Below are 879,354 nucleotides of genomic sequence, written 5' to 3' on the forward strand. Positions count from 1 at the left end.
CCCTAACCCTAACCCTAACCCTAACCCTAACCCTAACCCTAACCCTAACCCTAACCCTAACCCTAACCCTAACCCTAACCCTAACCCTAACCCCGCCTAATTCACCTAACTTCATCTCTCCTAAATAAACATCCATCTCCTCTCCTAAACTTCCATCCCCCTTTCACCTCTCCTACCGTCTTCTATACCTAAAACCCTTACTTCTCACTACTACTAACTATTACCTATATTACTACTAAAACCCTGACCTCTCTTAATTACCTTACTACTAAAACCCTCCCCCTCTTATCATGCTATAACCCTCACCCTTCTAATCATGCTAAAACCCTTACCCCTCTCATCATGCTAAAACCCTTACCCCTCTCATCATGCTAAAACCCTCACCCCTCTTATCATGCTATAACCCTAACCCTTCTAATCATGCTAAACCCCTTACCCCTCTCACTATTAAATCCCTCACCCTTCTCACTATTAAATCCCTTCCCCTCTCACTACTAAACCCCTCACCCTTCTCACTATTAAATCCCTCACCCTTCTCACTATTAAATCCCTTCCCCTCTCACTACTAAACCCCTCACCCTCTCGCTACTAAACCCCTCACCCTCTCGCTGCGATAACCCTTGCCCTCTCGCTAATAAAACCCTTACCCTCTCACTATTAAATCCCTTCCCCTCTCACTATTAAATCCCTTCCCCTCTCACTACTAAACCCTTCCCCTCTCACTACTAAACCCTTCACCCTCTCGCTACGAAACCCCTCACCCTCTCGCTAATAAAACCCTTACCCTCTCGCTAATAAAACCCTTACCCTCTCGCTAATAAAACCCTCACCCCTTTACTATAACTATATCCTGTACCCATATCCCTTAACTATTCCTTCCCTCTTTTACCTACTTCACTACTACCTTTATATCCTTTTCCTCTTATTATTCCTATCCCATTTTACTTCTGTCCTTATGTCTAATAATATCCCTTCCTCTATAAATCCTTATAACTTTAATTCTTCCTATAATCCTTACTACCATCCTCTTACATTATAATTAATACCCTCCTTCCTATACTAATCCCCTTTCCTACTATTTTACTATTATATCCCGTACCTCCTACTTATTTTCTCTATCCGACTTATCTATCTAACCTCCTTACCTACTATCCTTCTAATTTCACTACTCCACTATCTTAAACTCTACCGACCTATTTATCCTACTCTGAACCTTCTTCCCCATTTGAAATTCTTATATATCGTCCTATCCCTATTACCCTTGTATATATATCTCCATCCATATACCTTCGAATTTAATCCTCCTCCTAATATATATCCCTTTCTCTCCGATCTCTGTTCACTTATATATCTTCCCCTACTGCCCTTTCCAAATATTTATTTTATTATCCTACTCTACCCTACGCCGATATCTTACTACATCTTAATATAACCCTACCCTCTTACCCCGTTATAATCCTAACCCCTTATACTACAATATCCCTACCCCCTCTCTCCCTCTCTATTAAAACCCTTACCCCTCGATTTAACTAATAACCTCCTCCTGTTCGCTACTACTATTCTACCTCCTATCCTATTTATATTTATCGAATATCTATTTACTTCCTACCTTATTATACTCCTCCGTTTATATATCTATATATATATCCTTATTCTTAATACTAATAACATACCCCGGAAACATGGAACCCTACCCCCTTACGCCGCTATAACCCTGACCCCTTAAATTTATCACTACCCTCTCGCCTAAACTCCATATTATCGGAAACTCTAATATCGATAACCCTAACCACGATATGTAAATTCTATCTCTTTGGTCTCCTCGGGAAATCTCGTACTGAAATATACATCTCCAATCCTAACCGATCTACCTATATATATACCTGCCATATCTTTGCAATCTCACGAAAACCCATACTCTTGATACATCCGACGCAACCAAACATACTCATGCGCTAACCGGGAATGCCTGGTGTCCACGGACTGCGCTAAATATGCTCGTACGGCGTCTAAATCCGTCACGCGGATATTGGCACTCTTCATCCGCTGGCGCCACCATTCGTACCCTCCCTGTCGCCCATCGGCCCATTGCCAATGGATTAACATCGCCATCATCGGATACAAAAACTGCCGGTATTCACATTGCTGCCCGGCCTCCCAACCGGGACAAATCGACTGCGGCATACCACACGAATAACAACAATAAAATCCTCCTGCTATATACTGTATCGAATCCCGAATCGCCCGCACCCATCGTCGACACTCTGCACTCTCGCCCGCGGGGCAACTCCACAAATCATGCTGGACATCATCCCGCTGCGCCTGCACGCATAACCAACATCGGTGGTTCCACTGCCGTGCCTCCTGCGCTAAAAACTCCTCGTCCGATAACTGCTGCGCTTGCAACGTCCGCACTCGCTCCGAAATCGCCGTCTGCACCATCTCCTGCTGATGGTACCGATGCTGCGCCTCAATGGGGACCCCGGCGTCCGACGCGCTGCTCGGGATGCTCGTATGGGGATCATCCATCTCGGTATCACTGTCCCTATCATCGGTCTCGGCCGCCTCCCAATCGGGGTCACATTGATCACACCGTTGCTCGACGAACCCGAACTGCCGGTCGTGGTCGCCGCACTGCTCGCGGGTATCTCCATCGATCTCCCCATCCAAATAACCATCCAACACCGCTCGACGACACTGATGATCACTGGCCATGTACTGCCGGACTAACTCGAACCCGCTTTGCTCGCGGGGCGTGTTCTGGTCAAACCATGCCGGGACCTCGTCAAACCCTTCCGGCTGGATGATAATGGCTTCACTGGGGAATTGATCCCGTCCGGCACGGCCACTTTCTTGTGCGTAATCCAACAACGACCGGGGAAACCCGATGTGAATGATGCATCGAATATCGGGAATATCCACGCCCATCCCTAATGCACTCGTGGCTGCAATCACCCCATTCGCCGTACGTCGGAACTGTTCCAATATCCCTAACTTACTGTCCTGGTCGCTGTAATATGCGGCACATCCTAATATCTGGGCCGCCTGCGTCACAATATTCCGGGTGCTGCCGTACACAATCACTCGTCCGGGCCGCGCGCGCCGTACGCGGTCACGAATGAACTGTTGGATACTGGGCTGCTCGATCCATTGCGTCTGGGATCGAAATGCCGATGCAATCACGGGCCGGTACACCCGGTATGCCACATGGTGACGGCTGGTTCGCTCGCGGTGGATACTGATGTCCTCCCGCTCCACTTGCATTCGCTTGAACAACCGGGTCTCCTCGCATGGGGGCAATGTCGCGGTCAAAAACACCATCTGCACGCCACACTGATGCAATCGACCTAATTGCTGTAACCGTGGGCGAAACGTCGTGGACTCGCTCAACATCATATGGCATTCATCGATAACAATCCGGTCCAACCGCATCAACTCGCGCTGGCGGTTCAAAAACGACTGGAACCCGTCCGTGAACACGGACTCGGGCGTGACGAACACAATGGCCGCATGATCGGGATGTCGATGGCTGGCCCACTCGACACATGGAATGCCGGCGGCCTGGCATCGCTGTTGCAAATCCGCCCGTAATGCCGTCAATGGCACTACTACAACGGTCAATCCGCCGCGCTGGGCCACCCACGCGGGCAACATAAACAACATACTTTTCCCACCGCCCGTGGGCATTACCACGACCACCCGGGAATGGCCCGCTTGAATCGACCGGATGGCGGCCCCCTGCACCCCGCGGAACTGTATCGTGGGCTGTCCGGTCATCCGCTGCAACGCCTCGGTCATATTGGTCTGCTCCACCAAATGCTGACGCTCGTCCCGCATTATAACCCCCTCGTCCTTCCACCGGGGCTGTGGCCGCTTACCCAATACGTGGCTCGGGATATCCTTGATGTTAAACCCTAAAAAATCATGCCAATGCACGCTGCTCGTCCGAAACCCGGCCTGCCGACCCGCTGTGGTCCCCTGCTGCTGGCTCATCATGCGTCCATACACCATCTCCGCTACGTGGGTCGTGTGCGCGGCTTGTAAATCGGCAATATGTCGGATCCATTGCTCGTCGTCCATGGCATCCTCGTTCTCCTCGTCGTCGGCTATAACCTCGGTTCCATCCTCGCGGACGTTGTGTGGGAACGGTTTGGCATTGCTGAAATACCGCCGGCTAATGGCAATGGCAATGTCCCGGTATGCGGCCAACGTCAATCCATGGTGTAACCGTATCTTACTTTCCCGGACCATCACATCCGTTACCCGCGCCGGCGTCCACTCCCGTCCACTACCGGCATCCACCCCCCACATCTTGGTGGCATGCGTGTCGGGAACGGCGTCTAAATGGCATGCCTCTTCATGGTATGCCTGCAACATCTCGACAAATGGCAACACTAACCATAAATACCACACCACCAACTCGCCCACTTCGCGGGGCACGTACCGATGAATCACCTTGGCATCCCCGCTGGCGTAAAACCCCTTGTGGTACCGGGTGATAAATGCCACCAATCCATCTTCAATAAACACATTGCGGTGTCCACCGGCGGCACTGTTGCGGTGACGGATACTCAATAACTCGGGGCCACGCGGGGGCTGCCCACTGGTGATATGCGAAACAATGGCTAACTTCTCCTTGAACTCATTGACGAACCCGAAAAACCGTTGAATCGCATCAATACTGAACCGATTGGTCCTGGCTTCCATAAACCACTGCTGCAATGGATGCTCCTCCCGTACCCGGTCCACCATCCACCGGGATCCATCGACGGGCCACGGCGTACGCTCGTCCTGCAAAAACTCCACCCGGCCTTGGGTTGGTTGAAATCGTCGGCTATACGATCCCATGGGATGACGGGAATCTGGTCGGGTGGGCACCGCAAAATCTGGTTGACCATCAATTGTCGTGCGCTGGCCGTCAACCCATGAATGAACCCGCGGAATGCCCCCATGGTGAACCGCATCGTTTTGTACGACAATTCGTCCCCGTTGCCCCAACCGATATGCCCGACGGACGGGGTATTGTAATGGACCTTTAACCCATATCGGCGTAAATCCATCATCCATTCCATCGGACCGGCGGTACCGTGCACCATAAACCCGGTGACCATGATACGAATCCATTCGCGCCATGTCTTGGTGCCTTCTCGTGCCTGCTGGGTGAATGCAACGGGTGGTGGGGAACTGTTGGGCAAACTACCAAATGCGGGCGAACTGGATACTTCGGGCGTTGTGGCTCGGGTCTGGGGCGGACTGCGGCTATCCCGTTGATGTGAAAATATATAATCGACTGGACTGGGGTCATCCCACTCCCCCACTAACTTATTCTCCCCAACCTGTAATAACTCACGCGCATCCGGGTCTAACAAAAACGACTGATGCACAACGACGAACCGGGACACCTTGATTACGCTGGACAAAATCTGGGGGTAACTGTGGGGATCCTTCCATGGTCGACCGGTGTCATGGTCACTCACACCTAACACGGCCAATGCACACACCAACGCTAACTCGTACTCGGTCGATCGAATGCGCTGGTTTAACAATTCAATCATAAATTCCATACAATCGGCTTCCACGGGTTGTAATACGTCCGGGTTCGGGTCGGTACCGTCGGTGGGGATCGGCTCGGCCCGGTCCTTATAACACTCGGCGGAATGCCATAATGCGTCCCACGCCTTGCGTTGCCGTTTACTGAACCGGTACACCGGACTGTTCCAATCATGCTGAACTTGGGTGCGGGCGAAAAACATCAAAATGCGGCGCCATGGGTCGACATGGCGCTCCAACTCATCGTCCGTATTCATATATACCTGCAATGGCTTCGATGGGATCTTCTCTATGTCGGTACGGGCGGCTTCGATCCGTAACAAATGTCCTGTCCGTTTGGTGATACTCTGGCTTTTGCTGGCAACACGTAATATGGTATCCCAAATCACCCGTGTGGTACCCTCGTCACCCTCCGCATCTTCCGTCGGGCTTTCAATGCATATCCGTAATTCCCTGGGGTTACGCCCGCGTAAATATACCGCCCATCCCGTTCGGTCCAACCATGGATTGGCTTCGTCGATGGCGCCGGGCTGGATCTCGCTTTCTAACTGCATTTTCCGTGTAAACACCTCGCGTAACCGCTCCACGGCTTCGGCGACTTGCGTGGCCTGGGGTGGCGGTGCTTCGGGCTCGTACTGGGGACCGGGATGGCGTATGTGGATATAATGCGACCCTAACCCACGGGGAAAAAACCGCTGGCACACGACTCGCTTGGCTCGCTCCTCTTGGTTCTGCTTGCCTGCGGCGACCTCGGATGGTCGTGGCTTGCCCCCATGGCCGTACGCGGAAAACCGATGCTCCCTCGACCAATGCACTCGCAAACTGTCGCGACTGCGGTAAATCTGCTGGCAAAATTGGCACTGTAACCCATCTTGGTAAATGGGCAATACCGGAACGGGACGGTTTACGCTCGTGGGGAACCAACTGGTCTCTTCCTTGACGCTATCCCATTCATCGGCATGTCGGATAATATCCACTACCTGTTCTGCAACACCTTTGCGGACGCGGTGCTTGCCCTTGGGGTTGGTCAAATGACGGACTATCTCCTTGGGCTTCACTCCATGCTCGCACTGGCGACAAATGGCAACTCCCCACTGCTTATTGCAAATAAAATACCGGTCGGCAATGGTGGGTTCTGCCGGTTCACTCATACTAACCATGGATATATATCTCACAATGCGGATTGTCCACTGAATGTATGCTGGTGAAACCCTAACGCTGGGAACTGCTCGGATGTTGATAAAATTGAAACTGGGAACTGATCGGAACCCCTGAAATCCTCGACTGGGTTTTCAAACGAATCGAACCAATAATGCGTGTGTGATGAATCGCGCGGTGATGGGTGTTGGGGTTTCATGATATTGGTGATGGCGCGGCCGACCGTACCCCATCAAAATAATTCCCCAACTTTGAATCCCTGTAACAACCTCTCCAAAACGTTGCTTTGCCTGGTAACTCGGGATAATAAACAATTGACTGTTCAATTGGAATTGGTAAAAATTTGAACGGAAAAAAACCACGGGAACGTAACTGTAATGGCACCCTGAAACTAACTGTAATCTGCCCCCTCGGGAAACCCTAACCCTATATAAAAAAATGCTGACTAAACTGTAACGAGCCTCATTACAGTTCACCCCATGGGATAGCCTTCGTTTTCACTAATAATGCTAATTTTAAAACGAAAACCTCGAACCCTACCCCTTTATCTATTACACCTTACCTATGATATCTCTATATTATAATAACTATCTAATGCTATCCTGATACTTTGGTATATCTTATATAACCCCTATTACCTTATTTTAAACCTAGTAAATCGCTCCCTACCCCTCTATCCGTACGGGGGCATATATACCTTATACGGGCCGAAAACAACCTTTACGGGCTAAATCCTATTACTAATGCTAATAACCCTACGTTATACACGATATAATAATACTAAATATATATATCTAATAAAAATGTCAATAATTCAAATTTTCCTAATGCCTATTTCAAAATATATATCGTAACTTCGTCTAATGTCTTAATGACATATTTTCTCACTAAGCCCTTATAATCTATATTTTACCTTACAAAAATCCTAAAAAAATGAAATGTCTGACTCGCTAGTTAAATTACCTATATATTGGTCTATACCCCCCTTACGCTTATGCTTTATGCCTATACTACCCCCCTTACCCTTATGCTTCATACCTAAACCACCCCCCTTATAATGCTATACCCCCTAACTTACCTATAATAACCTATCTATTTCACCTTACCTCTCTTCGGCTATACTACCCCCCCTCACCCCTACGCTTTATGCCTATACCACCCCCCTCACCCTTACGCCCCCCGAACTTACCTATAATAACCTATCTATTACACCTCACCTCTCTCACTATACTTCACCTACCTATCTATTAAACTTCACCCTCTTATTATTAAAACCCTACCCCTAATATCATTTAAAACCCTTACCCCTTTCACTAATACTAACCCTCACCCTTTTATTAATACTAACCCTTACCGCTCTCACTAATATAACCCTCACCCTTTTATTAATACTAACCCTTACCGCTCTCACTAATATAACCCTTACCCCTTTCACTAATACTAACCCTCACCCTTTTATTACTATAATACTAGCTAATATATCTTATCTCTCTACCTATACTTTCTAACCTACGTCCGAATAAATGGCCCTTTCCTATATATAATAACCCTAACCCTAGCTTTCTAACGGACCTCGGAATTCATGGCTTCTCTACCTACTCCTATTATACCTATCGTACCCTACCCTATTTCTACGGCCCTCACAATTTATTGCTATTTCTACCTACTCTAATTACACCTATCATAAAATAACCTAATATTAACCTTCTACGGGCCGAATCCTACTCGCTATTATAATAAATATACGATATATACGATATAATAATGCTAAATATATATATCTACTAAAAATGTCAATAATTCAAATTTTTCTAATGCCTATTTCAAAATATATATCGTAACTTCGTGTAATGTCTTAATGATATATTTTCTAACTAAGCCCTTATAATCTAAATTTTACCTTCTAAAAAATCCTAAAAAAAATGAAATATCTGGCTAGCCAGTTGGATTACCTAAACATTGGTCTATACCCCCCTCACCCTTATGCTTCATGCCTAAACCACCCCCCTCACCCTTATGCTTCATGCCTATACCACCCCCCTTACAATGCTACCCCCATACCTCACCTATACTAACCTGTCTATTACACCTCACCTCTCTATACTACCCCCGCACCCTTATGCTTCATGCCTAAACCACCCCCCTTACAATGCTACCCCCTATACCTTACCTATAACAACCTACCTATTTCACCTCACCTCTCTTCGGCTATACCGCCCCCCTCACCCTTATGATTCATGCCTAAACCACCCCCTCACCCTTATGCTTCATGCCTATACCACCCCCCTTACAATGCTACCCCCTATACCTCACCTATACTAACCTGTCTATTACACCTCACCTCTCTTTAACTATACCCCCCTCACCCTTACGCTTCATGCCTAAACCCACCCCCCGCCTTACAATGCTATACCCCCCACCTCACCTATAATAACCTATCTATTACACCTCACCTACCTATTACACCTCACCTCTCAATTACACCTCACCTCTCTATTTCACCTCCTATCTCTTCGGCTATACCGCCCCCCTCACCCTTATGCTTTATGCCTATACCACCCCCCCTTACAATGCTACCCCTATACCTCACCTATAATAACCTATCTATTACACCTCACCTATAATATCCTATCTATTTGACCTCACCTCTCTTTAGCTATACTACCCCCCTCACCCGTATGCTTCATGCCTAAACCGCCCCCCTTCACCCTTATGCTTCATGCCTAAACCACCCCCCTTACAATGCTACCCCCTATACCTTACCTATAACAACCTACCTATTACACCTCACCTCTCTTCGGCTATACTACCCCCCTCACCCTTATGATTCATGCCTATACCCCCCCCCCCTACAATGCTGCACCCCCCCCTACCTCACCTAAAATAACCTATCTATTGCACCGCACCTCTCTTTGGCTATACTACCCCCCTCACCCTTATACTTCATGCCTATACCCACCCCCCTCTACCATATTATACCCCCCCACCTCACCTCTCTTCGGCTATACCACCCCCCTACCCTTATGCTTTATGCCTATACCACCCTCCCTTATAATACGACACCCCCCGCCGACCTTACCTATAATAACCTATCTATTACACCTCACCTCGCTATTACACCTCACCTACCTATTACACCTCACCTCGCTATTACACCTCACCTACCTATTACACCTTATCTCTCTATTACACCTCACCTATCTATTGTACCTCACCTATCTATTACACGTCAAATGACCTATTCCTAGCACCTAATCAATTAATGACGCTATTCAATACTCTCACTATATTACATCCTCTCACCATGCTCTATCCACATCCTTCGGACCCATATATACTCATGTACCAATTTCACCGTCTCACCATCATGCCGTGACCCTAAATATCGCACTAGCTCGCTCTCATTGCCGATTGATACCCCGAGCCCGTCTAATCTCCGAGCCCACGCCTCCTTTATCACCTCACTTCCCTCGCCGTATACCATAACTGCTAGCCCCGATAATAACAACCCTCGATACGTACAATACCCCTGGCTACCGGCATTCACGAATCGACTGCAAATGGACTGCGGCATTCCACACCCGTAACAACCACCGAATGGGTCATATTTGATCTGCCGGCGTACCCGTAGCCACCAGCCTTTCGGTGATTCATTGCCGTGCTGGGTCTGGGCCCCGCACTGGTATAAATCATGCTGGTCATCCAATCCACGCTGTGTACAAAACCAGCATCGTCCCATCCATAATTGGGCCTGTTGTTGTAAAAATTCGACCCCGGTGGCAATTTCTTGATGTCCTGCCTGAGCTACCTCTCGGACGACCTCTCTCTCACGGTCTAACCGCTGGAACTGGCTAATTGCATGCGTGGGGATCGATGGACGGGCCACGCGCGTTGGTAATGAATGGGTCAGCTGCCGTGCCGTCGAATTGGCCATTGGGGCTGGCATTGAATTGGCCATTGGGGCTGGCATTGAATTGGCCATTGGGGCTGGCATTGAATTGGCCATTGGGGCTGGCATTGAATTGGCCATTGGGGCTGGCATTGAATTGGCCATTGGGGCTGGCATTGAATTGGCCATTGGGGCTGGCATTGAATTGGCCATTGGTGCTGGCATTGAATTGGCCATTGGGGCTGGCATTGAATTGGCCATTGATCCTGGCAATGAATGGGCCATTGGTGCTGGCATTGAATTGGCAATTGGTGCTGGTATTGAATGGGCCATTGGTGCTGGCAATGAATTGGCCATTGGTGCTGGCAATGAATTAGCAATTGATCCTAGCAATGAATTGGTCAGTTGCCTTGGCATTGAAATTGAAATTGAAATTAAGCCATGGGGTGGTCTATTACCTGGTGGCTCAATACTATGACGATAAATCGGACTAATCGATCCGACCTGGGATCGAAATCCGACCGATTCACTCTCACTTCGCTGGGAAATCACTTCCGGTGGCCCCTGGCTATATTGAATACCCTCCATGGCTGAATCGACCGGGCTGTCGGCTGGCTGGTTCAAAACATGGGTTAAAACCATGGTATCGGACATCTGAAATGATGTATTGGAAACTCGGCCATTTCTCTCACTTCCTATCTCACTTCCTACCTCACTTCCTACCTCTTCATTTGCCTGCCAATGCTCGTCACACCTATCGCAGCGCTGCTCTGTCTCATCGGATTCTCCACAATATTGCCGTGGATAGCCATCTAAATACTCGTCTAGTATGACGCGTCGGCAGCTATCTCGAGACATATATCGGTCAAGCCTTGCTTGCTCAGCCTGTGCTTTCACGGGGTCTTCATGAATCGGGTCCCATTTTGGCCGTAAAAACCTAGCGGGTTGTATAATAATGGCCTCACTACGATGCCCGTCTCGGCCAGCACGGCCGCTCTCTTGCGCATAATCCAATAAGCTGCGTGGCAAGCTAATGTGAATTATACTGCGAATATTGGGTATATCAACACCCATGCCTAGCGCGCTAGTAGCTGCCACTACCCCGGTTATATCGGCCTGAAAACGGGCTAGTACGCCATTGCGATCGATGGTACGGCTGTGATATGCCTCACATTCGACTAACTCGGCTAGTTTCTCGACAGTCTTGGTGGTGGGCCCGTAAATGACCACCCGGCCGGTCTGAGCACGCGCGCGCGTAATACGATCTCTAATAAATCGTACGATCTCGGGGTTCTCTACCCAATCGTAGCTATTAGCGTATCGGCTTGGGTTCGGCACCGTAGGCTGCCATAGCCGGTAAGCGACATTCATGCGATGGGTGCGAGCTCGAAATAAATGGACCTTCTCTCGCGACGTACGTAGCCGTTGAAATAGCTGGTTTTCGGCCGTCGGTGGCAGCGTGGCAGTCAAATATATCATCTGAGCCTGAGCCACGAGCAATCGACCTAATTGAGCCATGGCGGGCCTAAAATGGGTCTGATCATTTAATACCACGTGGCATTCATCGATCACAATGCGATCTAGCCGATGACATAGCCGCTGGCGGTTCAAAAATGTCATGAAATCCTCCGTAATAGCTGATTCCGGCGTCACGAGTACAATCGATGCCTGGTCTGCCGGCCGACGGCTCTCCCACTCCACGCATGAAATGCCGAGCCGCCGGCATCGATATACCATGTCTCCCCGTAATGCAATTAATGGCACGACCACCACCGTCACCCCACGGGGGCTGATCCACGCGGGTAGCATGAAAAGTAAGCTTTTTCCACCCCCGGTGGGCATGACGGCCACCACCGGGCTCTGGCCTTGTTGAATCGCTGCTAACGCCGGTGCCTGCACCCCTCGGAGTTGAAGCTCGCTATTTCCTAGCATTCGCTGTATCTCGGGCTCTATAGCTGCCTGCGTCAATTGCCAGCGACGCTCCGTACGGCCGATCTCGGCTTCCTTCTGCCATGGTGAAAACTGGGCCATTCCTAACGCACTCTCGGCCCCGCCGTCATCCGTGGACATAAAGCCTAAAAATCGATGCCAGTCGGTGCTACTAAGCCGAAACATCTCACGCCGGTGGGCCGTCGTACCGGGCTGCTCGGTGATGCCACGGCCGTAGATCATGCCGGCCACGTGGGATGAATGGGCCGCCTGGAGGTCAGCAATATGCCCCATCCATTGCTCAGCATTCATGCCGTCTTCGTCATCCTCTTGTGAAGCATCGGCCCTTGCATCCTGCTGCGTATTATTGGGAAATACGCTAGATGGCCGCATAAAGCGACGGCTAATGCCGATAGCAATATCTCGGTAAGCATTCAAATTGATCGCTTGCCCATTAAGCCCAATGGTGGTCTCCCGTTTTAAGACCTCACGGAGTCTCTCAGATGACCAAGCTCGGCTAGTGCCAGGATCCGGACCCCAGAGGTAAGCCTGACGCTGCCTACTTGCCAAAATTAGTAAAAATCATGAAGAAATTGAAGAAATTGGAAATTGAGAAATTGGAAATTAAGAAATTGGAAATTAAGAAATTGAGAAATTGAGAAATTGAGAAATTGAAAAAACTCACCTCTTGATCTCTTCCACGCCGTCCGATCTCCGCACCTTCGCTACGTACGCTTCCAATCGTCGTATAAATGGCAATACTAGCCATAAATAATGGACCACAAGCTCGCCTACTTCCCGGGGTAAATAGCGATGAATCACCTTCGTATCATTAGATGCGTAAAACCCCTTGTGGTATTGTGAGACGAAGGTTACGAGCCCGTCCTCAATAAATATATTGCGACGGCCCCCGCTATCGGTATTGCAATGCCGAATGCTTAATAGCTCTGGCGCTCGAGCCGGCTGGCCACCACTCACGTGAATAGCAATAGCAAGCTTCTCACGGAAATGCGCTACCCGTTGAAGGTATACGTCAATTGCTGCCATCCGTAGCCGACCGGCACTACTCTCGATAAATCGCTGCCGTACGGGGCCGTGCTGCCGGACCCGAGAGATCAGCCATTGCTCACCGACCACGGGCCATGGCGTACGGGTGTCATTTAAAAAATTCCACCCGTGAGCTGTCTCCGTGGGATCGTCGTAAATTGCCTGCCATGGAATAGCTGGAACGGACCCATTTTCGACGAATAATAGCTCATTGTGAAGGATTTGGCGTGCCGAGGTTGTAAGCCCGTGGATGAACCCACGGAAGTCACCTATTGAGAAATTGAATTGCTGGTAAAGTAGCTGGTCCTGATTCATCCAGCCGACGTGGCCCGTAGTGGTGCTATTGTAATGGATCTTTAAGCCGTACGTCCGTAGATCTAATAGCCATTGAATTGGACTATTAGTTCCACGGACCATGAATTGGCTTACCATCTCAGCCACCCACTCTCGAAATGATCGCTGGGTCTGCCGAGCCTGGGTAAATTGAATAAATTGCGATGACTGCGTCGGTGGCAGAACTGGGCCATTTTCAAAATTGAAAAATGGATCATCTGATGTCTGAAATTCAGGCGTATCGAGTGGACTCTCGGTATCCCAATCCCCTGCCATTTGATGCTCCGCTAGCTGATATAGCATTGCCTCAGCCGTGGAATCCAATTTTAATGCCTTGTGGACTACCATGAATCGTGCAATTTTAATAAGCTTCGATAAAATCGGAGGATAGCTCTCTGCCGTACGCCAGCCTGTCTCACCGCGACCGAGCACTGCCGTGGCACAAATCAGCGCGCTCTCATAGTCCTCGACCTTAATTCGATGATTCAGAAGCTCAATACAAAAATTGAGACACGCTAGATCAATAGCAGCAAGCTGGAACGGAGAATCGGTGCTATTTTGCTGATTCGCTAGCGATTCGCTAGCAATTCGCTGCGTGGGATGATCCTCGGTGTCACTCTCTGAATGCTCGCTATTATCGCCTGAACTAGCCGTGGCTGAACTAGCCGTGGTTGAACTAGCCGTGGCCAGGCTAGCTGACCTAGCAATGCCTACGCTAGGTGATGCGCCCGGCTGAGCCAGTTTCCAAAGCGAGTTCCACGCGGCTCGCTGGCGCCTAGTGAATTTGTAATTTGGACTGGCCCATTCGTGCGAGGCCTGCGTACGAGTGAAAAACATCAAAATTTGCTGCCACGGTATGGTATGTCTCTCGATATTATCGGCATCCATGTAAGCTTGTAATGGCTGGTGCGGCAGTCGGTCACGCTCCGTCCGTACGGCCTCGGTGCGAATTGTATGGCTAGTTTTCGTACAAATCAACTGGCTAATTCTCGCGACGGCGGCCATTGCATCCCATATAGCGCTTGCCGCCATTTCCGTCGGATCGGATGAATCGACCTCGGGTGGTTGGACGCAGTCAATAAGGTGCTGTGGGTCGATTCCACGGAGGTAGACGGCCCACCGCGTACGACGGAGCCATGGATTCGCGTCATCGCGCTCGCCAGCTTCAATTAGCTGGGGTAGCTCACTTTCCTCTTTGAAAGCTAGTTCGATTTCATCAATAAGCCGGTCGCCGACCTCGGTCGCGGGCATTGAATCGGTCTCGGCAATGGCCTCCGCCCCGAGCGTACGCACCCGAATATAATGAGATCCTGGCCCCTGGATAAATGCGCGCTGGCATCTTACGACGCGGGTAAATTGCTGAATTTGCTGCTCGGCCGCCGATAAACCTTGCTGCCGCCGACGGCCGCTATAGTGAGCCGGTGCGACCCAACCATGCTGCTCACGCCAATGCTTACGTATAGTGCTAGCTTTCCTAGCGATAAATTGACAAAACTGACCCTTTTCGCATAAAATGCCATCCGAAAAAACTGGCAAATTAGCAATTGGGTCATTTACCGCGGTCGGAGCTTGCCATTCATCGCATTCTTGCGCGCGCTCGGAGGTCTGAACAGCTTTAGCAATTTGGCGTGCTTTCGGCATTGGAAAGCGATGGTTCGGAGATTGAAAGTGTCGAAAGACCTCTCTCGGTCTAACGACGTGCTCGCATGTCTTACACACGAAGACTGGGTCTGTCGAAGGTTGGTGAAAAAATTGGGTTTGCATAATAAAGGTGTAGATATATATCGTACAATAGTGAATTGCATGAAATTTGACGAATGTCTAATGCTAACTTTGGGGTGAAATAGTGTAAAAGAAAAGTGAGACAATAGCTAGGAAGCTTTCAAACCCCCTAAATTAATGGCTACCCCTCCTAATCATTATTGACTAGCATTATCGAGGTTGTTCTATTCGTCTAGAGTGCTGTGGTAGCGTCTTAGGTGCTAATCGTACACCGTAATGGTACACCCCAACAAAACATCTCTAATTTTTAATCGACATTTTCTCGATAACTAGTAGGCTGTGCATGCTCCGAAGCAAATGGGAGATATTTCACATAGTCTATTATAACTTATAAAAATTTGAGAACGATCGGAGTTCATTTGACCTCTGAACCCTGGCGAGGAAATTAACCTGAACTCAGGCGGGGCCCACTTTTTATGTCCCATAGTTAAGACAAAGCCCTAACCTGAACTCTGGCAGAGTTCACCCACCCCCGTGGGATAGGGGCCACCGGTACTGTTTTCGCTCCGCGGTAACTGCCACCCGCATTTTCGGTTCAAGCTCAAGGATGTTTGCCGCTAAGCGATCGCGTCGGTTGGCGATTGATTCTTCATCGGATGTGATCTCGTCTTCGGTGTCACACGCGGCCAACAGAACTTGTCGTCTGTGCCTCTTGCGGGGCCGGAGCATCCGTCCAGAATGTCGCAAGACCTCATATTCATCCAGGGCTTGGATCATTCGCATGCATAAGTCTTGCGCCACGGTGCCTTTAGCCTTGCGCTGGGCTTTCAACAACGACTCATCTCCAATTCTGATACCAAAGCGAAAGACAGTCTGCGGGGCTTTTCTCTTCCACGCTGGGGCATCGGGATTCTGGGAAAACTGATCGGCGATCTGTAACAATTTCTCATAGAATTCCCCTTCAGGCAGCCTAACCAGATCCATCTCCGGTTCCATGGCGTTCTCCATGTACTGAGATTCGCCAGACGAGCGGCCCCAGCCAGTCGTTGGATGGTGTTTGATATATTCGGCAGGGAAAGGGTCACCCCCTCGCGACACACCATACCATTGCCTGTAGTGTTCGTACAATCCGGCATTGAAGTTAGACCACCATACCTCCTGTCCTGTATCCTTAGACCTGCGCATAAATCCATTGCTATGTGGGTATGGAAGTAACCAGTGGCTTTGGAGGAATGAAGTCCTTAAGACTTTCTTCCACTCCCGCGCTCTATTCTTGCCCAGAATTTGGTGGAGAGCCTCGAAGCTTTGCTGGTATACCATACGATATGGCTTGTCCTTCCACCCCTTCCGATCAAAACGGCCATCTTTCCACTCCCATAGCCAAGCGAAGATAGTGTCCACGCTCTTTACCGCGATCCGACGCTGATCTAGAAGCTGTAACGGTTGGGCGCCCTCGATAAATACGCCGCTGATGCTGTCATAGCTAAGGGGAACCTCTCCTGCTAGAGCCCGAGAAGCATGGTCCGGGTGTAACAGTCGTTTGACCTGTAGAAACACGTCCTTACGAAACACACAAAGAGACAGTTGTCGTAGGAAGTCCGCGAGAAGATCGAGGCAAGGAGGAATGGAGCTAAATTCTTCCATCCAGCGGTGGGCCTGGTGCACCCGTAGGAAGTCTAGACGAACGTCTCGGATCTGCGCGTACCGTGCGTGGAACGCCGCCTGCATCGAAGGGCTGTTAAACATCATATATTGCGCGGACGGTTGTCGGAAGGTCATCGTATCCCAGTTGAGCTTATCCAGAAACCAGGCATATCCATATTTCTCCATGCTGCTTTGGAATCCGAGACCTTCACACCGGCGAAGGCCGTCCGTCCGCCGAGCATCAGGCTGGAACCAGACATCCCGCCAGCAGCCGGACACCCGCTGTAGAAGGCCACCCGCATAGGAAAATTGCAGGCAGCGCAGAAACATCATCATCACCCGAGTATGTTCCCACGTAACAAAATGGCGGTCATTGATGCTATAGACAGTCTCAAACCCCACGCAGAACTTGTTGATATTCCAGTGGAACCAGAAGAGGAGAGTGGAGGTAGGGAGGGAGTAAAAAGGCTCAACTTCAGACGAAATCCCTGGAAGTTGTGCCTGGTGAAGGTTGCGCTCTCGGAATTCCTGATCGATCATATAGAACAGACGGAGGGAGATGCGGTGCTCTTCGCGAAGACCAAATACTTTCATATAAGATCCTTGCAAGGCAGCGTGGCACCGCTGTTTCATGTTCAGATATGCCCGGATCAACGCGATTGGGTCATGGCTGAGACCGCCCCCGACATACTGCCAGGTCTTACGAAGCTGAGGATCTAGTGCCAAGGTTTCTAGGGCCGGATTAGAAAAGGGATAAGCATCCCCTGCCGCAAAGACCTCCTTAACACTGGAATAAAACTGCGTGTAGAGGAGACCGGCCTGCCGCTGCGGTGAGGATGGACGCGTTTCTAATGTGAGGCTGCCAGTATCGTGGAGCAGACTAATGGGATAAAACTGCTGCTTTGGACGTGAGGATCCAGGAGGATGCTGCTGCCCGATCCACTCGGTATACGACTCTAGGCAACATCGCCGCCAGAGGATGGTCTGTGGCACCACTGGGCTTGCACGGAGCTCCCCGTCCGAATGGAGCCTAGATGCGTGAAGTCCAACACCACCAACCCGTGAGGGCCCAGTAGGACAGGTCTCTTTCCCAATGTCGATGTAGAATTGATCGGAGAGATAAGACTCGTCGATCGTGTTACCCCAATGCTGGGCAAACTCCTGCATCATACCGTTCCACGTATTTGCTTTGGTCAATGTCTTTAGGTTTTTACCCTGGACCAGGATAGTCACGTCTAGGAAGTGCTGGAACCCAGCACGCTGAACAGTCTCTAAGATATTCGCCCATACAAGCGGGAGTGCATCTGGTGGTAGGAAATAAAATAGACGCTGCTCTCGAGCTACCGGATCCACTCGCCGGGAGCGCATCTCGACTCCCCGGGCCGTGGCATTGAACCGGCTGTGATCAAAGCTAGAAGGATAGTGCTGGACTAGAGATCCCTCGCAGTGCTGGTAGATCGCAGGCAGGAGGACTTGATCCATCCAGACCCGAAAGTCATCATCCCGGAGCCGGCTGGACTGCTGCTCCTCCCGGTATAGTCGCGGAAACAGAAAGTAGAGAGAAATATCTTCAAATCCAATCAACCGCCCGAAGGTATAATGCGGGATGTTATGTACTGGTTGTTGGACGTGGTGGGTGCGGCCATTGCTTCCAGTATGGTGTACACGAAGGGGATCAAGGTGGAGACTCGAGTGAAGATCAGAGACGGGCATCTGAGTTGGGTTCCACCGCACGCCAAGTTTCGCTACCGCGAGGCTCTCCGCAAACCCCACGATACTATCAATGTCAAAGGTGACCCCGGTCGGGCGTTCTCTTTGATGATCCACAGCGAGGCAAATATGGGCGGGAGGAGCGTCAGGCGTGACTGAACTAATCCCGGTATAAATCTCACGCTTTCGTTCTGCACTAGTCTGTCCTGCTAGGTTGTCCTCGCGTCTGGCAATGGTCGTATCGCTGAGAACATCCGGAAAGCCCCCGTCGACCTGAACCTGGTCTATATATTCTCCTAAGCTGATATGCTCGGCGTGCTTGAGTTCGTGCTCACTCTCCTGCTGCGTATGGCACTGGTAGCAGCAACCATGGTGTTGCTGGAGCTGATCAGCAAGTAGTCGGGCGAAGTCGCACATGACATTGGCCACGTTAGGTTCTAGTGTTTCCGGTTGTGCAGATGCCAAACGTTGTAGAGGCGGATCCACCTGCAACGAAGTCTCTGTGGTTTCTAACCTGGGGCTACGCTGATCAGGCCATGTTGGTTGGGTTTCCGGAGATATCGCCCGAAATGGCTCATCAGTTAGGTCAGTGGGCGGAGCTAACGGCCACTCATCGCTTGTAGGCGGGTTGTTATCTGTAGATAAGTCTAGTGGTCTAAGTCCTAGGCTGAGGGGCGGTAGGAGCTGCTCAATGTCCGTAGGAATCGTTAGTTCGCCGGGGGGAAAGTAGGTTGGCAAAGCTTCATCGACATAAACGGATGCTGGTATTGTAGTGGGATAATACCGGTCGAATTCTATCGCACGCTCCACAGCACGACCAGATTGTCGCTGGTTTCGCTGTGCTATGATCTTAGCCTCTTGTCTTTGCTCGGCGGATGCATACTTCCGAGGCCGCCCTCGTTTGCGCGTAGGGGCTCGAGGGGAGTCGGGCGCCATAATACTAAAGAAGAACTAGAGTAAGAGCGATGGTAAGCAGATATCGAGCTTACTAGAGTCGAGCCCCAAAATAAGGGGTCAATGACATAAGCATGGAGGGCGGTTCTGATCTATCGAGGCGGTTTATGATCCCTCATATAAATATTGCTTATGGTCCCAAATAGGCTTAGTTTTGAGGAAATAAATCAAAAAGGGTTTAGTTTTGAGGACAAAAACATGAAGCACGATTATGTAACCGTTTTCCCTTCAAAGCTCCAAAAATGGCCAACTTCGATGGGTTGTAACTCCGTGACCGTATAAGTTAAAAGAATTCTGATTGAAGAAATAAAGTGGACTAAGCCCACTGCTCCGTATTGGGGCTTTATTGAGTTAAAAAAGGGCTATGTGGTTGTTGGTCGACTTCCGTTTTCTGCTACTGGTAGCTACCCCCGTGGGATAGGGGATATGTCAAATGGTCTATTATAACTGACCAAAATTTGAGAGCTGTTAGAGGTCATTTGAACCCTGAACCCTAGCGAGGAAATTTACCTGAACCCTTGCGGGACCCACTTTTTATGTACCATTATCTCCCATAGTGAAGGGACCGCCAAGACCTGAACTCTAGTAGAGTTCACCACCCCCCGTGGGATAGAGTTCACCCACCCCCGTGGGATAGAAGGGTTTCATAAGCAGCTTACAAAGTCGTCTTAAAAATTACCTCACTCAATATCAAATTTTTCTCTGAATCAGACCGGTCCCGAAGTAAGCGCCTTATTTCAGCAAAAGTCAACAGACTGATTAGCGAGTTGTGATTTGTCAGCGCGATCTAAGAAAGTGCAAAGGGCATTGGGATGTAGCGTTGGTTCGGCTGTAGGCTGCGCCAAAACCAGTATATGGGTTCCAAGGTTATGACCCTAAAGCCAAACTGACACCCGACTGGCAAAGGGAAAATTACCCAAATAGGACAATGACCTGCCCCACTTGATTGACGTGACCTTTCGATGCAGTTGCGGAAAGTATTTAAGACGGTGGACAGTCCTGGTCCTCGATCTGGGCTGTACCATAATACAAGCCATTCTATCACGCTCACAGCTACCTCCTGGCAAGTAATTAAGTCTTGTCTAATCATGATTGTCCTTACAGGTATGAAAATCTATGGAATGCTCTCTTTCGAACAATGAGTAGCCAGGGTCTCCAGGTTCTACTGGCGGTCTAGGCCGCGTCGCACTCCAGACCCTCCTCTCAGAGAAGCTGGTCCAGATCGCGGGGCTGCGAATTTCGTCCTACAATACGGCTGCTATCCCGGCCGCCGTCCGTGAAACCGGGATTGAGATCCGCAGGGGCAACCTGTATGAACCGTCGACACTGGTGGAGTCGTACTCCGGCGCGGAGGTGTTGTTCTTGGTGTCGTTCCTTTCCATGGGCGAGGAACGCTACAAGTTGCACCGAAACGCCATCGATGCCGCGAAAGCCGCAGGCGTTCGGCATATCATCTACACCTCGCTCTCATTTTGCGGTGGAGCCGAGGGCAACACCAGCGTTGCGCAGGTCGTGCAGGCCCACCTCCTAACGGAACGCTATCTAAAGGATAGCGGGCTTACCTACACGATCCTCCGTATGGCGTGTTACTTCCACCTATGGAATAACTACGCCGATTTTCTGAATCTGGATGCCGCTCCCAACGTCGCCCAGGAAGCTGTGATGCCCAACGACGGCCCCGATCATTTGGCGGACAGGGCTGAGCTGGGAGAGGCCACCGCAAAGGTCATCGCGAACTGGGTATGTGTGATTTTGCACGCACGGAAGAACTGGCTGTGGGCTGACCCTATTGTAGCAAAACTACATCAACAAGACCCTAAATTTCGCTGGACCCGGGCTCTTGACTGGCGTCGACATCATCAAGAAGTACATAAAGCATACCGGCAGGAAGGTCAACGTTCGCGTCTTGCCTGTTGAAGAAGCCATCGCGTGGCACGTCAAGAATGGCAGTGTGCCACCGGAGCAAGCCAGCTTCCTTGATAACTGGGCGAGCTGGCACACTGCCAATTCTCTTGGCGAAAAGGCCTTCCTTGACCCTACCTTCGAACAGCTGCTAGGCCGAAAGCCTAAGACGATTGATGACCTGACTGATGATCTTTTCTCCCCATCAAACGCCCTCGACACTAAGGACCTGGTGGGAATTTAACTAGTAGACATGAAGCAACCGTAGGTGAGAGCTAGCACTCATCCTCGGTAGAACTCCACAGCCCACGTTCAACGACGTGCCTATTAGCAAAATACGAATCACACCAAACAGGCGACTCACCCGTATGCAATTTAGAGATGTAACAAAACTAATTGCCAAATTCATATGTAATGCGACTGATAAGATCTACAAGTAAGCGTAGCCTCGGCCAGAGGAAACTATCGTCGAAGCTTCGTATCAATATTCGTAGCCGGGCGTCTTGTGCAGCAGAAATCAGTAACCGGGATCCTGGAAATAGATTTGGCGTTTCCAGAAACTAGACCCAGTTCCCAGAAGTTGAGTGCAATTTCCTAGTGCCTACGCAGGTCTTAGGAACCTGCAATATACCCACCCTCTGGAGTGGGACCCAAGATCGGGTTAGCGAATCGCTATGAGGCGGATACTGATAGAGTGATAAGGGTACATTGCTGCTTCAAAGAAATTTCCTGCCACCTAGAGGGTTCGAACGTGCGACCATCCATTAACGGCAAACCGGTCGTCCCCAAAAAATAATTAGATTTGTTCTGTTTAGAGTGTCCCATAGTAGAGGTACCAACTCGTGACCGTTAGTCTTAGACCCGTCCTTACTCTATGACCCAAGAAAGGATTTTCTTGGGCTTGTGCAATCAAAGTCACGGAAAAAGTGGAATACATCGACCATGGAGATATATGCGGTTGTTGTCCGGGGTTGATCTTGTTATTGAATATGCATGCAAGCCGTATGATTTTAGAAATATATTTTGGGATCAGTGTTAGAAGGCCGCACGGTAACTGCACGATTGAGTATACTGTATCGTGGCATGTCGCAGATGAAATTGACCGACATCATATACAAGACAGGACAAATATAAGTCAACTAGAAAGTCAGGTAATGGGTCAAGCTCGAAATCTCAAAAAGGTGATTGATATCTCTTGGCTGAACGTCCATTTTGAAAGAATCTGCCACGAGAAATCCAGCCGGAGGAAGATCGTGAAAAGGTGCTTAGATTGGATGATGGATTGAGGGGAATCTGGTCGAAGCGAAAAGGCTTAGGGTTTCTGCCAACACAAATAATAGCCAACTCAGAGAAGAGAAATGTCACCCGCCGTAGCTGAAAGATTATTGAAAGTTCGGCAACCCCCTCTAGGATCGATCTATACTGTGTCGTTGAAACATCACTTCATCTGGACCGCTTAGTATATTTGTATACATTGATGCTTTTTCTCTTGACATGTTCAAATTAGTCAACAGCCAAGCGATTTGTGTCTTCGCCGTTCTGCCTTCCCTTCCCAGGCGGTAAACTACAGGATTAACAAACTGTCAGAAAGCTTGAATAGTACTGCGTGATTTACATTTACGGGCCTATTTGACCAGGGGGAACCAATTGAATAGAATCAATATTGATTGATCCAAGAAATGATCAAAGAGGGTAGAAACCGTGGATACGTTAATCATTTGTATTTCCAATTCCTGACAGAGAAGAGGTGGGAACTGCTGCGATACTCAGAGTAAACTGGTCCAAGTTGTTGCAGTTGCCCAACATTACATACAAACCCCATAAAATATAAAACACCAGAATAATCAATAAGAGGAGCCTGCAAGTAACTCTCCGCCTTCACGGACATTAGTAAATACAATATTTTGTGGGAGTCCTCGGCAGTAGAACAAGACTGATTCCTCAACAAAGGCCGAAACAATTATGGTAAATTGTCCGTGCTACCATCAACACCATCTGAATACTTTAGCTCACTGCAAAGCGACTTCGAGCGCGAAGCATCGAACCCCAATTCCAGAGACAGACGAGAAGGACGCAGCAGATGAGGACAAGGAATCCCAGTAAACTTTACCCCCAGTGGATACCAAGGTTGATGAACATGGGTCTAGAGAACATGATAGCCCCGGCTGCGAGACTCGACCGCGCAAAATCATTTGCGGCAAACAAGGGCGCTGCATACTTTGGATAGGTGAATGCCAAGTATAGGAACATGCAGACTATAATTGCAAAAGTCCCAACAATACTGAAAGTTAGCCCTACTATAGTTGCAATCCAATGTACGCTGGGACGAGCTGTCCAACCTATGCAACAGTTAGCACGGTCTTCAGAAGGAGCGGGCATATAATACCGAAGATGAATAGACCAATTGGCAACCAAAAACAAGCGAATAAAGCAGGTACTAGGCGCTTTTCAGGTTCCCGAAGCGCGGAAACGCCAAGGCGCATGACCGGCTTCACCACAAAAAAATGCCAGTGAAAGATCACAAGACCTCCTGCTGCGGCCAATCCAGGAAGCACTCCAATAAATGGCAAGCTAGATACACTGAAACTGAATCTATAAATTCCTTGGTATACCAGTGGGAATGATTCGAAGAACGAGTAAGAGATACCATAGACGAGACTCGTATAGATCGTGGAGTAGAGCACAGCCGGGTCCAGAATGTTGATCTCGGTCGGCTTAATCAAAGCATCATAGACGACCTGACGAGTAGTGAGCTGGGCTTGGTCAATTTCAGCTTGGGATTTGAATGTAGTATTTCCAGTCAGCTTTCGCAGCCGTCTTGCACGATAATAGAGGATCGTCGATGATGATGTCTCAGGCAAGGAAAAAAATAGAATGCCACAGATTGGCCCGCTGAGCCACAGCATTTCCCATGAAACCCAACGCCAGTTCTCAGCAGTGGCGCTGAAGTTCCCAATTATGGGGCCTAAAGCAGGGGCAAGAACAGCTGTAATTTGGGTTTAATTAACCAATGGACCCATAGGATATAGAGGTATCATGAAAATAAGGCTTACTAGCACCTGCCCAGATGACAAGAAGATATTGGCACTTGAATGAGTGGAAACTGTATGAACACACCTGAGTCTCGATTTCGTGGCCAGAATTTGTGTAGTAGATTGACTTACTATATCTCCAAATTTTGCCCCTCCAGTAGCAAGGCATGGAGATCCTATAAAAGGGGGATTAGTATATGATATTTTCCTTTCGGAATGTATACAAACCGAAGAAACCAGTCAGGAATCGGAGGACTAGAAGGCCGCCGAAGTTCTCCACCAGTGCAGTTGGTATCCATAGTACCGCAAATATGATGACCGTGATCACATAGGGCGGATTTCGACCCACGGCTGGAATCCTAACAATGATATCAGCCAAATCATATGAGAGGTTTAGAAGGATTGGCAGACGTACTCGCTGATAGGAGAGAAGACCATCGCGCCAGCTCCATCTGCCATTCAATTAGATGTAATCAACTAAATAGATGGATTTCAGAAATGATCTATCTATACTTACACGCAAAAACATACAATGCCAGGCCTAGAGAGGATGCCTCAATACTGACACCGAATTTCTCAATGATCTGAGGGACTCCGCCGATATAAATGGAAGAGCCAAGGTAGACAGCAAACGAATAAATGTTTTAGTCGTAGGATGTAAGTACCACGCACGACTGATGAGCATTCTCGCAGGGGCAGAGACAACATACCAAATTAAAAATGCCACAAACGCTTTCTTAGCCCTGCCCCAGTTCTGAGGGTTGTCTGGATCGTCTGCAACAGACAGTATTTAGATCAGGGCTATGGGATATCTCGCTCTTCAGAGATTCTCACCTGTTGTGTACCAGTCTACTAATATTATACCTTGTGCAGTTTTAGTAGGCTCGATGACTAGAGTACGCTCTTTTCCGAGCGTGTGCAGACTTTGCTGGGTAACTAGTCGCTCGATTGGGTTCGTCTCCAATGCATCCTCCAAGTCCTCACTCTCAGTACCGATCTCAGTTGGGTGCAGATGGCCGAAATTCGAATCTGCTCAGTTATTTGCGGTAGTGCTGGTCGAAAGGTGTTGAGATGTGCCGCCACGGCAATCCAAGTCTGATGAAGAAATAGGTAGATTCCTTGTGTCTGGCTTGTCCGTCTCCTGTAAATAATGGGGATGTTGAAACCCTTTCTGCTCTTCACTATACTGTAGATATTTATTTTTTGTTACATATCGGACAATCTGCCCGAAGATGGAATCCCGTATGAGGTCGAACATTGCGGGTCTTCGGATGGCGAATGAGCGGTCCAATAGCGGGCTCTACTAGAGAGAAAAGTTTTCGAACAGGAACCTCAATAACATATATTCCGTACCTCGGAGCTCCCATTCAGTTTTCCTGAGCTACCTAGCTAGACTTAAGGGGGCTTTATAGTTTCACATTCTTGCCACCAAAGAATAGTAGTATGCTGATGACGTCTCCATGTCGAGATGAAATTGTCAGCCCATAAATTCTTTTTGGCAGCAACTCCAATAAACTAATTTACTAGGCAAGTTGGATTGGTTAGGGGGTCATCGAGTAAATTAATCAAAAAAATGGAGACTTTGTGAGATGATGAATGTCCTTAAACAGGTAAAGACGAAATTTAAGTTAAAGCCACAATTCCAAAATGGACCTGGCTAACAATCAGAGATCGGCATTGGTCTGCGTCTGAGTAGGACGTGGCTTCCCAGCAAAATCTTGGGATCATCGACGCATAGATATCAAGGTCAAGACCCAAAAGCCAAACCGACACCCGACCGACCGGTATAGTGAAAATTGCCCAAATAGGGCAATGATCAGCCCCACTTCGTCGTGGTGGAGCCTGATAAGAGAACCTGAATTATTGCAGAGGAAAGAAAATTTCTAGAAATTTGATAGACTTATCTTAAGGAGACAGCTTCACTTCGTCGATTCATTTCCGTAATCTTTCATTGGGGGCAGGGTCACCAGGTTTCGTTGAGCCTTGATTTTGAACTGCAATACTTTCAACAGTGAGTAAGTATACGCCAGCGTCGGTACAGGCACGCCTAGAGCCTGTGCTTCCCTAACAACCTCCCCAACAATGACTTCCATTTCTATAAAATTACCCTTAAAAGCGTCAGAATGAGATCAATCGAGGTTGCTAAGTGAGACTTGCCTTTTCAATATCCTGCTGCATACTTGGTCTGAAATACGCATCGAGCGCATCGCCGTTCAACGAGTCATCTTCCTGACTCGGAGACAGTTTATGACCCGCAGACCGAGCAACGCTTTTGACTTCAAGCATGATGGGGAGCAGAAGCTCCGATATAGCGGAACCGGAGAAGCGGATTTTGGAAGTATCCATTCCAGTAATGGCGCAAAGAGAATTGTACGATGCGTTGTAAACCAATTTGCGCCATCTCATGAATTCTACTTCCTCGGTATATTGTGCCGTTGCCTTCCCGCTCGCGCTATAGAGATTGGCAAACTCTTTCGCAGCCGCGAGCTCGCAATCGCGCTGTACATTTGGGTTTCTGAATGCGCCAATAATCAAGGTATCATGGTCCTGGTGGAAGATTTCGCCGGGCTTAAGCTCGGACGAGTTCATGCGCGAGATACCCGATATAACCACATTGGAAGGGAAACGGGCGATGATAGGCTTCTCAATATTGATACCATTCTGAACCAGGACGATATTCGTGTGGCCGGCGGTGATTGCAGGCGCTATGATTTCAGCCACCGTTGGAGGAATGTCGGGAATATTCTTCGTACAGACAACGACAAAGTCAAATGGAGTAACTGAGCCATCCTGTACATTTAGCACGCTTTTGGAGACTATTCGGGGTTTGTCAGCCTCAAATGCAGCTGTTAGAGTAGTAGGCATCGCTCGTTGCTTACTGGATGTTGGCCTCCAATTGGAGATTTCTCCATGGTCGCATGACCATATCTTGAAGCCTTGTTCGCTGACCAAGTCATAATTTGACCTTAGCACTCCTGTCACTGCTGCGAGACCCCCTATCTCCAAATTGTATGCTGTGATGGTGCCGATTCCCCCAAATCCAACCACCAGGATGTTGGACTTGTTCACTGATCTCATTGTAAGTTATATGTAGCAACTATGATTTTCCTTGAGGAAGACAAGCACAGGATATGGGTGCAATATAAGCCCTATTGTTTCATCTAAACTAATTTTAAACTCGATCGCTCGCGTTCCAGACACACGGAAACTATTTCGGTAACCCATATCCCTGATAATGACCGAGGGGGCTTTCTCCAGTCCGCAATCGACCTTATCAAGTTTAATGCTACAAAATCGAGATCCAAATTGAATTCAATTCGTTGGAATTCGCGAGCTTCGAACAGTTCGAAAATTTTTGCGGAGCTGTAACCAGTGAACACGCTGGATGAACTCATAGTTGGCTTGGCGATCAGCACAACCCCTCTTTCCCCCAATCTTAAGAAGCCGGTCTATCTCCGGTTTGTGACCGGAATGAAATTTCCTATCTGGATCAGATTGGAAGTAACCCACTCTCATCCCCCAGCTCAGATTCCCACTGAACTAGACGAAAGTTGGTACTAATGGTGACTTACCCATAGAGTACAGTATGTAGAGCCAGATGCAGGTGTGCCTGCGAGTAATTGCATATTTCAACATCGGGTGCAGATAAGACAACGGCACACGTTGGTGCCTCCCAGAGAGGGCCGGATCCATCGCCCTAGGCTTCAGGTCCCAGGCATAGTAATCTAGATAAGATGCTGTCTATCAAAGCACAAACCGCTATCTTTCACTGATGTCGGTTGAGTTGATAGAGCAGCCACATAAAAGTTGATTACTTGGCGTGTGCCGCCAGACATAGCAACATATAGACGGCTTATGACCGTCCCCTCAGTGATATAAATATAAATACTCGATCTCTGCGAATTATTGTTTGTCAATTCATATCCCTGATACTCCTTTTCGCCGTCGCTCACCATGGCGAACTCAGCGGTAAATGACGACAGCAAAGCCTCTCCATCCCTCGAACTCGCCAACGTCACCAGCCATACTGACGATAGAGGTCAGACTGATGGGCTTGACGATGCGTATTTACACGCTTCAACATCTACAAAGATTTACAGGGGTGTCCTGTTCCAGATGATCCTGTTCGGCGCGTAAGTCCATATCATACTATCTTCAGAATCATGCTCATGGAATAACTTTGCACATAGCCTCTCGTTCGTTGGCCCAGCCATGTCCGACGCAATATCCAACCTCGGAGGTGGCGGTCTCTCCACCCCATATCTGGGTAACTTGGCGAACTCGCTCGACTACGCGGCTTCGTGTTTAATAGCTCTCTTCGGAGGCCCATTGATAAACAAGTTTGGTATCAAGTGGTCCTGCATGATTGCTGCTGTGACGATGCCTCTTGCAGGGTCTTCTTACTATGTCAGTGCAAAGTACAGTGTAGATTGGTACCTGCTGTTCTCAAAGGTGAGGATAACTCATGCTGCTCTCCAAGGCCCTTCTAGGCCTAATAATTTTATAGCTGCTCGGGGGATTCACTTCGGCCTTCCTCTACGTCGCTGAGACGACGGCAATGCTGTCATACCCGAAGCAAGATGACAGGGGTTTCTACTTGGGTAAATAACCCCCGATCCTTACGGACGAGACATGGATGCTCACGATTTGGCTTAGGTATGTGGTCTGCCATGCGAAGCTCGGGCAGCGTCATGGGCGGTGCAATTAACTTTTCCACGAACTACTCCAAATCTTCCGAAGGAGGCATTGCGTGGTCTACGTACCTTATTTTTGTGGGCTTCGGTGAGTTCTCTGTGCATACATGTCAATGATGTAGCTGCTGAACATGCGAATACGCAGAATGTACCGGTGTGATCTGGGCTTTCCTTCTGTCACCAACCCAGCGTGTTCGACGTCGCGATGGTTCCAAAATTGCCATGTCCAGTAGCATCAGCTGGAAGCAGGAATTTGCTGCCCTATTCAAGCATCTACAGCGCAGAAAAGTTAGTATACTTGTATGAAGAATTGCTCCAGTCAATGACTAATGCGGAACCTCAGACATGGCTTCTTTTCTTGCCAGCTTTCTACTCGTTCTTCTACGGCGGAACCATGGGCACCTACCTCTCGCTACACTTCTCAGTGCGAGCGCGCGCCTTGTCGTCTCTGATTATCCGTTAGTACCTTTGGTTGCACAATCGGTAAAAGTTTCTAATCCGTATTTTAGCATCGGTCACCATCCCGATAGTCATCGCCTATGGGAAGCTGTTGGACTTCTCGCGCTGGTCCCAACCTAAGCGAGCATGGGTTGCTTTCGCCCTCTGGGCCGTTCCTCAGGCCGCCTGCTTCATCTGGATCGGCATAGAATACAGCGGGTTTGGGGCCGCGACACTGGGATTAGATTATGAACAGTAAGTTTTTCATTCGCATGCTCCGTGGTTGAGATACTAACGTATTTGGCTTCAAAGAGATAGTGGAAGATGGGCTGTGGCTTACGTTCCCTATCTGATCATCTTCGTAACCGGCTATTGGACCCAACTCTGTTTGTACTGGATCCTTGGCACTTTCTCTACTGACATCGGATCTTCCTCCCGAACGGGTGGCTTGTTCCGTGCATTCGAGACGGCCGGCCAGGCTGTCTCGTACGCCATTAACTCGACCTCTAGAGCCGACCCTATAATACCCTTCTATGTCAACTTTGCCATCTTGATTATTACTGTTCCCTGCATGGTACTCCTGATCCGAATGGTGCCAGAGACCCCATATAGCACGGACATCGACGCAGGTAATGCCGTGGTGGTTAAGGGTATACCAGCCAAGGACCAGAAGTAAGCCATCTGAGATGACTGAGGATTGTATGGTCGAGCATGTTTATAAAGGCAGCTTCAGCACTCCATGATTTCCATTGTGAATATACAGTCAATTCGCTTATAGCACAGCCTACCATCCAGCAGAATCTATGTGCTATAACGTCTATAATCGTACAAAGCCCACTAACCACCTGAGGGTAGGCCCCAATAGAAATTCCCAGATCAGAGCAAATTCTTACCGACATATTAAATTGGTATAAACCCAATCGTAACAACCCCCTTATAGCTATATAGAAACCATTATTTACGTCTCGAGGTATCAAAGTAGCTTCCTGCGCAACCTGGTCTAATTCCCTCGCCAATTACGCCTGTAGCCGTACGAGCTTCTCGGAATTCCTTTCCTTACGCGACACTATCTTGCGATTAGTATCTGCGGAACGAAACACTATCGGATCCGCTTCAAGAATAGTTCTGCAGTTTATTGGGGCTTTTGCAATAGCTCTACGATCGAGAGACTTCTTAACGTCTCCCTCGCAGATTTCAAGTTGCTGGGCCAAGAGCGTATTGGCATCCGTAGATCGCTAAATATGGCATCCTACACAGTGATATAGATAGTCTACTTCTTGAAGGTCCTGAACTAGCTTCTCATTTAGTCGTGGCACGCGCTCAGTTGTATTCGTTGGTGAAATCGTTCGCTGAACTTGGGAACTCAGGCGCTGGTGACGGCGTATTAATTGACCAAGCTTTCTTTGTATTCATTAGATGAATTTCACGAGTATCTAGACATGAAAACAAATACTCGAAGTGGCAACTTAAGTGACGGAAATAGGACCTCGTTGCTTTTTGAGCCTGTTAATCCTTTCTACGGTCACCAATCATATCTCATAACCATGCTTTGAAATGGTTCTTTCGAAAAGTCCCAAGTAAGAAATACAAATCGGTACCAGTTATATTACGGCACGATGGGCATAGATTCTACGTTGACTGGCACTAGCGACCGGCTTTGGGGACCGGCTTTGGCGACCGGCTTTGGCGACCGGCTTTGGCGACCGGCTTTAGCGGCCTGTTCTGCAACCGGTCCAGATAACATGAAGGAATAGGCACTTGGTAGCCGGACTACTTTTGATCAGCGGACTAACACCGTTTGAACCCGATTATCAGTCTGGTCGCAAAGTCAGTGCGGCAACATTCTAACTCTCTTCCGTTAACTTATCGCCATAATGGTTCTCCCAATCAGTAACCCGACGAAGTCCTTCTGGATCGAGGAGGCCAGCTCTGCTCTCCGAGATTTTCGATCGACCAAAGATTTACCAAAGGAGACAGATGTCATAATCATAGGGAGTGGATATGCCGGTGCAACAACGGCATACTGGCTTAACAAGGCAAGGGAGCTACATGCCCTAGACTCTTGAGGAATGTTCTAAACAAAACTCCTAGTACACGGAAAACGATGCCCAAAAGCCCCGAATTCTCATGCTAGAGGCTCGAGATATTTGCGGGTCCGCGACAGGTCGCAATGGTAGGGGTTTCCTACGGTCCTTGATTGCAGCTTGGGCGTTGTCGGAACTAACAAAGGGTTAACTCAGGAGGGCAGCTGAGGCCGCATGCCTATTCGCGCTATCCGGCATGGTCTGCTAGATTCGGGCCCGATGGAGCGATGGGGCTCATCAATCACGAAATGGCGCACCTTTTAGCTTTTCAGGATCTTCTGGCCGAAGAGGACATAGCTGAGGAAGTGTGCTTTCGTCTTGGTGAGACATTTGATGCAGCCATGTCGGATGAAGCCTGGGTACGACTGAAAGGCGCGTACGAAGCAATGAAGAATGACCATGGGGAGGACAACGAGGTGGTCAGGGTTTGCAGGCTAATTGAAGACACCAAGGCAGCTGAGGAATTCACCCAGATGAAGGCGTGCCTGGGGGCAGTGGTGCATCCCGCCGGTCAAGTGTGAGTTCTCTGGCTAGATCCTCTTGCCTATATCCTTTCATTTGAAGGTGACTGACTTTTCACAGATGGCCATACAAGTTTGTTCATGCCCTGCTCCGCATAGTACTCAAAGCAGGTAGTTTGAACCTCCAAGCACATACGCCAGCTGAGAGTGTCTCACAGCGAGACGACCACGGTTGGATCACTGTCAAGACTGCGAGAAGTGATGTACGAACGAAAACCGTGGTGCATGCGACAAATCGATGGGCTTCTCACCTCTTACCGGAGTTCGGGAATCTCATCTTTGGAAGTAGAGCGACTTTGGCATCCATCAAAGCACCAGAAGGTTTCATCAAACACACAGGTGCCCAACATTGGGACAGTATCGTGAATGTCTGTGGACTCCCAAAGCCGTGGCAGACAATAAGTTGAGAAACTAACGGTTCTAGAATTATCATCTTCAACTTCCACCACCTTACAACAGCATCATTGTTGGCGGAGCAAGATCTCTTCTTGTACACTCTCCTCAAGATTGTTCCCCGAACGACGAAGAGGATAAACAATTCGAGGGTGCTTCGGAATTCTTCCAATCGTGGCCTGAGTTGGACGTGGTGGGATGGCCTGGTAACCATCCAGCAGAGTTAGCAAAGAACGTTGACGAGGGTGGCTGTTGGTCGGGTGGTAGGCCTCCCTGTAATTCTCCAGGAGTTGGAAGCATGTACTGACAAATCTGACAGTTGAATCGATGAGTATCGACGCATTTCCTTTCGTCGGTGATATTCCAAATCGGGATGGACACTTTGTTACGGCTGGCTTTTCAGGTCACGGTACGTGTTGCCTGTGTGAGGTCGACTGTTTTGTCAAACTGACATATAGTGCTCAAGGCATGCCCCGTATTCTACTCTCTGCCGCCCACATCACACCACTGATTTTGGATGCCTTGAACATCAAGTACACTCCTCCCTCCCTCGTTGCAGCATACCCGCCTCTACCCAAACCATTCCAGGCAACGGCCGAACGAATCAGTTTTCTCCAAAAGGTAAATTCTGCCGCCATTTTCGAAAAGAACTCCAAAGACTGTCTAGAAAGTGCAAAGAAACCCTTTTGTAACAAAATCCCCGGTCGCCCGAGGTCTTAGGACAGATGGCGGATCATGGATGGGTAACAGGCTTGTCGTTAGAGAGCTGAAATTCCCTCTTTAGATCTAGACTCAAAACCCGAGGGCACGAAATGTACTTCAACACGAGAATTGTACTGTTCAAGCCAACTCAGTAGTAAATCGTAGACGGGAATAACAAGAGCCCTGTCCGAATGTGAATTTGTGGAAAAGGCAGGAGTCACACAAGTCTTTGAAATACGTTTCAAGAAGCCTTGAATTCAACAGCAATACTCTGTTCCACTAAATGCTTTTAGGGTAAAAGACTATCTCGTCCGTTGTGTCACGCATGACATTAAGACAACTTAGGGGAATTTGCTAGATAGTAAAATGGGGATGGCACGATGGCTGTCTGGCATAGCAGACGGGTCCATATCAATGGAGAGAGAAGACAAATAACCACTCCCACGATTGGTTCGAGCGTAGAGAGCGATCTCTATAGGTGGCGATGCGTACTGGATTTGGTACTATATCATGAATGAAGAATCTGGTGAAGAACTGTACTCATATTGGGATGATGATGGATGATGTTAATATCTCTCCCGAGAGAAGACTGCATCTCCCCTGAGGCATTTGTGACACCTCAGGCCACTAATATGGTACTGACACTGGTTCCACCACTACAGTAGGTAAATACCGAGCATCTATAAACCTAGGATATGGGATGAAGCCCTGAGAAGTCATTTGCAAAAAGGACATGCAGGCCATCCCACCACATTGCCTTAAAATCCATACGCTTTGTTGAAAGGCACCACGGCTTTCTTTCAAGCCTCCCGCTCGCTCACAGCCTCCCACCATATATGCACACTGGGTCTCTAGAAGATGAGATCCTGAAAGCCTAGGCCTACGAGCAAGTGCAGGAGAGGCATATAGAATACATCGGCCAGGGAGAACTGATCCCCAGCCATGTAACGCTGTCTCGACAAAATGACATCCAGTATGTCAAGTTTGGGTTCCAGACTCGCCAAACCACGAAAGGTCTCGTTTTCAGGAACAGGTGTTTGAGTAAATCTACACTTTCGCAATTAGAGGAATCCTCTGGACCGGTTCTCGCGACTCAAACCCAGATAGTCACTTACTTAGCGATGACATGCTTGAGGATTAACGGCTCAACAAGATGATCGAACTGAGTTAGCTCTGCCGATACAGCTTGCGCAAACAGCCCAATAGCGCCAGGATTTGTCGCTTCTGGAATCAGCGACTCCCCGGAGGTCTTCCATTTCGCGGCCAAATACACAGCGATGGCACGGGATTCTAGATAAAAAGGGCATCAGAAAACTGATCAAAATGCCATATCTGGGACAAAGTGTAAAGATTGCATTTACCGGACAAAGTCAAATCCCCATCGATCAACACCGGGAGCTTGCCATAGGGATTCTTGGCCAAATATTCCGGTTTCTAGGAAGGCAAATGTCAGACAATTCATTCTCAAGAACGCAGGAAGTTAGGGTGACCAACTTTCTGATCCCCATTCGCGACGTTTATATCGATCAACTCGACATCATGAATCCCTTTCTCGAAGAGGACGTGACGTACGCGCAAAGTATTCCAAGATGTAGCAGCGCCGATAAGTTGAAGAACCATATTTGTGGAAATAACGACCAAATTCAAATGGACAACAATAATTAAACGGGCTGCTTGATTTTGATCTTGACAATGGCAATTTCAGAGGCGGGGCACTAGTGCAGCCTTTATAGGCATTTCGCATCCACATACTACTGCAGCGTATTTCTAATAGGCATGGACAAAGTCACGATGTCCAAACGGACAAGCTTACTCTATTTTACTACTGACGTCAACGATTCTAGATGTCAGACCTGTGGATTAACAATTGTGATGCTTGAATTGTGATGTTTGCCACGACAAGGAAAGTTACCCGAAGGGGAAGTAATTCAAGCCACGACCCACGCACGACCCACCAATCGCAAATGGCGAATCAGAAGCGAAAATGTTTAAGAGCCAATAAAGTTAATCCACTTCCCGATGAAACAATACATTTGCCTCAAATGATCTTGGCTGCAAACAATATGTCAATTTCAAAGCACGCAACATTATGAATCCATCAGAATGTGTCATAGGAAACGGCTTTAATGCACCAAGCTGATTTCAAAGCACGCCAGTATGCAAACATTAAGTTGATCTCAAAGGTCCGGTAAAGAATAGAGAGATTTAGAAGCTATAAATTGACCTCTAAACCGGCTAGTCAATGGATAGACAAGATCCCACCAGATCAGTGAAAGTCTTATATCCTCATTTGAAGTCACTTCTTTAAGTTACCTTTTCTTCATCCTCTCTTACGGACTTCCAACAAGATGGTGGCCAGCGATCGCCTCGTCCTCACCGGTGCTACCGGCTTCCTTGGGTTCAAAACGCTCAATGTTGCTCTCAAGGCCGGCTACAATGTGTGCATTGTAGTGCAATCCGCCAGTAAGGGTGACAAGGTTCTTGCCGCTCCTTCAGTCAAAGAGCTGAATCCCGGACGAAAGGGAAGTATAGACTTTTGTTACTCGACGGCCACGAAAGTTATTTAACCGCGGAGTTTGATCAAATTTGCGAAAAGAACGATATTATCGCAATTTATATGCCTCCGCACTCGTCTCACCTTTTACAGCCTCTCGATATTAGCTGTTTTGCGGTATTAAAGCGCGCGTATAGTTAGCTTATCGAGTCAAAAATACGGTCTAGAATCAACTATATCGATAAACTAGACTTCCTCGAAGTCTACCCGTCCGCGCGAATCGAGGCATTTAAATCGGAGACTATTAAGAATAGCTTCGCCGCCGCTAGTTTAATGCCTTATAACCCCGGTCGAGGGATCTCGAAGCTCGATATTCGCCTTCGAACCCCGACACCCCCCTCGAGCCGAGGAAGCGAGTGGGAGCCAAAAACGCCGTCGAACTACGTCTAATTACAAAAATAAGCTTCCTCAATTAAAGCTTTGCTAAAACAGCGCTCAAAAGGCCCTCCGAGTCCACTTAATTACGCGATAAATTAGGTCTTAAAAGCCTATCAAATCATAATACAATCGGCAGCTATTCTCGAGAAAGAAGTAAGCGATTTACGCGCTGCAAACGAGACGAAGAAGCGAAGAAGGACTCGATCTACACAGCAAATAGCTTTCGAGGAAGGTCTATCAGTTTTAGAGGCCTCTACCTTAGTCGCACAGCCACAGCAAGCCGTTTTAGCACAAATACCCCGTGAGGCAGAATCGGCTCCCGCACCTTTACAGCCACGTACGAGGGCCTTACCGAAATGCAGTATATGTGGAATTCAGGGTCATAAATTAACTACATGTCTTAATAGAACTCGTTTTCAGCTTATTAAATTTAATGGCGTTTTGGTTGAGATAAATGCATTTAAAATTGATAGGTTGGGTAGGGTGCGCAGCTCACTAGTGAATTACATTAACTTAAGAAACCGAAGTGCCAGGAGTACTTTCACGTCACACACTTCCCAATTCGCTGCCAGTCGACGAAAATTGTCATCATTGCACCAAATCTCATAATTAAGAAAAAGGAAATTGTTGGAATTTAGTATGTCTTCCTCTTCTTGCACGCAAGGTAATTTTCAATGTGGGTTCCTGGCTTTAGGCCAAGACGATTTCGTCATACGTCCACTCCCCCTTTTGGCTAACTCCGATGTGGCTTTTGCATATACCAACGGAGCTCCTGCGTGAGATTATAATATATGTCTTATCCGATGGTGATTTCGAGAGCTTGGCATTGGCATGCAAAACGTGCCATGCACTTTGCCTTCCGTTCATTCGGCACTATAACAAACTCAGCAAACTCCGCAAGCATTATGAGAAGTTCGAGTACTACAAGCTGGGTCCTCGACAAAGGTTTCCGAAAGATAGGCTATGTTGGCTTCTATGGTACCCAGACAACATCAGCTCGGCGTTCAACTTGATTGCGCGCATTGCTGCGGAGCCTGCTATAGCCCGTTATATTGAACAGGCCTAATTTGACCAAGACTGCCAATGTACAAAAGGCGCACGCCGGGAAATGATAACTAGAAGCGCCCCAGCCAACGAAACCCCCGGTGAAGGTCGTGAGGAAGCTGTGATCAGTCTTCTTGCAAATTCTTCCGATCTCAAGCGAGCCGGCCTTGACTGGAAGGAATACTATGCCGCAATCGAGGAGGACTTGAACACGGGGCAGTACTCGCAACACTGTACCACGTTTGTCTTGACTCTTCTTCCAAATCTCCGGCGGCTCCGGCTACCTGAACAGTGGAATTACGGAGCATTTGCGGCATCCGATCAACTTCTCGACACCGTGGTTCAAAAGTCTAGACTACCAGGCAGCAAGTCTAGTCTTTCTCAAGTCACTCTCCTGGAAGCAAATGAACGTGAAATGTCTACTGAATTCGATATAGACATGGCAGCTCCTTTCCTAACCTTGCCATACCTCCAATCTTTTGAAGCTCAGAGGTGCAAAAGTGCGAACAACTATAGAAACACTGCTGGTAAATATGCAGCCCTTGAAAATGTTATTTTTCGTGACACTCATCTTGATGAAATGGCTGTTGGGAACTTCGTTCAACACACTCCAAATCTCAAGAGCTTCGTGTACAGTTATTCAGGAAATCCGGGGGTCTGGGATATATGCAAGATGCTCAAGGATATTGAGCGGGGGTTGGGAGTAACCTGGAGGAGCTTTACATGCTCTACGAGTCAAAGAGCACTATGGTTGAAGACACGGGAGAGGAAATGAACGACTCTTTTGCTCCTGGAGAAGCATCTTTGCATGGCTTTAAGAGGTTACGAAGGCTCCAATTACCCCTTAAAATTGCAGTGTGCAATCACAATGCCGCTACGGCAGACCGTCTCGCTTCATTGATCGATCTTGTACCCGCTTCTGTCTCGCATCTTTCTTTCGTCTCATATGGAACGGACGACGAGGCAAAGGCCCTTCAAATTTTGTTTCGTGAATTTTCGAGCAGCCAGGTGCCATATTTCCAAGAGCTTCATCTGTTCATACCTGGGAATGCGACTGAGTTGTATAAACAGAGTTGGGCCAAAGTGTCCGAGGATAAAAAGGCGGGCATTTTGTTAGTGCATGAAGAGTATGATGGTCTAGCCGTTTGGCTGGACCGAAATGATTCGGTTTATTCGGATGATGTTTGACCGTTCTCTGTTTCTATGTGAGACTATTTACCTTCATTGGGTTGGAAAAATGACTATTAAATCTTTTAGACCAGAAAGGCTAAGGTGTGTACGCCGTTACCAGCGCATGCGTAGCTCGATTTCAATCTCCATACTATCACTCAGTCTCGGATTTAACTAGTTATCGTTCATAAAAGATGCATGTCTTGGGCTTCCACCTGCATGCCTATAGCTGGATAAGTAATTAGTTATCCTCAAGGTCTCTGGTTCTTATCTTCAGCTCAATCCAACCTCGGGGAACGCACACAGAAAAATTCTAGTCCCAGCCTAACTATTAAAACAATATCAAGTAAAAGGTCGTTCATAGCCATAAGGACCTTTATAGTGCGGCCACAATGCCTGTTCCTATACTATAGTCTGTCAATGTGTCGCTATTGGCTGGACCCATGAGTTTAGTCACATCCACCTTTGTAATACGCCAATCGGTAGACTTCACACTGTGTTATAAGCATATGCGATATGTCTATTGATTCACGAAGGGGGTTCATGTAAGGGGGGATCCAATACCGGCCAAGGGGCCAGGGCTTAGAGAGCAGCCCTGTCAGGAACGGTCCCGATTGTAAGTCTACGGCTATATACGGCATATCTATATCTACTGATGTATGGTAGGTAGGATCAACCTATTCACTTAAGCCTTAAAATAGTAATCCGAGCATTAAGTAAGTTGGGTTGTGCTAAAATGGACTACATAAAAACCAACAATTTTCCAGTGGTTTCACTTCCTCAGAAGAGTAATCAAAACCCTCGAGATTGACGGGCGCGAATGTTCCTTGGGCCATTCTTGAAGGCCCATAAGACGCGATACAGCTATCCGTGCTACGTGAATACCATAGCTTGTGTCCACACAAGTGCGCCGTGGAGTCTCGACAAAAGGGCCGACTAGGGCGAGATTGACGACTGATTTTGGGGTAATGCAAGGGCGATCTTCGAAGGACCTGGTCAATAATGTTGAGCTCATCCTCGGCATCGCGCGTGGAATGGTAATAGAACGCTGTAGAACTTCTGTGGCCACTTCACCAGGGAGATCCAGATGATGTAGGATCTCGGACATGATTTCTGCACCGGAGCAAAACAACATACTCTTTCTGATATGTTCGCCTTCATTTTCGGGAAAGAGCGCAAACCCCCAGAGGACACGGACGTCTCGCGACTGCTGAGCAAACACGGGCTGGACAGGGAGACAAAGCCTCATGCCCCAGCCACTTTTCTTCATAAGAATAATTGCACCAGCCTGAGATTGGCATTGCGATAGAGATTGAAGATATTCGACAAATCCGATGTGCTCTGTTGTGATAGTGAAGGATTCTAATATAGATTCGGATTTGCGTGTGCAGAAAGTGTAAGGATTGCCATAATCGGGGTATTTGTTGCCAGCTTCTAACCATAGTGCCCAGTTCGCGTCGAGGTGATCTCTCGCTTCAATTGAAAGCCAAGCTGGCGGGAGATCATTCGTTCCAATTGCAGATCCCGAGACCGTTGAGCCCGGTGTAGCAATGACGATGTCGCTGTATCCTAGAAATTTTTTGAACTCAAGTCCGTGCTGAGAAACGGCTAGGCGACTGATTGTATGACGGTTTTGGTCAACCGTAGTCTCGATATTCCGAATTTTGATGCCGAACTGAAAGTCCACGCCTTGACTCTGGAGAAAGAAATAAATGGGAAGATATATTGCCTCGTACTGATAATGACCTGTGAGATCTAGGCAGCTCAAAATGCTTAAGCTGTAGAAGTCAGATAAATATTGCCTAACAGCACGCCTAAATTCTGTGGCACTGTGCCAGGGCTGAAAACCGAATCTTATAGATTCACATTTCTAAAGTTAACCAGGGTATTAATGCGTTAGGCAGTGCAGTTACTTACTGAGTTGACCAGATTGTCCAAAATGTACTTTCAAAGAAGCTTTCCCGAAAGAAACTACGGATATCCTTTTTTTGCAGGCTTTTCTCCCCTTTCAGAAGAAGCCGCATCATATGTATTCTGTGGCTCCAGCCTATGTTCAGCGACTTCGTGGGTAGGTGTTTGAAGGCTCCGCCATTTTGAGCGATAAAACAGGTACCACCTTTTCTGTTCATCGCGAGATTTTCCTCCTCTTCTTGGATGTCATCAAGATAGGAGCGGCCTTCCGCCACTGCGGATGGAATCATATCGAGAACCTCTCTCAACTCTGATCCAACGGGAACAGGAAGGCATTCCGCAAATTGGTCGTATCCTGCATGCGCACTACCTTGTTGATGTACTGCTTGCTGTAAGGACAAGTGTTCATCTAGGATATGCACAGCAGAAGGACGTAAATGAGCAAGCTTTATCAGATAAACTGCGGATGCTAGAGACGCAGTTCCACTTCCGAGGATCCAGGCCTCAGTTGCTCCTGGTAAGCGTCGGTCGTATCGTGCTGAACTATCCATAAAGTGGCTGTAGGCGAAGTAGATTCGAGTGTCGTGGAAGACTAGTGCAATGTACACATATCGGACATTATAAAGAACATCGCGCATGAGTCAGTCCCACCGCAATCGACGAAGTCACAAGATGGTGGCGATACGTGACGTTCGGGTCCGTCAGTCATAGAAGTCTAAACATTGTCTTGACTGTAGCCACTGGGCAGTTAGGAAGAAAACCATGGTTCGCTTCCACATGCAAGGGTCATCTTGGGTAAAAGGAATCAGGGCATAGTAGACAAGCGACAAATGCTGAAAATATTGAAAGTTGCGTAATTTCAGAAAATTCATGTTAAGGCGAACTTAACGTTATCTCAATTGATACCAACAGCTTAGTGCGAAGCGGTTCCGTGACGTCATCATCAACATTTGTCACAGTCTCCAGTCACATGTATACAACAACATCACTACTAAACTAAGAAAGTCCCGTTTTCGAGGAATGACAACCTCGCTGTTTGTGTGATTCAAGACATACTAAGATGTACTTTGATCGATGTTATCCTCGCCAGCAACCCAACCAAAAAACTCTGAGACGTTCGACGCCTAACAGATGTACCGGGCCACCGCCTCAGTACCCCTATTCTCTTCAGAAAGACATTTGAAGATATAGTGTAACAAATATCCTTTTTACGAGTGGTGAGTGACAGTCAGTCAAAAATTAAGAACTTTTAAAGGGCACGGTTCTTAACTTCGTCTATTACGCTGCTGGTTCAATTCGGCAGAGGTTGTTTTTGTTCGGATGTTAGGAAATACCAGAGATTCAGAGGTAGCATAGCGGTTTTATTAGTATTCTATGTTCCACTAGTTTAGCTCGCAGTAAGTCACTCTTTCGATTTTGAATTGCCTATCATACATGCTCTCTCGCTGTCCAATGGGATCCTTCGCCGTAAAAGCCATCATCAGTAGTTTGTGTAACTTCAAATGTCTGCCGGATACCAACTTCCATTTTTCCTGGCAATGTTTGTTGTTGTACAGTCAACCTTTCCACGCTATCACTCGGGCTGGATGAGTGTGGCCAAGAACCATCCAAATCTCTTTGGGTCTCGATATTTGTCACCATGACAGCCAGTTTATCGGGTCTTAACTCGCTTCGCTCATTCGCTCCCATCGAGCCTAATGGTATCGGTCGCTGCCTACTCGCGGCAGTTGGACGCCCAAAAGATTCTTTTGGGAAACCAGCGGAATATGATGGATCTGCGTGTGTACCGAGCCAGTGGCGCAGAAGCGGACGGAGGGTTGCGAGACTGCCAGCAGTAATACCGAGGCCCACTTCCAAGTTTGACCAGTAGGCAATCTGAACGGTAGCATCTTTGGTGAGTTAGCATTCGTTAAAGCAAGAGATCTCAAGGACAAGTGTAGAAAGAGAGCGTACACAAAAAGTCGTCCAAATCATCAAACGTTTTCACAAACGGTATACGAACAATCACGGCGGAGGATGCACTGTGTCAGAGTTTAGTTGCTGTCCAATCCCAAGATCCCAAGATTTGAATAGGAGTGGTTACACACATGCAAGCCATGCTCAAAATTCCGACTACAGCCAGTTTCGTCTGGCGTTTCATATGTAATTTGTGCACAACGAAGATTGGTAGAATACCAACAGTAAAGTCGCACATTGCGGCAAACGCACTGTAAACATATGTCATGGCAACAATGATTTCCATGTTGATACAGGAGCCTTCGCCTTGGATGTTGACGACTGGGTGATGGGCCATCCGAGTCCAGAAGAAGGAAAGTGGCTTGCATTGCAAGAGCATCAGGAACATGAACACCAGGCCAGCAAGGACCGTCATGGTCATGACAGAATAGAGAAGCCATAGATGGACTCGCTTGATGCAGATTCGCATTAGGAAAATGCAAATTGAGATCTTGCAAAAGATAGATGCGAAGCAGAAAGCAATTTCGCAGAACCACCAGTACTATTCACAAACGAGTCAGGGAAGTGTCTTACGAATCATACTCCATGAGTTGAGCTTACCTCCATGGCGGTCACTCGCTCCTCCGGCTCGAGGCTATACCAGTGCCGCCCATTGCCATGCAACCCTGCGCCAATCATAGACCCAGAGAAGAATATATACCAGAACTAACTGGAGGTTAGTAGGCTGCATTTCAAGCTTTCCAAAGGGAACAAGTTACCATGGCCATCACCATAGCACCGTCATCCCATCCAAATGCCTTCACTACCCAGCCGCGGACATAGCATCGTAGTATCACAGCCACACATGCTATCGACATAAATAGGGCTGCGACAACCTTGATCGCCAAGTTCCTTTGGTCCTCATCGCTGCTCATTCTGAGACTCTCATACGCGGCGAGGTTTTGTTTTCCCCTGAATTCAAATCCCAGCCAGGAAAACTTGGAAGCTGGGTAGTGCGGAGTTCCAGAAACCTCTGGGTGCCATTAAAAGATGACACCAAGAGATCGACAGTGCCAAAATGGGTATAGAGTACATATGCACGAGTTTCCCGTAATCATGCTCTCGAAATGCCGGTGTGTGGAGATTTCGCTCTGTCGGAACCTACAGAACCCACTAGCAGCCCAGAAGTATTTTCATACTAGGGAAGGATTTTCTCGCGTGCCGTGCCGAAACTGCAAAATTTCAAGGAGCATTAGGCTAGCGCCCACACCGTTGTGGCTAGTGTGGTTTGGCGTGCGCTACAACCCCACTACACGCGGGACGGCCATTCTCACTGGATGGTAACTGCTCGCTTGCTGGAAATCAGGGGGTTTCCGTGACTACCGAGGCTCAATTCTCATGAGGATACAATTTTTCCAAGAGTCTAGATGTGTTCTGCTGGTTTACCATGCAGAACCGAGTGAGACATGATCGGCTACTCATTTTACCACTCGAAGAGTTGGGCCGAGTTTGGCGACTGACAGTCCGCCTTCAATCATAGTTCCATGTCTCTGAGCTTCGTCAATCGAACTGCTCGCAAAGTAAGCTTAGTGATGTGGTGTTGGCAGGATCTTGTTTCCCCTGGGATATCCCTCTCTCTTATGCAATTATTATACCAGATGTGGTATATATACCACCACTGCGTAACATCCGGCGGATGAATGTTTTTTTGGTATCAGCATTTGCTTTTTTATATCTTGTCACGCGATATATTCATACTGTTGTTCAGCATTGCCTAAGGCTTTATCATCTCCGGAGTGCGAAACCCATTGTGTTACATAGATATCCACCACGTGGTCTCATATGAGGGCCTAAGAAGGGTTTCTAGAACTCGCGAAGGCGACAGCGTCCACGATATCTTCGAATAGTAAATCTAGGCTGTCAAGTTGCTTTTCATTACACCTGCTGTTGTATGACTTTTTTTAGCGCTGACAAGAACTCAAGGCAATTCAACATCTGTGGGACTCAACCGCATGAGCCAACCCTTAATCGGTTGGCGATACTCAAGGAACTACAAATGAGCTATCATGTTAGACAGATTTTTGATATCTATCTCTTGACCAACCATGCTGTAAAGGATCCCTAACTGGAGTTGACTAGCCACCTCGCCAGGAGACTTTTTTACCCGTGCCGAGGCACTAGGTCTTCCTGTCTCCATTGAGCGCACTGTATTTCGGGAGAAAGGTTATATTCTCTTTCCACGAGCTTACTAGAGCCTCAGTGAAGGATATGGCTGATTTTATGCTCTTCCAGAGCCTCTCTATTACGCTGCCCTGAAAACAATGTCTAACCCTGAATATCAATCATTTGTGTCCGGAACTGAATATCTTCTCGGTGCTGCGCTTTGTTCGGTGAAAGTTAACGTGAATTATTCTGTATTTCTGGACCCTATTATTTATTATACACCCATGATTCGGTCTAGATGCGGATTGCGTGGTTTACTTCCTTGGAACTGCTACGCTGGACTAAATACAGTTATTCACAATTGAGGATTTGTGGAACTAGCTGTTGTTGTGCGCGTATTGAGCCGATGACAAATGCACCTTCCATCGAGTACCAACTTATACTAAGTGCAACGGTCTCTACGGTGGTACTTGAGCGTATCTGTCTAGCTACCTAAGTACGTACTTCAATTGGGTGTAACTACCTACGATCTACGCTTCACATAGCTTTAGCGTGTCTTCAGGGTCCGCTGTAGGTGTCAGTCCGTCTCATCGTACTGTTCATCAGGTCCGACGGTCAACATCGCTTCGATATGCGGAGTATATTTTGACTAGTTTAGAAAATTTGTCACTGATAGCAGATTGTTTTCCCTTTACTCCTCTAATCCAAACTATAACATCCTACGTGGAATTTACTTTGCACCCTATATTGTTGCCCCGCTGTGGCGGATCTTGGAATACGGGAAACAAATCAACGCTCAGATAAGAACATTTATGGGTAGAACAGTATAAAATAGCCCATGTTAGAATAGTTGCTCAGCAAGGAAACTCTTATCTAGCAAGTTTTTGTCCACTCAGTCTTTGCCTACTCAGTCTTTGTCTCCTGAGCCTCTCATCTTCACCAACATAACTTGGTTAGATAGACGCGGATTGACACCAGCCCCGGTCACTCACTTCGCTCTAGAAGACGCGACCGACTATAGTGCTGCCCAAAGACTTAATTCATGGCTTAGTAGTATTGATAGAGTCAAAGGTGACGAATTGCGACGATCTGCACTCTCCTTACGGATTTAATGCCAATAACTTCTATCAGAACAAGGCGCGAGCATCACAGAACGCAATTCTAGCGCCTATGATTGAGCATTTATGAGCTTCACGAGTCACCCGAGTTCCGTACCTGACAATACAAATGATCTATTATGCAGCCAAACCCTCCAATGTGACCCGCGTGGCTTACACATTCCACTGTAATGAGTGTCAGATATATAGACAGATATTTTATTATTCACCGTGATATCTAAAAAGAGGATATGACACTCGCAGATAGTAATGAGGCCGAATGGGTCTTTTGGTGTCAAAATCAGAGACTGGCTCAGGCTAGACGAACTATATCTTTTTTCCTTTTTAAAAATAAAAAGAAGAAAAAGGGCGAGAAAAACACCAGTAAACCCATTCAAAAGCATGAACACTTCACTTCACGTTGTCGCATCGAACCCGAATGTTTACCTAACCCCTTGATTTGGAGTAAAGAAGGGATACAGGATCCAATGATATAATGTGTTGGTCGGGGCGGAGAGATGAGATCACCGCCCGCAAAAAACCACTCTGCATTCTCGTTATGTTTCCATCGCAAATATGTTGTCCGGAGCCAGTTATAAGTCTCTGATAACGGGATTGTTAGCATTCTATGGCTTCCTTATTTTATTTTGGATAAATAAAAGAGAGGGCCCGGAGCCAAGAGAGTTTGATCGCCACACAGGGATTACATCAGAACCTCCCCTGGTAACCCCTGATCAGGCAGTCAAAAACAGGACCTTAGGGGTATGTACTGGAACTGATTCTTTTTGGAATTTTGATATTGACCATAGGCAATAGTTCGAGCATATATTTGTAATTGGGCTCAGTGATCGGACGGATAAGCGCGATACAATCACCTTGGTGTCTTCGTTTCTAGGGGTAGACGTGGAGTGGATTGAAGGTGTCAAACAAGATGACATCAACCCCAAAGCCTACCCATCCGTATGTTTCAAGACCCGATAAAATTGTCAAAATCACTCATTCGTTGCACAGAAACCTGGACATCATCTCCTCGACCGACCAAATACTCTCGGCTCGTGGCGTGCTCATATGAACGCATTACAAACGTATGCAAATTCCACCCATCAATGCTCTATTTTACCCGCTAATTTTTTTCAATGCATGACATAGGATGATCGCCCGAGGTTATAGCAGTGCTCTTATTCTCGAGGATGATTCTGATTGGGATGTGACATTCAAAGATCAAATGGTGGAATTTGCTCGCGGAACACGTGCTATTTCAACAAAGCAAGATAACCCACTCTCGCCTTATGGTGATTCTTGGGATCTTCTATGGTTAGGACATTGTTCCTCGCGTGCTAAGAAGGGGCCTTATTGGAAGATACCCAATGATCCTACTGTCGCACCTTTACAGTATAGGACTGGATTCAAACATCCGAGTATGATTGAGGATTCCGATGCGGCCTTTTCACGCTACATATATTCGGCTGAGGACTTACTGTGCAGTTACGGCATTGCATGGACATTCAACGCAGCGCGTAATGCCCTTGCCCGTATGTCCATGCTTGAACTTGATGTGACCGCTGCCGATGTGGGATTTCATATTGCCTGTAACGGTGGACTTAGATGTCTGACATCGGAACCAGCTTTGATTGGAAGCTATCGGCGAGCAGGACCTCCACAGGCAGACTCGGACATAGAGGTATTTGATTCGACGGAATGGCACGAGGCTGGATCTGGACACATCGTCTGGAGCTCTGCTCTTAACGCTTTGCGGTTAGCGGCAGGGTTACCAGTGAAGGCACAGTGGCCAGAGGTTACTCCGCCGGAAATTGATCCAATCAAGCTCAAAATACCCAAGGGCCACTTGGAACATCTCTCCTGATGTGCGCATATTGTCATTTGTTCTCAAATTGAACGCTAGTAATTTCATTTCTCCTTGTTCTGATTTGGAAACTAGATGCCTTCTTTTTCTCGTGGGGGACAGGCGTATTATCACATGACCTCGCAGGTACATAAGGTGTGCGACAATACTGAGCGTTAAAGTGCTGGAGGATCTTGCTTGGGTTTACTAGATTCTCAATGTATCAATAGAAATAAATGTCGAGGCGGAATCATCTTTTTATCTAGCTAAAGTGAAAGACAGAAAGAAAGAGATAACGAACGAAAGAGTAAGATATTGGAGGGCAAAGCGTATCCTACCAACACGAGCGTGGGGGAGGAACCCAACATGGCGCCAACGTTGTTTCTTTCCGCTCAAATAAGGTTATTTCGCAACAAGAACAGCGACAGACCAGGCGGGCATTGTGAACGAGAGCTTGCCTTCCTTCATCTCCAGCATGGTAGATTTCTTTTAGAAATGTGTTAATGAAAACCAGTCACTTGACTCTTGAATACAAATTTCGGATAGTTCTTCTTTACCTCGAACGGGAAGCCGTAGAGATGCGGACTGGAGGGATTCCCTTCAGTAGAAACTTGAAGTTAAATCCAGTGTGAATTCCCTAAGAATAGGACCAAAATGGATGCAATACCCAGGGAGGATAGTGCGTGTGCAGCCAGCATACTTTACTTGAATGAAAACAAAGTAAACTTTCAGAAGATGGTTCAATGTTCATGAGGATTTCGCATTATTACACTTCTTGGCAAGTCGAATTCAACCGAGCGTAACCCAACCTGATATGAACACCCATGAGAGACGTGGCTGTAGTCAAAACAAGAAATACCTCCAACCATATGAGTTCGGACTCGGACTACAACATGGCTTCATTAGTAACTGTTCTTCTCATACTTCCAAGAAGGTGAGCAATTAATCGCGCAGCGGTTCAGTCCCTGGTCGGGAAGATATCAGAATGGAGGAACGCTAGTATCCCCGGTCGGATATAAGGCAAAGAAAAGGCAAATGTTTTTCGTCTTGTTATAGGCCTCCTCGCATTACTTGACTGTAACTTAGGGCTCTGTACACCTGCAGTATCACGGAATGATACCGGTTCTCCCCGCTCATTCCGACTCTCGGAAATAATTCCGAGCTTCCGATCAACAACCTTCTATAAATATTGAACTCTCCCAAACAAGGAGTTTGATATCCAAAGCAATTATGTCTCACCCCCTCTCTATCCTCTCAGCAGCGGAGACCAACTTGGCCCGTGATGTGGTCAAGGCCGCACACCCGAATGTTGTCATCGACTTCCGAGAGATCTTCCTAGAGGAACCACCAAAAGCGCTACTCTTGGAGTTCCTGGCAGTCGAACATGCTGGTCGACTCAGCCCAACGACCCCGAGGCCTCCACGTCTCGCTTTATGTCAGTATGATGTGATTGGGTCAGACCGCATCCCTCAGTTTCACGAATCAGTGGTCGATGTCGTCTCGCAGTCGCGCGTCAAGCACACGGTGGTGGGGAAGCAGCATCATGCCAGTTTGACACTGTGAGAAACACCATAGCAATGGGACAAGAATCCAGACTAATCATCCAAAAGTAACGAGTTCGATGTTCTTGTTGAGCAGTGCATGAAGTCTCCCTTGTTCCAGGAGGCCCTCTCAGATTTCACCTTGCCCGAAGGCTTCGAGGTCGTGATCGAGCCGTGGCCCTATGGTGGATTGGATCATACAGATGAAAACCGCCGCTACTTCCAGGCCCTATGCTTTGCCCAAGACAAGCGAACTGGAAACGAGGACTCCAATTTCTACTCGTTCCCTTTGCCTGTTATACCGGTGATGGACGCTTTGACGCAACAGATTATCCGCGTTGATCGACCTGCCACCGGTGGAAAAGGGGAGGGGCTTCTCGAGCAAACTTTCCAGCAGGACATCATTGGCCACTGCAAGCCTTCGGAATATGTTCCAGAGCTGATGCCCGACGGTACCCGCAAGGATCTTAAGCCCCTCAATGTTGTTCAGCCCGAGGGTCCCTCTTTCCGGGTTACAAACGAATCTCTCGTTGAATGGCAGAAGTGGCGGTTCCGTGTCGCTTTCAATCCTCGAGAGGGAGCGACCATTCACGATGTGTCTTATGACGGTCGCAGTGTGATGCACCGACTGGCAGTAAGCGAAATGGTACGAATATTTATCTTTGCCAGTGAGCTCAGCGCTAACTTTTCCCTTCAGACGGTACCCTACGCCGATCCCCGACCCCCCTTCCATCGGAAGCAGGCCTTTGACTTTGGCGATGGAGGTGGTGGTAACATGGCAAATAACCTATCCCTCGGTTGCGACTGTCTTGGAGTTATTAAATACTTTGATGCTATCATCACCCAACCAGATGGTACTGCGCAGACCCTCCCCAACGCGATCTGTCTTCACGAACAGGATAATGGAATCGGCTGGAAGCACTCCAACTGGCGCACTGGGCGGGCAGTTGTCACCAGGCATCGGGAGTTAGTTATCCAGTTCATCATCACACTGGCCAACTATGAATACATTTTTGCCTATAAGTTCGATCAGTCTGCAGGTATCACTGTCGAGGCCCGCGCCACAGGTATTTTGAACGTGGTCAATATCGATGCTGGCAAGGTCAGTGACTACGGCAATGTGGTCAGTGGGGGCGTTCTCGCCCAGAATCACCAGCACATCTTCAATGTGCGAATTGATCCAGCAGTTGATGGCACAAACAACTCAGTAATCGTCGAGGAATCTCACCCCGTCCCGATGAACTCAGTCACTAACCCCAACGGGAATTTCTACGAAGTCACTAAGCAGACAGTGGAACGTTCTTCTTGGATAGATGCTGCTCCTCAGTTCAACCGAACTATCAAGATGGTCAACCCCCACAAAACGAATCCCATCAGTGGAAACCCTGTGGGCTACAAATTCATTCCTCTGGCAACCCAGATGTTGTTGGCCGACCCAGAATCAGTGCAGGCACGCCGAGCTCAATTTGCTCAACACCACGTTTGGGTCACCAAGCATCGTGACGGAGAGCTCTACGCTGGTGGGCGCTACACATTGCAGAGCCAGACAGAGATTGAAGGTGTTGCAGATGCAGTTCGCCGTGGTGATTCTGTTGTCGATACCGATGTGGTAGTTTGGAACTCCTTTGGCATTACCCACAATCCCCGTGTCGAGGACTGGCCAGTGATGTAAGTGTTTCTTTTGTCCTTAGTTGAACCGAACTAATGATTCCAGGCCCGTGGAGATTTTCCAACTCATGATCCGGCCTGCAGACTTCTTCGTGGCCAATCCGTCGCTCGATGTGCCATCCAACAAGAATGGATCGTCTCGCTTAGCAGACGCGGAATGCTGCCGTAAATCGCACATTTAAAGTGGAATGTTCAACTGTAATTTAGCCTTATTGGGATTTACTTCTACCATGTTAAGTCTATGGAGATGCTTGTAGTAATGTGAGGAAGTTTATGCCGAGCTTTCTCTGCGTATTGTTTGTACATTGCGGAAATGAGAATATTATAGAATAACCAGGAGCTATCCAAATCCAAAGTTACAGTCCGTACAGTCTTGCACATATCTAATTATTGCACATATTTGGCTCCCTATAGTTGACTCGCCTTCCCCGAGACAAGCCGGTCCACAGCTCGGAATCTCGGCTCTGGGCGAACATTTCCCGGAAGTTCCGCAGTCAGTTCCGAGTTTCCTCTTTCTTTAGCTTCACATCTCACCATGCTCGCTGACTCTGAGGATTCGTTGCGAAGAAAGAGAGCCAAATATACTCAAATTGCCTGGTGTGTCCACCCTTGTCTCTTTCCCCGCCTCTTTTCTCGCGTACTGATCATGTCAGCAACGAATGCAAGAGACGCAAATTGAAATGTAGCGGTGGTTCTGTCTGCGCGCGATGCTCTCGTGATCAAATCTCGTGTGTCTATGCCACAGCTCGTCCTGGTGGATCGGCCCAAACTGAGCTCAAAGATGACCAGTACGTCCCCAAACTTCCCAAAATCCAGGACGCATTGACTAACAGCTCCCAGAGCCACTACGAGATTCCGAGGTGTGGACCGACAGTTGGAAACTCTGCGCCAGGAAATGCGGACACTTTCCGCTCGCCTCCATGAACTTGAATCGAGCAGTCCTGCTTCGTCGAAGCCGTCAGGGACCCCGGCCGCGGGCGGTCTGCATCGCATCTTGAATGCCCCCAAGTCACCAACTTATGTCGGTCCCACAAGTGCAGAGTTCGGTCTTAATCGTCCTCAATCCTATTCCCCGGGTGGCGAAGAGGCTATTGATGGTCATGACGAATTACACCTGTCAACGGCTGCGCCGAGCCCTGCACCATCCGATCGAGGCGAAGATGTCGCCACTGGGGATCCTCTGAGAAGCTTAGGCCCAGATGAGACTCTCCGGTTGGTGCAGGTATATGAGGACACGGTTGGTGTCATGTACCCCTGTGTCGACTTGGAGAGCGTGCGTGCGTATGTGTTGGAATACTATCGCTCCAATTCAACCACCGGACTCTCCGAATCGCTGGCGCACGTCGCCCATGATGATTGGTTCTCTGCAAGAGATGCCCAGGTTCTGAAGATCTTGCTGGCGACTGCCTTGCTAGCGGAATCGCACGGTCGCAGTGAACGTGCTGCCCAACTAGCTGACAGCGTCGAAGACCGGTTTGCTAGCAGGTTAAAAGTCGCCGAAGTGGACATGAAAGAACTTCTCATATTGACATTGTTGTCCATCTTCCACTCCTATCGTGACGACGAAGTCATCGCGTGGCGACTGATCGGAATGGCAGTTCGAGGGAGTACAGAACTAGGCCTGCACCGTCAAGACACCTGGCAGAAGACAGGAGGTGTTTTCCCAGGGCAATTGGAGTGGACATGGGCGAGTCGATTGTTCTGGTGCATCTATGTATTGGATCGCAAATGGTCCTTTGGCACTGGTCTCCCATTTGCGATTCAAGATACGGATCTTGATGTAAACCTACCTGAACCTGGCCATTCCACGCCATACCTAACCTGTATGATCTCTTACGCACGTCTAAGCACAAAGATCTGGGGGTTGGTTGTTGGTTGGTCCAATCGCTCACAGGCTGCCACTTTGGATGGTGTCGCCTATTTGGATGCTGAGGTCCAGCAATGGATTCGTTCAATTCCACGCGAACTACGATTTGATCCAAGCTGGCGCTCGCCTGAGGGATCGGAGCATACCGACCGAGCCATGATGCTTCAAGTTCTTCTTGCTCTCCAGGCGAATCAGCTCCGAATTCTTGTCTACCGCCAGAACCTCTTGAGTGGTGAACGAATTGCAGACAACTTGGTGGGCGCGTCAACCGCCGTAGAGACAGCCAAAAGCACTGTGCACATGCTAGATTATTTCAGTCGGGTCTCAAGTATCTATTTCCAGCGTCCGGAGCCCTTCAACTACTTTCTGTTATCAGCCCTTGCGGCCCTCTTCTTGGCTGTTTTACATGCCCCCTCGCGTTTCAGCCACGCCTGCCGACCCGAGTTTTATACGGCTGTGGACATGGTCCGACGCTCGGCAACCCGCGCCCGAACCTCACGGAGATTGCAAAAGATCATACATAGTCTGAAGCGGATTCAGTTGAACCTTCGGTTAGACGATGCTCGCCAATCCGTTCGTCGCGCCACGGGTGCAGAGTCAAAGGATGACACGTCGGAACTCAATTCGCATTCTACCTCGCAGACAAGTTTGCTTTCATCACACACAATCTGGGATACCACTCCCCGGTCTAGCACAGCACAGTCGCCAGGACAGTACACTCCTAGCCTTAACCAAACCTCCGGGATGCCTACCCCTCAGCCCGCATCCACCACCCTCTGGCCAATCTCACCCGGGATAGTAACAGAAACAGAAACAAATGGCTGCGAAGACCTTAGTAGCTTCTTTGAGATTGCAGGCGGATTCTATTTCGACCCCCATACTGATCCGGACGTTCCCATAGATGTGGGCTTGGCTCATTCAAGTGATATACGCTTGCCCAATGCGTTGGATGCTTTTCACGCTGAAGATGAGGCATTGACACGAGTGATGGCTGGGCTACTGTGAGAAGGGGGTGTTGTAAGCATAATGATTTAATTCAAACATTACCTGAAACACAAGTGGACATATCTGGCAATATTCCGGGCGTGCTTCATCTTTCGCTTATTCTTGCCTCCTTTTATCCGACTGAAGAAACGCCTGCTGTTATTTTTGATTTCCCCGGAACTTGGCGTGTCTCGGTTGCATGGTGGCGCCTGTAGCTAGTGTTTGGGAATTCCACCAGTCGGTGCTAGGGATCCTTGTCTTCATGCAATTTCTGAAGTGCTCCAATCGGTCTAACTGGCTTCTCAAAAAATTTCCTATTGCATGACCACAACTTTATCCGCGGGATCTCTCCGTGTCTTGATTCGACAAGGCTCCGGATTCCACGAATTGTGCTTTATGCACGTCTTCGGATGTTTCTATAACTAGCTCCTGGTATCCACCCGTTTATGAGTAAATCACTCTCTGTCCACGTTGCGAAGGATCATTTACAATGCATCTCAGGAGAACTGTCAAGCCAGCAGTCCTGTTTTCAGCCTTGGCGCATGGATATGCAAACCCCGGAACTTGCTCAGGAGCCTGCAATGTGCACGACCCGTCGTTGATCCAAAGATCCTCAGACAAGGTCTATTTTCGGTTTTCTACTGGCAATAAGATCTCATACGCAAAGGCCTCATCCATCTCAGGACCGTGGACGACCGTTGGGTCCATGCTTCCCTCTGGATCGTCAATTGACCTTGACGGCAGTGATGACCTATGGGTAAAACCTTTCGTCCAACGCCTTGCCGCATATATACTAATATTATGTTACTCAGGCCCCCGATGCTCAAGTCGTGAATGGTGCTTACTATGTGTACTACTCTGTTTCGACCTTTGGGTCGCAAAATTCAGCGATTGGATTGGCTACTTCCTCCACCATGGAGTCTGGCTCCTGGACTGATCATGGAAGTACTGGCATCGCCTCATCTTCTTCCAAGGCATACAATGCTATCGATGGTAATCTCTTCAATGATGGCGGTACCTACTACATGAACTTTGGCTCTTTCTGGCATGATATCTATCAAGCACCAATGAATTCCGCCGCCACCAAAGTAGCATCGTCTTCTTACAACGTGGCATATGACTCTTCCGGTACACATGCTGTCGAGGGAGCTTACATGTACAAGTACGGCAGCTACTATTACCTCTTTTACTCTGCTGGCACTTGCTGTGGCTATGACACATCCCGTCCTGCCAGTGGAGCAGAGTACAAGATCAAGGTCTGCAGATCAACTTCAGCTACCAGTGGATTTGTATGTTTTCTATTCCTCTATTGATCCTCGTTTCCTCTGATTAACTTTGTTTCTAGGTCGACAAGACCGGTACTGCCTGTACAAGCGGAGGAGGGACAGTTGTGCTGGAGAGCCACGGCACAGTCTATGGCCCCGGTGGGCAGTAAGTCATTAGCCGATACCTTATGTATGTGAAGTATCTAAACTAACATTTCCCAGGGGTGTGTTTACCGATCCTACTTACGGGCCAGTGCTTTACTATCACTACGTTGATACCACAATTGGCTATGCTGACAGCCAAAAATTGTTTGGATGGAACAAGATTGATTTCTCCAGTGGATGGCCCGTGGTTTAACTTGAACTGTACAAATGTGGTTCTGCTTGGTGACCTTGCCATATCAGCTATTGCGGGGAGCAGAAAGTATGTGCGAGGCTCTTTTAGTTTAAGGACAAGATCAGTCGATTCGAATGATTGTGTTTTTAGCGGAACGCCATATTCAATCACGCTTTGAAGGATCTAAACGCTATGTTCTCAGATACTTTGGTGGGACCATTTAACTTGAGCTACTATGAGCCCATAGTGAATTTCATCGCCATTATGTGGATTATTGTAGCCATTGTCTTCAGCACATTCCCAACAGTGAAGCCGGTCACATCACACAATATTAACAAGTGCATCGTGGTCATGGATATTTAGCGGCGCTGTTTCCTATTATCTGGGCAAAAAGAGGAGGCTCACTGGTCCAATCCTACTCCGATCGCCGATGACAGGGGTAGAAAAAGATACGGAGTGAACTAGAGGTAACCCTTCGCTAACATACATTTTCAACTACCACAATGACCAACGGTCAGACTTTCGATGTGCCACACATGGAGTCTGATTACCAGTAGAGCCTCATGTATTCATCAACAGTTGTTGGGTGTGAGGCCGACAACTTGAGTGTAGATGGCACCACAGATGCGCCGCGTGAACAAACAATCGCCAGTTGACATTCCATACGAGGAATAACCTGGTCCGGAAGGAGGGCTGACAGCCGTGCTTGAAGCTCATCCTCCTTCACTGGGCGGACTTCAATTGGGCGTCCAATATATCTTTGGCAAATATTTATGAGTTTCTCAAAGCTCAAAGTATCACCCGCCATTCCTAGCTCACGGCCACCCCACGGCTCCTTCATATCCAGAGCAGCAACGATAAATTTACCGACATCTCGAATGTCGGTCATTGTGATGTTTGGCATTGTATTATCAGATTGGACAGGAACCTCAACCCATGGCGGGTTGCCGTCTAGATGAACCAGGAACGGACCCTCTTGGAAGCCGGCCAGGGCATCTGTACGTTTCGACTCTGGGCATCCTATTCCGAGATAATTCATGAACATTCCACATGGAAAACGGGCAGCATCAATTTTGCCTTGATCCACCGATGCACGAACAGTGTTCCAGACAGTGTTTTTGATGTCCAACAGGTCAACCATGGTGTGAGCCCATGATGTGAGTGCGAACTCGGATGGAGCAAAGCGCTGACAGCCAGCGGCCTCCGCAGCGTGAAGGAGGTTCACCTGAGCTGTTACCCAGTCGGGCCCTGGGATAAGCAAGACACTGATGACCGCAGCCACATCACTCAACGCAAGTACCAAAGAGGCATGAGACTGATAGTCCACGCATCTGGTTTCAACCTCACCGTTCTGTTTATTGGATTCCTCCTCTCTTGGCGTTTTGCTCTTGCGAGACAGTATAACCGGTGTATAGCGGCCTTCGGTGGCGAGCAAGGCTGATACAATCGAAGATCCTAAGGTCGGACTGGATCCACCGGCGATGGCGACACGCATGATCGACGACCCAGCAGAAGAGACAAGTAAAGTGCTTCTTTCTATATCAGGAGACTTTGAAGCTGTGATATATTTACTGGTACACTGGGCTTGAGTTACAAGGGCGGGGTTCGAACGTATGACGTCACTATCCTCGTATTGTACAAATATCATCTGCAGCATAGAAATTCATTGACCGGGTCTATAGTAAGTTTGGCTCACGAATGAATCACTTATCTTAGCAAACAAACAACGAGCTCCAACCGTATACTATGCCACGTGACCAAGCCTCGAGTCGAGGTCTTGGCGGGGGTTTCGCTTTTCCTCTTCCCTGGATCTTGAGCGCCACATATTTACCCATTTAATACGCTTCTCGGGCCAATGGCTGCACTGCTATGATCGACTCGGACATTCCTCGATATTGCGGAGACCTCGATACGGTAATTTGCCCCCACTTTCTCTTATTTCAATGACGGGAAAACGCAAGTCCCGAGGACGGGGTCTTCGAGCCACTACCGGCTGGTATGCATATCCCCAGATTCTGTTAACGTCGCTCACACGCATCCTACTTTAGTCTTATTTGCAAGCGACGCCATGTGAAATGCGACGAAGTATGATCCCCTGCATGAGCTGACCCCTCACATCTAACCGTCTCAGGCACAGCCACAGTGTAGCCCTTGCGTAAAAGGCAATCGACCTTGTGTATATGCGCCCAGAGAGACAGCCCACAGTATCTCAAGGCATGGGCACTTGACTCAATCCCGGACGGGCAAGACCCCTCCAGAGAATGATCCTGTTCGGCCCCATGTACATGCTCCGTTGCAAATACTTGTTGATGTCTGTGATCAAGAGAAGACTTCGCAACAAGAGAGGCACCACCCTGATCTACAAGTCTCTCATGCTTCTCCTCTCACCGTGAGAGGCGATCCTGAGCCTTCTGGTCCAAGTTTACCAGCCTATCCAAGCTCCGATTCACCACATATTCTTGCTCCGTCGCCCGGGACCGACATCTCGGTCACCTCAACCCGGGCAGCGCCTCTAAGCTGGTTTGAGCTGCTAGCTAGAGATGCTGCAAATTCAGATACAGGCTTTCTGCTATCGCCTCTGCAACGCTCTCCAGATGTACGGTCAGTCGAGGACAAAACGGATCCACGCAACAGTGCAAACTTACGGCCACGCAGCTGGAGAGAGCGAGAGAGCTTTCAAGCAGCGGCTTTCCCAAGGGTCACTGGAATAGAACGACAAATTGCTCCACACACAACTGAAGAGGAATCTTCCCTACATAATGACTCTCCCTCATGGACGACCGCTTTTCCTATCCCCTTGTCAGAGCTTGAGCGCCGCATATTTACCCATTTTGTGCGCTTCTCAAGCCAATGGCTGGACTTCTATGATCCGCTTAGGCATTTTTCGACTACCGTGCCACAATTTGCATTACGGAGCCCTGGCTTGATGAGAGCGTTGCTAGCTTTCACGGCCCGCCACATATCCCTTGGTTCTTCCATGCCGGGGCCTTTCGGCACTGTTGACTCTCTTGGGCCAGATGACAGACGGCCTTCGCAGTCTAAAAGCCCCAACAACATATTCACGGTTGACCGCAATGTAGCTGTACAGTATTACTACGAAACTCTGCGTTGTCTGAACAAAGCAATGCCACATCCTTCCTACGCTAGCAGCCACGAGGTAGTTGCAACGGCGCTCCTGATTAGCGCCTATGAGATGATCGACGGATCTAATCAGGACTGGGAGCGGCATCTCAAGGGGATTTTTTGGCTTCAACGATTTCAAGACAATGATGGAGAGTCGGGTGGATTACGCCAGGCTGTTTGGTGGGCTTGGCTAAGGCAGGATGTTTGGGTCGCTATGAGGGAACGTCGTCGGGTGTTTAGCTTTTGGCAACCAAAGAAGCCCTTATCGATGCTATCCGCTCCCGAACTAGCCACCCGGGCGACGTGGCTTCTTGGACGATGTGTAAACTACGCATCCAAAGACGAGCAAGACACAGTGGAGTTTCCTCGGCGTCTTGAACGCGGCAGTGAATTGCTTTATCTTTTACAGCAGCGGCACGACTATCTACCTCCGGAATATAGTCCCCTTCCTAGCGTTTCTGGCCTTCCTGGCGTTTCTGGGATGCAGATATTTCCTCCAATTTGGGTTCACCCATCGCCCTATGCAGCTTCGCTACAAGTCCACAGCCTTTCCCGTATCTTGGTGATCCTTCACCGTCCTTCCTCGGGAGGCCTTGAAGACTATCGAGCGGCCCAAAAGCTGCTGACATTATCTGTCAACACTATATGTGGCATTGCACGAACAGTGGATGTTGGCGACAGCGCGGCCCGCCTTGTCTCTCTGCAGTGCGTCTTTGGAGGTAAGTCTGTTTTTCAGATACAGCATGCTTGCTAACCTAACTACGGACATTCGCCAGCGGGTATGTGTGTTTATACGCCCCATGAACGGCTGGCACTCTTAGATCTCCTTGACTCTCATCAGAGGGGCTTGCGTTGGCCTATAACATCGTTGCGGAAAGAACTTGAGCTGGAATATGCCAAGGATGAATATTCTGAATTCGCCAGATAAAGTCCGTGCCACCTGGACTGTACACAAATTTTGAAATGTCCCAGCAGATTATCCTACGTTGCTTGGTTTGCCATCCAAGTTGACCTGTCTATGACTTCATTGCAGTGGATCCTTGAGAGAATCTTCGCGTTCTTTCCGCTTTCCCCGAAACCTTTACGGTTGAAAATCCTGATAGTATTCATCCAGATAGGCTCGATGCGTCACTGAATCTTCATATACCTATATCCACTGATCGCTGGGTATTATAAAATAGTCGCGCATGTGTGCCGCATCTCGCTTCAGTATCAATGGACACTCACTGGATCGCGAGGTCCTAGATTTCTTAGCGCGCAGCCAGTTCATTTTCGCGAGATTTGTCCCTTTTATAGAAGGACAAGCAGTCTTCTTAACGTAGTTGGTTATCTACGAGACAATAATTATCATAGTCATAGTCTTCTTTTCGAAAATACAAATCTACAAGATAAACTAAATTCACTTACAAGAGGGTCCAACGGCGACTTGGAAAAAGGCTCATGTGGAAAACAAAGTAAAAAAGGCAAAATTGTGATAGAGTACGATTATCTCAGGAACCTGTACATGGGCGGTGCAAGTGTACATACCTTTCAGATCTCCGAAGCGTGACTGAATTCAACATGGCGTTGCGCGGAAAACAAGGCATTGAAACTTTAAGTAAATTAAACAGTCCTTTATTGTCTTTCGATTAGTCCTCTCTCACCGACGAGTCTGGCGACGAAACCAAATATGCAGCGAACTGAAAACGACAACCCCTAATGCTAGCATGGCGGAGATTACGGCGAATCCCATGAGATACTTTGGACCATCGCTATCAGGAAAGAGATACTGTTATACTGTCAGTGTTCGGCCTTCAAACCGGAGGGCTTTCACACATACCGACCCATAAATCTGTGCCAGATTTCCTAAGGCGTTGACCAAAGCCAGGCTAACACCCCGGGCCTCTGGGTTCATTCCAGCAAAGGCAGAAGAGGCGTATGCCAAGGTACCTCCGTTTGTGGCCCAGAGTCCCGCGGCCATTAGTACCAAAAGGACATATCGAGCTGTGAAGTTATAAACAGCACAAACTGTCATTGAACAAGCCAACGAAAAGGCCAGCCAGACTGCAATGACCATTCCACGCCATGTCGGAATCTTGTCACTGAAATAAGCAGTAACTCCGGTACATACGAATGCCACTCCGTAGATTGGGACGGTCAGAAAATTGACTTTCTCCGTTGACGCATGTCCAAAAAGTCCCTTGACTAACGTAGGATAAAAGTATGAAAGAGTACTAGATCCGACGATAACCTTTTGATAATCGTAGTCAGCAAATGAGAAACCAGGAACGGATAGGAATAAAGCGAAGCTCACCATGTAACCTATTGTAAATGCCCAAGTACGCCAGTCCTTCACCGACACCACAATGGCCTGCCAGTGCGTCAATCGCTCGCTGTCTTCTGTGATCGCTGTAACGTTCTCAGTGGCTAAACGAGTCACTGCGATCTCCCTCTCACGCGCCGAAAGTCGCCTTGAGGTGGCTGGAAAGTCAGGCAGGATGAACAAAGATATCAACGCGACACCTATGGTCGCAGCGCCCTCCACAATAAACAGCCATCGCCATCCACGTATTCCATGGACTCCCTCGAGATTGTCGACAATGACGGCAGCCAAAATCCCACCAAACGCACCAGATAATATCGCCGCAGAGATATACACCCCAAATCTTTTGGACTGTTCTGTACGCTTATACCACGATGAGAGTACTAACAACACACCAGGTGCAAACCCTGCTTCAACACACCCGATCATCACCCGAAGGGCAACAAGATGCTTGATATCCTTGACCGCTGCCATCACACAGGTCAGTGCCCCCCAAATCACCATTATTGCTGGGAGGAATATCGATGGACGGGAGCGACTTAAGACAAGGCTGTTTGGATTAACTCATTAGTGTGAATCAGGGTAGATCCATTAATGGGTAACTGACTTGCTCGGGACTTCAAACACCACATATCCAACAAAGAATACCACCAATGCCGTGGAATATTGATTTGAGGTAAGATTGAGGTCTGTTTCCATTCCTGAAATCTTTGCGTTGCCAATACTAAGGGTGGTGTTGTCAGTTTCTTATTACGAATGCTATTGGAGAAATAGCAGATACTTCGTGCGATCCATGTAGGAAAGAAGATACATGATCCAAATCGTAGGAAGTAGAGTGAGGTCTATTTTCCGGATCAGTGCTCTCTCTTCCTCAAGAGAGAAGGATGGTGCATCGTGCACGCTGGCATGTTCAATTTGTTCGGACCCGGCTTTCGCCATGTCTTTCATGTCCGAGGAATTCATCGAAGTCGATTTCATTGGGACTGAAAGATTACTGTATAAAAAGAGCGAGTAAAAACTCTCGGCGTTACTTGCGCGGACCCCATGATATTTATGTAGTCAGGGTTCCAATCCCTGTTCACTATTGGATATCTTGAGCCTCTATGGTCGCATGCAATATAACTAGTTGATAGTGTCCACCTCAAAATACTCCACAAACCTTGTTTCTGCCTCGTGCCGAGCTCGTAACGAGGACGAAAATCCGGGGTCTTGGGTCGACTAAAACTTGCACATGAATTTGCTCGTTATAGGTAAGTGCCCATATCTCGTAATACGCATGATTATGTCCTTTGATATTTCTCAAAGTGCTTTTCGCCAATCCAAGTGCCTACGGGGAGTACCACACGGCCCAACCTTTGTCCGTTCAATCGAGGAATCCATTTGCGGAGCTAAGACGCCTCGAGCCGAAGTACTGTACATGTCAATCGCCACATCTTTTAAGATGCAGGCTAAGGGAGGGGTGGACACCGCATGTGCAGTGTCAGTTGCTCACTTTGCTCTGTTATTAAAGACGCTCGATCTCATCGTATGTCTTTTTTCTCACTTGTCTAGATAACGTGTTCTACTTCATATCCCCATTATGCCCCCCGTTGCAACAGAAAATGTCGCGCCAGACGCCACTAAGTCTGATACGTCCGCGCCATACCTGAGCACCCTGCCCGCCAATGATTTCAGCTGGCAGATTACTCTGACACAAAAAGTTGTCGCCATCACTGGTGCCAATCGCGGCATTGGCCTCGGTATTGCCGAAGTCTGTTTGGCAAACTCGGCGAAAAATGTGTACTCATTCGATCTGATGGAGCCGGGAGAGGAATTTGCCACTCTGCAGAAGCATTACCCAAACTTTCAGTTTATACAAACCGATGTCACATCAGAGGAAAGTGTGGAGAAAGCTATCAATCACGTCGTTGAAGCGACGGGTCGCATTGACGGGCTGGTGGCTAACGCGGGCATGACCAAACATCAGCCCGCCCTCAAATTTGAGCGCCCCGAATTGGAACAGTTGTTCAATCTCAATGTGAGTATCCCTGTTTAATTGGCTAGTCAATTATCTGATTCGTGGCTAGGTATTTGGAGCCTACTTCTGTGCGCAAATCGCCGCTCGCAAGTTTATTGAGCTCGGGATTAAGGGCTCTATTGTAATGACATCGAGTATGACTTCTTATCGGCCTAACCGTGTAAGTATGAGACATATCTGTGGCTAGTTATATCAAGTTGACTGACCGTGTTTCCCTAGGCCGCCCCCTCTGCGCCATATGGAGCAACTAAGGCTGCCGGTAAGTGCTTCATGAAATTATTCACAAAACTATCACTCACGACATATCGTCCCTGCTTTAGTTCGAAACATGTGTCATACCCTTGCAATGGAGTGGAGCAAGCACGGAATTCGCGTCAACAGCATCTCCCCAGGATTTGTACGAACTGCCATGACCTATTACGTGGAGACCGCCCCAGACTGGGATCTCAAGATGCAATACTATGGTGGTATGCCACGCTTGGCTGATCCACGAGAGCTGGGTGGGGCCTATGTGTACCTACTGAGCGATGCGAGTTCCTATACCAGTGGTATTGACATTCCAATCGCGGGTATTGTTGGCGCCTGGTGAACATTTTTGGTTGCATTGAATGCGAATACCTACAATTCTGTCTCGTATTTCTCCATCCCTCCATTTCTAAAATAAGTATTTGCTCGTGACTTTACACCTACTCGTAGAATTTCGAGAATATATAAATTGTCCTTTTCGGTCGTTTCTCTCTCTGTCTCATGCTTTGTTTTGTAGTGGATTTGCGTTTTCTTTTTCACTACATCTGTTTCTAGCCCTCCTTAGCATTAGATGCATAAGCATGAATCTATGTAGGGACATGTGTCCATTTATGGTCATATTATCACATCTTTCAACTTGTAGCAAGAAAAGATGTCAACAGTATTAAACCACAGAGCTGCCGGACAAGCCAATATGCTAAATAGATGCGGTAGCGTATTCTCGTTCATCTATATGCTCCCATAATGGACTTTTCTCTAATACTTCACGCCACGCACCTCGGCGACATCCGACTCGGCCGAATCATGCCTAAGGCAGAAACTAATTGCCTTTTTCAATTTGGATATTTCCTGCTGTTGTGCAGATTTACGACTGTTTGCAATCTTGTAACCTTGTGCAAGAAACCAAATTATATGGCAAAATTAGCTGATACGACCTCTCGCAGAAGAGGCCCGGCGAAATACAACGTTGGGTGGAGACGCGTTGTACGGAATTTTAGTCCATCGTATGTCCCTCGGCCATGGTGGCTTTTTTTCCCCTTTTTTTGCAGCTAATATATGCATCTCTGTTCTAAAGATGGTTTGCGGTGACGATGGGTACAGGTATCGTGTCGGTGTTGATGAACTCGGTGCCTTTTGATACTTCAGTGCTTTACTACTTCTCCATTGTCTTTTTCGTGCTCAACCTAATATTGTTTTTGTTGGCGTCTATCACTTCCATCGTTCGGTATACTTTGTATCCTGAGATATGGCTCGTGATGATTCAGGACCCAACCAACTCACTGTTCCTAGCGACGATCCCAATGGGCTTTGCCACACTCATTGAGATGTGGGTTTTTGTCTGTGTGCCGCTATGGGGAGAATGGAGTGTAACCGTCGCGTGGGCTTGTTGGATGTTGGATGTGGTAGCGGCAGCTTCTGTTACCCTGTCGCTGTCCTTTATTCTGTCTGCATCTGTCTCGAAATTTGAAATGGATAACATGCTAACCCCGCTGCAGAATATCCCAACGCTATATCACCTCGCTCGATCGGATCACTGCACTCCAACTTTTGCCAATTGCAGCAACTATTGTGGCAGCTGGTGCTGGTGCAGAAATTGCTCATATTTTACCAAACAAACAACACGCGTTGGGAACCTTACTCGTGTCTTTTATCCTGTGGGGTATGGGCACTCCTTTGGCAATTATGGTATTAGTGATCTACTATCAGCGGCTGGCAGTACACAAGCTTCCATCCAGAGGAATGATCGTGAGTTGCTTTCTGCCCCTGGGGCCTCTTGGCTTTGGTGGTTTTGGGTAAGCGTGATGCCTTTAGACCCCTGAGATGCCTGCTAATACGCCACTAGCATCATTTATATGGGTAAAGTGGCACGGGTGCTGTTGCAGGATCCCCAAATATTAGACCCCATCGCGGGCCGGATGGCATATGTCTTGGGCGTTTTCACATCCCTGTTGATGTGGAGCTTTGGCTTGGTCTGGCTCGTATTTGCCCTAGCCACAGTTTTGTACAGCTCTCCTTTTCCTTTCAATATGGGCTGGTGGGGATTTACGTTTCCTTTGGGGGTTTATGCGGCGAACACAATGGAGTTGGGTATTGAGCTGGATCTCATGTTTTTCAAGGTTTTTGGAACCGTATGTGTCCCTCGCTTTCCCTTGCTTCAACCAGAACCATAACAAACAATAACTGACTCAATTAAAAGGCTTTGAGTGGTGCTGTTTTGCTACTCTGGACAGTAGTGGCATCACGGACAGCATATGGAGCATGGCGCGGTACTCTGTTTTGTGCTCCGTGTTTACAAAACCTGGCGCTCAAGGAAGAAGGGGCTGAGCGGGATGACGATCGGCACGCATAGGAATCATTAGCTGAGTTCGACTTGTTTATTTTATCTTATACAAAGTGCAACCAATACCATGCGTGTTATGCATCGCATCGGATGACCCCGCAGAGTCCGAGATAGCAGCGCCATAGTCACAAACCAGGCAATACTAGCCGATGTCGATGTCCCGATAGGATAGGCTGTGCATCGGACTAAATACCTCGTTATTTTGCCAAGAAGTAAGCAGAACAATCACCTGTTCAGCTTGCTTTCGTGTTTGCTTTCCCATCTTTCTCCGACTTGGTATCTCTCAAGGACGGACGCTTGTTTTTATCGATTTCATATTGCGCATATACTCCTCGGCAACGTCGTAGAGGTTTCGAGAATGGTAAGGATTTGTTATATCTCTATATTGATAGAGACAAGGCTAAAAGATTAATATAGGATCCGGGGGAGTATGAGTTTCCTTTCTTACAGGAGGTCTTCTCTCCGATCGAGTCACACAAGGTCGAGTATGAACATCCCCGACTGATTCAATTTATGAAAATATTCTGAACCTATTTTTCTCTTCAGCTTTGTCTTCGTTCATGGCTTGAATCCCCGGGGCCGGAGTGATCATCCGTTTGAAACATGGACCCATGCCAATGGAAAATTCTGGCCGACAGACTTCCTTGCCCAAGATATTCCATATGCTCGAGTCTTTGTCTATGGCTATAATTCAAGCATCACCCACCCTCAGACTATGTCCACGGCAAGCATCAAGGACCACGCTAATACCCTTCTGAATCTTCTTGATATGGAACGAACTCCCCAGATGGTAAAGCAAAGCTCCGCCAAGCAGTACTATACCCGGCATCTGATTCATATCTCAGGGCACAATTCCACCAAAGGTGATCTTTATTGGACATAGTTTGGGTGGTTTGGTGATCAAACAGGTCAGTTCATGCTCCTCCTCCTTTCTGGCGTATCATTTAACTGACACGTACTCATTGTTTCAGGCCCTTCTCAATGCCAAAGAAGACCCGAAATATACGGCTATTCGCTCGGCAACCTCCGGGCTTGTTTTCTTCGGGACTCCTCATCGTGGCGCCAAAGCTGTTGAACTAGGGAAGATTGCAGCCCGGGTGGCCCGATTTGTCTCGAAAGGCCACGCCAGCAATGATCTGCTCGACTGTCTGGAGCATAATTCACTCTTCACAAGACAGATGACCGATAGGTTCCGGCATCAATTAGAGGATTATCGTGTTGTCAGTTTTATCGAAGGAAAGGAAGTGCAATTAGGCGGAGCAGGTCCGGCATCCATCAGCCATGTGAGTATTTCCCCTGTACCGTTTTACACCAAATAAATACTCATACTGGGACTTGAAGCTAGTTGTGGATGAGGAGTCTGCGGTGCTTGGGCTATCTGGTCTCCGTGAAACCCAGCTGAAGCTCGATGCAGATCACTCGCAGATGTGCAAAGTCGGCACCCGAGGGCCTATGTACCGCTTGATTAAGGGGAATATCAAACAGTTGGTCGACCAGGCACTGTTGTCAGAACATGGCTTCATTCCACAGCCTGTGCCGCAAAGTGCTGGACCCAGTCCACCGCCGATACCACCGCGCATACACTCTAATAGTAGCACGCCATATCAAACGCAAGGGCGGCTACCTCCGGCAACTCAAAGGGTAACCGGAGTCATGTTCACTGCCTCTGACAATGACCCACGATCTATTCGCTCCGCGGAACTTAAGAATCTTGCTCGATGGGATGAGGCTCGAACCGTTGAGTATGAGATTTTCCAAGAGCATTTGCGCACCCTCGGACCAGACCACTTCAGCACATTATCAGTGGCATATAACTTAGCACTCGTTGAGCTGGAGACGCACTACTTGGCGAAGGCCCATGAATGGTGTCAATGGGTGTCTGATAATGTCCAACGCGTATTTGGGGGCAAGCATCCCCTTGCGATGAAGACTGAAAGTCTGATCGCGGAAGTTCTGTGTCAACAAGGCAAGCATCAAGAGGCAGAGTCAGTTTGTGCGAACGTGCTAGCTCGTCAACAAATCAATATCGGCGAGGAGCACTTGGATACCTGCGACACTCGCCGCCGACTGGCGGGGGCGTATCATTCCCTAGGCCGTCGGGAAAACGCCGTTATGGCCGCTGAAAAGCTCACAGAAACTCTTAAGCGCCTTCTTGGGGAAACTCATATTCGTGTATTTGCTTCAGCGCTGGATACCTTGGAATACATCATTAGCAACCAATCCGGTGACAGAAATACGCTAATCACTATGCGGTTCCAGCCCGATGTACAGCAGGCCGTGGAAATGCTAGGGCAGATCTATGATGAGCTTCGTTTAGGGCTAGGCCCTGGACATCCGTATTCCATTCGCGCTCTGTGTCTCTATGGCCGCGGGCAGAGCATTGTGCAGCAGGGTATGGAAGCATCGGAAACCCTTCGCAGGGCCCTTGCCAGCGCGGAAGAGACGTTGGGACCCGATCACCCACTGACGATGGATATCGTGGGAAATATTGGTGTTATGTACGCCGTGCAGGGAGGCTTCCAAGTCACGCTCGGCAACAACCGTGTGGAAGAAGCCATTCCCTGGTTGATACGATATCTGAACTGGGTCGAACACCGCAGAGGAAAGGAAAATCCTGAAGCACAAGCCTCGTTGGAACTGCTGGCTACTTTGCACTTCAATGCCAGGGAGTACGAGCCTGCCCAGAAATATTTCGAACGCCTCGTTATAGCATACCGAGGCAACCCGACAGCACTCGAGCGTATCAATAATCAGCTTCAGTTGTGTCGTGCGAATACCATGCTCACCCGTCGAAGCCTTGGGTCGGGTTTAGGAGGATTTCTCTCCTCTTTGCAAAGATACTGACCCGGTTCATTGAAGTACGTATCGATCTATACTCGGGTACTACATTCAGCAAATGCTTGCAATGTTACATGGGCGAAATTTATGATTTCAGTTTAGATGTATCATCAAGCATGTTCAGTCATAGTATCGTGTATTTCCAATGTTCCGGCGAGGGGTATCATTATGTTGTCTGAAGTCCATTCATTTGAGTTCATGGTGAAACTTCGCAAGTAGAAACGCCGATCGATATAGTCCGTTTAGTTGGAGAACTTTTCGGGGACGTGCTTGCTATAGAGTGTATCAGCACTGCCTTCGGTCATGATGTTGTCAGCTTCACCACTTACCCAGTGGCCTTCTCGAACTGCTCGCGGCCGGTGTCGGTGATCTTCTCGTTGGTTGAGCGCATCTTCGCGGGGTCAACCTTGCCGCCGCCGAACTTCTTCTCAGCTCCACTGAGGGCTGTTATTGTCAGCTTGGATCTCATGCAAATTTTGTATAGTGAAGCTCACCCTTGTCAGCATAGTCCTCTTGGCCTGCGGAATCGGAGTTGGAGCTCGAGTGGGAGCCTTTGCCGCCGAGCTTGGAAGCGAGTCCAGAAATTTTATCCATGGTGAATGATTATGTGTGTAATGTATAAAGATTCAAAAGGTTAAAATCTCTGAGATGAGCAAAATGACCTTTTTATAGGGCTTGCGGAACTCTCCGATCGAAGATCCATCATGGCGCATGCATATATAGAATGCGTCATCGTGCTCGGATCATAGGGGTTTGCCCCGCAGAGGATATCATTGGTATCTCGTGCTGAATCGAGATAGGCTGAAATAGATCTCAGCATAAGTGGTTGAGGAGGTCTGAGGTCATATGGAGATCCTCATCTAGAATCTCTTGGTGAGATCATATAATGATGTCATCTATGACTGCCTTACAGGTCAAGCAAATAATAAGGCAACAAGGCAGCCACTTCAGGCATGAAAAAGCGATAAGGCATTAAGGCAGAAAGGCAAACACGGCACTTCCCGAAATGCCAGATGCAGGGGATCTGTTTTCTCTGGACTAGGATCCCCATGGAATATGTTCGTGATGTGGCATACTTCAAACCTATAACGCTCGATTCAAAAACTGAGTCAGTTCGCGACCTTCTCGGGCTGAGCTATCCCGAACTTGCCTGCCTCCCCGCGCTTTCACAAGAACAGGGTCTCCCTTTGACCAAACGGGGGATGATAGCCTCGCTTTGCTCCGCCTGCTCCCCCGTGGGGTTTCTTAGTTCTCGGAGTTGTGCCGATGAGTTGTGCCGATGCGCCCGATGCTGTATATATCACAATGGTGTCCTCTCATCACACGCAGTCTCCAGTATCAATCCGACATGTCTACAGTAAAGCCGGCAGAGGAACAAATCGAATTTCAGATGAAATCAGATAATAAGGGACATGCTGTTGAACAAGATGTTCTCTACCAGGCCTATACGTCCAAAAGTCCGGAATGGCATCACACTATGACCCGGCGTCTGCTTCGCAAGGTCGACTTTCATCTCCTGCCCTTTCTTATCTTGATGTATCTTTTGAACTTTTTGGACCGCAAGTATGTGCAATATTCAGCGTACTAAGTGGCATAACGTCATATTGAAACTAATGGCTGTCTAAGCAACTTATCGCAAGCTCGTCTAGGCTCGTTAGAGAAAGACCTAGGAATGGAAGGCACCGATTACAACCTCGCAACGAGTATCTTGTTTGTTGGCTATCTCTTGATGCAGTTGCCTTCCAACTTGCTCCTGACTCGTGTTCGACCTTCGTTGTTCTTGGGAATTGCAATGGCCATTTGGTATGAGATCTTCGAGCTGCTTATATTACCAATACTTATTTCCCTCACAGGGGTGTGATTTCCGCTTGTCAGGCAGCCATTCAGTCATTTTCAGGACTTATTGTCACGCGATTCTTCCTCGGATTTGTCGAGGCGCCTTTCTTTCCCGGCGCCGTCATGTTAATGTGAGAGTTCATTCATATAATTTCATGGATCGTTGTTCACTTTTATAATAGGTCCAGTTGGTATACCCGACAGGAGGTACTTCAGCATCCCTTCGGTAGCTACTGAGAATATAAGCTAACTGGGTCAAAGTTGAGCCACCGCATTGCCTGGTTTTACTCAGGAAGCTCATTGGCAAATGCCTTCGGCGGTCTCATCGGAGCGGGCGTCCTGGGTAATCTCGATGGCGCGCAAGGAATCGCCGGTTGGAGATGGTTGTTCGTCATCGAGGGTTGTATCACGGTTGGCATATCTCTTCTCGCTACGTGAGTATTGTCTGCATTAATCTTCTCTTTTATTGATCTGACCCTCTGTAGTACCTTTCTCCCAAACTATCCTGCTTCTACCTCCTGGTTGGATGAAGAAGAACAAGCTTATGCTCAATGGCGTCTGATGCACGATGCCGGTGAGGCTGATGAGGTTGGTTCAACCAGTATCAAAGAGGCTTTGGCTCTAGTCTTTGCAGACAAGCGCATCTACCTCTTCATTTTACTTCAACATACTTCGCTCCTGTCGCAGAATTTCCAATACTTCTTCCCAACCATTGTGCAGACACTTGGATACGGCAATATTGAGACTCTTCTCATCACTGCGCCCGTATGGATTGCCACATTCCTAATCTCGCTGCTCGTGACATGGAGTTCAGGCAAATCAAATGACCGCAGTCTACATATTATAGCCTTGATGATCGTCAGTGTGGTTGGAGGCGTCATAATTACTGCGAGTAATAACATCGGTGCCAAGTTCTTTGCTATGTTCCTGTAAGTTGTCGAGCTTCAATCCCCTTCGCAAGTCTGACCTGTCCAGGATGCCCATGGGGGCCGTCTCGGCATATCAGATCATCATTGCCTGGGTGGCTAATTCCTTCCCTCGGCCACTGGTCAAACGATCAGCTGCAATCGCTATTGCGAATATGATCGGGAACACGGCTTCAATTTACGGCAGTTATATGTGGCCATCTTCTTCGGGGCCTAGATACATCCCTGGGGGTAGTGCGACCGCTGCGATAGCACTTTTCGTCGCCTTGGTGGCACTCGTCATTCGCCTTGTCCATATACATATGAACAAGCGATTGGATGAGACTGATACATCGCAGGATCTTCGTTCCTCTGATCCAAACGACCTGGAAACGCGTGCTATTGGATTCCGGTATATTCTGTGATCTGCACACAATATGGAAGAGTGTGGCTTTACATAGTATATGAAAATAACATAGAGGTCGTATGATACATTAGTTTTAATACTCCGATCTATATCAACTGCAGCGGGATATTTGTAGCTTCGTCCGGAGCGGGGCTAGCGGAACCGCGCTCGCCATCACAACCCAATGAAAGATTATTGCCCTTGACACGCTTGGCTCCCTTGACTCTTTGTGAGTCACAGTCGTAATTCACATATTCTATCTCCAGCGTCGACCCAGATTCGATGCCAGTGCCTTTACAGGCGAAAGAATAGAGCTTTGTCAATTTTATGACCCGCATCTTCACAATGGTATGCTTGATCATTCCTTCATTCTGTCTCTGGGACATGCTTACCTAGACACAGTCTGGCACATCTTTCACTTCCATTCCTATTCTGGATTTCGCGCAAACATTGTCCCCGTCCACCAAGCCTGCCTTTTTGGGAAGCCTTCGTGAGGCTCTGGTAAATGTCGGCTTCTTCTATCTTCGAAATGCACCCGTGCCAGCTCAAATGCAAGAAGATTTTACTAAGATAGCCCTTGATCTTTTTGATTTGCCGCTCGAGAAAAAGCTGGAGATTGAAATGGTAAACAGTCCACACTTCTTGGGCTACTCTAGGCTTGGAGCAGAAATCACGGCGTTAAAGCCTGACTATCGCGAACAATTTGATGTCAGTGAGAGCTCTAGCGTTTGTTCAATGCTTTAACGCGCATCTGACTATGTTACTAGTTCGCAACCGAACTCCCCGCGCCTGGTCCAAGTGAGCCATTATATAAAAGCATTGTTGGACCAAACCAGGTGATTAAAACCTCTATGTTGGTACATTTTCTTTCTTATAAACTGACATCCATTATCCTCGGCTTAGTGGCCCGATGAGACTGCGATCCCTGGATTTCGACAAGCACTCGAGACCTACTTGTCTGAAGTGAGCAGACTGGCAGAGTTATTTCCGACGCTCATTGCCGAAGCACTGGACCTCCCGCCAACTGCATTGAACCAAGTTTTTGACAATCCGCAGCAACATAAGCTAAAATTGATCAAATATCCTCCGCCACCTGCGTCCAGTCCTGAGGAATCTAGCTTTCAAGGAGTTGGCCCCCATAAAGATTCGGGATTTCTCACTTTCCTGTTACAGGGAACAGCTCATCACGGCCTCGAAGTACAAAACAAGACTGGAACATGGATTCCTGCTCCCCCAGTGCCAGGAACATTGGTGATCAATATTGGACGCTCCCTGGAGGCATTAACCGGAGGGATCTGCACGGCTACTACTCACCGCGTCAGTTTACGGCGGGAGAATTTTCAAGATAGTGAAGGTGGCTCTTTAGGGCCGAGGTTCTCCTTTCCGGTCTTCCAGGGTGTGAGTCTTGATCTTTCCGACAAGGTTTCCCTGGAAATCCCAGAGCATATTCGCGCGCTTGTCAAGGATGACAAGGTCAAGTCAGATGCAGAGGCAACATTCAACGAGATGTTCCGTGGGAGCATTGGTGAGGGCACACTCATAGCGCGAGTCACTAGTCATCAAGATGTTGGGCAGCGATGGTATCCAGAGGTATTAGCCAAAGCATTGAAGGGGCAGAAAGAATTTCGAGAATAGGGATAATTTAGCTTTCGCCATAACCTAGTCTCTATCCTTGACTACTCTGATGTGTCCAATTCAATTTCTACGTTCGATTGTACTTTTTTTGTTGTCTGCAGATCAGATATCAACGTTGTATGAGAGAGTCGCAGTGCGGGGTGCACGCAAGGGACGCAACCTCGGGGTTAGCCGTCCCATCTTATAAATAGTTATATATACACCTTGAATGCTTTTCATCTTACACTTAGTGTCTATTCTATGGCAGTTATGCACTGGATTAAGATGCTGCTCTGGTTCTGTGCAGCAACTGCCAGCGCCCGTTCCACGCAGCCCACGCAGGGCATTTCTGACCTTGTTAAACGTCGACTTCCAAATCACCTTCAGAGCTTCCAGTTTACACTGGATGTCATCCATGATACAGACGATAAATATGACTCTTATGTTGTCAGCAGTGGCTCAAATGGCACAGTCTTGGTCAAGGGCAATTCCCTGAGCGCATTGTCTTCGGGGTAGGAGCCCTCTGAAGTTTTATGTTGACAAAGCTAACTTATACACCAGTTTGCACCATTATCTCACCGATGTTGCTCACGTTGACATCTACTGGTTCATTGGCAGCCGACTGGACGTCGTCCCGTCCAAGCTGCCTCATCTTGCCAAGCCTATTCACGGCTCTAGCACAGTTCCGTGGAGGTATCATTTTAATACAGGTACATTGCGTATGCTGTCGGGATATTGCATGCTTTACTGACAGAAGATAGTCACCTTCTCTTATACCACAGCTTTCTGGGCCTGGGAAGACTGGGAGTTACAGTTGGACTGGATGGCTCTTCGTGGGGTGAATCTTCCGCTTGCTTGGGTTGGCCAAGAGAAGATCCTCGTAGAAGTGTTCCGTGAGATCGGTCTCAGCGATGCAGAGATTGCTACTTTTTTCAGTGGTCCAGCGTTCCAAGCCTGGAATCGCTTTGGCAACATTCAAGGTTCTTGGCACGGGGATCTTCCCCAGACATGGATCGATGAGCAGTTCGACTTACAGAAAAGGATCATTCACCGCATGGTGGAACTTGGAATGACGCCTGTTCTACCATGCTTTACTGGCTTTGTTCCTGCGAATATCAGTCGTGTTCTACCAGATGCTAACGTGGCTCGTGGTTCGCGTTGGGGAGGTTTTCCGATTCAATATACGAACGACACGTTCCTCGAGCCCTTTGACGATCATTTTGCAGAACTACAAAGCAGCTTCATTAGCAAGCAGCAGGCAGCCTACGGGAATGTCAGTCACATCTACACTCTTGATCAGTACAACGAGAACGATCCCTACTCCGGTGACGTGGACTATCTGCGTAATGTTACTAGCAACACTTGGCGAAGTTTGAAACAGGCCGACCCGGATGCCATATGGATGATGCAAGGTTGGCTCTTCTATGCCAACTCCGACTTTTGGACCAACGAACGAGTGGAGGCATATTTGTCTGGTGTGGAGTCCAACGAGGATATGCTGATCCTGGATTTGTTTTCGGAATCGATTCCCCAGTGGCGGCGAACAAATTCATACTATGGCAAGCCTTGGATCTGGTGCCAGTTGCACAACTTTGGAGGCAGCATGGGCCTATATGGGCAAATCCAAAACATCACACAGAATGCTTCGGAAGCACGAATAGAGTCCCCGTCCATGGTCGGCTATGGCCTCAGCCCTGAAGGTCAAGAGGGTAACGAGATTGTATATGACCTACTTCTTGATCAGGCGTGGTCTTCGACTCCGTTGGATACCAAAGTGTACTTTCACAAATGGGTGACAAGCCGATATGCTGGCCAGAATTCCATTCCCCAGGACCTCTACACCGCTTGGGACTTGATGCGACAGACAGTGTACAATAACACCAACCTCACTACACTCTCTGTCGCCAAGTCCATTATTGACATTCAACCTGATCTTTGGAACTTGGCCAATGTCGCCGGCACACATGGCACAACGGTCAACTACCACCCATCGGTCCTTGTCCATGCATGGCAACTCATGTATCAGGCAACAAAGGCAGAACCGGCGTTGTGGTCCAATCCGGCGTATCAGCATGACATGGTTGATGTGACACGCCAAGTCCTGGACAATGCTTTCATCCCAATGTACTCAGATCTGATAGATCTGTACAACAGCTCTCAGTCCACGCAGCCGAAATTCGCACAACAAGGAAAGAAAATAGTTCAACTTTTGACAGACCTCGACTCGGTCCTTCTCACCAATAAAAGCTTCCGCCTTTCGACCTGGATAGATGCGGCGCGGACCTGGGCACGAGGCAACACATCCCAGGCATCAATGCTTGAATACAATGCTCGCAATCAAATTACTCTTTGGGGGCCAAATGGGGAGATCACCGACTATGCCTCCAAACAATGGGGGGCCTGGTCTCTTCATATTATGTGCCACGTTGGCGCATGTTTGTCGAATACCTGGAATCAACCCCAACCACGTCTTATAATAAAACTGAATTGAAAGCCAACCTAAGGGTCTTTGAGTTACAGTGGCAAGACGAGACTTGGTCTGCGTCCGAGCCCACTGGGGACGAGATTGACTTGGAGAAAGTGCTGAAACAGGTTTCGCGGAACTGGCCATCTATTTTTGGGCTGAAGTGATGGCTCTCTGAGTGAGTTTCAAGAACATTGTTATGTACATTCCGTGATAATCCGCGATCACCTTGCAATAGAAGTGAAATATAATAGTTGGATAGATGTACTTCTATAAGTCATAAGCCTCCCCGCATGTCACCTTATCGCGTGCTTACAAATGGGACATCCGCCATCTCCGGTCATATTTATTATCAACTACATTCCTGTTCACTTGCTATGCACTTGTGTAGCTCTTCGAAATGATGCGACCGTCAGAGCAGACGCCATTGATCTCTAACCAACATGAAGCCCGAGCCTTGGGCGTTCAGAGGGGACTGGTAATCCTAGTCTTGATGGGCGTGCTTATCTTTATTCAGGGTTCGCTTCTTTTTATGGCAATTCAAGTGCAATGAGCTGATGGCGAGCAGCAACCAATATGTCGATGATGACCACGGCTCAATCCAACATTGCGGCTGATTTGGATGCCTTCGCCGAAGCATCGTGGTTTACTTCGGCATATATGGTATGGCACTACAACCATCAAGTATAACACATCTAATACTTAATTCCAAGATTGCTATGTCTAGCATTACGCCCCTCGCCGGACGACTCTCCCAGATATTCACCCCGCGTCTATATGTGGTCTTCTCGACTACACTGCTCGCGTTTGGGCTTTTCATCAGTGCCGCGGCGCCGACTCTGGCTGTGTTTCTTCTCGGGAGGGCCGTGGCGGGCTGCGGCAGTGGTGGATTGATGAGCACATCCATTATCCTGGTTCTAGATATGGTCAGCAAGAAGCGACGTGGGCTATGCATTGGCTTGATTAATTGCGGGTATACCACAGGTGTCGCGTCAGGTGCGGTCATTGCTGGGCTTCTGGCTCCTACATTGGGATGGGTGCGTTGAAAACTCTCGCATCTGGTCCAAGATTTCTAACAAGCAATTTCAGCGAGTGATATTCTGGGTTCAGGCCCCAATTGCCTTGTTGTTAGGACCATTGCTGTTCTTTGCAATCCCCAGACCTTCTAGCGACGATGCAAATCCATTCAAACCGGAATATTTGCTTCCTAATTTGGCGCGGGTGGACTACGTAGGCGCCATGACGCTGGTATGGCAACTTATCCCATCATCATTATGCCAGCCTCTAACGTGTCTCTAGACAATCTCGGTCGTTCTTCTTTTGACCAGTCTTGCATCCCCACAAATAATTGTCTGGCCTATCTTGGTTTCTCTGCCGTTCTTTGGGCTGTTTGTGGTTGCCGAGTCTCGATGGACTACTGAACCCATAATCCCAGTCAAAATCTTGAGAGCTCGCGGAGTGATGTTCACATGTCTTGCAGGTCTAGGTCTCATGATGGCCCGGTGGTCTATCCTGTTCTTCACGCCCGTGTATGCCATGGCTGTTCGAGGATGGTCACCAGCATCCGCCGGGCTGTTCCTGATCCCCACAAACGCTGGTTTTGGCCTCGGGGGTCTGCTTGTCGGGTGGTTGCATATCCGTCAAACGGGGAGCTATTATATGTAAGTCTCATTGATCGCCATTGGAATAGTCGATCTAATGTCCTTGTTACAGCTCCTCTCTCATTATCTTTGTTGGTTTCGCTCTCGCTTCGTTTGTGCTCTCCTTTCTATCAACGCCAGAATCTCCGGTGGCCTTGTATTTCAGTGTAATCTTCCTGAACGGGCTCTTTGCCGGCGCATTGATGAATTACACACTGTCGCATCTGCTGCACCTCACTAGTCCATCTGTGCATTATATTGTCACTGCTCTGTTGGCAATGTCTCGTGGATTTGCAGGAAGCTTCGGATCTGCGGTGGGAGGAGGTTACTTCGCTCGAATCCTTAAACCCTCTCTCGAGGCTGGTTTTGCTGCTCATGGCTTGCCACCGCAGCCTGAGCTGGTGCGAGAATTGCTTGGTAGCCCGGCCACAGTTATGCGCCTCACTGGTACGGAGCGTCTCGTCGCTACTGAAAGCTATGAGCATGCTGTGCAGATGCTGTTTCTGGCGGGAAGTATTTTGGCGTTAGTTTCGACTGTTGTCCAAGCTGGGGTTGGATGGACGCCAGAGACTGATAAGGGGAATGGGGACTCAGAGGTCCAAGATTAAGTGTTGTCAGATTATATTGTTTACGATTCTCAAGGTCAAATATTCCAAGACAAAAAGCGACCCCTAATACGGCCCGATTATTTTGGCAAATGACCGTTTCGGCCCCACTGCGAATTCCATTTCTTGCTTTTCTTGGACAGACAGCCGTCCCCAGCCGAGAGGGACGTGATACTATCAAAGGAAAGACTTCAAAATATCGCAGAGGATATCTAGGAGGAGCAAGAAATCTAGGGACCCTTCAGCGGGGAACCTCGTCTACGGCAGTTTATAGCGAATTCAGCCAGCATTAGAACCTAATATAGGTATTAGCTAGTAACAAAAATATGGCGGTTCTACTGATAAAGTATTAGTCTCTACACGAAAGCTTCGAATCGAGTATACCGGTTTATATTGTGTTTCCGTACTGCTTTGGCATCTCTTTTTCACCTCTTTATTATCTACCGTCGAGTGTTTTAGGTTATGCCTGGTTGTAAACAGTATTATATGAAGGTATGGACGTAAAAAGATAAAAAAATTTTCATGTCCTATAGCTATACAGTCGATATTAAAGTAATAAGCCGTTGTAATCATAGGAGGTGTAATAGGCGGTGAACCTTTTATCTAGGCTGCTGGGCTATGAACTGCCATACCAGTCGGAGCTCCCTCGCCTTTCTGGCCTCTGCTTCCTTCACATCCTCATTGCCCATCATGCCCCGCGCAGTCCGAGGTCAGTATCCGCTTCATATTTATTTCTCTGCTCGTCACACTCTGGACTAACATCATGCTCCTTCACAGGTTTGTTGATAGAGTGCGATCCCTCCATCAAGGCCATGATCCTGAAGTACGATGAAGAGCGACACGATTACATAGTGGAGGATTTGGATGATGAGAACCATTTGGTCATCAAAGAGAGCCAGCTGGAGAACCTCAAGGTTCGCCTGGATCAGGTATCTTAGGAATCCTTCGCTGTTCAGCAACTGTTATTCACACATTGGACAGGACCTTGATGAGAAGATCATGCAGCTGGATGAATCCGAATCCGAATGATTGAATACTTCACAAGGTATATCGACGAAATCCCACTCGAGCACTACCATGGCGCTCCATGCCAAATGACTCGGTCCACACTGTTTCGATGACTTGTGCCTAGCGAGACACTATCCTAGGAGCAAAACACCATCCACCTTTCCACACGTACTCCGCTCTGTTGCCGTCTACTGCTTCTCGCACAAATCGCGTCATATGGCAGATGCCGTCCGAATGTCACCCAGACAATCCCAATCGTTCAGTGCAATGATGGTACCCGACGTCCTGGCGTCCTTGTCCCGCCCGACCGGTGACATTTCTATCCAAAAATATCACTCTTGAACCGATAAAACAATGTTATATGCAACAAGGCTTCTTCATTCTGGGAGGAGTGAGAAAACTGGCTTGTTTGGGGTCAATGATGGTGGCAAAGCATCTCACTTCGCAATGTGATGTTCTAGTGTATTCTAGCTTGTTCCAGACTGCATAGGAATGAATGAATAGCATGGAACCATGGATGTTCCATGCTTGCCACTCTACCGCTGCTCTTTTGTCGACCAAAGGGATGTGTAACCCCGGATATCCATGTCACGTGATCGAATTCTGGAGAAGCATCCAGCAAGTTGGAGAAGTGGCGAGCAACCACTGGCACTTCCTGGTTTATTCGGTCATACTGTCGCACCTTCTAGATTCTGCCGAACAATGCAAGTGTCTGGAGGGGAACTGTGGTATATAAGGCTGCTGTCTGTCCAGCTCTTCATCATCAGACTCATCTTCCAAGCTCACCTTCAAAGCTAATCTACTGCCTTCAACTACTTTCCATACAACCTTTTTCTAAAACAATCTCTCCATACAACATGTCTCTCTTCCGTGCCAGCTTCCCAGGCTCTGGGGACTTCGCCCCCCTTTTCCGTCTCTTGGACGACTACGATACTCATCGCTCTACTCGCAGCCAGCCCTCTGCTCGCTCGTTCTCCCCTCGCTTTGACGTCCGTGAAAGCAAGGATGCCTACCACCTCGACGGCGAGCTTCCTGGCATCGCCCAAAGGACATTGAGATCGAGTTCTCCGACCCTCAGACTCTGGTCGTAAAGGGCCACATTGAGCGCGACTACAACACTTCCAACCGCCAAGCCCAGGTTGAGGATGAGGAAGCTGAGCAGACTGGTGCTGAACCCACCCACCGCTTCTGGGCTAGCGAGCGCGCGATCGGCGAGTTCCAGCGCACCTTCTCCTTCCCGACTCGCGTTGACCAGGACAATGTCAAGGCCAATCTAAAGAATGGCATCTTGTCAGTCCAGGTGCCTAAGGCCACTGTTTCCACCACCAAGAAGATCACCATTGAGTAAACGGTCAGCCTACACCGTTTCGGCGCATCTCTCGCTTGACGTTTGCACACGAGCCACGAATGTTGTTTGCTATTTTCACCACTTGATCGCGTTCAAGGGGATTCGAGCACCTCTAGTCCCCTAGTTCCGTTGTGTCATCCCTTTTCATATGTATTAGTCTAGCTTAATCCACTGTCTTAATTAGTGTCTCAAATACTACCAACGTTCTTTTTGATATCCGAACATCTTATTGCTGGACCTCGGCACGTGAAGGGCCTGCAAATCGTAGAATTGTAGATTTTAGATTCATTTCTAATGAAAATTTCAGCTATTATCGAAGCTGAAAATTTGTAATGAGCATTTGAATGTATAGTAGAACTCGAATCAACTGTGACTATGTCGGTGACATCAGATGTTCCCCAGACTTGCCGAGGTCCGCTGGAGCTACCCGCGTTGTTATACTCCTCTCTTCCCACTCACTCTAATTCATACAACTTCCACCATGGCCGAGTACAATTTCGAATATTTTACTGTTCGGTTTCCGACTGACCATCAATATGTGGCTCATGTGGAGATCAACCGTCCAGATAGGCTGAACGCCTTCGTTGAAGCGTGGGTGTTGACCCAATCCTCGCGACTTGACTAACTTACCGTGATAGGATGTGGTTAAATTTGGCCCAGATCTTCAACAAGCTATCTTCGGATCCCTCAGTCCGTTCCATCGTCCTCAGCGGAGCCGGGGAGAAGGCATTCACCGCCGGGTTAGACGTCAAAGCAGCTTCTGAGGGTCTGCTGTCGTCGGAGACGAAGAATGACCCTGCCCGCAAGGCTGCACTCCTTCGGCGCCACATTGCCGAGTTCCAGGACTGTATCACCGCAGTTGAACGTTGCGAGAAGCCAGTGGTAGTTGCTCTCCACGGCTTCTCCTTGGGACTTGCCATCGACCTGGCCACCGCCACAGACGTGCGTGTCTGTGCAAAGGACACCCGATTTGCGGTCAAGGAAGTGGATATCGGACTTGCAGCGGACATCGGTACCCTCAGTCGACTGCCCAAGGTGGTTGGCAATTACGGGTGGGTAAAGGAGGTCGCTCTGACTGCGCGCGAGTTCGGCGCCGAGGAAGCCCTACGTGTGGGATTTGTGAATGCCGTATACGATAATCGTCAGGCCACCATCGCGGCTGCATTCAAAATGGCCTCTCTGATTGCCAAGAAGAGCCCGGTGGCGGTGCAGGGCACGAAGGAGATTTTGAACTACTCGCGTGACCACTCTGTGCAAGACGGACTGCGCTATACCAGCGTGTGGAACAGTGCTGCTTTGCAGACACAGGATGTATCGGCGGCACTATTATCGGGGTTGAAGAAGCGGACCCCGACATTCGAGAAGCTATGACGATCGTCTGCTCTATCCACTGTATATAGTCCAAAGGTTCTAGGCACTTCAAGCCATCAGTCTCATGATTATCCCGTGTCTTGGCCAAGGAATCAATCTGAAATGCAGCCAACTCCACATATGCAAGAAATCCCGAGATCCCGGGAATAGAACAAGGCAACTCTCAAGGCCCTGAAAAATGCGAGCTTCACAGTAATTCTCCAAGGAGGCTATCAAACGTCGAATTCCTATCTTTTGTGCTATATCCTACGGGGGTTTAGTCGTAATTGAGCTCGGTTCTATCAAGGATCTACGGCAGAATAAATATATCATCGTCTGCCTACTATAGTGTCGAATACTTTGATTAGGTACTGTACCTTAGTGAGATATTCGTCCAAGTACTTGGCCAGATGCGTATTTGAATGCCCGCTGATGCGAAAGGAACATATAAAGAGCTTGTAAAGTTTACTTCTTTTCTTCCTTTTCCTCGCCTTTTCCATTAATACTCGAAGGACCGAAGCCACTACAGATACCCTAGTTACAGCCCCATCGCCCATTGTTTGAACATCGGAGAAAAACAGGCACCTTTCTTGAAAAATCTTCTCAAAACACTTTGACTCCTTTTCCCTCTTTCCCCAATTCATTAACCATTCCAACTTCATTATGTATTGATACAGAGGTGGTGACCGTGGAAAGGACCATGACATTTCCAGTGTCACTGTCTCCTCTATGGCTATTCGACTACTTGATATTCATCAAACTTCCTTGGCCAGAAATAGCTGATACCACAGAATAGGGAGACGCGGAGAGGGAGGGTTTGAGCACCATTATCGTACCTTCGAAACGATGAAGAGGCCAAGGCGCGTGCATAGTCTCCCCGCAAACTGCCACGGCCGGGGGCACTGCTAGCTGCATATTATTGATGGCTGCAATACTAGGAGTATTATTTTCCCATAGATGCAGTTTCCATGAATCGGAGATAATGTCTTGGCCTTGTTTCGTCATTTTCTGTCAGGCCCTGACACCTCCGCTGCCCCGAACGCCATGAAACACAGCGAGCTTCACAGTTCGGACATGTATACCCCGGTGGGAATGTCACTTTTTCCACGTATCTAGTTTGTTGCTTGGCATGGCTATTACTTGGCATGGGTATATAAATTGAATGACCAGACATGATCCTAAGTAATATCACACTGAATACCCTCTTTATAGTCTGCTAATCGCCATGAAGACCGCTGCTCTGCTTTCTGCCCTTGTGCCCAGTGCGCTGGGTACAACCATCTACCTCGCTGGTGACTCGACCATGGCAAAGGGTGGTACCGGATCTGGCACTGCTGGTATGGATTTCCTTTGCCCTCCAAGAAAGAACCATACTGAGACGTCTAGGTTGGGGTGAATACGTGAAGCCGTATACCTCCCTCACTGTTGCCAATCAAGCTGTAGCTGGCCGTAGCGCCCGATCATATACACGAGAGGGCCGCTTCGATGCTATTGCAGCTGTGGTCCAGTCCGGTGATTGGGTAGTCATTGAATTTGGACATAACGACGGTGGATCGCTGTCGACCACAGACAACGGGCGTACCGATTGCGGCGGCACAGGAAGCGAAACCTGCAGCACAACATACAACGGCGTCGCCGAGACGGTTCTCACCTTCCCAGCCTACCTGGAGAAAGCAGCCAAAACGTTCAAGGCCAAGGGTGCGAACGTGCTCATCTCCAGCCAAACACCCAACAACCCCTGGGAGACTGGCACATTCACCTATTCCCCATCGCGGTTTGTAGAGTATGCCCGGCTGGCGGCTGAAGTGGCGGGAGTCTCCTATGTCGACCATGGAGCGTATGTGGCGGACCGATTTGAGACCCTGGGTCTCACCACCGTTGATTCATACTTCCCCTTGGATCACACACACACCAGCACTGCCGGTGCATCGGCCGTGGCTCAGGCCTTCTTCAAGGCGGTGGTTTGCGGTAATTTTGCGCTGAAGAATTCTCTGACCACCACCTCATTCCCTGGCAGCTGTCTCTAGAGGATGAATGTCAATTAGCATTAGCAGCAATATCAGAAACTTAAGCCAGCCTTATGGATGATAGAACGTAGGCTCTCAGTAGAAATCAACGAAGAAGCAGGGTCAGAGTTTGAAGACTCTCAGTTGTTCACAACAAACATTCAAGAGAAAGGCTAGAGAAAATGCCCAAGCCAATGCGACTCGGTCAATAAATTCGTAGGATCGTAATATGTCCATGGCTAAACAGGTACACTGAAATGCATCAACCGCTAAATGCTAGAAATCATAATCCCTCCAACAAGTTCATTCTTCCAGAATTGACCGGACGATACCTCGCTTCGCGACTCGCTGGTAGTATTGGTTCACATTTGTAAACCGGGTATCGAACGCGCCTTGTGTTTGCATGATCTCCCGAAAAACCGGCCAGAGTGAACAGTCGTCGATGGCGAGCAAGGTACCTCCTAGGTAGTGTTGCCCATCAAGGACACGCTCCCAATCTTCAAAGCCGAACTCAAACGCATGGACTGGATTGTTGGCACGATGTTCGCGCCAGTGCATCAAGAATTGGTCGATTATTGGCAAGTAGTCGCCTCCACGCAATGGACCTGCACCTGGCCGTGTAATCTCGACTCGTTGGGCGAAGAGTGTCAGGATAGCAGAGTCACCAGCGGCCGTTGACCCATCGGAAGCAATGTACAATGGCAAGACCGGTGTCTGATCATTGCGGATACCCTGTTCTCCATAGCCGGTAACCACTTCGTATCGAATGCCGTTTTCTCCCAGGCAAAGTCGTACACGCAAATCAATCACAGAATCTCCGCTGAGTACCAGCTGTGCTGTAGAAGGAGTGACGAAGTTGACTACATCGAAGCCTTCGCCATACACAGCGTCCCAGTCAAACTCGGTAGCACGGTTTTCTTGGCCGAAGGCAGCAATGAGTCGTTCTGTTCCAGCGGCATCTGCATGGATTACCGGGCGCGCTTGGTCTACTGTCTTACTGATAGCTCCTTGGCCCCAAATTGTGTTGGTCGCAGGCTCGATGTAAGTGCCAATCTGCCGGAAAGTAAGGGAAATACGCTGGCCGCCGTATGCTTGCTCGGCAGTAGACTTGATCGAATCAGGCCGTTTGTCTGCCCGGATTCCATGAAGCCATCGCATGTTCGTATTTTGACCCAAAACAAAGAGGGAATTATGAGGAAGAGGTACGCGCTGCGTGGTCCGACCTGATTCCGCCCCTTCTGCAGACTCAGATGCTGAAGCCTTGGTCCGAAGAACCATTACGCGCTCAGCACCTAAACTGACGTTGCAAATGAAAGACCCTCGCACAATATCCAGCGTCTTATCTGAATGTTCTGAGATGCGATCTTGTCCATCACGGTAAAGCTGGATGAGCACATGGTTCAAAGGGTGACCCAGTATGCGCTCAACCGTCGCCCGCACTGCATCCACTGCAGGGGTAAAAGGCCTGAAAGCTGGAGACTCGTCAGCAGGATGCCGATAGATGGGTATCGCTCCATCAGGCTGAGCTTGGCCTTGAACGGCCACCAATCGAGGAACTAGACCCGAGAGATGATACATCTTCTGCCATTCCACCTCCGCCTGGATGCGTTCGAATGCATCCGCTGGCAGATCGATATTGTGCACAATACGCGAGTCACCTTCTCCAATGCCACTTTGGGATGTACTGGGTGTTTCCCCTGGCTTGGAAAACATATCTTGCTGGCGAATATCCGCGTGAGGTCTAGCTCCAGATTCGGGTGTAGGCTCTCGGCGTTTTGGACGACGGATTCGCGCCCGCACTTTCTTCTTCTCTTCCGCTGTGCCCCGCGCCTGCGCGGCAGCGCGCTGTGCGCGGGAACGAGAGGCAAGCTCCGAAAGATTGCACTCGTCCTCTTCTTGTGGATCATCCTTTGGTGTGGTATCATTGGCGTTCCAGGCCTCCAGTCCGTCCATGATGCTCTCAATGCCAGCTGTATTGGCGGATCTCTTCGGCTGCGGTGCGCCTTGGCGAGCAATTGCGTCGGTCTCATCCCAATCTAGCTCCTGGGTGAGCTCCTGCGAGGTTGTACCAGTCGCGCCGAGGATGTCGGCCATGCGCCGCATAGCTTCTTGGTGCCGTTGGAAATCACGGAATCCCAAACAGTTCTCCACCAGGGTCACGGAAAAGCCATTGCGGACAGCATCCAGAGCGGTGGCAAACACGGACACGTTGGACAGCGAGCCACAGAGATATAGTTCAGTGACGAAGCGTGTTCGAAATGACAGTATCAGACCAGGCGACTCCAGGGCAGAGTATCCTGTTTTGTCCATAACAGTATCTTTTTGGGCATCAATGGCGGCAAGGATCGGTGCGGGGAACTGATACCCCGGGGTCTGGGGAGCAACACATAGCGATGGGTCGGCAGACAGGAAGGCCTCTGGATCAATAGGCTCAGGTGAATCACGGTCCGATCCGACTTCAATCACATCAGATGAAGGTAAAGGTTTCCTGCACGGGGGTTCTCGATCCAAAACAATGCGATCTCCAAAGTTCCAATCGGTGATGGCCTGTGGGGTATCAAATTGAGATCGCACCCATACTACATCACCCACGCGACGGAAGGCTGCTGCCAGCTGAGGCAGGGTCTCGAGGATATCAGGCGTGTTGGGGACATGCAACGCTCCGGTTGGCCGAACAAAGTCATTCTGGAAATCGAGCAGCAGCAAGGCCTTGCGGGTCTGGATGGTGGGAAGGTCACCGAATGAGAAGTAACTCATCCTAACATCCTAAGGTGATCCAAGGAAGCTGGCGGACCTCGTGAAAGCCAAGTGGAGGTGGGGAAGTTGACACCTGAGGCAGAAAGAGTCACTAAATACGAAATAGTATGAGGCCTTTTTTCTCACTGTTTAATTCAACCAATAATATATAAATTGAAGATAGCCAATTGAAATTCTATTTGATTATCACACAACATACCCCAGAGTTAGTCTCTTTCTCCGTATATTCAGCTATCTACGCACACTCGGAGCCTTGGCCTCACTCCGGGGAACATCCAGACTACGCCTAATGTGGCCAGGTCGTCCACGGTTGCTGCTGGAAACATGACATAATCTCTGACTCATTCCATCGCCCAATCAGCACCACCGCCGACACCGGCCGGGGAGGTCCTGCACCTCTCCGGGATCACGTGCAGTGACTCGCAGCGATTGCGGCCATCTCCCATTTATAAATCCCAGAGCTTCCCCGGTCTCAATTCTTCTTTTCCTTCTTCACTCTCCACTCTCCTCTCTTCCATATCTTCACAATGGCTTCCCGTGGTCTCCCCCGTGCCCTCCGCCTCGCCCGCGTGGCCGCTCCTCGCTCCGTCGTCACCGCCGCCCTTCCCCGGCCTGCTGTGGCGGCCGCTGCTGCCCTCCCCCGTGTCTCCTCGGTCGTCACCCCCGTCCGTGGTATCAAGACCATTGACTTCGCCGGTGTCAAAGAGGACGTCTATGAGCGTGCCGATTGGCCTCGTGAGAAGCTCCAGGAGTACTTCAAGAACGACACCCTTGCCCTCATCGGCTACGGTTCCCAGGGTCACGGTCAGGGTCTGAACCTCCGTGATCAGGGCCTCAACGTCATCGTTGGTGTCCGCAAGGATGGTGCTTCCTGGAAGGAGGCCATCCAGGACGGCTGGGTCCCCGGCAAGAACCTGTTTGATGTCACCACCGCCATCGAGAAGGGTACCGTCGTCATGAACCTGCTCTCCGATGCCGCCCAGTCTGAGACTTGGCCCACTATCAAGCCCCTCCTCACCAAGGGCAAGACTCTCTACTTCTCCCACGGTTTCTCCCCCGTCTTCAAGGACCTCACCAAGGTCGATGTCCCCAAGGACATTGATGTCATCCTCGTTGCCCCCAAGGGTTCCGGCCGTACCGTCCGCACTCTCTTCCGTGAGGGCCGTGGTATCAACTCCTCCATTGCCGTTTACCAGGACGTCACCGGCCAGGCCAAGGAGCGCGCCATCGCCATGGGTGTCGCTGTCGGCTCCGGCTACCTCTACGAGACCACCTTCGAGAAGGAGGTCTACTCCGACCTCTACGGTGAGCGTGGCTGCCTCATGGGTGGTATCCACGGTATGTTCCTCGCCCAGTACGAGGTTCTCCGTGAGCGTGGCCACAGCCCCTCCGAGGCCTTCAACGAGACCGTTGAGGAGGCCACCCAGTCCCTGTACCCTCTGATCGGTAGTAACGGTATGGACTGGATGTACGCTGCCTGCTCCACCACAGCCCGCCGCGGTGCCATTGACTGGTCCAGCCGCTTCAAGGACACCCTGAAGCCCGTCTTCAACGACCTCTACGACAGCGTCCACAACGGCACTGAGACCCAGCGCTCCCTCGACTACAACTCCCAGAAGGACTACCGTGAGAAGTACGAGAAGGAGATGCAGGAGATCCGGGACCTTGAGATCTGGCGCGCCGGTAAGGCCGTTCGCTCTCTCCGCCCCGAGAACCAGAAATAAGTTAATACTGTGATACCCGTGGGGGTTCAAAAATTATGATGTACTATGAACTGTTCTGTTTGGGTTTCAGATATTCGAAAATATCATTTTGAGGCTATATAAGCCCCCATTTCATCTTTTATCTTTTTATCTTTTCAATCTTATACTTAGCTTGAATACTTTTAGAATGCGTAGAGTCCACGTGCGCAAGTGGAGAAGATCCGGGGTAAGAGTCATCGACGCTTGTACTTCTCTCCTACACATCACCATGACTTCCCCCGCCGTTGCAGCTCAATCGCTCACTCCTGCCGCAGTTCAAGCGGCGTATGATCTCATCCAGCCCTATGTGCACCGGACGCCACTACTGACCTGCAAAACCCTCGACGCCATCGCCTCAACGCCGCAAACCCCGGAGGCGCTTGTCGGAACACCATTTGAAGGCCAGTCCCCCGCTCATCCACACTTCCGGTTCTTCTTTAAATGTGAGAATCTTCAGCGAATTGGAGCCTTTAAAGCACGAGGCGCCTTCCATGCACTGTTGCGCTTGTTGGAGGAGCGCGGGGACGAAGTGAAACAACGCGGGGTGATCACACACAGCTCTGGTATCCTCGAACCTTCTACGGGTACACTTCTATGACCCCAGACTAATTCCTTCTCCTTCCCCTAGGAAACCACGCACAAGCTCTCGCCCTCGCAGCCTCGACCCTGGGCGTCCCTGCGTATATCGTGATGCCGCGGATCAGTACACCGAGCAAGATCGCTGGCACCCAGTCCCATGGCGCAGAAGTGATATTCAGCGGTTCGACAAGTGTAGAACGAGAAGCCGTGGTGGCAGATATCCAGGCAAAGACAAACGCCATTCTAGTACCACCATACGACCACGTCCATATCATTTGCGGGCAGGGTACAACAGCTTTGGAGCTGGAGGCGCAACACACTGAACAAGTCGGGTCCCGAGCTTTAGATGCAGTGATCACACCCATTGGTGGAGGCGGGCTGAACTCCGGTGTTGCGACATGGTTCTCGGACAAGTCGACCCGCGTGTTCGGCGCAGAGCCCACCTTTGAAGGTGCAGATGATTGCCGCCGAGGATTGGAGGCCGGGAAGCGTGTTGAGGCCGTCGGTACCTTGACCATTGCGGATGGATTGCGCACCCCGGTTGGGCTTATCAACTGGGAAGTCATCTCCAATAAGGAACGGGTCGAGGGAGTGTTTGCTGTCACCGAAGAGCAGATCAAAGCAACAATGCGGTTGGTTCTGGAGCGCATGAAGGTTGTTGTTGAGCCGAGTGCAGTTGTTGGATTGGCCGTCTGTCTATTTGATGAGAACTTCCGACGGAGGGTTGAACAGGAGGGTGGAAAGGAAGGGTGGGATGTTGGAGTTGTGTTCAGCGGTGGAAACACCACCGTTGAGGCAATTTCGAAGCTCTTTGGTTGAAGCTACGAGGTTTATAGAACGCGTTCTTGTGGATAGACAGCGTACATAGAATCCATTTGGTCATTCATCAGGCTTGGGTATCTCAACATCAGACTCACGCACGTAAAATGAAAAGCTTCCCCCATTGTTCGCCTCAATGGCTTCCACCACCTGACGGGGCCAGTCAACGCGCCCCCATGCATTGACACAAACCGATACCTTGCCTTGGTGAACCACGCTCTGTCGTAAATGAGCATCCTTGATCGCAGCTTGGGGGGCCATGCTTGGTGGAAATGGACGAACAGATGACCGGTGGACAATTAGACGCAGAGTTGGAAATGTGCCCCAGGGTGCTGGGAGAGCAGGCCGTAACGCAGGAGTCCGTGATTGGGGCCAGTCGTATAGACCAGGACCCGATTGACCATCACTAGATGGAGCCGCACGGGTCCCCGAGATCGTTGTGAACACAATTGCGCACTGAAACAGACCCTGAAGTCGCTTCAGCACCATCGCCAACTCAACATAAAGATCAGACAAGTGGAAGCTCTGGTTCCGCTCGCGCTCGCGATCAACCTCTGCCCGAGGACGCCCAATCTCCTCAATCCGAGCAATTTCGTCGCGGAGCCGATCTTGCCAGATGAAAGCAGTGGCGCTGTCTATGGCGATCATTTGCAGCGCACGTGAGGCGGAACGATGTCTCGAGAGATCAAACAGGTAGGTATCTAGACTGTGTAACGTAGCTAAAAGAGCAGAGGAAGACTGTGGGCGAAAGACATGGACATGCTGCAGCGAAGAGACAAGCAGCGATTCCAACTCATGACCCAGCGTTGCTCCTGCTGGCTGGTCCTTTGCATCAGGGTCGGTTTGTAGCTGTTGCTGCAGTATGATACCTCGAGCCACGACTCGCAATCTCTCGGCGTCAAACCGGTTATCAGTGTCTATGAAAATCACAGCTGACTCCCGGCCACCAAGTGGTAAACCACCATGACTTCGCGGTAAGATTGCGAGTGCAGTCAAATAGTACAAGAGCTGTGACTTCCCTGAGGCTGACAAGCTGCTCGATATCTCCACAACAGGGAGTGGTCGTTTCTTGATGCTCTCAGGGTCCCGGGACAAGGTTGCAGAAGGGTCTGTCTCGTCTGGCAGGTGTACTTCTCCCGGCATTTCGACATGATCGGTTTGAGCTTGGCTATGCAAGAGCATTTCCTCATCTTCAGTAAGGAATTCTCCAAACTGGCCCTGATCACGCTCCCTTCGAGATTGGAGTCGATCACCTAGTAGTGCATTGGGTGGTACAGCGGATTTTTTGGGTGCAAAGATTTCAAGCAGTGCATCTAAAACAGGTACGCCCAATGAATGCGAGTCATGGCTTGCGAGACCAGGATAGAACTGTGTCAATTCAGACAGGATCTTGTAGAAGTCAGCTCACGGTCTAAAAGAAGAGCAGCTATAACGTACCTCATCTAGTCCCTCGTGGTGTACATCTGCTAGCGATTTCTCCCCTAGATAAGCGGCCATAGCTATGGCCCTATCAATGTGGCATCACTGAAAGGGCCAAACTCAAGAATTCCGAGTCAGTCGAGGTTGACCAGAGAGATCTCGGGAAGGATAGCGCGGAGCTCCCGAACTTGAACTTCACTCCGACATAACCTCTGCGCCGCCTCTCTCCAATTCCTTCACCTCCCGCCCCCAATGGCTCCTCTCACTCGTGTCTTCCACACCGAGACTCTCCCCGATCATGTCAATACCGTCCACCGCAATTTCCAAGAGAAACGTCGCAAAGGCGGCCCCGTCGACCTGAAGGAGTGCCCGCTATTCGAAATGACACAATACTCATGCAACCCACCACAAGACGGCATTCCTGAAAAAGGAGTTGTTGTGTGCAAGCCCGTGGTGCGGTTGTTCCGACGGTGAGTGCGTCAGTTCAGTCGGGTGAGAGGAAATGCTGATGATCAGTAGCTGCGCCGGTGGATTGACGGTCGAAACCACATCCTGGGAACCTTTGAGGCAAGCGGAGGAACTGAAGGAGAAACAAGCGAGTACACGGTGACGGGACACTAGCATTGCATCAATACGCATTGGGCGGAGTTGGTTACATGGATTACGATTACTTGCAGGTTTCGAGAATAAGATAACATTGATTAAATGCTTCACTGCCATGGGGTATCGAACAAGCGCCAGCCGTAATGAAAAGAACGCCAATGGGACCTGCGCCCCTGCAATTTACAGACCAGTCATGACCTCAGGTGGTTCCGCACTCGCGGAAGGCTTCGCACTTTCCTCCCCTCGGCGCGTATTCGACGCCGTCCGACGCCAGAGATCCCGCTCGCAGTTGACAATCGGCCCCATCTCCATATTCCATAAAAGCTTGGCCCGGGCCTTGTCGGCATCAGCCGGGTTTCCTGAGTCGATTTCCATGGCGGAGTCGATCAAAGCTACTGCCGCAGATGTAGTATAAGGGTCTTTGTTGAGCTTCTTGGTGAGAGCCTTGGTAGTCTTCTCGAACATCGTTTCCATGCTATCCGTTCTGCGACCCCAGAGTTTCTTGTGATGGCCCGTAGAACCTGTCTGGTTGTCGCGGAATGCGGCGCTTGCCAACTTGCGCAATGCCTCCTCTCCATGTCGCCCATCTTCTGCGGCGCGTTCTCGAATCTTGCGTGGGTCGCCATCTCGTTCGACAAATACCGGGGTGGCAGAGTAGGTGTGCTTGCTGGGAAAGCTGGGGAAGTGTTTTGGGATGTAAGAGCGATTCGCGCGATCGTCCTCACTGCTGAGCGCTGTGAGAGAAGGTAGGCTTGGTGGGAGCACGTCTTCCGTCTCTGGAGAAGGCAATAATGGTGGTGCGGGTATAGAAGATCGAGCAGATTTGAGGGTAGGAAGAAGGTCATCGGGTGTAAGACGGAAACGGGTGAGGGCGTGTTCAAAATCTTGCGGAATAGGTTGTGTTCGCCGGGATGATAGCATGGATTGGCGGGCAAATGTGGAAAATCGTAGCATATCTGCAAAATTCGCGCGGGTCACGTCAGTTGGAGCTTCGAACAACATCCGACGTCAAGTCACGTACACTCTTCTGTCGCACTGCGGAAGCTCGAGAGAGCAGTTGGTTCGGCTAAATTAAACCCGGCATCTTTCAAAGTCATGCCAATAGCACGGTTCATCAATTGGTCGACGTGAGCCTCATCTTGCACAGCTGGCTCGGATGACGGGAGAGTAACAGGCTCCTGCAGACGATGATGGTGATAGTAATGCTTTAGTCGCTTGGGATCGTTGTGGGGGACAGACGACGAGGAGCGCTTGACAGGAGTACCTGAAGCTGCCATAGCCACAGGTTTCCGGAGCTTGATTGAACGGAGGTTGAAGTAGTTCAACCGCCGTCGTGAAGGAGGAGCCATTGGGATGATTTAGGAGGTCACGTGTTAGTGCCTGAGGCGATGATATTTGAGCTTGAGTGATATTGTCGAGTTGATTGAAGTGACGAAAGGTGGGAGGGCATAAGACTGTAGATCTAAATGAATAATTAACGTTGTAACACTCCAATCTTCGCATCATTTTCGACTTGGTCCTTCAACTTGATCAGACCATCGTATAGACTTGATCGACCAATCCGGTCACTCGCTTAGTCCGCTCCGAAGCTTCAACTTCACTTCACAACCGTCCGCTTCTTCTCCCCCCTCTCCTCTCCCCACCACCAACGTTTCAGGGTTCCAACCAGTCAGTCACCTACTGAACGGCACCTCGAGCACTAACTGACGCTATTTATCAGGCACAATGCCCACCGCTATCCCCCCCATCACCGGCGTAAGTGCCCCTTCACTGCAAGGCCGGGTTGACCCGATCGGAGAGCTCGGCTGGTCTAAATGATCGCAATGGTTTGCTGACATACTGTGTCCCTCTACAGATGCTCCGCCGTGGTCTTGTCCTGGACCTGAGCACCGCTTTCGGTGAGTCATGACCCGAATCCGAGTGGCATGATCGAACAACAACTGGAGATCGCGATCCTTCGAGAGCGACTGAGTGGGATCCAAACGCCCAGACGACAGTTGGATCAGGCTCAAGAAGGTCAATAGATACTAACCAGCATTCTTTTACACCAGGTTTCGGTACCACCTTCGGCTACCTCTGGTGGTACGGTAAGTAGAACGCATCCCCGGCTATGCTCAAACCACGCGCTCCCAGGCTCAATGTCTGACAATATTTGCAGGCTTCCACCTTCCCCGTGTCCGTGAGCGCGACACCTACTACGCCCGCCTCGAGGCTGAGCGTGCCGCCCAGCGCGGTTAAATCGGTCGTGAATCGCATCCGGTCGTCTCCCTCCCGCCCATTCGGCGCCAGTCCTTTTCTTTGTCAAAGCGTTTCTAGAAAATTGCCCGTGGATGGGGGCAAACGTTCCGATGTCGCCCATCGGGCTTGGTTGAACGGGTCGTGTACGAAGGGTGGCTAGATTTGAGATCGATTGTACATATACGCCTGTGGACAACCAATTGTTTTTGCCTTTGGACCTTTCCCTCTTACTTGGTGCGAACTTCGGCCTCGGTTCATTGTATGATCAGAGCATGGCATACCGGAGTAAATCCCTCGGAGCCAGCAACCGATCGACTTCCTACGCGCTTAATTTGCCATGAGCGAATTGGATCTATTGTATTCAAATGCTAATTACGCCGGATATATGTACGTGGAAACCAGCGCGCCGCCATGGGATTGCCAAACCATGTTGCCATGTGTAAAGCCGTAGATCATAAATACCATCTCTGTGTGTCTGCAGCGCAACCATTGCCGCCCTGCCAGGCAACTCGGGTCAGTCTGCAAGCTTCATGTCCTGATTTCACCGCATCACCCTGTCAAACGATACGCCTCGGACGGACCCGCCGGCCATGGAATTGCGCACGTTCTTCTTGAAATGTTCGCGGGTGGTGCGGAGATCTTCCGCGGCTTCCTTGTTGAGGGGATCAGAGGCGTTAGGCTCGAGGAAAAGGAACTATAGATTACACACTTGTCAGCCACATGGAATGTCACGGTTATAGCGAAATCAACCAACCTGCATGCCCACAATCACGGCGTTGAGGTTCAAAACGGGCTTCCAGTCCTCTCGTAGAATGTTCAAGCAGACGTTACCATCCAAATCGATATTGGGATGGTAAATCTTCTGTGTGCACTTGACCTTTGGCGGGTCATGGGGGAAGTTCTGGTTAACATTAAAGGTAAAGTTGAAGATTCCACCCTTGTACATGCCCTCATCAGGTTCGATGCTCAAGGTGAAGTTGAGGATGTCGTCGGGATTGGGGAAGTCCATTTTCATTGTGTTTCCGAGAGTGATTTCCGTTAGGTCTATAAAAAGCCGAGTCAGAAATGACATGTTCACAATAGGCATAGTATACCAACTGCGACAGAAGTACGTCTGCTGCGAGGGACATCCACTGACCTTTTTGCACCCGCAACTGCGCGGCGGTGACCTTCTTCTTCTTCTTGCCGGCAGCGCCCTCGGCATTCTCAGCCTGCTGCTGCTGTTGCTTCTATAAGAGCTATCAGCGACATATTCCGAAGTGTGTGTGACATGTCAAAACCACCCTACCATAGACCAGATTTTCAACATCCTGGCTGAAGTCACCACTCCACCTAGTGGAACGGACGGTTTGCGGGAGGTGTGCGAGTTTGGAGAGGAGGCTGCGGTAGCGAGGTGACCTCAGAATCAACGTTCGGAGAGAGAGAAAATCAAAGAAAGCAGCGCAGTCCTGAAGTGATTGAAATGATGCAGAGTTGGACCTGCGGGGGGCTCAGATCAGCAATCGGCTTTATCGCCCTCGGATGCTCTCCGCCTTGGGAGGCCCACATCTATACACGTCTACGGAGTACCACCTGCACTTTCTACAGGGACAATGTGCTCAATATGAAATGGTTGATAATCATAACACCCTTAATGCATCCATTGGCTAGTCCAACAAAAAAATAAAATAGATCACCAGGTTGCGTTTACCATGAGAGACGCAACAGTACATACTGGCTGGCATTGCAAAATCAGAGAATTGGGCATGTTTAGGTAGAATACAGATCACGGTATGAAGAAAAAATAAATGGCATATTGGGCCAGGCAGTCATGAGAAACAAATAAAGCACATTTTGTTGTTTACCGGCGGGCGAAGCAGCACTTGATACCAGTGCGACCCAAGAACCAACAACAACCGATGAAACGGAACAGCGCGACAACGGCATTGGACCACAGAAGAGCCTGGAAGAAGCGGGCTGTACGGTCGGTGGCAGTGTTCTAGGTTCATGTTAGTTAAAATGATCATCGGAAACGTGCCGGGAAAACTTACGGTGAATCCAAACTTGTCGACGGACTCGCTGGTAATGCAAACTGCCATGAGGCCATTACTGAAAATCCAGAGGGTGACGAGGCGAGTACGGAAACTCTTGTATGAGTCTTCCAAGCTCTTCTCGTCGTGTTCCACTGGGGCGACATAGGGCGTTAGAGCGCGCTTGACAGTAGCCTCGAACTGACTGTCAATATCTGCTTGAGGCTTGTCGATTTCCTCAATCACCGCATCTTTACTGCCTTCGTCCTTGGTAACCGTGGCTGATGGCAGCGCATCGGCCTTGTCAGAACCCTTGGTACCCCAGGAGACATCGTGCCAGTTACTGAAAGCGTAGACGTTGAGGATGTTGATGTAGGAGGACTGGACGACCATGTAGGCGGGGAATGAGGTGAACATGTGCCACGGGTCGGCGTACATGAACGAGGCAACGAAGTACAGACCGAAGGTGGCAGCCAAGGCAATGATAATGATACCAGCGCCAGTTGATCCGAAGAAAGAGCTGAGGAAGGCGCCAACGCCGTGAGTTGTGTCGAAGTCCATGGGCGCACCACCGCTGAAGGCGCGGACAACAAGATAAATCGAGTCGACCACAATGTAAAGCTGAATCAGACCAAATACGATAAACGAGGCGAGGTACGAGAACTTGGATCCCTTGGGCCGGTTACCGAGCGCAAGAATGAACTGAAGCAGGAGGAAAGCCAGATATCCATACTTGATTATGGTGTTGATGATAGGAGTCGCGGACTTGCCGAAGGGGAAAGCAGTGTAGTCGTTGTTCTTGCTTGGAGTACCGACCAAGTCGATAATAACGGTGGTGGTCAACCAGTATGAAGCCAGGGAGAACCAGGTGAGGAAAGTGTTGAAGATGTTGTACAACAACTGAATGTGGAGGAAGAACATGCGAATGATGTTGTGGCCACTCTTGTACATACGGCCGAAGTGCATCAGCGAGTAAATACCAGCAGCGAAGGAACCGTTCAGCCAACGACGACGCTGGGAAATGAACTCGGGAGCACCTTCGGGCACATCGGTTTCACCCTTGGAGGCCTTGACGTACGTCAAATGCCACTTGGAGCCTGCCTTGGCAACCAACTCGAAGCATAGAATTCGATCCTCGGCCAAGAACATGTTCTTCTTGAAAATGTTCATACCTTCAATACCCTTCTTACCAAGCTGTTTGGACAGGGTGTGATCACCGTGGAAATATTGCTCGAGCGGACGGCCCATGATCGCACGGAATCGATACGCCGAAAACGCACCGGGCAAGACACTAACATAACCGAACGAACTCTCCAGCGGTTTGTCCAAGATATTACTGATCTTGTACTCGAAGTTCTGGGCGGCCACGAGAGGGTTGATCAGATTACGCCAACCCTTACCCAACATGGCGTGGATTTCACCACAAGCACCACCAAGATCCTTGTCGTTATAGAAGGCTTCCCAGAGATAGAGCAGAGACTTAGGGCCTGGTTTCGTACCAGCATCTAGAAGAATACAGACCTCGGGGTTCAAAATACGGCCGAAGGCATTGAACAACCAACGATGCGAGTTGATCTTCTTGCTGTTCTTCTGCTTCAAACAGAACATCATCTGCACAGGGGGAAGTGTGCTAGGACCGTCATCAGTGGGGCGGATAAGCTGTTGGCTAGGTGTGACGGAGAGCTGGGTGGTGTATTCGAACTGAATCATTCGTTAGTCTTCTGTTCGAGGCCGTTTCGCCTGTGGTCCACTCACGATATGAGCCAAGGTCTCCTTTCCGTCGACATCACGCTTCATGACACCGTCCTGGTACACACCCACGGTGGCAAGAACATCTAAAACGTCCTTGTCGCAAGGGTCGATACCGTCAAACACGAGCGCAACCACAATCTTCTGCCACGCGGGACCACCCTTGTTCCAGAACTCGGATTTCTTGAGGTTCACAATGTCGCGAATGTTCTGCATCACACCGTGAAGGGTACGCGCTGTGAGGTTCTTGTCTTCGTTGTAGTAGGTAATGGCGATAAGCAACTCGGTGTGACGGTTGTACATGGCGGGACGCAGGTTGTAACCATTGTGGAGGGTAAACTCATTCGGGTCACAAGTAGCCGCGGTGTCTGAAAGAACGAAAAACGCTTGTTAGTTTCTGCTATGGAAGTCGCTCACTCATCACGTACATCGCATGTGGGTGAACTCCTCAGTTCCGCCCTCCACATCGTTCCGGTACTTGGCCTGAATGGCGTTCTGAATTGCACTAGGCACGGGGTAGTCGACACTCAAGACAGAGCCCTGGACCAGCTTGACCTTCCTGGTGGCATATCGGCGCAGACCGCCGCCGCCAGTTTGGGTGCCTCCAGGGGCTTGTCGCTGGCGCCATGCCTCTGTGGATGATGTCTCGCTGCGAGCATAGGGCGACGCGACGCGGCCAGGGACACCAAAAGCCGCAGCGGGGCTTTCCTCGTGGCCGGAGTAAACGGAGCCAGCACTGTAGGGGTCGTTGTAGGAAGGTGCAGAGTCCGCGGCATAGGTCTCGGTCAAACTGTATCCAGAGGCCCGACGCTGGGGAGAGGGCCCACGGGAGCTAGGGTCATCAAAGGGAGTCGCAAAGGGGCCCTGCTGTTGAGAGAGCAGGCCACGCGCCGCATCTTCGTCCTCGCGATACTGCACACGGTCAGTTGAAATGTCTTGCGACGTCCACGATCCGCTTACTTGCGATGCAGGGACATCCTGCAGACGATGATTATCATCGTAGCTCGGCGAGTGCGAGCCCGAGCCTTGGTAGGCCATGGTATATTAAGCTAGAAGGGACGCGAAGGGGGTATCAGAGGTCGAAAGGGTTGAAAGAGTCGAAAGGGTAGCAGAAAGGGTGTAATGAAGCCACCAGGGCCAAAAAAAAATGAATACGTGCAACGAGGGGAAAGAAAAAGCGAAGGGGGAAAAAGGAGAATAGAGTGAGACTAAGCAAAAATAGACATCTCTAGCCCCGTCCTGGTTAGCCTCCTCTTTTCTCTCGTTTTAATCTTTTCTTTCATTTTCTCGTTTTAGTAGTTAGTCTGATTCGTCTCTTATTTTCCCGGGCATACTCCATCCCTTGAGGTCACAGGTATGGAGTCTCCCGTTCAGGGACCAAAGACCCTGACTGGTCCCTGAACCGGATTCCATACCAGAAACAATGATTTGGTGATTTGGTGATTTGGACTTCACCCTTTTTGCCTCTTAAGTTACTGCTAAATCTTCGTCTTTTTTTAGCCTCCTCCAGATCATCCACAACCTTACTGTTTCTGGGGCTGGATGAACAACACTAGAACATCCGAACCCAATAAACAGGCTCCACTGGTGAAACATTCGGTGAAAAGGGACACTTCATTCTCACATTCTTCAAACCATAACAAACTGCCCAGCTGTCCAGGGGAAGGTATGTGATCCACTACGACGGTATTGGTATACTTACACTAGCCAAATTTGCCCCCCTAAATTTTGTTAAAAGTGGACAGGTCCCCTGCAATAATCTCAGACATTTAGCGCCATGATCTCCCCTAAATTTATTTCGGGATCTGCCAAGAGCCCCATCCTATTTGTTAACTGCACTGCGCCTCTCACTTACAACCTGGATCCAAGTTAGAATTTTCGCCTGACCTGTCCAGCTGTACATATATGTATACTGTATGGTATATACTCCATGTTTGCTGATCAACGGTTATATCCGATGTAGCCTGTTACAGATTAATGACCAGAAACTCTTTTCAGGCGGTCAAAGCTTTGTCTTGGCCACTCGGATTGGTCTTATACGTCCTTTGTAGTCATGTTTCTTCTTCCATACAATATCACATCTATCCGGGGGGATAAACCCAGTAGGAGACAATTTGGTTACTTATCCTCCACTTTGCCTCGTGGAACCCCCAGCAAGGATATATCTTCATGTGTCCTCCGTGCAACAATTGTATATATACTTTCTCACCGCCTGGCTCTATCAGCTTCACACTTCTCCTATCCTAGTCACACAGATGTCTAACCGCAGTATTCATACCCAAAGACTGACCAAGAGAAAAAGAGTCAGTGTTGCATGTAAGACTTGTCGATCACATAAAATCCGCTGTGATGTGAGGTCAACCTCAGTGTGGCACTTGCCGGGGCCCGTCGAGAGACCGGCCATTATGAGAATGCTCCAGGTAAACCAAGGTAAGCCCAGTGAGCTTGATAGAAAGTCGTGCGCTGATATCGTTCGAAGCACCATGGATATTACAGGAAGCCTTGGATACCTTGTCCAGTCGATAAAAGACAATTCCAGCGTGACTACAATGGGCCTGGTCTCCCGTCCATTCAACGAGCAGTCGACTGGTGGATTTTTTGGAGACTCGTCCACGGTCGCTTTTATCAAGCAGTTGCAGAATACAGCACCAAAACCATTGGCCCCGTTGCAGGAGTCCTCTCTTCGTCAATTTGACCGGGAAAGCGCGGGGGATTGTAATACGTCTGAATTACAAGAATTACTCCCACCGCGTCCCTTGGCAGATCACCTTGTCGACTGTTATTTTTCGCAGATCCATGTTCGGTACCCATTTGTGCACAAAGAGGCATCTCGCAGCCTTATGACTCACTGTGGAGAAACAAGGACAGCCCTTCAACGCGATCAACAAATTGCCTGGGTCTAGGAGACGCCAGAGGGAATCGCACGACCTTCTACTATGGGTTGAATGTGATCTTCGCTTCGGGCTGTCAGTTTTCTGATATTATTCAGCATGAACGAGAGGCAATATCCGAGGCCTTCTTCCACACATGCAAACCAGCTCTAGATGTAGACTACCTCGAAGACGGCGATCTTGCCTTGGCCCAGACTCTCCTGTGGATGGCCCACTACCTCTAAGGCTCCCGAATCCCCAATCGCCTCTGGCACGTCGTTGGGACGGCCTGCAGGCTGGCGCAGAGTAGGGCTGCATTCCGACCTTGGAAATGAGCGCCGATCATTTGCCAAGATTCAGATTCGGAGGAGGGTATGGCATGCTTGTGTGATGCTGGATCTGTAAGAGGGTGAACCTTTTATTGGCTGAATTAGCTGACAGAGATGTAGGGAAATCAGCATCATCCTTGGTCGCCCAGTCATGATATCTTATAAGCCATCCACACCTCTTCCAGAACTGATCGATGACAGTTATTTAGTAGTGGACTCCACGATTTGTGAACAGCCAGGGAACATTCTCCCATGTCGAGTGGTCCATTGCAACTCTGAATCTGTATGAACTTCTCCGAAGGACGTTAAATACGCTCTACGATAATGTCGGGAAACAATGCGAAGAAAATCCTGCCGATCTAAGGCCACCGGAGACGCTGCTCCAGGTTCAGTATATCACACAATTGGACGCAGAGCTTCAGGGTTTTCGAATCAGGGTTCCATGGCCGCTTCGTTGGGATGTCCCATTTTCTGAAGCACAGCCCCAATTTCTCAGAGAATAGTATCTACTAAAGGCGAGGCAAGTTATAATCAACACCTTGTCCGTCAGTGTCACTAACCATGTCTGCAGGTTTTTGTACCTGAAGCTTCTTATTTACAGGCCAGTTCTCTCGAAATCATTACACGGGATTCTATCCACAGGAACCGAGAGGGGATTATCCGGGGCTGGAACCTGTGCAAATTTCACCATGGACTGCTCAGTCTTCTGCGTTCAGTCCGCCATTGATCTTAATGGCTTGGTACATGAAACTTGCTACACCAATCTAGCCAGTGTTTGGTATTACAACGTTTTCTGTGAGCACAGTACAGCGCCTCTTATTCCCAAGCTGACTTGATCGTAGACTAATTCACAGCTGGGTCTATCACGCTCCTTGCTGAACTATATCCGCCCATTGTGAACATCGTGACCCGCGAAGCCTTGGAAGTGCCCTGGATAGGGGCCCTGGATTACTTGAAACCGTACAGCATAGTAGCAGAGCGATGTGCTGAGAGAATGGCGATGATTCGATCGAAGTGCTTGGTGGCCATGTATGGTGAGAACTCGTGTGTCTTACTTGGCTCGAAGCTAATTTGGGGTAGAACAACTTGATCAACCGCAATAATCCAATGAACAGCCTGGGTTGGCATCGAACACGACAGGACAAATGCCCTTTTCGGGAGATATATTCCGTGACTTCGACTTCAATGCTCAAACGTTCTTTGATTCATTCTGGTTTAATTTGGAGTTTTGACCCTCGCACCCGGTTTCAAAATCTCAAAGTTGAGCATCAAAGATTGAACTTAGCTGGATTGATCTCTATATTCAAGTCCAACTGGAATTGCTCGGGGATGCACTATTTACAACGGATTTGTGTAAAATCCCCGAGAAAGACGACGATGCTGTCGGTCTCATTCAATGAAACTGCATGTCCTAGAATCCCATCAGGTCGTAGAACAGGTACAGCACCACTTTTTATTGAAATGGTGTACGCGGTATGCACCGCCCAATCCTGATCTATAGTATACATTACCAATCTTGGGAAGATCGAACATCTGGCTTCCCTCGGCGGCAACTTGAGCTACCAAGGTGAGGAAGTGGGATAGACATACCTGTAGAGGGTCCACCAGTCAACGGACTCAATTTCCAGAGAGAAAGGCTCCATGGAGCGAATGGCTTCTCCCTTCGCCTGTTCCTCTGTAAGCTTACCTCCATACTTGGCAATCATCGCAGATGCGCTTTCAGTAATATACATGTAGTCACTGTCTCATTCCCATGGAGGTGTATTGATAATATATGTACCCGACTCACTGGCTGTCAAATTAATCCTTTTGGAATTATAGTACATATCAACACCAGGGACAAAATGAGAATATGAAATATATATCAATCGGCCTGACAGTCGAAATATATAGTTAAGAGTTTTCAATGAATAATCCACATAATACTCCCTGTGGCAACATCAATCCTGAAAGTTACATTTAAGCGAAGTAGAATAAGACCAATTATTATAATCCTTAAACTAGTTATGTCTGTACTGAACGAATTCAAATCCGAAATATCGCCAAGGCTGTTATCTAAGATCTGGGACCCACTTAGATCCACCCACAGTCCTTGATTGGACAGGTTCTTTTGTTGAGTCCACGGGTAAACTGTAGTATTTATAGTCATACAAAGAAATAACTTCAATGCTTATAAGGAACTATCTAGGATGTAGCGTATCTGGTAGGATCCCACAAGGGCTGCGTGCACCCTTATGTACAGGTTATGAACCTTGCATGGGAAGGCACCCGCACCCCTTCTAATCTGGCTGGGAATCAAACTTTTTAACATAAATTTTAGGGTTTTGATTAGGGCTAGCTGGTAGTAATCTTAGGGAAATGACATACTGAGGGCTGCGTACATGCACATAGATGTTACAGATTGATGAAACCTGTCGATGTCAGCCACTTATAAAAGTGCCCAGTCGAGACTACGCCATGTAATCTTGGAACATCGATAATCCGAGAGTCTGGACTCACAGCCCCCCAACCCTCGTCTCTCCCTTTTTCTAAGTAAGGCGAACATGGGATGAAACAATCGTGGTTCTCTATATTAAATCGTAGTTAAATATCTATTCTAAATGCTATTCTACGTTCGATCTTCCATCTTCTGTCTTTTACTCCGTATATTTAACATTGTTGTACCTGACTACCCCGTACCCGTGGAACCTCAGGCCCACTCCCGTGACTTGGGCCCCCGTTCTCTCTCCCGTCTCTCTCCTCTTTGTTCTTCTCATTTCACCTTCGACTTTTTGCCATATACGCGACTCCAGTTGTCTTTGATCTGGGTTCGTTCCAGACGATGGTTATCGCCTAACGCCTACCTCCCTTTATACACTCGTTTCCCGCCTCGACTGGGCTTTATGATCTTGTTTACGCTCACGACTTGACGCCGATTGAGCCACACTCCTTTACTTTACTTACTCTGCACATTCCTTACGCCGTTGACCGGCCTTGTTGATACCTCTCTTGTGTTGTTTTCGCCCATCATGCTCGAACCTATCGATTCCGCCTTCTCCCCGTCTCGCTCTCTCTTCAAGCGCTGCGTACCCTGTGGAAACTCCTCCCCCACCTGCCCATCATGCCCTGATGGCTCAATTTGTACCATGACCACCCAGACCTGTGAACAGTGCGCCACCACAAAGTGTATTTCAACAGGGACCGGTGGTTCCCAGCCATCCTCTGGTGGCAGCGATTCCGGTGCCATTGCGGGTGGTGTCATTGGGGGTGTGGCAGCGATTGCCCTCATTGTATTCTTGGTGTGGTGGTTCGTTATCCGGAAGAAGCGCCAGGAGCGCCAGGAGGCAGAGAAGAACAACGAATTCTCGGCTGCTCGCAGTGAACGACAGTCTATCGCCTCCACGGTCCTAACCCGTGCCTCCAACGTGATTCAAATCGCCTATATCCCCGGTGTCACCAACCGTTCTCCGCCAGAAACCCCGGCGTCTCTCGTTCCCCCCGTTCCCCCTCTTCCTGGTGCCACTCCCGACCAACACTTCTTTATGCCAGGCGATCTCCGTGATTCGTCCTGGACGACCACCACCGGTCACCAGAGCATCTCTCCCACATTGCGTAGCAGTGTGGCAACGACAATCTACCGCAACGATGCCATTGTCAGCGCCGTTCCTGCGCAGCAGATTCAACGCTCTCGGGCCGCCGTGGTTAGCATTCACAATGGAGGAGCTGGGGGCAACACACCCGGCGAAGATTCCCCAGTCGCGGTCACGGTGACCCCCGCAGATGCACCTGCCGTACCTGCCATCACCCCAGCGCAACTCGCCCGGGCGGAAGCCGTCAAGGGCAACAGCTCATGCGTGGCTCGCAGTGTGACAGCCAAACCAGTAATGGTGCGTGGTCCTTCACTGAAGAAAAAGGAAAACAAGAACCCGCCTGCCACCGACCGTATCGAAGAAGTGTCCGAGCCAAACACTAGCAAGAACACGAGCCGGGCACCATCTGCCACGGACAGCCAGCAGATCAACCACAACATTTCCACATTTGATGCCTCCTCAGATGAAGAGGATGATACGCCAAGGTCAGCCAACTTGGACACAGACTCTGCACATCGCCAGTCGGCACGTCGAACCTCTGGCTTAAGTGATGGGCGGAGCTCCACCGGGACACCACCTGCCCGGGTGGAGAGTCCATTCTCCGATGCGAATGAGGTCAAATAAGGTTCCTTTAGATCAGCTGGGCGTCTTGGTTTTGCTTTGTCTTTTATATTCTGATTCTTTGTATGTATGCAGCCTTCTACGGCTTGGTTTATACTTTTGGTCAACTATTCCCTTATGCCCTGTACAGCGAGTGAGGCACACAGACGGAACGGTCCTTGAATTTATTCTCTCATTTATTCCCATTTGGAGTATCACATAATATGTACAGACTATAGCTCGCAGTAAATATTTTGAAGTTGACATATATGAAACCCTAGCTACCCATGTATCATCTGGGACTGACAGGTTCATTATGTGACCTTCCAAAGACGACCCAATATATTCACATCATAGGGTATCTACAACAGCAAATAACCAGCCAATGCCGCTAAACATCAAACCACACTCTCCTCCAACCCCATCCCACGACCAATCTTACGAATCAAAGCCCGTTTAAGTAGAGCCTCACGGGAAAGACTACGCGTATGCCGCGACCAAGAATCAACACCAATGACACCCCGAACCAGCGCAGCCTGCAGCGCATAGAGTGCCTGCTGGATACCCTGCTCCTCAGCAACGAGATCATACAGCTGCTTCCCGACGACAGTAGGTGCAACCAAAATATCATCAATGGGAGGAAGACCGGCGGGCGTATCACTGGGAGCAGTTGAAGCTGAAGGCGCACCGGAATTCTGAACAGACGTCGAGCGAGCCTGGGCATCGGCAATGGTAGCATCAGCACGATGAATAGACTGCTGCAGAACAGTGGTGTTGGACTGTAATGTCGCGTGTAGAGCATTCAAGTTTGAAACCTCGCCTTGCAGGGTAGCCATAGCAGCCTGTAGAGAGCGTGACTGCGAGACAAGAGACTGGGCTGCTGTATCGGATTGAGCGGCGTTGTTGCGGAGGATTTCTGCCAGGGATTGCGATACAGCGTGCAGCAACGCATCTTTCTCCGGGTTTGGGGGAATTGGGGGTGCAGGTCCTGTAGGTGCAATTGATGGAAGCTCGACTTCGAAAGGGGAGGTCAGAAGGTCTTGAGTTTGAGCTTTGGGGGCTGGAGCTGCTGGTGGTGGATGTGGGTAGTTTGATGGGTAGGGGGAGTGTTGGGGGTATGGGGGTCCTGCTTGTTGCTGGTGTGGTTGGGGAGGGTATCCTTGTCCTTGGTAGCCTGGAGCAAGGGCTTGTATTGGTGTTTGTGCTTGAGGGACTTGTGACTGGGGCAACTGAGGTCGCGGTTGATATGCCCGAGGAGAAGACTGGCCTGGCACATTGGCAGAGACGTGAGGTGGGACTCCGCTGTTTCTATAATATGGCGTCACACCCTGGGTCTGTGGGGGTGACATAGGCCCCGGTGGGCCAGGAGGCGGATAGTACTGATGCGGGCGGGCTCCCAGACTAGGGGTTTGGTGTGATAGCGCTGCTTGACGAGGGTCTTGCTCTTTCGGTGGTGGTGGAGGGGATCGATATCGATCATCCAATTGTGATGGCTGCGGCTGTCGATTCTCCCCTGTTGCGCCTGGCTTCGGTGGAGGCGGTGGCGGTGTCTGGCTTACAGTCTGAGCTCGCTGCGGCTGCACATTTGTAGCAGAGCTTCCGACACCGGGTGGAAGAGGAGGTAATGGCGGCGGTGTTTGTGTGTGTGCCTGGACTGGCTGGGACTGGGGCGGTTGTCTATATCGGACAGGTGGCTCCTTGGCGAAGACATCCTGGAGGATAGACAGCAGGTCGGCGATATTAGATCTCTATGGACGGGTTAGCTTGCTTGTCGAGAAGCATCCTATGAACACTCACATCCCAAGCTTCGGCCCAGTGTGCCAGGTAGTGATGATACACCTGCCCCTCCAGCGTCACATGCTGTCCAACACGAACAGCCATATCCTGCGTCGGGGTCACATATGCAATGGGAGGTTCGCGTGGGTATGTGTTTGGAATCCATAGCGCAATGGGGAATCGGTATGTTGTCCCTCGGAAGGTGACCGGCAACGTGCCCACGAGGTGCAGGAGGAGGGCCGAGAAGCCTGTTTCGTATGCTGCAGGATATCAGATCAAGAGCGCTTCCAGCTGATTGTATCATTTGTATCACTCACTGTACACATCCGTTCGAGGGGAGAGCGAGGGGTACTGGGCGAGCGCGTTGGCGACATCGTGGTAGGTCCGATTCGGGTCTTGGTAGGTCTGTTGCGGGTCGTAGTGATCCTGCCAAGTTAGCTTGGTGATGATATCGTATTGAGTTGCATACCTTGGTCAATACACTGTAGAGCCAGTTGAGTGTCCGCTGAGGGACCGCCATGGTGATGGATGGAGGTGAGTCGCGGGGAAGCGGAGCAAACACCGCGGTCTTGGCTCGAGTATACTTGCAAGGTTGCCATCTCAGCAGTTTATCTATCCAGTTTTGATGGGTTGCAGTATACTACTGTTCTTGGGCCTCCAATGTATGTTTCTATCAGTCAGGGGTGGCTACAGGGCACCTGGGCATACTTCAACGCATTATACATGACTGACATGAACCAGGCCAAGCAAACAGAAGACACCACACTTCACTGAATGTTGGCCACAAGATGAACAGCAAAGAATCCTAGACTTACAGTTCATAAGATCAGACTGCTACTAATCCATAGCCCCGACCTTCCACGTTGAAAGCTCCGGAAGATCCCCCTAGCGCTTGAGCCTAGAGCCCTGCTGCAGCCTCCAGTTGGACGACCTAGAATTTGTCAGATTTCAAGCTTCGTCTCAATCAACTCCAGATACGACTCCGAAGCATTCAGGGACATCTAATCCGAAAATCTGTGGAAGTCATGACGAAGACATCCCAGTCGCCAAGTGGCAGACAAAGAACTCGCGAACTTTAGCGACTCAAGCCTCGCAATCGAACGAGTCAAATCACCGATATTTCTAACTCGGTTGATTTCCTGCAGCCATTCTGCATCTATCTGTTGTCTGGGCCTCATTAACAGAATGCCCCTTTGTCTCACACCTTAATATTGTTCTCTCCACCTGGTTGATATTGTTCTTCATTCCATCCGACAATGCCTCATCAGTCTCTCAACATCACTATGGCCAGCTCTTCATTTATGTTCATTGTCTGTTTCGGCTTGGGGTATTCATCTCTTTCTTTATATCTATATCTTTTATTCCTGATCATTTTTATCCTCGATCCCTATCATGCATACTCTTCACGCTTCAGAACTTCCAGTGTGATCTCAACTGCTTCAACATGGATTACGGTCTCCGCAGCTCCACAGACCCTTACCAACAGGATGTCATCATGCACTATGCAAACGGCACGGAATTTGAGGTGCCAATGAAAGCTCTGGATGTCTTCGTCATGTACAACGTCCGAGTGTGCATCAACTACGGCTGCCAGCTTGGAGCATCAATTGTTCTACTGATCATCCTTCTGCTTTTGACACATTCTGACAAGCGAAAGTCCTCGGTGTTTATCTTGAATAGCATGGCACTGTTCTTCAACTGCCTGCGTCTGCTATTCCAAGTCATTCACTTCTCCACCAAGTTCGAAGAAGTATACCCCTACTTCTCTTACGACTACTCCGCCGTGCCGGCGAGTGCATATGCCATTTCAATTGCGGCCACTGTCTTTCAGACCCTGGTTGTGGCTTGCATTGAAGCATCGCTTGTGCTTCAAACCAATGTGATTTGCTCGACTGTTCGTCGCCGATACCGACACCCTCTCCTAGGGCTCTCGATCCTGGTGGCCCTGTTCGTATTTGGTTTCCGCTGCGCCTGGATGGTCGAGAACTCGATTGCCATCATCAAAGTGATGTACATGGAATCAATCTGGTGGATTGAGAGCGCAACCAATGTGACCCTCACCGTCTCCATCTGCTTCTTCTGTGTGATCTTTGTCACCAAGCTCGGAATTGCCATCAAGCAGCGCCGTCAACTTGGCGTGCGCGAGTTCGGCCCCATGAGAATCATCTTTATCATGGGCTGCCAGACCATGGTTGTTCCAGCCATCTTCTCAATCACACAATACTACATCATCGTCCCGGAACTAGCGTCCAACGTCCTCACCCTGGTGGCCATCTCACTCCCCTCTCATCAATCTGGGCCGGCGCTGCCCTCGAACAATCTCGACCGCCTCGCAGTCAAGACGCGCGCCGACGTAACCTATGGCGAGTCCTCGCTGGTGGAGCCAACAGCACATTGAGTCCCACAACCAAAGACAGCCCAACCGATTTGACAGCCACAGCCGCTGCTCAAACTCTATGCTACTCAGATCGCACTGTGAACAAAAGTGGCTCAGGGAGCTGCAGGGACACGGATGCTTTCTATGGGATTGCTGTTGAGCATGACATTTCTGTCGATCGAGTTCAGAGAAACCATTCACTTGTCTGATATGGACGGTTCAGTCATTTCAAACATCCTTCATCGCAATCAGTCCAACAACACAGAGAGATTTGAGACATATTTCCATTCTCTGTACACATTTCTCAGAGCCAAGCCTCGCATGCACATTCTTGCACTTTATGTGTCACTTATATTTCCTTTTGTCAATGGTCTTTCTTTTTCGTTCTGCACAATGACCACTCTAGGCGCATCTTTAATATCAATTTATCGCCCTTTTAAATATTTTTGAGCATAGACAACAGAGCTATACATATAATGTAAGAGCCTACGGATTTAACTACTTAACCCTCCGGCAATTCAATCCATGGCAGATGTCCACTCCACATAACAGTTGTTAAAGAATGATCCTGTTTCATCTATCTACAGTCTTCTCAACTTGATAAGTGCCCCTGTAACCAATAAGCCACTCACTTTTGTCTTATACTCAGCCGAGACTAGTTCTAGATATGGATCGATAGAATACACAATATACGAAGAAAAAAAGAGGAACTCGATTGAGATAGGCACTTACCTTGGCCAAGGATAGCTTTGCTTATCGAAATTAACGATATAACGATGTAGTATCCGTTTCCACCCATCTGATAGGAACTAATCATTCAAAAAAAACCAGGGGGGAAAAAAAGGATTATGTACAGACAGAACGCTCTATGTATAGACCACATGTGCGCCAGAACAGAAAAGACAAGAGCGACAACGTTAACAATACCCAATGCTAATTCAATTGCACGTAATTGGCTGATATAATGTTAGCGATGCACTTCTCGATCATGGATTCAACACTTACCCGGAAATTGGCCCTCCCGACCGCCGACACGCCCAGACCACCACTCATTTGTGTTGTCGGTGCGTTGGACGATTTCAATAACATCACCAGCTGAGAATCCCAGATCACCGTGTGCTTGGGCCTCGTAGTCGTAAAGAGCAGTGACGGTCTCGACCGGCTTTGCGCTGAGGTGAGATGGCTTCGCCCGTGGAGGGGGCGGGGCGGGCTTGCCCTTAGCGGCCGAAGAGAAGCTGCCTGTCGGACTGGCACCAGCAGACGAGTAGGGTGGTGGAGGGTTTTCGTCCGCGGTAGAGCTAGACCGGCCTCGGCCAATAGAGCCCTTGCCCTCGCCCTTGACAGCGCTCAGCTTCGAGCCAGAGCGGCGGACGCCTTGAGTCTTGTAGTGCACGATACTGAGGGCTTCGGCACGTTCCTTCACATCGCCTCGCTTCTGCTCAAAGGCTTCTTCAACGTCAAGCTGAAGGTTGAAGTAGCTAATGTTCATGCCTTGCATGCGGTCGTGGAGAGTGTAGAAGACGTTGAGTTGCATGTAGTAGAAAGATTGGAAGAGTGGGCGGATGAACTCGGCCTCAAGGGCAAACAACTTGGGCAATTCGTCCTTGAGCAGATCGTTGTAGTAGTTGAACTCCTGTGTGGCGACCTCGACATCGTTTTCAGCCTTGTACAAAGCCTTTTCGTCCTTGATCGATTTGTCCTTCTTCTCTTCTAGCTTCTTCAAGGTAGCATTGCGGCGGTCAAAGTCCAGCTTCTTGTGATCACGCTTGACGGCAACCTTGCGGATCACCTTGATTACCTCGAGGAGCTGGTCGGCAGGGCTGATAATGCGGCTGTCGATCATCTCCAGCTCGGGGGCCAGGGCCTCCTGCAGCTCTTTGACGATCACTTCATATTCTTCACAGGCCTGAATGCCTTCGGCGTTTCCTTCGAATTGGTAGGAGGTGGGATCGGAGGCGCGACCGGAGATGGGTTTGTAGATCTCAGCAACTGCTTTGGAGAATTCGATCTGGTGGTTCAACATGCCTAAAAACGCGTCAGTGGAAGGTTCTTCCATACGGAATTCAGATATTACCGTTGATGGCTGCAAAGTACTTCTTTGACTCATCGTGGAGCTTCTTGGTCTCCTTTTCGAGCTCATCAAACCGGCGCTCGGCATCGGTATAGACAGCATCCTTGGTGTGTTCGCCAATGTTGAACTTGACCTTGAACTGCTGCGGTGCACGCACAATGCTCTTCTGAAATCCTTTGAAACTCATACTGCCGGAAGCCTCGGAATGGGAGAGTGAGGAAGTTGCCAAGGCGGGGTGACGGGCTTTTGGGCCAACTTTCGCTTCTATGACATAAGACATTCGCGATGTGGCTGTACCCGAAGTATAAGTTATTTGCACGCCTAATTATTGTGGCGCATTACTACATCAGGCACCAGCGTTAACTACTACGGTAGTAGTGATCGCCCCGGTGGCTGTTCCGGGGCTGAGTTCTTTCGATCTGCTTGTTTTTATTGCAGCCTTACCCGTAAGTACCAATTACCCTAGTTCGATTGTTATTGGCCATTTCTTTATTATGCGGGTTGACTTGGCTAAACGAAAGAATACGCAGCGTAACCTGCAGGTTGTAAATAAGTAGCTAGCTAAGATTCTAAAATCAGTCACATAGCACATGAGTCAAAGTATGACTTCAGATATCAATATCTTAACAATCACACCTAGTTAACGTTAGTAGCAATGTTACGCCTGAGGCATCTCGGAGAACCGGGGAAACCATCCTAATTGGGAATTCACCGAGGCGTTTAGTCATGAGGAGTTTCCCGGACATTAGTGATAACAAAAAGTCGGGGTTGCTTTCTTTCTTCATCCCACTTGGTATCGGACTTCATCCTCAAAATGACAAGTGCTGCTCCTACTGCTTGGAGACAGGCCTCGGCCTTCTCTAGGCGCCTTTCAACTTATGGCTATCGCGCTCCTCGCCTCGCCACCCAAGCCCGTTCTTATGTTTCTGGGACCAAGGTCGGCCAAGCTCAGGTCAATGTCGAAACCGCCATCAAGGAGGAACAAAAGTCATTCATGAAGCAGGCTGGTGTTCCTGCTCAGGGTGTGAACCTTCCTGGCACGACAACCTCCGGTGATGCCGCCATGAGTCCTTCCGCCGGTATTCTGAAGCAGGCCACCGTTCTGGACCAAGGTACACGACCTATCTACCTCGATATGCAAGCCACCACACCGCTAGACCCCCGAGTTCTCGACGCCATGCTTCCATACCTCACCGGAATCTACGGAAACCCGCACTCGCGCACACACGCTTACGGCTGGGAGTCGGAGAAGGGTGTTGAGGAGGCCCGTGGACATATCGCCAACCTGATTGGCGCCGATCCCAAGGAAATCATCTTCACAAGTGGTGCGACAGAGAGTAACAATATGTCATTGAAGGGCGTGGCGCGATTCTTTGGTCGCTCAGGCAAGAAGAAGCACATTATCACCACCCAGACCGAGCACAAGTGTGTTCTCGACAGTTGCCGACACTTGCAAGATGAAGGATTCGAAGTCACCTATCTGCCAGTTCAGAGCAATGGTTTGATCCGGATGGAGGACCTCGAGGCAGCTATGCGCCCCGAGACTGCCATCGTCAGTATTATGGCCGTCAACAACGAGATTGGTGTGATCCAGCCGCTCGAGGAGATTGGCCGTCTTTGCCGGTCCAAGAAGATCTTCTTCCACTCTGATGCCGCACAGGCTGTTGGAAAGATCCCAATGGATGTCAACAAGATGCACATCGATCTGATGTCCATTTCCAGCCACAAGATCTATGGCCCCAAGGGCATCGGTGCTTGCTATGTGCGCCGTCGCCCACGTGTTCGTCTCGAGCCTATCATCTCCGGTGGTGGACAGGAGCGTGGCTTGCGCAGTGGCACTCTGGCCCCGCATCTGCTCGTTGGCTTCGGTGAGGCTTGCCGCCTTGCCGCTCAAGACATGGAGGTAAGAATACCCGTTCTCTTGGAATTTTTCTTTGCTGCGATGATTATACACTGTGAATAAACATCTGTCTTTGGAGATGTTTGGGTGGTAGCTCCGTGTTTATACACGGTACTCAGCGTCGATGATGTCAACCGCAGGGGTAATGAGTCTGCTGATGATGACCTTGAATTTACCTTGTCTTTGCATGGCAACACGCTAACATGTTGATTCGCGAATAGTACGACACCAAGCACGTTGAGCGTCTATCGAAGCGTCTGACCGAGGGCCTCCTGTCTATGGAACACACCGTGCTGAATGGTGACCCCGACCACCACTACCCCGGCTGTGTGAACGTCTCGTTCGCCTATGTCGAGGGTGAATCCCTTTTGATGGCTCTGAAGGATATCGCTCTGTCTTCCGGCAGTGCCTGTACCTCCGCCTCCCTAGAGCCCAGCTACGTTCTCCGTGCCCTGGGTAGCAGCGACGAGAGCGCCCACAGCAGTATCCGTTTCGGTATTGGCCGTTTCACCTCCGATGAGGAGATCGACTACGTTCTCAAGGCCGTCCAGGCTCGTGTTTCATTCTTGCGTGAACTGAGCCCGCTTTGGGAGTTGGTGCAGGAGGGAATTGACCTGAACACTATCGAGTGGAGCCAGCACTGATTTCTTTTCTCTGGCCATATTAATCACTTTCGTTTCGAGAAAAATGCCCATTAGGGACGGCGTTGGAAGTGTAACAACATTGGATTTGTACAGATTGAGCATAATCAACTCAGAATTTACTACCTCTGCTCTACTATGTGTAAGATTATCCCGATCAAAGTCGATCAGAGTGTAGAGATGATTCCTGTTAGGACGTAGTTGGCGCCCTGCAACTTACCATAGCCTTCGCCACTGATGCTCGAGGTTAGACCAAGTATATGTGCCGAATAAAGTTTGTCCACTCATTACAGCCCTATGATGACTGCATATTGGATGCTTTCAGAGATAAGTTAACGTGGCTCACTTGATCTTAGCACAAACTCCAACGTTTACCTGCCGACGCGCCATTTATCCGACTGGAATGGCGGGGGGTACATCTGCCTATAAAAGCCCTTTTCACTCACCGCGAAAAAGCACCAGTCGAAGATGTATCAATTGTTGTGGATTTTCCTCCAAGCTGCAAGCAGTGCCGCTACTCTGGTAAACCGCTCACCAGAGCTTCAAGTAGTAACCTCCAGCGGCATCGTGAGCGGGATATATAACAACACAGTCCAAACAGTCTGGGGATTTATAGGAATACCATACGTCGAGCCCCCAGTAGGACGCCTGCGCTTTGCACCAGCACAATCCAAGCCCCCAGCCAGACATCCGATCGATGCATCCTCCTTCAGCGATCCATGTCCACAGGTTTACACATACTCCAATGAATCAATCTGGAGCATTCTTCCATACAAGATATGGAATCCAGCCAACATGTCCGAAGACTGTCTTTATATTAACATCTGGACGCCTTCTTCCAAACATCAGGGTAAGAGGGCGCGAAACGCGGCAGTAATGATATTCATCCATGGGGGAGGGTACGGCTCTGGTTCTGGATCGGTGGCTTTTTACGATGGAACAAATTTGGTACAGGACAATGAGGATATCATTGTTGTCACTTTCAAGTAAGTGAGTCGTGTCTGTTTGTATACATGGCTAAGACCAGGGAGTTATCGGCTCAACGTCTTTGGATTTCCTAATGCACCTGGTCTGGATCCTCTGAAGCAGAATCTAGGATTAATGGATCAGGTATGCCATACGCCTCAAAAGCGAATGATACAACTCACATAGTTAGCGACTGGCGGTCGAATGGGTCCATAAGAACATAGCCAACTTTGGCGGTGATCCAAAAAGGATTCTCCTTTTCGGACAATCTGCTGGGGCATCGTTGGTTGATATGTTTTCCTATGCTGTGAATACCACCGGTCCCCGGATCTTCTGTATATTGTGGAAACTAACGAGCTTGGGTTTGATAGTATCCAGACAATCAACTTGTCAGCGCATTCGCCCTACACTCCGGCACTGCGCCATTGTTGATAACACAGCCTGACCATAAGGATTGGAACGACTTGTCTATTGCTGTTGGGTGGCTCGGGGGCGAAGTCTCTTGCGTGCATGAGACGAGTTCCAGCCACAAAGATTGTCGAGGTAAGGACCCAGGGGAACTACAACTACAACTTGTATCCGATCGTAGACAACCGAACTGTGTTCTCGGACTATGCTGCCAGAGCTCGAAAGGGGAAACTAGCACTCCTGGTATGTATACCACAGTAATCTCTTATCTTTTTTCGTAACACTCACAGTGCTTCAATAGCCAACATTAGCTGGGATCCACGAACATGGATTCTCGGCAATAGTCCCTTTGAGTCAAGAATCTGTTAATGAAATAGACGTCTACGAAAATGTCCAAAAAGCCTTCAACTGTCCACTCCATGAGACTGTAAATTAAGAAACAAACCACCACATTAGATCGGATATAATGCATTCTAGGATGCGACTTGACCGGAATGTGCCCACTTGGAGGTATCTATACCGAGGGAATTTCACAAGTCTCAGCCCAACCACCTGGCTCGGAGCCTATCACACTGGTAATGAGATGAGACTCATTTCCGCGTATTAGTCGTATTTTGATGATGATAGCCAAGATACCCATTGTGTTTTGGGACTTATAACCTATCAAAGCTACAGCTCCATCTGCGGGAGAGGCTGACGCCAGCAGATACATCCAAGGTCCTCCCTCTAAAACGTATAGCGATTCGTCAAGTCTTACGAGTATTTCTTAGGAGCATGGGTCGCCTTTGCCAAGAACCCCCAAAATGGACTCAGCAAATATGGATGGCCACAGTTCAGTTTCGATTGTCAGACTCTCCAATTTTGTGGTGATCGTCCATGCTGATCGTTGACAGAACCAACTTTGATCAATCTCGCCCTGGACAACACCACTCAGGTTGTGTTTACATCAGCTAATATCCCAGTGGGATAGTTATTGCAATGAAGTTGGCAAGACTACAGACATCGGGAGAATCAAAGATGGTAAGGGACAGATAGTTCTTGGGTGTGATTTATAGACCAATCTATGTGATGACATAACCAGTCATGTGACCCCAATATTTTGCACACTTTGATGCCTGGCAGATCAGGTGTCGACGTCAAAATCTGCATCCGGCGGGGTGTCCACTGTGGATTGCCTCGGAAGCAGATGAGCACGAGACGATGTGGGCAGCAGGACAAAAACATCAGATCAGATAATGCAAGAAGATATGTACAGCCAATATACATCAAAGTAAGCTCAAGACCTGACGTTGACCCAACATGACCCCAGACGTCGAGTATGGAGCAGCGTGAGTGATGGCGAATGTGCTAGGGATTAAGCGAGAATGTCCCGAATTCGGCGCAAAGGCCGCATTCCCACCTCCCAGCCGTGTCTTGGGGGCTTCCGGTTCATTGTCTAGCACCCAGTCTACTTCTCGCTAAGAACAGACCCGCTGAGGAGCCCTTGCGCGGGCACCCATTGCTGCTTGGCATTTTAGCCTGGGGGCGTTAGTTACATGGGCCCATATAAAATGAACCTGGTCTGTAGTCGACTTAGCTGGTCCACCTCCTCTAAAACGGTCCCAGGGGTCTCTAAAGCTCTTTTGCCTTGTTCCTATATCGGCTCACTCTCTTAACTCCGGCTTAGAAATGCCTCTCTTACGCTCCCCTTATGTCTCCCGGTGAATTACGTGCTTACAAGTCGGACATCCCACCGGAAAACTCTGACGGGGATAGTTACCTAGTTTATGTCCCTTATGGCTACTCCCCGTACTGTACCTTGGTGAAAATGAATAACCTTTCTTCTCCGAGTTTGTTCCGTCATCATCCGTACACGTCCTGGGGTACTCTCGCCACCTCTCCGGGTGCCTGACTTGTAACTTCTCTCTCTCTCTTCTTTACTCACGACATCATTACGTTCTTGAAGACATCGGCATTTGAACGGGACTGAGATCCGGACGTGCCACTTCTGTCCTCGGCACTTCTGCCTCTTCTTCTGTCTTACAATCACCATGCTACCTCCAGTGCCATCACCTGCTGATTATGGGATCACTCCCGACTTTGGGTTCCTCCCCTCAGAGCCTCCACTGGAGGTCCTCCCGGATCCATACTATGCCAAGTGGGAGGCCATCGTGGGGAACTTGCAAGCCCTCATCCTGAGCAAACGGATCCGGTCCATAGTGGAGCGCCTCCCCATACTTTCTACCGAGCACCTCCAGACAGATGCTGAATGGCGTCGAGCATATGTGGTACTTGTATTCATGCTGCATGGGTTTGTCTGGGGTGGTGATCGTCCCGCAGAGGTACATTAGAGTCCCCCCCACTGGTCACGCGATGAGCAATACTGACACCAAACAGAGGATTCCACCACAGCTCACAGTGCCATTATTCAAAGTCTGTGAACGGCTCGATGTCCCCCCAGTTGCCACTTATGCCGGGGTTTGCCTCTGGAACTATAAGCCGATATTTCCCGACGAGCCGGCCACCGACTTGGACAACCTGGCTTGTCTTCAAACATTCACTGGGTCACTGGATGAACAATGGTTCTACCTCGTCTCTGTTGCCATCGAGGCACGGGGAGGTCCTTCTATCCCCTTGATGCTCAAAGCTATTACAGCTGCACGGGCAGGAAAGAGCCAGATTGTGACCGAATGCCTGCAACAGCTGGCTGAAACCATTGATGAAACCACCGAGTTACTACAACAGATGTACGACAACTGTGACCCATACGTGTTCTACAACCGCATCCGCCCATATCTGGCCGGAAGCAAGAACATGAGTGACGCCGGCTTGCCCAATGGTCTGCTATACGACGACGGCTACAACCCCGAATACCGACAATACGGTGGAGGCAGCAATGCCCAAAGCTCCCTGATCCAATTCTTCGACATCGTCCTCGGTGTGGAACACCGACCAACCGGTACAAGTCGCGACAGCGAGGACAGCGGCAGATCCCGCAACAGCTTCATCCACGAAATGCGCACCTACATGCCCGGCCCACACCGACGCTTCCTCGAGCAAGTCGACTCAGTAGCCAACATCCGCACCTTTGTTGAAACCCGACGCGGAGACTCAGCCCTCTGCATTGCCTACGACGCCTGCCTAGCCATGCTGCGAGTCCTACGGGACAAGCACATCACCATGGTATCCCGCTACATCATCATCCAATCCCGCTGTGCGCGCCAGCCCTCACAATCCAGCCCGAGTCGACCGGCAACCAACCTCGCCACCGCCACACCAACCGATAAGAAGAAGCTGCGCGGGACAGGTGGTACTGCCCTCATCCCATTCTTGAAGCAAGCGCGAGATGAAACTGGCGAGCCTGCTATTGACGCATGGGCTCGACGGCTACTCAGCCATGGCCCTGTTGATAATACGTTTGCTTCACTTAGTAAGGTTGGCGAGCAGCCGGATGGACATCTTGAGGTCGTTGGTCTTTGCGGGACATGGACTGCCGAGGAAAGTGAGGGTGGCATTTGTCACTGGTAAAGTGGATGTTTTTCTGGTTATTGAGCGACGCATCTGGGTAAATCTGCGTACATGGGCGCTATGGTGTTTGGGATTGCATTGTATGATTTGTGCTGTTGTACAGAGTAGACTTGATTTACGGCTCTTATTGCATTATTACTCCACTTAAGCTGTACTATACATGTACCTTGAGCTGTCAAATAAGATAGAGCATGTCTAAATGCTTATTTTCATGTAGATCCATAGAAGCTGCATAAACAAACCTGGCAGGCCCTGGAGATGACGCGTGAAGCGTCATCCCACGGGATGTGATGTCATCTACGTCATCGATCATGACTTTGTGTACAACTTCATGGAAGAATGCCCTGGAACCATGTGGCGCATAGGGATCTGATATCTATATAAGGGGCTGTGCTTCCGCCTGCTATTTCCTAATCTTCACTTCAAACATCTCTACTCTCAACTCTACATCCACCATCTACAATCTACCATCTACATCTACCATCTACATCTACCATCCACATCTATAATGTCTGACGGCAACTCTTCCACCGGCCAGTCCTACCTTGACCAGGCCACCGGCCTCGCCCAGCGTGCCGCTGGCGTCATCACCGGCGACTCATCCACTCAGGTAAGCAACCACTTCACAACCCAACCCATCACAACAACTAACCCAACCCAGAACAAGGGCGAAACCAAGCAAGAAGTCGGCAAAGTCAAAGAAGACGCCTCGCACACAACCGCCAAGGTTGGCTCCGTCGCGGCCGACCCCAACACCGGCGCTGTAGCCCGAGACGACCCCAAGCGCTCCGCTGGCTCCTGGGACCAAACCCTCGGCTCCGCCAAAGAATCCGTCGGCAACATGATCGGTAACGAGAACCTGCGCAAGGCCGGCGAACAACAGAACGCCGCGGGCAAGGAACAGGAAGCCAAGGGCCAGCTTAAGGACTGGGGTGAGGGAATCCAGAACCGTGCCCAGGGTGCGCTTGGTGCGGTCGGTGCTGCTGTTACTGGTGACCGTACTGAGGAGGAGAAGTACCGTGACCAACATGATGAGGGCAAGGTCCGTCAGCGTGGTGCTGAGGCTGATATGAATAAGAAGGCTTAAGTGTAACTTGAAGATTTGGGTTTGTGATTTCGGTTCTTGCCTCTATGGCTGTTTTTATTATGACTTTTACGATGGCTTAGCTGTGATATCCAAATTGATTGCCATTTCTACTTGGTATTTTGATCAAACATGTAGCTTTTGATTTTGATAGAAAGAGTAGATATATCGAACTTGAAGCAAGCATAGCCGAAGTAGGGACTGGTATGTTGGAATGTTCACAAAATCTGATATTTGTATAAAAATGCCTGAAAAATCATTCTGATGTGGAAAGTTCTACGAGGAATGATTCCTTAGGCCCTGAGGAAGTCGAAATCCCTTTTTTCTTGCCAAAATGTTCGCGATTTGCAATTTTTGACCAGGCCCTTTTTGAAATCATAACATACGAGAAAGTAAAAACAGAATGAGTATATCTACGAAATATGTGTCCAATATCAAAAACAATCGCGGGATCAGGGTTTCAAGTGACAAAATGTTCAAATCGGCTTAGTAGACCCCAAACACCACACAGAATCTAAAACAATATCCCCAGTCAACCCCTACAGGGAAATGGGACTTTCCACATGCCACCATCTCCTCCCGTCCTTAGGTAAATTCCCCTTGAAAAGATCAATCTTCCACCCAGTGATGTGGGTTCTTCCTAGGTGCTTTGGCTATCTAGGTACGAATGACCAATTGGATACCATTTGCCGGAATTACTACGGCGTTCTATAAGGATGAGGGGGTGGGAGACAAAGTATGCAGGCGACACCAATGTCGAGATGCCCTGTAGTCAACATAATCGCCTCAGATCTGCAGCCGATCTTCAATCTATCACATACATCGGTGTATTCCGAGCAAGGAATAAAATATCCGAGGTGAACGTGGACTAGCTTCCCCGCTGGCATCTGATCACCATCCCGAGGTTGATCGGTGAGACTAAACTAACAGCCTTGGAAGGTCTAGAGTCATTATGTCACGTTGGGCATGGCTTGCATGGAGGGGCCGAGTGCTAAGCATTTGATATACTCTGACTTCCCCTAACATTTTACTACTATACTACTACAGTATGCACATCACCATGAAGTTCACGGCAGTCCTCTTCTTCCTAGCAGTATGCAGCGCAGAGCACCATCACCGCCGAGATGGTACGGACTATGGCATCAACCTAGCCTCAATCTCAAGCGCACTGTACATACCCACTCTCGCACCATCAATCGAATCTAACACCATCTAGAGAACATATGACCGCAAACCAAACCGCCAGCGCCAACTTTGCCAACATCTCCTCGCCGCCCAAATCCCTCATCCCAGAGATCCTATCGGTAGTGCCCGTCTCGGTGATCTGGGAATTGGTCAACCCAGCCCAGCGCAGTTCACTAGCCAGCCAATTCAAGGCAGGGAGCACACCAGCCTGGTATAGCAACCTGCCCACCGACGTGAAGAGTTACATGTCCGTGGTGAGATCGCAGATCTCCGGCGGCGCATTGACAGCCACTACGGGTTTAGCGTATGCGACAGCGTCCGCCACTGCGACCGGAGCCACTGAGTCCGGATCGACTGGATCTGGAACTGGAAGTGCAAGTGGCATGGCATCGACTTCCACTGGTGGCGCTGCACAGGCCACGGGGCTCACCGTATCAGTGATGGGGGCCATGGGCGTGCTTGGGCTGGCACTAGCTCTATGATCTATTTTTTGTTGCTTTTTTAATTGCTTTTTTTTGCTTTTTGTTCCAATCCCTATTGATGCGGTGTATCACAGTGAGGAAGAGCTGAAGGATCCGCATGATTTGCATTTAGTAGACGACTGTGATGAGAAATGAGACCAGAATTGAGCATACGAAATCAGAATCCAGAAAGGTGTACTCCAAAATACAGTGGTGTCACTATGTGCTCAAGAGTGAAATGCCTTGGCGAAACGAACCATGGACGAAATGAGGCGCAAATGCAGGTCCCTCACATGCTCTGAACTCGCAGTTAATTAAAATTAATATGGAAATCTGCATGACGAGGTGGTATCTCTCTCGACATGTCGGATCTCTGCATGGACCTGCGCCTTGGGAGCTTACCTCGCCGATCGCTACCTAAGAAAACAAGTTCTCCGGACAATTCGCGAATCAGAGAACTAAGCGAATCCCACCAAATCCCCAAAAAAGGAGATCAACAGTCGATCAGCCAAAGAATGAGGTCCGGGGTGAAACCATGCGGGGAACTCTCTCGTATTGCCTTTCCATTCACTGCATGGTACAGGTGAACTAACTAATTCACATGGGTTTGACCTTGCCTCGGCCATCGCACATCACCCGAGACCGTGTCAATGCGGCTTCAACGGCGTCGGGGGTTTTATCGATTTGGCAAAAGCGAACTAACAACGCTAAGTGCCTTGGTCTAGATCGAGCAATCTCGTTTATAAGATAAGAGGGAATAGTGTATAGCCATACCTTGGATTCTCTCTTCTTCATCTATCACAATGCGTTTCTTCCGTCTTCTCCCTCTGGCTTTGGCTCCCCTGGCTCTGGCAGCCCCGGAGCCCCGGCCCAACCCCGTCGCTGCACCAGCACCAGCAGCCTCCGGTCTGCTAGAGGAACTGCCCGACATTCTCAGCGGAGTGCAGGGTCTTCTGACTACCGATAATCTCAAAAAGCTGGATACAATTCTCGATGGGGCGGCCAAGTTACTCGCCTCCGACAATATCGATGTCCTGCAGGATATCTTGACCAACGCCCACAGCCTGCTCACCAAGAGCTTTGTGGATAACACCACTACCCTGATTGGGGATGCCACGCCGGTATGTACTTTGTATGAAAACCGGATTGTATATAAGTTACTAACACACGCTAGTTGGTGGAGGATGTCTCCAAGCTGTTGGGTGGTGTGTTAGGGTCTCTGTAGTGCAACGAAGGAATGAATCACGAATTTTACTTATTTTTGCATTCAATGGAATATTTCATCTTCAAATATCTTCAATAAAAGATAGTAATTAATAAACACAAGCATATATCATAACGATCGGGTATATACAGAACAGAATAACCATCACACCACATTCAACTTCTCCCGCAAGCGATCCTGGTAGAATTTCAGAGGATACGCCCTCCACTTATTCGGCATCGCCGGGTAAACCGCAACAGAGAATCCCATCCACGTGCGATAAATCGCCCGAGTAGCCACCGTCGACCGAAGCCCATACGCATCCCGCAGCTTCGGAGGCAGCATCTCAATGGTCGACACCCGCAAGAAAGGCTTCATACTCTGCACCCAGCGCGGCATCTCAGTACTCTCTCGCAGATCCTTGGCAAACTGCGCCGCATCAGACGAAACCGTCAACTCAGACACCTGCCGATCCCAATACGACCAGAACGCCTCACGAGTCTCAGGCCAGGTACCAGCCGGCACACCCAGACAGTTCATCAGCAGCGTAAACTCGCTATACGCCCGCTGGGCACTAGCATAATCGACCCGGCCGTAGACACGCTGATAGAAATCCGTCGCAGTAGCATACAACGTAGCAGCCATCCACAACTGCAAAGCCGGCTGCTGTGTAAACCGGTTCGAGCGCCCACCACCGAGAAGAGGCGGGTCGCCATTATGCAACATCTCAATCAGAGTCTTGCGCTCAGCACGCGTGCCAAAGACCAGACAGGAGATGTAACTGATATGCGCCTGCAGGGCATCGATCAGTTCCGTCGCGAGCTCCTTGTGTCCGCCTGAAGTCTCCGCGCGGATACCAGGGAGCGCCGCCTGGAGGAGGAGGGCTGCCCCTGAGCCAGCGAAGAGGATGCCCTCCTGGAGCATCTTGGGTAGGACTTCTAGTTGCTCCAGGGCGTGCAGACGACCGGAGTCGCTGGTGATATGATTGGCGGTCGCGTCTGAGCCGCCATTGGAGATAATTTCATTGTTGAATTCGTTCTTCTCGGGCTTTTCGTCCATGTGGGACACAGGGGATGAGGTTGAAGACATGGTGAAGGTTGACATGCAACTTACTCCAGGGCAGTAGGAGAGATGACAATTGTCTTTTTAATAAATGGACCCCGCAAACTCTGACCCCAGACCCGAGAGAGCTCAACAAAGACCAAAGAGAAGGCCAAACCGCGTCGATCGTACTCGGCCCATGTGAATAGTGTCGTCTTTCGGTGGAGAAGCCGCGGTTCGCAGGAGATCGCCATCTCCTGAATGTCGATCGCAACCCATTCCTGGCGTCATTCGGCCAGAGAAGGGAATCCTCCTCCGACACTAGCCCTTTTCTTTCTTTTTTTCCTCCTTTATTTGCCCTTTTTTTGTCTCGCTTTTCCTGAATGGAACCGACCCGCTATGGGGTTCTGGAGAGAATGGAGTCGGAGGGTCGGAGGGTCTGATGGCGCAGGCTTGTTTCTCCGCTACTTATACCATGTCTTCCCCTAAGTTGAAGGTCACTTGAACATCATGTCTGACAGGCCGGCCTACCTCAGCTCTGATGATGCCAAATACTCCCTGGGTATTCATCGGGGTCCATTGTTCTCCAAGAATGTCGACGAAGGCTCCAAACTCGCCCAGGTCGAGTCGGCCGGGGGTCTCTCATTAGCGACGAGAGAGCTGAACAGGAAAGAGAAGTTTGCGCGCCATTGGAAGCGATTCTGGTGTCTGCATCTCTTTGTGACCATCATCTTCCTGGCGATTTTCCTACCAGTCTTGTGAGTCCATCGACCTGAGCGCATGCAGTACATGGACTAACCGCATTAGCTTTCTCGTGGCCATCCCCGCCATTTCGCAGATGGTAGTCGACAAGTCCGACCTGGTTCTCGTCAATGCAGCAGTACTGAACCCGCGACCAGATCGCATTCAGCTAACGCTGCAGTCTGCGCTGGACCTGAAGATCGCGCTGCCCGTGCGCATCGAACCAATCACCTTAGATCTGTTCGTGCGTGACGCTGGCCCAGAGAATAAATGGGCAACTGCCAGCCTGGATGGGATGGTGGTAAAGGGGAATACCACGCTGGGTGTCAGTGATGTGTCGACACCATTGACCAATTTGACCACCTGGGTGGAATATGTGCACAATGTTGTGTTCAAGGAGACGACGCCGTTGTCGATCAAGGGCACGACCAATTCGTATCTGGGTGTACTCAAGTCTCCTGTGACCATGGACAAGGATGTTGTGTCTCCAGGTATGTCAACACCATCCATGCGCTGAAACGAAGCTAATGATCTCCAGTTCTCGACCAATTCAAGGGCTTCAGTATCTCCGACAGCGGTCTCATCCCAGCCCGTGACGATGGCACCAATCTAGTTGGCAACGCCACACTCCCCAACAAATCAGTCCTAACCCTCGACATCGGCACAATCGTACTAGACATCCACAGCGGCGACCTACTAATCGGCAACGCCACGCTGAAAGACGTAACCCTCTACCCAGGCGACAACACCTTCCCCCTAACAGGCGTGCTAGACCTAGGCCTAATAATCCAAAACCTAGGCAAAGTCCTCGCCTCCCAAGCCTCAGCCCTGAAATCAGGCAATCTCGCCCTGGACACGATAACCAGAACCGTCACGTGGAACGGGACACTGGTACCATACTACACAGACGTGATGAAGCAATTGACCCTAACGGCCAACGTGGCACTCGCCGACCTGCTCAAGAATACAATCCACAATTTCCTAAACGGAAACTCGAATATCACGAGCCTGATCGGCTCGCTAGGCAGCGACAGCGGAGGCAGCGGCCTCCTGTCAAACCTGACAGATAGTAAAAGTGCCAGCGATACAGCCAGTGCTGCTCTCGCCGAATCCTCATCGCTATCATCGAAGCTGAAGAGGAATGATGCCGTGCGGGATGTATTCAAAAATGAACATCCCATCAAGCGGGATGCGATTATTGACTCGCTTGCTGGTCTCTATATGGAACACCAGAAATGAGTCATTATCCCCCTGTTTTCTAGTTTATGTTTCTCTTTCCCCTTTTCTCTTTTGGTTCTGTTAATAAAGGACTCGTGTCCGTGTACACGATTGCGGGTCCGGTGATGCCTAGACGATACTTGATTCCCAGGCTGTGGCCATTGTGAATATTCGATTTATTTGATCGATTTGGTTCTGTTTGGAGTTTGGTGGATATCTCTACTATATTTACACGGTTTACGCTGTGTTGCCCTGTCTTGCGTGATTTGACTTGTTTCAGGTCTTTCATCAATATCTCTAGAGATAAAGATAGAATGTCCTTTTGCCCCTGTCTCATGTCTGCTTATGTGTGGCTGTACAACGTACAGTACATACTTGGGCTACGGTCTAGACCAGTTCGCTGCATATAATACATCAATTATATCCATTCTAGCGTGCTGGTATGTTCGACAAACTCTAGTCAGCTTGGCAAAAGTACATGTACATGTACTTCGCCCGGGTGATTCCACGGGTGTATGCATCGCTAACACCCGAATGGACCTCTTGGTAACCAGTTAAAAGTCGGAGTTAAAATTATAGAAAGAGACGGCCCGAGAGGCTCTATATCCTACAGTATGTTGGATGCCCAAGGCGTCCTGTTCTTACGTGTATACGAACCTCATGCACCTCGTACTCGTACTGTGCTAATTTAGATTTTAACTTTGTTTTTATTTCTCTATTGATATTGGATGATTATTGTATAATCCTGACAGGTCCGAGCTGTCTGTAGGTTCTATCTAGGATATTGGTGCATGGATCCTCAACGCAGCCAGTAGCCACGTCGGATAGCAAGGAAAAAGGCTGCGCCTCTTGTATAACATCCTTGACATAATGATTTGGCGGTCGGGGCCTCACGCGGAAGATGTCTCGTGCATCGGCCTCTTCGCCAGGGTAAAGGGTTTGAACGGTAGGAATATAGAGTTTAGGATCGAAACTGATGAGAATGAGGGCTTGGTGGTCTGAAGGTAGTCCAGGGCAGGGGACAGAATAGATAAGGGAACGCTCATCTGAAATGCCTTTCACGGATGAAGTGCGTGCGTCTGGACAGAGAAGATGGTGCAGTGCAGGCGGGGCGTTGTCTGGAGGCCACAGATGCACACCACGACACTCGAAGCGTTCTTCAGAAGCTTCAATAGGACGACCATCTTGGTCCATCTGTGTCGGCTGGAACAGTTTATTGCGAGGGCCTTCGATCCCTTCTTCGTCAATGGGGGATTTGCGCTTCCGTGATACTGTACGGAGGCGGATTCGGTCTCGAGACCGCACACTGTCGCCAATTGGAGCTGGATCGTTGACGAGATCAATAAAGGTCGATGCACCAAGGTGGTAGTTGCGGTGCTTTGTCCGAACGGCAATGAATTCCTGGCGCTTCTTCTCGTCGGCGTCGCTCTCATACTCAGCGTGATAATCGCGACGTAACCGTTTGGCGGGTCGTTCATCGTAGGGGTGATCATCGTCGAGGTCATCGTCCATGGAAACCCAGGACGGAGTTTCGACTGTACCATCTGACAGAGGCGCCAAAGCCTCTTCAGGCGTGGGTAGTCTTTGTGTATAGTAGGTGCGGTGGTTTTCACTCCCTCCATGTCGCCATTCCCGACGACATTCCAAAATCACCGGTCGTCCGGTCGTTTCATCCGTGCGGATAGAAAGATCAGTCCACATCTCGTTGATAGGACCTTCTTGGTGCTCACGGCGCCAGAAGCGACCGTTCCATTTGCGGCCAGCTTCGCGAGGGGCATGACAAAACCAGTGGTAGAAGGAAGAATGTACCTCGGTGTCGTCTGAAGCAACTTGCGTTGACACCGCGTAGAGGTGTTCCTGATACATCTCAAAACACAATGTTTGTCCCAGGTCACCGTCGACAACTCGATCGAGTGGAAACTCAATATAGAGACGAGTGAGGAAATCCAAGCCTGTCACCGACCATATCCCGTCCGAGCCTTCGGCCACTGTAAAAGTGCCAAACCAGATGTAAGATCGGGTATGGCGTACAAAGAGAGGAGCCCCGGCCGGGATGGTCTGCGACAATAGCACGCGTCTGGCTAATCTTTGTTTGGCCCGGCTTTCCGTATTAACCGCCCATAGCGTATCCTCAGTCGCAGTCACGCCAGTCTCCCGAAAAACAAGAATATCATCACTATAAGCGACCAGCGTGATCCGGCTACCGGGACATGGGTTGGTAGGGCTAACATCAAACCGTTCATGGATGTAGGGGAGGTAAATCACGCGTTCGGCAAGGTTGTCCCCATGCACGTCCAACAGGCGAATCTCTTCTTGCCAGCGATAACAAAGAATGCCTTGATTGTAAAGAAAGTCGGCCCCATAGCCTAGCACAGCGACAGAGTAGGGGTTTGCCGTGGCGACAGCCTCGTTGATATCAAAGCGATGACCGACAGCCTTGCGGTACCCAGACCGGGCCGCCACGGCTGCCTGACCTTCTTTGCTGTAGAGTAACACTTTCTATCATATGGATGTAAGCTTGAGGTCAAGATTTAATGGATATGCAGCCTACCTCGACGGTCTTGCGGGCGATCTGCTCACTTTGCGTTAGTGCGCGCAGGGCGCGGTTGGAGCGGCTGAGATTGATAAAGTCACGGTCGTCCAGCGACGTGGCGATTTGATAGAAGACATCGAAAGGGAGAGTATCCAGACTCTGGGGCTTCATGGTAAACAAAAACAAAAGTGGAAGGGAAGAATTAAAGGCACATCATTACAAGGAATGGAAGGAAGGGGGCATTTATGAAGGAGGTGAGGGTGAGGCTCAAGGTGAGAAACCGAGCAACCCCGCTGGGAAAGAGCCTCAAGATCACGATGTGAGATAACTTAGGGGGCTAGCTTTGGCCTTGAGGCTCTTGGGGGCTGAGCCCCGAAACATGCGGCTCGGCCTAATATGACTGAGATCGGATTACGCGGGGATATACGATCTCTTTCAAGATTGTTTCAGGGTCTGATCGCCTGCATGATCTGCAGAGTCACGCAATAGTCATATACTCCTCAGTGTGACTAGCTCCAGGGCTAACTATGACTGGTTGAATCGTCAGTAGAAAATACATGTAGAAGAGCCTCAAGTGGCAACGGAGATTCTCCCTTCCGAACCCCGAGCTATTCTTAGGTCAGGTGACGCGTGGTGCCGAGGTGGTCACCTGACAGGGAGAAAGTCGCTGCCTGTTGGTACTTCAGGTACAGTTACAGCCACCGTGAGAGGTACAGTTCTAGGTACATTTTCTACTCTGATCTACATCATGTTTACCGCTATAGATCCGTAGAATGTTAAACTGCCCGACCATTGACGTAACTTGGGCATGTATCCTGCAGCCCTACAGGTGGATCCTTTTCCAATTAGAACACTGTACTTCGTACTTTATCCTACAATATTGGAGTTGGACAAAGAATGGGTACAGTGCCGAGTGCCCAGAGACTTGCAGTAGCCGGGCGTTGCCCTGAAGTTGTCAAGACCCACCCAGAACGAGTCCTTTTAAACTGTTCTTGCTTTCTACTTCTCCCTCCACATCAATCATCAAATATCAAACAATGTACCATCCACCTCCTGGTCCTTATGGACCTCCTCCTCCTGGACCACCGCCGTGGGGATATCAACAACCCGGGTGGCAACCCCCGCCTCAGCCCTACCCTCAGCCCTACCAACCCCATTATGGCTACCACCCCAGTCAGAGCCATCACCGATCCCAGAGTCAGTCGCAATACCCAGGTGCTTATGCACCATCGGCTCATCCGCCATATCCTCAATATCCTCCACAATCTCCTCTCCCCTACGGACAGTCGCAGTCACCGTCGCATCTCCGTGCGCCTCAAAATGGTAAGGAGAACCCCCGCCAAGCACACAGCGTCGCTCACCTAGTAAACAGGCCGACCTCGGGCGAATTCGGCCAGCTTGCCGCCTCCACCACCACAGACGGCTCAGCATTTCGGCCACGGCGCACCGTCAAACTACAATTTCCGGTATTCAGCCTGTACCGGTCGGCGCAAGGCTCTATTAATCGGAATTAACTACGCTGGGCAGCCAAATGCCCTCAAAGGATGCATCAACGATGTCACCAACATGTCCAATTTCCTCGCACAGCGATTTGGATACAAGCGGGAGGACATGGTGATTCTCACGGACGACCAGCGCAACCAACTGAGCATCCCGACCAAGGCCAACATCCTCCGGGCCATGCAGTGGCTCGTCAAGGACGCCCAGCCCAACGACTCCCTCTTTGTGCATTTCTCCGGTCACGGCGGTCGCACGCCCGATATGGATGGCGACGAAGATGACGGATTTGACGATGTCATCTACCCGGTGGACTACCGCGTGGCCGGTCACATTGTGGACGATGACATGCATGCGATCATGGTGCGTCCGCTGCGGCCCGGGGTGCGATTGACAGCAATCTTCGACTCGTGCCACTCGGGCACAGCATTGGACCTGCCGTACGTCTACTCGACGCAAGGTATACTCAAGGAGCCCAACTTAGCCAAGGAAGCGGCCCAAGACCTATTCAGCGCCTTCACCTCCTATGGCCAGGGAGATTTCTCCAGCATGGCCTCTACCGCCATCGGCTTCTTCAAGAAAGCGGCCAACGGCGGCTCCGCACGCGAGCGCACAATCATGACCAAGACATCGCCCGCCGACGTAGTGATGTTCTCAGGGTCCAAGGACACACAGACCTCGTATGTGGCGTCGCAGACTAAAAGTTAATGTTCTAAGAATATGAAGCTAACCCCCGTAGTGCCGACACGTTCCAAGATGGTCAAGCGCGGGGTGCTTTAAGTTGGGCGTTTATCAAATCCCTGCAACAATGGCCGCACCAAAGTTACCTGCAATTGCTCAACACTATCCGGAATGAACTCGAGGGCAAATACTCGCAGAAGCCGCAGCTGAGCTGCAGTCATCCCCTTGGTAGGTATTCCGTGTGACCCCAGACCCGACCCCAGACCCCAGCTGACGATCGCAGACACCAATCTTCGCTTTGTGATGTAATGAAGTACAACCAGGTACATGAATTAATGTAGCAAATGAATCACGAGAGCCCAGTGAATCCCGAGCCAGTGCGGAGTACTCCGTAATGTCAGAAGTACAGTACAGTAGTTGGTAAAATACACCTAACAAAGGAAAAAAGGAATTCTCCACGATTTATCCACAATTGGCGCTCATTTGTGGCTGTGGCCCGAGGTGGATCCCGCAAAGTTAATGAACTCGTATTGCCGTGCTACATGCACAGGACATGAATATGCATATGAGTAGTAACGGAGTAACGAGTACTGCATGCTAGCCAGATAGCTTACAGAAGATCAAAGAGACATGGCGTGGCTGTCTCAAATGTCTCTCCGATCTATAAAAAGTACACAGAAACATACAGTAGCGCCCCTGAGCGGGAATCGGACCAATCAAATCTCCACTGCGAACAGTTCCCGAGTGGAAACCGTGGATTTACTCGACTTGCCCCTTGGTAAGTTGTGAACAAACCATGGGACAATTAAAGAAAACATAACCTTGGAAAGAAGAAGAACACATAAGAAGGCTCGTAAGCGAGAATTTATAGATCGTGGCTTCGTTCGGCCGCGTCATTGGATGATGTTGCAGATCCTGTATGATCTGATAGGAACTCCGCTGTCTCCGGGAGTCCACATGGGAGTATGAGCAGGTAAACATGCCACTATTAACTACTCAACTGCTCAACTGTTGGAAAAGAGTACAGAGTAAACAGTAAACTTAATACAGTAAACAGTGTGAAGACTCGAATTAAATTACAGTCATCTAAGTGTTACACGGGACGGAGTAGTTGGACTAAAATATTCGATGTCTCTGATCCACTTTTGGTCTTTTTCGGAACTCATGAGATGCGCTTTTTTCTCCCTCTTTTTCCTCTTTCTCAATCTTTCTCAGTCTCACTCCTACAATGTTCTCCTCTACAAACAGCTCTTACTCCTCTAGCATCTCCTCCGGCCCTCCCTCCCCATATCAACACCCTCAACCCACTTCATCACTCTCGCTGAACTCGCAGCGCCGCCGGAACCCCATGCCTGCCAAGTACCCCCGGTTTTATGCATCCCCGTTGGACGAGGGCACCGACTCAACCCCTCTACAAGTCTATGGCCATGAACAACGCGAACCCTCAATCTACGGCAAGCCAACCAAGCTCCTCCACCGGGTATCGCACGCTCTAGGCGATATCCGCGAGGACTTCACGCTGCAGTTGGACCCCCTTAAGCGCCGCTCGACCGTCTTCTTCGAGACACCAATCTCCCCAGCAAGTCCAGAAGTCCCCATGACCTCCGCCGGCCCGCGGTCGCGACCCATGTCCATCATCTCCTACGACGCCATTGCAGCTCCATCCAGACGACTGAGCCAGCGACTGACACGCCGCTTGTCGGTCTTTTCTTCACGGGGCAAGCCTGCTGGTCACACTGGAGCTAGCATCTCCTCGCCTAACCTTATCGGTTCCTCGACTCAATATGGCAACCGAAGCCAAAATTCGTTTATTTAAGAATGAACTGAACTCGATAATAAACTAAAAGCTAAAAGCTCATGTTGCCGATCCCCCAGGACGGAGAACTGGGGGATCGACCATACATACCATGCGCAACCACACGGGAGAAGGTGTTTCGGATATAATATTTCATTTTGGGCGATTTGATTCTCATTCTGCATTTGCCATCTTTTACAGCGGACAGCGATGATTTACATTATACACTCCTTACTCGCTGATTGTTGTATCTATTTCTGCGCATAGCTCGGTGTTTTAGGGATGCTTTGAACTTACAGTAATGTTTTGTTTCTGTTCTTTTTTTTTTTTTTATGGTTCAATACCGACATCAGAATGACATATCACTATACTCTTAGAATAGAGAACCTCTAACCGAACGCTAATTGCGCCACCATGCAGTAGACATCGAACTCCCAAGCCAAGCATTACCGGCCGGTGGACCAACGTGCGTCAGCCCGCAAACGCCTCCATGAGCAAATAAAAGTCTCACGAATGCGACCGTCCATTCGTACTTCTACATGAAATAAAACCTCGTGGATGCCTCGCAATCAGATTACATGTACATATTACCGCCACGTATATACGCTAACACTTCTATGGAAACCTAACCTCTAGCGCGATGCAAGGTGCTCGGAAGGTCCTCGGACATCCACTTTATCGTCCCACACGGCTCTTCCTCGGTTCTTCAATGGGCTGATCGTAGTGGGGGTTGTCTGAGATGTCTTAGATGGGCTTACTGCATTGTCTCCATTGCATCTATATCCCGTTCGTATTTTTCGGTTCTGCCTACGAGTGGATGGGATTGTTTGGTTGGAAACATGGACGAAACATTATTTGTCGGATTAAGCGCGAACACTTGTGAGGGGCTGCTCTTGGTTATTCGGTTAAGTTAGTAGGTGCAGGAGAACAGTGCATGTCCCCGCGAGCTTCCGAGATACACAATTTCGAGTCGGGGCCGAGATCACGTGTATCATAACGTGGGACTTGTGACTATTACAGCCCTAACTGGAGATGCTATGGATATGGAAGCCTTCGTTGAGCCATGATTGAATGACTTTCTGGTTTACATCTGTTATTCCAGGAGCAGTCTCTAGGCTGAGAGAATGTCTTCGAGTTGTTTGAAATGGGATATTGACCCACTACCTGCTTACGAAATAAGGTCTTATTATTGCAACATATGCGTAGCTGGCACAATATCTAAACTAAATCACAAGAATCACACCACTAAACACCAAGAAGACAACAGTGATAAATGTCTAGTTCGATGAGACTAGAAGAGGATACTAACCAAAACGATTCTAGTGGAGTCCATATACCAAGTACTGGCAGAAGATTCGTCATGGTTCTTCTATTTGCCATTACCCCTTCCGATTACACGAGCAAGCACATCATGCAATCTATCCTTCCTATAAGCTTCCGCTTCATTGCTTGACCTTGTTCTGGTCTCAGCCTTTCATGTCCAGTCGTCAGAGGGAGGATACAGACAAGTATCCTCTCCCTGGATGAAAAAGGTTGGATCATGAGGCTGTGCTGTCTTTCCCCGGATTCCCCGCCTTGGGTGGTGAAGGACTTTGCGCCTGAGCTGAGCCATTTAGCAGCTGAAGTGACTTAGCACGCGCGGTTTGTTTAGCGTCCGACATGATATCGCCGAGAGTGCTGCACGGGTCTAAGGTTAGTGTGAGGGTGGAACGTAACACTATAGAACTAAGAGGACATACTTTAAGCGGGTAATAAGCAAGTAAATATAACGGATAGAAATAAGTTGATGTGACTGTTGAGCGAATAGGAAAGTGGTGGGACGGCTGTAGTATTTATACGTCAAATCATCATGACTGCCTTAGGTGTATTAGAACAGCGTATATTCGTCGTGGAGACCGTGGTAAGAGATAACCAGAACAGCCGATACGTAAAGCGTGAAGCAATCATAGATTTAGGAAGTGACGGCCCTATCACTGCCCACCTTAGGAACATGGCAGATGATCATGATCTTTAGGCATAACCAACACCTAGAGGCCCGAACAGCTATATCTAGCTGGACTACACATTTCTCACATGCTTATAGGGCTAGAACATAGTTGTTCCCGGGCGTAATAATTGGATAATAACCCTCTACGTGTTCATCGCCCATATAAAACTTTCGTGTACGTCAGCGAGGATGGCTGGATGGCTGGATAGTTGGATGAGAGCGTTTCGTATATGACTTGGCGCGACGGTAATCCGTTTCTCGCAACCAAGTACCATCATGTCTCCTGGAGAGAAGACCGTGAATGAGGCTGCTGTGATGCGATTCCTCGCGAAGAGTACTATAGTCCCCGTCACTTTCGTTCTTCACTCGGACACAAAGTAAGAGATGTCCTCTTGGACTGAGCCCATAATTATGCTGAACCATATCGCATACCGAAGAGACATGCACGACGCTCTCGGTATACAAGGCATTTCCCAAAGAGGTATTCAGCCCTCAGACCCAATCATCGACGAAGGTAGATTCGAGAAGCTATATGCCAGCTGGTTGGTTTACTGGACGAAGAAGAGACGGGTGAGATGGAACGATTGGTGTGAAGAAGATGGAGATGGAGACGAGGATTTTGCAGTGGGACCCTGATAACTATACTCTGGTTTATCATCTGGAGATAAAAGAGTACAAAAACGGAGGAAAAGTAGGGGAATAGACCCGCTATTCATAACAAGTTTATCTGAAATTAGATTCATTTGTTGAAAAGATGCACTGTATCTCTCTGTGGCCTATTTCTCTTCATTATATTCGAGATGCTCCGCTTCCTCGGCCGGCAAAACTCCCCTCTTGACAGCGATCTTCACAAATTGCTCATCTTCCCGCTCGATATACTTTTGGTGGCGCGTTCGAGAGATTGCGTCGGGTCTTGGGTCGCTCCCACAGCGAAAGCCCTCCAAGATGCGGGAGACAGCATACTTATACATCAGTCCTAAACCACACACACGGGCACAGACGCAATAGGCCTTTTATAACCAAAATTGGAAAAATGACCGGGAATATGCAAGTCCTCGGCTAAATCCAATCGCGGTTATACTCCGAAGACCGGGGATGCGGGGAATGATCAGCAAGCGCCTAGAAACCCGTACAGGAAAATACAGGCGACTTTTTTGCTTGGATTAGATCAGTGTGGGGGTATATATTAAGTCGAATGAGGGGATTCGAATTCAGCGGTACAGGGTATGGCTTATGATTGATTGTTCTTAGTGGCGGTTCTGGGTTTCATTTTGGCTTTAACGCTGGGATTGGTGGGTTGGTGTTGATCTGGGGTAGGCTTGCGTCACTTGTTGGGGGGAGTGGGGGTTCAAAGTTATTCAGACTTGCTTTTGGCTACAGTAACTCGGATAGAGTAGACGCTGACGTTGAGAGAAATTGGTATGGTGCCGATCTTGTGCTCTACGCTGCTTGTCTTCGCGTTCTTTGTCTACCAGGGATAGGTTAAATCCAGATGTAGTCGCCCGATGTGGGTTTTCTCCCAATGTCTATGGTGCATATAGAAATACCAGTGGCCCACTTCTTTTGGAAACTGTCGACCGTTAAACTGGAGATGGCCTATTTCGGTTTGTCAATTAGGCCCACGGAGGAGTATATTTTCTTATACATGTATTTGTTCTTGTAGTGCGTTATCTTGTATGAACAACTTGAGATTCGCTTCGTTTTGGTTAAACTCCACGGGGTAGAGCGAGGGTAATAAGTATGGGAAACACTTACTTTATTTAACTATGCTTCAAGTCAAGTTCAGACCAATCAGACATAAATGCACCAAATAGATATCTGGGAGCCTCTCCCCGGTTAAAGGGAGATAAGACAAAGCCGAGGCTCATGCACATATTCCACAGGCGAATCACAAGCCACGCAGAAAATCGATCGAAGCAAACTACATTCCTGAAGACCTGCATATACAAGAAACTTGAGTATTAAAATGCTTCTAAGAGTAAGATGATATTGCATGTCTCGTAAGTAGTTGTTGGTATTAGGGCTGTAAGCCGTGAGTGATGAGAAATATAAACCGTGGAATCCTGGTTGATATCAAACGCCAGATTGGTCCAGAGGCCTCCGAATGATACGGACCCTGGAGAGGCAGCAACCCAATGAAAGGTGTGCCCGCAGAAAAAGAAAGAAAAATCAAAGCCCACCACATGATACGCCGAATCCAAATCCCATGTTTCTAGTCCACAGAGCCAGTCTATAGACATGAATATGCTGCGATGCGCAGATTTCCTTGCGGGTCCCGCCCTTGTAGCCGCGGTACCCAGTTCATAGAGTCACGCTCTCGAGGTCGCGCATGACAATACCCATCTGGGCCCGTTTGGCCGCCTCGGCCACAAGATTAAAATCCTGCAAGAAGGGCGCTGTGGCCGTAGGACCCCCGAGACCATTTATCTGGTGGGGGTAGTTCTCGGCCGAAGCAGGCGCTGCATTCAAAGGCAAAAGGCCTTGAGAGTTGCCCGCTGCGGGGGCGATAGGTAAGGCAGCCGAGTTGGAGGCGTTGCTTAGTGTCTGTGACAAGGGTTGCATCGAAGCGGAGGTTTGCGGGGCACATGTAGAGGGTTGTAGCGAGGGCGAAGAGAACACCTGCTTTGTCGCATTCGTGGCAATCTCCAAGGTAGATTGGGCCTGTGCGGTCATAGTGGACTGGTCGGTGGAAGGAGCGAGGGTTGCTGCAGAAGGAGCGAAGGAGGCGGAGGAGCCGACAAGAGGCGCTTGGGGGTTGTTGGCTGGGCGTAGGGTCGAGTCCATGACGTCTAACGGAAGAGATCCACACCGGGATCGGTTAAAGTAGGTCGCAGAGGGGTGGTTGAGATTGAGAGGGAGAGTCGATAAAATGAAGTCGCTATGGATGAGACGCTCGGGCGACCGGATCTAGGACGGATTCTGTAGGCGACAGACGGTGGCAAGTAAGGAAGTTGAAGCCGCTTCGAGTGCAGAAATGCAAAGCCAAGGCAGTTTAGCTCCGGAACAAAGTGACGGAGTGATGGTCTAGGATAAAAATATTGGAAAAAGGCACCGAGCAACAAGTGAGAAGAAAAGAAGAAGAGAAGTCTCAGGGGTGCAGATGGCAAACCTCAATCGGCATTATCATCTCCACAATACGGTATGGTAACCTCGATGCATCACGTGATGGTTTGCAGATTTCCGATTTCCGATTTCAGTTGCATTGAAGTGTAGCCTCGAATTACTACTATTGACAGAGTGAATATTAAGTGAACATTGAGTGAGTTCGAGATCCAGATCGAGTCATACATTTGACCTACATGTACAGCCGAGTGATCTGATCCTTTACAAGTGATTTACCATACTCCCCCACCTGGAGATCAGTCCACATTGGTGGCCTGAGGCAACAGCCCGCTGATAATCGATAAGATCTTATTTTTTGCGATTTCTCCCTCTTCACTTCACAATGGCCGACTACGAATCAGGGAACCTGTTCGAGGATCCTGAAGGGTTCTACCCTGAAGATGAGCCTCCAACATTCGCAGAGCACCACATGCTCTCAGGGCAGACCGTGCGCGTGCGTCTGGTTGGCAGCCATCCCCTCTATGTACGATATCAACAATAGGATCGAGAATTCCCGACTAACCCTGACAGGGAAATCTGCTTTGGAATGCCGGTCGAACGAGCTCTCATTACATCGAAGAGCACACCGAGGAATTGATCCGTAACAAGGATGTCCTCGAGATCGGTGCTGCGGCAGGCGTCCCCAGCATCGTGAGCGCCATCCAAGGTGCCCGCACCGTGGTCATGACCGACTACCCCGATCCCGATCTCGTGGGGAACATGCAATATAATGCTGAACTATCGACAAGCTCAATTCCTCCCCGATCAGACGGAAAGCCTCGTCTCCACGTCGATGGCTACAAGTGGGGTAGTGATGTGAGCAAACTGCGGGCATACCTTCCACCCGCGGCCGATGGCACTCCTTCGATGTTCGACGTCCTTATTATGGCGGACGTGGTTTATAGTCACCGCGAGCACCCGAACTTGATCAAGACCATGCAGCAGACTATGAAGAAAGAGCCCCAGTCTGTGGCCCTGGTCATCTTCACGCCTTATCAGCCTTGGCTGTTGCCCAAGACCGAGCAGTTCTTCCCGCTGGCGGAGGCGAGCGGCTTCACGGTCACGAAGATCTTTGAAAAGGTGATGGATGATGTTTTGTTTGAAGACGACCCTGGTGTAAGTCATATCTCTCAACCCGGTGATATCGGAACTGACCCTTCATAGGATGAGAGACTTCGCCGCACTGTGTTTGGATATCAGATCCGATGGGCTCAGGATCAATTGGAGGAGGATTCCAAGGCTTGAATGCCGATTTTATACCCAACTTGGAACGATGACATGAAATCATGACAAAAGTTCAATAGATTTTAGATTCAATAGAAACTCGAAGTTGTAGATCTTCACTTTTGTGCTTAATGCACCTCTAGTCATACTTTTTAGAGGAATCCATGACTATATATCACTTGAATCAATTGATACAAAAGTTGAATCTCCGAACTGCGGGTCACATGGCCAACCCCGCATGAAAAAAAAGTCCGCCAGAACACAACACTCAACCAACGATGCCGGTAAGTCGAAGTCCCCGATAAAGGTATAATTAAACTGATATCATCTAGCTCGTCATTCTAACGGGTTACCCGTGCTCCGGCCTCACTTACCGTGCCAACCAGCTCGCATCGCTGCTCGAGAAACACCAAGATGAATTATTCGCGGCCTCCGAAGCAGGCACGCCAGTGTCATTGAAGTCTCGATACAAGGTCCACGTTGTCGCTTCTCACGATTCTTCACACCCGCGCATTGTATACGATCATGCCCGCACAGAGAAGGAAGCGCGTGGTGTAGCTTATGCGAGAGCCAAGCGCGTTCTCAAGCGGGACAGCATTGTGATCCTCGACGGAATGAACTACATCAAGGGATGGAGGTACCAGCTGTGGTGTGAAGCAAAAGCTGCGCAAACAACCTGCTGTGTGGTATGATCTCAGAATCTGTATAATGTGTTGCGGCAATGGCTGACAGTTTTGGCAGGTTCATGTCGGAACACCCGTCGACCGATGCGTCGCAATCAACGACGCCCGACTGCGCCGACAAGCTATAGAGAACCAAGATCGAAGCGCACCAGACGCGCAAACTCCCGAAACCAGCGAGACTCCGGCACCAGCAACCGACTCAGAATCCGCCGCAGACAACGAAGAGCCATACCCAGCCGACCTACTCAACAACCTCATCTTCCGCTACGAAGAACCCAGCACCCACAGCCGCTGGGACAAGCCCCTCTTCACAGTCCCGTGGGATGACCCGCAACCTCCAGTGGCAGACATCTTCCAAGCCCTAACAGGCGTGGTCCTCCCAGCCACGGAAACCGAAGCCACAGCCCCAATCCCAAGCCTAACGGACTCCCTGGCAAACACCACCATCTCCGACACAGCCAGCATAGCGACCGGCACACGAACCATCGGTGGCAGTCGTGGCGGCGTCTCAACTCGGCCTAAGATCGTCCCCCACCAAGCAACCGTGCAAGCAGTAGCCACAGACTCGAATGCGATGTACGCAATGGAAAAGAAGACATCAGCCGTCGTATCTGCAATCCGTACATTCACCCAAGCAACTCCATCCGCCGAAGTCGCTCTAGCGCAGAGTGCGCAGGCTGACGGAATCCCAATTGAGGTTCCGGGGTCAACGGTACCAGTCTTTATTCCAGCGCATGTTGCTATGTCCGGTACGACGGATGAACTCGCAGGCGCGGGTGGTATTTTGGCTTTGCCGAAGCTGCAGAGATTGCGGAGGCAGTGGATTAGTTTGAACAGAGCTTATATTGGTCGTGGACATGGTGCTGGTGGGCCTGGGGCTTTGACGACTGATCAGGTTGGGGATGCATTTGTGCGGTTCCTTAATGCTGAGTTTGGGGGTGGGGAGACTGCGGACGATGAGGATTAGATGTTGATTTGAATGAGTGGATTGACCTGTTTAAAGATGGATTTATATAGATATTTTGTTCATAGCGCTAGATGTACTCAAGTAGAGTTATGAGATACGAGTTTATGACCGATATGAAGTTCAGACATATTAGAGCTACTTGTTTAAAGTCATTCACGTGGAAGTTATCAAAATCAAAACTCATTCGAATCGAAATACAACAACGCACAATCTATCAAAATCGACAACAAAAACAAGTCCAACAATCAATGCTGAACACAAAACTCTACCGTCATTCTTCTGCCACCCCTTTTGTGACACGATCCCCGCATGCTGTTCCTCCGCATAAGTTCGGGTTCTCCAGTGTCCTTGGAGATGGTTTATTGGGTCTGCAAAGCCCAAAAATCTCTCGGTAGCAGATCTCCATATGATGAGCCGCAGCGATCGGGGACAGATCGCAAGCGCCCAAGCGCGGGCTCGGGGCCCGCGCTGGTCCTATCCAGTTCATGGCTCATGGCCGTCCGAATGATCCAACGGATCAGAGATTAGGAAAGAAATACCTCGGTCGAGGGCATAAACGGGGTTATTATACACCACGGTCCTCGCGAGCAATCACACTGGTTCGTCCATGTGTAGAAAGTAGCCTGGCCGGCAAGCAGCAAGGCTCAGCCGCCGCGCAAAAGGAAATAAAAACGGTCCTCCCGTGAATTTGTTCAAATCATATCAACCGCTGTTCGCCTTACAGATGGAAAAGGCCCAGCGGCATCTCGAACACCCTTCACGCGGGCAGTCCACTCGGCATCTGGGAAACAGCCTGGCTGGCCTCGATGTGGCGGTAGTTCAAGCCCAAAGTAAACAGTTCTTGGAGACCGGCGTTGACACGCTCATGCATGGAGGTATCCTGGGGAGTGATGTTGGTCAACTCTTCCAACAGGCGCACGCGGCACTTGTCGTAGTTCCGCTCAGCAGTCTGGAGACGCTGACCGAGGCTCGCGGAGGCCTGGGTAGCCTTGACAGAACCAGCCTGGGAATGGACGGAGCGAGTGCGCTTCATAGTCGGAGCGGGAGTGGCACCGGTGACTCTCCTCTTACGGCTAGCGGGTTCCTTCTTCTTGATCTGACCAGCGCCGGGTGAGGTCTCGGGCGAGCTGTGACGCTCGGAGGTGGCATAGTCGTGGACACGGCGCATGTGGTCATAGAGGTTCCATCTCCGGGGGAATCCATTGCCTGGAACGGCACGTTCGCATCCCTCCCACAGGCAGAGATGGGGGTTATCTCCGTGGCCATGGAGTCCGTGGGCTTCACGTTCGTGGCGGAAGAGACAAGCGTTGGACGAGAAGCGGAGCTGGGCATCAATGCAGGCGGGGGCCTTGCAGCGGTAGGGCTTCAGATGGGAGTCTAGGTACTTGCTGTTTGAGGGAGATCCGTTAGCTGGGGCTCAGATGAAACCAGAATGTCATGCACGGGAGAACTTGCTGGTAGGCGCATTTTTGCGTGGTGGGTGGGTGACTGCAGGGTTTCTCTCCGGTAGCGAATGGGCAGTAGTATTTTCCATCGCTGTGGGTGGACATGGAGTAGTAGTGGTGCTCCCGCGGGTTGCGAGCCTCGACACCTTCCTTGGATCGCTGGCGGACCTGCTCTCTCACGGGGAGCGGTTGGAAGAACTCTGGTTCGACCTTGGGCTGAGTAGCTGGCAGAGCTGAACGGCGGGATTGTCTGGTTGGTCTAATGGTCCTACGTGATTGTGGTTAGGTTTCTGGTCATATCATCTCTTATATCAGCTTTGTCGACACTCACCTGTGGAGGTCCCTGTCAAGAGTGTTGGGAAACAGGGGCTCTGCTGGGTTGATTCCATGGGTTCCGAGGGGCGAAGTGGTGAAATCTCCGAGGAGTGAATCGTCAGGGGCCATAAATGAAGGGAATCCAGAGTTAGAGCAAGAGGAAGTGACAGAAACATCATTGCTTGCGTCGGTCAGTGGTGGGGAGACTGGGACAGTCTGGAAAAGACCTGATGAAAATTGATCCATTGTGGTTCCTGGGTATTGGCCGTCATGCATCATGGGGGTCCATGATTCAGGGCCTGTGATATAGTGGCCGTCCTCGGTGTGGGAGCTGTGCCCGATGGAAAGAGCATCATCTGGAGTGCCATTCCTGTGGCAGACATCATTTTCAACAGAAGAAAAGTCCAGGAAAGAGGTATAGAGATCCCGGGACATTTCATGGTCATTCATGTCTGGGACTGCTGGGAAGTCCACGCCGGAATACATCACATCATTTGGTCCGACCGTGGGGGTCATCAGCTGCTGAGACAGCGAGAAAGAAAGCATGTGCACCTCGGAAGAGTCTTGCTTAATGGGCTGGTCTGAGTGGTTCAAAGTCCAGTCTTTCATGTCCTGGGGATTTCCATGGCTTGTAGGAATACTTGAGCACATCGAAGAGCTGTCATGGCTCGACAATTCATCATCCTGGATTGATCTTGAGGCAAGATTTGAGATTCCTTGAACCATGGAGGTATGCATGGACTGTGACATTGAGACCCGCTCAGGGTCGTTGGTCCTTGGAGACATTGTGGTTGTGATTGTGATATGAACACTGTAAGAAATGAGTCAGTGACCTACTCCTTGACGTTCAATATTGAGAAAAAGCAAATAAGAAAAATAAAGACAAAGGAAATCTCCATGGTCCAGAGTGAAATGGGACCTAGTAACAGTCAGTAAATGAAAAGTCTGGCTTCAAGAGTTCTTCAATATTTTAACGCACCAAAGCCGCGTGTGCGAATTTGAGAATTCCTAGGCCGAAGGGATTGAAGGATCCTGGTTCAATTCGTCGTGTCTATGTTGTAAAGCCCGGGTCTGGTGTCAATCCATGGAGTAGTAAGTGGTGCCAGGTGCAGAACAAAGGTTCATGCTGGAGCTACTATTTGTTGAAACATCATCATCCGGGTAAGTCCAGGTAAGTAACTGTCGCTCATTTTCTTGTCATGGCCAGATCAGGTATACAGGGCCAGGTCCATATCAATGGCCTTGAGAATGTTGACCTTGGGGAGGTTGAAGCGGATGCTTCTCCATTATCGAAGTGCAAGCACATTAGCTTGAGAGAATCCTTGGTTGTTCCAATAGGCAAAGTGGTTCCATTATTGTTGAGATAGCAACGTGGCCATAGTAGCATGAGAATTCCAGGGAAATATCATTTCTGTCCATAAAGTGGTTCATTCTAGGGGCGCTGTTTCCAAAGGGAGTGTAGGGTCCAAGGGTATATCCATCCACTCTTCACTCCAGGTTTGGAGCAGAGGCAAGGTCAAAAAGGAGAAAAATCCAGGGTAGTAATCCAGTGGTAGTTTGTCGATTGAGAGTGCACACATTAAACACATCTCAGAGAGATAAACTCAGCGGATGCTGAGGGCAAGCAGTCCTTGGCAGGACATCCTGTTTGGGTCGCCAAGATTGGCAAAGTCCATGGAAGCAGTAGTGAAGTCCGTAGGTCCTGGGGGCATGGTTGTCGAGATCCTTGGCAAGAACAGTTGATGGAGATACAGGTCCAGAAGACAAAAGAAAAAGCGCATAGGAGAAGCAATTGCAAGGAAAATGTGACGGGAACTACCTATTGAGTGTTTGTCGAGAGTGGGCAGACTAAAAAAAAGCCTGGGAAATAACAAGAAAGCAAATCCTGTCCGGGGAGTATGTGGCAGTGAATCCTTGTGGCAGACTTGATTGCATCAAAAAACCAGGGAGTCTTTGAATTGAAAGGCCGGTCCAGGGATTGCTGAGTGTTGTTGTAAGGGAGTATATAAAGTGTGAGATGATATGAACAGTCACAAAGTATATGTTGTAAAGTAAAAGGGGTATCCAAAGTTATGGAAGAGAAGAAAAAGAAGAAGAAGGAAAGGGGATCAGCGGCTTTTTAGCACACAGTCAAGCGAGAAGCTCGGACTGTGGACCATCAAACACGACGTGTGCCAGACACGCATAGTACAGCCTGCGTTGGCACTATTAAGAGCCAATGCAGCAGACTGGCTGTGATGGGCTTTGCATATGGGGGTGTTCATTTGGCTGAGTGGAGGAATCTGTTCTAGCGGTGAGACCGGCTCGGCGTCTTGATTGCTTGGCAATGGATATGATTGGTGAAAGCGCAGGCTGACGCTGCATGATGATGTCTATATTGGTCGATCGGCAGGTTCCCTTGTCGCGTGTTGATGACATTGCCATGATTGTCGCTGTGTTGTGTTATCGGGTGGTTGTGAGCATCCCACGTCCCAGGCGCTACGGGAGTGCTCATGCGGCGTGACCGTACCCCACGTCATTACTGGAAGTGAAGCAAAAGAGAATCAAATAACATAAAATAGAATAGAAATTGTAAATTATAAATCATAAAATTTTGAAATGAGAAGTATCTATTACGGGCCAGCGGGACGGGGCGAGGCGACCCACGTTGGGCAGCCATGCAGCCATCGGGCGCTTTTCCTTTTTTCAGTCAGTCAAATTCCTCAAAAAGTGTAAGAGAAAATCATGAGAGATGATAGGATCAGAAAAATGAAAGATGGAATATGTTTTCGTTCAGTAATCCGAAGATTTCAGGTGAACTATGCTTTTGATATTGTTGTTCATCATCCAGGAGGATGTGGGGGAAATTGAAGTGGGAAGGATCAGATGGCTTACCTGTTAGCGGGACATGTCGGAAGATGAGTTGGCAATCACAGGCATAACTGGATTGTTAACTGGTCAGAAACGGTCAGAAACATTGTGATTGACGGAAGAAGTGAAGTGTGTGGAAGAAAGGAAAAGTTTTTGAGGACGACGGGTGGTCACGTGCATGGGTTTGCACTGTTTGTACTCACTTCCTCGAATAGGAAACAACATCACACCCGAAGGCTGAGACCATGCGCTGTCGTTTGACGTCTTCCCTCCACATCTCATATCTGTCATACACCATGAATTGGACAGGCGGCCAGCTGCAGCGAGGTTCTAACCGCTCAGGCCTGCTGACAAAAGCCCAGAAGCAGAATTTCGCCAGGTCTCGATCAAACGCGAAGGGCACGGCCATTCCCCCGCCTTCTCCATATCGCAAATTCCCTGGTTCTGGACCATGGATGGGCTTGAGCACAAGTGATGGTGGTGCAGAGGCAAATACAGGACATCAGTTAGTCGAATGCTGTTGGTTGCTTTGGCTTGGCTATCCTGATCTATGTGTTTTATACTAACCTGATTTTTACTGAAAGGCCTGCAGTAGAGCCAGCTTCACATTCACATGAAGAATCTACATCTAATATTGGAAATGGGTTGAGTAATAGCAAACGCCAACTCCTCAAAGAGCCTGACTGGGGTGCTGTGTCTGCGACTCGTCCCCTCGAGCTCGCCTTTACAACTGTTGAGGAAGTTGAGCGGTTTGGAAAGCGGCGCAGGCTGAATGACAAAGACAGAAGGCGACTGGTGGCAGCTAAGGATAGCGGATCTACATTTTTCGAGCTCCCCAAATATCCACGGAGGGAAAGACACCCGTCCTCGATTATCGATACGGTCGAAGACCTCCAGATCCAAATTAACGGACGACAGGTTGGTACGCACGTCAACAACAGTTCAGGGACGGGCATGTGTAGTCTGTCATCACAGTCAATGCTTCTCGATCATGAGGGTACTGCTGTCTCCGAACTGGAGGAGAAAGAAAATTTGACATCCACCTGGATCACCAATTTATTTCCCCCAATCCCAGTGAGAGCCTTCCGGGATTCAAAATAAATTTATTTCTCCCAGAAATTGTCATTATATGCCAGAGTCTGACACATCTAATGGACAGGAATGAGCTGACCGCTAAACCCACATTTATAGTAGATGCCAAGGGATATATACTGTCAACCAACTCATACCAATAACAATGCCCACTCCCACTTTGAATAAAAACCCTGACTAACACCCGTGTCTCTTGTTGGCCACCTATTATGAAGTCCGTAGCCCTAAAGTTCGTTCGTGCCTGTGCCTGAATATCCAACGACTGTATGCGGTCATCACATGATCTCATTCCCCAGACTAACGTCATCCCGAACCAACCATTTCCAACATCACAGGTATCAGTTCCTGCAATCATTTCACCATGCGCTCCATTTTAATCCTAGCCTCACTGGTAGCCAGTGCCCTCGCATCTGCACTGCCACCGGAAGCCACAGACACTGATAGCACCCAGCTCCCCCTTGTAATCTGGCACGGCCTCGGGGATGATTTCGAACGTGAAGGTCTGAAAGAAGTCGTCGAATTAGCCGAATCCACAAACCCAGGGACATACGTGCACCTGATCCGACTCGCCGAAGATGGCAGTGGAGATCGCCAGGCAACCTTCCTCGGCAACGTCACGGAGCAAATCGCCTACGTCTGCGACCAGCTCGCCGCAGACCCAATTCTTCGCACCGCGCCCGCCATCAATGCGCTAGGCTTCTCGCAGGGCGGCCAATTCCTCCGCGGCTATATCGAGCGCTGTAACGCCCCGCCCGTGCACAACCTCGTCACATTTGGCAGTCAGCACAACGGCATCTCGGAGTTTCAGTCGTGCTCGTTGGGCGACTGGCTATGCAGTGGAGCCGAGGCACTGCTTCGATCCGGTCGGTGGACGAACTTTGCGCAGTCGCGCGTCGTGCCGGCGCAGTACTTCCGCGATCCTACGGACATGGAACAGTACCTCGAGTACAGCAATTTCCTGGCCGATATCAACAACGAGCGCGAGTTCAAGAACGAGGATTACAGGAAGAATTTGATATCTCTGAATCGATTCGCGATGTTCATGTTTGAAGAAGATACTACTGTTGTGCCGAAGGAGAGTTCGTTCTTTGCCGAGGTTAATGGTACCACCGGTGAAGTGACTCCTCTGCACGAGAGGCCCATTTACAAGGAGGATTGGTTGGGTTTGAGGGTTCTCGACGAAGAGGGGAAGTTAGACTTTAGGACTACTCCTGGGCAGCACATGCGGTTGTCCGAGAAGGTGCTGAAGAAGACTTTCAAAGAGTACTTTGCTCCGCTGAAAGGAGAGCAGAGTACTTCGTCACCCGGCCTTGTTGTGCAGCGTGCTCACTAATTGATTTCTATCTCATCGGCGTTTTTACTATATGATATCCCAACTGCAATACTGTTATATTAGCATCAAGTCGAGTGGAACAAGTGTCAGAAATGGCTAATTACTTATTAAATGTGAGGACCTGTCGCTGATGCCGAGAAAGAAAATAGGTAGCAAAAGGATGAGACACCGCATCAAACATTATAAGATCATGAAAACTCCTTAATAGGCTTAGATATTCTCGATCTGGTGAAGCTAGGCTTTGTTTGCGACGAGAGATCTATCAAAGCTCTTTCGTCGTATAAAGGTCCGATAATGTTGAGGAAAGATTCCTTCGAAGAGAATATAGGGGAGTAGAAGTTACAGTGCTCAAAGTAGATATCGGCTAGCTTGCTGGCGGCTTCTCTCCGGAGTATAGAGGGTAAAGGGTCAGACAAATCCGCTAGCAGTGATGGCCGTTTTGGTTTCTTCTCCGAAGATAGCCATGTCAATGGTTCTGACAGGAGGCACTAGAAAACGACTGCGGTTGAATGCAGTTAGTCGCAATCTGGGCAATTAAATCGGGCCCTTCTTCCCCGTGAGACGATGCTGAGACGCTAGTCTCTAGATTGGTAGGTGAAAACTGACGAGGTTCTGTTGCGTTCTCATTGACTCGAGCAAGTTGCGCTTCCTGGGAAGCAATGCGATCCTCGAGACTTTTAACATAGCTAGGTCGATGTCAACCAATTATTATCATCAGGTTGGCCAAGGAGTATAACCTTCTCGGGACAACTACGCCATCTATATCGGTGCACACGCAGAGTAGTATACGTTCTGTTCGCTCACCTCCGATGTTATCATTAGCGTACTTGTGGCTATATATCCACTGATGGATGCATATCTGCTCGAAGTACACTACACATGCCGTAGTTGGATATCTTTTCAATTTAGCATCTATATTTTGTACTGACAGGGTAGCTAGATACAACATCAAATTGCTTGTCAAAGGCAACCTGCACCGACAACATAATGACGAAAGCCCGACCTTTCAAGAAAGACATATGTAAAGAGGGAAAAGACAAGGATAGAATATCAACTGACAAAAAGGAAGTACATGTACCGACAAAACAGAAATGAAATATGCCAGACCGGTGGGATTGAAAGACCCAGCACGTCCACGCCAGATGCCAGATACAAGATCCATCATGGGGAGGCGATGCGGGCAATATCACAAAAGAAAATTATACATAAACATATGAACCAGGGAAAAAAATGGTAGGTGAAATGCCTGGAGAATCATGCTTATCGAAGTGACAGTACAGAGAGGAGCAAACGAGAAATCAATAAGGTGGACGTCCGAGGCCACTGCTGACCTGTCGTTTGCTTGAACTTCTACCCAGTGGACCCTTGGAACCAGGGATGGCGGTTGCTGGACGAGTTTCATTCGTCACTGTACCGTCGTCAGGCGAGAGGAACCCATCGAGGAGTCTCCGTAATTGATCTTGGTGACTGCCATTCAGAGCATTGGATTCATAGTCATTCATCAATTCTGGGATTTTAGAGCCGGCGAGGTTGTTACTAGAACGGCTCTTATTGCGGTCCAAAGACTTGAGGTTGTCAATACCAGAAGCGGCATCGGATTTGTCTTTCACTGAAGACTGTCGCGAGGGACCTGGCGCAGTGGATGGGCGATCGTATGAGATCAATGAACGCTGGGAGTCATTGGGAAAACCTCCTGGGACTGACAAGTTGACGGGGATCGGTGGTACGGGGGGTATTTGCTCGTCTGAATCCACGCGACTCAGGGAGGGTGCGTTGAGAGGTTGGTCGGAGGGTTTGTCGCCCGACAGGACAATTTCTGCTGCCGAAGCGCGGGGTGTGTCTGCGCCATCGCCGTCAGGTGTTTGTTGGTCAACTGGCAGTTGGGCGGAGACACCGTCGCCCATCTCAGAAACAGAGAAGGCACCGCTGACCATACTGTCACTTCCAGAGGAGATGATACTGGCATCTGATGCGTCAAGTCGTCCACGCAACGGGCTGAGTCGCCGAGCGTGAGAATCGTTGGTGACAGAGAGCACGCGACGTAGCTCATTGACGCGAACGGGAGATCCCCTGCTCGAACTATAAGATGACGAGGCCGAAATCTCGGGAACGTTCATGCGGTGGTTGTCGCGGAAGCCCGAGCCAGCAGGCGAGCCATTTGGGACTCCGTTGGTTTGGTTGTTATTGTTGCGAGTAGTGAGGGTGCCACCTCGAGAGCCATTGATAGATAGGGCATTGGCGCTTTCCTTTTCAACATCTGCCAAGCAGGCCTCGCGAGACCATGGAGACACCAACTGATCCTTCACGGGAGACGGAAGGCCACCATCGACCTGTGATTGAGCGGTCGGATGTCCAAGAACTGGGAATGTGAATCCTCTTGCGGGTGAGGTTGGCGGGCTTTGTGGGGGAGATGAGATTGACTGGCGATAAGATACGTCAATCAGAGAGACGAGTCCCTCTACGTTGCGGAAGGGTGTCAATGGAGGCGGAGAAGTGGAGTCGTTAACGTCTCTCTTTTCTTTATCGAAGTCAATACCACCGAGACCGACTGGGGGCACCCGGATCTTCGAGAGCCAGTATCCCTTGTCCATTCGTTGCTGGATTTCCTTGGTGATTTCAGCTCCAATGGGGGAGGTGTCCATTTCAAACTTCTCTGACAGTGCGAGAAGGTAGCCGTGGACCAAGCTTCCAATGTTGACGCGAGCCGCAAAGGAACTCAACTCAATAGAAGTAAACATGTCTTCTTGTAATTTGAGGATCATGGGGAACCCAAATTGAGCAGCGTTCACTCCAAGGTTTTGAACAAGATTTGTCAGAAGCAGATGGAGGAGGAGTACCTCGGATTCGTCAGCGGCTCCTTCAAGAGCAGCATCGTAGATAGCCAAGTGCAGCAGACGGAGGAAGTTCGATTGTGCTGCTAGCGCCACTGTTTCTCGCTGGTTCCCAGGAGCCGAAGTGCTTCGGCGATTTTGTTTGTCGATCTGCTCGGACTCTCGCTTCGATCCTGTCTTGATGTATCTCCGTACATCTACTCGTGCCTTGAGGTCGTTCTTGTTGGTTTCGAAGGTCAACCATGAGAGGAAAGCGTCGGTGTAGGCATAACGAACACCCTTGTCTGCATCACGCAAGAGACCTTGGGTGCCCTCCCACACATGAATGCCGACTGGGTGTCTGGATTCCGCCCCGGACATGGTTGATGGCGTCCTGAGATTAGCCACAACCAATATGGACTTGACTGCTCGAAGAGCGGTCAGTTTCGCGGCGGCATGTGAAAAGATTTCTGCTGATGCCCTGTCTCCATTAGATTCCGAGGCGGAGTTCGAGTCAACGTGTGCAACCCCGGACTCTTGAACGGTAGCCAAGGCAGATTGTGCAGAGCTATCATGGAAGGAAGCAGGTTTGAAGCGCCTGAGGATCGCCCGCATCATGTCAGCGACTTGCTCGCCGTAGTAAATATGCGTTGCGAGGTCTCCAATACTCTGCTCCAGGAGTGTGAGAAGATCCTGTCTTTGGGAGGAGATAACCATATCGATCGGACCATTAGGCTTCCTCTCTGAATCTGCAGACCCAGCATGATCCGGAGGGGAAAGGATATCGGAAGCATAGTGCATGAGACCAAAAAGGATATCAATGACGCTGAGACCAATCATGTTCACCGAGGATCTGAGCAACCAATCCACCACAGAGAGAATGGTGAATGCCGACCCCAGGTCATCCTCCTTGGGGCTTGTATCGTGCAAGATCTCCATGGCCGTGATCAAAATGATAAAGCGGACCTGCACAGGGCACCAATTCGCAATGAGTTCAATCAAAGAGGTGGCCCAGTTCCCGTTCTTGGCCGAGCTCAATCGACTCTCCTTTTCACACTGCGGGAAGCCCTTGGTCGATACGAAGCGTAGAATGACCGTTACCGCGATGCGAATCTGACCGCGATTGCTCCCCGAGACGATAATCTGCTCGAGGCAGCGCAGGGCCATGAGCCGAGCGCACATCTCTGCCTTTCGATCTGCATCATCCGCAGACCGTGCTGCGAGCTCGGGATCACCCTCCGCTGTGTCCACAGTGTGCACGGTGTTAACACTCATGCGGCGGGGTTTGGGCCCATCCCGTTCATTCGTGTCAGCTTCTTGTAGCTTGGCCTTGAGTGTCGTAATCAGGTCCTCATCGCCGGAGTACAGGTTCTCCAGAATGATTGGTAGACACAGCTTCAGCGAAGTGCCACCATCAGCAGCAAGGCTCTCTGAGCTGACCACGCCCCTGATCGCTCGCAGCCCCGCGTTTCTCCACCGAATGGCTACTTGCGGGCTGAATTTTGTATTTGAGTTGGAAACAAAAGCTGGATCGGCTAAGCTGGCGTATGTCCGAACGACTTCTCGGTACTGGAAAGCAAGCCCCTGGTCCGCCGCAATGGCCGAAATGTCCTGATGCCGGCAGAACATTTCGAAGGGCACAATTGATTCCTCCACCATGGTTATGTCATTCGAACGCAGGACAGTCTCGATCACGGTCATGACAGAACGCGCGTAGATAGGAAGATCGCGGGGGACCTTTTCGATGAGTGCGGCCAGGATATGAAGCGCCACCTGGACATTTCTGCAATGGAATCAGTCAGTTAGTTTCGGGCGCGATACTTCTTGACTCGGCCTCTGCTCACCCTAATCTGCGTCTCCAGACATCCCGGGCCACTCTTTTCTCCAGGAACGCGCCGACCTTGGTCAGCTTACTGCGGCGCGTGCTGGTATAGTACAGCAGGTACGAGAGTTCACTTGGATTCGGCCTAACTTCCGCCACCCCCTTCTGGTATTTCGGATAGCATTTCAACGTCAGGACCTGGTGCTTGGGCCGGCATGACTGGCGTACGGACTCCATTGGAAGAGTATGGGTGACGCATGCAGCTCCCGGGTGGCGGACTCGAGAAAGGCGCGAGCTTCACGGTGGTCTTAGAAAGGGAGATTGATCGGTAGGATGAGGTTGAAGGGAGTGTATAGGGTCGGATTGCCATGGGAGGGTAAAACGTTGTCAAAGGTCGCAACGTGGACGTGAACGGGAACCGATGAGGTAGTTCAGGGCCGATCACCAGGGGGTGGGGCTGTAACCCCAAGAAGTGACTGAAGAATGGGCGAATATCAAGAGAAGAAATACATGACATACGTGGAGGATTGACGATGAAGACTTGAAGACAATCAGGAGAAGGGTAAAAAAAACAATGTTCGGATTATTCGGGCTGGACACGAGCCCAATTGTACTGTACTGTACTGCGTCATGTCTCTTCTGCTTATATTATATTCTTCTATTGCTCAATTTTGGGACACAACATGTTATTCGCTAGTTACTGTTGATTCTCAGAATTGACGCTATTATTCTATTCGTTCCAGGTATAAATGCGATTTTAGCTAGGTACAGGTATGAGGTATGAGGTATGATGTACGAGTAAGTAGGGAATCCTGCGTCCCAACAACGCTTGGTCCTTTTCCCACCCCGCAATCAAGTGCCACCAGGGGTGAGAAGCTGTGATGCTCGAAAAGGATGTTGGTTGATCGACGGTCGTGGAGCCTCGGTCGCACATGAACCTCGTGTGCACTCCCCGCAGCCGTGTGGGCTGTAGCTCAGCCGACGGTAAAGGCTCTTGTCCAAGTACAGTGTAGTGTAGATCCTCTGTGGTTCGGTTGGCTTGGTTGGTTCATTTTGTATGGTTTGCGCTCAAACAAGCACACCCCGATTGCATGCGCAAGATCCTCCATGAACGGAGGTTCAGGGCTTCCAGCAAACCATCAGGTCTTGGTCCCATCCTGGCCATCGTGTGGCTTTTCCTCTGCCGCTTCTGTCTCAGCCTCGGCCTGCACAGGTTCGATAGGCATGCTCAGTCCGGCCAGCCCTTCAATGACTTGCGGGAGAATGATGTCGCGGCGGAACTTGTCCTCCTGCAGCAATCGCAGGGCCCGTAGCGTGGGACCAGGGTGTGTGAGAAACTGGGAGTACTCCGGTGTCTTCCAGTAGGAGTAGAGGTAGGCTAGGTAGGCTGCAAATGCCTGGGCGTCTGGTGAAGTACCGGAGTCGTCATCGTCGTCGGCATGGGAGATGCCCAGGAGATTAGGGTAGGTAACAGCAAGGTGAGAAAGGTAGTAGGGATTGGCGAGAGAAGAAACAAATTCCAACTCGAGAGTAAAGCGCGGGTTGGTGAGGGTGGGAGGCTCCATGGTGAAGGTGAATGTTGGAAGCTCAAGTCGCGAAGGGACTGCGGGAAAGGTGGAGCGTGATCAACCCACATACTGTACTGTATGTACACTCTTGCTTTACTCCCTTCTATCTTTTTCAAGGAAAAGACAACAATGCCTTGATAAAGGTATCAACTGAAAGGAAAGAGGACTAAATAAGAACACCGTGGCCGAAGACATGTCTCATTTATATGGTTTATACTTCGTGCAGCGGCTACTCTTTGCTGTCATTCACTTCAGCTCATTACGATGTGATTTCAAAGGCGTAAGCGCCTCTCTTGGTATCACAATCTTAGGTACTCTGGCTAAACATCTCTGACGTTCAAAACATTGTTCCATTCACATGATGACAAAACACGATGTGTTCTTTGATTGCTTCGGCTCCAGCTTTGGCTCCAGCTCCAGATTATGCTCCAGCTCTCGCCTCAGCAATTGATGATTCTCCAACCGATGGATAAAATAGCGATGGGTCGATATAGTGTTGAAGTTGGGATGAGGAGAGAAGTTTGGCCTGTTTTGAGCTAGGTGAGACACATCTGCGCGGCATCGTCCACAGCGTTGCTGTAGTACGATGAAGCGTCAATAGCCACAATTCGCCCAAAGAGGTGGAGCTTCCTCTTTGGAAGCCCACATGTTGGAACGTGTTGTACATGCCGAAGGGGGAGTTGGGGTCGTGATCTGGTAAGACATAGTGGATAGTGCCTTTTCTTTCTGCATAAGTCTCATGGGTTTGGATGAAGAGCAAAATCCGGCACTTTCCCTTTGCCTCCGATGGGATATTTGACAACATAGGCGTTGTGGATTCTCGTCATCTAAGAGATGAGATATGAGGGGTTGAGGCGGTGGTTAATAGCGGCCAGCACTGATAAGAGGAGAGAGCAGAGACTTGTTGATTGTTTGGGATCTTGTGAGGAATGGACTTGGAATGTAGATGGTGGGAATCGATGTGTATGGGAAAGGCCTTTCTTGAATCTCCCTCTGGGCAAGCAGCATGATCTATGAATATCTATAACAGAGGAATATCAATATCGTATATACGGGATCGAGCAGTTTCTCTAGGCGCGGAGTATCGTGCCAGTGCCCAGGCGCCAGTACAGTCTGTAAAGGACGTTGGACACTTTACAGAACCCGATATTAAACAAGGGTTGAGCGGTACTTAATCCTCGGGGTTTACAGATGGACATTGACAGATGTTGGAGTCAACTGATTTAATTATCTCATGCGAAAAGAAAGAGAGGAAAAGAGCAATGGGTAAAGAATACAGATCCTCAAAGCAGGGCTCAAATGAAGTACAAGAAGGGAAGAAGGACGTAAAAAATAGGAATAAAACTCCGAATCATGACCCGATCCTCGACTGGGCGTGGCGTTTCATGGCGTCCTGAAACCAGAACCAGTGTCAAGTATTCTCTTTCAGTTCAAATTAACGCCATGGGGAGCACTGCTGTTTTTGCAGTACTCGATGCTGGATATTACATGAGAAATCATCACTCCTCACGGAGGAGATGGCGACGGGAAAAAGCAAAAATAGGCCGCACATTGTCAAGTCAACCTAGGGTTCAGGATGACGCACGGCGTGCCTAATGATACCTACTCGAAGCAGGTAGAAAAGTGTTCGTTAAGAGTTCAGTCACTGGTGCGTCGCTCGGGCTTTGGCTTGCGCAAACTCTTCATGCGGTTCAGGAAACCGCCACCACCAGGGTTGAGCTTGGATTCTTCATATGCTCGCTCATGGGTTGCCTTACGCTCCAAGCCGGTATTCCGCTTGGGGCTGCTGGAAGATCGGAGACGGCCGCCCTCAAGGCGAGACTCGACGCTGGCACCCTTCTTTTCCCACTCCTCATCGTCATCTTGGAAGTATGGGTTGCGCTCATTCCCTCGGGAAGATGCAGAGTGGCTGGATTCGATTGCTGGAGGGTAGTTGTTGTCGGTGGGAGATGTGATACGGCCGGGTCCTCTTCCACGCAATCGCTGGGCCAAACTCTTCTTCCGTGCAAGACCACCGTTCTGTCCCATCGAAGTCTCGTTCTCGCTTTGGCGGCGCGCCATGGCAGACCGACTGGCCGGGGCGCCATCGAGGAAAGTACTGGTACCCAGTCCCATACTCTCTGATCCATGAACGGGCTCCACACGAGCGGTGGGATCAAAATTGTTGCCTGAGTCGGCATTGCGGCGGGCTGCCGTAGCAAAGTCAGTGTGACCCTCTTCCATTCTGCCGTGGAAAAGGTCGAGGTCAATGTTGGAGTTGTTGGGGCCGGCGCCGCCCAGAGCCATGTTAGTAGAACCCTTGGGGAAGGCCTGCATGGGCGCCGTGCGCAGGCCTCGGCGGTTGCGATGGGGGTTGCAGGCATCGAACGGACCATCGTGATGGAACACTAGGATTACAATTAGTATACGAATGTGGAGGCTGGCTCGGACACTTGGATACTCACTTCCCGTTCCATAGATGCTAGTCACATCCAGCTTATCAATGATATCAAGTCTGCGGTCCTTGCGGGTTGAGCGAGACTTGCCATCCTTGTTGCGACTCTCGCGCTCACGGTGGCGTCTCTCACGTCGGCGCTTCTCGTCTTCATCGTCGAAAATGGTAGAAGCCCGGTCCATCACAGAAGACTCAGAGTTCCGGCGCGGCCTGCGCGAGGGTCTGTCGCGGGAGCCCATGGTCGCGGCCTTGTTCAAGCGGGGAGGGTCTGCGAAGATGTCAAGCGGGTCTTTCTCCTTTGGCTCTGCCGATCGCCCGGGCGGGCGCTGGGGTCGGTCGCGATTTGAAGGGGTGCGGTGGGTGGCGTTGGGAGGTGGGCGAGAACGAGGCGGTTGAGGGGCAGGTTTCAGTGAAAGATTCTCCTGCGATATGTTAGATCTGGCTCCATCACGTCTCGAAAGGTCAACTTACGAAGAGCTCACGGGTGTTGCTCGAGATGTCGGTCTTCTCGACTGGGGAAAACATGGTCACGCCTGTAGACATTCCGGGAGCTGATTGCGGCGACATCGAATCTGTGTCGTCAAGGAAGGGGTTGGTTGATCGTGGTCGCTCTGGGCGACTGTTGGATGCCACAGGAACCGAGGGTGAGAGAGCACGGTTGCGGAAGGGATTGTTGGAGCCAAAACTGGCCGCAGTGGGAGATGATTGGGGTTCTGTTTACAGCCAAGACGGTTCGAGTCAGTCACTCTGAATGTATCCCATAAAGTTGCCAGGGGGTGGTTGTGGGGGTTATAGAGGGAGTTATATGACCCAGGGGGAGGATTACGTACCTGCCAGCGAGACGCCGGGATACCCAAGCGCTGGAGCGGCATTCATTGTGAGGTTATCACAATGAAACAAGGTGTGTGTGGAGAGAGAGTGCGTCAAGTGAGTCTTAGGCTGTCGCACGAATGCGGCGGAAGGTGGCAGGAGGTGATTCTGAAACGGCGGGCAGGGGTCACAGTGGAATGACAGTTGATCACAGCCAATAGATCCAATAGTTATCCTCAGATCGAAGACTTCAAAGTGTTAAGTTAGTTAACGTTAAAGAAATTAAAGGAAGAAAGAAAAAGAAGGAGAGGAAAGGAGGGGGGCAAGGGGACGGGAGAAAGGGGATCGGCTTGGGAATTACGGAGTACTCCTGGCGATCTCCCCTTTCCAACACTCTACTATACATGTACATGTGTGCACAGTATCTGTGGCGCTTGAGTTAAATCTCTTGCATTTGAAGCTAACTGCTAATGTTCTTCTGCAGCATCTCGACTCCAACTTCAGCATGTGCCAGGATCGACGGGGTTCCACCCTAGGCATCAAGTTACTGTACTCTCTTACCACTATCACTGTCACTGTCACGCCAAAGTATCTGAGATTCTTCGGCTACCAAAAATAGGCCGGCATGACGCATCCCTTCCACCTTCCCTGATGTCATTCCCCTTCCGGAATGTGGTGATCTATACTTCCCACGCGAGATGTTCATCCTCCACATCTCCAATGTCGGGCATGTACACTGCCGAAGGGGCAAAAACGTCATGTTCAGGCTCCCACTTCGGTCTACCAGCTTTAGAGCAATGTGCTCAACATAGCGGTGACGGGATCTATCCACGCAATCATGTGCAGCCCGGATCAAGAGCATGGCGGATGCAGTCCCATTAGAATTATGACCAGTCCGATACTCTGCTCGAGACACGCGCTGATATACACTATTTGTCCAATGTCTCAAGTTTCCAGATCGAGGCACATCCGTCTAGAACGGGGAAGGTATCGAACATTCCTCAGTGTGGAATGCGATCTGAAATGAGGTCATCCGCAAGCTCTGTTATTAACCATGGGACATCTACCTTGGTACCTGGGTAGATACAAGCTATGTGGACTATGAATCAGTTAAACCGCACTATTAAGATGACAGGTCCAAACCCCCTAGCTTAACGCTTTCCCCCACAATCCCAAGGCCGAACTCAGAAAACATTAGTAGACCGGCATTGGGACGCCATTAAAGTCATAGTGCCATGTGTCGATGGAGGTCTGATCGTACTCGCACTCCATCTTGTTTCCCTTCCACTTAGGCCGAAGGGGCCAGCCACAGATCTGGCGGTTCTCTCCAACATTCTCGCCTTGAAGGACAGTCGCATTGAGCGTCACGGGCTTCACATCCTTCTCGACCCAATTGATGAGAACTTGCAGGTTCGTCTGCGGGAATGGGCCATTGGGCATAAGCGGGTTAGTACCGCAATGCGCCGCACCAGGAACAAGGTAAAGCTGATACCAATCCTTGAGAGCGGCGGCCCCCTCCTTGTAAGAAAGATTGGGGTACATGATGCTCCGAACAGACTCCCAGTATCGAACCGAGGATGCAGCAGGAACGCTGGCATCTGCCTCGCCGTGGAAGTGGATGACCTTGCCGCCAGCCTCATGGAACGGCGTCAGATCGGGCCAGTTGGTCTGCAGGGTAGAGGCAAACTCCACCATGCCGGAGAGCATCCATTCCTTTAGAGTGTCGTAGGTCACGCCGTCGAGATTGGAAAGGTTGGTGCCGTTCTTCTCCACCAGAAGGGCAATGTGCTCGCCACCCAGGCCATCCACTTCGAGCTCCCATTTGCCGGTTTCGGAGTTGTACTGAGTGGTCACATCGTCAAAGTCAGCAGCTGTCTGATATGACAGGTAAACTTGTCTGCCCTTGGTATCACGAAGACCACGAATGACCTCCTTGGCAACCTCGACGGCTTTTGCGGTGACAGTTCCATTCTGTTCTGGAGTGGATGAAGCACCCATCTGCCTCTTGCGCTTGCCATATCCGCTGCTAGTGGATGCCGCACAATAGTATGGCTTGCCGACAACAGTGTCGATATCAAAGTGCAGTTGACAAAGGTCAGAGCGAGAAACCACGCCATCTTTCAAACCATCGAGTGAATCACACGCCGAGATTGTCTCATTGATGATCTTCTCCATTTCACAAGGCGGAGGATAGTACCCCAGAGTCTTCGTAACGATATTCGAATAAAGATGCTGAGTCTGCTGGAAAGACCAACGGAACGCAGGGGCACCAATAGCAGCACCATCCCACTCATCGCCATACCGTTGAATCTGACTCCAACCCTCACGACCACCCTCCGAACAACCCTGGTAATAAGAGTAGAGCTTAGTCTTATCAGACATACCATAAAAGTTCCGCGTAAACTGCTTCCCAATCTTGCTCAACTCCCAATGAGCCTTGTACCCAAACATATACAAAGTCTCATAATCCAACGTCCCATTAGCAAGGAGCATGGCCGCATCAGCATTCGTAGAAAAACTCCCAAACCCGCCATCCGTAGCTCCAGCAACAGCACCATACATCACACCACCAGGCAGAGACTGCGCACCAGAGTAAATGGCATAGCCACCACCGCCAGTGGACAGATACCTGTTCTCGAACTTGCCCGGGTCGGGCAACCAGTATTGGATGAGGACTTGGTCATCCCGGCCGTCATGGGAGTATGCCAGAGTGAGGTTGCAGTACGAGAAGGTTGCTGCAGGATAGAATGTCGAGGTCGCACTAGTGGATGCGTTTTTGACTATGTTTGTCGTGACGGAAGACTGGTCGAGAGTTATGCCTTGGATGAATGTCGATGCGGGTAGGTGAGACCGAGCATATTCCACAGTGCAGACGTCCTCGAGAGAAGCTGCTGTCACTGCGGTAGCGTACGCAATGGCAGCGAGGGCCGCTGCCTGGGGATTGGAGAGAGAGAAACGCATCGTTGGACCCGTGGAGCCCTAATAGAGAAAGAGGATTGTAATTGATGCTGTCTGTCTGCAATACTGCATCCTCCTGGGTATTTATAGTCCAGGACCAAGCTCGCTTGAAGCGAGCTCGTATCCCCGCGTCTCTCAATTAGTCGGCGCATGAATTGCATGCACCGGCTAATACGTGGGGAAAGCACGATATGACAGCTCCATGTACCGAACCCGGCTAATCGAACAGAGCTTCATGCAGCGGACAAATGGATCTCCACAGTAGACGCGGGGATAAGCTTCATGAGTGGGATCGTGGGGATGAGGCCTGGGGTTAGGTGGTAATTGAAGCAATTGTCAGGTTTTCTCACGCAGACTAGTCTCTTTTCAGCCAGGCTGGAGACCGGACGACAATACCGGGCCAGGGTTTGCGGGGGAAACTACTACATTTGCATGTCCGAAATGACAGAAGGACGACGGTCTGTAGCGAATTGGTGGCTTTTCTGGAGTCTGAGGAGGAGTATAGATGCAGGTGCGGTGATGGTCATTGGTCCTGGTAAGGACTTTTCCGCTGCCCTAACTGTTTTACAACTGGGCCGCGAGATCTTCATCATAGTGTGAGTTCTATGGGGATGGCTGCCATTTTGGACATAAGCTCCTTGGTAATCTCCGAGATTGACATGTTTAATATACGCTGTTGTTTTGAGAGTTTGGAGTTTGGGATACATCGAAATAGGGCGGACTACAAATGTGGTTTCACCCACCTCATTTCCTTTATTTATACGTAGTGTGGAGACGACAGGATACATTGAATATTTGCATACTCCTCAGTAAAGTGCCTTTGCGTTAGGTCTTTACCCGGCACGGGTCCTAGGAAGTCATTGCGCAGAAATATCTTAAAGTCAACGGTACAAGCTCTAGTATATCTCATTGTCATCTTAATCAATTCGCATCTCTTCCCTACTCAGAGTTGTCCACTTCAATAAAACTGCCTCCAACATCTCACTCTGTGCCTTGCCTTTAGCAGGCAAATGGACTCGTCCACTGGGGCTTGTTGGCAACTAAAGAGATATGAGTTGTTGACGATCGGGTAGGTGGTGAATCTAGGTCCAGGTCTAGTTGACTTTCAGATGGACTCCTCCGCCAGAGCCTTCCCTTCGTCTATACAGTTTTGGTGTTAGGCAGCTCATGTTGCCGAGCTAGGTGCGGAAAAGGGTTGTCCTTGCGGAAACAGTCTAGATCTTCTTGTGCGATATTATTCTATGCATTTAGAACAAAGACAAAGACCATGATTTAGAGCCTCTGTCTACTAATTTACAGTCTAAGCACCGAATATAAAATTGAAAGATCATCATTGGTTTCCCATTCATTAATGTATCATGGTTCGATTTCAAGAACAGAACCCTGTCATAAACGCCGCATACGTGAAATGCAAACAAGATGGTATTGAACAAAAGAAACCATGCAACCAGCCGCGCCTAATCTCCAGTTAGGATGTTCACCGCACAGTGGACTGAGCCCGTGGCAGGTGAGGGTTTGTGACGGGGATACCAGCACGACGCTTGGACTGGGGTTTGGGTCTGGAGAGTGTGTACCTGATAGGAATGTTAGCATAGTTCCAACGAGTTCAAGGATTGGAAAGAAACATACTTGGCAAATGCACGTGAGAGTGCCTTCTTGCAGCTGACCTTCTGACTGCCAATGAACGAATCCACAGTAACAGCGATGGCACGGTCGATATCCTGCGCAGAACAGTACTCGGACAGGCGCATCTTGCAGAAGGATTCGGCAATACGCATGATAGCTTCAAGGTGACGAACCTAGGAATATAGGTAAGCATGATGTCAACGTAGATTGTATGTATAAAGATAACTTACTGTGATGGGGTACGCTCCAGTAGCAAGGGACTCGCGGCGCATGTCTGCGAAGAGACGGGCAACCTTGTCCTGGTCGATCTGGTAGAGCTTGGGGTTGCAACGCTCGCGGGCGTACTTAATGTACTTCCGCAAGAGCTCTTGGGGGATCTCTCCCTCCTTTTCTTCCTCAGCCCTTTGCTTTTCTGCTGCACGTCTGGACACCTCCTCTTGGGAAGGAGGCAGTCGCTGGCCATCTCTGTTGATGCGGTAGCCCTCGCCGTCAATGAGATGGCCGTCAGCATCGACCATGTCGCCCTTCTCATTTCGGAGAGGACGAGCCGGGTTAGCACGGTGGTGGGACTCAATCACGAAGTTGGCTAGGCGCTCATCCTCAGCAGGATCAACAAGATCACGGACAACACAGAGGAGATCGAAACGAGACAAGATGGGGTCCGTTAGGTCGACATTCTCCGAGAAGGGAATTGAGCTGTTGTACCGACCACCCTTGGGGTTGGCGGCGGCCACAACGGCACAGCGTGCCTGCAACGTTGTCACAATACCAGCCTTGGAGATAGAAATTGTTTGCTGTTCCATGGCTTCGTGAATAGACGTCCGATCCTGGTCGTTCATCTTGTCAAACTCATCAATCAAACAAGTTCCACGATCAGCCAACACGAGGGCACCGCCCTCAAGAGTCCATTCGCTAGTGAGTGGATCCCGACGGACACTAGCTGTAAGACCGACTGCACTAGCACCCTGCCCAGTAGCGAACACAGCACGGTGAGCTGTCTTCTCCACAAACTTGAGCACCTGAGACTTGGCAGTACCGGGGTCACCAAGAAGTAGAACGTTTATATCACCACGAATTGACATCTTGCCCTGGGCCTGCTTGCTGACACCACCAAAGAGTGAAAGTGCAACAGCGGTCTTGACATCCAGGTGACCATAGATACTGGGAGCCATGGAGCGGATAATCTTATCCACAATATCAGGCTCGCGCGAGAGTGCACGAATCTCGCGCTCATCCTCTTCTGTCAGGTGGAAACCAGCCAGCTGGTCGTGGGCCTTGACCACATGGTTGGCCTCAATGATAGTGGCAAAAACGGGGAATCCGTTCTTGTTATTCAATTGGGCATCGTAGCTGTTACGGTAAACACCAATGACCTCAATCTCATCGCCAGGCTTGGCAGTATCGATCAGATCTGCAAGCAGGACGACTTCGCGCTGGCGCGGCAGACGACCAGCGGGAACCGAGCCGGGCGACTCCTGCAGAGTCAGCTTCTGGTAATTGCGGTAGACGGTCTTTTCCGAGTTGACAGTGAAGGGACCGCGAGACTGGCAGTTTTGACAGAACGAGATCTTCACCTCTGCGCTGGCTTCTTGCTGGAATGGACCCAGGGTGATACCACACTTTTGGCAGAGGAACATAACGTATTTCAACTGCGGGAAAACACCGGTTCGACGAGTGACCACACCGCTGACGCGAATGAGACAGTTGAGATGCGACTGACGCAGCTGACGCAGAGTGTAAATGATTGGCACATCGGTGATGCGGACGTGGATTTCGTTGTGAATGTCGTGGTACTGGGGGTAGTGGAAGAGTGTGACATCAAGCGCCACCTGATCGAACACCTTGAGGACTTCGGTGGGCTCGTTGGCGAGGAAATATGACAGAGCTGCCTTGGTTTCACTCAGGTGGGCATAGGATACCTCAAGAGAAGCCGAGTTGACCTCACCCAGGGTCTTAATCCGATTACCGTAGACGGACTGACCGCTTGGGTCGATGAACTCTGTCAGGAAGGCCTTGAATTCACGGTAAATAGAGCGAAGAACCTGGGGCTGCGTCACCCAGTCCGTGATATTGGCTGCCTTGACATCAGCCAATTCCTCCAGGGAAAGTTCTTCCATGCCCTCATCGGCCATGTCGATATCTTCCCTGTCCTCGTCATAGTGGTGTCTGCGTCGTCGGGGCTGCCGAGACAAGTCCATTTCAATATCATCGTCATCCTGTAAAAAGGCTGCAGGCATGCGGCGTCTGCGTGCCAATTCGCGGTCTCTCTGGTTCAGGCGAGCATCTAGCTGCCGACGGCTGGCGGCGTCAATCTCCTCGTGGTCTTCGTCGTCATCGATGTATCCTTCATTTTCGTAGCGGTCATGTGCTGCATCGCGGTAATCCCGCTCGAAGTTGTCGCCGAACAGGTCGATACCATCCTCGTCTTCGGCCAACTCATCAATATCATCAATATCCTGTACAAGCCCCGTTTCATCCTCGTCATCTTCATCTCCCATGTCAAAGGGAATTGGGGGAGGGGACGAGCCCAAAGCAGTGGCTGCGCAAAAAAATTGTCAGTCTCAAGTTGGCCCAGCAACGTGAACATGGGAGCAAGCATACGACTTGACGGAGGCAATGGGGCCGGTGATGACATATCATCATCTTCTCTGTCTCTCTTACGAGTGTTGGCCCTCAGGCCACGGTTTGCGGCCGAGTCGCTGGGTCGGAGCGGACTGCGGTGTGTCAGCATTCGAGACAGAGAATTCATAAGGGGCTACTGACTCCATTGTGTGTGTGTGTGCGTGTATGATTTCAAGCAATTTTCGATAATAAAAGAGAGGCAAGCACCAGGGGAAAAAAGGATGATAAATTGGTGGTATCCTCCCTTGACTCTTGGTGGGTTGGATGTGGTGTGGCTGAGACGAAAGGGAAAGGGAGCGGCAGAGTTCAGTTCCTCGCGTCAAAATCGCGACGCGTCTAAGACGCGTTCCACTTAAGCCCTAATCGGGAAGGTGGGTAACCGTGTTCTACTGTGTACCCAGGGAGTTATTCTCGAAGTACACTGATTGTCCCTTTCTTCTTAAAAAAACCCCCCTTGGATAAAAATGGCAAAAATACACCTACCTCGAGACGATAGGTAGACTTTCGAATGGCAAAAACATTGACCGACGCAGGGATCGAACCTGCGACCTTCCGTGCTCAACATGTAAGACGGACGCCTTAACCACTTGGCCAGTCGGTCAATAAGCTGACAAATATTATCTCCCATGATATATACTCTGAGGCATCCAGGCTGTGGACTGTTGTACTTCATACTGCGTTGTTTGCCCCATAGGGACTTAAATATCCTCCATTATCCTATTGCGTATTGCATTCTCTTCAAAGGACAGGGTGAAGTGAAAAACTTTGTATTTCTCTGTTGAAAGGCACTTCAATTGTCCAAATACGTGATAACGCGGTAACCGATAGTAGTCGAGGGAGTGTTTGGGCCTAGAGATATTGCTTGAGATTATCTTATTCTTACAGTAATCACTGAAGCAAATAGATGTGAAATACATCAAGGGCTAACCATATTCAACCTGAGATCTAGTTATATGGGGGCATTGCAAACTGGGCAAACTTCTCGCGCATCAATGGAGCCGACATATGACTGCGGCTCTGAAGATTCACTGAAGATTGTTCGTACGTCCAGTGTGATTCTTTCAAGGCTGTGCGATTTTCTATACACGAGTTGAAGCTTGATTTGGATCGTGTGCTCCCCTTACGTCCTCTGGCAATCGCGGCCCTCCCATATTGACCGCGCCTCATCACGTCCGCGACGCCAACCTTATTCGCGGTTGTCCGATCCTACGACACGCGATTTTTGGCTCCCACAACATCGACCTTGCTCACTGACCTTGAGCGCGACACTCAAACAGCATTCACCTCGTCATCAGTGCTCGCATCGTTCCTGACAACGCTCCACACAACCTACCTTGTTCACAACCTCGATTGTCCGCTCCACTCCGCGCCTCTCTGCTTCGCCGATATCTCCCACTGTTTGCAATCACAACATTACCCTAATCGTGTCCACATCCCTAGGCTTGTTTGCCATCGATCGTGCGATCGTTGCGCTGCCCGCACATTGCGTCATTCTGTTTGGCACGTCGCGACCGGCGACTCTCCTCGGCACTGAGATATTGACCAGGTTCGGACAACATAAGCAGAGCTCTGAAGATGGATTCCGTACAAACAGCGAGTGATCAAATCAAGGCTGAAGATGGCCGACGCGAAAGCTTCAGCTCCCAGAACTCGCAAACCGCAAGGCAGTATGAATCATTCCTCAATGTCTTCCAAGCCTTCTGATGACGATGCTAATCCACACCAGGTTTATTGACTCCCAGCTTCAACTAGAGGCCGATGCGCGCGAGGCTCTGCCTTATGTGAGTGGTCCACCATGAAGTCTCCAGTGCAGCGTGGTAAATAGCTAACATCTCGCATTTTAGTCCTTCGATTCCTGCACATATGCCCTTGGGCCGTTACGACAGATCCTCTTCGCTTGCCTCACTTGCAACCCTCCTCCTACCAATCCCGACGAACCCTACGATGCCGCTGCTGTCTGCTACTCCTGCTCGATCTCCTGCCACGGGGAACATAACCTAGTTGAACTCTTCAACAAGCGCAATTTTGTCTGCGACTGCGGCACCACTCGCCTCCCATCTTCTTCCACTTGCACGCTACGTGAAGATCCTAAGACTGGAAAGAAAGGTGTTCACTCTCAAGAGGCTGCTGCGGGCAACTCTTACAACCACAATTTCCGCAATCAATTCTGCGGCTGTAGCGAACAGTATGATGCTCACCAAGAGAAGGGAATCATGTTCCAGTGCCTGGGGATTGGCACCGTCGAGACGGGAGGCTGTGGTGAGGACTGGTGGCACCCAGAATGTCTGATCGGTTTACCGCGCGATTGGCATAAGGCTACTCCCAAGGCCACAGTCGGTGGTGGTGACACTGCCGGAAATGCTCAGGACGAGGAAGAAGAAACTCCGCTTCCACCTGGATTCCCCACTGAGGATGACTTCCATCATTTGATCTGCTTCAAGTGCGTTGACTCAAATCCCTGGATCAAGCCATATGCAGGAACGCGCGGTTTCTTGCCGCCGGTTTTCAAGGAAGGTGGATTGAGGGACACAAAGGTGGTAGCGAATGACTCCGCTGCCATCAACGAGCCCAAGGAAACCAAGTCCGATGAAACTGAGTCGGAGAAAATCCAGCCCAAAGAAACAGAGCCCAAGGAGCCAGAGCAGACATACTCAAAGAAGCGCAAGGCGGATGGCGAGGATCACCTTGAGGAAGATCACACTACGAAGCGGACCAAGGAAGAACCGGTGTCTACGGAAGAACCAAAACCTGAACTCCAATCCATCAAAGAAAGATCAGTCAAGGAAGAGGAAGATACCAAGACGCCTGGGGTTCCCTCTGTCCCCAAACACACCACCCTCCCGGAAACCACGCCAACCGAATCATTCTCCCTCTTCGCCCTGGAAGATTTCCACGGCCAACTTTGCCGTTGCGCAGATTGCTTCCCCCACCTCGCACCTCATCCTCAACTCCGCGAAGAAGAAGACACCTACGAGCCCCCTCTTTCAGACGACGGCGAAGCCAACGGTGCCGCCAGCACCGGCACAGGCAGTATTCTTGAGCGCGGCGAGGCAGCCTTCAACAACATTGACCGTGTGCGCGCTATCGAGGGTGCAATGGCGTACAACCACCTCCGCGACAATCTAAAGGAGTTCCTGAGGCCGTTCGCTGAGAGTGGGCAGGCTGTTAGTGCTGATGATATCAAGAGTCACTTTGAGAAGCTGCGTGGTGATGATCAGGGGATTCGAGATGCTGCTGGTCATGCCTCTGCTGTTGGTGGTGGTGGTGGTGGTGGTGACGATGATGGTACTGATGGAGATCGTCGACGCGAGCAGAATGGTGAGTTATATCGATAACTTGTGTGCAAGTTTCTGGCACTTACAGCTAACTCTCTGTTTTCTGATAGGATATTGATTACGAATCTTGATGTATTTTATACGGACTGAGAATTTTCGGGGGTGGAGAATCTATTTATGGATGGGACATGTACAATTTTGTATGGATATGGGACTCGGGAAGGGCAATCCAAATCGCTTATGACTTTTATGGCGCATAATAAGGGACGAGTGGCTACATGACCTAGCAGACTTCGGAGATCTTGATCAATTGCATTCTTAGGCATTAAATGCATGTTTTCTATCAGCACATAGCCTCCGCGTCTCTTTTCCTCGCCAGTTGTTGCTACGGTCCATCTACTTGTTCCTGCATACATACTGTCACTACGCTTTTTGTAAAAGAGATGATATCTCATAATACCCAGAATGGATTTCAACGTAAATCATAAACCCAACTTCGCTAGTAACTGAAACGCCGAAACTCAATATGTCACGTTATGATGATGTAGATATCACGACCAGTCCGTCACACGCTCTGAAAAAGACCAATGAAAGACCAATGCAAATGTACAACAAAGAAGTATATTATTCCTTAAGGCGTTTTGAGGCTCTCATCAACGAATCATCCGGTAGTCCACTGCGCTTGGTACCGGGAAGACTGCCAGTGCGGATATCGTTGTCATCTTGGCTGACCCGACGATGGGGGTATTTACCCTCGATACCCTCAAAGCAGTTACCGCTGATTGGGCCTCCATTGGCAAAGTAGGGGTGCTCGAGGGCCTCTTCGGCGGTGATCCGCTTTGCCGGGTCATATTCAAGCATCCGTGACAAGAGATCAAATCCATCGGAGCCGGGTGTACCAGCACTTGAGGTAGAATTGTACCCGCCATTTTTCAGGCAGCTCTGGTACCAGCCTTCGAGATTTGAGCCACGGTGGAAATGTGAAGGTTGTCGGTGGAGCACTAGGGACTGGAGCTGGGAATATTCGGGCATAGAGACCAGGCCCGGCCAGGACTCTTTGCGGGGAAGGCCAAGGATTTCGACAATCTTCATCATTTGATTGCGCTGGAAGGGGACTGTCTTTTTGCTGTCCATTTTGGCTTCTTCGCCCTTGAAAATTGGTCGTAGGGAGAGGAGTTCGGCGAAGATACAACCCACTGCCCACATGTCCACAGCAGGAGTATAGTGGCGACTTCCTAGCAGTAGCTCTGGTGCCCGATACCATATTGTGACGACGACTTTGTCGCCGGAGAACAGTGAATTGAGTGGCTTGTAGAACAAACGAGCGAGTCCTAAATCGCCGATTCGGATGGCTCCGCTTGAGGTGACGAGGATGTTTGCTGGTTTCAAATCGCGATGCAGAACCCAGTTGGTGTGTAGATAAAGTAGCCCGTTCAGTAATTGGAACAGGATGGATCGGACCATACGTGCCGGGATGGCATGCCTTTGGGGTTGAGTGTGATGGTGGATGATCTGGAGCAAATCATGCTCCGTGTATTCGAAGACCATGAAGATGCATTTGTCTTCGAGGATGATTTCCTCTAATTGGACGACATTTGGATGCGAGAGCTCTGTACATAGTGACATTTCACGGATGGCTGACTGTGACAGACCCGTGTACTGGATCGTCTCGCCTTCCTTGTCAGGCTTGAATCTAGACAAGGTTAGACATGAAGAAGTGTGATACATCGCGGCTCATACTTTTTGATGGCAAACTCTCCTTTCTTGCCGTTTTTGCCGAGAGCCTTGTAGACTCGGCCATAGGTTCCGCTGCTGATGAAACCTACGATGTGATATCGATCCCGAACGCGGACCTTGCTGGTATATCCACCAGGTCTCCGAGACTCGATGGCATCTATACCAAGACATGTCAGCCCAGAACAATTTGCAGCAAACTGCTTGGTGAGGAGAAAGTGCCTGATGACGGAAACATATCACAATATTCAAGCCTTTTGACCGTGCCAATTGCATAGAGAGGTGCAAACCAAATCCACGACACAAAGAACCAAGGGGAAAGAGTTACCACGAGAATAGAATCCTCCAGAATTCAAAAAGGAAAGCCCTTTCCAAACATGATGGAAAGAGAAAACACTGCTATACAAACAAGCCAAATTTAAGAGATAGGCACAGGAAATATATAATTACCATCAGTGGCCTGCAGACTGCGTTTCAAGTTCTGGCTGACTCTGGTTCGGGCAGAGAGAGAGCCGGAGGAGGGCGGGTTTGTCAGACTCATTGGAGAAGGGCCTTGACTGCACCCATTGGTGTTTGTCCACAGGTTTCAAGTAAAGTGGAATATTGTCGGTCTTGAAGCTATTGTCAGGCGATGAGTTCAGCTGGAGGGTTGAAACAGGAGATGCTGAGTCAGCTTCCCCGGCCACCTCGGGACTCTTGATATGACAACTTGGAGTCTACATGTACTTCTGTTTCGGGCTTCCATAGTTCGTAACTCAGTTAATTTTCACTTATTCAGTTTGATCTGATCTTATCTAATCCCAACTGCGAAGGGTGGGATTGGCGTCATCCCGATCCACCCCTCCATCCCTCCGTCCCCCCGTACCCCAGTCATTTCGCCTTAGACTTGTTTCACGATGTCAGATACATCAACCAAGTCAAGCGTGACGCCGTATTTGGTCTATCTCGTATTCATCACCACGCTTGGCCCGCTTCAATTCGGCTACCATTTGGTAGGGCATCTAGTCCCCGCATTTGCTGAACATCACTGAGACCATGAACAGGCAGAGCTAAATGCCCCTCAAGCAGTGATAACATGTGAACGCAAAGGTGTTCATTCTGCAGGCATTACGTTCCATGGTCTGCCGCAATGTCTTGCGATGAGCCCATCCCAATTCGGCCTGGTCTCCTCAATCTACACGCTCGGTGGTCTGGTCGGGGCTCTGCTGGCAGGACCTGTCTCGACTAAGTACGGGCGTCTCCTTGCCCTCCGGGCGACTACGGTGTTCTTCACCCTGGGCCCTGTGGCAGAGACACTTGCGCCCGCCATTCCGCTTCTTATTTTGGGTAGATTCCTCTCCGGAATTGGTTCCGGTGCTGCCATTGTGGTTGGCCCGATCTATATCTCAGAGATCGCTCCTCCCAGTGCTCGAGGCTTCTTCGGTGCCTTTACTCAAATCATGACCAATGTCGGTATACTGTTGACCCAAACCCTGGGGTATTTCTGGAGCGAAGCAAACATCTGGAGACTGATCTTAGCTGTGGCTGGAATAATTGGTGCCTTGGAACTTCTGGGGCTGTTCTTGGTACCGGAGAGTCCTGCCTGGCTCGCAGAACACCAGAAGGTTGGCTATGCTCGCAGAGTCCTACAGCGGATCCGCGGCCGAGATGCTGATATTGAAGCGGAGATTGCTAGCTGGAGGATTTCGGATGCTCCATCCGGTGAAGAAGAGTCTTTGCTCGCCCCATCAGAGACTCAATCTTCCAAGAAGCCTTCTGTTACGTTCATGCAGGTTGTCAAGGACCCTTACTATCGCCCGGCCATTGTCGCTGTGGTTGGAGTGATGGTGGCTCAACAATTGACCGGAATGAACAGCATTGTTATGTACAGTGTGTCCCTGCTGCAGACCATCCTACCTACGACAGCCGCGTTACTGACAGTGATGATCTCGGCTATCAATCTCCTGATCACGCTGGCGTGCTCTCCACTACCGGACCGCATCGGCCGCAAGACGTGTCTCATGCTGAGCATCTGTGGTATGGGCAGCAGTTCTATTCTTCTCGCAATTAGCATCTACATAAACGCGAAGATCCTGACTGCGATCGCAGCATTGCTCTTCGTGGCATGCTTCGCGGTCGGACTTGGCCCAGTCCCTTTTATTCTGGCCTCCGAGCTGGTTGGACCAGAAGCAGTTGGCGCAGCGCAGAGTTGGGCATTGGGTGCCAACTGGATTGCGACCTTTGTGGTCGCGCAATTCTTCCCCATCCTCAATGATGCTCTCGGGGGCCGCGGAAAGGTCTATTGGGTCTTTGCAGCTATGGCAGGGTTACTAGGTGGCTTCATCTATCGATATGTACCAGAGACCAAAGGCAAAGCCAATGCTGATGAAGTCTGGAATCGGACGGACCGACGACAAGACTAAAGTGATCGACCGTTTACCCGTCAACTTTGATTCCGGTTTCTCAACACGTCTCAACATAAATCCGTAAATAGTTCCAGTTCATACATGGGCGGGGGTTGTGTACTGCATAGATGGCTCGCAGCAGGTTTGAAACTGTGACATCTTAGGGGAAACAGTACTCCGTAACACTACACTATGCACCTAAAACATTCCCAGTAGGCATCCATCTTATCCAAGTTGCGGTGTGGGGAACAATTGACGTCGATACCGAGCAGATCCGCTCAATGGCATAGTGTGTTGCTCTCTCCTCTATATATTGTTGAGATCTACGAACACTACTGTTTGCTCTTCTCTTGGACTTTGGTGGATTGTACTGTACTGCCACAACAGCCTATGCTGCCGATCGGCTGGAGATCTTAGATCGAGAATCGAGACCTGGGAGACCTGGGAGACCTGGGGTCTAAGAACAAGCCACCTTGACTAGGGGCCCTGAGCCACGACACTTATTTTCCCCGCCACTCCTTTCTTTCTTTTTCCCTCCACCTTTGTCCTCTACATATCCGTCATGGTCCGGTTGGGATTGCCCACACGGTTGAGCTCGCATCTCTCCGCGAGGAGCGCGTCGTCAACACCCGGCCAAAGCAGAAGCACCAGTCCGCTACGAACACCAGACTTAAAACCTCTACTGCTGAAGGTTTCTGTGATTCGGGTAAGTCATGCATTGTGTTATCTCTTCTCTACTGGACTCTGACAATAGCGCTCAATAGGGACAAAACCTCGCAGCCAAAGACCGAGGTGGCACGAGCGACCCAGTGAGCACCCCTCAACACTCCCCCAACGCAACTTCGGCCGTGATCGCTTACACGTACAGTACTTGGTGGTTACATTGGGAGACGCGAGACAGTCAACACCGACAATATTCAAGACCCTGAACCCCGAATGGAACGTCTCGTTCGAAATGCCCATCGTGGGTGTACCGCTGTTGGAATGTATTTGTTGGGATCATGATCGGTTCGGCAAGGATTACCTGGGCGAATTCGACATCGCACTAGAGGACATCTTCATTGATGGCCAATTGAATCCAGAGGTGGGAGGGACATGTTCGGATCATCGGGGTCTCAATGCTGATTCTAGACACAGCCCAAATGGTATACCCTCAAATCGAAACGGAAGCCGGCCAAGAAGAAGGACAGCACTGTCTCGGGCGAAATCCTGTTGCAGTTCTCCCTCGTTGATTCCGCGAGCCCCGCTGCGTCGCCGTCAGACACATACCGCAAGTTCAAGCGACTCGTATTCTCGGCAGAGGACGATGACCAGATCCCCCCGGTTGATTTCGATGACCTCGATCGGGATGAAGAGACCTCCGATGAAGCCGATGACCTAACACAACCAGAAGTGGTGGAAAAGCGTCGCCGTCGACTTCGCCTGGCCCGCTTGAGGCGCAAGTCCCTGGCAGCTCGTGCATACCAGTTCTCTGGCTCAGGCAGTGGGGTGCAAGGCATTGTCTTCATGGAGATTGTCAAAGTGACCGATTTGCCCCCTGAACGTAATGGTACGGATTCCCGGCTCTCCTAATGTTGACAGATTGATTGATTGAGTTACTAGTCACGCGGACATCGTTCGATATGGATCCCTTCGTCGTGACCTCTCTTGGCAGGAAGACCTTGAGGACTCCTGTTATACGCCATAACCTGAATCCAGTTTACTATGAGAAAATGGTGTTCCAGGTCATGCGACACGAACAAAACTACACCATTAGTTTCACCGTGATGGATCGTGACAAATTCTCCGGCAATGACTTCGTCGCCTCGGCTGGTTTCCCACTCCAAAACCTCGTTCAGTCCGGCCCTATTGCAGACCCCGAGACAGGGCTGTATAAATTCATAGAGTCGGAGGAGGCGGTAGAAGAGCCGAGCCCGACCACGAAGTCATCGCGAGTCAGCCCTTCTGCCTCTTCCTCAAATCTTTCAAGAATGTCTAGGCCTATATTGAAGACTCGTAGCTCCGCTACCTCAGTCTCAAGCCAATCCATGCAGGACGTACCTGTGCCAACTCTCATCGCACCCTCCTCCCTCCCAGAAGAAGGAATTGCAGGGATGGATAGCGCCAGCACTTTGCAGGTGCCCTCCACAACGACTGCGTATGATAGCGATTCGGCCCCGCCCCCTGACAAGGACGGCTTCCGGTCTTATACCATCCCTCTCATTCTGAAGAACCGGGAGCGTTGGGAAGACAAGCATTCACCAGAGTTGCATGTTAAGGCAAAGTTCTTACCATATAGTGCTCTGCGTCAGCAATTCTGGAGACTGATGCTCAAGCAATACGATGCAGATGAGAGTGGTCGCATTGACAAGGTTGAAATGACGACAATGCTTGACACTCTCGGTTCGACCCTGAAGGAATCGACCATCGACAGCTTCTTCGAGCGGTTCAGCGAAGACAATGCGGCCAATGAAACCGATGATCTCTCGTTCGACCAGGCAGTGGTTTGCCTCGAGGACACGCTTAAGACTCTGCAGAAGCGAAACTCAATGGCGATTCCTAACCTGCCCCCGATCCCACCGCTGTCGAACTCTGGAAGTCAAGGAAGTGAGCCATCTAGCAGCGATGAGCACTTAGAAACCAGCACCAGTGCCCCTTCTAATGCCGATCCACGTGGAACAGCCATTCCGACCCTGTCTCCCGAAGACCAGTCTAGTTCCAATGATGAGTACACTCAGCCCGATGATCTCGCTGATGAACGGGGTGAGGAGCACGTTATTGAAATCCGCGAATGCCCTCTTTGCCACCAGCCGCGTCTTTCCAAGCGCTCTGATGCGGATATCATCACGCACATTGCTACATGCGCAAGTCGCGACTGGCGGCAGGTTGACAACTTGGTCATGGGTGGTTTCGTGACCTCCAGTCAGGCACAGCGCAAGTGGTACTCTAAGGTCATTACAAAGATCTCATATGGTGGATACAAACTCGGAGCGAACTCGGCCAATATCCTTGTCCAGGATCGTATCACCGGCCAGATCAACGAGGAGCGTATGAGTGTCTATGTGCGATTGGGAATTCGATTGCTCTACAAAGGTATCAAAAGTCGTGACATGGAAAAGAAGCGAATTCGCCGTGTCCTTCGCTCTTTGAGTGTCAAGCAGGGTCGAAAGTATGACGACCCAGCCTCTGCATCCCAGATCCAGGACTTTATCGACTTCCACCAGCTGGATATGTCCGAAGTACTGCTTCCATTGGAGAAATTCCGTAACTTCAACGAATTCTTCTACCGTGCCTTGAAGCCCGAGGCCCGACCATGCTCCGCTCCCGAGGAACCCAAGATCGTTGTATCTCCGGCGGACTGTCGCTCAGTCGTCTTTGACCGTATGAGCGATGCAACTAGTATCTGGGTGAAGGGTCGTGAGTTCTCCATCGAAAGGCTTCTGGGCAACGCCTACCCAGAGGACGCAGCTCGGTACCGTAATGGTGCCATGGGTGTGTTCCGTCTGGCGCCCCAGGACTATCACCGCTTCCACATCCCCGTCGATGGAATCATGGGCGAGCCTAAGACCATCGAGGGTGAGTATTACACTGTGAACCCAATGGCAATTCGCTCCGCACTGGACGTCTATGGCGAGAATGTCCGCATTCTCGTTCCCATTGATTCTGTCGCCCATGGTCGGGTTATGGTTGTCTGTGTGGGCGCCATGATGGTGGGCAGCACGATCATCACCCGGAAACCTGGCGAGAAGGTCTCACGCGCTGAAGAGCTGGGCTACTTCAAATTCGGCGGTAGCACCCTTCTCGTTCTCTTCGAAGAGGGCAAGGTCAATTTTGACAAGGACCTGGTGGATAACTCCAAGGGTCCTCTGGAAACTCTGGTAAATGTCAAGTCTGTGTTTTTCTGCCAGCGAAGCTAACCCGAATAATTCAGATCCGAGTTGGCATGTCCGTCGGACACAGTCCCGATATCCCTCAATTCGAGCCCGACATGCCCAAGAAGGCCGAGAACATCACCGCCGAGGAAATGCAAGATGCCAAGCGTCGTATCGAGGGCAGCCTGGCACCCCCGAGCAATCCTTCCACCGTGATGAAGACACTCCAATGATCTGTCTTACTTTTCTCCTGGGGACTCAACTCCCACCATCCGACACTCTTTCACTGAACATATTTTTCAACACTGGCGCTGGCGGGGTCATTTGTATCATTTCATTTTACACATCATAGCGTTCATCTGCAGCATCTGCACATTGCGAGCATTGGAGACTAGGCGGTGCACTGTAGTGGTGAGAGGCAGTTTGATCTAAAGAGATATGCATAAAGCGATTTGTTGGTCCTTGTATATGTATTTTCTGATATTCAAAATATGAGTAAAGACTTGTTGACTTCATCTGCTACAAGCTAGATATATATATATGTTCAAAACAGAGCTATCGTCTCATCTTTTATTCCGATTATCATCCTTATTCTCCTTTCCTATTTTCCTTTTTTCATACATTGAGTTTCAAAGTCTTTCTTATTCTATATCCATTTTCTCCTCGAAGTTCGCTGCTCAAGCATCAACAAATAGGCACTCAACGTATAGCCTCGGATATCGAATTTCAACAGTGTACCTATAAAAAACATTACTAAGCGTAAATAATATAATAACTTTACGCTTATTCATACGGTCTCAATTGATTAAAACAATTATAAGAGCAAGAAGGAGAATAGCAAAGTAAAAGATTGTGAAGTATAACGGTTGCAAATCCCGAAGGAGATTAGCGCGGTCCCCACGCGCCCGACCAAAACAACCGCGTGCGAGAATCCAACCCACCACTCACCACCTCCGACCTATGCTGCGCTCCCCTTGCGTATCTTTTCGCGGAACTGAATAACGACATCGCATAATCTGCTGTTCACTACCTGCAGCACTGCACCTTGACGCGACCCGCGCCTAACATTCCGCCCACCGCCAACCGATTGCCCCGAGCACCGACAAGCTTGACCGTGCCACCACCAATATACACGCCAGCTGAGGGTTAGGCGACTACTCAAAACGATTCAATAGTTGTATCGCGAGTCAGTTGAGCTGCCCAGAGGAGTTAATTCAGGTTCGGCATTCTTCCGAACAGGGGAGTTGAGCTTGTTGATTCTCCAGGAAGCCTCTTCAACCAGGGGTATTCGGCTGGAGAAAAAGACAACACGAAGCAACTAGCCAACGCAGATACGGAGGGTACTCTCTTTCATCTCGACCTTTATCAGCGACCAAAAGAACCCCGCGTGCACCCCTCCTGACATGACAATCGCGGTCCTGGCGACTACTACGACTACCACAAAGCGTCGCGAACCGCTGGGGACGATTACAATGGCGGCCCCAAAGGCGCAATCGCAATCCGCGGGCGCGTCCAAAGGCACAGTGGAACGGAGGACTACGCGATTAAGCGCAAGTAATCAAGGGCTCGAGGAGATGACAAAGGACGGGAAGCGGAAAACTGGTGAGTAATCTGCTTTGAATGAGGCTTTTGCGCGATCGCGTAGGGCAAATGTCTAATTCAACGACTACAGTGCAATACGAGGAGGATGATGGATTTCAATTCTCGCGGAAACCCTCCAAGAAGCCCCGGCCTTCAATTAAAGCGATTCCCGAAAACCTCAGTTCGGATATTGAGAATGCGCCTCCAAAGTCAACACCGAGACGAGGGCGGCCACCGAAGAAGCGACCCGAAGACAAAAGTGGTCCTAGCGGGATGCCAGCGAAGGGGGTATCCATGGAGCTCCCGAGTAGGAGACCAACGAGGGGGCCGGGGAAGACGAACGCAGAATCAGAAGCTCAACCCGTAACTGCGACGCGCTCATCGCACAACCGCGATAGCCCAGAACACCAGCCAGAGGCCAAGAAACCAAGGAAAGGACGACCCCCAAAGCGAAAGCGCCAGAGACGAACGGATACAATTCACCAGAACAACCGCCCGCGGGAACCAAGGTGGCACTACCTACGGCCGATACCCCAGTGATCCAGCGCAACAAGGAGCTGCGGGGTGGGAAGGGCGATAAAAAAGGACGACGAAGCAGCTTGAGCAGACGGGGACGACGGGCCAGTGATTTAATTGACTCGGGTACATCAAACGGTAGGTTTCCTTGTCTGTCGAGGATTACCAAGGGATAAGTACTGATTTTCTCTATCGTATAGCATTACCCCATCGAGAAGTCAGTGTGGCAGATTTCTATAAACACATCGCCGATGAAGGTCTTCCGGAGCCGCGAAGGATGCGCCAGCTTTTGATCTGGTGTGCGACTCGTGCGCTTGGCGACAAGCCTTCAGGGGCCTCAAATTCAGATGACCAAAGTGCGCGTTTAGCAGGTATGTGGATACTGTGGGCTTGCATTAAGAAGATGCTAACCGGGAATTTTACAGCGCGTGTGATACAAGAGGAGCTACTCCGGGAATTCTCGACCAATTCAGAGCTTTCGAACTGGTTTTCTCGCGAAGAGTTGAATCCCCCAGCTGTGATCGTGAAGAAACCGAACCCACGAAACGTGCAGAACACAGATAAGATCAAGGAATTGGAGGAGCACATCCAAAAGTAAGTTGATCATTGATTTGAGCGCAGGACACATTGGCTAACAGATCTCAGACTACAAAAAGAACGACAATCCCTCAATGCAATCCTTCGTCAACCAGCGATTCCAGCTCTCAAATCCGCGTCGCAACCGGACGATGAGCAAAAGACGAAGCGATCCTCCCAGAAATCTAGGGAAGAAGTCGATCCCTCTCTTCTAGACCCCTCTCAACAAGCGATATTGAAATCTCTCAACCCTCCGACTCAGCCATCAGAAGAGGAATCTTCTTCTACCTCATCTTCTTACCGACCACCTATGACCCCATCTGCCGTCTCATCCCAACTATCACGCATTACAGCTGGCCTAGCACCAACGCTCGACGCCTTCGCGGCTGGTGTACATGACATTGAACTGTACCGCGCTTCTGCAGACACCGTCTCATCCCGAATACTCCGCATTTGCTCACAACGACTGGAAGAGCGCGACGCGCACAATACACAAAGCCGTCTCACAATCGAAGGCGACGACAGAAACCAGCCAGCAGATGTGCCAAGGCCACGAGAAGACCTGGGTCTTATCCTGGGAGCTCTCAGCCGACTCGAGAGGCGATAGAACTGCCGTTTGTCTACTGTTTACGGGGATTCATTCTCCCTGGTTATACCCTCAATAAGTTGTTTTCTGGCGATTCTCCGTTCGTCTCTTTTCTTCTTTTTCTTCCTTCTCCGATCTGGGAATTACTGCGAGGGTTCACTACGAACGAACTGATAGCGATGATTTTGATGAGCTCCAGTCCACACCGTGGGGCTGGGGAAAGGCGCATTTACGGGGTTGGTTGGGATAGCATTTACATCGTTTCCACAAGCTCGGAGTTTGGGGGTTGTGATTCTGTGATCTATTTCATGAGGTAACGGTGATTTTGGGCTGGTTAAATAGGTAGCCTAGTAGTGCCTAATGCATGCCATCAATTATTAGAGCCACAATTTTTTGATATTCAAGGGATGAAGCTTAGAGTGATTAGAGTATGACTCGGAGATTAATCTAACAAATAGGATTATGTCAATTGGCTGTGTTCTGCAGCCTGCCGAAGTCAAGCTAACACATAAGCCTCGGCTGTATGATCCCTTGCAGAAACGTGAAGGCAATCTACAGAGTGGAAAGACTTGAGAAACGACACCGTAAATTAACATAACAAAAGCTGACACAGCCTAGGTATCTCAAAGATCAAACATGACAGAATGTACTCTCGTATATAGCGAACAATAACGAACAGAACGAGAGAATACAAAATAAAATCAACGTAAATGACAATGCTGCTCCATCAATTGATGTCGTGCTTCAAAAGCCCGCTGATAAAAGCAAACTGAAATTCAAAGATGACGCCCAAAGACAAACCCCAAGATAAAACAATTTTGCTCTTTCTGCCTCCATATCCGAAAGACACCCGCAAATTAAGGCCAAAGCAAGTCCCAGGAAAAGGAAAGGTGAACACAGAACAAATACACGGGGGAGGTCCTCGGTGATTTTGGTCGTGACTCGTAAGAATCGTAGCTTCTATATATGTCCAGACGGAGAGTCAGGGGGTGTAGAGAGAGAGAGTCGATATAGACTTAGTCGATTGAACGGGAACAGAGAAGCAAAGAGGACTAAGAATCACAGTCCGTATGCAAGGCGACATTCAATCCGCTGCTCAATGACGGAATAGATAAGAGTGAAGATCACCGTAAATCATCAAGATGCAATGCAAGGGGTTGATCAGTTACGGCCCACAAATGCAAATGTTCAACACCCGCAAGCCGGGCATGACGCTAAGATATCAAATGCAAAGGGGATGCCAGGCGTGAGTGGTCATGTATTGGCAGCTCAGAAACTGAAGAGTCCGCTTCGCTTCTTGCCTAATGGATAGACCACCAAAGCAGCCAGGAAGAGACCGACAGTAGTGCCAATAGCAACTTGCACCATACCATATCCGATATCGAAGACGACGCCATAGCTCTGGGTCTTCGCCTCATCAGATGAGAGGTTCTTTGCTGCGTCGACGAACCCCTGCGTTCCATTATTGACAACCGCGTAGGGAGACCGGGTCATCTCTTCTGCAGAGGTAATACCCGATATCAGAGAGCCACTAGCTGCAAGACCAGAGGGAACGAGGACGAATATCGCTGGCAACATCGCCGCAGCGGCAAGACCGTGTCGCAGACGACTGTAGAAATTCCCCATTACACCAATGACAAAGGCGCCGAGGGCATTGGAAACCTGAGTATTGGAGTAAAAGCGCTTAGCGCTGAAGTAGTTGACCACGTAGCCTGCCAAAGAGATGACCATCATAATAGGGATTTGGCGCCACTTGGCACGGTTAACTATTGCCAAACACACAGTGAACATGATCACGAATGGGAACCGTTGAAGGTACTCATTGCGGATGGGACTGGCAGGGCATGTGTATGCAGTTGAGGCTTGCGAGTCGAGTAGTCCGTACACTGCTGTGCCGATTGTAATTCCGAACCCGAGGAACAAGGAGTAGATAATGGCATAGACCATGCGGACGGATCCAGCGATGATACTGCGCGATTGGAGCTCGAGACTAGCACAAAGTACCGTGTATCCTGGTAAGATGAGGGCGATTGCTGACTGTGCTAGAGCCGAGAAGCAAAAGAGAGGCTCGCCCTGGAACCTGATGCTTCCAAAGGCACGGGCGAGGAAAGAGGTCAGCACTGCAGCTGAGATCTCGAACACGTTGGAATATAAGCTCGATTTTGGCGACAGAATCAACTGCAGTATTCCAAGAAGACAGCCTAGCAGAAAAGCGACAGGGATATCGATTGGTCGGGCGTCGAAAGCGAACGGTCCAACTGATGCACTAGCACAACCGTGGGCGAAGATGAGGAAAAGGATGTGGAACTTGCTCGGCTTATTCATCACCTCATCCAGCCGTTGGATTGCCTCTTCAACCCCAATGATATCGTGAATGACCTCTTTGTAGATCTCATGGACATCGGCCAGCTTCCCCAGGTCAATTCCTTGACTGGACCGGACAACCTTGACTTCAGTTGTGTGTGTAGAAGCATCATCGAAGGAAATGATCATACAACCAGGAATGTACAAGAATTGGCCATCGATCTGGATGACACGGGCTGTCGTTCGCATGTACTCCTCCAACCGATGTGTTGGAGCTCCATACTTCATCAGAGCACGGCAAAGACGAATAAGATATCGTTGCCGAGACAAGAGCTCAGCAATATGAACTGTGATGTGAATCTCATCTTCGAGGTGAGATTTAGGCCGGGAACGACCACCTAAGCTCGGAATTGCAGCGCCGCTGCTGCGGGACCGCGTAAGCATCGCAAAAGGCGAGCTAGATTGGTGGGAGGATCCAGCCACGGAAATGCTGGAGCGAGCAGAGGACTTCTCATACCACTTCTTGGGTGGCTTCCAGACAGAGTCTGGGGACAAGCCACGTCCACTGTACTCGGACATGCTCCCCTGTCGAGAGCGCGAGTGATCATATCGACCACGACCATGATCACGGTTATGATGAGAGTGGTCGTAGAGCTTGAGTAGTGACGAGAGAATGCCTCCGCGGTACTGAATCGGCCGGTCATAGGATTCGGAGTCTCTGTCTTCGATTGGGGTATCCTGACCAGATAGAGACGGAGCACGAAGACGAGTCAGGAAGTCGAGGTCTCGGGGTGACATTTGTCGTAGAATATAATGTGCTTTAGAGATGTGCGGTGTTGATCGCCCGTCTAGGAAGGCCGATTCATTGTCATGTATTAAATCGTCGAAGAGTTGTTTCTCAGGAAAAGAGATTATAGGAGACTTATCCCCATCTTCAGCGAATGCCGCCTCAGTAGGAGTGGAGGCGATTGAAGACAAAGATCGACTTTGCTTCGGACATTTTTGAGGACTGAGAAGGGATGCGAGGCGATGGGCCTTTTCATGTGCGAAGTAGATAGCCCCCTTGACATTCGTACGCTCATGGAGCTCCCCTACAGTCCCAAAGCTGGTCCTGGTGTTGATCGTCAGGCTAGTGACATCTACTGACGCGCAGGTGAGGCCATCGGCCCCTAGGGGCACCAGTGAGGGGCTTGGGGAGCTCGTTTCCTGGATAGCTGGAATGTTGGCCGTGGGTAGTGGTAGTTGCGGCAGCTCACAACCCCTTCGGTAGAGTCGGGAGTCGATCGCTGTGGGTTCGCTCTCGGATTCGCAGGCGAGTTTCAACTGAGTCTGAGTCGTGCAGGGAATGCCTGCATTCCAATGCTTGTCCCGTGCGCCATTCAGGCTCTGCCGAGACAACTTGTCAAAACTATAACCGGGCAGCGAGGCACGCAAGCCTGATGTTGGTTTAACGTCAGAGGTAGAACGGCGGGAGGAGATCGGAAGGTCAAAATAACCCCCGCCATTTGGGTGTTTTCCTTATTTTCTTAAAATAAAAGCTTCTTATCACTTGGTTACTCAGTGGAGCTCACAGGTCTCTTCGGTGACCGAGCTTTTAGAGAGCAGCACGCGCTGTAGCGCTAACTGTAACCCGGCAACAGTCAGATATGTGAGCTAACTGGGGAGCTTAGCCTGATAGCTTCAACTTCATAGAGAGAAAGAGCCGACTTTGTTCAATGCAGAGCATAGAAAATTCGCAATCTCTAGAAAAAAAGCACAAGACTGAAAGAAACCCACACACTGTGAGGTTTCTTCGGAAAGGGGGTCAAGATCGGCGGAAGACCTGCGAGGAATGAGAACTATGTCACGAGTACATAATGATAGATAACAGGATACCGTATCGGAAAATAAAGACGTCTGCAACCTCGGAGGAAGGGGTTTGTGTGCCGGGGGGGGGAGAGTAGACTGATATAAAACGAACATAGATTATAGTCCGGGAAGGGTTTCTCTATTTACGACGTTCTGCGCTTGAAAACAGTAAGAGAACAGACTTTTCCGAGTTTGTTGGAAGCACACGGACCATATCAGGAAGAACTACAGACACAAGGATGGATTGGTGGGATTTCGTCGCCATGATGATCCCGTGTAGCCACGAAGGGGCCACTTCCGCGGGCTCTCCTGCTTTCGTTTTTAGGGTTTTATTTTATTTTTGCTTTTTGCCACGGTAGACCAGCTGGCAAGTTTGACGACCAGAGTAGAGGATGGGTCAAGGTATGTCAGGGCGCAATGGTTTACAATAGATACGGAAGACCTCCCTTGGTGGGTACTTTACGGGAGATTGACGCGTTAGTTGAAATAGACCCAGTTTTTCTGACCTGAAAAAGGGTGATTTGCATCAGGGCCAAGGTTCTGGATCGTGGGATATCGACACACATTACAAGATCCCGACCGTTGCGAACAGACAAGTCCCAAAGGGTAGAGAAGGGAGCCGAGCTCGTTGAAGAGACTAGTTGGTTCCACAGGCCCATGAGGTATCACAAAGTAGCCAAAAGAGTCTCATGGCCGTCAAAGGGGTGTGCTGGTATCGGGGTATGGTTGAAAAAGGATCTTCAAGATCGGAGGTAGAAGTAGATCAGTGGAGCAACCGTTTTTCTAGCCTTCCATGTTGACTCAGTGCTGCATGGTGTCTGACATGCTCTCTATGTTATCTCAAGCGTATCTGTAATGTAATTGGGAACTGGTCCAGCCCCTTGTGTGCCTTTGACATGGGAAATCACGCGCAAGGCGAAACATCGTCATGCATGCAAGATGCCCGCAAGATACCTGCAAGATACCTCCTTATCACTCGACCAGTCGAGAACGATAGATCCCAATCTATTCCTTACCCACTTGCATAGTCCACGTAACCCGATTCTCGGGATCGCTCTGGCCTCGCACTCGGGGATCCGAGAATACCTCTCCTTTCCGACCGGGACCTTAGCACCGTGAATGTCCATAGCGTGCGTTAGCACACGGAAGACGTCCGAAACCCGAGTTGGCGGCTAATACAAGAAGGTTGAAGAATTTTGATCAGTCATGGCCCAGTATAGGTACTGCAGATGATGAAGTTGCACCAATATCCGGGGAAATTGTTTGCGCTGTTCACTCCAGCCATTCTATGGCCAAATCCGTCCCGTACTCAAGAAGAAAGTGCAACAAGCACACATGCACTCCTGGCTCAATGCAAGACCCTTCCTATTATGGCAAGATCGCCATGACCTTTTTGCTCGTCATTGTGTGACCCAAGGTTACTTATCTAGGAAGTAGTTATTACCATGTGAATGCTATTCAAGCCCTGGATTGAAGGAGTTTTAGAAAATTAAGCTTACCGTTGTGGCTGTCTCTGGCCATCCCAGTTAGGGACAACCCGGAATGGATTTCCTATGTGGCAATCACAAGGTAGTTAGATTGGCTGCCATGCAATGTGACTTATGAAACCGTTAGGATGGTCACAGATGAAATTAAGATGGGTTGTCCCTAGAGTCCTGTTAATGACGGTATGCTTGGAACGATCTATCATATGTTTCTCTTCCTGGGCCAGATATTTTATATCAAGCCGAGTGGCAAAACACTCACGTCTACCCCAATTTTGTTACTTATCTGGAGTTGCCCGTACGGGCCGTACCGTACGTCAAATCTTAGATATAATTGAAGCTTTATCCCATCGCTGTACCACCCACACAGTTTGTCTTTACCTTCTCCTTCATTGTTTCAGGATTCTAGTCCTATCCTAGCATTTCCTTCGGTAATAGCTCAATCATAGGTAGGAAACTCTTTGCTCAATAAGACAATATCACCAAAGACAAACGCCGCAAACATTTAGAAAAAGCGAATATGTTTTCAGAGCGCAGGCAAATAAGGATGTCATCCGAGATAAAGACAAGAGAATACGCCAAACCAAAAAGATATCCCTATAGCATATCGGACTTTAGAACCAGTAGCGCCTCACACGGACCTTCCAAACTCCCACGAGAGCGGAACTTTATAAGTCCCATTTCCTGTTCCCATCCTCCCTTAGGACTAAAAGGATTTTGTCCTATACTCCCATAAGTCCCGTGGGTCCCCCACGTGAGCAACGCTTCTCATGGTTGTAAATTAGCCTGTCAAATGTGCGAACTAGCTGACAGACAAAAAGGATCCTTCTAGGGGAGAAGAATAATTCTGTACTTTGCAGTCATTTATCCCTGTGCCCGAAAACGAGTTGTACACTGGAAGGGACCTTCGCACCGTACTGCACTGTACATACAAGACATAACACAGTGCCAGAGAATGAGTATTTTACTAATTTCATTCATGCACCATGCGCTATAGGATATTGTCGACAACAAAAGACTCTAATACTTCGGACTCATGTAACGGAATCCATGCTTCTTCTATTCTGAAATGCCACTTGGTATATTACCATGATCTCACACGTCAAGCAACCATTGTCGAAACCAAAAGACGGCTGAGTTTTTTGCCCTTTCCATCCCCTTTCTTTCCGCCGGATTATTAGGATCCCCACGAGATGCAAAAGCATGTTCGAGACCTGGGAAGTACTGATAGTCATATGCTACCCCTTGCTTCGGAATCGTTTGATTGCTGAATGCCTTCAGCTCATCTGTAAACATCGGGTCAATCTCGGGGGCCAGAATTTGCACTGGCACCGTAACTGCTTTGATTTCGCATTTCTCCAGGAGAGAAGGATGAGCAGTGGAGATGCAGTCGACAAGGCCACTGTTTCCTCCCAAACGAAATGCAGCCCACCCTCCATAGCAAAACCCAATTGCTCCTATCCGTCTGTGCTGAGAGCGGAGTATCTTTGCGCATTCGATAACCTGGGGCTCTCGGATGTGTTTGGCGTTTCGCTCCAGGAAAGCCGGGAGATCAAGTTTATCCCACTGAGTCTGATCTTGCAGGATATCCAGTGGGTGAATCTCGCCACCAAATCTGCTAAAATGATGAGTCATGTGTCTCTCGACTGTGTTGGGATAAGAAGGCGGGGGGGGGGGGGGGGGGGGGATTTTATATTACAGATCAGGTATGTAAACTGTAGCCCCAACCTCCTCAGCGTAATGATCTGCCAGAAGCCGAGTGTTGGTGAAAGTCCAACCATAAAGATCGTGCAACAGTAAGATTGCTACTTCAGGGCTTGAACCCGTCATATAACAGTCTAGACCCGCAAGAGTCGCCTCTCGCCCCTTAGGCTTAGCATTCCATTGAAAGCCTCGCAAGCAGCAGTCGGACATTTTGGTTACCGATGTAGAACGGGTAGTATTGGCACAGGAGCATCAATAGTGTTAAAAGCCACAAGTCCAAAACCGATGGGAAATTATTTAGTCTTTAATGAACGAAATCCCCCACTTTAATCACTCAACGGAATCAGTTCGGAGCTTGTATCTTACCGAAGGCCGAAAGATTATTAAAGAATGATTTAGACCTATCCACTTTCTTTCATTGCTCGGGAAAGGATCGAATGATCAGCAAAGTGTCTCTGAGCGACACTAAGGACTCAATGGCCCTCTCCACGGCCCATACGAGAAGGGGCAATCCGCGGATATTCCTCAATACTTGCTAAATCCGAAGGGTCCGCATCCACTCTGTCACAGCTTTGCATCAATTCAAAGCCCCGAGTTCACCACTAGCCAAATCTCATTAATACCAGTCAAACTTCTGCTACCCCCTGAAGCGGAGCGTTTTTGATATTGTGCTGCATGGCAGGGACCCCTCACATGGGACAATAATATGGTCGGAAGGCCTCGGAGTCAAGGGTGCGAAAATTGTCGGAAAAGGAAAAAGAAGGTAGAGGACTATCTATTGGCCGGGCTGTTGCGCCTTTTTCTTGTCGGTCATTTACTGATCTCATAATGACCATACTAGTGTGGAAGAGAAGAGCCCAAGTGCATAGCCTGCGAGAAAGCTGGCTGGATCTGTCCGGGTTATCTCCGCCAATGGAAATTCGTCGACCAGACTGATGCCATGGCAAAGCTCTACTCTAAGAAATGGTATATTTTCGAGGAGAACTACCTTGATTGCTCGAAGACTCCCTCAAATAGCCAAGAGACTGTGCTTTGGGACTTAAATTTGCACTTGGTGGGTGAGAAGATCTCGTCCGTGTTAGTCTACTTGCTGGAAAATCCCCGGAGCCAGGCAATCTTTCCTCTCGCATCCCACGGCAGCTTCTATTCAATCATCCCTAGTCGGTTAGGTCACAATGCGGCTTTGGACTCAGCTGTTTCGTGCATGTGCAACGTCTTCATACACTTTATGTCAGGACAGTCGAAAGCCACCGCCGCGATCATTGAAGAATATGTAAAAAGTCTGCAAACGCTGCGCGGTGTGCTTGACAACCCGCGGTTACGACGGCATGCGGAGACGCTGTGTGCGTCCATAATCCTACAACTATGCGAGGTTTGGGCGACCCTTCCACATTTGCTGAAACTCGGCAAACCTGATTGTTCATGTTTGACCTTAATTTCTCGCAGCTTCTGTTGAATAAGGACTTTGGCCAATGGATTGATCTTTGCCAAGGGTCGAAGCGTCTTATCGAAGAACGTGGACCTAACGGATTCCCAGAACAATTTGAAAGGGAGTTGCTTGAATCGCAGCAGGGTTTCATTGTCAGTCTCACAAAGAAAATGGTGCTGGCTTCTCTTTCTGTGGAAATAACTGACGCAACCAAAATCGATTCTCTAGTTGATACATGATACTATGGAATACCAGCCGTCCTTCTTGGCACAGCCGGACTGGCGACACCTGATGGACAACTTAGACAACGGGATCGCAGTACGACTGCAGCTTTGCAGCCAGTTGTTAGATGTACCAGTGCTTTTGGCGGAAGCGTCTAGTGTACTGGCACGGCAACTGACTAGAGCAGAACCTTGTCTGTTTGAAATCAAGGACATCACCAGTCGTATGCTGACCCAGCATGACAAGTTCGAAGCATGGTATCTCGAACAGAGATGGCCACGACCTATCGATAACACATTGTCTGACTCCACTCAGCCTCTCTACCCAAATCTTCTTTACGCTGTTTTCGACTTTTTGTCAAACTTGATTCTCATCGTGATGGAAAGGGTCTACTACCGGCTGATAGACTTCCAACCAGTCATACACCGACAGGGGTCTGCTATATGCCCAACTGCTCGTCATCGAGCAAGACAGGAGCTTATGGATGGAGCAATATCATTTGTGAAGAGGTATTCGAGAGCCGCGGCTAAGCCAATTGAATATGAAGCCCAACGGCTAAGAAATTCTGGTCTGGCTATCAAATCACTTTGGTAGTTTTCTTTTAACAATCAGGATATGATTTGTAAGTTTCCATGATTGGAACCTAGGAGCAAACAAAGAACATGACTCTTGCATTATAGTCATAAATATGGAATCTTGATATCACCTTGCGTGGAGCCAACGGCTAACCGTGGTTCTTCCGGGACTAGAGAGGTCATGGAGGATCAAGGAGCGCAGGCCCCCCTGGAAAGCAAACAGCAATTAAAATCCCAATTTGTAGAAATAACGAGACTCCATCTTGTGCTGGGTGCCTCACATGCTTTATAGCCGTCTTCCTGTCCAACAAAGGTGCTTTAACCTCGACATAGGCATCTTCAGGCTTGGTTGGAGAATCCGTGTTCATTGCAACCTGACTGTCCTTCTGGAAGGCGGAGTTGCCTGTAGCTAGACTATATATGATGTGTGATGATACGTATTCAAGTTTCAGTCAACGAAACTTGCGTTGTTGTATAATGTGTGGACAGCGAATAGCAGGGAAAAGTTGCTTCAGCCGGATTTACTATCTACTAAAAAAAACTAGCCTTTCTAGTGTATAAAATTACCATGCGCTAGTCTTCTCCAGTCCGCTGCAAACTTTCAAGGCAATTCCGAGGAGTTTCTGAACCGCGAGCTTACTGCCACATGGTCTCACTGGACTATTGGAAAAAGTGACGGATCATGCCTATGTGCCTGTTTCTCCTTGTCAGTTCCGATGACCGACAGCCAAGGCTATTGATTAACGGGGATTTTAACCTAATGTCTGGTCCCAAGAAAGCAGCTTGAAAGTGATTGGCCATTATTCTCCGCTAGAGGAGCGGAACCTGCAGGAGATTCTCGGATTAGCAATGGTTTAAAACCATGAGGTGGTTTCTTTTTTTTTTTTTTTTCCTTTTTTGGAGGATGAGGGCCTATATTCGGGCGGAGTTAACACCAGAAAGCGAGCTGCATACTCCAATAGTGTAAATTAGAAATCCACTAAGTTACTCAAAATACTTATTTCCGACAGTGGAGCTAGATTCCAAGATGGACCCTAGCATTTCTATTCCGCTAGGTTATGATTGGCCGTAGCGCAAAATAAACCATCAGTAGCAAGGGATCGACAGTATGAGAGAGCGCCGGATACTGCGATTGGTCCAGTAAGTCGAGCAAAAGAAGAAAGGCATGTCTCATCACGTCGCAGCAGATTTGTTGCGGGAAGTCTTGTCCTTTTCTTTTCAAAGAGTGGGGTTCCTAGTTTCTTCATTTCCTGGGTATTTAAAGGTCTTCAAACCATCCAAGGGTTTGGCTCTATTTGTATTGTGTTGCATATTTACCCATCATCTATCTTCAAGATTTGCTCTCAGGACCATTTTGAGAAGCAGCCATGGTACCGGAAATCGCGATTGTTGGCGGTGGACCATCGGGTCTAGCACTCGCCGGTGTCCTTGAACAGTACGGCATTGACTACGTCGTTTATGAGCGAAGCCGCGAGGATGTTCCGCCTCGCGGGGGTGTTTAGACATACATCGCAGCAGCGGTCAAGTTGTCCTCAAGGAGGCCGGATGCTTCGAGGAATTCAAAAAGTATGCGAGAGGGGGCTATGCCACCATCCATTGGCTTTGGGACTATGAAGGCAATAAGCTTTTTCCCTTCGGAGAAGGACGTGACTCGCCTGAGATTGATCGCGCACAATTGAAGCGAGTTCTGCTATCATCTGTCCCGAAACACAAAATACGCTGGTCGGCAGGCGTCCAGAGCTCAAGCAGGAATGAGAATGGAGAGGTCCAACTGAACTTTACCGATGGCACAACGACATCTGGATTCAAGCTTGTAGTTGGTGCCGATGGTCTACGAAGCAAAATTCGCCATTTGGTAAGATAGGCATTTCCGAAAACTTGATTGTCTTTTAACTGTCTTTAGGTGACCGCAGCGGAGCCTCAATACGCTGGCATGGTATTTCTCACGCTGTTCGTTCGTCCTAGCAATTCGTATCATGCAGATCTTGAACAATTGGCAGGACAAGGACCGATGATAGTCACAGGAAAGCGTAAGAAGATTTGGATTCAGCGCCAGGGCGATAGTCATTATAGGGTGGACTTCGGGTGGTTAGGGCCTGAGGACTTCCCAGTAAATGGAGAAGTTGACCTATCCGACGAACAAGCGGTGAAGAAATATCTCCTCCGGGACGAGCATTTTGGAAGGCATATGCCATTAGTGCATGACCTGATTAATGCATCAGAAGGCCCTTTCCGCACTTGGCCGCTGTACTATTTTCCAACCGAGCACCTCAACTGGCAACCAGCTCCCGGCGCCACATTGATCGGAGATGCGGCGCATGTGACCACCCCATTCGTCGGCGATGGTGTCAATTTCGCAATGCGTGACTCGCTCATTCTTGCGCAGAAGCTTAAACAATTCGGAGTAAGCTCGCAGGCTGTCGCGGAATATGAAAAGGAAATGTTCCCGTATGCCATTGACGTTATCACAAGGAGTGTGGCATCTGGAGAGTTGTTCTTTGCTGAGGATAGCCCCAAAGGCTTCATGAAGATGATGGCCTCTGATAAGCCGTTAGTTCGCTTTGAACTTGACTATTGAGCTGTCAAACTTAAGGGTTCGAACCATGATTTTGCCAAGTACTGGCTTTTCAGCCCACAGAAAGATCTTCGTCCACCCCATTGTTGTTTTAAAATTACTTTTTAGACTTCTGTTGAGATAGAAAGCAATATCAATTGCACCATGCTCGTGTTTTGAGAAGATCAATAAACTTCTGGAGTGAGCTGGTTCACCATATCCAGATCCTTCTGGAAACTCAAAACCTTTCCGTTGCTTCTCGGGTGAACCTTTACAAAATATACTTGCTCTTGCAAAATATATGTACATATATATACGATGTTGTTGCCTTGCCTGGCATAGAAGTCATCGAAGCAAGGCGGACAATTTTTAACTTGTTTCCGATAGGGGGTTAAGGGAGATAACAGGTGGGTGGAACTTTGTTTTGAAATTCGGTGCTTTGCAGCCATTGGAATGGATACACTTTTGTGGCATAAACGGTCTCAAATCTAACGGACTCTGCTATAACCTCAAGGTGCAAAGTTTGCGTCATTCGCCTGAGGGGCTCTTCAATCAATCAATCAATCAAAGTTCTATTAACCTGTTGGAGCCTAACTAGTATCGTAATGGCTATGCAGGCGCTTCTATCCGGTTGAAGCAAGAACTCGTGTCCGTACGCCTGATCATGCTCCAGTACAAAAAGTGAGGCTGGTTCTCAAAGAGTGGGAGCACCAGCCCGTACATGTAAGCCAAACCCATAAAATCCATACAAATCGCAGTACAAATGAGAAATTCAACGCTAATAAGCAATGAATATAAAAATGAGCGCGTGGATGCACCCCCACCTCTCCAATTTCCTCTCCTTCTCACGAGACATGTACACACCTCCGCATCAGAGACCATACCTAGTAAGCACTAGGCAAGATCAGACCTCGTTCTCTGACATCCTCACTTCTTCCTCAATTGGGTGGTTTGTTATTCATTGCCCATGCGGGCACCGTATATTCGAATAGCTCATCGAGGTTCTCTCCACCCTCGACGGTGTTGGCAAGCATTGGTGAGTGCCCAGCGTCTTCGGGACTCTGCTCCATGACCTCTAGGTTCAGGTCTTCAGCTTCATCATCGGACTCTTGCTCAGCGTGTTGAAATTGAGCAAGCAGGCCGGTTTGGTGCATGAATTTGGCAACGTAACGGGTTGCCAGCGGGTTCGAAACAATGTTGTCATAATTAGACATATCAAATGGCCCAATTGCGCGATGCAACTGGTTGAGGGGCTCTTGCACTCACGAGTAGTGTACTCCGAAATGCCCACTTGGCCCAGCCCAAAATTATTGTTGTTTGTAAAGCAACACTTCCTTTTCTGAGCAACCCAATGTGTTAACACAATTCCTAATTGAGTTGAATCGTATCTAGTAAACACCCTCAAATATTAAGTATTCAAGTCACCTAGGTATGGAAAAGGCCTGGATCTTCTTGATGACGCAGGAACGTACTGTAGGTCTTGAGAGTAAACAGGGAGGAGGTGCGTGCTGAACGCCTGACACAGGGGCGACATAAAAGCGCTTTTTTACTGTTTAGCATAAACTCTGATGATCAGCAGTGCTTGTAGAAACTATCAAGCCACGTACCGTTGTGTCGGCAAACAGAGCAGACTCAATACCCCCGATTCGAGCCTTGAAATAAACTTGTTAGCGTCCAGCCGCAAGATCAGCCTACTGAACGATTTGCTCCGAAGTATGGTAAGTTTTTGAATGATGCCAATTTGGCAATCCTGTACGAGAGCAACTAGCTCGACTATCTCTACAGTGCTGCATACTCGATAATAAATGACCCACACAGCAGTATTGGTGAATGGATATGGGGCAAGTTGGTCCCACAAGCTCTGGAAAATGGAAGTCTCAAGTCTAAACCGGATCCTTTCACTGTGGGGAGTTGGTCCAAAGAAATTCAGCATGGAATTGATCTGTAAATGGTGTGTGCATCCGTTAAAAGAGGGTAATCTGTTCTTGGAGCTCGAAAGGCGAATTGGATAGTATTGAATGGCTTAGGCACTGGCCTTCAGTAGGACGGATTTCATTGTTTAGGCTTTACGCACACTTGGCAAAGATTTGAGGGTTAATAGAATAGAAATGGTCGCTGAATCTTCCTTGTTGCCATCAAAGTCGAATCAACAATTTTGGTAGCTTCGTAAGCATTCACTACTCTGTTAGTCCATAATTGAGTATCTGAACTCAAATCGTGTCTAGGTTCTCGGTTTAATAAAGCCCCGCGTAAGCCAAAGAAGTTACATACTAAATAACAATAGGACCAACTAAAATGGAATTGGGTTCTTGCTACAGACGGGGTTTGGATGTTCACATAGACTCGACCATGGAAAGAAACGGGAACGCTAAATGCTGACAGACCCCACCGAGCTTAAATTAATCGGCCAATCATTTCATGAAGCACGGAGCCATCAATTGCTTGGTTGTCTATTTCACGGCTGACAAATAGAACCCATTACCTGTTACTTTGGGAAAACCTGTTACTTTGGGAAAATGCGGCACTGCTGTACATCATCGGGTTAGCTAATTTCGCGGAGTTTGCATAAACCCATTCGAGGGATTTTCATGCGAGGGACGAGCACGGAATCCACTAACCGCTCTGCATGGAAATTGGAGGACCGGCCGTGGAACTATTTTCTTAGAACTAAATTACATTGCCTGGGTGAGGCAACGTTGTTCATTTGTCATCGTCTTGTTTGTGTTTCATAAGACATTGCGTCATCGCCAGAAGGAATATTCTTTATAGAAAGACTCACGCAGATTACTTGGCATAACCTTCACTTCCATTAGACTCCATCTATCACAGCAGCCCCACTAGGCTTAACGCCACCAAATTATAGCTGACATAATGGGAATTGGCTCTTCCTGAATCTACGTTCATATGGCAATTGTTAGCCTTGATACCAACATTGTTGTGCTTCTTCGTTCATGCCAAAGCACAAATACCTGCATATATTTGCCGAGAATCGGTGCGTATTACGGTTATTGACCGCATATGAGCCAAATTCTCTGCAATCTTCGATCAAGAAATCCTGGGAATAGAATTTAACTTTAAAGGGAGAAAATCTCATTCGAGCCGCTAGCCCGAAAATGTAGTGTGGTATTTTCTTGTGAGCGTATGGTTATGTAAACCCGCGATATATAAAGACCCTATCAGTGAACTCGAGTCAAGTTATCATTCGTAAACGTCCAATATTGTCCAAGCAATCATCCATTCAAAAATGTTACTATGTCCAACCCTCCAATACATATTGTGGCTCTGCACTCTCTTCCCTCTCTCTCTCGCCTTCCCATGGCATGCTACCACAACCTACGCCCTTACTGTGATCAACAGCGTTGCCCAGCCACCGACCTTTGAAAACATTGCAACCAGACACAACGGCCAACTTCTATTGACTTCCACTGCCTCCCCAAAACTCTACCAGGTTGACCCATTTCATAAGGATGCAATGATAAGCGTTGCTGATATCCCTTATTCAACCGGATTGCTTGGTATTGTGGAACTGGAAGAGGACATCTTCTATGTGGTTAGCGCAAATCTGAGCTCCCCTATCGAAGGAGTCCCAAGCTCCAACGCTGTCTGGAAAGTCGACATGCGCGACCACGGTTTGTCTTTCGGGTCGAACAAGACAGCAAAGACAACGACACCTGTTTCACTCGTGGCCAATATCACCAGAGCGCAATTGCTGAATGGCATATGTCGATTGGCACACCAGGATGAGAAATCACTCTTGATTGCAGATTCGCAGGCAGGGGTAATCTTCAAACTGGACGCGCATACTGGCTCATACCAAGAAATCATCAATGACGACGCCCTCAAGAATTCCCCCGGGGGTTTACAAGTTGCCGTGAATGGGATCCATGTGCGAGGTTCACATCTGTTTTTCACCAACCTGAACAAGGGCATATTTGGCCGGATACCTGTCTCTTTATCCACTGGCTTACCTACCGGTCCAATTGAAGTTATCATTGATGGTATACATGGCGATGACTTTGTCGTTTCTTCGGATGGCCAAAGTGCATGGATTGCGATGAACGGCGGCCAAAACTCTCTGCTCAAGGTAGATATTCCTGGGAAAAGTGCGCAGGTTGTTGTCGAATCATCCTATCTGGCATCAGCATCTTCTGTATCGGTAGGTCGAACTCTGTTCGATCGGGACAGTCTTTATATTTCCTCCGCAGGGATATTTAATGCTGCTCCTGGATCCAATCTTACGGTCGCTGGCGGTATTGTCGCAAGGGTCGATATTAGAAAAGGTAGATAAGTAGCTCCTTCCAGTGTCTCCCAATTAGGTGCCAGGCCGATGAATACGATATGGGACAAGAGGCCTGTTCCATTTTTATTTGTTTCACATACCTACCTGGTATTTTGTATTTTAACTTCATTTTGTTACATGGAGCATTACTGAACCAAAATAGCTAGTAAATCGAGAACATAGACAGGATCTAGTCTCAGATACCTAATAGTTGGTCCACTAGGCAACAAATGCCTGCTAAGCTACCTTGATCGTTAGTTCAACTTACGCGGCAACAGGGGAAATTCTAGTGCCCATTGTTTTTATGTGCTCAATAACTTAGTCAAAAGTTGCAGCATGTACATAATGCCCAAGGAATCAAAGTTGTCCAACTGAAGGCCAGTTTTCTAAGCCACTCTAGACCACCCAATTCGCGACTCTACATCAAACACTCTAGGCTATGACTTCGACTAGTTGCCGACTGATGTGGTTTTCTTTTTGTATGATGAAACAAGGCGAACCCAGGCGGTGGCTGCGCGGACCGGAACAAACGGGCGAAAGTCGGCCCGGTTTGGGTTGGACCCGTGATTTGCTGCGAGTGGAGTCGTCATTGGCGAGTACCTGCATTGATTATCTGCATTTGCCACAGGGATTATAAATTTCCGTTGTCGCAGAACAAGAACTTATGGTAAAGTGGAAAGGACCCCATAGACAAAAGGCCACAACCGCAGATTTCCCGTTTTCTCGATCGATGATTTTATAATCCAAGTCCAACAATGAGTCAACAAGACCTTCTTGTACAACCTACGACCCACCAGCTGGTCGCTAGGCCAGAAGATGATTGGACTGGCATGGCTGATCCGAAGGAGAGGAAGAAGCTTCAAGATCGAATCAACCAGCGTATTCTTCGTCAGTCTCCTCACCGTGCTCGCTATCAAATGTCATTGACTGACTGTTAACTTGATGCTCTCCTGCTTAAAGGACAACGAAAGAGGGCTGGATACTGGCAAAATAAGTGTGCTTTACATACACCAAGAGTTTCAGCAGATGCAGGCGTGGTTCCTTACGAGCCACTGGGCGAATGGAATGCTCCGCGGCCTCACTCTGGCTCCCATCTAGCCATCTGCTCTTGCAATCCCAATTTCATGGATATCAGCTCTTTCACAGCTTGCAAACCGGACTCTGAACTAACCGAGCATTTCATTCTTCATTTCTCTGCATGGATGCATGGAGAATATCTCAGAGGCTCGCCTGGCACAGAATCCCTGCTAAGCCTGGTCCAATTTAACATAACACGCGCTCTAGTGGCGAATGCGAAGACCCTCGGCCTCACCACGCGACTTATGTCTCGGCAAGCCCGATCTCGCTTTGCATCTACGGGCGTCGAAACCACATTTATCGACTCTTTGCCTCCGAGTCTGCAGCCGACCATTTTTCAGCTCACCATTCCTCACCACCCCTGGATCGATCTCTTACCTGTGTCCGACCTCCGCGATAATCTTCTACGCCGGAGCGCGGACTCATACGATGCGGCTCAACTTTGTCGCGATATGAGAGGGTTTCAGCAAGTGGCTGGCGGAAGGGGAGGCGTTACTGTATGGGGACAGCCGTGGGACCCGCACGGCTGGGAAATTTCTCCGGCCTTTGCGCAGAAATGGCCGTGGGTCGTCGAAGGGTGCCAGAGTCTGCTTGAGTCGACAAATCATTGGCGAGGCACTCGGGGTGAGCCCGCTTTGCATGTCTGGCATGGCACAAGTCTCAGTCATGATGGCCCATCAAGAATTCAGGAAGTGGTCGAACAGGAGTAGTGATTGATTATGCGCTTCAGATCGAACCCATGGCCAGTTGTATTCTGAGATAAACCTCAACCCCTCCATGCATGGGAACGCTTGGACTCAACTATACTGATTGGGAATAATCCCGCCCGCGCTTTTGATTCTGTTATTATTAATAATTAGAGGGCATATATTCCTAAAACTGCGTGGAAAGTAGGTGCAACACGCCTAGGTACGCGAGATTACTGGCGACAAGAGAGCATGGAGAAATATGGAATAAATGCGGAGTTACCGATCCAAATACTTGAAACAGTCATAGTAACAGAACCTTTCCGTTCCCATAAACTGCTTGAAAAAGGAAATGTCTCCCAAGCCTCGGAGCTGGTTGATTCGACTAGGTAGCCAGCAGTGTTTGGCTTTTTGGTTCTACAAAGGTACCTGGAACCACTTTTGAACACAATGATTAGCATAGTAGTTGTATTGAATAGCGTCTATTAAGAATAGATAACCAGGCGGCAGTGTAACCTTGCGTAGCTCTGCCAACTAGTCTACCAAACAGAATACCCAACGGCCGTATTTGATGTGAACAATACCTTCCGAGTACGTGCAGAGCTAGTGAATATTCTTTTATGGGAAAGCACCCCCAAGAAGCCGGGGTATGCGCATGAAATTTTGGAACCAGTAGGGTCAAATCACCCGAGACTTCTACTATGCTTGGCCTCAGTTTTGTCTCTAACAATCAAGTCTAATCTTTGTCTAACCTTATGATCCTTGCCCCCAACGCCATTTAAGTTCAGTCATTCTTTTCAAAAGCACTGTACCTGGACCTTCTAGCCGAGCTCTGTCCTAACAACCACCGTGTCAAGATTCTGCAAATTTCGACTTTTCCCGTAACATAGAACCATATCTATAAAGGAAGAATATTCCAAGAATTCCAAGGGTGCTAAGCCCAGCCAATAGGCTTATTCCACGGGCGATACCCAAGTTGATGAACATCGGCTGCGCATACAAAATAGAGCCACAGGCCATTGCTGAGCGGAAAAAGTCGTTGGCCGCGAATAGTGACGCTGCATACTTCGGGTATGACATTGGAACATAGACAAACACAGACTGCAAGACAACAAATGCAGATCCGCTGTATATCGTAATTCCGATCGTGGGCACAATCCAATGGATACGTGGGTTTGCAGTCCAACCAAAGAGAAACAGTCCCGCTGTTGGTCCAAAAGAACCGACCAGAGCAGGAACGAGACGACTCTCTTGGGGTTTAGCTGGGCCACGTTCCAGCCTCGGCATAAGATAGAACCGGAGGTAGGCAAAGTATGCCAGAATACCCAGTAAACAGGCGACGAAGATGCAGAGGAAAACGAGCCCAATGGTGCCCTGGGTGAAACCGTACATGGGAATATACACCAGAGGAAACACTTCAAAAAACTTTCAAATTATTAATAAGCGTGGTGCGATTTAAAAACAGGAAAACGTACCGAGTAATAGATCCCATAAACAATAGCTGTGTACAGCTGTACGAAGAGAATAGCTGGGTCCTTAATAGAGATCTCGAGCGGTTTGATAACCGCCTCTATCGCCACAGCAAGGGGCTTAAGCTCTTTTTGATCAATTTCAGATTGGGACATCAGGCGATGTGATCCCACCAGTGACCGAAGATGCCGTGCTCGGCGACGTAACAGAGTAGGTGTTGATGTCTCCGGGAGGAAGAGAAACATCACTGCAAAGACCGGTGCGGCGCCCCATAATATCTCCCATAAGGACCATCGCCAACCAATCTTATCCACCGCAAATCCAGATAGCAGCGGACCAAGTGCAGGACCACAGTACGCTGCTGTCACCCATACACTGAGGGCGAATGGAAGATACGTAGCCGAGTATATGTCTTGCATTGTAGCACCTCCGGTGGCTAGACAGGGGCTGCCGAAGAAACCTTGCAGGAAGCGAAGGACGAGAAGTCCAGCAAAGTTTTCCACCATTGGAAGAGGAATGGAAATTATCACGAAAAGGAACATCGTCACACAATATACAGGCGATCGGCCGATCGAGGGTATTTCAGATAGTGGCGAGAAGATAAGAGGACCGACACCGTACCCAAGGACATACAAGGACAGTCCAAGGGAGGCGGCAGTGATAGAAACCCCGAAAAGCTCTGTAATCTCCTGTTCCGAGTATGTGTAGATCGCCGAGCCGGTATAGACAATGAAGGTATAAATGAAGATAATGAAGGAAACAAAAGTCTTCTTGGTTTGAGTCCAAGCTTGAGGGTTGGATGGGTCGTCGATCGTGTACCAGTCAACAACAATCATGCCGTCTGCTGTTTCCTTGGGAACAATATCTTTGTGAATTTTCTTCGCGTCCCATTCCTGGCGACTTGAGGGTTCCCCCTGATATCCGGACGGACAAGATGGCGAGTTGCTTTGGCCACATTCATTGCAAGATGGCGGGACGTTGATATCCAATGACTGTGATTCAGACTTGCTGTATTTGGAGAACGCCTGCTTGTATGCAGGAGGAAGAGCGAAGTCGATCTTTTCTTCAGGGTATTGAAACAGTCGATTCCGGCTAAGCCAGCGAATCAGTTGCCCTACTGGGGCTTCACGAATCAGGCTAAGCATCAAGAAGGAATTGTCTGCGGGTAGTTCTTGCTTCTCAAAGGTCCGTTTGGATGCATGTATCAATAGAAAGAACAAATGAGATGTCAGGTACAGCGGCGAGTAAGTAGCTGTGCCTTTATAGTCGACTATCGGAATTAACAGGACAGTATTCCGTACAGTTGAAGGGAAAGAGAGAAAATTTCTGCATGGAACCTCTAATTAGCCCTGAAAAATGATTTCCTTACTTTTAAAACTGTTCACTATGGTACCAATCAGGGGTTAAGTTACTCTCGGATTTAAGTGCTTCAGTCCGTCCGTCTGAAATCTGGACGTCTCCCAACCCTCAATATTCTGGGTTGGTAATGATATCATAAAAGGCAGCCTACGTGCCCATTAGGCATTAACGCGCCCCCTGATTGGGGTATCTCCGTACCTGACCAAAACCCACGCGGCATGACTTTTAGATCTGAACCAGAATTTGCTTCCCTCTCCTAGATTTTGGCTTTCGATCTACACATTCGGCTGCTTAGTTTCTGGTCTACATTGCATAGCTAGGCTGAATACTGAGATATATAGTTAGTAGAATGGTGTGGTTTTCTGATTACAAGGACTATCATGCACATCATCTCATACAAGCCAAATCGCCTGCACACGAGGAAACTTCTTGCGTAAAACATGTTGAAGCTTTGTAGTAAGGAATGGACAGATCGATCCAGGCTTCCTCGAGAATCTTTCATGGCTCGGCGGCGAAATGCCGATCCTACAGGACAGAATAGAGTTCAGGCTAATGCCTCCTACTGACAGCCGGTCCACACCAACCGGGGCGCGGGTTTTCTATGTCCTGTGATTGGGCCATTTGAGCACCTGCCTGGCCTGAACTCTTCCCAGTAGCCAACCATGGAACGGGATTGATCGGAACGCTAATGCAGCCGACTGACAGCCCCACCTGAGCTTAAATTGGTCGCTCAATCGTGCCAAGCAAAGGGCAATCCGAATGGAGAGTTTGAATATTTTCAATCTGATTTGTCAACAGTCCAGCGTTGACTCAACAACCGCACGTTTAAACACCGAGGCACGACATGCAGTGTCACCACCGAGATCGTTGGCCGCCAGTACCTTCATTTTACTGTCGGCGCCGGCCGTAGACCTGGAAGACCAAGCTGGTTCGGTCGTTTTGAGTTGTTGGTCTAGGATCTGGATCAATTCTGCTTTATCTGCGCGAGTCGTGGTCGCGCACGACCCCAGATATCCATTCGGATTCGCTGTAGGCTTACTTTAAGATCAACCGTACCGCATTTACTATGGACATCGCGGGATCTAAAACACCATTTTCTTACTCTACCCAGTCTCTTTTCATTTCTTTTCATAAAGCGTCATATTTCCGGTACCAGAGGTCCTTCTCATTGCCCTGAGAGAGAACTATGATGCTTTGCTATTGTAAAATAACATATCAGAGCTTTGGGATATGTCGGCTATATGAGAGGTCGTGACCGCCACTCTTGAGGCGTCAGCTGCCCACAGAAGTAACGATTATAGATTAAATCATTGCGCCCTCCAAGGTGTTCGTGCGTTGTATAATGGGCGCTGAGGTTGTGGCAACGCGAGAAAATGCGCTGATACCCAGGAGCCCAGTAGACATGGGGTGTTTCTCCCGAATGACTTGCCAGATGACGATCGAGGGGCTTTCGACGTTCAAAACCGCTCTCGCAGTCTGGAAGACTGCATTTCAACTGGGGCAGCGGGATGCTAGTTGGTATGCCCTTGTGGCCCATGTGGAGGGATCCGGCATGCAGTCATTGAGACTGGGAGAGGAAACCGTGGCAGGACTCAGTAACAAGCGAATCGCGGCCAATATGATGTAAATCTCCAAGTAGCTCTAGGCAGGAAGAATACCGAACTCTGTGTAGCCGAGAAGGGGCACGCCCCAAAGAATTCGGCGCATATTCATAGTGGCCAGCTGATGACACCCGCAGAAGCATGTTGAATAGCTCTGAGTTAGTTGAGCATCCAAATTGACAGATCATGGGTCGGCATTTTATGATGACTCAAAGCTTGATCAGCTGAACAACTTGTGTGTCGACAAGGGTGGCCCTCGAATCCGCTCTAGAGAACGCTCTGGCCGGTCTGTTCGTCGAAGGCTGGGTGGCCTCCGCGGTCAGGCTACCGAGAATCTTGTGGGCCTCGTTCTCAAGCCTATCCTCCTCACTGCTGATGTAGGGAATAACGTTGTCGACAATGTCCAATCTGGAACACCGGGGTAGCCAGCACTGAAGTATCCTGCTCGCTGAATATGTCCACCTCCACGACATGGCCGAAGTTGGCCTGGAGGGCAGCAAAAGGAATTCCAACGCGAAAGACGGCCCAATCCCAGTTGCGCACCAGGAAGTCATTCTTCAGGCCGAAGTGCTTGCGCTGGTGAGGGATGAAATCCAAAGTTGGAAGTTGGCAGTGGGAACGACCAACGGCGCAATGGGGTCCTTGCAGTGGTTCCTAGCGTTGGAACAGATTGGAATATCTTTCTTGCTAAATGCGGTCACCATAGATAATCAGTATGACGCAGAAAATACATGATATCATGGGACCCTACCGGTCTCGCCGGCGATGTCGCTGTTCAATCAAGAGAAGACAAGGTCACAGTCCTTGAACTGCTCGGCACTGCACTCGCGCAGGACGATGTTGCTGAGCGTCTCCGACATGAGCAATGCCGCCACCGGACAGCATCCTTGTACTTCTTGCCATGGGAACGCTTTGAGGCACCAACAGCGTGGAGCTCCAGGAAGAGGTGATCAGACAGCAGCAGGATAAAGCGCTGGCCGACAGAGCTAGTGGCACCGAGCACATCTGAGGAACGTTACATTGGGGAGGGTCAAAGACATACCATATCACGCTTCTTGCGATATGAGGGAGTCCTAGGAAATGTCAGCCTTTTGCAAGTCAAGATACCTTTCTCAAATAAGCAACTGATAAGGTATTCAATCGCGAGTGGGACCACGGAGATCTTGTGAGTCAAGACTTCATCCAGTGCCCGCCAAGTGGACAAAGAACCGTTGAAACTCAATTGATTCACCGATTACCCTGCAGTGAAATGCCGCGCCCAAATTTTAAACATCCAGAAAGGACATAGTAGCTTTACTTACTACTTGACAGCGTTGTTGCAGACGAAATGACTGTGGCAAGCGCAATGTCGCATCGCGGCCAATCGTCTGCCACGCGCTGACCCATCACTTCTTTTTGGGCAGCGAAAGATATTTCGTTATTTGATTGCCTCTTACATTGCTTACATTCCTTGCCACAGGGCTTTTCTGGGGACTTCCCTTTCTGAATTGTTCTCATTCGGTGGATCATGTCTATTGATGACCGTATCTAGGGCCATGAGCTTATGTTACAGCCGCTTGATAGTATCCATGACGCTTTCCATCTCCAGCCCCAGCATTCCATTTGCAAGCTTCTCCTCCTGGACATAGTTTGCATGGAGGCCGGGCGTGTTACCAAAACACGTGGCCCGGACCAGTGCGAAAGCGCCGCTGAAATCGCCGGCCGTGAGCTTCTTGACAGCGGCACTAACCTGCTCATCCGTGGTGGTATCTTTGATAGTCCATTTAGCCCCAGTCACCTTCTCCAGAGCCGTGACAATTTCTCTCTGGGTTGTCTCCACAGAAGCGACATAGAGGTACTGGTTGCTAGTCTCCCATGGATTTTCGAGGACCGATACCACCGACTGGCCCAGCTGCTTTTCGTTGGTCAGAGTGAAGCTTTTGTCCCCGCCATCCCAGATCGTAGCTGTGCGATTGGGAATGTCGAATTCCAAGAAGCCATTGCGAAGGCCCTGGAGATGACATACTAATTAGAACAGGACGCAAACTCCATGGCATAGTAGATCACTTACCCAGTCGAACAATCCCGATGTGGCAATGCCAGTCCAGGACAAGCCCGAAGATTCCTTACTTTTCAGGTACTTGATCACGTCATTCTTCTGCCCAAATAGTGGCAGCAACTGCAGTACAGCCTCACTCTGGCTGTTGGCTGAGAACTCCGAGGGGATGAAACGCTGGACCCCAGCGGCGATTGCCGCATCCACTAGTGCCTTCTGTTCATTGAAAGCAGTAGCTCCCACTGCCGAGATCACGGCATCTTGTCCCTGAAAGGCAGCCTCCAGACCACTGACTGAGAAGTCGGTCTTGAGAACTGTGACGCCTTGAGGGAAGACTACCTCACTCTCCTTGCGGGAGATCACAGTTATGGTAAATTTGTTTGAGACAACCAGACTGTCAAGAATGATCTTGCCAATATTGCCGCTGGCCTGGAGAATTGTTAACTTACGCCGAATATGAAACTAGTAGATGTAGCCTAAAGGCTTCCTTACCCCGATAATTGCAACTTTCTTCAAGATAGTAGCCATTGTAAATGTTCGCTGGATAGTCGGTTTTGTCTGATGGTTTGATTCCTCTAGCTTCAAGGTTTCTGATGGATGTTCCACCTAGATAGGACCGAGTAGAAAGGCATATTTATATATTCAACTCGAATCATCATACTCGCCTTCCAAGGATGCGATTTCAAATGGATAATACCGACACCTACTTACGGTGGATCCTTGATGTGATGCGATTAGTAAAGCGGACATTTGACCGTTTTCCCGCCATAGCCAATCGGAGACTGAATGTGTCGGGAATAACAGCCCAACTGCACCAATCGTGTTGACCGCTGTTCTTTTGGGCTCCACTGTCGTGTAAGCTCTCCGAAGGTAATCCTGACGGTATGCTTAGAAATGCGGGATTTATTTCTAAACAACCGATTCTACCAGCCCGGTGCGAAGGTCTTTCGTCGTCTCTATTGCGAGGACAACTGCAATATGCAGAGGAAAATACAACCTGACGTGACCCGTCTTTCATCTACTGGTAAATCTTGCCTTGAGTGCCGACGCCGAAAGATCAAATGCGATAAAGCCCTTCCTTGCTCATACTGTGTTAAGGTCAAGGTTAGGTGCGCGTATCCACCGAGAAAAGGTGTATCCAGAAATGACAGTCAAGATCTACCCGACCAAGAGCTGGGTACTCGCGTGGAGACTATCGAGCGGACATTGATTTCATGCGAGGAAAGTTTGTCGCAAATCTGGCAGGTCGTTCAGACTACACGGCCACAGCCACCATATCTAAGTAGTAATAAGTCCAACCATCCGGCCACAAGCGATGTGCGCGAGCTTCAGGCGAGTCCAGCAAGACCATATCAGGGCAGACACCGAGACTTCGCATGTCGAGGGTATGCTGTGCATACTTCGCAATCTCTTCACCCCTCATCAACTACAACATTCTTTCTTTGGCAGACGTACTTAGAGAGAGTGCACCCAGTTCTCAAAATAATTCACGCACCATGTGTTCAACGTCAAATTATTGAGTTCCTCCAAGAGGTAATATCCGACAGCTCGCCAATTCACTGCTTGTTGTTTGCAATTTATTACACGGCTGTGGTGGCCCTAACTACCGAAGAATGCAAGAAAGCGCTCGGCTGTGACAGACCAACTTCACTACAAAGGTAAACCCAACCCGTGAAGCAGAAAGTGACGCTCAGCTGACCGAGCAAGGTATCGAAAGTCAATCGAGACGGCTCTTACCCAGGCAGACTACCAGAAATCAACAGACATAACCGTCCTACAAGCATTTACCCTCTATACTGTAGGATTCTGATTTCCTATCTAGCTAGAGAGTTCATAACTAATGGTCTTATGCAGGTTTGCGGCAGGTTTGATGCACAAGGACCAGACATCAAGAGTCTGACCAGGGTTGCCATTACAATAGCGTTTGAAAATGGACTGAACGATGAGAATTCAAACCCCAATATCGCACCATTCGAAGCCGAAATGCGACGTCGCCTTTGGTGGCAGATCTTCATCCTTGATGTCCGAATGGCAGAAGATGACAGGTCCGAGCCGCACATCTTGGAGTCACAGTTCCACAACAAATTTCCATCAAACGTTAGCGATGCAGATCTTAACCCTGATATGAGTTACATCCCCGAAAACCATCCCGCAAAGAGTGAGATGTTGTTCAGTCTGGTTAGGCTTGAAGTCAGCTATTTTACGCGACTGGTATCTTTCTCCGATCAATTTACCGGAAAGAATTCATACCCGACCATGTCGACCTCAGAAAAGTGCGAAGCGATTGATCGGTTTGAAGAGCGGATGGAGCGAGAATACCTTTCGCATTGCGACACATCTATTCCTCTAGATTTTGTCACTGCCGAGTCCAGTCGTTTGATCCTTGCCAAGCTTAGGCTCACTATGAGCAAGCCTCGAAATAGAGAAAGCCAACAAGTGCTCATTCAGGATAGCTTTCGTCAAAATTGCGTGGAGATTCTTGATCGATCTAAGGCAATGCGTCTCCATGAACGGGGCGGTCTCTGGCGTTGGCTGTTTCAGAGCTACATTGAATGGGATGTCTTGACGTATCTATTTATCAGCTTATCTCTTTCTCCGTTGGGGCACATGGCGGACGCGGCATTTGCGGCTGCTGAAGATATTTATCAATATTGGAACGGGAGGAGTGACTCTCGCGGATGTTCACGCTGGACTCGTATAAAAGAATTCCATGCTCAGACTTTAGTCGCAAGGGAGATGGCTCTAGTCAACCCTAGCTTGTTCGGCATATCATCAGATGGAACAGACCAGCTTGAAGATTGTGAATCGATGGCGATGGGAAGTCACGAATCGATTACATCAACCGCCACTCAGCCTGGAGTATCCGGTCCTATTATTTCATCAGAAATACGTGTCTCTCCACTAGTCGGACGACCAGAGTCGTCGATGGAGCCTGAACAACGTTTCGCTCAGATGCATGGACACCACAATACACAAATATCTGAAGAGACTTCGGATATTCCTAGCTCCGGTACAGCCTGTCAGTGGAGCACGACACTCTTTGAGAGGTATTTTGAAGTCCTTGACTCGGAGCAGGAAGGGGCTATATCATGGTTCTGAGTGTCGATGGTACATCGTTGACTACCATGGATAGCCTTGCATGGGCTCAATAAACTATTTGAAGTGTACTCTCAAGGAATTTTGGCTACCGGGATAATAAAATTGTCTATTCAGACATTCCTTGAGGTTCACTTTTGGGGCGCTTGTGATATCGGACCAAAAGTGTGACAGCCAAGGGTGACCTCGACACAGTTCGGGGGAAATTTTGGAGCTCTTCCTTGATTATCTACAACAAAAAGAGTAACCTTTGCACGAGCGGCTCGATTTCAGGTGTCTTTTGGCAACGTAATAATGGGTCCTGCCCTACAAGTGGACGGAAATTCAAGTGTCTCGTACATCGACCGAATGCCATCGCGCCCAGATTAATTGGCGATAAGACTCACATTGCGATCTTGTTAATCCAGATTGGACCAGAATACATCCTGATTGTGGTCGGCAACGACCCGGCCAAGCCGACCACGATCGGGAAATGACTGTCCAATGCCGAACAGACAGTCTGTAGGAGATAGTTTCCCACACCTCCGTAGGAAGTCCCAGGACCGCCAATCAATACAGCGCAGGAGAGTACCACAAAGTATAACTACTGCGAGACGTCAGGCCATGTGCTCGCGTAATGCTGGAAGAAACTGCGAGAGTAACATCCGCCCATGGAGCATGAGGGCTGAACGGGGTCCTTTCGGCTCATCATATCACACAATTCACAATATACCATCAAGCCAAACAGGCGGGGCCCGCCGACTTTACGCAAAGAGATAACAAGCAGAGGTTTTAAAAATATATATCATTTCTTGTCGCCCCAAGAATCAGATTTCATCCAAAAACTCCTGACATGCGAAGCGGCCAACCGTAGGAAAATTCAATGAAATTCCGATATGTTTGAAATATTTGTGAGTCAAGGGGCTTAGGATACGTCAAGCGAGCCTGGGCTTCTGGTCGTAATGAGATGCCTTCACCGGAGATACACGCACTATGGTCGTATAGCTCTGGGTATGTAGCAAAGAAAGCAGGATCAATTTTGTAGTTTGACACCCCAAGATCCATACCAAGGTGATTGAATACAGCCAAGGAATAGTCAGTGGATGAAAATAGAGTGGCCACGTCAGGTGCAGGAAGATTGACGTTGGCTGCCTTATTTGATCCCTTGTCGAAGGCCGATGGATCAATATTCTGAACAAGGTCTGTAACCCGAATGTGGGCTTTGATCATTGGTGCCCCTGCAATCAAGTCGGACATCCATGCCTCCACAACATAGCTACTGACAACATCGCAGAATATTTGGTCAATGCGGGGATTCGCCGCGTGAAATTGGATGAGTCGGTCCCTGATAGTGGGAAATGGTATCCAATCTATGACTCTTGGGTACTGATTTTGTAGTTGTGTTTGCAAAACAGTCGGCTGGTATTGTGAATGGATGGAGTTAAATGTTAAGGTGCAAGGGCAGACTTGCCAGGCCGTTAAGTTGACAATATGGTAAAATCGTGTTCGCGCATACCATCGCATAACGTCTGGGCGAGTCATACTATTGAAGAGAGCTAAAACCATAAGCACCTCCTGGTAAAAGCTGTGGCAGGGTCAGCATCAACCTCGACATTGAGCTTTGTATACGTAGATTGAAAGGCTCTTACTGATCAATGGTTGACTTGGAAAGTAAAACGGTAGGGTCTAATTTGCTCCTCATAAGGCTCTGAAGAACATGGATGTGGTCGGAGAATGGCGAATTTGACTCGGTCCATGCGCGACCAAGAATAAGGCTAGAATCTTCACTTCCAGCTAAACAATCTGCGTATGGGCCGGGGCCCATTTGGTACTCAAAAGACCAGATACTGGGGATTTGCTGAGCTAGGCTGTCGAAATTTGCCGCAATATTCAAAGCGGCATTGCAGTCGATGCTCGGCGATCGAGTGCGTATCTCCTGTTCGTGGTCCTCCGCATTTTGTGCCGCAGGTTGGGTCGATTTAGTTAGTGGAAGTTCCCTTCTGAATGGGGGTTTCGGAGCTATCGTGGGCCTTGAATTTGATACAAGTTCTTCGGTAGCAGTAGCAGAGGTGGCATGGCCCTGGTAGGAGTCGAAAGTGTTGGATTCGTCCCGGGAGGTATCGACGACAGCATTTGACACCGTTTCGGACAAGCCCTGCACTGTAACCACAAGTCGGGCAATCTTGGATTCCAATTCGATAAGACTGCGGCGTAGACGTCTATTTTCTTCCCGTAATGCTCTATTCGTCTCGTCATCTGGCCTGCCAGTCGCGTTGACATCATCTAGCAGCTGTCTTAGGCGATCCGCCTGTCTCCGACGGAACGTTTGTTGCGATAAGCGATTTCGGAGCCTCCTGATTGTTCATTAATAAATTATATACTAAAATGCATTCTTGACTGAGGAAAATACTTCTTGTTGAGGTCCTCTTTCGTCGTCGCATTTGCATTTTTGTTGACTGACGGGGATTTTTGACGGACCATAGTTAATTAATTGCAAAATGCAAGACATTAATTTGCTTGCACCCGGAAAACAACCGATTCAAGTAAGGAGAGGTGTTCCCAGATAGTGAAACAGACACCCTCGGCATTCATCAGCCATCAGCTGCAGAATAGGGAACGAGCTAGTATGCAGCCTGGGGTAGGGTGCAGTACACAGCGAATGAGGAAATCATGTAAGTTTCGAAGTTTAGACACAGACGTACAAATGAGGTTTAAAAAGCCCGAATATCTCCTCATCCGCTATTCCCGATCAGCGGGAATAGCGTCGGGAATAGCGTCGGAAATGCCTTTGAACGGGAATAGAAACCAATCGGAAACCCAAACACATTGTCTTGATGGAACTTATCGTATGTGAAAATTCCGGTAGGGAATACTGTCCAAGTCTGAAAACAAAACGAAATTGACTTAACTAACGTTAAAGCACACATGTTGATGCCCTGGGGTTCAGGCAGCGCCCCAGTTTCTAAGTTGACTATTCTCAGTTTCCAGACCTAGATGGTTTCTCTCTCTCAATCAGCTACGTTTCTCGAGATCTGCTCTTCTAGCTCTTTCAACGCGGCTATTTCCCATGTGCGTTGATTATACAGTCAGAGTACCGGTCTTGGAGATTAGATACTCCTCGATGGCAACATCCTTGCCTGCCTCCTTTCCATATCCAGATTGCTTGATTCCGCCAAATGGAGACTCTGCGCATGATGAATTTCCTGAGAAGGTTAGAGATCAATATTGTTTCCCACAAAGTAAAGAGTCCGAAGCATGGTGTCTTACCGGTATTCATGCCAATCATTCCTGCTTCGAGATTCTCAAGTAGCCTCCAGGTGCGGTTCACGTCCTGGGTAAAGAAGTAAGAGGCAAGGCCCATACTTGTGTCATTGGCCAGTTGAACAACTTCTTCTTCAGTCTCAAACTTATATAAGCCCAACAGTGGTCCAAACGTCTCCTCCTTGGTTGTCAACATATCTGACGACATGTTGGCAATAATAGTTGGCTCGAAGAAATAGCCGTTTTCGTATTCGGGAGATAGATTGTTTGGTCGCTTGCCACCACAAAGGATCTGGCCACCTTTGCTGATCGCATCTTGCACCTGTCTCTGGAGCTTTTCAACCCCTCTTCCTGTTGTGAGAGGCCCCATGGTGGTATTTGAAACCATGCCGTGTCCCACGGAAAGCTTCCGCGTTGCTTGAAGCAGCAATTCGGCGAACTTGTCGTATATACCACTTTGAACATAGACCCGATTTGCGTGTGTGCATGCCTGGCCAGCAGTTCGCCACTTGAGAATCATGAGGGCAGCAAGTGCCTGTTCCAAGTCTCCATCGTTGAAGACAATAAAGGGGCAGTTGCCTCCCAGCTCCATTGTCACTTTTTTCAGACCAACACTGCAGTTCCTCGCGACAATGCTACCCACTGCTGTGCTGCCAGTAAACGTAACCTTTCGAACTAATGGATGTTTGCAGAGGGCTTCTGCGACAGAAGGTGTATTGACATTATCGGTCGAGATAATGTTCAAGACACCAGGTGGTATCCCAGCACGGATCGCAAGATCAGCTAGAGCCATGGCGCTCAAAGGAGTCTCGGGAGATGGCTTCAGAATCATGGTGCAACCCGCTGCGAGGGCAGCAGCAACCTTGCGGATGGTCATAGCGATAGGGAAGTTCCAAGGGACGAGTGCGACGCTTACGCCGATGGGCTGTTTGATCACGAATGTGCGTCTATTACCGATAGAAGGCTGTGCAATGGAGCCGCGAATCCGTTCGGCTTCGCCGGCAAACCACCAAGCAAAGCCTAGTGCATAATCGACCTCTCCAAGGGCTTCAGTCAATGGTTTGCCAGTCTCATACACCACAATCTTAGCGATGTCGTCGCGAGCAGCTGTGATGAGCTCGTGCCACTTGAGCAAGATCTTGGCCCTTTCTCGAGGATTGACATGCTTGTACTTTTGGAAGGCAGCCTCAGATGTTGTGACATAGTCATCAACATCGTTAACATCGTTATTGGTGGGATTCGCAAAGACTTTTCGAGTACCAGGGTCTACCAATCCAATGACCCTGTCAGTCACAAAGACATTGACTTCGCTACTGGTTTGTGGTACTTACCTTCAACCTCGAACGTTTGACCAGATTTTGATTGAACCCATTGGCCATTCAAGAGCGATCTCTCATGGAGCAAGGTCGGATCGTTCAACTTTGGGAATTAGCCATTGAAATAATAAGCATCAAGGATAGGACCAACTAACCTCGATGGGTGCCATGATTGATCTTGCGTTGACCAACAGTGAGGAAAGGTTTCGACGTAGCTATCAGGTTGTAAATTGCCTCTCATGTAGAGAGGGAGGGATCAGGCTGATTTATATGTCATGCTGATTCCATTTACCCTCATGCCGCATACTAGTGCAACCTTTTGGATTACACATCCCATGAAGAAAGCTAGTTACCTACAACAGTCTGCTATTGGCTTGCTCTTTTCGAACTGTTGGCTGCCGGTCCTTCTCACCTAATCGCCTGCTTACCTCAATCCAAATCCATACCCACAACGGAAGGACAAATTCCGTTTGGCGAACACGCCAGAAATGGCATCCACTCTTGTCTGAGAAACATATGTAAAGCTACCTCTCAAATAATCGGTCGGTTATCCAACATGTCAGGAAAAGACCCACACAGTTGTCATCATTCGCGCAAATGGCCTGCAAAGATCCGATTGTACCATGGGACGATCTCGGGTGAGCTCCGAGGCCATAATTGCCCGATTACGTGGTTGTCATGATTATGCTCAACGTCTTCACTGTGACTTTGGACTATATCTCGGGTGTATTTAATAAAGCGATATGAGCATGTCACATAGTATTTGATACGTGAATTCTACACTTCCTGAAGTAACATTCATATTCGAACATCACCATGACCGGGGGCCGGAAAGAAGTCCATGTTGCCATAATAGGTGAGCGAGGCTAAATGTAAAAGTGATCGACGGTTTTGTTGACGGTGCCCTCTTTCATGACAGGCGTGGGAGGAGTTGGCAGTTGTGTTTTGCGGCAGCTGGCATTTTTGGCCAAGAACTGTCGGTCGGCCGAATTGAAACTGTGCTATATAGCAATGATCGATAAGGCCTTGTATACGGCCGATTATACAGGCTTGGACATCGATACCGCTCTTGAGGCCTTGGAATCTAACGGTCAGAGCCCGCCTACAATCTCCTTCATTGCCGACTATCTCTCACGGGCACCCGGCAGCACAATCCTAATAGACAACACCGCCGCCAACGTTATCGCCGAAGCCTACCCTTTATTTTTGAGTCAAGGAATAAACATCGCAACCCCCAACAAGAAACCATTTTCGGGAAGCTACCAGCTGTGGCAAAACATCCAAGATGCAGCCAAATCGGGGAAATCTCATGTATTCCATGAATCCTCTGTCGGGGCTGGGATGCCCATCATCTCGACCCTCAATGACTTCGTTCAAACAGGGGATCAGGTTACCCGGATTGAGGGAGTCTTTAGTGGAACAATGTCCTATCTATTCAATTCATTTTCTCCTCTTCAGGGGAAGAGCGCTCAATGGTCTGCAGAGGTGAAGAAGGCGAAGGAACTAGGCTTCACTGAACCAGACCCTCGAGATGATCTGAACGGACTTGATGTTGCGCGCAAATTGGTCATTCTTGCCCGAATCGTTGGCATCCCTGTTGAATCTACCTCCTCTTTCCCGGTGGAAAGCTTGATTCCGCAGGAACTGGCAAACGTCAAGGCTGCTGATGAGTTCCTCGATCAATTGCCCCAGTTCGATCATCGAATGGAGGCCATCAAAGCTGTCGCGGAGAAGAATAATCGGGTTGTGCGCTTTTCTGGCAGCATCGATGTTTCTACCAAAAAACTGAAAGTTGGAATGGAGATGTTTGATCGATCTCACCCAATCGCGCTCCTTAAGGGTAGCGATAATATTATCAGCTTCCATACGAAGCGATATGGAACAAAGCCCATTATTATTCAAGGCGCTGGTGCTGGCGGGGAGGTAACCGCTATGGGAATTACAGGCGATGTGCTGAAGATCTTGGCTCGGATTTGTTAATATCGAAGTGGGTTGAGTTAGAGCACACTTGGCAAACATTGATCGCCACGATCGTGACCAAATACTATAACATCTTTTTGAAATCAGAGATAAAAATGGTAATCGGGACCCAGAGTAGAAAGCGGAGGGAAAGAAAGCAATTTGGATGATCTATATATATTGAAAACTTGAACATCATGGGCAGTAGTCAGCAAAAGTTTGCCCCCCGCGGGCTATCTTCAACTTATTCTGGATAATGGAACGTATATGAATCTTCCTTGGACTTGTCGAAGCTGCTGCATGGAGAACTACTATCTGTGTCGGGCCACCAAGAAGAGACTTGGCTGCCAACTGGCGATGCGCTATGGCGATCAAGAGCTGAACATATATTCCAAATCACAAGGAGGTGACCAATTGAATACTAATTTTCACCCCTGGTAGGAATTGTGAGACCAGCTGCATACTCCTAGATGAAGTACTCCTTACCTGTTTGGGATCTTAAGGGAATGTAGAGCTGCAGTAAATGCAGGGAGGGTCAGTTCTCCGATCAATTACTCCACATCTTGTTAAAGTGTCCCTCCATGCGCGTTGGTCTTTTCGATTGGGTGCCCTGCGCAATTCCATGGTGTCGTTCATCTCAGGAATACGGGGGAATAAATAGATGCCGATAGTGGAAGGGAAGGGATACGCCACAACGTGCGCCGGAGAGAGAGAGCGCCATTTTCCACGAAAGCAGTGGATGAAGGCGCCACCAATCTAAAGCAATTTTATAAAACTCACAATGTTACTAAGAGATAATCCATCTCCGTAAGCCCTACAGGTGTAATGACACGCTGGCTGGTAACACCTTCAGTTTCATTTGCCGCCTAGGAATGTGGATTGATGTTGGGGGGACGGGGAAAGGTTACGAGGGGTACCTGGATAGAATACAATCTGGCAAGTCGGCATGCAGTAGTAATTAGTTTCCCAAGCGCCCTGGGCATGCGTATAGATCTGATTGGAGAGAAACATGCATGTAGTTACTTTGATCATTCTTCGCCTAATTCTTTCATGGCGATTTCTCAGCCACAACTTTGACTTACGAATTCACATTCTCCCTTTGTACCATACACCATAGCAAACGTCCACCCAATCTGACTTATAAGCGAAAAGTCTTTCTTTTTCTCACATAGTTGCGTGAACGTAATTAGCTAGTCACATTTCTACCCCCCGGCCTCATCGGAAATCCCTCTAATCTTCTAAACAACATTAAGAGCATATTCAATGTTGGCTCTCGGATATCGAACTGAGATCTGTACGCATCGGAACTACATAGGAGGCTTTAAGCAATGGCCGCGGAATAATTTATCCCACTATCCGAGCTCGAGACTTGATTTAAAAGTCAATTATCCTGGTATTGCCCTCGTCTAGCGCCACCAAAAATGCAATGGAATGCCACGACGGCAAGGTATGTTATGGCCTTCAGCCGCCTATAAATTATACGTTCTGACCCAAAAAGTAGATAAGTTTCAACACAATAGTTACTCGCTACTGAGACTCTATTGCTTTGTTGCTATCCAATCTTCGAAACATCTAATTCCTTGACTGGACATAATGGCCACAACTCTTCGAACTCTTCTTGTGGCGGTGGGCTTTGTCTTTTCGGCCGCCGTCGCGAGCCCCTCGATGCCGACGGGTGAGCCCGAAGCTCACCAAGTGGGAGACTGTAAATGACCCTTGAAATGCGAGTCTATCATCCATGAAATAATTTTACTGACCATCTGCAGGCACTGCTTGGTATTCACCTCAACTCAAAACTCCTCCTGAGACCTGCACCGACGTCGTCAATATGCACCCTGGGCTCGATTTGGCCACCTTCCTCAAATTGAACCCTACGATTCACCCTTACTGCGACAACATGCTGATAGGCCAGAAAGTCTGCGTTGGAGCTACTCAGCAGAATGACAGTCCAAAGCCGGCAGAACCCAGTCCAAAGTCACAGGAAACTGGTCCACAGCAGTGGGAAAGTAGTCCAAAGCAGTGGGAAACCAGTGCCACTCCGAAGCCGCAGGAAACTGGTCCCAAGCCACAGGAAACTGGTTCACAGCAGTGGGAAAGTAGTCCAAAGCAGTGGGAAACCAGTGCCGCTCCGAAGCCGCAGGAAACCAGCTCCAGCGCTTCTCATGGGTGGCATTGAGATCTGGTAGAATGCGCAAGGTCTCACTGGCGAGAGCCAGGTCTATCTATCAAGGATCCTTTCTTCGATGGCACTTCTAGTCACTTTGAGGGCCGCTTTTTACTACTTAGTTTCTTTATGTAATGTAATGAAAAATGAACTTCCTTGGCTCGAGATGATTTTAGCTTAATCGGTTGAGTAGTTACATACATATACGCTGAAACTAGACCTCGAAATGGTCCAATTCTTGTTCCAAGGTCTAGAACCTGGAGTCAACACCTGAGAACCTAAGCACGGGTTTGCGATATGTGTGGAATTATGCGCTATGGTGGAAGCGGCTGGTCTTTCCGCCTGAACGACGTGCCAAAGATCTTTGAAGAAGCTATCAGGCCAAGCTTGTACATCGGAATTCCCAGCAATTATAATGGAACCTCCACTGCTTTATACTAAGGCTGCATTCAGCAATATCGAGAGAAAAACAGAAACGGCGTCATATTCATATATTCATATAAGCATATACTCACATCTTAAGAACACGTGGCAGACATCTCCCTCCAATGTATACACCATTGGAGTTGTCTCAGAAAGACTAAGCAGTCTCAGTGTGGGAAACAACAACTCCGGCTTCCTTCTTCTCATCGCTATAAATGCGCTCCTGCTCACGGTCGTACTCCTCAGCAAACCTCCTTCCATAGAGACCAATCTTGTACCAGGGAAGATCGAACATCTTGTCGATAGTCTCGAGACTGCGACCGGCAGCCTCGGGCACAAAGAGCCAAACCCAAACACCGCCAACAACGGAAATGACACCAAAGAAGTAAAATGTTCCGTGAGGTCCAAGTCCATTCTCGAGTAGCATCTCAGGCAGGGCGCGGTTGACGGCGTACTGGCAGATAAAGTGCATGGCCATTGTGATGGACGAGCAGATACCACGGATGCGGAGTGGGAACAGCTCCGAGGACAGTAGGTACTGACCACTGTTCCATCCTAGTGCCCAACCGACACCAGAAATGTAGATAAATGCAATGGCGGCGGTCGAGGCACGGTTTTGCCCAGCGGTTGGCTCAAAGTCGTCGTTTTCGGCAATGGGGACGAGGTTAAGGAAGACGGCAATATAGAACATGGCAATGGTCTGGAGCACAATTCCGATAATAAGAGAGCGCTTACGGCCGGCCATATCGACCAGGAAGAGAGCGCAGATTATGGCGGCGACAAATTTGACGACACCGAAGACGACGGTCGAGAATAGAGACTGCTCTTGACCGGTGATACCGACGAGCTTGAACAGATCCGGGGCGTACACAGTAATGGCGGACCCACCAGACCAGCAAGCCATGTTCTGGGCGAGGTTGGTGAGGAACAGACGATAGGCGTTGCGTTTGATGCCAAGGATCTCCTTGAAGAGGCCCTTCCAGCCCATACCGCGGGTGGCCTCCATCTCCTCCTGGAAGGCAAAGTCCATCTCGGTGATCTCTTCAAGGACGTATGGGTGGGTGGCGGGTAGGCCACGGAGTTTGCAGAGAACCTCGAGAGCCTTCTCGCGCTTGCCCTGCTTGATGTAAAACCGGGGGGACTCCAGCTGGAAGAAGGTGAGGAGAAAGATGATGCCGGCGAACATGAGGTGCAGCGAAGTGGGGACAGCCTGTAGGGGAGAGGATGTTAGTCAGTCCAGTAAAGGATTGGAGTGGCCAGCACTTACCCAGCGGTTGAACGTGTCCGCCATGTGAATTGAAGTACCCCAGTTGGCAAAGTATGCAATCATGATACCACTGGGTTTGGCATTAGCATCTGAAAGTGAGACAAGAAGAAAGGAGAAGGGGAGTATGAACTGACAGGTACACAGCACCAGTAAACATACAAGTGCAGAGACCACGAATGGGAGCAGGTGATATTTCAGAAAGGTAGATGGGACCAACGACACAGGTCTGTCCAATACCAATACCAGCAATAAAGCGACCAGCGTAGACAGCAGCCATGCTGCCATTGTTTCCAATAAAGATGGCAATACCAAGCATCCAGAGGACACAGAGCTGACGAGTAGCCCAAACACGACCAATCCGATCACAAACGACGAAAGCACTGTCATTTAACTATAATTAGCAAAGGCTTTCGAGCGTGAAGACGAAGTCGATGGGTTTCAATAGTAAGACTTACAACAAAGCACCGGCGACACTGCCGAGCTGAACCATAGAGGAAATAGTACCCTTGACACTAGCGAGCTCTTCTTTTTCAAGGTCGTCGATACCGACAGACTGCTTGAAGGCGTGAGAGTTAAAGACACCCGTGATAAGACCCTCATCGACACCTCGGGCAGCACCCATGAGACCAAACGCGAAGACAGCGAACCATAGCTTCCAGTTGAGAGTCTCCTTGGGCAAACCGCCCGTGTTGAACTTGAAGACGTTGATGGCAGCACCACCCGCCATGATGAATGATGTTATCTGTTAATTCTAGACAGTCGTGACGAAAGTATAGACAGCTCAATCGTATAAAATGTGATGTGATAGACTTTCAAGGCTCGGTCAAAGAACAGTATCAGATGAAGACGACACGCTCGGCAGAGTTCTCCGAAGCTGGCGGCCGTGGAATAGGGAAGACTGTGATGGGGAGAAATGTTGCGCAGAGAGTGGGCATGCACGATCTCTTAAATCCCATTTTGCGCCAAGGAGGCTCATACGGGGGCCCATGGGGTAATAGACGTAAGGTTCATCAATCGAGGGCTGTCGGGTCGAATGTCCAGGGCCAAGGCTCGGCGCAGGCAAGCAAGCCTTAGGCTTGAGCATTGACTTTAGCTACGTCGTTCCTTAATTCTCCGATTTTCAGACAGGGACAAGTGAGCCCTTAGCTCAACGACATTTACATAAATAGAATTGTGAGATGAACGGCCCTTTTAATTTCAGTCCGGCACAAATTTACTACTAGCACACTATATAGCCCAAAGATATACTGACGGCCCAATGCGTCTTTTAGTTTTAAGTGAGATGTTCATGCAAGGGCCACATGGACGATGATCTTGCGGCTGCGTCTGATCCCAACAACGAAAATACCGATGAACGGACCAAATGTTCCAGAGCTGAGTCACACTAGCTGACATGGTTAATGGACTATGTCGCCGAAATTTGCAGATATATGCCTCACCCAGACCCGAAGGATTCCGACCCTTCTTGACATGGTCCTTTTACGGCCTTCTCCGCGGCGCCATTCGCCCCCAGAAACAGGGAAAGATAGAGTATAGCGTTCGGGCAGCGTTGATGTCAGCATAGCCCGTGCCAAGCACGGGATGTAAGATTAGGGCCCAATCAATGGCTTCACATTAAGGATGGCGCTCTCCAGGTTTCGCCCCCGCAAAAACGAAGACATTTCCTTGGCCATGCTAATATCTCTGTAAAGTCTATATGCCCCACACCTTAATTGTACTTTTGAGATTTCCTCATTTCCCCGTTGCCCTCCTCTGCTTCCCGAGACCAATAAATTTCGGCCAAACTGCGGAGAAATTGACGGTCTTGACACTGGCTGTCGTGTACAAAGTCGGCATCTAAAGCAAACAATGAATAGAAAAAGTTTTGAGCTTTGGTGAACCTTACTACAGTAGCTTGAAAGACTGCAGGTCTTCCAAATTAATAATAGAAAATTTACCGCCAGGTGCCAGGTGGTAAGGGGATGTCCCGTTTGGGAAGACCCGAGAAAACACCGGCGATGCCGTCAAATGACAAAGAAGGTAGCCGTGTGGACTCGGGATCCGGACTCTCTTGGCGCTGTGCCTCGGGGCTTGGCTTGTTTTAGTGTATCACCGATGGCCGGTCTATGTGACTCGGTCCAGAGAAGCGAGAGAAGTGTGTCCCCCACGTTGGCTCGGGCAGATATTTCCGACTCCGGTTTCCCCCACAGATTTCCCCGCATGTCGCATCCCATGACCATTTCCTATGGGTCCATTTTGGTACCTACATATCTACCAAGAAAAGCTAGTATCTTAGTTTTTGAATCTGCAGGGCAAGCTTTGGGTGAAATCGGAATACAGGTAAATGGTATTAGCATAGTTGCTTATGTAGACTAACTGTATAGACTAGAAATAATACCATCTGCATTACTAGCGGGTATCAGGCATAGGTCCCTGTCACGGGAGGGTATGTGATTCTCCAAACATAGAGTGGTTGAGAAGGACTCTTCATTTTCATATTGAAACAATTAGACAATTCGCATATTCCAATTCAATCTTATAGTTTGAAGACAACATATAGCATCTAGCAGAAGAGGAACGCAGAAGCACATAGCTTCTTTTCGTTGGTTAGAGATAAACGGAGCTCGTTCTCTTGATTGTCGTATTCCAGTACACCCACCTGCATATCTCTCTCCCGCCCCAATGCTCCTGCCGGGAAATTCTCGTGAAAACCTTCGGCATCACCTCCCAACGTCGCAAGGTTCTGTCCTTCGATAAGGTTCAAGAATAGAAATTCTTCTAAGGACCCCGTTTAGCCCTTGGTGAAGGGGTAATTTGCGTATCCGGGGGTTTATCTATCGGGTAGTCTCCTTACGCAAGCCTTGAGGCGAAATCAGTGGAACCGGAAAGTCAGAACTTCGGGTGTAAACGCTCTATAACCTGATCGGTGCTATAGAACGATATGTGATGTCTAGAATGTGGGTGTATTCATAAGTTGAGTTCTCGAGAGACAGGTATATACCGGTTCTCGGAACAATGAAATGCAAAACGTCACAGCAAAACGTCACAGGGGAGATACTGTGGCGCCATCCAAAATAGAGGTAATTTTCGAAGTGAAGCTGACTGGTACAAAGATTCCTCCGGAGCTCCATCACGCCTTCGTTGGTCACTCGGCAAGGTGCATACAACAGGTACATTGAACGGCGCAGCCGCGAAAGGAGTTGAGCCCTTAACTTTCGACGAAGCCGCGTCCGGCCCGAATCAGCTAGGCCGGTCATTTAGAAAGAATATACATCTCTTCTCGAGCATAGGAAAAGATTCTGCGGAAGGACTTGCTAGCTAGAGATCATGTGTTGGCTTCAAATGGGTCTTTGAAAAACCAACAGGACCCGCAAAGCTCGACTAGTGTTCAAAGGCTATCGAGAGAAACATGGCATTGACTACCATAAAACGTTCGCGGCCGTGTTTCGGATAGACTCCGTTCACTGCATCGTCGTGAGTGCCGTCTTACGCGGATAGAAACTCTACAATTCCATGTAGTCACAGCTTTCCTATGAAGGGACGTTGGCTCGTCGATAACTATCTCGTTGCCGTAGAAAATAAAAACGAGATAGAATGGGTTTAAAGAGCACTAGAGACAGAGTTCCGACTAAACGATCTGGGCACCCTAATTTCGCTCCTTGGCGTCTAGTTCGACTTTGATACGGGCGGATCTCTCTCGATCCACGAATATTAGTTTCTAGTATATACGTAAAACCCATGCTCGGACTTACGTATAAAGACATGTCAAATTAGTTATAGCCTAAACGGCGACATCTAACCCCCTCTACAGCATGAAGCTCGGCCTCTCTTGCGCCCTTTATCGTTTCCTGATTAAACTCTTCGCTGTGGGGCAGCTCAACCGTATATTTGTTAATGACAGCAGCTTGGAGGCTGACATCCCCAGTAAACCCTGTGACATGGCCCCCTCTAGTTCTATCCTTCGACAAAAAATGCAAGTGAAAGCCTGCGACACTGAAGCCCCCACTGAAAGCTGGAGACCAGAACCCAAATAGCGTGCCTTCAATGTTCTCAAGGCTCACTATTTGCTGTCGTTTGGCCAGCTCCGAAAGGGGTTCTCGAGGTCTGCATTGTCCCGCTATCACTCGGAAGGAGATATGACTGAACATCCCATCGAGACGAATTGATAGAAAGCAATTCTGCCGAGAGGGAAGCAGAGGGTTCAATGCCTCTGGGAGCGAAGTCATGCTAAGTGAAGACAAGGCCTTTTGGAAGGTTGGTTCGAACCGAGTGATCATGACAAAAGGAAGAGTGTCGGACACTTCGACTTTCCGGAGTTTCTCGCCTGGTGGGAAGTGGTAGGCTCTGCCGTCAACTATAACCACCTCTCCATTTAAACCGGGTACGGTACCGAGGCCATGATCGCCATGCGCAAGGGTATCTTTGAGAGCGGTACCTGTTTGACAAATGCCGTCCAATAGAGCACTGAGAATTGAATACTGATAGATATTATTCGCGGCCATTGCGTCTGAAGTCAAGAGTTGGAGGTGGTGTAGATAGTGACGTACAAGACTTGAGTATATGCCCGGAAAATCATTGTGTAGTTACCGTAAACTCTCGGGCTATGCCCACACTTTATTGTTATCATCTTTGCAGATCTTTCCCTGTTTCACGGTCGAATCCCACAGGGCTGTATTTATCAAAGATAGGCGTATCTCAAAGAGTTGCAACAATTTCCTCTTTCGTGTTGGATGGTTACACAGTATGGCCTCACCCGCATATCAGGTGGAGGGGCACGTTTGATCATCATAGGTCAGATATCCGCCGGATAAATAGCCCGAAAATATTGACCAGCAAGCCATACCATATCACCTGTTATTTTGTTGTACACCACTAGATTCTCCTCGCTTAACTGATGGTGTACGCATTATGTAGCTGATCATTATCTTCGTTTTTCAAGGATCGAATCGTCAGAAAATATTCACCGCTATGGTTCTTCTGGAACTGAATCAGACCGATGAACACTAATATCATTAGGTTATTGAGAAATGGGTGGTTGCACATATCAGACTCTTGCATTGAAGCATTTGGAGTAGATGAAGAGACAAGAAACAGTTAAATAGACGTGCGATTAGGTTAGAACAGTTGATCTGTTCACTCTTCTAATGCGTACACCATTAAGTTACATCAGGCTTCGAAATGACAACCCATTATTCCAAAGGCCCTGCAGGGGCAGAGCTGCTCTGTGAGCTCTTCCTCGCTAGTCACTACATCGATCATATGTGTATGTGAAACCTCCCACAAGCAGTCTTTGTATTGTTCTAATAAAATATCGGTCGGGTATCTTGGTGGCGCAGCTCTTTTTCTTCTTGATAGAATCTACAAAACCAATCTTTTCCAGTTCATCTTGTCTCGCTGTGAACAAGGTGCCGGCCATATGGCTGAAGGCTACGCCAGCGCCAGCATGAAACCATGCGTTGTCCAAGTAACCTCCGGCCCTGGAAGTGCCAGTCTCTTCACACTCATGCTTAATGTCCACTTGGATGGTATATCTATGGTTGCCATCTACGCTCAGGTAGCTACCACTGTCCATAAATTGCGTACTAAACAGACGGAGATCTCAAATATAAAGGGCAACATATTTTCTTCACATGCCTCTTTTCACTTTCGAGGAAGGGCGTTAAACTTCAGGGAAATCGGTGCTGATCCGTGGATATAGGTACTCTCCCCTGACTCACTCTATAGCATCATCTTTGCCCTTTTTTTTATTTACACAGACACAACTGATCCACCGTACTCACTCCTGTTCTATTCCCACTAGTTGCATCCGAGACACAAACGTCCAAGACAACATGAATGTGACTGGCCTTCCGAGCTTGCCTCTGGAACTCCAGGAGTTCATCATAGACGATTTTCTTCCACGGCGTTGTTCCATCTTTCAAGATAATCGAGAATGGTTGGACAAAAGGCTTGTTTGCAGTAAGCTATATCTTTCCACCATCTGCATTGTTAATACTGATGGCAGTCTCAGGAAGTTTCGATGCTATCATCTCACGCCGAGCATTCCAAAGATTAGACTTCCAGAATATCTCCGCCGCGGAGCCCCGATTAACCAGAGACACAATAGTCTGGCTGCTTCTTCAAAAAGTGATTTCAGAGAAAGATTACAGTGATCTTCATGACAAAAATCTCCATCCGCTTCTACGAAAGACTGTTGTTTTGTGGGGTGTATGTTCCCTTGCCGTCTTATACCAAGGAAGACTTGCGATATGTGAACGGCTTTCAGGTCCGGCCTCAACTCACTTAGTGCAGCGGTTGTTGTTGAACCAGCTCGCTGTGATATGTTATATTGGCAATGAAGACATCGTTAGATCACTGATCGCTCAAGGCAATGATGTGAATGCAGAAGATGAATTTCTTGGTACTCCGTTGTATGCGGCTACTCACAGTGGACAAGAGGGAATCGTTGATATCCTACTCAAACATGAAGCCAACCCGAATGTGAGAGGATAATCCCGCGCTCCCTTGGTGGTGGACACACGAGATGACGAGGAGGTACTACTGTGGATCAGAGAGCAGAATCCAAATCGAATTGCCCCCCAAGGCATTACGGCTCTTTGGTTGTCTTGCTCTTATGGGTATTCTGGCATTGTGCGGCTCCTACTGAACCATCGACAGATTGATATCAATTTGATGTGTGATGGAATGTCTCCTCTTGCGGTCGCCGCCTCACGCGGCCATGAGACCTTAGTGCGCTGGCTTCTGGAAAGAGAAGATTTATGGGTCGACCTGGAAAACCGGATGCATTGCCCGTTATGGTACGCTACCATGGGAGGACACGCCCGAGTTCTACAGCTACTCTTAGACAAGCTACATGTCGGTGCGGATGACTACAAATGGAACTCCAGGACGTTACTATGGTGGGCAGCTTCTTGGGGCCACCCCTCTGTTGCCCGGATGTTGCTGAACCGTAGTGATGTCAACCCTAACTATCACAGGGGTGATGGTAATACGCCATTGTGGGAAGCTGCTACATATGGACACATTGATGTGGTGGCATACTTGTTGCAGAGGCAAGATATTGATCCGAATATCTCTTCCTGGACCCCTTATAATACGCCACTTTGGGCGGCACTTCGGAGGGGCATGCAAATGTCATGGATCTGTTGTTGCGTTGCAAGGCAGTGAATTCAAATTCGAGGGCGAGCGATATGTTTATTCCTCTGTCGGTTGCTTGCCTATGCGGTCAAACGCTCATGGTGAAGATGTTGCTGAAGCGAACGGATACCGATGTCAATAAAGCGGATTACTGCCTTCGCACGGCTGCATCATATGCTTGTCAAATGGGCCATGATGCCATCTTCCAATTACTTCTAAAGCGGAGTGATCTTGAATTGGACAAGGCAGATGATGATGGTCGCACACCCTTGTCTCGGGCAGGGGAGAACGGCCATGTGAAAGTCGTGCAGCTCCTGCTCGAACACCGACCAGCGTTGATAAATGTACAGGATAAAGATCGATCAACGTGCCTGATGAAGCTTCCGAGAAAGGTCATCTTGCTGTTGTTCAATTGCTCTTGAACTTTAACGCCGGTGTTCATTTGAAAGACAGGAACCACCGCACAGCGCTTTGTATAGCTCAGCAGGGGCGCTATCGGAGCATTGAAGCTTGTCTGAAAGAGCACAACAGTACCTCAAGGATCAAGCAATTGTCAACAAAATCATAGAAACCGTTAAGAATCAAACGTGCCTAGTATGCTAAGAGGAGAGCAGTCAGAGAGGGATTTAAAAACGAAAGTTGTTTTCCGGTGGTTATACCTAAAATGTATTCTGTGGCTGTTATGCAATCGTTGTTGATCTAAATATGATACAGGCCAACGGTTTAGATCTTTGTTATTTTTCGGCCGTAGATGCGTGCCATATAACTCAGATGGCATGAGAACTACGGCATGCTCCAATATTGGGGTTGCTCTCGGCGCCGCTAAACGTTGCCGTACAGCCCGGCGCTTAGGAAATGGGTTCTTAAGAATGATGGCTTATGGATGTTGGACTTTACGGAGATCAAATAGCGGCAGTGAGCCTGAGGTGAAAAGGGAATGATTATCCTGTTGGTATGTACATAACCGGATGTACACCAGAAACCGAATGTCAAGAAGAGACTATACCGTGGCCAAAGTCTGTTTCAACCCTGAGCTCGGTTTGTCTTATCCTCAATCCCGGGAAAATAAAGCTATTCTGTCCAAGCTCAGCTGTGGCGAGTAGGTAACAGAACGATGAAAGGTATTGGAAAGGAATGAAAGAAGGAAAAATAAAGTCATTGCAGACCGATCGAGGTCTTTCGTCACGAAACATAAGTGCTAGCAATGTAGCCGAGGATAGTAGTAATAAGAAAAGGAGTGGAAAAGGTTCAACCTTCATCAAGGCTCGATCAAAGGAGTCGAGGTAGCAAATAAAAGACAAGACCAACCCAGAAGGAAACTTGAGAAGAAAAAAGGTCATACGTCGCTGTCACATGATGTTCGGTATTACATGAAAGGGGTCTTGCGCTTTTCAGCGCTGGACAGCACCAGCATCGGCGTCTTGCGCCGTTCTGGTGCCTGAGCCACCGGCCCCTGGCCAGCAACAACAGCCGCCGCCGAGGGCGAGGAGGTGCCACTGGCACTAGGCGAGGGGGCATATTCCCCACGAACATCCACAAACTTCGACCCGAAATAGCCACCATCCTCGCTGGTTGGGGTGGCACTGTGAAAAGGACTGTCCGGGGAGCCACGGTCCCGGCCAGACTTCTCCTTCCTCTCAGATCCAATAGCACCATTGGCCACTGCTCGCAGGCTGCCTAGACTGGGCTTGCTGGAGAGACTGCCGCTTCGCACGGTTGCATCATCGTTATCAGAGAAAGTGAACTCCTTCTCGCTTGCCGGGGTATTTGTGCCACCGCTGCTATGGTATCCAAGACTGCGTGTGTCACCACGACGCTCAATACCCGCACGAACAAGGTTGTGAACAGCACGGCGGCGCTGGCGAGTCGCGAAGTTCTTGCTACCCTCGTGCTGGGAAGTGGGTTTGGCTACAAGATCCTCGAGCGAAGGGGGTCCACGGGGCTGACGGATCGGGTGCTCCCCAGCACGACCTTGACCGGGTCCAAAGGTTCCAGTAGCCGGTGTCGGCGGTAGAGCAGCAGACCGAGGGCCAGGTCCCACGTTGGCCTTGGAGGTATCGATGTTAGTCTTGATGACCGGGTTAAACGAAGGATTCTTCCGGTGGCCGCGGCGAAGAGCGCTCATAGATACCTCGTGCGGCGGGGAGGGGCTGCCAGAAGGAGGAGACAGGGTTTGCGGGAACTGCATTACCGAGTGCGCAGATTCCGCGGGAGGAGAGATCTCTGCACGGAATTGCGGCACTTGCTGACCAACATGGGATCGGGTATCTTGATATGACTGCGGCGAACCATCTTCCGGGGAGCTGCTGTCCATAATGTAGCTTTGCTGGCCAGTCAAAGGGTTGTAAACGCAGAACAATCCAGGCTGACCAGGAACCGGCTGCACAATCGGCTGAACGCCTTGCTGGAGCTGCTGCTGATAGAAGCCCATGCCGGGAAGGGAGGGAACCTGCTGCTGCTGAGGAAGAGACATGCCCAAGTTGAGACCTTGGAATTGCTGAGCCGCAGCAGTGACACTGATCAACTGCTGTTGTAGGCGCTGTTGCTGAGCAGCAAGGAACAAATTGGTTGACATGATTTCCGCGTACATGTTCTCATCGATGGGGATGTCGCCACCTTCAATATCAAGCATTGGGGGTGCAAGTACCTGCTCTGGCAGAGTGTACATCATGCGGCTCTGCTGCGCTTGATGCGCTTGGTAAGATTGACGTGACTGGTGTGACTGATGCGACTGATAAGATTGATGCGAGTTCATGCTCTGATTCGTAGCGTACGTCTGCTGCGGGAATCCAGTCCCCGTCGCAGTTTGTGGAACTCGATCAGCTCCTCGGCTGGGGAAACCAGGGAATCGTCCACCCTCCATTCCATTCCGTTGTTGCTGGGAGGGAATTGTGGCAGACTTGGGAGCAGTGCGCAGCCCAGCCAAGAGATGAGAGCGACTGGTGCGGGGGGTAGAAATTGAGGTAGAAGTCTGGGACTCATCGATGGTAGCAATCTGGGGTGGCACACTCAAACGCTTGATATGAGAGCCTTTGCCGCGCGAGGCAAAACCAGAACCCGGGACCCCGAGGGAACCGCCATTATTGAAGGAAGAGTTGAAAGTCATTTGAGCAAGACCGCCAGCGTCCATACTCATGGTTGTCGATGAGGGGAGAATTGTAGGTATGTGCAAAATAATGCAGGTGGAGCAAGTCGCGTTTTTTCACGTCCGGGATTCGAGAGCGTTTGGGGTCAACCACAAAGCTGAGCTCACTTCCCGATGATTAAGAAATTATGTTGTCTATGCAAGGAGGTGCGCTGAAATGAACCTGCAAAATCGAGATTCGACGACCGAAAAGGTAAACGGAGATGCGAAATTCGGGATATCTGCGGAGAAAATCTGGTTAGGGAAATCCAGTAGACAGAGGGGGAAAACACGCGTACCAATCACGGAAAAGGATATGCAAAGCGAGCGACAGGCTAGCAATAACGATGGCAATTTGCCAAGATTACCAAGCTGTACAAGAGCTGCTCTGGGGTTGAGATTCGCAAAGCCGCAGACAAGCCTCGAAGAAACGAGCAAGTGAAAGTGACGGGGAGACAAGCACCAAAGGAAGAGACAATTATGAGGGTATCGCAGAAAGGTGTGTCAAGAAAGACCGCAAAGGAAAAGTAGAAGGGAAAAGCCAAAGGGAATGCTCTGCAAATCCCAGGTGAATAAGAAAGAAGAAGTGATGCGATGCCGAGGATCGAGGACCTGGAGGCTGAAACACGGGCTCACGGTGTCAAACAACCCAGTGTTATGCAGATGACGAAACCAGGTTCAAGAACCAGGTGAAAAGAGAAAGGTCGGAAAAGTAGTGTGAAATCGGGTCTCTCGGCCAGACGCGAGCAACGTTTTCAGGGGCGGAGCAGATCGGGGACTATTTGCAAGGGTGCTATTTTTTTGGTCTTTTCTTCCAATAAACGGGACGAGCTGCAGAGAAAGAAGGAATGCAGACTGGGGAAAAAGAAAGAAAGAAGCGAAAATTAGGATGGTTGAGAAAGAGAAGAGCGAAGTTGTGAGGATGTGGGGAATAATCGAACTGGTGTGGCCTCAGGCACAATATACACACTAGGCCCAAAGGAGACTGGATCATAGAGTCAGGTACAACTTTCTCCCATTGTTCTTTGTTTCTTCTTTTTTTTTTTTCCCCTTTCTTCTGATAGCTCCTTATAGTTCTTGCATTATTGGGCAATTCAAGATGAAGTCGGTGTTTCTGCCTGATTCCAGCTGGGTGATATGAGCAAATGCCCACTCGGATCTGACTGGCTCGTCCTATCAACCAATAAGCAGTACACCCAGGCGTGCAGTGATCCCCCATCACATCCCCAGCCAAATCATTGGTTGCTAGCCACTAGCGGCGCGACGTGGCTGTCTTCTACGCCTGACAATGTCCCTAGAGCCGCTCGCCGCTGATGCCAAGCTGCCGGAGGCAGCCAATTGTCTCACCTCGACTGCTTGCTTGCTAGCTTGATACTGGTTCGGAACTCATTTTCATGCTCATAGTCAATCTCAGGGCTGAAGATCAGGTGGAATTGCACAGACCTTGGGACTGTTCAGATCTTGTGTCGTTGTGGGAGGTACTGGGGCCAGCGTGATTATGATCTACATGTACGATTGGCCATGATGATCCTGGACGTTAACTCCGTATTTGTAGGCGCCATAAACCACGCCTTTTGCCACCAATTTACGCCGTACTTTACATATAAACTTCGAGCTTCGCACTTCACGTTTTCCCTGTGTACACACTTGGCTCTGTATAGATCTGGGCAACCGCTAGGCAGCCCGTATACAAAATAACCCATAGTAGTTGATGTTTTAAATGCCCCATCTGATTCAGGGGGGACTGCGGTACTCTAAATCCTTGTCCTCGAAGCTGCTCGTTCATCCTCGCATATTAGTCAGTCTGGGCCGTATTACTGCGCACTCTCATACACTCCACATCCCACTCAGTGAGGTATTTATGGAAGTATTTATGGAAACCCACGAATGGTTTAATATATCACAAAGGGAAAGTGATGATGCAGATGTTACATTATGGTTGATGAAGGAAAACCGTTTCACCGCTATGTACACACCTAACTCTGTACAGGCCCACACGGGGAACTGTTAGACAATCCGTGTCCAAATAACTCACTCCGATAACACTTGTAAATGAGGTAACGAGAAGCCATAAAAATGTGACAAAGAGACAATGGACATGGAGAAACGAAGAAACAACACGCGGGGTATCTGCTGGCTCCTGGTATACCAAAAGGAGAGGAAATCAATGAATCGTGAGATATAAACCAAGGCAGGTCTAAGCATCAACTGGAACACCAGGGCCAGGAAGCGCGGCCGAGTCGTTCTGGGACGGTAGTCGACGGTGGCCCAGTTCTGGAGTTGTGCCTTTGCCGTTCATTCGGTCAAACTCCAGAGTTTCGGCCAACTCAGCAGCCATAGGATCCAGGTCTTCTTCTCTCAGTCCGGTGGCCAAAGCCACAAGTTTGCGGTGCACATCAAACTTGGTGCTCACGCCAGCATCCGCTGTTTGCTGGGCTAAATCTTTGACGGCATTGCGTCGTATCCTCTGGGCAGAGCACAGCTCCTGGGCGAGTTGATACCGAGTCAGCAAGTCATCTTGCTCAAGAGAGGCTGGCGTCGGTTTTGGCGTCTCCGTGATCGAAAGCTGCTGGGCTAAACGTGAATGCTGTATCTGCTCAAGAAGAGACTCGTAGTTTGCGCGCAACTTTTCATAACGACCAAGCTGGTCGTCACTGGGCTCGTATTCAGCTTCCTTTGCTGATAATGCAGCAAGCTGCTTTTGAATCTTCTGGCGGTCAGATTCAAGTTGTTCGTGTAATGCTTCGGGGTTGGCAACATCGTTAGAATCTTGTCGGTTGATCTTTGAGTTCCCATATGTCACAGCAAGCTTTTTGTTAGCCTCGGCCATGATTGTTCCTATCTTGGAAAGCAGTTCCAAGGTCGCGGGAGCATCGGCCGTAAGGGCAACAGAGTGGCGATCTTCCATAAGACCACCCACTTCACCATCCATGTGATCATTAGCCATTATGGTAGAAGATGGAGCTGGAGGAATATCATGCTCGGTGTGGTGGGATCGGTTAGTGATCATACTAGCAGTCTCTCCTTTGTTGTTGACGAGATCACCAGCGCGGTGGCAATGCACGAGAAGTATGTTCACCAGGCGGAAGGCGCCATTGCGAGCAGCGACCAGGACTGCTGTGTCACCATTCTGATCTTGGCATGACAATAACAAATCAATTTCATCTTGCGAGCACGTCTTGCACAACTTATCAAGGAGCACTTCACAATAATAACGGGAGCTCTTCCACTTTCCCTTGCTTCGGGTATTCTCCGCAATGTGATGGAAAATAGTGGCACCAAACCAGTCCCGGAAAGACACAGTATCCAGGAGCAGATCCAGGAGTGCCTGGAACGTTCTCTTCTCATAGTTGTTGGTGAACAAAACAGCTCGGACGAGCGGCGTCTCTTCATGCTGAGAGAGTGCCTTAACATTAGCCCCTCTGCGCAGAAGATCTTGCACGATCATCAAATCGCCCATCGCGCAGGCCCAGTGCAGGGCCGTGTTTCCGGAGTCGTCAATGGCGCGATCGACTTGGAAATGAGCAGGGGGTTCGGGAGGAGGGATTCGCGTTGCCTCTGGAGCATCACCCACAGTCATGAAATAGTCTAGGAGTTGATCGCCATAGATTATATGTTCCTGTTCGCTGATAGACATCGCGGTTGCTTCGTCCACTCCACGCTTCCGCTTCCGACCGCCATGCGACATTTGAAGCATGTCTTCATCTGCAACCATAGATGATGACTCGATTGTAGCATGTCCAAGTGATTCATTGTCGTCAAATCCGGTATTGAGGTCATAATGGTCTTGTGGAATGGTTGGAGGGCCCATGCTCCGCTGAGGTTGAACAACAAGAGTCTCTGCCGCTGCTGCCGCTGCGGCGGCGGCAGCACGGCTTGCGGCGGCTGACTTTCTGGGTGCTCTTGGTTTAGACGGAGCGGAGGTATGCTTCGGTGCGGGTGGGGGACTATGATCCCCAGCAACATAATCGAAGATGGGAGCTAGTTTAGTAAGAATGTTATTGCGCTCGGCGAGTTGACGACCTTCCGGAAGTGGAATCCATGTTCCTGTGGGCATTGAGTGTCAGATAATCAAATATCAAGTTCCAGACCTCCCGCTTCGAAAGCATACCCTGATATTTGCCATAGCCACCTTGGACTTTCTCATGAACGCCCTTCTGGACCTCGCGTTCCAGAATGCGAGTTCGTGCGGGCTTGTCAAATCCCGCTGCTTTGAGGATATGTGTTGCATTGACCCAATCATCACCGCGTCTTCTCATGACACTGTCGCCATCGATCTTGAACTCGAACACGGGGACCTGGCGGTAATTATTTTAGTTGCTAAACGTGTAATCCGGGAAACAATACCGAATATCAGGGTGAGTATGTTTCCTCGGCGGTATACTTACACTGCTGTAGGTAGCAGAGTATATCTGGTCCATCCCCGCCATGAAGTGCGTCGCCGTTGGCCGCTGCAATCGAGTAGGTTCCCGACGAACAATATGCCACACTACGCACGTTTGCGTCCAAATGTCGCTCGTTGAGTATCCACAAAGTAATCAGCTTAGGAATGTTTCGAAGGTCCAATGCATTGCACACAATAAAAATCCAGACCAAGAACGCAGAGACACGATTCGGTGGAGCTGGGATCGGGACGCGACTGACGCGTAAAGTGGTGGTTTCTACGAGCTAAGCCTAATGCAGCGAGTACAGTCATGTGATTTGATCACGTGGCCAATATCGGGACAGCAGGAACATCAAACGAGCGGGAATCGCCAATCTTGACCTGCCTCTCCTTCCCCGTTCTTTGCGTCTACTACCTTCAATACCGATAAAATGACTGTCATCGAGTCGGTCAAGAGTGCCGTGGGCCTCTCGGACTCCTCCGGTAAGAATCCGAAGCCATTGACCAGCAATCAAAAGCTTTGGCAGCAAGTTAACCTCTCCCAGCAACCCGCCAGGAAATGTCCGAAGCCCGCCTTCCCATGCAATACAGAGACTCGTGTGCGCATCTTTTGATTCCTCTGAACCGGTGCCGGCAACAAGAGTACTACCTTCCCTGGAAGTGTGAGGTACGAGATCCCTCGATTTCAATGTCCCAGCACACCCCGATCCGATCGGTGCGCCCTTGCAGAGCCGACCAGCTAATGCGATTTCATACAGGACGAGAGACACTCCTACGAGAAGTGCCAGTACGAGGAATTTAAGAAGCGCGTGGCCAAGATGGATGAGCTACGTGCCGCCAAGGACGGCGCACGCAGCAATTAAATTGTGCGACTATTGGTATGCGCAGTCGGAGCTGCTTGCAGAGCAGCAGGTTATGTAAATAAGAGATACACCGAAACTGCTTATGGATTGCCTTTTGGCGTTGGGACCTTTTCCATTGAAGTTCGGCCACTTTATCCGCCCACAACAACTGGTTTTACGATTTACCTGCGACCTAATGCTTTCCTTGACATCAAATAAGTCAAAACACTCGACGTGCTTCTCGTGTAGAGCTGCACTTTGCAAGTGAACATAGCGTCAGATGTTCCTGTTGGATACCTTGACAGACATAGGCATTTGAAAGCATATCACATACCTTCCAGCTGTCGCCGCTGGGACTGCCGATCAATGTATTTGGCCGCAAGGTCACATATTTGGATCACCAATTAACCGATTGTCATGTCTGTGCCGTCTTCACTGCTCTTAGTAGGAGGCTGTACCCAATCTATGATATGCCGTAGTAGTATTGATATCTACATTCATGGTTCTATGGTTTCATCTTGTCATTTACGACCTCTTTATCGACTGTATGTATTTTCTCGTCTCAAGCATGAATGATAAAGTAAAATAATACTTCATTTTGGCTCTTCTTTCAGCTTGGTCATACTCTATATCACCACTAGCTTCACTACTTTGCCTGCTACCTCCAAAACTGATCTTTCATATGCGCCTTAGGCTCCTCTGGACATTTGTTGCCCTCGAGTATATGTTCTACATAGAGTACAAAACTTTGAGCCTATTTTTGCTTGTCCTTGCGTTCATAATGTCGGCGTGGGAGAAAGGAACAACAACAATGGTACTTTGCCTGACCCCACTAGCGAAGGTGAAGGATGGGATTTGAGCAAACAGTGGCTGTTATAAGAGCAAGATAAAATGAATCATCGTACTTTGCACCCTGCACAATGTGACCGTGTGACGAAGGGTGGGTTTTGCTCTCCATATCGTCCAACAATAGGCTTGCGTTGGCCTTTCTAGTGTCTTATGAACTCTAAGTGTATACGAAAAAGCCTTTTAATAATGCGCAAACATTTATCATGTTCCATGTTCTTACAGCTGCAGTGCTCGGGCCTATAATGCAGGTTCTATGATGATCCCTGAAAACATAGGTGCAGTGATCAGTCTCACCAGGCTCTGTCCAGCCTTTTACGCAAGAATATCATGCCTGATGAGTCTGTCTAATCTTTAACTGACCTAACAGACTCAAATAAACTCCAGCAATATATACAAAGGGAAATAAACCAATCACCTGACTGCTTAGAAATCAAGGCCGTTATCGCCGAGATGCCCCGCCAGCAGCGGCGGTTGCGGCGTCTGAAAATTCCCCCCTCATGCGATTTGTCGTCTCCGAATTGCAAAGAACCAGGCAGAAGTGGACTTGGAGCATGCGCGGGGTATATACGCTTGATCTGCCCCGGGGTTCTTCGTGTTCGACTTCGGTTTTCTATCCCTCTGGACCTGCCCCGATCTTACCCCATACTTGTGGCCGGGCGTCGTACCTGAAGTCGCAGCAAGCTTTCCAGCCTTGATACAATGGGTCTTTTGTATGTGCTTACCATGGCCGAAATAACCGGTTATCACTTGTCTAATATCAACAAACAGAGCACTTGGAACAGCGCTGGAATGGCCTGAAGCCAAGAAAAAGGCGGGCCAGGTGCGCCAGTGGGGCATTGAAGTATGTGACATGCATTCGATGCATTTACATGACACCTGCAGAGAGCGACTGCTGACACGATCAGCAATTACTTGCCAATTGGCGCAGAGCAAAGGGAAAAGAGCGCGACGCTCTTCTTTGGGGTGACGAGGTACGGCATTCAGTGGGGTGTGTCCCGGTCGCATTTACTTATCAATCATGGACTTAGGTCGAATACCTCGTGGTAGCCCTCGATGATGCAGCAAAGAAATCCCGGTTGTCCCTAGCCCAGGCCGAAATCCTGAAATCCCTGGCGAGAGACGAAGCGCTGTGGAAGTCTGGAACTAGCAAGGGCAATGAGAATGGAGAGCAGTGAGTGGGGTGCGACATGGAACGAGGGTACCATATCTAACAGCTAGTAGTGATGGCGAGGAACCTCCTCATTTCCACCCCGAGTTTGGAAGATTCATGCTGGAAGCTACTCCGGGACAACCATGGGGCATTGGGTTCAAGGATCTACTCAAGGTAGAGTCCAATATGAAGTGGAGGTAAGTTCTATGAGCAGAAACATGGCCTGACAATATTTTAATGACTCCAAAGACGAGAAGTTGCGAGTGCCCACATGGCCCCGAACGAAGTCCCCATCACTTTAACGACTTTCCCTCGACTGGGAACAAAGGATGATTACATCCAGCCATACTATCCTCCCTCTGGGCCAGCTCTTCGCTCACAATTTGTCCCTGATGAGATTGCCAATCCCCACATTCGGTTCCCAACTCTCGCCGCCAACATTCGATCACGAAGAGGCCGCAAGGTCGAATTGAATGTACCAGTCTTCCATGACATCAACACTCCCAGGCCATTCAAGGATCCAACAGTCGACTACGATCTCCATAATTGGCCTGAGGATGACGACGTCCGTAATGGTGCTGCCAAAGATGATCATGTTTACATGGATGCAATGGCATTCGGAATGGGCAGTTGTTGTTTGCAAATCACTTTCCAAGCAAAGAACATGACTGAAGGAAGGCGGCTTTATGATCAATTAAGTCCTCTGGGTCCTATTCTTTTGGCTCTCACTGCCGCCACACCTATCTACAAGGGTTTCCTCGTCGATACGGATGTGCGATGGAACCAAATTGGCAATGCAGTCGATGACAGGACTCGTGAGGAGCTTGGCGAAGCTGTAGGTACCTCTGAAATAATGAACATAGCTCCTGGAACTAACATCTCCCAGCCTTTAAAAAATGACCGTTGGAGAATTCCAAAGTCTCGATATGCCTCTAACTCGACCTATATCTCCCAAGATCCTCGGCTGCGGAAGGAGTATTTCGATCCTGATTTAGTCGTCGATGAGGATATCAAGAAACGCCTCATGGACGGGGGAATGGATGATCTACTTGCCACTCATTTTGCACACCTCTTTATCCGCGACCCACTGGTCATTTTCTCCGAAGATCTTGAAGAACTTGACCTCAATAAGGGTGATCATTTCGAGAATTTACAGTCCACGAACTGGCAGCACATGCGATTCAAGCCACCACCACCTGACAAGGATGATATTGGCTGGAGAGTGGAGTTCCGCTCCATGGAGATCCAGATTACCGACTTTGAGAATGCAGCGTTCAGCATTTTCATCGTCCTTGTTACTCGTGCTATCTTGAGTTTCGATCTCAACTTTTATATCCCGATTCAGCGTACAACCGAGAACATGGAAACAGCTCACGCTCGCAACGCTATCCATGACCGGAAATTCTGGTTCCGCAAGGATCCCTTCTCTCGCAGAATTCCCCGGAGCGCACAGCAGTCCACGAACGGCAGCGCCTTCTCGTCCACGACATCCTCAGCTGTCAACACTCCGCCTCCCTCTCCACCCCTTGGTCCCGTCGACTCTGAGTTCGATCTCATGACCATCTCCGACATTGTGAATGGCTGTGCAGACGGAACTTTCCCAGGACTCATTCCGCTGGTGGAGTCCTACCTCAACAGCGTCAATGTGGACGTCGAGACCAGATGTTTCCTGGCCAGCTATCTTGACCTGATCCGCAAGCGTGCCGACGGTACTCTCTGGACTGGGGCTCGATGGATCCGTGAATTCGTCGCCAAGCACCCCTCGTACAAGCAAGACAGCGTTGTCTCCGAGGAGATTACCTACGATCTTGTGAAGGCGGTTGAAGAGATGACTATCAAAGAGGGCAAACATGGATCAGTTGGATGGGAGCTTCTTCGAGGCAAAAAAACTAAATAGAGGCATCCACTCACAAATAGATATCCGGAGTGGAAGCATGTATAGCCGGAGCATAATCAACTTTCACATATTCATGACATTCGAGTCAGCTCTCATAGCATCTGATCAATCAATATTTCTCATCTTGAATCACAATTCTTCAACTGTTCATTCCAATAACTTCTCCTCCTCGGTTGGCCGCCGACACGAATCCGCCAGCCCCGTGACCTTCCATGTCCCGTTGAGCTTATGCAAGATAAAAAGCTCGACACCAACGTGGTCCACGACCCCGTTTATCTTCGACCTGAAAGGCGCCCACACAGCAGCTAGATTACCATACTCCTGCACCTTGACCTCGGGATCCCAGATACGCTCATCGATATCATCCTTGAGCGTGGCGACATGCTCAACAAACGAACCGATCGTGCAGAAGCGCAGGGTAGTCGGAGATGGAGGTGAGAGGGACATTCCTCCAGCTCGAACACAGTGTTTCTCGAAGTCGACTCGGGATTTGGTGCTCAGTGCGGCGAGGAAGCCATGCGTGACAGCGATGATGGCATCTGCCTCCTCCGAGGGCCTTTGTTGGAGTGCTTCGCTAGAGTGAGGGTGAGTTGACAATGACCAGCACATTGCTAGACAGGTTCAAAGGGTGTAAAGCATCAGGTCTTCACTTCCGGGGCTTGTTTCTTTTTCTTCATATCTCAATCTCATGGTTGTCCTCGGCAACAGACAGCAAATAACTATTTGTACATGTGTAAGTACCTGTACAAGTGATGTACTTTTCAATCACTGCTGTCACCGTTACAATGTCCACCGGCTTGTTGTTTCGCGCTGTTGCACCTTGTATGACCTTGTTCCATATCTGGATTCCTGCGATCTCCGCCACCGTCATACCAGAGGATGGGTGCCTCGTATGTCACACTTTATCTTGTCTGGTGGTTGGTACGGCTTCCTACCTAGATGCAGTGCTCCCTCTCAGATTGATTCTTTCCGTTATTGGATTATTGAATAGTTTGGACATGCACCATGTGTGACTATCAGATATGAAGTGTACCAGACTGCCATTCCTATCCGGGTCTAACCTTGAAAGCTCGTCATGCTGTAGTCGCCATGCGTAATAACAGTAAACTCGGAACCCTCGAGCTGAAGCTAGTATGTCTTACATTTAAGTGTTCATATATGTCCTTATACCCACAAAATGCCGTGTCAACTCCCGTGGACTGATGCCGAAAGCAACAAACTCGGTTAATCTTCGGTCTATTCAAACAGCCTATCTCCAAAACAGGCATTCACCCGTGAAGGCTTTCGAAAAAAGGAGTCAATACCCCGCGCAGCAGGTCCTGAAGGGGAAATGGTGGAGCGACAAGCCTAAGCCAAGCCATAACCATTCGACCTCTCCCCGCTTCTCACCCGGAGTTAGGGCTTCGCACCGGCTATCCCGCTTTATTACTCCCTGACAGCTTGACCGGGGCATAATTGAACCGGTTTTGCATCTCACTGAAAGGTGCAGATCTTGGACGTTTCAGGTAAGTCCCGTTATGGGGCCTTCCCCGCAACTCAACCCCAGACTATGACCGAGTGGGACTATAAATGGGATCTGGGACAAGACAAAATGTCAAGCAATTACCCACAGGACCCTCTGTATTCCTCATCATGTTTGGATTTGCGATTGGCTTTGTCCTGTGGACGGCGGTTCTTGCTGCCCCGGCATCAAAGTCGTCTCCTACGGTCAAAGTGCGTAATGGAACATACACGGGAGTGCACAGCTCTACCTACAATCAGGACTTTTTCCTGGGTATGCCATATGCCCAGCAGCCTGTGGGTAATTTGCGCTTCACTGTACCGCAATCATTGGACACGAGTTGGGAGGGTGCACGCGATGCAAAAGCATACTCGGATATATGTGTTGGATACGGAGTGAGTATACTATACTCCTTCATCTTTTTTATGGTGCCTTCTCTAATACGTGGCACAGACCGACTCTATTTGGTATCCTCAATCGGAAGCATGCCTGACACTGAATGTCATCAGAGGTTCATCTGTCAAGAAGAATTCGAAGCTTCCCGTTGGAGTCTGGATTCATGGTGGTGGATTCTATATGGGCTCTGGATCAGATGAGCGATACAACATGTCTGCAATTGTAGAAAACTCATATGATATCGGTAAGTCAACCCATTCAAATCCCGTGAACGCCCGGTCTGACCGAGAACCAAGGCAAACCTTTTATCGCTGTCACACTCAACTACAGGCTGTCAGCATGGGGCTTCATCAGTTCAAGTCAAGTCTCCGGCAGTGGGAACACTAATCTTGGATTGAGAGACCAAAGGCTAGCACTGCAATGGGTCCAAGAGAACATCGGCGCTTTTGGCGGTGATCCTGAGAAGGTCACTATTTGGGGCGAGTCTGCTGGTGGCATGTCTGTGGGATATCATCTCACAGCATACGGTGGACGTGATGACAAGCTCTTCCGAGCTGGTATCATGCAATCAGGAGGATCAATAGCTCCCCGTGCATCGAACTATACAGCCTTCCAATCGGACTACGATGCCATCGCCTCCAAGGTTGGCTGCTCAGACGTTGTGGACTCGCTGCAGTGTCTACGAGAAGTTCCCTTTGAGAGCCTCAACTCCGTCTTCAACGGTACAGATGGTGGGTCAGATTATAACTTCTCGCCGGTGGTGGACGGGGACTTTATTCGAAACTGGGGTAGTATCCAACTGAACAAGCACGCATTTGTAAAAGTCCCCATCATCTCCGGCACCAATACCGATGAAGGAACAGCATTCGGCCCTAGAGGAATCAATACCACGAAACAATGGTATGACTACTTAACAGGTATGAACATGGAGTCATCACTGTCTGTATCAACAATTAACCCAACCAGACGGGGGATTCAACTTCCAAACACCACCATCTGTAGCCAAGCGCATCCTCGAGCTCTACCCAGATGACCCATCCCAAGGAATCCCAACCTACTTAGGAGACGCACGCGTCCCATCAAACGGATATGAATGGCGACGCACCTCTGCATTCGCAGGCGACTGGATGATGCATGCCAACCGCCGGCGCCAGTGCGAAGCCTGGGCCGAGGCATCAACACCAGCATATTGCTACCGGTTCAATGTGCGATCCGCAGACGTGTCACTCCTCGCGGGTGCAACCCATTTTGAGGAGGTAGCATTTGTGTTCCACAACCTCGCCGGGCTGGGATATCATTACGGCAAGCCATTTGCCGGGGTGCCTCAGTCATACATTGATCTCAGTTCCTTGATGACGAGCATGTGGGCATCTTTCATTCATGACTTGGATCCCAATCCTGTTGTCGTCAATAAGTCTGTGCATTGGGATGCTTATGCCACGGGCAAACCAGTTGATCTTCTCTTTGATGCTAATACTACTAGCCACATGGAGGCTGATACCTGGCGCCAAGATGGGATTGATTACATCAACTCTGTTGCGCCGGCCTTTTGGCGGTAAAGATACTCCGTACAGGTAATTTGAGATACGTTCAGATCAACACTGTATTAGGCCGGGGCCGACTATACTCTCGACGAATTCGGGCAATCGTCGGGTCCGGTGCCGAGGGTACCACCGATTTTAACGATCCAATCTATCTGGTACCATAGTTTGTCAACTTCCACGTTGTTCGATCCCTCGGCTCCGACGGCTCCGAGATCTATGCTTAGTCACCTTTTTAATATCGAAGCATGGCGGGTATAGGTAGTTAATCTATCTCTCAGCCCCTTAACGCATACATAACGTGTCTCAGTATAAGCCAAAGTCAAATTTTAAGCGAATCTATAAACAGGCCCACGCGTTCATCACTTCGTCACTGACGATAGGGATCGAAAATCGAGATTTAGCGCCAGGGTCGGGCTCGTAAACTAGTTTCTGTCCCAAAGATTCCCTTCAGATCTTCAACATATCGAGACCAACGTGAATCATGAACCATGGACGGCAACACCCCAATATTCAATAATGCGCTCCACATCTTCCCGAATGCACTCACGAACTATATGAGCCTCACAGCCCCTCCGAATCGAAATCGAAGGAACCGCGGTGAGACACAGCGGGCCCCCCAAGGTGGGCCTCCCGGCAGGAAACTCCGTCCACTGATGCACGTATCATACTATCCAGATGAAGTCAAGTTCCCACAGCACGCGCTTATTGCGCGGGTCAATCGGCAGCGACTGGTAAAAAAAGGCAATATTGGGCGAACTACTGGGCCGCACCCCCACCACACCAACTAGTGGGAAGAAGTATGTACATGCAGTAGCGTCCTCGGGGACCATCTACATAAGGAAAACAAAACACAAATCACTCAAAAAAAAGGAAAGGGGTGAATACAGTATGTGTCCGCTGCCAAATGGGGATAAGTGACGTGGCTGAGTCCAGCTATCTGCTGAGCAGACACCGAAACTCACATACCAGACAACTCATGTGGCCATGCGCTTCAATAGTGTAACGTGAGTTACATATAGATGTACAGATCCAACCTCACCGCCACAAATCTCAACAATCGCGGTTGGCTTGGAGCCAATCTCAGATCGCAGGCGGGGAGGGCTGCATCGAGTAAGGATCACCTGGACAGCACCATCGAGATCAGGGTGGAAAATCTACGATCTGGAAAGTTTCATGCAGGTCTGGTAATTTTTCAAATAGCTTAGTTTCGATCTTCAAATCCGACATGTACAATTACTCGATGGGGATGTGTACATATGCAACCAGGCTGCAAGCCATCTACGGAGATCTCGCTCGATCTCGCTCTCGATCCGGGGATTCGGGCAGGTGCAGTTAAACCGATCTTGGAAGGATGCGGATATGGAATTATTGAAAGCCTCATGCAGCTTCTGGTGGATGGAACTGATCTCCGACCATAGTTGGATGTGATACTCCTGTTAGTAAGTATGCATGGGGTTGTACAAGGCAAGTACTGACAACTGCATTACGATACACGGAGTCCCTGAGTCGAAGCGTGGAAAAAGCAAAAACCAGAAAGCCTACAGGCGAACTAACACGAAAATGGTAGTTAATAGTCGTCCCAGCAGGCTGGATGGTCGATTTATCTCCACTCAACGCCACAAACTAATGCGATTTGCCCCACTGAAGACAGCCAGATAAACTTTGCAGGAAATAAACCGTCCTCTTAAGGTGGCAGTAGACGTGGAGTCCCTACATGTAGACCCAATAATCACACGGGAATAACCGGGGGGCCTGAGTGCTGCACAGGCAAAAATAGGCAAAACGGGTTGACTCCGACGGGATTTGCTCCCACGCTCCAATCAGAATGCACACGGGTAGACGATCTGTCGATTAGGTTCCCGCAATAGGTTCTCTCATGCTGGGACGGGTGAAGAAGAATATCGTGATTCCAAGAAGTAGGTACTGTGGTACAGACAGGGGTGCTGGACTTGGGAGTTTCGGATAGATCCGCTGCAGTTGGGACTGCAATGCCAGTTGTAAGAGAATGCGCACACATGTACTGTCTGCATAAGTTATATCGAGATGTGTGGTACTACTGCAGTACTACTGTATGTACGTTGTGTCAGGTGCAGATATCCACGGCCAAGTTCGATAGTCTACCTTTAGTGTATCATTAGACCGCCATATACCCCAAGCAAACGCACCGAAGGTAGTAGAACACTCAAAGAACATAAAACCTTACACTCCACTCCCCCGACCATTCCATTCCACCCTAACTCAGCAAGGTTGGGAGGTCTGAGAGCAAGTAAATACGGATCTACCACTTAGCTTTTAAGATCCCGCGTGGATCTCAGCTATGACTTACACCGACATTTACAATGCACTGTACTCCGTCGTAAATGGTGTATAGTATTGTCATTTGAGCACAGTTCGCCGTTCATGCCATGTACATGTACAGTATCTCGCACGATCGCCACATACAAGATAGAGTTTGCGTCGGGCACCGATTCGAGGCTTATGTGCCGTGCGGCATAGGCCTGTAGCTGATCAACAGTATCAATGGAGTATTTATGGAGTATATCAAAGTAAACCGTGGCCGCACAGACTATTTACTTATTGTGGGGACCGGTCCAAATTTCCCTATGCCACATTAGGAAGTATACCCTTGATGCTTTTGTTACAGTATAGGACGTGCATCTCTCGGCGGTGATCTCGGGGAGTCCAAACCCGATCTACATGCACATTTGATGCGAACCAAAGGTCGCTAGCCTATGCCCGAAAACTCGGTGAATACGACGGTGAGCACAATGGTGAACATAGGTTCGTTACCATAAAACCATCGCGCCACGGTCGAGGTTTTTATGCCACCCATCTTCTTAGCGGAGTACAAGGCTCGAAGCCCTCCGAAGATGGACAATTGAATAGATGCATTAGCAGTTGTTAGATGGGCGGCGTACCCGGGGGCGTTTCGGCCGGGACCGGATCTCGGATGGCGAGGGCGAGGGAGATGGCGATGACGATGGCGATGACGATGATGAAATCGAGATCCGAATAGAAGATTGCGTCCGAAGCCAAGATCTTGTGGCAAGATCCCTTTCCTGTGGACCCAGTGTATAGTAGATCGTGCGGTAAGTATATCTGGGATTACCTTACCGTGTACAGCGTAAGAGTCTGTAAAACGAAGCATATCCCGAGCCGAACAATGTACATGATCTCCGCAGGGATAAGCGAACGTGGCTAGGATCTCGATTGTAGTGTGGACAACCACCCTAGCTTAAAAAAGCAAAGGGTCCAACACGCATTGAAATGTACCGTCGTCGCAAAATTCCGTCTATCCCCCATACCGATCCACCCAATCCCTCCGAACAGGGGTCCCCTAACAAAGTCAATCTCAAATTTCCCTGACAAATTCTGAGACTTTGATGTCCGGTAGCGGTGTAAGGAATTTCCGTGTCGAGTCGTTTAATTATTCCTTGGTCTGCGATCTCATCCTTCCTCCCAATGGATCTGGGATTGTCTCGTGAATACAAATACTTGCAGCGAATAACCGTGCTGTATCGCCCACTAGTTAAATCATTAACCTTAATGTGGATCATCTATCTCGATGATCTGCGTGATCTCGTGAATCTCGCCATTTAGGGCTCTTTCCGCGTCTATCGGTTAAGGAGGGGTTGTTCTTGACCCAGTTCGGGGATATAGTGTTGTATATCCACCTTTGGTGGCATCAATTACAAGAATTTTATGTTTGATAGTTTTCATAAGTAATTTAGAGTAATTTAGCTTACTTTTTATTTGTAATATATCTTTAGGTCAATCGAAAAATGATTCTTCGAATGAAGCTAACGCCCATATCTCTTCATCCTTCGATGCAAGTGGCTAATGCCCCGGAAACGCCGCAACAGATAAAGGAGTAAAGAAACGAGCAAAACTCTAAAGAATGCCCTGCATCACTTCTTGGCTGCCACATGGCAAATGGGCTTCCAAATACGTGCAAATTGAACATCAACTCCGTACATCTATCTATTCTATTTCAAGGTTACTTCGGAACCAGACTTGAAGGGTGACCCAAACATTGCTGTGGCTGAGTAACTGTCCCGGCCGACACCTCGGACACAACGCCGCAGGCGAAGTATAGCCAAATACGCAATAGAATTTACATTATGACGACAGTAGTAGAAAATAATAGCCAAATCATTTCATTTTGCCACAATTCCAAAGACCTCATACTTAGAAAAGTGCCATAAACATATAAATATCGACTAGGAACATAGATGTAAGACACGCTGAATGAGACACGATCGTACACATCATATCAGGGACATACTCAAACAGACAGGCGGGATGAGGACAATGGGCCTCCCGATTGGCTCAGGGAACAAAGATGCAGGGTATAAACCAGGGACAATCTTGAAAGAGGGGGAAACAAATAGCGAGATATAAGGAAACAGAAATCAGTTTCAGATAATGGCAATTGAATCATCAAACGGGGGAATCTATGCTGATGCCATTTTTCTCCCAAAAGGTAGAAGCTGTGAGGGTATTATCGAAGGGTACCGAGTAGGGGAAGGTCCCAGTCAAAACAAAAGAAAAAGAACGAATGGGGAATAAAATCCCAAAATAAGAAAACGGAATATGCCGAACGGGGGATAAAAAAAACAGAAACTCATGACAATCCCAGGAAAAATGGGCCAAACTCCTTTGCCTTCTATTTCCCACCTTTTTCAACGCCACATGAAAAAGAAGTTTAATGACTGGTTGGCGAGGCGGAGTCAAGGGCCGTCTTCGGCTTGAGATTTGAACCCAGGCTCGCTGCCTTGTTCGCGCCCATCTTGCGAGTCAGCTTGGCGTAGTGCAAGCCGCAGGCATTACACAGCGTTCGGGCACCATCTGGACCCCGACGCCATTCCGGTGTTTCGGCTCGGTTACAGCTGTGGCAACGACCAGGAGGGGCCGCCTTCTAGAAACGTGGTGGTTAGCCAAACATGCTTCGAGATGTGGGGATTGACAGGGTGTCAACCACGGTGACAGAGCCAGGGGAAAGCTGGAAAAGGGAAATGATGAACGGGGGAAGAACGTCCAGACTTACTCCACGCCGTTTCTTTGGGTCTGCGCCCGCGAAGCCACCCGTGCCCTTGAACTCTTCTTGGTACATGGCCATGTGCTCGTCCTCGGTCTTGAACGCCTTCCGCTGAGCCATCTGTTGCTCGGCGAGCGCCTGTTCCTGGTTCACCACGGCTGTCCGTATCCGGATCAAGGCATCTTGGTTCCGCCGTTGCATATGGAGCATGTCTTCCACCTCGTTTAGCGAAGGGAGGGATCCAATTATCGGCCCAGACCGCTGTGTCTGGTGTGCGCGTGCCGCATAGTGCCGCGAAAAGTCAAGAGTTCGTGTGCTCATATCGGCGATCTATCCCACGGTGTTAGTCCCATTATTAATTTCGGAAATCGCGTAAAGCCGTTTGATCGACACCGGGGACCAAATGCCATAATTTCTTGCCGTTCAAAAATAGAAGAATCAAATCTTGCAGGGGAAGATCCATACCTCATTCAAAGATGTCTCCACATCATAGACGTCCAGATGCCGCTTCACGGAGTCGCTATGGGGTGGACCAGACATCGGTCGGCTCACGAATCCACCCTTGACTTCTTCCACCCGCGGTGCCATGTAAGATCGATTGTCGTAGTGAGGAGGGTATGAGGGGCCCGGTTGAGATGAAAATGTGTAGTTGGGAGGGAAATGGCCGTAGCCACTGGGGGAAGCCACGCTCCCGGCCGAGGTCGGCGCGCTGTATTCATACCCGGAATTTTGTGACCCGGACACAGAGGTGAGGCCGGTTTTAGCGCTCTGTGTGGGAGATTTGCCCGTGCTGAGGGAGTGTAGTGACGCGCGCGAATCTTGGGTGTTGATGGAGTTGAGACTCGCCCGCGAGGCTTCGGCCAACTGGGCTTGATGAGAGAAACCAGGTTCCCGCATCATTGACCCGGGTGGTCCATTGAAAGGATTCGGAGGTCCTGCTGGACCTTCTGCAGTCGATCGTCCGAGATGCGACGACGCGGTGTGTGCGGATTGGGGAGGAGGAGCTGAGGTGGGCGCAGGGTAGGGGAGAGGGTTGTCATTGCCGAGGGCTTCGTGGATCGATGGAAGGGATTGTCTTGGTTTGTCCTTCTCATCTTCAATGACCCGACGGGACTCCGTGGGCGAGATGTACCCCGGTTGGGGAGCGTTGGTCGACGCGTAGGAGTAAGGTAGTTGGCCGTACATGGCGTTTGGGCTCATCATCGAAGTCGGCGACGCAGTGGCGCTGTTCGTATGGTTCGGAGTGTAGGCAGATCCGTCCTTGCCTAAGAACCCTATCGCAGGCAAAGGGTCTCTGTAGCTCGAGGGCGAGTCAGTCATGATTCGAAGCGCAAAGAAAAAGCGACCAACCTGTGCCTGGGTGCGACTTCCAAAGACCCCATCACGGTTGCTAGATGGACTCTGCTATTTCATGTGCGCCGAAGTGGGAAGCAGTGAGATAAAGTAGTCAGGAGATCCGGCCGAATTCCCAGAGATTAAGGCCGTCGGAACGCCTCTCGTGCGACTTGGAAAAGTGTTCCACCTGTTCGTGGGAAGTGATGTCAACCCAAGATCCCGGAGAGGGGGTCGACCCAAGTTTTGACTGTGGCGTTTAGATGGAGCCCGGCTGCGAATTATGTCCGTTCAACACAGTTCAACGCGTCAAATTGAAGAAAGGGTGTAGATATCGAGGGCCGAGCGTAGAGGGAAGAGGAGGAATATAAAGAGTATGGAGGGGGCAAGGGGATCGAGGCTAAGAATGAACCGGGGGAAGCTTAGAAAGAATGGAAGACCGCCAGGAACTTTAAGATAAATGGTAAGGTAGTAAAAATATAAAATATAAAATAGAAATGTAAAAGTAAATCAGTAAAATCGTAAAATCGTAAAATCATAAAATCGAAATAAAATAAAGCAAATCCCTAAAAATCAAGAAAATCCCAAAATAATAAAATTAGGGTGGATCGAGATGAGCGGATCGGTAGGGAACAGGGGGGTAAATTACAAGATCGTCATGACTGCGTATTACAGGATTAGTGTGAATATAGTTAGTGTATAAGGTAGATATATTAATTCACGTTTATTAATATTATAGACATACTGATATACTATGGCAGGTGTAGACGTAGACGGTGTGATCCCATACCCTGTTCAGACTAACAACGTATAGAATATAATAGAATATAATAGAATAACTCTGTACTTGTACTCGAGCCATCTCTTCAAATCGCAACCGGTCGTGGCTGAGGTTACACAGGATCTCCTGACGTGGCCCGTTCCATGGTTCCCTCGATCTAGATCTCTATCTTTATATTATCGCGCTTTATCTACAGTACTATATTGTACTATATTCTATATTATGCTACATTCTAGGCTGTACTATATTGTACTATATTACCTACGTCACACGCCATTAGCCAAGATCGGGCGCAAGTCACAAAAACGGGGGAACTAAAGCACACTAAGAGAAAACAGATGCTTCACGTCTCGGAGAATGCTTCCCCCTTCAGGAGTGGCCGTCGTGCTCACGTTGCGCTTAAGCTTTGGATCGGGGTCGGACCACACGGAACGGTTATTGGTGAGATCGCAGACCTCATAGGGAGGGAATGTCAGGAACAAAAGATGGAGGACTGGTGGAGGAGATCTAAGGAAAGATCTAGGGAAAGAACCTGGCCATAACCATTACCTTTCCTGGCTGTGTGCGTATGAGCTATGTGTCAGACATGTGGATGAAAGCCCGGCTCCGTCACTTATCAACTTGGATCCTACAAAGATACCCTCGGTGGATCGAAAGGGCATAGGCGATCGACTGAAAATATCGACCCAGGGCTTTTGAGTTTAAGACCCACGCCGTTGGATGTCATTGTCTTTGGGAGAGAACCTGATCGCAACATCTCGATGACTTCTTTTTGCCTCCGCGCACAGACTCGCGCCCCATAATGATGTATGGTTCAACGGTCGGCCCAAGGCCTAAACGTCGACGGACCTCCCAAAACGGTCAAGCATGAAAGGCAATCGTCAGATCGTCGGAACTCCAAGGAGTCTTGGGGCTGTTTCACCCCGATTGCTGGAACAATTGGTGTGATATTATGCAGTTGGCATGTAAACGAGACGACCGTGTCTCAACGGGGCCCCTGTCCACGGCGTATTCACCGCATGCAAAGAATCCCCCATGGTCTCGAGTGGTGTTTTGAAGGGGGTTATTTTTTTTTCTCCGGGCCTGAACACAAATTGTCGCACAATGGACTTTTTGACGGGTCCGAAAAAACCAACGCGAGGAATCGATCTACATAGTCGCTGCATTGCAGCCCGCACCAGCCGGATCTTAACATTTCAGCCACTCTGCGATGCCTTCCGTGCGCACTAAATCTCAAGTGCATGTACGGTAGGTCACTTCACCTGCCGAGCATGAATGCAGTAAGGATCTCTGCTCCACCGGGTGATGGCAAGATGGCAAGTAAAAAAAAAAAAAAAAAAAACAGTCGAAAGTCTCCGGTGATCAGAAACCCGTAAAGACCGGTGAAGATGCATATCTACAAAAAATAAAAAATAAAGGTGTCTGGGGCAAGGAGAAAGGCCGGAATATCCCCGAGGCTTTCGATCTGAACTATCAGAATCGTAACTGGTCATTGGTGATTGATCATACCAGATCGGAGTATAACTGTTTTTCCTGGAGTCTATTGTGGTTGCCTCATCACGGCAACTGGGAAGTGCAGCAACTAGACGCCTTGCGGGCTTTGGTTCACTAACGAAAAAACACACAGGCATTCGAATACGGTCTGTATTGTAATTTAGAGAAAAGAAAGTGGCTTCGGCATTGAAGAAATTCACGTGTCGGCAGCGCCCCTTGGCTTTGAGGGGAAGGAAAAGATGCCATCTGCACATCTGCACATCTGCACACGACCTTCACATCGGCAACCAATAGGACGTTCACTTTAAGAGCCCCCAATCTCCTCCCCGTCGGACGGGCGCTGATCCAATTGCAAGATAAGACGATTCCTACTCCTGGAGTAGGATGCAAATTGCTACCACAACAAACCGGGGATTGATCGACAAACCGTTGAAAACCGTTTCCCCTGAGGACACGATTCTGACAAAGACGTTTCAACCTCCCGAAGTCACTAAGACTCGATGTGGGACCTGAACGCCAACTAAAAGGCCGATCAGATAATCCTAACCGCAAAGGAAAGTGAGCGACGACGCCTTTCCTCAGGTTGGAAAGAGATTAAGATCCGATCCCAATTTTAGTGCGCATCGGCCTTGCGACCATCTTTTCGATACGCCCAGGGAATTCTCGGTCGTCAACTTTTAAATTCTGTTCTAGCGCCATTCTGTACTGCGTTTTAATTAACACCCACAAAAGGGGCAATCTATACAAGCATATATTGCATCCGTCCCGTTGGGAGCGATTGAGTCGGCCGTTCATCTGTGCAAATCAATAGCCCCGGGACAAGAGACTGAAATCTCCACTTACGTGCATCCTCAATACAGACAGCACGGTTCACGCCCTTACACAGTAAAATCTCCGGCCACAATTAACAGACCTTGGCCCTCGGCACAGTGGCGCTCAGGGGTGTTTAATTCCAGTGGAGACTAGGGAATCTCTCCGATTTCTAGTCTCAACAGAGGGTTGACAGCTGCAGAGGGGAAGCGAGGGTCCGATCCTGGAGGAAGAGTGTGGAAGGCAAGGGTTCGGAAAATGACTCTCTGCAAGCCGCCTTACTAGGGTATGCTGTAAAACGCCAAAAGGGGACAGGTGAAGCGGGTCCTGATTCCATTTCTGCAACGTATGGAGCATCCTCCCGAACATCTCATCGATCTTCGATATTAATCGTGGAGTTTTGTTATTTGCTGGTTTTCCTTCGTTTTGCGCTAACTTGAGCGGATGGAACTATTGACTACGGCTCCGCTTTAGCATCTCACGATGTGCCGTTAACAAGGGTATGTTCCACGTGGACGCCCTATGGCTTGATACTCCGTATTGGAGAAGATGGGAGTCTATAATCTATGCTTTCCTGGCTGAGTCCAAGCACATGGGATACTCTCGACCAACTAACCAGCCTTCCCATTTCTGAGAATGGATGAAGCATGAGATACACACGATAATATGTATTCCCCACAACAACCGTTGCCAGACCCACCGCCAGACCGCCTCGATCGACTTCAATTTCTCTCCTCCACTGTATCTCGGAATCTGCTAGCGCCTCCTGAATCGGTTGACGGGCAAGATTAGGCAAAATTGGCGCTTGCTGCCGAAGAGGTCGTTAGGGGAATTCCAGCAAATCCCGGCCCGGAGTCTCAGTGTGGCTTCATGATCTTCTTTGAAGAAAACCTCCGAATATCAATATGGGGCGTCGGAGAATAAGTCCCAGACCATCAGGTAGGCATTATTCATTGAAACACCCCTTTCCCTGTGCCAAGGGGCTCATTGAATCCCGAAAAGTTCAGCGCGAGTCAACACAATCCCACCTATAAGCTCATGAAAGCTCATCTCACCAGGGAAAAACCAGCAGGCCCAAGTTAGTGTAGAAAGACCCAAATTTGTGCTTCTGCACATCCCCCATCGATCGACACGGATTTAACAAGCGGAAACCGAATTTCCCCATGCCCAGCCCCACGATGAAGAAAACGTCGTCTTGGACTAATTAAGATCCATCGAGTGGAGTCCAAGGTGGATGTAACTATCTGCATATTTCCAAAATATCAATGGCCTCATTAATTATAGCAACGGGATCGAAGATAGCTCTGTCAGTGCTTCGTACTATTGACTCGCTATATTACTGAGACTTCTGCCGTTTGGCCTGTGCAGCGTAGCTTGCGAATATCATTCCGTGCCGGGCTCCAGCATGCCTTTTTTTTTCTCTTTTTCTTTCCTTTTACGGGTCAACACAGCTATGCATGTTGCTATCGGTTAGCTCGTGTCGAGGATTGTCGTTCGTACAGTAACTATTAGGATGATCATTGATTTGTCGTGCAGAAAGTATCAAACACGTTCATAACTAAACATATATTTCCACTTAATTTCGAGTCAGCCGGTACATCCGAGGAAGGAAAGGCGTGGCAAACATGACTATCCCTCCTATTATTGGATAATTGGATGGAGAGAGCTCTTCTTGGATGTCTCCTAGGCGAAAACTCTTCTTTATCAAGATGGGTACACGGATGGAGCCTTGTACATCATCTGCAGCCCCGTTATACGTCAAATCTTCTAATTTCTTTTTTTCATAAAAGGACGATCTACATTGGGAACCTGCTTGCTACACTGCGTGAAAGAGTCGAGACTTACGCCAAGGCAGCACAAAAAAAAAAAGCACAACTTCAGGATGCATGCGTTGCAAATTCCATGCGACGGAATCCTTCCGATCTCGATTTAAGCCGGCGGGTCGGCCGCATCTCGGTCAAGGTGGGGTTTCTATTCGACATGGTGTGACGATCGTGTTAGTTGCTTTTGTTGTGTTACTTGAAACAAATTAGGACTTTACAGTGTGGATAGGGGTGAGGACCGGCGAAGATTTCAGCAGATAGCTACATATATGCATGCTCGATTCTTCACGGTAGTTGCTCGGTTTAGACTTGACATGTCCAAGCCAAGGGAAGCAAGCCGATGCCAAAAGAGAAGACGCATACAATTTGACAGACTGACAGGTTGACTTGGATTATCAATTCCCTAGGGCCGATTCCGGTTTTATCCCACATCTATGTGCGCATCAACTATTGACGGGTGTAGACAGCCGAGAACAACCCTGGACACTGTTATTACCTTACAAGGACACAACAAATACAGATCTTGCCAGGCAAGGTTAAGAAGCTGAACCGCCACAGGTGAGGTAGGCAGAACCGGTTTGGGAGTTTGACAGGTGCTTGTGCATGCATCCAAGACTTTTGACGTATGCATTAACAAGGGGTCTGGGTCTAATTAATATCTATTTGTAGCCAGGACGAATAAGGTGTCTCATAGCTTCAAACAAAGTTCTGTGACATCTGAGCTACCATGCAACAGGGTGATATCGCCTAACGGGCAATTGGATACTCGAATGCGACAGCTGCCAGGTTCCGTACGAGGTCTACATTGATTACAAATTGTTACTCATACAGATGCTCCATAGTGTATTACATGGATCCCGTACAGAGTACTGTTAACTCCTTTGGAACTGCTCAGGCAAATCCCAATAGTACAAGATCGTCTCCGTCTCTCATTATTGGGTCAAATGCCTGCGCTATACCTACTCCTCTTCCCTCCTGCACGAGAACGGCTCCCAGATAGACTCGGAAAAGAGAACTGATTCCTACGATGGAGCGGAGCCAAGGAGAATTTCTCGTTTCAAGACCATTTCCGCCAAACTCCGCCAATAGAAAGATCCGAGGCCATTTGGGGGCTTCAAGGGAAAGGAGACTGGGCGAACTAGCGATTCTCCTAGATGCGATCGACGAGCGAACAATTGAAGGATCGGCAATCTTCAAATCAAAAGGCCTCCAGATGTCCTGAAAAAGGTGAAAACGGCTGTGGTTTTGACAGGTCGTGTGGAGAGAAGTGGGCCAAACCCACTGTGGCTGGACGAATCCCCTGTGATCCCGTTATTTGCTCCCGATACACGGCCTTGCCCAGGATAGAAGGCCAGTTTCGAGATACCCCTAACTCTCCTAAGCCCAACTCAGCCATGGGCGCCGATGATCTGGGCGAAGAGTCTAGCCGAGTGTAACTCGGGGAATCGTACGATATGCATAGCATGGCCGCTCTCTTTGCCTTTACCTGACTTTTTGCTTTGTTTTTGCTTTTGCCATTGCTCAACGCACAACCCTCAAAGGCTCAATGCGATTTACAGAGGCAAAATCATGTGCTGCCGAGGTCTCCAATCAATGTCTCTCTAGACTGAAGCGCCGCTGATAGCCACGCCCTTGCCCCTGCTGATGTCAAATCCCGGGCTTGGCTCTGGGCCTGGGGCCGGGAAAGAGATGGTCGTACTTTTGAGTGGCTGGGTCAATCGATGGCCAATGACAGGAGTTGAGGGCCTCGAACAGCGCTCAGCGGCATAGGAAGCCTTTTGGTCTGCCTGCATATGTAATGCAGCTTGCCGTATGGAGTACATTGCAGCCGGATCGAGAGCGTTGTCCATATGACATTGGTAGTCTAAACTTAATTCGAGTCGATACGTAGACTGTCAAGTTGGCTATACCTATCGAGGAGTCATCACCGATCAGACTTCCGTGCCGTAGATGTCTCATGTCTATCTGCATCTGAGCTCCCTAACCTGACAGCTTCGGCTTATGTGCGGCGTTCATCATTCTTCGGCCGAAAGGAGCACAGAATTGCAATCATCATGCAGGTAAACAAAGAAGTAAGTGTGGAAAAGCACCAACTCACTTTTGCCCCCAAATGTATACAATCACGTGGTAGTGTCCGTGCGTGAGCTTGGGGTCTCCACTTGAGCTTCCTCACTCCAAATGGTCAACTGCGCTTCGTCCTCTACCGTCATGGCAGCTCTATCCCTCGCTGAGATCCCCACAGTGGCGCTCTTGTACAAGCTACAACGCCTAGCCCCCACAACCTCTCAATTCAAGCCATCGCAAAGCCTCAACAACAGCGTCTCTATCATCCGCAATGACATAACCAAGCTGCAAGTCGACTGTATCGTCAATGCAGCTAACGAATCCCTCCTGGGCGGTGGTGGCGTAGACGGCGCAATTCACCGTGCTGCAGGCCCAGAGCTCTTGGAAGAATGTCGCACACTGGATGGATGCGATACTGGCGATGCAAAGATCTCCAAGGCTTATGACTTACCCTGTAAGCACGTCATCCACACAGTTGGTCCAGTCTATTTCCGCGAAAGGCGTATTGATCCCCGTCGTCCCGAGACTCTGCTTCGTTCTTGCTACCGACGTAGTCTGGAGTTGGCTGTTGAGAACAACCTGAAGAGCATTGCTTTCGCTGCTATCAGCACTGGTGTCTATGGATATCCCAGCGATCTGGCTGCAGAAGCTGCTACCGATGAAGTGCGCAAGTTCCTCGGAGGACCTTCCAACATTGGGAAGCTGGAGCGGGTGATTTTCTGCAACTTTGAGCGGAAGGACGTTGACGCATATGAGGATGTGATTCCGTGAGTTCATCTGTTTGGTGTACTGCTTGATCAAAGTTAACAATATCTCTAGTGAATACTTCCCTCCTACCGCTGAGGATTTGTCTGAAAATAGTGATGCTTGAAGTACGTCTCTACAGCTTGAAGTACGTCTCTACGGCTGCACCGATTGAACGACTTGCGCCATACAAATGAAGAGACGGTGATATGAATGACCCCGATATGACTCTCACGACAGCCCAATGACACCCCAAAACAACATTTCAGAGACTCGTGTACCGTAGAGATAACTACTTAGGTAGCTCTGAAGAAAATGTGAGCTGCTTCAGCTTGATGGACTGATGGGTTCCCACCACGACTTCCAAGCAGGGATGACTATTGTAATATCAACATACTCTCTCTCATTGTAAAGATGAAGTATCAAGACAGACGTCTATAATAGCAAAAATGACACGGAGCCTGTGAAGTTGTGCATATAGAATATAGAGAGACGCTATGCAAACAATACAAACATTCTATCAGCGCATTTGAGATCATTCGATATTCCTCGATACTGCCTCGTCTCTAATTGCAATTGCACCTCCCTTTGACACTCATAACTAAAATGATGAACGCCAATTGAAACACTCCACCAATCCCATTGCTCCAAACGCAAACACCTAACACCCATCTCACCACCACCACCCAACCCCGACATCTCCGACAAAAATGACGAAACCACAACCGCGCAACCGCACAGCACCTACACCAAACCCCCGATTCCGAGTAAAACCCCAAGAAGCCCCGGCTCCAAAAGCGACAGAGCCCCCAGCTGCAGCCCCAGGCCCAGCCCTCATCAAACCAAAGCGCCGCCCGTTCTTCCAAACAAGCCTCCTAACAAACCTCCGCCAACGCTTCGCAAGCCTCCCCTCCCCAGTTCGCCGAACATGTCGCACCCTCCGCTGGCTAGCGCCCGTCATCCCAATCGGCCTCTTCTTCCCGGAACACGTCATGCAAGTGATGTGGGTGCGCGGGCCGTCAATGACACCCTACCTCAACGAGGACTACGATCAAATGCAAACGAAGAGCGATATGGTATTGGTTAATATGTGGTCGTGGGGTGGATTGCTACCCTTTCGGAAGGAGAAGAAGCTTGAACGAGGGACAATCGTGACTTTCCGGTTAGTGTTTCCTTCCTTTCCTCGCATTCCTTTCTTCAATTGAGACTAGACTACATTAGTCTCGTTATGAATCAATACTAACATACTACCCCCTGTATAGATCCCCAGCAAACCCGTCACACATCGCCATAAAACGCATAATCGGTCTACCAGGCGACCGCGTCACGACCCGCGAACCATGTCTGAAAGCGACGCAGATCGTGCCGTGGAACCATGTGTGGTTGGAAGGGGATGCAGAGGATCCGCGGAAGACGCTGGATAGTAATACGTACGGACCGGTCAGTCTCAGTCTGGTTACTGGGCGGGTATTTGCCGTTCTGGGGCCGCGTATGCGGTGGCTGAAGGCGTCGGATTGGGAGGAGGGTGGTGATGGAGATGTGAATAGTCGGGTTGAGAGACATCGGCAAAGTGTTCGGGATCGGGTTGTTAAGAATGCTGTTAAGGTTGAGCAGCCTTTCTTGAATTGATGGGTTGAGGTGTGGCCTTTTGCATTATGTATAGATTGGTTTCTTCATAGCCATAGCGGAGCATGCTATGGATTTGAGCTTGTACATATATTGTATGTCTGTGGATATCATGGTATTGCTATTATAAGCAATAAGTGCTGTGCTATGCGTGGATGGGACGAAGCCCCCGAAACAAAAAAGTGATAGCGAAGGACATATATAATAGGAATCATGGATAACCGAAAACGCGGCAACGCCGGCAGTCAAAGAAGCCATCAAGGAGAGACAAGTCGTATATCTTCATGTCTCTCCTCCTGGAGACGATCGATCTCCGAAGAGATACTCATAACCCAGCGATCTTTCTCGACACGACTACGCGCTTTGAACACAATTGTACGGCCATGCTTGCCTAGCGTGGAGACATGTCGAATGGATCGTTTCGCTCTACCCTGCACTCCCGTTTCCTGAGCTCGGAAATAGCTCTTCTTCAAAGGCTGCCAGACAACGAAGGTGATAGCAGTATCTTCGTCGTGACTTGTGAAGGTATCTGAATCGAGATATACGCGTGGCAAAGCATGAAGCCCAGGGTTATTGCTGTCGAATGTCTGATTTGCGTACAACAAGTCATCTTCGGTGAGCAAGCCGGAGTAGATGTAGCAATCCTCCAATTCGATGGTTGCTTCGAGTTCTTGATGAATGTGTGGGATTTCGGTACCATTCCGGTTGCGCAGCGTGCTCGAGAAAATGAGCAGCTTACCCGCTGTGAGAATGACATGGCACTGGTTGAAAGTCGTATGGCGACGGGGCTTGCGATAGAGTTGTCCGGACATCTATTATAATTAGTATTCTGTGTGATGCATTCCTCATGTTCTGTTATAACTCACCTTAATGGTCCGACAGCCGGACAGCAAACACATATTGTGCAACTGTGGCGATGCCTCGGCTTTCTTCACTTCCCACTTCTTCGCGAACTGCCCAACAACCGACTCCATGGCCTCATCGATTTCCAAAAGCTTGAGATTGCGCCGCCGGACTGCCTGCAACTCTGCAGCATCGTTTGCGCAGCGCGCACGCCAGTACTTGACCAAAGCATCGAGCCGCTTGACCCATTCATCTCGACTAGCGACGTCATATGCCTGGAGTCGAATGACAAGGCCATTATCCAAAGCCATTTCGAAGGTCCTATCGTCGTCGAACTCTTGGGAAGCACCATCATCTTGCCGTGAGTCCCTAGCCTCCCGGTTGTAATCCACAGAAGGCCCTTGGTCAATGTTGGTATCAGCAGGGCTACTACCGCGCTGGATATTGCGAACTTCTTGCACCCGACACATGTCGATGTACCCATCTGCATGACTGATGTTGTGGACATTCCTCTGCACTTGCGCATAGGCCTCCTCGTCGTGCCGTTGAATGAACTCTTGGTTACCGTTGGACAGCCACGCGATACCACCGTCTTGAAGAGGGTAGGGATTGATATCCCAGGATAGCGGCATCTCATCTAGGATTTGACGTGCAGATGGCACATTTCCATCTTGCGTCGGAGCTTCTGATGGGGCAAACTTTGGGGGTGTCGGTGGGAATGCCTTGGCTGGTCGACAGAAAAAGAAGAAATGATCCTGGGTGAAGAAATACAACCGCTTGAAGAACATCCTGTTCATCTTTTGATGAACACCCTTTTGGGATGTGAGGCGGACAAGGAATCCCTCAATCGGTGCAGGCTCCTCCACCTTTGAGCCATTCTGTCTGACTACAGTGGAGTAGTGATATCTCGGCCGTAGCTCAAGCTCATGTGATGACTGCATGGCAATGGTGCCAAACATCTTTTCTTCGTTGACACCAAAAACCCACTCCAATCGATCATATCGTTTCCAAGCAAGACCCATCTTCTCAGTCTTCGACCAGGTCTTCAATACCTCGGCCCATTCAGGACGACCTTCGAGCATGTTCAAGCATTCTCTAATGATACATGCAGCAGCATATCTCTCATCGAACGCCCGGGGCTCTTGGTCAGTGTCGTCTGCTTTCCGACTGGCCCCTAGCTGGCTGAAAGGATTTTTGAAGATGAGCGAGACTCCCAAATCAGGAACGCTGATAGGGAGTGAGGTTGGACGTCGCCAACCTAGCACCTGCCGAATGAAAGTGTACCACTCAGCAGAGTGAGCAGCAGATTTTGGCCGGATGATGTAGATTTTGGTGCCACGCTTGCAAGGGTACCAAATAACGATGGTTTTATCCAAGGGAGAGTAGAGGTTAACATGGGTGTTTTTGTGGCTGAGTCGTATTTCGTAATAAGGCGGCGTTTTGTTGTTCGGTCGTTGCACATCAGGTATCACACGGGTGCGATACATTTGCAGAGCAAATGGCGCATGCTCCGCGGAGCTTTTTCGGCACACGACAAGAAATTCTCTCCATTTGTCCACAGTGCGGGTTTCCATGCGGAGGCTGTCATTCTCGGAGTAATCAGGGGGAAGTGTGCCTTGCATAGTCTCCTCGACGCAGACCAGCATCTTTTCCGCCTTGACAATCTCTCCTTCTTGCACTTTCCGCCGGCGGGGCCGATTGGCTGAGATGGTGCCCTGTGTCTTTGAGATTCGGGAGCGAATACGTTGTTGCTTGTGCTTGATGTTGTCATCCAGGTTTAGTTTTGCCATTCTCCTGGTGAACATCCGCTGTGGCACGTCTGCATTTGTGCCTTCTCCTTGCTGGCCATTGTCTTCATCTTGGGGACCGTGGTCGTGGTGTTGAAGAGTTGCTCGAGATATACCAGAATTCTTACTTTTCTGCTTTCCTTTGTCCTGGAATTCGCCTCTCAGCAAATGTGTCGTTGAATCTGCCTCGCTGGGGCCCGTAGATAGATTTGGGGTCAGGGGGCTGGCAGAATTATGGCTTGTCAGGTGTGTGTTCTGTGAGCCATGCGACGTTGGGCGATGGCCAGTCGTTAATCTGTTAGGCTGCAGGGTAGATGATGATTCTCTCGTGTCTGTAGAATCCCTTGTGTCGACAGAAAGTCCCGTATATGCGGTATAACCTGTTTTTGCAGAGCTAGACACTTCTTCTCTGGCCGTGACAAATGAAGACGAAGCAACATCGGTGTCGCGCATATCGTTGTCCCTTGGTCTCGCTCTGGGGGTGCTGTCTGTATCCTCGGTATCATTCCCACTATCCCTTCCATTATTCTCTCCGGTTTCTGATTCATTCCTATCGTCATTTTCTTCATTCCCTGCATCAACTTCCGATAGAGGATCTTCGCCGCTGGTTTCAGCCGTGGGGTGAGTGAGGGTCCGAAGTTCCCCCTCGGGCTCAGATGTGGCTTCTTCGGCTTCAATCTCATCTGTTTGCTCCGCTACAGCCACATCAGTTGTATTTGTAAGTGTCAGAGCCACTTCTTCGTCCAGATCAGGTAACGCTGGCTCGGCCTGGGGGTCCTGTTCGCTGTAATGGGTCGCAACCGGACCTGCAGAGAACGAAATGGCTTGTGAAGTATAGTTTCTAAGCCTCAGTCGAGACTTGTACCATGACTTGCGATGGCCCTGGAGCCAGCCTTCTGGGATTGGTCCGACGAAAAACCGACGGTTGGTCATATGCAGATGGTTGGCAGAGGCATGGCGCTATCCACGAACAGCATGTTAGGTCATGATTCCATTCCCATCAGATATATACATACCAGCTGCTGATCTGTATAGGACCCAGTCTGCAAGCCATGATAATGTTCATGGGTGAGCGAGCGTGGGTCAGCTCCTTGCGACCCGTCGGCCTGGTCCGGTGGAGTGCTCATGGCAATCTCTTACCCGCGTTGGCCAAAAGCGCGGGAGATATGTGCAAGGGTAATGAAAGCATAAGGGCAGGCAACGCAGATCAATCACCCAGGAACAACCTTTGAGCTTAGGTGCATAGTGCGATCGGATCGAAATGCAACTCGTAGCGATGACGTCGCGATGGAGAGCTTGGCAGATCCTGCAAACAGGACAAACACAACAATGACACTTCACCGCCCCGTTTCCCCCACCTGGCATTGGCTTGCGTGTCACCAGCGGTGAAGACGTCTCCTGATTGTTCATTTTCTTGATTCTCTTAGCTTTTGTTTCAATTCCTTTGTTAAAATGGCCGCTATTCCCGCTGATCAGACATGGTTTGACACCATCAAGAAGTCCTTCGCGGACGTCCCTATCCTTGCGGAGGATGGCATCTCGACCACCGAGTTCCTCGAAGCTGCCGAGTCCCTTGTGACTCTCTTTGGTGAGTGCTGTGCCACTGCATGAAGCTCCTCAAACTAATGCAGGAACCTCTCCAGATGTCCTCGGTTCTGCTGCTTTCACACCCGTCAAGAATGACCTGCTTGGCAACATTGAGGTTGGTCCAATCCATTCCAGCTAGTGTTAACACCTTCTAACCCTTGTTTAGAAAGTCCGTAAGCGCCAATTGGCCGCTCCTACCGAGTCCGAGACATTGCAGGCCCTTGTCGTGAACGAATTGAAGACCGGCAAGCACACTGCAACCGAGGGTCTCGTCTGGCTGGTCCGGTAAGTTTACACGGAGTATTGCGACGCAAGATGCAGGAAGCGCATGTTGCGTATCGCATATCCGAATTGATAATTGACTAACTGGCCTCAACAGCGGCCTCGACTTCACTGCCCAAGCCCTCCGTCACAACATCGACAACTCCGCCTCAGAGCTCTCTGACTCCTTCCGCGGCGCCTACGGCGAGACCCTCAAGCCCCACCACTCTTGGGTCATCAAACCCATCTTCAGCGCTGCTATGTCTGCGACCCCATACCGAAAGGTCTTCTATGAGAAGCTCGGCCAGGACCAGCCGAAGGTTAATGCCAAGTTGGCCAAGGAGATCGCTGCTCTGGAGAAGGTGGTTGCTAAACTGAAGGCTTTCCAGGAAACTCCGGCCGCTAAGTGGAAGTAAGCATGCCCTGGAGGCATTTCCCTTGAATCATGATGCTTGGAGCAACTTGATATGTAAATATTCGATCTGGTTTCGAACACGCGAGTTTCAATTCTGATGTAGCGAATTCACAATCATTTTGGCTATTATACAAATAGACCAATCAACTTGCATTTGCATGACAGCATCAATGTCGAGGTTGATATAAAAGTAATAAATATAGCACATGATGTGGATGAGCACTCGAGTCAGGTGATCTATAACGGCAGACACTCATATACCTTCACTCCTTCTTCCAAAACACGTACAGTACATGTGACTTGGCAGATCTCAATAGATTCTGCATCTGTGAAATTCACTGTATGGGAAACAGCATTACAAGCCATACATGGGGTAAATACATGGGGTGAATACATGGGGTGATCAGACCCTTGCATAGAGCCACATGGTCTCGTATCGTGATCCATGGTTGCATGTGCGCACAGTGTTCTAGAAGAACCGGTCGTGCTAAGAATATCCCAGGAATAGCCGAGATTATATTGCAGCTAATCTCAATCTTAGAAGTGTTCGAGTCCCCAGATCCGCAATGTGGGTATACAATATGTGTAGGTTTATATTCTGAGAGAATAAAACATGCTGTGTTACATTGATATGCCTACTATATGTATAACCTCTTGTCGGAAATATGTAACTATATCTATGTAGACATTGAAACCCCTGTCAAGGATTTGCCGAGTCTACAGTACGTACTCGCCGCTAAACGTAGGTGGGGCCACAAAATAGTCAGGTAATCTCCGAATTGTTCACAGTATTGCAGATCCCACCTTCATGGCGCTCCCGCTGGTCGGCTACCACCGAGACTTCTCATCCTTGAGAAGCCTCGAGATGTACGACGATCTCGATATCCGATTTACTGTTCGTCTTCCTAAGATTTACCTAGGTAGCAAGTGCATCACTGTATTGTCGCCAAACATTGCCTATCGGCAATCGGCAAACACCGGTAGGCTTGCCTAGAGATCGACGCAGGGGCGAGGGCGAAACTGGACGAGAAATCCCCTGAACAAACTTCAAAGCGATTGACCGCAACGGTCTCCTATTCCAGACTAGTTCCGGCAACAAAGTCTTGATTCTGTCCAAAACACCACTCCACCGATCGATCTTGATTCGCAGATTTCAAGTGGAGTTGACCAGAAATCGAATGTCTACCAAATGTTCCAGTAGCAGGCTTGAACAGGGGGACAGAGCGCATGTTACATGTTTTGAACTACGTATGTTTGCCTCCATTGACACATGCATACACGTATGTGGCAATGACTGTCACTATTTGTCACTAACTGTCACACTATTGGAACATTTCTTTTTTCCAACCTTCCTCTCCACAAACTCATATTCCAATGTAACTGTACTTCTAGATCCGGCATAGTCTCCACTCGGGTCGCGGCTGGATAGCCCACAGACAGAGCCATTGTTGCAGATGCACGGCTGCTAACCGATCTAAGACTAACTAGCCTCATCCTTGCAAACATGTCGCCTATTTCCTCGGGTTTGCTCCATACAGAGTCTTTTTTACTGGAAAACACGGAGAACATCGTCGCTATAGCCCCCTCTCTTGGCAGATCTCGCCACGACCTGAAATGCTTGGCCTGGGTGGAATTTCTTTTCTCTGTTGATCGCTTTTCTCTTCTTTGCTCCTCTTGGCGAGTGCTGCGCGCAGGGATACAGGTCATGAATTGGTGATACATTCCCTTGGGTTGTCATTATGTTGCCCTTACATGGTCGCAGTGAGTCGATCTTTATCGTGACCACTACTTTTCTGGGAATCTCCTTTATTGCGGTTTGCCTACGATGTTTCGTGCGGCTCAGGATCGTCAAGGCCTTTGGCTGGGATGACGCTTTTATGGTGTGCGCCATGGTATGTACTGCAAGAATCTCTGATGGAACCAACTGCTGATGAATGGACAGTTGATCAATATCCTATTTGCCCTCAGTGGTATTACTGGAGCATTGTACGGGATTGGGCAAAGATCAATAGTCCTTGTGGAGAGAGGTACAATGGAAACAGCAATGTTTGTACGTGAATCGCATTGTGCAATTGAAGTAACTCGCATGAGACACTAACAATACCTACAGTGGTGGTGGCTCGGTCAGACCAGCTACGTATGGACATGCGCACTTGCAAAGATCTCCATCGCATTAGCCCTACTCCGCCTTACAGTCGCTAAGATGCATAAGCTCATCCTATGGGCTGTCATTTCCGTCACATGCACCATCGGCCTGGTGTTCTGGTTCATGTTGACGTTGCAATGCCAACCGGTGTCATTCTTCTGGCAACGAGTTCGCCTCGAGACGAACCCTCACGCCAATGTTTCCGGCACTTGCATGAACCTTGACAGCATTATCGCTATCGCCTATGTCTACAGTGTTACTGCGACACTCTGTGATCTAACCTTGGGTCTTTTGCCAATCTTCTTGGTCTGGAACTTGCAGATGAACTGGCGGACTAAGGCTGCCTTGGCTGGTATTCTTGGAATGGGTTGCGTGTATGTATCCGATGTGCCGGAACAAACTGAAGGATTTATACTGACTGTTCAATCTAGTGCAAGCGCAGCAGTCATCATTCGCATTCCCTTCTTGCACGATTACAAGGACACAGACTTCCTATGTAAGCATCCATCCATCCAATCCTACAATCAATATCAAGCCCCTATCGGGGGAAACATTCTAATCGCATTCATCCACAGACGCAACAGCCCAAATCTCAATCTGGTCGAACGTCGAAGCAAGTCTCGGAATTGCAGCCGGTAGCCTCGTAACCCTCCGCCCATTATTCCGCTGGTTCCGTGACCCCAGCTCCGCCGGCGGTAGCAGGAGCAAAAGCAAGCGCACGGGCGGCAGCGTCCCCCTCTCCAGCGTCAACGCCATTCGCTCCGACCCGTCCGGGCCGCAATACTGGCGCCCTGACGTGGAAGACGAATCGAACGCTGTGATTACGACGGTCCACACCTCGAATCAGGGTAGCAGGTCCAGTAGCACGGAGAACCTGAATCCGAAACATAGCGGTACCTTTTTTCAGGGGGTGAATGTGCAGAAGACGTTTTATGTTTCTGCGGATGAAGCTTCATGATGGGGGTTCGTATTTGGGTGGCTTTCTTTACTATACATGTACCTTGTCAAGTAACTTAACTTAAGCTTAGATATATTATAAAATTACTTTAATAATGTTCTCTTCGCTTGTGTTTATATTATTTTTGGTTGGTATTTATGCTGACATGTCTCTAAACCCGGTACCCATAGCCCGGGAGTTTACAAGTATATTAATAACCCCCACGACCAATTACTAGACTTGGTCAGATGCATAGATAGTGCATAAGTTTACCAAATTGGCCGCAGGATGCAGGCTGAAACGCCACTATGCAAGCTAGCCACACGCATAATCTGCACGTTCGATACAACAGAGATCCCAGATCTTTGTTCTTGTTCATAATGCAAAAGGTCGCGCCGGCCTTCAACAGCCCGGCCGGGCTAGCTCAATCGGTAGAGCGTAAGACTCTTAATCTTAAGGCTGCGGGTTCGACCCCCGCGTTCGGCTATTCCTAAACACCGTCCACGAGTGAGCGTTTCTTTTTTTGCACATGTTTAGTAAAGCCAGCATGTTTATTTTTGTTGATTACTATAGTAGTTGTTAATTGGCGGAGATTTTAGCGAATGCCATAGCAGGGCCGTTTGTTTTACATATTAGGCAATCAGTATTATTTGCATTAAGTGTTTGTGGTATATATTTTTGTGGTACCACTCATCGAACTTTTGAAACACAGCAAAGTAATCAAGCGAAAAAGCGAACATTACGAATAATCACAAAGTATATAAGGAAAGAACATTAACTGCCTAAAAGGACCAACGCCCGATGCTATGCACATATCATCGTAAGGGAAAAGTGCTCGAACGCCAGCCAGAACATTAACAAAGAATAAAAAAGCGAACAAGTATCGAGGTTGGGACTACGAAGACGCGCAATAAAATGTGCAAGAAGCGCGTGCATGGAAACAGAATATCCCATCCTAATAATCAAACTCAAATCAAGTACCTGGCTGCAAGTTCGCCGTGTAAACTCCTTCAAAGTCGAGACCCGCGAGCATACCATTAACACGATCAATCTCACGACTTAGATCCTCAACATTAACAGCCAGACTGCTCACTTCATCGAACTTACGCCGCCGATTAGCGTCAGCAATCATCTCCGATACAAAGAACTTTTGTTCTTCTAGTACGATGAGTCGATCTCGAAGGGATTTCTCTTCTGCCTCCAGGGCTGAGACGGCACTGCTAGTCTCGCTGGCTAGACTGCTATTGCTACCACTAGCAGCAACACTGTTGTATTTGATAGAGGCGAGAGCAGACTCCGATGGTCGGATATTGGATGTAGAGCTATTGACCGGAGTACTCGGGGAGCTGGTCCGGCTGGGTATCCTGTCCGACGATGGGGTTGCGTGCTTGAGGATCTTGGGGAGGGTTTTCAAGGGTAGCATGTGGAGGTGGAGGAAGTTGCTGGCTTGCTGGTATATAGCTTTCTGTAGCCGTTGCTGTGTAGGTGAGTTGGTTGGCATATCACGTATGCGTCGAGCTGCGACATCATACTGTGCAAAGGAGTCGATGAGTCGCTTGCGCACTTTGGATGCATCTGCTATCTGGGCAGATGATGGGGGTCGTCTTGGGTCTCTGTTATAAATTTGCGGTTAGTAACCGGTTGAAATAACAACTGTGATATACATACTGTAAAGATGTCAACAGTTTTTGGAATCGAGGTAGGTGAAGACGGATGCCCCGTTCGAACTGGATTAAGTTCTCGTAGGCCCTGATCTCCGATGGCTTTCGCATGGTATCTGCTTTGAAGTCGCGGCGATCGAACAGTGTTGCTTTACAATCCTTGCATAGTCTCACGTCAATGTTGATGAGTTTGTCGGTATTGGTTTTCTCAGAGGAAGCTGTGGAATCTGTCAGAAATTAGGCTCTAGCCACAGGGATATTGTCTCAGAACTTACAAGGAGCAATGCTCAACCCGACCTCGCTAGAACACTCCGTGTTCTGATCACCACAGACTACTCGCCCGCAAGTCCTGCAATGATGCCTGCGAAAGGTGTAGCCAGAGAAGTCCTGCTGGCAAAATGGGCAGCGTGAAACACTAGCATCGTCTTGCCAACTGACAATTGTTTGTTCCAACTCTTTCCGCTGATCACTCTGCCAAGCAAGAGACCACAATTTGGTCGCACTGGGGTGTATCTGATCCGGCGGCAGACTGGCCAAGAGCTGAGTGAGGCGGGTCAATCGCTTCTCGAGCCGGGAGATTTCCAAGAAGTCTCTATCCACAGTTTGCTTTCTTATGGATTTGAAGGCGTCCGTTTGGTCCCTCGAAACTCCTATTTTCCGTTAACTCGGTCCGTCATCTCAGAACAGGACTGTCCTCACCATTATGATCATTATATCCCTCTCTTGACTTGTAGCAAGTTTCACAAACCCGAGCCCATATTCCTCGCACAGGCTCATGATGCGCCGCTCGTGAGAGCTTCATTTGGTACATTGTGTGTTCCTCGCAAAAGAGCTTCCCGCAACTCCGGCAGTTCACGCAGCCATTGGTGGCATTCAATCGTTGTCCACATGATGGTTCCAGACACTCATCGTAGATGCAACTTGCCTGCCAGTGGTCCTTTGTGATAAGATCCTCAGGATCTAGTGCTCTCGGGGGTTCAGAGGATCCTGCATGGGTTGCAAGTGATCGACTGACGAGAGGCGCGTTCTGGTTTTCGTTTGATTCGAATACATCCAGGCCCTTCAACTTCTGGTTGAGGACCGCCAGGGGTTGGAACTTCCTCGCCTTCTCCATTTGCACCTTGAACCAATCCTTGACTTCATCTTGCCGGTCGTCTTCTAAGTTCTGATGGATATCGTCGAGGTGTCTGCGTCAAAGCGTTAATCACATATGCGAGCGGTTCCGAGAGGGGGTTGGTGGGTCTATACCGATTCAGCTGAAGCAAAGTCATCTATACACCGTCAGCGCTATTTCACTTCGCACCTTAACAGCGAACATGGTGGAAACAAGCATACCATCTCCTCACTGCAGATCGGACAGGAGAGCTGAGCCCCCGGAGCAGCCGGAGCCGCAGAGATCGAGGTATCGCCATTCTCTATCGAAATGCGAGAGGTGAGATCCTGAGTTTCGGAGGAGAACTGCGATGCAGATGTCTGTGAACTGAGGGAAACGCTGCTGGCGGTTGGCGAGAGTACCCTTGGCTTCGGCTGCGGGGACGGAACTGATGCGAGAGCGCTCGGGTTGCCCAGAACACGACCTCCGCCCAGCGTCCTCCGCGACATGATCACGGGGGCATGAGAAGCTGAAGAAGAAGCTGTTTCAGCACTTCATTTGGCTGGACAGTAATAAGCCTGGGGGAAGATAGTTGGAGGAAGTGCCAGATATGATGCGGTGGAGTCAGCCTTGCATGTTGTGGCCTGAGGCGACAACTGCCAAGGCTATAGTTTGATGCGAAGGTGAAAGATCGCAATTTACGGCTTTGTTTGATTGAGCTGGATTTGCTTGGATGACATGATTGGATTTCGTTCGATACTAGTGAGACAAGTACAGGGAATGGGCTAAATGGCTTGGTAGCCCTAAAGCTGACGTTGAGGGTTACTACCTCGGCATGTACCTTTTATACTTCATTTTGTCTCTCGATCTGTAAAACCCCGCATACAATGCTTCATATACAATGTTCCTAATGATAAAATTCTTCAAGGTCATATGGTCCAGCCAAGAACGCCTTTGCCGAGGCGGGATACATCCTCTCCTAGCAGGATTAAGTCACGATACATCATTGTTGTTCTTTAACTACGCTTTTACATCGAGCTAAAACAGACAACAGAAGAAGTCAGATTTTTTTTAAACGTTTTGAACGATTTAATCTTTTTTTTTTGTGGCCGACACAACCAAGTTTTGCCTTTTTCATCTGTTTTTGCTTTTGTTTCCAGTGCTTTTGACAGGATACGTACATTCATACCCATCTATATACAAGCCCGGGTCAAATCCCCAACTCGAATCCTCCAATTAAGCGCCATTATTTCTCATAGTCACGGTGGTAACTAGTTCCAGTGTTCGGATTATCGTATTCTCTGTGGACACGAGTAGATCCATCGTCGTACCGGTCAACGTCGCGGTGTCGATAGGTGCCGGTCGGATCAACCCGCTCTCGGTGATGTCTCCGGCCAGCCGGGGTATCGTAATCCAGGTGTTGGTCGTATGAGCCGGTACTGGGATCATATGTTGTGGCACCGTAGCCGGCATCATGGGTGTGCAGTGCTCCGTAGCCGGTTGCACTGTAGCTGTCGTAGCCCGAGGGCTCGTAGTTCCCTAGTGTATCATAGGATCCGGTTCGGTCGGTCATATTGAACGATTTGTCCAACTGAAGAAGAAGAAGAAGGTATTATGTGAATATAGTTTGTGTGCTTGAGGTGTGATATGCAATGTTTCAAATGCAGCCATCTCAAACCTCATTGATATATGTTCCATGTGGCGTTGGATATCACAAATATGATCCTGTCCTGACATCACTCTGGCGACTTCAGATGTCGCCAGCTGAGGCAAAGTGGATTGTTGGGGACCTCAATCTGAGGTGAGCTAATTCCTGGAAACTAATTCAATTGATGGAGTTCTTTGGGAAGTCTGATTATAGACCGTTGCCCCAGAAGGTGAATGATCTTCATACTTCCATCGCCATGCCGAGGTGGATGTATAGAACATCGGATTAGCCAATGCTTATCTGTAACCACACCTAAGGACATTCTATGGATTCCGTGGGGTTCCAAAACCATGCCTTGAGGTTAGCTAGAGTGGTCTACTTCACTCGTGTACCAAATAGGTCAAGGCTTGAGACTATGACCAAGATATCTGCGGAGAGCATCAAGGACCGGAACAGCATGCTTGAAGTTGAGATGCCCATTGGAAGGATGTAAGTCAGGGAGTTCCATAGCAGAACAAAGTGTCCGTGATGTATTAATATGAGTCTCCAATCAACTTGTACTAAGCAAATTGAGGTTAATATGATGGTGATAATGGGAACATTGCACATCAGAATTTTGAATTATACTATGTTTTACAGCCTCAAGCCATGTTCAAGCCATGTTCAAGCCATGTTCAAGCCATGTTTTCATCTACTCTCAATTATATTCAGCTATCCCGACCCAAAGGCGCCAAAGAATCAGATAGGAACTCGGTGGCGTTCATCAGGTCTGTACTGCCGTAGACAACTCTCCGGCGGTGTCCAGGTGCGCCTCCCGCACGCTGAGAGGGTGCACCCTCACCACCTTGCTGGCCACTCGTTCGGCGGACCCAGTCTTGCAAGTTTCCATACTCATCCATGCTTCCGCCACCGACTGTGAAGACAATAGCTTCGCTGAAGGCTTGGCGACGCTGTCCGAAGCTGGCACCGGTGCCAGGACCTGCGCTCATACCACCGGGCATCTGCGTGTTACGAGATGCTGACGCAGGGGGCATGGCGCCACGGGCGTTTGCGCTTCTTGGGTCAAAGTAGAGGTAGTTTTCGGTCTTTGCGATGGCAGAGCTTGAGGCTGCGGCTGGATCCATGATAGACTCGGTGATCTTTGTCACAGTCAGATCCTTATTCGCTGGTAGGAAATTCTTCACGCCCGAAATCAGAGAGTCAAAGTTGGCACCTAGAGAGCCTGAGGTAATGCGATCTGTCAGACGGTTTGAAAGTGATGAGAACCCACGGAACAGGTCTGAAGATTGCTGTTCAGGAGCGGCTGTTGTCATCATCGTCATCCGAGTAATTTCGCGCACCTGTTTGACGTAGGCAAGGGAGGAAATATCGGGAACGCCAGCCTTGGTCAGTGCCTCTTCGAACTGGGTCATCTCCGACCGACTGAGCTCAATCTCAGTGCTCAGGAACCAGATAACGAACAAGCGCAGCTTATCCAATGATTCACTTCCTTTAGAAGGATCATTGATCAGCTCCAAGATTTGCGACTTCGATTGCTTTGTGATGTTCTCCTCCAACTCAAAGAAGTTATCCAGCTGACGGTCTTTAATGCCCTTGAGAAGTGCTGTGGCAATGTTCATGTGCATGTCAAGAACGGCCTTGCGTTCCCTCAACTCAGGGAGAAGTGTGATAGCGGCCTTGAGGTGTTGTGCTGAGGCGCTGGTATCATTTTGGAGATCCTCAATCGAAGAAGCACCAGTCTTCTTCGTGATATCATTTGCATCCTCCTTGTACCGCGTAAGTTCAGCGTCAATATCTTCAGCCACCTGTGGGAATGGGGCTCCGGCGTTGCGTTGCCAGAAGAAATCGTTACTGTTTATGTCGTACGACTTCTTAGTTAATGTGCCTGAGCCCGATTCGTCTGCATCCAAAGTAATTCGATTCAAACGCATCTGGAGAACATCCTGCACCAGCGACTGGTATGTCCATGAGTGGGAGAGCATTGGGACAAGGTCCACGTTTCGGTCCATGATGATCAACACCGGTCGAGTTGACGGCACACCTGGCAGCGCCTTCTGATTGCCGGAGAAGAGGTTGTCCTTGGAGTTGAGAATGTGGTCTCGCAACTTCCGGTCTAACTTTGTTGCTATCAATTCTGCCGCACCGCCCTTGGGGCATCGGATGATGGGAATAGTGCCTGTTCCAGTCAGTCAAATAGGCCAATAGCTGGAATCAGAACGTGCTTACCCATTGTCACACTGACACTGAACAGTCCGCTAACCACATTGTCCACAATCGCATCCAGCTCCTCATCACTTGTTTTTCCGCTATTGATTTTGTAGTATGCATCGTTGCCGAGCCCTAAACTAAATAGATCTGGCTCTGCCACAATGAAGTTCAGATATTGATCGAAAACCTGCGCAATATGTTCGGATGCACCAGAGGTGACTATTTGAGAGGCGAAGTCCTCTAGAAGTGGCCGTGGAACGGAGGATAAGAAGTTCACGTAGGCCGGGGAGTAGAGCCCATGAGAAAGGTCGTGGGTGATTGCTTGAATGTTGGCGGGAGTTGGCTCCACGAAATAGACAACTGGAACATCGGGAATAGGGTATCTTTGCGAGTGGAGGTTTCTAGGAGTAGCTCCTGGTTAGCCATGGGGCCAGGTTAGGGGATCAGGTGGCCTTACAGATGAATGGTTATACCCCATGCGCGGAGGTCATTGACTCGTAGGACACTGCTGATGACATCTCGGCCCATGTTATCAAACACCAAGACTTTCCAGATCGGGTCGCCATCCTCATTCAAGATCGGAGTGGAGTGTGAGATAAGACCGCCCGCGGAGTGGTCGATGGTGTTGTCATCAGTAGGTTGCGGGTCATGGTTCAAATTCAAGAGCTTTTGAATTGACGCTTGAGGCGGTCGTCAGTAAAGGATAAGCTAAGAAGAGCCCAGCGTGCGTCACTTACCGACCTGTCGGTCCCGGAGGGACATTGGTTGCGAGGCCATGGGAAGGAATAGCTGGCAGTGCTGTGTGAGATTGGGGAGAGGCTGAACCAAAGCTTCAAAGCATGTACCGCTGCGCGAGGACAGATTTGAGATATGCGCGCTACCCTCCGAAATGATGACTTGTGTTGACACCATGCCCCCCGGAGCTAGATCACATGCCTGGATTCTGCCACGTAACGTGACCTCCAGCGGTCGGACAATCCATTACGGTACTGTAAGTTACCGCTAACCGCCCTGACGACAGCTTTTCTCCCTTTCACTTCACACCTGTTCTAACCATCAACACCTCCCCCATTCCCTTCTTTTTCTTCGTAAAGCGAATGGCTATCTAGAGTGGCCCTTCGTATGAGAGCCTTTCTCTTATCTGATACTCAGTCTTTCCAGAGACAAAACATAGCAGAAAGGAGGAGAGCCTCTGCAGGGAGAGCACAAAGTGCCTGGAAAGGATACCAAGTCAAGGACACAAGGCAGAAGAGGCTCTTGAAGATCCTGAGATCCTGTGGACCGTCTTACTAGACTTGTATTCGCAACTGCGGAGTCAATAAGCTGCAAGGCCAAGGACGACAGACGTGACTCGCAGTACTGGGGAATAAAATTGATGCCTGAGGCACCATAAATTGAAAGCATTCTGTTTTCTTTCTAAGGTACGACAGTACTCAATTCTGAAGATTCTAGGCGTATCAAGTGAATTGCCGCGTCTAATTCTTCAATTCTTCAGACAGCTTCCTCCCCTCAATAACTTCCCTCGGGAGAAAACTTCATCCGGCATCCGCCCCACTTCTTTTCTTCCCATTTACAAAGGCGGTGAAAATAGGCGGTGAACACGAAAACTGGGGTCTGCACGTGATTACGTGATTCTTCATAGTTAGCTTAAGCTTTGGAGTACTGTCTATCATGGAGCAATCCGCCCATCTGCAGGGGTTGCCTCAGGGCAATGACCAAGACACACTACCTGCTGATTACTGGGATACCCTCGATGCCATCTATCCGACCCCTGATCAGCAACTCCAACAACACACTCAAGCCCAACATGATTCTGCATCACAAACCGCCCTAGGAATAGGCTGGGACCATCCCGTATTTCAAGATCAGAGAGAGCTTGCTCCTCAACCCGAACAAAATCACGGCATCTACTCCTCAATGCATCAGTCGTGGCAGGCGGAGGCTCCTCTTCAGCAGTCGCAGCGAAGCTACGGAGCCCACCCGCAGTTTGAACAACCGCAAGCTACCCAGTACCCAGGGCAGATGCATTTCGACTCTCGTCCTCTGAATGCTTCCGAGTCATCGGCCTTCCCGTCATACTCCTTCCAGCCGGGCTACTTTTCCCCACACCAACAGATCCCCATCCAAGACACGTTTCCGGAGGCACCTTCCCGACAGCGATTGCAGCCACAACAATACACATTAACCCAAGAATTCCCCCAGAGATGATGGTACGTCACCTCGTTGCCTAGTGTGACCGTAAATCTAACGTGCAGCAGTCCAATACGATTGACCTCACCAATGAATACTCTGAATCGGATCCCAATGTCACCATCAACCCACAGTTTCTGAACCCTGCCCAAGCATCTAGTCAGCAGCCTACATTGGCAAATGGTCTTGTTTATGGTCTCCCCTCGCACTTCCAGAGACAACCAAACGAGCAGTAAGTTCACACATCCATCGTAGTTTATGAGGAAGATGACTGATCGTTTTACAGGGACCGGCAGTTTAATTATTATCAGCACGGTCTTGCAATCCAACCACAGGTTGGATCGGCTCCTCATCCAAATATGTCGTCCGGAGGTATGTACAGACCGTTGAGACACCCTCCAATCACTTGCTAACTCGTTGTAGGCCTGCCAGTGCCAGACGTCGTGATTCAAACGAAGAAGGGGCCTGTTAAAAAATTGCAACCAAAGACGAAGGGTCCAAAGAAAGCTCAATCAAAGTCAGAAAGTGAAAGTTCCGATGAATCGGACCTTGACATTGAAGCTCCAGATGAGCCTTCCCCCTTGCCCCCCATTCGGCCGACAGAACCCGAGGCTGCAGCTCAATATGATACACTGCAAGCAGTGTGGTCACCACGCAACAAGTGGCCCGGCCCTGAGAAGGTAAAAAATGCGCTGGTAGCCTACAAGGATGTTGTCAAGACGCTTCGAGATGCATGGAAAGAACAAGTCCAGGCGATGAAGCTGGCTGAGAACCAAGGTGACAATAACAAAGCCGCCAAAGTGAAAGAACAGGTAATCTCTCAGCGTCGGACAATGGATAAAATTGCGACGACAACGTTAGAAATGGGTCATCCCGTGATTGTTGACAAGTACGTGTCCCTTTTCCACCCCCTGCACCTCTCTTGTACCCCCCTGGTTGTGGCTATATGGGCTTGAAGCCGCCTTTGAGCATCGCTCCGTATAATTTCTCTTCCGGGAATTAAACCCAATCGCATCATCATGGCTAGAACCAGGGGCAATTGCTCTGTTTCGCTGGGCAAGGCATGATCTTATATGTGCTGTATGGACATTAGGCAAATATGCAGACCCAGAGTGAAAGTTCTTCCAGATATGCCATAGGAAACTATCTGTGAGATCCGAGGGACCTATCTAGAAAAGAGCTTGTGCTTTTCCTGTGCTTGGCAAACTTGAACCATTGGTATAATTGGACCAGACTAATTTTGAATCCTATGTAGGCTGGGCGAGCACCCTATGGTTGTGGCAGCTCTATACTCCTTCTTGGTCGACCGTTTCCAGGCTGCAGACTTTGCAGGTACCTTGACAATCAATTTGCTTACGGTATGTTTACTTCAAGTTCATATGGGACATTCATTTGCTAACATTTACAGCTTTTTGCACGCTTCTCCACTATGACAGAAGACATGCTGCAGAAAACAAATCTCTCCAAATTACTGCCCAAATTTTTGAAGAAAGGCGGACAACAGGTCAAGGACCTCACCCAGAAGATTCTGGACAATGCCACTGCCTCCACCAAGCGTAAACAAGAAAACGATAAACTTCCCAAGGAAGATGCTGTCAAAAGTATTGAAAAGCCTGATCCAGTTGGGATGAAGCGACCACGCGAGGCAGACGGAGGTCCGCAGGCTGGGACAAAAAGAATGGCGACCGCAAACAAAGACGCGTCAAAAGCCCCCGTAGGCAACGGACCTAAGGGAGCTCAAGCAAAGGCTGTTCCTGCGCGCCCGAAGGCCAACATCGTGGCGCCCAAGCCAATCAGTCTGTTTGGTACACTGAGCTCGGCATCCAAGAGACCTGGAACTACCAATGCAGAGAGGGCTGCCGCTGCTGCCGCTGCCAAAACAGCGTATGTATCAACGTATCTTCAAGTAATACTCTTACTGACCTTTGCACAGTCCTGCCCCAAAGGAGAAGACGCCGCCACCAAAACCTGCATTCTCCTTCGGTGATCTGATGGCAGATCTCAACAAACCCAAAGAAACACCAGCTCCCAAGCCAGTCGAAGAGCAACCACCCGAGACCGAAGAGGAACGCAGCAAGAGACTGCGCAAGGAAGAACGCCGCAAACTACGTGTGACCTGGAAACCCGATGATTCTCTTACCGAAGTCCGACTCTTCACCCACGACCCCGACGAAGAGTTGGGCCCTGGTGATGGATCTGCACGTGGATTGGGAGATATCAAGGGCGAAGGCAGTGTGCTCAAGCTCCACAAAGATATGGATGAACTTGAAGAAGATGATCTTGGTGGCATGCGCGAGACCGTCTTCCAAGAATTCACTGGCCTGTCAGGTAAGTCATCTCTCCCCCCGTTCTACAATTATTTTCTGATCATCACAGCCATCGATTTCGACTTTGAGGAACCCAAAAATCAGAGTTTCATCAAGCGCGGTGGTCCACAGATTCCAACCAGCCCAGAGAAGGAGGCCCAGGAGCACCGGGAATCCACGACACTCATGGTCTTCTACACATCTCCTGCAGAAATGCCTGCATCAGCCAAGGAGCCACCTACTCCTGATCCTGACGACATTGTTCACGATGAAGTGTCATTCGGAGAGCCTCCTGACCACATCAAGGTATGCATTTCCTTGGTATTTGCAACACTTAAATACTGACAAACTGCAGGCCCGAGAGGAACGCTACTACTCATATATCAACCCCAAGCCTGCGGCCGCACAACAGCCGCAGCAACCTAACCCCACTGGTCCTGGCTATGATATTTCCAACTTACTCAACATCATTCAGAATGTGTCTGGACAGGCGCAAGCAACTCCCCCACCAGCTACCCAGCCTGGCGCGATACTCGGTGTCGAGCAGACAATCAATATGTTCCGTCAACAGCAACAGCTCCAGCCTCAAGTGCCGGTGGTCCCACAGGTCCCCGCCGCAGTTCCACAAACGATTGACTTCAATACGATCATGCATGTCATGAAACAAATGCAGCCTGCATTCCCTCAGACTCAATCGCAGCCAGCCATGGCACCTAACCTTGGCGCCATGTTCTCGCAATTCGGCGGTCAATTCCAACCACAGGGCCATGACTATGATGACCCAGAGCGCAAGCGAGGTCGAGAGACCCCACAGCATGACGGCGACTTTGATCCCCAATGGAGCCGCTCGAAGCGGACCAGGGTTACTGACAAACCAGTATGTACACTGCCAGCTGAAATTTGATGAACATCTTGCTAACAATTCCGAAATAGTACAAGGTTGGACTCGTTGCCTGCAAATTCTGGGCCGAGGGAAAGTGTCGCAAAGGCGACAACTGTACTTTCCGCCACGATGCCTAGTGAGCCTGTCATACACTTTCTTTTCGACTGATACCCTCGTTCTTCGACTTCTGCAGCGGCAATCTTTACCTTTACTGCCATTCTTCTATGCATTATTACCTGATTTTCCTTTGTCGTACTGGGTCATGGATATGCATTTTCACAACTAGAACTTCTCTGGTTAGCGTTTACCACATGGGTGCGTTTCATTATTTCATGACTGGGAGGGCATATTTCAAGCACGTTGCATGTTTCCTGAGAGCGAAGTCGCATTTCTCTGTTATCTTACTTGCCTCGATGCATTTCCTGTCCGTTGGGGCTTTATGGTTCATATGTCGAAGGGACAAACATGTACAATTAGCATATTATTAAACTTGTTTCAAAGCTAAGAATCACAATCTTAAGCACAATGATTTCTACAGTAGACTCTCATATCTAAAACGTGTGATAGGCCCAAATCACTCAACCTCTGTGGCGCAGCATATACGGGTTGAATCTCTAGGCGTTCCGAGCACGATGAACTGTAAACACCCCAACATGGACGTATCCCAATCCCTCAAAGAAGCCTGCGCGCACCCAGACTCACTTTTCGCACGCTCAGAAGAAGACCTCATAAACCTGGTCTACAAAGAGTTCCCACAAGACATCGACCGTCTCAAGCGCGCGTACTCAATCCGAGACGGACCCTGGACCCCACCAAGCACCCCATCACCATCCTACATCATATACAAAGAAAACTACGACGAAGTCAACCGAACACTAGTAGGATTCCTAGCCCTTCGCTGGATCCACACAGACCAATATGAGACCTTTATCGGCACCCAGTCCCCAGCGCCACAATTAACGAGGGAATCCTTCGATTGGATCCGGCAATTCTACGCGCAGGTCATCACGGACGCAAACACACTATATACCCTGATCTATTCCATCATCATCAACGACCTAGGCAAAGATCCCCAACTGGCCATTGATTACCATACACATACAGGGGAAGATATCTCCGCCCTCAACCACGATGCCATCCTCCTGCAAGCCTGCAAGCACGGTCTAATCTATTCACTGGATACCCTCCCAGCCCAGGACAGAGAAGATGTATTCAAAGCAATACAACTAGGCGCAACCTTCAACTTTGGCCAACTGGCCCAAGCAGAAAACGCCCCCGCCTGCCTGACGGCCCTGCTAGAAATGAAGAGCTCCAAACGCAGTTTCCAAATCCGCTTTATGGAGCAGATACTCGATATAGCTGGTGCAGCGGGGCACATGGATTGGACATGCGCGAAGAAACTCATCCAGCCTATTTTCGAGGGATATCGCCATGTTTATGAAGTATACGAGGGTGTCACTACTGGGACGTTGACTCTCCGCAGCGGGTATAACTGGATATTGATTCGGAGAGCGGAGTTCCTCTGCTTAGCGGAAGGTGTTCGGGCATTCAATGTTGAGTGGGATCCCAGGGATCGGGCTTTGATGCGGTTATTTTGTCTGGGTAACGTTACTACGCGCGACAAGGCGCTTTTGTACGAGGCTGCTTGGGATGCTTTGGATGAGGGGACCCGGGGGAAGTTGGAAAGGGCTCTTAATGTTGATGGGGTTAAGGGCGAGCCTGCTGTTCAGCCGACGTATATGCCCGCTTTACTTGGGCGTGTGTATGGTAAGGATGCATTGGTGTGTGCGTTTCGGTTTCTTTGTCGCGTTATGAGTGCGACGAATATAGGGGATCCTGAGGTGGTGGTTATTGAACGAAGTGTGTATAAGGTGTTGAAGGAAGTTGTTGAGAGTGAGGCGTTTCAGAATGATCCGACTATTCTGGAGGGTGTTGATGTGCCTGAGGGTGTCGTTGTACTGTAACCCTATACCAAGGAGTAGATGCATGAACCTACAACTTTTGCTAAAGATGTTATAGAAATCTAGAAAAAAATCAAGCGGTATAATATAGTTCCATTAAATATTAAGATGAACTTGACTTAGAGACCACTGATACCTACTGTCTTGCTACACGATCCAAGCGTTCCTGATCACCAGCCGAAAAAGAGAGACACGAGGCGAAGGCGGGCCTTTCAAAGTGCTCGAGGTACTTTCTTCAGAGACAGGCTTCCGCTGCCTAACCTTCTCCTCGTTGAGCCGGGCCTTTTCCTCATCGATTTGTTTCTGCCGAAGATACTGAAGATGACTGACACGAGTACGGGCAACATCACCCTGACTAGCCAAGCTGATCTTCAGCCAATCATTATAAGTAGCCTGTTCCTCCAGCGAGCTGCGCATACGCACAACACACTCGCGGTACAGACAGTTCCGCTCAAAGCGCCAGCTGCAAAGAAGGACACGGAGCATGCCACCTTCCCGGCCACAGATCAAGGCTACGACGGGTGGTCGTTCAGCGGCAATCACGGACACGGTCATACTACCCGTGTCAACGATCGTAAAGAGGCGATACGAGCCAGGGAAGCCGAGTCGTTTCATCTCTTTCTTCCAATGGCCCGGATCCAGTGGCTCCCTGCCAACACGGATGTTGGATTTGGGCATAGTTCCCGAGAAGACTGTCGACGAGGCTGCGTATAACAGGCGGTGGTTATAGTTTCCGTACATCGCCTTTTCCAGATCATGTAGCGACATGGTGCCTTCGAATCCGACGAGATGGCTTGATGTTCCCTTAGTGCCTTCATTGCAAAGCTGTCGTACCGCCCACGGAGCGAACCAGGAGATGATCCACGCCAGAGCAAAAAATATACCAATTGCCACCAAATAGTTGGGTATAATCTCAGTCCTCAAATTTTCAAGCTGTGCGTTTGTGAAGCCGTCATTTGCTTCCGTGTTAGATGCCTGCTCTCCTGTCTTGCCCCCAGTAGAAAGTGCAACCGCAAGGGCCATAGCAGTCGAGAAGAGACCGAAGCCAGTCGCCAGAGCCCAGGCGCCAAAATAGACAATTGATTGCGATGCTGTTGCGCCGAGACCTTTGATTTCTTTGGCGTATCTCAGCCTTGGGAAATCCTTCCAGCGGATGGGAATACCCTTGCAACGGTCCATGATGATCGTGGGTTCGTATGAGTCGTCGCCAATACCAACGACATCACAGATAGGATGAATATCCCACAAATGAGTCAAGTATTGATCCCGATCGGCAATATTGCAAAGAAGCGTCTCACTACCGGCTGAAGCGTAGTCTTGCTGTGCCTGCAAAGGTCGCGGGTTCTTTTCCGGGTTCGGCCATAGACAAACGAGACGCTCGAGGAGTTGGTTGCTATCATTCACAAGAGATAGCCGTGCAATAGCCTGGAAGGTATTGTCGTCATCGCAAGGTGTGATCCGATACGACAGCAGACCCATAGCGGCATAGGCCATGTCTCTAGTCGTATACCCCTCGACATCCCTACCCTGGGATAGCTTCGCCATAACCTGGACTGCAAAGGTGAATAGTTGAAGCTCGCTAAGTTTTATCGTGTTGGTATAGTGGCTTATGAGGTGGCCTATCGCATCTTCGTGTTCCACCTGCTCGTCGTTTGTGGGTGGCTTCCAAAAACTTTCATACATGTCGTTCAATGAAACATCATGCGGGGCGAGCAGATCAATATCAGTAGACTCCGTGAAGCAATATCGGGTTTTGTTTGCAGCAAGAAGGACTTCTGGCAGTGTCCATATCCGGCTCCCCCATGTTTGTCTGGCAGATACACTGTCACTGGGTAGGACAATGTATACTCGATGCGCACAGCGTACCGCATCACAAATCGAGTTGACATCTTGAGTCTTTGGCGACTCGTTGGCTCCGGCTGGTATGTCTGTGATGCCTGAGACGCAATCGACATCCACCCAGAATGCTTCAAGAGAAGGCGTTTGCGGATCTCTGTGTACATTCTCGTGTTCAAGCATGCGTTCGGCCACCGAGTAGAGGATCTCTCTCAATTTGACTTCATCCGTGCCGACGAAATTGGCGCGCGAAAAACTTAGAAAGATGTATGATGGCAGCATACCCGTCTTCTTGTCGCGCAGGTCCTTGGTGTTCTTGGATACCCATGCACCGGATACCTCATCTCTGACCACCAAGCTACGAGGAACCGTAAGTTTGGCAACTGTTGACTGGGGGTGATTATTTGCCGGAGACTGATCGAGCACATTGATCGCATGCTTGGGCCAATACCAGTGAACATTTTGGTATTCCTCGTAAGGCTCAGCCGAGCCGTCGTCATTCCACGGGGAGGTAACAATTTCAACAGAGATCATGAGTTGAATAATCCATGCCAGTGACAAGGTGAGCGCAGTCGATGTGATCCAATGCAGAAGGCCTTTGAGGATTGTTAATATCCTGTTCTCCTTTCGGGCCTGCCTCGGCCCATCCCCGTCATCTTCTTCATCTGGAACGCCCTCGTATCGGCGAAACCCAAACGGATTCAAGCAGAGTTCGGACAGGGAGATTATAAAAGGCACCTTGCCATGGATGCGGCTTCGGCCCCAGTGACGGGGGTAATTATCAGTCTCTGCGTAGACCTCTGGAGTCGCCTGCACGATAAGTCGACGGGGGAATGATTTGTTGGTGCTGTAGTACGTGTCTAGATCGATGTACTTCTTATGGTCGTTCTCCCTGTTGGGATTGAGATAACTCTGCTTTCCGTAGCTGTGTTTGGGATCTTCAAGCTCCAGCCTGCGCTCTGTTAGGCTTTCCGGGCTGATAAAAGGACGCTGGAACCGTTTCCCAGAGGCCCAATGCCGGTGGCCATTGTATCGATGCCTGAGATTCTCTTCAGCTTCCTCGATCTCGACCACGCTCGGCTTTTTGCGCCGAAATGGAAAGAAAGGAGCCATCTCGGGGACCAAGACACGGGTCTCAATGGGAGGACCACTTGCTAACGAGGATAAAGGATATGGCGCGCAAAGCCGAGCAGATTTCCCTTTTTTATCAATGGATACCCTCATCTTCTAATGGAGATATCCAGGGGGGTCGGTAGCCACTGCGCTATGGCTCAGAATGTACCAATGAGATATGCATAATTTTACGCCCCCAGGGGAAGGAAAGGAGTCAGATCATCCGTCAGCGCCTCATTCGGGTCTAGGCCGGCCCCATTGCAAGGCGATACGAGGTAGTTAGTTTGCGCTCTACCTATTTGTGCGTTAGCGGCTGATTCATTGCGTGGACCATCTTCACAGGACGGGAAAAGAGCGTCAGCTGCGAACATATCAGCAAATGCTTGCAAAGCTTCGTCCAATTGAGATCGATCGGGGTGTCAGTGCGTTGAGAAAAAGGCCCCAAACTACAAAAGGGGTCATAAATGTGTACACAGTGCCATGAAGTATTGGTCAGTTTCTACCACGAATGCGTCGAAGCGAGTACACCGTTTCATGCATTATTTCCGCCGTACTTTGGCCTCTATTTTTCGCCTCTTTGTTGCTTATTTTCGACTGCTTCGGGTTACTCATCTAGATCATAAAGGTGGGAGTGTGACAGGACCTATGACCCCTGCATAAGTTAAGCATTGCCCGGGTGAATTTAACCAACAACTCAATTCGCAAGTAGATGGTCCGCATCTGAGTTTGGACCCAACGCCACGGTTTCGTCTCTGCATGTCCACGTTGGTTTGAGGTCACGGAAAACCGAGAGAAATGCAGAGTATTGCCTGGTTCATGATAGGCCGGGGATAAATTCAAGGAGTAGTCATTATGCGTCGAATGATAATGGATATGCAGTCATGAAAACGCGAAAATAAGAACATACGGAACCCACGGGCAAAGTGAAGCCATCAGAAGCGAAAAGAAAGTAGTCGAGCCGTCCTGTGGCCCTGTCATTCTGGCAATTTGGGCATTCAGCCGCAATCATTGGCAGAGCGTGGTCTCCGATAGGGCAGGTTGTATGCAGTAAGACGCCACTAGTGCCGGGCTAAATGCTGATTCGGGAAGTGAGTAGACAAAGGATCAACCATCACAATAACCATGATCATGATTATCATAGTCTCAAATCTAGATCGGTGTAGATAATCGTGGCCACTGTAACTTGTAAGTTGTTCACCATTCGATATGTACTCGTGGCACCAGCGCCTTAGCTCCTGGGCCCAGGGCACAGGGCTCAAGATCGATGCCCTCGGTCTCGTCACGCTCCTTGGAGCGGAGGAAATGGATCGCAGCATTGGGCGACTCGTCCCAAGCCTGTATCTTGACTATCTACCGTTACTGGGAGCCTTCGTGGTGGCCGGCAACCGCTTCGTCGTGAAGAAGCCCGGGTCCGCTCTCTGCAACATTTCGGGCGGCATCATGACAACAGAACTAGCAGGCTGGTTCTCGCGCTGGCTCCAGACGCAGTCATTCAACCAGGTCCGCAGTATTGTCACCTGGGAGGTCGGAGAGAGGCCGCGCAGATGGACGTCATTCATCGTCGGCTTTCTGCTTGTCGGGTTGCCGGTGCACGGTGTGCTTATTGCGCTGACTGTTCTGGCGAGGGATTGGTGGGGATTTGCTAATGTCATATCCATGATAGCCTCGGTGGCATTGAGGTGTTTCCAGGTGGCACAGAACCAGGCCGGGATCGATGCGAATATCCGAAGAGCCCAAGAAGAAGCTGAGAAAGAAAGCAAAAGATACCCAGCCAAGCGGGCTGAATATGAGAAATCAATGGCAATATTCGAGGATCTTTACCAACAGGGAAAAGAGAAAAATGTTGAGCCACCCATCGAACCTCAAGACCCGTACGCAATCGCCAAGGTGATTGTCGTGACAGAGGACTCGAAGGTCGTCACTCTCGTTGTCCCGGGGTACCTGCCAAAGCTAGCATTTGCCATCAACCCTCAGCCGCCAAACCCGTATTTGTATGAGGCATGCCAATGGGCCGGCTGGGTCTTCTTCGCCGTGCATGTCGTCAGCATCGGCATGGCCGGCTTGTATACACAGATTGTCACAGTAGCGGTGATCATTGTCACCACAGTTCTCGTTGCCCACAGAGTTGGCTGCGAGGACTCACGCATATGGGAAGCCATTCGCAATCAATGGAGCCACAGTGATGAAACAGAACCGAGAAGCTGCTGGGTCAGTTCAACCCTAAAAGCCACCGTGTCTACCTATCCTGAGAGGTACATGGATTGGCCAGAGCTGGAGAAAAGTAAACCAACCACCGTGCAAGTGGTCTTGGAGAAAGATTTCATGCAACAAAGACTCAGTGCAACTCCTTTGGGCAGCTTGGAAAGTAGTTCAGCACCCAAGAAAGCAGAACGTCGCCAGGATCTGCTTGCTTGGTTGGACTTGACGACGGAGCAGGACAAATCTCTCATTGCGTGGGGGCTAATCCCGCATAGTCGAGAATGGCAGAGTATATACAACAGGAAGAAAGAGGCTCACCGGAGGAGAGTTGGGGTATAAGTTGGATTAGGCTCCACTGAAAAGTCGGGGCAGCTGTGAACGTCTTACCGCCCCCGTCTCATCTGTCTGCTTTTTATACCTTAATGAGACCAACGACCTTATTTATCTTGTCGGGAAAATATCATGACCTCAAATCTAGACAGCCTTACGGAGTGCAGCCACTTGATAATCGTCTGCTGCCATGCAATTTATATAGGAGGGCCTAAACTTGGAGGTTCTGAACAAGAATGGTACGTTGAGGATTGCACATCTTGAGATTGAGAACTGGCATCTCACACTTCACTTTGCGTATCTAGGTTGATTGAGCCCTTTCAGCGTAGGGAAACGCTCACGTTCATCAACCATATCAAAGCCGGATTAAGACTTATAGCAGATGACCACAATGGAATTCTCGTATTCTCAGGGTAATAGCTTTTCATCACACTTCATTTGAACCTAGTTAACCATATAACAGAGGGCCTACTAAGAAGCCAAGGACTGAGCTCACCGAAGGCCAATCTTACCTCGTCAGCTCTCCACTTGTTGACTCGAAAACAGGAAGGCTAATACATAGCAGAGTCTAGCCAAAGACAACAACTATTTCCAAGACAGCTCTGAAATTCCGACAATTGACCCATTACGAGTCATCGCCGAGACCCACGCGACAGACTCATATCAGAATGTTCTGTTTTCTATAATACGCTTCCGGGAATATACAGGTGTCTATCCACGACGGGTCACCGTCGTGACACACAGTTCAAGCGTGCACGATTCATGCAGTGTCACTTCCCCGCCTTGGGACTTGTACCCGACAGCTATGAATCAGGACAGGGACCCGATACGCAGAAAGTCGCAGTTATTGGAATCAATCCCCCAGAGGAGGTGACTCCCTCCGAAACACTGATTCGAGGAGAGGCAATGAACGGGATTGGGCTCTGGAGACAAGATCTTTACGGTGTCAATACTGGTCTCGTCGACAAGCGAATAAAACGGGGTTGGTCCCCTGGGATGGAGAATGTATTGTTCTCCAACTTGGGCTTGGAGGATGTGGTATTGGATCTGATTCGATATGATGGTGGTAATCATTGCAATGAATGGTTCTCGGGTAGAGAGAGCTTGCCATGGTCTTACGCAGGCGCTCCTCTGGATTGAAACTTGCCGCTGTCAATATTATCGCTTTGAGGTGTCTCTTTTGTTACTTTGATACCACATTAGAACCTATTCGATAACATCTCATCCTCTGGTGGAGACACCACCGGGGTATTGTAACTCTTGAAAGCCAATATACTAGAGAGAATAGAAGTCATAAAACTAGAAAGCCTCTATTGGAACTCCAACACTTCTCATGTAATAACTTGAATACCTTGGTCCTTTCCTGAAACGCCAACCCATGGAGCACCCTTCGTATTTGATCATCACATCTCACATAGAATTCAATCAGACAAGCGGTAGCTAACCAGAGTTCCCACTCGGTGGTTGTTTGTACTAAAGCTGCGCAATTGAACCTTCTCGGCATTCTTAATCTCCTTGGCGTCACTGTCACCCCATTCTACTGGGACATCTGAGTCGGCATCGGCGTAGACCAGGACGTTGAAGGTGCAATCGCCATCCAGGACAGGAAGGAAAGTGACAGAGGCAGTAATCTGGCGGAAGATAGCTTGGATTTCCTCTTGGATTTGCTTCTCGTTCTTCTCGATAGGTTCGGAGGATTGGGGATCCGCATCTCTGGTAGAAGCAAAGTATTATTAGCGAAATGATCAATATTAATTCTCGATAGTATGCAACACACCCGGGTGTAGCGTTTTCCTTATCAGTGGATTTCTGGGCACTCTTGCTCTTGGAGTGCTTGCCAAAGATTTCAACCTAAACCACCAGAATGATCAGTGCCTGAGTCGGATAGCAAGTCAAACGCGGAGGACATACGTCGAATTGCCATCTTTCCACATGTTCGCCAGTCTCCTTGCTTGTAATAACCACCACAAGCTTAGAAATCTTGCCTCCCTGCATCCATTTATTCAATTGCGACATGATCTTCTTGATGTAGGCTTTGACCTGGTCGTCGGCGGACACTGCGAGTAGGTTAGGCCTGCGGTCTATCCAGGACGGATTCGATAAACGAACCGAGCATATTGAGGCCATATTTCTTAATCCTACTATCTGTCAGCTTGCTGGACTATGTTATCAAAGAGAATAGAAGAGAAGACGTACGTCATGAAATCCTCCGGAGGATAGACACCTCGTTGGAAACTGCGGTCAACGCGATAAGCTAGTGTCTTGAGATCTTTATAAATGCCACTCACAGGATCGAATTAATCGAGTATTCAAACTGAAGCTGTTAGCTGAGATCTCTTTGTCCGAGAAATCAATACTCACGAATTCGGACACAAGCTTCGCCGATCCTATTATCTTGTGAGATTGGCATTTAAAACTGGACGACAGGAGACCAACCTTTGATAGACAGCTTGTGCACCTTTGACTTATCCTTTGCTTCAGGCATGATGGGCTGGTAGATGGAATATTTGAGGTGAAAGATGGGAGAGGTTTGTTTACGTCGATAGTCACTGCAGCAATAAATCGCGGTCACCGCCCGCGCCCGTTTTTTCTCCGCAACCCCCGAGACCTCGCCAGCATCGAAACGCCGAAATACTTTATCTCGACCGCATTACCATTTGCTTCTATGCCACAGAAGTCTCAATGCGAGGATGTCTGCGGTTAGGCCGATGGTTGAGCGCAGCGCCAAGATGCCAGGCCGCTAGCCTTCAACCACCAGTTGGCTTTTCATCCTTCAGATACAACCGATTGTTCTCTACGTCGAGGACATGTTTTGCACGCTCAAAAATAACGCCGATTAAATTGGACACAGATCTCGAACAACGAATCTCCGCGATCCCAATTGAACGCTATCGCAATTTCTGCATTGTCGCACATGTCGACCATGGCAAAAGCACACTCTCCGACCGACTCCTCGAGCTGACGGGCACTATCAAAGCTGGAATGAACAAGCAAGTTTTGGATAAACTCGATGTTGAGCGAGAGCGAGGAATCACGGTCAAAGCACAAACGTGTACGATGATTTATAACCACAATGGCGAGGACTACTTGTTACACCTGGTGGATACTCCAGGCCATGTGGATTTCCGTGCAGAGGTGTCGCGAAGTTATGCCAGCTGCGGTGGTGCCATTCTCTTGGTGGATGCCAGTCAAGGTGTCCAGGCGCAAACGGTTGCCAATTTCTATTTGGCGTTTGCGCAAGGCCTCGAGCTGATTCCTATCCTCAACAAGGTTGACTTGCCATCTTCGGATCCAGAGCGGGCTCTGGAGCAGATGAGGAGCACTTTTGAGATTGACACGGAGAACGCGGTGATGGTTTCGGCCAAGACTGGATTGAACGTTCCAGCTGTGCTACCGACAGTCGTGGAGAAAATTCCTGCGTAAGTTCAAACCGGCCTACGCGATCAAATGATATTTTACTGACTCTCTTTAGACCTATTGGCGATACTCAAAAACCTCTTCGCATGCTGCTCGTGGATTCTTGGTACGACTCCTACAAGGGCGTGATTTTGTTAGTCCGTGTGTTCGACGGCGAGGTGCGTGCAGGTCAGCAACTCGTTTCATTTGTTACGGGACTCAAGTACTATGTGGGCGAAGTTGGCATTATGTATCCAACCGAGACCGCGCAAACTGTCCTCCGTGCAGGCCAGGTTGGTTACATCTACTTCAACCCAGGCATGAAGCGGAGTAAAGAAGCCAAGATCGGCGATACCTTCACAAGGGTTGGCTCAGAAAAGCTGGTAGAGCCTTTGCCGGGTTTCGAAGAGCCAAAGTCGATGGTCTTCGTCGCGGTATATCCAGTGAATGCGGATCATTTCGAGCACTTGGAAGACAGCATCAACCAGCTCATCCTGAATGACCGAAGTATCACCGTGCAAAAAGAGTCGTCCGAGGCTTTAGGCGCCGGATTCCGCATGGGATTCTTAGGCACTCTCCACTGCTCCGTGTTCGAGGACCGTCTCAGGCAAGAGCACGGCGCAAGTATCATCATTACACCTCCTTCCGTCCCGGTTAAGGTCGTGTGGAAAGATGGCGCCGAGGATATTATCACAAATCCAGCTAAATTCCCCGATGATGATAGCGTCCGGCTCAAGGTTGCGGAGGTCCAAGAGCCCTATGTTTTGGTCACCTTGACATTCCCGGAAGAATATCTAGGAAAGGTCATTGAGCTTTGCGAAGCCAACCGAGGCGAGCAAATCAGCATTGAATATTTTACTACGACGCAGGTCATCATGAAGTATGAATTGCCTCTAGCGCACTTGGTTGATGACTTCTTCGGAAAACTGAAAGGAGGCACCAAGGGCTACGCCAGTCTGGACTACGAAGAATCCGCATGGCGAGCAGGTAACATTGTCAAGCTACAGCTTCTGGTCAATAAAGAGCCCGTGGATGCTGTAGCACGAATCATGCATTTGAGCCAGGTCAACCGACAAGGAAGAATTTGGGTTACCAAGTTCAAGGAGCACGTCGACCGACAGCTCTTCGAGATCATCATCCAGGCTGCTGTTGGCAAGAAAATTATTGCGCGTGAGACCATCAAGCCATACCGTAAGGACGTTTTGGCCAAGCTGCATGCCAGTGATGTGAGTCGGCGCCGCAAGCTGCTTGAGAAGCAAAAGGAAGGCCGCAAGAGGCTGCGGGCCGTTGGAAATGTGGTGATCGAACATAAGGCATTCCAAGCATTCTTGGCTAAATAGGCAAAAAACCCAAATAAAGATGTAAAATAGCGAATGAAATGTACAATACAACAGGGGTCATAAGTCCTTTCGCACTCCTACCTTTATATGATCTAGATAAGTAACCAGAGGCACTCGAACATGGGCAAAATAGAGGTGAAAAAAGAAAGCCAAAGTAGGGCTAAAACAATATATAAAACGGTACACTCACTTCGAAGCTTTCGCATAAAAACTGTCCAATACTTCATAGCACCTTGTGCACATTTATGACTCCTGTTGTATACATGCAATGTGACAGCGGTGAGAGCTTCGCCGGCAGAAAAAAGTTCGTGTCGGACCCCGCCAACAACTTCTTTCTCTGGTCATCTCCAATTCCGCTCACCGTGTCTCGGAGTCCTCGATCAAGCTCTGTAGCTTATATCTAGGAAACCTACGGACAAGAGACTCGGGAATACCAATTTGAACCTTCAATTTGGTTCTTGCGGCTGACACCCGCCCATGCCGATCGCATCTCTTTGAGTCACCCTGCCATGCTCCGCATTTGACGACGGCGATGCAGCCTCCAGAGGGTGCGCAGGTAGACCTGGGCAAGGCCCAGGTCATTGATCGCGTTCCTAAAGTGATCAAGGAATTGAAGTTTGGTGTCTTGTACGCAGTTGTTCCACAAGCGCTTGATGTGATGGTTGGTTGCGAATTGATCGCTAATGAAAACTTGTGTTCGCAGAACCAACGATGATATTGTCGGCCAAGCCGTGGTGGAAGTTTCCGATCGAAAGTTCTTCGACCTAGACCAAGCCCGAACAGTGGTTGCACATGGACCTCTCGACCAGCGTATGGGTATCTCGAATAAGACGGACGCTTGCGCAACATGCGGAAACAACCTCAAAGACTGTAACGGTCATTTCGGTCATGTGAGGCTCGTCCTTCCTTCTTTCCACGTCGGTTATTTCAAGCGCGTTATCAGCATTCTGCAAGAAATTTGCAAGGAATGCTCCCACATCCTACTCCCCGAGGCCGAACGCCGTGCTTTCCTTCGTGAGATGCGCCGCCCTGGCCTCGATAACCTACGGCGGAACCAGATTGCGAAGCGAATTAATGAACGTTGCCGGAAAACTCGTGAGTGTGGAAATTGTGGAGCAATCAACGGTGTCGTGAAGAAGACTGGAACAAGCGCCCTAAAGATCACACACGACAAATTCCGCGCATTCAACGCCTCCACGTCCGTCAAAAAGCAGACCCCTATTAGCAAGGATGTGTTCGACAACTCTTTCGCCGAGGCAAGAAGCGCTAATGCGGAGGTTGAGAAACATTTTAAAAAGGCACAGGATGACCTGAATGCTCTTCGCGTGCTGAAGCTTTTCAAGAAAATGTCCGACTCCGACTGTGAGTTGATCGGTATGAACCCAAAGGAGGCACGTCCGGAGATGTTCCTCTGGCAATTCATTCCAGCTCCTCCCGTTTGTATTCGACCTTCAGTGGGACAAGATTCTGCGTCTACGGAAGATGATTTGACAGCTAAGCTGGGTGATATTGTGCAGAGTAACATCAACCTTAAGAATGCTTTGCTCAAGGGCGCTCCGGTTCAAACCATCATGGAGTGCTGGGACTATATGCAGCTCCAGATCGCTGTCTACATCAACAGCGATGTGCCTGGTCTCAATAAAGCCGATCTTGGAAAGCCAATCCGAGGCTTCGTTCAACGATTGAAAGGAAAGCAAGGTCGTTTTCGTGGTAACTTGTCCGGAAAGCGTGTTGATTTCTCTGGCCGAACTGTTATTTCACCTGATCCTAATTTGCGTGTGGATGAGGTTGCTGTTCCAGAGCTAGTGGCGAAGAACATGACCTATCCTGAAGTTGTGACCAGATACAACAAAGAGAAACTGCAACAACGTGTGGCAAATGGAAGCTCAAAATGGCCCGGAGCGAACATGATAGTCAAGAAAGGAAACGGATTCAAGCAGATGCTCAAGTTCGGTAATACCCAGTGGATGGCCGACCAACTGCAAGAGGGTGATATGGTCGAGCGTCATATCGAGGATGGCGACATCGTGCTGTTCAATCGACAGCCTTCCCTTCACAAGCTCAGTATTCTATCTCACTTTGCCAAAGTCCGGCCTCATAGGACATTCCGTCTGAATGAGTGTGTCTGCAATCCTTACAACGCAGATTTCGACGGAGACGAAATGAACCTTCACGTGCCGCAGACGGAAGAAGCGAGAGCAGAGGCGATGGAGCTCATGGGTGTGAAGAACAACTTGGCTACTCCTAAGAACGGCGAGCCTATCATTTCCGCCATTCAGGATTTCATTAGTGCCGCCTACATGCTGAGCAGCAAGGACAATTTCTTCAACCGTGCCGCTTTCACCCAGATCTGTCTCTACATGCTTGGCCCCGAAACGCGATTCGACCTCCCTCCGCCATCTGTTATGAAGCCACAGATGCTGTGGACTGGTAAACAAGTCTTCAACATTCTTATGCGCCCTAACAAGGATGATCCCGTCATGGTCAACCTTGATGCCGCATGTCGTGAATTCAAGATGCCCAAGGATGGCCGACCAAAGGACTTGGACCCCAATGATGGCTGGCTCGTCATCCGTAACTCAGAAGTTATGTGTGGTGTTATGGACAAGTCTACGATCGGTTCCGGAAAGAAGGACAACGTTTTCTACATTATGCTCAGAGATTTCGGTCCACCGGCAGCCGCCGAAGGCATGAATCGTTTGTCAAAACTTTCTGCCAGATGGTTCACCAACATGGGTTTCTCGATTGGTATCACAGATGTCTATCCCAGTGCAAGGCTAGTTCAGTCGAAAAATGACCTGGTTGAAGCAGCCTACGCAAAGTGTGACGAAGTCATTGCCCAGTACAAGGCCGGCACCCTGGAAAAGTACCCTGGATGTGACGAACTGCAGACTATGGAGAACCAGCTTTCTGGTATTCTCAGTAAGGTCCGTCAACAAGCCGGTGACGAGTGTATTGCGCAGCTCAGCAAGTACAACTCGCCCCTAATCATGGCTACATCTGGCTCCAAGGGTTCCAGTATCAACGTCTCCCAGATGGTTGCTCTTGTCGGTCAGCAAATTATTGGTGGACAGCGTGTACAGGACGGCTTCCAAGACCGTACCTTGCCGCATTTCCCGAAGAATGCGCGTCAGCCCCCGTCGAAGGGTTTCGTTCGCAACAGTTTCTTCTCTGGTCTCGAGCCTCAGGAGTTCATTTTCCACGCCATGTCTGGTCGTGAAGGTCTGGTCGATACAGCTGTCAAGACCGCCGAAACTGGTTACATGTCTCGTCGTCTGATGAAGTCTCTGGAAGATTTGTCGTCAATGTACGATGACACCGTTCGGAACTCGTCTGCTGCCATTGTCCAGTTCCAATACGGTGACGACAAACTGGATCCTGTGGATATGGAGGGTAAGGCTAAGCCTGTCTACTTCGATCGGACTTTCATTCACTCCGAGTCTACTACCTACAACAACGACGAGCGAAGTCTGTTGCCGGCTGAGATCATGGAGGTGTGCGAAGAGATGCTTGGCAAGGAGCGTGCGAAGCTACAGCGCAAAGACTTGCTAGGCAATGATCTTGCGTACATGGACCGCAGTGACCATGGTATTGATCAATTCGAGAGTGCCCGTGATTTCCTTGACTCGATCCAGGAATACGTGCAAACCAAGGCCGACAAGTTGATCTCTCGTGGTGGCGATATTGATCCCTCCGACGAGCGTAGCCGTAAAGGCTTGGATCACACCGGCAAGCTGACAAACACAACGTTGAGAGCCTTCATTACTGCTTGTCTACTGAAGTACAAGAAGGCCCAGGTCGAACCCGGTCATGCTGTTGGTGCCGTTGGCGCCCAATCTATCGGTGAGCCCGGAACGCAGATGACGCTGAAAACTTTCCATTTTGCTGGTGTCGCCGGTATGAGTATTACCCAGGGTGTTCCTCGTATTAAGGAAATTATCAACGCCTCGAGGGAGATCAGTACCCCCGTTGTTTCTTGCGACCTGGTCAACAAAGAGTCTGTCGCAGCCGCTCGGATTGTCAAGGGACGAATTGAAAAGACCTACCTCGCGGACATCATTCACTCTATCACGGAATGCTGGAACAAGGATGATGCCTACCTCAAGGTTCATGTCAATCAACAGACGATTGACGATCTGCAACTTGATATCAAGACTTACCAGATCGCCGAAACTATTAAGACCCACAAGCGCTTCAAGGCAAGCGATCTTAAGTTTTCATGCTCGAGATACACGATCAAGATCTTTATGGATCTTGATCCGGCCAGCAAAGCAGGCCTTTCTAAGACCGAGATCGCAGCTACGAGTGTTGATCCCTTCCTGCGCCTCAAGCATCTGAAGCGCATCCTTCCTCATATACAAATTCTGGGTCACCCACGCGCTACCCGTGCCATTATCCGAACGGACGAGACGTCCACGACCAACACTCTGCTCGTGGAAGGTTACGGTTTGAGGGAGTGTATGACTACTACGGGTGTGGATGGACTTCACACCAAGACCAACAACGTTATGGAAGCTCGGGAGGTTCTAGGTATCGAGGCAGCTCGAAGCACTATCATCACTGAAATCAGTGAAGTTATGAAGGACATGGACATCGATCCTCGTCACATGCAGCTCCTAGCAGACGTCATGACTTACAAGGGTGAAGTCCTGGGTATCACTCGTTTCGGTCTTGCCAAGATGCGAGACTCGGTGCTTCAGCTTGCTTCATTCGAGAAGACTGCCGACCACCTCTTTGACGCCGGTGGTCTTGGTCGCACCGATCTTATCGAGGGTGTTTCGGAATGTATCATCATGGGCAAGACGGTGGGACTGGGTACAGGTGCCATGGAGGTTGTGCGCAAGTTGAACTTCTACGAAGGGCAGATTGGCCCGCGCAAAACCGTATTCGAAGACATCTGGTCTGAACTTTGCGATGCCCCTCTGGCACGGAGGCCTAAGAGGAAGGTTCGGTGAAGTTGACCTATGACTCTGTATCCAACCTTTCAGCATTACCTTGGCGTTTGAATTTGCCATTTTGGCACCGGTCTGGACCCTGTTCCCGGCTTGTACATGTACTCAGACTACTAGCGATGAGCGTTAGTGAATTTGATGACGACCTGACACAATAGTTTCCTGGTTCCGTGCTATAGAGAGGTTCGGATTGTATTTGATAGTCACCTGAGACCTGGAGACTGTCAACATAAGCTCAATTCAACAGTAGGGTCACAAACCGTCCCATGATGAGAGTTGGGGTGTGTGCAGGCGTGAAGCTAATTTCCAACTCGACTGTAGACTATCCCAGGTACAAGCTTCTCTTTCCTCCCGGGTTATATTCAAAAAAAACAAAAGGCTTTACACTTACACAAACGTTCACGGCATCTCACAACCCTAACCCCCCGGAACGTCTCGATCCTGGGACTTCAAGTACCCTCCCAACCCTCTGGAACAGCAAAAAGCTTCCTAAGTGAGGCGCTGCAAATGATCGAAAAGAGAAATGGAGGTTCGATGGGCTCGAGCGACTTCGGAAAGCTCCCCAGAAACCGAAAGGGAACCTTTGGGTACCATCACACACACCCTTGTCCGGAGTCACCAAGGAATTAATCGCCCTCCAATCAGCATCGTGAAACCCCTGAGGCAGCCATGGGGGTTAACCTGACTGGGTTTGGCCATCACATCACGAACGACCGTTCTTTGTTCGCACTGAGTTTTGACCTCATCCGGCCTACGCCACAACCGTTAGCACTCGATCAATCTGGTGCTTTGCGGCCGCCGCGTGTTTCTTTGTTTCCAACCCGGGTTTCAGTGGATAGCCCTCGCGGAGGTATTCCTCCCCTAAGTACGCCCAAATGTCCTTGGGTCACACTTGTTCTTTCACCCTTCTTCCAATCTCCCCGGCGGCTCCCCGACGTTCCCCGAATTGCATCTTGAATGTCCAGAAAGAGTAAGAGTCTACTATGGAATTTGCCGATCCGAAGTTCGCTAGGAAGCGCGAGATTCGTACACGAGCCCCGACAGCCTGTCAGACCTGTCGGCTGCGCAAGACTCGATGCGACAATGTCAGGCCAACTTGCAGCTACTGTGCTGTGCAGGGAGTCGAGTGCAACTACCCCGAGACCTCACCACAGCAGAACCAGTAAGAAGGAGAAACTGTGGATGAATAGATTGGGCATTGACCTGAGCTTCTAGAACGGGCTTTGACTCCGGAAATCCATCGAACCAGGAGGTCCTCTCGCGCCTGAACCATATCGCCGGTCTGCTGGAGGAGATCAAGTCGGAGGGGGGCTCCATCATATCATCGAGCCGCTCACTCAAAGAATCCTTCTTTGAGCTTGCTATACAGAACACTAGTCCCTTGACAGAATCTTTGTCGGGGAGCAATCTGCATAGCAGCACCACCGCTCCAAGTATTGAGGACCGGGGACCTGATCATGACCCCCGAATCCTCTACATAGCCAGTTCTGGAGAGCACATGCTCCGCTGGCCCATCTACAACAGAGTCATAACTGAAGCGGAGAAACATATCCGCTCGTTCTTGCTTGACTCGTTGGATAGTCAGCCACCGAGTATCCCGCCTCCCCGGCAGGTAGGGATCGGGCATTTTGTCGATGAGATCCCTAGACTCTGCAAAAAGTACTTTATGATCTGTCATCGAAGAAATCCCATAGTTGACCTCGATATGCTCGAGCGGTATGCCAAGGAAGTCACCGTCCAGGGTCTTGGATGGGACGGTCCGTCGTGTCAGGTGGTACGTTGACCATTTGCTTGTAAAGGTCTTAGCTAAATTGTCCTGCAGCTCTTAGCGTGCGCCCTGGCTTCATCTACGTCGTCTAAGTTTGTGCCATTGGCGGACGAGGATATTACTATTGACTTTGATCGGCTCCCGCCGCCACCCATATCAGACGCCAATATGGATTTGGCTGAAACCTATTTCCACGCAGCAAAGCAGAGATTCGGGTTTTTGCACACCTCCCCGACTGACATTCAGTGCTTCCTGCTTGCTGGTAGCTACCACAGACACGCCATGCGCCCTCTGCAGGCCTGGTTCTGTTTCCAGCAAGCGTCCTGCAGGTTAGAGGTTCGGTTGCGGTCTTTATGTAGAGAACAGTGGACTGCTGATGACAACTACCATAACTTGGAATCTCGTCTGTACTGGTCCTGTATTCAAGCAGAGCAGTAGGTCTCATCTTGTGGTTGGATATTCACACACTAACCATCCACAGTGAAATGCAAAGTGAACTCCCTCTCTGGAGCAGCGGGCTTGAAAGCCTAGGTTATTCAGATCCATTCCCGAAATTCTCCCGCAAGACACCTCCTTCTTTTGACCAGATGCAGGATGGTTCTCAAGATTTTTCAGTCAAACCGGGGTTTGAACTAAGCGGCACCGAAGAAGAAAAGGGGTGGAAATTCTACATCGGATCCATCTGTAACCGCCGAACCACTAATGACCTGCTAGCCGATATGTGGCGGCAGGGGGAGAAAGGTTGGACCAAAGATATCCCCGATCTCTTGAAAAGATCAGCTGCAGCAGAGAATGTCGTGACTTCATGGTATATACTCTCCTGCTCCCCGACTCCCCGAGGACCCACCCATACCCTAACTCGAACATCAACTCGAAGACTAACTCGAAAATAGGTATCAAATCTCCATCGCGGGAATCCAATCCCCGAAAGACAACCCAGACCTGATGTTCTTCTTTCGGGGACGGTTCCACATGGCTCTAGAACGGATCTACAGGCCAGCCTTCTACCTAGCAATGCACTTCCAGACCATGCCAACCTTCATAAAGAGGGACAACCAACTGTGGCTGCAAGTGTTCGACCTAGCCCAAAAAGCAGTCGACAACTGTGTCCAGCTAATTCCAAACTACTATTACCAGTTCCGCCACGAGTGGATCTGGAACGTAATCCGCGCCAGCTTCTCCTGCGCCCTGCACATCATCGGCGTCGTGCTATACCAACTCGAGGCTTCGCGGACACTGGGGACTTGGCAGATGCGCGTGCCGCCCAACTGGGCTGGACTTGTTCGGGTTTCGCTTCGTACATTGAAGCATTGGGCGGCTGAGTCTATTGATATTGAGATTATGAGATCGACGCTTGAGAGGATGTATCAGGGGACGTGTCGGCTGGCTAATGTTCGGCCAGATCTCCATCTGTTGTGATTATAGGGCCTTTTCTCGGGTTTTGTATTGTTTATTACTTTATTACGTGTTGTTTCGGAGTGAGAAGATGTTAACCATATACATGTATAGGGTTTGGAGGGATGAGATTTCCTACATGAATGCTTATATGGCTATATTATATACTAACTTGCTCGAATTACTTATCAATTTGAGGGTATCTACTTCATTCGATGCCTAATGTAGTCTGCTTCGACTTTCTCTGTAGTTCAATTGCGAGGTCATAATAAATTGCACTAAAGACAGAAGACTTATAAGTTACCCATAGCTAAGCTCTCGTTAAGTTCTAACAAACATATCAGCCCATTCAGCGCCGTGGTATTGCTCTTAATTATAATTATTGTAATACTATGAATTGGAGAGCAACTGAGTCGCGTATACTCCGAGCCCCACCAGAACTTTTTCTCGAACCTCACAGTTTCACCTCACCAACCTCCCTCACATTCCACACACGCCCTCACAATGGAAAACTACAAACCCCCAGCCCTCCCCTCGCCCTTCAACAACACAGAACCACCGCCAACCCTCCTCGCCCAAGGCGCCGAAGCCCACCTCTACAAAACAACCTCCCTCAACCCCTCCACCCCCGCGGCTCTCAAGATCCGCCCATCAAAACCCTACCGCCACCCAATCCTCGACAGACGCCTAACCCGCCAGCGAATCCTCCAAGAAGCACGATGTCTCGCGAAACTAGTACGAGAAGGCGTATCCGTTCCCGCCCTTCTGGCCCTGGACTGGGAGGGCCACGGCGGCGAGGAAGGCGGGTGGGGCGGCGCCTGGCTGATGATGGAGTGGATTGAAGGCGATGTGGTGCGCGTCGTGCTGGAGCAGTGGGAGGCATGGATGAAGAAGAACCAGGCATCGCTGGATGAGTCGCAGATCGAACAGGAAGAGGCACGGGTGCGCGGCTTACTGAAGAAAATGGGTGCTGCCATTGGTGCGCTGCATAAGGCTGGTGTTGTGCATGGAGATTTGACTACGAGTAACCTTATTCTGCGGCCATTGGCAGGCACAGATGGTGCTGGGTCGGTTTCTACGGAAGGGGATGTTGTGTTGATTGATTTCGGGCTTGCGTCGCAGAGTGCGCAGGATGAGGACCGCGCGGTGGATCTGTATGTGCTCGAGCGAGCGATTGGGAGTACGCATCCGCGCTCTGAGCCGCTGTTTGATGAGTTGCTGCTTGGTTACCGCGAGAGCTACAAGGGCGCACCTTCTGCGCTGAAGAGACTTGAAGATGTGCGCATGAGAGGTCGCAAGCGAAGTATGCTTGGTTAAAACAGACTTGTGTGGTCTTGAAGAGGGAGGCAGCCAGATATAATAGATTTGACATTCATCCGAGTCAAAACAAAAAGAACGCCACGCTTGTCACGACATAAGTCCCAGTGACGATGCAATGAAACAAAGAAAGAACATTCATGACCGGTCCTTGACACATGTGCCGACATCAGCCGACGCAAAGTACCCCTTGTTTTCGACGACTCCGCGATCCTTGACGACTGCCGTATATTTGACTACCCACTGCGGCTCGACATCGCCTTTAATACCATCGTCAGCGTCAGGCGACGAGGCCAAGATTCCAGCACCCTTCTCCGCAGGACCGAGCAACTCCCGCGTCGTGCCAACCGGAAGTATATCATTGCAATCATTATGAGTGAGGAGTTGAATCTGCTCTTGTTTCGCATAAAGAATCAGAGACTTGGGAACGACACAGCAATCCTTCAGATTGATCTGATCAACCGAAGGCTTGACCTTGGTATGAGGCAGGAAGCGGGCCAGCCGTTCGCTGCCAAACTCAGCAACGCCCAGCTGCGCAATCATACCCTGCTCATGCAGCGACTCCAACACACGCCATGTCTGCACCATGCTATCGAAATCATCCGGCTCGCCGTTGCTCGCTTCGTTATCCTCTTCCTCGCTGTCGTCATCGGCGTCGAACAGAATGCCGGGGAAAGAGACGATCAGTAGATCAATAGACTTGACATGTAGTTCCTTCAATACCAAATCAATTGCCTCTCGCGTGTGTGCGCAGCGCCTTGATGCCGGAATCCCCGGTAGATAGAATAGTTTCACTGTGATATCGTATTGATCGCGCTCTTCCGCTAGTCCAGGTTGTGAGAAATCGATGGCGGGGATATAGAGGGCGTCCTCGCCCTGGTGCGTCCAGGAGCTGGCGGGCGGGCGGGAACCGTTTGAATGGCCGTTTCCACTTGTATTTGCCGATTCGATCTGTTGCCAGGCGAGGAAGTTCGACCGGAGCGAATTAATTAGTTCGACGTTTGATTTCTGGGTGAGAGGTTGGCGGATGACGGACTGACGTCCGCCATGCATGAGATTTCTGGGATGGTTAGTGGTGGACTAGTTGGGCGCATGGAACTACTCACGAGCTGGAGAGGATCAACTTCATGATTAAGTTGCTAATATCTGAAGACTTGTGGAAAGTTGTGTAGTGAAGAAGTGGGAGGGAATGTTCCCTGCGACCCCTCATGACAAATCATCAGCTCCGGCTGTTCCTCCCTCTTCCTCTCTTCGATATACTTCTATCTACTCGACTCTCTCCTTTCTCAATCAGATTCAACAGTCGGATCCCAATCCGTAGGCTCATACTCCCCAGTATCCAACAACTTCATATCCTCAACCCCCAACTCAAAGTCAAAAACATCAATATTCTCCCGAATCCGCCCTGGCGTAACAGACTTAGGCAAAGGCACGAATCCCTAACAAATTAGCAATCACTACACAGACACATGGACACATGGACACATGGACAACAAAACTCACCATCTGCAGACTCCACCGAATCAAAACCTGCGCCGGCGTCTTCCCGTACTTCTCCCCGAGAGAAACCAAAATAGGCTCTTGAAGCCTGGTCCCATGCGCCAGAGGCGAATACGCCTCAACAACAATATTCCTACTCTGCAACCACTCCACGATATCAGAGTGATCCAGCCACGGATGCAGCTCGTATTGACCAACGTCGATTTGGCCGCCTCCGCCGGCTTGGATGTATGCTTCCAGCTCTTCGAGGTGATGGATTCCGTAGTTTGATACGCCGATTGACTTGGTCTTTCCTGCTTTTTGGGCTTCGACTAGGGCGTCCCAGGAGCCGAGGCGGGCTTCTTTGCCGCCGTAGGGTGCGTGAAGGAGGATTCTGGTTGAGGGTATACTTGTTAGAGATCGGTTCAGTGTAGGTTTGGTTGTTGCATATGTGTGCTGGTGATAGTGATAGTGATAGTGATGTTATTGGTACTTACAGGTCAAAGTATTCCTGTCCGGCTTGTCGTAGACTTGAACTGACAGCTCGCTTGGTGGACTCGTAGCCCATAGACTCAGGCGGGATCTTAGTTGTGAAGAAGATCTCTGAGCGATTTAGCCCAGAGTTCTGGATTGCTGTTCCGCAGGGCTTCTCGTTGCCATACATGATTGCCGAGTCCACCTAGTGTACCAGATTAGCATTGGCTGGGGGGTGGTGATTGTGATCAATTGCATGTCAACGTACATGGCGAAATCCGATATTGAGAGCTTCTGCGGTGGCCTTCTCGGTCTTCGATGGGGGACTACTCGTAATCAGTGATGTTCAGTTATGTAGAACGGACTGAAACATACATCATGTAGACCTATTCATCATAGTACATTGTCAGCGGTGGTCGAGGCTTCTGCGGGGATGATGATAGCTACTCACGCCATATCCGAGGATGGGGATCTCATGACCCGATTGTAGTTTGTACTTTGACTGGAGAGTGAGGTTTGCCATCTTCTGTTGGGTTGTGTTCATATAGCAAAGACGGAAGAAAGAGGTGAAAGGGAAGAGCATATGAGATCATAAGGTGGGGTCGGCGAGTCCGAATGGGGATTGTGTCCGATCTACATAGACTTGTATTGCACTCAATGCTACAACAAGGGTCATAAATGTGTACATGATGCTATGAAGTACTGGAAAGATTCTAGCCAAAGCCTCGACGTGAGTGTACTGTTTTATATATTGTTTTAGCCCTACTTTGGGCTTTCTTTTTTCACCTCTTTTTTGCCCATTTCTGAGTGCCTCTGGTTAATCATCTAGATCATATAAAGGTAGAGAGGGGCGTGGAAGGACGTATGACCCCCGTTTAATTGTACATTGATAAAGCTCTGTAAGTGTGACTGAATATTGAAAGCAAAAGACCTCCACTAGAGAAGCCAAATCATGTATTAAATGTCATGCACAACCACAATTCTAGAAACGTGCAAACCCCCTCTATGTATACATACACAATGGTCAAACCACTACTCTAAACCTTACGCTGCTGCTCCTTCTGAGCCTCAGCCTCAACCTGCTCTTGCAACTTGCGCTCCGACTCGCGTTTCAGCTGGTCGGGGCGACGAACAGCGATATCCTTAGGACGGAAGTCACTGAACAGGTGCTTGAGAACATTCTCAATCAACCAGCAGCCACCATAGTCGAAGATCATCAGCACGGTCAGGGTCACCTTGAACTCGTTGGTGAAGGGGACAAGGCGCAGCTTCTCGTTCAGCTCGGGGATGAACTCGGTGGCGCAGGAGAATGCGACACCGGAGGCGGCGACGAGACCCCAGTACATAGCCTTGTTCTCGCGAATAGACTCGCGGAAGGGACGGCCTTGATAGTTGATCGAAAAGGTGGAGATTTGCTGGATAAGCTGGAGGAGGTAGATGGCGCTGTTCAGGAGGGACGGCTCAAACTCGCCCTCGAGATCGATATCGCTATCTCTTCTATAAGTGTGTTAGTAAGTGTGGTTGAGAGGGGGAGCTGGGTCAACGTACGGCTCGTGCTTATAGACATAGTTAGACAGGTAGATCAGAGTCACAATGTGGATGGCGAATTGTCCAAGAACAGAGCCAATAATGTAGACGTTGAAGATGTTGGGCTGAGGGCGTTCCTTGGAGAGACCCTCGACGGACTTCGCGCGGGAGATGGACAGGAAGCAAACACTCATCAGCATACCACTGATGGTGACCTGTCCGTCACCGAACTTGATACCGTCCAAGTAAATGACACTCAAACTGTATGCACTAATCAAACAGTTCAAAGCAAGAATCTTGTACATCTGAATTGTAGCAACCAAAGTGCAACGACCCTGGCGGAGAATGTTCGGGATAGCAATAACGTTAGCCAGCTTGCTGGTGAAAGGAGCAGCAACAGAGGCATCACCCAGCTTGATAGTGGGGGGCTCGCTGTCATCCAATTCCTGCTCCATCATGGAGGATGTAAGCTTGTCGGCAAGGCCGGCAGCAGCAACCTGGGCCTGCTGCTGTCTCTGCTGCTGGGGGCTCAGGTTCTGGTTCTGCTGCTGCAGAGCCTGTGCACCAGGAGATGTGATAGTCGGGATAGGTTCGGTGCCGGCGGTGATTGCGGTACCCATGCGCTGTGCCTCTCGCTCCATGGCTTTCTCATAGTGAGGGTTGGAGGGGCCAGGGGGATACAGGTGGGCGATCTGCACGGGGACCGGGGGAGCGGGCTGGTTGAATCGTTGCATCATGCTGCACTGCTTCTCGTACAGCTCCTTCATCTTGGTGTTCCGGTAGTGCTCAGCGATCTTGGTAAGGTCCTCCTGAGATCCGTTGAGAAGGGCAACACCAACATGAGCCTGCTTCAGAGCGCCAACGTCATTGGTACCATCACCGCACATCAGGGTGGTATAGCCAGCATCCTTGAGTCCGAGAAGAATGTCTTCCTTCTGCTTAGGAGACACACGAGCGTAAACCCAGGTGTGACGGAGCAGAGAAGGAAGAGCCTTCTGGCCCTTGAACTTGGCTAGAGCATATCCAGTGATACAGATGTCCTTGGTATTCAGAATCTCCGGGTCGAGGGGCTTAGTGGGATCAACGTCGATGTTGAGCTTGTCATCAATGGTACGCCAGACGATGCGAGTTCCAGTGTTGTCATGCTCGGGGGCATCGAGAATCAGAACCTCGCGGTCCACAATCTCAACTTTGCGCGCAACGTGGACTGCAGTCAACGGGTTGTCACCAGTAATCATGACAACACGGTGGCTGCTTTCATTCAGCATACGGACAGACTTGATCGCATCATCCTTCAGGGGGCACTGCAGGACGAGGAAACCACCGAAGATCAGCTCGGACTCAATCTCCTCACGGACGTAGTTGTTAACGCGGCCCTGGGAAAGTTCAGACTCAGAGGAAAGGTACTTGTAGGCGAGAGCAAGGACACGGGCACCGTTGCGGGTGAAGTACTTGTAGGTCTCTTCGTAGTTAGGAGGTGTGTTGACCAACATGTTTCCGATAGTCTCTGGGGCGCCCTTGACACCAACAAAAGTGGATTTGGTCTTCTTGGAGGTCTTGCGGTCGTTGCTGGTGACGGTTGCGATAGTGCTCTGGCGCTTGAGGGCCGAGGAGAACTGGAATCTTCTCTTGATCTGGACAGACTCGACGTTGCGCCCAGCGATCACCGGGGCGTTACCCTTGGAAGAAAGGGTGTCGTTCTTTCCAAGAGTCCAGCGGAGCCATTCCAAAGTAGCCTTCTCCATGGGATCACCAACAACGTCACCCTCGTCCAACTTCACCAATGCGTGAGCACTGGCTAGAATAAGAGTGGTCTCAGCTCCAGCAGCAGAGGCCTGGGCCAATTCGGTGTGAGCACCATCAGCTTCGACCTTAGAACCAGCCTCACCCAAAGTGAGTCCAGCAATACCATCAACAACAAGGTCTTCTCCAGTGAGAGTACCGGTCTTATCGAAGCAAGCCACATCAACACGTCCAGCGAAGGGAATACGGAAGGGCTCAGTGCAGAAAATAGCGAACTTGCTCAAAGCAGCAAGACTGGTGTTGACAGCGAGGCTCAGTTCCATAGGCAGTTCGGGAGGAACAACACTCGTGATAATGAGGACACAGTCCAGAAGAAGCTTGGAGCGCTTGCGGTCCCGGATAACACCCTCCTGCCACACGTACCAAGAAGCGGCAATCGCGAAGATAAGAAGGAAGAGAATGAACAAGAGAGCCTCAGCGTTGTTGGCGGAGACACGCTCAGTCGAGTAGATCATGGTGCGAACCAGGCTACCCTGGCTAGTCTCGAAACCGGTCTTGACAACCACACCCAAGGCGCCATTGTCCGGGGGCATGGTAATGTTGCTAGCCAGGTTCTTCTGGGACGAATCGTTGCCGGTGTTGGGGTGGGTAACCTGGAGAACCTTGGTACCACCGTGCACAAATGACAGCTTATCCAATCCATCCGGTTCAATCAAGTCATCGCCGGGGCGGAGCTGGACGGATTCCTTAAGAAGGGGAGTACTCTCACCAGAAAGCATGGCCTCGTTGACAATGACACTGCCTTCAATCAGGAGAATATCACAAGCAACACCACTGTCCTCCTTGGTACGGTTGACAGACATGAGATCGCCGGGGAGGAGCTTGTCGCTGGTGATTTCCTGCCACTTGCGCTCGCGGTACACCCAGACATCATAAGGCTTGATGCTCATTCCACGGAACTCGTTCAAGGTCCTCTGGCGCTGCCACACAACGGTGCTCTCGAAAGCAACGAGCATGAACAGCGTGAAGAGCGAGTAGTACCAGTATTCATCGAGCATCCACAATCCAACACAGAAGATCTGGAAGACGAAGAAAGGCGCAACGGCGTGCTCCTGGAAGAGCTCGAGGAATCCGGGAACAGGAATATCAAAGGTGTTATCGCCATAGTGGTGTTGGATGCGGTCAATTTCGGCCTTCGACGTGAAACCCTCGGTCAGCTGGAAAGTCTTCAGAGCCGGCTTCGGTTCGGCATCGAGGACGTAAGAGAGCGGGGCGAAGGTGCGAGTCTCGGGGTAGAACAGGAAACGGCGCTTCTGGAAGAGGAACGAGAGGGTCTTCTTAGGGCCAGCGTTCTCGTTGATCAAGGTGCAGATCTCGGCGGAACCGGCATTAGTGATGGGGACCACCTTAATAAGCCGGGCAGAGTCGACAGATTTGGCGCGGGTAGTAGTGAAGAGAGTGTTGATGTCGATGTTCCACTTGGTCATCAACCAGGTGAGCGACTGGATCGTGATGATAGACCCCGCCCAGACGAAGGTCCATTCCTGTCCCTGAATGTAGGTGTCATAACGCTCGGGGGAGAGGTAGAATGCGAAGAAGACGGGCCAAGTAATCAGGAATGGCCAGACGTATAGGTGCAATTGCCAAGGAAGCGGGTTATGCAACGAGGCATATTGGATCTGAGGGTCGTCTACGAGCTTTGCCCTGCATGTTGTTAGTCCCCAGATTTTCGGGGGTTTCAGCGCGAAACTCACATTTTGGCAATCTAGTGACCACGGTCAGGGTCAGACAAAAACAACCTAAAGACTCATAGGAAAAAAAGGAAAGTAAGGGTCCAATGGAGGAAGTGCCCAGGTTACCAGAAGAAGCCACCTTTAGATACTGCAGTTCCAGAGGGTTCGCCGCTCGATCGCTAGTGTTATGTCAGCTGGGCGGGGGTCTGGCTCATGTAGCACTTTTCCGCTGCCCTTTTCAACAGCCCGGCCGGGCTAGCTCAATCGGTAGAGCGTAAGACTCTTAATCTTAAGGCTGCGGGTTCGACCCCCGCGTTCGGCTATTCCTAAACACCGTCCACGAGTGAGCGTTTCTTTTTTTCTTTTGGCTTTCGTTTTTACAACTATTGTATCGAGATTAACGTTATAAGTTATGAGTTAGTATTCTATTTGATATTTTCAAAGAATACCATTGAGTTCATGCTTGAAAATTGTAATAACAAACTAGGCTTCGTATATATCGAAGGCAAACACACATAAGCAGACTGATATGTATGTCCACCAGAATCATTTGCACATTACCGATGTATATTTATTTCCTCGGCGTCTTAGGCGCCACGATCCGCGTCCTTACTTTTCACATTACCCCGAGTCAATTCCTTAACCATCTCCGTCAAAGCCTCGACCTGCTTCTTCAGTTCCCTGATCTCATGCGTGCAACTATCAACCTTGATATCGGGAGTCGATTCAACTACTTGCTGTTTCCAAGTATCATCAAGGTCAAAGTCTATACCCTCAGCCACATGCTCCCATTCCTGGGCGCAGCCATCATCCTCTTCACCGCGGCGGCGATTATGCCGAATTCGATGGGCCTGATGGGTTTCCACCCAGGCCGTAACGATGAGCAGAGGCGAATAAATTACGCCCATAACAACGTCGTTCAGCTTGGCGTATGATTCCTTCGACATCCACCATTCAAATGGAGCCACCAGACATAAAATCTCGATGAGGTTGAATGCTAACATCGAAATTAGTAACCTTGATTGACATTACCCTGGGTTAAACACGTACGTGGTATGAAGACATTCTCGTCTGGGGCGCGGACAAATTGCATTGTCTTCTGCGCGAAGATCGCCATGTACTCATCAGTTGCATTGCCGGAAATGTCTTCATATGCGCTGTTGTACAAGGCGATGAGGATATTCAACAGAACTGACAAGGTTAGCTAGCCCACACCAAAAGGAAGTAAAAGAACATACTAGTCATGACAATGAAGTTAAACACGTAGTAAAGGATGATGCCAAAAGGGAATGCAAACTCCTGGAAAGTGTCGAACTCAGGACTTTGCATGATACTATTTACCATTCCCTGGAGAATGTTCTGATGGATGGGAACATCGGCATCAACTTGAGCCATGCCAATAAATGCCTGGAAGAAACCAGCCATAACCACGAACAGCAAAGCAAAGAAGATCAAACTCTCCTTCATCATGACCCGCAGAACCACAAACATGGCACCGAAAAAGCGGAAAGAATCGAGGTAAAGCATCATGCGCATCCAGAACATAGGTCCCGCAAAAGCCAAGAAGTTATAGCTGAGCTGGTTGTACAGCTGCCGTTGTTCATCCTGGGTGGATAGCGAATGTGCCAATGCCACAAATCGTAGAACAAACGAAACCACAAGAATCGTGTAGAGGGTTGAGTTGAAGGCATTCCAAAACTCGAGGTAATTCCATCCAACTTTCCAGAACTTGATAACCTCGTCACAGACGAATGCGAGAGTCATACCGTAGAGGATGCCTTCTGCAATATCTAGATCACCGGTTGGGTTCACAGTGTTAATCACTGCAGTGTAAACTGCAAGGTAAATCAATGAGAATAAGATCTGGCAGACATTCTGGTACAGAGGAGTCCTCATGCGATCAGGGTGGAAATGCGCCCAATAGCTGGTGTTGGACTTCCCCTGATAATCGACAAAGTTAGTTGGATTACCCTCTTCCTGACAGATCCAGCCCCTCCACAGATACTGAATACACTTCTGGTAGCCAGAAGAGCTGATAATCCTTAAGGCGTGGAGATCCACCGATCGTTCAATGACATTGGCGGGATCAGTCTCCATCCCCTCACTGAAAATAGAGTATCGTTTGAGCAGAATGTCTCTGAGCAAGTAATCCTGATTCTGCTCGGACTCGATACTATAGATGGTAAGTGACTGTTAAACATGAAAATTACCAGGGGAATAGTACATGCGCTTGGCAATGACCTCGCAAGCCACAGCTCGAACCTCGTGCAGATCGGAATCCCACAGCTCAATTGTAGATTGAATCTTGAACCATCGCACACAAACTAGAAGGCAATAAACCACACAGGCCTTGTAGTCATCACCACCGGCTTTCTTGGCAGTCGCAACCACATCGTCGGTGATGACACGACTGTTTGGGTCGGTCAAGACACCGTGCTCGACCTCGAACGAGACCACTTGTTCAATTTGGTATTTCAATCGGAGTGCAACCTTTGCAATCTCCCTTGAAGTGCCAGATGGCTGCGACTCATCGGCAGCGTAGGCGGGCAGCACTGAGACAGATTAGCGGTGTTCCGCGGCACATGTTTGTGACGTACGTCGACGACGTTCCACCTCGACGTGGTGTCGCGCCCTGCCTGTATCGGCAACCGAGTTGAAAAAAGTCCCCCAACGGCCCATGTTGCTTGAGTGTGAAGGAATAGCAAGGGGCGCAGGAGCAGGAAATGAGGACAAGAAGAAGGTTCACCGCTGGGGCTAATGATCATCGGTACGAGATAGTCTCCTCCCCCGCCATTCGATTTACATATCTTCCCACTCCACTTTCCAGCCACCGTCATCATATAACTTATATATATCTACTTTATACAGCACTACACCACCATATTTTAGACCAATTACTTTAAGTAAAATGTATGAATAAGCTTGATATTTTGTATAATACCCTTAGCCTTCCGTATAGCACTTAAACCTCTCCCTATACTTAAAATTAAGCTATCTATCTTTGCCTACGGTATTGCCTACTATGCTTTCACTAGCACTTCTTAAAGTACTGCTAATCGTTCTCTTTTCTTTTTATATGAATAAACTCCGGGAAGAGCTTAAAAAGCTTCAATTTTAACCACCGCTATACGGGGTTAAGTAGGTTTAAATTAGGTGAGTGCGTGGGCTAATCCTCGATCCTCGACGTATACTCTGTGGGATTTAAACCACTCCTTCGTTACCGTAGCTAAATAAATCCTCGCGTTATCTTACTAAAAGATAGTTCCGGGGGTATAGATTGGTATTAGACCTTTTTTGAGCGTCGAAATATACGACCTCGCGGTATAACCGCGTCGCGGTAAGTCCTCGTTTTAATCTATAATAATTAACTCTATACGGCCTACTAGCTAGATTCTAGCCTGAACAATTTCCGAAATATCCTTTGTATAGACCTTCTTATTCACTAGGACGTTATAGAAGCCTTCCTATAAAAAATAAAAGCACTGTTATAGTCTAAAATTCGAGGTTCGTTATACCGAACACTTGTCCGAAAAGATCCAATATTAAAAGCTTTCACGCTACCATTTTCTTACAAATCTAAGACGTCTCCGATTAAGAGCCTTTCTAATCGGTATTTTCATTTTTAATAGGTATTTCGAGAGCCCGGATCGCTTTAAAATCCGCTATATACTCGATCGAGAGGGTGCTCAGGTAACACCGTACTTAGCTATTTATAGGTCTAAAACGAGTGCCGAAGGGCCTAAAGACAGAGGTAATTGTAAGATCGAGCGCTTAGCTTGGGGGAACTGCCGTTTCGAGGGAGGTTCTTGATCAATTAGTGCTCTTCGAAGCGTTTAAGCGTATTGTAGATAGTCCCACGGCTGCATCCAATTTTATTAGCTAGTTTTGACTACGAAATACCATTATTATGGCCAAACATAATAGCTGACATTTTTACAGCGCTAAATACAGCCGTTTCCCTACGTTTTGTGCCAGTTTCCATTATAATCGGACGTATAGGAGAGGTGTAGGAAGAAAAATAAAATTGTGGGTTGTTGAGGCAATATAGATGGGGCAAAGTGGGAAGATACTTTTGAGCCCCTATGTATAATCACTTAGTGGATTTGTTGAATTATCGAGATTATTGAATTGAACTACATCGGAATATATTGGCATGACCCTAAAAGCATCACTGGCATTGAACGTCTCGGTTGCATCACATATGTACATCAGAACTTGCTCCGTGCAGACCGTCTTTGGTAGACGCCGGGCACGAAGATTTGACCGCAATTGGCATACAGCGCATACACGGGCGTGGATAGATCATCCCCAGACGCGAGGTGCAGGCGACTGCCCTTGAAGGGCGAGTTCTGACTACAATCCTTCCAGCACACTGAGCCAACGAGCCTTTCTCCCAAATGTGCAAGCTTTTTTCTATCCGTGATGGCCCAACTCTCCTCTGACTCTGATTTCCTTTTTGGATGCCAGCGCCGATCAGCGCTGGATGCCCCTCGACCCAGAGATGTGACCCGTAATTTATTCGGGGACACCCTCGTCGCTCTCTGAGTCGTTCTCGTCACCGCTGACCTGCATGTTCTCGCGCTCACGCTTCTCCATAAGCTCCTGGAGAATCGCATCGTCGTGCTCGGTGACGGCCTTGGGTGCCATCTTCACGGTGCAGTTACCGCCGTTGGCCTTGATACGCTCTCCGATCTTCACGATAGCCTCCTCCAGCATCTGGATGCCGTACTTCTTGTCCAGACATTGACTGGCCAGGACGTAGAGGGGAGGAGCGACCAGCTTGACCTTGATCTGGTTCTCGGGGGTGTTGTCGGCCTCAGCGGTACGGAGGGCATCCTTGACGGCATCGATTCCGTCATAACCAAAGCAGGTAACCTCAATATCGGCACGGACCTTGGTGGGGTGAGGGGTGAGCTTGCTGCTGATGTACTGCTGGAGCTCCTTCTTGACGGGTTCGCTGGGGAATGAGATATCTTCCCAGACAGAGGGGTTTCTAAAATTAATCTGTCAGATCGACTCGTGTACATCGAATAAAAAGAACATACGTGATGGAGATCTTGAAGGCATCGTGCGAGTGGCCATATTTCCGGTCCAAGGGCCAGCCGATAGTCTCGTATAGGGTCTCAAGAGGGGTCTGGGTAGCCTCTGCGACGTGGCGCATGATAGAGTGCACAGCCTTGCTCTTGTTGTATCGCTCCTCACACTTGATCACATCCTCTGGCGAGACACGGCGCTTCGACAAATCGATATAACCTTCACATCCAGTCAGTTTTCAGGACTCCCCCAGTTGAGTGGTGTAGTCTTGCCTTTCTCCTTATCAACACGGAGGACGATAACGACCTCGTTGCGCCCAATGCGGATGAGCTTTTGAATAGAGCGAATACGTCTGCGGGAAAGTTCTGAGAGGAGGATCATGCCGTCGATGTTATCGTATTCAAGCAGCTTGACGTATGCGCCCATCTCAGCGATCTAGCTCGTTCGCAAGAAGTTAGTCCTGATTTCGCACGCAAATTATGACCTAGTAATTCGCACCTGCTTGACGTTGACCATGACATAGCTATCCACCTCGGGATACTTGTCCTCGTAGAACCGACAGTTCGTGAGAGACATCTTGGCGGGGTTTCTTTTTTCTCGGCGAAATCTCAGATGGAGGGACAGGGTATACGGGAGAGTCCAGATGATCAAGTCGATCTCCGGGATGAAGCGAGAGCGAACGGTCCAAGTAAAAAGACCGAAGGGGGTAAGCGACTTGAATGGAAGCACAATTCACCTGTCTTTGTGGCAGACTCACAAAACCCACATTGTCGGTCACGGGACCTGAGAGCGATGATATCACGTGACTTACCGCTCTCGATCTACAGTTTACCTGGAGGACGAGGCCATCGGATTACAAGTCGAGTAACAGTCGCATCGAATTAAACAGAGTCAGTCAGACCATGCAGTTCATGTTCTCCGACCATGCGGTGTTAGACCTCCGATCGACCACTCCGTGATAACGCTTTCCCCGCTTATCAGTCCCTAGCGCGCCCTTGACCGACTCCGATCTCCAAGCTCAAGCTAGTTCTTGCATTTTGTGAGACCATATGGCGGGCCACTTGGACTCTTCACTTTTACTTTGAATTTATCTTTGTTATTGTCAGACAATGTCTGAGACCAGTTCCTTACTCCCCGAGTCCGAAGGGCGTCGGACGCTACGAGACCGCATTGTCGATGCTTTCCATTCCCCTCAAAATGGACTTGGGATTTCGACAAACCCGAATAATACTGCCCAGCGCTCGACACAAAGCAGAACCGTCGCGGGAAACTCGAGCGGTCCGGACGTGAGAACTAGGCTCCTGCAATCCTATCACAGCGCATATCCCGCATGTGGTGAACGGCGCTGCAGCCATGGGACCTTTTCTCCGCGATTAGAAGATGGGCGGCAATACTACATCGGGGAATCGGGAGATGGCTTTGGATATAATGGACATGGAGGGACTGGTGGCGCGGCCAGTGGCCCTAGAGGGATCGATGACCACCCGGAGTCATGCCAAGGGTCAGAGACTCCATCCCAGATGAAGTCTTCTCTTACCACGCTCTCAATGAATGATACAAAAAAACAGTATGGTGGATCCCAAATCATTGCTTCGACTTTTTACCCGAATTGGCACTGACAGATGCTTGCAGATACATATCATATTACATTCCTCTTTTCAATTGGGTTGGACAGTACCATTGGTCCCTCCTTCGAGGGGATCTCATGGCCGCGTTGACTGTGGCGTCTATCTATATCCCGATGGCCCTTTCTCTAGCATCCAACCTTGCCCATGCGCCACCCATCAGCGGTTTGTACTCGTTTGTGATTCATCCTATGGTTTATGCCATACTAGGCAGCTGTCCCCTCTTGATAGTTGGACCAGAGGCTGCCGGATCCCTTCTCACAGGTGCCATTGTCAAAGCAAGTGTCTTGCAAGGAAATGCAGGCGAGGACGATCCTGCTGCAAATGCTATGGTCGTAGGAGTTGCTACGGCCATGTCCGGCAGCATGATCCTGGTTGCTGGTTTGACCCGTCTAGGATTCTTAGACAATGTGCTCAGTCGACCGTTTCTAAGAGGATTCATCACTGCCATTGGCTTTGTCATTTTTGTAGACCAGCTTATCCCCGAATTGGGTCTCGCGCAACTGGCCAAAGAGTCCAGTATCAGCCACGGTACCAGTGTTGAAAAATTGATTTTCATCGCTCGACATGCTGGACAGGCCCATGGACTTACTGCCATTGTCTCGATTGTTAGCTTTTCTATTATCATGATATTTCGGTATGTATTATTGATCTCCATGTCACTGTAATCTTTTAACATCGCGCCACAGTACTTTGAAAAAGTGGCTCGTCCCACGCTATCCCCAAGTGATATATTTCCCTGACCGCTTCCTCGTCGTCGCCCTGTCAGCAGTCCTGGCTTGGCACCTTGACTGGGAGTCCAAAGGACTTCAACTTCTTGGGAAAACAGAGATCGGCTCTGGGAAACTTTTCGCCTTCAATTGGCCTTTCCAGTTTGCTCACATGAAACATGTACGGACAGCAATGAGCAAAGCCTTCATCATCGCACTTCTTGGTTTCTTCGAGTCGTCGGTTGCAGCCAAAGGATTGGGCGAAGGCAGCTCCGATGGAATCCAGGGCATGCATATGAGTGCCAATCGCGAGATGGTTGCACTGGGTGTGGCCAATGTCATTGGTGGCTGTTTCCAAGCCCTCCCTGCGTTTGGCGGATACGGACGAAGCAAACTCAGCTCTCAGACAGGAGCTCGCTCGCCTATGACTAGCGTCTTTGTGAGCATTATCACCTTTGTCTGCATCATGGTGCTATTGCCGTATCTTTCCTACCTTCCGGTTAGTCTCAGTTCTACTCCTACGACAATGTTCCGGCAATGCTAACTCCCAACAGAAAGCCGTCCTCTGCTCCATGATCTCCGTGGTAGCATATTCTCTAGTAGAAGAATGTCCCTCAGACCTAATGTTCTTCTTCCGCCTCCGCGGCTGGACAGAGATAGTCTTAATGCTCCTGATCTTCACCGCAACAATCTTCTACTCTCTCGAACTAGGTATGGCCCTGGGGATCGGCCTCTCAGTGTTAATCCTCATCCGACACGCAACCCAACCACGCATCCAGATTCTAGGCAAAGTGTCTGGCATACCAACACGCTTCGACAACGCCGAACTACACCCAGAAAATGTGGAACTAGTCGAAGGCGCCCTAATCGTCAAAGTCCCGGAACCCCTCACATTCGCCAACACAGGCGATCTCAAGAACCGTCTGCGCCGGCTGGAACTCTACGGTTCTAGTCGTGCTCATCCTTCTCTGCCACGGATGCGCGCACCGGAACATAATAAGAATATTATTTTCGACGTCCACGGCGTGACGAGTATCGACGGGTCTGGTACCCAGGTTCTCTCGGAGATTGTGCATGCATATGCAGAGCAGCATGTTAGGGTTTTCTTCTGCCGTTTGCCGAATAGCAATGTGTTCAGCATGTTTGAGCGCAGTGGTATTGTTGAGCAGTGTGGTGGTTTGAGCCATTTCGTGCCTAGTGTCGATGAGGCGTTGCAGTTGGCGGAGACTGAGGATCAGACGCAGGAGATATAGATTTTACTATGCTAGGACTGGAGATAGGTGTATATATGATTCAGAAGTGTCTTGTGATATATTGCATTTTGGTACTCTAGACAAAAAGACAAAATGGAAGTTGTTGGAGCGTTGTCACTTCTTTATCCTGAAGGGAAACTCCAGAGATTTATGCTAGTCAGAATCTTTGGATTTCGTCGAGTTTGCAGGTATCACAAATTCCCACGTTTGAGATACCAGCTTCACTCTCTCAAATATCCCCTAAATCGGGTCTTCTGAGCATGCATGGACTTTTGTCGACGGGTCCAGCTATCACTTGCAACTGGAGTAGATACAGATGGGTGAATCACATCGTAGCGAGAACAGCAACAATTGAGCGGTTTAATATGCTCCCACAGTTGTGTGTTCGCCGGCGATTGCGCTGAATAGACTCCGTATTCGGCAGCGGCGTGAAGCCAGAATGCTCAAGAGTCCAAGCAAGTGCTGCTCATGGTTTGGATTGAAGCGGTGTCCTGATCTGCGCTCTGGGTTTTCGTAACGTGTCCCAATTTCAAGCTGATACAACTGACCACCGAGAAGCCTACGTAGCAGCCTGATCTCCAATAACAGCTCTCCGTATGATAGACCGAAGAATCGCACCGCCGGCTTCGAAAGGAAGCCCAACATCATCCCTATCCCCATCATCCTGATCAGCAGCCGCAACAAGCTTCAAGCGCCCGTCGCTACCAAGAACAAAAGCAGCACAGGCGACCTTCGACAATCGCACATGCTTTTTAGAGACCTGATTCTCAGAAGAATCATCCAAATCCAACTTCATAGCAAGATGTGTCTCCAGATACTCTGTAAGATTGGCAATAAAAGGACTCTTCAATTTCTGCTGTAAAGTGCGGGATTTTGGCGCAGACCGATCACGCAGGAATCCAGTCAACGAAGCGCGCGACACACTGACATTGAGGGTTTTCAAAGCCGGCGCGATAGACGGCGAAAACGCAAGCGTCAGCTGTAGCTCTTTGATAGCATCTTCGACGGAACCCCGCTCAGCGCGCAAAACATCAACGTACATCTCCAAGCTGGAGCAGAGGAAACCAGAGGATAAGCGGAAATTCGAACAGTAGGTATCGAAATTAGTCGCTAAGAACGAGATGAAGGTTTGCCGCAGCGCAGTGGGGAATCTGGTCAAGAGGAGCGGGAGAGAAGTCGATCCCTCACGGTGACTGGGGTCTGACTCCGGCTCGGAGAGCAGAGCAGCCTTGTAGGTTATATGCTCATATTCGAGCGTGACCAGAATCCCAGGGAATGAAGTGCTGGACGCATCGTCGCGTGTTGAGATTGGATGCCAGAGACAATCTTTTAGGGCGCCTGTTCTGGAGAGCGCGTCATCATCTGCTGTAACGGTGCTTGTTTGTAGCCCGGCTAGAGCGTCGCCGGTTAGATGATCGCGGAGACGCGTTGCGTATATTTTTAAGGCGGTCTCATCATTTAAGAGGGTCTCGCTGTCTTTCCCGTGGTGGAGGGGGGAGAGACGATGGAGGGTCCATGAAGTGTTGAATAATTGTCTTGTGTCTGCTTGCTCCATGTTGGAAATTGGAGTGTTTTTCTTTGATTATTGCTCACATGCTATATTTGAGCTTGTTCAATAAAGTTGGTACGGCGATGTACAGACGCGTGCCGGTGCAAACAGAACAAACAACTATCAAACCCAATTGGGTAATTTGCGAATGGCAGTGAAAAAGGGTTTAAAGGAAGATAATGATAGATGACTCAGATGCAAATGCAATTGGCTTCAATGCCCATGTAACTCCAGTGTATCTCCGATAAAAGTCTAGATCCGACGCCGCCAACAACAACACCAATACCAACATCAAACCATCAATGCCAACACCGTGTACTTAGCATCATGCTTGCCAACCTCTGGTGCGGTGACAATCCGGACACCCAAAAACAATAGGAATACCGTTCCAAACCCAAACATGCTCAACATCATGAGGAATGGCCCGGCGAGCAGTCAATTCAGCATGAGCAGCGGCAAACCAAATATCCTCGACAGAACTATGCAAGTTCTGCGCGGAGGCACGAGCAAAGACAGCTGAATGCATATGATCCTTTTCGTACATCGTCATGTCATGATAGAAGTTATACATAAAGTCCTTGCGCTGAGTGCGTTGGCTCCCCCGTCTCCAATCTCCGCGGAGAAAAACTCCACGATGCGCACGAATGGCGCTAGCGTGAGCAATGAGCTAATCCATGAATCGTCCATAACGACCGGTCCCTCGGATGACATTGTGTATCGTATATATGAAACCAGCAAATGCATGCAGTGGTGTGTCGCGACCAAGGTGGCCGTGTTGGTAAAGGGAGGAGTCTGAAGTATTCGGGTTTGCAACTCGCGGTACATCCTCTGTCGGATTTCTAGTGGAAGAGGCACTGGTAGATGACCTGCTTCGTATTTTTGCACCAGCATGTTGGTGTGTTCGCGCCTCGCTGACGCGTATGATTCGAGGAAATAGAGGGTATAGTACCTAGTTCGAATATAGGTTAGTGATAATCCTAAGCAAGAATACATGCGCCGACTTACATGAGAGGTGCGAGGTGGAACCATATGCTAGCTATGCCGCGCTTGACAAGGGCATTGCGTTCATTTTTCTTCGTAGGGAATGAGGCCCTCATGACTGCGGGTTCGGTCTGCACGAAACGATCAAGGATACGATCCGCGAGATAGTAGCAGAGCCTTGAACAGAGCTTCTGCCGCCGCCGTAGCCCATGCAGGTACTTGAATGTGTAAAGGTGACCACCTCTAGCGCTTTTGAATGGCGGGAACAGGTCGGACAAGAGGACGACGTCGTCTGCTGGATTGCGGGTATAGGTGCGGTCATTGTCAATCGGGGAGGGCAGGGTGCCGTGTCGACGCTGGCGGAGGTATCGGCGCACGATTTCATGCTCGTTGAACGTGAGTAGCTCGCAGAAGGCCTTACAGACGAGTCTCAGCGGGTGGAAGTCGGTGATGCCGCAATAAGCAAATATGGTGATTTGAATCTCGACCGGGAGGTCCCATGGCGAGGAAGGTGGTAGACCGGTATGATTCAGCCTGATAGAAGGAATTAGACATGGAGGGATTCACGCAGCTCCGATCTCACCTTAACTCAGATCCGCGCTTGGGACCGTCCTTGGCGCCCGCCTTCCTCCTGTGGATCGCAGCCCGGACTTTTTGGACAGAGAGGGCGAGTTTGGCAAAGCCAGTCATTCTTGGGCCCTGGCACGCATGAATTGACTGGCTCGTCGCTGGGACTCTCGAGGTCTCGAGTTGGATTAGACTTCTCACTCTTTTTAGATAGCATGACTAAGCCGCGCGTCATTCCAAGTTTTTGGCAGTTTGAGGTAACTTATAAGACGATACATAAGAGACATTTACGGGCCAGAGTAGAGGGAAAGTACTTGTTTAAGCAGTGTGTCTTTAATTTGAATATCAGTCTAATGCTATACCGCAGCTACCTTGGGAAAGACCTCCAATCCATACCTAAAGCTAATTTTAGAAGTATGCGTATGCTCTTTGTCACTCTATGGATGTTATCACTTCGTCTCATACACAACACATGCTCCAATTCTATTCCTTGGTATTTACAACGACTTGTTTAGTATATTTAATGTTGCCATATATCTGCAGAACTTCAAAGAGCCGAGTTTCCTTGTGTCACACATCTTCCTCAGATATAACTAATCAAGTACTAGATCACGCTGCATTTAACTAGATCGTCAGGCCTCGCCGGACCAATTCCAAGGCTGCGCCGGCATTCTTCAAATAAAAATGATAGTGTTCAACGGCTTGAGATCAAAAATGTGGGTCTGATCAAAAGACACATTAAAATTTCGGGTCACAGAGTTCACAGTCATGAGGGTATATCAATCGGGGGGCTAGGAACCGGCTATATGCTCAGTACTGTAGATGTGGACATCAAACCTGGATAGATCTATATGACCATTGATTTTGAGCCAAATATCTACCTAGTTCTTTCAAAGTCCTAATCGCCCTTGAAACGGATATCCAAAATGACCGACGCATATCGAAATACAGAATTTTCTCTCTCGTTACCCGGTCGTATACGCATATTTGGCCTCCGTGGCCAATGATCCCATCTACAACGGCTTCGACTCACCTCTACTACAGCAGATCCACGCTGCTAAGTATCAATATCGAGCAACATAAATTACTTACCAATTTACTGTCCGCAACTTTATGTGCAACAAAGATGGCAATTTACACGGTGGAGCGACATCCGCACTCTTCGACACCCTCTTAGGTCAACTTCCCTGTTGACCATTGGGCGACCAGGATTCTGGAATAATTTCGGAGTCAGCCGCTCGCATTCTGTAACTTACATCGACCTTTACCACTCGGAAATACAGTGCAACTGACATGCACGGTGATCAATTCCGGTGGAAAGATGACGACTGTTCGAGCGGAGATGAATGACGAACGGGGCAAAGTATGTGCAACATGTGTCCACAAGAAATTTCCCGCTCCGGGATAAATCCGTAAGTGCTCATCTGGCGTTCACAGACATCTTTAGTACTTCAGAAGATCACGAATGAAGTAAATGAAGATCACTCGTCATACTAGTCGCTCGATAACAGTTTGTGATGTCTTTCAGTGACTACCGTCAAAGATTCAGGATAAAATGTTAGGAATTTTGAGCAAGGAGGTGTCAATCAAGTACGCATGTACATGTCCTGTTTGTATACTTCACAAAACGTGATAGAGTAATTACGTCATTGGGAGTAAATGGCGTGACATCTGCAACTTCCAAACTTGAACTCCCGAGAAGCTGAAAAGCTCAGAACTGGACCTACACACTATTCACTTCAAGATGTCTAGTATTCTAATCGTTGGAGCTACTCGAGGCCTAGGAGCCTCTCTACGCGCACTATACTCATCCAAGCCAGCCACCCATGTATATGCAACAGCACGTTCATCAACCCCTGAACCAAGCCCAGGAGTCACCTGGCTAACAGGCGTGGATGTGTCCCAACCAGACGTGGGTCAGAAGCTTATCTCGCGACTTCCATCAGCAAAGCTTTCAACCGTCATCATCTCAGCGGGATACTTTGGGTTCGAAACATTCGATTCCCCAGACTGGGATAAGCAAGTGCAGATGTATACCACATCTGCGATCGGTCCTGTCTTTGTGGTGCATAATCTGGTCAAGGCGGGCTTACTGGATCAGGGGAGTAAAGTGATACTGGTTAGCAGTGAGAGCGGGAGTATCACGCTTCGTCATGAGAAAGAGGGCGGAGGCAACTTTGGTCATCATGCTAGTAAGGCGGCTTTGAATATGGTTGGAAAGCTTTTGAGCTTGGATTTGAAGCCTAAGGGGATTGCTGTGGGATTGGTTCATCCTGGTTTTATGCGGACAGAGATGACCAAGAGTGTTGGGTTTGATAAGTATTGGGATGCAGGGGGAGGTAAGTCATCTATTGAGCTACTAAAGATGAATCCTGCTAATTCATTCTTGATAGCTGTCACCCCAGATGAAGCAGCGCAATCCCTTGCGTCTTTCATCGAAGGTTTTGATATCAACAGGACAGGGGAATTTTGGGCACCGAGAGGGCCAAAGTGAGATATGACTTTTTCCTTCAAGGTAGAACCCTGGCTAATCCAGTTCACAGCGATATTGGCACAGCCGAAGATGTTCTTGGAAAGAACCTGCCAACCCCTTTGCAGTTGCCATGGTAAAAATCAAATGAAGTTGATCAAAAGATGTGGTTACCCAGCTCAAATCTAAACAATTCATTCTCAATTATGGCTGCGCATGCGGTCTAGCACACATAAATACCAAATCCCTCCCCATATCCTTCCTCTCCTCACGCCCAACAACCTTCACACCAAACATCTTAGCGTAGAAACCTTGCATACGCTCATCGTCAGTAAGCAACATAATCCTCCGCAAGTAAGGCATATTCTCTTTCGAAAACGTGGCCGCAACACACCCGACAAGCCAACTCCCTAACCCATGCCCTTGGTAGTGAGGAAGAACATAAGTATCAGACAAATAAGCAAACGAGCACCCATCTGTAACAACACGAGCAAGTCCAATTTGCTCTGTATCCTCTGGCGATGGAGAGAGAGGCTCTTCAGCTTGCGCTGGTTTGGTCCACCGATACACTCCGAAACTCAAGGAGCCGTAGAGCATCTGCGATAGCACATCCTCTGGGAAGGGTTCCTTGACCCAGTAGACGAAATCTTGTTCAAAAGCTGCGTTGACGGCTTTCACTGAGAGATATTTGGGATCTGTTGAGATGAAAAATTCGGGGTCTTCTCGGGTCCATATTTGCGGGGGGATCCCACTTGTTGGCGGGGCAGAAGACATGCTTGGTTTGAGGGAGGTTGGGTTTCTGCGTGTATTGGGTGTATCGAGGAGGAATAGCGACACGGTTGAAATGAAGAAAGGATGATGGACCGGGGCGCCTAAAAGCTCGAAACGGAGCCCTGGAGTTAGCATGGCTTTGTAAACCCACTCGGACCGTAAGCACCGATTCAAGCGAACTAGCTAACTATACTCTATCAATTTTCGCCTCTCTTCGTCATTTTCCAGGCCCTTTTCTAAGTGTTTTACATTCGAATTTCATCCACTCGCCTCGCAACCGCCGTGATAACTCAGATATTTTCGTATAACTATGATCGATATTGGGGTCTCGTATGGGGTTATCCGTACCGGACACGCTTTTGTATTTCTTCATGTTCCCCAAGGATCCCACCACCGTTAAATATTACCTCTGTATGCTAACCAAGTTGTTCAGTCTGACGATGAATAACGCCTGCACCGGACAGCTGTGGGCCAGATGCTCGAATTTACACTTCATGCACTTGCAGCCATGCTTCCATCCCAAGAATGGCATGATGCAGCATATGAAAAGCTCTCTACCTAGAACGTTGAATACATGGACGTACTATGGGATATCCCAGAGATTATTCTCAAAAATCCGTCATCATTCGTGTACCAACCATCCTGAAACCTTTCCAGAGACCATATTCTACGTGTTCCCGAAGTCGGAAGCCCGATCAACGCCGATCGTAATGCCGTACTGTACTATAGCATGCATCCGCGGCATAGCCAAAGAGGGGCCTGTAGATAGAGATTGCCCGAATGTCAGCGAACACGGCAAAAAACATCTTATCAGTCTACGGGAGTTCACACGAAGAGTAAATAGCCATCTCCAGCGAAATCGAAATGAAGGATTCGAACATCTGCACATCCGCAGCCGAACGGGTTATCCTCCAAGCGACTTTATTATCTCATGGGTACACTGTGTTTATCAAAGCTACAACAACCGGGAAAGAACATCATATTCGGGCCGAAGTCGATACCTATTCCCGCCTTCGCAGTTTACAGGGGTATCAAATCCCCGTCTATGTGAGAAACTGCGAACCTCGCGTAACATGTTGGTATCGTGGCCTGGTAATGGCCCACGTGATGATTCTGAGCTGGTCTGGGGTTCGCATTCAACAGATCATCAACGAGGAAAATTCAAGCTTCTTCTACGGCAAGCGTGAGAAGGTTTTGGAAACTCTTCGATTACATGGAGTTGTTCCTGGCGATAAGCACTGGCGTAACATGCTATGGAATGAGTAGGCCGTGATTGGCTTGGAAGATGTGAAGCGGTTGGAGCGTACGCCCCTTCGGTCGACATCTAAGAATTACTTGGGAAAGAATCACTTAGGGCAGAAAGATAGGCAGGCGCCTCTGCCAGCATCGACTCCTTCGTGATAGGATTTTCTTGGCCAATTCTAGCTCGTATATTTGGTCTGCATTGGCAGTGCCAAGAATTTGATGGTGTCATTTTAACCAAATAGGAGTCATTTGAACACTACACTTCTTTTGACGATTCATCATATTAGTGGAGCATTATGTGATCTTAGAGTCAATCGTTCATAGGACACGCCCCCACGCTTAGAGTAAAAGATCGATAAGAAGACCCATTTTGGACTATATTTCACACCAAGCTGCCTTGTTTTGCGTCTGCTGTTGTTAGGTAGATGTTATCTATGTTGAATCTGTTGTATGCACCCAGGCGATGTGGGGGTCTGAAGACAGCAGACTTAATCAGAATATCGCGACTATTATGGGCCCTGACGTGCTATTTCTCTCTCGAATATAAACTAACTAGTAGGCCTCTCCCTGATACCGTAATTGCGACAGGAACCTCCCACCTCTACCATGGCTTTTGATCGAGTGAAAAGGGTATACAGGTCATGCCTTCTGCAGATTATCGTAGTAGGGCTGGTTGCCTTTTGCGAGCCGGGCATCTGGACTGCACTTAACAACCTTGGAGCAGGAGGTAACGCTAGTGTAAGTCACTTCTAAGTGTTGAAGCTCTGCAGAAATATCGCTGACACTACCTAGCCTTTGCTGAACAACGCCGCGAATGCATTGACGTATGGATTGATGTCAGTGGGCTGCTTTCTTGCTGGCGGTGTCACCAACAAAATCAGTGCGAAATGGACCTTGTTCATCGGAGCAGCATTTTACACTCCTTATGCCGCCGGTCTATACTGCAACAACCGCTATGGCAATGAATGGTTTCTTTTGCTTGGGGCGGGTCTCTGTGGAGTGGGCGCATCTCTTCTATGGGCCAGTGAGGCTGCCATTGCGGTTGGATACCCGGAGGAGGAGAAACGGGGACGGCAAGTGGAAATTATCAAGCATCTTTCTTGACTCAACTGACCGTTATGTTAGATACGTTGGAATCTGGATGGGTATCCGGCAGCTGGGGCCGCTCGTTGGTGGTGCGATATCCCTCGCGCTCAATGTCAATACTGCACATGTCGGCAAGGTCACCTACACAACATACCTAGGGCTTGTTGCCATTTCATCCCTTGGGGCTCCATTTGCGTTGCTGTTGTCACAACCACAGGATGTCATCCGAAGTAATGGCACCAAGATCCCTTACATGAAGAATACGACGTTCGGTATTGAGTTTCGCGCTATCTGGAGGCAATTGAGGAATAAGTATATGCTATTACTTATCCCGGTCTTCCTCGCTGGACAGTTTGGCACAACTTACCAAGGAAACTATTTGACATGTACGGCTTCTAACGTCCTTCTTCTCGATGATATCGCTGACAGGAACTAGCATATTTCACCGTCCGCTCCAGAGCGCTTGCATCTTTCCTGACAGCCGTGGTTGGCGCCTCAGCCAATATATTGACGGGTATAGTTCTCGATCTGAATCATGTGTCTAGGGAAGCTAGATCTAAGGGCATGTACATTTTCGTCCTCGTCTTTGTCACAGCAGCTTGGATCTGGAATGCCACCACAGAGGTGAAACTTTCCCGCATGGCTGAAGCACCCGCCTTCGACCTGGGAGATGGCCCCTTCTTCAACTCGGCTTTCGCCGTCTACCTTTTCTTCAAGTTCTTCTATGAGGTGCTACAAACTTATATCTATTGGTTGATGGCCGAAATCAAAGGGGCACAGGGAGACGGCGATATCGCGAGAACAACCGGCATTCTGAGATCGTGGGAGTCCATTGGTAGCACCATTGCCTACGCTGTGGGCGCAACTCACTGGCCTAACTTGAACCAGATGATATTGGGCTTCGCACTGTGGGGGTTCACAATCCCATTCACGATTCTCGCAGTCTTCGGCCGTTGGAATCAATCTGAGGCGCAGACGGAGGAGCAGTCAGACAGTAGCAGCCTCGAGGCCCAAAGGGTGATTATCAATCCTGAAGGGAAAGATTAAGATAAATTTCACTTTAGATAATCAGATACGGCATTAGATAGACAATTGCATTAGATATAGGGCGATATTAGAAGGACACCCATATTTAATAATTGGACCCTAGCAAATGTACGCTAAGCGTACCTAGGCCGGCCGCAGTAATTGTATTTCCAATGCATTATTCGGTAAAAATCCATGCATTTCTTGGCAATACCTGATGCCCCGAGTAGCGGCGGTTGAGGATCTAACGTACTTCTATTCACTACGTAGCCCACTAGTAAAATTAAGTCACTCTCGACCCTTGCCAACAACCAACTGGCCGTAGACGGAGCTGTTCGCAGTTCCTAAGATGCCGCCGGCGACGACGGGGGCGTAGCTTAAACTCCCTAGGCCATAGACGAGTCTATTCCCACCCGTTATGTGCCTCTACGTCCTCGTACACGTCCTCGACCTTGACCTCGCTAGCTCCCCGTTGCAGCTGCCAGCCTTCATGCGCTTCCTAGGCATCCACGATCTCAAACAGCGGCGGATCATCCCGCTACGTAGATAATACTAGAGGGTCGGGAGTGACTTAATTTTACTAGCGGGCTGCATAGTAAATAGAAGTACCTTGAGTCAGGAGGCTAGTTGTTTGTTAAATTAATGCAGTTTTACTAATAATGCATTAGAAATACAATTACTGCGGCCGGCCTAGGTAGGTTTAGCGTACATTTGCTAGGGTCCAATTATCAAATATGGGTGTCCTTCTAATTTCGCCCTAGATATAATAGCAAAACAAGAAGCAGAAAAATCAAATGGAGAAGACTTTGCATAGAATGAAAGATCAGCCCTGAGAGCAGACTCCGGCCCATCAGAGCGGTTAGCTTACTGTTTCAGTCGGTTTACACGTAGAGTACAAAGAAGTAAGCCGACAAACTACATAACATGTGCATATAGACAGGATAATGTCTGACAAGTCTTGGCTTTCCCTTTCCGTTTTAGTGCTTACCCTATGCCGCTTTTTGCTCACTGAGTAGAACTGAGCACGCCCTGAGTATTACCTGATCGTTATGTAAGCCGGATGCCACACTCACTGAGCAGAGTGATCCCACTCACTGAGCGTGACCTGAGCGCTCTGATTTGTTCACTGAGCACGACTTAAGCAAGTAAGACGCGGGAGCAGCTAAGTTAGCAGCTTACCTCAATAAAATGCACTACGCTAGCCTTATCTAAATGTAGTTAGTCACTAGAACTCTTGACCGTTGTCCCCTTAACGAAAGGCTAGCGCCATCAATTTGGTGGTCCATCCCGGCTGTTTCGCCTCTAGCTGGGAGGCAAACCGACAGTAGGATCATATTTGTTGGTTTTACTATTCTGCGGCTATGCCACTATTTAACTCGCCGAGCCTCTCGCATTAACGATACCGTCTTAATATGGTTGCGGAAAATATCTAACCCCTAATTTTTGGTTCTATAATATTTAGGAATATCTTAAAAAATCCTAACTAGATGGTTTGTAAATCCAATGTAGGTTTTGATTCTGATTTCTTTTCTTTTTTTAAAAATTTTTAATTTTAACTCTAGTTTTATTTGCGCTTAAATAACAACGGATATCGCTCTTGCTACCTCCGCTTACTCCTAGGAATACGAATTCAGCTCTGGCGACCCGGATATCCAAAAAATATGACTATTGGGTTTGTAAAGAAGTAGAGTTCTAGTGTTTAGGATAGAGCCTGTCAACTGGGTAAGATAAAGATGCCTAGAAGCGAACAATATATTGGAGGAATACAGAGACTGATTCTTAGAGAACCGCTGGGTTCTCCGGAGCAGACTATTTAACATGTGGGATTAGCGTTGCGGTAAACCAACGCTGACGTGTCGACACTTATAGGGTGTCGATCCTTCATGTGTGCGAGAGATCTGTACATGACTTCTGAGGATTCCGTTACATTTCTACCGAGATCTATCGTTATATATCGGGCCCTTCGCGGCTAGATCAACATTTACTATATAAAATCGATATAGCGATAGCTAAGGAATAAAAGCAATATGACTTAACTTATATAGTCGATAGCTCGCTAAGCATTTTGGATTCTACTAGCTACGCATATTGCTACGTTTTGCAGACTTACGCACATTATCAAGACCCCCCACCAAAACCCCGCGCAGGGAGTGCGGGGACTCAAGGGAATAATAGATGGATGCGGATCTGATCAATTAGGTAGGAGGAGTACGTCTCCGATTTCTGGGCTCCCTGCTAACTTTTCCAGAATTTGGATATAGCTTTCAGCGTCTTTGCTCCCTGATGATTTCTCACGCAAGGATGACGTGTAGCGGACCCGTGTCGTACGAGCTTATTCCGATAGAAAGCCCTGCGGGTGGGTCAAAGCTTCTCAGTGGTTTTTGTGATAAACATCAATGGAGCACTTGGCTTCAAGACTAGTGTCATGCTAGGAGCATGTTCGATAGTAGAGTACAAAGGTGTCTTAATTTTGCTAGGGGCTGCATAGTAAATGGAAGTACCTCGAAATCGATGGTGCCGGCAGGAAATACTACCGGCAGAAAAAAGTTGATGCCTAAGGGTCCAGGCCCCGCGGGGGGGGGGGGGTTTACCATCCAAAGGGGGGCGTCTGTATCACTTATTAATAATAAGAGGCTAAACCCATAACCACGATAAGAGCGTAAGCTCTAAATTATCTTAAATAGAGTTATACACTAGGAGCTCTAACTAGGAAACTGAAATTTTAGGCCTATAGCCTTCCGTATCGTTGCATCGTAGGAGTTATCCAACAGGCCTCTCCGAAAGATCTCTGCTTCCTGATATATTTGTTGTATAAAGCTCATCTTGTTCCTGTAACTGACGGCAAAATTTACTTCTTTTCCGAATCCAAGGGCCCGCGTAAATCAAAATAACCGGAATTGGAACACAAAGTATGCTGAAAACCCCAAGAACAGAAGTAGCCCACCCATTACCTAATGTATCGTACATCGGTGTCGCTGCCAAGGGCAGGAGAGCACCACAAATACTCCTTAGGATGGTCGAAGCAGCCAGTGCACTGGCCGAGTAGACATTGTAAGCATCAGTGACATATGTCAATAAAGAGATGAAGATAATTTGGTATCCAAATCCGAAAAATAAGCCAGGAAGCACAGGAACAATCCACGGGACGGATTTGTTAGCGCTCCACCCGAGCCAGAAGAGGCTGACCGTGAGGCAAGGACCACCAAGGCATGCCATGGGAAGTCGTCGGAATTCCGTTCTGGATGTCCAGCTTTTCCCTCTCCTGTTTGCTTTCTTGAATATGTGCTCGTAATAGAGGGTAAATAGTCCCGAGCAAATTGCACCCAAACCCACTATAGGTTGTCTGTCAACACCTGACCTTGAAGAGTGGTATAGCCAAGGTACATACCCGGTATAAAGGTAAGTGATGCCAGTTGTATGCTAAAATCATAGGTGCCTTTTAGAGAATATTATAGTTAGATAAAAGATTTTCGCGATCTTCCCCGAAGCTATGCTTAAGGAGAGGAGGGAGGAGGAGGTGGGGTTAAACCTTCAAATATGATAGGAAAGGCCTGGAAAAAGAAAAAGTTCAGACCGTATGCGAGAGAAACATATAACGAACTAAAAATGACGATTGGCTCAGTGACAAGCATGGCAAGTGGCCGTGAAAATATTGCGAGCCAGTCATGTTTCACGGCTCCCTGGTGGGAGTATGAGGGGCTGATCCCCGACACTGTTCTCAATTTCAATCGTCTCAATCGTTTTGTTTCATTATTCAGAATCACCGGTGCGAAGGTTTCTGGATTCGACGATTACCTTCTATTCATTCGCTGCAAACTGGACAGGTGAGGGGAACTCATATATACCAGGTATGAAAAGAAGAGTAATCCAGCAGGTGCCTGCTAATATCAAAGATACCCAGAATGTCCATCTCCAGCCGTGCAAGGAAGCAAAACCTGAGATTATTGGGCCAAGGATGGGACCGAAGCTTGCTGCCTGTCATTTAATATGTTTCCATATATATTAGCAATCTATTGGTATCGCAAGATAGCTATGTCTGTTGAAAATGTAGCTTCAAACCTACCGACATGTAGAAGGCCATTGCTCGGCCACGAGAACGAAGATCAAAGAAGAGATCTGCGTAAACGCCGCCAATGACTGTCTGGGGAGCAGCGCCCATCGTTCCACAAATTAAGCGGAAAAATAACAGAGCGCCCCAGTTTGGGGCAAGAGCACAGGCAAGGGTCCCAAGAAAGAAGACAGTGAAAGTCCAGAGTAGAACAGGCCGACGCCCAATAGTCTCACTCAACGGACTCCATATCACAGGCCCAATGATGAAGCCGATAAGGAAGATAGATGTCGGGAGAGATTTCTCCTGGCTATTATGGATATCGAAATCCTTGGAAATGTATGGGACAGCGTTGCTGGGAAGCGAAGATGATATCCCGCTATTTAGAACGTTGAACAATGCCGTGATGACAACGAACATCTTTTTAGGCTAGAAAATGACCCGAAAGTATGTTAGACTTGTATAGTATTATTTGAAAGTGGTTCAATGAGAACCTACGAAACCCCAATTATTTGGGTGCGCTTCGGAACCCTCCTCGAACGCAACAAACACCTCAGACTCACTCATCCTCACCAATTTGTACCCATGACCTGCCTCATTCGCTTGGGGCATAGAGCCCGGTGATTCTTCCATATCTTTTATATATACGGGGATGGCTTCTTCAATATGTCAGTTGCCGACCGTGTAAATGCTAATTGGGCTTTCTTTTACCTTGAAGTGTGTTAGGGAGGTTGTGATCAGGACCAGGTACTCCGACATCTTGTGTGTAATACGGGAAAGCCATATTCAAAACACCGAAATGAGATTCAGAGTGTGTGCGATCCTATAGAAGACTAACAAACTTCATTGAACAGTGGACCCGGGATTTTCATTATTTATACCTTGTCCAAAGTAGCTCCACTTTCGGCTGCCTTCAAAGCCTGTATGTGGCAACGCCGGTGCCGGGCCGGCTCTGATGCCTTTCAAGTCTCCCAACCCATTCCCAGCTAGGTTCCGCTTTGAAGCTACTGCAATTACGGAACATAAGCTCGTCATATTTGGAGTCATATGAGTAAGGAATTCCCGCGAAAGGTGCAAACTTTCCTCAAAAAAAAAAAAAGGTCTGATATACCACAGTCGCCCCGTGTAGATTCCCGCTCAGTTGCATTTAAGAACTTAGCCGGTATCCACAACTCGGCTTAAGACTCTGACACGTGATTCACCCCTTCATCGAAGATTTCGCTCGCATCGAGCCGTTTGCTATAGCCTGCATAGCCACTACTAGTGGATATAAATGAAACCTCTTATGCTTATGTCAGGTTCATGCGTCCATGCCCCACGGGGATAACTTTAACCGATACTAAGTGTGGAGTAGTGTTTGCTTGGCAGCGGTTTAATTCACTCCGGTGCGGGGTATCAATCAATACGTAACATCAAGTTAAATTGTAACTAATAAAGATCATTCCGAGCCAGAAAGTTCCTTGTCAGCATTGTGTTCATACCAATCTAATGAATATGGTGAGCTCCACTGAGAAACTTTTTGGCAAGAAGGTTCTGGTAGTCGGGGGCAGCTCTGGGTTAGTGATTATTAAGTCGAAAACATCAAACTCCGTAACGCTGCTTGATGTGACAACTAACATACTACATGATCAGGATTGGTTACGGGGCAGCAAGTATTATTCTTCACTATGGCGCTATTGTTACAATAGTATCTTCATCGGAGGAGAAGATTCAGTCAGCAAAAAAGCGACTAGGCAGCGATAAGGTTCGAGGGGCTGTAGGAGACGTTCGAGAAGAAGCTGCTTTCACCGACGTCTTACAATCTTTGGGGCCCTTTGACCATGTCATATTCTGCGGTGTGGATAAAATTATCAGGGGAGATATCGTGGACGCAAATCTCGACGATGCCAAACATCTCTTTGGGGTGAAGTTCTGGGGCGCTGTGGTAGTTGGCAAAGGTAAGATAAATTTGACCCTTGAACTCGAAAGTGAACTGAAACATCTTTGCGCCAAAAGCAGCTGCAAAGTTCGACATAATCAACCGCGGTGGTTCTCTCACTCTCACCTCTGGGGCAGCAGCATTGAAACCAGGAAAAGGTGCTGCGATTGGCGGGGCACTCAATGGTGCAGTGGTATCGCTCACGCAGGGATTGGCAAGTGAGTTAGCTCATAAAGGGATACGGGTCAATACTGTTGTTCCTGGATTGGTAAGAACCGAGCTTTGGGATAAGCAGGGCCAGACAAAAGAGCAGCAGAAACAAATATTCGACTCCGTGTCCGGCAGCCTTCCGGTCGGGTTCGTGGCCAGTCCCGAGGATATCGCCGAGGCCTATCTTTATGCAGTTAGAGCTGACTATGCGTGCGGAAGTCTCATTGTCATCGGTTTGTAATCGTCCCACTTGACGTTAGTCAAATCACTAACAGCGTGTAGATGGCGGAAGCATTATGTGATGTAAACAAACCAGGTGATAGAAGTAGAGGTAGAGGTAAATTATATAAATAAAATTCTGTTAAAAGGGCAACCGGCTCCCCAGCTTGCTGCGGAGCAGTCTTTATTGACCATCCTTATACAACAAGGGCTTCTCTGATGCTAGACGTCGTAGCGATGGCATGGAACTCATCGTAGAGGAAGCACCTCACAATTATTGATGGTCAAGCACCACTATATAGGGTATTAGATACTGGTCGGTGGGCCCTAGTTGTATACCCTTCCATCCTCCCATTCAGACAACGGGAGCAGCCTAGGATAATCTGGCTGCGACTGATTCTCTAGCATCTCTAGCACAACAGACTGGGAGGGACTGTAGTTGGACCGTGTTGTATAGGGACTGTCAAAGTATCAAGGTGTTGGAGCGTACTGAGAGCTGTGTTCCCATGTTACAGGCTCTCCGGGCTGGGAGATGAGATCGGCAGGATATGGGCTCTGAGTCATCTCTAAAAAACTATGGTAGTCCTTGGAAGGTCCATGTCAGCTTCTCGTGAGCACCATATTTCCCTAGACGTTGATAACGAATGACAATCGCAGTGGATAAAAGAAGCCAAAGGCATAAAGAAACATGTTGCATACCACGGCTAGTTCTCTAGTGTCACGTCAGCGTCAAATGAGTGTAGCTGAAGGCTGCGCGTGACAAGAAAACCAAGATGTGCGGGAGTAAAGGCAGGATCTTGCTAGACTTTTAGGATTGTCCCCGTGTTTGGTCTGTTACATGAAGGATTCCATGGGTTTCTACGAGGAATTCCGTTCAGTCGTATGTATTGTACGTGCCTCTGTCCTTCTTTTTTAATTGTTTTTCTTAGGTATTATCAAACAATTCACCGTATCCTCTTATATTCTTAGCGACTAACACTTTCATTTTGCTTCTTAATTGCAGACATCCCTTTGGCTTTCAAATCACCCCTTTCCCTAAATAACCTAAGTCGTATCTTCTTACCGAATAGAGCGGGCTGTCTTAATAGCAAAACAATTTTATATAATAACTCCACCCTCTCGGCTCACTCCTACGCAATTTCATTTTAGCCTTATAAGCGAGTGATCCTTAAGCCTACTATGTTGAGAGGCCTTAACGAAATCCTAACGAAGTGGGGAAATAAATACTAGCGTTATAATATACACTAAAATTGAAATAGCGGAAGATTGATCTCGTACGAGCACGGCTATATACAGTTTAGCTATATATCATTCATAAGCTTGTATCTCCACAATATCCTAATTCACTAAATAACCTTAGTGGAAATCGGGTAGATATACGGAGTTAGCCGCTCTATTAATCGACCAATTCCCCTTGCCTACACGCGTGATATTATTCATTCTGTGCTTTTGATTATTCTAGGCGGGCGTGCTGTTCAAGTATGATTTCGCGGTTCGTATAGTAAATCATAGATAGCGTTTTCTATAGTAATAGACCTAACAATGCTTTAATTATGGCAGATACTGTTTTTCAACAATGTTACATGGTACCTTGGCGTATGGTAACCTGCCAGGATGAGGAATTGATGTACTGGCTAGTACTGGACCTGTCCAATAGAATCAGATGATGGATTGAAGGTGCTGAAATCGATTGAGCGATCTCAGGGGTCTGCATAATCCGAGCCCCGGCGTGTTACGACACCGTACTTCCGAGTCCAGCCCGAATACCATACAAATGCTAGGGAAAATTGGGTGAATGATGAACAAGCCTGTCCCCAAGGGCCCTAGGGGTATTTGACCACTCCCTTAGTTCGTCAATATCAGAAGAGACGCACCCCATCGAGAGGTCGAAAGAGCCGCACCAATAATCAATAATACAAAACATCATAGCCCTAAGTTTTTCTAACGTCCTGAAATACTAGCAATGTATATCGAATGCTTCTACCTTCACGTGGTATTGGTGGGCGGTCGAAATTTCGGATAAAAACAAGTGAGATTCAGATCAACCCCTCAATTGATTTTCCCCCTGATTTCGCACTGATTTCCGACTAATTTAAAGCGTAAGCTATATGCTGACATGTTCAATTGATCTCATATTGTAGGTGGTTGACTACCCGATCGCAGTGAAAATTGGACCCACTTCTGATCACCCATCAAAAAAACAGCCGATTTCAATCGCGAATATCCAACCAAATATACGTCTACGTGAGCTCGGATGTAGATGGGGTAGATTAGCTAGATAATTGTAGCTTCTGAAATTTTAGACCGATCGGGTTGACTAAACCTCGCGACTCAGGGTGAGTATGTCCAATTCGACTGAGGGTAGTCCCCACTTTTTTCTCCCATAGTGAAGACCAAAGCCCTAATACGACTCAGGCTCAGTCGAATGCCCCCCATGTAGAGTACACAACAAAAGATGCCTTGTGAGCTCCCTGCTCAATAGCTAAGTAGAGAGAACGGCGTCAAGTCTGGCAGAGAAAGAGAACAGGCAGACTTAAAGAAAGGGAAAAGTCACATTTGGGAATATGTTCCCGCAGAGATTGAGCGCCAAAATGATTTCCTTTTGCACGCGCATTTGCCTTTTTCGACTTGATGACTCGGTCATGAGCCGCAACCTAACGTTTGTACTGTATTGTAGTATTTGTCGGTATTTCTGATGGACAGTCCATATGCTCTCTTATCGCTTTTGAGTCCACTCCGCTCCCAGAAGCCAGACACAACGGCTCAACGGAATACGGACTACGGACTACGGAGTCCCCACTTTAAGTAACCACCTTCTCATTTGTTGATACCGAGAAGAACGGACGGAGAAAAGAGATAACGGAGTAAGGATGCAGGCCGTTTGACAATTCGATCTAATAATGATTCTTCCAGGAAATTGGTATTCAGAGCGAGAATCCTGAGGATCACTTTTTACTTTCATTAAATATTATTTATAATATTATAGTTTTACTTGAGGTCCTCTTTTCACATATTTTTTATGCGACTCAACTTTTAAGAGAACAGTAATTGAATCTTATTTTTTTTTTTTCCATGGGTAGCATTGAAACATCCCCCTTCCAACATGGAACAAGTCAATCATCCGAGCAGATATCAGTGTCAAGCTCCTGGTGCGATGCTAGACCTGCGGCCTACGATTTCCGCACTGACACTGTAACGACGCCAACTTTGTCCATGCTGAAGGCTATTGCGCAATCGACGTTGATGGACGACGTGTATCAAGAGGATTCGACGACGACAGACTTTGAGAAGTTCATGGCCAACCTCACAGGCAAGGAAGACAGTCTCCTGGTCATGTCCGGAACGATGGGAAACCAGATTGCTCTGCGCTCGCTTTTGACACATCCGCCGCACGCCATTCTCTGTCATCATCAATCTCACATTTTGAAGTTTGAGGCCGGTGGTTGCTCTTCCATGTCTCAGGCGCACATGCAGCCTTGTGTCCCGGCCAATGGGCAGTATCTGACCCTCGAGGATATCAAACGGGACGCAGACACTCGCAGCAACATCCACATTGCCCCGACTCGCGTCATCTCACTGGAGAACACTCTTGCCGGTGTCATCACTCCTCTGGAGGAGGTCCGTCAGATATCTGCATTTGCTCGTGCCAACAACATCAAGATGCACCTGGACGGCGCAAGAATTTGGGAGGCCGTGGCTGCCGGGGCCGGCTCACTAATCGATTATTTGGAGTGCTTTGATACTGCCCAAATGTGCTTCTCCAAAGGCCTGGCTGCCCCCATTGGGAGCATTATTGTGGGTCCCAAAAAGACTCTCTCGCACTGCCGATGGGTGAGAAAGAGTATTGGCGGGGGCATTCGACAGGCCGGAATCATCTCATCTGCGGCACGTGTGGCCGTCGAGGAGAATTTCGGAAAAGGACCGAATGGCGAAGGTGGTCGACTGAGGGAAACTCATGAGAAGGCCAAGTCTATTGAGAAGATGTGGGTTGGTCGCGGTGGCGTAACTCTTCGACCGGTTGAGACCAATATGGTCTGTTTGGATCTGCCTTACAGCGGCATCACGGTGGATGAAGCGATCCGTGTGGGTAGGGATGAAGGAATTAAACTTTTCGGTGGAAGAATTGTTGTTCACTGGCAGATTGCTGACGAGGCCATGGTCCAACTGGAAAGAGTATTTGATCGCTTGTTATCATCCAAGGAGAAGAGGAGTGAGGTAATCCAAGACGTGGAATCGGTCTATAGATAAGGAGAGTCGAGGGGGAGAATCTCCAAGGCACAGGACTAGATTCGTTCTAGGAAGTTAACTGCGTGCTCTTAGATGAATATTTGGCACATAAGCCAAAGTAAGTTTGTTCAATTTCAAATGGAAGATCCAGGTACACGTTCATGTAACTGGACATCAATTATCTCTTAAATGTTAACAAATCTCCACGGGCTTCGGCGAATCTCTAGCTGTTCACAAATACTTCTGCTTGGTACATTTGATTTCTCCATATGTCCGTCAATATCAATCTACTTATGATATACGTGACACTGTCTTTTAACATTTGAAAGAGTTAACTATAGAAGTCCTATCAAAGGAAACCTGCCTTTGAGATACCCTCAGGCCAATAACCCAAGACAGCGTATTTATCAAAAAAGGTGCAGCAGTCATATGCTATAGTGTCTAATTTAGTTGTAGATACAGCAAGATTGCTATCGTCTGACTCCTTTCGACTGTTGTAACACCTTCCTCAATATTATCGAAATTCTTAATTTTACAATGTACGATCACTATAAAAATCTGAGAGCAGAAGATATAATCCTTTTTTTTATATATAGTAAAAATTGAGTTTCGAATTTAGGAAGCCGCAGTAATGATGCTGTCAGCCAGTTCGAGTAAAGTATTGGCTGTGACATCCATCTTGGTATCGAAGATCTCAATGCAAGACTCCTTCTCATAGATTGAACAGTAAGCGCCACGGAAGCTGTTTGTTTTAGATTTAAGTTAGCTTCCGTTTTCCTTTTGATTTTGGAGTACGGAAACAACTTACCCGGCCTTGACAGCTGCGCTAACATCCCACATATGCGCGGCCACGAACCACTTTTGGTCCTCGGGAGCGAACTTCTCTAACATAGGCTGATATGACCCCATGGATGGTTTGATCATAGCCAGAGGGGACTCAAACGCAGAATTATGCTTCATAAATTGGTGGCAACTGACGAGGTTCTCAGCAGGCATCTCGAAGCCTGCCAGCTTGAAGTAGCCGCCAACTCTTTCTGTATCGCCCGTGGTCAAGCACCAGATGGTGAAACCGTGGTTTCTCAATTTTTCCATCATAGCTTGGCAGTCTGGTCGGAGTTCCAACTTTGAATATGCGTCCTGGCATAGATCTCTCTCCTCGTCGCTCGCGAACGATCTTGGGTTTTGGATCCCGGACATAAACAAGACGCGGTAGAAGAGAGCGTTGAACACCTCCTTATAGGGTGTGTTCCGCTTGGACATGTGGAGCATCAAGGACTCAAGTTCGGATGCTTGCATCCACGCAAACCCGAATACCTTGGCATTCACGTTGTGCGCCAGCAGTCGCGGGCCGAGAACTTGGTCGATAGTGTTGAGAAAGACATCGAACGACACGCAGGTACCGACCACATCGAAAACGGCGTGTTTTTGGGGGGAATTCATGCTGGGAATATATGGGTTTGGAAGACGAAAATTGGGATATGTTCAGAATATTTCATGAATTGTGTACAGCTCCTGGGCCTTTGTATATTATTTATTCAACGCACCTACACCGGCTATATCTGCATTGGTGCTACAGTTGTCTGATCGCGGAACGGAGATATCCGATATTCTAAGAACGAAGAGATGGAGACTCGATTGAAATGCATGCACGGTTGAATAGTAGCGGTGTGGGTACTCCGGGACCAACTGTATCTGCCCTAGTACACTCCGGCAATCAACTATTTTCGGACTACCCCCACTCCGTGATAACGCTAGGTTGATGTTTGGCTGTTCCTGCCAAGCAAGATAGGTTGTGTGATTTGTAGAGACAGAATTTGTTTTTCATATGGGACACGTCAGAACCGAGACCAGGTCCGAAGATAAGTGAGAGCACATCAGGGCATCCGTGTTGAACAAGTTATTATTGTGAGGCAACATGTCCAACTTCGTCGTGTTTTTAGTTTAATCCCTGTTGCAAGGCTGGGAAACAAGATTGGCAGGACCTTGGGAGACGTATGATCAAAAAACTTCTAGTCTTGGTATGCCTAAACATATATCTTAAAGCAAGGTAGACGGACTATAGCTGCTTGAAAATCTAAGGACTGACCTAATACCCCTGACATCCAATTAATACACCGAAAGGTAATCACAGTTGGCACTCAATTCCACAGGATGTTCAGCTTGTGAAGGCCTTTCTTTAGCTTCGGTTGCGGCTCGGGATTGCGATTGGCAATATCGATGAAGGGTTGAATAGGAATGTCTTCCAAGGGGATTATCTTTGTTTTGCGAATGAACTTGTAACCAAAGTAGAGGATCAGGAAAAGAGGAATGTTGATATAAGAGGAGATGAAGGTTTCCTTGTCCCAGTGCCCTTTAATAAAAGTTGAGTAGCCGCCCGTAATAAGAAGGAGGGTGAGCATGATCAGGGAGGCCCAGCTGATATTTCTTGCAGCCATAGTAAAAGCGAAGATACGTGACCAAGATGCTGAGCCAGTTGGTGAGGGTGGTGATGGAGACAAGGTCTTGCAGCCACTCAAACACGGTGCTCGCAGTCGCAGACAGTGACATGTATCCTAGACACATGAACAGGCCGTAGAATGAAATCGCGACCCAGGGCACTGTAAATCTGTTGAGTCGAGTAAAGAACTTGGGAGCTTGACCGTTCATGGCCAGGCCGACTAGCACTCTTGATCCTCCGAGGATGTTGGAGTTGCCCGAAGACCAAGCCGAAGTTATAATGACGGCGTTGATGATTGACGCGACTACCTTGATTCCTGCGAGAGTAGCTGCAATAACGAAGGGGGACTCAGAAGCCGTGCCACTAGAGTTGCTGAGCCTTGAATCATTGGATGGAACCACGAGGCCGACCATGAAGATTGAGATGACTAGAGAGAAGACGTCAGATTTTGGAACCAGAAAGGGCCTTTCTAGTCAACTGAAGCAGCATACTATAGAAAATCAGGATACGGAAAAAGATCCTCTTGGCCGCCATTGGAATGGCCTGTCTCGGCGATTTTGTCTCCGCGGCGGCCACTGTAATTGTTTCAATGCCTGAGTATGCATAGAGGGCACTGTTCAGGGAGGTCCAAACACCGAGAAAACGACCAATGGCGCCACCGATCCCAAGGTATTGAACAAAAGGCCCAGGATTACGCCAATATTGAAACCCAATGGACTTATAGTCAGGCCCACCGCCACAGGTTATGACAAGAGCCTGATGAAGAAATATCAGTAACCGAAAATAATGGGGCTGATGTAGCCCAACCAAATACTTACCATTATATTGACTCCAATGATCAGCAAAATTTTCATCATGGAAAAGAAGAACTCAAGTTCCCCATACACCCTGACAAAGACCAAAGTGGTGCACAGCATGACCAGTCCGAAGATAGTAATCCAAATTGCACTGTTGAGATCAGACCAAAACTGCACCAACACAGCAGCGGCCACAAGCTCGGCAGGGATGGATACGAGATAAGAATAGACCACGTTGTAGCCATTGGCAAAAGCCAATGCTGGATCGACAAAGTATTCGGCATAGCGAACCATCCCCCCGTTGAGAGGAATAAGGGCACCCATCTCACCCACCGCGAGGGTAACGGTGCCGGCCACGCAGCGCATGACCAGGTATCCAAGAAATGCACCTAGAGGTCCAGAGTGAGCAATGGCTCGACCAGAACTGAGGAAGAGGCCGGTTCCAACGGTCCCGGCCAAGGCGATCATCTGAATGTGTCACTGATGAAGCCCTTGCCTCACAGCTGTTACCTCTTCAAACTCCCCAGTAACTTCATCTGCTAGTGGGATAGGTGACTCTGGGTCGTGAATGGTGGACTTAACGTGTTTGTCCAATTCATGGACGGCATCACTCGAGCTCTTGTCGTCAAGGTATTCGTTCATTGTCGGAATTTTAATGAATTGAATGTTATTTCTTGGAGGTGAGAAAACTCTCGGTGTTGCACTCCTGACCTAGCAAACCCTAGGGTCTGCGATTGATAGCAATTCAGCTCAAGCTTATAGCCTTAGAGGGCGCTAGTCACTGGCTAACCGGATATGAATTCACTGTGCCTATCTGCACAATTGGTATCCGTAGAACTAAACTACGCGGATAAGCCATTATTGGCATTGGCAGCGAATATTTCTTTTAGTTTCGTTCATATGGCTGTGGCGCGAGATGATTGGGCTGTGGGATAAGATACGCAAGAGCACCGATCCAATAAGGTGGAATGATTATTTTCAAGGCAAACTTACAGCTGCGGGGACCGATGAGATAGGATTAGGAGTGGCAACTGGGGTAAAGTTCAACTCCGCAAAAGCGGAGTGCCAAAATCCACTCCGTTAGATAAGCTCTGGGAGCTCCTTTAGATAGCTCCGTTAGATAAGACAGCACACTAGTTTTAGGATTGGCAATCTGGGCTGCGAGCATCGAGGAGGCACATGTATTTAGACAGGTATTGAGGATGCCTCAAAGAATCTCTATTCACTGCTTCGCTTTTCCTTCATTCAGTGATCATAAGACTCGTTAGTTCAGGGTACCACCTCAGATCCTAGAGCCCAGACAATCGAATTCAAAATCATACCGTGAAACCTTTGTTGACAACAACCCAACAACATGCCCAAAGTCTTTCTTGTCACGGGAACCTCGACTGGTTTCGGCCATGACTTGATCCAAGAGGTGCTGAATCGTGGTGACATTGCGATTGCGACTGCACGCAACCCGGCCTCGTTGAAGTTCGAAAATATCAAAGAGGACAACTACTTCACCTTGGCGCTTGATGTAACCAGACCGGAATCCATTAAAGGTGCTTTCTCTCAGGCTGTCGAGCGCTTTGGGAGGATTGATGTAGTCGTGAACAATGCGGGCTATGGCCTCACGGGATGTTTTGAAGAATATACCGACGAACAGATCCGGACGCAGATGGAAGTCAACTTTTTCGGCCTTGTCAACGTCACTCGGGAAGCAATGGCCACCATGAGAGCCCAAGAGCCGAGCGGCGGCGTAATCCAACAGGTCACCAGCGTGGGTGGACAACGAGGAGCCGCATGCTTCAGCCTGTACGCCGCAAGTAAATGGGCTGTTGAAGGTTTCACTGAGTCCCTTTCAAAAGAGGTGAAGCCTGAATGGGGTATCAAATTTACTTGTGTCGAGCCCGGTGGTTTTAGGTAAGTTAGTTATCTACAAAAGACCGATGAAGTTATCTTTCTCTAATTCGAGATGTTCATCAGAACTGATTGGGCTGGTCGCTCAATGGCCTTTACCGACCGTCATTCAGCCTATGACCACATGGATGCTAAAGGATTGATGATGGCCCGGAATGGAACTCAGCCTGGTGATCCACAGAAGGCTGCGAGGGCCTTTACGACCTAGCCATGATGGAGAAGCCGCCCTTGAGAATCTTGCTTGGTACGGATGCTTACCCAGCTATCTTGGCGAGACTAGATGAGGAGCGACAGAATTTTATCAAGTACGAGAAACTCAGCTTGAGCACAGATGTTGATTAGATGGTCGTTTGTATTGGAATGGCAAGGTGTATCTTCAACAGATCTTGATACAGTAGTCAACTGTTAAATGATCACGTTTGTAAATGGCAAAACTTTAACGTCACGAAACTCAGTCATGGATGTTGTGTGCAAATTTTGTAATTCCTAGAGGACTTAGAATATGATAATCCCACTACATAACCTTTAGCGACCGGCTGAGTTTTTTCAAGGCGATGACATTCATTTGAGACGAATACGCAGCACCTTGCCATTAAGCCTCGCATTCAATCTTGTTACGGACAGATCAACCTGTTTTGTTTACACTGTGCTCCATCAATTCGAGAAATATCGAAAAAGCGTACTTCAATATCATGGCACCAATACATCAAAGTGAAACAGCAGGTGTTACTAGAAATCGAGTGTTTTAGGTTTGGATTCCTTCCTACAACACGGAGCTTGAACATCCCAAAGGTTGAAAACTTTTTACTCGTTGGCTAAGAAAAAAATGCAGTAATATCAACTTCTCACTAGTTCTCACCCATTCAGGCGAGTATATCTCCTCCTGAAAGGTCCTTTTTGGCATTCTCGAGTCTCTCCACGGTCGTTTGAAACACTTTCGGGACACCAGTATCTTCAAACTGGATTCCATTTCTAACCATCTTGGCAACCCCTAGGGCAGACAGAAATACCACGGGCATCCCATGACCGTTGAATCCCGCAAGGATGTACTGGTCATCTTCCCCAGGCACAGCGCCGACATGGGGCTGAGAATCCCAGCTGTACCCCATGATACCTGTCCAGATTTTGTCTACTTGGGCACCGCTATTTTCCCATCCATGGAAAAGCCGCTGCATGTAGCCGTCATAATAATTACTGATTTCTTCGATCAGAACAGAATCGTCCACGTTCTTGTACCATGTCTCTAGGAAAGGGCGATACCTTGAATTGGCTCCCCCAACAACGATGCTACCGTCGGCGCGAGGGACAAGATATGAAATAGTTTCGTCCTCTTCACGCACGATGTAGGAGTTGTTCAGAAAAGGCCCTCTCGTGCCTTCGGGGACTGAAATATGAGTGCACAGTCCTTTGCATGGTACAATGGCTTGACTGTACTGCGGAAGAAGACCCGAGACATAGGCATTGTTGGCATACACGACTTTTCGGGTAATTGTTGTGCCCCGCGGAGTTGTAACAACAAAGCCACCAGAAGATTGCCGAGTAACAGAAGTCACTGGAGTATGAGTCTGAAGGTTGACTAGGCCAGTCTCAAGAGTCAATTTAGTGAGATGCAGGATAAATTTGTACGGCCAGAGAGTTCCTGCCGTGAAAGAAGCACATGCTTTGACACCTTTGACACCCGAGATGCCCTCCGCATCTTTGCCGAGCACGAAGAAGACATCCTTCATATACTCCAGATTACGGGAGCGCAGAATATCGAACATCTCCTTGGCCTTAAGAGCAGCTTCTTCGTTGCACCAGACATCGATAGATCTGGCGAGGGTGAAGTCACAGTCGATGTTTTCCTTTTCAACGAGCGACTTGATGGCGTATAAATGAGCGATTTCAAATTCAGGCACCTCCAAGGCAAGCTCAGGACCTGCTCTGTCGACGAGCCTGGTCATGGGGGTGTACATGTCAGGTCGCAGGTGGCCACCGTTGCGTCCTGTCGCGCCCGAACAGACACCCCGTGCCTCCAGTATCGTGACAGAAAGATTGTTGCCACTGGCCTCTCCTTTGACCAAGTGGTATGCTGTACTAATCCCTGCATAGCCGGCACCTATGACGACAACATCACTTGATGCTGGAAGGTCTTCTGTTGTCCGATGATCGTGCAGCTCGTGGAGGTCTTGGTGCCAGAATGGTACTGTTGAATCTTCAACAGGCAAGCGGCATGTATCAAAAGAGGGATGTGAAGACATGGCCAGAGAAGTGCTATCAATTGATAGTGTGTGAGCTCTGAAGAATTTTGTAAGTATAAGTGCTAGGCTGTTAAAGTCCTGCTTCGTCGAGATTAAGTGATGGATGAGTTGCACAAAGATTGTTGATCATCAGGAGATACGAATAATGGGTGAACTAAGAAGAGCAGATATAATCAAAGGACTCCGGTGCAGCAGTATTCAATAACGGCCGTTGACCGAATAGAACTTTCAAAGACCGCAGCCTGCTCTTATCAACTCCGCAACTCCGCGATCGCCTCTCGGCCGGATTGCCCCACTCCGACGGATCAAAAACACTCCAAAGGAAATCTAACGCCGCCTGTGTTCCTATCAGTATGCGAGCCAATTATGGAGACATGGCAACGTGTCTTTGGCTATTTCAATATTGAACAAGTGAAAACAGGAGCTAGCTGAGATCGCTTAACAGAAATGATGGATTACTTTGCTCAAGCCAGCTTCCCTGCGTCCAATCAACAGTGTTCAGCCAATCCATATCATTTATGGTGGTTAGCTCAGGGTCGACATCATGCTGACTGTCTATCACGGTAGATATGTTTTCCTCTTGAGACCGCGGGTCTTGCGCACCGTATTGTCTCTGGAACGGGAGTTCGCTCGGGTTGTGTTGTAAATGCGCTCCAGACACCGATCCCATAGAATCAAACACAGTGTCAATGATTCTCTGGAGAACTTTCTTGAACTTGCCACAGAGCCGTACATTGTTGTCTGTAGGTCGTATCCAGTCCAGTAAGGCTTTGAACATGATCAATTTTTGAACGATCTCCGACCGAGAAAACCGAACAGGTTCGTGAACGGCAGCTGGTGATGAAGACTCATTTGTTGGAGCAGGTGGCGCCAGATTACTCGCTCGGAGAAGCTCGACGCATAAAATTCCCGCACAGGGCATTCCGTATGATACAGCCTAGAAGAAGGTCAGTGGGTGTTCCTACTTCAGGTGACCAGCAAGCCTCGCCTGAAACGTACAATCCAGTCAAAAGCATGGTGAAGTTCCTGTAACTTATCACGATTAAGCCACAGGAACACAATCACAGAGATTGTCTCTTTGGCGATATCGAACAAGCCTTGGCCATCATTGAATCCCCGTGAGACAATCAGACGCTCTAAGAGAAATTTGCATTGCAATACATCAAGTTGTATGCGGGTGATGATATACATCTCATGAGCGCTTTGCCCATGGAAGGACCACTTTGAATGTGAAGGCCATTCCATGTTGCTGTGATACTGAATGTGTGGAGGATATGAAGCAACTATCTTCTCCAACTGGACGATAAGGTCCCTGCAAAAAGTTCAAGTCAGCAAAAAGTATACAAATGCGTTCCCAAGCGACTGACTCTGTTTGCAGTTTTGTAAATTTTAAATTGACACTTAAAGAAAGTTCCAATATGCCTTCTCGGATTGGACTCAGCATCGCAAGTGCTCGAATCCAGGTTGTTGTGTATATTCGACCATCTGTATTCCAGCCATTCGAATCAAGCCTAGCAAGAGCCGCTGCCAGTCTGTCCCGACCCCCATAAACATCTTCCTCGGACAGATCGAGTGGAAGTGGACATTGACAGTAGCGGTCACTTAGCATAGGTGGTCGTGCATTGAACAAACTGTGACATTTGTCCTGGTAGTACATAGATGAAGCGATAGATGCTCGATGTTGTGAAAATGGCGTAACCTCCTTAAGGGGTGCAAGACGATGCAATCCGGCTGAAATAAAAGCACTGCGAACAGTACCATAGTCGACCCTTATACGATCACCTATGCTGGGGTGAGCTCGATTTCAACCCAACCGGGCTTTGGACCGGACTTTGTGACTTACTCTCGTCGTTGATGATAATGCTTTGCAATCTGCTGCTATTCTTCATGCAAATGACCATAATGTCACTCAGTTCAAAGTTTTCCTCGCAAAGTCTGACGCAGGCAGCAGCACACTCTCTCATCCGATCTGCCGCGGTGTTGCGATCCCGCCCATGCTGCTCAACCAGTTCAAAAACTGGGTCCCACTCTTGTTTGCATCTGAATGCAATTCCAGCCCAGCTGAATAGGATGCCAATCATTTCCCATCGCAGATAAGACCCTCCAAACCAATTCATCCAGTCAACGCGGTCAAAACCGCTGTCTGCATTATATCCGGGCGTTGATTGTGGCCTTTTATGGTTGAGAAAGATGTCATTTGCCATTTTCAATACCGAATCCCGTGTCCGATGCTCCCCCAGCTCACTACCGTATACTGTCCATACTTGATCTAAGCACTGTTGAATCATTGTAGGGGACAGCCAGACATCATACATTTGATGGATTCCTGTCATCAGCATGTCACACGTGCGAGCGGTAGGAAAATTGAGCAGTGTTCTGACAGCCAACTCTAGGCGTGGCCGGGCCGTCACATCAGTCTCTCGGTCTTGCGTGTCGCTGGATCTCGTGGCGCCAAGAATCACTGGGCCCAAACTATCCTGGTTTTCAAAGAAGACGGCGGAAAAGCGCGTTGTCTCGTGTCGTCCCGGTTCCTCTCGGAATAGCATGTTCCGCTTTGATCCACTGGAACGGCCCGTCGTACCCGAGCTTGCAGCTGAGCCGGGCTGTGCAGGGGAGGCAGCTACCTCTACGCTGACTTGAGATTCAAGAGGAAGGTTGACGTCGCTGGGGACAGCAGGAGTAGTCAGTAGGTCCGCGGGTGGCATCACTTCGAAGCGTATAGGTGTATGAGAGTTCGGAAGACGGCGCTTGGTCATAGGTGCAGGGTGATAGACACAATCCAAGCTTCGTCTGGCACAACGTGCACACCTTGGATTTGCATGATCACAGCGAATTTTGGCCTTGCGACATGGCTCGCAGGCCTGTGGCTGGCCATTGTGGCGTCTCTTTTGTTCTGTGAGCATTGCGTTGCTCTTAGTACCAAGCGTAGTTGGGCTCCTTGTCACTTGCATATTCGAGGACCCACTCAAAACATCTGCATCTGTCATATCTGGACGAAGAAGCATTAGGTTACCTCGGTTCCTTCAGCCGACCCGCCCAAAAAGGCGGTGAACTTGGCTGTCCACCGCCTGCTGTCTTCAGCGATGCTGACAGCCTTTTTTTTGGGGGGGAGTCTGAGCCGGGAATTTTGCTGCTGTATTTACTACTGCAGAGCGTCGAACGCGTTTTTGGATAGTCTCCAATTTCTCGCACACTAACCCGAATATTAAAAATTGGGCGTCGATGTCTTCTGCACCTTTCTAAGCACCTGACATGAAAATAATACGTATAACTGAAAAGCTAGGTGAGAAACATGTCCCTAAAGTGCCCGATTGACCCCTCTTGGCTTGTCAAAATCATTATATGCACTAAATCTTACACCAAAACGTCTATAAAGCGTATATTGCCTAATTTGATGTAAAGTGGCCACGCCTTAATTCATAAATCAACTCTATCGCGTTACAATTGACTTTAAATCCGCCTATACACGATGATAGATCGACGCCGATCACGAGGGAAGCCTCCTTAGAAATATAAAGCGAATCTAAACACACCTAGAAATGCATAGACAAATCTAGATAAATAGTTAGCCTCTAGAAATGATCCTATCCCTCTAGCGGTTGAAGAGCCTACTAAATTAGGGGTAGAGCATAAGATTAAGTACGGAACTATCTTAATAGAGAAATAATAAGTTAAGAATAATCTAGTCCTTTAAGCGTAGAAACTGATTCGCGATGCGATTGAGAAGAGTAAGGATAAATAGGACTAAGCTATTAGACGAGTAATTTAGGAGCTATATCTCTATTATTATCGAGAGGGTTAGTTATAAGCCTTAAGACACTTAGTCTACCGAAGGACCTTATCCTAATTGCGAAGACGTTATTTAGGAAAAATATAATACCATAATTAGTTTCGCTCTTACTTACTAGATCTATCACACTTATTATGATCCCGTTAAATTAAATTAGTGTTAAGTATACTAGTTATATCTAGAATATTAGAGGGGGATATTGTTTCCTAAACGTAGAAAGGTTCTTATCTAAACTTCTTAACGAGATTTAAGCTACCGAGTTTTCCTATATTCTCTTTTAAGCCTAAAGCTTATAATTAGTGATAAGTTTTGTCTAATTACCACCGACCTCGCTTTCTAAGACTAACGTATCATGCAAGCGAGCGCCGCAGTCATACGAGCGCCGCACCACGCGTAATTCTCGCGTTTTAATCCAACCCCTCTTTTTCAACCTCCCACCATGCCACCAATACGCTCTCAAAGCTCTCAAAAACGTGCTAAGCAAGAGGGTAGGATCTTATTAGCTATTTAGTCTTATAAAAATGGCAAAAAAGGCTTAATTCGTTAATTAGCACGCGATTTTGACGTACCCGACCGGACCCTCCGCCGTCGTATAGAAGGCGTTAAATGCCGCGTAGAAACCCGCGCTAATAACCAAAACTTGACAATTTTAGAAGAGGAAACGCTAGAAAATTAGATTATCTTATTAGATAAGCGAGGAGCAGCACCCCGGCCGAATATAGTGAGAGAGGTAGCTAATTTATTGCTAGAAGGCTATAAGGATAGCACTAATATTACGGTCTGTTAGTATAAGCGTACTAATAATAAGCCTATTTATTTTGATCTAAGCTTATTATCTGTAAGGAAGTAGGGTTCTAGTGTTTACAGGATAGGGCCTGTCAACTAGGTAAGACGAAGATGCCTGGAAGCGAACAATATATTGGATGAATACAGAGATAAGGTAAGGCTTATATAATATATTATTATATAAGCGACAGTGAGGTGTAATAAGAGTCACGATAGTAGGCGACGGTGAGGTATAGGGATGATTCAATTGATAGATAGAATAAAAGTAGATAATGGTTATTTTTTCTTAGGACCCTTCCTCGAGGTCCTATATAACTATAGCTGACCTTCTTACCTAATAGAACGGCGTAGAATAGCGAAGTTCTATAAGGTATTACAAATTATAGGTCAGAAGATCATTAGTATAATGATCATCGATCCTAAGACCATAGTCTTAGGATCATAGGAAGGTTTATTAGGTTTAAACCATTAATAGACCTTCTAATAATAGGCATAGCTATTAAGCTTTTATATAGATAAGCTTATTGATAATGTAACGGAATCCTCAGAAACCATGCACAGATCTCTCGCACTCCCAGAGGATCGACACCATATAGGTGTCGACACGTCAGCGTTGGCTCACCGTAACGCTGATCCCCCATGTTAAATAGTCTGCCCCGGAGAACCCAGCGGTTCTCCAAGAATCAGTCTCTGTATTCATCCAATATATTGTTCGCTTCCAGGCATCTTCGTCTTACCTAGTTGACAGGCCCTATCCTGTAAACACTAGAACCCTACTTCCTTACACGGTTTAATGCCTTATAACCCCGATCGAGTGCTTTCGAAGCTTAATATTCGCCTCCGTACGCCGACCCCCCTTAAGCCGGGATAGTAAGTGGTCGCCAAAAACGCCGTCGAACTACGTCTAATTACAAAAATAAGCTTCCTCAATTAAAGCTTTACTAAAGTAGGGCTTAAAAAGTCCACCGAGCCCGCTTAATTCTATGATAAATCAAGTTTTAAAAGCCTATTAAATCACGATATAATCGGCAGCTATTCTTAAGAAAGAAGTAAGCGATTTACGCGCTAAAAACGAGAAGAAGAAGCGAAAAAAGACTCGGTCTACAAGGCAAATACCTTCCGAAGAAGGCCTCTCAGTTTTAGAGGCCTCTGCCTTAATAGCGTAGCCAGAGCAAGTAGTTATAGCAGAAGGATCCCGTGAGGTAGGGCTAGCTCCTACACCTTCTTAGCCGCGTACGAGGGCAAAAACGAAGTGTAGTGTATGTGGAATTCAGGGTCATAGAATGACTACATGTCCTAATAGACCTCGAGTTTAACTTATTGAATTTAATGGTGTTTTGGTTGAGATAAATGCATTTAAAATGAATAGACCGGTGTAGGTGGCCCACTCGGTAGGGGTGGCCCACTCGGTAGGGAAATACGTTACCGAGCGGCCACCACCGAGTGGCCACCTTCCCTCCATGTAAATAATTAAAATGCAATTATTTTAACCAAAACGCCATTAAATTCAATCATATAAAAACGAATTCTATTAGGACATGTAGTCAATTTATGACCCTGAATCCCATATATACTGCGCTTCGGTAAGGCTCTCGTACGTGGCTGCAAAAGTGCCGGAGCCGATCCTGCCTCCCGAGGCATTTGTGCTAAAACTGCTTGCTCCGGCTGCATTGCTAATGTAGAAGCCTCTAAAACTGAGATGCCTTCTAGACCGAGTCATTTTTCGCTTCTTCGTCTCAGTTTTAGCGCGTAATTCGCTTACTTCTTTCTCGAGTGAAGCTGCCGATTGCATTGTGATTTGGCAGGTATCTGGGGACGGATTTTAGAACCATCGAGCTCTTTCCCTTTTTTGATCAATACAAACATCACAATCACATCCAAGCTCGCCCCGAGCTGAATGCGAATCTCTAGATATTGAAACTTACATTAAACAAATATCGTGTTTATTATCAGGGCATTATAATAGTCCTCTTCTTGGGGCTATATACTTTTTGTTGACCAAAGCGTAGAAGAAAATCAAACCCTCGGTTATTGTTTAAAATGTCTGCTACTATGGATTCAATGATGTCTGGATCCAAGCCGCATACAAGCACTGCTGATGGAAACAAACCCCACGAAACTGTTCAAAGAGACTGTTCTAACGAGGCCGAATATAGTTCCCTGAACCTTGAATCCCTAGCGAGTAAAGCTTTCGGGGTGTCACATTCAACGACCTTGCCTGCTTGAAGGACAGCAACACGTTCGAAACGATCAATATAGGCAAACCGATGTACAATCGCAATGATAGTACGGTCGGCAAACTCCTCATCTATCACTTTTTGCATCATTCTTTCAGTCTCTGTATCGACGCTAAACGTACCCGGCGATTAGCAACAGCAGAGTAAAATAAATGTAAGGGACAAGTGAACAAAAATAATGAAAGAGAAAACTTACGAACTTGTCGCTTCATCAAGAATGAGAATCGGACTGGCTGATGTCAACGATCGTGCCAGTGCCAATAACTGTCTTTCTCCAGCTGACCAGTTCGAAGGCTGGAGATCGGCATCCAGACCGCCATTACGGGAAATCTTTTCCCAAAGGCCAACCTTGTGCAGCGCAGGCTCGATCAAACTGTCTCTCGCGATCATGGCCGGACTGAGGTTGAATCTCACGGTTCCCGGGACAAAGAATGGATCTTGTGGGATGGCATTGATTCTCGAGCGGACATCACTGGGCTGTAAGCTCGACAGGTCGCGGCCATCGATAGAGACATTCCCTGATCGAACATCTATCATTTGGAGCAGTGCCAAAACCAGCGATGTCTTGCCGCTTCCCGATGAACCGCAGATCGCAAGCTTTTCTTTCGATTTGATTGTGAGGTTAATATTCGCGAGCGCTGGAGGCTTGTTCCAACTGTAAATGATGCAGGTGTTAGTGCTGCCAACTGAGATTTTGGATACGAGAGTGCAAAGGGGCTCACAAACCCATAAAAAGCAGTAACTTGATCAAAGACAATAACACCTCGACTGGGCCAGTTATGAAGAGACGGGGTCACCACCCAAGGACGGTGTTCAGATGGGGTTGTATCTTGAAATTGTTGCACGCGTTTGACTGCACCCATGGAGGTCTCAAGTTGCGTCCATGAGGATATTGCCTGTGCTAAGGCGTCATTGAGAGTGAGAACCAGATTCAAGCCGACACCGATCTCCGCAGGACTGAACTTGTCGTTGAAAAATGTGGCGATGGAGACAAGCACCACAGCCATCACAGCCACCACAAGATCAAGAACAAATGCCAGCCACTTTTGAATGGACAGAAGCGAGTAATACGGTCGTTGTGAAGTATTTATATGTTCATCACATGTCTTCTGGAATTGGCCCTGCCACCGATATGCCTTGATTGTAGAAATTCCTGCGATCGTTTCGCAAAAGTGTGTGTATAGTGGTGATTTTGCTTCTATATCGAGAAGTCGGACTTGCCTTGATGTCCTGAGATAGTACCGTTGGATGGACCAAATGACGAGTAAAAGGAAAGGCATTGTGATAGCGAAGTATTTGCCGACCACACAAAGGAGTATTGCCTTGACTAGACAGAGGGAAGCGGCTATTGAAGAGATGGGTTTTTCTTAGACACAGGAAGTGCTGGTGGTGGACGGATGGAATAGGCAACATACCTCCGGCGAAGCCAATCGCAAACATTGGAAGCTTCATATCAATGAGGTCCATGTCCTGGTTGAATCGATTGGCTATCGTGCCACTATCAGTGGACGAGAAGAAACTCCACGGGGCATTCAGAGTGGTTTTTAAGAGATCCGAGTGCAATGCATAAGCTGTATTGTTTATGATCCCGATGATGAGTACACTGTTTGGGTATCAGCGACAGATATTCAGTTGTCAAATAGCAGCACTCACTAGCAACTCGCGACGTAAAACCCTATATTCAAAATGACGAAAACAGTGTAAACTCCAAGATACAGCCCTGGGTTTGAATTTGGTCGTTTGGCATTTGCCTCAGACCAGCGCTGGATCCAAATAGCTAGAACATGTAAGTCTCACTTCCCTTATGCGGAAGAAAGATATATCACTTACTGACGATATTAGCAAACAGGGCACTGGATAGACAGCATAATAGAAAGCACGCAATTTTCCATCTACCTGCTCGGTTGATATAGTACCGGTATGTGCTCCAGCTGCCATCAGACCTGGAATTATCTTGTTCTGGATCCAATGTTGGATATGAAGGCGTTGTTTGCTTCGGCCTGGCCCTGGCTCCAGCTATGACTGTAATGTCATCAGTGGCTACCCCAGATTTATCGCCCATGCGCTCCATGATTTCAGTCATTTCTGAAGTCATCCAGCGGGCGATTGCTGGCACTCGCGATATCACATCCTCGTAGGATCCAGAGTCAGCAATTGACCCTCCCTGAAGAACGACCACATGATCGACAAATGGAGGCACTAAACAGTATTGATTAGCCATACTGCAGAGACAAAATGCTGTCAATAAGGAAGAGGAAATCATACCCGCATGAGCAGTGATTATGACAGAAACCCCTGCTTTTCGACAATAGCCATTGTCCCCAAAAATGTTCTCTTCAACAAGTCTTGCATTTTCTGAATCCAAGCCACTCCAGACTTCATCGAGGATTAAAAGCGGTGACCGGGAATAAAGAGCTCGAGCAAGGGCCTGGTGGAAACGGAGCATTGTTAGACAGCAGCATTGCTGGTAATTTACTATCATTGTAGACTTACGACTCGCTTCTTCTGCCCTCCACTCAAGGAACCCCCATTAGTACCCGCCAGGTGCAAATCGCCCGCAGGAAAGGCTTCGAGGTCAGACGTGAGGGCAGCCAATGAAAGACAGAATGTATACCAGTTTTTGTCAAAGTGACCATTTACACCAATAATATTGTGTCTGATAGTGTCATTGAGAATCCATGGCGATTGCGCACAATATCCTACAGGGCAAAGTGGCACGTGAGGAGTGCCATTAACAATCGCAGCATCACCCATGATGCTACAAACCAGTGTGGACTTGCCGGAGCTGGATGGGCCAACTATAGCAGTGATTCCCTTGTTAATGGTCAGGTTGAGATCCTGGAAGATCGGGTCAGAACCCAGCGACCAGGAAATGTCAACGCCTTCCATTGACAGGAGAACCCCATCTTCAGGTTGAGCTTTCGTATGTACAGCGGAGAGATTGTGTGCTTTTGGCGACACCAGTTGGTTAATATGGCGCACCGAATCCTCGCTTGTCCGACCGTCCACTTTTTCTGGGCCCCGATCAGTTTCGGAAAGATAATTCTCGATTCTGATCAGACAACCCAAACATTGTGCAAACTGCGGCAACGATTGGATGAACGTTAGTAGATGGCCCGTCAGGATAGAAATTAGCGATAATGATGTGAAGGCTTTGTCGGCGAGTAGCGAGCTACTTTGAGTTTCAAGGGAGATAATCGCATAAACCAGAAATGTCGCATAAGGAGCAAAGTCCGCCGGTAAATTCGCTGTTCGTGCCCACTGTCAATATTGTTTTGCTTCATGCTGTATGATGGGGACTTACAAAGTGTGACAGTGCATATTAAGAGCTTGCGAAAGATCTCCGATGTCTTCAACTCCACTTCTCGTAGATTGGAAACCATTGTATCGAAAGTCCCAGTCAACCCAAGCATTTTTATGGACTTCATGTTCCACAGCATCTTTAGAGTTGTCGTCATTCGCTGTTGAACTCGACCGACCCATTGCTTCTGTGCGGGAACGATACGCTTGGATACAGGAATTGTGCCCAATATACATACTGCTTATTTCACAGCACCGGTCAGCGTGCAGTTTATGATGAGTGAGGATGATATCATGAACAAACCTAGGGAGACAACTGTCGGCACCACACACGTCACACCAACCTGCCGCTCCAAAAGGTAAACAGCCACCCCTATCTCGATGGCAGAAATCCAGCATTCATGGAATGCTTGCATACTGTTACATATGCGCTCCACGTCCGTTCCCATCAAAGTTATTGCCTGCGAGTCGCCAAGTTTGCTATTGTTCAATTTCGTTGTGCAAAGATAAATCATGGACATGAGGCCTGCGCGTGTCATAGTCATGATACGATTGACCAATCGCGCATAGACTGCCTTCGATACCTAAAATTACCACGTTAAAAAGCTCGATCTTTTGACACCGATTCTCGGTAGGACTTACAGCCATCCCGAGATATACCAACACAAAAGCTCCCACGAGCGCTTTGCCATAACTCTTTGTGGGTGGTGAAGACCTTTGCTCCGAAAGTTTGATCGCGGTTTGAATGAGAAAGGGTTGACAAAATGTGAAGCCACCGAAAATCAAACGTGGTGGGATACACGTCAGAATTTCTCGAGCGTAAGCAACAAATATCGCTTTCAGAAGGCGATAGCGCGGTCTACAACGACTCCAAGCCTTTTCTAACCGACTGCGGGCTTCGTCACCACCGAGTGAAGGGTCTAATTCGGGAAGATTTGAAACCTCGAGGATGCTGGAGTAACCCTGCCTCAGAGTGGGCAAGATCCAAACAAAGAGACCACGTCCCCAGAATCCAAGAGCTTCTTCCCTGAGGTATTTCGACTTCAACGAGCCAGCAGGGGTAAGCTTTCTCTCACATGATTCTAGAATGGCAACAAGTACAGTCAAAATATACTGCGCTGTCCACAGATTCCGCGGAAGATAAATGTCAGGACAAACCCAGAGTGAACGTAGTCGCGGAATGTAGATGATCACAAGAATGACATAGTAAATTTCAAGAAGTGAAGAAGCCCCAAACCGTTGTGCATCTAGAAACGACACCAATAGGGCTCCAGCTATGGCGATCGTACTGATGACTCCTGCCACCGTGGATATTGCCGTGTGCAACCGCTCATTTCGATTACCCACGATGGTATACACGATGTTCAAACTGCACAATGCACCGAGACAGGCCTAATAAGAGAGTAAGCAGTTAAACTCGTACTTTGCGGTTGGCGCTCACAATCTTGAAAACTCCCGACTTGTGGAAAAGCCTCTGCGCCGGGTGTCGCGAAAGATGTCGAATGCGGCCCGGAATGAGCAGTAAGAATATTATAGCTGGTGGAAGAATTAAGATTGCATCTTCGAACAAAAAAGTGAAGTCGAAATCTCGACAATGAACACTGACACGTGGGCCGAATAAGTTGTCACTACCAGGTGGACAGTTGGATCTGATGGTATATTCAGACATGGTCCAATCCACTAACTTGGCCCTGACTGGACACGACCTACTAGCTGGACCTTGTTAAAACTCATAGAAAATACAATATAGACTTAGCAAACTCTTCACTCTTTACAGAGAAATGTGGTAATAGAACGCATCCCACAATCTGCTACATATTTTGAGGTGCAATGCAAAATCACACCTTAGCTGTGCTGCTCGCCAAGCCAATATTAGGCACGGTCCACCCTATGCAAGGGATTGAAACCATGTCGATCACAAAAATTCCTGTAGAACGTGCATGAAGTCTTGACTGGAAGTGCTAGTTGCGGTCGTCTAATAATTCCTGCGTCATTGAAAAATCCACTTCCAAACTGAATGCATATGTAGTTACTTGTTGAGAATTGAGAAAACGCTCTTTAGGCTCGTTTATAACTTCACGACACTTTGTGGACCACTGCTCTACTATTGGACTAACTTGTTGGGATATCCTATATTTTTTAGGGCTCCTGTTGAGGTCAATATTGTCAAGTTTAGATATCACCAGGGTACAATGTACTAGGAACATATTCCTGCCTAGATATACATTGTACACGGTATCTAAAGAGTTTGAGTATACAGTGAGCTTCTACGTATTCACAATTAAACCAGCGTAAGCAAAAGACCCCAAAGAATACCAAACGCACGAACAAAGATCGATGCCCACAATATGTTAGGGATATGGTATTCAAGTCACATTCCAAGGTTTAACAGTGTCGCCAAATTTTCTCAGCGGGATTTAGACTACTCGTCGATGAAACTGTACCTAAATGATAATTCCACCACATAATTAATCCCTTGTGGGATGATGATCGTGATTTTTGTGTGGGTCACTGAGAACTTCTCCCTCCTGCATGTGATGCTCGCCCAATTTGGTACCAAGCTCGTAGTCCTGCTTTTTCCAAGGCGCAGGCCACACGAAAGCATCTTTAGGAGCCGATACTGCATCGAATTTATCGGCGTCAACGGCATTGTTGTGTTGCCAGTCCACCAGCGCATTGAAGTCGCGACATTTCCGATTCACGCTGAAGTCTGGCCATGGGGCCTGGCGACCTTCTACCCAGTCCAGGGTCAAAACCTCCGTATTTGCATTGCATTGGAGGTTTTGGAGAAGTATGTCGGTGCAATGACCAAGATGAATCCACCACATCTTATCCTTGGGATCCATCTCTGGTTCATAGCCCGGATAGTCCGCGAAGGCAGATTTGCGGAGTAAGTTTAGACAATGAATTTGCTACTCATTTTTCGTGTTAGCCACTGCAAGGTTTCTTTCTTGTGGCATCTCAATCGAAGATGCCAGGGACGAGAACAAGGGAAGATCTTACATGCATTACATCCAGCTGGACCATATATGCATCATCTCCCATTCCCCAGTACTCATCATCAAAGCGAGCAACCTTCTCAGGGTCTTTGCCTAGCTTGATTATTTGCTCCCGAGTGACAACATGTGTTAAGACCTTCTCATACTGATGCCAAGCTGCGTCATTTTCAGCACTGGGCTCCTGGCGGGCAATTGATATCTCTGGCAAAGGAAAGAGCGTTCCTTTCAGTGTCGTTTCATATCCTGGAATCTCTATATCATCAAGGATGGGTGCTGAAATGTAAAGAACCGTTGTCAAAATTGAGCAGTACGTTGATCAAGGCACAGAGACTTACACCACCATGACACTGGTCTGAGAATAGCATTTCTCTGGTCACTTGAGAAGCTTCTCTTGCCACTGAATACTAGAAAGATATTGATACTCAATATGACCACATTCGTAATCGTCAAGAAGATCCAGGCGGTGGAATGAGCCGGCTTTCGTGCAAGAGTCCTCTTTTTGAGAAGCTCTTTGGACTCAATACGATCCTCCTCGTCATTATCAATCTCGCTCCTGAGGGCATAAAATTCGGGCTCTCGGTGAAAAAGTTTCCAAAAATGTGAGAACCGCATTGTGCTTGCGCGGGGTGTGGTGGAGAGTCCGCCTTGGAAGGAATAATTAAAACAAAGAACAAGGAGCTCTCACACTGAAGATACCAGAGCGTACTGTATGGGGTATGGATTATTACGACAATTGGAGTCGATGCTGCCAAGGTATATTAGAAGGCATAACCATAGCATTATTCTGGAAATGATCGACGGCGCTCTGCGCCTATTGCATGAGTTACGCGCTGGGCTGAGCTGAAGATAAGCAATGCAGAGCGTGCATGCCTACTCTGTAAGCAGACTATTGAAATTGTGCATAATACTTGCTTTGGCAAAAACATTGAAACCGAATTTGGGTGAGCTGATCTCCTCGTAGGCGCTGGCCATTGGGAAATACTTCTTGGCATTGGTTCAATTTTACCCACTTTGGTTGGTAAGAGGGCTGATGGATCCATTTGATCCCAACCTATAAGCTATTGGAGTGACTTTGAACGGTCGTATCTAGCCTCATGGTGGTTTCTAGTGTTACATGGAACGTGCATACGGGGATGGCCAAGGGATGCAATCCTGAGCGAGCCGAATTCAATCTGCAGATATACATTTTGAAATCACATTTTCCTACTACTAGCGTATGCAGTGTAACGAGTTGTTTTGGGCTTCCTACCGGTTTCAGATAGATGGTCTTGCGACACCGATCAACTAAAGTCATCTATGTAGTTTTGATATTGTAAGAGAATGATCTACAAAACATCGGACACGAGGGCAGAATGAAGGAGCTATCCAAAATTACCAATTAACATGATTTCATCGCACGATAATTCGCTCAAGTCAATTTAACATGCAATTACGGTACAGTAACATACTTCCCGATGAAAGATGGCTGGCTGGAAGGCCGAGGATGCAAGGCAAGGTCAGCATATGCGGTAGGTAGCATCACCGTCGCAGGAGATCTACCATACTAACTGAGAAGAACGATGCGATAGAACTACCATGCAGATGATAGTTGGGTACAGTCTCAAGCCAGCTGATCACCACCAGCTTGGGTAGCCAGCGCCATGGTTGCATGAGAATTAGATGAGTTTACTACACCCAAACCAGCTGGGCACCACTGGAATGAGCAAAGACCCCCAGGATCATGGGTATTTTGGACGAATGAGCTCCGTGATTCAAGCCCGAGTATCTGACCGCCATTAGGATGATCAACAGGAGCCGGGATCATGATTGTTTGAATGTATAGAATGTCAAGTAGATGATAGTATCACTCAGGGGTCACGACTTATAAAGAGCCATGACCCTACTCAGGAAGATACGGCTCATAATTCGGAATCAATCTCTTATTATTTGCTCTTCTAGCTACTGAAAGCTTTATTCGACCTCAAGATGCACTTTTCTTATGTTGTTGGCCTCCTCGGAGCCATTGGTACCACGTTGGCGCTCCCGGTTTCCAACAATGACCAGCTAGAGTCGGCCCCTCGAGATGTTGATAAGCGCTTCTACTACACCAGCTACGATGGTCCCGAAAAGCGTGACGAGGACCTCGAGAAGCGTTTCTACTACACCCACTATGTGGCCCCCGAAAAGCGTGACGAGAACCTCGAGAAGCGTTTCTACTACACCCACTATGTGGCCCCCGAAAAGCGTGATGAGAACCTCGAGAAGCGTTTCTACTACACCCACTATGTGGCCCCCGAAAAGCGTGACGAGAACCTTGAGAAGCGTTTCTACTACACCAGCTACGAGGGTCCCCAAAAGCGGGACGAGGAAGCTACCAACAGTGTGTAACTGTCGTTCAATCGTACTACTGGCTATGAGAGCAGATAAAGGGCCCGTGGACGCTTGAAGCGAGCTGTATGCTTAGTTGTGAACGAAACGATTCCGACTCTTACCCTATCTTATCCAGCGAAGCTACGGGGATCTTGCACGACTTCCAGTATTGAGTTTGATTCGCAACTGGTTTGATTTTTCTAGCTCGTTGGTGCGCTTTTTATGTTTGCAGTGGTTGCTAGCCTACTCCAGTTTCAATTAATGTTTCGTTTGTTTTGAACGGTTTTACTTTGTCTATCTCGGGTTTCCAATACAATGGATATAAGTTGTCTTCCAGCCTGAGGGATTAATCAAACTCAATTTCTATAAACGGTAAAGAACAGTTTAAGATATTGATGTATTCCGCACTCCATACTGCAATATCAAAACAATGTCCTTTAGATAAAGTGGGGCGTAGTATCTAGAGTCATGCTTTTTTTATTAAAAAAAATAAGGTTCAACCAATAGGATCGCCCAACGGATCGGCCCGACCACCATGGTTACGCGACATGATCAGGCGGCAAGCTCCACGCCAAATTCTTTAATTATGCAAGGGGTTTCGCCGGGGTTTTGGAATATGATTTATCAGTCAGAATTGAAAGACAATGTAACATAATCACCGCTGATTACCTTGTGGCCTTTGAGATCGACTACCTCAATGCAGATACTCTTTTCTGCTTGTACGAAAACCCCGCACTAGCTGTGCATTTTGACAAACTCGTCATTCCAAGAGTTCCGTTTCCTAAACCACTACCTCCGTATTACCCTCGATGAGCATACCTAGCCCATCGCCAGAGCTTGGCCACCACTCTGATGGCGAGACTAGCCCGTTCCTCTCAAGGGAACCAAGCGACCCACTTGCCCCGAGTCAACCTGAGGATAGCGATGGCCAGAACTCAGGGCTGCCAAAAAGTACTCGTCTTCGCCTATTAATCACACTGATTGTGATATTATTATCATTTGAGATCGGTGGCCAACTGATCACTGGTCCGATGGTCCGGGTGATCGAGACAATCGCTTGCGATAACTACTGGCGTCGCCACGACCCAGCTCGGCTACCAGCGACAGGTCTTCTCCCAGAACATTTGTGCAAGATCGCACCGGTGCAAGTAGAAGTCGCGACGATCAAGGGATATTCCGACTTGCTAGAGGGTTTATTATGTTTGTTAATCTCACTCTGAAGAGAAAACCTCAGTACTGACATTGCCGAAAGGCGCAATCTGTGCCATTCCGTATGGAATTTTGGCAGATCGATATGGCCGCCGGCGAGCCATCCGCCTCACTGTTCCTGGATTCTTGCTCAATGCACTAATCACCAACTCTGTCTTGTGGTTCTCCAATGCTCTCCCTCTCCCGGCTATCTGGCTCGCAGCTTTCAGTTGGATTATAGGCGGCGGACCATCAGTGGCGCTCATCGTGATCTGGACCATGTTAGCTGATCTTACCACAGATGCGCAACGTGCAACGCTGTTCTTCCGAGTTGGACTCGTCAGTCAAATCGCGAGCTTTTTTGCTAGTGCAATTAGCTCTGGATTGATGACTGTGAACCCTTGGATACCCTTACTGGGTGGTTGTGGGACAGTCATGATTGGTCTATGTTGCGCACTTTCTCTTCCTGAGACGATGAACACAGTGTCAAAGACAGCAGAATCTGAGCAGCCATTGTCAGACGAGCCATTATCGACGTGCGAATGCTCTTTGGGTTCAGAGCCTGTACATCGCGTCCTGCTTAGCAAGATTGTCCGGCTCATTCGTCCTTACCTCTTTATCTTCAACCGCCGTCTACTTCTGCTTCTATTCTCCTTTGGCACAGTCCAGGTCGCGCAGACCTCTTCCTCGTTCTTGACCCAGTACATCTCCACACGCTTCACATTGACCTTGGCACGGGCTCATTTTCTTACTTCCTTCCACATGGCTATCACTATTCCCGTATTCCTCTTTTTGCTACCACTCCTGTCAAACAAAGTTTTGTATTCTCTGTCTCTGCCGAGGAGAGACCTCCAGGTCGCACGTTTTAGTGATATTGCTCTCATCTTGGGATCACTCGGCATTGGTCTCTCTCCCTCGATTGTATTATTGATTCCTAGCATATGCCTCCACGCCACTGGAGCTGGGTTTTCTATAGTCACACGGTCTCTCGTAACGGCTTTGGTCAAACGAGAGGAAACCGCGAGACTCTACTCAGCGATCGAATTGATGCAGATGATGGGAGGTGTACTTGGCAGTCTCTGTTTTACGAATGCTTTTAACTCGGGATTGAGGATGAGTGGAATAGGAGCTGGGCTGGTATGGATATTGGGAAGTCTGCTTTACGCACTGGTGGGTATTGCACTCGCGTTTGTTCGGGTATAAAATTTCTCACAACTTCATATTTCAACATATTTTCGATTGACTGCTGTCGGACTATTTCCCTTTCAGAGCTCGTTTTTCCATTTTCTTCAAGGCGCTATCTAAACTCTCCCGCGGCAAGGATAGCATGTCATTCGCGCTCTCCTCGTACTGCATATAATCCCCGCCATACCCATCGACACATGTAACGTACCCCATGAGCGTTGGAAGACCACTATAGTCCCGCCGAGACAGTTTCTCTGATGCCAGCTGTCTCTGCTCTCCGGCATCATGATAACTCACATCCCATTTAGCCTTTGTAAGACTTTCCACCGAAGACAAAATTTTATTCTGTGATACGTTGAAAGACTCGACAAACAGGTACTTGTTGACAATCTCGGCGGGGGCTGAAATGGCGTTTTTGACCGCGACAGCAACAGTGCTAAGCGTTGTAGTAGACCAGTGGTGATCACTATAATCCTTCAAGATCACGGCTTGCCTTTTTTGAAAATCAAAGCTTAAGAGATGGGGAATTGCGCTGAAACATCCTGTGTAAGCTCTTTGTCGTTGCTCCTCACAGGCGCCGTACATGGCACCGTTCATGTTTGCCGCTCCGGATGGAAGAATACTCACGTCTCGAAGAATGGCCCCGTCACAAAAGCGGTCCACTTCAATCCTTCGGTCTCCTTGCTCTGTAAATACTCAACAATTTGCTTTTTGTGGGTGAAGAAACAAGGTGGAAGCAATTGCGCCGCCCGCTCATTTCGTGTATCATGACCATACTCCGATGGCACAAAATGCTTCACTCCAGCCTTCACAGCGGCATCAATGATTGCCTTCTGCTGCAAAACAGCCTGGGTGGCGATCGCGCTGATAATCACATCTTGTCCTGTGAGTATTTTGACAAGGTTTGTATCGCTTGCGTCATAGTTGTTGACGCGGTGGACTGCAATGTGCTGTGGGAATTTACTGCAGTCCGATGAATCGCGACTCAAGATGGAAACCTGGAAATGGGGGTCGCTATCAATAGCCGACACCAGATGGGGTCCCAGGTTTCCAGTGGCGCCGACAATGATGACCTTTTGGGAAACAGATGACGAAGACATATTTTTATCCAATGTGAAGTACATGTTGAATGTGGGAGCGGCGCGGGGCATTTAATACGCAGCTCTTGTCAAGTCGAGAGATTTTCCCAGGTGCCTGCATCTCTTGCCCTTCTGACACACATTCGAACCGAAATCACATCATTGCGTTCGTTCACATCCTTGTCCGTTTTCCGTTTGGAGTTCCCAAAAAAAAAAAAAAAATTCATCAACCCTTGCATTTGGTGGTCTGCATATATTACCTTGGCGTGCTGCTCAGCTGAGTATTACAGCGACCCCACCTCAGCTTGGTTGCAATTGACTCTAGAAGACTCAAGATTCCAGGGGAAGAAGGATAAGGACTTGCAGGGTTACGAGCCTAAATCATCAATCGAAATCAGCCGGAGCAGACTTTCATCACCAAGTTCATGACTTTATTCATTCCCCATTTCATATGAAGACATTTCCAGATCTATGCGGCGCCGAGTCCCTTTGTCAGCTGCATTATCTCGATGAAGCCTTTCAGCTTTCACGACTTGAACTTGTAGCACGTGGCTGAAAGGTGCTTTGAGTTCTGTGGGACCAGTGTAGATTTTGACCTGTAGTTTTTGAACGTCGATCAGATATCGGTCTTGAAGTCCAGTTCTTTGGCAGAGTATTTGTATATCTGCTACTTTCTGGTTAGTTTGAATGATGCCTAGACCAGCGAATCCTTGGTCGTAGATAAAAAAGATCTCACTTCCAGCAACGGAAGATTGTTAGCATGCTACAACAGCCCTCGAAACCACACCATCTCTGGCAATGATGCGATGGCGGATGCGTTGAAAGAGCTGCTCGACGAGCAAGGAGTGTTTACCCGGAAGCTGAATGTCGAACATGCTACTCATTCTGCTCACATGGAGCAGTTCTCGGAGGAGTACAAAGGGCTCGTAGGTAGCTTGCTATCAAAGCATCTCTTGCGCTTTGAGCATCCCGTGCATATGTTTTCCACTCTCACGGGTCGCTTGCTGGATGATTCTTCTGTGCCTGAAATGGCTTCCCATTGGTGCGACAGCATGATGCGCCCTGTAAAGTTCACAGAGGCTGTTCTTCGATGTGCTGTGGTGCAACGCCGGGAGATATCTCCTCGGCTCAGGGTAGTCGGGTGGACGTTATTCTTGAAGTCGGCCCGCACCCAGCAATGCAAAGTGCAGTGAAGGACATCGTTGGTCCGGACTCCAGCATTCCATACTTGGGCACTCTGAAGCGTAAAGATACAGGACTGAATACACTGCTTGACACGATAGGAAGTCTGGTCAGCCGCGGTTCTCCTGTGAATCTGGACGAGGTCAATATGTCAACAAATCCGTCGGTTATGCCCAAGACCCGATGTGGATACTTGCTTGTTTTGGGAGGGCACGATCTCTGCGGGCCACGCTAAGGAGGACGCTAACCCCAACTGACTTAGCTACAGATCTTAAACGGATCGTGCCGCGGAGTCCGGATTTAATGAAATGGCGCTTGTAACACCGAAAGATCAGGAGCCAGGGCGAATGCGCCGTTTGCCACTCTGATTCGACAATCCTGGTCACCACCTAGATCATATCCAATACTATGCGAGCAGGGACAAACAAAGAAAATTCTCTTAGAATCGGGCTTTAGGGATATATCGGATTTAATGTAAAGGCTTGATTGACTTCATATGCAGGTACATCACAATCAACTTCTAAAATATAAACCCGCTTCTCACATTCATCTCCATCAACATTCTATCTTCTATCATTCAAACCTCCTACATGCTTCGCGTGCTCAGGGCAAACCGTCTTTTCAGTAGAAAAAAATCCCACGACAGCAATTTCCACCTCAACTCGTCGCACATCCACCATGGCCGGACAACACGAAGCTGCCATTCTCCCCCAGCAAGGCGGTCCCTTGTCTCTTGGCAAGCGTCCCACTCCCGAGCCCGGCCCGAACGATGTTCTCATCGAAGTCAAGGCCGTTGCCTTAAACCCCTGCGATCATTTCCAGCGTGATTATGGCATGCCTCCTGTGCCTATTTACCCCGCTATCATCGGATCCGACACTGCTGGCATTGTCACTAAGCTAGGCTCGAATATCACGACAGCCCCTAGACCAGGAAGTCGAGTCATTGCCTTTGCCTCATCATTCTACCAGAACGGCTCCCCCGATCACGGTTCCTTCCAGCAATACACTTTGGCCCAGTCCGAGGCTGTTATCCCACTTCCCGAGAGTCTCTCCTTCGAGGAAGGCGCAGTATTCCCTTTGGCCGTCCTGACTGCCTTAACTGCATGGACCACGATCGGCATTCCGCTCGACACCAAGTACACCCCCGCAGACAAACAGGCAGTCCTGATCTGGGGCGCATCGAGCAGTGTGGGTACCTTTGCTGTTCAATCAGCTAGGACACTCGGCTTCACCGTGTACGCCACGGCCAGTCCCAAGCACCATGACCTCGTCAAAAAGATTGGAGCCGATGCGGTTTTCGATTACAGGGCAAGCGATGTCGTCTCTCAGATCGTCAGTGCCGTAAAAAAGGATGGTGTTAAGCTGAACACTGCGCACTGCGTTGTCGATGGAGCTTTGCAGCCAACATTGGATATTCTGAAGGAGACCAAGGGAGATGCACCTGCCAAGGTCGCACACTCCCCCTTCTCCCAGAAGGTCACCCTACACTCGACAACACGCAGATTACTTTCAACTTCCCATCTATGGAGGAGGTCGCGAGAAGCAAGCACATTAACGAAGTTTTCAATGGATGGCTGAAGCCTGGCCTGGAGTCCGGCAAAGTAATTCCCAGCCCCAACATCCAGATTGAGGGTGGCGGCCTTGGAGGAATCCACGCAGCATTGGACAAGCTCAAGGCGGGTGTCAGTGGCACTAAGATTGTTGTGCCAGTCTAATAGATTACTGTTAAGATATATTACTTTTAAGAAGACTCTTCAAAATCCGAGACGTCCAGTCTTAGCTGTTTTATGTCGTGCTGGGCCATTCCAAGGTTAAATTGATGAACTAGAATGTTTTATTGGTTTACATAGCTGACAATCTAAGATCTATGTCAATATTTTGCCTCTTCATAATGCTGTAAAAAGTAGGTCGCAGATCTCAGTTTAAATACTCAAGTAAAGCACTTGAGAAGGGATTGAGAACCCGCAGCCCTTTGACCTCGACATGATCTACCAACACTATCTTCTTTGAAATTATCCATTCATTATAACTTTTATGTCCAACGTCTTTCATCTACAGTATACAGATCATTATTGTCAACAATTGCAAAATGCCACTCTAGCAGGAGGTTGGAATCACCATACATATATTCACATAGACATAGGTGAATGGTGGCTACGTCTGCCCTCAGCTTGAAAATTGCCATGTGGACTAGAGTTTCGGGAGAAAGCGTCTCTCCCGTACTCCCCACATACCAACCACCCCACTCAAGGTGAATTTCAATGGAGGGCAGCAAAGACAGCAAGGTTAACATGATAACAGGGTCTAAAGAGGATCTCATAAAATGTATAGAAAGAGAGAATAGATGAGGCTATCCTACAAATGCTGGTCTATCTAATTTGCATCTGGCCACATCGACAGAGGGGTCTGGCAGTGTCCTGACAAATAGACAGTGGTCTATCCGCTTGCGTTGAAAACAATCTTGATAACAGACATAGCTGTCCCAAGAGGCGTCACGACTGCCTTGACAGAATAGCGCGAATCCGCACGTTTGACCACATCAACCCAATCCTTCTCAGATCGCTCTGGTGCGTTCACCACTGTCATCATCTACATGGACCTGATAGTCGAAAGACGCTCCAACCACATGGGTCCCGATTGAATTATCTCAGGTCCGATGAAATCCGCGATCAATACGCGCGCACCATCCTTGAGCGCTGGCACTAGATTGCTCAGAATTAAGACGGCGTACTTGTCCGACCAGTCGTGCAAAATAGAGCGGAGGTAGACATCGCCATTTTGGTGCTTGTTTGGCTGCAGGATATCCTGCGCTTCGAAAGTGATCCGCGGCTTAAGCTCATCAGGAACGCCATCATGGAAGGACTTAAGGCCCTCAAAGTCCTGGACAACGAATTCCAGGTCAGGGAAGACCTTGGCCAATTCGATCGAGACAGGGCCTGCGGAGCCACCCACCTGTGCATCACATCCAAGTCAGCACAACTAAAACAAGATAAAAAAAAGGTGCAAATCACTCACATCAACCACATTAGCCTTACCCAGTCCAGCCCAGTCAAACGCTGCGTGCAAGTGGTGGTGCGTCTGCGGGTTACCGGCAGCCGCCAACCCTTGTTCTCGCCTTCGCCATCATTGGCAACGAAGTCCCAGTATGTGTGACCCTCGGGGAAGCCGAATGCACGGCCAATGGTGGAGTCGGCAGGCTCCTCGCTATCACCATAGTTTCGCAGAGTCTCCCCGAGCTGAGTATCGGCTTTCCAGACTTCATCCAGATTGAAGGAAACTCAGTCTCTGAGGACAGGGTTCCGGAGGAAGGCTGCTGAGGGCCCGGTATGAGCTACGTAGCCTGGACGGGGCTCGCGGAAGATACGAGAGGTCATGGCATGTCGGAGAATGCGATGCACACGGTACATAATCAGGATAAACCTCTTGTTACCTCTACTGAGTATCACTAAGTCAAATAGATCTTCTAGAGTAATACTTTGATTCCTCGGTCAATGAGAACAAGAAATGTAAGCCAGTCGTTCATGATTCTCTGTTGTCTATCTCTAGTTTAACAGAAGTTGAAGCAAAGGGACGAAAAGTCTCTAGACTAGCCGCCACTAGGAAGGAACCGTACTCAGAGAAAAAGAAAGAGGTTTTTTAAAACAGCACATATTCGTAGTTGTCTCCTAGCAGTTCTATACCATGCCGTGAATGTTTCGAAGATAGTAGGTATGCATACTTCTGGTTCCGGGATGGACTTTAGGAACCGGACGATGAAGTGCCAGGAACCAGACCCAGACCGGAACCAGTGACTGGGAACCCAGATTTCCCAGTTTTGTCCCAGTTTTGTCCCAATTTTGCATAAAATACTGCTGTGCTATAGTCTTGGCATGCATAAAATAGAAATTATATACTGATATTTACTCTCGTTTTAGTTTCGCTTTTGAGTTCAATTTGGATTCTACTTAATTAGATATGAAATTTTATGAAATCATAATGAAATAAGGCTTAGGACGTTTGGTCATTAGTATTTTACCCTAAAAACATTGGTTTAGATGTTAGAATGGTGGTGGTAGTTGATGTTTGATTATCTTATGAATGGGAGATATAGAAATATATAATTGTGGCCATATAGGGCCTACATATTTTTGAAACTACTAGGTGCTACTAGTAGACTTTCGATCTCTAACCGGATAGTTAACGTAATTCACCCCTGAGCTGCGCACACTACCGAGCTGCGCACCCCACCCGAAAAGCGTCAATTGATTAGTCATTATACACGTGACCGAACTAGAGCATATTCACTGTCTTGAGCCCGTGCTGACATCTACTCACTGATCCTAAGCCTGAGCGCCCTCATAAAGCGGCGGCAACCCAGATAGGAACTCGGCAGACATTATCCTGTCTATATAGATACATATACAATTCGGCCGAGACAATAGAGGATAATGTAAGTCAATGGCGACGAGAGTGGGGAGAATGTTGAGATCCCGGCACGTCATCATGCACTGCGATGGTGTAAATCTCGCCAATGAAATGCCTCAGATATCGCAACTGCGAGTATGCGACTGCGCAGCTATCAGATGCGAGGGGAACATGCTGGATTCGTGTGAAATGCTCCGAATGACGTGTAGGTACAAGCGGGGTGAACACATCTACAAGAAGTCGACATGTCCGAGTCACCTTAACCACACCCGTTACACACATACTGAGTACTCCTATACATATCATGGCTCTCGTGGATATTCCAGTTGGGGATGTCCCCTTCTCGAATATTAGAAATGTTCCCCAGTCAATCCAGGATACCCCCGACTTGAAGGGCGCGACTACCGTGACAGTGGACAGCGAGGTTAACACCTCACCGGAAGAAAAGAACTCCACGTTCCAGTTAGAGGAGCACCCAGTTGATGAAGTTAGACCCATCAAGGTGGGTATTATTGGAGCAGGCCTGGCAGGGATTACAGCAGGAGTGATGTTACCAGCGAAACTGCCTGGACTTGATCTGCAAATTTTTGATAAAAATGCCGATGTGGTATGTTACTTTGTTACTTGCTCTCTACATAAGCTAACCATGCTAATAGGGCGGAACATGGTATAACTTCTATCTTTTTAGCAAAGGAGCAAGTTGCTAACCCGTTGCACAGGTTTGAGAATACATACCCTGGTGTTCGTTGTGACATTCCTGCACATGTCTACCAGTCCAACATCTCGCCGAATACCCAATGGACGGAAGAGTTTGCCCAGGGAAAGGAAATTAGAGACTACTGGCAGGGAGTTGCACGCAAGCACAATGTCTACCAATATCTTCGCGCAGGGCGGAAAGTACAAAAGGCTGAATGGAACCCCGAGAAAGGGAAGTGGAAAGTTACCGTTGAGCACGTCGATGGGTCGAACAAGGTAGGAAATGCTACCTGGTAGTATTGAGGAAACAGCACTAATATGCAACAGGTCTATGAAGAAGAATTGGACGTCGTGATCAACGCCATTGGCCATTTCAATGCCTGGAAACTACCCGACTACGAGGGAATCAACAACTACAAAGGGGGGCTATTCCACTCTTCCAACTGGGATCCCAATGTCGACCTGAAAGGAAAGCGAGTGGCTCTCATCGGCAACGGCGCTTCTGGCTTGCAGGTTCTCCCATCAATCCAGCCGCTCGCTAGTCATGTCGACCATTACGCCCGGAACCCAACCTGGATCGCGGATTCATTCAGCAGCGGAAACGTCGGAGTCCGCCGGCTGGAGCCAAATCTATTCTCCGAGTCCCAACTGGAGACATTCAAAGACCCCAAAGCATACCTTGAGTACCGACGCGACGTCGAAAAAGGCTACTTCCAACGCTTCGGGGCAATCTTTAAAGACACACCGGAGAACCACGCTCTAAAAGAGAAATGGACCAACTTAATGCTTCAACGCATCAAAGACAAACCCGAACTAGGAGAAAAGATCGTCCCAGACTTCCCACCCAACTGCCGCCGCCCAACGCCAGGACCAGGCTACCTCGAAGCCCTATCCCAACCCAACGTCAGCTACATCCAAACCAAAATCAAGTACTTCACTCCAACAGGCATCGTCACAGAAGACGGCACAGAACGACAAGTAGACATAACAATCTGCGCAACAGGAGCAAACATAGACCACGCACCCCCATTTTCAATAATCGCCAACGGAATCGACCTAAAATCTGCCTGGAAGCGCAACGGCCACTTCGGCTTCCCATACTCCTACCTCGGCTTCGCAACACCAGGCTTCCCAAACCTCCTCTGGCTCGGCGGACCCTACTCCTCAGGCCACAGCGGCACAGTACCCAACAGCATCGAAAATCAAGTAACATACATCGCGAAAGTACTCCGCAAACTCCGCAGCCAGGGCATCAAATCAATGGCCCCATCCAAGGCAGCAGCGGATGACTTCGTCGAATACTGCGACAATTTCTACCCGCGGACTGTCTGGTCGGCGAATTGTAGCTCGTGGTATAATGGTGGCAAACCAGGGTCCAGGATTCATGGGTTATTCCCTGGCAGTGCATCGCATGCGAATTATATTCGGAGAGATCCGCGCTGGGAGGATTGGGAGTATTCTTATATTAATGCTAGTGGGAATCGGTTTGCTTGGTTTGGGAATGGGTGGACTACTAAGGAGATTACGCCTGGTGCGGAGTTGACGCCGCATTTGAGGTTACCGGAGGAGCTGGATTTGAGGTCTTATATGGAGGGTTGGTGGGATGTGTAACTTGCGTGGATGAGGTAGATTTGGTCCGAGGTACAAGTACAAAGAAATAACTGTATTGGTTCTTATTATCTGTCCAAACAAGTTAACGAGCAACATCAATATCGCAGTCGCTTGGATAGATGCAGCGCTCGAGTATATGGCAACAAAGAAGATCGCGTTACCATTTCTCGAGACTTGTCGGTTAAAGACTATGTAGGTGGCTCTTTTGTACGAGGTCACGGAAGGAGTCGCTATAGTGAAATAATTAATATTGAATACATTGGCATATAGGACAATAACAGTCGTAGGACTCTCCACACATCATCATCATCAAAGTGAAGCAAGCATTACCAAGTCAACATGACTCGCTTACTTGCTAGCATGCTCCACCACTTCAACAGTCTCCTTCTCATTCTCAAGGCCAGCCGGTGCCTCATCCCCAAACAAGATATCCATCTGTTCCAATGTCTTACCCCTCGTCTCGGGGAAGAAGAAGATATAAGACAACATAGCCACCAAATTAAAAACAAAGAAGACATAGAAATAGCGGAACCCAATAGTCGACAGCGCATTAGGCGAGAACTGCGCAAAGACCAAATTGATAGTCCAGTTCGTGAACGTGGTAATAGAGTTACCCTGGTTGCGCACATCAACAGGGAAAATCTCAGCAGGGTAAACCCAAGAGATGATACCGACGAATGTGTAGAAGAAACTAAACACGAAGTTCATGGCGACCATAGCCCGAAGCTGGTTCGTATTTTCTTCATTGAAATGCTGCGACATGGCAGCATTGCAGACGAGTGCAGCCGCCATACCCGCAGCCGAGAAGATGAGCGGCTTGATACGGCCGACACGCTCAAGAGCCCAGAGTCCACCTGTGCAATAGACGATTGACAGTGCGCCGCTGATACCGATGATCATGAGGGAAGTCTGGGTGTCGATTCCGAGGGAAGAGTAGATACGTGTGCCATAGTAGTTGATCACGTTGATACCGGATAGAGGGCCAAAGGCTTGCACGGCACAGCCGAGGATGAGACGGCGGCGCCAGGATGGTTTGCGGAGGATGGTTGTCCAGGAGACCTTGGTCTGAGCGCGCTCTGCTTGAATTGTCTCGCGGATTTCTTGGAATTCGAGCTCGATGTACTGTGTTTTCTCAGGGGTGCCGTCGCCGTGGAGGTTCTGGAGGGCGACGAGGGCTTCCTCGTGGCGGTCTTTTTCCATCAGCCAGCGGGGAGATTCGTTTAGGAATAGGACTCCACTGATGAGGGCTAGACTGGGGACACATTGGAAAGCGAGAGGAAAGCGCCCTAAGAGATGGATGTGAGCATGAAAGGCGATATGGTATATTCATAACGCATAAAAGCACTTACACTGGAACTCAGTTTCATTGAACGAACATCCATAACCCAACCACTGCGCAACCAAGAAACCCCAACTCAACATCCACTGCAACAATCCAGACATCATACCTCTGGACGAAGACTCGGCAATCTCACCGGCATACATGGGGATAACCGAAGTGAGCATACCAACGGCAGCGCCAGCAATAAAGCGGCCGATAATGAGCATAACCATATTAACGGCGCCAGCCTGCAACGCACATCCAAAGCAGGAGATACAGGCACCAGTGAAGACAGACCATTTACGGCCGAGTCGGTCACCGGTGAAGATGTTAATGATTGTTCCTAGGATGGCGCCCCCTTGGAAGGCTGAGACAATTCCGCCGGTTACTGTGTCGCTAGGGTTGGAGAAGTATTTTATGAATTGGGTTTGGCCAATTGTTGAGGTGATGATACCGCTGTCATAGCCGAAGAGGAAACCTGGGGTTGTTAGCTGTGATTCTTTGTGTCTAAAGACTGGATTGGATTGGGGTGTGTGGTTACCTCCAGTGGCTAGGAACACGGCCGTTAACAAGGTCTTGAGATTAGGCATGGTGTAAATTGCTATGGTAGAACCACTTCACAGTCTGGGGATATACCCCGTGGGGATCGACGTTATATAGACGTCCAACAGGAGGGTATAAAAGCTCTAGCCCTGGCATGACCCGTACCGGGGGTGTGGCCCGACGGGTTTTCCGGGATTCGCCACAGCGAAGCGAGATTCAAGCACAGACATTCGGTCTGATCTTTCCCGAAGACGGGGACTAGCTGGAATAAGCTCTTAAGGTCTTAGTCGGTGATTATTGCTGGTATGTTTATGGTTGTGGGGGTGGAGCATATGCCATTCTGGGAGTCCTTCATGACTGGTAATTTCTTATTTTCTCCCGGAATGTGGAGATGCGGGATTTAGCGAGTGTGATTCGGGATATCTCGGTATTAAAGTCCTTGATTCTAATATATTCCATTTCGGGATACATCTATAGTTGAATGTTTACAGTATACGATCCATGGGTAAGCGTTAAGTCCGCTCCTTCCACGGGAATTCTCTTTTCCTCCTTCTGACCATACTCGACTTTCTTCATATCACCCGGTAGTTTAACAGTAGCTGTCGTTCCAAAGGGCACAGTAAGATCCAAAGTCACAGAGGCCTCGGAGCGGGTGTACTCAATATCAATTAATCCATAAGGACAATCAACAGACCCCTTCACATGCTCAAACTCAGAGTTATAAGGAGGATTAAACTCGAAAGTGCGATATGCATCCGAAATAGGCTTCAGACCTAGAACAGCAGCGTAGAACCACTCATAGATTGTGCCCAGCATATCATGACATTTACTCCGGCATTCATCCTGCCAAAATTCAAGCAAAGTAGTCTCACCGCGGCGCAGGAAACGCATGTAGGATGGATGTTCTTCCTGTCTAGCCATTTGCAACACGAGATCAGGTCTCTTGGCATCCGCCAGAGTGTTGAAGAGGAAACGAAGGCCAATTTCACCAGCGCGGATCTTGCCGTCTGATACATCGTCCAGAAATGCGGCCATCACATCATTGTGGTGCTCGGCAGGCACAAGGCCAAATTGAAGAGCCATTGCTTGTGCGATGGCATCACGGTCTCGCTCGGGGTAGTTGTCAAGCGAGGTGTAATACGCGTAGGGACGAGATGGGTCATCAGTCACCAGGAGGTGGCGGTTGTAGATGGCATAGACGCGTGCAGCCCATTGAGTGAATTTCTCGGCTTCTTCGTGTTTTCCGAGCTCGCGAGCCATCATCTCAACGCATTGGAGGCAGCGGTAGTAAATGGCCGTTTCAATGTTGGCTTGGTTGTTGCCGAATGCAATGCCTCGGCCCCAGTCGCCAAGACCGTGCTCGATCAATCCACCTTTGCGCTCTTTGGTCTGCATGTACTCCATGTATCGGACAGCAGCTGGGTACACTTTTGGAATCACATGTGTAGATCCGTAGTACTGTCGCAGGATATCAGGAAGCAGACACAAGGCACAGCCCCAGGTGATGGTATCGTGCAGGGGACCACACATATAGCGGACCTCAGGTGCCATTGTTGGCACGAGGCCACTGGGCTCCTGGGTATCCAGGATATCATCAAGAATCTTGGTGTACAATGACTCCATATCGCGGATGTATTGTGTGGCAGGAGCCAGCAGGTGGGTGACTTCCAGCCAGCCGAATTTCTCGATCTGAGGGCAGTCCGTGTGGTAACTGAAAAGATTACTAGCGAATGACCAGTAGAGAGCGTTGAGCAATGAGTTGACATCTTCTTTGTCGGTTTTCATCGTTCCGAGCTTCTTGGCGGCAGATGAGATGTGACGACCAACTGCGGAATGAATGACTGGCATTTGATCACCGGCGTCCAACGATACGCCATCCACCTGAATGTACCTAGCACTGGTGAAGCTGAAGTCTGGCTCCCAGATCTCAGGTTTCCCAGTGCCAGCCAAGAAGATTCGGGAGAAGACACCCGTCTCAAATTCCTTGAATAGCGGATCAGGCATCAGAACGGTGCCATCTTCTCCTACAGTCTCGGAGTATCGAACAATAATTTCTGAACCTGCCGGGCCTTCCACTGCGATTTTGACCATGGTCGATGCATTCTGGCCGAGGTCGTAACAGACAGTCCCTTTCTTGGGACTGTATGTTCTAACCGGCTCAAATGTCTCATGGAGTACAACCGGAGGCTGAGTCTGGTAATAAATCTGACCTCTGGGTCCAGTGAGAGGCTTTACTGGCGCCCATTCCGCGTCATTGAATTCAGCACAATCCCAGCTTGAGGGATAAAGGCGCCGGTCATGCGTTTCAGATGCATAGATATTGGCCAAGGCGGTGGCACTCTTCCTGACTTTCCACGACGCATCCGAGATCAGAACAGTATGCTCTCCATCCTCGTCGAAAAGATGCAACTCGCCAAAGAAGCAAAGTTCATTCCCGTACCGAACATACGTGTTGTCCTCGTACATCGGCCAGAAGAAACGATCCTCGCCCTTGTCTCCGGCGTAGAAACCGTTGCCCAGATGAACACCCAGGGCATTTTGGCCTGCAGCAAGCTGGTCTGTCACATCATAAGAAGTGAATTGAACTCGACGGTGGTAGTTGGTCCAGCCAGGATCGAGGCGATGGTCCGAAGCGGCCTGGCCATTAACAGTCATGTTGAAATGGCCAAGACCAGATGCGAACAGAATTGCCTTCGCCGGGCGTCGCACCAGTTCAAAGGATTTGCGGAGGTAAATCGGCTTGTCGCCTCCATCACCAATCCAAACCGCCTTCCAGCGATTTGCCTCGTCCTCGAACCAGGATCTGAAAATCAGACTGGTGTGAGGCATGTAGGTCTGGTTCATGCTATACGGTGGCAAAAGATGAGACCGCGGATAGGCTGTGAAAAAGTGGTTGACCGCACTGTGGTAGGTATTTCCAGCCTGATCCCACACTATGACCTTCCAAAAATGACTGCAGGTAGATTGGAACCCGTTGGGGGGTTGCAGATGATGTTTCTTTGTTCATTGCTCTCGATTCGCTGAGAGTCCCAGACTGTAGAGCAGTCCGGACTATCTGACTCAAGAGATTTGGCGTCTGTCATCACGACAATGCGATACGCGACTTGAACAGCATCTCGTTCGTTGCTCTCGATCGCCCAGTAGAAGCGGATCTCATCAGTATCAATTCCAAGGACTTCATGGAAACCATGAATACCACAGCGAGAGATCAGCATGGCGTAGAAATATGCTCGAGAGTGTACGAATGAACACAGCTCAAGTCAAGTCAAGTGTCAAAAGCAAATATCAAATCACCCATGGCCAGAAAGCCGCCACCCCAGGCCGAAAGCATCGGGTTTCCCGATTGGAAAAAAATCCGACAAAACAAATAAAAGCTCGCTCTTCTCTACACCGAGAAACCCCGCAAACGAGCCCCAGGATCAGACGGTGCCATGGGGGAGAAAGGTGAAGTCGGTCACTGGCCCATGCAAAGGATAGAGAACCGGCGGCGACTCTCCAATCAGAGCCTGAAAACGCCGCAGAAGTGGGGAAAGTTGTATAGACGAACATTAGCGTTTCGGCCACGCTAACAAATTCGGTGACTCGGCCACGGCCAGATTGTGTGGAGCCGAGGAGGCAGTTGAGTCGGGTGAGAGTTGTGAATACGAGGGTTCTCGGCAGGAACAGTTGGTGAACTCCCGTTTGCGTAGCTGACTACGTTCGCAGCTCTGTAGTCTCACCCTAACTACTTGTAATGACTTGTACTGAGATGAACATAACTTATTAATCGAAGCCAACTTGTTCTTAAGTCTGAGCTACCTAATTAGACTCCAACGAATATGGAGGAACCTCCTGGCCTTCTTTCCAGAAATACTTGGCTCCAGGATGCGCATCAGGGAGTCTCGCCTGGCCTTTCTTGCCATACATATTCTCCCGGAAAGTCCCTCCCTTAACCGCATAATCAGACCAGAACAACCCACGGCGCTGCAACTCAGGCAATAATAACCGAATAACATCATCAAACGTATCCGGCAAACTAGCATAACTCAAGTTGAACCCATCAACATCACCAACACTAACCCACCGCTCCAACTCATCCGCAACAGTCTTCACACTCCCAATAATCTTGACCCCATTCCCACCAAGAACCAAATATTCCGCAATAGTCTTCTTATCCCACTTCTGACCCTCAGTCCCAGGAACAGTACTCGCCCAGTGATTTACCATGCTCCGCACAGCAGGCAACTCCACAAACCGGAAGTCCTGATCATCATCATATGTCGACAGATCATACCCCGTCCAGCCACCAAACAGAGCAAGCGCACCCTCCCGATCACCATACGTCTTCAACACATCAAACTTGGCCTGCGCGGCTTCATCCGTCTCAGCAACAATGACCAACGCCCCGGCCACAATCTTGATATCCTGTGGATTCCGACCCAACTCGGCAGCCTGTTGCCGAATACTATCAACAGAGGGCCGAACAAGCTCCGGCTTCTGCGCATGCAGGAAAACAGCCTCGGCATGCTTCGCTGCGAAGGCCTTGCCAGCAGTGGATGTTCCCGCCTGAAGGATAAATGGCGTGCGCTGGGGACTAGGCTCACACAGATGCGGGCCGGGAACTTGGAAGTATTTCCCCTTGTGGTTGATCTGGCGGACTCCCTTTGGGTCGGCATACGGCTGGTTCTGGGAACCACCTTTTCCGAACGTCACAGCGTCGTCCCTCCACGACGCTTCCCACAGCTTGTACGTGACATCCAGGTACTCATCCGCAATGCGGTACCGCTCATCGTGCTCGACCTGCGTATCCAACCCGAAATTCCTCGCTGCCGAATCCAGATACGAGGTAACGATATTCCAACCAACGCGACCATTACTGAGATGATCAACCGTGGAGAATCGCCTTGCCAGTGCATAGGGGGCGTCATATGTCGTCGACGCGGTAACACCGAACCCAATATTCTCCGTCGCGGCCGCCATGGCAGGAATGCTATAGAGAGGATCATTGATTGGGAATTGGGCACCGGCCGGAATGGTAGGATCGAGGTTCGCAGGTCCCCTGTAGACATCGTAACCACCTAGGACATCGGCGAAGAAGATGGCGTGGAACTTTGCTTCTTCGAGTTTCTTTGCGAGGGCAATCCAGTGCTTGATGTTTTTGTAGTCGGCACCTTGGTCTGTTGGATAGCGGAATAGACCTGGGTTCAGGTGGCTTGGCGATTGCATTGCAAAGGCGTTGATTATGAGTTGTTTCTTTTCAGTCATTTTGGATGTATGTCCCGGTTAGGGCTTGGTTTGGGAGTGGAGGGTGGGAGGAGGATAGAATAGGAATTGAAGAGTCAATTGCAATTGCACTTGCAATACTGAAGATGAGGGGCATTTCATATATTTATTGTACTCGGTACCTGCATGTCACTTCAACCCCGCGCATGTTGCACCAAAAGACGTGAACTTGGAGTCTGATGGCGTCAGCAGTGGAGTAGCCAATGTTAGGACTTACTAATACATCTTGATAGGATTAATACGGAGCATTTGTTAGTAACTGATCGGATGTCTGTTCTCTCGTGCGAGTGCATGTCGTGATATCTCGACTGTGATATCTCGACTGTGGGGAGTTTGGCGTAGGATTGTCTTGTTGAGGACTAGTGCTAACCCACGTGGTATGAGGTGATTTCTATTGTTATTTGTTGAGTTAGAGCTGGAAGCTGTCAGTTTCTTGGTAGAGAGCTTTTCAGTACATACAATATCGAAATATTGTTATTGTTTTTCTATGCAGCGTAGGCATACCGTGATTGTGCATATATATCTTCCAGGCCGCACGCCGACTTGGGTCACCAATTCAAACAGGCTTGGACTGCAGTAACGTTATATGGAATTAGTACTTAAAAAAGAAAAAAATAGGAGGAAATGTTGTACTAGAAATCGTCATAATGACTATATTATCGGTCGAAGACAAAAAAAAAATAAAACAAAAAGAAATGTGCATCATCCGTGAATCGAACACGGGCCTCGTCGATGGCAACGACGAATTCTACCACTAGACCAATGATGCTGGTTGATATATGGTTGGCCACTAAGTTGCTATATAGACCAACTGTACCCAATGTCCTTCATAGGAAGGCTATGACTGTCAAGACTTTGTTATCTATTCCGACCACCTTGGATGGTACAATATTATACTCAAACCCCAGTGAGTTGCCTGACATATACACAGCCCCGGCAACTAACAAAGGTACCCAAACTTCTGTGTCAGCACTGCCTCGCCAATACGATGATCCCGCCCAAGCACCAAGAGTTGGGGGCCAATGGATAAAGACAAACAAGTCACAAGCACCAGGTGGCGTGAGCTATAGAGTGGTTAGCCGGATGTAGCTCGTTCTCGCGCTCGCGTTCGGAGAAATGTGGATTGCCCGAATCTGCCTTGTTCCCCCTGCGCCCTTGCGCCCTGGTGGGCCGCTAGAAAACATCTGGAAAGTGGTATGACGATGCCGAGATATTTACAATGTACATCAGAATGTGCATACGAATATGCAATAGGGAATAGGAATGCAAGGATTAAAGGTATACTAGTTACCCTCTAGATACATGTATAGGCGTAGTCAACTAACTTATAAGTTACGTTAACTTAGTATTCCATTATAGGAACTAGTTAAAGAGTCCATGACGACGACTCGGATAATCGGCTGCGGAGAGAACTCAGCCCTGAGGCTGAGGTTAATTATTCTCCACTGCGGAGTGCAGCTCCAAGTGCTCCCGGGATATTTACTTGGCTTTGACGTTGCATTTAAACCCTGTGATCCCCTCCCTCCCTCTTTCCTCTATCTTCAACCTCCCGACTTCTCAACTCACTATACATCATGTCTACAAACGGCGCCGGTGCTAGCAAGGCCCCAGAGAACCCCCAGGGTCCCCAGCACCTGATAAATGTCCAGCCTGCCCGCATGGGTGATCTGCAGCCCAAATACGCTGCACGGATTCAACATGATGATGACAACCCCGATGCCCACGGCTGGTATGCTGGCATGAGTAAGTTCGCGTCAACCTCCGTTTTATTCGCATCTAATCCTCCCTAGTCCACAGCTTGGGTGAATGTATCGGTTTCTTCGGAGCTATTCCCTGCTGTATCTGCTGCCCCAACCCCTTCAAGCCCGTCGACCAAGGCGCGGTCGGTCTCGTCTCGCGATTCGGACGGTAAGCTAAACCAAGTCGCCATTGTCGAACTATCACTGATATTTCTTAGCTTCGAGCGATCAGTCGATCCCGGCCTGGTCAAGGTCAACCCCCTCAGCGAGCACATCATCACAGTCGATGTCAAGATCCAAATCGTCGAAGTGCCCCGCCAGGTGTGCATGACCAAGGATAACGTGACCCTCAACCTGACCTCGGTCATCTACTACGAAGTCGTCTCCCCTCACAAGGCTGCCTTTGGTATCAGCAACGTCAGACAAGCGCTCATCGAGCGTACCCAAACCACCCTGCGCCATGTGATCGGCGCCCGCGTCCTCCAGGACGTGATCGAGCGTCGCGAGGAGATCGCGCAGTCGACATCGGAGATTATCGAAGAAGTCGCCGCCGGCTGGGGTGTGCAGGTCGAGTCCATGCTCATCAAGGATATCATCTTCAGCAGCGACCTGCAGGATTCACTCTCCATGGCCGCACAGTCCAAGCGAATCGGTGAGAGCAAGGTCATTGCCGCTCGTGCTGAAGTCGAATCTGCCAAGTTGATGCGCCAGGCTGCCGATATTCTGTCCTCTGCTCCTGCTATGCAGATCCGATACCTCGAGGCCATGCAAGCCATGGCGAAGACTGCCAACAGCAAGGTTATCTTCTTACCTGCCACGAACCAGACCGTGCAGAGCCAGCTCAACGTTGCCGACAACGCCGGCGAAGGCCCGAGCAACTACGGCACTATTTCCCAGGCCGATGATGGGTTCCAGCGTGCGATGAACGCTCGCGTTGTTGAGGACATCTAGTGGACATATGTCTCCGCTAATTAATTGGTCAATACCCTTTCGACATGAAGATATGACCTAGCCTTTTGATTTATGTTGTCCAAGCAGATGCCTGACATGGAGTTTCTATGCTATGTGTCTGCTTTGGGCTTTACAGTTTCTGTATTATGGCTGGACGCGACTGGATCTATGACGATACCCACCTTCTTTTTGATGCTCTTGCAGCACTTTAATGACTCTCTGGCTACATGCTTCAGTGCTTTATAACTAAGTTAGTATAATGCGAATTCAAATGCGATTTTAGTACTTGTTTCTTTTAGCCTGCCATACTAGACACAGAGAGATTAAAAATGCAAGTCTGCAGGGCTGAGACCTTTTTCCATCCAGTAGATCAAGATTTATCAACAAGATACGAGGAAGTCAAGATAACTGGCCATACGCCGGCTATCGTAAATAGATAGCTTAAAATAGCTAGTCAGTCTGAGAGGCCGTAAGGCATCTAATTGGACAATATGCACATATTATCCACCACTTAATTTCCCCGGCAAATAAGATATCCAAATGACTCGAAAACATTGCATGATACTGTGGCTGAAACGCACATAAATACCCGAACACATCACATTTATTGACATCACTTGCTTTTGAGCGGCTATAGGTCTTCTGCTACCCCGATATTTAGACCTTAGCCTACGATTCACTGCACTGTGACGTGTCCCACGTTGGCCAACGTGCTCAGACCCCTGAAGCTGGAGAATAAATAGGACTCTAATTGGCTGTTGGGTAAACATATCCGATGTTTTCCCATTGCCGAGTTGGCCCCCAAATTGGCCCCCCAACTCACGTCAATGCTGCAAATATTGGACTTTGAGCGGTCTCAGCGAACGAGTTAAAGCCAATCATGACTTGGCAAATTGCGTACTAAATTAGATACTAACTTTGCCCTAAATTTGTGGCTGTGAATCGAGCCTCAGAAACATGGTGAAGGTGAGAAATGACAGAATAAGCACTAAGAGTCAAGCAGTGGGGCTGGGGCTACTAAGTGAGTCTCTGTACATAAACTGCCCCTTTTCCCTCGGGCCAGCCCATTCAATTTATTTTGGTGATGAATTTTGACCTCTGAATAAAGTACTCGCGAACATGAGCGAAGCAGCTGTAGCTGTGACCGCCACGGCGACAACTCTGCCTACCGCCTCCACAAACACAATCACGACTTTGGCAATGACAACGGTGTTCACCCCACCAGCATCATGTTCAAGCTCGTGGACCTTTGAGCCGTCAGGCGCAAACAACATTGCAAGTGGCCTGCTACTGCAAAACGCCGCCGCGAGCGACAATGCCGATCCGAACTGTTTCCCCTCGGGATACACTCATTTCGGACGACAAATGGCATCCATTGCCTATAGCCCGGGTGTTTGTCCAGTTGGATATACCACCGCCAATCTAGTCATTCACAACCCCGTTACCACTGCTCAATGCTGTCTCTCGTACGTGATATTATCAACCACCTACACCGTGACTCCACAACTAACAAATCCAAAGCAACTTCGAATACCTGACCGTCTCCATGGGCGAAGATTCCACATACGCAGGATGCACCAGCATGCTCCCATCGGATAGTTCCACAATCGTGACCGTCCGCCAAGTATCAGGCGAAAGCACACAAGTCTCAGGCCCAATCACGATGTGGGCGCAACCGATCCAAATCCAACTGCAAGCCACAGACGCGAGTCTATTCACCACGGCAACATCAACATCAGCATCAGCCTCAAACTCCGCAACAGCAACAGCAACATCAACCTCTACATCAACCTCCACATCCGCCTCAGGAGCCCCATCCTCATCCTCAGGCTCCGGCCTCTCTCAAGGCGCCAGCATCGGAATCGGCGTCGGCGTCGGCGTAGGAGGCGCCCTCATAATCGCCGTCCTAGCATTCTGGTTCTTCCGCCGACGCCAGACAAAAAGAACATGGACCCGTCATACCAGCGCGCGGGGCATCCGGAGGCAAGTGAGCTCGGCGGAAGCTCGCAGCAGACGGCGCCTGAGAGTGTTGGTGCATACACGCGCTCGACTAATCCGTCTGAGTTGGCTGCGGATCAAGGGCCGAAGCCTGTGCATGAACTTTACGGTTGATTTTTGCCTTTCGAATTTGGTTTATACCCCTCTTTCCCCTTCTTACTTCTTGGGAGTTGATATGAGTTTTTATGGGTTGCATATGCATATACGCCCTCTGTTTTCTGCTGGAAGGCTTGGTTGTTTGGACCAGCCTTGGATTAATTTACTGCCCTGCATGAGATAAGCGATATATATACGCCCTTGGGCACTATGTACATAGAGCTTAGCCGTATGATAGATATTTAATGACCTTTTTTACTTTTAAGACATAAGAGACAATTGATGACAATGTTTACGGTGGTGTATAGATCTGATCATAAAGCGGCAAGACATTTTGACCAAAGAGGCAACCGCTATGCCGAAAGTAGCACAGGCGGTGGAGATATCCCCGCGGAGGCCAGCTCTCTCTCCAATTGACTTTGCACTGTTGCCAAACACATAACATGGCATCCTCAACATATAGCTCGAGCACTAGAGCAGGCATCAAGCCCTCCAACACACCCGATGTCTCCCCCAACTTCGCCGACCCGAACTTCGACCCAGCCGACTTCCTCAATGAATCCCTTTCACCACTGACTGTGGCTTCAGCACAACCCAATGCCTCTCGAACACCCGGCTCAGTACCTTTGACAGAGCTGTCCGCGCAGGTCCAGTCATTACTTTCCAAGGTCAACGCCCAAAACATCCGATTTTCGAGCACATTATCCCAGCTCACCGATGAGATCCTACGAAGCGGCGGACGGCTAGCCTATGAAGTCGAGGTACTACGAGGCGAGACAATCGGGCTATCCGAAACCCTGACCGAAGTCCTGCGCGACGATATCATAAAGTTCGTCCCAGAGGAAGATGTGCGCAAGATAGAACAAGCAGAGGATGCGCCAGCAACCCAAGACGAAGAGGCAGCAACCACAAACGAAAAGAAGACACTCGTACCCGCAGACCCCGAATACATAACAAACTTACGCACTCTGAACCAAGTCCGATCACGACTAGAAGATGTCGTCCAAACATTCGGCGACGCAATGGAATGGCCTCTCCCCCATCGGAGATCTCCTTCTCCTCGTCATTCATCTCCGTCTCGGGACCGGACCTCGACGCCGATGGTCGCGACCGCGAAGAAAAGGGCCAACAAATGATGAAGAAGCTACGGACAGAAGTGACAGAGCTACTGGACAGCGAGGGTGGCGGACAAGCCGGACTGGACGCCGCCAACCGGCGCGTCGAAGCTATTCGAGTGCTTGCGACTGTCTGGAATGGGTCGGCCGAGGAGAAAGCGCGCAATCGTTTTGTGGACAGCCTTGCTAAGATTGTGGAGGATCGCCGCCGCTCCTTGGAACAGCAGCAGGCTGCTACAGATCAAAATCAGCGTGGATCATCTAGGTCCAGGCCAGAGGCTAGGCGGGATAGTGATAGTGGTGCGCCGGCTGGTGGGCTGTTTCGCAATCTGCAGCGTCTTCGAGAAGAGATATACTTGGAGTGAAAGCAATGCCGTGTACATATCCACCTGTATAGTATTTTCAAGGATATCCCAATTCAATCACTTGTGTAAGCATCTGAGTTAGTAATAACGTGGCGGTCCTACCAACGGAGCAACACCGGAAACGTCGCGCCGATCGCAGCCCGTGGCCTCTCCACTTGAACCAAGACTAACGATTGCGTATGTCAATTAATTCTGGTTCCTGGACAACATGTTCCTTTCACCTCTCTGAGATATTAACTTCGCACTATGGCGTTAGTCGACGCGCCACTACCACAGTTCACGGATGCGAAGTCGAAGAAAACAACGGTGCTATGGCAGGTCTACCACCGTCCACGTGCACAGCGCAAGACAATTGCCCTGTCAGTCATCGCATTAATCTTCGTCTTTTATATGCTTCCCTCCTCTTCAAAGGTGAGTGGTGGTGTTCGGTGGAGGAATATCCCGCAACCGCTATGCTAGATATAGAGCTAACAACCCGCTAGCGACCTGAACCCGATTTCTGGACCAAATTCCCCTCACAACATCCTTTCCCTGAGCGCCCCGAAGATGCCCAGGTCATTCTCCCTCCCCGGACGGATATCAATATCAATCAGACTCTCCCGCATGATCTAGACAAGCCCAACCCACGCCTGCACCTATTGGTCCCCGCCTCGCAAGGCTCGCGTGGAGTATGTCGCACGCTCACATCGGCTATGATCCTGGGATATCCGCCACCAACACTAGTTGGTTATGGCCATGATGTACCCGGTGCGACTGAGACAGAGCGCATGGTTGAGCAGATCACACGTGCGCGCAACTACATCCGCGACAGCAAGACTGTACATGACCGCGACTTTGTGTTGATGGTGGATGGACTGGATACATTCTTCCAATTGCCACCGCAGGTCTTGGTTAAGCGGTTCCAGAATCTCATCCGGATCAACAACCAGAAACTGCAGGAGAAGTTTGGCTTTGCCAGATTGGACGGCCGGCCTGTGTCTGAGAATGTACAGAAGTACACTCAGCGGGTGCTGTTTGGTGCAAGCAAGATCTGCTTCCCGGGTTTGCAGGACGACCCCGGTTGCGCTTCTGTTCCTGAGTCTACTTTGCCTCCGGATGTGTACGGCTGGAAGACGGATTCCTACCCAGATGGACACCTGAACCGACCCAAGTGGTTGAACCCCGGAGCGGTAATTGGCCAAGCAGCCGATGTACGACTGATCTACGACGAAGTCCTCCGACTACTAGATCAAAGCACAAAGAAATCAGGCGACTACCAAGCCCTAACGCAGATCTACGGACGACAAGAAGTAATCCGAGAACTGGAGCGACGCCGCACAACCAACGGCGTCAAGGACTGGTTCTGTCGCCTAGTAGGCATATCCGACGCAGCCAACATAACAGGAATAAGCCTCCGACTCGAAACAGGCCACCGATACGAGTACGGCATAGGCGTGGACTTCGAATCACAACTCTTCTTCAACCAAATAATGTCCCGCAACGACGTCGAATGGGTCAAATACAACAACATCACCAAAATGTCCATGCTACAAGCCCAGCACGGCGTCCCACGCGAACACCGCCTCCTCCTCCCAACAGACATATCCACCCTCCCAAACCCATACAACCAATCCCGCTTCGCAAAAGAATCAACCCTACGCCCAGTCTGGAACGCCACACTAGACAAACTCCCCGACCCAAACAACACCTCCTGGCACAATTCCCCACTCATGACAAACGTCCACTCAGGCCACATCCCAGCCCTAGCCCATCTAAACGGCGACCCCAAGCTGCGGAATGCATGGTGGGAAAAGATGTGGTTCTACCCCTGGGCACGCGCCCTCCTGCGCAAGTACGTCCGCAACGCACACGGCTTCGACGCGGCGCAATCTGCGCTGCTGGGCGGGCAGGATTGGTTGGAGCTGCGTGGGGGCCGCGGTGGGATCTGGACGGATGATGAGAGTTGGATTACTCTTGCTGAGGTTTGTAATGGGCAGGAGAGGGATCTGTTTGATGATGGGCTTGGGCTTTGGTCTAAGGAGGTTGATGACCCTGATGAGCCGGTTTATAATCAGTATGGGAGTCTTATTTCTGGCAAGGAGGAGTTCTTTGTTTAGTTAGGGCTTATCCGGTACTCTCAGTGCCGAAGACTTCTGTTTTAATTCCTTTTTGATTTTGTTTTATACCAGGACTTGGATACGCATGTGTCCATGATCAAGACTGGATTTGCATGGACGCATATTCCCAGTCTCTGGCGTTTTCTCTTTTATTTTTTTGTTCTTTTCCTGCTTTTCTTTTCTTTGTTTTTGATTTAGGCCGCACGATACCACTACCCAGAAACAATACACCGATTTGATATCTACATGACGTTGTGTATAGATAGGTCGAAGGAGGTCTAAAAGCTAAATGGCTATAGAGACAAGAACTGTATTGTAGTCAAACGAAGTCTCGAAATTTTGCAATGGAGTCGTTTAAACTATATACTCCAGTTACCTCGTTACGTCAACCGCGGTTAATATGATGATATTCCTCTAATACAAGCAAGCTCTTGGTTTCCTACCACCTGCTATTACTTCTCAATTACCCTATTACCTGTGAAAATAGGCATGAGATTTTCCAGGTCTTCGTAATCTATCGGTTTTACTACAGTGATTACAGGTCAAGCAGGGACATCGATGATTAACTTGTGATAGAAACAGAACTTATCCAAGACGAAAATTGTACATAGGACCCAAAACATTTTCAATGTATCGCTCAAAAATTCACGTCCCTTTCATCAACTTACACCAGGGCACATCGGCCATCGCGGCGAGCCTTGGCCAGAATAGCCACACTTTCCTGAAACTGCTTATGGACCCGGTATTGCATTTCTTTATCGCGGTCCAACCCGCCTGCCGCCATCCGATTGCGCCAGTAACGATCCCGAGTGTGAATGTCTTCCCATACCATGTCAATCTTGTCGACCCAACTCTTTGTCTTAGGCCACTTCACGCTGCGAAGGTCCCCAGTCGGACAAGCTTGTAGGACGGTTGCCGCCCTTGCGCGCTCCGAGGGATCATCACTTTCCATCATTTTGTCCAGGTTATCCATAATAGCGGGGTCCAAGGAGAACCGGTGTGCAGCCCGAAGACGACTGGGGGTTTTCGGCTTGTGTTGTTCGGCAGTGCGGCGGGCTTTAGTCAGGGGGAGGGGCTTCTCTTGGATCGCGCACCCTGAGCCTTAGGGCCTGACGATTTGCCAGTGTCCAAAGACGACGCCTCCGAACCAGAGGATTCGGGGACTTCAAAATGTCCAGTTTGATTGAAGTTCTTCACGACGGGTTGTTTGACTGGGGTGGGGCCCTCTGAGCCCGATATATAAGGCGCCTCAAAGTGTCCAGATTGATTGAAGTTCTTCACGACGGGCTGTTTGACTGGGGTGGGCCCCTCTGAGCCCGATGAATAAGGCACCTCAAAGTGCCCAGCATGATTGAAATTGGCCCGAGCTTTCTTTGTGGCGGGTTTCTTAGAATCCGGGGACGTCTTCGCAGCATCTCGGCGTGCCTGTTCCTCGGCAGCCCATGCCTCGTCGTCATCGTCATAGGTGAAGTAATCATCATGCAAGCCGTAACTGCACCCTGGAGGATTCGGAATCACATCGGGGGAGGGTTGGCGTTTGCGCTTGTTTGAAGAATCAATTTCATTTTCATGTGATTGTTTTTGTTCAGGCGGAGCGGGGACTTTGCGGTGGCCTGGGGCGGTGCTTCCGGCGAAGCAACGGTCAAGAAGGGCTTCGTCGAAGCCGCGAGGATAGAGGTCATAGCGGCGGGATGGGTAGTAAGGACGAGCTTGTGTGCGACGGCGGACGCGAGGATTGCCAGCCTGTTGAGGTGTCACTGTATCTGGATTATCTTGTCGTGAGCGCGCGGCATAGTATGCCGAGGGGGCAGATGCAGGTGGGTCGGAAGAAATGTTTTGTTGAGCATGGGGGGTTTGAGGTTCTTCCACTGAGACGTGATGTGAGCTATTGAATGGATTTCATGAGTAGATGACTTACCAATGGGCTGCTCTGCAGCCTCTTCCGCGGGGGTTCCTCCCCACAGGCTGGTCCAACGACGAGTAACTGAATCAAACATCCATCTCCGCCAGCTTGTGTTTGGTTGTGTTGCAGCGGCAGCGGCAGCGGGTGCAGGGGCGGTAGGGGGAGGGGTCATGGGAGGAATGGTATCATCTGAATTGGGAGACAAGCGAGCCGTGTTTGTTGCGGCATCTGCCCGTTGCTGAGCAAGCAGCTCAGGAAGGCGAAAGATAGTTCGGTCTATCCGGCCATTGGCCTCGATTTGTCGGCGGCGAGTGCGATCTGCGTAGGTCTTCCGGGAGGCTCCACGGGGGCGGGGAGATGAGAGGATAGCCGGGGACGCGGTTGATGACTTCTGACGTTTGGCGGGTGACGATTCGGGCTGGTCTGGCTGGTACACCCGCTTGATGCCCCAGCGGTCTTGATAGTAAGTTAGCCCCTGCGTTTCCTTGATTTTGGTCCAAATGCCTGGGGGATCGGGAAGGTCCATGTTGTTCATGATGCGGTACTTGCGGTCCTCGCTGAAGGGTGAGAGGGGCTCAAGGACCCGCAAAGGACCGCCGCCAAAGAGCTTTTTGCGCAACAGCCACGACTTGGCCGATTTGGAGTTGCGGTCAATAACCTCACAGGCATCAACGAATTCATCGTCGTCTTCAAGAGAGGAGGGGGAGGGATGTTGGGGTTCGTCAAGGGGGATGGGGGAGGTTTGGGATGGGTGAATGCGCTCCTGGAGGCGCCGTTCCTCTGCAAGGCACACAAGAATGCGCCGTTGAAGGCGCACCTGTTCTAGGATGCGCGCGGCTTGGATGCGCTCTTCATTGCGTTGTTGGGCGCGCTGTTGGAACGGCGAAAATGGCTCTTCTTCTTCTTCGATTGTGAAGAGGGATGCCCCGAGGAGGGTTTCAGGCATCTCGGGGAAGTCTTGGGGTGTCACGGGGGTGTCCTGGGGTGCAAATTGGGGGTCCTGAGGGCGAATAGAGGAATCCAACTCACGGTCATCGGTAGGCTGAACCGCCGGGGTGGCGGCCAGTGGGCTGTGATCTTGGGAGACTACCAGGTGGGGGACTGGCGAAGCGGTAGTGGAGAGGATTTCGGGTTCAGGGCTTGGTGTTTTGGCCTTGCGGGCATTCTGTTCGAAGCATGTGTTAACTGGAGGTCGGACTGTCTGGATCCTATACTCACCTTCTTGCCGCGGGTCTTCTTGGTGACCTTCTTAGCAGGGCCTCTGGCCGTGGCAGTGGCCGGCTCGGTGGGCTGTGCAGAAGAAGCTCGCGTCTGGCGACGACGACGAGGGGGAGGAGGGGCCTGATTAGGGTCTGGCAGAACGTGGTTCGACCGGAGACGCATCTTGCGAGCGCGCGAGATACGAGAGAAATGTGGGTGGCGAGGGATGAACTGAAAATGGGGGGATGAGTATTGTGAAATCTTCAGAGCTGGAAAGCTGGAAAGCAGGAAGTCAAGATATGATCAGTCAGATGCCTGGAAGGCAAGATGTAAACATTTGAGCAGTCAAGAGTGAAAGCGTAATGTGGAAGCTGATCATGGAGAGAGGGAACAGGAAGAAGAAAAAAAGGCGCGAGAATCGCAAAAACGTAAACAAAGGGACGTGAAGGCGTGAAGAGGGTAGGTACACGGTTGTACTTGGTGTGTCCTCGCCTGGGTTGCTCTTTCCAACTTTGTAACTTTTGAAAATCGATGCTCCAGGCCGGCAGAATAATAAGGCGGTCAATTGTATTAAATGTCTCCCTTTCACATCATTCTCTACGGATGGATGCATTGGGGACGAATAAAGAAAATTGTGAAACCAATGCTATTTGTACAGATGCCTGTAAACGTAAAAATAAAGACATGGACCAACAAAGTACCCTCGCTAGCTCCAAGATAGATGATACAAGGTAATACGCTGATGTTCTATCTAAACCCAGCCAGACATGCAAGATGGGAATAGTGTAGATGCATCCTATTAAAACAAGACCCATTATAGAGCAATCTCTCCCTTCCAGGCAGCATCGGACAGTCCCAATGTTTCCATCAGGTTTTGCCAACGGGGACCTCCACGCTCCTTCTTGCGAATATACTGCAGCAACTTCTGTCGCTTGTGAATGAGTAGTTGCAGGTTACGCTTGTTGTGCTTGTCCTTGTTGGCGAATTCGAGGTGTCGGGAGAGGTTCATAATCTTCACAGTCAAGATCGCGGCTTGAACCTCCGGAGAGCCGGTGTCCGGTCCGACGCGAGGTGCTCGCTCTGGGTGAACGGGAGCAGACTCATGAGCCACAGCTGAAGGCTTTGGTGGGAGAACTGAGTCTGTGTAGTGTCTTCCGAAGGTCTCGATGCACTTCATGATGTTGAGACGCACTCGGTCCTTGGTGTTTCCATTGTTGAGGTTCACAATTCGATTGATCGCTTCTTGGGCATTTTGGTGCTCTTTGTTGTGGACATCGACTGCCTCCTTCTCGGCTTGAGGGTCGGCTGTGTCGCGGTCGGCCGCCTGGAGAGGTTCTGTCAAGTCCTTGGAGAAACCAAGGGCGGCATCCAGCTCATTCGAGTTCAGGTAATAGTTGAGGTCTGCATTCAGGGCAGAAGGAATGTGCGATTCGGTATGGATTGCTGTGATCTCTTGTATAAAGGGTGTCGGCCGGCTCTTCACGGGGTCGCCCAACGAGGATTCCCGTTCCTCCGCCAGGACTTTTTGGCGAGAAACATTGGCGGCTTTGCGCTGACGCGCCTGGGCCATCATGAAAGGGTCATGTTTCCTCCGAACTTGAGTCTTGCTAGATGCAGCACGGATAGATGTGTTGGCCGCGGTCAATGGGTTATATCCATAGGATGATCCTAAAGGCTTGGTTAGATGGCAAAAAATTGAGGTGACTGGAGTTGACAGTCATACCGGTGAAAGCCTTCAAAGTGGGCTGGACTGAAATGCGCGGAGGCATGCTGGATAATAGCTTGGGAGTAGATGATACACCAGTAGCACTCGACGTCTTTTCGCATCAACCTTTTGTCGGGAAATCTTGCGGCCGGAGGACAATCGCGCTAACCAATTTGGGACTTTTGTTGCCTCAGTCATTAATTATCACGGGACCTTGTCAGCGCCAAGGAATTCTTACATAACATTACACAGCCCTAGCCCTAGCGCACGCAAGCGAAAATTGCCCCGAATCGCGACGTGCAACAATTTCGCGGCTTGGCTTCGATCTTTTTCCCTCCATCACCACGACAAGAGCCAGACGATTGATCTTACATCCGTCAATCTATCAATCGCCCATCATGGCCCCCTCCCAGCTCCCCCCGGTTTTCAACCCTACCTCGCAGGACATTGAGATGCTCCTCGCTGCTCAGTGCCACCTTGGTTCCAAGAACCTTCAGGTGCACATGGAGCCCTACCTCTGGAAGCTCCGCCCCGACGGTGTCAACGTCCTGAACATTGGCAAGACCTGGTATGCGCGACAGTGTATCGACTCCTAACTGTACTTGTGTCTAATCTGTGTTGTGATGGAACAGGGAGAAGATCGTCCTGGCCGCCCGTATCATCGCCGCCATTGACAACCCCGCCGATGTCTGTGTCATCTCCGCTCGTCCCTACGGTCAGCGTGCCGTCCTGAAGTTCGCCTCCCACACCGGTGCCACCGCCATTGCCGGTCGTTTCACCCCCGGTAACTTCACCAACTACATCACCCGCTCTTTCAAGGAGCCCCGTCTCATCATCGTGACCGATCCTCGCACCGACGCCCAGGCTATCAAGGAGGCCAGCTACGTCAACATCCCCGTCATTGCCCTTTGCGACACTGACTCCCCCACCGACTTCGTCGACGTTGCCATCCCCACCAACAACAAGGGTCGCCACGCCATCGGTCTCGTCTGGTGGATGCTCGCCCGTGAGGTCCTCCGTCTCCGCGGTACCCTCGCTACCCGCGAGACCGAGTGGGACACCGTTGTTGACCTTTACTTCTACCGCGACCCCGAGGCCGAGGAGAACAAGGAGATCGCCGAAGAGGCCAAGGTTCCCGGTGCTGAGGAGATCGGTGCCGGTGCCGTCGAGTCCGGTTTCGCCGGTGAGAACTGGGACGCCTCCGCCCCCGGTGCTGGTAACCCCGGCACTGCCTTCGCCGCCGCCAGCGCTGCCACTGCTGCTGCTGGTGCCACCAGCTGGGAGGCTGACGGTGGTGACTGGGCCACCAGCACTGCTGCCCCTACCGGTGACTGGGCTGAGGCTCAGCCCGCCGCCGGTGAGGCCAAGTGGTAAATTGCTCCACCGTGACGAGGATAGTCGTTGAGAGGGGGAAGTTTGATCACATCAATAAAAAAATATCTGGCGATCCGGGGAGATTGACGATTTCCTGCGTCCCTGGAGACATGGGAATCGGAGAATGCTCTTGTTTTCTTTTCTACTTTTGAGTCCATTCATATGGTCTTCAATCCCCCGCAAATTCCCTTGACATGTCTATCCTAGTCTCTGTGCAATGTTCAAAAAACCAAAACTGAAAAACAGCAGAAGAAAACGAGCTTTCACCCGAACCCTTCAATTCTTTTGCCTCAGTGGCCTCACATCTTACCAGCACTTTTTTTTATTTCCTTGTTTTTTGCATCGGGGGGGAATAGCAACGTCAATCATTGACTGGCGCTTATGAGGGAAAGAGATCCAGTTGCTTTTGTTTACGAAGCTTCTGGGGGAAAGCCCTGTGCTGTCAATTCACAAGGTGGACTTAATCGTTACCTTGGTTTCGCCCTGCATGTTACTCTAGTAATCTGAAAAGGTTGTGCTTGGTATCATATCCGGTAAACTCGTAGTGTGAAAGAATGTGCATGGATGTAGACCCAAACATGTGCCGAGGACATCCACCTTGTATGTTTCTTGGCTCGGCCTCTTCGGGAGTTTGTATACCAGTTGACAGGCCAGCTTATGTGTATACCCGTTCCACGATGGCGGGCTGAGGGACTACGCCTACTATCGCCTCGTGGCTCTTTTTATAGCGCTGAACTAGTCTACGAGATAGTCTACATGGAAGTACGTGCATATAGAAAGGTCCATTGTTCAACGTAACCGATTGCAGACACGTACACTGGGTATGGAATACACAATAGAACTAGAATTAACTCATAAGATAACACACGAAGTACCAGGGCTCTGCCCACCCTTTTCAGTAGTCGTCATCGCCGCCAACCTTGCGAGATCTTCAAACGTCTCTGCAAGCAGCTCGCCTGTCACAGCCGAACACTCGGCATACCTATCACAACGAAGTTCTTGAGCAATGCGATAAGCCTAGACCCGTCAGTCAGTCATAGCAGAAACATGATTGACTGTTGATAGTAGCATACCTCTTGTGGATAGATGATTCCTGGGCCTTCTCTCCTCAGGTCCCTTTTCAGGCCCAGCAACATGATGGGTAGACGCTCGCCATGACCATACTGAAAGTATCGAGTGATATCGTTTCGCCACTGTATATCCCGGGCGGTTTTGATTAGACATGGTCTTTCAAGTATGTGTACAGGTTGTACGTACCGCTTTCAGTCCATCCAGTGTTTCTCTGTTGGAGATATCAAAGGCTAGAACAACCACGTCGGGTTTGAGGGTTGACCAATGCTGATTGGGATTAGATGTGTCGTATAGCTCTAGAGTAAATGTTTTCCTGGAGAACCGGATATCGTAAATGAAAGGCTGATCGCCATCTCGTAATAGTTCGAGAGTATTTGCGCTGGCACCCGGTTGCGTTGATGGCCTTCCATTTTTTAGACGGCTGTATGATATTAGTTTGTAAAGCGCACAGAAGTGTAAAAGGGTGTATATGCAGATATTACACGTAGAGATATCATGTTGAGGATAAGAATCAAGGATATATGGGGGGTAACAGGTGCGAGATATACTCACGCTAGGAATGTCGATTTACCACAACTAGGGTCTCCAAGAAGCAGCAAAGACACTGAGGTATCTGCATCAGGGAAATTGTCTTCCCCAGCCATGCTGTGACTGTGTATTCATGCGATTGATGCGCAGCTTTCTCAATATGGGTCAATTTGCGAGCATGCTAGACCGGTCAACCCAGCGATGTATAGAGAGTTTCTACCGCAAATATGACCATAGAGTGAGATATATCAGTACCTATTAGCAGTACCTATCCATGGACGATAATTGTGCTCCTTGGTTGTTTTAGACATCGACGAGGTGAACAGTTGAGGTCAGGTTCCAAGCTTGGCGAATCAGACCTACCAAGGTAAGAAAGTGTCCTACGCCTCCATTGTTGCAAGAATGCCCATTCTACTTCGAAAACAAGAGAGGAACTTGCCTAAAAGATGTATAGACCTACACATAATAGAAGATATACAACTGAATACATATGTATACATGGATTTCATAACTACTTGGCCGTGAAATCCATAAAATTACAGTAAGATACAGATATTAATTACAAAAATACACCAATGCTCCGCGGACTTTTTCAACTTCGAATTTTTCGAGCCCAACATCAATCCAAACTCGGGCCATATCGATCCCAGTCGCTGGACGTGGCATGTGGAAGTCGTCGGCAAGACTTCTCCCATTGAGTTGCAGACTTCAACAGACCCTTAAGCAAACGCGAACCCTCTGCCAGTCTCATACTCCCACGCCAGCCATGGCGGACGGCAAACAAGAACAACCCGACTACTCAGCCTGGAGTAACTCCAGCCTGATCGCCCGGATTACCGAGTTAGAGCGCCAACTCCACTCCCAGACAACGGAGTTCAAAGCACCAACAGAAAACTCGTCGCAGACACCCCGCTGTCCTCAAGCGCCCATCTCTACCGACGTCCATGAACCTGACATCCCACACCCAGCGACCTCCAAATCGACCAAGAAGCGGCCCTTGTCTCCCCCGGAAGGCGACATCACACACACTCGCGCGCCATCACGGGCTCTCAAAGCCGATCGCAACTTCGACCCCTCCAAGTACTCGACGCGGTACATTGCGCTCAAGTTTGCATACCTCGGCCAGCGATACAATGGACTCGAGCACACGAATGGAAATGTGACACCGCTGCCTACTGTTGAAGAGGTGATGTGGAAGGCATTGCGGCGCACACGTCTGATCTTCCCCGAAACGACCGATGGCAACGAGCCAGATGATGTCGAGCCGCGTGCTGTGCGACCTTACCATCTTTATTGGGATGGATGTGATTATTCCAAGGCAGGACGTACGGATCGGGGAGTAAGCGCGTTCGGACAAGTCATTGGGTTGAGAGTCCGTAGCTCGCGGCCTAAGCCTCAGCCCTCCGCGGAGGGTGATGCTCTACAAGGAGATGCGATGCAGATTGATTTAGGGTCTGGCGGGAAGCAGTGGGATGATATTGCCGATGAGACGAACTACGTACAAGTGCTGAACAGAGTGCTTCCGGAAGATATCCGTGTTCTGGCGTGGTGTCCTAACCCGCCGGAAGGGTTTAATGCTCGCTTCTCTTGCCGCGAACGTCAATACAGGTATTTCTTCACCAATCCTGCTTTCTCTCCGACACCTGGGGCACCTGGATTTGAGAACCGTGCACAAAACGGGAAAGGACCACGTGCGGAATACCGTGAGGGCTGGCTTGATATAGAGGCTATGCGCGAAGCAGCTAAGCATTTCGAGGGTACCCACGATTTCCGGAATTTCTGCAAGCTGGACACCAGCAAGCAGATTGAGAACTTTGAACGCGTTATCTTCCACTCCGACATTGAAGTTGTCAACCCCAAGACTAACCCGGTGGGTTACGTTGGACAACCCGGATTCCAGGCCAAAGAGGATTCCGCTCCTGAAGCGGATTTGACGCCTCCTTCCACGACCTCCCAGAACACTCCTCTTGTGTACTCTTTTACCCTGCATGGTTCTGCGTTTTTGTGGCACCAAGTGCGGCATATGGTTGCGATCTTGTTCCTGGTGGGACAAGGACTCGAGTCTCCATCCATTGTGCCTGAACTACTGGATATCGCGAAGAATCCCCGAAAGCCAACCTATGAAATGGCTGATGATGCTCCTCTTGTCCTGTGGGACTGTATCTTCCCTGATGAGGACTCGGGTAACCGTGTAGATGCCATGAACTGGATCTATGCTGGCGACACGCGGGGGAACAACAACACGACAGCCAAAGGCGATAGCAAGTTTGGGATGCGGGGAGCAGTCGACCGGCTCTGGTCAGTCTGGAGACAGCGCAAAATCGATGAAATCTTAGCGGGTGCTCTCCTGGACCTGGCTGTCAGCCAAGGTGACCAGAGTGCCGCGCAGAACACGGGCGGCGAATCATTAAACCATGGTGTTACCAAGAAGTCAAACAAGGGCGCAAAGATCTGGGTTGGCGGAAATGAGACTCGTCCACACGGAAAATATGTCCCCGTCAACGAGAAAGGCAAGATGGATACCGTGGAGGTTCAAAATGCTCGAGGACTTGTATCAAAGCAGCGCAAGCTTGCCAACAAAGAGGAGGCCGCGGCAAAGTTGGCCCAAGTCTAAGCCAACCGTACATAGTGTCTTAGACCTGAAGCATGACTATATGTCCATCTACACAACAAACGAATTCTTGTATAGAATCTTCACACATCATGACTTCGCATCGTAAAGACATCGTCGTGAACCTCTCCACACTTGCTCTAAGATTTCCCGCTTGGGCAACATGTGCTGGTTGAAAAGTCAGCTTGGACGTATAGTGCATTTAAAGTCACATACTGGAAAGACCACCAGCGCATCAGGCTCGCCTTCGACAATCACAGCCAAATAAAAGCGAACCTCGAAGCCCTTGAAAGCTTCATGGATGACAATGTCCTGGATTTGGGTGGTAGGAATAAACCTTGTTGCCGCAGTCGAAAGGTATGTTGAAGAGGATGTTGAGGTTTGGATTCCGAATCCTCGAATAACCAGGAGGGACTCCTCTGCAAGTCTTGGTTAGCTATACATGGATTGAATCATTTCAGCTTGCTATTTTCAACCTACCGGTATAGGTTCTTTTGAAGACACAGTATATGACCAATACTCCAGCTGCCACCATAGCCAGGGGGTTGTATAAGTCCACCAGACTACACACTTTGGCTCCGAGCGGACTGGACCACACGGCTGGCCAGCCTATCACCCTGCCACCCTCGTAGAAGAAAGTGTGCCGGAGTCGCGCAATCCCAGCGCCAATCACACAGAAGAAAAGAGCTGCACGTAGTAGTATTTGGAGACCGAATAAGATTTTGGCGGGGGAGTTCGATCGCTGCGGCGCATTAGAGACCGTGAAGGAGACGGTGGTCGGAGAGGGCCGACGGACTCTCAATCGGCCTGGCATTGTCTGTATTGAGAGGGGGAGGGGGAAGCGATATGATGACTTGGAGATTAATTGAGGAATTCCATTGCAGTGTCTAATTGAGACTTGGACTTAGATCAAGGACACAGAGACCACTTCTGGACGCGGGAGAAGCTCTTGAACAAACACACGCTAGTCCTATATTGGAGTAGCGCACTAGATGGCAGCTACATTCAACCACGTGACCCATCAGCTTCACCGTTTACATTAGGTCTGGGCTGTCGGGCAACAACGCAAATTATCTTCCCCTCATACAGCGCCATGGGTGACCGATCACGAAGCAGATCTCCCCGGCCAAGAGACAACGGCGACCGAGAGAGACCCAAAAAGTCTGGAGGTTTCCGGTGGAAAGACAAGAGCCGAACCGACGATTCCCGCGGCGATGAGCGCAGACTAGAACGCGGATATCGCGATCGACCACGATCACCGCGTCGCGACAGAGATGGAGACCGGTATGGAGGGCCCAGAGCTCGCAGCCGGGACCGTGATCAGCGACGACGCGATGATCGAGATGCGCCGCGCGAAGGCGGGGACAAGAAAGAAAAGAAGGAAAAGAAAGAGAAGAAGGAGAAGAAGCCCATCATGCCTCAATCCTCCGAGCCCATGATTGTCGTCCATGTCAATGACCGTCTGGGAACCAAAGCTGCGATCCCGTGTCTTGCTTCAGACCCGATCAGTACGTCCCTTGATCTATGGCTCCAACCGCCTCATACTGACTCTATATATAGAGCTTTTCAAGGCGCAAGTAGCTGCCCGAATCGGCCGCGAACCCCACGAAATACTTCTCAAACGCCAAGGCGAACGTCCGTTCAAAGATCAACTCACACTCGAGGACTATGGAGTGAGCAACGGAGTACAGCTTGATCTGTAAGCCTCACCACCCCCTCCCACTCAGACTGCAATGCTAACTCTGTTCCAGCGAGGTTGGAACCGGCGAATGAAGGATGGAGCAGACTTTACATGGAGCAGTTCTCTTTATATGGGTTTTTTCTAGTTACCACTGGACCGGAGCACAGGAGTAACGCATGGATACGCATGAATATGGGCTTTTTTTTCTGTCAGTTGCAAAGGAGGGAGTGTATATCTACAATGGAACATTTGTACCTGGCGACTACTGTTCCTGCACCGTTTTGCTGGCGTCGTGGGGGCGTCGTCACGACATGCGCCTTACCTCATGCGGGCTGAATGGTGCCTGAGGCCACAATCTCCACTCCAGGCTTTTTTCCATCGCGGGACTCACACGAGCGTCACCTTTCCTTTTTATGCCTTGGTCTCTCCAAACTCTCGGTCTTTGCTTCGCCATGAGGTAGCTGTTAGCCTCAATCTCAAGAACTCTTCTTTTGCTCTTTCATTTTCCCTTCGACTCGACCTTTCGCCCTCCCATCCCGCCCCAGATTTTCCTTCCCCTCCAACTTTCTCTGACCTCCACTTGATCCTCCCTCACCAATTCTTACGACCATTACACCTACACAACCAGACACCATGGTTCGCAATCTTGTTGTCATCGGAGGAAACTCCCACCCTCAGTTGACTCAGAATATCTGCGGTGTTCTCGGTATTCCTCCCGCGGAGGTTCTGCTCTCCAAATTTGCCGTCGGTGAGACTCGGGTTGAAGTTCAAGAGTCGGTCCGTGAGAAGGATGTCTACATCATCCAATCTGGCGGTGGCAAAGTCAACGACCACTTGCTAGAGCTCCTCATCACCATTTCCGCCTGCAAGACCGCCTCGGCACGACGAGTCACCGCCGTTCTCCCTCTCTTCCCATACTCCCGCCAAAGTGATATCCCATACGACAAGGCCGGTGCTCCTCTCATTAAGGCTGGTGCTCCTGGACGCCCCGCTAATGGTGGCTACACCTTCGAGAGCACCCCTCCCACTCCAGGCCCCGGGAAACCCGAAGGCCTCGGCTTGATGAATGGGATGGACAACCTCCAGAAGGGCCTGGCCAGAGCTCAGATCGAGGAAAGCTCTGGCAGTCCAGTGAAGCGCCGCAACGGTCTGCCCCGTAACGACACCACGGATTCCCTCAAGTCCGCCGCCAACGGAGCCGACGATGCTGCAAGCAATGCCTCCTCCAAGATCAACTCCTTCCAGCCACGACCCGGTTACAAGCAGTGGGTTGCGCAAGCCGGTACCCTGGTGGCGGACCTGCTTACCTGCGCCGGCGCCGATCACATCATCACCATGGATCTGCATGACCCGCAATACCAGGGATACTTTGATATCCCAGTCGACAACCTCTACGGTCGACCCCTCCTCAAGAGCTACATCCAGCGCAACATCCCCAACTACAAGCAGGCTGTTATTGTCAGCCCCGATGCCGGCGGTGCCAAGCGCGCTACTGCGATTGCGGACCAAATGGGCATGGAGTTTGCTTTGATTCACAAGGTCAGTGTTTGACACGATCCAGGAAATTATTTTCTTTGTTTAACAATTTCGCAGGAGCGCCGCCCTACCAAGATCACAGACCGCCAGAATGCCACCATGATGCTGGTCGGTGACGTCCGTGACCGGATAGCCATTTTGATCGATGACCTGGCGGACACCTCTAACACGATTACTCGGGCCGCCAAACTCCTCAAGAAGGAGGGCGCATCCCAAGTTTATGCCCTGGTCACCCATGGTATCTTGAGCGGCGACGCCATCGAGCGCATCAACGCTAGCGCCCTTGACAAGGTGGTGGTGACCAACAGCGTGGAGCAGCAGGAGCACCTGCGCCTGTGCCCCAAGCTTGAGGTCCTTGAAGTCGGCCACGTTTTCGCCGAGGTGAATCATTCGTCCGCTTTCTTCCGCGCCATACCTGCTAACCTATATCCAGGCTATCCGCCGTGTGCACCACGGTGAAAGTATCAGCGTTCTCTTCCAGTATGACTGATTGCTGATTTCTCCTTGTTCCGATATCCTGAAATTTCACCTCGACCTACCATCCTCCCCTCCCCTTTGTCATAGATCCAGGTTCGCAGTAGACTTGGTACCCTGAATTTGTTTTCGGTCTGATTTCTGCGTCTGTTGCTCTGGTTCTGGCTGGCTTCTCTTTTTTTTTGTCTCGAATATTTCGTGTTTTGTCTCTGCCACACCCTTTGCCATTTGCACATATGAGCCCTATTGAAACGAAATTGGAATCTTTCTTTTCAATCTGCATAAGCAACGGTCTCGGGTGAGACTATCGCGGTTAATTCCGCTGTCTGCTCCGCGGGGCCGTAAGATTTCGCGGTGTGGAGGCCGACCCATGTCATTTTTTCTCTCTCGCTTTGTCTCTTCTCGGTAAATTGTCTACTGAAGCTGAGGCTTTATTCTCGAGCATATTCATGAAAGAAACACACTATGTACTTATAGAACTAGATCCCGGGCTTACCCTGAGACAAGAATGTACACCAACAAAATGGATATCTGGTATATTTTGTCCTCTATATCACAAGATAGAGATAGCGCACATGCAAAAACGCCTGATACGAAATATAGAAAGAGCAAGGGAGCCGAAACCAACGATAACTGCTTTAAGCCTGGTCAAAGAGAAAGAGGTTGAGGCGCTCACGTTAAAGAACAAACTGGGTACTCGATACAACGAAAAGCAGCTGGCAGCAAAACCAAAATACCAGCCACGAAGATAGGTAAGTACAAAGAGGTGGAAGAAACAGGAAACATCATTGATCATGCCTAGATGAGCTTAAAACACGGAGATGAAGTTTCCAATTCTCTCCTTCTGGTTCTGAGCAATGCACTCCGAGATCCAGGTTACGTTTCGGATTTCCTGGGATGTGTTAGTCCGCGATCGACTATCAAAAAGAAGTCCTAGGATGACAATACTTACCTGTTCCTTTAGCTTCATCCAAGCATAGACTACCGCCGGAGTGAATTGACGGGTGAAGACCAGCTTTGACATATCCATCTCCTTTTGGTAGAAAAGGTCCTCTAGACTCTTGCCATCTGCAGGGCCGCCGCCCATACCACCCATACCGCCGCCTTGGCTCAGACCCACGGAATCGAAGAATGCCTTGTAATCGGCCACAGCGCTGACAGCCAGAGCGACACCCTCGACATCCTCGGCGCGGGACAACATCAGACTGCCCTCCGGATAGAGCTTTCCGAACTCCGGGTAGAGTTTCCTGCGCTCGAGCTTGGACAGCTCGGTGCCGAAGGAGTTGAGAGTGATGTTGATAGAGCGGCGGTCTGCCTCGAACTGCAGAATCTCAGCCATGACATCCTGCGTCGGCGTGCCGCTGAAGTCCGGGTGGGTATTGATGAAGTTGTAGAAGTCCTCCAAGTAGTTCTTGTATAGAGTGTTGCGGACGATTTCGATGTTCAGCTCGTCCAGATCCTGGTGGCTCAGACTATCCTTGAAGTAGGCGGCGAGTGGGGTCTCGATCAGGACCGAGTTGTAGAGTTCTTCGATGTTGGTTGCGACACATAGCACAGGCAGGGTCTCAAACCATCCTAGTGGGTGGCATCGTTCCAGGAGTTCCCGGGTGTCACGTTCGTGCAGAGTACCGGTGATCAGGAGGGCGATGTTGTCGATCATGTAGCCGTATGTCATGTATTCTAGGAATTTGGCCGATGAGCCCGTCGCTTGTGCAATCAGATACCGGAACTCAGAGACTAGTTTGTCGGTCATCCGACCCGCGAGGTCGGAGGTGGAGGGGTTCGGGGGTAGAGAGGCAAGGAAATCGCCATATGCGGGAGCGAGCTGGAGCTTGACATCTGCGGGGCTAAGTGTCAGACTCGATAGGGAACAATGGGATCGACAATAGAGACGATAGGATCACTATAGCGTACCGTCGATTGTTTCGCATTGGGCTAAGTTAGAATAGTTCTGGCCGCTCAACAGGCTATTCCGATATCCACGGACAATGCCCTCGACGTATCTGGGTAAATTAGCAATGGGCTATTGAGGGCAGGCAGCCAAATAAACCACATACCCGCCGTTAACATTAAAGAATAGGCCCTCCATTGTGAACGTAGAGAAGATGAATGGGGAAGCTGTTCTGTAGCTCTATTCGACCTGGACACGCACGGTATTACATAAGCCACCAGCCACACCGCTCAAGCCACTCATGTGGCTCCCGCTTTTGCACTTTTTTCTTCCGTGCAAAATTTCTAGATTTCTCCAACGACAACGGTGGTCGCCGCCTACGCCTAATTTTTCAGCCCTCGTTTTCTCGGTTCGGTTTTTTGTTCACTCACTATCTGAACGTTTTACTTGTTAAATTTTCGAACCCTGCACGCCGTGGCCGCGCACCATGACGCTTTTCATCCTCACTGAGACCAGCGCGGGCTATGCCCTGCTGAAGGCCAAGGACAAGAAGCTCCTCAAGCGTGATGATATCGCCGAGGAGGCCTCCACTGCTGAGGGTGTTTCCAATCTGTACGTCAATTGTTCCTTCCGGACGCTGTCAGGCAAATTCTGAGCGGGGATAAATCACCCGTTGAGCGGGCGCAAAAATTTCGTTATCGGCAACAATGTCACTAACACAACTTATAGTCTCAAGTTGAAGAGCTTCCAGAAGTTCGACAGTGCCGCCACAGCTCTGGAGGAGGCTGCCTCCATCATGGAGGGCAAGGTCACCCCCGTCTGGCCTCGCTCCTGGATGGCATCAAGGAGGAGAAGAAGGTCTCTCTGGCCGTTGCCGATGTCAAGCTCGGTGGGTAACCCTGATAGTATCTCATATCACATCCGGCTAACGTTGTCTTCTAAAGGCAATGCCATTAGCAAGCTTCCTGGCCTCGACATCCAGCTCGTCGCTGACTCCTCTACCAACGACATCTACCGTGCCATTCGTGAGCACCTCACCACTCTAATCCCCGGTCTGATGCCCAGTGACATGTCCACCATGTCCCTTGGTCTGTCCCACTCTCTCGCCCGTCACAAGCTCAAGTTCTCTCCCGACAAAATTGACACCATGATTGTCCAGGCTATTGGCCTTCTGGATGACCTCGACAAGGAGCTCAACACCTACGCTATGCGTGTCAAGGAATGGTATGGATGGCACTTCCCCGAGCTGGCTAAGATCCTCAACGACAACATTGCCTACGCCAAGCTCGTTCTGAAGATGGGTATGCGCTCCAACTGGGAGACCGCCGACCTTGCTGAGGTCCTCCCCGAGGAGATTGAGGGTGCTGTCAAGGCTGCTGCCGACCGCTCCATGGGTACCGAGATCAGCGAAGACGATCTCGAGAACATTCAGGCTCTCGCTGAGCAGGTCGTCGGCTTCGCTGAGTACCGCTCCCAGCTCGCTAGCTACCTGACCTCCCGTATGAACGCCATTGCCCCCAACCTGACTGCCCTTGTCGGTGATCTCGTTGGTGCCCGTCTCATTGCCCACGCCGGCAGCCTCACCAACCTCTCCAAGAGCCCTGCCAGTACCATCCAGATCCTGGGTGCCGAGAAGGCACTCTTCCGTGCCCTCAAGACCAAGCACGACACTCCCAAGTACGGTTTGATCTACCACGCTTCTCTGATTGGTCAGGCCACTGGCCGCAACAAGGGCAAGATGGCCCGTATTCTGGCCGCCAAGGCCTCTCTGGGTATCCGTGTCGACTCTCTCGCTGAGTGGGCCGACGATGTGACTGAGGAGGAGAAGGCCGCTCTCGGTAACGAGGCCCGCTTCAGCCTCGAGCGTAAGCTTGCTGGTATGGAGGGCAAGCCCATCAAGCCCCGCGGTGTTGCCATCGCCCCCAACGGTGCCGCCCAGCCCGAGAAGTTCGACCTGAAGGAGGCCCGCAAGTACAACCCCGATGCCGATGCCCTGGCTTCCGAGGAGCCCGCGTCCGCCAAGAAGAGCAAGAAGCAGAAGAAGCTCGTTGAGGAAGTCGAGGATGAGGAGATGGCTGATGCCGACTCTGATGAGGAGGACTCCGAGTCTGAGGACGAGTCTCCCAAAAAGAAGTCCAAGAAGAGCAAGGACTCAGACCTCGAGGCTCTGGCTGAGAAGGCCGGTCTCAGCGTGAAGCGATACCAGCGCAAGCTCGAGCGTGGTGAAATCACCTTTGACGCAGAGGGCAACCCCACATCAGTTAGCAAGAAGGACTTGAAGAAGGCTAAGAAGGAGTCCAAGAAGGCTAGCAAGGACGACAGCAAGAAGCGCAAGCGCTCCGAGGATGATGGCGAGAAGAAGAAGAAGAAGAGCAAGGGAGAGTAAGCGCATGTTTTCAAAAGTTTCTGCACTGTGACCGGATGGCATTCCTGGGATCTGTATGATATCACACTTTTCTTTTCATTTCTGTTTTTTGTTGATCTTCCTGTCGCTCGAATGTTTGGGGCATTTTAAAGGTTGATCTACCGGTCTTTCACTGGCGCAGAGGGTGCTCGTTAGGAACAAGGCAGTACAGTTTTAGCTGGAATAATCTGTTCATATTTTAGTACCGTGCCGTAGTCTTAGGTACTTATATGTGTACATGCATACGCCAGTTATAGATGTAGTAGCCCATATGTCCTTTCTCACAACTAGCCTCACTTTATACTTGAAGCTCAAAGTGATAATTTATGGAGCAAAAGATAAAGACACCGCCTATTTCTGCCGGCAGTTCAAACAATTTTCCTCCCACCACTCGAGTTACATGTCTAGCATCTACCTATCTTCCCATATTGAACTGGCAAAATGAGGGTAAGGCTTTCCAGGATAAAAATATGGATATATCCTGACTATATATTATAGATTATTGACCCTCAAACCGCCGTCCTGACCAATGTCGAGGTCCTGGCGTACCTAACTTCCAATCCACCCCGCCGGCCGCCAAACCCGCCACCAAACTCGCGCAATTGGGTCCCTAGCCCCGATCTCAGAGACCATAATACCGTCGTAAAGGAGGTAAGATATCCCAAGCTATTCCTCTAATCTCTTTTTTTGGGTATTGCGGCGCAACGCACCTGCCTCAAGGGAGCCGACATGAAGCGGCCTCGATAAAAAGCCGCGCCTTACCCCAATATCGCAAGAAAAGACAACCACAGCAGAAAACATCAGCTAATTCCCCTCCAGATCCACAATTATGCAAATCGTCTCTCTCCCCACCTTCTTAGATACCCCCGCTACACAGCCCGACCCTCATCCTCGCAGTCGCAAACACAAGCCGCCATGACCGGCACACTACCAGCCCAAACATCAATCACAGACCCCGATACAGCATCCCTTCCTCCGCCAATTCCCTCTACAGAACCAACACCCATGGACATCGCCCTGCGTGATCTAGTAACCCGCTTGCAGCCATACGGTCTAACAAAAGCTGAGGTCGTCATGATCTTGAATCTCGGTCTGGGCTTGAGTGCTACGCCTGAAGCTACCGACCAAGGTGGCGAGGTAGTCGTTAATGGTGACGGGGCTATGGAGGTGGATGAACAGAATGGGGATGGGCAGGCTGCGGAGGGCGAAGGCGAGGAAGAAGAGATGAGTCCTGCAGATTACACTGCTATGGTGTTGTTGGATGCTGTCGTTGAGGAGAGGGAGTTGAGACTTAATGATGAGGATGTAGCTGCTGTATTAGCTATCATTCGGGAGACGCTTACTGCAGATTATGAGAATATCAGAGGGTGAGAAGGTGTGAAGTTAATTTCGACAACTTTATTCCAAAAGAGATACCATTCCGCGTCTTGCAATTGTCATGGGCATTAATACTGAACGTCGATCACGTATCAACTGGAATGGGTCACATTGTTCTGACTTCCTTAGGCGATTTCTCGCTAGCTGCCAGCTGATGTATAGGACCTGTAATTCTTTGTTTCTCTTGCTTGCGGCCACAAGATCCAAATAAAGTCATAGGACATAACTCTTTCCACGCTCTCACCTATATATGACCTATACGATTTATCTGAGGCACTCAGAGATGGGCAAAAAGGAGGAAAAAGAGAGATATCAAAGTAGGGCAAAAACTATGCATGAACCGGTATACTCGCTTCAAGGCTCTCGTGTAGAGACCGTCGAATACTTCATCAAGGGTACTGTACAGGAATTCACGACTCCTGTTGTAGCACTTGGAACAAGACGAATAGCATCAACTTGAATCAAATCTTGACCTTAGCAGGCGCCGAAGTCATACGACCATGAACATAACTAATCCTCTGAAACTTCTTGATCGCGTCTCCCCAAAGCTCCTGACGGAGCAAGGCATATACCCTATATTCACAGAAATTAGTACATGCCAATCATCTACATATAACCTTCTGATGAAGTCAAAATCCAAAGAGTGAACATACCCCATCTTCGCCTTAGGCGCCCACTTCGCCCCCATCTCCAGAGCAACATGAAGCATCTCCTCAGGTTCAGCAGCAACATCTACAATCCCATCCTCCAAAGCCTCTTTGCCAGTCCATCTGTTTGCCTCAAGCAGCATCTTACGCGCAACTTGTGGGCGTAATTTTAGACGAGGTAGGGCACCGATTCCGTCAAAGTGCAGACCCAGGTTGACAGGAGGCATGGAGATGAAACCGCGACGGGAGTTCATGATTCGGTAGTCATGAGCTAGTGCTAGTGGACAGGCACCACCGAAGGTATGGCCCGTTAAAAGGGCGATTGTTGGGAATGGGAGGTCGAGAATTGTGTGGATGAGCTACGGGAATTTGATTAATTAGGGCTCTTGGTGGATACTGTGTTAACTATCCCATGGGGAGTATTGGATGAACTGACTGGATAGAAACCATCAGTGTTGGCAAATGGATTCTTATCTGATTCTTCTAATTCAAGTCCCTGTCATCTGTTAGTGCTTGTTCCAAGGTGATTCAGTTTAGACATCAGTTGTACCCACGGTGCACCAGAATTTAGTATCATTACCGCGCGTGATCACTGCTCCCTCAGAACCAGAGCCAAGGATATTCTCTACAGTGCGATATGCCCGAATCATTTCCTGACAATATGCTGAGTTGAGTCGATTCTCGGGTGGTTTCTGCATGGTGAGAATGAAGACATTGCCATGTCGTTCGAGGGATAGGTTGTTAAATGTTGGCATGCCTGCCATTTTGGTGAGTTTACAATGTCTCAAAGAGTGAGAAATAGATGATAGATGTATTGGGATCACCTATGCATAGCGGTACATAGATGTATGCTAAGCTGTCTTCTAGTTGTACGTTGATCCCCCGCATCCCCGGATCCCCACACTTGCTCTTACCGAAATTGACCGAGTGCCGGAACATGAGATACTATAGCAAGACATATTGACAGAACTGCACAGTGGCAACTCGGAAGATTGAAGTACTGTAGGTCCATCGGAAGTTGTTTTTACATTCAATGTTCTCCTCTGGTTGCTCTTGTAGAGCCTGTGTAGTCCATAGCATCTACCAAGTTATCTCACCATTCCAGTCGAGATCCTTGAATAGCCAATCTCCCATGCCCTGATATTGATCGTGAAAGAAGTCACCCGTCATGTGCTGCGGCATATCACCCATGACAAACCCAGTATTCGGGTCCAAGACCGTTGTAAGAGGCCGATACTCAGAAGGTATATCGCCCGGTACCCGGGACTCGGCCAAATGATCTATAGCATCCGATTCACCGAATGCTAGTGTGCCACTGCCATCGTTGCTCTCATTTTGTCCGACTTCCATGAAGCATGGCCATGCCCAGGAAAGCTCCGACCCGAATCCTTCGAAGTAGTGCCAGTATTCCCTTAAGAGCGTCATCGCCGGCACTTGACCTGGTGTTGCTATGCTTTGCTGCTTCTCGGCAATGCTCCTCAGTGCTCTGAGACTACCTTTTGCAGACGACCAGCGTTTTGCAAGTTCATCAAGGGCCAGATAGATTGTTTCCAAACTACCAGCCGCTTGCCCCCACAGGGAGGAAATATTTTTGCTTGAAAGCAGACCAATTCCAGCAGCTAGTAAATGAAAAGTGAAGATTGGACCCAGGAATTGGACCTCATCTCGAGCAAGGAAGTCTTCGAAGATCCCCGCTATAAATGAGGATGCCAGGATCACTGCCGAGGAAGGCAAGTTTCCAGAAATCGGCCGACACATGATTGCAAGACAAACGAAGTATGGGATGTGAAGCTGTCGCGCTTCAAAGTTGTACTGAGCCAGGCCTTTGGGTGAACCTGAGTCCCCTGGGCTGCTGTCACTGCGAAATAAGCGTAGGGACCGTGGGAGTTCTCTTGTCCATCGATATAACTGATTCTCGATGTTTTGTCGTACCTGACGCGTGAGAGTTTTGCGTCGACAGTGTTGGGTAAGATGGCCCAAGATTGAACTGATTTCCACATATGCGATAAATAGAGTGACATCCGAGCTCGAATCTTGAAAGTCCTCGAGACAGGGTGGTGCCAGCTCGCAATCTTCCATGTCAACCGCGAGCGGCCGACCCTGTCCGGCGGAAATCAAGCAGTCTCTAGCCTGTGTGGTATCAGTCTCTTGATCCAGATTCGCAAGCCAAAGGGAGTACCATGAAATAACTTACAAACAAAGTCCACCAGAGCCTGCGCCTCAAAGGAGCATCTCTTTTGTTAGTCGGTTCCTTATGCAGTCCAATCTGATGAGCCAAGCCAACCCCTACATATCGCCAAAACCCGCTAGTGTTGGTAGACACATGCTCCGGTCCTTCAGGATTATACCAATGCAAAATACAAACTGCAGCAACAACAGTCACTGGATTCCTCTCAAAACCAGACCAGAATAAAGCTTTTGCGCGGCGGTAAAACTGATGCGAAGATGCATATGCAGTGACAGCCGGCGCCGAGGTAACTCGACTTGCGGCAACGAAGATCGATTGAAGAAGTAGCATGGACGGTTTCTGAGAACCACTTTCTTCAAGCCAGCTGCGTTCGATGATTGGCATCCATGGTGAACATCGTTCCATGAATGTGTTGATTAGGCCGTCACGGATAGACCGTGGTGGTAGCTCAAAGGCGCCCTGCAATCGTAGCAGTTGGATATCATCTTCTGTGGGGCCGTCTGCCTCTCCTGTCGGGTACGATCTGGCTTGGTCCTCGTTGATGGCTACTGTATCATCGAAGTAACGAGAGCGGGCCATGAAGCTTGGGATTGGAGCAGAAGAATATGGGTTTGAGACTGACCGTGAGGGTTCAGATACCCTGGACCACTCTGGGGTTGGAAGAGCATCTCTGATGCCGGCTATGCTGCTTTGGCTTCTGTGGCGGTGTTGGTCCCGGTCATGGATTTCTTCGGAACTTGTCAAGGATGATTCGACTGTGCAAGGGCTGATATTACTCGCTTCGGACACTCCCCAAGCGACTCGTCTTCTCGTTGCTTGGGTATCATCGGTCCGTGTTCTCTTTCTCTTACGCTCTCGTTGACTGATCAGTAGTTATTACATCGACCTTTTATTGCTACCGCACGCGTAATACTCACAAACAAGGCCATTCATGTCGTTGGCAGTTCAGACATACATCAGAAGTTTCGTCGAAAATACATCGAACCTACCAAGATCAGCAAAATCCCGTGCAAAATTCCACTCTCGTACCTTTTTCTTGTTGCAAGCAACACATGCCGTAGGTGCCCGCAATGGCGGAGGGCTAAAATCATCCATGTTGACCTGCACAAGTGTTTGAACATTGTGAAACTGAAGCAATCCGGGGGCGTGGGTCTCTTCCCCGCGTCAGAAGCCGAGGCTGCATTGCCGAAGTATCGCTTGACGCTTTTCAGCTCGACATATTGCCGCATCAATTACAATATATAAAACCACTTTACGGAAGAGTATCAAGACCGATATGCTGGCTGTTGAATCATGGGGTATCTTTTGTTCTTATGTGGCGTCAATTGTACACAGTTCTCATGCCCAGCCGGCCAATGTCCAACTCGACCGATCACCACCGGATCTCAAGCCCGATCGACGATCAGGAACGTGATGGTCGGTATCTCGTGTGGCTCCAGCCAATCCATGCTGTAGGAACTTTTCTCGCTCGATCTCCACCATCCCCCGGATTTTCAAACTAGTCGTCAGACTTGCACCAGCCCACGGACCAAGGGATTCGACTTCACGCAAGACTCCTTGAACGGGGACTGGAATGTCCTTGTTCTGTCGGCGAAGCTTTTGTTCAACAAAATCCAGTTCAGGTTCCTCTTTGGAGGGGTCTGATTTCGCTTCATCTCCCGATGAGGCCTCCTCGTCGCTCGTAGCTTTCCCGCTATTCTTGGGTGTTTCGGTGCCGCTTGAAGGTGTTCGAGCTGAGAGTTTCAAGTCCTCCAATCTCTGCCGCTGTCGTTCGAGTGCTTTGCCTCTGATTGCACTCCATCCATGACGGTTAACTAACAGCGAGACTTCCTTGAGGATTCGCTGACGCAGCCCCGGAATTCGAGCACCGCCACCCACGAAGACGATGCGTGACATGCATGTTCCACGTGCATCGGGAGGCAATGTAAGGAGCGCGTTGTAGATAAGCAAGGGGACAGACTTTTCTTCATCGTCCATTTCATGCTCCGCAGTGCCCGCGGCAATTAGGACTTTCTCAGCAGGTTCGGCGAGGCGTGAGAACGACACGTCCATGTATGCTTGCTCGGGATTTGCTGGAGATGGGATCGACAATATCTGCTCTGATGCTGAACTTTCTTCTGCCTGCAATTTACACCAGGCAAATCGACTGACCACCTCTTCACAGTAAGCAAATCCGACAGATATATCGTCCTCTGCGTCATCGTTATGATTCCCGTCAGAGGCTAATTTAGTGAGAAGCCGGCCCATCTCCTGCATCAATGGTTTCATAGCTCGTGTCGTCCTCTTTGCCATCATCTCTCTATATTCGTAGATGGCCGTTGTCGTGGTCTCAGCCCACCCAAGGTCAACTACCAAAGCAGACCGCAGTCCAGCAGCGGTAGCCGACATAGTCGCACTAGACAGAAGAGTGACACTCGGAAATCGCCAGCGACTGAAGAGCGTAGATAGTAGCGACGAAAGCAATGGATGCGACATAAGCGAAGGCAAGACAAGAACCAGGCGAGATGTACCCGCGTCCGTCAACAGGTACTGGTTAAAGGTCTCGCGGAACGCGCGCTCAATCTTGTCTTCAACCAGACCCAGATCAACTTCTCGCGAGTCTGGCCTCCACAATTCGTATGCTCGTGCCCATTCCTCCGCGTCGACTGGCTGAGCTAGCCGTCCAGCACCAGTGCTGCCCTGAATCCATCCCCGATAGTCCCCCGCTCTCCTCGAATCCTCGGGCCCAAAACCGATCACACATGCGGGTGCGCTGTTTCCTTCAAACCCTGCACGGAGCCATCGTGCACCTATCTCGAATATGATCGCATCGTCTTCATTTCGGAAGGACGAGCCCGGCGACGTCGTGCTAGTGAATGAGGTGTTGCCCGAGCGTAATTGCTGCTGCGGTGTGTGCGGGGAGGCTGGTCGTGCAGTCTGGCTATGGCGTAGATTGGAGGTTGCCGAGCTGCGCTTACTAGCGCCCATCGAAGGAGTATCGCTCGCCATGATGTAGTGGTGAGCTCGGGCGCGTTGCTCTCCTTTCTCGGATCAACAGTATTCCGCGGAGGTTCGTAGCGATCAGGGTTTGTTTCACCGGCGCGCGGATAGAAGATTCAACGCCATCGGATGAAAGTCAAAGAGAAGTGAATAAGTGAATAAGTTATTCAATAGAATTGAATTCGTTGCCGTTGTGAGGTTGCGAGCTCGAGTGTTGGAAAGGCAACGGATCTACATCGGGCCGTGGTTTATTTACTTCTATCAACGACTTCATCTCCGCAAACCAGCCCCATCGCCAGAACCACATGGCGCGGCGCAACGGTTTTGGTGTTTTGTAGATTGCATTCATTTTGGGGCTGGCAGAATGGGTATTCCAGGGTGAGTCTGACTTAATCGTGCTGTGGGATATATATATATCCCTGCATGGCGTGAGGACATGCACAACGCATCTCCTCTCCATACCGAACCGCAGCTTCCCTTGAGCAGATGAACCTGATTTACTGACATCAATCCAGGCTCATTAATGCCATCGGCGCGGGAGAGCGCATCTCTCTGGCCAAATTGGCTGTAACGCATCTGGAACGGACAGCAAGACCGATCCGGATCGCCGTAGACATTTCGATTTGGCTGTTCCAAGTTCAAGCAGGCCGAGGTGGAAGAAATCCCGAACTGCGCACTCTATTTTATCGACTGCTCAAATTGCTAGCATTACCAGTTCATCCTCTTTTTGTCTATGATGGAAGGCAAAAGCCTGCTTTCAAAAGAGGCAAAGCAGTCTCTGCGCGCAGCTACGGCAGTGCCCCTATCATCAGACGTTCAAAAGACCTCATTGAACGATTCAGATTCCCATGGCACGAAGCACCCGGCGAAGCTGAAGCTGAGTGTGCACGTTTGCAGCAGGCAGGAATTGTGGATGCCGTCATGAGTAATGATGTCGATGCCTTGATGTTTGGGTCATCATTGACTATCATGAACTTCTCGAAAGAGAATGGCAGTGGCACAGCTTCTGCAACTCATGTCACATGTTATGCAATGGGACAGAACGGGCACCCTTCAAACATACCCCTCGACCGCCCGGGAATGATTCTCTTCGCCATGCTGAGTGGTGGAGACTATCTCCCATCTGGTGTACCCAAATGTGGAAGCAAACTCGCCGCAGAAATCGCCAAAGCTGGGTTTGGTGAAGATCTCCTGCAAGAGCTAGACTCAAATTCAGACGTGGACACAGGATTGACCGAGTGGAGAGAGCGTCTTCAGTATGAACTGGAAGAGAATGAGAGTGGCTATTTTACGACAAAACACAAAGCCGTCAGGATCCCCGAAACATTCCCCGACCGAACGATTCTTGAATACTATGCTCAGCCGAAAGTTTCCAGCGACGAAGAAATGACATTTCTGAGAAGCCGTCTCAGGCAGGCCTGGGATCGAGACATTGACCCCTTGGCAATCAGAACTTTTGCCGCAGAACATTTTGAATGGAACTATCGATCTGGCGCAAGAAAAGTGATTAAACTATTGGCCGAGCCTCTTGTTTCCTACCGACTCCGCCTTCAGAGACCAGTGCGAGGTGTGGCTCCAGGCTTCTCATTCGTTCCTGAATGTCCACCCACTTTACAAAAAGCTTATAAATGTCGGTCAAGCTTCGGCACGGATGCAATGCCAGAGCTACAGCTGGATATGCTGCCCATAGATGTTGTTGGGTTGGATCTCCTTGCTGAAGAGCCAAATCCACCGCTCTCATCCGAGGAGCCTGTTCCATCTCAAGCAACTCCACAGGAGGGAGAGGAGGAAGACGAAACAGAGATGGCCTCGGAACAGGCTCCCCCAACACCGTCAAAGTCCCGAGTGACGAAACGATATGACCCTTTTTCCGTCGAAAAGGTATGGGTCTTTGAGACCGTTGCACGGTTAGGTGTTCCAGACATCGTGAAGAAGTGGGAAAAGGAACAGGCCGAGAAAACCGAGAAAGCAAAGAAACCTGCCAAAAACACTCCTACTCGACGCACGGTACCTAAGAAGAAGGGACCAATTGATCCTGGGATGAAACGAGGAAGTATCCTGAAATACGGAACGCTTACCAAAGAAACCACCGAATTGTCAGCATCCAAACAGACACAGTTGCTAGAAGCAGCTAGTTCGAAAAAATCGACCACGGACCCTCATTCTAGGCTTGGATCCGGATCCGGATCTACTTCACCAGTTGTTGTTGACATGGAACATGGCCCAGTCTCCCCAAGTATGTACGCTCAGCAGAGTGCCACGCCGGTGATGTCCTACTCATCCCAAGAGGTTGACGATCTCCTGGATACCTTTTCTTCCATTACCTTGTCCCCTTCTGCAAATATCAAGCGCCACCCCATGACAGCTCAGTCTCGCATTAGGTCAAGGCGAGGGCTTTTGGGGACCGATGGAATCGAGATTGAAGAGTCGGAGACCCTACACGCGGAAATAAATCATAGTCCGTCCAGACCAACGCGATCCAGTGGCCTCAAAATAAGCTACTCAATTTCGGACTATTGTGACTCGGAAACCTCGATCGAGGAATCACCAGTTAGGGCCCTGATTGCTCCGCCCTCTCCATCCAAAAAGACTCGATCAAAGGCAAAGAAAGCAACCGAGCCTCAGTGCAAAGAGGGAAGCCTAGCTGTCGAAGAGATTGAAAGGGCCATTGAGACCCTTTCGCTGTCACTAAAGCTTGATGACTATAGTGAAGATGCACCGGCTAGGCCATTGCGTCAACCTTCACCGAAAAAGGCAAAAGAACCCAAAGTTCGTACGCGGACCACTAAGATCGAGGCCACTAGATCATCTCTGTCCCCCAAGCAGACGGCATCTGAGCTGGAGCAACCATCAAGCTCAACGAACTCAGTCCCACTACAAGACGAAGAATGTCATGAGAACGCGGTGTCACTGAAGAAAACCGAATGGGATGCCAAGGATCTAAAGCAGGCCACCAAAAAGCCTTCGAAAGGAACCGCAAGCAGCAAACAGGACCACAAAACCGTGGGTCACTTAGAGAACATCACCATACACGATGGTTTCTGGAGCATCGACTCCTCGCCTGAGGACTCAGCAGACCCAACTGGAGTCGAAAGCAAAGCCCGAGGCGGCAAGAAGAAGAGGGTCCCACGTGTGAGCATTCTCGACTTGATTTAGTATTTCTTATACCCATAGGTCTTATTTTGGGATATTTGAGTTGAGCGTTTGGATAGGTCATGAGTTCTTGCGGGTATTTGGGATTTTGAACAGAAGCATATGCCATGCGTGTGGCATTTGGCGTTATTGTACTGCATTTGAAGGAAGTTTCATCTATTGCGCTCAGAGCCAAAAAAATACCTGGCGCCCAACGATTTGTTTGATTTCAAGTTCATATTTCAGGTCTATCAAATGGAAGACTATGCGCGCGTATAATCAGAGCGCCCAAGAACCTAGCCCAGAGAGTAAATGCAAAGTAAAAACCAGTGTGTATTTATTGGAGAGAATTGAGAAATAGCATCAAAATAGACGAAGCATTGGCCACGCCTCTATCTAAGCAGAAACCGGAACCTTGATGCAACGCAATGCCCGAAAGTAGAGAAGAGATGTGAAAGAAGTCATGCCCCAAAATGTAAGACACCAAAATAACATTTAAAAAAATGAAAAGGTATGAGTGCTGTGCTGAGAACCAAAAACCAGGAGTATATCATTTAACCGTCTATCCAAAAACCTTGAGGAATCCCCATAGCCCAATTCCACTTAGGACAGGGATCGTCAGGTTATCATCCCAGCTCCACATGTCAATGAACTCACTGCCGGCAGCGACAACGCCAGAAACGACGCTCATAACGCCCAAAGCCAGAGGCCCGGTGATGACTGCCGAGTCACTAGCTTCCCAGCCCAGAAGACCGCGAACAGAATTCGGGAGCAAGTTCAAGCGTCCAGTGAACATAAAGGCACCTTCAGGGTCGTTAGGGAAAGTACCGATGTAAGGCACGAACCACCCCCAGAAAGCAGCAGCAGTAGCAACACCAACAGCCCAAGCGGCCATAGTGCCAGCCAAGCTCTTACCCTTCCGGAGACGAGGGGTATAGCCGCCGTAAAGACGGCCGAATGTTGAAGCGGCGGTATCACACCAGCTAAGTAGTAACACTCCCATGACTCCGACGTCCTTGGGAAAGAAGCGCAGCACAACATACGCTCCGAGGAGGTACCAGATGACGCCGTTATAGCCCGAAACTTCGGTTTCGCGCATGAGGGCACCCATGCATCGAACATAGAGTTTGTTAACCTTCTCCGAACGATGGCGGATAAAGTCCGTTGCTGCGATGGGCACCAAAGCGGAGAAGAGCACCGGGGTGATTTGTAACGTCTGCACGCCCCGACTGTACAGGTGCAAGGTCAGAAACCCGATGGATACGTGCAGGAGCTTGCGGGGAATTTCATGGCGGTGAATGAAAGAGCGGTAGCGCGAATGGAGCGGGATAAGTCCGAGAGGAGATGGGGACCGTGAGAGATCGCGTAGTGTATCCGGTATGCTTAACGGCGATAAGTGGCCGTTTGAAGTATCGCCGTTGGGCGAGCGCGGCGGCGAAGCTGGAATCTTGGGGTTTGACCGGCGCGCGGGCCTAGAGGGAGTTGTGGAGGATCTAGGTGTCCGCTCTGAGCCTGATGCTTGCCCTGTGACTCCGGACTGACGCTGCCGGCGTGCAGCAGACCGTGTTGTCGGTGCGAAATATTCATCGTGTGTCTCCGACGGGTCCGAAAGAGAGGGTGTCGGAGAGATCACGCGAGGTGTTGCGGGTACCGCATCTGGGGAGGTGGGCATCTCAGATGCTCTCAAGGTGAACGAAGGAAGCGATGCGACTGGGATTATGCCGGATAGTGGCCGCGTACAGATATCTGCACTGTCGCAGGCAAATAAGCCAAATGGTATAAGTGGGCCTGCGAACGAAGCAATGATGGGCGGTATGAGCACGACACGGTGCCTTATCGACAATGACAATTATAGGCGGAAAAGCTTGAAACAAAAGACAGCCCAGCGCATAATGTGAAAACAAAGGAAAGGCAAGTCGAGCGAAGCTGTAGAAAAGAAAGACAAAAGAAATATCCCCATTTCCGCCCAATGCCGCAGTCACGTGCATCATATCTAATCGATAACGGATTTTTTTCTTTGCGCCTCAGCAGTTCAAGACATTTTCAAGGATTCGGTGTTCTCACAAGATGCCCCCTAAGCCGTCTTCAAGAGCCTGGGATGGCCTTGAGCCATCTTTGTCCGACTGGACTCTCGACGCCGTGGGCTCAATGGGCTTCACGCGCATGACGCCAGTCCAGGCCTCGGCCATCCCTCTGTTTATGCAACACAAGGATGTTGTGGTAGAAGCTGTTACTGGAAGTGGAAAAACATTGTCTTTCTTGATCCCAATCGTTGAAAAGCTACTGCGCCTTGAGGAGCCCCTCAAAAAACATCATGTTGGAGCTATTATCATTTCTCCCACGAGGTAAGTACGGCGCATCTGCAATACAGAGCTTATCGCTAATGGCTTTCATTAGAGAATTGGCCTCGCAAATCTACCAAGTTCTTCTCTCGCTATTGGAATTCCACCCTGCCTCTGCTGCGGCCATCAAGCCTGCCGAGGGTGATGCGCCTCGTCCAAAGTCCTCCTCATCGACATTGAAGGTCGTCCCACAACTCCTCCTGGGCGGCAGTACCTCCCCAGCGGAAGATCTGAGTTCATTCCTCAAACAGTCACCCAATGTTTTGGTTTCTACACCCGGAAGACTGTTGGAGCTTCTTTCATCGCCTCACGTCCACTGCCCCCAGTCCTCTTTCGAAATGCTCGTCCTAGACGAGGCCGACAGACTTTTGGACCTTGGATTCAAGGAGGATTTGCAGAAGATTCTTCGTCGATTGCCTAAGCAGCGCAGGACGGGATTGTTCAGTGCCAGTATCAGCGAAGCTGTTGATCAGATAGTCCGTGTCGGTCTTCGCAACCCAGTAAAGATCGCTGTCAAGGTGAAGGGAGGCGCTGGTGCCGAGGATAAGCGTACTCCAGCAAGGTATGTTCTAGACCCGAACAACTCCAGATTCATTCTGACCCTCGGACAGTTTGCAAATGACCTACCTGACAACGCCTCCCCTTCACAAATATGCTATTCTGAAGCATATCCTTTCCACAGTCCAGCCCACACCCCAGAAGACAATTTTTTTCGTATCGACATGCTCAAGTGTGGATTATCTCGCCACCATACTACCAATAATTTTGGGAGATGAATTCCTCATGGTGCCGCTGCATGGGAAACATCAAGCCAACGTCCGTCAAAAGAACTTTAACCGCTTCACCACCGCTACAACCCCCGCCATCCTACTCACCACCGACGTTGCCTCCCGCGGACTGGATATCCCATCTGTCGATCTAGTGGTCCAGATTGACCCGCCATCCGACCCCAAAACTTTCATCCATAGATGTGGCCGAGCAGGCCGTGCCGGTCGCCGAGGCCTCAGCATTGTTCTCATCCACCCTGGCCGCGAGGAAGACTATGTTTCTTTCTTAGAAATCCGCAAAACCCCTGTCGCACCCTATAATCTGACCGAATTCACCGACGAAGAAGCGAGAGCCGCTACAGACAAAGTACGCAAAGCAGTTCTCAAAGATCGGGCCATGCACGACAAGGGCCAGAAAGCATTTGTCAGCTGGCTGCGCAGCTACAGCAAGCACCAAGCCAGCAGTATTTTCCGGGTAGCAGATCTAGACTGGGAAGCTCTCGGCAAGGCCTGGGGTCTTTTGAAGCTTCCCAAGATGCCCGAGTTGCGCGCATTCACCGGTGACAAAACCCTAGGTGTCAAGCTCGACTGGGACAACTACACATACAAAGACAAGCAACAAGAAAAGCGACGCAAAGAAGCCATGGCGGAGGCTGCTAATGGCGAAGGTGCCGAGCAAGGTACCAAGCGTCGGGCTACTGAGAGTGTGGCTTGGAGCCAGAAGACAGAGGAACGAGACAAGAAGGTCAAGAAGAAGGAGATCAAGAAAGCCCGCAAGGAGAAGGATAGATGGGAGCTCCTGCCCGAGCAGGAGAAGAAGAAGGTCGAAGAAACGCAGCGTATGTTGGAAGAGCTTCGTGCGAAGAACGAACAAGAGCGTCTTGCCAGACAAGCTGAGAAGGCCAATGAGAAGGCCAATGAGGCCAATGGCAAAAAGCATGATGATGAATTCAAGGGCTTTGATTAGGTTAACTACTTGGCCTTGGTCTTTGTATAGACTAGTTATAGCGTGAAGTAAATATCCTGCTTAATTTCTCCACACTTGCTACTTAGCAATGGAGACGATTCTCTACATGTATACGGCGCATATCCGGCGATGAACGTACGAAAGTTCATCGGCATATTAGAGCAACTCCCAACCGGTAATAGAACCAAATCGTCCATCCCGCTTTGGCCTTGAGCTCGACGTAACACCTATATGCCGCAAACTTGAGCTGCGTAACACATCCAATTCACAAGGTAACCAGTAATGATAATCAATTGGTCTATACGACTTCCCTTAACTATTTCCCCGTATTTTGAACAGGTTAGAGCAGTTCCTATGGCTATACTGTTAGGACCTCTACGTGACTGAGGGTGTTGACTCGGCCTAAGGCAGGATGGATGCCTTAGAATATATGGCGAATAGATATTCTGGGCCCGAATAGGCTAGTTATTGTATTTAAACCCCCCTCGCTGGTCCGTCCTACTTTTAGTCTCTTTATATAATACACTCCTATTATAGTTACTACACACGTAACTATGCTATCTACCTCGCTTACCTACCTAAACCTAGAGACTGCTGCGTGGTATACGCGATGCCGATAACGCTTCCTACAGCTCACTAGTTCCGCGGATCCTGAAAACTCGAAAGGTGAAAAGATTCCTAAACACACTAGGCAAAATTCTCGAGCCGGTACTGGCCCGACGACTGTCTTATATCGCCGAAAACCACGGATTGCTACCGGACACTCAATTCGGATTCGGACGGTATTAAAAAAATGATGGACACAGTGCCCATTCTTCGATACAGGCCTCAAACAAAAACTGTGAATCCTGCCAAAAATACGCTCGAATATTAACCTGATGCGTATTCTGGACCAATCGCTTCTTCATGTCGATAAAATGCTGCCCTAAGCGCCTAATATAACCAAAAACTGATCATAAGGGGTATTTTGTTCATTGAAGGAACCGAGTAAGTGGGAGCAATAAGTAAAATCTAGCTAATGATCACTTCCATGATCTGTGATAGTCAGGGGATTTCCATCGTTCGCAAGTATCTGTTCCAAATCATATCCGATCGCTAGGCCGTTACCCTGCTCCTCCGCCTCGCGAAACCCTGGCGCATAGTCATCCACTAGATCGACTTCACCCCCTCGGTAGATTTCCACGAGCGGCCGTCACATATCGACTCTAAGCACCGATTAATATATACTATCTCGTAACCAAGAATGGACAGACTCACGGCTCATCCCCCAAGATCTCTCTTGGATCTGCATCTTCATCGCGGTCTTGGTATATTACCTGTGACTCGATGTAATTCAGCGCCTGCTCTATTGGGACCTGATTTCCCGGACCGATTTCACAATAAAAGTGGGCGAATTCCTCCATCATCATTTGAGCCCGGTAGGCTTTCTTGTAGATACCGTTCGTTGCGAATTCAACCCAAATCCCCAGTCCGGTCTCAAGGGTCCGGTCATCGATAATGAGCTTGGCATAGCAGTCCCTGAAAAGCACCGTTCCATCGAGCGCCATGTGCATATCAAGGAAGTTGGGTCGGGCGACACTTTGATGGAACTTGAATGTCTCAAGAATATCCCTTCATTATCTTCCAAGGGGAGAAACAATATCATTTCGTCTGCTAGAAATTCCAAGCCTTCTTCCCATGGGAATAAACCCAAGACACACTTGGCTAGCAGGGCTTCTTTCTCGCGGGTCAATTCGGTGGTGCAGAAGTAGACCATGCAGAAATTTTGATCGTCATTTCCTGTAAAATTTTTGTCCTATACCTGGATTAGAATCGCAAGTCAAATAGTAGAAGATATTTCATACTGTAAGTTCGGGACCTTCAAAAAACTAGGCTCGTCCTCTGGTGCTCGGGATTGATAGCTCTGTCTTGGCGTCAATGGAGAAATAAGAATTCTTCCAAATTAAAGACATACATCGTGAAATTGTTGGTCTGCTGTTGCCCACCGTTCGATCAAAGCTCGTTTCTGTTGATCCGCGGCGTCGCCGCCGACCCACTGGTCAACGAACAAAATGCCTCCATGCACGAGAGGCGGCATCAAAATTTTCCGGGGCCACGGGTTCTTCGTGTCGGCGAATGAAGGGGATGTCTCCAGGCCACTGGCTGTGCGATTTTATTAGGGACATGATCGAATGGTGGCAGTTCCGAGGGTTGAGAAGAAGTGAGGACCGCGAGGGGCAGGAGTGTATTTAATGGACGAGTTTGACACATGCCCGGCCCCAATTTGCACTAAGGCATCCAATCTATCTTTCCCGTACATACTCTTCTCAAACACATTAAACCTCTATTATTTCCTGCGATCTTGGGATCTTTACGGACTAACCTTTGATAGGGAAGAGTAAGTGGTCCCGAGCTCGGAGATACAGTGGATCTTTGACTTACAGGGGCGCTAACCATGTCGGGTCAAAGTGTTGGGGCTCCACAGGACGGTACCTTCCCCGGTGGAACTTGTACTCTACGGGAAGGATAACCGGCCTCAGGACTTTTCTATCTTGATCAACATGAAATCATAAGTCGTGCGGGGATGAAATGGGAGAAGCTATTTCTCCCTCCGACTGTGGGGCCCTACAATCTATGCCTACTGAGTCCGATCATTTGAACGCTATTGGATGGACTTGCATTGACTCTATAAAAGCCCCCGATGTCCAGGAACATGCAGCCCAACGGATTACAACCCGTGCCCCTATACTCGTTCCTAGCGAAATGGATATCTCCGAAGTACATGACCTAGAAGAGGACCGTGACCAGAAAGATGACGACGAGAAAGACAACCACGAGCTTGCAGTAAAGCGTACCCAAACAACAAACCACGATGGCGTGTTTGGAGAAATCACAGAAGAAGGGCCAAACTACCGCAATGTACTGATGAGACGCTCATACCCAGGAATCTCTGCGTGTCAAACTGACCTTTTTTCAGGTGGGTTTTATTGGAACCGCTGTTCTGATGGCGAAGTCACAAATTGGACTGGGAATTCTTTCGATCCCATCCGCATTCAATGCCCTGGGTATGGTCCCGGGGGTCATCTGTCTTCTTGTCATTTCCGGTATAACAACGTGGTCCGGCTACGTGATTGGCACCTTCAAGCTGAACCACCGTGAAGTATATGGGATTGATGATGCGGCAGGTTTGATTGCTGGTCCAATTGCTCGGTGGTTCTTAGGGGCTGTATTCTGTGTTTGTATGTATTCTTCAAAGCTACCCAATGTACCACACTGACCTAGCAGACTGGATCTTCGTCAGCGCATCCGGCATACTGGGACTGTCAATCGGCCTCAATGCAGTCTCTACACATGGCATATGCACTGCCGGGTTTGCGGCTATTGCCGCCATTCTTGGATTCAGTGGAAGCAGCATACGAACGCTTGGACACATCACTTGGCTAGCCTGGGTTGGACTTCCATGCATTTTGGTTGCAAGTATGCTTTCCCATATCAAAGTATCGACGACGTACTGATCTTTGCAGTTATGGTGGTCACAATCGCCGTCGGTGTCCAAGATCGCCCTGCAGCTGCGCCTAAGACTACCCTACCGTGGCATTCTGATTTCAAGCTTTTCGGCAGCCCATCTTTTGCAGAGGGTATCGCGGGTATATGCAATATTTTGTTTGCTTTCTCGGGCACACCGGGGTTTTTCGCTATTGTATCTGAAATGCGCAATCCTCGCCAGTACGCACAAGCCCTGCTCGTCTGTCAAGCCGGCGTGACCTCTATATACTTGGTCATTGCCTGTGTTGTCTACTACTACTGTGGTTCATATGTTGCCTCGCCAGCTCTTGGATCCGCTGGTGGGCTTGTGAAGAGTATTTCATATGGATTTGCCATTCCGGGGTTGATTGTTACTTCTACAATTGTGACCCATGTGAGCGAAACAGTAATCCAAGACCACCCCGAGAGATCTAACATCTTATAGATTCCAGCAAAGTACATTTTCGTCCGCCTCCTCCGCGGCTCCCGCCATCTGAACCGCAATACACCGACACACTGGATCTGCTGGTTGAGCTGCACTGGCGGCATTACCATCATTGCATACATTATCTCCAGCACAATACCTGGCTTTGACGCCCTGACTTCCCTGATTGGTGCACTTCTCGGAACAATTCTATGCTTCCAACCGTACGGTTGCATGTGGATATATGACAACTGGGCTAGAGGAAGACACAGCTCTAAAAGTTGGCTACCGATGGTCTGTTTTAGCATCTTTGTCATAGTGATAGGATCATTTCTGACTGTTGCTGGCACTTATGGAACTGTGCTCGGGGTTATAGTGGCTTCTGGAGAGTTGTCCCCTTTTACCTGTGCTGATAACTCGAATTCTACGTGAATCCAGTGGGAATGGGGATTCGATAGAGCTGTTATATGGATGTTCTTGTGAAAAAGAAAAGAAATAATTACTTCATTCAACTTAATTGCTTTGTGCTTCTTTAGACTCGATGCATCTGATATATACCGGACTCAAAGCTCCGACGAAGACAAGCAATTTATTTATCATCTACTTGCGAGCTGAGCAGGACTTGTATGTGATAAGACACCATATTGAGCGATTATACACGAGGCGGATTACCCCTACAAGATAGATACACTTGAACCCGATTTTACAATGTCGTATATCAACATGGTACAGTAAAAAGTCAGACAAATACACGGATCTTATGAGGGGTCTGCTTACCATACAAAGAGCCCAGAAGTTGACAGATTGCAGAGTCGGACCCCAATGCCAAATCAGGATAAAGCGTCCGCGACACCAAACAGCATGATGACATGCTGCGGAGAAAATGCGGGTTTGCGGGCAAAGAATTTATTGGCGAGGGTCGAAAGAACTTCAGGGGAAAGCGAAAACCCGAACTAGTAGTTTGTGCTGTCTAGGTTGAAACGGTAGACAGCCCGACCTTGTATAGATGCATCCCCGGAAGGGAAGCCGAGCTCCGTTGATCATTACCAAGGGTGGGGAAATGACACTGTACAAACCAGGAATATCTTGCAGGTAGATAGGCATTAATTCATTAGAAATATAAGAAACTACCTTTAACTTATGCATTACCCTGCTTGAATTACACTCCCACTAGATCTTGACGTTACCAACCTCAAGCGTAAGTGGACAACAGCGGCCATAATGCAATTCATGTACCTAAAGCAGTAATCAAAGTTTAGCCTTACTTTGCCTATTCCAAGTCTGAACCTCAGGTAAATCCCGATAGTTCGACGGAAAGAACTGAGGCCCCAATATCTTCTTCTGTACCTTTCCCGTCCCCGACTTGGGAAGTTCACCCCGAACAACGCGAAGAATAGTCGGCAGCTTATACCCAGCTATTTTACTCCGTAGGTCATCACGAAGCTCCGCAAGTGTCAAGTCCTTGCGAGTTGCGTTGCGATCTTGCTTAAGACTGACAGTGGCAGCAACGCGTTGACCAAATTCATCGTCTTCAACACCCACGACCATGACTTCCGAAACATAATCCAGACCCAAGATCTCGCGCTCGATATCCAATGCGGATATTTTATAGCCTCCAGATTTGATGATATCGATTGATGCACGACCGAGGATGAAATAATACTTGCCTTCGCGGCGGGCAATGTCTCCCGATTTGAAGTACCCATCTGCATCATGGGCATCCGCAGTTGCTTTCTCGTCAAACAGATATCTATTCGCAGTGTTGTCAGAAACAAGACAGAGACAAAAATAGAGTATCAAACTTACTTGGAGAACATATAAGGACACTTGACCAAAACATGACCATCATCGGCCAGCTTCAACGAAACAGCCTCAGCAACACGCCCAACACTATTCTGCGGAACACCCTCAGAATCAAGATCAGTCTTAATAACCGCTCCAAATTCAGTAGCACCATATCGAGTCAGGATCGGCTTATCCCTAATCCGATTCCAGAAATCCTGAACAGGCCCCGGAAGAGCAGAAGTGCCACACAGCATAGCCCTAATACCACGCGCACCAGTAATATACTGATCCCGAATCTCTGGAGGCTGATGCGCAATATTCTCTTCATAATATCGCATCATCCGCATATAAATAGTCGGAACACCAGAAAAGAACGAAAGACCGCCCTGACGCCAGCGTTCCCACGTCCAAGCCGTATCGAAATTCCCACTGCGGAACTCGATGCATGCCCCAGCCGTCAGGAATGGAAGAAATGTCAAACCGACACCTGAAGCGTGATGCACGGGGAGGACGTGGAGGACGGTATCTTGATCTGTGATACGGTAATGGTCCATATCAGCTTCGCCACTACCAGTTAGGTAGCTGCGACGCTGAACAGCGCCCTTTGGAGGCCCTGTCGTGCCAGATGTGAAGATCACCAATGCTGCACCGTTCATGTCGGGCACGAGGTCAGACGAAATGGTTACTTCATCTGCTGGGAAGAGCGTTGGTTGGAAGTATGATGCGATAGGCGATATACAAGGGATCTGTACACCTTTGGTTTCTGATACAAATTGCACCACTGATTTGGCGGTTTGCTCGCTGGTGGTACTGGCGAGTAGAGCGACACATCGAGCTTTCAGAAGAAAGTAGGATGCTTCTTTGGCTGGCAATACAGCAGCTGCTATTGATTAGCTTTACTCTCTTTCTTCTAAGATGAGACTCACCCATTGGCACTACTGCTGCGCCAATCGCGAGAATGGTCATGAAACCAACAGTGTATTCATAGCCTCCTGGGGCGAGCAACGCAATGTAAATTTCTTTGTCTGCGGCTAAATCACGTCGCACTTCAGTGCTAAGTCTTCCCTCCAATACCTGGCGAAGAGCTAAAACATCGGAAAGAAGATGATGGTATGTCTTTTCAAGACCAGCGTTCAGATCTCGAATCGCAATGGGTGAAGGCTTGCGTTGCGCGTAACGTAGCAACCTATGAAAAAACGGCATATTCGGTAACACATTTTCTCCTAAATGCGGAGGAATGAATTGAGTGCGGTCTCCCATAGTCGTCGAGTAAGGCATTATGATAGGAGACTTGATGTTGAACCTGCGGGACGGGCATTCCATCCATCTTATCCCGGCAGCGTATTCAACTATATGAGTCTTGAGTGCATATCGGACTTAACCCGCTCGATTTCCAGCCAATAATTTATTGAACTGTTAAGTTCATTCGGCTACTTCCTCACGATGTGCATCTACCCCGCGGGGATATGCCGGCACTCGGCACTCGGTGATTTTGGGATGACGGCGGACCTAGGTATATCAACGTGGAAATGATTTATCAAGATGACTGAGGACCATATACACGCTACAGACTGTAGGAATTATAACCACAACTTCCTCCAACCAAGTACTCAAAATGCCCGATTTCACAGACAAACTCCGCCCCAGTCAGCCAGATGGGCCATCAACACTAGCACAAGAGCGAGTACAATCGAACATCTCAACAGAAGAGCTAGGAAAGCACCTGCTATCCTCAGATGGCTTCATAGAAAGACAAGCTCGAATCCTACCAATACTCCAACAAGAACCCATCCTCTCAAAAACCAAACAACAAAACCTATCCCGACCCGAGCGATTCAAACTAGGACTTGCACGCGCAAAGCTCCTCCGCCGCCTAAGCGACGAGCACAAATGGAGCCACGACGACTACAAAATGGCGGAGTACCTAGTCGACGACGTCTCCCCCTACTTCCTTCACATGGAGATGTTCATAACAACAATCCGGGAACAAGCAAGCGAAGAACAGCGCGCATACTGGCTACCGCTAATCGAGTCCTGGAAAATAATTGGTGCATACGCACAGACTGAGCTGGGACATGGTAGTAATGTCCGTGGCTTGGAGCTTGAAGCACGGTGGGATGGCCACACCAAAGAGTTCGTGTTGCATAGCCCGACTCTTACTGCTAGCAAGTGGTGGAATGGGAGCTTGGGTCGGGTGGCTAATCATGCCATTGTAGTGGCACAGTTGTTACTACCTGAGCCTGGCTCTGATCGGTTTGTCTCGCATGGTCCGCATCCGTTTATTGTTCAGGTTAGGGATATGAAGACACATCAGCCACTGGAGGGTATTGTTGTTGGAGATATCGGGCCAAAGTATGGGTACATCAGTATGGACAATGCATATATGCTATTCGATCATTTCCGGTACGTAAATTGTCAATTGTTGATACTCCAAGATCCTCGAGCGCGACTGACAAGAAACTAGAATCCCACATTCAGCCCTCCTATCCCGCTATTCAAGCATGAACCCAGAAACAGGCGTCTACACAAAACCAGACCAACCAGCTTTGGTATATGGCTCCCTAACCTACGTCCGAGCAAACATAGTCCACCATGCCCGCCTCGTCCTCGCGAGAGCGGTAACAATAGCAATCCGCTACACAACAGTCCGCCGACAATTCCAAGACCGAGATGGTGACAAGCGCGGATTGGAGATATCGGTACTAGACTATCCAACCGTCCAAATTCGCATTCTGCCACTCCTAGCAACTACATTTGCACTACATTACACTGGCCTAGCCATGCGGACAGTATACCAGACTGCACGAGAGGATATTGAGAAAGGGGATTTCAATTCGTTAGCTTATATGCATAGCATGTCCTCCGGATTGAAGAGTCTTTGTACCATGCTTGCTGCAGATGGGATTGAGACTTGTCGTCGGGCGATGGGGGGACATGGATATGGCGGTGGGAGTGGGTTGATTCAGCTTAATAATGATTATTTGTCAAAGCCCACTGTTGAGGGGGATAATTGGATGATTACGCAGCAGGTTGCGGGTTATTTGATTAAGAAGATGAGTGCTGCTGTTGAGCATCAGGATAGGGCTGGCGATGAGATGGACGTTCGGTTTAGGGCGTTTATTCGGGAGAAGCGCGCTGGAGGGTTGTTGAGGGGGTACGATGTTTTGAACAATGATCGCGACATTGTGAAAAGCTTTGAGTTGAGGGCTACTGCTTTGGTATGTTAGAGAATTTCCTACAGGGTATAAGTTTATGCTGTGAATCCTCAAAGCTAACGAGTGACAGGCATACGATGCATACGAGCAGCGAGTTATCAAAAAGAAGAACTGGAACAGTCTTCTCATCCAGCTTCACAAATTAAGTCGGGGTATGTGTTCAGATCGCAGATGTTGTATCATGCAAATAAATCTAACTCGAACCCCAGCACAATCGCAATCGATCATGGTCACGACCTTCTTCGAAGCTCTTTCAACTGACAAAGCGCTCTCAGCACCGACAAGAATCACCTTATGGGATCTATATCGCCTATTTGCACTAAACACGATGGAAAACGAAGGCTACGAATGTAAGATCTCCAAAAAACCTCATGAACTATAAAACTGACCCAAGACGCAGTCTTCCGCTGCAACGCCGTCTCTCAGTCAGATCTAGACGCTCTGCCAGCTCGAATCCAATATCTGATGGGCCGGATCAGACCCCATGCGGTGAAACTAGTTGATTCATGGATGATTCCTGACTATTTGCTTGACAGGTATGATAATTCCCATTGAAATACTCGAAGAAAGAGTCAAAATGATTAACATCAACGTTGGATACAGTGCACTCGGTCGGTATGATGGTCGTGTCTATGAGGACCTGTTCAATCGGGCTCATCGGTTAAATCCTCTGAATCGGATTACGTTTAATCCTAATTATTGGGAGGATGAAATTGTGAAGGGGAGTGGTGTTGACGGGTCTGATATTTTGTCGAAGTTGTAGATACTGAAGTCGAATAAAGTTGCGAAGAGTTTGTTCTATTACACTCTTTACCCAGTTTTGCACACAGGAAAGTAGAAATTGAAAATAGATTCTGCGTATGGCCTTAGCGCAACGTAGAAATCAAATGTTTAATTATTATTCCAATGCAGTTATGTGCACGATCCTCCATAACGGAGGGATTAGATAGTACCAAACTGGTACGTAGCCCAGTTGACAACAGGGCCATCATCAGGCCCGGCAACTTGGTAGGGAACACGACCCCACTCAGGGTTGTTAATGCCATCAATCCAGTCCTCGGTCTCGATAACGAAGCAGCCGTACTTGTTAATTGTGGTGGCACCAGCGTCACCGCCGTTTGCCTTGTTGCGCTTAGCCTGGGACTTCTTGGTGGCGATGCTGCCATTCTGGCCGCTGCAGGTGTAGATCTGGACAGCAGCCTGGTTGGTGGCGACATCGAGACTGATACCAGTGCTGTCGGACGAGGCACGGACGGCGGTGATCATGGAGTCGGGGGCGTTCGAAGTGGGACGGTCGACCAAGAAGCAGGTGTCGTAACCGGCGCAGCCGGCGCCGCAGAGACCGGTGGTCTTCTCAATGTCCTTGCCGATCGTTTTGGGGCTGGTAAAGTCCAATGAGCCCGAGTAGGTGTTGTCGACGTCGGAGATGGTGCCGTTGGGGATAAGAATGCTGTCTCCGGCGATATAGCGCTTGGAGAGAGGCAGCTGAAGGGTATCCTTCAGGACGTTGGATTCCTTGAACGCGTTCAAGTTCCAGTAGATGTGGTTGGCTAGCATGATAGGAGTCTTCTCAGTCAGTGCGAGAGACACCAGCTTGGTAGTCAGCTGAGGAAGACCCTTGGGGTTCTCTGGGCTGGTCTCAGTGGAGACGCTGTAAGTGGCATGAGTGATCACATCACCAGGGAAGTTTTCAAAGCCTTGATCGAGCAAGCTGAAGGTGATGGCAGATTCGCTGTGCGCAGTGACTGTCCAGTTGCGCATGTCATAGCCAGTGAAGCCACCGTGAAGGGTGTCGACGCCATCATTCTCATTCTCAGGAACGTGGTAGGTATTGCCGTCGACGGTGAAGGTACCGTTCTTGATGCGGTTGGCATAACGACCGACAACCGCGCCGAAGAAGGTGCGATTGGTCTCACTGTCGTGCAGATACTCGATGGGGTCATCATAGCCCACAACCACGTCCTGGACATTGCCATCACGATCGGGGACTGTCAAGGAGGTGAGAGTCGCGCCGTAAGGAATAAGCTTGGCGGTGATGTTCTCAGCCTTGATGGTGTAGCTCTTGAAGTGATCATTTGAGCTAGCAGCCGACGGCGAGGGAGCCGACGCGCGCGAAGAAGAAGGCGACGGGACGGCCTGTGCAAGGGCAGGCAACCCATACAGGGCGGCGGTCACGTAAGACTTGAAATGCATTCTGAATCCCAGAAATATGATTACTGAGAGAAAGAAAGCATAGACTAAGAGGAGACGAAGCGTGATCCGAGCAGGAAACAGTAAAGATCGGAAGCAACCGAGGGGTGCAGGCATTTTATGGGTAGCTACGTGCCGCAACAAACATTCCCAAGCTACCTCCGCATGGCTTGACGCTAGGGGGCGGGGACAAGCCGGGGTAAGCTTTGCGCGATCAGGATTTATCCGAATGCAGGTGTATAAGGCCAGCTATTGGACTCTCTGATCGAGTGGAGGCTGGTAAAGAGGGGGAAGATCCGAGCCCCGGAGGCTTTGGGGGATGTAACTGGGGGGCGTGGTCCCAGTCAAGCTTATGAGGCGCCACTGACGGCACGGAACAAATGTTACCCTTGTGCTTAGCGCGTGAGATTGAAGGGCAAAACTCCGGTGGAGTAGAAGCAAATTGGTTCTTTGTCTTGAACTTTGGAAAAGTCGGGGGAAACTCAGGGGGACGCGGAGGGGAGTCATGTCCGCCGATCCGGTGACTCAGCACAAACATTCTATTGCTTCATATGTCTCCCTTTCTTCTATGTGTATTGACTTGATATCTGCTTTTCACTCTTCCGCCAGATCTCAACTTCTCCACCGCCTCGAATTACCCCGACCCGCATCGTGGAAAGAAGGTTGTGCGCAGCGTTGGAGTGGCTATAGACACCGCCATTGAAGATGGCAGTGGCATCTTTGCCGACAGCCGACGAGATGAGGGTTTTACCACCAGGGTGCTCTTTGATGAAGTCGGTTACATCGTGAACAACGCCAGCAATAGCCACAAGAGCTTTACCACTTTGCACTTCAGCGATGAAGTCGTCCCAGTCGACGACAGGGAGCTGCTCTAGAGGGACACCCCAGTCAAGCTTGGCTCGTTTCTGATCGACCTTCTTCTGGAGTTGTTGTACACGGCCCTTTTCAATCTCATTTGCTCGGAATTGTTTCAGATTAGTTGCCAGTCCGAGCTGCTTCCACACCCAGATTGACCACTTGGTGGGATCGTACTGCCACCATTCGATGGCATTTCGGTAGTCGGAGGGGAACTACTGGAGTTAGTTGCTTTCAGACAAAGGGGGTACATGAACCCGATCTTACCTCATGGTGGAAGTTATGGTAGCCTTCACCCAGAGTCACCAGCGCGGTAACAACATGGTCGCGAGGAGAGTTTCTATCATCGAAAGGCTAAAGCATGTCAGCGCCATGAGAGACAAATACTTGGATGGAATACTAACCTGTTCACCCAACCAATGAGCAAGAGAATTGACACAGAAAGTAGCCTGCTGGACAAACAAGAACCGAAGGATTCCGGCATAGATCAGACCACCTTTCCAATCACCCCATCCCAGTCCAGCCACAACCATCGGAAACAGCATTCCAAAAACGAGGATCACAGTGCCATAGTTTTTGTGCTGCCAAACGACGATAGGATCCTCGTTCAAGTCCGAAATATCCGTTCGGCCACGGTTCTTGGGATTCTGCTTCAAGACCATCCACATAAAGTGCGAGTACCACACCCCCTTCATAACGCTGTATGGGTCCTTGACTGTATCGGTCCATCGATGGTGTGCCCTGTGCTTAGCGCTCCACCATCGAATGGAGCCCTGTACTGCACCACCGCCGACGCATGCGAGGAAGATTCTGAGTGGAAGGCCGCTGACGAGTTGAACATCGGTTAGCGTTCTGTTGCTTAGGCTCGAATGTGAGTGGAAAAGTGCTCACGCTTCATATGAGCGGTGCGCCCAGAGACGATGATAGCCAGCAGTGATACCCAGGCCAGTCCAGAAGTAATAGAGAATGGCCCAAGCGGCAGTGGCGGCTCGCAACTCGGTGTTAAATGCAGCGATGCAGCCAAAGAAGGGCACGATCAAGATGAGAGAGGTGTTGACCCAGTTGACATGTTTGTGCCAGTTACCGAAGGTAAGAGGCTGCTCGCTGATGTGCAGCTTTCGGCCATCCGGCTCGGTTTCTGTCATTGTAAAAATGTTGAGGTACGTTTTCTGTATGGCAAGTCTGTATGGCAAGTCTGTATGGCAAGTCTGTATGGCAAGTATGAGGCTCAAGAATTGAAGGAGAGAAAAGACCAGTATTGAGGTGAAAGAAGACTAGACTTAAGATTTTGATTGCAAATGTCTCTATTTAATAATTCCACTACATCTTTGAGTAACATGTTCCCAGCAATAAAATGTTGAACTGTTGGGATATCCAGACGTCAGGCAATCGAGGAGGGTTTATCGACGGGATTCGGCCGAACTCCGGCTCCAACGTTTCAACTCTTAAGAACTCACTACTTATCCACATCTGAAGACTCTTGTATTTCCCAGATTATTATATCTTTGAAAGTCGATCATATAGTGTTGCTTAAAATAACTCTATGTTAGACCCGAGACACTAAATTTCAGGATCCTCTCAGATCCCCAGAGTCTATAAATTGTTCCGTTCCGAAGTCCGATGACGACAAGGCAAACCCCAGGATTATTTTGGCCCAACATTTTGATGAACGTATGTTAGATAGACTTTCTTTGGCACACATGTTATTCCTTGGGATATTCCAGATTTTTTCCAAGACTGTTCTTGAACATAAACAATAACAGCGGTCTGCAAGAAAGCCAGCGGAGGGCATAAAATATATAGACCTAAGCGTCCCGATCGTTATAGCCCAAGGCCAAGTTGGATATGCTGCAAGTACAGTGTCTTAGTGAAGTTGAAACAGCGGCATATTGTCATCTACGCATCATAGCTTTCAATAGACTATTTTATCCAGGGTGGGGGCTTCCCTTGTCGAATTTCGTTTGGTACACCCGTAAGGCGATCCTGAAGGACCTGCTTGGTCAGCAGTCTGTATGTCGACATCGGGAGGTGGTAGGTATCTAGCAAGTACACTTGCTATTAAAAATCAAGATTCTTGTAGAATCGAGGTACATCCAAGGCTTATATCTTCCAGATCACAAATCCGGCCGATGATGTGATTGTATCTACAAATGAGGTAAGCCCCGGCTACATCATCTCCGCATTTCTGACAAATGTGAAGTATAAGGTTGCTCACTTACGCATTGCAGTTCGGCATATAAAACATCAGCATATTCTGCATTTTCTGCATTCACCTTGACTCAGTGCCTACAAATTAATATTTTACAGTGCATCCGCATTACTAGCAGCGAATCAAGTTGCATATCTGCGAAATGACGACCACTACAACTGAAAACATAACTGGAACGATCCACGATCGAGCCTATATTCCTCGAGGCTCAGCAACCGCCCGCCTTGTCTTCTACGCGCCACCCCCAGATAACTCCGCTCCATACAACTATGTTGAACCCCAACCACCGGGCAAGCTTCAACGCAACTATCTGCAAAACGAACAAAAAGTAACAATAACCGACATCCGTAACGCCGAAAGCTCCTTTAGCTTGGACAAAGATGCCTTCCAAGCCTTTCAACAAATCCCTACATCAACAACCTACCAGACATTCGACTCAGAGACGTCCATCCGAGAGACCTACTACCCAGAAGTTGAATCCCTCCTCCTATCAAAGATACCAGGAGCCCACAAAATCGTCCTCTTCGACCATACAATCCGTCGCCAGAAGGACGGCGCACCCCGCCAACCCGTTACACGCGTCCACGTCGACCAAACACGCCGAGCAGCCGCAGATCGTGTACGACTCCACGTACCAGATCCCGAAGAAGCAGAAAAGCTACTGAAAGGACGCTATCGCATCGTCAACGTCTGGCGTTCACTCACCGACGAACCGGTCCAATCCGCTCCTTTAGCCTTCGCTTCTGCAACTTCTGTACAGCCTGATGATCTGGTACCCGTCCAGCATCGGTACCCGAACCGGGTTGGGGAGACTCTCGGGGTGAAGTTTAATGAGGGCCAGAGGTGGTATTATTGGTCTGGTATGACACCTGATGAGCGCCTGTTGCTTAAATGCTCTGATTCGGAGGTAGTCTTAGATTCTGGCGCTGGGATTGGGGAGTCTGTCCCCCACACAGCTTTTTGGGATGACAGAACCCCTGTTGGGGCCAGAGGAAGGGAGAGTATTGAGGTCAGAGCTTTGGTCTTTGGGTGATTTTCTTTTATTGGACCGTATCATTAAATTGGAATGTTAATATCATGGAATACCTTGTCATACGCAATAAAATGTTAGTGTTCAACTTCTATCTGGCAAATGGTGTTCCTATCAACTTAGGGCTAATTCTTAGGTGGCTACATCATGATGACAGGAGGCAAGAGCGGAACTCACCACCGGATATTCTTCAACAAACTGATAAACCACCTTTCTTCTAGTTAATCACAGCTTTTGCAAATCAGGTTGAAGATCCATTTCTCAGCTCCAATGCTTCGGCGCACGCTCACAATCCACTCAGCCCACCTTATCATTCCCAAGTCCGCAATGTCAACAATCTCAGACAATCAAAAAACAACAAGCAAAACCCCCGCACCAACCATAAAGAGTAGCGTAGGACCATCTCTACGCACATTCACCGAGGCAGCCTCAACCCCAGAGACACACTCCCGTATCCTTCCGGCAATAAAACACGACCACCAAGAACTCGAATCCCACAGCCACAAAATCCTCAACTCAACAAATCCAGATGAACAAACCCGTTTCCAAAACCAGCTGGTCTGGGAACTAGCTCGACACATGGTTGGCGAAGAACTAGTCGTCTACCCAGCCCTCATCGACTCCCTTAAAGACGGACAGCAAACAGTCGATAGGAATAGATTGGAGCATCAGGGCGTCAAGACGCAGCTCAAAATGTTTCAAGGCCTGTCATCTACCGATCCACAGTTTGTGCCTACACTTAAGGTTCTTCTGGGTGATTTTGAGACTCATGCTAGGGATGAGGAGGATGTGGTTTTACCTATGCTTGAGGATGTTTTATCTAAAGACGAGAGTGTGGCGTTGACGAAGTCTCTGGATCGAACTAAGACCTTCGTTCCTTCCAGGTCACATCCCCTTGTGCCTAATAAGCCACCTTTTGAGACTGCTGCTGAATTGCTCGCTGCACCTATTGATATTTTAACCGATTGGTTTCGGAAGTGGCCTGCCGAGAAAAACAAAGCGTAGATGTCTACGGACGGAGGTTGTTTGGGATTATGGGACTTATAGAATCTACTTGAGTCTAGATTCTAAAAGCAACCTTGTCAAGTGTGCAAGGAATCGTGCTTACTTTCATTTTCCATTACCGCTGTTCCACGGGAACCTCTCAATCTACATGCAAATTAAACCACAGCTAAGAAAACCATACCAAGACAAACCAAGTCCATGCAATAGATCGTCGTTCCAGGCCCAATATTTCAATAGTCATCCCGCAAAGTCGATCATATGCCCTACGCCTTAACCGCCAAAAGCGCCGATCCGGCCGTGCCCAACCGGGGTCCCAAATAGCCATACCGCTGCAAGCGACGTAATTTGCCCGATTGATTCGCATTCTCGATGACGGTCGCCTGTACCTGCTCATCGCCAGACGACGATCGCCGCCGCTTCCAGGCCTTTCGGAATTGCGCTTGCTCTTCGTCTTGTTGTTTGTGTCGCATTGAGAGGAAACCCACATGGGACTCTTTTTCTTCGCTCAGGGCTTCGACCTATTTAGAAAAGGTACATTAGTCTATAGCACGGATAGAAAATCCAAACGTTGCATATCAAGGCACAATAAGTATAGTCTCAAAATGGAAAATATTGCAAAAAGAAAAAGAAAAGAAAATTGACATACACAAGACAACCACAATTCCTGCTCCGAGCTCCAGGCCTTCTGACACCTCGCCAGCTGCCTCTGCGCATGCAAGAGCTCCTTTTCCTGCTCTAATGTCCACCGGCATTGACTGCGGACAATACTGGCCCAACTAACAGCACGAGCAAGCTCAGCCCGCGTAGAACGTGCCTTTATGGAACGTGGGTGACGCGCGGAAGTCGAATCAGACTCGGATTCAGACATATTATCCGGAGTGGCACATATTGATTGGAGAAATTCTGCTGACTCGCGTGCATCGTCTCTCACCGCTAGATGGGCCTGCAGTGGACTCAACGTTGAGACGTCACTATGCAGGTCTGTGGATGCATTGTGTTCGGCGTTTGGGCCGTTCGGTTCGGAAATGGACCCGTCGCTGGTGAGATCAAATCCTGTCTCTGGGGATTTGCCTTTTAGGCTACTTCGACGGCGCCAGGGGAGGGACAGTGGTGGCAGGGCACGTTGGACAATTGTGAACACTGTCATGGCTGGATCTAGGACATTGAATACAATATACAATGATCCGAAGTACTGTATAAGATGCTGGAAGTATAGCAGTGTTCCGGAAGCCCTGGTTGAAAGAGGTAAATCACTCCTCGTTCCATCGTACTTCTCATCCCTGCTTTATAAAGCCGGAGTTCATCCAGGGTGGTACTTCTTGTCCGAGCCAGACCGACGCCCAAGGACGAAAACAATGGTGCAGGGGCACCTCGCACGGAAGTGGGGGATGCGAGGCTCCCCGGCTTCTGCTTGGCTGGCCACGCGACAAGATACGATCTGCAGGTGCTGTGGGTTAGTCTAGATGATGGAGTGTTGCAGGTTTGGTTGGAACTTCAATGTCTACGTATATTGTTTGTGTTTGTGTTAGTTTAAGGGTTGGTGTGACATACTTGTCAGAGACGGAATTGAGACAAGTAGCATACTCGAGCCACTTTAATGGTTGATCTGGACTGTGTCGTAAGGGATTTCAGCTTGCTTCACTGTCAATATCGCCACCCATGAGGTATTCGGGAAAATAAGGAACCTCGACGCAGGACATCGTCATGGTTGGCTGGAAATATCTGTTCAATCCGCGATACCCTGCCTCTTACAGGGTGTTCGCAGTTGAACACAGGGATCCCCCTTCCGAGATTTGATACTTTCTGATATGGAAAACTTGGAATTTATACTAATCTCATGTACAGAAATCACTCATGTGGAACAGACGAGGCTAGAAGCTCAAAGTAGACAGACAAAAGAAGCTCCAAAACTCCTGAAAAAGCACGATCCTGCAACCAATAACCGTGAGGGAATCATAACCAAATCAAGAACCGCCCCGTTCAAAAACAAACCGTTTGACTCCAAGGTAGATGTTAAACATCTAATTGCGGACCAAGAATGAGACAAAAAGATAAAGACAAAAATAACAGTTTCATCGCCATGTATCAACTGAAGTACCCCGGTTGGCCTTGGCCTTCCTTTCCCTCTCGGATCTGCTCGCCAATGATAATGCTAATCAGTCTCCGATGCAGGTCGGCCTCCGTCCAATCGATCTGTCCATTTCCACCGTATTGGATATCCGCCCGAGAAAGTTCCTGGGCGAATCGGTCGATGATAGCAAATTGAATCTCTGTGATGGGAACCCCGTGGTGGCCATCTGAGGTCCATATCCAATCACCGATGATAGCAGCCCGACCTGGAGAGTCGAAGTACTGGAAACGCTCGGGGTAGCGCTTTGCTATTTCGTAAATACGACGAAGAGCGATGTAATGGGCATCCGAGAAGTAGCCGAAGACAGCAAGTGGTCTAGGCCCGGGAGACGCCTCATGCAGATCGTTCGCTGTGTTTGCATCCTCCACAAGCTCTCGAGACACGCTTCTTTCATAGAATGGTTCCTCATCTTCGACCATAGGTTGATCATCCTCTTGCATTTGTGGAGACCGAGTTAGTTGTCGCCAAGGACTCGCAGGCGATTGACTCCCTTGCCTAGAGAGCGGTTCATCATCGAGGTGCTCATCAAGTTCCTTGGCGGATTCAATTTGAGTCACTTCATCGTCGTCTTCAAACTCTGACTCTTCCGGGATAGTAGTAACGCTTGAACTGCGTGCCCTGGTAGGAGCTTTTAGCCATTGTGGGGTAAAACTGGTGATTTTCTTGAACCAGGATGATCCTTGATGTTCTCCATTGGGTTGATGAGTCCGTGGAGTGGATGTCAAAGGCACATCAGCAGACTCAGATCGACCAAGTGCAGCATTCGAAACGCTATCATCATCATCTTCTTCTAATGAGTGTTCCACATGCGGGCTCCGGCGAGAGACCCGAGGAGACTTATCGGCCTGAGGAATGTCTGGAGACTGGGAGAGCGGCTGTAAACGAATATGCGCTGGAGTCCGCGACACAGTTTCCTTCAAAGGAGAGGCATTGATCGGAGACTGTTGTGTCCCTAACCTTCGATTCAGCATGTCCCGAGGGGTGCTCGTTCCGTTGTAGTATTGTGCACGATTCGGAGTATCTTCTTCCGCAAGCAAAGCATCCAGGTCGACCTTTTGCTCTCGGAGCTCGCGAACTTTAGACGGGCCGTAGTACATTGCACTGTCACGTTCCGGATCAGCGTAGCCTGGAGACGAGCTCCAGTGATTTTGACGCGTTGAAGTTACTGCAAGATCTCTCCAAGGGCTGGCCGCCTCTGCGGCCTCCCCTCGAAGGCGCTCATCCTCGGAATGTTCCGAGATATGGTCGTGGTCGTTGGCTTCGAGTTGCCAGATATCATCGTAGCCATTTTCCTCCTCGTCCAAAGGTTCGGGGTTGGCTGCTTGGTGTTCACGAGGCAAGGGCTCAGGCACAAGATTAGGTTCGAAATCCTCAGGCTCTTCTTCAAGCTCGGATTCACCATCCGACGCGGGTTGTTCATCATACGACATTCCGACGCCGGTCTCATACTCGTCAGCCTCAGCGCCACTTTCATCGCTGTCGATGTAAACTGCGGACCTTGTATTTGATGCCATCTGAGCCTGGCGGCTGACTTCCTCCCGTTCAAGCTGCCACTGTGCCTCTCGCCGCGCTCTTTGGACAGACATCGAGCTTTGTTGCATGGAGTTGTTGAGCTTGGGTTGTGGCGATGGTAAGAATACATCCCGTTCTTCCATTTCGTCATCAGAAGGCCCCTCTTGATACACACCCTCCACTTCCTCTTCGCCGGATTCGTAGTGAACAGGCTCTTCTGGCTGCTCCTCATAGTCATTTGCTGCTTCTTCTGCTTGGAGACGCTCTGATTCTGCTTGGCGTTCTGCGCGCGCCTGTCTCTCCTCCTCGGCTAGGCGCTCTGCTTGTGCTCGACGCTCAGCTCGTGCATGACGTTCCTCCTCAGCTTGACGCTCCTCCTCTGCCCGGCGCTCCAGCTTGGCTTGACGTTCTGCCTGTGCTTGTCGCTCTTTCTCTGCCTGGCGTTTTTCTTCGACCTGGCGTTCCAGCTCAGATTGACGTTCTGCCTGTGCCTCATGTTCTATCCGTGATTGGCGTTCCTCCTCGGCGAGGCGCTCTGCCTGTGCCCGGCGTTCCTCCTCTGCCCGGCGGTCCAGCTTGGCTTGGCGTTCTGCCTGTGCTCGACGTTCAGCCCGCGCTTGTCGTTCTGCTCTTGCGTGACGTTCCTCCTCAGCTTGACGTTCCTCCTCTGCCCGGCGCTCCAGCATGGCTTGACGTTCTGCCTGTGCCTCACGTTCTATCCGTGATTGGCGTTCCTCCTCGGCGAGGCGCTCTGCCTGTGCTCGACGTTCAGCCCGTGCTTGTCGCTCTGCTCTTGCTTGGCGTTCCTCCTCTGCCTGGCGCTCTTCTTCTGCACGACGTTCCTCCTCTGCTTGTCGCTTTGCCTGAGCTTGACGCTCCGCCACGATAGCGGCGGCCTCTTCTTCGTTGGCAATCATTCGCCGCATTGCAAGCTGCTGCCCTAAGCCCAAAGCAACCCGTAGTTCGCGGCGAGTGCTAGGACTAAATGAGCTGAAGACACGTTCCAACCGCTGTCTTTTGCGATTGCTATCGTTCTGGCTGGACCATTCATCTTGCTCTGGTCTGAATAGACCTTGCAAAGCAATGCCAGTGCGAACAAGTTTGGCCAGGCTTTTAAATGTTCTCTTCTTAGGAGCGGGAAGTGCTTTTATAGGAGACTGTGCACCATGGAGTTCGGGGTAGGAGACTTCGGTAAGGTAGTTGACAGAAGGTCGCTCGACAGATCGCAATAATGCATGCGGCCGAATACGAGGGGCTGACCCGTCGAAATTCATAGCAGAAAGATTTGTACTCGGGCTTAAAGATTTCTGAGCACGAGAATCACGTCGGAAGTCTTCGATTGTTCCGGCAAGTTTGCGTTTCAATCGATCTCCGACTTCTTTCGGTTTCGGTCCTCTTTCCCCAGTCTGGGGGCCGGAGCTAAGTCCATACTGTTTGGCAGATGGAAGAGTATCAAGGGAAACCATGGTAAAGCCTTCGCTTTCCATAATGGAATCATACTCTTCGTGGTCATCTGTTGGATCTTCAAGTGGATCAGTCTCGGTGTGCCTATTTGTCTCCGAGGGCTGATCGGCATCAGCTTGCTGTGCTTGGTTCTCTTCTTCGGCCAGCGATGAGGTGGGAGTCGGAGTTGGGTATGTACGTGACTGCGGACTGTGCGTGCTGTGAGAAGCTCGAGATGATGCGATCGCTCTCTCACGGGTGGGCGACGGCATCTTAGAAGGGGTTGAATGTATGTTATCATCATTGTCCAAGAAGTGATGTTCCGTAGCCCCAATCACCGGTGTCTCCAGGCTTGTGCGCCCATACTCGCGACGAGCGTTGTTAAATTCTTCAGTAATCGTCTGAGTGGGATCTCGAAGATCAGCAATGGACATGTCGGAGTTACCCCAGGAATCCTCTTCAGAATCGGGCTCGGCAGCTAGGTTTATTGGACTGGGTGGGCGGTCAACGTCCACATCTTCACGAATGAAATCATCCTCCGGGCTAAATTGCTGTAGAACCTGGCCAGGATCACTGGCAAGAGTATCCATCGGGCTGCCTTGTTGACGCCAATGAGCATCGCTAGTGATGGTGTCCATGGGACTTGATCGCTGATTGGCGTCACTGGCAATAGTATCCATTGGACTGAACTGTTCGCCTAATCCAGCATCACTGTTTGGTACGACATTCATCGGACTAAATGGTTGGTCATATTCCACAGTCGGTGTCGGCTGATCCTCCGCCATCTGGAAAACCTGCGTCTTCGGTTTGGGCGTACCCTTGCGTGGTCGGCCTCGTTTTCGCGGTTGAGATTCTTCCCATCGCGGCCCAGGGGTATGTCCAGGGCTCCCGGGGAACGAAGACTCTGTCGGTGTCTGGGCCTCTGATTTCCGTGGACGGCCTCGTCGCTTTGCGGGCGTTTTCTCCTTCAGTGGACTCCGTTCATCCTTCAAAGGGATCATAGTCGTGGTCGTTGAGGGTTTTAATCGTTTGCGCGACGGGCTGCCTTGATTCTCGTCTTCTTCGTCTTGGGTCGCCTCGAGCGTGAGCCGTATGCGCCACGGGCTCACATTTCCATCCGCTTGCTTCTCCGGAGAGATCGACCTCTGGCGACCATTGAAATTCATTGACGGTGATCCGGGGAGTATGACATCGTTGAACTGGATCGAATGCGCGCCTTTCGCGGGACTGAGGCTAACGCGCGACCGCTTCGCCGGGGTTCGTTGCGTAGGAGCTCGTTTCGCGGGAGTCCGGTGGCGCCTCACTGGAGCTGGTGACACCCAGCTTTGACGTCCAACAAATGGTTTCATTGGCGAAGAAATGAGGTACTCTGCGTCGCCTGGTGGGCCCAGGATATCGGGGGAGGAGGATTGACTGCGCGACGAGGTGGAGTTGGACATGGCGGACTCATGCGATGGAATTTCGGGAGGCACGCGTGCCGCCAAGGGGTATGAGAGCACACCTACGGAATGCGTTCAAATGTACAGCGATCAATCCAAGGGTAATAATTATTAACAAAAGATCGCTTGAAGAGCAAGAAACAAGAGAAAAACGCGGGGCAGACATAAACAAGTCTCCCGATGCGGTTCAAAACGTCGTCCTCGAGGTGGTTAGGTAAGCGCCTCGTGCCCAAACAAAACTCCCGTTTCTCTTTGTTGTGAAGCATCAGATAGTTCTATCTCTGCTAAAAGTTGCCTCAGGGCCTATTATGCTTTCCTAGTATTTGGATCTGGATGCTAACAACTAAAGTGACATCCTATTATCGCACAATAACATCATTCTCTCTCTATTCGTTATCTGCATGTGGGCATACATCGTTGTGATCTGCGCCCGGTCGAAAACTCCACGCGATGGAATTTGTGCCTCTGTTAGTAGATTTTAGTGGCCTACCCTGTCGTAGCATACTCTATCAATAAGGGTCTGCTGCGCCCCCTTCTTTGGCAAGGAGCAGCTAGAATCGATCGGGGGCTCTGAATTTAAACTGCCCTCCTTTGCACGGCAGACTCCAAGGCCTATGTAGTTCTTGGAAAAAGCGTTATTCTAGGCAGGAACCTGAGATCTTAATCGATGATGGACATGAATGGAGCAAGCTCCGAGTCCGAGGAAAGAAAGTTCGAAGTGTCTACACGAGCTCTGAATTAATACTCAATGGTATCAAGAAATACTTCCAAGACGAACCTGGAGAAGAAAACGCCCTATTTTAAAGCCCTTCGTGACTGGGCAGATTGAACAGGAGCTACGAATTAACGTACCCTCGCTGCTGGAGTTCAGAAAATGTCTGTTTCAGCTTCGTAGATAATCTCCATGCCATCCAACCTGCGTGTCGAACGTGTAACGTGCTGCCAAACACTCAGTATGCTACAATGTACTTATAGAACAATTAAATCAACTGGAAGACATGATAGTCCATAAAACTTTTCTATGATATGTGCGCTACAATACGACTCAAATATAAACTGATGGCCCCTCATTTTCAGTTTAAGCGAACGGGCATTCAATCGCGCAACAGAGACTGAAAGGACTTCAACCCTGGCTCATATAAGATATGCAACAATAGCAATTATACAGTAGATTTCGAAAACGGCTTCCATTCAGACATTTGCAATTTTGTTTCTCGGCCCGTACCCGAGGCCACACTAGCTCACATTTTGACTTGGCATCAATGATGTTTGGCTCAAAAACAAGGTTAGTTTACCACTAACCTTAACACGGACTAGTGGTGTTTGGGTATGGACGGAGAAACAAACCGCAAGTGTTTTTGAGGAAAATGGTTTTCGAAATCTAACTATACAATAACATGCATTTCGTTCAGAACTGGCTGAAGGCTATCTTGAGAAACCCTCACGGTATGGCAAAGATTTAAATCATCGCCGCCTTCTTGAGCTTTCCAGTGCAACCTCGCGCGCCTTCCATGTACTCAACATGGTAGCAGTCGGTCCGATGAATAGAACTGCCACACAACAATAAACAATATCAGAAGAGAAAGAAGTCTGGGTAATGTGTGTGCGGTGTAAGTCCCAGGTTGTGAAGAAACACCAGACTATGATGGCAATGGAAAGTACCATGAACTGCACGAGGTCGCGTGAAAAAACGAAATTTGCGGCTAAGCCCTTTGTCCAAAATTGGAGCACCATTTGGCTCACGTTAAGAAGATGAATTGTTGCGCAGGCGAGGGTAAGTATGTTGTAAGTTCGGAGAAGATAAGGTATATCTCGTTTACCATATATGGAATCCGGGACGTTGGATTTGGGCGGGTCTTGGTTTGATAGCTTCTTTCCCAGGTATACCAGGATAGGAAGGGCGAAATGGCTCGCAGGGAGCAACCGGCGAGTAAAAGCCAAGTTTTCGGCAGATGTAACCAGAGCCGATAGCATTGATGGAATGTAGGCGATCAAGAGGCTTGTGGGAAGGACTTCAGCTGCTCTGATGTCAATGGCTCTGGGGTTAGGATAATAAAATGACTGAGAGCGGCTTTCGTAGATGTACAAGATGAAGTAGGTTGGCAGAACAATGTCCCATCCTACAACGGTGGAGGCGAGAGTATAGAGGAGCGCACTGTTCTTGTTAGCACATGATACGGCTTGCAGTTCTTGCAGGTGCATGTCCTCACCTATACATGGGCCCGAAGAAGGAGCCAGGCCGGTATGACTCCACCGTCCACAACGCATTCACAGCGACCGTAGATATAAAATTGTAAATCTGGAGTCTGTCGCCGATGGCTCCCAATTCATCCCCGGGGCTTGTGTATGCAGCTATGAGTACCCGTAGAGATAGAATAAAAGCCATGATAGTACCCCAAAGGACAGTTGCATGCAGTGATCGCTGGCTCGGCTTTGCGCTTATATCCTTGTCGCGGGCAACAATACCTCCAAGGGATGGCCCAGGAAGATACTTTAAGACATGACCAGGCGAGTATATCTCAGCGAATTTTGGAGCCAGCTTATCGATGGACATTTTACCTATGACCTTGAGAGCCATGAATTCTAGTAAAGGATTTTCCAGGGCTTCAAGCGCTTGTAATGAACTCGCTCCTTGTCGCAGCAAATTGGTTCTGGGTCGACGTTGTTGCTGGAATTTGGCGAGGCCTGCTAGGATTGCGGAGTTGTTTGGACGAATGTCGTTCTGTACCGCCTCTTTCAATATATCTCCCAGCAAAGCTGCATCCTCGATCGCGGAATTCCCACCTTGCCCCGTGAGAGGGTTGAACTGTGATGGAGTTTAGTTTGGGAGATTACATTCATTAAGAGATAAAGGGCATACTTTGTGAAAGGCATCACCGATCAAAACTGCTCTCTTGTAAAAGCATTTCTCCAACACGTATTCTTGCAGTGGAACAAGAACTGCTTGCCGACGCCGTTTATATATATCGCCGAACGTGACTCCTGGACGCAAAATATCCGCCCCATAGTCATCCACCACAGCTTGTTCATCCTCTGCGGTATATCGGGGGATGGACTGGTTGACAGTTTTGTGTTTGTTCTTTATGAATGCAAAAAAGTAAAATTTGCCTTCGCGGCCTGACTGGCACAAGTACGAGCGGTTCTTGTGGTAGGATTTGAACCCTGTCTCTTTGGGAATGCCTTCCGGGCAATCGGCGATGCCGAACATACATCGGTACGCACAAGTAATTGCTAAAATGCGTAAGTTCATGTAAAGAGTGGGTTTCAAGACAAAGTGAGAACATACAGTTAGCCAATCGTTTGGTTCCATAATCAGGACCCTCTGCCTCAGCAATTGACCACATCTCGGCTCTAGTCCGGCTGTGAACGCCATCGGCGCCAACAAGAAGGTCTCCCGTAAAGGTTGCACCACCTTTGGTAATGATTTGCACTTTGTCGTCGAGCTCTTCAATTTTGAAAATTTCCTTTGACACTAGGACTTTCGATTTATCTTGGAGATTGCCATAAAGTGCTTGGATAAGTTCACGGCGATCCAGGAAACTGAATTTGTATCCCGTCCTTCGTTTGGGTTAGCGGCACATATTACCCGATGTATTAGAAGTGGTAACTTACAGGTCAGCTAATAGCTGACCGAATGTATCCTCAGTACCGAGACACTCTCCAGCTGGGCCAAATGTTTGCATTCTCTCAACTCGTTCGCACAAGGACGAGATCTGTCCCTCGAGGCCAAGTTGGTCTAGGACTTGAGAGCCATAAGGTAAAATCCCAATGCTAGCTCCGAGCTGGGGGGCAATCTCCTTGTATTTCTCGAGGAGTATGTATTCAATGTCATATCTCTCGAGAATATTGGCTAGGGTCAACCCCGCTACACTGCCGCCGATGATGATAACCGTGAAAGATGCCATGATGAATGACTTGATGTGATGAGTTGAGGGAAGGCTGTATGTTATATAGCTCCCCCTGGCCCGGTCACCGGATTTATATATTGCGAGAAAAGCGCATTTTCAGGATTCGTGACCCATTGTAAACCAGCTAGCGTTGGTCGCCAAGCACTGAGCGCCCTACTTGTCCAATAAATCATCTCCCTCAGACCGCGAAGAACATTCTATAACTTCCTGTGACCCCATTGAACTGGTATTGCAACCCAACATGGATACCATTTGCGACGATCCGCCAAACTATTTAAAAAACTAAGTGATGCCACAGGATGAACCAAATGGCGGGATGGTATAATTGCCAATCCCGCTTACAAAGCGGAGTTAGTGGCACGGTCCGTTGTTCCGCTGTTATTAACCTCGATGTGGCTGTGCGGCTCCGCAAGGATCAAGTACCTGGACCCACAGCTCGGACTTGCTGGATTGTCTTAAGTTGTCTTTGAAGCGGGTCATAAGTCACCGGATGAGGGGACGATACGGTGCTGGGAGCAGTCTAATGCCGATGTTATCTCGTGGTTTTCGCCGAATAGCTGCCTGGAATGATGACATGCTGATCCCCCAAAACTGTTTCAAGTATTTACTCCAATCGTAACGTTAAATAGTGATTAGATTTTGAAGACCATCTGCGTCGTATTTGGACTGATAAAAGCTATCCAAACAACTATTTAACTTGACAGTGATTAATTAACTGAAGATCACGGAACAAATGGTTTTCTTCTGAAATACGCTAGACTGAGAAAGTTAAGAGAGAGAAACTTGAAGGTAAAGCGGACATCTGGACGGTGAAATTGTTGCATGACTCGATACTCTGGATGGGAATGGACCAAGAGGGTTCTGAGGTAATGGCTTTGAACCCGAAGTCCCCAGTCAAGGTACACCGTTGAATGCTATAACTTAAAGAGGCCATGACACATGCATGACTAGGTAGGGTATCCCTTGTAGTAGACTAGTTGAACAGAAAGAGAAGCACCTTAGCAACGTTCCGTGTGATAAAATTATTATACAGTGTGATACAAATGAAAAAGGGCCAGCAGAGCTCTCCTCATCCTTGTCCTATTCCTTCTTAGTGAATATGGTAACGAGGTTTCTAACATGATCAACCGAGTCTAGGTCCAGTTCTATGGTCGGGTCGACGATCCTTGCTCCGATGAACCTGTCATGTGCTTCGAGGAGCATATTCCGTTGAGGTGAAAAGCTCTGCCATCTGAATAGAGGAACGGATATGTCGGCGCGTTCATTAATGAAGTTAACAATCTCATCTGGGGTGTCAAGTAGGCGACCAAGTTTGTCAACACATGTGGCGTCTGGGATATTGTAGTGAACCAGAAACGCTTCTTCCCAGCGTGCGGCAACGTTGAGGCTTTTCTCCTCGCTGATCCTGATGATATCTTGGCGGATTCGCCCGCCATGTACTAGTGCATTGCGCTCGTTTCGATTGTCATTGGTGAGCGCCGCGCAGTCGCTCAACACTGCCCCTCGGATGATCCTCAGCAAACACACTTGAGTCGACTTCTGCGTTCTGCATTTCAAACTTCATGTCTTGAGATCCAAGCTTGGCGTTTTGGGCTGCAAGCATGGCGTCTTGAGAATGGTGAAGCCACAAAACTTTTCGGATCGGCCAAGCCAATGATGGATAAGCGATACATGCCCCTTTATATAATCTAGGTGATTAACCCGAGGCACTCGAAAATAGGCAAAGAAAAGGTGAAAGAAGAGGTGAAGGAAGAGGTGAAAACAGAGAGGTCTAGTCAGGCGAAAACAATGCATGAAACGGCATGCTCGCTTCGAGGGTCTCATATAGAGACCGAACAATACTTTATGGCACTATATACATATTTATGATCCTGTTAAAGGAGGCTAGTGCCGTTGAGAAGCTTGCTCTATGACTCGTATCCTCGGACTTGAATCTACGTCTAATGGTTCTAGCAGGTTGCCATGTTAATTGCTGATAGAGCATAAACAAATAAAGAATATATTTCAAACGCATTCACTTCAAAGTAACACAAGGCGCTAATATGTTCAAATCGATGGCAATGATAGCCATGAAAAAAGTACGCCGTGGGTAGAACCGAAACCCATGACTCCTGTAAAAACACCAAACCAGCCCATCCATCCTAACCAGCCCATCCCATATTATCTCATCTTATCTAACACACACCTTATCGAACTTTCAATGCAATCTCTAGTGGTTCCGAGTGCGCTTGCGACTACGCTCACGCTCCATAGCGGTTGGCGGGAACATCTCGGGGGCAGGGTTGTGAGCCGCGGGAGTCCAATCAACAGCCATGGCAGGTGAGAAGTCAGGGTGAAGTTGTGAGAAGGTATTGGGGTCGGGGACATGGCCGTCGATGAGATCAGAGGAAGGCAGAGGGGCTGCGACAAGCTCGACGAGGGAGTGGTCGATCCAGGAAAGGGGCTTGTTGCTGAGGCGGCTCATCCGAGCGCAGTCGTCGTCGACTTCTTCGTTCATGAGGGAGGTTAGGGGTGGGGCGTTGCCGTTTGGTCGGGCGTGGTAGTTGGAGAGGACGTGGTAGGGGAGGTTGGGGCGGGTTGCAGGCTTATCGGCTAGATCGGCCAGGGCACTTAGAGCGCTGTGAGCGGCAGTTGTGCGGGTCGAACGGGTGGCGTGGTAGTTGTGGCTTGCGGTACGCATCATGTCTGCTGCACTTGGGGTGCCGTTGTCTTCATTGCCGGTGCCTTCGGGGGTGTCCTCGGCGTCGGTGTTGTTGCCGTTGGTCACAGCGCCAGACCCGTGGTCGGGACGCTTTGAGGTTGAGAAAAAGTGAACTGCAGCAACGTGGGCCTGGTTTGCATGCGCGCTAAGTTCCTTGTCGGTGAACAGGGAGTGAATTGAGTATGTTGGTGCCAACTGTTCCTTTGTAATCTCGGCCTTTGCGCGCTTCGCGGGAGTAGCATCGCCCGTATCCCGTGCGGGAGATCCAGCTTCCTCCTCGGGTGCCTTGCGCTTGCGCTTGTTCAACTCCGAGATAACACCGTTGCCCAATTCGTCGAGGTCAACGCGGTGACGAGTGTGACGAGTCTTGCGGTTGCTGTGGATGCCACCGGGGCTAGCGGGGTTGGTAATGCTAAACTGATTGGGGTGAAGCAGCAAAGCATTGGTATCCGCGATATCGAGCTGCTCCTTCTCGCGCATGAGACGGGCACGCTTGCCAGAGATGTTCTGAACCAATCGCTCCCGGAGCGTAGTAGAAAGCTGATTGAACTCCTCCTTTGCAAAGTAAACCCGGAAATCGTGTTCGCGCTGCTGTCGCTCAAGCATATCGTTGTAACCGTTCTGCAGAATAGGAAAAAGTCCGATTAGCAAAAAGTCACCAAGATAACCAACAATTAACTCACCATAGTAGCGGTCAAATTCGCATCTCTCGTCTCCTTAACCTGATTAACCTGCTGGACAAAGCGGGAGTACCAAGATCCAGCAAGTCCAGCCATCTCCTTAGCAAACTTGCTGCCACCACCGACAGTTTCCTCGATAAGCGCCGCAATGGAATCAGCGGTGTCAAGCAGAGGACCAGGACCATAGGGGTCGGCGTTATTGATAAGAGTCATATCGCACTGCAAAGCGTGCAACTGCTGGCGGAACTGGATGTCGCGGTTATGGCTAAACTGCGCGGTGAGTTCCTGGAGGCGCTCCTGGAGCGCAGTGCGACGTTTGTCGCGTTTCGAGGGGGCGCCGCTGGCCCCGCCACCCGGGCTGGTGGGTGCCGCGTTTGGATAGGACATTGTATCTGGTGAGAGTGGTCAAGGGTATGTGTTAGATTGCATCAGTGTTGGTGAGAGATGCTTGAGGGGTGGGTCGTCGGAGAAGTATGACCGGGAAAAGGTTTCGCCGGTCCGAAGTAGATGAGATCGGTCAGGTGGGAGAGACTACAATAGGGGGATTTTTATTGAAAAGAGCTGAGTAATATGAATAGAATCTTATTCTATTGAAGATATGCAAGTAAGACATACTCATAATTCTATTGTTTTGACAATCAAACACATGACCACTAATGGTGGTGACATGAATATATTCTCCGGAATAGGCAAGGTGGATTGTTCACCCAGCGTTGATTTCTGGCAGCAATGAACAACTAGCATGTACAATTACACCAATAAATATACTGTTGGTAAGACTGTCAAGGCATTGAAAATTGATGCACGTATATAGGTATTGAACCGGGAAGGGCATGCCCAGGTGAAAGCCTACACTGACCCAACCTTCCCCCCCCGGGGGAAAAAATCAAGCAGTTTACTGTCCCCACAATCATTAGGATTGCATTCTGCTGATAAATTACCCAGCTAGCAAGTATACTCCTCCAATTGGCAATCTACGAGCTAAGCCGATCACCACACGCCCTAGCTAAACACCCTCCTAGGAAGTGACATCTCACTAACCACAACAAAAGAAATACTCCTCAAACACGGAGCAAGCCTCCTCCCACAAATTTCCTACACTGCCGTCATCATCAAAGAAACTCTCCATCTCTACCCGCCCTCGGGAACAGCGCGGTATATTCCCCCGGGAGTGGATTTACCATCCCAACACCTAACGGGGGTAGGGATGTGCTCCTCGATAGCGTCGTAGTGTATAACTCTGAGAGTATAACCCAGCGGGATGAGGGTGTATACGGTATTTTGAGGGATGAGTTTAAGAACCGTTCTGGAGTGGTCATACAATTTATCACACCCGGAAAAGGAACCAGAAACGGATACCAACACTTCAATTCCAGCGAGCGCATTCCACCCCTTCGAGCGCGGTTCACGGAATTGCACCGGACAGGTACTAGCCAATATCGAAGCTCGGATTGTTCTTGCTGTGTTGTGCGGCGGTATACATGGGAGAAGGTTAGATTGGGTGCGACTATACTTGATAGGGATCAATGTCCGGTTTTGGGTGTTGATGGGCGGTATGTTGTTACGGAGGGGGTTTATAATGTGAGCTTTTCTTCCTTTCTCTTTCTATATGTTAGTTTATTAGGTTGTGGAGTTTGGTTAATATGAATGGTTTGAGTAGTATTGCAAGATACGGCTAAACCGATTGATGGCATAAGGATGCGGGTTCGGAGGGCTCAGTAGGGAGTATTGGCTTTGATGACGGGAAGAGATGAATCAGTTGTATAGTATGGCTATTTCAAAATGCTTTTTATTTCCATTTTCCCCTGTTTTATTCAGCTCTTTATGTAAATTGTGTTGTCTGAAACCTTGGAAGGGGAGTTAGAATAGAATAGAATGGAATTGGATTACCCTTCCTTACTCTATGCTCAAGCCCTATGTACAGTAACGTTATATTCGATAACGTTATATCATAGGCAAAGCTATTGTACAAGGATAACACAACATCATCTTACCTCACGCATATCAACGAGCTATTCTACATGAGCACACATAAACCAGTCCAAAGACAAACAAACCCAATAACCGGTGAAGCCCAACGCAACCCAACAACGAAACCCCGAAACAGCAGCACAGTCCACCAGATAAGCAGAGCGTATAACCCCCTAATCAAACCAGCGAACCCCTTTTATTTCCTATTAATTCCTAAATTCCATTTGACTCTACGCATGTACAGAGAAGTGTGCTATATAAGCTGATTTATTGCCACTAAATCGTGTCTATTTATATCTCCATCATCAAGACAGAAAAAAAAAAAAAAAAAAAGAAGTCATAAAACCCGAATCGCCAAACACAACCGGGGTATTCATAGTTCGTTCCGAAGAGGAGGCTCAATAAAGGGGCCTGGGGTCATGCAGTGGGATCTTTCCAAGATATCCACCTGAGAGAGAAAAATTCAAAGCCCAAACCAACACCGGGGACGCCTTTGTCCCATGTCTTTTGAGCTGAAGCTGATGTGTTAAAATATGCTATGGTGGAATGAGGTGGTGGAGAATGGAAGTGGAAGGAGGTATGTGGTGTCGAGAAGAGGGGGGGAGGGGCGCGGAGAGCAGGGCTGTCTAGCTCGTGCGGCGGATCACGAAGACGCCGAGCTCGACTCCATCGCGAGGCTCGTTGTCTTCGCAATAGCGCCGTTTGCGGATGCCATCGAAGATCTCGCTGAGCAGCATGGCGGATGTGACTTCTTTGCCTGACATGCCGCCGGAGCTCATGGATTTGTGCGGGTGGCGTCGGCCGTTCTGCCAGTACAAGTTCAGGACCTCCTTCATGCGGGCCTTTTCCTGGTGGATGAACCACTCGGACCAGAGATTGCGGTCGAGGTGGGTGCTTCCGCGACCTGCATCTGCGACGTGGAATTTGGAAGAGGGCGAGCTCAAGGACTCGCAGAGAGCCACGATGTTTGCTTTCATGGTGGCAAAGTCGTCCATCTGGGAGACGGTGTTGAGCTTGCCGAGGTAGCGACCCACATCCGCTGACAGCTCGTTCACCACCACGAGCTGACGGAGCAGGGGATCGAGGATGGGTCCCAGGTATTGGGACTTGAAGGTCGACGCACCCTTCTTGGTTGGGTACACGAAGAGGAGGGAGCCACCGTTTGGTGAAAGCTCACTCATTCGGTCGACAAGGAAGGATGGACGGGTGGGGCAGAATAAATCACGGTACTCTTGCGCAGAGGGAGGAGGGAGATAGCGCTCGAGAACTGAGATGTGGACACTGTGAGGAGGCACGATGGGCATGGGAGCGTGAGACATATGCCGTTGGAGGGGCCCACGATAATCGTGGTATGCACCAACGACTGCTGCGCTGGAGAATACGGTGGCATTGAAGTATTCTTCAGCGGCAGTAGGAGAGCGAGGAGTACTAGGAGGAGAGTGAGGCAAGTTCGACAGACTGAACTGCTCTGGGACTGCGTGGGTGACATTGATATACGGTGATTGGCCAGGCTGGAGGTGGTTGTGAACGGCCTGGACCATGGAGCAGAAGACACCATCGGTCTTCGGTAGTGACACGGACTGATCGGATGTGCGGGGATAAGGAAGAGTTTGAGAGACGATCTTAACGGCCTCGCCTCGAGGATTGGCAAGACCAAGTGAGGATGCTGCGAAATGTTAGTGATGATTCCAAGTCCGGCTAACTGCAGACGTACCCGTCAAGTTGATGCCATGATCCAGCCATGAGCCAATGTCCTGCTGACAGTCCATGTCATCGTGAGGCCCGGGGCTACCCCCAGAGCTGGAGGAGCCATGGGAGACCCCATCTGACGGGCTACTCAGTGTATCTGAAGCACCATTGGTGGAGGAGTTATCCACACCCGGCCCATCATCCATCATCTTCAAGGAGGCCGGGTGTTGGTGCGGGTGCGCATTGTACAACAACATGTCGGACTTGGGGTTCCACGCAACGTGGATATCGTCTTCTGGCGGGGTGGGAGGCAATGTGGAGGGGTATTCCGACTGGTACGCGGGAGGAGAGTTCCAGGCCGGAGAGTGGGCAGTCAAGGGTCTCGGCCCGCGAGACACAGTGGTAGACAGACGGAGGCGTGAATCAGCCGACCGGGGGCGGGATTCCCGAGAGCCAGAGGCACCGCGGTGTTCCCAGGAGGGGAAGTTGACGGCCACGCTGCTCTTGGAGAGGAAACGGGACACTGGGGAAGGTCTCGTCCGGAGGGACCCTTGGGAGGCACGTCGGCGGACCTTGGAGGGGCTCGCGGTGCTGACTGTTTCTTGTGTATCGGAAGCGTTGGATTGGAGATGTGCTCGTGTGTCGACTTTCACAGTTGGCGGTACAGACATGGCCAGATGATCGGTTAGGGTGACAGGCCAGTGTCCATTGCAGGGTTCAGAATTCATCCAGTCTTCGATGGGGAGGGAGATGGCGGTCGGCATGGAACAGAGGCCGGAGTAGGAGAGGAGGTAGATGAGGTCAAGGTGAAGGTGACGGTGAAGAAGAGAAAGAAATGGAGAGAAGAGGGAGAAGAAGGGATGACAAGGAAAGAAGAAGGCCTGGAAATTGACGGGCCCAGAGTATCGGGTACTTAGGATTATATGGGCGATCGGGTATAAAGGCAAGTACCAGTGACTAGCTGGGCCAAGGGTTGGGCTAGACTCGGTGGTCTAGAACATTCAGTCATGGAGTCATCGGTTTTCGGCAGACACTCAAATCACACAGTGTAGGTGTATGGGGGACATCGTAGAGAGTATGGTTAGGGTAGTTTTATTAGATTAACTGTCAGAATTACTCGCCTTCTTTCTTCCTAGAATTACTGGTTCAGGATGTTATGAGGCCCGAGAGTGCTAAAAATGTGTAGTCTAGAGCGACCGATGGCTTCGTTAGCTCCACGGGGCGGCGATCATTCTCGGTTCTGCATCGAGTTGAGTGTCAAAAGTCTCCCACATAAATGAACTCATTACCTGAACCAGACTGCCACATATTACCTACTCATCTGACTTCTCCTTCTCCCCCTACACATGTATCTGTACTACCCGATCGAGTGGGGAGTATACTGTGAATGAGGTACTTGGTACAATTTCCATTTCCGCCACTGAGAGGGGTTGGGCATACTCTGTAATCTGTCGTCGTACAGTCTGATTGCTGCCCATAACTCTTGTTTCTCTCCACACTCTTCTATTCTTGGCTTCCCAGTTCGCATGAAGTTCGCATCGTCCCCATCCACCCCTCATATTGTACGGAGTAGACCCTCGAAAATCTGACACAGTGGACTGTACATTTTGACTCTTGATTACACTGGGCTATAAGTTAATATTGGGCAGACTGGACTCAATTTTAGACGTTAATTTCCACCGTGCGCCCAGATCTGGTTCTGATCCCAGTTTCCATCTCCGGAATACTCCACCGGTCTCAGATTGAGTGACTCGCCACCTTAGCGAGTTGAAACACTTCCCGTTAATTGTGCATTGACTGTACACTGTGTACACGCGTACGGATATAGTTGCTACATGGAAATGAATCCCTTTCGTATCAATGTGAACCGTAGATTGTATTAAGATTAAATATATACGTGTATATGGATAATTCTTGGAATCGGCCCCGTAGGAAATCCGGATTCCTCGGCCGAATCGGCGCGTTGGAGCCTTCGAGAAGACTGAAGAAGACTGGAGAAGACTGGAGAAGACTGTCCATGGATCTGGATCTGGATCTGGAATCCGTTGCATCACGGTACTTAAACGGCTATTTTCCAGATCCCGAGACCCTTGCGTGGTGAGATTTAGTCTCGGTCGCGTGGACGACCCTGTCTCGGGGCATGGTTCCCGGTGATTCCCGAAGTGATTTAGAACCTGGGCCGTCGATTGGGATCGAGACTGGCCTGTTCAAAGCAGGCTCGATCGGGAAGTTTGTGGATAGTCCACCGCTGCCTGCTTGAAACAGACTCGGTCGGGAAGTGTGTATAGTCCACCAGCGGTGGCTACAAATAGATAAAAATGCATATGATGGCAAATATACCACCATGGCCCACTGTACCTCCTCAAGAAGTCAGCGACCGGCGCCGAGACTGAGTAGCAGTAGTACAGCCGGCCAACGGCTGCCGCAAATCCTGCGAGCAACCCCAAACAAGCGAAGAACGATACTTCTGCTCCTCACGCGTGAGACGGACCTGCTTCCGCGCAAAGCTCGAAGGCTTCAGAGCAATATTGCAAGAAGCAGAGCGACCATAAACCGGGATAGAAGCTTTCGTCATGGAGGGCATAGGCCGAGACGGGTTATCGAGGGTCGCACTGAGCTCGTAGCACTGACGAACAAGCTCCTGCACACCATCCGTCAAACGCGAAGCGCGCTCTTCAATATCCGGCCAGAAAGCATCGCCCCAGAAGGGATCTTCGCAGACAGCTGCTTCCAGCGCTGTCAGCCAGCACTGGAAACCGGAGCGCGCACCGGCGAGCTGGGAGGCGACGGTCACGAAGCGGATTGTGGGCTCGGAGTGAAGAACGTGCAGGACGATGCAAGCTGGGCAGCGGGCTGTGAGATACCAGTCGTGTTCCTCGGTGAGAATGCAGTTCAGCCAGGCGAAGGCGCTGCGGGCTTCGCCGCGGAAAGCGCGTTCTGGTTCGGCGGCCCTTTTGTTGGGAAGAGTGCGGGCGGCGACACGCTCGGCTTGGTGGTTGATTAGGAACAGGGGAACGAGCAGGGTGTGGATGATATCGCGGTGGAGCCGGAAGGTTTCTTGTTCTGTGGTTGTGCAAGAGTGGCGATGGGCGGTGCAAAAGCTTGGTCGTTCCATGCCGCATTCTTGTCTGCGGAGTTGTTCGCGCATTGCGCCGAAGGCTTCGTTGCGCTCTAACTCGAGTTGAGCGTGAGAGGGGATTTGGAAGGGGGACGACATGGTGTATACTGATCAGTGATCAATGATCGAGGCTATACATGTACATGTAGGCCAGTGGTAGAGTACATGGAGACTATAAAAAATGAAGGGTCCAGGGGCCGGATGCGGGCAACAGAGAATAATATAGGTCCCCCTTTGCGGAAACGTCATGGCCACACAGCAGCGCAGATCAGGCCTTGCCTCCCGTTTTGGGGGCACAGTCCAGGGTAGTCACTTAGTCGATCGCAATTGGGGTCCACTGGCTGACGAACACTTTGCCAATGGCGTTGATTATTGGCGGACATGGCCCGGAATGGGGGGAGGGTGGAGATTGGAGAGAGTCTGGACTGTTGCATATCAACTCTTCCATGTTACGGTAACAGAGTACAGACACATAAGCTTATATTTTGATACTGTAGTTCCTGTAGCTCTCTATCCAGTATGCTAGTAGTATACTTGTATACAGCCCCTCCGCTCTCATCTCTCAGTTTCAGCTTCTACCCGTATAAAGTATACTCTATGTATCCAGTACCCCTATCGCAGGGACCCCGTTCTAGCCCCAGAGCGACCACCGAAGACCGCCCAGTGGGGTAACGTGGCTCGTGGGAGATTTAAAAACGAGCGATGGCGTTATTCTAGCGTTGATTTTATTGAAAGATAGGGGTCTCAGACTCCTATTCCGAGCCCGACCGGGGTCTGCTGCCCAACACAAAGACTAGGATATCAACCAGTTTACCAGTTAAAAAATCGAATAAAGATACATGTAGCACAAATCAGAAACCTCCGATGATCGCAAGCCGTGTGCCAGGTTTGATGGACTATCTTTCCCGCGTTAGAGCCAAGTGTGGGTATGAGGGGGTCCCTCGTCTAGGGCAAGAAGAGTAGTGATTGACAGGGTTTAGAATGTAGTCTGGTGATTTTACAGGTAGTGATTGCTTAGATAGTGTGAGATTGACTTGCATGGTCCAAGGTGTGGTTATGTGGCTATTTACGTTATCTGTTCAACATTGCATTTATAGCTTTGTCTCAAGCCTCAATCTATCTTATTTATAGTCGGTGGTGTGGAACTCGGTTGATTCCGGGCTCAGGGGCGGAACGTGTGGAATGATCAACTTTGTTCACGTGTGAGTACGCGAGAAATATACGTAAAAACATACAAAGTCTGCTACAAGTTACATGTACGAAGGTATCTTAAATACTGCAAGTTCACTTAACCTAACGAACACAGAGCTATCGGTGATACAAGCAATGCTGTGCCAACACATGATGGGGTTAGGGCTGGGCCCAGCTAACGGCCCCCCACGTACTACTTGGGGATTTTGTCAACAAATCAATCCATAATTCCATTGAATTTTATGTTTTACTTTGCGTATTGCTAATTGCTAATGGAATGAATACTGTTCACATTTGATATCCATATAGTTATCCCTGGCATGTTACTCTGGTATGAATGGGAAGAATGAAGCACGCTAGGCTAACCCTGCAGGTAATTTGGCCCAAATCAAGGAATTGCAGTGGCTTTCATTTCCGTAGTTCACCCCGAAGTTTCTGTTTTTCGTTCCTGTCCTGATTGTTCCTGCCGTTTTCTCTTTCAGGTCAATTGAAATAATTTGAGAGGGGACTCTTCTTCTTTTAATTACTTTGATCCAATTCTACAGAGTACTCCACACCACTTAACTTACAAATTAATCATGTTGTCTTCCTTGGCACTTTCGGTGCCATTCCTGTTGGCTGGTCTGCAGGCCGCCACAGTCAACGCCGTCCCGACCATCTCGGCTGTCGGGTCTAAGTTCTTCTATGAGAACGGCACTCAGTTCTACATCAAAGGTAACACACCTCCACAGGACTAGAGAACATCACTGACTCGGACAGGCATTGCTTATCAGCTGACCCCCTCGGACCCGCTTGTTGACACAGCCCAATGCAAGCGCGACATCGCCCGCATGTCCGAGCTGGGCACCAATTCTATCCGTGTGTACCATGTCGATCCCAGTGCCAACCACAAGGGTTGCATGACAGCTCTGGCCGATGCCGGTATCTACCTCTGGGTGGATCTGGACACTTTCTCCACACAGATCGAACAGACTTCCCCCACTGGAATGAAACCCAGTTTGATCGCTTCAAGGCGGTGCTCGATGAGTTCCAGAAGTATGAGAACACCGCCGGTGTCCTTGTTGGAAACGAAGTCCTCACCACGGCTGAGGGTTCCGCCGCTGCTCCTTACGTCCTGGCCGCTGCCCGCGATATCAAGGCGTACCGCGATAAGAAGGGATATCGCGAAATCCCCGTGGGTTACTCCGCTGCCGACATCCCCGATCTGAGACCTATGCTCCAGAACTACCTCGGCTGCTCCACGAATGCGTCTGAGCGGTTGGACTTTTATTCCCTCAACGCCTATGAGTGGTGTGGTGACTCCAGCTACCAACAGTCCGGCTACGACATGCTGCAGAAGAACGCGACTGACTACCCCATTCCCATCTTCTTCTCCGAGACCGGGTGCAACACCCCCAAGCCTCGTACCTTTGATGACCAGGCCGCGATCTTTGGGGACCAGATGGCTGATACTTGGTCCGGATCCATCATCTACGAGTGGCTGGAAGAGGCCAACAACTACGGTTTGATCAGCTATGGCCCCAGTGTCAAGCCTGCTACCGCCACTGCCACCTCGATCGAGGATGGGTTCACTCGCCAGGGTACCCCAACCCCTGTGTCACCTGACTTTGCTAATCTCAAGTCTCAATGGGCCACTTTGAACCCGACTGGTGTTGCCCTCTCCGACTACAAGAAGTCGGCCACCGGCCTGTCAATTGAGTGCCCTGCCTCGACCTCTGGTGGTTGGAATGTGGATCCTAGCTCTCCGCTCCCCACTCTGGGCCAGACCTACAAGAAAGGCTCCGATTCCAGCGCCACAACCAGCGGCGCCAGTGGCACTGGTTCCTCTGCTGCCGCCTCGTCGACCAAGGAGGGTGCCGCTTTCGTAGTGACCGCCAGCTCCCCCATCACCGAGCGTCTTCTCGCCGGTTCTATTGTGCTCTCCGGGATGCTTGGTGCCCTTGCCCTTTGGCTGTGATTCCACATTGCGAGTTGTATTGATATGCATACATGAATTTTCCGATAGACCAGTTCAGTGAACTACTGCATTAACGTTATATGGAAGCAGTTGGCGTCTTTGGTGTCTACATACAGGTTATGTTACCAGGTCTGTCTTTCACGTGTACACAAATGAATTATTATTGCTGTCAAGCAGGTGTCCTCGAAAGACGTAATCGTACATCCCCCAACATAAACATAAACATAAACATGAATCACTAAATCCCTAACGATTAAACGTCAACCCCTCAAACCCAGTAATATTTACATCCAAATCCGGCAAATACAACTGAGGCGAAACCCGATCAACTCGAATCTCAGGTTCATCCTCTGGAATATCCCCATCACTGTCTTCTTCAACTTGAATCTTCACCTGAGGTCCCTTCTCCCGCTCATGCTCAGTCTCATCTTCACTCTCAGTGCCACTAGCCGTATCCTCAAACCCAAAATCAAAGTCCGAAGCCGCCTCAGAAGGGAAAATAGAGGGAGCAATAGAAGCAGGAGCAACAGAAGCAGAAGATCCGAACCCAGATCCCGAACCACCTTCTTCGCCAATAGCCTCCAGATTCCTTCCATAACCACCACCACCACCACCACCATCATTCTCCTTCTCCTTCTTCCCACCATCACCTTTCTCACCCTTCTTCCCACAATGAACCCCCCCAAACCCAATCTTAACAGCTCCCCCAAAACACCTTCGAACCCTCTTCGCAGACGGCCTCCTCCCAGCATCCCCATCAAGCATAGCACGAACAACAATAAGAATCCTCGGAACCGCCCAGAAACACCGATCAGACTTCCTATCCCGCCGACACCTCTTCAACGCATCGCCCTCCAGCAACGCAATCCACGATTGGACCTGCACGGCGTTGCGAGATAGGTGGAAGGATGCATCTGCCATCCCGCCGCCGCGGCCTGCTGATCTGTTGCGTGCTGCGCGGTGTGTCGAGAAGGATGTGAGGGTTCTTTTGTGGAGGGTTGTTAGGATGTCTAGTGTTATAGCTGCTAGGGAGAAGAGGTCTGCTGGAGAGTCTTGTGGGAGGGAATTTGAGGTTGAGGGTGCTGCTGTGGAATGGGGTGTTGGAGGGCGGAAAGATGGGGCGAGGGATTGGGCTGATGTGGAGTGGCGGAGGGAAGAGGACCGGGGGTGGAGGGTATTTGTTGGGGATATGCTGAAGGATGTTGTTGAAGGGGAGGAAGGGGGGATTGAGATGTTTGTTGAGGAGGCTGAAGAGGAGGAGGTTGAGGAGGAGGAGATGAAGGTCCTTGCTCTTGATTTGAGGGGCCAGAAAGATGGACGGAGTTTCTTTGTGGTTGATTGGTTTGTGTTTGGACTCGCTGTTGCGTCTGTTGCTGCTGATGATGCTGATGATGATCCTGCCGAGGAGGAGGATGAGGAGAAGGCGAAGGAGAAGCGGGATGGTGAGCCTGGTAGTCCTATGCGGATGACTGTTCCCTTTGATGTTGCTGAGTCTGGGCGTGGATTTTCGGCGGAGGAGGGTGGGCTTTCGTTTAGAGGGGATAGGGCTAGCCGGGCTGGTTTTGCTCTGCGTTTTGTTCGTCCGCCAGATTGGAGGAGGGTTTGGGTGGGTGGTGGTGGCTTCTGGGGCGCTGCTGGTGCAGAAGGTCGGACCCAGCGCTCTGGTGCGGAGTAGTTGTATGCCTCGAGGTCATTGACATGTGGAGGACTTAGGAGGGAGTCTAGAGCTTGGAATTGGCCTAGGGAGATGTGGTAGTTGGCATCAATGTAGATGTTTGATGGCCGGATTGCGCCGTGGGAGTGGCCGCGGGCGTGAAGCCAGGAGACTGCTGAGGCGAGACAGTGAGGCCAGGTGATCAGGGTCTGGCGGCGTTGCTCTTTAGGCAGCCGTTTGAAGGCTGAAGGCTCGTCGGTCAGGAAGCTGTGCAGGGTCCAATCTGCTGTGGCGCCGGTAAAGAGCACGCTCACGCTGTCGTCTTTGAGGTATGAGGCATAGACTGAGATGAGGTGTTCGTGGGAGAGATTTCTCAGCTTGCGGATCTCAGCAAGGACCTCGTTGGAGGAAAAGAAGTGAGGTGCGCCGCCGAGCTGCACTTGAGTGCGCATATAGACTCGACAGACCGAACCGGCGAGGACGACCTTGTCGACGGTGTCATCCCGACCATGCAGTCCACTGCTAGTATGAGAGCGCACTACCTCAACAGGAACACCCTCATTCTCAGTATAGACAACATGGTCACCCTCTCCAATGCCGCGGACCAAAAACCGCCATTGCGCATGGAAGAAGCGGGTATCGAGGTTGATATCTTCCCCATGGGGACAAAGCCGGAGGAGATCGACACTGTGTTCCGCAATGGGCAGATCATCATCATCACACGACTCATCGACAAGCGCAAAGATGCGATCGGGAATCCCGATAGCATCCAGAATGAGAAAGAGACGACCAGCCTTGAGCAGGATGTATTCCATATATGTTTCACTGGTCAACCCCTCACCCCATCGCGGCAGTTCAAACAACCGCGGAATATTTTCTTGTCGCAGGCGGCTGACTATGTATTTTGTGTCCAGGGTGGACTTGATGCGCTCTTCGGGCCACCATAGTGAGGTTGAGGTCTCTGCGTGTTGAGACATGGTGTGGGCATATGCATTGGGATGGCGCCGGGGAGACACACGGTCAATATAAGCAGACGTGTATACCGGAGCTCCGGACGTTATTATCTCTGTCAGCTTAACCTTAATACCTCGGTTGGAAGTGGTGTATACGGACGCCTACTGGTGTAGAGAAGGCTTATCTCAACGGCAAGGGGAAGTGTCCAATAGCGCAAAGATCATATGAATATAGTGCAGTGTAGTGTGTAGAGTGAAGTGTAGTGAATAGATCACTAGGACATTGTTCAAAGCCTCATTGTTTCAGCCAATCTAGGGCTGTTGGCTTATCTCTGGACTTTTATTACTAACAAGATAAGGCGGAGATCTTCATTGCATGGAAGGAATTTCAGCTGTCATATGTAGTCAACTCTATTGAACTATTGAATATTGATCGGATCATTGCAAGGAGTCTTCAATTATTGTCTCCGTTTGGACAGGTCACTGCATGAAATATGCCGGTGCATCGCAAATCTCCTATCTTCCGAATTCCCACCCCCTCCCCTGACAGCAACCATGGCTTAACAAGCCAGTGGCGTTCGATAATCTCAGAGTAGTTAGGAACCAATTCGTCATCAGCTCAGTGTTTTAATTTGCACCTTGGACGAGGATGTCGGGTCGGATGGCCTCGATAAGTGCCAACGGCGTTTCCTCGGTGAATGGGACCACATAATCAACACAGCCTAGCGCGGCTAACAGTTTGGCCCGTTGCAGCTCAGGAACGATGGGTCCGCCTGCCCCGACTCGACGGTCGTCGGAATTGAGCCCAATAACCAGAAGATCGCCCATTGCTTTCGCCCCTTGAAGTAAGTCGATGGCGGAGTGGAGGAGATCGAAATATCCACTAGTAAAAACTACGCGACGCCCCGCCGCCTTTGCATGCGCGATCTTTTCCACCAGTTCCAGTCGGCTGACAATCTTGCTAGAGGTCTTCGGCTCAGGTATCTCAACATACACCTTCAACTCCGCGGAGGTAATAGAGACACCCCCATCCTTCGACGCAGCAAGAGCACCAGCCAGATTGCCGATCACAGCCGCGTCAAGAATAGTATCACCGCGCGATAGGATCCACGTAAAAGCCGCAACGAGACTATCTTCAGCCCCGCTGACGTCGACAACGGCACACTCAACCGCCGGAATGATAGTCTTCATCCCCCTCTGATAGACCCAGACACCCTTCTCCCCACAAGAAAGAACAACAGCCTCAGCTCCAGTCGAGAGAAGTACACACCGCGCCGCACGATCAACAAGAACAGCATCATCAATCGCAATCTCAGTCCCAAACGCACGACCCAATTCCACAAGACTAGGCAGGAGAACACTCGCCCCACTGTACCGAGCAAAGTCCCACCCGGAAGGATCGACAAGAACCCGTTTCCCCGCCGCGCCGGCCAACCCTATGATCTGGGCGAGCAATGTTGGATTAAAGAATCCTTTCTCGCAGTCAGCCAAGAGGACAGTATCGACACTTGGCAGACATCGTCGAACAATCTCTAACACTTTATCTTGGCATTCATCCGATATTGACGTCGTATCTTCGCGATCGATGCGGACGATATGTTGTTCGTTACCGAGGATGCGGGTCTTGGATGTTGTAGGGCGTCCATCGTACACGAGGGCGATATTGTAGATGCCACAGTCGTGCAGGATTGAGCGAATTTCTTGGCCCTGGGCGTCTTGGCCGGTTATTCCGATTAGTGTTACTTTTGCTTCGAGGGCGGCCAGGTTTTTGGCGATGTTTGCTGCGCCACCGACGGTGGAGATTATCTTTGTTTGTGCGAGGACAGGGACTGGGGCATCTGGGGATAGGTGGGATGCTTTGCCGTGGAGATCTTGGTTCAGGATTAGGTCTCCTAGGATTATGATTGATGGTTTCTTGCGGGTAATCATCTTGGTGGTGGGATGGAGGTTGGTGAGTTGACCAGAGGTAGAAGATTTGGTTTGGGTGGGCAGAGGGATATGCTGGTAAACTTTCAATCTAGAAACGTGACGGGTGAAGCCCGGCTATATTCACTATAAGGCAGAGTGAAGGGCCTAGGAGGATCATGAGAATAACCCTCTCCAAAGTATCTTCTAGCTTTTGTTCTACAGGCAGCGCCATATCTTTTATCATAGGTGGGGAGTGTTGAATGCAGAGCAACATAGACCGAAGATATTAGCTACTGTGTAGAAGCCTTTCTGTGGTGGAATTGCCTCCTATGCTTCAAAACCAGCTATAACCCGTGTAGCGTTGAGTATAGTAAAGATGAAGAGTAACGTAATTCACATGCGAGCGGCCCACCCAAGCGAGCGGCCCAGCTCAAAACACCATACTAAATGGGATAAATTACAACTTGATATCTTAACAACCACGTTTTCAATTTACCTTATTGCTCGTCGATAGCCATTAATAAGTCTTTTCAATGCTATATATCAGCTTCAAGGAAATTCATAGGCTGCAATATCATGATATCGAAAATTACGTTGCTGTGAGCCAGAAATATAAATATCTTAACCACTAAGTCCAAGAAATTCTCCAAAGTCCCTAAATAGGCTAAATATCAACATAAAAAGCATTAGGCTATAATGCGAAGTTCTTACACACCACCGTTGTTGAGATATCAAGTTGTAATTTATCCCATTTAGTATGGCGTTTTGAGCTGGGCCGCTCGCTTGGGTGGGCCGCTCGCATGTGAATTACGTTATGGAATCAAAGCCATAGTATCAAGGCACCAAGTTGAGGCAAAAACCGGGGATCTCTAAGACGTGATCGGTCAGGTACCCACGTTCCTAATCGAGAAAGTATCTTTATCGACAAGTTAAGTTACCCTTACTTTCTAACACCTGGCTGAATAAGCTAGTGATAAAACAAGACAATTAACTGTTTTATGCCGTACCTTGCAGCGAGAGCGGGTTCGATTCCTAGAGATCGCCCCAGTAGATCCCGGTGGGGTGTCTTCATTTTTCCTCCTCTCCTTTTTTTGAAGCGTTGAACTTTTGATCTTTGTGTTGACTCTTGTGTCACCTATCATCATCCTGGTGTAGCTTTAGGTTTGTGGAAATTGGCTCGCGATTGTTTCTTGTCCCCAGAAATAACGTGTTGCATGGGAGCTTTGCTGAGCTCATACCAGTGTATTGTACATCTTTTCTCTTTTAATCCCAGGTGAGGTGCTTTGAACCCCAGAACAGCCAAACAATACAGCTTAAAAGTTGCAAGACAGGAAGGCTCCACGCTCTTTGGCGCCGTCTACGCCTCAGAATTGCTTTACCTGTTTCAAAAATACGCCTTCTTACTCAATGTGATATTCTGGCATCATATGTGAGATGTGTAGATTCAGAAATAGCTGTGAATTGTCCAGACTCGCAAAGCAATATGTACTGGAACCTACCATGCGGAAACTCGCATTATACCATATATCAGATAGCCATATATTAGTACCGTATGTTGGGAGTAAAACTTATGAGGCCATTGTGTGAGTCGCACCTTCCAGACCTTCAACCATCGTCGTTGCCCGATTTCGCCTCACACACGTGCTCATGGAGATGTCCGACTCACACTATGGGACTCTTTCCACTCTCAGGATTCGAACCGTGCAGGTGGAACTCTTTCCCTTCCAACCTAGCCCATCCATTTCTGACTCTGCGCTTGACACTGACCAGCTCAATACCATCATTGTTGTTACTGGTGGTGCGAGCTTCATTGGCTCCAACATAATCAAGGAGCTCAACAACCGTGGCCACAGCAACATCCTGGTTGTGGATGACCTTGGGATCGACGGCGCCAAATTCCGAAACCTGGCCGATTGCCAGATTACCGACTTGATCTCACCATCGGAGTTTCGTGCTGCCATCCGCAACAGGACTTCGATTTTCGAAACCACCGAGTTCCGAGCTACCAGAGGCAACAAGCTGTTCCTCACCCAGGCTCGCGTTGTTTACCACTACGGAGGCGCGACTACCGAGGAAAATGGCGCCGACGTGATGGATGCCCACTTTACCTACGCCAAGGAAGTGTTCAACTGGTGCCAGGATTTGAAGATCCGGCTCATCTACGCATCCTCAGCTGATGTGTATGGATCTAGCCCAAGTTTCAGCGACACTGACGTAAAGGAGGCGCCTCTGACTCCCCAAGGCTACTGCCACCTACTCTTCGACCGGTATGTCGTCAAGAACAAACAACCTGTCAAGAACATGCAGGTAGCTGGCCTCCGTCTTTTCACTGTCTACGGACCCCGCGAGCAATACAAAAGCACCAAGGCCAGCGTGGTCAATCAGTTCTACAGTAAGCGCACGGAATTCAAAGCGGTTGAACTCTTCGGCGAATACGCTGGATGCGAGGCTGGACAACAGAAGCGTGATTTTGTTTACGTGGAGGATGTGGCTCGCTTGAACTGCTGGTTCTATGATCACCCTGAAGTTGATGGAATTTTCAACGTCGGCACCGGGAAGGCCCGATCATTCCAGGAGGTCGCGACCCAGGTTGTTCGTCACTTCGGCAGCCCTGAGGGATACATCCGCAACATCCAGTTCCCTCAACACCTGAAGGGTAAATACCAGAGCTACACCTGTGCCGATCTTTCCAGCCTTCGTCGTAAGGGCGCGCGCTTGGCTTTCCGTGATATCGAGGAGGGCATCCCTGAGTACATGGAGTGGCTTGACGATAACCAGTTCAATGGCAAGAAGCAGGTCGAGAAGGAGTAAGGGCAGAAACCCGGGCGAACATCTGAACGTGCACGTAGATGGCAACACCATTACCCTTGGTTTGTCTGCTTTTATTACGAAAGCGTTCTTAATCTGTGACTCGGATGACTCAAAGTGATTTCCAAAGTGACCTTCATTTATCAATATCAGATATGGGCTGATTTCTTTGTTATGTCCGTGGAATCTTACCACTGCTGGAAGGCACCCCTTCAAATGTGTATGAGCCTTCATAATCATTAATGAAAAAAGGGCTCTTACATGAATTTATAAAACAGTAGTGATCAAGCTCCTCCATAATAAGGAAACCTAGTCTGGTATCTCCACTGAATCTGACAGTCCAGCCTTTATGACAGTAGTCAGTCATAGAAAAAGGGATGTGTAGCAGGGAGTCGCTTTCATCGTTGCTGAACACGTCAAATGAGTGTTGAACCAGTCAAAACATAGGATAATCCTATTACCATTCATGGCAAGTCGATCTGCTGGAAAGGCGAATTTGTGATCGTCGCGTCCGAGGTCTGCTAGAGCACCTTTAAGATAGGTTGAAAGGGTTTGGTCACCAAGGCATGTCTTGTCTCTGCTTCCTGTTGCGAGGGAGAGGGCTGCAATGGTCAGCAGAAGCATTGAAAGCTGAGTCGTTTTACTTGCCAATGGAGGGACATGATCAGAAGCTTCCTGTGAACTCTCTTTTTCACAAAGGATTGGCCGACCAGCGGACCAGCGGCCGGCGCGCAGACCCCACAGACTGCACTCAGTGATCCTGAGCCTGAGCGCCCTCATAAAAGCGGCGATAGCCTAGATAGGAAAGGCCCCACCCGGCAGACTTTTATCCTGTCTATATATGTGCATATGTACGGGATAAAGTCTGCGGGGTGGGTCCGCTCAGGGTAGATCATGCTCTTGCTCACTGAGCGCGCACTGAGCATGATCACGTTTCTCTTTTCCTTGAATACTCGGGGTGTCTGGAGTATAAGGTACTGCACGTGATCTGATGACAGATAGATCGGTTGGCTCTCGGTGGCCCATCAGTAAGTTGCGGCCCCATAATCGATTGGTGCCTGGTAGGTCCGTAACATGGCCCTCGCTTGCCGTCCTGTAGTATACGAAGGTTCTATTTATAGTTTTTACAATTAGTGCCTTTAGCCAAAATAAAACCTCTTCCTCGACGTAAGGATAGGAATATTGAGACTAGAATACTCTTCGGGAGCTATATCGCGAAAAGGCCACTAAACGATTAAAGTAGTCGCTCTTCGACCTATCTCGCCAAAAAAGGAAAAAGGAAAAATATAAGGATATTCTGATAGCACTATTAAGTATAGTTATTATCTATTTAAGTTTAGTAATTTCGTTATTACACGGATTTACGCTAATTTAGGCATACGTAGGTTGTTAGTGGGAAAATAGAAAATACGGCTTATTACCTACGGGATAGTAAGGAGATTATCAATCTCTATAGTGTTCACAAAGCTTCGCGGTCGCTAAAACAATCGGATACTTTATAGTATCTATCTTTATCTTCGGGTTATAACTAAGCGAACTTATATTAAAGGCCGACCTTAACCAATTATATCCGTAAACTATCTCGACCTTAGCATTTCATCCTTAGCTTAAGATACCTCTACCTAGGACCGCCTAATCGGATATTCTTTATTATTGACTAGGTCTAGTACTTTAGATATAGAAACACCTTATAAATCTACTTTTAAGGAAATCTACTCTATACCCTAGTCCTTATTCAAATTGATCCTCGAAACTACGCACTTATCGGTATTGATCAATAAAATACAGAGGTTTGGAACATCACCCGACATAGACTATAGTAGTTTATCCGAGGAAGTGAAAGACCTAGAGAACAGAATTTGCACTTAGGAGTACGAGCCTCAAGGCAACTTAGGGTATTCCGCCCACATCCCCTTACCCTAGAGAGATATCTTTCCCTACCACTTTGTCTAAGCAATATACAAAGCACTAATTGTATATTTTTACCGGAGCGGTAGAGATATAAATACCACGATATTATAGTTCTGCGTTCAGCAGATAATAGATTATCTGCTTAAATATAACAGAAAGAAGCAGAAACACATAGACCAATCTGCGAATACTTGCTAGTCCGGATTTATAGCAGGATGCGAGGCACTTAATCCATAACTCAGAGAGAAGATTGCTACTTGGCCCGAGTTATCTAGTCGATCTACTAGCCTTCGCATGTTTATTGTGGCGTTAGAAGCTTTACAAAAGATCTAGCAGACTCGAGGTCTTCCAGGGATGCAAAACACTCATTGGAATCGAGTCCTGGACTAGTTTAGTGAGTTAAGGGTGCTTGTATTGAGTTGAAACAAGAGAAATCATTGACCAAACGTTCTGCTTTGCCCAAGTGGAGTGGAATCAAATGATCTTATCAGCCTGTGACACCCGAACCATATGCCTAATTATGAAATATACAAGCAAAAAAATCGTTAGAAGTTCCTATTCAGTTCAAATCCATATGTGTTTTGGTAAGCAAGCTCCCATGGTCTAGTTGGCTGGACGTGTGTTAAGTCATCTTGTATGATAGTGAGGTATTCCAAGCTGTCCTTTACGGGGCGGTTGTAAAAGATCGCGCCAGGTCGAAACAGGTCAACTGCAAATGGACGGGGAGGCTTGTTTTTTTTTTTTTTTTTTTTTTTCCCTTTCTTGCTTTGTTTTTCTTTGCTTCATTTGAGAGCCCAGAGGATTCCATTATGATCAGAGCAAGCTTCCCTGTTGCTACCTGGCTTGAGCTATCTGGTCGATCTGCCGGCATTCACATGTTTGTTGTGGCTTTGGAAGCTTTACAAAAGGTCTGGCAGACTCGAGGTCTCTAGGACTTCCAGGGATGCTAAACATTCACTGGAATCGATTCATGGACCAGTTTAGCGAGTTAAGGTTGTTTTTTATATTGAGTTGAAACCTAAGAAAGTATTAGCCAATCGTATTGCTTTGCCCAAGTGAGGTGGAGTCATATAGCCCTATCAGCATCTGGCAATCGACCCACATACCCAATTGGGGAGTATCAAAATATGAGGCTCTCATACGATTCAAGTCCATAGGTGTTTTAGTAAGCTATATATAATGTTTTCGGGGTCGTTTTCCATGGGTACAAGGCTGTAGACCTGGATGGGAATTATGTGGTCGGGGCCTGGCTTGTAGTCTGGCGTGACGTACTGCTCGAGCACCACGCGGTGACCCAGATGGTCAGCATAAGTGCGCACTTGCTGCCATTCACTTGACATGGCGACTTGGGAATTTGAATCATTTGAAGACTAAACAGATTAAGTTTAAAAAAGACTAAAGTAAATGAGAGCAATCGACTGTGGAGTTTCTGTCACGATTTGTCCTGTATCCGGCCAATTGGAGATGTAAATGACTCTGTATTTCCATCACCCCTATTTCTCACTATTTATGGGTCCATTCTAGTTACATAAGCTATGCCGACGGATCATCTATCGACCCGGTTTCATGCAGTATTCGTAAGGTATTCGCGACAGTTTCAAGTTGCCTCAGGCACCAAGCTGGCTACTGCCTTGACCCTGACATTGGTCTAGATAATAGTTAACTACCTAATAAGACGGCTATAGTTTGATTTTTAGTTTAAAATTTACATATCATGTTATTTTATGATTCAACCATCTACGCTATAGAGGTTACTTGTATTTAGGGGTTCAAACTTCTATATGGAAATGGGCCTGTTTTGTTCGTATCTTAGATTCAGCTTTTGAAATTTGTCTGAACTTCCTGCTGCGCGCTTGTGTTTCTAGAATCATGTAGGAGGCGGATTTACTCTCTTCCCTTCACAGAAATCCACTGAATCGGCAGCGCTCCAATCATGGCTAGTACGGAAAACGCGGCCCCGACGTAAAATGCATGGGTGATGGCAGAATTATAGGCCACCAACACACGTTCTAACAGTTCTGCTGGGACCACATATCGAAGCGTAGTAGGACCAGCCGTGATCAACTTGTGAGCATCGACTTTGGGTGCATTCTGGGCCAATCCCCGTAAGAGCTCGTTTCGGAAGACGTTCTGCGCTATCGAAACTGACACGGAACCCCCAGGGACTGTATGAATGTGACAATTGCAATTGCACTGGGAATATCAATCAGGGGAATCGCCGCCTGAATGACCACTATGGGCTGTGATAACCCCAATCCAAGCCCGATTCCATAAAGGGCTTGGTACCCTATCCACTGCGATGGCCCAAAATTGGCTTGAAAGGTCGAAAGCAGCCCGGCGCCAATCGCGGACACAATCGGCGCAGCATACATGAATGGAGTATAGTATCCTATCCTGCCAACCCCATATCCCGAGATAATGGAGCATAAAATTACCCCTAAGAGCATGGGAAGGTTCATCAGGCCTGATTTTGTTGCAGACACATTTTTGATGCTTTGGAACCATACAGGCAGCTGAAGATTATGACAATCAGTATGGTAATTAGATTAATGAATGAAGCGAAAAGACTCACGTAGTAAGAAAAGACGAGGAATGAACCAGTTATACAGAAATTAAACAAGGAAGCGCCCCAGACGTTCTTGTTTTTGATCATTCGCAAAGTGACGGTGGCTTTCTCCTTCTGTCGCCACTGCACCACGATGAAGATCGATAGCAGACAGATAGAACACACAAAGAGTCCGATGATACGCCCGCTTTGCCAGTTATATTGTTGGCCTCCCCACTGCAGCGCCAACAAAAGGCTAATCATACCAGGGAGGAAGAAGAAAAGTCCGATCAGATCGAACTGCGAAATTTGTTCCTTGATCTTGCCAGGAGACTTGATTGGTTCCTTCCCATCGAAGAATAACAAAATGAAGAGCGCTGTGACTGCACCAAATAAAGGATTGATATAGAAGCACCATCTCCAAGAGACATAGTCTGTGAAAGCACCACCCAATAAAGGCCCTGCTACCCCGGCGACTCCATACAAACCACCGACTAACGATGTGAATAATGGCCGTTTCTGCAGTGGCACGCTTTGGGAAAGTATGATCATGGAACCTAAGTATATTCCGCTGGAACCAAGGCCGGCAATGGCGCGTCCGATAATCAGTCCCAGGGAGCTGGGTGTTGCACCGCAGATTAAAGACCCAATCTCGAAAACCGCGAGCGCGGAAAGATACACCCATTTGGTAGAATAAAATGTATAAAGTTTGCCGAAGACGAGGGTAAGACAACAATTCGTCAGCGGGTAAACACTCCCATACCAGCCAACGTCTCCCAACGAGGTGAATTGATCGGTGATCTTTGGAATCGCGGTGGCTAATATTGTATTGTCCTGAGAGATAATGAGATTAGCATTAGACAATTTACTCTCATCATATTGATACAGGGCTGTCATACCAATGCCATACTGAACACAGCGAGACACACCCCGATCATAATAGCGGCAAGTCTCCAGGAATTCGGATACTCCTGTGAATCTGACTGACAGCCATCCTTGCCGAATCCGACTGGTGTTGCGTTACTTTCATCTGGTGGTTTTGGAAGAGAGGTAGGACTTTGTGTGATGTTTTCGCTGTGGTCGATGGATTGAGTTGAAGTCTCCTTGTGTTCGTCTAATCGATCATCGACTGTGGTCGGTGAGTCGGAAATTTGGGACCCTTGAGCAGAGGAAACGGCATTGCTACCTCCAATGTTGGCCATGCTCGATCACGTTGTTGGGGCATCGGAAGTTGCCTCTCGTCAGGGTGGGAGAAGGCGAATCTGCTGTCAAGAAAATAATGAAGACCTACTATTCTCCAGTTAAACGAGGACTCCAATATCAATGATTTCAAAGGCTCTGACCAAAGGCGAGATGTGTCTAGGGACGGATTGTCCTGTCGACGAAAATACTAATTTGATATAAGGTGACATGTATGAGAATAAAATCACCGCCACATTTGATGCCTAGGCCGTTCACGGTCTTTGTTACCGCAGGCAAGGAGCTTGCTAAAGTTAGATGTCTAAGTAATGATCGCCATGATACTGATAGTTGTGGGAAATATTAACCCTTGCATACCATCTTCTCACGCCCGATAACAAGTCTACCTATACTACCTTGCAGAAGAGCTGTGATTCTTATCATTTCTTCCCCTTTTTTCTTTTCATGTTCGCTTTTGTTTTCCCACCAAAAATTACAGAGCTCCACGTAGTTAAAGATTCACAGTGGATAAAAACCTGGTACCCCTTTTCCGTCGGGAATACTTCTTGAGAAGCCCTTGCGTTATTGCGCACGCCAGAATTTCTATGGTGCTTTAGTTCTTCCCATGTATACATGAAGGTAATTCAAATAGTCCCGAGAGCAATATATCTTGAATTATGCGATGGGTGACCAAGGTTCTCATCGTCAAATGAAAATGAACGATTTGAAAGAAAGTGAACAGCCTGAAAAATCCAAATCTAGATCACAGCAGCTTGTATTTGCTTGGGCGACTCCAAGGATTTCAGCTTCAACTCATCCTCCATCCTCCCGTCTCTGACAGTCCAGACTGGCACTCCATGATTAGTGCTCCACGTTCTCCAGCCTATCATTTTCTGAGCTAGAGGTGTCATGGTCTCGATGATGGCCCGCGGCACATCAATGTGGGACTCCATGGGCGTGAAATGGGCCGGGTGCGTAGTTATGCTCAGTCCACGACGGGTTTTCTGAGAGCGGTTCTGCCCTGCTCCATGGAACAAGCTTGCCAAGTACACAATCGCATCTCCTGCTTGCATCTCGGCAGGAATAGTTTGCTCGGGAGATGGATACATGGTCGAATCTTCCCATTTGTGGCTCCCTAGGACTAGCCTAGTCGCACCATTCTCCTCGCGAAACTCGGTCAAAGCGATGAAAAAATTGACCATCAGTTCTGGCGAATCTTTCGTTAGGAAAGCTTTCCAGGGGTAGAGACTGTCGTCTCGATGGAGGCCTTGGGCTTTTTCGCCGGAATCAACCTCCAACACGGCGGCCCGATTCAACCAGTAGTCGCCAAAGTTGGCACGGAACAGCTTCTCCGAAATAGCATGCATCGACGGATGATTGAGTACTTCATCCCGAAATGACTTCGAAGCCATGGTCAAATTACCCATGTGCTTGGTTTTGGACCCGACCGTTAATTTGTAGATTTCCGACATGTGGTTGGGACCGGCCGCGTGTTGGGCTAAGTATGGATCGACCTCTTTGTTGATCTTGTCCACCAATTCTAAAGGAATGAAGTTCTTGATGATCACAGCCCCGTCCTCATTCAGGATCTGATAAATATCGTCCAAGGGTGCGGTAAGTTCCACTGCCCGGGCAGATGGGAGTTTGTCGGGGGATACGATAGTCATGTTGTTGCGACAGAAAGCAAAATCGGAGAATGTAGAACAAGAGATCGGATCCAACAGGGAGGTTGGCTGAGGCGAGCAGATTGGGTTCTTGAAGAACTTCATCAACAGTTGCAGCCAAAAACTCGGTGAGACGTTGGATTGGAGGTGTCACATTAGGCATACCTCAAGGCTAATGATGATATGACTGCATCTATGCATAAAGGAATGCAGATTGGAGATAGATATTGCTTGGTTGCCAGCAAAGCACAGCCTCGCTCTCAAATGGCATCAGCTACTTTTTCCCCACGCGGGTGTCATGGATCTTATTGAAATGATTGATGCGCCCTCAACAATGGAGTTGGTAGTGGAGAAGCACGGATAGGGATTGGAGATCAGTATATGCTGCCCAGGTGATATTCATGTGCCTTGGCCACCTGACGATTGGTGGCAAATATATTTGCTCATCCTACAGCATCGGGCAAGCAAGGGGCGACCAGTTCGGATCGCCCCGAGTCCCTTGCTGCTGTGTTCTGGACAAGCATTGCCAATGAATCCATACTCCGTAAAAGACCTGTTTTTTGAGCGCAGCAGTCGGTCTTCAATTCTTCTCTCAAACGAAATCAATGCCATGGACCCCAACACCTGGTCCGCCGATTTGTTTCAACTAGCATCTCAATGGCAGGAAAAGGGGTTACTGACCAGGTACAATGTCTTTATGGCAATTTCGATCACTGTGACCGCCCTCTATTTGATTCACAAAGGGATTTCGCGCGCTAGAAGCTTTAGAGCGCCGCTCGTTGGACGTCGATTTTCATGGGAGCCCAAATGGTTGATCGGGCTCCGATTCTCTCAATATGGTCTTGAACACCTAATGGAGGGTTGTAAAAGGGTAACTGACCTCTTGGTCTGGAAAGCAGACATTGAATTGCATTCTGGAAACTGACCAAAATTAGTTCAATGATGGGATTTTCAAAGTCGCTCGAAACGACACCGATATTCTAGTCATCCCCAATCGATATGTCGACGAGTTGCACTCTAAGCCGGAAGAGCACATCAGCGCAATCAAAGCGCATATGAAAGTAAGGCTAATCTTCTGGCAAAACTTTGAAATATAGCCTAATCACCTTTCTACCTTTAGAATCTACTCGGAAAGTATTCTACCATCGATATCCTGCAAGAGGGGAATCTACACACGCATGTCTTACAGACTAAATTGACCCCAAATTTGGGATCTCTGATGAGCACAATCGAAGAGGAGCTTCGGTTTGCCATGACGGAAGAAATTCCATCCACCCACGAAGACTGGAAGGATGTGTCTATCTACGACATCATCCTTCACCTGGTGGCCCGAATCTCGGCGAGAGTGTTTGTAGGTCAACCGACCTGTCGCAACCAAGAATGGCTTGACACATCAATCCGGTTCACGGAACATGCTTTTCTCACGCTCGCGATCCTCCGGCGGCTGCCGAAGTTCCTACACCCCATAGTGGCCCCTCTTCTTCCCAGCTACTGGGCGGTTCATCGAGACTTACAAACGGCTAAACGAATTATCAGTCCTATTGTGAAACAACGCACAGCTGATGAGGCCTCAGGGGAGCCTGGGTATAAGAAACCGACCGATCTTCTTCAGTGGATGATAGATGTGGCCAGCCCCAGGGACGGACAACCTGACAAGCTGGCCCACCGACAACTCGTCCTCAGTCTGGCCGCCATTCACACAACGACGATGGCTGTGGCGTACGCCATCTATGATCTCTGCCAGTTTCCTGAATATGTCGAGCCACTGCGGCAAGAGATCACCGACTCTCTCGAACAAGATGGTAAATGGGCAAAGACTACCCTCACCAAGATGCACAAATTAGATAGTTTCATCAAGGAGAGCCAGCGGCTGAGCCCCCTAGTCTATGTGCGTCCATCTTACCTCATATATCAGCCCCTTTCTTTCCTTTCTTGGCTGACATGTTTTCCGACCCAGTGAGCTTCCAGCGAATCGTCATGCAAGAGGTTACCCTCTCAGATGGAACTGCCCTTCCTAAGGGCACACATATCAGCGTACCGGCTGCGGAAGTCCTACAAGGAAAGGCATTTGATTCCTCCTTTGACGGATTTCGATACTCACGAAGACGCCAGAACTCCGGTGAGGCGCACAAATATCAGTTTGCCACGACCGACAAGAACAGCCTGCATTTTGGTCATGGCAAATATGCTTGTCCCGGTCGCTTCTTTGCGGCTTATGAGATTAAAATGATTATCTCCCACTTGCTGATGGACTACGACTTCCGGTTTCCTCCAGGGACCTCGCGACCAAAAGTCTTTTCGGCTGATGAAGTTCTGCTTCCTGATCCATCTACAAGGGTCTTGATGCATAGGAGAACGGACTCCGCACATTCTAACTGTCATTGACAGCGTGTATTGCTACTATGCTTCATAATGCATCTACAGAGTGCAAAATAAACAAACCTTTTTACTGGGAAATGCCGGCACGAATCAGTACCGACCCAATGTGATCAACAGTGGTTTAGAAATCAAGAATTCAAAATAAATGGCAGATAGGATAATGATAGTAATAATGCGATCATAGTATTTGATCTCGACATTTACAGGTAACTTTTGCAGCACAGATGCATGCAATATGCACTGTTTTACTAGGCAGGGTAAGGGGTTGTATGCATGCATAGCTAGGAATTACTCTACTTCTGGCGAGAGACGTCAACTTGATCCAGCATGCATATGGGCCTAGAAAAAGAAAACATTTCACTAGCCTGCGGCGTAAGCCTGCAGCAGTCATTATTTCGAAGTCCTCTTGCGTCCGAAAAATATCATTTGTTTCCCCCAAAATCGGATATGGTAAGGTTTACAACAGGAGGTGGGTGTCGGCATGGCTACCTAAGGTGTTTTCACAAGGTTAGCCTGAAAATTTCCAAGTTTCAGTGACAAACTCGATGCACTATGCGTATTAAAAGAGTGGATTGATAATTCGGGTCATACGAGGATAATATTGGGACAAAATGCGTAGGAAGAAAAGAGAACAAGGAAAATGAAGTCAAGAATATAACAAATAACTCTACTGCATGTGTCGCCTCAGCGAATCCTGGGTTTCGTCTTTTCAGCAAGCAGTCTAAACAGGCGACAGCAATGCAGCCAGTTTTGTTCGCTGTGCATCCAAATGCGATAGTTTGGAGCGATGGGGCTTGCCGATCCCTGTTCGGGGCAAACTTTCCACGAAAATCACCCCACCGTCCAAGGCCTTGTAACTAGCAAGATTCTTTAGAGCGAGCGCTGAGACCTCGTCCGCCGTGGGTCTAGCCTGCCCAAGTGCACATACCACATACGCCCTAGGGACCTCGGTGCTGCCGTCCGGCAGGGTGATGCCGATCACCATCGTATCGTGCACCCGAGGATCTTTCAGAAGAACTGCCTCAATCTCGGCGGGAGCGACGGAATACCTGACCGATAGTAAACAAGTTAGCTATTTTCCATCAAATGATTGAGATATGGCACCACACCTACCCTCGTACTTTGATGAGCTCCTTAGTCCTCCCAACAATATGATAATGCTCGTCCTCACTGTAGGCTATGTCACCTGTACGAAACCAGCCCTGGGCATCGATGCCATCGTCGCGGCCCTGGTAGGCGAGCATGATCCCTGGACCACGAACATACAGCTCTCCTGGCGTAGATTCCCCGTGAATGGTTGTCCCATCGTCCAGCCGGACCAGGCGGATATCATAGTTTTCCAAGAGTTTCCCAATACTTCCTGGATACCGCTGGTCACCGTAACGGTTCTGAAAGATAACACCCACCTCAGTCATACCCCAGAGTTGTCCGATGCAGGCCTGCGGGTTGAGCAACTTCTGGCATCGCTGCAAGGAATCCGCATCAATGGGAGCCCCAGAGACACCGATGTAGAACAAAGAGCCGAGACTCTCGCGGACAGGGAGGGTGGACTGGTTGAGAATGTGTACCATCGCTGGCACCAGGTAGGTCTCTGTGATGTTGTAGCGATGAACAACATTGAGAAACGTAGACAAGTCGAACCGCGGCATGACGTACAGGGGATGGCCATAGCGAATTGGAAACAGATTGGACCAGAAGTCTCCGAAGGAATGGGACATGGGCAGAGCCATTAGTCGCGTGACGGGATATGGGACATCGTAGTGGACTGTTTGATGGTGAGAGATGATAGTATGGTGAGTGCGAATGGCCGCTTTGGGCAGCCCGCTGGTGCCGCTGGTCGAGAACATGGCGGCAGGTGTAATTCTTGCCGTGGCTTCATCGTAAATGCGCATCCAGTCGCTCTCCCCGAAGGAGACCATATCCTTGAGGTCGAAATGGACTCCCTCATCCCGGACTGGCGGCGTGGCCTGCGGGTTGTAAGACTGATTCTGGGCGAATGACACGAGATGATCGACCGATTGATCGTCGACGAGGCAAATTTGGCTCCAGGAGATCCCTTTGTTGGTGCAAACATCGCGCACGACGGACAGTGCGGACGCAACTGTGAGGATTAGACGGGGCTCCACGAGAGAAACGAAATGGTCGAGTTCGTGACGAGGACTGGATGGGCTGCAGCCCATATAGACGCCCCCAGCACCAACGATGCCAAATAAAAGTGCAGAGTGAATAACCTGCCGCGGCTGCGGTAAGAAAATGCCTATAGGGGGTGGAAGCAAAGAAAGAGACGTACGAGATTGTCGAGCTGCACTAGCACAGTATCGCCGCGTTCTACACCGTAAGCTTTGAATCCAGCTACAAGTGACCGCACAAGACGCCGAAAAGGGGCCTCGCTTAGCGATCGCGATGGACGTTTTGCATCGATGTATAAGGGCGCTTGATCTGCATGGGTGGCAGGGCCACTGAAAGCAAAGCTAACTAGGTCCATAAGATAAAACCTTGGAAGTGGGCTTGACGAGTAACGTAGAATAGCGAAAGGAAGAAATTTGGTGGAACACACCGTCAGAGGGTATCATCATCTTTATATGTTTTCCCAGCACATTAAATGCCCAAAATTAGTACATGTGAGCATATCGTACCAGATGTATAGATTGATCATACGCATTCCTTGCAGCAACCCCACAGTCTTGATTTGGCACAGTGCGATAGGTGAAACCTGGCTGTTGAAACTTTTATTCACTATCTGACAAAACGAGAATCTAATTAAAGCTACTGTGCATGCGGTATCCTGCTTGCATCCAGTTTGGCGGCTGCACTACTGGTAATTTCCTGTATGGATGATCCGCTCAGCATGAAAAGAATGGGCACATCAACGGACAGTTCTTTGAGGAACCATGTCCGCAGATCGGCAGCCACCAAAGAATCTACACCCAGTTCACTCAGCTGAGTCTCTGGTACAAGGACCGCCTCCGTAGACAGACCCAACTTGGTACGCAGCTGTGTGAGAAGGTGCGAGGTGAGGATTTCGGTGACCTCTCGCTGACTGGTCGCTCTTTCCAGGAGAACGCTCATGGTGATGACCTCGCTGTGGCTAGGTGAAACAGAATTGAACTCCGCAAGATGCTGTACGAAATTCCACATCTTGGGTATCCGATTCCAAGACATCTCCGTGTGTTCCGGCTTGATGGGCCGCAGGCCGGCAGTGATCTCGTGATTCCCGGTAGAATTAGGATCACCAGCCAGAATAGACTCTGCGAATACCTCATCCAAATCATGCTCAGACAGGTACTTCTCACCAAGGAACTTAGATTCGGATTTGGGATCCGGGATCTGTGACATAAAGACAATACTTCCACTGAAGCCCCGAGAGCGACGCCGACGAATCAGAGCGGAGGAGAACTCCGAGGCAGCAGCGCATTCTACCATGTTTGCATGATTGAACTGACCAGAGAGGCTGCCGACAAAGATGAAAAAGTCCATAGCCGGGTGATTATACAGTTCGTCCAGTAGGATACTACTTTCCAATAGAGATGTTATGGGGCTCACATCTCTATTCTGACGAGCCATTGGGAAGAGATTGTCGGCCGGAAGCCGGGCCAAAGCACCATATATTATTCCTCCCGCTGGAGGAAGTGCACAGGTGAAACGCTCTAAAAGCAGCACAGACTGCCGTTCTGAGATATCACTGGATCTGGTTAGTGTGGGGGCAACCAAATAATCAAGTGTTACTTACGTTGGCAAGCAATGAATACAGGCTCCCCTGCTGGCCATCTCTTCCACCCACCCTTTATCAACATTGATATCCGAGGCGGTGCCTGCAAGCACCACATGCCGCGCGCCCCGGGCCACCATCCACTCAGAAACCGATACAGCAAGATCTTTCTGCATTGCTAGCAGCAGATAGGACTTGGCCGCGGATAAACTCACGTGGGAGCTTGCTGATCTGATTTGCGCCGGGATCGGCTTTGATGCGGTCCAGTCCACGATCTCCAAATTGTCCAGAGCTCCTGGGTGTCCAGAAATGGCGTCTACCTCTGTTACAGAAGCACGGGTATCGTGGAGAGCACGCGTTTGCTTTAGAGCATGAGCAATGCCACGTAAGTCGCTCACTTGAACTTGGCGTGTCTGAGGAGACGCCCGGAAGAAATTGTCTATATCAACTTGTCGAATGTCCTTGCGTAGTAATGAGGTGGCCCGACGGAAAAGTGTGCCAGAAGAGCTCGCTGATGCGGCAATGACGGACAAGTCTGATGGCAGCTGTCGTGATAGAGCCAGCGAGGAGACATTCTTGTGGATGAACATCATTCCGTTCGCGGGTGGGCTTTTGCTAGTACTGAAGAACACTTCAATCATGTGCAGCGGGGCAGCAGTGGCGAGAGCTTGATACAGCGCGGAATCGGGTTCATGGACAAGGAGAGATGTTCCGGGGTGGACCTCGCTTAAGATCTGTTCGGCGATAAGGGCACAAGTTATGAATAGAAGGAGATCATCCTCCTGGCCTTCAGGAATCCAACTTGGGATTGGTCGAGTGCGCAACACGTCGATAGAGATTAGCCCTGCGTTTTTGTCTGTCACGGCTAGGAAGCGGGATTGAGACTGTACATCACGCCCGACAACCAAATAAAGATAGCCGGCGGTATCGACTCTCACGGCTCGCAAAGTAGAATACTGCACACGGAGAGTGACTCGGGGAGATTGGGGGCTGTACGAAGAAGTTGTAGAGTGTGCTACGACACGAACAGGACTGTCAAGCCTCTCTGGCTTGGTTGGCTCAATAAGTATATGCTCAATGCCGACATCACCATCCACAACATGCGTATGAGCAAGATATCTCTTGTTAGGAAAAGAGCTAGTTTGCTGTCGGGGAACAAGGAAAGCACCATCAACATAGCGAACTTCGGGCTCCGTTGCCGTAACGACCCCTGATAGTCGACAGTTGTTTTCGAACTTGGTATGGACTAATCGCATCAATGCCGTAGCCAAGATCTTGAAGCTGACGGCATTCGGATTTGGAATTTCCAAATGTTGGAAAGTCACACTAGGATATTCCAGGGATATACTTCGTAACATACCATTCGTCATAGCTCTGTAGGGATCAACTTGGGCATCAACTGTAACCCAGAGGAGTTTGCCAGCTGCCTTGAAAGTTTTCTGAATAGAGGCACGGCACTGCTCGTTGGTGATTGTCTGGAACCACGAATCGTTCTTGTAGGTCAAGACGAGGACAGTTGGAGCGCAGAACCCCTCGAATTCCATAGCATCGAGGTTTTCAGCGGAGACGATATGATTGAAACGTGGTTTCAAGAGTCCATAAAGGGAGTTTCTCAGAGGCTCCATATCATCATTGGTTTCACAAACAAAAAATAGATCCTGGTTGGCAACAGCGGAGCACATAGACAAGGGACTGCGCAGCAGCTGGATTTGATCATCTACAGCCTGGGACACAAAGAGGGACATGTTCAAGATTGCGGCCTCATGAGCTGGGTTCGCGGTGTCAATGCCACTGAAACCACCGCTAAGAAGAAGCGTATTCCATTCTGATCTTGTGCGGACTGACTCTTTCCAATTTTGAGGTGTCCCCGAGAAGAACTTGGGATAGACCAAAGTAGGATTTGTAGTTTCAATGATAACAATATATCCTCCAGGTTTCAGAAGGCGTCGCATATTGCTGATGGTCACAGGCAATGAACAGGACCCATGCCCAGAATTGGTAATCACTACCAAGTCCTGCGAATGCTCTTGGTAGCCCTGAACGACGATATCATCGCATAGGTCCAAAGAGGTGTATGAAATCAGCCTCTTACTTTGAGCATTTTGTGACTCCTTACGCGCTGGGGGTACATCGCTTGTGTCTGTGCAAGTGTAGGAGTGGAATGCATGGCCAAACTCTCGCAAGAGGCGCTTGGTAACGAGGTCAGTCCCCCTACGAACCTCAAGAACGTTCAATCGGGGGAAGAGAAACAAAATTTGACCAACCACCTTAACGAGACGGTCGCACAAGGATGAAAATTCGCGAGAAGTTTGGTAATACTCTGCCAGCGCTTCGTTGACAAACACATCTTCCTGGGTGTCCCCCATACATAAGAGTCGTGCACTGATACTTCGGCAGATCTTGTCCATGGCCAACAGCTCGCTTTGATGGAGCCCATGATCTATCGAGAGGAAATGTTGGAGATTCTCGCCCAGCCACTCTGATCGGCATGTAGGGTGGTCGTTATCACGAACTGCGGCTAACACATGATCCATCCATGCGACGAAGAATGCACGAGGTTTATCCAGATTTTGACGTGCTTTCAGAGAAAGCTGGTCACCAATATTTCGAAGATGAAGGAATGTTAACCTTTCCCTCAGTTCCAGAGAAGAGGCAACATTGGGAGCGCAGTCAGAAGCTCCTAGTGTAGCATCCAATTTCACGGGTCCCCAGACAGTCTCAGAGAAGAGTGTAGCAGAGTGTACATCTGCCAAATCCTCTAGTAGGGGAACTAGATGGACTCCTTCCAGCTGCATAACTCCCTGGCCAGTGGAGTTGAAGACATCCACAACACCATGTATGCCCTCTGGCTCGACGTGAAGAATGGACGCGTCCAACATCAGTTCAGGGCTATCACAAAGGGCAAGATTGATGACTGTACGCCGGATGAGCGTTGGGCGGTACAGTATAGAAGATTGGCTATTGCTGGGATTCTCGAGTGCGGCCATAAGCACCTGAAAGCTGGTTTCGGCCGTGGCTGGATGGAGCAGCGGAGACCCGGGCTTTCTCTCAATCGAGTTGAGGGCGGAGCCACAGGCACCATCTCTCCTGCGGGAGAGGGCTTTCAGGCATTTGAAATCTTCAGAATAGAGATGTCCTAAGCGAGTGAGAGCTGAGTAAAAATCTTCAATATCAACAGCCCGCATATCTGGAAGTGAGGATCTTCGTGCTGGGAGCGCTGCGGCGTCAGCGCTACCCAATGTCATTGTCAGAACACCTGATGCGCAAGATATCAGTTTCCCGGACACTCCAGCCTGACAATTGAAAGTGCCATGAATATGCTTCCCGTTTGTGCGTAGGCTACCGACTTTGAAGACAATCTCAACACCAGTGGTATTGTCTGCAATTGGTAGGTCGTTCTCGATGGCGAGATCTTGGACCTCGAGGAGCTGGAGTTGTTCTTGTCCAGCAATCAACTTGGCCGACTCTAAAGCTAGCGAGATGTATCCGCTTGGTGGAAACAAGGGCAGTGACCGGATCTCGTAACCGATGAGCCATTGGAGGCTATCTCGTCGCAAATAGCCTCTCCATACCTGCTCCTCCTTGCCACTGTCGGGGGAGAGGACGCCGAGAAGACAGTTTGGAGGATTGGATCGATGAGAAACAGCTTTTGACAGACGAGACTCGGCCCAAAACTGTTCTCTGTGATCGAAGGGATACGAAGGGAGGTCTTTGACAAACTTCAGATGATAAGCAGGATCAAAGAGAGACACATACTTGGGTAAGTCCATGCATCCCGATTCTAAATAGGTCCACAGGGAGCCGATCGCTGCGGCAAAACACTCAATACTGCTACTATCGCGCTTTGTGAGTCCTATGTAGGGTATCTGCGTGTCCGTTTGGATCGTGGACAGTGTCTCAATCGCAGGTCCTTTGAGAGCAGGATGAGGACCGACCTCCATGATCAAGTCTGGGCCAGAAATCTGATCAACTGCCATCGCCATGGCCTGAGAAAACTCTACTGAGTGCACCATGTTCTCCTTCCAATATTCGCCTTGAAGAGAATCGTCATCTGACATCATCTCTCGCCCGTTGAACACACTGGAAAACCACCGCGAAGTCTGTGGCCGTTGGATTGATATGTTGCACTTCTTCAAAGCCTTCAGATAAGGTTCTGCGCATGGGAGCATATGGTGTGAATGATACGCTGTGTCCACACGAAGGACCTTCACCTGACGGCCTAAGCTTCTTAGCAGCCATTCCAGCTCCGTCAGAACATCTTGATCACCGGAAAGCGTAACACTCGACGGAGAGTTGTAGGCTGCTACGCTGACTCGACCCACGTACGATTCTTGTGAGCAAATGGCATCCGCATCACCCCCTGAAAGACCGACAGCCATCATGGCCCCCTGCTGGCCAGTTGAGCCTGCGTACTTTGCGACATTTCCGCGCAGATATGCGATACGAATAGCATCCGAGGAGTTAAGTAGGCCAGCGGCATATGCCGCCGCAACCTCACCGGATGAATGACCAACAACTGCAGTGAAGCTGATGCCAAGAGCTCGAAGAAAATTAACCTGAATGATTTGAATGGCTGTTCGAAGAGGCTGAGAGATAGCGGCCTCGTGAACACGAGACTTATCCTTAGGCTTTGACAACTCGTCCATCATGACGAAGTTTGGTCGATACTCGGCAGGGAGTCGGTTCAAAGATTCTTGCATTTCATCGATCCACATTCGAGCCTCGGGGCAGGCCATAATCAAGTCAAGTCCCATCTGGGGCCATTGAGCTCCTTGACCAGTGAAAACGCCGAGCACGCTGTGGCTTCGAGCCTTGCTACGACATATCACAGTTGACGAGTATTCAGTCGTGTTTTGCTCAATCTCGTGTTGTACTTTAGATCTTAAGTCCTCCAGTGAGCTTGCAGTGAGGTTAACGCGATGGCTGAAGACAGATCGTCGATTGCCCAAGGTGGCGGCCAAGTCCAGCAAATGTTCCTCTTTGGCATCTTGTAGATACCTGCCGTGCTGTTGTAAGACGGCACCAAGAGACCTTTCAGATGCAGCGGAGAAGGTGAAGGGCAGGATAAACGGTAGTGAATGAGTCGGTGGGGATGTGGCAGGGGCATCGTAGCTCTCTAAGATGGCATGGACATTGGCTCCTCCAAATCCAAATGAGTTCACTGAAGCCCGACGAGGGGCACCGGCGGGTAGTTTTGGCCATGGCATATTCTCAGTAGGCACGTGGAGACAGGACATAAATGAGCTCAGCTTCGGGTTGAGTCTCTCAAGAAGCATATTTGGAACAATTTCGGAATGTTGAAGGCATAGGGAGGCTTTGATCAAGCCTGCCAGACCTGCGGTTGCTTCGGTGTGTCCAATAACGGTTTTGATGGACCCCACGTACAGCTTTTCCTCCGCCTTCAAGTCTGTTGTGGGTGAATCTCCAAAAAATGCGTTGAAGATGGCTCCTGCTTCTTGCGGATCGCCAGCCTGGGTGCCTGTGCCATGTGCTTCAAAATATTGACATCGCCCCTCGGAGTTTTTAGGATCAAGCCCAGCTTTAGTATAAGTGTTATGGATGAGTTCCTGTTGGGCATTTCCGTTCGGCATCGTGATGCCCATTGTCCGACCGTCAGCGTTGGCTGCGGTAGCGCGAATCAGGCATTCAATCTCATCCCCGTCAGCAAGAGCATCGCTCAATCGCTTCAAGACGACAGCCGCCACACCTTCACCACGAGCGTAACCATCTGCACTCTCATCCCACATGCGACTCCGCCCAGTGGGAGAGAGCATCCCCGTCGCTGAGTCCGCGATAAAGGGCGTTGGCGACAATATCAGGTTGCTGCCCACTGCCATGGCCATCGAACAATCACCCCTGTGCAAGGCCTCAACAGCCAAGTGGACGGCGAGAAGACTGGATGAACAACCGGTATCCATGCCAAATGATGGTCCTTTCCAATCAAAGAAGTAAGATACTCGGTTTGCCATGATCGAGGGAGAATTTCCAGTGACCATGTAGGCAGGTAAAGCATCTCTATCTGTCGTCTGGATTTGACTATAATCATTTCTCAAAAAGCCGCAGAAAACACCCGTTGATGAACCTTGGAGAGCTTCCATTTGAAGCCCGGCGCTCTCAAGTGACTCGTACACTGTTTCCAACAGAAGACGTTGCTGTGGGTCCATCGAGGCTGCCTCTGTCGGAGAAATATTGAAAAAAGATGCATCGAAGGCGCGAACATCTTCCTTAAGAAAATAACCTTCTTTAACATTGGTAGTTCCATGATGAGTTCCGTCCGGATGGTAAAAGGCATCGACGTTGAACCGATCTGCAGGGACTTTGGACGCTACATTTTGAGGACTGCGCAGCAGTTCCCACAAACGTGCTGACGAGGAACAGTTTCCTGGAAAGCGACAGCCTGTGCCAACAATTGCAATTGGTTCTATAGCAGAAACCATGGAGTCTGGAATATGGAGAAAAACTCATTAGGTGATAATTACGGAACTGGTGGGGAACTTGTACACTCACCTCTTCGAATTTGATAATAAGAAATTAAAAATCGTATCTAGCACGCTAGGCGCGTACTGGGGAGTGAATAGTATAATGAGATGTTATAGAAAATACGGTCAGTGAGATTCAAAGGGAAGTTATTTGTGCATGGAAGATTGAAGGACGTTGACTTGTATGAGACTACTTTGCATATGAGCTGTTCCCCAAGGCACCACATCCTTTCCTATTGTTGAAACTGCTATAGCGCGAAAAACATGCATCTGATGATCACTCAAGAGGACAATTCATGCACCTTGCTCCCCCCACTGATGTAGTCACAATAGATGCAGAGAATTCTTGGCGTCTCTAATCTAGAGTCCGCCCATATCTCAACTGAGTGCATTTTGACGCAAGGGATACGATAGTGATAGTGTTATCTCTGCATAAATCGAAAGTGATTAAATACCCAGTCGGGTATCTCTGCATATAACAAGGAATAGAACATAGAACAGAGTCACCTCGGAACTTACCCGAGAGAAGATGGCAAAAGAAAACAGACGAACTCTTCCAAGTGGCTGAGCAATCTACCCCTTAAAGATTCCCAATACAACAAACATAGAATCCTTATAATTTCTGATCTTTAAAACTATCCCATAAGTTGAAGCATGAATATTGAATTTCTCTTTTTTGCATAAAAGGGTCCGGAAATTTCTCTATACAAATATAGCAACCAAATCTGGCTACAAACCTAACTTTTACATAGTAGCGATGGCCACTTTAAGCTGATATATCAAGATAAAGCTATATAGCAACGAATTTATTTTTCATTTTTAAGTAGCTTTTAGTCCTCTGCGGTCTTTATTTTCAAATACATACCTTTGTACAATAAAGAATCGCCGACAAAAGTCTACGAGAGTTTGGCTTCAACACATATGTAAATCTGCCTAAGAAAAACTAGCCACCACTCTATATCAAAAGGCCCTAGCCGGTATTATAGTGCTTTGAAGTGAAATTTACCTAGTGTAGTGGTGGAACCCGTGACAGTAGCGTATTCGTGGCCTGAGGTATCACAAATGCTTCAGGAAGCTTTCTTGCAGTCTTCTCCTTCGAGAGAGAGCATCCTAGCATCATCAATATAACTACAGTTTTTCCACCAGGTTCTTCATTCATGATATAGCTTCAAGATCAGTACTTTAGTCGCTTCCTGAGACTCCTCTCTATGCCTACGGTGGGCATGGGAGTGGTTGGTTGTCTTCTTTCTATTGATATCGACCCGTCTGCTATATCAGACTGCCATCGAGCCATCCCCATTTCACTAGGTATTTTTCAATCATCCGGAGTATCGAGTCCGCGTCAACCTTCCAAGGTTCCAAGGTTGGAATGACCCGTAACTGACCCGTAACCTTGGAACTGATGATTCTGTAGTTTGCCACAAACTTTATGCGTTGCAGTAATTCCCTTGCCCGATGAAATCAAATTTGATGAATCCACACTAGTAATACCTCCACCAAGCATGCGAAGATTGTCCATAGAGCCAGAAGAATGTTGCGTCTCCAAACAAGCCCTCCAGTATGCGGGTCGTTAGCATTGAACCTCACCAGTTGTTCTGCGCATCCAACCGACCACACGCCCATCCAGGAGACCCAAAGCCAACCTGATTGTAAAGGATGGAGAACCCATGGGATAGAAGCAAGGACAAGTCCGGTAAGGAGAACGAGGAACAAATGAATGTGTTGGCCAGCGAATACATAAGATGAGTTGATCTTCATCTTGGAGTCGTCCTTCACATCCTGGTAGCTGTATGCCGTGTTGAAATAAAGGGTCCAGACGAAAACAAACAAACACAAAGGAAAAGAGGCGTTTATCAAATCTTGGAAGGAGTCCTCATGGTTGTAAATTGCCGCTCGCCCAAATACCGCTGGACAGGCTGCAGTCAACCCTAGGACATACTGGGGATAGATGCCGAATTTCTGGGCCGTTGGACGTTTACAGTATGGATAAAGAAGAGTCCCAATTGCTGGAGGAACCAGGGAAATCCAGCTGTTTTACAGTTAGCCTGATGCTCATCGAAATTGACTCTCAATAACACTTGAACTTACACATGTCTTCCTTCCATCATCCAGTATAAAAGCCCAGTCGACGCGGCCACTTGGATAATCAGCCAAGCCATTGCCTCCATCGTGTGAAGTCGTCCCGATGCCAGTGGACGGTCCTTTGTACGCGCCACTTTGGCATCGATATCACGGTCCACCCAGTCGTTCCACACCATGCCAGCCCCCGAAAAAATATAAGAAGCCAAAGAGCAAAGCACTACCCGACTGAGGACAAAAGAAACGGAAGTACTTTCTGGCTCATTTCGCAATTTGAGCGCTCCAGCTAGCAACGTAGACCAAACTAATAATTATTCAGATTTCTTAGTGCTCATTCTTTGCCTATATTCTTGGGTGACCTACCTCCTGAAAACAGTGCCAGAAAAGAGTTATACTTGTCATAGCGGGAGATTCGAATGAGATCCCAAACTAAATGGCCAACAGGTCTCTTCTGATTTTGCTGCTCGCAAGGGTCAATGCACTTTGTGACCATTTTGGCGGAGAATTGGAAAGCCAGACGCAAATCAGTCAGACGCGATACGAAGAATGAGTTCGGGGATCTAGTTCATATTTTGGCCTCTTTGATAGTTCTATGTACTTTGATAGTTCTATGTATCTAGTCAATGAATGATTGCTGACGCAAGGTGCCTATCTCTAGCCGCGCAAGCTGCAGAATAGACAAAAGTACCCGCTTGTCACCCTTGCGTCAAATCCCAATGACAAATTCTCGGCATGATGCTTGTAAGCCCACTACCTTTATGTGAGCTGTCTTCATTGAATAATCTGGTCGTCCGTTAGATCACTCTGCCCTAATAATTCTACCAAGTGAGACGTGTCTATTCGAGAAATTCGCACGATGTCGCCACTTTCCAGCAGAGCGATGCTTTTGAAAGACTGCATCTCGGTCGAGTGTGCTCTCACACCGATTACAAGCACTCTGCTTGCTATTTGTATAGCTGCAATACAACGGTCATGGATGCCCAGCCTGCGGTATCCTTCCTCCATCCATGGGTGGGACGACGGGCTGAGCGATTCTCGTATTTCCGAGCTTGTTTCCGACATTTTATTTACAAGCCTGGTCTCTTGAACTACGCTTATAGAAATGTTAGTTAAATCCCAAATATCTATTTTCCTGCTGTCTCCAAACTCCAAAGTCATTTGTTACCTGTGCCACATGGGTTTCAATGTGGATTTCAGAGTAATAATGTAGTAGTGTTTGATGTTATTTTCAGGGCCATGCAAAGGCTGGTACTCTACACCCACAAAATCTGGCTCCTGGCCCTCCAATTTATGATGGGTTTGCTAATAGATCACAATAGAGGTTCTTCCCTGTGCTGGTTTCTGTGGTAGACGTATTATCTCTTAATATTCGAGAGACTGCAACCCGCACGATTGTTGAAAAGGCAAGGCATCATCTTCAATATCTATTGTTTTAAATGAGAATAAGGTAATTCCAGGGTCGGAATCAGTACTGCTTCTTGTAATAAAATAGTTAACATAACGCTGTTTCTAGACTAACGTAAAGTATGTCCTCTTATTTATTCAATTTTCCCAAATTGGCAAGTTCCGTTTCGAATGATATTTCAATCAAAGTATTCACAGCTCCATCTCAAGGCTCCGATACACCAAGTGAAACCTCTTCCTCTCGACGTCGAATTGCAATTTTTGCGAAAGGGTTCGCGCTAGTGATTGATCCAATCGCCAAGATCTTTGGGGGTGCTTCTCCAACTAGCTTGAAATCATACTTGAGAAGTATGTGGCACAGAGCCACTTTGGTCTCTGCAGCGGCAAAGAATCTTCCTGGGCAGGCATGCCTTCCGTGGCCGAACCCAATATGGTTCACGTTGGTTGAAACGAAATGTGAAAGGTTCTTCTTGTCCGGCGTTTGACGCATGTTGTAAAAGCGATACCCATCAAATTGATCAGGATCGGGGTAAATGGCCGGATTCCACTGGTTAGCCGAGGAAATCATGAGCAGATCGCCTTTTCTAATTATGAGACCATCTGCGAGCTCAACTGAGTTTTCCGCACGGCGTCTCATATTGACTAGAGAGACCCGGTTAGCCGATTCGGTGAAGGGGGGCGAAATTCGATCTATGAATCTGTAAGAAACTCACCGAGACCAATAGGTTTCAACCGCTGACTCTCCTTCATCACACTGTCCATGAGCTTGAGATGATGTATCGTCGCCTTTCCCCATGGATGCTTTTTTCTCACAGAGATGATCTCCTGGCGAAGATCCTCGATCAAGTTTGGCCGCTCACACAGATCGAAGACAAGCTGAGTGAGAAAGTCTGAGGTGTTATGCATGGCAGAAAGCGCGATGGTCAGTTGAGTAACAGTTGGATCATATGCCTGACTACCAGCACATTCTTCTGCCCACTCAATGGTATCTAAAAATTGCTCTGGGTTGGTCTGTTCTCGAAGACATGCCGCTTTGTAGTCTCGCCTTTTTTGCACTATGGGCTCAATGATCTTGCGAGCTTTCCGAACCTCAGAGCGTAATACCCGACAAGCAGGTAAGAACCACCCTACCACTGGGCGGAGAAGATTTGGATAGACGCGCAGCTCTTGGACCGCTCGGAAGGCAAGGACTGTTATGTCAGTGTTGATTTTCAACCACGTTGGATCTCGGCAGAATTCTTTTCCTAGAAACACTCGGGAAGACTGTTGGGATATGACTGCAAGAAGGCTGTTTCTTAGAGGCACCTCGTGCCACTCTGCTCAAAATTTAATCGAGATGCCAACATATTGGAAGGAAAGCAACTCACCACGGCTATCGGTCCATATCTTTTGAAGTGAATCTTCTGCCTCCTCTGACAAGGGTTGGATTAGGTTAACTGAGAGAATGGTCAGAATTGCCGTCATTATCTTTAGTTGCTGCGATGCTGTCGGTACGAACCCAAGTTATGCGTCAATCTATACCCGATCACATGGCTCAGTATCTTTTTGCCCAAATCATTGAGCTGAAACAAGTCCAACCCAGCAACATTAGGCAGCATTGTCTAATAATTGCACCGTCAATAAGTGGTCTTGGTAGAGCTAAGCCGCAGAAGTCCCCATACATGCTCACGGTAAGTATGGAAGTTAAAGCGTTTGTCGTTACGAATATCATCGGCAAACTTTGGAGCGAGAATCAACTCCCTTCCATTTTCTGTAATTGCATAAAATCCATTTTTTGACTGCACATGGTCGCAACGCTTTATGTCAGCTTCTTTCGTGAGCAGAGTGGGATTGACGTACCTGTGAGAATCCAGACTGAATGAATCCTTTCGCATCGGCATAGTATCGCTTTTTCGAATTCGTAAGGCTAAGTTCAAATCTTTTCCTACCATTGATCAAGGGCAAACAGAGAACTTGAAATTGAAATGTGGCCAAAAACAATGCGACAAAGATAACCAAGGCTCCGGTAGCAAGAATCCCACGTAGACTCGCCTGATGGGTATCGATTACACCCTGAAGCATCGTCAAGCGATTTTTCCCTTGTCGTTTTCTTAGATGATTCCACTCACGGAGAGTCACTAGACTCACGAAAGTTGAGGTTGACACTCAGCTACGCCAGTGATCTGCAAGGCAAGGGGTGAGCTCGTGATGAGGCAAAAGCGCCCGCAGGTGAAGTATGCAGCCTCTCAACAATGCGCCATAGAACCACCATATTGAGTCCACATCAAGGAGACCTCGTATTTACTCAAATCCCGCAGGTGATACTTCATAATGCAGCCACTGTCCAGATTACAGCACATGTTTCCATGCTTATCAATAGGAGTATTCTGGACTGGAGTACAGAGTAATTTACTACTATACTCCAGAGGGTGGATTCTTGCCGTTTTGTAATTTAACCCCACCATCCGTATAGAAAATTCAGAATCTCTCCTGTATACAGGCATTGTATGATCCCTACTTCGATCCGAGCCGCAAGACCCTGGAATCTCCACCCCGAACCTCACACAACCGAAGCAGCTGGCAATGATGGGAGTCCTTGAAGATCAAGTCATTATTGTCACAGGTGCCGCCTCCGGTATTGGCATGGCCACCGCGATCGCTGCGCTGAGAGAAGGTGCGCGAGTGTTTGGAGTCGACATCGCCCCACAGCCTGCCACTCTCAAGGAAAACAACAAATTTCGCTACGCCCAGTGTGATCTGGCAGTCGAATCATCTATTGATTCTGTGGTAAGCAATTGCCTCGAGGTCTTTGAGGGCAGAATCGACGCGTTGTTCAATATCGCTGGGGTGATGGATCACCATGGAAGCGTCGACACGGTCACCGACTCTGACTGGGATCGATGTATTGCAATCAACCTCACCGCTCCTCTAAAACTTATGAGAGCAGTTATTCCAACAATGCGTGCGCAGAAGCGAGGAAACATCATAAACATGTCTAGCAGGGCGGGCGTCAGCGGCGCTGCAGCGGGGGTGGCATATACCGCAAGTAAGTCCATACCCAACACCATTTCTCTCCATTCAGGCTAACCAGGCGTTAGGCAAGCATGGTTTGATAGGCTTGAGCAAAAATGTTGCTTGGAGATTCAAAGGCGACAATATCCGGTGCAATGTGGTTTGTCCAGGAGGTAAGCCATTCTCTAAACAACGCGAAGACAGTGCTCACCATTCACTTAGGGGTCGCGACGGGCATCATCAGTAACATGGACCCTAGCCAATTCGATCACGAGGCACTAGACACAATAAAGCCAATTCTGGGTGCTGTGTATTCCAACCGCCCGGAGGGGTATACCCAAATGCTTCCGGAAGAAGTAGCCGAGACAGTAATTTTCTTGGCCTCCGATCAAAGTGCACGAATCAATGGGGCCGTTCTTCCAGTTGATGATGCCTGGTCAACCATATAGACAGCTTTACCCAAATTTCATATCAACAATGCATGCATTTCTGTTGGTGGGTGGTGGGAGAATCACCGCCCTGTTTGACAAATCCCAGCAGATAGATATAGGGGATTGATACAGACACCACCCTTTGGATGCTAACACCACTCCCTGCCTGGAAAGTCAGGCATCAACTGACCGCTTTTCTCACCGCTTTCATCCTCGAACTTTTATTTATTGCTACCACTACCCTGCATGTATATCACACCTTAGGTACCTCCAATTACTATGAAAATTGCTAGTAAAAAGAAGTAACTCTCGTACCACTATAGTACCCAACAAGAAATGCAAAATAATTGTTGTTTACACCTTTAAACCTCCCATGTTTCCACCCATTTCTCTCGCATTTCATTGCTTTTTACAATAGCTTCCTCACAGCCTATTTCGCCGTCTAATTCTAAGCCTAAAGCTATTCCCGAGTCCCCGCCGACGATACCAAGCCTCTAAAACACCGTGCCAAGCCTTTATGACGCGATACCAAGCCTCCAAAACACCGTGCCAAGCCTCCATAACGCGATACCAAGCCTCCATATCCTCCCGCTACCTCCTCTCGAGCAATACGATACGCCAGAGCAAGGAATCGCCGCGATCAATGCCTTCGCCCGCGAGCATAGCTATACAGTCTCAATACTACGCTCAATAGCTAAGAAAGGCGTCAAAAAGATAGTGAAGCTATGCTATAACCGGGGTCGTACTCTACGAGCGCGGCCTAATAATAGCCCTAAGCGAAAGCGGCAGACTACCTCTATAGCTATTGACTGCCCATTTTTACTCCGGCTTCGGCTTTAAGAGGACGGTCGTTAGAAGCTTACGGTCGACAAGCAAGAGCACAACCATAAGCCTTCGCCTCTATCTACCTATATCGCTTAACGGAAGCAGGAGCTATCTACAAAGGCGCCGGTGATTAAAAAGCAACTCCAACAGGGCCTTTCTACGCGTCATATCCTCACTAGCATTCGAAAGGAGGATAAGGAGTCATGTCTTACAGCCCGAGACGTCTATAACCTTCGGAGGAAGCTTTATATTGAATTCCTTGCTAGCCGTACGCCGCTTTAAGCTCTCTTAATAGAGCTTCCGCGCGATAGCGAATAGATCTTTAAGCATAAGGTAGATAATAAGAATCACGTCACTACCTTATTTTGTATGCATGTAACGGCGTGGCTGATCCACGGGTTCAATTGTGCGTACTGAGTAGTATATGTATCGGTCCCAGGCATGTCAGCCTGACGGCTGACATAGTGGTCTTTTTGGCCTAGTTGGTGAGACGTGTATTGACCTGGGTGCACTCCATTACAATATGTCAGCCGTCAAAGGTCTATTCTTGTACGCGCGGAGGTCGAGGTTCGAATCCGTTTGCGTGCGACTTGGGCTTACAAGAAATTCAAAGGACGGCCATACCCCGCACTTCGTGGGGTCCCCCGTTCCCTAGTTTACGCTTGGGGGCCTACGTGCCTATACTGCTGAGCTGATCATGTCTCGTGTGCGCCTGCGCGAAAATAGAGGGTACGCGAGGATCCATACGCCTACGCCATAATAGAGGGTACGCGAAAGAGCCATCGGTGCGCCTGCTTAGCGGGGGTACGCGAGAATCGGTACGCCTACGCGAAAATAGAGGTGTACGCGAACAGAGCCATCGGTATGCCTGCTTAGCGAGGGTATAGGAGGGTCGGTACGCCTGCTTAGCGAGGGCATGGGGACATGCCCCTTTGGAAAGGAGGGGATAATTGTAACGGCGTGGCTGATCCACGGGTTCAATTGTGCGTACTGAGTAGTATATGTATCGGTCCCAGGCATGTCAGCCTGACGGCTGACATAGTGGTCTTTTTGGCCTAGTTGGTGAGACGTGTATTGACCTGGGTGCACTCCATTACAATGCATAAATCGAGTATTACGATGCTTAGGACCAATTCATAGGTTATTTCAATAGATTCTACATACAAAACTAATAGATACGGCCTTCCCTTGCTCGATATTATTGGCTTTGCTACTACTAGATCAAGCTTTTACGTCGGCTTCGCCTTTATAAAGGATAAGAAGCAGGATAGCTATAAAGTGATACTCAGCTATCTTGCTAAAGCATTCGAATCTCTTGCCCTTAAGCCACCCCGGACGATCCTTACCGATAAGGAAGAAGCGCTAATAAATGCCATTAAGGTGGTCTTCCCTTCTACAAAGTATATAATCTATCTATAGTATATTAACATAAATATCTTAAAGAAAGCGCGTCCGCTACTCGCTAAGCAGCTCGCAAAAGCTCGGTAAGAGACTAAAGCTTCAGCAAATGCTTCCTTAGCTTCCTTAGCTTCCTCGCAGTGTCGGACGAAGGCAGAGAGAGACCGAGAGCTTCGAGAAATAGTCGATAAAGCGTAGAAGACAATACTAAAGCGGTGGATTCGTGTCGTCTACGCTATCACTACGGAAGAGAGATAGGAGAGATAGAAACAGCTTTAAGAATACTACAAAGAGCCGATTTTTAAGCCTCTACTCGAGTATCTACAGAGTAAATGGCTAGACGACTGCCCCGAGTATTTCCTTTATAAATACACCTCCGAATACCTTCATCTTAACGAGATTTCGACCTCTCGGACCGAGGGAGCTCACTAGCTGCTTAAGCAGGATCTTTAAGTCTCGACTAATAATCTACTAGTTGTTCTCCGTACCTTTAAGAATGCTATAAAGCTTTAATTCAAGAAGGTCACCGATACGATCGAGAATGATAAGATTAGGAGGTCTACCGATACTCGCTAGAAGCAGCTATTTAGGCTAGTTGTTAGACGAATTTCGGCCAAGGTGATAGAGCATACATGTAACGGAATCCTCAGAAGCCATGCACAGATCTCTCGCACTCCCAGAGGATCGACACCATATAGGTGTCGACACGTCAGCGTTGGCTCACCGTAACGCTGATCCCCCATGTTAAATAGTCTGCCCCGGAGAACCCAGCGGTTCTCCAAGAATCAGTCTCTGTATTCCTCCAATATATTGTTCGCTTCCAGGCATCTTCATCTTACCTAGTTGACAGGCTCTATCCTGTAAACACTAGAACCCTACTTCTTTACAATTCTGATTCTTCTTCTTCAACTACCTAAGATTGAAGATGCCTCCTAAAGCAACAATGACCACCCGATCGTCGGTCGCTCGTGGGTCGCCAGCGAACCCACACCGGACCGACGCCGAGTCTATGATTCCTCCTGCTACCGCCTACGACGAAAGTAGCAGTCTAGAGAATGATTCTCAGGACCGGGCTCCCCAACTTAGCGAGCACCTCGCTGAGGTCGAACGCCTCGAAACCCTTCACGCGTTGCTTACTCGAAAGAAAGAACTCGAGGAAGCGATCGGCCAAATGACGGAGCAATCGACGTCGGACCGCTATCGACGTTCTCCCTCTACGTCATCGGAAAGAGGACGAGCTTCCGGAGAGATCAAAATCGAGGTTCCAATTTTCAAAGCACATTATAGTATACAACAACGTCAAACTTGGCTTAACGACCTCCAAGACATGTTCGCGGGTGCACCCCGTAAATATGGATCGGACGAAAGAAAGATCCTTGGTGCCACTAATAGCATGAGCTCTGACTGCCGCGAAAGATGGCGACACTACGTTGAAGAAAAAGCGGAACCCCAGCGAACCGCTTACAAAACGACGTGGGACCTATTCGAGAAATGGACTCTTACGTTGCTACACAATTCAGCTACACTACAAGCTGATATCGCTACCTCCTTGCAAGAAGCCCGGCAAGGCCCGAATCAAAGTCCGAGCGATTTTAATTCTTACCTTCTTTCGCTCGAGAGACACTTCGAAGCACCGCCGGAGGATCAACGGGCGTTAAACTTCTTCACTAAGTTACAGCTCCGTCTCCGAAATCGTATCCAAAACGCTATGCTTCATCTACCAAAAAATCGAGACGAGATGGTATCGACAGCGATGCACTATTGGAACCTTATCTATACTGAATCGGGCACAAAAAACTACCCCCTCGCTCAACAAACAAAAGACATCACTCCCCTGACCAACAGGGATATCGAAAACGGATTAACTTCAACGGGCCATCCTCTAACTCTGGTCGGGGCCGAGGATGGAACCGTGGAAACTTCCGAGGACGAGGCGGTGATCGAAACCCAAACATCAAACCATATTCAAACCGGCGTGAATTCGGCGCAAAGCCGCATGATCGCCAACGAACCGACGGCGTAACTCCACCAAAACCATATAGCTGTTTCACTTGCGGTTCAACCGATCACTGGAAGGACGAATGCCCCCAGAATTCAACTAGGGTCCAGTCAGCACCAGTACACTCGGGAAAAGCCAAAGGGTCGGTGTAGAAGCCGGAACACCGACCCCTCAAGAAACAATTAGGACCGCATGCCGCCTCTATATCCCAATTACCGTACGGGGCGACATCGAAACGCATGCGGATCTCGATAGCGGAGCTGAGGTTGACATCGTCAGTCATCAATTCGCTCAGCAATACGGACTTCGTCGTGCACCGCTCACTAGCGTTATTATCTCAGCTATTAATCGAAGGTCAACACCTACTTACGGGGTGTGGGTAGTCCCTATCACAGCAACGGACTCACGGGGAACTACTCGTACCTTCGAGAGGCGCTGCCTAGCTATCGATCGAGATCCTCGTCTCGAAGGAAGCCCAGTCCTGCTTTCTATGACAACTGTACGAGATGAACACATCGACTTTTCGCCATATAAACGCCAGTGGTGGTATGTCGCATCGTCATACTCGATAGCCACCCCCATCAATTCGTGAAAGAATGCCGGAACCACGCGTACGTATACGCAGTGGTGAAACTTCCTGAGGAAGTGTGGCTCCCAGGAGATGACCAAAAAGACCCCACTTCACGTGAGGGGCTTCCTAGCGAATTACTAGCGTACAGCGACGTATTCGCTCCCGAAAATGCCAAGACCTTACCGCCTCAGAAAGCAACAGACCATACTATCGAGCTAAAAGACGGTGAAACGCCGCCGTATGGCCCGATTTACCCTCTCTCTCAGACAGAGCTTCGAGAGCTCCGATCATATATAGATGAAAATCTCGAAAATGGTCGGATCCGACCCTCAAAGAGCCCAGCAGGGGCCCCCATCCTATTCGTGCCCAAAAAGGATGGCAGTTTACGTCTCTGCGTAGACTATCGGGGGTTAAATAAGGTCTCAGTTAAGAACCGGTACCCTCTTCCTCTTATCTCGGAGATCCTCGATCGGCTCGCTGGCGCGCGGTTCTTCAGCAAGATCGATATACAAGACGCATATTATCGGATCAGGATCCATGAAGGAGAGGAGTGGAAGACCGCCTTTCGCACTCGTTATGGCCATTTTGAATATACAGTTATGCCATTTGGTCTTACGAATGCACCGGCCACTTTTCAGAATTATATTCACACGGCGTTAAGAGGGCTTCTCGATGTCGTTTGTGTGGCGTATCTCGACGATATCCTAATCTTCTCGCCAGACCGCGAGACCCACACAGAACATATCTGTCAAGTGCTACAAAGGTTACGACAGGCACAGCTATACGCGAAGCCTACAAAATGCACCTTCTATCAGGATCAGGTCGAATTCCTAGGATTTGTGATATCTAGGGATGGTATCTCTATGGACAAGCAGCGCGTCGACGCTATCACTTCATGGGATATCCCGAAAAGTTACCACGAAATCCAAGTGTTCCTAGGATTCTGCAACTTTTACCGACGATTCATCAAGGGGTATAGCTTAATTGCATTGCCCCTAACCTCTCTACTTCGAGGAAGCAAGAATGGCAAGAAGCCTGGGAGTGTCGAGCTCTCTAACGAAGAAACGCAAGCGTTCCGCCAGCTTCTCGATGCTTTCCAAGATGCCCCAGTTCTCCACCATTTTGATCCACAAAGACATATCCGTATCGAACCCGATGCATCAAATCTCGGGATGGCTGGAATCCTATCGCAGCCAGACACAAGCGGGACATGGCACCCAGTGGCATTCTGGTCAAAGAAATTTAGTGGTGCGGAGCTCCGCTATGCGACGCCAGATCAAGAGCTTTTCGCTATCGTTTACTCGTTTAAACAATGGAGACACTACCTAGAGGGTAGCAAGTACCCCGTCGAGGTGCTTTCAGACCATGCTAATCTCCAGACATTTATGAAGCAGCCTAAGCTCAACGGTAGACAGGCAAGGTGGCTTATGTTTTTAACTCCGTTCGAGTTCACTATAAAGCATCGCGCCGGGAAGACCAATCCCGCGGATGGCTTATCAAGGAAACCAAATGCTAGCCGGGTCGCGCCCGCAGCTGAGCTTACGACCCCGATCCAAGAGCGTTTCGCTAGCGATCAGGAGGTGAGTATACAGCGAACCGCTGTCAAAGAAATAAATACCGGTCAGGGTGTGCCTGCAACCGAGGCCAGCCAGGATGTGCCTGCGACTGAGCTTAGCGAGCCCGGGACGCCGGAGCTTAGCAAGAAGAGAGATAGCCGCCGAGCATCTCTGCACCGCCGAGTGCTGATACGCCGTCGAGCGTCTATTAAGGGAGAGAAACGCCATCGAGCTTCTCTGTACCGTCGAGTACCTCTGCGCTACCCAGCGTACCGCCGTCGTGCGTCCCGTGAAAAAGTCGTTAGTCACCGCTGCATGGTTTTGCCCCTTGTCTTAGAAGAAGACGCCATGACAGTTCGCACCGCTGAGGGAGATCGTGCGATCACCCAGCGGGAGGTTGAGCGCGCCTGTGTGGTTGAACAAGTTTATACTTTAGACGCTACGACAGAATTGAAGTCCCTAATTGGGCGGATCCAGGGCGAAGACCCTGAGGCAAGGCGTAGAATCGTCGGAGTCTCACAAGCAAAGTCCCTAATTGGGCGGATCCAGGGCGAAGACCCTGAGGCAAGGCGTAGAATCGTCGGAGTCTCACAAGCAAAGTCCCTAATTGGGCGGATCCAGGGCGAAGACCCTGAGGCAAGGCGTAGAATCGTCGGAGTCTCACAAGCAAAGTCCCTAATTGGGCGGATCCAGGGCGAAGACCCTGAGGCAAGGCGTAGAATCGTCGGAGTCTCACAAGCAAAGTCCCAGATTGGGCGGATCCAGGGCGAAGACCCTGAGGCAAGGCGTCGAATCGTCGGAGTCTCACAAGTGCAGCGTGGGACCACGGGTTGGTCAGTTCAGGAATTGAACTCCACGACTGATTTAAAGTCCCAGATCGGGCAAATACAGGGCGAAGACCCAGAGACCCGCCGTCGTATCACCGACGTTAAGCTAGAGAAGCGCGGGAGCCATGGATGGCTAGTCGACCATGAAGGTCTCCTTAAATACCAAAATCGGTTGTATATCCCCGCAATTAATGGCTTGCGACAAAACCTGCTAAAAATCTATCATGACGATCCCCTCGCAGGACATTTTGGTCGCACTCGCACCACCGAATTATTAAAACGCAAATTCCATTGGGTTAACTTGCAAAAGGATGTGGCCCAATACGTCAAAGAATGCGCAGTATGCCAAGGAGCAGCCACGCCAAGGCATCGACCTTATGGCGAGTTACAGTCGCTACCGATACCCCAGCGACCCTTCAGCGATCTAGCAATGGATTTCATCACCCATTTGCCGCAGACCATTTATAGGGACAACACCGTCGACGCTATCCTAGTCATCGTGGATAGATTCTCAAAATACGCCGTCTTCCTACCCGTTTCATCTACAGTTGATGCTGTACAATTGGCTGAACTGTTTCACCGAGAAATTGAACTCCGATTCGGACCGCCGAATAGTGTAGTTTCAGATCGAGGATCAGTCTTCACTAGCAAATTCTGGTCTAAACTCTGCTATCAAAGCCATGTCAAATTGAGGTTTTCGACAGCGTTTCACCCGCAAACCGACGGCCAAACGGAACGGATGAACCAAGTACTCGAGAGCTACCTTCGATGCTTCCTCAATACGGAACAAATCAATTGGCCAAACCTTCTCCCGACAGCCCAATTTGCCACCAATAATGCCATAAACTCAACAACGGGTTTCACACCCTTTAAGGCACTATACGGCTATGATCCAAACTTTCAACTACGTGCCGAGGACGGCACTTCTAGGGAGGAGGTCCCAGCAACTATTGCACGACTAGAAAAGTTGCAAGAACTACGCGCGAAACTCCAAAAAGCATGGCGAAAAGCAAGCGAATCACAGGCGAAACACTATAATAAACGCCACGAACCGATACAGTTCCGAAGGGGACAATTAGTCGCCTTATCAACCCGTAACCTTCGATTGAAAAGCCCATCAAGAAAGCTTGCTCCTAATTTTATTGGACCATTCCGAATTCTCGACAAAGTTGGGAAACAAGCGTACCGGCTAGCCCTACCAGAACAATATTCCCGCCTTCACAACGTGTTTCCAATCTCCCTACTCCAAGAATGGCATGAGCGAAACGACAGTGAAACTCTACCTATGCCAGAGCTAGAAGACGATGACGAGTGGGAGGTTGAAGAGGTCCGAGGCGAAAAGAAGTTCCAGAATGAGCTACACTACTTGGTTAAATGGAAAGGATGGCCTTCCGAGTACAACCAATGGGTGCCACTCTCAGATATGGGAAATGCTAGAGGTATCATCGCAAAATTCCAGAAGCAAAAGAAAAGGTCGAATTGATTGAGATTACCCTGGAAAAACATCGATCCGACCACAAAACACTAGCGAAAATACAGCGAAATGACTAGCTCACCCTAGCAACCCGCCATCTTCACAAAAACTGAGAAACGCAAAATTATCTTTGAAATATCAACGGCACAAAAACCTTCTGTAAACCAACGAAACACCGGCAACCCGACGACTAGACGAGATAGTCCTCAACGGGGAAATCCTTGGCCGCATCTGCCTCAAGCTGCTCCATATCGGGGTTAGTGAGATTGTCATACTGTTCCTGGTCAACAACAATGTCATAAACACGGGAACGGAAAGTCTGCACAGCAAAAGCCCAAGCATGGTAACCATCATCAGAAAGACGGGCACCAGGATAAGTGGAAGCTTCAGCGACTAGACGGCGAAGCGACGACATGCCAGGAGTGATAGGAATGGGATGAAGCAATCCACGACGGTTATGGACAACCGCTTCATAAGCCTTGGCGACATCCTATCAAACAGTCAGTGAAACGCCAAGGAAACGACAACAGAACACTATACCTTCGCTGGCTTCTTGTCCGAAGCAATACCAAACTGTTTACGGTGACCATCCAAAAGGACATTGAAACCGGCAAGCAAAGCCTGGACAGCCTGTACTAGTTCGCCAAAAGCAGCATCTTCCAAATGGAAGATCTCCTTTTCTTCATCCTTGTCCCAGAAGGGCTTGACCCAGTCAAGGATGCACTGCAAACGTATCGCATCACCAAGGATACCCTCATTCACCTACAGGGAAACGCCGGTTAGCCGCCACCATAACGCTCTGTCTAGAAGGAATCACTCACGGGCTCGCAATTCTTGTTGCGGCTGGCGCACTGACGGCATCTCTTTGACGACAAGCCATCGTCCCAACAGGGGATCACTGGTGGCCCACTGGTATCCCAGTTATCCAAGAAGGTCCGGAAACAGTGCATGCACCATGCCATATGCCGAAGATAGGCAACAGGGCGAAGGGGACGGTTCTTCCTCTGGGTTCCACCCGTAAGGGCACGGCGGAGACCGGAGATGGTCGTAATTCCACGAGAAGTGGGACTACTGGGAGTAGGTGTCTCAGTACCAGCGATATCCGAGCGTCCTGCTGGCGAAAAGGAAGGCTCATCCTCATCATCGTCGTCGGAAATGGATATCACACTCTCGGTTTCAGACGGGGTTGGCGAACGACGGGGAGGAGACGGTGCAGGGGAAGCCTGAGCCCGACCCTTGCCACGGCCTCGACCCTTTGCGCGGGGAGGCATAATGATCAGCGCGTGGACGATGGAACGCTACTGCAACAACGACGAAACAACAGTGGGTCAGCGACGTGTCGTCAGACTTGGTGATAGGAATGACTAGCCATACCTACCTGGAGAGGTGACAGCGAGAATCTGGAGAAACTCCAGAGAAACGACAGCGACGTGAGGACGTGTCGCTGTTGTGGAAAATGGTGAGGAAAGAGAAGTGGGAAGGTAACCAACAGGGGATTTATACCCATGGGTGTAGAATCACAACAAAGAAAAAACCCTGCAACCTGAATAAACAAACGCAAGAACAAACACGCAATTTGACTGTGATCACTTTGTTTATCACAACAAGTACACCACGCATACAAACAGACCTCCGACATCCTAATTGGGAATTCTTGAGGCTTTCCAGCCCTATCCCATTTCTGCCTCAGGCCCCAATCTTCTTGCCTGCAACCATCCTATACTACGCCATCGTTTTCCCATCGCCTCACTGCCTATACGCAATCACCATGGTCCCTGCCAGAACTAGCTACCTTTTCCCACTGGGTTTTTAATGGGCTACGTTCTACAGGCTTCACCACGGGTGTGGACACCCGTACTGGACGGGGGGATAATTGTAACGGAATCCTCAGAAGCCATGCACAGATCTCTCGCACTCCCAGAGGATCGACACCATATAGGTGTCGACACGTCAGCGTTGGCTCACCGTAACGCTGATCCCCCATGTTAAATAGTCTGCCCCGGAGAACCCAGCGGTTCTCCAAGAATCAGTCTCTGTATTCCTCCAATATATTGTTCGCTTCCAGGCATCTTCATCTTACCTAGTTGACAGGCTCTATCCTGTAAACACTAGAACCCTACTTCTTTACAATACAATAGACGTCTACAACCGCTATCGACCAGTAAGCGATAAGAAGCCGCCGATTCCTTCACTTTGCCGCTATAATTCGAAGAATACGGCAGGGTTCCTATACATTCATCTTATTATATAGTACGAAGAAGAGGAGAAGAGCTTTAAGCCTAAGTTATTTTATTAACACTAGCATTTGTATAGTGTATTTGCACCTCCTATTAACCCGCTACTCCTACTCCAGGATCCTCTCCAAGTGCGCCGGCGAGGGCGCCCCCGAGGCGCTAGGAACTTTATCAGCGGCGGCGAAAGCACCTAAGCAAGCACCTAAGACACCTCTACCTAGCGAGACCCCTCCGGCTTCGAGCTCATACTATCTCAGGAAGGTAGACGTGGCAGAGGACGTGGCAGAGGACGTAGAGGGAGACAATAGGCATCGCAGGGAGACAACGGGGTAGGAATAGCTTTATCTACGGCCCAGGAAGCTCAACAAGCTTCTTAGGAAGGTAGACGGGGCCGTAGACGCGGCCGAGGACGTGGCAGAGGACGTAGAGGGAGACAACAGGCATCGTAGGGAGACAACGAGGTAGGAATAGCTTCATCTACGGCCCAGGAAGCTCGTACGGCATCGCCAGCGAGCAATCCTACTTCGCCGAGCATAGGAATAGCTTCATGTACGGCCCGGCGCGAGGATTCCTAGCCCGACCGCCTCAGGAAGCGTTAGGGAGCTCCATAAATGGCTAATCTATTGCAAATTACTCAATTTCTTCACAATTCTCATACAATTTATCAAGAAATTTGACCCAGAATAGCTAGATTCCTTCATTTCTGCAGAGTTTTTGAAAACAGCATCTATTTCCTATTCGGGACTAGCGCCATGCAGTTAGCATGGTCGATGGTAGTAGAGTACGAAGGTGACTTGAAATTTGCTAGGGGCTACATAGTAAATGGAAGTACCTCGAATTGATGGTGCTGGCAGGAAATACTGCCGGCAGAAAAAAGTTGATGCCTGACTTTCCAGGCAGGGGGTGGTGTTAGCATCCAAAGGGTGGTGTCTGTATCAATCCCCTAGATATATAGTGGAGAGAGTAAAATCTTCTTCTTCTTCTTCTTCTTCTTCCTTCTCTCTCTCCCCATCCCTCTCACTAATATTGCTACGCAACATATTGTCTTCGCTTCCGGCCTCTCTGTAGACCATCGATTTTATCTGCTGTTTCCTTTTTTTCTCGTAAATATGTTGAGCGGCGCATTCATACCTAGGTACGTATTGCTAAGTGTTGGAGGCCTGAGACTGTGCCTGTGTGCAGGTCCTTTCTTTCTGTAGATGTATCTTTGTCTGTCTTCAGGGCTTCCTCTCCCTCCCTATATCTGTCCATCATCAGCTTTAGTCGAATCCATTTTTGATTCCCCGTTTTGCTACGTCGTCAGGTTATGACCCTCACTCATCCTACCTCTAAGCACTTTGATTATTCCCAAAAGACGTGAGAGAAGCACGCCTTCGGGTCCTCGCTGCCCGCTGCCCTCCTTGGGTAGGGGGGATCTCTCTATCACAATTCCGTGCCATCGCACCACCGGGCCATCAGCATGCCTTCAGGCAATTTCGTGCTATCAAGCGCACCATCATCAAACCTTGGAACCTTTCGATGATTTCGCGGAACAACCTTACCTCCAAGGCTACGTCGAACTGTTTACAACCAACCTTCCGCTCACGTACGTCCAAAAGCTAGAGCACATCAACAACTACAACACCGAGTACCTTTCCTACTTAGTTTTCGCCTGACTTACACCTACTCGACCCTGTTCAATGATTGGCAAAAGCCGTACTGCCGGAAAATTCAACCAGTATACACGCACATACCGATCGGCGACGAGGATTCTTTAGAAGCGCATAACGGCCGATCCAGGATGGGGACTGATAAGTGGATGAATCAATTGAGTCCAATTACAACTGGCATTTTTCTAGCATTTGGATGCAAGGTCTTGCACGCAGACAGAGCCCGAGGCCACCGACGCTTTCTCCATTCTTTGAGACATCTATACCTACAACACAACCTGCCACAGCCACATTGACATTATCAGTAAGACCGGAATGGCACCACCCACGATCCAATATCTCAGTCTGCTTTCCATTGTCTTAAAAGAGATCCAACCTGGCCCTGACCGAGAGGGTATTGGGAGAAAGTCCAAAGCCACGGCGCCTGCAATCATCTTGGAAGCCACATCTGCCGGCACGTCACCGGAACGAGGTATGTAATATCGCCCCATCATGCGCAGGAGCAAGGTTTCCCGAGCCTGAAGGCGGACTACGAGACGTGAGGCTTGGTATATCTTTTTTATCCGATGAAACCGTCTTTTGGTATAGCCCTCAAGCAGAGTGCTCAGTTCTTTCGTTGTGGGCTTACAGTGTCTCTCAGTTGTAACCACGCATGCATGGAGCATGTTTGCCAACGCTGCAACATCCTCAATTGCACAGTTCGCCCCTTGCCCTGTATTTGGTGCCATCTGAAAGTAGATGTAAGACAGGCGGTCATTGTAGAGATGAGTAACATACCTTGTGCATACTGTCTCCAATGCAAACTATACGACGATAGCTCCATGTTCGAAAGGCGCCTTCTTCCAAGGCTGTAACCGAGCAGACCTCTTTACGAGACCACAGGTCGTTAAACCGCACGTCCCCATAGATGATATCTTCCAAAAACTGGTGACATATTGTTTCGGTATCCTTCATTGAAAATCGCGGAGCACTGCTGTATGAGTGTTCCTGATCCAGCCGATTTATCAAAAACCAAAAAACGCGGCCATTCTTCCCCGGAAAAGTCAAGAATGATCTTTTATCGTTGAAACTGGCCACTTGTTCTCCTGGCACGAGGCCAGGCACAGCAGCAGAAATGCCGAAAACACAGGTGTATTGCACTGTCATGCCTAAGGAGCTTGCAAAGTTGCACACCGATTTTAGTCATGATATTACTAAGGAAATAATCAAGAAACGAAGGATTAAACTGACTGCTTTTCTCCGTGTTGGAGACTATGCCTGGTTGCATTTTCTCCGCAAGTCGCCACATTTCTGTTCGCACTTGACTGTGGACACCATCTGCTCCAACCACTAGATCACCTGTATAGGTAGATCCATCCTCTGTATAAACAGTCATACTTTCCTCAAAATCCTCAATTTTGGTGACCTTCTTCCCACACAATATCTTCGATTTTTCCGTTTGAGCATCAAAGAGAATCTGTAACATCTTCTGTCGTTCCAAAAAGGCAAGAGGGAGTCCAAATCTGACACCATTAGCTTTGCTGTAAGATTGTGGAGCAAAGAGATGCATACCTATCATTGAGTACACTCGGAGAGGCGGTGGTGTACTCAAATCCATCGGGAAAGCGGATATGAGCAGTGTGCAATGGTTCAATGGACCGTTCAACGGCCTCGAAGAGGCCTAGCTGCTCTAGTATACGACCTCCATGAGGGAGGATGCCAATGGATGCACCCTCTTGGGGAGCGATATGTGCTCGCTTTTCCAGGACAACATAGTCAATTCCGATTTTGTTGAGGCTGAGAGCTAGAGTGAGACCAGCGACAGATCCGCCGATAATAATCACTTTGAAGTCCTTGGGCTCCATGTCTAGCTAGATGACCTTCCTTTCGATGAAATACGTAGAGAGGTATCTGGACGTTGATTCGAGCGGTTCTAATCTCGAATGCTGCAAATTACGTATTTACGCAGCCCCCATAGATGAGAAAACCGGAAAACTAAGATGATAATGATTGGTAGATTTAAGGCCCATTCCAGACTTGGTGAGTGCATGGGAATGCATATCCCTTGCATAGTGGGTTCACACTATCGTTTGTGAGATTATCCGGGGCTCGCATGCATATATGCTAGATAATGTGGGAATGTCCTCTTACATATATCTTATAGACTCCCGAAACTAAGTTGCGGTGTAAAAGCCGGGTTGTGGTGTACTTATATTATTGCATATTGCAAAATCAAAGTCTCATGACCAAAACAAAAATAGAAAAATCGTACATTTAATGTGATGGGTGCTTGGGAGGTCAACAACTGGTAACTACGTAGTTTATGTGCTACTAATTATGTACTCTGTGGATGGTTGGGTAGCTCGTCTACTTGTGCTTGAAGCATTTTACTCTTTCCCCTTGCTTCCTAGCTGAGATTACAACTCAATAACAACAATTCCAAATCCAGAAATACCGGTGACATGGTGATATAGAGGACTTTCAATACTTTGATGTTACATTGCAAAAGTAGAAACTGCCCACATGGTGGGCAAACATGGTATCCTTTCGAACACTCTTACTATTGGGAAGAGTGGTAGGTGGTTATGTCTAAAATCTCCCACTAGCTACACCAGGTGGCCTCCTAAGCTCATGAACACTACCTTCTGCTTTCTTTGTGTGTTCAGGCCCTGTAACCATCTCCAATCTAATCCGGCGGGCTATGAAAATTTCTAAAAGCTGAGGAATTGACCACAACCTCTAAAACACATCTGAACTACCCCTAGATGAGTTCGATTTAAAGTAGATTGCAAAATTATCATTCCGTCTTACGGTGGGCATGATCGATAGTGAGCTGATTTTCGGACCTGCGAAGACGCCAAAATTGGACACCGTACACCCCATCAAGAATGACAAAGGCGGCAGCGAGCCATCTCATGAGTTCATTGTCTGCCCATGCCCACAGGGAAGGCCAATAGTGTGCTCTGAAAAAGAGCCCGGCCAAGGCACTTGATGTGCCGATCACGCGCGAGAGCCTGAGTTGAACGGGGTTACTCACAATTCGCACCAAATGTGGAGAGGGGAAGAGGTATTTACCATATTGTGTAGGACGCACCCTGCGTGGAACCTTGGTCTACCAGCCCACTGAGCGCGGCCGCACTAGTCATGAGCTGACAAGCCATGCCGCCATAGTAGAAAGCTGGAAGAGGGTTCAATTGTTCAATAAGCGCGAGGTGCCCCCAAGCCCAGAACCCGACAGCAAGGACGAACAAGACGGGCAGATAATGCTTTTCCACGGCGAGATGACTTGCTTTGCTCGGTGCAAATCGCAGTGCAGAATAGATAACGCCGAGGTTTACCAATAACCAGAACCCAAGAATGGGTGAGCCAGGTGGTGGATAAAGAGTGATAAACACCAGCTCCCAGGCTACATTACACGAGAGAGGTAACAGAGGCATCCAACAGGCTCTACTACAAAACGCCGTGCGGATTGTAGCAAAGTAGCACACAAGCCATCCCGATGCTAAGGTGACGAGGAGAATGTCACTAAGGTATTTGACCTCCTGGAACTCGGGGGGCGCTTTTGTAAAATCCAGAGACTCCATGATGCGGATCGCAGTTTGGAAGAGACACACACGGTAGACTTTCTAAGGTGAAGGACCGAGAAAAGATATGGCAAATCAACTTGTGCTTTCGGCTCCCTGAAGATCGCTATATGGCTGACTGATTTGCTTCATGCAAGGGATATGGTTATCTGCGCACTGCAAGGAGATCAGTCCGAACCATGCATACGGTGGACTTCGTCGGGCTGAAATAATGAGCCAGCAAGTTCTGTGCGGTGTATCAGATTCAAGAAGCAGCGATTTTCCCGTGCAATAAAGTGAGCTTGAGAATTCTACTCAATAAAACCATTGAATCTCTGAGTCTTGAAACATATCTCTTTCGTAACCATGGATCAACTTCCTGCAGCTGAACTGATGAATTTCATCTCTCCCAGTGGCCCTGAGTCACGTCCAGTTTTTCACTCAATATGTGGCATTCATGATATGGCGAATGTCCAGCAAAAACAGACCCTTGATCAGAATAAGGTAATGAGACAGCATTTGAATCTGGGAAGAGGAGGTAACATGCTGACTTGAAGCCCGCCAGGTCATTTCCGCACCTTTGGATTATCTCCTAAGCTTTCCAGGGAAGGATATTCGAGGACAGTTGATCTCCTCCTTCAACGAGTGGCTCCAAATCCCAGAGGAGAAATTGTCTTTGATCAAGCGCGTGGTCGAGCTCCTACATACCGCTTCCTTGCTGTGCGTCGCTCGCTCTCATCACTCGCAATATTACAGGATTAATGGGCTCACTCTCTTTAGGATTGATGATATTCAAGACTCCTCTCAACTTCGGCGGGGGCTCCCAGTGGCCCACAACATTTTCGGAGTTGCACAGACAATCAATTCGGCTAACTACGCCTATTTCAAGGCACAAAGCGAGCTACACAAGATTGGAGACCCACGCGCAGTGGAGATCTTCACCGAAGAGCTTCTGCGGCTGCACAAGGGTCAGGGCATGGATCTCTACTGGCGAGATTCGCTCACCTGTCCGACCGAGGAGGAATACCTTGAGATGGTGTCAAACAAAACCGGGGGCTTTTTCGGCTGGCAATCAAGCTGATGCAACTTTGCAGTGCAAGTGAGAAGTAAGCTGTTTCAAGTCAAGATATGCTGTTGCTGTTGACTAATTGGGCTTGCAGAGATTGTGTACCACTCGTCGAATACCTTGGAATAATCTTTCAAATCCGGGATGACTACCAAAACCTGCAAAGTGAAAAATATATCGAAAACAAAGGATTCGGTGAGGACTTAACGGAAGGGAAGTTCTCTTTTCCCATTATCCACAGCATCCGCAGCAATTCTGATAGCTTTCAATTGATCAACATCCTGAAACAGAAGTCCGAGGATACCACTGTGAAGCTTTACGCGATAAAGCTGCTTGAATCTACTGGCAGTTTTGAATTCTGTCGGCAAAGAATAGCGCAATTGACGACCCAGGCAAGGTCTTTGCTTATGGAAATGGGTGATCCAAGCCAAACAGCGGGAATCCAAGGTATTTTGGCCTTCTTGGAGCTGAAATAATCTCCCATTGTAGCTTTGCACGAGCAATGAGAAAGTTTGAATATAAACACAATGAGATGACCCTATAATCTTAACAAGAAGATAGCTAAGAGGATCGTCGGCCAGTATGAACATCTGATGGTCGAAGAGAAAACTTTATGTCGTTCCTTATACTTTACAACTGGGATTTTACGTAAAGTCTACCCAGCTTATGGGAAACAAAGATGTACCCCAGCAGATCAAACTGAGCGCAAATTTGTTGGTCAGAGTTCTTTTTGTGCAGTGTTGATGCCTGCGATCTTGAACACCGTGGTGACACTCGATATGTCTCTATAAACCCATCCTTTGCATGGTCGCTGTTTCCCCACCAAAGCATCAGTATCCCTTCTGTGCTTAATAAAAGATGCTCAACACTGGTTATAGTGAGATAGCTTTTTACTGTTTTCATGTGCTGTGTTTCTGTGTTCTCTCGGTGCGTTTATCACCCATGTCAATTTTTGAGCAAATATCACTATCATAAAACAGCCAACATTGCCGTACAGGAAAAATGATTTTTTTGGACTCTCAAATATGCCTTGATATAGGGACTTGTGAAGGTGGTTTGGGAACAGAATGGCAGGACCTAGATTGGCCCATTTTCAATTAACAGAAGTTGCTGCCAGACAGGTCTCTATAAAATTGGGCTAAGACAGTCTCAATAAATCTCGCCATGATATTCTCCATTTCTGTGCAGTGGTGTCATGAGGCTGATGATACCGCATTGCAATAAATCGATCCCAAAGGCTTTGAAGTCATGCTAAAATCAGCGACTTGGGATTCCATGTTAAGCGGGTTTTCATGCCCCTTGAATTCTCTATTTGCAGAGCAACGCACTGCGGGGTGTTCCATAAGATCAACAAGATGCCACAAAATTTCATTCTCAAATTCGATCTCTCTCACGATTGTCTTCTTTGGGTCAATTTGCATATCAAGGGTGGCTTTTCCCACAAGCCAAAGGTTTTTTGAATGTGCCAGCTTCGACTCTCCTCGCAGAGATCGAAGTCAAAGTTCCATAACACTCGTGCAATTATGGTGCGCATCAAAGGGTATGCCAAACTTTTACCAATACAGCCACGTGGTCCCACAGAAAATGGCTGGAAAACTTCTCGATTATCGAATAAATATGGCGAACTCGGGTTTGTCTTAGCTTCAGGTAGCCAGCGTTCGGGGATAAAGCGGTCTGGATCATGGAAGTTCGTAGGCGAAGAGTACGCGGCGTACTGGTGGACAGATACTCGGGTCTAAAGTCATTAGCGTGCCATACTCAAAATTGCCATGAAGGGTGCTGACTCTGGGCGGAATGTCATAGCCTGAGATTTTCATTGGCGTATCGGGACTCATGCGTTGTAATTCCCCAGGCAGAGATGGATACAGCCGCAATCCCTCATTTACACAAGCCAGCAAGTAGGGAAGGCGTGCCTCGACACTACTGAAGGTGATCTCAGATTCGGCTTTCATGAGTGATCGGACCTCCCCGGTCGCCTTTTCTAACGCCTCGGGGGTCTTCAACAACCAGTATGTTACGCCAGATAATAGGTCTGCTGGGGTCTCACTACCAGCAAGGACAAGGACACTGGCATTAGACTCCAATTCATGCTCAGACAGTTTATCCTTCTCGTTGCGATGTCGTAGCATCGAGTCCATGAAATCAGGCCGATCCTGGGCGATTGAGGAGTTGAGGCGCTTTTGGACTGTCAATTTGGTGTATTCAGCTTGCTCGGCTTGTGCTTTCCAGAATGATTGTGGCATCACAGCAAGGAAAACTTTGAACAAGACTGGATATGCATCCATAATCTTCAAAAAAGGAATAATTCTGGTAAATCTACCGACTGTGGCTACCCAGTGATGGTACTCGGACTTCTCAAGACCACCAAAGTGTTCTCCAAACGCAAGATCACCAATCATGTCGAATGTTGTCAATTTATACCACTTGACCATGTCCGTTGGCAATTTTGATTCAGCGACTTCTTTGAGGCGCCCAACGAGCTTAACAATATAATCGATGACAAGAGGCTCTTGGTCTCGCACTCCATTGGTGGAAAATGCATGGGCCAAAGCTTTACGATATCTCGCATGGTTTGCGTCGTTGGCATTGATGATGTCGGATGTATTGCTGCCGGAAGATATAACCCTTGGCAATTGTGGGCGGGTGGATCCATATATATCCTTCCAAGCCTCAGCTGTGATGAATGAGGCCTCATCAGGTCCAAAGCGCACGGCGCTGCCGTATCTGAAATGCCATCGACGCAGATCACTATCCAGCGTGCCTCGAATGGCCGAGAGGTGTCGTAGGATGGGGAAGGCAATCCATTGTCTCGGCCCGGGAATATGATGCAAGGGATGTATGTACAAATTCCAAAATGCAGTTATGAAGACATACAAGAGGCACACGCTTAGGCTTAGTAAAAGTAAATTCAACATGCCGTCGGAGCCTGAAGTCGTCAAATGAGTAAACAGAGAAAGAGGGAGGATATCTTCACGAAGTCAAGTGTCGCTGTTAAATAAAAATAAAATCTTTAAAGTAACCCCCTTGCGTTGTCGGTAGGCGACTACATCTTCATAAGCCTGGCTGTAAGGGTTGGCTCACATACGTAGTATCTGCATAAAAGAAATTAGAATAAATAATCACTAGATTAATAGTTTCAAAGCCATTTGTGGGCCAGGCAGCGCTCTAAATACAGGTCAACTGCAATTGGACGGGGAGCATAGTTTTTTTTTTTTCCTTTTTCTGTTCTTTTCCTTTGCCCCATTGAGAGCCCAGAAGATTCTATTACGATCAGATCAAGGTTCCCTATGGATATTCTTATGTTATGCTTTTCTACTCCTCCCCCCATCTCCTCCGCTCTCTTTACCTAGGAGTGTAGTATGGATATAGCCTTTGCGTGGTGTTTAGGGGATCAGACGATCTTAAGTGACAGATATCTTTCCTCAGACATCTTCTGTGCTTTTCTCTCTCCTTTCCTTTCTCTCTGGTTGTATTAAACAAGGCGCGAGGGTCATCCAATCTCAACCAATAATATTCTGCTGTTTGATTGACATTTTGACATCACAGAGCCTTGTATCCGTCATGGGATATAGCTGACTCCCACTGCAGATAACCCTGGAATTCGGCAAATAGGCTCTCCTGCTCGAATGTTATTAGCCATTTATTGAGCTGTGAGAACGGCTTGCTTACCGGGTCACTAGTGTTCTCATAGATAAATCGCGCAGCTTCGTCGTCAATATACATCTTTTCGCGACTAGTCGAAGAAGCAGCATCAGCAGCTAGTTGAATCTTGCAACTTTTCTCTATAAGCAAAAAGAGATAAGCGGCTTCATCCACTGTTCCGCCAACAGTCAGAAGACCATAATTCCGTAATATTATGCCTTTCCCTTCTCCAAGGCTTTCAGCTAGTGCTGCTGACTCTTCCTCTTGCTGAACGACCATATTGAGGTCTGTGGCTAGTACTAACAGCGAATAGGCGGTGGAAAGATCAGACCAAAGAGGAATTAGACGGTCGATCAATTTTCGAGATGGTAGTAGTGACTTGATAAATAAATGGTGGTCCATAGCGAGCCCTGCACTTATGTGAAAAAGAGGACTCAACACAAGGGTTGTAAGACAGTAACGTTGGCATGGTTAGAGAAAGCCAGCGCATAAACGCATTGTTGAACTGGTCTCAGATCATAGAAGGACTGGTGAATCGTCGCGACTCAGTTGAATGAGGGCCTCGACTTCGCTTTAGGCAATGTGAGAACCTTTTCACTACAATGGTAGGCTCACCACCTCTCCCGTTCAACGAGTACAGCCACATGCGTTCGAAAAACGAAAGGTCTCTCATAATCGGCAGCATGGCATCACATCTTGAGCCGAAAAGACAGCAGAACTAGACTACACTGTGCTTTTGTGATGGCCTCAAATATCCGCGGCAGCCCTGGCAGTTCAAGCATTCTTTCAATTCATGTGCTCTTCGAAGATATATAGAGCAGTAGCCTATTCTATTATAGCATTCATCTACCCCATATCGAAAGCAGCTTTTACCACCGAGGACCACTCCTGCTATGATATTCGTGAAATGGCACCTGCTGCTGCAGGCAGCTGCGTTTTCGCCTGTCTATGCGCACTTGAAAATGACTTCACCCCAGCCCTACAGTAGAGACACAATTAAAAACTCGCCACTGGCTGCAGATGGTAGTGATTTTCCTTGCAAGCTACAACCAGGTGCCTTTTAAGCCCCGACAGAAGAATCGACTTATTGGACCGGGCACAATAACACCATCAAGCTTCTGGGCAGCGCCACCCATGGTGGAGGGTCTTGCTAGGTGAGCCTCACCTGTGATCGCGAGCCGACAAAGAGATCGGAATGGAAAGTCATCAACTCCTACGAAGGAGGATGCCCCGCAAGTGTACCCGGCATTTTTCCTGGTGATGCCACGTCGGACCATTCCCTCTAACTCCACTTCGCGATCCCGAAGGGTATTGCGCCCGGGAAATACACCTTGGCCTGGACGTGGTTTAATCGTATCGGCAATCGTGAGATGTACATGAATTGCGCACCCATCACTGTGGCCAATGACTCACCGTCTAGTTCGTCCGACAACACGCCCAAACAATCGCCTGCTTTTCCTCCTATGTTCATCGCCAACGTGAACGAGTGCTTTACCAGAGAGAATGTAGACATCCGCTTCCCTTGGCCTGGAAGCATTGTTGAATATAATGGCGACAGCAAAAATCGTCCGCTAGAGAGCGAACCGGTATGCACCGGAAATCCTATATTCGGTCCAATTCCAATCACCGATCCAGCCAACACTGGCGAGGCAGATTCCATTACTGAAAGTTCCCACTCGACGTCTTGTTCGTGTGGCTGCCAGGGTAACTAGACTTGTATGAATAGCCGGACGAGCTATAGGGTCCTGCAGCTCTAAGCAATATAGACTAGAGAGTTCAGATAGTCTAGCTCAATCAAAATCGCTTGCAAAGCACAAAACCCACACAAGTAGATACCATCATAATCCTAGTCTACAATGTTGCATCTATCTTTTATGATTATCTAGATTTGGTCTTAGTATTCTCTTTCCAGCCAAGCACCGTGCGAGATAATGATAGTATTTTGCCCAGCTGATATGATCATGTCCAAAAAAAAGAGGAGCTCCGCAATCCTTGTGTTACATAAAGTCTAATAGGCGACAAATGAACACAAATAGACTAAGATCGATGGCTCATATAAGTTACGATTGATTTTAACAGGTCACAAGTTAAGTGAGCATCTGTGGAGTGGCCAAGGAGCTTTCGCGAATACACTACAAGTGTTTCGTTTCAAAATACGTTGGTAAACCACCGCTCCTAGCTTTCATTACGGACCAATCATATAGCGTCTGAACAGCAACGATGAAATACAGGATCGCGAGACCTTTCCCGACTTGGTAGGCCTTCAAGCAAAAAGCCAAGTCAACACCAATGAGTTCTTCGTTCAGCAACGAGCATAGTAAGATTTGATACCGTGATAAGCAGTCTTGTTGGCTACACTGACCAGCAATTTCAATTATCCTTCGCATGGCCCTCGGGTAAACATCGCATTCTGTCACATTAGCTAAGAATATGATGAGACGGAAAAATCTTACCTGTAAGAGTGCCTCAACGGAGACATTCTCCAGCTGGCTAGGTAAATTTTTGATCTCGGGCTCCCAGTCGTAGGTTGGATTCCTCAGCATCAATTTGGTTGCTGACATCTACTCACTGATTCTGAGCCTGAGCGCCCTCGTAAAGCGGCGGCAGCCCAGATAGGAAAGGCCCCACCCGGCAGACATTATCCTGTCTATATAGGTGCATATAGACAGGATAATGTCTGATAAGTCTTGGCTTTCCCTTTCCGTTTTAGTGCTCACCCCATGCCGCTTTTTGGCTCACTGAGTAGAACTGAGCACGCCCTGGGTATCTACAGGCAAAAGGATGTCAGTGAATGATAATATTGCCTATACTCCTTATCCATGCCTAACTGCTTCTCGTTCCACCAAAACCGCTATTCTTCCCTAAACCAGCGGACATCGAAAGAGTGCTGCGGTTATTTTCAGCTTTCGACAAGTTATAGCTTTGAAGGTGTCCAGTTTCTTCTCTTCCTCTCACTTTTGCAACATTCATGCCCACCCGACAAAGACTTTCTCAATGAACCATGACGCTCAGAAAGAGCCTAGTACTTAAGAAAAAGGAGATAGTTACGCATGTTGATAGGAATTCTAGTCCGTCCTCTGATGAAATCATATCTTCTTCTACCATCCAAAGCCAATCCTCAACCTAAGCTTTATCCAACCCCTAGCTACCCTTCATCATCCGTCTGTCTGTCTGCCCGTCCGTCTGTCGGTGAGGATGAGTGATATGATGAGATGTAATAAACTTGTTCAAGTAGAGCTACCTCACAGGTTCAACCTAGTAAGCATAATAAAGATTTGACTCATCATTATCCTGGCGGATCTTGCGGTTCGCGCGCTTCAGCCAGAACCTCATAGCCCAGGCACAAGCCGCGCAGGTCATCGAGAATGCGGCGCTGGATGACATGGCGATTGTGTAGCGTGGTTCGTCGGAGGATGGCCAGAGGTACTGCTCACAGTTAGGACCAACTCTCGTTTCCGAAGGATGAAAAGAGAAGGAAAAAGGGAGACATACCGGAGTCCAGATAAACGAGATATTAGCACAGGTGTTGACGATAGCCAGAGCTGAAGCTTTCTTCTCCTTCGTTTGACCGCAGGTACTCGAGACCCAACCGAGGATGATTGAGTTGACTATCCCGGCAAATCAGTAACCAGAGACAAAGAAAGAAAGTAGTCATCAGTGTAACATACCAGCATAAGTACCAATCGCAAAGACACACATGGCAAAATACCTCGCACCGGTATTCAGAGTCGCACATCCAAGGACGAACCCGAAGATCGCAACCGCCTTCGCAAAGGTGATATGCCATGTTCGCTCGTTCATGCGGCCAGAATTCCAGGACCAGTATACAGAGATGATACCGGCGATGAGATAAGGCGGGCATGTGAGGACTAGAGTAATTGTAGTGCTGAAGCCGAGGGTTTCGACAGCTGTTGGGAAGAAGTTCTTGAAGCCGTTGGCTGCGAGATGCATGTGCTGCATGAAAGCGAATAGCCAGACTCGGGGATCCTTTGCGGCTTCTTTGACACCGCTGAATGTGCTGGTTTGGTGGCGGGCTCCGACGGTGTCAGCGAGGATGCGCTCGTGGGCGAGTTGCCGTTCGTCTTCGGTGAGCCAGTGGGTGTGGAGAGGGTCGTCTGGTAGCACGAAGACGGAGCAGACGGCTACGACGAAGGTCACGGCACCCTGGAGAATGAAGAGCCACTGCCACCCGGCGATGCCAGCGAGGTCATCCATGCCGTGGAAGATACCGGCAGCAATCAGGCCAGCGAAAGCTGTAGCGAGAATGTTGCCGGTGTAGAGGATGGAAATGCGGGTCGCGATCTCCTTGCGTGTGTAGAAGATCGAGAGCATGTAGAGGGCACCAGGGTAGTATGGTGTTTCTGTGACACCGAGGAAGAAGCGAACTAGCAGAAGGCCGGTGAAGTCCTTAGCCAACGCAGTCAACGCACTAACAACTGCCCATGCGGCCATGGCACCAGCCATGTAGTATGAAGGCCGTAGTCGCGTGATCAACATGTCTATTATAAAGTTAGTGGTTAGACAGTGTCAGGCGTTTAGAGACAGATAGACTCACTGCTAGGAACCTGCCCAGCGATATAACCGACAAAGAGAATGGAAACACAGGTCTGGTACTGGGATGAAGAGAGGTTCAGATCTTCCTCAAGGTCATTCAACCGTGCCAGAGCGATGGCATTACGATCGAGGTAGTTCAGCCAGTACATCAGCCATAAAGTAGGCATAATCCACAGATCGAGCTTGCGGACCAAACGAATCTCAGCAGGATCGGTCTTTTTGGTCGCGCCAGAGTAGTCGACATCCTTCAGCTGCTTCTGCTTCTCTTGGTCGATGGTGTCGTCACGGTGCAAGACACTGGGCTTTTCGTCATCAATCTCCGGGGAGATCTTGGGTCCAGTCATGGCGCCGAGATTGTTTGCAGAGGGAGACTGACAGTAGGATGTAGTGCGACTGCAACTTGAATTGTTCCTTCATTTTGTCCGACCTGGCAGGTGGTTTTATATGATTTCGCCTCTGTGGTGGATCTGGTAGTTTCACAGCATATCGCGTGGAAAGCTAGCTTACCCCGGACATGTCACCCCGCATCCTGCCAACGTGGGCCCCGTTATATCAGCCTATCTGAGTTTTAACTCAAGAGCTAAACCAGACAACGGAGACCCAATGAACGGCATGTACGGCCCAGTCTTGCCATGCCCAGCATCTAGCAAGTACAACGAGTCAGGATTCCGATACGATGTCAGGTGAAATAGGTCTCCAAGAAGGAGGAGAAACCCGGAGTAAGGTTGAAAGACAAGAAAACCAAGAGCTCTTGAAATCTGTATGGCCGAGGACTGCTCGATCTCCAGTTTCCAAGAGCGCACAGCCTCGCAATCCGTGCTTGGCTGGCAGCCAGTTCGAATGAAGCGGCATACGGACAGGACATGTCCGTGAATGGCGAAGTAAACTCCGCCAACAGGCTATATCTCTGGCTTGGTCCCCTACTTAATTAACTTTGCGTTCTTTTGTGGCTGCGTGCCAGATGTGCCTGGTGTCTTGGAACATCTTGGAACCATGATAACACGATATTGCCAAGCTGAGACATTATCATGCGGGATATTATTGCCTTTGAGTTTTGTTGATGTATCGGCTTATTCTCGGGTTGCCTTCAAGCGTGTTCTCTGGTTGATGCGCTTGGCATGGAGAGCGGAAGGTTCGAGCCTTCAGAGGATCCCCGCACTTGTCAAGCTGACAGGGGAAGGATGATTATTCGCTTGCTCGGCGACAAGCAGGAGAAAAGGCGTTGATTTTAGCGATAAAAAGGAGCGATATCCAATCTGTTTCGTTGAATATAACTTAGCTGTCAACTGTGAAACTGTGAAACTGTGAAACTGCTGCGAGGGATCCAGTTCATCCGTCCGAGTGGATGTCCCCGCACCTGGATCCGAGCTAACGAGCAACCAGCTCCATAGAAATCGAGTTACTCATGCGCTGCAGCCGGGCGTACTTTTATCCAGCTGAGATTTCAAACGCCCACCGGATCTCCCCAGCGAGACGAAAGTTCGTACCCTGTGCGGAGCACCGCCAGCCTGAAAGCCACCCATTTGGGGACAGATAGCACACTGTCAATATCTCTATAATCAAGATAATTTCTTGAACTATAAGCCGCAGAGATGCTAAGCTCGTGCGGTATACCAACACGCCAACAAACAAAAAAAGCTAATAATGGAGCAGAGCGCTGCGCTGGGTATAGAAAATGGGAGATTGTCTCCTCTGCAATTTGTCTGGCATCGATCGCGTTCCATCTACTTTCGGTCAATTGGCTCGCCAAAGCTTTCTCATCCTCGACAGATGCTGTGTAGAGCTGATCTTGAAGATCATTTCTATCCTGCTGCCCCACATCCCGCTGAAGCGACCCCTTTACCCAGGGTGATGCCGAATGGGTATAGATTTCAACTTCCCCAGCCAGGACGCCTGCGGATAACGGGCGAGTGGCAATCCAGCGTTCACCGCAGCGGAAAGTTATTTTAACATCAGGGTAACCAGTTCAATGAAGCACCAAGATGTAATAGCCCCAACGGTCTCGAAATCCATATCACATGATGAATAGATAAAATGACAATCTCGCTCATCGATACAATCATCTTCAACACTTAAAATCTAAAAAAAAAAAAAAAATGATTTCAGCGACAGTAATTTATGAGACTGGCGCGAGCCAAGTGGCTAAGAAGATCCATCCTGAGAGGCTCTCGCAAACGAAGAATCAACTCTTCTAGGCAATCGCGCAAAGACGCTTCGCTAGATAGAAGATTTTGGTCCACATACAGATATCTTAAAGAGGAGAAGCTTGTCAGTGGGCCAAGATACTGATCAGAGGATAAGCCTGTGAGTGGAGCAAGGTACTGATCAGTGTCAACATCCTTGGTGTCCATACACTCATCAGGCTCCCAAGAAGCAATAGTATCATCATCAAAAAAATCATAATCGTTATCACAAGGAAGGCTTAACACGAGTCTCTCAAGGCTGTCCCTAGCAGAGTGAAGAGCCTGGGTGATCTGGGCTGGAGTGAAGTGGGTTCCTTTTCGAAACCTATAAATTGCAGCTTCAGTGTAATCAAAAGACCGCAGATGTGGGCTATTCTCGAAAAGTTTGTGGATAGCTTCATAGGTAAGATGACTCTCCGTAAAGCTGATGGCGCAGAGGTTCAGCCTACTAGGTAACTCGAAAGCCTTGTCCTGGTAGAGGCCATGTAAATAGATAGACAATAACGCTGGACTAAGCATGAACGGCCGCAATTGGCATAGCTAATATTTTTTTGAGCCGTTGTAACAATCTCTGCCTTGAAAGGTCCGAAGGCATGGGAATACGGCATTCTGAAATGATTTGAAGGTATGTTAGTCAACTGGAATGGCAAGATTGCAAATATTTGGAGCTTTAGCGAGTATTGAATCGAGTAGACAAGCAATTTGGGCGGTGCCAGGGATATCGTGGGGAAAGTTGGCGATTTTGATGATGCGAATCGCCCCATAAAGAGACGGTTGTTCTTTGAGAGCATTCCCAAATGCTTGCAGTCGGACCAATGTTGGCGATGAAAGGCGGTGAAGATGAAACTGAAAATCTGTCTGCCTTGTTATAATAGCGCATCATGTTATTATGCTGCGTGTATGGATTCTCGCCCCCACATCTATGTAAGCATTTCATCAGATAAGATGCACCCTTCATGACTACCGTATGGAAATTGGGTACCGTTGTACAGCTGTCCAGAGAGCACGATATAAACAATGCATACAAGGTCAAAGTTCGTTGCCGTTGCATCTACTAATAACGTACTGTTAGGTAGCTGGACTATTCCTCAGTAATTCAAGTGGTGAAACTAAATTCGAACGAGTCTTTATATGTAGTTAGAGAGAACTCGGTCTTCTCGCGGTATATGTAGCTCGAGAAGTACAGGTTGCGTGTGGTCAACTTATTGCCAAGGGTTCCCTGGGGGCGAAGTGTGGGGTTAGTAAGGACATCACGGTCCGTTACGACAAGCTGATAGGATCGATATTAGCGTGGATAACCACCAGATGAAGTCGTGAATAGAGGCCAGTCACCATAGCGTACCAACCGATGCAAATCAAGAGACACATAGGAAAATTGGGTGGCAAGTGCGAAGTAGCGAAAGCATACCGAGATACCATGAAGTAGAATTCCCCAAAACGTGATCAGCACGCTCTCTAGGTGACAGATGAGATTTTGAGGTTTCTTACATTAAATAGATAATCGGCGCGTCTAGACTGGAAAAATAGGGAGTAAGCATGGCAAGGGCTGTTGTTCACTGGTCAACATGGTGCCTCTGACATCATCACTCGACTATAATATCTAAGTATCTGCTCGTGTGGTTCCTAGGTGGAGCCTGTCTCAGCTAATAAGTGAAATAAGGTTTAGCAGAACCACAAAAAGGGGGAACAGAAACAAAAGACAAGATATTGCTGGACGATGTGAACCTTGCGAGGTTATAGTGATTTGTAGATCAGGGGCGATGCTTACTGATATTCAGTGGAAGACTGGTATTATGTTTTCCCCCCTATAGAGTAAGGTACGCCCTTTAGTGGTGACCTTTATCACTCAAGAGAGACAGCGTGTGTAAGGTTTGGTCGCAACAGAACACGCCCCGTGATAGAAACCATGGGAGAAGAAACAATGATCCGCCACACTTACCTGTAGTGACAGGCGCAGTTGCAATTTTAGCAGCAATTCCAGCCACGGAAAAGCTTCGAGTTAAAACATGCGCCCGGATCTTTCCATTCGTAAAGGGGATTTAATCCTGCTTCCGCGGAATGTCTTGCAAGATCCTGTCATTTCGATCTGTAGAGCTGAACAAAAGTCACTCTCAACGCACCGGTCTCGACAGAGAGTAGAGGATATCACACAAATGTGAATATCATCGGGAAAGCACAGCTATTCAGCCAACCCCGATTTATTGTCAGCCAAGGAACAATCCTCTTCAGCGTGGTACGTCAAACTACTCACCCCCTCGTCTCCTCCCAGGACATGTTTTCCTGCGAAAAAGAAGCAATGCTTGGTGAATCTTCCTGTCTTCTTCCACAGCTTACCTAAATCAGTCGCGATGCCGCAACTATCAGAGGGGATCTACGCCAGATCCGTTGCACCATCAAGTCGAGCAGTGGAACTTATTATCGTTTCGTCCATCTTCACGGCGCTGGCTATACTCTTTTGTGGAATGCGATTATACACTCGGAGGGTACTCCTCAAGACAGTGGGGGTGGACGATTGGATTGTTACGATAGCAACGGTATGGCGGCTTTACGGGTCGGAATGAGAATTGTGGCTGACAAGGAAAAGATCCTCAGTTTCCTCCAAAGCATTGTTAATACCCTCGGTAACTGTCCTCCTTGTGTCACCCAATTGTCGAAGCTGCGAGGTATCATGCTGACCCAGGGCCTCATTGCTAGCCACGAGATATGGTCTTGGATACCGGGACAACGCCTTCCCTCCGAGCTATTCACCGACCTCAATAGGCAAAGTATGGAAATTGAGACCACCTCTTGAGCGCACGTTTATTTACTCGTATTAATTGATCCGTCAGATCCAATATACTTTTTACGCCATTAACTTATCGACGCTCGGCCTTTGCCGGATTTCCATGCTCGTGACATACCTGAAATTGAACATCGCTTGGAGTCGAAGGTTCGCTCAAGGCTTGATCGGCTTTAATGTTCTCCTTTCACTCGCTGCACTTGGCATCTCTCTGTTTCGATGTCGTCCTATGCACAACGCGTGGGATTTGACGAAAGAGAATGCGGCAGGGTGCATGCCAAACTTCAGTGGCTTTCAGATTGGTCTGCTTGCATCAAACGCAGTTCAGGAAGTCATAATCATCGTGCTTCCGATCCCAGTTATCTGGTCGATCCACCGACTCAAAGCGCAGAGGATTGTAATCATCCTCCTGTTTAGTTGTGGAATCTTGTTAGTATCACGTGCTTTAAGTCTAAAACTCTACAAGAAGCTAATCACAGAACTCAGCACTTTGGCAGCAAGTGTTGCCCGCCTTATAGTAGCAATATTAGCAAATGACGTGGAGGTAAACTACCTGCGTGAGTCCCTCCAGGCACCTCATCTGAGTTATGGATCACACACTAACTAGCGCCGGGAGAAGACTACATTGTTATCGCTGTGATTATGGCGTGCATCGAGTCAAATATGGGAATCGTGTGCACTTGCGCGCCTCATTTAAGGCCATTAGCCCGAAAGATGTGTCCGGGTTATTTTTCTTTTACACGAAGCCACACCGACAGCCGGCGATATACCGAACCAAACTATCAATTAGGTAGGGTTACAGGAGTGAACAAAAGTGCCGGCTTGGGTTCGCAAGAGGTCGAAATTACGTCGGATTTCGAGTCAGAAGAGAACCATGGAGCGTCGTCCACAGAACATATCATCCCGGTTTAGCAGGAGGATACTGTCCCATGAGAAGCATAGACTATTTATTTTATCATGCAACTACGCTTGGAAGGATCTCTTGTGCAAGAGACCCCGCAAATTTCATTTTTAATATGTCCTTCCTCCTGGGAAAATGTCGGAGACTCTCGGAGTCAATACCGTACAGTTGGGCTGGTCGTACGCGTAGAATGATATTCCAAACGCAAAGATGGTCTGAGACAATCTTCAATCACAGACATCCCGACGGTGGAGTTTATATGACAGAAAATATTGGAAGATAGACACCAATCGAGTTTATTGTTCTTGCAAGGCACTACGAGTTGCGAAGGATAGTGCGGTCTATGAGCATAGAATCCGACAGAGTTCCCAAATACATCTTTGATAGTCCGAATTCAGGACCGTTTGAATCCAGCATTTTCAATTTTTCCTTCCTCGTCCCATTCCGCTTAATTGCGCAGGGTATGGGCAGTACGAATCACCGGGTATTTCCTCTAGCGCTACCATAAAAGTGACTAGAGAGGCCGGTGGATTTCCGTATCCTCCTCGTGGTCGCTGCATTTTGTGCTAGCGCAACCCGGTCGTGCGAGGACCATCCCTCCACGCTGACCTGTATGGCCAGCCTCGCGTCGACGTATACGAACCAGGGCCGGTATGAGGGGCCGAGAAGCTCGAGGTGCGGGCGATAGAGACCCGTAAGACAAGCTCGGCGAGAACTATGCAGACACGCTGATCAGTATGGCTAACCTCGCTTTCATCTAGGTATTTTTAGCTCACGATGCTGAAGTTATCAATTTGCTGCGAGGTTGCTTAACCAAGCAGGAACCAAGAATCGGCTTGAAACATCCTATTACTCTGTCTTATTCCGAAACATTGTTGAGATAGGGAACAAAGGGCTTGAATATGTATGCCTACATAAGCTACATAGTTGAATTTAGAGGAACGAGCAATTGAATTTATTACTTCCGAGGGAGTAAAAGTGACTATGTACATTGCGAGGTCTAAGCTGACAGGGAATCATCTTGGTTCTTCTTATACATTGTGTAGGAATTATTTCCGACGATGTGGCTTGGTCCCTAATCTGCACCAGCCTTATATCACAACATGCACAATGAAGACGAGCGAGCGGGTAAAGATGGCACTTACTTTAGAAATTTATAGTCTGGTTTGACCTCAAATACATACAAAAGAAAAAGGGGGAAAAAAGGAACAGAGAGAAAAGTAGGCCGCGGTGCCCTCACGACCAACCCAAAGTCAAAGTGAGGATGGAAAACAGAACGCAGACACAGCCAATGCCAAAGAAGATGTTAAACTCTAGAGAACCTCAGTAGCAGTGACCCAGGTGTGAACCTCTTCCTTCAATCTCGGAGCAGGGCTTTTCCGTGTATCATGCATATTTAAACTGTCTCATATCAATGTGCACTCCACAGAACCTTCTGCAGATGATAATCCGGCACGATATTATTTCGACTTTTTCCCAAAAAGTGATTTCTTCGGCACTCGAGCCAACCAATACATAAACAGTGCCCCAAAAATATTGACGACGATGAAGACGATGAAGATGCCAAAGTTCCTCCATCGCTGGCTATAGAAAGCATTCACACCTGCCAAGTAGATATTGGTCTGTTTGATGGTGCAATATGTGCATAAATCAGTCGCATCTGGGTCTTGCAAATATCCACCAGCAGCATTGATATAGTCTTGCAAATACTGGCCGCAGTTCTGCCCTGCGGGTGGGGCGAAATGTAGCAGTTCATTTGCAGCGCAAACTACATCTGTATTTGCGACGGCGGTAGTCATCATACCCTGGACCATGTAAGTGAACGGCGACACTCGGTACATGAAGATCCAGAAATGCGGAAAGTCTTTGGGGCTGGCTAGGACACCACAGAAGATCAGACACAACATGAAGAGCAAGTTGGCGAGATTGCCACCGGCCTCTGCTGTCTCCACGCCGGCGATGATGAAGTCGGTGAAGGTACATGTGAACATCATGAATGCCCACAGGAAGAGGAAAAACAGTGCACCTCGCTCGGTGACTTGGTGTGCAGGTTCGGCATTTTGGTAGAGCCCGATTGGGTAGTAAAAGCAAAGGAACATGACTACTGCCATCAACGTATTCCAGGGGATTTCCACGAGGATTTGAGAAAGCATGAAGACCTTCCAAGAGTAAACTTTCGAAGGGCGTTCACGGACCTCATAGAGCGATCTTTGGATGACGAAATACGGCATCGTCTGTTGCACTAATTGGCCGAAGACAGTCAAGAGATTGAAAATAGCAAACATCTGATTCTGGAGCCCTTGGACGGTATTAGGGGCCTTGAAGAATGAGAACCCTAAGAGATGAACACTGTTAGCGCAGGACTTTCGTGAAGAATTACTAGCAACTTACCAATAAAGGCAGAGACCAAAGTGACGAGAGAGGCCTTGGAGTATATGTAAGATGGGGTACGCCAGTACTGCTGGACAACCCGGTGGGTAACCTCCCAAAGCTGCAAGCCAAACGGAGCAGCGAATTCTTGTAAACCTGTCTGGACCTTGCCTTGAGTTCCAGTAACATCTCTACGGTCAGTTCGCAACCGCTGGAGTTCAGTCTGGACGGCTTGGAATTCTGGACTTTGCCGCCAGGTCGCGTGCCAATCAACCTTACTAGTTGAGCCTGGAGCAGCGCCAATGGCTTCGAGCATCCATTCTGCGGGGTTGGCGCCTGGGGGCAAGGAAGAGCACCATTTCGTTCAAAGTAATTTATCATGTGCCTGGAATTTCTGCCAACATCACCGAAGTAAACGGTTTTTCCTCCACTTGCCAGCAGAAGTAGCCGATCGAAGCGTTGGAAGAGCATGGATGACGGCTGGTGTATGGTACACAGGATGGCCTGCCCACTCTTGGTGAGCTTTTGGAGGAGATCAAGAATAGCCCAAGAGGTCTGGCTGTCCAGACCAGAGGTCGGTTCGTCAACAAAAACCAGGAGTGGTGGCTTAGCTGCAAGTTCAACACCAATGGTTAATCTCTTGCGCTGTTCGACATTGAGACCTTCACCAGGAACCCCAACAACGGCATCAGCATACTCTTCCATATCCAGAAGCTTGATCACTTCATCCACATAGGCAAGCTTTTCTTGCCGGGAAACATGGCCTGGCTGACGGAGGAGGGCACTGAAGTTGAGGGCTTCTCGAACAGTTGTAGTCTCTAGGTGGAGGTCTTGCTGCTGGACATATCCTGTTTTCCGCTGGAATGATGCATTACGGGGATTCCCATCCACAAGCATCTGGCCAGTGATCACTCCCATTGATACTCGATCGGCCAAGCAGTCAAGAAGGGTTGTCTTGCCAGCGCCGGACACGCCCATGAGTGCCGTTAGAGTTCCTGGCTTTACCCAGCCGTCCACATTATCCAAGATCCGGCGAGGTTTACCTTTGATATTGACGTCATAACAGACATTGCTGTGGGAAACAATGGTTAACTAATGCTTAAAAGGTTCTGTGGTTGGAGAGCATGAGGATGGAACGGTGAGTTAACCTACTTCCAGTGGAATACGCTGGTTGTCTCTCGGATAGCACCGGACTCTGCATCAGACATACTTTCGGCTGCCTTTTCTGCTACGGCGATATGTCCCGAAGTAGGTGGAATGCCGATCTCAGCGTCGCTTTTACTCTCCTTAAACTGCGGTGGTCTGTGTCCTCGACGGAAGACGAGTACTTCACCTTCAGACTTTTTCGCAGTGACAAGCTCAGTGAGCATCATATACAGAGCATGAAAGAAGCTAATAAGCTCTTAGCATATCGAAATGGTACATCTGGTGAGGGGAGGAGGGGCATACATAATAAACCCTATGACGATCCCAATGTTTCGCCATTTATGGCTAGGGTCGTATCGGAAAGAAGCTTTAATGTAGTCTGTTCCTTGCACATACTGACTCCCAGAAACAGAGCCAACCGCCGAGCATATGCGATTTTCGCTGCTGATATTTTCGTACCCAGAAACTGTGTTGCTTGGGATGAACGATGTGCAAAGATAATGGCGACCAGCAAACTGTTCTTGGATTAGCCTCCAAGCAGGAAGCAAAAAGAAAAGAAAGAAAGACGAATAGGAGGGTACAGACCTCGTTGATCATAAGTGATTCGAAAATGTATGCCATGGGATCAATGTAATTGATCCACCGCGACCAACCCAGCATATAGTCGATAGGAATGACGAATCCAGTGAACATAACGAGAGCCAAAATAAGACCGGCGGCTGGTACCATGGCTTGTGACAGGGTGCGGGAAGCAGACGCAATGGTACGAAAGATGCCAGACATTGCTAACACAGCAAGGAAAGACGTGAATAAGTAGAAAAAGAAAGCCCCGGGTTCACGACGAAGATTGCTCATAAAGTCTGTTTAGATGTCAGAAAGCCCATTCCCATTTGGTGCGTAGAAACCTACAAATAATCAGATTGAAGACGAGGGTGTTCAAAACCTTGTACGGCATATCCATCAAAGCTGAGGCAACTGCTTCCGCGGAAGGATGATAAAAGGCATATCGATCATGTTTCTCGACAATTCCACGTTGGGCATACAGAGTGAGAATTTCCAAAGCAGAACTGAAGGCGTTCATTAGGACGGCAAAAAATAAAAGAGCAGAACGTTGAAAGAAGCTTCCCGTGGTCATGTTCAGGTTGTAATATATGGAGGAGACAATTAACCCCATAGCAATATTCGCAATCAGCTGGCCAACAGTAATCGATGGATCGCCAAGGAAGCGTCGATAGGCACGCCACAAGCACAGGCCAATCTGCTGCTTATACGACAGAGTATAGGGGGACTTCGCCCGCTGGCCCTTAGCTTGCTGCTCTCTTTTCAGGGCGCGGAAGGTCTGCGCATCGGGTCCGTCAATGGGGTGTTCGATCTTGTAGGCGTCAATCTCCGCCCGCAACCGCTGGTAAGCCTCACTGTTGTGCCAGGCGGCAGCGAATTCATCCGGCGTCCTGGGGGCCATGTTTTCATATCCGGCACGGACCAGACGCTCCCGGGGACTAGTCATGGAGGTTAAAAAGTCGGGGGTCGTCTGACGTTCAGGGCACTCAAAGCCGAGATTGATAAAGTACTGGCGAGCCTCATCAGCTCGACCAAAGAAAATCTGCCGGCCTTCGTACAGGACCAAGGCTTTGTCGAAGAGATCGTATGCGCTCTGCGGCGCTTGATAAATGGACACGGCGCAAGTCGTCTGGAAGATTTCGGTCTGAAGTCTCAGCGTCTTGCAAAATTCAATCGCGTTCGCGCTGTCTAATCCTCGCGTCGAATTATCCCAGCATTGAAACGGTGCTCCTGAGAGAGCTGCCTCGGAGATCGTAACTCGCTTCCTCTCCCCGCCGGAAATACCCCGAACGTACTCGTTGCCAACCCTCGTGTTCTTGGTGTGACTGATGCCAAACATCGCCATCACGACGTCCCTGAGATGATCAGAGAACATGGAGGGAGTCACTCCAGAAGGTAAATGACGTGGAGTGCGGGCACGTGAAGCGAAGGTCAGAGTTTCGCCAACCGAGAGCATAGGAAAGTGAACGTCGACTTCAGCGGTATAAATCGCGTCACCCCGATGTTGGGTGTGCATTTCCTCCGCAGTAACTCCCTGATAGTTGAAGTACGCCTGGTCATCGACAAAGAGGCCGTTCGTCTCCCCGGCAATGGTTTTGAGGAAGGTACTGCATCCGGATCCTGGCGGCCCTAGGACCACAAGCATCTCTCCCCTATGCACAACGCCATCGAATTTGTGCAAGATTGTAGCGCGGCTCTTAGCATGGCCCAAGGTTTGGCGGGCAAGCCCAACGGCCTCCAGCCACACATTCCCGACGTTCTTCTGGTGGCGGCTGCCAGCGCTGTAGCCAGAAACCGTCATATTTTGGAAGCAGACACCGCTGGTCCGGAACGAGCCACCACTCGACGCGACCTTTTCGACCTGTGCCCTGGCCCAGGCGCGGGCATTAAAGCTCGAGCTATTGGGATCCAAGCAGGAGTTTGACTCTGTCTGCGCTAGGAAGACACTCCCAATTTGGTTTTTCTGTGACTCTGACGTGAAAGTGCGAGCAAGATCTTGGACCAGACTGTGCCTTCGCCCTATTTCCTCGACATCATCGCCTGAGTCGGTCCCTCCATCTCCACCTACCTCGGTTATGGAAGTTTCGTGGCCTCCGCTGACTTCGGAGTTGTAGTTGCTCTCAGATGCCTGATGTCCGGTTAAGCGGCTGTGCGTGACCTGGGCCGTGCGATCCTCATCGTCGAGAGTGTCGGTGCCTATGACCGACATGATAGGCAATTTGCCAAAGTCCTATATTTGTGCTACTAAGAGTCGTCTTGGCAGGTTACAGATAGCGGTATTAAAAACGGCAGTGAGGGTTAGAGAAGGGGAGCCCAGGCCTCCCTAAATAGAAAACTTACAGCAGCGACCAAGTCCTTGTCCGGATACGATGACATCCCAATTGAGCTACCGCTGTAAGCCCTTAAATGCGCCTAAACTAATTGAACTAATTGCTCCGGTCCGAGCGAAATCAGATTGGTCCAGTAGAATGTCCACGATGCTTCCGCTGAGTAAGCGCATCAAGTAGCTGGTTAATAACCGTTCCGAAGGCCATAACCAAGTCATGAGCGTCCACTGAATTTAGCCACTAATGTTGACTGGATTTAGGTTCGCGGCAGACCGGAAAACATGTCTTCCGGTGCAGGCAGAGTGGCGTCTCTGGAGAATATAAAATGTGTCGGAACGGCAAGATGCCTCCCGCGCTGACTCAGTGCATAATTCCCCTCTTTGCAGTTCATCTCGGGTGTTTTGGCGGCTTTTTGGCGGCTTTTTGCCATACCTACTTGCTCGGATGATTTTTTCGCCAAAAAGAATGGCAAGTGAGCACCCGGATTCACGTCTCGGGAGGATAAATACCAACGCTTGCGATGCTTGTTCTCAAAGAAAGGTAATGCTAAAGACTTTCCTCGCTTTACGTGGTTCAATTTCTCTAATATACCGAGGAACTTCCTACAGATTCGATGCGACAAGGCATACCCGAGATGCGATTGGTGTACGCACCAAGGAACCCCTTGTACTTTCACGAGAAAGTTGCGTAGGCAAGGAAAGGTTGTCAGTCGAACTATGAACCAGGTTTGTCTATTCATTCCCAGAGGTGGAATCCTATTAATGCAGTTGACTTGAACCAGCAAAGGGCGGTTCGATTGGAAGAGCGTATCTCGTTCATGGAAAATCTCCTCAGCAATAAACTTGCGGACAACTTCCTTGGCAAACCAATCAATACATCAGCAGAAAGCGATGCAGATCAGAGTCAAATGAAGGATTTGGCGTCCATCCAACAGGGTTTCTTTACGCTTGCTGGCAAGGGAGGTTTGGCTTACGATAAGTACGGATGCTGTGATTCGGACCCTACCACGATCATACCACAGGCGCGGAAATTGGTACTGTCAATTCTGGGCCATTCAGTGAATCTTCAAGGTCTTTTCCGACCTAGTCCTCCTTGGCAATGTTTCGAATCAGAGCATGTGCGTCAAGCGCTGCCGGTACCAGGTTTGATGAAGCTCCCAGACATCAGCATTATCAATGACTGTGTGACGGCATACTTCAGCTCATCTGTACGCTTTTTACTCCCAATTATAGATCGGACGCTTTTCAAAAACACAATCAACCTTGCCTTCTCAGCATCATCGGCCGATTATCCAGGAACCTCAACTGCTAGGGCATGTATTTGGGCGTTCCTATCCTTGTGTTCGATGTGGAACTTTCCTGGGGTGCATGTGTTGCCCGTCAACGCTTTCACCCTTGCCACGGAAGTTGAAAATTACATGCCTCGTGTTCTCCAAGAGGACACAATCGACGGGCTCCAAACACTTCTCATGTTGGTACGTTGCCAGATATCAATCAACCCTTGCAGAGAATATATGCCTCTGACCTTGGCTCTACGAATTAGCTACTTTTCCATTCTTCCTCCGGGAACTTGCGGAATGGACTCTTTCTGGACTCTCTCGTGGCCCGGTTAATTTATAGATTTGGCGCTCACGTGAACTCTCCGCCAGCATCTGGTGAATTCTTCCACGAGAATGGTTTGTCCCCAGTGGATCACCATCTCCGCAATCTGTTCTGGATTGCTTACATACTCGACAAAGAGTTGTGTATTCGGATGGGCCAACCGGCCGCTATTCAAGATGAAGCCTGCGACCTCACCCTCCCACCAGGTTACGCAGGTCAGCTCGCGGCATTAGGATTGGCTAGCGAGCGTGGTCAGCTAGAACCAAGAGGCCACTTGTACCTGACTGATCTCCGGTTAATTAAGATCAAGTCTCGTGTCTATAGTGCAATATACGGGCCGGCAGCTCTGCACAAGCCGGACGCCGACCTCTTAAAGTCTATTCGTGAACTTGACGAAGAGCTCGAGCAGTGGAGGCTGTCGATACCTTCACAATACCGACCCAGCCTTTCAACGGCTCCACAGCCAATGACCAATACCAGCCATCATATAAGAATGCATAGCATCCTCCTCCAGGTCGACTATTATCATTGTGTGGCCATTCTTCACCAAGCTTGCGGCCGATCCAAGGCATGGACTAGCGGTGAGACCAATGGAGTCGATGGGATCGGAACGAGCTTTATACTCGCGGTGGAATCGAGTCGATCATCTCTCTTATTCCTCCGGAATGTTCTGCCTACACTGCCGGAGGGAACTTTCTGGTGAGCTTGGAATCACCCTTGAGCTTCAACGCTATCAGTGAACGACGCTTACGATCGTCTCAGGCCTCTAATGTTTTATCCATTGTCAGCGTGTTTGATGATATTCGGAAACGTCATTCTTTCCCCTTTGGATTCCCGAACTGCTGAGGATCTCACACTGCTCGACTCGATGGCTTCCTTAATCAGAGGGCTCCCTACAAACTCCCGGTCAGTACATATGAAGCGCCTGGTGGATCTGGTCACAGAACTCAGTGGGCTTGCCAAACTTGCCGTCAGTGAGGCACGAACAGATCAGTTCCTGTTCTTGACATAGCCGGAGGAGTCTCGGATACAGGTTGATAAGCCAATAATTTTAGAACTAGACTAATTTACCCGGAATGAGGGTCTACATTCGTTTTATCATATTACAAGCCATATATTTACCTGCGTCTGTGTACTTTGCCTGAAATATTCACAGTGATATTGGACTTGGGAACAACGCCCAGAATAGGCACCAGGGGACGAGAATAAAAGAGAAGTGAAGGACAATGGTTGATTCCCATGTGATAAGCAATTTCCGGTAATGACGTCTTTAATGGACCCTTAGTAGGTGAGGATGTTAAAACTGAAACTTCCATTGCTTTTGGAGTTCTATTTCCATTTCCTCTCGTTGGAAATAGCCTCAGGGGTGGCCTGAGACCTTGAGCTGCCAAGCCCCTCACAATGTCACATATACTTCCCCAATAGGTCGCTAACCTATTCGTAACCAAAGACTAGCTTGGGTGGTCTCACGTACAATCGGATAGCACAGAGGGCAGGACATGATGACATCTCTGATTCCCAAACCTGAGTACCCTGAGAAAAGGTGAGCTGATCCCTGAACACTCAGTGAGCACATAGTAAAAATGGGCCGAAATGGATCACGGCCACGAGACACCTTTTTGTCGAAAGAATCATAGGTGATCTAAATCATGCCCTGGTCCACCTTTAATGCCTTCCATGCCATAATAAGCCGGGTGTGAGGTATTTTCCCACGATATTAATACGTAAATTGCCTTCATCAAGAATTGCTTTCGAACATGGCCAAGGGAAGATAGAAACTTCCCGAGTAGTTCTCGATTCCATAGAAATGCATGAACTATTTCGACGTATACGTCAAGCGCTCCCATGCGAGCATAACATGCCTACATTCTACACACCCACACGGTCTATCTACATACAGTGCACACTACAGTGATGAGACAATCAAGTAACCAAAGTGAGGCCTATCTTCATTTGATTAGGGAGTGGATAAATACAATACAAAAGGCGTCACTCGCAGCCAATTCATATCAGTCAATTCGCGAGCCCAGACAAACATGGGGACACCACGAAGACAACCAAATTCAAAGATAAAAGCAGAATGCAAAAAGGCACATCAAATTAGATACGAAAAAAGCAAGCCAAGCACATTCCCATTTATAGCATCAAGCTGAAGAAAACAGCAAAAGATCCCAGTACAAGGCTGGTAGCGATCGACAAGCTGGACGCCGAGTTGAATACTGGCGAGGCGCTGGCCGAGGCACTTCGACTAACTGAGGCGTATCCGCTTGCTGAGGCTGTGGCCCAGGTTGCCGATGCGGGTGCTGGGACGATGCCTGTGTTAGCTGGGGAGGCGCCGCTGGGACCGGCGGGGACGAGGCCGACTGTTGCACCTGCCGTAGCCCCAGTGCCTGTAGCTGTGTTTGTGATGAAGCTGACTTGGGGGACTGTCAGGGTGTAGGTTGAGTAGGTGACTGTGGTGTAGGGGACGGCTGGGGCAGAAGTGAGGGGTGCAACTGGGCTGAGGGTTGCTGGGACACCAGTTGCGTCGACGTCGCTGGGAATAGCGATTGAGGGAGCGACTGTTGGGGCAAGGGTGATTGTTGAGGGAATGGCGGTGACGATGCCTGGGTTTTGGGGCACCCAGGTTGCGCAGATACCGGTGAAGTAGGAGAGGGCCGACTGGATCTCGGACTTTGAGGCGCCCCAGGCTTGGATGCAGGAGATGACCTTGTCGGTGAACTCGCTGTTGGGGCAGAAGCAGGAGGCGTCGCTGTTGGATGTGCACTTTGGTGCCAGGCTCAACCAGGTGTTGATGCACTGGGGCACGGTGTTGGGGCAGGGAGCAGAGGGAGCTGGGCTCGACGCTGGGGAGGTTCCAGTGACGGCGACAGCGGTGGTAGTTGCTGCGGAGACGGCAACGGTGCCCGTGGCTGTAGCGCTGCACTTGGTGCAGATTGTAGAGACTGAAGTGAGGGTAACTGTGGAGACGGTGTTGGAGGTTGTCAGGTAGGTGGATGAGCCTGAGGTCACGGTGCCAGTGACCGGGCAAGTGGTGACGGTCTCGTAGGTTACAACTGTTGTAGTATGGTCCTCGGGAACTGCAGGGGTGGAGTTGGCACCAACACTTGTGGGAGCAGGGCTAGTGGCCACCTCGGTTGCAGAGGGAGCGGGAGTGCTACCGGCAGCAACTGAGCTTGGAAGAGACGAAGTCGAAGTCAAGGTAACAGTCGAAACGGTGCTGTACGTGGTCACAAAGGTGGAGGATCCCGAGGTGACGGTGTCAGTAACAGGGCAGGTAGTGACGGTCTCATAGGTAACGACAGTGGTAGTCTGGCCCTCAGGAGTTGTAGGGGTAGAGCTGACAACGACGCTGGTCACAGCGGGTCCAGTAGGAGCAGGGCTGGTAGCAACCTCAGTTCCAGAGGGAGCGGGAGTGCTACCGGCTGCGACCGAGCTGGGAAGAGAAGAAGTGGAGGTCAAGGTGACAGTCGAAACAGTGCTGTAGGTGGTCACAAAAGTGGAAGATCCAGAGGTGACGGTATCAGTAACAGGGCAGGTAGTCACAGTCTCGTAGGTCACAACTGTAGTGGTGGCCTCACCAGGGACACCGGGGGTGCCGACAGGAGACGAGGCAGCAGGAGTCAGGCTAGAAACCGAAGGAGTGCCTGCAGGGGACGATCCCGACGATGAAGGAGCGGGAGTCTCACTGGAAGCAGGCGAGCTGACGGGAAGGACGCCGCTGGGGCTGGGAACACCAGGCACAGACGAAGATCCAGCGGCCGGGGTAGTCTCGGTGACGGGGCAGACAGTGGTCGAGATAGCGATAGTGGAGGTGACAACGGCCGTGGAGCCAGCAGGGCAGTCAGTGACACTAGCAGCGCAGCTAGTAATGGTGATCTCGCTGGTGGTGTAGATAGTCGAGGTAGTCCATTGAGCAGGAGTGGTAACGGCACCAGCAGTTGAGGGAGCAGGAGTTTCAGCCGGAGTCGAAGCCGAGTCGGAGGGAGCTGGGGCTGACGGGGTCTCGCTGGCTGATCCAGACCAGACAGAGGAGGAGTACCCAACACTGGAGCTGGCAGGCAAGACACTGCTAGGGCTGGGAGCACCGGGCAGGGAAGGCGAGCTAGCGGCAGCGGGAGTAGTCTCAGTAACAGGACAGACAGTGGTTGAAACAGCAATGGTAGAAGTAACGACAGTGGTAGAGTCAGCCGGGCAGTTGGTGACGCTTGCAGCACAGCTGGTAATGGTAATCTCGCTAGTCGTGTACACGGTGGAGGTGGTCCATTGAGCAGGTGTAGTAACGGGACCAGGAGTGGTCACGGCGCCAGGGGTCGAAGGAACGGGAGTTCCAGCAGGGGTCTCACTAGCAGATGAAGACCAAACGGATGAGTACGGGGCACTGGAGCTGACGGGGAGGACGCCACTGGGGCTGGGAACACCAGGCACAGACGAAGACCCAGAGGCAGGGGTAGTCTCGGTAACAGGGCAGACCGTGGTGGAGATAGCAATAGTCGAAGTCACAACAGTAGTCGAGTCGGCCGGGCAGTTGGTCACGGTGGGGGCACAGCTGGTTATGGTAATCTCGCTCGTGGTGTAGACAGTCGAAGTGGTCATCTTAACAGGGGTGCTGACGGCCGGAGTAGTGACGGGAGAAACAGACGTGGGAACGGATACCGAGGGCACAATGGAGCTAGATCCAGCAGCAACTGAAGTGTATGGCACCGAGGTCGCAGGGATACTGACTGGAACGGAGGCAGTGCTTGTAGTACCAGGTGTGCAGTCAAAGCCAACACTGTAGATACCGAAGCCACAGCTCTCAGTCTCGCTGTCCTCAGGAAGCTCGAAGTGAACGGAAGTTGCACCACCACACTGATCGTTGGTAACAGTGGTACCACCGGAGTGGCAGCTGGCGGTGTTCTTGCAGGTCGATCCATCGGGCATGCTGTAGATGATGTGCAGTTCAGTTTCTTTCTCTGTGGCAATGTGGAAGTTGGTCACGGAGAAGCCACTCTCCTCAGAACCGCAGGAGAACGAAGGAGCCGAAGAACCGGAGCTGCTGGAGCCAGAGTCAAAGCCAGAACCAGAGCTGGAGCCATAGCTGGAGCCATAGCCGGAGCCAGAGCCAGAGCCAGAGGAGCTGGAAGATCCCTTGGAGACAGTACCAGAGATACACTTCTGGGTCTAGAGTGAGGTTAGTCCACTGTTCATGTTCAAGATATCCCAACATGTAAATATCAACATGAACTTACACCACGCTTGCCAAGGCTAGAGCCAAACCCGTTGCCACAGGTAAAACCAGAGAACTCGAAGCCACCATAGCTGGAGAACGAACCAGCAGCGAGATCAGACCAGCTGAAACCCTTCTGCTGGTGATCGTTACACTTGTTGGGGGCTCGACCCGGGCTGGAGTAGCATTTCTCAGAACCCCAGTACTGTAGATGTTAGTGTTAACATCCTCAAACAGTCATCGAGTGGCATACCGATCCAGTGGCCTGGACAGAGGCCAGAAGAGAGAAGAACGCGAAAGAAGAAACCTTCATCTTGAAGGACGTCGATAACGAGTGACGGTAAAGTGGGAGACGAAACAGGAGAAAGAAGAAGTAAGAAAGAAAAGCAACGAAGAGTTATAAAGTCCGATGTCTAAGCTCTCGGTAGAATAGAGCGCTGAATGTAATGATATGAGTGAAACGTGATTGTTTGACCAGCAACAATGAAAAGGCGTCAATGAAAGCCAATAACGAATAACGAGGGTGGTACAAGAATACAAAACCCTGAACGAGTGGGAAAAAGGCCTAAAGCCAAAAGGAAAACACAATGACAGACTGGAAGTGGTCCAGGGTCCTGGGCAAAGCGCTCTTAAAGACTCCATAGTGGGCCATGAACGGAGACAGAGGGCCCTTCCTTTCCCCTCTGATGGTATCTTGCTAGGGAACAGGTAAGACACGCTGCTAGAGGGGGCGTTGATCCCTCCAATCGGCATGAATCTGAAGGCATATATGAAACGCTTGTCAGCCAGAAGAGGAAGAAAGTAGGATCCACTTCAGGCGCGGCGCCGACTAGTGCAGGAACAGCCTGAAGAGGCTGTAGTGGAGAGCCAGTTAGGGCTTGCAGGAGACCAGGGCGGCTGCGGAGGTTCATGCCATGTTCGTCGACTCGACACTGTAATTAATGAGCCAATAAAAAGTGGAAAGAGTAAAAATAGCATTGAACAATGGGACGGCGCTTGATCGGCACGGCTACATGCATTGCAAAGCATTGGAGATGTGCAGGGCGTCCATTTGCAGGGTTCTAACTCTTCTTTCTCTTCATTCTGTTCTTGGTATACACCCCAACACTATCCAAATCTACTACATGACTCTCATGTTTCTGGTCTACTAGTCAACTGGTACTTTGTATTGGAATCTAAATGCGACCGGTCAGACGGAATGCTACTTGGCGTCTCGCCCTGAGACATTAGCGTCAGAAAATCTAATCCTCGCACTTTGCTGTTCTGTTCGGTGACTGCCGATACCATCCGTGCGTGATCGTCGCTGATCTTCTGAGCTTTGCTTTTGTGGAGAAGCGCTGTGATTGTTGCACTCGAAGCGCCAGGGATCAGCGAATCACAAAAAGACACACCAAGGACCAACAAGACTGCTGGAATGGTGTAGGACAAAGCAAAATTCCCTGTGTGAATCATTGTTATTTTCTCTCCCTTTTCCTCCCACTCCCCTTAAGGGGTCACCCCTGAAAGCTCGAACAGTAGTTGCGTGAGAATGTGCCACAATCCGCCCACTCCAACGGCCTAACTGGTCTACTGGCAGTTGTGGCGTCGGGTACCTGAACAGGTTCCCTCTTAACTTGATTATTGATTTGTTTTGCCAAGTGGGTGTGGATCCGTGGGCTGAAGCAGACCAGAAGCGCCAACGAACTGCACGCTAATGTCCACTGGTGGATCACAACTCGGCAGCTCTCACGGGGGTTCAATCCGTTTCAGTGCATTGGGTCCCTTTCTGCACGGCTGTGTGACCGATGCAACGTGTGCGTGAGCATGAGCATGAGCGATTTTTATTTTCTCGGGTCAATCGTGCAACTTCTCCAGCCTAAGCGAACTATAACTCCGTGAGAAAACGATACTCCGGCACTGCGGCATTTTGGCTTGGAATGTTCAACGCTTTGTGAATCTTAGTAATTTCACCTCTAGAAATCCTGTCATTGTAGGGATAGAGTTGAAATAGAGAAAGAATATAAGTCACTTGTTTCTCTCAATCTTTCGCATCGGACGATGGCTTTGTCAGCGTAAGTCTGTCCAACCTGAAACGCTTAACTAAAAATATAAGCCAATGAGGCTGACGCCACACCGACAGAGAATGCGACGCTGTACTCCTGCTCTATCAGAGTCTAGACATAATTTATATTGTCAACTCATGTCTCGCCGAGCATTTAATTTAGTGTGGGGCGGCATAATATGTGAGCAGGTGTAACCCGAGAACTATTCTTTGTAGTGTTCATTGAGGCTTACTTGCCGCCTCGTTTGCTTACTGCTTGTTTCATTTTCTCTATTATGCAGTCATAACTTGTAGTTCAGATGGCTTAAATGGTCCAGGGTCTAGGGGATTTTCCACCTAAGGTCACCGTCCTTGAGAAGAAAAGTAGTCCCGTAGATATCTACAAAAACATGTCCTCTTCTAATATTGACAACTTGAAACTGGTGAGTATGGAAGTGTACATCTGAAGCGATCTGGCTGCTTCAAAACATCTAGTCGGCTCAATTTGACCAAGTTAAATATCATATATATTAGCCCGCCCGGACAAAGAGTCCTACGAGCGCACCCTTCGCCAAAGCTATCAACAATGGTCATCAGATTTCATAATTAGCGACACCCTCCCACTCGAATGTATTGATCTCAAAGCTATCCTCAAAAGCACACCTGCGTACCTAGGAGATGGCCTGACACCGAAGGAGAAAAAGTACTCATTTGCCTGTGTGGAGAAATGGGGTTATCTAAAAGCGAAGGGCCACGGAGAGTAGACAACCTCTACGCCGCGCGCGGCGTGCATCACCCAGCCAAAGATCTTCGACTGGAATAGTATTGTGGGTGTGGGAATTCCCCAAGAGGTATCAGTCTCCGAAAATGCAACATTTTCCCAGTGGCCTGGCGTTCGAGGGATATCTGGATACGACAAGGGGAACTACATTGCTCCGCTGGTTCTCGCTTGGGCGTATATTCTGTCTGCAAAGTGGGCTGAATTGTTGGAAGATTCCCAAAAGCATAAGTGTACGACCAAATACATGATAAGGAGCTCAGAGGAAGAGAGTTCAGACGAAGGGAGCCCAGACGACAAGAGCCAAGGAGACGAGAAAAACATCGGGATCGGGACGCCCCAGAAGAATGTCATTGAAGTCGAGATACCGCCAGATTCCAGTGAAGATGAGGTTTTCTGGTGGAATGCCGTGCTCGCTGGACACCCGGCCTGGCAGATGGTGGTCGAATTTAACTCAAGATTATTCTACTCGCCATGGTTCATCACTATAACCGGCTCCACGGAAATGGGTGTCAATACAAATGGTATTCATGATCCAGTCTCTCCGCCCTCCTCGACAACAGCCCTACGTTATCTGTCCAGATTCTGTACTCATCATAGCCTCTACGCCCAAGCCACAGCAGCTCTATCCGCCGTCATTCTCAGTTGTCAACCCTTCAAACCAAACACCATCCTCCCAATTCCAAAACCACCAGAAAACTCTAAACAAGCATCGATGGCAACACATCACAGCCCGTAGTCAATCACCTCGCTAATGACTTCCCACGAAACTTTACTACCTTACTATATGACTCTCAGCAGCAATCCATGGTCCATCCTCGGTGCTCTTAGATCCACATTTTTAAATCCAACAATACCTTGCAATCTAGTCGATGCATGGCTAAACCCTGCCCTGGCATTGATCGAACCAATCAGAAGAAAAGGTGACGACACACATCTCCTGAACGGTCTCACGGCACGTCAACCACGGCTTGGGTCTCTCTGGCTCGGTGCAACAATTAATGGAGTGAGAGGATTTCTTCTTGATGTATTGAGAGGAGGTGACTTGGCTGTAAGCCTTGAAGCGGAAGCGTGGATGGGGGTCAATACAACATTTCTGACAATGAAAATGAACCCAGATTGCTACGACAAAGATGCCGATACCATCAACAAGGAAGATGAGTGCAAACTTCTCTTTTTGGTGACACCCAGTGCGAGGGATTAGCATAACCATACTCATCACAATCATGGGCATTTGCCTGTTTGGTCCTGGAAACCCTTCGGGAAGACGAAGATTTGCGATACGGAAGCTGAGCTCAGGGGCCATCTTGAGTGTGGATGCCATGTTTTGAAATATGAAGGGTACAATTGGGAGCTTGAAGATGGTTCTGTTATTAAAGACACAGGGTTGGATACTTGTTTGAGTTCCTCCCTTGAGTTTCGTGCGCCTGAATTTGTTTCGCTGACTGTGTCCGGGTGTCTTTCCTGCGAGCCAGCAGCTGTTCCTGCAGAACCTGTTGGTCTCCCCCTGTACCAGATGACTTGGGGTTTGACATGTACACCGAGCACATGTCTAGGAATCCCACTCGTGGAATTTACTGCTATCTCCGACGGGATGGATGTGCAGCCGGCGAGAAGGAGATATATCAGCATTCTTGGGTTGATGTCTGGGGTGATAGTGATGAAGAAGAGGTGGATGAGAAGAGATCTGATAGAGGGGAGGTAGCTGCTCGGATGGAACGGGTTAAGGGCTGGCTGAGTGATATGACGGACGTTAATTTGATAATATTTGATTGATATTCGTCATGTATACATCTGTACGTACCAGATTCTTCCTGGCTGGTGAGGCTTCCCTGTCTGAGCTGCCGCCGCTTTTATGGTGCTCGCAAGCTGCCTAGCTGTAGTGTAGATAGAATCCTAAGCCCGAAGCCCTCAACCGTAAGGCCTACTACTGGAAGCTCGAAAGACAGGCGGTCTTCACTATAGTGAAACAAAAACTGAAATTATTTCCCTTCGTTAATGTCAAGCGTTGGACTATTGAGGGGTTTTGATTAGTAGAAAGGTCTCGAGTGCCAGATGATGTGTGTGAATGGGGATGATAAGTAAGATCAGTAAAATCATCCGGTAATGAAGCAAGGAATGCTCGGCAGGTTTCAATGACTGCACCCCGGATTTAGGATGTACGTACCCGCAAGGATGAGGCTAGACGATCTGCATGCATGCAGTCATACTGAAAGCCTCAACTTTATTGACTACATCTTACACTTGTCCAAGGAGAAGGAATCATTTTTCGAATGTTTTTGAAATTGGTAAATAGAAAAGCAAACAAATAGCCATCACTCATAAAACGAAAATTCACAAATTTTTTGACTCCAGATCCAAAGGTATCACCATGAGTAAAGGTAAAGGAGAAAAGTAAATGAGAGTAAAAAGACAAGAAAAAAAGAGCATAGATAATGCAAATAATAATGGCAAGACAAGTAATCTGGTTCTTCCAATATATCAAGAACCAACATAGACTTTTTCGACAAGCAAGCCGGGGGAGTAGAAAAGAGTATCCATCCAATCACAGAAGACCAGATTCTGATACCCACAACCCAGCAGAAAATGCAATGATACCAGGAAGTGTGAGCTTTTGCGCCCATTTCAAGGTGGGTGGGGGATGCAGCCCACGAGAGTCGAGTCAGCCAGCGACCAAGGAAATGAATAGGAGATGCGCCCGTGTGTATCATGATCTTGTAAATCCAAAAGTCGTGGAAATCGTAACGAGAACCGGGGACATGGCCCATGGGGAAGGGAATATGTGTGGATGTCTGGCCCGGTTCGGGGTGTCTAGACGACAATCAAAAGCACCAGTTGTTTACATTGGGAGTTGAGCGCTACGCCGTTGTTGGGCGTCCATCAGTTTACGGCGGACAGCCTCGCCGCCGGCGATGCCGCTTGACTTGCGCTTGCGAGTCGGCGTGCGCTGGTCGTTGTTCTTTGCATGGCGAAATACGCTTGCAGGGCGAGCTGGGGAGTTTGCGGGCATGAACTCGCGGTGCTGGGGAAGGCGGAGGAGAGCCTGGTAGCGGTTGTGGTTGCGGCGGAAGGCTGTGACGATGCCCTTGTCCAGGTGGTTCAAGAAGCGCTCTTCGTTGTTAGGGGTTTGGGAGTCGGATTTGCGCGTGGGAGTGCGGGCGCTAATGGACTTGACGGATGGGGGTGCCATTGGGGAGACATGGGCTTCATCGTCGAACTGCTTGTCCATGTCTTCTTCCTCGTCCGAGGAGCCGTTGCCAAAGTCGATGAAGTCGTCGACATTGAGGGCGGACTCGGGGTCATCGTCTTCATCCTCCTCAAATGAGCTGTCGATGGTGAAGTCTTGCGAGGGGTAGAATGCCTCGGGAGGACCCATAACCTGGCCTCCAGGTGTGAGGTCGTTTCCAAGAGCGGTCATCATCAGGTTGGCACTGGATGCCAGCATGGGGCTGAGGTCCGTCTGGTTAGGAGAAGCAAGAGCGTCGGTGTCGCTCTCGTCGACCAGGTGAAGAGTAGTCTGGCGAGGGCTGGTATTGGCAGTTCCCGGCATGCTGTTGGCGGCGGACTCGAGCCAGTCGTGGCGAGAGGATGCATAGGCAGGTATTATGACTAGGTGCTTTCCAGTGCAGTCAACCAGAGCCACTGGCTTGTGGGGATCAGCCACGAAGGTTCCCATGATGGGACCACGGCGGCGAGGGACGCTATCACTTTTGTCGTCACCCACGGGGGCCAAAGAGTCGGATGAGTCCCGGCGAAGAAGGGATCGAGGGTGAGTGATGGTAGCTGGCGGAGGCAAATCTTCATCTGTGGTGTCGCCATCATCGCCTTTAGCAGGTTAGCAAAACAGAACAAAAATGTTGATGACTGGTCATCATACTCTCGTATCCACTCAAGCTGCCCTCGGAGGAACCCTCAGACTCGACGTGGTAAATGTTTCCGTGGCCGTAATCAGCATCACCAAATATCTCTTCAGACTGCCTACGGTGGTTGGTGCGGTAGGATTCGTGGTCATTTTCAATCATACGACGCAGCTGTGGGTCCAAGCTGTCTTGCTGTAAAAAGTCACCGGGAATTTCATCGTCGGTGTGGGAGTCACTGTCGGAGGACGAGTCGGATCGCTCCTCGAAGTGGACTCGTCGAGCAACTGGAGTCTCAACGGCCTCGCTAGTCATTTCTGGCTCTCCAAAAGCGTCCATGGCGGAGTACAAGTGCTCCTCGTCGAAGAAAGAAGCCGCCGGTAGGAACATGTGGTCGTCAAATACGGTGGAGATGGTCCACTGCTCATCGTTGAGTTCCGAGGTGGGCATAGCCCGCTGTGATCTTTCAGACTCCATGATCATCATCTCTTCCATTTGTTCAACGTCTTGCTCTTCGTCTTCAGCATCCGTAATATAGTCCACTGCAGCATAAATATCGTCAGAACTCTCATCAGAGTCACTAGCATTGCTGCTATCATCGGGAACCACCCGTCTTCTCTTGGCTCGTGCAGGTTGGCGCCCCGCCTTATTGTCCCTACGACGATAAGACGGAGCCCTGACAGCTGGTTCTTCCTCATCGTCCGCATCTTCTTCGGAATCATCTGCCTCCTCGCTCAGATCCTCAAGGGACGAGACTGAGGAGACAGAAGAGACAGAGGAGGACGATGCTCTGCGTTTTCTGTCGGCTGGTCGACCATTGGCCGACTTCCTAGGGGGGTTGGCCTTGGGAGACATATCGAGGTTGCGCATGAAGTGGCCTTCGGGGGTTGAAGGGCGAGGGTGAGCGTTTTTCGCTGAACTCTTGGGTGCCCGCTTGGAGGAATACGACGATTGAGGCATTGCGAGAAAGAAGGTAGGGGACGTGGAATTTTATGGTCCGGACTGTTCAGCTCCCTTTTCGTTTGAGGCGGGCCTAGCAGGTGGAGGGGGTGAGTGGATCTCTTTAGGAGAAGAGAATATTCGTAATTGGGTCCAAGGTTGTTCATAAAATGGAGGGCTGAGGGTGGGTAGAGGGTGGGGAGGCGGAGCGGGAGGTAGGGAGATTTTTCCGATGGTGAAAGCACCCGCAGTTCAATGCGAACGCCGTGCTCCTTCTGGGAGTGTACTTTGGGGCAATTCCAACGCTTCACAGGAGCCGTTGAAAGAGTAACAGATATCGTCAAGTCGAAATAAGGGATCGGAGCTGCAGGACTGGGGAACCGGATGGCTCCCCAGCGAGGCATTTACAGCTCAACGAAAGCCATTTGGCTGGTTATTCGACGATATCTTGTAAGTAGAAGGGTCAAAAAGTTCAGTAGATCAGAAGTCGACTGTTTGATATGAAATGAAGAATGGAGAATGGGTGGAATGGAGGAAGAAGAGTAGAAGGAGTAGAAGGACGATAGTCGACTTTTTTCCCGGAGGTGGGGGCGCCCGTGATTGGCTGCGAACAACGGCAGCCCATTCGTTGGCGCCGCTCACCGACTCTTTTCTTTCCCCTTGACTGTTACATTGTTACATATTCCTGGGAAATATTGATTAAATTACAGTATTCTACATATACTACGGAGTATAGGTACTGCAGTGAATTCTTTTCTACATGTGCTGTATACTTGACGCTGTTTGCAAACACAACAAACCTAGTCGTCATCCCAGCCTCGGGGCAATGAAGCGGGTCCAGAGTGGCCAGTCTACTGTACGAGTCTGCACCGGAGATCTCCAGCGCTTACAGGATTCCTCTCGAGCCAGCAGACCGATCAATTGACTATGAACGTCAGACTAGAACCTCGCTCGGTTCAGGATCTGACCCGTGCGATATGCACGATGATGCCTATGATTCATTCTCCCGGATTTATTGTTTGAACGTATGACACATCCATCGATGAATCATATTGTTTGACTTGTTTTAGCTCCTCAACCGTGTCAGCTCAAATTTCCACCTCAACGATTGGCTCAAGGCTTAGTTCCGACTCACATTTGTCCAGTGGCAATTTGATACTCCATTCTGGCCGGCTTGGCACGCTCGGTCCAAGACCGGGAAGCTGCAGGTCCTTTCTGCCCCCAAACTACTGACTGCTCACACTCGGCGGCCTAACTATAAGAGCGGTAAGGGGTAGTCTCAATAGTCTTATATGCATGAGATCTATCGATTGTCCCTTATCTTTCTATCGGTGAAGCGACACGTTTCATCTGCGGGGGCGACAAACGCGGAAGATCTTTCCGTCTCCTTTTTTAGTTATGCAAGATCATCTCTGCCCCGCAGTGCTGTGGAAAATTTTCTATCCCCAACGCCAATCAAATGCCTCAGGAAACAATATTCTCGACGCTAATATGTTTTCGGTCAAGAATTTCTTCACTTTGTCAATCCTCCGCCTGGCCACTTCTATGACCTTCCAATAACTGACTCCACTTTGTTCTAACGCCTCTACGGAACGGAGAGCTCCGTATATCTACATTTCTGCGGTGCCACTTATCGGTTCTATAGTACATATAGATGGCTCTTTTGGATCGAAGGCTACTCAGATACATGGACACCACACTCAATGGACTCAGCTGCAACCTGTATGCACATGTAGAACAAAACACTTGTGTCGGCAGTTGAATCCGCTCTTTCGGAATGCTCCATAGACCCATTCTGTTCAGCAACACAGTACAACTCCACCGAGGACTGGCAATTCCATCTCTCGCTTTGTGCAGTATGCCCCTGCTCTACTGTAGCTTTTCTTCTGCGGTGATGGTAGGAGTCAAGGTTTTGTCCCTACGTCACGAGGCGTGCCTACACCTGGCTCCTGGTACTGAAGCTTGGCCTTATCGAGACAATGAAGTGGGTCGTCGACCCGCAAGAACCAAGAGAAGAGGGGTTGCGGAAGATGAGGTTGGAGACGCCGGCTTAGGAGCATAGTGTATCACAACAATGACTGCTACAAGAAGGTTTGCTGATCTGTATATAGTGTCACTTGGGAAGTATCTGCATGGCATCGATACGATATCCACACGCCTCAACGCGAGCATGTAGTTTCTTGTAGTTCCCCTGTCTACTTTGCCTCTCTTCCTCGCTCCTTTCTGCCCAATTTTCAGCGCTAAACAAGGTAGTATTTCAACTAGATTAAGAGAGTAGACTAATTCATTCTAATCTCTCAACAAGTACGAGGCCAAACGGTTTCCAGATAGTCCCCAGGTCTCTCGCTGCTCCTGAGGTAAGTTGACAAAGGTTATACCACCTCTTCAAACCGTGTGGAAATCAGGCTCAACCTGCATCGTGCTGCTTCGAGGGGCCTTTGGCACCCAAGACCCAATGAAGTGAGGTTTGGCAGACATCGTGAGTCTAATTAAAGTGAACCTATACGCCTAAAGGCAACCCCTCCCCTGACTGTCCCGTAAAGCCACCTTTTACCTACCCTTCTACTACCCTCGTCCTTATATGTTTACTTATTACGTCTAACTAGTAGTATGATTACCTAGGTAAAGTGAATTAGGTCATAATGGAGTTGCGAATAATCTCTTTCTAAAACCCTACCTCTTAAGACGTAGAGAAGTACTGCAGGAGGGGAATATAGAAACCTCCAGGCGTGCTGGCTCACTCCAATTCCAACCAGGCACGAAATACCTTTACCGTGGACAATAATAAAACAAATATACTACGCTTGCCTAAGATCGTAAGGGGGGTTCCATATAACTTGTAGCATGGAATTTCAAAGCATCTTAATACACATTCCACTTATGTACAGGGGGATGTGATTATGGATAGAATAGGAAGGGGTAATCAATAGGTACAAGACACTTTGAAAGTAATTAACACATTAGTCCAGATGAGCCTGAAAACAACATCCATAAATCATCATCCCTACATCTACCCAGAACAGGTGTCTATGTAGGTTTCCATTTGGCAGTAAATCCTGGTTTGTCCACCCAGAGTCACGGCCTCATCCGGGAATCAACCACGGGACGCCCTCTACAAAACGACTCCACATGATACAGATCAAGTCCCAGGATACGGAGTGACATTGTTAGGCATGGGCTCTGTCTTTGATCGGCCAAAGATGGATAGCCGGGATTTCGACCGGTTGGGAACAGGCACTGGTCGGACAGCTTCTTCACTTTCATTCTCGGGTTCAGTGGGGGTAGCAGAGGGAGTAGCCCTGGCCTCCTCTACCCTTCTCACACCTTCACGTATCTCTTCGGAAGAGGCACCCTGGGGTGCTGTGGTTGTCAATGTCTCAGTGGCACGGATTCTTTCTGCGGAGGCGTCTTCATTGAGCTTGTTAATTTCTTCTTCGGTCACGAGACGCTCGTTCTCGAGACGAACTTCCCGTCCGCGCTTATGGCAGTACCATAGAACGAACAGTAGAACTAAGAGGTAAGAGAGTTAGCATCTGTGTTTGGTGGTTTAGCAGAAAACTATACTTACTGAACAACGCCAGTGACCAGAGCACATTCATACCCATCACGGCAGGGAATCGAGCTCGCAAAAATGCCATGATCGATCGCAGCATACCAACAAGGGCAGCAGGCTTCGACACAAGCTCCTTCAGACTTGGCACGTTGATGCCCATCTTCTCTGCAGCGGCAGCTGCCTTGCCCACGTTCTCCATGCTGACACCGCTCTTCCCAGCTCGTTCAGCGGCAACAGCCAGCATCTCCGGGGCCAGAGTCTCGGTCCAACGTTCAGGAAGCTTTTCGATAAGCTTTTGCATGGGTCCAGGTAGCTTTGTATAGGTATCTTGTAGTTGACGATTCCCGTTGGTCAAGAGCATCTCCAAGTCATGGTAGGCAGTCGGCACTCCATTGATCAAGTCCTTGAAAATAAGCTTGAATTTGCGTAAAAGCTCCTGTGTCTCGTCGCTGATGGAGAACACGCGGTTGTTGTCTGCGGCTAGGTTCAACCGCTCGAGAATGTCCGTCATGTCTTCTGCTTCCTTGTCCTTCTCTGCGCTTTGTCCGTTATTCGAGGTATCCGAGGTCGCGGGAGGAGTTGAGGTTTCTATTTGTGCCTTGGCTGACTCGTTGACATCTTTGTCCTGTATATGGGAGGCTAGATGTTAGCTTATGCCACACTGGGCACAATAATTCCAGATGACGAACTGACCTTCTTCTCCGTGTTCTTCTTCCAGAACATAGCGCTCCATCGCTTTTTCTTCTGGGGTGCTTTGGTGGTTTCAGTCTTCGGTGTATCCGATCTCATCAAAGCTGGTTGAGACCCCTTCCGCTCACGCCTTTCCTCCTCCCCAAGCTCCTTTCCAAACTCTTCTACGGGTGACGTTGGTAAAGGGACATTCACAGCATCCTCACTTGTCGCTGCTTGCGGTGAAACCCCATCAGGGGCTCCGGTCGGAGTTTGCTCCTTGGGCTCCGTTGGAATCGGCAGAGTTTCCTCTTCGGCGGTTAATCCACGCAGATAGGCTTCATCTTCGGGCGAGAGGACAGGCTTGGGCGCACTGGTCATCTGCGAGGAACGACGGCGGTTCTTGATCTGATTGAAATACTCCATGGCGTTGGTGAGATTACCCAGGTGGCATGGGCAGCAATGAAGGTTTTAATTTCTGGGCTTTGCGGTAGGCCGAAAAGAAGCGGGCGCGTGCTGCAGGCAAGGGGACGCGCGCGCTATGTCTTTTGGTGATAGATCAACTTCGCCAGGGCCTAGCCCAGATATTTGGAGAAAATAGTCGAAGAGTTAGAGGCATGAAAAGTCAAGTCAGCATTGTTTTGTTTTCTCATGTGAGCTCTCCTCGTGATGATATCACCGGTGGCTCTGGTCCCCGCAAGTCCCACTACTGCGCCACTGCATCATCGCACCGCCACATCTGAGTCAAAGCTTGAATAGTTCCAAGGATCCGGATGCTGAACCATGTCTGTATTTTAACCTCAAGCTTAAGTTCTATCTAGCATAGATCGCTGAATATCTAATCATGTCTGTGTTCTAACCTCAAGAAAGACTTTTATCTAGCAACTTATTATATATTCCGCAGTTTGTCATTCTTTGGCTGATTATTTATTGGACTCCACAGGAAACCAAGGATGCACAAATGACAAAGGTATCTAGAGAAACAATGCGAAGCCAAGTGGCTCCAAATTCTATGCCACAGCCGAAGTACGTCTCCGAAACTTTTATGGTTACAAATATTGGGCATGCCCTTGAAACTCACGTTGGACCTGTCTATTCTCCACCTAGCTAGCAACGGGCATTACACTTAGGATATCTCGGTGTCAATTCTCCCGTTCCTTCAAGATGTAATACATGCAAAGAGAATATCACGCAATTAGGGCAACTTTGGCGGAAGGGATGTAGTGCTAAGGCCGTTAAGGATCCACCCGTAAGTCCCATTCGAAGAAATCTAAATAAACATGTTTACATTTATTGAGTGTCAAGCTCATGGTGGACCCATACATATCATTGCAGCTAGAAAGCTATACGTCAAGCGACTGTTCGATTGCAGTCCAATATATACAATGTACAATTTGTGGGACTTTTTGCATGAACAAAGTTGGATGCCATTCACCAGTCGATGGTCAAACTCGCACTGACCCTTGGGTAACATTGAATTGAAGTTACGATCATCGTGCTTCCAGGATCTGTGTTCAATGTCCGACTTCCGCTATTTCCCCGCATGGCTAAATCGGCTTTTACATGACCGAAGAAGGCGGGTGGTTCCGCATGAAAAGCTTGAGTCAAATGGCAACCAACAAAGAGAGTTACGAGCACACGACAATGCGCTGTTGATGATCAATGTCTAGCAATGTGAGTCGGTCTCTTGTATAGGTCTCTTATACTCGAAATCCTTCGGTATTCTTACCCCGTACTTTACCCCTGAAACGGCCTGGCCTACTCCAGGTCATAATATTAGATCAATAAGTGTTTTCTTTCGAATCAGAGAGGCCCGGGATCATGTTATTAAATAGTTTGACCCAATATTCCAATTACATTGAGTTCTTCTTTAGCAATCCTTCTCTTCAGTTAATGAATCCAGGTCCATGTAACCCCTCATAGATGTAACATTCGTTAGCTCCATGATCGGCAGGGGAAGACTTATGACTTATATAGATTTTTTATGTCCGCCTGTAGAATTGTAGTGTTTGACTCAAGTTTCTCGCGCTTATTCATTAGTCGAAGACCAGAAGGGGCCAACATTGAACAACATGATGATTCGTCTCTCCCAGGCTTTACTAGGCCTCAGCTTGATCAGCCAAGGTGGAGCAACGCCAGCATCTACTCCACACCAAGCTTGTAACAGGATCCAGTACAACTTTCCGTCGGGTACCAACAAGAATGATCCGCGCGCCGAAGCTGTGAAAAAGGCTTATGTACGTGAGTGGAATGAGTATATGAAATATGCCTTTCCCAATGATGACCTCATGCCCCTGAGCCATAACTACACAAATGACTTGTTTGGCTGGGGTGCGTCTGTTGTCGATGGCATCGATACCGCTATTGTCATGGGCTTGACAGATATTGTCGAGCAACAGCTGCAGCACATTGCTTCGGTTGATTTCACGTGCGTTATGGGTCACTAGAATCTTGGATCCCGGTTCTTGAATAACTTAGCTAACTGTGAACAGTAAGTCTTCGTACTTGGTCAACTTCTTTGACGTGAATATTCGCTATTTGGGAGGGTAGGTCTATTATAGATACATCCCCCGGATAACAAAGCTGACACCCATTTGGTAGACTTTTGAGTGCCTATGATTTGATCAAGAGCGGCCAATTCCCTAATTCATACGACAAAGACCTAGTTGAGATACTCTTATCCCAGGCTAAGACCCTTGCGACGGCTATCAGCCCAGTGTTTGACACAATCACCGGTCTCCCAGCAGCACAGAAGAATTTTTCAACCGGCCAGATTCTTCCAAGCACATCAACCATCAATGGAACAAAGTACAACAGTACAAACACTGCTCAGGCTGGGACTCTAATCTTGGAATATTACCGTCTCTCGGATCTCACTGGCGATGAATCCTTCCGACAACATGTATGGTTCTCTCTCCAACACTATCAGGGAAGTTGGGGCTTGAGACCCTGCTAACATGTTAATAATTACATAGGCTAAAAAGGCAGAAGACTATTTGATCAAGCCCAATCCCGCACCGATGTTCCCCGGTCTGGTAAGTACTGAGCTGGACATGGAAACCGGTAAATTCATCACTTTTGATGCAGGCTGGCAGGCCGGTGTCGACAGCTTTATCGAGGTAAGAAACAATATCCCACATTACCTTGAGTTGCCTTTCATGAAATAACGCTTCGGTAGTACCTCATCAAAACCTACATTTACAATCCCCAAGATGAATATTCAGCAAAGCTGCGAGACTTCTGGGTGACTGCATCAGAGTCCAGCATTGAGAACATTGCGTTGAGCCCATACCACAAGCCAGAGCTAACATTCTTATCTCAACTTGATGCCAATGGCAGTATGATGTGGACAATGGATGACTATGTTAGTTCATATACTGCGCAATATTTCCAAATTGTACTATGCTAACAAAGTCCCCACAGGCATGCTTCGCAGGTGGAAATCTGCTCCTAGGCGGAAAGTATCTTGATCGACCTGACTTTACCGATTTGGGATTGAAAGTAACCGATAGCTGCCACTGGCTGTATAACTCGACTATCACAGGATTAGGACCGTCAAGTAAGATATTGCTTCTCTCACTCATTTTATCTTCCCATGAAATCTGACTTATTCATCTTCAGCGATCGCCTGGTACAACTCCAGCAACAAGGCCTATGATCCAGCGTACAATAACAACGCAACTTACCGCGCCGAGGCAACCAAGTATGGCTATTTCATCGAAGATCCATCTTATCGCTCATACCCGGAACCGCTTGAGAGCATATGGTATGCATACCGCATTACGGGTGATACCCGTTGGCAAGAATATAACTGGGAGATCTTCCAGGCGCTGGACACCCATCGCTCTGCCGCTGTACCGTATACTGAGATCTCCGATGTGAATGCTCCTGGAGGTGGGGAATTGGTCAATCTGGTTTCGAGGTGAGTCTTTTCCCAACAGCGAAACTACTTCATAGTTTCTTTCGGGTTTCTTTGCTTTGGATACTCGCTTACCTATCCCACGTTCTCTTAGCTTCTATTTCGCCGAAGTGCTCAAGTACCTGTATCTTTCATTCACCGAGACGGGTGTTCTCAGTTTGGATGAGTGGGTGTTCAACACCGAGAGTCACCCCTATCTCATTCAGAGCAAGTGCGCATCCTCTTAGCCCATCTAAGAAGACTCTTGTCTAAGGTGCTTGACCCAGGGGAATCTTTCAGTTAGATAGACCTAGCTACCTTCAACGATGTGAGGAATAGCTGTATCCTAAGCGTCCATCGAGGGTGCGAGATTTGATATCCAATCCCCACATGATATGACGCACTGTAAGCCCGTAATCTTCCATTAGATCAATATTTTTCTCGCTAACGCACTACTGTCGAGATCGTGCAGTATTTTAGGAGTCTGTATCCCGGGGCGACGATATTCCCAGTGCCTCCTATATAATGGCCAGCCGAGGCTCGGGTTCCAAAGTAAGATTTAAGATTAGCGGTGGCTTTGTCAAGCGGAGGTTATCGGCAACGAAGATTCAGAGGAGGTAAATACCGACTGATGGGGCGAGCAATGCTAGCGAGGTCGCGTAGAACCGGAGCCCAACGCGCACCGAAAATATCACGGAGGTATATAGTAATTAACGTAACCGACTAAGATAATTAAGTGTGCGGAAAGCGAAGAGGGCCAATGCCCGAATCTCTGTCTTGGCAAGAGGTACATGCGAGATGAGAAGGAGTGGTAGAGCAATATGCCAAGACTATAATCTAAACATCAGTGTAGAATATTAAGTATGTTAATGGGATAAGTAGTATCAGTTGCGCTTGAATCGTGGATAACATTATAAATTCGGTGCGATGGACATGCTGTGTTCAAACAAAGATGGGTGTTCCTGCAGTCAATGTGTGTGCAAGTCCCTTCATAACTCTTCTGAGACCGGAACAAGCATCTGGACAAAGTATCAAAAAGGCTGGTCAAAGATCTGCATTCCCAAGACGCATTGCTCAGCTATTGTGGTTTAGTCTTCCCCGCATCTTCAATGGAATGGAATGAAGACGAGCGCCACCTCCGGACACGCTGAAGTATCTTCAACTGACGGTAGCCACGCATAGCGTTGTCTAATCCTGCAACAGCCTCGGTCTATAGGACACAATGAGGAAAACAACATACCCACCTCTGCACCCCGCCTAGTTCTAGCATTGCGGATGGTCGATAGATATGCAGGGACTAGAACCACATTGACACGGAGGCACGGTCAAGAGATCATCTGCACCTCACAGGCACAATGTGTAATCAGCCACCAAACCCCGCAAATTGGCAACACTTGCTTGCTGTAGTCTCTATTCTCCCCTACTTCCTTTGCTGAGTGGTCGGGATGGAGAATGGGACATCCACACAGAAAGACTGTCTTGGCTATAACTGTTGTTCCTTGAATATATAGTTAATGAATTGTTCGGTAGTTTTCACATTGTTTCTGTTATCAAAAAATGGAATATGAAATATGCAACGCTTAGAGATAATTTCATTCCGCCTTTCCCAGGTCCAGGTGACTTGTCGTCACTGGGCTCTATGCAAGACCCGTATTTTTAATAAACATGCCTGCAGATTGCAATCTATCTAGTTCCATTTCGTGGCTGCAAAGCCCCTCCAGATGAGAGCCTCGGTCCCCAACTGCCGAACCCTCAACTACCGATTGGTGTTCATCAAGAACCTCACACTCTCATTAGATATATGCAGAACAGATCTTTCCGGAAAGGCTCTTCCCTCTTAGAGTCACAGTGAGTTTTCATCTATGTCGAGTCGGTTGTAAGCCCCATTCTTCGTTTCAGGGTCTCCCAGATCTAGCGTGACACGATCATGAATTAAATTCATCCAACGTGATCTACCAACTTGTTAATTAGATTAATACCAAAATTGAAGCCAGGAATACGACAAGACAATCTGCGAATGGAGTGTAAATTGATTAGAAGACAGAACAAAAAGTGCCATTGATCTCCCAAAAATGAGTCGGCTGAACTTCGGATGCCTGAAATCCAGTATCAATCGATCCAACATTCCAGACGGAATGTTGGCAACTGTGGAGTCTAGGAATTTTCAACGCCCCAGTTGATCACCTGTCCAAGCTTCGATATGTGGACAACCGACCGAGGCTGTTTCGAGACCGATGACTGGTTTTTGAGGCAGATCCATCAACCCCACACCGTTAGTCTGCACGAACCGGTGATTTAGGCTCAACTTTCAACCCGGATTAGGATAGGTCGTCCGAAGCCTTGAAAGTTGGTAGCCACGTTTGGTCAACCGATCATCCTTCAGTTTCTATTTTGTATACGTCGCACGTCAAACATAGTATCTATTAGAGCCTTGATTCGTTACCATTTTCACTCAAATGTGACTTCTTTTGCGAATATGATTGAGCACGATTGCTTCCAATTATGTGTTCCAGGGTCCTTATTTTTCACTCCTTCCGTCTCCACCCGGCCAAGGGCTCAAGTGCTAGAATGGAAATTTCCCCGAAGGTAGGTGTGCATATTTACCATGCATCAGTCTGCTTTAGCCTGACACACCCACTTCCTGTTTCAGAAAATCCCTTGGATCCAAGCCTCGTGGTCAGATATCGGGTATGGAGTTCGGGATGGATGGGGCGCACAGATGATCAGAATGAGCCATCGAAAGTGTACCAGAAGTATTTAAAGAGGACGATGGCCAGGTGAAATATTCCCTCTCCAGCAGACAACATTCGGCTGGCCCATTCAATTCCTCTTTTGAACCAGTATTTTATACCAATTCTTTCTATCTATCTTCTTTCCATTCAAAATGTTCTTCGATGCCCGAACTGCTCTGGCTGGGATTGCCCTGATCTCCCAGGTTTTCGCCGCGCCTCTGCTGGAAGAAAGAGCAAGCTTAGGTATAGTAACCTAATTGCATATTTTTATTCATACAGAGTTCACTCACCTCAATTGAAGACACATCCTTTTGGGCACCCCTTCGTCGCGCAGCCCAGCTTTCCTCTGCTGCGTACACTGGCTGCGCCGGCAAAGCTTTTGATATCACTGTCACAAAGTCAATCCATGATGCCTTGACCGACACCCAGGCAAGTAATACTGTCTCATTTCCAACCAGAACGAGGCTGACTTGACTAGGGATTTGTTGGGTACTCGTCAGAGAAGAAGACCATAGCTGTCGTCATGAGGGGCTCTACCACTTGTGAGACTCATCCTGATTCCGTATGACACAGAATTTTCATTGCTGACCCCTGTAGTGACTGACATTATGAACGACATCAGCACCACCCTCGTCACGCCATCTCTCTCTGGTGTTAACTTCCCCTCGGGGGTGAAGATCATGAGCGGCATCAACCGCCCTTGGAGTGCTGTCCACGACGGAATAATTTCCGAAGTAAAGACCCTTATCGCAAAGTACCCAGACTACACCTTGGAGGCGACTGGACACTCTCTCGGTGGCTCTCTGACGTACATTTCTCACGTCGCGCTGGCCCAGAACTTCCCCGAGAAGCAACTCACCAGCTATGCTATGGCTGCTTTTCCCATTGGTAACGAGGCCTGGGCCAACTTTGCAGGCTCGCAAGCTAAGGGTACCCTCTACCGTGGAAACAACATCGGTGACGGTGTTCCTGTAAGTTGTTCGAATTGTGATGCTTCAGACATCTACTAACGATACATTTAGAACATGTATGTCAACATTCCTTACATCTTCAAACACTACGGAACCGTAAGTAATCTCATTTTATTTCAATGCTTTTCTGAGTATGCACGCAGTCACTTATCACCGCTCAATCTTCACAGGAAATCTACAGCTCTGGATTCCAGGCCACCACTCTCAAGTGCTCTGGGCAGCGCGACCTTTCTTGCTCTGCTGGAAATGGCATGTACGGTGTCACTCCTGGTCACTTCCAGAGCTTCGGTATTACCCTGGGTGCTGCTGGCTGTGGCTCCCTCCTGTGAGTTCCTAAATGTCTACTATGGAAGGCTTTTCGAGCCCCGGACGAAAATGATATTTGAATTGTGGTTATATCGGCAGTTAGCCAAGCCTGTTACTTTCCCCTCGCTGGCGATGGAAAATCAGACTGTGTTTTGGTTAGCTGGTTTCCACTTGCTGCTGGCCATTCAACATGACTAGCATCACGAAATGTATTGCCCTTTCAGTTACTAGTCAATGCTCATTGTTATTGCAATCCCCCACCTATCTGTCAGCATTTAAATATACATGGATTTCCCGTGATTTGCTTATCACTATTGGCCTCCGAGGAACCAATGTGACGTGAGCATTTAGCGCCGACATGTGCAAGTTGCAGCCACACATCTATCTGAGCCTCACAAGACAGGTGACTTCGAGTCTAGTCACATTTGATATCACCTGACCCCCGCATTTAAACCCCCTCTTCGTTCTCCCTTCCTCTTCTCCCTCCCACGCCTGCCAGAGTCGGTAACTATCCGCAAAGAGAATATCGTTAGAATTCTCGATTGCAAAGTTATCCCAGAACTGTGTATCCCTCGTCTTTTAACTAAGTTTCGGAGGGACCTTTTCTGTGGAGAGCTTCCGAGACTCACATGCTACGTGTGCATGATAAGCAGCGTCACTCACTCCTTTATTCGACCAACTAATATCATTCTTTCTGATTATTATAGGTTCTTGCAGTCGCTCTTGGAGATTCTGCTTCATGATCTTTCGGCACTAGGTTTCCTTTTTGCCGTTATGTTCAAGCGCCCTTTCGCAACTAAGAACCGGGCGGGAAAGAACGCCAAGGTTGCTAAGAAGAGACACGAAGAGCAGGCGAAGGAGAAGGCGCATCAAAAGATGGACAGTCTCTCGATGGGAAGGTTAGTAGTTATACGGTTCAGGCTTCGCGCCCAATAACAATAAGAATGCGGATTGTTGACATTGGTAGTCCGCTGACCAGCCCCATCGTTACGATGATTGTGGGCGGGGATCAGCGTCTCTTTGCCGCCCATGAGGATATTCTATCCATGTCGCCATTTTTCAGTGCCGCCCTCAAGGAGCAGTTTCTGAAAGATGGTGCTAAGGAACTGACTTTGCCCGATGAGTGAGAATCGATCCCACCATGATTTTGTTTACAAATACTTATTATCAAAATAGAGAACCTGAAATCCTGTCATGCATTCTCGAGTTCCTGTACAAGGGCGACTATTTCCCCCGCTTGCTCCACGGTAAGCGTCGCCACTCTTGGTCCCTCGAGAACGCCCAGGATGTCAACGAAACTGGTGGCCGCGGGTCGAGCGAGGCAACCTTCTTCCACCCTGGAGTGGGAGATATTGTCCTCCGTGATACCGTGGTGTACTGCACCGCCGAGAAATACGGCCTGGAAGAGCTCAAGCGCATTGCTCTCCGAAAGCAGGGCCTCCAGAGTGGAATCCCAGCCGATGTGGTATTGCGATCTGCTCGATATGCATATGATAACACCCCGGAGACTGATTCCCGACTGCGCGCTCATTATCTGGCTCTCATCATCCGCACCCGCAAGACCTTCAAGAGCAGCGGAACTTTGCAGATGGAGATGGAGAAAGGCGGCAAGTTATTTTTCGATTTGTTTGTGGCGATGTGCAACCACATGGACGACCTCTCGGAATTGCGGTACGATCCACCTTCTCTCTCGTTCTAGAACCCTTCCTTTACTACTGACTTCTCGTCCAACACTGAGCCATGAGTGCTTACACTCCCACCTATTAGCACCAAGCGATCGCCGAGATTCTTCTAGGCGGTAGTCACATTTCCTTTGTATCAGATCGCGCCACTTGGAATTTGAAATTGAAATTGAACAAGGGAGGCGTACGTTTTTTTATGAACCAAATTGGCACATTGGCAACGAATCTGAACTCCTGGTCTGCGTTCTTGCTTTGACAGCAGATTGACCTTCACTTCTTTCGAGGTTGGCCGCCCTTTGGTTTGAAGAACCAGCCCTATTCATTTTTAATTGGATCCCTGGCGTACGGTAACCTGCGTTGGACCACTCCACACTCCTTGACTTTGGCCATGTTTTGGCCCCATCATTGACAATCTCTGCTTGTTCTGTTGCGTTGATGTGTTGTTGCATTTATTTTCATGTATTCAATCCCTGAGGCAGCGGCATCATCCCCACTGCATTATCAAGTCTTGGAGCACACGTCGATATGGTGATTGAGAAACAGAAATCGAGAAATACGGCCACCTCACACATGCTCCACGTAGAATTGTAATGCTAACCCAGCCATAGACCATCAAACACCATTTTCTCTTTGGCATTTTCGTGTCGCCCTTTTTCAACCGTCCATGTTGTTGATTCAATGGATTTAGGTCAAGCTGTGCTCAGTGACATGATATCAACGCACCTTGTTGCCATTTACTGTCAGCTACCTGGATTCCCTTCACTAGTTTCTGTTTCTCAAATTCCGATTCCAGCCTCCAAGGGCAAAACAAGCTGATAAATTCGTACCAACGCAGCCCTGGCCACATGGAAGTTATTGTTCCAGTTTGGCTCCGATACTTGCAATCGGCAAGACCGAGACAAGGTAAAAGGCAATTTGCAGAAGACCAACGATGCCCATACGAATTTCCCTCAAAGCTCTTTTTCGTGATGCTGTGATCAAGCTTCCTCGAAAAGGCTTCAAATACGAAAGCTCACGGTCATCTCGGCCATCTTCCTACCGAAGTATACCGTTCGCGAAAGCGAAGACTCGCTACACGTCTTCAGCATATTTAATCCCCTTCCTCTTGCTTCTTCCTGCTTTCAGCTTCTTCCAACTTGCATCTTCTCGTCCCGCTTCCTTCGTCTCCATTCTTCAACTATCATTGCTGCTTATCCGCTGACCAAGAAAACATCCATCCATCATTGAAAGGCGGCGATTTAGACCGTCTCCTTCGTTGTCTGATCGTGAAGAAACGAGAACTTCCATTACTTCCCGCTCAAAGCTTGATTTTGGAGTTGTCATACTCGAAACTGTGAGTATTGCACATAGCTCTTACACGCATTACCATCTATTTGCTATCCTCCGTTATTCTCTGGTGTGCATTGCTCGTATTCTCCCTTACTTGTCTCGCCTTGATTGCTTCACTTACTATCTGCACTTTCGCACTTTTCTTCCATTCTGATGCAGCTAGTACGTTGCGGGTTTCTTCAAGATCGAAATTCGCTGCGTCTAAGATGAAACAAGAGAAGCTTCTAACAGGCCTCAGTATTCTCGCTTTTCCTCTCGCGTACGCTCACTTATTTCTCGCCGTCACTTCAATTTCCAACACTTTGTCCTTCTCTATCATTTATATGCCCCTTTTGTAGCCAATGTTATCCCTTCCTAATGTGCTTCTATCTAACCCTTTTCTAACAGAATTCTTGCCCTTCACCTTCTGGTCTACTTTCTTCGGGTCATATCCTATGGTAGGTTTGAATCTCCAATATCCCAAAACAACGATCAACACCGCCGTGTTGTTCAGCCCCAATCTTTGGTCTTCTTTTAGGGCCATATTTGAAAAGTTCTTGGTGACACCCTTGAATACCTAACTTACGGGCCATATTCGAGATCTCTTTTTGCACCCTTATCAAACCCAGGAGATTCAGCTATCTCTTTTTTCCACTGCTCACTGGTCTGATATAATTTCAAGGACAGGGGCACTATCCTTGGTCTCCGAATTGAAATGCCTGGGCTAACTTCTAACTTATATTACTAGATCGCTGGCCCTCAAAATGGCAAAATTCCCAGTCCTGAGCCAAGGTCTTAAACACCTACCCGAACCCCGGCAGCTCCAGCCGGGCGAGATTGTAATCACTCGCTTCAAGAATTCAATGCGTAAGTACAGAACCGACCTCTGGGTTGGGGTCGTGATTCCTCAAACATTCGGTCCTTCTCGTCACTTGAACCGGCGCCCCACCACTGCGCAGCCTACAGATGGCCCTTGGACAACACACCTAAAGGATCGCATGTACCCTCTTTACCTTCCCGGTATCAATATGTAGTGAGTTCGACCCTCTTTTTTGCGGCCCAAAAAAGACCCTTCAAGTTGCCCTTTTTTCATTCAACTATATGAGCGTTAACAATGCTTATAGTCGCTACTCCGGACTTCAAGACATCTTTGTCTTAAATGACAAAACTCCGAATGTCTTCAAGCGTGCCAAGCGAGAGCTGGAAGCAAAGGTCTGGGACGACCTCATGCGAATAATCGCGTTTGCGCCTACCCTAGACTGGTGGCTTGATATGGCTCAACAAGAGGCGGGAAGCAAGGGAAAGCGAGGCCGTGAAATGCGCATTGTGCTCCCGAGTGGCTCTGAACACTACCTCGATGATGATGACGCCGATGCTGATGGACATGCGGAAGAGCAGGATGAGGGCGAGGATGAGGGCGAGGATGAGTCCAATGAATCCGCAGATGACTATCTTCCTGACAAGCCAGCCACATCACCCTCTCACAACGTGGGACCTGATAAAGCAGATGCGCCCACTTTATCCGAGGCCCAAGGCGCTAATGAGGTTTCTGCGTCTGACAACACCAGACCTGCTAGGTTTTCGAATGCTTTGGGCTTTTTCTACGATGACCATGAATCTTTTGCCTTCAACGACAGGCCCTGCACACCAGGCCAAGGAAGCTCTGTTGTCAATCTCACCGCCGGTCTTGCACCTCGATCCTCAGGCTCTCATCCATTCCAGCAAGCTCAATGGATGACCCGTGGCAACTTTCCAACCTTCGATTCGAAGCCGCCTCTCGGGATCGGTGGGGTTTCAACCAAAGAGGAGGATATACATAGGTTTTTTTGAGAACTCGGTGTGGCGATCCAGAACCTCTTTACTTACTATTTTATTCAAGCGCGAGTGATGACACGGCAAAGCGTGACAAAACTTTCGACATGTCAGTACGCAAGGCATTTCAACAAATATTCCTCAACACTGATGAATCCACCTTGCTTTTGAACGCATTTCGGGGCATCGTCACGGTTCAGCATCAGATCGAGTTTGACAAGATCCAATCGTTCTTGACCGAGGGAGAATTCTCCCCAAGGCTCATTCAGCTGCATAAACCCCCGTCATTTGCGCCAATGTCAGCAATTCCACACCAGATCGGTGACCAATCCTGTATTGGCCGGACGTATCACCTGGAAGGAATCAGCGACACCAATGACCTCGAGGCAACGATTCTCAGCCTAGGAACTCTGTACCAACAGGCTCGGTGCTTCGAACTGGCTGATCTAATAGACCTGATCACTTTCAAGCTCCAGGTTGCGTGGAATTCGTATCCAGCTTTGTTTCATCTCAAGCCCTTACTCAAGATCACCAGTCTCATTTTTCCCGACGATCACTATGACGAGAACACTCATGATGTCCTTCAGCATTGGATGTTACACTTCTTTGCTGAGACTTATGACTTGTTCAACTACGACTGCTCCGATATATTCTGGTCGGTAATGCGCGCAAACTCTGGACTCCTAGATGCAGTGATCATGCTGCGATCTGGACTGATCTCCGAGAATCCGAGACTGTATTCTGATCCGCAGGCCCTAATCCGGAGCCGTGGGGTTGCAAAGTTGTGATCATGGTCTGTTTTGGGATTGGATCTGTTACTAATGAGTGTGGGCAAGGACTCGATTTCAGATCTTAAGCGTCGTTTTCCATGTCTTTTTCCCCCTTTCGTGACTCCTTTCTCGCTGATTTCCTTGACTTTTTCTTGCCTCAATGCTATTATTTAACCACTGCGTGTATCTAATTTACGACATTGACATTCGTTATCGCTGAGTTGATCATTGCTGAACAAGTTCAATGCATTGCTTCAACTTTTCGTTGTCGCTTTCCGACCCGTCTTCACCACGAAGTAGTGAAGCTTCACGTAGAAGGGTTGCTATCACTTCCCGCTAGTCCCAATACCCTTTTTGGTTTATTGATTCAAGCACAATACTCAATTTAGCTGTGTTTATGGCAGATTTCGGCGTTATTGAGACAGAAAATGTGTGTTTACCATGCCCATTAAAGCTTATGATAGCCGCCTTACTCGCATTATGTTCATGCAAATCACCTTTGTCGACTATAAAGGCTGCCCCATCCAAATATCAACTTGCATAACGACGCAAGTCTTGACTGCCGTAGATCCCATGCGGATAGCGGACTGGTATACCATTAGAGTATTGAACGTTGCTGTACCGTGGATTGATTTGCCAATTGCTTCTTGTAACTTAATAGTCTTTCCAATGCTCTTGTCAGCCCCTTCTTCGAATGCCATACTCCTTTTGAAATGTAATTCAAGATAACTTGACCTGCACCAATATCGAACGCCAAGATCTTAGAATACAGTGTAGTTAGAGGCTGCAGGATTAACACAAAGGGGATTTTTTTATCAAGTGTTTCATTAGATATCTCGTAGGCTAATTCACAGGGAAATATCCTAGATATCCATATCACCATGGATTCCTCTGCACAAAACACCGCGCACAAACCACCGCCATAAAGGGAGTATCACGACGCTTCAACGAGGATAAAAAAGACGGAATTAGAGGAAAAGCAGAGGAAATTGCCAGGTGGAAACCATGCGGAGATAGAAGCACAAATTAAGATAGACGAAAGATCTCATGAGAACGAGCCGTTGCAAATTGGAAAGCTCCGAAAGGAGTGGATCCTACCAGTGAAAAAAGCAGGGCATTGAAATGGAAACGTGAGAGAACTTAGTTGCTGTCGTCAGCGGCGGATTCGGCGGCGGGCTCAGCGGTGTCAATTTGCTCCGTCTTATTAGCTGTTCCATTACCGTTCTGGGTCTTCTTGGAAGGACGTCCACGCTTTGGCTTCTCGGTTTCATCGGCAGCTTCGTTGCTCTGGGCCTTCTTAGCGCGGCCACGCTTGGGCCTGTCGTTGTCCTCAGCAGCTCCATTGTTCTTGGAGGCTTTGTTCTCTGGGGCCCTGTTGCGACGGCTACGCTTGGGCTCCTCGTCATCTGGCTGAGGGAATTCCTTAGGAGCGGCCTTGCGACGAGGAGGACGCTTCTTTGGCTCGGCTGCAGCAACAGAGTCCTTATCCTCGGCGTCTTCGGTGGTCTTAAGCTTGTGGCCACGCTTCGGCTTCTCCTCGGCCTCGGATTGATCATCATCATCGGTGTTCTTGGGCTTTGGGCCAGGCTTCTTGCGTCCAGCGGCAGGAGTAGCAGATGGAGCGTCGGCGGCCTTAGCCTTGGGACCACCTTTCTTCTTGGCGGGCTTCTCCTCTCCGTCGGAATCAGCGTGGCCGCGCTTCTTGACGGGAGACTCCTCTCCGGAATCGGGGCCCTTGTTCTGTAATTGTCAGTATATTGTGGCAATGTATGAAAAGAAGTTTCATAGACGAACCTTGGCCTCGGCCTTCTTGCCACGGACACGGAAGCCAGACTTGCCAGGGCGGTTGAGCTCAACATCCTGGATGTCGTATTGTCAGTGATGGTCCATTGTGGGGATGCGATTGGTATCGATTGGTTTCCTTACGCCCTTCCAGTCCTCATCAGGAATGTGGCCAGTCTCGACGGCATTGCGGATTTTATCCTGAAGCTCCTCGCTCAGGTCCTCAAAGCCATCAAGCTGTTCAAAGTTGTATCCATCGGAGCCGTCAATCTTGAGGGACTCCTGCATGTTGGAAATCATTCTCGGAGTCAGGCAGCCCCTGAATCATGTTAATCTTTTGTTCAATTCAATAAGTCTTGCGCGATCCCATAGATCGAGCGAGGTATAAGAGGACGGAACAGGCAGAACTCACCAGTGACGCCACATCCAGCTTTGAATTTTCTCTGTATCGGTCCAGGTGCCAACACGGAATTCATTCTTGGGAATCTTGTCTCCGCTGTCCTTGCATTCCTTAGTCTGGCAGCTAGCCCTGCCACTGCGGGCGAGCTCTCATCATAATGTTAGCTGTGATGTCATAAGCGGCTCTAGAAACAGTTCTTGAAGCGAACAAGACGCGTTGACCAATGAGCAAAGAGAGAACACAATGAGCAGGATGACTTCATAGCATCTTGTTCTCTTGAGCAGGACTCAAGGATGCGAAGTTTCATACCCGTTTCACGCATGTTGCTGACACCCAAACAGCCCAGGGGACGCGAAAACGTGTTTCGCACAATGGAAATCCGCACAATGAAAATAAACATTAAGCGCGAGGAGTAACTCACCGAAGCGATAGGTAGGCATTGTAGCAATCGGAGGTGACGCTGGTGGGTGAAGAAAGAAAGTGGACGATGGTGAGATGGTCCGACTTATCGTACCTTATCCTGGCACTCATGTGCTGTATCACAGGGCACTTCACAAGAACGAGGTCAAAGTCGACCGGAGATCGAAATCGAACTTTGGCTCTTTTTTTTCAATTTCTCAAAGCAATTGTTTTGACTGTTCTGCCTAAAAAAACAGATGATGAAGTCAGGCGGTGCGACACCGCGGAATGTAAACTGCGGCACAACCACACCCACTTGCGGCTAAGTCAGCGAGAGGTATCAACCACGCCAATTATGCATGGAAGTGACTTTTTAGTGATGCAATTTGGAGAAAATAAAAAGAAGAATGCGGCAAGCAAAGTAATGCTTTTTTATCTTCTGGTCTGTCTCAATATTCACCCTTTGACAATAGGCTTCTTTTATCAATGCACTGTCTACAACCATGCTTCGCGTCCAAATTCATGCTCAAAAGCTGTATAGAACTGTCTATAAAAAAGTGTTTATATCAACCATCTTTAAGGTGAACTGACCTTACAATGAATTTGATCAGAAGGTGAAGGCGTAGTGACTCCGAAGTGCCTAGCAAGGAATACTAAACGGCGCCACCCCGAATCAGCTTCAAACACCCCCCAAGACGAAGCAGAGATGATATACTGTGACAGCTCAGAACTATCCGATTCAATCTTGAATCCCTCTCGAAATACTCGGACCCAGAGATGTCTACTTAGGGCCCAATTGCGCCTACAATCCAACGTTTGGAAACACTTAACCGGCAGGATGAGAGTACAGATGAGCCAACCTGTCAAAACCGAAGAATCAACCCGGAAACGGAACCGATACAGTAGAGAATCGGCCGAGGAGAAAGATCACCAAGTCGTCCGTTCAATTCAATTCTCTATTCAACAACAAACTTAACTACAAGACTTCGAAATCGCCCCAAATAAATGCAGACTATATATCCATGTAGCAATTCAATGGCATGAAGATCACTGAGGTACTCGTCAGCTATGCTGTGGACTAGATGTATCTCATGTGGAAAATAGTTCCATAATTTGGGAGTAAGGTCATCCTGACCCACGATTCGCTGCTTTTCCCGCCACGCCTCGTTATTATACTAACTACTACGTCCCCAATCAACGCTTCGGCCATGATTCGTTCCTAAATCGTTGTCAACTCAGTACCCAATAGCGCAAGGAGGCGACAGAGTTAGGAGCGAGAAGGTCTTCTAGAACCATGACTTGGATAGAAACCTACTGATTCGCTGACGCATTGGTTAATTAGAAAGCCGCAGGTCTTGAATATTCACTAGATGAACCGAGCTATGCTCATACCTGTTTAAGATGATGCTAACAAGTTGCAATTAGTAACAGGCAGGGCTATATTAGGACATAAGTAAGGAATCCACTGGTTGTTCATTCGGTTATTCAGATTCAGAGACAATTCCCGCGCGGGCAAGTCTATAGTGACAGGATGAACATTTCACAAAGAACAGGCGATCAACCCAGTATATAGCGCTAGCCGCTTTCGGTTAGCGGTTCCCGAAGTTGAAGGTCGCAAGTCTACACTCTCAATTAAGATTGTTATCCAACTGGCTCATCTCGCTCGAGTCTGACATTTAGACAATCCCACAAAGATACAACAAGGAAATAGGGGATAGTACTTGGGCTGCACCAAAAAAAGCCCATCCCCGGCCACCACATCCAAAAAAGAGAGAATCCCGCAAAACCTCTCACTTCGCGCAAATCAACCCCGGTCGCATACCCAACCAGAACCACAACCGTCACAATGTCCGAGCCAGGACCAGAATCAATCCCAACAAGCGCCGACCCGCGCAGCAAGCGACCAACAAAGCGACGCGCCGTAACGCCGCATGCAGAGCACGCAAACCAAATCGAAACGCTCTTCAAAGACCCAAGCAAAGACCTGCAACTACCCAATTTCTCAACATCGCGCACATCAGGCTCGCTACCGCCGCCACCGGAGATCGTCGCCAATGTACAGGGTTCGTCGGCGGGTGCGGGATCCGGCGAGTTCCACGTGTACAAGGCCAGTCGGCGGCGAGAGTATGAGCGGCTGCGACTGATGCAGTCGGAGGTTGATAAGGAGAAGGATAATGAGACCTGGGAGAAGGAGCGGGAGGAAGCTAAGCGCAAGGATGATGAGAAGACGGAGAAGAATCGGCGGAGAAGAGAAAAGAGGAAGAATGTTAAAGGGAAGAAGGGTGGTGCACAGAAGGATGCTGCTCCCACTGTGACCGGGTTAGCCGCTCCGGATATGGATACCAGTGCTGATGGGGTGAAGGGCGCAGAGGGTGCTGTGTCGCAGGAAGTCCCCGGTGTTATTATTCATGATGATGACTAGATTGGGATATCTGATAGATGCGGGCCGTGTATGATACGAAGATACCCATGTGGAATTTGTTTTCTAGGATATTCACACAGAAGGAAGAAACCTCAGAGGCAAATCGTGTAGCATTATGTACGGACCTCGAGTCCAAGGATCATTTTTCTTTTTCGTCTATCAATTATTCCTCGCCGCCACCGCCGCCGCCAGCCATCTGCTGGGCAGACTTTCCGCTGCAGATATCGTCGACACGGAGGAGAAGACAAGCAGACTAGTGTATAACGTTAGTGAACTGTAGCAATGTTGTAGAAATAGAAAATACGCATGACTTACCTCGACAGCGGTCTTGATACTCTGGAGCTTGACAGCCTCGGGCTCCCAAACACCGTATTCCTTCATATCGACCAGGTTGCCAGAGTCGCCGTCCAGACCCCAAGAGGTGTGGCCCTCGACGTGCTTGGCACGCAGACGGGTAAGCACACGGATAGGGCTGGCGCCAGCGTTTTGCGCCAATGTACGGGGAATAACCTCCATGGCATCGGCAACAGCCTTGTAAGGCCACTGCTGGACACCCTCAATGGAGCGGGCGAGCTGGCCGAGCTTCACAGACACGGCCATTTCGACGGCACCACCGCCGGGGGACAGACGGGGGTGGAAGATAACGTTGCGGGCAACGGACATGGCGTCCTGCAGGTTACGCTCAATCTCGTTCAAGATATCCTTGGAAGGACCGCGCAGCAGAATTGTGCAGGCCTTCGGGGACTTGCACTGGCGCATGAATGTGAAGTACTCGTCACCAATCTTCTCAATCTCGAACAGACCGCAGCCGGTACCAATATCGGACTCCTGGATGTCGTCGACTCGGTTGACGATGGTGGCGCCACTTGCACGGGCAATACGGTTGTTGTCGGTCTTTCGCACACGGCGGAGGGCTGTGATGTTGGCCTTCATCAGGAAGTGCTGTGCAAGATCTAGTAAACCGCGAATGTTAGAAAACCATCATGCGTCTCTTCAAGTGTTCGCTTCCTTACCGGAGACACCCTTCTCGGTGATAACGACGTCGGGCTTGAAAGCAAGGATGGCCTCGCACATGTGCTTAACCTGCTCCTCCTCAATCTGAAGCATGCGGTTCCAGTCATCCTCCTTGGAGATCTCAATGTTGGTTTGGGACTCGCCCTTCTTGTATTCCAGAGGGCAGTCGAGCAGGAGAATACGGGGGTTCTCGATTCTCCGACGCATCTTGGGATGCGTGATATCCTTGTTGACCATCACACCGTCGATAACCTCGGAATCCTCGATTTGACCGCCGGGGATCTTCTCAATACGGGCGTAACGCTTGATGTCGACCTCTTGCTTTCCACCACCGACGTCGAAAGAGACTGTGCGCACAGCAGCTAGGGCGAGGCTGCACATGAGATCCGACCACCGAGACACGAACTTGGTTCCGATAGAGGACTGGATGAGGGAGTACATGGCCTTGTCGTCGGTGATGTCGACGGGTGTCGAAACCTCCTCAACGATCTGGAGGGCATCGGCGAGGGCACGCTTGAAAGCCTGGATAATAACGACGGGGTGGATGTTACGCTCGAGCTGGGGGAGGGCCTGGGCCAGCATTTCACCGGCTACTAAAGATCAGTCACTGTCCAACACAATATCGCCGATGTAGTCATACCAAGGATGATAACCGTTGTGGTGCCATCTCCAACTTCCTCGTCCTGGGTACGGCTGAGCTCGATCATGCTCTTGGCCGCGGGGTGCGACACTTCGATCTCTCGCAGGATAGCATGACCATCGTTGGTCAGGACGATACCGCCCATAGGGTCGAGCAGCATCTTCAACATCGCCTTGGGTCCGAGACATGACCGGATGATATCCGCAACACTGGTGTTTACCGAATTAGCATCGTCCAGGAAGGAGAAAGGGGAATCGGGGGGATAGCGTACGTCTTGGCCGCAGTGATGTTAGACAACTGCGCCCTACGGCCGACCTGACGATCGCCGGCATTGGTGTCTGGATGACATGTTAGCACGTAAAGGGGATCAAAGCAATGGGGGGTATCGAACTCATCACCACCACCGGAGCCTGCATCTTGGCGGTGATTTGTCGGAATTTGAGCTGGAACTAAGGGTGGAGTAATCTGGTAAATTCCTTCCAGATATCAGAAAATAATCCACGAAGATAAATGACAATCCAGGAGTTCCGACTTCAACGCTGTTCGCCCGCATTCCATCAAATTTCCAGGCGAAGTGGGAGCTCCCTCACGCTAGTCCAATTATGGCTAGCGCCCATAACTAACAAACTAGACAAACATCCGAACTATCTAATGTCACCCGCAATGTTACTACATGTATTTAAATTGGTGAGGACTGAAGTTCATGTTATATCATGTTATATGAATTCATTTCGACCGGCCAAATCCAGACGAATCCTGCTGGAAGTCATATTGTACAAATGAGACCAGCCTCGACAAGACTGCAATCTCCAACTTCAACTTGACGGTATAAAAGAAGGTTTTCAGCACAGTTTGGATGATGAACAAGCCCAGAAATTCCAACACAATCAGAGATATATCCATCAAGATGATGGCAGAATTGATCGCCAAAAGCTGATACATGATGTTTGTCTTCCGCTTGCTCCTGGTTGGGTAACTGCGTAACAGTCTGACAGTCTGCACAATAAATATACTGGAGATGATAATCTCCTGGACAAAAAAGACGGTGAGTTGAACCTTCTCCCATATATTGAAAAATCGACCAAATGCAAGGTCACAGGCATATACAACACCATATGAGGCAATTATCTGAGGGATTTGGAAAACTATTGCGTCAAAGATGATCATACCCAAGACGAATTGAAGGATTCTTTTGTTTTGTTGTACAAGATGTAGCCGGGAGTAGAGAACCAGTGACTGCCCAGTCACCATAATACACCATCCCGCAGTTGATAGTGTAACCGGGACCCATATGGGCGCGAGCTCGAAATATTTCAGAAGCAAGCCCAGGGCGTCGGGAATCACGCCAAGGAGGGCTGTGATGAGAAGACTCCAGAAGTAAAGCCCGCGGTAGATACGGAATATTGAAAATACGAGGATAATCAATTCCAGCGCACTGTAGAGGGCAACGCTTAACAGGCTGACAATGAAGCCCTGGAGAGCGAAGCTATTGCCAGTGTATGAACCTACGATCCCCTCGACGGGTGCGGAACATTGGGCCATGTTGAGCGTATGTCGCCTGCTTCAATAAGCAACACCGGTTAGAGGCATGCTGCATTCTGTGGATGGTTTGCAAATGCATGAAAACTTCAATCAATCCATGTATTCAGATATATGTCGTCAGCATCGGCCATTTTTCCTGCACGTGACCGACCGATTCCATGGATCCATGATGTTGAAGTGGCGGCCAAAGCGATGTCGGAGATTAGTCACATGTTCAAACAGGGGAAGGTGCAGTTAAGGTATCAATTCTATCCATGGAAAGTTCGATCTGCGCGACTTTGCGAGCGGCCGGTGTTTTGCTGGGCAGCATCACGTGCCGTCCAGCCCTAAGCCAACCCCTATACACTTGTTCTCGGCCGCTTTCCATCCTTCCGGAATTGTGTTGCTGGGGCAGGTAATGACCTCTCAGAACGAGTCATTGTATCGTTTGTGGCTATCATCGGTAACCCCACGCAGAAGTTCGATGAACTAGGTTCATCGTGGCTCGTAAATTATAAGCTAGTAACATCGATCCAGTTAGTATACAGGCAACAAACATCGATGTTCCATACCTGTGTCCAGTGAAACTTGTAATAAGTCAGGGCTTACCGGGCTATTAATCCAACCCAAAAATGTTCTACCAGAGCCATGTGTGTCTGACAGGGGCCATTGTATCATCTGCGACTATCTGTGGAATTCCACACATACAAGTATAGATCGATTCATAGGAGATTTCGAGTGTACCGGAGGCATCTGGGCCTGTATTCATCATCTAAGGAACGCCATTTTGTCAGTATTCCTTGATCAAATGGAGTACAGAAGAGCTTCATGGTCTCTGTAAACGATGGATGTATTCTTCCACGGCCAATTTTTCTCAATGAAACTCAAGACTTACCGATGGTTCGAGAAATACAGCCCCCTCTGGGACGCTTGGGGAAGAAGGAAGATTTAGACGGGAGGAGGACCTGAGTAGATATTGGTGGATGGGCGCGTCGCGTGGTTGACCAAGCAGCGCGCATTTCGCGAACATAGATCATCTCGTTCTGCTATATTTTACTGTTGTTCTGTATTCACCGCTGCTAACCCCCAATGGCTATCGCTACACAGCCTACAGGCTGTTGTGGAGGAGGATTTGGAGTTTCCATGATGTCAGCCCACACAAGTTATCACTTCAACCCTAAAACAGCTTGTTATCGCTGCAAACTACTTCTGTCAGGAGGATTTTGACTTGTACAGAATTCATTCATAGATCCCGACGCAACTTATCGTACATGTATTGACAGGGTACACAAACTCGACAGCTCAGGAAAGCTGCGATACAACAGAAAATGGACAGTCTAGATCAATAATCAAACATGTGTCATTGTACATGGTATCATTTCGTGGACATATTATCATTTGGTTTTCTTTTTTCCCTTTTTCTTTTTTTTTTTTTTTTTTTTTTTTTTTTTTTTTTCGGTTTTGTCTTGTTTTCTTTCGTAATAATGTTGACGGTAACATTGCCGCTTCGGGTTGCGATCGGCTCAGGGATCACAGGGTGAGTTAGTCACCCCGTCGCCCTGAGTCGCCCACTGAGCGACCCTGAGCTGTTCACTGAGCATCCTGATCGCTCACCCCGTTGCTCTGCCCTGATCAGCCCCTTCCCTTCTCGTCTTGATTTCAGGCTTTTCGCCTGCTCCGATGGTAACCGCGCTGTTACTGGTGTTCCTGGGAGTCCAGATCCAGAGATGACATATTCCCACGTTGCTACAGTGCTCACAATTTTCCGTCGATCGACTCGGTTCCTTCTACTGTACTTGCATGAGAAACTCAGCACCTCAACTCTACGTTCCCTCGTGCCTTGCGTCCCCCTAGTAAATTCTGCCGACTTCACTCAGGACCTGCTTCATAGGAGAATCACGGAAATACTTTCCCTTGCCCTCGTCGCTCCATATCCTGTATCATTTGATCCTAGGAACAATATTCGCTTTGTCCTTTGGCAAGTCTTTTGGCACGCTCTACCATAGATCTAGAACCCATTGCCGCACCATGTGACGCAAGACTATGACTACGACTGGCGGATCTAGTTTTGTTTCGGACTGTATATCCGCCACTGTGAATGATATCAGGCTGGTTTTCCTGGGAACACCTTACTACAATTGACCCCCGGGTAAGCTATGACATATAAATGGTCCCAACTATCCCTTGAAATATCATTCAAACTTGAACTTTACTATCTCCTACTTCGCCCTCCATTCAGAACTACTTGGATCTATCATGGTAACGCTGAACCATCAAATATTTTGGCAGCCAGCGCCAGGAGCCTCAGTGGGTTGCTCTTCCACTGGCTCAGAAACCCAGACTATCGACGCAACGAGGCGACCGGACGCCCCGAAAGAAAGAAGCTATACCCCGGAGAATAATGTGCTACAAGAAGATAGTACAATGGGCTTCGGTAAGACATATTCCAAACAGCCTCCACCCCATACCATTTGGGATTAATACGGTCCCTCCAGTGTCAGAACCCAACGAGCTCCCTCGAGCTAATTCGCCTGACCTCTATCATAATGACGAATTATCAACCGCTGGAAACTACCCCGACTATCCTGAGGAAGTCGCTCTCTATCCTTCCTCCCGAGTTAGTGATACTCCCTCTGTGGCTGGCTTAGAAGGCCCTGGGACGACTCGAGTCTTCGATGTCTTCGAAGACGATCGTATTAGACAAAGTGACGGGGAGTATTACAGAAACTGCGCTCCAAAGGAAAGGAAGCGAGCTTTGGAAAATTCAAATACCTCCCCTCCAAAACGACGTCGATACCGGACTTCCACTGTCACAAATGCAAACAAGCCACGAGGAAAACGAGCAAGTCCATTAGGAGCCGGAGATCCACCACTTGAAAATACAGAAGGTTATTCCGATAGCAATCTCGCAGGGCTTAGGAATGCGATCGGATATCTAAAGCGCGCTTACAGCCTGGTCACTGCTGAGGCCAAGTTTTCTGACGACATTGCGGGTGCAGATATTCTCAAAGAGAATCTTTCAGTGCTTCAGCTTGCAACAAAAACGCTACAACACGCATACGGTATCATCGCTACAAGCACCACAGCAATGGAAAATGTGGCGCGAGAGGCTACGACTGTGCAACAGCGGTCAACCTTCACGCGCAGCAAGTGGACTGTTGAAGATGATCATCGATTGTTGAGGCTGAGAGACTCTCAAAATCTGTCATGGAGTCGTATTCGAGATTTGTTCCCTGAGAGGACTATGAATGCAATCAGAACCCGGTATTCTCGGGAGTCGTCCAAACATTCTGAACCTCTTTCAAGCAAAGAAAACCACTCGGTCTGCACCGGTCGGCAAGTGAAGGGCACATCAAGCATTCGAAGAAGCCCGAGGTTGAGCCGGCCTCGCCGGGTCAGCGATAGAACGAGCAATGCAGAGCGCGAGCGAAGGTACCCCTCGCGCGCCGCAAAGCATTCCAGTGGTTCGAATGCATTGAATCTTGATTCTATTGATCCTCGACTTCGCAATATCAACAATGTTTAGAATTTGTCACCCTGTTCCTTTTCTGTTGAAAGGCCGGTACGTGGATAGTCTCTGGGCGACGAATATAATTGCTATGAATGGTGGTCAGTACTACAATGTGATCAAGGCGGGAGTTTATATATCTTTATTCCTAGATGCCGAGCCTATATTCAAGGAGTAAAGAATCCCTTAAGTTGGTTACAGAAAGTGGCTTTTTCCTTTGATGTAGGAATCCGTGCAAAGACCAGCTGGATGGAGCATAGAAGATTTGGGATTTCCTATCGGGTACTGTACGTAGCAGACGTAGGCCAGAGTCTCTCACATTTCAAAATGTAGTGCTAGAGACTGTGCTCGCGAGCAGAACTTGGAAGAAACTTGGCTAAAAAAGCTTTCCCCGGCAAATGAAATCTATCTGAATGGCTTCTAATAAGCATCATATGTCGTCTACTAAATCTACCAATATGTAGCGCACAAAGGAGTGGGAATCGTCCAAAGAAACCGGGTGATCCACGTAGACCCTTTGCCAGTTCCCAGGGACATCCTGGCTCCCAGAAGAAACAGCCTATACTCCGGGAGCATTGTCGCATGTTCCCAGGAGGCTTGTTCGCGATCCCGGGATCACTTAGCTTCCTGGGAGTGCTGATAGTTGTTCCCAGGAATACAGTCCAAGTCTCCCAGAAGCCGATCAAGGGTATTAAGGAAGTCTGTCAGAGATCGAGCATATATAGTAGCTTGGGTGTTTGGCCGCTGACCAAACATTGTGCATTTTTGGCCAGATGGCGTAGTGGTAAACCCAAGCATCCATGAACCGTCACAAAGCCAATAAGGACTCCTGGGAGCCCTCTTTTCCTCTGGATGTCAATGGCATACTCATTAGCCTTTTCGACATTCCAATAGTCTTCAATTTCCCACTCTCTTTTAAGTTACTCTCTCGACTTCTATGTTCCATTACGTAAGGTTCTTTGAGCTCCGGGATTTTCCGAAGCCAACCCGATATTTATTTGGATTTATCTCTAATAATGCCTCATAGATAGGATGCAAGAACATATCAAAAATCATGGAGTAGTTTCTCATTTATGGTTTCTCCAATCCTTCGGAGGAAACATGATCCGACCTGTGCTCCCTTTGAACACGTCGTCGCTGATATTTTGTGGCTAGCTCGTCCATCGTCATTTGAATCGGCTCAGGGTGGTTCGACTCCTTGTCCTGTGAGCGACCAGTATACTTACATTAATGAGTGACATGAGCGGAGCAACTTACTATCTGTTCTGTAGAGAGAGGCCATTCTTTCGCGTTCGAAGTCAATGTGTAGATCTGGCCAGTTTTCTTCATTCGGAGAACGAAGTGGATATCGGCATCACATTCTACACAATACTCGAAAACCTTTCTCAATAGTGTCTCCCTCCTTCTCAGACATTTTTGATTTCCTCTTCTAGCATCAGATGTCCTAAACTTGCTTTTGAGAATAGTTGTAGGCGATGATCGCTCAACTGCTGGAGAGGGTTCCATTGAACGTTATCTGCTAGCAGTCAAGGGGATATTATTTGTGCCCTAGGATATGTCTTTATATAGTTACACATAACATTTCCCCAGCTAGCATGACAACGACGATGATATTCCTTACTCAATCTATAATCATACGACTTCTGCAGCGTGGGAAAATAAAATGGAATAAGTTGTTCATGTCTTCAACGCCCATGCCACTATCCGCTCAAGCAAGCACGTATCCGCTAAACTTGGCTTTCATTCAGTAAATGTCACTTAAACGAGGGCCACAATGGCATGCTGTCATATACTTTATGGGATTCCAGATGAACACGATTCGAAGATAAGAAGAGGCGACAGAAGCAAGACGAAGATCAAGGCCCATTTGGAATTGACTACCCGCTTTCATGTTCGAATGCACATCATCCGGTGAAGACACAGATCAATCTTCCTGTTGAAATATCCCGGTTGCTGAGATAATAATGAGGCTGGGATCACGTGCATACATATATATACCTGTTACCAGCCTACTTGTATCTTAGACAACATGCAACAAACACATAATTAACTCCCCTCAGAAACATGAACACTGAAGCATCACTTATAATCAACACTTCCGGCATGATAAAGAAGATGCGGTGAAAAAGCGGTGGTGAAAAAGCGGTAGTGGAAAAGGGGGTGAATAAACCGGGGTGCATAAAATGGGATGATAAAGAAAAAGTGAATAAACGGGTGTATAAACGGGTGCATAAACGGGATGGTGGAAAAAGGGGATGGTGGAAAAAGGGGATGGCGGAAAAAGGGGATGGCGGAAAAAGGGGATGGTAAAAGGGCGGTAAAAGATAGACCCCAAAACCTCAAGGCTTGTTCATCGTTCACAAGTTTCCCTAGTTTTCGTATGGCACTCGGGCTAGACTCAGAAGGTGGTGTCGTAACACGCTGGAGCTCGGATTATGCAGAGACCCCTGAGATGGCTCAATTGATCTTAACACCTTCAATTAATCATATGATTCTATTGGACGTGTTCAGTATTAGCCAGTACATCAATTCCTCATCCTGACAGTATCATTGCTATGGCCCCTGGGTCTTTACTAGTTATCAGTTCGTCTCAAGTAGAGCCATTTCACTTGATCAAAATGTCGGCCTCCATTCAGTCGACGGATCTAGAATTTAGTACATTGGTACTACACATCTAGCCATTGTCCCTACCTAAACCACGAATGACATCTTAGTTTCTGGCTACCTGCCTAAACCCTGCAACGTCCCCAATCCTGGACTGAAATATCAGTGCTCCACTACGATGTAGAGAATGCTCCACATCCTGCTGAAATCAGTTCTGCGTAGATTAATATAGAGCCCGGGGCTCATTTAAGGCTCCGCTTGACTCTCTGCTAGAGTTCTTATGCGGGACCTTGGTTGTATATACGCTCAGGCCATACCAGTTGCAAGTGAGGCTGTAGCTAACGTGGAGCAATCACTGTGGGTTTACCTTTAGTGTTTCAGGTATTTCAGGGGTTTGATAATGATGTGCATGGTTGGGGGCTACAAGTACAATGTAGTTTAGAGCTAAGAGGGAGGGCCCCACCGATATGCAAGTGCAAGGCGTTTTGTAAGGCGTTTACTGTACAGAGGTGTCTACCTGGTGCCCACAAACTCGGCCAAGGCGCTGTTGGGCTTTAGTGATCTAATAGGATTTGGGGCGCCTCTTCTGTGATGTGATGATCCTGATGGGGGCCAGGAGCTTTGTTGTACAGCTTATCGTCTGACGAGCGTTCAGGGGCTCAAGCGATTTTAGTAGCCCGAGGTTTTTGCCGTGTTTTACTTCGTGCTGCACTCGATAGCGCAAGTGCATATGTCTATTTCGGAAATCCCTCAACGAAAGGTACTTAAAAACACGGTGCAGATCACAATTTATCTCACGCAGTAGCATTTTCCCACTTCCTCGCAGCCAAACCCGCGTCTAATACCCTCTGCATCTCCTCATTTCCTTTCACTTGGGCCACATCCATTGCATTCCCATAAAGAATTGGACAACCTAACTCGGGATTGGCTCCATGCTCCAATAGCCACTTCACCCTTTCCACAGCGCCTGCGACCGCAGCAAAGACTATAGGATAAAGGTGAGTAACGTAGGGGGACTGCCGCTTCTTGTTCACATCAGCTCCTTTTTCCACCAATAAGGCCATCACTGGAATTCTGTCCACATCCGCCTCCTTGGTCGGTGCTTTCTTGTAAGCAGCGGCGTGTAGCGCATCGTGATGAACGTCCGCCCCTGCATCCACAAGCATTTGCACGGCTTCGAGACTGCCAGAGCCTGCAGCTTTCTCTAGCGCAGAACAATTGATGAAGTTCTCGCGACTGGGCCTAAAATCGGGGTTTGTGCCGTGGTCGAGGAACCAGCTGAGCAGGGGAAGATCCCCCACAATATCAGGGAGAATCTGTTCGCTGCAGACTTGAGACACCGGTCTCCATCCGTGCTGTGCGAGAACATCGAGGAGGGGAATCTTTGTATCGCGGGGTGCACGTATGATGTTGTGCGGCGCACTACTCGCGATTGGTGCGCCAACGGAGAGGAGATAGTCGGCAACCTCTACCTGACCAGCACATAGAGCATAAGTGAGGCCAGAGTGAAGAAAAAGAGGCGTATGTTTTCTTGATGACACCATCGACTTCACAGTGGCGAGGTGTCCGTCCTCGCATGCAGCCTCATATTCAAGGGCCCACTGAGATCTTTTACCCTTGAAATCATGATCACTAGGGTCTATCAGAGGGACCTCGCCGTAGGCTGGGTAGGCGATGTTCAAGATTTCGCGTTGTGAATGACTCGGGGTATGGGCCTTGATAAACCTCCGCTGTTCCGAATGTTGGTAAATATCCTCCGCCCGTTCATTATTCTCAGTCGTTTCTCTTTCTCTTCCCGGAGGACCAGCGGCTCTTCCGGTTCTGTATCCTTGTTGATAGGGCAATGGTCCATAAACGTCCTCGTGTCTTGTATTCTGGGATGACATTCTGTCAGAGTGGAAAGAGTTGGGAGAAATGATGTAAACGACCCCTGGTGCCAAGAAATCCAAAGTGACATGAGAAGTGTCGCGTCTAACTACTTAAGTACATCCTGCCCTAACCGCCCCCAACCTTCATGCATGGGCTACGTCATATCTTCAGTCTATTAATGTCAAGGGCAAAAGAAAAATTGAACAAGACCAGCCACATGCTTTAATGCTAGCAAAGCTGCCCAGAACAATGGTTCTTCCACTTGGCTTCCATGTTTGGAGTATGTCTGATGTATTATGGTTAACCAACGCCTTTAAGGTCGAACTCCCTGGCAAGAAATTTTAGTGAAGCTAACATGTGTTATGCTGAGCAACTCGGTAAATAAACAGTGTTCTATGCTTACCAGATCGAAATCATGAAAGGTCGTTGTGGGAGTGGTCAAAATATACATTTCTGTACACCAGGAATGTACCAGTTCGGAATGACTGGATTCGAAATTGGCTTCCATATTTAAACAGAGAAATTGTTTCTGAAACCCCAATTCAGAGCACACTATGCTGGATACAGTTAGTGCAGACAGCGGCTTTTGCCAAGCTTACAGAGTAAGGTTCTTTTAAAACATCATTACACAAGCTGTAAGTGACACGCACGGAAAACGCAGGGACGTCAATGTATGATTGTTGAATCAGCTGAACGGTAAATCGCAGACAAAGTTGAAGACATTGGCGTATTCATGTCTCGACCATCGGACAGCCAGAAGTATAGTGCTCCATTTTTCAGAGGCAATCTTAATTAGGACTGGACTAGTCACTTTCTTTTCGTTGGGACATGATCTGAACAAGGCTGAAGTTGATGCGAATGTTGAGTATCGAACAGAATGATACGGGTTTTCCCATTACATATGAAGATGGTAATCTTAGTATATGGTGGCTGAATTTACCAGAGCTGTGGCTGTGCCAATAATGCGCACGGGAGATGTAAGCACGATACATAAATGACAATTGATACCGGATCCTTAGTACAGTCTGAATACATTGCCGCCTACTGAAACCATCCAATCCACTTCTGTTTGTTACTTTAACGAGGAGAGGCTATAAACACTCAGGCTTCCCGTAACCACTCACAAATACTTCTACTTTCTGCTTGTTACTTGATCCACGGGATTCGGAGAATCTGCTATCACCGTGGAATAGTCATACTGTACAGAAGTCATATGCATACGGATTGACTAAGAAATATCATCATCGTTGTCATGTTAGACGGGAAAATGTTATAGGTCACTATATAAAAACGTGTCCTAAGGAACAAACCAGTATCCCCTTTATTACTAGCAGACAGCGTTCAAATTGAACCATCTCCATTGGTTGAGCGATCATCACCTACAACTTTCCTTAAAAGCAAATTTAAAACATCTGATGTCAGAAGAGGAAATCAATGAGAAGGAGGAAGACACTATTGAAGAAGGTTTTCGAGTATTGTGCAGAATGTGATGCTGTTCTATCGTCTACCCCAAGGCTTTCTCGCCTTCTCCACCTTCTTGTACATGGCTTCATCATCCTTGCTCAGATTCTCGTTCTTGCCAGGCAGGTCGTTGCATGTGATCTTGGGTCCACCAGCTGATACAATGGCTGCTTCGATACAACCACCCTTGAAGCCAGAGAGATCGAATCCAGCTTGGTAAGTACCATCATCTGCCTTTTCCCAGACCCAGGCATCAAGTGCACCACAGCCGTCCTGTTGCTTGTAAACCGTATCCTCGTCAGCCCAAGTGCCAAGGTTGTATAGGTAGAATGTCGACTCTATTGAGTCCCCGAAGAGGTTCTCAGAATGGATAATGGTGCAGTCTCCGCTCTCTGCCTTTCGAGAAGCCTGAACGGCAGCTGCAGAAGAAGAATATGCGGACGCGACTGCAGCATTGGTAGAGAAGACCGAGGCGGAACCAGTACATGTCGGAATGTCGTTGACATTAGCGTTGCCGTATTCACCATCGGTGCACCGACCAACGGTGCCATCTATATAGGTGGTGTAAGCTGTGATAGGAGTGGTGGCCAGGGTGGGCGGCATCGTGCTCCAATCACAAGGCTGATGACTTGTGACACCGGAGGAACTGGGTTTTAGCTGATATCTTCCCTCATGACCCTCAAATTCGCAGAAAGCAGAATCACTTTTGCTGTCGTATTGGTAGTAAGCAGTGATGGTGTGTGTTGAGCTGGCGGAAATCTTTGATGACGATGACGAGGAAGTGGTCGACTTCGACACGGAAGTGGTAATAGTAGTCGGTGTGGACGATGATGAGGAAGTAGACGATTCCGATAAGCTATTGCTAACCAGGCACACATCTTTTTCAAGGTCTCGTTTATTCAGACGCTGAGTAAAGCCATGGTCATAGTCCTGCTGCCACACGAGGCGATCCTCGACCCAGAGCCGCCACCTGCCTGTAACTTCATTTTTTTCGGAGCCTGATCTCCTTCTTCTGGAGCCATAATTACGAACTGTACAGGATCATGTTCCACAATCGTTCTGCCGAGGAATCCAAACGCTGCCATGGATGTTTCTTCATCATAACGGTGATATCCCCAGACCTTCCTTGTCGTATCCTCTTGAGCAAAGAGATTGGTCAGCATGTCGGCAAGAAGGTGCGCGCGTTCAAAATATTCGAGGGTCTGCCCGTCAAGCGCAAAAGGAGTGACCACATGGACCTGAGGGTTGTATTCTGGATGCAATACACCCTTATTTTCTTTGGTCCCAATGAGCTCAAGGAGACTCTCGGCTTCATTTTGAACACCGCCACGAAGAGCCATGAAGGTCTGCTCGTGGAAGTAAGCAGTCGGCGACGGCTCGTTCTGCTTATTGACGAAGATCGGCTCTTGCCAGATGTGTGACCTATAGACACCTTTCGTGGATACGATAAAGACCACTGTACAGCCATAAATGCCGTTCATGCCGTCTAATTGTCCAATTTCAGTGGACCAGTCAGACCAAGTCCCAGAAGCGCCACCATATTGGGAGGCCCATGCATTACTATTGGTAAGAGCCAAGCTCATCATCGAAACATGTAGACCGTAATCCGCGGGCTCCAGAAGTGCCCGTTTGTTTAAAGGAGCCACTAGCAAGTTTTCGTTTGCAGAAGAGGACCGTTCCGCGGCATTGGAATCTGACGTTGGAGCTGCTTCGGCGACGCTTCGGAAGGTGCCAAAGCTTGCAGTACCTATATCAGTAGTGACTGTTGATACCGAAGAACAAGTTTTAGTGGTAGACACAGTGGCCCCCAGAGCACCGCTGAGGGGTCCAGTGTATTTTTCACATCCACTGCCATTGCCGCATTTTCCGGACGCACAGAGGGGGTAAATTGTGCTTGACGCGGAGCTGGAGATAGTTGTTGTCAATCCAGTTACAGAGCAGCCTCCTGTCGTCACGGTGGTAGAGGGCGTGCATGTTGTTGTTGAAATTGTAGAACCTCCAGTGGTCTTTGAAGTGGGAACACACTTGGTAGTGATGTGCAATGCCGTGTGTGTTGTACAGGATGATGTGGACGAAGAAGTGTCTGAGGAGGTTTTGGAAGTATTCGAACTTGCTTCACTGGTAGATGAATCATCATCTGTTTTGCTTTCATTGTCTTTGGAGTCGTTGTCCTTGGAATATTTGTCCTTGGAATCGTCATTTTCGGTGTCATTGTCGAGGTTTGTGTTCCCCATTGTTAGTTTTTCCACGGTACTGTCAATAGCATTAACATTGTTGGTGTTGACTTTGTCAATAGCATCATCTAGACCCTTATCAATGCACGATAGAGATCCAGTGATATCACCAAAGAGATCACCCAGCGCGCTTCTCTTCTTCTTTGAGCCACATCCTTTGGAGGAGGACTCAGTGCCTATCTGGGAAATAAAATCTTCGACATGGTTTTTAACATCCTTGATCTTGTTCAAGGTGTTTGATTTCTTCGATGTAGGGTTCTTTTTCCATGACTTGAGAATGGGTATCAGAGCTGCAAGCTCGGTCGAAACTGAAGACGCGCTTGATGTGGCTTGCGAAGTAGCGATATTTGTTGTGACAGGTGCAAGAGTAATTAGGGTTGACTCCGCAGTATCTGAAATGACAGGGACCTTTTCGGTTGTACCAGATACAACTTCAGTGACTATCTGGACAGCCGGGGCATCTGAAATGGTACCCGTAGTGGCATGCGATGAGGCTTTCGAGGAGGCCCCATTGCTGCTACTACTCGATGCTTCAAAAGCCTTGGTACTTTCTAGATCTGAAGACCTGGAGGTTGAGCGTTCTGAAGTTAAGGTATCATGCTCACTAGATGTCTTAGAAGACGTGGCGCTGGCAGCATCCTGCTGAGGTATCTTAGCACTTGAAGAAAAAGCTGAGCTGTTACTGCCATTCTTGGCAACCCGTGAGGAAGTTGTACGAGAAGCAGTGCTGCTAGAATCCAACTTCTTAGAAGGTGAAGACGATGAGGTCAAAGTCACTGACGACGAGGAAATGTCGTGGTCCGAGGAAGTGACATGAGAGCCAGTGGTACCTTGGCTACTCCTAGAGAGTGTCGAAAACTTATTGCCGGACTGGCTGGAACTGCTCAAAGATACAGATGCAGTGGGAGTCGGATGCGTGGTGGCGGTTGCAGCTGACGGTTTCGTACCAGGAGACCTGTGATTTATCTCAGTTGCTGCTGTGCCACTTTCAAACAGGGAAGATGTAGCATACGAGGTAGAAATCAAACTGGAACTGGAACCAATTGATCCCAGAGTTCCAATGGCAGCTCCATCAGAATATTGGGTAACAGTAGACAAAATAAGAAGAGCTGTGCCGACTGGAGCAAGCCAGCCCTTTGGGTACTGCATCTTGAGATTGATCGATCGATGACAGAAGACAAAGAAGTATATTTGCCTGGGGAAGGACCAATACTTATGTCTATCTATTGACTGTCCGATACCAAAGGCACCACATTCTTAGTTCTATTCTGGTATATAGCCCCCACGGCTAGATCCTAATAGACACTGTTGATCGACATACATGTTGCCGCTAAGGTCAGGAATTATATCGCACTACCTAGTCGCATCCATACTTTGGTGCCTGAAGTTTACTTGCTGTACATGTAACAAATTTAATAGCATACTGTAATGAATTTTTGGTCCGTTCCACCATAAGGCCAAACGCACAAGTCACCATCCCCATTCGAGGGACCTCGGAGAAAATTCGCAATCCTGCAGTTACAGTAGGAGCTGCATCAATAGAGTCTTGCTCATCACTGCACTCTTTGCCCATGTGTCCCTGAGGAACACCGTACATATCACACTAATATCTCGCCGCGCATTTCTCAACGCTACTAACCATTTCGGTCGAAGCTTTTTGTATTTCGCGTCGTTTGCATACTTCACCCTCGCCGTTCCCTCTCGGCTCAAAGAGGATCAGTAGCTGTGAAATTATGCTTTTTCATCTCTTTGTGGTATCTGAATCTGGCATCTTCAAATTGAAATTACGTTCCTGCTGGTTGACCAGTCCCGACCTGCTGTCAATCAGAATGATTGGTCAAGGACGAGTAGAACTGATGCGTCATCTTTAGATGGACGTTGTCAAGGCTGAAGAGATATTCAATTCGATGGACCTAGCTGCGTTTGGGGGCCGCGATCGACATTCACAAACGAGGACAAGAAAAGCAAGTCAACTGTTTGGTTGTTAGCTCTGACCGCCCGCAATATATTTTTGTTTCCTTCCCTTCACCTATCCGGAGCGAACCGTTTCCCTAGATTTCAGTATGAACCCACATGCACCGGTTTTAGGGATGCCCATCAGAATTGATCACCAATTACGTATACTTGGTTCGTTTGTCGATCCAGTATATGCCTCTCTATGTTATCCCCAAAAGAGAACTGAGGTTCATTATTAATCAGCAATTGCCATCTTTCGATTTCTTCTTTACTACCAAACAGTTTTCCACTGCGCTGCAAAGGAAAAACAAAATTGAAAATTTTGACCATGATCTTGAATGACCTCGTTTCACTTTTCTGTCTGACAGCCGAGGTTCATCTTCGCTTGGTAGTCCATCGAGCTCCTGCAATTCCAAATCTGTGAATCCTTGGGTGTGGAACCCCCGAAAATCTTAAACCGCGTCAATTCAAGAGCACATCGCATGTGGCTGAGCTGTCGATGATCATTAGCCCAGTCAGACAGGCTTCACCGTCTTCCCAATCGTTCGTTTGCTGCTAGTCTAGTGGGGGTGAAAAATTCAAATGTTCTTGAAACGTGTACTCTGAGATCTATTTCGATGCTTAAGTGTCAAACATAGTAAATATGAGGCTCAAAGCCGTGCGATGGAACGAATGTTCGCAGGGTGGACAAACGGAGATGTATAAACGGGGGGTGTATAAACGGGGGGTGTATAAACGGGGGGTGTATAAACGGGGGGTGTATAAACGGGGGGTGTATAAACGGGGGGTCGGAAAAGCGGTGGTGAAAAAGCGGTGGTAAAACGAGGTGCTCAACAACTTCAAACAGCCCAAAAAAGGTGACAGACCAAGAACAGGTCAAAGTGCGATTCTCGAGCAAGATCGATTTCTCGACTCACTTGTCGACTCAATTCGCTGCGATCCCTGTACTTCCTTTTTCCCGAGCTTAAATTATGACCAAACTCACTCCGCGGATTTGTCCTTACAAGAAGACGGGGAAGTTTTCAAGGCTGAACACATAAAAGGTCGTTGCTATGCAGTGAAGTCTATTTACTCTGACAAGTTCGGTAGCAAGTATAATGAAATTTTATTAACTTGATGATAATGATAGGAATTATGTCAGTTCACGTCAGCCAAAGCCATCAGATTCAGTGTGGCGGCATCCATCTCGGTCGCGTCGATTTGGCAACTGTGCTCCGCCTCCGCTATACATTCATCAACGGTGTCACCCGCACCAAATAGGGTCACAAACGCCGCAGTTGGGAACTAATTCCAAGGCTCCAACGATCCCAAGAAACAATTACATTTGATCTCGATGATAAAGGCCCTCCTGTTTTCAACGTTCCTGACCGCTTTTCAACGCTCTGTTCTTCAACTCTCTGCTCTTCAACGTTCCCCTCGTCACCAACGTTCCCTTCGATGCTCTCCTCTCACCAAAATTCTCGTCACCAACACCCTGCCCGTGTCCGACGTTCTCGTACTTATCATCGATCTCGTCACTAACGTTCTCGTTAACGCACCCATTTGATGACCAGAAATAACACCGGTGATTGCCCTTCTAGTCTTGCGGGGGCCGCCTTATGAGTTCAACACATAAAGGACTAATTTCCGTGTAATACATAGCATTCAGATCAGCCTATATTGGAATTCTTCTACATTCCTCTTTTCTGTCGCAGAGAAACTCAGATTGCTTAACATAAGTTGTAACAGCTCGGTCAGGAGAGGTTTCAGAATTATATAAATCGCCTTCAGAGGAGAGTTACGGTAGCGCCCAACATCGCCTTGTCGGAAATATGGAGATGCTATTTCAAAACCTAATCACATGACACGGGAAAGCTGACACGTTTTGTCCATACCCGTAATAATACCAGTTTCTTTTCATCAGTTATAAGACAGATACAAGAGCCTAATATTAGAAACTGGAACTCCTAGAAGCTTCCACGCAAATATAGTTTGTGTCATCGAAGACGGTAGAGTTCGCTACTGTAATGATATCCTACCCTCTTGCTCTGTTGAATTTCGAGAGGATTGAGAACGATCTGATGGCATGGTGGGTGATTGAATCAACTAAGTGCTGATGTACGCGCTTTTTGGGTGGGATGCGTCACTCGCTTAGAGATATCTAAGCGGATTATCCATAAATCCGAATTAGGTCGTGCCAAGATGTTCCCAGGAGCCCGGGAATCATTTGCTATTGACTACGCTGCATCCGCTAACAAGTCATGGCCCAAGGAGTAATGGACCTTCCGATGAACCACCCTCTTTGAACCTTAATAGGCTGGACAGCAAAACTCCTAGGAATTGCTTTATTCAAAAGCACGTGAAAGGATGAATATGATATAAATCTAGCCACTACTTTGCTTATTTGCTTTCCTTCCACCTCAGCGGGGTATTCTCGGTCGCGCCTATCTCAAATTTCCTTGTATCAATTTTCTTGAAGTTGTTCGGGCACCAGCTACAGAATCTATCCTAAATTTGTCGACAACGATCTGATTACATCATCTTCTCGGTCTCACTTGGTCATACTTTATTATGTCGCTACTCGACCTGCCCTCGGAATTACTCCTAGTGATAGCATCCCTGGAGACAGAACGAGATATCAACTCATTATGTCAGACCAACCGGCGACTTTATTTTCTTCTCAATTCGTACCTCTATCGCATCAACTCTTGCACCCCGAGACCTGCACTGGTATGGGCTACTTTTCATGGAAATGAGAATACAGCTCGAATGTCAATCCAAGCAGGGGCTGAAACTGGATGGACAGATCCCGGCGGCCGGGGACTACTATGCCGGGCCGCAATGAGTCGTCACGAGGCGATAGTGAGGTTATTACTCGAGACGGAGAAGGTAAATGTTGATTTGAAGGACTCCGAGGGGCGAACGCCATTATCTTGGGCCGCTTCAAGTGGTTACAAGGTGGCAGTGCAGCTGTTACTTCGGAATGGAAACGTTCACGTGGACTCAAAAGACTACGAAGGTCGAACACCATTGTCCCGAGCCGCGGAACATGGCCGTACGGAGATCATGCGATTGCTACTCGAGACTAGGAAGGTGGAACTGGACTCAGAAGACGTCGACGGTCTAACACCATTATCCTGGGCTGCAGAATCGAGCCATGAGGCGGTGATGAAGTTGTTAATCGAGACAGGGAAGGTGAACGTGGACTCGAAAGACTCTGAGGGTCTGACGCCATTGGCCCGGGCCGCGTCAAATGGTTCTAAGGCGGCAGTGCAGTTGTTACTTCGGACTGGAAAGGTGGACGTCGACTCAAAAAACAACGAGGGTCGAACACCATTGTCCTGGGCCGCGCAATTTGGCTGTGAGGAGGTCGTGAAACTGCTACTCCAGACTAGAAAGGTGGAGGTGGACTCAAAAGACAACGAGGGTCTAACACCATTATGTTGGGCCTCACAGACTGAAAATGTAGAGGTCATGGAACTGCTACTCCAGACTAGGAAGGTGGACGTGGACTCAAAAGACAATAAGGGCCGAACGCCATTGTCCTGGGCCGCGGAATTTGGCTATGAGGAGGTCGTGAAACTGCTACTCCAAACAAGTAAGGTGGAGGTGGGCTCAAAAGACAACGAGGGCCGAACACCATTGTCCCGTGCCGCGGAACATGGCCGTACGGAGATCATGAGATTGCTACTCGAGTTTGGAAAATTGGAGGTGGGCTCACGATGACACCTGGATTTGGACACCATCATGTTAAGGCACGCCAAACGACGACGACTCTGTGACTATGGATCGTGGGGTGGTACAGTAGAAGACAAGTTCGGCTTTCACAGTTCACTGGACAAATTCTTGCTAGCAACCGAAACTCGTGCTACAATATCTAATACACCCATTCCATCAAGATGGAGGCCGAGTGCCTCCAGCAGATGTCCAGCCTCAATAGATTTATGTTTCCTCTCCGACCGATACGATTTGGAGGGACATGGAGACTTCCGAACAGCCGCAGGTTCCTACGGGTATTCTTGACCGTTAGCTCGCTACATTCAGCGGCATCATCTTTTTAAAAAGTGGTTAGCGACTAGCTTCGTATCATATCATGAAGGCATTCAAGAAATTTTCGATCATGCGCTGCTGAAGGATAAGCTTCAGGTTAGAGAAGTGTGAGGGGGATAAGGCCGAGTGTATCAAGTTTTTTATCTAAATGATCTGTTCTATGAAATTGTTTGCAGACAGGTCTATATATAGACTCTCGTTGTTCCAGTATGGACTGAGAAACAATGTATGCAGTATATATCTCTTGAGGGGAATCTGCTTTCGACTTTCACTTATCACAATACCGATACTGTTGTGGTAGGGCAGTTGGCAAGCACTCCGAGCCAACCTGAAGGGTGACGAACCGGTCATTTTCATCCTGTGGGAATTGGTCGAGTGCCGACGTCGGCACAATAGCAAGCATCGTCACGTCTCCATAGTGGGATACTATTGCCCGGGGTACTGGTGTACCCCAGACTTTTCATTGACTTTAGTGGAATCAATTTACCGGTGATACTCCAAGCTCACCGGGAACTTTGGAAAAATCTCGTAGAGAGATGATGTATTTAGATCATAGTGGCAGCCTGCATATCAAAATATAAAGGTTTTAGGAAGAACTAGAAGTGCAAATTTGTAATTCGCATACAGTAAAGGATTCCGATGAACATGACCTGACCTGGAAACCTAACGCGTACAGAATTTCGCTACAGTACAGCTAATTCTGGCTAACCCGTCCTAACTTGAGAGGCGACCCTGACAAGGAGGAAGACTGAAAATGAAGGAAAACTACCGTGGCTCTGCATATATTCCGTACTGAGACATACTGTTTGTAAGCAGCATCCACCGCTTGTCTGCGATGAGGATCTTTCAAGAATTTGGGAAAGGCAGAGGAGCGGCGTCTGTGAGTGTAGTTCGCATCTAGTAATATATCCAGCGCGTATAAGTTGACAGGCTTGACATGTTGAAAATGAGAGGTGGAACTTTGCTTACAGTCTTTCTCTTCGATTTTGTTCTAGGCAAAAGCTCTTGTGGCTCGGAAGATGTAACGCACATATATTTGAAAGGCGGCTCAAGTGCATTTAAATTCGAGGTTCCGCTCAGAGAGACTGGCTTCACAGCGGACGCGCAATTATATAATGCGTATTGAAGCTCTTGCGTGAGATTTTCAGCCAAGGAGGATGACCGGAACGACATATTGCAGAGATACCAAGGGAAGGCGTAGAAAATAAACAATGTTAAAACATTCGCAAACGGGGACGTAGCTGGCCTTTTGTATTACCAGGAAACATGATACACTGTAAACTTGAGATGTGTTCAACATGGTTGGGACTATAGAGACCTCCCTCCAGTTCCCAGGAGGTGATCCGGCGGTCAAGAGCAGCCCGCCATCCCGTTTAAAAATGTACACTTTAATATTATTTCGTAGAGATCCCACTGCTACTGTACCAACTGTTTCAGATTCACGTTGTAAGCAATTTAAGATATCACATGGGCATTTCTATGGTCGAGCTAGGGTAGGATGCTGCCACGCTTTTTGGAGGTCGGCAACTTTAAGATGGATCACCGAAGTCGTGGATTCTATTTGAGGGCAAGCCCGCCGTAGAAACCTTCTTTGGCTATTCGCTCATTGCTATGCATCTTCGTGAGCGCTGGGAGCTCGGAGTCTTGGTTCAGTAGTGATACTTCAGAGACTTCTAAACGAAAGTATCGACCTATAGAGCCATTAGAACGACAGTGGAATGAATATGTTCGTGTGTACGAACTTCCAATAAGCTTATTCCAGTTCTTATCGATCTTGGGGCTAGGAAGGCCGGCGTACTGAAGTTCATCCGGATTGATTGAAGAGTAGGTAGAGATTGCCATTGGAGTCGTCTCGGACCGCGTTCGTGAACCGTCTTTTCTCCAGTTTTAATAGTGGTTCTGGCATATCTAGAAGGATTCAGTTGTTAGGGACTTTTTTTCTGCATGATACGCGTCATCCGCACAAACCTGAATCTAGCATCGCCCATATTGAAATTTTATCTTCACAATCACATCCACACCGAGGGAATTTGCCAATGAGCATGGTCAATAATACAAATGTGACCAACGACCAAGCATTCGGAGAGAATGCTCCCGTAAGCAGCGTCGACCTGGATGGTCTCTGTGTGGCAATACTGTAATAATTCAACCACAAAAATTATCCTGCTTTTTCGGTACAAGATGGATCGAAATCATTTAATCGCAGAAGTTCTTTCTCGAACCCTCCTTTGAAACTTGCTAGGCTCACTTTGCTTTAGCGCGCTTCAGATTATCGAAATGTATTGTAAGGAATATCACATGATAGCCTACTGCGTAATTTAGACGAACTAGCCATACAGTCGGGTGTTCTGGTAAGCAATTTGTATTATCACCACCGCGATGCGCCCACTGAGTGTCTATCAACATACTGCGAACACACTCTCTATCGAAGCGTGACCTGTGTTCTAACCCGTGATGCGAGACCTGCCAGATTACTGACTACGTATTGGATGGCGTTTTCGCAGTCCCCGTTCTTGTGCCAGATTTTTACCGCATTAGTTTTTCTCTTGACAACGTCCATCTAAAGATGGTGCATCAATTCTATTCGTCCTTGGCCGTCAGCAGGAACATAATTTCAATCCGCAAATGCTAGATTTAGATACTAATTACAAGGCAAGAAAGTGTAATTTCAAAGCTACCGACCCTCTCACTGGGCCGAGAGAGAACGGCGAGGGTGGGGTATGCAAACGACGCGAAATACAAAAAGCCTCGATCGGAATGTCTGATGGCATTGGTAATCCGCGCCAAGACATTCAGCGTGACATGTACGGCGCTCCTCGTCGGCTTCATTGAATATGGATGGCAAGATTTATCAAAATGGAAATATTTCATCTCAGCCAATGCAGTAGTGTTTGTTCATCGTCACGATCGCAAAGGCCACAATTCTCATTCCGGTCCCCTCACGCTCGAGTCAAACACGGGGAGACAAGACATGCCAGGGGACGTCTCCCAAGAGCATCTGTGCAAGCGCGAGATTTGGCATGCATATGCAAAACATCTATCGCAGCGCGAAGAATTCTCTGCTAGAAAATTCTGTGAGCGCCGGTAACATTTCGACAAGGACAATGGTACCAACTCCGGAGTAGATACGGTTAGACGGACATAACCGAACGGCGTAAGATAGCAGCTGTCGTGTCGCCCTAGTTAGGAGTAAATTGTGGCAGGGTCCGCTAGATAATTGGATTCGATTTTCATGCGCAGATTATCGGCGGGTATGCATCCGCTGCATTCTAGCTCGGAGGGCATTCAAGCTTCTTTGGTTGTCACGCGTACTTCGAAAGTCATGCTCACTTCGAGCTAACTCATGCTCAATTTGATCATGAATTTGATCATGATCACGTTGACTTTGAATGTCACGCTCAATTTGAGCAAACACACGCTCAATTTGGTCCAGGTCACGCTCATTTAGAACAGGGACGAGCTTGATGATTATGATACCTTGTGAGGTTTTTTCCTTGAATAACAAATTCCAAGAGTCAGATTGTGCTTGACAAAGTATTCTAACGCATTCCGAGCGGTCCATATCAGGAAAACCGGTGATATGGAGGCATTGTTGCTCGGAATCAAACGATAAAGACATTGCCGAATTGCGATGGTACAATATCTCCGATAGTCGGTCAACTGTTGACTGGCCAGATTCTATCGGAACCGGTCTCTTCATTTTTAATTTATCGTGCTGTGCACTACCTCGGTTTGGAACAGATGCGAGGATAGAAGAACAAAGTCTCTAGCCCCGAGGGGCAAAATGTGGCCTTTTTATGCGTCCGAGAAGACGGAAAGAAAGGGCAGAATCCTGGGTGGCGCCCGGTAGGATTAGCGCCTTCCTAGGAACTAAATTAACCCGAGTTTAGTACCCAGATTGGGATGACCAGCCTAATCCATCCCCGCTTTCCTTCTTCAAGTGTACGAATGGAGATGCGAGATCGCGTTCTGTTGCTAGTATGGCAAAAATAACGCATGGTCTAACGGGCACCTTTCTTTAGGTCCGCAGCGTTGAGACGGCTCCCCACCCTCTATTTAGCTTGTCCAATGGATCAATGTTCTAGAACCCCCAGAAACCATACGGAGTATAATACAGGAGCTATTTTTAAGCTGTTATTTACGACTCTACTGGAGTACTGCCAAGCAAGGGTTTTGGGAGAATTAACCGTAATGGGTATAGCGTGTTTCGAAAGTAGGCTTGAGAAAGAATCTTACAATGAAGTGGGGGGAGGGGTGTGTTTGGCTCGGGCTCAGCTAGAGGTGACGTCGTAGAGAAGGGTTTTGTTATTTGGTACGTACAGCGCAGAATATAGGTACAAATTGACGTTTACTGTATCTTCAACTGACTCGGCATCTGGTTCATGTTCTAGGCCGACATAGGCAGGATCTCGCGCGCTGGGGTATGTTCAAACACTGCATTATAAAGTTCTCGAAGGGAAAAAGAGTACTGAAGGATGAGTTTAAGTCAATGTAACCCGATATAGCCATTGTCGAAATCGGCTTGACCGAAACACACTGAGTAACTCTTCTCTGGACCCACCGATAAGGCTTTAGCGCGGACAAAATATTGAGCACACTTTATTAAGAAAATGATGGGCAAGAGATAAATCCTTTAGTATAGTCCTATATTCTGCCATGTTTAGTTACATTCTACCATTTGGCCGTTGGTCAGTAAAATTAACGGTCACAATACTATACGGCGGCATAATACAGATGGCATAATACTGTGGCCCTCACCTTGATGCGGCTTGCTCAATAAACCAACTGCGTTAAAACCTTGGCGGCGGGGCCAGGGAAGAGTTACTTAGTGTGTTTCGGTCAAGCCGATTTTGAGAATGACTGTATTTGCAAGCCATGCCAGACAATCTTTAGAGAAAATCTATTAATCTCGGGTACAGTACTTCCTGTCGAACAATATCCAATAATTCGTCCCTACTGAGTGTCACCCCAACCAAGCAAGAGGAAATTACTCTTTGCGGCATACTATGGGGCGCCAGGCTAATCAATATTCGTAATCTGCGCTGTATTCTAGATACGAGAGCAATTCACATAAGGTTGAGTTAAATTGTGATGATCCAGGGGATGGGCTACTGTAAGGGTATCATCAATAAAGCATATCATGTTGAAATCTATTATTACTGTTGAACATGAACATTATGAGCATGTTAACGCAGTTCTGCTCGTTGATCAAGTGACTATGGGACAAACCGTGCATTTAGTTGCAGGTGACGTTTACTCAAGATTTTCAACAATACCGGATCATTCACAGTCTGGCTCTTTGAGACGGTCAACAATCTGAATAATCTTTCTTTTGGTACTGTGGAATATAATGACATGATGTTATTTATAAACAAAGCTAGGCCTTATCCAAGCCAAAAGGTATAATGCAATTTCATGATGAGCTATTATGCGGGACGGTGCGTGAATATTACGAAGATTGGACTCTAAGTTGAATATTCAACGATGTATCGATCAGATTCGCAGGTATCTCGTGTTGGATTTGATCTTGTACATGTATCTGGTCGAACTCATTGGTGAACTGTCTCCAGGTAAACAGCCACGATACTAGGAGAACAAATGAAGAACGGGAGGTTAATAAGACCAGGCTTCTGGTGAAACAAAGCTGATATTTGCCCTCCGTTGTAAGCTGTCATACGAACGAAGCCATATAAGATGCCACCAAGAGCTCAATGGTTCATCCACTTCATCTTTTATTTAACAACAATTCTTCTCAGTGTCCGGCATTCATACAGTGAGTGATTCCGTTCCAAACGTATTCTGTGTTGACTCTCGCTAACTCATACCTCCTTCCTTCGAGTTTGAAATGCAACTCCGCGCTCTTACTCTTTGCTTGGCTACGGCTGCGTCAGCGCTTCCCTTGGCATCTGTCAAATCCTATGCAGTAAATGCGGATGTTGTCAGAAGCATCGATGGGAGCCTGACTTCTATCGTTATTGCCCAGCGCGTTGAAGGCGACTCACCTATCGGTATGGCTAAACGTGGAAGCCAGGCAGATGCTTCTATGGACATTGCCCGACGTGTTGATATGAGCGACCCATCTATTGATATCGCTAAACATGGAAGCGATGCAGATGCTTACATCGACATTGCTCGGCGTGCCAACCAGACCAAGCCCTCCGTTGATATCGTGTGATGGATTCACAAATACTGCCGCTCAATTTAACCAAGCCATAGCAATAGCTACTTCTCGGCAAATATCAGAGGGAAATGATTACGGCATTCTATCGTGTACCTAGATTGATCTCTCAGAATCAGTTTCAATTATTACTTCGAATCACCCGGTATACCAGAGCGTGTGTCAAGCACAAGAGCGTCGAAATCAACAGAACCGAATGTTTGTACAGTATCATCAAGTGTACATACATAGGAATTTCCTTATGTATCCCTAGGTCTTTACTGATCTGAGCCCATGAAGTGTATGAAGTTTCTGGTTGGATAAGTATCAGAGAAAACCCTAAATCAGAGCTCTAGAATTGACAAGCGCTGTAGTACGTGGGTTCGTAAAACTGCACCGGTTTCTTTTGCTCGCTTGCTCTCTGAGGCCCTGTATTGAACGCCTTAAAATCGAACTCAGGCCCGCTATATCATCAATTAGCCAGAGCATGGCCAAGAGTAGATTTTCTTACAATGGCAATATAAAATTACATCTTATGGTTTTATCGTTGAGCGATAAATCCGAATTGCGACTGTACTACATGGCGGCATAATACTACGGCGTCTCGATTTGATGCGGCTTGTCCAATCCTTTATCCGCGCTAAGGCCTTGGCGGTGGGGCCAGAAAGAATTACTCAGTGTGCATTGGTCAAGCCGATTTCGAGAATCACTGTAGCTCGTTGTTTGTTGGACATCAACTTCTGTCCGTTGCGCCGGGCAAAATCTCAGAAATCTCCAACGAGCAAAGTTGCTGCTGCAAAATAACACCAGAAATTTGTGTATGTTAAGACCCCAATGTAGTCGGGGTTGCTTGCTATTGTTGCATGGAACGCTGTTGATCTGCCGGTTGTTCTATTTGGAGGAATTTATTTGAGCACTTTTATCGTAGAAAAAAATTGGAATAAAAAAATAAAAAGCCTAAAGAAAGGGATTAAACGTCCACCCCGCGCAAATTTGACTGAGGTCGCGCTCGTAGTTGTCGAGATTTTGGTGAATACAAAGTCGGTTATAAAGAGTTTGTAGTGGACCGCAAACGAAGGACGGTCTGATGGTTGCAAGGAGTTAAACAGGGCTCCTCGCAGTTGTTGAATTGTGGTGAACATTTGCAGCAAGCTGGTCGGAGGTAATTAGTCCAAAGTTTGCCTTTTCATCAAACGATTACAGTATTCATCTTCGCTTCTAGCGCAAACATTTCTGGACAGGGGACATACGTCGTCGCCAGGAAACCCATTAAGTAGCCTGGTGTATACTGTATGACCACAAAGACTGTTTCCCCTTCATATATTCCAGCTATAAATGTCTACCGCGAAGGCTCTACGGCAGTCATATCTTCTCACTGAGACAATCGCCGCTTGAGTCTTCAACTTCGCAAAGGCACAGTATTTCCTGAAACGAACACACTACATTCTTCGATTCCGTCCACCCACTTTATGATGAAGAGCATTGAGGAATCCGTCCAGTCCCAATATGGCCAGGGATACTTGGCGGGTATGGATGCCATTCGTGAACAGGAGTATCCTCTTCTCAATGGTATGACCTAGCATTTAATATTACTTGATTCATCTGTACTGACTGCCATATTTCACGGGATGCAGGAACAACGTATCTGGACCACGCCGGAACAACGCTCTATGCCAAATCGTTTATCGAGTCATTCTCGGATGATATGATATCCAGTCTCTTCGGAAATCCCCATTCGATGTCTGTATCATCACAGCTGTCTACAGAGCGGACAGACGACGTGCGACTCCGGGTCCTCCAGTTCTTCAATGCAAGCCCCGATGAGTTTGATGTGGTTTTTGTGGCAAATGCGACAGCAGCTATTAAGTTGATTGGAGAATCTTTTCGAGATGACCCTAGGGGATTTTGGTATGGGTACCACGTTGATTCCCACACCAGTGTGATTGGTGTTCGGGAACTCGCGGATATGGGCTGTCAATGTTTCGATGATACCGATGTAGACGCTTGGATCTCTGAGCTAGGCACAGCTCAGTCGAAAATTCCCAAGCTGTTTGCCTTTCCAGCTCAATCTAACATGAATGGTCGACGTCTCCCACTTCAGTGGTGCGGGCAAATCCGTTCCGCTGCCAATGAAGGAAGGAATGTATTCACCTTGCTTGATGCCGCCTCGTTTCTATCAACCGCTCCTCTTGACCTAGGTGAAGCAGCCACCGCGCCGGATTTTACGGCGCTCAGTTTTTACAAAATCTTTGGATTTCCTGATTTGGGGGGTTTGATCGTCCGGAAACGCACTGCATCCGTACTTGAGCAACGAAAGTTTTTTGGCGGGGGTACAGTGGATATGGTGATAGCATCCGGAGCGCAATGGCATGCCAAAAAAGAAACCTCAATCCATGAGCGGCTTGAGGATGGCACCCTTCCGTTCCACAGCATTATTGCACTTGATGCCGCCCTAACGACGCACAAACGTCTATACGGGTCAATGTCGAATATTTCTTCCCATACTGGGTTTCTCGCTCAGCAAGTCTATGATCGACTCTCTGGATTGAGGCACTTCAATGGCATGAAGGTCTGCGAGATTTACCAATCAGACTATGGGAACCCCGCCCTCCAAGGTCCGATCATCGCTTTTAATATGAGAAACAGTCACGGCGAGTGGATCCCTAAGTCCGAGGTAGAAAAACTGGCGACGGTACACAACATCCAACTGCGTTCTGGTTCTGTTTGCAACCCTGGACGAACGGCCATGTCTCTTGGATGGGCAGGAGAAGAGCTACGTCGCCATTATGCCACTGGTTTACGTTGCGGTGATGACCATGATGTGTTAGATGGCCGGCCAACTGGCATTCTGCGTGTTAGTCTGGGAGCAATGACCAATCTGAAGGATATAGACTCACTAACAGACTTCGTCGAGGAATTTTATGTGGAGAAAGTCCCTCCTTTGGTGCCATTGAGTCCTCCGACGGATGCGAACAATATAGTCGCCCCTCAATTTTATGTTGAGAGTCTGACGATATTTCCCATCAAAGGTTGTGCCCCGTTCAAGATTCCTGGAGGCAAGCGTTGGGAGGTCAAAAGAGAAGGGCTTGCATGGGACCGAGAATGGTACCTCGTTCATCAGGTGACCGGGTTTCCCTTGAAGCAGAAAGAATATCCTCAGATGGCTTCTATATATCCATCTGTTGATATGGAACGCGGCATACTTCGCATCACCTGCAATCCTAAGGCCACAAATGGTCCATTCAGCCTCGAAATTCCACTTATTTGGGATGCCAGAAGTACGAGCGTTATGAGTTCTCCAGTGCGCTCGAGTTGTCGAAAAGGAGTGCCCAGTGCCTACGAGCATAGCTCATGCCTTCGTGCCTACGCCTCGCCAGTGGTCTCAACATTCTTTACAGAGCTCTTAGGTGTAGCTTGTACTCTTGCACGGTTCTCTTCACATGATGCAGCATTCGATATAAAGCCACCAAACCTCGCTAGTATCTGGAAGAATCGGTTCCGGAGGTTTGCTACCTTGAATTCCTTTTCCCGTGCGGACCGAATACCGCGCCAAAATTGCCAAAAATACGTGCTCGTATCAAACGAAATGTCCGTTTTAATCGTATCGAGGGCATCAGTCAACCGTCTCAACGAAATAATCAAAGCAAACACCAAGCCTTCCTCCGGCGTGAGCAAGGCCATTGGTGCAGATTTGTTTAAGAGCAACATCGTTGTTGCTGAGCGGGCCTGTCAACCAGCTCGTGTCGAACACCCCTATGCCGAAGACCACTGGTCATCCATTCGTATTGGACAAGACCAGCTCCTCTTTGATACGGTTGACCCTTGCCAGCGCTGTCAGATGCTGTGCGTTGACCAGCCTACGGGCGTGAGACGCAATGAAATATTTGCTGCGCTGCCCAAGATGCGAAAAGTCGAGGGTAGAGTTCAATTTGGTAGATATGCGGTAATTTCAACAAAGGAAGGCGAGAACATTGGGAAGGGCCCTGGTAGCAGAACAATTATGGTGGGAGATGTGGTGTTACCAACAGAGCAGAACCAGTGAGCCACCATAAGGAGCTTGCTCCATTTGCATCTTTAGTCGTTTTGGTTCAGAGATATATTAGAACATTGATCACTAGTATTCAAGGAGTTCTGCGAAATGTTTGTATGTATTTGCTTCGACCTTGTCATATTTCGAAGATTCCTACGGATTATAGGCATTCAAGGAGAATTGTTATCATATATACAGTTCGCCAAAGGGCCAACAGAGACTTTTCGTATTCGAGAGTTTATAGTAGGTAACAATGGCTACCTATTCCAAGGTATCACTTATTCTCGAGATAGCCGAACGCAACCGATAAGATCAGGGTACCACATTTATGCCGAGGAGCGCATGGTAGCGCTTCTGGGAACATTTCCTGTAGTCTCCAGCTTCTCTGATTTCATCAGCATTCCCACCTACTCGGCTCCCCCAGGAAATGAGCATTTTAATTAGCATGGATATCTAGGCCGAGTTAGCAGGTCACTAGAAGCGTCTTTACTCCCAAGGATACGTAGAAGCTCCCAGATTCAGGTATCTGGTCGCTGGAGGCTAGAGTTCTCATCTGCTCTTTATTCTTTAGCATATCCACAAGTTCATAAATAATGGCCAACTGCTCTTAGCCCTTTATCTTTCAACATATTTTTCGGGGCTTACAAGGGTCTAAATGGTTCCTAGGAGAAGTAATGCCGCCCGATGATCAGCAATTTAAGGCGGCGACGGCTGCATACGTCGGAATCTATGACTTATGGTTCGCAGAAATTATCTATAACGCACTGTGTCCCTTCAACGATAAATTGAAACTCCTTGTTTATTCGCACGCTTACCTCAAGCCAATTATGGACATCCCAGCTCCAGTGTACGCAGCACTAGCCACTGTATTCCTCTTTCTGTGCTTCGTCCGGCTCGTGTTGTCCTACCGAGCACTTCAAGAAAGCTCTTTATACCAGAAGCTTGACCTTGCATTATCTGTGCCTATGATTGTTCTACAGGCGGTTCTCGTAGGATTAAGCTGGGTCAGACCAATTGGTAATGAAATGGAAGTGATAGTCGGGGTTACAAGCTTATTTCCATCTTCACTTGGAGTGAGTACTATCATGCTATTCCCCTAATTTGCTGTTAATCACCAAATGCCAGTATCTTCGAATGATAATTCTGTTGCGAGCCCTCCTTGAGGTACCATACATATGGAGAATATGTTTACCGTCAATTGCGCTCTGTTCATGCTTGCTAAAGATTATGGCCACGTTGATAGGTAACTACACTTATCATCCACTACAGTTCATCTTACTCTTCCTTGTCTTTGTGGACTATCTGGGTCTGGCTATTTTCCTGTGGTGGTTAAATGGGAATACAATGGCACATTCCCGTACTCGATCACAGCTACGTTGGGCTTTATACTGCACGTATGGAGTGGCAGCCGTTGTTCTGCTCATTGCAATCCTGGGGGTTGTTATAGGTTGTTGGCTACTATTATTGGAGGTAGATTCTGACCTCTGCCGAGCAGAAGCCCCATCTTTTGCCTTCCATTCTGACTCTGGCAGCTCCAACTAATCATTATCGTTATCTGGACAATCCTATCACATTACGCTGTGCAAATCGCTGGAAGGTTATTCGTCGTTCAACATGCTTATTCAGACAACATGGTATGCCACAGATTCTAGAGAACATGTTCGCGGGCTAACGCAGGTTTTGTTATCGCATCCCGAATCCGTTTCCCCACGAACGTGGAGCTGAAAATATCCGGCGCAAATTTGATTCAGCTCAACAACGAAGAGCAATTGCTGGAAAAACCGTGTCCCAGCAGGTTGTCAAGTCATTCGCAGAACAATGACGCGGAGGTTGATGGATAGCGTCACTGATTCGTATAGTAGAATTGACTTTCTCGGGAACCTTCAACAGCACAAGTATCTAAGCCAATTTCTCGAATGGTGTTATAGTAATCCGCCTGAATTTGCGAACCTATATAAAAGGCTACCAGCCTTGGGCAGCGACTCTAAGATGGTAGGGCACCTGCTCTGTCCCATTCTTGATCTTTCCATCCAATACTCAAAATGTGTAATTATTTCCATAACTGCAAGCTGCCGACAGCTGCTTTGCAGGTTCAATGAGATTCTCGCACTCGGTAGTGATAAGGTCAGGATTCTGTCCCAAGCAAGTAAAAGCGGTTTCAGAAGAAACGATTTTTTGATGTCAAAGAGAGGCACATTGTTACAAAGGGAAAAGCCAGATTGGTTTAAGTACGCCACCCTCGTGCAAGTATCCAAATCCTTGATATTTTCGAGACGGCGGTCGATATTCTCTTCTCTGGTCAGCTTTGTATATGCAACTCCATATGTCCAGTCACAATCAGTGACTGGCGTCATCTATTTGAGAAACTTAGGCTCCATGGGAGGTAGCAAGCAGGCCAGGAGGGTTTACACTGCGTTTCTCTGTGGACATTGTCGGCGAACGATCAGAAGCAGGGAAGGCAGAGAAATTTAATATCTTTTATGTCTCGGTAACTAGCTTGAGAACCAAAGATACCTCATCACTCACCGCTCTGGAACCTAAGCCTCCCAGACTGCCATTGATTGTTGGACCGCCAAGCTGTGAAATATCAGCACAATTAGACGGATTCAGACTCAGCTGACTGACCACTTGGGAAATTATGGCGAACAAAATGAGAGTCTTTTGAACGATTGTCATTTCGAGTCCCACAAAACAAGCTTGCATATTTGGAAATCAGGTCGACTGATAAAGGATAGAGGGCGGGCAAACACACCCTTTATAGGAACTCCAAGGAGAGGAGAGCTCAAACGTTGAAAATTTCAATAGAAATCTGCATGTGCTTTTGCGAGGTGAGAAAAAGCGGCTTTCTGAGAGGTAAGAGAGTTCTACCATCAATACCTCATCTTCATGAGGGGATAAAATGAAAAGGGGGCTTTTGAGGATACTGGGCTGAAGGCGACCATCAGCAAGTCTCGAAGTGATTTTACTATACTTCGAATGTTTCAGCTTTGGGACGTTGTTGTGAGGCTCGTGGCAGGGCAACCTTATATAAACGCCTATGAGCTAGTAGCTAGATTTGAAAGTATTTAAACTAGAAAAAAACTAGCCCCGGTTCTTGTCATCTTATCATATTAAGATGATTCTCCAACTTTCTATGATCAATTAGCCAGCACAGCCAATGCGCAGCACCAGAGCAAAGATTTTGCTGAAAATGCCTGTGACCTATTCCAAATTTGGATCCAACCTACTCACGTGGCGACCTTGGCCATTACGTTCTTGACGGGAAACAAAAATCGTTTTCCCTTCCTCGAAATGCATGAAAGGCTTCGAGGATGTGTTTTCCCGCTGTCAGTTTCCCGTTCTGATCATAAAGTGCAATGGCTGACTGCAAATAGGCGTACAAAGTTCGAAGCTCTTCTGTAGTGATCTCACCATCGTAGCCTCCCGTTTCCCGCAGGCTGCAAAGAAAACCTACATGGCAAGATATCGTCAAAAAGTCTCAACTCAATTAGATGAGACGAGCTGTTCGTGTGTATCTATTCGGCCATCGGCGCTGGATGGTTCCATAGCGGCAGGCCAGTCGTCGTCGTCGTCAATTGACTCATCGATCGATGCAACAGATTCTATTATCACTGCTACGTCCCAGGATCCCCAAACGCCAAGTAGCATAGCTGCATCTTCTCCCACTTTGTACTTGGATTACAGTAACATATAGTTATCTTTAAAGGACTTTATGTCTGCTATTTCGAAAATAACGAACACGCCATTCATCAAGTAACTACGTGTACAGTAGTACTTTATATGGTGAAAATGTTTCCGATCCATCCTGTACTGTACCTCCTTGACATCGCCCAACATTTTGCGTCGCTTGATTTGCTATGTAATGTGCTTGCTTCGGATTTGAACCCCCAAAAGTAATGAATCTTATTCTTGCATCTGGCGTAGATTTCGAATTCTGAGGGAGTGCCGGCGTCGCGGGCTTATTGGCTTAGCACTCTTCATGCCTGCTTTTCTCTTAGGACCCGGGAGATTTTTAAAATCGATAGCACCTTTGAGTGGCAATTAGCCTTTTGGAGTTCCCCTTGTCGCTGACATACATACCCGGATCTGTGTTGTAACTTTTAAGCTGGCAAGGAGCGATTTTCTCAAGCACTTCGGATTTAAGCCAAAGAGCTACGTGAAGATCAAATTCCTTATCATCTTTTACACTTGGGGTGGCCCTTAAAATGCACACAACGTCCAGGTGCCGGTCTTTCTTCGCCTTACACTTTGCCTCCAAAGTGACTTTGAGCCCGCATTCGAACCACCCATACAAGTCCCTGTTGAGTTCAATGGATTGAGGTAGACTCCATCCATCGAATACCCACGGCAAATTTTCTCTGATTTCGCTCTCTTTCGCGCCTACGACTCCTTCTACCAAAAATTTCGTCGTATCATCAACAATCCTGTGGCACCTGATAAGGTATATCGTCTTCAAGAAAGCCACAATAACTTTGTGTTGCTTAGTGGCATTGTTCAAAATCATAAACTGTAGATGTAGATGACTGTACTTACCATAGTGACAGTGAATATGAATATGCTCAGCGCAGTCGCTCAGTAGGCCGAGAGATAAATTATAATAAAAAGAAGGTAAAGGGGTGCTGATATTTAATTTATATGGCACAACCCACCAATAATTCACATACTAGGTAGTCTCCTAGGCCCAAGATCACAGTTCCCAGGAGTCTCGCGGTACGTAGAGAGAGAATGAGCAAAGCAAAATTAAGAGGTACAATAAAAAAGAGCTGTAATAGATGGAAATTCGGGCTTTCCTCTTGGGGAACCATGCAGGGACGCGGCTCTGGATCAGGTAAGGAATTCGAATCCCTGCCATGTCTCCAAATGAGCAGGCACCAGTCTGTTTGGCCTGTTTGCATGACCACGCGTTCTACAAATGCTGGAGACCATTCGAGTCCGATACAAAAGCTATATTTAAGCTGTTATTGACGACTGTTCGAGAATACTGTATAGCGTGTTTCGGGACAGGATTCGGAAAGGAATCATTGTTTGTAAGTGGTGAAACCGATTCCGATGCTCCCTTCCCTGTCCTGTATTGCTGCTCATCGTCGATCGCATTCTTCAAGTTCATAATTGACCTTCAATGCTCAAAAAGCCTCAAAGTAGCATAATAAAAGCGTGCTAGATTACACCCCCGAATCCGTAATTTCTTGCCAAGCCTGGTGGTTGAGATCTGTGCAGTAGGAGGTTAGGCCCTCACTTTCCGCCTCGTTTAAAAGCGTTGTCGCGCTAATTCATCCCCCAGTTTCTGCCCTGTTATGGTAGTTTGGAATAGCAGAAGTCATATAAAAGCATAAATCGCTTGGAATGTTCATCTAGTCGCGTTTGAGGCTTCATGTCATGGTTTTCCAGATGTCCCTCAAGAAAACTGTCTCGATGCTCCGTGTGCCAACGTATACTCTTGTGCATACAACTCATATTTAAAGCCGCGCAGTGTGCTTTTAATTCCATCCATCCAAGTCAAGATAGCCTATCGTTCCTAAAGGTCTTTCGAAGATGCATTCTTTCCTAATTGCAATTCTAGCGATTATTCAGGCAGGAATTTCCCAAGCCGGAACCCTTGAGGTAATAGATCATGATGGGCAATGTCTGATATGGTCTAACGATAATTATGGCTGCACGGGTTACTCTGCGTCTTTTGGCCTTCTCAATGGAGTTGATTGTTCAAGTAGGCAAGCTCAATTGAAACTTCAGAACACTGTTAACAGTTTGCTAGAGCTCAGTGTGGTCGACAAGAGCAACCGTCATGAATTGAATGTGCTCAACGTCGACGTATGCGGTACTGAAGATGGCTTACCCGCTGCTTGGATCCAGGTGAACCACACGGGACTGGCCACTTTTACCAATAAAAATGGGAACCAAGCGTCCTGTGTGCTCAATAATGGATTAAAGACCGGTAGCTGGTGTGTTGCAACTGGAAAATGGAACAAAACGAATTCGCCCTCCTACTCATCTACCAGTAAACTATCTACCGGCACTCAATCTGCTAGGACTCCATCTACCAGCACTCCATCTACCAGCACTTCGTCTACCAGCACTCCGTCTACCAGCACTCCGTCTACCAGCACTCCGTCTACCAGCACTCCGTCTACCAGCACTCCGTCTACCAGCACTCCGTCTACCAGCACTCCGTCTACCAGCACTTCATCTACCGGCACTCCGTCTACTAGCATGCTATCTACGGCCACTATGGAAGATAATCTCGTCACGAGTACTAGTGTTGTTTGGGTCACGAGGTAACTATTCCTATAGTAAAACTCTTATGCGAACGTCCTTCAAAAAATAAGGTCAGAAGTTTAAATTATTTTGCATCGTGGCAGCTACAGTATGAAAAGAAGGTCGAGGATTCAATGAAGCTCATAATCGCAGCGGCGAGCATGTAGTCGTGAAGTTCGGCTCAAAAGGCATTTGCTGATACCTCTTGTGTCACGCCAATACAGTAACCGATCCAACTACGAAAGTCTATACTGTAGAGTATAATAGCGACCGCTTTCGCCTTTTCTATCGGACATAAAGGAGCTATTTCAAACACTAATCATATGTTGCGCTAAGCTGTATATAGCTATTCCTCTGTTGCAAGTCTAAATAGGATAATACTGAACGAGGTAAAAGACTCAGTAAGGTATCCATCATGTATTGCTATAGTAACATTAAAGGGTAAGTAGAGCTTCGCTATCTCCCCCGGTCTTCCCAACAGTGTTGAACGCGTCGCCAACCTTTCTTCGGAGCTCCCGCGCCCGTCGTAATTCTCTCAGATGCGGGCAATTCAGCACTACATAGTATATACTTTTCCGCTCGCCACAGATGCACAGGTCATCATCTCGGAATCGGAAAGCCTTGCCGTAGGTTGACAACCAGTAGTGTCCGGTTCCCAGCTTCGTTAATAGGTACGCTCTATTCCTAGGCAAAGATTCGTAGGAGCCTCCCATATATTTTGCCGGCACTTATCGATCTGGCCGCAAGTGGCTGCCGGTTCTCGACTCTTCCTGGCGTACCATAATTAAGGCACGTCGAATTGGCGAACCCTTTCCGAAGAAAAGGTATTGCTAGACCGTTCATTGACCTTACAGTATTATATTTTATACCGAAACCTCATCAATTTGACAAGAATCCTAGGCGGCCTTGCCGTGAAATTTCCAGCCAATCTTCGATCACCACAACTCTAGGCCCGAGAAAGAACTTACGCTCTTTACCTTACAAGCTTTCTCCATGCGTTATTATTCAAGTTTTACAGGGTGCTCCATAGTCAAAGCAAAGCAGAGGAGATAGTGGGACAGCTGCCACCTGTCATGGTGAGGCTCCCTCGCAAGGACATAATTTGGCATCGGTGGAATATGCGGGACGTAATTTTATAAAACTCTCATGTAAATTCCCATGATCATTTAAAAACAATTAATCTCAGTTGAGATGCTAATGTCCCCGAGAGAACGGGCTCTCCAATTGTAACCTTTTACATAAGTGGGAGAGGAAAATCACCGCTACATCCCATTTCGGATAGTATCTACTCAGAAAAGGTTACTGAGAACGGAGCGTCTAAATGTATAGGATGCAGAGTGAAGATAGAGTTGAATTAAGAGAGTAATGTACAGTATTTCTTGATGATCAGCCATTTGCTTCGTCGGAAGTATTACCGATCCGCCGCCTATCATCGACAATATGAATGTCAGCCTGTTAAGAGCCTCGGTGCGAGTCAGCTGACCGAAACGCAAAACAAACCCACGTGATCTGTCAACATCATCAGTCGGCGGTTGCTCCAGCAACGGTCAATCCGTTAGGCGGCCCCAAGAACTCATCTTGTCCAGATTTTGACTTACCGCGCGTCCTCCGACGACGAAGAATAGAAATAGTAAACTTTGGGGCATACCATGTTGCGTCTAGTCCGCCCTGATGTGTGCTGGGCAAAACGTCGCGATATTGTCCTGGATCGAGGAAGTTGCAAGGAGCGTGCCCAAAACCCCGCCCAACAGCGATCGGTTCGAGGAACTGGTGAGCAACCTAACGACGCCTCCTTCAACCCCAGCGATCCAGAACAAACGCAAAAGGTCGCTATCTGGAGCCGAAAATCCGATGCCGCAGCCAGATCCTTCGAAGAGACGCTATCGAACTGGTTCCGAAACAGGATCCACCATTTCCGTCCGCCTACCTGACGACATCACCTCTCTGGCCCCATCAAGTTCCGTGGCTAGTCGAGGTGGGAGGTCACGTTCATCTAGTCCATCACGCGTGAAAGCAGAACTAGCCGCCGCAACCCCCCGGGTCGTCTACGTACATGAATCTACCGACCCGAAAAGCGTCGCTGCCAGTCAGCTACTGGCAACTCTAATACAGGGTTCTGAGTTCGGCCCAGATGAAGATGTTGCTCGGAAAACCTCGAACGCGTCGTGTCAATGTGCTACTGAACTGCGCAGTGAAGGTTCCTGGTTGAACAAGGTCGCACTGCCACTGTTGGAGGGGGCCATTGCGGAACTGCCATTAGAGTGTTGGAGCATGTATGTCAAACCACGAAGACCCTGTGTGCCCTACTGCTTTGTTGCTAATCTCTTGTAGTCAAACAGAGTCCGTTGACCCTCAGTACCAACCTCGCTACACTGCCCGCGATACATACAATCGCAAAGTGGACCTAGTTGTCGGTCTGCCTGTGGACTTTTGGAAAGTAGACTATGAACAGGCGGGGCTCAATACACCAGGGAAATGCTTCAGCCATATGGCCCATCCGCACACCGGGAAACGTGTTCTGGGCCCCGGCATTGAGATTAAAGCCGCGGACGGAAACTTGGTAGAGGCGCAAGTCCAGCTTGGGGTATGGATGACAGGTCTACTGATGTGGGCTTTCGCACAACGCAAGAATGTGAAAGACTTGCCACCACTTGTTGGTTGCACTGCTGTTGGGGAGGACTGGAAATTCTATATTGCAACCGGGGTTGAAGGATCTGGCGTTCTGGAAGAAGTAGTAAGTAATACGCTTCAGGACTCTTTCAATGGCTAAATATTGTTTCTTCAGCGCATCTGGGGTCCTTTATCTGACTTGGACGGCTGCACCGCAAATATTAAACATACCAAATCTCTTCTGAGAACACTTCGCCAAGTCATGGAATACACAATCGGGCAGTACAAAGAAAGCATTTTCCAAGCGGTTACTTCTGGAGCTTAGAAATATCCTTCAGCCAGGTGGGCTTTTCTTCAGTTCGGCCTAGCCAGCCAGGGAAAGAACTTGATGCGGTTGTTCTCTCCATTAGGTTGCACAAACCACTCTTGGCGTGAAATTACCTTTGCAAGAGCCTCTGCTTACACATAATGCAATAAAGAGATGGGACAATTATTGGAATGAGTTGAAAATCATGCATTATATATAAGCCTTTACGAAGAACCAAGTTCATTTTCAAATAACATGTTGTGTTGGCATCCTAGATAAAGAAAAATGAGGTCCTCGATTCCTGCTGTATAACTTGTCGCATAATTGTGATTGCTTGGCAAGACCAGTCTTGCTATTGTAAGTAGGCAAGGATTGGAGACTTGTGACTGGGAAGCCGGAGAGTATAAGATGTGAAATGAAAATGCTGAGGCATTATCCCATTATGCCGAAGCAGTACGGTCTTGTGCACAATATTCTTTGCAGCCAAGGACTGTTCCCAAGATACTGTAAATTTCTAGGTAAGCTAGCTTCATCCGCCTCGATAGATTTTATCCTTATATTGGGGCTTCATAGCTCGCCTTGGCATATTCACCATTTAAGCTCGGTGAAGGATAGACAAACGGGGCATGTAAATGAAGGATAGCGTTTAGAGTGACGAACTAGCGGAGAGTGATTAACTGGGGAGTGATTAACTGAGGAGTGATTAACTGGGGGAGAGGGTGTATATGTTAAGCACTTCCTGGTCCCGCAGCATAAGAGCCCCGAAATCCCTGGCAAGGGACCCTTCACTGCTCATCTCATCATGTTTTTGCATTGTTCGCCAGGCGCTTTGATCGCCTATTCCCAGAATCATCCTCTCCTTTATGTACCCTTTTGCGTTTACTGGACCCTTGTTGACGGGCCGGATGGTCATTGTCGGGCTGGCTAGTCTCGATAGATGTTTCCGATCCATCACCTTGACCGAACCTCGAAAAGTAGAGTTGATTGCAAGATGGCGGGACCTCTGCTGTCCAATAAAAGCTTTCATCTTTGGTTTGTGAGGCTCCTTGGAAAATCTCGTTAGCGAAACATGTGTTAAGGAGTTGTTTTTATCGCTTCAAACAAACGTACCTTCTCCACCTTTGGCAATCTCGACGGCTCCAGATCTTTCCTCTTTTGCAAGAGAGCAAGTAGTCGGTCCAAGTGAGGGGGAATGAATACAATCTAATCTTTGATCATGTGTAGATTTGGATGGCGCCAAACCAGAAGTCGAATCCGTCAGTGGGGACTCGGAGTTGTCCGGTGGAACGTGGAGGCCGCCGTCACCCAAACACCCCCAGAATACTGGCGTACTCAAAGGCTCAGTGTCCCCATCAGAATTATCTTGTTTTGATATACTCTGCTTGTCGGAGCGTTTGTCGTCATCGATCATAATAGGATTATCGATCGAGCTCCTTTCCTTGGATTCATCACACAAAGGCCCAGCAGCGGCCATGTTGCCTCGTCCTGGGACAGTATGGGGAGAATATGATTTTAACTAGCCAAAGAATTAGAGGAAGGGAGCCTGCATTGGGTTTGATTAGCAACTAATCTTCTGTCGCACTTAATGTCATGTCATACCTGAAGGTTCGTGCAATGCGCCGGTCGTAAACACAAAATCAGGGCTCATATCGATATTTATATACATTATTCTAACAATGTGAGTAAGCTGACATAAAGCCTTGTTGGAAACGGGTAACGTTGATGCCCTACATAGATATATGCTCCCAGGAGATATGACCGGCTCCGTCAGGGATGTGCATTATAAAGACACGTGAAGTGGAGGAGAGGTGACATGCGGGGCATACATAGTCTATCTGGGTTCCCAGAACGCGAGCAAGCCTCCTTTCTTTTGCTTCCTCGCCCTACGACCTGTATCTAGAGTCAACAGTAGTTGTTCGTAATTTCATCTCAAGACACTATCCGTTTCTATTTATATGTGAGACCATCACTGACTCCCTAATTTTCCCAAGGTAAAGCCCGATATGCCCAGCGATAATATTCTGCCGATAGGTTCCTCGGAATTAGGCGGCTGGAATGAGTAAAATTGCCTGGCCACAAGTGTCTGGCTATAATGTCTATCATCTGCTTCCCACTCCAGAGGCTGTGCAAGCTGATTTGGGTGTTTCTTATCTGTTCCGTAGATATGTGTTGCGAAAGACACGAAAGCGCTGCCCTATGACTCGTTCCGGAAGAGCTTTTACCATTTCTATTGAATAAGTTTGTTACTTCCTTGACCCACTAAACTCCGAAACCTAATTTCACCAGTGGCTATCAGATGACCCAGATTTTCTCTATACATGATGCATTTGCGATTGGCAAGGCCCGTAGGAGCAGGGAATTGATGGCCCTTGCTACTGCTGGCTTGCCCACTAATTTGCCTTTCATTGTAACTGTGGTTATTCTTACCCCTACTTCACTAAATGAGGCTTTTAGGTAGGTAGCTATGCACGGTGCTAAGATATCACTGTTTCAAACTGATCTCTATTTCATGGTGTGCAAAGACCATTGGCGTGTACATTCCCAAAGAACTGGTCTCCCATAAAGACTACGAATTCCTCCTCGTCCACAAAAATTATTGTTCTTCTGTTATTTACTTCACTAGCAGTTTGAGCTCTTTCTTCCAATAATATAAAATATGCTCTGGCACACAATGAAGGTTCTGGGAAAGCTTTGTCCTTTACTTCTTTCCACCGCGAGCTTGATCTGTCTTGCTATAGTTTTTGCCGGATGCACATCGTCGTCCTCTCCGTCGGGCTTTTATTTTGTAAAGGTAATTTACTCGGCCGCTTTGTTGACGGCCGACTTATTTCAGAGTGTTAGGTGAACTTGACCGATTTTCCAGTGCTCGGCAATTTCCATCTACGCCGGTCAATTAGCACCACTAGTATGGATACATCCAGCGTCACGAATGAAGTTTCCAACGCGGCCAACAGTGAGACGAAAATTACCGCGAGTGACATAGCGCAAGCCTCTACCGCGGCACAGACTACAGCCGGTCAGGTTGGCGACCATCTCCAAACTCTATCCGAAGATCTTAAATTACATCTTCCCGCATATTATGCCGTTGGCCTCTGGGGCTACTGCGAGGGAGATAACAGCACGGGGGCTTTTTCAAACTGTTCCCAGCCAAGTACTTCGTTTTCGTTTGACCTGTTGGGGCTCTTCGGATCAGCGTCCGAGCAAATCAATAAAATTCTACCAAAAGACGATAACAAAGTCCTTGCCGGCTACCACGACCTTTCACGCTGGACAATCTCAGCCTACATCTTAGGGTTGACTTTTACTGTAGCTGCGATTATTATCCAAGTTATCTTGATAATGTTTTCCAAAGGGAAAATATTGCTCGTCGCTTCTTCTTTCGTAAGTACCAAATTTCGATACTTTTTGACTGAGTGTGCTCACTATGATCAAGTTAGCATCGCTTTTTATCACTGGTGCAACCATTGGTGTGACGGTGATATATGGCTTAATAACTGGTAGTATTCAAAGCGTCTTGCAGCCATTGGGTGCCCATGCTAATCTAGGGGCTCAAACATTCACCGCAGCGTGGCTCGCTGTCGTATTTTCTATTTCTGCCCTACTCGTATGGCTGGTTGAAATGTGCTGCTGCTGATTTTGACTTCAAATAAGGGTGGTGATGAAAAGGCAGTGGATGGCTCATCTAGGTTGGGCAGATTGTTCATCTCGCCGAATCTACTACTCCCTTTTCCCCGCTGTTATTTATTTATTTTGGCCTAATTATAAAGCCATTCTGCCCTCAACCGACTGCTATCTTCCCATGGGCTCGTATGTCTAAATCTGTTGTGAAATGGGGCCATTAAGACTGTCACCAAAATCACGTCCCGTACTGTATCTGGCCAATTGGACATATCAATGACTCTGTATTTCATTACCCCTATTTCTCACTAGTTATTTATGGGTCCATTCTTAGTTACATAAGCTACACCGTCGGATCATCTATAGACCCGGTTTCATGCAGTATCGTAAGGTAATGGCGACACCAAAGATACCTCAGCAGTATCTAGTAGCATTCGTGGAATCTGGGCATATAGTCCTCTCTATAGGGTTGAAATTTATAAACTCGCCCTACAGTGTCACAATGACTGTCTGATATTTAGAATGAGCCAGCCGTTGTAGATGCGTGTGATGTTTCTGTTGTCGTTGATGAGATTTCAACTGAAATGCAACTGAGAAAGCGAAAGCAAAATCAATCTGAGTCTCGCATATATAAGTGAACCAAACACAAATCCATCAATATACGTCCAAAGAGCATCCGACAGGTGTTGTAGAGTCCACAATTCGTATAGGTCCTTCCCCTGGACTTGGAGCCTGTCACCACCATAGCGCAGCTTCAGGCCAGTTGTTGTTACTTGGGTATAGAACTTTCCCCCCAAAGGTTCCTTTCACCAGTATATTCCCCCCATTCCTGGCAAGAAAGTTGAACCCAACTGACACGACTGCACCTTCCCCGGCAGCTTCAATGGCAGGAAACTCTTTACCTGATTTATCCCAGGATTCGACCCAAACATTATCGATCATCAAAAACGACGCAGGGCCCAGGACCAGAATACCATTTGTTTGGACATTCTGTACTCTAATATTACCGCACTGAACCGTTGCATCAGGCGCTTCAATCCTAATGCCAGATTGCGACTCATCATCCGTCCCTTGAAACGTGTAGTTAACAGCCTGACCAGTCGTCCGTTGTGCGTCCGCTTCAATAACAATTCCAAATTTGCAATTGTCGATATCTGCATTATTGATACGAAATTTGCTTGTGATGCCGTAGACGGACTTCCGGAATACAAACCCAGTCTTATAACCTATTGCGAAGATGTTGGAAAAGTGTGGATTATCGTTCCGTCGACTTATGATAGCATTCGCGTTGTTAAATGTGTGCTTCGCCACAGGCTCTGCAGCAGACCAAAATCGCCAGAAATGGACGTTGCTTATTCTCACAGTGTCCGTGGCGCGATCGATATCGATCCCCGTATCCAGTGGTTGGCCGAAAAGACGGTCGATGCTTAACCGTCCAACGCCTTCTGATACCACCCCGACATATGGATTTCGTAAGTAAAGATTTTTCAAGAGAACATCATGTCCAAATACATGAATGGCCTCTTTGAATATTGTAGGCACCCATGGCACCGTCGAAAGTTTCTCTTGTTCGTGGTAAATCGCGAGATCACGGATGACTGAGCCCCAACCAGTAACAAAAATTGGAATTATATCCGTGTTTCTGATTAACAACTTCGAACCGTTCGTTGCAAAGGGGTCAATTTCTTGCTCAGCATCGAACTGTGGTTTGCCAGTTCCGGTTCCAGCCAAAGTTATTGAGTCGCTGATGGTGAAACCTCTTCCGACGGTCGAACCTTGATCGATCAGGTAGAGGCCTGGTGGAAACCAAACAACGCCACCCCCTTGAGTATTTGCAGCGGCTAAAGCACGCTCTATGTACTTAGTGTCGCTTTGCTTTCCATCGCCAACTGCACCGAAGTCCTTCACGTTGAAATAGCCTTCTAGCGACATGCAGTTGGTTCCAAAAGTGTAATTGGAGTGCTAGTAATGAAATGTAAGAATGCAAGATATGAATCAAATCAAAAGGAGTGATGTCTAGAATATCTCGGACAGATTGATTATGAGAAAGTAGCCTAATAAAACTTATGACGAACTCATTGGATTTATATCTCAAGTGGCGGTAATATGACGCAGGCAATGCATAATCTATTTACGACGTTTCTGAATATCGCCACAGAATATAAGTCACACGATTAAGTCTAATAAGATAGACTCAATCCTCCGAATCCTTAGATGATGTAGTTGTTGAAACTGCACCCAAAACTCTATCTGTTTTCGTATGTAATCTACCTCCCGATCCAGACACTATAGGATGTTCTAGACCGCAACTATCCGTGGACACAAAAGCTCTGCCTATATTCATGGAAACCCGGGTTGCGCTACGGTGCGATACAGGATGCGTTATTGGAAATCCTCCGACAGCCAACACTCACTGTTGTCCACCACATTATTATTTACTTCCGGGTCGAACGGGACTGGGAGGGGTAGGTCAAATACCTCAGCTTCCGGAGTTGATCTTGATGGAATCGACGATCGGAACGGGTCAATCGCCGGAGCAGGGCTGATCTCGACTGGGATCTTGTTTTGACGATGTTCTTCTTTCCTTTTCCTGCGGAGCTTCCCGGCACCTACTTCATATAATTTGGCCTGGATTGCCGCAAAAGTTCGAGAATGGCCAAAGTCTTGCTTGAACTCGAGCTCAATTTCTTTTTCCGGTAGATGCGCCCGTGATTCAAACCACCTGGGCAGGCAGGCCTTTTGCTCGGCAGTCCATCGACGACCATAAGGAAACACTGCAACTAGATTTCAGATACGCTCCACAGAAGCCATGTTGTTCGGGACACTAACGCTTGTTATTTCCAAATTTGCTCTGTATAGCTGCACCCGAAGCTTCCGCGGAAGCCTCGGACGCTGTGCGAGCGTGTGGGTTCACTTCATTCGATTCATATGTGGGAATAGGTTGAGAAGCTTGGGAAGAGCATGGTGTACTGTGTGACTCTCCGAGCTTGCGGAGTTTGCCGGCCACCTTGCCAAGAATATCCTTGTTTATCTCATTGACTTCGCACAAATTAGTGACTGCGACTGCCGGACGACCAACCTCATGATGTACTTACGGTTCGAAAGGATATCATTCCACGATGCTATCTCTTTGGCTATTAGCTCCAACGTGCTTCTTTCCGCCTGCACATCACTGGAGTGAGACTTCGGGTGAACTAGTTGTCGAGGAATGCCCGACAAAATCAAACAGTGATCAAACTCGGACATTTCAACTAAAGCTTTGCGTTTCGGAAGATAATACTGATACTTGCCGTTCTCGTGGCGTTTGACTTCGAACAAACGCTCACGAACAACGTCAGCCCAATTTATATCATGGTTGCAAGCTTCCAGGATCTTTGGGCGAGCTTCACTAAACAAGCTAACAATCCTCTCGGCGAGAACGTCACTCATGAGCGGTACATTGAAAAACCTGGCAAAGCTGTTGTCTCCATGCAGCATAGCTTGATATGACCGCAATATCTCGAGTACAAATAGCAATTTCTGTCGCGAGGGGTAAAAGTGTCGTAAACGAACTTGCTCTTCGCAAGGCCCTAGAGTTGAGTCGTATTGGTTGTTATCATCTTCCTCGACCTCTTTGTTCTCGTGGCCGTGGTCCATTTCCTAGATATAAAACTTCGAAAATAGACATGTCAGGACATGAACGATGCGGGCGAGCTTTACATACCCAGGTGTTGCGATCAAAGCACAGCTTCGCCTATATGCTGTATAGCTAGAAAGTATCTAAAACAGTCTCTTCGCAAGAAGAACCTGTCTATTGGATATTTCAGTTCGTCAAGATGGTTGAACGAGGAGCGGTATCAATATGGCATTGAGTGATTTATAATAGAACTGGACTAATTCAGCCGTCCAAAGTGGGGACTCAGATCCAGGGTCAGAATGCCAATGATCCAACGGGCCTCTCCACAAAGGCAGTGCTTCGTGTTATACTTCACCAATCCGAGTCGAGAAGCAGGATTTGTTCGTACATGGTCAGCCGGAATCGAGCTCTCATCGGCCAAGTTCAAAGCGTTTAAAGTGAAATTGAACTCATGTACCACATATTAGCATTTATCTCACCACATCGCAAACTGTGAACATCCCCGGTCACAGAGGGTAGATTGCATCCTGAAGCTAAATATCATCGGTAATGGTAGGGTCCGACACTATTTTTGTCATTCTTCTGTCCGTAAAAAATGTACAAGTATATTTGTTGTGCTCTTTCTTCGATCCATGGCTCGAAACCCAAATGCCCATCACACGGTATTTAGGCCTAAAACATGAATTCCCAAAATATTGGGACGATGATGACCATACTGGACATTAAGTTCATTTGGCGCACAGCTTTGACGAAGGCGGTCGGTTCAACAAGGATGGTTCAACGAGGATAGTTCAACGAGGATAGTTCTTAGGTGACTTCTCTGGTTCCCATACAGTATGTAGGAATCTCACAGGTAAAAACCCAGAAAACCACATGCAGATCCACCGTTTCTCTGACATGTGGTGCTCATAAGAGTTTCTTTCATCGTCATACCCAGAAGCTTATGCGTACGAAATTACCAAGATAATCACCTTATCGTAACTATTAATAGATTTACCAAGAAATAAATTACAGATGAAGAGCTAAACTACCCAATGCTGGTTCTTCCCCGTTGTGCCTCACTCTCTTGTGTGAATGGCCCTCCGCCATCGTTGTAAAGTTTTGAACATTATTACGGCCAAGGTGGGCAAGAATGTAATACTGGACGAAAGAGGTTGATGTAAGGTGTTGAACGAGGGTGTTGAACGAGGGTGTTGAACGAGGGTGTTGAACGAGGGTGTTGAACGAGGGTGTTGAACGAGGGTGTTGAACGAGGGTGTTGAACGAGGGTGTTGAACGAGGGTGTTGAACGAGGGTGTTGAACGAGGGTGTTGAACGAGGGTGTTGAACGAGGGTGTTGAACGAGGGTGTTGAACGAGGGTGTTGAACGAGGGTGTTGAACCAGGGTGTTGAACGAGGGTCTACACCAGCTATCAGAGACCACGATGCGATCAAAAAAAAATGGGTTGTCCCACGCAAACTATTGTGCTCATTGCGATAGCGTGGAATTGAAACGGTGTTATCTGTTTATGATCATTCAACGTGGCGACTCTTACGTCTTGTTGGTACTACACAGACAACACCGCATGTACCTGGGCAGCGCCACATATAAGTCCCATGATATGCCTGGCATAATCTGCGGTTTCAGAAAATCCCTTTCCTAAACGAAATTACCCAAGCCTAATAGAAATATGAATCGACGGCTCGTGACCTCATTTTTTCATCGATCCTTTGGTGGATGTTTGCCGTTGGCAGACTCAAGCCAGCCCACTCCCAATTTTGACCCATTTAGTGATTTACCAAAGGATACTCTTGTAAGTTTGCATAACTTGGATAATCTACATATCACTGACCTTCGAAAGCTTCATCTCGATTCTTCCTTCGTTGACTCTCCAGACGAAATGATGCGGTCCTTGTTGGAAGGCTATCTGCCAACTTTCAAGCGCCATCCACTAGGGTGCGAGGCAGAGTCTCTCTTGATCCTCAAGCCTTCACAGCAAATGTGCTACTACGATAATAAACTGTTTGGTGGATATCTTGCTCTGTTGATGGACCGTATTCTGGCCGATTGTTGCAAACAATGCAAACCAGCAGTCACAGCCTATCTGAACACCTCTTTTGTCCAGTCTGTCCCACCAACAGTACCGATACTTCTTCGTGCGTGGCCAGACAAGGTTGAGGGTCGCAAATTGTATTTGAAAGGGTCCATTCGGATTCCAGGAAAAGCCTCTCAAGGTTGGGTTGAGGCCATCAAAGCGGATGCTCTCTTCATACGGCCACGGGGTTGGGAAGAAGAAGAGAGTGGTTAGAGATCATTTCATGCTTTCAATTGACCAGACTCATTTAGACTGCAAATTATTTCTAGATCTCACAATAGATCGTGGCCGGATTTCATCCTGTTTCTCGGACTGCACTTACCGTACAGTACATGCATTCACAGTGAAGTTCATAAAGATTAACCCAAACCCCCATTATGAATATCATAGTTGCTCTGTTTACAGTGCGTCCCGAAACTGGTGCCACCACTTTCACTCTTAAACTATGTTTCGATCTCGATTAGCTAAGTGCACTAGTCTATATGAGGGATAGCCTCGGATTATTAATCTTCCCATGTATTCTTAAAATACCACATCGTACGTATTATGCTTACATTAGAATACGGCGCACTTTGGTTTGTTACTGTATTCACCATCCAACAGCAACTGACAACAGTTTCGCAGCCGCGCGCCACGAGGACAGCCTAATAATAGGAACGGCAATTAGGCCACGGTAGGCCGTGACGAGGCTCTAAGTTCATTGTCAGAAATTTGGACATTCTAGATGTACGCAAAGGGATATATATAGGTGTCGTATCCTGCATATCACCGTTAAAGTGAGGGGTCAGGGTAAATGAAATCATCATTATCATCATCATCATCATCTACTGTACAATGAAACCAATGATTTTCTGCCTTATGCGTCAAGCAGAAAGGAGTATGGCTATTTGGCGGTTATAACCTGTTGTAGTGGGGTACCTGAACATTGACTACCAAGGCAAACCTACTTACATACAAGTATCTTCCGCTGAGGTGGAGGAAATGGAGCCGGACTCCACAACGCGGGACAGAGTGACGAAGCGGCGTGGGCATACTTGATCTCAGCTAGCCACTGAACAGGTGGGGCTTGGGGCTTGCGTTTCTGGGCATCAACTGGCATCTTTGGCCATATGTGCGGAAATAGACAAAAAACCAATTGCACTGTATTTTTACTGTAGCCTATGAGAATATAGTAGCTTAATGAAGGCTCTGGTATTCGGAACCCTTAAATGCGCAAGATTGTGGATTTTGATTGTGAAGGAGAAAATTGATAGTGTAAGACATGGGATTCAGCTTAGTGGTTGGTATCTTAAGACGCCTTGTTTAGGGGCCCATTTTTATCAATAGGGATCACCTACAGTAGTGCACTTCCGAATTGATCTCTTATGGGTCCATACCATATATGCATACAAGCGATCAGTGACTAACAAGTAGTGTCAACCCTAAGAGGTCGGGATGCTCCATATTTCTCAGCTAAAGATGCTGATCAGTAGCGGTAAGTTTAGCTCATACGTCATTCACCCGCCCATTAATAGAGTGCTGATAATATTGTCATCCAATTGCAATTTTCAATTATCACGCGCTCACCGTCGATCATGGTAATCGGAAGAACAGGATGGAGCTCCAAGTGCCTTCTGGCAGCTGCTTTTAGAGAAAAAGCTAGAAAAGGTTCTACGACGAACGATTGCTCGCCACTGTTGGGTGAGAGCTGATGACACTGCCGTTGTCGTTTCAGTGAAAAGATTGTACGTAGAGCAATCTGACTAAATGATTTGACGATACTAACATTATTTGAACAGCCATTAAGAAGCAGCTTATCATGTGATAACGACTATTCTCTCGAGGAAAGGAACTTACATCAAGGATCTGCTTCAAGTACATACGTGGAGGAATCCATCCACTGCATAATAGGGCACAATAGTGAGAGAAGTCTATCATGCTTAGTTGTGAGGGGTCAGGGTAACTGAAATCCATCCATCTATCCATCCATCGACTGTACGTGGAGGATCATCACATCCCTCCCCCCGCCCCCCTCCCTAACCACCAATCCGTAAGGGGATTGGCATTTATCAATGAAAGCTGAAAGGATCCACAGTTCAGCTAAAAGCACTTTTATTATATTGATAATATGATGTAATGGTGCACCACGCCTAGCACCAATCTAAAAAAAAAATATAAGTATGGCCTCTCTCCCCCTTCAAATTGACAATTACTCTTCTTCATCCACCGTCAAGGTTCATACATAGTATTTCGCCCGTCTTGACTTGTTTCTTCATCTACGCAAGTTTATAAATTCTTCAAAATGTCAACCAATTATCAAATGGGAGACGAGGACTATAAACAGCTCGGCAAGGAACTTGGACCCCTTGGCTTTGGAATCTACTACCTTTGTAAGTGGACAACCATGGAATATAGAACAAAACTGATTTTGCTTAGGGAATGCAGCCGCGCCTCTTACAAGGGGAGTGGCAAGCCGCTCACAGGCTGGTGTCTAGCTTTCAATTACGACAATGATCTTGTTTTTCTGAAAACCGAAGGATATTATACGGGTTATCTCAGGGATCATCCCGCCACGCGTAACTCGGACAAAGATAAAATTATTTATGTGCCGGCCGGAATTGATGTGAAGTCGCGCGACTCCGATTGGAAATTCATGGTTCTGAAAGAATTGTTTGGAAAACACTTATGCAGGGATAAGCTAGTTGCATACGCCCACTGGTGGAACGGCTATGAAGTTACTGGGACGGAGAAGGATTATTACATGGGGTTAATTAGAGCAGCCCGAGAGGAACAGAACAAGAAGTTTGGGCCCGAGGCTATAAGCATAGAAGAACAAGACAAGAATGCTCGAGCTCGGGTTAGTGAAGGGTTTTAGCCGAATTTGTCCAATTGAGCGGTGCCACGATCTGTTTACATAAAAATTGAAGAAAAGAAAACAACTTGAGCATAGATCAGATCATCAGAATAAACATCGGGCTGAAGGTCACGTTGCCACACGTGACCCCATCGGCCCCAGCACGGTCAGCATTGATTAAGAACGTAACTGATTACACTTTTATTTTTGACAATCTACCCCGCTATCAGGTTATCGAAAATCTCCAGTAAAATTAAAAGTCTTTTTGTCCTGTTTGCATAAATATCGTAATACCATGGGATTCTATGTAGATGATTGGCCATTATCCTAATCGAGAGAATGTCTTACCATAATAATGTCTTATAGGGGAAGAGAATGTCAGGATGGTTCTTCTGTTGCCATCTGCGATTCTGATAGCTCTCCACTTGGATCTTGTTAGAGATAGGCACATGATTTGATGAGGCAGGCTTTGGTGCCATACCAGTATCTCAGCTCTTTTGTGAACCAGAAGATTAACCTTTGAGGTGGGGTAAGAAAGGTGTCGCATGTAACAAAGTACAAGTGAATACAACCCCACCAGGGCGGTAGGTACGGTATGTAAGAAACAATACAGGCTCCAGTGCCAAGAATACTCGGATTAATTCCCAATAGGGACTAGCTAAGCTTAGTAATTTGACTCCGAAACACAGTGAAAGAGTAGAAGTGGTGGCACCAGTTTCGGGACGCACTGTAGCAACGAAGTCGTTAAAGTTGACATTGATCGAAATACTCATCAAGTAAACTAAAAACACCTCTGCGGCTCCTTTGGTGGCTTTGTTGTTCTTCCGTCATTCATGAGGTGTTGTTTCTCTTGCGTTCGAAAAGATTCATTTCCACCTCACCATATTCTGTCTTGAAAAATAAAAAGGAAAAAAGAACCCGAGCGTTAAAACGAGCCCAGATTGCCTATACAGCCTGGTATATATTATAAATTCAATCCCTGGAACGTATTCAATGGAAGTGTATAGGTCTCGTGGCTGTTATCTCCCTGCCGCTGACATGGTCCTTGAGGACTCGAGTGTTGACCAAAATCGTTGTTTTTCCAATCGTGTTTGACACATAGAATCTACCTCAGGTTTGCTGTAATATACAATGAATGACGGACAACTGCCCATAGAATGATGGGCTGTAAAAGAGATGATTGAAGTCTCCTCCTCTAATGGAGGCATCTCTATAGCTATTTATAATGGCACAATACATCAGCAATTTGAAACCCCTGAATTGACATCTCAAGTCAGTGTATTTGATGTGTAACATCGCATCTCAATGCATGAGATAAGGGCCTGTGGTGGCCTAGTCGCCGTTCTTGACGTCTTGCCATCATGGTGCGCGGCTTCAAAATGCTGTGATGCTTCCGCGAGGTCCAGGACGCCCTCCACTGTCTTGGCACGTGAAGAAATATCGAGTTCACCTTTGCATACATGGCTAACCTACAGTCCCCCGATCACAGCTGCATCAACAGATAGGCTCGACTTTTAGGTAGCGGTTTGTAGAGCCGCCTCGTGTACTGGCCGGTAGGAAATTGGGTCATGGTCTGAAGTCATGGGGGCGACGACTGCGAGTCCATGCACGGTATGTGTGTCTCTAAAGCCCGAGTCATGATCCAGAACTGACCAGAAAAGGTAACGAAGATATAAAAAGAAAGAGAAGACAATACGATTCAGGCGTATGATAGATAGGAATTAAGATGTTACAGGCTAAGACAACGACAGACATTCGAAAGGCATAATCCAAATTATGCCGACTTATAGCCCAGCCCGGCTTCAGAAGTAGGAAACATGGATCCAGGCGTAATGGCTGATATGGTACAAGGGCTAGGCAATACGTGGTTCTGTGGCTGCTTTCGATGACGCTCACCCTCGCGATGGTACATCTGCTGCGCCCAAGGATGGGAGCGGATACCTCTGATATCGTTGCATTCCATGACCCTGCAGCTGGTCAGGAGAATGGAGAGAAATGCTGGCAGGGCCTTTTGGGAACGATTGGCCTGATAACGGAACAGCTGCTCAGGATTTACGTTAGCACCGCACAAGACAGGCGAGGGGGTAGATACGAACGGTCTGTTTGCGCCATCCCGGATACACCGCCAGATTGTGGTCCATCAGGTTGGGATTGTGCTGTGGAGGGCTGGGATGTTCGTGGGGATGGGATCTGGAAGGCGGACGAACGATTTTGGATTTTGCCTGTTGTGTAATCGGGCTGGGGGTTGTTTGGGAATGGGATATTGACTGGGTTTGCTTGAGTCTGCGACGAGTTCTGCGTAGTTGGGCGCACTTCCGGTTGCGGGGTGCGGGTGTCGGAAATAACGGCAGGGATATACGGCTGGTCCCCAGTGGCTTCAAGTGTGCTGTTTATCGGTTCTGAGTCAAGCGAACTGGTCCGTCCTTCTGCGAGCGCTTTGAGCAAAGCCAATCAGTATGAGTGGGCGGAAATAAAAGCGAAATTATTAGTGTAAGCGGCAGGCCAGGCACTCGAATGAGTTGGACGAGTCTAACATGATACAACCAAGGAACCGAGAGGGTGGTTGACTAAACGGAGAAGACAAACTTACTCTGGGGCGACAGTCTTTGCGACCCATTTTGGCTATTCAATTCTTGCCCTATCAGCCCTTCGGGTGGTGTTGATGTTTGCCTGGTTCTTTGCCCGCCCTGCAGATCTCCACGGCCTTCCCTTTCCATCTGAGCCTGTGGAGTGGTGTTCTCCGTACCTGATCTGGCCCGGAGGCCTTTCCCACCATTGACTGCTGTAAACCGAGCTGGGGGAGGCTCTTTCTGGTTGCCCAACTGAGAAGTATTCTCGACACATTGGGTGCGTTGTGAAACCGCAGTCTGCGGGGGAGCACATGTCGAGGCGATGGCAGCAGATGTGGTATAATACATTGCTTCATCGACATCATGTGACAAAGCAGAGTGGGTAGAAGAAGATCCCTCTCTGCAGTCTGGAATCTGCGGCTGCGTCTGTGGTGAGCGAGGTCGCTCCAACAGTGAATTTTCAGGAGCATGCAACTCCTTGCTCGGCATGTGAGATGGGTTCAACCCGGGCGTGTCGTTTCCAGTGATGTTGTTGGATGTCCGTGATATTTGGGTAGAACCGACGACGCCAGGGATGGCCTGAGATAGTGAAATTGAGGTGCAGTTTGAGATTGCATTCTTCTGACGGGCTTCTGCCTTCCTTATTTTGCGGCAAGCAGTGCTAATGGCACAGGAAGTTCGATAGTGTCCAAAGTCTCTCAGAAACTCAACTTCGAGTTTGTTCTTTGGTAGATGCTTCCGTACCATAAGCCATTGTGGCAAGCGGTTCAGGTCCCCGCTCTTCCATGGGCGATGAGGTCGCACCTGTGCTTGAGATCTCTCGAGAACACACCTTCGTATCAATTCTTCCTCGGCTAAATCCTCTTTGAGAGTGTCGGTGGATGGCCCATTCATTCTGTTCAGAGAGTGTCCCTCAGTCGAACTGCCAGTGGCGCTCGACTGAGAAGCTTGCAGGGAGGCTGTTGCCCTGGCGAACGCATCGAGGCTATCTTCAGGGTCATGTCCAGTACTCTTATGCGCTGAAAGTCCATAAAATTGACTCTCACGTACTGTGCATTGTCCAACATCATTCCCTGCGGGTCGGTTGACTTGTGATAAAACCGAATGATCCATATGCATTGGTGTGACTTCACTAGAATGAAGGAGCATTTGGCCTAACATCGCAGGCGTCCTATTATCTTCGGTGTGGGATCGAATAGGTTCTTTTATCCGACGGGCCTCTGGCGGAGACTCTCGAGGGGCGCTAGAATCGCCCCTTCTCGGATCTGCCTCCATTGCATGGATCGAGTGGCCATTCTCTGACTGGTCTAAATACAGAGGACTTTCGGCCGCCTCACCTGAAAAGCTCGGAAGGCTTTGGGTCAATTCATCGACCTGAGAGCTTTCACCTGACTGAAAAATGCGTCCCCTGGATGGGCCCAGACACTCTGACTCTTCATCCGCGAGGTCATATGGGTTTGAACCGTTAGACTCTGGGGCTGAGTGAGTCGGTTGAGCACCTGTATGGGCGTTAGGATTGCCATCCTCGCTATTGTTTGGAGCAAGATATGGAACAATGCTCGGGGATAGATATAAGGTGTGAACATCCATGTTTGACCGCATAATCATTTGTTGAAGCAAATCTGATGCCCCTGACGACTGATGAGATGGTGAGGATTTGCGAGTTGTCGAGGGAACCGGAGACTGTTTCCCGCGCTTCCTATAGGAGCTCTTTCCTGTTATCTTATACAACTTCGCCTCGAGAGCATTGAATGTCCGTTTTTGCTTGAACTTTTTTTCAAAATTTCGAGCAATCTCTTCTTGCGACAGATTTCTTCGGACTTGGTCTTCGAACCATTCGGGAAACTGCTTCAACACATCGGGACACCAAAGCTGATTTTTGGAAACTAACACGTTCAAATTGTTAGTACTGTTTCTCAGGAAAATCGGTGAGGTTTCTTTTCTCTCAAGTCCACACTTACAGCTCCGTTTTGCAGCACAGCGTCTTCTAGTATTGCTTTGAACGCCTGGGCCGCGAGTCTCGACAGCCGCCTCATCGAGTGAGTCAGTGTCAGCCTGGGCTGGTGAGGAATGTGCTGGCAACCCAACTGAGACCGCACCAAGTTCGGAAAAGGGTGTTGTCGCTGATCTTTGACCGAGCAGCGGGGAGTGGCGGAGTGCTTGGTCTCTTTTGGCTATCTCTTCGAGCACAGTGTTGTTTGCTTTGATGACTGCAAGCTGGAGTGAGCGAGTGGGTCAACCACAGCTTTGGGTGTGCTTACCTTCCGATGCAAATTGGTTCATAAGTGATGTCATTTCGGCGGCCAGGGCCAGAGTATACATCTCCATCTGCACATCTTTCTCGTATGACCAGGGTTGCACAAGCTTCCGGGGTAATCCCGAAAGAAGCATATTGTGTTGGAAGGTAGACAACTGAACAATCACTCCCCGATCTCGCATATGGAAATGATAAACCCCATTGCCAGTATGCTCGGCCTGATAGTTCTTCGCCTTGACAACATCGAGCCAGCTGATATTGGTACTAGCTTCGCCATTCTCAGACTGAAGTACGCAAGGGCTCGGTGCATCAAAAATGACTTCTGTTCTCTTCACTAGTATGTCACTCATGAGTGAGACATTTAAGAACCCGGCAAAGCTTTCGCGTCCCGCCAGTGCTCTGAGGTATGACTGTGATTGTTTAAGGACAAAACCTAACGTGTCTTCAGAAGGCTGGAAATGCTGCCTGTACACACAGTTCATCTCTGGTAGAATGTCCATACTGCAGTCATCCCATCCAATGTTGTGGCCATAGCCTTCAACATTGACAGCGTCGGCATCCATCTAGGTGTCACTCAATCTGAACAGACAAGAGTCAGAAAAATGTGAATGCTCGAGGGAGATTATTACTTGCCCAAAGTCATTCGTTAAGCAACAAAATCGGCAATGTGAGGTCAAATGCTGATAAGGGGATCCTGGAGTGCTAGAGTTTTATGTCACCAGACAGGTTTTAGAGCAGCGCTAGATTAATTTATAAGTTTGACGGCGCACTAGTCATTTACGTCATGTGATCATGAGTCGGACTCTTCATAATTCCACGACCCAACGCCACGACAACTTATCGTTCGTCTGTCAAAGAAAAGTTACAGTAGCGCTAAGTAATTTCCGTCGCTTCGTAGCTCGTGGCAATAAAGCATCGTACCGCGCGATCTGTTTGCGGCATGGAAAGTCTGTCCCGACATGAAAACTTATGGTGTGGTTGACGAGAAGCACTTCCGGAAAAGTACAAGATCACTCTGATATAGGACAGCAATCCAAGCTAATAGTACTTGGCGAGCATGTTATATTCAGGGTGGACGCGATCGCACGCACACGCACACGCACGGAACTCCTCCCACCCTTTTTACATTCAATAATGGTAAATCCTCTTGATACTAATGAGTTTGCCGAAATACATTGTATTCGCTACAAAGCCCAGTCGAGTCCTTCAGAAAATATAGTCTTCTCTGCTCACGGATCACTCATAATCAAGCTGCTCCCTCATTCAGGTCGCTTCTAGGCAGGATACCACACTTGAGGTGGGTAGGTCTCCCTTGCTATCTAGCGATCATGTTGTGACACGATTGGCCGGGGAACTGGAAATACATCCGTTTCCTCCAGGGGTGGGCTTTTTTAGGCTGTTTGAGGTGAACCGTGGAATCAATGGCGGGGCCGGTTGGAGGTTAATGATATACACCGATCGTATCAAAACCAGTCCGTAAGGCCATTACTAGTCCCAACCGATCAAGAAAGAAAATTACATGACAATGCTTAGCGTATCATGGGAAATTACATGGCGCAGGCTGCTATTCTCTTTTGGGAACTATCCCAACTTTTTATGAAAGGCCTGATCCGGGAGTTGCCGCCCACTTTCTCAGTTCTTAGCGAAGTAAGTCAAAATGTATCATTCGCTGCCTCATCCAGACCCGCTTGCCTTGCGTTCCTCGTGGTGTTTAATATGGCTATCATCGTCGAACATGAGCGATTACAGTCTCAGATATACAGTGACGCAGCAAATGTTTTAACACCCTTGGACAGACCGCTTTTGAGACCGCCTATTGTAGACCGAAGAGCAAGTTTATGATATCTTACTTTTTAAACATTCTTGTTTCAGTAGGTGTTTTTCATAGAAGGTATGGTTCATTCAATACACAAAAGCCAAGTGTGTTATTAAGAAACAAGTAAAGAGTGTTGAAAAAATCGAATTTTTGACTGGCAGAATCTAAAAAATCAGAGGGGTGTTAAAACATTTGCTGCGTCACTGTAAGTCCGCTGATGCGACGACGGTCAACGTGTCTTCCTTTCCAGTCGTGCACTAAAATCCTTTCCACAGGTGATCGAGTATGTATCACAACCTTCAAACAAGAAAAATGATAAAAGAAAATAAGTGCTATCTGATCCCGCGTCCAGGACTAAGTGAAGCCTGGAGACGGGGCTCCGTCATCGCACGGTATGGCGTAGTGAGTAAGAGCGCAATATTGACTCAGTACATACATAGCGTAGTTGGGGTTAACCAACTGTGCTGGGGTGTTCGGTAATGCGAGAATAGAGGAGATTTCATGATGTATAGGACCAATCGTCGGATCAATCCTCGATTGTACCCAAGGCCTACCATTCCTTCAATGTCCTATCAGATGTTCGGCGGTGGATGAAATTCCAAAAAGAAGCAATCACTCGTGGATGTTGAGATCGAAGAATCAGCATTCGTTGACCACCTAGTGTATCCCATCCATCAGTACGTCCGTGAGTCATTCCAGTCAGATTGTATATCAACTTTTAACTTACCAAAGAGTTTTTGGCTGCTTTTCCTCGAGGATCCCCTAGAGAAAGGGTGCTGTCTGCACCGCCAATGTTGTAGCAATTGACGGACCCTTGGATTGGGATTCCTCAGTGTGAGGGCCGGGGTATATAATGTTAAAGACGGGAAAGCTTCTTTTCGTTGGCACCTTGTCTTGCGGGCCGGTTCTCGGTGGACTTCAGAAGCTTCCTCCATTCGCTGGCGAGCTTCATCTTCCAACTGGTTCTGCTTGCCTCGCAGCGCTTCGCCGGATCTGTTGATACCATATTGCTTTATGTATGCCACAGACTTTGCTTTCCATGATAGATGCTGATGTCGGGATAGCCATGGTAAAAGATTATCCGCCTCTGCTTGGGGCCAACGGGCTTTGGGCATTGTTATGAGAGGTTTCGAGACATAAACGAAAAGCAGTAAACAGGTATATGGGCGGGCAAACAGAAGGAAAGGTGAACGGTAATGAAATGCCCTGAAAAGCCGACTTGACCTAGGGGAGGATAACTGGGGACAAATACGCCACCTATATTTGCGGTCGTGCCTGCCCGGCATGTGCGAGTCCTGGTGATTTCAAGCAATGAACGGATTTGACTGGATCCACCAAGCCCACCGCAACTGGTTTGCTGGACCTGGTTAAGCGGAGGCCTATGTGGAACCGAGCTCACGGGGATCAACAGTGCTTCATAGATGACATACCATGGTGAGTTCTCGGTCATCTATCCGAGGGTTGGAATATATTTCCGTCCTCCATCGAGGCGTACGCCAGCGCCTGCCGCTACCGGCCTATATACTGGTGCGGGCTTGACTAGAAGGGGTACCGTTCTCTCACTAAGCTGATTATCCTACTCACAAATGCATTTGGCCAGGTAATGTATGATATACGCCTTCTGGGTCACCCATCAAGATTGTCCAGTCGGCCAGTTGTCCTAGCTATCGCTGTGGGGTAATGTTACTGTTCGTGACATCTGTGCTCTTTGGAAAGAAACTGAAATGGCTAATTAGCTTTGCAGGGATCAATCCCTGTGCTGCGTTCCAGGCTGAGTTGTGATGCGCGGGTTGGCTCGGGCCTATAAATTAGCGGAGCTTCCCATGTCTGGTTGTGTTTCTTTAATTTTCACGGTACTTTGTTCCACTTCTCGAAAATCTCGACAAGCCCGAAAGACAGACATGGTGGGCACAGCAAGTTATCGGAGTCGATTATGCCGGTCTGCACCCCAACCCTGTAGGTCAAGGGACGTATGGAGTCTGCCCAGGTCAAGTTCCCCAGACGGAAACGATCAAACTCACGGAGCGGATGGTCAATCCGGTGACGAGGGGGAGATCGCCCCTATGGACGAAGACAGTGACGAGGACCAAGATGACTGGGCCATGGAGGCCGACGGGGCCGAGCATGATCAGGGTTCAGTCAAGGACAAAACTTCCGAAGATCCACCTGAGGGTTCGATCATGATGGCTTTTACAATGCTGGCCGAGTAAGTCGCAATACGCTATTCTTGGATGGAGGTCTTTCGAAGCAAAGGCTGACTGAGAGTTTGATAGCCTGGACTTACGCCAAGAGTAAGTACCACTTCCGATCGACATGGCATTCTCATGCTCAAGGCTGCTGGAGAGACGCTAATGAGTTTGTTCAGAGGGACAGAGAAGTTCGCCAAGGTCCAGCGCGACTGTAATGAAAACACGGAGCAGTCTCTACAGACCCTGAGGGAAAGACTCATCATCCTGGAGGAGGAAGTGAAAGAACTGCGGCAGAATAGAGACAAAGGCAAGGACAATGTCGGCGGGGATCGAAAAATGGCTCGCTCGAAGCGCCCGATGCAGTGATGCTAGGATTTCTTTTGGTTTGAGCCGGACTGAAACAATAGCTTCAAGTAACTATCCGAAAACGAGGACGGGGACGAAGGCGAAACAGTCATGAATAGCAAGGAAAGATCTGCATTCGTGGAAATATAGGAATCCAAACATCCCTGTCACATAAAGGCCGATATTGTCGCCGTACACACGATATGCTCCGTTATGAGGTAGGTGATGCTGGCGTATGGTCGGCAAAAGACGCAGGTCGCTGGCCATTCATGCGCTATGTTGATGATCGGGACTGATTTGGAATAATGACTAGCTACTAAACTTTCCTGGACATACAGACCTATTGAATTGACGCTAGAATGTTGGCACGACTGATCTCAGGTGGAGGTGTCGTAACCTCACTACGATAGTCAGCTGGCCATTAAGGGCCTTGCCCTGAAACTGAATATACAGAAAGAGTCAAGCAAGAGGCTATGTATAATCATCCATTGCCTCATTTGCATAGACAGATACAAGGTTGGCCTGCCGTAATAGCCGGCTGAATATCGTAATGAGGTTACGACAATCCCATCTGAGATCAACCGTGCCAACATTCTAGCGTCAATTCAATAGGTCTGTATGTCCAGGAAAGTTTATTTAGCAGCTTGTCATGATTCCAAATCAATGCCGATCACCAACATAGCGCTGGAGGCTCCTAAATCGGACAAGCGTTAGCTCCACCCAACAAACTTTTGAATCGGAAACGTTGCGTTCTCCCAACTTAAACTTGCTGATGTTGGAAATAAGGTTCGCCCTAATGCAAGATGACTGCGGCACATCCGAACGGATATAACGGTTCACGTCTCAGGGCAAACTTGCATTCTTTCTCGGCTCACTGTAGAGAGCCCATCGGCGACGTAGGTCAAGAGGCCAGAAAAGGGATCACTGCTTTGCCAACAACGTGCCCGATAGTGGCCCACTTTGCCTGCCATCGCGTTGTAAATTGTGGTATGCTGAGCCGGTCATGTCGCCCTTGATGCCTAGATATAATACTATCTTGGTTTTTCCAAGCCCATTAGTCGCGCGTACAAGGCAGACGATCTGTCTTTTCCGATCAGGTACCATCACATGCCGGCAGTCTAAGAACACGGGCGCGGGCGGGAGCTATGACTAATATTCGGCCTCATCGTCCACTTCTATCTGGCGATCAATATTCGATTCCGATGTCGTAGATTTCGCCCGGCCTATATCTCTCCCGTGCTGCCTGACTTGTCTTAGTGCTATCCCACTAGCCCTTTTCTTTTCTACTAATTCGTTATTTTCGGTTTCGCAATGGTTCTAGACCCCTCGGACACTCCGACCAGGGTTATTTCCGTTTCGATCTACACAGTGTTCCCACTTTCATCTCCCCTAAAGTCAACGCTCTCTCCGACCACCGCCTCTTTCGTCATACAAGGCAGCTAGGACAAAAGTACTTGAGATCTACCCCTAGTCATAGAGACCCACACAATCCCCTCGAGGGAAGATCCGCATTAATCTATCAATTTCCGTCTCGGCGGAAGAGGAACCAATCACAGCAGTCGGACTTTGCCGGGCTTTAACCTTTCCTTATTTTCCCTTTTTTTTTACCTCGTCGATTATTTCAGCACAACATTGTGCGCCAATCGAAGCATGCAATGTGGTATTTTTCCCCTGATCTACTAGCCTCTTAACGCCACCATGCACGCGGCGCTAAATGCGGCTAGCGCGTACCATAAAACCAACAATGGGTGCTTCCGGACTTCCCGGTCCCGAGCACCACTGTGAAAGATTAGGGATGCTGGTATTCCATATTTTCATTTAGCAAGGTGCAGCCTAGGAAAACACCACTTAATTCATCAAATTATTGGCGCCACCTCAATGGGGGAGTAGGTGACAAGAATACTTCGGCTTTATGCAGAGACTTTGGTGGCGGTAGCCGAAGACGAACCCCCCCCCCCCCCGGAACAGGGCCGTGCCGAGGAAGCAGGATGGTAACTTATTACAGTACCACTAGACCATATTGAGTCTAGCAAAGGATCATTGGATGGCATAATAAATGCGTGCTTACTTCAACGTCTTCTCTTGACATGGTGCCCCGACCAATCAGGGAGATATATAGACCAACTCTATTGCATGCATCACGAATTGTAGAGAGTTACAAAGATTTTATTTCATTACTTCGCTGGAACAATCGTTTTTCGTCAATAGACAAGAGAGACCACGGAGTTGTTGGTGCTGGATTGGTGTACACGATTGACAATCACGCGTTCCTTGGGTACAAGTAATTGCTTGACATCTCTCAGGAAAGAGCTCCATACTGGTTCATTTGAGGCACCGTCTGTTGGGTATCCAACGGAAAGGCGTTCGTCAAGGGAGGGCCCGGTAGCGTGCTCGATGCCAGCGCTCCAAACTGTCCATTCGAGCCCGTCCAAGTGGGTGCTTGCATCACATCACTTTGCGGAAATTCAAGACCAAAGCGTTTGTTTTGGTGTTCTTGGATCTTCTTCCAGATTCGTGTGGCTACACCCATCAGATCACTGTGAGCCGTCTCTAACTCGGTCTCTATCCCTTGCGATATCATTTGCTCCGTGGTCTGGCCATTGGCTGTCTCGAGCTGCTGTTTCAACTGCGCAATATCCGTTTCGAGTCGCTGGATTTTGCCGAGGCACTGTTGCTTCTCGTGCAGGACATTTTGCCTCTCCGTGACAAGCTGCCGATTTGTAGCTGTCGCTTGGAAATGCTCAGTGCGGAGCTGCTGCAGCTTCTGCCGAGCTTCTTGTCGTTCTTTCATCAGTTTTGCGTTGAGATTTTGGTAGTCATCATCCGCATCTCCCAGGATATCCAGACATCGTCGATGGGTTTCGTTCCATTCCTCTTCCTCTCTCTTCTTTGCTTGTGAAGAGGAAGTTGTTGCCTTTGAGCCAAAGTTAGTTATGGTGACATAGCAAACGAGGGCCACTTACAAACGAGTCCCGCAGCTGTTCTTGTCTGGAGGAGGATTGGAAATCAGCTTCGGTATCAGCAGCCGGGGGTCGTGCAACGCGACTGGCAGAAGCGGATAGGCCAGGGATCCGTTGACGAGCCTTACTTGGAGCCGGATCCCGCGTAGTTTGTATCTTCTTGGTTGGCATCTTCGGCATGGTATGGTGTGCAACGTCTCCCGGGAATTATTTCAACGGAGAGTGTTCACGAAGACAGGAAGATATTTGTGATATCAGTGGCAAAATCGGGCAAGCATGAGCTTTAAAGCCGCAATGAATGTGGAACTGAACAAAATAGCCCGAAGATCGAGGATTTGCATGGTTCTAGCCCTCTATGTAGGCGCCAGTTTAAGTTCAACGGTTGTTTCAACATGCATCATTAATAAACAGGTCATGGGGATGAAGGATATAACCGGTCTCTGGGTCCACGGCTTCGTGTGAAACGAGTAGCGGCCAGCACTTCCATCATACTGTAACCGGTAGACTGGTTATTGACTCTGTCTTTCTTCTTCCTGCTTACCACCATCTAAGGCACCGTTGAGGCCTTTCTTTGTGGTGTCTGTACATTCTTGCAGCGTTTGCATATGGATTGTAGAGAAACTCTGGTATTCAGATCTGCGAGAAATCAGGTATCCTGGATAAGCAATTAAGTTTCTCGAAGTGATCTGTTTTACCCATTCGCCTTCTTTCTGGTCCCCACGACCTATCTATCTGTTCAGTGGCCTTTTCAGGTTGGGTTCCCTTTGGCCCCCATGCTGCTTTACGACAATGGTTCGTTAATTACTTGTAAACTGGTATATAAAGGTGGGTCCTGCTGATCATGCTCGGCGAAGCCCCGACCGTAGCAATCTCCCGAAGAATTAAGGTAACTACAATTTATGATTGGTTAATAGAAACAAACTATTGCTTTTTTCCCTCCGGGGAGGGACTCATTTAATTTCCGGGTCGCACATGACAATGGTCCTCTGAGGGGGTGCCTATCGGTAATGTCTCAAGGACCTTGATGAAGAGTAAAGGTTTTACCATCCTATCTAAGTCGCTCACTGAAAGGGCAGAAAATTTGGTCCGGGCTTAGGCATAGGTCTTACAGTGAGCGGATCGACCTACGCAAATGAAGACCGGCCCAACAGCGGATGCTCTGACTCCGTCCTTGAGACACTTGATTCTCCCATAATGAAGCTTTCCCATACCCGTGTTGCCTCTATTCTGCCCTGGTCATATTGAAGGCTCATAGGTGTCTTTTTCCTTCCGGATAGCTCTCGGTTGTTAGTCCGTATCATCGATGGCGTACTTCACCACTGCAGAGCGAGTCCCCATGGGGTATGATGCCTCGATAGGTATCGATCGAGCACATCAGCCCAAGGTTAGTATTGGACAGAGGGCACTGTTCGCAAACCGGATCATTCCCAAAGCATCGGCGCACTAATGACATGTCTTCAGGGTTCGGCAAGCTCGACTTTCGGAACAGAAGTAAAACAACACACCTCAAGACAGAATGGGAAAGTCTCAGGGCAGTCGATTGAGGACCGGGACCAAGGCTACCAGCGTCGCAGGGAGGACGGACATAAAATTGGGCAGAACGATCCCATGACCAAATCAGAGCAGGAAACCAACAGCTGGCGACCCGGAACAAGCAACTGAGACGGGAGTTTTATCAACTACAACAGGAAAATCTTCAGCTGCAGCGACAGCTTAGGGCTTCTCGCCTCCAAAACAAACAGATAGAAGAAATGCTGAAGCAAGTGTATCCCACTATACTCGCCGGCGGGCAAAGAGTTCGGAACAGTATCAAAATATATCTAGCGAATATACTCCGGAGTAAGGCGCGGGAGGCAATGGGAGGCATTGGCAGTACTCATAGAACTTGATCGACAGAATATATAGAGTAATGAAGCAGCTCTAGCTATGAAAAAGACTGAACAAAACTGGGAAGCTCGGTTTAGTGATGAAGTGGGACCTTTCAAAACCGATGCATTTCTCAGTGAGCTGGACGGTCGATTTGGCCACCTGTGAGATGTTCGGGTCGCCCGGAAGCGGTTCTCAGGTAGGCTCTTCGGCGGTTTTCGGTTTCCTTGATCGAAGAGTCAAGTCTCGAAGTGATTTGTTTAACGTGTCGCTGCAAGTTTTGCTTCATATCATCAAGTGCTGCCAATGGCATCACAACATGGGTAGAGGGATTGACAGGCATGTGGCTCTGTTTCAGTCGAGTGATCTCCTCTTTCAAGTGCCGAACCTCGTTCAAAGCTGTTTCATTTTCCAAATCGAGCTGCTGATGCATGTTTCCAAGGATTCGAAGGCAATGTCTGTTACTAAGGCACATTTGGCAGAGACATTCCAATTTGCAGGCATTCTGCTCTCTCGAGGCGCTTTTTGATGTCTGTGGAAATCCAAAACCCGTCAGTCAAATTGTATTTCCAACATATTAAGACAAGGCAATCACTGTATACCATGGTCTTGCGAGGTTGGACCTTCTGAGGCGAAAGTTGGGGCCCATTGTCAGCAACAGCACGCACGCGGCGGATAGGTCTGCAAGCATAAGCGCGCCTTGAGAGCTTTCGGACGGTTCCAAACGTTAGGGTGCGAGAGATTTGGTGCACTTTTGGCATCTTAACGGACGCTGAGCGGGTAGAAAGACAAGGTAAATGGGCCTCGTGGGAGGAAAAGAGAATAGTTAGTAAAGTAAACAAAAAAATCTCAAGTGATATACTTTTAGTGATAGCCAATGAAACTCCCGTACACGCTAAGTACTGCTAACCTACCCCTTGAGTTATATTAACCAACGGTTCCAGCCGAACAATCGACAGAGGTTGGGAATCACACATCTAACTTTGAAACTTCTATGCCGATCATGTGAAACCCCACTCCAACGACAAGTCATAGAGCATTTCAAGCATCTCACGAAAAGTGTGTTGACTTTCCTCCTGCTTAAGTGAGATCAATTTGGATCAGGTATGATCAATTGGAGGAATATAACATAAGACGTGCTCTGATGGAGGAATTTGCGGTCGTTTACTGCAGTCTTCGTGTTTCCATTAAAGGAGCTCTTTTCGGGATAACCTCGGTCAGCGTCCGAATCACATTTCCTTCAACTAATACCGTTCCAGCAATCTAAAGTGGGCCCGCTGTTCTCAGATCGAGACTAGAAAAAGGTCTCGAGGGGGTCTCGAAGGGGTATCTCTGGGTTAGCTTTAGACGAAAACAGCCCGGGAAAGATTATTATTTGTCCAGTGCACTGGTCTACCGTGAGATCGATGTTCTGTTCCCCCCACTGAGTCTCCCGATTTCTATTCCATCAGTTGATCCGACTGCCATGTTTATGTCCAATCTCATCACGTCTACAGAGGCGTGGAAGCATGAGTTATGTACCGCGCGGTTACACCGGAGGATCATGCGAGTAAGGGGATTCACGCCGCTAGTTAGAGTTTCGCTAACCGAAATATGACGTTGAATCCCGTCCCCGCCGATCAACAGCTCAATCCCCGATGTCTAAACGGGGGCTAGATGCCAGAGGGTGGAGTTGTATGACGCACTACCGTACTTTTGACCCTTTCCTAAACTTAATTTCGATTCCCTGTCATTTTAGGTAGTCGGAATGGACGATTTATATAATAAGACTGCCATGTAGGAACCAGGTGGAATGTTATGGACAATCGGGGAAAAGCACCCGGCTCACCACTTCTACGGAACCCACACGATGTCTTCTCCAGCGTCAGGCGGTAAGCTTACACAGTTTGGTCTAGCACCGATCTGCAAAATGCTTTCTAGAATGCTTTGACGTAGCTGATCAACTTACGACATGGATAATAATGGTATGATGCTTCATAGGTACAGATTTGTTACGCTGTCCAAGTACTCGTTCTAGCAGTTGAACCGTTTAGTTTGAAGCTTACATAAGACTAAGTTGATCCTTAACTTATTATTGAAATAAACTTAGCTCTTGAGGGCTGAGCCCTTGACATCAAGCGAGGGGATCTGTAATGTTTGGGACTTGGTTAGATTGTTAAGAAACATCATACTGTACCCAGACAAAATTAAACAATATCATATGATTTCCACAGCGAGCCAGACAGTGATAGTAAGTCCGTTAAGCCGGAGAGTAGTTGAGCTTGAGGTCAAAAACGCGATTTTGTCGATGTTGGGGGTGTTGAAGTCGGGGGTGTTGAAGTCGGGGGTGTTGAAGTCGGGGGTGTTGAAGTCGGGGGTGTTGAAGTCGGGGGTGTTGAAGTTGGGGGTGTTGAAGTCGCGGTGTTGAAGTCGGGGTGTTGAAGTCGAAGGCATCGAAGGGACGGGCGTTCCAACGAGGAAGCGGGGCCTGCATTCATTACGAAGAAATGGTTTTGAATAAGGGAAGTTCGTTAAAGGGAACGTTGGTGACGAGAATGTTGGTAGCATGAGATCATCGAACACTGCCAGAGTGGACGAGGTGAACGTTGATAGAGGGGAGCGTTGAACAGCGGGGCGTTGAATGCAGAGCGTTGATAATGTTGAGTATCGCGGTGGTCAAAGCTTATGGCAGGACTAGCGATGGACATTTAAATAGACGGGGTTCCCACTTTTTGATAGTACACTCAATAAGAACACTACAACTACCTATCTCAACAGATAAAGAAGAGCGTTGATAAAGAAGAGCGTTGATAAAGAAGAGCGTTGATAAAGAAGAGCGTTGATAAAGAAGAGCGTTGAACAGGAGGGCGTTGAACAGGAGGGCGTTGAACAGGAGGGCGTTGAACAGGAGGGCGTTGAACAGGAGGGCGTTGAACAGCAGGGCGCTGATAAAGAAGAGCGTTGAACAGCAGAGCGTTGAACAGCAGGGCGTTGATAAAAAAGAGCGTTGAACAGCAGGGCGTTGATAAAATAGAGCGTTGAACAGCAGAGCGTTGAACAGCCGGATGTTGTGAATAGGACATCCTTAATAATTGAGATCAGATGTGATTGTTTCTTGGAATCGTTAAAGCCTTGGAATTAGTCCCAACCCCGGATTTGTGCATGTTTGGCGCGGTGAAATTCCAACCTTAATTGACCGCCACAATCAGCAGGTGGTCAAGCCTCGGTCATCTCGACCAGGTTGGTTTGACATCTGTTCTGTATTCACCGAGGCTTACTTCTACAGGATCTACGTCAGAGAGACCGCCATTATTGGGGTGAGATATCCGACGGCAGTCACGGTACTGCATGGTCTTGCTAGCATCACTCTATCAGCTCAACTGATGATACACATGCACGTGCCACGCAGACTTGCAGTTGAAATTCTTCAAGTATACAGTATTGACCAATTTCCTAAACCGGTCGAGCTTTATGCCCTTGTGGACCATCTAGGACCGTACCACCACTCAAGCCCTTTGTCAAGAGTACACCACCGCTAATGATGCGAGTCAGATCTGTGTGAGGTTACTGACAGGCTTTATTCATCTTCAACAGTCACGGTGACATCCTAGTCAAAGATCAGCACCCAGAATTGACGTTGCGTTATTCCACTCACCGTCCAGTAATCTCGCGGAAAAGAGGATTGGAAGATCCGTCGGTCGCCTCGGCGAGAGTGATGAACAACAACAATGTGTACCACCTCCAGCCCCACTTTCTTTAGGATCCTTGATAAGAGTGTAGGCATCGTCTCAACGGGCAGAGAGAGGACTGCAAAAATAATAGAATTGAAATGGGATTTAGGTATATCTCTCTGCCTGAAGACAAGTTGTGTGTGCTCTCAGACAAACTGAAAACCGTTGCTCTATAGGCTTATATATATTGGCGGACATAAGAACATGGTCATCTCGATTTCGCCGTTGAGCATATTTTCTTGTGTCCAGGATGGTCGCCTCACCACGTCGATTTAATAGCTTTGCACGGTGGGGGTACTGCTTTTCCTTTCCCTTTTCCGGGTCCGTTCAGCGATCAGGTCTTTAACAATACTGTAAAGGCCACCTTGGCCCGCAGAAACTAACTTCTGCTTACACCCTAGTAATGCCTTTGTCGCGTGGTCGACTAGGGCAGTATATAAAAGATATGATTGTATTGGTTTGCTTGTCCTACAAAATAGACTGACTACAGACTGGATTGATTCAGCCATCATAACTCCAAGCCCTGCCTGACAACGCCCATTTCTCCCTGAGCTCAATCAGCGAAGCCATGGATGCTTCAGTAAGTACAGATATCACAAGAGTATCTCTGACAAGTCCCTCCTGACATCGACAGGAAATTCTTCGTATCCTTGCCGCAGTGAATGCGCGGGCGATTCGTGCCGAGAAAGTTCAAGGAAAGCTCGACCAGGAGCTGACCACGACGCGGAAGGCTCTGACGCAAGTCACCGAAGAATTGGACCAAGTGAGCAAGTTGGCCGATCTTATTTATGAGGTCAGCCAGAGGATGGGAGCTGTAACGGATTACCTCCTGAAAGAATACGGTATTCAAGAAAATCCACGAGGTTCGGAGTCATTTGAGCACATGCTCAACAGCGTGGTCGAGAAACTAGAGGCGCAGGAGCCCAAAAGGAACGCAGAGACGATGGACGCCGACTCGAGGAGCAATGGTTCGGGACCCGCAGAAATGGGTAATTAAGTCATGCTAGAGTATCGCTCACAGCGTGTAAATATTCCCTACATAGTAGCCGTGGAATTTTTGCGGGCGCGCGCAGTGACCCATGTTTGTCAGCCGAGATCGAATCCCACACTACACACAGTGGCAACTCGCTTTATTCGTTCCATTAATGGAATATAAGAGAACACTGGTTCTGGCTTGTCCGTGCAAGTCTATACTCTCACGGTCTGTGCATGTTCTAGTATAATACGCTCCACTTTGGTAGCCATGAAAGATCGAAAGCATGTTGATCGTGCCCGTGCACTCACGCGAGAGCTACAGCATGCACTAGATAAATTCGAACGAGCCTTTGCTCCAGCTCTATCGCAAGCCAGGCCGGCAGCTGGTACCCTTGGACCCGCGTTCGAATGTGATCGTGCGCGGAGGTCGACTGCCCCATCTCCAGAGATGATATCCACTCAGGATCTCAGTCACGGCAGGAGTAATCCAGAGCATTCAGATGCTGGTAGGTCAATCTGGTAGGCGCTGCGGTCCACCGTGTATATGTTTTTGACCGTTCTTCTTCTGTCGACGGACCGCGGAATGGCTCAAGCAACTTTGTCATGCATAAATTGCAAAGGGATTGAGCAGGGTCGCAGGGTAGTGGGGATGATGCACTCTGTGATCCTGCCATTGTTGCGCTCGTGTATTACCAAATGGGCAGGGAGAGAAGACTGTCAGTACGATAACATGGCATTGGAATTATTTTGATGCAAGAATCAAATTCAACGTATCGTAGTATAGATGCCAGCCGCGTCTTCGCTGTGACCTTAAGCTGAAATTCTATTTGTTTTCCACGATACCATTCTGATGTCGCGTTTGTATCCTACTCTGAAACACCGGCATAGCCGGAGCTCCATAGCTTCAGTCCAGCGCGCGGTATCGATGCCGCAGGAGGTGACTCAGCCAACCGATGCCGTATCAACTGATCCGTTTCACCGATCCCTAGAGTCGGAGATTTGGGGGTGATGTTTGCTTGGTTGAGCGTGGCGTTCCATTGCTGAATCCATCGTTGGGTACACTGCTTGACTCGGGAGCTATCAAGCCTGCATTTTACACATAACATAGATTTTGCTGCACCTGTAAGAACGGCTTCGGAAGGACAGTTGGGAGGGCCTTCGTCGAACAGGCCAAGTTGGATCGCACTGTTGATGCGAGAGATCTTGGGCACGTCGTTCCGACATTGGGTTCCATCGTCTCTGATGCCCTGGCATGTTTGTCGATAATAAGGATTTCCAACAATTTGGCTGAGTGTCGATTGAAAGGTAGAGTCCCAATTCATGTTGAAAGAGACCTGAACATCGATGCTTTGATGACGGCGACGAAGTCTTTTGGGAAGAGCGGTAAACTGGCAAAGAGAATTGATCCCCTTATATAGCGTCATTGAGAGTACAGCACCTAGACTGAGCAAAAGTACCTCAAGCCGTGAGATCATGGCCCCAGGCTTGACCAAGCACATGAGCGGCACCTTGAGCACTGACAATACTTCCATCGGTTAATTTATCATAACACGCAATTCCCAGGAGCTTTGCTGCCCAGAATATGGAGGTTTAATGAGTTACTCGGTGTGGATGGTTACCGGAAGCTCAACTGCTCCTAGGGCCAAGGTTGATTGCTCCGGGATGTAGGGATTCACGATGAACACACCTGACATGCCGACCAGCTACGTGCCGCTTCCCGCACAGCATGTACCAGAGTCATCGTGCTCGCAAGCACTCGTTGCATGTGCCAGTGTGAAACATTACGTAGACTAAGCTGGGAAACTCCAAGGATACATCTATCTTCTGTGAGTTATAAGTACTGTACTCTAGCTACGGCCAACGAGACTTTTTTCATCCAATTCTCTTTTCCTCAAGACCCCTTGTCACCTCCACAACCACCTATCCTCAACATGCCGTCATTTCAGGAGCGATGGGATCCTCTGATCATCTGTGAAATGGGACTTCGTAGGGACCAGCAGACTTGCTGTGGCCTTACCAGGAAAGGGACGTATTGCAAACTCTACCCGGCAGAGAATGATGTGGATGAAGGTCGCAATAAGCTGAAGGCCCTTGCAAGGAGGCACTTTGACCTTTCCACCCTCCCTATCCTGCGCGACATTGCGTCCCACTTCCTTTGTCGGCGGTGGCATCGGACACGCCAGGCCGATCAAATCGGGCAACAATGGTATGATGCGGCTGTCCGCAACCTGCGTTACATACCAATGTTTGCGCCTGTGCCACCGGAGACGTCCCGTATTACCAGACGACACGTCACACGCAATATGCTGCGAGAGGATAGTGTACCCTGGCAGATTTCCACAACCCATCCAGCCACTTATTCCATTGACGGCGGATCGCACTCATTGCGACTCCAAAGTTTCAATGAGTGGTCCGTCTCACAAGACAGGAATTGCCTGGTCTGCCTCCAGGAAGCCCGAGCCGAGCCTGTGATTCTGAAATGTGGAAGATGCGTTGCGCTTATTCATTTGGACTGTATGGAAACTTGGCTCGGATTCTGTCCACCCGGGGATAATCCCCCTTGTCCAATTTGGTACGTCAATTGACCCTCTTCGTCGTGCTTTGTGCGGTCACTAACTGGAAAGCAGTAAACATACCGGAGCTTTTGACGCGTTCTTTTGCTCCTTAAGTCTGGACGGCTCTAGTGGTGAAACACGGGCCGACGAATACGGTTCAGCTCCTTCGTCTTCTGGGCAACATATCCATCGATCAACCCGTTCCGTTGACCGTTCCATGGATATGTCCTATCAGGATCGCTCGCCCACGGATGGGTTAGCGGTGGAAAACCAACCAACGGGATCGTCTCTCCGTCGTTCAGCTCAACTTGCACAACAAACCAACCCTTCGGGGACGTCTAGCCTATCTAGGCTTCGTCGGTCAGCGCGGCGGGGACAGCCTCCAGAACGATTCCAGTAATGGGGTATGATCCGTATGGTTCGGTGGGGACCAAATTGACGATACCGGGGGGTTCAGAGAGGAATGGAGCATGCTACCAGACCCGCCTCCTACTGTATGAGTGCGCACTGTTGTAATTGACATCAATCCTTAACGGTTCACGCCAGGAGCAATGCATCTTGAGAGCCCCAATCCGGCCTTCGTTTGTTGTTGAAGTGCCTTGTCGCATACGTACCTACTACGTAGCAAATTCAAAGAGGTTGATCAGTGATACTGTATAGTACGGCGACTTTAACCTGACTGGAGGCATCTAGGTTGTCACTTCATGTCCACGTCACGCCATATTTAGTGCATCCTCTCCTGTTTCTTGTACGGTTGGATGGGCAATCGGGTGGAATTTTGCCGACATGTGAGGACGAATCTTAAACAACCGCAGAAAGATTCGCCGTTGCCCTACAGGCAATCGCACAGACGTCTATCGACCGCGCAAGTATCGACCAGCCGGACAGGAAAGCAACCGTGCCCGCTCATTTCGGTTGCCTCCCTAGCATACGTGCCTTGGACCGGCCGTGCAGACGCCGGCTTATAAAACAATCGCACTATGTCTGAAAACATATCACCGGACGCATGGCAACCCCCTCCACGGTCTCTTTGAAATGGATTCCAATCAGTCCCACCCCGTTCGGCCACGGACTATGTGGCTGGGTCCAAAGCGAAAGCGCGATTTAGATTTGGAAATCGAGCAGGCCTCTCGTTCACGGCTATGCCCGTCCGAACCCCAGCCCCAAACATCCACCACAGCATCCCCCTTGGCTCGTCCCGCTCCCGCTCAGCACAGGAATCAACCAAAGATCCGACAGATCGACGAAGATCCGTGGCTGACCTACGAGCCGATCGTCCGAATTTTCGGGCGGCCGGTCTTCCTCGCCCGTCTCCGAAGCAACAAGGCCGAGTTGGTCAATATTCAACGGCTTGAAAAGCAACCCTCTTCAGCCCAGTCCTTGGTGGAGACGATGCACCAAGTCGCACACCGAAGCTTTCCGGACCTACTCGAGCATTATCGTCATGAGGGTCAGGATTTCTTGGTGTGGGAGGCGCTAGAGTTATCCGTGGGCCAGGTATTAGGGTCGCGATGCTCGATCGATGAAGGAGCCCTCGCCGCGATTGTTTGGCCGGTGGGTGTGGGACGTGCGGGCTCTGTCCGCCTGCTCTTTCTGGAGGACAGGGTCGCTGTCATTGAGAAACTGAGGGCTAATGATTGGTAGGTCCTGAAAGGAATAAAGCATCTCCGTGGGCAAGGCAGAGTACTGGCTACCTTGAGCCCCGACACGATCTTTCTGACGGAGTCCGGTGTTGTCAAAATTGGTGAGTGAGAGGACAGCCTACACAGGATTGCGAACATCTTCGGGGTGTGTGACACTGACGATGAATGTATAGCGGGGGCGGAGCACAGTTGCCAAATCGACGCGACCGAAATGGATGCCGCAACTCTGAAGCTGATGGCTCTGGCTGATGTGGTCCAAAACCTAATGACAAGAAGCTCTTCGGGAACAGAATGGAGTCCCGAGGCCCAGAGTCTGCCCGAGGATCTGAACCGCCTGTCGGTTGATGACTTGTTGCGAGTAAGTGTGATCCCACCTGTCGGTCACGCAAAACCGCGGCTGACCAGGCAGAGCAAATTCTTCGAGCAATTGGGGTCTGGGGGGGAACTGAAAATGCTAGTGAACGTGGTAAATAAGGACGCGTGCCACAAAATTGATTTTCTCAGCTGCGCATGAGGATGCCAGCGCGTACATATTCTAACCGCATTGGGCTCGGTCCGCCCGGCTTGTCTTCGTAGAGAACTTCGGGACTCTTTCTGATATCGCTCGACTTGGTACTGTAACCGTTGCGTATTTCCTCCTTGGTTTCGCTTTGCTTAGTTTCTGTAATTCAGGGTTATTGGTTACTCCCCACGCTTTGGCATTATTGAGCGGACCTCCTTTGGGCTTTTTCCAAATATTTCCATACATGCATATATATATCTACGACAGTCTCCCCTTACTTTTCCGTCCAAGAAAACAAACGCGTACTTGCCATCTCCAGCGCCGCAAATTCGCGACTGATCTTTCTTAAGTGTTTTATATATCATCCATGATAGCTTATCGACGCGTAAGAACGCATGATGGTCGTGGTTTAGCCGTGTTTTCACTCCAAACAACATGAGATTTCCTACTGTGGGGGTTCAACCTGGGGACCCACCCCACTCTGCTTATCGCACTGTAAGACAAGAGATAATTTCCCACGTAAAGTGCTCACATCCAATAAGCTTACATAACATAAGTACCGAAACAATGCGTCAGCAAAGTCAAGTCAGCTCCTCAGATCATGCGATATCGCTCTCGTCAAGGTCTACGGTGCCACTTCGCGGGATCTCTCCTGATATCCAGTTCCATTGCGTTCTTCCGCCGGTGAGGTACTGTTCTGATTTCCGTGGCTTTGCAAAGCCTTCATCGCCTCGGTGATTCCCGCTCTGACACGCGTCAATTCAGTCTCCAGTCGACTGGTGCGGAGTGAGCTGGCTTCAAGCTCACTCTGAAGCCGACGAGTCTTTGTCTGGTATCGATCGCGCTTGCTGCGGGCGTCGTCTAGTCGGACCCGGGTACGATCGAGCTCAACCCCCAGCTCACGGTTCGTGCCTTCCAGTTGGCGGATTTTTGCTGTAAATGACCCATCTTCTTCCTCATGCACTCTTAGATCTTCCTATGGCTTTGTTGAGTACCGAAAAAACATGACAGGTATAGGGACTCTCACTTCTTCCCCTGGATCATCGTCCCGCTCCAAGTCAGAATCCTGCAGGGTCTGCGGTGTAACTGCTTCGAGTGACCGGCCCAGTTCTTCACTTATGGCCCGAAATAGACCGACGCTTCCATTGCTGAGGCTCGACTGCAGTAATGATTTCTTGGATTCCGTCACTGACCAGGCGTATCCATCCTCAACTGGTGGCTGGAGGCGAACTTGGCTGGGCGCAATATCAAGGCCCAGTCGATTATCTGGAAATTGTCAGTCACCCCTCTCCAGATAATGCATGGGACAGGAATAAAGTACGGATATGTGCCGATAGTGCCTCTCGACATTGCTGTCTCATTGCGGCGCGCGTTTCGTTGCTTTTAAGAGCCATTTGTGGGTTCTCTCTATCCTGACTAGAATATTCGAGACCAATACGCCGCATTTTGAATGACTGACTATTTCCCTGAAAAGCATTTGTCGTGGGGTCGTAATAAAACCATGTCTTCGCTGAGCATCATCTATCGAGACCCACTAACAGTTAGATTTCAAACGGATTAACGGATCAACGATTAGAGTGGGGATGAACGAATTTCAACGGTGATCCTCAAAGAGACTAGCTCTTGGCACTCCGACTTTGACTACACATTACTGGTCAATAGGGTCCGGATTGAACATGAACGACGGTTCAACTACTCGGTGGTGCTGGACTTACGGGCAGTGATCCGATGACCAAGTCAAGCAAAAATGGTCAGTGAGCTGGAGAAGCCAATGAGTTGGCTACATGTACGAGATAAGGTTTTGTTATTGGTCTACCTACGTACCCACATGAAGCAGAGGGCCATTAAATGCCGAATCCCACAGTTGAAGCACCACACACCTATTGACATGCAGTACGTTATTGGTCAAAGCAGATCCGTCTATTTCCTCCCCACATATCGCTTGACCAACTCGAGAGCATCTAGTGGTTGACCGCCACCGAAGCAATAGATTCCGGATCGCAGGAAAGCCTTGGATCCTTCAGAAGCTCCTTCACGACTTGAAGATGCCCCTTTGAATCAGCGTGCCATATGGCAGTCTTGCCCGACTTGTCCACTGCATTGAGATCTGTTCGGGCATCCCTCAAAATCAGCTTCACAGTGTGAAGATCTCCGGAACCAGCGGCCGCTGACAGGGCGGTTTCGCTCTCTTTGTTGTTTCGACAGTTGATGTTCACTCGGTTGCCCTGCTGCAGTAGGAGACCGACCACCTTGGTTCTACCACACTTCGTAGCAAGCCAAAGCGGTGAATCCTCGCCCGGGTCTACTGCATTAATTCGAATATCGTCTCTCCGAAGCAGTAACTCCACCATGTCTACATTGCCGTCGCGCGCAGCGTGACCGAGAGGTGTCCAACGGAAACACCCGAGGATGTTTGGGTTTAACTCCCTTTTTTCGACAATTCGTTTCGCAACCGAATAGTTCTGTCTTTCTACGGCATGATAGAGAGATGTTGTAGATAGGCCGCTCTTCCAACCGACAGCATTGAGATCCACACCATCCTCAGCTAGCAGTCGGGTGGAGATGTTATCATGCTTCAGTCGAGTAGACCACCAGAGGGGTGTGTTTCCGTGCTTATCTTTGCAGTTGATATCAACATTCGGGTTGGCTAAAAGCAGATTCACAATAGAAATGTGGTTCCGTTTTGTAGCAACATGAAGAGCAGTAGATCCTGAATGATCCTGTGCCTGCAGATTGATGCCTTGCTGTTCAAGGAGCAATTCCACGGCCGTCAAACGCCCCTGATCTGCCGCCTGATATAACGGAGTGTGTCCACGTTGGTTCGCTGCATTGACATCCGCACCAAATTCGAGTAACAGATCTATCATTTGCGTGCGTTCAAATTCAGCGGCCAGACACAGTGGCAGCTCGGCACCGTTGACATCTTTGTCGTCCAGGAATGTTGTCATGGAATAAACGGCTCTCAGATGCTTCAACAGGAGTCGTGTTATCAAAATGTTGTTTCGCATAATTGCACAGTTGAGCGGTGTGACTCGATCGCGATCCGCCGCAAGTGCATCTCTTCCGCTCTTCAGCAGCAATTTTACCTCTGCCACATTGCATTCGGAGACGGCATGCCAAAGATCTGTTCGATTATAGCGGTCGCGAAGTTCGAACTTCGCTGGAATTTCTAGATCGCCTGTCTAGACATCAATGTATCAGTCACTAATTGCAAGAATATTCGATAGAAAGGAGGATTCTACCATGATTGTGGTGGCAAATTGAAAACGCTTGGGATATGAGGCTCTGAGGACTGTGAAGTACTGAAAGATAGGAAGTAAAACGACAGATATAGCACATCTTAAATATCTGTCTTGGTCATGGCCTTCACGATATGTACCTCCTCGATAATGCCAGTGATTGCTCTCTCCCGCGGCAGCCGATCGCGCTCCTAGGAGCGGGATTCTTGTAGCCTGTGTAGGCTGAGATGAGACCCAGCTTCTTGTGCATGACACCCTACGTCATGGATGAAGCACAATAGGAATAGCCGCAGGTGACACCCCCAACGACCCTCCAACGACCTCAACGACTACAACCGAGCTCGAACCAGCAAATTGTAGGCCACTTAGGTCACCGTACACAACAAGGTCGACTGTTGAGTCATTTTTATTGTGCGTGCGGATGGGTCGCGTTGGGTCATTGTCGCCAAAATTCAAACAATCAACGATCTTATTGAACAAGCCTGACAGTTCTGTAGGTTTGATCACTCTATGTGCACGATAACGAACTTTGTCTGGGAAAAAGATATAAAGAGACTCTATTCCGACACGTAACTAACCTTCTTCGAATCTGTCATACCGTACATTTCATCTAAGCATCACAACTATGCATCTTGAATCTCTCTTCGCCCTTGGACTGGCAACGTCAACGTCTGCCCTGTGGTCTGTTACTTACTACGCTTCTACTGATTGTTCCGGCGCAGGCAGAGAGATTGGAGGGTTCGAAGCTGGGTGTCAGACTCTGGAGGCCGAAACCGAATCCGTCATGGTATCTACGGATAGTGGTAACAACATTACCTTGAGCACGGGCAATGGTTGCAATCTGCCCTATGGGGATATGATCTCGGGTGAAGTGACCGACCGCTGCGTCAACGCCCCAATCCTTTCATTCCTGTCAGGATAACCGTAAGTACCGTATATCGATTTATGCTCTGGAAGCTAACTACAATCAAGGATGGGTTCTGGTAATTTCCGAAAGTCTTTTTGGTTAAACGCCTAGTAAGGAGCCAGAATAGACCGCCTCCAATCACTTTTTTTGTTTCCAGCATGTATGCACATACAGATACACATGAGGCGTCGTTTCTGCTCGGATATTCGCAATTCAACACATTTCATATTTGTAGTTACTTGCATTGAAGCCAAGCCTTGAGACGAGGAAAGAAGCAGATGCGCAGGTCCGCAGAGCAGCAACCGACATAGAACGAATGCGGAGCTAAGATACCACGAATAAAGCCTGAATACGTAACAAGCTTGAGCAAAGACAAAAAGAGGCATGTCCAAAGCATAAGGTTAGTTAGACACCCTCCGCGACGGGTCCCCATATTTCTTTTTCAGGCCCAGATTTTCCCTTTTAAGATTCTGCAGGTTGCGTTTGAGTACAAAGAGGTCATCCTTTAGTGCCCGGACGGTCATGCCTAGTTCGCGATTTGCGTGCAAAAGTCCGACTGTCCTCTCGTCGTTGTTCCGTGATTCAATAAAGGCCTCGAACAGTTTCTGCCGGATATCTCCATTCCACGTCTGTGTTGTGACTAGTGAGAAGTCAGTCAGTTCTGGGTTCCAGCGTTCATCCTGGACATGACAAACCTGGTTGAAGCTCCCACTGGCCAATGATATGGTTTTTGGATTGTGACATGGTATCGGTGAGTTGACCTTGTAGATGGTGTATTTGGACAAAATACTGACGGGAAGATAAGAAGACAGGTCCAGCTGAAGAGTGCGGTGTCTTAAATAGCCAACAAGGCAAAATATATGGCCTAGAGTTATAGTACGGTTTGTGCGTTCCTAGGAGCCCCGCCAATCTACATCACCGGGCGTTGGTAGGTCTTAGCTCCCACGCTGCCCAGGAACGGTCTCTCTGCATTGGTCCACATACTGTCGAAACCTCCTGTACAATCGACTTCCCGCTCTACATCGCCCACTGAACATAACTCAGTTCCTGGAAATACATATCATTCTAGGCTTTTACGACGTCCCTTCGTCAAGCTCTACGGAAATTTGCAGAAGCTAAGAACAGTGGATGTGGAGCAAAATCATCATGGAATTGCGTACCTCCTTGACCAGTAGAATTGGTCCTCTGCAGTACTCTATAGCTTAAAATGGATATTTAGGCCCTGTACGTAGCATTCGTCCCACTCATTCCACCGTACCAAGCAACCTCTGTAATCCCCATGTTCGACTGTGGTGTCTGTCTAAGAGAGTCGTCGATGGGGCTTGGGGCGCAGTCGCTGCATCCAGCCCAGGCGAGCTTGTTCTTTGTCGGTGTTCTCCTTCAGCTGCTTGTGTCCTCGGCCCTCGCCATCTGGATTGGTCGTTGAAAGAGACGTCCACCAGTCCTCTTCGGGCCCAGGATCAAAGTACGCCTGTCGGAATCGCAGTCGGAGAGTCGTTTGCTTCTCCAAAGGTGGCTGAGGCTGGAATCTCCTGGTGCTCATTCTGCCTTCGGGATGCTGATTGCGGCCTTTCTCCGTCTTTCTCGCCGATCTTTCTAGCAAAGGCGTTGCCTCCGGAACATCGCCAGCGGCCTGGCGCGCCTTTCTGCGTGCAGCCTGAGCCATTGTAAATGAGTCCAAGGGTAAAGAAACCTATCATGCATGGCTTTCGGGTGTTCCTGAGTTATTTATCTGCAGACGACCCAAGGTCTCTCTCCACCTCGACAGTTGGGAGCAAGTCCTGGATGAATTCGTATTTTGATCCTCATTGCACCGACCTCAGGTGTATTATTCAATTCAATGTGAGGGGTCGGTGTTATAAGGTGCAAGTCCCTCTTTATCTTTTCTGCTCGGTGGGCGGGCTGGGGAATCGGTGTGATCACTTGAGATCAAACCTGAGGTTCACGATTGAACTCCTTTTGTAACCCCGGAATACTAAAGCTTAGTCGGTGGCTCAGAGAGGGTGATACGCTGACCCTGTCATTTAATGATGGCCGATCTAACAAAGTTCGAACCTTCGTTGGTGTAGCATGATGACCTTTCCTTGTACATATCAGGTGTGCAAATTCAATGACCCGAACGCCTTCCAAGATGGCTTTAACACACAGTGCTGTGCTGGTATCACGACAAAAAGTGAGGCGCAATGCGCAACCAACGGAATCAAAATTCTTGCTGCTTCAAGGTACGGATCCATACATTGCATGAATTTATAAAGGGACCATCGTCCTTCGAGATATAGATTCAGGTCACGCATTCAAGCACCGACCATGGACACCTCTGACAAGTCTCTAGAGACACACGAAACGCAAGCGCCTCTCTGCGCACAGCCAAATCCGGATGAAAATGGAGCGACAGCAAGCTCGCCGTGCGAAGGCGCTCATCTTGTAAGTTGCGGCATACGACTACAGAGAAACCCACTGAACAATTTAGTCATTCACACCCTCGGGGGTCGAGGGCGAGAAGCGCGCCCTGGCGGCAGAGGCTTTTCAGCCTGTCATTGAATCCCTAGAGCGAATGGAGCAAGAAGACCCGAAGCTGGCTATTCAAGCTGCACGTCTTGTGGGGCTCTATCGGCGCCTGTGGGAATCATGCATTGCCAAGCACCATGACGGCCAACAACTTGCAACGGATAACAACCAGCTGCGTATCACTAATATTCAGCTGTTGCGGGAAAGGGAGTCCCTGAAGCAGCGACAGAACAATCAGATTGCGCGTTTGTCCCTTTTCGAACACGCCCTTGAGCAAGTCCGAGAAGGGATCGTTGGCGTCCTGAAAGACTGGGATCGCTGTGCTGAAGCGGCCACGTCGGTTTCGTGGGAAGGGGTACCTCTAGGTAGTCAGTGATTGGATAGTTTTGGTTTTCATTTGCTTTAGATTAAGGACTCCTTACTACCATATAAGCAACCGGTGACTATGAACTCCTGGCCAGCGTAAAATGACCTGAGAATACATATGTTTGTCAATTGACTATGCCATTTATGTATAGCTTTACGTAAGTCTCGTGTGCATAGTCTTCGATTGGTAGTATTGGTAGTATCTCAGAATACACCATATTATATCAACACGCGGTTGGTGGGTGCTACTCGTACGAGCCAACTGAAGTCATGATCACAGCATGCTCCCTGGCTAGATCTGCAAAGTGCCAGATACGGCCTAATGGGTAGTGTACTGTATAAGTAGAGACGAGGAACTGGAGATACAGTATGAGCATGAGCCCCGTAATTCTAGCGAAGAGAGAGACTATACGAAATCGCAGTGGAGTGCCAATAGAGATGGCGAGGACGCTCTGATATGGTTCTGTTTCCCGAGCCTAGAAGGTCTATGGTCTCAACGTAGTCACGTAGAAGTTTGACAGCCCCAGGATGCCACTACATAGCCCCAGGATGCCACTGCGTTGTTTCCAGGACGCCAGATAGGAGTCCCAGGAGAGCACCGCAGTCTCCCAGGATCCGACTTTCTCCCGGGAACCTCACTGAGCGTTCCTGAAAACCATTCACATGATCCTGGGAACCAAACGCTTGCTCCCAAGGAAGGCAATACCCACTCCCAGGAGAAATTGCATCCTCCCAGGAGCCCTCGGATTTGGCATGAGCATACGAGAAGAGACTGGCTATTCCATGTGTCGGGCCATGAAGGCTAGGTTGTACTGACCAAGTGCACAATTTCTGATCGGCGACCAAACACACAAGCTACGGTATATGCTCAGACATTGTCATCATTGATCAGCACATCAATGCCGCAACTCCGGCAAGGAGGATGTACCACTACTGTCTCTCGAACAGGCTATAACTCTCAATAGTACTCTAGGCTTGGAAGATTTTTCGATACATTACGTAATATTTAATACAGAAGAAGTGTTGGCATCGAGAGGCCATCGGGCACGACCCATTGCAGGCGCTCACGGGGCGCCTGTACTGGCGAGATTAAAAGCCCGAGGCTCGCCAACGATCTAATCGAGCTTGGTACAATTAGAAAATGAGCTGCTGGATGAGACGCGATAGATTATCGGAAGAAAATCGTTCAATGCAGGAACAAAGGCTCTGAGCTTCCCATCGAAGGTTTGATATGTTGATTCAATAAAAAATAAATGAGGGGCGATGTTAGGATCAATTGCACCACTCCAGTGGCGGTTGATACCGCAAAAAAAAAAAAAAAAAAAAAAAAAAAAGGCCAAAGACGGTATTACCCGGGGAGGTTTAACTGCCAGGCCCAATTTCAGCCAAGAAATATACTTGAAATCTGTCGCTCTGAAGAAAGGCCAAAGCATTTTGGTGCCTGAGGCACAAGAGGACTGTCGCAATTACCTTACGAATACTGCATGAAACTGGGTCTATAGATGATCCGAATGGCTTCGGGTAAGTTATAGGATAACGTTATATCCCAGGGCCTTACGTAATTAAAAATTGCCCAATAAATAGCGAGAAACAGGGGTAATGAAATACCAATTGACCGGATACAGTACGGGTTGTGACAAAGACTTGCGCCACGGGGCCGAGAAACAAAGTGTCAGTGTCCACACTAGGAATCTGTTTTCAACTCCGACAGTACTCTTAACTTTCCCAGCTTCCCATCCCCGTACTCAATAAACTGAATTTCATCCAAAAACATTACATAATCTTGCTCAGACAGGTGTCGACAAATCTTCTCATAAGAAGTATCGCTCAGCACTGGGATCGCAAAGCCACTCGAACGCCTCAACTCGTGCCACTGATAAAACACCACCATAACTAAATAGTGCAAAGGGCTTCCATCATGTCTATCGGAGGCTTTGAATACATCGCCCTCGCCAGTACCGATATCGCCAACCCTTTAAAAGCAAGTCGAACCCCTCCATCACAAAACACACTGTTTTGACGATTCCACCAGAAAATAATAAACTCACACAACCCTTCGAAGCGCTTTCACGATAACCTCTGGATAAAGATCCCCAAGCTGTGGATTTTGAATCGAAAGCTTGTGATGTCCACACCAGACCGTACAGGGCACATCCTCATGTCGCACCAAACCAATCGCTCTCAACACACCCTCTGCAATTGACTTATCCGAACTTCAAGAAACATTAAGATCTTGTTACTACAGTATATCTATTTTGCCTCGCACACCCAGTGCTATTTCGAACTCGACATCCACAGAGTGTCGATGCCCGCGGGCAGGCTAATGACAGCTTTCGAGTAAGCAAGCCCGAGAGGGAAAGCTTTGAATTGTTGAAGTACGATGGTACATGTAGAACAAAGTAAAAGAGCAGAATGTCCTATTAGAGAATCAAAGTTCTAGTTCTCCACTATGTATTGTTGTCCAGAGCCGGTGCAGACATAATTGATTTGCCTCCCATTGCCATCGAAGGTTGTTGTCTTTCTTGTTCCTCCTACGGAGTCGAAGCTCATACCCAAGGTTGTTCCGTTCGTCTGCCATTCCCTGTCGAAATTCATAATGGTATGCACTATAGTGCTCCTTTCGCTTGCGTCCAACATCACCCTCTCAATGCCCATCGGGCCACTTTCGCCTCGCTTCTCGAACCACGCATCTAACGCCTTGAGCCCGATCCACGCGTCTTCCGAGTCACCCACAGAAAACCCGATCTCATCTAGGTACGTTCTGAACTCCTTTGAAGCCGCGCTCACTTGCCTACGCAGTCTCTGCTTCGCAATCCGCCGCACCTGGGAAAGCAAAGCCATAATATCGTTACTGAACACGGGGTCGAGATTTCCTTGATTTCGCTGCTCGAGAATCGCATCCGCAAACAACCATCCCACGAAGCAAAACACCGCTGCGGCCTGTTTGCTAGTGTCATCGGTGCGCTCGAGAGATTCATACGCCAGAATCAACAACTTCCACGCCGCATCGCAGACTGACGGTGAGTCTTCTCGCTGGGCTTGGGCACCAGCTTCCGACACAGGGTAGGTAGGGGGCTCGGATTCGGGGCGATGACCATCAGGGAGGGCAACAGGCTCAGTATGATTTACCCAATAGCGCATGGTATATAAGGTGTTCTGGAGAGCTAGATCTTGGGAGGAGTCACTTTCCTTTTATGATCGAACATTGACTCCGCTTTAGGCTACCAGACTCTGCCGTGTGGGATCCGTGCGCAAGCTGACCGCCTTTGGTGAAGTAGATTTTGGAGACCGTAACCCCCCAAGGACCATAGGATCCCTGATACATGCCCCTGGAAATCGAGCGGAGGCTTCTTGGAGTACTCCAGCTCCTAGGAACTCATTTTCGAGCCCCAGAATCTAAGAATTGTTATATTGCGTTGGGGAGTCCAGACCCTTTCCATCTAAGTGCGCCTTGCGCCGGATAGATTTCTTAATATGGACTAGTGTGCTTGAGGTGGGGCCTGGAAAACAAAGAGTGATTGCCGTTAACTGATTTCGAACGTCATTGCAACCCAGAATCTTCTGTGACCAGTCAGCAGCTCTTAACAATATGCACACAGCGAGGGGATGAATTAGTGGTTAACTGCATATGTACCAGCCAGACTACTGACTGTCACTCTGCGAGGTTTTATTGCATATGCTATGCATGGTCGTTATTACTTTTTGTAGACCGCATTTACCTGGCCCTAAATAGCGTATGGCGTGCGGACATGGCGAATGTTTTGTCGATAGTAAATTTCTAAAAATTTTATCTTTATTCCCAGAGAGAGAACCTGCGATACCGCCCAGAATACAAGGATATTGTATAAGTTCTGATCGCTTGTGGATCACTTAGGGATCGGAGTATAGTAGTCAGGGCCTTCCGTAACCTTCATTGAGGACTGATCCCGGGATACTCATACAAGCTTTGTATTATTACTTGACTCAGTATTACATCAAACAAGATGGCTCTTCCTGCCCCCAGGTGAGATAAATAATTTAAATTTCTAGCACTAGGGTCTCCGCAGGGGGGCCGAAAAATAGTCATGATGTGTTTGATGGCCAAGCCCAATCTAGTTCAGACTTGGCCAGACAACCGTTAAGTGGAGAATTTGGTAGCCTCTCTATCTGGAGTGTGGTGACTCTCCCTAGGTTTCTATCCAAATAGTTGACAGTAGACACTGCGTCATTTCACTAGCTCAGACTTGGTTACACAACCGCGAGATGGAGGGTGCATATACGTGTAGTCAGCACTGCGTCATTGTCACTAGTTCAGACTTGGTTACACAATCGCGAGACGGAGAGTGCATATACTTGCAGTCAACACTACGTAATTCATACTATTTCAGGCTCACCGCTTAGTTCTACTAGGATCCGAACCGGCGGCTATCGTTGATCGTTTATTTATTTTTGATTATAAATAGCAAAATCTTTCCGCTAATTGCGCCATTGCAGCCCTCAAAGAACTTTCCAATTTTACAGAATCTTTCAAAGTCGAATATCTTTTTCTCTGCCTGGTCATCGAGGTCTTTTTCGACTGAGGAAGATGGCTGAACCTACTGTACCGGTGAACATTTTTCCGGACCGAATCATTCTCGATCCTCATCAAAACCTCGGCGAGTCACGAAATCTACGTGATATAGCTGAGAATGGTGGAGCCCTAGTTGGGCAGATCCGTGAAGTCCTTGATAGCGGCTATTTGAGCTCTTTGGTGATAGATGTCGAATTGCTCGAGGCAAAATGGATTCATCAGTTCACCATCGAAATCCCGAGTGATAGCACTCACTCAAAAGAGGAAAAAACCGAAGTTGGCATGTCTGTCACTGAAGGAAAAGAGGTTGTCGAATCTGTTTCAGCCAGCGCCGGCTTCAGTGGCTGGGGCTTCTCTGCTGAAGTGAGCGGCTCCACTGAAACAAGAACGTTTAGCTCAATTGAGACTTCAGAATTGAAGACAGTTACCGATACCTACAACGTCCCAGCAAAGTCTGATCTCTGGGTTTATAAGCCTGGATATAAGTTCCGCTGCACACTGTGGATATATAAAGACATGATGCATTTGCTAAGGATCACAAGGGCAAGATCCAAGCACATTTCGTGAACACCATTGTTGCTAGCCACGAGCTTATGGGCCCGGTTGAACTAAAAGGCACTGGGACACTGTCCTCTGAGTTAGATGGCCTTCTTCTACCTACCAAAGGTGTCCAGCTTACTATCGCCGAATATGTGGTCTACGGCGCAATGTACCCTTGGCTCCAGAACGGTAAAGAGGATATCCATGTCTCTTCGGGTGCAAGGTCCCCAAGACGTATTTAGTGGATTCCATCTCGCTCCTCCAGGAGCTGCCACGATTGAACGCAGCCAGTAGACTCAAGGATGTTGGAGCATACTTGCCGACTCGTATCCCAGTCACGTTGCAACTAGCGTTCTCTTACGAGGAAGGCAATGATTTCGGGATATTTCCAACTATCTGTCGTTCATTAGCTTTGCCAAAGGTCTAAACGAAGAGTGATCATCGTTTCGCAGGAAATTATGTAACGTACGTAGCAAAAACAGTAAGAGGCACGGAGGTAGCCGTGTATATATGTATCCTGTAAAATACGGTATCACACGTAATGGAATGGTTCTAGAACTGAAATGGGTCTCTCAATTATAGAAAATAATTATTTATGTCCTAGCCGAATATGGATTAGGGTGGCTTCGGGTACGGGCCGAGAAACAAAGCGTTAGTGTCCACAGGGGAATCCGTTTCCGAAATCGACTGTAACTACGGCGTATACTCCAGAGAGTTGACGCGGGAGTCACGACTACGTAAGCAGGCTAACCGTGTTATCACCAAAATGAGGTTGTTTTTCATTTGGTAGGTTTCTAGTAGTATTTTCCAGAATTCCCCACACCGTTTCTCACAAACAAATATAGATCACGGGGCGGGAGCGGCTCCGCTGGGTGGAAGTACGAATCGAAGGTCGGTCTTGCATCCCTGAAATCTGGCACTTCTTGATTGCGTGGCCGGATAGATAATCGGAAATGAAACTTCCCCACATCATGGCTTGTGATCATATCCTGTACCAGCTTACGGACTCGGGGCAGGTTTCCCAGCATTGATCCGTCTCGTGGAAGGAAAAATGGGTATACGGCTACCATTTCGTCGGTCGCATTGCTCAAAATGCAGAGCCGGATATCTGCCCAGTCCACTTCCTTCAGGAGATGGAAAGTAGACAAGTAGAAGAAGATATCGTCGGCGCAGGTAGATGGCGACAATATATCCGGACCAGTCCAGTCTAGAAAGCACACGCTGTCGAAGCTAGGATATAAACAGTACTCGATTCTCGGGAGACGGCCGGTTGTTGTTTCAGTAGAAAATGGGATGCAAGGTAGATGGGGAAGACTGTCATGGCAAGCTGCAAGGACAGGCGGTGGCGTGGGCATATCTGGGAACTCCGTCCATAATGCCTCAATATCTAAATCTAGATTGCAGTCTGTAGGGATATAGTGAGCGGTGATGGCTTTGTACACCAAAGGTTGCACGTACCGTTTTGTGAAAATTGGTCCGTCATTCTAGCACTTGCTTGTTGGCCTCGGCCGGCTATAGCAGAATCGCGTGCAGGGTTGGCCTAGTTGTAATGCCTTTGGGATCATAGTACATACCTTGGAAGTATGAATAAATATAAAGAAACCCTTTGGACTGCTTACAAAATGATGTTCATCTGGTACCATGAACGGTTTCGCTGAGTAGCACGTAAGTGAACACTTTATGAGGCTTGGTCCGAGCGTTGAAACATTGCCGTTCAAACCAATTTTGCACTGTGCCCAATGTTGATTCACCTATATCGGCCCCCAACACCTAAACTAATCTTGAGAATATGTTGGCCAGTTTAAGAACCCCTCGCAACAGATTGTAAATGTTTAATGTATGTAGGGAAGCAACGCGTTGAAATCGCGCCGCGACTGTCGAAGCCAAGCGGTCAAACAACCCCAACCTCAGCGAAACCAACGACGTTGAATATCCTCAATTGGTCTATTAATCCACACAAGAGGACACCCTGGTTGTTCAAAACATGCACCCATCAGAATGAACCATCGCCGGCCACTTGACCCTGGTTTTTCTGCCCGCCAATCAACGCAGATTGTGCTTGTCTGGGAAACCAACTAATCACAGCTTTGGAGGATTCGAAGTATGCCCTGGTGTACCGAGCAGAAGTTTCTGTGTTGTTTCCACAGCAACGATTGCTGAAAGTTACAGACCTGCTGGAGATGTCCGTTCTCCCCTACCAACCGTGCGTTCGAGTCTTGGAGCACGCGACGCTCCTCCTCCACGCGTACTTTACTGGCGTATTCCATCACGTAGCAATCCCACAAGCACTGATAAAGTTCCACGAGGTGTATAGCCTGAGAAGCTAGAGCTGGATCTGCGCGCAGCAATTGGTCGATCTCGTTTCGCAGCGAGTGAGCCTCGGTGACCGTGGATGTCTGGATTTGCATTAGACCTGTCAGGATTGGAAGCACGGAAAGGTGACCTTAATCTTTATCAATTTCGCACCAGGGCTCATGCTCAGCCTGCGTCCGCTTCGTCTAGCAGATCCAGACTCATCTGAATTTGCAGATCCACGTCTTCTTTTTGCCGGCCGTCCTGACTCGGATTGAGTGACTGGTATATCCATGGGAGGAAGAGACATTATTACTTGCAGCGTAAGTAAGTTTGAAGAAGCTGATTTGTGTCTCTTTATACTCGAGAATGACGCTGCCTGTATTACGTGACTAGATACACGCTGGAAAGGAGTATCGCTCAACAGCCCAGCATAAAACTTCTGATTTTTACGTACTTCATAGCTATGCGAGCTGCTTTGTCTCTATCTCACTACAACAAGCTCTGTGCGGCGATGGGGACGTTCATTTCATAGTTGACTCATGTTGGGTGAGTTTCATACTATCAAAAGATGAGTCCCTTGAGAAAGTGGATTTCCCATGACGCACAAAATTATTGAGGCCTCAACAACCATCAACCGGGGTTTGACACAACAAGGCCACGAGAACCTTACTGGTTCTGAAAAAAGGCCTTTGCATGGTTATCTTTATGAGGGTATGCTAGATATATACTCTCAGCCGGTTCCCATACAATATTGGCCACTTACAATAGATTCTCAGTACTATTTGAGACGAAGACCTCCTTATTTTTCTAGATTCTTGCGTGATAAATCTTCTAGTCATGTTACTATTATGTCAAAGGGGTGAATCTACTACATAATGGCCGTGGGAGACTACGTGAGAAACTGAAGGCATCCGCAATGACAACAATTTGGGACAGGAGCGCGTGCTGATCAGATATACGGACTGAGCTACCATTTAGATAAGACTTCCCAAAGAATTGCCAACGAGGAGTTAAATTTGATAAAGGATACTGTGTCGTGGGATAAAATCTCACTTTATTCTTGATTCGGCTAATACAACTGTACTGTACACGGTCTGATAGTGCCCCGAATACAAACAGGAAAAGAACCAAGGCTGTGTTCAGACAGTTCTTGTTAAGTAATATGCGTGATAGAGCGATGCCAAAGTGACGGATATCCGACCACTACATCTCATACGGTGACTCCATTAAGCCACCACCTGGACATGCGGAGAGAAATTGAGGCCCATCAAATGACAAACCATCCCAAGTCCAAGTATCACTCATAACTGCAGGCACAAAAAACGGTCCACCCCGATTGTTATCACTGAAGCAGCGGGCGACTCCATTCTGACCACAAGCCAGCGCCGGGTCAAGCCGGCGGACGAGGAACTGCTGCTCCTGATACCGTTCCTCGTGCGAGAAGTCCCCAAATGCGAGAACCTGCAGTGACGGTATTCCACACGGGCCGAAAGCCCATTCAGCAAATGACAAAAATTCCTCAGCCTCCGTGTGTCTCGGAGAACAGACCATTGAGGCATCTTGGGCGACAGTGTCATCACCCGGCAGAGTTTCGAAGTAGTCATCAAACAGACTGTCATACTCGCACTCACTAGAGGGCAGGGAAAGATGGGCATTGCCACAATGACCCAGAGAATCTACATGCGGGGAATCCGTTTGCCTTTCATACAGGTGTGCGAGGATCTCCTGCCGGATGTTTCGGTGAATTCTTTCAGGCCCGCTGAAGCGCAAATGTAAAAGCTGAAGCTTGGTGTGTGTGTTCACAGATTGCAGACATAATTCCTGTTCTTATTAGCTTGCTCCGGTTCGTCGTAGGCGCAGAACTTACCGTGGCGGATGGAGTCGCACAGAGTGCTAGACCGGTGACCTTGTGTGGATCCACGATAGTAGGCAGATGGGGGAACCACGCCGGTGGTACATCTCGGACTTCTTCGAAAAGCCCATCATCATCGAGAGATGCGAGCTGGCGCTCATGGTAGATAAATGTTTCTAGTGTGGGCTGGTGGTGTTGGATTGCATCCTTCATACGAGACTCGGACGATGGAAAATTGAATAGCCTCAGATGCAGGTGCCGCAACCCGTGGAATGAAAGAAGGAAATCTACGAGCGCGGAGAAGTCACGGACCTGGTGGTGTAGCTGAAAGTCGAAGCAAGCTTCGAATTGCTCAAGTCGCAGCGCCTTTTGACATCGCGACATACTTCCCAACAGCTGCAGCTGGTTTGGGCAGTCCCGTAACTTTAGCACTCGCAGATTCAGGAATATCAAGGAATCACCTGGCGATAGGTTTGATGGGAGGGTGACTTTGGAAAGCAATAAAGTGGATAGACGCGGTAACGCCGGCGGTCCGCCCCTGAGTGTGGGGATGGGCCATCGCAGTCCGAGGATGTCCCGACACAACGTTATGTCGTTGGAGGTCGATACAAAGCCAACGGAGAGACTAGTCAAATGTGACCAATTTTGACGGATGCACTGTTGTAGCGAATCAATTTCGGCCGAATGCTGGATCCCCTCCCACTCCAGCTCTTTCAGACACGATAATTCGGACAGACCGTCCAGGTGGCTCCATGCGTGGGGACAGGTGCCGTCCGTTACGAGCGACAGACGAGCAAGGCTCTTTTGGTGCCGGCTGAGGTAGCCACCCTGGTCCAGGACCCCCATTGGCATACAAGTGCCCAGTCGCCATCTGCGTAGAGTCAGCCTTGGAGGTAGCTATGGAAACGGTTATTCATACCTAAAAGCATACAAGCTATTGGGTTTTAGTCGTGCAAAAACCAACTGGAGCTGATCCGTGATGTCACACAAGAATTGCTCATGCGCCGTCGCGTTATTAGACGCACCGAGCGTTGATGAACACCGTGATAAGCTCGCCGTACGGAAGATGCTGTAGTAAGCGCATCTGTTGAACCGGGCGAGATGGATAGGCGCTTCGATGTGCAAATTCTTTGTGTGTTGAAGATAGCTGGATGCACGCAAAGATCCGTGGCGGAGGAAAAATGAGTTAATGTTGAGAACATTCAATGCCCACTCACTCAAAGCGCAGAACGCAAGATCACGGTAGATTTCAGGGACTAGCGCCGAATAAAACCTGAACGAAACACAGCTGAGAGCGCGAAGACTCGAGGTTGGCAGCTACGGAGTGATTAGAAGCACGAATGAGCCATCATCGTGAAGGACATACCGATTGAGCAATTAATGTCAAAAGTTCTAATGGTAGCTCATCCAGCATGACGCTGGCGGCGCCTCGGCAGGATTTGCAATTGCTGATGACAGGTGCTCGATTGCATCAAGTAATTGCGGATGGGGCTGTCTTAAGAAATCTACATGCTATATACCGGAGCGAGGATTGTTTTTACCACCAACAATAATTGAGTCTTCCATTAGTGAGAGACAAGCAAAAGATGTAAGATGTGGGGGATTGTTCATCGATGGATTGACCGTTCAGGGAGGGGGCGGGGGCGGGTTTGGGGGTTTTCGACCGCCAAATCCCTCAAATATATTCCAAATTCCACTGCCCAGAATATTGGGCCCCAATTTTCAGGGTGTCATCTGTTTGTTCATTGCACTAGCCACCTGCAGGCCCCAGTGAGAAACCATGCTTGACCGTTGAGTGTCTCTCGTTGAAAGTTAGCCAAAGAGAAGGGAAGCTCGAACATGAGTGAGCCGAAGAAAGACTTGAATTACGGGTAATACTGTACCCAAATAGAGAACGTACGTTATTGTTTAAACGGACCAAATAAACGGGCTTGGCCAGTAGTGTCAAGACAAAAGCAAATGGGAGTCGTTCAAGCGGTCTCAACGATGAAATACGGTGGAAATGTTTGCTTGACGTAAGATAGATGAACGGACCCACCGCAAGCCACATTAAAATAAGGAACAACAACAATACTATATTTATATAGTCCTGTATTTTACAAAGTGAAATTACATTTTATGCTTTGACGGTTGAACGATGAATCTCGTTCGCCACGTTATTATATGGCGGCATAATACTGCGGCCGTCGATTTAATGCCGTTCGTTCAATACTATATCCGCGCTAAGGACGTGGCGGTGGGGCCAGAAAAGAGTTACTCTGTGTGTTGGTCAAGCCGATTTCGAGAATTACTGTACCAGCAATTACCAGTCATTTTGTTGCTTGAAGAATTTGGTGTAGCTTGAGAGACTCCATGGGTTTTGCTCTTCAAATCGAATATGATGTTCCCACATTGGATATTTGGCCAATGATCAGCGATGAATAATTGGAGAAGATCGATATCACACTTTACAGAAATGTCTTATATTCTTGATTCATCCATCCATCAAAAGAATCATGCTGGTAAAAAGTGACGGAGAAATGGGTCGTTCATTATTGCTGAATTAGTACTTAACCTTTACGTCAATATGGGCTTCCTAGCAGAACCACACTAAGTATGCCAAACAAGTAATCAGAACATCACTATCCCTTTTTCACCACTCTCTCCATATACTGACCCCGGTAGTACTCCTTGATATCTGAGGTTAAAATCTGTGCAGTTGATTGGCCTTTTTCGGTATCCCCGGTCGCTCGTTGGGCCTACCGTTTTAATACAGCCAACTAATACTCTTTGGCTAGCTTGGCGTGTAAGTACGAATAAACCCCAAATTGTGAGTAGAACATTATTGGTAGAGAAGAGATTATTTCTCGTTGGTTTGACAGCGCCTAAATCATGAGAAGATATTACAACACCTTCAATGTGTTCGGAAATATGTACATATTTGAATCACTGCGCAGATTCTAAAACGGCACGTAAGACAGCTTGGGAGTAAATGACGGCGCTGTAGGCCAAAACAGAATGCATCAAATAGAGTTCAAACCTCCAGCCAGCGAATACACATAGTCTCTCCAGTGGTCGCAGTAGATAAAGCGCAGCACCAAGAGTATTGAGCACAGCGACCCGGCCAAATTGGACCGCCAACGGTGAGACATTTGATAGTGTTCCAGTCAAAGCGTGGATCATCGGCACCAAAGAGAACAAGCATAGTGAAGCACAATGGTAGGGGAATCTTAGTCGGGCAACGGAGGTACTGAGATCCCAAGCCAGAAAATCCACCAAATTCCCAACGGCCACAAGGGTGAAGGAAAACAAGTAACCGAGCTGGACAGAGGGCAGCCTGGGGAAGAGTAAAACCACGGATGGAATGGTCGCTGCGTAGATAAAAATCAATGCTCCCCCGAACTCAAGGTTCTGCCAGTCGCTTGTATCCTTGCCGTTGAAAGCTGAGATAACTCGATAGACTAAGCTGGATAAATACCAGAATATAGCGCCTCCGCTGAAGAAGACCAGGGAGAGTGAATTCAGGATCATCTCCGGAGATGACGGAAAATGGAAGAGAAGAAATTGGAGCAGAAAAAGAGAAAAGTAGGAAATTCCGAATATGCTTATGGCCGCGATGATTGCGCTGTCGCGCATATTTTCGGTCTCGGAATCAGCCATTGCAATCGATGGATGTTAGAACCGTAGATTGTAGGTTAGGATTTATAGGCTTTAAGTATCAACCACAGCGAGAATATTGTTCGAATTGGGTGGATTCACTTGACTACGGCAGATCTTAGTTCAGAAAGCAAAGACTGACATTTCCACTGTTGGTCTACTTCAACGACATCTAGACCCGCAAAATCTTGCACCCGTTGGAGGAGCACCTGGAAAGGTATCATAGTTCGAATAGGCTCATCTGAGGCTTATCGATCAACTCTCAGCAAACTCTAACCGTATAATAGGATAAATAGGCCTTAACTAGTAGCTTACAGTAGAAGTAAAAGGTGAATCTTGTCACCATGGACGAAATCGCAGAGGTCGTTCGACATATCGGCCGACAGCAGGCAGAAAACGCGTGCTATCGTACCTGTTACGCCCTTCTCAAGCAGTTACAAGATTTAGTCGTGGAAGCATCCGAGAACCTGATTCGTCTGCATCAAGCTGATCGAACTTTGTCAGCGGATGATGATCTCTATGCTGTGTATCAAATTGCAGAAAAGATGCGTGGATCCGTCCGCGATTTACTTGCCCAAGCACACAACGCCCGGACTACCTACGAAGACATTTGCCATTCGGGTTCGGAGAACATTTAGTCATTAGCACAGAATAATGGACAAGTTGGATTCAAATCTCTCAGAGAGGCTTCCAATATGTCGATGCTCCATTCAAAGATCGCCATTGCCATTCATGGAAGATTCTACGAAAATGATCCTTTCTATGCAATAAATTATACATGCTGTACATACTGTTTTCTCAAATTTAGGATCATTATCATTCACTTTAAGCACAGCTACTAAGCCGGAAAGCCAATGGATATCTAGTACCGTACTATACTCATCTATATACAGATACTAGTCAAAAATATCTTCCCACTGCCCCACTACAATTTGACCCGGCAACCAACCCACCTTTCTATTTTTCTTCCTATACCTCTCCTACATGTCCGATTTTAATGGAAATAAGTTCAAAACGCCCTAGAACGGCTGAACTATCTACTGAGGAAAGGTCAGCTATTGTATTTGGCCATAAGGACGGCATTTCGCAGTCAAAACTAGCTAATGAATTCGAATGTAGCCGTCGGACGATCTACAATACATTGAAACGCTTCGAGGAGCATCAATTATTTAAAAGCCTTCCCCGAACGGGCCGTCCTCTTATACTAAGCTCTCGAGCTTCTACTTGCTTCTATTTACAAGCGCGCCGACACCCATTTTGGACCTATAATCAGCTTAGTGCTGCGACACCCAGTCATCCGTCTCGGTCCACTATACAGCGAGCTTTAAAGCAATACGGTCTCGGAAAACGGCGTTCAAAAAGGAAGATACCGATTAAGCCCTCTCTTGCAAGGGAACGGCTAATATTTGCGCGAAAATGGGGGCGTGAAAGCTTCCAATCGTGGATCTTCTCGGACGAGTGTTCGGTGCAGCGAACCTCGAAATTTGGACCACAATGGTGCTTCCGTACGGACTCCGAGGGCCTTCGCCGCGATCTTATGAATGCGAAAGTACACGTTAAAGATATTTCGCAAATGGTTTGGGCCGGAATCTGGCTAGGTGGTCGGACAGAATTAATTATTATGGAACGGGACGAAGACTCGCTTTCAGGAAGGGGTTACACTTCAAAATCATATATCAAAGCACTTGAAAAAGGTCTGATGTCAATCTACACCCCTGATTTAGTATTTCAGCAAGATAACGCAAAGATCCATCTAGCGGTGGCGACGCAAGAATGGTTTGAAAGGCACGGAGTATACGTCGAGGATTGGTCCGCGCACTCACCTGATTTAAACCCAATTGAACCGGTCTGGCGTTGGTTGAAATTAAAGCTCTTTGCAATGTTTCCAGAGCTTATTGGCCAAGGAAGAAAGGAGATAGACTGGCTTTATTTTAAAAAATGCCTGGTAGAAGCTTGGGAGGCATTAGATCAAGCAAAGATAGATGCACTGATATTGAGTATGGGAAGACGTTTGAAAGCAGTACGGAAGGCCAAGATGTATTATACAAAATATTAAGCGAAATTTTTATTGTGCTATTGTTAAGCAACCTCAATTTTTAATTATAGCATTATAGACAATAAAATGGTGGTGCTATATACAGTGTAAGTAATATATATATTTTGAGAGGGGACCCGAAAAAGTGGAGTGGGAAGATACTTTTGAACGGGTATGGTACTAATAATAGATGTCCCATCAACATCAAGCTGAGTTACTGTATGCCGTATGGGGAGAATATGCTGTCTTGTAAGTGAATTATTGAACAACTGATTTCATCTGTACATGTCAACTTCAGTAATGTCTTATCACATATTCCAATCTACCACGCAGCGATTACTCTCAAAACCCAACTGATAAGGAAAGTAAGTATTTGAAGCAATACAGGTGGTAATTGTACAAATCCTTGAGCCCTTAAAGCTCCGAAGAAGGTGCGATAAATCAGAGCAAGAATTTCAATGGCATTGGAAGGGGGTCTGAATGGCGAAAACGGTCGCGAATTAACTTTGAGTCCAAAAATTTGACTACCATCATTTCATTTACATCAGTATAAACTATGACAGACGTGTTGAATTTATGTCATGTATGATTCTGCTTTTATAGAGCTCAACAATTGGGGTCTAATACTTGATCCATAGATTCTTCATGACCGCTCTCTCTCAAATATTTGCTTCCTAGAATTTGTTCGACACCATTATAGATGCGAAACCCTCATGAATGACGCTTAACCCTTCTAAACATCGTTCAAGTTGTTTCCAGTTCCATTCGTTGAAGTCTAACTGACTGGCCAGGCCCTCTCAGCTCATGGTCGTATAAAGTCTGCACTTAGCAATACGACCGAGACAATCTTCCAACAAAGACTCACCTCCTTCATTCCGGAATGCTGCGCTTGACACAATCTCAAGTGGAAGCGGCGGAGCGCGAGCTCTATACTAATTGCAAAGCCCGCTTCCAGGAATCAGCATGTGTTGACATAGACTGCCTTACCTTCGAAAAAGGCTTCCGTCGGCAGATGAACGATCGTCAAAACATTACTCGACTGAGACGAATTATTAAGACCCAGGGTTGTCGCCGTTTGCCACCGGAGTATCATGTGCCGGTTTTGATCGACCCTAACGACTGGCAAAACCGTGTACGACTGCGGAGAACAGAAGATAGTCTTCCTCAATTGGATGTAGACATTGGCTATCAGCTTCGCGCCCAAGATCATGAAAACCTCATTACTGCAGCTCGCAAGTCTCTTGGGCCGGGCAACAGGTGGTGGGTGGTCGATGTCTACGTGTCCGAACAAACAGGCAAGTGAAGGGTTTGCTTCTATCACCCAAAATAAAATAATGTGGTAGAAATTGAAATTCAGTTACAATTAACATTTACAAGGTAATGGGACAAATAGCGACGCGTTGCTTCAAGACAACTTCATTCGCTCCCTCCGAGAACGATTTCCTAATGACCGTCGGCCTGCGGATGGACTAATTTATCAGCGAATTCGTTACTACGAAGGGCATCTGGGGAGCCCTCGGAATAGCCTAGCAGCAAGCGACTGGTGGGCTGTTCTGGAGAGGGTTTCCGGAAGCAAAAAGGGCCGATATCTGAAATCATTTTTAAAGCATCCACGACTTCCTGACGCCTTCGATAAGCTGCTTCCTATTGAAGGCTTGTGGGAAGGCATGAGGATTGGGTTACTCCACAAGTTGAAGGCAATGCGGTGTGACGAGGTAAGGCAGACTTTTGAAAAATTGCTCCTCTGTTAGTTAAACTGACATGATATCAGCCAATACTCTGCTACTTGAACCTTATTCGAGAGACATTTCTTCATTTGATGGGTGGGAATACTAACCTTTTGTCACTTGTTGATGGAGTCACCGTCAAATTGCTCAAGTCTCGTGCCCCCAAAATATCCGAGAGAGACTTAAAATTTTTGGAGGTCCGTATGAATCCCGAGATCTATGATACCGGTTTGGAGACTTCGGAAACTGGCGCGAAAAACGAGCAGATTTTCCCGGATATTGACGACCTGGACTTACGTCGCAACATTTGGGAACGGCTGAAAAACATCGACTACCCTATTCCAACCCTGGAGACCTTTTTCAAGGACAGGCTTTGGCTGGAAGTTGGTCAGAACGTAATGCAGGAGCTTTTTGTACCGGACCCGGACCCGGATCAAAGAGTTACCATCGATGAAGGGATTGGTGGGCTGTACAACGTTAATATTCCAATGACTATCCCGTATCGGCAGGATCGTATCCGGGACGAGCTCTATGAACTCTGGCGCTTCAGTCTTCAGTACGGGTTTGAAATGACCGGCCCGGGGTATCAACGCCGCCTACCGCGGAGGGCGCGTAGAAATCAGCGCCAGCCAATCCCGGGGCTTTCTTCGAGACAAAGCGGACTTGATCAATCCGTTCTTTGGCAACATTTATTTTGGCTGGCTAGAGAGCAAAATTTCAATATTCCTATCGCCGAGGGAATCTCAACCGAACCTGCCGAGCTCCCTTCAGTTGTGGCGTGTGATTACCCCCAAGGGAGTGAAGAAGATGTGGCTGTAGGCAGAAGACACGGAAAGCCATATACCGACTCGGCTGAAGCAGACCGTTATGCTTTATCGCGAGAGTCTTTGGCAGAAACCTGGGCCGTAAAACGAAATACAGCAAGTTCAATCACCGCAGGCTTCGTGCGACGTTCCGTTTTCGAGGCATTTTTCAGCTATCTCAAAGGAGGTTCATCTGAATGGCCTACGGTAGACTCTACTCCTGGACCAGGGGTTACTCCTGTGGTTGAGGAAAATATGGCGATTGACGAATCCCTTACTCACATTTTTTTTGAGAATGACATAGGCTCTGCACCCTCTGCCGCTCCTGCCCCGTCAGGGGAACAATTTGAGGCTCCAACGGCCATGCAATTCGGAAACTTTAAACCAAGCCACATAAACATGAAATTCTTCTTCCTTGACCAGCCGGCTAAAGAACGAAGATTGCCATTCCATAACCCATCTTTTTTGAATTCGTTTTTCGAAAAATTATCGACAAAGTTCAATATATCCAATCCGGAGCGCAACAACCGCACACTACCAGGCAGTTCCTGTTACGAACACTATGACATCAGTCCATTCACTCCATTACATGCTACATGGCGATACTATGCCCCCACAGGGTCAGAAGAGCCAGAAGAAGTTAATCGCAAAAGAAGGCGCGAAGGTGGATTGGATGAACTGAATGAGGCTACAACATGGCTGGAAAATGAGCTCAGAGAGCTTCAAGGAAATTCAAGTGCTACCAATTTCCAAGCCCCTACGGTTGTTGAAGAAGAGTACTAAGGTGTGTCTTCAGCTCAGAATCCAAGGCCTTATTTCAGTGCCCTGAAACGAAGGAACGGAGTGGAAGGGGTTACCAACCCCACGGCTGCGCAACGCCGACGTTGACGCTGCCAAAAACACAGCGACAAACACACAGCCTACTCCCCCGCCAAGCCTCTGCCCTGAAACGAACGAAGTGAGAGGAAGGGGAGACCATCGCACGTGACTCGACACATATATTTTGCGAGTCGACAGACTGCCAAAAGTCCATACAAAATTGCGGCGATATTTGTCCAAAATCACGATGATTGGCCTGCGTTCTTCACTGTCATTGGATTTTGGGTTCTGCATTATTGGTTCTGCCCTATGCTCCTTACCCTCACGTGCAAGGTTGTTGACTTTCAGCCCAAGTTCGTGAGAGGATGTGTTCTAGTTCCGAGATTCCGATGAATTACTTGCTTCAGACTACTGGAAGAAAGGTTGTTTTTGATGCTATTCACGGGCTTGGTTTAGGTTTCACGGCACTATGGTTGAATCGGTCCTATCGGATTCGGTTTGTTGTCTTTCCGTAACTTTAACCACGCCATGACCTATGCAGTCACAGCTGTCGCTTTCCCGCTACGCTCGAAACCGCTGACCACCACATGAAAGAAAAAGAAGCCGCCTTCACTCTCTTGGTCTATTGTCGTCATATCACGTCCATTAAGCTTCCTCGTCTGCTACCTTTGGTTAATAATCTTCGCTTATACTAACAAGTTCGGGTAATATCTCTAATAGTGTTTTTGCACGGATTCATTCCTGGACTCTTTGTGCTCCTGTGATTTGTTACGATGTATTTAAGTTGTTAGCATAGCATCGTCGACATCATAACTATCACCTGCCCTCGGATCCTTTCTCGCCTTCTTATTTATGCTGCAATCTTTCCCTGTTATGTATGACCATATCTCTGGGATGACGAGTAAATAGTACTGAAATCATGTAGTCCTTCTCACTCATTCACAATCTGGTAGCCCTGTACACTAGTGATACTCTTTGCACTTATATATCCTCTGTCTATTACCATCTTGTATTAAACCTCTCTATTCCTTGCAGCCACTTAGTCTTCATTTTCACCGTCCCTATTCAATCCGTCGCCCTTATGCCATCCCAGGTTAATTATCCGGCTATTCTTCACATACGGGATTTCATAAACAGCGTGGGACCCGACCCGTCTCGACCTGACTAGGGACTTGCCCTACAACTTGAGGCTTCTTTACATCTTCCTTTTCAAACGGATCTCTACTCAGACGATGTTGAATTGAATGAGCTTCCGGCTACTATACATGTCTTTGCCTCTCTGGGAAATCCCCAGTCCTACGAGCCCGACAAATTCATCTATGCATGGGGCTCATTCTTAACTTCTGTTGACCCGGGCGGGTCTCTACATCTAATTGTACCACGCCCATGAATTTGACTGGTGAGAAACGAAACACAACGCTGTCCTTGTTTCCTCACCGTTAAAGGTTTTCTTAGCCATCCGGGCGACCATCCTGATTCTCATACATAAAACATGCACTGGCTATATATTCAACTGATAAGAATTACACCACTTCCACCTTACCCATTCCGGACCATGCAAACTTTCGGTTCTTATGCACTTTATTTCTGTTTTATCAAATAAAGTTTCTTGTCGGTTACCGAACTTAATTGTTTTCATGTCGTTTCAGGGCATCGGCGTGCGGAGGTTGCGGAGCGCGCGTCACCAGTGCCCTGAAACGAAGGAACGGAGTGAAAGGGGTTACAAACCGCCGGTCTGCGCGAGGCTGACTTGAAGGCGGAGTTGACGCTGCGAGAAACACAGCCAAATTTCGCGCCAAGCCTCGCTCTCATTGGTCTGGTACTTGTCCCCTCACGTGTTGCGTGCCCTCAAGTGCTCGTCTTTCTGTCTCATTTTGAGGGCAACTGCGTGCAGCAGCGCGCGTCCCCAATATTTAAAAGATATAAAAATTTTATGAAAATAGGAAAGTCCAATACTTATTAGGCATATACACTTGAATATATAAATTCAATAATTATAGAAATATAAGGATTTTAACAGAAACTAAAATTATTCGTATTTTATACGGCCTCAGATATCGCGGTTTGATTGGATGGTATTAGAGCCGGCCCCACATCCAATCCACCCCGACGTAATACCCGTAAGACCAAATCTACCATTCCACACCAGTATTGCTTTTGAAAGCATGGGAAGTCGAAGGTGCACTGTGAGTAGAGTTCAATATGCAAAAAATTTTTCCGTGGCTAATCTGAAAATGTTTACTATATGTCGAACCCGTTGAGGTCGCTCCACGGCCGGTTGGAGCTGACTTTAATGTCAAAGATAAAAGGGGGATCCGCTCGAAAGAACAAGCGGGTTTCTTCGAAGTATCATTGAAACGCACATTCTTCTTGCTAGCCGCAGCATCCTGATTGATCAGGTTTTGATATTGGCCAGGCCTCACTCGAAAAGTGGCGTTGCGGATCGGGACTATTGGCAGTTTTATCGAACATGCCGTAAATCCAGGGTTTGAGACTGCTCCGCTGACCCTATTCTTATCGCTGACAAGAACCGGCGCGTTGTTGGGTATTGGCTCCAAACCTGCCGCGCCTAGGGCCTGTGGACTCCCTGGACGGAGGACGGTCGCCATGAGGAAGAACGTACTTTTGCTGCAGATGAATTGGTGGACTGCAGGGGCTGAGAGATTAAGTTACATGAAACGTGAGCATGTTTGGAGATATGACCTGCGGGGCCCACATGGCGCATATGGGTTCCCCAGAACGCGAGGAAGCCTGTCTCTTTGCTTCCTCGCGCTACGTCTTGTATCTGGAGTTGAAAATAGCTTTTCTTAATACTGGTTATTCAACGAAGATGCTGTCCTCATCTACGTATACGTGAAACCCTCACATCCTCCGAGCCAATCCTATATCCGCTTCTTCTTTTCTACTAGCTGCTTTTAGATTACGGGCCCGGTATTTCTCACAATCCGGCATGGGTGGGTATACATGAAGTCTAAACCTTTCGGGCTCTCAGTTATATTTCAACGTCGCCCATCTACCAATATTCCTGATCTGGCGACCGACAAGTAAATTGCCTGGAAGAAACGCCTTTTGATTAATTATGACATGGTATTTAATTTGGTGTTGTAACAAAATAATGCGCAATAGGTGAAGGGTCATCGAATCTACCAGTAGAGGAGTGTATTATCAGCGTAGGGGCAAGATACACTGTGATCTAGGCGTATAACTTGTCCAAAGAAGGCTGCCTTGCTCCTGATGGGGTGAAACTGCAATGTCCCTTTGGGCCATCGCTTTCATCATCATCCCCGCTGTCCAAGGCCCATGGCAGATCGGTCTCTCCCCACATCAGCTCACCGTGCGTCACGGTGTCTGTACGAACGTTCTCGGGCGGATGGCAGGCTGCGCTTATAGCAGCACTGCAAGTTCCCGCGAGAGGTATTGCTGACTTGAGTCTCCGGAATGACACGCCAATAATCATGATACCCAGGACACCAAGAAGGGCACCAGCGCATATTAAAGGCATATATGACATTTTTGGTGCGCTTTCCTTCTGCGCGTATAGTAGATTGCCGTCTGCATCGTAAGGAAAAGCCAGAACAAAATAGATTCCCTGCGAGACAAGCCAATGGAGTATTGTGAATAGGGCCATCGCTGGAAGTCCATATCGGTATGGGATAGATAGCCAATAGGTTGAACGCTGCTTGCTACCCTCAACAGGCCAAGTGACGCGAAGTGGCTTCCTGTTAACCCCATAAGAGCTATACTCCGCACTCAATAACATCCTTGTAAGTAGACTATTATAGAAATAATAGCAGAGCGTGACTACCAATTGGGCGCTATTCGCAATCACCACACCTTGGAGTTCTGAATAGTTTTTCGAACCAGAGGCAGTAATAGCATTTTTTCTTGCCATGGAGTCTAAGTCCCAGATTGCTTGCCATGTAAGTTCGTCGGTTCCCACGCCATTCATTGAGTCCACAGCAAAGAACGGGTATATCAAAGTGGTGGTCACAATGCAGATAAGGACGCTTAATTTTGTTTAGCTTCCAGGCATTCAGGTTGCGTATCGGGTTCAAGTGGCTCACATCAACACTGTTACAAACCAATGTATTGGACTAGATGCTCTTCTCCACTGCTGAGGCCTGGTGAGACGTTGGTATCTTACGGCCCGCCGTTGTGGTTCCTGTCCTTTCGGACATGTTATCCAGTTTCTCTGTTTGGTGCTGTTCAGCGATGCCCAACACATGCCTTTCGTAGTCTCATCTGGGTCCTCCAGGAATGAAGCTATCGCATCACCTGACGTAAGAAGAGGGGTTGATCGAGATTTACGAAGTTGGGCGGCCAGGAAGATCGCAATAACTTTGACGAAGGTGGCAACAATAATGATCACAGCGATAATAGGGTTGTAAAACAGTTGGCAATTGCTTTTTCCCTCGAATGCCAGGCACTCCGTTACGTGCATTGTGTCTTTTTTGTAGTATTCAAGGTGGAGGAATGCATCGTAGGTTGTGCATTCATGATCCTGTATGTTTCTGGGATCCGAATTCACAAACGGAGCGGCCCAAACTTCGCCGGGGTGGCTCCAGTTCTCAATTCCAAGGACAGACTCAGTTCCGCCATCGCTCATACTTCGGTTGCTCGTTAGGAGAATTATCCCTCTGTAGCCGGATAGGCCATTGGTTATAGATGTTTTTCCGTAGCATTTCTCGGCGGAGATCCTCTCAGTCTTTGATCCTTCAATCTGAAGAATTTGTTGGTTCCAGTCGAATCTTTTGTCTGAATCTAGACTTGTACCCGCTAAGTCCCCCGCGCCTATCCCAAAACAATCATGCAAGGCGGGAGTCGTGAGATTTCGCACGTCTTCAGGCGTAAAATCATATGGGGCGGCGAAGGACCAGTAATGGTTGTAAGTTAGGCTCTCAAACACGAGTGAGTTGTAACTAAGGCGACATTAGTACGCTGTAAATAGAACAATAGATATACCTCCATACAGTAGATGAAATGGCGTGGCAGTAAGTAGCAAGACTATCCACAGACCGAGTCGGGCATACGATATAGCGAAGATGTTTCTAAAACTGGAACCTCCAACGTCAAGCCAGCGGCGTTTTGCGTGGGCTATGTTAATTTCGTCTCTAGTTGGGGCGACAAGAGTCTGCATGCAATAATTGCTTGTTGCAAGAGTGCAGGTGCTGATAATGTTGATTATAATGTGGAGACCTGTGTTCCACCGACCTGTCACGTCACAAGAACCGTCATATATCACTTTTGAATTCGAGGATCCTCCTGTTCCCGGGAATTTGGAAGATAATCCGCCAGTCACGGAAACAAATATGACATTTGATAGTAGGAGGCCGGCAGTCGCGTATCCACAGAGGTATACACCTTTAATCCAGGAGGGTCTTGATTTGTTAGGACTGTTATTTTCCAAAACATTTGCTGGAATGTCTCTGTGTTCGTCGGTACTAGCTGTTGCTTCACCTAACATAGGAGTGTCAAGAGTCTGATCTTGGACGGTTCGCTCTTTTGTCGTGGTTTTGGAGACGGAAGCCAGCGACTGTTGGCTGGGAAGTACGAGGAGCTCGGTATCGTGTGGATCACTGTCTGCTGCCCCATCGTAGCGCTGCGAAGTGGCTAGAGAACGAGCCCAGGCCCATATGTTGCGTACTTCGCGCTTCCCCGGCAAGGGAACGGGGTTTTTCATTGCGAAACACTGGAAGGCTAAATTATGCTGAGAGGCGAAGGTGGGGGATGGGGGCTCTTCTACTTGTTTTTAGCCCTCTTGGCAAAGACTCGCGATCCCTGCGTTTTATTGCGGCTGAGCGCCCGATCAACCAACCCATTTTGTAAATGATTGGCGACGAGGCTACCAATTATGGAGAAGGTAACAATGCGAGAGCGAAATTCAGGATGATCACAATATTGAGGCTGTGTCAGGGGCATATACTAGTAATCATAGCAAGTACATTCAACAAAAATCTCAAGCCATTTAAGGTATGTATTTATAATTAAGTTAGTACTTTAGATCCAGATCTAAAAATATTATCATTCTTACGACAGCCTATTTTAAAGTTAGCAATTATATATGACTTTAGCTTCTTGTACCTGCCTTTCCTTTTCATCGTTTCAGGGCATCAGCGTGCGAAGCGCGCGTCACCAGTTACAAACTGTGGGTCTGCGCGAGGCTGATTTTAAGGCTGAGTTGACGCTACGCGAAACGCAGCCAAATTTCGTGCCAAGCCTCGTTCCCATTGGTCTGGTATTTGGGAAGTCACGTGGAGAATGTCCCAGTTACTCTCATTGGTTGTATTGCTTAGAGTGTCACGTGCTTAATACCTTCTCCCATGTTTTCTGCAGTTTATCGCCGTTCAGGGCATCAGCGTTCGGAGCGCGCGTCACCAGTGGCATGGGGAAAGGAAGAGTGCTAGGTATCAGAAAATGCACGTGACACGATGTCGTAGTTCCTGCAGCCCATCTCGAGCTGCGGACCTCAAATAAATGCAGCAAACAGCAACGAGGAGCGGAGCTCCTGTACTGAAATAGGAAGAACATGCAGTGACTGAATAAAGCATAGGGCGCTAGTAATCTTGCGCTCGACAGGATAAGCTGCCAGTGAGGCAAATTCTGCGACCTGAAATTGTGAAACAGACTTGCTTTCTTTTTTACCTCTTTCACGCTGTTTAATGTTCACTGTCAGTCCATTGTGTGCCCTGCCCCAGTAGAACGCCGCAGATGTTGTTCGGTGTTAGAGAGCAAAGGCAATAGCAGAAGATACAGGCCGGAAGGCTATTTTCAACACGCTTCCTACACCGCCACTTTAATCATGCAGATCTTATAAACCACCTGTACGTCGAAGTGGTACACGTATATGTTTATGGTAATAATGAGATAGCACCAAAGTACCGTGGAATTGCCCAGGTCTTCAGAGTCAGCCATGCCTTCAGCCATAGTCCTATACCTTCCTATTACCAGAGCGTGTAGGATTATGTTGTTTGCGAAGACCATGCAATGATGTCTTGGGACGGCATCTTCCGGTAATAATATATGCTTTTCCGTAGCAAGGAGTTCAAGTGCCTTCAGATCCTCTGATGCATCATGCATTACTTCAGGATAGAGAGATCATAGTCACGGCCACGTAACGTGGCCCACGTTTTCGTAAAGGGATCCAATCATGGCGCATTTGTTGTGATACAACATAGGGCCATGCAATGTGATAAGTAATATCTGTGACGTTGTTAGTGGACCCCCAAAGAGCACTAAGGCGAATAAGAGCTTGAAATCTCAACACGATATTATTAAAACAGGCGAGCTTTTATGCTATAAGTAGCGCATTGGATCACTTACTCCTCGATCATGAGTTTCATCTAACGAGGGTCACATATAAAACGAAAGACTTTCCGCTAGATCGATACTACTGCCCTTTTCTCCTACACACGACCCCTCTCTACTTTTGTTCAAGAAGACCATCCACCGTTCTTCACTGTCACAATGATTGATTCGGTTTACGTTCAGCGGGATGGACCTTGGGCAGGATTGTTCATGGGGATTGGTTATGTCAACATCCAGCACCCCGATAAGAAACTTCCGAAACAACAAGCACAGACTTGGCTGATCCCTAAGTATTATACGTTGCTTCCCAAGCTCGGTTTTGACACTGTCGATGCTTGGCTCGACATCAAAGGAGCCAAAGATGATGACAAGTACTGCTTCTACGGAACACGTGTTGGGATGTACTCCACCGCCAACAAAAAGACAGAAGGCCCTTGGAAGATCACCGACAAGTTTCCAGCCCTGGGAGCAGCTCAATTTGATATTATAGATGCTGCTATGCATGTACCAGGGTCAGATCATGAAGTGTACTTCTTCCGAGGTACAAAATACGTGAAAGTCCACATGGGGGATAATCGTATCACCTCTGGCCCTGCCAACATTGTTGACAAGTGGCCTGGCCTGGCACAAGCTGGATTTGACTGTGTTGATGCTATCTGGGAGCTCCCAGGAAATGAGGGCCAGACAATTTTCTTTCGAGGGTTTAAGTCCGTGAGGGTCAAGGTTGTTAGCCGTGAGGCCGATCGGATTATATCAGGGCCTGAACCTATTACGACTACCTGGAAAGGCCTGTGTCCATGGGTTACTCAATGATAGTTTCGAAATTTTGTGTTCGAGGCTAAAAATTTCGTGTTATTCAATCTTTTTCTTTTTCGGGGTGATATCAAGCGTAATAAGTACGCCAAAAAAAAACTGTACTAGCCTGTTCTATCATTCAATTTTGAAAATTCTTCTCTTAAATATATTAGACCACTATATGGTTAGAGTTTAAAATAAAATATCTATGATTTCTGAGATGGAAGCCAATAAAAGTAGCCTTATAGACTTATGTTTGTCCCCCGAAGATACTTGCTTTGTAAGTGGTAAAAGGGTGAGGGTAAAATGTCGTGAGTATCGGTACCTCGAATGTAAGTTGCCGGATGCATCGGATATGCCCTGAAACGAACGAAGTGAGATGAAGAGTTTACCCTCGTTGTAGGAAGTAACCCCTGTTGTTAAAATCCCAATTTTTTAGTTCCCCTCGCTGTCACCATGTTAGGCTTAGTGCTGGCGGTTTCCAATCTAGTTCACTTACTCTTTCTTCTTCAACCCTAATGTGGGTGCTCGAACCATAATGCCGGTGCTCCGAACGCTTTCTTTCATTCAACTCTTGTTTCTCTTTCATTGCCTACATGACTTTGCTATGCACTTCTGTAAAATATACTTCTGATTGGTTTTGCAACCGATGCTTTTCTGATCTACTGTACACCATCGCTGCTTTCCTGTGATACTCCGTATGCATTTCTAGGTTTATCTCCCAGTTTCAAGTGCAAAAGGCCCTAGACCCTAAAAATGTTCGCCGTGCTAGTGCCAATCGTTACTTTCACGTATTGAAAATGACTTCTACACCGTTTCAGGGCATCACCGTGCGAAGCGCGCGTCACCAGTGCCTTTGAGGCATGGGCCACTGGGACTAGTATCGAAGTTGAATCCCTGATCACGTGTAGTTAATTATGTTGTAACCCAAAAGATTGATCGTTATTACAGTATTTCAGACGGAGTATGCGAGTCTATATATATATCAACGAGAAAGTCAAGTTAATTTTCAATAACTTGACTCTTCGTATAGACTGTTCGGGGATAATTCCCATGACGCGGCTTGGTTCCTGATCTGCACCAGCCTTATATCACAACAAATTAGTCTTTTCCACCTTTTTACCCGATAGACGAGACTCGAGTAACACAGACAGACGCAGAACAGAGGTCGGCTCTAACTCGTTGCCATACTTATGGTCTAGTGACGGTTTGAGAGTTTGTTGGAGTGGCAGCATAGTAGGCTGTCACTGCGCTAGCCAATAGGAACGCAGCTACTGGGACCACAAATAGCTGTATCTTTCCTTACAGACATAAAAAACATAACAATCGTATCTCAACTCAGAATTCCAACTGCCGATGCGATACACAGGCAACCACAATTGTAAACATATCCCTGTGTGTATATGTAGGTTGTACCACATCCAAGACGTATTTAGAGTTTCGCCACGGCCTTTGGTGACCTCATTGCCGCCTTGGTTTACACGGTGCCATATGAAGCCATGAAAATGAATTATATGTTGGTGAAAGAAGAGCAGAGGAAGAACAAGACGAGAAACGAAACGAATGGGTGGAAACAGAATGAGAGTTGCGTGCGACGGATTTTGGGGTAACTGCCCGAGTTCTCCATGCTGATATGCACCCACGCAGGAGATAGTCGTCGTTGGAACGATCTAGTAACGTCAGTCTGATTACAAGGATGTCAAGGTGAGAGAGTTTTGATACTTGAATCGTAAAGGGTTCACCCTTCTGCTCCTTTCTTGAGCATTCTCACCCATAACATCCTTCTTCCTCATTATAGAAATCAGAGAAGCGTGGGATAGTTAGTTTTCCACCTTTACATAATAACAATTAATCAAATCCAGACCATCTTGCATTAAATGTCATTTTATTTATTTGAATTTCTATTTGCGCAGAAAGACGAGACTCAATTTACAGCCGACTTTTCTTTTGCTTGAAATTTGGTTCCAAAAATTGGATACGGCGTTTCGTGCCCCGAGAGCAAAAGCAATTTCGGCTGGGAGGCCATGAGCTGATGAGATGGTCTGGACGACCAAATTGAGCATAAGCTTGTTGATCTCGCAGAAAATCTTCCATTGATTTTGGAAAACCGCCAATTCTTCGCTGATGAGTAGAGCCAGCAACCACAATGGAAGTAATTTCCTCAAGACTCGATACAGAAAACCAGACCTTTTTCCGATAATATCCACATACTGTGCAGCCATCATTTTCGTTGACATGGCCAAGGTCGTGTCCGCGAATAGTCTTATATCTTGCACCTGGGAATTCATCAACCACACGATTGAGTAATGGCTTAGCATCTGATCTGGTGCAAAGAATGGAACCCTGACAGTCAAACACCCCATGCCTCTTGAGCGGTACCTTATCCAACTCGAAGAAGAAGAAAGCAGTCGCCAGGATTGCTCGAACAAGCTCATCTGGAACAGTAAATTGTAGTTCGGTCAACTCAGACAAGCCGCCTACATCGTCTAACCGAGGGAGAGGGTTAGATAACGCTTGATCAACACGAAAAATATCAGCCTTCATCTGATCAGGGATACAGTTGAGTGCTTCATGAAACCCTTGCTCTCCATCTGAAGATGGAGAAGACAAAGTTGCTCGGACCATACGAGAAACTGCTCTGTCTCGAAGAATGCTACGATGAGAATCTAATTCGGCGGTGGAATCAGAGAATCCTGTACCCACTGACAATAGGAGATCAGGACTTCCTGTCGAGGGCCAAACAATAGTGGACTCTTTGAAAGCGATTGCCAGTGGGTTGTTCGCCCTTACACCGCCGTCTTGAAAAAGACCAAAGCCTGGCAATGATTTTGTCCTGAAAAAGCTTTCCGGGTGTCAGTTTTACCAGCTCGGGATATATAAGAGGATCACTCACAAGGGGGCGGCAACGCTGCATCGTGCTCTGCAATGGATGATGTCAGATTCGGATTTTTCGAATTTCTCTGCTTCAACAGACGGGAAAACTGGATGTTTACTCACACTTCCCACAGAAAAGGGTTTTGACTTTCAGTTCGGGGCATCAAGAATTGGTATGCAGCTTTTACATTCTGTCGGCCTGTCCCACGATAGTTGGCCCAAACACATGCCTTCCCATCAGAAACACGACTAGTTACAATGGCAACGCGGCAACCAGCTGAAGTAGCTGTCGGCACGTCAAATATACGACGCTGGGGATCCACTGCCTTTTTCAAGGTTTCCTCTAAATTATCTGAGTCGTAATGGCCATCTGCCATGAATCCAGCTAGGCATTTCAGCCAATTAGTAAATCGAGATAGTATACCTTTTCGCATGCACTTTGAGGATCCAAAGATCATTCGTGCCAGAGCGGGAAATTGCTCAAAGCTTTTTTCTGCGGACACTTCGTTGAAATTAAAGTCAATTGTAGACAGTCCCCCTTCTCGCCAGTGATTTCGTCAATAGACATCTAAGTACAGAGCCAGTGGATACTCACCGACACTTGTCCCTGCCCATAAATCTGGGATCTGGGCTATCGATACACCGTCTCCCAGCCGTCTTTCTAGCGCCCATAGAAGACCTAGTTGCACGATCCCGCGAACTCCCCCACCATCCATGCTGAAAACAACCGGACGCTTGGTAGGCGGTAATTGACGAATAGTGAGGCGAAATGACTCCTCGCACATGGGGCATTGAGAAAGATCCGTATGATATTCCGCCTTTCTACTTGGCGATCCGACTAGTACGACGCAGATATCACAGATGGCATGCCTGCATGGAAGCATGTGCTCTGGCGCTCTGCACATGCAAGAAAAGCAAGTTGTTGTTGAACGTGGAATTCCCCACCTATGGTGATAGTCTAAGAGTGCTCCGTGTCGAACGGCGACAGACGACTTGGTTGGGCCCAATTGAACAAACGCTTCGCAAAAGTGGGCTAGGATGCCCTGGCAGTTCGGGTCTGGATCAACATCGTGCTGATTATTCCAGGCAACTCTGCAGTGGTTCAAATATAAGGTATTGAAAACAACTTCAGGTTGAAAGCCTGTTCAGATTAGGATATTTCTGTCTGACTAGACGTGTAGAGGTCAAGTGGAACCAAAAAGGTATTCACTTACGATGCATCTCAGGAGGGTAAGCATCCATCAATAGTGCCGATGCGACAAAAGAATGAACTTCAGAAGGCGGGCAAGATATCTCCCTCGCTTGACTGAAAAACTCGTTGAGACAATCTACTATTGCTGCTGTTGGTGGGAAATTTTTGCGGGCAGCTAGCAGACAGTCTAGGTCACCATGATACGAGTTTCCCGCGCACAGCTGGAAGCTTTGGCTCCATAGAACATTCAAATGAAAAGCGGAAAATGACATATGTTGTTGGATTAACTCCATTCGTGTCTCCTGAAGTTCATCCAGAATGAGACGTCGCAATGGCTCGTAAGCAGCCGGAGGAGAAAGGTCACGCCGGCTACGGAGGTCCAAAACCTTAGCATTCAGCCCGTAAGGATTCCCACCTATCTGATAGGCAACCATTTCGTTTAGTTCGCTATTTGAAGTTGTGGGGTTGCTTGTGAGGACGATGACAACTCGCATCACGTCTGGAATGGGGTGAGTGCCGATTAGAAGCCTTCCACGAGCCCGGCTCAGTAGCTGCTGTATATCTTCAATCTCAGCCACTGTACCAGCGAAGAGACATAGTATTTGCGTCCAGGGTAAGATCTTTTCTCTGATTACTTCTTGCTGAAGCAGCGCCAACGGTCGATTCCCCCGAGGAATGGGAAATCGTCGATGTTTGTCCGTTGACTGTCTAATGCGTTCGGTATCCCCGAGCCCTGGTTGACCGGACAGGTTGCTTTCAACAAAGATAACGGGGTGCTCAGTTTGGGCTGTGGCTGTACTGAGATGAAGCCGAGCCAGCCCAGCGGGTCCTTTGCGGGTAACATTGTTATGTGGGAATAAGGCCTGCAGTGCTTTGATTCGGCTACCATTGCCAATAAAAGAGATAAAGGAAGGATATTGAGATTTTGGGTGGCTCATACCCTGTACAATCTCCTCCAGGCGGCCAGTGTCCACCAAGGATTGGCCAGTGGCGTCACAGACGAGATCGAGCCACGCAGCCATTTGACCTTGTGGTGACATGGGCGAAGGTCTGGGGCACTTATATACTAAGACGCCCTGTGTTCAACTCAGATCATTTACATGGTATTTGATCAATGGCCCATGCAATGAACGCTCTGACTTTTACGACTCGGTCAAATACTGCCTCAATGCAACTCCCCTCATAAATCAACGAGTTAAGCAACTACCCTATGGCCAGCCAGATCCTTGCATTATGAAATAATCAATCAATGAATTGAGGTAGACTGGAACACCCCTCAAATTAAAAGCCCTCCCAGAATCGTACATCACAATGGCGCTATCCAGTTATATCTTTGTCCATATATTATCGCACTTCCGCCCTCCTACCAAGAGGCTTTCCTGAAGTCTTGAATATACAACGCTCATAAACGCCTATATTCTTTTACCTCTATGCAGTTTCGAGATTCAAGAATACTGCGAAGGGCTGAGAGACCCCAGCATGGAGAATCCAAAGAGGGAGCCAGCGTAGCGGAAGGCAAAGATTGTGATACGGACTATGTCAGAATGCTGAAGGAGGAAGATCAAATGAACTGGAAATATGGGGTCTTTGCTAGTGCAGCTAATTGGGTGCTACTTGCGGGATACCTTGTTATTCCAGGAACCTTCACTTCGCTAAAAAGGTCTATCCAAGTGGAAGAAACTTTGCAAAAGAATAACACAGGGCGAGCAGTATTACACACCATACAGAACCCTCCATTGCTTGTCCTTGCATGCTTCTTCCTCGTTGGTGGAGCTATAGCGCTGTTCTTGCTGGCTCGAAAACTCAGAAGTAACTATACATGGCTCATTCACAAAGTTTTTATGTGAGATATTACAATAGGCTCAAGGAGGTTGAACGGAACTCATAGCTGACATATAACTCGAGGCCAGCATCTTTGAATGCGGCCGCAGGATTACTCACAACACTCATCAATGTTTACACATCGCAAGGAGACTGGTCTATAATGGCTATTATGACCACTATTGTGACCGGAGTAACATTCTTAGTGTTTGCATTCTTACTATTTTTCTACAGGTTTTTCAAATTGGAACAGGTGATGCAAGATGATGACAGGGCGATTCGGCATTCTGTTTCACGGTCAGCGTCAGCTGTCGCAGAATAATCGTGAAACAAAGGCCTGGGATAATTTGCTTGTAAGTACAGTAGTCTTTGTCGGAAATTGGAGAATGTGTTGTGTAAGCGGAGCCTCATCGAACAATGAATGTTTCCTCATGTAAACAGACTGCTATTCACATAAATTGCCAGTGCTTAGTTATTTTTGCAGTTCGTTGTCCCCAACGCACTAGCATACTGTACAATAGGGTACTCTAAATATCCTCTTCCCTAATTCTGACAATATCTTTCGTCGCGCTATTTTGACCTGACATTAATACCAAAGTAGAATTGAGACATGTAAGGATGCGGCGATTATAAATAATGACCGAAAGACATGCCACATGGCCATCTGTTGTGGCTCATCAAAGGTACTCCTACGTAGATTCTCAATTTTCTGACTCCTAGCTGCTACAACTAGTGCTAGCCAGTTTCCGCCACATTTTGGTGCTATTCATACAAGTTAAATCAATTCGTTCCATTTAAAAAGATACAGGTGGTCATTCTGAGTGCAGATATATAAACAGCAAAAAGAAAGGCAAAATAACGAGTACATTCAGCAGGTGTTCCCGCTTCGCCGGCAATGGAAAAGGGAATTGTTCATATGGATCATATCTTGACGGTTACCGGCACCTCACTGTCGAGGCAAATACCCGTAGACTTCAATGACAGAGATCCTTTGATCGATGTCTTCAACCTAGATATCCGCACCAATATCGTCTTCTACAACGAAGCCTTCCTTCTTCAGATTTGCCACATAAACAAAAGCAGCAGCCTCGAACTTTCCAATGTATATGTCGTCTAGTTTGTCAAACTCCGTAGGCTCAATGGGTTGTCTTTTCAACCATTTGTTATAGAATGTGCTCAACTTTGGTGAAGGCTGACTTTGGTGAGTTCCGTTGCTTGCACCCATGCTCAGGTCATTGGTGTTCTGACCGTTGATGTTCTGACTGATGTTCTGACCATTGATGTTTTGACCGATGTTCTGACCGTTATTGTTTTGACCGTTGGTGTTCTGACCGTTGGCATTCTGACTGTTGGTGTTCTGACCGTCGGTGCTCTGACCAGTGGTGTTCTGACCGTTGATGTCCTGACCGTTGGTGTCCTGACCGTTGGTGTCCTGACCGTTGGTGTCCTGACCGTTGGTGTCCTGACCGTTGGTGTCCTGACCGTTGGTGTCCTGACCGTTAGTGTTCTGACCGTTAGTACTGAGATTGATTCCACCATTCATGTTGCGCAGGCTATTCGTAATTGCTGCTTCGGAGCCATATCGTTGTTTTTCTGGTTCAGGTGTCTCAAATAGAGGTGTCGGGCTGATTTCTTTCCCCAGCCTTTCGTTTCCGGCCCATTTTTCGAACCTTGCCACCTGAATACACGCAATCCTGTAAAACTTCCAGTCCACGCGCTTGCCCGAGTCTTTCCCTGATGTGGAAAGATCTTTGTAATTAGAACGATTGATCAAGCATGGCGGTGGCGTGTTTGGCCCGATCCAATCAACAAGCACCGTGCAAAATGGATACACGTATTTCGGATTATTCTTATTCGCAGGATCTAATTCTCGGACTGAGGCTAGGAGATCTCTCATGCTCCCTATAGAGCCCCTTGGCCTCCATGCAATGGCTTTGATACTGCCGATTTTGCCTTTGTGTTTGTATTTTCCATCGTCGTCTGTTTCCATCGCTTGTTTGTGGGGATCAGCGCGAATGTTCTTCACATTGGGGCCCCTCTTGTCTCCGGCTGACGAGCTCCAGGTAAGCATTGCGCTATTTTTTGGCCCGTACGAATTAAGGTGGAGTTTCCCACTGAAGCTGTTTGCCTCAGACAAAGTTGTTCCGCCTTCAAGGAATTCAATTCCGGCGAAGGCTTCATCTTCATATTGAATTGACTTGTTGAAATCCGCCAGATCAGAGACTTCTTCGTAAGGTTTATCAACGCCAGGGCTATTGTCGTCCTCTTCAGCTTTTGGTATATCCTGGGACAAGACACCTTCATCGGATTCTGTTTTGATCCTATGAGCGGTCCCGTGTTCCTTGGGCAACGGGGAGTTTTGGTGGTCCGTCACCTCCAACGAAGGATGCCGATCACTTTGATGGGCTGACTCTCCTTCCAGATCGTGCCCATCCAGGGCCTGACCAGTCCTAGGTTCTTCCTCATCGATATCCATAATGTCTTGGTCAATCTCCATCATATCTAAGCTTATCTGATCAAGTTTTTTTTTGACGTCGGCTTCTGTCATTTGAAGCTCTTTCAGACTTGTCGTCAACGCCCTGGATTCCGCTGGACCTGCCGAGCCTATCTTAGACTCAGTCTCCGTAATCCTTTTTCGTAGCTCTTCCAGAGACCCTTGTTGTATTGCTTGATTTTTTGCGATTTCTGTTCTCTGAGCATTAAGCTCTGTCTTTGATTTTTTCGATTTCCCATCTCCCCGATTTGCTTTGGGCTTCGACACCCCTGATGGATTACCGGAGGAAGGTTTGTTGGGTTTTCTTTCTGGATTTCTCCCTGTACCTTTGCTGTCTTGTCCCTTAGCCATCGCTTAATGATTTCGGTATTTTGGGAATCTGCTGTCTGTTTCAACTTGATTGTAGGAGCTCTACGAATGATCCATGAAGAGGTCTTTATAGTTTTTAAGATAGGCTTTAGTAGATCTGCCATTTCCAAGCAAGTCTTTTTGTTAGACCACAATTACCCAATGTGTCTCGTAGAGCAACGCCAGAAAGCAAATGACAGTAGAATTTGAGCTTACAATATCACTTCCCGCATATAAATCATGATTCACCGGTACTTCATTATGTGCAAAGAATATCCTGATGGTTTTCTGCTGAATGAAAGTGACTTAGCTCCTCGATTGCCTACGTATTCCTTTAACTCACAGCACTTGTACAACGCTCTATTACAAACTCATCTAGTATACTCTCGTTCATTGGTGATAAAGGAAACTGCTGAAAGTTGCGGGCGACCATGAGGAACAAGTAACCGCATCGTTGTATGTAGGTTCCATGTTCATCTACAGGATAGGACGTCATCTTACATATCCTTTTGATAAGTTGAATCATATCGAGCGCTTAGTGCATTACAGGATGGATCGAAATCAGTTTCACCAATTTACTCATTTTAGTCCTTTCCCAATCCCTATTTCTAACCACCCCTACGATACATATGCTCTAACTTACCTTTACCCCTTATATTGCTAAAACCCTTACCCCTTATATTGAAGCTACTGAACGGTATTGGAATGGAGCAGAGTCACGTGCCAGTTTACAGTAACTTACTGGAAGTACAAATACCAACATTTGACGTTTCCGTGCCCTTCATTGGTCGTTCGTTCCCCTAGGGGTTTTTATTATGAACTGCCCTCAAAAGTGGCCGATACTTCTTGATGAACGTCCCTCTTCACCAAGCCATTAGGCCCTTGATCGCTTCGCGTTCAGACCTTCTATTAGACAGTATGGAAATGAAGTCAAACATCTCATTAATATCGTAACCAAAACATCGAACATGTGCAATCATCAATTGAACCTCGTTATTAGATAAAATTGGGCTATGAATTACCCACGTCATCACTGCAATATTGGGTCATCTGGTTTAAGAGGGTGGGTTGTCGCTCCCGGTTACACTGTGAGTTCGAGGTGGAGATAAATAGATGATGACTACTCGAACAGCGTTCTGACAGTGACGGACATAGACAAATTTTAGGTGGTGTCCCTTATTGGATTGAGAGCTGATGTCTACACAACCGGAGTTCTCACAGTCGCCGGTGTGGACAGCCAGTAAGTGATGTCCCTGATGTACTCGACGGATGATTGCTACACGAGTACAGTTCTGACAGTGGCGGATGTGGACAGAGAGTAAGTGATATCCTCTAAATCATTGTCCTGTTACCTTCTGATAGAAACCGGCGGGCTTCATAGTGAAATTGAACATCGACCTGTAGCAAGGTTTAATCGTTTCTGGTTACCGAGCAAATAGGGGCTCAATCTTATCAAGCCAACCTCATTTACTGCTTGGTATGGGGCTTACCTGTTCATAGCAGGTTTCCCTTTGCCTTTTGCTAATGCTGAGGGTTTCCCAAAAAGAACTCTTGTTTCTTTTACATGCATGCTGTAGCTGTTGCATCTCAACGAGCAACTCTACCAACAAGTACAATCACACGAATCTTGTCCCACAAGTAGGGTAGTCAGACTCGTCGCGTTCGCATTTGTACACAATTACAATATTGAACATCAGCAGCCAATTACATTACAGTGACTGCCGGTTGGATACGAAATTCCAGTGGACATGCGTGCTAGCCTTCGCGAGACCGAGCACGCAGTCGATGGACATCTTCAACACCCCCTTAAAGAGTGGCATTCGCAACATAATTGTAGATGAGAATGGTGGAAGTGGATGGTTATAGTGGTTCTACTGCAAGAAAGTCTCGGGCCTACTATCTGCCAATCGCAGGGTTGTGAATTGTGAGCAAGAAAAGATCGCTGTCCTGAATTATCACGAGGAAATGATCGTTCAGTTTAATACCCTCAAGTTGCCATCTCCCTCATGTAGATATGACCTGGTAGACAGTGTGTCAGACGGTGTGTCAGACTGTGTGTTTATAAAGCCGCCAAAAAAAAAAAAAAAAAAAAAAAAAAAAGGGTTAGGCTTGAGGTAAGGCTAACGCCTTGCCTAGACAGCCTCGAAGTTTATGATAATTAAACAAAAACACGTAGGGGATTGACTACTCTGCTCATTGGGTTCAGGAGGAATATTTCGATGTGGCTGGGAACCGGAAAGTACCATTTGTGGACAGAAGATGCTAGGGGCATCTACTGTAGAACCATCGGACTTATCAAGCTACTATTTACCCACTAGTCCCACAGAGCCTGATATGGTCGCTAATTGCGACTGGCTCAGTGTTGTTGCTGCATACTGTATGTGATGTTTCTGGCCCACACTCCAAAGGCTTAAATTGACAGGAACGGAACTTCTTGTCAGTTTCATTCCCGGGTCTATTCCGCTGATTATTTTGGCATTTGCCATTTCTTGTCTTACCATGAATTTGATTCGCAGGAAATTCTAACCCTCATTATTTAGTGACCCAATTCATTGCCAGTGTGATCAAGAAGGATGAATGACGATTTCTTTTCATAAAAACCAAATTCGGCACCTGCCGTGTCGCAGAGAGTCTCCGACACTTCCACGTCCCATGGGAAGAATACCTGAAGAAGCGGAAAGAGGAGTGTGACCCCCTGTAAAATATTTGCAAAGTATCTGGAATCAGCGTGAGAGGTTGGCTCTGCAGATGGCAGAGGGGCGAAATACGGGCATCCCTGGGACAGCGTGCTAAGCATGACTCTTCGCCAAATATGTACGAGGCATGGGGGGGGGGAAGTTGATCCCGGAGAAAAGATATTAGAAGCTTTGATTCGGAAATTCTTCGAGGAGACCGGCCTGATACTTACTTGCATATATGATCAAGTGGGCGACAACGACGTGTTTCATACACCCAAAAGCAGGAGATGGATTGAACAAATTCATTTCCTGGTTGAGACCAAGAAGTCTCGAAAGTCTCTAAAGTCTTCTCGAGGTGGATCCTACCCCATCGTCATGGATCCGAACGAGCATCAAAATTTTATGTGGGCTCCTGGCAGACTTGACGCATTGGAAAATCTTCTAATGACGGGAGCTACCAGAAACCACTTTGAATCAGCAAAGTTCAGGGAGAAGGTTCTTTGTCCCAAATGGCAGAAGCCTTTGGCTTTTTTCTGGGGATGCATTTGAATAGCTAGATATTCGAATGCCAAGGAATGGAGTGGCTCCGGGCTGTGGATGTGGACTTGATTCTTCGGATCTAGTGAGCCTTAAGGTGCTACAGCTCTGTTCAGGCCGTAGTTTTAGGAAGATGCTATCTGAAGACGTATATTGTGAAGTCTGCATACGAGGATGTCCACCACCATCGATCAAGAACAGAAATTCGATTTGGGCTCCTGGTCCCGCTTGGCACTTCAATCAGGAATGTGCATCGATATCCAGTGAGTTTCTCCATTTCTTAGCTCGGCTCTCGCAGCAACTGCACACAGTCTGCATACATGCCTACCCGCACTACATCTTTACCACCTGCAGTTTACACTTTGATTAGCAAAACACGTCTCTGTTATCTTGTATAGCCTCCGTTCCATTTCGGAATCTGGAAGGAGACCAAATAGTCGTCTCAATGTCCCCATTGTTCATGGTTCATGTATTGTTTCCGCCCAAGTCATAAGGTTGCTCTAGTGCTCTAGTCTTTAGTTCTCTCCCATCACTACTCTGCTCCGTACTTCATTTGTCGGAACGCAACATTTCCGTCCCTAGTGATTTTGAGCATTCATGAAGAGGTTTGCCAGCCCTGGAAAAAGCTTACACGAGGTAGACTGCGAGCAAACGCGTCTGGATTTCAGAGGCCGATAAGCGAAAAGCAACCCGTTTGCGAGTCAGTCGGTCGTGAGAACCCCAATCCCGGAATTTTGGCCTATAATAAAATGGTCAAAACTTTGCACGACCATCATCGCATGCTTTGTTATTTCAAATTTGTTCATGATTAGAATTCCCCAGAGCCAAATTCATGGCGGAGTGTTTAAAACAACATGTAATCCGCGGATGACAAGTGGGTGATGTTAAGTGGATCCATTCCTAGGCCCAATTCCACGTATCTTTTACACAGGCTGAGGGCAATAGGATCAAAAAAAGGGAAAAAAAAGGGGGGGGAAGGGGGTGAAGTCTTGTTGAGGATTGAAGAATAAACATCCAGTGAGACACTGCCGCGTTGACTGCCAGTTGCAGGTAATAGGCAGACGAGAAGGGAAAATTCAAGATGGCCATTTCGTACTTGAAAGGGGACAAAAACGCTTCACCAATTCTTTTCATCAAAAGGACGAGCCTCTGACTCGGCGATGTGGACATGCAGGTCGTCAGGCAAAATGTGGAAGAGATGAGTATGATTCCGCTCCTCAGGATACTGGATTACACAATATAGAGACAAAGGCTGTGCCCAATATTCATATAATCAAGTTTCTTGTCCCTTGAAAGGTATTCGAATAAATCCTCCTCACTTAGTGATGACTCAGTTCTGAGTTGCCGAAAATTTCTGACGACAATAGGAATTGGGCCAATCCAAGTTCTTCCTGTCACCTTCTTCTATGCGGCCGCTGATTAAATTCCAAAACAGCGCGCGTACAGTGGGAATAGGTGAAAGAAATTGATTGCCGACCTATGAGAAATCATTCTTGCCAATGGCCCTCGACAAAGCCATACACCGGCCTCCATTGATCTGGGCAATTGTTACCTGGGCTCAATTTTGGCCCTTTTAAAATACTTCTGTGCGGCTGAGTTGGTGATCAAGGCACTAGTTCGAATATCAGGCGGTCTTACACCTTGGCCTGTTCGTTGTCCGGCAGTATGCCCCAACTGTTCCATATCATGTTAGATAGACATGTACACAACTATAGAGATCGCTCACCATACGTACCCTGTCGTGCATCTTACTAGCTAAATAGATCCCGGTCTGAGACTTATGGGGCCTTGGTGGGATATAATTGGACCAGCATTATTAATTGTCTGGCATCGTTCGATCCTATCTATGTCAGTATGAAGCAAGCTTTGAAATCAGTGCGAGGGCTTACGGTTTGCCACCGTTTGCAAAGAACAAGTATATCAATGGGTCTGTAGTGTTCAATTCCTCACCATCAAGGTTGATGCACGCTCCAGCGATTGGCTGGAGCAGAGTCTTTGTCTTGGGCTGCAACAAGAAAGAGTCCATTACTGGCCCATAATCAAGTAAAGGTGAGTTGGAAAAGTTCTTGGAAGTTGGACGTTCAAATCGATAGCCTTGACGAATAGCTTGGTGATATGCCTCCGCATTTTGTACGAGCGGGCGGGGGAAAGGAAGATCAGGCGGCGGTGCATCGAGCACTTTTCGGGCCGACTTTGTGCTCGCATTCTGTTCATGCAGGGAGGTCATGTAAGGAAAGCGTATCATAGGGTCGAAGTTGATGAGAATCAACATATGGGGATTGGGGGCAATCCTTCAGCAGAGGTAGAGTAGATGATCGACCGCTCGTCACAAACAGTCTGAACAAGACTAGTGGACGAATCTGGACATAGTAGGGCCAGTAGATCCGAGGGAGCATCCTCGGAAGGCCATAAGCAAACACCACGAGAGTCGAAATGCTCCATGCCCCCTTCGCCAATTGCACAGCTACGTTCCCGCGTTCGAAGTCGCAAGCAGTGCTGGGAGCGCACCCCATCCGCTTGCAAATTAGGGTCAACGTAGGTCGCCGCGGCCAGGTGGTAGCTGCTGTGCCTGGTATGTGCCGGAATGAAGTCGAAACTTTGGTCCAGAGGACGGCTAATATCATGGTCAGCGTGGCAATCGCGAACCAGTCGTTTCCCCTGGAGCTGGCTATGAGCTTCACCTGAATCCATCATGTCAGTGGGGCGGGTAAGCTCCTTTGAATGCATCGCCAGGGCCTCGTCTGGAGTAGGAAGCGGTGTGGTGTAATAGGTAAGATAGTTTTCGCTTCGCCTATAACGCAAAAGTACGTAAGTTACAAGTTAGGATACTGTGGAGCATCCTGTGACTAGCATGAGACCATACAATACACCTGCTTGGCTGAATGGGTCTTGGTAAGAGCACTGACCGTCGATCCAATTTTCTGAATGGGAGTTCCACTCTGCAATAGCACACTCTCTTTCTACTGACAAGCCCGTCGAACGTTTACAAAAGCTCTGCTGCCCCAGGAGGAGCCTTTTAGAACCAGAGACTTTCCTTGATAGAGTAACTAGCTCTTCGGCCTATGGGTGTGAGTTCCCAGAACAACAACTGTCATGAGAGAGCGATATTGACCACCGATAGCTCAGTCACCGGTCTGTTTGCAACAATGAACGAGCAGATGCCTGACGTGAATGAATATGCCGGATATCTTATTAAAGCGGTCGTTGGATATACTGGTACTCAAGACAAGCTTACCACTATCGTTTGCATGACCTGTGGGGAAAACTTCACGTCTTCTTTTCCTGATGTGAACGGAACTGTGGCATGTGGGAACCTCAAAATGTGGGAGTGGGCCTATCCTTATGGCGGTGACATTTATGTTTATATGAGCTGCTATAAATGCTCCAAGGAATATTCGCAGCAAACCATGGATCAAAACATGGTTTTGGAATTGACAACAGCAATGACAGAGAAGTTGTCGGAGTCCAATCCTGAGCCAGCACTGAACCCTTATCTTTACAAGACAGTCATCGCAATATGGGGTGTTGACGCGAAGGCCGTTACTGTTCTACGAGACCTGCATGACCGAACTTGATATTGAGAACAGGACGAGTATCGAGACTAGAAACCCTGTGAACTTGTTGAATCAAATATAAAGCCAAGAAATCATTCGAATATACCCTCCTCCTATATCATTGGGCTTTTGAGGCGCCGGTTATGCACCCCATTGGATAGATATCTGTCTCCGCAAATGGGTTATGGTGGTAGCCGATTCTGTCCCCTGACCTCTTTCGACCAGCCAAGAGAAAGGCAAATAATTCGCTTTGTTTTCCATAGCTTCCACCCATGTCTCAAGGGTAGGACAATCGTTATTGAGCGAGTCGGGGAGAGGGCTGGGACCGTGGGATTGGGGAACCGAAATGATGCTTTCGAAAGGAGGGTGGTAGGTATTGGTAGCCATGGCGAAGACTGTGCGTAATGTACTTTGGGACGCTTTAATTTTCTCTGATAGAACCAATTCAAAGTATCAGTCATGTTGTCGTCAACAGAAGACGAAAGGCATTGCTCACGACAAAAAACAGGAAGAGAAACAGACACGGAATACCAAGTAACCATAGTGCCGAGTAGATTCTTTTCCCCTCTCAGTTTCAGCAGCCTAACTCTTCTTGAGGCTGTTGTGTTCGAGCAAGTTCCGTTAGGTGAAAGGGGCTTCCGCTGCTGTGTGTATACTGAATCACCAGCCAGATTCAGTCGCGTGAAGGCTTGACGCGAGGCACCATGAAGCCTTGATGCTTTGAGCTCTTCGAGATCAGCTAAGGTGGAAGATTATCCTCTCATGCGCGAAGCTTTCATTGTACACGAGAACATGCTTCTGTTAGCTCAAGGTTTCTTAGGAACAAAGCAATCGACGGGAAAGACAATCAGTTTGGTTGAGATGGCGCAAAGCAGAGACCTGAATCTTACCTGAAGAGGACGGAGGGCAAAGACTCCCCAAGGTGCTGTGTCTTCTTCAGTGGCTGAAAGTAACACAGGGCTTGGTGGGATGGATTGAGTAATCCGAGATCAGGTGCTGAAGGGGGCAGCCTGAGTTAGCCGGAACACCTTTCGTCCGTCCCGATCCAGACATTTACCCACGCAAGAGATTGATTGCAAAGATGCAGGGCTGATAAACTTGACGATGGATGTATCATGCAAGCATTTCATCGCAACCAGTTCACACAATGGCAAGCCCACGTGTGAGAAGGCATGCGCAATCAATACTGTGGTCAACATGGCGGCACATTGAGCGTACTGTACCACCTCAACTCATACTACTTACGCCCAGACACAAAGCATTCTTCGCAGAGGTGCTTTTTTCTTCCAGTACAGCTTCCTTTTGCATACTGCCCACTGTCTCTCGCCTTTATTGTGAGATGAAACATGGGTCCAGAACCCTCTGGCTTAATCACGACCGCATCAAATCAGTTTCACAGTGAGCTTTGTACCTCCTGGTCAACTTTTCTATCATACTGACATCCAACTATACATAGCCCGCAATATCCAACCTCGCGAAAAAGCTCTCCGCGCCGAGTCCTCCCATTGATGTCGAGAAGCCGTGCTCCTCCGAAGTAATCTCCGCTTCAAATCAAGCCCCTTCCACGATACCAAAAGGGCCTCGCTTGCCAATAACAGGTGGCCCTCAGCTTTCTTTGAAAAGCGAATTGGTGGCCTCATTGATGTACAGGTGGTGTACCGGCGCAGAATAGCCTATGAGCTTCCTCGGGGAAAGCGCAACAATCGAAAAACATACAATTCAGCAAGTCGGTTTCCGCTTTCTTCGCGATCCCTTTGATACAATGGGCATGCATATTACCAGCCAGAGAGAACCAGAGGGGCGCATTTTCACCCGTTGATCAAACTCGCATGGTGGCATTTACACATGATCATTCTGGGGTGAGTTAAAGTTACAGTGAGGTGGAATCATAGCTGTGTGGCAAGATCGTTAGATACAAAGAAAAAGACCACCTTTGAATCTAGTCTTTTCAGCCAAGAGATGGCATAAGGGAGGCTATAGCAACTGTGTTGATATGAAGCGTCTAATCTTTCGTCTTTGACCGAAGTCATAACACCAACCCCCCGGGTCGTCCGAACAGGAGCGTCAGTTTGGCAAGTAGACTATGACACAAGCATAATTGAACGCGAAGAAGTAACATTGTAGAATTGCAAATCAAATTGTTTCAGTGTTTCTGTTCCAAGTATGTTCCCCATTTGTCACATTGTAAGCCAGCCATAGCTCATTGAAAAGTGTCTCGGACTCTAGGTTAAAATATTGTGTTCACTGCGTTATTATTCTGAATCAGCCCTGATATTCACAGGAGTGGACCAAATGTACGTACCATTCCAGGTCCTCCATTTCACGTAGGAGTAGGAGCTCTTCTACCTCATGGATATCTTGGACCTCGATACCAGGAGACCACAGAGCTTCACGGAGCTTCAGGAACGGAAGCTTTGCGCCTTGGATTCCTTGTAATATGTAACAAAGCGCCCCGCGGGTATCTGAGACAATCAGTCCCAAATTCGGAAAATGTATATTGAACTCACGTACCGTGTTTCTCCAACCCCATTAAAGTGAGGCCGGTTGACGACGTAGTTGGCAGTAGCGGGCCCATCACCCCCATCCAGAGTGTCAGGATATATGCACATGTCTTTAGGTCCAAGCTTTGTAGGACATGAAGATAAAAATACTCCCGGAAACGAGTGCCGTTCGATCTAAATCTTGTCAGTATACTCCTCAATACCTTACAATCATCCACCGAAAGTCGGCCATTGACCCATGAGAAGGTTATCCCCTCTGAATTGCGATTATTAGAGTTAGGTGATGGCAGCCAGTTTTTCTTAATTGGTCGCACAAAATGGAGGTTCGGCTCGTTGGGCTGGAGAGGAACATAGCCGGTAGCTTTCTCATTCCATTGTCTCCTATGTAAATCAGGTGTTAGCTATATCATGGTAAAGGAAGCTGTTTCCTTACTTATTCTGCGGCTGTTCCTCAAATCTTATCATCTTTCGTGAGGAAATCTGCACACCGCTGGAATTTGCCATGTGGATTGAGGCTGCAATGGAGTGGTTTGTGGACATTGTGTGAGCGTGCCCGTCAGACTCCCGAAACCTAGTACCCGTGCCATCATAAAGGGAATTGCCAACCGCCTCGACCTGGGAGGAGATATGACGTGCTTCAATGTAATTGTGTTGTTGGACATTGAACGGAAAACTCCTGAGTTGATTCGACGCGGTAATAGATGGATTCGTCTCAGCTGGAGATCTGGTGTTCTCCGAATATACCCATGTATATGGCCCAGAGGCAGGGTAGACCTGATGAAAAGGCCAATCTCCGTTGTTCGTCATGATCTCAAGGCATTCAAACACTGAGATTATTCAGAATGGAATCCAAGTCAGGACAGCAGATCTCCCCCGGTGGGAAGCCAGAGAGCAGGTGCGTTAATGTTTTGGAAAGCCAATATATTCGGCTATATCGGACTTGATGCGCACGCTAAAGGTCCCGACTAAGTCAAATCAGAGGTAATACTCGCCTCTTGAATCCCTTAACAGATGTTATTAACTGCTTTGGGTCGAGGTCTGAACCCTGTGGTGGTCCTCAAAACAGAAGAGGGTATAGTGGGAAGGCCAATGGCTATCCTAGGCCTCTTCAGAAAGGTAGGTTATCAAATGGCTGAACAAAATGAATCGACTCAGGATCCCATTCCAAAGGTTTCAACGCCGAAGGAAAGGAAGCATGTGAGGTTTGCTCCTGTAATAAAATGGTGGGTAGGGATAGGAAGACAGACCAATACCGCCTATTTCTTGGTCACGGGGCACCGGATATCGCTCCTTTTCCACATGCGGAGGGGTCTGTCTGGCTTGCATACCATGCGCCATTGCCACTCTCATATTATTCGCGCAATATTTTTCATTCAAATCCTGCGCGAGACGCTTGTGAGTCTAGACGCGCCATGACCCAAGCTCCAAAGTTACAAGGGCACAGGTCAACCCCTGCCTGCATCCTATTGTGGGGTCAAATGCAGTCCCACTTAGCATCAATACAAGGCTTTTCAGAACGTTACCGTGCTTTGGAAAGTTACCGCGATAATCTGGGCGCTTTGGGTAACATTGTCGAGGAGGTCGCCTAGTAACCGTTGATGATGCTTCCTAACCTATATTACTTAAATCCCGGCATCTGTTTAACCCAGAATACCCATTGACTTCAGATAAACAATGCCGCCGACTGCCATATTACCCTCTTCTGCCGCCGCCTTTACTCCACGAGCGCCGTCCATAGTGGTGCTGAATGATAATGTATCCTGGTTAGTACAGATTTTCAAGCGAGTGAATCTGGCTAGGCGACCTTTGAACAATCTCAAACAGCGAACCAGCTACCTCAGTGAGAAACTGTCATCGAAGAGCGCAATCTGGGCATTATGCTCGGTGATGTTGGAGAACACGCTTGGGATAATCGACATCGAGTCATGGAGCTCCGTAATGCCAGAAAACCGGCCTTGGATGATCCATATCGAGGCATATGTCGTGCATGTTGACATGGTCTCACGGAGCGAGGTGGCTTTCAAGTTAACCGAAGGGACGATCAATGACCTCAAGAGATTCTATGAAGAATTTCAATCAGTTGATGCAGCTACATACAGGTGGAATTGGCCAGAGAAGCAAGCTCAGCTGGACAAATTGCATAAGGATTTTGTCGAAGCCGTCAACAAGTTCGTTTACCGGACCCACGTCAAGGCTCTGGAAGGGCTAGAAGAAGACGGCTCCGGAGAGCTACTATGTGGTTGCAGTGAGGATGTTAAAGCAGCTATTTTCAAGCTTTTCGTGCCATTGATGCCTCCCCCACGTGTGGTACATTTCCTGCGGCCAGTAGTTCCATTTCTGAGTGGGACTAAGCCAGCTGCACATGTTCCTATCCACCTGTTCGATGGGGACAAGTCACGGAGTACTCAATCAAATGTTCGTACGCCGAGCACCAAGAATCTCCACGATCCAAGCCTGGGGTATGGTTTGGACGCTATTGATGCCGCTTCCCCGATACATTTTGTTGGTAGCCCGCTCTTCATTAGCGCCCGTCTGAGCTATCCATCCAATTTCTCATTTGCCGATGTATCGCTGAATCACGACAGCTTATGTGGAGCTTTTGGTGGAAGCCCTTCTTCCTTTTGTTGATTCTCGAGCTTAAAGCTGCTCTGCTGCCTGCGTGTCTCGGATGTTTGCATTCAATGTCGTTCTCTGTATATCTTCGGATGGAAAGGATCTCCACCGAAGCATGAACAGGGAGCAGATAGGCGAAATGGAAGTGTGGAATCTGATGAGCTGTTCGGAAATATCGGAGGCAGAAGAGGAAGAGGTTAATGAGTCCGCGCTTCGTGGCGAAGCGGTGTTTCGAATGTATATTTGCAAGATCAGCAACTTCTCGGTGTACTTTGTATGCTTTACACATGTTACATTTAGAGGTTGAATTTCATCTTGGGGTGTTATTGGGAAATGAACACTACTTTAGAATAATTGTCACCTCCATGAACGCCGGGATATGGGTGTTAAAAATAGCTAAGAATTGAGTAGTTATCGTTCTGTATAATAGTACAACATTACAAGGATTACAGTTGTATCCACTCTTCAGCCGGTACTAGAGTCATCACTGAATTTTCCTGGCATGCCAGCATTATATTGAGCGCACCTGCATGTTACCTAAGCCAACGACATGGCTTCTGACTCAGGCTCCCAATATCCAGCATGTGGATATGTGTTGGGAGCTGGGGATTTATCATCACAAGTCACCATCGGAGATGCCTTAAACACTAGATCAGGATCCGTATGCTGGCGAATGGTCTGGTAATGATGAGTTCTAGCTTTATATAACCTTGGGTGGAGCAGATCTTACCTCACAATTGGCAGTCTGTCGAAAGATTTATGAGACGGTAGAAGTTTCCATGGTACAACTGTTGCTTTGGAGTCGACCTCTTCTTGGCCTGTTGCGGTGCATATTACGCACGTGGCGGTTCGCATTGCTGCGGACAGAGAAAGATTTGCCACATCCAACATAAGAGCATCGGAAAGGCTTTACATCAGTGTGGGAACGGGAGTGGATGCGCAGGTGGGACGGGTAGGAAAAAGCGCTGTAACATGTACCACAAACATGCGGTTTGTTCTGGTGAGCATCCTTGGGGAGCGCGGTCGCTTTTTTCTGAGTCTGGTGCATGGCTTGGGTCGAATGATGGACCAGTGACATGGTTACAGGGGCTGGACGTCGAAATGTCGTGTTTTTCGAAGGATACGAGCAACTATCTGTTGTAGTGCCGCTGAGGACATTGACAGGTGTAGATTGAGGGGCAACACTGGCTATAGATGAGTCCGAGACGCCTGGGGCATAGGAAGGATTGTCTCCCGAGCCGACCTGGAAAGAAGAGTATCGGTGATGGCTATTGCCGTTGACATGCGGTAGGCTCTCATTGTGGAACAGCTTCGGGTTGTGATCTGGGTTTGTTTCACCGACGTGGGGAAAAGGGCGTCCGAAGCTCTCTCGTTTGGCGTGTAGTCGCTTGTAATGGACTCGAAGATTGTCACTGTGTGAGAAGGTGCAGTGGCACTCAGGAATCCAACAGGCATATGGTTCCTTCTCCAAGTGGCTTTCTTTATGACGTGTGAGGTGCTTTGGGGTGGTGAAATGCTTTGTGTATCCATGTTCGTCGCATTTGACACCCGACGGCTTGACGATAGAGCCCAGCGTCGCTCCACTTGACCTGGAGAGTATGGGCTGCTTCTTGCCGTTAAGGTGCTTCAGGTCCTGATGAACAGAGACATCAAGCCCCTTGTATGGTCGTTGATCTCCACTAGACGACCTATTTAATGATGCGTCCGTACCAAAAAGGGGTTCCAGGTTAAAAAGAGGCTTTGAGAGAATCTGCGGCCCGAATACAGGGTGCTCCGGATGGGAAAAGCAAGGCTCGAACCTTGGAGTATGGGGATAAGTCTCGTCAGGTATGATAGTATGCTGCGTCATGGGATTGTTCGATGGCGTCTGCTGGCACGCTTCGGGTACTGACGTCGAGCTGGAAATGGGTGTCGCTTGGTTTGTGGTACAATGGAATGAGTAGGGAATGCCTAAGACGTGCGAACCTTTAGTAAGACAACCCTCATCTTTGATTGGTGATGAAGCCTGCACAGAACCCCGGTACAGGTCTTGAATACGTAAGGAGAGCCGTTAGCCTTCCCAGAAATGCGATTAAAGCCAAAGAATACGTACAAGGCAATTGGTTCAGTCTCCATAAATGAAGCCTTCGCACTATAATGGCCATTGTGAGTGTCTGTCGGGTTGATGAACTGATGTCGACAATTTGCAAAGATCTGTATAACTGTCGAAAAGGTAACGGCTGCCCGTGATCTCCGCAGAGAATGAAGAAAAGGACTTCTTTTCTTTCTGGTGATTTTAGTCAATCTGGAAAGACAAAAGTTGCTCCAGGTTCGTTTACCTGCCGTAATGGGCCACCATGGGTCTTTTTGTTCGAAAGGATAGTATTTTGTATCCCCCACTGCCAGCATCCATTGTGCAAGTATGGTCCTGCTGTCTATCGGACCGATGTTGTCGAATATATATTCATAGAGCTCCATCAGCGATACGGGAAACCGGGAAGTCGCCCAATACATCCGCACTAAGAGGTTCTCAACCACCCTTTCTATATCCTCGAGGAATTTTTGCCCGAAAGGTAAGTGTGAGCCTAAAGTACAGGGTCAGTGCAGCCTGGTATATGAACGCAGCGGCCTCACAATTTACGAGTCTCTCCATCTTTCAGCCGTCGATCAATCTCGGGTGGTAGCAAGCACTTTCATAATCCAGACCTGTGGCTCTATGTCGTTATATATCCGCAATGTGATGCACAACAGGGGCGGAGAGCAATCGGGCTGTCCGATAATATTTAGCGTCCCTCATTGTACTTTGATCGTCATCACTAAGTACGATTGTCCAACTCCAGGATCGGTTGAACAATTAGAATTGGTTCCGCGATGGGAGGCCAAAGCGAAGTTTCAGTACGACTTCATTAATGTACATAGAAATCTAACGTTACCGGTCGTCCTTACTGTGGATTTCCAACTTCAGGACTTCAGGGCTTGCTGCAGCGTGGTTATTTTTCTTGCCTGAAGCCGATCAGATTGATTTGCTTTTAGACGATAGGGTCACAGCTTCCTATAAATGACCCCTGTAGACACTACTACTACCCAACGGGAAAGACCCAAGGCACGAGCACCACCCAAGGGGTCAATGTGTAAAGCACAAGTATGCAGCCGAGAAGGTAGAATGATTTCAATTATTCACTAAATGGGAAGGGAAGCCCTGTAATGATAATTTTGCTCGAAACAAGGTCCAATGGAAAAGATGCGTGGCGTGCAGCTGCGTGAACTGATCACCAGTCTCGGTGAATGATGGACCTAGCCGGACTTAGAAGGAAAGGGGGAGGGGATCTTTTTTACCGGTATTCCGGGCGTCACAAGTGGTATTAAAAGCCCCAGACACTCATTCCTTCCCAGCTTTTCCTACCAGCGAAGGAGGTTTTAATTCACTGAAATCTATTGGGGTGAAACGGGCCGTAATTACGAGAGCTGACTAACAGCTCCTGGGGCCACAGTATGGAGTTTGCTGATCTCCCGTCAATGCTCGACGGCGTCAGTCGCAAACGATTGGTCGAACTATTATGCCCCACCAATAAGCATGTAGTGGTTAAACGCTGCTCTAGGCCAGCGGCGACAGGCGCTTCAGCCGACCTGTCGGATAAGAATTTCTCAGGGGCCGCTCAGACCTCCTTCGCCTGATCAGGGACTAGGCTTTGGGGCCCACTGTGGTAGGCTCAGGGACTACGAGCAGAAGCAATTACCGATGATGCGGCCGCAGACATTCATGCGAGTCATCGTTTCTTGGCGTGATATTTGCCAGGTTATAAATATGCACCCATCACTGGACTCGACCACAAGCCCAATGTGCAGCTTTCCATGAAGATGGCCACCAATATGCAAAATGACAGTAACGAGCGAAAAGGTATGCTTGCATTGCGGCATCTGTAGGTCTTGGATCTGAACAGCGAGCTAAAAATTCTGCCCTCCAGCTATTGCACATGAATTCTCATTCTCATCCTCGAGCACCGCCTACTCCTTGACAGAAAGATCTAAGGAACCAAAAACGGTTGACCAAAACGAAAATGAAGATGGTTTGCAAACAGATCACCAATGTTGGCGGCCAGAAGAACTCGAAAACATATTACGCGAAAGAGACGAAATTTCAACCTCGAGGTTTTGCAAATTCGGGCTCATCCATGATCAGTATGCCAAGCTCAAGGGATTGCCGGTTTTTCTTGCTCATCAAGAGAAATACCTTCAGAATTCGGAGCATTGGGGGCTGGGCTTGACTCAGATCCTTGATGAGGGTCCTGCTGCAGTCGCTACAAAACTTTTCAGAAGGAGCCGTGACAAATTCACAAGCATTCCTTTCGAAGACTTTGTACGGAAAGCTTCTGGCAACGACTCTGACTGCATTAGGTCTTTTCTCTGGAAATACAGCCTTCTCAGTGTCAAGCTTTATTCCGATTTACTGAAGGCACCGAAACATTGCGATATATTATTGCAGTTGAAAACGGTAAGCCATCATCAACCCAGCAAAACACTCATGTCGCGAATATTCTGACGAATTGCAGGAATTGGAGGAAATGCAATCGGACCCCTTCATACTTGTCACAATCGAGCATACCTGGCAAAACCTACTCATACAACAGCGACGACAACCGCGTGCTTTTATACCACCCAAGGCGATGAAGGGATTGTCACAAAAGCTTGACAAATCACTGGACCGTGTCATCATTAATCCCTTGCAGCAGCTTCTCAAAAGGCCAGCAACTGCCCGCCATATACTGGAGGAATTGGAAGTCTTAAAACACCGCTTTTGTGACTACTACAAAAACTCTGACGTGGACTGGAACCTTGCATTCGATACAAACATCTGGTTTTTAGACCACATTAGATGCGAACAACAAATTTCTACTCTCGCCGAGGCCATAACGAAGGAAGACCACGCTTTGTTCTCCGGATATATCACGCTTGCGTTCAGCAAGAATGAGAATCAATCAAGAGAGCAAAGACAAGCGCAATCTTTATTGAACAGAAGGTGGAATGACTTCAGTAATGGAGTCAAGTATTGTATGGCAGCCGGGATCGATGTGGCTTTGCAAGTTGATCTTCTTGCTGAGGTATGTTAAACGAAGGCACCTCCTCGCCTACAGCTCTGACAAAGTATTGCAGGCCTTTTATCGTCGTCGCAATTACTATTCTCTGACAGCCATCGCTCAGGGTGTTATTAATGTGAGCGGGCTCGCGACAGACACACTAAGGAAATTCGGCAATCTTGTCAATCCAGAGGGCTGCTACAAGTACTATCGACAACACATAAGCGTGAGAACATGCGCGCTACATTTTCTTTCGCCCGCAATTTTCTACTGGGCTCGAGGCGATACCAGATGGGCGCAGAATGTTGTATCGGCATCAGCGTCCTATACTTTGACAGGCCCACGTCCGGGCCCTGAGATGAAGTTCAGTCCATTGGACCTCATGTACGCGGTGAGGGAAAATGGTTCCTCTCACCAACATGGGACTACACCTTGCCAGTTTCTTTTTGTCGAAGCTTTTCTTGTCTGTTTTGGGCTTAGATAGTCTTCTATTGAGATAATAGTCCATTCATTTTGATTAAAAATCTTTTCAATAAATAAGCAGTAATCGAAAGTCGGAAGTATGCACGATCCCTGTCAGATTTACTTCTTCAACCCCCGCGCCACAGCTGTGGTCGGCACTGACATAAATTTCCAGCTAGCAGTGTACCTTCTTCAATGCAGGTCTTTTAGGGCGCTTTGTCAAATCTGTTCCATGTTTTTAGCTGAGGCCAGTGATTTCAAAATATACAAAGGATACCAACCTTCTTTCCCGGAATACTTCGGCAATCGCGAAAGATGGATGATACGATACGGGTCCGGTTCGATTGCGCTTCAAAAGTAACTTTTCATCTCCTGGACGATTCATTGCGGCCCTATAGGAGGAAAGAACTTTTGCTGGATCGGTCGACATGAGGTCTTCGTGTTTTCGATCACCAATATGTCGACAGTGGTCTTGAAAAAGTTCCTTCTTGGTGTTGAAGTATTCAAAGCTTTTTTCAAGACACAAAGGGCATACAAAGAGCATCCCTGATGCTTCTGCAATGCGCAAATAATTTCGGATCATCATCTCAATGGAACCTGACTCTTTAGAGGTTCCCTGTTTAACAACAAACTTGATCTCAAATGCAGATTCTCGATCAGCTTGACGGTCCAGTCCACTGCCTGCAGCCCATTTAATGACATCTCGATAGTTGTTATGGAATGCCGATAAGTCCTTTTCCATGAGCTTTCTATGTAGACCGTCGTTCTCCTTTTGATCCTTCCGACTCAGATGATCTTCCAACGTATAGAAACTGGTTTGAGAACGAAGGCACACAGGGCAGGCATATTTCTTGTTTGCTTCCTTGAATATGCCCTCTATAACAGCAAGTCTGTTTTTGTCTTCCGACATTTGTTGGAAAGTCAAGGCCAGACCACAGATCTGTGAAGTAGAAAAAGACTAGGATAAGTCAAGTCTGAAAACGAGCCTAGGGGATTGAAACCTTTAAATAAATGAGGCACTGTCCCATATGCGACGACCTTATGAGCCTCGATCTGGCACTAAACTGGCGGTGGGGAGACAACACAGCTAGTGAAGCCTTTCCAATGCTCAGGCGGCCTGTACTGCGCTTGCAGATCTTACAGGTTCCTAACTAGGTATATTGGCCTACCGCTGAAGTACAAATCAGACTTAGGCACCACAAATCACCGAATCTTCCATGCCTAGTAACTAATCTAGGTGCAGGTCAGAAGCACGACGCCTGGCGGCTCCGAGTCCAGCGGTGGAGATGAAACGGAAGCACCCCTGCTAGACCTAAGACTAAGCTGCTAATATAATTAGCTCTGGAACTAGTAAATCTCGAGTGATCTCCAATGGTTTGATTCTGGTTTTTGAGGTAATCACTAGTTTATAGCTATTCTCGATTACTTGCATACCGAGCTTCCAAGCATATCCACTCCGTATCGAGAACTTTGCACCTAGCTTGGCGGTTCAGATCCCGGTCCCGTGGGTTTGTTGACTTGTCTCCCTCCAATATCCGATGTGGCTCAATGAACACGGTCTTGCGAGATCCATCGACCATCTTCGCATTAAAAAGTAGATACGCCTGGACCTCTTGGTAGCAATTGAGTTCTCCCATGTAAGTGTCTAGCATTTTGAGGTGGGGCGGCTTTGTAGGGCCGATCCGTGAATTGGCTAGCAATCTATCCACTTAGCGGTTTCCATTGGTAGTGATCAAAGTTCGATATCTTACTTCTGGAGGGATTGCGAGGCCATTTTGTACAGGTACCTTCGACTGGTAGTTCCAGGGAAAGGTATGGTGTTTAGTGGGAGACCCCGGTTGTATAGAAACGCGGGTTAAAGTATAAGATGGGCGAGCTGGCACGGGTGGAGGGTCGGTGACTGTAGGCGTATTGTACACCAGTGGCGGAGGACATGTAGGTAAATTGGATTTATGTACGATTGTGTCGTTCTCACCTGGGGGTGGATGGCTTTCCCAGAAGGACGATATTTTGTTGGCAGATCGAGAAATGAAATCGGCTAGAAGGAAACCACATAGAAATCCTCGTGAAGAAACCCATGGATCTCAAGTTACAAAATGAATCGCTGTTGAAGGGGACAAATAACCGGGCTTCGCAAGATCCTCGTCGAAAACGCAGGGCAGCGTAGTGGATTATCTGCGGCAACGAGACTGCTATCAACACACACGACTATATACCCCTGAATCGTACCAATGTTTCGTATGGTACCCCGACCGTCATCATTGGCAAGGGTTCTCTAACTTCAGGGCTTGCTGCTGCATGGTTGTTTCCTGCTTGAAGCCGATCAGACAGAATTGCTTTTTGGAGGCCAAGGTGAAAGTGGTGAAAGTTTACTCAACGTACTTGAGAGGTTTGGAATACAAAGCCCACACTGTCATCATAGCCATCTTTGTGCACTTGAGATGCGGTGCGGTTCTGGACAGTGCGGTGCTAGATGGTGCGGTGCTAGATGGTGCGGTGCTAGATGGTGCGGTGCTAGATGGTGTGGTGGACGGTGCGGTGCTAGATGGTGCGGTGGACGGTGCGGTGCTAGATGGTGCGGTGCGGGACGGTGCGGTGCTAGATGGTGCGGTGCTAGATGGTGCGGTGGACGGTGCGGTGCTAGATGGTGCGGTGCGGGACGGTGCGGTGCTAGATGATGCGGTGCTAGATGGTGCGGTGCGGGACGGTGCGGTGCTAGATGGTGCGGTGCTAGATGGTGCGGTGTACGGTGCGGTGCTAGATGGTGCGGTGCGGGACGGTGCGGTGCTAGATGGTGCGGTGCTAGATGGTGCGGTGGACGGTGCGGTGCTAGATGGTGCGGTGCTAGATGGTGCGGTGGACGGTGCGGTGCTAGATGGTGCGGTGCGGGACGGTGCGGTGCGGGACGGTGCGGTGCTAGATGATGCGGTGCTAGATGGTGCGTTGCCACACGTTGGTTACTTCTTCATAACGTGTCTCCGATACCGGTCATCATCTTACAAATTTACCTATCAAAGACTGTCGACAAGAAGTCAGAACCGTGTGTGAATGGCTTAGGATCCTGCCGTTGGATTTAGCCAACGATGCGCCGGTAGTACATGAAAAATCGGGTTCTTTTATGTTTAAAGTTGGTCGTGCAGGCATTATTTGTTAGTCCGCAATATAGTCTTGCAATTGTGCCGTTTGGTAAACTGCTTGAATTTATACAGACTCACGACCTCGGAGTCGCTTTGTACAGTATGATGTGCCAAGAAGTAATCTAGAGATCTGAATGAATACGCTTATATAATCGATAAGCCGAGGGGACACAACGAAAAGTGGTATTGTACGACATAACACAGCTCAAATATACCGACACTTGATAATGATCACGCGCAAAATATAATCACGCTTAAGCACGCTTTTCTATTAAACCACGTGGGCTTTTAAATCATGTTTTGACGGTATATTTTCTAATTTGCTGTCAGCCATGGATTACGGCTTCCTTACTAGGCCTATTATCTGCGTAGGCCCATCAAAATTGATAGATGGAAAGTGCAGAAAACGTCCAAACCTATCACTGGTAATTGATACCCATCCGGTGGTGTGCAGAGTCCCATATATCAGGTAATCGAAATGTGGCTGACTAATTTACCGTCCTCCCAATTGGCTATCTTGTCAAGACCCCACTCGGTTCAGTCACCCCTCCTCCTCAGCGGAAATGCTGCCCAACAAGCAAAGATCTTGATTCACTCTTCATTTATCAGAAGACTTCGATTATATCAGTGATCTCTCTCTTATCTGAAGTCTCCTGATCCTGTCGAGTTCATTCTAGCATTCCTGGATGACGCATTGGTTTGTCCTGCGAATCAAACGGTAACCGGAAAACTTTTCAATTTCCTGTTGCGCAACTGACTGATTGCTCTTGGGCCTTCCAGATTGTTAACACAAGACCTCTGAGTTTCCCAGAAGAAATTTTCAACAAGAAACTCTTCGTACCTTTTTCCAGTCCCCAATCGAGTCGCCACCGTCCTGTCCCAAAAGAGTCAAGAGGTGTTACCGACTTTACTGCTTGCGGTCCTCTACCATCGCTCCCCATTCTTTACAAGCAGTGCTTTGAATGCTCGTCATGACGTCCCTTCGTACGGAGGATGTTACAACCGTGGCAGAAGACAATGAAGGACTGAAGCGCCTATACAAAGAGCTGGTACGTCTTATTCTGTGTGCCCCGTTATAATAGACGGAATGTTAAAAGCAACTCCCAGACTGGCTATAAAGAAGCTGTGATCGAAGAAAATGGGAAATGGTTGAGCACAAACGACAACAAAATATTAGTGAGAGGACCGTACGATTTTACCACGGCAATTGTGATCAACTTGAGCGGTGGCGAGGGTAGTGTCAGCTTCTTCCGGGGCAATGACCATCTTCAAAGTTTCCCGACCTCCTCTAACCCAACGATAAGGTCGAAAATGGTGATCCTAGATATTGGATGCTATTGCTGGTCGATGAGAGAAGCTCTGGTGAAAGTGATCATGAAGCAGGAGTAGCGTCATGAGCTTGGTCGCTGTACACTCTCATGATCTGGGTGCATATTTCGTAAGGAATGGATATATATGGTTGTTGCATATCTGGCTTTGGGAGCGTGATTGCCAGTTGGCCCCGGTGGCCCCCCTCCACGGATTTGATGACAGCATCAGCGAAGACTTTTGCCGCTGCGGACGTAAGAGGGAGGACCAGTGGGTTTGTGTATTCTTGGTTTCTTGTTTAAGCCTTAACTACCGCTTGCTTCATGGAAAGAGTATTTTACCTTGACCAGCAACCGACTTCATCTCTAAAGCCTGAGACCGTACCATCGGCGGACTTTGCGGTGGTCGTTGTGGAGCGAAGCTTTCTGTTTGAACACGCATGGATGTCAATAATGTGATTTTTCTCGTGGAGCAGAGCAGTTCCACTCACGGCGCTTGGCTGGAGGCATATTGCTTTCATCGAAAACTCCCAACCTTTTGTGAGATTTTCCGTTGTCGTTCTCGGCGCTGCGATTCTCTTTATAAGAGGCATTTTTGTCCAAGTGTTGACCAAGCCATTTGGTATAGTCAGCTCAATATGAATCACTTAATCGTGAGTTTGCAACATACAATTATCGTGACTTGTCTGAGAAGCATCAATGGACTTGCATATTGGCGCTTCACATGAGGATCGATTTAAAGGAGAGGCTCGTATATTCTTGCTGTCAGGTATTTCTGGCGACAGGAACTGCTTGCGCAGCAGGACGTATGTCTGTTCATCACAAGTCAAAAGAGTATCCAACGTCTCCGCAAGACTCGAAAGAGCGTCCAGTGTTGGCTTTGCTTCCCACCATTCTCTGAGCATATCATAGAAAGAGCCATGGGTAATTGTCGGGAGACTTGAAATGGCGAATGATCGTGAACATAATGCAAAGATATCTTTTCCGATTTGTAGGGTTTCTAGGCCAAATTCTCGGGCACGGCGTCTGGCGTTTCTTTGACTTTTCGATAAATCGCTCGATTGTGTACCGCTTTCCCTGCACAAATCGACCCAAGTAATGACACGAGGGGCCTCTTTGGATGAAAACTTGTTGTGTATGTTATAGTACCCTTGCTCAAGACGATTCCTAAATTTCTCGTTGAAAAGCGACATAACAGAGTCCACGGTTGAACCGGATTGGGGACCAAACGACATGGCCAGAAATTTTGAAGGATCAAAAATAGGGAGGAAGAAGACGGTGAACCATACAGCACCGCACCGCACAGGTCAGCACCGCACAGGCCATCACCGCACCGCACCGCACAGGCACGCACGGACTCTCGTCGGATGTGCTCAGGGGCCAGTCAACTTTTTGAGTAATTTAACACACCAGGGCAGACAAGCCATAGAGCAAGCCTCCGTGCACACATGGGCTAGCACCAACACGTACATGAGGCGTTCTCAAGTCGCATGCCTAGATAAGGTCGGCCGATGACATGATGAGATGCAATTCGCTACAACTACGTCGCAGCCCCGCATATATCAGCCTCACGTCAACTGCAATCGATCCGTTGCCTTGTCTTTATCCCTGTGCGGTGCGGTGCCTGTCCGTAGATCAAGAGTCCGTGCTTGCGCTTTAAAGTCCTGGCTAAAGCTCCTGGTATATGTCTTGGCGGTCATCATTGGCTACGGGAGAGCCTAGCCTCCAAGCCCATAGGCCGTGCACGTCGGGACCAGCGCCAAGCACATGGCTGTTCTCGGCGGCACCCCGAACCTTTTGATAGACCATTTGCAGGGCTGCGTCTCCTAATTGATTAGGAAGACTTTCATTGGCTGCAAAACGAAACTAGCACCAGAGCCAGCCTCCGTGCACACAAAGACAGGCACTAACACGGGCATGAGCTGTTCTCGGGGTCTTACCTGAATAAGGTGGGCTGCTGAGATGACTAGGTCCAAACATTTCACTGCGTCTTATCCAGATTGCTTTCGTACGTATACCGTAACGGTCTCAGGCCTAAGTCTGTGACAGCGCTTCTATTAGCTCAATGGGCATCGGCCTTGCTTGTGATTAGTCGTTGATGGTCATTGTCCATGTATGCGAATTTGTGTATCACGTTGCGTCGCGTATACGACAGAAAGTGCCATTGGTCAAAATGTCGGAGACTCGTCGTGAAAGATGATTAGAGGGGAACCGTGCACAAACTGAAAGATAGATAAACCAGCAGAATCCGATTATGAATAACTCTAGTTGCTTGATCAACATCCTTTTCCTGGCGTCTTGTGTTCTTAAAAAGCCCCTTATCCACACCGTGCAACTGGCTTGCTCTTAAACCTCTCTCAATTGGCCATGGTAATGTACCCATATCCGCCAATAAAAGCCCAGTTTTAACGTGACATAGGCTTTCAAGGATATCATTCTCATTTTCAACCGGTCTAAAAGCCATTATGCCCATTGCCAACAATTTGGATGCGATGGAGATCAGATCGTGCGAGGCCAAAAGTGCCCGAAGTGCGGTTGGCTGAGGCCCGCTGATGATAATTGATTATTTCCAGCGATAGGCAAGTGATCTCCTTCTTTCCATCAATATAACATAACACATAGCTAATGTGATATTATGTTAATCTAGACATGATCTGGCTCGGACAAGCATAATCTAGCGACACATAAGATGGATTTTCTGTGCATCACAGCTACTTGGGTCATGTCAATATCCTCTGGTCTGAGCTGAGATGGGAATAAAACTTGAATACAGGAAGTGGTGGCTTGAATGTGGCAAACACCATTATCAGTACCTTTGAAAGACCTCCATTGAAGCAAAAAACGTAGATTATCTTGGATGTCTTATTTTCGACATCGCTCACTTCTATGGACTTCCTAAACACTCTTGGCCAAAGTTTCGTTTTGAAGTAGTACAAAACTTATTACGTCCCAAATGTCCAGATCGTCCGACGGACGCTCCTGTGCTCCCTGGATATTGTACTTTTGAAATAATTGCGCATGCAGACCTGCAAGCTTGAGAGTTGCATACTGGCCTGTGAAAAGTTTCCTTATACATGTGAATGCTAGTTCCAAGACAAACGAAATGCCAAGAAATACTCTTACTAAGCCTGCCACATAAATAGTCCACGCCCCTTGTGTTGAAGGAATCAACACAACTTGCAGAAGCATATGAACGCATCTCTCAATCCCACGTTCTCTTGTTACTTCGTCTCTTGTTACTTCACATGGATTACCTCAACTGGAAAAGCGACATCAGTCAAGATCCATCTATACCTCGCATCGACTGGGACGCGCTTACTCAATACGCGATTAGCATAAAATGCGGACGGTCGGACAATACAGCACCACCCCTTGAATGCAATATCCCTCCAATATACAGTATGGGCGGGGTGCATCTAGTTCGTCTCCTCATCTTTGACGATGGAACTAGATGGGTTGCACGTATACAACTGCACAAAGAAAACCCGCACTCGAAGATCCTTTTGCGTTCTGAGAAAGATACTCTTAGCATCATCCACGAACGAACAGCTATTCCCGTTCCAAAGGTCCTAGGTTACGACGATTGCCAAGAACGTATTGGGCGCGCTTTCATGATCATGGAATTCATTCCTGGTAGTACAGCAATGAATGCTTTTGGAGGGCCACAAGTACACGGTGGCGCAATTCCTCAACAGTTCAAAGCAAAGTTTCATGGGGACATTGCCTACATACAGGTATAAGCCAACGGAAAGATCTTCCCGTGCAGTATCTAACGATTCTATAGGCTAGCATGACCTCAATACGGTTCCCAAAGATTGGCATGATCTCGCAACGTGAGAACGGATGCTACGATATTGACCCAATACCCGGCCTTGGGGGCCCTTTTAAAACCGCGCAAGATTTCTTCCTGGCATGGGCGGATAATGCCAAGTTTCCTATGGCAGAGGCGTTAATACGCTCTCAGTTGTCTCAATTGCCGGTCGACATGGTGGAGGAAATCATCTTTTCCATCCATAGTTTTCCTGTTCTTTTCAAGGAAGCCGTGAGGCGAATGTCCTTTAGCCAAGGACCATATCCTCTCCACCACCCAGACTTCAATCACAGCAATGTCATTATAGACGATGCATATGGCATTCTTTCCGTCATCGACTGGGAAGGCGCTTCTACGGTCCCGTGGGAAATAGTGGAGTTTCCAATGTTCTTGTACACAGTTCCCCCGCCACTTGACCTCCCATCAAAATATGACCGTACAGGAAATCCTGTTAGCCCAGAAATTCAGAGGCGATGGGAAGAACGCCAGAACTACGTCGAATCAGTGAAATGGGTTGAAGAACGGGAATGTATTGACTGCAAATTGTCTGCCACACTAGCTTGCCGTGACACACAGAACCTTGCCACTTCTGTCAGACTCTACGCTGACGTCGGCAAAGTGGGAGACTACTGCAGACTTTTGGGAAAATATTGATAGACCCGAATTTCTACCCCTGATCAGTTTCTTCGAATTTACAACACCAGCGCCGACGGTCGTCCAGATAGAAGCATCAATTTGGTTATGATACAAGCATAATTGAGGGCGGAGGGGTAGCTTTATGAAGTTGCAAATCAAACAGGTGTGGGAACAAATGTACCATTCCAAAAGAAAGACCGAGGAGCCAGTCCTCTATCAGTGCCGCAGTGCATATCAGTCAGACTCAACTGTCGACATATATATACAGACTTCAACTATTTGGCTTGGTCAACTGTAATTCCTTTGTCAATTGCCAATGATCCTGCGTTAATTAGCTGGAACTCGATCTTATATTTCCACACAATGACCTGATATACAAACCTCAATTTTACACCACTTTCCACGCCAAAAAAGAAGAAAGAAAGAAGAAAGTAGAAAGAAGAAAGAAACGGATTCTATGCAAACAGCTCTTACTATTATTCTTAGTTAACACCCGACAAGATAAACAGTGGACGACGCTTACATCAATATGACGTGACTTGAGAGCATAGACTTATCTCCCGAAACTCCTGGGGTGCGAAGGGCTAGATAGCCACTAAAGTAAGGCCTGTGCGCGTAGTGCGATGAACCATTTGCCAATCTATACAGTCTCTAGATGATATTAATGCTCCTTGGATAGATCTCAATTCACAGAAGGTAGCATTGCTTAGCCCGTAATTGTTTGATTAGCTAGCTAACGCTAGCTACCTATCAATTTTCAGAGATACCGAAGCTTTCCGGGATGCGTTTCAACTACGCTGTTTGGTACAGTACCAACCAACCGGACATGCCAAAGCAAATTAGAGTAACCAGGATAAGAATGGTTAGCGATACAGTCATTATCGAATCGCCTTGACCAATACACACAGAGAAACTCCTTCCTGGTCCCACTGCCAAGGCCCTAGCGCAGATCATTAATTGGGTAGGCCTCATCAATTCGAGGGCTATCGTAAAATGCGATGTGCATGGTATTGTACATTCCAAGCATAGCTACGAAGTATTTGACGGGATTTCATACAATCCAATAGTGGTTTCTGCAGTCTGGCTGCGACGACATCACCCTTCCAAGTACGAGTTGGTCGGAACGTCGGTGGTTACCGCTGCGTTTGAGACATCTGGCATTGTACTAATATAGACCTTTGCATGGATATCGGTAGCTGGCTATTGTATAGCCGAGTAACCTTTCAAGATTCTCCAATTATTCCGTATAACCATCCTCGGTTTCGCTTCCTAAATTCAGCTTGCTTGAACCTCTGACTGCCACGATGGTGGTTGTTATAGGGCATTTTACGACGGCTTTTGGGCCAGCACTAGAAACACAGCCTGGTCATACAGTATTCCCAGGATGAGCTTTATGAGGCTGAAGTACGCGCGACCAGGGAGTAAACTCGCTGACATCCAGTGCTTCAAGAGCTTTGCCCACACGTCATAATTAAAGAAAGTATCAGATAAACATGGACTGTGATGAATTGAATCTCAAAAAAGATGCTCGTAAAGTCTCCTTAGTTGTCTCGATCAAGATCCAGTGTTCGCGATGAACGATATCCACACCCGCACCTTCCACATCTTGACTAATTTGTTCTTTTTGTGTGGTTCTATTATCACATCACCGTTCTGAGCCCCTCCTTATTGATAGAATATGGCGAAGCGTTTCCTTTTTCTTTTCCAGCATCACATGTCCATCTTGCAGGCTTTTCCGTACTTGTATGGACCAAAACGTCACATATTTCCCTCGTCAAAAAAGCCCCAGTTGAGATGTTCATTGGACAAAGCGAATGAAGCTTCTCTGGCAAGCTCCGTGATGAATGTGTAACTGGTCATTCGCAACCCCTTGTGCAAGATAATGATTCTATTCGCAACAGGGAAGATGAATCTGGTTGAATTTCCAAGCCGGCCTCCCCGGGGTATCCCCCAGCTCCCATCCCAGAAACTCTGGTGTCCACGCTGGATAGGAGAACCTGCGGCTGGGATGAGTTGTCTGTATTCTCACGGACGACGACGAAGCTGGCTGTAAACGGTCGACGTCGGTATTCATTTCTTGAAGAACAGAAATAGGGACATAAACATCTTGAACGCCCAGTATGAGACACTCCGATTGAGTGATTAAATTTCAGTGCCATGGCAAAGATCTCCAAGGGGAGATTGCACCTAAAAAGGTAGAGTAGAATATTTGGAACAGAAAGACAGTATCAGCGGGCCTAGAGGCTTGTGAAGTCCTATGTATATGAAGAGACTTCTTTGTGTTGGTTTTTCCTCTCATAATCTATGTCTTGGTACGCATTAATTGAGCAGAACGGCCTGGACCTCTATGGAGTTGGGAACCGCTCTTCCAGACTCTCCGTCATGGCATCCTACGGAGATACAGTAGAATTTGAGACACGTTTACCCCTCGGGCACGCACACTTTGTTTCCCAGGTCGTACCCGAAACAAGTGCAGCCTTTGTTAAAAGAAGTGGTACATTGACATCCACCCATAGACTAGAATATACGGCTAGTCCAAATTGGCATAAGCCACGTTTCGGGTACGAGCCGGGAAACAAGTGCATGTGCCCGAAGGGTAAACGGGTATCGACTTCTACTGTATCGACGCGGATGTCATCCGATACACTCCACTAGACATGAAGACCACACTACCGGGGTTGAGCCTAGTAGCCGGTGTATACGATGACGCCTCAATTATTTATTACAGGCTGTCCGAGCTCAATACTGAAGCTTTGAGCAAATCTGTTGAATCCGAAAGGACCCCTGTGTTGTCATTCGTGGCCTGCGTGATGCAGCCTCCAGGATCTCAATAAACAGACTTGCTACTCTATGCTCTTCTTTGATCGTTTAACCAACCCTGGAAACATGTATCTTGACCTATGTGGCTCTCTTTCAGGAGCTTGATGATAAACCATGCAAGGTGATAACGCTAGGCTCTTAGTGGGCAGCAGTTGCTATAGCGGTATTTTATGGTGACTTTGTGGCCAGCTCAAGACACATAGCCCCCGCCATACCGTGTGCTCAGGTAGAGATTTCTAGAAGCGGTGTGCGGCTGACCTCGCCTGGACGGGGCTTAGGCATTTTGACTTTGCCTTGGGGATTTAGGCAGACGGCTTAATGATGCAGATCAATTGCTTGCGAGTGATACTTCTGCGTTAGCGCCAGACCGACCCGTAGTAATGTGCGAGATTCTTTTGCCCTTTTTATTAGTTCGGTTCAAGGTCCAAATGTGACTTGTATATCGACCGGCTTTCCGCTGTTTAAGTAAGAAAGTTCAGGCTCAAACTTTAACGGCGAGCGCTGGACAGAAGGAACCAACGCCATGTCACACGTTGCTTGCCCTCAAGCAAACAGTTGGAGGCCGTGAGAGCCCCTTTTTTATATCTATGGATCCCATCTGAAGAATATGTCAATTAGTCGTTCTCTGCAGAGACTTTTGACCCGAGCAGCTCTTGTATTCTAGTTCTTATCCGAATCGCTCTCTCAAACAGTGCACTGCTGTCATCCAAGTTGGGACCATTGACTGCGTCGTAGGCTGTTTCCATGTAGAAAGGGGCGTGACTCATTCGAGACCTTTTTCTTTCTTCGCCTGATTTAAAATAGAATGCCACCAAGACAAGCAGTAAATCCGAATGGCTGAAATGGCAATTTGCACGGTTGATCCCCACTGCCTCAGTTCGTGGCACACTGAGAGCGCAAGGAGTGGAATCTCGCAAGTTCCTTGCCGATCCTGAGGATATCCACTTAACAAACCACTGAAACAGCCGTGCCACACGTAAGTACCAATTAATGTTGATGGTGGGCTAGGTGAACTTCGCAAAACCCAATCTAATTGGGCGTCTGCTTTGGGCTAGGATACGGGGGCTTGGGCCCGATGTTGATTCCTAGGAGCACCGCCCGGCCATAGTGCAAATTGGACTCCGTTATCTCGCTTGTGCTGCAAAAGACTAGGGTGCGCAAGTATGACTCGCGCGGCGGACTTCATCACTGCCTAGACGCAGTTCTGTCACCCGGGCGAAGTGGTGGCGTATCCCGGGAATTATTCACCTACAGCAGCGGTATATAACCTGCTTCCCTTCCCAACGGGTTCCAATTTATTTATAAAGATTTTCGCTCAGTCACTCCCCCAGTCCAACCAAATGTCAGCCAATTCCGATGATCTCGAATCAGGCCGCAGTCAAGAAACACGTTCCACTGCTACCGCCCCCTACGAGCCACCGCAAACTTCCCCCAGCAAAGCTATCTTTCTCCATCAAGCGGACCCGTTTTTGAAGCATACAAATTCTACAGAGCAGGAAAAGAGGCAACCTGGGCATGCGCAGAGCGAACCGAGCTATACATGAAACAAGAACAGCTCTGCAACCTGACCCATTCGCGTGCAGAAGAATTTGAGGTTGAATGGCAGTACCAAAAACTGAGCCCCAACCAGCGTGCTCAAGTCGACCGGCTCGTCCAAGACCGACGAGCAGAATGTCCCGGGATGATATGGAGCTACGTCTATGCTAAAGAAAATTCTTATGCAAAAGTGACTCGAAACCCTCGTCCAGATGATTCCGAAACAACTTCCATGGTGATTATTCTTATGAGAAGACCCATGGAACCAAAAAAGTACCCCATAACGCACATGGGAGTTTATGTGGACATCAGAGAGCTTCGTTACCGCCATGAGGGCTCGAGGAATCATTCCATATCTCCCAGTGTAACGCCCCAGTGGAGGCATTCAGGAATAGGCCCGGCTGGATATTATGGAGCCGAAGGGCCGCATTCTGCCCCAAGGCCAGTGGGACGGTACCCGAGCCGGGGATCGGATTCCGGTCGAGTTGTGGCATCGGTGTGCTCAGCTGGGCTTAACTCGGGTCTGCTGCCAGTATATGACGAGTAAGCGGTTCCTTATAGCCTCTTCCTTCAATTGCCATATTTGCTCGCCAGGAGTGGTCCAAGGGACTACTCACAACTAGCTCAGTTCTAAATGCTAATTTTGCGGTTCCCAGTGGACATTTTAGCAGGGACGGAGTATTGTCATCTGACCGCCACCATGATCCACCGTTTGCTCAGCCTGGCGGTGCCTTACTTGTCACTGGCAGTTTTAAAGCGCCACCACAGCTTCCTGGGCCACACCAGCAGTCGTCCGCCAGCCAGAGCTCTCGTCATTCAAACTCACCGCACTATCCTCCCGGCTCAAATGGACTAAGCCAGAAGAGAGCGCGGTCCGGAAATCCTGACTTTGAGTTTACTTCCGCAATGTGCGGGCCAAATGGAGAATTTAGAGCACCAATTCCGAAGAGAATCTGCCTGCTCTAAGGGATCTATCAAGACCATGGCGTACAAAGTCAGGAGACGAAGTATCGTACTTCCTGAGCAGCACGATCCTAAGTACCACCCTGGACAAATCAACTCTGGCTCTGTGAAAGCAAGCCGACTTGAATCTCACAGTGCTAGTTGGATTTCTTTTTCTTTGAAGTAGGGTAATTGGAATAGCTGGGCAATGATCGGAATAGGTATTATATTGAGGAACTATATATAATAGGGGGCGGAAACAATTTCATGTACAGCATTCGAAAAGAAAGATGCTTTCAATGGTCACGCATTGATACTATAGTTCCAGTCTTCGTACAAGCTCTCTCTTCCTGCATTGCGCGATAGCTTCATGGAATAGATCCAACTTGTAAGGCAAGTATTGAGGGTTTATCCCACATTCACACCCACCAGGTCCCTCGAGAGGTGCCAATAAAACCTCCGCATTTAGTAGGTGACTCATTTCTGAGTTGCCGAAAAATTTCTGACGACAGTAGAAATGAGCCAGATGCGAAATTAGAGCGTAACTTGATAAATACTTGGCCGGTTTCCCGAAGACGTATGCCCACACAGACATCAGCATCGCACATCTTGCTGTATTCGGCCGCTTTTTTCAGTTGTACATAATCGAAAACAGCCTATACAGCTGCGACTATGACAGCCAATGCTCCAGAAGCTTCTATGGGTTGGTTTCGTCCCTTAGGATGCGAGCAAATGAGGTCGCCGCACCAAGCACGACCTTATGATGAAGTGAACGTCAGCCACGCTACTCCAAGGTGGAGAAAGGAATACCAGAGTACCCAATCCCCAATCATACATTGGTTTCTCTGATCCATTAGCTTTACGCGGGAACTTATACTGTACCCTCGAAGTGGTTGTATTCATTTGTCAGATTCACTTCTCTACATCGTTGGCTACAGTAATATGTTCTATGGGAGAAAGGATCCGTGGCCTGGCTTGTTATCTCCCAATTATCTACAGAAGCGAGGCTGGATGCCACAAACTCGCCATCAATAGCCAATCAATCTGCAAGTCAGCAAAGTCACGTGCATACGCCACTACGGAGTATCGTACAGAGGTTGCGGAAAGGTCATGGTATTCGTCGTGGTTCTGGTGATTCTATAAAAACCGGCCATGCATGGGCCGCACAATAATGAACCAATTGATTGGGCGGTTGACGCACCCCTTAGTGTCTCATGAACCAAAAGATCGTCTGATTCTCTTTATCGTAGGAAAAACTACGGTTTCCGCGAACTCTGAATTTCTCCCGAAGGAGGGGGTCCTCTGATTATCTCTATCATAGGAGAAACCACAGATTTTCTTATAATCTCAGACCCTTCGGGGGGAGCCTACATATCGTTGGAAAAGGTAGATCCTAGGGAACACCACGTTTTCCGCGCGCTTTAGGCTCCTACGAACCAGACGATCATCTGATTATCTATATCATAGGAAAAACCACGGTTTCCGCGCGTTTTAGTCTCTCACGAACCGAACGATCATCCGATTATCTATATCATAGGAAAAGCCACGGTTTCTGTGAGCTCTGACTCTCTTGCGATCCGCAAGGACATACGGCCATCGCTGTCGTAAGAAATGTCACGATACTTCAGCAACTCTAAGGGTCTTCTCATGAACCAAGCCCCCTCAGACTAGTGGTATCATGAGAAACACTACGATTTTCGTCCACGATGATAATCTTACGAATCAAAGGATCACGGGACAATAACCATCCCAAGATTTACCACGATTCCGCGACCTCAACGGTCATGTGGTGCTTTACCATCAACTAGCGTTGTGGTGTAACGGCATAGCTCATGTTCGGCCCTCAAGATCCGGATCTTGATCGAATAAGCACTGTAGCCACACGCTCCTTGGCCTACTCGGTTAGTAAGCCCGCCCGGTCGCCAGTTGATTGCTAAAGGGCCGAGCTGGCCCAGGAGCCCGTACCACTGAACCACAGTAAACTATTGTGTGTCGTAAACAGAATATTCGACCTAAGCCCGGCTTCTCGTAACTCGATCCTCATGGAGCCGGACGGTGTCTAAGCATCCGCTTACTAACTGGGACGTGAGCATCTTCCAGGATGACAAAAGTATTTTGAGGTTTATGGTTGCTGCGGGAGGAGCGCAGCGAAAGCTAGGACTGAAGGTTTGGAACAAGTACTAGGGCCTCGTAGACATCTCCGCCACAGCACACTGTAGCCAGTCCTACGCCGTTAGGTTCATTGACCGGATCCACTAACCATCTGTGGACTTTGTGGGCTATTATGCCGCTTAGTCAGCGGAACTACGAGGATCCAGCATGGATATGTTTTTGGGTGTTGTATTCCACAAATTTCGGCTATTTCTTTTTAACGGACCATCACACAGCTTCATAATGACCAATCGGGAAGTAGAAATTTGGACTCACCGGCTTTCTAGCTCACTCTCGGTCTACGCTCTTAATTCCGATATAAACAGCGGCTTCCCGCCTGAGGGCTTCTAAGTGGAGATATATGACGCGATCGACAACTGAGCAGCCACTTGCAACGTTGCAAGATTCCCGGAGACCACATCCATCCGGGGACTCCGACGACATCATGCGAGGGATTAAACACTTACTATTGTGCTAGTTGATGGCTGTACCTTTGAGAACTCTCTTAGGGGGCGGGGGCGGGTTCCGGGCTCATCTGAATAGCATAGCACCGCATAAAAGGAAGGCGCCAGCCACTTCTCTTTGTATCGTGACATTAGTCTCAACTTACATCCGCAGCATTTAATTGCCGCTCAGTTGCACTTGTAAGAAGAAGCCAATATATTGTTTGCTTTTGTGCCAGGTCGTCATGACTACCGACTCGCTCAAGGAGAACCGACTCTTTATCAATGGCGAATTCGTCCCTTCGTTCTCCGGCAAAACGTTTGATATAATCAACCCCACGACTGAGAAGGTCATAGCCGCCGTCCAGGAAGCCGATGTTGGAGATGTCGACCGTGCTGTGGAAGCGGCCAAAGCTGCCTTTCCAGCATGGTCAGCTCTCTCAGCTCAGGCAAGATGCGATTATTTGTCCAAACTGGCGGATGAGATTGAGAAAAATGAGGAGCTATTCATTCATGTAGAGGCTGTTACCATGGGAATGCCACCGTCCGGAATGAAATGTTAGTCGTCTCGTACCTTCCTGCTTGCAGACTTCTGTATCAAGTTCCATGAGCACTGCACCTTACTGACAAAGGAACAGTTGTTTTAGCCACTTCAAAGCAATACCTCAAGTACTTTGCCAGCCATGCGATGGATATTACTGGAGAGACATCTCTCAATACTCCTGGCTACCTCAACCTGTCCATCCGTCAGCCGTACGGCGTGTGCGGAGGCATCATCCCTTGGAACGCTCCTTTGCTTATGCTTGTCACCAAAATTGGACCAGCCTTGGCAGCCGGAAATACCATGGTGCTCAAGTCGTCGGAGAAATCCCCTTTCGCATCTATAATCTTCGCTTCGTTGTGCCAGACAGTCGGTCTCCCTAAAGGTGTACTCAACATCCTGAGTGGATTCGGTCAACCTTGCGGTGAGGCTCTTGCCAAGCACATGGATATTAGAAGGATTTCATTTACTGGATCCGTCGCCACTGGTAGAGCCATTCAGAAAGCTTCCAGTGAGTCCAATTTGAAGGACATCAGCTTGGAGCTTGGCGGTAAAAGTCCTTTGCTTGTGTTCGACGACGCACCTCTCGAGAAGGCAGTCATGTCCGCTACCTTCTCCATTCTGTACAATTCAGGCCAGGTCTGCATGGCTAGTACTAGGATCTACGTACAGGAAGGCATTGCCCCCAGGTTCATTGAAGCTCTTAAACAAGCAATGGCCGAAATGGGCGTGCCGGGCGATCCTACACTTGCCGATACCAAGCGAGGGCCCCAAGTCGACAAACTGCAGTTCAGTCGGGTATTGTCCTATCTCGACCACGCAAAAGAGCAGGGCTTCGAGATCATCCTTGGCGGAAATAAGGCTCGTGACAAGGGCTACTTTGTGGATGCGACTATTGTTCGGAATGTACCGGAAGACGATAAGTTGGTCAGGGAGGAAATCTTTGGTCCTTTGCTTGTGGTCAACACCTTTACAGGCGAGGAGGAGGTCTTGAAGAGGGCCAATGATACCGAGTTTGGTTTGTACTCGAGTGTTTTTACAAGCGATATTTCACGAGCTGTGAGAGTTGCCAAAGCGCTGGAAGCTGGTGCAGTTGGAGTTAACTGTACAAGTCCCTTCATGGTTGTTGATCTGCCGATGGGTGGATGGAAGCAAAGTGGTGCGGGAGGAAGGGAGTTTAGCAAGGCCTGCTTGGACACATGGACTCAGCTGAAGAGCGTATTTATTTCTTTGTAGGCAACATATTCCGAAAAGAGTTGGATTATCCCATTATCCTTGGGCCCTCTTCAGCTCTCCTTCTCAGCCTACAGGATATAGATCTTCTTTGCTTACTACACAATTACGATGATTATTCAGCAACGCTAGATCTCTCCTAATCTCTCCTAGGCTATCATTTTTAATAGAGCAACACTTTTATCCTTTTCCTGATCTTGTACGTGCTTCCTCCCACGTGTTGTATTGTCACAGTTTTTTTTTGCCGCTCCTTTCGCTGCCCGTTCTCCTTTCAGTTTACTAATTACTTCCACTTACTAACTACTATATTTTAGGCAATTGCCGTTCCCTGAGGGTGGGCGATTAAACCAATTATGTCTGACACTACTCAGTCTGTTAAGTTCGCAATATATTCCTACCCCCTCAGACACTTTGCTCTTTGCTGATATAATTATTACTAAGCTAGGTGCGTGCTGGTCGGGGATAATGGTGTTGGCAAAACCACCCTCCTTATTCAATACACAGCCAATTATTTTTGTCCCCCGGAAGAAGTCCCCATCGTTTTTGACAATTATTCCACCAAAGTTAGGTAAATCCTCCTATTGTAGCCTATTATAGTGGATAACGTCGAATTTCACTAACCGATTCATCCATTACCGCCAGAGTCGGCGATCAGTCCTACTACCTGGGACTGTGCGACACCTACAAACCTGAAGAACATGACCGCATCCGCCGGCTTTCATACCCTGGAACAGACGTCCTCCTTGTCTGTTTCTCAGGACGGCTATCCTTTGAAAATGTGGAGATGTGGTTGGATGAAATCCAATATTTCTGTCCGGGCGTTCCGTGGTTGCTCATTAGAACTCGGGTTGATTTGAGGAATGAGCAAAGCTCTCGAGATAATAACGGGTGGAGAAAGCAAGTGACAAGAAAGGAGGGTCATAAGTTAGCTAAGAGATTGGGCGCTGTTAAATACATCGAATGCTCTGCTTTAGAGAAAATTGGTGTGGAAGAAGTCTTTGAAGAGGTACAGTACAGTACCAATCACCGTCACTCTTTCCTATTTACCGACTGTAGCTGACCATAAGTCATCACCCCAGGCTATCATCGCATCGCAACTACCAAGGCCGACCGGGGAAAAGAAGAGGTCATGCATACTTCTCTAGGATAGAATCACTAGGTTCCTCACGACAGTTATACTTGTGTATATCCATCTTAATACCACCAGGAAGATTTCCCGCCACAGCTGTCTGTCCACGAAGGCTGTGCTGTACGTGAAAAGAATGAGGGGAAGTGGTAACCTGGGACTGGTGGGAAGGCGGAAAACAGGCCGACGTTCGCCGGATCTACTAAGCGATTCTGGAGGATGCGATGTATCATTACAGTATTATTACAATAGGTCCCGTGCTGTATTATGGCCATTAACACCACGGTTCTGCCAATTAATCAAGCGATGACCTCAAACGGGATTAGCGTATTTTGGATTTATTTTCCGGGAATCAAGTGTAAAGAGTGTGAGGTCAAACTGAATTCGAAAACTTACTGTATGATGTTCTTCATTTGTCCTTCGGAACTCGGCTAATGACGTGAATCAACGTGTGATAGTGTTTCGCTGGCTTGTGCCCTATCCTAAGTAAGTATCCTTTACTGTGTAGAATCTACACTGTAGATTGGGTCGTCGTCAATCCAAAGCCTGCCAAAGCACATAATTTAACGTAACGGCATGGCATGGCACTTCCAATTTGGGTCTAGTGGGACTCTGCACTGTAAGAGAGAGCAACTATGGCTCCAGGACGACTGTGTGGGAGTGACAGGGCAATAGATCACGAAGAAATCTTAATATCCCAACATATAGCCCCTCATTAGGCCTATTAGCGATATAATCAGCAATAGACCACTGACCACGAATGGAATACATTTCGTAGACCGGACTAATTGAGGCTCTAATCCCAAAGACAACTACTCCCTCGATATCTTTCGTTGACTGTACCTCCATACAACAGCAGCATCGCAGAGAGCAAAAGTGCCACCTAGGGATGATCTGTTTTCGAACATTTCCGCGACAGGTGTGATATAATTGCCATCTAAGCACCAACCTTCTTAAAGGACATGCTTGACACCTACTTTGAGACACCGTTGCTGGGTGATTGTATTACCTGTGGCAACACCGTCTTCTCAGCTCAATCCCGTTTAAGTCCCACTTTACCGGCATTTCTTAATCCGAGGAAGGAGACGACCGTGCAGAGAAGCATGAATCCAAACATGGTCCAGAAGCTCGCCCGGTAGCCTTCCATGAGCGCCTGCGTTTCCAGCTTCTGGGATTTGTTCGTGGTAATGGTCGAGGTAACCTGCATAACAGCAAGTCCAAGGGCGGTACCGAACTGCGCCGAAGTATTGAATACTGCACCAGCCAGAGCTTGAGTATTGTCAGGAAAAGCATCTGTGATGAAGATCAGACCAATAGTGAAGAGGGCATCTACGCTGATTGGCTGCAATAGCTGAGCTACAAAAGCGTTGGCCCAATATGGCCATGACGGTTGGATAACGGCCATCAATAAGGGTGACCCTGCGCAGAGAAAAGATGTGATCGTCGCAATCCAGACAGCAGGGGCTTTGTGCACCGAGAATCCGACAAGGAGATTCACTAATACGCCCACTACAAGACTTGGTAGAATGCGAAGCGATGTCTGGAAAGCGGATAGGTGCTGGACTTCCTGGAAACTTGGACCGGATCAGCGAAAGCACATAAGAGAGGCCAGGATGTAGTCACTCACAACAGCCCAGTGAAAAGCTCCATAGAGTTGAGTACAGCGTTTGAGAGAGCAATAGTAGTGCAGATGCTCGAAAATGATACGTTTATCCAAAATGAATTGGGAATTAGCGCTGGCCTATTCCGTTTGACCTGGTACTCCATCCACAGAAGGAAGGAAGGAAGAGCAATAGCAGCAAGGCATAGTATGACGATGCTCTCAGTAGACGTAATACTAGAGGGATTGGCGCTCAAAATGCTGTATCCTTGTTAATATAGATAAATATCGGTACGCTAGTTTATTATACTCACGCAAGGAAATAGCAGAGCAGAGCCATGAAAGCAGAAGCCAGACAAGCGCCAACCCAGTCAATATTTGTCCGAATATTATTGATCGGATCTGCATATTGATGGTCTTTGTTTTTCGGCAAAGCTAGCAGACCGATAACGGCAAAAAAGAGCGTTGTCCCCCCAGCGATATACCACCCCGATCGCCAGCCAATAGTGTCGACCAAAATACCACCCACAAATAGTCCAATCGAGAATCCAAGAGGCTGGCTGATGCCCATGGCAGAGAAGACAAGGTTGCGGTCTTTGCCTTGCGGCATTAGCTGCGTGATAATAGAAATCGATGAAGCCAGATGAAGCGCGAGGCCAAGACCCTGGAAGGCCCTCATTAAGACAAATTGTTCCCCGTATTGGCATAGTCCTTGGCCGATGATTAAGCTTCCGCTCAAGAAAGCCCCGACAAGCTCAATGCATCTTGGACCGACTGCATCAGCCATTGATCCAGCCAATAGAAGTGTTGATGCGGTAGCTAGGCTACTCGCCGACGATGGCCAAAAGGCAAGCGATGGCCGAAGCTGGAGATCCCTAGTGATAGTCGGTAAACCGACGATTACCAAACCATTGACTACACTGGCGGTAAGAGTGACAGCAAGAACCTGTAATATCACCATTGCCTGTTGCAAGCTGAGGCGCCGAGATGACGGGGACTGCTCATATTCAAGTCGATCAAGTCGATCAAAAATGATTAGTTCCAAGGGGTGCAAGTCTGCCTGCGTGGTCGTCGTCTCGCTCGCCATGTTTGCGGTCTGCCAAGCGATGCAATAAGCTAAAGCCTCTCTCGAAGATGAAAACGGGTTCCAAGGGAAGACCGTACGGTGATGATGGGTTTGAAGCGCTCAGGTGATCTATGTGTTAAAATCAGGGAAGGTTATCTCTGAAATAGATCACTATAAGCATTATTACGGCTACTAATGTGTGGCTTTTCCAGATAGTTAGAGAGCGCGCCAAGAACATGTCTACAAACAGCCCCATAAAAAGGGCGTGAATCAACCAATCTAGTTTTAACCGATCTGAGAAGATTTCGGTAACATGCTATCCAGCTTAGAATAAGTGTACGTCTACCGGCGGGGTGAATTTGCTAATTATGGAAATATAGGACAAAATGTCGAGATGACCTACATGTGGGTATCGCTTTGAGCAGCATCCTTGGTTAGGGAACCACCTGCCTTACGATGATGATGAGGGTCAATGTCGCCGCTCTCTGTGGCGTTAATCCCTGTGTGCGTGGTGGGAGCTATCGATTCCAAAACGGCTATAGACGCGATACAGCGAATAGGGTGCTGTGTCATTCCTCCACTCAAAGTACCGAGCAGGAGGGTGGATCCTAATATGTATGGTCCAGCCACGCTATATTATTGTCAATTCGGTAAGCTCGTGACGTCCTACGCCCTGCCCACACAATTGGGCTTCTCTCTTGCCCATAACTGGATGATTTTTGATGGCTCCGGAAATGGTTGATTAATGTGTAAAAAAGTGGGTCAAGTCATACGCCCTTCGATGACGAAAATCCCTCATTACGTAACATACAGTGTATCTGGATCTCATCCCGCCTAATGCCCCAATTATCGACATCTTTACAATCATTCATCTTAACCATGACTGAGCCGTCATCAGTAGACGAATTTGGTTCTGGTCCACCGATCCATGACCCATTTCCAGAAGACCCGGAACCAATTAGCTGGGGCGACGTTGCAACCTCTGAGCGAAATGCATTGGCCGACTTGATGCAGTACCAGCCAAGGATCAACATTGATTTGTTTGCAGAAGAACAGCTAGTCTCACTTTTAGCCGCGACTGACATCGCACATATACCTGACGATGTTATCGGAGCATCAACTACGCTTCGGCATGCCAAAAAAGATTGCCCCCCAAGATTGGCAATCGTTTTGGTCCTTCCGCCCTAAAGCTGCTAAAGAGATGGTTCGCGAATCATGAATATCACCCTTACCCAACAGCCGACGATATACAACAGCTTGAGGCTCAGACTGGCCTCAGTCAGAAGCAGATACAGAACTGGTTCTCTAATATGCGGCGACGCTCCAAGGTTCAAGGATCTCTATCATCCTCGTGGGGTCCTTGGAGACCCACCGATCCAATACCGGCTCAGGAATCTCCTGTCGACATACCTCCAAGGCGGCCAACGCCTGCACCTTTCGGAAATATGGGTCCACTTCAACGATGGGAGAACTCGCCACCTGAACACGAAGCAGCGGCAGTTTCTGACATATCACGCGCCGTTGCCGCTTGCTCTGAAGAGTTCATCGCATACAGCTCTCAGAACTCGGCTACATCCTCGGGCAACGCATCCTTAATCGGAAGTGAGGGGCCATCACATTCAAGCAGAGGCTCTGGCTCAGGCTTATCGACCTATTCTTCCGATGAGCGCACTTCACTCTGGCCTCTGGATCCTCTCAAGCCTATGTTTCATCGCAGAAGAAGGCGAACCAGTTCCAGAAGAGTTGAAAAATTTAGAGTCGGGCTTCCACGGCTGTCACGACCCCTCAGAACGTTCCAGTGCACGTTCTGTACTGAAACTTTCAAGACCAAGTTCGACTGGCATCGACACGAAAAGTCACTACACCTCTCTTTCGAGAAATGGATTTGCTCGAGGGATGGGTCAGTAGTACCCGATGCCGACAGAGGGACACTGTGTACTTTTTGTGGAGAAGCCAGTCCGAATGAACAACATCTCCGAGATCATAATGCGACTGAATGTTCGGAACGACCCGCTGGAGAGCGGACTTTCTATCGAAAAGACCATCTTCGGCAACACTTGAGGCTGGTACATGCCGTAGACTATTCAGATTGGCTAATGAAAACGTGGAAGGTCAGCAACGAAGATATCAAATCACGATGCGGGCTTTGTGGCATCTTCATGACATCGTGGATACATCGTGCGAACCACTTAGGCCAACACTTCAAGGCAGGGGCAACAATGGCCGATTGGGACGGCGATTGGGGGTTTGACGATCATGTGTTGGAAATGGTTGAAAATGCCATGCCTCCCTGTGAGTGACTATTTTGTTTGCCATGAGACCTGATTGATTTAGGCTAATTGGGTCTAGACCTTATTTATCACGAACAAATCTCGCCTCTCCCCTTTTCTGCGGTAGAAGGACCTACCGAGACGCCGACCAGTGCATATGAGCTCCTCAAGGTAGAGCTTGAGTACTATATGCAAAATCAATTTGATACTGAGGGCAGTCTGCCTTCTGACCCAGAACTTCAATATGAGGCTTGTTCCATCATCCTTGCAGCGGAATTGTCATCGCCTGTTCCTGCCCAGAGAGCACCGTCCTGGCTCCGAGATGTATTCATGTCATCAGATGAAACTACAAAGCGGGCTCGCTTACGCCCAGTCAATCATTGCAAGATGCGAGTAAGCCAGCTTAGCATCAATGGGAAAAAAAATATTTTTGAGAATTGCGATTTGGAGCTCGAGTTGTGCAATTTCGTCATTATGCACCAGACTCTGGGTCTCGTCCTCTCAGACTCAGAAATACAAGAAGAAGCTTGCAATGCCATCAGTCGTGCGGATACCGGATCCTTGAATGGATCTAAACGGTTCATGGACTTCATGGTACGGCTCATTTGGAGCTCTATGAACTGGATTACCCTTCTGCTTGAAAGAGCATGGCAGCAGGCTGTCGACGGTATGCATAAAGCCAACCAGCATTCCATCCCTACCGTCCCTGACCTCGACAGAGGTCCTCTGGATTTGCCAATCACGGGGTGTTCAGGAGGCACGGGTGCCATTGAAAATCCAATGTACCCAGCTTCCGCACCCAATGGCACCCGCGCCACTATGGGTGAGATTCTTGAACTCCCGACATTGCCGACAGATGCATTCCTAGGAACAGCGCATGACTCGGGCAGCATTGAAATACTCATCTCCGATCTCTCCCCTCAAGTTACCAGCCAAACTAGTTTACTGGGCACAGCGGATGTTGCATCTGGCTTCGATGTTGTCCCGAATTCGGCATTTAACAGTGGTGTAGCGAGACTACTTGGAAGCACTGATAGCATAACAATGAAGCGGCTCCCTGATCCCGTATATACTACATTGAACACGCAGCAACCTACGAGGGCATCATTAGGGCGAGTACACTTCCACAATGGCGGTAACTCGTATTGGGCTCTTGTGAAAGACCTATCCCGCTTCGTCAAGAGAACAATGTCGATCCACAATCCCGACCGCCACGTTCCCACGGATGATGAGATCAAATATCAAGCACGTTGGATATGGTGCGAAGAGTAAGTTCCATACGCAGCAGCACTCAAAGCGTCAACTCTACTGACAAGGCTCTGATGTTTAGTGACGATCCGTGGAATCAGACGCCAGCAGATAACGAACAATGGTTGCGAGAGTTTAAGCATAACGAGGGTATACCTCGCGTCAGCGACGGATAGTTCTGCTGTTCGCGGAGATCTGCAACTTGAGGTTGACAGGCAGCGGAAGGATGAAAATCCAGATATCAGCCACAAGATTTACGATGTTGGTAAAGTAGCTAAGCGCAACCGGGTTGTTACATTTTCCATTCACGCTAGCGTCCCAAAAGGCTTGGATAGGGCGGCATTCCAGACCAAGCGAGATTTCCATATCGCAGAACCGAAGCCATATTACGACAGCCGTGAAGATAACGGTCAAATGGAAGCTGGGTGTAATGAATATTCGATAGTAAAGTGAGAGGACCGAGAGCTTCGTGCCAACGATGATATACAGTTGTAGCAGCTGCTTTGTATTCGCAGCAAGCAACCAAGAGAGGTAGGATTTTCGGCATCAAAAGTTACCGGAGCTAGCACTCCTTTGAGACTTTATTGTGAACTGGAAAGAGGGACAACGCACATAAATTTACACTTCGAGGTCATGATTGGGTAGTATACATGTAGGGACAGTAATACCTTTCCAGTACTTCAGTATGGCCCACGGTGTGTTCAGCGTATTGTTATTTCTCCTTCTCCAGAGGCTTGCAGCAACCAACCTGGTCGACAGCGTAGCGTAGGCGCAGTGGTCGAAGCAGTAGATGGACAATAAGAAGGTTCAGTTCGGGAGTTCAGAACACTTAGAACGCGCACGAACACAGGTAAATAATACTGTCCGAATTCTGAATTCGCTGGCCAACGCGGCTGACTCTCGGCAGCTGACATGCGCCTATAGAAAATGCTGCATTGTGCGCTATCAGGCCCGCCTAGAAGCTACCCTAAGGTGTGACATCTTGGATCACATTTCCGGCCCAATGAGAGCTGCGGCACATTTTTCGCATATGGTAAGGCCAATGATAAGCCCCCTCAAGGGGTATCCGAAGAAGAAGAAAAAAATTCTAAGACCCTCTAGTAGATGAATGCCATAATGGGTAATACGTGCAGCGTCAAAGTTATTTTCATTAAAGGATTGAAGCCTGGTGCTCAGTATTATTCCTTCTGGGCATACCAATGACGGACATTGCCTCTTTCTCTTTGGTTTGCCACAAAAAAGATGTTCGAAAGCCGTTGACGTAGCTACTTCTGCCCACACTAATTTTCAAGAAGCCGGGGAGAGCATATTATTTGGTCGGACTTGAAGGCCGTCATACTGAATAGCTGCACCATTCTGGTTCTATTGGTCTTCAACTTGTTATGCTCTTGTTCGAAGCAAGCTTATATATCCTCTATAGAGCTGCATTGGATGGGCAGCGCTTAGTATCATAGTTGTTGCCAAAGAGCCCGCCAGGAAAGGGGGAAAGGGGGCCACGGAACAGCACTGGATCGATCTACTTGGATTGGTCATCAACCCTGAAGCCAACGTAGTCTATAGCGATGATATAACTTTGGTGCCGCACATATTCGGTTCTGTTACTATATGTCGTTAAGTGAATAGTATAGATCTGGTCTACTTGTGGGAAAGCCGAATCGCCCACAGTCTCGAGATGTTCAGCATAGTTCCCATCCCCCGCCTGAAAAGCGAAAGCCACAAATCCGGTGGCAAACGAACTGCCAGGGCGCGTAACTCGAGTCGACAGCGCAAATGGAAGTGTGATGGCAACAAGCCAATATGTGCGCACTGCGAAGCTCAGTCACTGGAGTCATGCGTCTATTCAGAAAATAAAGTTCTGAGAGAGAGAAGAGAATTGAAATTAGTGAAGGAAAAGTTTGTTTCTTTACGAAGACCTTCTTCAAGAAGTGTCTCGTAAAGTCGATGCTTCGGTCTCGAGACGGATCAGAGATGTTCTTAAGGTGGGATAAAATCTCGCTGCAAGACATACGTCATAATCGTCGTGCTAACATAAAAAGTCCTCTTCATCGCTTAATCACATGGAAGCAGGTCTTCTAGTGTCTCTTCATCTTCTTCGATAGGCTCATTAGAAGAGGTGATGTCGTGGACGAAGATGTCAGCCAAAGCGCAGAGAGCAGGGCCACCAGCTATAGTAACAAATATTCCGAAGTCTCGAGGATACAACGTCTTAAGTTAGAGACTAGAAGACAGGGACGCACCGGGACTTTTTCTGCACATTGCCAGCAGTACCAGGATTCAGCGAAGGCTCCAGTTTCCTCATTGAATTACCAGCTTGATTCTGCGGATATATCGAAGCTAGGAACGAGCAGCCCTTACGTGTCACCACCGAAAGCACTTGCCTACCCGCTAATTGGTCTTTACCTCGAAAGTGTCCGCCCATCTTTCCCTATTATACGGCAAGATCAATTCACCGATCACGTCCACAAGCTGTATTCGACAAGTGCGACAGATGCAGGTAAAAATTGGTTGGCGCTCTTCAATATGGTTCTTGCCGTTGGCAGTAAGCAGTGCGCCTTGTTAGGACAGAATATTCAAGAGCACGGGTATATATTCTTTGCTCGCGCACAGTCCCTCAATATAGCTGAGAGCGTCCTCAGTGTTCACGAGGATCTTCAGCAGGTGCAAATAGAAACTCTTGCTGCATTCTACCACTTAGCTTCAGCACAAATCAACAGGTGTTGGTCCCAGTACTAATGGATTTCCACAAATATGCTGTCATAACTTTTGCCTTTGGTCGTCTGACATCTCCACGGAGCATGGAAAATGATAGGTACTGCAACTCGTTCGAGCGTAGCTTTAGGGCTCCACCTCCAAGCCAGACACGAGCTTTTCGATGATAACGTTTTCGAGTCGAGAACAAGGCTGTGGTGGTCGATTATCCATTCGGAGCACCTCCTCTCTACGATGACTGGCCGGGTCTCCTCTATAGGAAACAGTTCCTCTGCGCCTCCCCCTCGCCCATCCGAAGGGCTAGAATATATTCCATTTGGGGTCGGTGGATCAAGTCACGAACGCTTAGCCTATAGCGGCTCCATTCAATGGACGATTTTCCTGCAACAACCCGAAGTTCAACAAGAAACGCTAAGGACCATGGCTCCCAACCACTCGCTCTATTTCTTTTGCCTGATTGACTTGATACTCACTTCACACCACGCAATCGCTCAACGATGTCTACCATAATGTCCACGATGAGACGAAAAACATCCGAATACGTATTAGCTTCTACAACAAGAAGATAAACCAGTGGTGTTCAGGATTACGTCTAGGAAATACATGGGGCGTTCAAAATTATTATCCACTCCACCTTTCTCGGGTCCACATGCAAAATATATATATCACTTTCATGCTTCACACCAACTAGCTGCGGCGGTTCCGCAGGATCAATCCCGCGATGTGGTTGCTCCAGAAGTCAGACTTGCAGATCTACGAGATTGGCATGGATTGTTACCTATGGCCCCCTTTGAGCCATTGCGCCGGGTCATTCTTGATAAACTTCAGTCAGTTCAAGTGGAAGAAGCGCAGCATTGACTGTTGTTCTCTGCTATTCATCTTTGCGCGCTCTGGAAAAGCAACTTGGAGTCCCAGATGCGAGGACTAGATACTACAGCCTTCGACTGTCTCGTCAAGACGTCATGTTGCAAGAGAAGCCTGGATGTTCCTGAAGGAGAGCTTTGGCAGCCCGATCGTCGGCCGCCGAGGGGAGATAGGGAGCGACCCTATCTGCTCACGCTTGCTCACCCCTCTGCTCAGTGAGCAAGTGAAATGATTTATGGGTGAAAAGTCCGGGGTTGCTAGGTAAATAGGAAATGCACGTGACGTAGTGATCTCGCAGTTCCTGTGAGCTTGGGGGCCCATCTCAAAGCTGCGGACCTAAAAAGGGGTTGGAAAACCGCATATTAGTCTCGCCATAGCAACAACAAATGCGATCTATATTGCCCATTCGTGTACTTGAAATAGCCGGCAGCAATAGGCTCTCGAAGCGATACTGTCAAGGCGTGCTTTTCTGTACAGTACCGCGGGCTGATTATCGTGTGCTGCGCTTGATCTGATAGCAGGCGGGGGTAACCTAAGCGTTCAGCCTAGCGGACACCCAGCCTGCTTGGAACCGAGGGAGCCCGGATGGCTCAAAAGCCCAGTGCAGATAGGCGGCGACATGGGGCGAGGAAAAGGATCCGAATGTAATAAAATGCGGCTCAACTCAGAAACTAACAGGAAGCAGTGGTCAGAAAGTAGCCTCATCACGCGGCAAAAAGACCCTGCATCAGATTCGTTGTCTATCATAGCCTTAGGGCTCGGTATGGACAATAAACTTGATTATTAATAATAATACTAATAACAATAGTGATAATAACAACTCGTAGGCGACGGTTTGGGGTGCAAAAAGTCTACTGAACGAAATCGAAATCGAGGTCGGAGGATTCAGACCTCCGCCTCTTGCCCTGCAATCATCAAATTCAACGTGGGGTGTATTGGCCCTTGGCTTGTTAGCATCTCGGGCACATGTCCTCTTTCGTACGTTCCTTAGCTGTCGGAAATGGAGTTCTCCCCTCTTATCATTGAACAGCTTGCTAATCCTACTTAGCCGCAGTCTTCTTGTCCGCTCCTGGAGTCGAAGAAATGCTGAGCTGGAACGCAAGAGTGTCGAGAACAGGAATATCTGTACGATCTGAGAGTCGGCCGACAATTCACCAGTGTGACAGGAATACACAACAGGGATACATGTGGCTCATGACATCTATTTCAGACCGAAAACGTCACCGTCTTGGTCCTCACCCACTCATCCAGCCCGACAGACGCGTTGAACCTCCCGTAGCCGCTCGCCTTGGCTCCACCATGCGGTAGGCCTGGCTCATCATGTACGCTCATGCTGTTTATGTGCACAGCTCCGGTCTCAATCTCCCGCGCGAAGCGTAACGCCATCCGCATGTCCGAAGTGAATACAGCCGAGGATAGGCCGTACTTCGTATCATTTGCCAGCCGGAGCGCTTCTTCCTCGGTCGCGATTTCGAATAGAGCGACGGATGGCCCGAAGCTCTCGGTGGCGTACAGGTCCATCTCGGGGGAGATACCTCCCACAGCAATGGGGCGCATCCTCGTGGTTGTTCCTGACCCATCGCCCGTGGGCACCTCGCCGGCCACGACCGAGGCACCTTTGTCGAGTGCATCGCGGATAAGTTTCGCCGTCTTGCGCATTGCCGCATTAGAGATGAGGACAGGCGCATCGCCCTTGGCGGGGAAGATATTGTCCATCGCCACCACCAGTTCCCTCTCAAACTGCGCGCGCACCGTCTTGTGTACAATGATGCGCTCGGTGCTCATGCAAATCTGGCCGGCGTGCAGGAAGGCGCCGAGAGTGCACTGGACCGCAGCTTGGGTGAGATCAGCGTCCTCCCACACGATGGCCGGGGCCTTGCCGCCCAGTTCGAGGAGGACGGGCTTGAGATGCTCTGCGGCCAGCTTGGCGATGATGCGTCCCACGCCAGTGCTGCCGGTGAAGTTGATCTTCTTGATCACAGGGTTAGCTACAAGGGCCGATGTGATGGCGGGCGCATCGCGAGGCGCATGAATAATCAAGTTGACGACGCCAGCGGGGAAGCCCGCTTGGTGAAAGCACGAGACGATCGCCCACATGACCCTTGGTGAGAGTTCGCTGCCCTTGAAGATGGCGGTATTGCCAGCAGCGAGCGGGTAGGCTATGGCTCTCACCCCAAGAATATATGGTGCGTTCCTTTAATAACGATGAGTGGGAAGTCTCTTGGGAGATGGAGAAGGGTTGACATACCAGGGAGCAATGCCAAGGACAACTCCGTAAGGTTCCTTCAACACCATGGCGGTGACGTTCTCGTTCGCAGTGTTGACCACAGAGCCCTCGATTGTCACTGTCCTCCCTGCAACATCTTCGAGGATCTCAATGGCTGTAGAGAGGTTGAAGTCGGCCCATTGCTGCGTGCTGCCGGTCTCATTGACCATGTACCCCGCGAGCTCTTCTCTCCGACTCTCCATGACCTCAGCTGCCTTTAGGAAATATTTCCGGCGCTTCGCGGGAGGCAATTTCCGCCATGCCGGGAACGCCTTAGCTGCGTCGTTAACTGCATCTTCTGCATCGGCTTGAGAGGCACTGGAGCACTTGTGGATGGCTTCACCGGTAGCCGGCGACATGACGTTGAATGTCGCTTCGGTGACGCGCTCCTCGCCGCTAATGAAGAGAGGAACCGTGTAATCGTGCTTCGCCATGGGAAATAAGGAAATCCCTGATGGTCATTCACCCTTAGAATGAGAAGAAATGTAAGAGGCACTCAACGATCACTAACTCACGGCAAGCATATAAGCTCCAAGGGACATTTATATGCGGACCCCGATCAACCGGGGACGATATCCATTGCCGTTGGGGCCTGATCCAACCCCGCACTGCCCTTGGAGGCCCGATTTGTTGAGAAAGTTCTAAAGACAGGGTGAGTAACGGGTTTCGGGTGTATAGACCTAGTCGAGCGCCGTCACATTTTAACCTTCCGTCTGGGACAGATATCGGAAGCGAGATCTAATTTCGGGCGCTTCCTTCGTCGTAGGTTAAGTGGCTGGCTATCCGAGCTCGTTAGAGGCATTTTCGGTTCTAGCTTCCGAATAGTGCCCCGAGCATAGGAAGCGGCTGTGGAATATCAGATTGGCGTCCCAGCGGGGTGCCTTATACTTATTGTGGTAACCAAGGACCTTGAACCAATCGCTACATGTTCCGATGCCGCCGCTTCCTAAGCGCCCGATTTCCGAGCCGGGATCGTATTTCGTTGGTCAACTTTACAACAACTCTCCCCCACATATCCGCCACCCTTTTACGATGATTGGAAGTAGTTATCAGGACAATAGGGGCCAATATGGCCGCTAGACCAAAAATGCGCTACATTTTAAGTAGTGCACTCGCTTATCGAGTAAGTCATGGCAAATTATAATGATGCCTCAAAGCTTATTAATGATAATCTCGGCTAAAGAAGACTGGCGACCTGTTTCTGTCGATGTTAGATTGTTATTATTAGTATTATTATTGTTGTTACTTAATATAATATGGAATAATTCATGTATTAGTGGGATGGCAAAATTTCGAGCTTAGATAGTCGCGGACAAGGCTAGAAACCGTTGTATGACTTCTGAAAGAAATCGTCATCGGTCACATTACGAGGCGGAATCCGTACCAAGCTTCATTTGCCGGGTTGCTCACCCGAAACTCGTGAATGGTCACAATTCTCCCTCCGCATTCCCCCGCCTTCCCTGCAGTCTTACGTGGGCAATTTGGAAGTTGGGGTGCATAAGCCACTTAGCCCGGCATGGAAAGCTCCACCAGAAGCGGGTAGTGCAAAATTCGGTCATAGACAGGATCAGGGAGCTGAGCCGCACCCACACACGACCGAGTCTAGCTCTCCGAGGTCGTCCTTAATTCTTTCTCGGACTATGAGAAGGCCAATTGTTCAGCTCCACGTGTTGCCGAAATATTCGCCGACTGGCTTAGGGGACCTTTTCTCATCCGCAGAGGGGTTGACTGGTTGACCCTTTTCACAACAATCTATAAAAGGCCTGTGGAGTGAGAATATTACAGTTCTGGCTTATGACTACCACATTTCCCAAAGCTGTGTTAACTAACACAACAACCGCAACAATGACCGGCGAAGTCCCGCCCCTCCATCCCCAATGGCTCGAGGTAACCCGGATTTTCTCGACATGATCAAATGCAAGGAACTAACGACATTATCAGGTCGCAAATACAATAGGAAGTCGCCCTTCAGTGTCGCATGAAGACGTGGCGGAGAGTCGAACCCACTTCTTCGAGACGTTCGCCGCCCTAGCTACGTTGCGAGTAGAGCCTGACGAAGTGGAAAGCGTCAAAACCAAGGACATTCAGATACAAGGAAAGCTTCACGCACGTATCTTCACCCCTCCGAAATCAGGTGTAGAGCCTTTCACAAATCAAATTCTTCCTGTGGGGCTCTACATACATTCCGGAGGTTGGTACACCGGCTCAGTCGATGCGGAGGACTTCTTGTGCCGACATATCGCCTTGCATTCGCAGATCATTCTCATTTCACCTGAATATCGACTAGCCCCGGAAAACCCTTTCCCTGCCGGTCTGGAGGACTGTTTGAAAACATACGAGTTCATACACCACCATGCAGCAAAATTCGGCGGCAACCCATGTCAAAAGTTTATAATGGGTGGTTCCGCAGGCGGCAACTTAGCAGCAGCCGTGGGACTGAAATACGCATCAGACCTTGAGCTTAGGCCTGCAGGCATAATTGCTGCCTGTATGACTTCCTGCGACCCGAGCGCGATGCCCCCAGTGTACAAGGAGAGATATTTTCCGGAAAAATACCTAGATACCCCGATGATCAATTCGTCGTCTGTGCAGCTGGCTCGCAGTGAGTTCATTCCCTCTCTCCTGACATTTATCGCCCTGAAAATGACTCTGACTTGGCATGGCGCAGAGTGGCTACAGCCTCCGGTTCCTGGCCATCCACTCTATTCTCCTTTGTTACATCCTTATATAAAGCTTCTCCCTCAGATATATATCACAGCGATGACAAACGATCCGTCATACCCCGAGACCGTATTCTTTTATGAAGAGTGTAAAAAGCAGGGAGTTGAAGCAGATTTCGTCGAATGGTCAGGGTTCCCCCATTTTTTTTGGATTGTGCCCGGCTTGGAAAAATCGCACGAATTCATGGATCTGTGGAATGAGAAACTCCGGGGTATGATCACAAAATCTGTGGACAAAAAGAAATAGAGAAAGCTCTGTAAGTTGACCTGAACAGTTGTGCGCATACACAAATGTCCTTTGTTGCAGGCTACCTAGTGGCCACGACATCTATGGATAAGGGGAAATGAAATAAAGCTTTGGTTGACTGCGACGGGTTTCGCCACGGCTCCACAACGTATACTGACCTTCCGTTTTGGTAGTCGGAGTGTAAGGTAGTCGGACGAGGACGAATCCCGTTGCTTTGGGACTGCTCTGCCCATCTAGGATAAGTAGCCTAGCTGTTTTAGAAGGGTCGCCTGGCTGGATTGAAGGACAGACCCATTTCTAAATCCTCAGGATAGATCAAAACGGCTTCCTCCTATTCAGGATCCAAAGCATCGTGCGCAATATGAAAAAAGGTTTAAAGATGCACTACGATAATCCCAGGAGCGTCTCAGCAGCCAAAAGCTTTCCTCTAATCCCTGGGCGTCGTCTAGAGGGTATCACGGCTGCATATGATAGTTAATATGAGCATACCCCAGTCGAATGGCTTCAAAATGAAGTGATTGAGTATCTTCATAGTGGTAAGTTACCCTCTTTCGCAATATTCGGAAAAAGAATCTTATATTAAAATAGATCCTGTCGCTTCTCTTCCTCTTGAGCCCTCATGGGAGCATGAGAGTCGGTTCCCGGCCATTACTGCGCTGATGCGAGATGTTCTTTCAATTCCTGCCACTGACGCTGGCGTTGAGAGCCCTAATTAATACTGCTCGCGATATCTCCCATTACCGCTGAGGGAGGTTAAGCTCCTCTACAATTCAAGGGCTTATGAGGATGAGAGGCGCAGTTCTTAAAGGAATTCTTCTCTCCGTGTTACGTTGTAATAGTGAGATTAGTAACATTATTTTTGATAAAACTCATTCTAGTTGAGCCGTCAGCAGTGCAGCTTCTTTTGCATATTTACACTTCAATCTTAACGCTCCCCCATACTTGTACATCAGGAGTGGGAATGGTAAGCATGCTAGAGTCAAGAAGCCAGGGATAGAGCTAGCCCATTGGACACCCAGATTAGCATACATCTGTCGTGTAAATAATGGGAACGCGGCACCAAAAAATGCCCTTAGTATCGCGCTTGCAGCGAGTACCGAGGCCGCGTAGACCGTATAGGCGTCAATCAAGTAGTTCAAACAAGAGATAAAGACAAGAACCATACCAAAACCAAACGGTGCTGCCGCAATTATGCAGAATGACCAATGCATACTTGGAAGACTGGCCCACGCGAAGCCGAAGAGTCCGACTGGAAGCGCAAAACCTCCGACAATAGCAGGTGGCAGACGGGCTTCTGGTGGTGGCTTTGAGCCATTGTACCATTTATCCTGCAGACGTTGGTATCGGTTGTTGTCCCAAATAGCATATCCCAAGCCCACGAGCATGCCAACTGTGACTCCGAGGAAGGCAAGGCCTCCCATACCAGCATTCCACCCACGTTGCTCTTGAAATACAATTGGAAATGCACCAAACATCATATAGAGAGTGCCGTATAGAATTGCCATGTAAGCTGATGCGATCAATACAATCGGCTCCGCGACGAGCAAAACCCATGGGCGTTTCAGCGCATTTACAAACACAGCTGACGGGTTGATTATCCCTTTTTTCTTTTCCAGAACGCTGATACAGGCACTTGACATTGTGTTTGACAGATACTGCGCCCGTTTTTGGAGGAGTACCGGGGCGTATGTCTCAGGCAGCGACATGGAGCCGATAATCCAGAGGATACCAGCACATATTGCCATGACCCCCTGGACCCAACGCCAACCAACGTTTATGCTGATGAACCCTGCCATCATTGGGCCCAGTACTGGCCCAAGGAAGGGTGCCGTGGCAAAGATGGCCATCCCAAGGCCGCGTTGGGACGGCGGAAAGATATCCGCAATGACGCCCCCTGCATTCGTTAAAGGCGAGGCCCCGAATGTCCCGGCTAGAAATCTGAGGGCCAAGAGTGTGGCTGCTGAGTTGGAGCCAGCTGAACCTGCGACGCAGGCCGTGAAGAGCGCATAGGTTGTTGTGAACAGAATCTGTCGACCATACAACTCGGATAGAGGCGCCCATAGACATGGCCCGATTGCAAACCCTAGAACAAACAGAGACACCCCAAGCGCATTCACTTCGGAGCTGATGGCTAATGCTTCTTTGATTTCGTTGGATGATCCCGAGTATGCGGAAGACGTCATGGCGACAGCAAAGACGGACAGGGTGACGATGGATGTGATAATCCATTTCTTGCGTGGTAGAAAGTACATTGGGTTACGAGGATCCCCTGGTGGGAACTGCACCAAAAAAGGGTCGGAAACAGTGCCTGAGCCAGAGCGGACTTCAAAGGAGAACCCACAATCCATCATGAAATGACCTTAAATGAGACCCTGGTGGTGCATTGGTCGTGCTGGATGGAGGCTTGCACGCTGCGTCGTGTAGTGATTTGGCTATCTTGGCGGACCCGGCAGGCTGTCTAATTGATGATTGCGAAGTAGACCGAAGAGGCTGGGTGTTCTTGTAGAGTGAGTTGTAGCCGTAGTTTTATGCCTGTTGGTTGACACGGTATTAAATAAAATGAAGAGACCGCTATGTATCTGCAAGATTATAAAGTCTCAAATCTTTCTATATGAGAACCCATAACATTCGTTCTTTCTTCAAACAATCAGCCTTTGCATCCAAGATTGGATCCGCTTGGTCTTATCCTCGATCCCATTCGCCTACTAGGTGTCTCAGCTTGCTCCGACGCATAAGAAGTAAAATCCTGCCTGTTACCCTACGAACAAGGTGGTGGATCGAGTACTCGCTGAAAATCATGTTCCCGAGCGTAAATAGATTAGGAAGTTAATTTACCTAATCCCGGAGTCGATTAGTTAGTAGTTAACTACAGCGTCTAAGCAATTATTACACTTCGAAGAATAGAAGCAACCAAGCAAGTACGGTCCCGGCTCGAAACTCCGGCGCTTCCGAAGCGGTGGCTTCGGAACGTCGGTCGATTGGCTTAAGGTCTTGGTTATCCGCAATAAGTATAGGGCACCCCGCTCCGAGGCCAATCTAATATTCCACACCCGCTTCCTATCCTCGGGGCACTATTCTGAAGATAGAACCGAAAATGCCTCTAACGAGCTCAGATAGCCAGCCGCTTAACCTACGCCGAAGGAAGCGCCTAAAAGTAGATCTCGCCTGCGAGATCTGTCGCAGACGGAAGGTCAAATGCGACGGCGCCCGACCAGGTCTGTCTAGGTGTAACCCTATGCACCCGAAACCTATTACTAACCCTATCTTTAGCTTGTGGGAACTGCCTTAAAAGATCGGACCTCCAAGGGCAGTGTGCGTACACGCCAATCGAAGCTGCTTACCTAGCCTTCGAAAAGATTCCTTCCGAATCAGGAATCGGAAGTGACTTCATCCAGCAGCCGAAGTCCGATGTCTCAGAGCAACCCCAGAGATTACCGAATTCTACAACATGTGGACAAACACTGCCACTGCCGGTGAAACCTGTGCACAATCAAAGATCCAAAGCCTCGGCTTTTCAGTCGGATCCAAACATTACTTGTGCGGACTCTACATCACAGACGCTCAATGTTGGCGGCGCAAGTCGTGAGCGCTTCGGCAGCAGTAGCAGTGTAACATTTACTGGGCAGATAAAAGCGGCAATTGACGCCAGGTTCGGGGGTGGCGCCCTGCCCCCAAGTCAGGGTGCCGTGCCATTGGTCGATGCTTCATTGTTCCCCCCCCGTTCAAGATGATGCTGTTGTCGACAGTATGGCTAGTGGGATGGAATATGAGCTACCTCCACGCAAGCACGCTGACCACCTTGTCCACATATATTGGTCTTTCGTGGACCCTCTCTTTCCAGTCCTCAACAAGACAAGCTTCATGCGTTCATATGGGACCCTCTTTTCCGGCATCGCGGTCGACACCAACGAACGAATTCTAGTGAGCACCCTTAATGCGGTATTTGCTCTGTCAATCCAGCTGCAAGAATCTCTAAAGCCGAATCAAAGAGATCGCTTGAGTGGCAAATATTTTCAACGAGCACACGATCTGCTTCGCTTACGAATCTGGGAAAGAGGATCGATTGAATTGGTACAATGCCTTTTAGTTATGAGTCAGTATTTGCAATGCACGGACAAACCACACCAGACCTGGATGGTCGTTGGCTCGGCTGTGAGGATTGCACAGAGTCTTGGATTTCACCTTCCGGAGACTTGGGCCTCACCCTCGAATGACCAGGGAGCTGCGCTTAGCTGTCGTATCTGGCAGGCGTGTATTGCCATGGACAGGTAGGAGATTGAATATTCCAGAAACGCAAAACAAGAGCTTATACCCGTTCAGGACGATATGCGTAACTCATGGGCGACCCACAATGATATCTGAGGCCCTTGCTGCTACCGTTATTGAGTCGAAACGTCGTACTTGTTTATTACGAAACAAGGATGACCAACTCCCTCATGAGGAATTTCTCGCGAAAGCTGTAGAACTATATGAAATAACTAATCAAACAGTGCACAAATTCATTTCATCCGCGCATACACGTTACTACAACGCGGATCTTTCTGGTATTATTAACCCAAGTCAGAATGAGGAGAAATTAGCTATCATAATTCAAGTTGATGGTTGTTTGTGCAGATGGGAGAATTCCCTGCCTGCTCACCTGAAATTCGAAAACGCATCGCGCCAGCCGGACGATATCTGCAGAAGACAGGCCATTATTCTTCATCTTCGGTAGGAGAGTCTCGAAGTAACTTGTCAAGTTTCAAGTTTCCAGGTAGGCTGATTTGCTCGCAGACTTCTTCACGCACGAATTCTTCTATTCAGACCGATGCTAGCACGGTGCTGCCTGGTAGTTGAACCAGACTCGCTGGATGGTAGTCTTAGCGACCACATAATGCAACAATGCGCATTGTCGTGTGTTGAAGCCGCTCGAAATATGATCTCCGTTCTTCGCCAGCACCAAAAGCATGACGGAAGCATCGGCATGCTACCAGCTTGGTGGTACAGGGTATTTTACATTTACACAGCCGCCACCATTCTCGCCGTGTCAACTCTACGACCGGACATATTTACACACGCTGAGACTATTAACTCTTGGGAGGAAGCTTTGTTGCTCTTCCAGGCACATGAACACTTGAGCGAGTCCGTAAGAGTTTGCTTATCAGCTTTGCAAATAATGTTCTCCAAGATTCAACAAACGCAGGATGTTTCGATGTCCAGCCTGTTGTTTGACGGATTCCCCTCTGAACCGCAGGGCGCACCGGTCACAGAATGTCCTGATTTTATCCAAAATTTCCCTTTTGGGCTTGATTATAGCACTCTTTTTAATCTAGATGGCATGTCGTCGGTCATTAGTGGGCAGTTTCCAAGCCAATAAATAGCATTTTATCTTCTACTTGCTATGAAGGCTGCGGAATTAAAAGAAAACAAGCTGGGATGAGATGGCATAATGTTAGTAACAACATCACAACATAGTCAAGTGGAATTGCTCAGAGCAGTCCGGTCGAGGCACGAGAGAGAATGGCCGCTGGGCCTGCTGGCCTCTCTCAGTATCGTAGGGTATCAATCAATCAAAAAGATCTCCCGCGTAACTGTCGGGTGGTTCTCATTCATTTTCCTTCTCTGCTTGTTGTGTAGCTCACGAGGCCCGGTTGCCCTTTTATACTAAAACTGATGATTTTGACAGAACTCATGCAGGCCAAACAAATCAAAAAGTGCAAGCAGGCACGTATGGGCAATATGGGCAATCAAGAAATCAGTCCAAAACCACCCGTCAGACCGTCACCAGAAACCCCACTACAATAGTTATGTATTCTAAGTTGGATCTCGCTCATGCGTGCACGAGAACCCTTTTGACCAATCGCAAGTCGTTCCGGGGATTGAAGCTCCAGTATCTCCCCGCAAATACTAGCACAGATTTGTTCCGAAGTTGGGGAAACCCCGGCTATTGGCATTACCAACCTATACGGGACGAACATTCGGCAACATAGCACGGCATTTAAGGGTATTTTGAAACTTGGTACGATATACTCTACTCTATTTAAGGCAGGCCGAGTTGCAACTGTTAAAAGCTTACTTCCGCATCTCCTCCAGCCTGAATACAATCGGTGTTTCCACAATCAAATTCACTCATTATGTTGACTACAACCGCCCTGGTTCTGAGAGAAATTGACGGCCCATTCTCGCTAGAAGAAATATTCGTTGAGACAATAAGGAATGACGAGGCTTTAGTTGAGATTCATGCAACAGGACTATGTCACACTGACTTGTCTTGCGCAAACGGCACATTACCCGCCACTGCACCTGCAGTCTTGGGCCATGAAGGTTGGTTTGCCTTAATATTTAACTGGCAGATAATCTAATAATTCAAGCAGGGGCTGGGGTCATCAAAGAAGTAGGGTCACACATCACAGACCTGAAACCCGGTGACAAAGTGCTTCTTTCTTATTCTCATTGCGGTGCCTGCGAACAATGCACGTCAGGACATCCTGCATACTGTTATTCTTTCGTTCCGTGGAACCTCGGCGGGAAACGACCTGATGGCTCAACTACAATGGGACTTGAGGATAACCAAGCCAAAATCCCCCTATTCAGCCGCTTTTTTGGCCAAAGCTCTTTCGCACGCCTTACAATTGCCCATAGATCGAGTCTGGTGAAAGTGGGGGCTAACACCGATCTGTCTTTGTTTGCACCACTTGGATGCGGCTTACAAACGGGAGCGGGCTCCATTCTGAACACACTTAATGTACAGCCCGGAAAAACAGTGGCGATCTTTGGAGTCGGGTCTGTAGGTATGAGCGCGGTCATGGCAGCTAAAATTCGCGGTGCGAAGGAGATCATTGCTGTTGACCTTCAACAGTCCCGGCTCGACTTGGCCAAGTCGCTTGGAGCCACAGCTACCATATTGGGCAACGACACCGACATTATCTCAAAAGTTCAAGAGATCTCACCGCCAAATGGTGTCCACTATGCTTTGGACTGCTCAGGTGTGCCTGCGGTCATTGAGATGATGATCAATTGCCTCGGGACACGGGGCAGAGCTGCTTCTGTGGGGGCCCCAGCGGTAAGTCGTTCCGAAATACCTATTCAAGTTCGATGATTAAGGGCAACTTCTGATAATCTCACTTCATAGCCCGGAAGGAAAGTCGGGATTGATGTTTTTGCACAACTAATTAACGGACGCGAATATTTTGGTTGCTGCGAGGGGGACTCTGTCCCAAACATGGTGATTAATGTTCACACCCTGGATGGTGAATAACGCTAATAAGTTCCCAGTTGATTCCTTTCTTGATGGAACAGCATGCACAAGGTAAATATCCGATAGAGGACTTGATTACGTACTACGATGTGAAGGACTTTGAAGAGGCTATTAGTGATACAAAAAGTGGGAAGGCTCTAAAGGCAGTGCTTAAATGGGATTCTTAAGCACACCGATAAGCCTTCTCCGTACTTCATTCAACGCGTCATCGATAGCATGCAAGCGAGCTACTTGCTCATTTTGGCTGCGCTTCAAGTGGTTTCCCTCGTTGATAGCTGAATATTCCCAGACCGCAGCTTTTCGTTTTCCTCTTCAAGCTGCTGGATATCTGTATGTTTAGAAACGAAAGACTCCCACAAACACCGAATGTACTCCACTAGACGTGCAGCCCGAAATACAAGCTCAGTATCTTCTCCTTCAATTTGCTTCAAGACCTCGAGTATGGGTCGGAAGGGCTCTACAGCCAAGTCTGCTTCTCTATGTCGTGGGTTTTGATCGCTCTGGTCAACGTGGTCCTGCCCGTTCATATCTTATTCTTACCGGTGACGACGTTGCAACACCAGAAAGCAGAGGCTCCTCGGTTGAACTTGACTGTGTGTATATCGGTGCCTCTCCTTGTGTATCCGTCATTTCTGGCGTTTTGCTAGGATTCTCCATGCTGATAGTGGTGTGTCTGTCATGGAGCTAGTGTCCCTTTATACTATAACGTTCCTCACTACGCTATAGATGGTGGGGGCATCATCAGACGAATTTCACCGTGGCAGTATGGTAGTAGTCCCTCAGCTACTTTAGATTCGACCGGCTTTCAACGTTCACTCCATGTTGCGACCATACAGCCAATTCTCTGGTCCCACCACCAAGGCTTTAGTGGGGAGGAATTATCGAGCAAGCCGCATCACGAGGGCTGCAGAGTTATTTCATCTGAATATGCCGCCATATAGTACAATGACCATTACGGTCTACTGTTCAACGGCCTAAGCGTAGAATGTAGCCACACGTGGAAGAATACAGGATTATCCTAAAGCATTTCCCAGTTGCCACTCTGAGGTTCGAATCAACGAAGACAACACAAAGAGGATAGAGTCCCAAAGCCCATAAACGAGCAGCTCCCCTAGAAACGCGCGGCTGTCCGCTATATAAGAATAAAAACACCAGGCCAAAACAGTTCATGCAACAGAATGCTAATCTGTACGTTTATACGGGCGTCGTCGCGACGCGACCACAATGCCAAACCTTCCATGTGAAATTCTCAACCCCATTATCCGCTCTTTGGACCCTTTCCAAGCAAAGAAAGCGGCAAACGCATTATCTTTCATTGACGAAGATGAATCCCCTTGCCTCTGGAGGACATATCAAAGACGAGGCCTGGATTTAAATCGCCTTTAGCTGTGGTTTCCGTTCCCGTACTCATTGAGGCGAACCTCCGAGCCGTTACCAATTCGTGCCAGGCAAAGAAAGGAGGGAAACCGCTAAGTGCTGCGGGCGAACGGCTGGTCTGGTGGCACTTTCTATGCCGGCGTCGCGTCCTTACGTGGAAGTATACCTACGGACCGTCGCTACGGCGAAAAAAATCACGAAGTGACTTTGCCAAAGCTCAGCTGGTATAATACAGCTAACAAAAAGATCATCGTTCCCAAAATCAAACTCAATATCAAAGACATAGTCTTCGGTGCGGAGATAATGGAGTTGAAGGGCAAAACTACCCGAAAGCTGTTTGAACAGAATCCCCTTCGGTCGAACATCTGCTTTTACTCGAGTGGAAATATCTGCACGCTAGCAAGTTCTAACGTTGTTGGGTAGGAGGATCAATCTCCCAGCAAGGTGCCGTTACACTGATTTGCGGGTTAAACTTGCCGTCCTCTAGGCATCAGGGAAAGTCATGGCAGTTCACTATTGGGGTGTCCATCAGTCTGGCCAATCCTGAAAGACTGAAAAACTGTACCAATTTGGTCGCACTTGAAGGCCGTAATACTGATAGCTGTACCATTCCCGGATCCTGTATTGTTTGTTATATAATAGAGAGAGAAAGGAGAGAGAGCGAGAGCTAACTACTAATATAGGTGATGTCTCGACATGTGGTGCCTTCAGATGTACAGACACACAACAGAAGCTTGACGTAAATCTAATGTGACCAGGGCACAAATTAGGTACAAACGTATGGAGAAGAGAAGGAACGGAATAATCCAAACAGCAATAGAAGTAAGTAGCAGAGAAGGCAGTAGTAGAAAGGGACCGTGCGGGAACCCGCTATGTGGCAAGGCCAAAGAGTGAGAGGCGGGTCAACACCTTACATACCAGGTCCCTCAGCAGTTTACATGGAAGTTGTGATCCCTGGCTGGATCTCCTCCAAGATTTCTCCCAATTCCTTCCACACTTTTGCTGTGCCTCCAACCCAGCTTCGCTTTGGACGAGCGTTGACAGTACTCCATTGTTGACCTTGCCATCTAGCATATATGCACCATGACTATCCCAGTCTGCCTCTGCAGCCGCGAGTATGGTCCGACTACCAACTTCTGTCTGACGTCCAAAGAGAAATATCATTAGTCGGAGCCTTAAGCCTGCTTCGCGTGACAGTTGCGATTTGCACAGTCCCGGAGTCAACATGTTGAGAATGACTCCAGAATCTCCAAGTCTGGTGGCAAGCTCCCTCACCACCAACACTTCCAGGAGCTTCGAGGTAGAATAGCGCTCTTGCATATCTGCCGTTTCCTTCCTATCCAGCGCGACAAACGTGTTATCTGCAGTCCGCTCCGGGAAACTTGTCCAGGCATGGACGTCGCTTGTCACGATGGAGAGACGTGGGCTGGATGTCGGGAATGCTTTGGCAGTTGCTTTCAACTTAGGGAGGAGTAGAAGGCCCAGCAGAAAGGTACTAATAACGTTGACCGTAATAGTACATTCATGGCCCTCGGAGATGTCAAACGTGTACGTCGCAATTCCAGCATTCTCAATCACGATATCCAGTCGAGGGAGTTTGGATGCACGATTTGCAAGAGCTTTGACAGAATCAAAAGCTCCGAGGTCAAGCTCCCAGACCTCGCACACGCCAGCTCTCTTTATTGATGTCTCGATTGACCGCTTTGCTGTTTCTCCTGCCGAGATGTTTCGCACTGCAAGTATCACTTTAGCAGCATTAAGACGGACGAAATGTTTCGCTGCTTCAAATCCGATTCCGACATTCGAACCGGTCACAGTCACAGTTTTGCCATCATAAGTTTTGGTTGGGTATGCTGGTGTAACAAAAAACTTGGGAATAAATCGCGCCCATGATGAAATTTGTGTCGCTGACCTTCGCAGGAGGATTCCAGGCTGTCGTAGTCATATACCCCGCTATAATTATCTCGGATATAACGGAAACCGGCGCTTGACTTAAACCGCCGTACAATATTCGGTAATACGCCCTTACTATGAACTTTGTTAAATTGAAATTTCTCTGAGACAATTTCGTTAAAAATAGACTTATTCTGATATACGCAATGCGCATATCTCCACTTTATAAGCTATGTGATGATAGGGCCCACGTGGGCAGAAGCCACACCGCTTCCAAAGTTTGTCGATAAACGGATTTAGGAGCGTAGACCGAAAGCTAGCAAGTTTATAGGCGTGAAGCTTTAGTCCGGTGATATTAAGTCCGAGAAAATAATGGAACGGGGAGAATATCGAGGCCTATCCTGGCTCACTGCGGGATACCCGCTTTGGATCGTCGCGCCAAGGATGTGAGCGGCCGCCCGAGTTCTGGATGCTTCCGCTGACTAAACGGCACAATACACCTGGGCGTCCAGCTGGTGATTAAAGTTACTTTAACTAATCGGTCATAACGACTTAACCAACGGTTCTCTCTCTCCGCTTCACTCCATTTTCTTACTTCCTCCTCTCCATGGGCCTCTCTCTGGTTCCTGTTAGATTGTAGATGATAGATGGGATTATGGAGTACAATAGTGTGTATACTATGCGTGTAAACTATGCGACAGGAAGAAGGGTAGATAACTTCTACTTATGCAGGTTGAATCATGTGACAATGGGAGATATCAAGCCGTCGACAAATGTTACACATTCGATTCTCTATCTTCGTAACCTTTCTGATATGGTTTCCCATACCTACAACGTCCTCGATGCAATGTATGATTTGATGTCCACCGCTCCGGTAGTAAGAATTGAAAAGTAATAGAAGCATTGAGCTTTAGTATGCCAGTAACCTTGCAGATGGTGCCTTTTCCCCACGAACCTCGGCGTATGGAATATGAGGATCACTTTCCGCTTTCCGACAACCTCCTTATCCAACCGAAACTTAGTCGTGGTATAACATCGCGGATCCACCTCGTAAATTTGGTGAAAACACGTTTCGTCGTTTTCCAGTGGATCCAGCCAATGAACGTGATGGTGTAAGACTGGCTATATTTTGTTCGGACGGAGATAATTTCACAAACCCTATCTCCTTATGTGGAGAGTAGAACTTCATTTTTGCTCCGATCCCGAATCCAAGTCCACTCGTGCAACACTAAACAGACCTCTTCATTTTATGTTATGTCCCGAAGAATGCTACGGGAACTTCCCGTTATTAGTCAGCGGAAGACATGACAGCCGGACTTGGGCTTTACCACCAAGTAGCGCTCATTGTATTGTATATAAATAATGACATACTATTTCTTGTTCATATTTCAAAATCATCTTTCGTCGATTTTACCTTTACATTTGTTAGACATTTTTCACATCATGTTGGCGAAGGCAGCTAGCTTGCTGACAGCGGCAAGCGTTGTTGCTATGTCTTCCGCAGGCTCATTTACCCACATCATCTCGAAAGATGTGGTGGTCGTTGGCGGTGGTGCTGCTGGCGCCTATGCTGCTGTTAGGCTCCGTGAGGACTATGGGAAGAGCATTGCGTTGGTTGAGAAAGAGGCACGTTTGGTGAGTAACCGGGAAATAATTCCTTCGCGCCTGTTGATCAACACCTAGCTGATGTGCTCGTTCGAAAGGGCGGGGCTGTTGATACCTGGACTGATCCAAAGACCGGCATGCCTTACGAATTGGGGGTTGAGGCCTTCCTGGATTATGGCAATGCTACGCAATTCTTTGCGCGGTTTAATGTATCAGTACAGGCGTCAGAACAGGAATTAGTGAACACCCGGTATGCAGAGTTCAGCACTGGAAAATTCGTGAAATACACGTCTCCCACAGCAGCTGAACAACTTGCTGCGTTCCAAAAGTATGTGGAACTGTGCGAGAAATACGAGGGCATGATGTTGCCTGGACTGTGGAATTTCCCCACCGCCGACAATATACCCGAAGATCTGCTTCTAAACTTTGGTGATTTCGCGAGAAAATACGAGATTGAGGCTGCTGTGCCTACTATCTGGGACATATCGGCTGTAGGCCTAGGGCAGCTGGAGACTCAGCCGACCTTTTATGTTATGCAGTCGTTCCCAGCACCGCTTGCGCGAGTCTACACTGGCAAAGCCCGAACTCTATATGTGGCGTCTCACAGGAATCAGGAGATATACGATAGAGTGTCGGAGACTCTGGGTGATGATGTTCTCTATTCAAGCACTGTCGTCAATGCAAAAAGAACACCCAATGGTGTTAGCATTATTGCCAAAGGCACAGACGGGCATCAAACTGAGATTCGCGCAAAGCGTTTGCTCATTGCTATCCCACCAACTGTACCCAACCTGTCGCCGTTCAAGCTCGACAAAAAGGAACTCAGTGTCTTTTCCAAGACGGCATACACACAAGCTTACGCTGGCGGTGTTGTTGCTTCGAACCTGCCATTGAACACAACAATAATTAACTCCGCTCCCAGAAACTGGCTGGGTCTCCCGGATCTGTCGCTCCTGCAATGGTATAAAAACTTGGATTCCCCCGACCGCTATCATAAGGTCATGATGTTTGGAAATGAGACCCTGGATAGCGATGGTTCAAAGGCGCTGGTCGAGCAGAGTTACCGCCAGTTGGTCGGTGCAGGCAGTCTGCCGGAAGCAAGTGGCAAGGGCCTTGAATGGCTCCACTTTCAATACCATGGATCTGTTAACATCCGGGCCTCTCTCGAGGACTTGAAAGCTGGCTTTATTCAGGAAATGTATTCTCTGCAGGGTCATCTATCGACTTGGTATACGGGTGCGGCTTGGTCCGCGCAATTACATACTCCCACATGGGCTTTTTCGGACTCTGTTATCCCACGACTGGTAGAGGGCCTGTGAAATGGATTCTCTCGCGGCCATTCTAATCATTGGATTATTTACGGCCTCCTCTTATTGGTTGTTCCCTCGCCGCTCATTTCCTATGTCTTTGTATATAAACTTGGGCTTGTGCAGCAACTCGGACCAGTTACTCTGGGTACTTCAGCACAACCCGGCTCTTTTTATTAGACTATCGGAAGGGACAGGTAGGTATTCAACATGCCTGCTCTTTATTCACGTTCTAGACCTTTCTTAGAATGAAGCAACCTTCTGTCAATACGATCGGTTTCACTTAGTAAAAAGGCCCATATCCGCATACAATTCTATACCGATTTAGCTTGCGGAGTTACGCTCTAGAAAAGTGCACAGTAAACGGGTATGCAAGAGCCACACTTTTGGAAATTATGTTACTTAGCTAATCATCAAGGGTGCAGTAGAGACTCGCACCGTAGTGCATCAGCTAGTCCCAATGTGCGCAGAGTCTCCACCGTTCGTGCGAACGTCAAGTCCATCCTAGGAAACCTGCTAATAGGGTCAGCTGACTCTTCTGAGGATGCATTTCCGGTACGGAAACCAGACTGTGTAGTGGTGACATTTTTCTTGAACAGGACATTACGTACCCGTGATGTGCCAGTGTCACGGCGGAAACAAACCAACAGGTCCCCAGCCCACTATGACAACGCTGCTGTCCGGGTTACTTCGACAGTCAGGTTGTCAAGGATCAGAATCCTTCAGGATCAAACCGGCGCAAATTGACTTGATCTTCTTCGCCAAAGGTATTTGCCCCCAAGAAATCAGCCCAAGACATCTGCTTAATCTGAGTTTGTAAATATTTTAGCAAGAAAGTTCAGCCACCCATTTATTAACTGATGGTGGGAGCTGCCCCGCGATTGTTTCGGAACAACGTCTTTAATCTCATACACTTGATTCACACTGACATCCAAGCTTTATATATATTTGGTATATTTGCTGTATACATTGTCGCTCCGTTATATTTGCCCATAATGTTGATTCCTCCACTGAACAGGAATGCTCTTAATGCAGATATAGGGTACCGTATGATTATCTCCGGAAAATAGCCACTCACCATGTGATTTTCCTTTACAGTATATTCCGAGCAATTAATATGCTGGGCCATAACAAGGCTAGAGTGTTGTTTCAGAGTAGACTTTGCCAAAAATATAACAAAAAAGAAAAAGAAAAAAAGAAAAAAAGAGAATGAAGTGGTGAGATGGTGAATCTGATTTCGACGGCCCCTATACAGTGCCGTACTCTTCATCCTTCTTATAATTCTCATACTGCCGATCCCCTTCCATTTGTCTCCAAGATGCATTACCCCACTGAGTATGATAATCATTCAGGCTCCATCGGTAGTCACAGAAATATCAGCACATTCAGCACCAATGCCCACGCCAATGAAGACTGGTCCAAAATTTTCGATCTCGCCGAGCGCCGTCACATTCAGAACCGCATAGCTCAGCGTAATTACCGTAAGTACCCGTTATTGACTTGACAGTCTCGTATATATTAGTCACTTGCCGCGCCTAACAGGCAAGAAGCTGAAGCGCCGACTGGAGAATCTGGAGAGACGAGCTGCGTCTTCAGCTTCTCCGGAATAATCACACGCAAAGCCCATTTCACCAGAGTCGTCTCCGACCATAACTCGAACAAAGATGCGAACTTCTAAGTCTGTTGCAGATGCTAAGCCTCACAACTCGCATTCGTCGGACCAACCTGCGTCCTACGAGTACTACACGAGTTCAGATGATCGCCAAAACATTTTCGCTCAACAATGCACTCGCCAGCACTCGGAATGCCCTCCACAAGCCCTCTACTATCCTCGATGTCCCCATACGACGCCCACCGGCAATCAGCCTAATTCCAGTCTCCTTTCTACCATGCTACCCCGAATAACTACAACGAAATTGCCACCTATCAGACGGAATACAGGGATCTAGTTTTCTCAGTAGCGTCTATGCTACCTTCATTGCACAGGGCGGGCACAATCGCCTATGACGACGATTTCACCAGTCTATTCAGATATGCTGCGCAAAGATGGCAGACTTCGAACTCTGCCAAGAGCAGCAACAAGCACACTCCCAGAATGCTCTGCCGAATGGTCTTCCGGTACATAATTCTCCTCCCCTTGGGAAAGACCTTGATCTCACCGGCGTACCCTATTCTACTGCTCAGGCACTAAGTAATGGTTATAAGTCGCAGAAGCAGCAGCCGACTCTATCAGATGGGGCCACTGGTTTGCCATCGCTGCAACAGGATATGGACAGCCGCGAAACCAGCAGTCTTCGCAGTTAAACAGTGAAGGGAGCGATCACGTGCTGTTTTGTGGATTGACTGATGCTATATCTTCTGCTGTAGTTGTTGATGATTTTGATATCTCAGGTCATATTTCGCGCTTAGACGACACTGCTTTCGAGGAGATGTTGTCGACGGCCGAATCCGCACTCAGGTATTTAGACTAACCATACTTGCCAAGAAACGCCAGTTCTCAAAGGCTGTAGCTCAGTATACCTAAACTCTAGGCAATTTCAATATGTGGTATTTATGGGCAAAGTAAGAATAAAACACTGTCGGGCAGCCCTTACCTCGTTGGGGTTTCATATGCTGCACCAAAAACTGAAAATCGTACAAATCGTGGCACAGCGAAACTTGAGTTGCAGAGGTCAGTAAATAAACGGAGGGTATCAGAATATGGATCATAGAGCATGATGTAATCTCTATGGGAGGCGCAGATTCTGCATGCTAGAAATGGTCAAAACACCATAAAAAATTCCAATCGCCAAAGGCTTGGCATGAGCGGTAGTAGAACTCACCGCTCCCCCGCAAGATATGCAGATGATTCGAATCAAGTGGACGGTAGAGTTATCCGGGAAATTGCGACCAACAGAAGAGACTTCCCCACTTCCCACCCATTCTGATCCTCACCACGTGGCTTTCCAGAAAGCTGTCATTCCAATCTACGGCGGAATTATTGGTTGCCTACAGAGATTCTTTCCAAGTAGTGGCCCGCAAAATATTTCGCTGTCTATTAATCTGAAACTGCTCCAAACTCCCATTGACGGTAAAGTTCTCTAAGAAAACGGATCGGCCTCAAGGTCTGAATATTGGGTCCGAGTGGCGAATAAGTTGCATGATTCCAGCTGGCTTCCAATCAACGCGGACCTCTCGGACAATGTTTCTTTTAGCGTCTAAACAGAGCAGCCGTAACCGTCCGGTCTGAAAAGCCTCTTGATCCGCAATAACAATATATACCATTATGCTGACGTTCTGTAGATGGTTCGCCAAGTCTACAGTCGTCTTGGACCGGTCGCATCTCCTTTCATGGAGGCCTTCCCGATTCTTTTCGGGCGATGCTCGAAAGGATTGGGGTTTGCCTGAACCATCAGAACGTCGCCTGTGATCAACGGGGCCAGCGACCTCGGGCATGATTTCGTACACTTGCTGCCAGTCTGGGCCGAAATTAAATAAGTACGGGTTGTTGAGACATGCCCACCAAGCATTATCCTCGAACAGATCGGTTTCATGGATCCATTCATTCATTTTGTCATCGTCGTTTGGGTCATAATGAGTCCGAAGAAAAACTAGCACGTCATCCTTGGACATATAATATGCTTTTCGGCGAAGGTCGTTATCGGGTCGCCAGGGTTGAAGAATAGTATTGATCTCCACTGGCGTTGGCATTCGCGGGGAAACTCATCCAAGCAAACATACTCTTCGGGAATCTCATCAAGTTCAAGAAACAGATGAATTAGTCGCTGCCGCTGCTGGCTTGCTGCATCGGTCGCGGAGTGATTCCAGTTTCTCTGTTGAGCTGTTAGCGAATGATAGGTCGTGAATAGACAGGTTGTGTTTTGTGTATCCTACAATCAGATATTGTTCAATAGGTAGAGAGCCCCATGGAGGAATGATTTCCCCTAAATGGCAATTGTCATTAGCCATCATTACGGTTGTATTTGCTGTGCGCTTACAACGGTGGTCGCCGTTGATAGATGTTCGAACACAAAAAGCGCGAACAAAGAGTGGCTGTGTGAATAGCAGTCGACGTTTCATGGACAAATGAGAGCGTCTCGACTATTTTACCCGACCCACTGATGTGCATGTTGTCTGAATGACATCAACCCGTGTAATACGGTACTGCGTTAGAGTAAAGTACGGTAGTGCCACAGAGACGGGAATATTGATATTCCGGCATCTCTCCTAATATATCTTAACTTCTTGGCATTGGAGATAAGAGAATTAATCGAAAAGTGTGGGTGGCCGCAATATTCCCAGGATGTACTGTAGCAACCAAGCACATAACTTTCATAATTTTCGTTAAGATGCCGTCCGAAGCGCTTCGACGCCTTCCCGAATACTTCGAAGGGAAACATCGGAGCCTAGGGTCAATATGTCTGCGCCGCTTTTGACAAAGACGATAAAGGGCAACTTCGAATCGAGAAGGGCACTGGAGAGCATGGCATGCTTTCTGATGTCGACTTGGTAGAACTTGACGGTTGTGAACTCGTTGCTTAGCTCCTCAATCTTCGAGGCGACCGCCTTGCACTTATCGTCCAAAGAGGAAAGGAAAGTGACCACAACGGGCTCAACCGAATGCTCGACTTTTCGCTTATACTCCTCGTTCCTGGAGGACACTAAGTTAAACGTAATCATTATGTCTCAGGGAAAGGTACTCAACGTACGTCATGAGCTCAGCAACAGACCCGCTAGCCATGCTGATAGGCGCGACGGTGGAGAACACTCTCAGGGACTGCGGAAATAGTGAACAGTAGGTACTGTAGTACAGTACTTTTCAAATTCTTTTTGAATTGTACCGAAACTTTATCCACGTGACAGTGTGATTGCTCTACATGATATGTGGACATTAGCAGTGTTCGTGTGTTGGGGTACAATCCTTGGCGCAAATAATTAGATTCTGCGCAGCAGGAGGTGCGGTAACTTACTCACCTTACCAGGAAGAACGAACGTCTCAAATTCCTGCGCAAGGAGCTCCGCTATCGGCTGTCCGCACCATGCTGATGGTTCGGTGCCTTGATTTGCATACCCAGGACATGCTGTATGATTCGAAGCGGCGGGACCAGAAATGGCTGTAAGCCATGGCTTTGGGTAGAGCACTGAGGGGATGCTGGATCGTGGCTCATTCTGATGCGCTGTCAACGGCTTTATGCTCATCATTAGCTTATAGATCGGAGAGGTATTTCGTGACTCACATGTTCCAGTGGTCAAGACCAGGGGCAGAAGCGTCGGCAAAGAGCTCCGTGCTCTTTGCGCTCACGTATCTGGCCCTTGTCCATGGATCTGGATGTTTCACATAACATTTCATGTCTGTCCTGTCTCAGACAGGATCGAGCTGAGGTTTGCATACTGTAGCTGCGGCATGAAAAGTCGTCCTTTCACTTTGAAGATATATCCAGAGACGGGACAATAGGTCAGCTCTGGCCGCTACGGTGGAGAGAGATAAAGAACCTGTATAGTAGTTTCAATCTTGTTTATTCTAGATAGTTATCGTAAAACTTGTAACTTGGGCCAGATTAGGTCTGTTCAAACCAAAACACGCATAGATACAGTTTGTAAGTCCCCTCGCGCAGTTTCAGCTGTTGTTGTCAATCTCCTATTCAAGGAGAGTACTCAGAATCGCTGCTCTCAGCTTCCGCCTTCGCCAAAGTCTGCTCCTTGGTAAGTGTCGGGTTACGAATAACCAGAGCGAAGGCAATCAAAGGCACCGTGAGACAAATGCCAGTGATACACAGCAGACGCTGAGTGTGTTGGTAGGCAAGAATAACGTTATCCCGATCAGGCGTGCCAACAGGGGCTTCGGCCGCGAATACGAGCGGTTTAGCGTAGACATAGGCGGCCAGTGTCTCATTGCCGAGTCTGCGAATGAGTTCGCCGGGCAGGACTTGGTTCCAGATTGCGCCGGAGATTGTGTTGCCTAGTGCGCTGCCGATGTTATAGGTGGCGAGGTAGAGACCGGTAATCACAGCGAGATCTAGAATTGTTAGAGCGATTCCCAGAGTTGGATAACAAGGAAACTCACGTTCATGCTTGGAAGCAACCTGGATACTGGCTTGCGCTGGGTAGGGGAACATTCCACCGGCTAATCCTGTTAGACATGTCCAACATCTAAAATGAATAGGTGATAACTTACCAATACCCAGCAGGACTTGTGCACCGATAACGCCAGATTGACTAGAGCTTGAAGCGCCACCTCGGTAGTAAATCAGAATTCCGAAGGCAACCATGAATAGGAGTGTTCCGGCCACGATGAACGGCTTCAACTGGCGAACCCTCATGACGATGAAGCCAAGGATAACACCGGTGATGACGGACACAAAGCTGTAAAGAGATGTGATACGAGTCGCACTGAGAATTGATTCATCGAAGCTGACATAGAGGACTGTGTAGAGGAAGTCTCCTTGCAGGTGCCACGCTGGAAGAGTATTAGACAGGAGGCAAACGGATGATATCGGCAGACATACCAGTGTTGAGCATAATAGGGATTCCAAGAGCACCCCAGACAGCACGGTCTTGAAGAAGCTGGACAAGTGGTTAGTGGCAGTTGGAAATAATAATTGGAGAATGACTTACTTTGAAAGGCACCATAGGGTACTTGCATGTTCTCTCCCGGTAAACCCAGACAGGAATCAACAAGAAACCAATAACGAGTGGCGCAATCACCTTAGCAGTCTTCCACTGTGCAGTCACGCCTCCAGCAAGGGTAAATGGCACAAGGATACAAGCCAGCATGACAATCATCAAAATGATACCGACAACGTCTAAATGCCAAAAGAGCTCCACTACCATCTGCTTTTCTCCCAGCAGCTCAAAAGAGCTCTTGTAGGACTCGAGCACCCCGGCTTTCGTTGAACGTCGCTGGACCACGAAGAGGACCGTTAGCAGAGGCAGAGCACACATAGGGTAGATGATGGCGAACATCCCGATTCCCCACTGCCATGTAGTAACCTTAAGAACGGCCTCTGTTAAGTTACCACTGATCCAGGTGTTGATCTATATGCTATCAATATGAAGTCGGGTTGTGTTGAAAGGTTTAATCACTCACGATGAAAGGCAGGGCCGGGACGTAGGAAAATAGGAGACGAGAGCGAGACGATGTAACGTCAGCGATCAGGACCTCGACTAGAAGCATGATACTGGTATATCCAATCTGTAAATTGTTAGATGGGGCTCATCGGAGCATGAGCGGGATCATTACCTGATATATCACAGCGCCCGCGGCGAAGGCAGACACGTTCTTCGCGCAGGTTTCAACAACAGTGCCCACAGTATAGAAGATGATCGACACAACGATAAGCTCTGCTCTACCGAAGACATCGGCAACTTTTGCCGCGGTAGGCTGGGCGGCAGCAGCGATGACGGCTCGCAAGACATTGATGGTAGCAAGCAAACTGTGTTGACCATAGCTCTGAGTGGCATAAGCCTACCGACAATAAATTGTCTTAGCATGTTTCCTGAGATTCATTCGACATCTTTTTCGATGTCAAGGTGAAGTGCCAGATCACGAACCTGGTATGTGTAGCGAACTGTTCCATCCAAACCGTAAACATAAGCAATCAGGAAAATAGCAATGAAGAGGCAGACTCGATCGAACATTCGGAAATGCGACGTGATCACTTCAATGCGACGAACACCAGGGCTGCCCTTGCCGAGTAAGTTGACATCGTCAAGCACCGCAGCAGATTCATTGTTCTTCTCTCCGCAGGAGGGACCGGCAGGGATCTCAGTAACGAGCGACATCGTAGACCAAATCTCACACGTAGCTGAAGTAATTGAGAAAGAAACAATTCAGTGCTAGAGCTGAGAAGAAAAGTCTTCGGCCAAGGATACCAAGTGAAAAAGTCCAAGAAGAAAAAGATCTTCAAGTCAGACGATAAATCAGTCATCCAATCTTATCTGATCTGCATCGTGTGAATCTTGACTCCTAATTAGACAACTGCCGAGGCGCTAGGCTCTTGGTATTTATAGATAAACCAATCATGCTGCTTCACTAATACCCACCTCGTATTCAGCCATGGAATCTGAACGTTTGACACGGTCCGTTCTCACTCTAGTCTTTCCGATATCCACACTGCCGGATGTTTTCTGCTGCAACATATAGATGCGGTATTAGTCTCGATATACTCTTAACGTCATCTACACCAGGATTCCTTCGCCTCTAGAACAAAACCTTGATAGCATGTTTCTGAACTGTGAGCCAAATCTATGGAATTTCCAATGCCAGGAAATTACCTGGCATGGGAGAAATCGAATGAAAGACTCACGGGAATAAGATGTTGGAACTATAAGCAAGTTAGTCCCACAAGCGGGATTACCGTGATACTAATGATTGAGGGGACTATGTTAGCGTTGAAGAGACGGAGGCCATCAGGAGAACGGTAAAAGAAGGCAAGTTTCATAAACTCAAATTCACTCCGGGTTCAAATAAATACTCACTTTTGGTAAATGGATTGACGAGACACTCCACTCTCAAGCAAATTTTGCCTTCTATTGGAGCATTCTGATCCGTGTGGCCTCTTATTCGTTATCTTCGATCAGGCGGGTGGACAGTGACCTGCATAGCGGGAAGTTGAGAATACAGTTATACAAAATATACCAGATTACTTTGAAATCAGTTTGCCATTTCCGGTATCAGGCTGTATGTTTGATTGGAGGTTCCAATAAAGGACATTAAAGGTAGTTAGCCAGGAAAATCGAAAAAGCTACACCAAGCTGCGGAAGAATACAGCCATGCGTCAACCCACGAAGGATTTCTCAGAAACAACCCCACTGAGGCATTCCTAGGGTTCTCGGATCAGATAAAAAGTTTCGAATAGGATCATCATGCTACCGGTGCCCACTAACCCCTCCTTGGGTCAGTGGGGGCGTTGTGGCACGGGTATGATGATCTTAATTAACGAGGCAGTTGAACTTTACTTGGCAAATTCAAATCCTTTCGCACGAAGACAGACCTTGGGTAAATTGGACCGTCCCAGTATCCACTTCTGGCTACGTGATAAACTCAAATTGAAGACCAACCTGGTATTTGCCGCATCCTGGAACACCGAGCGAGCGGATTGGGGCTGATCCACCCTAATGACCTTATCGATCACCACACGGCACAGCCACAATCCGTAAGATTCTTGGGCCTTAGGTGGTTATCTGTCATGACCCGTCCTGCCGTGTCTTGCTGTCCAGATCCAAGTTGCCGGTAAAGAAAATGGCAGGCGGCAAGTTTGCTTCCGCGTTCAGAAACAAAGTGCATGAGTCTTTAGCGGCCAATCTCGGAACGCACGATCTAAATATTACGTACTGTCTGACATAGGGAGTTCGGAAGTAGCTTAGGGTGTTTCATGTGGTTCACGCGGTCGACTGCAGGGAGATAGTTGAGATGGCAATGATGAAAAGTTCAATCTCTCGAATGTAAGCATTATTTATATAATGTAGGGAATTATAATTACCTCCAGTGCAATAATCCACATCAGCTCAGCAAACCAACTATCAATCTTGAAGGCCACCTACACTGCAGGAATCCTCCGAACTCTGAAATGTACTCAAACCACAAACAAAAGTAAATTAGACTCGGGTGGAGCTGTCTGCAGTCTTTTCTTCGACGTGCTGCGCAGTGGCGTACGTTTCCTCAGTCATCCTCTCCTTCTCTGAAATGACCTCATCCCGGCCTTGGGCATCCTGATTGCCATGCAGTCCGATCCTATACCAAGGAAGCTGAAACAGACGATCCATGCTCTCCAGTGTCCGTCCAGCGGTCTCCGGCAAGCTGAACCATACCCAGAGACCACCAATGACAGTGACTACCGCAAAGAACCAGAAAGTACCTTTAGGCGTGAGGCCGCCATTGGCAGTTGACAGCAGCATGTTTGGGAGTGCTCGTGAACTACCGTACTGATTGGCAAAGTGTAATGTCATAGACAGTGAAGTTGACAAGGCACGGATGCGCAGCGGAAATAGCTCGGCCGTGAGCAAGTATTGCATGGAGTTCCAACCGAGCGCCCAGCCAAAACCGGAGATGAAAATCATGGCAATAGCACCGCGACTGGCGCCTTTCTTTGACTCCGGCAGAACAAACTTTTTAACTATGCCCATTTCGGGAACAGCAGTGAGGAAGGCGGCAGTATAGATCATCGAGATGGCTTGCAGGGTGATGCCGACGAGTAGTGCGCGCTTACGACCGATGACATCGACAAGGAATAGAGCACAGATGACCGCTGCTGCCAGCTTGACAATACCAAAGACGGCCGTAACTAGCAGCGACTCATTGGAGCCAGTAACGCCGAGCAGTTTAAACAGATCAGGGGCGTAGAGGGTGATGGATCCAGCCCCGGACCATTGAGACAGAATCTGACCCATGCAAGCGATATAGAGTCGATACAAGTTACTTGTGTCCAGGAATATCTCCTTGAGAATGCCAAACCAGCCAGCTCCCATTGTTGCCTCCTTTTCTGTCTGCAGTGCAATCTGAATAGCCGAGATTTCAGAGACCACATATTCGTGATCAACCGGAAGACCGCGCAGGCGGGCAAGAGTCTTGCATGCCGCCTCATCTTTACCGTCTTTGATAAGATAGCGAGGCGATTCATATTGGAAGAATGACATGATAAAGATGATGCCGGCGAACATGATGTGAAGACTAGTAGGTACCTCCTAAGAGTTAGGTTAGTCTGGTTACTCAATTTGATTATGAATGCTTTAACCAGGCACAACCGAGTCCTTACCCATCGTTTGTGAGTCGAATCGCCCATATTGACCTGACAGCCGTAATTGGCAAAATAGGCAAGCACGATTCCCAGGTACACAAAACCGGTAAAGACGCAAGTACAAAGACCTCGAATGGATGCGGGGGCCTAGAGTAGGAGGTAATTAGCAAAGCAAAAGAGACACTATGTTGAGAGTCCATCAACTTACAATTTCAGCGAGGTAGACAGGTGCAACGACGACAGTCTGCCCCACACCCAGGCCAGCAATAAATCGGCCGGCATAGACAACACCTAAGTTTCCATTTGCTCCCATAAACATGGCAATACCCACAATCCACAGAACGCACAGTTGACGGGTCGCCCAGAGACGGCCAATGCGATCACAAACTAGGAATGCGCTATAACAGAAACAGCGGACACGTGGTTAGTCTCTGGGACAGAGCAAGCGTCATGATCATGAAATGGCATGGGAGCATACAAGAGGGCACCACCGACCGAGCCAATCTGAACCATAGCGGAGACATTGGCCTTGATATTTGTCTGTTCCACCAGGCTGTATGAGCTGTAATGGATGGTATTCTGGAAATCCTTAGAATTGAAGGCGCCTGAGATCAAACCCTCATCAACGCCACGAGCTGCACCCATGAGGCCGAAGGATATTACGGCAAACCACAGTCTCCAGTTGAAGACCTCTCGTGGCTCAGGTAGATTCTTCAACCTGAAGATATTGACTGGTTTCTTTGAGCCGCCCGCCATGGTAAAACCTTGGTGTGCAATTTTAGGAAATCGAGGATAACAGAAAATGAGGCTCACTGTCAAGGAGTTTTGCGGGAAAGCTCTTAAAGTAAGCAAACACTGCCAGTACCTTGTCACAGGGACGGGGGATATATGCGGGGATCCGTGGCACCCAAAACGAAGGCTTCATTCAACCTCGGAGTGGCAAAGACACGGTCTTGCGGAACGCCGCGGCGTCAAAATTATTCCTCCGATTAACGGAATCCGGCCATAAAGGGTTTTGAGTGAGTCAAGGGGGGCGCTTTTGACCCGAACCCGAACCAGTGCCCACCGTAATGTATGTGGTCGTCGACCTGCTGTTGGATTCCCACATTAGGGTAACTTTCAGACTACTTTTTACGTAGCGTATCGCAAAATACTTCCGGATGCGGCCAGACTCCTTGGACGCACCGAGGAGACGTCTGGTTGGCCAGGATCACGCGTGTATTCGGATCCCTTACCAAAGAATCAAAGTACTCTTCTTCCACGCTCCGTAGCGCGCAGCCACGATCGAGGAGGGGTACATTTATAAACAAATGCTCAGGCGGCTGAACCATTGTTCTCATTCATTCCTTCCTGCTCACAAAAAGTTCCATGCCAAATCTTTTGAGTTTTCCGCACCGCCTATTCTCCATGGCGTGCGTCGAGATAATGATAAGGGAGTCTTGCCTTCAGGGGATCGGCAGTGGGATGTTCGACTGGTACGCTGTATTTCGTTGGCGCGATTTTATCTCCTCCTAGGAAATAGGGGCATTTGACCTTGGACAATACATAACTTATTGGTAGGATGGCCCTCGCCGTTTCATTAGTATTTATCCTTCGGGCCTTTCTGCCAATAAGAAGGCTTACTGACATGCGTTATAAACGGTGCTAATATGTCCCGCATTTCATGCGGCGCCTTACGAGGAAGCACCATGTTCTCGCCACAAAACCCCGATCAGAAACATGTTGCAGTTTTAAACCCAAAAATCATAAGAACATGAAATCCTCGCGTGGAACACTTCGACAAACTTTGACTATACTTAGTTATGTTGAACTGTGTGGGTTGTACGTGGGATGCCGGATTTCTCTCCACATGGCGCTTCGCGGCATGGTTGCCTGAACTTTGTTTATCAGCTCGGACAAGCTTTTCGAAGCATTTCGGGGCGGGGCCCATGCACTAGGCATGTTGATATTACATGAATAGTTTAACCGAAGCAGCTTTGGTAGCCTATTCATTAGGGGCGTGTATGTTCTAGCTGGAATTGACTTTTGTGGCGGGATTTGACTTCTGTCTTCGTGGTAGACACCGAACTCAGCCGCCGATTTACGGTGGCATGGTTGAGACAACGGAGAGTGAAGTCGTGAAGTCGATAATCTGGCGATTCTCGGCATTTTCTTGATTCCACGTTGGTTTTTCCCCCTCCCCTGAACCACAGCGAAAACATAGCGGGCGTGGATTTTGGCCTGAATGTGGAATCTGCGCAGCTGGATCCTTGGGCTACTCCGACGTATCCCTCAACAATCGAGCCAGATGAATTGATCGCGCTAAATGCAACTTTTTCTGCTTTCCAATTTTTTGGAACTACCTTCAATTGTCATTTAGGGAGTCTATCCCCACTTCTGATGTGACTTCAGCCACTCTACTATCGCAACCCCTAGCCAACAGCTGCGGTACATGAGCCCGCAACTCTGCGGAGATACAGGAAATCACCATCTTCTATTCGCCCGAGTCGGCTTCCTCTGGAATGGCCACAAAGGATGGCTGCACTGTGAAATTGGTGGGGGCGACATCTGTCCGGGAAATATCGACACCTCAGCATCGTCGGCACTGGTTGACCCCCTGCTCCACCCGAAGCACCTTATCGAGAGTTTTGCCTGCCGCAGCAAATTATAGGCGCGGCTTGCTGAGGCCGTCCGACATTCGCACCGCCCGAGTCAATTTTCTGCCGTCAGCCTGCTACTTCTGTATCCTTTGCAGTAAGCACTCTGGTAGCCTGGAAGTGCAGTTACAGTCTAGCCCACTCTAGCCCTCTTAGCTCACTCTGTATCCCCATCCCAAGGCTCGAGATCCTCAATTTCGCACCAAATCTACACAGGTCTACGCATTGATAATGTTAGTGTGGAAATTCCACCCCTAGTTTGTGGCTTATTACATTTTGCAACTACCTTCTTAGTCTAGAATAGTCTTCAGTAATACCTCCCTAGTTCACCTATTCCCGCTTAAATTTTCTTCCCTCTCAAATTACCCTTCCTATACAACGCACTTACCTACCAACTATGGCGAGCCGTCACCAGACCCTCGATTAGACCATCAGGTCCCACAGACACCTAGGCATAGAGCTTCCCGTGATTAACGTATCGTAGCCCTCGGCGCCTTACAATGGACCTGGAACCTGAACCAACTGAGCCAGGGACTTCAATTGAGGAGATAATCAAATTCACCAAACCCAGAAGAGGTCCGGGTCGCCCAAAGGACTCAAGAACCAGACCCAAAGTCCAAGCGCAACTGCCTCCGGGGCAAACTAACACGATGGTATCACCAAATCAGCGATTGACGAGGTCCCAAATGGCCTCTCAGAGGGCTGCGCGAGGAGCATACCGGTTCGACGCACCGCGTGGGTGAACCGGAGGATAATATGAACGAACAGTCGGACAATGGCAACTGCTTCGACAGCCAATCCTCTCAGACGGGTTCCCCTCATGACATCCGCCACGAGGATAGCCTTGAAGAAGAGCTCACTTAGTTCACCAACGACGTCGCAACGACCAACGACAACACTACACCAGAACCTGGTCTAGAGAATCTGGACTCAAGAGAACCCAGAATATCCGAAACTCATTACCCTCGAATAAAATCAAATGCAGTTCGTGCAGTCAGATCCTATCCCCCCGCGATCACGACCGATGCACCCACAGATGAGGACCCAGCTGATGGTGTGTGGTACGAAGCTAGCGAACCTAGCGATGACGAACCCATCCATCCATGAAGTCGATCGAAATACTTCAGTATAACGCACACAAGTCGTGATCTGTGGTGGCCACGTTTCTTAGGGACAGAAAGTCTTATCGGCGGATATCATCGCGGTGTAGGAACGGTGGAGGAACAAACAACAACATACGACTCACCAACCAGCGACTGCAGCATTCCAGTTAAAGACCGGCGGCACATCGATAGTGGATACCCGGACACTGCTCAATGCCGAAAAATGACACCGCCGATCTGCTGGCCAATGGAAAGCGTCGTGAACTGGCAACTACCTGCGCCAGATCGATAACACAGTGCCGGCCAAATACACTAGAGGGCTCCGCGGATCCCTACCTAAAAACCGTGCCTACTTACTAAGGCAGTTGTGAACTGGGCACTGCCTGGCTATCAACATACGCCAGGGCTTTCTGATTCCGAGATGACGCCTGTCTCTGGCCAACCGAAAAGCATCCACCACGTGTCGTTGAATTGCCAGCGATTGAGAGAATTACGACAAGAACTCCGAAGAAAGATTGGCAACGCGTTCAACAGCATGTCGAACCTGTTGGGAGGACCGGGTGAAGAGGGAAGAGATAAGATTAACTGTGCTTCACGGACCAAGACAGTGGAAGCTGTCTTGGATTTCGCCGAGGCATCGCAACGATTTCGAAGCCACACGCCATATGGGTAACATGAAAACAACAAGGGCTATTGACCACGGAAGGCCTCTGCGAGGCTCTAAAAGTGGTGCACAACATGTACATTAAGAAATATATATGTTCTTGTAGCCTGCATACCAACGAACGACCAGTCCATCCAGGCCTTCAGGATGTTAGCAATCTTCCTAGTTTGCAGATGCCACTCTTACTCCAGAACCCAATGAAGGCTAAGATGCGCTTTGAAGCACCACACGTAAAATAATCCTCGAATAAGTGACGGCGCTGTAGGCCAGGACAAGTTGCACCACATAAAGACTAGGCCGCCACCCGGTCACCACGCCAAACCTTTCTAACGGACGAAGCAGATAAAACACAGCGCCAAAAGGATTCCAGATGGCAATTCTGCCAAAGTGTACCGCCGATGCAGGCGGACTTTGGAACGTCCCAGCCAGGGCATGAATGGTTGGTATCAGCGTCAGCGAAAGTAGGCCCAGTGAGACACAGCTGTACGGAAATCTGTACCGCGCTGCACAGATACTAGGTTCCCAGTTCACAAAATCCACCAAAATCCCGACAGCAACGACAGTAAAGACAGATAAATATCCGAGCTGGAAGTAGGGCTTGGTGCGGAAAGCAAAGTTACCGAAGGAATCGTGGTCGCCCAAATCAAGACTAAAGTAGCTCCAAACGAGGATGACACCAGCGCAAAAGGCCAGCACCGACAGTGAATCTAAAATCCCCCCTGGGGATGAGGGGAAATGGAAGACCAAGAAATGAATCACAGAAAGGTAAAAGTAAAACAGCCCAAAGACATTGATTATGGTGAGAATTGCGAAGTCGCGCAGCACCTGGGCTCTTGAGTCGGCCATGTAGGTTGTTGATTATTTACTGTTTGGAGCGATGACATGAGGGGAGCCCCTTCTTTAAGTTGAGCAGCAAGAGCGAAGCGGCAGTTGAATCGGACGCCGCCCCAGTCCATGTATACTCCCTAAGACCTGATCAACGCAAATTTGTTAGGGAAGCATCATGGTGGATCAGGGTAAACATCATGTAATAATTAAAAAATGGCGCTTCTAGTGGGTGGCTAAGAGAGGGTGGTAGGCCGGTGTCACCACGGAATTTGGCCACGCTTGGAAGACAGGTACCCAATTCAGGGCGGGCATCATTTATGTGGCGGTCAGCGATAACTTTTCTTGGGCTTACAGGCTTACCCTCGGTCTATTTCACACCCATCAATAACTGACACATGAACCTATGCCATCAAATTTCAACCATCAGATAATGGATGCAGCTCGATCGAGAAATTTTTTTCCGTTTAAATAGACTATGTACGAAGCTGACGAACACCGTCGGTAATTGCCACCCTCAATACTTAAGTAGCCCACCGCTTTGACTGCAGCTATTATTTTGGGTTAAAATTAAGCTCGGAAGCTGTCAGAAACATACTAGCTTGTAAATTAGCCAATTGGCTTACTTTTGATATGATGTCCAAAATCTGTAGACCTAGAATACATAGAAGGCATCATACAATAGAATGCGAAAACAGATTACAGTAGCTCTTCCCCAGCTCTACTTTTCAACGCGTTAGTATAAATTCGCTCCAGCATGTAGTTCAATACCGACGGATGATACGCCTTTTCAATTTACATTAAAGACTGCCTACTACACTGATTTGGCAGATATATTTGTCTATACAGTAAAAGGTTTACCAAATTGTATTGACTATCAGCTTCTTACTCATCCTCCAGGATAAAGTGCATTATGATATAGCCTAACATAACAGCAATTGCCAAGATCCAACCACATAATGCAGCGAACAAAGATGATGGTGGAGTAAAAAGCATGAATATGGACATATTGAAATAGCCCATTTTGCTAGCATCATAACAAGAACTAAGCATCATGTAGGATTAGTTATATAGTACACCGTAAACCATCCAATCGAGAGCAGTACATACTTCAACATTATCTTAAGTTCGCAGTTATGATGCACTCGGCACTGGCGACTAAAGAAAGGCATGGACGAGCACAAAAACACAAAGCACACCATAACTGCTATTGCGACAGTCATAGGCTGGCCGTTGCCAGCTGGCCACATATGGTCGGGCTGCAAACTCCATGGGAGGAACAAAAAGCTGTTTAATTAGCTACCGGTTTATGATAATAATCGTAATAGCCATACCAAATTGCCAACAGAAATGGGCAAATATTCTGGCTTAGTCTCAGTGCAACATTCCAAATGATGTTCCCAGGACGATCATATGATTCAAAATATGTATACATGGAGTCTATTTTAGGTGCCAGTATTTTAAAGTTGTAGTGCTATAGAGAAAGGCTGAGGGCTCCAGCAGCTTTTATGATATGGAGTTAGCATGGACTCTTTACTACCTCTATTACTTGACTATTTTGACATATATTTCTGTAACACATGGTATAAGCTTCGTATTTGCAACGACCGTTTTATCCCTCGCATTCACTATTCCAGCCGTTGGTCCTTTGCCTACAGCTTACGTCAATTGTTTTCCATCCCCCTCATTATCCCTGTCTATTTCTCAACGCATGGTATATTCCCTATTTTTATCTGGTGAATTGAGATGATTGGGTATTTCTCAGGAGTGCTTTGCTGGGCTGTTGAATGACATTTCTTTACTGCGTGGATCCGGTCACCTATACATCATGTCGAGACAAGAAGGAGGCCAGGCCACGCCATCCTGATTATAAAGAGACGCAGGTCTGGAGATCGAAGCTGGCTGTCTACGTTTGGTCTCATTTCAAGTAACAGTGCCTCTTCCTCTCATGGATATACCAGTCACTCAATCCGAGTCAGGACGGCCAGTGAAAAGAAGACGTGAATTCACAAATCCCGATGAGTCTGGACCTCCTAGGCAAAGCGGAAGCAGGCGGGGAACGAGCCCCGGGGTGCCTGTCAAGTTGACAAAAATCAAGGTTACATTTCCGTGCTTCCATTCCTGACAGATCTAATGCAAATCCAGTCATCCTCGGTCACCAAGGCTCACTCGCTGCGAAACGAGATAGACCAATTGCTGCGCGCAGATCCAGCTCTAGCTTCTCAGGCTATACACCTCGTGGAACTTTATCAGTGCTTGTGGGATTGCTACGTGATGGAATACGCCAGTAAAGTACGCATGGAGAAAGATCGTCGCTTGCTCCAAGTCTCGAACGCATGGTTGGTAGGGGAGAACGAACATCTCCGGCAGGTCTGTAGCTTTCAGCAATGGCTGCTATGGAAACATCACCAGAATTTCTGCTCGGTACACCAGGGAATACTCGGCATCCTCCAAAGCTGTGACAAAAGCTCTTGTCAGATGAGTGACTACATGTAGTTGGTTTTCCCCGATCCAAGTACAGTCTGCGTTGGTTGGCTAGCGGAAAGATAAGGTAAAGGTGGCCCTTCTTCCTGATAGGTGCATGTCTCGAATAATCGAAATGTCTTTTGTGGTGTGGATTAAGAGACAGTTGGGAATATTCAACATATTCAGCGGCGTTGATTTCGGTGCGGCTGGCATTGTTTGACGCCTGGCTTCGACGCGATTTCAGCGCGTTGTCGCCCTACTTGTATAAACCATTCACACTATTTCAATTGATCTTTTGAACGGACCAATATATTATCAAAATAGATTGGGTAACGTGCCCCATTATGGGTTAATCAGCATAAGCGCGTACACAGATATGATTAACGAGTATTCCTCGGTCCTATCGACATCCTATAAGTAAGCCAAGTTTATGTGAAATCTTCCATGTCGCAAACTGTCGTTGAAATCCATTTCTGACGGTAGTTCTCAGCGTGTCTCTTTCAGCGTAACCGGCGACAAAAATTGATCTTGAGCTAAGCTCTGCTGATATCCGGAAACTTCAAGTCTAACTTAGTACGTACGACTACGACCATAAGACAATTCCGAAATATGTCAAATACTAGTACAAACTATCAAATGATCCTTGCTTGCACATGCAGCAAACAGCAACATTGTGTATACATTGCTCCCGTATTTGAGTAATGAACGTAGGAAAACCCGTGGGGAAAACCACGCCGAAGCAGTCCAAGCGTCACACAATCTACCCTGCTAAATCACGGAGATTTTGCTCTAGGGCAGCTTGAAGCCAGCGAGCATCCGAGCCAAGATGTCTAATCTGCGGAGACTCAATCGCCAAGTTGATAAGCTCATCTTTCAACGCCATTCGCGCGGATTCGGTCGTTTTGATTTAGGCACTTGGATGTTTTGGAAGACTGGATACGTAAGTTGCTCTATGGATGAGAATAGCCACACCGAACAGATCGTTTGTCTGGAGGCAATCAGCCATTTCGGAAGATTTCAAATCGGTGATGGTCATTGTAACTGGTCGCGTTATCAACATATTCATAAGAAAGGAACGTCAGCCTGAAGAGAATCCCATATGAAAGATAACGTACCTCGCAAAGAACTGTTTATTTGCACTGCCAGTTCCACGTCACGGTGTGGGTGACAGACAGGCAAGGATATTTAAAAATGCTAAGAGGTAATATTAATGTAATTTACGGAAGCTCGTCGAAAGTACATTGTCAGATGCAAGGCCTGCGGAAAGGTATCCTGATACAGACTAGTGCTGTTAGGTGGCGCCCCGAAAGAAAAGAGAGAGATTGATTGCAAAACCGATTTCGAATGTCACTGTATAACGCAGATATAGAAAGAAAGACTGTTGTTTACATCAATTAAAGCTCCGGCATAGTATCCGCGCTCTCCCAGGAATACCACAGAACAAGGTAGTGCGATACTTGGCGGCCATCGCAAGATATATTCTTTCGTCCCATTGTTTTTATTGGTACCAGACGAGAAACGGGTGGCTCCTATGTATATCAGTCAAATATGGCATAAAATGAATCAGTCAAGGTTTACCTCGGATGTTTCGCTTTGTAGCTCGTCTGTGAAAGGACTACAGGCTGAGGCATCAGTTCCAGAAGCATTGCTGGTCTTTTCTGACATTTGATCTGATTCGTCTGACTCAGATACAATAAAAGCCCGATCTTCACTCGTTTCCGACGATATGTACTCGGAGCTGGCCTCAGAGTCGACTGGATGCGAGCCGCTTTGATGGTCGGGGTCGATAGAGCTAAAAGGGGTGTCGCTCCATAATGCTTCATCGCCCTCAACCACGTATTCATAAATATCTGCCATGATCGCTTCTTTTATATGGACAATAGATCACAAGGAAAGATATTTAGGCGTTGGCATGGTTGTCAGTGTATTTATAAACATTGAAAGCGGCCTTTGGATATCTAGTTTGATGGGATTTTTCACCACAGTGCTTCATTCTGATGACCAATTGTTTCCGGTCAAGAAAGATCCCAGCATTCTTTTGTGATGCAGATTGTGCACAATCGGAGCACCCGTTTGTATGAGGACTTCAGCCATAATCCCGCAGCTCAATTATCTGAGCAACCAGCAGATTGTTTTCACCGGCCAGGGATCAACTGTGGCTGGAGTCAACATTATCTGGAGTTATCAACTGAGACGCTTTTGGATATAAGAAGCCTCTCCCATTGACGTGTCTCTCATTGAAGCTGAATAACTGTCCCAGGCGAACAGACCTCTATGGAAGCGATGGCTTCTAGAATATTCTTTTGGGCAATCCTGGCGTTGGCCATCAACGTGGTAAATTCTTAATCATTACCAGAGGATCAGATGGTGACAGCCTCATAGATTCCTGCTCTTGTCATTCACCCAGAGGTGCTTACTTCTTGGGATAGAAACATAGTGAGATAGTAGCTACTAATTGCTAAAGCTGCACCGGCTAACTGGGATGAAGGAGTCCCGTCCAATGCATTTCCACACTCCCAGCCAAAAAAAGGAAATTTCTACGAGGGACAGTAAGTTGCAGGTCCGCACCATCAATCCCAGCGTTCAATGGCTGAGACAGCAGGCAGTCAATGCCTCCCAAATATCTTTCTGTCCCAGACTTAGACATCAGCATTACCACCAATATCGGGATCAAGGGCAAGTCTGATCAAATAGTAGAGATCTACCAGCTCCTTCTCTATGGTTTCAAACTACAATCGCCGATGTCGTGCACTTTGATGGTAAGAAAACCCCGCAATAGCTGAAATACTAAGCCTCCGCTACTTTTCTACAACTTTGACAGCAGTATCCCTTTCAGGTCGAAAATTACTGGGGAAAGCTTACATATACTATGGGTTGCGAACTTGAGACTAGTGCTGAGGCAAGATGATACTCTATGAGACAGTTCCAACATTCGGAGTAGACTAGAAAAAATAAAGACTTCGATTAGCAACCTTTCACATATATGTAGATACAGTCATTCTCGAAATCGCCTAGACCAATACACACACAGTAACTCTTTTGTGGCCCCACCGCCAAGGCCTTAGCGCAGATCAATCATTGAGCGAGCTGCATTAAATCGAGGGACATCGTAAAATGCACCGTGTATGGTACTGTATCCTTCTACTTTGTAATATTATCCCTTCACCCCACAGCATTTGTCATTTTAGCGGTAATTTTCAGCCTGTAAATATTACTAGCTAGTGGACCTCACCTTCGGAAAAATGTGCGGCGAAATCACGTGGTAGGGCCGGCGACAGCGAAGGAAAGATTAGGTGCGCTTATGTATGGGATTATGCATAGTAAAGAGCTTGACATTATTTATCCAGATGTCGAGATTACTTGAGGTACCTTTTCTTGGCATTCCCAAAAGAGGTTAAGCGTGTCGTGCGAGTCGCCTCACCCTAATTATACATCCAGAGTCATCTCTTCGTATAGGCAGGACCAATAGTAGCATGTATAGCGTCGCAGTGAGACCAGGCAGGTCCCTGGGAGAGCAAGGGAAATCCCCTTAGCAACCACAGCGAAATCGGTCAGGTGTCTCATTGAAAATGTCTTAAGGTTGACATATATTCGCTCGATACCTGTGCTCGACGATGAGCTGGCTGCATTACGTTGCCAAAACACTACTACTGGCACCTGAAATAGATTCCACAACTCAAACTATAAATCCATGATCATAGTGACTCTCTCCACATCTCAAGACAAGAAAGATACTTGTGATACTGTTTCCTCCGACCATCCTCATCCTCCTCGTCATCATCCCCTTCCTCCAATAACTCTACCGCAGACTCACCAGCGCGAACCGCCCTTTGCATCAACTCATCGTCATTCTCTTCCTTAGCCAGCTCAGCTAAACAACGCCCAAGCGTATAATATATTCCTCCCTTTTTCCGGCTACCCACGCTATTTCTAGCTCTATTCACCACCTCCACTGCCCTCTCGCCTGTTTTAACCCCCATTCTCAGATACTTCGGATCACCCTCATCGCCATATAGAACATGGTAGCAGTCAGCCGCGAGCCCCAGGCGTTGAAGGAGATTTGTATAATCGGACTCGGATGTTTTGGCAACCGCCTCTTGAAGACGTTCTGTGGTAATAATCAAGTCCTCCTCCGCGTGACGGCTGATGTAGCGGTGCTGATGCAACACCGACAGGGTATATAGGGCCTCTGCCTGTGGTTCACCCTGATCTTCCTCTTTCTCAGACTCTAGAAGTTCGCGAACCTTTTCCCGCTGCGTCCGGATTAAAGAGTTATGTCGAATAGGCTTTCCCAACTTCACAGTATACGCCTCTAGCACGTCGTGAAACATCTCGAAACGATCCTCCCACTCCGGGTCCTCACGCGGCGTATCCTCACTCGCTCGCTGCAAATTGTACGTAGCTTGATGAAGGTCATCATTCTCATCTGTCACTGTCGCCAGAAAGTAATACAACCGGCCCATAAAACATTGAAAATGCGCCTTTATGTTTTGTGAGAAATTCTCCGACTCGTCGCAATCATCCATTAGCATCCGACAGGTATCGATAGCAGCACGATAATCATCCTCTGCAGTAGCTTTGTTGTGTTTTGCCCGAAGCATAAGATAATCGATCTTTTTCTCATTATAGTCGACCCAACGTTCATTTCTCACAAGTATAGCCTCCACGGCCTTCTCTATGCATTCGACGGCGCGGTCCAAAAGGCTGAGATTCCCCCCTTCGCCTTTTTCTTCGCAAGTCTTTGATTGGATGTTGTACATATGTGCAAGATCAAAATAGACCAGAGAGATCTTATTCTTGTCGTCTACGATCTCCCACGCCGCAGCGGCATCCTGCATAATCCCAACGACATGTTCGAAATCTGTTATATCATCTCCATTCAGATACAGCCTCTGATGGCAAAGGAGCGCGATCTGCAGGCGCTGGGCCTTTTCTCGTGCGGCCTCGCTGCCTACATGAGTGCTGTAGCTTGCCAGGTCTAGATACTCGAGAGCTTCGATGAGATCGTTATTGTATGGTGATTTGAACCGTCGATCTCGTGACTCAAGATACGTAGCTACTCGGACGCAGTAGCGAGGTGCGCGGGAATTGTCGGGTGGACAGATGTTGACCGTCCACCTAGCACATCGAATTGCCGCGTTGAGAAATACTGGATCTTGTCTGCTCAGAAACTCTTGGTGGTATTTTTTAGCGAGAGCATCGCTGGTCGCGGGGCGTTGGATGGTCGCGAGGTGATCTTTAAGCGGAACCTTTGAGCTGGAGCTTCGTTCGTCTTCGGAGCTGCACTCCATCGTACCGGGTGGGTATGCTGTGCTTTTTAGGGGGAGTGAATCGGAGGGAAAAAAGTAAAAAGCCAGACTGGGGCTGGGTTGAGGTGAGGCTCGGATCATCAAGTTACCATGCGCCAGGTGGCATTTCCCACGTGATTTGCAGAGATCCACTATCCCTTCACCTGGCAAGTAACTTTGTCATTTTAGCGATGTTTTCTGCCTGTTGTGCACAGACCATTTGATATAATAACACACACACTGGTTTCGCTATTTCCACATGGCCTACTATAATGGCTGGAAATCATAAAGAAAAGTGCGTGCGAATTTGCAAAATTGGAACTAACTTATTCAAGATAGGATAGAATTATATAAGAAGCCGGTGGGGTCCACCAACCAGTAATATTTACAGGTTGAAAGTTACCGCTAAAATGACAAATGCTGCGGGGTGAAGGGATAATATTACAAAGTAGAAGGATACAGTACCATACACGGTGCATTTTACGATGTCCCTCGATTTAATGCAGCCCGCTCAATGATTGATCTGCGCTAAGGCCTTGGCGGTGGGGCCACAAAAGAGTTACTGTGTGTGTATTGGTCAAGGCGATTTCGAGAATGAGTGTATGCACATCAATCTCTCGTCTAGTATGGCCTTACAACCTATGTTTCTATTCAAGTCAGACGATTCAAGGATTGACCAGTTTTCCTTCGCAGCAAAAAAGAAGACATAACGCCGAACTCATCCGCATTACAGGGTAGAGGAAGTAACAGCCACGGCTGGAGCGCGATTAACGGTAGTGTCACCAAAAGCGAAACTCGCTAAACTCTTTGACGTAATCTTGGACCATAATTGCGATAGAAAAACAAGAGCAACACACTAAAATATTTGAAGAGAAACCGAATTTGAGGTGGTGCTGTACTGGCTGGGTTCGAATAGATACGCAAGTCTAGCGATTTTCATTGGTCAGGTGGGAGATCGATGTGCATCGATTTCGGGGCAAGGACTACCGCGGCTACTTATGGCTGTCCATTACCAACTTGGGCGAGGGGTCGAGGTAAATGAACTTTTATACACACACACACATATTGTAACTCGAATCAGTGTTTTGTCAACGCAAAACATGTAAAGTTATTTGATAAAGTTATTTGATAGTTTCAATAATTGTCTAAAGCAAATCTCGGTGTCTCTTCAGATAATGAGACAAGGCAATCCACAGATCATCGCGACGGCTGGGAAGAACTATATCAGGGGGTTTGGGTATAACGAATCTGGCCAAACTACTACATGTGTAATCTCTTGGTGTTTTATGCACCGCGGGCTGGAAATATCAGCATTGGGAAAGCGCTAGCTCAACCACTCAAAGTGAGATCTTACTATCTGATCTCCATTTGGCACTGGGACATGGGGATGCGAATGGTATGTATAGATCCGCCCGTTTGGCATTTGCATTGTCAGCCAGCTTCGGATGGAATATAAGCGCCAAAAGTCATTATGTCGACGGAGGAGATTGTTCCGGCGCTTGCGAAGCTGCTCCTGTTTGACTCGGCTCTCAAATGGTGCCATATACGGTCTCTGGACGCTGAGGGGCTCGACGGTTCAGGAAAGGTAGTGAGAAAGCTTCGTTTATGCCTCATATATTTCCAGCTTTGAGTGAGGCTTGGCGGCCCAGAAAGATATGGCCTATCATCTTAACAGGGGGGAGGGGGCCCTGCTTAGTTGACAGTGAGACCATTAAACACCCCCTCAGTTTAGGCCATCTTCTAGTGTTGCGCTACCGAATAGCCTTTTGTTTTCCAACACAAAATTTGTGCTGTTGCAACGGTAAATGCGTATGCTAACAAAATTTCAATTCTCTTTATGCCACTAACAAGCTCAGTTGATCTATCATTGAGCCAAAATCCTTTGATAATGTGCATGATGACCACAAAAGCCCGAGCTTATATGATATCTCTTGCGTTGACTGCGTGGACTCTCAGGGGCTGTCTAGTTTCTTTGGATTATGGACTAGCGTTTACATGTGGTTTTCTGGTTTTCCCTGTTTCATACATTCAAAAGTCCTCTATTATGATGATATCCGCGGTACAGTAGTATTCGAAATCAGCTATACCTCCGCATTCTTGTGACTTGATTCCCGGAAAATAAATCCGGTGACAGTAAGTTCCGATTGGATATGAAACAAGCCTCCGCCTTTCAGACCGCTTTCCGAAGTGGTAGGTGTAAATTACAATACAGTACTAAGACACAGCTGATGTATTTTACAGGAAAGTGCTATAACATGCTATCCACTCAATCCACGGCGAAGGCCAATTTCCTCCGTCACCATCCGGCTGCCTGCGACATTTCAGTCTCTAATCCCATGTCATCATGTCATCATGCCATGTGGTTTCTTGTCACGTAGCGACATCGTAATATATTCATATAGCAGTCCAATGCCATCGCTTTCGTCTTTAGGTTTCAAAAATGAGTCATTTGCTGCTTGCTGTGTTGTGTAGCGGAACTGATGATTTCGCAAGATTGAAGTGGTATTTTCATTCCTTATATACTCCAACTAGGGATATCGAACTAACTTGTTAAACAGATATGATACCAATCTCAAACCAAACCGAAAGCACAGACGTGGCATGACCGTTCAAGTGGGGAAAGTTGAGAGAAGAAAGACGAAGATAATCTTTGCGTCCCGCAATATTTTGCAGTGATTCAACAGGCAGCAAATGAATCATTTTGGAAACCTGACCTTGTTGCACCGCTTCGGTGATATACCCGGATTCTGGCTCGATGAAAGCTCAGTGGTCAGCGACTGTGACTTTTTGTTCACTTTTGTCGAGTAGAAAAGGCATCCTGTAAAGCTCACATATCCAAGTTAGCCTTGTTACAGCAATGATCGGTGTGCTGCCACATGGCGCCAGTGGATGTTAGCCGAAGGGTGCCCAAACATATCACACCAGGTATTCTTCTGATCTTGCGGCCATAGTTGATATCGGAAATCCTGGGCACCTAATATATTCGGATGAACCATTTCGATCTTCGCGACTCTGGGCCCCAGTTTTCCCTTCAGGATCGGCTCCTCAAGAGTCTGGTAATTAGACCCACCGTACGGATTGTATCTGTCTGGAGGAGGCGGTGATAGAACGGTGACTACATCCCCATCTTGCGCAATGTGATAGGCGAACATAGCAGATGCGCCTTTCATGTACTTGCTCCATTGCTTGCTTGATTTTCGGGACCATAAGCATTGCGGATGCTCATGAATCATCAAAGACCCCATCGCCGTAGTTAATGTCTGCATTCCATTCCTATCGGCCCAACTTTGTACAAGTTGACGGCATACTCCACTCCACATGACCTGGCATCCTGGGAGCCACTGACCGTCGTGGAATTGGTGGCAGATCTGGTTTGCTTCCTGGACGGTAAGCAATTTGCGAAATTCTTCGACAGATGCTGACGAGCACATGCGTACGTTGCTATTAGAGCTAGAGTCACAAGCTTTCAAAGAGTTGTGGCCGTTGGTCGTTGTCGTTAGTCATTTTATGGTGCTATGACGATGACTTCATTATAGCAATACAATCATTACGATCGCGGTTCTGCCAGAGCTATAAGGCGGTGAGCTAAAGGGGCACAGCGGATGTCGGAATTAGTTTCTCCGAATCAAGAAGCAAGAGTACGGAGGTATAGCTGATTTCGAAAACTACTGTAACACACTTAATATCAATTCAAGTTATTGATAGAAGCCACGTTATATTGATTATCGACAACATGAGGAATCAGCTGAGAAACGCGAGATTTCCGGATTTCCAAGATATGGCGACGTCCTTTGTGAGGTTCTACCACCCAGTCCTTGTGAAATGTGAACATTGCTAGCTTTACTTTTTCCAGACTTGCAGATCCATCTATGGCAAGGCCTATGTAAGAAGATAATACAAGCAAACACCACCGCAGCACCCGATATGGCTCCCATTGTTGACATCCAACTCTGTCGTGGAAGCCGCTGTGAAGATCGGCTCCGTGCCATTGTGGGTTCGTTATTGGCCAACGATTGTGGAGCGCCGGTTGCTGTTGCTTCTGCTGTTGGTGGAACTATATCAGTAGATTGAAAAGAGGATAGGCTCGTTTCCATTCCCTGTAAGCTAGCGGCAGCAACAGATACATTCAGTGCGCTTGTCAACGGTCCCTCCATCTCATGACCCGTTGTAGTTACTGCTGCAACATTTTCCTCATACCTAATGCTGGTAGGTACTGATTCTAGTGACTGTATATTTATAGAAGGCTCATGATTTTGAAAGTTTGATAGAAACCCACCGTAGTCCAAGGACGACCCTTTTGCCGTTTTGCTCGGAGCCCCTTCCTCTGGGAGGACTTCGTCATTCAATTCCAGGGCTTTCGAGTGCATCAAGTCCTCATGGAGAATTTTAGAATTTAACGATTGGACCATGTTTGCTGCTGGAGTTGAGACCGTGAACAAGATATCTTTCGGCTGCCCAGTCACATCCGTGGGACTGTCTCCAACACCGAGGACTTGAGCTTGTGACAGAGACATGGCTTCGGTCGTTACGTGAACAGTAAATGTTCCTTCAGAAGAAAATGATACTGCCTTACTCTTCACATCCGAAGGTAGAGAAAGGGCTGATTGCTGTGGCTCCATTGTCAAGACTGTATCTTTTACTGGGTCATTTTCGACGTAGGTGTGATGATGTCGCGTCTTTTGCTCACTGAATGAACAGATAGTCCAGTTCCCGGTTGAAGGATTGCCGAGATCATTCGGAGCGGTCGGAATTGAACTCCAAAGAAGACCATTGGGTGCTGCATTTGGATACATAGAAGATAGACTGTTTTCCAGAGAGGCACTGGGTGGCGGCTCGGTCGATAGGTTGGATCCCAGCCCCAGTCGGGTCTCCTGCATAGTATGATCTTTGATGTATATTTCAGTTGACTGGACTGCATGGCGAGAACGGACTCCAAGAGCTGCCTTGAACAATACATTAGCATTTGACGTATGTGGATACATAGGTCTGCGGAAATCGAGGATACCATGGTTCGTTGAAATGCCGATACGTCTAATCCAACGAGAACTTCTACTTTTGCCTGATCTGGTGGTGACACTCACAGTGATCCGACAGTCAAGTTAATTCAAGCTATGAAATGTTGGCAAAGAAAACTATATATATTAATTACGGTTGCTTATAGGGCAAAAGATGATTGAGGCACCTTTCTGCGGTGCGCAAACCAAATAGGTAAATGTTTGGGGTTATGGTGGTACTTTGTAAATTTTCTGATGGCATTTATAACCCTCTATAACCTGTGACCTGACTAGAATATCGCATTATATCCTGTTCTCGGGGCTACTCATGATTTTGCGTGCCACTTAATGTGCACGATTCGCCCAAGGCGAGCCATTCTGTCCACCTGAATCTTTTCATTTGGCTTGTAACTGATTGGAATACTTAAGGGCCAAGTAACACCAATCGATATAAAGACAGAATTGCTCGACTAGGCAAGCTCGCTATGAGCTTCTTAAATCAACCGTTGCCTCACTCGTTTCCTCGTCCTAGACACTGCCGCTCTAGTGAAGAAAGCTCCACTCACGCTGATTTCATTTCAGTAACTGTGATGGTAGCACCAAAAGTGCCATTACGACAGAGTCCTCCTCCAGAGATGCGGAAACACACTTCATTGCACGGCAATACTGAAGGTCAAAGAAACTCTAGTATCTGGTCTTACGAGACTACAAAATATTGTTTTCCTTTCAACTGGAACCACCAATTTTCCCCGAGCAAGAGCTCTGAGCAACACAGCGCTGCTTTGTATCACCAGTGCCGATCAATGATCAGTAACTTGGGGACGGCCGAATGTTTTGAAAGCGACATATCAAAACTTCATGATATGTCACCTCTTTTTTTAACAGGGAGATGATACGATTACTTCGTTCCAGCCAGATTATTAGGGTCGATGAAGACAGAGCTTTTCACCAACGGTCTATTGATCACCGTAATTCTTCGAGGAAATATCCCCCACTTTGGCCATTCAAGATTAAGAAAACTGGTTTTGCTTGCCGCAAGATAGCAAAACTGAGATCACTTGCTTCTAGTCACACGCAAAACAAGGCTAAGAAGATCATCACAACGCATTTAGAGGCATTGCAGTGCTTTCTTAAGGAGCAGGAAGCATTTTCTGGCCGTGATATCTCACAGTCTTTACTCTTCGAGCTAGCAAAAAGGCACCCGCAATATGGACAAATGATTCATGCGCTTCCTCTCTTGATGAAAATTGTCCCTGAAAACTTCAAAAAATTGATGAAGGGAGAAACAGGGCAGCTCTTGAAAACAGGAATGACGATAGTAAAGCAGTGGCCACCAAAAGCATGATGGGGTATGTACCGTGCTAAGGTTGTGTCGTAGTTCAGAAGATTGAGTTTGTTTATTTGTGAAGTAATGCGAGACACTATACATGCAGCATGAGGACCAAATTGATTGGAAACCAAACAATTCCTACGGGTGGATCGTTAGGAGTTACTTAAGATGGTGTGGCATTGTACATCAGCAGTATTTGAGATAGGTTTATTTCTTGGAGTTCGCGCTATAGCTCCACTTATCCCAGGTGGGTACCTCTGCACTACATCAACTTGCCAATTATTAAAAGTCCGATCACGTTTTCCATACTGTAAAGAAGCTATATGGAGCATTTGATCCACATGAGGCGTTATTCTGTGCTTACGGGACTTCACGACGACGGCTACATAATAGGACTACTTTCTTTTGTAGATCAATTTGATGATTGCGGGTTGAATAAAGCCGGAATAATATGAAGCCAAATATGTACATGATCAATTTTGTTATTGAAGCTCCTAAGCAACAAGTGTACAGCCAACCAGTCCAGATTCAATTCACCTACTAGATCCAGCGTGTGGAAGGGCTCCAAACACGTGATATATTACATTTTCTTTTCCAGTCTCGCTCAGCTAGAGCTTCTCGAGACCGAGACCGCTCCAAAGCACCGCGAAGGCTGCTCATTTGCTGCCATATTTGAGCATTTCCAGCTATGCTTAACTCGGAATCATAGTGACATTGAAGCGTCAAGTCTTGGGAAACGTCAATGACATCAAGAACGGCGGCCGACAGCTGTTGGAAGATGTCATGGCACGTGCGATAGAACTCATTCTCGGATTCTTGCTGATTCAACTGACGAATTTTTTCCTCCTTCGTTTCTGGGAGTGACAATCGGTGCCGGGATTTCGAACACTGTAGACGTGTACGAGTCGTTTCCAACGCCATGGTAGAGCCTCGAGCCAAAGCAATCTGGTGGTCCAAAGAATTGATCTCCGGGAGGTCGTGTCGCGTATGAAGCTTTTTAGAATCTTCATCTAACAGTAGGCCGGTCTTAGGACAATCCGGCGAACGGCTGTATATGCTTGACGAATCATCTCTAGAGTGACATTCCTCGGCTGCGTGTACTGGCATAATGACAAGGGAGCAGTATATCTTGTATCAAGGAGATCCGCAACACACACTATAAGCATTTCTCTCCGCTTATTTCGAACGGCTCCTTTTCTGTGGTTGTTTGGAGAAAAGGGCAACTTCGCATATCTTATGTATCCGGGTTTTCAAGCCAAAGTAATCAATTATGACTTTGCGTAGGTAGCTGCACGTACGATATTTCCTCTGCCGGGTGGGGGCTTCCCTATCTTAACGATATCCATGGGTCTCGGGATCCCACCCCTCACGAAGTTGGCTGACCACCTGTGCAAATACAACATATGTACAAACGTCAAAGGATGCCGGAACTGATCTTTTTACCTCATAATCTAGAGTACGCCATCATTGGGTGCGCGTCCAAACCATGGCATTCCCGCGAGGCTGGGTGTTGCATTAATGGTACGGCGAGTGCCGATATGACCGGAGCTATGTTCCTAGGAGTGACTCCAAAACCACAGTAAGTTACGCTTATAGCAACCATACGGTAAGAGTCTGGTGATTGTCACGTTGCATAGTCTATGATTAGAACCCCTGAGAGGATCAAGAATTGGAGCACAGCAGACCCTGATGTGGTCCCAAATTTTAGGTAATGTACTTTACTGGGTTATTTCTTTTCACCAACCCTTGGAGGAAAGTCCACCTCATTTTTCTTTTCCATTCGGTCAATTTCAGTTATACATGTGCTTTCTGTACCTTTTATTTGGGTCTAATAATTGTTCTAGGGCAGGTCCCAAAAATTCGGTAGGCTTTTGTCCTGCTCAACAAGAATTGGGATACATGTAGTAGGAAGTCAGCTAACTGCCTTCAGGACGAATACTCGCTTAAGGGCTGTCTTCGAGAAGGGCCAAAATTAGTGTTGTCCGGGTCTTATCTCTAGAAACCATACCGAAACATCGATCTTTCTGCTAAATGGGTATCACGATCTGATCCCGTTCAGACCCTCGTTTTTCTTACCAAGGCATTGATCATTGTGCAACCATTCCTCCACAGCCGGGCAATTTTTGGCCTTTCCTCAATCACTGGAACATTTTGGCATTTCAACGCAACATCATGGCCATTCCCTTCATCGCTGCTCATTCTTTGCTACTCATGGGTGACAGGCTGGGGACATTTATGCCTTTGGCAGATGGCTTCTTGTCGCTGTTACCATTGTACATTCAACACCATGATCATGATGGGCAACAAACAGTGTACATCATGTCCTGCAATTTCGCCACAGTACTTGGTTACGGTGATCCTGAATTCGTGGACGTAATATTTCTCGAACCCTACAGTGGGTGGGTGTACTGTAGTGCCGATGCGAATGAATTGGGCCCAGCAGACAAGGAGCAAGCAGATATAAGATAATTGATGGTACATTGTACTCTTTTCTGAGTTGCGTCCATTCCTCTAGCCACCGCTGCCACCCACATCCGCATATATATGGGCTAGCATAATGAAATGTTCTAGAGCTCAAAATCTCTTGACTGAGCTAACTATAATATCTATATTTGAAACGCCCAGTCTCTCGCCCACAGTGGCGCAATAGTAGGACCACATTTTCCGGTGGATTGAATCTTGAGGCTTAATGCAAAGCTAACGCTACGAGTGTCATTGAAGATGTCCAATCTTAGGGTCTGAATAGACGCCTAGGGGAGTAAATCGAAAAACTGGTCCGATAAGATGCAGCAATATGATGGTTGGGAATGTACAACGTTTGATGCATATTCTGTTTGTTAAGGGTAAAGTGAGGAGGATGATAAACGCTCCGTTCAACGCGATGGAACAGATTTGACCGGTCAATGAACAGTCCGTTCAAACTAAGGAGGTGGTAGTTGGTTGGGTGAGTATTCTCAGAAGCTGGACACCCACCGTTCCTCACGTATGTTTGAGCAGCCAGTGACCAAAATTGTTGAACTAGAGGCTGTGGCAATCATATGCCCTACAAAGTTTTATTTATAAAGCCCTGGACAGTCCCTAGGGAATCATAGATCCATGAGTATTGGGGTGAGTCAGCTTTAAACGCTTCTCTGTTATTATGAAACCACTTGTTAATGACTGTTGGACTTTCGTAAGCTCTTGCTTAACGGCATAAAAATTGATCTATTCTCCCGATGACTGACATTGTGAGGTACTGGTCTATTGTATTTACTCTGCAGGGTTACGCCTGAGGTCTTATTGAGGAGTTGGTTGTCCTGTTATATGTCACAATGAACAGAGGAATTGTTTGCCGACCTCGAGCACAAATAGCCTGAACTTTTCTCTTCCCCCTGGACAACTCTCTCTTCTCAAATCTCGCTGAACTGAGTCATCTCATTAGGTAGAACCTTTACACTCCTTCACCATGCTCTTTGGACTTCCTTTTTTGCTGGTCTTGGCGTGGCTGGCCAACGCTTCCTGCATTCCCTCCTTCAACAAGTCCAATGCGACTGACGTTGCTACTCGTGATGTTAACGGATATCGTTCCGTGGCCTACTTTGTGAACTGGGTATGAATCTCATCTATATACTCTACCAATACAGTAGATCAAAGTGACTCACCAAGTACCATCAGGGTATTTATGCTCGGAACTTCCAGCCTCAGGATATCCCCGCCGAGAGACTGACCCATGTTCTCTACGCATTTGCCAATGCCCAAAATTCTGGTGAGGTTGTCCTGTCAGACACTTGGTCGGACACCGACAAGCACTACTCCACTGATTCGTGGGCTGATACCGGAAACAATGTTTACGGCTGTGTCAAGCAGCTTTTCCTGCTCAAGAAGAAAAACCGCAACCTTAAGGTTCTTCTGTCAATTGGAGGCTGGTCCTATTCTTCCAACCTCAGAACGGCCTTTGAGACTGAGGGGGGACGCCAGAGGTTTGCTGACAGTTCCGTCGAGCTGCTGAAGAACTTGGGCTTTGACGGTATTGATGTTGATTTCGAAGTGAGTTTGCTATATTGTTCATGATGTTTAATTCTGATATCAGATAGTACCCCGACAGTTATAAGGAAGCGGACCAATTTGTAGATACGCTACGCCGGCTTCGTAAGGTATTACTATGCTTCTCTTATTGATGCCTCTGCTAACAGTAACCCTTTCCAGGCCTTGGATTCGCACGGCTCGGCCAACGCAGATGGCTATCATTTCTTGCTCACCACTGCAGCACCTGCTGGTACGTGTCGTTTCCTTGAAAAATCTTAGCAAGGCTAACCCAAATTCCAGGCCCTGCCAACTACCAGAAGGAGCATCTTGCCCAGATGGACCAGTATCTTGACTTCTGGAACCTGATGGCCTACGATTACGTCGGAAGCTGGGACAGCGTTGCCGGGCACGACGCCAATCTCCATCCATCCAACAGCAACCCAGCCAGCACTCCCTTCAACGCGGACCAAGCAATCAACTACTACACCTCGCACGGAGTGGCATCTTACAAGATTGTCCTGGGTATGCCGCTGTACGGCCGGGCCTTCGCTGACACCAACGGTCCTGGCCAGCCTTATAACGGTGTTGGTGTTGGTAGCTGGGAAAACGGTGTGTGGGACTACAAGGCTTTGCCTCAGCTCGGCTGTGCGATCACAAATCTGGACCAGGAAGCTGCTAGCTACTGCTTCAACCCGGACTCGCGTTTGCTCATCAGCTATGATACTCCTGAGATAGCGCGTATGAAGGGTGAGTACATCAAGTCCAAGGGACTTGGTGGCGGTATGTGGTGGGAGCTCAGCGGTGACAAGGAAGGTGATGATAGTTTGATCACCACGGTATGTTTCATTTATATTCCAAATTTGATCGTCTAACTAATGTTGGACTTTGCAGGTTGTGAATACATTTGGAGGCGCTGGCGCTCTGAATGTGAGCGAGAATCAGCTAAGCTATCCTGCTTCCAAGTACGACAACATGAAGGCTTGCTTCTGAACTTATTACATTTTCTTGCAGATATTCCAGTCCATAGCACATTACTTTCGCTCTCCCATGGAATGAGAGTTTCTGAGTTTTACATTGTGCGGGCTATCTATCGACGTATTAGAGCTAGTCAAAGGCTTCTCTTGCTTTAACTACAAGAAAAAGAATTTGTGTGAAACGCAAATATGGCACGCGTTGTAGTTGGCTGGATGCCATCTCGCTAAGCTGTTGGTCGCAGAGATGTGTAACTGCTCCTGATTGTCAGGTGCGCCATTGACCCGAAAACTGGGAGCAACGATACGGTTTGACATGATTTGTACAATAAAGTGCGCGCAATTTGGCGTTTCCCAGGCAATTATTAGTAGCGCAGAAAACGTTTTTGGAACACATTAGCAAAAGCTAACGCATGGAGTTGTAAAGAAATTAGAATGGCGGATACCCCGTCTCGCATGCTACGATTTGGAACAGCCCATATCGCAACGCCGAAAAGCACTGTCATCACGAACATTCCCATAGACATCGCTATGACCCTGTTTTGAACTGAGCGACGAAGACGCATATAGCGTAGGTCTGCACTATAGGTGTTTAGATGTCGCTTATTTCCACACAGCGGGGACTCTTCTATGTTGGGCTGTATGGAGATGCACCGTGTGTCCTCCTGCGGCGGAACGTGAAAATAAAGTTGGAAGTACATTGTCGTTTTCAAGATCCTGTAAAGGACAATCGGTGTTCAAAGTAACATTTACGACGCAAGTCCTCTACCACCGTTCAGAGTCCGCCACAGAAATCCAAAGCCTGGACTCCTAGGAACAACCCTGTTCCTGCAAGCCGGCATAAAGCCCTAAGAACTTTGTTCTACTCCAGTGACAATGCATCAATATAATTGTGTCACTTCTCTGTCGTCTGTCCATGGCCTATTACAGATCATTTGCAACGATGCAAATAAACCTACGTAGGCGTATTTCCCCTTCTTGGTATGTTGAAACATTGGTAAAGGCACCATTATGAGTGTCCTTGCACGAATCTTGACATTAATCACTAGATGCCTGCCTTCAGTTTAACTTTGCTCTATTCGTTGTAGGTGGTGAAATGGTGGAACGAGGGGGTGGAATGAGGGTGGTCGGACGCAAATACCATTAAATTGTCCAACAAAATTAAAAATGGCCTCACTATTGAATCCAAAGCCAGTTTTCAGAATCGATGAATGCCCGCCTATCTTTTGCTTAGGCCTCTAGTGCAGTATCAAATATGTTAATAGATCCATCCCAAAGATGCATTAAAGTCAATAGTGAAGGCGAGAGTTGGGCTTTCTTCAACGGAAATATTGGATCGACTGTGTGGTTAGTAATTATGTAAAGTCTTTCAACGGTCCGTTCAGATTATTTTATTAACTGCGACAGTACTTTCCCCGCGCAACGATTGGAACATTTGTGCACTTGATTACAGGGGTTGGGCTACAGCACAAATGGCGTTGTCTGCCCCCTACAAATACTAATTACTGCTCAAGCCTTCCTTTACAACTCAGGCTCATCAAACGTTGCAAAAGCATCCTGTTCTGACAATCCTAGCGAAAGCGTGCCTACGCACATTCGGTAAAGGTCATGGCAGATGTGCGATATCTTTCGCCCATCAACCGGCAATCCGCGCTTGGTTTTCCTTGGCCTCTAGGTCACCTAGATGGTGACCAGGCAGAGGACGGTGAGAGCCTCGAGAACAAGGCTGACACTGGTTTAACGGTATCAAATAACATTCAGCAACAGGAACATGTCACGGAACTTCCCTGGATGGTGTTCTCAATAGGTCGAAGCATTGAAAATATCACCGCGAACCTGCTCCGAGATGGTTGGTGTGTATTCAGGCAGCTTCGGCTAGAACACTGGGTTGAGCACGTCATGGGCATGGCTTCAGCAACCATTGCTGTTTTTGTGTCTTATCATGACAAGCTCAGCTTCTCTCTCTTCAACTTCTTATGCCACGTTCCGTCCGAAGCTGAGAAGTATCAAAATGTACCAGAGGTAGGGAAATACATACCCTAAGCCTTTCTGTGTCGCATCACCACTAAAATATGGCCAAGGTCGTTCGCCGGAGTGATTTCTTTTTATTTAAAACGCTTACCCATTCTCTCGATTGTTTCCAGAATGGGAGAAATTACAAGACCTTGACCCTGGAACTGAATTTTATCACGTCGCCATTGAAAGCTCTCCTTTCTCGACCGGACAAATATGTGCTACGGCGACTGGCTATCCTTGAGACTCGGTATACTCGCTATCGGAGTGGTACCGATATAGCCCTGGGGCGAGAATTCCGGGTTGAAACAAACTTCCTGACTTTGGTCAGCGACCATTCAACTACAGCCATAGCAAAGCAGCTTAGCCAACATGCCCTAAGTGGATTCCACCAGATTAATGTCAGGGGCATTTTCGAAAACGATCAGCACCTCCGGCATTTAGGTTCTATGTGGGACCACTTGTGTCATGATACGGAGGAAGTCGCGGCGATGGGTGATTTGAATATCAAGCTAATAGAGCTCGCTAAGGTCTTTAAAAATCATTACTTATAATAATTGCCGCTGACTTCTAGCAGGAACTTCATCACCTGCGGAACTTTTACTCTTTATCTGCTGTTCTGACTGGAATGTGCTTGGCAAATCTCCCAATTGAGCCACCGTTCGCCGAATTCGCCAACCCTGCAAATAACTACAGACTGTATAGGCTCAAGCTGCATATTGAGCCATCATTGCCATTTCTTTACCCATTGATTGTTGATTTTAAAAGGGGCAATTACCTAGCTTTGAACAAGATATTCAGTTTTCTTTCTTATCATAAGGCGTTGAGCGGTTGAAGGTCTCGGGTCTGATGCATATATTATCAGATTGCCAAATAGACTTGGATAAAGAAATATACATCACGGTTGATCGACAGTCGTCATTTGCCACTCGCGGTTTCAAAATCCTACCAGCTTAGTCCTCTTTGGGACCAAAGTGCGCAAGTAAGCTTTCTCTGGTAAGACTTCATCCAAAACACCTAACGGAAGGGACTAGCCATTGAAATGACCGTGAACTGGACCTACCATCGCAAATCGGCAATTTTAGCACAGCAGCTACAATTCCGGAAGCACTTATTTATATGTTTCAATACTTCGATCTCTCGATGGGAAAGACTATCATGTAGGTCGTCTAGAACTCATTTTGATGGACGCTGCGTGCTTCGATCGTACAACTTTCTTGCGTGGCAAAGAACAGGGGTTCAACGGTAAAAGCCTTGACGCTGTTCACATAGAAGATCTAGTTAAGTTAGAGAAGTGCAAAGTCATATTTGCAGCGCGCTACAGGGACAGAGGTACGGTAGAAGTCGAGATTTCGCGCAGGTCGTTTTGCGGCTTTTTACCGCCTCTCCACGTTTCAGAAAAACAACGTGCGCAGCTAAATGGTTAGAACTGGAAATGAATCAGAAGAGCATTACAGTACAAGGTGGAGATTGTTGTTAACTCCAATGATCAGCGGGACAGTGCCTATGTAGATATGAAGGTTGAGCAAGATTCTCATGGGAGTGAGCTACGCCGTCAGCTTGGGAAGGCAGATAAGACACCTGAATGAAGCTTGACTAGTTTAGTAAATCACGCTATGGGTTAATGTACAGCAATATTACTATTCCGGATTTCCACGGATGATATTGATGCCATGGTCAAATAAATGTACGATTTTGTATATGAGGCAGGGCAAACATCCTTAGCTTCACTGTATCATCGGGTGACTCCGCAGTGCTAAGAAGGGCAGCCAGATTGGCCGGCAACCCACGTCGACCACCCTGTAGGGAATTAGTATTTTCCCAGAAATCGATCAAGCGCAGCACGCTCTAAATCACTGAAAACGTGCACTGTCGCACGCTGTGTCCCTGAAACGATGAGAAGAAATGGCAGGACGAAGTAGTCAAATAAAAAAATATATGGTTTGCTTGACTGATACTTGAATGCAAGTGAGCATTGACAAATGAGGAGGTAGCTAGGCAATATGGCTAATAGTCCCGTGGAAAATAGCAGAATCGGAGATCTCTTAACCAGCTGTGGGATTGTGCAAGTATATCGGTTGTGTTTGTGAACGCCTTTCTGGAGGTGCCGTGCTAGCCCGCGGCGAGGGTTTGGTTTCATCGGCCGTGTCCGGCCATGTAATTTGCGTGGCATCTTCATCCTCAAGTCCAGGTGCAAGTATTTCGTGGCGACTTGGGACTGGTGGGCGGGGAAAGTAATTCAGTCCGCGATCTTGCAGCCGATTTGGTTGGGATGTGTGGGCCGGCTCCGTGGGACCAACGGTCCACACGCTCTCTTATGCCAGTCGAGGAAGGGGTAGCGGGCAAATGATGATTTGCTGTTGGGAGAAAATGAATATCGTCTATAACGACGTCTAACTGGCGATGTTCTTTTGTGGGGCCGAAAATACGACCCGTAAAGAAAAGCATGGGGGTTTATGCCCAGTGGTGGGAATTGCACCCAACGCGGACCATTTTTGAAGTATACGGTGATGGGTAAGGCGTGATGGGTTCCAGTTGAATGTTGTAAAGTGTGGTCTGGAGATGGTAGCGAAGAAGAGTGGGCCCGCCGTTCAGTTGACCACCGCGTTCAATAACAACACCGAGGAATATCACTATTGGCTGGGCAGCCTCGGGACAGTGCATGAAATACGACTCGGTATGTTGTTCATCGCCCCGATGACTAGATTGTGTAAGGTTAGTTCTATAGCAGACGGGACAAATTGACTGATTTAGATTGTGAGCGTGAAGGACAATATGAAACTCCTCATCATTGGGGACGAGGTGGTCAGGAATGCACCTGAAGAATAAATAAAGCTTTTGCCTTATAAGGGTCAGAATGATTACCCTCATTAGAAACTCTGACCAGGGTGGGGATTTCACCCTGTTCAAAATCGTCTGATTGAACGCCTTTCCACGGTATGTTGAGTGAAATACGGAACTGCATGGAAAGGCCTTTACCGGGGCATGTAGGATCCTGTTTCGACCCGAATAATTTGATGAGGTTAGCCAATCTTAGTTCCACACTTGGCAGGAGTTGAAGCAGCGGTCCTGGGTCATATGGGATGACAATGAAATGACCTCGCAGCGTCCAGTGGCTAATTGAGGACAGGCGGCCGCCTGGACGTAACTTCACAATGAGACCCGGCGGGTGACATCCTGCGCTGGCATTCTCTTCAGTCAGGGCGAGGACCTCCTGCGCAGATGGGTAATTCTGGCAGAGAGTAACATTGACCAACATTTTCGCGGGGGACTTGGGGATGGTCGACCGAGGGCTCTGTGACAGGAAGAGCACAGGGTCTGTGATCCTTCGCGTCATGGGGCTCCCGTGATTGAAGAATTATTTGCCTGATGCTGGTGCTGTCTAGTCGCAGAATCGGCGAAGAGTGGGGTGTCCCACCAGGGTGAAAAATATTGGGAGTAGAAAAGCCCTGACAGCCATCAGCAACCTCCATCGAAAAGAGCCTTTCCGTCACGGTAGCGAGCCGGCGATAATTCTGTTTCCATTGGCGACAGCGATCACATGTTTTGTACCGGGGAGACTGCCAGGGTCGGGCGCAATTCGAGCAGAGTGTACGTTGTATAGGTGAGGGCAAAGTTGTGGACGGTGGCAGAGATTGTACATTAGAAAGGGACTTCGGTACCTCACCAGTACCTGTAGCAAGCGAACGACGACGGAGTCTTTGTCGGTGTGCCTTTTGGCGGCAGGCAGGACACGTTTTATATAAAGGCGATTGCGTAGGTCGTCGCGAGCAGCTAGAGCACAGCACGGTATGCACAGGAGGGGTATCCATAAGAGTGGTACGGATAGTTATTAAAGTACCACGAAATAGTATCAGGTAGGTAGGACACTTTGCACATGTGGATGAGGCTGGAGATTGAAGAATCTTCCTGTTTGATAGGGTCGGTAGAAATTGACACGAAACGAGAAAACCCTTTGAGAATAGTCCAATAACGAAGATAGAAGAGAGGGGAAAGCACTGATATATATTACAAGCCAGGCAGGGGAAACGCAATTCAAGGGAAAAAAACAGACGAATAGCTAGAGTGGACCAAGAGCAATAAACAACGAGGCAATAAGGAACGGAAGAGATAGTAGGGCGACAGAACCAGGATGAACCCGGTAAGGAAGAATAGTGAGCCAGTTTGTGATGTACCGAACGTCACAAATCTGGGAGATTACAGAGATTTGCGGCGTCTGTTCGCAACAACAGCCCAGAACATCATTCGAAGGAGCTTCATATGGCAATCTAGTTGCTCAGGTTAAAGCTTACGTTGGAATTCATTACATTCGTTCACCATGCATCCACCATGCTATAACAATACTCCACTTCTTGCGTCCTCCTTGTGCAGATATGAGACCTTGTTAATCAAACGGAAAGACCGATATGTCCATATTGATCTAATTTCGCTCAATAGTCGAGCTACCTTTATCCCTCTCCCGTAACGGCGTTGTCGAGAGTGTGAAGCTTTTTACGCCGCTTTCTACGTGATCGATAAGTCAGGGTCGTTCCACTAGCGGGGACACGCGGCGGTTTATTGTGTCCATCTTTGCTTCCGTTCACAGCGTAGTAACATTGTGATATGCCAGTTAGCCTTTTTCCAGATACCGATGGTGTATACATTCTCTACCGAAATATCCACCTGTTCCTGGCTGTCAAGCGTGTGACTGAACTGGAACTGCTGGTGCTTTTAGTGTTCGAAATGTTCCGCGCAACCACCGAATTGGTGAATTCCGTCACTCCGCAATATGGTTCGCAGTTAGGCTCTTCACGGGTGGCACGAGAAGAAGTGGACTGAAAGCCCCTAGTTTCGGTCAGGTTTCTATGACGCAGTCCAATCCTAGGCTCAGGCAAGTTGCGTTGGCGACCTGGGCGGTAAGCGTAGTTAACGTCAGCCGAACACAGCCATGACCGCGCGATAATCCATACTTTAGAGCGTTCAATATTGATTTAGACAAAAGCTTTGGGGTTTTAAACAATGTTATGGGCTCAAACAATGTTTCTTTTATCAACTATTTCAACGATTTTCCAAAGGAAGCAAGTCTATAAGGATAATCTTTATGTTGAAAGTAAAAGCTAAACTGCAGAAATTCTGTGCCACCGTTTTCTTGCTTAAACATTTCCCTCGAGTCGCCAACGCCAGCTCCCCAAACAATCAAGTTTCGGACTTTGGCCAGAAATCTAGCTGGGAATGGCCCAGAAGACAGGTCGTACTTTAGAGAACCCCGAGTGGTCAAATTATGGGGTAAACCAACAAAGTAGCTTCGTCGATCCGCTGTCTATATAGTCGGCATTACACTTAGTACTCTCAGCGCTCCGAGGACGGCCCAGATCCCCTCAATTATCAAGATATCCCACACGAATCAAGCATGCAATGGCTTCTTGGTACTAAATTGTGGATAAATGCTAGGTATGGCGAGTGATATATAATTTATCTGGATACTTATCCAATACCGAGGCAGGACCAAGAGACCTCGATGCTTGTTTACTCCCACTACCGATACCGACGAAGTAAGTGCTGTGGAACGCCCCGGGGGGTATGGCAAGGAGACTTCCTGGGAGCGCACCATGTCAAGCCCAACCTCAGCTTGGCTCACTTCGGTGCGAATATTGCCATGGCCGTCGATCCCCGTCATACCACAGAAAGCATGTGAGCAACCCAGTTGCACACCCGCCAAAAGGCATCTGCTCGCGAAAGCGAACCGGTTGTGCTGCTACAAAGAGAGTGCTGCAGACCTCTTATGTTTTACCTGAGGTTCATGAACTTCCAGCGTGATAATTACATATTTGATGCCCGAGAAATTTGCGAGGTTCAATCGGGGATCTGAGCCAGGGGGTGCAATCTGTGAGGGCAATCAAAATGCCGTCGAGTGATCATGGTTTGCCTCTATGACTGCGGGGACGGAAGGATATCTCGTCAGCCTGTCAGATAGTTAAGTTAGGTTGAGAGGGGACCGGATGACTGATCCACATTGCGTATTTGAGTTCCTCTGAGCGCGAGGAGACCTCTTTGTTACGGTTCCTCCCGCTACGTTTTGTATCGAGAAGCAACTCTTTAACTATTGTTGCTCTCTTGATATTGATCGTTCATCTCGAAATGCTATATACATTTACGTATATGTGAGATCCTCACTTCCTTCGTCTTTCTAAGATCTCCGTAATTTGATTCTTTGCATTCGAATGACCCAATTAGCCCGTTTCAGGGATGGAAGGCTTGGTAGCGAAGTCAGTATGAAAGAAGCTCCTGCGGGCACAGTTTGTATAGTCGCTTTTCTGAACACCCCGTTTTTTTTTCCAAAGTTAGGAATTGAACAAGCAAGCATGTATAAGATTGGGCTGTGCTTGTTCAATTATAGGGAAAATATTTTCTTCTCTCGTCAATCTTTTCGGATGTCGACATCTGCATCCCAGTCATGAGTCAAGCTATTCCTTTTCAAAACATAGTGGTAGGTGTACTTGGTGGTACATGTACAGTACCACACAAGGGACGACTTACGATATCCCATTTTTATTGACAGCAGCGACGAAGATACCGACAGTGATGAAGAGACCGTCATTCTCGGACCCGCAATCGCTGAATATTGGCTATGCATCTGGAATGAGCAATCATGATCCCGAAGTCGCGGCTGTTCGGCCCTTTGTCCCTTTCATTGATCTCACTATCTCGACTGACCCTTCGCCCTCACAACCTTTGAGCAATCCAGTCTATGCTCTCACAAGTATCATCGAGATCAAGGATCTGGGCTTTTTTGAGGCTTTGCGGACGCAAGCAGTTATGGTAGCCCTCGAAAAGAAAGACGGATCGGATCGATATGTCAAGATTCGCTCCTCATTTCCAGACCCCAAATGTCTCGATATGGAGTGTGTCATTTGCTACGATGAAAGGCCAGATAAATTACTTCATCTGAAATGTACAATAGAGTACATTGCGCTGCCCTTTTCAGGACCCAACAATCCCAGCGGAAAGAAGATTCCTCGCCACGAGAAGACAAGTTAGTCGGGCAATCACACGGCCTCAACAATCGGGACAGCGCGGGTCGGAACGCATAACACGTTATACTGGTACCTATCCGCCTTAAGCTCCTTAATTTGCCTGGAGCAGAGATACAGTAAACAGAGAAAACCTTAATATTTCGAAAGAGCTGGCTGTATTCATGGGGCTATGCTCTTGCCATCACCTAAAAACTTTGCGCGGCTCGAGAAGCTGCGTACTGTATCAAGAAAATTCATATATGAAAAATGTAAATACATTACAAAGAGAAAATATTCAATTAGTACATAATTCACAGAGGTTTGTGCCATGAGCATGAACCTGGATCAGGTAGAACGGGTTCGACCGCCATCTGGGTAATCCTCTGTCGATAGCGCACAAAATTTCCACAGAAGGAAGCATGTCTGATAGTGTATATTCTCTTGACATATTACTACTCTCTACGGTACCCCTGAGCTATTCTGTCGTGGACGAAGAGTTGGTTATTGCTCTTACTGGAGTGAGCACTTATACCAGGAGCGCTTACTTCTCGGCGCAGCTTATCGGGGCTGTCAATGCGACCTTTTGAGAGCGTCACATTTCCCTGACCGGATGTCGCACTCAGCAGACGATGTGGACGTTCCGGATAATCCTCCGTAATGTAGTCAGCGCTGTCAGCTATACTATTATCCTCTACCCATTCATGACAAGGTTCGAGGTCGAGATTGATTAGTTGGAGGCTTTCACTGGCGAGTGGCTGTACTGCTTTCCTGACCCTGTCGCGTATCCTGAAGCCTGCACACACTGCGCAGCATATGTTACTATGATCTTCGAATGGCAAATGGGTGGTAGAATAAATGGAAGAAAGACATACCAATTACAGCCATTCTCCCGCAGTGATCTCTGATATAGGATTTGATCTCCATCCCAACATCCATTTTGCGATGGAAAACATGAGAACGTTTGCCTATGATAGACTGAAAGTCTAGCAGAGCAACCGAGCCAGTTCTGGGCAAATAAGTATGGAATTGAAGGATCTAGTGTTGGTTAACCTCTTCCCATTAGAGTAGTTGCATGCCGAGGACTCACGCCAAATCCCTTACAGTCGACATATTTCAGGTCTTCTTTCCCAAGATTATCTCCTCGATTGTCAAGATCCAGAATACGTTGCATCCACAGGCTGAGCCATGATGGATAATATGTAGTACGTATTAGCTAAATGGGCTGGGGACCCGTTAATATACCAAGCATACCATATCTGCTGTCTTCGACCTCCCAAAGAACCTCGACTTTGCGTATCATCGCTTTGCGATCGCGACTGGCCTGAACCAGCATCTCAATATAGGAAAGGATTCGATAGAATCCAATGTCTTCTACAACAAAAATGATCGTTCCGAACGTGTTCAGGTTGTGGTAGTGTCCATAAGGGCCGAAGACGATGACTGGTTGCTTTGTAACTTGATGCAACTTTTCACGTTGGATATTCCCGCGGGCATCCCTGACGTGCCTCTGCTTCACGCCCTCATAGAGTCTCAAAGTCAGCCCAGGCTGAGGTCGGGCGACCATGTGTAATGTACGCCCAGTGGCGCTTTCTTCCCAGAATGCGACGAATAAAGAGATGAACTGCAGACGGGCGCGGAAACCCGCACGTGGAAAATGCAGCTGCACATATTGGCCCGGATAGATCATACGGTGCCTGGGTAACACTACATCCAGCCATAGGAGTTGATTGAAAGCGCTCAGCTCTACTTCATGTCTGAAGCTTCTCCACGGCCTATGCGCAAATAAAGTCGTCATACAGTCCACCAAACTGGAAAGGAGCCAGAGGCACACCCCGCCCAAAAGATACCAGCGATACATTGACTGCCGCTCGATAAGATGATAGGCTAGGGCGCTCATGGTGGCCGCCGCCAGGATGTAGTGGCATTTCATAGCAAACTGCATGTGATGCCGCAGTAGCCTTGCGTGCGTCAGTGGTACTATGAGAACAAGACAGCATCCCGCCTACATTGCGTTAGCCGTGGACGGTATATTGTGTCTGGGCGCCGCGCTTACTGCTAGGGGGATTATATGGCCTGCAGTAGCAAGGGCGGAAGCCTTCACAATGGGGACAAGGACTGATCCGTGCAGCAGCGAGTGCAGTACACATAGCCGGCCAATCCACCGATGACACCATGCCAGTACCTGACGATCGAGATGAAGTATGTCGGCTGGTAGGCCAAAGGTTAGCCCAGTACAAAGAGGGATAAGGTGAATGATAGCCAAGGCGCCAGCCCTTCTTTGCGCTTCACTCCAGGAATCTATGCGAAGCGTCAAACCAATAACATTTGCAGTGAACAGAATGGCTATCGCAACGCCTCGGTGATATGTGGATATATCTAACCATCTCAATCCCGTTGGCAGGTAAATGAAGTAAAACTGCCTCCACGAGCCTGGCAGCCGAGAGACAACCCATCTTCGAGAAACGACGCGGCGTAACCTTGCTACCCAGAAGACCGCGCTTCTTCCAAACCAGTAGATCAGCCAGATCGCAATGAGGACGGAGACACTGATAGCATATAAATCAGGGACTGTGAATCTTTTCGCCCATCGATAAATACTACTTGCAACTGAAGGCATCGTGAATGGCATTCAGAAAGCCAGATGGCATGTTTCTTGATATAAATTTGGCCTGGCAGTTAAACCTCCCCGGGTAATACCGTCTTTTTCTTTTTCTTCTTTTTTTTTTTTTTTTTTTTTTTTGCGGTATCAACCGCCACTGGAGTGGTGCAATTGATCCTAACATCGCCCCTCATTTATTTTTTATTGAATCAACGATATCAAACCTTCGATGGGAAGCTCAGAGCCTTTGTTCCTGCATTGAACGATTTTCTTCCGATAATCTACCGCGTCTCATCCAGCAGCTCATTTTCTAATTGTACCAAGCTCGATTAGATCGTTGGCGAGCCTCGGGCTTTTAATCTCGCCAGTACAAGCGCCCCGTGAGCGCCTGCAATGGGTCGTGCCCGATGGCCTCTCGATGCCAACACTTGTTCTGTATTAAATATTACGTATTGTATCGAAAAATCACATATTGTATCGAAAAATCTTCCAAGCCTAGAGTACTATTGAGAGTTATAGCCTGTTCGAGAGACAGTAGTGGTACATCCTCCTTGCCGGAGTTGCGGCATTGATGTGCTGATCAATGATGCCAATGTCTGAGCATATACCGTAGCTTGTGTGTTTGGTCGCCGATCAGAAATTGTGCACTTGGTCAGTACAACCTAGCCTTCACGGCCCGACACATGGAATAGCCAGTCTCTTCTCGTATGCTCATGCCAAATCCGAGGGCTCCTGGGAGGATGCAATTTCTCCTGGGAGTGGGTATTGCCTTCCTTGGGAGCAAGCGTTTGGTTCCCAGGATCATGTGAATGGTTTTCAGGAACGCTCGGTGAGGTTCCCGGGAGAAAGTCGGATCCTGGGAGAGCACGGCAGTCTCCTAGAACTACTATCTGGTGTCCTGGAAACAACGCAGTTGCATCCTGGGGCTATGTAGTGGCATCCTGGAGCTGTCAAACTTCTACGTGACTACGTTGAGACCATAGACGTTCTAAGCTCGAGAAACAGAACCATATCAGAGCGTCCTCGCCATCACTGTTGGCACTCCGCTGCGATTTCGTATAGTCTCTCTCTTCGCTAGAATTACGGGGTTCATGCTCATACTGTATCTCCAGTTCCTCGTCTCTACTTATACAGTACACTACCCATTAGGCCGTATCTGGCACTTTGCAGATCTAGCCAGGGAGCATGCTGTGATCATGACTTCAGTTGGCTCGTACGAGTAGCACCCACCAACCGCGTGTTGATATAATATGGTGTATTCTGAGATACTACCAATACTACCAATCGAAGACTATGCACACGAGGCTTACGTAAAGCTATACATAAATGGCATAGTCAATTGACAAACATATGTATTCTCAGGTCATTTTACGCTGGCCAGGAGTTCATAGTCATCGGTTGCTTATATGGTAGTAAGGAGTCCTTAATCTAAAGCAAATGAAAACCAAAACTATCCAATCACTGACTACCTAGAGGTACCCCTTCCCACGAAACCGACGTGGCCGCTTCAGCACAGCGATCCCAGTCTTTCAGGACGCCAACGATCCCTTCTCGGACTTGCTCAAGGGCGTGTTCGAAAAGGGACAAACGCGCAATCTGATTGTTCTGTCGCTGCTTCAGGGACTCCCTTTCCCGCAACAGCTGAATATTAGTGATACGCAGCTGGTTGTTATCCGTTGCAAGTTGTTGGCCGTCATGGTGCTTGGCAATGCATGATTCCCACAGGCGCCGATAGAGCCCCACAAGACGTGCAGCTTGAATAGCCAGCTTCGGGTCTTCTTGCTCCATTCGCTCTAGGGATTCAATGACAGGCTGAAAAGCCTCTGCCGCCAGGGCGCGCTTCTCGCCCTCGACCCCCGAGGGTGTGAATGACTAAATTGTTCAGTGGGTTTCTCTGTAGTCGTATGCCGCAACTTACAAGATGAGCGCCTTCGCACGGCGAGCTTGCTGTCGCTCCATTTTCATCCGGATTTGGCTGTGCGCAGAGAGGCGCTTGCGTTTCGTGTGTCTCTAGAGACTTGTCAGAGGTGTCCATGGTCGGTGCTTGAATGCGTGACCTGAATCTATATCTCGAAGGACGATGGTCCCTTTATAAATTCATGCAATGTATGGATCCGTACCTTGAAGCAGCAAGAATTTTGATTCCGTTGGTTGCGCATTGCGCCTCACTTTTTGTCGTGATACCAGCACAGCACTGTGTGTTAAAGCCATCTTGGAAGGCGTTCGGGTCATTGAATTTGCACACCTGATATGTACAAGGAAAGGTCATCATGCTACACCAACGAAGGTTCGAACTTTGTTAGATCGGCCATCATTAAATGACAGGGTCAGCGTATCACCCTCTCTGAGCCACCGACTAAGCTTTAGTATTCCGGGGTTACAAAAGGAGTTCAATCGTGAACCTCAGGTTTGATCTCAAGTGATCACACCGATTCCCCAGCCCGCCCACCGAGCAGAAAAGATAAAGAGGGACTTGCACCTTATAACACCGACCCCTCACATTGAATTGAATAATACACCTGAGGTCGGTGCAATGAGGATCAAAATACGAATTCATCCAGGACTTGCTCCCAACTGTCGAGGTGGAGAGAGACCTTGGGTCGTCTGCAGATAAATAACTCAGGAACACCCGAAAGCCATGCATGATAGGTTTCTTTACCCTTGGACTCATTTACAATGGCTCAGGCTGCACGCAGAAAGGCGCGCCAGGCCGCTGGCGATGTTCCGGAGGCAACGCCTTTGCTAGAAAGATCGGCGAGAAAGACGGAGAAAGGCCGCAATCAGCATCCCGAAGGCAGAATGAGCACCAGGAGATTCCAGCCTCAGCCACCTTTGGAGAAGCAAACGACTCTCCGACTGCGATTCCGACAGGCGTACTTTGATCCTGGGCCCGAAGAGGACTGGTGGACGTCTCTTTCAACGACCAATCCAGATGGCGAGGGCCGAGGACACAAGCAGCTGAAGGAGAACACCGACAAAGAACAAGCTCGCCTGGGCTGGATGCAGCGACTGCGCCCCAAGCCCCATCGACGACTCTCTTAGACAGACACCACAGTCGAACATGGGGATTACAGAGGTTGCTTGGTACGGTGGAATGAGTGGGACGAATGCTACGTACAGGGCCTAAATATCCATTTTAAGCTATAGAGTACTGCAGAGGACCAATTCTACTGGTCAAGGAGGTACGCAATTCCATGATGATTTTGCTCCACATCCACTGTTCTTAGCTTCTGCAAATTTCCGTAGAGCTTGACGAAGGGACGTCGTAAAAGCCTAGAATGATATGTATTTCCAGGAACTGAGTTATGTTCAGTGGGCGATGTAGAGCGGGAAGTCGATTGTACAGGAGGTTTCGACAGTATGTGGACCAATGCAGAGAGACCGTTCCTGGGCAGCGTGGGAGCTAAGACCTACCAACGCCCGGTGATGTAGATTGGCGGGGCTCCTAGGAACGCACAAACCGTACTATAACTCTAGGCCATATATTTTGCCTTGTTGGCTATTTAAGACACCGCACTCTTCAGCTGGACCTGTCTTCTTATCTTCCCGTCAGTATTTTGTCCAAATACACCATCTACAAGGTCAACTCACCGATACCATGTCACAATCCAAAAACCATATCATTGGCCAGTGGGAGCTTCAACCAGGTTTGTCATGTCCAGGATGAACGCTGGAACCCAGAACTGACTGACTTCTCACTAGTCACAACACAGACGTGGAATGGAGATATCCGGCAGAAACTGTTCGAGGCCTTTATTGAATCACGGAACAACGACGAGAGGACAGTCGGACTTTTGCACGCAAATCGCGAACTAGGCATGACCGTCCGGGCACTAAAGGATGACCTCTTTGTACTCAAACGCAACCTGCAGAATCTTAAAAGGGAAAATCTGGGCCTGAAAAAGAAATATGGGGACCCGTCGCGGAGGGTGTCTAACTAACCTTATGCTTTGGACATGCCTCTTTTTGTCTTTGCTCAAGCTTGTTACGTATTCAGGCTTTATTCGTGGTATCTTAGCTCCGCATTCGTTCTATGTCGGTTGCTGCTCTGCGGACCTGCGCATCTGCTTCTTTCCTCGTCTCAAGGCTTGGCTTCAATGCAAGTAACTACAAATATGAAATGTGTTGAATTGCGAATATCCGAGCAGAAACGACGCCTCATGTGTATCTGTATGTGCATACATGCTGGAAACAAAAAAAGTGATTGGAGGCGGTCTATTCTGGCTCCTTACTAGGCGTTTAACCAAAAAGACTTTCGGAAATTACCAGAACCCATCCTTGATTGTAGTTAGCTTCCAGAGCATAAATCGATATACGGTACTTACGGTTATCCTGACAGGAATGAAAGGATTGGGGCGTTGACGCAGCGGTCGGTCACTTCACCCGAGATCATATCCCCATAGGGCAGATTGCAACCATTGCCCGTGCTCAAGGTAATGTTGTTACCACTATCCGTAGATACCATGACGGATTCGGTTTCGGCCTCCAGAGTCTGACACCCAGCTTCGAACCCTCCAATCTCTCTGCCTGCGCCGGAACAATCAGTAGAAGCGTAGTAAGTAACAGACCACAGGGCAGACGTTGACGTTGCCAGTCCAAGGGCGAAGAGAGATTCAAGATGCATAGTTGTGATGCTTAGATGAAATGTACGGTATGACAGATTCGAAGAAGGTTAGTTACGTGTCGGAATAGAGTCTCTTTATATCTTTTTCCCAGACAAAGTTCGTTATCGTGCACATAGAGTGATCAAACCTACAGAACTGTCAGGCTTGTTCAATAAGATCGTTGATTGTTTGAATTTTGGCGACAATGACCCAACGCGACCCATCCGCACGCACAATAAAAATGACTCAACAGTCGACCTTGTTGTGTACGGTGACCTAAGTGGCCTACAATTTGCTGGTTCGAGCTCGGTTGTAGTCGTTGAGGTCGTTGGAGGGTCGTTGGGGGTGTCACCTGCGGCTATTCCTATTGTGCTTCATCCATGACGTAGGGTGTCATGCACAAGAAGCTGGGTCTCATCTCAGCCTACACAGGCTACAAGAATCCCGCTCCTAGGAGCGCGATCGGCTGCCGCGGGAGAGAGCAATCACTGGCATTATCGAGGAGGTACATATCGTGAAGGCCATGACCAAGACAGATATTTAAGATGTGCTATATCTGTCGTTTTACTTCCTATCTTTCAGTACTTCACAGTCCTCAGAGCCTCATATCCCAAGCGTTTTCAATTTGCCACCACAATCATGGTAGAATCCTCCTTTCTATCGAATATTCTTGCAATTAGTGACTGATACATTGATGTCTAGACAGGCGATCTAGAAATTCCAGCGAAGTTCGAACTTCGCGACCGCTATAATCGAACAGATCTTTGGCATGCCGTCTCCGAATGCAATGTGGCAGAGGTAAAATTGCTGCTGAAGAGCGGAAGAGATGCACTTGCGGCGGATCGCGATCGAGTCACACCGCTCAACTGTGCAATTATGCGAAACAACATTTTGATAACACGACTCCTGTTGAAGCATCTGAGAGCCGTTTATTCCATGACAACATTCCTGGACGACAAAGATGTCAACGGTGCCGAGCTGCCACTGTGTCTGGCCGCTGAATTTGAACGCACGCAAATGATAGATCTGTTACTCGAATTTGGTGCGGATGTCAATGCAGCGAACCAACGTGGACACACTCCGTTATATCAGGCGGCAGATCAGGGGCGTTTGACGGCCGTGGAATTGCTCCTTGAACAGCAAGGCATCAATCTGCAGGCACAGGATCATTCAGGATCTACTGCTCTTCATGTTGCTACAAAACGGAACCACATTTCTATTGTGAATCTGCTTTTAGCCAACCCGAATGTTGATATCAACTGCAAAGATAAGCACGGAAACACACCCCTCTGGTGGTCTACTCGACTGAAGCATGATAACATCTCCACCCGACTGCTAGCTGAGGATGGTGTGGATCTCAATGCTGTCGGTTGGAAGAGCGGCCTATCTACAACATCTCTCTATCATGCCGTAGAAAGACAGAACTATTCGGTTGCGAAACGAATTGTCGAAAAAAGGGAGTTAAACCCAAACATCCTCGGGTGTTTCCGTTGGACACCTCTCGGTCACGCTGCGCGCGACGGCAATGTAGACATGGTGGAGTTACTGCTTCGGAGAGACGATATTCGAATTAATGCAGTAGACCCGGGCGAGGATTCACCGCTTTGGCTTGCTACGAAGTGTGGTAGAACCAAGGTGGTCGGTCTCCTACTGCAGCAGGGCAACCGAGTGAACATCAACTGTCGAAACAACAAAGAGAGCGAAACCGCCCTGTCAGCGGCCGCTGGTTCCGGAGATCTTCACACTGTGAAGCTGATTTTGAGGGATGCCCGAACAGATCTCAATGCAGTGGACAAGTCGGGCAAGACTGCCATATGGCACGCTGATTCAAAGGGGCATCTTCAAGTCGTGAAGGAGCTTCTGAAGGATCCAAGGCTTTCCTGCGATCCGGAATCTATTGCTTCGGTGGCGGTCAACCACTAGATGCTCTCGAGTTGGTCAAGCGATATGTGGGGAGGAAATAGACGGATCTGCTTTGACCAATAACGTACTGCATGTCAATAGGTGTGTGGTGCTTCAACTGTGGGATTCGGCATTTAATGGCCCTCTGCTTCATGTGGGTACGTAGGTAGACCAATAACAAAACCTTATCTCGTACATGTAGCCAACTCATTGGCTTCTCCAGCTCACTGACCATTTTTGCTTGACTTGGTCATCGGATCACTGCCCGTAAGTCCAGCACCACCGAGTAGTTGAACCGTCGTTCATGTTCAATCCGGACCCTATTGACCAGTAATGTGTAGTCAAAGTCGGAGTGCCAAGAGCTAGTCTCTTTGAGGATCACCGTTGAAATTCGTTCATCCCCACTCTAATCGTTGATCCGTTAATCCGTTTGAAATCTAACTGTTAGTGGGTCTCGATAGATGATGCTCAGCGAAGACATGGTTTTATTACGACCCCACGACAAATGCTTTTCAGGGAAATAGTCAGTCATTCAAAATGCGGCGTATTGGTCTCGAATATTCTAGTCAGGATAGAGAGAACCCACAAATGGCTCTTAAAAGCAACGAAACGCGCGCCGCAATGAGACAGCAATGTCGAGAGGCACTATCGGCACATATCCGTACTTTATTCCTGTCCCATGCATTATCTGGAGAGGGGTGACTGACAATTTCCAGATAATCGACTGGGCCTTGATATTGCGCCCAGCCAAGTTCGCCTCCAGCCACCAGTTGAGGATGGATACGCCTGGTCAGTGACGGAATCCAAGAAATCATTACTGCAGTCGAGCCTCAGCAATGGAAGCGTCGGTCTATTTCGGGCCATAAGTGAAGAACTGGGCCGGTCACTCGAAGCAGTTACACCGCAGACCCTGCAGGATTCTGACTTGGAGCGGGACGATGATCCAGGGGAAGAAGTGAGAGTCCCTATACCTGTCATGTTTTTTCGGTACTCAACAAAGCCATAGGAAGATCTAAGAGTGCATGAGGAAGAAGATGGGTCATTTACAGCAAAAATCCGCCAACTGGAAGGCACGAACCGTGAGCTGGGGGTTGAGCTCGATCGTACCCGGGTCCGACTAGACGACGCCCGCAGCAAGCGCGATCGATACCAGACAAAGACTCGTCGGCTTCAGAGTGAGCTTGAAGCCAGCTCACTCCGCACCAGTCGACTGGAGACTGAATTGACGCGTGTCAGAGCGGGAATCACCGAGGCGATGAAGGCTTTGCAAAGCCACGGAAATCAGAACAGTACCTCACCGGCGGAAGAACGCAATGGAACTGGATATCAGGAGAGATCCCGCGAAGTGGCACCGTAGACCTTGACGAGAGCGATATCGCATGATCTGAGGAGCTGACTTGACTTTGCTGACGCATTGTTTCGGTACTTATGTTATGTAAGCTTATTGGATGTGAGCACTTTACGTGGGAAATTATCTCTTGTCTTACAGTGCGATAAGCAGAGTGGGGTGGGTCCCCAGGTTGAACCCCCACAGTAGGAAATCTCATGTTGTTTGGAGTGAAAACACGGCTAAACCACGACCATCATGCGTTCTTACGCGTCGATAAGCTATCATGGATGATATATAAAACACTTAAGAAAGATCAGTCGCGAATTTGCGGCGCTGGAGATGGCAAGTACGCGTTTGTTTTCTTGGACGGAAAAGTAAGGGGAGACTGTCGTAGATATATATATGCATGTATGGAAATATTTGGAAAAAGCCCAAAGGAGGTCCGCTCAATAATGCCAAAGCGTGGGGAGTAACCAATAACCCTGAATTACAGAAACTAAGCAAAGCGAAACCAAGGAGGAAATACGCAACGGTTACAGTACCAAGTCGAGCGATATCAGAAAGAGTCCCGAAGTTCTCTACGAAGACAAGCCGGGCGGACCGAGCCCAATGCGGTTAGAATATGTACGCGCTGGCATCCTCATGCGCAGCTGAGAAAATCAATTTTGTGGCACGCGTCCTTATTTACCACGTTCACTAGCATTTTCAGTTCCCCCCCAGACCCCAATTGCTCGAAGAATTTGCTCTGCCTGGTCAGCCGCGGTTTTGCGTGACCGACAGGTGGGATCACACTTACTCGCAACAAGTCATCAACCGACAGGCGGTTCAGATCCTCGGGCAGACTCTGGGCCTCGGGACTCCATTCTGTTCCCGAAGAGCTTCTTGTCATTAGGTTTTGGACCACATCAGCCAGAGCCATCAGCTTCAGAGTTGCGGCATCCATTTCGGTCGCGTCGATTTGGCAACTGTGCTCCGCCCCCGCTATACATTCATCGTCAGTGTCACACACCCCGAAGATGTTCGCAATCCTGTGTAGGCTGTCCTCTCACTCACCAATTTTGACAACACCGGACTCCGTCAGAAAGATCGTGTCGGGGCTCAAGGTAGCCAGTACTCTGCCTTGCCCACGGAGATGCTTTATTCCTTTCAGGACCTACCAATCATTAGCCCTCAGTTTCTCAATGACAGCGACCCTGTCCTCCAGAAAGAGCAGGCGGACAGAGCCCGCACGTCCCACACCCACCGGCCAAACAATCGCGGCGAGGGCTCCTTCATCGATCGAGCATCGCGACCCTAATACCTGGCCCACGGATAACTCTAGCGCCTCCCACACCAAGAAATCCTGACCCTCATGACGATAATGCTCGAGTAGGTCCGGAAAGCTTCGGTGTGCGACTTGGTGCATCGTCTCCACCAAGGACTGGGCTGAAGAGGGTTGCTTTTCAAGCCGTTGAATATTGACCAACTCGGCCTTGTTGCTTCGGAGACGGGCGAGGAAGACCGGCCGCCCGAAAATTCGGACGATCGGCTCGTAGGTCAGCCACGGATCTTCGTCGATCTGTCGGATCTTTGGTTGATTCCTGTGCTGAGCGGGAGCGGGACGAGCCAAGGGGGATGCTGTGGTGGATGTTTGGGGCTGGGGTTCGGACGGGCATAGCCGTGAACGAGAGGCCTGCTCGATTTCCAAATCTAAATCGCGCTTTCGCTTTGGACCCAGCCACATAGTCCGTGGCCGAACGGGGTGGGACTGATTGGAATCCATTTCAAAGAGACCGTGGAGGGGGTTGCCATGCGTCCGGTGATATGTTTTCAGACATAGTGCGATTGTTTTATAAGCCGGCGTCTGCACGGCCGGTCCAAGGCACGTATGCTAGGGAGGCAACCGAAATGAGCGGGCACGGTTGCTTTCCTGTCCGGCTGGTCGATACTTGCGCGGTCGATAGACGTCTGTGCGATTGCCTGTAGGGCAACGGCGAATCTTTCTGCGGTTGTTTAAGATTCGTCCTCACATGTCGGCAAAATTCCACCCGATTGCCCATCCAACCGTACAAGAAACAGGAGAGGATGCACTAAATATGGCGTGACGTGGACATGAAGTGACAACCTAGATGCCTCCAGTCAGGTTAAAGTCGCCGTACTATACAGTATCACTGATCAACCTCTTTGAATTTGCTACGTAGTAGGTACGTATGCGACAAGGCACTTCAACAACAAACGAAGGCCGGATTGGGGCTCTCAAGATGCATTGCTCCTGGCGTGAACCGTTAAGGATTGATGTCAATTACAACAGTGCGCACTCATACAGTAGGAGGCGGGTCTGGTAGCATGCTCCATTCCTCTCTGAACCCCCCGGTATCGTCAATTTGGTCCCCACCGAACCATACGGATCATACCCCATTACTGGAATCGTTCTGGAGGCTGTCCCCGCCGCGCTGACCGACGAAGCCTAGATAGGCTAGACGTCCCCGAAGGGTTGGTTTGTTGTGCAAGTTGAGCTGAACGACGGAGAGACGATCCCGTTGGTTGGTTTTCCACCGCTAACCCATCCGTGGGCGAGCGATCCTGATAGGACATATCCATGGAACGGTCAACGGAACGGGTTGATCGATGGATATGTTGCCCAGAAGACGAAGGAGCTGAACCGTATTCGTCGGCCCGTGTTTCACCACTAGAGCCGTCCAGACTTAAGGAGCAAAAGAACGCGTCAAAAGCTCCGGTATGTTTACTGCTTTCCAGTTAGTGACCGCACAAAGCACGACGAAGAGGGTCAATTGACGTACCAAATTGGACAAGGGGGATTATCCCCGGGTGGACAGAATCCGAGCCAAGTTTCCATACAGTCCAAATGAATAAGCGCAACGCATCTTCCACATTTCAGAATCACAGGCTCGGCTCGGGCTTCCTGGAGGCAGACCAGGCAATTCCTGTCTTGTGAGACGGACCACTCATTGAAACTTTGGAGTCGCAATGAGTGCGATCCGCCGTCAATGGAATAAGTGGCTGGATGGGTTGTGGAAATCTGCCAGGGTACACTATCCTCTCGCAGCATATTGCGTGTGACGTGTCGTCTGGTAATACGGGACGTCTCCGGTGGCACAGGCGCAAACATTGGTATGTAACGCAGGTTGCGGACAGCCGCATCATACCATTGTTGCCCGATTTGATCGGCCTGGCGTGTCCGATGCCACCGCCGACAAAGGAAGTGGGACGCAATGTCGCGCAGGATAGGGAGGGTGGAAAGGTCAAAGTGCCTCCTTGCAAGGGCCTTCAGCTTATTGCGACCTTCATCCACATCATTCTCTGCCGGGTAGAGTTTGCAATACGTCCCTTTCCTGGTAAGGCCACAGCAAGTCTGCTGGTCCCTACGAAGTCCCATTTCACAGATGATCAGAGGATCCCATCGCTCCTGAAATGACGGCATGTTGAGGATAGGTGGTTGTGGAGGTGACAAGGGGTCTTGAGGAAAAGAGAATTGGATGAAAAAAGTCTCGTTGGCCGTAGCTAGAGTACAGTACTTATAACTCACAGAAGATAGATGTATCCTTGGAGTTTCCCAGCTTAGTCTACGTAATGTTTCACACTGGCACATGCAACGAGTGCTTGCGAGCACGATGACTCTGGTACATGCTGTGCGGGAAGCGGCACGTAGCTGGTCGGCATGTCAGGTGTGTTCATCGTGAATCCCTACATCCCGGAGCAATCAACCTTGGCCCTAGGAGCAGTTGAGCTTCCGGTAACCATCCACACCGAGTAACTCATTAAACCTCCATATTCTGGGCAGCAAAGCTCCTGGGAATTGCGTGTTATGATAAATTAACCGATGGAAGTATTGTCAGTGCTCAAGGTGCCGCTCATGTGCTTGGTCAAGCCTGGGGCCATGATCTCACGGCTTGAGGTACTTTTGCTCAGTCTAGGTGCTGTACTCTCAATGACGCTATATAAGGGGATCAATTCTCTTTGCCAGTTTACCGCTCTTCCCAAAAGACTTCGTCGCCGTCATCAAAGCATCGATGTTCAGGTCTCTTTCAACATGAATTGGGACTCTACCTTTCAATCGACACTCAGCCAAATTGTTGGAAATCCTTATTATCGACAAACATGCCAGGGCATCAGAGACGATGGAACCCAATGTCGGAACGACGTGCCCAAGATCTCTCGCATCAACAGTGCGATCCAACTTGGCCTGTTCGACGAAGGCCCTCCCAACTGTCCTTCCGAAGCCGTTCTTACAGGTGCAGCAAAATCTATGTTATGTGTAAAATGCAGGCTTGATAGCTCCCGAGTCAAGCAGTGTACCCAACGATGGATTCAGCAATGGAACGCCACGCTCAACCAAGCAAACATCACCCCCAAATCTCCGACTCTAGGGATCGGTGAAACGGATCAGTTGATACGGCATCGGTTGGCTGAGTCACCTCCTGCGGCATCGATACCGCGCGCTGGACTGAAGCTATGGAGCTCCGGCTATGCCGGTGTTTCAGAGTAGGATACAAACGCGACATCAGAATGGTATCGTGGAAAACAAATAGAATTTCAGCTTAAGGTCACAGCGAAGACGCGGCTGGCATCTATACTACGATACGTTGAATTTGATTCTTGCATCAAAATAATTCCAATGCCATGTTATCGTACTGACAGTCTTCTCTCCCTGCCCATTTGGTAATACACGAGCGCAACAATGGCAGGATCACAGAGTGCATCATCCCCACTACCCTGCGACCCTGCTCAATCCCTTTGCAATTTATGCATGACAAAGTTGCTTGAGCCATTCCGCGGTCCGTCGACAGAAGAAGAACGGTCAAAAACATATACACGGTGGACCGCAGCGCCTACCAGATTGACCTACCAGCATCTGAATGCTCTGGATTACTCCTGCCGTGACTGAGATCCTGAGTGGATATCATCTCTGGAGATGGGGCAGTCGACCTCCGCGCACGATCACATTCGAACGCGGGTCCAAGGGTACCAGCTGCCGGCCTGGCTTGCGATAGAGCTGGAGCAAAGGCTCGTTCGAATTTATCTAGTGCATGCTGTAGCTCTCGCGTGAGTGCACGGGCACGATCAACATGCTTTCGATCTTTCATGGCTACCAAAGTGGAGCGTATTATACTAGAACATGCACAGACCGTGAGAGTATAGACTTGCACGGACAAGCCAGAACCAGTGTTCTCTTATATTCCATTAATGGAACGAATAAAGCGAGTTGCCACTGTGTGTAGTGTGGGATTCGATCTCGGCTGACAAACATGGGTCACTGCGCGCGCCCGCAAAAATTCCACGGCTACTATGTAGGGAATATTTACACGCTGTGAGCGATACTCTAGCATGACTTAATTACCCATTTCTGCGGGTCCCGAACCATTGCTCCTCGAGTCGGCGTCCATCGTCTCTGCGTTCCTTTTGGGCTCCTGCGCCTCTAGTTTCTCGACCACGCTGTTGAGCATGTGCTCAAATGACTCCGAACCTCGTGGATTTTCTTGAATACCGTATTCTTTCAGGAGGTAATCCGTTACAGCTCCCATCCTCTGGCTGACCTCATAAATAAGATCGGCCAACTTGCTCACTTGGTCCAATTCTTCGGTGACTTGCGTCAGAGCCTTCCGCGTCGTGGTCAGCTCCTGGTCGAGCTTTCCTTGAACTTTCTCGGCACGAATCGCCCGCGCATTCACTGCGGCAAGGATACGAAGAATTTCCTGTCGATGTCAGGAGGGACTTGTCAGAGATACTCTTGTGATATCTGTACTTACTGAAGCATCCATGGCTTCGCTGATTGAGCTCAGGGAGAAATGGGCGTTGTCAGGCAGGGCTTGGAGTTATGATGGCTGAATCAATCCAGTCTGTAGTCAGTCTATTTTGTAGGACAAGCAAACCAATACAATCATATCTTTTATATACTGCCCTAGTCGACCACGCGACAAAGGCATTACTAGGATGTAAGCAGAAGTTAGTTTCTGCGGGCCAAGGTGGCCTTTACAGTATTGTTAAAGACCTGATCGCTGAACGGACCCGGAAAAGGGAAAGGAAAAGCAGTACCCCCACCGTGCAAAGCTATTAAATCGACGTGGTGAGGCGACCACCCTGGACACAAGAAAATATGCTCAACGGCGAAATCGAGATGACCATGTTCTTATGTCCGCCAATATATATAAGCCTATAGAGCAACGGTTTTCAGTTTGTCTGAGAGCACACACTACTTGTCTTCAGGCAGAGAGATATACCTAAATCCCATTTCAATTCTATTATTTTTTGCAGTCCTCTCTCTGCCCGTTGAGACGATGCCTACACTCTTATCAAGGATCCTAAAGAAAGTGGGGCTGGAGGTGGTACACATTGTTGTTGTTCGTCACTCTCGCCGAGGCGACCGACGGATCTTCCAATCCTCTTTTCCGCGAGATTACTGGACGGTGAGTGGAATAACGCAACGTCAATTCTGGGTGCTGATCTTTGACTAGGATGTCACCGTGACTGTTGAAGATGAATAAAGCCTGTTAGTAACCTCACACAGATCTGACTCGCATCATTAGCGGTGGTGTATTCTTGACAAAGGGCTTGAGTGGTGGTACGGTCCTAGATGGTCCACAAGGGCATAAAGCTCGACCGGTTTAGGAAATTGGTCAATACTGTATACTTGAAGAATTTCAACTGCAAGTCTGCGTGGCACGTGCACGTGTATCATCAGTTGAGCTGATAGAGTGATGGTAGCAAGACCATGCAGTACCGTGACTGCCGTCGGATATCTCACCCCAATAATGGCGGTCTCTCTGACGTAGATCCTGTAGAAGTAAGCCTCGGTGAATACAGAACAGATGTCAAACCAACCTGGTCGAGATGACCGAGGCTTGACCACCTGCTGATTGTGGCGGTCAATAAAGGTTGGAATTTCACCGCGCCAAACATGCACAAATCCGGGGTTGGGACTAATTCCAAGGCTTTAACGATTCCAAGAAACAATCACATCTGATCTCAATTATTAAGGATGTCCTATTCACAACATCCGGCTGTTCAACGCCCTGCTGTTCAACGCTCTGCTGTTCAACGCTCTTCTTTATCAGCGCCCTGCTGTTCAACGCTCTGCTGTTCAACGCTCTATTTTATCAACGCCCTGCTGTTCAACGCTCTGCTGTTCAACGCTCTGCTGTTCAACACCCTCCTGTTCAACGCCCTCCTGTTCAACGCCCTCCTGTTCAACGCCCTCCTGTTCAACGCCCTCCTGTTCAACGCTCTTCTTTATCAACGCTCTGCAGTCCAACACCCTGCTGTTCAACGCCCTCCTGTTCAACGCCCTCCTGTTCAACGCTCTTCTTTATCAACGCTCTGCAGTCCAACACCCTGCTGTTCAACGCTCTGCTGTTCAACGCTCTGCTGTTCAACGCTCTTCTTTATCAACGCTCTTCTTTATCAACGCTCTGCATTCAACGCCCCGCTGTTCAACGCTCCCCTCTATCAACGTTCACCTCGTCCACTCTGGCAGTGTTCGATGATCTCATGCTACCAACATTCTCGTCACCAACGTTCCCTTTAACGAACTTCCCTTATTCAAAACCATTTCTTCGTAATGAATGCAGGCCCCGCTTCCTCGTTGGAACGCCCGTCCCTTCGATGCCTTCGACTTCAATACCCCGACTTCAACACCCCGACTTCAACACCGCGACTTCAACACCCCCAACTTCAACACCCCCGACTTCAACACCCCCGACTTCAACACCCCCAACTTCAACACCCCCGACTTCAACACCCCCGACTTCAACACCCCCAACATCGACAAAATCGCGTTTTTGACCTCAAGCTCAACTACTCTCCGGCTTAACGGACTTACTATCACTGTCTGGCTCGCTGTGGAAATCATATGATATTGTTTAATTTTGTCTGGGTACAGTATGATGTTTCTTAACAATCTAACCAAGTCCCAAACATTACAGATCCCCTCGCTTGATGTCAAGGGCTCAGCCCTCAAGAGCTAAGTTTATTTCAATAATAAGGATCAACTTAGTCTTATGTAAGCTTCAAACTAAACGGTTCAACTGCTAGAACGAGTACTTGGACAGCGTAACAAATCTGTACCTATGAAGCATCATACCATTATTATCCATGTCGTAAGTTGATCAGCTACGTCAAAGCATTCTAGAAAGCATTTTGCAGATCGGTGCTAGACCAAACTGTGTAAGCTTACCGCCTGACGCTGGAGAAGACATCGTGTGGGTTCCGTAGAAGTGGTGAGCCGGGTGCTTTTCCCCGATTGTCCATAACATTCCACCTGGTTCCTACATGGCAGTCTTATTATATAAATCGTCCATTCCGACTACCTAAAATGACAGGGAATCGAAATTAAGTTTAGGAAAGGGTCAAAAGTACGGTAGTGCATCACACAACTCCACCCTCTGGCATCTAGCCGTTTAGACATCGGGGATTGAGCTGTTGATCGGCGGGGACGGGATTCAACGTCATATTTCGGTTAGCGAAACTCTAACTAGCGGCGTGAATCCCCTTACTCGCATGATCCTCCGGTGTAACCGCGCGGTACATAACTCATGCTTCCACGTCTCTGTAGACGTGATGAGATTGGACATAAACATGGCAGTCGGATCAACTGATGGAATAGAAATCGGGAGACTCAGTGGGCTGTAGGACAGAACATCGATCTCACGGTAGACCAGTGCACTGGACAAATAATCATCGTTCCCGGGCTGTTTTCGTCTAAAGCTAACCCAGAATACCCCTTCGAGACCCCCTCGAGACCTTTTTCTAGTCTCGATCTGAGAACAGTTGGCCCGCTTTAGATTGCTGGAACGGTATTAGTTGAAGGAAATGTGATTCGGACGCTGACCGAGGTTATCCCGAAAAGAGCTCCTTTAATGGAAACACCGAAGACCGCAATAAACGACCGAAAATTCCTCCATCAGAGCACGCCTTATGTTATATTCCTCCAATTGATCATACCTAATCCAAATTGATCTCACTTAAGCAGGAGGAAAGTCAACACACTTTTCGTGAGATGCTTGAAATGCTCTATGACTTGTCGTTGGAGTGGGGTTTCACATGATCGGCATAGAAGTTTCAAAGTTAGATGTGTGATTCCCAACCTCTGTCGATTGTTCAGCTGGAACCGTTGGTTAATATAACTCAAGGGGTAGGTTAGCAGTACTTAGCGTGTACGGGAGTTTCATTGGCTATCACTAAAAGTATATCACTTGAGATTTTTTTGTTTACTTTACTAACTATTCTCTTTTCCTCCCACGAGGCCCATTTACCTTGTCTTTCTACCCGCTCAGCGTCCGTTAAGATGCCAAAAGTGCACCAAATCTCTCGCACCCTAACGTTTGGAACCGTCCGAAAGCTCTCAAGGCGCGCTTATGCTTGCAGACCTATCCGCCGCGTGCGTGCTGTTGCTGACAATGGGCCCCAACTTTCGCCTCAGAAGGTCCAACCTCGCAAGACCATGGTATACAGTGATTGCCTTGTCTTAATATGTTGGAAATACAATTTGACTGACGGGTTTTGGATTTCCACAGACATCAAAAAGCGCCTCGAGAGAGCAGAATGCCTGCAAATTGGAATGTCTCTGCCAAATGTGCCTTAGTAACAGACATTGCCTTCGAATCCTTGGAAACATGCATCAGCAGCTCGATTTGGAAAATGAAACAGCTTTGAACGAGGTTCGGCACTTGAAAGAGGAGATCACTCGACTGAAACAGAGCCACATGCCTGTCAATCCCTCTACCCATGTTGTGATGCCATTGGCAGCACTTGATGATATGAAGCAAAACTTGCAGCGACACGTTAAACAAATCACTTCGAGACTTGACTCTTCGATCAAGGAAACCGAAAACCGCCGAAGAGCCTACCTGAGAACCGCTTCCGGGCGACCCGAACATCTCACAGGTGGCCAAATCGACCGTCCAGCTCACTGAGAAATGCATCGGTTTTGAAAGGTCCCACTTCATCACTAAACCGAGCTTCCCAGTTTTGTTCAGTCTTTTTCATAGCTAGAGCTGCTTCATTACTCTATATATTCTGTCGATCAAGTTCTATGAGTACTGCCAATGCCTCCCATTGCCTCCCGCGCCTTACTCCGGAGTATATTCGCTAGATATATTTTGATACTGTTCCGAACTCTTTGCCCGCCGGCGAGTATAGTGGGATACACTTGCTTCAGCATTTCTTCTATCTGTTTGTTTTGGAGGCGAGAAGCCCTAAGCTGTCGCTGCAGCTGAAGATTTTCCTGTTGTAGTTGATAAAACTCCCGTCTCAGTTGCTTGTTCCGGGTCGCCAGCTGTTGGTTTCCTGCTCTGATTTGGTCATGGGATCGTTCTGCCCAATTTTATGTCCGTCCTCCCTGCGACGCTGGTAGCCTTGGTCCCGGTCCTCAATCGACTGCCCTGAGACTTTCCCATTCTGTCTTGAGGTGTGTTGTTTTACTTCTGTTCCGAAAGTCGAGCTTGCCGAACCCTGAAGACATGTCATTAGTGCGCCGATGCTTTGGGAATGATCCGGTTTGCAAACAGTGCCCTCTGTCCAATACTAACCTTGGGCTGATGTGCTCGATCGATACCTATCGAGGCATCATACCCCATGGGGACTCGCTCTGCAGTGGTGAAGTACGCCATCGATGATACGGACTAACAACCGAGAGCTATCCGGAAGGAAAAAGACACCTATGAGCCTTCAATATGACCAGGGCAGAATAGAGGCAACACGGGTATGGGAAAGCTTCATTATGGGAGAATCAAGTGTCTCAAGGACGGAGTCAGAGCATCCGCTGTTGGGCCGGTCTTCATTTGCGTAGGTCGATCCGCTCACTGTAAGACCTATGCCTAAGCCCGGACCAAATTTTCTGCCCTTTCAGTGAGCGACTTAGATAGGATGGTAAAACCTTTACTCTTCATCAAGGTCCTTGAGACATTACCGATAGGCACCCCCCTCAGAGGACCATTGTCATGTGCGACCCGGAAATTAAATGAGTCCCTCCCCGGAGGGAAAAAAGCAATAGTTTGTTTCTATTAACCAATCATAAATTGTAGTTACCTTAATTCTTCGGGAGATTGCTACGGTCGGGGCTTCGCCGAGCATGATCAGCAGGACCCACCTTTATATACCAGTTTACAAGTAATTAACGAACCATTGTCGTAAAGCAGCATGGGGGCCAAAGGGAACCCAACCTGAAAAGGCCACTGAACAGATAGATAGGTCGTGGGGACCAGAAAGAAGGCGAATGGGTAAAACAGATCACTTCGAGAAACTTAATTGCTTATCCAGGATACCTGATTTCTCGCAGATCTGAATACCAGAGTTTCTCTACAATCCATATGCAAACGCTGCAAGAATGTACAGACACCACAAAGAAAGGCCTCAACGGTGCCTTAGATGGTGGTAAGCAGGAAGAAGAAAGACAGAGTCAATAACCAGTCTACCGGTTACAGTATGATGGAAGTGCTGGCCGCTACTCGTTTCACACGAAGCCGTGGACCCAGAGACCGGTTATATCCTTCATCCCCATGACCTGTTTATTAATGATGCATGTTGAAACAACCGTTGAACTTAAACTGGCGCCTACATAGAGGGCTAGAACCATGCAAATCCTCGATCTTCGGGCTATTTTGTTCAGTTCCACATTCATTGCGGCTTTAAAGCTCATGCTTGCCCGATTTTGCCACTGATATCACAAATATCTTCCTGTCTTCGTGAACACTCTCCGTTGAAATAATTCCCGGGAGACGTTGCACACCATACCATGCCGAAGATGCCAACCAAGAAGATACAAACTACGCGGGATCCGGCTCCAAGTAAGGCTCGTCAACGGATCCCTGGCCTATCCGCTTCTGCCAGTCGCGTTGCACGACCCCCGGCTGCTGATACCGAAGCTGATTTCCAATCCTCCTCCAGACAAGAACAGCTGCGGGACTCGTTTGTAAGTGGCCCTCGTTTGCTATGTCACCATAACTAACTTTGGCTCAAAGGCAACAACTTCCTCTTCACAAGCAAAGAAGAGAGAGGAAGAGGAATGGAACGAAACCCATCGACGATGTCTGGATATCCTGGGAGATGCGGATGATGACTACCAAAATCTCAACGCAAAACTGATGAAAGAACGACAAGAAGCTCGGCAGAAGCTGCAGCAGCTCCGCACTGAGCATTTCCAAGCGACAGCTACAAATCGGCAGCTTGTCACGGAGAGGCAAAATGTCCTGCACGAGAAGCAACAGTGCCTCGGCAAAATCCAGCGACTCGAAACGGATATTGCGCAGTTGAAACAGCAGCTCGAGACAGCCAATGGCCAGACCACGGAGCAAATGATATCGCAAGGGATAGAGACCGAGTTAGAGACGGCTCACAGTGATCTGATGGGTGTAGCCACACGAATCTGGAAGAAGATCCAAGAACACCAAAACAAACGCTTTGGTCTTGAATTTCCGCAAAGTGATGTGATGCAAGCACCCACTTGGACGGGCTCGAATGGACAGTTTGGAGCGCTGGCATCGAGCACGCTACCGGGCCCTCCCTTGACGAACGCCTTTCCGTTGGATACCCAACAGACGGTGCCTCAAATGAACCAGTATGGAGCTCTTTCCTGAGAGATGTCAAGCAATTACTTGTACCCAAGGAACGCGTGATTGTCAATCGTGTACACCAATCCAGCACCAACAACTCCGTGGTCTCTCTTGTCTATTGACGAAAAACGATTGTTCCAGCGAAGTAATGAAATAAAATCTTTGTAACTCTCTACAATTCGTGATGCATGCAATAGAGTTGGTCTATATATCTCCCTGATTGGTCGGGGCACCATGTCAAGAGAAGACGTTGAAGTAAGCACGCATTTATTATGCCATCCAATGATCCTTTGCTAGACTCAATATGGTCTAGTGGTACTGTAATAAGTTACCATCCTGCTTCCTCGGCACGGCCCTGTTCCGGGGGGGGGGGGGACGGTTCGTCTTCGGCTACCGCCACCAAAGTCTCTGCATAAAGCCGAAGTATTCTTGTCACCTACTCCCCCATTGAGGTGGCGCCAATAATTTGATGAATTAAGTGGTGTTTTCCTAGGCTGCACCTTGCTAAATGAAAATATGGAATACCAGCATCCCTAATCTTTCACAGTGGTGCTCGGGACCGGGAAGTCCGGAAGCACCCATTGTTGGTTTTATGGTACGCGCTAGCCGCATTTAGCGCCGCGTGCATGGTGGCGTTAAGAGGCTAGTAGATCAGGGGAAAAATACCACATTGCATGCTTCGATTGGCGCACAATGTTGTGCTGAAATAATCGACGAGGTAAAAAAAAGGGAAAATAAGGAAAGGTTAAAGCCCGGCAAAGTCCGACTGCTGTGATTGGTTCCTCTTCCGCCGAGACGGAAATTGATAGATTAATGCGGATCTTCCCTCGAGGGGATTGTGTGGGTCTCTATGACTAGGGGTAGATCTCAAGTACTTTTGTCCTAGCTGCCTTGTATGACGAAAGAGGCGGTGGTCGGAGAGAGCGTTGACTTTAGGGGAGATGAAAGTGGGAACACTGTGTAGATCGAAACGGAAATAACCCTGGTCGGAGTGTCCGAGGGGTCTAGAACCATTGCGAAACCGAAAATAACGAATTAGTAGAAAAGAAAAGGGCTAGTGGGATAGCACTAAGACAAGTCAGGCAGCACGGGAGAGATATAGGCCGGGCGAAATCTACGACATCGGAATCGAATATTGATCGCCAGATAGAAGTGGACGATGAGGCCGAATATTAGTCATAGCTCCCGCCCGCGCCCGTGTTCTTAGACTGCCGGCATGTGATGGTACCTGATCGGAAAAGACAGATCGTCTGCCTTGTACGCGCGACTAATGGGCTTGGAAAAACCAAGATAGTATTATATCTAGGCATCAAGGGCGACATGACCGGCTCAGCATACCACAATTTACAACGCGATGGCAGGCAAAGTGGGCCACTATCGGGCACGTTGTTGGCAAAGCAGTGATCCCTTTTCTGGCCTCTTGACCTACGTCGCCGATGGGCTCTCTACAGTGAGCCGAGAAAGAATGCAAGTTTGCCCTGAGACGTGAACCGTTATATCCGTTCGGATGTGCCGCAGTCATCTTGCATTAGGGCGAACCTTATTTCCAACATCAGCAAGTTTAAGTTGGGAGAACGCAACGTTTCCGATTCAAAAGTTTGTTGGGTGGAGCTAACGCTTGTCCGATTTAGGAGCCTCCAGCGCTATGTTGGTGATCGGCATTGATTTGGAATCATGACAAGCTACTAAATAAACTTTCCTGGACATACAGACCTATTGAATTGACGCTAGAATGTTGGCACGGTTGATCTCAGATGGGATTGTCGTAACCTCATTACGATATTCAGCCGGCTATTACGGCAGGCCAACCTTGTATCTGTCTATGCAAATGAGGCAATGGATGATTATACATACCCTCTTGCTTGACTCTTTCTGTATATTCAGTTTCAGGGCAAGGCCCTTAATGGCCGGCTGACTATTGTAGTGAGGTTACGACACCTCCACCTGAGATCAGCCGTGCCAACATTCTACCGTCAATTCAATAGGTCTGTATGTCCAGGAAAGTTTAGTAGCTAGTCATTATTCCAAATCAATCCCGATCATCAACATAGCGCATGAATGGTCAGCGACCCGCGTCTTTTGCCGACCATACGCCAGCATCACCTCATAACGGAGCATATCGTGTGTACGGCGACAATATCGGCCTTTATGTGACTGGATGTTTGGATTCCTATATTTCCACGAACGCAGATCTTTCCTTGCTATTCATGACTGTTTCGCCTTCGTCCCCCTCCTCGTTTTTGGATAGTTACTTGAAGCTATTGTTCAGTCCGGCTCAAACCAAAAGAAATCCTAGCATCACTGCATCGGGCGCTTCGAGCGAGCCATTTTTCGATCCCCGCCGACATTGTCCTTGCCTTTGTCTCTATTCTGCCGCAGTTCTTTCACTTCCTCCTCCAGGATGATGAGTCTCTCCCTCAGGGTCTGTAGAGACTGCTCCGTGTTTTCATTACAGTCGCGCTGGACCTTGGCGAACTTCTCTGTCCCTCTGAACAAACTTATTAGCGTCTCTCCAGCAGCCTTGAGCATGAGAATGCCATGTCGATCGGAAGTGGTACTTACTCTTGGCGTAAGTCCAGGCTATCAAGCTCTCAGTCAGCCTTTGCTACGAAAGACCTCCATCCAAGAATAGTGTATTGCGACTTACTCGGCCAGCATTGTAAAAGCCATCATGATCGAACCCTCAGGTGGATCTTCGGAAGTTTTGTCCTTGACTGAACCCTGATCATGCTCGGCCCCGTCGGCCTCCATGGCCCAGTCATCTTGGTCCTCGTCACTGTCTTCGTCCATAGGGGCGATCTCCCCCTCGTCACCGGATTGACCATCCGCTCCGTGAGTTTGATCGTTTCCGTCTGGGGAACTTGACCTGGGCAGACTCCATACGTCCCTTGACCTACAAGGTTGGGGTGCAGACCGGCATAATCGACTCCGATAACTTGCTGTGCCCACCATGTCTGTCTTTCGGGCTTGTCGAGCTTTTCGAGAAGTGGAACAAAGTACCGTGAAAATTAAAGAAACACAACCAGACATGGGAAGCTCCGCTAATTTATAGGCCCGAGCCAACCCGCGCATCACAACTCAGCCTGGAACGCAGCACAGGGATTGATCCCTGCAAAGCTAATTAGCCATTTCAATTTCTTTCCAAAGAGCACAGATGTCACGAACAGTAACATTACCCCACAGCGATAGCTAGGGCAACTGGCCGACTGGACAATCTTGATGGGTGACCCAGAAGGCGTATATCATACATTACCTGGCCAAATGCATTTGTGAGTAGGATAATCAGCTTAGTGAGAGAACGGTACCCCTTCTAGTCAAGCCCGCACCAGTATATAGGCCGGTAGCGGCAGGCGCTGGCTTACGCCTCGATGGAGGACGGAAATATATTCCAACCCTCGGATAGATGACCGAGAACTCACCATGGTATGTCATCTATGAAGCACTGTTGATCCCCGTGAGCTCGGTTCCACATAGGCCTCCGCTTAACCAGGTCCAGCAAACCAGTTGCGGTGGGCTTGGTGGATCCAGTCAAATCCGTTCATTGCTTGAAATCACCAGGACTCGCACATGCCGGGCAGGCACGACCGCAAATATAGGTGGCGTATTTGTCCCCAGTTATCCTCCCCTAGGTCAAGTCGGCTTTTCAGGGCATTTCATTACCGTTCACCTTTCCTTCTGTTTGCCCGCCCATATACCTGTTTACTGCTTTTCGTTTATGTCTCGAAACCTCTCATAACAATGCCCAAAGCCCGTTGGCCCCAAGCAGAGGCGGATAATCTTTTACCATGGCTATCCCGACATCAGCATCTTTCATGGAAAGCAAAGTCTGTGGCATACATAAAGCAATATGGTATCAACAGATCCGGCGAAGCGCTGCGAGGCAAGCAGAACCAGTTGGAAGATGAAGCTCGCCAGCGAATGGAGGAAGCTTCTGAAGTCCACCGAGAACCGGCCCGCAAGACAAGGTGCCAACGAAAAGAAGCTTTCCCGTCTTTAACATTATATACCCCGGCCCTCACACTGAGGAATCCCAATCCAAGGGTCCGTCAATTGCTACAACATTGGCGGTGCAGACAGCACCCTTTCTCTAGGGGATCCTCGAGGAAAAGCAGCCAAAAACTCTTTGGTAAGTTAAAAATTGATATACACTCTGACTGGAATGACTCACGGACGTACTGATGGATGGGGTACACTAGGTGGTCAACGAACGCTGATTCTTCGATCTCAACATCCACGAGTGATTGCTTCTTTTTGGAATTTCATCCACCGCCGAACATCTGATAGGACATTGAAGGAATGGTAGGCCTTGGGAACAATCGAGGATTGATCCGACGATTGGTCCTATACGTCATGAAGTCTCCTCTATTCTCGCATTTCTGAACACCCCAGCACAGTTGGTTAACCCCAACTACGCTATGTATGTACTGAGTCAATATTGCGCTCTTACTCACTACGCCATACCGTGCGATGACGGAGCCCCGTCTCCAGGCTTCACTTAGTCCTGGACGCGGGATCAGATAGCACTTATTTTCTTTTATCATTTTTCTTGTTTGAAGGTTGTGATACATACTCGATCACCTGTGGAAAGGATGTTAGTGCACGACTGGAAAGGAAGACACGTTGACCGTCGTCGCATCAGCGGACTTATATCTGAGACTGTAATCGCTCATGTTCGACGATGATAGCCATATTAAACACCACGAGGAACGCAAGGCAAGCGGGTCTGGATGAGGCAGCGAATGATACATTTTGACTTACTTCGCTAAGAACTGAGAAAGTGGGCGGCAACTCCCGGATCAGGCCTTTCATAAAAGTTGGGATAGTTCCCAAAAGAGAATAGCAGCCTGCGCCATGTAATTTCCCATGATACGCTAAGCATTGTCATGTAATTTTCTTTCTTGATCGGTTGGGACTAGTAATGGCCTTACGGACTGGTTTTGGTACGATCGGTGTAGATCATTAACCTCCAACCGGCCCCGCCATTGATTCCACGGTTCACCTCAAACAGCCTAAAAAAGCCCACCCCTGGGGGCAACGGATGTATTTCCAGTTCCCCGGCCAATCGTGTCACAACATGATCGCTAGATAGCAAAGGAGACCTACCCACCTCAAGTGTGGTATCCTGCCTGAATGAGGGAGCAGCTTGATTATGAGTGATCCGTGAGCAGAGAAGGCTATATTTTCCTGAAGGGACTCGACTGGGCGTTGTAGCGAATACAATGTATTTCGGCGAACTCATTAGTATTAAGAGGATTTACCATTATTGAATGTAAAAAGGGTGGGAGGAGTTCCGTGCGTGTGCGTGTGCGTGTGCGTGCGATCGCGTCCACCCTGAATATAACATGCTCGCCAAGTAATATTACCTTGGATTGCTGTCCTATATCAGAGTGATCTTGTACTTTTCCGGAAGTGCTTCTCGTCAACCACACCATAAGTTTTCATGTCGGGACAGACTTTCCATGCCGCAAACAGATCGCGCGGTACGATGCTTTATTGCCACGAGCTACGAAGCGACGGAAATTACTTAGCGCTACTGTAACTTTTCTTTGACAGACGAACGATAAGTTGTCGTGGTGTTGGGTCGTGGAATTATGAAGTCCGACTCACGATCACATGACGTGAAGGATTGTGACTAGTGCGCCGTCAATCTTATAAATTAATCCAGCGTTGCTCTAAAACCTGTCTGGTGACATAAAACTCTGGCACTCCAGGATCCTCTTATCAGCATTTGACCTCACATTGCCGATTTTGTTGCTTAATGAATGACTTTGGGCAAGTAATATTCTCCCTCGAGCATTTCACATTTTTCTGACTCTTGTCTGTTCAGATTGAGTGACACCTAAATGGATGCCAACGCTGTCAATGTTGAAGGCTATGGCCACAACATTGGATGGGATGACTGCAGTGGGGACATTCTACCAGAGATGAGTCGTGTGTACAGGCAGCATTTCCAGCCTTCTGAAGACATGTTAGGTTTTGTCCTTCAACAATCACAGTCACACCTCAGAGCACTGGCGGGACGCGAAAGCTTTGCCGGGTTCTTAAATGTCTCACTCATGAGTGACATACTAGTGAAGAGAACAGAAGTCATTTTTGATGCACCGAGCCCTTGCGTACTCCAGTCTGAGAATAGCGAAGCTAGTACCAATATCAGCTGGCTCGATGTTGTCAAGGCGAAGAACTATCAGGCCGAACATACTGGCAATGGGGTTTACCATTTCCATATGCGAGATCGGGGAGTGATTGTTCAGTTGTCTACCTTCCAACACAATATGCTTCTTTCGGGATTACCCCGGAAGCTTGTGGAGCCCTGGTCATACGAGAAAGATGTGCAGATGGAATTATATACCCTGGCCCTGGCAGCCGAAATGACGTCGCATATGAACCAACTTGCATCGGAAGGTAAGCCCACTCAAGCTATCTTTATTCTATTCACTGGCTTACATTACCTCGCAGTCATCAAAGTAAATAACACTGTCCTTGAAGGGATACGAGGAAGAGATCGAATCCTCCGCCACCATCCGGAGCCAAGTCAAAGATCCGCAGGCTCGCCCTTTCCCCTGGAATCAGCCGAAGGGCCAGCAAACTTTACGCCAGCGGTTGACACTGGCTCGCTCGACGGGATGGCTATCGAGACTGAAGGAACAGACGTGCAATCCAGTGCTCCAAAGCGCGGTGCTGTAACACGGAACTGTAAGTAATGCGCATATGAAAACATAGCATGGAAATCGAGGAGGTTGAAGAAATGTACTAATAATTTGGATGTACCAGTCCCCAAAAATAGGGTTTGGCCTGCAGAAGTATTGAAGCAGCTTCCTATATGGTTCGAAGACCAAGTACGGAAGAATCTGTCGCAGGAAGAGATTGCCCAAAATTTCCACCGAACATTCAAGCAAAAACGGACTTTCCATGCTATTGAGGCAAAGCTGTATTCCTTAACAGGAAAAAGTCCATTTAGGAAGCGCAATAAGAAGACTTCGCGCAGAAGACCCGTGTCTTTGACACCTCGCTCCTCTCCACCGCTTCCTCAACCCTCTGAATCAGTGGATTTCACCCAACAATTGATCTCGAGGTCGAACATCGAGGTTCACGCTTTACGTCTAGCCCCGAACCTGCTTCCTTACCTGAATTCCGAAGACTGTGAGGATGGAAACCTTTACGCCCTTCATGGTGTTCAACCGTTTGACCCTGAATCAGAATCCAGCAACTCGTATGCAGTACCTGAACACGATATTGCAAGTCAAACGTTATGGTGCCTGCACGAATCCCAGGGACATGAACTTCAGTCAGGTACAAGTCAAAATGAAGGGCCACTTCGAGAAGGCCGCCAGGCTGAAGAATCGCCCAAGGCCCATCCAGCGTTCTCAGATCTGGTGCCCGAAAGTCGGCCAACGAATGAGAGTTCAATAAATGTCCTCGCCGCAACATCAGGGACGGTTGACTCTTACTTGCCTCGAAGCTCTCCCTTAAAATTCCCTCGGATATCGGAACCTATCCAATCTCCAATTCAGCATCACTCTGAAGGCGATACCACACTTGAAGAGCTAGGCCGAACGCTTATCCATCGTACTGAGTCCAGTGCAATGCACGTGGAACAGAACACGGCGCATGGCAACCAAACATCAGAGAGACTTTCTCCGCAATCTTCACCACTTGGAAACCCATTGGCTAGAAATTTAGCAAATGAGGGTCCCAATAATGATAGCCATACAGAAAGTGGACTCGGTGCGTCGACTGTTCCAAGAGCATCAACGCCCTTCCAAGTTCCTGAACCAAGCTCCACTGGTAACTCTACTTATCATCACTCTCAGAACTGCGGAATGGATGGGCCAACCACCGATACCTCTGAAAGAGTTTTGATTGATGAGGAATTGATCATAAGATGTCTTCATGAGAAATCTCAAGCACAGGCGGCGCGTTCTCATCGCCCATGGAACGATAAGGACCTCAACCGTTTACCAAGGTGGCTCATGAAACGGAAGAACCTACCAAAGGAAAGACTTGAAGTTGAGTTTCTGGGAGATTTTGGACACTATCGAACTTCTTCTGCTATCGTTACAGCTTGCCGCAAAAAAAGAAAGGCAGATTCTCTCAATAAGGATGTAACCTCAGCCCCCACTGCAGGTCAGCTAGTTCCGGTTGTCCCTACCGTTTTCGATATTACGGGGGTATCACGATCCCCCATCGCCATCATTGGATCCGACACTCCCAGCTTGAATCCATCCCATACCATAGCAGTGCCGAGCAGCAATGAGAATACTACCCTCAAGCATCCACGGTTGGAGCAATTTCAATCCCCACAACTCAATCAGCCACAGGTTCTAGACAACGCAGAGAGACTTCCTCGCAACAGTCCTCCACCAGTGCATGAGGATGAAGAAGCAGTGGGTCAAAATCCACCGGCTGCTGTTGCTTCCGAATGCGCTTCCGAACAGATGGTGTTTTCAACACCCGAGAATGTCGAAGATATCCACACGTTGGGCAGTCGGCGCCATCGAGTTGAAATCACGCCAGAACCTCCGGCCAGGTTCACAACGATTGATGGCAGTAATGTTCATCCCACTGAACCAAATATAAGCAAAATGACTCCGCTCGTTCAGATGGAGACCAATGAGCAAGACGCTCTACCTGTCGGACAAGGAATCCAGCAAACACCCACGGGAAAGATTGTCGATCAGAGTAGTGATGACCAAAATGTGTCACAGAAATACGGGCCTCAGGGTAAGCTCTCCTCTAATGCAGAGTTCACCATAATCATTTGGCCCTTTAAAGCGTGTCAGATCTATATGTGCTACCTGACCTTTTTCTTCCCCTTCCTTTATCTGTCTTTGCTTCCCATACTGACTGTTTTCATTCGCACTTGTAGGTGGAAGAGGAAGTCATAACCACCCTATCTCTGAGTACACACAAGCAGGTTCGCATTACTCATTGTCCACCGGAACACCCGAGGGAGCCCAAAACCAGCAGTCAGTCTCTACTGGTATTCCGAGTACCAATATTCCACAACAGGAAATGCGCCCAACTTTGCAGAACACGTCGCGGCCTCAACTACGAGATGCCAATATCCCACCAACACACACCCGCCAGCCCAGCAACATATTAATCCCGAATTGCCCGTCTAACTCCAAAAATTCGAGCTCTCGCCAATCTCAGTTATACACGCCCGATTCCCAATCTGGGATTTCTCAAACTAGCGGTGTGCCAGGGAGGGCTCATACAGGGGGTTCGTTAATACTTTATACTCATGGTCCAACGCAGTCCTGACATGAAGTCCGAAGCAGTTGTTCCAATATCATTCTCATCATCCTTTCTGAGCAGCCCTACCAGTCTTCCTCACTTTCCCCTTCACGAGTTGCAGAGACACGGTGCTGAACGGTACCAGGGCCCTCGGCTTCCATCCTTGGCGCAGCAAATGTACCACCATCGTCTGGGTGAGCCTCTTCATAGATAGCCGGGTGTGCTGTCTAGCCCTTATACTTCCCCGCCTATCACACCTGGCCCAACATGCTCTACTCCGATAGTCTCGCCTAATTAGACATGGCACGGTTCGCGTGATACCAGTTCACAAAACACTCCGTCATTATCGTCGTCTTTGCCTGAATGTAAATTCCAATCTATATGCAACTAATTTGTGTTCTCTTTCCGCTTTGCTGTCTCTTTTACTTGCTATATTTGGCATCCTACTGCCACGCGTTTACCGTTTAACCAATTCAGAACACTTCGGACTGTATCATATGGTCTTATATAGAACACAGATCATAGTGACAGGGATTTCTGTCTGCATCAGCACAGTGGTTGTAAAACTGAAACTCCACATATATTCTATGCCCTGCATAAAGTATTCGCCACCAAAGGGTCTTAACTAAATGTTGAATAATAGCCCATATCCGCCCAAACAAAACGGCCCTTATTGATCTCGCAGGCAACGTAAAGAGACCCGAGTTTTAGTCACTGAGGGTCGTACAAATTTATGGCCCACCCATTTTTGGGCTTTGCAAATCAAGTCTCGGAGATGGTTAGGAGCCCATGAAAGGGGATTGAGAGAAGTCAGGCGTCTGTGTTATCTCGTTACCTGACATTAAGAACGCAGAGAATGTTACAGAAAAACGCTACTTATTATGTAACAACGCTTGAGCATCAGATACAACTGTGCTGTTTTTGCCCGCCCCAAACTGATGACCATGCCACGTCTTGCCAGAGATTGGTTCAAGAGTTCGAGGGCGCTTCAACCATTTCACCTCCTCCAAGTTAATGACAAAACAAACGGCCACCCAGGTCATCCCACAGCATATTGCGACACTCACTGTCGCTGTGGACAACCACATGCGACCAAAGTACGATCAGAGCTTTGTCGCACTCCTGGTGAAAGAAGTTGGAATTCTCATCGTTGGTGACATGCTGAAGCCGCGTTCCAGACCAGCCCAGAGTTATCATCTTCGCTGTTAATTTGCCGTTGGACGACAACTTAAAGACTCCTTTCGTAGACAACAAAATAGAAGCAGCACCGCGAATTGATTGTCGATCACAGCTCAACCCTGTGGAGCCGAATCTAGGCCGGGTCAGGTTCACAAAAGTTGACAAGCTGATTCAGAACTGAATGATCATATCACGATGGGTTTGATTTAAATGCCAGGGATGGAATGGCGTGAAGACCAAGTGTTTTCATTGGTATTTCGTCCTCACGGTGAGAGATTCAGGACAAGATGATCATACTGACATGCCGTCCGATTGAGGTCTGGGCGCTTCGTTTAACGCATTTGACTCGGACCAGACACGAATAACTGTGGCTTGTTGAGCATTCGAAACAATGCTAACCTCGATTCCCATTCCCACAGGCCGTATCAACCTTGTCTCACTGTGCGCGTCTCATCTCCTTCTTCGTGCTGTCGTTTCGCTGACCTTATCACAACAAAGTCAGCACCATCTTTGATACCTGAGGCGCTTTGACAGTGTCGATTTTCCGGAAGTAATATCTCGGCCACAAGACGCTGCTGAAATATGCCAAAGGGCCCAAAAAGGATCCTCTTCCGCGAGATGATCGGCCAGCTCTTACGGGCCGGTGGCTTTTTTCGGGTTTTTAATCGCTTCCAGAAGCTCAGAGGTAAATTGAGCCTCGTAAAGATAGATAAACGCACAGTCTGGCCACTTCGTTACGAGAAGACGCGACTATAATAAATCTTAGGCTTTGAGTTTCGCAGGATGAGTGTATCGGTGTCTAGAGAGACGTACGGAGTGTGTTGTTTGCTTTTTAGTCGCCCGGGATCGCTCTTGCAGTTGGAAATAGACAGCAAGATACAAACGAAGTAGGGGTCCTCCTCCCAAGTAGCTGGGGTTGTTTGGGCCGGCCGTTTTTGATGGAGACGCCCGACAGGGGCGTTGTTGCCACTGCCGGGGATGGCTTACATCCTGAAATTTCTCCTTGCGACCGTAAATGGTGGATGTGTACAGCAGTCAAAGTAGCCTATCAAAATCTGAGAAAAATTGGTTGGCTTGTTTGCAACGACCAAACACGACATACAGTAGTTTGGCCGATGAATCGCTTGGCCTGCGACGTAGAATTTAGGTCCTCTTTGCTGTTCATAAATATCGGCAGTCATATTGTTTGACCCAGTTGCCCATGGACAGATGGCGTCGCTTACCAACGCTCTTCAAAAGCGCTTCCCTCATGCTCTAGAATGCGGTACGGGGCGGAGAGCTTCACAAGAGGCGCACAGCTTTTTGCAAGTCGCTCGGGATCCGATGAGGCGGTCGGGGTACACGGACGAGTCCGTAACCGAGGCAGATGACTCACGCATATCGTCCTTGTTTTGAGCTTGATGCATATCGGTGTTGTCTTCAGTGTACAGTAATTTTCGAATTCGGCTTGACCTCAAAGTTTTTAGACTTGATTCCTGGAAAATACATTCCGTATATACAAGTTATTATATTTAGTGCAAGACTCTAGACCGCTTTCTACAGTGGTGTAACATTAGTATTTGACCTCCAGTACTTCGGGACCGTGACCGCTTTTTAGACCGCCTACTTTACTAGTACTTCAACACTCGCGTTTTCAACGCGCCAGTATCTACGCTATAATTTTTACGCGTTTCTCACTCTGTCTCTCTATAATAATGCCTCCAATACGCGGAAAAAGAGGTCCAGAGCTTGACTGCCTTACCCGGGCTAAGATCTGCGAATTACATGCTACAAATGGCTGGGGTGCTACGACTATTAAGAAGCAGCGCTTTCCCGACATTCCACGCTCAACTATTCAATACACCCTTACCCAAGAGGTAAAGCGTCAAAAACAGCAAAGTCTTCCACGCTCAGGCCAACCGAGGAAGCTTACTGAAGAGGATCGTGACTATATCTACGATACTATACAAGAAAAGCCTTCAATTTTGATCAAGGATCTACTCGGAGAGGTTGATTTTAAGGTCCACCGTATGTCAATTTGGCGTCTAACCCACGAAATGGGCCTTCGAAAATGGAGAAAAATGCAGCGGCCGACCTTAACGCCTACACACGCTGAGAAACGTCTACGCTGGGCCCTTCAATATCAGCATTTTACGTCGGAGGATTGGGCCCGCGTCTATTGGTCTGACGAATGTACGGTTGAACGTGGTATTGGCCAGCGTCAAGAATGGACTTTTACGCGTCCGAAGGATCAGCTATTTCAGCATTCGAAAGAGGGCCATCAGGTTCAAATGGTTCCAGCGCGAGGGAAGCAAATTAAGCAGATGTTTTGGGCTGCTTTTTCCGGTCTTCCGCGTCGATCAGGCCTTATTCCACTATTCGGAGATCCCTTATCTCGGAGAGGTGGCGTTTCTTCGCGTACGATCGAAGAGCTTTATCGGCGCGTCTTACCTACGCTACTTAATAGCATTGATTCTAATGCTATTTTTCAGCAAGATAACGCGCCTGTTCACACGGCATATATCGTACGGGATGCTTTAAGTGAGCTTCAATGCGATATCATGGAATGGCCACCTTACTCGCCTGATTTAAACCCAATTGAGAACCTCTGGGCGCTACTCAAAGCCGAAATTCTTAAGCGTCATCCTGAGCTTATGCAGCTTCCTAATAACGTATCTACGCTAGAATTGCTACTAGAAGCTGCGCAGGAAGCATGGGAAAGTTTAGATATTGATCTATTTAAGCATCTATCGGAGACAATGCCTCACAGGGTAGCTGATGTCATTAAGTATAATGGGTGGCATACTAGCTATTAAATTGAATTCAATTTTGGAGGTTTCTGCTGGCAGTATTAAAAAAGTGGGTCCTGGCCCGAAGTACTCGAGGTCAAATACTAATGTTACACCACTGTATATTAGTCTGTGTATTTTACAATACGTGTTTGGGAGCATGAGGGATGTATATTACATGAAACTATCGTACACACGCTGCCCATTCACAATTTGTCGGACTTCCTGATCGCACTGTACCACCTGTTGAAATATAGGGAGATATATGGAGGAAGAGATGACGCCTCTTGGGGCTAAATGCATTAGGAATTGTAGGCACATCAAATTGGAATAACCTTCAGAATAACCTTCAGAATATAAGGCCCTTATTATGGTTTAAGAAGGAGCTCCACATAAAAATTATCAATTTCAGCCAATCAGACCTACGCTAGCTAACGGCACTCTAGCCGAAGACACAGTGTTCTGAAGCAAGGTCACTACAGTCATTCTCGAAATTGCCTTGACCAGTACACTCTTTGACTACTATAATGTAGGGTTCTTCTCCGCTGACCTAATATTTCGTGGGTTCTTTCTTACTACCGTAGGCAGTCAGGCTTGATAATGCACACGCGATGTTCTTCCAGGATGACTACCTCGTGCGGTTACCTCGTTAAGAAGATCATGCTAGGAAGTGAAAAATAGGACATTACTCTCTTCGCTGTGAGATCTATCATTTGTACGATGTTCTTCATTTGTCCTCCGGAGCTCGGCCAATGACGTGAATCAACGTGTGATAGTGTCTCGCTGGCTCGTGCGGTATCCTAAGAAAGTATCCTTTACTGTGTAGATTGGGTCAGTCGTCAATCCAAAGCCAGTCAAATGACATAATTTAACGTGACGACATGACATAGCACTTCCAATTTGGTTTCTAGAGGACTATGTGGGAGTGACAGGGCATTAGATCACGAGAAATTTTAAATATCCCGACATATAGCCTCTTGTTCGGCCAATTAGCGATATGATCAGCCAACGCACAAGACAGTTCGTTCAAAGAGACGCATTCTAGTGCGCTGGACATTATTGAAAGTTTGATCGCCGGCCATATCCACTGAGACCATGTTCGAGGCTGAACGTACTCCAGAAACTGTGCTGCCAGGCGCCATCAAAATTGAGGGAAATGCTGGTTATTTTGTTCCCTTATGGAGAGTTGGCAACGTTGTTCTGCCCGATATGTCTGTTTAAATATGAGAGCTAATCAAGCCTTAGCTTAGAAGGACGTTTTGAGGGGAGACTTCCCGTAGGATCCCGACGGGGTAGATACTTTATAGGGCATAATACGCTGATAGTTACATAGCAAAATGGAGGAATATTTCGCAAAGAAGGCAGCATGGAATGCTGAGTTGCACCGACTAGTGTAGAAAGCACTTGATGAGGTTGCTAGCTTGGGGGGCTTTTAAGCTGAAAGATATGGTTGCCCACATTCCCAAGTGATCAATTTTGTAGGAAGATATTAGTTATATACTCGGGAGTAAATGTCTGTGCAAGGCTCTCTAAAGTACAGTGCGTCCCGAAACCGGTGCCACCACTTTCACTCTTACACTGTTTTTCGAATTCGTTTAGGTAAGCACTCTAGTCTGTATTAGGAAATAATCTCGGATTATTGATCTTCCTGTACTTTTCAAGAATACAACATCATACATATAATACTTAGAGTAGAATACGACATTTTAGTTTTGTTACTGTATTGGCGATCTATCAGCAACTGGAAGCTTCCATGTAACGCAAACAAATCAAACACTCGAGGCAGAGAAGGCTCTTGACACCTGGCGAGTTAAACCCGCTTTTGTCACTCCTGTATCACACTGACAGTCTCAGGGACTCACTCAGTCCCTGATAGTGTAAACAGCGACTTAGCTTAGCTTGCTTACCTGCAGACTACCGATGCACCCGTTGACCACAACGCTCAGCTTGTCAGCTACAGCCCTCTTTGATTGATGTTCGTAACACTTTTATGATGGATGCTAACAGCAAAATGATGTTTTCAGAGTCCTCTTTGGCCTCTTCCGCCTTGGAGGAATGACTTACACTCATTTTAATAATGATGATACCTACCGATTTGAACGGACTCCCTCCTATGCCCCCACCCCTGGATACTTCGACCGTGAATGCATGTCATCAGTAATCTGCCCTTCACCGACCCATGAGGACTTAGTTGATGAGCGTTCATCCTCGTATCAACATCCATCCGGGCAACCAAGAGGTTACCCATTTACTAGGCGTGATTGTGACAATGTATGGGATGAACAATCTCCAGATTGTATTCACTACCAGATTGAGTGGAAAGCTAAATTGAATAATCGAGTTGTGGTGAAGGATACGAAAGAAGACTTGACTCGCTGACCTAGTACCTACTGGGAAGAGATCAAAAGGGAAGCTAATGATATTTAACGACGGAAGATAGCCCGCAGCCGGCGGGTGAGACTAGATGATACTAATATGGTGTTGTCGGTCAAATCCCAGCGGGATATTGACAAAAGATTTGAGGGTACTTCTGTTGATTGGCAAGTAGTGGAGAAACAGCTACTAGCGTGGACTCACCTGTTTCGTCTTGGCAAGAAAATCCGACTTCAGATATCCATTAACTATATAGAGGATAGCGGACCTCTTTCCAGTACCGATAAGAGGGGGAAGTCATCGGCTACCAGAAGGATGCTCTCTGATCGCGACATTCAGATCGACGCCTAGCAGACTTCCGGCCACGACCCAGTTTGGCGGGATGTATATCGGATCATGCGTTGCCCCGGACCACCATGTCGCCATGAAGGGCAGTATTGTTGGCAATATCCGGAAGGAAAACGACATCACCGACTGAAGACATATCATCTCAAGGCCCTGACAAAATACGTGGAGCAAGGCGGAATCCTCGAGGACCATGACGATGTTCCCGACAGCATTCGCGAGCAGTTATATGCCGAAGAGAGCCAGCGACTTGGGAAGCAGAAAAACGACCGGGACAACTCCAAAACTGGATCACGCAGTCCACCGACCATTATCAATAATCATCTCTCTGCTGGATCCTCTCAATTGCCGATGCCTCTCTCGTGCACCAATGAGGCTGCACCAGTTAGGTCTGGCAGTGCTGATCCAATCATAATTCCTGGTCTGCTTGATATAGCTGTTGACGAATATACCGAATGGCAACTATCGCGAGTGCAGAACCAGACTTTCAGGGATAATATCAGAAGAGCACGCGAGGTGGCTCTCGAATATTGCCTTGATCTGTCACAAGTTCATGAGGATCAGAACCCTGAATTTTTCGTCCAGCATGACGTGAAATTAGGTGCTGCCGGATTAGAGCAAAAAGGAAAGTCGGTGGTAAGAAAATCTAACGTGACATACCCTAGCACTTTCTCAAGGCATTATACAGAAAAGAATATCGACGGGAAATGGAACTGATCGTATATCAAAGAGCAGTGGGAAGAACTTCTTACATCCCTGGATGCACAGTTTGAAAAGTGTTTCTTCCAAAATCCTAAAGACATCGGGACTGGAGATTGACTGCGCAAGCTTGTGGATCCAAAGATCACCTGGCTATCTTGCGACATTGCATGGATTCTCAAGGAACTAACTCCCGAAGAAACAATCTATTTGGAAATGCCGCAACAGTTGTTGTGCAAGCTTCGAAGATAGAGTCATAAGGCGTGACCAGAAGACCAACTTCGACGTAATCCGAGCAGCTGTAATAGGTACTACGACCACTTACCCCTCCTGCTGTTAAAGTCAAACCAACCGAGCACACTTGCAAAAAGCCTGGAGAGCAGACTCTTTTGCCTCCTCCGCGATCTGAACCTCTCTTTTAATCGATTGCACAACGATGTTTATCATGATTTACTTCCCCAGAGATGTGCTTTTGGAAGGTTTGTTGCTGCTTTCGAGGACATACTAGAAGACATAGCGGAAAATGATCTTTCCCTGAAAGGAACTGAGCTTCACCACGAAATGGGCTTCTTAAGTCTGAATGGAACAGCAGAGCAATCTCTCTCGCAAGTCACGAACAAGTGATGTTGATGGTGCCATCTCTCGTTCTAGCCTTTTGGGTGCTTCGTTTCAGGGCTGATGCGCGCAACGCGCGCGTCTTCCAGTTTAAGAACCAGGGGATCGACGGGGTTACCATATCTGGATTAGCGTGTTTGAAATTAGGGTTTGGGAATTAAAGTCGAAGAGTGCGGAGGTAAATCTGATTTCGAATACTACTGTATAGACTGCACGTACTGTATCTTTCGGTACTGTACAGTAAGGAGCCGTCGGCTGTACCTGTGGAATTGGATCGATTAAACGAACGGTCGAACTCTTAACTGCGATATAAAATTTACGGCGTTGTGTACCGAGCGGGAGCTAACCCCGGACCGATGGCGGACCCACCTGCGGGGGCTTCCGAGCCCCCTCCCACAAGCACCCAGGAAACCAATACCAGCTTCTCAGTTGAGGACTTCCAGCCTCGTGTCCCAACCGAACCGCTTCCTCACTCCCGTAAAAGAACACGGAGCGGTGATGCTTTCGCACCATCGGATAGCACGGGCCGCGTTACCACCAGGGAAGTGTGGAAACTCATCGACAGCCTGAAGTTAATCATACACCACCAAACCGCACTCATCGAATCCACTAAAGCCGAGATCGAGGAGGTCAGACACGACCAGAATGTCCTTCGTGATCAGAATGATAAGCTCCACGAGGAAGTCAGAGCTATGCGAGCTCAAATCGAAACCCTCCCTCTAGCACCTCCGTCCAGATCATGGGCCGCAGTTGCGGCAAGCGGCAGCGTTGCTTCTCCCCAACCGACCCATCAACGCCCCGACAAGGACCAGAACTGCGTCCGTATCAGCACCCAGCGATCGTTTGTGGACCCAGAGGACAACAATAACAGCGACGGAAACATCTTCGGCCGATACCTCCCCACAGATTCCGCCAATACCCACATCCGCACCGCACTAATGAACGCCCCATCAACCCAGGATGCGCAGGTAGCTGGAATCGGCACCACCAAGACGGGCTATGTCATTCGATTCAAGAACCCCGAGTCGGCCGAAGTGGCCCGCAACAACACTGAATGGTTGAATGAACTAGGAAACAGTACGAAACTGGTGAAACCGCGGTTCGGCGTCGTCGTGCACCGCACCCCAACAGAGGACTTTGATCTGGAGAATGCAAACGCCCGAGCTATTGAGAAAATCATGGAAGAAAACGACCTACCGGGACAGGGTTTCCGGATCGAAGAGGTGGCATGGCTCAAGCGGAAGGACAAGCCATTAGGAAAGTTTGCATCACTTGGGATATGGTTCGACTCTACGGAGGGAGCCGAATGCATCCTTAACAATGGCCTCTTAGTCGGCCAGAGATACATCGGTAGTGTGGAACGCCGCGAGATCAAGAAAAAGAGATGCTTCCGATGCCAGCGGTTCGGACACTTGGCATGGTCGTGCAAGGAAACACCACGGTGCGGCCATTGTGCGGGCCAACACGAACGGCAACGATGCCCCCAGGGGTCAGAGCCCGATGCCTCGACTGCAGCGGCGAACACCCAACTAGTGATCGACAGTGCCCTACCCCCGCAACTTCCAACCCCCGTCAATGTTAGAGACGAACCTACGAGTGCTACAGTTGAACATAATGAAATCGGGACCAAGGATGGAAGCGCTTATCAATGACCGCCAAAGCCAAAACCTGGACGTACTCTTAATCCAGGAACCATCCATCACCGCCTACCAAACACACGTCAACCATAGTGCCTGGCGACTATATCGACCAACTGCCGAGACCGATGGAGTTCGGTTTCGGAGTCTGGTCTACGTTAACCAGAGGGTCTCAACATCCTCACACCGGCAGATCCCCTGTGACCACCCAGATGTTGCTGCCATCAAGATCTGGACAGCCGACTCTCAACTTCTCCTCTTTTCTGTTTACATCCCATGCGTCCCACTATGTTCGCCTGACAACGCGTCGGCAGAGCCAGCACTCACAGCAATCCAAAACACGATCACAGCTACTTTGCGGGACGACCGACGGTCTACAAGCGTCGTCCTCGCGGGAGACTTCAACCGCCACCACCCGACATGGGGCGGTAACAGTATACAACCACGGTTTATCGAAGATGCAAGCGATTTAATCACATTCTTCCAAGCCAACAGCCTACATAGCTGCCTCCCCCGGGGGACGGCGACCTACTGGTCTCTGAACGACCCGGGGAGACACTCTACCATTGACCAGACGGTAACGAATCGACCGGATCTGCTTATCAAATGCCATCTCTACCACGAAAATTACGGATCGGACCACCGTGCAACGTACTCCGAATGGAACCTCAGAGCTCAGCGCCAACCCGTCGCTAAGGCAAAGAAAGCCTACGACCGTGCGGACTGGGGCAAGATCGCCGAAGACGTGCTTCGACAAATGAGCCCATGGAAGGAGGTGAAAACGAGACCGGCGCTAGATGAGGTAGTTAAAAGGCTCACAGAGGTGACCGCAACAGCGGTGGATAGGCACACTCCCGACCTGCGACCAACGCCATACTCCAAACGCTGGTTCACCCCAGCCCTCAAAACACAGCAGACCGAGGTCAATCAACTACGCCGGATGTGGCAAGAGAGCTGTGCGGAACTCGGGCGACACGACGCCCGCTCCACAACGCTCTTTCAACAGATGCAGCGTAAACGACGATTATGGACCCGGACTATCGAGAAGGTGAAAGCGTCACATTGGAAACAGTTCCTTGACGAAGCCGGGGAAGGGAAACTCTGGAAAGCAGCCACCTACATGAGACCACGAGAAGCCTGGGGATGTGTGCCGGCATTGCACGTCGGCACCAACGAGCTCATAGAAAATAAGGACAAAGCGCAGGCCTTCCTAGACGCTTTCTTCCCGCAAATGGACGAACCTCACGAGGACTTGCCCGCCCAAGCACCCCTAGCACTTCCGTGGCAACCTATCACTGAGCTTGAGATTCAACGATCCCTCAAAGCCGCAAAAGGATCTACCGCACCTGGTGAAGATAGCCTGCCGACGCTGGTATGGAAACAGCTGTGGAGACACCTCAAGGTCTACATCACAGGAATCTTCACCGCGTCAGTCAATCTAGGATATCACCCGAGGCGATGGCGAAGCGCGAAGATTGTGGTGCTTCGGAAACCCAAGAAACCTGACTATTCAGTACCTGGGGCCTATCGACCGATCTCGCTGCTTAACACTCTAGGCAAACTCCTTGAAGCGGTAATGGCGCGACGACTGTCGTACCTCGCTGAAAAGCACGGCCTGCTACCGGACACCCAGTTTGGAGGACGACCAGGCAGAACCACTGAACAGGCCCTGTTGGTCCTCTCTAATGCGATTGACCAAGCGTGGTATATACACAAAGTGATTACGCTAGTGGCTTTTGACCTGAAAGGCGCCTTTAACGGAGTCAACAAAGTGAGCCTAGACGCTTGCCTCCGAGCAAGGAGAATCCCAACCGTGGCGAGAAAATGGATCGTGAGCTTTATGAGCGACCGCCACGCCAGCATAGGATTTGATGATTTCCGCACCGAGGCCACACCACTGGCGAACGCGGGACTTGCACAGGGCTCGCCTCTCTCCCCTATCCTCTTCGCATTCTTCAACTCCGACCTAGTCGACCAACCTGTCAACTCTCACGGCGGTGCATCCGCCTATATCGACGACTACTTTCGCTGGCGTGTAGGACGCTCGGCCGAAGAGAACCTAGCCATGATTCAATCGGAAGATATTCCCCGCATTGAGGCATGGGCCCGTCGAACTGGGTCTTGCTTTGCAGCCGAGAAAACCGAACTGATTCATATCACCAGGAAACGACGCGAACAGATGCAGGGGCAAGTGGTAATGAGCGGGAAGACAATCGAACCGTCGCCCACTGCCAAGCTTCTAGGGGTGGTGTTCGACCAGGAGCTTCGCTGGAAAGAACACGTCCAGCAAGCGATCAAACGCGCAACCAAGGTCAGTATTGCTCTAGGCGGGCTGCGGCATCTACGCCCAGAGCAGATGCGACAGCTGTACCAAGCCTGCGTAACGCCGGTCATGGACTACGCGTCGACGGTCTGGCACGATCCTTTGCGAGACAAGACCCACCTACGACACTTGAATACAGTCCAGAGAACCACATTGATCCGCATCCTATCAGCTTTCAGGACAGTGGCCACCACAACTCTGGAAGTGGAAGCACATATTTTGCCAACACATCTCCGACTTCGCCACCGAGCGCAGAACACCATCGCAAGCCTTCACACTCTGCCGCGCGACCATCCGGTTTGGGATACACTCCGGCGAGCCCAGAAACGTAGGAACAACATCGGGTCGCACGCTCGATTCCCACTGGCGGAAGCCCTGAAGACCATGAACCTAGAACGATTAGATGAAGTAGAGACGATCGATCCACGACCGCTGCCACCGTGGCGAGCCGAGTCTTTCACGGATATTGAGTTCGGGTCAGACCGAGAGACGGCAAGAGAACAGGCGGACATGGTGCGGTCCACATCCGCCATCGTGGTCTACTCGGATGCCTCGGGACGCGAAGGACACCTAGGCGCTGCAGTCGTTGCACTCGACAACAACCTAGAGGTCATCGAGTCCCAGCAGGTCCAGGTGGGACCGATGGACCGATGGTCGGTTCACGTAGCTGAGCTGATAGGTATTTTCTACGCTGTCAGTACAGTGTTCAAGATTAGCCATCAACGGCCTAGAACGGAACGTAATGGAACAACAACGGCAGCGATCCTCTGCGACAGCAAGTCAGCGTTGCAGGCGATCGAAAACCCAGGAAACAAGTCAGGACAACGCATCATCCACGCGATCCTCCAGGCGGCCGCAGAGGTTCAAGCAAAGGGAATCGCGCTCCGCCTCCAATGGATACCCGGACACTGCGACGATCCAGGGAACGACGCAGCAGATCGGTTGGCCAAAGACGCGGCAAGGCCGGGCAAAACACACCCCTTCCGCCCTTTGCTGACAAGGAAGAGAGCGCTTATCCGAGACAAGACCCTCGCTCAATGGGAGCGGGAATGGAAAGCATCAACCAAAGGCGGTCACCTACGAAAAATTGATAACACTCTACCAGCGACCTACACCAGGAAGCTGTATGGGAATTTGCCCAGGGGCCGGGCGTACCTGTTGACACAGCTACGCACGGGCCACAACTGGCTATCCACCTATGCCAAGACCTTTGGCTTCCGCGACAATGATCAGTGCGTGTGCGGCGCGCAAGAAACAGTCACCCACGTGCTGGTAGACTGCCCAAATTTGAGGGAAATCCGAAGGGAGCTAAGACGTGAAGCTAGGGACGCGTTCAACGACGTGTCGAGTCTGCTGGGAGGCTCAACCGAAGGTAGGAGAGGTAAGCCAGACATCGTGTCGCGGTCTAGGACGGTCAAAGCCGTACTAGACTTCGCTGAGGCGTCACAAAGATTCAAAAGTCGCGCGCCATGAGGGCAGCCTAATAACTTGAACGGCACCTGGGCCACGATAGGCCTTGACGAGGCTCCAAGTTCGTTTTCAGGAAGTGGGACATTACACATGTACATACAAGGATATATATAGTTGTTGTATCCTGTATATCGCCAAAAGCGAGAGGTCAGGGTAAATGATATCATCCATCCATACTGTATCTTTCTTGGCCCCACTGCGAAGCCTTTAGCGTGGATCATCTATTAGGCTGGACGCATCAAATTAGGGCCCACGTTTTGAACGTCACTGTACAAGCTCGGGGAGATCACACCGTACCGCAACTTAATGGGGTGGGCCCAATAGATGATCCGCGCTAAAGGCTTGGCAGTGGGGACAAGAAAGATAGTCGAAGAGTGTACTGGTCAAGGCAATTTCGAGAATGACTGTATCGCAAGAATATGCACCTTCTACCTCTGATGTAATACTCTCCAATCGCTTTTTGACGGAAAGCAGTTGACGGCCAATTTTATTCAGGAGTTCGCCAGTGCGCTCACTAGCTTGAATATTCTCTAATAGAGCATGCATGCCGCGCTGTGCAGCTTTAGCAACTTGGGCTGTAGTTGCACCCGTACTTGTCAGGTCGGGCATCATGCGTTTGGGTAACTGTAGGTAGCGAATTTGTTATATGAATGTCACAATTAGTCAACATAGCAGACTCACCATGGCAAAGAGGAATAATTGCTGTTCTGTCTTCAGATATAGTATTTTTGATCGATGACTTCAGAAGATTGTAAATGTTAGAGATGGGTATTCGTGGTATTACATTTATACAGCAGCAACTTTGATATTCTTTGGCACGTCCCCAGTCAGCAACCTAATGGGTTGTGGATATGGGTTGAGTTCCTAGGACGTCTAACCAGGCCATTTGCGTAACGGGGTCTGGCTGGGCGCACGGCAGGCTCCTAGGAACATAGTTCGTTCCAAAGGACTATGAATATCTCAGACATACATGAGGAGTGGAGGATAAGCGCCATGGGTAACGCGAGTAACCCCCGCGTTTTAAATACGCTCTCCCGCAGCAGATAGCACCCCAATTATTACCAAGAAGCGTTTGGTTTCAAATTTCGTGCATCATTTGTAGAACAACCATCGTGTCATATCAAATTGTACTATACAGTAAGCAAGGAGTGCCTAGGTGTCCGGATCCGTCAGCTAGATGCATGCAGAGAACGCGCTATCCTGCCAAATACGCGAAGAGTCCCCACACCTTACTTTAACGCGTCATGTTGACTTTGGATGTTAACTAAACCAAGGATATCAGTACAAAATACGGGGGAAAACAAGTGCATGGGACCAATGTTGCGGGTTTTAAAAGTCAAATTCCGGATCAAACCCGCGTTTTGGTGGGGCCTGGACGAGGCCGAGGCCTTGAGAGGCTTTTGGTTACAGCCACAGTTCTCACGGACTGTAACACATTGAACCGTCAAAACAGCAACAACACTTGCTGCTTTCTGCTGGTTCTTGGCAGGGTCTCCTCATTAAATAACGTTTCTGCTCCTCTTTTCCATTTCAAGCATGGTTGACTTCGACTTTTTCGACATGATACAATACCTTCGTTCATTGCAGACCAGAGATAATAGTGCGTCGGCGAACACACCTCATATTAATGAAGGCCCCTTCCTTGGTTATTCTCTTCTGGGTTTTAGGAGGCGTTACCACTGTGGTGGTCGCCTTGCGCATCTTCGCCAAGACGAGGATCGGTCGTTTAAAGGTGGATGACGCGACCATGATGATTGCCTGGGTAGGTCGACCATCGTATATCCGGCGTGTTCAACTTCCAATCCGTTTGGCTCACATCTGTCTTGTTTCTTTCTCCTGCAGGCCCTAACCATCATTGCATCTACCCTTATTGCCGTGCATTATGGCTATGGGCAGGATATTGGCCAATTTTCCTTCAACCCTGCCGTCCACGTATTCAAATTTTATACCATCGCTCAGGCATGTGTCATTGGCAGCAGTACTGCCGGCTGTGTGGCCTTTATTCTCTACCTTCAGGTCATCCTAGGTGGGGAGAAGAAACATAGAATTATTTTATTGACGCTCGCAATCTTGGAGGTGGCATTTAACGCCGTGTCCATTATCCTGATATTCACCAATTGCAAAGATCTGCAGCCGATCTGGAACAAAGACCTCCCTAATGAATGCCTCACCGGCCAAAAATGCTACGCTTACTTTCAGTCCGGTACGCCTATTTCTGCTTGCTTCTGCGAACAAAGGTTCCCAATTTACACGTTATATCTTACTGACTGCTCTCCATTATTAGCTTTCAACACTGCAGTCGATCTATACCTTGTCATAGTGCCGACATAGATCTTCTGGGGTCTCAACCTTCGGCTTGGGGTAAGAGTTAGTCTTATTGTGTTGATGAGCCTTGGGCTTTTGTAGGTGTCTTCGTGATATTCCCTGTGGCTCTGTTTGTCCTTCTAAAATAAATACTTGTACTAATTGGCTTCAGTGCAATGACAGCTTCTTTGGCCAAAACCGTCTTACTTAAGGACATTACCAGCCCTAATTTCACGGGGGCGACTTCCAACCTCGTACGCTGGGGTCTCGTTGAAAGCTATATAGTGATTATCACTGCCTCACTGCCATGTCTCCGATCACTCGTCGTTTCGTCCATTCAGCACATGACTAGCAGGCAGCAGCACACCGATTTCGACTTTATATGCTTTAATAGCGCTTCTAGTGAACAAGGCGATCGAAGCTCCATGAGCGAACCGTCTAGGCAGAGCCATTGTTAGGCGTTCCCTATATATGAGCCACGGGCGTAATACAGGAAAGCGACATGAAGATTATCACATGACGTTGTATGTTGATATATACCCCCTTCGGGGTCTAATATCCGCGCAGTTCAACAATATAGACAGCGAGCAAACTTTGTCGGAAACGAAACGAGTTCCGGTGCCTGCGAATATTAATAATATCTGATAGACATCCTTGCCATGCTATCCTTGTCTTGTTCTTGACCAACGAGTGACAGCGCGTTCCTGTTAAATCGACTAAGCACAACGAAAGAGGGTACCTCGTATTTAAATTGACAGCTCGGGTTGGACCAGGGTCGCAACCCTAGTCTTTATGATTTATGCTATCTGCTTTTGGGGGCTAAAGGGTCTTTTAAGTATGCCATTGTCTCCCGGGTTGCAATGGGAACCATGGTAGCATTTCCCAGGAGCAACGTAACGATACCCTTGAAGCCCACGGTATGTGTGTATGTTCTGTGAAATTATTTACCCTGACCCTAGCAGTGGTCGGAAATTTGCTCGCGTAACACAAAAGAACCTTAGGATCAAAAGTTCAAGCTCACATCGTTGAGCTATTGAAGGATCACTATTAGAATGGATGGTGAAGACGAGAATTCAGATACTAAGTTACCAACAGGCAGGAGTGCAACTCGACCCTGCATCCTTGTGGACACCAATACAACCGGAATACTTTGACCATTCACGGCGGACTTTACTATCAGTCCTCGAGCTTTACAAAGGGCTTTATAAACCGGTACAAGGCTTGCGAGGCGGTTTATTATGACCCTTACGAGGGAACAACATATCTTGTTGTATATTTGAGGTTGATTCATAGATAAAGATATCGCACATATTCTACTTATGATACTGTTGAGAAGCCGGGCCTATATCTCCGGTCTCGTTGTGGCTACCCAGGCCTTTGGAATAATGAAACTCTGGAAATCCAAAAGCGAACAGAACTAAGGCGCCAGATACATTAGGGAAAGGGCCAGGAGCGGAATAATTTTGGGGAAGTCGGAACGTGGACCCTACTTGTGCTCATGCCGACAAGGAATAGTTGGACTCTGAGTGAATTCAGCAGGCGATCAGCCAGGATATTCCGAAGTCATGGATTCATAAACATCTCTCTCAAGGTTTACGACATGCTGCAATCGCTTGATGGCTTTGCACGGCAGACTAACAGGAGCGGCAGGAGTTGTAGGAGGTGTAGCAGTCGTAGGAGTGACGGGAGCGGCATGAGTGGCTTGGCGTCGTAGCTCGGATCAAGTGAGGCGAGACCGCGACTATTAATCAAAATGTGCGTGTTACTCCTACGCGCTTATGCGTGTGATAGGTCTTACTTGATCCTATCTGGCTTTCCACTGTGGATCGCAGCGGTAACATAGTCTGTTAGGTACGTCGGTCAAGCAACCATAAAGTGCAGGGTTACGAGTGTAACAAAGTGGCATGCTTCTCATAATGTACCGGGGGATGTTGCGATTTCGCCACAAAGACAGCAAGTGATATCCCGTGGCTTTATGACATTTGTCAAAAGACAGTAGCCTACGAAATGGGTACAGAATGAACTTAAAATCACTAGCGATTATGAAATAGCTGATGTGCTCCGTACGCGTAACCGAAGTTCCTTGCGAGAAGGCTGCTGTGGCGCTAAATCTCTTGTACTAGACGCGTCGATCACTTTCTGCCTATGGGTGGAGAGATACTACTGTTCATCTTAGGTAAATATTAGGCTTGTTGACGACAACAAAATTTATTTGCGCACTATGCCAACGAGTATTTCTTCGTCAACCAACTTTCGGTGGAGGGTCAGATTGGCTGAGATCATATACAGATACGAAAATAAACTAAGCCAACAAAAATGGGGAATTATCAAGAGAAGTACGACTATGCTGATTTAATTTCCTGTTTCATCCTCCGCTCCAGTCCGATCGTGCTCCTATTCCATGACTAATCTCCGTTTCTTTAGCCATACAAGCGTAGCCTCCAATGCAGAACCGCCAAGTCTGTTTGAAGAACACTATACGAGGTTTTGGGAGGACCATGCTGCATTTCTTAGGACTTTAGCATAACTGAAGTAACTTGTCTTTGAAGACAGACTCGGGAAAGACGAAAAAATTATTTCTTCATGGCCCTTTTTACCGATAAAAGAGGGATTTTCCATTGTTAAAACTGATGGTCAGGTATTGACTGGAATACAGGAGCATCCAGCTACCGACGACGATCCTGAAATCGATACCACGAGCTCTGCCGAACTGGAAGCTTCGGATTGGCTGATGAGTGAAATCGAAGTGGAGGCTTGAATTAAAGTAGAAGACAAGCCCCTATCCGACGAAGAAGCTCCAGATTGGCTGGTGATGGGTGTCGTAGCAGAGGTTTGCCGCGAGACGGGAACTGTCGTTGCGCTACGCGAGGGACCAGTGTCCGTAACACTGCACTTGCTACCCACGTTAAACTCGTCATCCAGGGAGCAAGTGGCGGTAGCGCCTTGTTGATTTAGGAAAGAAACGGTGCCATCTTTCTTAACGTTGACCCATGCCACTTGCTGCCCGCCTATTGTGCCACATAGATCAAGCTTCAGCGTCTCGTTATTGATTTGGGTACCATTTACAGTGAAGCCTGGAAGATTTTCAATCCTTGATCATCTCAGCCCAGAGCATAATCAAACCTACTTGAACAATTTGTCCCATCGAGACGAGCGAAAGGTGACGAATAACCTGTACACCCATAATTACTCTCAGACCACATCATGCATTGGTCGTGGTTGTTAATAATAATCAGAGAGCCACCAAAAGCGACATCGGCGAAAAGGCAAAAAAGGGGCACATAGTCCAGGAACTGCATCTTCTTCGTGGTTGGTAGTATCAGTGGAGAAGCTTGAAGTTGCATGATGGATTTGCGAAGAATTTATAATGAGCGAACTTTGAGGGGACCGAACTTCATTCTCCTCAGTCCTCCTTTGGTTCTTGAGTCCTTGTGTTTGAGCACGTTCTTCTTCTGTTTGGAGCAGGATTACTGAGACTAGATGGTCAGGTTCTTGAGTGTATCAATCGGGGTTATCATTTAATAGGGAAGCTTAGCTGTAAGGTGTATATCAGTGGTTGCTGTGAGCCATCCCGGGCTGAAAACCTGTTTCGATAAAGTGATTCTATTGGGTTAAGTCTCAATTTTCGGAGGAGGACTCCTCATCTACTTAGTCCCCGCCATATGCTTTGGCCACAGCGATACCCAACAAAATGAATAAATAAACCGGCCATCACAGCGGTTCTTCTGAATTTAAGCACGCCATATTCAGAAGGGTGGCAGTGTCTTCCAGACTTGTTTAATCCTACGTGTTTTCACGAACTTTGTTACGACCAGGAAGAGATCAAGTATCAACTCGTGTCATTTGACGAAGTATCGAAGCTGAAGAGGGGAGAGGAAAGAGAAGAAAGGTCAGCAGGAAGAGAGAGCACAGATACACAGCAGGCAAACATCCCAAAACCCGCAAACAGATACCTCAGGCAAGCTATCCGCAGCCAGCAAGTCACAGCCGTCACAAACTTAATCTTTTCGTCTATTCTACGTTTTGCTATATATATACAAGTCTATCTAGTGCCCGTGAGCAAGATATCAATCCGTGGTCTAGAAGACCACAGAATTTCTTATTTGTATTCATTCTCTGCTTGATCGGGATACAACGGGTATACTGTTCCCAACACCTGATTCTTGAAGGATTTCGTAAATTGAGGGAATTGTCCAATCTTTGCGCACTGGGTGAGAGAGCGGCGAAGCCAAATGTGTTGACAAAGGTTGCGCGGCCCGCTAAACAATTGATCTGCGCTAAGGTCTTGGCGGTGGGGCCAGAGAAGAATGACGAATAGTGTATCTGTCAAGCCGAATTCGAGAACGACTGTAGTCTCTGGTTGAAGTCATTTCCTATTAGTATATAACCGATTGGCCTCAACTCAGTCCGGAACAGATCAAGGTCTTAACCACAGAAATGGGAAAGTGCAGGCCGTACTAAGTCGACCAACGCGGCCGCATGCAGCATGATCTGAGGTCTAGACAAACTCATTATAATTAAGCTTCTACCGCTCATCCAAAACCTAATTATCGCGTTTCATTATTTTAGTTAAACTTCTACCAGTCCACCCAAATCTTTGTAAACCTTAATTATCCAATCGTATGTTACAGTAATTACAACGCTTATTATCCGCCCAACTATTTCTGGAAATGGGGTTCAAAAATGGTTTCAGCAATGTCCTAGGCTGGACTCTTCGAGCCCCTCCAAACTATGGTTAATACGTTGAACTTATGTTCTATTAAAGTATAATTAAGCGCATATGTATAATGAAAGTGTGTTCTAGCCTGCTATACATGGAAAACCGGCTTGCAGTGCAATATATCCATTAAACTTCCCACATTATATTCTTAAGTGGGAAGGGCAGGGAGTAATTAAAAACAAACGTAGTTGCTAAATCCGTCAAATTAATCTAAAAACATCAAGATTATGCTATAAGGGCAATATCCGCAAACTCAAGCTCACACGGGAGCTGGATAGCCTCCTTGCCACCCCAGCTACAGAAAGCGGATTCAGCCTATGTAACATTAAACATGCGCCAGTTCATGGGTACATTAAATGGGATCCTTGTTCCGGAGTTACGAGGGAAGCGGTGGCTAAAATGCCATGGATATTGCGTTGCTGGTCATGGAACATAGAACAGTCTAGCCAGGGAATAGCCACGCAGTAAAACCATCACCCAGAGGCACCATGTTATGTAGATCATTTGACATATATAATGACTTGAAAATGACGTAAAGAAAAAGGATCAGGTGGTCATGTTACGATGTGATCTATATGTGCATCATCCTATATTAAAGGGATAGTCTTTTGAGCAGAAAAAGAAACAGTCTGAACTCCGGAATCATTTCAAAAAGTGATAATTCAACCATTACTATCTTTCTTCCTTAAGCCTTGCAGAAGGTATCTGCCAGTACATATTACCAGGAATTGAGCATGGCGCCTTTATGTAGCATTGTACCAGAATATGTGCTGGAGGGCATCATTGAAAAGGGGTTGGCACCACAGCACACTATCCATCGGTGCCAATCCACTCTTGAAAAAACAAACCAACTTCAAGATGTTCGTGAACGTCATAGGCAGAGTATCGCAGCGGCTCAGCCGCAAGAAAACTCTCAAGGTATTATTCCACCTTACATCCTTGAAACACTTGCACGGAATGCTGCGACAGAACAACAACGCAAGGCAGCCCGCCACACACTTGCATACAGTACTAAGCATCGAACAATGGCAGGGGGTGTACGTCAATTGAACCGTACAGTCTACGATGCGCAGAATTCACGTGATGATCATCCTCCCCGTGACAAAATTCTGATTTCAGAAGGTGGTGAACTTCTTCCGCAAGAGACTGATCCAAGCAACAATGCGAACGAGTGCTATGTTGGGCTTGGGAAGACTTATGAGTTCTACTTCAAATTCTTCCAGCGAAATTCCTTTGATAATAATGGTATCAAGCTCGATGGCTTCGTGCATGCTGGGGACCTCTATAACGCCTTCTACAACGGCGAAGAGCTAGTCTTTGGTGACGGAGACGGTGTTATCTTTGACGGCTTCACAGATGAGCTCGACGTTATCGGTCACGAGTTCAGCCATGGTGTTGTGGATTACGCAAGTCGACTTCCTTACGAATTCCAGAGTGGTGCTCTCAATGAGTCCCTTGCAGATGCCTTTGGAATTATGGTTAAACAATGGGGTGAAGGCACGCCTCAGACTGTTGACCAAGCCAACTGGCTTATTGGGGAGGGAATCTGGGCTCCAGGTGTCAATGGCAGGGCTCTCCGCGACATGAAGAATCCTGGAACAGCTTTTGATGATGATCGAGTGGGGAATGACCGTCAGCCTGCGCACTGGAAGGACTTCAAGAAACTTCTCAGAACTGAGGACTCCGGTGGTGTTCACATCAACTCTGGCATCCCAAATCGCGCTTTCTTCCTTGCTGCTACTAAAATTGGAGGATATGCTTGGGAAGGTGCTGGTCCTATCTGGTACCGCGCTCTGAGCAGTGGTAAGCTTCCCACAGATGGTAGAGCTAAATTCAAAGACTTCGCGGATCTTACGATTGAGAATGCTGGCGAGCATGTGGATAAGATCAGGGAAGCTTGGATACTTGTTGGATATCCATTTTCTGAGAAGAGAGATGATCAAACCACGACTCCGACAAGTCCATCTGGGAATCCTCCGACTGTCTTTCTCTCCATTGCCAATGATGGGTATTTTGTCGGTGGGGATCTTGAAGCAACTACCGACGCTGTTATAGCCCTTCTAGAAAGGCCTATTCACCAGCGTCAGGTCAGCATCCGGCCTCCTAAGCTCGAACCCACATATAAATACTCACACCCCGACGCATATATGGCACTACGGGAAGGCATTCGGACATATGAATATGCAATCCATTTCCTATTGGGGGGAGTATACGTTACAACCAGAAATGGAAGGTGGCGGAATTGATCAAAGCTGTGATTGAATTGCGCAATTTTGCGCTTCCAGGGAGGATAGACTATGTATATGAGAGATGGTATGTGTGGCCAGCTACAGATCCAAAAATGGTGGTAGACGTCCGCATTCCCGAAGAAAAGGCGACATTTACGAGAAGCGGATATTACCATTATGACTGGAACACGGGGCAAAGCAGAAAGGAAGGACTGCCGGAGGACGAGCCAATCTTGCTAAAGTGTATTCTTCCTTCTATTGTTTGGGAGCAGGTGGCTCCTGCCGCGGCATTCCTTGCTGCGAAGGGGGAGTTGCAAACACCCATCAATATGGATGATTGGGTCATCTCCGATCGAAAACCAAGTGCATTGCTGAGGACCAAACCAAAAGGATTGCTTGGCTCGGTGGAATTATCTTCTGACGGCGGGCAGCTGGTATCCAGCTCCATGGACACAGCACTGGTCTACCCAAACCAACGAACGCCTGCCGATAACGATCCCGTTTTGTGGGCTTTAGAGTCCGATTCTACGTTGTCATCCGAGACGAAGAAACTTTTGGAAAACGAAGTACGCCAGGAACTTCGGAAATTAGACCAAGCAACTTCTACTCAGTCATCGGTGAGGACAAAGACGGCAGGATCAAATTCCATGCTGTTTGATTGGATGTTTGCGCAAATATTCCCGTCCATCGGCCAGGATCGCGTGCCGCCGGTCGACACTGAGCAGGGAATACGCTGGCCCGACAGGAACCAACAAAAAAAGCAGTCCTGGGTTTTGAATGCAAGAGTGGCCACTGACGGAGAACCTCCTGACAAGAGCGAGCTCTCTGGGACCTTGTTCGAACTTTGGAATAAGGCCGAAGTGGACTCGGATACCGATGAAACACTGCCCCAAGTTAGGTCTGACTTCAACTCAGAAAGTGTTAGTCCTTCCACGTACGAGAGCAAGACGTCACAACAGGCTTCCATAAACCTATCTACTCAAAGTGAACGGAGAGCGTCGAATACTGCGAGCGATAATTCAAGGTCCAAGCAGATAATCACTTATATGTGGCCACTACTAAGGGGCTCTCGGACCGGACAATCAAAGTCTGCGGAGCCAATGTGGTCTCGTGAACCGGACGACTCAGAACCGGACGACCCAGAACCGAATGACCCAAAACCGGATGACCCAAAACAGCGCCACCTTAAACGGCAACCTCTGTTCCCAAGATGGCCTCGCGGCATTGGCTACCCTCTTACCCCTGAAGGCATGTTCACTCAGGAGCAGTATCTTGACACACTGAAACTTTGGCAGGCCCTCAAATTGAATGTCAATGTTAATGCCGGCGTAGGTGGTGGCGGTGTCGAGCTCGAGGGATGGTTTGCTCTGCTCAGGAACTGGTTCCATCCGACGAGATGGTTAAGCTTGTGGAGAGGCACAGCAAGAACAATTATTGTTCCATCATCTGAAGATCAAGCGGAAAGTCCTACCCTCCACGAAGATTTGACCGATCTAGACATGGAGCTTTTTGGAACGACGAAGTACTGGGGTGGCGATTCGAACTACCTCACCGTTATTACGTATGACGAGGAGGACAACGGCGCAATCTCGTTATATCAGGTGATGAGGAAAAATAATTTGGCCTCGCGTGTAGACCTCATAGCGTATATGGATGAGGTTCCTCAGAGGGTCCTGCGGATGACGAAGAAGAGGGTTAGCCCAAACCGAATCGACATATTGTACACCAGCAGTGGTCTTACTGTTCGCATGACAGGAGGGCAACCAGAACCTACGATTGTCGATGTCACGGACAATACGGGCGCTGCGTGGTGTGAGTCTGGATCAGGGTGGTCGTTTGCATTGAGACTTACTGAGTTGGCGAGTGGAGGACTTGCAGCGACTATCCCTCAGATACTTGCTTTTTGTCACCTTAGGGTGAGGAACCTAACGCGCTTAGAATCGTCTCCCGTGTTTGAGTTTGAACCACTTAGCATTCCGGAGCAGGAACGAGACGACCTGCGGAGAGGTGTGAAACTGGTGACGCAAGCTGAAGGATACGCTCATCAAGGCAACAACGTGAGGATTGCTGTTCTATTTCCAAAAGAAAATCCTTGGTCGGAGGAAGTGTTCTTTTGGGCTTGAATAGAGATTCTGTTATTGTCATTCGTGAAACCGTTCTGCTTGCGGTGTTTGAGCTGGTCATTTTCTTGTGGATCGAACAATGCATAATCAAAGCAACAGACGGCGGTAATTTGCGTGGTTCTTTTCTGAGCCTCTCCTGTATTTCCACTGCCTCTTTGAAAATCCAACAACTTCTAGATTCAGGATGGGGAGTGTGGCTCAAGCGCCGGTCGGGTCTCACCTTCTGTTTCGAACTCCTCTTATAACCGCTATGGTCATGGACAATACCCTCTTCAGTGGTTTCGATTTCACTAATATCTTCAGTTGGAGTTCTTGTTCCTTAGGTCAGATCGTTGCAATCACTCTTTGGTCCGGTTGCCAGCCGGTACATTTATTGGCTTAACGTAATTCACTAACGAGCTGCGCACACTACCGAGCTGCGCACCTACCGTAAAACGCGTCAATTAATTAGACCTTTCTTCTTCAACTACCCACCATGCCACCAATTCGTACTCAATCCTCTCGAAATTCAATTGAGCAGGAAGGTAGACAATTATTAGCTATTCAGGCTATTAAAAATCAATAAAATACCTCTATCCGCGAAGCAGCTCGCCGTTTTAATGTCCCGGAATCAACCCTACGTACGTACGCGTCTCCGCGGCATTGAAAATCACGTCGAAACCCGCGCCAACGGCCATAAAGTGACGCAAATTGAAGAGGATACGCTCCGGAATTGGGTACTCCACTCTATATATATGCTCATGGATCATACCAGGAACATCTTCGTGTGTTTGTAAAAGCCCGCCACTCTGCACGTATTTCACCAGGCTCTCCAGCTGATCGCGGTACAGCTTGTAGTGCTTCTTCCCATAAGGATCTGCCAACAATGTGGACCTAAGTCACAAGACCCTGGACAGCGCATCAGAGCATATACCATTTTCCAGGTGGGAGGTTCTCCAGACGCTTCTTTCTCGGCACAAATCTGTTGGTCTCGCTCTTGAAGCATGCGCTGAGTAGCAGAAGAATCACCACGTTTATCAGTAGCCCTGCGGCCTGCGGCAGATCCCTGTGTGATCTCCGTATAGTTGAAGGCAATACTCAGTTTCAGCTTCTTGCCAGCAAGAAAGAGATTTCCCTAATCATGGAGCTGTTTCTCTATAGAGGACCACTCGATATCAGTCCCGTCAAATCTTCAATTAATGCCCTTCTGCCGCGTAGCTGAAACGACAACAGAGGTGTCATCCAATTCCAGTTCCCGACGTGGATACTGTCGAATAAGGAGCTCCTTCAGCTTTGGCTGTAGAAAGAGCCTCCAGTAAAAACGAGGGGCTAGGACAAGGTCTTGTTCAGTATCTTTTACCACAGTCCTGTTATTGAGCGTAATCTTCCACTCAATTAAATAGTAAATGCAGGCTTGTGGTTCCTCATCATACGTCCGACCTTCCTCCCAATCGCCGAATTGGAGCAAGGGAAGTCTATCGCATTCCGCAGTATGTTCTTGCGAAGAAGTGGGAGCGATAGCAAATGTTAGGTGTGTGAACGTCGGAGGTAACCAGGTGTTGGTGCATATTGTAATGTATCGTCCTAGGTCTCCAACATTTCACTTTGTTAAACATCATGATTATCATGGCTAATGGGAAAACTGCGTCTCATGTCTCTGGGTTCACCGTAAAGATAGACTTCTGGTGAGTGACTATTAGTTGAGGCCTACGCCATCGGCTGCCGGAAAGGCTATTGTTCGCAAACTACAGAACCGTAGTCGAGATACTGTGTTGCAGACGTAAGTTGGTGATGACCCCTAAGCAAAAGAGACAAAAGAGACACCTCTCAATGATGATGGCTGGCGCAGAGAATCAATTCATGCTGTACAGGTTGAGTAAAAAGTCCGAAGTCGCCTGGCAAAAAGTCCGGCAACCAGTTGCTAGGCGACAATCCCGCATGATTTGCGAAGCCCCACAGCACATTTCCACGGAATTCCAAAAAAAGACACTCAGTATGGTAAGAATCTTGTAATATACATACCAAGATACAGTACTATACTGGGTGCCTTTTTTGGCGGCCATCAGTTTGACGCGGCCCGCTAAATAAATGATCTGCGCTAAGGCCTTGGCGGTGGGGCCAGAAAAGAGTGACGAAGAGTGTATCTGTCAAGCCGATTTTGAGAACGTCTATATTTTGAATGATTTGGATTGCGATCTGACAGCCAAGCGCTGTTTCAAATCTTCCGGGATACACTTCGCCACAGCCGGGATTGCCCCTATCACCGACTTGTACTTTGGGAACCGCTGTGCAACTTTTCCGAGAACCTGGTCTTGGGTAACCTGCGTTGATTGATCAATCTGTTCTGTGAGAAGGTGCAATAGTTGAATGCACTCTGTGAGAGAGGACCTTATTGCTCTTCGACCCAGTGCCATCGTTCCATGATCTGTAGCTTGAACTTGGGCTGCAATTGAGCGAATCCCTTCCCTGGCCAATTTGCGAAGTAGGCCACGTGCTGGTTTCCTGCAAAAGCGTAGAACATTCCGAAGATTGAGTTTGCGTTTTGGCTGCCACTGCATTCTGACATGTTGGCAGCCGAACGAACGAAGGGCTTGTCGTGGAACTCGGAGGGATGGGATTTTTATCGCAGTGCAAGGCTCCTTTGTAAACTCCGCCTTGCCAGAAGCTTCACGCCGCCCAAGAATCATCAGGGCCCGTTATTCTCAAGTGAGGAAGAGTTATAAAAATCTAGAGTTGACGGATCAAATTTGCTTTGCTGCCTTTTCTAGCAACCTAAGATGGACGACGGACTATTATAATGTGGCAAGATTTACCGCCGTACCATACGAAATGGCGAGAACAAGTGCATGCCACTTCAAGAGAATCTTGTTGACTAAAAGCGACTGAAGCGGCCCATGGTTATTGCTAAGCTTGAATTTTGGTTCAGTAGAGCTAACATGCCTTCCCATCATTTTTGTGGTAAATAAATAACATACGTTGATCAATTTCTTTTAGGTTTAATGTGTGGTCTTGTATGAGGGCTGAGTGTAAAGCGCAAATAAGGACATTCGGAGAAGGCATACCAGCTTAGTAAATATTCAGCATCCGTTGCGGTTTTTAAGATCATAGTCTGGCAAAACAGAACGAAATGATACGAAGGAGAGTATAAAAGCAAATGCAATGAGATATCGTTTAATCAGACTGAACCGCTAGGTAAAACCGTCTTCAAAGCCTACCACATAAATGTTCAAACTGGAGCATACATGTTCCCGATCCACTGGCTTCCCGTATCTATCATGACTGAAACAGCAGTGACTTAAATGCCTGCTACAAGTACTGAAAGTGTGACTCTTTGATAGCATCTTGGTTATTCCTGAATTCCTAGAGGAACTGACAGGAGAATAGCCTCTTGGGGTGCATCGACACATCTCATAAATCAACCGAGTTTCGCGGTACAGTTCGCCCAGTTCCGATATTAGGCCCGTGCCCGTGTTCCTCACGGGGCATCATCTATAACGCAGAGCAGCCCCCATCTCTCCAAAGACCAAAGGCAGATTCTGCCTTTCCATACCCATCACATATAGATGACCAGGCACCCCAAGTCCCGGTTATACGACACTCAGCATTTGAAGTATCGCGGCCAATGGTGGATCTGGAGTTTAGCCGACAAAGTGAGGATGGAAATTTATTGACTTACCCCAACACGTTTCCTACGACACAAAACTGCAACCACGGATCCTACGAGGATATCCCAGTATCCTGGAAATTTTTTTCAAGGCATGAAGATACGGGGCCAGCCACTATGCAACTCCTACGGGACAGCTGGAAAATATTCAAAAATATGAGTCTCCAGGATTGGGCTCATGACGTGTTGGATATGCCATCGACCAAGGTCAGGGTTTTCAGGCTATATTACAGCAGACTAGCATTTTACTGTTTTCTTTCCTCCGTCAAGTTCCTAAGGAGATCGCCAAGTACGATTCTATGACATCGGTACGGACTCTCTATTGATTCTCTGTCTCGCCCCATCCAGGCTAAATACAGTAGGCTATTCGAACCCACGACAGTTTCCTTTATGTTACTCTCCGGCATAGTCTCACCTACGCTAAGTGTGGCAACCCGTACCGGGCCTTGACACTTGATACATCGCCTATCACGACACCAGTTAAGGATTTACTGTCAAACCCCGCGAAGGATATCATCTGTCAGTTCGCAGTACTCGAAACTCGCTACAAGCGTTATTGCCGAGGCTCTGACCTTGCGGATGGGCGCTATATCCAAATTGCCACCCCGCTACTGACTCTTGTCACGATCAGTCTCCAGTCAATGGCTCGAGAATAATCACTCGCGAAATACTACATGTCTTACACACGAAGACTTGGTACATCGAAGGGTTGTAAAAGAATTGCATGCTAGTGGTCTAGAGATATATGTACTAAGATATATATAATGATCATAGATTATATACTGTTGAGATTCATGGCTTCTCCAGGCATGAAATGCCTGCTCCGCCAGCATGAATCTAGTGATCAGCATTGAACCTACCATGTATAGCATAATTCAGGAGAAATGCTCTCCACTAAATAGGATCTCTCTTTCATTGAAAAGAGATCAGACCTAAACAACCTCGTTGGCCTTGACGTACATGTTTCCCAGTAAATTCATCGTGTAATTTCAACATATAAGGTAAAACTAGGAAAAAGTAAGATTTGATCTGTAGTAAAATAGGCTAGAAAGGAAGTTACATTCAATTTAAGAAGAGCTGAAACCCTTTCTTTCATTAATAGACCCCGTGACTATTATTCACTAGCATTATTAAGGTTATAGGAGTCGTCAATAGTGCTACGGTGGCGTCTTTGGAAGTAGTTAAAGGTACGCCGTAAAGGTACAAAATGCCGTACCCCAACAAAACATCTTTAATTTTCAATCGCCATTTTCTCGAGAACTAAGGGGCTGCACATGCTCCGAAGCAAATGGGAGATAAATTGGACAGTCTATTATAACCTCTTAAAACTTCAGGCCGATCGGAGTTCATTGAACCTCAGGAGTCAGGGTGGCCCCACTTTCTATGTCCTATAGTGAAGGGAAGGCCCGAACCTGGAGTCAGCCCTGGCTCCAGCACCCCCTCTCTTGGGATAGGGATCTAGTAATAATAATAATAATAATAATAATTCCCGGTGTGGGGCTAGGGGTGTCGAAACTGATGGATCGTCACTGTACTACTGTGTTCTGGGGTGCGTCTCTCAGAGGTGAATTACGTTACCCATCTGCGGAGAAACTTAACCACGGGTGTCGTGTCAGCATGCTCGGTAATGAAACATCGTGTCCACATGTAATAATTAAACGCGATGAGACTCCATCACACTAGCATACGATCCTGGTGACATCTTTCCATCTGCTGTCGTCCTCGTTGTATGTTTCCCACCTTGTTCTCTAGATATTCCTCGCTGTTGTGTTCTCTAGCAAGTGGCCGAGATTCTTTCGTCGCAAACACAAGACTCAAACCGCTGTCCATGTCTTAGCCCTCTTCATTACTCTTCCCCTTTCCCACCCATGCATCCGTTCATTACTCATCATCTGCTCCGCCGCGAGTTCGAAGCCGGCACCCCTTCTGGTGAATTCTCCACCCAGTGGACGCAACCGAGCGATGTCTTTTCTGTACTCACTCATCCAAGTTCGAACTCGACGAGTATCTGTTGACAGTCACTCGTCTACGGGTCCCTTTCAAGATTGTGGAAGACCCTTCTCTCCAAGTCGACTCAATATGGTCCACATCTTAGGTTGCTGATCCCGCCAGATAATACAGGAGGAGCCTAACCACAACGCCATACAATAGGGTTTATTTATATTTAAGAATTGCCTATGTAATAGAGCAACTAACCGTAGTATAGTTGGCCAAACACCGTAACCAGGCACCGAGCGCAAAGGCAACCCAACCCATCAGGGGACAAAGTCCATTAAGTCAACATCAACAACCTTTTACCCCAAAAATGGGATCCAGCTAATCGGAACAGCGCAGAATAGTCCTTTGCTAGTCAGGGGCTTCGTAACGTCAACAACTCATAGCCTGCAAATCGTTCTTGTTTAAACCTCCATGTCTCCACAAGGTTATTGACAAGGTGCAAGAGCCCCACAAAGCCCACCAACATAATCGCGATGAGCGGTCCAAGGATGGAAAAGACAGTAAAGCCATACGAAGCTCTCTGGAATGGCAGGCTGTCACCTAGGCGCGTGGTAGCTAGTCCAACCTGCATCGCCGTCAACACCAACGCGACATAGATAGTCATCGCGGTGAGAGGCGTGAGATAGTCACGGAAAAGCTCGCCGTACGTTTGATAGGGGAATTGATAACCTCGTAACACATTTCCGCAACGGCAAGCGTAGATTTTGTTAAGCCGGGAAAGCCTAAGCTCGCCGAACAAGTATCGTGCATTGATATTTTTGGGATTAGCGGCTCCGTTTTCCAAGAGTTGCTGTACTAATATGACCCACTGCTCCCATGTGACTTTTTCTGGTATTAGATGATGTACCTGGGCAATCGCGAAATCACTCTCGTACTGGATCAGTGCAATGTAAGAAAACAAAAGTCCGAGACTATATTCGTATAGCTCTTTTCGCTGGCATAAATATTCCCCTCGCGCTGCCGCAGGATAACCATGCCCGGATAGACAAGGACACTGTTCCGCGCAGATCAGGTGAGAATCCCAGAATTGATGATCCAGGAGGTATCGCGGGATCGGTTTCAGATGAATGCGCCGAGAGCTTTCCCAGACCAGGTGCATGTTGATTCTCTCATCTGGGACAATTTCTCTTGACGTTGCAGCCTGATAGTTCAAAGGCCTGGGCGGCATGGGTCGCCCAGCCAACCATAGGAATTTGTCAATATTATTAAGATGTTTACAGGAGAGGTCCTTTTGTAAAAAACCGCAGATGTTTGCGGTAGGACTGCTGACTGTTTGGTGCTCATCACGAGCGGAAGCAGGCAGAAGCAGAGTATCAGTGGGGTCCAAATCGGCTTCCTTTGAACCGAGGACTTCCGCACTGAATGGTGCCTTTCTAGGCATGATTTGGGTAGGGTATTGTACTGAATTGGAGTTCATGCGGTCGCGACTTGAAGTTGACAATAATCAAGTGCACCAACCGAAGGAATGTTCCAGCCAGATACACATTTCAGTCATCATGAAAAACAAAGGGTTTTAAATGTTGAGTGTCTGGTAAGAACAGGCAGTGGCATGACCTCGGGGAGCTGTTGGGGTAGGGGCACTGAGAGTCGTCATAGAGACTGGCTAGAATCTTCCGTTTGCGGCGCCAGTGCATCGGCTCAAAAACTCAAAAACTCAAAGCTAGATTTCACTACTTCAAGAGCTCAGCACGGCCAGGTATAGGCAGCGCTTGATGATGCAAAGCTGACATAAAAGATTCGATTAAACACCGTTCTTAACTGGAAAGTTCGTCAGAACGAGTCTCACTTCTCAACCAGCTTCCCACTGTTCGGCACGAGGGACATAAACGAAACCAGAGAGATACCGACGCATGAATTGACTCATGTTCCCAGCGACTGAAGAAATCGACAATTAAGTGACATAACGGGAGAGTCGAGCCTGTTGCGTGGTCACACGATTGGACCCGGCTCGCGTCTGCGTTAAAAGTGATAGACTGGATCTGGGACCCGGCCACCGGACTGGGCATATTGACATTTGATATCGGCTTCGTTGGATCCGTTCTCAAAACCCCCATGACACAACATCCCTTCCTTCGTACGTCGCAATGCCGTCCAGCGTCTTGGCAGGCTTGTTGAAGCTAGTCGTTACGGCGACCATCGTCATCATGCTGACTGCCTTCCGCTTCATGCTGACTGCCTTCCGCTTCATGCTGACTGCCGTCCGCGCACGCCGGCGGCAACCGTTAGAGGCGCCCAAGCCCAAGAGCTTGACCTTTCGTATTGATGACATCCCAATCGATCACACCAAAGAACTAGTTCGCAATATCAGGTCTGTCGCCAAGCATGACCCGGTCTTGCGGGGAGCCGCTGCTACCATAGTCCATCACTCTGTGGCGCCAAAAGACAAGCGCTTCATCTGCGCTACCGTCTCTATCACCACTCCGCTATCTGGGGAGGACCTATGCGCCCGGCTACACCGAAGTGGAAAGTGCTACCCGTATAGCTACACCTGCAAATTCGACGGAATCACGCCACTCTACGAGGACGAGAAAGGCGCAGACATCGAGTACGTGCCATCTTTCGTTGGCCCACCTTGTCCTTGCTGACACCTTCCCCACAGCGTCATCGCAGTCACAGGCCTCGGAGGCCACGCTCTTGGCTCTTGGAAGTCCCGAAACAGCGACGAAGTTTGGCTACGCGACTTCCTACCTGGAGACATGCCCAATATCCGAGTGCTGCTCTACGGCTACGATACAACGCTCCCCGGCAGCCAGTCGAGACAGTCCATTGGAGACCTCGGGAGCGCCTTCCTGGAGCAGGTCACTGCCTTTCGCGCAAATGATGGTGTAAGCGGTCTCCCGTGGCGTCCAGATCAGGCTTAATACCAAATAGACTTCTCGCCGACCGACCATCCTCATTGGCCACAGCCTCGGCGGCCTACTGATCAAAGAGGTAAGACGCAACATCATCTCCGCAGCGGCACATCTGACTAGCCATTGTAGGCGCTTATCCGCGCTCGTAGACAACGAAGTAGTTGGGATTCCGATCTGTCCAACGCTTGTTTTGGACTGCTTTTTTTGGCGTGCCAAATCTCGGCCTGCGAAATGAACAGTTAAGAACGCTTGTCCAGGGCCAACCGAACAAGGCCTTAATTGACAGTCTGCTCGTGGACAACGACTCAGAGCCCTCACTCTTTCTCAAGAGAATTGCCGACCAGTTTTCCGAGAGCTGTAAGGGGCACTACCGAGTAGTGACGTTTTTCGAGCGCACCCTTAGTCCAACTTTAGAGGTCAGAAGCTCTGTTGGGGATATAATAACGAAAGACTAATACTCGTTTATAGCGCTCTAAAGATGGGAGATGGTGCAGAACTGGCCGCCGCTCTTTGCTGGTAACAGAAAAGTCGGCTACTAGCACTGGCCTAGTAGCAGTGGCCGACGAAGACAATATCCCCCTCAATACGGACCACTCAGGACTTGTGAAGTACAACTCCAGGAACCAAGGCGATTACCTAATCGTGAGGGAAAGACTCAGAAGACTCGCTAATGAAGCGAAGCTGGAGGTGCCTAAACGATTCGCTGAGCATAGTATGTTGCTCTATGCCGTGTCATTAGGACCTACTAGACTTTGATTCAAGCTCGCGGGCTGATTAAAGAAATACTTAGGTCCATCACCGACTCCATCACCGAACTCCCCGAACCCCCCTGTTCGGGTTGGGGTGTCCTACGCTCTGCTTGTTAATGATGAAGAAGCCCTGACCGTTTTGAATCCTCAAGGAGAAGTGAGGCTAAAGCCTTGGGAAAATCCGGGTTCGCAGAAACAGCAATGGAAAGTCGAAACAGCTAGTTGTGGAAGTTATGGATTCAGGAACGTGTTCAACGGGGGATTGCTGGGTGTCAACCCGTTTGGGATTGTCGAGGCTAGTGGATCTAGGCTCAGGGAATGGGAAAGGTTCTCTTTGGTCCCTGTTATAGACGGGCATCGATTTATAGTCGATAAGTGGTGGGAAGTCGCGAACCAACCTCTCCTGCGGCCAGATTTGAGCGATTATCTAGTAGTCCAACGTGCCCCGTTCGTTGGCAGTCTCCCTTTTTTGCAGCTTCTTTGGCAACCCTGTTACCATTAAGATTGTTGACCTTCTTGATCGCGGCGCAGATATCAATTGAGGGACGAAGACGGTCAAACATCTCTTCACTTTGCCGAACGATCTAGGTCATGGGAGACAGGAGACCACAGTCCTTTGGTTTTTGCATGTAATGAAAAAGTTATACTGTACTCCACGGGTGCGGACGCCTGAACCGAGTAAGAAACTCAAATATTTATAAGGATTAAACGTAGAGACACTGGGAAATGTCAAGATAAGCATTCTTTTGTGGCTGGAAAGCGGAAAACTAAGATGTTCTGATAGGAAATGCTGGGGGATGGTAATTAAATATGTTTTTCTACCAAACTGCATGGGAGAGAGTGGAGTGGAGGTTCGACGGGCAGACAATCTGGTCAATTAGTTTTACAGTAGATTTCGAAAACAGATTGCCCCCAAGACACACACGCTTTCTTTCCCAACGCCCCACTAGAGAGCCAAGTCCGGATCGCCGAGTTTCAGAGTACCCTACAGCCAATCATACCGCCACACGCTCCCACAGGGGACTTTCTCTAGCCAAAGTCAGCTAAGCGCAATCGGAGTGGGGCGCTGGGAAAGAAAGCGCGTGTGTCTGGGGGGTAATCTGTTTTCGAAACCCACTGTAGGCCAACATTTATTCTCCACATACCCATTATACGACAGTGTGGAGCAAATTACCTTCATAGGCTTAGTTTTCTTTTGATCTTCCCAAAACCCCGGTAGATCTTGGACATAACGGTGCTTTCGTGGGAAGATATCTTTGATTGCCCCCTTGAATTGCAAAGCACAGACAGACAGGTTCTTGAGTACAAACAACAAGGAAAAGCAGGGCTTGACAGGGCCGTGATGGCCAGAAACTCGAAGTCATGGTTGCAAACTGCATCGTCGGACGGCTTGCCCTCGATAAAGGCGGTAATCCGTTTCTTTAGGGTGGGATCGCCTATGTTCTTAAATGAATTTTTGAATCCGGATGTGTTCCGAAATGCCCGGAGGAACTCGCCGAGCTGACCCTCTGGGTTAAACTCCTTTTCCATCACAGGAATAAGGTCTTCCTTCAGAGTACCATAATCGACTTCACTGTAGTCCCTGGCAAAACGGTCTTCAATTTTCGATTATGTCATTCAGAATGTGGTTCCGCTCGAGCTCACTCGGCCTGGGGCCGTTCGGTAATGAAATTCTTGCATTGGTTCCAGGGGGAGTATGTTCACTTAGTCGAAAGTACTTAATACTAATTAAGGAGGTTTTGTCGCTGAATTAATAGGTACCCAGATCACAAATTTCTCTCTGTTCTCGGTAGCGTTCGAGGAGATCGAAAGCTATCTTGAATTGTCGGTAGTTGGATCGGTAGATTGCTTAGGCTACCCTAGAGAGGTGCTTGACGAGAACGAAGGAAGATAGAGAAATGAATTCTTTCTCAAATCAATTAGAAGGTAAACAAGGAGTGGTGGAACCTGAGAACACGTCGCGTCATTTAGACGTGAGCTCCTTAGGCGGCTTGCAATTAGTAAGTGCAGCTGGTCCTGAAAATTAAATGACGAGTCCTCAAAGCAAAAGAAAACTTCAGATGATCTTGCAGATAAATCTATTCAAAATTTTATTTGTTAAACATATTTTCAAGATACTAGGGATGGTCTTCAATCGGATCCTCCCAGATCCACTAAGATTTTGCCCCTGTGATACGCAACGTTAGGCCTCAAACATGGAAAAGAAGGGTGATGAGCACCTCGCCTCACCCATGACGATTGTATGATGACCAGTCAAGTCATGACAGTAATACAACGATTGGTTACGCTAAAAGGGCAACGGCCATAATGCTGCTTGCAGCTAAGACTTTCTTACCAGAAGCAGACAAATCAGTCCACGGGCTGAAAAGTCCGCCAGAGCTAGGTCTCCCCATAACCCACGGGTCGGTTTAGGTAGCCACAGGTGACCAACCCACAGGTTATCAATTTAAGCAAATACAAGACAGCAGCTGGGGTCCGTTTTACGGTTTGCCTCAACCAAATTTTGGCCTTCCGCCCCGTTCGTGTCTATTTATTATACTTTAGATTGTTTTATACTCCATTTTCTATTGGGGAACAAGAAAGAACCAACCTCATCTATCTCCTCTCGGCAGAGAGGGGTGACAGCAGATATGAACTCTGAACTCTGATTTACACTATTTAAGCTTTGGTTTTGCTATCTTTAAAGATTATATAGCCATGATACTATCGCCGTTGCTCTCTGAAGATAGATATGGCGATTACTGTAACCCTACACAGCTTGCAACAATACACTATAGACAGACTTGATACAACAGCAATATCTTTAGGCGGCCTAATGGAGACTCAAACAGCAGCCAACCCAGTGCCCTAGGGATTACGGATTCAGTTGCGGTGGGGGAACCCTAAATACGCACCTGTTAACAAAAAAGGACAGAGTACTAAACCTTTTCGCCCTCCAGGTTAATTTAAAGTTAGCGTCCGAAGTGGATGAGTGAATTACGTTAATACCCGCTTCTTGGCCCAGAGCGACCCCACCCCCTCTATCGACCGTCCCGGTCCGTCGCGACCCTAACTAGACATCGCCAAAACCCATTTTTCGACCCATTATGGGTTTTGTCGATGTCTAACTCTATCTTTGTCGACCGTGGAACGCTACTCGATCTGATACATCAAAAAGGCTCTGCACCGGGCGCTCGGATAGCGCTTGTCGGCTTAGGTGGTGTTGGTTAAGTGGAAATGGGCAGCAGCTTATCCACCTTAACAGATTGGGACTTGCGATCGAATATTGTTACCGAATTCAAGATCGATTGCTCGAGACATGGGTTTTCTGGATTCACGCAAGTAACGCCACTCATTTCGAGCAGATTTACTGTGGTATTGCCGACCAAGTCAAGATCCTTGGGCGGAAGGATCCCACCGATGACAAACCGGTAGAGCCAGGATGTGAACCAAGCTCCGACTCGAGCGTCAACCATCTAAAATTTCTATTGGGAAACTTAATAAAGCTTTATTTAACAATGAGACCATCGTCTTGGCCATCCAAGGTTGCAGGAAGGACTCAAGAGATTTCAATCTTTATGGTCTAGAGAAATTACGTATTGATCTTGACGTAGCCGATTAAACTTTATTTAGATCTAGATCAACTTTCAACACTTACCCCGCGAGATCATCGACCAGCTGTAACGATTGAGTTTGGTTGCAACGGTCTACTGCCGCGGGCATTAATCAAGAACGTTAGTTATATATTATTCAATGGTATACAGCTAACCTTTTAGGACCCAAGGTAACCATACATAGACTAGCATGTCATTGGCTTTCAGGTTCTAATGTCAAATCGTCCATCTATCGATCTAGAACTCGGGTTACTGCACAGATGAAATTATGATGTCGCCACAATATCATTATGATATTACTATCGGGCCAGAACCAAAGATACGTCCACATTTGACGATGAAAACGGATCCTTGGATACATTAGCATGTCACTGAACTGGAAAGATCATGTTTTGCAAGGAAAGCGTACCCAGGCTTATGGGATTTTCTAAGGTTAAGTATTCGGGAATGACGGAGAGTCATTTAGTTTCAGCGATATAATTGTCAATGTTGCATCACACTGTCCAAGCCGACTTTACAGCTGTCGCGGCTATAAATAATGCATCCGTCCAAGGTTCGAATATGGATATGTAAAGACACAATATACTTTGGACACCCAAAATCATATTGAATTCAAACCTCCTTTTACTAAACAATACGCTCAGTACGTTGATCATGGAACCGTTGTGTGATTTCGCTTCTTATTTCAGCGTGCTAATTGGATATCAGATTAAAGAAAAGGACGCTACAATGTCACAGCAACTGTCGACCGTTTCCTGGTCCTCACACCGGATCGACACATTCGGCATTGGCACCGACAACGCCTGCTACCACAAATGGTGGGACGGATCCAGCTGGGGTGGATGGGAATCGCTCGGCGGAACCTTTAGCAGCCCTGTCACGGCCGTAAGCTGGGAACCAAAGCGGATTGACCTCTTCGGGCTAGGCACGGACAACGTCTGCTACCACAAATGGTGGGACGGGTCCCGCTGGGGCGGCTGGGAGTCCCTCGGCGGAACACTGGCCAGCTCGGTTAAGGCCGTGAGCTGGAGTGCCGATCGGCTGGACCTCTTCGCCCGCGGGACCGACAACGCATGCTACCATAAATGGTGGGACGGCGACCGCTGGGGCGGATGGGAGTCCTTGGGTGGGGTGCTGAACAGCGGCGTCGAGGCCGTAAGCTGGGGATCAAATCGCCTGGATCTCTTCGTACTAGGGACCGACAATGCCTGCTACCACAAGTGGTGGGACGGGTCCGGCTGGGGCGGATGGGAGTCCCTTGGAGGCGTCTTGACCAGCCCGATCTCGGCAGTTAGCTGGGATCGGGGCCGCCTGGACCTCTTCGCCAGGGGCACCGACAACGTCTGTTACCACAAATGGTGGGATGGTAGCCGTTGGCAAGGGTGGGAGTCTTTGGGCGGGATTCTCGTCAGTTCATTGAGCTCGGTGGCCTGGAGTTCGAACCGACTCGATGTCTTTGCGCTGGGAACAGATAATGCCTGCTACCACAAGTGGTGGGACGGGTTCCGCTGGGGCGGTTGGGAGAAGCTGGGGAACAATACGTTCTTCAGTGCGATTGCCGCAGACTCCTGGAGTGCCAATCGGCTGGATCTTTTCGGAGTTGCGACGGACAGTAATGCCTGCCTGCATAAATGGTGGGACGGCCGTAGCTGGGGAGGATGGGAGTCTCTCGGAGGAATCCTGATCAGTGAGCTGAGGAACCATTAAAGAAATCCCGCACTGGAGAGAGATCTGGTCCTTGTTTCCTATCACCGGGTGCTAGCTTATTCTAATACGATTTCTTATCCGTTGGCAATCTGAGGTTCTTAAGGTCAAAATGGGACACGGCTTATTAAAAGAGCCTCGGTCGATGCCCGAATTTGGACCCACTGTGGGGCAGGTGTCTATTTCCCTTCACCCGTGAGCCTTGCCTGTCTCGACCGGAAGTTGCAACCAGGGCTTGAAGAAACTACTAACTAAAATGTGGGAAGTGATGCACAGACTCGTGAGCAAACTCACCAGCATTCAGCGCTTAGGAGTTTGGTCAGTTGGACTCTAATGTTAGTCACAATCCAGCAATGAAAGATTGCATGCAACCTTTTCCCGTAGAAGCTGGTTAGTGAGGCTCTACTGTGCTTAGTTCACCGGCCTTAGCAAGTTCTGACCTAGATACACGCTAAGCTATAACAAGCTTCAACCTTCCACATTCAAACAGTTAACCATCCTGTTTATCCTTGGCTCTAGAGAAACTTCACTCCTAATAGTTTCCTAACAATTAAATAGATAGTGGGTTTTTAGGTAATAGAAAAATAGGTTAACGCACCGTAAGGAAAGAATATTATTCCTCCCGTAGTTAAGCCTATTTCGCGTATTACACTTTTGTTTAACTCTGCCGCTAAACGGGCATCCGTGGTTATTTTTCCCGATCAATCACTGTTTCGCTTGCAAATTCGCTTGCAAATTCTCTGCCCTTTTCTCTAGCCACCTCTACAGGGGACTACTTCGAAAACTAATGCTTAATCGGCAACCCTTCGTATGATCACAGTAGCAATATTTGTCGGAACACACTGGACGACTTGCAGAGTGATATGCACCCTTTAGCACCTTGGCCATCAACACCTCTGCTGCCCTTGTCCAAGGTTGGAGATAGATATACTTTCAATGGTAGGGATTTTATTCTTGCGGACAAAAGCTGTTACTAAAGGCTAACGCACTAATAGAATCAACTCGCATCGCCGAAGCTACGCTGTTCTGCAATCCAGCGGATATAGTCTTGCCCGAATTACCCTTTCCTTCCCAAGCCGAGCGCCGGGCGGATGAGACGACTGGATGTCATATGTCTGCTAGTGATAATCCCCCTATAACCTCACGTTTTGCCGAAGTCCACAGTTCTCGAACATTCTCGACACTCTGCCTCAAATCGACCCGGACTTAGACCTTGACCCAACTTTGACGGAGGAAAATATCCGGAAGAATTGCAGTAGTGCGCTTAAATATAATGATGCGAATCCCAGTTTTCCTAATAACACTATCATGCTACTAGACTAGATATCTTCGATTCAAATAGATAGTAGCCTTGACTATCCTCGGGAACAATTGCTTGCTCTGCCTCTGTCACGACACCAATATAAAACCCTTGCCTTAACCACTAAATTCGCTAAGCAATCCGAGGATTAGGGGTTCTGTGATTTCTCAAATGAACCGGAGCCAGGAGATTATCGATTATCGTCGACGCTTCATCAATTTCTCCCCGTTAGCAATACGCAATCAAGAAATGTTGGCTTTCTCCATCCGAGTTACACCGTCATTATTTCGCTTAGGGAAATGCAGGATTCACATTATCTAATAACGAAGGAAGCTTCCTTAACTAAGTTTGGTGATACTATTCGCAATGATCAAGCTGTTGAGTATAACTATGGCTTTACTAGTCCATACAGTGCGTCCCGAAACCGGTGCCACCACTTTCACTCTTACACTGTTTTTCGGGTTTAAATTACTAAGCTGAGCTAGTCCTTATTGGGAATTTTTCCGCGTATCCTTGGCACTGGGGTCTGTATTGTTTCTTACACACCATACCTACCGCTATGGTGGGGTTATATTCGCTTGTACTTTATTACGGCTGACACCTTTTTACCCTATCTCAAAAGATGATCTCCTAGTACACGGAGAGCTCAACCATTATTCTAAGTGGCCATATCGGGATGGCACCAAACTTAGCCCCCTTAAAGCTTGAGCTTATCTCTAACATAATCCACAGTAGAGAGCTGTCTGTATCGTAGATGGCACGGGCTGCTAGTTACAACAGGAGAACCATCCTAAGAATATCCTCCAATATAAAAATCTTCGGCAGCGCTAAAGCCCCGCCTAATAAGGGCGGTCGACCACGAAGCGTCACTCTAGTTATGCTAGAAGCTCTATGCGAGCACCTAATCGAGAAGCCTAACCTTTATCTCTATGAGATAGCGATCTTTCTCTAGGACGAATTCGCTATCTAAGCAGCAATATCGAGTATTAGCCGTGCTCTTACCTCTAAAAGCTGGTCAAAAAAGACCGTTCGAGTTAGGGCTCGAGAACGCAATCAAGACCTACGCGATAAATATTTTTACTTTATCTCCGAATTCCAGTCGTACTATCTTGTCTATATAGATAAGTTAGGCTGTGATAAACGAATAGGCTTTAGGCGAACGGGCTAGTCTCCGCTAGGTACTGCGCTAGTCTAAGTGTCCAAATTTCATCGTGATCAGCGATATCAGATATTACCTATATATGCTCAAGATGGTATTGTCCTTTCTCGGATGTTCCGAGGCTCAACTGTTGCATCTGTCTTCGAGGATTTTATTGAGCAGCTTCTTCAGCACTGCGGGAGGTGGCCCGAGCCGAAGTCTGTGCTGGTCATGGACAATGCATCCTTCCACCATTCTGACAGGATAGAAAAGATGTGTTCCGAAGCCGGAGTAAAGCTAGTGTATTTGCCTCCATATTCGCCAGACTTGAATCCTATTGAGGAGTTCTTTGCTGAGCTTAAGGCCTTTATTCGGCGTAATTGGAAGTTCTTCGAAGAGAATCCCGAGCAGGGATTCGATAACTTCCTCGAATGGTGTATTGATGTGGTTGGTGCGAGGAATAAAAGCGCAGAGGGACATTTTCGGCATGCAGGTCTGACCGTAGAGAGAATTTATGGTAGCTAGTATAGTATGGATGGATGCATGTATGTATGACTTCATTTACACTGACCCCTCGCATCGACAGCGACATACAGGCCAGTAACTATGTATATCCATGTACTGTACGTACATGTACCGTGTGCCATTTCCTGGAACGAACTTGGAGCCTCGCCAAGGCCTTTCGTGGCTAGTACAGTACAATGTGACATCTGAGCCTTACGCTAACTAGTAATTCATAAATTTTCTTAGAATTTTTTTCTTCGGTACAGTAACCACCTGCTCTCGCAACAAAAAGGTGAAAAAAATGCAGCATAACGATTTGATCAGAGAAGCGAAGTAGTTTTGAACTGCATTCTGTACAGTAATCAAGTTCGGCGGAAAGAGCCAAGCGAGCAACGCTGGATTCCATCACCGTCGAAATTGAGTGGGTCAAGCCACTTCGCAAAAGCATCTTGTAAAGCAGGCCATTCCGAGTCAATAATTGAGAACCAAGCCGTGTCGCGGTTGCTACCTTTCACAACCATATGCTGGCGGAAGACACCTTCAGCCGTGAACCCAAAACGAGCCGCAGCCCGCTTTGAGAGATCATTAAGGTCATTACATTTCCACTCAAGACGACGGAAATGTAGATCCTCGAATACAGCACGTGCCGTCATGTAAAAAGCCTCTGTCGCGGCTGTTGTGCGCTGGAGAAGGGGGGAGAACAAAATATATCCAATCTCCACCACACGGTTCTCCAAGTCAATACGCATAAGACTGAAGAATCCTACTGCTTTCCGCTGGGCCCGGTCTACTACTGCGTAGAATACTGAGCCTTTGTTTTGTGTTAAGCTTCCGACGAACTCGGTGAAAGATTCCTTGTCTTGAAAAGGCCCGGCGGGAAGGTAGGTCCAGAGGCTATGGTGTTCTGGTTGTCCTAAGTTGGCGTAAAGATCGTCGATATGCTTCGCATCAAGTGGTTCGACAAGCACATAACGGCCGGTGAACGTTATCTGAGGCGGTAGTGTGGCGTAGGCTTTATGGACGGGGAAGCCAACGTGGCCATGCATTTCGTCAAGGGCAGTTGGAGGTCGTAGGCTGTTCGAACCCGAAATGGCGACTTAGTAGTAGAGCAAGTGCATAGACTGACGTTGTTGCAAAGATTTCGTGTCAGAGAGGACGGAGATTACTATAGGCAACTAGTAGCGTCGGTCGAACGGGGAAGCAATAGTCTGTTTAGAGCTATTTGGCGTACAGAACAACAAAATAGAATCGCAGCAGGTCTGAATTGATATATCGCCCCTTTGGTGCAATATATAGTTAGTTACTGTATGATGACGATGACTCATCGGTTATCTACAGGCGGTTTTGCCGAAATTTCCCCTGGCGGAGAAATAAAATAGATCAGCGCGTAATTTATCCTTCGGGAATGAAGTTGGAAGAGCGTTGAGGTACTGTATAACTGATTTCTACTACTGGTGTACAGTAATGTGAAATCAGATTTAACCCTACACTACTCGATATTTATTCCCAAGCCTAACTCGAAACAAGATTGTGTATTTTTAGCCATTCCCCAATGATCCATGTTGGGCCGTACTGTAGCCATTGGTCAATATAAATGACTCATCGTTCTGGTACTGTAATTCGTGTCTTCTCTATTCGCTATATCTGTCATATTAAAATCGAGTCACTACTAATCACGTAGGAAGCGGCCGCTCCCCGTTGCTTCACCCAGAGACTAATATCACGCACAAATCTTCCAGTAATTTACGGTACCCTGCCCAAACTAATAAGGCTGACATGGATTCTTCTAAGTGTAGTTTAGTGTTTCTTAGCACTGGGTTCGAGAAACATGGAAAGAGTGTGGGTGGTGACACCGTTTGTCGGAACTACTGTGACATAAAGCTTACCGGATTTGGTTTTTCGCCTACCCTTGTGAATGCATTTCACCTAAGTTACGCTGTTAACTATTATCCAATACCCTCTTGCTTCAAGCAGCTCCTCGTTCTAGAGTTTTCGAAGGCATTTGCTCTTTGAAGGCAGAGCTAGACTGAAGAGCCATGGATGAAGGGGTAATGGCGCGTTTGCTGCAGCCAGCGGCTTCCACCATCTGCGACGTAGTTAGTTCATTACTACTAATCGTATCATGAATCAACACAAGCGCAAGCTTAACTAGGTTAGGAGCCATGGTTCGTTGCAACGCTAGTGGAACTACCAACCAAGAAATTCGGGCGAGGCTTGGGAAAGTTGACGTGGGGCACGGAGGTGGCAGCCTCCAGATCTGATGGGTAATTAATACATTTCTCGCTATTATGATAATCCGGTCTAATCTGCGACTATTCGGTAGCATCAAAGCTCCTCCTACCAAAGCTGGATGGCCACAGAGCATCACTCCAATTATGCTGGAAGCCCTGTGCGACTATCTCCTCGAAAAGCCGGATTTATACCTTCATAAGATGGAGCTCTTCGTTCTTGATGAATTTAATATATTCGTACCAAATTCCACGATCATAAAATTTGCACGCTAGTTAAATTGGAACATCTAACCCAACGCTGCTTTTTATTCAATCCCTGTTGTCTCTTTTTCAGAGAATTCTAACCCTTCTTCACCCCGTACTGCTCATCCGTCACCGCATCGTGCCAGGTCGTCTTGCCTAAGGCGATGACAAAATGGGTTATAGTGCCACCCTCATCCGCGCCATGCCAGTGGGTTGTTCCCGGGGAGCCCAGATCAGGTCTCCGACATTGATACGGCGGGCTCGGCGCCCTTGTCGTAGATCCAACCTAAGCCGGCGACAACCTTCAGAAATTGCCCTTCTTCGTGAGTGTGCCAATAGGTACGCGCACAGGGGGTGAAGGTCACGTTGGTGATAGCAGTGGTGTCATCCATATAGAAAATATCGAGATAAACATCGCCCGTGAAGGTGGCAGTAGGCTTGAGGATTGACCGGCTGCCTTAGGAGGAGCTAGGGATAATGAGTGTTTCAGGCATTCTTTCGATATTATCAATTTGACGTCGTTTCCACTATTGAGTTTATGTATGTTAGACTAGAAGGCTAGGTGAAAGGAGCCGGAGGTAGTAAAGAAATTTTTCAGATAGCACTCCGGTGACTAAACTTAAGGACAGCAAATTAAGCACTCCGTAAATACTGTAGATGAAATCCTTGTATTAGTAAGTGCTGATTGTTAGGAAAGAGGTCTTTTATAGAGTTATTGAACCTAATCCCCCTTTAGGATATATAGGAATGATTCCTGTCTAGTGGAATTAATTGTGGGGCATAACCTCATAATTCACTAGATTCAATGCAGTGTGCGAGTGGGATAGCTTATAACCAGACTTAGGTAGATAGATCTGCACTTTTCAGGCGGGGTTAGCTATACAGAAGCTTTATATTTCACGCTGGAATTACTATAGAAAGTGGAATCAATAACATAATGGTTAGTTAGCAGATGATGAATCATCAGTGCCTCCGTTGCCATTCGGATTTTCTCGGCTCGGCAATTCCATCTGCCCTGAACCTAAAGTCCGATCCGGATGACAGGCTTCATACCCTTAAGACCGAAGATACCTACCAGATCCCACTTCTCTATCTCCTCATTCGTCTATTCTGCGTGTTCCCGGCACCCACGGTGCGTGCTCGTTAACAGCAACCTCCCGAACGTGAGACCATCAAGGCCTAAATATAGACTAGGCTTTATAATCTTTTACCGAACGGATCTCGAATAACCAAAAGAAAAGGTTCGAAGAGTAGTAAGGACGGATAGACGTTAGAGATATTAGATCCGTCATCCATGCCACCTACACTCTTTCAGTAATAAATACATTTCTCGCTATTATGATAATCCGGTAATTTACGGTACACTACCCGAACCAATAAGGCTGACATAGATTCTTCTAAGTGTAGTTTAGTGTTTTATAGCACTAGGGTTTAAGAAACATAGAAAGAGTGTAGGTAGTGACACCGTTTATCGGAACTACTATATCAGGGTAGAAACTCCGCCCTACTCCTCGGCTCTAAAATTTCTTAACAACAGAGTTTTGAATCTCAGCTTTGAAGCAGCATAGAATAATATCAGGGTCTTTAGCTCTAGCCATATCGGCGAAAACATTCTATGCTTTATCGGTAATATCCTAGTGATCTTCCGCGACTATCTTATCTAGAAAAGGTATTGCATCAAATAAGCTAACATCGTTAAAACGTAACTTATAGTTGTTTATAGCAGATATAACATCCGACACTATATTAATGGTTCGGTAGTTACGTTTGCCTTCTATAAAGCCGTCCGAGTTTTCCTATTCCGAATAAGGCCGTTCTAGTACAATAAGAACACCACCCTTCAATTCCGATCGCGCCATTTCGAGTCCGAAGCTTAGGTCATATATCGGGTAGTCACTCTCGTCGACCTCTAGAGATAATCCAAAGCTATAAAGAAGCTAAATATAGTCGAAGTTTTCCTTATCCCTATCGATACGTCTTGCCTCACGAATCACTCGCCGTAGTCGATGGTCAATAGGAATACCTAGGCACTCTATGGTGTTACAGGTGATATATTAGTGAGCTAAGTAAAAGGTATTCAACGAGTATTATAATTCTCAAGGATAATTTTTGCATAAGGCAATGTTAAGCATCGGTAGCACACTTCAGTCTCATCAGCAGATATGCGGGGTCTATCTAATCTAACAATAATATCGTCGGGCGCTATATAGCAATAAGCAATAGAGCGTCCTAGTAAAAGAGGACCCTAGAACAAAGATCGAAGCAATCACAAAGAGGACAACGTGCAGATACATTGCATACATGCACGGCGAACCCTAAGCCCTAACACACCAGACTCGAAGAGGAAATACAAGGGGCGAATCACGAGGGTGCGTGGCGGAACGGACCGTACATAGTTAAGCCTCTTCTTTTTCCAGTCTCGCACATGTACATCCACGTTGATTAGACTGGGGACGCGCGCTAACGCACGCAGTAAGCCCTGAAACGACGTGGCATTAGTGGTAATAGACCTGGAGGACGTGGCAGTATCAACATTCGCGATGTGAGTAAAGGGTTATAGAGGGAAGGGTCATAAAAACTAGATAGAAACCACTAGCGTTAAGATAGAATGACGAATTTTTGAACAGCAATCAGAACAGGGCGTGGAATAAGGAAGTAGTAAAGCAGAAGGTACAAGAGGTTAGAGTAGCGAATGAGAAGACATTAGTTGGCTACTAACAGCATCATCGATAAAATTTTGGAACAGGGGTGTTCCCCGCGGGCGGAATAATCCCTTTCTCTGACTTTGCTCGTTTCAGGGTATAGTGCCGCCCGTTATTGCCTTCCATATCTGGAAACAGAGTGTTGCTCTTTCAAACCCTAATCACGTGGTCTGAGAAACCTGATGTGGAATCGCGTAAATTACGAGTTATGAATATACATTGTAATAGTACCTGATCTTGTACCCCGGCTGTATCCATACAAGTTCCTGGAAGCATGGATGACGAGCAGGCTTTATGCAGACTAAGCAAACCAGCGACCGTTAGCAATCCGTCAACTTCCCTCCTCCACCCTCAGTTGCTTTACTGCAGAGGGTTTGACGCTGCCTTTAGTGTCCATCTCTAGTGAAGTTGGTAGGCAAGGCTTGACAGCTTTTTTCGTGATTATCATTGCTTATCGCCATGTGGCGGCTTCCGGTGTTCATTGGGCATGAGGCATACCTGGCTAACCACTTACGTAGTACAGCTCTAGCTTACCCCTCCTCTGGACATATTCGCCATGACCAATAGCTCTTTTGGTGACAATACAGATCAACCTCGTATAATCGACCCATCGGAAGCAAATTGGCAGGATGCCCCCACTCCTGGTTTACCTCTTTTTGTGGAGGGTTCAAATACGCGGTGGACCACCGCTTTGCAGAGAGAGATAAGTGCAGGCCCGAAGTCTGACGGTCGATCGCTCTTGCAGCTTCTTATGTGAGCCTTTCTACCGTAGCATGAAGCGCCTCTATAGGGTCAGGGTTTTTCATGGTCTCATGAGTGTCCGCACCTCCCATCCGATGTTTTCCCAATCGGCTCTGTCATATGCTTTTCTTGCCTTGACGGTGTGTTACGCCGTGTTTGGAAGTTCTAACCCAAGTGCGTTGCTGGATGTTCGAAATCATAGACAAGGCTAGCGAGAAAGCTGCTCTAGGGAAGATGGTCAACGGAGTTCAACATTATCAGTGTGATATGTAATCTAGATTCATGTCGTCTGCCTAGTGGCTAAGGTCATTTAGATCCCCTTGTGCTAACATCCATAAATGAAACCCATCAAAGTATTTACCATGAACAGTAACGCGGAGCCACCCCGTACAGAGTCTTCTCTATAGCGCTAAGTATCCTTTATCTTCCCCCCTCCTGGGATGAAGATAGTCGCGCCTTCCACTCCTCCACCAACCCCGCATAATCCCTCGGCCGGTGCGGAACAAACAAACCTTCCCACCACGACCCCTTCCTCGCAGTCCTCAAGCCCAAATCCCCAAGCAAGAGATCCAAATACGGCATGACCTCAAAGACAAAGTCGGCAGTCCGTACCCCATGGCCCGCCGGGGAGCGCAGCGCACAGAACTCTGTGTGTAGTGCTGTCTCGCTAACTATTAACTCCTTGTCTTGATGATGATGGTGAAGCTCAGGGCCGTGGTTAAGGTAGACTAGCGCCCACAGGGCTTGCACTTCGGCAACAAAGGATGTGTTGAACGTGGTTACGGTCCCTAGGAAGGCGATGCTGTGGTCGTCCCATAGTCCTAGTGGGACAATGAAACGCGCGAGACGGAAGGGGTGCAGAACAGTTTCATTTTGACCCTCCGCATCCCTCGTGTGGTAGGTCCTGCTCTCTGGGCCGGTGTGGAGCATGGGCAGACGCGTATATATGTCTTTGCGGGCTTGCCTAACGAGCTCCTGATCAATTGGGTCTGCAGCCCACGGGAAGCCCATCTCTTGTTCGGTTCCATCCGGCAAGAACCGAATGCCTGGAGATACTTTCCAGCCTGTGCACAGGATAAGTGCCCTCGTGTCCAGCCTGTCGCCGCCGTTGGACAGAACGACCTTGTAAGGCTCCAGCCGCTCAACATCGGCAATATGCACCTTCACCAGTCCCCGCCGGATCAATCTAAAGAAATCACCCGGGAAATTGATAATGCTCACCGCGGTCCCCATCCAGATAGGCTTAAACCAGGGTCTTAGCTTCGCCGTCTCCTCATGATCGCTGTATCTATTGACCCGAACCATATCCCACTCCAGACAGGCCCAGAACAGACGCACAATAATACAGCCGAGCCATGTCCCATGTAAGAAGTTGCGTATCGGGTGGCTCACCCAGACGCAGGGGCTGAACCAGCCCAAGGCACGCACGAGAGGGAGGCTTTCGAGGAGGAGGTTGAAGGGCGAGAAAACAGCGGCCGGGCTCACCCACGCGGGCCCAGTCCCAGAGGCTCTAATGACCCAGTTGACGCGATGTCCCTTTGACGCACAGGCGTAGACGGTGTCCCACGCGGATTTGCTTCCGCCGAGTACCGTTATTGGTGTGTGGTCGTCACGGGCGCCTGCATGTTGGTCGCCTGTGTTGTCATTACTGGGTTTAGCGAAGATGGTGTCTTGGTAAAGGGCAAATTCTTTTGCGTGGAACAATGGCGCGCCGAAAGATTCCTGGCCAGAGAATGTAGGAATACGCGGCTGCGAGGTAAGGCCCGTAGCGAGTATCAGTTTCCGCGTCCGTATGGTATTGCTCTTCTCGTGTCCTGGTTCTGTTGTTGTTGTGCATCTAACGACCCACTCTTTTCCCCTTCCATCATCTCCCTCGGGGTATTCCACGCTGTCAACCTTGCAATTCAACTTAATTTTGTCGAGGATCCCGAAGTGGGCAGCGTACGCGTTCAGATATTCATGCATCGCTCTGCCTGACATATGCTCACCGGGTTTAACTAAACCGGGAACGTTGTCCCTCATAGGAAAGTCACCATATTCGTATGATCCCAGTAGGTTATTCGTTCTGAGCTCCGCATATAAGCGTTCCTCTGCCCAGACACCCCCCACTGATGCGGCGGAATCCAGAACCACCAGATTGACACTGGGATCGAGCGCGAGTGCTGATTTGGCGGCCGCGAGACCGTGCCAGCCTGTCGCGATCAATTTTTAATTGTGGTTAGCTACAGAAGCTCCTGATGAACATATAGGGTAAAAGAGCCTAAGGATATGAGAGGGGCGAATTTACCAGCACCAATTATGGCCAGGTCAGCCATTTGCGTTTCCATTATCATTACTGGACCTAATCGCTTCGTTTTCGCTCCACTTTAACAATCCTTAAATTGGCATTTGTTGAAGTGAGTACTTTGGTAGGTGCATAGGTAGGCGTCGGTTTGTTATTACAGAAGAGAGGCAGGGTGTCAGCCATCATATAAGTAGTACTCTGCTTAAGGCGCCCAGTCCCCAGCCACCACGGAGGGGTCTCACCCGTGCCAATGTCTGGCCTAACAGTGACAGCGGCTCCTAGGACGCGGCTATTTTTGGACATGTAACGGTACGTGAGTATACTTTCATCAATGTTACCATACAAACCTGGAACAAAACATTAATTACGGGAATATCTATCTAAGGCTTAGCGTGTCATGTGATCAGGGTTTGAAATTGTTAATCTATGTTTTCAATATGGAATGCAATACTGGTCGCTACTGTATAGATTTATACATCATCGAATCATTTTTGTACAGTAGAATAATAAGTTTCGACTATTAGTAGGTTGTATATCTCGTATAAGTCACAGAATATTATGTTGAAATAAGAGGTACGATGATGCTGAGCAAATAATGCCATTAATCTGCGAGGGTGTTTAAGACAGGTCTTTCTCACTTTTGTGAGAAATCCTTTATATAACAGAAAATATTGTCTGCACTATACTCATGCTGGAAGGATCTACGCTGACAGATTCATGCCTGATATGTGTGGTGTCTACAAACCGTACATTTCGGCTGAATTCTCAATATATTAGAAACACTAGATATTTATATATGAGTCCTACTTTCCTTCCACGAGCTTTTCATTTTGAACCACAGCTTCTGCAATAGAGATGATATCATGTCATGATCTAGTTGCGCAATGAATGATTCGTGAGCCATAGTGAATTCCAGTATCTTTAACGACAGGTTGTTACATAAGACTTATCATATCTTGGCTTTACAAAGTACAGCTTAACAACTCAATTTCTCCATTTTCCCGCAGAGCAATGCTTCTGGAAGTTGGTGATGAAAATCGAATTGTCCTTTTTTTGTTAGCATTTTCCTATTCCATGTTCCGGATAACTCACCAATTTCATGCTTGGTACAAGCACTTCGCAAGGATGCGACTGAAATATACGATTGAATGCACTCAGCCGGCACCCAGCGATAAGCAACCCAATAGTTTGGATTGACCCAGCTGATTCCTCTTGGTCGAGAGGGGGCCCAGGTCTTAATGTCCAATTTTTTAGCCAGAGTAGTTGTGCGATTGAACAGGACCTTCATGGCAAGAAGCTTCTTGACATTGATCACAGCTATCATGTCTCCTTTCAGGTCGTTAAAATCCCAGTGTTCAATTAAACGCAATATTCTTGCTGGACTATCAGACATCGCTATAAGGTCCGAAGGTTGGTTGCCCTCACAGTGGTTTCTCAAGATGTCTTTATCAACCAGTGAGCTTTCGTATAGAGGGCCGACATGATTGGAAGGTAACGTAAGTGGCTGCTTTGAAGAGCGAAAACCAAGTTGTTTGTCGAATCGAGTATAGCTGTCTGACCGAATAGCCCGATAAAAGGTGTCTGGGGTGTTCGACTCGGGCCTATTCGAAACCTTTGAACTTTGACTCAGAAGTCTACCAATAGAATTGAGTGTCATTATATCCGTCGGTAGAGTTAAGCGAGCATCGGCAAGTCTGGTTCTGAGGTTCCCTTTCCTTTCCGTCAATGAGATACCTTCGTTCTCTTCTTCATACTCAAGGCCGCGATATGAGATATGAAAATCCTCGCCTGACAGCTGTGATATCATGAGCGCCATGCTATCTGCAACGAAGGTTTTGTCATCAAGAATGTGGATAAGACACCGGCAGTCATTGTTATAATTCTCCTGCAATTGTATATTGCGTTTTCTAATTTGGTTTTGTCTGATTTGTTCCGCTGTAAGTGGTTTGTTTTCGAAGCCAATATAAAAGGACCTCTTAACGTCGACCAGGCAGACCCCATATCTTTTATCAAAATCGCCGTCGACCATCTCGTTAGGAAAGGAAACGAAAGTGGCGTATCTTGTACGAAATATCCTCTGGCTGTAAAAGTCGACTACGAGGGCAGAGGGACCTAAAAAGATAGCCGGAGTTGCTCCAGAAAGTAGGGTTTAAATGCATTGCGGCCTAACCCCGCTGCTACATATCAACTAGCCAGGAAAAGCAAACGTATGTGGACCAATTAGAAGAATATTTTCAAGAAGTGCGTAGCAAAAGCATGCAAGCAATGATCGCGAGCGTATAACGAATAAGCAGCAGGTATGATGCACGGATGCTAGGGTTGAGGAGTTAGCTGTTAGGGTTATAGAGTACAAAGCCAATGAATCGGGATGAAAAACGCCAACACTAAACTAAGATGATGAATTCTTGAAAAGCAATCAGAAGAGGGCGTGGAGTGAAAAAGTAACGAATCAGAAAAAGGCAGTGGGTCCATGTAGCGAATGAGAAGTCATAAATTGGCTAACAACAGCAAAAAAGGTAAAGTTTTCAGAACAGGGGTATTCCCGCGCCCGGAGAATCCCTTTCTCTCACTTCGTTCGTTTCAGGGCACATGACGCAGGCGTGACCTTGTCCTCTGTAAATTACAGGAAACTGCTATACATTCGAAACCACTCGACCCCTCTTCTCTCCCTAAGCAGCAGGCTTCCTCCCCTGTAAATTACTCTTGAGCGACATCGTACACCAACTAGGCTTGCAATATGGCCCTAAGACTTCTCCCCTCAAAGCTGCATCTCATCCGTGACATGATAGAGTGCCAGTCACTAACCACAACTCAAATGGCCGAAGAAGCCGAATGCAGCAAGGTCACGATAATAAATATCCGCAGAAACTTACGGCAGTTTGGCAGCGTCCACGCACCCCCAACTCGCATAGGTCGGACGTCAACCGTAACGCCGCTTATGATCGACGCGCTCTGCGACCACCTGTCGGAAAAACCGGGCTTATACCTCGACGAGATGGCTGTCTTCCTCTAGGATGAGTTCCACACCATGATCACAACCTCTAGCATTAGAAGAGCCCTTGTCGCCACAGGTTGGTCCAAAAAGACGGCCTGGCAACATGCAAAGGAGCGTAATGCCGACCTGCGAGAACTATATCTCCTTAATTTGTCGGATTTTCAATCTTATCATCTAGTCTACGTTGATGAATCCGGATGCGATAAGAGGGCGGGGTTCAGGCGCACAGGCTGGTCACCACTCGGCGTGGCCCCCCTGCAAGTATCACAATTCCATCGCGACCAGCAATACCAGATACTACCTGCGTACACTCAGGATAGGATCATTCTCTCGCAGGTATTCCGCGGTGCAACCGATGCCACTGTGTTCGAAGACTTTTTAAGGGCGTTCATCATCGAAACACAGAAAATTTGTTAAGAAATCCGCCATGCGCGAAGGGGGTCGAAGTGCCTAGTTGTAGTTCACTAAACTCGCAGATCTATACTACAGGTTATTATCATGGATAGAACTGGTATCTTCCAGTATTAATTTCATTACCTACAGACGCGCTCGAAATCAGTTTCACCTCTATACTCTCTTCAATTCTTTGTCGAACTCTATTTTGCATGACGCCATTCCTTTTGCTGTTAGCTTACCCCTGACCCACACACTTGGCAGTATCTTAGTACGGTAATAAATAATGGCATAAAAATAGCTATCGTATCATGGTTGTATGGGCCATGCCCTGTCTAGAATCACTCACTTGCAAACAAGCCAAACAGATTAGTTGGCAGGAGATTCGGTCGTCTGGCCACACACTTCTCACCTCCCCCTTCAGTCCACTACATTCACTCTTCTTTAACTAACATAGTGGACGAGCGAAGACATACGTAGATACGATACTGGTGGGATGAAACATTTCTTTACAACCGGCTTATCGGCCATACAAAACGCTTCATTCCTTGCGTCCCACCCTGTTGAACCCTGGATGACCAAAATGTGCTGAAGTTCGGTTTACTAGGAAATTGAGGACGATGATTAACCACTTCTATCCCAACGGTGATAAATTCCAAGCCCAGGACCCCTATCCCTCGGACCAGGATTCGCAATACGCGCCGACTCCAGGATATTACGAACACAGCCACCCTCAGAAAATGGTTTCAGCCCTTCACCGAACCGTTGCCCCCAGGACGATCCCGAACTTTTAGTCGCTTCCCAACCGGAACCGCTCAAGCTGCTTCAGCTCTCCGAGTGGGAAGCAAACAGGCCAGACGACGAGCTTTGCGCAAGCTTTATTCGGTATACTATCGAGTGGAAAGTCAAAGTGAATAACCGGTCCATGTCAGAGGATACGGAACAGGACGTAGCGCTGACCCCAAGTGCTTACTGGCCCTTGGTCCTCAGGGACAAGCTGTATAAGGTAATCGAGGAGAAAGTTGCGCGCAAACGAAGGGTCAGGTCGGACGACACATCTATTGTTGTCTCGATCAACGATCGTAAGCAACGGGACCTGAAAAAGCGGTTTAATTGCCTCAGTATTGACTGGTCCGCTGTGGAAAAACAATTACTCGTTTGGGGGAAGTTTCATGCCAGTGGTAAAGAGTTGCGGCTAAAGATCATCTTCAACTATATAGAGGATGACATCTCCCCTAGAAGCTCAACAGGCAGAAACGACAAAAGAGGAAGGTCATCTGTCACCAAAAGGATGCTCAACGAGCGGGATGAACAACTTGACGCCGAACAGCATACAACTGGCGAACAGTCGATCTGGCGGGCAGTCTACAATTTGATGCGCTGTCCTTCGCCATCTTGTCATCTTGGTCCGCACTGCTGGCAGGACCCACATGGGAAAAAACACTATCAGCTAAGGACACACCATTTGAAACGCCTGATCGCTTATGTTGAAGGTGGTGGCATCCTGGAATGTCAAAACGATGTTCCTGACGCTGTTCGTGAGGAGCTCTTCTTGGAAGAGCAGCAGAAATTGGAGAGTCTCCAAACTAAGGGCAGCAAAATGCTTGCTTCAGGAAATTGTCCACCTATTAATATCAACTTCATGGGAGGGCAGCATCACCTTCAATCACCGGCGACCAACTCAATTGCAACATTGGCTACGTCTCCACCGCAAATTGGACAGACGGTTGATCCGCTCGTAATTGACGGGCCCCGAGATTTGGCTGTGAGAGAGTACAGCGCATGGCAAGAAACAAATGTTGTCGACGACAATTTGAAGGCTCAGTTTCGACAGGCATGCGATGTAACGCTGGCCAACGGTCTGGATCTTGAACAGATCCACGGGGACCATGACGCTGGATTTTTTATTGAAAAAGGAGTTGCGGTAGGGATTGCACGCCGCTTCGTAAGCGACATTGGTAGATGGGTGAGGCACGTAAGAAATTGACTGCGCAGGCTCGCAGTTAGTGGCTGGCAAGGCGTAATTAGACTTTTGATTCCTTTTTTAATTGCTTTTGATCAGACGTACTTCCTGCAATGCAATACTAGACAAAATAAATGCGGATACAATCTAGTCAAATTTGATGCCAATGAAATGGTCTTGTACAGTATAGAATTAGCGTTGATCTATCATCAACACCGAGCCTCAATGATAGTCTTCAACAACAACGCCAGCGTGCCGGAAATGGCCCATTGCACTTTCTTCTCGGGATCCGACAGCCTCGATACACCATTCAAGGAAAAAGGCGAATCCTTGGTCCGGGCTTTGTTCATATCGCTTCCAATTCCGCCTGATGAACGCCTTCAACTCAGAGAAAAACTCCTCAATGGGATTCAAATCAGGTGAATAAGGTGGCAGGTAAACCAGTTTTACTCCTGCATTGGCACATAGTTCTTTGATTCGCTCAGAATGATGAAAAGATGCATTATCCATGACTACAACGGACTTTGGTTCAGGCCACCTACCGCAATGTTTGAGAAGCTGCTCAATGAAATCCTCAAATACAGCTGCATCAGTCGAGCCTTGGAATACTCGAGAAAAGACGACACCATCTTGGGCGTATGCAGGAAGAATCTGATATCGTTGGTCACGATGGAATTTGGAAACCTGCAA

General features: G+C 48.5%; 321 protein-coding genes across 321 annotated transcripts; 165 read left to right on the top strand and 156 right to left on the bottom strand.

Annotated features, from left to right (window-relative positions):
- Nucleotides 1-2,451: 2,451 nt before the first annotated feature.
- On the top strand, nt 2,452-2,730 carry N7446_007617 (uncharacterized protein; the record flags this gene model as incomplete). Its single annotated transcript, XM_058516362.1, has 1 exon — nt 2,452-2,730. One exon carries the CDS (start codon nt 2,452-2,454, stop codon nt 2,728-2,730), a length of 279 nt encoding a protein of 92 aa, XP_058370008.1.
- A 13,499-nt stretch (nt 2,731-16,229) lies between these two features.
- N7446_007618 (uncharacterized protein) lies at nt 16,230-19,918 on the bottom strand (the record flags this gene model as incomplete). The annotated part of the gene is made up of 2 exons (XM_058516363.1): nt 16,230-16,245; nt 16,311-19,918. 2 exons carry the CDS (start codon nt 19,916-19,918, stop codon nt 16,230-16,232), a joined length of 3,624 nt encoding a protein of 1,207 aa, XP_058370009.1.
- Nucleotides 19,919-21,024: 1,106 nt separating this feature from the next.
- On the top strand, nt 21,025-22,082 carry N7446_007619 (uncharacterized protein; the record flags this gene model as incomplete). Its single annotated transcript, XM_058516364.1, has 3 exons — nt 21,025-21,040; nt 21,096-21,676; nt 21,732-22,082. 3 exons carry the CDS (start codon nt 21,025-21,027, stop codon nt 22,080-22,082), a joined length of 948 nt encoding a protein of 315 aa, XP_058370010.1.
- A 1,862-nt stretch (nt 22,083-23,944) lies between these two features.
- Nucleotides 23,945-25,308, bottom strand: N7446_007620 (uncharacterized protein; the record flags this gene model as incomplete). Its single annotated transcript, XM_058516365.1, has 6 exons — nt 23,945-24,177; nt 24,225-24,824; nt 24,892-24,925; nt 25,003-25,046; nt 25,099-25,229; nt 25,286-25,308. The coding sequence occupies 6 exons, from the start codon at nt 25,306-25,308 to the stop codon at nt 23,945-23,947; spliced, it is 1,065 nt and encodes a 354-aa protein (XP_058370011.1).
- A 1,481-nt stretch (nt 25,309-26,789) lies between these two features.
- On the bottom strand, nt 26,790-27,948 carry N7446_007621 (ketopantoate reductase family protein; the record flags this gene model as incomplete). Its single annotated transcript, XM_058516366.1, has 3 exons — nt 26,790-26,965; nt 27,051-27,686; nt 27,750-27,948. The coding sequence occupies 3 exons, from the start codon at nt 27,946-27,948 to the stop codon at nt 26,790-26,792; spliced, it is 1,011 nt and encodes a 336-aa protein (XP_058370012.1).
- An 876-nt stretch (nt 27,949-28,824) lies between these two features.
- Nucleotides 28,825-30,678, top strand: N7446_007622 (uncharacterized protein; the record flags this gene model as incomplete). Its single annotated transcript, XM_058516367.1, has 8 exons — nt 28,825-29,003; nt 29,061-29,322; nt 29,378-29,471; nt 29,527-29,652; nt 29,710-29,852; nt 29,908-30,022; nt 30,074-30,257; nt 30,315-30,678. The coding sequence occupies 8 exons, from the start codon at nt 28,825-28,827 to the stop codon at nt 30,676-30,678; spliced, it is 1,467 nt and encodes a 488-aa protein (XP_058370013.1).
- Nucleotides 30,679-31,876: 1,198 nt separating this feature from the next.
- On the top strand, nt 31,877-33,774 carry N7446_007623 (NAD(P)/FAD-dependent oxidoreductase; the record flags this gene model as incomplete). Its single annotated transcript, XM_058516368.1, has 7 exons — nt 31,877-32,038; nt 32,094-32,175; nt 32,243-32,603; nt 32,669-32,975; nt 33,032-33,263; nt 33,320-33,409; nt 33,467-33,774. The coding sequence occupies 7 exons, from the start codon at nt 31,877-31,879 to the stop codon at nt 33,718-33,720; spliced, it is 1,488 nt and encodes a 495-aa protein (XP_058370014.1). The 3' UTR covers nt 33,721-33,774.
- A 779-nt stretch (nt 33,775-34,553) lies between these two features.
- Nucleotides 34,554-35,322, bottom strand: N7446_007624 (glutathione S-transferase family protein; the record flags this gene model as incomplete). The annotated part of the gene is made up of 4 exons (XM_058516369.1): nt 34,554-34,749; nt 34,818-34,992; nt 35,064-35,136; nt 35,197-35,322. The coding sequence occupies 4 exons, from the start codon at nt 35,320-35,322 to the stop codon at nt 34,554-34,556; spliced, it is 570 nt and encodes a 189-aa protein (XP_058370015.1).
- Nucleotides 35,323-37,742: 2,420 nt separating this feature from the next.
- On the top strand, nt 37,743-38,453 carry N7446_007625 (uncharacterized protein; the record flags this gene model as incomplete). Its single annotated transcript, XM_058516370.1, has 1 exon — nt 37,743-38,453. One exon carries the CDS (start codon nt 37,743-37,745, stop codon nt 38,451-38,453), a length of 711 nt encoding a protein of 236 aa, XP_058370016.1.
- Nucleotides 38,454-39,620: 1,167 nt separating this feature from the next.
- N7446_007626 (oleate hydratase) lies at nt 39,621-41,397 on the bottom strand (the record flags this gene model as incomplete). Its single annotated transcript, XM_058516371.1, has 2 exons — nt 39,621-40,701; nt 40,766-41,397. 2 exons carry the CDS (start codon nt 41,395-41,397, stop codon nt 39,621-39,623), a joined length of 1,713 nt encoding a protein of 570 aa, XP_058370017.1.
- Nucleotides 41,398-42,187: 790 nt separating this feature from the next.
- On the bottom strand, nt 42,188-43,629 carry N7446_007627 (uncharacterized protein; the record flags this gene model as incomplete). Its single annotated transcript, XM_058516372.1, has 5 exons — nt 42,188-42,648; nt 42,713-42,780; nt 42,847-43,256; nt 43,316-43,420; nt 43,474-43,629. 5 exons carry the CDS (start codon nt 43,627-43,629, stop codon nt 42,188-42,190), a joined length of 1,200 nt encoding a protein of 399 aa, XP_058370018.1.
- Nucleotides 43,630-46,770: 3,141 nt separating this feature from the next.
- On the top strand, nt 46,771-47,818 carry N7446_007628 (uncharacterized protein; the record flags this gene model as incomplete). The annotated part of the gene is made up of 3 exons (XM_058516373.1): nt 46,771-46,914; nt 46,966-47,039; nt 47,104-47,818. Coding segments are annotated over 3 exons (933 nt in total), but the record flags the coding sequence as incomplete, so codon positions are not given.
- A 1,209-nt stretch (nt 47,819-49,027) lies between these two features.
- Nucleotides 49,028-51,188, top strand: N7446_007629 (putative copper amine oxidase; the record flags this gene model as incomplete). Its single annotated transcript, XM_058516374.1, has 4 exons — nt 49,028-49,356; nt 49,408-49,984; nt 50,036-51,006; nt 51,053-51,188. 4 exons carry the CDS (start codon nt 49,028-49,030, stop codon nt 51,186-51,188), a joined length of 2,013 nt encoding a protein of 670 aa, XP_058370020.1.
- A 353-nt stretch (nt 51,189-51,541) lies between these two features.
- On the top strand, nt 51,542-53,878 carry N7446_007630 (transcription factor domain-containing protein; the record flags this gene model as incomplete). Its single annotated transcript, XM_058516375.1, has 3 exons — nt 51,542-51,603; nt 51,660-51,794; nt 51,847-53,878. The coding sequence occupies 3 exons, from the start codon at nt 51,542-51,544 to the stop codon at nt 53,876-53,878; spliced, it is 2,229 nt and encodes a 742-aa protein (XP_058370021.1).
- A 469-nt stretch (nt 53,879-54,347) lies between these two features.
- On the top strand, nt 54,348-55,598 carry abnA (putative extracellular endo-1,5-alpha-L-arabinase; the record flags this gene model as incomplete). Its single annotated transcript, XM_058516376.1, has 4 exons — nt 54,348-54,614; nt 54,670-55,146; nt 55,203-55,288; nt 55,345-55,598. The coding sequence occupies 4 exons, from the start codon at nt 54,348-54,350 to the stop codon at nt 55,478-55,480; spliced, it is 966 nt and encodes a 321-aa protein (XP_058370022.1). The 3' UTR covers nt 55,481-55,598.
- Nucleotides 55,599-56,006: 408 nt separating this feature from the next.
- On the bottom strand, nt 56,007-56,954 carry N7446_007632 (aromatic alcohol reductase; the record flags this gene model as incomplete). Its single annotated transcript, XM_058516377.1, has 1 exon — nt 56,007-56,954. One exon carries the CDS (start codon nt 56,952-56,954, stop codon nt 56,007-56,009), a length of 948 nt encoding a protein of 315 aa, XP_058370023.1.
- Nucleotides 56,955-57,402: 448 nt separating this feature from the next.
- N7446_007633 (Zn(II)2Cys6 transcription factor) lies at nt 57,403-59,510 on the top strand (the record flags this gene model as incomplete). The annotated part of the gene is made up of 4 exons (XM_058516378.1): nt 57,403-57,455; nt 57,508-57,544; nt 57,591-59,301; nt 59,359-59,510. The coding sequence occupies 4 exons, from the start codon at nt 57,403-57,405 to the stop codon at nt 59,508-59,510; spliced, it is 1,953 nt and encodes a 650-aa protein (XP_058370024.1).
- A 602-nt stretch (nt 59,511-60,112) lies between these two features.
- N7446_007634 (uncharacterized protein) lies at nt 60,113-61,862 on the bottom strand (the record flags this gene model as incomplete). The annotated part of the gene is made up of 5 exons (XM_058516379.1): nt 60,113-60,173; nt 60,226-60,350; nt 60,402-61,434; nt 61,492-61,608; nt 61,666-61,862. 5 exons carry the CDS (start codon nt 61,860-61,862, stop codon nt 60,113-60,115), a joined length of 1,533 nt encoding a protein of 510 aa, XP_058370025.1.
- A 601-nt stretch (nt 61,863-62,463) lies between these two features.
- On the top strand, nt 62,464-63,490 carry N7446_007635 (uncharacterized protein; the record flags this gene model as incomplete). Its single annotated transcript, XM_058516380.1, has 4 exons — nt 62,464-62,901; nt 62,951-63,061; nt 63,121-63,160; nt 63,222-63,490. 4 exons carry the CDS (start codon nt 62,464-62,466, stop codon nt 63,488-63,490), a joined length of 858 nt encoding a protein of 285 aa, XP_058370026.1.
- Nucleotides 63,491-64,403: 913 nt separating this feature from the next.
- Nucleotides 64,404-65,497, top strand: N7446_007636 (TDT family transporter; the record flags this gene model as incomplete). The annotated part of the gene is made up of 4 exons (XM_058516381.1): nt 64,404-64,591; nt 64,644-64,940; nt 64,991-65,276; nt 65,345-65,497. 4 exons carry the CDS (start codon nt 64,404-64,406, stop codon nt 65,495-65,497), a joined length of 924 nt encoding a protein of 307 aa, XP_058370027.1.
- Nucleotides 65,498-66,203: 706 nt separating this feature from the next.
- Nucleotides 66,204-68,332, top strand: N7446_007637 (LipA and NB-ARC domain protein; the record flags this gene model as incomplete). The annotated part of the gene is made up of 4 exons (XM_058516382.1): nt 66,204-66,278; nt 66,334-66,396; nt 66,460-66,771; nt 66,830-68,332. The coding sequence occupies 4 exons, from the start codon at nt 66,204-66,206 to the stop codon at nt 68,330-68,332; spliced, it is 1,953 nt and encodes a 650-aa protein (XP_058370028.1).
- Nucleotides 68,333-68,568: 236 nt separating this feature from the next.
- On the bottom strand, nt 68,569-68,920 carry N7446_007638 (uncharacterized protein; the record flags this gene model as incomplete). Its single annotated transcript, XM_058516383.1, has 3 exons — nt 68,569-68,599; nt 68,656-68,770; nt 68,821-68,920. 3 exons carry the CDS (start codon nt 68,918-68,920, stop codon nt 68,569-68,571), a joined length of 246 nt encoding a protein of 81 aa, XP_058370029.1.
- A 458-nt stretch (nt 68,921-69,378) lies between these two features.
- Nucleotides 69,379-71,522, top strand: N7446_007639 (putative MFS transporter). The gene is made up of 7 exons (XM_058516384.1): nt 69,379-69,889; nt 69,953-70,129; nt 70,180-70,293; nt 70,345-70,369; nt 70,424-70,596; nt 70,648-71,091; nt 71,138-71,522. The coding sequence occupies exons 1-7, from the start codon at nt 69,606-69,608 to the stop codon at nt 71,490-71,492; spliced, it is 1,572 nt and encodes a 523-aa protein (XP_058370030.1). The 5' UTR covers nt 69,379-69,605; the 3' UTR covers nt 71,493-71,522.
- Nucleotides 71,523-71,818: 296 nt separating this feature from the next.
- Nucleotides 71,819-73,108, top strand: N7446_007640 (isopenicillin N synthase family dioxygenase; the record flags this gene model as incomplete). The annotated part of the gene is made up of 4 exons (XM_058516385.1): nt 71,819-71,821; nt 71,876-72,181; nt 72,241-72,309; nt 72,377-73,108. 4 exons carry the CDS (start codon nt 71,819-71,821, stop codon nt 73,106-73,108), a joined length of 1,110 nt encoding a protein of 369 aa, XP_058370031.1.
- Nucleotides 73,109-73,372: 264 nt separating this feature from the next.
- On the top strand, nt 73,373-75,578 carry N7446_007641 (alpha-N-acetylglucosaminidase; the record flags this gene model as incomplete). Its single annotated transcript, XM_058516386.1, has 3 exons — nt 73,373-73,599; nt 73,649-73,797; nt 73,849-75,578. 3 exons carry the CDS (start codon nt 73,373-73,375, stop codon nt 75,576-75,578), a joined length of 2,106 nt encoding a protein of 701 aa, XP_058370032.1.
- Nucleotides 75,579-75,951: 373 nt separating this feature from the next.
- On the top strand, nt 75,952-77,799 carry N7446_007642 (putative MFS multidrug transporter; the record flags this gene model as incomplete). Its single annotated transcript, XM_058516387.1, has 6 exons — nt 75,952-76,069; nt 76,120-76,214; nt 76,265-76,588; nt 76,641-76,799; nt 76,851-77,212; nt 77,265-77,799. 6 exons carry the CDS (start codon nt 75,952-75,954, stop codon nt 77,797-77,799), a joined length of 1,593 nt encoding a protein of 530 aa, XP_058370033.1.
- A 624-nt stretch (nt 77,800-78,423) lies between these two features.
- Nucleotides 78,424-79,024, top strand: tfb5 (TFIIH complex subunit TFB5; the record flags this gene model as incomplete). The annotated part of the gene is made up of 3 exons (XM_058516388.1): nt 78,424-78,505; nt 78,574-78,725; nt 78,778-79,024. Coding segments are annotated over 3 exons (282 nt in total), but the record flags the coding sequence as incomplete, so codon positions are not given.
- Nucleotides 79,025-79,661: 637 nt separating this feature from the next.
- Nucleotides 79,662-80,152, top strand: N7446_007644 (Hsp20/alpha crystallin family protein; the record flags this gene model as incomplete). Its single annotated transcript, XM_058516389.1, has 2 exons — nt 79,662-79,793; nt 79,853-80,152. The coding sequence occupies 2 exons, from the start codon at nt 79,662-79,664 to the stop codon at nt 80,150-80,152; spliced, it is 432 nt and encodes a 143-aa protein (XP_058370035.1).
- Nucleotides 80,153-80,620: 468 nt separating this feature from the next.
- N7446_007645 (enoyl-CoA hydratase/isomerase family protein) lies at nt 80,621-81,523 on the top strand (the record flags this gene model as incomplete). The annotated part of the gene is made up of 2 exons (XM_058516390.1): nt 80,621-80,743; nt 80,791-81,523. The coding sequence occupies exons 1-2, from the start codon at nt 80,634-80,636 to the stop codon at nt 81,521-81,523; spliced, it is 843 nt and encodes a 280-aa protein (XP_058370036.1). The 5' UTR covers nt 80,621-80,633.
- A 1,204-nt stretch (nt 81,524-82,727) lies between these two features.
- Nucleotides 82,728-83,529, top strand: N7446_007646 (rhamnogalacturonan acetylesterase RgaE; the record flags this gene model as incomplete). Its single annotated transcript, XM_058516391.1, has 2 exons — nt 82,728-82,839; nt 82,889-83,529. The coding sequence occupies 2 exons, from the start codon at nt 82,728-82,730 to the stop codon at nt 83,527-83,529; spliced, it is 753 nt and encodes a 250-aa protein (XP_058370037.1).
- Nucleotides 83,530-83,811: 282 nt separating this feature from the next.
- N7446_007647 (isochorismatase family protein family) lies at nt 83,812-86,265 on the bottom strand (the record flags this gene model as incomplete). Its single annotated transcript, XM_058516392.1, has 1 exon — nt 83,812-86,265. The coding sequence occupies one exon, from the start codon at nt 86,263-86,265 to the stop codon at nt 83,812-83,814; it is 2,454 nt and encodes an 817-aa protein (XP_058370038.1).
- A 527-nt stretch (nt 86,266-86,792) lies between these two features.
- N7446_007648 (Ketol-acid reductoisomerase) lies at nt 86,793-87,989 on the top strand (the record flags this gene model as incomplete). Its single annotated transcript, XM_058516393.1, has 1 exon — nt 86,793-87,989. One exon carries the CDS (start codon nt 86,793-86,795, stop codon nt 87,987-87,989), a length of 1,197 nt encoding a protein of 398 aa, XP_058370039.1.
- A 166-nt stretch (nt 87,990-88,155) lies between these two features.
- N7446_007649 (threonine/serine dehydratase) lies at nt 88,156-89,405 on the top strand (the record flags this gene model as incomplete). The annotated part of the gene is made up of 2 exons (XM_058516394.1): nt 88,156-88,570; nt 88,636-89,405. The coding sequence occupies 2 exons, from the start codon at nt 88,156-88,158 to the stop codon at nt 89,403-89,405; spliced, it is 1,185 nt and encodes a 394-aa protein (XP_058370040.1).
- Nucleotides 89,406-89,465: 60 nt separating this feature from the next.
- N7446_007650 (putative Rad51 family DNA repair protein) lies at nt 89,466-90,902 on the bottom strand (the record flags this gene model as incomplete). Its single annotated transcript, XM_058516395.1, has 2 exons — nt 89,466-90,794; nt 90,843-90,902. 2 exons carry the CDS (start codon nt 90,900-90,902, stop codon nt 89,466-89,468), a joined length of 1,389 nt encoding a protein of 462 aa, XP_058370041.1.
- Nucleotides 90,903-91,076: 174 nt separating this feature from the next.
- N7446_007651 (uncharacterized protein) lies at nt 91,077-91,434 on the top strand (the record flags this gene model as incomplete). The annotated part of the gene is made up of 2 exons (XM_058516396.1): nt 91,077-91,294; nt 91,344-91,434. 2 exons carry the CDS (start codon nt 91,077-91,079, stop codon nt 91,432-91,434), a joined length of 309 nt encoding a protein of 102 aa, XP_058370042.1.
- A 173-nt stretch (nt 91,435-91,607) lies between these two features.
- Nucleotides 91,608-92,776, bottom strand: N7446_007652 (TBP-associated factor 8 family protein; the record flags this gene model as incomplete). The annotated part of the gene is made up of 2 exons (XM_058516397.1): nt 91,608-92,383; nt 92,449-92,776. The coding sequence occupies 2 exons, from the start codon at nt 92,774-92,776 to the stop codon at nt 91,608-91,610; spliced, it is 1,104 nt and encodes a 367-aa protein (XP_058370043.1).
- A 234-nt stretch (nt 92,777-93,010) lies between these two features.
- On the top strand, nt 93,011-93,665 carry N7446_007653 (cytochrome c oxidase subunit VIIa; the record flags this gene model as incomplete). The annotated part of the gene is made up of 5 exons (XM_058516398.1): nt 93,011-93,095; nt 93,148-93,182; nt 93,283-93,325; nt 93,479-93,514; nt 93,586-93,665. Coding segments are annotated over 5 exons (279 nt in total), but the record flags the coding sequence as incomplete, so codon positions are not given.
- Nucleotides 93,666-94,206: 541 nt separating this feature from the next.
- N7446_007654 (NEDD8-conjugating protein UBC12) lies at nt 94,207-94,974 on the bottom strand (the record flags this gene model as incomplete). The annotated part of the gene is made up of 4 exons (XM_058516399.1): nt 94,207-94,359; nt 94,420-94,709; nt 94,804-94,894; nt 94,954-94,974. The coding sequence occupies 4 exons, from the start codon at nt 94,972-94,974 to the stop codon at nt 94,207-94,209; spliced, it is 555 nt and encodes a 184-aa protein (XP_058370045.1).
- A 531-nt stretch (nt 94,975-95,505) lies between these two features.
- Nucleotides 95,506-98,461, bottom strand: chsG (chitin synthase class III; the record flags this gene model as incomplete). The annotated part of the gene is made up of 5 exons (XM_058516400.1): nt 95,506-95,643; nt 95,696-97,375; nt 97,430-97,791; nt 97,852-98,335; nt 98,384-98,461. The coding sequence occupies 5 exons, from the start codon at nt 98,459-98,461 to the stop codon at nt 95,506-95,508; spliced, it is 2,742 nt and encodes a 913-aa protein (XP_058370046.1).
- A 3,668-nt stretch (nt 98,462-102,129) lies between these two features.
- N7446_007656 (FAD binding domain-containing protein) lies at nt 102,130-102,355 on the bottom strand (the record flags this gene model as incomplete). The annotated part of the gene is made up of 2 exons (XM_058516401.1): nt 102,130-102,181; nt 102,213-102,355. The coding sequence occupies 2 exons, from the start codon at nt 102,353-102,355 to the stop codon at nt 102,130-102,132; spliced, it is 195 nt and encodes a 64-aa protein (XP_058370047.1).
- Nucleotides 102,356-103,630: 1,275 nt separating this feature from the next.
- Nucleotides 103,631-104,815, top strand: N7446_007657 (uncharacterized protein; the record flags this gene model as incomplete). Its single annotated transcript, XM_058516402.1, has 1 exon — nt 103,631-104,815. One exon carries the CDS (start codon nt 103,631-103,633, stop codon nt 104,813-104,815), a length of 1,185 nt encoding a protein of 394 aa, XP_058370048.1.
- A 374-nt stretch (nt 104,816-105,189) lies between these two features.
- Nucleotides 105,190-107,087, bottom strand: N7446_007658 (uncharacterized protein; the record flags this gene model as incomplete). The annotated part of the gene is made up of 4 exons (XM_058516403.1): nt 105,190-106,539; nt 106,589-106,827; nt 106,885-106,993; nt 107,037-107,087. 4 exons carry the CDS (start codon nt 107,085-107,087, stop codon nt 105,190-105,192), a joined length of 1,749 nt encoding a protein of 582 aa, XP_058370049.1.
- A 924-nt stretch (nt 107,088-108,011) lies between these two features.
- On the top strand, nt 108,012-108,965 carry preB (alpha-factor pheromone receptor STE2; the record flags this gene model as incomplete). The annotated part of the gene is made up of 1 exon (XM_058516404.1): nt 108,012-108,965. One exon carries the CDS (start codon nt 108,012-108,014, stop codon nt 108,963-108,965), a length of 954 nt encoding a protein of 317 aa, XP_058370050.1.
- Nucleotides 108,966-109,877: 912 nt separating this feature from the next.
- On the bottom strand, nt 109,878-111,202 carry N7446_007660 (amphiphysin; the record flags this gene model as incomplete). The annotated part of the gene is made up of 3 exons (XM_058516405.1): nt 109,878-109,900; nt 109,950-110,969; nt 111,019-111,202. 3 exons carry the CDS (start codon nt 111,200-111,202, stop codon nt 109,878-109,880), a joined length of 1,227 nt encoding a protein of 408 aa, XP_058370051.1.
- Nucleotides 111,203-111,782: 580 nt separating this feature from the next.
- Nucleotides 111,783-113,729, top strand: N7446_007661 (IscS subfamily cysteine desulfurase). The gene is made up of 2 exons (XM_058516406.1): nt 111,783-112,918; nt 113,137-113,729. Exons 1-2 carry the CDS (start codon nt 111,830-111,832, stop codon nt 113,557-113,559), a joined length of 1,512 nt encoding a protein of 503 aa, XP_058370052.1. The 5' UTR covers nt 111,783-111,829; the 3' UTR covers nt 113,560-113,729.
- Nucleotides 113,730-114,006: 277 nt separating this feature from the next.
- Nucleotides 114,007-114,738, top strand: N7446_007662 (uncharacterized protein; the record flags this gene model as incomplete). The annotated part of the gene is made up of 3 exons (XM_058516407.1): nt 114,007-114,542; nt 114,579-114,666; nt 114,709-114,738. The coding sequence occupies exons 1-3, from the start codon at nt 114,025-114,027 to the stop codon at nt 114,736-114,738; spliced, it is 636 nt and encodes a 211-aa protein (XP_058370053.1). The 5' UTR covers nt 114,007-114,024.
- A 99-nt stretch (nt 114,739-114,837) lies between these two features.
- Nucleotides 114,838-115,366, top strand: N7446_007663 (uncharacterized protein; the record flags this gene model as incomplete). The annotated part of the gene is made up of 2 exons (XM_058516408.1): nt 114,838-115,173; nt 115,232-115,366. The coding sequence occupies exons 1-2, from the start codon at nt 115,033-115,035 to the stop codon at nt 115,364-115,366; spliced, it is 276 nt and encodes a 91-aa protein (XP_058370054.1). The 5' UTR covers nt 114,838-115,032.
- A 30-nt stretch (nt 115,367-115,396) lies between these two features.
- N7446_007664 (uncharacterized protein) lies at nt 115,397-115,900 on the top strand (the record flags this gene model as incomplete). Its single annotated transcript, XM_058516409.1, has 4 exons — nt 115,397-115,530; nt 115,563-115,647; nt 115,670-115,796; nt 115,824-115,900. The coding sequence occupies 4 exons, from the start codon at nt 115,397-115,399 to the stop codon at nt 115,898-115,900; spliced, it is 423 nt and encodes a 140-aa protein (XP_058370055.1).
- A 1,060-nt stretch (nt 115,901-116,960) lies between these two features.
- N7446_007665 (indoleamine 2,3-dioxygenase) lies at nt 116,961-118,437 on the top strand (the record flags this gene model as incomplete). Its single annotated transcript, XM_058516410.1, has 2 exons — nt 116,961-117,251; nt 117,307-118,437. The coding sequence occupies 2 exons, from the start codon at nt 116,961-116,963 to the stop codon at nt 118,435-118,437; spliced, it is 1,422 nt and encodes a 473-aa protein (XP_058370056.1).
- Nucleotides 118,438-118,945: 508 nt separating this feature from the next.
- Nucleotides 118,946-119,524, top strand: N7446_007666 (uncharacterized protein; the record flags this gene model as incomplete). Its single annotated transcript, XM_058516411.1, has 2 exons — nt 118,946-119,047; nt 119,099-119,524. The coding sequence occupies 2 exons, from the start codon at nt 118,946-118,948 to the stop codon at nt 119,522-119,524; spliced, it is 528 nt and encodes a 175-aa protein (XP_058370057.1).
- Nucleotides 119,525-120,462: 938 nt separating this feature from the next.
- On the top strand, nt 120,463-121,209 carry N7446_007667 (uncharacterized protein). Its single transcript, XM_058516412.1, has 2 exons — nt 120,463-120,691; nt 120,738-121,209. The coding sequence occupies exons 1-2, from the start codon at nt 120,570-120,572 to the stop codon at nt 121,186-121,188; spliced, it is 573 nt and encodes a 190-aa protein (XP_058370058.1). The 5' UTR covers nt 120,463-120,569; the 3' UTR covers nt 121,189-121,209.
- A 761-nt stretch (nt 121,210-121,970) lies between these two features.
- N7446_007668 (uncharacterized protein) lies at nt 121,971-122,392 on the top strand (the record flags this gene model as incomplete). Its single annotated transcript, XM_058516413.1, has 2 exons — nt 121,971-122,288; nt 122,342-122,392. The coding sequence occupies 2 exons, from the start codon at nt 121,971-121,973 to the stop codon at nt 122,390-122,392; spliced, it is 369 nt and encodes a 122-aa protein (XP_058370059.1).
- A 144-nt stretch (nt 122,393-122,536) lies between these two features.
- On the bottom strand, nt 122,537-123,460 carry N7446_007669 (oxygenase MpaB family protein; the record flags this gene model as incomplete). Its single annotated transcript, XM_058516414.1, has 1 exon — nt 122,537-123,460. The coding sequence occupies one exon, from the start codon at nt 123,458-123,460 to the stop codon at nt 122,537-122,539; it is 924 nt and encodes a 307-aa protein (XP_058370060.1).
- Nucleotides 123,461-123,922: 462 nt separating this feature from the next.
- On the top strand, nt 123,923-125,392 carry N7446_007670 (DUF3712 domain-containing protein; the record flags this gene model as incomplete). Its single annotated transcript, XM_058516415.1, has 3 exons — nt 123,923-124,170; nt 124,220-124,644; nt 124,692-125,392. The coding sequence occupies 3 exons, from the start codon at nt 123,923-123,925 to the stop codon at nt 125,390-125,392; spliced, it is 1,374 nt and encodes a 457-aa protein (XP_058370061.1).
- Nucleotides 125,393-126,103: 711 nt separating this feature from the next.
- On the bottom strand, nt 126,104-128,396 carry fbx15 (F-box domain protein; the record flags this gene model as incomplete). Its single annotated transcript, XM_058516416.1, has 2 exons — nt 127,923-128,396; nt 126,104-127,870 (listed from the first exon to the last, which is right to left on the bottom strand). The coding sequence occupies exons 1-2, from the start codon at nt 128,073-128,075 to the stop codon at nt 126,104-126,106; spliced, it is 1,920 nt and encodes a 639-aa protein (XP_058370062.1). The 5' UTR covers nt 128,076-128,396.
- Nucleotides 128,397-128,941: 545 nt separating this feature from the next.
- On the top strand, nt 128,942-130,438 carry N7446_007672 (caspase family protein; the record flags this gene model as incomplete). Its single annotated transcript, XM_058516417.1, has 4 exons — nt 128,942-129,227; nt 129,277-130,081; nt 130,141-130,310; nt 130,366-130,438. The coding sequence occupies 4 exons, from the start codon at nt 128,942-128,944 to the stop codon at nt 130,389-130,391; spliced, it is 1,287 nt and encodes a 428-aa protein (XP_058370063.1). The 3' UTR covers nt 130,392-130,438.
- Nucleotides 130,439-131,310: 872 nt separating this feature from the next.
- N7446_007673 (uncharacterized protein) lies at nt 131,311-131,898 on the top strand (the record flags this gene model as incomplete). The annotated part of the gene is made up of 1 exon (XM_058516418.1): nt 131,311-131,898. The coding sequence occupies one exon, from the start codon at nt 131,311-131,313 to the stop codon at nt 131,896-131,898; it is 588 nt and encodes a 195-aa protein (XP_058370064.1).
- Nucleotides 131,899-134,140: 2,242 nt separating this feature from the next.
- Nucleotides 134,141-134,500, top strand: N7446_007674 (uncharacterized protein; the record flags this gene model as incomplete). The annotated part of the gene is made up of 2 exons (XM_058516419.1): nt 134,141-134,241; nt 134,302-134,500. The coding sequence occupies 2 exons, from the start codon at nt 134,141-134,143 to the stop codon at nt 134,498-134,500; spliced, it is 300 nt and encodes a 99-aa protein (XP_058370065.1).
- A 1,665-nt stretch (nt 134,501-136,165) lies between these two features.
- On the bottom strand, nt 136,166-136,648 carry N7446_007675 (uncharacterized protein; the record flags this gene model as incomplete). The annotated part of the gene is made up of 1 exon (XM_058516420.1): nt 136,166-136,648. The coding sequence occupies one exon, from the start codon at nt 136,646-136,648 to the stop codon at nt 136,166-136,168; it is 483 nt and encodes a 160-aa protein (XP_058370066.1).
- A 661-nt stretch (nt 136,649-137,309) lies between these two features.
- efm7 (putative nicotinamide N-methyltransferase Nnt1) lies at nt 137,310-138,211 on the top strand (the record flags this gene model as incomplete). Its single annotated transcript, XM_058516421.1, has 3 exons — nt 137,310-137,450; nt 137,498-138,082; nt 138,131-138,211. 3 exons carry the CDS (start codon nt 137,310-137,312, stop codon nt 138,209-138,211), a joined length of 807 nt encoding a protein of 268 aa, XP_058370067.1.
- Nucleotides 138,212-138,468: 257 nt separating this feature from the next.
- Nucleotides 138,469-139,840, top strand: N7446_007677 (putative RNA polymerase II Elongator complex associated protein Kti12; the record flags this gene model as incomplete). The annotated part of the gene is made up of 3 exons (XM_058516422.1): nt 138,469-138,474; nt 138,523-138,876; nt 138,932-139,840. 3 exons carry the CDS (start codon nt 138,469-138,471, stop codon nt 139,838-139,840), a joined length of 1,269 nt encoding a protein of 422 aa, XP_058370068.1.
- A 757-nt stretch (nt 139,841-140,597) lies between these two features.
- Nucleotides 140,598-142,386, bottom strand: N7446_007678 (putative C2H2 finger domain protein; the record flags this gene model as incomplete). The annotated part of the gene is made up of 3 exons (XM_058516423.1): nt 140,598-141,228; nt 141,284-141,553; nt 141,617-142,386. 3 exons carry the CDS (start codon nt 142,384-142,386, stop codon nt 140,598-140,600), a joined length of 1,671 nt encoding a protein of 556 aa, XP_058370069.1.
- Nucleotides 142,387-144,746: 2,360 nt separating this feature from the next.
- N7446_007679 (uncharacterized protein) lies at nt 144,747-145,588 on the top strand (the record flags this gene model as incomplete). Its single annotated transcript, XM_058516424.1, has 2 exons — nt 144,747-144,955; nt 145,035-145,588. 2 exons carry the CDS (start codon nt 144,747-144,749, stop codon nt 145,549-145,551), a joined length of 726 nt encoding a protein of 241 aa, XP_058370070.1. The 3' UTR covers nt 145,552-145,588.
- Nucleotides 145,589-145,903: 315 nt separating this feature from the next.
- On the top strand, nt 145,904-147,003 carry N7446_007680 (palmitoyl-protein thioesterase family protein; the record flags this gene model as incomplete). The annotated part of the gene is made up of 1 exon (XM_058516425.1): nt 145,904-147,003. The coding sequence occupies one exon, from the start codon at nt 145,904-145,906 to the stop codon at nt 146,873-146,875; it is 972 nt and encodes a 323-aa protein (XP_058370071.1). The 3' UTR covers nt 146,876-147,003.
- A 1,146-nt stretch (nt 147,004-148,149) lies between these two features.
- Nucleotides 148,150-152,054, bottom strand: N7446_007681 (uncharacterized protein). Its single transcript, XM_058516426.1, has 2 exons — nt 151,530-152,054; nt 148,150-151,468 (listed from the first exon to the last, which is right to left on the bottom strand). Exons 1-2 carry the CDS (start codon nt 151,742-151,744, stop codon nt 148,174-148,176), a joined length of 3,510 nt encoding a protein of 1,169 aa, XP_058370072.1. The 5' UTR covers nt 151,745-152,054; the 3' UTR covers nt 148,150-148,173.
- A 592-nt stretch (nt 152,055-152,646) lies between these two features.
- N7446_007682 (mediator of RNA polymerase II transcription subunit 31) lies at nt 152,647-153,072 on the bottom strand (the record flags this gene model as incomplete). The annotated part of the gene is made up of 1 exon (XM_058516427.1): nt 152,647-153,072. One exon carries the CDS (start codon nt 153,070-153,072, stop codon nt 152,647-152,649), a length of 426 nt encoding a protein of 141 aa, XP_058370073.1.
- A 1,641-nt stretch (nt 153,073-154,713) lies between these two features.
- On the bottom strand, nt 154,714-156,385 carry N7446_007683 (Pal1 family protein; the record flags this gene model as incomplete). The annotated part of the gene is made up of 4 exons (XM_058516428.1): nt 154,714-155,462; nt 155,520-155,931; nt 155,981-156,222; nt 156,340-156,385. 4 exons carry the CDS (start codon nt 156,383-156,385, stop codon nt 154,714-154,716), a joined length of 1,449 nt encoding a protein of 482 aa, XP_058370074.1.
- A 1,128-nt stretch (nt 156,386-157,513) lies between these two features.
- N7446_007684 (putative tannase) lies at nt 157,514-159,280 on the bottom strand (the record flags this gene model as incomplete). Its single annotated transcript, XM_058516429.1, has 1 exon — nt 157,514-159,280. One exon carries the CDS (start codon nt 159,278-159,280, stop codon nt 157,514-157,516), a length of 1,767 nt encoding a protein of 588 aa, XP_058370075.1.
- A 1,474-nt stretch (nt 159,281-160,754) lies between these two features.
- On the bottom strand, nt 160,755-163,671 carry N7446_007685 (MCM DNA helicase complex subunit MCM2; the record flags this gene model as incomplete). The annotated part of the gene is made up of 5 exons (XM_058516430.1): nt 160,755-160,851; nt 160,907-161,076; nt 161,134-163,442; nt 163,505-163,617; nt 163,667-163,671. The coding sequence occupies 5 exons, from the start codon at nt 163,669-163,671 to the stop codon at nt 160,755-160,757; spliced, it is 2,694 nt and encodes an 897-aa protein (XP_058370076.1).
- Nucleotides 163,672-165,100: 1,429 nt separating this feature from the next.
- Nucleotides 165,101-166,918, top strand: N7446_007686 (putative metaphase-anaphase transition protein (Mlo2); the record flags this gene model as incomplete). The annotated part of the gene is made up of 4 exons (XM_058516431.1): nt 165,101-165,192; nt 165,252-165,306; nt 165,370-166,843; nt 166,911-166,918. 4 exons carry the CDS (start codon nt 165,101-165,103, stop codon nt 166,916-166,918), a joined length of 1,629 nt encoding a protein of 542 aa, XP_058370077.1.
- A 342-nt stretch (nt 166,919-167,260) lies between these two features.
- ssn3 (cyclin-dependent serine/threonine protein kinase SSN3) lies at nt 167,261-169,271 on the bottom strand. Its single transcript, XM_058516432.1, has 3 exons — nt 168,985-169,271; nt 168,541-168,694; nt 167,261-168,493 (listed from the first exon to the last, which is right to left on the bottom strand). The coding sequence occupies exons 1-3, from the start codon at nt 169,073-169,075 to the stop codon at nt 167,425-167,427; spliced, it is 1,314 nt and encodes a 437-aa protein (XP_058370078.1). The 5' UTR covers nt 169,076-169,271; the 3' UTR covers nt 167,261-167,424.
- Nucleotides 169,272-169,430: 159 nt separating this feature from the next.
- N7446_007688 (putative MFS glucose transporter) lies at nt 169,431-170,936 on the top strand (the record flags this gene model as incomplete). The annotated part of the gene is made up of 2 exons (XM_058516433.1): nt 169,431-169,526; nt 169,578-170,936. 2 exons carry the CDS (start codon nt 169,431-169,433, stop codon nt 170,934-170,936), a joined length of 1,455 nt encoding a protein of 484 aa, XP_058370079.1.
- Nucleotides 170,937-171,480: 544 nt separating this feature from the next.
- On the top strand, nt 171,481-175,002 carry N7446_007689 (putative phosphatidylserine decarboxylase Psd2; the record flags this gene model as incomplete). Its single annotated transcript, XM_058516434.1, has 6 exons — nt 171,481-171,624; nt 171,683-171,727; nt 171,787-172,002; nt 172,056-172,467; nt 172,521-174,775; nt 174,829-175,002. The coding sequence occupies 6 exons, from the start codon at nt 171,481-171,483 to the stop codon at nt 175,000-175,002; spliced, it is 3,246 nt and encodes a 1,081-aa protein (XP_058370080.1).
- Nucleotides 175,003-175,638: 636 nt separating this feature from the next.
- Nucleotides 175,639-178,296, top strand: N7446_007690 (Mis12-Mtw1 family protein). The gene is made up of 6 exons (XM_058516435.1): nt 175,639-176,371; nt 176,442-176,713; nt 176,749-177,004; nt 177,067-177,237; nt 177,292-177,460; nt 177,512-178,296. Exons 1-6 carry the CDS (start codon nt 176,173-176,175, stop codon nt 178,047-178,049), a joined length of 1,605 nt encoding a protein of 534 aa, XP_058370081.1. The 5' UTR covers nt 175,639-176,172; the 3' UTR covers nt 178,050-178,296.
- A 1,001-nt stretch (nt 178,297-179,297) lies between these two features.
- Nucleotides 179,298-182,445, bottom strand: N7446_007691 (threonine/serine exporter family protein; the record flags this gene model as incomplete). The annotated part of the gene is made up of 3 exons (XM_058516436.1): nt 179,298-181,768; nt 181,904-181,985; nt 182,392-182,445. The coding sequence occupies 3 exons, from the start codon at nt 182,443-182,445 to the stop codon at nt 179,298-179,300; spliced, it is 2,607 nt and encodes an 868-aa protein (XP_058370082.1).
- Nucleotides 182,446-184,759: 2,314 nt separating this feature from the next.
- On the bottom strand, nt 184,760-185,578 carry N7446_007692 (dienelactone hydrolase family protein; the record flags this gene model as incomplete). Its single annotated transcript, XM_058516437.1, has 2 exons — nt 184,760-185,279; nt 185,364-185,578. The coding sequence occupies 2 exons, from the start codon at nt 185,576-185,578 to the stop codon at nt 184,760-184,762; spliced, it is 735 nt and encodes a 244-aa protein (XP_058370083.1).
- Nucleotides 185,579-186,074: 496 nt separating this feature from the next.
- N7446_007693 (Zn(II)2Cys6 transcription factor domain-containing protein) lies at nt 186,075-187,613 on the top strand (the record flags this gene model as incomplete). The annotated part of the gene is made up of 4 exons (XM_058516438.1): nt 186,075-186,173; nt 186,210-186,740; nt 186,815-186,949; nt 187,053-187,613. 4 exons carry the CDS (start codon nt 186,075-186,077, stop codon nt 187,611-187,613), a joined length of 1,326 nt encoding a protein of 441 aa, XP_058370084.1.
- Nucleotides 187,614-188,961: 1,348 nt separating this feature from the next.
- N7446_007694 (FAD-dependent oxidoreductase) lies at nt 188,962-190,172 on the top strand (the record flags this gene model as incomplete). Its single annotated transcript, XM_058516439.1, has 3 exons — nt 188,962-189,088; nt 189,121-189,449; nt 189,498-190,172. The coding sequence occupies 3 exons, from the start codon at nt 188,962-188,964 to the stop codon at nt 190,170-190,172; spliced, it is 1,131 nt and encodes a 376-aa protein (XP_058370085.1).
- Nucleotides 190,173-193,392: 3,220 nt separating this feature from the next.
- On the top strand, nt 193,393-194,436 carry N7446_007695 (uncharacterized protein; the record flags this gene model as incomplete). Its single annotated transcript, XM_058516440.1, has 1 exon — nt 193,393-194,436. One exon carries the CDS (start codon nt 193,393-193,395, stop codon nt 194,434-194,436), a length of 1,044 nt encoding a protein of 347 aa, XP_058370086.1.
- Nucleotides 194,437-195,182: 746 nt separating this feature from the next.
- N7446_007696 (DUF3425 domain-containing protein) lies at nt 195,183-196,214 on the top strand (the record flags this gene model as incomplete). Its single annotated transcript, XM_058516441.1, has 2 exons — nt 195,183-195,315; nt 195,712-196,214. The coding sequence occupies 2 exons, from the start codon at nt 195,183-195,185 to the stop codon at nt 196,212-196,214; spliced, it is 636 nt and encodes a 211-aa protein (XP_058370087.1).
- Nucleotides 196,215-197,042: 828 nt separating this feature from the next.
- N7446_007697 (MFS transporter) lies at nt 197,043-198,805 on the bottom strand (the record flags this gene model as incomplete). The annotated part of the gene is made up of 2 exons (XM_058516442.1): nt 197,043-197,615; nt 197,666-198,805. 2 exons carry the CDS (start codon nt 198,803-198,805, stop codon nt 197,043-197,045), a joined length of 1,713 nt encoding a protein of 570 aa, XP_058370088.1.
- Nucleotides 198,806-201,091: 2,286 nt separating this feature from the next.
- N7446_007698 (uncharacterized protein) lies at nt 201,092-201,570 on the top strand (the record flags this gene model as incomplete). Its single annotated transcript, XM_058516443.1, has 2 exons — nt 201,092-201,258; nt 201,345-201,570. 2 exons carry the CDS (start codon nt 201,092-201,094, stop codon nt 201,568-201,570), a joined length of 393 nt encoding a protein of 130 aa, XP_058370089.1.
- Nucleotides 201,571-202,166: 596 nt separating this feature from the next.
- N7446_007699 (aromatic alcohol reductase) lies at nt 202,167-203,183 on the bottom strand (the record flags this gene model as incomplete). Its single annotated transcript, XM_058516444.1, has 3 exons — nt 202,167-202,610; nt 202,671-203,084; nt 203,148-203,183. The coding sequence occupies 3 exons, from the start codon at nt 203,181-203,183 to the stop codon at nt 202,167-202,169; spliced, it is 894 nt and encodes a 297-aa protein (XP_058370090.1).
- A 402-nt stretch (nt 203,184-203,585) lies between these two features.
- On the top strand, nt 203,586-205,754 carry N7446_007700 (transcription factor domain-containing protein; the record flags this gene model as incomplete). The annotated part of the gene is made up of 3 exons (XM_058516445.1): nt 203,586-204,313; nt 204,363-204,453; nt 204,510-205,754. Coding segments are annotated over 3 exons (2,064 nt in total), but the record flags the coding sequence as incomplete, so codon positions are not given.
- Nucleotides 205,755-206,564: 810 nt separating this feature from the next.
- On the bottom strand, nt 206,565-208,211 carry N7446_007701 (bZIP transcription factor; the record flags this gene model as incomplete). The annotated part of the gene is made up of 3 exons (XM_058516446.1): nt 206,565-207,075; nt 207,380-208,084; nt 208,141-208,211. 3 exons carry the CDS (start codon nt 208,209-208,211, stop codon nt 206,565-206,567), a joined length of 1,287 nt encoding a protein of 428 aa, XP_058370092.1.
- Nucleotides 208,212-208,808: 597 nt separating this feature from the next.
- N7446_007702 (NAD-dependent succinate-semialdehyde dehydrogenase) lies at nt 208,809-210,477 on the bottom strand (the record flags this gene model as incomplete). Its single annotated transcript, XM_058516447.1, has 4 exons — nt 208,809-208,933; nt 208,998-210,257; nt 210,323-210,410; nt 210,463-210,477. The coding sequence occupies 4 exons, from the start codon at nt 210,475-210,477 to the stop codon at nt 208,809-208,811; spliced, it is 1,488 nt and encodes a 495-aa protein (XP_058370093.1).
- Nucleotides 210,478-211,318: 841 nt separating this feature from the next.
- Nucleotides 211,319-212,287, top strand: N7446_007703 (uncharacterized protein; the record flags this gene model as incomplete). Its single annotated transcript, XM_058516448.1, has 1 exon — nt 211,319-212,287. The coding sequence occupies one exon, from the start codon at nt 211,319-211,321 to the stop codon at nt 212,285-212,287; it is 969 nt and encodes a 322-aa protein (XP_058370094.1).
- Nucleotides 212,288-213,859: 1,572 nt separating this feature from the next.
- On the top strand, nt 213,860-214,442 carry N7446_007704 (uncharacterized protein; the record flags this gene model as incomplete). Its single annotated transcript, XM_058516449.1, has 2 exons — nt 213,860-213,971; nt 214,033-214,442. The coding sequence occupies 2 exons, from the start codon at nt 213,860-213,862 to the stop codon at nt 214,440-214,442; spliced, it is 522 nt and encodes a 173-aa protein (XP_058370095.1).
- A 568-nt stretch (nt 214,443-215,010) lies between these two features.
- N7446_007705 (uncharacterized protein) lies at nt 215,011-216,847 on the bottom strand (the record flags this gene model as incomplete). The annotated part of the gene is made up of 4 exons (XM_058516450.1): nt 215,011-216,063; nt 216,121-216,190; nt 216,255-216,500; nt 216,576-216,847. 4 exons carry the CDS (start codon nt 216,845-216,847, stop codon nt 215,011-215,013), a joined length of 1,641 nt encoding a protein of 546 aa, XP_058370096.1.
- Nucleotides 216,848-219,869: 3,022 nt separating this feature from the next.
- N7446_007706 (acetolactate decarboxylase) lies at nt 219,870-220,601 on the bottom strand (the record flags this gene model as incomplete). Its single annotated transcript, XM_058516451.1, has 1 exon — nt 219,870-220,601. The coding sequence occupies one exon, from the start codon at nt 220,599-220,601 to the stop codon at nt 219,870-219,872; it is 732 nt and encodes a 243-aa protein (XP_058370097.1).
- Nucleotides 220,602-223,343: 2,742 nt separating this feature from the next.
- N7446_007707 (ankyrin repeat domain-containing protein) lies at nt 223,344-223,658 on the top strand (the record flags this gene model as incomplete). Its single annotated transcript, XM_058516452.1, has 1 exon — nt 223,344-223,658. The coding sequence occupies one exon, from the start codon at nt 223,344-223,346 to the stop codon at nt 223,656-223,658; it is 315 nt and encodes a 104-aa protein (XP_058370098.1).
- Nucleotides 223,659-224,602: 944 nt separating this feature from the next.
- Nucleotides 224,603-226,372, bottom strand: N7446_007708 (uncharacterized protein; the record flags this gene model as incomplete). Its single annotated transcript, XM_058516453.1, has 1 exon — nt 224,603-226,372. One exon carries the CDS (start codon nt 226,370-226,372, stop codon nt 224,603-224,605), a length of 1,770 nt encoding a protein of 589 aa, XP_058370099.1.
- Nucleotides 226,373-228,557: 2,185 nt separating this feature from the next.
- N7446_007709 (putative APSES transcription factor) lies at nt 228,558-230,790 on the bottom strand (the record flags this gene model as incomplete). Its single annotated transcript, XM_058516454.1, has 3 exons — nt 228,558-230,407; nt 230,472-230,658; nt 230,749-230,790. 3 exons carry the CDS (start codon nt 230,788-230,790, stop codon nt 228,558-228,560), a joined length of 2,079 nt encoding a protein of 692 aa, XP_058370100.1.
- Nucleotides 230,791-231,175: 385 nt separating this feature from the next.
- N7446_007710 (NADH dehydrogenase [ubiquinone] 1 beta subcomplex subunit 7) lies at nt 231,176-231,607 on the top strand (the record flags this gene model as incomplete). The annotated part of the gene is made up of 3 exons (XM_058516455.1): nt 231,176-231,227; nt 231,290-231,411; nt 231,503-231,607. The coding sequence occupies 3 exons, from the start codon at nt 231,176-231,178 to the stop codon at nt 231,605-231,607; spliced, it is 279 nt and encodes a 92-aa protein (XP_058370101.1).
- Nucleotides 231,608-233,134: 1,527 nt separating this feature from the next.
- On the top strand, nt 233,135-235,482 carry N7446_007711 (glutamate--cysteine ligase; the record flags this gene model as incomplete). The annotated part of the gene is made up of 7 exons (XM_058516456.1): nt 233,135-233,145; nt 233,204-233,276; nt 233,341-233,406; nt 233,464-233,606; nt 233,657-233,782; nt 233,835-234,420; nt 234,472-235,482. 7 exons carry the CDS (start codon nt 233,135-233,137, stop codon nt 235,480-235,482), a joined length of 2,016 nt encoding a protein of 671 aa, XP_058370102.1.
- A 147-nt stretch (nt 235,483-235,629) lies between these two features.
- On the bottom strand, nt 235,630-236,091 carry N7446_007712 (uncharacterized protein; the record flags this gene model as incomplete). Its single annotated transcript, XM_058516457.1, has 1 exon — nt 235,630-236,091. The coding sequence occupies one exon, from the start codon at nt 236,089-236,091 to the stop codon at nt 235,630-235,632; it is 462 nt and encodes a 153-aa protein (XP_058370103.1).
- A 1,023-nt stretch (nt 236,092-237,114) lies between these two features.
- On the top strand, nt 237,115-238,938 carry N7446_007713 (uncharacterized protein; the record flags this gene model as incomplete). Its single annotated transcript, XM_058516458.1, has 4 exons — nt 237,115-237,378; nt 237,437-237,623; nt 237,676-238,296; nt 238,346-238,938. The coding sequence occupies 4 exons, from the start codon at nt 237,115-237,117 to the stop codon at nt 238,936-238,938; spliced, it is 1,665 nt and encodes a 554-aa protein (XP_058370104.1).
- Nucleotides 238,939-241,824: 2,886 nt separating this feature from the next.
- N7446_007714 (uncharacterized protein) lies at nt 241,825-242,094 on the bottom strand (the record flags this gene model as incomplete). Its single annotated transcript, XM_058516459.1, is given in 2 exon segments — nt 241,825-242,022; nt 242,038-242,094. The coding sequence occupies 2 exon segments, from the start codon at nt 242,092-242,094 to the stop codon at nt 241,825-241,827; spliced, it is 255 nt and encodes an 84-aa protein (XP_058370105.1).
- A 1,534-nt stretch (nt 242,095-243,628) lies between these two features.
- nsdD (GATA-type sexual development transcription factor NsdD) lies at nt 243,629-245,343 on the bottom strand (the record flags this gene model as incomplete). Its single annotated transcript, XM_058516460.1, has 4 exons — nt 243,629-243,841; nt 243,971-244,291; nt 244,427-245,255; nt 245,312-245,343. 4 exons carry the CDS (start codon nt 245,341-245,343, stop codon nt 243,629-243,631), a joined length of 1,395 nt encoding a protein of 464 aa, XP_058370106.1.
- A 7,036-nt stretch (nt 245,344-252,379) lies between these two features.
- Nucleotides 252,380-253,136, top strand: N7446_007716 (macro domain-containing protein; the record flags this gene model as incomplete). The annotated part of the gene is made up of 2 exons (XM_058516461.1): nt 252,380-253,032; nt 253,085-253,136. 2 exons carry the CDS (start codon nt 252,380-252,382, stop codon nt 253,134-253,136), a joined length of 705 nt encoding a protein of 234 aa, XP_058370107.1.
- Nucleotides 253,137-253,719: 583 nt separating this feature from the next.
- N7446_007717 (putative mitochondrial inner membrane protease subunit Imp2) lies at nt 253,720-254,638 on the top strand (the record flags this gene model as incomplete). Its single annotated transcript, XM_058516462.1, has 2 exons — nt 253,720-254,171; nt 254,272-254,638. 2 exons carry the CDS (start codon nt 253,720-253,722, stop codon nt 254,636-254,638), a joined length of 819 nt encoding a protein of 272 aa, XP_058370108.1.
- A 254-nt stretch (nt 254,639-254,892) lies between these two features.
- N7446_007718 (sporulation-specific 71 family protein) lies at nt 254,893-258,392 on the bottom strand (the record flags this gene model as incomplete). Its single annotated transcript, XM_058516463.1, has 3 exons — nt 254,893-255,447; nt 255,502-258,225; nt 258,282-258,392. 3 exons carry the CDS (start codon nt 258,390-258,392, stop codon nt 254,893-254,895), a joined length of 3,390 nt encoding a protein of 1,129 aa, XP_058370109.1.
- A 325-nt stretch (nt 258,393-258,717) lies between these two features.
- Nucleotides 258,718-259,529, top strand: N7446_007719 (GLTP domain-containing protein; the record flags this gene model as incomplete). Its single annotated transcript, XM_058516464.1, has 4 exons — nt 258,718-258,853; nt 258,909-258,967; nt 259,019-259,137; nt 259,232-259,529. 4 exons carry the CDS (start codon nt 258,718-258,720, stop codon nt 259,527-259,529), a joined length of 612 nt encoding a protein of 203 aa, XP_058370110.1.
- A 1,531-nt stretch (nt 259,530-261,060) lies between these two features.
- N7446_007720 (uncharacterized protein) lies at nt 261,061-262,648 on the top strand. Its single transcript, XM_058516465.1, has 5 exons — nt 261,061-261,420; nt 261,471-261,578; nt 261,639-262,048; nt 262,106-262,170; nt 262,250-262,648. The coding sequence occupies exons 1-5, from the start codon at nt 261,268-261,270 to the stop codon at nt 262,630-262,632; spliced, it is 1,119 nt and encodes a 372-aa protein (XP_058370111.1). The 5' UTR covers nt 261,061-261,267; the 3' UTR covers nt 262,633-262,648.
- A 936-nt stretch (nt 262,649-263,584) lies between these two features.
- Nucleotides 263,585-265,874, bottom strand: N7446_007721 (uncharacterized protein; the record flags this gene model as incomplete). The annotated part of the gene is made up of 6 exons (XM_058516466.1): nt 263,585-264,224; nt 264,280-264,490; nt 264,548-264,922; nt 264,972-265,459; nt 265,521-265,543; nt 265,608-265,874. The coding sequence occupies 6 exons, from the start codon at nt 265,872-265,874 to the stop codon at nt 263,585-263,587; spliced, it is 2,004 nt and encodes a 667-aa protein (XP_058370112.1).
- A 737-nt stretch (nt 265,875-266,611) lies between these two features.
- Nucleotides 266,612-266,938, bottom strand: N7446_007722 (uncharacterized protein; the record flags this gene model as incomplete). Its single annotated transcript, XM_058516467.1, has 1 exon — nt 266,612-266,938. One exon carries the CDS (start codon nt 266,936-266,938, stop codon nt 266,612-266,614), a length of 327 nt encoding a protein of 108 aa, XP_058370113.1.
- A 741-nt stretch (nt 266,939-267,679) lies between these two features.
- On the bottom strand, nt 267,680-270,133 carry sly1 (syntaxin-binding protein; the record flags this gene model as incomplete). Its single annotated transcript, XM_058516468.1, has 4 exons — nt 267,680-269,189; nt 269,240-269,622; nt 269,679-269,901; nt 269,959-270,133. 4 exons carry the CDS (start codon nt 270,131-270,133, stop codon nt 267,721-267,723), a joined length of 2,250 nt encoding a protein of 749 aa, XP_058370114.1. The 3' UTR covers nt 267,680-267,720.
- Nucleotides 270,134-270,892: 759 nt separating this feature from the next.
- On the top strand, nt 270,893-274,737 carry N7446_007724 (uncharacterized protein; the record flags this gene model as incomplete). The annotated part of the gene is made up of 11 exons (XM_058516469.1): nt 270,893-271,293; nt 271,350-271,431; nt 271,480-271,643; nt 271,698-271,783; nt 271,835-272,300; nt 272,667-272,769; nt 272,820-273,295; nt 273,345-273,739; nt 273,788-274,023; nt 274,073-274,594; nt 274,651-274,737. The coding sequence occupies 11 exons, from the start codon at nt 270,893-270,895 to the stop codon at nt 274,735-274,737; spliced, it is 3,018 nt and encodes a 1,005-aa protein (XP_058370115.1).
- Nucleotides 274,738-275,253: 516 nt separating this feature from the next.
- N7446_007725 (uncharacterized protein) lies at nt 275,254-276,564 on the top strand (the record flags this gene model as incomplete). Its single annotated transcript, XM_058516470.1, has 1 exon — nt 275,254-276,564. One exon carries the CDS (start codon nt 275,254-275,256, stop codon nt 276,562-276,564), a length of 1,311 nt encoding a protein of 436 aa, XP_058370116.1.
- Nucleotides 276,565-276,708: 144 nt separating this feature from the next.
- Nucleotides 276,709-279,510, bottom strand: N7446_007726 (uncharacterized protein; the record flags this gene model as incomplete). The annotated part of the gene is made up of 1 exon (XM_058516471.1): nt 276,709-279,510. The coding sequence occupies one exon, from the start codon at nt 279,508-279,510 to the stop codon at nt 276,709-276,711; it is 2,802 nt and encodes a 933-aa protein (XP_058370117.1).
- Nucleotides 279,511-280,716: 1,206 nt separating this feature from the next.
- Nucleotides 280,717-282,048, top strand: N7446_007727 (uncharacterized protein; the record flags this gene model as incomplete). The annotated part of the gene is made up of 1 exon (XM_058516472.1): nt 280,717-282,048. One exon carries the CDS (start codon nt 280,717-280,719, stop codon nt 282,046-282,048), a length of 1,332 nt encoding a protein of 443 aa, XP_058370118.1.
- A 123-nt stretch (nt 282,049-282,171) lies between these two features.
- Nucleotides 282,172-283,179, top strand: N7446_007728 (DUF218 domain protein; the record flags this gene model as incomplete). Its single annotated transcript, XM_058516473.1, is given in 5 exon segments — nt 282,172-282,278; nt 282,345-282,452; nt 282,503-282,554; nt 282,605-282,772; nt 282,784-283,179. The coding sequence occupies 5 exon segments, from the start codon at nt 282,172-282,174 to the stop codon at nt 283,177-283,179; spliced, it is 831 nt and encodes a 276-aa protein (XP_058370119.1).
- Nucleotides 283,180-283,460: 281 nt separating this feature from the next.
- N7446_007729 (spindle checkpoint protein MAD2) lies at nt 283,461-284,524 on the bottom strand (the record flags this gene model as incomplete). The annotated part of the gene is made up of 8 exons (XM_058516474.1): nt 283,461-283,752; nt 283,817-283,890; nt 283,951-284,096; nt 284,149-284,177; nt 284,236-284,274; nt 284,328-284,353; nt 284,401-284,426; nt 284,476-284,524. The coding sequence occupies 8 exons, from the start codon at nt 284,522-284,524 to the stop codon at nt 283,461-283,463; spliced, it is 681 nt and encodes a 226-aa protein (XP_058370120.1).
- A 197-nt stretch (nt 284,525-284,721) lies between these two features.
- Nucleotides 284,722-286,775, top strand: N7446_007730 (GTPase GUF1; the record flags this gene model as incomplete). The annotated part of the gene is made up of 2 exons (XM_058516475.1): nt 284,722-285,458; nt 285,512-286,775. 2 exons carry the CDS (start codon nt 284,722-284,724, stop codon nt 286,773-286,775), a joined length of 2,001 nt encoding a protein of 666 aa, XP_058370121.1.
- Nucleotides 286,776-287,307: 532 nt separating this feature from the next.
- On the top strand, nt 287,308-291,730 carry N7446_007731 (DNA-directed RNA polymerase III core subunit RPO31; the record flags this gene model as incomplete). The annotated part of the gene is made up of 2 exons (XM_058516476.1): nt 287,308-287,402; nt 287,479-291,730. 2 exons carry the CDS (start codon nt 287,308-287,310, stop codon nt 291,728-291,730), a joined length of 4,347 nt encoding a protein of 1,448 aa, XP_058370122.1.
- A 980-nt stretch (nt 291,731-292,710) lies between these two features.
- Nucleotides 292,711-294,914, top strand: N7446_007732 (Zn(II)2Cys6 transcription factor; the record flags this gene model as incomplete). Its single annotated transcript, XM_058516477.1, has 5 exons — nt 292,711-292,889; nt 292,943-293,501; nt 293,550-293,929; nt 293,977-294,303; nt 294,389-294,914. 5 exons carry the CDS (start codon nt 292,711-292,713, stop codon nt 294,912-294,914), a joined length of 1,971 nt encoding a protein of 656 aa, XP_058370123.1.
- A 480-nt stretch (nt 294,915-295,394) lies between these two features.
- Nucleotides 295,395-296,207, top strand: bud32 (serine/threonine protein kinase BUD32; the record flags this gene model as incomplete). The annotated part of the gene is made up of 1 exon (XM_058516478.1): nt 295,395-296,207. The coding sequence occupies one exon, from the start codon at nt 295,395-295,397 to the stop codon at nt 296,205-296,207; it is 813 nt and encodes a 270-aa protein (XP_058370124.1).
- A 138-nt stretch (nt 296,208-296,345) lies between these two features.
- Nucleotides 296,346-297,336, bottom strand: N7446_007734 (putative gamma-cysteine synthetase regulatory subunit; the record flags this gene model as incomplete). The annotated part of the gene is made up of 2 exons (XM_058516479.1): nt 296,346-297,267; nt 297,314-297,336. The coding sequence occupies 2 exons, from the start codon at nt 297,334-297,336 to the stop codon at nt 296,346-296,348; spliced, it is 945 nt and encodes a 314-aa protein (XP_058370125.1).
- Nucleotides 297,337-297,493: 157 nt separating this feature from the next.
- N7446_007735 (aldo/keto reductase family protein) lies at nt 297,494-298,704 on the bottom strand (the record flags this gene model as incomplete). The annotated part of the gene is made up of 6 exons (XM_058516480.1): nt 297,494-297,646; nt 297,711-298,080; nt 298,184-298,365; nt 298,429-298,486; nt 298,536-298,546; nt 298,612-298,704. The coding sequence occupies 6 exons, from the start codon at nt 298,702-298,704 to the stop codon at nt 297,494-297,496; spliced, it is 867 nt and encodes a 288-aa protein (XP_058370126.1).
- A 318-nt stretch (nt 298,705-299,022) lies between these two features.
- yvc1 (putative potassium ion channel Yvc1) lies at nt 299,023-305,922 on the bottom strand. The gene is made up of 8 exons (XM_058516481.1): nt 305,761-305,922; nt 305,388-305,715; nt 304,402-305,336; nt 304,214-304,354; nt 303,784-304,160; nt 303,185-303,195; nt 299,709-303,134; nt 299,023-299,657 (listed from the first exon to the last, which is right to left on the bottom strand). Exons 1-8 carry the CDS (start codon nt 305,840-305,842, stop codon nt 299,198-299,200), a joined length of 5,760 nt encoding a protein of 1,919 aa, XP_058370127.1. The 5' UTR covers nt 305,843-305,922; the 3' UTR covers nt 299,023-299,197.
- A 1,756-nt stretch (nt 305,923-307,678) lies between these two features.
- On the bottom strand, nt 307,679-308,773 carry N7446_007737 (translation initiation factor eIF2 subunit alpha; the record flags this gene model as incomplete). Its single annotated transcript, XM_058516482.1, has 4 exons — nt 307,679-308,156; nt 308,209-308,416; nt 308,470-308,632; nt 308,696-308,773. The coding sequence occupies 4 exons, from the start codon at nt 308,771-308,773 to the stop codon at nt 307,679-307,681; spliced, it is 927 nt and encodes a 308-aa protein (XP_058370128.1).
- Nucleotides 308,774-309,306: 533 nt separating this feature from the next.
- On the top strand, nt 309,307-311,785 carry N7446_007738 (SulP family inorganic anion transporter; the record flags this gene model as incomplete). Its single annotated transcript, XM_058516483.1, has 4 exons — nt 309,307-309,764; nt 309,830-310,459; nt 310,512-311,031; nt 311,087-311,785. The coding sequence occupies 4 exons, from the start codon at nt 309,307-309,309 to the stop codon at nt 311,783-311,785; spliced, it is 2,307 nt and encodes a 768-aa protein (XP_058370129.1).
- Nucleotides 311,786-312,344: 559 nt separating this feature from the next.
- On the bottom strand, nt 312,345-313,340 carry N7446_007739 (uncharacterized protein; the record flags this gene model as incomplete). Its single annotated transcript, XM_058516484.1, has 1 exon — nt 312,345-313,340. One exon carries the CDS (start codon nt 313,338-313,340, stop codon nt 312,345-312,347), a length of 996 nt encoding a protein of 331 aa, XP_058370130.1.
- Nucleotides 313,341-313,659: 319 nt separating this feature from the next.
- N7446_007740 (uncharacterized protein) lies at nt 313,660-313,878 on the bottom strand (the record flags this gene model as incomplete). Its single annotated transcript, XM_058516485.1, has 1 exon — nt 313,660-313,878. One exon carries the CDS (start codon nt 313,876-313,878, stop codon nt 313,660-313,662), a length of 219 nt encoding a protein of 72 aa, XP_058370131.1.
- Nucleotides 313,879-313,880: 2 nt separating this feature from the next.
- Nucleotides 313,881-315,005, bottom strand: N7446_007741 (F-box protein; the record flags this gene model as incomplete). The annotated part of the gene is made up of 3 exons (XM_058516486.1): nt 313,881-314,283; nt 314,340-314,849; nt 314,899-315,005. 3 exons carry the CDS (start codon nt 315,003-315,005, stop codon nt 313,881-313,883), a joined length of 1,020 nt encoding a protein of 339 aa, XP_058370132.1.
- Nucleotides 315,006-316,626: 1,621 nt separating this feature from the next.
- On the top strand, nt 316,627-317,492 carry N7446_007742 (oxidoreductase, short chain dehydrogenase/reductase family superfamily; the record flags this gene model as incomplete). The annotated part of the gene is made up of 3 exons (XM_058516487.1): nt 316,627-317,221; nt 317,276-317,372; nt 317,426-317,492. 3 exons carry the CDS (start codon nt 316,627-316,629, stop codon nt 317,490-317,492), a joined length of 759 nt encoding a protein of 252 aa, XP_058370133.1.
- Nucleotides 317,493-317,556: 64 nt separating this feature from the next.
- On the bottom strand, nt 317,557-318,258 carry N7446_007743 (GNAT family N-acetyltransferase; the record flags this gene model as incomplete). Its single annotated transcript, XM_058516488.1, has 1 exon — nt 317,557-318,258. The coding sequence occupies one exon, from the start codon at nt 318,256-318,258 to the stop codon at nt 317,557-317,559; it is 702 nt and encodes a 233-aa protein (XP_058370134.1).
- Nucleotides 318,259-318,987: 729 nt separating this feature from the next.
- N7446_007744 (uncharacterized protein) lies at nt 318,988-319,389 on the top strand (the record flags this gene model as incomplete). Its single annotated transcript, XM_058516489.1, has 1 exon — nt 318,988-319,389. One exon carries the CDS (start codon nt 318,988-318,990, stop codon nt 319,387-319,389), a length of 402 nt encoding a protein of 133 aa, XP_058370135.1.
- Nucleotides 319,390-319,974: 585 nt separating this feature from the next.
- Nucleotides 319,975-321,501, top strand: N7446_007745 (uncharacterized protein; the record flags this gene model as incomplete). The annotated part of the gene is made up of 4 exons (XM_058516490.1): nt 319,975-320,106; nt 320,161-320,441; nt 320,494-320,840; nt 320,891-321,501. 4 exons carry the CDS (start codon nt 319,975-319,977, stop codon nt 321,499-321,501), a joined length of 1,371 nt encoding a protein of 456 aa, XP_058370136.1.
- A 3,473-nt stretch (nt 321,502-324,974) lies between these two features.
- On the bottom strand, nt 324,975-326,161 carry N7446_007746 (uncharacterized protein; the record flags this gene model as incomplete). The annotated part of the gene is made up of 4 exons (XM_058516491.1): nt 324,975-325,258; nt 325,326-325,455; nt 325,544-325,957; nt 326,027-326,161. The coding sequence occupies 4 exons, from the start codon at nt 326,159-326,161 to the stop codon at nt 324,975-324,977; spliced, it is 963 nt and encodes a 320-aa protein (XP_058370137.1).
- Nucleotides 326,162-326,987: 826 nt separating this feature from the next.
- On the top strand, nt 326,988-327,988 carry N7446_007747 (uncharacterized protein). Its single transcript, XM_058516492.1, has 4 exons — nt 326,988-327,084; nt 327,161-327,465; nt 327,524-327,889; nt 327,939-327,988. The coding sequence occupies exons 1-4, from the start codon at nt 327,017-327,019 to the stop codon at nt 327,956-327,958; spliced, it is 759 nt and encodes a 252-aa protein (XP_058370138.1). The 5' UTR covers nt 326,988-327,016; the 3' UTR covers nt 327,959-327,988.
- A 2,959-nt stretch (nt 327,989-330,947) lies between these two features.
- Nucleotides 330,948-332,123, top strand: N7446_007748 (threonine aldolase family protein; the record flags this gene model as incomplete). Its single annotated transcript, XM_058516493.1, has 1 exon — nt 330,948-332,123. The coding sequence occupies one exon, from the start codon at nt 330,948-330,950 to the stop codon at nt 332,121-332,123; it is 1,176 nt and encodes a 391-aa protein (XP_058370139.1).
- A 594-nt stretch (nt 332,124-332,717) lies between these two features.
- N7446_007749 (uncharacterized protein) lies at nt 332,718-333,542 on the bottom strand (the record flags this gene model as incomplete). Its single annotated transcript, XM_058516494.1, has 2 exons — nt 332,718-332,844; nt 332,911-333,542. The coding sequence occupies 2 exons, from the start codon at nt 333,540-333,542 to the stop codon at nt 332,718-332,720; spliced, it is 759 nt and encodes a 252-aa protein (XP_058370140.1).
- A 698-nt stretch (nt 333,543-334,240) lies between these two features.
- On the bottom strand, nt 334,241-335,978 carry N7446_007750 (uncharacterized protein; the record flags this gene model as incomplete). Its single annotated transcript, XM_058516495.1, has 5 exons — nt 334,241-334,517; nt 334,555-334,966; nt 335,031-335,295; nt 335,358-335,804; nt 335,847-335,978. The coding sequence occupies 5 exons, from the start codon at nt 335,976-335,978 to the stop codon at nt 334,241-334,243; spliced, it is 1,533 nt and encodes a 510-aa protein (XP_058370141.1).
- A 712-nt stretch (nt 335,979-336,690) lies between these two features.
- Nucleotides 336,691-337,580, top strand: N7446_007751 (Short-chain dehydrogenase/reductase SDR; the record flags this gene model as incomplete). Its single annotated transcript, XM_058516496.1, is given in 3 exon segments — nt 336,691-337,241; nt 337,305-337,408; nt 337,420-337,580. The coding sequence occupies 3 exon segments, from the start codon at nt 336,691-336,693 to the stop codon at nt 337,578-337,580; spliced, it is 816 nt and encodes a 271-aa protein (XP_058370142.1).
- Nucleotides 337,581-338,101: 521 nt separating this feature from the next.
- Nucleotides 338,102-339,478, bottom strand: N7446_007752 (NAD(P)/FAD-dependent oxidoreductase; the record flags this gene model as incomplete). Its single annotated transcript, XM_058516497.1, has 1 exon — nt 338,102-339,478. One exon carries the CDS (start codon nt 339,476-339,478, stop codon nt 338,102-338,104), a length of 1,377 nt encoding a protein of 458 aa, XP_058370143.1.
- A 424-nt stretch (nt 339,479-339,902) lies between these two features.
- N7446_007753 (uncharacterized protein) lies at nt 339,903-342,381 on the bottom strand (the record flags this gene model as incomplete). The annotated part of the gene is made up of 4 exons (XM_058516498.1): nt 339,903-340,415; nt 340,478-340,790; nt 340,846-341,260; nt 341,322-342,381. 4 exons carry the CDS (start codon nt 342,379-342,381, stop codon nt 339,903-339,905), a joined length of 2,301 nt encoding a protein of 766 aa, XP_058370144.1.
- Nucleotides 342,382-346,177: 3,796 nt separating this feature from the next.
- On the bottom strand, nt 346,178-351,260 carry N7446_007754 (uncharacterized protein; the record flags this gene model as incomplete). The annotated part of the gene is made up of 12 exons (XM_058516499.1): nt 346,178-346,403; nt 346,488-346,946; nt 347,018-347,618; nt 347,707-347,894; nt 348,008-348,068; nt 348,122-348,490; nt 348,557-348,719; nt 348,785-349,539; nt 349,596-349,829; nt 349,896-350,175; nt 350,234-350,983; nt 351,033-351,260. The coding sequence occupies 12 exons, from the start codon at nt 351,258-351,260 to the stop codon at nt 346,178-346,180; spliced, it is 4,314 nt and encodes a 1,437-aa protein (XP_058370145.1).
- A 799-nt stretch (nt 351,261-352,059) lies between these two features.
- Nucleotides 352,060-353,202, bottom strand: N7446_007755 (oxidase ustYa family protein; the record flags this gene model as incomplete). Its single annotated transcript, XM_058516500.1, has 3 exons — nt 352,060-352,503; nt 352,595-352,863; nt 352,926-353,202. The coding sequence occupies 3 exons, from the start codon at nt 353,200-353,202 to the stop codon at nt 352,060-352,062; spliced, it is 990 nt and encodes a 329-aa protein (XP_058370146.1).
- Nucleotides 353,203-354,555: 1,353 nt separating this feature from the next.
- Nucleotides 354,556-354,957, top strand: N7446_007756 (uncharacterized protein; the record flags this gene model as incomplete). Its single annotated transcript, XM_058516501.1, has 1 exon — nt 354,556-354,957. One exon carries the CDS (start codon nt 354,556-354,558, stop codon nt 354,955-354,957), a length of 402 nt encoding a protein of 133 aa, XP_058370147.1.
- Nucleotides 354,958-355,748: 791 nt separating this feature from the next.
- On the top strand, nt 355,749-357,330 carry N7446_007757 (MFS transporter; the record flags this gene model as incomplete). Its single annotated transcript, XM_058516502.1, has 2 exons — nt 355,749-356,139; nt 356,192-357,330. 2 exons carry the CDS (start codon nt 355,749-355,751, stop codon nt 357,328-357,330), a joined length of 1,530 nt encoding a protein of 509 aa, XP_058370148.1.
- Nucleotides 357,331-357,381: 51 nt separating this feature from the next.
- N7446_007758 (isoflavone reductase family protein) lies at nt 357,382-358,463 on the bottom strand (the record flags this gene model as incomplete). The annotated part of the gene is made up of 2 exons (XM_058516503.1): nt 357,382-357,748; nt 357,940-358,463. The coding sequence occupies 2 exons, from the start codon at nt 358,461-358,463 to the stop codon at nt 357,382-357,384; spliced, it is 891 nt and encodes a 296-aa protein (XP_058370149.1).
- Nucleotides 358,464-359,197: 734 nt separating this feature from the next.
- Nucleotides 359,198-359,584, top strand: N7446_007759 (polyketide synthase; the record flags this gene model as incomplete). The annotated part of the gene is made up of 1 exon (XM_058516504.1): nt 359,198-359,584. One exon carries the CDS (start codon nt 359,198-359,200, stop codon nt 359,582-359,584), a length of 387 nt encoding a protein of 128 aa, XP_058370150.1.
- Nucleotides 359,585-360,251: 667 nt separating this feature from the next.
- N7446_007760 (zinc-binding alcohol dehydrogenase family protein) lies at nt 360,252-361,288 on the top strand (the record flags this gene model as incomplete). Its single annotated transcript, XM_058516505.1, has 2 exons — nt 360,252-361,049; nt 361,076-361,288. 2 exons carry the CDS (start codon nt 360,252-360,254, stop codon nt 361,286-361,288), a joined length of 1,011 nt encoding a protein of 336 aa, XP_058370151.1.
- An 874-nt stretch (nt 361,289-362,162) lies between these two features.
- N7446_007761 (uncharacterized protein) lies at nt 362,163-362,947 on the bottom strand (the record flags this gene model as incomplete). The annotated part of the gene is made up of 3 exons (XM_058516506.1): nt 362,163-362,525; nt 362,609-362,809; nt 362,867-362,947. The coding sequence occupies 3 exons, from the start codon at nt 362,945-362,947 to the stop codon at nt 362,163-362,165; spliced, it is 645 nt and encodes a 214-aa protein (XP_058370152.1).
- A 1,334-nt stretch (nt 362,948-364,281) lies between these two features.
- N7446_007762 (flavin-containing monooxygenase) lies at nt 364,282-366,284 on the top strand (the record flags this gene model as incomplete). The annotated part of the gene is made up of 4 exons (XM_058516507.1): nt 364,282-364,584; nt 364,634-364,644; nt 364,697-364,949; nt 365,001-366,284. 4 exons carry the CDS (start codon nt 364,282-364,284, stop codon nt 366,282-366,284), a joined length of 1,851 nt encoding a protein of 616 aa, XP_058370153.1.
- Nucleotides 366,285-366,632: 348 nt separating this feature from the next.
- Nucleotides 366,633-368,195, bottom strand: N7446_007763 (sugar porter family MFS transporter; the record flags this gene model as incomplete). Its single annotated transcript, XM_058516508.1, has 3 exons — nt 366,633-367,570; nt 367,634-368,083; nt 368,147-368,195. The coding sequence occupies 3 exons, from the start codon at nt 368,193-368,195 to the stop codon at nt 366,633-366,635; spliced, it is 1,437 nt and encodes a 478-aa protein (XP_058370154.1).
- A 424-nt stretch (nt 368,196-368,619) lies between these two features.
- On the bottom strand, nt 368,620-371,363 carry N7446_007764 (uncharacterized protein; the record flags this gene model as incomplete). The annotated part of the gene is made up of 2 exons (XM_058516509.1): nt 368,620-371,050; nt 371,209-371,363. 2 exons carry the CDS (start codon nt 371,361-371,363, stop codon nt 368,620-368,622), a joined length of 2,586 nt encoding a protein of 861 aa, XP_058370155.1.
- A 583-nt stretch (nt 371,364-371,946) lies between these two features.
- Nucleotides 371,947-373,392, bottom strand: N7446_007765 (LLM class flavin-dependent oxidoreductase; the record flags this gene model as incomplete). The annotated part of the gene is made up of 1 exon (XM_058516510.1): nt 371,947-373,392. The coding sequence occupies one exon, from the start codon at nt 373,390-373,392 to the stop codon at nt 371,947-371,949; it is 1,446 nt and encodes a 481-aa protein (XP_058370156.1).
- Nucleotides 373,393-374,984: 1,592 nt separating this feature from the next.
- On the top strand, nt 374,985-376,100 carry N7446_007766 (slipin family protein; the record flags this gene model as incomplete). Its single annotated transcript, XM_058516511.1, has 3 exons — nt 374,985-375,153; nt 375,201-375,318; nt 375,368-376,100. 3 exons carry the CDS (start codon nt 374,985-374,987, stop codon nt 376,098-376,100), a joined length of 1,020 nt encoding a protein of 339 aa, XP_058370157.1.
- A 1,119-nt stretch (nt 376,101-377,219) lies between these two features.
- N7446_007767 (uncharacterized protein) lies at nt 377,220-378,276 on the top strand (the record flags this gene model as incomplete). Its single annotated transcript, XM_058516512.1, has 2 exons — nt 377,220-377,566; nt 377,622-378,276. Coding segments are annotated over 2 exons (1,002 nt in total), but the record flags the coding sequence as incomplete, so codon positions are not given.
- Nucleotides 378,277-378,637: 361 nt separating this feature from the next.
- N7446_007768 (uncharacterized protein) lies at nt 378,638-379,674 on the top strand (the record flags this gene model as incomplete). Its single annotated transcript, XM_058516513.1, has 2 exons — nt 378,638-379,171; nt 379,243-379,674. 2 exons carry the CDS (start codon nt 378,638-378,640, stop codon nt 379,672-379,674), a joined length of 966 nt encoding a protein of 321 aa, XP_058370159.1.
- A 246-nt stretch (nt 379,675-379,920) lies between these two features.
- N7446_007769 (glycosyltransferase domain-containing protein) lies at nt 379,921-381,770 on the top strand (the record flags this gene model as incomplete). The annotated part of the gene is made up of 2 exons (XM_058516514.1): nt 379,921-380,085; nt 380,157-381,770. 2 exons carry the CDS (start codon nt 379,921-379,923, stop codon nt 381,768-381,770), a joined length of 1,779 nt encoding a protein of 592 aa, XP_058370160.1.
- Nucleotides 381,771-382,434: 664 nt separating this feature from the next.
- N7446_007770 (uncharacterized protein) lies at nt 382,435-382,725 on the bottom strand (the record flags this gene model as incomplete). The annotated part of the gene is made up of 1 exon (XM_058516515.1): nt 382,435-382,725. One exon carries the CDS (start codon nt 382,723-382,725, stop codon nt 382,435-382,437), a length of 291 nt encoding a protein of 96 aa, XP_058370161.1.
- A 107-nt stretch (nt 382,726-382,832) lies between these two features.
- On the bottom strand, nt 382,833-385,056 carry N7446_007771 (uncharacterized protein; the record flags this gene model as incomplete). Its single annotated transcript, XM_058516516.1, has 3 exons — nt 382,833-383,638; nt 383,689-384,838; nt 384,892-385,056. The coding sequence occupies 3 exons, from the start codon at nt 385,054-385,056 to the stop codon at nt 382,833-382,835; spliced, it is 2,121 nt and encodes a 706-aa protein (XP_058370162.1).
- A 631-nt stretch (nt 385,057-385,687) lies between these two features.
- N7446_007772 (mitochondrial 37S ribosomal protein uS15m) lies at nt 385,688-386,642 on the bottom strand (the record flags this gene model as incomplete). Its single annotated transcript, XM_058516517.1, has 2 exons — nt 385,688-386,541; nt 386,597-386,642. The coding sequence occupies 2 exons, from the start codon at nt 386,640-386,642 to the stop codon at nt 385,688-385,690; spliced, it is 900 nt and encodes a 299-aa protein (XP_058370163.1).
- A 334-nt stretch (nt 386,643-386,976) lies between these two features.
- rps0 (40S ribosomal protein uS2) lies at nt 386,977-387,952 on the top strand (the record flags this gene model as incomplete). The annotated part of the gene is made up of 2 exons (XM_058516518.1): nt 386,977-387,146; nt 387,211-387,952. 2 exons carry the CDS (start codon nt 386,977-386,979, stop codon nt 387,950-387,952), a joined length of 912 nt encoding a protein of 303 aa, XP_058370164.1.
- Nucleotides 387,953-388,804: 852 nt separating this feature from the next.
- On the bottom strand, nt 388,805-389,667 carry N7446_007774 (uncharacterized protein; the record flags this gene model as incomplete). The annotated part of the gene is made up of 4 exons (XM_058516519.1): nt 388,805-388,969; nt 389,026-389,145; nt 389,210-389,444; nt 389,576-389,667. 4 exons carry the CDS (start codon nt 389,665-389,667, stop codon nt 388,805-388,807), a joined length of 612 nt encoding a protein of 203 aa, XP_058370165.1.
- A 650-nt stretch (nt 389,668-390,317) lies between these two features.
- N7446_007775 (pseudouridine synthase DEG1) lies at nt 390,318-392,165 on the top strand (the record flags this gene model as incomplete). The annotated part of the gene is made up of 1 exon (XM_058516520.1): nt 390,318-392,165. The coding sequence occupies one exon, from the start codon at nt 390,318-390,320 to the stop codon at nt 392,163-392,165; it is 1,848 nt and encodes a 615-aa protein (XP_058370166.1).
- Nucleotides 392,166-392,252: 87 nt separating this feature from the next.
- Nucleotides 392,253-392,976, bottom strand: N7446_007776 (PIG-H family GPI synthesis protein; the record flags this gene model as incomplete). Its single annotated transcript, XM_058516521.1, has 3 exons — nt 392,253-392,330; nt 392,379-392,581; nt 392,643-392,976. 3 exons carry the CDS (start codon nt 392,974-392,976, stop codon nt 392,253-392,255), a joined length of 615 nt encoding a protein of 204 aa, XP_058370167.1.
- Nucleotides 392,977-393,255: 279 nt separating this feature from the next.
- On the top strand, nt 393,256-393,935 carry N7446_007777 (ubiquitin-like protein HUB1; the record flags this gene model as incomplete). The annotated part of the gene is made up of 3 exons (XM_058516522.1): nt 393,256-393,670; nt 393,723-393,861; nt 393,914-393,935. The coding sequence occupies 3 exons, from the start codon at nt 393,256-393,258 to the stop codon at nt 393,933-393,935; spliced, it is 576 nt and encodes a 191-aa protein (XP_058370168.1).
- Nucleotides 393,936-394,476: 541 nt separating this feature from the next.
- On the top strand, nt 394,477-395,869 carry N7446_007778 (ribose phosphate diphosphokinase subunit PRS5; the record flags this gene model as incomplete). Its single annotated transcript, XM_058516523.1, has 3 exons — nt 394,477-395,382; nt 395,437-395,760; nt 395,813-395,869. 3 exons carry the CDS (start codon nt 394,477-394,479, stop codon nt 395,867-395,869), a joined length of 1,287 nt encoding a protein of 428 aa, XP_058370169.1.
- A 792-nt stretch (nt 395,870-396,661) lies between these two features.
- On the bottom strand, nt 396,662-397,942 carry N7446_007779 (H(+)-transporting V0 sector ATPase subunit d; the record flags this gene model as incomplete). Its single annotated transcript, XM_058516524.1, has 4 exons — nt 396,662-396,745; nt 396,806-397,692; nt 397,768-397,856; nt 397,911-397,942. 4 exons carry the CDS (start codon nt 397,940-397,942, stop codon nt 396,662-396,664), a joined length of 1,092 nt encoding a protein of 363 aa, XP_058370170.1.
- Nucleotides 397,943-398,110: 168 nt separating this feature from the next.
- On the top strand, nt 398,111-400,371 carry nop58 (RNA-processing protein NOP58). The gene is made up of 3 exons (XM_058516525.1): nt 398,111-398,356; nt 398,474-398,637; nt 398,689-400,371. The coding sequence occupies exons 1-3, from the start codon at nt 398,232-398,234 to the stop codon at nt 400,128-400,130; spliced, it is 1,731 nt and encodes a 576-aa protein (XP_058370171.1). The 5' UTR covers nt 398,111-398,231; the 3' UTR covers nt 400,131-400,371.
- Nucleotides 400,372-400,589: 218 nt separating this feature from the next.
- Nucleotides 400,590-401,519, top strand: N7446_007781 (uncharacterized protein; the record flags this gene model as incomplete). The annotated part of the gene is made up of 3 exons (XM_058516526.1): nt 400,590-400,595; nt 400,647-400,799; nt 400,968-401,519. 3 exons carry the CDS (start codon nt 400,590-400,592, stop codon nt 401,517-401,519), a joined length of 711 nt encoding a protein of 236 aa, XP_058370172.1.
- A 608-nt stretch (nt 401,520-402,127) lies between these two features.
- N7446_007782 (enoyl-CoA hydratase/isomerase family protein) lies at nt 402,128-402,936 on the bottom strand (the record flags this gene model as incomplete). Its single annotated transcript, XM_058516527.1, has 4 exons — nt 402,128-402,131; nt 402,179-402,531; nt 402,609-402,668; nt 402,727-402,936. 4 exons carry the CDS (start codon nt 402,934-402,936, stop codon nt 402,128-402,130), a joined length of 627 nt encoding a protein of 208 aa, XP_058370173.1.
- A 316-nt stretch (nt 402,937-403,252) lies between these two features.
- Nucleotides 403,253-405,455, bottom strand: N7446_007783 (Zn(II)2Cys6 transcription factor; the record flags this gene model as incomplete). The annotated part of the gene is made up of 4 exons (XM_058516528.1): nt 403,253-404,302; nt 404,367-405,222; nt 405,278-405,345; nt 405,390-405,455. 4 exons carry the CDS (start codon nt 405,453-405,455, stop codon nt 403,253-403,255), a joined length of 2,040 nt encoding a protein of 679 aa, XP_058370174.1.
- Nucleotides 405,456-405,698: 243 nt separating this feature from the next.
- N7446_007784 (putative actin-related protein RO7) lies at nt 405,699-407,348 on the bottom strand (the record flags this gene model as incomplete). The annotated part of the gene is made up of 1 exon (XM_058516529.1): nt 405,699-407,348. The coding sequence occupies one exon, from the start codon at nt 407,346-407,348 to the stop codon at nt 405,699-405,701; it is 1,650 nt and encodes a 549-aa protein (XP_058370175.1).
- Nucleotides 407,349-407,637: 289 nt separating this feature from the next.
- Nucleotides 407,638-410,495, top strand: N7446_007785 (crossover junction endodeoxyribonuclease; the record flags this gene model as incomplete). Its single annotated transcript, XM_058516530.1, has 2 exons — nt 407,638-407,717; nt 407,855-410,495. The coding sequence occupies exons 1-2, from the start codon at nt 407,704-407,706 to the stop codon at nt 410,493-410,495; spliced, it is 2,655 nt and encodes an 884-aa protein (XP_058370176.1). The 5' UTR covers nt 407,638-407,703.
- Nucleotides 410,496-411,033: 538 nt separating this feature from the next.
- N7446_007786 (diacylglycerol/polyprenol kinase family protein) lies at nt 411,034-412,143 on the bottom strand (the record flags this gene model as incomplete). Its single annotated transcript, XM_058516531.1, has 1 exon — nt 411,034-412,143. One exon carries the CDS (start codon nt 412,141-412,143, stop codon nt 411,034-411,036), a length of 1,110 nt encoding a protein of 369 aa, XP_058370177.1.
- Nucleotides 412,144-412,520: 377 nt separating this feature from the next.
- On the top strand, nt 412,521-414,605 carry spb4 (ATP-dependent RNA helicase SPB4). Its single transcript, XM_058516532.1, has 3 exons — nt 412,521-412,816; nt 412,869-413,375; nt 413,425-414,605. The coding sequence occupies exons 1-3, from the start codon at nt 412,539-412,541 to the stop codon at nt 414,545-414,547; spliced, it is 1,908 nt and encodes a 635-aa protein (XP_058370178.1). The 5' UTR covers nt 412,521-412,538; the 3' UTR covers nt 414,548-414,605.
- A 957-nt stretch (nt 414,606-415,562) lies between these two features.
- N7446_007788 (uncharacterized protein) lies at nt 415,563-416,712 on the bottom strand (the record flags this gene model as incomplete). Its single annotated transcript, XM_058516533.1, is given in 6 exon segments — nt 415,563-415,714; nt 415,731-415,750; nt 415,805-416,158; nt 416,185-416,342; nt 416,502-416,582; nt 416,596-416,712. 6 exon segments carry the CDS (start codon nt 416,710-416,712, stop codon nt 415,563-415,565), a joined length of 882 nt encoding a protein of 293 aa, XP_058370179.1.
- Nucleotides 416,713-416,839: 127 nt separating this feature from the next.
- N7446_007789 (uncharacterized protein) lies at nt 416,840-418,907 on the top strand (the record flags this gene model as incomplete). Its single annotated transcript, XM_058516534.1, has 6 exons — nt 416,840-416,924; nt 416,996-417,445; nt 417,504-417,765; nt 417,812-418,003; nt 418,051-418,445; nt 418,497-418,907. The coding sequence occupies exons 2-6, from the start codon at nt 417,116-417,118 to the stop codon at nt 418,905-418,907; spliced, it is 1,590 nt and encodes a 529-aa protein (XP_058370180.1). The 5' UTR covers nt 416,840-416,924; nt 416,996-417,115.
- An 816-nt stretch (nt 418,908-419,723) lies between these two features.
- Nucleotides 419,724-421,538, bottom strand: N7446_007790 (uncharacterized protein; the record flags this gene model as incomplete). The annotated part of the gene is made up of 3 exons (XM_058516535.1): nt 419,724-420,225; nt 420,282-421,140; nt 421,187-421,538. The coding sequence occupies 3 exons, from the start codon at nt 421,536-421,538 to the stop codon at nt 419,724-419,726; spliced, it is 1,713 nt and encodes a 570-aa protein (XP_058370181.1).
- A 337-nt stretch (nt 421,539-421,875) lies between these two features.
- On the top strand, nt 421,876-424,238 carry N7446_007791 (uncharacterized protein; the record flags this gene model as incomplete). Its single annotated transcript, XM_058516536.1, has 6 exons — nt 421,876-422,663; nt 422,725-423,478; nt 423,546-423,627; nt 423,685-423,825; nt 423,876-424,011; nt 424,079-424,238. The coding sequence occupies 6 exons, from the start codon at nt 421,876-421,878 to the stop codon at nt 424,236-424,238; spliced, it is 2,061 nt and encodes a 686-aa protein (XP_058370182.1).
- Nucleotides 424,239-424,417: 179 nt separating this feature from the next.
- N7446_007792 (aldose epimerase family protein) lies at nt 424,418-425,668 on the bottom strand (the record flags this gene model as incomplete). The annotated part of the gene is made up of 1 exon (XM_058516537.1): nt 424,418-425,668. One exon carries the CDS (start codon nt 425,666-425,668, stop codon nt 424,418-424,420), a length of 1,251 nt encoding a protein of 416 aa, XP_058370183.1.
- A 563-nt stretch (nt 425,669-426,231) lies between these two features.
- On the bottom strand, nt 426,232-427,665 carry N7446_007793 (acyl-CoA desaturase; the record flags this gene model as incomplete). The annotated part of the gene is made up of 4 exons (XM_058516538.1): nt 426,232-426,735; nt 426,788-426,874; nt 426,925-427,345; nt 427,412-427,665. The coding sequence occupies 4 exons, from the start codon at nt 427,663-427,665 to the stop codon at nt 426,232-426,234; spliced, it is 1,266 nt and encodes a 421-aa protein (XP_058370184.1).
- Nucleotides 427,666-428,871: 1,206 nt separating this feature from the next.
- N7446_007794 (putative methyltransferase) lies at nt 428,872-429,762 on the top strand (the record flags this gene model as incomplete). The annotated part of the gene is made up of 1 exon (XM_058516539.1): nt 428,872-429,762. The coding sequence occupies one exon, from the start codon at nt 428,872-428,874 to the stop codon at nt 429,760-429,762; it is 891 nt and encodes a 296-aa protein (XP_058370185.1).
- A 267-nt stretch (nt 429,763-430,029) lies between these two features.
- Nucleotides 430,030-430,764, top strand: N7446_007795 (HHE domain protein; the record flags this gene model as incomplete). Its single annotated transcript, XM_058516540.1, has 1 exon — nt 430,030-430,764. One exon carries the CDS (start codon nt 430,030-430,032, stop codon nt 430,762-430,764), a length of 735 nt encoding a protein of 244 aa, XP_058370186.1.
- Nucleotides 430,765-431,027: 263 nt separating this feature from the next.
- Nucleotides 431,028-431,911, bottom strand: N7446_007796 (uncharacterized protein; the record flags this gene model as incomplete). Its single annotated transcript, XM_058516541.1, has 2 exons — nt 431,028-431,282; nt 431,411-431,911. 2 exons carry the CDS (start codon nt 431,909-431,911, stop codon nt 431,028-431,030), a joined length of 756 nt encoding a protein of 251 aa, XP_058370187.1.
- A 938-nt stretch (nt 431,912-432,849) lies between these two features.
- Nucleotides 432,850-437,289, bottom strand: N7446_007797 (putative AT DNA binding protein; the record flags this gene model as incomplete). The annotated part of the gene is made up of 1 exon (XM_058516542.1): nt 432,850-437,289. The coding sequence occupies one exon, from the start codon at nt 437,287-437,289 to the stop codon at nt 432,850-432,852; it is 4,440 nt and encodes a 1,479-aa protein (XP_058370188.1).
- Nucleotides 437,290-438,753: 1,464 nt separating this feature from the next.
- N7446_007798 (FAD-dependent oxidoreductase) lies at nt 438,754-441,194 on the bottom strand (the record flags this gene model as incomplete). The annotated part of the gene is made up of 5 exons (XM_058516543.1): nt 438,754-439,444; nt 439,500-440,095; nt 440,150-440,520; nt 440,576-440,847; nt 440,902-441,194. 5 exons carry the CDS (start codon nt 441,192-441,194, stop codon nt 438,754-438,756), a joined length of 2,223 nt encoding a protein of 740 aa, XP_058370189.1.
- Nucleotides 441,195-442,277: 1,083 nt separating this feature from the next.
- On the bottom strand, nt 442,278-442,800 carry N7446_007799 (uncharacterized protein; the record flags this gene model as incomplete). The annotated part of the gene is made up of 2 exons (XM_058516544.1): nt 442,278-442,636; nt 442,725-442,800. 2 exons carry the CDS (start codon nt 442,798-442,800, stop codon nt 442,278-442,280), a joined length of 435 nt encoding a protein of 144 aa, XP_058370190.1.
- A 606-nt stretch (nt 442,801-443,406) lies between these two features.
- Nucleotides 443,407-444,965, bottom strand: N7446_007800 (Sds3 domain-containing protein; the record flags this gene model as incomplete). Its single annotated transcript, XM_058516545.1, has 2 exons — nt 443,407-444,519; nt 444,582-444,965. The coding sequence occupies 2 exons, from the start codon at nt 444,963-444,965 to the stop codon at nt 443,407-443,409; spliced, it is 1,497 nt and encodes a 498-aa protein (XP_058370191.1).
- Nucleotides 444,966-447,175: 2,210 nt separating this feature from the next.
- Nucleotides 447,176-449,002, bottom strand: N7446_007801 (uncharacterized protein; the record flags this gene model as incomplete). The annotated part of the gene is made up of 2 exons (XM_058516546.1): nt 447,176-448,215; nt 448,264-449,002. 2 exons carry the CDS (start codon nt 449,000-449,002, stop codon nt 447,176-447,178), a joined length of 1,779 nt encoding a protein of 592 aa, XP_058370192.1.
- Nucleotides 449,003-450,600: 1,598 nt separating this feature from the next.
- N7446_007802 (uncharacterized protein) lies at nt 450,601-451,455 on the bottom strand (the record flags this gene model as incomplete). Its single annotated transcript, XM_058516547.1, has 1 exon — nt 450,601-451,455. One exon carries the CDS (start codon nt 451,453-451,455, stop codon nt 450,601-450,603), a length of 855 nt encoding a protein of 284 aa, XP_058370193.1.
- A 1,670-nt stretch (nt 451,456-453,125) lies between these two features.
- gel6 (putative 1,3-beta-glucanosyltransferase) lies at nt 453,126-454,504 on the top strand (the record flags this gene model as incomplete). Its single annotated transcript, XM_058516548.1, has 3 exons — nt 453,126-453,261; nt 453,307-453,468; nt 453,519-454,504. 3 exons carry the CDS (start codon nt 453,126-453,128, stop codon nt 454,502-454,504), a joined length of 1,284 nt encoding a protein of 427 aa, XP_058370194.1.
- Nucleotides 454,505-454,750: 246 nt separating this feature from the next.
- On the bottom strand, nt 454,751-457,135 carry N7446_007804 (protein kinase domain-containing protein; the record flags this gene model as incomplete). Its single annotated transcript, XM_058516549.1, has 1 exon — nt 454,751-457,135. One exon carries the CDS (start codon nt 457,133-457,135, stop codon nt 454,751-454,753), a length of 2,385 nt encoding a protein of 794 aa, XP_058370195.1.
- Nucleotides 457,136-457,738: 603 nt separating this feature from the next.
- Nucleotides 457,739-459,040, bottom strand: N7446_007805 (uncharacterized protein; the record flags this gene model as incomplete). Its single annotated transcript, XM_058516550.1, has 1 exon — nt 457,739-459,040. The coding sequence occupies one exon, from the start codon at nt 459,038-459,040 to the stop codon at nt 457,739-457,741; it is 1,302 nt and encodes a 433-aa protein (XP_058370196.1).
- A 1,632-nt stretch (nt 459,041-460,672) lies between these two features.
- On the top strand, nt 460,673-461,830 carry N7446_007806 (uncharacterized protein; the record flags this gene model as incomplete). Its single annotated transcript, XM_058516551.1, has 1 exon — nt 460,673-461,830. The coding sequence occupies one exon, from the start codon at nt 460,673-460,675 to the stop codon at nt 461,828-461,830; it is 1,158 nt and encodes a 385-aa protein (XP_058370197.1).
- Nucleotides 461,831-463,070: 1,240 nt separating this feature from the next.
- N7446_007807 (uncharacterized protein) lies at nt 463,071-463,329 on the top strand (the record flags this gene model as incomplete). Its single annotated transcript, XM_058516552.1, has 2 exons — nt 463,071-463,145; nt 463,213-463,329. Coding segments are annotated over 2 exons (192 nt in total), but the record flags the coding sequence as incomplete, so codon positions are not given.
- Nucleotides 463,330-464,883: 1,554 nt separating this feature from the next.
- On the bottom strand, nt 464,884-465,078 carry N7446_007808 (uncharacterized protein; the record flags this gene model as incomplete). The annotated part of the gene is made up of 1 exon (XM_058516553.1): nt 464,884-465,078. The coding sequence occupies one exon, from the start codon at nt 465,076-465,078 to the stop codon at nt 464,884-464,886; it is 195 nt and encodes a 64-aa protein (XP_058370199.1).
- Nucleotides 465,079-465,622: 544 nt separating this feature from the next.
- N7446_007809 (MDR family MFS transporter) lies at nt 465,623-467,485 on the bottom strand (the record flags this gene model as incomplete). Its single annotated transcript, XM_058516554.1, is given in 4 exon segments — nt 465,623-465,873; nt 465,888-466,251; nt 466,311-467,117; nt 467,183-467,485. 4 exon segments carry the CDS (start codon nt 467,483-467,485, stop codon nt 465,623-465,625), a joined length of 1,725 nt encoding a protein of 574 aa, XP_058370200.1.
- A 735-nt stretch (nt 467,486-468,220) lies between these two features.
- On the bottom strand, nt 468,221-469,129 carry N7446_007810 (phytanoyl-CoA dioxygenase family protein; the record flags this gene model as incomplete). The annotated part of the gene is made up of 1 exon (XM_058516555.1): nt 468,221-469,129. The coding sequence occupies one exon, from the start codon at nt 469,127-469,129 to the stop codon at nt 468,221-468,223; it is 909 nt and encodes a 302-aa protein (XP_058370201.1).
- A 607-nt stretch (nt 469,130-469,736) lies between these two features.
- On the top strand, nt 469,737-471,511 carry N7446_007811 (cytochrome P450; the record flags this gene model as incomplete). The annotated part of the gene is made up of 4 exons (XM_058516556.1): nt 469,737-469,997; nt 470,062-470,187; nt 470,247-471,018; nt 471,084-471,511. The coding sequence occupies 4 exons, from the start codon at nt 469,737-469,739 to the stop codon at nt 471,509-471,511; spliced, it is 1,587 nt and encodes a 528-aa protein (XP_058370202.1).
- Nucleotides 471,512-472,226: 715 nt separating this feature from the next.
- On the bottom strand, nt 472,227-473,685 carry N7446_007812 (adenylate-forming enzyme; the record flags this gene model as incomplete). Its single annotated transcript, XM_058516557.1, has 2 exons — nt 472,227-472,554; nt 472,619-473,685. The coding sequence occupies 2 exons, from the start codon at nt 473,683-473,685 to the stop codon at nt 472,227-472,229; spliced, it is 1,395 nt and encodes a 464-aa protein (XP_058370203.1).
- Nucleotides 473,686-474,271: 586 nt separating this feature from the next.
- On the bottom strand, nt 474,272-481,651 carry pyr2 (non-reducing polyketide synthase pyr2; the record flags this gene model as incomplete). The annotated part of the gene is made up of 2 exons (XM_058516558.1): nt 474,272-475,187; nt 475,236-481,651. The coding sequence occupies 2 exons, from the start codon at nt 481,649-481,651 to the stop codon at nt 474,272-474,274; spliced, it is 7,332 nt and encodes a 2,443-aa protein (XP_058370204.1).
- A 1,503-nt stretch (nt 481,652-483,154) lies between these two features.
- On the bottom strand, nt 483,155-484,265 carry N7446_007814 (4-hydroxybenzoate octaprenyltransferase; the record flags this gene model as incomplete). The annotated part of the gene is made up of 3 exons (XM_058516559.1): nt 483,155-483,722; nt 483,782-484,076; nt 484,136-484,265. 3 exons carry the CDS (start codon nt 484,263-484,265, stop codon nt 483,155-483,157), a joined length of 993 nt encoding a protein of 330 aa, XP_058370205.1.
- A 1,116-nt stretch (nt 484,266-485,381) lies between these two features.
- On the bottom strand, nt 485,382-487,237 carry N7446_007815 (cytochrome P450; the record flags this gene model as incomplete). The annotated part of the gene is made up of 6 exons (XM_058516560.1): nt 485,382-485,818; nt 485,890-486,492; nt 486,544-486,612; nt 486,675-486,777; nt 486,838-486,954; nt 487,016-487,237. The coding sequence occupies 6 exons, from the start codon at nt 487,235-487,237 to the stop codon at nt 485,382-485,384; spliced, it is 1,551 nt and encodes a 516-aa protein (XP_058370206.1).
- Nucleotides 487,238-487,741: 504 nt separating this feature from the next.
- Nucleotides 487,742-488,616, top strand: N7446_007816 (SDR family NAD(P)-dependent oxidoreductase; the record flags this gene model as incomplete). The annotated part of the gene is made up of 3 exons (XM_058516561.1): nt 487,742-488,201; nt 488,254-488,340; nt 488,390-488,616. 3 exons carry the CDS (start codon nt 487,742-487,744, stop codon nt 488,614-488,616), a joined length of 774 nt encoding a protein of 257 aa, XP_058370207.1.
- A 12,781-nt stretch (nt 488,617-501,397) lies between these two features.
- Nucleotides 501,398-502,975, bottom strand: N7446_007817 (FAD-dependent monooxygenase spyC; the record flags this gene model as incomplete). The annotated part of the gene is made up of 4 exons (XM_058516562.1): nt 501,398-501,859; nt 501,909-502,279; nt 502,362-502,633; nt 502,683-502,975. 4 exons carry the CDS (start codon nt 502,973-502,975, stop codon nt 501,398-501,400), a joined length of 1,398 nt encoding a protein of 465 aa, XP_058370208.1.
- Nucleotides 502,976-503,907: 932 nt separating this feature from the next.
- On the bottom strand, nt 503,908-504,694 carry N7446_007818 (uncharacterized protein; the record flags this gene model as incomplete). Its single annotated transcript, XM_058516563.1, has 2 exons — nt 503,908-504,124; nt 504,186-504,694. 2 exons carry the CDS (start codon nt 504,692-504,694, stop codon nt 503,908-503,910), a joined length of 726 nt encoding a protein of 241 aa, XP_058370209.1.
- Nucleotides 504,695-505,135: 441 nt separating this feature from the next.
- On the top strand, nt 505,136-506,215 carry N7446_007819 (geranylgeranyl pyrophosphate synthase spyE; the record flags this gene model as incomplete). Its single annotated transcript, XM_058516564.1, has 5 exons — nt 505,136-505,177; nt 505,239-505,393; nt 505,454-505,711; nt 505,768-505,779; nt 505,834-506,215. 5 exons carry the CDS (start codon nt 505,136-505,138, stop codon nt 506,213-506,215), a joined length of 849 nt encoding a protein of 282 aa, XP_058370210.1.
- Nucleotides 506,216-507,129: 914 nt separating this feature from the next.
- On the bottom strand, nt 507,130-508,707 carry N7446_007820 (cytochrome P450; the record flags this gene model as incomplete). The annotated part of the gene is made up of 2 exons (XM_058516565.1): nt 507,524-508,707; nt 507,130-507,453 (listed from the first exon to the last, which is right to left on the bottom strand). The coding sequence occupies exons 1-2, from the start codon at nt 508,652-508,654 to the stop codon at nt 507,130-507,132; spliced, it is 1,455 nt and encodes a 484-aa protein (XP_058370211.1). The 5' UTR covers nt 508,655-508,707.
- A 572-nt stretch (nt 508,708-509,279) lies between these two features.
- Nucleotides 509,280-509,660, bottom strand: N7446_007821 (Class II aldolase/adducin N-terminal; the record flags this gene model as incomplete). Its single annotated transcript, XM_058516566.1, has 2 exons — nt 509,280-509,357; nt 509,409-509,660. 2 exons carry the CDS (start codon nt 509,658-509,660, stop codon nt 509,280-509,282), a joined length of 330 nt encoding a protein of 109 aa, XP_058370212.1.
- A 2,976-nt stretch (nt 509,661-512,636) lies between these two features.
- N7446_007822 (uncharacterized protein) lies at nt 512,637-514,279 on the bottom strand (the record flags this gene model as incomplete). The annotated part of the gene is made up of 4 exons (XM_058516567.1): nt 512,637-512,807; nt 512,874-512,989; nt 513,050-513,880; nt 513,937-514,279. 4 exons carry the CDS (start codon nt 514,277-514,279, stop codon nt 512,637-512,639), a joined length of 1,461 nt encoding a protein of 486 aa, XP_058370213.1.
- Nucleotides 514,280-518,466: 4,187 nt separating this feature from the next.
- On the top strand, nt 518,467-519,504 carry N7446_007823 (uncharacterized protein; the record flags this gene model as incomplete). Its single annotated transcript, XM_058516568.1, has 5 exons — nt 518,467-518,652; nt 518,703-518,739; nt 518,813-518,883; nt 518,947-519,326; nt 519,384-519,504. 5 exons carry the CDS (start codon nt 518,467-518,469, stop codon nt 519,502-519,504), a joined length of 795 nt encoding a protein of 264 aa, XP_058370214.1.
- A 1,754-nt stretch (nt 519,505-521,258) lies between these two features.
- N7446_007824 (uncharacterized protein) lies at nt 521,259-526,084 on the bottom strand (the record flags this gene model as incomplete). Its single annotated transcript, XM_058516569.1, has 7 exons — nt 521,259-522,133; nt 522,190-522,504; nt 522,576-523,240; nt 523,321-523,560; nt 523,618-523,829; nt 523,900-524,174; nt 524,224-526,084. The coding sequence occupies 7 exons, from the start codon at nt 526,082-526,084 to the stop codon at nt 521,259-521,261; spliced, it is 4,443 nt and encodes a 1,480-aa protein (XP_058370215.1).
- Nucleotides 526,085-526,918: 834 nt separating this feature from the next.
- On the top strand, nt 526,919-528,506 carry N7446_007825 (fungal specific transcription factor domain-containing protein; the record flags this gene model as incomplete). Its single annotated transcript, XM_058516570.1, has 3 exons — nt 526,919-526,927; nt 526,984-527,676; nt 527,745-528,506. 3 exons carry the CDS (start codon nt 526,919-526,921, stop codon nt 528,504-528,506), a joined length of 1,464 nt encoding a protein of 487 aa, XP_058370216.1.
- A 1,433-nt stretch (nt 528,507-529,939) lies between these two features.
- Nucleotides 529,940-533,325, bottom strand: N7446_007826 (extracellular serine-threonine rich protein; the record flags this gene model as incomplete). The annotated part of the gene is made up of 3 exons (XM_058516571.1): nt 529,940-532,966; nt 533,035-533,217; nt 533,266-533,325. The coding sequence occupies 3 exons, from the start codon at nt 533,323-533,325 to the stop codon at nt 529,940-529,942; spliced, it is 3,270 nt and encodes a 1,089-aa protein (XP_058370217.1).
- Nucleotides 533,326-535,361: 2,036 nt separating this feature from the next.
- N7446_007827 (uncharacterized protein) lies at nt 535,362-536,549 on the top strand (the record flags this gene model as incomplete). Its single annotated transcript, XM_058516572.1, has 3 exons — nt 535,362-535,479; nt 535,567-535,792; nt 535,856-536,549. 3 exons carry the CDS (start codon nt 535,362-535,364, stop codon nt 536,547-536,549), a joined length of 1,038 nt encoding a protein of 345 aa, XP_058370218.1.
- Nucleotides 536,550-536,564: 15 nt separating this feature from the next.
- On the top strand, nt 536,565-537,515 carry N7446_007828 (uncharacterized protein; the record flags this gene model as incomplete). The annotated part of the gene is made up of 2 exons (XM_058516573.1): nt 536,565-536,990; nt 537,015-537,515. 2 exons carry the CDS (start codon nt 536,565-536,567, stop codon nt 537,513-537,515), a joined length of 927 nt encoding a protein of 308 aa, XP_058370219.1.
- An 863-nt stretch (nt 537,516-538,378) lies between these two features.
- N7446_007829 (uncharacterized protein) lies at nt 538,379-541,140 on the bottom strand. Its single transcript, XM_058516574.1, has 2 exons — nt 539,688-541,140; nt 538,379-539,635 (listed from the first exon to the last, which is right to left on the bottom strand). The coding sequence occupies exons 1-2, from the start codon at nt 540,625-540,627 to the stop codon at nt 538,650-538,652; spliced, it is 1,926 nt and encodes a 641-aa protein (XP_058370220.1). The 5' UTR covers nt 540,628-541,140; the 3' UTR covers nt 538,379-538,649.
- A 2,605-nt stretch (nt 541,141-543,745) lies between these two features.
- On the bottom strand, nt 543,746-545,254 carry N7446_007830 (uncharacterized protein; the record flags this gene model as incomplete). Its single annotated transcript, XM_058516575.1, has 3 exons — nt 543,746-544,116; nt 544,175-544,784; nt 544,853-545,254. 3 exons carry the CDS (start codon nt 545,252-545,254, stop codon nt 543,746-543,748), a joined length of 1,383 nt encoding a protein of 460 aa, XP_058370221.1.
- A 1,646-nt stretch (nt 545,255-546,900) lies between these two features.
- Nucleotides 546,901-548,974, top strand: N7446_007831 (glycoside hydrolase family 47 protein; the record flags this gene model as incomplete). The annotated part of the gene is made up of 8 exons (XM_058516576.1): nt 546,901-547,256; nt 547,321-547,374; nt 547,430-547,730; nt 547,804-547,947; nt 548,007-548,192; nt 548,252-548,387; nt 548,450-548,750; nt 548,842-548,974. 8 exons carry the CDS (start codon nt 546,901-546,903, stop codon nt 548,972-548,974), a joined length of 1,611 nt encoding a protein of 536 aa, XP_058370222.1.
- A 2,636-nt stretch (nt 548,975-551,610) lies between these two features.
- On the top strand, nt 551,611-552,758 carry N7446_007832 (putative alkaline lipase; the record flags this gene model as incomplete). The annotated part of the gene is made up of 6 exons (XM_058516577.1): nt 551,611-551,701; nt 551,760-551,848; nt 551,937-552,000; nt 552,056-552,429; nt 552,481-552,525; nt 552,600-552,758. 6 exons carry the CDS (start codon nt 551,611-551,613, stop codon nt 552,756-552,758), a joined length of 822 nt encoding a protein of 273 aa, XP_058370223.1.
- A 458-nt stretch (nt 552,759-553,216) lies between these two features.
- On the top strand, nt 553,217-554,981 carry N7446_007833 (BTB/POZ domain-containing protein). The gene is made up of 3 exons (XM_058516578.1): nt 553,217-553,634; nt 553,703-553,858; nt 553,912-554,981. The coding sequence occupies exons 1-3, from the start codon at nt 553,378-553,380 to the stop codon at nt 554,432-554,434; spliced, it is 936 nt and encodes a 311-aa protein (XP_058370224.1). The 5' UTR covers nt 553,217-553,377; the 3' UTR covers nt 554,435-554,981.
- Nucleotides 554,982-556,489: 1,508 nt separating this feature from the next.
- On the top strand, nt 556,490-558,325 carry N7446_007834 (uncharacterized protein; the record flags this gene model as incomplete). The annotated part of the gene is made up of 3 exons (XM_058516579.1): nt 556,490-556,758; nt 556,850-557,545; nt 557,605-558,325. The coding sequence occupies 3 exons, from the start codon at nt 556,490-556,492 to the stop codon at nt 558,323-558,325; spliced, it is 1,686 nt and encodes a 561-aa protein (XP_058370225.1).
- A 1,122-nt stretch (nt 558,326-559,447) lies between these two features.
- N7446_007835 (PARP-type zinc finger-containing protein) lies at nt 559,448-560,929 on the bottom strand (the record flags this gene model as incomplete). Its single annotated transcript, XM_058516580.1, has 5 exons — nt 559,448-560,047; nt 560,102-560,167; nt 560,234-560,408; nt 560,502-560,637; nt 560,911-560,929. The coding sequence occupies 5 exons, from the start codon at nt 560,927-560,929 to the stop codon at nt 559,448-559,450; spliced, it is 996 nt and encodes a 331-aa protein (XP_058370226.1).
- A 1,805-nt stretch (nt 560,930-562,734) lies between these two features.
- Nucleotides 562,735-563,310, top strand: N7446_007836 (uncharacterized protein; the record flags this gene model as incomplete). Its single annotated transcript, XM_058516581.1, has 1 exon — nt 562,735-563,310. The coding sequence occupies one exon, from the start codon at nt 562,735-562,737 to the stop codon at nt 563,308-563,310; it is 576 nt and encodes a 191-aa protein (XP_058370227.1).
- A 163-nt stretch (nt 563,311-563,473) lies between these two features.
- N7446_007837 (chaperonin-containing T-complex subunit CCT3) lies at nt 563,474-565,380 on the bottom strand (the record flags this gene model as incomplete). Its single annotated transcript, XM_058516582.1, has 6 exons — nt 563,474-563,563; nt 563,626-564,263; nt 564,324-564,914; nt 564,965-565,173; nt 565,236-565,302; nt 565,356-565,380. 6 exons carry the CDS (start codon nt 565,378-565,380, stop codon nt 563,474-563,476), a joined length of 1,620 nt encoding a protein of 539 aa, XP_058370228.1.
- Nucleotides 565,381-565,690: 310 nt separating this feature from the next.
- Nucleotides 565,691-566,506, bottom strand: N7446_007838 (uncharacterized protein; the record flags this gene model as incomplete). Its single annotated transcript, XM_058516583.1, has 1 exon — nt 565,691-566,506. One exon carries the CDS (start codon nt 566,504-566,506, stop codon nt 565,691-565,693), a length of 816 nt encoding a protein of 271 aa, XP_058370229.1.
- A 2,235-nt stretch (nt 566,507-568,741) lies between these two features.
- N7446_007839 (uncharacterized protein) lies at nt 568,742-570,011 on the top strand (the record flags this gene model as incomplete). Its single annotated transcript, XM_058516584.1, has 2 exons — nt 568,742-568,919; nt 568,981-570,011. 2 exons carry the CDS (start codon nt 568,742-568,744, stop codon nt 570,009-570,011), a joined length of 1,209 nt encoding a protein of 402 aa, XP_058370230.1.
- A 3,380-nt stretch (nt 570,012-573,391) lies between these two features.
- On the bottom strand, nt 573,392-574,483 carry N7446_007840 (ankyrin repeat domain-containing protein; the record flags this gene model as incomplete). The annotated part of the gene is made up of 1 exon (XM_058516585.1): nt 573,392-574,483. The coding sequence occupies one exon, from the start codon at nt 574,481-574,483 to the stop codon at nt 573,392-573,394; it is 1,092 nt and encodes a 363-aa protein (XP_058370231.1).
- A 1,480-nt stretch (nt 574,484-575,963) lies between these two features.
- Nucleotides 575,964-576,530, bottom strand: N7446_007841 (class 5 chitinase 1; the record flags this gene model as incomplete). The annotated part of the gene is made up of 1 exon (XM_058516586.1): nt 575,964-576,530. The coding sequence occupies one exon, from the start codon at nt 576,528-576,530 to the stop codon at nt 575,964-575,966; it is 567 nt and encodes a 188-aa protein (XP_058370232.1).
- A 296-nt stretch (nt 576,531-576,826) lies between these two features.
- On the bottom strand, nt 576,827-579,310 carry N7446_007842 (uncharacterized protein; the record flags this gene model as incomplete). The annotated part of the gene is made up of 1 exon (XM_058516587.1): nt 576,827-579,310. One exon carries the CDS (start codon nt 579,308-579,310, stop codon nt 576,827-576,829), a length of 2,484 nt encoding a protein of 827 aa, XP_058370233.1.
- Nucleotides 579,311-582,937: 3,627 nt separating this feature from the next.
- Nucleotides 582,938-583,822, top strand: N7446_007843 (ankyrin repeat domain-containing protein; the record flags this gene model as incomplete). Its single annotated transcript, XM_058516588.1, has 1 exon — nt 582,938-583,822. One exon carries the CDS (start codon nt 582,938-582,940, stop codon nt 583,820-583,822), a length of 885 nt encoding a protein of 294 aa, XP_058370234.1.
- A 1,881-nt stretch (nt 583,823-585,703) lies between these two features.
- On the bottom strand, nt 585,704-585,988 carry N7446_007844 (uncharacterized protein; the record flags this gene model as incomplete). The annotated part of the gene is made up of 2 exons (XM_058516589.1): nt 585,704-585,837; nt 585,889-585,988. 2 exons carry the CDS (start codon nt 585,986-585,988, stop codon nt 585,704-585,706), a joined length of 234 nt encoding a protein of 77 aa, XP_058370235.1.
- A 4,003-nt stretch (nt 585,989-589,991) lies between these two features.
- Nucleotides 589,992-590,321, top strand: N7446_007845 (uncharacterized protein; the record flags this gene model as incomplete). The annotated part of the gene is made up of 1 exon (XM_058516590.1): nt 589,992-590,321. One exon carries the CDS (start codon nt 589,992-589,994, stop codon nt 590,319-590,321), a length of 330 nt encoding a protein of 109 aa, XP_058370236.1.
- A 1,451-nt stretch (nt 590,322-591,772) lies between these two features.
- Nucleotides 591,773-594,345, top strand: N7446_007846 (uncharacterized protein; the record flags this gene model as incomplete). Its single annotated transcript, XM_058516591.1, has 2 exons — nt 591,773-591,872; nt 591,938-594,345. 2 exons carry the CDS (start codon nt 591,773-591,775, stop codon nt 594,343-594,345), a joined length of 2,508 nt encoding a protein of 835 aa, XP_058370237.1.
- Nucleotides 594,346-599,865: 5,520 nt separating this feature from the next.
- Nucleotides 599,866-600,609, top strand: N7446_007847 (uncharacterized protein; the record flags this gene model as incomplete). The annotated part of the gene is made up of 1 exon (XM_058516592.1): nt 599,866-600,609. One exon carries the CDS (start codon nt 599,866-599,868, stop codon nt 600,607-600,609), a length of 744 nt encoding a protein of 247 aa, XP_058370238.1.
- Nucleotides 600,610-602,256: 1,647 nt separating this feature from the next.
- Nucleotides 602,257-603,520, top strand: N7446_007848 (uncharacterized protein; the record flags this gene model as incomplete). The annotated part of the gene is made up of 3 exons (XM_058516593.1): nt 602,257-602,858; nt 602,917-603,319; nt 603,371-603,520. The coding sequence occupies 3 exons, from the start codon at nt 602,257-602,259 to the stop codon at nt 603,518-603,520; spliced, it is 1,155 nt and encodes a 384-aa protein (XP_058370239.1).
- Nucleotides 603,521-604,302: 782 nt separating this feature from the next.
- N7446_007849 (uncharacterized protein) lies at nt 604,303-605,150 on the bottom strand (the record flags this gene model as incomplete). Its single annotated transcript, XM_058516594.1, has 3 exons — nt 604,303-604,547; nt 604,613-604,987; nt 605,102-605,150. The coding sequence occupies 3 exons, from the start codon at nt 605,148-605,150 to the stop codon at nt 604,303-604,305; spliced, it is 669 nt and encodes a 222-aa protein (XP_058370240.1).
- A 1,259-nt stretch (nt 605,151-606,409) lies between these two features.
- On the top strand, nt 606,410-607,136 carry N7446_007850 (SUR7/PalI family protein; the record flags this gene model as incomplete). Its single annotated transcript, XM_058516595.1, has 2 exons — nt 606,410-606,883; nt 606,936-607,136. The coding sequence occupies 2 exons, from the start codon at nt 606,410-606,412 to the stop codon at nt 607,134-607,136; spliced, it is 675 nt and encodes a 224-aa protein (XP_058370241.1).
- A 719-nt stretch (nt 607,137-607,855) lies between these two features.
- Nucleotides 607,856-609,052, bottom strand: N7446_007851 (pectate lyase superfamily protein domain-containing protein; the record flags this gene model as incomplete). The annotated part of the gene is made up of 1 exon (XM_058516596.1): nt 607,856-609,052. One exon carries the CDS (start codon nt 609,050-609,052, stop codon nt 607,856-607,858), a length of 1,197 nt encoding a protein of 398 aa, XP_058370242.1.
- Nucleotides 609,053-609,502: 450 nt separating this feature from the next.
- Nucleotides 609,503-610,756, bottom strand: N7446_007852 (uncharacterized protein; the record flags this gene model as incomplete). The annotated part of the gene is made up of 3 exons (XM_058516597.1): nt 609,503-609,894; nt 609,950-610,159; nt 610,216-610,756. 3 exons carry the CDS (start codon nt 610,754-610,756, stop codon nt 609,503-609,505), a joined length of 1,143 nt encoding a protein of 380 aa, XP_058370243.1.
- Nucleotides 610,757-612,616: 1,860 nt separating this feature from the next.
- On the top strand, nt 612,617-613,024 carry N7446_007853 (uncharacterized protein; the record flags this gene model as incomplete). Its single annotated transcript, XM_058516598.1, has 1 exon — nt 612,617-613,024. The coding sequence occupies one exon, from the start codon at nt 612,617-612,619 to the stop codon at nt 613,022-613,024; it is 408 nt and encodes a 135-aa protein (XP_058370244.1).
- Nucleotides 613,025-615,110: 2,086 nt separating this feature from the next.
- N7446_007854 (uncharacterized protein) lies at nt 615,111-615,665 on the top strand (the record flags this gene model as incomplete). Its single annotated transcript, XM_058516599.1, has 2 exons — nt 615,111-615,180; nt 615,286-615,665. 2 exons carry the CDS (start codon nt 615,111-615,113, stop codon nt 615,663-615,665), a joined length of 450 nt encoding a protein of 149 aa, XP_058370245.1.
- Nucleotides 615,666-617,696: 2,031 nt separating this feature from the next.
- N7446_007855 (uncharacterized protein) lies at nt 617,697-621,034 on the bottom strand (the record flags this gene model as incomplete). The annotated part of the gene is made up of 4 exons (XM_058516600.1): nt 617,697-618,079; nt 618,235-620,100; nt 620,176-620,424; nt 620,476-621,034. 4 exons carry the CDS (start codon nt 621,032-621,034, stop codon nt 617,697-617,699), a joined length of 3,057 nt encoding a protein of 1,018 aa, XP_058370246.1.
- Nucleotides 621,035-623,143: 2,109 nt separating this feature from the next.
- Nucleotides 623,144-623,402, bottom strand: N7446_007856 (uncharacterized protein; the record flags this gene model as incomplete). Its single annotated transcript, XM_058516601.1, is given in 2 exon segments — nt 623,144-623,280; nt 623,291-623,402. 2 exon segments carry the CDS (start codon nt 623,400-623,402, stop codon nt 623,144-623,146), a joined length of 249 nt encoding a protein of 82 aa, XP_058370247.1.
- A 786-nt stretch (nt 623,403-624,188) lies between these two features.
- On the top strand, nt 624,189-624,842 carry N7446_007857 (uncharacterized protein; the record flags this gene model as incomplete). The annotated part of the gene is made up of 4 exons (XM_058516602.1): nt 624,189-624,243; nt 624,289-624,493; nt 624,561-624,578; nt 624,653-624,842. 4 exons carry the CDS (start codon nt 624,189-624,191, stop codon nt 624,840-624,842), a joined length of 468 nt encoding a protein of 155 aa, XP_058370248.1.
- A 2,278-nt stretch (nt 624,843-627,120) lies between these two features.
- N7446_007858 (uncharacterized protein) lies at nt 627,121-627,961 on the bottom strand (the record flags this gene model as incomplete). The annotated part of the gene is made up of 2 exons (XM_058516603.1): nt 627,121-627,735; nt 627,785-627,961. The coding sequence occupies 2 exons, from the start codon at nt 627,959-627,961 to the stop codon at nt 627,121-627,123; spliced, it is 792 nt and encodes a 263-aa protein (XP_058370249.1).
- Nucleotides 627,962-629,084: 1,123 nt separating this feature from the next.
- Nucleotides 629,085-629,443, top strand: N7446_007859 (uncharacterized protein; the record flags this gene model as incomplete). The annotated part of the gene is made up of 2 exons (XM_058516604.1): nt 629,085-629,165; nt 629,243-629,443. The coding sequence occupies 2 exons, from the start codon at nt 629,085-629,087 to the stop codon at nt 629,441-629,443; spliced, it is 282 nt and encodes a 93-aa protein (XP_058370250.1).
- Nucleotides 629,444-629,780: 337 nt separating this feature from the next.
- Nucleotides 629,781-630,080, bottom strand: N7446_007860 (uncharacterized protein; the record flags this gene model as incomplete). The annotated part of the gene is made up of 1 exon (XM_058516605.1): nt 629,781-630,080. The coding sequence occupies one exon, from the start codon at nt 630,078-630,080 to the stop codon at nt 629,781-629,783; it is 300 nt and encodes a 99-aa protein (XP_058370251.1).
- A 1,763-nt stretch (nt 630,081-631,843) lies between these two features.
- Nucleotides 631,844-632,080, bottom strand: N7446_007861 (uncharacterized protein; the record flags this gene model as incomplete). The annotated part of the gene is made up of 1 exon (XM_058516606.1): nt 631,844-632,080. The coding sequence occupies one exon, from the start codon at nt 632,078-632,080 to the stop codon at nt 631,844-631,846; it is 237 nt and encodes a 78-aa protein (XP_058370252.1).
- A 1,845-nt stretch (nt 632,081-633,925) lies between these two features.
- Nucleotides 633,926-634,354, top strand: N7446_007862 (uncharacterized protein; the record flags this gene model as incomplete). The annotated part of the gene is made up of 2 exons (XM_058516607.1): nt 633,926-633,937; nt 633,992-634,354. The coding sequence occupies 2 exons, from the start codon at nt 633,926-633,928 to the stop codon at nt 634,352-634,354; spliced, it is 375 nt and encodes a 124-aa protein (XP_058370253.1).
- Nucleotides 634,355-635,198: 844 nt separating this feature from the next.
- Nucleotides 635,199-635,654, bottom strand: N7446_007863 (uncharacterized protein; the record flags this gene model as incomplete). The annotated part of the gene is made up of 1 exon (XM_058516608.1): nt 635,199-635,654. The coding sequence occupies one exon, from the start codon at nt 635,652-635,654 to the stop codon at nt 635,199-635,201; it is 456 nt and encodes a 151-aa protein (XP_058370254.1).
- A 2,268-nt stretch (nt 635,655-637,922) lies between these two features.
- N7446_007864 (uncharacterized protein) lies at nt 637,923-639,004 on the top strand (the record flags this gene model as incomplete). The annotated part of the gene is made up of 4 exons (XM_058516609.1): nt 637,923-638,441; nt 638,532-638,631; nt 638,704-638,888; nt 638,936-639,004. The coding sequence occupies 4 exons, from the start codon at nt 637,923-637,925 to the stop codon at nt 639,002-639,004; spliced, it is 873 nt and encodes a 290-aa protein (XP_058370255.1).
- Nucleotides 639,005-639,657: 653 nt separating this feature from the next.
- N7446_007865 (uncharacterized protein) lies at nt 639,658-640,477 on the bottom strand (the record flags this gene model as incomplete). Its single annotated transcript, XM_058516610.1, has 3 exons — nt 639,658-640,008; nt 640,060-640,298; nt 640,354-640,477. The coding sequence occupies 3 exons, from the start codon at nt 640,475-640,477 to the stop codon at nt 639,658-639,660; spliced, it is 714 nt and encodes a 237-aa protein (XP_058370256.1).
- Nucleotides 640,478-640,993: 516 nt separating this feature from the next.
- On the bottom strand, nt 640,994-642,277 carry N7446_007866 (ankyrin repeat domain-containing protein; the record flags this gene model as incomplete). The annotated part of the gene is made up of 2 exons (XM_058516611.1): nt 640,994-642,214; nt 642,275-642,277. 2 exons carry the CDS (start codon nt 642,275-642,277, stop codon nt 640,994-640,996), a joined length of 1,224 nt encoding a protein of 407 aa, XP_058370257.1.
- A 1,302-nt stretch (nt 642,278-643,579) lies between these two features.
- N7446_007867 (uncharacterized protein) lies at nt 643,580-643,922 on the bottom strand (the record flags this gene model as incomplete). The annotated part of the gene is made up of 2 exons (XM_058516612.1): nt 643,580-643,818; nt 643,874-643,922. The coding sequence occupies 2 exons, from the start codon at nt 643,920-643,922 to the stop codon at nt 643,580-643,582; spliced, it is 288 nt and encodes a 95-aa protein (XP_058370258.1).
- Nucleotides 643,923-644,478: 556 nt separating this feature from the next.
- On the bottom strand, nt 644,479-644,844 carry N7446_007868 (uncharacterized protein; the record flags this gene model as incomplete). The annotated part of the gene is made up of 1 exon (XM_058516613.1): nt 644,479-644,844. The coding sequence occupies one exon, from the start codon at nt 644,842-644,844 to the stop codon at nt 644,479-644,481; it is 366 nt and encodes a 121-aa protein (XP_058370259.1).
- A 641-nt stretch (nt 644,845-645,485) lies between these two features.
- Nucleotides 645,486-646,062, top strand: N7446_007869 (uncharacterized protein; the record flags this gene model as incomplete). Its single annotated transcript, XM_058516614.1, has 2 exons — nt 645,486-645,602; nt 645,649-646,062. The coding sequence occupies 2 exons, from the start codon at nt 645,486-645,488 to the stop codon at nt 646,060-646,062; spliced, it is 531 nt and encodes a 176-aa protein (XP_058370260.1).
- A 2,426-nt stretch (nt 646,063-648,488) lies between these two features.
- Nucleotides 648,489-649,193, bottom strand: N7446_007870 (uncharacterized protein; the record flags this gene model as incomplete). Its single annotated transcript, XM_058516615.1, has 1 exon — nt 648,489-649,193. One exon carries the CDS (start codon nt 649,191-649,193, stop codon nt 648,489-648,491), a length of 705 nt encoding a protein of 234 aa, XP_058370261.1.
- A 1,423-nt stretch (nt 649,194-650,616) lies between these two features.
- Nucleotides 650,617-651,383, top strand: N7446_007871 (uncharacterized protein; the record flags this gene model as incomplete). Its single annotated transcript, XM_058516616.1, is given in 2 exon segments — nt 650,617-651,101; nt 651,116-651,383. 2 exon segments carry the CDS (start codon nt 650,617-650,619, stop codon nt 651,381-651,383), a joined length of 753 nt encoding a protein of 250 aa, XP_058370262.1.
- Nucleotides 651,384-659,268: 7,885 nt separating this feature from the next.
- On the top strand, nt 659,269-659,562 carry N7446_007872 (uncharacterized protein; the record flags this gene model as incomplete). The annotated part of the gene is made up of 1 exon (XM_058516617.1): nt 659,269-659,562. One exon carries the CDS (start codon nt 659,269-659,271, stop codon nt 659,560-659,562), a length of 294 nt encoding a protein of 97 aa, XP_058370263.1.
- Nucleotides 659,563-661,839: 2,277 nt separating this feature from the next.
- Nucleotides 661,840-664,272, top strand: N7446_007873 (uncharacterized protein; the record flags this gene model as incomplete). Its single annotated transcript, XM_058516618.1, has 3 exons — nt 661,840-662,254; nt 662,337-662,674; nt 662,731-664,272. 3 exons carry the CDS (start codon nt 661,840-661,842, stop codon nt 664,270-664,272), a joined length of 2,295 nt encoding a protein of 764 aa, XP_058370264.1.
- Nucleotides 664,273-667,501: 3,229 nt separating this feature from the next.
- On the bottom strand, nt 667,502-669,988 carry N7446_007874 (uncharacterized protein; the record flags this gene model as incomplete). The annotated part of the gene is made up of 3 exons (XM_058516619.1): nt 667,502-668,315; nt 668,373-669,227; nt 669,279-669,988. The coding sequence occupies 3 exons, from the start codon at nt 669,986-669,988 to the stop codon at nt 667,502-667,504; spliced, it is 2,379 nt and encodes a 792-aa protein (XP_058370265.1).
- Nucleotides 669,989-671,772: 1,784 nt separating this feature from the next.
- On the top strand, nt 671,773-672,426 carry N7446_007875 (Hemopexin-like domain-containing protein; the record flags this gene model as incomplete). The annotated part of the gene is made up of 1 exon (XM_058516620.1): nt 671,773-672,426. One exon carries the CDS (start codon nt 671,773-671,775, stop codon nt 672,424-672,426), a length of 654 nt encoding a protein of 217 aa, XP_058370266.1.
- Nucleotides 672,427-679,304: 6,878 nt separating this feature from the next.
- On the bottom strand, nt 679,305-680,771 carry N7446_007876 (uncharacterized protein; the record flags this gene model as incomplete). The annotated part of the gene is made up of 1 exon (XM_058516621.1): nt 679,305-680,771. The coding sequence occupies one exon, from the start codon at nt 680,769-680,771 to the stop codon at nt 679,305-679,307; it is 1,467 nt and encodes a 488-aa protein (XP_058370267.1).
- A 5,215-nt stretch (nt 680,772-685,986) lies between these two features.
- On the bottom strand, nt 685,987-686,579 carry N7446_007877 (uncharacterized protein; the record flags this gene model as incomplete). Its single annotated transcript, XM_058516622.1, has 2 exons — nt 685,987-686,026; nt 686,242-686,579. 2 exons carry the CDS (start codon nt 686,577-686,579, stop codon nt 685,987-685,989), a joined length of 378 nt encoding a protein of 125 aa, XP_058370268.1.
- A 38-nt stretch (nt 686,580-686,617) lies between these two features.
- N7446_007878 (uncharacterized protein) lies at nt 686,618-687,079 on the bottom strand (the record flags this gene model as incomplete). Its single annotated transcript, XM_058516623.1, has 1 exon — nt 686,618-687,079. One exon carries the CDS (start codon nt 687,077-687,079, stop codon nt 686,618-686,620), a length of 462 nt encoding a protein of 153 aa, XP_058370269.1.
- Nucleotides 687,080-687,498: 419 nt separating this feature from the next.
- N7446_007879 (uncharacterized protein) lies at nt 687,499-687,927 on the top strand (the record flags this gene model as incomplete). Its single annotated transcript, XM_058516624.1, has 1 exon — nt 687,499-687,927. One exon carries the CDS (start codon nt 687,499-687,501, stop codon nt 687,925-687,927), a length of 429 nt encoding a protein of 142 aa, XP_058370270.1.
- Nucleotides 687,928-690,128: 2,201 nt separating this feature from the next.
- N7446_007880 (uncharacterized protein) lies at nt 690,129-690,947 on the bottom strand (the record flags this gene model as incomplete). Its single annotated transcript, XM_058516625.1, has 4 exons — nt 690,129-690,150; nt 690,209-690,368; nt 690,616-690,788; nt 690,841-690,947. The coding sequence occupies 4 exons, from the start codon at nt 690,945-690,947 to the stop codon at nt 690,129-690,131; spliced, it is 462 nt and encodes a 153-aa protein (XP_058370271.1).
- Nucleotides 690,948-692,081: 1,134 nt separating this feature from the next.
- On the top strand, nt 692,082-693,035 carry N7446_007881 (uncharacterized protein; the record flags this gene model as incomplete). The annotated part of the gene is made up of 1 exon (XM_058516626.1): nt 692,082-693,035. One exon carries the CDS (start codon nt 692,082-692,084, stop codon nt 693,033-693,035), a length of 954 nt encoding a protein of 317 aa, XP_058370272.1.
- Nucleotides 693,036-693,557: 522 nt separating this feature from the next.
- Nucleotides 693,558-695,164, bottom strand: N7446_007882 (uncharacterized protein; the record flags this gene model as incomplete). The annotated part of the gene is made up of 4 exons (XM_058516627.1): nt 693,558-693,698; nt 693,751-693,765; nt 693,862-695,048; nt 695,113-695,164. The coding sequence occupies 4 exons, from the start codon at nt 695,162-695,164 to the stop codon at nt 693,558-693,560; spliced, it is 1,395 nt and encodes a 464-aa protein (XP_058370273.1).
- A 1,893-nt stretch (nt 695,165-697,057) lies between these two features.
- N7446_007883 (uncharacterized protein) lies at nt 697,058-698,558 on the top strand (the record flags this gene model as incomplete). Its single annotated transcript, XM_058516628.1, has 4 exons — nt 697,058-697,178; nt 697,223-697,491; nt 697,550-698,098; nt 698,151-698,558. 4 exons carry the CDS (start codon nt 697,058-697,060, stop codon nt 698,556-698,558), a joined length of 1,347 nt encoding a protein of 448 aa, XP_058370274.1.
- A 1,211-nt stretch (nt 698,559-699,769) lies between these two features.
- Nucleotides 699,770-700,188, bottom strand: N7446_007884 (uncharacterized protein; the record flags this gene model as incomplete). Its single annotated transcript, XM_058516629.1, has 2 exons — nt 699,770-699,848; nt 699,971-700,188. 2 exons carry the CDS (start codon nt 700,186-700,188, stop codon nt 699,770-699,772), a joined length of 297 nt encoding a protein of 98 aa, XP_058370275.1.
- Nucleotides 700,189-700,834: 646 nt separating this feature from the next.
- N7446_007885 (pentapeptide repeat-containing protein) lies at nt 700,835-701,584 on the top strand (the record flags this gene model as incomplete). Its single annotated transcript, XM_058516630.1, has 1 exon — nt 700,835-701,584. One exon carries the CDS (start codon nt 700,835-700,837, stop codon nt 701,582-701,584), a length of 750 nt encoding a protein of 249 aa, XP_058370276.1.
- A 1,060-nt stretch (nt 701,585-702,644) lies between these two features.
- On the top strand, nt 702,645-703,062 carry N7446_007886 (uncharacterized protein; the record flags this gene model as incomplete). Its single annotated transcript, XM_058516631.1, has 2 exons — nt 702,645-702,722; nt 702,781-703,062. 2 exons carry the CDS (start codon nt 702,645-702,647, stop codon nt 703,060-703,062), a joined length of 360 nt encoding a protein of 119 aa, XP_058370277.1.
- A 1,586-nt stretch (nt 703,063-704,648) lies between these two features.
- N7446_007887 (uncharacterized protein) lies at nt 704,649-704,960 on the bottom strand (the record flags this gene model as incomplete). Its single annotated transcript, XM_058516632.1, has 2 exons — nt 704,649-704,806; nt 704,921-704,960. The coding sequence occupies 2 exons, from the start codon at nt 704,958-704,960 to the stop codon at nt 704,649-704,651; spliced, it is 198 nt and encodes a 65-aa protein (XP_058370278.1).
- A 1,265-nt stretch (nt 704,961-706,225) lies between these two features.
- N7446_007888 (phosphotransferase family protein) lies at nt 706,226-707,445 on the top strand (the record flags this gene model as incomplete). The annotated part of the gene is made up of 2 exons (XM_058516633.1): nt 706,226-706,714; nt 706,765-707,445. The coding sequence occupies 2 exons, from the start codon at nt 706,226-706,228 to the stop codon at nt 707,443-707,445; spliced, it is 1,170 nt and encodes a 389-aa protein (XP_058370279.1).
- A 4,142-nt stretch (nt 707,446-711,587) lies between these two features.
- N7446_007889 (uncharacterized protein) lies at nt 711,588-712,330 on the top strand (the record flags this gene model as incomplete). The annotated part of the gene is made up of 2 exons (XM_058516634.1): nt 711,588-711,712; nt 711,739-712,330. 2 exons carry the CDS (start codon nt 711,588-711,590, stop codon nt 712,328-712,330), a joined length of 717 nt encoding a protein of 238 aa, XP_058370280.1.
- A 3,234-nt stretch (nt 712,331-715,564) lies between these two features.
- Nucleotides 715,565-717,096, top strand: N7446_007890 (aldehyde dehydrogenase; the record flags this gene model as incomplete). The annotated part of the gene is made up of 2 exons (XM_058516635.1): nt 715,565-715,877; nt 715,958-717,096. 2 exons carry the CDS (start codon nt 715,565-715,567, stop codon nt 717,094-717,096), a joined length of 1,452 nt encoding a protein of 483 aa, XP_058370281.1.
- Nucleotides 717,097-717,538: 442 nt separating this feature from the next.
- N7446_007891 (uncharacterized protein) lies at nt 717,539-718,152 on the top strand. The gene is made up of 2 exons (XM_058516636.1): nt 717,539-717,661; nt 717,736-718,152. The coding sequence occupies exons 1-2, from the start codon at nt 717,559-717,561 to the stop codon at nt 717,948-717,950; spliced, it is 318 nt and encodes a 105-aa protein (XP_058370282.1). The 5' UTR covers nt 717,539-717,558; the 3' UTR covers nt 717,951-718,152.
- Nucleotides 718,153-719,252: 1,100 nt separating this feature from the next.
- On the bottom strand, nt 719,253-720,906 carry N7446_007892 (putative MFS transporter; the record flags this gene model as incomplete). The annotated part of the gene is made up of 3 exons (XM_058516637.1): nt 719,253-719,793; nt 719,847-720,080; nt 720,134-720,906. 3 exons carry the CDS (start codon nt 720,904-720,906, stop codon nt 719,253-719,255), a joined length of 1,548 nt encoding a protein of 515 aa, XP_058370283.1.
- An 858-nt stretch (nt 720,907-721,764) lies between these two features.
- Nucleotides 721,765-722,073, top strand: N7446_007893 (uncharacterized protein; the record flags this gene model as incomplete). The annotated part of the gene is made up of 1 exon (XM_058516638.1): nt 721,765-722,073. The coding sequence occupies one exon, from the start codon at nt 721,765-721,767 to the stop codon at nt 722,071-722,073; it is 309 nt and encodes a 102-aa protein (XP_058370284.1).
- A 1,031-nt stretch (nt 722,074-723,104) lies between these two features.
- N7446_007894 (uncharacterized protein) lies at nt 723,105-724,579 on the top strand (the record flags this gene model as incomplete). Its single annotated transcript, XM_058516639.1, has 3 exons — nt 723,105-723,177; nt 723,235-724,423; nt 724,486-724,579. The coding sequence occupies 3 exons, from the start codon at nt 723,105-723,107 to the stop codon at nt 724,577-724,579; spliced, it is 1,356 nt and encodes a 451-aa protein (XP_058370285.1).
- Nucleotides 724,580-729,182: 4,603 nt separating this feature from the next.
- On the bottom strand, nt 729,183-730,676 carry N7446_007895 (aldehyde dehydrogenase; the record flags this gene model as incomplete). The annotated part of the gene is made up of 2 exons (XM_058516640.1): nt 729,183-730,170; nt 730,225-730,676. The coding sequence occupies 2 exons, from the start codon at nt 730,674-730,676 to the stop codon at nt 729,183-729,185; spliced, it is 1,440 nt and encodes a 479-aa protein (XP_058370286.1).
- Nucleotides 730,677-732,087: 1,411 nt separating this feature from the next.
- Nucleotides 732,088-733,209, top strand: N7446_007896 (alpha/beta hydrolase; the record flags this gene model as incomplete). The annotated part of the gene is made up of 2 exons (XM_058516641.1): nt 732,088-732,129; nt 732,184-733,209. The coding sequence occupies 2 exons, from the start codon at nt 732,088-732,090 to the stop codon at nt 733,207-733,209; spliced, it is 1,068 nt and encodes a 355-aa protein (XP_058370287.1).
- Nucleotides 733,210-734,078: 869 nt separating this feature from the next.
- Nucleotides 734,079-735,557, bottom strand: N7446_007897 (MFS transporter; the record flags this gene model as incomplete). Its single annotated transcript, XM_058516642.1, has 1 exon — nt 734,079-735,557. The coding sequence occupies one exon, from the start codon at nt 735,555-735,557 to the stop codon at nt 734,079-734,081; it is 1,479 nt and encodes a 492-aa protein (XP_058370288.1).
- Nucleotides 735,558-736,303: 746 nt separating this feature from the next.
- Nucleotides 736,304-736,940, top strand: N7446_007898 (Zn(II)2Cys6 transcription factor domain-containing protein; the record flags this gene model as incomplete). Its single annotated transcript, XM_058516643.1, has 2 exons — nt 736,304-736,424; nt 736,480-736,940. The coding sequence occupies 2 exons, from the start codon at nt 736,304-736,306 to the stop codon at nt 736,938-736,940; spliced, it is 582 nt and encodes a 193-aa protein (XP_058370289.1).
- A 16-nt stretch (nt 736,941-736,956) lies between these two features.
- N7446_007899 (fungal specific transcription factor domain-containing protein) lies at nt 736,957-738,565 on the top strand (the record flags this gene model as incomplete). Its single annotated transcript, XM_058516644.1, has 3 exons — nt 736,957-737,477; nt 737,530-737,919; nt 737,983-738,565. The coding sequence occupies 3 exons, from the start codon at nt 736,957-736,959 to the stop codon at nt 738,563-738,565; spliced, it is 1,494 nt and encodes a 497-aa protein (XP_058370290.1).
- Nucleotides 738,566-739,322: 757 nt separating this feature from the next.
- Nucleotides 739,323-740,446, top strand: N7446_007900 (NAD(P)-dependent alcohol dehydrogenase; the record flags this gene model as incomplete). The annotated part of the gene is made up of 3 exons (XM_058516645.1): nt 739,323-739,512; nt 739,563-740,251; nt 740,321-740,446. The coding sequence occupies 3 exons, from the start codon at nt 739,323-739,325 to the stop codon at nt 740,444-740,446; spliced, it is 1,005 nt and encodes a 334-aa protein (XP_058370291.1).
- Nucleotides 740,447-742,693: 2,247 nt separating this feature from the next.
- On the bottom strand, nt 742,694-743,768 carry N7446_007901 (uncharacterized protein; the record flags this gene model as incomplete). Its single annotated transcript, XM_058516646.1, has 2 exons — nt 742,694-743,692; nt 743,736-743,768. The coding sequence occupies 2 exons, from the start codon at nt 743,766-743,768 to the stop codon at nt 742,694-742,696; spliced, it is 1,032 nt and encodes a 343-aa protein (XP_058370292.1).
- A 1,391-nt stretch (nt 743,769-745,159) lies between these two features.
- N7446_007902 (uncharacterized protein) lies at nt 745,160-746,640 on the top strand (the record flags this gene model as incomplete). The annotated part of the gene is made up of 2 exons (XM_058516647.1): nt 745,160-745,351; nt 745,420-746,640. 2 exons carry the CDS (start codon nt 745,160-745,162, stop codon nt 746,638-746,640), a joined length of 1,413 nt encoding a protein of 470 aa, XP_058370293.1.
- Nucleotides 746,641-747,946: 1,306 nt separating this feature from the next.
- N7446_007903 (bZIP transcription factor) lies at nt 747,947-748,238 on the top strand (the record flags this gene model as incomplete). Its single annotated transcript, XM_058516648.1, has 2 exons — nt 747,947-748,109; nt 748,171-748,238. 2 exons carry the CDS (start codon nt 747,947-747,949, stop codon nt 748,236-748,238), a joined length of 231 nt encoding a protein of 76 aa, XP_058370294.1.
- A 436-nt stretch (nt 748,239-748,674) lies between these two features.
- Nucleotides 748,675-748,932, top strand: N7446_007904 (uncharacterized protein; the record flags this gene model as incomplete). The annotated part of the gene is made up of 1 exon (XM_058516649.1): nt 748,675-748,932. The coding sequence occupies one exon, from the start codon at nt 748,675-748,677 to the stop codon at nt 748,930-748,932; it is 258 nt and encodes an 85-aa protein (XP_058370295.1).
- A 2,019-nt stretch (nt 748,933-750,951) lies between these two features.
- On the bottom strand, nt 750,952-751,348 carry N7446_007905 (thioredoxin family protein; the record flags this gene model as incomplete). The annotated part of the gene is made up of 2 exons (XM_058516650.1): nt 750,952-751,258; nt 751,317-751,348. The coding sequence occupies 2 exons, from the start codon at nt 751,346-751,348 to the stop codon at nt 750,952-750,954; spliced, it is 339 nt and encodes a 112-aa protein (XP_058370296.1).
- Nucleotides 751,349-752,249: 901 nt separating this feature from the next.
- N7446_007906 (uncharacterized protein) lies at nt 752,250-754,389 on the bottom strand (the record flags this gene model as incomplete). Its single annotated transcript, XM_058516651.1, has 8 exons — nt 752,250-752,623; nt 752,672-752,731; nt 752,783-753,064; nt 753,114-753,171; nt 753,223-753,642; nt 753,695-753,799; nt 753,848-754,072; nt 754,159-754,389. The coding sequence occupies 8 exons, from the start codon at nt 754,387-754,389 to the stop codon at nt 752,250-752,252; spliced, it is 1,755 nt and encodes a 584-aa protein (XP_058370297.1).
- Nucleotides 754,390-756,204: 1,815 nt separating this feature from the next.
- Nucleotides 756,205-758,099, bottom strand: N7446_007907 (uncharacterized protein; the record flags this gene model as incomplete). The annotated part of the gene is made up of 4 exons (XM_058516652.1): nt 756,205-757,290; nt 757,362-757,490; nt 757,552-757,741; nt 757,822-758,099. The coding sequence occupies 4 exons, from the start codon at nt 758,097-758,099 to the stop codon at nt 756,205-756,207; spliced, it is 1,683 nt and encodes a 560-aa protein (XP_058370298.1).
- A 3,851-nt stretch (nt 758,100-761,950) lies between these two features.
- Nucleotides 761,951-762,592, bottom strand: N7446_007908 (uncharacterized protein; the record flags this gene model as incomplete). The annotated part of the gene is made up of 1 exon (XM_058516653.1): nt 761,951-762,592. One exon carries the CDS (start codon nt 762,590-762,592, stop codon nt 761,951-761,953), a length of 642 nt encoding a protein of 213 aa, XP_058370299.1.
- A 4,008-nt stretch (nt 762,593-766,600) lies between these two features.
- Nucleotides 766,601-766,894, bottom strand: N7446_007909 (uncharacterized protein; the record flags this gene model as incomplete). Its single annotated transcript, XM_058516654.1, has 1 exon — nt 766,601-766,894. One exon carries the CDS (start codon nt 766,892-766,894, stop codon nt 766,601-766,603), a length of 294 nt encoding a protein of 97 aa, XP_058370300.1.
- A 1,838-nt stretch (nt 766,895-768,732) lies between these two features.
- N7446_007910 (uncharacterized protein) lies at nt 768,733-770,328 on the bottom strand (the record flags this gene model as incomplete). Its single annotated transcript, XM_058516655.1, has 1 exon — nt 768,733-770,328. The coding sequence occupies one exon, from the start codon at nt 770,326-770,328 to the stop codon at nt 768,733-768,735; it is 1,596 nt and encodes a 531-aa protein (XP_058370301.1).
- A 2,846-nt stretch (nt 770,329-773,174) lies between these two features.
- On the bottom strand, nt 773,175-773,756 carry N7446_007911 (uncharacterized protein; the record flags this gene model as incomplete). Its single annotated transcript, XM_058516656.1, has 1 exon — nt 773,175-773,756. The coding sequence occupies one exon, from the start codon at nt 773,754-773,756 to the stop codon at nt 773,175-773,177; it is 582 nt and encodes a 193-aa protein (XP_058370302.1).
- Nucleotides 773,757-774,522: 766 nt separating this feature from the next.
- N7446_007912 (uncharacterized protein) lies at nt 774,523-774,839 on the bottom strand (the record flags this gene model as incomplete). Its single annotated transcript, XM_058516657.1, has 2 exons — nt 774,523-774,551; nt 774,602-774,839. 2 exons carry the CDS (start codon nt 774,837-774,839, stop codon nt 774,523-774,525), a joined length of 267 nt encoding a protein of 88 aa, XP_058370303.1.
- Nucleotides 774,840-790,199: 15,360 nt separating this feature from the next.
- N7446_007913 (uncharacterized protein) lies at nt 790,200-790,655 on the top strand (the record flags this gene model as incomplete). The annotated part of the gene is made up of 1 exon (XM_058516658.1): nt 790,200-790,655. One exon carries the CDS (start codon nt 790,200-790,202, stop codon nt 790,653-790,655), a length of 456 nt encoding a protein of 151 aa, XP_058370304.1.
- A 4,032-nt stretch (nt 790,656-794,687) lies between these two features.
- On the bottom strand, nt 794,688-795,264 carry N7446_007914 (uncharacterized protein; the record flags this gene model as incomplete). Its single annotated transcript, XM_058516659.1, has 2 exons — nt 794,688-795,101; nt 795,148-795,264. The coding sequence occupies 2 exons, from the start codon at nt 795,262-795,264 to the stop codon at nt 794,688-794,690; spliced, it is 531 nt and encodes a 176-aa protein (XP_058370305.1).
- A 641-nt stretch (nt 795,265-795,905) lies between these two features.
- N7446_007915 (uncharacterized protein) lies at nt 795,906-796,271 on the top strand (the record flags this gene model as incomplete). The annotated part of the gene is made up of 1 exon (XM_058516660.1): nt 795,906-796,271. The coding sequence occupies one exon, from the start codon at nt 795,906-795,908 to the stop codon at nt 796,269-796,271; it is 366 nt and encodes a 121-aa protein (XP_058370306.1).
- Nucleotides 796,272-796,827: 556 nt separating this feature from the next.
- On the top strand, nt 796,828-797,170 carry N7446_007916 (uncharacterized protein; the record flags this gene model as incomplete). Its single annotated transcript, XM_058516661.1, has 2 exons — nt 796,828-796,876; nt 796,932-797,170. The coding sequence occupies 2 exons, from the start codon at nt 796,828-796,830 to the stop codon at nt 797,168-797,170; spliced, it is 288 nt and encodes a 95-aa protein (XP_058370307.1).
- A 1,302-nt stretch (nt 797,171-798,472) lies between these two features.
- Nucleotides 798,473-799,756, top strand: N7446_007917 (ankyrin repeat domain-containing protein; the record flags this gene model as incomplete). Its single annotated transcript, XM_058516662.1, has 2 exons — nt 798,473-798,475; nt 798,536-799,756. The coding sequence occupies 2 exons, from the start codon at nt 798,473-798,475 to the stop codon at nt 799,754-799,756; spliced, it is 1,224 nt and encodes a 407-aa protein (XP_058370308.1).
- A 516-nt stretch (nt 799,757-800,272) lies between these two features.
- Nucleotides 800,273-801,092, top strand: N7446_007918 (uncharacterized protein; the record flags this gene model as incomplete). Its single annotated transcript, XM_058516663.1, has 3 exons — nt 800,273-800,396; nt 800,452-800,690; nt 800,742-801,092. 3 exons carry the CDS (start codon nt 800,273-800,275, stop codon nt 801,090-801,092), a joined length of 714 nt encoding a protein of 237 aa, XP_058370309.1.
- A 613-nt stretch (nt 801,093-801,705) lies between these two features.
- Nucleotides 801,706-802,827, bottom strand: N7446_007919 (uncharacterized protein; the record flags this gene model as incomplete). Its single annotated transcript, XM_058516664.1, has 4 exons — nt 801,706-801,810; nt 801,862-802,046; nt 802,119-802,218; nt 802,309-802,827. 4 exons carry the CDS (start codon nt 802,825-802,827, stop codon nt 801,706-801,708), a joined length of 909 nt encoding a protein of 302 aa, XP_058370310.1.
- A 2,268-nt stretch (nt 802,828-805,095) lies between these two features.
- N7446_007920 (uncharacterized protein) lies at nt 805,096-805,551 on the top strand (the record flags this gene model as incomplete). Its single annotated transcript, XM_058516665.1, has 1 exon — nt 805,096-805,551. One exon carries the CDS (start codon nt 805,096-805,098, stop codon nt 805,549-805,551), a length of 456 nt encoding a protein of 151 aa, XP_058370311.1.
- Nucleotides 805,552-806,395: 844 nt separating this feature from the next.
- On the bottom strand, nt 806,396-806,824 carry N7446_007921 (uncharacterized protein; the record flags this gene model as incomplete). Its single annotated transcript, XM_058516666.1, has 2 exons — nt 806,396-806,758; nt 806,813-806,824. The coding sequence occupies 2 exons, from the start codon at nt 806,822-806,824 to the stop codon at nt 806,396-806,398; spliced, it is 375 nt and encodes a 124-aa protein (XP_058370312.1).
- Nucleotides 806,825-808,041: 1,217 nt separating this feature from the next.
- On the top strand, nt 808,042-808,915 carry N7446_007922 (uncharacterized protein; the record flags this gene model as incomplete). The annotated part of the gene is made up of 2 exons (XM_058516667.1): nt 808,042-808,353; nt 808,631-808,915. The coding sequence occupies 2 exons, from the start codon at nt 808,042-808,044 to the stop codon at nt 808,913-808,915; spliced, it is 597 nt and encodes a 198-aa protein (XP_058370313.1).
- Nucleotides 808,916-810,673: 1,758 nt separating this feature from the next.
- N7446_007923 (uncharacterized protein) lies at nt 810,674-810,973 on the top strand (the record flags this gene model as incomplete). Its single annotated transcript, XM_058516668.1, has 1 exon — nt 810,674-810,973. One exon carries the CDS (start codon nt 810,674-810,676, stop codon nt 810,971-810,973), a length of 300 nt encoding a protein of 99 aa, XP_058370314.1.
- Nucleotides 810,974-811,310: 337 nt separating this feature from the next.
- N7446_007924 (uncharacterized protein) lies at nt 811,311-811,669 on the bottom strand (the record flags this gene model as incomplete). Its single annotated transcript, XM_058516669.1, has 2 exons — nt 811,311-811,511; nt 811,589-811,669. The coding sequence occupies 2 exons, from the start codon at nt 811,667-811,669 to the stop codon at nt 811,311-811,313; spliced, it is 282 nt and encodes a 93-aa protein (XP_058370315.1).
- A 1,124-nt stretch (nt 811,670-812,793) lies between these two features.
- N7446_007925 (uncharacterized protein) lies at nt 812,794-813,634 on the top strand (the record flags this gene model as incomplete). The annotated part of the gene is made up of 2 exons (XM_058516670.1): nt 812,794-812,970; nt 813,020-813,634. The coding sequence occupies 2 exons, from the start codon at nt 812,794-812,796 to the stop codon at nt 813,632-813,634; spliced, it is 792 nt and encodes a 263-aa protein (XP_058370316.1).
- A 2,274-nt stretch (nt 813,635-815,908) lies between these two features.
- Nucleotides 815,909-816,562, bottom strand: N7446_007926 (uncharacterized protein; the record flags this gene model as incomplete). The annotated part of the gene is made up of 4 exons (XM_058516671.1): nt 815,909-816,098; nt 816,173-816,190; nt 816,258-816,462; nt 816,508-816,562. 4 exons carry the CDS (start codon nt 816,560-816,562, stop codon nt 815,909-815,911), a joined length of 468 nt encoding a protein of 155 aa, XP_058370317.1.
- A 2,891-nt stretch (nt 816,563-819,453) lies between these two features.
- Nucleotides 819,454-822,732, top strand: N7446_007927 (uncharacterized protein; the record flags this gene model as incomplete). The annotated part of the gene is made up of 3 exons (XM_058516672.1): nt 819,454-820,303; nt 820,382-822,331; nt 822,620-822,732. The coding sequence occupies 3 exons, from the start codon at nt 819,454-819,456 to the stop codon at nt 822,730-822,732; spliced, it is 2,913 nt and encodes a 970-aa protein (XP_058370318.1).
- Nucleotides 822,733-837,883: 15,151 nt separating this feature from the next.
- N7446_007928 (uncharacterized protein) lies at nt 837,884-838,587 on the top strand (the record flags this gene model as incomplete). Its single annotated transcript, XM_058516673.1, has 3 exons — nt 837,884-838,018; nt 838,099-838,459; nt 838,541-838,587. The coding sequence occupies 3 exons, from the start codon at nt 837,884-837,886 to the stop codon at nt 838,585-838,587; spliced, it is 543 nt and encodes a 180-aa protein (XP_058370319.1).
- Nucleotides 838,588-841,194: 2,607 nt separating this feature from the next.
- N7446_007929 (uncharacterized protein) lies at nt 841,195-841,904 on the bottom strand (the record flags this gene model as incomplete). Its single annotated transcript, XM_058516674.1, has 2 exons — nt 841,195-841,634; nt 841,688-841,904. 2 exons carry the CDS (start codon nt 841,902-841,904, stop codon nt 841,195-841,197), a joined length of 657 nt encoding a protein of 218 aa, XP_058370320.1.
- A 2,110-nt stretch (nt 841,905-844,014) lies between these two features.
- N7446_007930 (M4 family metallopeptidase) lies at nt 844,015-845,526 on the top strand (the record flags this gene model as incomplete). The annotated part of the gene is made up of 1 exon (XM_058516675.1): nt 844,015-845,526. One exon carries the CDS (start codon nt 844,015-844,017, stop codon nt 845,524-845,526), a length of 1,512 nt encoding a protein of 503 aa, XP_058370321.1.
- Nucleotides 845,527-845,621: 95 nt separating this feature from the next.
- On the top strand, nt 845,622-847,631 carry N7446_007931 (uncharacterized protein; the record flags this gene model as incomplete). The annotated part of the gene is made up of 1 exon (XM_058516676.1): nt 845,622-847,631. The coding sequence occupies one exon, from the start codon at nt 845,622-845,624 to the stop codon at nt 847,629-847,631; it is 2,010 nt and encodes a 669-aa protein (XP_058370322.1).
- Nucleotides 847,632-853,624: 5,993 nt separating this feature from the next.
- Nucleotides 853,625-854,653, bottom strand: N7446_007932 (uncharacterized protein; the record flags this gene model as incomplete). Its single annotated transcript, XM_058516677.1, has 1 exon — nt 853,625-854,653. One exon carries the CDS (start codon nt 854,651-854,653, stop codon nt 853,625-853,627), a length of 1,029 nt encoding a protein of 342 aa, XP_058370323.1.
- A 703-nt stretch (nt 854,654-855,356) lies between these two features.
- On the top strand, nt 855,357-856,990 carry N7446_007933 (uncharacterized protein; the record flags this gene model as incomplete). Its single annotated transcript, XM_058516678.1, has 6 exons — nt 855,357-855,817; nt 855,872-856,097; nt 856,144-856,203; nt 856,382-856,540; nt 856,593-856,836; nt 856,887-856,990. 6 exons carry the CDS (start codon nt 855,357-855,359, stop codon nt 856,988-856,990), a joined length of 1,254 nt encoding a protein of 417 aa, XP_058370324.1.
- Nucleotides 856,991-861,195: 4,205 nt separating this feature from the next.
- Nucleotides 861,196-862,173, top strand: N7446_007934 (PLL family lectin; the record flags this gene model as incomplete). The annotated part of the gene is made up of 1 exon (XM_058516679.1): nt 861,196-862,173. One exon carries the CDS (start codon nt 861,196-861,198, stop codon nt 862,171-862,173), a length of 978 nt encoding a protein of 325 aa, XP_058370325.1.
- A 3,301-nt stretch (nt 862,174-865,474) lies between these two features.
- On the bottom strand, nt 865,475-866,158 carry N7446_007935 (GNAT family N-acetyltransferase; the record flags this gene model as incomplete). Its single annotated transcript, XM_058516680.1, has 1 exon — nt 865,475-866,158. One exon carries the CDS (start codon nt 866,156-866,158, stop codon nt 865,475-865,477), a length of 684 nt encoding a protein of 227 aa, XP_058370326.1.
- Nucleotides 866,159-867,078: 920 nt separating this feature from the next.
- On the bottom strand, nt 867,079-867,276 carry N7446_007936 (uncharacterized protein; the record flags this gene model as incomplete). The annotated part of the gene is made up of 1 exon (XM_058516681.1): nt 867,079-867,276. One exon carries the CDS (start codon nt 867,274-867,276, stop codon nt 867,079-867,081), a length of 198 nt encoding a protein of 65 aa, XP_058370327.1.
- Nucleotides 867,277-871,449: 4,173 nt separating this feature from the next.
- N7446_007937 (monooxygenase) lies at nt 871,450-873,344 on the bottom strand (the record flags this gene model as incomplete). The annotated part of the gene is made up of 2 exons (XM_058516682.1): nt 871,450-873,221; nt 873,317-873,344. 2 exons carry the CDS (start codon nt 873,342-873,344, stop codon nt 871,450-871,452), a joined length of 1,800 nt encoding a protein of 599 aa, XP_058370328.1.
- Between the last annotated feature and the right edge of the window lie 6,010 nt (nt 873,345-879,354).

Source organism: Penicillium canescens (assembly GCF_028828765.1).
Source record: "Penicillium canescens strain IBT 15451 chromosome Unknown utg000005l_segment0_segment0, whole genome shotgun sequence".
NCBI classification, from domain to species: domain Eukaryota; kingdom Fungi; phylum Ascomycota; class Eurotiomycetes; order Eurotiales; family Aspergillaceae; genus Penicillium; species Penicillium canescens.

What these genes read in the sequence shown, in the direction of transcription:
- N7446_007833 (XM_058516578.1), top strand. Translation starts at nt 553,378, where the DNA reads ATGATAAGCAGCGTCACTCACTCCTTTATTCGACCAACTAATATCATT. An exon ending in GACAGTCTCTCGATGGGAAG is followed by an intron (nt 553,635 to 553,702) that starts GTTAGTAGTTAT and finishes TGACATTGGTAG; the next exon opens with TCCGCTGACCAGCCCCATCG. An exon ending in GAACTGACTTTGCCCGATGA is followed by an intron (nt 553,859 to 553,911) that starts GTGAGAATCGAT and finishes TTATCAAAATAG; the next exon opens with AGAACCTGAAATCCTGTCAT.
- N7446_007720 (XM_058516465.1), top strand. Translation starts at nt 261,268, where the DNA reads ATGTTGCCCTTACATGGTCGCAGTGAGTCGATCTTTATCGTGACCACT. An exon ending in CTTTTATGGTGTGCGCCATG is followed by an intron (nt 261,421 to 261,470) that starts GTATGTACTGCA and finishes ATGAATGGACAG; the next exon opens with TTGATCAATATCCTATTTGC. An exon ending in ATTCTTGGAATGGGTTGCGT is followed by an intron (nt 262,049 to 262,105) that starts GTATGTATCCGA and finishes TGTTCAATCTAG; the next exon opens with TGCAAGCGCAGCAGTCATCA.
- ssn3 (XM_058516432.1), bottom strand. Translation starts at nt 169,075, where the DNA reads ATGAGTCTGACAAACCCGCCCTCCTCCGGCTCTCTCTCTGCCCGAACC. An exon ending in CAGTCTGCAGGCCACTGATG is followed by an intron (nt 168,695 to 168,984) that starts GTAATTATATAT and finishes GTCTTGGTATAG; the next exon opens with ATGCCATCGAGTCTCGGAGA. An exon ending in GGAGAGTTTGCCATCAAAAA is followed by an intron (nt 168,494 to 168,540) that starts GTATGAGCCGCG and finishes AACCTTGTCTAG; the next exon opens with ATTCAAGCCTGACAAGGAAG.
- N7446_007681 (XM_058516426.1), bottom strand. Translation starts at nt 151,744, where the DNA reads ATGGAGTCCGTACGCCAGTCATGCCGGCCCAAGCACCAGGTCCTGACG. An exon ending in GTCTGGAGACGCAGATTAGG is followed by an intron (nt 151,469 to 151,529) that starts GTGAGCAGAGGC and finishes ATTCCATTGCAG; the next exon opens with AAATGTCCAGGTGGCGCTTC.
- yvc1 (XM_058516481.1), bottom strand. Translation starts at nt 305,842, where the DNA reads ATGGGCCGTTGGGGGACTTTTTTCAACTCGGTTGCCGATACAGGCAGG. An exon ending in GAGGTCATTGCCAAGCGCAT is followed by an intron (nt 305,337 to 305,387) that starts GTACTATTCCCC and finishes TACCATCTATAG; the next exon opens with TATCGAGTCCGAGCAGAATC. An exon ending in CGAGAATGTCTTCATACCAC is followed by an intron (nt 304,161 to 304,213) that starts GTACGTGTTTAA and finishes TTTCGATGTTAG; the next exon opens with CATTCAACCTCATCGAGATT.
- N7446_007829 (XM_058516574.1), bottom strand. Translation starts at nt 540,627, where the DNA reads ATGCCTCAATCGTCGTATTCCTCCAAGCGGGCACCCAAGAGTTCAGCG. An exon ending in CAGCTTGAGTGGATACGAGA is followed by an intron (nt 539,636 to 539,687) that starts GTATGATGACCA and finishes AACCTGCTAAAG; the next exon opens with GCGATGATGGCGACACCACA.
- N7446_007747 (XM_058516492.1), top strand. Translation starts at nt 327,017, where the DNA reads ATGAATATGGTGAGCTCCACTGAGAAACTTTTTGGCAAGAAGGTTCTG. An exon ending in GTAGTCGGGGGCAGCTCTGG is followed by an intron (nt 327,085 to 327,160) that starts GTTAGTGATTAT and finishes CTACATGATCAG; the next exon opens with GATTGGTTACGGGGCAGCAA. An exon ending in CGCTGTGGTAGTTGGCAAAG is followed by an intron (nt 327,466 to 327,523) that starts GTAAGATAAATT and finishes TTGCGCCAAAAG; the next exon opens with CAGCTGCAAAGTTCGACATA.
- N7446_007639 (XM_058516384.1), top strand. Translation starts at nt 69,606, where the DNA reads ATGCGCCCGATGCTGTATATATCACAATGGTGTCCTCTCATCACACGC. An exon ending in TTGAACTTTTTGGACCGCAA is followed by an intron (nt 69,890 to 69,952) that starts GTATGTGCAATA and finishes TGGCTGTCTAAG; the next exon opens with CAACTTATCGCAAGCTCGTC. An exon ending in GGCATATCTCTTCTCGCTAC is followed by an intron (nt 70,597 to 70,647) that starts GTGAGTATTGTC and finishes GACCCTCTGTAG; the next exon opens with TACCTTTCTCCCAAACTATC.
- N7446_007661 (XM_058516406.1), top strand. Translation starts at nt 111,830, where the DNA reads ATGACAAGTGCTGCTCCTACTGCTTGGAGACAGGCCTCGGCCTTCTCT. An exon ending in TTGCCGCTCAAGACATGGAG is followed by an intron (nt 112,919 to 113,136) that starts GTAAGAATACCC and finishes ATTCGCGAATAG; the next exon opens with TACGACACCAAGCACGTTGA.
- N7446_007690 (XM_058516435.1), top strand. Translation starts at nt 176,173, where the DNA reads ATGACAATCGCGGTCCTGGCGACTACTACGACTACCACAAAGCGTCGC. An exon ending in TGACTCGGGTACATCAAACG is followed by an intron (nt 177,005 to 177,066) that starts GTAGGTTTCCTT and finishes TCTATCGTATAG; the next exon opens with CATTACCCCATCGAGAAGTC. An exon ending in TTGGAGGAGCACATCCAAAA is followed by an intron (nt 177,461 to 177,511) that starts GTAAGTTGATCA and finishes AACAGATCTCAG; the next exon opens with ACTACAAAAAGAACGACAAT.
- N7446_007891 (XM_058516636.1), top strand. Translation starts at nt 717,559, where the DNA reads ATGGTGTTGGCAAAACCACCCTCCTTATTCAATACACAGCCAATTATT. An exon ending in AATTATTCCACCAAAGTTAG is followed by an intron (nt 717,662 to 717,735) that starts GTAAATCCTCCT and finishes CATTACCGCCAG; the next exon opens with AGTCGGCGATCAGTCCTACT.
- N7446_007667 (XM_058516412.1), top strand. Translation starts at nt 120,570, where the DNA reads ATGCACATCACCATGAAGTTCACGGCAGTCCTCTTCTTCCTAGCAGTA. An exon ending in GCCTCAATCTCAAGCGCACT is followed by an intron (nt 120,692 to 120,737) that starts GTACATACCCAC and finishes AACACCATCTAG; the next exon opens with AGAACATATGACCGCAAACC.
- spb4 (XM_058516532.1), top strand. Translation starts at nt 412,539, where the DNA reads ATGCCCCCTAAGCCGTCTTCAAGAGCCTGGGATGGCCTTGAGCCATCT. An exon ending in ATTATCATTTCTCCCACGAG is followed by an intron (nt 412,817 to 412,868) that starts GTAAGTACGGCG and finishes GGCTTTCATTAG; the next exon opens with AGAATTGGCCTCGCAAATCT. An exon ending in GATAAGCGTACTCCAGCAAG is followed by an intron (nt 413,376 to 413,424) that starts GTATGTTCTAGA and finishes ACCCTCGGACAG; the next exon opens with TTTGCAAATGACCTACCTGA.
- nop58 (XM_058516525.1), top strand. Translation starts at nt 398,232, where the DNA reads ATGACGCTTTTCATCCTCACTGAGACCAGCGCGGGCTATGCCCTGCTG. An exon ending in GCTGAGGGTGTTTCCAATCT is followed by an intron (nt 398,357 to 398,473) that starts GTACGTCAATTG and finishes CACAACTTATAG; the next exon opens with TCTCAAGTTGAAGAGCTTCC. An exon ending in GCCGATGTCAAGCTCGGTGG is followed by an intron (nt 398,638 to 398,688) that starts GTAACCCTGATA and finishes TGTCTTCTAAAG; the next exon opens with GCAATGCCATTAGCAAGCTT.